The following is a 995,546-nucleotide window of genomic DNA, read 5'->3' as shown; positions in this document are numbered from 1 at the left end:
GCAAAACATAAACCACTTTTTAAAATGGTTAGTTTATTGGTCTTTAGACCATAATGCATGAACTTCTCGAGGCACAGTTTGAGAGGTTCAGCCCCAAAGATTGGCCTGCCAGGGGCGTTATCGTAGGATATTTGGCTTACACAAGAATCGTTGAGGTCACAATTCTAAAATTCTTCGTGCATCAAAAGACCGAATTGTTTTTGTTACAAGCAAAATTCATGTTATACGTCCTTCTGAGTTGTGTTCTCTGTTTCTGATGTACGTTTTGTTTGGCAAACAAACTGTGATTGATTCCTCAGAGGACATTCTTCCACCAATTTATATGCATAGGAGTGTCCTTGAACAAATCTCTTTTTTTTGTCAAATCTGTTTTATTGGCATTTTTTGGTTACATAGAGCACCTGAACAAATCTCTTCTTGAATGTATAAATACATGCAGAATAAAGTGTTCATATTCTACTGAATAGGCGCATCAGCTTTTGGGGCACTTGTAGGTAGCATTAGGGACACTTGTAAGGTATCCATGCAGGCAGCTGGTCTGTCATATTGGGAATCTTGGCCATGAAGAGAAATGTGTTGATGACTTTCTTGGAGGAAACCATTCATGTGAGTGGAGACACTGTCATAATTTAGGTTGACTGCAGGGTGGTACTAAGGTCTGCTCTCCAGAAGTGCATGAACTTTTGGCCTGATTGCAGGTTGTGTGAAAGCAGAGTGAAGATATAGAAGGGTTGTGTCTGCAAGGCCTTTGTGAATGAGGCAGTGTTTTGAAATGACACCATGATCCGATTGACCACCAGTGCAAGTTGGCGATGGCTCGAGAACAGAAATGTTCTACAGTCCATGATGCTGTTGTATGGCAGCAGTAAATAAGACAAGTGGTGCCATGTTTGGTCCCTCACAAGTCCAGTGAAAAGATCTGAATCCATTCTCAACAGAGTCCATGCTTGACCCTTGGAAAAAGAGCCCCTTGGGCATGATGTTGGAATATTGCTCCGACGTCTATGAGAGTAAGGCATGTTCTCATACGTGAAGTATGAAATGCAGTGACCCTTTAGAGCCAGAGTGCATAGATGCTAAAGCCACCAGCTTGAATTCTGACTTAGTATGTCCCCACTGTGCACACCCAGCATTTAAATAGAGTTTTAGCGTTTTAAAAGCTATGGTAACAAGCCAATATTTTTGTTATTCATTTCGTAATTCCGTATTCCACCTAGGTCTTTCTTCTCCCCTTTATTAACACTTTCTTGTCACTGAACTTTAGTATATCCCTCTAACAACTTGTTTTTTATGGCTCAGCGCCTGGATACCCTCCTGGGTGATTAGCTACGCTCTACAAATCCTGTTTGACTGATGGCTATATTCTGAGTCGGCCAGAGCGTGGGATACCAGTACAGCTGATCAGGTCCAGCTTGGTGTTCCCTCACCAAAATCAACTTGGTGCGAGAGCCCTGGGCCAGATTGTACCAGCTTGAAAATGGGCCTGATAAAATCTCCTAAGGCTCAGGCACAGTGGATATAAGTGCAGCCCTTCCTAGTCCTCCTCTATGGTCCCATGCATGCCCTCCTGCTCCCATTGGAGCAGGTGGTAAATGACATCATCAAACCTCACGGCATTGGAAATTCTGTATGTTTGAGGCATGTAAGCTGTAGATCACATGCTGTGCATAGCTCTTCATCTGGTGTTGGGTTTGGATGTTTGCACTTATTTTTCTTCGAAGAAGACTTTCCAGTCACGAGGTGGGTGACTCCTCCTTTTGATGATAGTGTGCATGGGCATCGACTCCATTGTTAGATAGTTTTTTTCCGGCACCGGGTTCGGACTTCTATCGCTGCGCTCCTGTTCGACACCGCTCCTTCGGTTTCCCTCGATGACCATGATACTCACTCTCGACGGTATTGTTTTCAATCGCGTCTCCCTTTCTATCGCACATTGTATTTCCTTACTAAAATGAATCTTTCGTTCGGAAAGCTCGTGGAAGGCCATCGGTTCTACCTGCGTGGGGCCAACCCGCAGTCGATGGAACGAACTCCCTTTAAATTTGCCTTCGGTGTCACGTTAGATACGCGTGAAATACACGCACTCCGACTCACAGAGAACAGGACTGCTACGCGTACCAGGCTTTCCGCTCCAAAAAGAAACTGTGCGACATGCTGAGTCAGCACACAAGCTCCATTCTGGACATCTTCGGACAGCAATCGAACGAAGAGGCTGGGGAGGCCATGGGAACCGAGGAGGTGTAGGAGCCGATCGCCATCACAGAGATCGACTCCGACCAAGAGGACGACATCCCACATGGACAACGTACTCGGAGTTCAGCTCCCCTCCTCGTTCAAAGACACAACGCTACAAAAGGAGAAGGCTCCAGTCCAAACCCGCTCCCACGCCGAGTGCAATGAGTCCTTGAGGTAGGACGAGGGGTCCCTTGAGGAGATGGGATTTACGGCGCTCTGGTGATGTGGCTGCAAGAGGACCCGATAATGGAATAAGTAAGATTTGGGGGATAAGCTCACGCAGAGGGAACAACAGTATTGAGCCATGGAGGCGAAATGCGACGATCTGATATGCCCCATGCACATTACCTGACTCCAAATCCCAGAATACATCACGGGGGAAAGAGTGTCTGCTCCGAGGAACAAGTCCTCTTTTTATGTTTACTTGCCACATCCAATGAACGTACCTGTTTTAAATAAGAGCAATCGTGACAGCAGGTGCTGATTTGAAAACAAGCAGAGGAAGGCAGAACGCCGAAATGCGTCCTTGTTAATAAAACATCTCCAAAGGGGTCCCCTGAGTGCGGCGTTTTTTTTTCATGGAACAGGAGCGTTGATTATGTGTATGGTTCCACCGCCATACAAGCTGCACCCGTCCGCAAGAGTGTGAATATTGCCCTATGGTGGAACTTTGGAGCTGTGAGAAATAGGCCTAGGGGTTCAGGGTCGTTCTACCCTGCCCTCTTTTTTTTGTTTTACTGTTTTCTTGTGCCTCGGTTCTACCGAGGCACAAGATGGCTGCCAACACTTCCTGGTTTGGAGTGTTGACAGCCAATTAGAATAAAGCTTGTGGTCGGGAGGGTGCGCGGATCTTCTGTGCCTCTAAATATCGAAACTTTTATTTTTGATTTATTTTCTCAGCAACTACTCAACGGATTTACACCATTAAAAAGAAGGATGTTTTCTGAAGCAAGAACTACCTTTTTGCCAAATTTGGTGTAATTCTGTTCAGCAGTTTCGGCTGTAGCCATGTCTAAAGTTGCCTATGGGAAATGCATTTTTCGACCTCTATATTTTTAATTTCTCAGGAACTACTGAACGAATTTATACCATTTAACAAAAAGGGCTCTTTCTGAACCAAGGGCTACCTTTTTGCCAAATTTGGGGTAATTCCGTTCAGCAGTTCGGGCTGTAGCCGTGTCTAAAACTTCCTACAGGAATTAACATGGAGAAAAAACGTTTTGGGACCCCCCTTTTTCTCGGCCCCTGCTTGCCGAAACACCCCGAAACTTTTAAGATAGGAGCTGACCGGAAAGCTCCACTAGTTTTGAAAATTTTGCGAAGATTCGTCAATCGGCGCCAAAGTTATTGGAAAAAGAAAAAATGCTTTTTGAATAGAAACAAGGTCCTAACTATAACTACCTACTGGCGACCGCCACTAGGTAATATACATATCAACAACTGTCCCTCCTTCAGGAACACAAACGGAGCGCTCAGAGGTTTTGGAGCTGCCAAGCCTTTTTCAAATGCTGCTTGGTAAAACAGAACTATGGCATCCAGGTGTTTAAATGCCTCATTAAGTTCCCTCTGCGCAGTGTCCAGTAAGACTTCCATTTGGTAATGTCAAATCAGTTCATACCTCGCAGATCGCACTTTTAATATACCACTATGCACTTTGTCTCGGAAGCCTTGATGTTCAATAATGCAATTCATCTAACAAATCCTTTCGTCAGCCGCTTTACTGCACATTTAAATATCCTGTATCTGAGAGCGCTGGTTTTAGTAATCCGTACTCTTCCATGAGGTCATGTTCCAATTTATAGTCAGAAGGTGCATAATTCATTTGGCCACGGTGGTTCAGACAGATCAAATTCTATGTTCCAACAAATTTCCACAAATACCGCTGAACTTCTTTCGTGACGGGTGCCTCCTACGTGCATGTGGCCTGCACCAATTAAATAAATCAACAACTGACCCTCCTTCAGGAACACAAACGGAGCACTCATGGGTTTGGAATCCATTTATTACACCCCGCATGACGCGTTTCAGCCGCCAAGCCTTTTTCAAATGCTGTTTGGTGAAACAGAACTATGCATCCAGGTGTTTAAATGCCTCATTAAGCCCCCCCTGCGCAGTGTCCAGCAAGAAAGGACTGCACTTTCAACATAGTCCCTTCTTTTTGTTTTGCCGCCGTATTTGTGTATATGTAGCTTTCATTACAGTTCCATAATGGTATTTTTTTACTTTCATAATGTCCAGCTTTATTAGTAAACTTCAATTTGGTAATGGGAAATCAGTTCATACCTCGCAGATCGCACTAGATGGACGTTATGAAAGTAAAACAATACAGTTATGGGCCACAAATGAAAGTTACATACACTCAAGATGGCAGCCAAACAAATAGAAGGGACTATGTTGCAAGTGTAGTCCCGTCTTGCTGGACACTGCGCAGGGGGCGCTTAATGAGGCATTTAAACACTTGGATGCCATCCTTCTGTTTCACCAAGCAGCATTTGAAAAAGGCTTGGCGGCTGAAACGCGTCATTATATGGATATATAATTTGTAACATAGCTTTAATGCTGGTTCAGATGGGATTCAGCCAAGCCATAATTTCACAATTAGCTAGTTTTAAATTAAAAACATGCTACGGTCATAAACTTTAGTTGTGCTTATTCTTTATCAGTGTATTGGAAGATTTGCTGCCATAAAGTACAGCAGTTTGAGCAACCTAGAAATCATCAGCAAATTTAAAAACAGTGATTTGGGAATGTTATGTTTTTGGACCCCAGGTTTAAAGCTAGACATAGAGCTCATTAACCGTAAATGTCACCCTCGCCTTACTTCGAGCTCCATTAACATGCATATGAGACTGTCTCATGCGTTCTCTGTCCAGAGTCTGTCTGGCTTTGTACATAATAGAAAAAAAATCAATGGGAAGAGAATTGGACGCTGTAGAATGACCTTCGTAAGTGCAAGTGATTGATTTACATTAAGTGATCCTGTGTTAATGGTGCTGTTAGTATAATAATGTAAGTTTAAACTCCTCTTTTGACTGTTTAGATACAGTACACAGTTCTGGTCACACCAAGCACATGATTTACATTAAGGCGATGAGTTCCCTGTGTTATTGATAGTTTATTTTCCTATTTGTGTGATTAGGCATGGGTAGTGGGCTTAAAAGCTAATTGTGCTAATCATTTTCTTCTTTCAGTTGCATCACTCACTTGTTGCTGCTTTTAAACTGACATAAGCAGGGCATCCATTGCTTATGGGAGTGACATATGATACTTTCTGCATTTGAATTCCGCCACCGCCGTCAAGAGTGTCCTGGTCAGCCCTTGCCAGGAAGAGCGGTGGGGCCGGGTTGGGGGAGGGGGGAATTCGACGGACGACCACGAGGGAAAATTAAATAAATAAATAATTTTTCCTTGTCGTTTTCTGTCGAAATCCCCCATCGCCCCACAGCTCTTACCTGCATGGGCCGCGGCTGGTCCTGGTGTCTCTGGACTTAGAAATATTGGGTCTGCAAACTCCCGACCAAGTATTTCCTAGCCCAATAACTGGGCCTGTGTTTGGTGGGCCCTTGCCTGATCTCCTACAGCAGCAAGAAGGGAGCAGGCAGTACTCCCCCTGGATAGGCTTAAGCCTGCCTGACTCCCTCCCCATTTTCCCCACTCCCCTTCACCCCATTTGCCCTCACTCTGATGCATTCACTGGCTCTGAGCAGTTGGAAAATGTCAGAGGTTTACTTGCTCTAAAGGGAAAAAATTACAAGGAAAAAGACAGTCACTTACTGGCCTTTGTTATTATTCTGCTGTGATGGTTGCGCACAACTCTGGTTATTTAAATACATGTAGTGAAAACTTCTTTTGAGACTCCAATTCTTTAAGAGTGATGCTCGGGTGGCGTCTTCCAGCCTAGAAACGTCCTGAATTAAATGCTAGTTAGTGCTTCCAATGACTATTGGTTGCATCCCCTCTGGCACACCGACATGTCCTAAATAAGGATTCAATAAAGTTCCTCTAGACGAATGTCATTCATATGTTCATAGCAGTTCAAATTTATTCCTTGTTAGTTCATAAAATTGTCAATTCATTTCAATCAAAATAAGGATCCTGTGATAATATCACTCAGTTAGGCTCCTATGCATTTCGGGCAGGGAGCATATCTACAAGAAATCATAGCACATCTACAGTCCAAACAATCCTATTCATATTAATCTTGTCTCATGGTACATATTGTCATCATGATCAGAATAGTGTATATTGTTAAACATTCAAAAGTGCTTTTGTGCAATGTGCTCATCTTAACCTTCATGCTATAGGACAGGTGAAAAGTGTAAAAAAATATATGTTTGGTGTTTTTCACAAAACAAGTAAGCAGGATTTGCGAGTGGTGACTACGGTATTTAAGTTTCTCTATGCACAGGTCGTGAGCGGCATGCTGTCACTCGTAACCAGCCTACTTACATCACTGAGCGCAGGTACACTCGAGCCTTTCCCTGGAAATGAAAATTGGCAAGATGAGCTTTGGAACTAACGATAACCTTAGCTCAAAAGAATGTGTACAATTATATTAGCGTGTGGCTTCACTGAAGCTCACTCATATAAACGCCAGCGGGTCTTCGGGTAGTTCAGTCCAATTAAATTAAATGTGAACACACTGTACTTACAGCTTCCATCAGGAAGAGGCCATATTTAGACTCCTTTAATTCCAATAATTTGGTGGGTATTATTAACCTTACTCTTAAGTCTATATTGAAAGTTTGAATCAACAAAAAGTGCAGTAATATAAATTCATATGAATGACTGGCCCAAAACTTGAGATGGTCTATTGAAACTCTGGTCCATTTTCTTTCTTTCTGTAGGAAGGTCCTAGGTCGAGGAGGGCTTTGTAGGCAGGTGTGAGGATGCTGAACTGCCATCTCTTCTGGATGGGGAGCCCGGTGGGTAGGGGGGATGTGATGTGGGTTTGTTTGGGGAAGTCCAGGATGAGTCTGGCTGCAGTGTTCTGTATGGTGTGGAGTCTTCTGAAAAGCTGGGTGGAGATTGCAGCGTAGAGGGTGTTGCCGTAGTCGAGGTGGCTGGTGACAAGGGCCTGGGTGAATGCCCTTCTGGTGTTGGTAGGAATCCACCTGAAGATTCTGCGGAGCATGCGAAGTATGTGGAGGCTGGAGGAGGTGACTCCATTGACTTGCCATTTCATGGTCAGCTGGCTGTCAAGATGATGCAGAGGTTGCGTGTATGGTTGGTCGGTGTGGGTGTATGTCTGAGTTCTGCAGACCACGAGCTATGGTCCCATGTGGAGGTGTTCTTCCAAAGGATCAGTACTTCAGATTTGTCAGAGTTGAGTTGGAGGCAGTTGTTTCTCATCCATTTGGCTATGTTGGTCATGGCGTTGCAGAAGTTGGTTTTTGGCGTTGAAGGGGTCCTCGGATAGCGAGAGGATCAGTTGGGTGTAATCTGCATAGGAATTTATGTTGAGTTTGTGGGATCTTATGATGTCTGCGAGAGGGGTCATGTAGATGTTGAACAGGGTGGGGCTGAAGGATGATCCTTGTGGTACGCCGCATATGATGTCTTTGGGTGCAGAGTCAAATGCTCTATGTGCATCCTGTAACGAAGGAGGCGATCCATTTGATGGCATCTTGCGGATGCCTATATTGAAGAGTCTGTTGATGAGGGTATTGTGGGAGAAGGTGTCGAACGCTGCAAAGAGGTTGAGGAGGATCAGGGCCAAAGTTTCTACACAGTCGAGGAGTGGTCTGATATCAACTGTGGTGGCAAGCTGCGCGGTCTTAGTCCTGTCGTTGGCATGGAATCATGATTGTGAGGGGTGCAATAGGTGGTTTTGTTACCGGAATTCAGTGAGCTGCTGGTTGATGGCTTTATCAAAATCTTTGGCTGGGTAAGGGAGCAGGGAGATCAGATGATAATTTTTAGATTACTGAGTTTGGTGGAGGCCTTCTCTAGGAGGGGTCTGAGGTCTGCGTGTTTCCGTCTATCCTGGAATGTTGGTGTGGAGATTGAGGTGTTGAGCATGCTGGTGAGTTGCGTGCTGATTAGGTTCGTTGTAAGCTTGTAGAAGTGGTGGGGGCAAGGGTCAGTTGGCACCCCGGTTTGGATGGAGGACATGATGGCTGAGGTGGTCATGGTGGTGAGCGGGGACGAGGTGGTAATGGTTTGGCTGATGTTTGCTGGTTGGTTGAGGTCTTTGGTGTAGAGGGTGGCAGTTTGGAGGTTGGAAATGTTGTAGATGTTGATGATCTTGCTGTGGAAGTAGTCGGAGAGGGTGTCACAAAGTTTTTGGGAGAGGTGGATGGTGTTCTCTATGGGTGTTCTCTATGGCTACTGGCTTGGCAAATTCTTTGAGTATTCTGAAAGATCCTGTGTGTGGTTGGCTGCGGAGTTAATGCGGGTGGTAATGGTTGTTTTCTTGGCATCCTTGATGTGCGGGTGATAGTTGCTGATGGCTATTTTGTGAGCTGCTCTGTTGGTAGGGGTTTTTGTGGCACGCCATCATCTCTCCAGCTTGTGGCAGATGCGTTTGGTCCTGATTTCTGAGGTGTACCAGCTGGCATGTTAGGAAGTCTTGTAGGATTCAGTGGTGCGTATGTCAACACTATCTGTACTAAGATTATTTTCTTACTTTGGCTCTAATCTGTGTTTACTCTTCCATTTTTTTATTTTTCTTTTTTTTAGCTTTTTTTTTTTTTAAACAGATTTTTATTAAGTTTCGTCAAACATCTTACATACAGACAGCATAAGCGGGTTTACGTCAGCATAGCACAATTCCAGGATAAAGGCAACATTATCCCGCATCCCCTGTTGCTCTCCACATCCCTCTCCCCCCTCCCCCTCTACTCCCACCCCCCCTAGTCAGTGTGCCTCCTACTCTCTCCCCTATAGCGTAATATAAACCTTTGTGCTGCATCACTTAACTCCTCCGAGGATAGTCATAAACATAGTCGTCAATAGTTCGATGACCCAAATAACATGGAAAACATAGCATATGGTCCCAGTAATCTGTCAGTCGTTTTCCACAGGTGTGTAACCCATCACATGTGCTGGAGTACCATGGCCTAGCAATCATCGCATCCCGCAGATACCCCTGCTCCCCCCGCACCGGGTTCAAGTGTCAGATCCACTGGCGTCTCCATCCCCTCTTCCTCACTAGCCTCTATTGTTGATTGAAGGTCCGCTACTAGTGCACCCCACGCCCTGGCCGCTTCCAGCGCTTTATCATTAGAAGTGCGTCTGGCTAATTGCAATCTAAGAGTCCCTTCACTATTTGCCCATTGTTGGAAACTCCCCCGCCATCTCAGATAGCTTGGCCCCCCCCTGGATTTCCAGTGCATAGTGAGTTCCCTCTTAGCCATAATCAACCCCAAGTCAAGGAATTTACTTGTAATTTTAGTGGCTGGTGTGTGTGGAAACCAGAGTAAAAGGCAGGTCCCCATATTCACTTCAACTTGACGCCCCGTGACCTCATTCAAACACGCCATAACATCAGTCCAGTACGTGCCCAGTCCCGCACAGGACCAGAACATATGGCCAAAGTCGGCTCCCTCCACGGCGCATCGAGGGCACACTGAATGAGCTCCCCCAAAGATCTGCTGTATTTTAACCGGTGACCAGTAAGCCCTGTGTAGTGTAAACTATTGGACCAGCTGGAAGCGAACATTGCGCGTGCCCTTCCAGGCTCGCCGCACGAGCTGTGGCCAGGTCACCTCCGGTATCGGTCGGCCGAGGTCCTCCTCCCAGTGTTCCCTCAACCGATCTAGGGGCGGCGGTCCCTCCAGTCCTAATCTCCTGTATAAGCAGGTGATAGCCTTGAAAGTGCCAGCAGCCATCGTAACATATTGACAGCCCAAGGATTTGGGCGACTCTGCCAGACCTGTCTTCCAGTGTTTCTGTATTCCCGACACCAAGGCTGTGTGTAACAGAAAATCACCCCTCGGGAAATCAAAGGCGCTCTGCAGTTCGGGGAACGGCAGTAAAGTACCATCCCTATACAGGTCCCCTATCATGTGGACACCACGTTCTTCCCAGCCTGCTAGTGCTGACCAACCCCGCCATGAGGGAGGGCAGTGCACACGCCCAGAGGGATCTCCGGGGCATATGGGGTGGGAATTCCCGCCCGTTTCTGGCTACGCAGCCAGCATCGGCGAAGGGTGCGTTCCTCGAGAGTGAGCTAGTCCAACCGGAGCCCCTGCTGGAGCACTATGAAGGACAAGATATGGCGCTGAATAACTCTACCCTGTGGGCCGTCCGGCCTCTATACTCCCGTGCCACAGCCTGCGTGAGCCATTGCAGCTGCGCTGCCAGGTAATACCATTCAAAATCAGGTACCGCCAGACCTCCCTCCTCCCGCGATCTGAGCAGGGTGTTCAGGGCCACTCGTCTCCTACCGGAGCCCCAGATGAACCCTATCACCATCGGCCGCAGCATCCGAACGAAGGAAGCCGGAATCCATACCGGTAGTGTTCGAAATGAAGCAGCCGCGGGAGGGCCACCATCTTTAACAGCGCAATTTGTCCGGCCACTGACAGCTGAAGGGTACGCCAAAACCCCATGCTGCCCCTAATGCCCCTTAGTGCTCTGCCCACATTCCCCTCATATAGGAGCGAATGGGTGTGATAAATATAAACACCAAGGTACGGTAAGCACTTAGATTCCCAGCGCAGTCCCTCCAACTCCATGGGCTGGACGCACCGTGGTGTCAGTGGGAATAAACAGGTCTTGGACCAGTTAACATGTAGTCCCGACAGCTCGCCAAACTCCCGGAGGAGGACCCGTGCGCCCCTTACCGAGGCCTCCACGTCAGCCAGATATAGCAAGAGGTCGTCGGCATACAGGGAGATATAATGCAGGTCGCCGCGCAGCAGCACCCCCCTATAATACTGTCCCTGCCGGGCTCGTGCCGCTAGAGGCTCGATCGCCAACGCGAAGAGGAGCGGAGACAAGGAACAACCCTGTTGGGTGCCTCGCTCCACTGGGCACGCCGGAGACACCGAGCGACCCGTACGGACCCTGGCGGTGGCGGAGTCATACAGCAGCTGCGTCCAACGGACAAAGCCATCTCCTAATCCGAACCTATGAAGCACGCAAAACAGATACGACCATTCCACACTATCGAACGCTTTTTCGATATCCACCGACAACACTGCCGCTCCAGGAGGGCCCTCTCCCTCGACATCCATGACCCGTATCAATCGCCGTATGCTTGATGAAGTGTTCCGCGTGGGGATGAAGCCCGACTGATCCGAATGCACCAGCGTACGCATGTGCACAGACAGCCACGTGGCCAAGATCCTGCTCAGCACCTTATAATCCACAGTGAGCATCGAGAGCGGACGATAAGCCGTCCTAGCTGTGGGTAGCCCGCCCTTCTTCAACAACGGCACTATGAGCGCCTCTCTGGCAGACGGAGGAAGCCTGCCCAGTTCCCAGGCCTCACTATACAGCTGGTGTAATTGAGGCGACAGGAGGTCAATGTACGAGGCGTAAAATTCCACCGGCAAGCCGTCGGCCCCCGGTGTCTTTTTCCTGGCCATGTGTTTGACCGCTGCTCTAATCTCCCCTAATGATATAGCAGCGCCCAACGCGTCCCCTTGCTCCGAGTCTATCTGCGGCAACTGCGCCTCCGTTAAGAAGGCATCCAAGCCAGCTGGAGGTACCCTCAACCTGCTCCGGTAGAGCTCCGTGTAATAATCCAGGAACTGTTCGTTAATTTCCTTCTGCGAATGAACCAGGTCCCCCGTGGGCATAATCAGCGACAATATCGGTGTGCCCCTAGCGTGCGGATTGGCCAGCCACGCCAGCAGCGTACCCACCCGATCCGTCTCAGCGTGTGCCCGGACCATGTACTCCCTATAGTCAAGGCAGCGAAGCCTCTCAACATGAGCAGCCACCCGTTCCCGAGCAGCCAGCACTTCCTCTTTGCTGCTCCCCGCCACATGACTGGCCTTCTCTATTTGCCACAACAAGGCCTCCTCCCGTTCTATGTCGCCTAACAATGTCCGCCGCGCCCCCGCCGCAGATGAGAGGCACACACCTCGTATCACCACTTTGAAAGCGTCCCACTCATGTGCCCTAGTAGTCGCGGACCCTGCGTTCTCTTGAAAGTAGTGCTCTATGCCCTCCCGTATCTCCGCGCTAAACACCGGATCCTCCAACGTCAGCGGGTTCAGTCTCCATGTTGGAACCGACTGCCGTTGTCTCGACCAGAGAACCGTAAGCAAGCAAGGGTTATGATCTGATATAGTCCTCGCTAGGTATTCGCTGCCACGAGTGAGCTCCTGTGCCCCAGGCGTACAGAGAACAGTGTCAAGGCGCACATGAAGGTCATGGGGGGCAGAGTAAAATGAATAATCCCTATCTGCAGGGTGGTGCGTACGCCAGGCATCCAAGAGGCCCTATTTTTCCTGCCAATTCCTCCTCGCTTTGGCCACCCCGCGCACCGCCGACTGCGCCATCGGGGGGTGGGAGCGATCCATCATCACGTCCATCACCGAATTAAAGTCCCCCCCATAAACACCGTGCCCACCAATAGGGACGCCAGCCTCCCCGAAAGCATCGAGAAAAATGCAGCCTGATCAGAGTTCGGGACATATACACTGCAAAGCGTAACGTCCCGGCCATCGAGACGCCCTAACACAGCCACAAACCTCCCGTCCGAATCTACCATAGTCGTCATAGGGTGAAAGGGGACACCTGCGCGCACCCAGATCAGAGTTCCCCTGGCATAAGCAGAGTAGGTGGTATAAAAGAGTTGCCCCCTCCATCGCCGCTGCAGCGCCTGCCCTTCCGCCTGAGTTAAGTGTGTCTCCTGTAAAAAGGCTACCTGGACAACCCTGCGGACCAAATATGCATGTACCTTATATCGCTTTCTCATAGTGTTTACTCTTCCATTGAACAATGCTTGTAGGTGTTACTCTGATCTTGGTAAATCTCAAACTCCATTGAAGCAATAGAGAATTATTCATTTTCTATGACAGCTTCAGTTGTTTCTGAGACCCACCATTGACAATGTCCTTCTTCTGGGTATCTATTTCAGCCAATGTAGCCCCTTTCCTAGAGCTCTACCACCCAGCCATTTTTTGGCCAGTGATTGTAGAGTCTGACCTTCTAGCAGTTGAGACATTGATCGGGATAACATCTGCACATTGATAACATGTCCAATCTTCTCCACTAATCACCTTAAGTGACCTGATGTTGAACCTCAGGGGCAATAAAACTGGATTGTTGTCATCCTGGACTGTGGAATCTAAATCGAGTACCAACCAATGCTGCATTCCTGTAAAGTTCTGCAGGAATTATGTTTACTTTTGGCTTTATTTGGCATCTATTCATGACTAGTGTACTGCTGCATTAATCCAAGCTGCCAAACATCACAGGAAAACTAAAATGCATCCCCATTGTACATAATGAACCTCTTGCCTGGCTAGTGATTTTCTTGATACATTTATCAGGTCTAAATAATGGATCTAAAATTCATTAAATATTTAATTGGCGCTCACAGGCCCTCCTTGTGACTTTTTTGGCATGTGTGGTGTTTCTGGTCTGAGTGCCATTGCCATGAAGCAGCGCTTGCAGTTGAGAAGGGAGGACAGCCAGATCACTCTTGCAACTCAGCATCTCCATTGTCTTTGTGAGTGCTTTTGCCGTGGGACTTTAGTCCAAACCCTACATGTGTAGGATTCTATCACGTGCCCTGACATTGTTTTGTATTTTTACTGTATGTTTCAATTTGTGTCTTTCTCTTTTCTCTTCCGCAGGTGATCCATAACTATGGGCATGGGGGCTTTGGCTTGACCATCCACTGGGGCTGTGCAATGGAAGCCGCTAATCTCTTTGGAAAAATCCTGCAGGAGAAGAAGTTGCTCAAACTACCACACTCTTCCCTCTAAGCACATACAGGTGCACATTACAGCAATTAGTGAGGACTAACCTTCAGCACTAGAACTCATTGTATTGCCTCCAGAAGAAGAGTACTGAATTATTATGTTTCTGATATCAGCCACTTCAGTGTTGGTAGCTGTTTTCTAACACTTCAAATCAAGACATCCATTTCCTTGATTATACATAACTGTAGAGAAATGTTAGATTTCACTCCGTGTTAACCTACCCTCTGCACCATCCTGCCAGAGGCTTTTGCCCCAGTGCAAACACTTATGGAAGTGCTTGAAATGTTTCTGGAAGTTCACCCATGGCTGAGCTTGGCAGAGACCATTGCCTTCTAAAATAAGAGTCCATCACACAGATTCAACACTGGGACATTAGCAGGTGTTCCCGTCCCCAACTATATAGTCAACCCATCCTCCCCTTGTCCACATACAGAAAAACACTACATGCAAAAGTGCACTTATTATTATTACGTAGAGCCTCGTAGGCAGTTCTGTATCGATACATTGCATCTGACGCTGATCACCGGAGTAGGATATGCACTGAATAGACAGCGTGGGAGAAACATATGCAATGTAAGCCTGGGTAATCTTAGTAGAACTTATTGACTATCTTCTCAAACCTGCATAAATGAAGCAATTTAGCAAGAAGTAGAGATGGACTTCTGTGGCCTTCCAGAGGGTCTACCCTCTGTCTCAGTTTCTTAGAACACTTCCCCCTCCCCTCAGGTCTCGTCACATCATCTTACTCTTGTGCTTTGCATTCCTCACGGAGTTGCCATTATGATGTAAAACACTACAGTGATTACAGTGATATGCAGCAGAAGATTGTTCACAGCAAACCCTGCAGAACCGAGGACATCATTTTGAATCACACCTCCTTTCATTTACTTTTAAATATTTTCTTATTTGTGTTCTCATTCCTGCAAATTATTAAACTGTATGCCTCCAGTTGCTTTCATTGTTTACGCATTTCATTCTGAAGTGAAGCGTCATGTTTAACTGTGCAGTCCATTATATATTGGGCTCTATGAGTGTTTGCCCGGTTGTCAATTTCATTTTATTAAAACTTACTCAACTCCTTTTGACTAGGTTTAAGCTATAAAAGTACCATATTTATTAACCCTGGGCAAAGCACTACGCTGCGCTCGCATAGTTTGCGAAGTTTGCGCAACTTCGCACTAGGCGAGCTGCACGTAACACAGTGCAAACATGCGTAGCGTAGCATAGCGTAGTGGAGTGGTCGTTTTTTGCTTGCTCGCGGTCCTCAACGTCAAGTTGGCGACCGCGAGCAAGCAAAATGACATCCTCGCGAGACTTTTTCCTTGTTCGCAATCGCGAGCATGGAAAATAAACCTCCCGGCGAGATTCTCAACGAGGGAAGGTCAGGTTTCTCATTACGAGTGGTCGCGCATGCTCGCGATGAGAAACTACCAGTCTGCGTTGAGAAAGCTGCAGCTCGAGTAAAAATCTACTCGAGCGGCAGAAAAGTACAGCTCGCACTGTGCAAGATGCAGTTTTCAATGATTGCACAGTGCCGGATGCTTGTCCGCACTGTGCAATCATTGAAAACGACATCTTGCACAGTGCGAACATGCTACTACGCAGTTCACGAAGTGCTACGCGTAGTGCGAAGCGTAGCTTTGCATAGCGCTACTTCGCGAACTACGCCCACCCCTAATATTTATATATACACAGTGACTAGTCATGACAATGCAGAAAATATGCATTCTAAAAAATGTATGATCGTGCCTTTTGTACCATGTTAAACTTTCTGCCGTCCTTTTTTGTGCTGCTACTTGTAAGCAATTTGGCAGATTCACAGACATTTTTGTGCACCTTAATTCCGTGTAGGGGCCCAAAACAAAGCATCCACTGCCATAATTCCACAGATCCTGAGTTGCAGAATAGGGATCTAAAGAGAACTGTGCATAGACCTTCTGAGTAAGGAAAGTCTGTGAATATTGCTGATCTTGCGCAGTTGGAAGCTTATAGGTGTGGACAGGAAGGGGAGGAATGTACACACTGTATAAGTGTTTTGCACAACCATAACCACCCTACAAACGCATGTACATTTTCTGCAAATGATGGAGTAAATGTGTTTCCAAGCTAGGAAAGATAAGTAGCTTGTGCACATTCCATGGCTGTGTGGAGAAGGGTGTTCCTCCAAGTAGAAAAATAATTCCCATTGGACACTACGCAGGAATAAATTTAGTGAAGGACGACAACTCATGAAAATCTACAATATGCCTAGACTTCCTAGTTTATTCCTCTGTGTTTGTATACATCTCCAAAAAGTGATATATCTGCTCCTACTACAAGTAAACATTGAAATGTTTGTTTGTCCATTGGAGTGCCAGCAGTATTGGTAAGAAATTGTTTGCTAAACATGCACCGTGTAATCGTGGATTTATCCCCAGGAAATTGAATGTATTGAAAATAAATATATACAAGAATTTGAAGATCAAAGGTGTCTTTTCATCCACACCCATGCCAGGAATGTTTTGTGAAGTACTGCTTTTAAAACTTGTTTAGTGTCATAGTCTGAAACCCTTGAACATTTCACATCAGTCTTCTCACTTGCCCCATCCATAGTGAGGCCCTGTGCATACTTACCAATATCTTTAACTCTTTTCATTTCCGGGCAGAACAGTTGAAACATGTTGATTGCAGGCCCGCCTCTTTGGGCAGCATTGTGCACCTGCACATCTCAAGGATCTACCTCATGTGCTCCTCATGTCAGTATGAGTTACCGCGAGCTTCTTGTCAACCTAGACTCTTGGGAAAGGTTCTGTGTCATTTAATCGCCCTTATTTAACCAACGTCATACAAGGGCCAATAACCCACTTCCCCCTCCCCCAATTATATACTATTGTCTCTCTTTATTCCATTTTCCTATTGTCCATCTTCTCCTAATACCCTTTCACCTGACCTCCCTGTTTCTTTGCTAAGTTGGAACTTGTGATAAATAGAAATATTACTTTAGAGCCTGGTTTATGTGTTGGCTCCGGCACCCCAGTCCGCTCTATTACTCAGTCACACTACGAACAGTTCAGTGAGTGTTTTATTCGCCCTGCGAGTGGTTTTGTTTAGTTTTCCTAGCACCTTGCATTGCTCAGTTTTCTCACAGAGTAGAAATAAACTACTTTAAGGTAGGCCAGTCGGAAGATTTTGTGCGGCCCTAGGCAAAATATACTTCCGGGTGCTGCCTTGGAGAGTGCATGGGGCCAGCTCCCATATGTTCAGGTTTTCCTCACCTTCTCCAAGTACTGTCTTCTACACTGTGGTTCAGCCTCACTGCTTTTTAAGTGTTTTTCCTACCTCACTGCCCGCACTATACCCCTTCTCCATCAAAATGATGAATGACAAGTTAGTGTGTAGTAAATATTTATTTCAGAAAATGTAATTTCTTGAAAACATACAACCAGTAAATATTTCCATTATGATCTAGTAAAAGACATGTTAATAAGCATTATAAAAGACATTCATCAAACTATGATGTCAATAAGGACATAGGTCATAAAATACGACCTAACAAAATATTCATCAATAAAGCTATATCAGTTTTAACTTCAATAGTATATGGGGTAAAGTGCTAGTGTAATCAATATTATTCGTACATTTTAAAAGTTATTACAATTCTTAAAAAAATAACTATAAAAAGTGCAAGCATAGTACTAGTAGCTACCTTGTAAAAAGTCAGACAATATTTTTGCTGTACTAGCCACTAGAAAAAAAAACATTACATTCAGTATAATCTACTCCTTAATAGGAATCTAACACAGTAATTAGGCAGCCCTACTGCAAATAGACACTGTAAAAATTGATGTGTCTCCCTTCAATGCCCTAAGTGCTTCAGGTGTTCATTGAAGTCTAATCGATTACACAATGGACGCATCCATTTTCTTCTTGGCTTGGCATAGGCAGGGCGGGCGGCACATTGGCTAGACCTCAGTAGGGTCAGTAGACCTGCCTGCATTCCGTTGAGATATAAAAGACTCTATTTCAAGTGTGCATATCGAAACTTTAGATACTGGGACTTCGCCAGCTATGGTTGGGGGATTGCCAGGAAAGTTTTATAGTAAGGGCTGTCCTTGATGATCAAAAACTGAGCTGACAATCTCACCACAGTGAGCCCGATGGAGATTAGCTAGGATGTACTTTTGGGAAAGATATTTCAGTTGCTTTTTCGAAAATGGATTTAAAGATCTCGGATTTGACCAAAAAGTTCCAACCTTATCAACCAAGATTGGACGTGCCTACACCACGGAAAAGTGATGTTCTTGTCTATTTGAAATAATTCCTCTACCACATTTCTGTACGACATAACCTCCTCGGTAGTGCAGCTCCTCACCCAATATAGGAGAGGCCTTAGCCGAGAAATATGTTCCACTCTTTTAAGTGCTACATCAAGGAACATGGGAACTAGAGGCGTGCTCTTGAGGAGATGGAGGAGTGAGTGAACAAACTTGTTCTCACTCAAGGTAAGTCATTCAGCGTTCACATGGCCCCAAATCTCTGCACCATATATGGCTGCAGATTGAGCCTTTAACTTTTACAAATCTATGGCAGGGAGTAGGGCTGATATTTTTTATAGATAGCTGAGCACTACCCTTCGCTATTGAATGTATGGAGACCACGAAACTCTTCTATCCTACATGATAACCAAGTACTCTAATCTAAAAACATGCTCCAGTTTTCCCAGTTTCAAGAACAAAACATTTCTAAAAGATTTATGAGGCATAATTACCTTAAAGTGTGTCTTTGTAACATTAATCTCCCGACCCTTGGAGACACTGAAAATATTCAAAGTGGTCAGTAGTTGCTGCAGACCCATAGGGGTGTGAGAGATTAGGAGAGTTTCCGGGACACAACCCCCTTCTAATAGAAATATGATCCGTCAATTGCCCCTGTGGACACCCTCGACTTGGGCGTGATTATCTTGGTGTAATCTTATGAATTGGCCACTTGAGAATATGGATCCCGATTCCCCACACTCATAGTGTGTGATTCATTTTGTTGTGTTCTGTCTTGCAATGAGTATCAACACTACCGGAGCCACAACGGATCCAGAGATTGCAAAGGGTACACGGTAAAGCGCGAGATGCTTTGGGGGACAGGTGCCCAAACCAAAATTATGTTTTCCTCTGACTCATGTGATACACGATTTGAGTCATCAATGTGTAGGAATACAAGTTGCAGGGAATTCCATGGCTGAAGAAGCTGCAAAAGCAACAGTGCCTGGCAGGGAACTCTGCCACCGCTCCTTGCATCTGGCCTGCACAGAGCTCTGCCCATGCACCCCACTGACCCAGTTCTGCCTAGCAGGGAATTGTGCCACAGTGCCTTAAATCTGGCTTGCACAGAGCTCTGCCCACGCACCTCAGTTCTGCCTAGCAGGGAACTCTACTGCAGCGCCTTAATTCTTGCTTGCACGGAGCTCTGCCCATGTACCTGACTTCTACCTCGCAGGTAACTCTGCTGTAGCGCCTTAATTCTGGCTTGCACAGAGTTCTGCCCGCACATCTCAGTTCCGCCAGCAGTGAACTCTTCCGCAGCTCCTTAAGTCCGGCTTGCACCGAGCTCTGGCCTCTGCCCGCGCACCTCAGTTCTACCTAGCAGAGGACTGCCACAACTCCTTGCACCTGGCTTGTCCAGAGCTCTCCCAGGCCACCTCAGTTCCATCTAGCAGGGAACTCTACCGTAGCTCCTTACATCTAGCTTCCACAGAGCTCTCCCAGCACACCTCAGTTCTGCATTCCATTCCAGAGAACTTCGGTACCTCAGCTCCTTACATCTGGCTTGCACCGAGCTCGGCCCGCGCTCCTCAGTTCTGCCTGGCAGGGAACTCTGCTGCAGCTCCTTACATCTGGCTTGAACAGAGCTCTGTCTGAGCACCTCAGTTCTGCCTGGCAGGGAACTCTGCTGCAGCTCCTCACATCTGGCTTGCACAGAGCTCTCCAGCACACCTCAGTTCTGCCTAGCAGGGAATTCTGCCGCAGCTCCTTACATCTGGCTTGCATTAACCGAAGTCATGGTAAGAGATTATAGGCCTGATTTAAATGTTGGCATACTGGTTACCTGATCACAAACGTGACTGATTTCCCATGCGCCTTGTTACAAGTGCCATATTTGTAATAAGGTGGACGAGATAGCCGGCCCAATGTTTAGCAGCTTCTCAATTGCAGACACAGGTGCATTGCCTGGCATATGGAGTGCATGAACTCGTGGAGCAAAGATGTCCAGTCTTTCCATCTGTTCGGCAGCCAATTCTGCTAACATAGGGCCAGATGTACGAAATTCTTATTTTGGCATTTCCTAACTATATCAGGAAATCACAAATAGGAAATTGCATTCCCGCCTTTGGGCTAAATAGGAAATGGTTTTCATTTTTGCGATTTCCATATAGGAAACTGCAAATTAGGAAATACAAACTCAAGGGTGCCTCTGGCCTTAAGGCCCCCCTGTAGGCACCCCGAAATTCGTAGTGTGCACGTAAATGCACATATTCCCTAAGGGCATATGTGCGCTTCATGTCACATTCAAAAATACATTTTTAGAGGCATTTTTTTAATATTGCACATGAGTACCATCGTCTGTGAGACGCTGGTAATAGCATTTCCTTAATGCCCAATTCGCATTTAGGACATGCTTTGTACATGTGGTTTAGGAATCACAAATAGTTATTCTCTATTTGAAATTTCCTAAATCACGGTCGCAATTTACGATTTCTGCGGGTAGAAATTAAAAAATTTGACCACGATTTGTCCTTTGTACATATTAAAAGGCCATTTAGCATTTATTAACGGCCCGAAATAGCAATTCGGATCGTTAAGAAATGCTTAAGCGCTTCGTAAATCTGGCCCAAAGTGTGTTTCAAAGATTTCCATTTGCCAGGTTCATTTTATATTAATCTGGTCACTTTCCCAGTTGACAGCAAGCTGCTGTGTTTATTTTCTAGCATCTTGATTACCTGTACACACTTGCAAGGGGAATAGCTGAAACGTGCCGCCACTGGTCACCTCATATTCAGATGCGCGGTGTACCTGACCCCACCTACCTGTTTTGCAAATACACCACTATCACCCCTTGCCCTTACGTACCCAACACTAACAGCTAGCACCGAAGCTGAAAAATCAGAACTTTGCATGGCAGTACCATAAGAGCGTGTATGCATCATCTGTGGTTTGCCACCTCTTACCAGTGCATAATTGTAACCTTTTTTTTTACTTTTTTTCTGAAGAGCGGAAGAAACTAGAACCTACTTCTCTTGACCTCAGCAATTTCCTGGGCGAGATCACTTCCCAGATTCCTTTTTCACATCTCAATGTTGTTGTTGCTGTTCTTTTCTTTTTACTATTCTTCCTTCAGCCCAGGCAGCTCATGCCTCAACGCTTCAGCTTTGATTCTTGTGCATTGTGTCACCAACATGTGCCACTATCATGTTAAGGTCCTCCCAGAGCTGCCCCGCATGCATGAAGAGTAAGAATGTGCTGCAGGAGATGCTGGATTTCATGTTGGGAAGAAGAATCAATAGGTGAGTACAGGGTCTCTGTCATGAAGTGCTGTCCCGAACACTCTTACTGCTATCGAGTCATCCTACACAATATCCTCCCTCTCCCGGGTGTAGAGTAGCATATCACAGGTAAGGAGAGAAAACGGGGTCACATGACTACCTTTCCTAGGGAATGAATAACCTGTTTCAACAGCCTGATTCAAAAAGATCCCGTTTTTAAGTTCTAGGGATAGGGCAGCAAGTTCTCTGGAGCAAAGTGCTCTCTATTGGGCAAACTCTCTCCTATTCTGGTCAGGTCAAGCTGAACTCCCCTTCTGCATGTGGAGCCCCAGGGAACGGTTGCACAGTGGCATTGAGCCAGTCTCTCCTTCTGGGCACAGTGCTAGGATCTTGCACATAGAAGTCTAGCAAACCTCCCTCTTTTCGCATGGGTCAGGAAGCTAATGATGTGTACCAGTGAGTAGAGAGTGGTTCCTCCTCATCTTTCACATCTAGTAATATAACTAAGAAATTGGGTAAGTGGTTCCCACCCCACTGGTAGCTTGGCACGGAGCAGTCAGGCTTAACTTAGAGGCAATGTTTAAAGTATTTATGCAGTACTTCAAGCAGTAATAAAGTGAAACAGTACAAGAAAAAACCCACACCAATTTTGAAAAATAGAACAAAATGTAATAAATGATTTAACACCAAACGACAAAAATTCAATCAGTAGAGCCGAAAATATGCAAGTTTAAAGATTGCAGTGAAAATAGCACCAAAAAGTAACAAGCGGCAACTGTAGTAATCTGGTCGCTCTAGTCACATCAGGTCGAAGTCACATATTCTGGCTGTCCGCGATGGACTGCAGGCCAGCTACAAAGTCCCACTTAGGTCCCATGAACACAGTACTATAATCCTGGTTGTGATGCGGAGTTCACAGATGGGCTGGTAGACGACCTTTAGGCCCACTTCCAAGGGTCCAGAACTTGGGTGGCACCACTTGTGAGGGCAGGACTCAGAGATGGCAGAGTCCAGGTGCTGGATTCAAGGCTGTTGGAAGCCTGTTCTGTCCCTGAGGCTTCTGATCAGGAGGCCAGCCAACTTGTCCTTGGAATCACTGTGGGGAGCCCTGGGATTACAGATGCAGGTCCAGTCCTTCTCACTGAGACAAGAGGACAGCAGAGCAGCAGTCCTTCCGGACAGTAGTCCAACAGAGTCATAGTCATTTCAGCAGCACAGCAATTCTTCTTCCTATCAGAGTCCATAGATCAAGAAGTGTACTGAAGAGTTGGGGGTCTGAGATCCAATATTTATACCCAGGGGTCACTTTTAAGCAGGAGAAACCTCTAGAGATTCCCACCCCCTGTGGCGTCAGGCATCCTCTTCCTCCCTGCCCTGACACAAAGGACTAGTGATAAACCCTTTGTGAGAGTGCTCAGGCAGAGCCTTTGTGATGTGAAAAAGTTTGGTAGATTACAGCTCCTCCTGCTCGTTAACTCAGAGTGGCCCAGTCCTACCAACACCTACCTTCCCTTTGTCTCACTGTCTGGAAGCAATACACGAAGACCAACTGCCATCTACACCTAGTGATGTCACCCATGATCAGGGTGCAGGCACCAAATGGTTAGGATAAGAAAATGGCAACTCACCTAAAAGTGGCTTTTCATAATTGTGGCTAAACATCCTTTTAAGTACAATTCTTTAGACACCAAATGTGCCTGGTCTACCTGCTACCAATTGAAAGTTATCACATATTAAATATAATAAGGTAACCCAATGGTATCCGATAGGAGATGTAGGCCTTCTAGTAGTGAAACACAATTTTAGGACTTTTCCACTACCAGGACATGTTAAAATTACAATTACATGTCCAGCTTTTTACATACACTGCACCTTGCCCTCCGGACCCATCCTAAGGGTGACGTATATTTATTTAAAAGGAAGGGTTGGGCCTGGCAAAAGGTTTATTTTAACATAAAGTGTGGTGGAGGGTCCAAGGGATTTTATAGATCTGCGGCGGATTAAGTCCCCAATCAATACTATCAAAACCAAACAACTAATCCGGGAGTCTGCTATACCAACCACCTATCTGTGGGGAAAAATACTGACCACCTATGTCACGGAGAGTACCACAGAAAGAAATTACAGAGTAAAGAGACCCTTGCAAATAATCGGATTCCCAACACTCACCAAAGTGATCAGTATCATCATCTTGGTATCCATTCTACCATCCACTATGCCTCTTGATTATAGAGGGATTCTTAGTGGATTGTATCTTGAAAGGGTCATGTAGGAGGAACAAAGAAACGAGAGGAATCGGGCTCTCAAGAACCCATAGAAGTGATCACAAATAGTATATGGGAGTGATAAGTGCAGTGCAATAGTGTGACAGTGTAAATCCTTCATTTTCACTGTCACACTATTGCACTGAACTCATCACTTGAGTACGTGATCCAGTCCGGCAGCAGGTCCCTGTGGCTCTGATGTTTACAAGCCAAATGTCGAGCTACAGGATAGTTTGCATCCTTGTTACCTATAGCTCGTTGATGTTCCAGAATGCGCACCTTTACTCTATGAATAGTGCTTCCTACGTACCTAAGTCTGCAGGGACACACTAAACAATAGACTACTAGCTAAAAAGGATGCAAACTATCCTGTAGCTAGGCATTTCGCCTGTAAACATCAGAGCAACAGGGACCTGCTGCAATATTTTGGGCTGGATAACGTACCGATAAACCCTAGAGGAGGGGACAGAGTCTCCAGATTACGCAAGTTAGAATCACAAACTATAATTGATTTACAGACTAAGACACCTGGGGGATTAAATTGCGGGGAAGGACTGGCAGTAAATTCAGGTAGATAATAATCCCTGGTTTTCATGACCGTGGTAACCTTAAATGTGTAGGTTATAACTGTAGATTAGAACTATGAGACACTTTTCAGTTGACCTATTGGGAGATCTGTTAATATTGTTTCTTTGAAAATATGCTTGGTCGAATCTTGATTGTAACTAATATTGATTTAATTACCCTACACTGTATATATTGTGCACTAATTGAGGAACTCATATAGGCATTTCTTTTCTTTTTCTAGCCCTCTGTACAGCCCCGAAATTAGCACACGAGTGGTGCTATTATTGGCCGATTCACGGCGTAATTTGTATGCATTTGGGGGAAGGTTGGTATCTACCAATAGGATGTGCCGATTTGCGGCTGCCAAGTCAAGTGGTAATATGCCGAATAGTGGCGGAACCCATTCTATATCTTATCGGGTTCAGCTTCATGGGAATATTGAAGATATGCCGATGCATGGGCCAATTGTGAGTATATTCTATTAATCCCGCCTATGTACACATTTTCAGATATGCCGATATATGGCTTTTACTGTGGCATGTTTTACGCATATAAATAACGCCGGGGCATACGTAAATACAACTTGTACAGTATTGTAACATACAAGATGTGCAAAGGACGATTCTGTTATATTTTTTAAACTGTGGTCTGATTCAAGAGAGCACTCATTTACCATGATAAGATGGCTGCCAGTTTATGGGCAATGTCTGAAGTTTCCTCGCCATCGAGTGTGTTACTCGGGTGATGGCAAATAGTTTAAATGGCATTCTTGCAGTGTATAGAGTTGACACTGATGAAGGAAACTCCGAAACGCAACTCTCTAGGGCTGTTGACGGCTGAATAAAGATCTACTACGCCACCCCAGTGGAGTGCTTGCTTCTTTTGATAAACAAAGGGAAGTTGCTGCAGCATTGATATATATATATATATATATATATATATATATATATATATATATATATATATTCACTGAAAAAACCATAGGTTATAGACCATATATAGTTAGGAATTAGCATTTAAAAAACCTTTTTTTACTCACACAAAACCATTGAAATTCCATATATAGTTAGTTGTACTAACTATATATCACGCACCCGCAATCCACTGCTGATCATGTCACATATTACATCATTCATGACATGGTCAGTGACATCACTGATGACATCACTGATGACATCTCAAATTACATCACTGATGACATCACTGATGACATCTCAAATGACATCACTGATGACATCACTGATGACATCTCAAATGACATCACTGATAACATCTCAAATGACATCACTGATGACATCACTGATGACATCTCATTTGACATTACTGATCACATCACTGATGACATCTCATTTGACATTACTGATCACATCACTGATGACATCATTCATGTGATAATATGATGAACCTCTTCAGACTCTAATATAACCTTAGATACACTCAGTGTAAACAGACACTCACAGACTGTCACTCATCCATGGAGTTACTCACACACCTAGTCAGTCATGCAAAGAATCAATCACACCTCCATTTCCTCAACTATACAGTTATACACACCTTACTTATTCAAACATATACTAACACATATTTACTCTCTTTTACAATGCCTGATACAAGTTCACAATGATCACTACAGCCACTCACACATTCACTGGCTCTTATGCACAGTTATTCATATATGTCAACTGTCACATGTACTGTGTTTTACATATGTACTTACTTTGACATGTAGCACTGAGATATCCATTCACTCACCAATGCACTCAGTCAACCGCCCATACAGGTGTTTCTACATGCACTTTTGAACCCATACATCTAGTGAATCAACTGCTCACACATCTATGCACAGAGTCATACACCTCACAGCCACCCACACACACACACTCAGTCTCCCATACAAATACTTGGGCAACCAATCAATAACCCATATACTTACTCATATAGCTACTGATCAACACATGCAGCAGTTTACAGAACAACAGACATAATGATGCACAAATTAAGACAGTTTAGTCACTAACCCATGCACTCAGTGACACACATTTATTCACTCACTCATACAGTCAGTCATGCACCTACTAAATCCTTCATTCAGACACTTATACATCCACTCATTCTTCAATATGTAAGACATATTTTAACTTTACAGAAACATACAGTCACTGGATGTTGTCATCAGTGATGTCATCAGTGATGTCATTTGAGATGTCATCAGTGATGTCATCAGTGATGTCATTTGAGATGTCATCAGTGATGTCATCAGTGATGTCACTGACCATGTCATGAATGATGTAATATGTGACATGATCAGCAGTGGATTGCGGGTGCGCGATATATAGTTAGTACAACTAACTATATACGGAATTTCAATGGTTTTGTGTGAGTAAAAAAAGGTTTTTTAAATGCTAATTCCTAACTATATATGGTCTATAACCTATGGTTTTTTCAGTGAATTTTCAAGGTTTTGTAAATGCTAATTCCTAACTATATATGGTCTATAACCTATGGTTTTTTCAGTGAATTTCATTGGTTTTTTAAAAGCTAATATCTATAGCTGTAAAATGTATTCTTCTTTAAATCAAAAAATATATTTTATATGTTTATTAATAATTTGTTTTATTATTATTTTTTTTTGTTCGCTCCCGGTTCGCGAACCGGGAAGCTTCCCGTTAGCTCAATTTGGTGCCGCGACCCGGTCCGCGAACCGGGAAACGTTCCGTTTGCGCAACTGCCGCGTTAGAAATCAACATCGTGACGCGTCGCGGAAGCGCGACGTATCACGTTGTCGCGTAATGCATCTTATGACGCGCCGCGTTAGCGCACCCGGAAGTGCTCCGGTACGCGAACTGAGACGCGAAGCGCAGCTCCCCGGAAGCGATCCGGGGCGCGTCGCGAAAGCGCGACGTATCGCGTTCCCACGTAATGCGTCTTCTGACGCGCCGCGTTAGCGCACCCGGAAGTGCTCCGGAGCGCGAACCGAGGCGCGAAGCGCAGCTCCCCGGAAGCGATCCGGGGCGCGTTCCGCAGCGCGTAACATAAGCGTAACAGGTCATGTGACTTGTTAATACAACTTTTCATTGGTTCATTTCACTTTTGGTTTCCTAATGATGTAAGGCTAGGTCAGGTGACCTAAAAATAACACTTTTCATTGGTTTAGAACTATTTTTTTCCCAAATGATGAAAGCCCCCACCTTTTTTCTCACTCTGACTTTCAACTTTGTGAAAGGAAGACCTATTTTGCTCAGTGGAAAATGGCTTCACTAGTAGCTGCAGCTGGTGCACCCCCACCACCACCACCACCTCCTCATAGGAAGAGAGGACCACCTCCACAGTTCCTTCCCAACACAGAGGAGGAAGAGGATCAAGAAGAGGAAGAGGAAATACAGGGAACACAGTTTTTACAAGAGGAGCCCCGGGTATCTCATCATAAAAATAGTTTCATTTGGCAGTTTTTTTCTTTTCCTGAAGGACAGAAAAAAGTTAATGCTAGGTATGTGACGTGCCTCATATGCAAAGAGGACTTATCTAGAGGCACAGATAAGAAGTATAGTTACGGCAACTATACTATGCACCGTCACATGCTGAGGTGGCATCCACTAAATTACAGCCGGGCACAGATGCGTGACCTCCAGGACAACCCACCAACTCCTGTGGCCAGGACATCGGCACAGGTATCTCTGTCGGGGCCAGAGGCACGGGAAACAGTGCCAAACATTCAGGATAACTTTATCCACATGAAGATTGTCTGTTTATATTGCGGTACCTTACTCTCATGTGCCAATATGAGCATTAACTTAATAAACAGAGCATTTGAAAACCACAAGTGCTCTAAACGCCCCAAAAAATAAAAACATTTTTTGCTCCTGTTGAGCCCTTTCCAATGCCTGTTTTTTGTTGTTTCCCCCCCAAAAAACCAAAAAAAACATAAAATTGTTCAAAAAATACAAAAAAAACAAAAAATGTTCAGAAAAATAAAAAAAATATAAAACAACAAAAACATTAAAAAAAAAGTTCTTTTCAGAACTACCTCCCCTTTATAAAAAAATTGCTAGAATGTTTAGCACTCTGGCAAGCTCTATTTCTTTTGGTTCGCTTCCCGGTTCGCTTGCCGGTACGCGAACCGGGAGCGAACCAAAATTAAAAAAAAAAAAAAAAGAAGAGTAAGTATAAGGGAAGTAAACAGAGAGTAATGTTAAAAGAAAGACAGCTATAGGGACTAAACCAGAGATACTGTTTAATAGATTTATTTACCGAAGAAAAGATGGAAGAGGATATAATTGTGAAAAACAAAATAGATAAGGAAATGAAAGAAAAAAAGGAGAGTAGAAGAATAACACAGAAGAGTTTCTTAGAGAATGTGAGTGAATGTTCAAAATAAGATGAAAACATGTGGAATAACAGAGAGAAAAAACAGAAAGCAGAAAAGAAGAAGTAACAGAAAAAGAATAATTGAAACAGCAAAGAAATGTAAATAACATAGGCCCATATTTTCAACATAGGCAATAAAAGTTTTGCAGCTTTTTTTGGCTGAAATGTGTCGCTAAAGCCGCTTTTGCGGCAGAAAACTGCTGCTAAAACCGCTTTTGCAGCAGTTTTCTGCCGATAAAAACAGCAATAATTTTATTGGCTCTGTTCATAATATGCCCCTTAGTGTGCTTCAACTACACAGAGAAAGCATAATGAACAAGTAGTGAAAGAGTGATCAGTCAAAGACACTAAGAGTAATAGAGACGGAGTGAGTGAACAAGAGTGAGGAACTATGAGAAGAGAGGGACTGAGAAAAGGAGTGGAAGGAGTAGAGTGAGTAAGTAATAGAGAAAGGAATGAGGGAAGTAGCAAAGGCAGGAAAGTGAGGGTTAAAGAAATGAAGCAGTGGAACTAATAGTAGTTAAATGTGATAGAAATGTAATGAAAAGAGTACAAAACATTTACCTTGTAATTGTCGTTAACTTAGTCACTTGTTATTTTTATACTTTCAATCTGTGAAAGAGAGAACAAACATTTGAAAAATATTAAAACATGTATTTAAAAATTAGAAAAGACAACGGAAAAGATTGAAGGACAAACAGTTTTTCAACAACTTTGACACTTACAGAAGCTTCTGCTTCTCCAGGCCCCCTACACAGTCCTAAAGATATACATTTTAAACTAACAGTATCTTGATGCAGATGAAGTGAGGCCTATCTTGGAACATGGTGCATCTTTTGCACTGCTGTTGTCTCACAAAAGTGACGCAATGGCAGCGCAAAAGAGGTGCACAATCATCATAAAACTGTTCCTAACATTTTAAATGATTGTTTCAGGATGGCAATAAGGTGTGTCCTATCCAGACGTTTGTTTCAGGTGAGGCCTACTCAGGATTGCAGATCAAATTTAGCCTTGTTGAAGAGTACAGAGGAGATAATACATGTGCAGGCCAACCAATAAAGTTCAGACTTCCTCTGTTTCCCTGGACAGGCCTAAACTTCATCTGCACAATTTGATTCGTAATGTTACGAAACACAGGTAATGTATTTGAAAAATGTGCAATTTTTTTTGCTCATTCCACAATCACATCACCTGTGTTTCCTTAGCTTAGGTATCTCATTGTGGAAATGTAGTCATTCATATGAAAGACTATGTAGAATGTGAGCACTGTATGCAACAACTTTGACACTTACAGAAGCCTCAGCTTCTCCATGTCTACTACACATTTCTAAATGTAGATCATAAGTACAAAAAGTACAGAATTAATTATACATGTTAAATGGTTTATTTTTGCTGTTCTCAGAATTTATCAAATTTCACTAAAAACAGTGACTTGAAGGTATTCATCATATAACAGCGGGGAAAAAAAACACAATCAAAATGATTGTGTTTAGAAAACCCATATAACATAACCAATCAGAAATCAGAACTCCTCAAAAGTAACTTACTTTCCATGACGTCGAAGGATGTCCTATGAACAGCTTACACTCGGTTGTGCTGTTTTTATTTTCAGCCCGCCACTTTCTGAAAGAAAACCTCCATCGTTTTGAAAAATATGTTACATACAATAAATGACTTCTCGCTCTCTACCACATGTTTCCACAAGGCCAAATCATGTAAGAGCCATTTATAACTCTTGGAATTCTTGTAAGCAAATCCCGTCATTTTGTATTTCCGCAACTTTCAGAAAGAAAACGTTCAAGATCACTTTCACAATCCTGGACTAGTAATATCTTACCCTTCTTGCTCACTCATGTTCTACATTTCCTATGACACTGATACTGCTTACTATGAAGCAGACTTACACTACCTCTATGACTACTACAATTATTTAATTGTCTACATCACTTTTAATTACAAAGCAATATAAAACAGTAGATAAAATTATATCAACCCCTAGAATCATTATACGCCAGTTACCTACCCTAAATTCTCTTTTCTGAAAACAGAAAGTAAGAATATTTTTAAATAAAAAGGCAACATTGTATCGTAGTCAAATGGGAATAATTTCCGAAACAGCTATTTTTTTTACATTTTAAGCTGTGTAATAAGCGGATCTGTCAAATGACCATCATGCCATATAATAGCTGCAGTTACAAATGTTCTTCCTAAAATCAACGACTGTGTAGCCACAACATTTGTAATTAAAGTTGAAGACTTACTTTCATCAGGTTTATATAGTTGGATTTTCAAAATGACATTATAATCAAAAGTTTGGACCAATAATCTAGACAGCATTGCAGACTTACATTCCCTCTACTCCATGTTTTGATTGGCTGCTTGAATTAGCTTATAAAAAGAAACAGTTTTTCTGAACTCATACAAAGTGCAGTTATTTTTCCATGACGTCACGTGTTATGGTAAGAACACCGTTTGCTTTGGGAAATACTCTGTTGTCCTTCAACTAATCTCTGCCCACCACTTTCTGTAAGAAAATCTTCTTTTTTTCCAGGAACTATTTAAAACTCAAAAATAACTTTTGGCTCTGTACTACACTTATCCTCAAGGCCAAATCGTGTAGGAGCCATTAGAACCTCTTGAAATTCCTCAGAGCAAATCCTGAGATTCCTTCCCTAAAATTTTGGTTTTAAAAACACCAGGTAAGAATTTTTAAGGTCAAAAGGCAATTTTTAAAAAAAGTTAAAACAGAATCATTGCAGAATGACCAGCCATTTCTAGACTTTAAATAAGCTGTGTAATGTCCTGATGTTATTGAAGGACCGTCATGATATATAATTGCTGCAGTTACAAAAGTCCTTCCTGATATTGACAACTGTGAAGCCACAACATTTTTAATTAAAGTTGTCAATTTTGTTCCATCAGGCCTACATCGTTGGAACATTAAAATGACATACTGGCCATATGTTCGTATAAATAATGTTGACAACATTGCAGACTTACATTGGCTACACTCCATGTTGTGATCAGCTGCTTTTACTAGCTTATTAAAGGACACTGATTTACTCTCTGGCAAAGTTAAATATATAAATCTTTCTGAGTCTACACTAGTAGTACTTGATACCCTACAGTTCTCGCAGTCATGCTGCCATTGATAAGAAAGCCCAAACAGGTGATCTACATCTACACCTTCAGCATGCAATACATCAAGCATATACATTAAAAACTCCTGACAATCTTGCTGAATATTTTGAGAGAATTGTGTTTGACCTGAACATCTGTCTAACAGATTTCGAATTTCAGACACACTTTCTATTTTTGTTCTATCAGTGCTACATTTCTCTAACACAGAATTTAACAAACTGCAAAATCTTTGATCAGAATTGACCACAATCTCTTCTTTTACATTTTCTAGAGAAAACAAAACATTAACCACTACATTAGCATAGCAGTTGACACCAGAACTGTTTTCAAATTGAAAACCAACAACATCTTCAACAGAATCCTTTTTCTTTCTGCTTATAATTTCAGGTTCATCGACTTTTCGTCTTTTTGCTACAACCTCCCCAGTATTGGTCACATTTCTTCGTTTCCGGCCTACCACACGTTTCTCAAACAAAGGATATTGAGGCAAATGTGGCGCATACTCTCTTTTTAACCTATTGTATTCCTTAACACAATCTAGATCCGCACAAATGTTTGTGACATCACACTCAATCAAGTACAATCCCGATAAAGTTCTAACTCGTGACAATGCCACATATGCCATACCCTCCTTGAACACAGAACTGCCAATATTCACCAATGCACTGTCTACACTTAAACCTTGCGATTTATGGATTGTCACCGCATATGCCAAGCAAACAGGAAACTGCTTACGGCGAACATATAAGTCTTTTACAAGCAAAAATCTAGCAGAACAACGACCAATTAGCTGTACTTCCTCAATGCCATCAAATTTAATTTTTAAACATTCAATTCCATCTCTATTTCTGTATTTCACAAAATCAACAACATTACCCATTGATCCATTTACCAGACCTCTTTCAACATGTAAATTCCTTCTTAAAATTATACAGCAATTTAAGCACACATTCAGAGTCTTTTCAAAACCCGCTGTTTTAGATATAGTCTTCTCTAATGAATCCAATTTTGTTTTCAAATTCTCAGACAAAATAATTGTTGATCCCATATGCTCTACTCTGTCAATAGCTTCCAGTTTCACAATCTCTTGGTTTTCTAAATGCAACATTTTGTTGTTGAAGATGGCACATTCTGCAAGAGTTGGCATCAAACATATTCCAGATTTCTTCTCAGTAATTTTCTGAAAAATATTCTCAGGCACAACGTCTTGTTCTGGATATAAATTTGACAGTAATCGTGCATGTAAAGCTTCTTTCCCATGCTCGGTCACTTTTCCAATTCTAACATCTTGTAGAATATTCTTGTAAACTTCATCCTTCGCCTGACGCATATTTTCATGCAGTTCAGCATAATTGAAGTTTAACCATATATTGACGTTGCCAATGTTCCCTAGGCACTTCCTGGTATCTTCATGCGTGAGCATTTTGAACACAGGTTGTCCTTTCACTGGTGTCAGCTGCAGAAGATCTCCGAAAACAATGATGTGTTTGCCACCAAATAACACATCATACTCTGTTTTAAGAACTTCTTGCATTCTCAAATGCACAAAGGCAAGCATGACATTAGAAACCATGCTTACTTCGTCAATGATAAGAAGTTTCATTTTCCTCAAGACTCTTGAAACTTCACAACAAGCATCTCCAGATAACTTGTGGTATTGTAATTTGTTATCATGCTCCACTGGCAGCATCAATAGACGATGCAAAGTAATACCTTTAATGTTATGTGCTGCCAGTCCAGTTGGAGCGGTGACAACACAAGACAGCGATGACTCAGTCCTTTCCTGCAAATAACATGAAATTGCTTTAATGAGGAAACTTTTTCCAGTTCCCGCTTCTCCACTCACGTACAGTCGGACAGGCTTCAACGACGTACATGAGCACTCTTTCTTCTCATGACTTAATCCATGATCAATTTGCTTGGTAACTTCGTCATATATTTTCCTCTGCTCAACGTTGAGTTGTCTTTCCAAGTCTTCTAAGTTAACCACATCCTCCTGAGCATGTGCCATGGCTCTTTCCACTTCATTCATGGCAGTGGCAGCTTCATTTTCGATAACAGGTCCTCCTAGTGGATCCTGACTCAATGAAACAGAACTCTGACTGTCCTGAGAACTGTCTCTGGCAATCTCGGCTGCAATCGTTGCTTCCTGCTCGATTTCCGCATTCAACATTTTAAGATATTTGGGAAAAGCAGGACATTCTATGGTCTCCTTGGCGGCAGTGAAAGAGTCTTTGTAACAGAGGAAATCTCCAAGCAGTTCCTCTTCTGCACGCCAAGGCTTAAAAAGTTGCAAAAGTGCTAAATGGAAAAACTCCTTTTTTTCAGGAGATTCGCCACTCAATTTTCGATGGTTTACCAAGTGGCATTTTCTTTGCTTGACGAGACATCCCTCACTTCCAATTACAGCATACACACCTTTATCAATATCTTCTTTGATGTTCCTCTTGAATATGTAATTTTGTAGAACCTCATACAGGCAAACATTCTCAAGGTGACTGCTTCAATTTGGATAATATGTATCCAACATGTTGGTCTTCAAAATATCGGTACTGTTTGGCTCCTTTTCCGCCAAATACTCAATTTCCCGCACAGGTTTCAGAACTCGATTACGCGTTGCAGCAAGACCAAGACTCGCCCAAACGATACTCCTGGATTTGGCATAGAGACTTGCTGAAGACAACCGGTCAGAACATTCGTAAGCTCCGATTTCTCGATGTGACAACATCTTCAGACTGAAGCTGTACAACTTCTTACTGAGGCTCTTTTCATGGGAAATGTCCTGCCACATATCCTTCAATTCTGTCTTTTCTTTTTTGGTGATGTAAGATGTCACATACCGAGCCACAGCCATACAGTTATCAGCCACAAACTGTATATCCATGTTAGCATTCCACATGGACAAAATCACTGGGTTGTAGTCGTTGACTTACTTGGACTCTTCGTTCCTTTTCAAATTGTATGTGTTTTTAGGTGATTTCTTCATCACATTATGTCGCAGCGAAGACATCAAACTGTTTACTCTTCCTTTAGAAATCACCGGTCGTGGAAAGGCGAAACGACATTTGGTGTAGAACTTGTCCTTGTTTCTGAATTTACGACGACAGTACTTTCCGCAACGATGGCTTTGGAAGCGTAGAACTTGTTCTCTTAGGCTTTTGTCCTCCTTTGCGTTTGGAACAGCACATGTAGAATACTGTTCTATGAAACTCATCACTAAGTCTTCTGGATCTGTTCCAAATTTAGGTGCATCCTTGATCCACAGCAGCATATGTATATGAGGATCACCTCTTGCTTGGTACTCCTTTCTCCAGAAGAAATCCAACACCTCTCCAAGAGGTGGATTTCTCTTGTTCATGATGAAAGACATCATAGCTTCAAATCTATGATTGAAGTACCTGCATACATTCACTGGATCCAAAGAGCACAGTTCTCCGGGTGTCTTGAATTCGATATTTTCAATGTTTCCATTTGCCTCTCGTAGAAATTCAAGTAAGTCTTCCCAGCCATACTCGGCACAGCTCAGAGTGAGGAACCATGTGGGAGTTCCTAAGTTCCTCAGCATACATTTTAAATCACCATGACGACGGTACCAGTACTCATTAGTACCACGCTGACACGCCATGAGATTAATCAGGTGAGAATCCAAAATACTGTCTTGCACATTGACTTTATCCATAAAGTCACTTGCAGAGATGTTTTGCATGTGTATACCACTTTTCAAGATGTGGTTCACTGCATATGACAGTCCAGACAGATCGCTTTCAAACAGGAGATGAAACAAATAGGGAATGCATTGTCGAAACCTAGCATCTTCTGCATGCAATCGTAAAGTCCGGTATTCAGAAGCAGGAATTTGATGAGGTCGCTCATCATATCTTCCTCCCTGACCTGTTGGAAATAGCTGTGGGAAACACCGAGCTTCCAAACTTTCCTCCCAAACACTAATGGGACTCCCTTTGGCTTGTTTCATTTGAAACAACTCAATAGCATTCCCCATGACTTCCTTGGAATGCAAAGGATGAACACTATAATGTTCATATATTTCTTCACTTTTAGAGGGTTCTACTTTCTCAATTTGACCAGCACACAAATCGCTATCCTCTTCCTCACTTACTTCCTCTTCTGCAACATATACATTCTTATAGTACTTATTATTTTTTTTCAAATACAATGTTGCCTTTTTGACTTTCCTAACATCCACTAAATCTTGCCATATTTTCTTATTCTTTGTCGGAACCCCATTAACTAAGATAACCAGAGGTTCCTCTTCCACTTTTTCTACTCCAATTGTGTTAATGTTTTTCTTCAAATCTAGAGGCAAATAAACAACTCTTCCCTTTAATCCTCTCTGTAAATCTGATGGAGGCAATTTCCCTGTCTTTGGCTCCATTCTTACAATAGCCTGAAAGGGATGGATACTTTGAATCAAAATAGATTCATAAGTATTTAAATCCTTCAATTCAGAAGGAATCTCAACCAATTCCAGATTATTATGAACCGCTCTAGCAGGCATCTGGTTTTGATTTAATTTATTACAACAATAAGTACACACACGTTGATCCAATCCCAAATCAAAACAATTTTCTACCATCAAGTATGTTGCAAAATCCTTCCATTCACTATTATTTTCCCTTTCACTTTTTGCATATAAATCCACTAACTTAGTCTGATTCTTATAATAAGTGCGTCGACAACACACACACAAGTGAAATTAGGCCTCTCACTTGATTTCACCTGAAACGTGGCAATTTCCTTCTGAAAATTATCTGTACTGGAAACCTGTACACTATCTTCCACATTACCCTCTTCTTGTGGGTCAATTTCAACATTCTCCTCTTTACTTCCAAAGTAACAAAACTCAATTTCTTCACACATATTCTTCACATCTATTTCAGAACCATGCAAAAGAGCAGCGCATAATTGTTTAAGCATAACTGCTGGACTCTTAGCATAATACAACATTCTAACTAATTTCCTCACTTTATTATGATGCACTGCTAGCATCCTGAAATGATGAAAAACACTCTGGCATACTCTCCTGGAAAGACAAGCCAGTGAATGACCATGCAAACCTGTCACTTCTCTCACTCTGCAAGGATCTAATTCTTGCAACAACTTCATTTTCTTTTTCAAACTTTTCTTATTAAATGTCCGTACAAAATCACAAAGCAAATTGATGGAATCCTGTCGCACACTGCAAATACTACTACACTTCCAGGTGTACACAGGACCCTTAGGACGTCTTCTTAAAACCTCATTACCTAACACCTCTTCTGTCTCTGTTGTCACAAGTTTTTCTTTTTCAACTGGACAACCATCTTTCACCTCATAAGCTCGACCATTGGTGTCAACTGCATGCACCAAATCATTATCCTGGAAATAACTCTCCTCATTAAAAAATGCCTCACAACTTGAACTATGCATCCATTCTCCGGAAAAAACTTCACAAAAATTACTACGATTAACTATTCTCTTCCATCTACTATTTCTTTTGAAATCATAAATTGCCTTGTTTAGCTTACTAATTCTATTGATTATCAAAATAAATAACTTTCGTTTAATTTCAAATGCCTGATCAATAACTTTCTCAACTTTTTTTTTTCTCTTATAAAAAACCACTTTCTGTTGACCTTTCTTAATATTTTTTAACAAATTGCCAATTATCCTGTTGCGGAACATTCGTTTACGAATGTCCCTAAACTGTTGTTTCCTTCTACTATCATGCACAGCGTTATCTCTTGCTCTAGCAGTAACATTTTGGATTGGCCTTTCCTTTCCGTTTAAATTGCTTCTCTTTTTCTGGACTAAAACATTTTCTGTAGTAGTACTTTTTTTTTACAAATGTTTCTTATGAATGATTTCGTGGTCTTACCCGGTGCTTTCTTGGTGACTTGACGATTTTTTATTGTAGAGGACTGCTGCATTAATTGATGAACCTGCTGTCTTTGATGTTTTGTAGCCTTTCTGATTTTATCCTTAGACGGCATTCTCAAAATTTGAAATGATCTGCAGTTGAATCTGTGGTAAAATATAATAAAAAATGTTATTAACCACTATTACCAAACAGTAAATCAATAACAGTCATCAAAAACTTAACACACTACTTGACATTTTTACATAGAATATTTTTTAGTGCTTTGGCAAATTTAGAACACACAAATTGCAGAAAAGAAATGGAATTCTTCTTCATTTTACCTGTCCTGTTTTATATGTGAATCTGATCTAATTTTATGAGCATATTTTAATATTTTATTGAAGACACTACACATAACCTGTTTTTGAAGGTGTGTTTATTTTAAATGAAACGGTTTACATTTTTACTTTTCATTTATTGTAAATTTTAAAAATAAATGTTTATAGTTCCATAGGCTCAAGCAGGTCAGCTTCCCACCCTATGTCATACAATTCTGACAAATCGGCATCCTCATCATGTTCTTCATCATCCTCAGGATTTAAATCATCCAAGGGATCTACTTCCACTGACGTTTCAATTACAAGTTCAATGATAAGGTCGAGATCAACTGATTGCTGATTGTCACTCATGGTTGATGTTGTCGTTATCTTTAAAGAAAGAGAACAACAATGAGATGTTGCAGAGTAAGAGACAAATCTCAGAGATTATAATAGTAAAATTGTTTAACAAGAGTAACATTTTGCAGCTATTATTTAGCCATGTCCAGCGATGCTGAGGAGGTGAGGCCTATGTCCAAGTTTTCAGTGAACAGGACTCATCTCTTCTTAACCTTGGATAAGCCTCACCGACTCTGTGTCCCCTGCTCATACTTAAATGTACAGCGGCAGATTTATGCTAAGTGGCGTATCCCCACGGATGCACCAGTTAATGTGCACCGCTGCTCTGCCACCCACAGTGTGCCGCATTTACAATGTGGAGCACCATTGAGCAAAAACAGCACAGATGCGTCACGCATCTGTGCCGCAAAAGCAGCACATTGCAGGAATCACGTCATAAGCGCGACATGTCTACTGCAATGCACAGGAGGAAGCCTCACATTGCATGGTGCATCACTTCTTATGCCTGTTTCAAACAGGCGTAAGGATTTGATTCAGCAATGCTATAAAGCTGACTCAGTGAAATCTTCTAAATTTCACTGTGTTAGTTTTACAGGGCTTTCATGCAAATTAATGCATACCTTGCAACAAAACACCTATATGAAAACTGACGCAGGTTTCATGTGGCACAGGACTTTACAGCATGACACATCTGCCTAGATGCATCAAGTTGTAAATATGTCGCCACATAGCAAATCTTTTGCACCGCCGCTGCGTCACAAAAGTGACGCACAGTGACGCAAAAGAGACATACACCTATCATAAATCTGTCCCTAACATTTTAAATGATTGATTCAAGATTACGATAAAGTGTGGCCTATCCAGAGGTTTGTTTGAGGTGAGGCCTACTCAGGGTTGCAGATGAAATTTACGCTTGTTGAAGAGTACAGAGGAGATAATACATGTGAAGGCCTACCAATGAAGTAAGTCATATCCACTTCACTCTTGAACAAAGGCCAGACCTTTTCTGTGTCCGTGGACAGACCTAAACTTCATCTGCACAATGTCATTCGTAAACTTAGGAAACACAGGTGATGTAATTGAAAAATGTGGAGTTTCTTTTCCTCATTTCACAATCACATCACCTGTGTTTCCTTTGCTTAGGTATCTCATAGTGCAGATGGACTCTAGCATATCAAAGAGTACACATAAGTTGAGCAGTGTATACAACAATTTTGACATTTACAGAAGATTCAGCTTCTTATCTTGTTGGAGATGAAATGAGGCCTGTCTTGCAACATGGTGCATCTTTTGCATCACTGCTGCATCGGTTTCATGTGGCACGGGACTTTACAGCATGACACATCTGCCTAGATGCATCAAGTTGTAAATATGTCACCACATAGCAAATCTTTTGCACCGCCGCTGCGTCACAAAAGTGACGCACAGTGACGCAAAAGAGGCATACACCTATCATAAATCTGTCCCTAACATTTTAAATGATTGATTCAGGATGACGATAAGGTGTGGCCTATCCAGAGGTTTGTTTAAGGTGAGGCCTACTCAGGGTTGCAGATGAAATGTACGCTTGTTGAAGAGTACAGAGGAGATAATACATGTGAAAACCTACCAATGAAGTAAGTCATGTCCACTTCACTCTTGAACAAAGGCCAGACCTCTTCTGTGTCCGTGGACAGGCCTAAACCTCATCTGCACAATGTCATTCGTAAACTTAGGAAACACAGGTGATGTAATTGAAAAATGTGGAGTTTCTTTTCCTCATTTCACAATCACATCACCTGTGTTTCCTTTGCTTAGGTATCTCATAGTGCAGATGGACTCTAGCATATCAAAGAGTACACATAAGTTGAGCAGTGTATACAACAATTTTCACATTTACAGAAGATTCAGCTTCTTATCTTGTTGGAGATGAAATGAGGCCTGTCTTGCAACATGGTGCATGTTTTGCATCACTGCTGCATCGGTTTCATGTGGCACGGGACTTTACAGCATGACACATCTGCCTAGATGCATCAAGTTGTAAATATGTCGCCACATAGCAAATCTTTTGCACCGCCGCTGCGTCACAAAAGTGACGCACAGTGACACAAAAGAGGCATACACCTATCATAAATCTGTCCCTAACATTTTAAATGATTGATTCAGGATGACGATAAGGTGTGGCCTATCCAGAGGTTTGTTTAAGGTGAGGCCTACTCAGGGTTGCAGATGAAATGTACGCTTGTTGAAGAGTACAGAGGAGATAATACATGTGAAGGCCTACCAATGAAGTAAGTCATGTCCACTTCACTCTTGAACAAAGGTCAGACCTTTTCTGTGTCCGTGGACAGACCTAAACTTCATCTGCACAATGTCATTCGTAAACTTAGGAAACACAGGTGATGTAATTGAAAAATGTGGAGTTTCTTTTCCTCATTTCACAATCACATCACCTGTGTTTCCTTTGCTTAGGTATCTCATAGTGCAGATGGACTCTAGCATATCAAAGAGTACACATAAGTTGAGCAGTGTATACAACAATTTTGACATTTACAGAAGATTCAGCTTCTTATCTTGTTGGAGATGAAATGAGGCCTGTCTTGCAACATGGTGCATCTTTTGCATCACTGCTGCATCGGTTTCATGTGGCACGGGACTTTACAGCATGACACATCTGCCTAGATGCATCAAGTTGTAAATATGTCACCACATAGCAAATCTTTTGCACCGCCGCTGCGTCACAAAAGTGACGCACAGTGACGCAAAAGAGGCATACACCTATCATAAATCTGTCCCTAACATTTTAAATGATTGATTCAGGATGACGATAAGGTGTGGCCTATCCAGAGGTTTGTTTAAGGTGAGGCCTACTCAGGGTTGCAGATGAAATGTACGCTTGTTGAAGAGTACAGAGGAGATAATACATGTGAAAGCCTACCAATGAAGTAAGTCATGTCCACTTCACTCTTGAACAAAGGCCAGACCTCTTCTGTGTCCGTGGACAGGCCTAAACCTCATCTGCACAATGTCATTCGTAAACTTAGGAAACACAGGTGATGTAATTGAAAAATGTGGAGTTTCTTTTCCTCATTTCACAATCACATCACCTGTGTTTCCTTTGCTTAGGTATCTCATAGTGCAGATGGACTCTAGCATATCAAAGAGTACACATAAGTTGAGCAGTGTATACAACAATTTTCACATTTACAGAAGATTCAGCTTCTTATCTTGTTGGAGATGAAATGAGGCCTGTCTTGCAACATGGTGCATGTTTTGCATCACTGCTGCATCGGTTTCATGTGGCACGGGACTTTACAGCATGACACATCTGCCTAGATGCATCAAGTTGTAAATATGTCGCTGGTGCTGTGTAACATCTATGCCCCCAACGCTGATCAAGCGCATTTCTTCGGGGGTTTATCGCGCTCACTGGCTCACTATTTGGCAGGCCCTGTATTGCTGGCGGGGGATTTTAACTCCATTACTGATGTGCTGTTAGACAGGTCGCACCCGCCCCTAGTGGACTCCCCGGTGCGCCGACTTGCGACCCATAGGCGGGATTGGCAGGAAAAGTGGGGCCTAGTGGATGTGTGGAGGGCACAGCACCCCGAAACTAGAGATTACTCATACTTCTCCGCGCTGCACGATCTGCATGTTAGACTGGACTCAGTGCTGTGCAGCGCCTCACTGGCGAGTGCGGTGACCCACTCAGAGTATTTGTCCCGGACCATCTCTGACCATAACCCCCTGTTGCTCTCTATGCAGTGGCAGCTGGCGAGATCTGCGGTCCCAACGTGGCGACTTCGTCCGGAGACGCTGGAAGATCCGGTGTTCTGCGACGCGGTCCGCCAGGGAATAGACAGCTATTTTACGGAAAATGTTGGGTCGACGGCGTCCAGAGCGATTGAATGGGATGCAATGAAAGTGGTGGTGAGAGGGGTGTGTATGGGGCGGTTTCTGACCGTGAGAGGAACAGTGCTGAATGATCTTGAGAAGGCGGAGGAAGTGCTGAGAGGGGTGGAACGACAGAGACCCGAAAGGCCGGAGTTGCAGGAACGATTGTTGAAAGCTAAGGAGAGAGTGGCGACTGAGACGGAGAGATTGAGGTGTTTTGATTATAAATTGTATGCTGTCAGAGTGCATGAGGAGCGGGACAAAGTGGGCACGCTCCTTGCGAAGCTGGCTGATCCGAGCCCTAGAGGGTGCCCGATCATGAGTGTGCGACGAGAGGACGGGGAAGTGGTCTACTCGCAGTCAGCGGTCCTGGGGCGCTTTCAGTCCTACTATACGGGACTGTATGCTAGCCACCTCGACGCAGCTGCTACGGAGATAGAGGATTACCTGGATCAGATCCCTTTGCCGCTACTAGACGTGGAGGATGCTCGGGACCTGGGAGGCCCCATCACCCTAGCAGAAATAAAAGGGGCAATTAGTCATATGGCACGGAATAAGACCCCTGGGGTAGATGGACTACCGATAGAGTTCTACGCTAAATTTACGGAGGAGTTAGCGCCCAGGCTGCAGATTGTCTACGCGGAAGCGAGCCGGGTGGGGCGGTTGCCTGACTCTATGAGGGAAGCGCTGGTAGTGCCGCTGCTGAAGCCGGGCCGGGATGTGTTGGATGTCTCTTCTTACCGCCCATTGTCTATGCTAACTGTAGACTACAAGATCTTGAGTCGTATTCTAGCTACCAGGCTCCTGCCACTGATGACCTCCCTGGTGCATGGGGATCAGGCGGGATTCATCCCCTCTAGGAGCACATCGATGAATATCCGTCGGTTGATCGGGGTCATTGATGATGCTGCTACGGCGGAACAGGACCCGGTAGTGTTGACGGTCGATATCGAAAAGGCATTTGACAGTTTAGAGTGGAGTTATCTAGACAGCGTGCTGCAGAAATTCGGAGTTGGGGAAGAGTTCCGAGGTTGGACGAGAGTGCTTTATTCCTCGGCTACGGCGCGGGTGCGGCTGGGGACCATGATCTCTCCGGCCTATCCGGTTTGCAGAGGCACGAGGCAGGGCTGTTCACTGTCCCCTCTGCTATTTGCCTTAGCGATGGAGCCGCTAGCGGCGCAGGCAAGGTCGGGCATCGTCTACGACGGGATTGCACAGGGACCCGACTCGCACTATATATCGTTGTATGGCGACGACCTGTTGTTGTACCTAGCGGATTCTGGGAGGGCACTGGAAGGCGCGGTGGACATGTTGGGCAGGTTCGGCAGGCTGTCAGGCCTCAGGGTGAACTGGTCTAAGACATGTGTGTTTCCGTTGCGAAAGTCTACGCTCTGCCCGCAACTCACGAGACCGGTAGTGTGGGAACCCTCTTGTTTTGTTTACCTAGGTGTGCGCATCTACCACGACGCAGCGGACCTCCTTGAGGGGAACGTGGGGCGCTGCATCCGAGCGCTGAGGGGCAGTACGGACTTCTGGGCCTCTCTCCCACTGTCCGTGCTCGGTCGAGTAGCACTGTTGAAAATGGTGGCACTCCCGCGGCTACTTTATTATTTTAGAACACTGCCGGTATGGATCCCGCAGGGAATCTTTACGGAGCTGAGGACGTTGGTGACTGGCTTTCTCTGGGGCCAGGGTCGCCGGAGGGTGGCTTTGACCACCTTGATAAGACCCAAGTGCGAGGGAGGGTTGGCAGTCCCCGACTTTGAATTATATTATCTGGCGGCGCAGTTACAGGTCCTGACACAGAACGTGGCCAGAGAATTCAGGGGACCTGATACTGCCCGAGGGGTAGGCGTTCGGAGGCATGTCCTGTCCTCTATCGTGATGCAACAGAGACTGGCGGGAAGAGATCTCACGATGGAGGAACGGACGCTGAGATTATGTTGGAATAGGAACCTGAAGAAGGCTGGGAAGCGCCGGCCGTATGCGCCGAAGATTCCGCTGGGAATGCTGACCGCCTTGCCGCACGGGGGGGATTGGTCCCCTTTATTAACGTGGGAAGAACTGGGCTTGCAGATGGTGGGAGACCTCTATGTGGACGGGACGCTGGCCCCATTCCAGACTTTACAGGACCAATTCGGCCTGCCGGGTGGCACCTTCCTGTTGCATGCGGCGGTCGTAACGGCGATGCAGCGGCATTGGGGGGGTGGACTGGTGGAACCGGAGGTGACGATGGTGTGCCAATATGTGGTGATGGCCGCGGGCACCGTCCAGGCGGTAACGTGCCTCCACAGCAGAATGTTACGTGAGGGACTGGTGCCTTTGGTTGAGTTGAAGTCTCGATGGGAGGCCAGTATAGGCAAACAAATCACGGATACCGTGTGAAGCCAGGTGTTACACAGGACCTGGAAGGAGACGAGGAATGCGAGGTTCCAGCAGGTGCATTTTTTCGTTCTCCATAGGGCGTATTTGACCCCGGAGAGATTACGTCGACACTTCCAGGTGCTTGACGCCATGTGCCCGAGATGTCTGGAACCTGAGGTAGACCTGGACCACATGCTGTGGGGGTGCCCGAAACTAGGGGACTACTGGCCGGAGGTGGGGGAACTCCTGAACGCTGTCACGGATAGGGAGGTGGACTTTGACATGGCTGCCTGTCTGCTTCTTTGGTTCCCGCACACTAAGAAGACCAAAGTGACAAGCAAATTCATTGGGATGGGCTTGATTCTGGCACAGCGCGAAATCACTTGGCATTGGAAGTCTAAAGAGTCTGTGCGGAGATGGAGGAATGAATTGTTGAAGTGGTCGGGCTGTGAGAGTGTGCTCAGGATGCGTCAAGCGACCAGAACTGGCAACGAGAAAAGTTTAGAACTGGCGCGGTCCTGGGAGCTGGTAGTGCAGGCGTTAAGGGACTACATGACTGAAGGCGAGGAGCCTGACCAGGTATAGGAAGGGATTCCATGGGGACTACTTGTTTGTTTGTTTCTCCTGATAGATGTCCATCATTAGAGCAGGAAGGGAATATGGGAACCCGCATTAGCAGCAGTTGGTGGGGGGGGGGTTAAGGGAAGACACCGAGGGAGGGGTTGGCTGCCGCCTAGCGGCAGCCTCCCGGAACTGGGTAGCCCTGGGAGATTGACTCGGCGATGGGTGAGAAGTAACAATGGAATGGCCTAGGGCTAGATGGAAAAGGTTGGGTTGGTTGTTATGGGGTAAAAGCGGATATGATATGTTATAACTGACCTATGGCCCGGACAGGGCAGGCACTGAGGTACCTACAGCGAACTGGTTAATTGCTGCGCCGCCCAGCCTCCGGGATGTGGGCTAATCGGCTGTGTATTGATTTGCTGTTATACTGCGAGCTGGGGGCCGTCAGTGTATAGGTTGGCCTATTGAACGGGTTTATTTCTGTTTCTGCAATAAAAATATATTTAAAAAAAAAAAAGTTGTAAATATGTCGCCACATAGCAAATCTTTTCACAAAAGTCACGCACAGTGACGCAAAATAAGCTTACACCTATCATAAATCTGTCCCTAACATTTTAAATGATTGATTCAGGATGACGATAAAGTGTGGCCTATCCAGAGGTTTGTTTGAGGTGAGGCCTACTCAGGGTTGCAGATGAAATTTACGCATTTTGAAGAGTACAGAGGAGATAATACATGTGAAGGCCTACCAATGAAGTAAGTCATGTCCACTTCACTCTTGAACAAAGGCCAGACCTTTTCTGTGTCCGTGGACAGACCGTAACCTCATCTGCACAATGTCATTCGTAAACTTAGGAAACACATGTGATGTAATTGAAAAATGTGTAGTTTCTTTTCCTCATTTCACAATCACATCACCTGTGTTTCCTTTGCTTAGGTATCTCATAGTGCAGATGGAGTCTAGCATATCAAAGACTACGCAGAAGGTTAGAACTGTATGGAACATGGCTATGTAAGTTAAATAATCAAAATCTAAATTTGCCAAGCACACATGGGGCGTATTTACAAGGACCTTGCACCACAGGGAAAGGTCTTAAATTAAAATGGGAAAAATAACATCAGAGAGACTCAAAGGCCTTATAAATATGCCCCAAGCAACCTATGAAGCTCTAGCAGTACATATCAAGAAACCTAATTGATTTCAAAAATCGTTTTTAAACACATCATCTAAATAAATGATATACCTACATTCAAGGGGAAGTGACTTAAAATGCCCTAAGACACATGAAATCGTTTTTTTTAAGCCCTTGCTCCATTTTTAGATCACTTTTAACATGGCTATGTAAGTCAAATAATCAAGATCTAAATTTGCCAAGCACAGATGGGGGCGTATTTACAAGGACCTTGCACCACAGGGAAAGGTCTTAAATTAAAATGGGAAAAATTTCATCAGAGAGACACAAAGGCCTTATAAATATGCCCCAAGCAACCTATGAAGCTCTAGCAGTACATATCAAGAAACCTAATTGATTTCAAAAAACGTTTTTAAACACAACTTGTAAAGCAATTATATTCATACATTCATGGGTAAGTGAGTTAAAATACCCTAAGACACATGAAAGCATTTTTGTAAGACCCTTGCACTATTTTAGCGTCACTTTTAACATGGCTATGTAACACAAAGAAACAAAATCTATTTGTAAAACACTTGACACAAATCAAAATTTTAAATACACAACTTTCTTCATAATGTTCTCCCTAAACCATACTATTCTCTATCTAAATTAAATGAATCTTTTCTCACCTTAGCAAATACTTTATGAGTTTCAAAACAGTCTCAGAAACACACCAAATTGTCTTTAGCAGAGCAAAAGGTATGCACTCCAGAGTCTGCAGCCATAAAAAGCACAGAAAACCTGTAATTCATCACACATATCTCTCGTCACCCAATCAAAACTCTTCCCTCACTTTTTTCAAATCAACACCCTTCCCCCTCTGCCCTTTCTGCCTTTTTTGCATAGCAACCACCTCCTGAAAGACCTCTCATGTTTGCAAGTTCACACAACAATGTTTCAATTGAACTCTGAACTCTCAGTACACCTGCGTATCCAGTGCAATCTTTCATAAAATGATTTTTTTTTGACCATTCAAATTACATATTTCAAAGAACTCATCCATGCACCCTAACTTTCTGTTTTCAGCAATCAAAATCCACCAATCACTGCTACTGCTTCATTAACACAGAAACTCCACAGTTTTTTTCATTTTAAACTCTTATTTTTTCAACTCCCATTTCATTGCCACACTTCATCTGACTGCAGCAGAACCTCCTCTCACCATGTTTTCTGTCTGGATTGTTGGACATAGTTACATCTACTGGGCTCAGAGGTATGCTGATAACAGAAATTTACCTAACCTCAATTTACAAGATGTGGAAATTAAGTGGTTTGGCCACAGAGGATTAAAATGTCACCAATTGATACCATTGGTGAAAACCTTTATGCATTTGCCTAAACTTGACCTGTTAATTGTGCACTGTGGAGGAAATGACTTGGGCACTTTGACTGGGGTAGGTCTGGAAATTCTTTTAAAGGACACCTTTGAGCAATTGATGGCACTTTTTCCTCAAACTGCCTTGGTATATTCAAATATATGCCAAAGACAGAAATGGAGGTGGTCGAACCAATTTTGTCCACAAATTGAGAAATCGAGGAAGCATGTAAACAAATCTGTTTCAGCTTACATGAGAGACCATGGAATAGGCTCCATCTACAACAATAACTTACGTTACTACATGCAAGATATCTACAGAGGAGATGGAGTTCACTTCTCAGATGAAGGGAACAGAGTTTTCATTCTGAATTTAAAAATGTGCATTGGTACCTACTTATAAGTACCTAAATGTACCATAAACCCAAAAGCTCTTCTCAGAGCTACCCTACATCTGATCACTCACAATTATTATTTTACTCTAACTTTTTTCACTAATTTTCAACAAAGTACGCTCCCCGGAGCGCTACCCGGTACGCGAACCGGAAGCTAACCGCGCGAAATTTTTTTTAAAAATGATTTTTTTTCACACATATGGGCCTCCTCAGCCACCCTCAGAAAACCTAGGGGGTCAAAATACGTCTACCGTGCCCCCTTCTACCCATTCTGAACATTATTTGCCCTCCATCTTGTATCTTTATTCGACCGAAACACAAAATGGTGGACTCCCGTAACGCTGCCGGTTCGCATACCGGGGCGCTCCATTAAAAAAGGTGGCAAAGCAATTTACAGAAGAAACCCTGGAGACACTTTCACCAAATATAGATTAGCTCATACTACATATCAATCCCTACCATTTTCACACATTTGGTTGGAATTCCATTTAGCCATTTAGCCTGTAGACCTCTCTAAATACCCTGAGGTAAATTACTTCACAAAACACATCTGAAGTGTTGGAATTGACAACCAATTAAAATGTTACTTTCATTTTCTACTTTTTTTACCTGACATTTGATTGGTTATGTACCTGAATATATATAAAAAAAGAGAGAGAAACACAGCCATTTTGACTACTACTTCCTGAACTACATTGCAAGATCATTTTCACTCACAACTTAAACTTGTTTTTAAAAGGTAAGATATTATTTTATAAATTTGAAAACATTTTCAGATAGTTATATACTATCCCTCTGTAAGAGTTAGACATTGAGAAAGGCTTGTTTATTATAATTATGGATTGATTTAGGTTTCTGTGGTATTATTATGAATTTACATAGGCTTTCTCACAGGCACTTTTTAATAGTACTACTTCATGCCTCAAAACTACCTGTCTGAACTTAAACCCAACAGTGCCCTATCTCTACTGATATATTTATTTTTTATTCAAATTTCAGCACAAAAATGCAAGGAGAACAGAACGTTTCCTTTGAAATTGTCCTAGACATGAATAATGAGGAAATAATTGAACCCATTGACTTGGAATTCATGGATGAATCACGAGACCATGAACTTCTACAATGTGTAGAATCTGTGGATCATTTACTTCATTATGATGACGGTCAAATGTGGGAAGTTATGTTCACTCAACAAGAGGACATATCGGACAGTCAAATGTTAGACGTTCTATTAAATTTTGAAAAAGAATCTGAAAAATAAAATTATATTTAATATTTAAAAATTGTTTGAGTCTTTAATCATTTTTATATGTAATTCATAAAGTAGTACCAAATTGATTATAAAGTAAAGTCAGACTTATAGTATACTGTGCACAATTTCAAAAATACATTTATATTTAATAATCAATAATACTGCTACTTAAATAAAAAAAAATAAAAAAAAACAACAAAAAGAACAATCAATAAACATACAATATTTCAAAATATCATAGTCTATCATTCTTTTTTCCTTATAGTACGCTCCCCGGACCGCTTCCCGGTGCGCGTACCGGGCGCTACCCACGCAAAAAAACCCAAAAAAAAAATTATTTTTTTTTTGCCCCGCGGGGCCCTTTTAAAGCCTCCACATCAAACCTAGGGGGTCAGGAAGGATCTACTATGCCCCCTTATGGTCATTTCCCCCTTTGTTTTGGCCTCCTCTTGTCTCTCGATCCTACTGAGAGACAAGATGGCGGCCGCTCCGGACTGTTTAGAATGTTGACAGACACCGGAGAGCCAATCAGCTTCGCTTCGCGAAGTTCCGTTACGCGTCAAGCACGCGAACCGGGGCGCTGCCCGGAGCGCGCTTACAGATATATATATTTTTTGGAACGTTAATTTCTCAAAATCCACTGGAGCGCATATCTTGAGACCTAGCAAAGGCACATCGGGCTAACAGTCCCTACAATTTTGCCAAGTTTCGTGCAAATCCATTCAGCCATTCGGGCTAAAAGTGAGGCCAACCGCCCTATGGAAATTAACATGGGAAAAACGCGTTTTGGGACCCCCCTTTTTTCTCGGCCCCCCCTTGACGAACCCCCCCAAATTTTCAGTGGCTGCTCAGAAACAAAATGTTCCATCTTCCTGAAAATTTCAGCCAATTCCGTCCACAAACGGCAAAGTTATTAGACATAGAATTTTCAAAAATCCCATAGAGAAAAAATCCTAACTATATATACCTACTGGCGACCGCCAGTAGGTAATATATATATATATATATATATATATATATATATATATATATATATATATATATATATATATATATATACACAAATGAGCGGTTGAATAAGGGTGTGAGTGCTTCTGTGAATGTCATAAGTGATGTATTTGAGATGTCATTAGTGATGTCATCAGTGATGTCACTGACCATGCCATGAGTAATGTAATATGTGAGGTCATTAGCAGTACATTGAGGGGGCATAAGTTCTAGTTAGCTCAGGTAACTATAATTTCTGAATTTCACTAGTTTTGTACAAATCAATATGAGCCTAACTATAATGTCTCTGTAACTTTTGTTTTTTTTCAGTGAATTTCTAAGTTTTTTTTAATTCAATTTCCTAACTATAACATCCCTACCTTTGGTTTTTTTCAGTGGATTTCTACGTTTTTTTCAATTCTATTTCCTAACTATAACGTCACTATAACCTTTGGTTTTTTTCTTGGTCTGGGGGTTAAAATTCCACTACCCTCCCAGAGACTGCGGAATTTGGCAATTCTGCGTTCTGCTGAGAATTTAGAGCTACTGATAAAATCCACACTCCGCAACAGAGCCGAATTATTTTTTCCGTTGGCGCGCTCATCATGTCATTTCGCATGCAATGAGACTTGACAGGCACTGGTCAGCAATTTGGGAAACCCTCAGCAGCCAAGGGGAGCCTTCCCCCAACCAGCAGTGCACCAGGATGCCCCTCTGCAGAGTGGTTGAGAAAGGGGCTGGGCCCTCCCATGAGGTCTCAGCAATCTGGCTGTGGTGGATTTACTTGTCGCAACAATAGGGATTCTTGTCCCCCAATGACCCTCTGCCACCAAGGACGTCCTTGGGGGCCAACTTTCCTTCCTGTTACCAATGCGACCCCCTCCCGTGCCAATTTTGGCCCTGGGGACACCATTCCCCAAAGCCTGGCCTCTATACTGGATGCCCTGGTCCCACCCAGGGCTCCCAGTAATTTTCATTGGGGACCTCAGCCCCACAGCCCTTGCCAGTTCCCAACTTCCTGCAGGAACAGGCATTGATTTTGGACAGAGGGATCTGCTGAACATGCAGCTCCCTCTGCCCAAAGGCACGTCTGCTCTGCTTTCCGCAAGCAAGAGCATATAGAATGCTCTCGTTTACTGAAAGTGAAGCAGTGTTTGTTATGGATTGGCGGGAGAGGTGGGCACCCCGGGACATTGCTGGAGCTGGCCCTGGGGGTTGGTGGTCGCCAGGGCCATCTACGGCTCCCCGGCGGGGTCCGCAAGGCCCCCCTATTTCAAATATTCAGCCCTGGGGAGGTGGTGGTCTGGACGGATGGGGGTTCACAACGGACCTCCTTAATTATTCTATTTGTGCCATGCTGAAGTGGTGGTCCCCTGGGCAGTGGGGGAGCTGCATGGCTCCCTTGCAAATATATTATTTTGGGGAGGTGGCCGCCCCGAGGCTTCCCCCACATTCTTTTCAAAATAATGTATGTGCCCCATTAGGGGGTGGTCCCCGGGGCAGCTGCACGGCTACCTTGCCAGTAATTTATATTAACTGCCATGGGGAGGTGGTTGTCCCCGGGGCTGTGGGGGGGCTAAGCGGGCCCCCTCATTTTTATTGTTCAGTGCCCTAGGGAGGTGACGGTCCCCAGAGCTTTTAAAAAACCTAGGAGGGGGACCCCAGGAGCCCCCCTCCTCCAGTATAAGCCCTCATACCCCTGGAATTTGGCCCACCCAGGGACTTCATAAACAAGCATTTGCAATGCAATAGGTCTGGCATTAATTAAGTTTGAGCTATTGGCACTGCTAAATATTGCAACACCAATTGCAAGAAAAGTCTATAAATTATAGGCCAAAAAAATGTGTATTTATTTTTGAAGCAATGGTGGCATGCTGCGCTTGAGATGAATATGTTTAAAAGTAAAGTGCGCCATACTGCGATTGCTACAATAGTTAATTGTGGATGCGTTAACAATTGATGTGTGCACTGATGGCTGGTGGTGTGTGCGCCTGTAGAAATTGTGCACTGATGGCTGGAGGTGTGTGTGCCTGGTGGAAGTGTGCACTGCCAGCTGGTGGTGTGTGTGTGCCTGGTGAAAGCGTGCACTGACGACTGGTGGTGTGTGCCTGGTGGTAGCGTGCACAAATGGCTGGTGGCGTTTGTGCCCGGTGAAAGCGTGCACTGACGGCTGGTGGTGTTTGTGCCAGGTGAAAGCCTGCACTGACAACTGATGGTGTCTGTGCCTGCTGAAAGTGTGCACTGACGGTGAGGTTGTGTGTGTGGTTGTATGTGTGGTTGTGGTTGTATGTGTGGTTGTGGTTGTGTGTGTGGTTGTGTGTGTGTGTGGTTGTATGTGGATGTATGTGTGTGTGTGTGTGTGTGTGGTTGTGTGTGTGTGGTTGTGTAAGTGGTTGTGTGTGTGGTTGTGTGTGATGAGTTAAAGTAAAGGCAAGGTGGCTTGATGATGGGAGTAAAATGGTGATACAGAGTCACGTCGACTGGGCACAAAAGAAATGTCACTCTAAAGACATGCCATCTATTTTTTATTTTGAAAATTTTATATAGCACGGAAATGGCCCATAGGCATCAGAGCACTTTACAAGAGAAGCAGGATACATGGGTTACAGCAAGTTCCAGTTACAGCAATTAAAATAGGGCGTTTACATCGGTAGCTGCGAGCAGGAGTTACCACGAGACAATTGCAGCAGTTGGTCAAAGGTCGTACACAGATGAAGCACGATTTAGATGGTAGGAGTCATATAACGAGGTAGTTCAGATCCTGGTGGAGAGAGTACTTAAGTATGGTTGAGCAAGGTGAGTAAAATAGGAGTCCTTTTTAAAGGTGACTAGGCAGGTGAATAGGCTCCAAATTCTTGTGGCACTAGCAGAGGAAAACTGTCTCATGTACCGTTCTCGGCTGAAGGTGGAGGGGGTCCAGGAGCAGGGATTGGGCATTTCTGGAACCCTATTGCCCCAGAGATTTTCACTTTCTCGTTTAGATGTTGAGGTGAACAGGCGTGAAGCGCCCTGAGGGTAATGCAGGTGGTTTTGAATTGGGAAAGTGGGAAACCAATGGAGGGTTAGAAGGCAGGGGAAACACGGTCAAATTTCCTGTTTTTATAGATTCACACGTTTTGTTGGGAGCAGAGCTCTCAGGACAAAAACTATCAACTATAAAAAAAAAATCAGCGTAGGGCACGTTACGCTCATGACGAGCTGGGCTCGTCATGAGCGCCGAAGGGGTTAACAAGGGCGTATTATCAGGCCCATTATCGCCGTTTTATCTGCAGTTTCCTGACGATAAAACGGCGATAATTTTAACACCGGTCCTTGATAATATGCCCCTTAGTAACATAAAAAAAATATTTGTAAAAATAAGCGAGAAACGCTTATGTTCGTCTCCACATTTTTGGATTTCATTTACATAGATGTTTAACTTCGCCCCTTTCGTCGTTTAAAAAATGCAACAATTCAAACAAATAAATATTTCATCTCAACATTGTCTTTTTCGTCAATGACATCATTCTGTGGATCCGAAAAAAACTCAATAAAAAGTTGTTCTTGTGTGAAATAATAATTTTAAAAAACACTGCCTGTCCGTCCTTCTTGCGCTCCAGCACAAAGAGGGGTGAGGGAAATTCATGGTGACTTCGCATTTGCTCCCCTCTGTGAGCCAATTAATGAACAACACAGCAGGCAAGGGGCTATTAATAACAAGAAAGCATCACTCAGGCACAAATAACAAACATGAGTGTACTTTAACTCACACTGGGCGTATATAGATGCAGCGCGCATAGTAACATCTCAAATTAACACGAAAAAATGACAGTGTGCAAACGGGCAGGACAAATATGCAAATAAATCTAGCAGTCTCAAAGTGATAGAATCCACTTCTTTAAAACGGGATCTGCAAACAGAAACTCAACCAATCAAAGCTGGATTAGCGTGAAAGCCTGCTCTGCCAAGGAAGCATGGATTTTCATGACCTTCACTTTAGGAGATAGTGGAATCTTAATCACTGAGAAGGTTACCAAGGTAGGTTAGAAAGCAGGTATCCCAAATTGCTTAACCCGCTTTAGCGCCCCGGAAATGATCGTCTGATTCACCTAGGGGATGTAATATGTTTAATTCCAGTGGCAGTGAGGTCCTGCTAGCTCTTTCTGATCCTGATCCCTCTATGGAAGTTCTGGGCTTGGCAGTAATTTTATCCAGTAAAACCAAGCTCTCGTCATCATATGAGATCATAAACGAAGAATTGTCCTTTTTTAAGGATACCTCTTTATCCGCTATCCCCTCAGATGAGGGTAGTCTTTCCTGGAGAGGCGATTTGTCTTTAGAACTTGTGGTTTTAACTAGCTTTGGCGGAAAGGGGGTCGGCAGGCCTAGATTCTGTGCTAATCTTTCATTAAAATCACAGTCAATGAGGACAATAGGTGATAGAATCCACACCAGTGCACTTTCTTTACTATGTTTACACTTGAAATACTTTTTAATACCAGCATCTTGCCCCGCCAGCACCTTTGGGGTGGCGGGCTCATTGGCGGGTAGCTGAAGCTCAACTGAAGCTGAAGATTCCATAGATAAGGCCTCAGGTGAGTTTGATGAAAATGAGGCCATAAGGTTTTCTCCTCCTTATAACAGTTTTTGCTTTTGTTTTTTTTGCCCCTCTCCTTATTTACGTTTAGTAGCATGAAGCTACAGTGCGCGTTTTGATGCAGAGTTGGGCAAGCCGAGCTGAGCTCAAGTGAGTCGAGTTTTAGTACGTTTAGCATTCCTTGCTGATATGCAGAGAGGCGCCAGTTATTGTAAATCTGCCCCTAACTCTTTAGCATATGTATGTATGTGCATCAGGCTTAGGGCCTACAAAACGAATATTGTGTATGGTAATGTTAACAGTGTGTGCAAGTTTGTCATATATCAGACATTATTTTCAAAGATGTAAGTTGACACTAAGCCCGCAAATAAAACAGAGAAATTAAAGTTTCCGCTCCCGGAAAAGCTGTAGAACTGCGTGCAGTGATTAAGTTGCAAGGCCATCCGGCCCGCACAAATGAAGCTTGGAAGGAAATATAAATGGCAGGATTTGCCTCCCTTCTGCAACAAAGACTTTGCTAGTGTTCCCAGGCGATGATACGAGAAGCTGCACGAGTCCCACCTCCCTATAGAAGATTAATAACGGAGAAGGTATAAAGAGTACTGAGGATTTGGGTGGGACAGGCACGAGGTTAATTGTTAGAAAGCACCATTATCCAACTTCAGAATCATTCATTTTCTGAGGTATATGGGGATACTTACATGGCTCGACATATAAATGGAAAGTTCTAATGAAAATTTAGCAAATATAATATCCATGAGTCTGATAACATATATGTGGATATTAGGTAGGGACTAGACTAATCTAATAGAGAAAGTAGGGTTGTGTGTTCAAGGTATTTCTAATATTCACCTTGTTTTATATTACGACTACTGAGATTGCCATAATAATTACCATCTTTCTGATACTTAGGATTTATGTATGAATAGTGCATAGAAACCAAGTATATGTATTCTATGATACTTGCTCACAGCACCTCCTGCACATTCTGGGCAGTCCAGAGGCAGGGCCCATTTACCCTCCACAGACAATCCCAGCAAGGTGATCTCCACCCTGTCTGCATTAGTTTATTCTCTAGATAAAAATGGGAGTCTTTAGACTGGTACCAGAAAAATAAAATGTGAAACTGCAGTCCACACTTGCTAAAATGTGGTCAGGAATTAGCTGTAGTAATAACACATGTATGCGAATGCATATACATGAAAAGAAAGTGGTAATAATGAAAAATCATTTTCCCAGAAGGTCGATAGATAGTATGAATATGAGAACGAATAAATTAACATTAACATTACAAATTAGGTACACATTTCATAATGAAAACCAGTAGCAAGGTTAGATTTTATTCAATTACAATTCTGTGGTAGCAAAATATCCTAGGTCCGGTACCCCAAGATTGAAGGTATATACTATGACAGTGGTCCTTATCCCTTTGACTTCTCTGGACCTCTTACTGAATCACTATTGAACCCTGGCACCCCCACAGACTTATTATTGGAATCCAGAGATCCAGGCGTAAGCATTTTCCTTTATTTGAACTGCAAAGTAATACAAAAAAACAAGCATTCATCAAACAAATAGACAAATGAAATATTTCGTTGAATTCACAAACACCTATAAAAAAATCTAAATTGGAAATACTGGAGTTTTTCTAAATTCGATTGAGGCCACTCATCCATACTATGTCCTGTTTGCTACATTTGAACTGCTTTCTCGAAACAACCTGATACTTAATTTTTAGCCTAAAATGGTAAATTTTTCTTCTTTATCTAAATGCACTTTATTAATCTGTTAATATTATTGAATTTTCTGAACAGTCACGGCCCCCCTGAGTAGGCTTTGCGGACCCCGAGGGATCCTCGGACCACAGGTTAAGAACCACTGTACTACAACATATGCCTTGACTTAAAGTGCCAAGGCTGCCTTTTCCCCTTCCCTTTTTAGGTCTCGCCTAAGCTATTGCGTAAGCAATGCTTTGGCGAGATATTAAGTAAGGGGCTTTGGGAAATGCTCCCAAAGGCTGCAGGCGGATCGGGTACAGTGCATGTGCGCCGGATGTGCGCACCATTTGTCAGCATGCAGCCTTTGGTAGCACTTTTGCGGCCGCTTTGATGTTCTCAGTGAGCCGCGTGGCCACTGAGAACATCAAAGCGGATGCGAAAATTATCACAAAAGGGTACAGCTGTGCTCCTTGCATTCCCCCCTCCCTTTTAGCCCATCCCTTTCAACAACAGCAGCAGCTGGCAGGCACCGTAAGGGGCAGAGCGGCGCACACAATTAAACGCCGATGAACACCAGGGCTTTAAGTAGAAGCTTTTCCAACATTATATACAAGCCATAGTTGCTGTTTATTTATCTTATGCAACTAACAACCATCGACTTAGTCAATAGTCCTGCCTTGTTTAGGTCTTGTGCCCTGCATGAAAGACTCATAAACGTTGGGCAGAGTTAGACATACAAAAGGATTGCGGTGCTTAAAAGAGTCAGTCGCGGGTACATACCTTATGACGAAATCTTCCACAACCATCCAGGCTATCCATGAAGGACCGCCCCATCCCCTGCTTGAGGCAGCCCATTCGCTAACACAGAGGCGTTTCAAATAAAGTCCAATCTACTAAGAGGTCAGTATAGCTTACACACTGTGTCGCTTTCTGACGAGAAGGTCAAGACAGGCAGTTTTTTAAGAAGAAAGTCCCAGAATCCACTTAAAGTAACACGATTACTTTTTATCTTTTAAATTGCTCTTTAATATGAAACACGAGAACAATACAACGTTAAATGTTATTGGACCTGCCAAACACTTTGTAGGATGAGCCATGCACGTGTCTAAGCCCCTCCCCAAAGCACAGACACTTTTGACAATGGTCTCGTAGAACTAAACCCCCTCTTCCTGTAGGCCTACCAGAGGCGGCATTGTTTGTATTAATAAAGACCCGGCGTGCCCCCCGTCTCCAGTCACACCTCCGTCACTTCGGGCTCGAGCAGCACGTCCACCCCCGCCGCGTGGGAACCGCATTGAAAGGGGAGGCAAACAGCCGACCCCCATCACGAACCAGTGTCAAGTCAGCTGCTGCCTGCCTGCCCCACGCCCCCTCCGACTCTCACAGCCGGGTGTCTGCGTTTAACAACAAGCACACAGCGTTATTCTCCCCTGCCTGCATGAAACAAGGGGCAAGGTCTTCGGAGTGTCTCAGTCTGTCCCATTGTTGTCTTCACATCACTCTCTTCTGCAGTCTCTTTGTTAGACATTTACACTCATTTTCTCAGAATATCTTTCTGAAATACTCAATCTGCATATCTCACGCTGTCTTCCTCTCCAGCACCTTCTTTTTACATTCTCTTTCACATACTTCCTCGCATCTCCTGCACTTTACCAATCCCCCCACGCACAACATACCCACTCACCTATACGCGATGTATTTTCTTTAACTTTCACCCTGTCAGTATTTTGACAGCTGTGTTCATCCTTCACACGCTTTTGCACATAATCCAAATTATAATTGGCATGCCAGGCCATTGCTCTGTGTGCTCCGCGGAGAGGCCAATGTTTGGATGAGCATGCGTTCAAAGCCCCTTTATGACACAGTAACAGGCACTGTGACAAATTCACACTGCACTCTGCCAGGACTCCACAACTGACAGTCCTGGTCCACCCACACAGCTCCATAGAAGCAACTCGTTTCGCACTAGGCACTATAAATGAGTAATACGTTGCATGAAAAACTACGGAAACACATCATCCCGAGAAAAGCAAATACTCTTAGGGAATGCAAGAGTAATTAAAACATGACACTTAAACAAGAACAGCATTTCTTTTCCGAGGCTGAGGCAGTTTCTGTTTTGGCTTCTTTGGACGTGCTTTCTTTTTATCTCTCGTTAGTGCTGGGGAATACCAGAACCACGTTATTAGAACTGGAAAACCCCAGGGTCTCCGCTCTGTATACAATTCAATACTGTAGTCTGCCATTTAGACCCCTAGGATGCCATATGTCCAGGAGTTTACCACCACTTTGGCGTTTTTATGTCAAAGCCAGGAAGCAAATTGAAGGAAACCAGCCAAGGGCAGTATTTTCCCCATGCGAAAATAAAACTTTAAAATGCAAATACAAAGAAATCCCTTCAAAAGTCAACTAGTCACCAATAATTATCAAAGCAAATAGAGGCAGTATTTCAATGTTTAAAAATACAAAAAATACAGAGGCCTAGTACTTCGGGGGAGCCCTTTAAGCTCAAGGCAAATGCATGTTTGTGATATATGGGAAAATCAGTGACCCCGTTACATTCGGGAGGGAGGCGGTATCATTTTGTGTCACACTGCAGATGCTTCACTGAGAAAGGTGCCAATCCTAACGCCAAGAAGCATTTCAGTTTTCGGCGGGCGCTGAAAGCAGAGGTCTCAGGGTGACAGCTCGAGAGACAGAGGGCACAGTAGCACTCATCATGATAATGTGGTATTTGCTTAGTACCAACTTGTCATGCATTTTGTCTTCGAAGCATTGTATACAGAAGCTGCTATTGTAAATAGTGAAATATTTGAGACCTCTCTCCTCTGTGAAGTGTATGCCCCTAGGCGCTAGCGTTCTCCACCTGAGAGAGTTTTACAGCCATCCGTGGCACTCAAGGCGGCAGTCGATTGGGGGTGAGTGTGTGGGTAACTACAAGGCTGATATGTCCCCCCCGAGCTCTCTCACTCACTCCCCTCTCCTCCCCTTCCTTCCCATCTTGTCGATACATGGCAGTGTTGTAGATTTCCAACACACTTACTCCCGCCATGATAAATCATGTAATTAGATCAGGCTGCCACAGTAAACGACAGTGGTCACCCGTCCATTCAGGTGTTTATATGTTGTGAGCTAAACATTACTTGTGGAGCCTTTTCATGTGGGTTTTAAAAGGTGAACAATACTTCTCCGTGCTGAAGTGAAAGATATAAAAAACAAGCATTTGCAATGCAATAGGCCTGGCATTACTGAATGTTCGAGCTATTGGTGTTGCATTATTATTAGCAATGCCAATAGCTCAAACTTTAATAATGCGAGACCTATTGAATTGCAAATGCTTGCTCATTCTGATTTGCTCTGAAATAAAGCCAGATGCACAGCAATGTTCTTGATCTAAGGTTTCCCTTTTGTGTCCCAAACAGGCTTCAGAAAATTAGACTCTAATATTTAAGTAAGTCTTCAGCCTACAAAAGCATAATCTCATTTTGGCAGCCTGCAGATCCCCTTCTTGACTTCCTATTGTTCAATGCATTGAGATTAAGGAATTGTGTATTGGTATCCTTGCTTTCTTTGATCTTGGTCCATCATTTAAGAAGACCACATGTGTTTCACATTTCCTCACAAAGCGGCATATGCTACATAATTCCCCAGGGGCACAACGGAGGTGTGTGCCTGCTTTTTGGGCTCTAAAGTACTATCATATTACAGAAGGGGTCACAGATGCTTGTGAGGCCTCTTCTGTAATACTGATAGTGCTGTTGCACACGCAACGTTATCTTCAGAGGGCGTTCCCTCATTTGTATTGGGGTGTGGTCCCATGAAAATGAGGCAATCACTTTGCCTCTGTGCCCACACCGTACTGCATATGAAGGCGCAGAAGCAAATATGCCCTTAGGAGGTGCACTGAAATTGCACCACAAAAAGGTGGTGCACTGTAAGTGCACCCCTTAAGGGCAGCTCTCTCTCTCTCTCTCGAGGAGGGGGGGGGTGAATGGGGGTCCCATGGACCTTCCAGACACCCCCCATGCAGGTGGGTGCAGTCACTCACTGTACCCACTTTCAGGGGGATCTCTAACCCCACTTTAAAGTGCAGGCGGGATGCTGCCTGCACAGAGAAACATGGAGCGGCTTTGAAGCTGGTGCTCCATATTTCATTGAATGCGCTGCCCCAGGACAGCATAGGTTTTTTGGTAATCTGGGGGCAGTCTCCATTATTGTAATAGGGCCCAAAAGGACAGTGCACCTTATACGCAATATGCGTCCAGGTCTCCTCACTCACAAATTTAACTTTAGTAGTGAAAGTTCCTACATCCTAACTCACACGCTGTTGTGCTTTCAGTGATGTATCTACAACATTCGTACTGTCTTCTGTTTGCCTTTCATCATATATCAATCAATTTAGGCCTTCGTGAAAGTCTAAGAAGGTGTCTCTTCTGCTAATTTTTAATACCCTTCTGCTCCTCTTTTTGTTTTTTATGTAGGGCTCGCAAATGAATCCCCTGATCAAAAGTGCCCTTTATAAATCCCGATAAATTAAGTAACAGTGAGGGTGTTATCGAACGCAACACGCCCACCGATGGTTATACGGGAGATTAAGGATACCTAGAACAGACCTAGAACAGAATGATCTCTCTTTGCCTAGTTTAGTTGAAGACAGCTGCAGTACATCCTAGACCACCATAGTTTGAAACACAATAAACAGAGTTCAAGAGAGGTTTACCTGCATCTAAAACCTAATAGTTTGGGATCTTTAAGCAATAGTTACTTACATACAGATGACTTATCTGAAACTTGCTCCAACAATGAAGTTTTGTATGGTAAAGCCTAGCTTGTAGCTTTTTGAAGGTTTTAATTTTTAACGAACAGCGATATGATATCTGTAATCATTTTAACTGGTCACACAATAACGTTTGATTTGTGATGTGTATGCAATGCAATAAGAAAGCATGATACCGTTCCTTTAATGTGTGGCACCAAATGTTGTTCCAATTCCAGAATTTCGTACAAATAAATTCAGAAAGCAACACAAACTCTTTTCTAAAAACTTTATTCAACATAAAATATCCAATGTGAAAATCAGCTATCCAACATTTCATTTGTGACAAATAAACATAAATATATTTGTACAAGCTTGGTGTACATAAAATGTAAACGTTAAAACATTTCCAGCATAGAAACTGTACAGGTAAACACACAATAGCATATCATGTTTCAATCTCTTAGGTTCACATAGTAGCCCTCCCAATAGACGTTTGGGAGGGGTTGAGATGTTTGTAGTTTTGCACATTGATTAGACAGGTTTTTATGTTGGAGCCACCTACAGTGGAAGGCAATAACATTCACTGATAAACTTTTCTTTTCCTGACAAGCTCTATATTGTTTGTTGCAGAAGGAAGCAGTCTCATCTATCACATCCAATTCACATAGGCATATACATTTTGAATCTTTAGTAATCCAGCATGGGACACAGACATGGCACTCAGAAATATAAACAAAACAATTAAAAGGCATTACCTTATTGAAAACAAAACATTTACTTTTTCCCATTACAACGTACTCTCAACCAAAATCCTCTTAACAAGCATTGCTCAATATGCTACCAAGATCAAAAGTCAAGATCTATTGGCCAGTTGTTTCACCTCTCACACTTAGGCAAAAGAATATCGGGGAACGAGGTGGTTAGGTAACATAATGAGTCAAATGTCATGTATTTGTTGCACTTCACTAGTAGGGATAAGACAGAAAGTAGTTCTGAATCAGCCTCACTTTATTTTCATCCAGATCAGGGACAATATAATTCAAATTTTTGTAGCGGTGGAAAAAAATGATAGACAAGGTAGTATGTTGGATACTAGATAATAGTCAGACCTAGGATGGTGAAAGTGGATCCTTTGTTAATTTTATCATGTCTGTCTGGCATCCTATTATGTATTTTGAAGCTGAAAACAAAGGCAAATAACATTATTTTATTGATGGTAAATAGGCCCAGAAGTAACGTAACAGTGTAACTTACTTTTCCCTCTTCAATATCACTTCCATCTCTGAGTCAAACGTCGTTCCTATTTGGTTTTTTTTTTAACTGTAAGTGCATCATGACCTTTCTATTTCATGCTTGTTGCTCCCAATCAAATCTCCGTCATAAACACTGAATTTGTATGTTTAACATTGATTGCAAGCTGCTGCAAATTGATAGATGGTTCAGGTCACTGACTGCCTTAAATGGCTTCTTGATGACATTTTGCTGCTCTTAAGTTGCTAAAAGCATGCAGTGTTTTGACACATGACCTGAAGGTTTCTGTCAAACAGGAAAAGCTTAACTGACGTCTAATAAAGAAGCTATCAGAGATGAATGTTAACCATATTAGTTCAAGCACAAGCACCATTTGTGCTACAGAAATGTTAAACAAACATTAAGTATGTCTTAATCTTAAAAGACAGACAATGGACTTTGTTATACCCAATTAAAGTAGGGTGAGGCTATTCCTTTGCTCTGTTCATTCCACAAACTTGGAATTATACTACAATTCCAGTTTTAAATGGTATGCCGAGTGAAACACATGCATACTTGTGATAACTTTGCTGCTGAATACTTCTGTCTTTTTCTCTTTTCCCATATTTAATCCTTTCACTATGGCATTACAGCCTGGTGTCAAGGGCTATGAATGTTAAACATGAATTATAGACCTGAATCGCAAGCCAGGACCTTTAAAGAGGTTGATGGCCTTTAACAACCAGTATAGCAAGAGACGAAGGGCTAAAATGCTACTAGAACATTCTACTCACTCGAGGTAGAATGTTCAATAAATTAAATTAAGAAAATTAAAAAGGGAGAAGCTGAAGACAAACATTGGACTGTTATAGCAGAAGGTCCACACCAGCCATTATTGGCATTGAGTCTCTCAAATTTCTTTAATGGAACTCCCAACATTCTAATGTTATAATTACGTTTATGCGTTTATATTACAGTCATTGTAAAAAGCAAATGGAGTACTCCTGAATTCTAGCTACAAATATTCCAATAAATCATGTTATAAATAATTCCTAAAAGAAAAAATAGTAAACAAATACAAATAGATGATTAATAACCACACAGTGGGCCACCTACATAAGAAATCATATGACAGATTATAATTAGTACAACAAACTGTTACTTCTGGAATGAACAGACTTAAAAAAAAAAAACTTGCAGTCAGTCTAAAGTAACAGAATTAGGTAGCAAGCCTCATAAGTCCCAGAATCAATTCTCCCGGCCCTGAAAGTTATGCACAACGTTTTTCAAGAAAATTGCTTCTATGAATTCTGGTTTCCATATCACACAGTGTGGAGTTTAACCTGGGATTAACCTAGCAAGACAGACAGCAATAATAGCCCTTGCCTATTAATGCATGTCAGTTGACCATGATGGATATTCAAATCAAAACAAATTCTACAGCCATCCTCAGATCAAAGATCAATATTGCATAAGTTCCTAGCATCCTTTTAGTGAATGGGTCAAAATTATTGAGGGGACCCCTATATTTTGTACACGTTGAATTGACACATCAATCCAATTTGTAAAGTAGTGTACATTATGTTAATGGCTTGAAATTTGCACTTTGAAACTGGCCACTATCTTTGTATTTTGCATACCTCAAGACTTTTTACCAAATAGAGACCCTATGCATCTGTAGGCAATAACAAACTAGTGTCTCTGGGATATCTGATTTTCCCTGACACTAATTTCAACAACAGACTGCACATGGCTGCCTAATATATTTAAAATCTTGGCAGTACTACCTTGCTTTGATCTTGGAGAGTTGTGTAACTTTAATAGTCTACCTTGGTTTTGTATGTACCATATTATGTACCATATTAATCTGAATACTGAAGACAGCGAAAGTATTTTTGAGAAAGCATAATGGATGTGCCCGAAAAAGATAAATATGTAGGAAGAGTCCTACCATGTTTACAATGTTGCTTCTGCTTACAAAAGAAGAATAGTGATATCATTTATTTTAATAAAGATTTGCAAGCATTTTTTAGAACTACTGTAATTGTATTTGATAGACATCATTCATTTGAACTCTGAAAGATTCCAGTATAATTTCCAATCCTTTTATTGGACATCAGATTTGATAAGTCATTTTTTCTATATTAAGTTTGACTGAAGAATGCCCGTTATTGTCTAATATTTATGTCAATATTACACAGTAGTATTTCTTTTCTAGAGATGCCCAATGTAACATTGCCTCCACAAACTCATATTTTTATGAACTTTAGGCTGACCACCTTACTCCAAGTTATTATGGACACCGTCTCCAGTCCTAAACCTTTCTCCTCAAATCATTGATTGTAGGCGTTTCAGTCTAATTAGTTCAATGGAAGGAAAAAACAGCACTAGAACATCCAGAATGCATTAGGCTATCACACAAAATTCCACAACTGGAATCAAAGCCCATAATGACCTGGAGGAAGGTTGTCATCCTAAACCTAGAGTTCAAATGAACCTCCATAGTTCATTTGCTTTGTCGACCATGGGTGCCATGTAAATAACAATTAAGAATGAAGACGGTCACATCTTTGTCTGGGCACCAGTATATTCTAAACAGCTTTGACAGTTCCCGATTAGCTACTATCCTCAGATGGGAAACCGGACTTAAATCCCAAACTCAAGCAATAAACTGAGAGCGATTACGTTCTGCTCCACTGCAAGCCCCGCAAACTCGTAGGACTCGCACTAAATGCCACCACAACAAATACAAGTTGGACATTCATACGCTCAGTTTCTTGTCAGTCACACAGCAAGGAACTAGTATTTATATACTCAACCATGGGTCACCTAGGAACAAAACCATGTTCAAAAGCAGGGATTTTCTTAGAGGATTACTTTGTGCAGGAATCAGCTAAAAGTTTAACAAATATCTTTCAAATTACATTTAAGAGATGTTGGATGGTGCAAAGCCAGTTTAGTCACAGAATGAGAACACAATGTCAATTTCAAAAGATATGCAGTGTGAACGACCATGCATTTTTGTAGAAATACATACTTTGCTTTGCTGTTAAGATTCTAGTGGAATTATTTATTATTTCCTTGCTAAATGTATCCATCAAACCAAGAGAGAAATTGTAACCAGAACAAATAGTTTTTTGCTGCTATTTTCATTCCTTCAGAAGCAAACTGCGATGTTGCCTCTTTTGATGTTCGGTCTCCATTTTTTTTAAAAGCAAACAGCAATATCTCTAGCTATTCCAAATGTAAATTGGCTCAGATGGGAACATTTTTTTTTTCTTTCCATGATGATTTTACTATTTCACAATTGAGTACAGAACACTCTATTGCATGAAAACAGGGTTTTCTGAGGACTATGTACAGCGATTCTACTGTATTGTTATCTGACAGAATTCCAAACTGTGCACAAAAACAACTTAGAAAAATCTTTATAATAAATATCATTACCTGAACTATTATGGCTGAAACCGCTGTAGCTAAAGGTTAACTTCGACAAATGTAAGACTCTGGGCCTTATTTAGATCTCAGCGGATGGAATTAACCGTCACAAACGTGACGGCTATTCATCCGCCGTATTATGACCAATATAGTATGTAATGGGATCGTAATGTGGCAGTCGGGATCACCGTCACGTTTGTCACAGAGTTTTCCCCTCCTCCATGATCTAAATTAGGCCCTGTGTATTGCTTCATCAGGCTGTCACAATGTAGGCCTTGAAATCTCATCACAATATAGAAGGAACGATGTGTCAGATTTCATTTATGAACCAGGTACTATTTTGCAAAATCCTATACCAGTTTACACAATAAAGCTCTTCGAAGTCTTTAATTATGTTTTAAATATTAATCCATTTTGATAAAAAAAAATTATTTAACAAATCATTTTGTGCTTAACTTCTATGGGAGTCAATGCTCTGCAGTTGGCAGTCAAAAGTGACAGTCGTTATATTTTAAGTTAGTATTCAGTATTTTTATATGGTCATGCCTTCATTTGTAGATTAATAAATTCACCCTTGTTACACATATTAGAATATGTCAATATGCTACCCTGTACTATATGCTGAAAAGGATTCTGCACTTTCAAGGATAGTGAAATATTTCTAAGAACTTTACTGCGTTTTTCCCATTTTGAGAGAGAATATTCAAGGATGAAAAGCACACACCCATATAGTTGTTTTCGAGTTCTAGTTACGCTCTCAAAATCCAAGCTGTATTAATAAAAAAGTGTCTTAGGCCGCAACGGGCATGTGTGCCCACTTTTTGCACTCCTGGGGCATTCCCCGGGAGTGCAAAGAGTCCCTACAGAAGAGGCTGCAGATCCTTGAGCTGCCTTTTCTGTAATACAGATCATGCTGACACGCATGTAGCCCAAACACACTCTAACGAGGGTGTATCTGTAATATGAAACCTGGAGTTGTATGGGACCCTTGCTAGAAAGATTAACATTTGTTTCTGAAATGACATTGGGTACACAACTGCATGGGTATGAATATGTATTGTAAACTATTTAACATGAACCATAATTCAACCATACATGAAATCACTGACACTTTCACACAGTCACAAAAAAGGTGAAGCAGTTGTCAAGTTTACAAGCAGATGTAATGCTTCCAACAACAACAAAACATATCATCAATCCTACAAGATATTTCATTAGTATATGAAATGCACGTAAATAATTCTATACACTGGGGCCCAGATTTACTAACATTTGACGCAACGCAGCGCAGCAAGACAACTTGCGGCAAATGGGAAGAGCAGGAATGCACCATATTTACATAGATATGGCACATTGCTGCCCTCTATCTGCTTTTGCACACTGAGTGTTGCCTAGCGCCAACACAGGCACTCACGCGCCATGCTGCTAGGGCACCTGCGTCATAGGCAGGTTTCTCTTTGTGCAGGAAGAGATACCTTTCTTAAAAAAAAAAACAATCCTCAGAGGCATTTTCTTCTTTCAATGTGTGCTACAAAATGCATCACACAATGAAAGAAGTAATAACGAGGAGAAATAAACATATCTCTCCCCTCCATGCCTCTGTTGGGATGGCATAGCATTTTGACGTAGTCTTAGGTTTACTATCCTTAGTAAATCTGGGAATGACCCAAAATACATGGACGGATGTCAGTGAATGCCCACACTCCACTCATGGAGTGTCTTCCCAATGCAGAGTAATGCAAGGCAGCGATTTGCGCTGTCTTGCGTTACCTCGGAATTACTAAGCCACGCACAGCCACCCAAGGTGGCTTTGCATGGCTTAGTATATATCACTCAAGCCCTTGCGTCGCCTTCAGTGATGTAATGGCAATGCAAATGCCTTAGTAAATCTGTTCCGAGATGTTTAATTCTTCAACTATGACAAGTTGAAATTAAATCTGTTAACACACACAACAGTTTATCAAGTTCTGATTTCTTCATGATTCCTAAAACAGACTTTTTCAGCACAAAACCTAAGAAAACGTTTTGCTTTTCTCCACATGGTTTTTGTTAAGACTGAAAGTGCAAGGCAGGCAGGCATCTAATAAGTATTCCCATTTTGAGGAGGATGGAAATTGCCATGTTTTAAGCCAGGAGCAGAGTATACATATTATTCTGTTTGCTTTCAAGCATCATGATGCAGTTGTGTAACAGCTGCCACTTGAATTGCCATCAGGCAGAGAGTTACGTACTCACTCGGGATGTTTTAAGCTGGGTAGCTGACCATGCAAGCACAGTAGACTATGGAAATGAACTTGTGAAGTTTCAATTCCACCCGGGTCAAGCATCTCCATTTACACAGTTACATTTTTACAAGCATGGGCAAGAAGCACAAAGAACATAACTTTCTGAGGTCCACGTCACACTCTCTTGCGCTTTGACACATGGTGGTGGCACACGTCAGGTTTTCGAGCTTATATGCACTGTGTATGTTCTGTGCATCAGCCTTGTTTCCCCTCCCATCCTTCCTGTGATCCAGAGTGTGATCGGTTGACTGACGAGTGAGATCCCCTTCCTACCATTTCCTGGCCCCATTCTCGGTGACTTGACTCCTGTAAGCCTCGACCCTTTGTCTCAATTGGCAAAAAGCAGGCAGCCAGGGCTGCTAGGACGGTGCAGCCACTGTAGACTAATAAGGTTAAGTATACAGAAGACTCGAGCATCACCTGCGGAGTAAATAAGGAACAGTATAAGCAAGCTATCTCTTGGGTAGTAGGAAACAATATAGTATCATAACATGAAATAAGCAATCTATCTCATGAGCAGCAGGGGACTGTACGGTGCCACAATATGACATAATCAGACTATCTCTTGAGCAGCAGGATACACTATTATACCATAACTTGTCATAAGCAGTCTATCTGTTGAGCAGCAGGATACAATATAGTAACATAACATGACATAAGAAGTCAATTCAATTCAGGCAGCATTCATAATTTTTTCATCCTCCAGGCTACATATAAAATTAAAAGCTTGTTTATAATGATAGTGTTTATTTACTAAAAAAATAAGTTTCAAAGTGAATTTACGAATGTCCCTATAAAAATAAAAAAATAATTAAAAATGCAGCGTGGTTTGAGGAGATTTTCCATCATATGGACATTTTGGTGAAACATGGTACCTTCAACGAATCTTAGGGAACGCAACTAAATAATGTAAGGTACCAAGTCTTAATCTAGTCAGAAAGAACCTATGCTGAACGTTTCTTACTGTAATACGGTAGGGTTGTATGCCCATAAAAAATGGGCGCTCATAGTAAAAAATAATACTTTATGTTGTACTTGAGTCACCCTCCCTTACTAAGTCCATAGCAGTAATAAGCCTTGTTTTCAGTTCTTTCTTATTATATTCTTGAATAGACATAGGTTCCTTAGGCTCTGGAATTAGTTTGCAGCTTTTTAATACAGTTTGTATATATTCAAGCCACAATATTTTCCTACTATTATCTAGGGCCAAGCAATCAAGTATTATGCTCTTAGTGAACCTAGCTTCTTCTCTCGTCCAAATCCCATGCAATGTTAAACCAGCTGTTTTTTATAAAATCGCTAATGTAGGGGACAGACAATTCTCTATGAGCTAAGCAATTAGATGTAGAACTTGGGACGGCTAGCAAATGTTTTAAGAACTTATTCTCTTGTGTTTGGAGGGTTACAGTATTAGCTCTCCCCCATAAAGCTGCACCATAGCATGCAGTCGAAATTGCTTTACTTCTATATAGGGTGAGCATTTTCCTTATGGGTTTATTTCCTATTTTTTCTGAGAATCTAAAAATGCCCTCTATGCTTCGTATAAATTTGATATGTTAATATGTGAACCCTATGTACCATTTTCATTAAACAGTAAACCCAGATAAGTAAAACTTGAAACTCTCTCAATCGCAATGCCATTCACATAATGCTTTTTGATCCTTCTTCTATTTTTGCCACAAGTCATGACAAAGGTTTTTGTTAAATTCCATTTTAAACCCTTTTTAGTCATAAAATGAGCAAACTTTTCAATCAGGCATTGCAAACCATTAGCCGTCCTTGAAATAAGGACGGCATTGTCAGCATAGAGGAGCACTGGAGTGGGGCGAGGTCCTACTTTCGGTGCATCGGCCTTAAGATTCTGTAGACAACAATCGATGTTATTTATAAGAAGTCTAACTCTTGAGCAGCAGGATACACTATACTAAAGTAACATGACCTAAGCAGTCTACAATATAGTAAATGAACATGACACAAGCAGTTTATCTTTGAAGCAGCAAGATACAATATAGTACCGTAAAACAGAAGCAAGATCACAGAATCTCATTCATAAACATAATCAACAAGCATTTTCAATGCAATCGGTCTCGCATTTGCGAGCGTTTAAGCTATTGGCATTGTAAATGACAATGCCTTTTATTTATGTGTTTTTAATAGCAACACATAAATAAAAGGCATTTTTATTTTTAATGCCAAGAGCATGCGAGAGCATATTCAGGTTACAGTGAGCAGTGTCTAAACAAAGGGGTGCAGCCAACATTAAAGTGAAAGCGCAAATGCGGCTTTCACCCAAAGTGATAAAAAAATTATACATTTTAAAAGCTTCAGTAGCGCTAGTGATTAAATAATTAAATAAGCCCAGCCACTGAGGTGAAAGCGGTCTGCGCCATATATTAAATAATTGCTGCCGATATAGTTAAAGTTTTACAAAAACCATTACAAAACAAACATTACCAAAGCCAAATGTCAGGCAGCCAACGCCAAACCTATTGGTTTTTCCAATACTTGTTTCTTTTGTCAAAAGTCATATGCAGAAAATTCGTTTTAACTGTACTGCCTTTTTGCTAGTGGTATGGTGAGGGATTTGCTTTTCAAAGGCAGAGCCCGGGTATATGTTTGTTCCTGGAATGTCAGCAACATCACAGAAGTGAAACACAATTGAATTTTTCACTACTATGTTGTCGGAGCAGTGAGTAATTATGGGCCCCATATACAAAGTTTACAATATTATAGTGAGAGTAATCTATGACAGGGTTGTTTTCTACAGAATGTTTCCAAGTGACATAACTGTCTATGATGTCACTTTGAACAATTACATGAACCCCCAATATTGATAACTATTTATATACAATTTATGTTGTTTGTGGTAATGGCACACTTATAAACTTATATACTGCATGATGTTTCGTAAACTGTTCCTATGGATTCGTTGTGCAAGGGGAGTCATAATTGAGCTACACACTAAATGACCTTCCACCCCTCTCTCTAATCTACTTCAGGCTAACAAAATCAATACTTAGCATCCTGACGGATTCCTTCTTAACACCTAGGCATTCCCTTGCATTTCAGTCCCGGGCCATGCTGCCCGCTACAAAGAAGAGTGCAGAAAGCAGAGACCATGCAGATAGTGGCTATCTTGAAGTCACTGTCTGCTGCAGGTCTGTACAGACCCACAGATAATAAGGAAGATGATGGTTTTGGATGCACCAGCATCATCTGCCTTCTTCAGCATCTTTTGGATCAGCAGAGACCGAGTAGAGGCGGGTGTAGATGAAACCAGGGAACATCATCCGCCATTACACTAACTCTTTCAAGCCTCTTGAGACCCAGGGCACCAGTCGCAGACAACCATCTCCGTCCCACCCCTTGTTTAGTCATTTAGGGACCTAAGCAAGGAGGGGAAAATCCGAGAAGCAACCACGTTCCATGGTGGTATCGTTGCGGTTTCCACCACTGCGTGTAAGCAATGAATACCAGGGGTTCAAAATCTATATCCATGCCTATACGATCCATTGATTTTCCTCAGCAATGTAACACCTTGTTTTCTACAAAAGGAACAGAAGCACAATAGTCACAGGATACCTTAGAATGCACATAGTTAGAATTAACATCTTTGTTCAAATCAACAAATCACTGGTTTCAGTTTGTCAATTTAGGACTGTACTATGCAGCTCAAAATGTCACAACTGCTGTTCAGTTACACACTGTGTTAAGTATACATTTATTTAAATAAGGGAATACCTGACATAATCTCCTTCTTTCAAAAGGATACTGTAACTGTACATACCTGTGCAATGAATGGAGTTATTAGGGCTCCGACTCGCGCCATCCCACTGCAGGTCCCCAAACCTAGAGCTCGAGTAGCTGTAGGGTAAACCTGTATAAATAAAAAATACATGCACGTCAGCCCCCTAAGCGGGTTCACATTTGAACTATTTTAGTATTCTCCTACACATGCCAGAACTACAGAACTTCCCCCATACAGCCCGTCTGCAAAGGCAAGAGGCTCGCTGAAATATGTGTTTGGGTGCAGCATGCCACCTTGGAAGACATTAGCATTTAGGGCCAGATGTTCGTAGCCTTTTTGTGAAAGCAAAGGATTCTCAGAGAGCTGTTTGCAACCGCAAAAAGGTTTTTCCTTATGTACAAAATTAAACTGTCATTTAGTCACACGTATCTGAACAGCAATTTACGTTTGCTCAGTATTTGGAGAAGGTGAGTTTAGGGCGTCCCTTTCAAATACCAAATAAGATTGATATGTACGAATGTTTTGCGACTGAACTCAGTGGCAAAACATTAATAATTTACTGACTACAGGGACCCTGGATATCTAATGGATAGGTGGCTGCTCCCGGGGGCAGACTTCACAAGGGTACTCTACATCAACCCCACCAAACTGAAACTGACAAGCCCCACAATGCATGTGGTCCAAGTATGGCGGACAGCTACGAAGAGCCTGGGCTGGGAGGGTAAAGTCATGCAGGCCACCCCACTCTGGGATGCAGAGATATTGGCAACTTAAGACACACCAAGGGGCTTTGACCGCTGGGACTTGATCAGTATTTCCAGGGTCGGGGATCTGTGGAAGGCGGGAGAAGTAGTCACTTTCGCTCAACTATGAACAGAGTACGATCTTGCGAATACTGAACACTTCAGATACATACAGATCAAACATGCACTGCTGTAGTGTAGTTCCTATATTCCCAATAGGCTCTGTGCATTGGAATAACATAAACGATAGTTTAGACGTAGGACTGAGGTCGACTAGGTCTCTACTGAATATGTTAGACTTAATTAGGTATGCCAGCTAGCTCAGAGGTCACTAGAAACTTTTTCGAATGAACAGAAAGGAGTTCACTTTCCTGATTAGACAAGAAGGGATTAGTTTCTGACAACCGCATAAACATGACAACTTTGCTCCCTCCAGAACAAGGAGTATATCTCCAGAGTCGTGTGAAAACAATAGACAGCTATTTCACTCTGTCAATCGTGCATACTTAGTTTCACCAGGAGTGCAGAGAAATAGAGAGACATGCGTTTTCAATAAAAGGTGTTATTTATTGAGCAGTCCTCTTTCTCATGCAAGAGAAGTGAATTGCCACAATTGCAATACTTATCATGAAGTAAAGTGCGTACAGTAAAAGGAGTATTATGAAATAATACTGTAAAATCATTTATATGGTTTCTGAGCCATATGATACTTAAAACGGATAAAATATATACATACATAAAATCATTGACTAAACGTACTCGACTGGTGCTTCTAAGATACGCCTACCCCGGTGTACCTAACCTAAGCCTAGTAAGTGGGAAGGAGTAAGTGAGCTGCAGTTTAAGTTAAGTTAGTTTTTGCCAAGAATCTGAATAAAGAATTCTCTGAGGATCTAATCAGCTCCGTACCTTGGTTTATAGAATGAAGGAGGTCTTGTATCTCTCTCTCAGGACTCGATCTCCCAGCAACCCGCAAGGGTGACTGGAAACACCAGAGCTGGAATTTCTCGGCAGGAGAAAAGACAGCGTCTCTCTCAGTGCGTCAAATGGGAGGGTCGGCTTCCTTCGGCACTCGCATCAGCTGGGCGTCGGGCAAGTAGATAGCCGCTCTGCTTCAAACCACCGTGTGTTTGCTTAACCACTTGGGAGCTAGTAAACAAACCTCCCCAGTGCTGCGCTGTCCATTATCCGGTGCTGAACTGGACGTCCAGCGTTCGCACGCAGCACTGGGGAGGTAGTGCCCGTGACGACCGTTGGCCGACGGCAGCACTTAAGGGGTTAAGGCAAATGTTGGTATATTTATACCTGAAAGGTGCCGAGTTTGACGTAAGGTTGGACATAAGACGTCACTAAGAACTTACAGTTCTTTCTGGACTACAGGAGTTCTTGTTCAAATCAAAACAAAAGCAGGGGGAAGTCCCGGGCTGCTGGAAGCTTGGTTTGTTTAAAGAACGCGTTGTACTTTCTAGGAGTCTATGGGAGTAGCCTTGCCGTATTTGGACTGCATTGGCTATGACTAAATATGGATATGATTCTTATGCCTTTATAAGGATATGTTTTGTTATAACCACATAAGGGCATCAATCGGGAATATTTAAATAGGGTCCTAGATACATTTACAACACCCACTCCACTATAATGTCCATCATTACTAAATACTAAGCAATACTAAACATATAACGATGCATGTGTTTTCCAACCCACCCCAAAATACATAAATTGCATTTGAAATGGTGTATGGTATATACACGAAAATGAGTATTTATACTGTACGTTTTTCAAGCAGTGGTATCATTCAGATAATGCATACATAAATATTGGCTGAATGAATTGCGAAAATTACATTTATGAAATGGCTCTTAATACAGAAAAGAAGGTCGAGACCATTTCATCACATATTTATACAATACTGTACATGTGCTACAGGCTAAGTCAAAATATTGTCTCTAGAGTCTCTAAAAATAGAAGTTCTACTTTAAGCAGAGTACCATGTGCCAGAAAAAAAGGTAAATATTTTGGAAATGGAAAAAATTATTTCTCTTTCAGGGGAAAAAAATAGAGTTCAGGGAACGCTGTGTGCTCGTTGTTTTTAAAGTTGTTCTCGTTGTTAGGAGAGAACATCAGATCAGACAGGCTTGCGAAAAATTGGTCTACAACAGTAGGTGGAAGTTCGACCAAGTTCGAAAAAGCTGAAATAGTGCAAATGTGCGAAGCGTTGCTATCATCGATGTCTGGATCAGCAATGTTCACGGAAGGTTGTACCTGTGTGGTGCTGCTTTCATCTCGTACTTCACTGCCACCTAATGGTAATGGTGAAGTCTCAACGAATGCCGTCATCAGAATAGGTAGCAGCTGGGGACAACACGTTGCATGAGCCGTTACCGAACCAAGCAAAGTATCGATATCCATAGGTACTGCTGATGGTAGTGTAAGACAGACGACCAACACGCATTCTTCTCCGCATAGCAGACATCGAAGCACAGGTAAGATGCAATCTTGCCAGATTGGTCTGACTGAAAGAAACCAGGTAGTACTCAGATCTCTTAGCCGGGCAAAGCCGAGGACATTAGTGATCCGTTCTTGGTATCGTATAGCTACGATCATTTCTTCCATTGTTGCCTGAGTTTTATCTGTGGCTGGGCTTGCCATATCGGAGCAGAAGGAACAAAAATAAAATTCCTGCTACGAGTCCCAAAAGAAGAGGCAGGCCGCCGAATACTGAATGCACAAAATTCGGGAAGATGCCCAGAACTGTCTCAAAGGGTGCTAACAGTCCCAAAAAAATTGTCTTAAATACATGTGCGATGCCACTGGTATCTGACATGTTTAAGATTTGGCTTAACATTTCTACAAAATGCACGGGGCAATTTGTCGATAATAGGGAATGTATCTCTGCCGCTGTACTTGCAACTTACAGATCATACGTCTCTTTGGACGAGGTTAAAGGCACAGTTGTCTGTAAAAGAATAGACTTCATTCTGCTTAAAGTATCAATTCGAATAGAAGAGATATTCAAAGAAGGCCATATTGCCGCCTCCATGTCTGGATTGCTGTTTGGATACAATACTTGCATACAACAAGTGACCATGGAAGTAACGCTCATGAGATAGGCTTTTCCTGGCACCATGCCACAACAGCTGCGGTCACTTATTATAACATAGCTGCCGTTGGAAAGTTGTCTGAGAAAAGGCTCTATCTGTGTTGCAGGAGTGCCGTGCAGGTGACATGAAAGGTTGTTTGATGAACCTTCGCAGGCTCCATGCAAGTTAATACCTTGACACAGAAGTGTACCGCTTAGTGATTTTTTACAGTTGTTACCACTAAGAAATACTTCTTTTTTTCCCTTCACTATAACATTTATGTGTATAAGGTAAATTCCAGGTTGACTTGATGTATCCTTTACCCAACCTTTCATACAGGCCTGCTGGTATATACTTTTGGCAATATTGAAACTGAAAAGTTGTTATCAGAATTGTAATTGTACCATGTATTATCCATTCAATGACAGGTCTCTCTGACATTGTCAATGGTAATCTCTCAAGTTTTTCAATGCTCAGAATCGTATAGTCTGCTCCTTTTCGTGCCAAACTGATTTGTTTATCAGTAAGGTTAAAGATAGAAAATAATGACGTTGTGTTGATTAGACGCCATGGCACGTAGCCTGAACGCAGATTTTGTAATGTCCAGCCTAACTGTACAATAGACCGCAATTGGGACTGGCCATGTTGTAACATTAGCAAGTCCTGCTCTATTTTATCAATAGCAGATGATACAATGCTGTCCAGGGAATAAATTCTGGAGGAGAGTCGTTAACCCATTGTCCACTACAGAAAGTGATTTTTCCAAATTAATACGATCAATTTCTCGTATTTTTTCTGCAGTTTCGATTTGCGTCACTTTCCAAGCTTCGTTGTAAGCAGCGTATATACCGGCGTATATGAAATGTTTTTGACGCTGTTTGCGAGGTCCCAGTAAGAAATCTCGCAAGTCAGCACCTTCTTTAAGTAAAGTCAAGTGTTGCTTAATTTCAGCCAGTGTGGATTTCTGTAGCCATTCGAGGCATAGTTTCCCTACACTGTATGCTGTAACTATCCCTGGATGTTGCCTCTGGGAATATCTTGGGTCTGGCCTGGTCTGTTTGAACCCCTGTATTTTGTTCAGGAATCTATCTTGACAGTTATTAGTGTCTGTGGGCCAGATCAACCATTTTTTCCAATCAGGATTTGTTCTGTTATGGTGTAAAATGTGGGATATGTCTATCTCCACATCTGTAGTGCTATTACTATCAGGGATGGGCTTTGGAATAGACGGTTTGTTTAAGTCTTTTATCTTGGCTAGGCAGAGACAGGTTGTTTGTTGAATGGTGTCATTCAGAAATATTATCTGTTCTGGGATCATGCAGGCTCTGAATAATGATTCTAAACCTTGTACCTGCCAGTCTTTTGTACCCCAGATGGTTTTTGTTTCAATGTTGTTTTTCCAAAATTCAAAACCAAATGTAGACATTTTTTCATAACATTTTTCAGAATAAATCAATTTAGTATTTGTCAACATGTTTTTCTTTCCTGTCTTATTTAACATGTTGAAATAAAACGTTTCTGGATCAGTTGGGGTAAACCCTGAGAAGTATGGGAATTTCTCATAAAATGTTTTCGAGCTGCCTTTTGGCGGTGTTGGACAATGTTCCCATTAATTATAAGTAAAAACATTTCTAGGATTAGCAGATTTATGCAAATAATGATGACCATAATGATTAAAGAAATACATTTCTTCATAATTTGATGAACCCTGCAAATAGTCATGTTTGTTGAATTTTGCTGACATTTCTAAATCTGACATCATAGTATTAATATTTTCAAAGTCCCAATCATCAGAGAAAGTACTTGGTTTTACAAAGTCACTTAAGGAAACCTTGAACTGATGTGGATATTTCAAGAGCTCAATCGGGCCATAGATTTTGTAACCCGTTTTGTCCCATGCTATACCACCAGGTATTGGAATGGCTGTGATGTTCACTGATGACAGTTCTCTTTTCTCGATGTGAGATGATCTGTGTGGCTTTAGGACCAAGTTGATGTTCTGACTTGCTGTGTCCATTGTACTATATTTTCCATCAATAAATCTACCCAAACATAAAATCATGATGAGCCAAAGTAGGAGGAAAAGTACACCTAACACAATCCATAATTCAATCCATGGAGAAATCAGATATGTTTCTTTGAGTTGATGAAAGAGTTCAGTCATTTTTTCTTTGAAAGTTTTTGTTGCTGGCGTTTCTTCATGTTCACTTGGATCATCAGAAAAGTCATCGAAATTGATGAAGTAGCCATATGCAGTTCTGCAATTGTTGGAATTGCTTCCGGATTTTCTTTAGTCTTTGAATCTTCCTTTGTCACATTAGTATAGTCTGAAGCTACATCATTGTAGACAGGTGTTTCTTGACGAACTGTTGCAATTTGGGTTTCAAGAGGCACAAGTTCCATTGCTTTGTTGCATAGTCCTTTTTTATTTACTGCAGGTTTATCAAAAGTGATTAGTCTCTCAGTTTGAACCTCTTGGATTGTAGCAAGGTTTGGTCTTCTGCTACTTCTTGGGAGTCCACTGGGCCTACTACTTATTATTGGCCACATGATTGTGGTTTTACTAGGTCGATTGATACAACTCTGTTCTCCTTTTTACCAGCAAGGGGCGGTGTTCCGCTGACAGCTAAGACAGGTACTGCTTTTCTGTAAGAAGGCCCAAATTCCTTCTTCACCGCGATCTTCTCTCTGACTAGATCCCCAATCTTTGGAATCCAGACAGGTCTTGCTGGGACAGGTGGTTTTTCTTCAGTGGCTGTTGCCATTAACTTTGTGTTACTTAGACTTCTTCTTGTTTCATTTAAGTCCTGTAAAACAGCCAAACAATCTTTGATATGAAAGGATTTTTCTTTCACCACTGAAGTCTGACAATATAAGTCCTGGATTATCATTCTAGTACCGAACAATAGTTTGTATGGAGTGATACCTCTTAGAGAATTTCTTGGCAGATTGTTAAGACTACGTTGGACACTTGTTAGATGTTTGACCCACCCTTCACCCGAACCTAAGACCCTCGCCGTTATAGATTGCTTTATGTCACGGTTTTTTCTCTCCACTACCGCATTTCCCTCGGGATGGAATGGACTAGAGTACCGCAATGCAATGCCCATGCTGGCCATGGCCTCCTTGCAAGCTCGAGAGCTAAACGCAGGACCCTGGTCAGAATGTAGCATGCCAATTGCGTATGTGCAGATTAAGACTCGCAAATCTTTTATAACAGTTCTGGCGTCAGCCGAGCGCTGGGGCCTACATCTAAATGAATCTCGTCTTAATAATTATGGGATCGCATTTCTCCGGTTGGATTTCAGCGTATAGATAGCCTGATGCTTTCTAATAGAGGTGTCTGGGCAGGTGTCTGGTCCGGTTCACAACTGCGATCTCTGTTGCAGTTTTCACAATTCATTGCAAAGTTATAAATTTGCACGCTCATCCCCGGCTACCAGTACTGTGATTGTAATTCTATTAGAGATTTCACGATCTCTTGGTGTCTCAGACCCATTCCCATGTGTGCTTCTTGAATCAAGTAAGCCCTCCGGTTCGTGTTTGGAATTACTCTATCCCCCACTCCAGGGATTTGAGCAAAAGGAATGGAGTTCGCATCAATTATGTATTTATTTTCGAGTGGATCATTTAGAGGTAACGCTGCATAGTTGCCTTTCATTGAGACTTTTACTGCTAGTAGCGTTTCACCGTCTATTTGTTTTCTAGTACGCTTTTTTGTAGCTACGGAAGACGGTTGAACAGCTGCCGCCGTGGCTCTGTTAGCCAATGAATTCCCCGCAACGTGAACGCCATCACGTTGATGACTCAGTGTATGTATCACGTGAGTCTTTTGTAGTTCTTTCTGTAAAAGAACTACTTGTTCCCAGAGCTTTTTATGCTTTATTGTGGCACCAGTCTCATCTTTGTAACCGTTTTTGATCCATGTATGCATGTCATTATTGTAAGACCGGACGCAGTAATGCGAATTGCACACTATTAGTGTGGGGAACTCGCGATCGGCATTTTCAAGCGCCATCTTTAAAGATCTTATTTCAGCTCTCTGAGCTGTACAGTTTCTGAGTGATTCAGTTTTGGTGATTATCGGTCTGAATTTACCTAAACGCCAGCGAACTTTAACAAACGCGCACGCTGCATTGTAAGATTTTTTATCCACAACGTAATGTTGTGCAAATCTGTCTGTGTAGATTACACAGGTGTACCGTTCTAGAGGCAGAATTTCGATTGGCAGAGGATATTCATGTTCGTATTCCAAATTTTCTAGTTTTTTATTTTCGGATCAAAAGCGTGTTTCACGTCTTCTGCAGCAAGAGAATTTTCCCATTGTATCCATTTTGGATCTAATGCCACAGCATTCGGAATGCGTGGTCTTGTTACTGCCTCAAGGGCTGATATAGCTGTTAAAATAGATATGCTTTTGCTTTGGGCTAGGGCTCTTTCTTTTGCTACAGCAGTTTGAACCGCAGTCAGAATTTTTTCAGTAGAACTGAATTTCGTTTCAGCTTGTGTGTACAAGTGTGATTTATAAGCTATTGGTACCGTTTCTCCCTCATTAGAGGTCAGGTACGTGAATCCGCATCTTCCTGGGATGACTCGGATTACAAGGTTGCGTTCGTTTGCGCGTGTTTGCAGTTTTGTTTTAGTTAACATGTCTGTTTGTAATGATCTTAAAATTCCTGTGTGTTTCTGAGTCCAATTAATTGGTTTGAAATCAGGTTTTATTAATTCATAGAGAGGTTTAACCCTCTCTGCATAATTTAGAATGTATGTTCTTCCAAAATTCAGGAAACCTAGTATTGATTGTAAGTTCTTCAGCGTTTTTGGAGCTTGGAGTACTGCACACCTCTCTAAGAAGTTGTCTGCTAGGCTTTTTTTTTTCAAAACTGGTTTTATTGAGTTGCAGAAATAAACATCCACATTGCACCGAACCCCGGAGGGACGGTGACTACAATCACGGGTCATGCTGTGCGATACATTTAATGAAAATGCCCTCCACCCTCCACCCCCCCCCCAACTACCCAACCTCCCCCCCGTCCTGCAACACTCCGTCTCCTCACCACTGCTATGTGAAGTATACAATCATACATGGAAAGAGCCGAGCCTCAATATGCCTTCTACATCAGCCCTTCCTCGCCCCTTGGCGGCGGTGGGGGCTCCAGCCACAATCCCCTATAGTTGGCCCATCTCTTCCATATTTTATAATGTTTTGTAGGATAGCCTCTGGCCTCGAACACCGGCCGCTCCAGTCCCATGCAAAAGTCCAGGCCTTTCTTCTACCCGGCCACCTTGGGAGCCCCAGGGTCCTTCCAGGCCTGAGCCACATCACGTTTGGCCAGTGTCAGTCCCAGTAGTAGCAAGTGCCGCTTGTACACATTCCCACCCACCCCTTCAAGCACATGGAGCAGGCCCAATCTCGCCGTGCGAGGGAGCTCCCACCCCAGCACCTCCGACAAACAGTCCCACACACCCTTCCAGAACCTCGCCAGGCCACAACATTCCCACACTGTATGCAAAAGGGTGCCCAACACGTAACCACATCGCAAGCACGCCGGGGACTCAATCAGCCCTGCCTTCCACAATCGTTCTCTGGTATAATATGCACGGTGCAGGTATTTGAATTGTATTAGTCGTAAACGAACTGCTATTGCCGCTCCCCTGGGGGACTCAAGAGCCTCCCGCCAGTCCTTTTCCTCCAGTTCTCCCACATCCCGCTCCCAGCGATCTCTTATGGGCTGTAGGTCTGAGGAACGGTGTGTCACTAATGTTTGGTAGATTTTGGATATTTTACGGTCCTCCAAGTCCCCCATAAAGACTTTGGCTTCTATCGGGCTGAATTCGGGTAGTGTAGTCAAGCCCACTAGCGCGGGCGTCAAAGCGTGCCTAAGCTGTAAATAGCGAAAGAACTGGGTGCGGGGCATATTGAATTCTGCACTGAGATCCTGAAAGGTTTTAAGCGTGGTGCCTCTGAGGACCTGGCCCAAAGTGGAAATACCTATTAAATCCCAGCCCCTAAACCCTGGAAGGGACATCAGGGCCGGGAGTTGCCCGTTATGCCAGAGCGGGGTCTCCCCAGTTAGCTTTCCCCACCATCCCATACGGCGCAGTGCCTGCCGCCATACCTGAAACACCACTTGTGTTGCTCTAGGCAGTCTCTTTCGCAGCTGAGGGGAGTATAAGACCGTATGCAGGGAGTCAGGCTCTATCAGGAAGCGCTCCAGGGCATACGCCGGGTCATCCCCGTCACAGTACCACCAGTCGTTCAGGACCACTAAATGTGAAGCCTGGTAATACGACAGAATATCTGAGGTCGCCAGTCCCCCACAGTATGTGGATAGAAAGCAGGTTCGCAGCGCAACTCTCGCCGCGCCACCGTCCCACAAAAAGCGACCCAGAGCCGAGTTGACTAATCGAAACCATTGCGGCGGGACTGGGAACGGGTGGTTTTGTAGTTGATACAGTAATCTGGGCAGGGCAACCATCTTGAAGATAGCTGATCTACCATAAATATTGAGCGGCATGCGGGACCAGCACTTCATTTCCTGCTGCACATTGTCCCATACAGGAACCACGTTGCGCTCCCAGGCTATCGCCGGCATGGTTGTCAGGAACACTCCCAAATATTTAAGGCCCCCGACCGCTCTCTGCAGTGTTGAGGCCCACGGCCCGACTTCAAAGTGATCACCCAAAGTCCATAAGGTGGACTTCTGTAGTTTGAAGCAGAGTCCGGAGACCTCGCCAAAGATTCTCATGATGTCTAGGACCCGCGGCCCGGAGCGGTTCACGTTGGTAAGAAAGAACAGGACATCATCCGCATACAATGCGATTCTGTCCGACGGTCCCGCCTGCCACTCAAACCCCTTCAGCTGTGCATCCATCCGGACCCACGCCGCCAGCGGCTCCATAGCGAGCGCGAACAAATAAGGCGAGAGGGGGCATCCCTGCCGAGTGCCGTGTCCTATCGGGAAGGCCGCCGACACCTCCCCCGCCACCCTCACCGAGGCCGTCAGACCGGTATAAAGAAGCCTGGTATAGGACAGAAAGTGGGGCCCTAAGTTAAGGCGCAGAAGGAGGGCAAATAAGTAGGCCCAACTCAGGGAATCAAAGGCCCTGTTGATATCGGCTAGTAGCATTGCCGCTTGATCCCCGGTCCCACACATCGCCTCCACAGCTACGTGGGCTCGTCTGATATTGTGCCGCGTCGCCCTGCGGGGCATAAATCCGGCTTGATCCGGATGGACCAAGTCCGATATGTAGGGAAGAAGGCGATTTGCGAGTGCCTTAGCAAGTATTTTGGCCTCAATGTTTGGAAGAGAAATTGGCCGATAGGACTCGTGGCGGTGCGGGGGCCGACCGGGTTTACAAAAGACAACAATTTCCGCATGCCTCCAGTCCGCCGGCAGTAGGCCCTCCTCTCGTGCCACCTCTAGGGCGGCTTTGAAGTGCGGTCCCAGCTGCAGGTGATAGCGTTTAAAAAATTCACAAGGGAAACCATTGGGCCCGGGGGCCTTACCGGTATTGAGTTCCCCCAGCGCCGTGCCAAATTCATCTGCCGAAAGTGGGGCCTCAAGGAGCTCACGCACATCATCAGAGAGCGCGCGGGGCGGGAGATCGGCAATACATTTATCAATATCAAGTGCCGAGAGAGGGTCCCGCGGGGCGCACTGCGTCGCAAAGTAGCCAGCGAAGCTGTTCGCAAGGTCTTTCGAAGCAGTAATGGAGGCCCCGGTGTCGTCCCTAAGGCCCGGCAGGTCCTGTGCCTGGAACACCTTCTGGCAGAGCCTATGAAGCATGGTGCTGGACTTGTCGCCCCATTGATAGATCCTACTTCTGGTCGCCAACCAGATCTGGCGGGCCTCGTCTAGCTGGAGAGAGGCGTATGTCTGTTGCGCCAGCAAAAGTTGCCCTACGTCCTCTAAGCGATTCGCCACCCCACATTGAGTTTCCAGCCGCTCCACCTCCGCTGCGGCCCGCACCTGTTCCCCCCGTCGTTTGCGCCGCGCCGCCGCACACCATGTTATATCTACCCCGCGCAGCGTAGGTTTCATAGCCTCCCAAACCGTCCGTGTGTCGGAGACCGAACCAAGGTTTTCTTGTCTGCTAGGCTTTTGCCTTCACTTGATAATTCATATCCTAAAAACAGGACAGTTAGGTGAGCAATTCGTGACTTTTTAAAGTTGAATTTGTACCCTTCAGCTGCGAACACAAGTATTATGGTGTTCACTCTTTTCAAGTGTGTCTCCAGGTCGTCATCTGTAAGATAGATGTCATCGACATATGATAATGCCTCATCATTGTACATTTGTAGTAACTCTGTTACCCTGGCTGAGAATAATCCTGGGCTATTCTTGAATCCCTGTGGGATTCAAGAATTGGGCCCCCATACAGGACCGCTTTCTCCTGTATTGGGCCCCCATACAGGAGAAAGCGGTCAAATATCTGCTTTCTGGTGCTATGTTTTGACAGAAGAAACCATTAGAGATATCTAATGTTGTTTTATATTTTTTGCACACAATGTTATTCATTAGTGCTGCACTGTGTGAGTTTTGTACTGCAAATGTTTTGCAGCAAGAGTTTAGGTGTCTGTAGTCCAAAACTAGACAATATGAATCGTCTGGCTTAGAGACAGGAAACAAAGGATTGTTCATTTGTGAGGTGCATGTTTCAATCACCCCTTGATATTCAAGTTGATCTAAGATCTCCCTGACTTGTTTTTTAGCTTCTTGCTTAACAGGATACTGCCTTTGTGCAGTTGGTTGATTTTTTAACTGAATTTCTGTGGTGGGGAGAAGCCTCATCCCATCCTACATGATTTTTATATAATGCAGGGGCTTGGGCCACTGCCCATTTTCTAGCAAATGTGTATTTTTTATGAATTGGAATGTGATTTGAGAAGGCAGGCATAATAATTTCTTCGCCATGTGGGCACTCCCTGACAAACTCTGGTGACCAGTCTTTCTCAGCTAACAGGATATCATAGCCTTTAGATAAGTTATCCCAAAAGAGACCTCTTATTTTCCTAGTTTTGTCCCCCTCTCTACGCAATGTTATTTCATATAATTTATGGGGTTTGCTAACTCTGGTGTCTGCAGTTTCCACCTGAATGTATTCATTCGCGTCCACTGTCTCCAGAAGATTCATCAGGATCTTCCGAGCTATGGTCACTTCTGCTGCGCTGTCTAGCATTGTCTGGGCCCACTCTCCGTTTTTCAGTTGTGTCCTCAGAATCCTCGGCATGTTTTATTTTAATACTAGCTACCTTCTATTTTTGTAAATTGTAATTTTTTACTTTGTTGAGCAGGTTCCTTGTCTTTGGACTTGACGTACTCTTCTTTGTGCTCTGACCGTCCTCTTCTTTCCGATTTCTGTGAGGAATTCTGAAAAGATCGAGAGGGACGTGTATCAATATCTTGATATTTGTCAGGTTTTCTCAATTTAGCCCTATCTCTAAGGTTGTATCTTTTCTCAGAGGGTTCCCTGTGGGGAGACTTGCTTCCTCGTTCTGGAGATCTATCTCTCCGTTGAGTAGACCTTCCTCTGGACTGAAACTGTTTTTCTCTGGGAGTGGTTTGTTTATTACCCTCCCACCTCTTTTTTGGAGTGTTCAGATTATTTTTAATAAATGTTTTTTCAGGATTTTCAGTGCTATGATTCTGGCAAGTTCAAAAGGTTGTTCTGCTAAATCTGTTTCTTTCAATTTCTGGCGGCAGTTTGTACCGTCAATTGCTAATTGAACTAATTCTCTATATGCCTTTGTTAATTCTTTTAGTTTAACTAAAAGTTCTTCGCTTGACATTTTTTCAATGTCGGGATGTGGTGTGTAACTGGCTAGACCCGGCCATGTGGCTCCTGGTCTACCTAGTGGACCGAGCCTGGTGATGTGATTTTGATGTTTTAGGGCGCCATTAAACCAGAGCAGGTGCTCTTGGTATGTTAGTGGGATTTCAATGCCCTAGAACGGGGCGTATTCATCCGGAGGTTCCTCTATTTTGTAATAGTGGAAATCTTGTGTCACAGCGTGTGCTGCTGGAAAATGTATCCATGAATAGAATACCTCTGTCTGCCGATATTCATGGGCCTCTACCATAAATATGACTGTACCACCTCTTGATGACAGTCCATTTTCTATAAGTTTAAGAGTTATTGTTCTTCTTACATTTACCGGAATGATTAAAGCATTCGGGTCTTCTTCTCGGAGACTTGTGTCATCCGCTAGGAGTTGTAACTCGAAAAATGGGTAGGGGTTCTGCCCACATAACCCTCTCGCACCTGAGCAAGGGACATCCAAGGACATCCGCTAGGAGTTGAGCTGCTAAAGCATCTCTTTCTTCATGACCTTCTCCCATTTTACTGACAGAAAGTTTCAGAGCAAGTTTCAAGAAAACAAAGATTAGGTGCACAATATTTTGGAACACTGTATTCTTCAACGTTGACTAAACCAAAAACTAATACATAGGAATCTCTTCCTACTAAGTTCCGGCGGATATTAACCTTTTACCCACTCCAGACGTCCATTGGAGTTTTTACGGGAAAAGGGGTCTGTGTGAAAAGCACGACTGAGTTACTCTAGTGTCTTGCGTTAGATTATTGCCTTACCAAACGTTGGGCGCCATGTAGTGTAGTTCCTATATTCCCAATAGGCTCTGCGCATTGGAATAACATAAACGATAGTTTAGACGTAGGACTGAGGTCAACTAGGTCTCTACTGAATATGTTAGACTTAATTAGGTATGCCAGCTAGCTCAGAGGTCACTAGAAACTTTCTCGAATGAACAGGAAGGAGTTAACTTTCCTGTTTAGACAAGAAGGGATTCGTTTCTGACAACCGCATAAACATGACAACTTTGCTCCCTCCAGAACAAGGAGTATATCTCCAGAGTCGTGTGAAAACAATAGATAGCTATTTCACTCAGTCAATCGTGCATACTTAGTTTCACCAGGAGTGCAGAGAAATAGAGAGACGGGCGTTTTCAATAAAAGGTGTTATTTATTGAGCAGTCCTCTTTCTCATTCAAGAGAAGTGAATTGCCACAATTGCAATACTTATCATGAAGTAAAGTGCATACAGTAAAAGGAGTATTATGAAATAATACTGTAAAAGCATTTATATGGTTTCTGAGCCATATGATACTTAAAACGGATACAATATATACATACATAAAATCATTGACTAAACGTACTCAACTGGTGCTTCTAAGATACGCCTACCCCGGTGTACCTAACCTAAGCCTAGTACGTGGGAAGGAGTAAGTGAGCTGCAGTTTAAGTTAAGTTAGTTTTTGCCAAGAATCTGAATCAAGAATTCTCTGAGGATCTAATCAGCTCTGTACCTTGGTTTATAGAATGAAGGAGGTCTTGTATCTCTCTCTCAGGACTCGATCTCCCAGCAACCCGCAAGGGTGACTGGAAACACCAGAGCTGGAATTTCTCGGCAGGAGAAAAGACAGCGTCTCTCTCAGTGCGTCAAATGGGAGGATCGGCTTCCTTCGGCACTTGCATCAGCTGGGCGTCGGGCAAGTAGATAGCCGCTCTGCTCCAAACCACCGTGTGTTTGCTTAAGGCAAATGTTGGTATATTTATACCTGAAAGGTGCCGAGTTTGACGTAAGGTTGGACATAAGACGTCACTAAGAACTTACAGTTCTTTCTGGACTCCAGGAGTTCTTGTTCAAATCAAAACAAAAGCAGGGGGAATTCCCGGGCTGCTGGAGGCTTGGTTTGTTTAAAGAACGCGTTGTACTTTCTAGGAGTCTATGGGAGTAGCCTTGCCGTATTTGGACTGCATTGGCTATGACTAAATAATGATATGATTCTTATGCCTTTATAAGGATATGTTTTGTTATAACCAAATAAGGGCATGAATCGGGAATATTTAAATAGGGTTCTAGATACGTTTACAACACTGCAAGCAGCAGGAATCTTGGTCAGGATGGGCAGGAGAGCTGATCCCCTTTGCCTTTGGCAATGTCAACAAGAGGGGACTTTTTTCCACACGATCTGGGCATCTCCAGTCATCCAGTCATACTGGAACGGCATCACTGAAAAACTGGAGAGGGCTGGGGGAAAGAAACTAACGGCCTCCCAGCAACTGTGCCCGCTAAATATATGGAACGCCACTGACCTTCACCAGAACGTCATTTCTGACCCCCTCCGGCCGCTCCAAGCCACATGGGAACACAAAGTAGCCGTTTGGAGGATGAGGAATAGCTTGAGGCTCATGCTTTCCCCAGAGAGATTGCTATCTCCTCTAGGCTGAGACTTATACAGCTAAAAATACTCCATAGAACGTATCTCTCTGGCCCGGCGTTGGTAGAGATGGGCTATAGAACCGAAGCAGGAAACATGAGGAGATGCGGGCAAGAGGGCACCTTAGTGCATGTACTTTGGGAATGTACATGTATTCAAAAATATTGGTCTGAGTTGACAAAGTGTATGGAGGAAGTGATGGGTAATAAAATTGACTACAGTATAAAGATGTGCCTCCTGAATATATGGGGTCCTACTCATTTAAATAGTAAAGAGAAAATATGGGTGACACTGGGAATGATAATTGCTAAACAGAACATTGCGAGACTGTGGAGGGCTTAGGAGACACCGTCACTTGCCGCATGGGAAAGAGACATGGATTGGTGCATGTTGACTGAAAAGACAGTATATGAGTCCTAAAAAATGGTCACAGTTTTGGGGAGAAATGGAACGAGTTCAGGGGAGGACTTTGTGAGCCCCAGCAGCTGGGATAGGGACAAGATCCGGGTGGATTAAGTATAAGTTGCCTGAAAAAGCAATCGTCATGGAACGGCTATGACCCGTGGTTTGTGGTAAAAGTTAACGATAACTATGCACCCTTGAACACTTTTGCGAAATGTTTGCAATGTGTAAGCTTGTCATCAAAAGAGTTTAAAAAAATATATTACTGACTACAAACATGCAGTGGTAAGTCGTTCATGTAGAGGTTAGCCCTTCGGGAACCCTTCCCCTTTGAGAATGTTGAAAAATATTTTTTAAGAGTGGGCAGGGGTCACAAGGACAAATGCATACTTAAAAAAAGTGTTGAAACATTTTTTTACATTTTTTTAAATGCATTCTGTTTTCCTTTAAGGAAAGGAGGCTGCATTTAAAAAATGCTTTATTTAAAAGTTCTCACAGACAAAGTGGTCTGCAGACCTCAGTAGGCTATCATCCCAGTGATTCCAGTGATGGCTGCGAATCCTAGTGGGTTGCAATTTTCAACCTACCTCATTATTATTCATGAGGTTGGTCGAATTACAACCCACTAGGAATCAGTATTTTGTGAACTGACCTATCAGTACATAGGTCAGTATGCAAAATACCACACTGAACGCAAAAATATTGATCACAAATTGCGGTCAAACTTTTGAGACCTAGTTTATACTAGTGCTATGTAAAAAATGAAATATTAAAAACGATAAACTGCTCAGTACTAGAATTTTCACTCACTTTACTCTTAGCTCACTCATTACCAACTATGTATCCCTGCCTTTTAGTGCAATCTAAATGCACTTCATTGCCAGGTTAAGATATTAATATCCCAAAATAACTTCTTCGAACAAACTATCAAACTCCCCACCGTACCTTCTAGGTAAGAAGTAAACCTCAATGATATAGTGGGTCTTTAGATCTGTATACATAACCTATAATCTACTTTAATAGCACTGTCAATTTGTGGTGGCACATTTCTCATGGAGTTGAATGTAGGTGTCATGTAAAATCATGTAATTCAGCCCTCACAACTTCAATAATCCACTTGTAGATTTGAGCCTAACATTATGGAAGACCGTCTAACCAGGTGAACTCAGAAAGCGCCTGGTAAATTCGAGAAGCCATAAAATCTTTCTTCCTCATACAGGAAGGAGTTCAATTTTCCATCTCTAGATCGAAAAGTCTATATGTTTATCCCACTGAAACTTCTGTTGACCGTTATCTGAATTCCCCAGCTGAGTCAAAGCGAATTAAGAATACAAATAGTGGCCTAATTATTGGGTTGTTAATAAAGCTACAGGGGGAGGATGGGTGTTTTTTTTGGTTTGAGTGTGGATGATTTTGAGAGGTTGGAGTGAATGCGAGAAAGTAGTGGGGTTTGTAATGTTTAAATATGATGTTTTTAGCAACATAATGAAATAATGAGATGTATTGTGATGTAGAGAAAATTGTCATTGTCATGCTTCTTATTGTAAAGTATTTGAAAAGAGATGTAAAGTTTAAAAGATAATTTTGTAATGAAAAAATTTTTATTTTGTGAAGATTTTGTTTGGCTGTGTCTATTTAGGGTTAGCTCCATTTGCGGAATATACAGCCTAATTGGGAAATCTTAGTAGTACCTTATGTGTGTCTCCCATTCCCGAGCCTAAAATTAATATTATGTGGTGCTCTTTGTGAGATAGGCAACATTCTAATTACAGCAGCAAAATACAGTTAATTTACACATTTTCTATCACATGAAAACTGATGGAAAAAATGTAAAATGTTGTTCTGGAACAAGTGTTCTGCCGGTACCTTGCATGACTTTTATAATTTTATACATGTTTTGGCCATACCAGCAAACCATATTTGTTTGTAATTTAACATTATTCTCCTGAAGTTTTAGGGCATTTTATGGAAAAAGATTCCATGATTTCACACAACCTTTACTCCAGCCTTCATTCTGAGAACGTGGTAACAACGGTAACAAAGAGCAGGGAAATACCAATACCTCACAGTATGGGACTTACTTTGTGTTGCAATTCCTGCCCATTCTGAGTTCTGCAGGACTGATGAACTAAGAGTAACATGTACCTCATGAGGACAAAGAAACAAACTGTTACCTCAGGAGTGTAAACATAGGCAGCCTGGAATCCTCCAGAAATAAAGGCTCTGGCGATGAAGAGTACCACAGTAAGGACATTCCTAAGGGGAAAAAATGTGTCTTACATATCAAATATACATACATATGCAAAATATGTATAAAGAGCTATATATGGCTACCATTTATTTTACTAGCTGCACACTTGTCCTTAGTTTTACTAGCAGCTACAAAAAACAAGCATTTTCAATGCAGTAGGTCTGGCATTAGTGACAGTTTGAGCTATTGACGTTGCAAATAAAAAAACATTATATAAGGGCTGCAGGAAAGTGGCGATACTCGCAGATTGTCCACACTATCAAATACCATCTGCTGAGGTAAATGCCTTAACATCCTGATATTATGAACCAGGACCTGCCCTTTGTTTAAACAGATGACACTTTTTGTGCATCTAAGCGCAAACTAGATGCGCAAAAAGTGTGATGAATTCCAATTTCAATGTGTGCTACGTTTGTTGCACACATTTTACATTTCATACACTAACCCAAATTGCTGTATGACAAAAAGAAAACATTTTTTAATTAAATGGACTGCAATTAAAGAATAACATAATGTGATCATTTGCAATCTGCTCTGTCAAAGTTCTGAATGTTAATTCCCAAGAAAGTGTTTTGAATGTAAACTTAAAGAGCTACTGGAGGATTGTAATGAAATAAATAAACTACTGTAAAAACTGCTATTAGTGTATCCAGTATGGCTACTTCAGGTGTGCTTGACTGCTAAACATGCAGTCTTTTTCGGCAGCACTTGTTTGTGCTAACAGTGTTTGAGAAACACTAATTGCACATAACAGGGTTTGAGAAGCACTCGTTTGAGCAAAACAGTGCTTCAGAAGCTCTCCTTTGTGCATAAAAGGGTGAGCAGACAACTTACATGAGTTAAAAAGCTTTCCATCCCTTCCAGAAAGCACAATTAACAGCATGAAGTGTGCTTCTGCCAACATTACAACACAACACACAGGAAGGCAGTGGAAACGATTGGGATATGTCCGTCAGGAGCTGTGCCACCTCTCAGCCACACTCCAATGCCCTTCAATTAATTGTTCTTCATCAGAAATGTTGACAATGTAAGGGGGGTCTGAAGCGAGGTGTCCTCAAGAAGTGACACCAACTTAACCTGTACGCGTGGGAGAAGAGTCATGCTTCACATTTAAAGTGCCAACTAAACCCTGCAATGTGTTATTATTTTCCAAGTCGTAATTTATTTTGTAACGAGCTGTCCTTATGCAAATACAAAATACAGAAAACAATGTTTAAATTACTTACTTATCTATATTTTCATTTACTTGTAGTATATATATAATATAGATTGTAAATCTATACAGTAATGAAAAACTGAAAACAAATAAAAACTGAAATATGTGTGACATGTTTTTATTATACACAATTTGTAAGATGTTAGACATTAATGAGGAAACATTTTCTATTCCCACTCAAATCTAAACCAATTTGAGGAAGGTGTAGGACACTAAAAGGGTAATATTTACTATTCCCATTCCATTCTAAACTAATTTGGGAAAAGTGCTGGACACTAAAGGGGTAATATTTACTATTCCCACTCCAACCTAAACCAATTCAACGACGGTGTTGTACACTAAAGGGGCGACATTTTCTATTACCACTCCAATCTAACTATATTGGGGAAGGTGTTGGACACTATAATGGTAAAAGTTACTATCCGCATTCCAATCTAGACCAATTTGGAGACCGAGTTGGAGACTAAAGAGGTTACATTTTACATTAACTATTCCCATTCCAATCTAAACCAATTTAAGGAAGGTGTTAGATGCTAAAGGAGTGACGTTTACTATTCCCACTCCAATCTAACCATGTTCGGGAAGGTGTTGGACACTAAAGGGGTAACATTTACTATTCACACTCCAATCTAAACCATATTGGGAAAAATGTTGGACACCAAATAGTTTAAAATTACAATGTACACTTCAAAATAAAATATTTTCCATAACATATCATGAAATAAACATATTAATAACAAAATCAATGCTATACGTTCTCACACTTTTGGAGTAGGTAGTATAAAATGTACTAAAATATTATGTAAAACACACTAAAACATTAAGGGCCAGATGTAGGTGTCCAAATACTGGTCGGAAACGGCAGAAAATACTGATTTTCGGCCGTTACCGACCGGTATTTGGCTTTTGACATGTAAGTAGCTCGGAATTTACAGAATCGGTATATTTAGCGATTCGGCAAATTTACCGCTTCGGTATTTTTCCGATTCGGTAAATATACCGATTCTGTAAATCCATATGTAGGTGGCACAGTTTGCAGTGCCACAGGCCCTTAGGAATTCTTAATTTACCACCCAATACTATTGGGCGGTAAATTAAGAATTTCTGTGTACATGCACATCTGTGCATGTACACCTGTGCCATGTGACACACATACATGCCCTGAGGGCATGTATGTGTGTCACATTGCACACAAGCCAGAAAAAGGGGTGCAACAGGGTGTCAAAGTGACACCCTGTCCCCCTTGCAAATTCGGTAATTTTACCGAATCGGTATTTACCGATTCGGTAATTGACATTGATTCCTATGGGCCTCAAGGCCTATAGGAATCAATGGCAATTACAGAATCGGTAAATATCGATTCATTAATTACCGAATCATGCCGATTCGGTAATTAATTCGGTAAAATTACCCACATCCCGATTGCCAGTTCTTAAATACCGAATCGGTACCTACATCGGGCCCAAAATGAACAACAATATATTTTAGAAAAATTTGTATAAATTCTATATTTTCTAATATGTATAAAAAAGTTTTTAAAATACATTTTATTTTTAAAAATTCAAAACATTTCAAATCTTTTTATTTTTAATTTTTACATTTATTTATTAAACAAAACTTTCTAAATATTCTACTTATTTAAAAATAAATGTATCTTTATTAATGTATATATGAAATAAATATATTGAACCATTAACATATATGTTATTTAAAATCAAATTAAAATGTATTAAAATATCACAAAATGGGGGGGCGTGGCCAAGATGGCGGCGGAGTAGGACGTGTTGCGAGTCCCCTCCGGCGCCCGGCCCTGCATAGCTTTGTCCAGCGGCGGCCCCCGGAGTCTCTCTGGGCGGTGTATTGCTCCAGACCCCTTTCGGGGTGAGGTCCGGCACTGGAGCGACTTTTGAGGATTTTCGAGCCGGGGGAGGTGAGCCCTGAGACGGCGGCGCTACCTGAGGCCTGCGCAGCGCTCCAAGCTGGGGAATCGACTGCGGCGGGAGGCGCTCCAGTGCTGCTCGGAGGCCAGAGGCGGAAGGGAGAGCCCGAGCTTCCCTGAAGGTGCTACAGGGATCCACCCAGTGACGAGCGGGCGTCTGCCTGGCACCAGGCCCTTGAGCCCCGGGAGGGGGCGGGGCCTACAGCCCGCGGACTACTGGAGTGGAGACGCGGCCGACGGACTAATCGAGGCCGGGGATCGAGGCCTGGTCCGGGAGGCGGTCGGCGCTGCTCTTGGGCCCCGGCCTTTGCGCGGTGGCCGGACCGCTACCTGCAGTAGGGCCGATTCAGAGGAGACAGGCTCGGCCCCCGTGGTGCGGTGTTGCAGCGGACAAGCGGTGGAGCGCTGCGAGGCACTTGCCTGGCTCCGGGGGAATCTGGTCGGCCTGTCCCGGTTGCTGAGGACTGGGGAGGGGAGCACCTGTGCCGGATGCCCCCATAGGAGAGATACTGGCGCGCTGCTCGGCCGGAGACCGGAGTAGTGAAGCGGTGGCTGACTCGAGAAGCAGAGCGTCCCCCGGCGGATGGTCTACCTGACAGCCGGGACCCCAGGGGCAGAGCGGGTCCGGTGGGCATCTTACGGGGCCACGGTCGGGCTTGGAGACGGATCGGGGGGGCGTAGGGGGAGAGCGCTGATCGGACCTCGGGGCCAGTGGGCCTGGCTGAACTACGCCATTGGGGGGACCTGTTATCTCTACGCCACCGCGCGCCTCTCCCCTGGCGCCCGCCTCCGGGGTGTTGGACCCCCCGGGGACTACAGGTCTGAGTCATCAAGTTCTTCTTGGATGTTGGAGCACAGAAGGGCGGCTGGTGGCCTTGTGCGATAACCTGGCCTGGTCTTAAACGCGGGCTCTGGCGAACTCCGCTCCACTGCGGGACGCTCTTTCGCCCTCCTACAGGCGAGGAACTGGGACAGCGATGGCCTCCAATTACCGCAAGGGGAAAGCTGGCAAAGGGGACTACTAAGAATTCTCAGGCCCCGGCCTCCCCAGGCCCGAGTGCATCTCCGGGGAGGTCTGATGATGAGGCCCCGGCTACTAAGGCCTTCATGAAGGAACTCTTCACCTCCATCAAGGACGATATATCTGAGCTCCGAACCCAGCTCACATCGGATCTCCGTGAGGTGCGGAGGGATGTCGACGGTCTTGGGGAAAGAGTGGCCACTCTGGAAGACCATGACCTCAGTATGGCCAATGATGTCCATTTGCTGCAACAGGACGTGCTCCGTCTCATGGAACAAAACATAGATCTGCAGGCCCATGCTGAGGACCTGGAGAATCGTTCCCGCCGGAACAACATCCGCATTCGGGCGGTCCCATGGGATGGTGAAGCAGGAGATCTCCGGGAGTATGTGCAGGCGCTCTTCCTCCAGATTTTGGACGAGGAAGGCTTGCAGGTAATCAGGATGGATCGGGTTCATAGAGTGGGGCTGCCCAGGCGGAACGGAGGTCCTCCTCCTGACATACTGGTGTGTGTCCACGATTTCCAAGTCAAGGAACGAATTCTGAGGAAGGCTCGTGACATCCCCTCCCTGCAATTCCGGGATCATCGCCCTCAGCTTTATCAGGACTTAGCAGCAACGACACTCCAGAAGAGGCGCGAGTTCCGTCCTGTCACTACCTATCTCCGGGAGCACAACATCTCCTACTCCTGGGGCCACCCCTTCCGTATTATCTTCCGATGGCAGAATAGGCTGGCACAGATTCGATCTCTTCAGGAGGCGAAGGAACTTCTGGGGATTGAGGACGAGACTCCGGCGCCCGCACGTCGCAGTCCTTTGCCTCGGAGGAGACGCCGTTCCTCGTCTTGGGCCCGGACATGAACCGCAGGAGGCCTGACCACACAACTAGCCTACAGGAGCGAGGGAATGCAGTGGCTTCTGTGGCCTCTGCCACGCTTACGCCGTCACAACAGAGCTCTGGGGCGGCCTGATCTTCGAGTCGCTTGCCTTGGTGCCGGAGGGGCCCGCACACTCAGGTAACGGAGCTATGAATGTACTTTCCGAGAAGACACCCCGGTCTTTGGCCTTGGGAGATCCGTTCTTGGGTCCCCGTCTACGCCCCCTGAGAGATTTCATTCGGGGTATGTTTGCTTCGGGACTCATTTTGTTTGTATTTTGGGTTGTTGGGGATTTGGGGGGGGCGGGGGGCAGGGCGGGAGGGGGGTTAGGGGGGCGGGTGGGTGGGGGAAGGTGTTTGGGGGGGTGGGGGTGGTGACGACGAATGGATGGTTGTTCTCGTACAGGATTGTTCGCAGGCCCGCTGCTATTGGTTTTGGGTAGCGTTTGTCTTTCCGTGCTGGGCCTTGAGGACCAGTTATCGACTTGGGAGCGAGAGCGGGGAGGGGTCCGGGTGGAAAAAGTCTCGGGGAGAGGTGGGAGGGATGCCCGATGTGCGTGAGGACTGGAGAAGTGTGTTCTGGGGAGTTGGGGGACTTCTGGACCTAGCTACTGGGGAGCAGGGGGGCTTGATTTGTTTGCATGCCTCTTAGCGTGGGTACTTGGAATGTGAAGGGCCTTAACTCCCCGCAGAAACGCCAGAAGTTGTGGAAATACCTGCTGGATCATCATCTAGATGTCGTGGGGCTCCAGGAGACCCATCTAGCCCGTAGGGATGAGCTTCGGCTCCGACACAAGCAGTATCCCCTCATATATAGGTCTTCCGCTTCTACTAAACACAGGGGGGTGGCTCTTTTATTTAGATCTTCCATTCAATTCCAGCCCTTGGGAGTGAGTAGTGATAAAGATGGCAGGTGGTTGATGGTTAGGGGGGTGCTTCATGGACGCCTGTGTACATTTGTGGTAGTGTATGTGCCCAATGCCCAGCAAAATAACTTTCTTCAGGACCTGTTGGATAAGATGGGAAGCTTCGTGGAGGGTCCTCTAGTTGTTATGGGGGACTTTAATATGGTATGGGATCAGGCCCTAGATAGCTCCCGTGCCCAGAGGACAGAATCTGGTGTCTTCTCCACCGCGACTAAACACAGGATGGAGGAGCTGGGACTTATAGATGGCTGGCGTGCAGTAAATACGCAGACCAGGGACTATACATTTTTCTCCCATGTACACCACACCTACTCCCGCATAGACTATGTATTTGTGAGTCAGGCCCTCAGGGGAGATGTCCGGGATTCTACGATTTTTCCGCTCTCTGTCTCAGATCATGGCCTGATGATGCTTCAGTGGTCAGTGAGGGGGGACGGCTATCGGAAGTGGTACTTCCCGGCAGCTCTAGTACGGGATGATGCCTCATGTAAGGAACTAAGGAAAGCCATTAGGGAGTTCTTGACGCTCAACCCGAGCTCGGACACCTCTGTGTTTAACACTTGGGATGCCTGTAAGGCTTCTCTGAGGGGCACTTGCATAGGACTTAATGCGGCTCTTAACCGCTTGCGTAGGGTGGAACGGAAGACTTTGGAGGCTGAGCTTGAGAGATTGGAGCGGGCCCACAAGCTGAACCCCTCTCGCGCGACACTTCGCCTACTGTCGGCTGTTAGGGGGAAGCTGAAGGCGCATTACAACAACCGTTCTGAGCTAACCCTTCTACGACTTCGTCGAGGGTCGTACGCTCAGGGGAACAAAGTGGGCCGCCATCTGTCTCGCCAGCTTCGTGAGAAGAGAGAAAGGGAATATATAGGGGGGATCCGGGACTCGGGAGGCACGATTCATCATCGGGACGGGGACAAGGCGGATATCTTTGGTCGATTCTACGCGACGCTTTATAAAGGTGACTCGCTCGATTCGGGAGCGCAAGAGGCTTTTTTGTCGGGCCTCCCCCTCTCACAGGTTTCTGTTGGTAGCAACGAACAACTGACGGCCCCCTTTACTAGGGAAGAGGTGCTTGAGGCAATCAAGGCCTTGAAACCCAATAAAGCCCCTGGCCCAGACGGGTATACGGCTTATTTCTACCAGTCGTTTGCCTCTGAGCTTGTCGATTGCCTAGTCTCGCTTTTCAATGGCATGGCTGCCGACGGGGAGACCTCTGGCACTATGGCCGAGGCCTTGATCACTGTGATCCCCAAGCAGGGGAAGGATCCCTCCAGTTGTACCTCATACCGTCCTATAGCCCTGTTGAATGTAGATGCCAAGTTGTACTCCTCTATCATCGCCCGCCGGTTGCAGGATCTGATGCCGGCCATTATACACCCGGACCAATCCAGTTTCATTAAGGGGCGGCAAACCCATGACAACTTGCGGAGGGTATTACACCTGATAGAGAAAGCCTCCAGATTCCGCATTCCAGCTGTACTGGTGGGTTTGGATGCAGAAAAGGCGTTCGATCGGGTCGACTGGGGATTCCTGTTTCGCACCCTATCCGCCTTCGGATTTTCGCGCCAGTTCATCACGATGATTCAGGCGAATTATAACCGACCAACCTCGAGGGTGTTGATCAACGGCCATCGGTCGGCTGGGTTTCCTCACTCTAGAGGTACGAGACAGGGGTGCCCCCTTTCCCCTCTCCTCTTTGCCTTGAGTATCGAACCCCTGGCGCTGGCGATCCGGGAGAATGAACGTATCAAAGGCCTACCCTTCACGGGGGAACAGCACAAAATATCCCTCTTTGCGGACGACGTCCTGTTATCCTTAGGGGATCCCACTCAATCCCTACCACCTGTTCACGAGGAGCTCTCCCGGTTTGAAGCAGTGGCGGGCTTCCGGGTCAACTTCGACAAATCGCATATCCTGAACCTGACCTTGTCCCCTGCAGACGTGGACCAGGTGCGCGTATTGACGACCCTGTCGTGGGCGTCCACCTCTCTGATGTACCTGGGGGTGTGCCTAACACCTACTGTGGGCTCCCTCTTTGCGGCTAACTTTCCCCCCTTGCTGGCTTCGGTGCGAAGCGATCTAGACCGGTGGAAGCCGAAATTCCTCTCGTGGCTCGGCCGGATAAATGGTCCTCCTCCCTAAGTTTCTATATCTTTTCCAAGCCCTCCCTATACCTGTAGACATGGATTTCTTCAGCCGCCTAAGGACGATGATGTTGAAGTTTGTTTGGCAGGGTGGCCGGACTCGGATACCCTTTACGACACTTCGTCGGCCGAGGGGAGAGGGAGGGTTGGGTTTCCGGACATGCTCCTGTACTATAAAGCTGCACAGTTGCGGGTGATAGTGGAATGGTCCCAACAGCTCTCGGAGAAGCACTGGCTGCATATGGGCCGAGCAGTGGCGGGGAGGTCGATTTGGGATTTAATTTGGAAGCCCAAAGTAGACCGACCGAAGAATGCTTACATAAGCACTCCCACTAGCACGGATCTGAAGGTATGGGATACGGTCACTTGTGACGATCGTTGGACCACTTTTCCGTCTCCCTTCACTCCCATCCACTTCAATCCGGCCTTTCCACCGGCCGTACAGGAGGGACCCTATCGCCAGTGGCGTGAGGGTGGATGCCGAGCACTTACGCACTTGTTTCATGGGAACGTTCCCCTCACCTTCCACAATTGCATGCGCGATTATGGCCTCCCGACCACAGAGCGCTTTCACCATGCCCAGCTCCTTCATTGGGCGACCTCGGCGGGAGTCCGCGAGGCAGCTACTCGTCCGCTTTCCCCCTTCGAGTCCTTCCTGCTTCGCACATCTGCGATGCGGGGGGCAGTCTCCTTCTTGTATGGACTGCTTCTGCACACTGCGGTCGCCCCGCGCCCTCGATATATGGAGCGATGGGAGGTTCTTCTGGATCGAGATATTTCTGATACAGAATGGAAGCACCTCTGGAAGGATATAGCGGCGCACAACCACTCCGTGAGTCTTAGGGAAGCCCATCTGAAAACCATGTATGACTGGTATCTGTATCCGTCCAGACTCCATCGCATCTTCCCTACGTCTTCGGATAGATGCTGGAGGGGGTGTGGCCTACTGGGCGACTTCCACCATATTTGGTGGGATTGCCCAATCATTCGCCCCTTCTGGACGGAGATACTCTCCCACATCAAGGAGATATTGGGATACCCGATCTCGGGCTCAGTGGCTCATGTACTACTGGGTCTCCGAGATCCAATGTTGGAACATCAGACTAAGGCAGACAAGCGTATTCAATGGCTATGCCTAGGGGCGGCTAAGCTCACGGTAGCGGCGGCATGGAAGAAGCCACATGCCCCAGCTGTATCACTGTGGCACTCGAGGCTATGGGGCCTTCTGAGCATGGAGAGAATGTCGGACATCTTTTTGGGAGACTTTAAGAATTTCCTCTTTCGATGGGGACCACTAGTCCGCTTTTTGTCATCTGGATTACCGTCTGCGGTATGCCCGCCCACACTGCGTGCACTACACTTGTTTCAAGTATGAAAGGATTGTATGACTTCCCACCTTGATATGGTGTGAGAGTATCTATGTTGTCACCACTGGGGGAGGGTGGGGGGTGGGGGGGAACTAGTTGGGGTTTTGTTTTTGTCCATTGTTGCGACTTTGCTTAGCCTGGGGACTCAGGACTTCTATGGCATCAGGCACCCTTCTTCTACCGCTCTCGGACAGTTTATTGCAACCATTTGAGAAGGCACTAGCATCAAGACTGAACCTTATTTGATAGAGCCTCTATTGTTATGGGTTGCTCACTGCATTTATTTTCAATGCGTATTATATTCCCCTGTGTGGGATTTGTGGCGGAGTTGTCGCCTATTTCTTTTTCTTTGTCCCCTTTCTTCCCTACCTACTAAACTATGAACAAATACAATAAAAACATGTTTTACAAAAAAAGAAAATATCACAAAATAGATTTTACAGTTCTAAATATTAATTTGCATAGTATTCCAAATGTTACCTATACATTAAAACTTGAATATAAATTCTTTACAAATCTCCCCACCCTTATCCCCTAAAAACCCAATATCCTGCTACTAGAAAAGAAAACAATTAATTATATACGTTATTATAACTAAAAACACAAACTTCAACATTTTCAGACATTTTTTTTATTAAAAAAAGTTTTTTAAAAGACAATCAAAAACACTACAATACATTACATACTAAGTAACATTTACAAACGATATTACATACACAGTGGCATAACAAAACGTGAGGGCCCTTTGCAGAATATGCTGAAGGGGCACTAACACTTGTATCAGTAGCGGCTGAGTGGGCCCCCTCCAGTATGGGTAAGCCTAGGGGGCCCCTGCCCCGCATGGGCTGTGGGGGCCTTTGAAATGACCCTGTACATACAGCAATGTTGTCAACAATAATATTTTTAAGGACGATATTAAAAAAAAAACATTTTTGCCATCGATATTCCTGTCAACTATATTTGTATGTCCTGATATTCTTGACATTATATTTTTGTATCACAATATTTTTTTACAATATTTAGTCCAAACACCAAACCAACTGTTAATAATATGATGCACTTAACAAAAGAATTCAACGTAACATACCAAGCTATAAAATACTTGACAACACTTAATATCATAAATTCAAATGTGATTTCATTACTCTCCACTTACCTTCCAACACAAAGGAACAACAGAAGGGAGCAAAATGCAAAAATCAAGAATGAAAGAGCCATTGTTTTCTTGCGCCCTATTCGATCTATAATCCATAGGGTCACCAAAACACCTATAGAAAGAGAAAGCATTGCTTGCTGAGAATTGACAGTTCTGATAACAAGTGGACAAGATAATATTACAGCACACTGAGCTAAAATGAACTACATGTACTCATACTGATCACTGGAGAATGGCCACATCTCCCCCAGAAACCTACATTGGCTTCAAATACAGCACGCTTAAAGTATAGGTACCTCTTAATCATTTACAAATCTGCGCTCAAATCAACTAACCTACCAAAAAGAAAATTCTTCAACGACCAACCTAGTACCAGCTGTAGCACCGCAGTGCTTTTGGAAGTACCCAAAACAGAGGAAGAGAAAACAAGAAAAGGAGGAATTGCCTTGCATTTTGGGGCGGCATGGCCAGGGCTTAATTTGTAAAAGAATCAGAGCTGGGGCCCAAAGTCCAACTCACAAGCCTGCAGCAGTGCAACCAAATGCCAGGGGTACCCAATACTTCTTTATTCATGCTTCTTTCAATCACCGGATCAAATTAAGCACTGCACATTCCACAGATTAAAAAATATAATCACCCACCCTTAACTGACATCTCTGGGAGGAACAGAGTTCCAAATCTTAGAGGTACTCCCTGAAAGGGTCCCAGATCATTCTTTTCAGTCTTTAAAGATCTGCTTTTATAAAAGGAGGGTAGATTTGCCCTAAACATGTGGATTTCTCACCTGCTGGTAAATATGCATTACAAAATAATGGACAGAAAGTGCATTTCTGAAATCTATGGCTGTTGTAGATTTCTAGTACAACTCCTGAAGTGTCTGTGAATTTCTAAAGAGTTAGAAATCTACTCCAAGCACAGAAGTATACCTCCTGAATCGGTTTCTCTGAATCTCGCCCTGAGGACATTCAAATCAATTTGAAGTTAGGTTTGCTTCTGCGATGCATTAATGTCTCTGTACATATGTGTCATGGGGTTTAGGAACAAGTGACTGTTGCTTACCTGGAAACTCAGAGAAAGTCGTCCAAAGAAGATCTGTGTAATCTTTAACTGTTAGATATTCACAAGCAAGGCCACATTTCGGCTTAGCTGCCTTCTTCCTATTTGAAACTGGGGATAGAAAGCAGATATGATGTCAGTCAAATAAATACATGACTGCAACCTTTTTTGAGAATGCTCAACTATGCCATATTCACTTATGCATCAGACCACTACCACCTGGAAGACTGTAAACAGTACCTGACAGGCACAGCTCCTGTACCAGACCTGTAAAAAAACCTCACCTTTCACAAAAAGTGATAAGGCGAGAGTGGAGCACTATGCCACTGTGAACAGTGAATGACCTTCATCACTAGTACAAGAATGCATTAAATGAACCCTCATGCACACAAAAGGCTGCTTGAGACGCAGCTGGTGACATTCACCTGGTGACTAGTATCTGAATTAAGAACAAATACCAGACCAGAGTTTATAACTTCACTGATTTAGATGGAGAGTGATTGTAACACTTGATTCCCATAAATACCTTCTAAAAAGGACATGCACAAAAAGAGTTTCCTTGAAAATGATGTGTTCAATTTTCTTTCCATATACTTCCAATCACACTCTTACTCTCTTTAATGTCTCCCTTTAGCTCGCTATGATAATCATACCTCTGAGCTCCTTTCTTGGCAACTTAAAACTCATTGTCAGCATATTTTACATTTCTCGTAGCTCCACTCAGTTGCTTTCTATTCCTTGTCCCTCAGATGAAGGCTGGCATTCTACTGACCACTGTTCGCTTTCTTAGCGTTGCTCCTTTACTATGCCTCTCTCTCTTATTTTCGCTGTGCTTCTTTTTTAGGGCTGGGTTTTGACAGTGCAGTTGTCAAACAATCTACTGCGAACATTATACACAGAGTGGACTTTGATGCTGCCTTTTTTAAGCCATTAGATTTCTTTGACCAGCCATTAGCTGGAGGCTCTGTCAATCACCTCTCACCCAACAATGGTCAATGCACTTTCACGATCACTGAGGCCAGTCAGGGGTTTGCAGTTAGCCGGCGGTTAGCGGAAGTGTCATGCCGAGCGAGAAAGCAGCAGCTCCTCCGCTCCTCTGTTCTTCCCTGCCCTGCGGTTTGCTGTCTGCAGCAGAGTTGAGCGTGGAGTCGAGCGGAGGTGAGCGGAGTGGGAAAGCGGGAAAGGCTGCTCCTCTGAAGCGGGAAAGGCTGCTCCTCTGTTCCTCCACTCCTCCGTTCCTCTGCTCCTCCGCCATCCATCCATCATCGCCATTGCCGCGGGGGCAGGAGCGCCGTGCGAAAACATGGAAGGCTGAAGGTGAGAGGTGCGAGGCGCTGGGAAAAGACCGTCCTTCTGCCCTTCCGCTCTTGGGACCTGAGGACTCTGGACCAATAAAAATATATATATCCTGGCTCTCTCACAGCACAGTACAGTGTAATAACCAGCAATAACTGTACTTTCGAATCCTTGACGTTTGTTTGCCAGCGCCAAGCGCCACGGAGATATTCCATTGGGAGACGGACACCGCTCTCAGTGCAGTGGGGCAAGTCTGCAGCGCCTGCATGGTAGTACGACACCGCTCATAGAACCGCGGCTGGACCCCGACTGCCCCCCCCCCCGCCCCGTGCGGCTGGCACAACCGCTGCAGGATCTCGAGAGCTGCCCGGTTCTGTACAATTGCTTCGGCACCGGAGGTCTTCAACCTTGGCACCGGATTCCGGTCGCTGCTGTAAGTGCTGAGTGGAGTTTCTCGGAGCAAGACCCGAAGGTCACGTTTCCCGTTGCCTGCCACTTGCTGCTTGCGGTTCTTGGCCGTCGGCCGGGTGGCTCCTCCAGCCCACCGCCCCTCCTGCGGACACATCATCACCGAGTCTCCCGCACCTTCTGCCCCCCTCCCTCCTTTCAGTCCTCCCTGGAGTCATCGCACTGTATCAAAGTGAGCCCCAGGACCGAGGACAGAGGTCTCTCAGACCTCAGCTGCTTTTTCAGCGGCTAGTGGTAGAGGGTAAGCGGGAGCGGCTGCCATCAAAAGGAAAACCGAGGAGCCAGGGCTCAGCTGTTGGGGGAGATTTGCAAGTACAGTATTCCCCACACAAGAAGGATGACAAGAAAAAAAGAAAAAGTCTCCCAGTGTCAAGAAAATGCCTCCGCAAAGCCAATTTCCGCAACCCAAGTTCCATCTAGAATCCTAAGGAGTGCAAGGAATGCTGTCCCAGACAAAAAGTCTTTTTTAAAGTCCCCAGCAGCAGGGCTCATAACTCAATACCTATATAAATGCCCTACCAAGGACGAGAGCCTCCCTGCCCCGACAGATCGATCACAATGGATTAAAGCCAGCAATGGAATAACTCAGCGGCTAGGGAACCTCACCAATAACAAGTCATACGCACCACTAGCACAAAGTACAAACAGCGGAACCATACATCTCGATAGACGCCGGTCTCAATCCTGCTCCTGGTCATGTTGTCGCGTAGGAACCAAGCACAGACACGCAAGCGACCCACCCGCTGATGCCACAGCTCTAACCCCAGAAAACCATGCGCAGGTAGTGACAGCTCAATTACACCCTCAACAACAACTCACTTCGCAGGCCCCCGATCAATCACAACCACTCGCATCCACAGGCCCCGATCTATTGAAGACCAACGACTCACCTGACGACGCTACCGCCCTAACTCCAGAAAACCACGTGCAGGTAGTGACAGCTCAAATACATCACCAACACCATCTCACACCACAGGCTCCTGCACAATCACAACCACTTGCACCCACAGGTCCCGATATATCGAAGACCACCGATCCAGAGTGCCATCAAAATCTTGGATATCTATCTCCTCTATTCCTTCACAACTTGGAATCAAGGATACAAAGCACGTTAGATCTTACTCCAAAGCTCCTCAGAACGGCCAGTGTAACCCTGTTCTCCCCATCCCCCACACAAAGCTCCCACAGTCGCCACAACGGTAGTTTCATGAACGAGTCAGGTACAACCCCACCGGGCGAGACAGGCCGCTCAGTGGCAAGGGCACTACTCTGGCAATCGAAGAAAATGGAACTACAAATCGACCTCCTATCCACTATGGCTCAACGGCTAGTGGAACTGAGTAACAAGGTGGACTTTATAGAGAACAAGCTTAGCATCAAGCAATTCAATGGGTCGTGCACATGTTCCTGTGCAGACCTCATGGATAAATGGGCTACTCTTCCAAAAATCCTAACAGATCTGGTAGTCGCATTAAAAGTTCACACAGGAAGCATTACGGGTCCGATGATCAATAACAGCACCCTACTAACCTCAAACTTCACCGACCCTCACAACAACTCAGCTAAAAACAGCCCGGGCAAATCTCCAACAAAGTCAGACACACAAGGTCCCCCTGTACTCACTAAACATTGCATCAATTTAGACAGTTCCATATCTAGCCCCCGAGGCTTAACCCCACTGAAGATTAATAAGGTCAACGCCTCCTCGGAGACAAAGAACGAAGAACCTCTCTCCAGGAGAGCTAAGAAAAAACTTAAAAAACAAGAGAAAAAGGCCAAGGCATCCAAAAAAACTGCCCTCTTATTGTCAACTCATCCTCAAAACCCACAAACTGATAAAGATAAATCACGGACCTTTTCAATATTCACTAAAAAGCACGGTACAAGTAATTTAACACCCACAGTATCAACACCTTCGAACGCCAAACAAGAGCCTATTGCTCCATCACAGCCAACTCCCAGCACGGGGGATCTGCACAGACCAGCTGGCCTGGTCACCCCAACTCAGCCACTTTACTCGCCAAACACCAGGAATTTAGAGCAGGGAAGTTTAACAAGCAAAACCAAGGAACAAGGCCCCGACACCAGGGACAAGATAGCGCAGGGCCCTCTTATCTTGGACTCCCAAAGGCCTAGTGATCAAACTGCGCAGTCACTACAAAATCCGACCCATGAGACTGTGCCACACCAACGGGTTCTAGACCCAAGCTCCAACTTAAGTACTGCACAGATGGGCCCCAGCTCTCAGTCCAAATCAATCCAAGACACCAAAACTGTGCACGAGGTAATCCTCACCCCGAGATACTTTATCAAAGGCCAACATGATATTCTAAATAGGGGCAACATACTCCGACTTTTCAAGCATATCCCATCCCTCTCAGAAACACATTCAAACGACTTAGCCTGGGTTAAGTTCCTGTGTCTCTCCAGTGACTCACACGGGGAGTCAACCTCAATTGGGCTGTGCCGTCACTCTCAGGTGGGGCTAACAACAGAGGAAATACAACAAATGGCTGATTGGGGAATTGACATCGCTTTCCCAATACCTGAGAAATACCCACATGTACTAGCAGCACCTTCACCAAGGAAGGAAGTCTATTCCGTGCTAAGGGGGACAGCAGGCACCGAACTAGGGATAAGCCCAGTCGTAGAGTCAAGACCTTACAACATCTACAGGATAACAAGCACTCTCGACCAAAGGACAGTCCACATCAGCGGCCCAAAGTATCCCAGCTCGTATGGCACCCATACCGGTCCAGACGGACAGCCGCCACGACGGCACTTTTAACACCACAAAGGCATTCCGTCATCAGACCCCCGCTGGAACACCGGGAAATATCACACAAATGTCCATCTTATCCTGGAACGTTGCCGGGCTAAAAAGACTGCTTGGGTGCACATCTGTAAAAAAATACCTTTGCGAAAATGACATCCTGTGCTTTCAAGAGACATGGGCTACTGAACCTCTATTTCTCCCAGGCTTTTTCGAACTCCACTGCGCAGCCATAAAACGTAACATCTTTGGGAGAGCATCTGGTAGACTCTCAATCTTTATTAGCCAAGCGCGCAGAATAGAAGCAACTTCACTAACAACGAACACCGCCAACCTGCAAGCGGTATTGCTTAGCGGATTAAAAAGCAACAACAACCCAATTCGTCTCTTGTTAATCAACTGCTACGTCAACCCCGCCTCCCAGCAAAAAAAGCAAGCACTAAAAATATTGTCAACTAAAATGGACCATCTTATAAATAAATATGTTGCACATTTTCCAATTATTGTTGGGGACATGAACACCCGTGAGTTGGGGCACCGTAAAACGGCCTCCCCCGCCCAGATCAAACTGGCCCCTCTACAGAGCCTCCTCCTTAATCACAATATGATTTCCGTTCACACAATCAAAAAAGCTGCGGATCCCCCCTGGTTCCCTCTCCCCACCTTTAGGGACAAGTCCACAATCGATTACATCTTTATTGTGGATAAATTGGTACCACTTTATAACACCTTTGAAGTGGAAAATAGGAATGAGAGCAACCATAGACCACTGAGGGTATCTCTTCAGCTAAACGGGAAACCTGCAAAACAACTAGAAACACTGGGGGTCCCAACCGGTGAAGAGCAACACGAAGTTCCGGGAAGAATAAAATGGTCTACAAATTTAGGAACAAAACTTCAGGTTTGGATCAAACAAAAAGAACGGAGCTCCTCAGGCACAAGCCTTGAATCCCCACTGGAGAGATGGAGAACACTCTTAGATGAATTAAAATCCGTTCTCGTGGGACGAATCGGAACCTTTAAAACTCAGGCCTACCAACCCCAATGCCCTTCATCAAATATAAAATCAAGGGCCTTAGCTCAGACCAAGCATAATCTCTCAAAGTCCTTGAAGACAAGAAGAAAAGGAGCCCCAAACACCAATAATATCAGTGCTTCGCAGGGAGCACAGAAAGAAAGTATGGGAAATGCGACAGGAAAAAATTGAAGCAGAGTGGCTGAAAATATTTAACTTTCTCAAAGAAAAGGGTCACATCCAACTCTGGAGACACATTAAGCAACACAGCCATAGTGGACAGATGAAGGAAAATGGGGTGGCAGCCTCGGAGTGGGTCAAACATGTAAAGCAACTATATTCAACACACCAGAACAGGTCTTATACCCAAATACAATCAACTCCCCTAGAAACCCCAAAAGGAGTCAAGACTCTAGTCACTACTAAGGGCGAGACAATCAAACTAATCAAAAAAATGAGAACAGATGGTGCCCCAGGCCCCAACGGAGTCCCTGCAGCAGTGTTCAAAGCCTCTCAAGATTTCTGGGCAGAACAATTAACATCACTCTATAAGTATGCACTTGCCACTTCTATAGTTCCTCTGTCATTGAAAGGCTCAATACTTTTTCCCATTTATAAAAAAGGGGACCGTACGAAACCCGAAAACTACCGGCTTGTTGCCCTACTGGACATAGAAGCGAAGGCATATGCCAGAATTCTGTTGAAAGAACTAGAAACTTGGGTTTAGGATAACAATATCCTCCCCTTCTTCCAATCCGGCTTCAGGCCTCAAAGCTCTACTATAGACAACATCTTAGCACTGGCACACCTGTCACTACGAGCGACCCAGCCATCACAATTACCCTTATTTTGCTGTTTTGTCGATTACAGCGCAGCCTTTGACCGAGTTGACCGCGGGAAGCTGTGGGAAAAACTGGTCTCCTGGGGCGTCTCCCAAAAACTGTTAAGGGCTATAATTGCCCCCCATGAGGGGACCTGGGTCCGTGTCAAAACCAGTCAAACGACTGTAACATCTAAAGTTCTAACCAATAATGGACTCAAACAAGGTTGTGTCCTGGCCCCGCTACTCTTTAATCTTTACACAGCCGATCTAGGCAAAGCTCTGGAGGGGGCAAATCTACTGACCCCAAGGCTGGGGAAAGAGCGACTCCAAATCCTCCAATATGCAGACGACATCGTCATAATGGACCACACCAGGACAGGCCTTCAGAAAGCCTTAGAAGCTCTGGATGGGTTCAACCAAAAAAACAACCTATCTGTGAACCAAGAGAAGACCAAGATAATTATCTTTGGGAAGTACCACCAAAAGAAGACAGCACAATGGTGCCTAGGAAACCTGCAAATTAGTACATGCAGAACTTATAACTATCTTGGTCTCAGGCTATCGGACGGAGCCAAACATACAGCCCACCTGAAACATCTAAGGAGCAAGGGGGCCAGCATTATATACAGTCTAAGAAATCTCAATAGACGCCTACAGAGCCCGACTGCCGAACTCATCCTGAAAGTTTTAAAAGCAAAATTAATCCCCTCTCTAAACTACGCCCACCTAGCCTTCCCCGGAGCCCTCACTAAGTTTCTGACAAACCATCAAATTTCTGCCTATAAGAAGGTTCTAGAACTCCCACGACAGGCCAGGAAAGCAAGAGTAAGGTTGGAGCTGGGTCTCACCCGTCCAGACATCAGTTGCCTAGGGGATACTCTAAAATATTACATCAACACCCTGCGAGCTCCAGAAAACTCTCTTAAAACTATCTTTGAAGAAGGTCGATCTCCATGGCAGGCTCAGCTGGCAGAGGCCATAGATATGCTAGAAATAGATGCTCAAAACGTGCACAATTTAAACATTCCGGTAACCGCATGGAAAAGAACAGTGAACACACAGGTAAAGAAAATATCCTACGAAAGAGATCTGGAAAGTTTACACCATCATCCCAATCTCTCTGCACTGGACGCCTCCTACACAGTGGGCAAACCACAGAAATATTTTGAGCAAGCACTGACAGCCCAGGCCCGGAAAAAAATCGCCTATATGAGACTGCTTGCACTGCCTATCGCGGATTTTAACCAAGCCTGGGCCCGGAAGGACAATTCAGCAGCATGTCGTCTTTGCAGCTATCACCGGGAATCCTGGCTCCACTTGCTGTGCTGCTGTCCTAAACTGGCTAGCGAGCGCCACCAGCTGGTTGTTCCCATCTGCAGGTCTCATGCCCTAGTACGATGTAGAGAAGTCTCAGACCTGTGCTTTTCTGTTAAAACACCCCAAATAGCCGCACGGCTAGGGAAATTCATAGAAGCAATCCGGGCAGCCTTGTCACAGAAAACTGAGTCACTAAAACAAAACCAGCCGGGCTTCAAGCAAGAGAGACTATAATAATACTCTCCACAAAGTTTTATGTACTTGCACTTTACTGCCATTTTTTGATAATCGTTTTTAATGTTTTAAACTTCCCTACAGTTCGTAGCAAGTTTGCCTGAGATTGTAACTTTTTTTTTCTTTTTTACTTCTTTTCTTTTTCTTTTCTTCTTTGGAAGTTTTTTTGTAAAAAATAGTATATTGTAAAGATTTTAAGTAATTGAACAATAAAGCTTAACACACCTCTCACCCAACAACATTATTGCTTGTTTGGGGGTATTCTTCCGATTCTACTGAATTGCTTACACAGAACTTCATGAGACACTACTTTACAACTATGGCCCTATCTGTCCACTCCTACTGTCTCTCTCGCTCATTTATTTATTTATATATTTATATAGTGCACTACTTACTACCCAAGGGCGTCTAGGTGCTTGCAGCTCAACACACATGGCACCAGAGAGATGTTGCGTCTCTATTACTTGTGGGAGGGTGAAAAGGTGTATAGCCAGGTTTTAAGTCCTTTCCTATAGGAAAGTAGATTAGTGGAGTTTTTTAACTTAATTGGTAGCTTATTCCACCATCTAATTGTGACACTTGTGAAACTTTTTCCGCCCCATCTATGGAGTTGGAACTTTGGTTCTTTCACCAACTTCAGAGAGGCTGGCCGAAGTGTACGTACTGGGATATGCCATTGGAAGCAGTCTTGTCAATTAGGCAGGACCTAAATTATGCAGCGCCTTAAAGGCGATGCAAAGTGCCTTAAATTGACTTTGCTTCTCTACAGTTAGCCAATGCGAGGTGTTAAGGGCACGTTTGGCCGAAGAATATTTGGGTAAGCCAAAGAGCAACTGAGCTGTAGAGTTTGAGTACCTGCAACTTTGCCACTACCGTCTTATTTACTCCAACCAGAAGCCCATTACAATAATCAAGTTTAGATAGAACTAAGGCTTCCACCACCGTTTTTTGTAATTCCACCGGAATAAATGGAAGCACTTTTCTCAAAATCTTGAAGGCAAAATAGATTGATGAGGTAAGCATCTTTACATGATGGGAGAAGGATAGGGTAGTGTCAAAAATTATTCCAAGATTTTTTGGCCTTGGTAACTGGGGAAAGGGAAATCCCCAGCTCCGCTGGCCACCATTCTGGGGACCAGAAAGCTGTGTCTCTGTCAAAGAGTAAAACCTCAGTTTTATTTGAGTTCAATTTGAGGCAATTCTCTGCCATCCACTCACTTACACATCTCATGCACTCCTTGAAGATGTGGGCTGTGTCGTGATTTTTACTCGAAAACATACAATAATCTGAGCATCATCTGCCAATGATACCAAATTGAAGTCGTGGGCTTTGATCAAGCGGGCCAGAGGTGTAACGTAGACGTTAAACAAGGTAGGGCTTAGAGATGAGCTCTGTGGCACCCCACATGGGAGCCTGAAACACTGAGATGTAAAGCCTTCTACTTCAACAAATTGTTCCCGGCTTGACAGAAAAGATCTGAAGAGTGCAAGGGCTGGGCCTACGATCTCTGCCTCTTGAAGCCGGTTTATTAGAATGCCGTGATCTACCGTATCGAAGGCAGCTGACAAGTCTAGCAATATCAGTGCTGCCGAGCCTCCGTTGTCAACTGTATGTCTAATTTCCGCTGTTGTGGTAACTAGGACAGTTCAGTGTTATGCCTGATCCTGAAACCATATTGAGTGGGGTCTAGAACATGATTGTTCTCAATAAAGTTAGCTAATTCTGGGTTCATATGTTTCTCCAAGATTTTTGCCAGCAAGGGTAGGAGGGAAATAGGGCGATAGTTCCCTGGGTCTGTTTTATGCAAACTTTACTTTTTTAACAGAGGTAGAAAAGATGGGTTTTTTCCACATCTTGGGGAAGATCCCTGGTTCAATGGTAGTATTAGGTGCCTCCACGAGTGGATGAGCGACTGTCTCCACTATCATAGGGATTACTCTAGGAGGACAGGGATCCAATGGAGATCCAGATTTGGTGGCTAGGAGAAGTTTTGAGACTTGTTCACAAGACATTATTGTGAAGTTAGAAAATCGGGGCAGATCAGGTTCTGGGTGTGGGCTGAGCACTACTGAAGAATTTACAGTGTCTGGCAATGCCTGTGAACTCTGATTGCTAGCAGAGCTTGAAGCAAGGTTGTTGTAAATAGGGGAGACTTTATTGCAAAAAGAGGACGCTAGGCTATTACAAAAAGCTTGGTCTATTGTGTTTTGTTTAGTCTCCTGCAGATGACTTAGTTTCAGCACTGTCGCAAATAGTTCTGTGGAGTTATTTTTAGCCCTTCTATTTTTTTTAGAGAAGTAGCTGATTTTAGTTTTTTGAATCAGTTCTTTGTATTGTGCTAGTTTTGTCTTGTATAATTCTTTCTCCCTAGGATCGTAAGGCAGTCGCCAGCACCTTTCTTGTCTGTGACATAGTCTTCTTGATAGCCTTAGTTCCTCTAATGTGCTAACGCTGCACATTTTAAGACATTAAACCCAAGCATATTAGGGGGCATATTTACAAGCCCCTATCGTCCCACAACATCACTTTTATCAATGTTGTTGTGGCGATAGGGGCTTCACCTTATGTACAAGGTGGCGTTAAGCCACTTAACATAGCTTAACGCCGCCTTGTGAATAAGGCACCCTTTCAAACTATACTTTGGGTGAAAGGGGCGGGCAATGGGTGTTGTGGTGGGTGTTCCACCACAACACCCAGTGATCTTGACTCCGCTCCATATTTACAAGGGTGTGGAAAATATGCCAAAATTAAGACCAGGGAAAACCTGATCTTATCCTGGTCCAACGAGGAGAAATGTTTAATTTCTACTTTTTTTTGCTGGTTCCATGTAAGCTGCAATGTGAAGCACACATAAAAACATGATTGCATGATTGTTTATGTGCACATAAACAATCATTAAAAAAAATGACAAGTTGCAACTTCTACCTGTGCTGCACAAAGCAGCACACATAGAAGTTACAAAACGCCATTTCAGATTGTTTATGTGAAGGAAGGGACACCTTTCTGCACATAAGCAGTTCTTCCCCTCAACGCAGGCAGCCCTGCACTATGGTGCAAGGGTGCCTGCATTGGCGCTAGGCTGCTAAATTTAGCGCCAGCGCAGGGGGAAACGCAGGGCTGCACCGTATTCTTGTAATATGGTGCAGCCCTGCGTTTTAGAAGTGGTGGAGCGTGGCATTAAGGGTAACACTGAGCTCCGTCACCTCTTTTGAAAATATACCCCACTTTTTTTACTTCCATTCCAGGGCACATTCTCTCGCTTCTTCTCACTTCACTACTCTGACACTTTCTTCTTGTCACTCCACAGATCACTCTCTCATTATATCTCCACTGATTTCTCTCTCTCTCTCTCTCTCTGTCTCTCTCTTTCTATTATCACTTCACCACCCTGTTTCTCTTTCATTGCAGCTCCACTGCTTCATGCATTGCACTTTTACGTTTGAGTTAAGTACTGATTTGTTGGCAATGTACAGTCATATCACAGGTACTTAAGAAATATCTCCTTTATGGAAAAAAGCAGAAAACTGTGCTTGAGAGCTTCCATAAATCTACATTTCACTCTGGAACTGAGTAAGACCCTGCTATTCAGTGCACGCTTATACCTTGAATCCTGGCACGAGACCGCAAGGACATACATCACCCACCAATAAGCTTTCTACGCAGAACCATCCATTGCATAAACAGTAAAGTCACATTTTTGTAACGGTGAATATGAAGTGCGCATCTTTCCACGTACAGTGTAGCCTCAATCTGACCATTGAGTCTGTTTCTTTTTTTTTATATCTAAAGCACATACACTACCTTTGTACGTGATAAAGCACATGCATTACACATAACTGCTAGTTTTTTTGAACACCACATTTATGTACTAGTTGACTGTTTTGTAATTAAAGTTGAATATATAAAAAGATATTTTAAAATATTATGCGCTGCTTTTCCATTTGATTAATTTAGTCACTGACTAAAACTGTTCAGGCCCCACGTATTTCTATTTGTTCCAGCGTGACTATGATTGGCATATCCCACTCATTACATTCTGCAGTAAACACGTGGCCTTGAGAAACAAACGAAAGAAGGAGGCCTTGAAACTCACTTACGCAGAGTGAACTTATAGACCTCCGAACATTACTCCGGCTGCGCGCGTGGCGCGACACTGTGCAGCTCGCGAAGAGGAGGAGCCAGACTAAACATGGGAGCAGGGCACAGTCGTGCAATAAAAAGTACCATCAATAGTGCACCGACAGAACACCACCATTAGCAGCTTTATCCTTTCACCACTAACATCAACTAGCTAGAGGCAGGGCTGTTGCAGTTGTATAGATCCTGAGAGTCTACTATGACCCATGGCATACTCAAGTGGGGGATAATATTTACTTGCCATTTACTCATCAATGTACTCACCATTGTATTTCGCTTAATGGTTTTGCCTAAGTGCCTTCCTCTGCTTGTCATTACCCGTCTTGGTTGTTGCCCCTACATGTTATCATATTGGCTGCTTGATGTCCCATCTAATTTCCAGAACATGAATTATACCAGGAGAACTTTTGATTCAAAACACATTCAAATCCTACAGTGAAATGGACACATCTCACAGTCTCATACCCAGGTACACAACAAAGACACCACATACCTGGCAGATCCTGAAGTGGCAGAAGGGTAAGAGTCTTAGAGCAAATGCAGCTAGGAAACACGCAGATGATGAGCACAGAGCAAGTTCTCAGAAGAAAATGGACATGGCATCTACTCATGGAGCAGAGCAACTACACAGAATGAATTTCAACTCTACTTCTAGCAGTGCTTCTTTAGTGTACCCACTGTCTATAGTAAAGAGGGCATATATGGACCGGAAAGCCTCTTCATATATGGGGACTGTGGAAGATCTCCAACTGCTTGCTCGAAAGGCAGGGGCATATTTACAAGCAAGTGGCGGAGAGTGGGTTAGTTCCAAAATTGCTAACGATGCGCTCCATCAAGGGGCTGCTATTTGCACAGCAATGGGGTTGAGGTCGCTATAAGGCTGTGCGAGCACCTTTCTGTTTAAAATGGTTGCTGACATACACCAGGAGGTAAAGACGTAGGGCCGTATTTATGAAGGCCTTGCGCCGCCGGTGCGTCACTTTTTCCCATTTTAAAAGTGGCGCACCGGCAGCGCAAGGCCTTCATAAATAAGGCCCGTAATCTATAGTGCTACCTACCTATAAAATTTGGGAATTCTGGACCAGCAGAATTAGAGGCCTTGTTGACTAAATCGCGCTCAGCCAGCAGAGAAAACAGGACGCATCGCCTGGCATTCATAACATTATGAACAGCTTCTCGTGCAAATGGATCAAAGATAGTTGGTGATAGAGGGGACAGATACCCTAATTAAGTGTTAAAGTCTCCTGCCACCAGCAGGTTAAAGGGACATTCATCCCGAACCTCCTTTTGTACTAACAGATCAATTACAGAGAACAACCGTGAAAATTACAATCACCCTTGCTGGAGAAATTGTTATTGTAGAAATGTCATCATATAGACCGTATAATTACCATTCCAGCAAAGACAGAAGACCTGTTCCTCCCGCTGTTGAAAAGAAGGGGAGAAATAGTACAGCCATTATTGACTTTATACCAGGCAACCCCCCTTTAGCTTGTCAAGCTCGCGACGCTACTGCTGGCAGGTTAGAGCACGTGTATCCATTTAGGGTTACCTCTTTCAGTTCCCAAGTTTCTTGCATAAAGACTATATCATAGTCAAGGATACGGGGACAACCTTCAATTAGGATTTTTGAAGCTAGGCATGCAACATTCCAACTTAAAAGGCTAAGGCTGGGAGGATATTCACCACCTTCTACTTGCGGTATTCTAATTTCAAACCCTTCCTGTCAAATCGGAGGAATGACATGGACTTTCTCCCTATCTGGGTTACCATGGCTTGATAAAGGGGGAAAATAGACAGGGGAGCTACGGGTATCTCACAGCTACATACACCTCCATTGATCAGAGTGCCGGTGTAAAATGCACTCCATTCTATGCAGTCAATCATTATACTCCAGCCCTGCCAGCGCCATATATTTTTCAGAGCTACTGACGAGTATAACGAGGATCTAAGGAGTTCTCTCTTTGGTGCCATTGGTCCGTCTGAGCTAACAAGACAGGCTGACAAGTGCTTGTAAAAACAAGCATTTACAATGCAATGGTCTCGGCAGCATTAAAGGTAGAGCTATTGGCATTGCTCATGACATTTCTTTTTTTTTCTTTAAATCATAAATAAATGGCATTGTCATTTACATTACCAATACACCGCACTCTGCACTCAACAGCACACAGCACTCAACAGCACACACCACTCTGCACTCAACAGCACACACCACTCTGCACTCAACAGCACACACCACTCTGCACTCAACAGCACACACCACTCTGCACTCACTACTCTGCACTCACCACTCTGCACTCACCACTCACCACTCTGCACTCCCCACTCTGCACTCCCCACTCTGCACTCCCCACTCTGCACTCCCCACTCTGCACTCCCTACTCTGCACTCCCTACTCTGCACTCACTACTCTGCACTCACTACTCTGCACTCACTACTCACTACTCTGCACTCACTACTCCCTACTCTGCACTCCCTACTCTGCACTCCCTACTCTGCACTCCCTACTCTGCACTCCCTACTCTGCACTCCCTACTCTACACTCACAACTCTGCACTCACTACTCACTGCTCTGCACTCACTACTCACTGCTCTGCACTCACTACTCACTACTCTGCACTCACTACTCACTACTCTGCACTCACTACTCACTACTCTGCACTCACTACTCTGCACTCACTACTCTGCACTCACTACTCTGCACTCACTACTCACTACTCTGCACTCACTACTCTGCACTCACTACTTTGCACTCACTACTCTGCACTCACTACTCTGCACTCACTACTCTGCACTCACTACTCACTACTCTGCACTCACTACTCTGCACTCACTACTCACTACTCTGCACTCACTACTCACTACTCTGCACTCACTACTCACTACTCTGCACTCACTGCTCTGCACTCACTGCTCTGCACTCACTGCTCTGCACTCACTACTCTGCACTCACTACTCTGCACTCACTACTCACTACTCACTACTCTGCACTCACTACTCACTACTCTGCACTCACTACACACTACTCACTACTCAGCACTCACTACTCACTACTCTGCACTCACTACTCACTACTCTGCACTCACTACTCACTACTCTGCACTCACTAATCACTACTCTGCACTCACTACTCCGCACTCACTACTCTGCACTCACTACTCTGCACTCACTACTCTGCACTCACTACTCTGCACTCACTACTCACTACTCTGCACTCACTACTCACTACTCCGCACTCACTACTCTGCACTCACTACTCTGCACTCACTACTCTGCACTCACTACTCACTACTCTGCACTCACTACACACTACTCACTACTCAGCACTCACTACTCACTACTCTGCACTCACTACTATGCACTCACTACTCTGCACTCACTACTCACTACTCTGCACTCACTACTCTGCACTCACTACTCACGACTCTGCACTCACTACTCACGACTCTGCACTCACTACTCACTACTCTGCACTCACTACTCACTACTCTGCACTCACTACTCTGCACTCACTACTCTGCACTCACTACTCACTACTCTGCACTCACTACTTTGCACTCACTACTCACTACTCTGCACTCCCTACTCTGCACTCACTACTCACTACTCTGCACTCACTACTCTGCACTCACTACTCTGCACTCACTACTCACTACTCTGCACTCACTACTCACTACTCTGCACTCACTACTCACTACTCTGCACTCACTACTCTGCACTCACTACTCACTACTCTGCACTCACTACTCTGCACTCACTACTCACTACTCTGCACTCACTATTCTGCACTCACTACTCACTACTCTGCACTTACTACTCACTACTCTGCACTCACTACTCACTACTCTGCACTCACTACTCTGCACTCACTACTCACTACTCTGCACTCACTACTCACTACTCTGCACTCACTACTCACTACTCTGCACTCACTACTCACTACTCTGCCCTTACTACTCACTACTCACTACTCTGCACTCACTACTCACTACTCACTACCCTGCACTCACCACTCTGCACTCACCACTCTGCACTCACTACTCTGCACTCACTACTCTGCACTCACTACTCTGCACTCACTACTCTGCACTCACTACTCACTACTCTGCACTCACTACTCTGCACTCACTACTCACTACTCTGCACTCACTACTCACTACTCTGCACTCACTACTCATTACTCACTACTCATTACTCACTACCCTGCACTCACTACTCTGCACTCACTGCTCTGCACTCACTGCTCTGCACTCACTACTCTGTACTCACTACTCTGCACTCACTACTCTGCACTCACTACTCTGCACTCACTACTCACTACTCACTACTCTGCACTCACTACTCTGCACTCACTACTCACTACTCTGCACTCACTACTCACTAGTCTGCACTCACTACTCTGCACTCACTACTCTGCACTCACTACTCACTACTCTGCACTCACTACACACTACTCACTACTCAGCACTCACTACTCACTACTCAGCACTCACTACTCTGCACTCACTACTCACTACTCTGCACTCACTACTCACTACTCTGCACTCACTACTCACTACTCTGCACTCACTACTCACTACTCCGCACTCACTACTCTGCACTCACTACTCTGCACTCACTACTCTGCACTCACTACTCTGCACTCACTACTCTGCACTCACTACTCACTACTCTGCACTCACTACACACTACTCTGCACTCACTACTATGTACTCACTACTCAGCACTCACTCACTACTCTGCACTCACTACTCTGCACTCACTACTCACGACTCTGCACTCACTACTCACGACTCTGCACTCACTACTCACTACTCACTACTCTGCACTCACTACTCTGCACTCACTACTCTGCACTCACTACTCACTACTCTGCACCCACTACTTTGCACTCACTACTCACTACTCTGCACTCCCTACTCTGCACTCACTACTCTGCACTCACTACTCTGCACTCACTACTCACTACTCTGCACTCACTACTCACTACTCTGCACTCACTACTCACTACGCTGCACTCACTACTCTTCACTCACTACTCTGCACTCACTACTCTGCACTCACTACTCACTACTCAGCACTCACTACTCACTACTCTGCACTCACTACTCACTACTCTGCACTCACTACTCAGCACTCACTACTCTGCACTCACTACTCACTACTCAGCACTCACTACTCACTACTCTGCACTCACTACTCACTACTCTGCACTCACTACTCACTACTCTGCACTCACTACTCTTCACTCACTACTCTGCACTCACTACTCTGCACTCACTACTCACTACTCAGCACTCACTACTCACTACTCTGCACTCACTACTCACTACTCTGCACTCACTACTCAGCACTCACTACTCTGCACTCACTACTCACTACTCAGCACTCACTACTCACTACTCTGCACTCACTACTCACTACTCTGCACTCACTACTCAGCACTCACTACTCTGCACTCACTACTCTGCACTCACTACTCTGCACTCACTACTCTGCACTCACTACTCTGCACTCACTACTCACTACTCTGCACTCACTACACACTACTCACTACTCAGCACTCACTACTCTGCACTCACTACTATGCACTCACTACTATGCACTCACTACTCTGCACTCACTACTCACTACTCTGCACTCACTACTCTGCACTCACTACTCACGACTCTGCACTCACTACTCACGACTCTGCACTCACTACTCACTACTCTACACTCACTACTCACTACTCTGCACTCACTACTCTGCACTCATACCTCTGCACTCACTACTCACTACTCTGCACTCACTACTTTGCACTCACTACTCACTACTCTGCACTCCCTACTCTGCACTCCCTACTCTGCACTCCCTACTCTGCACTCACTACTCTGCACTCACTACTCACTACTCTGCACTCACTACTCACTACTCTGCACTCACTACTCACTACTCTGCACTCACTACTCTGCACTCACTACTCTGCACTCACTACTCTGCACTCACTACTCACTACTCTGCACTCACTATTCTGAACTCACTACTCACTACTCTGCACTTACTACTCACTACTCTGCACTCACTACTCACTACTCTGCACTCACTACTCTGCAATCACTACTCACTACTCTGCACTCACTACTCTGCACTCACTACTCACTACTCTGCACTCACTAATCTGCACTCACTACTCACTACTCTGCACTCACTACTCTGCACTCACTACTCACTACTCTGCACTCACTACTCACTACTCTGCACTCACTACTCACTACTCTGCACTTACTACTCACTACTCACTACTCTGCACTCACTACTCACTACTCTGCACTCACTCACTACTCTGCACTCACTCACTACTCTGCACTCACTCACTACTCTGCACTCACTACTCTGCACTCACTACTCACTACTCTGCACTCACTACTCTGCACTCACTACTCACTACTCACTACTCACTACTCTGCACTCACTACTCTGCACTCACTACTCTGCACTCACTACTCTGCACTCTGGACTCACACTCTGCACTCACTACTCTGCACACTCACTACTCTGCACTCACTACTCTGCACTCACTACTCTGCACTCACTACTCGCTACTCTGCACTCACTACTCACTACTCTGCACTCACTACACACTACTCTGCACTCACTACTCACTACTCTGCACTCACTACTCTGCACTCACTACTCTGCACTCACTACTCTGCACTCACTACTCTGCACTCACTACTCTGCACTCACTACTCACTACTCTGCACTCACTACTCACTACTCTGTACTCACTACACACTACTCACTACTCAGCACTCACTACTATGCACTCACTACTCTGCACACTCACTACTCTGCACTCACTACTCTGCACTCACTACTCACTACTCTGCACTCACTACTCACTACTCTGCACTCACTACACACTACTCTGCACTCACTACACACTACTCTGCACTCACTATTCACTACTCTGCACTCACTACTCACTACTCTGCACTCACTACTCACTACTCTGCACTCACTACTCTGCACTCACTACTCTGCACTCACTACTCTGCACTCACTACACACTACTCACTACTCACTACTCAGCACTCTCTACTCTGCACTCAGTACTATGCACTCACTACTCTGCACTCACTACTCACTACTCTGCACTCACTACTCACAACTCTGCACTCACTACTCACGACTCTGCACTCACTACTCACGACTCTGCACTCACTGCTCTGCACTCACTACTCACTACTCTGCACTCACTACTCTGCACTCACTACTCTGCACTCACTACTTTGCACTCACTACTCACTACTCTGCACTCCCTACTCTGCACTCACTACTCTGCACTCACTACTCTGCACTCACTACTCTGCACTCACTACTCACTACTCTGCACTCACTACTCACTACTCTGCACTCACTACTCTGCACTCACTACTCACTACTCTGCACTCACTACTCTGCACTCACTACTCACTACTCTGCACTCACTATTCTGAACTCACTACTCACTACTCTGCACTTACTACTCACTACTCTGCACTCACTACTCACTACTCTGCACTCACTACTCACTACTCTGCACTCACTACTCTGCACTCACTACTCACTACTCTGCACTCACTAATCTGCACTTACTACTCACTACTCTGCACTCACTAATCTGCACTCACTACTCTGCACTCACTACTCACTACTCTGCACTCACTACTCACTACTCTGCACTTACTACTCACTACTCACTACTCTGCACTCACTACTCACTACTCTGCACTCACTACTCACTACTCACTACTCTGCACTCACTCACTACTCTGCACTCACTCACTACTCTGCACTCACTCACTACTCTGCACTCACTACTCTGCACTCACTCACTACTCTGCACTCACTACTCTGCACTCACTACTCTGCACTCACTACTCACTACTCTGCACTCACTACTCACTACTCTGCACTCACTACTCTGCACTCACTACTCTGCACTCACTACTCTGCACACTCACTACTCTGCACTCACTACTCTGCACTCACTACTCTGCACTCACTACTCTGCACTCACTACTCTGCACTCACTACTCACTACTCTGCACTCACTACACACTACTCTGCACTCACTACACACTACTCTGCACTCACTACTCACTACTCTGCACTCACTACTCTGCACTCACTACTCTGCACTCACTACTCTGCACTCACTACTCACTACTCTGCACTCACTACTCACTACTCTGCACTCACTACTCTGCACTCACTACTCACTACTCTGCACTCACTACTCACTACTCTGTACTCACTACACACTACTCACAACTCAGCACTCACTACTCTGCACACTCACTACTCTGCACACTCACTACTCTGCACACTCACTACTCTGCACACTCACTACTCTGCACTCACTACTCTGCACTCACTACTCTGCACTCACTACTCACTACTCTGCACTCACTACTCACTACTCTGCACTCACTACACACTACTCTGCACTCACTACTCTGCACTCACTACTCACTACTCTGCACTCACTACTCACTACTCTGCACTCACTACTCTGCACTCACTACTCTGCACTCACTACTCACTACTCTGCACTCACTACTCACTACTCTGCACTCACTACTCACTACTCTGCACTCACTACTCACTACTCTGCACTCACTACTCTGCACTCACTACTCACTACTCTGCACTCACTACTCTGCACTCACTACTCACTACTCTGCACTCACTACTCACTACTCTGCACTCACTACACACTACTCACTACTCTGCACTCACTACTCTGCACTCACTACTCACTACTCTGCACTCACTACACACTACTCTGCACTCACTACTCACTACTCTGCACTCACTACTCTGCACTCACTACTCTGCACTCACTACTCACTACTCTGCACTCACTACACACTACTCTGCACTCACTACTCACTACTCTGCACTCACTACTCACTACTCTGCACTCACTACTCACTACTCTGCACTCACTACTCTGCACTCACTACTCTGCACTCACTACTCACTACTCTGCACTCACTACTCTGCACTCACTACTCACTACTCTGCACTCACTACTCTGCACTCACTACTCACTACTCTGCACACTCACTACTCTGCACACTCACTCTGCACTCTGCAAACTCACTCTGCACTCACACTCTGCACTCACACTCTGCACTCATGGAATCTTCCACCACACTTTCTAAAACTCTATAGTCCGAAGCATAAAAGGCACAGGACCAAAAGCAGGGTAGACATTTGCTTAAAACAATCTTATTGTATTTATGAGAAGCAAAAGCGAGACTGTGAAATGTGCTGAATATCAGTTTGTTACGAATCAACAGAGTGGAGTTAGAGAACCAAGAAATAGTAATTTAGAATCCGGGTTAGAAGGAGTAGTAATCACAAGCTGAGGATCAACGGGCGCGAAACAGCGTGGTGGGCGCGCACGAGACGCAGCGTGGGCGTGCACATCAGCTGAAGATCGCCGGAGAAGACACCGAGTCTGCCTGCTGCCATGACTGACCCGCTGCGGAGGGAAAGAGCCCGGTGAGTGGGGGTAGAGGGGGGGCGGCAGAGAGGGAGTGGGCAGAGAGGGAGGGAGGGTGTGTGTGTGTGTGTGTGTGTGTGTGTGCGTGCGTGTGCGTGCGTGTGCCTGTCTGTCTATGTGTGTCTTTCCATGCCTGCCTGCCTGCCTGGGTGTGTGCGCGTCCACAGACCCTGGCCGGCTCGTGCACCGCTCTGTACTCCCTTGCGAGCTTACTCGGTGACAATAGTTCTCGTTGCCGAGACCTAAAAAAAACAAGTGGCAAGATCTTAACAGGACTAGTTTTGACCATTGCGGCCCTCTAGACCCAATATCTATTTTGCAACAGAGGGGTTATGAAGGTTAATCACTATGTCATCACCATTGTACAGTTTGCCAATCGCACCAATCCTTCCTACACTTCTTGCCAGCAAAATCTCTTTATAGAAGTCCCAAGAGACACGTATATTAACCAGTGTATGATTTTGTTCAGTAGACCCCTTGTAGATTCTGAGCTGTCAACAAGGAGACTGGGAACATTAGTTAAAACAATTACATAGGGAGAAGACGCAGGAGGAGGTTGATCATAGGAAGGTGTGCCAGAATGGGGTGACGACTTTCACCCGGCTTGGCAACCTCCTTGGCTGTTGGAAGGTTGCTCTTCATTGTGCCGTAGAGCTTCATTCAGGGCCAGACCATTATCAGGAGCAGAATTTTGGTTATTAATAGTCCTACCGCCCCTATTATCAGGGGCTTGGGATAATGTGGTTACTGGGTAATACTGGGTTCCCTGGTAACGGGTTCATACCTTGGCAGTAGATGGCTCTGCCAGTTTTGCCTCAATGTGAGCGAGACGAACAATGATAGGGCGCAACTTGGTATCCAACAGATCACCTAATGGCTGCTAAAGAACTTCCAGGATTCTTCTAAGATGGCATATGGTAGCACAGATAGATCCTCATTACAAGGACTTTTTTGGAGCGCAGGTTTGCCCTTGGTTGCTAGAGGTTTATTTGTCACAAATCTCACAGCTTTCCTCCTATGCTTGGTTCTTGCCCAGATTCTGGTTAAAAGTCTTGGCCTGGGGCCACCAAACAAATAGGGTTTAACTCATCTACTTGGCCTTTTGCTGGAGCATATAAAACACCACCTGGACCAGTAGGGATGACTAATGGGCTTGTTGTAGAAGCGCTGGGTAACCTCAGGGAGGAAAGCTCCTGGGGGGCCACCAAAGGCATAATATTCGTCCTGGATAGGGGGTCGAGCTGCTGCGAAATCCTCCGTAGGGAGGGAAAGATGTCGCTCCACCAGTCTAATCTCATTAGAGACCATGGCCACGGCCCATGTCAAGCAGTTGTCAATAATGGAGCGAGTACGTGGAGGTGGAGAGCTAGATGCACCTGAAGTGTACGTCCTTTTTCCCATGTTCATATGGGCAGAGGTGGCACGCGCCGGGAGAAGCCCGGGACAAGGGCGGGGCCGTCTGTGGCCGTCAGGGGCCAGAAGAGGCCGAGCCGGGCCACGGATTTTGGTTCTTTTTCCCTTTGGACCCTGCCAAACTGTGAGATTTATGATCTATATATTGATTGTTTAGCTCCATGGACCTTGTCTGTTGAGTATGAAATAGAAGTTACTGCTGGGTGATTCTATTTTGATGTAACAGTATTTGCGTTATTAAATTTTAAGGAGCCTGTAACAGTGACCTAACCGCCTTAAAATGTCTAAACTCAGATCGGCAAAAATACCGATCGAGACTAGGACACTGGACAATTATCTAGTAACGGTGGTTAGCAAAATAAATAAAGAAAGGCGCCTCTCACTAAACCGGGATAGCCCATTGGTTTCACCAATAAGAATGCAATCCACTGTAGCCTCCCCGGTAACCTCTCCTGTCCTAGTGGGTGGACCCAATGCAGACGTGAATGAAAGTGATATGATATTAGAACAAAGGCAGGAGGAGCGGGAAGAACTCCCTGAAATCATATCATGTCTGTCTCCAACACCCTCCTTGAGGCCCTCCCCCGCACCGTCACCGTCTCCTTCACCGGTGCGAAGAGTAGTGAGGGCATGCAGGAAGGCCCCGGTTAAAAGGGGTGGGGGGAGAATCAAAAAAGACTGGGTCAACACTGACTAGTTTTTGGTAGTGTGACTGAGACCACAAATGATATTGACTTGATTAATCTGCCGCCTGTCAATATTGAGCTCCTGGCAAGTGTTATCGAAGCAAAACTTGAACTTATGATTAAACCTCTTGTTACTAAATTAGACCAGGTCACTCAAGAGGTATCTAGATTAGGAGCCCTCTTGAATCTACACTTAAATTCGACTAAAACAGATATGTGCCCTAAGGCTGGTAATAATGCTATAGGGGCTGTAGGTACCTCCAGTAATGGGGGAAAAGGGCTATTAATACCCCACAAACGGCCCGAACCCCTCAACCATCTTTGGCGCTATCTTCCAAGCCCCCCCATCGGCAGTTCGAGCAAGTCAACCTGTTCTAACGAACCCCGGTAACCAGAATAACACAGCTGGGGGGAATAATGGGGGGAGAAACATGCCCAAGAGAAGAGTTCCAGCCAATCTTCCACCAGAATGTGTCCCATACACTGTTGTACTAACTAACGTCCCTGAGGTGGATTCCCATCTTACTGACCCCAGGCTAGAAACACATGAGGCCTTGAGAAACAAAGCATTGGCGTGGTTAAGCAGGAACTGCGGCTTTCCTCTCGCATTTTCTAATGATATAATTTCTACATGTAGAGTCAGTTGGATTGGAAATTCCAGGAAGAACGCTAGGGGGGACTGCATTATTGTAAACTTTAAGCATCCACAACACGTTGCTACAGTCTTACTGAGAGCAGCCTCCCTACCCACAGCAGATAACACTGTATGTGCACGACCTCTTGGTTTTTTCTATAACCATCTTAGTAACACCCAGCCCTCACAATCTGTTCAGTCTAATTTTACTGCCTCATCACACCGACGGGGCCTTGCCACGTGTTCGCAAAATGTATATCAACCCCCAATTAGACCTGATCCATATAGTAGCCGGCTAACAAGGCAGTCCAATCATTTTGATCAAGCTTTACCTCTAATTAATCGTTATACACCCCTATCTTCATTGGAGGAAAATGATTGACTGTCAAGTGAACCTAGGAATAATGTTGAGTCTAATTCACAAAGTTTTAGAATTGCAACTTGGAATATTGCGGGGATTAAGGCTAAAACAGGAAATGACCTATGGATCGAGTCATTAAAATCTTTTGACATTATAGCTCTACAAGAGACATGGGATCAGGGGAATAGCTTCTGTTTGGATGGCTTTAGCCATTTCTGCATTCCAGCCATTAGTAGCGTGGCAGGTAGAGCAAAGGGTGGTCTATTAGGTCTATTTATACTTGACATAAAGGGCACACTATCTCAGTGTATATCAGGAAGTGAGAATTGTTTAATAGTTGAACTGTCTACCCCGGATAAGACTAAGATCTTATTTATACATTTTTATAATTCTAACGCAAACGAGTGCACCAGCCATAACCTGGATGCACTGGAAATTTTTTTGTCAGTCTACAGTGTAAATGTAAATACTTTTGAAATAATACTCCTTGGGGATTTTAATATCCACCCTTGCACCTTACCATGTGCCAGTATTGAGGGAGATGGCCCTCCCTACTCTGCAGCTATTCATCTGGAACATACTAGACGGGGGGAGTGTCTGGAAAATTTCCTAGCCAGATGGAACTTATATGAGTCGGGTTGCGGGGAGGGTGGGTGTAGGCTCCCCACATTCAAGGGAATAGAGGATGGTACTATTATTGATTATATTTTTATGTCTTTTTTTTTGTTGTCTAAGGTTTTAATGTACAAAACTGAGGTCTCGGTCTTTAGTGACCATAACCCGGTGTTCATGGAAATAATTTCAAAGGACTTATTTTCCCTGAAAACGATGTCACATAGAGATGGCGTAAACCTGATAGTTAAAGATCAAGGACGCAGGATAAAATGGACAAATATAGTCCCTGAAACTTTTCTGTCTGAGGTTTTGGAAAAAGTTGAGGAGGAGGTGGCCATATGTTTAGCAAACGAGGAGCAATACAAAGTAGTGGTTCTTGCCTTTGATACCATCTGTAGAGAAATTGAGCAAAGTCTACTAGCTGGCCCCAGTAAAAGGACGTACTATGGCAAGAGATGGTTCAATAAAACATGCTCCAAGGCACATTGAGATCTACTTAGCGCCCTGAAGCCCACTCCAAAAGATCAAGCCCTAATAGTTAGTTTAAGATCTGCGTATAAAAAGGCTATTTTTGCTAGGAAAAAAGAGCTGAAAGATGACGCTTGGGCCCAATTACTTGACCCAGATACCCTAAAAAATAGTGGCTTATTCTGGAAAATTGTAAATCAACCATTATTCTCGGGTGAGGAGAATTCCTCACTCGAGGCCAATATTCCAGATGAGGATTGGATAAAACATTGTAGTAAAATATACTCTGACCCTAGTAAAGATTCTCAAAGGGGGGATCCCACTTTCTTCACTGAGGGCTCGACTGTAATCTTCGAGCTCACAGAAGTGGAAAGAGCGATAGATCTGACCCAAAAAAATAAGGCTCCGGGACCTGATGGGGTTCCTGCAGATGTTTTAAGTGTGCTCCAAAATTCTGGTCAAAGGTCCTGTGTAATGTTTTCAACGTTTTAACCCATGACAACATACTGTCCTCATGGAAAAAATCGATCATTATCCCGGTCTATAAGAGGGGAAACAGGCAGGACCCCTCCTGTTATAGACCCATTTCCCTAATTGACTCCTCAGTTAAAATACTGGGACGAGTCATTTTGTCTAAACTGAATGATTGGGTGAATGATAGAGGGGTTTTATCAAATGTACAATATGGGTTTAGACCAAAAAGGAGCACACTAGATCAATGCCTCAACTTGCACCTACTTGAGGAAAAATATACCAAGGCCAAGGAAGGTTCCATGTACCTGGGGTTCATGGACCTCTCGTCAGCTTTTGACCTTGTAAATCGGACAAAGCTGTGGAAAATCGTACTTAATATGGGTCTTGATAGGGCTTTAGTTAACCTTTTGGCGGACCTACACTCTGGGATATCAGCTTCCGTCAGGGTTACCTCGCAGGGTCGTTGTTCTAGTCATTTTAATTCAGAAAGGGGGGGTCAGGCAAGGGTGCATCCTGGCTCCGCTGTTATTTACGATCTATATAAATGCCTTGGAATCCGCATTAATGGAGGCCACACTTGACATCCCGCGTGCAGGAGACCTTGGTATTCCAGTTCTCCTATATGCGGACGATGCTGTCCTCCTCTCGCGGACTGGGGTTGGATTACAACGTCTTTTGGATGCTTTTTTAGAATTTTATGGGTTCCTTGGACCTAAAAATAAATGTGAAGAAGTCCCAGATTATGATATTGGGAAGGTGCTCAAGGAGGAAGTATGTCAAAACCTTCACCTGTGGAAAAGAGGAACTCTGCAGAGACCCTATATTCCTCTATTTGGGGCTTACCTTCGACGACCGAGGAAACTGGGGACCGGAGATAAAAAATAGAAATATTTCGCTGGCAAGATCTTCCTCTGCTCTTCAGGGCTTTTCAAAGAAATTGGGGGCCAGGCCAATAGCAGCATTAACGAAAATTTATAATGCAAAATGCCTTGCAGTGGCCACTTACGGTGGTTCAATTTGGGGTTATTGTTCCGTTGATTGTTTGCAGATCACTGAAAACAAATTCTTGAGATCTGTCCTCTCTGTGCCACAGTCTACACCCTCTTACACAATTCATACAGAACTGGGGATAGGCTTTATCGCAGATATGTTAAAAATGGCTCCGGTTTTAGCATGGATGAAGACCTGGTTAAATCAGGAGATTCCCTTAAATCATTCCATCTTGAAGGATTGTCTAAATCTAGAAAAAAACTAATAAAATCAAGTGGCTGACATATATTAAAAATAGTTTTGTCAAGCTAGGGAGACCAGAGTTATTTGCCTTACCAGAGTCAATAACATCAAAGGACATTGCTCAAATAAAGGGTGCAATGGGAGAAATGCTAAGCATGGAGAGAGAACAATCGGAATTAAATAAACCTACCATGAGGACAAACCTCATTATATCCTCCCATGTAGGACCTGAAATGTATTTAAATATTGTGAATCTGCCATTTTATAGGTCCCTCTTAACTAGATTCCGCTTTAACATGATCCATTTGAACCTAGGATATTTCCCCAACTGGAGTACCCCTGAAAATGCAATGCCGTGTGCCTGTGATAATCTCTCTACCCAGAGCACAATGCACTTCTTGATGTTCTGTGGTCATTACACAGCATTAAGGGCGAAATTCCTGGTACCTATCTTAAGGGAGGCTGGTTTTATTCAGGTCAAGCCAGCCCTTTTGTACTTGCAATTATTGCAAACACCTAGGATCATGTTTCATGTTGCCAGTTTTCTAGTAGGGGCTGTTAGGACTAGGAACAAGAACAGGGATGATAACTCCTAAATGATGAATTGAAAAAGCAAGAAATGAAGTTTAATGTTTGCACCATGAAATTATAATCAGTTTGACTATATTGTATGAAGTCTGTTTTTTCATTTTTCCGTGTTTATTATTACGATCTTATTATATGAACTGGTCTTTCTTAAAAAGGAAAATGTTTTTAAGATTTTGATATATAAAAATTATTTTTACTGTGTGTAATTAACTGTGATTTTAACATGAATATTTAATGTGTTGTAGTATATTTATATTTTGTATAGCACCATTGTCTTTTTATGATATTGGATTATCGAAATAAAGTATTTTGACTGACTGACTGAATAGATGAAACAGGAGGAAAGCCAGGACACCAAGAGAACCAAAACAGTTGAAACATAAAAAACTGTACCTCTAGTTAAAGACCCTCTTCCCTACTGCCCGGATACAAGACTTCAGAGGGATTGCCCAGCCTAATCCGGGCTATGTCTTGGCCTGGTCTTAGCCTGGTCTTCACCTGAGCCAAGCCCGGGCAATAGTCACGCATGTCCCGTGTAATGCGGGATGGCTCCCGTAAATTTATGGCGCTCCGGCACCTCAGCGTGGCATTGCGGCTCCTCCTCCTTGGGCCGAAAAGGCAGCAGCGGGAGCTGTAGCCCCCGTAGACAATGCAGCAAGCGTTGGATTTAGGTGTCATCTACACTCATAAAGAATCTGGCCTTGTATGAGACCAATGTTGACAGAGGGTGAAGTTGAAAATCAGAAAGCAGAGATCAAATAGGCGAGTCCTCAGGGACAGCTAAAGGAAAGAGCGTAGGAAAAGATTCATGTCCTATTTCATTTCTTTCAGAATGTTGTAAAGCTCTGCAGATCATCTTGCGGAAGCCATTAGAACCTAATACGATTGTGTCCACTAAGAAGGTTGGGTCACCAATACCACATTTTTAATCAACAAGTTGAGCAGTACGTGAAAATTCATGCCTATTCTAACTCTATCCTTATGGTGGACGAACCTTCACCATTGGAATGCTCTTTCTAAACCAACCAGGCAAAAAAACTTGAGAAAAAGTCTAAAATCGTACAGTTTCTGAGACCTTACTGTGGTAATGCATCCACACAGTAGATTATCACCCACGCAAAAACAGACATGAGCTGTGTGGGTTTTAAGGACAACCTCTTAGTCTTATGCGGGGTGATTTCTGATATGGCTGGTAGAACAAGTTACCCTTTCTATGGTTCAATGTGGGAAAATGATTGGACTTACGTCGCATATACCACACTCTCCGGTTGTGAGCTGACTTACAATTAGGCCTCCAACCAATGCTGCACAATATGCACACCAGAAGGACCATTTTGCTTGGCTTTAACATCAGCTAATTCTGTGGCTGCGTTCTAACACTATATGCCATAAGGACAGGATGTGGTGGAGCAGAGAAACATACAAGTTGTATTGGTCCTTGTACAAGCTTCAATGCACTAGTACATATTTGTAGACCATTCCCACCAGGGCTACAACAATGCTGACAATTCAATATTTCAATAAATCCTTCTATATTGCAAAACAGTTAAAATTTGCAGGTGGACCCATACTACATATACACCTCTATATTGGTAGTAACTGGATTTGAATTTATATTAGGCACTAAATAGGCTACTATTAAACTCCAAATACCACAGCACAAAATAAATCCTACAACTGTATTACTACTACATCTTCTGAAGAATAGGGCAGTGTAATTGAACAACAGGGCAGACAAGCAATGGGTTGATGCGGCCATTTTGGATCAGACTGAAAAGAACCTTGGGTTGAAGAGCTTGTAATAAAGGAAATGGAGCTCAGAAACAACGCAGCAGTAGAAAGGGTTGGAAAGTATGGAATATGAGGCCTCGGAGAGTAGGGCTTTACATGGCTAAGACAAAGCCATTCCAATCAAAGTATGAGGTTTACATAACTCAGCGCAACTAGGTCAGCATAAGAAGTGCCAGAAGTGGAACCATGATGCCTTGTAACTTTCTTAGTTGTAGGGTTACAGCTGGTGTTAGTTCGTTCACCATATCTGGTTCTCCTACTGTTGTTTTCCCCCATCTCTCGCTCTCTGCGTACTTCCTTTCCCTGCAGTCTCCCAATGTTGCCATTCCTCAAGATCCTCCTGCCACTCTTCTGTGAAGTCCTGCCTTACTGGAGTTTCCTGGTTTGGGTGCCTTTCCCTCTAGTGCCCTAGTGCTCCTGAGTGTGAGTTTCACCTGTATATCCTATGGCCGTTAAGTGACATGGACACTGCAGAGGACAGTAAAAGAGAAAAGGGACCACAGTCTTTATAACAAAGGGTGGGTTTACAGAGTTTATGTTGTCTTCATTTGAAACTGGGTGATAGATAAAGATACAAATAATAATTTCAAAATGTGTGCTGACATTTTCTATAAAAATCAATCAGACTTCAGCTATCAATAATACTTCTATACTTCTTCATCACCTATGAATCCCTGCCGAACACATTTTATATTTTCTCCATTATTTAGTGTTGTATTTTGAGAGTTCCATTCCAATGTCTTTAGAATGGATGTAAAAACAAGAAACAGTCTCATACTCACTGCTACACACGTCTCCAGCTTGGAACAGCTCTGTAGTTAATAAAACCAGCCCATAATAGGAGAAGGCATTGGAAAACCTGAGTGCCAAAAACATATAGAAAACGCATGATACACATTTGATTCAGTCCATCAGTCTGCAATTTGAAATTACCTTAAGTTTTACATTATATGATATACAGTTCTTAATAGCATGCACAGACTTTTCTCCTTTTGCTAAACTTAGTGCACTCCACCTTGGTGTAATACTAAAACAGTTTAGAAAGGCACAAACGGCTAATTGATGAGCTATAGTCTCCAATAAAAGACAGACTATGTTTTCAATGAAAAGATTTTTAGAGAATGTACAACTGCACTACATTTTTGGGCTTGCGACAAAAAAGCTAAATTTTTCATTTTCAAATAAATGCGAAAATGTGCATTTTACCCATCTTGCTCCTTTTTGATTTGCCATAAGGAAACAAAATCAATGGCTATTTTTGATATACAACAAGCCACATTTCTCATCTTATATTCATGATTTAAGATGGTGGTGTCCTACAGAGGTCCAGATGGGCCAGATTCAAGTCAGATTTACAGCATATCCAGATAAGATATTTTCACAAACAATTTTTTAATCCAGCCCTCTTGATCCTGTATTTGGAAATTAGACCACCTATTTCCAAGTATTTATTGCTACTATGGAAAAGTTAATGATAACAAAAGAGGTTTAACTATGCACGTTTAGAAGCCATGTATGCCATTGCTATTTAAGAACAAGTACTAAAATTCTGTTGTGGCAATATCTTCTTTTTCCTCATAAATATTTTAAAGATCAGTGCAGCCCTCTACTGGGGCTCTGCTTAGTGGCCATACATTCTGAGATGAGGAACTTTGTGAGAAACTTTAAAACTTGTATTTCACTTGAGTCCATGTCAAAAGGGCATTCCTAAGAGTACTAATTTACAGTTAAGGTAATGACAGCACAGTCACACATAAAGCTATAGAAAGAATACGACCACTTACGAGTATTCAACATACTGAAGGGGGAGTGTGTAAGAGTGGTATCGTCACATACGTATCAGTCACTAGAGGTTAGTGGCCAGGTACTCTAAGAATGATGAGTGAAAGTGTTTATGACTTTACAGGAGGTTTACAATTGTGGAACATCTAAGTGCCATTACAGAGCTAAACATTTAAAGCCATTGTGACTTGACATTTGTTTTTAGTACTTACCATATAAACCATAGCAGCAGTGTTGTTCTTCTAAACTGAGGGGAGAAAAGGTCCCGCATTTTGCCCCGGTCTTCCTATCCCAAAGGAGAGAAAAGCATAATCTGTTGACAAGGTCTTTTCTGCTCTAGCATCACCTTCATTCCATGGTACAGTCAGAAGAAAGGCAGCACTATGATCTAGTCTCCAAGAATTGGTCAAGATTCTATAAGCGCTTAGAGACCCCCGGGTTATAACGCGCTATATTAAATCGAAATAAATAAATAAATAAATAAATAAATATAAAGTCCCCAATGGAAGAGACATGGTTATCAAATGGAAAATTGCATTCTGTGACCATCCTTAATAAAAGTGTAGGATCTACAAGGAAAACAGCAATATCCATCTCAGATCGTTTCAGCAAGATAGACATACAGATTTCAAACCAAGGATATATCATACTAGCAGGTTACAACTAATCGATATACATACCTAAAGCACCTTTAAATTAGTCAGAGAATGGTATAAACAGGTCCTTTCTGCAGGATTTCCAACTCAGGACGAGATTTTGTTTTGCTGCCAACATATGTCAACAGATGCATAAAAGGAGGATGATGCCTGAGGTGGCAAACAGAAGCATGGAGGGAATGTGGCGTAATTTGGCTGCTTTGTGAAAGAAAGACACCCATACCTAAGTGGACAGTGTGAGCCATTACTCTCACGAAGCTGAGCTTTAAATAGCAAGAAGGAGGGCAACTGCAGCTAGCTTCTGTTAAAGACTTGCAGAGAATAAGTATCTGCAAACTGAGGTGAACTGAAGCAATGACAGCAGACACAGGAAAGGACGGGGAAGAATTTCTGAGCAAGCCAAAGGCAGACTTAGCAATGAGGCAAGCATGTAGCTACTGCTGGTATCGCATGGAAACACTGTTGTTGTGGCATTGATATGAATACATTCAGGAGAGGTTGTTATATGGGATTTTAAGAGGCCGCAGAAAAAAACTGCAACTTTAGGGTGACCTTAAGATCTACAAATTTAGGGTTTTATGGTGTGTAAGGTCACTCCTGTCTACATTGAGAGCAAAATTACTTTTTCCAATGAAAGTCCAACTGACAAGTTACAAAAGGTTTCTAATGGATCCACCAGCCTGAAAATTTAGGGAGACCTGTTTTCCATTTTGTGAGCGGCTTCACCTATGCAAAATATGGTGCTCTCTTGGCTGGCACCAGCCACCTCACTAACATAAGTATTACAGAAAGCACTGTGGTAAACCATTGTTAGAGACCAATGATCTTGTCATTATTTGTGACGGCGTCTGAGAGCAAGACGAAGATTTATTTGTGTCATACCACCTCTTGAGTGATTTCAATAGTCCCTTTCAGCCACTTGCCTGTCTGGAAATGATGAGTTTCCCCAAAGGCATAGGAGCACCGTTTTCAGCAGCTATTCGTTTTAGGGTAGCCATGGCTTTCTCCTGGTTTCCAGACAAGACATCATATCGTGCACTTTCAGGTAGCCACTGTAAGACAAAGCACAGATAAAGAACTTACCACAATTAACATAGTGTTTCGCATTACTTCAAAGAGCCTGAAAATTAGAAAAACAACAGAGATCTTCTCATGTCTCCCATTCACATTTCTGATGAACTCTTAAATGTTCATATTTTAAAATTTTTGACCATCTCATATGTAAGGAGGACCATACGTAGTGCTGGTGAAAAGAAGGATGTTGCAGAGCACAGGGACAAGGTCGTTTGGCCTGGCTGAATCATAAACATCCTCATCACCTTTCAATATACCTTTCTGCATTATTTTAAAATATACTTTTCAATATACCTCTGCATATTATTTTAAGGTGTACTAAAAAGGAGTATATAATGAAAATTGACGCACACCATTTCCAATTTTGAAATCACTTAAATTTCTCTAATCCTATGACCAGACAGTGATAAGTGACTAAAGTCATGTTTCTGTATACATTTATAGACCAGTGAAGTGATATCCTATATCCAGTTCAGTGGTAGGTAACATTCACACAGGTGGTCTGTGACTTCCCACCGAATAATGTATCACATGAGCAAAGCAAGAAAAGATTATTACCTACCAGGATGTTTGAAAGGCATATTATAAAGAATAATTTTCCATGAAAACTGGAAAATGCCATAGGCTTTGCAGACAGTTCATGAGTTCCTGAAAAACGTTTAGGGCCATTGAGCACGTCCATCCCTCCATGGATGGGCTTTTAAATTGAGTTAACCAGTACACATTATAGACTTGGCCATTTAAACTGGATTCAAGTCATAGGTTTTGTGTCAGTTCAAATATATGGTAAACCCTGTATAAAAGTTAAAGGGTATAAAGCGCCCTTCACTAATTCCTAACACTTGCTTTCATTTTCTCACCCGCCCCTTTCAAGTTAATATTCATATAATATGAGATTGGTTGCCATACATGGTTTGAATGGTGTGCCTGGTATGGGACAGAACAGTCCGGGCAGTGATAAAAAGGACCCCATTCACGGTGGATATGAACATTTGGGCATTATGCCCGCTCCGCATCATCGAGAGGTCTATGTCTTTGCATAAATGGTGGGTGGGAGGTTGCAAGACTTTGGGAGATCTTCTTACTAACAATAGATTTATAACTTTAGCAGAAGCCTCTAAGACATTTCAGCAGGGATCATGACAGTTTTTGCAATATCATGCAAAGATTGCGGCCACATTACGGGAGATCTGGCCGTCGTTCCTGGACGTGCCATCTGCTTCCCGAATGCTAGAAGTCATCCTAATAATGGCAGGGGGTAAGAGGTTGATCTCACACATTTATAGGGCCCTAAGGGAGGATGCCCCCAGGAAAATAATCCTGGTGCAGGAACGGTCGGAGGCATAGTTAGAAAGGCCCCTCACTGAGAGAGACTGGGAAAAGATTCACAAGAGGGTCAAAAGCACCTCAACCAACACGCAATTCAAGCTCCTCCAATACAATGTTGTACATTAGGTGTACCTGGCTCCCAGTCATCTGCAAACCATATACCTAGAGCGCTCAAAAGTGTGCCCTAGATGCAGGAGGCAGCTGGCTGACTTTCTCCACATACTATGGAACTACGCAGATATCGATGAGTACTGGCAGACTGTTCTTCTGAAACGTAATACTGCCACGGGGTGGGTGGTCCCTAGAGAACCGACACAGTACCTACTGGGGCTCATACCATTCTGCAAGAAAAAGGAGCTAAGTAGAAGGTTTATGGTCTTGGGGATGCTGTTGGCCAAACGTAGAATTGTAATTGGATGGATGCCTCCCAAACGCACGAATATTGAGGACTGGTTAAGAAATATGGCCGAATAGAGCAATGCAGAGGGATGTTATATAGAAACAACCCGTAGGGATGAAAGAGTGAGTGGACGACATGAGACTCTGGGCGGCAATGCTAGCGGAATTATTGATGCCGTCGGATGAGTTACCTCCGTAGACAACAGCGGACAGATGATACACAGAGCCGTAGTCTTGCAACACAGGAGGTCTATAGAGGTGGGTGGTCCAGTGTGCATTCTGCCCCTCTGTACTGATGTAAAGCATGGTCATATAAGGAATCCCCAAGAGTAAGGTAGTCTGGAATCACCTGTACTTGGTCAAGGTTAACTGAGCCCGGGGCAGAGTGGGGAAGGGAGGGGGGTTAATAAACGGCATGTATGTTCAAGATGTTGAGACGATATTCTGGTCCCTCTGAGGAAATGTATACAATGTTTCTATGTCTTTGACATGCCAATAAAAACAGATACATTTAAAAAAAATGTGGGAGAATGGAAAGTCTTCAAACCTTAGACAAAATTAGTTAATTACCTGTAACTCCAGCACTCCACCTTTGGTATCTTTCATTGGTGGGAAATAGCAGAAAGGTGTAAGTGGAGAGGTTTGACCGCATCATTGGGAAGGCATTGCCGTTGGACCCCAGTTCTCAATACCTGCTTGTCTAATCCCAGCATTTCTTGTTTTTCAGGTGGCGAAAAGTCTAGGATTGTGAGACTCCATTTGCTGAAAATATGCCTCAGTTGGTCCTGGTTACACTACCATTCATGCTCAACTAAGTGCATCAGCATGGTTGTACTGAACGCCTGAAAGGTGTGCCACAGAGACATCCACCTTGCTTTTCTAGGGCTCAGTCCCGAAGCTGTTATGCCTCTTCAGAGAGTGTTCGTGATTTATTAATTTCTTGCTTCGTGATGTAGAACATGGAGTCTATGTTGTCGGCCTTGATGAGCACAGCTTCTTTTGCCAGTTCTGCAAAGAAAGCATGCAGGCCCAAGCTTATTGGTCTCAATTCCAAATAATTGATATGGAAGGCCATGTCCTCTCTGACTGCTGCCCTCTTTTTGACAGTTCTTGCATTGAGCCCCTAACCCTTCACTGGGGCATTCATTGCGTTGATAAGCCTGTCTGTAGTCAGTTGAAAGGACTGTCCTATATGAAGATTTCCTAGAAATCTCCACCATAAAAGGAACTGCTTTATATTTAGAAAGACTTCCACAGTGCTCTCCCATGAGCGTGGCGATTGTTGCCATTGTTGGTCTAACTTCGCAGAATCGTCCCCATCTAACGCACATATGATTTACATTGGCTCTTTGTCTGACCCTATCCAGGCACATACTGTGCTTTTTACAGTGACAGAGGTTCCAGGCGGAAGAACATATAATCATCTTGAGATGCTGTGCGTGTACACATTCACATTCTATTGCTAACTGAGGCTAGAAAGGCTCAGGGTAACACCAGGACTGTATGCACTGTGCCTGAGCACATAACTAATAAATCTAGAAATCCAAAGACAATAGCCCTCCCTGCTCAAAAGACAGCATAACTATCTCAGCTGCGATCTAGCTCAGGCAAGGCAGATCATATTCAATCTCAGCCTACTTAAGAATGTTTTAGTCAGGGGAAGAGAACTAATAAGGAATAGGTACAGAGTTTGGGGAAAATTAACATCTTCGCTATTGCTAGTCTATTTGCTGATGACAAGAGTACTCTACTCTCTATTATTTGGTCTTCAAGCTTACTGAGCACTGTCCCATAGTTGTCTTGCAAATTTAACATCAAGTCTCTACTAACCCAGACACCTGGTATTTCATGGAAGAAACACACTATTGTAAAAGAAATTTTAATTAGCACTAAGATGTGGATGAAGTTAGTGGAAAACTGAGCCACTTAGATCAGTTGATGGTGATACTTGGGGGGGGGGTCTAACCTCAGAAACTTGTGAATTAGTGGTGAGATGCTTACTTTAGGGTCTCTAACATAAAGTGTGACATCATTCACTTATAGTGAAACTATGAGATCGCGTAGAGCTTGTTGGACGTGGAGGACCGGGTGTGAGGATTTGTGTGTATGGCTGTGCAGCCTCCCTGTGGAATAAACTCACAAAAACTGTCTTCGGTCTAGTCAGGCTCATTTCCACAACCTCAAGCTGAACCCCAGGTAGCTATGGCTTTGAGCAGCAAGGCTTGAACAAAGGAACTAGTGTAAAGCATTTAACAGTACCAAACAACAAAATAGGAAAGTCACGTAACACACCAATTTATAAACGTACATTATATTTTTATGAATTTTTATTCCATGATAAGCAAAATCCACCAGAGGATTCCAGAGATACAGATATTTAAAAATCCTTTAATCCTATCACAAACAAGCATTGGCAATCGTAAAGTTTGTAAACTTTTGAAAAGTTTGTAAAATTTAGATTGGCTACTCCGGTCTGACTTGGGTGATCAAATCCATCAGGATGAAGGTCTGGAGGGCCAATGGGGTAGATCTGGACAGTCACCTGGCCACCAGAGCATTTTCCACTTCAGTTCTAAACTTTACAGCACGCACGCCATAGACTTCAATTGAGTGGTCCTGATGTTGCAGATGCAGGAGATGAGTATGCTCAAGGATAAGCCAGGGTGCTGTGTGGTCGACGGTGGTGCCTTTGCAGTTATTCCTCAGTCCAAGGGTCATGTGGGGCAACTTTGGCCTCAGAGGTCGGGGTCTCCCGAAGTACTCTTTGAGACCATAGAAGGTCAGCAGTGGATTGGCTACCGGTCTAGGTCCACAACAGTCGAAGCGATATCTTTTGGTGGCAGGCTGATATCCATCTTTGGCTATCAATCAGGACTCAGATGGGGGGGGCGTGGCTAGCAGCCAGCTAAGATGGCCGCACAATAACGGAGCTCCGTGACTGAAGAGCCCTCTCGTTATACATCCGGTAACTTATCCGCAATATTGCAATCCATACATAGTACTGCCTGCCAGAACTCCCGCTCCGGTGCGCAACGAGCCGACCCTTCCTCCGCTACACGACTGTTCCGAGGAGTTACAGCGAAGTGCGCCCTGCGGCCTTTCTTCGCGCCTGAAGCCGGGGACTGAAGTGCGGAGCGGACTCCATCAGGCAAGTTCGCTGAAACGCGGGTGGGCGTGCACGCTGCACGGGTGAGCCCCAGAGGACTACTCCCCCACACTACCTGAAATCCCCGATCACTCCGAACCAGCATCCGACCGCCCAGTGCGGCCCCTGTGACAGAAACGCGCCAGCGGAGCCGGGGAGGCGCCGGAGAGCACGGACCTGCAGAGGGAGACCTCCTACGGCCACTGCCGATTACCGCACCTGAACGTCTTTCACCCGGGCGACTTCCCAATCAACATACAGTCCCGCAGGCCGTCACAGCACACCGGGCAATACCGAAAAGACACACCGGAGGGAAACGAGGAGCGGAACGCAACACATTCACCTGACCCGGCCGCCCCACGACCAAACCTCATTGCGGACAATACCCTGCCAAACTCCGTGTCTTCCACATTGACTCATACGGCGGAAGGGCCCCGGCCGGGACTGCACATTCCACGGAAGCTCCTGCACTCAGTGGCGCCGAACCACTCGCCTACAGAGCACGAACGTCTGGATCTACCCACACGGAACCCACTGCCCTACCACATCACAGTAACAATTAAGGGCACATCGTAAGCCTACTCCGTGACACGACATGAGTGGCAGGGGGACACGGGGACAACAGACATTGAAGCTGGACAAATTTGCTTACACCAAGGACCCACCGGACAATCCGAGAGGGGACGCACAGCGAACATCACCCCAGCCACTCGGAGCCTCAAATGACGCAGATAAGGTCACTCTCCAGGACGTGATGGCGACCCTAAAAGTGATGCAATCCTCAATGGGCACCATATCGACGGACGTGTCCCTGATAAGGGCGGACTTGGCAAAGATATCTGATCGACTCGGAGAAGTGAAAAAGACCACTACTGGACTAGTAGGGGACACGTCTGACCTACAACGTAGGGTCATACAACTGGAGAAGGATAATACCGCAATGAGGGCCAAACTGGACGACCAAGAAGGACGCTCTCGGCGCAATAACGTCCGCCTGATAGGTGTGCCGGAGACGGAGGGCGGCCCAGCCCTGGACCTCTACATAGAGGACCTAATACAAAACCAGCTCAAACCCAGGGGACTGTCAAATTATTTCTCGGTAGAACGGGCCCACCGAGTACCCGGAGGAATAGCTAAACCGGGAGCTACACCTCGCCCTATTTTGGCGCGCATTTTCAATTTCAGAGACCGGGACGCCATCTTACAGGCGGCTAGAACGCGCCCACCGCTCAAAATTGACAATTCTGTAATTAACTTTTATCCGGACTACACAGCAGCAGTGGCCCAACAAAGGAGGGGATTCACAGATGTGAAAAAAGAAATGCGGGCCCGTGAACTCAAATACTCGATGATCTTCCCAGCGAAACTCCGCGTCGAATCGGAAGGAAAAACCTGGTTTTTTGAATCACCGCGAGACGCCCAGGATTGGCTGGAGGACTGGAGACCGGCTAGAAGACCCAAGAATTGCGACCCCAGACGTAATCTCAACAACGGAAACTCACAGGTGACCGACGAAACCGAATAGACGGGGATAGACCCGCTGCAAACGCTGCAATATTCTCACCGCACTACACAAGGAATTCGGGAAGATTGCCTTTGTACCACGAACATGAGCACCGACAGCCTAAGGGACTGCCAACGGCTAAAGAACTGCCTGGACATACTCATAAGTGTCGAACTTGGTAAGACTTGAATCGCAGGTGAGGGCCGTCATGCAGGTAAGAAACTATACTCTAAAATGACATTGCATGACATTCCCAGAGAGGGGGACTCGAAACAGATCACAGAAGTCTCACCCCCACGAACACTGCTCAAAAGTTGGGACTTTAAGCACTCTGCTCAGTTGGGGAGGTGGACGGTTCTTTGTCCACCGGGCAGGGAGGCAGGGAGGGGGGCTTGGGGTTTACACATGATGTATTTGTTCTGTTCTTGTTTTATGTTTATGGCTTGGATAGCTCACGCAAGTATGCATACTAAACTCAACTTGGTTATATTGAAACCTTTTCGACATGATGCCTCGACCGAGGCCTACCTGCAACGTATATTCATCACTCGCTCTGAACGCCTCATCCACTTCACGAAACGATGGCCTGACACCCAGATTCCCCCCCCGGGCACCGGCTTGCCATTGACCTTGACGCAACTATACTCCGTACCTCTACGGACACACTTGTATATTAGACGTTATGGCAGACACCGATTTACTGTTTCCTAATTCCCAATCACATAACTTAACATCCCCCTCGTTAACAGTTCTCTCCTGGAATGTGAACGGACTGGGACATAAAATTAAAAGGGGGCTGGTCCTACAATACTTAAAACGGAGGGCGCCCACGATAGTCCTTTTGCAAGAAACACACCTGACGGGCACAGCTAGCCAGGCACTAAACCATTGGGGCTTCAAAATGGTCATACACGCGGAGTTTACCTCCGGATCCCGAGGAGTCGGAATCCTCGTCAACAAAAATGCACCATTAATAATCAAGCGCACTTGGGCAGACGATCAAGGACGCTTCGCGGCAGTCACATGTCAATGGGAAGGGCGGGACTACAACATTCTCACGGTATATGTCCCTCCATCACTACATCAAGGAACATTTCAGGATCTAGGGAAACTACTCCTGGAACTGCCGGAGGGGAACCTAATCATTGGGGGTGATTTTAATGCGGTACTTAACGCATCAATAGACCGCCAGCCTCCCCGGGAACAGTCTAGGCCATGCCACCTCTTTAAAGAATTTCAAGACGCAATGGGGCTGGTGGATATGTGGAGGAATAAACACCCAACTGACCACTACTACACGTTCCACTCGGGAGCGCACAACAGTCTCTCCCGAATAGATTATATACTGACACTGGCAATACCCCCTGAAATGATACTCTCCATAGAACATCTACCGAGGGGGATATCAGACCACTCCCCAATGCAGCTAGAATACACCACACAGCCAGCAAGGCGACAGAGAATCTACCCAATCTACCCAGGATACTTGAAAAATCCCAAAATAGCTAAAGCTCTACACACTGCAACTACACACTACTTCGAAGAAAACTTATCTTCAGTTGACTCCCCGTCCATCCTTTGGGAAGCATATAAAACTGTCGTCAGAGGACAGGCCATCTCCACTATTACGAGACATAAACGGACCCAAAGGGAGACCATAGAAGCCCTAGAAGCAGCCGTACTTGCGGCAGAACTAGCTCACGCTACAGACCCCACTGATGACACAACACGAACACTCACCCTAACTTCGCGCGAATACAGAGCATACGCAGAAGACATGGCCAAACTTAGACACACTGACACCCTACATCGAATATATGAGCTCGGAGATAAAACCGGGAAAATGTTAGCCTGGCTTGAGAAGAAAGATAGAGCGGACAGATGGATAGCCCAGATTACGCTTTCTGATGGTACACACACTACTTCCCCCCAAGGCATAGTCGAGGAACTAGGCTCATATTATGAACAGGTATACACTGCCCGTAACGGGGTGACGGAAGACGACAGTACAAGATTCCTACAAGACATACCACTTATGACCCTATCTCAAGAGGACGCCCAAACCCTAGAGGATGACCTAACGGTGGGGGAACTGGGGAAGGCTCTAGCAGCCCTACACACAGGCAAAGCAATGGGGCCGAACGGCCTGCCGGTAGAACTATATAAAACAATGGCCCGGCAACTCCTCCATAACATGCTCCCCATGTATAATGACTGCCTAACACCAGGTACTTTAACGGAGGACCAGCGATTGGCCACTATTATCGCTATCCATAAACCTGGCAAACCGCCTGACCAAACATCTTCATATCGTCCGATATCACTCATGAACACAGACGCCAAAGTCTTGGCAAAACTATTGGCACTACGACTACAACCACACCTCACTACCCTGATTCACCCGGACCAATCGGGCTTCATGCCCGGTAGAAATACGTCGCTTAATCTACGACGTCTTAATGGAGTGCTTCACCGTATCCCACTACTACGAGAAGTCGCAGCCATCCTATCTTTAGACGCAACCATGGCGTTCGACCTCGTGGAGTGGCCCTTTCTTTTTGCAGTGCTCCAGAGGATGGATTTTGGTCCCAAATTTTGTAACTGGATCAAATTACTTTATACAGCCCCCTTAGCCCAGATAGTTGCCAATGGCCACACTTCACGTAAGATTACACTGGGTCGCGGTACACGACAAGGGTGCCCACTGTCCCCGCTCTTATTCGCGCTCATCTTAGAACCACTAGCGGTAATAATACGCACAGAACCACTGATCCGTGGGATCACGTGGGAGCCAGACTGGGAAGACCGTATATCCCTATACGCTGATGACGTACTGATTTACTTAATGTCCCCAACTACATCCCTGATCACCCTATTAGCAGTCCTTGAAAAGTATAGAGAAATATCAGGCTACACGATTAACTGGACAAAGTCGGTCCTTTACATCTTACACGGTCGGATGCCCCCACTACCTCCCGCCTGCACGGTACAGACAGTGACCAGGGGGTTCCGATACCTCGGAATATATGTCACGCCAAACGACTCCGTCTTTATGGAGGAAAATTTGTCAAAACCCCTACAGAGGCTCAAGGCGGACGTGAAACATTGGCGCTCCCTTCCACTGACATTGTTGGGACGGGCAGCGCTCTTTAAAATGCTTTCGCTTCCGCGATTTCTCTATGCACTACAGAATACCCCTTTTCTGATCCCTCCCTCATATTTCAAAGCAATTGAAGCAGAAATGTCCTCTTTGTTATGGGACGGTAAACCGGCTCGTATAGCCCAGGCCAAACTTGTCCGCAGCTGGTATGACGGAGGGATCGCACTCCCAAATGTTAAACTATACTACTGGGTTGCTCAGCTAACAGTCATTAATCAATGGCTACACACTCCACAACAGGATCCAGCCTACAGCCTTGACAGAACTATCCTTCCCGCAGATAAATTGATGAAAGCCCTATACACCAACAAATGAAGGCATACACTCACGGGCCCAACGGCCCATACTATCAAGATATGGCACACAGCACAGAGAGCCCTAGGATGGGAGGGGGTACTCACGCTTGCCACCCCGCTCTGGGACACACGGAGACTTGGTACATTGGCTAACACTAAAGGTTTCAGGCAATGGGATCTAATTGGGATTTCCAAGATTGGGGATATGTGGAGCCGGGGAGCAATCATCACATTCGGAGCCTTTAAAGAAAAATACGGAATGGCAGATGTTGCGCTCTATCGCTATACGCAAATCCGGCATGCGCTACAAGGGGCCATCCCGATCGGTACCACACTGGCCGACTCCTCCCCCTTAGAAGATAGGCTCCTAACTGAACATCTCCAAAAGAAAGCTATATCACTCACATATAGTAAACTACTAAACAACCTTCAAGACCCCACGGTAGTACTTCGGAGTAAATGGGAGGCAGAACTAAGGGATATAGATGATGAGGACTGGTTACATGCACTGGCTTCTGCAAGAGACGCCTCAATCCCTTCCAGGTTAAAACTAGTGCAACTAAAGATACTACATAGAGTATACTATTCACGCACCCTCTTACACAAACTGGGACACATTTCAGAACCCAACTGCTTGAGGGGTTGTGGTCTCCAGGGAACGTTCTACCACATACTATGGGATTGTCCTAAAATACAAACGTACTGGGCGCAGCTCATGTCAGAGATCTCGGAAGCCAGTGGGGTGGAGCTACAACCAGAACCAAGGTGCTGCATATTGAATATTTGGTCACCCACAGATCTTAATAGAGGGCTGCAGACATGGGCTACGCTAGGCATGGCTCTGGCTAAACGTAATATCGCTAGAAAATGGGGGTCTAACCTACTCCCTACAAGAACGCAATGGGGGAACGATATGGATGCGGCAATGGTGGCAGAAAGGGCGGTCTATGTCCACAGAGGTTGCCCCAAAAAATGGTCTAAAATATGGGGGAAATGGAATGAATATCGAGGCAATTTATGTGAACCCCCACAAGAATTGTCTGACCCCGAGACAAGCCCATAGGATGGACTACAGACTAAGCTGTCAATTGTGTTCCTGTTGAGTCCCAGGGGGGGGAAGAAACCTGAAAGAAATGGGATTCGAAGGTGTTACTGATATACCTGTTTGTTGATGAAATAGTTACAAATACGCAACACATAAAAGACTGCCACCTACTAATATTATCGTATAATGGTCATCATATGTCGTGCAAAAACATGTATACTGCCATCTATGATAAGGCGAGAAGAGCTGTAATGTGATGATACTTGTTATGAATGATAATTGTATGTATATGTAAAAGGATAAACACAATACCATATGTCTGTATTGCGATGCTGAAAAAGCCAATAAAAATTGTTTTAAAATAAAATCAGGACTCAGATGGCACTCCCAGGTACGGCTGACTCAGGTGCAACTTTTGCCCATTGAGGATCCGTCTCTTGTGGGGTCCAGGGTAGTTAGTGGCGATTCTCCTGAAGTCGCTACTAACTTGCAAAAATGGGCTACTCCAGCTTTAATGACCCTGGTGCTGGTTCCAGGAGATCAGCAGACTGACACTTGGAGTCACTCCTTTGGTCTAGGGCACGACTTTTCCCCAAGCCAGAAGCCACAGGCACAGTCTTCGCTAGACCAAGGAGCAGCAGGTGCGGTCCTGAATGACCACTTTAAAGACCGCCTAGGGGTGCATACACTGCTAACATATTGCTAATTCAGGGAGAAAAGATTTAGGACTTCCTGCAGAATTTTATCTGTTAATCTGGCTCTTGTAGTGCCTTGGAGGAAGTCACCATATGAACACTGCATGCTGCAAATCAAGCACCCATAATTCTAGCACCACAAGGGAGTGATCAAAAAGCGTTCTGGGCAAATGCTCCATGCATGAGGTCCATAAGTTTCCATCTTGGGTGGAAAGCCAATGAAAGTGCATTGTTTATTGAGTAAGTTGACTGAATTAGTTTAATTAGTTAGATGAGGAGGTAGTGATGGCTAGAACATACGAATATATGACGTTAAACGCAACAATTACAACGCATGCCTTTACAATGCGGTTTTTACATCACAACTACCATTACAACGCATGATTTTACAACACATGCCATTACCACACATCTTTAGAAACTACCATAACAATGCATTCCATTACAACGCATACTACTACAGCGCATAATACTTTTGGGGCAACAGTGGGGTAAGTGTCGGATAGTGTAGGGGTAAAAAATACTATTCTCACTCCAGTGAGGGCAAGAGTAGGTTAAGTGTTGGATAGTGTAGGGGTAAAAATGACTATTCCCACTCCAGTGAGTGCAACAGTAAGGTAAGTGTTGGATAGTGTAGGGGTAAAAATATTATCCCCATGTACCTCAAAACCCATACCCACCCTAAAACTAAAAAATCCCCATTACTTACCTTATAATGCGTTGTAATGGTGTCCGTTGTAATGGCATGCAATGTAAAGGCAGCTGTGTTGTAACAGCTGCATTGTAAAGGTGGTGCGTTGTAATGACTGAGTTGTAATGGTTGTTTCCTGGATAGACAAGTGCATTCTTCCACAATTGGGCAGCTTCTGTCCTGGTAATGTGCACAAATGGTGGCTGGTCTTATTTCAATTTACAGAACTTGGACAGTGCATTTCTTTGATTTTCATCTAACTTCCCATGGCGAATATGTTGTGGGTTGGTTTGAAAAAAGTTAACCTATTAATTTTCAGTTAGAAAAACCATCATATACCTGAGAACGCTCTGAATCCGACCACTGAATAAACACGACTGTTGTTGAAGTATACAAACAAAAATACTTACAAAACACAAAACTGAGAAGAGCATGAGCGGCAGTGCCGAGAGGATGAGCAGCCAGCGCCATCCCAGAGAGGGCATCACAAAGACAGCGAGAAGGACTTCGAACACTGTCCCGATGGCCCAAAAAATCTGTTAGAGACAAAAAACAACAGAGCCACTGCATCAATCTCAGACAACAATAATCATTTGACAAGAGGTGGACTTTCATAGTTGGCCCTTATCCTGCGTCTATGACGTAATGCAGTATGAGATAGGAGGGCCAATTACCACTTGCAAGAAGAAGGCTTTACATACCATGACCATCTAATTTGTTCAGTGTTCAGAAGAATTATATCAAACGTGTATTTTACTTCAGGCATGGGATGAGGAACCCCTGGCTAAACCTAAATATGGGAAAAAAGTAATGTAAAGTCATCTGAGAGGGCTAATATCTATGTCAAAGCACACCACTCATCTCTTAAGGGCAGAGTAGTTCACACAACGTAGATCCTCATGTGCTGTGTGTCCATTCTAATAGTTAAGGGATCATAAGAAGACAAGAGTATAAAACCCCACCTTCCTCAAAAGCCTCTGTCTTAGAGGCTCCTTGACTAGAGTATATGGTTCATGGTGATATGGGTCAATCGATAGCCCTAAGCATCGTACAGTTTAAAGTCTATATGGTACTAACAAGCAGACATTTATCAGCACAGTTTAAAACTATCCCAGCAGAGCACCAATTTTTCACTCTTTTGGAGATGACACGCCGATAGCTACAGCCCTCCCTTGTGCCCCTGCCACCTTTTGGGATCAAGTTCTGTACATTTCCAGTACTCTCTGGACTGACTTAACATTTCCAGAGTATGCCATAAAATATTTCGGAAGGCTGTCCACTTCCTGTACTCCTTACCCCCGGGACACAGAACCATGGACGTGAATTTACCAAAATGTCCTGGGTAGCAGGGGCGACATCAAAGACACTGTGACTCCAAGCCATCACAGGTTTGAATCCTTGTGCCACCCGTAGCCTTTCAACATATCCCATTCATTCCTGAGGGGATATGGGAGATACAAAGAGGGGAAACTACAGAAAGTAACAAGCATTAGCATAGTGTTTAGGCAAAAGTCCTGAGCGATGGCTAAAGGTCCACCTATGCAGCGCTTGCGAGCTGCGTAGGCGAGACCTAAAAAGGGGTGAGAAAAACATATGTGCTTGTTTTCTTGTTGCTGCCTTCATAACTCCTGAGAGTGTGATATTAAGGGCGGTGCCAGATTAAATCAGATAACAAATCATGGGATGTTTTAAAATGATTTACCCAGCAATGTTTGAACTGTGCAACTCCAAGATCAATACCCCATCCCTGTATGTGGCTATGTAACACTGTTCAATTAAGTTTATTAAACAAAAGTCTTGCAATAAGCATGATTTGTGCCAGAAAGCTTTTCTTCATCATTTATTTCAACACATGCTCCATGGGATTCGGGTCATGGTACTCCAATAATATTGGGGTGTGTTTAGTTTTTCTTTTTATTATCTGTGTAAAACTTTTAGTAGTTATTACATTTTTATTGTTCTAATTTTGCATTTATAAATAAAATAAATAAATAAATAGGTTCACTTGCAGAGTATAATCCCAAGAACAAGTCAATGTATCAGTGTAATGTTGCCATAGAGAGTTGATTGTGTAATCACAATTTCATGGAAGGCAGGGAGATGCATGAACAACCATCAAGCGAACTTCTTGATTCCTAAGCCTCAGAGAGATAAGTGCTAACTTGGTTCTTGCACTTTAAGCCTTCTGTTGTGCATGATTTATTGCTAACAGCATAGTTGTGTCATTATTACTACCTTTGTTATTATGTTGTGTCAGGCCTCCTTTTGCATAATTACCCATCCGGCACTATTTCCTATTGCTGTCCAATCTTCTCAGTGCCTCCTTCTTCCACCATCATGCTCCATTGCAGGTACTTATTTACTCCAATCTCCAGGGTCTCTTTGTTGTAATCCTTTTTACTTCCAGGGAATTCTTAGACCCCTTCCCTTGTCAGGCCTTACACTGTACTTGGTTTTTGGGCACATAGGCATCCTTAAGAGCCTTCTGTGAGGTGCCACGGCCAGTGACTTATACACTCATCTGCATGTGTGGGACCTTTCTCAGCTGCTTCATTTACATTCTTGTTGCAGCAATGCTTTTCAGTTTTCCAGCTGCCCCGCTTATGAGCCTCAACACTGTACCTCATAGATGTGCAAGGACAGTAATCGTAGTTTGAACACTAACATGCCCCTTGTGCTTCCCATACAGAATAGCAGCCATTTCAAGATTGTTCCAATTCATCTCTTCGTCTGGCTCCGTAGGATATCACTGGGCAATAATTTGTCAGGCAACTGCTGCACCTCCAACACAAACAGCAATTTGCTCCTTTTATTTTCCACTACAAAGCCCTCATTAAGCCACTTATAGATCAGGATAGGGAAAAAAATTGACACAATTGCTTGAAAGGACGTAAAAAACCAGAAATGTACCATGGACCCAGAATCTCTTGGGAACTCAACCCCTCAATCACAATGAAGCACAGTGGCATTGTGGCAGGCTAGGCACCAGAACACATCCTCTCCTTGGTAGTCAACTGGTTTCCTCAGCCACACTCAAGACATCTGAATCTAAAAATAATTCAGAAAGAGCAGGAATTTTTGACAGGTGTCTTGCTGACAATCATACAGTGGAGTGGCAACAACTACCAGGATGGGCTAGTCTTGTAAGATGGCTTAGAACGCAGGAATTAGTGCAATTCCAATACTTTCACATTTCTGAGACAAGTGCCTTTTGAACTCTGCTTAACAGTGCATTCTAAGATCATCGCCAACTCATAGGATCATGGAGGACAGACATGAACGGGACTCCCAGGACAAGCAAAGAGCTTCATTTGTGTTGTGACTGGTCCAATAACCTACCAGCAATTGCCCCCGCGGTCCGAAGCTCTGGCACTGCTAAGAATGGATCTCAATCCACACTAAAGTTGTCCATGATTTATTTATTTGGCGGTTTTATATAGTGAAAACTAGACTTAACTAGATTTCGAAGCACTTTACCTGGTTTAAATAAATCAATGGTTACATGGCATTGGTATAGCTTCCTTGAAGCAATGGTTGCAAGAGTCTCCTGCAAAGAAAATACACATTCACCTCAGTAGACGAACGAGGAGGAGAAAGAGGTAGTGTATTTACAGCAGTACAACATTGCAATATTCAATGTTTATTAAGAAATGTGGGACTTGGGGTCCAATATGGGGAGGCGTTGTGTTGGAACAGAAGGACTTAAACTCCTTTTCTGAGGCTCAAAGGAGAAATCTGATTGAGGCTATCTGATAATGTTGGTTTTCTTCTTTTTTTCAATGCTGGGATTTTACGTAGTAGAGTGTCTGAGCCTCCGAGAGTACGGTAACTACCAGATAAGTCTAGTTTGTGGGACAGACAGTGTCAGAGAACTTTGTTGGTAGTGCACCCTAGACTGAATTGACTCCTTGCAACAAAAGTGATCAACTTTGGTGGGGTCAGCAGAGGGGTTACATGAATATATTTCTTCGCTTCTGAAACTAGCCAGACCGCTGCATAGTACATTGCCTTGTGAGGTACTGAGTAGGTTTAGTCAACACCACAAAGCAGGGAGCTATCATAGTCCAGTCTGGAAAGTATGATTGATAGGGTCACCTGTTTGAAGTCTTCTTCTGAGATGAGGTGTTTAATGCCAGAAGCGCCAAATGTTATTACTCTCCTTTAGCTAGCACGTTTATGTCGGATTGAAGGCTGATGTTTTTATCCAGAAGAAATTCCAGAGATTTTCTGTAGTTTCTAGGTTATGTTCTAGTAAGGAGCACTTAATTGCATGATGCTAGTGCTGGAGGAAGAGTCATTGTTCACCCACTGTTAACCTCTACTGCAACAGCTAAAACAGGGCAAAAGCCATTATGCAGCCAAGTTTACCAGATTTGCCTAACCATGCCCTTAGGAAGGTACATTTACAGTGTTATGAAATCATGGTGCCCTTGCTTTCTCACCAGGGCAATCCATACCTTACCACAGTGATATTATCCTAGATTATGTATGCATGTATGTATGTGGTATTTGTACAGCGCTAACCTGGCCAAAAGCATCCCAATCTCTGTTGTAGCAATGAAGACACCAGGAAAGGTACAATCCAGTCTTCAGGCTCTGTGAGGGCGGCGCCTTTGATGTCACAGATTCACTAGTTAGGCTTCTTGCTCATACGATTTGGAAGTCATGTGCAGTTAGGCTTGAGGACCATTCATCTTTCAGGGGGACACCAATGTCTTTGTTACCTGTGAAAGAAGTAGCTAGTATTTAAATTAATGTAATGGCTGAATGTTTGGGAATTCGTTCTTCAGAGCAAGAAAGTCTCCAGATATGTGAACACTCTACAACTTAGTGAAGGTCTAATCCTCTATCAAAAAAGTCATTTGCAAAAGAAGACGTTCTGGTGAGGTCTAGGAAAGCAACAGGATTTTCTCCAACCTTTGGTCTTACCAGAGGACCTCTGATAATTCTGCTGAAGCTTGAAAATCAGTATTGAAAACATTCCTTTTTTCCATATAAGGCCACAACAAGATGTCATGAAGGATCAAAGTAGGTGGATCTGAGATTTTTTGCAAGTGACCCACCAATTTAAATTCTGAAGGCTTATCACAGGTGTCAGAGCTTACTCTACTTCTGCACCAGGAAGATGAATCGTACAAAAGTGGCAGCTAAGGGAGAAGATAAAATTCCTTCCTTTCTTTACTTATCTGTGACTAACTGGTCTGGTTAACCATTTAAGAGGATTTTTAATTACAATTTCTCTGACACAAAACATGAGATTCCTATCTGTTCCCAACTGAAAGTCAGCACTTATTAAATGCAGTAAGGCAACCCAATGTTATCCTATGAAAGAAGTAGGCCTCACATTAGTACACTGCGCCCTGCCCTGTGGCTATTTAGGGATTACCCTAAGGATGACATATGTATCAAAAAGGATGTTTTAGGCCTGCCAGGTCAAATGGCAGTTTAGAAATGCACATATAAGCTGGTGGTAGGCCTGAGGATTGTTTAAAATGACTATTAAAGTGGATGAGACAATAAGTGCTGCAGGCCCACTAGTAGCATTTAATTTTCACGCACTGGGTCTATGTATTACCCCTTTACTGGGGACTTGCAAGTAAATTAAATATGCCAATTGGATTTAAGCCAATTCCACCATGTTTGAAGGAGAGATCACAAGCACTTTAGCAATGGTTAGCAATAGTAACATGCACAGAGTCCTAAAAGCCAAATAAAATGGGTTCAGAAAATAGGAGGAAGAAGGCAAAAAGTCTGGGGATGACCCTGCAGAAAGGGCCAAGTCCAACAGGTCTCTATGCATCACAACGTTTCCCTGCATGAACTCCTCTTTGAGTTCCTTGCAGCTCCTTCCATGCTCTTCGTGCAATTTGTTGCTCATCCATGTTCTTTGGCCTGTCCCTTGGAAGGTTTTTTTTCTGCAACTCATATTTTTCTTTCCTAGGACACTTGCTTTAAGGGTAATGCTTGGCATACAGTTTAAACCTGGATCCAGAAATTGCAGCTGGCAGCGATAGGCCATACCAGCCTTCCAAGAGGTCCATCAAGCCGTTGCCAAGAAGACCTGCCTGTAACATAAAGAAGTTGACCACATAAGAATCTTGCTGCTGCATCGTCCTCAGGATGGACATTGTATTAACAGTCCTTTGAAAGTCATTGTTGAACTGTTAAAGAACCAATGGTTCCAATGCCTGGAGAAAGTCTTGTTTGTTTTTGCTCAATAGATTTCAGGCCTCTCAAACTCCATAACAGACACCCCCCCCCCCCCCCCCCCACAGGAGATTTCATGAATGCCTAACACAATTGAATACTGAGCCCTCAGATCCTCTTGGAATTAGATAATTTTGCTTCATAACTAAATAAGTAATTAAGCAACGCTATCAGTACACATATTAACACTGTAGTCTCATCAGCATATCTTTTTATACTGGAGCAGATCTTCTCAGAAGGGTTATGCCTTTGTAACCCTTGCCCTGCTCCTCATGATGCTTTTTACCATTAGGAGACTGTGTGGCTGTCAATTTCAAATTCCACATGGTAGCCTGATGTGACATAGTTCTAGTCTCTTCTGGAGTTCTTGCTAGATCTACCATCCGTATTGCCAATATATTCAGAAGGACATCCCTACAAACTGGTTCTTCAAAGGCAGCTAGATCTGAGTGTGGGGCTAGTTTTGGGTTTCGAGGGCCTTTAGTAATGTGCTGTAGAATCCATAAATGAGTCCTAAGCACCAGAAAACAAACATGTTTCTTGTCCGTCTGGTCTGGCTTGTATCAGGAACCGAATTGGACTCTTATTAGATGTTATGAAGTACCCAGGCCAGTGTCTTTCCAGACTTTTACACTTTGGTCCAGTTATACTGTGATATCAATGTGTAGTAGTCTCATCGGAGGATAGACGCTCATGTCCAAATGTTCAAGATACCACACTCTCACGGGCCCAGTCCAGAGTTACTAGGATCGTTCCTGACCTTGTTCAAAAACTCGGGGCAAGAGAGGTAGCAGCTGAAAGGCAGGAGACAAGACATCCAAAAATACACTGCGACCACCACAATCAGATTTGTAAACACCAGATGGGCAATAGTTCGGCAAAAAAGGGAGCTCAGCAAACTTAAAATGTTTGTGGCCCTCCTTGAACTATAAGTAGTGTATGTGGGCTTGCAAAATGGGAACATGAAAATAGGCATCCTGCAAGTACAATGCCACAATCCAATCAAAGATCTAAAATCAGGCAAAGGCCTCTGTCCTTCTTCAGCACTACGAAATAGTGGGATTAGCACCCAGCCTCAAAGTCAGGACACTCTCTATTAGTATTTTTGCCAAAAGAGCCTGGACTTCCTGAGGCAACATAGACAAATGGTCCTCTGAAAGCCACTCTGATGTAGGTAGAATACGCAGCGGGACAGAATGGAATGGCAGGACTATCTGCAGGACTCATCTGTCAGACTTTTTTTGCCACCTATGAAAAAAAATGAATGTTCCTGCCTCCTACGCGGTGGCTGTATACCACTATGCGGAAACTAAAGCAGCATGGAGGCTGCTGCAAGAGGGGCTGGAAAACTGGAAGTTTGTTGCCCCTTCTAGCCTGTGCATAGGTTGTGAGATACCTTCTTGTGACCTCGAAAGGACTGGGGTACCTGCTGTTGGGATGGCGGGCCTTGACGTTGGCAGAAGGAGACACTCCTAACGATGCCTCAAAAGGGGTGAAACTGGTGTGGATACAACCCCTTGCAGGTGTAAAGTGGCTGAGGCAGCATACAGGTGCTCCGTTTTCTTTAAAGCGCTCACGGTCGAAGTTAGCATTCTCATCAAAGAGGTGAGACCCATCACAAGGCATGTTCATGACCCACATCTGGACATCACTCAAAAAGCCCACAGATCTTATCTATGCGTAGCGTCAGAGCACTGCACTAGTACTGATTGCTCTGCCCAAACAATCTGTCATGTCCAGTCCTGATTAGAAGACCTACTTGGCTGCATCCTGGCCTTCCTGAATGGTCTATCCTAAACTAGCCCTGTGCTCCCGTGGGACTGTTGCTAAAGGTTTATCCACCGAGTCCCATAATGCTTGGGATTAGCATCCCAGCGAACACCTAGTGTTGACGGACCAAAGGGTCAAGCTGGCAGAGGAAAATATTATCTTCTCAAACGCCTCTATTCACTTTATCGCCCTATCAGCTGGGGTCATTGGGAAGGAATTAGGAATGACTCTGCTGGTGGAGGCCTGTACCACACGATTCTCCAGGGTAGAATGTTGCATACGAAAGGCAGGGTCACCAGGAGCTGGCTTATGATGATGTGCCACTTGTTGATCTGCTTGTAAACTTAAACAAGGTTTTGCCTAAGTGGCCAAAAGGATATGCGTAAGTGTTTCATTAAATGGTAGCATAAGTTCCAAGAAAGATGGTCCATGATGCAAGAACTATGTGAGGATGATAGTTTTCACCTCACTGGAAGGTCATTACAAATCTAGAACTTCCGCTGCCCTTCTGATTAAAATAGCATGGATGCAGATTCTTCTGTAGATGGACCAAGAGGAGACACCAGCTCATGGTCAGGGGACGTATCCAGCCAACTGGCCTCCTGTAGGTCCATATATAAATTCTCATCAATATATTGTGGGAAAAAATCATCCTTATCATCATTGTCATCATTATCAAAACCAGGCTGGCTTTGATCAGAGTCTGACCCAAAGAAGTACTGAGTTCAAAGTACTGGAGGGCGACCTCATGGCAAAGACATTGTCCCGTCTCAGTCTGAAAGTATGTGGGCCGGGCGCATATGACCTGGACAGGTGGCTTTCTTTAAGGTCGAGATGAACTTGATTCAGAGTTGGATAGAATTATGGGCTCAATGTCCTTCTTTGGCATCTGCATCAACACAGCAATAACAGGCATGGATCATGGCCCCGGATGTGAAATCGGCTCTAGAGTCGGAGCTGACTCCGAAGGGGATTTAAGAGGCACAGTCATCGCCAAAGGAGGACCTACCAACGGTAAGCCAGTCCTCCAGCTAGGCATCTGCGGATCCGTGGGGCCCAAAGGCCTTACCAGAAGGGACTGTTAAGGTGCCAAAAATGGAAAGCATGGCTTCCTTACATGCCTAGATTTGTTGCAGCATCACCGTCAGACCCAGAAAGTCAGGGTGCATCGGAATTAGTTGCTGAATTAAATCCTCAGCAGGGAACCAGGAGTGAGACCACAGGGCACCTTGGTGTCATTGCAAATTCCTCGATGTGGAGTGGCAAGGCTGGGAAGAGGCTCATTTGGCCTTCTTGTGTTTCTTCTTTGATTTGAACATACCTGAAAACTTGAGGTGCAAAGAAAATAAATTGGTTGCTGGCACAGAGCCGAGAACAGGAGTGGGTTACTGTGCTTGACTTTGAGCAGGAGCAACCTTATTGAGATTTACGGCAGGCCCGGCAATGTCCCAAATAGCCTTTAGATTTATCATCGGTACAAAAAGGGGTGGTGATGGACGGAGCATCTGAATCAATCAAACACTCACACCCAGTCAAAAGATCAGGGTTTAATCCATCACCGTTCTTTAGCCCACTCTGCCACCCCAGATCAGACATGGCTATATGCAAATCAGTCTGACCCTGTGCCTCAAGGGAACAGTCCAGCCCAAACTGCCAAGCCATGTCTTCCCTGGACCGGAAACAGGCTTCCGAGGACCGGTTTCTGGCATTCCAGCCGTCTTCAGCCCGGCTTGCTTGAATCCAGTGGCAAAGTGAGCAAGGGACTCACGTCTGAGCATACCCTGCCACACTTATGGCGGCCAAAAGCGGTACAAAAGGGGGTGGAGATGGACGGAGCATCTGAATCAATCAAACACTCACACCCAGTCAAAAGATCAGGGTTTAATCCATCACCGTTTTTTAGCCCACTCTGCCACCCCAGATCAGACATGGCCATATGCAAATCAGTCTGACCCTGTGCCTCATGGGAACAGTCCAGCCCGAACTGCCAAGCCATGTCTTCCCTGGACCGGAAACAAGCTTCCGAGGACCGGTTTCTGGCATTCCAGCCGTCTTCAGCCCGGCTTGCTTGAATCCAGTGGCAAAGTGAGCAAGGGAATCACGTCTGAGCATAACCTGCCACACTTATGGCGGCCAAAAGCGGTACAAAATGGGGTGGTGATGGACAGAGCATCTGAATCAATCAAACACTTACACCCAGTCAAAAGATCAGGGTTTAATCCATCACCGTTCTTTAGCCCACTATGCCACCCCAGATCAGACATGGCCATATGCAAATCAGTCTGACCCTGTGCCTCATGGGAACAGTCCAGCCCGAACTGCCAAGCCATGTCTTCCCTGGACCGGAAACAAGCTTCCGAGGACCAGTTTCTGGCATTCCAGCCGTCTTCAGCCCGGCTTGCTTGAATCCAGTGGCAAAGTGAGCAAGGGACTCACGTCTGAGCATACCCTGCCACACTTATGGCGGCCAAAAGCGGTACAAAATGGGGTGGTGATGGACGGAGCATCTGAATCAATCAAACACTTACACCCAGTCAAAAGATCAGGGTTTAATCCATCACCGTTCTTTAGCCCACTCTGCCACCCCAGATCAGACATGGCCATATGCAAATCAGTCTGACCCTGTGCCTCATGGGAACAGTCCAGCCCGAACTGCCAAGCCATGTCTTCCCTGGACCGGAAACAAGCTTCCGAGGACCGGTTTCTGGCATTCCAGCCGTCTTCAGCCCGGCTTGCTTGAATCCAGTGGCAAAGGGAGCAAGGGACTCACGTCTGAGCATACCCTGCCACACTTATGGCGGCCAAAAGCGGTACAAAAGGGGGTGGTGATGGACGGAGCATCTGAATCAATCAAACACTTACACCCAGTGAAAAGATCAGGGTTTAATCCATCACCGTTCGTTAGCCCACTCTGTCACCCCAGATCAGACATGGCCATATGCAAATCAGTCTGACCCTGTGCCTCATGGGAACAGTCCAGCCCGAACTGCCAAGCCATGTCTTCCCTGGACCGGAAACAAGCTTCCGAGGACCGGTTTCTGGCATTCCTGCCGTCTTCAGCCCAGCTTGCTTGAATCCAGTGGCAAAGTGACCAAGGGACTCACGTCTGAGCATACCCTGCCACACTTATGGCGGCCAAAAGCGGTACAAAAGGGGGTGGTGATGGACGGAGCATCTGAATCAATCAAACACTCACACCCAGTCAAAAGATCAGGGTTTAATCCATCACCGTTCTTTAGCGCCCTCTGCCACCCCAGATCAGACATGGCCATATGCAAATCAGTCTGACCCTTTGCCTCATGGGAACAGTCCAGCCCGAACTGCCAAGCCATGTCTTCCCTGGACCGGAAAGTGGCTGAAGTGGCTTTTTTCCCCAAAAGGCGTCTGTAATATGGCAGGGCTCTCTTTTTCCAGAAGCGATTCCACGCTTGTCGAGGAGAACGCTGGATTTATGCGCCTCCTGGGGCGGCTTGTTGCGTTGCAGCCCGCTTGGGCTGATGGGGCTTGTAGTCTCCTGCCCTGCGCTCCACTCGGCGGCTCGGTTTGTCCAGCGAGCGGCGGGAGGCGGGCAGGATAAGCGGCTGGTAAGGCTGGAGTGGCTTTTTTCCCCAAAAGGCGTCTGTAATATGGCAGGGCTCTCTTTTTCCAGAAGCGATTCCACGCTTGTCGAGGAGAACGCTGGATTTATGCGCCTCCTGGGGCAGCTTGTTGCGTTGCAGCCCGCTTGGGCTGATGGGGCTTGTAGTCTCCTGCCCTGCGCTCCACTCGGCGGCTCGGTTTGTCCAGCGAGCGGCGGGAGGCGGGCAGGATAAGCGGCTGGTAAGGCTGGAGTGGCTTTTTTCCCCAAAAGGCGTCTGTAATATGGCAGGGCTCTCTTTTTCCAGAAGCGATTCTTATCAAAGGACAAGAACAACAGCAGCTAGCTCCAGATCCAAATATGAAGGGGCAGAAAGAAAGGAAGGGACTTTAGGGTACCCAGATAGTGCTTTTATACAGCTACAGTGGTCACTTCTATGGTAGAGGGGTAGATATATGGAGAAGCACTATGCTACCTATTGGCAACCACTGGCTAAGCTGAAAAATCTATTGGATCCCGTCTGGGGATATTCTAAAGGTGATGAATCTGTGATTTGAAGTATTCATCAGAAAACCTCGATTTTATTAAGGACAGTGAGGCATGTATTATAAACCACATTACTGGCAGTGTAGCAGGTGGATCCCAAAGCATTTGTTTGTAACATTTAGGTGGTATTCTCCTCTTTCTGATTTTGGCAAGACATTGTCCCAAATCCTCATTTGTTTTGCTATGTCTACCTACTGTGTTTATATTGTTGATGTTTTCTTCCACAGGATAGCCTCTTCAATCACACCTTCCTGTTGCTTTCACAACCTAATGGCCTAAACAGGCATCCCTCACTTTGTGATCCCCCAGATAACTCGCCTAAAGCTTTCCTTCAACTCCTTGTCTTTAGTGGAATGCAAATTTTCTGTGCACTCTGTTTCGGAAACCCTTATTAATTAGCTTTACATAGCTGTAAGGAAAAACTGTGTGCACAACTTCATTATTACAAAGTCATAGCATTGATTTTCATAGATAATTATTTTTGGCATCACTTATACAGTGATAAGGTGATTGTACTGTGGTAGGGTGTCCAAGAAAGGTCCAAGAAGACTATCTGTGTGTCATTTTTCAAGGATTTCCACAAATTGGTGTGCAGTTCATCTAGGCGGAAGTTGCATAATAATCAGGAGTTATCCTGTAAAGCTGCCTTGGGTTCAGGCATCCTGGATGTATGTTGAACACATCACACTACAGAAAATGAACCTTTCCAGCAAAGAACAAGAGCTCAGCAGAGCAAATTTAAATCTTCAATTCCTGTATCTTACCTCTATTAATAGGATACATTTTGCTCTTGCTTTCATTGGAAGGAATTCAGCATATAAAGTCACCCTGGATAGAACAAACAGTAACAAAAGTGTAAGGTTAGTACTCAAATATATTCAACATTTGTGTTTAATTTTCTCTATTCTCTCATTCATGATGAACCTTTATTCAGTTGATAAGATCACCATAAAAGAGTACAAACAATATCTTCATTATATAAACCATTACTGAAGGTGAACATAAAATGGTAATAGTCATTCCAACAGTAAAACACATCCCCCTCAGACTTAAACAAGGGAGTTAAAAAACACTTCCTCGGGCAGCTACAGTAAGAGCAATCCAAAATGCAGTGTCCTGCAGAGACTTACTGTCGCAGCCGCAGGGTAACCTTGCCTCGAGCCGCATCGCCCCTATTGGAAATGCCAAAAGCTGATGAAGTTGGTTAAACCTATACCTAGCCAATAAAAACCTATCTTGCTGTGAATGGACCTTGGCTAGATATGGTTCCGACCCCTGCACGGTTTTCAACAGCATATGACCCCGTACTGATGGTTTCTGCAGCTCCAGATGCTCTCTCTCCAAACAGGAAAGGTTCAAGGACAGCCTTTTAACACACCCCAACTCATGCAAGGACAGGGAAGCGGGGTCGTCATAGATATCTGACCTACCTAGGGAAGCAAAAGCTGACTTAACCCCTTCCGTGCTCGTGACGGAACCACTCCGTCACGAGCCACGGGCGCGCTGTGCTGGTGACGGAGTGGTTCCGTCACTGCACGGCCACCCCGCCCATGCTGCAGGAAGCACAGCTCACCCGTGGCTCGTGACGGAGTGATTCTGTCACAAGCATGGCGGCACCGTGCCGGCCCCCCTCCTCCCCAGCGCCGCGGCGGAATTACCGCCGCGGCCAAGGGGTTAACATAGGCTATCCATGGTATTGTATGTGCCCAATCGAGAGCCAAACAGTCTGCAAGGATCAACCGATTCGGCTTTAATTCCTCCCTGCTCCATATCTTAATCCAGCACAATAAGGGGCTTAGGGATATCAGGTCCATCACTTGTGCAAGGCCAAGCTTCGCCTGCCCCAGAAATGCTGGGGTAGAATTTAGAACCTGTACCATCTGGTGCAGAAATATATTCTCTTCCACATAACTCCACACCTTGCTGCCATAGCACAGTTGGGGTATGCATTTAGCCTGGTAAATTTGTAAAACAGTCCCTTGGCACCTGCAAGCCTAACCTGTATGCAAAGGTGGAAACTGAACCCATGGTTTTAACAAGCTTGGATTTTTTGGCCTCAATTGATGGCGTCTAACACTTTTTGATATCAATTAAGATGCCCTATTAAGGGAACGCCACAACTTTACCCACAGTGGAATTAGCCACCTTAAAGGTCTTGCTGCTTGTAGACTTTGGGACCACTACCGTCGCATATGACTATTAAAAATTGACCAACAAATCATAGTTTCCCATAAATGGCACATATCTGGCCAAGAGTAGAACCAACCCATGAGTTGTGCGGGCCAAAAGGACCGGGTCATCCACGTATAATAAAACAGGAAGGTATCTATCTCTAACCTTGGGGCAATTCACCAAGACTGATAATAAAGCGGACTCTAGGCCATTCAGATATAGGTTAAACAAAAAATGGGCAAGAATTCACCCTTGAAGAATGCCTTAGCTGGTAGGGAATGAGCGTGTACAAAAAGTGCCCTGGAAAAAACACACCGAGGCAGAGGTCTTTGAATGAAGATATGCTAAGAGGGCCACAATATTTGGGTCAACCCCCAACTCACTAAGAGGAGTCCAAAGTTTCGCCCAGTTCACCCTGTTAAATGCAGAAGTCAAGTCTATAAATGTTAAGTGTAAAGAATCAGAAGGGGCAACTGTATACTTGTTTATGATTAAATGGAGGTTCAGACACTGATCTGAAGTAGAACTCCCCACCCTGAAACCATTTTGAACATCACTCAAAATGTTATCATCTGCCCACTCCACTACCCTAGTTAAAATCACCCTACCCAGGACCTTGACCGCCGCATCCAATAGATATAGTGGGCAGGAGCATTGTGGATTGTCCTTGTAACCCTTCTTAAAAATAGGGATGATCATGGCTGTTGACCAGGAGGGCGACATCCCCTCCCTGACAGCCACATTCAAGACCTGAGTCAAAAGTGGAGCCCAAACCTCTGCATTAGCCTTAAACAAATCTGGCAGGACACTGTCAGGCCCAGGTGCCTTATTGCTCGACAAGGCCAAAATGCCCTCTGTGACTATCTACAGTAAAGACCACTGGGTTGCAAGCTTGTGTCTTCTACAGACGAAGTTATGTCACCCACACGGTCCCCTGGTTATAGATAGCTTCAAAATGGTCGACCCACTCCTTATCAGGGATGTGATGGCATATGACTGGGCCAGAGCCACCCGTGAGGCAAGGCCTGTTAATCACTTTCCAAAAAAGAGAACTATCCCCAGTTTTGCATGCTTGACACAGCTCCTCCCAGGCTAACTCTTTCAAGTTATGTTTGAAGGCAGTTTGAGACTGCTTATAAGCCCACCTACAGCCTGTGATCAATCGCCCATCCCTCGGTGGTTGCTTCAAAGTGGCATTCAGCTGGTGTAGGGTTTTCGAGCAGTCCCTATCAAACCATTTGGGATTTTGTAAGTCCCGACTTCTAGCGGCTGTTGCCGACATTAACTTAGAACCCCTGTGGCAATACCTTTAAAGGCTTCCAGAACCTCCCCACCCCCTGCATCACTGTCTAAACAAATTTCGATCTTGCGCCCAAAAAAATTAAAAAAGGGAAGTTTGGAAGCACTAGGGGTCCACCTGGGACCATTTCAGCCTCCTCCCTTAATCAACAATGGAGAAGCCTCATGAGAGCCCCCTTTGCTGTGATCGAGGGGCCATGAAAACAACCAAAGTTAAGGATAAGGGATTGTGGTCACTAAATGGGCTAAAAACTATGTCAAAATGAGAAATCAACAAATATATTTGGGTTGAGACTAATATGAAATCAATAAACGACCTTTAAAAGTTGGGTAAATTATAGGGTATGGGGAGTTTACCAATTTCTCCAGCGCAAAGACCAAGTTGTGAGACTCCAAAAGCTCATTGAACTCCAGGCCCTCAGCTGAATGTACAAAATGTAACCCTTCTTTGAGCAAACAACTAGAATTTAAACATTGGGATCCTGAGGAGGGTCACATAAATGACAATTAAAATCCCCAGCTAGCACAATAAGATCTCACCCAGAGCCCTTCTCAGACAGCAAATTAAAAATTCGGCCAAGGTGAGAGACAAAACAGGCCTTGACGATACCCCCCTTAGCGTTATAGAAATTAATTAACACTAACAGGGAGCATCTCAGCAATGAAAGCTGTAACCCCTGCACAGTGTGCACCTGCCAGTGAAAATCGCAGATATAACCACTAAGTTCCACTGTAATAAACATAATTAAGCCTCCTTGTCCCTTACAACAATGGAAGGCACCACTGGTTCACAATAAGTGGTATAACCCTCTAAGAAATAGCAGTTTTTGGTTTCCCATGTTTCTTGGAGGCACATTATGTGAAAAGGTTTAATAAATTGCAACCATCTGGGATCAGTGAACTTAGGGGAAAGACCTGCATTATTCCTTGACAGTAGAGTATAGCCTTTAGAAGAATAGGGAAGGGTTACCACAGGAGCTGGGGGGGGGGGGCATGGGGAGCTGGGAGGAATCACAGGGTCCAGTCAAGTCATGACTCCAAACCATTCAGGGGAGGAATCTGTTAGAGGTGGACAAAAGGGGGAGCAGCCTAAATGCAGAGCACTCTTTGAATGGGCGAGACCTTCCTAATAGGGCCTTGAAATCCTAATAGACAAACTGATCTTCCCGGTTTAAAAGAAAAACGAAGGGAGGGCCACTATCGCAGGGCTGCTTTGCATGGGTAAGGGAACAGCTGCACGTTGTTCAGCCACGTGCCGGGGTTGTTGAAATGAACCATCATGCAGTCACCAGCCCATGGTTTACTGTCCTTGCCTATCCAACTCACTCTACTTGCCATGATGATAGAATCCACTAACCCCACACCCCTATTACAACAAGAGTGTGATTTAAACCAATGCACTACCTTGTTCTTAAGCTCATGAAGAAGAATTAGAGCAGTGGGAACATTACTCAGAACAATGGCATAAGGGGTCGCTTAGGATGGCAAATTTAGCACAAACCCAGAATTTGCAGAGGCAAAGGGGCGCAAACTTTTCCCTTAATTAATCACGGGGTAGGGGGAGCATCTACTCCCAGCACTTCTGTTGCGTTCCCTGGCCCTGGAGCAGCCAGGGGAGGGCCTGCAACAGCAGTAGTGTGTTTTGAGACAGAATCTATAGCTGAGCAACTGGGTTCAGTGGCCTCTGATGTTTGTATGAAGAACCCTGCTCCTGGTGCCCCCCTCCCCTTTCTTGATAGGCATAAAATCTCTAGGATGCTGTCTTCAATGAAGGAGAGGCTCGCCAGGATTGGATCCAGTTTGTTATTTAATAGTGTCACAAGATCCCTGAAAGAAACACTCCTAGAAACAAAAGACCCCCCTTATCACCAGTTGGCTTAATAGTGGGTCGAGCAGCCAACTTAGCTTGATTGGGAGGCTGGGCTTTGGCACACGTTTTTCACTTGGCTTGCGCTTGGAACTCATATCCAGTGTTGTAGAAATTGAGGAATGACCACTGCCCAACATATCTCCCCTTGATCTTCCCCTTGAGAGCCCTACATGTGGCAACCCCCCATTCCATTGCGCACAGGTCACCCAAAGATAAGGTGGGGGAGGCTATCCATGTTCAGAGAAAGCCTTCTTTCAGCCAGCTCTATTTCTTTAGATACTAGACCCACCACCCGATTAAGGAAGCCTTCTGTGGTGGAGACTCAAGGGACAGCAGGCAGGGGTGGGATTTTAGTAGAAGGCCCTTTCTTCTTCCCATTATTTGGGTGGCCTTCGAGTATCATTTATGTACCTGAACAGATAAAAACTAAAAACTATAAGGGAGACCATAAAAAGTCACAGAGCAGCTGTCCAGCTAAGGCAGGCATTCGTGTCACTCAAAGAACAATTGGGGCCACAGAAAGTACCTTGACGTGCACGCAGATCCCGGGCGGTTAATTCCTCATGACAGTCAGCCTCCCCTCCACTGCGACCGGAATTGTGACCCCTTCCTGTAGCGGGCAGGCGCAGAATGGGTCTGCCCTGGGCCCGGGCGCCACCGGCAGCTGCAGGACTTGCACCCGCGCTATATAGGGCCAAACAGGAAACAGCTGGTGTGTGCTGCAGGGACCGCCTCCTGGGGCTCAGGAGAATGCTGGTCAAAGTAGCCCTCATCACCCTGCCACTGTACGGAACCCACCCTGTGGGAATTGCACACACGCTATATAGAGCCAAACAGGAAACAGCTGGTGTGTGCTGCAGGGACGCCTCCTGGGCGGGAAATGCTGGTCAAAGTAGTCCTCATCGCACTACAGCTAGTCAGACTGCGCAGGAAAGCGTGTCATTGAATCATTCGAACTTCTGAGCCCAATCCAACCACACTATGCCCTTGTGAACCCCATAACGCACTGGAGCTCCCTCACCCCTCCACACGTCCCAAGTCCTGCCACAGTAGAGGTAGGTCTCTCCTGCACCGAGACCCGCATTTTACCGTGGGGCACATGGAAGTGAGAATATTCACTAGTGTATCTGTGCATCGCCTTAATCCATTAATGATCGGATATTAGACCCACACCAATCAAGGTTTATACCTGCTCGCCAGTACGGTGATAACACCAACCGCCTACTCCACCTCATTGATAAAATACACTGGTCACGTAAAGAGGCTTTGTTCCTATCTATTGATGCCGAAAAGGCCTTTCCTCTTTGAGACGATAAAGGCATTTGGCATTGGCAAATGGTTTCGCACCTGGGTACGGAGTATTTCTAGCGCCCCCCTGTGCTTTGGTCAGTGTGAATGGCGTTTTGTCCCCTCCATTCTTCATACGGTGAGGCGCGTGCTAGGGCTGTCCCTTGTTCCCACTTTTGTGTGCCCTATACAAGGAGGCCTCTGATACAACGGTTGTGGGGCAACCCGAACATCAAAGGGATTCCCTTTGGGGCTGACCCACATCTGATTAACTTATATGCTGACTTTGTCATTTTATCCATCACTGAACCAATGGCCTCGCTTACGGCCCTCATCATTTTTTTGCCTACTCATGAGACGGCACTACGCTCCCAATTCCCCTTCGAATGGGCAGTTGAGGCTATTCCATATCTAGGTATCTCCTTGGCTCGGACTATTCCTAATGCATTAGCTACTAACTATGCGTCCCTTGTCTCTCAAACCCGCAAGGACCTGTCGACCTGGAGCCTATCATGGATGGTGTGAATTGCGGTGGTTAAGATGACTACTCTACCACGCATCCTGTATTCATTTCAGACTTTACTCCTGACTCCACCACAAAACACTGTCCACTCCCTTCAATTGGGCATTAATACATTTATTTGGGATGGGAAGAAACCCCACCTTCAGAAGCGAGACGAAGGTCTAGCAATGCCATAAATGATGTAATATTATCAAGAAGAAAACGCCCCTCTGGTAGCCCACTGGAAAGAACAAGGCCATAGTGAGAGAGATCTTAGATGGATCATTCTAGAAAGGATAAAAGAGCAGACCAGATTAGGCAACAGTACCACTAGACGTAAACAACAAGAACAATGGTACATGATTACATTTAACACAATCAAGAAAGGCCTTAATTCTAGGGAAGAATGGGAGGCTCTTATTTAATGGAAAAAACCAACTTAACCTCCCATCTAATGAATTTGGGGAAAAAAAAACCTTCACAGGTATGGGTTGTATCTCGGGAAAAAGGGTTATTTAACCTATGTAATGTTCGAAAATAAAAAGAGATTCTCAGATATATGTGAGTGGACCTTCCACCATTTAAGATATTCACTAATAGGGTACATACATTTTCATAAAACTGCAACACTTTTCTGTCGATCGTAAAAATTAAAAAACTCAATCAGAATTTGTCGAAACCCAGAATACTCCGATTAGGTAAATACAACGAAGAATAAACATCAACATCAATTTAATATAACTTTGACGGTGAAATACCACTCCAAAATGGCGCTGAAAGATTTCCCCAAGCACAAACACTGCGAGGGCAGAACTATGAGGTCCCGATGTCGAACAAAAAGAGAGGGTATACTCCACATTAAGGGACGTCACCCTGACAACTGTTGCATAGATATAACACTCCGGCGAAATGAACAAAAAAGAAAGTATCCGGAATTATGCGCATATAAAACGACATATAAAACTGTAGATAGGAGCACCACTCTAAGATGGCGACTTGATGTACACACGTAACGCCCCGTTAGGTAATTGACTAACCACCTGCCGGCCATTAATTGACGTAACCTACACATAAATAGAGGCGTGTTTAGCAGAGACGCCAGCAAGCGATTCGAACGAGGCAGAGACGCGGCACCCGAAACACGCAGGTACGGGTTAGAGAGCCTTAACTAAGTTTACTGCCAGACTAATGGGGTTCTTTTTTTAACAAAGAGAGAATAGACAAGAGCAAACGTAGTATACGCGTTAAATAACCGCCCCATATGTTCTTTGACTCCATTAGAACATATCCGGTTCCCGTGAGGTCCACAGATACCTTATGCCCGTTCGAAGAGGGTTTTATAATACTCTAAGGTAAGCCAACCTCGGGGGAGATAGGGGGGAAAAAAACGTCGCAACTATAATATTTAAGCCAGAAACGAAAGATCAATCTTAAATGTATTCTCTTGTTCAAATAGATACACGCACCTAAAAGACAAAAAGACTGAGTAAACTACAAAAAGAAATCCCCATACGAGGAGTTTTGCAAAAGACAATAAGGTAACCAAAATTAAACTAAATGTTCCTCTTAAGGGCTCATGTCATCATCTTATTTATCAGCCTTTGACCAAAATATACATGTCTCTTATCAGGCTACAGCGACAAGAGACTGCAGAGACTAAAAGGCAGACTTTGACTGTATCCTTTACCACACCTATTAATGGGGAGAATAACTCTTATCTAAAGGTGAGAATACTAGAACCCTTGCTGGGTCATTTCATACCACTCGAGTGTTTGGGTTATCCGTCTTACAACTAGTCCCTGACCAAAGATACATGTCTCCTATTAGGCAATAACAGCAAGAGACTGGAGGCTGTAAACAGCACGCCACATAGGCTGGGATTAGATACACCACTACATCCCCGGGTGGGGACAGTACCCTGCAAATAGAGGTGGGTATATTATAACTTCACTTGGGTCATTTCAATTACTCCGCATGTACCAGGATTACCTATAGTAATGGTTTCCACAGTGAAATAAATTTGGAGGAAATACTGTTTATTTTAGACAAATGTTCCAAAACTTAAGCACTGTATCAAGAAACAGAATGTGACACTATCTGTGAGAAACAGTACATCATCTCTGCTATATTAGAACATGGGACACGGTATCTGCCATGATGAGTTTAGAGTTAAAAGGTAGAAATTCCGTACTATATTATACAGAGGTATACGAGCGTCCCCTGTATAGGAAAAACTCAAGTAACAGAGATAACCGTTGAACTGTGACAAGTATACAATTTTTTAAAAAACGGATACTGACATATCGCTTTGTCCCCCAAACAGAGAAATTAAAACTCGAAATCTTCTTGACACAGGAAACCCCTAACAAGAAGTCCTGAGGAAGGTGCCACAATATCAGATGTACTGCACCGAAACGCGTCGACGCATTTCTTTAATCAAAGAATCCAATGGAAGCCTAGTACACACTGGATGTACATGTATAAATTGTTCTGTCACAGTGGTGCACAATAGTGAAAGCAATCTTAGGCTGTTGGATCTAGAAATCTATAGTGGCGAGAACATCCACGAGCCACAGTTATAATAGGGGTTTTTACTTTACAATGTGTTCTTGTGATATTTCTTATTGTTTATGAATTACGATTGTGTGATATTTGTATTGCTTTGCTTTGTATTTTTTAATTATTGTACACATGAGATATTGATTGTATGTCTTTTTACTTTTCAAAGAATATTGCTTTGAAATTTTAAACATTACGTCCTTTGTATTGTTGTATGGAAAAATAAATATCCCCCTTTTTTAAATAGAGTGTTAACAAATTTTATTTCTCTGTGGAAATTATTATTAATTTGACACTATAGCAGAGTAGAGTACAGCAATTCGCTGGTCTAATGCTCTAGTGTAACTGCTATGGTATACATACATTAAGTAAACGAGCGTACCCCAGGGATTTCCCTTTGACTTGATATTATCAAGAAGACCAACTTAGATTTCTGGTGTAATGGAATCGACAGCTCTCTGAAACGCACAGGTACCTTATTGGATCAGGCCATGGCGGGTACGAATATATGGAAGGAGGTCTGGCTTGCCCCTAAGCACCGAGACTGGGGCCTTTATTGCTCTTCTGTAACAAACGCTAAACTCAAAGTCTGGGACTCAGTTGCAGTTAAAGCAGGCCTGACCACCTACCCTCCCCCGATTTTACTACTGGACTGCGACCAGAGCAGTTTAGAAGCTGGATTGATGGGGCTGTACATGAATTGATTACACACGGGCTCATCCCTTTTGACCAACTCCGATCTAACTACTCTTTAACTGATTCAGATTGCATCTCATACCTCCAATTGTAACACTAGGTGATGGGAAGCGATATGCTACAGGATGCGGATCGACGGCTGACACCCTTTGAGAAGTGGCTGTTTCTTAAGGCAGATGATAGACATCTTATGATGGAGCTTTATGCCTTAGTAGGCGGTGGGATGCCTCAGATTAAATCCAGAGGGCAGCTTCGATGGGAGACCAAATTTGGCAGATCTCTTTGTACTAAGGAATTGGCAGATATATTCCGTCAGGTACACCACACAACTGATAACATTGCTAATATTGAATCTGCATACAAAATTGCTTCCTATTAGTATCTCACACTGACAAGACTTCAGAGGTAGAATGTCGGGTGTTCAGGGGACTGTTGGAGGGGATTGTGAAGGCTCTCTTATGGCACTTGATATTGAACCCAGTAGTTAGATGATATTGAGACTGCTTTCCACACTTCTATCCCTACGTTTCCAGCTTATACTATTCTAGGAATTTTAAATCCCCTAACTTATCCATTCTCTCTCTACGGGGCACAGATAGGTCTCTAGACCATATCTCCTGGTTGCACAGCGTGTGGTTTATTCTAGGGATGGAGAGGGTTTCCTTAGCAACAATCCCAGGCCCCTCCTCCTGCCAGACCTGTGGGTCCCCTTCATTCAAATTCTTTCTTTTGAGTTTCATGAGTTAACCAGTCAGTCTTACTTACAACTATTACAACTTATTTCTAAGGTAGCCCGGCCTGAGGCTTAGACTAATCCTTGCAGTTCTCACGCCAATTCTCATCACATCTGCCAAGTATTGTGTCATATACTTGATTGTTCTACCACAATACCGAGGGAGAAAGGGAAGCGAGGGGTGGTTTTGTTCATTTTCAAGCTTGTCTTGTCTTAATATGCCTGAACCACGCTGCCGACCCCAGGCTTGTAGGTAAAAACTGTGTCTCACATTACTTTGGCTGTTTCTGTTCAAAAGCAGCCTGCACCTGGGGTTGTAGACAACATGCTGTGTATTCATCTAAGAAGGCAGTATCAATTAATTGAATTGATCCAAAACTGCATTCAGAGGCTCTGCATTGGCAGCCCTGAGCCATGGTTAAAGGGCTACTGACTGGGTGGCACATTCAGTGCTGCAGGCCCATTAATAGCATTTAATTTACAAGCCCTGAGCACATATACAACACTTTACTAGAGACTTATAAGCAAATAAAATATGCTACTTGAGAATAAGTCAATGTTACTATGTTTAGAGTACAGAGCATTTGCACTTTAGCACTGGTTAGCAGTGGTAAAGTGCCCATAATCCTAAATTCAGCACAAATGGAGTCAGCAAATCAGGAGGTCAGGAGGCAAGAAGTCAGGTGAACCAAGCCAAGAATGCCAGGTCTAACAATAAATTATAACTTTTGTTTGGGAGCAGGTGGGAATGTTCTGTTTGGTGTCAGGGAATTTGCAATTTAAAACCCTCATTAATGGTAAAATTGGATTATACGTCACTATTCTGAACATGTCACTTTCAGAAAGTTGGCATTTTCTTGCCCCAGCAATTTGGTGCCTACCTTCTGCTTCTTGGTCAGTTAACTAGGTATAGTTGACAGTTGATTTTTGTGTATTACTCCCAGACAGCCACGCAGGTGGCCTGGGTGTTAGCAGGATGGGCCTTCTAAGGTGGAGGAGGAGGAGACAGAGCTGTGCACAACCCTACTTGCACTTCAAAGACAATGCCTCAGTTCACACACAAAGAATTTCACATTAGCCTATTGTGACTGCAGACAGAATGGGACCAGGACAGTGAGGCAGGAAATTCTACACACCTCTGTCCATTTCAAAGGTAGCACCGGGTATACAAATGGGACCCACAGACCCACTCTTCAGATCACTTCTGGACCTGTGGAAGACTCAGAAGAAGGACTGCTCTGCTGCCCTACTGCTGAAAGGACTGCCCTGCTGCAAGAAGAACTGCCCTGCTGCCTGAGGAAGGACTATCAGACTTGCTCTTCAAAACCAGAACAGCCAGAGTGACTTCAAGGGGTAGCTGACTGGCCTACTGTTCTGAGCTAGAGTGACATAACAAGCTCCAGAGACCTGCCCTACATCTGCCCAGCTGCCCACACTCAACTAGACCTGCCTGTGCCCTGCTGTTGGCTTCGGCTGAAGCGAGTTTGATCCCCAAGCCCTTACCCCCGAGGTGCTAGACCCCTGGCTGGCATCAAAGTTTATTCCTTCTGTCCCAACTGTGGGTTTCCTCAGAACCAACGCAGAGCACCACAACTCGACTCAGAGTGACACAAGACCTCTCATCACAACTCAAGCCCCTGTTCCGTTGCCAACAAACAAAGCACAATGCAACTCAATGCAGGACCTTGCATACCAGCCCTCACAGCTCCTCACTGAAACTGATGCAGCACGACGCAACTCGACACAGGACTTCACGTTGCAGCCCTTGAGGCTCCTCATTGGTACTGATACAGTGTGCCGCAAAGCTCCCTATCAAGGACATAAGGTACCATTTTCAGTGGGAGAAGCCTGGTCCCTGTATCCACCCCGTACTCCATCGTGGTCTGCCTGAACTCGAGATTTTGTCCCAGTCCGGCATGACCAGATAACCTCAGTCAGCACTTTGAACTTTTTGGCGCTACTTCTACCTAACCCTTTAAAAATCAGTATCTGCAGTTCTGCTGATTGAATTTTTGTCATTCTGCTGTCAAATAATTTATTACATTTTAGTATATTCTTCTAAGTTGGTGTGGGGTTTTTCTAGTGCTGTGTTTTCACTTTATTGCTGTTTATGTGCTGCATAAATAATTTACACAGTGCCTCTAAGTTAAGCCTGACTGCTTTTGTGCCAAGGAACCAGAGGTTTAAGCACAGGGACATTTAGTGACTATTTGTGGCTCGCCGTGACAAAGAATGTGGCTTTTGCTTGAGAAGGGCGCACAACACTTTAACGAACAACCCAATTCTTCACATTGAGTTTGCACGTTTTGTTTATTAGAAATGTTATATAGTGGATTGCTTCATGCATTTCAGAAACTAGTTACTTCTTAAGGAGCTTAGCTTAAAAGGCATCTTAATGCTCATAGTCTCTTCTGAGTCTGTTTTTTTCCCATTTCACACAGTACAACAATAACACTGGTTCTCCATATGTACTAGTGTTAGCAAGACTTTGAGCATTAAGATGAATTAGAAGCTATGCATCTCCTGGTGCTGTAACTACCTTCCAAATGCTTTGTGCTTAGCTTTATGTGAAATGTTTAACAACACTGTTGAAATGGAATAGATTTCCTTTTGAAGCACTTTCTTTAAATGGAGTTCCAAATTTGAAAATGGTAATGGGTTTCCGAAAGGATTAAAACAAAAAGTAAAGCACCTGAAATGCATTCACCTTTTAAAGTACACTACTGGGTGCAGTAACACAAAAATATGTTAGAGTAGCCTAAGTAACATATACATCCTTTAAAGTCTTAAACTCTCTGGCAGAACAAGTAGTAATTATTCAATGGCTTATTTCATTTTTTGTTAAGAGACAGAACTCTGGATACATGTTATGTTAAAAAGATGTGCAAAGCGCTCGTTTACCAGGTCGTGTCTTGGCACTAGATTCACTTGAACACAACTGGAATGAGATTCTTGTTTATTAAAAAGCCACATTTTCAGCTCTTTCGTAAAGGAAGTAAGAGAGGGCAATGCCCTGATATGTGGAGGAAGATGAATCCAGACATTTTTCGCCCCTGTTATGAAACTTCTTCCTCCCCAGTTCATCCTTCAGACCACCATTTACATGGCCCCAGAGGAGCGCAGGATTCTCCTTGGTTCATACCAATTAATGACCTGCCCTAGAAACTCCAGGCTGGTGTCATGCAGGCCTTTTGGGCAATACAAAAAAACTTGAATTTGATACAACTTCTGACTGGCAACCAGTGTAACTTATAGATTGCCTGGGAGAGCAACTAAAATGTGGGAATTCCCAATAGCAGTCTAGCGGCTGCAGTTTGCAGAGTCTGTAGTCTATTCAGATATTGTTCCTGCATATTCAAATAAAGGCTGTTACAATAGCCAAGTTAAGATAAGACTAAAGCAGTGATTTTTTTTTATCATCCTCAGGAAGAAGAATGAGGCGGAAACAACAGCATTAACCCCTCCGCTGCGCTGAACGTTTCGCGCTGGTGCGGAACGTTCTATTGCGCTGGCGGGGTCGCGACGTTCAACGGGCGTGCGCAGCACTACCGAGGTAGAGCACGTGACGTCCGTTGAACGTGGCCAGCACTGAAGGGGTTAACCTGGCTACCAAAGTTCAGTTTATTGTCAATGACAACTCCTAAGTTCTTTGCCTTAGTCACAGGCATAGGTTTAGCTTCAGGCAATATTTGTTCATCCTTAAACTGATTGCATGCCTGCAGTCGTGGAATTTGGTGCAAATGTTGTTGTCATTGTTAAAAGCTGACTGATTGTCATTAGCGTAGGAGGTTCGAGTGAAGCCTAAGGTTTTAATCAGAGTAGCAAGCCCTGTTACATATATGTTGAACAACATCGGACTGAGCGAGGATCCCTGTGATCCCCACAAGGAAAGGAGAAAAAGTGGAGACATACTGATCAAGAGCCACAGTTTGTACTCTGTCAGTTAGAAATGAAGACGGCTAGGAAAGAGCCTTATCTTTGATTTCTAGCTCTCCTAGATGGTCAATCAGAAGCTTGTGGTCAACCGTATCAAAGGCCGCTGAAAAGTCGAGAAAGATAAGTGCTGCAGCTCCTCCCCTATCTAGCGCAGCCCTTATCTCCTCCATGGCCTTAATAAGGCATTCCGAGTACTGTGTCCAGGTCTGAACCCAAACTGCGTTGGGTCCAGAAGATGATTTGCTAGAATAACCGGTTCAAGCTTCTGGTTCATCATGTTCTCTGCAAATGTTGCAGGAAATGGGAGGCAGGAGATGGGGCAATAGTTATTGCGGTCTGCTGTGTGAAAGCTAGGCTTCTTTATGAGGGGAACATATGTACATATATATATATTTAAAGGTGGTAGCCAAACTATAAATTTAGGGTATAATTATAACTTTAGATACAGTTTTACTAAGTATAACTGAGGTTAAACCTTTAGTTAATTCATTGAATATGTGTATATATATATATATATTGTTTAGCAATACCCCATAGGCTTTGAAGAGGTCACACTACGAGCTGCCAACCATCCGGTTTTCGTGCCTTTCAAAACATGCAGTTCTGACCTCGATTCTTAGGTGTCTCTGTCCGACGCGTTTCAAGGCATAAACGCCCCTTCATCATGGACTGCGCACAGGGGGAAGAAAGACATCATACACTGCACCTTCACTTCCTGTCTTTTATTACAGAAACGGCCGCTTCAGTGGGCGTGGCTTAATCAAGGTATACAGCAATGCGCTGGTATTTGTAGTCCATAGTGCAGTGATGGTAGTTTGAAACCCTAAGTGGGCTCCCACCCCCTGTCTCTTGAGCAATGTTCATTCCTTTGAGTAAGGTGAAAGTCAGTTCTGCACGCTGTTTGTTTCCATCGGCAGTTCGTGCTTGGCAGGTAGAAAAACAGTTTTTCTGCTGCGGCCCATTCTCCTCCAAATTGAACTCCAATTTGAAAGGGAAGGTGGTGCTCCTCTTCCACGGCAAAGGGCGGCCGTGTAAATAGTTTGTTTAGCAATACCCCATAGGCTTTGAAGAGGTCACACTACGAGCTGCCAACCATCCGGTTTTCGTGCCTTTCAAAACATGCAGTTCTGACCTCGATTCTTAGGTGTCTCTGTCCGACGCGTTTCAAGGCATAAACGCCCCTTCATCATGGACTGCGCACAGGGGGAAGAAAGACATCATACACTGCACCTTCACTTCCTGTCTTTTATTACAGAAACGGCCGCTTCAGTGGGCGTGGCTTAATCAAGGTATACAGCAATGCGCTGGTATTTGTAGTCCATAGTGCAGTGATGGTAGTTTGAAACCCTAAGTGGGCTCCCACCCCCTGTCTCTTGAGCAATGTTCATTCCTTTGAGTAAGGTGAAAGTCAGTTCTGCACGCTGTTTGTTTCCATCGGCAGTTCGTGCTTGGCAGGTAGAAAAACAGTTTTTCTGCTGCGGCCCATTCTCCTCCAAATTGAACTCCAATTTGAAAGGGAAGGTGGTGCTCCTCTTCCACGGCAAAGGGCGGCCGTGTAAATAGTTTGTTTAGCAATACCCCATAGGCTTTGAAGAGGTCACACTACGAGCTGCCAACCATCCGGTTTTCGTGCCTTTCAAAACATGCAGTTCTGACCTCGATTCTTAGGTGTCTCTGTCCGACGCGTTTCAAGGCATAAACGCCCCTTCATCATGGACTGCGCACAGGGGGAAGAAAGACATCATACACTGCACCTTATATATATATATACAAAAAAACAATCTTCAAAACCTCCTGGCGGCGAAATGAAGAGATGGACCCAACAGCGTACTCAGGTTAGGCAGATTTTATTAATTTCGACCTCTCAGCAGTGACGCGTTTCAAGCATCAAGTGCTCTTGTTCACACTATATATATATATATATATATATATCACCAATTACCGCTCCGGCGCATGTATCCACCAACGGAGAAAGACACGGACTCCAAAATCAGCATACACTGCTGGATGCAGTGACTTTATTTAATTATAAATGGTGCGAGATATCGGGCAGAATGACGCGTTTCGGCTAACGTGTAGCCTTGCTCACATATATATATAGTACAGTGGCAAGTTATAGTTAACGTAGTGTGGCTAGTAGAGTTCGAATACAGAAATAAATCCCCAAGTGGGACGAAAGAGACATGGTTATCCGCATGGCATTAGGAGTGACAAAAGTGCTTCTGCTGTATAGAATTGGAGGAGCACACTGAAGGAGCCCACTTATGTTTTTAACAGACTGAACTGCACAAAACTTTCAAGGATTGACCAAAGAAATGTATTGTTTATTACTGTTGTTGACCACGACTCATTAGACATGAAGCTTGCATCTCCTCTTGCTTTACAATGGTGAATAGCATATCACCACCTGTGCATTTGCATATATTCCACCCTGTGTTTATTTAATGTGCACTAGTGATAAACAAAGGCATGTAACTATAACCACAACACAAGGGGTCAAATTTGTGCAGTGAAATCAAATAACTAGGTCTAGTTCCTTTATTTTGTGTAAAGTGATTTTACAGTAGAATCTGTGAGTCACTAAGCTTTGTTTTCTCAAGTGAATTAATTAAGCTACACTGTAGTAATAACATGACACAGAATTTGATCTTTGCAAACAAATGTTTACGAATGCTGCAACAAATGTCACTGTACGGTTATGCACCAAAACCGTACTGTTTTACTCTTGTTTGTCTCTTTCTTGGGTTTGATGTCCATCCCATACAGTCATGCACCATTATATGAACACTGCACACATGAAAATCACTAATTTACCAATCTCTTGTGATTTAAAAAAAATCATAAAAGTTCAAGCATTTACTTACGATTGAGGGACGCCTCCAATCCCGAATCCCACTAGACCCCTTAGCACGACGATCCAGCTATAAATTGGAGCAAAAGCACTAAGCAGGCCATAATATAGGGCCCAGAAAACACTAATCTTTAATCCCTGCAGGAACAAAAGAATAAAGGGAATTTACAAAGTAAAAAAACTCACATTTCTACTTTAATGTACACATTTTAAAATTAGCATAAGATTGGCACAGATAGGGTTGACCACATATTCCATGGACGTGACCCCGTATTAGTACCCGGAACAAGCTATCTTCATTTCCCCCAATACTCGAACAGCTAACTCTAGGTGAACTAGTCCATCTCAACTCTGAATTACCCGATTTGATGGACTTCATTGCCCCATCCAACCTGAGGGTTATGGAGCATGGAAGGTTGGACAGTCAGAATCTGCATCTCTTGCAAAGAATGGGGGAAAGGGGAGTCAGAACTCTCTATAGCAGTGAGGCGCTAATTGTTTTATTTGTTAAAACACTGCCTGGGAAGCAGGCCTCCCCAAGACAAACAGATTAAAAACATCAATGGCATCAATGGCAAAACTAATATGTCTGGTTTGATTGTGCTTAATGCATGCAACACAGGCATGCTCAGTGCACATTAGCACATTAAAGCTAGGCCTACTGGCTTTGCCAATGCTAGGTGTTTGACAGTGAACAGCGCAAGCCTGCTACATCACAGGAGGTTACTTGTTATCCTGAGATTAAAAAAGAACAGCTACAATTTATTATAAAGGAACTGAAAGGTTAGAGTGATACAATTTAACAAATGTTTGATAAATGTTAATGAGAATGGATTATTTGTTACTATAAAAGTACTACATTTAAGAAGGACCTCAATGGCAATAATAACCAGTAAAAGACAAGTGCTACTGTGCTACACACCGAGCAACAGCGACAAAGGATCGCAAGGGCACATACAACAAAAGACAAAGAAGGACGAAGTGGCACATACAACCAACAACATTGAAGAAAAAAACACAATTGCATATGCTAGGAGCGAAATAAAAGAAGGACCACAATAGAATATACAAGTTTTACGAGAGGCACAATACAATGAAAAAAACAGAGAGTCTTTAATTGGGAATGAAGGAAGAATAGAAGTAAAGTACACAGTTTATCAAGAAAAGTATGTACATACTAGATTACTTGTCTAATATTATTTATAAAGAAAGTCATTTTTATGTAGCATTTTTCCACTGCAAAAAAGGTATTTCTTAAGTAATAACAAATGACACATAATATTGTTCATTCACAAACCCAAGGTGTGATTTAGGCTTTGGCACAGTGGGGGGAGCACCCTAAACCAGCTGCCCACTGCCCCAGCTAACTTGTGGTATCCACGATCTATTAAGATTTGAGAAAACTACTGGATTACCTATGACATAGAGGGGCATACCACTACCTGGTACCGAGTGGTGTGTCGTGGGTCCGCATACACTAACATTGACAAGACTGAATACTTCGAACCGAAACATTGCGCTTCTTTTCTGAAGACTCACCCACGACCGGAGTTTGTACAACACAACTCACTTAAGACCGTTTTTGAATTACATTATTGAATATTTGCAGTGCACTGTTTATCTCCGTAAACAACGCTGCATATTGGAAATACTTCGCCTGCCCATGATTAGCCCGGCCGGGTTGGAATTATCACTGGCTGAGTGCTCGTACAGATCGATATACCGTGCTACAGCCCTGAAGAAGTCGCGGAGCAATTCTCCATAGTGCGACGAAACACGTGTCGGCTGCCTTGTTCCACCGTGCTTTTACGTTTGAAAAAGAATTAAAGATTCAACTTGATTTAACCATACATTGACGTCAGCTAAAGACCTTTTCCTTCCATCTGGATGATTCTTGTTGTTGTGTTTCTTGTATATTGTGATTACACGAACTTTACTCTCTCTTATGTGTGCCTAGGCGCTGGTTTTCCTGTCTGCTGTGTGTGGGTTTTTCCTACACCCTAACAAGGGGTTATAGGGCTTATCCCCTTGCCTAGTTTGCACCACATCCAGTCATTTTTGTTGAACTATACTGATTTGCGTACAATAAGCTGAGCGCCTGAATGAACCCCTGATTCCTAACAAAAAACCCTTTTTTTGATGTATTCGACATAGAGGGGCATATTTACAAAGGGTAATAGCCACCAGAACATAACTTTTAGCGAAGTTCTTATGGCGATATCCCCTTCTCCTTATTTACATTACGGCGTTAAGCCACTCAAAGTGGCTTAATGCCACTTTGTAAATGAGTCCCCTTTTCATGCTTCACTTAACGTGAAAGAGGCATGCAATGGGTGCTTCCCAGGCAGTGTTTTAACAAATAAAACAATTAGCGCCTCACTGCTGTAGAGTTCTGACTGAATTGGAACTCGTAATTAGGCCCTCAGTCCTCTGTCCTGATAAAATAAGTTTAAAAAACATATAGTGAGGCAGGGTAATGTTACCCTGACCCCTAGACCTAGTGGAATACCCCCAGGGCCAACAAGTATTTGTACAATTCACAGAGGATCCGCTGTAATTGTAAAAAATTTTTAAAGGGCAGGCTGCCGCCGTTTTAAAAAAACAAAAAACTCCCACGGTAGGCCAGGGCCTGGAGGTCAGCAACATGTTTTTATAAGGTGAGGTGGCATGCTGCCCCTCTCTGAGCCTCTCAAAGGCTCTGGGGGCCCCCATACCCCAGGCCTGACATTATATTTAGGGTAGGGAGTGTACAGTCCCCTCCTCGAGCCATTTTGAGGCACCAGAACCCCCATCACCAGGACGGCTATACTTTCTATGGGAAGGAGGGTGCAGGGACCCCATCATCCCGAGGTACTATACTTTCTATGGTGAGGGACGGAATGCTATAACATGGTCCTGGGATTAAGCACCCCACCAGGAAACCCACAGCAAATACAGGGCCTTGGGGTGAGGGGGGATCCCCAGGCTCCTGTGTCCCCTGCAGGCCTTCCAACTTCCCTGGTTGCACCCATCCAGGGTGCGGCGGGCCAGTTACATCTGCTTGCTCCCAACCAGCAGGAGCAAGTTTTCTGTGCTCTCGATCTGGTGGGAGCAAACCTATGTTCCCTGCCTGCAATATTTTCCACATATGTATGTAGCTTCATGATTTGTATTATTCAATATTCTGGATATGATATTGTGGCTTGATGGTATTTTTTCACTCAATACTGGAAAATGTATCTGGGTGGTCACTACTTGTAATCCTTTAAAGGTGTGGTCAATACTGTGGTTGTGTCTGATTTAGTCACTACTGCAACAATGTTCAAAAGCGTTCAAAGACATTAGTGGCTCAGGACTATTTTCATTGATCAGAAGTATCGCTTGGTATAGAAAAGGTTTAAGAACCCTGCTCTAGTAAGATGGCCTCAATATTACCAGGATCACACTAAGAGCTATTCTCAAGTGTGATTATAGACTACAACTACTTGGCTTCACACTGCTTGTACTAACAGTTAATGGATCAGTGAAGTTGTAGTGAGTATACATGTTCAAACCTGCTATGTTTCTAGTGAAAACCTTTTCTACTAGATTCACTGGATGTGCCACGTGCCAACGTGCAGTGCAGACAGTGTCAGCTTAAGGAGTTTTGGGCCCCATTCAAGAAATATCTTGGAGGCCCTGTTTGCAACAACTTAAAATTGTATTACCGCTTTTATGCTAGTGCAGCCCAATCTTGCCTAACAATATTGAATTATACTTTAAAGATTACGATGAAAAAATACACAGGAGTCAGCTAGGTAGAAAGTTTGCTTTCCCCAGGGAGCCATTTGGAAGGTGAGGGCCTTGGGCAATTGGCCATGCCTTACAACATCTCTGAGCACAGAGAGACCTTATTTGTTCCCTCAATAAATGCTCAGTTCATGTTCAGCAACTGCTGGGCTTTTGCGATCAGAGTCTAGAGCCACCCGATTCAGAGTTCCTGTTCCTCATGGAGCAAGGAGTAAATTGCAGTAAACAAAAATAGCACTGTCCATATGCACAGTCCACTGCACCACACACTATATACAGCGACTAGTCTTTCTGCTTCTCTGGTGCTGAGAGACACTATTTGCTCCAAGGTTGGGTTCATATTTAGTCTAGCTAAGAAAGAGGGCTGTCACTGATCCAACCATAGTTGCTGAGGGTGTGAAGGAGCCTAAAATATATAATAGATTCAGAGCCATTCTGAGCAGGGGCCCCGAAATCCTTAAAATGTCCCTGTTCTGTTGAAATCTTAAAACAGTGGATTCTATCACACCGAGAGGGTCAGATGGTCTGTGCCAATTATAATGGTCCCTCTTCAGCTCCAAAGGCCAGCACCATAAGTATAAGACATTTTGTTGTACCTCCTCCCAGCCCTCCTGCTCTCTGAATACTTGGAAAGCAAAACCCAAACAAAACAGACAAAATACATGTATTTGTGTTTTTTTTCCTACAGTATAAAAAAAACTTAAACGGTATATATTTTTCACTTCTGTGCAACGCATAAAGTTGCATTTTTGTTCTTGCTCTAAATAATTTGTAATGATAGACTGTAGATTACCAAGGGGAGGTGCAGTAGCAGCACACCACAGAATAACAACTCTAAAGACATGTTTAAAAAACAGTCTCTCTCTGTATCTTGGTGGTAATTACAACTCACCCCTGTGCATGTCTCAGGGGAAATCTAAAAGAATGGAAGATTTACTCTGTGATTATTATGATGGAAGTCAGCAAGGGACACCAGTGGCAGTCCTCAACATTTTGAAGAAGTGCAGCAGCAAAAATAGGTTGTGCCTGTCTACAGCATAGTTACTTAGCTTGTGGGTGGATAGCTACAAATAGCAATGACCTACCAGGCAACAGCTATTCTCATTTGGAAACCAAAGAATTAACACAAACTGCACATTAGACTTTGGTTTCTGCCTCTGATTTGAAATATGGCTAATCCAGCCAATGCATTAAAATACAAGTTATCATGTCTACAGATCTCGAGATCAGGCAACAGTTGCAAGAATACTGCTGATCACTCCTTGGTGAGAGGGAGAGACAGGAAACCCAAATCACCCCTAGTGAAAGTTTTACAAACAGTTCCATATTATATAATTTTTCAAATATTTTGGCTAAGAGCTTTTAGGGCTGGATCATGGTAGTCCATCAATTTCTAAAAACATCTCCATAGTCTGCAGCACACTGGATAAAAAGAATTCCCAAAGAGCCAGTCCGGCACTGCTCAGTGGCTGGACAAGTCTATTTGTCATCGTCCATCTTCATTCCCATTTTAAAAATCTTACTGTTTGCCCAACCTTGGCTTTTGATAACCAGTGTCATGCTGGCATCAGGAGAGGCAGTCGCAGAAACATACATGCACCCACTTACAGTGGAGCAAATAGATGAATTCGGTAATCGGGCACAGTGGCTTATTAATGTATGTCTCCAATTCACAACTGTTTGCAGCACGTCATAAAAATGTTATGTACTTTCAAACTGTGGGCCTGATTCATAAAGGTAAATTTATGCAATTGTGTAATTTACAAAGCAATTTTACAATTAGTATCTATTTAACTGTCTATTTTTTAATGTGCTGAGTCTCCGACACAAGTGCAGAGACTCCGCAGTCATAAAGATAATACTCAAAATATTCCTTTGTGAATTGCAAAAAAATCATAAACTTACAAAGAATTGTAAGTTTACCTTTGTGAATCAGGCCCGGACTCTCATGCAAAGGTCTGCTGTTCTGCATTTCAGCTGCAGTTTTGCCCCAACACAAATCTTTCCCCTATCTGACTCCAGTTTATTCATCCATTTTAACCACCAAAGGTGCTTAAAGTTACTTGATGCGCAGTGGTCCAAACCATGGGATTTATTTATCAAACTAGTACTGAACTTAATAACCTAAAGGTATATGCCTGGTTTGCTTTAGGTCCACCTGAATGTATGCTTCTGAAAGCAATTAATTGTAAAAGAAAAGCCCATGAATGGAAATATGAAATTGGTGACCTCAAAAGTGCACAAAGAAAGCTCCAGTGAAATAGAATCTAAACAATCATTTAAAGGAAGTCCTTAAAGAAAGTCACAAACAAATACACAAACACCCTTGCATGAACCCCGAGTGGAGATACTTTAATCAAGCCATTATTAGGCTTGGGATGCCACATGAAGCAGGCGTGACATTGCTACGAAAGGCCTCATAAATGTCCTGTTGCTTTCAAAAACACTTGCACCAGAGCTGAATTTATGGTAGGGTTGTTCAACGTTGGTCGACAACGGTGGGATCCATGTAAGATGTGTATGATATCCACATGAGATAAACGTATATGTCATGAAGCTATATAGGAGCCACTTACATGGTCAGTGGTTATTTTAAAATTTTAGCATGACTCTAGCCTAGAGGACCTAAGTTAGAGATCCCTGAGAGCCCTGATCAACCTCTAATTCAGAATCATAAAGAGGTAAGCTGGCTCTACCTTCCTTGACATTGAAAAGTTGACTCCTGAGTGGTTGTAGGGTTCACAGCACTGTCTTATTTCATTCACCACTTATCATTACATTAAAGTTCATGACACAAACAATCACCACCACTATGAAAGATGTGAAAGGAAACGTACTGTTTTTCTGCCGTATTGGTCTGAAATGTTTCCCCACAGCGAAGAGCTGGCCATCATGCCCACAAACACCACCTGTAAAGGATGAAGATCAGAGTCAGGTAGAAACAACAGATGGGATGAGAGGGCTTGTGATGCTTGTAGCTTCCAGCTTAGAAGAACAGCCTCTCTGCAGTGTCAAGTTAATCAAACCTCGGTACATATAACACAATTTGCAATCTGTAAAATACTATGAATTTTGCAGTCTAGAGCAGAGTGTTAACAAAGAACCATGGTCCGGGATACATGCCAGATTTAAAGATATTCACATAAGATATACAATGAATATAAATGCAGTGCAAATAAATATTCAGTGGTCATCCTAAAACATGAAATGGTTCAGGCCCTCCTGGACCTGTGTAGGACATCCCTCTTATAGAAGAAAGACCATAGATTGGCAAACTAAGCTGGCGTGATGCACATGTATCAAGACACTGAGATCAGCTTCTCCTTATAAACGCACCACCCCTCAGTCTAGCACGCATAGGATAAATGAACAAACGCTGAGTTTAAAAGGAACCTATTTACATAAACAATAGTTATCCGTAAAATATGGCCATGGATCCGTCCCACAGGGCCCATGTTGGACATCCTTCTTTTACAACAAAAACCTGCACTGTGGGGGCTCGGTGAAGGGGAAGAGCGCCTCTTGGGTAGCTCTCGGCACAAGACCCCACCACCTCCTAACACGGTAGCATTCATTAGTAAGTTGGCAGGTATGCATACTCTATATTATTTCCTTTTGGTATGTAATGCCTGAATTGTTTTGTAACGTTTCTTATCTAGCGTTTAGAAACTTTCTGGGTGGCATTAGACACTTTACACATTTTATTTAAAAAGAAACATATCTATTGGTATTTCCTGTGCATATGAGCAAAAATCTATATAAGTGAATGTTTTTTAAATGGACGAGTATATGCCAATCCTAACGTATACAGTTCTCTCTTCAAAGATCAGAGTAGATATATAGCGCCTGTGAACAAAGGATAACTTTATTTACCCTGTATGGAAGACACACTTAGACCAGTCATACAAAAACCAACACGCAAACTCAGAACATTGACCAGACGGGACAAAGAAATCTCTTAGGGGCACATGCATCAAGCAAATTACCGGTCACAAACAGGCCGATTTGCAGAATCGGCCCCTTTGCGACTGGTAACTAGCCTTTTGGGATGCATCAGGCTCCAAAGCCATTCGCAAAATAGGTAATCGCAAAATTTGCGATTACCGATTTTGCGAATGCAATAAGCATTCTCAGAATGCAACTTTTCATTAAGGAATTGCAAATTAACATCAACTTCAAGTTGATGGTAATTCGCAATGCCTTAAAAAAATACACTATATTGCATTTTTCTAAGTGCCATGTGGCACACACACATGCCCTTAGGGCATGTGTGTGCGCCACATGTGCACGCATGCTAATTTTGGGGGTGCATCAGGGTAGCGTTTTGGCCCCCTGGCACCCTTGAAATTGCATTCACAATTTGTGATTCAACACACACCGCATGCTCTGGAAGATCATCAGGTGGATCCCAACCGACACAAGAAGAATGGTCACACAGGCCCTCGTCAGCAGCAGGCTGGACTACGGAAACGCCCTTTGCACGGGAGCCCCGGCCAAACTGCTGAAACATCTACAACGCATACAGTACGCCTCTGCGCGCCTGATTCTCGACATCCCTCGAAACAGCCATATCACACCCCACCTGAGAGACCTGCACTGGCTGCCCGTCAACAAGAGGATCACCTTCAAACTCCTCACCCACGCACACAAGGCTCTCCACAACACCGACCAGAATACCTCAACAGACGACTCACCTTCTATACCCCGAACCGCCAGCTCCGCCCTGCCTACCGCGCCCTCCCTACCATACCCCACATCCGAAGAGCGACCGCCGGCAGAAGATCGTTCTCCTACCTCGCCGTTAAGACCTGGAACACCCTCCCCATCCTCCAACGGCAGACACAAGACCTACTTACCTTCAGGAGACTACTCAAGACCTGGCTCTTTGAGCAGTAGCAGCGTCCCCCACACCCCTAGCGCCTTGAGACCATCACGGGTAAGTATTGCACTTTACAAATTTCATGATTGATTGATTGATTGATTGATTACCTATTTGGTAATCCCCACTTGAGAATGGTTTCCCATTCATTCCTATGGGCCTCTAGGCCCATATGAATTAATGGGAAAGAATTCCCTAATAGCGAATCGCAATTTGCGATTCACTATTAGGAAATGCGTAGGAATCACTATTTTTTGTGAAACCTAAATGCATAGGCAATTGCGGTTCCTTAATAGTGATTCCTTAATAATCGCTAATAAGGAATCACAATTGCTTAGCTTGGTGCATGTGACGCTTAGTTCTCTGCAGTGCCAAGGGCTGCTCTCAGGCATCTATGGGTCTACAGATTAACCCTCAGCCCTTTCAGTTCTGGCAGCAACCCAGAAAGAGCAAAACACAATTGTCTTATGAGCACATGTGATTTGCTGTGTGCTAGAACCAATTCAGGGACTGTAGGGAAAGCAGGAGTTACTGAGCCTCAACCAAGGTGGTTGGACTCTTTCCCACTAGTGTCCTTGGTTTAGACTATGGCACTGCAAACTGGGCCACGCACACCCCCTACCACACTTAATTCTATGGGTGGCGAGGACGAACAGTCCAAAGAGTCTCAGGAAGGTAATGCTCTATTACTTACCGGTAATCTTCATTACTCCGGGTCCCGTTGTCCTCGTCCCATTCATAAATATATGGAGATAACCATCTCCCGACAGAAAAAAACGATCAAAAGAATGCTGGGACACTAACCCCGCCCCTTCCACCGGGAGTACATAAGGGGTACTTACCCAGCAGTCTCCCTGAACAACCAAGCCCAAAACAGGAAAGCCGGCCGTCCGGGAGGGAGGGAGGGGCGTATGAATGGGACGAGGACAACGGGACCCGGAGTAATGAAGATTACCGGTAAGTAATAGAGCATTACCCCCAGGTCCCTTATGTCCTCGTCCCATTCATAAATATATGGAGAATACCAAAGCAGAAAAGCCGGCCTTCCCAAACCAAACAGAAGCCAACTCAGGAAACACCCCAAGGCAGCAACCACAGAAAGCAAGAGGCAGAACCGGGGAAACCCCAAGCAGTGCCCCCGACAAGGAGGAGCCCCACCAAACCAGGAAGCACCCAACCAAAACAACAGAGGAGCAACCAGAGGACCAGAACTACCACCACAGGGGGCAACCAGGCCAAGCAGGAACACCCCACCGCCAACCAGAGAAAGGGAGAGGACGGACACACCAGCCAACCGAGGCAAGGAGAAAAATCAGTGAGGAGTCCACCCAAAGAAGAACAGGCCAAGAACCACTAGGCCAGGAAGCCAGAACCGGGCAACCGAAGCCAAACCCAGGCACAGAGAGCCCAAGCCAGACAAAACCCGGCCCGGAAAGAAAAGAAACACCCAGGGGACCAGCGGGTCAGAGGAATTCCAAGACCCAGCCAAGAACAACAAAGGCGGCCCCCTGAAAGAGGGGGCCGAGAAGGCCACCAAGGGAAGGACCAAACCAGAAGAGAAGGGAAGCACCAGACACGACCACAGAGCGACCAGAGGAAAACACCCCCGGAAACCCCCAAAGAGTAGCAGGCCGAACAGAAAGAGCCAGCAACAGCAGCCAGACCACCAGCAACCAACCCGGAAGGCGAGACAGAGCCCACGGACAGGAAAGAGGCAAACCCCAAGGCCACAAGGGAGCCATCACCCCCAGGAAACCCGAGCAGCAAAAAACTACAAGGGCAACCACCCAGGACTAAGAGACCCGGAACACCAAGGAGGAAGGGGAACAGGAGGAACCACAGGAACCCCAGAACACAGCCCCAGCCAACCGGAGGAAACCGGAGCAGGAAGCAACAGCCCAAAGAAGGCACACCCCGAACTACAGAGGAGGGGAGCAACCACACAGATAAAAGACCCAGGGAACCCAAGACCAAGCAAGGGAACCCAAAGGGGCCAACACCCACCACAGCCAAGCCCAACCAAAAGAGGGCAGGCAAAGAAGACCCCAAACAGCCAAAGCAGAGGGCCAGGAAGCAACCTCAAGGAACCCCTCAAGCCCAGCAGGAGAAGAAGCCAAGACGACCAGCAAGCACTCGAAGCCCAGCAACAGGCAAGCTCCAGGAGCCCACAGAGGGCAGCGAGACCGAGGGCCAACAACACCCAGAGCACCCACAGGAGCAGGACAGGGCAAAACAGCACAGCACGGAACCCCAACCCAACAGGGCGAGGAAGCCCAGCACGACCCAAGGCAGGGCACGCGCAGGGGACGAACCCCATAGGGCAAAAATGGCAACCCAAGACAAACCCCGGAAGCCAAGGCCAAGCAACCCGCAGGACCCGAAGACCAAAACCCAAAACGTGGGAAGGCAAAAAGGAAAGGAAGGCCCCAGCAGAGCACAGGCCCCAGAGCAAACAGCCCCGGCAGTGCCCAAACGAAACCCACGAGGAGGCAAGCAGGAAAACAGGAGCCAGAGCCAGAAACAGAACCAAAACGCCAGAACGGCAGGAACACACTCCACGCACAAGGGACCGGAACCCGAAAGCAGAGGGACCAGCCCCCCCCCCCACAGGCAGGCAAAGGCTCCTGCCAAGAAGCACCAGGCCCAAACAGGCAGGCCAGAACAGCAGAAAAGTGCAACCAGGCAAACCCAAGCAGGGCGCCCCGTAGACCAGCCAAGAACAGGAGCCAACAGGGAGCAGAAGCAACCGCAAGCCCGCAGACCAGGAAGACCGAAACACGGCCCCCGGAACAGGATAACAGGGAAAGCGGAGGCACAACACCGGAAAAAGGACCACCAGAAAGGGAAGGGACAACACCAGCCCCACCACAGCGAGCCAAGCCAGAGAAAACACCCCTCAGGCCAAAGAGACCCAGCAGAACCCAACCGCACTATGGGAATCCAACCAGGCAGCAAACAAGGCCCACCCAGCAGCAACACGGACCCCAGACGAGACCCGAAGAAGCAGGGAGGAAATGACACAGGCAGAAGCCCAGCCAGAAGGCGAAGAAGCCAACCCAAGACACCCCAGGGGAAGCCAAACTCCACCAAGGCACCAGAGCAGGCGAGCCTCCCAGAACACCACGCAGCAGCGAGGACCAGAGAGGAGCGACCAGTGCAACCCAAGCACACCGGCACAAGGGAGACAGACCCCGAAAGGATGTCCGACCAGCAACACAGAGCCAGAGTAGCCCGGGGAGGGAAGAAACCCAACCGGAAGCCAAGCGGGAGACCTCAACGGGGAGAGAAGCCAACCGCAGGGAGGAAAGGCCAAAGGCAACAACCACGGAAGCCAGGACCGCAACACCCGGCCCAGGGCAAGGCCAAGGAGCACCAGCACCAAGCCCCAACGACAGGGCCAGAGGGCGAACCGGGCGAAAAGCAGCACAAACAAGCGTGACCGCAAGCACAACGCAGAAGTGCAGGCAAGGCAACACGGAAAAGGACCAGGAGAGGCAGAACAGCAGCAGGAAGCCCGAAACAACCAGGCACCGCCGCTACAGGCCCCACAATCCAGCAAAGGCAGAAACCCCCCAAGGCACGGGAGCCCAGAGCAGCAACCCAAAGACACAGGCAAGGCCAAGGCCAGGCCAGGAGCGAGAAACCCAGAGAGGGACCGCAGCAAAAAAGGAGGAAGGGAGCCACGAAGACCCCCCCCCAAAACAGGGAAGCACAGGGCACCCATGGGAGCAAGAAGACAACAGCCCCCAAAACCCGGAGGGCAGGATGGGGCACCACCAAATACAAGGCCCCCACCCGACAGAGAGCCCCAGGCAGCCAAGAAGGCAACGCCAGAGCCGAGAAGACAACCACAACCCCGAAGCACAAGGAGAAGATCGCAGTGCAAACCCACCAAGCAACAGCACCCCAGACAAAAAAGGCACCATGAAGGCAGAAACCAGGACCAGAGTCGCAAAACACGACCAGGGAACCAAGAGAGACCGCACCAAAAGCGCAAACTACCAGGCCAGCACACACAGCACCCAAGAAGCCCCGAAGGGCGAAACGGAGCAAAAGTGGGAGCCACCATCGCCAGGGAGCACACGGAGACACAGCACACCCTCCAGCAAGGCAGAAACCCGACGCCCAAAGCAAAGGTGGGGAGAACAACCAGGGACAACCAGGGACAGCCGCACAGGAGGACACGCTGCAAGAGCAGCACCAGCAAAGAGCAGGAAAGTCACCCATGAAGCCCCGGGTCCAAGTCCCGGTTCCCCAAACCAATGCCATGCACAAACTACAAACTACAAAGCGGCCAAAACAAAGGCACCAAAGCAAAAACAGCAACGGAGCCATTGAACCACCAGTGCAGAGACCAACCCTGCACCCGCACACATCTAAGAGCGCCCATCGCCAGTGCCAAAGTGAAGCCCTAAAGTGCACGACAGACACCCAACTCCATGTAAGAGCCGAGGCCCCGACACACAGAAAGCCACAGCAGCAGCCAGCACCCTTAGCAGCACAAGACCAGTCCCCGAAGACAGGAACAAGCACCAAAACAGGAGGAGACCCCCCCCCCACACGAGGGAGGATACCCAAAAAGAGATGCACGTGCCGCAAAGAAACGCTAATGGGGCCCAACCTAATCGCAGCACACATCAGGGCGAGCGACCAGCAACAGCGGAGATCAAATGAAAGAACCCCTCATGACGGGGGAGCAGCAGCACTGAGCAAACCCCTCCAACAGCTGGCGCAATGACAGGGAGCCACGAGAAGCCCGTACCAGGCGAGAGAACCCTCGACAACGAAGAAAACTTTCGCCCTAAGACAGGACAGAGGACCCCCAGCCAAGGCAGGGGAGCCGCCGCAAGCTGCTGATGGGCTGCGCCAGACCCTCTACCGGGAGGCTCCCCCCTCTCTCGGCTGGCCAAGGCAGCCCGGGAGCAGGGGGCCGCTGAGACAGAGAGCCGAGCCCATGACATGAATGAGCCAGGCCCCGGGAAAACGGACACCGAAACAGCAAAGCCGCCACACCAACCCTGAAGCCACAACCAGCCAGCGCAGCCAGAGAGGCGGGCAAAGGAGGGTCAAAACAGGCCTTTAAACCAGCGTGAGACGGCCTCTCGCCACCCCAGCGGAGCGAGGCTCAGGAACCCCAGCCACCCGACAGGGGCAGAACCGGAGGCAGAGGAACACATGTCCGAGCTGCAAGGGGAGAAAAACAAGGCATGCAGCAGGACAAAGACAGGCAGGCCGAGTAAAAAAAACACCGCTACGTGGGACTCACCCAGAGCTGGGGCCGAAACACCCCCAGGAACGAGGCCCCCACTCCAACCATCCGGCATCGGAAATCCCAGGGAGAGAAAGCGCAGCGCGTCTTCCACCCAGCCAGGCCACAGGAAGACTCGCACAGCGACCCGGAAAGAACCCTCGGGAGGCGGCGCACCAGCCGCAAAGGGCCGGCCAACAGGATTCCCCAGCCAGGAATAAGCCTGACACCCAGCAAGCCCGGCAGGCCAGGTGGCAGACCAAGGAAACCCCCCCCCCTCCCGCCCGCGAAGCCAGGCAGCCAGGCGGGGGGGGAGAAGAGAAGATGTGCACCCCAGCCCAGCAGGAGCAGCACCAGCATCCAGACCAAACTGTCGACAGACAGAAAAAAAGAACAGGGAGACTGCTGGGTAAGTACCCCTTATGTACTCCCGGTGGGAGGGGCGGGGTTAGTGTCCCAGCATTCTTTTGATCGTTTTTTTCTGTCGGAGATGGTTATCTCCATATATTTATGAATGGGACGAGGACATAAGGGACCTGGGGGTAATGAGGGGTAGAGGCTCTGAACCCAAGCATTCAGTAGGTACAATAAGTGCATGTCCAGCTCAGTACTTAATTCATTTTGATTTTTCTTTTGCACTTGCATTTAGCGCACACTCAGCCCATGTGCATTGGAACACTTTACATGAGCAACAGTTACATTACACAAGGTCAAATAAATGTGTTTCTTATTTATAGGCATAGGGAGATTAACGGATTTGTCCAGAATCAGAGGATGGTGAGCCAACACCAGGACTTCTAACCTTGTTCCCCAGTTCTAAAGTCAGCATCTCTTTCTGTAACACCACAAAAGGGAAGCACTTTAAACACACCAAAACGTCATATTGTACATAAAGAAAAAGTAGCACTACTGGGATGCACACTACGGGGTTTATGGGTTTGACTACACAGAGAAATGGAACGTCTTCGAATTAAGCGCACATGCAGCCTCACTATGACAAAAGTGGAGCAGCTTTCCTGTAATCTATGATGCATAGGTCAGTCCCTGACATCTGATAGGCAGTTCTGATACGCAGGTATCAGCTATTTCTCGAAAGTCCTACCAATCACCGCCACTCCCTCAATTCAGGAAGGACCTCAAGACCTGGCTCATCGACTGAACCGCTGGTCCCCCCAAACCCCCTCGCCACAGCGCCTTGAGACCCTAACGGCTGAGTAGTCGTGCTTTACAAGTAACCGGATTGATTTAAACTGGGATCTTCCTCTTCTTTATCAGAGTATTGAGACCCTCACTTGTAGACAGGCACTTTGCAGGCCTAATTGGACCATTTTTAACTGAGCGTTTCATCCCTTAAAGGGGAGAGTAAAACATGGCCAGCATCCCACTGGAAGTCCTAAAAATAGCAAGCAGAAACTGATCAATGTAACCACAAACAATTTAAGGGTGGGTGGACAGCTGGGCTGAGATGAGAGACTCAATAAAATCAAGAGCACTGGTAAATGACTACACCAGCCCTATTAGTCATCACAGTCCATGTACATGAAGATACAGCAAGCAGACAGAGGTGTAATTTTAATTTCAAACGTTTTATTTATTTTCAAGAATTAAAGGGAATTAAAAAACAAATATGTGCAGAGAGCGAGCAGCACTCGAGGGAGAGAGTAACATCGAGAGCAGGAGGCCGGTATTTGGAGGGAGAGAAGCACACTGAAGAGAGGGCAGGAAAACACATGCGCTCTCATGAAGTGCTTAACCAAAAATAACAACATTATTTACCTAAAAGTGACCAGGGGAAGGATAACAGGTGAGTATTCTAAACGAAGGTAAAGAAGTTATGGTCCAGTGGAGAGACAACCCCAAAAGAGGAGGACCAGCCATCGAATAAGAAGCAAACAAAAGCGAGTAATAATAAAGCCAAAATATGGAAAACAATTGGTGGGCAGTAAAGCTCACTTAAGTTCACATTAAGTCTTTCATAAACAAACAGTTGTCTGATCATAGGCCAGACCTAATAATGGATGTTTCTTCCTTTCTTCTAACACATTTTTTCATTGAGAATTCTGAGATTTTTACTGCATAAATTCTGTGACGCACTTTACCTTGTGCATGAAGCTAGAAATATGGGAGATAAAACGAGGGAATAGAGGCGGAGAGCAGATGGGGGATGGGGTGGAGTGCTTGGGAGAGCAGAGATAGTACATTTTCCGACATCAGGGGGAGAAGGAGAGACAGAGAGAGTATGTGTGTTTGGTTTTCTTAGCTCTGCTGGGAGGAGCATTGCCTTTCATGGTGACAAGAGCACATTGTTAATTACATTCATTTTACACTCAGAGGAGCTATTTCTGTTAAAGACTGTGAAATCATTGAACTATATATGTGCGAGGCTACAAAAATAGGATCTGTGAAAAACAAAAGGAGAAGCTGCCTCGAGCCAGTCTTTTAAAATCGCATAAACATTTATATGCAAGTGGCGATAAAGCTTCGTAACTAACACCTTATTGCTTTTAGAAGATTCACAGATCTCCAAGCATGCCAGCGGGTTCCTTACTAGGGGCGCTGCTCATTCTTACTGCCACAACATGTGAGACTCGGTAGAGGGGTCTGAGATGCTACACAAATCCGAGTACAATACAATCCAACACAATACGACTGGAAAGGAAAAATAGTGCCAGGCAGGGATGAGAGAGCACGTTTTAAGTCATCCTGTGAGTGCAGGGCTCGCAGCAACAATGGTCCTGTGCATATTCTAAGATAAAGCAGAGCGGTAGCTAGAACCAGCTCTGGACTAAGGTTTAAAAGAGCCCCATATTGCTACCCTGCCCCTGTGTCGACTAGCTGTAGGTGGAGGGGATTATTGATCTATCCTCGCCTAAGACAGCGTGTGCTTAGATCTTTTGTTACATTTCAGGGGGCTTAAGTCTGCCCATTGCTTACGATTGGTTGGCTTCATTGTCACTCTCAATTTCTTGCTTCTTATGTGTAAGCTTTCGTAAGCTTTTGTCCTCTTAGTGTGTTTGTCTTTTTCCTGCAGCATGGACACATTACTTGTGTCTTACCACTGCTCGTTTATCATGTGCTGTTATTTTCTTTTTGCTTAACCATTCTACAAGAGAACCAGTGTTTTCCAGCTGTCTACTTCGTGTACCTCTCCCACTTCTGTGTTCCTTCCCCAGGTCCGTCATTGTACATGTGCTTGCCTGAGCTCCTTGTCCAACCCTCTGTTACCATGTACCCGCACCAGTCTCTCCTGCCCACCCTCCATTGTCTGTCTGCTTGCCCCTAGCCCCTCCGGCTTATTCTAAGTTGTCCTTGTGCTTGCCCCCAGACCTTTTACCCACCCGCTGTTACCTGTGTAGTTGACCCCACCCCTCCAACCCACTCTCTAGTGCCCTTGTGGTTGCCCCTGCCCCTCTCTAATCTCCTGTTGTTTGTCTGCTTGCCCCTACCCTTCCTACTTACCCACCACTGGACGTATGCTTTCCTCGTCCCGCCCACTAACCCCCTGTTGTCCATGAGGTTACCCCTGCCTTTCCAACCCATCCTCCAATGTCTGTGTGGGTGCTCTTGCCCTTCCTACTCACACTCTGTTGTCTTTATGCTTTACCCCCACCCTTCCCATGCCCCCCTCTGGGGTTCGCATGTTTGCCCATGTCTGACGCAGGAAACCTTCCGTTGTCCGTGTTGTTGCCACCATCCACTCTTGCCCGTTGTTGGACTTGGCCCTTCTGGCAGGTTCACCCCTAAACTTTTTGCTTTTAATGGTGACCTGGTGATGGTGATTTTTGGTTTCTGCGCACTTTCACTGTGTCCCAGTGGAAAGTGCGTGCGCACTCTGAGTGCATATGGTGAGATAGGCCTGCCCTCCCATAGGAATGCACGGGGAATGTATGTGTCCCTGGTAGTTCCTGATGCGTGGGGTGTGCAGGCTCGAGTCTGGTATGTGCGGACTCGTGTGATTGAATGCTGCGCAATGATGCATGCGGCGTGTATGTGTCTAGTATGGAAGTGCCACTTCTAGAAGTGTGCCTGTCTGTGCAGTGAATGTGCTGGTGTGTGATTGGCTGGAGCTGGCTGGGGTGCCAGGCTCCATGAGTCATGATGGGTCTGCCCGGTGGTGAGTGTTGAGATTAGCATGCTGATGTGAGGGAGGGGTGCACCTGGGTCCTGAATAGGGCTGGGCTTTCCCCACACAATGCTGGCTCCGCCCCCTGTGGTGTGTCTAATGACCCTAGCCTCCCTAGTGAATAGAAAGGGTGGTTGAGCACATCAAGGGTGCTCCAAAACCAGCTGCGACTGGTTTCTCCCCCACCCTGCACCTCAGACAAAGGGATTAACTGTATAAAAAGGGGCTGTGTACCCTTACAAACTGTTCTTTTTCCAGGATCCTATCTGAGGGGGGCTGCTGCTGCTGCTGCCTGGGCACCAGGAGGACCGCCACTTGGACTGCCTCCCTGCCTGGAGGCCCAGTGAGCTGGCTCTGGGCCCAGCCTTGCCCCCCCCCAATCTTGCTGCAGTCCTAGGAGGACTTATTCTGTACTTGTGGGCCTCCAAGCGCCTGGGAACGCTTTACCTTTTCAATAGCGCTTGGGAGCGCTGTATTCACCCCTCAAAGCGCCTGGAAGCACTTTATTTATCTGCTAGCGCTTGGGAGCACTTTGTGTTCCAGGCAGGTGCCCACCCTGCATTTTGCGCTGCCAGGGACCTTGCCGCTGTGTTTATTGTGAGGATCCCAAACGGCTGCCCACGCCGCAGATTTGCCCGTATTTGTTTATTTCACGGGAGCCCACCCCGTGCTGAAATCACCCCCGCGGCCCGAGCTCTCCTCGGACACCGAGAAAGGAGCCGCCAGCGTCACAGCCAGGCCGCGCTGGGATTGGCCCAGCCGGCCGAGCCTCCCACCGCGTCATCGGAGAAGGACCCTCCCCGCTGGAGCCGCGTGGTGTCTGGCGGAAGGGCCGGCAGCCTTGAGGAGAAGAGAGGAGGGGCGCGAGGCACAGTGCCGTGCCTGCCACCGCCGCAGCTCTGAGAAGGGCCTGCCGCCTCCGCCGTCGCCGCCCCAGAAGCAGGAGAAGCCGGTGAGTGACAGAGCGGGAGGGGGCACGCAGAGAGGCTCCGGGGCGCCGCCAGTATTCTCGAGTCCCGAGTGGGACTCCAACGCACGGGGCAGTCATTAGTCCAGAGGCCCACGAGGGCCACGGGGGCATTTGCAATTTAGAGTCCAGAGAGGCTCAGTGGCATTTCTTTGAGCCCCGAGGCTCTTGCGGGCATTTAGGCATTTAGAGTCCCCCGAGCGGGATTCCAACGTCACGGGGGCGCCCTTGTGTTAGAGCCCCAGAGGCTCCCGGGCGCAGTGTGTATCTAGAGCCCCGAGAGGCTCAAAAGCGCCCCATTTGTTTTGCGAGGCCCACGAGGGCCCCGGGGCCCTATCTTCATTCCGAGTCCCCAGGGGTGGGACTGCTACGATTTCCGGCCATTGTCCCTTTTGAGTCCCCAGGAGGGGACTCCCGCGTAGGGGGCATTTCTTGTTGGTTGAGCCAGAGAGGCTCCTGAGGGCCCAGTCATTTGTGCAGAGCCTGCGAGGCTCCAGCGTTGGCCCCATGATTGTTACACAGCAGTTGATGCATCATGTGTTTTTCTTCCCTACACCTCTGAGTGTTTATGCATCATGTGTAATGTTCCTATGCCTATACCCCTACAGGTATTGTGATACTTAGGTGGGGGTTCTCTCCTAGTACAGGTCTTCCCTGTGAGGTCCTGGTTCCCTGCGCAATATTCTCCTAAGGTGGTTAGGGTTGCGTAGGTGGTACTTACCTGGTACCAGTAGTTACTGGTTGTGTGCTAAAGTGATTTATACTCTATGTCCTAAGTGCTAATTCTAACAGTATTTCTAGTTCTAAAAGTGCTGATTCCTGACAGTGGTCCATGTGGCCCTGGCTTGTACATATCCCCTGTAAATTCTGCCCGTGCCTGTTGGCACATTGTAAAGTGTGTGTTTTTATCTAATGTGTTTTGGTGTAATACAAAGGCTATTTTTATACATAACCTTGTGTGGAGTTTCCTTTGTGGTGGGCCTTGGGTGTTGTTGCTTGGGGTGCGTGCGCAAACACTTAACTCACATTGCCTCCGAGTTTAGCCTCACTGCTCGTGCTACATTACCAAGGGGGTGAGCAGGGGTTATCTTGGCGTGTAACTCCCTTGCCTTGACGTGGGAATGGTGGTCTCTGACTGACTTTGGCGCAAGCCCTGGCCAGCCAGGGATCCCATTTCTAACACCCGTCCACTCCCCTCACCTGTGTCCTTCTCTCCATCCCTCTCACAATGTTATTCTGTGTTGCAATAAAAGGAAAACGCTACGACACTACTAGCATTAAAGCATTTACAAAAACACACACATTAGCACTGGCTGCATCAAAGCACTTTTTAAATTAATTTTAGCTATGCGCACAGCAGCCGCGTAACTGTACAGCATGGGCACAAAAGATTGCAAAGCCAATAGATATCGTAGGTGAGATCTATTGACTTAGCCAATGCTTGTTTTAAATGTGACAAATGATTCATTTAAAGCACAATCTTGCAAATATATTTCCTACAGATATTGGTAATGTTTAGGCAGCTCTGATGAGAATCTCCTAAAGAATACCTTTACTGCAGGGTGTGGCACAGAAATAGCATTACTTCTGAAGGATACCTCTAGCTGCAGGTTCCTCATCTTAGAACATCCCACAAGGTGGCCGAAGGATCCGAATATACTTATTTAGCAGTGCTCCTGAGTGGTACTGGCTTCATACCATTCTGGAAGTGATGGAGCGGAATCACATATAAGCTCCACCCCTGCATATTGACATTAGTTCCTTTCTTTCCATGCTTGCAACATGGATCTGGGGCTCTGCTCCCAATCCCGTCAGACTTCTGACGATTTCCAAAATGGATTCCTGTGTGCTAGGGAATGATGTCCCTGCCAAAAATGGCAGGTTTCAAAATATGCCCCAACTGTAGAAAAAAGATTTCAGTCACAAAACCGAACAAGATGTCTTGGCTCGGCCCATACCTCGAAAGTTATGCTTTCGAAGGCAATCTGGGACCAGGACACAAAGCTGTATATTGTGGAACACAAAAAGAAATAGTGGCCTTTGCATGAGTCCCACTTAATTCATAGACAATTACCGCTTACGAGGCTCTTCCTGCAAATGGTCAACTTTGCACACAAAGTCCTCAAGTAAGTCAAAATCAAAGTCCAAACATAAACATAAAAAACAATAAGGATTCAACCCCATACTGCGACACCAAACCTGCAGAGAAGGCGTGAGGGCGTCACAGTATCAGTCATACACCTTTAAAGTCACCAATCGCAGGAGCAGTTCCACAATTTATCCTGGTATGCCCTGTGTTTCCTGGGTCATTGAAAACACAGCAGCATATCTTGAATGATTTTCAGATACAAAATCACGAAACCACAATTGTTTGCCATGCACCCTGACCTGGTACCTATACCAAGGTGTACACACCAAATGAGGGTCCATTATCTTTTTCACTCACCTCAGAGTGTGTCTGATGATGGTGGTGATGAGGATGGCTTTCTCACCCCTTACTACCCAGATGATGCCTTGTACATGGATTTGTAAAAGGCCAGTGGGCTTGATGCTTCTTCTGAGGAGGGCTTGACTCGCAAGTTGGGCCACCAATAGAAGAAAGTGCCTCTTTTGTAGTGGTGGTCTGGAGGGCAGCTGAGGATCTGGATTGTTAGACCTGGCACCATTGGCGTGGGTTTCCCTTCCATTTTTGCTGTTGCTTCATGTGTTTTTGCTGGTGTTAGATGCTTTGGGCACTGTGCCACTGCTGTCCAGTGCCAAAGTGCAAGTGCTCTCTACTGTAAATTAATGTATTGATTAGTGACTCCATGATTGACTGGTTTGGTTTACTTGTCAGACCCTAGTACAGTGCATTGAGTGTGCCCAGGGCTGCTAAATCCAAATGCTGCTGTTGGGCTTGCAGCACTGGTTGTGCCACCCACAGAAGCAACCTTGAAAATGTGTCTAAGGTCTGCCATTGCAGAGCCTGTGTGCAGTCTGGTACTGTCATGCTGACTGGGCAAGTGCACCCACTTGCCAGTCCCTTAACCTTCACTTTTCTTCATATCAGACACCCCTATGGTAGGCCCAAGGGCAGAGTGCACTGTAAGTATAAGGTAGGACATGCCCTGATGTGTGTGGCATGTCCTAATAGTAAATTACAGCCATTTTCGTTTTTCACTATTGCAAGGCTAACTGTTCTCCATAGGCCAGAATGGGCAGTTAGATTATTACAATCTATAATCCTAACTGACTCAGGGAACACAGTAGAAATTCGAGTTTAGTGTGCCTGAACTCAGAATGTGTCAGGGTCTGATGCCTTGCTTAGCGCGCCTGCCTAATAATGGGACTACGTGTCCCAGAAGTCTTAGCGGTAGGGAGGCGGGACCTATAAAGATTCCGCGGAAATGGAGATCGGGTTGCATTGGATTTGTGATTGTTTTGGTCTGGAAGCGGAGCGGATGCCCGTTGGATTGCAGTTCCGTGGTGCTTCGCTGTTCTAGCGTGTAGACACGGTTTCCTTTGCAGAACCCAATATCCCGTCCGGTCCATGATAGACTCAGGGGCTACGGGGAATTTCATCGACCAGGGGTTGGTAAAGCGGTTAGGGATGGCACGGGTGCGTAGCACACATCCCGAACCGGTGTTGGCGGTGGATGGCACTCCATTCGGGCCCCATAACAGAGCATACTGAGGCATTAGAATTAACCTGTCCCGGGAGTCCACAAGATCATGTGGAGAACATAGTTCTTAATATCATAGAGGCTCCACAGTACGAAATCATACTGGGCATGCCATGGCTGTGGCGACACAGCCCTACAGTGGATTGGCGACAAAAGAGTATACGCTTCCAATCCAGGGAGTGTTTGCAGCAGTGCATGCATGAGAACAATTCCATTGCCCTGACTCTTGCCCTGGTTCATCAGGTGGCCACGGCGGCAGAAAAGGAGGTCGAGTTACCTGGGGAGTATGCAGCGTTTCAGGATGTGTTCAGCGTGGTGGAGGCGGAGTCACTACCCCCACATCGAGAGTATGACTGCCGGATCGACTTAGTGGATGGTGCAACCATACCCTCCTGTAGGGTTTACGCCCTTTCCGAAACTGAGAATAAGCATCTGTGTGACTACTTGGACCACTACTGTGCGTTATGGTTCATTCGCCCTTCTCGTTCCCCTGCAGCCTCTCCTCTGTTCTTCACGGCCAAGGCTAACGGGGAATTGAGAGCCTGCATAGACTATCGCGTTTTGAACAAGAACACGGTAAGAAACCGATACCCGCTTCCGATCATCCCCGTGCTGTTGGACCAGGTGCGTGAGGCCACGATCTATACTCGCCTCGACTTACGTGGAGCATACCACCTGGTTCGTATACGGCAGGGAGATGAGTGAAAGACGGCGTTTAAAACGCGATATGGCATGTACGAGTATCTAGTAATGCCGTTCGGGCTGTGTAATGCCCCTGCGGCATTCCAATACTTCCTTGATGACGTTCTGAAAGACTATCTGGAACGCATAGCGGTCGTCTACATTGATGATATTCTCATCTATTCTGCCTCTCCTGCGCAACACGCCCAACATGTCGGTATGGTCTTGCAACGCTTACAAGAGAACCATCTGTATTGTAAGTTAAGCAAATGCGAGTTCAGCGTACGACAGGTGGAGTTTCTGGGGGTGATCCTGAGTCCTCAGGGGTTTAGCATGGCGGACAGAAAAGTGGCAGCAGTGCAGGAATGGCCGACGCCTAAGAATGTGAGAGAGGTGCAAAGATTTCTTGGTTTCGCTAACTTTTATAGGCGGTTCATCGCACAATTTTCTCAGTTGGCAACCCCCATCACTAGGCTTCTGAGAAAAGGGGTTCCCTTCAGGTGGACCCCAGAGACAAGCGAGGCTTTTGTACATCTCAAGGAGGCGTTCTGCTCAGCACCTGTTCTAAGCCATCCTCAGGTTGATATCCCTTTTATCATCGAAGCTGGCGCATCGGATCTGGCTATTGGTGCGATACTATCACAGAGGGACCGAGAGACAGGCCACTTGCATCCAGTGGCCTTCCTGTCCAAAAAACTGAACCCCGCGGAGGTGAATTATACCGTGGCAGAAAAGGAGCTCCTGGCGATCAAGTGAGCCTTCCAGGAATGGAGACACTACCTGTGGGGGGCTCAACATCCGGTCACGGTATACACGGACCACCGCAATCTGCAGTTCATGAAGACCGCTCGACACTTATCGCAGAGGCAGATGCAGTGGACTCTGTTCTTTGCGGAATACAACTTTGTTATCACATTGCGTCCTGGCATTGACAACCGGAAAGCTGACTCGCTGTCCAGGAAAGCGAGGGAGCTGACACGCGCACAGTTGCTCAAGAAGCCATTATACCCCCCGAAAAGGTAGTATGTGGGATTACGGTGGAGGGCTTTCTGGCTCAGGTAAAGGGCCACCGGACCCTAGCCCAATGGCAGGAATGGGTCGGGAAAGATCAACGTCGTTCTTTACAGCACGGGGTGCCTTTATTTTGCAATCGACTGTATTTGCCGCAGCATGAGCTTCGCCAGAAAGCTTTTAACTGGTGCCACAATGCGGTATTGGCAGGGCATCCTGGAGGTACGAAGACGCTATCTTCTCTGGCAACGATCCTTCTGGTGGGAGAACATGGCGGGCGATGTGAAGACCTGGGTTTCCCAATGTGACACATGTGCCCGTGCCAAGGGGGAGGCCAGTAAGGCAAAGGGGCTGTTGCAACCGTTGCCCACACCTTCTCGGCCGTGGCAAACCATCAGTCTTGATTTTGTGGTGGGGTTGCCCATGGATCAGGGGTGTAACGCCATTTTGGTAGTGGTGGACAGCTTAACAAAAGCCGGACACTTCCTTCCCTGCAGAAATCTGCCGACCGCAGCCCAGACGGCCCAAATGTTGTTACAACAGGTGGTCCGGTTGCATGGCCTGCCCAAGGTCATAGTGTCCGATAGCGGACCACAATTCGTTGCTCGTTTTTGAAAGGCATGGTGTAAGGCGTTGCACGTGGAGGTGGCCTTATCCACGAGCTTTCATCCACAGACTGATGGCCAGACCGAAAGGTTAAACCAGACAGTCAAAAAGTACCTGCGCTGTTATGCTACGGAGGCCGCTGAATCCTGGGTCTCGCTGTTATGGTTGGCGGAGCTCTCGTATAATAACTCTTGGCACAGTTCCATCAAGGAAACCCCTTTCAGAGCAAACACCGGGTATCATGCCAACACGTTGCCCTTGACCATACCTCGGGAAGTCCTGAACCATCCATCTGTTCACGCTCAGGTCAAGGACTTGTTGTTGGTACACAAACGCATACAGGCTGAATTGGGGCGGTCTAAGCTCACGTACAAAAACTGGGCTGATCTCCACAGGCAGGCCGGGCCCCAATACAGGGCGGGGGACCGAGTGTGGTTATCCACTAGGAACATCAGGTTCAAATATCGCAGCGTGTTCCATCCTCGTTTCATAGGCCCGTATGTTGTCGTCCGCCAGGTGAATCCAGTGGCGTATCGTTTGAGATTGCCTGCCTCCCTTCGCATACATCCGGTGTTCCACTGCAGCCTCCTGAAACCGGCCAGCGGTCGCCGACGCGTGACAGTTCCTCCGGTGGTGCGGGACGGACAACTGGAGTATGAGGTGCGCAAAATCCTGCATTCCCGGTTTCGTCAGGGCCGACTGTGGTATCTGGTCTCCTGGAAGGGGTACACCTCGGAGGAAGATTCCTGGGAGCCATGTGCAGGAGTCCATGCTCCAAGGGCGGTGCGTTCTTTCCATGCCCGCAACCCTGGCAAGCCTGGATCTAGGAGGCGCCGGGGAGGAGGACGTACTTACAGGGTCTGATGCCTTGCTTAGCGCGCCTGCCTAATAATGGGACTACGTGTCCCAGAAGTCTTAGCGGTAGGGAGGGGGGGCCTTTAAAGACTCGGCGGAAATGGAGATCGGGTTGCATTGGATTTGTGATTGTTTTTGTCTGGAAGCGGAGCGGATGCCCGTTGGATTGCAGTTCCGTGGTGCTTCGCTGTTCTAGCGCGAAGACACGGTTTCCTTTGCAGGACCCATATCAGGGCCGGACCTGGATGTGGTTTGATAGGCTGTTACGCCTGGGAGTCGTTGTGGTTCTTCGCTGGGTGGCGTTTGCGAAGACACCGCTCCCGACATTTCCTCTGGTGTTAAGGGAAACGCTGTGGTGCTTCGCGGTGTCCCACGCGAAGACACAGCCTTCATTGGACCTTTGGTGACCGCAGTGGAGCGGGTCATTAGGATTCCCGTTGAGACGCTGTGGTGCTTGGCAAGTTCTTGCGCGAAGACACAGGGTCCGGGAGGTTCTTCGAGTTTGGGAGAGTTCTCCCAAGGAGGGGCGTTTCAGGACATAATGAAGAGAGTGCTCGTCTGCTACTGAGGAGCCCATTACTTTGTTGACTCCGGTGGTGCGGGACGGACAACCGCTCGCCTGGTACTGAGGAGCCCATTACTTTGTTGACTCCAGTGTTGTAGGGGGCAAGGCGAGCCGGTTCTCTTCTTCTGGAGCCGCCTCGGTTTTCTTCATTTATTTACCTTTCTCTTCTCTGTTTACCGGAATTTGGTTGTGAGCACAAGAGATACTGGGTTAGGCATCTGTGACTTAACAGAACAGGAGGGGCTTTTTGTTGGTTGCTAAGAGACTATAGATTCGTATCTTTTCTGACGGTTTCCTTGTGGTCCTCAGAGAGCGTGCAACCGGTAGGTACATGTAAATGATTGCCGAGTATAGAATCCACGAGGAGCTATAGGGGGACTAACCTTATGTTTATGTTCCCATAGGAACATCCCAGGGGCGTCACGGAGGAGGAGAGTGTCAGACACAGAGAGGTCCTTCCCGCGAGTCCTCTTAGCAAGGTAGGAGCAATACCGTATCAGTTGTTAGAGGTGGCTAGGTGCCCCAGAGTGGTATTGACGGGCTCTTTCTTTGTTTTCCAGATTGGTAACCACCCCCCTGGCCGTCCTTTTCCAGCCCTTCACATTTTCCCTCGCCAGACCACTTCTAGGCTTGGGATCTTTAAGACAACCAAGCTTGGGGAGGTCTGGAGGTGGACCCATTGAGCATCGCCCGGATCCTGGAGAGCGTGGAGGTCTGACAGAATGATAAAAATCCATCTTTTAGTGAAGTTGGTTTTAACATTCTGTGTTTGAAAATACCACTTTTAGAAAGTAGGTATGTTCCTGTCTAACTATCCAAAGCCTGCCTCTGCTAGGTTGTGTATTCCTTGTCTGGAAATTAAGTGACAGGGCTGGGGGATTCCAGGAGACAGAATGAGTCAGCCAGTGGTGAATAGAGAGATCTGCATGTAGATGGGTGGGAGGAGTTGCACCTGGGACCTGAATAGGACTGTGCCCGCCTTCCACTATGCTGGCTCCACCTCCTGTGGTGCGGCTGATGTCTCAGCCCTGCACTGTGAAAGAAGAGAAGGAATTATTTCAACTAGGTGCTCCAGGGCTGTGCTTTCCCTCCACAATGCTGGCTCCACCTCCTGTGGGGCGTCTGATGTTTCTGCCCTGCACTGTGAAAGGAAAGAAGGAGTCTTGTAAACAGAATGCTCCAGAACTGGTTTGGACTAGGCAAAGGTCCCTCTGCTCTCAGAGGACAAAGGATTTTGGGGTATAAATATTGGGACCCTGATCCCAAGAAATTAGATCACTTTTGGACTAGAAGAAGAAACCTCTGCTGAGGAGAGGAACCTGGAGAAACTGAGGAGAGACTATTCCTAAGCTGAAGTGCGGCTTAGGGGATTGGCCTGCAGTGGTTGCCTGACTGCCAAAGAGAGGAGAAAGAACTTTGTGTGCTTTACTTTCAACTTGTGAAAGATCTCCAAGGGCTTGGAAAAGAGCTTGCCTCCTGCTGAAGTCACAGGGACAACAGACTTCACCCCCAGCTTCCCTGAGTTCTTTGGAAGTGCCTGCTGCTGCTTTGGGCCTTCTGAGGGACTGCGTGTCGCAAGGAGATGGAAGCGCGACTCAACGAGGAAGAAGTGTGACGCCGTCGTCGAATCTCTGAACAAGGGTGTCGCCGCTGGAGCTGTCGTATTGCACCGCATCAAGAGAAGCATCTCGCAAGAAGAGGAAGCGTGTCACCGTCGCTCCTGCTGCCGTCGCATTTCTGAACAAGGGTGTCGCCGCTGTAGCTGGTGTATTGCACCGCCTCGAGAGAAGTGTCTCGCAACGAGGAAGAATCGTGTCGCCATCGCTGCTGCTGCCGTCGTATTTCTGCACAAGGGTCGCGAATTGCACAACATCGATGAAAGCGCATCGCATCCCCGGGGAAGCACGCAGCCGTCGGAGCTGCTGCCATTGCATTTCTGAACAAGGATGATGCCGCTGTAGTTGTCGCATCGTGCGGAAGCTTTTTACAAACGCCGGAGAAGAGTGTTCTTACTCATGCTATTTTCTAGTTTCAAAGAAAGATGAGACTATGCATATTTTGGACCTTTGGGCTCTGAATGGTCAAGCTGTATTAGATTTCACCTGCCCTGGACCTAGGTCATTGGATGGTGTCCTACAGGATGTATATTTTTAAATACTGGTTGTGCAGTCCCACAGATGGCATCTGCAGGTCAGGGTAAGCCAGGTATGTTTTCAGTTTGCAATGCTCCTATTTGGTCTTACCTGTGCCCCTTGAGTGTTCACAAAAGTGATGGTGGTGGTTACTAACTGCTTCAGAGGTTGGGGATACCAGTTTTCCCTACCTCGACAACTGGCTGTTCAAGACAGGCTCACTACAGTCAGTTGTAGTCTACCTCGAGACGACGGCAAAGTTCCTGACATCATTGGGGTTCATTATCAATGAAACAAAGTCATATCTGACTCATTCACATAGGCTTCCATTCACTGGGCTGTCTTGGACACAGTGTAGCAATGGGCCTTACCTCCACCACAATGAGTCCAGGACATTTGGGCTATGATCCTGATGTTTCAACCTTGGTCCTGGATCACAGTGAGAGCAGCTCTGAGACTTCTTGGCCCTTGAGCCTCCTGTATCCTACTTGTGAGCTATGGTAGGTAGCATATGTGGGCTCTTCAGTTCCGGTGAGCCCAGCAGCCAACGAACTCTAACAGATGTCATCCAGATCTCATTGGAGGTGGCAGTGGTGTCTGTTCTACTGAAATCTGTCCGTCAGCAGGTCTCTCTCCCTTCCCCACCCAGCTTTAGGGTGGTGATGGACGAATCCCTGCATGGGTGAGGCGGTCATCTAGGACAGGTGGAGATCAGAGAACTCTGGTTTCTGTCAAAGGCCCGGCTCTACATCAATCTGTTGTAGTTGTGGCGCATTTGTCTGGCTCTGAAGGCCTTCCTTTGGTCCATCAAGAAGAAGCTGGTGTAGATTCTCACAGAAAACATTACCACCATGTGGTATTGCAACAAGGAATAGAATGGGGTACTGAGCAGGAGCCAGGAGGCTCAGCATCTCCTGGTTTAGGACGAGCACCATGGTATTACCCTAACCACAAACCACCGGGCACATTTCCTGAATGCCAGAGTGGGCGAGCTGAGCAGGTTGCGTCTGGCAGATTACTAGAGGTGTCTACATCCCAGGTTTGCACAGGGCATCTTCCAACATTGAGGGCAACACTGGTGAGATCTTTTCGCCACCGTCAAGAATTTTTAAAGTTTTGCACATTAGAGAGTCTGAACACAAGACAATATGCTACGAAAACACAAATACGTGTATTTGTGTAGCTCCTCTGGATCCTAGGGGATCTAGTTTCTATTCATGTTTTTAGATTAGGACATTTGGGATATGTGTCTCCCCTCCTACACAAGTAGCGTCCGGTTCAACGTCTCTAATCTAAAAACATGAATAGAAACTAGATCCAATACAGAATAGTGAAAGTGGATCAAGGGGACTCGTGCACCTCTTCGTCATCTTGGCGCTTCGGGGGCTCACAGATGCCTCCACGGTAGTGGTTCCAAGCCTCCCAAACGTTCCCCCACTTTGCAGGACACCCCCTAGCCGCATATATTGCGCGTTCTCGAAATATGCACCAATCCAAGTCTTCTGCCCATTTCTCTACTTGGGGCGACTGGCTTGCCCCCCACAGCTGAGCAATATTACGCTTCGCTATCATGTATGCCAATGTCGCCCACTGCTTTCTGCGCGTATTCAGATCTGTTGGACCCCAGACATTTAGGATATATCTGCGGGCCTCTGGCCTCATCTCCACCCCAGGACCTCCTGCATCTTATCGTGGATCTTCTCCCAGTATGTCTGTACCCCTGTGCAGCGCCACAAAATATGCATGAACGTTCCAAGTTCCCCGCATCCCCTCCTGCAGTCCCCACCTTCCGAATGGCCCATATGGATCAGACTCGGTCCCGGATCTTATGACCTGTGTAAAATCTTGAATTTCACCAGCCCGAGCCGCATCTGTATCAACACCACCCGTGGAGAGGAGACCGCCTTCCTCCAGTCCTCCTCATTGAATTCCAGCCCATCCTCATTCCAACGCGCTTTCATAAGTACCAATGGATCCTCCATGCTATTTATGAGTTTCCTGTAAATTAAAGAGATGGTCTTCTCGGGGAGGTGACCATCCAACACCGGGTCTTCAAGGGGGGATGCATCGGGAAGCGATGTATCTTTGGGACTATGTGTACGCAGTGCATGACTGATCTGAAGGTAGCAGTAGTTCTCCCGGTCATGAAGGTGGTACTGCTGCTCAAGAGATTGAAATGTGTGGACCGTGCCCCCTCCCCAGATATCCTTAATCTGTGTGATCCCAATGAGGTCCCATTTATCGAAGCCCCTAGACTGCCACAGACTGCCCAATTTCTCCGAGCTCCACAGCGGGGTGGCGAGTGTAAGCTTCCCCTCCCACTTCAGATATCTGTTAGTCGTGTGCCACACCTGAACAGCGTGTGCCGTGGGTCCCGCTAGGGGGAATCGACAAGGCTTGGCATAGAGAACTCTCGTGAAGTCGACTCCGTGGTACTTAACAGCGGTCCATGGCGTACCGGGGTCCCTAGGGTGACCATAAATAGCGTGATTCACAGCGGCTAACTGCGAGGCCCAGTAATATTTATGTAGGTCTGGTAGACCTGTTCCTCCGTCGTACCATGAAAGAGTAAGTTTAGTGAACGCGATACGGGACTTTCCATCCCACAGTAGCTGTCTTTGTATGGACTCTATATCTTTAAAATAGGAGGCTGGCACTGGATCCATCGCATTTTGGAGTGCATATAAAAACCGGGGAAGGGCCAGCATTTTAAAAAGCACTGCTCTAACCAGAAGGGCGAGCGGCAGCGCCTTCCAGTGTGCCACATCTCCCCTTAGCTGAGTCAGGGGGGCCCCAGATTGTTGGCAAATCTTAGTTTCGGGTCAAGCGTTACGTAAATGCCGAGGTATTTAAACCCTACCGGCTCAATCCGTAACGGGCAAGTATGAGGAACTATCGGCGGATCCCCCCTGAGTACACAAAGAACCGATTTTGACCAATTAATTGCGAAGCCTGAGCATCTCCCAAAAATCACAAGCACATCTAGGAAACAAATCAGCGATCCCCTCGGATTAGTGAGATAAAGCAAGATATCGTCCGCATATAAAGAGATCTTGTCCTCCCAGTCCAGCGTCCAGCGCAGGCCGCGAATCGATCGATCCCACCGAACCCAAACCGTGAGTGGCTCTAGGGCCAGGGCGAGTGATGCCTTTTAAGCAATGATTTACAACCGTGAACTGGAAGAGAGCAGGCTGATCAGGAAGTCGTAGAAATGCAGAGATGGCCGAAAGATAGCCCTTGTTAGTGCCCAGAACAGAGCCCTGCCGGGCCAAAGAAAGGAATAATAAGAGAACCTCAGAAAGGGATCCACAGCCTTTGCTGTGCACCATGCCACAAATTTGTTCCATCTGCAGGCATATACCATCTTAGTGGAGGGACGCCTGGCTGCCAAGATTACATCACAGACCTCGGGAGGCAAGTCAAAGGATGTCAACTGCTGCTGCTCAATCTCCACGCAAGTAGGTGGAGGCTGGACAGGTTCAGTTGGAGGACCATCCCCTGCTGCTGTGACAGAAGATCCTCCCAAAGAGGCAGTCGAATCGGAGGATTGATGGCCATGTTCAGCAGCTCGGGATACCAGACTCTTCGTGCCCAATCTGGAGCCACAAGAATTACTAGGGCCCGGTCGTACTTGATCTTCTTCAGCACTCTGGGGAGAAGTGGTATTGGCGGAACGGCGTACACTAGACCGCAACTCCACTCGCAATGAAAGGCGTCACCTTGGAATTTCCAACGCGCAGAACTACTGACATTGCGCGTTCTCTTCGGCGGCGAATAGAGATCTACCCAAGGCTCTACCCACTGCTGAAAGAGACCTTGCACCACCTCCGAGTGAAGATGCCGTTTGTGATCCATCAGGCATCTGTGGCTGAGCTCATCAGCCCTGGTATTCAGAGAACCTGCCAGGTGTTGAACCACCGGGGATATGCCCTGATGTTCCAGCCATGTCCAGAGGTGCAGGGCCTCCAGACATAGGGTTCACGACCCCACCCCACCCTGTTTGTTGCAGTACCACATGGCGGTGGTGTTGTCCGTCCGTGAATACCTGCACTACTCTTCCCCGGACAAAGGGAAGGAATGCCTTCAGTGTAACACGGATCGTCCAGAGCTCCAGAAGGTTGATGTGGAGCTCCACTGGACACCAGGGGCCTCTGATCTCCACCTCTCCCATGTGGGTGCCCCATCCCAGAAAGGACGCGTCTGTCACCACTGTGTGTTCTGATTCGGGAAGGGAGAGGGATCTGCCGTTGACCCAATCCTGGTTCGTGAGCCACCACTACAATTGCTGTGCAGTGCCCTCCGAGATCTGGACATAATCGGACAGATTCCCCTGATGCTGCGCCCACTGGAACTTCAGGTCCCACTGCAGAGTCCGCATATACCATCTGGCATGATCGACCAGCAGGATGCAGGAGGCCATGAGGCCCAGCAGCATCAGGGGTCAACCTAACCAAAACCGGGGATAGAGGTTGAAAAATCGGAAGAATAGCCCCAATATCCCAAACTCGCTGTTCGGGGGAATAGACCCGAAACTGCATTGTGTCCAGAACCGCTCCGATGAAAAGAAGCTTCTGAGAGGGAATCAGGTGCGACTTTGACACGTTGATGGAGAAACCCAGCAAATGCAGGAGGTCGGCCATAGTCTGGAGGTGGGAGACGGCTGCCTGGGGCGAGCCCGCCTTCAACAACCAGTCGTCGAGATAGGGGAACCCCTGATCTGCGCAGATGAGCTGTGAGCACCGCCATCCCTTTTGTGAACACCCGAGGGGCGCTGGTAAGGCTGAACGGGAGCACGGTAAACTGAAAGTGCTTGTGGCCTCCCATGAACCATAGGTAATGCCGGTGGCCATGCAGGACGGGGATGTGAAAATAAGCATCCTGCAAGTCCAACGCTACCAACCAGTCCCTGGGGTTGAGGGCAGACAAGACCTGAGCGAGCGTCAACATTTTTAACTTCTCCTTCCGGAGAAGCGGTTGACCTTCCCGAGATCCAAGATAGGATACAGGCCTTTGTCCTTCTTGGGCACCAGAAAGTAGTGGCAATAACAACCACAACCTAATTTTGGGACAAGAATGAGCACAATGGCCCCCTTGTCCAAGAGGGCAGAAACTTCCTGTACGAGAAGGACCAGGTGATCCTCCGACATGCCATGGTACTGAGGTGGCATGAAGGGAGGGGTAGTTGCGAAAGGACTATCTGCAGAACCCACCTGCCCGATGTGATGGTGCGCCAGTGGGGGAGGTGATGGTGGATCCTGCCGCCCACTGGTGTTTGGTGCCCCTGATCTGCGCAGATGAGCTGTGACCACTGGCATCACTTTCATGAACACCTGAGGGGCACTGGTAAGGCTGAAGGGGACCACAGTGAACTGAAAATGCTTGTGGCCTACCGTGAACCGTAGATAGCGTCTGTGGGCTGGCAGGAAGGAAAAATGGAAAAAGGCATCCTACAAGTCCAACACCACCATCCAGTCTCCAGGGTTGAGGGCAGACAGGACCTGAGCCAAAGTGAGCATTATGAACTTCTCTCTTCGGAGGGAGCAGTTGAGGGCCAAGAGGTCTAGAATAGAATAGCGGGAATAGCAACCATGACCTACTTCTGATGCAGAGACCCTTTCAATAGCTCCCTTGGCCAAGAGAGTGGAAACTTCCTGGCGGAGAAGCACCAAATGAGCCTCCGACAGGCAATCAAAAGACGGTGGCATGGAGGGAGGGGCAGTCTCGAAGGGGAGGGAGTGCCCCTTCGGATTATTTGCAAAATCCACCTGTCCGACATGATGGATTACCAGTGGGGGAGGGGGTGGTGAATCTTGCCACCCACTGGCCGCTGATGGTTCTGAAGGGTTGGACTAGGAGGGTTTGGAGGCTGCTGCATGGGGGGGAAAGGGTAGACTGGTCCGCCCGCTGGCTCCCAGACCCACAAGGTCACTGGGTCCCGCAGCTTGCATGAACCAGTGGATAGACTGGCCCAGGCATGGCGGGGTGCTCCTTCCATAGCCACAAAAGGGGCGACTGGGGTGGACGGAAAGATGCAGCAAGACCAAAGTATATGGCATCAAAGCCCTCCAGCGCCGAGTCTGCCTTGTCGCCAAAAATTCGACGGCCATCAAAGAGCATGTGCCATAAGGTTGACTGGACAGCCCAAAAAAGCCAGACATCCTCGACCAGGCATAACGCCTAAGGGCTACCAACGTGGCAATTCTTCCTAGTGAGTTGGTGGTATCCAGTTCATAACGAATCATGAATTTAGCTGCGTTTCTCCCATATGCCACTGCCTGGGAGAGAACAGCCGAGCCTCCTCCGGGCACTGAGGCAGCACTTGCGCGACCATATCGCAGATAGTATAGGAGTATATGCCCAAGAGGCACATGGTATTCACGGACTGCAGTGCTAAGCTGGAGGAACAGAACATGCGCTTCCCAAGATGATCCAGCTTCTTGGATTCTCTGTCTGGAGGAGCAGAAGGGAATGCGACCTTGGAAGAAGAAGCTTGGACCACCAAGCTCTCGGAGGAAGGGTGTTGGGTGAGGAAAACTGGGTCGCCCGGAGCCAGGCAGTGGCAGTGGGCAATCGTCCTTTCTACAGAAGCCCCTGTGCTGGGCTTGGACCAGGTGCCCAGAGGACGTCAGTGAGGACTTCGTTGAAAGGGAGAAGGGGTTTAGAGGAGGTTGCCGCAGGCTGAATCACCTCAGTCAGGAGATTTGTCCTGAATTCCACTGAGGGGAGCTCCAGGCCCAAGGCCTCGGCTGCTCTTTGCACCACCACAGCGTTGGACGCTGCCTCTTCAGTAGCCACGGTAGGGGGAAAATGCATGCAAAGGTCTGGAGAAGTGTCCAGACCACTGGCATCACCCAGTTTCTCTCTCCAATCCAGCTCTTCAATTTGGTCTGCTAAAGGTTCCAACGACCCCCCAATCCTCATCACCACCTTCTGAGCGATAGGGAAGTACAGGGATGAAGTACAGTGGAGAAGTGTGGCTCGGGGGTTAGAGGCAGCAGACCCGGAAGCTGAGATCGGTCCTGGACCAGGGTTCAATTCCCTGCCTCGGCGGGTCTTGGGCTAAAAATTCCACGGACTCGATAATTCTCGCCCCGGTGCCTCCTCGACTCACGGGTTCACACTCTGCGACTCTGGGCAATAGCTTGCTTAATCTCCACAACGGCCCCTCGCGGCGGGATGCCTGACTTTCACCTTGTGGATACCCTGCTATCTCACAGGGGAATACCAGGAAGGGTTCCCTAAGCAAGCGCCGGGAAACCCACTGCGGGTAGCTGTGCGCTATATAAGCTCAACTACATTTACATTTACACACATGAACAGGGGAACAAAAGTACTCTCCGCGTCAGATTCGACGAGAATGGGGACAGCGTCAGCAGGAGGCAAGGCCGATGCAGGGGGTGCCGTTGTCGGAATCTGCGCAGGGGAAGGTCGGGTAAGATCGACTGGAGACAATCCAGGCCTGGATCCGCGGGGACCTCCATCGCCGGGGCCCGAGCTGCCGGTATCGAAGGCCCAGGATCCCTGCCCAGCTCCGAGAGGCCAGAAGGCACGCAGGCAGAGTCTAGCTGCCCCATAGATACGGTGGAGGACTTCATAAAATGTACAAAGCTGGGCAGCAGTCGCCCAGGCTCCTGCACACGTGGGGGACACAGAGTCATCCCTGAAGAAGGCACCGGAGACAGAGCCTTAGAGAGACGACGCTCCGGGTCTCGCGTTGTATCAGCCAATCGATGAGAAGGCGGAGAGTGGCAGTACTTCTTCGTCTTCTTCTTGTGCTTTGACTTACCAGAGGACTTTGAAGACTTGGAATGGGACGAGGTGTGGGGGCTCCGGAAGCAGTCTCGAGACCTTCCTTTCAGGTCGTGGGCACGCTCCAGACAACAAAGGAATACAAGGTGCGGGTCCGTCACAGACATCAGCTTGTGACATGCCTCACAAGGCTTGAAGCCGGTCAGACGATGGGACATCCCTCGCGCACCAGGAGTCTAAGACTCAAAAAAGAAGTTGCCAAAACGTCGAAAAAGTTTAGTCAAAAAGTGACTAAAGGAGTAGCTCCCTCCGGATCTGCGCTAGGTTGGCGCGAAAAATAAAAAAACTGACTGACGTCAGCGCGCGGGGCAGCGTCTAAGTATGCACCACAACATCATCCTGGTGAACACGACGCCGGCAAAGGACACAGAGTCGACCAATGCCAGCCCCCAAAATGCAGGGGTACTACTGAGAAAATTCTCTGGACCTAGTCTGACGCCCTGGGGTAATTCTAAGACTAACTCTTATAGATATTGCTCTCAGGGTATCCGGCACTCTTATGTTTCAATTCGGGTTTTTGTGGATTTTTGAGGAAAAAACAACACAAGTTACACAGTAGCAACCATTTATCTCCCTGTCATAGCACCTACACCCTTTGATAGTGACAGTTTGACATTCTCACAAGAAGGTGTCTGCCAGGACAGTTTGCGAGCAGTGCTCCTCCCGTCTGGGTGATGCTCAGAGAGTAACTATCTGTAGGTCTCTAAGAGATCTGGGGCATGTCAAGGCTCTACAATCTATAGTGAAAACATGTAATTCCAGGTCCCATGTTCCATAAATCTTAGGTCATAGCTGTGAAGCGTATAGGCGATCTTTTTCATGGCCATCATATGCCAGAGTCTTTTGTACCAGTCTCTTGTAGGGGTGACAAGTATTTTACCCCATGGCGAGGATGTACTTTTGTGTGGCCAGTAAGAAAGCATTTGAATTAAATGTTTTCACATACCCTGTTTACTACTTTCCTGGGTTGGCATCCAAGCTAGTAGAGTGCTATTTGAGTACCTGGGGACTTTAGTACTGATTATCTCATCTATATAATTCATGATATTTTCCCAGAACATTGTTGTGTTCGGACAGTCTCACATTATGCAATGCATCTGGCCAATGTGATTGCATCCCTGCTAGCAAAAATTAGAAGTATTTGCATTTATTAAATGCAGCATATGTGGGGTAAGAGGCCAATGAAACAGGATCTTCCTAGCCACATTCTTGCCCCGCAAATGTGTGATTCCTCTTCATACCCATTGCTTGAGACAGTGTCCCAATATTCTGGCGAGAATTTCAATCCTAGTTCCTTCTCTTAATTCTGTTTTTTGGCATTAGTGAGACATTTTTCAGTCATTGTATATCCATGAAATCATGTCATTGTCTTTTTTAGCAGTTTTTCAAAGGCCCTAAACTGGTGTGTAGCTGCCTCTTGAATCTCTTTCTGTGCGTCCCACTGACTAATCTGAGTGCATAGACAGCGTACATTTTCTCGCAAAGGAGAAATCTCTGTTTACTAGCTCAAATTATTTTATTTTATTATGATGGAACATATAACCTACTTTTGCACCTATCTCCCCCTCATGCCCCTCTGCTTTGTCTAAATTTGGAGGCTGGATGTTTTGGGAAACCTAGTTGTTCTCCTATTGTGTCTCTTTGTAGTGTTGTCCTGGTTTTGGAAGAATGAGCTAAGTTGGCGGCCCTGGGTATTGGTTTTTACCAAGGGATTTAGCAGAAGTAGTCCATTGCCAAGCTGTGGTAAATTAAGCACCATTTCACTCTGATTTTGACTTACACGATTCTAAAAGAAAAGTCAAATGTGCCACATGATAGCAGGTTTTAAAGCTTGGTATCCTCCAGCCGCCTTTCTTTAGCAGCTGGTAGGTGTGCTTTGCAGTCATCCTAGACTTCCTACCCTAGTTAATAAAATCTAGGCATGCTTGTTGGTGCCACTCAGGACATCCTGGTCAAAATTAAAAGAGATGACCTGGGGAAAAAAAATAACTCTCTGCAGCACATTCATCTTAATAAAGGCTATAGGTTTGTGCCCTACGAACTAGCCGTCATGTCAGTTTTGTATCTCTCTCATAAATTGACTCACTAGTGGTGTGAAGTTGGCATCATGAATTAATCGAATGCTGATCCCAAGGTTTATCCCTAAATATTTAATGGTGTTGCTAGCGATTTGAAATGGGGAGTATTCTTGCAGCCAGCGCATATTATTTGCAACTATGCTGAGTCTAGTACCCTCAGATTTTAACCAAAATCCCAACACCTCATAGAAAGCATGCAGTATCACCAGTAGGGATCAGAGGGAAAGCCTTGGGTCTAACAATGATCTCAAAATATCTCCTGCGAAGAGAGAGAACTTGAATTCATCTTTGCCAGTTTTATCCTTCAGGTGTATGGATAGAAGAATGTCTTTTAGACCAGCAATTCCAAATAGGAGGCAACCAGCAGAAGTGATGAAGGGCAGACCCGTCTTGTCCACCGCTCTTTCCTCATTGGGCTGACCTGTCTTGTCCATTGGCAAGAATTATTTCACCCTACTAATGCCAGCTTAATGAAGCTTCCTCCTGCTCCCCTGTCCCACACACTTCCTTCAAAAAAGGCCATTCCACTCTATAAAAAGCCTTTTCAGCATTGAGGGACAGCAGAAGCACGTCATCATCATGCTTGTTAGCTATGTCGTTATAATGTGGGACTTTTTTTGGTGCCCCCACCCTTCTCTTGGGGATGAATCCTGCTTGGCCGCGATGAATCAGATCCTGTAAATGTTGATGCATGCAGTCTGTTGGATGTTATTTTTGTGTATATTTAAAGTCGACATTTAGTAAAGAAATTGGCCTGTAAAGGCACAATGCTCTGACTTCTTCCCCTTTTTAAAGAAAAACCAACACCGCACCTCTTTCAAGGTCCGAGATTAATTTGCTAAATTGGGATCCCTTTAGATATCGTCCAGCTGTATAAGGAGCCTGATAGAAATGTGGGATTGAACTTCTCTTTTCCCACTATTTGGTGCTAGTACTTTACCTGCCTTATTACCCCTTCGTAAATGTTTTGTTGGATCTGCGCTAGAGAATATTCAGATATGTTAAACTATGGAAGTTTAAATTGGCCTTGGAAATGAATTATCTCGTGCCATGTCTTCTGAGACAGTTTCCAGCTTGGGGAGGTTAGTTTGGTTGTAAGACCTACTTGCAAATCTTAGCTGGACTACCACTTTCTGCTATATGTGTCACTTGTAGAACGGCTTTCATTGAATCCATAACAACACTGCATTCCCCTATGTCATTATGGAGTCTAAAGTCATTGATCAGGGCCTGCAATGCGTCTCTAGCTAATTTATCGCAATAGACATTTATTAACTGCCATCTCAGTGATCCTCCCTACGCCCCCCCTAGTCTGCCCTTCCCCACAATATTTTACGTGTGAGAAGGGCATGATCTGAAAAAGAAATTACCCTAATCTTAGTCCAACAAACTGTGTGCAACAATAAACTATAACAGAGTCTATTCTGGCCTAGGTTTTAAGAGATGGCAGGAAACAGGTGTACCCTGTCTCTTCCCCGTGTAGTCAACGCCAAGAGTCCACCGTCCAGATCCTCCTTATGCTGCTATGCATGCCTGAGGATATCCTCGCTCAGATGCCTTTGTATCTTCACTGGAGCAGTGGTGTGCCAAAGATGATTTTGCCTCTGTGTACTAAGGAATATTGATGCAAAAAACACCCACTGGCTTTAACTGTGTCTCGTAGCCTCAGGAGACATCAGATTGAAAACGTTGTCACTCCTGAAGAGAGGTAGGGTTAATTTTGCTTTTTTGCTTAACGCTTGTAAACTCATCTACTATTCACAAAATAATCCTGGACTTTCAGTACACTTGAGATCTTGATCTGCTCAACTATCCAAAATAGGGAATGCTGGGTCAGGAGAAGTGTTTTTGAGGATCTGGCTCCTGGTATAGCGAAAGCCTGCTTTCTTCTTATCTGAACAACACCAGGCAAACTAATCACTTGTGTATATGGAAAGACCCCGCTGTTCCCATTCTAATTGTACATCATCCCTGTTCAAAGGGAGCACGATGAAGGACTATGGATACACACATGATTAACAAATACTTTAATATTACATGCAGGGACGGGTCTCACTGGTTTTGGGCACTAAGAAGTTATTTTTGCCTTGCATCCACTTGACAACCTCCTGCACACTCTTCATAAGCGCCTACATTTTTTAGTTTTTATAAAAAAATTCTTGAGCAATGTAAAAAGTGCAGTTGTGAATACTACCACTGGTGTCATGAGTAAGCACAAGTTTAACAAAGGCCTCAACATAAGTTACTACTGTTAGACCACGTAGTTCTTTTTCCGTAGTTCCAATCTAAAACCTTCTACACCCTCTTAATTCTGCTAGTGTTTTTAAGTTTTACAGATATTCTTAAACTCTAATCTCAAACTAGCAGAAAATGCTGTTCAAAACTGGTGCTATGAACAGTTACACGTCTAATGGTAAAGGTGAAATGCTGAATCAGTCTCTTAGTTTGAGTTTAGTAATGACAGAGGCACTATAAAAATGCTTATAACGTATTGTAACATTTAGAAATCGAACTTCTATTTATACTACCCGTTTTGCCCAGACCCCAATCAACATTCTCCCTCACACCCTTTATTTGCCTCTCTGCCTTTTCTCATTTTATTAGGCATGAATCGCTCCCAAGGAGGCAGAAAAGAGTTGTTCAACATAAAGATAAAAATACAAACATTGCATTATGCATTTCAAAACTAAAATCCATATACTGGAAGAAAAACAGCAGGTGACCAAAGGGGGCTAATTACAATCGAAAATACTGTGTAATATATAGACACACACAGTCACCTTATACATTCACTAAGTACAGTGACAAGAGCATTAAAGCATGAAGGAACACACATGCATCAGCCTGGAGCAAGGTGGGAGACATGGAGACAGAAGGACAGCCACAGTAGGGTTCCTACCGACGTGAGCAGGGCCACCTGCCAGCTCGGCAACCTCCACTCGCAGTGCAGCTGCGGCGCCAGGATACTGAGGATCATCATCTCCATGGCATCCGCCATCTGCAAGGACAAAGTTGGAAAGGACTATTAGCTCCTGAAGATCAGAGCAGCGCATTCAGATGCATGTGTTATTTCTGAGGCAGGTGCATGTGTTATTCCTGAGGTAGATGCATGTGTTATTCCTAAGGCAGATGCATGTGTTATTCCTGAGACAGATATATGTGTTATTTCTGAGGCAGAAGCATGTGTTATTTCTGAGGCGGAAGCATGTGTTATTTCTGAGGCAGAAGCATGTGTTATTTCTGAGGCAAATGCATGTGTTATTTCTGAGGCAGAAGCGTGTGTTATTTCTGAGGCAGAAGCGTGTGTTATTTCTGAGGCAGAAGCATGTGCTATTTCAGAGGCAGATGCATGTGTTATTTCTGAGGCAGATCCGTGTGTTATTCCTGAGGCAGATGCGTGTGTTATTCCTGAGGCAGATGCGTGTGTTATTTCTGAGGCAGAAGCATGTGTTATTTCTGAAACATATGCATGTGCTATTTCAGAGGCAGATGCATGTGTTATTTCTGAGGCAAATGCTTGTGTTATTTCTGAGGCAGAAGCGTGTGTTATTTCTGAGGCAGAAGCGTGTGTTATTTCTGAGGCAGAAGCATGTGCTATTTCAGAGGCAGATGCATGTGTTATTTCTGAGGCAGATCCGTGTGTTATTCCTGAGGCAGATGCGTGTGTTATTTCTGAGGCAGAAGCATGTGTTATTTCTGAGGCAGAAGCGTGTGTTATTTCTGAGGCAGATCCGTGTGTTATTTCTGAGGCAGAAGCATGTGCTATTTCAGAGGCAGATGCATGTGTTATTTCTGAGGCAGAAGCATGTGTTATTTCTGAAGCATATGCATGTGTTATTTCAGAGGCAGATGCATGTGTTATTTCTGAGGCAGAAGCATTTGTTATTTCTGAGGCAGATGCATGTGTTATTTCTGAGACAGAAGCGTGTGTTATTTCTGAGGCAGAAGCATGTGTAATGTGGCAGATCCGTGTGTTATTCCTGAGGCAGATGCATGTGTTATTCCTGAGGCAGAACCATGTGTTATTTATGAGGCAGGTGCATGTGTTATTTCTGAGGCAAATGCATGTGTTATTTCTGAGGCAGGTGCATGTGTTGTTCCTGAGGCAGATGCATGTGTTATTTCTAAGACGGATGCATGTGTTATTTCTGAGGCAGGTGCATGTGCTATTCCGGAGGCAGATGCATGTGTTATTTCTGAGGCAGATGCATGTGCTATTTCTGAGGCAGATGCATATGCTATTTCGGAGGCAGATGCATTTTTTTATTTCTGAGGCAGATGCATGTGTTATTCCTGAGGCAGATGCATGTGTTATTCCTGAGGCAGATGCATGTGTTATTTGTGAGGCAGGTGCATGTGTTATTCCGGAGGCAGATGCATGTGTTATTTCTGAGACAGGTGCATGTGTTATTCCGGAGGCAGATGCATGTGTTATTCCTGAGGCAGATGCATGTGTTATTCCTGAGGCAGATGCATGTGCTATTCCTGAGGTAGATGCATGTGCTATTTCTGAGGCAGATGCATGTGTTATTTCTGAGACAGATGCATGTGCTATTTCAGAGGCAGATGCATGTGTTATTTCTGAGGCAGATGCATGTGTTATTTCCGAGGCAGATGCATGTGTTATTCTGGAGGCAGATGCATGTGTTATTTCTGAGGCAGGTGCATGTGCTATTCCTGAGGCAGATGCATGTGCTATTTCTGAGGCAGATGCATGTGTTATTTCTGAGGCAGATGCGTGTGCTATTTCAGAGGCAGATGCATGTGTTATTTCTGAGGCAGATGCATGTTCTATTTCAGAGGCAGTCGCATGTGTTATTTCTGAGGCAGATGCATGTGTTATTTCTGAGGCGGATGCATGTGTTATTTCTGAGGCAGATGCATGTGCTATTTCAGAGGCAGATGCATGTGTTATTTATGAGGCAGATGCATGTGCTATTTCAGAGGCAGATGCATGTGTTATTTCTGAGGCAGATGCAAGTGTTATTTCTGAGGCAGATGCATGTGTTATTCCTGAGGCAGATGCATGTGTTATTCCTGAGGCAGATGCATGTGCTATACCTGAGGCAGGTGCATGTGTTATTTCTGAGGCAGATGCATGTGCTACATCAGAGGCAGGTGCATGTGTTATTCCGGAGGCAGATGCGTGTGCTATTTCTGAGGCAGATGCATGTGCTATTTCAGAGGCAGATGCATGTGTTATTTCTGAGGCAGATGCATGTGTTATTTCTGAGGCGGATGCATGTTTTATTTCTGAGGCAGATGCATGTGCTATTTCAGAGGCAGATCCATGTGTTATTTCTGAGGCAGATGCATGTGCTATTTCAGATGCATGTGTTATTTCTGAGGCAGATGCAAGTGTTATTTCTGAGGCATATGCATGTGTTATTCCTGAGGCAGAAGCATGTGTTATTTCTGAGGCAGAAGCGTGTGTTATTTCTGAGGCAGATCCGTGTGTTATTTCTGAGGCAGAAGCATGTGCTATTTCAGAGGCAGATGCATGTGTTATTTCTGAGGCAGAAGCATGTGTTATTTCTGAAGTATATGCATGTGCTATTTCAGAGGCAGATGCATGTGTTATTTCTGAGGCAGAAGCATTTGTTATTTCTGAGGCAGATGCATGTGTTATTTCTGAGACAGAAGCGTGTGTTATTTCTGAGGCAGAAGCATGTGTAATGTGGCAGATCCGTGTGTTATTCCTGAGGCAGATGCATGTGTTATTCCTGAGGCAGAACCATGTGTTATTTATGAGGCAGGTGCATGTGTTATTTCTGAGGCAGATGCATGTGTTATTTCTGAGGCAGGTGCATGTGTTGTTCCTGAGGCAGATGCATGTGTTATTTCTAAGACGGATGCATGTGTTATTTCTGAGGCAGGTGCATGTGCTTTTCCGGAGGCAGATGCATGTGTTATTTCTGAGGCAGATGCATGTGCTTATTTCTGAGGCAGATGCATGTGCTATTTCTGAGGCAGATGCATATGCTATTTCGGAGGCAGATGCATTTTTTTATTTCTGAGACAGATGCATGTGTTATTCCTGAGGCAGATGCATGTGTTATTCCTGAGGCAGATGCATGTGTTATTTGTGAGGCAGGTGCATGTGTTATTCCGGAGGCAGATGCATGTGTTATTTCTGAGACAGGTGCATGTGTTATTCCGGAGGCAGATGCATGTGTTATTCCTGAAGCAGATGCATGTGTTATTCCTGAGGCAGATGCATGTGCTATTCCTGAGGTAGATGCATGTGCTATTTCTGAGGCAGATGCATGTGTTAATTCCGGGGCAGATGCATGTGTTATTCCGGAGGCAGATGCATGTGTTATTTCTGAGGCAGGTGCATGTGCTATTCCTGAGGCAGATGCATGTGCTATTTCTGAGGCAGATGCATGTGCTATTTCAGAGGCAGATGCATGTGTTATTTCTGAGGCAGATGCATGTGCTATTTCAGAGGCAGATGCATGTGTTATTTCTGAGGCAGATGCATGTGTTATTTCTGAGGCGGATGCATGTGTTATTTCTGAGGCAGATGCATGTGCTATTTCAGAGGCAGATCCATGTGTTATTTCTGAGGCAGATGCATGTGCTATTTCAGAGGCAGATGCATGTGTTATTTCTGAGGCAGATGCAAGTGTTATTTCTGAGGCATATGTATGTGTTATTCCTGAGGCAGATGCATGTGTTATTCCTGAGGCAGATGCATGTGCTATTCCTGAGGCAGATGCATGTGTTATTTCTGAGGCAGATGCATGTGCTATTTCAGAGGCAGGTGCATGTGTTATTCCGGAGGCAGATGCATGTGTTATTTCTGAGGCCGATGCATGTGTTATTTCTGAGGCAGAAGCATGTGTTATTCTGTAAGCTGAACTAACACATGCAAACAGATTTGTTAAACGCGCTCATTGAAAATTGTTTGTATTCAGTAGTGCCCAATACGTTACATCACATATTATTGCACATGGAGAAATATAGCAATGAGGAATTTGGGAGGGGCACGTAGAATCACACAATCTAAAATACAACTAAAACAGCCACTACCATGAGATCTAGTACAATCTCAAGGACAACATGATAAAGTGCACAACTACACATCGTAGGATCAAACACACAGCATCATTTTAAAGGAATGAAAAAGGTCCAAAGAAAACAAAATAAGAGACATCTACGTGGCAGCATCAAAGTAGTAGGAGCTGTAATCGTACACAGAAGCCATTCACAAGGAGGAGAAAAACAAAGGGAAGGAATAAACAGAACCTGAGCCCGTAGAGCATTGGGAAGGACAACTGCTCGGCTCGAGTGAGAGATTATCTGGAGGATGAAGAGAGGGAGTCAGTTGATGTAAGGTCCAACAAAAAAGGAATTACGGGCTAACTAGACTCCAGTAATATACAGTAGCCACTAGGGAGCCTTCTGGTCTCATGTAAGCCCCCCCAACACATACAGAGAGCACAGCTATTCCATTCTGCAGGGTGTCACAGATGTCTCCCCTCTCCACACACACCCCACATCTGCAGAGTCAATGCATGAACATTTAAACAATCAAGGGAGGGGCCTCTGGTGTCACTGTAGGCGAGGGAAATTCTGCAACCTGGAAAAGAGCAGACACAACATCCCCCGGCACCACGTTCGATATCAGAGTCTCCAACAAACTCCTCCATATCTCCAGGCCTCGTTCTAACTTCTCATCAGTGTGGACTAGGTGTATTTTCCGCTCCTTGGCCAAGGCCGGATAGCCATAGCGGGCACGGGGCATTTCCCCGGTGGGCCGCTAGGGTGGGGGCCGGTTTTGGGCCCCCTGGGGGCAGTTTTTGTTACCGGGGGCCTTCAATATCGAACCCCTGTAACAAAATCGGCCGAAACCGGCCGTAGCAAACAGCTAAGCCGTAACTCCCCTGCCCCTCCTGGGGGCCGGCTGAACAGATTGCCAGGTCCGGTTTTGGTACCCAGTCCTGCCCAGTCCAAGTCAGGCAAATAATTCTGCAACAGCACGCAATCCCCTTTCATGTGGAGGAACGCCACTGCTTCCACCCCAGAGCGGAGGCACATCGGGGTATGCTGCAATTAAAACTTGACAATCACTGAGGTGTGAGATAGGTGCGATGCAGATAGTGAAATTGTATGAGATTAAAGGGGGGCATTGCTGGCCACCTCCTAGACCTGCGCAACTCCCTAATCAAGAGGGACAAAGGGAGGTCCAGTACCCATCTATTGCAGGTTTATATAGCGCTAGGAATCGACTCCCGGAGGAGTATCTCCACGCTTCGACCGCTGGGGAACCCGTCCTGGCTCACCCTGAGAGATGGTCCCTGATGGGTATCTCTAAGGTGCGACCAAGCATCCCCGGCGGTCTGAGGGGGCCGTTGTGAAGATGAGGCAAGCTGATGCCCAGAGTTGCCGAGTGTGGTTTCTGACTAGAGTAGGCACCGAGGCGAGAATTATCGAGTCCGCTGACCCTGGTCCACGACCCTGCCGCGTCGGGAATCGAACCCTGGTCCCGGGCCGTTCTCTGCTTACGGGTCTGCCGCCTCTAACCAGTGAGCCACACTTCTCCATCTATTACATCTACTCTACGATCCACCTTCAGGGTTTTATATACGTGGAAATTTAACCCCCTAGAAGAGCTCGAATCAAGTGTCAATGTCAAGGTCTGCGACTACTCTGGCTCGTCTGAAAAAGACAATCATAGCTCACGGGCCGTAAGCAAAATCTTTGCATATTGCAAAAGTTGACCAGCTGGCAACCAGTACTGTTTCCTCGCATCCGTAAACGAAAGGAATGTTCCATTAAGATACAAATACCCGGCAATCAAGGATCCCCCAGCATACAACTGCGTAAGGTCCATTAAAGCCCGTATGGGATGGAAACTGTGAAGCCACTGGAGGGGGAGTAAGAGTCGAGCATATGGGGCCCTACGGAGAATCGCGGTGACCACCCATTCCCAAACTCCCGCAACCTGACGGACCATTAACGGGGACTCCGGAGAAACCTTTGAGCCTATCATAAGACAGCTCGAAAGGTCCGCCGCCGCGCCCCGTTCATTAATTGCGCTAATGGGTCCAAAAACTATCCATTTTCGTTTTCTCAAAGGATTGAAAGTGCTGGAAACAGACTAAACTGGACAATCCCCAGATGGCATCATACAATCAAAGTTTTAATATCAACGTGTATTTAAATTGACTACACAAAATCTACTACCAACATATTTTCAAGGAAAGCAGATCTGGAGTTTAAAATATGAAATCTATATTTTCCTGTATATACTTACCTTGAGTATGTTGGGCGCTGTTACTAAGAAGTCAATATATATGCAGTTGGATAGTACTGAATGTAATATCGTGACAAACAATGTATCGCATTCCGTACCTTTGTCATTTTTAACTTCCACTCGCAAAACACAATACACTCACTTCAAAATATTGGTAAGCAAAGACGTTTCAGAGTGTGGGCCCTTGCCTATAAGCTCCCCACAGGCTTCTGGTGACAAATCATGTATATTTAAGAAGTCTGAGGCAATATCCACAGGTGGACCAGAAAACATGGTAGCGACATTTCTTTACTGTGCTTCTCACTTGAACTCCAATCATTCTGACCAACCCAATTGTTAGGAAAGCTAGGGTTGATGGACGTTCAACTTTTTCTTTTTTTTGTGCAGTTTTATATATCTCGAACTCAACCACCTGAAGACCTGGCTGTTGTAGCTTTCATCTAGTAGAAGCTGTCATTCGGTCACTAACCATAATTACAGTCCAGTCTAGCACCATATTATCAAGATAACTCTAAATAGGGGAAGTACAGATTTACTATTCTTAACTCCACATCTACTCAGCTTGATGATATGTTGGTAATTGAAATTGTAGAATTGACACAGGCCGGGTGTTCTGTCAGGGTACAAGCGGTCAAATGACGGGGATTGATTCAATTAGGAAACAGGAGGCTGGAATCAATAATACTCAACAAGGAACCGATGCCTCCTGCACCATAGATTCTACCAACTGTTTTCAACTACAGAATACTTTCTTTATCTGCAAGAGAAATGTCTTCCATTATTTCATTTTAAACATTTGATTCAACAGTACCACTATTTGGTGCCCATCTCTTTACAAACACCAAAACTCACAGTGTGCATCTGACATTGTCATTGTTTTACTTGTCATTTTTTCATTATTTTCAAAGTTGACAAAATTATACAGTCCAAATGATGGATTTTCTTTACACACAACACAAAACCGGTATCCGGGCACAGGCCCTCAACGACTTGCGAGACACATGATCTGGGGACATACAAAAGGAGGTATCCAATAAGGAATGGACCAGCATTTTAGAATACCCTAAAAAAATTGACCCAAAATGCAAAATTCAAATTTATACAATACATGGTTCTGCACAGGGCCTACCTTACACCACACCGTTTACAACAGATGTAACCGAACACACAGCACTATTGCCTCGGATGCAAGGTAGAAGGAGTGGAATTAGTCCACATACTATGGTCTTGTCCACGTCTTAGAGTGTACTGGGAGGAATTGTGGTGAAACATAGACACAGTAACACACCTTCAAACTGGGTAAACTGTTGCAGGATGCTAATTAGGGCTTCGCAGACGCACCACCTCACAGAAAGGGCGGCTCCGATTTTTAGACCTAGCTTTACTTATTGCCAAACGGTCCATTAAAATGAGATGGAAGTCGGTAAAACCCCCAACAGTATACACCTGGTACAGTGAGGTAGTGCGCTGGGGTGGAGCTGAGAGCGCAGCTATACAGCGAGAGGAGGCCCGAGGGCTGCGTAAGAATCAGATCTCTATGGAATGGGATGTCATGCTGGAGGCCTTCAAAGCCATAGACCTCGCTCCCCTACCTAGCACCCCTAATGTATGGCGGATACACATTGACTTGACGTAACACTGAGTGGTAGAGCCCAGTGCAGGTACAGGCAGGAAGCGCAATCAGATAGTATGCTCACTAGTTCTGTGACCATAGCACAGAGGGGACCGAGACGCAGCAATACAATTGAGATTGGACCAGATTAGCCAGAACAGGGGGTACAAGGAGGGGGAATTATTGAAAATGTTTGTAATTCATGGAAGAAGTATAAGTATACCTGATATAATTATAACAATTTCAGTTAAGCTAACAGCTGTAATATAAATGTAACCAACAAATGTATGATCCCCAGCTTAATTACAGCGTAATGTATACATTGTGTTCATGAATGCAACAGATAAAAAGAAAATCAATAAAGTATGTTTTCAAACAAAATCAATAAAGTATGTTTTAAAACAAAACAGACCAATTTAATGGTGGATGAGTACTTCAATGACGGCAATTAAATAGACCAAAGAGGCCTCGGACATCCCACAGAGAGTGGGCTTGGTTAGATGTCTTCATGAGACACATATGAAGTGCAGCTGGCTACGAATAGACATTCATTTACATGTTATTCTTTTGGTTCAATCAGGATGGCAGATTTTATATATCTGCTCAGCTGTCCTGTGTTAAACACTTTTTGTGTTTCAACAACTACATCATGGAGAGAATGTGGCAGTGCCAGGGAGAATGCCCGGTCTCGATGTTGGAGCCATTGTAATGGAGCAAGGAACAAGCCCAAGCCGGACATTGAGCTCGAGCCTTCCTCAGTTTTCCCACCTCAACCTGTAGGTTCATATCTCAGTTAGCCCTGGCTGAAATTTAAATCATGTCGGCATAAATGCAGGTATTTCGCATTATGCACTGGTACGCGAAATTCCCGATATTACGCCATTTTGCGCGATTACGCACCATTTGTGGTAAACATTTACCACAAACGTGCAATCTGTGGTAAAAACGTATAGCAAACGCATTGGAAGAACAGGATGCGAATAGCTTTTATTCTCGGTGCTTCAGTTTAAATGCCCCTAGTGCCAAAAATGATGCAAGGACACATTTGATGCTAAAATATAGCACGAAATTACAGGTTTGCTTTTTGTGTACTTATGCATAATTTTGCCATCATTTTGCACAATAATAGCAAATTAAACGAATTTCGAATATTCCTAGTCTAGTGAGGCCAGTTCTGCCTCTCAGACTTCTGAGGTTAATATAAAACTGCCACTTGGGTAGCAATAAGACCTAGTATATACAGCCCTACAAAGTTTAAAGACTTTAGTAGCAAGCGCTAAATAAAAAGCAAGTAATTATCATTCGGTTTCTTCGCTTTGTGCATGACATAAAATTTTTTGCTTGTCTTCTTGCGTATCTCTCTTCTCCCTCACTTGTGGTTACCATTCCTCCAGCAAATTTTTTATTCACGTTTTATCGCCCATGCTCGACCAATGACAAGCTGCCATCTATTCACCTGTTTCTACCTCTTTTGCGGCCAAGTGATATGTTCCTGCTACACCCCCTCCTGCACCTGGATGAGATGACCCCTGCAATGACCCCCTCCCGCTCTCCGCTGCTTGGTAACGTCAGATTTCGTTATTTCCAGGCTATTTTTATTTCATAGCCTTCCAAATGAAAAGAAGGTAATTATAGGCTGTTCAGCCTGGCACAAAGCTGATGCATTTAGGGGTTATTCCTGCTCCACTTATCTCTATAGACTGAAAGTAGTGTTTTTCTTCCTACAATCCTGTCACGGGTGTCAGTTTAAGTAAGCTTATCCACTCTAGGGTCACCAATGCGAACAAACTCTCAAAGATATATTTGCTGAAGTAGTGTCTAATGTTGACACACTAGAGCCGCGGCAATGCAGTGTTTCACAATATCTGCAAAAGCTAGATCTATCTACATTAAATCTAGATGTGACTCATTTACATAGTCAATGGCTATCTTGAAAATGTTCAATACAAATATAGGAGACAAGAGGAGTTCCGGTCCAGCACACATCCTCTCTAATAGTATAAATCCACAATGAAGTATGCAGTTCCATGATGATGGTCCAGTCTGTCCACTTTGGGTAATTGGACCAGTTGAGTTCATCAAAGGTGTCCCGTTTACGAAAAACACCAACTGGGGCATGCTTCATCATCGGGCTGTGCTCCTCATCGGGCTGGCGCTGCTGTGCCCGGAGGGCCCCACATGGAGGTTCTTTGCTGGAGTTCTTCTAATTACCATATGAGTCTAGAACGCCAGACTCAGACCCTCAGTTTTTTAGTTTGAATACTGGTAGTCTTTTGCTGATGGTAACCATGCTTGTTATTTTCGTGGTGTGATGTGATTATATGGCATTTCTCAAAATCTGTAGACTGATAGAAATGTGCAGTACTCTGATTATTAGGCACTTCACCTTTTTCATCACACTTTAAATGAAGCTGGGTGTTTTCAAATTCACCACAGAGTACTCATCAACCGGTCTGCCCTACAAGGAGGGGGCAGAGCGGATGTTTTGGAGGACGAGTCTATTGTCAATGGGGGTGTACCATTATTTATTATTTGGGAAGGTGATACACTCCTCCTGTCACCACCATGTCTTTCAAGAGTCTTTTTGATTCAGTTTTCATATTTGCCTACAAAAATTCTGAAGGAAGCCACTTGTATGTTATCACTAAACCTTCTGTGAAGGCATATTTGTTTCCTTCATCTCTCACGATCTCAAGTCAAAATGCTTATTCAGATTTCTGTCCAGTCGATGACATCTGTATGGCACCAAAGCCTAGACTTCATACAGGCACTGCACACAAACTAGCCATAGGCTGACTCAATAAAAAACCTGGTCTTCAGCCACTTTTTAAGATATGTAAAGTTCACTTAAGCTCTTCGAGTGGGCAATTCCACTTCCTAACCCCTTCAACCTGCAACATTTCAACTTCTAGTGAGTTTCCCTGAAAACGAGAAAGCGCCAACAGGCGTTTATCCAACAACAACTTAATACTCAACCAGACACACGTATAGAGTAAACCTAGTCTTCTTTGCTCTAATCTTTCTTTTGCAGTGCTCTAAGACTGGTGCCTAAGACTTTACCCTTCTCTGCAGTACGGGGCAAGTGTTGCATTTTTAGGTAAGGAGATACATGTCCATGGCAGGCTATACTAGTTACCACTCTGGATGAATGATTCGAGATGTGTTGCACCTACTTAAACCTGGATAGCTTGACTCCAGTGGTGTTTTTTGCAATTTTCACCCCGAGTGGGCTGGGTATGCTCAGACGTGAGTCCCAGGCTCTCCACACCACTGAAGTCAAGCTATCCAGGCTGATGAAGGCTGATAGCCAGAAACCGGTCCTTGGATGCTTGATTCCGGTCTGGGAAAGACATGGCTTGGTAGTTCGGATTGGACTGTTCCCATGAGGCACAGGGTCAGAACTGATTTGCATATAGCCAGTGTCTAACCCAGGGTGGTGTGGAGTGCAAAAAAACGATGGATTTAGGCCCAGATCTTTGTACTGGGGTGAATGTATGACATTGTTCTACATTCTGTCCATCAACTGTGTTTTTTGCAATTTTCACCCCGAGTGGGCTGTGTATGCTCAGACGTGAGTCCCAGGCTCTCCACACCACTGGAGTCAAGCTATCCAGGCTGATGAAGGCTGATAGCCAGAAACCGGTCCTTGGATGCTTGATTCCGGTCTGGGAAAGACATGGCTTGGTAGTTCGGATTGGACTGTTCCCATGAGGCACAGGGTCAGAGCTGATTTGCATATATAGCCAGTGTCTAACCCAGGGTGGTGTGGAGTGCAAAAAAACGATGGATTTAGGCCCAGATCTTTGTACTGGGGTGAATGTATGACATTGTTCTACATTCTGTCCATCAACTGTGTTTTTTGCAATTTTCACCCCGAGTGGGCTGGGTATGCTCAGACGTGAGTCCCAGGCTCTCCACACCACTGGAGTCAAGCTATCCAGGCTGATGAAGGCTGATAGCCAGAAACCGGTCCTTGGATGCTTGATTCCGGTCTGGGAAAGACATGGCTTGGTAGTTCGGACTGGACTGTTCCCATGAGGCACAGGGTCAGAGCTGATTTGCATATAGCCAGTGTCTAACCCAGGGTGGTGTGGAGTGCAAAAAAACGATGGATTTAGGCCCAGATCTTTGTACTGGGGTGAATGTATGACATTGTTCTACAGTCTGTCCATCAACTGTGTTTTTTGCAATTTTCACCCCGAGTGGGCTGGGTATGCTCAGACGTGAGTCCCAGGCTCTCCACACCACTGGAGTCAAGCTATCCAGGCTAATGAAGGCTGATAGCCAGAAACCGGTCCTTGGATGCTTGATTCCGGTCTGGGAAAGACATGGCTTGGTAGTTCGGACTGGACTGTTCCCATGAGGCACAGGGTCAGAGCTGATTTGCATATAGCCAGTGTCTAACCCAGGGTGGTGTGGAGTGCAAAAAAACGATGGATTTAGGCCCAGATCTTTGTACTGGGGTGAATGTATGACATTGTTCTACATTCTGTCCATCAACTGTGTTTTTTGCAATTTTCACCCCGAGTGGGCTGGGTATGCTCAGACGTGAGTCCCAGGCTCTCCACACCACTGGAGTCAAGCTATCCAGGCTGATGAAGGCTGATAGCCAGAAACCGGTCCTTGGATGCTTGATTCCGGTCTGGGAAAGACATGGCTTGGTAGTTCGGACTGGACTGTTCCCATGAGGCACAGGGTCAGAGCTGATTTGCATATAGCCAGTGTCTAACCCAGGGTGGTGTGGAGTGCAAAAAAACAATGGATTTAGGCCCAGATCTTTGTACTGGGGTGAATGTATGACATTGTTCTACATTCTGTCCATCAACTGTGTTTTTTGCAATTTTCACCCCGAGTGGGCTGGGTATGCTCAGACCTGAGTCCCAGGCTCTCCACACCACTGGAGTCAAGCTATCCAGGCTGATGAAGGCTGATAGCCAGAAACCGGTCCTTGGATGCTTGATTCCGGTCTGGGAAAGACATGGCTTGGTAGTTCGGACTGGACTGTTCCCATGAGGCACAGGATCAGAGCTGATTTGCATATAGCCAGTGTCTAACCCAGGGTGGTGTGGAGTGCAAAAAAACGATGGATTTAGGCCCAGATCTTTGTACTGGGGTGAATGTATGACATTGTTCTACATTCTGTCCATCAACTGTGTTTTTTGCAATTTTCACCCCGAGTGGGCTGGGTATGCTCAGACCTGAGTCCCAGGCTCTCCACACCACTGGAGTCAAGCTATCCAGGCTGATGAAGGCTGATAGCCAGAAACCGGTCCTTGGATGCTTGATTCCGGTCTGGGAAAGACATGGCTTGGTAGTTCGGACTGGACTGTTCCCATGAGGCACAGGGTCAGAGCTGATTTGCATATAGCCAGTGTCTAACCCAGGGTGGTGTGGAGTGCAAAAAAACGATGGATTTAGGCCCAGATCTTTGTACTGGGGTGAATGTATGACATTGTTCTACATTCTGTCCATCAACTGTGTTTTTTGCAATTTTCACCCCGAGTGGGCTGGGTATGCTCAGACGTGAGTCCCAGGCTCTCCACACCACTGGAGTCAAGCTATCCAGGCTGATGAAGGCTGATAGCCAGAAACTGGTCCTTGGATGCTTGATTCCGGTCTGGGAAAGACATGGCTTGGTAGTTCGGACTGGACTGTTCCCATGAGGCACAGGGTCAGAGCTGATTTGCATATAGCCAGTGTCTAACCCAGGGTGGTGTGGAGTGCAAAAAAACGATGGATTTAGGCCCAGATCTTTGTACTGGGGTGAATGTATGACATTGTTCTACATTCTGTCCATCAACTGTGTTTTTTGCAATTTTTACCCCGAGTGGGCTGGGTATGCTCAGACGTGAGTCCCAGGCTCTCCACACCACTGGAGTCAAGCTATCCAGGCTGATGAAGGCTGATAGCCAGAAACCGGTCCTTGGATGCTTGATTCCGGTCTGGGAAAGACATGGCTTGGTAGTTCGACTGGACTGTTCCCATGAGGCACAGGGTCAGAGCTGATTTGCATATAGCCAGTGTCTAACCCAGGGTGGTGTGGAGTGCAAAAAAACGATGGATTTAGGCCCAGATCTTTGTACTGGGGTGAATGTATGACATTGTTCTACATTCTGTCCATCAACTGTGTTTTTTCCAATTTTCACCCCGAGTGGGCTGGGTATGCTCAGACGTGAGTCCCAGGCTCTCCACACCACTGGAGTCAAGCTATCCAGGCTGATGAAGGCTGATAGCCAGAAACCGGTCCTTGGATGCTTGATTCCGGTCTGGGAAAGACATGGCTTGGTAGTTCGGACTGGACTGTTCCCATGAGGCACAGGGTCAGAGCTGATTTGCATATAGCCAGTGTCTAACCCAGGGTGGTGTGGAGTGCAAAAAAACGATGGATTTAGGCCCAGATCTTTGTACTGGGGTGAATGTATGACATTGTTCTACATTCTGTCCATCAACTGTGTTTTTTGCAATTTTCACCCCGAGTGGGCTGGGTATGCTCAGACGTGAGTCCCAGGCTCTCCACACCACTGGAGTCAAGCTATCCAGGCTGATGAAGGCTGATAGCCAGAAACCGGTCCTTGGTTGCTTGATTCCTGTCTGGGAAAGACATGGCTTGGTAGTTCGGACTGGACTGTTCCCATGAGGCACAGGGTCAGAGCTGATTTGCATATAGCCAGTGTCTAACCCAGGGTGGTGTGGAGTGCAAAAAAACGATGGATTTAGGCCCAGATCTTTGTACTGGGGTGAATGTATGACATTGTTCTACATTCTGTCCATCAACTGTGTTTTTTGCATAAAAATGTGGGCAGGTTTGACGTCACAGTGACAGCAGTAGAGAACAGACTCAAGGCCATGTCAAAGATGCTCAAAGGAATTGAAACAGTCACTGCAAACCTCGAGATTTGTGTTGCCGGCCAAGGAGAAACCAATGATTCTTTGGACAAATGGCACTGTTGTGATGTTCCCTCCATAATTAATGTTGAGAGGTTTGACAGAGTGGAGGATGCTAAGAGGGAGATAAACATGCATCTCTTAGGCTGGAGAGTTAAGAAGGGCCTGAAGATTGACTGAGGTTTTCATTCAGAGCAACTAGGGACCCACTGAGGACACCAGCCCACGATCCTGAGAAAGACAGTGAGAATACTCACAAAAGCTAAATATTTTGAAGAAAGCACTCTGAGACTGCACTGCTGGCACTACCGGGGGGAACCTGTACAAAAGTCATATCCTTTTTTGCCTTGATCACACACATTTTTTTTACTGATGCCAGTGGTTAATGACTCAGAAAGTGCCCTGGGCTCTACTAAACAGGCCAAGGGCCAGTGCTGTCTTTTTAAAGGTATATGGTAATTGTTACAATTCTAATTGCCAAAGAAAACCTACCTGTCAGTCCCTCATATATGGAAGGGCATTTCCGTTTCTAGACCCCAGTGGTCTTAATACACTTAAGGGTGCACTGTCGTGGTGCCTGGTGTCATTTTAAAGTCAGGCCTGCCTTGCAGGCTGGTTTAAAATACAACTATATCTAAATTCGAGTTAGGAATAAAAAATATTGTCAAAGTCCAAAACTACATTTTTATTATTTATATGTCACCCCTAAGGTCTACTCTAGGCCCCCAAAGGGTATGGTGCATAGTTATAAAAAGCAGGGACATCATATAAGATGTTTTATGTGTCCTGTTAACGAAAAACAGCCCAAGTCGTTTTTGGAGCTAGCTAGCAATATCATTCAAAGCATCAAATTAATGGTCACGTTAGGTCCAACAACTTGCCAAGGTTAGATTTACTGTTACTATTACAGGAAAATTGTTTTAGAACTGACTATACTGATGTTACCTGGAGGAGCCCTTTATCAGCCTCTTCTGACTGGCCAGTGTTTGACAGCCTGAGCTAGGCTGGTCCCTGAGTAGGTGTGAAGAGGTCAGGGGATGAAACAATATGCCATTTGGTGGGAGGAGATTTGCTTCCTGGAGACACCAGGGAGAGGAAGGTGACGGGGGAGAGAAGCTGGACTTCAAAGACAGGCGAACAGATGTCTTAGGTCCCAGGTCAGACCCCACTTCCTTGATCTCGGTCAGATGGGAGCCCCCTTTAATTGGGTTAAGAGAGAGGCTGGAAGAGGCGTGTAGTCAGATGTTAGCGACACCTTCGGGTTGGGTTACACAGACACACAAGGAGAGATTTTCTCCATTTTGATTCTGGAGAACAGTGCATTCTGGGTCAAAAATATGCTAATAGTCTCGGAACCCTTGGCCAGAACTAGAGGACCCTTAAATTTCCCAAGGAACCCTCCACAAGGAAGATCTGTGGAAAAATAAAATTTCTGCCAAGTTTTACAGAAAAGCTCCAGAAGGAGACAGGCTCGACGTCGAGACTCAAGCCACCGATGTTGACATGCCGATTAGATTAACCTTGCTGGTTCGTCCAGATAAAAAGCTCCATGCGGAGCCCAACTCGATGCAGAGAGGGAAGCAGTTGATGACCGCTTCGAGACCCTCCTCACTGTTGACCCTGAAAGATCCAATGCCCGTCTTTCACTTCAGGAAGCTGGTGCCATCATATTGACTTTGTATCCGATGAGCCTTTCGATGAGAGAATAGCTCAAAGAAAAAGATTAAGTTCAAAAGTAAAGGTAAACTTTTGACCGGGACCTAGCACTCAGCCTATATGACCTGCACTCCATCGCTGCCGATCAGATAGGCACGACTGACGCTTTAAGCTTTTTGGTGCTAAAATGCCCAATTGTTTTGTTAATCTTTAAAAATCTATATATACTGTTCCCTACATTGGATTTTTGTTGTTTTGGTGTCTTTAAAGTTACAAATATTGTCTATTTTAATATATTGGTGTTGGATTTTTATTATGTCTAATACTTATTTACTGTTTTGTTGATACTGAATGCTTTACACATATCTGTCTCCTAAGTTAAGCCTGACTGCTTGTTTACCAAGCTACCAAGAGTTGAGCAAGGATTAATTTATTAAGACTTGACTGGACCTATTACTGATTGTCGTATTATTACTAGCTGAAGGTAAATACCCCCACCTACCAATAATCCCCTTTCCTACAAAACCCAACTATGACAGGATACTAAAACAGGGGAAGGTAATGCACCTCAACCAGAGACTGTTCTTCATTCAAGACATCATCCCAGTCACAATTGATAAGAAAACTAAGTTAGAGGTTACCAGGAACGTTAGCACTGACTATAAGGCCTGATTTCAGTGTACTCAACCCTGCTTGGTTCAAGGTGTCTCTCAGAACCAATATCTGGCAGATGGAAGTGGCCTCCCCATACATAGCAGAATGTGACAGCCAGGTGAGTGTTATAGAAGTTTGCCTACTTCTCTCTTTTTCCACTTAATTGTCTCTGATTTGTCCCTTGTATCTCAGCATCAAGGATGTTTTTGTTCCTGCATTTCTTATAGGGTGACCATTGACCCAGCATACCACATGTCAGCCTTGTCCCATCAGAAGCTAACAGTGTTTAAAGCAGTTTATCTTGATGACTTAAAAATCCACTACCCCCGTAATCCCACCATGAGCTCAGTGTGTCTCTCGATGCTTGGTTTAGTGCTTGTACATATCTACTGTGATGCTTTTTTACTGTAGTCACCAGTGACGAACTGTACGAGTTCTTGAAATTGTATTGCACGTTTCTTTGGTATACTGTAATTAAAGATAATTACTAAAAACTGCCAGTGATGATGAAGCCCCAGTGTCATGCTCCCCTAACATTGGGCCTTGGTTGGCCTCAGCACCAAAACTACCTAAACCAACTCAGAGTGGAAGTTACTTTCCAGTTCACTTTATGCAGCTTTGAGGTGGTGTAAACGTGTACAGCTTCAGACCATATTCAGTGTTTCCCGTCATTAAAGAAACATTGATTTCAGTGCTGACTGATGAATTGTTGCAGCTATGACACAAAATAAGTATCCTGAGTGTGACACTGAGTGAGCATCACAGGCAAGAAATAATAGCCAAAAATGGGCCCTACCAAATGAGCTCAAAGTAACAGCAGGTAATAGGACCCACATCATACTATAAGAGTAGACTAACAATAGCCAACATTGGGGCCCAAACCAGTGATCCCATTCTAACAACTAGTTATGGGTCACAGATCAGACTGAGAACTTAAGCACGATCACACCTGAAGACACCTTTATTCAGTGGCTCTCTGTACAAATCAGGGTTGTCTGTTTGGCAATGAACCAAACAGATGCTGTGACTAATGTTTCAGGGTCTAGGGCTAGTGCAGTTCCTCTGCTTCTCACTGTAGATGTGAAAACTCATGTAGCAATAGGGCCCTGTTGTCTTCAACCTGCTTTTGCCTTTTACGGCAATATTACGGTGGTTGTGATGGCTTGAACTCTACTGAGCTAGCCCCATTCAGTGACTTCACATCTCAGTCTTATGTTTACCTCTACTGGTGTCATGACACACCAGATTGAGGACCCTTGTAATAGGGAGGCTCTGGCAGAGGATTGCAAACTATCCATGTAACTCTTTTCTTTGGTAGAGACAAACTAAGAGAAATTGGGTATAGGAACATAAACACATGAGTATATCCAACAATGCCTGATTAGAGTGCCATTTAAGATACTAACTCGTTGGCCCTTCCTTGGAAACTGACATTCCCATCATGATTTGCTGAAAAATGTACAAGACTCTCTACAAATGCTAATCGTCCTAGAGAGACAAACAAATCTTTGTAGCAGAAACAGGGAAAACAAAAGGAAAGAGTCACCTCAATCTGGAAATTCGTAACACAAAGAACACTAAGGAGGGTAATTTAAAGTTTGACTGGATAAGCGAATTACTGTTGATCAGCAGTTCTCATTTAAAGTGACGGAACTGATGACTGACCACCATAGAGCCACAAAGACAGCGATCCATCCACCACAGTTTGCTTTCAGGCATGGGACTTCCTAATGCTCATTTGTCATGCTCATTTCCACCGTGCCTCCTGGGCAGTGAAAATAAGCAATGGCCCCCATACATAGGGAGAGAATTCTTTAAATATCAGGGCCATTTTCCTTTGCTTTTAAGAAAGCACAAATTAACAAAGATCCGTCTGCATTCGGACAGCAGACCAGCTGTGACGAAAGTACATTCACTGTCTTGGCAGATGCACTTTAAACACAGAGTTGGCGAAAGCCATCCTGATAAGGAAGGACACCCACCAAACAATAAATGATTCCTTTAGTGCCTGACTTAAAGTTTGACTTTAAAGAAAAATCATATGGTTTGTAGAGGGAGTGGAAAATCCTCTGTTGAACGATTCTCTGCATGTGAAGAATCCTCAGGCGGAGTAACACCATAGGTAGAGTATGCCGAAGGGGATTCCTACTGCAGATTTCCCCTGGTGAAGAATATTTCAAGAGAGGTTGTACAAGGGAGGGCGACAGGCACTCTGCAAGTCGGGGGTGGCAGATGGTTCCAGACCCGTTGTGCAGGGAGGCCGGTGGGGGGAGTCCACACTGGGAGGGGGGTAAGGGGTTTGTTGTTTATGTTTCTTTTGTTTTCTGTATCGGTACATTGCCATACTTGGTTATCCGGTGATGCAACTGGTCCTGCTGTCCCTTGTGAATACGAACTCCACTGGAGCTGTTCTTGTCCACCAACTAGCTTCTATCATGCGATGGAGCGGTGCTCTGGGGGCCCATTAGCGGCTGAGTCCCTCAAGATGATTTCTTTTCCCAATAAAATGATTAGAGGGCATCTGGCGTAGCTCTACATTTATTAACTTGGAATGTTAATGGCCTTGGGGACAAGATTAAGAGGGGTATTGTGTTGCAGTATATCAAAGGGCAGGAGCTGGACATTGTGATGCTCCAGGAGACGCACTTGGTAGGGAACTCATGTAGGGCACTGAACAGACGGGGGTATCGAATGATAGTTCCCTAAGAATTTTCCTCAGGCTCAAGGGGGGTGGAGATCCTCCTCTGTAAAAGCTGCCCATATATGATACACAACACCTGGACTGACGCTCAGTGTAGATACTCTGCTGTCACGGGCATCTGGGAGGGATGTCTACTTAATGTAGTCTCGGTATATGCCCCCTCTGGTTACAGCGATTGACATTACGAGACATAGGGACTCTACTACGGGAATTACCCTTAGGAGTGTTGAAACTGGGGGGTGACTTTGATTTAACTATGGATGAATCTTGGGACCGTCTCCCACCCCGAGAGGATCCGCCACAGGGCTCGCAGCTCCAAGAGTTCGCTAATGCCCTCGGGGTAGTGGACTTCTGGAGGTGGCTGAACCCACTCCATACTCACTTCACGTTCCAATCAGGGGCTCACAGTAGCAAGTCTTGAATCGACTATATGTTTACACATGCACAAGATATTCATGCTTTCACTTTGTCCAGCTGTTTAGCACACAGGATATCTGATCATTCGCCCATCCTTATGACTCTCGGCCTGCAGCAGGCCAGACGCCACGGTACCCTTACTGTACAACCGTGGGCGCTAAAGATACCACACATCAGGGAGGCACTACTTAAAGATACTGATTACTACTTTGCGGAAAATGTGGGCTCCATTGATTCTGCCATGACACTTTGGGGAGCGGTTGGTGCTGTTATCAAGGGCAGTGCACTGTCGTTAATGGTGGGACATAGGACTGAGCGCTCTAAGAGGGTGGTAGAAATGGAAGCAGATATATTAACCAGGGAAGAGGCCATCGCATGTGCCCCCAATCCTGAAGCCCAACATAGTTTAAATATCAGACGGCAGGACTATAGGCAACTTCTTTTAGAAGAAGCCACAGCGACTCCCTAGCTAGAATTTATAAGCAAGGTGAACGCACAGGTAAACTCCTGGCGTGGCTGGAACGGAAGGAACAAGCCGCAAGATGGGTCCATGCAATATCTGGCCCTGACGGTGCACTTCTCACTGTCCCCCCAAAAATTGCTGACACCTTTGCTGCCCATTTTGAAGAGGTCCACAATATATCAGAGACATCTCAAGCCCCGTTGTCGGCTGATCTCCTTGCCACTCTAAATGTGGTGAATCTCTCCCCACAAGATAAAGATGCCCTAGAAGTGGACATAACTGAGACGGAGATTCAGAAGGCCATACAGGATGTCCGCTCCAGCAAAGCGATGGGCCCTAGCGGACTCCCCATTGAGCTTTTTAAACCCATCGCTGCGCCTCACCTGTTGAATATGTACACAGAATGTTTTGAGTCGGGACTCCTTCCGGCCAATATCCGAACCGCCTCTATTGTGGTTCGAGGCTTGGCCAAACTACTGGCCAATCGACTCCTTCCTTATATTACCAGACTGGTTCATCCGGACCAGTCCGGATTTATGCCAGGACGGAACACGGGCTGGAATTTGCGACAGGCGAACGGGGCCCTTGGTAGAATTGGAACTATCAGGGAAGGAGCGATCTTATTGTCATTAGATGCCACCATGGCATTTGACACTATTGAATGGGATTTCCTCTTTGATGTAATAGCTCGCATGGGGTTTGGACCCAGGGTGATAAAATGGATTAGGCTTCTATACACGCAACCTACCGCGCATGACATCATCAACAATTACCGCTGAGCTACCTTCCCCCTCAGATGGGGCATGAGACAAGGATGCCCGCTGTCTCTGCTGCTCTTCGCCCTTGTCTTAGAACCACTGGCCGTTTGGATTAGGGGTGATCCAGAAACACGAGGACTGAAATGGACGGCAGACCACGAGGACCGCATCTCGCTGTATGCGGATGACATTCTTCTCTATCTGGCCTCTCCTTTGCGTTCTCTGCGGCGTGTACTCCACATATTTCACATATTTGGTGCCCATTCCGGATACAAGATTAACTGGTCTAGATCTCGGCTGTACGTACTGTGCGGTGACCCTCCCTCCAGTCCTTGGGGCTATGCGATTCCGATGGCGTTTCAGGGCTTTCGCTAACTGGGTATCTTTTTTACCCCGAATACTAACCTTTCTTTGAACAGAACCTGCTGGGGCCTCTCCGACGTCTCAAATTGGATGCCCTACACTGGCGATCTCGCCCTCTTACTCTGCTGGGGCAAGTGTCCCTTTTTAAGATGCTCGCGCTCCCACGCTTTCTCTGTGTGTTACAGAACACTCCCAATTCTATCCCAGACTCCTATTTCTCCAAAATTGATAGCGTTATGCGGGGACTACTATGGAAGGACCCTCCACCACGCATTGCAATGAACAAGCTCACCATGGGATGGTATGACGGTGGCATAGGGTTACCAGACATATGACTCTATTATCAAGCTTTAAAATTGACAGCAATAAATAGGTGGGTGTTTGGTCCACATGATGACCCTAATTTCTGTACAGATCACTGGCTCATGATGCAGGGCATCTACAATAGGGCGTTATATACCAATCCCCGTAAGCTTAGCTTGACAGGCCCTACAGCCCATACGGTTGAGGTCTGGCATGGAGTCACGAGGAAACTGGGTTGGCATAACAGCTTGACTAAAGCAACACCACTCTGGGAACCTGACATATTGTGACGACTTAGTAAATGCCCTGGGTTTGATAAATGGGACACAATCAGGATATCCACAGTAGGGGACATGTGGGTGAAGGGGAAGCTAGCCACATTCGCTGACCTTCAGACTAAGTACCAATTGACACACACTGAGACCTTCAGATACCTCCAGATCAGTCACGCCATATCGGCAGCCATCCCCAAGGGGCTCCCTCTACCTGAGTATTCTCCCCTAGAGGACTGGTTGATACTAGACCCCATGGACCACAAGGCAATATCCCTCACTTCTAAAACATCGGTAAATAACCATACTAACCGGATGCAGAGACTACATGTGGGCTGGGAGTCGGACCTGGGAAGTATCGAGGATGAGGACTGTCGAGACACGCTGGACTCCCTCAGGGAAGTGGCCCTCCCCATGAGACTACGTCTCATGCAGCTGAAAATCCTACATTGAGTCTATGTTGATGCTAAGGTCCTTTTTAGACTGGGTAGACAACCCGACTCGCTCTGTCTTCGTCATTGTAATCAAACTGGCACATTCATTCAAATACTCTGGGAATGCCCACAAATTAAGCATTACTGAGAAAAAGTCACACTGCAAATGGAAAGGACATGCTATAAGTCCCTAAAGCCATCTCCTCAACTCTGTTTGCTTAATATATGGTAGGCTACTGACCTTTCCCAGGCAGAGCAGGTGTGGGCCTCCTTGGATTGGGCCATCGCAAAACGGAATATTGCACAGAAATGGGGGGTGGACACTGTCCCACTTCTACGCGACTGAGCCAAAGACATGGATGGCGCAATGATTGCAGAGAAGGCTGTGTTCAAGAGTAGAGGCTGCCCCAGGAAATGGGATCACAAATGGGGCAAATGGACAAATACAGAGGGGACATCTGCATCTCACCTACTATAGAAATGCGACGTGAAAGGCACACCTTGTTGTCTCTGCTAACAGATATTGTTGAGCCCTCTTCTCCGACACATTAAGAGGGATAAGTCCATTGGGCCTCATTCATTTCATATTTTACTGATGTATGTATTTCCTCTGCTTTGTGATTCGCCACATAGATGGCTGGACACTGACCGTAAGCGGCTATATGATGGAACCTGTGCTGTGTCATGTGGTTGTAAAAATTATGGAGTCATTTATTGGGTGCCTGACTATGGCTTTGATATTGCTATGTACCGAAATAATTTTGTTTAAAATAAAAATTGTTTATATAAAAAAAGAGGTTGTACCACTTCTTTAAAAAAACGATTTTCTACTTATGCCTACTACTCCTCCTCAGGTACAGGTCATCAACCAAGACTCTCCAGCCATCTCTGTCCTGGGCTGCTCTTTCAATCTGACTCCTGGTGTAATCCATCGCCTTGCAGTCAGCCTCGAGGCCTCAGTGCCAGGTGTTTCTTGTCCTTGCTCTTTTCCTTTTCTCTTAAGGGTTCCAGGTCAGGGTGGTGGAGCTTGCTGTAGTCTTTCATGGGGTGTGACCTATCCGGCCCCAGCGTCTTTTCATGATTTCTTCATAAGCTGGGAGTTGGAAAGTCTGTTGCCATAGTCTGTTATTGTTGATGGTATTTGGCCAGAGGATTTGAAGGACTTTCCACAGACAGGTGTTGATGAAGGTTTGGACTTTGCTGGTGGTGGTCACTGTTGTCCTCCATGTTACTCTGCTCCATTTCGGTTACAACTTAACTCTAATTCACACCGTATGATTGCAACACAAGCTTTCATGTTCATTACTCCAAGAAGGTGGAATCTCTGCTTAAAATTCATCTTCTTGCTCCTGGCCTACTTTATCTCATACTTCCTTTCTCCTCACTTCCATTTCCCTTCAGAAAAGATCTGAAGATCAGTTTCTATGTTGTTGTTGTTGTTGCTGGTTTCCTACTTTACTTGATATGCAGCACTGGCTGCCCTTGTGGTAAGTATGACACTACAGAAGTAATATTAAAAAAGACATAAATATTGTCTGTAGGTTATGTGATCATATGTGTTATTTACGACTGCAAACTACCGATTAATTTCTTGTGTTTAAACTAAGAAAAACAATAAAGTTAAGAAAAGACATAAATCCACACAAAAATCAAAAGAAGCATATCTTGTCATAAGTCACGACTGTAAGTCACCACTTGGTTTGAATAATCAACACATTTCATTGATGTATTATTCTTCTTTACTGAACGTTTAGATAGATATGGAATACTTGCCCATGCCAGTCCTGTAAGTATGGAGAGCTTCCACTGAAATTTTCCAAACCCAATGGCTTCCACCGCATCTTCCACCATAAAGGTATCTGGAAAGAAAATGGTGGTTCAATGTTACCATTTCTGCACGAAAACTAAAGACAATTAAATCCTCTATATCATTCCGTCAGTTATTTACTCATGCTGAGAAGACTTTCTAGATGGTAAAATGATATGAAGAACATTTTAAAATTTGGTAAGTTTGGAATAGGGAAGTAAATATGGAAGAGAGCTCACCACATAGTATGGTGCTAGAAGGTAAAAGGGCAAGGAAGGTGGCACTCATGGTAAGAGGTACAAAAGTGATGTGTGTATGTGCAGGGTAGGACTGGGTTAGATACAGGCCCGGGAACAAAATTAAAAGTGGTATCATTATAATATAGATAGTAAAAAAAGTGGCCCACACTTGCAAATCACGACAGGTTTAAAATTGTAAAGACAAGTTGTATAGGTGGTTTGCATGGTATGGGAGACAGAATGCATTTGTGATTGCTGCAGGCAAAACTTTTGATAATATCAGGGAAATTAACAGAATAAACTGCCCACCGGACCATACCATCGGCCCACAAATAGCGCCCCTAAAAATATCCCATACACTGATCTATCATACCAGCCCTTCGGGCTCTGACTGAATGCCCTATAGGCCAGTCCGACAATGTGTGTGAGTGAGTGTGAGAAAGAGAGAGTTGAAGAGAGTTGAGGGCTAGGGGTTCAACCTGTTGGCCAAGGTATGGTGAAGCCAAAGGGTTTGCTCCCTAAATCCCGTCTGCTTTTGCAACACTTATTTATATTTATTTAGATATTTATTTCATCTTTTACTTTTGGTTTTATATAAACCTTTTTATCAAAATATAATATGATTAAAAAAAACACTATGTAAACAAGCAATCAAACAATTTAAAAGCGTTGCATCTATAATTTATGCCCGCTCGGTTAACAGAGATGAACATAATCCACACATTTACAAACAGATCACTTTAGGATTATCAGAATACATTGCACAATTAGAAAACTGTTGAGTGTCTACTCTGTGCTATCATATGCATGCACAAATTCATAAATAAACATTTGAAATATGTATGTATTCAATATAAGAACAATTTAGCAAAAATGCAATAGAGATTCAATAGCACCAGAAGAAAAGAATGGCACAGTTTCTGCATCTGACATGCGCCTATGCATTTGTTTGTGTTAACCGACCCTGATTGTTACTTTTTACTATTTTTTTCTAGTTTTAGAATTTCTTAGTATTTCCATATATACAGGCAAATGATCTCTGGATAGAAATTGTGCATGAAGGTATGAATGTACAATTGCAATTGCCTCAATCTGTTTTTCTCTGGAAATCAAAAAGCTTAGCCTTAACTGTACTCAAAATTATATGATAAATCGTAATTGAATCAACAAATAAATCCTCTCATTTCATCACCAACAGATCACACAGAAGGCCACACAGCAATCATTAATCAGATTATGCTGCCAGGTAAATTCCTCCAAAATCAACCTATGTAGTGCATTCACTTTCTCCCTTGTCACCCTAAAAATCACTGGCACAACAACAAGATGATAGATGGAATACTTCAATTAATCTCAGAAACTGGCAATACCTCTGACCGTATTGTAGTTTATCATTTTTCCCCTACCTTGCCACTCTAGTCAAATGCAAATCGATACTGACCCTGCTGCGCATGGGAACAATCTGTCCCGAACTAAAATCTAAAAAATAACGTCAACAGCTATGAAAGAGACATTAACCAGGTTGATCGCACATCAAACATGTATTTTGACTGACGGCCAGGTCCTAGGCCTAACTGCTCAGTCCAGTTCAACCTGCTGTTGCATCTAATTGGACAGATACGTTTATTGATGTGTAAAGTGTTTGACTTATTGTCTCGTGCCTCTGACAATTCACATCAATTAAGACATGCAGGGAGCACCAGCTGTCAGGACTCAATTTTATTTACTCTAGGCAAGGTGCACCTCCAGCAAAATCCCTCCCTCTTTTAGAGAACCATTAATCTATAGGTGCTGAGGACAGCCTAGTTGTACTGTTAATGAAAGTGTTAACTTGTAAAGGTCAGGAGGGCCACATGTGGCCCCCGAGTCATACTTTGAGAATGAATGCTCTATGGGACTTTGCTTCAGTCTCCTTCAACTATGGCTCAAAAAACTGCCTTATTACGTTGCCGCTCACATTCTGGATGACCCACAGGAATATTATAGTCTCTCCTTCTTTGTACTGGCTGTTGGGTGTGTCCTTCCTTCCGCCTTTATTGGAACATCTATAGGTCTAATTTACATCTCAAAAATAAGCTCATTAATAAGTTTTTTATTCTATAACTCGTGTATTAATTGTATCAGCAAAGCAATAGGTTTTCTAATTGCTTTCCACCGCAGCAGGCTTTTTTTATAACTTTTGGCAGCACTTAATTTCGAGCATTATGCCTATTGGCTTTGCCAAAGCTTGTTTAATAATGTCAGATCGCCAGGACTTTTCGACTTGACAGAGCTCCAAGGGTGCGAGCCCAAGTCATATCATCAAGTTTGAAAGGCTATTGGCCTTAGCTAGAACTTGATCCTGGGGCCCGCACACCCAAATATCTCAGCAGCAGGTGCTGAAGTCGCTGAGCCATCATTCAAACAAGATGTGAAAAGATAAGTCACACAAGGTTGAGCCCGCCCGGAGTAGGCCTCCTCGCCTCAACTACTGCTAAGTCCTTCCAATACAGCACTTACTTAAGGGCAACAGATACCTAGACACATGAGGGAATAATGGGGATTTGGGGGGGTGGCCGACCAGCGGGAGGCTCACCCCCCGGGAAGTTTGGGGCACCAGGGGAGGGGGGGGGGGGAAGTCTGTCACTCGTAGCTGGGTCTCCGGGAGGTTTGGGCTGGTTGGGGCTTTTTGGGCTGGTTTTGGGCTTGGCCGGTATTTATACGGCCATTTTGTGTCACCGCACACTGTCTCGTGGTGCAGTGACACAGCAGCCAGGGGTCCGTTAGGATTTTCGTGGATTTCGTGCGGGATTGTGCGAGGCGGCCGTTGCTGTGGGCGTCCTGAGTGCGTGGTCGTGCGTGTTTTTTTGTCGAGCCCAGGAGGTGTGTGCGCTGGTGCGGGATGGCGTCGTCGTCTGATCCCCGGGTGGCCGAGGCTTTGCGGCTGTTGTGCGAGGCGGGCAGCATGGACCTCGTGCGGCCCGACCTCCAGGTAAGGCCGCAGCGGGGCGCTGCCAACGGCGCCGCTGCAGCTGTGGTGGCGTGCGAGCCGCCCCGGTCGCGGCAGGCTGAGCGGGGCAGGAGGGGCGGCGGAGGAGCGGCGGGCGGGGGCCAGCGCAAGGAGGCGGCGCCGCGTTGGAAGGCGAGGGGAGGGTCTAAGAGGGCCGGGCAAAAAGGGAGGAAGCGGGCTCTCGAGTTTGTGGAGGCGGTGGGGGGGAGGGGGGAGGTGCCGGGAGGTCGGGAGGGGGGAGGGGCGGCACGCGAGGTAGTGGCTGACCTGGGGGGGTGGGTGGGGGGGTGGAGGAGGTGGGGGTTCAGGTGGAGATGCCGGGGGAGGGGGGCCGGGGGGCTGTGGGTGGTGAGGTAAATGAGGGGGAAGGGGGACGTGGGGCGGGAGGGGGGGCTGGGCTGAGGCGCGTCGAGCAAGGGGGGCGGGTGGGTGGAGGGGAGGGGGGGCGGTCTCCCCGGTATTGATTGATGAGACGGACGTGGAGGGGGGATGGGGGGGCGGACACAGAGCTGGATTGGAGTTCCGCATCCTCGGAGGAGGGGGGGGCATGGTGGGCCCGTGTAGGCGAGTGTCGCCGGCGCGGCGGGAGGGGGGTGGAGGGGTGGGCCAGGCGGAGGGGCGTGGCAGGACGGAGGTGCGTGGGGGAGGGTGCGCGGAGGAGGGGGTCCGGCGGGCGGGAGTGGCGGGTCGGGGCTGGGGGGGGGGGGGGGCGGTGGGAGCATTGGGGAGGGGAGGCAGGGGGGAGTGGGGGGGCGGGGGGAAGTGGCGGGCCGGGGGGTGGGGCGGGGAGGGGAGGGGAGAGGGGGTGCGGCAGGGGGGGACGGGGTCGGGGCGCGGGGGGGGGGTGCGGGCCGAGCTGGGGTTTCGGGGGGTGGGGAGGGCCGGGGGGTTGGGACGGGGAGGGGGGGTGGGGCATGGGTGGCGGAGGGGTCCCGTCGCGGCGAGGAGGTCACTCGGCAGGATGGGGGAGGGGGGCGGCGTTGGGATGGGGGATTGGTGGAGGGGGCGGCGCGTGGGGGGGGACAGGGTTTTTTTTCACCCTGGCATGCTGGACTCCACCTTTTTTCCCTTGGCAGGAGCTGTTTGCGAGGCACTCGGGTGAGCAGCATGCGGCTCCACCCCACCCCCCACCGAGAGGATGGGCCGGCTCTGCCTGGTGCGGGCGGCCGAGCTCCAGCGAGGGACCTCGTTCACGACCGCGGCGACTGGAGGCGGGATTCGTCTCCGCCAGCCCCCCCTCGGAGGGTCTTTACGGCCGCCGGGGGTGGGGGAGTGAGGATGGATGCGCATACTTCTGATTGGACTGCGAGTGTGGCGGATGGGAGTGGGAGTGTGGACCTGATTGGTTTGATGCGGGTGTGTCGTGAGAGAGCGGGGTTGAGCCGGCTGGAACCCCAAGTGGGGGGCCGGGGGGGTGTGGAGCCGGCTGATGGAGAGTCGGAGGAGGAAGGAGAGATTCGGGAGGTCGGGGGGTCTTGTAATGTTGTTAGCAGTCTTTTACAGGTGCCAGCAAGGCAGGAAGTGCCCAGAGTGACGGCCCCCTCAGCCCCACTGGTTAGGCGGCGGGATCCAGCAAGGACCCCGACCTTGACGCCAAGTAAGACGGGTGACGGAGCGGGGAGTGGCAAGCGGCGCTGTATGCAGGTTTCGGTGGGGACTGGGGGCGAAGGGGACGATGGATGGCGGCTGGTGCGGGGACGGTACGTGCAGGACGCGGGAGTGGGCACAGACGGCGCGGCGCCGGGTTGAGCGGGGCCGAGTGCGGGCGGCGGGTCGGCGGCGGTTGGTGAGAAAGAGACGGCGGGGGGGGAAGGAGAGTTGCGTGGTGCCGGTGCGTAAGTTACCGTACATGGGGCTGACCAAGCCGCGGCGGGCCCATCTTTCGGCGGCGACGAGGTAAAAAATCTGGAAAGGGGAGTACATTGACATTTTGAAACTGCTCCACAGGGAGTTGACGTCCAAGGAAGGGTCGAAGGAGGAAGAGCAGGAGTTGGCTAGGCGCCCTAAGGTACCCCTGACGCTGAACAACTGGTCAGCGGCGTTCCTCATATACGCGAGCGTGTATTGCGAGAAGTTTCCGGACCGGTCCGTCGCGCTTTTCAAATACATGGACGTGGTGCGGAGGGCACAGGTGACGTACGGCGGTTTCGCGTGGTCCCACTACGACGAGGAGTTCCGGGCGCGCATGGCGGCGGACCCGGAAGCGCAATGGGGGGAGCTGGATTCGGATCTGTATCAGCAGACGATGGGAGGGGCCAAGTTTGGCCACACCATTTACACGGCGAGCGGTTTGCCGCTAGTGCCGCCCCCCTTTGCAGCCCGCCCCACCCGCGGGGGGGTGGGGCAGGGAGACTCTGGCAGCCAGGCCACAGTCGGGGCTTGCTGGGATTTCAATAGAGGAGCCTGCGGGCGGGCGGCTTGCCGTTTCCGGCACGAGTGCTTGACATGCGGGAGGCGGCACCGCGCTCTGCGGTGCTGGGGGCTCGGGGGCCCCCCGGGGCAGCAGCCCGCTCAGGGCGGTGTTCCGGCCAGAGGGGGACAGGTTGGGGGGAGGGGGGGAGGCAGGGGGGGAGGAGCAGGAGCTTTGGGCAAAGGCTCGTACGCCGGTTAGGATCGAGCCCTGGCTGGCGGCGTATCCGCGGGCGGAGGATGCTGCAGTGTTGCGTCGTGGTTTCCGGGAGGGGTTTCGACTGGGGTACGAGGGTCCTCGGATTGCTCGCTGGGCGGACAATCTGAAGTCGGTGAACGCGCACAAGGGCATTGTGAGAGAGAAGTTGTTCAAAGAGGTCAGGGAAGGCCGGATGGCGGGCCCTTTCACGGAACCGCCTCTGCCGGGCTTGATCATCTCCCCCATCGGGGTGGTGCCAAAGAAGGAGGAGGGGCAGTTCCGACTGATACAGCACTTGTCTTGGCCTGAAGGGGAGTCGGTCAATGCCTACATTTCGGCTGATTTGGCGTGGGTGACTTACTCGTCGGTGGACGTGGCGCGGAGGCTCGTCTCGGCGGCGGGCAGGGGCGCTCTGATGGCAAAATGCGATGTCAAGTCGGCGTTCCGACTACTTCCGGTGCACCCGGCGGATCACCGATTGTTGGGGATCCAGTTTCAGGGTCTCATATTTGTGGACAAGGCGTTGCCGATGGGGTGCTCCATTTCGTGCGCGCTCTTTGAGCGTTTCAGCTCGTTCCTGCAGTGGGTTTTTTCCAGGCGCACAGGCTCGGAGTCAGTGACACACTATCTGGATGACTTTTTTCTGGTGGGGCGGCCCGGAGCGGCGGACTGTCAGCGGCAGCTGGATGGTTTGGCCGGGTTGATGGGGGAATTTGGGGTTCCCCTGGCGCCGGAGAAGACGTGCGGTCCCAGTACGGTGTTGTCCTTTCTCGGTATCGAGCTCGACTCGGTCGCCATGGAAGCGCACCTACCAGAAGACAAGAGGTCAGCGATGCTGGTTCTAGTGGATGGCATGTTGTCGAGGAGGAAGGTGATGGTGAGAGAGGTGCAGGTGCTGTTGGGGCATTTGAATTTTGCTTGCCGCGTGGTGCGGGCGGGCCGAACGTTTTGTCGGCGATTGGGTTTGGCGTTGTCCGGTTTGACTTTGCTGCATCACCATGTACGCCTCTCGGTGGGAATGAAGGAGGATCTGCGCATGTGGCGGGCATTCCTTGGAACGGTTCAATGGCGTACCCATGGCGCCGGCGGAGGATTGGGAGTGGGACGTTACCATGTACTCGGATGCGGCGGGCAGCGGCGGCTTCGGTCTGTATTGGGATGGAAAATGGTGTGCAGAGCAGTGGCCGGAGCACTGGCAGGCAGGCGGGAGGAGCATTGCGTTTTTGGAGTTGTTCCTGTTAGTTGTGGCGGTCACGGTGTGGTCGGGGGAGTTGGCGCACAAGCGCGTGCTGTTTCGAGTGGACAACATGGCCGTCGTGCAGGTGGTGAACAGGCAGTCGGCTTGGGACCCGCAGGTGCTGAAGTTGATGAGGGTGTTTGTGTTGCGTTGCTTGGAGAATGACATTCTGTTTCAGGCGCGCCACGTTCCAGGGGTGGACAATGACATTGCGGATGCTTTGTCTCGTTCACAGTGGGAGAGGTTCCATGGGCTAGCCACGACGGCGGAGGAGGTCAGGACGCCGGTGCCGGAGGTCCTGTGGTCGGTGGGCGAGGCCGGGTCTTTCAGTTGGTGAAGACGTCGGTAGCGGTGTCGACTTGGAAGGCGTATGTGCAGGCGTGGGAGGAATTCCTGCGGTCAGGTGCGGTGAGGCAAGGGGGACCGGTGGCGGCGCGAAGAACAGGTGGTAAGGTTCATGCTGGCGCTTATGGACAGAGGGCTGTCGCGGGTGTCGATTGCGGGCAAGCTGTCAGCGGTGGCTTTCATGGGGAAGATGTGGTGGGGTTACCCTCCGTCGGCAAGGGAATTGGGGACCCGGCTGCTGGAGGGGTGGGCGAGAGAGAGGGGTGCGAAGGTGCGGCTGTGACGTCCCATCACGGTGGGTTTGCTCGGAGGAGTCATTGGCGCGCTCCCGGCGGTGTGCAGGGACGAGGGTGAGGTGGTGCGTTTTTCTACCCTGATGTCCTGGCTGTTCTTTGGGGCGTTTCGGGTGTCGGAGTTGCTGGGCGCGAAAGGGAGGCGGGGGTGTTGTGGGAGGATGTGGAGTTGCAAGCACAGGAGGTGGCGGTGCACTTGCGGCGTTCGAAGACGGACCAGCGGGGGGCCGGGACTTGGGTGGTACTGGGGCCCGGCGGCAGGGAGGGGGTGTGCCCAGCGGCGTGGGGGAGGCGGTTGTTGGCAGGCCGCGGCGAGAAGGACGGGGAGGTTTTTGGCCGAGGTGGAGTCGACGGAGTGACAGCGGCTCAGGCTTTGTGGGTTCTGCGGCGCGCCCTGCGGTTCGTGGGGGAGGACCCGCTGGCTTTCGGGACGCATTCTTTCCGGATCGGGCGGCGACGGAGGCGGCCCGGAGGGGTTGGAGTAAGGAGGAGACACAGAGGCTGGGTAGGTGGAAGTCGGATTGCTACCGGACGTATGTGCGGTTGAGGGAGGCGGATGGGGTGTTGGACCAGTAATTCCTGAATTTGATATGTGTGTCTTTGCAGGTGCTGTGGCGGGGCCGGACGTGGCTGTTTTGAATGTATATATTGTGGGACACTCATTCGTCAAAAGTGCTGAACAGGCGGAGTGGGACAGACATCGGGCACTCAATTTGGGATTGGATGCGAGCCTGTACCGTTGTCATTGGAGGGGGAAAGGGGGTAGGCGTTGGCATGAATTGATGCCCTTGTTGAACACAGTGGTGAAAAGGGGGGTGTGTCCGGATGTGGTGGTGATTCATCTGGGCGAGAACGATTTGGTGCAGTGCAAGGGGCTGGCGTTGCTCAAACAAATGAAGAGGGACCTGAGGGAAATTAGGACGCAATGGGCGGGCTGTCATGTTATTTGGTCCGAGTTTATCCCCAGGCGGGTGTGGAGGGGAGCGGAGCGCCCAGGAGCCATAGACAGGGCACGTAGGAAGATCAATCGGGAGATGAGGGATTTCTGTGCCAGGGAGGGGGTGGGGAGGATGGAGCACCCGGAGTTGCGCTATGGCGCAGTCTATTTTTTCCGGGAGAATGGGGTTCACCTGTCCAGGTATGGCATGGAATTGTACATCGTCCAGCTGAAGGAGGCGTTGGATGGGGCGTTGGGGGTGCTTCGGTATCCCAGAAGGCAGGAGTCCTAGGGGGGGGTCGGAAGTCGTAAGCGACTTTCGAGTGGCGCTTTCCTATGGAGACAGGGTGGTTTTGCTGGAGGCCTGGGGACTGTATGGTAGGCGGGGGTGAGGTCATGAAGGTCACTGGGGCATTCAGTCGAGGGGTAGGTTGTTGAGCGGATGTGTTGTAATTTGTTGCAATGTTGGGGTTAACTTTAGGGGTGGGGGTGGGGAGCTGTCGGGCAGTTGTTAATTAGTGAGCAGTAGTTTTGTGCGGCACAGGCCAGCTGGGGCATTGTGGTAGGTGCACCTGATTCCAATAAAGCGGCCTTTATCACACTACTTGGTTGTCTGTGTCAGTGCTTCCCCCCCTCACCTACTGGTGTGCCCCAAAAAGGTCTACGTGAAATGACCTGTTTCTCCTGCTGAAGGGACTCACAATGTTCACAAGTTTGAACCAGAAAGCCAAGCTATATTCCAGTGCTTAGGACTGGTAGTGGGGAAAGGCCCGGTACGTCCCCGCAGTAGTGGAGAGTGAAACAGCCTAAGAAGTTCTACTTCAAACCTTCCCTCTGTTTAATCTACATTTTGCCCCACAATGGACACAACTGAATTTATTTTGAAGTTATGAAACAAAACCTTAAGGAAATGAAGATTTTGGGTATACATCCTTTACAACGAAACTTTTACAACGAACTACCATTACAACGCAACTTTTACAAATCAAACTATTACAACGCATTGCTCTGGGGGGCGCTCTAGGATAGGGAATAGGTTAATTTACTATCCAATAACCTTCCCTAGTGTCCACGGGGACTGGAGTTGGAATAGTAAATTAAACTATTCACTATCCAACACCCAAAAGCGCTATGCGTTGTAATGGTATGCATGGTAAAAACCGCGTTGTAAAGGTATGCGTGGTAAAAGTATGCGTTGTAACGTCATACATCCAAGATTTTGATACCTCATCTTCTGGGCCGGTCTCACTTCCTCCTCAAGATATCTGCAGCAGCTGGGGGCAGGCCTTCAAGATAAATGAGAAGTTCAGAAGCCTGGCCTGCAGCTACGGTGAGGGAGCTGTGATGTCACAAAGGCACGTGGAGCCAAGGGCTCCGTTGGCATGGCGACAGCAATAGCAACTGAAAGAGAAAACGGCAGACCCAGGAAAACGTGAGAAGAGCAACAGGTGAAAGGTCATGATGCAGGCACCTAGCATGGGAGTAGGATTAAGAAATAGGATGTTGTGCCCTGAGGTCTGAGATCTTTTGCAGGAATGAGAATGAGCAGCCCGGAGCACTCCACTTACAGGAAGGGTCAAGGCACGACAACTATGAGTCTTCCAGGCCTGCCTGAACATATGGTAAAAAACACTAACCAACATTGCCAGGGTGCCAGTAAGTATCCTATAACCAAAATATATATCAAGTTTAATAGCTCAAGCAAGGAGAAAAAATCTGCATAGTCTAAATTAGAAAGTTCACAGCAACATGACAGAAGCACCCCCTGGCCTTCACATAGGACAACCAACACATTCCATTTGTGCCAGATTATAAACATTCTCAGATACGTGCATATCACGCGTGGTACCTTTGTACTTGGCACAACCCAGACAGCGCTTCACCTCCACATTAACGGTATGAAGAACCAATACAGACAATATAATACAAATGGTTGATTTTCAATGGACTTTGAGGCAGTCCTAACCCCCCTCAACCTCTTTTTACCATTGTTTTTGGCTGTGGAGAAAATAAAAACAACTTTAGGGTAGGTAGGTGATAATCTAAGGCAGATCACTGACATGCAGGTGTCTCTACAGCCTCAATTGTTCCAGTGAACTGTAGGAGACCATGTAGAGCGGCAGAAGTCTGTCGCACCCAAATTCAGGCCAAGGTACCTGTCGAACAAGTTACTTACCTTCGGTAACGATATATCTGTAAGAAACAGTAGTTAGTATTAGATTCCTTACCTTAGAATATCCCCAGGCGTCAGTCTGGATCCGGAAACTTTTGCGTAGCAGTACCCCTGCGCTTCGGTAGGCGTCGTCTGCAGGCGTCCCCTGCGGCTCCGCGTCCGTCGTCGGCGTCGTGCGCCGTGATGACGTCGCTGGAGTATATAGACGCCGCCTCCGCGCGCTGACGTCAGTTCTTTGCACACAGCTTTTCCGCGCCAGAACACGCAGAGCCATGTGAGAACCAACACTGGTGCCATTTGAAACTAGGGCCCTGAAAGGAATCTAATACTAACTACTGTTTCTTACAGATATATCGTTACCGAAGGTAAGTAACTTGTTCATCTGAAAGAAACAGGTTAGTATTAGATTCCTTACCTTAGAATAGATACCCCAGCAATACCAACCCCGGTGGTGGGTCTGCGAACCAATACAATCCTACACCAGAAAGACCTGGAGGACCGAACGGCCAAAGAAGCCATCCCTCCGGACTTGACTGTCCAGGCAGTAGTGCCTCGCAAAGGTGTGCAGCGAGGCCCACGTAGCCGCCTGGCAAATGTCCTGCAAAGGGACTCCCCGGCCCAGGGCAGTAGTAGCCGCCGTGGCCCGAGTGGAATGGGCTCTCAGCCCAACAGGAGGCTCCTTCCGAGCCAAAGAGTAGCACGCTTTGATGCACAGAACGACCCACCGAGAGATGGTCCGTTTATGTACCGCCCGTCCCTTCTTCGCACCCACGTAGCCAACAAACAGTTGGTCATCCACCCGGAACTGGCGTGTGCGATCCATATAAAATGAAAGCGCACGTTTTGGGTCCAGACGATGGAGCCGCTCTTCATCCTTTGAAGGATGCGGAGGCGGGAAGAAGGAGGGGAGGGTGATGGACTGCCCGATGTGAAAAGCAGAGACCACTTTGGGCAGGAAAGAAGGTCTAGTCGTGAGAACCACCTTGTCTGGATGAATGGACAGGAAAGGAGGTTTGACAGAAAGAGCCTGGAGCTCACTCGCTCTCCTGGCAGAGGTGATGGCAACCAGGAAGGCCGTCTTTAAAGTCAGGAGACGGAGAGGACAGGAATGAAGTGGCTCAAAGGGAGCGCACATCAAGAAGGTCAGTACCAGGTTCAAGTCCCACTGAGGCATCACGAACGGAACAGGTGGATACATGTGCGTGATGCCCTTCAAGAATCTAGTTACAATAGGGGACTTGAACAAAGAAGGTTGATCAGGCAGCCTTAGAAAGGCCGAAAGGGCAGAAAGGTAGCCCTTGATAGTGCCCAGAGCAGAGCCCTGCTGGGCAAGAGAGAGAAGAAAGAGGAGAACCTCGGAAAGAGGGGCAGAGAGAGGGTCCACAGCCTTTGCTGTGCACCATGCCACAAATCTGTTCCACCGGCAGGCGTATACCGACTTTGTGGAGGGACGCCTGGCTGCCAGAATCACATCACAGACTTCAGGAGGCAAGTCAAATGGCCTCAACTGTCGCCGCTCAATCTCCACGCATGGAGGTGGAGACTGGACAGGTTCGGGTGGAGGACCGTCCCCTGCTGCTGCGACAGAAGGTCCTCCCGAAGGGGCAGGCGGATCGAGGGACCGACTGACATGCTGAGTAGCTCGGGATACCAGTACCTTCGAGCCCAGTCCGGAGCCACAAGGATAACTTGGGCCCGGTCGCGCCTGATCTTCTTCAGCACTCTGGGCAGAAGTGGTATAGGCGGAAAGGCGTACAACAGACCGCAGCTCCACTCGCGCCGAAAGGCGTCGCCGTGCGAGTGCCGTCTTGGAAACTCCAACGAGCAGAACTGATGACATTGCGCGTTCTCTTCTGTGGCGAATAGATCTAACCAAGGCTCTCCCCATTGCAGAAAGAGGCCTTTCGCCACGTCCGAGTTCAGACGCCATTCGTGATCCACCGAGCACCGACGGCTGAGTTTGTCCGCCCTGGCGTTCAGAGAACCTGCCAGGTGTTGAACCGTCAGAGTCACGCCCTGACGTTCCAGCCATTGCCAGAGACGCAGAGCCTCCTGGCAAAGGGTCCACGACCCCACTCCGCCCTGCTTGTTGCAGTACCACATGGCGGTGGTGTTGTCCGTGAACACCTGCACCACACTCCCGTTGACAAAGGGGAGGAATGCCTTCAGTGCTAGGCGAATCGCCCGCAGCTCCAACAGGTTGATATGGAGCCGGGACTCCGCCGGAGACCAGATGCCTCTGATCTCCGCCTCTCCCAAGTGGCCTCCCCAGCCCTGGAGGGACGCGTCCGTCACAACTACGTGCTCCGGTTGGGGAAGGGAGAGGGATCTGCCTCTGACCCAATCGCGGTCCGTAAGCCACCACTGCAAATGTCTCGCAGTGCCCTCCGAGATCAGGACATGGTCGGATAGGTTGCCTTGATGCTGGGCCCACTGAAACTTCAGGTCCCACTGCAGAGCCCGCATCCGCCACCGGGCGTGATGCACCAGAAGGATGCAGGAAGCCATCAGCCCCAGCAGCCGCAGCGTCAACCTGACCGAAACCCGGGATAACGGCTGAAAGATGGGAATCAAAGCCTGTATATCCCGGACCCGCCGTTCCGGAGGATAAACCCGAAACTGCGCCGAGTCGAGAACCGCTCCGATGAAAAGGAGCTTTTGAGAGGGACACAGGTGTGATTTCGGCACATTGATGGAAAACCCCAGCTGGTGCAGGAGGTCTTCCGTCATCTGAAGGTGGTGGACGACTGTCTGGGGCAAGCCTGCCTTCAACAACCAGTCGTCGAGGTAGGGGAAGACTGAAACCCCTAACCGGCGCAGATGAGCTGCGACCACCACCATCACTTTCGTGAACACCCGTGGGGCGCTGGTAAGGCCGAATGGGAGCACGATACACTGAAAGTGCTCGTGGCCTACCGTGAACCGCAGGTAACGCCGGTGGGCCGGCAGGACGGGGATGTGAAAATACGCATCCTGCAAGTCCAACGCTACCATCCAGTCTTGTGGGTCTAGAGCAGCCAAGACCTGAGCCAAAGTCAACATCTTGAACTTCTCCTTCCGGAGGAAGCCGTTGACGTTCCGTAGATCCAAGATAGGACGCAGGCCCCCCTTGTCCTTCTTGGGTACCAGAAAGTAGTGGGAGTAGCAACCACACCCTACTTCTGGCCCAGGAACGCGCTCGATGGCCCCCTTGGCCAAGAGGGCCGTAACTTCCTCCTGCAGAAGTGTCAAGTGGTCCCCCGACACACGGTGGTTCTGCGGTGGCATGGCTGGAGGAGTGCTCTCGAAGGGGAGGGAGTAGCCCCTTCGGACGAGCTGCAGCACCCACCTGTCCGATGTGATGGTGCGCCAGCGGGAGTGGTGATGGCGAACCCTGCCACCCACTGGCGTCACATGGGCCTGAAAGCTCGGACTAGGAGGACTTGGAGGCCGATGCTGCGGGGGGAGGTGTGGCCTGACCTCGCCGTTGTCCCCGACCGCCTCCACGGCGGAATCCACGGCCGCCACCGCGTTGAGAAGTATTCTGCGGTGCGTGGCTGGCAGCACGTGTGGGACCGCCCCTTCCGTGGCCACGAAAGGAGCGAAACGAACCCGTTTGCTGGCGCTGGGTCCAAAGACCCAAGGACTTGGCCGGGACCCTGGAGTCCTTGAAGCGCTCCAGCGCGTGGTCCGCCTTGTCGCCAAACAGGCGACTGCCATCGAACGGCATGTCCATCAAAGCATTCTGGACATCCGCAGAAAAGTTGGCGGATCTCAGCCAGGCGTGGCGACGAATCGCCACCGTCGTGGACATCGCTCTGCCCAGCGAGTCGGTCGTATCAAGGCCCTCAATCATAGCCTGGCCGAGCTTGTCCCGTACCTCCTGCGGGCATTGCGGCAGACACTCCGCGACCGTATCCCACAGAGAGTGGGTGTAGCGGCCCAAGAGGCATGCGGTGTTGCAAGACCGCAGTCCCAGACTCAGGGACGAAAAGACCTTCTTGCCATACTGGTCGTACCTCTTTGATTCCCGGTCGGGCGGGGCCGACGGGAATGCGGTCTGAGAAGTCGAGGCCTGGATCACCAGACTCTCAGGGGTGGGATGGGTGGACAGGAACTTGGGGTCGTCCGGACACGGACGGTGGCGTCTGGCCACGTTCCTATCAACAGGCGAACCTGAAGCGGGCCTGGACCACGTGCCCAAAAGAACGTCCGTCAAGGCCTCGTTGAACGGCAGCAGAGGCTCCTGTGGGCATGACTGCGGTTTGAAGACCTCGGTGAGTATGTTAGTCCTCACTTTTGCGACGGGGAGCTCAAGGCGCAAGGCCTTGGCAGCCCTCATCAACACCACTGAATAAGCAGCCCCAGCCTCCGAGGCCACAGTAGGAGGCGAGACAAAACCAGGGTTAGGAGAGTCGTCCAGACCACTGGCATCACCCAAGTCACCTGTCCAGTCCACGTCGTACTGACACTCGCGTGACAGAGGGTCCTCAGACCCCTCCCAACCCTCTCCATAATCTACATCCTCACCATATTCGGAGTCAACGATGTAGACCGGCTCCTCGGGGTCAATGGGCCCCATCGGCGCCGGACTCGGCGTCGGACGACGCCGGTCCGACTCCGCGTCCAGAGTTGGAGAGGAAATGGGGGTGGCGCCGCCCGGAGCCGGCGCCCCGACGCCGGCCGGAACCGGCGTCGGAGTCGCGGCGCCGCGCGGAGGCGGCACCACGGGTTGCCCCGATGGAATCGGGGCCGGAGAGGCCGGAGGACCAGCCGGCGTCGACCCTGAAGGGCCCAGCGGCGCCGGGGCCAGAGCCGCCGGCGGCGTCGGGGCCGGAGCACCCGACGGCCTCGGGGCAGGAGCACCCGAACCGCTCGGGCCCCCGGACGGGACCACCGGGCCCGCAGGCGCCGTAGGCCCCGTCGGAGGAGACAGCGCCCTCATGGCCATGAGGAACTCCTCTATCTCCTCGCGCGACGCGCCTTGCCCAGGGACCGACGGGTATGGAGCAGGCAGCGTCGGCGACCCACGCGGAGCCGCGGGGGTGGGGCCACCCGAACCCCCGGCCGCATCGTGCGGGAGTCGGGGGTGCGATGACGACGCCCCGACTTCTTGTGTTTCTTACCTGAGGAACCGGAGGAATAGTGACGACTTCCGGAGCGCTCGTGGCGGCTCCGCGACCGCTCCCTCGACCGCTCCCTCGACCTCCGGCCGGACCGGGACCGCTCTCGACGTGGGGCCGACACCTGGAGCTCGAGTAGCTTGCGGGACCGCTCCCGTCTAGCCTTACTCGTTAAGGCCCGGCAGTCGACGCAGGACTCCACGTCGTGGTCCGCGCCCAGACACCGGAGGCAGAGTCGATGGTGGTCGGTGACCGACATCGTGCGGTCACACCCGTCACAATGCTTGAAACCGGGCATCCTACCGGCACCGTAAGAGTTAGAGTAACAAAAAACTTTGGTCAAAAGACCGGAGTACTGCTCTTCGGATCTGCGCTAACTGGCGCGGAAAAAAGAAGAACTGACGTCAGCGCGCGGAGGCGGCGTCTATATACTCCAGCGACGTCATCACGGTGCACGACGCCGACGACGGACGCGGAGCCGCAGGGGACGCCTGCAGACGACGCCTACCGACGCGCAGGGGTACTGCTACGCAAAAGTTTCTGGATCCATACTGACGCCTGGGGATATTCTAAGGTAAGGAATCTAATACTAACCTGTTTCTTTCAGATATTTATATTGCGCCTTATGCAGCTGGCATTTAGGCATGTGTTCTGCATCGTGACCTGGCAACGTCTCTATTTACGTTTCAAAAGAGGAGAGTTGTTAATATTTTTTTTAAACAGCTTAATATATGCAACTGACTGACTTCGGGTATTGTGTTATATAACTGGACCCCAGCTGCCGGCACCTTTCTCCCCTCCCCTTTCCTCTCTCTTTGATAACAGGGAACCTTAAGAAGTTCCACCATCCTAGCTCTGAGCGTTCTTGCTCAAACATGCAGGACCTACTCTATATGCTGAATTCTCCTGGCCGCAATCTACTTGGCCCTGAACTCCATTCTGGCAGCCGCAGGAACTCTGCATAACAGCCCTAAAGATGGACATACATTGTAATGTTGGGCAATTCCCGCCATCACCCTGAAAGTACCATCTTTGAATGCACTCATCTTTTAGAAGCTTTGCTTTTCAGGCAACAATAATAATCTAATTAAGAACCAACAACGACCTGTTAAATGTCTTCAGCACTTATTCTTCCAAAAAAGTCAGATCTTCACGAGGAGTTTTATACAGTTTCTTCAGTTTTTGGTCAGCTGGTTTAACTGAACATGCTTGCTGAGCTGAGGATTAAACAAGAGACACCTCGTGTTTTGACATTTTCAGAGGCTGGAAAGCTTTGCATACAGGTGATTAAAATAGGTTCCTAAATTTGGCAATAGAATGCCGAGAACATAGCAACATTAGCTTTGTCTATTCTGTTTTAAGGAGGATCTCATGTATTTTAGCATTTGAGTATCCTGTACAATACAACCACTAGTAGGAAGAACAATTTTAGCGTTGTCAGCAGCATTTGTGTGAAACTCCACAAAACGGGTTGTGGATTCACATATAAACTGAAAGCAATTAGCCTAAGCGGTGAGCCCTGAGGAACGCCACATCTTCTTGCATTGTACCTTTGAGACCCTTCCGTCTAGGAGCAATTCAAACTATCCTAATGACTGGTCTTGGGCACCTACCACTCTTTGCATGTTATACATCACTAAAGTCTGATCCACATCGTCAAAGACAATAGACAGGTCCAACAGAACCAATGTTACCCACAATCAGGACTGCAACCTCACATTCAGCAGTGCCATCTCAGTCCCTTGCCCCAGCCTAAAATGTGACTGCAGATCACCTAGGCATGCTGTAGGATTTTAAGAGCAGGCGAAGCAGTTCCAGATGATCAAGTAATCACGTGCACTCGTTTTGCTGCATTTGATTCTATATGGTAGCACAAAGGATGCACTTACTTAATCACACAAGGCTTATGATTGTTGGCTGGTTTATGATGACAAAGTGGAATTTGTGTGTATTACTTGTAAAACAGAGTAATATTTTAATACTCTTGGGGCCCGATGTAGGTAATTCCGATTTACCGACTCTGAAATACCGAATCATACCGATTCGGTATTTAAGAGTCGGTAAATCGGAAGCAGGCAGATGTAGGTAATAAATTACCGATTCTGTACGATTCGGTATTTACCGAATCGGTAAAAACCGAATCGCTATTTCCCATCGATTCCTATGGGCCTTGAAGCCCACAGGAATCAATGGGAAATACCAAATCGGTATTTACCGATTCGGTAAATACCGAATCCTGCAAGGGTGAACGGGGTGTCACTTTGACACCCTGTAGCACCCCAATTCCAGGCTTGTGTGTCATGTGGCACACATACATGCCCTAAGGCCATGTCTGTGTGTTACATGGCACACGTGTACATGCACGGATGTGCATGTACACCTGAATTCGGTATTTTACCACCCAATTGTATTGGGTGATAAAATACCGAATTCTGAAGGCCTGTAGCACTGTAAACAGTGCTACCTACATCTGGGAATTACTGAATCTGTAAAATTACCGATTTGGTAGTTCTTACTTGTGTCCCCTGCGGGGACGTGTCGGTCGGCCTGCGTAGTGCCAATATCGGCCCACTCACCAGCTCGCTCGCAGCAACATGCATGTCGCAGAAATAAGCAGACAAGACAACTTTTTGTTGGAGAAAAGTAGCTGCAGGTTTATTAGCATATACACATGCCAACAAGGTGGGTTATCTTACAGACGATCCAAAGGCAAGCCGCCCCTCGCGACCTACCACCTGAGGGGCCAATTTGCAACGTGGCATTAGCCAATCGTTGCTTAGCGGTTGTGGGGAGGAGATAGCCCCTCCAATTTCCGGTGAACCATTGGTCTACCCTCCTGCTCACGCCCCCCCTACGAGGGGCGGAGCGTTCAAGCGACCCGCGGTTGTACAGGTTTCCAACCGGCCGTAGGATAGCGGGGCGCCGTCGCACCCCCAGGGTCCACCGCACAGACTTCCTGGGGATATTAGGCCTCAGCATCCTATTGTGCTTCTGAAGAGGGTACTCCCGGGTACCTTTCCACCTCTGGATCGTCCTGTAACTCCGCCACAGCCCTGGGTGTGGCGACCGTCGCAGCCAGGGCCCTCCACCAAGGCCAGCATTCCTCCTACTATTCCTAGCTCGTAAATTCTAGGGCCTCTCCCCTAATCAGCATGAACCAGAAAATGTAGATCGGGCAGGAGTGCCAAGAAATCCTACAAAAGCCCCTTGCGCATGGCGTAAGGTCTCCCAGGTCTAACGACATCCTGTCTCCTCTTGTCCTTTAAATTATACGCAGCGCAGGACTTCCTGCGCATTGGCACCAGCGCCTCCCTATACGAGCGCCTTGCCTACAGAGATAGGGACATGTAAGACCACAGAAATTTACCTGACCCTCACTGGTGGCAGAAACTCCACCGTGAGTAAAATGTGGTCAATCTATCAGGTGCATAACATGCCGTGATGGCCAGCGCAAAAATCGTAAAAAGTGTCAACCCACACGGCTTGACAACCAGTGACTGGTCACCGATGCCTGGACCCAGTAACCGCTTGTGACCCTGATATATACACCAAGAAGGTGTAGTCTAGAAAGATAGTGTGTCGACAAGGTTCCCTATCTGGTGGACAAGGAGCATCCGCTGGAACCAGTCTGCACGTGATATACAGAGACACGCACCTCAGTCCGAAAAGCCCATGCCTGATCCTCAATAGGCACCCAGCGCCCACTGCCCCCGCAGCACATGGCAAGGGAAAACTGGCCGAGAACCACCAGACTGAGTGTCGCACACTATCACCCTCACAGGATCTAGCTAAAGGTTGGCTACCCCTGACCTGGCAAGGCCTGACGGAGGCCGGCCCCTTGCCCCTAAGTTGACTACCTATCCCCGGGGATGACCGAAAGCATGCTAAGCAAAACAGTTGGTCTCGTTAGTCAAACCTGTCAAAAGGGGAGGGCTAAAAGACTGTCTAGGATGATCTAGATGAACCATCTCGTGGTGCATGCCTGCGCCTCCATCCGCCCAGCTGTTGACATAGTCAAATTTGCTTAGTTGCACAAAATACAGACACCCCACTAATACTTCCATGCATGGCCGACCACGACTGGCCACCCTATAACAGGGCCCACCGGTTGACTTGCTATGTGTAACATATACATGGTTCAGTGCACAAAAGGGTGGCATTGGGTTATTTCCCTGTAGAAGGTAAAATACTGATATTACCTGCCCCTTCTGGGCCCTCAAAGTACGTCAAAATACAAAATACAGCAAAATACGAAGTGCCTCATAAGGTGCCTGGTGCCCAATACATTAGTTGGACAACTCACTTAGTGGCCGCAAGCTTCTCCAATAGGCGAAAAAGGTCGTATTGAGTTTTGTATAGGCAACCTCCCTATACCACTATGAAAGGTATGTCCTCAAGTTTGCCAAAGTACAAAACGTTTTCCTTTGCCCGACCTATGTTGGACCCTATGAAGCTTAAAACAAGCTGCCTATCCAACTGTGTATACATGTAGTACAGCAAAGCAAGCGTCTACGTGGCCGCGTAAGTGCCAACATGTGATCCACGACAGAAAACGACGGACAAACGGTGGCTCTCGTCCTGCTTGATTTGAGCGCGGCCTTCGACACCATCTCGCACAACACACTGCTAGCCAGGCTGAGTGGGGATGGTGTCGGAGGGACCGCATTGGACTGGATTAGATCCTATTTGAGCAACCGGACGTTTCAGATCTCGTCCTCACACGCCCAGTCGGACATCTTTTTGTCACCTCATGGCGTGCCCCAGGGCTCAATTTTAAGTCCGTTATTTTTCAACCTATATCTCCGCCCCCTCGCTGATCTAGCAGAGCGGGTAGGTCTTGAACTTATGACCTACGCGGACGACTCACATATTATTTTTTCCCTTACCAACTCTGAGTCTTCATCCCCTTCAGTTCTGAAACTTGGTCTTCAGGAGGTCTTCAGCTGGATGTCAACAAACCAGCTGAAGCTTAACGGGGAGAAGACGGAGATTCTTCTCCTGGGAAAAAATCGTGATCTGTGGCAGGATAGGCATTGGCCGCCATCTTTGGGCGCTTTCCCCAGTCCGGCTACCCAGGTTAGAAACCTAGGGGTGTGTATCGATGACTCTTTATCGATGAAGCAGCAGGCCAATAAAGTGGCTGGTACTTGTTTCACGATCATAAAATGGCTGCGGAAGATTATCTGGATGCTACCTGTGGATACCCAGAAGACCGTAGTCAATGCGCTAATAACATCTAGGCTTGACTACGGTAACATTCTATATCTGGGCTCCAATTTAGCCGTAATCAGGCGGCTACAATTGGTCCAGAACTCCGCAGCCAGGCTGTTGTGTAAGATTCCTAGGACAGCAAGGATCTCGAAGCACCTTAGAGACCTACACTGGCTGAAAGTTGAAAACCGGGTCCGGTTCAAGGCCTTGACCTACATGTTCAAGATCAGGGCAGGAACCGCACCACGGTATCTGCAGAAATTGGTTAGGCCCCATGTTCCTGTACGGAATCTCCGTTCCTTAAATGGAGCAACTTTCGTGGTTCCCAGATTCAAACTGGCCCGAATGGGAGGTAAATCCTTCTCCCACTCGGGACCAGTCCTTTGGAACTCCCTCCCTTTAGCCTTGCGCAAAGAGGAAAACTTCGCCAGTTTTAAGAAAAAAGTTAAAACCTGGCTGTTTAATAAATAATTGTTTAAATAAATGGTTGTTGATCTTTGACGGCAATTGCTTTCTGTGTTTCGCTCTCTTAGCCATGGCGCCGGGAAACCCTTTGTGGGTATCTGTGCGCATTATAAGTCTAAAAAATAAATAAATAAATAAATAAATAAACCAAAAGAGGCCATAAAGTATCTACCTGAGCCACAGGGAGACAGGCAGAGAGGTCTAGGTGGGATCAGGCAGGAGGGGGAATATGTTTGCTAAAGCAGGCCCAAAATCCGTGCAAATAGACAATGCCACACCATGGTGCCCTTGAGCCAGGGGATAGAAAACTGGCGAGGCTGGGAACCATTAAGCAGGTGTCTCGGCGTGGGCCAGAAGGTATGAGTTGTATGTGTGGCAATGCAAGCACAACTAATCGGCAGGGCTACTAAGCGTGCTCCGGCCAGAGTGCTGAGAAAAGCTTGGAAAATGGCTGCTGCATCAAAGTCTCCCTATCTATAATTCCAAAAGGAGCGCTACCATACAACAAGCCCATATGATGGTTTAGTCAATGCTACATAGTGAATAAGAACTAAGCCGCAACAAATCTTTCGTGCATAGCCAACAAAGAAATAGCCGTTCCCATCCCTGGATGCCAAGGTGTCAACTGCTATGTGTGACATGTCCAAAGATTCAGTGCACTATGGGTGACATAGAAGGACCTGAATAACACTTTCTCGCCAGGAACAGAACGAAGAAGCAGAGAGAGGCCCAAATCAGTAAAGTCACCCAGTCACCCAACAAGCCACTCTATAGGGCCAAGGAAAAAGCAGCTATAGACAGAAATCCCGAGCTAGAGTGTGTCTGGTGAAACACTAACATAAATACTCTACTTAGGGAGTCAAAGTGCCAGGTGAGAGATTAGGCTGTTTAGCTCAGAAGGAGCAGTGAAACACAAACATACAGTCGGTCTGCAATGCCTGGCACCGTAGTACAGGAGAAGGGCAAATCCAACATGCCTTGCGTGAAGATTCACCTTGCGCAGCAGGTGAAAACGGCTTGCGCCGTCTTCGCCTCCTCCTGAGCACGCCAACCCAGTCTAATAACAGAATGACGCCGACCACGTCCAAGTCTCTTTATATTCTTCTCACCTGTGAGAGCGAAACCAACACCAAGGTCGTACTACCGCCGCACCGTGTATAGTTGACCGAGCCTAGTATGTCTCCCTGAAAAAGTTACACGCTGCGCCACCAGGGCAAAAGTTTACTCTAAAAACAATACTAAAAGGTGTCTAATAGATCAAAACTGAACCTCCAAAAGCAAGTTGGAAGAGTCACCCAATACATTACTATTAGTAGCTGCTGCGTAAACGTATTGCAAACACGTAACCATCCCCGAATAATGTATGGAAACACAATCTGACATAGCAAGAATATGCCCGGGCACTGTCAGTAACCTTCCCAAGGAGGGCATGAAAGGGCTTGACTGTAACAAACGGGCGTAATACATATCGGGCCGTAATGGCACCTGGTGAGAACCTGGGTGTCCCTTACCCTAGCTCACCGACCGCAGTGAGCTAAGACCATTCTACCTGTAGACAGTACGGGCGGCCCCCCAGGAGAGAGGGCAGTTCTCCAGTGCGGTTCCTGCAAATGAGACATAAATCAACGATTAGAAGCCCCGCCCCCCTTCATGTAACCATACGAAATCGGTAGAATGAGACTGGGGCAACTGCCCCCTTCCTACCAGGCAAGCCTGTCAGACAGTTACGAGAACTGATAATCCCAGTTACATAGGCGTAAGAGTTGGGCGGGGCAAACCATAGAGAATCTACAGCGCCTGAGGCAGTAGTGCAGGGAAGCGTCTAGTTACTAGAACCGTAGCTCACATGCTAAGCATAGTCACAGGGGATGCAAGCACTGGCCGCCATCTGCCACTGCTTACCGAGAACCCGACCAAACATTGTCCAGAAAATCCACCAATTGCCCAGACTCATCAGTTGTTGCACGGAGAAAAAAACCAATATTCCACAGGAGCTACCTGCTCTGCTCATACTCACCCGTTGACTACCAGAGACCCTTCCACCTGTATATGGTTCAGGTAGCCCCTGAAGCAATTAGGGCGGTTCTCCCGCTCGGACATAGAACAATAATAGGGAGCCCAGCCCTCTCATACCCTGTAAATGTTCTAACCTGAGACAGGGGCAGAAAATGCCCCCCCTGCGTTACCAGGGGCATGCCTGTTCGTCAGATGTGCGAACTAATATGCCCCCATTACCTTCTCAAAAGGGGGTAGGGTGGGGCACACATTAGCGTGCCTCCAGCGCCGGAGGCAGTGGAGGTGTCGAGTCTAGCCACTAAACAAATAATAAAATGCAAAGAAAAACTGACCCGTGCGCTTAGGTGTGTGAGAAAAGACACATCTTAGCACGTCCCCTTACCATAATACCCAGAACACTTCATCCCAGGCCATCCTTGACCTCAACCCAAACAATAGATGCCCTCTATTACTTGGAGGAAGGCCTTACAATACAAATGTATATTCTCCTAGACTGTGGAAGTGTCTTACCCGAGAGTACTTGTGGTAAAGAGACCCAAAACGTGCAGGATGCCTACCACCTGGGTATGGTACTCTTAAGTAACCTGCACCTGTCAATATTCTCATGCCACACACTGCTTGCTCCCTCTTACAAAACAAATCCTTCCGGTACTTGCAAAAAGTGTCGCCAAACCTACGTGGTGTAAGTCCTATTGCCGCAGTGCGGTGGCGAAGTGCCGTGTCTAGAACCAAGACAATAAACCGGTGCAAAGTCCGCAGATGCCCAAAGCACTAGGAGAGAAGATGATAGCACATCGAACTCGTACCATGCCATGCTACCTAGGAACCCCTCCTCGTCCCAGGCCACAAGCCTGAACTGGAAGTTCTTACCTGAAGAGACACTTCCCACTCAGTGATAATAGTCTTTACTTAGGACAATTGCCGTTACACGTACGTCATCTAATGCGTGCTATCTCTGCAGAAAAGTCCACAACATCGGAACCCCAGCGCTATCATCCATGGACATAATCGGTGATACATGCTCGCGGGTACCCGAAAGAGTGTACCCCAGGGCGCATACTAATTCGGGGAACTGTAGGACAGCATGACGTAATGCGCTCCATCATGGAATGTCGATAAGACCACCGCTCCCGGTAAGCCTTACCCCCTGCAAAGGTAACACTCCCTCGATGATAGGAAGACCGACAATGTCCTCCCAACCCCTTGAGAAGAAGGCACAGTAGCTGAAAAACTGGCCTCTAGGGGAGGGGGGCAATAATTCCATCACCTAACGTGCGCGGCGAAGAGCTCGTGGACGAGGTCGCGCACGAGCCCACACCCAGTTCCTGAGACCTTGGGCTGAAAGCCTCCTCGAATCAAGCTCTAGGGCCACCTCCAACTCACTTCCACAGGCCCGGTCTAAAGTGCAGCATGGCTGTATGGACTACCACCGACAGCCCGGCTGCTCGAGATAGATCACTGATCCCCGCCGCAGCCCCCCAATACAGCAACTGTGGCCGCCGTGAAGCCCAATACCTACCGCGAAATCAAGGCACTCAGCTCCCCATCGGCGATGCCAACTGGAATGACGAACAGCTTTGAACGCGAGAAAAAACGCGTGAATTGATGGATAACCACTATACTAAGCGAGATGGGGGTGCATAATTAGATAACAGCATACTGCTGAAACCAGGATAAAAACCGGGAACCTCCCGATCTCCGTCTACCGCTCGTTGGGGGAGCTAACTCGGGCCCCTAATTGCATCCCAAAGGAAAATGAGGGCACGGGCACGCCCCAAAACTCTTGGCGCGCGGCGCCGCAGTACAAGAGGCCCCCCCCCCGAGACCAGCTGCCATAGAAGAATGCTGAACCTGCACAGCTGTGCTGAGCACCATATCCTAATGAGCTCTACGCATGCGCACGCCCGCGCAGGGACACACTGCCGAGAATGCAGCGGCAGCGCTTAGAAACTACAAACCTCTCATGGGAAGTCACCAGCGTGGTAAAATGCTACATATTAACGTGCGCAAAGAACCCTGTCCCTAAAATAACTGAACCCGCTATAAGTAAAACAGATGTGGACATGGAGACCCTTCCTGACAAGAAAAATGGCCGCAAACGGCCGCCATTATCCACTACGTGTGCCGGACCCTGAAAAAACCTGCTGACCCAGGAAATGGCCGCCAACAGCCGCCATTACCCACGTGAGCCGGACCGTGACACCCAACTGCCCACGTGATAGGCCGCGCTTACCCCCGTGCGCTAACCAATGGAAAGCAAGCTTCACAAGCCTAACGCCAGCACCACCCCCGAGCTCGGGCCACACGTGTGCTGAACCGTGCTCGCACTTACTACGCCGAGAGCTAGCCCGGGGACAAGCGTGCCCCCTGCCACCGCCACCCTGGGGGATATAGACCGACCAAGATGGCTGTGTTTTCCCCCTATACGGATAATTATGAGGCAAAAGTACACCGCCAGGCGTAGGGGGGGTGCGCACGACGACAGGGTTGACGATGTAGACAGAGCACCGGCTCTTGTATGAGCTCGATGAACAACGATCTATGCACACCGGTGTCTCCCAGCTGGGAAGGCGCGAAATGGACCAAGCTACCGCACCTGAGCCGGGCGAAAGAACCCTCAATAGCATAAGTGGACGCTCAAAGCCCTGCCCCATACCGGACAAACAACCCGTACCAGGTTGGAGAAACTCGCGCAACGTACAAACTCTCAGATGTGCTTCAAATTGCTTACCGGCCAAAGAGAAATGTATAATCTGCAACACAGGAGCAGGATAAACTGTGATGCTGCGGGGACACCGCTCAAAAACAATATCGAGACAAGAACAGCGTAGCAAAGTCCTGAAGTGGCACGTAGATGAGCGGATCTCAAAGGGTCCCCAAGGAGGCGCCAAGGCTGGCCTAATATAAAGGAGGAACTGATCAGATGGACAAATGCGAAACGATAACCCATAATTGAACATCCCTTGGGAAACATACAAGCGTCTTACATATGAACACATATGTAAATACAGTCGACTGCATAACTTGCACATGTAAAAAGCACTTGTAAGTTTCTCTTTTTTTTTATTGTGGATTTAGGCGAGGCTCGAACCTTAGTTCCCAGCACCAAAGTCGGCAGCGCTATCTGTGTGGCCACATCCTCTCCCGAAGAAAGTGTAGTTATCAGGACACAAATTAGGCATTGGACTCTGCAATGTAAAAGGGAATTACCGTGATGAAAATACCTGATGTGCGGAGCGAAATGGGCTTGCCAAAGAGAAGTTTCTGGCTAAAAGTTAAGTCTGCCCTCCATAACCGTCACGGTAGAAAGTAAACACGCTTAGCAAACAATAATACACCTAACGCACACAGCAGCTAGCGCACACACACGAAAAGCCTACACCACCTTATACTTATATTCCCAGGCTCGCCGGACTAATAAGCGCATATCCCAGAAACGGGATGCCTGATCTAGCGACGTGACCAAACGATCAGACCGGGCATCTGACATGCAAAAAGGTGGATAACTGGCCCAGAAAATACGTCAACAGACCACAAAGGAGGAGGGCGTCCTGAATCCCTCCCTGCCTGCTGTATATAAACGGGGGCGGGGGGGAGACCAAGATCCTAAAACATCCCACAAAACGAGCACCTAGGTAAGGTCAAAAGCTCATCCTCTACCCGATCTCGAACCAACAACCTCCTGTAACAGAGCTGCATCAGGCGCAGATGAGGAACCTCTATCCTCCACTACGTCGTGGCGGAAGTCGGGCCCCTGCTCCGACCACCGCTTACAACGCTCGCCACAAACACACGACAGAACTGCCCCCCCCAGCACTGCCAACAGTACGTCCGGGCCCTGTAGTCTATCCACAGCTCTAAACGCCAATGCCGGGTTCCCAGCCGGGAGACAGAGTCCCACGCGGCAACTCTCATACACGCACGCATGAAGAGTCAAAAACCCGAAGAAACCACAAAAGCAAAGCCCACTCAACCCTGACTCACCTAGAAGACCCGACGGACCAAAGGCACAACGACCCCCGTCGTAACCGGACATCGCGTCCAGAACGCATGGCTGCGCGACCGAAACGAAACGGCGTCAGGATGAGGGGACAGCGGACAAAGAGACCGCTCGGTGGGCGGGGGAGGAATATATACTCTCCCCTGCCCCCACCAGTCCGGAAGTGATGCGCGGGACCCTTCCGGAATTTCAAAGTGCTGGGCTGCCCCGTGGGCCATCTTGTGGCACTACGGTGGCCGCCCTCTTACTAGTGTCCCCTGCGGGGACGTGTCGGTCGGCCTGCAGAAGATTGAGTAATTTACCTTGGTCTGGGGTCATCATGGTTTCGCTTGATTTCGTTTCAGCAGACTGCCTCGGAATCCGGAAGTCTCCTTTACTGAAGGAGGAATGAAACCCGGGAGTGAGGGGAACACACTTCTTTTTCTGCCAGAGGTTGTGGCGCCAGGAAGACCGCTTTTTGAATTGCGGCTTGAGGTGGGTCGGGACTTTGACCCTCTAGGAGATCCGAGGAGCCGTTCTTCCCCCTGGGGACTGCTTGCTGCTGTCTGCCCCTGTTTTCTTTCTGCCTACGGGGATTCGGCGGGTGCGGCGGCCGGGGACTGCGAGTACCAGCATTCCCTGACCACCCACAGCTGGTACTCTTCCCCTGCCGGCCCCGCCTCCTGCCTGCCTGCTGTAAATACCTCTAGCCGCCCCCGCTCCGCGGGTGCGACTCGCGGCTTGAGGTGGGTCGGGACTTTGACCCTCTAGGAGATCCGAGGAGCCGTTCTTCCCCCTGGGGACTGCTTGCTGCTGTCTGCCCCTGTTTTCTTTCTGCCTACGGGGATTCGGCGGGTGCGGCGGCCGGGGACTGCGAGTACCAGCATTCCCTGACCACCCACAGCTGGTACTCTTCCCCTGCCGGCCCCGCCTACCTGCCTAATACATACACTCCCTGTTTCCGTCCCGCGGGACGCGCGCGGGACGAAGCGCGGGGCTAAGCCCGGGCAAAGGGCGGGCCCTCTGTGGCCCTCAGAGGCACGAAGAGGCCGGGACGGGCCACCCCATTTGGCTGTTACGAACTTGGAGGTACTGTATTTGTTTATACCGATTCTGACATTTTATTGTTCTCACATCATGTCCATCTGGGAGGATTTGAACGCCCTGTGTGGCACGAACTACGCCCAGAATGTATCTACTCCCCTCACAGTGGACAGAGATGCCGATGATGCAAATGACATTGACATTCTGAACACTGACAAAATGTGCACTAGTCCTTCACCACAACCCTCCGATTTACCATTAATAACTTTCCCAACTGAGGCGATGAACAAAACACCTGACCCAGTCTCACCACCTCAATTGACCCTACTGGCACAGATTGAACTTTTGTTAACAACCGCACTATCACCTTTGATTAATAAAATCAACGAGCTGGGAGACAGGCTGACTAGTATTGAAAATAAATTATCTAGAAATCCTATCGCCGCTGAAACAACTGCCGCACCCATTCACTCTATTCTCCCCTGCAATAAAGAAAACTTCAAACCCATGATACCTATGAAAGCTCAAATCCCTGAACCCCTCATCTCTCCACCCAATCCAAGAGGCCGGAACATTATTTCTAACTCCGTACCTGCACCACATAGTCTACCCAGGTTCGCACAGGAGCACAGGAATTGGATCAATTTACCTCCAGAAGCTGCCCCTTACGTGACTGTTCTTTCTGGGGTCCCTGCTCCTATTATGGGCAAATTTGAATCCCATCAGGATTTGTTAAATAAAACCATCTCCTGGCTAAAACAACACAGACCATTGCCACCTGCTTTAGATGGCGGTATTTTGAGGGTCAGGAGGGTGGGGTGGCTTGGTACGTCGATCAAAGACATCCCTGGCGACCTTATTTTAATTAAATTCAAAACTACGAATATTGTCCCCTATTTGCGATCCTCCCAAACCAAAGAGGGAGATGGTCCCATTCGCATATGGGACTTGCACGATTATTATCCCGGCCCCCGACCCTACCCGTCCCTAAGGCAAGCGGCATGGAACTATAATTACTGGTAAAAGGGGATGCCATGAACTGTGTGCTACCAACAATTACCCTTTCCCCCATTTTTGATAGCTTTTGTGATTAGAAATAGATATTGAATCCTGATGGAAATTAGTTTTAAAAATTGTGTAAACATGTACTGTGATTTTATGGCGGATTAATTGTAATGTCTTTTAATATTTTGTATGTAAACTTTTATGATTTCAATTTGAAGTCGAAATAAAGTTATTTGATTTGATTTGATTTGATTTGAATTGCTCTGTAAATCAGTGTGTTGAGATCTCGCACAACTCTTTCCAGCAAGGGCACAGCTCGTACAATAAACAAGGCAAGCCGCTGGGACACGATGCGTCAGCAACCCAGAAAGTTGTTGTCTCTAAGAATCTAGTTCCAAAGAGTCCTCTCCCTAAATGTGTGCACTGCAGCCTTCGTGTGTGTTACTGATGGCGGCATCTCTCTCAGGACCCAGTTTTCTTTATACTTTGAAACACGGAGTCACTACAAACTCACGTTTCTAAAATGAAATTTCCTACGATGTCTCAGCGAGGCCACCTTCGTTTAAAAGCATCACTGCGTGTTTTTTTTTTATTTTTCATGACACTCAGAACTGGTAGTAGTAGTGGCGGTGCGTCCATTTGGGCGATGGGGCGTTGCCCCCCCTGCCACAAATGCCACATGGCCCCATGGCCCCAGGGCACATTCATCATTCGTTGGTGTATGTTGTGTTCGAATCATATGTATAACTTTACTTTAGAGTCGCGACGCGCGCTGACTGTTCCGGCAGGCCACGCCCACTTTGGTGACGGAGTCTCTGACAAGCAAGCATTGAGAGGGATGCCTGAAGGGAGAGTGTCTGTGAGAAAGAGAGGTAAAAAAGGAGAAAGAGAGGGTAAATGGAGAGAAATTAAAAATAAAGAGGCAGTCCAAGAGGGACAGAGAGAGAGAGAGAGAGAGAGAGAGAATAAAAAGAGAGAGGTTTAAAAAGAAATGATAGCCAGGGGAAGAGAGTGAAATAGCAACAGAGGGGGGCGAATAAAGAGGGAGGGGCAAGAAAGAGATATACAAATGTGGTAGTGACTGAGAAAGAGGTAAGGGTAAAAGAGAGAGAGGAGGATGAGGAAGAGCATGCAGGACATACTTTAGTGAAGCTGAGTCTTTAGCGCTGGAACTGCTGGTGTCACAGAGTGAACCAAAGGGCTAGAGAGGCCATAAAGTATCTGGTAATTGTGTGTGAGGAGAGGAGCTGACAGTGCCAGAGCAGTGCAGCCATCCCCCATTCATGAACGTGAGCTGTAACAGCACTTTCCCTAAATTTGAGAGTGGTGTGCAGGGAAGCACATTCAGCAAGAGGTGGATGGGGGCGGAAGGCCGAGTGACGGTGGGGATTATAAAAAACCCAGCCCATTCTATGCGCTTGGTGGCCAAGGGACTACATTGATTGAGGCCAGATGCAGAAACATGATGTTGTAAAACACTCCTGAAACCAAGCCAAATTCAACCCCACTAGAGCCAAGAGAGAGAGGTTTCTTCCCCACTGCCAAGGATGGCCATGTTACTGGGCACTGTTGTGATTGAGGCGTGCCTACTTCGAGTAAAGATGATTACAAGCATGCTTTGGTCATTTTGTTAAACATTTATTCAGGGAGTACAAAACAGTAGGAGCAGGATATAAAGGTAGTAGGTTCGGATTTTTAAGCTAAATAACTTGAATCTGTTTAGGAATTGTGCAACTCTTTGGTCTTAAACTAAACATGAGGCAGGAGAATGCTGAAAAAAACTATGCAGAGCTCTTCTAGTTCGCTTTTGTCTCTTATGGCAAATTACCTCAATAGTAAGGTAGCTCAGTGAACAATGCACGCATTGTAGAGATCTTCCTGTAACCTAAAGGGCATCTGTAATTTGGCATGCATACTAAGACTCGTTTCAGACTCAAATTTTTGAAGGAGGGGAAAGGTAGCTGGTGAGAAATCCAATGAGTTTAAATGGGCAAGTGTAATTTACATGCCTATATTTTTGACATTTTATTTAAAATGGTGTTTCCTACCTGATGTTCACCTGTTAAATTGCTATCCGGAACGGTAGTACAATTTTGACATTTCAGTATTGACTTAACTAAGGTAAATATTTCATTGTTTACACAAGGACAGCATCAAATTTAATTATATGAAGTTTTTGGAGAAAGTTTTAATGTGGTCGCCAAAACTAGCTGATTACCACATTCACAGCGCCAAGAAACCGCCAGGTGAATATTGCGCTCTATAAATATTTTAAAATCAAAATCAAAGGTTACTCTGATAAAGTTAATAAACAAGTGCTCATTTACACCCCATCTTGACAAATAATGTAGCTCCAGATTGGCTTGTGTCATCTTTCGTGTTGTTTTGTGTATGTATGTAGTTGCCCGTAGCACAACCCTAGGGGTTGTGTTATTGTCTCAGGTTTCTTGTAATTCAGAACAGGTACCTAGGACTATGAGAGAGAACGATAAGTGTGATCTAGCTAAACTAGCAGGTTGTGTTGGTATAGGAGAGCAGCTGATCCGCACAAAAGCAGGCTTGTCCTTAAGTGCCAATGGTGTTGCTGAAGTGCAAAAGCAATGTATATAAACACAGATCTAGACTGACAGAAATAACCAGCAGAACAGTCAATATGTAAACGTGTTTCTATAAACCTTTTTTAGATTCCCTAAGAAGGTAACAATGGAAATCGGGATTTATTGGTCCTGAAAGGCAGCTCGACACAACCATATATGTATATATACTTTTAATGTCAGCGCTGCCAGCCAAACCCCTTCCAAAAATGTTGATTTTGTTTAGCTCATTTTGATGATATGTATTGTGGCCTTTCCCATATTTTTCAAAGTCTCTGTATGTAAGCAACCTTTCCTATACTGCGAGTTTGTGACATCCCATCTGTACTAAACGATCTTCTTTGTCTGAAACCATATATTTTGGGTCATTATGTTACTGCTTTGGACGTGTTGTTTATCTGCCCTGTTGAGTCACAGTATACTCTAGCACAACAATTTGCAGTAAATATGTGATGTAAAACCCACCATTTGAATCAATTTTTTTCAAATTGTTCTGGCGGGGGAGAACCCCCCCTCCTTTTGCAGTTCAGGCTTGCGCGCTTCGCCCGCTTATCACATTGGGATATAACATTTTTCGCCTCACCAGTTTCAAAATCCACCAGCCTCCACTGGTAATCCTGCTTGACAGCGGTATGAATATGGTTGACAATACCGCTTCAGTGCGGCAGTGCTGTGCCACCCGCGCGCCAAACCCAGTGATGAACAAGCCTTCAGACTAGCGTGGTGTCTCTCACTCTCAGCCAATCCAGATGCTGCAATAGCAGCGCCAGGATAGGCTAGAGCAGAGATGCCCCCCTCCCCCTGAAGCAAGCAACCCTCGGTCCCGCGCTCTCCTAAGGTAAGGCAGCGGCTAGTAGTAGTGCGAATGTACGGGCTGGTTGTTAAAATGACCATGCCCAATACCAAACACGTGCACTGACTACTGCGCTCACAATCTGTTGTTGGCAGTACTGGCTGCTCAATGCTTGCTTGTCAGAGACTCCCTCACCAAAGTGGGCGTGGCCCATCGGAACAGTCAGCCGCGCGGCGCGACTCTAAAGTAAAGTTATACATATGATTCGAACACAACATACACAAACGAATGATGAATGTGCCCTGGGGCCATGGGGGCATGTGGCATTTGTGGCAGGCTTCAGAGTCAGATCCAAGAATGACACCCAAACTCCCATTGTCACAATCTGGCATGACATGCTCAGACTAGCTCAATCCATACTTGTTCTCAGAAATCTAGAGGCTGCTTTTGACATTTCTACCCAGATCACCCTTCTTAAAATACTACAAAAACAGATAGTGGTTTGAACTGTCTCATTCTTCAGCTTCATACACCTTCTTCTCTAGCTGCATGGCAGTTACTCATAGTATCCACCAGGTTGGCCCTACTACTAGCAACCGTTCAAAACGCCCATGATATGGCTTGTTGTCCTTTGACCTATTCTTCCATTCACATGATATGTAGATGTGCCTGAAGGCTTGTTGACATAAAGACCTCCTCTCTGCAGTGAACAGAGGCCTCAACAAGTTGTAAGAACAAATGAAAGAATCTGATTCAAATACAGCAACTCCAAAGAGAAGATTATTCTCTAGAGCTCTCCCAATATGCTACTGTCTAGGAGTTGTTGGTCTCTACCCAATTTAATCTCCCGGTGACTTTCTCACAGTCTATCAAGAACCAGAGGCCCAATATGGTCAACAATGAATGCAAGTTTTACCAACGAGGCTCAGAGAGCAAAGATGAGCATTTGTAAATAATACAATGCAGAAGTAACCAACTCTGAAGAAGCCTTGCATTTTAGCCTCCTAACACTAGCTGTAATAGCTGCCAGTATAAGCATCAAATTGGATTACAGCAACAATACAAATGTATGTTTATGTTACAGAACACCAAATGGGTGACTTTCAAAAAGTTCACAACAGGGTGTAAATGCTCATCTGCCAGACTGGATAAAAGAGACTTTGGAGGGGAGGTGAAGGGGTGCCAGAACGCATTGTCTAACATGAACGCAAATAAGAACAGCTTTGACGGGCAGAGCAGCAATCCGACAAAATCATCCATCCTAACAAATCTATCAAACTAAAATAAACATCAGCCTGTCACGCTGCGCTGTTGGGGAGAACAAGAGCGGCTTTTAAAGACAGCAAAGGCAGAGGGAACCAGCACCAAGGAGCAGAGAAAGTTTCACCGGTGGGGGGGGTAGAAGAAGAAACAGTATCTTAAAAGAAACAGTGACAGGGTGGGTGGGTGGGGAGGCTAAAACAGGGATGGGGTGGATGGGAAGGAGAAGAAACAGGAACAAGGATGGGGGAGATGAAACAGCAATGGGGGGAGAAAGAACGAACGTGGGCAGTGAGGTGGGAGGGAGAAGAAGCAACATGGATGGGGGCCAGGGAGACGCAAGGAGTCACAAGAAAACAACTGAGCATTCCATTGGCAGTCAAGACATAGCACTGAAGTATACAAAAATTAAGTATACAAAAACTGAGGTGGCACAGTGGGCGAAAAATGAGGAAATGGGATCAAGGCTCGTGCAATTGCCAGTGACTGAGATTCATGGAAGCATTGTATCTATCACCTTGTGTAGTGTAGTTCCTATTATCCCAATAGGCTCTGCGCATTGGAATAATATCTTCAATAGTATAGACGTAGGACTGTGGTTAACTAGGTCTTCTACTGACGATATTAGACTTAAAGTTATGTGTGCCAGCTAGCTCAGAGTTCACTAGAAACTTTCTCGAATAGGCAAGGAGGAGTTTAACCTCCCTGGATAGACAAGAAGGGATTTAGTTTCTGACAACCATAGAACATGACAACTTTGCTCCCCCCTAATCAAGAGTATATCTCTAGAGTCGTGTGAAAACAAAAGACAACTATTTTACTCAGTCAGTACGTGCATACTTAGTTCCACCAGATTGTAGAGAAAGAAAGAGATGGGCGTGTTCAATAAAAGGTGTTATTTATTGATCAGTCTCTTTTTCTCATACAAGAGAAATGAATCTCTACAGTAGCAATACTTAAGGTTAAGTAAAGTGCATACAGTAAAAGCAGAATTATAAAATAATACTGTAAAAGCATTGATATGGTTTCTTAGCCATATGATACTTTAAAATGGATAAAAGATATACATACATATATACATTGACTAATCGTACTCAACTGGTGCTTCTAACTACGCCTACCCCGGTGTACCTGACCTAAGCCTAATACGTGGGAGAGAGTAAGTAAGTAGCAGTTTAAGTTAAGTTTGTTTTGCCAAGAATCTGACTCAAGAATTCTCTGTAAGGGGTTAGTCAGTTTAGTACCTGGGATTTAGAAGGCTGGAGGGTTGGTATCTCTGTCTCAGGACTCGATATACCAGTTACCCGCGAGGGCGGCTGGAAACGCCGGAGGCTGGATTTCTCGGCAGGAGAAAAGGCAGCGTCTCTCTCAGCGCGTCAAAAGGGAGGGGCAGCGTCCGTGGGCTTTTCTGCATCAGCTGGGCTCTCCGGCAAATAGCGCTGCTCCAAGCTCGTCACCACCGTGTCTTTGCTTAGGGCAGCGTTGGTATATTTATACCTGAAAGGTGCCGAGTTTGACGTAAGGATGGACATAAGACGTCAGTAAGAATGTCATAAGGACTGGTCGTTCTTACATTCTTTTCAGGAGTTCTCGAGCGAAATCAAAACAATAGCTGCGGGGGATTTCCCAGGTCTGCTGGAGGTTTGATTTGTGTTGAGAACTCGGTGTGCTTTCTAGGGGGCTGGAGGGATAGTGCTTGCTTAATGTGACAGCATGCGCTATGACCTAATCTGAAAACGGGTTTCTGTGCCGTTGTATGGACATTAGTGAATTAATAACCGGACAAGGGTCAGAAATAGGAGTATCAATATAGGTACCTAGATAAACACACTACACCCACTCCACGATTTTATGTACATATTTACTAACCTAAGCAATAGTAAACATAACTAACAGTGCATGTGCATACCGAACCACCCCAAAAACATTTTTTTGTTTGTATTTGAAAAATGGCGTATGCGAAATGCATGAAATGAGTATAGGTACTGTATGCATCCAAGCAGTATAATCCTTCAAAAAGGAGATGCATATTTTATATCAGCATGAATGATTTGCGAAATTACACATGAAATGGCTCTTGATACAGAAAAAATAATTGCGAGACCATCTCATCACATATAAATACAATCGATTGCATATTAAACTAGAGGTTGAGGTAATGTAATGTCTCTAGTATTCCTAAAAATAGAAGCTCTGTTCTCTAACAATAGTTTTACTTTAAGCAGAAGATAAGTGCCAAAAAGGGTAAATATTTTGGAATTGGGAAAAAAGTTTTCGCTTTTCCGGGGAGAAGAGAAAAAATAGTTCACAGTCACTTTGTTTTGAAAAGACGAAGGCCAAATTCAGAGTTGTTTAAAAATCATTCTCTCTGTTCTGGTGAAAAATTCATTTCAGACAGACTCTCGAAAAGTCTACAGCTTCTGGTGAAAGTTCGACTAGGTTGGAAAATGTCGCTACCATGCAGTCATGCGCATGATTGCTTTCAATGATGGTTCGATCAGAACTGCTTACAGAAGGTCGTACCTGGTCGATGCTGCTTTCATCTTGTACTTCACTACCCTTCAATCGTAGTGGTGAAGTCTCCACGAATGCTGTCATCAGGATAGGTAGCCGCTGGGGACAGCACAATGCATGAGCCTTTACTGGACCCAACAAAGTATCTGCATCCAATGGTACGTCCGATTGTAGTGTAAGACAGGTGTCCAACACGCATTCTTCGCCGCATAGCATGCACCTTAATACAGGCATTACACAATTCTGCCAGATCGGTCTGAATGAAAGAAACCAGGTCATATTTAGATCTCGTAGCCGGGCTAAGCCAAGGACTTTAGTTATGCGGTCCCGGTAGCGGATAGCTAGGATCGTTTCTTCCATTGTTGCTGGAGTCTTGTCTGTGACATGGCTTGCCATAACGAAGCAAGAGTAGCAAGAATAAAATGCCTGCTACGAGTCCCAACAGGAGTGGAAGTCCGCCAAAGATGGAATGGACGAAATTTGGAAAAATACCCAGGATCGCTTTGAATGGGGTTAAAGCTCCTGAAAAAACTGTCTTAAATACACTTGCGATACCACTTGTATCAGAAATATTTAAGATTTCGTTCAGCATTTCTGCGAAGTGTAGGGGGCAATTTTTTGATAACATTGAATGAATCTCTGCCGTTGTCCTTGCAACTTGGAGATCATACGTTTCTTTTGATGACGTCAACTGGGTTGGCGTCTGTAGGAGCACAGTCTTCATTCTGCTTAAAGTATCAATTCGAATAGAAGAGATTTTTAAACTGGGCCATAACCTTCCCTCCCTATCTGGAGCATCATTCGGGAACAATACTCTTCCACAGCACATGACCCTGGAAGTCACGCTTACAAGATAAGGTTTTCCTGGCAGCAAGCCACAACACCTGTGATCTACAATTAGAATGTAACTCCCGTTCGAAAGTCTTCTAAAGAATGGTTCTATTTGTGTTGCAGGTGTGCCTAACTGGTGACATGAAAGGTTATTTGAAGTCCCTTCATAGGCCCCATGCAAACTTATACCCTGACACAGAAGTATGCCACTTAGTGATTTTTCACAATTATTACCACTAAGAAATACACTCTGTCCTTTATTACTGACACATGTGTGTGTATAGGGCAAGTTCCATGTTGACTTAACGTATCCTTTACCCAACCTTTCATACTGGCCTGCCTGTAAATATTACTGGCAGTATTGAAACTGGAAAGTTGTTATCGGAATATTTATTATCCCATGTATTATCCATTCAATGACAGGTCGTTCTGACATTGTCAATGGTAATCTCTCAAGTTTTTCAATGCTCAGAATTGTATAGTCAGCACCCTTTTGTGCCAAACTGATTTGTTTATCAGTAAGGTTAAAGATATTAAATAGTGACGTGGTGTTGATTAAACGCCAAGGCACATAGCCTGAACGCAGATTTTGTAACGTCCAGCCAAGCTGTACAATAGAACGTAATTGAGACTGACCGTGTTGCAACATCAGTAAGTCTTGCTCTATTATATCGATTGCAGAAGATACAATACTGTCCAGTGAATATATTCTGGAAGACAGAGTCATTAACCCATTGTCCACAACAGAAAGTGATTTTTCCAAATTAACACGGTCAATTTCCCGTATTTTTTCTGCTGTCTCAATTTGAGTTACTTTCCAAGCTTCGTTGTAAGATGCATATATAGAGGCCGCTATGAAACGTTTTTGACGCTGTTTGCGTGGTCCCATGATGAAATCACGCAAGTCAGCACCTTCTTTAAGGAAAGTTAAGTGTTGCTTAATTTCTGACAGTGTGGATGTATGTAGCCATTGAAGGCAGAGTTTCCCCACACTGTAAGTAGTTACAATCCCTGGATGTTGTCTCTGGGAGTATCTTGGGTCTGGCCTGGTCAATGTGAACCCCTGTATTTTGTTCAGGAATCTGTCTTGACAGTTATTTGTGTCTGTGGGCCAGATCAACCATTGTTTCCAATCAGGATGTGTTCTGTTTTGGTTTAAAATATAGGATATGTCTATCTCAACATCCGTAGTGCTATTACTGTTAGGTGTTGGTTTTGGAATAGACGGTTTATTTAAGTCTTTGATGTTTGCTAGGCCAAGACAGGTAGTCTGTTGAATTGTGTCATTCAAAAATATAATTTGTTCAGGGATCATGCAGGCTCTAAATAATGATTCTATACCTTGCACTTGCCAATCTTTTGTGCCCCAGAGCGTTTTCGTTTCAATGTTATTGTTCCAGAAATCAAAACCGAATGTATTCATTTTTTCAAAAAATGAGTCAGAATATATCAATTTTGTGTTTGTAAGCATGGTTTTCACTCCTGTCTTATTTAACAATTTGAAATAAAATGATTCTGCATTACTTGTGTTAAACCCTGAAAAGTATGAATATTTATCAAAAAATGTCTTTGAACTGCCTTTTGGTGGAGTTGCCCAATGTTCCCATTGGTTAAAATTTATAACATTTCTAGGTTGAGTAGATTTATGCAGATAATGGTTACCATAATGGTTGTAACAAAACATTTGATCGTAATTAGATGAACCTTGCAAATAATCATGTTCTGTAAATTTAGCTGACATTACTAGATCAGACATCATATCATTAATACTTTCAAAGTCCCAATCATCAGTGAATGTGCTTGGTTTTACAAAGTCACTCAATGAAATCTTGAATTTATGAGGATACTTCAGGAGCTCAACCGGACCATATATTTCGTAATCAGTTTTGTCCCATGCTACCCCACCGGGTATAGGATTGGCTGTGAAGTTTACTGAAGAAAGTTCTCTTTTCTCGATGTGTGAAGACTTGTGTGGTTTCAGGACCAAGTTGATATTCTGACTTGCTGTGTCCATTGTAACATATTTTCCCTCAATGAAATGTCCCAAGCATAGTACCATGATGAGTACCATTGGGGAGAGGGGTTGGCCTAACGGTTAAGGCGCTCGACCTCGGACCTGGGGATTTGGGTTCGAGTCTCGGTAACGACGCCAAAAACCTCCTGTGATTCTGGGCAAATCACTTAATCTCCCCGTGCCTAAAAAATGAAAGTATGTCCTCATGTAACGTAACTGGTGCTATGTAAAGCGCTCTGATACCTGATTCGGTTCGGGTCTAGTTTGCGCTATATAAAACTCTGCCAAAACAAAAAAAAAAGCCAAAGTATGAAGATGAATACTCCTAGTGCCACCCAAAGTTCAATCCATGGAGAAATCAGATAGGTTTCTTTTAGTTGATGAAAGAGTTCCTTTGCTTTGTCTTTAAAAGTTTTTCTTGTCGGCTGTTCCTCAGGTTCACTCAGATCCTCAGAAAAATCATCGAAGTTGATGAAGTAGCCTGATGCTGTTCTGTCAATTGTTTCAATTGCTTCTGGATTCCTTTTTGTATTTGGAATTTTCTTTGTTTCATTAGCATAGTCTGTGGTTACATCATTGTAGACTGGTGTTTCTTGATTTAGGATTTTAATTTGGGTTTCAAGAGGTTTAAGTTCCATGGCTTTGTTGCATAGTCCTTGTTGTTTCACTGTAGGTTTATCAATTGTGATTAGTCTTTCAGTTTGAACCTCTGTGTTTGTAGCAAACTTTGGTGTTCTGCTACTTCTTGGGAGTCCACTTGGCCTACTACTTGTTATAGGCCACATGATTGTGGTTTAACCAGGTCGATGGATACAACTCGGTTCTCCTTTTTACCAGCAAGGGGCGGTAGTACTACTGATCTTGTCCCGTTGACAGACAAGACAGGAACTGCTTTTCTGTAAGAAGGCCCAAATTCCTTCTTCACCGCGATCTTCTCTCTGACCAGATCCCTGATTTTTGGAATCCAGACAGGCCTTGCTGGGACAGGTGGTTTCTCCTCAGTGGTTATTGGCTGCTGTTTCAACTTTATGTTGCTCAGGTCTTTTCTTGTTTTGTTTAAGTCCTGTAAAATAGCCAAACGATCTTTGATATCAAAGCATTTTTCTTTAACCACTGAAGTTTGACTGTCGAGGTCCTGGATTAACATTCTAGTCCCAAACAATAGTTCGTACGGACTGAGACCTTTCAGAGAATTTCTTGGTAGATTGTTAAGACTACGTTGGACACTTATTAAATGTTTGACCCACCCAGCTCCCGAACCTAATACCTTTGCTGTTATAGATTGCTTTATGTCACGGTTTTTTCTTTCCACTATTCCGTTTCCCTCAGGATGAAAGGGACAAGAGTACCGCAATGCAATGCCCATGCTGGTCATGGCCTCCTTATATGCTCGAGAGCTAAAAGCAGGACCCTGGTCAGAATGTAGCATGCCAATTGCGTATGTGCCGATAAAGACTCGCAAATCTTTTATAACAGTTCTGGCGTCAGCCGATCGCTGGGGCCACATCCATATGAATCTCGTGCATGAATCCACTGCGACCATGATATATTTATAGTTGCCGTCCCTTTGTAAGGGACCGCAGTGGTCCAGGTAAACACATGCTAATGGTTTATCTGAGATTAGAAGGGGCGTCTGTGCTGGTCGTTTCACTGTTGATACCTTCATTCTTTGACATATTTCACATTCTAGAACATAGTTCCTAGTTTGTCTCCTCAATCGTGGCCACCAGTATCTCTGTGTTAATAATGATACTGTTGCTGAAACGCCAGCATGTTCAGAAGCAAGCCGCTATAATGAGTCCTAACCTATGTTCCATGTTCGGAATTGCCCTATCCCCCACTCCAAGGATTCGAGCAAATGGAACGTTATTAACATCAGTTATGTATGAGTACTTTACCGGAAAGCCTTTCGGGAGTGTTTCTATCGCATCTTTTACCGTAGCGCAGACAGCCTGTAATATTTCGCTGTCTATTTTTGTTTTTGACCGGGTGATGGCAGCTACGGAAGCCGTTTGCACAGCTGCCTTCGCGGCCTCATCAGCCAATGAATTCCCTGCAACGTGAACGCCATCACGCTGATGACTCAGTGTATGTATCACGTGAGTCTTTTGTAGTTCTTTTTGTAAAAGAACCACTTGTTCCCAAAGCATTTTATGCTTGATTGTGCCACCTTTTGCATCTTTAAAACCGTTCTGAACCCAGATTTGCAAGTATTCATTGTAAGACTGAACGCAATAGTATGAATCGCACACTATGAGTGTGGGGAATTCGCGATCTGTATTTTCAAGCGCCATCTTAAATGCTAGTAGTTCAGCTCGCTGAGCTGTACAGTCTCCTAGGGATTGCGTTTTAGTGACCAGTGGTTTAAATTATCCTTCGTGCCAGCGACCTTTAACAATCGCGCACGCAGCACTGTAAGCTTGTTTACCCCCAACTGCGGGTTGTGCTGATCCGTCCGTATATATTATACAGCCGTAATGTTCTAGAGGCAGAATTTCAGTCGGCAGAGGACATTCAAATTCATATTGGAGAAATTCTTGTGTTTTTAAATTAGGGTCAAATTCGTATACCACGTCTGTCGCAGCAAGGGAATTAGCCCACTGTATCCATCTCGGATGTAGTGCTTTAGCATTCGGAATGCTTGCCTTTGTTACCGCCTCCAGGGCTGGTATTGGTGTCACGATGATTATTCGTTTACCTTGTGCTAGGGCTCTTTCTTTCGCTACAGCAGTCTGTACCGCGGTTAGATTTTTTTCCGTTGGGCTAAATTTCATTTCAGATTTTGTGTACAAGTGTGATTTGTATGCTATTGGTACCGTTTCTCCCTCATTAGAGGTTAGGTATGTGAATCCGCATCTTCCTGGGATGACCCGAATCACAAGGTTGCGTGTGTTATAGCGTGTTTGCAGTTTTGTTTTAACTAACATGTCTGTTTGTAAAGATCTCAAAATTTCTGTGTGTTTTTGAGTCCAATTGATTCTTTTAAAATCTGGTTTTATTAAGTCATAGAGGGGTTTAACCCTCTCTGCATAATTTATAATGTAAGTTCTTCCGAAATTTAGGAAACCTAGAATTGATTGCAAGTTTTTCAGTGTTCTAGGTGCTTGGATTACAGCACATTTCTCTAGGAAATTGTCAGCCAGGCTTTTGCCTTCACTTGATAACTCATATCCTAAAAACAGGACAGTTAGATGGGCAATTCTTGACTTTTTGAAGTTAAATTTGTAACCCTCTGCTGCGAACCCAAGTATTATGGTGTTCACTCTTTTCAAGTGAGTATCCAAGTCATTATCTGTTAGATAGATGTCATCGACATAAGATAATGCCTCATCATCATATATTTGTAGTAACTCTGTTACTCTCGCTGAGAATAATCCTGGGCTGTTCTTGAACCCTTGGGGCAAACGACAGAAATTTTTCTGCGAGCCATTTATTGAGAATGCGGTCAAATATCTGCTTTCTGGTGCTATATTTTGACAAAAGAATCCATTAGAGATGTCTAATGTTGTTTTGTATTTTTTGCGCACTATGCTATTCATTAGTGCGGCACTGTGTGAGTTTTGTACTGCAAACGTTTTGCAGCATGAGTTAAGGTGTCTGTAGTCCAAAACTAGACGATATGAATCATCTGGTTTGGAGACAGGAAACAAAGGATTGTTCATTTGTGAGGTGCATGTTTCAATCACCCCCTGGTATTCAAGTTGATCTAAGATCTCCCTGACCTGTTTTTTAGCTTCTTGCTTAATTGGGTACTGCCTCTGTGCAGTTGGTTGAGATTTTAACTGGATTTTGTGAGGAGGAGAGTCCTCATCCCATCCCACATGATTTTTATATAGTGCAGGAGCTTGGGCTACTGCCCACTTTCTTGCAAGTGTATATTTTTTATGAATTGGAATATGATTTGAGAAGGCAGGCATAATCATTTCTTCGCCATGAGGGCACTCCCTGACAAACTCTGGTGGCCAATCTTTTTCAGCTAGGAGGATGTCATAGCCCTTGGAGAGATTATCCCAAAATAGACCCCTTATTTTTCTAGTCTTATCTCCCTCTATACGTAAAGTTATTTCATATATTTTATGAGGTTTGCTAACTCTGGTATCTGCAGTTTCCACTTGAATGTATTCATTCGTGTCCACTGTCTCCAGATGATTCATCAGGATCTTGCGAGCTATGCTCACTTCTGCTGCGCTGTCTAGCATTGTCTGAGCCCACTCTCCATTTTTCAACTGAGTCCTCAGGATCCTCGGCATGTTTGATTATTTTAATGCTGGCTACCTTCTTCTTTGGAAATTGTAACTTTTTACTTTGATGAGCAGGTTCTTTGTCTTTGGACTTGACGAGCTCTTCCCTGTGTTCTGACCGTCCTCTTCTTTCCGATTTCTGCGAGGAAGTCTGAAAAGATCGAGAGGGACGTGTATCAATATCTTGATATCTATCAGGTTTCTTCAAATTATCCCTATTTCTAAGGTTGTATTTTTTCTCAGAGGGCTCCCTCTGGGGAGACTTGTGTCCTTGGTCCGGATATCTTTCTCTCCGCCGAGGAGACCTTCCTCTGGACTGGAATCTTTTTTCTTTGGGAGTGGATTGTTTATTTCCATCCCAATTCTTTTTTGAAGTGTTTAGATTATTTTTAATAAATACCTTTTCAGGATTTTCTATTAGTTGGGGTTTCACTGGTTTCCCACCCAAACTATCTCTTCCTAGTTCTTCATAGGATTTTTCTATGATTCTGGCAAGTTCAAATGGTTGGTCTGCTATATCTGTTTCCTTCAATCTTTGGCGGATTGCCACATTTGCTGCTTCCCCTTTTATGTTTGCTAGTAATATTGCCGAGACCTGCTTAAAGTCTTTTAGTAATTTCATACCCAGAGTTAAAGCAGGTTCTGGACCGTATTCATTTTGAATCTGTTTTAGCGCCTCTGGTATTACCGACATGGACGGAACACCGTGTGTTTTTGTGTAAATGGAAGCAAATACTGTACCCCAAGTGTCACAGTCCTCCACATGTGGTGCGATCCCCATTGGAAGGCAGATAGTCAGAATTCTGTGTTTCTCAACAGGGGTGGTATCTGGAAATACCGCCTCTATTTGAGTGATTTTCTGTGCTAACCAGAATGGAATTTGTTCCCTTTTAATCGGTACTTTACCTAGACAGGACTGTATGTTCTGTGGTGTTATTTTATTTGTGTTCCCCTGATGAGGGGTCAGCTGTGGAATTTTAATAGTTGGTTGGACTGTTGAAGTCCGCATTACATATTGGACTAATTGTCTGTGTATTTTAACCAGTTGTTCTAGCTGTGCTAAAAGTTCTGGTTTCGACATTTTTTCAATGTCTGGATGTGGTGTGTAGCCGGCTAGAACCGGCCACGTTGCTCCTGGTCTACCTAGTGGACCGAGCCTGGTGATGTGATCATTATGTTTTAGGGCGCCTTTAAACCTGAGCAGGTGCTCTTGGTATTTGAGTGGTATTTCCACCTCTTCGAAAGGGGTGTACTCATCCGGAGGTTCCTCTATCTTGTAATAGTGGAACTCCTTTGTTACAGCGTTTGCTGCTGGAAAATTTATCCATGAATAGAATACCTCTGTCTGCCGATATTCATGTGCCTCAATTACAAATATGACTGTACCACCTCTCGATGTCAGTCCATTTTCTATAAGTTTTAAAGTTATAGTTTTTCTTATGCTGACCGGGATGAGTATTGCATCCGGGTCTTGCTGTAGGAGACTTGTGTCTTCCGCTAGGAGTTGAGCTGCTAATCTAGCTGTCTCCCTATCTCCTTCACCGTCTGACATTTTACTGACAGAAAGGGTTTTTGTTGCAGATCAGGTTTCCACGGAAACAAAGATTAGATGCACAATATTTTGGAACACTGTATCCTTCAATGTTGAATAAACCAAAAACCATACATAGGAGTCCCCTCCTACTAAGTTTGGCGGATTTAACCTTTCACCCACTCCAGACGTCTTGTGAGTTTTTATGGGAAAAAAGGGGTCTGTGTGAAAAAGCACGACTGAGTTACTCTAATGTCTTGCGTTAGATTTATCGCCTATCCAAACCGTTGGGCGCCATGTAGTGTAGTTCCTATTATCCCAATAGGCTCTGCGCATTGGAATAATATCTTCAATAGTATAGACGTAGGACTGTGGTTAACTAGGTCTTCTACTGACGATATTAGGCTTAAAGTTATGTGTGCCAGCTAGATCAGAGTTCACTAGAAACTTTCTCGAATAGGCAAGGAGGAGTTTAACCTCCCTGGATAGACAAGAAGGGATTTAGTTTCTGACAACCATAGAACATGACAACTTTGCTCCCCCCTAATCAAGAGTATATCTCTAGAGTCGTGTGAAAACAAAAGACAACTATTGTACTCAGTCAGTACGTGCATACTTAGTTCCACCAGATTGTAGAGAAAGAAAGAGATGGGCGTGTTCAATAAAAGGTGTTATTTATTGATCAGTCTCTTTTTCTCATACAAGAGAAATGAATCGCTACAGTAGCAATACTTAAGGTTAAGTAAAGTGCATACAGTAAAAGCAGGATTATAAAATAATACTGTAAAAGCATTGATATTGTTTCTTAGCCATATGATACTTTAAAATGGATAAAAGATATACATACATATATACATTGACTAATCGTACTCAACTGGTGCTTCTAACTACGCCTACCCCGGTGTACCTGACCTAAGCCTAATACGTGGGAGGGAGTAAGTAAGTAGCAGTTTAAGTTGTTTGTTTTGCCAAGAATCTGACTCAAGAATTCTCTGTAAGGGGTTAGTCAGTTCAGTACCTGGGATTTAGAAGGCTGGAGGGTTGGTATCTCTGTCTCAGGACTCGATATCCCAGATACCCGCGAGGGCGGCTGGAAACGCCGGAGGCTGGATTTCTCGGCAGGAGAAAAGGCAGCGTCTCTCTCAGCGCGTCAAAAGGGAGGGGCAGCGTCCGTGGGCTTTTCTGCATCAGCTGGGCTCTCCGGCAAGTAGCGCTGCTCCAAGCTCGTCACCACCGTGTCTTTGCTTAGGGCAGCGTTGGTATATTTATACCTGAAAGGTGCCGAGTTTGACGTAAGGATGGACATAAGACGTCAGTAAGAATGTCATAAGGACTGGTCGTTCTTACATTCTTTTCAGGAGTTCTCGAGCGAAATCAAAACAATAGCTGCGGGGGATTTCCCAGGCCTGCTGGAGGTTTGATTTGTTTTGAGAACTCGGTGTGCTTTCTAGGGGGCTGGAGGGATAGTGCTTGCTTAATGTGACAGAATGCGTTATGACCTAATCTGAAAACGGGTTTCTGTGCCGTTGTATGGACATTAGTGAATTAATAACCGGACAAGGGTCAGAAATAGGAGTATCAATATAGGTACCTAGATAAACACACTACACTTGTTTATGTAGCCCTAAGTGTGACAGGTATGCCCAGTCGTGGGTTGCATGCACCAGGGAAGGGCCAAACACATGAAGAGGGCAAGACCCAAGCATGCCATGACAAATGGGTGCAAAGTAAATGAGAGTGATGCTGAACCAAACCAGTGGTAAGCTATGGGCGGGCTGTAAGCCCACTGTATGTAAACAAGATGTCTTGCATGGACAGCTAGCTTTAAAGTGCATGGCCGTTGTGGACTTTCTCCAGCACCGATACCAGATATGTACGTTCCTCCTAAATCAATTGCTTGCCACCTAGCTCCTTTATCCAGGATCATTAATTTCAGCATGTAATTCTAACATAATTGTACAAGAAAATGGAAAGGGGTCTTAACCCCTCCCCTGCTGGTGACGGAACCACTCCGTCATCAGCTGCGGTCGCGCTGTGCTGATGACGGAGCGGTTCCGTCACAGCCCGCTCGCAACGCCTGCGCGGATTCTGCGCCTGCGCTGAGCGTTCCATTGAGCGGGCGGGGCCGTGACGGAACCGCTCCGCCATGAGCACAGCGCAACCGCGGCTGTTGACGGAGCGGTTCCGTCACAAGCATGCGCCCGCCGCGGGCCGCCCCGCCCCCTTAGCACTGCGGCGGAATAGCCGCCACAGTGAAGGGGTTAAATATCACCATGAGAGGCAGATCTGCTTAGAGAGAGCTTGCCAAGCAACCACTATATTTAATGACAGATGAACACTCTGCTTAAAACATATGACATTGTCTAATTTTAGGATAAAGATCTAAATTAAATTCAAATCGACTCGCTTCTTCCTACAGTTAAAATATTTGCTTGAGCATATGTTCTGATTTTCAAACATTGAACATACATCATCAATAGTTGAAAGCTCCAAGAAGCTTGCTTTCACCTAGCTCCTTATCTAACAGAGCTGAAGAAGAAGAATACAACAATTTAATTATGGGGAAATCAAAAGTTGTTCCTTCTTTTTCGGCCCTATATAGAATTCATGGGGTGCAGATCAGATTGACTAACACCACTACGTAGTCTACTAGGGCTGTACGCCTAGACGATTTTAGATGCAGCTCTAAACTTATAGTTTTGTATAATTTTGGATGTCAATTTCATCAATCTACAGTGCACTGTGGAAACCATACAGCAATACCACAAATGGTGGCCGAAAGAATTTTCGCGTAGGAGACTTTACTCAACATTAATGAATGACACCGGAAACTCCCAATGAACATGTCAAATCCACTCATAGTGGAAGATGCAGGTTAATGTTTAATTAGCTACATAAAAGCACCACCAATAAGAGATGCAACCAAATGGATGAGGTGGGATAAGACCCATGAGAGCCATTAGAGTGTCCTGTCCCAGAGCTTGAGAATGTTATATAAGGCCACTCTCAGGGCGGTTTCCCTCCCACGCATATCTCAAAGTAAACATAGATGGAGGATAACCTCATAAGCTCCAGGACTGAGTCTGTGATGGGTACGAGAGCAGACTAGCTCCTGAAGGCCGCACATGGTCAACCCTTGCAAGAGCACGAAGGAAGGAAGCGCCTGGATATCCTATCTGGTGATTAACAGTGCTTTATTAATCCTGATTGATTGAAATATGGGCTAGTATAGCTTACTGAGAAACTCCTTCTCCCGACCGAGACATCACCTCACTTATATCCCAATATTAACTACCGGACTGCCCCAGTGTCTTTTACACTTGCATTTGCGATCTCATGGGCAGCCAAACTCACCTTTCTCAAGTGCACCCTCTAAGAGCAATGACGGGCTCACTCTCTTGAATGTATAATATATTCCAATGTGATGGGAGAGTTCCACTGTATGAATAAACGTCCAAAAAGGAAATGTTAAGAAAAACAAGTTTCAACAAAAATTCTCCGTGTGCAAAGGCTACCAAGGAAGGTAGCCATACATGGCTCACCATGTGGCACAACGTCAGTGCTTAATTTGTGCTTTCCATTGCTAAGCACCGGCACTTATTTTTCAGTGCCGGGTCTACACCATGCGTCTGCAAGTCGTATGACATTGTGGCAAAGTCATTAATATAATTTCCTCACTCACTGACTCACCACTGCAGACAGTGATGTTTGTCTCTCAAGTTCTCCGCAGTCATGAAGAATGGCTGTGAGAGCCAATAATAAAATGAAAAGATTAATTTCCAACCATATCCGATCCGAATTTGACTTAGGCGGCAGCAGACCATATTTCAGTGTCGCCGTTGGGCGTGACACTGATCGACCTGGATTTGATTCTGTGAGGGTAGGGGCTGTGCGGCGGCAGCATGCGCAGATTCTTTCCAAAACGCCATGCTCCTGCACCCCACGAGTTATCACCAGCCGTTGGGCGTCATGGAGTCGAGGGCAGGCAGCAGCAGGCCTATCATAATAAAGGCAGTGGGCGCCCACCAGACACCAGTAACTGTAAGTAGGCAGTAGCCCAAACCAACACTGCTTTTTCTTTGAGCGTGCCATGGCGATAGTCACCATGGTAGTTATATATATAATAAGAGCTTTATGAGTGTACGGACCAAGTGACAAGTCTGATGCCTGCCTTGTGGCTGAGCAATCATGCCTCCGGTGCCGGGCAGGGTGTGCAAGGCTCAGGCCACAAGCAAGTGCAAAGCCCCAGCCAGTTAATCTGACTTTCAGTTCCAGATCTGATGCGCAGTCCAGGCCAGCAGTCTTACAACAATATCTTTGGCTCTGTGGCCTCAGACATTTTTGCATGAACCTTTAAATTAGGATATCATATGCGACTGACTGTTAATGCGAAGATTCTAATAAGTGTGAATAGAGTTTTGTGTTTAGTAATGCTCCCTGGCCCGGAAGGGACTGTGTCTTTAAATTACTCATTAGATGCAGAGTGAGGCACTGGGGTGGTTTCCTGCTCAACAATTGGCTAATGTTAATGCTATCAAAACTTATAAAGCGCACTATCACCCTAGGGGTACCCTGGCGCTGTGATTTGCATGCCTTGCCGAACACAGATGCTGCAGTGAAAGGCAGTACTCATTAAGAATGTGAAAGTACTAGACTTCCTGATGAGCAAGATGGCCGCTACAGGGTTGTAGAGGACAGTCGCATCAACTCCCTCTCCTGACCAGGATGTGGATGGACGATTAAGACCGGGATGCTGTGGATCTATGGGCGAATGCAAGGCCAGGGAACGGCACTCCTAAACACAGAATTGTGGATACATCGGGCGATAACAACTTTGAAGTTTCTCAAAACTAGACTGAGGAATATATATATAGTTGTGTGAGCGCCTGCAAGGTATCCGGTAATATGTCCCAACGTACGAGGCAAGAGAAGGAGAAGCCTCCGCCGGCCCCGTCCAGCACGACAAAGGTGCTAGGCCAAAAAGACACTCAAAATTCGGGGGGAAATCTGAAAATGCCTCCCATGAGTAAGCGACCGGCTTCTCTCACCAGCGCGGCAGCAAAGGCACAGCAGAGGAAAACAGAGAAGGAGAAGAAGCTGGAGGCGAGGCCCAAACCCCTAGACTCAAACACGGGTGAAGAATCGCGTGGGTCTGCGGGACTAAGATCGCAGCGAAACGTCAACACAGCCAGTAAAGACAGTTCACTTTGGCAGCCTACCTTATCTGCAGCTTTCAGCGCGAGGTCCCCCGGCCTCTCCGGGACAGCAGCAGCAGCCAAAACACCAGTAAATCATCCAGCTCGGGAGGACGCCGATCAAGCGACGCGGCTGCTAGGCAACAGCAAGGATCGAAGACTGTCTCTGAGAGTGTGGCAGCTGCGGCAAGCACGCAGAACTCGGCTGGAAACGAGAACGAGCAGGAGGTGAGAGGAGGGGCCCCGGTGGAGGAGGGGGCTGCAGAGGTGGGCACAGAGAGGCCGATAAACCTACAAATGATGGACGCACTGCTGCAGGTCGAGGCAGGGCTGGGTAACCCTCAGATGCTTGGAGGAAAGTGGGGCAGTCTGGCAAGTTTAGATTCACAGAAGGAAGGCGGAGAGACTCTCGATCAGAATAAAGAGGTCAGAGGGGGAGGCTCCCCCGAGGGGGATAGATTCTTCTCAGTTAATGAAGAAACAGATTCAATGCTTTCTAGCGAAGGGGAAGTCTCCACAGGGGGCAGCTCAGACTCCGAACTAAGCTTCAGTAGTTCAGGGGGAAAAAGTACACAAAAAAGAAGGAAATCCAATGCTAGACGATTAGGTGGAGGCTCCCCTGCTAGCACGAATAAAAAGTTACTCTGGGACTATTCCGCTACTTCCAAAATATATCAGGAAAGTAACCCTATGGGAGCGGCAACGGCAGAAAACAACAGTGAATCACCCCCGCAGCATGCCACGATGGATTTATTGCTTAACACGTTGAAACAAATGCAGGGGGAAGCCAGAGCGGAAAGCCGGAGAGCCAGACAGGCAACCAAGAAGATCCAAGCATCGCTCAGGAAAATTAATTAAAAGTATGAAGAAGTGGAGGACAGGGTGACCCACGTGGAAGACAGAACTGGTAGACTTGAGGATGACATGGTGGAATGGCAGACCTTTAAGGCGGATCAAGAGAAAGTGGTAGAAGATCTTCAATGGAAGATTGAGGACTTCGAAACCGCCAAAGGCGCAATAATGTAAGACTGCTTGGACTGGCCGAGGGGGTGGAAGGGCAGGACGCAAAGGGGTACGTCATTAAGCTACTTAAGAGAGCTTTCCCCGAGTCACAATGGCAGTGGGAGACCGAGTTTCAAAGGGCGCACAGGTTCCCACTTACACTTAAAAAGAGAAGGGATGGCAGCCAGGATAGCCTGCCTAGGGCAATGTTGGTTTTTGTTGGGAATTTCTTGGCAAGACAAGAAATGATGGATAAAACCAGACCAAAATAAAAAAAAACACATGATGGGTCCACCTTTTTTGCAAGGCCTGACTTTTGCCATGTGACGGTGGAAAGAAGGTGGAAACTTAGGCAACTAATTACACCCTTCCAAGGCCAAGGCTCAGAAGCATATCTCCTGTTCCCTGCTAGACTAAAGGTCATCACTAGAGGGCAGGTTAGGATGTTCTTCTCAGAAATCAAGGCAAGGCAGTTCTTAGAGGAACTAAGAGAGCAGGGAGGGGGACAATCGAACAGAGGAAAAGGTCCAACTGCAATAAAGGATGGCCCATACAGAGGGCACAGCAATTATCTGACTGGTAAGGGAAGGAGAGGGAAGCGACACTACAACCTACAGCAGTCACATATAGGTCACGCTTGACCTATTTGCCCGTAGAAGGGGGGGATGTCAGTGGGAGGGAGGGGGCTCAGGGGGGCAGGGAGGCAAGGAGGCAGGGAGGGAGGAGGTGGGGGGGGTTTGGGGGTGGTAGCACGGTAGGTAGAGCACTAATTAAGAGGACACAGGGACACACTTTTTTGTCGTTAATCACACTAGGGAAGATGAGAGGGAAACTTGTTGCAAGAAAGGAAACATCTAGCAAATACAGATGGCGTTAAGGATTGCTTCCATGAATATCTGCGGCCTTAATGATGGAGGTAAAAGGCAGAAGGTGGCTGCTATGTTGAGAATGCTAAAACTGGATGTAGTATGTCTTCACGAGACTCACATCGAGGGGAACAATAAATACATGTTGGAACAATTAGGCTTTGAGGTACTTGCCTACACAAGACAGGGGACTAAAACCAGAGGGGTGGCCATGTTAGCCAAGAAGGGTGGGGTTAAGGTTAAAAGGAAAAAAGAAGATCAGTGGGGGACGTGGGTAATGGTGGAGGGGGAAACAGCGGCTGGAACTTGCACAATTGTCTCTATCTATGGCTCCACGGACGATGAACCAGATATTTTTGAATTTTTAGATACAGAGCTACCTTTATGGCCAGAACCAGTAATCTGCTGCGGGGATTTCAATATCAATGGGTTGGCTGGGCTAGGCACAATGGGGGGGGAGGTCTTATGTGGGTCGAAAGAAAAGGACATGTCACGCTATATGTAACTTAGCACGACACAATGCATTAGTGGATATGTGGGCCCAGAATAACCCGCCAGGGACGGGTAGTACGTATTACTCGGCCCCGCACAGGATCGTGGTCAGGCTAGATTATTTTTTCATCTCTAGCTCTTTGGTAGGTAGTAGTCAGTTGGAAAGGCTGCCAAGAATCCTATCAGACCACAATCCGCTTGTTTTAACACTATCATTCTGCAATAGAAGGAAGAAGGAGCAATCCTGGACTTTTGAGAGAGGTCTTCTAAAGGATGAAGAATATATTAAGCATATGCACGAGTGGATTGCATTTTTCTGGGAGACTAATAGGGGAACAGCCCCCCCGCCTCCCCAGGGTATTGCTTGGGATGCATTTAAGGCTGGAGTTAGGGGGGAAACCCTGAGTTATACACTGCATAGAAGTAGACAGGAGCGGACTAAGATGGAAAGAAGGCTTAAAGATCTGGCAGATTTAGAAGAACTTCTTATAGGGGCCATAGCCAAACAAGATCCATTAGTTGACATACTATTAAAAATTGAAATAACCAAAGCAGAGGCAAGTGAAAGTATAGCAAGGAAAGCGGCTAGTAATTATCTCTCCAAGAAAGAAAAATGCTACAAGTATAACGAGCGGGTAGGTCACCTCTTAGCAATCTGCACGAGGCAGAATTTGGCAGCAGGCGAAATAAAGGAAATTAATGACGGTATAGGAGGGGTGGTGAATAAGCTAGAAGATGTGAGGGAGGTTTTCAGGAAGTTCTACGCAACATTGTATGATCAGAGCCTCGTTAATACAGATACAGAAACTATGGAATACTTGGCGGGAATACCACACTTAGCACTAGAAGAAGAGGGGAAAGAGGAGCTAGACCTCCCATTTACTTTACAGGAATTACAGTCGGCCGTCAACAAACTCCCCTCTGGGAAAGCCACAGGCCTAGATCAAATTCCGGTCGAATTTTATAAAACTTTTTGGGCCACATTGGGTAAAGATCTGCACGCAACTCTAAGTCAGGCACAATTAGGGCTGTCAGTTCCGCATTCATGGGCAGGTGCAGACATCATAGTTATACTAAAAAAAGATAAACCTCCCCTAGAACCGGGGTCCTATAGACCAATCACGCTAATGAATGCGGACGCTAAAATGTTCTCTAAAACGCTGGCACAAAGATTAGGGAGGGTTATTGAGAGCCTGGTTAGCAGTACGCAGCACAGGATTATTCCAGGGAAAGGGACCACACAACATACAAGACAAATGATAACCCTCTTGGATGCAGCGGAGGTTGCAGGAGATCCTGTCGCGGCTGTATTCTTAGATGCGGAGAAGGCTTTCGACAGGGTCTCCTGGAACTATCTGGAAGGTCATGGAATGGTTCGGCATCGGTAGGGGTTTTATTAAAGCAATCCAGGCCCTATACATAGAGCCAACTGCAAGGGTTAGAATTAATAAAGGTTATACAAAGGCAGTACAGATAAAGCGCGGGACAAGACAGGGGTGCCCTGCCTCACCTCTCTTGTTTGCCTTGTATTTGGACCCTATACTACGAAGGTTAGCTTGTAATAATGATATACTCCCAGTCAAGCTGCACAGTAGGGAATACAAAGTATTCGCCTATGCGGATGACGTGGCTATTATTACACCGGATCCAGGGAGAGCCATTGTGGAAATTGAGAGGGAGGCAAAGGATTTTGGTGCTATTTCAGGGTACTCGATTAATAAGGGGAAGACGCAGATTGTACAAAATAATTTTACATCATTTCAGGATGCTAGGGTGGTTCCTGTGGCAGTCTACTTAGGGATAAAATTGACCTCAGATTTAGATAGACTGGCAAAGTTAAGAAGAACACTGAAAGAATACATAATCTACATCTAACCCTGGTGGGTCGTATAAATGTCATTAAAATGATCACCTTGCCTACATTTTTATACATCTTCATTGCCATTCCATTATTCTTTGACCATTCATGGTTTAATAAATTAGAATTGATATTAAATAGGCTTATCTGGGCGCAAGGAAAAGCCAGGAGAGCATATCGTCACATTACTCTCCCTAGGGGAAAAGGCGGCTGGGGTCCCCAGACTTTAGGCTCTATTACTGGGCCGCAGCCCTTCAGTACTTCCAGGGATTGATAGGGGTGGAAGTAATGAGCAATTGGGTAGCAGACCTGCCTTCACGAATGTATATAGCGCATTATTGGGTGAGGATGCAGAAAATGTTTTTTTAAATACAATTGACTTTAGTTATTTTAAGCATACAAGGTTTAAGACGTTAAAAGCAGCATATAATATCTGGAAGGCATTTTCCAAAAAGCAAGGGCTAGGAAGATATAATAGGTATACTCGATTGTTTACAAATCTCTCACTGCCAGGGGATATTTTTAGGGACACTGTTATGAGGGAATGGGAGAATAAAGGTATTAAGAAAGTAGGGGATTTGTGTGACCAGGGGGGTATCCTTCAGTTTCAAGATTTACAAATAAAATTTAATTTAGGCAGTAGGAGTTTCTTTAAGTACTTGCAGATGAGAAGTTTTCTTGTAAATAAACAGGGGGGGCACTGGGATTTGGCCAATGTCGGATACTGGATTATGTAGAGAGCTGCGGGAACTGCTCAATTCGACAGCTATACGCAGAATTATATGCACTCAAATCTGATGATAGGGAAAAATATGCCACGAAGTGGGAAGAGAAAATAGGCTCACCGCACGAGGGATTGCAGGACTCTTTGGATTTGGGATGCACTGTTTTATGCTCAGCAACGCTACAAGCGCAACATTATAAAACACTGTTCTTTCAGATGCTCCGTCCATCACCACCCCCTTTTGTACCACTTTGGCCGCCATAGGTGTGGCAGGGTATGCTCAGACGTGAGTCCGTTGCTCACTTTGCCACTGGATTCAAGCAAGCCGGGCTGAAGACGGCTGTAATGGCAGAAACCGGTCCTCGGAAGCTTGTTTCCGGTCCAGGGAAGGCATGGCTTTGCAGTTCGGGCTGTACTGTTCCCATGAGGCACAGGGTCAGACTGATTTGCATATAGCCATGTCTGAACTGGGGTGGCAGAGTGGGCTAAAGAACGGTGATGGATCAAACCCAGATCTTTTGACTGGGTGTGAGTGTTTGATTGGTTCAGATGCTCCATCCATCACCACCCCCTTTTGTACCACTTTGGCCGCCATAAGTGTGGCAGGGTATGCTCAGACGTGAGTCCCTTGCTCACTTTGCCACTGGATTCAAGCAAGCCGGGCTGAAGACGGCTGTAATGCCAGAAACCGGTCCTCGGAAGCTTGTTTCCGGTCCAGGGAAGGCATGACTTTGCAGTTCGGGCTGGACTGTTCCCATGAGGCACAGGGTCAGACTGATTTGCATATAGCCATGTCTGAACTGGGGTGGCAGAGTGGGCTAAAGAACGGTGATGGCTCAAACCCAGATCTTTTGACTGGGTGTGAGTGTTTGATTGGTTCAGATGCTCCGTCCATCACCACCCCCTTTTGTACCACTTTGGCCGCCATAAGTGTGGCAGGGTATGCTCAGACGTGAGTCCCTTGCTCACTTTGCCACTGGATTCAAGCAAGCCGGGCTGAAGACGGCTGTAATGCCAGAAACCGGTCCTCGGAAGCTTGTTTCCGGTCCAGGGAAGGCATGGCTTTGCAGTTCGGGCTGGACTGTTCCCATGAGGCACAGGGTCAGACTGATTTGCATATAGCCATGTCTGAACTGGGGTGGCAGAGTGGGCTAAAGAACGGTGATGGATCAAACCCAGATCTTTTGACTGGGTGTGAGTGTTTGATTGGTTCAGATGCTCCGTCCATCACCACCCCCTTTTGTACCACTTTGGCCGCCATAAGTGTGGCAGGGTATGCTCAGACGTGAGTCCTTTGCTCACTTTGCCACTGGATTCAAGCAAGCCGGGCTGAAGACGGCTGTAATGCCAGAAGCCGGTCCTCGGAAGCTTGTTTCCGGTCCAGGGAAGGCATGGCTTTGCAGTTCGGGCTGGACTGTTCCCATGAGGCACAGGGTCAGACTGATTTGCATATAGCCATGTCTGAACTGGGGTGGCAGAGTGAGCTAAAGAACGGTGATGGATCAAACCCAGATCTTTTGACTGGGTGTGAGTGTTTGATTGGTTCAGATGCTCCGTCCATCACCACCCCCTTTTGTACCACTTTGGCCGCCATAAGTGTGGCAGGGTATGCTCAGACGTGAGTCCCTTGCTCACTTTGCCACTGGATTCAAGCAAGCCGGGCTGAAGACGGCTGTAATGCCAGAAACCGGTCCTCGGAAGCTTGTTTCCGGTCCAGGGAAGGCATGGCTTTGCAGTTCGGGCTGGACTGTTCCCATGAGGCACAGGGTCAGACTGATTTGCATATAGCCATGTCTGAACTGGGGTGGCAGAGTGGGCTAAAGAACGGTGATGGATCAAACCCAGATCATTTGACTGGGTGTGAGTGTTTGATTGGTTCAGATGCTCCGTCCATCACCACCCCCTTTTGTACCGCTTTGGCCGCCATAAGTGTGGCAGGGTATGCTCAGACGTGAGTCCCTTGCTCACTTTGCCACTGGATTCAAGCAAGCCGGGCTGAAGACGGCTGTAATGCCAGAAACCGGTCCTCGGAAGCTTGTTTCCGGTCCAGGGAAGGCATGGCTTTGCAGTTCGGGCTGGACTGTTTCCATGAGGCACAGGGTCAGACTGATTTGCATATAGCCATGTCTGAACTGGGGTGGCAGAGTGGGCTAAAGAACGGTGATGGATCAAACCCAGATCTTTTGACTGGGTGTGAGTGTTTGATTGGTTCAGATGCTCCGTCCATCACCACCCCCTTTTGTACCACTTTGGCCGCCATAAGTGTGGCAGGGTATGCTCAGACGTGAGTCCCTTGCTCACTTTGCCACTGGATTCAAGCAAGCCGGGCTGAAGACGGCTGTAATGCCAGAAACCGGTCCTCGGAAGCTGGTTTCCGGTCCAGGGAAGGCATGGCTTTGCAGTTCGGGCTGGACTGTTCCCATGAGGCACAGGGTCAGACTGATTTGCATATAGCCATGTCTGAACTGGGGTGGCAGAGTGAGCTAAAGAACAGTGATGGATCAAACCCAGATTTTTTGACTGCGTGTGAGTGTTTGATTGGTTCAGATGCTCCGTCCATCACCACCCCCTTTTGTACCACTTTGGCCGCCATAAGTGTGGCAGGGTATGCTCAGACGTGAGTCCCTTGCTCACTTTGCCACTGGATTCAAGCAAGCCGGGCTGAAGACGGCTGTAATGCCAGAAACCGGTCCTTGGAAGCTTGTTTCCGGTCCAGGGAAGGCATGGCTTTGCAGTTCGGGCTGGACTGTTCCCATGAGGGACAGGGTCAGACTGATTTGCATATAGCCATGTCTGAACTGGGGTGGCAGAGTGGGCTAAAGAACGGTAATGGATCAAACCCAGATCTTTTGACTGGGTGTGAGTGTTTGATTCGTTCAGATGCTCTGTCCATCACCACCCCCTTTTGTACCACTTTGGCCGCCATAAGTGTGGCAGGGTATGCTCAGACGTGAGTCCCTTGCTCACTTTGCCACTGGATTCAAGCAAGCCGGGCTGAAGACGGCTGTAATGCCAGAAACCGGTCCTCGGAAGCTTGTTTCCGGTCCAGGGAAGGCATGGCTTTGCAGTTCGGGCTGGACTGTTCCCATGAGGCACAGGGTCAGACTGATTTGCATATAGCCATGTCTGAACTGGGGTGGCAGAGTGGGCTAAAGAACGGTGATGGATCAAACCCAGATCTTTTGACTGGGTGTGAGTGTTTGATTGGTTCAGATGCTCCGTCCATCACCACCCCCTTTTGTACCACTTTGGCCGCCATAAGTGTGGCAGGGTATGCTCAGATGTGAGTCCCTTGCTCACTTTGCCACTGGATTCAAGCAAGCCTGGCGGAAGACGGCTGTAATGCCAGAAACCGGTCCTCGGAAGCTTGTTTCCGGTCCAGGGAAGGCATGGCTTTGCAGTTCGGGCTGGACTGTTCCCATGAGGCACAGGGTCAGACTGATTTGCATATAGCCATGTCTGAACTGGGGTGGCAGAGTGGGCTAAAGAACGGTGATGGATCAAACCCAGATCTTTTGACTGGGTGTGAGTGTTTGATTGGTTCAGATGCTCCGTCCATCACCACCCTCTTTTGTACCACTTTCTGTATCACACTCCTGCTAGAATAGCACAATGGGGTGGCACCTCGGGTATAACTTGCCCGCGTTGCGACTCTAATAACGCGGATATAATCCACATGTTTGCAGAATGCCCACAATTATACACCCTTATAGTTGTAATTGAGAAATTTATGGATGTATCATTGGGAGTGAGGGTGGCAATGGGATCCGAATTAATAATGCTGGGGGTGTCGGTAGGAGTAGAAGGACACCCTACAGAGTTCCTGTTTATGGCCATGGCAGTATTCCGAATTTGCATAGCAAAGGCGTGGCTTGACAGAGCTCCGCCACCTTTTCAAACTTGGATTGCTAGGTTACTCTTGAACTATAATCTAGAGAAAGCAATATATGAGGGGAAATGTCGTAGAGCCAGAGCGCTGGGGGGGGGGGAATTTGGCGACCTATCGAACAATGGAAACAAGGAATGAATGCTGGCTTTGAGTCTAGAGCCTTACCTGTATACACTGCCTAGTAGCCTTCTTAAAGAGTAAAGTCTCCGGGGACTTAGCTTCCCTCTAGCTGTCTAATGTTGTTGGTTATCTGCTGCTCCTGTTTAAGGGAGGGTAAGCAATATATGGGCCTTAGAAATAGAAAGTGTATCTGTATAATTAAAAGTATATGCTGGAAAGTGTGAAAATATGCTATGTTTTGTTCAAGTGTGCTGTAACACTGGTTTGGAATATGTGTAAAAAATAATAAAAAAAATAAAATAAACATATTTTTTTTTAAAAGAATGTGAAAGTACTAAAATTATACTCTGAGAAAGAGCCAGGTCTTTATTTTCTTCCTGAACTGCAGCAGGTCTTCCATCTGTCTAAGTCCAGTCGGAAGTTTATTCCAGAACTGCACAGCTGCAGCGCTGAAAGACCTTCCTCCGGATTGTATTCTTCTAAACCTAGGCACTTTCACCAATTTGGCTGAAGATGAGCGAAGATTACGGATAGGGACATACCATTGAAATTTGTTCTACAACGGTATAGGCCCAAGACCGTGCAGAGCTTTAAAAAAATTATAGAGGGAAATTAACAGTACAAGCATTTGCAATGCAATAGGTCTCGCATTTGTGAGAGTTTGAGCTTTTGGCTTTGCAAATGACAATCCATTTTTTTGTGTGTTTTGAAAGCCTACGAGCGCGCACTTTTTACTAATAGTCCTTGCTTACAAGATGCAAGGCTTGCAATAACTGCGCCTCTTTTACTGCCAGCCTTGCTTCTTGTAAGCAAGGACTAGAAGTACAAAGTGCGTGTTTTCGCACTGCTTGCAGCTTTTCAAAACACATAAATAAAAGGCATTGTCATTTACAATGCCAATAGCTCTAACTCTCGCAAATGCGAGACCTTTACTCATCTAATTCACAAAGTGAGCCACTTTTATTTTGGTGCCCGGGACTATTTTCTGCCCCTTGTCCGCCCCTGGTTACATTAAAGAAGAATTATTTTTTAAATGAAGAATTGCTCCATAAAAGTTAGATGCAACCGCTCCTGCAGAACATATCTACAGTCCCGCCGGAAGTGTTTCAGAACCGGAACTTCTGAAGTTTAGGAGTTTTATTGCAGGTGCCCGTCCTGAACAGATTTCCAGATCCGGGGTGGCACTTTTAAAAACATCCCTGCAACGGTATAGGCCCAAGACCATGCAGAGCTTTAAAAAAAATATAGAGGGAAATTAACAGTACAAGCATTTGCAATGCAATAGGTCTCGCATTTGTGAGAGTTTGAGCTTTTGGCTTTGCAAATGACAATCCATTTTTTTGTGTGTTTTGAAAGCCGACGAGCGCGCACTTTTTACTAATAGTCCTTGCTTACAAGATGCAAGGCTTGCAATAACTGCGCCTCTTTTACTGCCAGCCTTGCTTCTTGTAAGCAAGGACTAGAAGTACAAAGTGCGTGTTTTCGCACTGCTTGCAGCTTTTCAAAACACATAAATAAAAGGCATTGCAATTTACAATGCCAATAGCTCTAACTCTCGCAAATGCGAGACCTTTACTCATCTAATTCACAAAGTGAGCCACTTTTATTTTGGTGCCCGGGACTATTTTCTGCCCCTGTCCGCACCTGGTTACATTAAAGAAGAATTATTTTTTAAATGAAGAATTGCTCCATAAAAGTTAGCTGCAACCGCTCCTGCAGAACATATCTACAGTCACGCCGGAAGTGTTTTTGTTTAACTATCAGAACCGGAACTTCTGAAGTTTAGGAGTTTTATTGCAGGTGCCCGTCCTGAACAGATTTCCAGATCCGGGGTGGCACTTTTAAAAACATCCCTGAATGGGCGCTACGTTATTAGGCGGAAGCAGCTGCAAACTCTGCATCTCCGATGTGCGAGTTTCTAATCGAACACCTCACACGTCGGGACAAATTGACCCGTGCGCTCTCAGCAGGGAGTTTTAGAGTGAGGTTCCACAGCTCTGATATTATTTGTAAAAAAAAACTACGACCCAAGCTGTGCTGTCCTTGAAGCATCACGGGGGTTCAACGGCATTGTAAATAGGTTTCTGGAATGACCTCAAATATGACTTCCGTCACAAACACCTTAGCTTTGTTAGAATTCGATTGAAATAGTTAGTCTTCATGCGGTTGGTAATGCTAACTTTAAAGGCCGAGGTGAAAAAGCAGCTGTAAGAGTCGCTAATGAGCATTCAATTACAAAAAAAGTTACAATTAAATCAAAAAAGCACAATTTTGCAAAAGCCTATCAGTATGTCAGATGCATATGACATTTTGAAACCAGTTATCGCTGTGAACTCTTGTGGCGCCCTCCTACACCTTAATAGAGCATATAGATGGCCAGTGGAGTAAACATCAGTGAGTAATTACATTGTGGACCCTTTTTTGCCTACCGTACATTGTGATGGGGGGAGACCTATGAACCCAACGAGATGAATAATCACCACTTTACTAGTCAAGTTTGTCTGGCTGCCATCCATGATTATAACTGGACAACGACCTGGTGCAAGACACTGCATTCTGCTGCATTCAGACAGCTTTTGGAAAAATGCTTCTTTAATGTACCTGTTCTTTCCTTGTCTGACCTCACCCTACCTCCGTCAACTCTGACATCATGGCATACAGGATCTCCATCTGTGTCGGAGTTTCTTCTTTGTCTGTATGGCCGTACGGAAAATTTAGAGGACGCAGGCAGAGGCCGAGGGGTATAGGAATGAATCTTAGCGGAGACATCAATTTAAGTTTAAGGGAAGAGGCTAGGCTGTGGGGCCATAAGGAATCACTTTCGGGCAGAGAGCTATAAAACAACAGAATGGCCCGGAGTGGAAGGGTTTTGGCGCAGTAGGTACCAGAGCTATTAAGACCCATCCCGGATTGAAAAGGGATGGCACTGGGTCATAAATCCCCCGGCTTTGATCATGGGGGAACGGATGGGGCGTGCGTGCGCGTGTCAGTGTGTAAGAGGGAGGGGGCGGGCTGGCAGTCAGAGGACATTCATGCTTTCAGGCCACTGCCAAATTGTTCTCTGAACCATCCTTCTGTTCCCCTTGAGTTGCTGAACCTGTGATGTGACCTTGTTGCTTCTCGTTTCCTCGGAGCGGCACATGTTGCATTCTGCGAGCAGCCTCTGAGGTGTGGAAGAGGCGGGCACATGCTGACGGGTGAAGCAGAGCAGAAGAAAGCGCTGAGTGAAATGCTGGATGGCGCATCACCCTCGCTCCTCACGTTGTGCTGCATAAGGTAAACACTGTGAAACTACTTGTCGCATCTCTTCCCCTTGCACAGCTAACGCAATTCACAGTGCTTGTTACAATACAGCTTGAAAACCATTCTGTACATTCTGGTATTGTTTAACATTTACAAGGGTGAAGGTGTGTTACTTACTATGTGATATGTCATAATGTGATTTGGTTTATGTCTTTTGTATATAGGATAGACAGGCTGTTAGAAAAAAAAGTGTGTCGCTCACCGGGCTTAAGGACAGCCCGAGTTGAGCGTGCGTGCGCATTAAGAAAAAAAAAGTGAAACTGTATGAGGCTTGCGAGGACAGAAGGGGGACAGAAGATGTGCACATCGCATGTCTGTGTGTGCGTGTTCACGGGCGCATTCACAATTGCAGTCGAGTTTGAGCATGCACATCTCCTGTTTCCCTTCCGAATCAAGTTGTTAGGTACTTTATATAGCGCTCAGCTGCCTCAGTGAAGGGGCGTCCCGGCGCTTGCAGCAGTGTCAGTGGAGAGCTAGGGCTAGATCATATGGAATAGGTAGGTGTCAGTAACAATAGATCTTGCTGGCGACAGCGCTTTTGCGCAGCGGTCACCAGCCGAGACCTAAGAAACGGCCCACTGGACCAAACCAGCGGCCCACAAATAGCCCCCCCAAAAATATCCCATACATTGATCTATCACACCAGCCCTTCCGGCTCTGCCTGATTGCCCTATAGGCCAGTCTGACAATGTGTGTGAGTGTGTGTGAGAGAGAGAGTTGAACAGAGTTCAAGGCTGGGAGTTCAGCCTGTTGGCCAAGGTATGCTGAAGCCAAAAGGGTTTGCTCCCTAAATCCCGTCTGCTCTTGCAACACTTATTTATATTTATTCAGATATTTATTTCATTTACTTTCGATTTTATATAAACCATTTTATCAAAATATAATATGATAAAAAACACTATGTAAACAAGCAAGCATCTATAATTTATGCCCGCTCGGTTAACAGAGATTAACATAATCCACGAATTTACAAACAGATCGCTTCAGGATTATCAGAATACATTGCACAATTAGAAAACTGTTGAGTGTCAACTCTGTGCTTTCATATGCATGCACAAATTCATAAATACACATTTGAAATATATTTTTAATATAAGAACAATTTAATAAACACGCAAAAGACATTCAATAGCACCAGAAAAAAAGAAATCGTACAATGTTTCTGCACCTGACACACCAGGCGCCTACATGATCTCTAGATATAAATTGTGCATAAAGGTTTGAATGTACAATGGCAATTGCTTCAATCTGCTTTCCTCTGGAAATCAAAAGGCTTAGCCTTGACTGTAGTCAAAATTATAGGATAAATTGTAATTGAATCAACAAATAAATCCTCACATTTCATCACCAACAGATCCCACAGAATGCCACACAGCATCAGATTATGCTGCTAGGTAAATTCCCCCAAGATAAACCTATGTAGTGCATTCTCTTTCTCCATTGTCACCCTAAAAATCACTGCAACAACAAGATGATGGATGGAATACTTCAATTAATCTCAGCAACTGGCAATACCTCGGGCCCTATTCTTGTTTATCATTTTTCGCCTACCTTGCCACTCTAGTCAAATGCAAATCGATACTGACCCTGCTGCGCATGGGAACAATCTGTCCCGAACTAAAACCTAAAAATAATGTCAACAGCTATGAAAGAAACATTAACCGGTTGATTGCACATCAAACATGTATTTTGACTGACGGCCAGGTCCTAGGCATAACTGCTCAGTCCAGTTCCACCTGCCGTTGCATCTACTTGGACAGATACGTTTATTGATGTGTAAAGTGTTTGACTTATTGTCTCGTGCCTCTGACAATTCACATCAATTAAGACATGCAGGGAAAACAAGCTGTCAGGACTCAGCTTTATTTACTCTAGGCAAGGTGCACCTCCAGCAAAATCCCTCCCTCTTTTAGAGAAACATTAATCTATAGGTGCTGAGAACAGCCTAGTTGTACTATTAATGAAAGTGTTGTTTTTTGGTTTGACATACACAGACTCTATAGCTTGGGTACTCACAAACATTTTCCCAGGGGCCAAAAAAGTTTGGTGAGTTTGATGCACTGATGCCAGCGATGGCAATCGCGGTTGAGGGTGTGTGTGGGGGGGGGGGGGGGGGGGGGGGGAGGGCTGGGGGGGGGGTCGTAGGGGGCAAGGTGTTTCAGAGGAAGGGAAGCATATACATCTATTGGTTGTATTGCACAATGATTAACCAGAAAACCTGGGATTAATCCCTGCTTCCCAACTTTCCCAAACTTTGTGATCCTAGGCAATTGTTTTATTTCACTTTCCCTCCTTTTTCTCCGTTATCATATATGAGGACCTCGAAATACATGACTTCAGGATGTGTGCTGTACCAAACTTTTCCTGTGTTTGATTTAGTAAAGTATAATGTTGTTCATTTATTGTAATAGCCCAGGCCACCCAAAGAGTGCACATAGCTACTGACTTCTCTCTTATTTCACTATTGGCATTATGTTCAGGGGGTGGGATGAGAATTAACGTTTCTAAATTCATGTTTGAAAACTATCACTTCAAAAACAAAATCTCTCTGCACTGATATAATCTGATGTACTAAAGTGAAACGTTTCTGCATGGTAATGAAATACACTTTTGAATTTTGAAGAGACTCCATCATGTTTTTACACTTTTGCTGCAAGATGTCTTCTCGGATGTGTTCCTAAAGTTAAGCGGTGCAGGATTCCCTGGTTACTTAATTTCTTTAACAGAGATTAACCTTTAAATAAATAGTTGCCTGTTTATTTAAAAAAAATGTAAGTCTAGGGTTGAGTCGAGTAAACAGCAGATTGGTGCTGCAGTGGAACTGGGGGACTCATCTAAAGATCAGGAGGACCACATGAGGCTCCCAGACCACACTTTGAGTATCAATGCTCCATGGGACTTTGCTTAAGTCTCCTTCAACCATGTGCTTTTTTGGCTCAGAAAACTGCCTTGAGATGTTGCCGCTCAAACCCTGGATGACCCACATGAGTATTTTAGTCTCTCCTTCTTTGAATTGGCTGTTAGGTGTGTCCTTCCGCCTTTATTTGAATATTTATGGGTCTAATTTACATCTGAAAAGTAAGCTATTTAATCATTTTTAATTCTATATCTCATTTATTAATTGTATCAGCAAATCAATACTTTTTTCGATTGCTTTTCACCGCAGCAGGCATTTTTATAACTTTTGGCAGCACTTAATTGCGAGCATCATGCCTATTGGCTTTGCCAAAGCTTGTTTATTAATGGCAGGTCTTTTCAACTTGACAGAGCTCCAAGAGTGCGAGCCCAAGCCATTTCATCAAGTTTGAAAGGCTAATGGCCTTAGCTAGAACTTGATCCTGGGGCCTGCAGACCCAAATATCTCAGCAGCAGGTGCTGAAGACGCTGAGCTATCACTCAAACAAGATGTGAAAAGACAGGGCACACAAGGTTGAGGCCACCCGGAGTAGGCCTCCTCGCCTCAACTACTGCTAAGTCCTTCAAATACAGCACTTACTTAAGGGCAACAGATACCTAGACACATGAGGGAATAAAAAGGTCTAAGTGACATGCCCTGCTTCTCCCGCTGAAGTGACTCACAAGTTTGAACCAGAAAGCCAATCTACATTCCAATGCTCAGGAAGGTAGTGGGGAAAGGCCTTCAAGAAATCGGCCCCCGTACCTGTGGAGAGTGAAACAGTCTGAGAAGTACTACTTCAAACATTCCCTTAGTTTAATCTACATTTTGCCCCACAATGGACACAGCTGAATTTATTTTGAAGTTTTGAAACAAAACCTTAACCACTTGGATGCTAATGACAAGGGTAACTCGTCATGGAGTGCCCATTCATTTCAATGGAAATTACATTGAAAATGGAGTTCATGTCATAGCAGCCAAGTAATGAACAGTTGTATACCTCATCTTCTGGGCCGGTCTCACTTCCTCCTCAAGATATCTATCTGCAGCAGCTGGGGGTAGGCCTTCAAGATAAATGAGAAGTTCAGAAGCCTGGCCTGCAGCTACGGTGAGAGAGCTGTGATGTCACAAAGGCCAGTGGAGCCAAGGGCTCCGTTGGCATGGCGACAGCAATAGCAACAGAGAGAGAAAACGGCAGACCCAGGAAAACGTGCGAAGAGCAACAGGTGAAAGGTCATGGTGCAGGCTCCTAGCATGGGAGTAAGAGAATAGGATGTTGTGTCCTGAGGTCTGAGATCTTCTGCTGGAATGAGCATCCCAGAGCCATCCCACTTTGCACTGACAGAGAGGAAGTGTCAAGGCACGACACAACTATGAGAGTCTATCAGGCCTGCCCGGAAATATGGTGGAAAACACTAACCAATATTGCCAGTGTGCCAGTCAGTATCTTATAACCAAAATGTATATCAAGTTTAATAGCTCAAGCAATGAGAAAAGATCTACATAGTCTAAATTAGCAAGTTCACAGCAACATGACAGAAGCATCCGGATCACTGACAAAATATTAAATACAGAAATATAGAATAACCAAAATATCGATAACAAAATATAGAATTCAAAAATATCGAAGTCCTATCTACAAACAGGTAAGTACAAAAATATCGAATCACAAATATCAGGAAAAAAATATATAGTTAGTCAAAATATCGAATTTTTTAAAATGTCTTAAAAGTAATTTAAAAATAATAAAATAAATAAAATTAACTAAAACATACTTAAAAATACTTCAATTATCTTAAAATTATTAAACAATTAATTTAAGTTCAAAAAATAAAAAAATAAACACAATTTATTATTATTTTTTTTTAAATACAATTTTATTTTTTAACACACACACACACACATATATATATATATATATATTAGCATAAAATTAATACAAAATATACAATATTTTTACCGTAGGATGGCGGGAGGGTAAAACGTACTATTACCACTCCAGCAACTGCAACAGTAGGGTAAACGTTGGATAGCGTAGGGGTAAAAATTACTATTCCCACTCCAGTGAGTGCAACAGTAGGGAAAGCGTTGGATAGCGGGAGGGTAAAAATTACTATTCCCACTCCAGTGATGGCAACAGTAGGGAAAGCGTTGGATAGCGTAGGGGTAAAAATTACTATTCCCACTCCAGTGAGTAAAACAGTAGGGAAAGCGTTGGATAGCGAAGGGGTAAAAATTACTATTACTATTCCCACTCCAGTGAGTGCAACAGTAGGGAAAGCATTGGATAGCGGGAGGGTAAAAATTACTATTCCCACTCCAGAGAGTGCAACAGTAGAGAAAGCGTTGGATAGCGTAGGGTTAAAATTATTATTCCCCCTCCAGAGAGTGCAACAGCAGGGAAAGTGTTGGATAGCGTAGGGGTAAAAATTACTATTCCCAATCCAGAGAGTGCAACAGCAGGGAAAGCGTTGGATAGGGTAGGGGTAAAAATGACTATTCCCACTCTAGAGGGTGCAACAGTAGAGAAAGGATTGGATACCGTAGGGGTAAAAATTACTATTCCCACTCCAGAGAGTGCAACAGTAGGGAAAGTGTTGGATAGCATAGGGGTAAAAATTACCATTCCCACTCCAGAGAGTGCAACAGTAGGGAAAGCGTTGGATAGCGTAGGGGTAAAAATTACTATTCCCACTCCAGTGAGTGCAACAGTAGGGAAAGCGTTGGATAGCGTAGGGGTAAAAATTACTATTCCCACTCCAGAGAGTTCAACAGTAGGGAAAGCGTTGGATAGGGTAGGGGTAAAAATTACTATTCCCACTCCAGAGAGTGCAACAGTAGGGAAAGTGTTGGATAGCGTAGGGATAAAAATTACTATTCCCACTCTAGTGAGTTTAACAGTATGGAAAGTAAAGATTTAATATATTAATAAAAATAAATTAAATATCAATACCAATAAAAAATTAATTAAAATAAATTACCAATTTAATATTATGTAATAATTAATCAATTAAAAATACAAATACATATTAGTTATTACAATTTATTTCCTATTAATACAAATTAATTACCAATTAACAATTAATTAACAATAAATTAAAAATACATACCAATAAATAAATAAAAATGATTTATTTAATTAGAATTAAATTACTTCCCACCCTATTCCCCTATTCCCCTATAAACACACAACCCGCCACGGAAAATAAATTAATAAAATTAATAAAATTAACATAATTAATTATCAATTAATCAATTAATAAAAATAATTAACATTAAAAATAATTTATTAATAATTAATTAACAATTAATTCAAAATAAATACCAAGAAATTAATTACCATATTTAATTAATTACAAATAAATTACTTCCCACCCTATTCCCCTATAAACCCACAACCGGCTACGGAAAATAAATTAATTAAATTAGCATAATTATCAATTAATCAATTAATAACCAATTCAAAATTAACTAATTACCAATTAAAACTTAATGAACAATTAGTTCAAAATGAATACCAATAAATAAATTACAATTAAATTACTTCCCACCCTATAAACCCAAAACCCGCTACGCAAAAATTAAATAACATAAAAAAACATTGAAAAATTCGATATTATTAAAAATTCGATATATTTTAATACCTATATTATATACTTCAATATTTTAACTTTCTATATTTTAAAAATCGATATTACATTACTTACCTTCAATTCGATATTTTTCACCACTATATTTTGTCCATACGATATTTTGTCCATTCTATATTTTGACTTCGATATTAGTGCTATTCTATATTTTTGATTCGATATTATGTCTGTATACCGCATACCACACGCAGTATCTTTGTACCTGGCGCAACCCAGACAGCGCTTCACCTCCACATAAACGGTATGAAGAACCTATACAAATAATACAATAGAAATGTTTTTTATTGGACACAGCCCTACCCCCCCACCCCCCCAACTTCTTTTTCACCATTGTTTTTGGTTGTGGAGAAAATAACAACTTTAGGGTAGGTAGTTGATAATCTAAGGCAGATCACTGACATTCAGGTGTCTCTACAGCCTCAATTGTTCCAGTGAACTGTAGGAGGCCATGCGGAGTAACAGAGGTCAGTCGCCCCCAAATCCAGGCCAAGGTAACTGTCATTTATATTGCGCCTTAGGCAGCTGGTATTCAGGCATATGTGCTGCATCGTGACCAGGTAACGTCTCTATTTACGTTTCAAAAGAGGAGAGTTGTTAATAATTTTTTTAAACAGCTTAATATATGCAACTGACTGACTTCGGGTATTGTGTTATATAACTGGACCCCAGCTGCCGGCACCTTTCTCCCCTCCCCTTCCCTCTCTCTTTGATAACAGGGAACCTTAGGAAGTCCCGCCATCTTAGCTCTCAGCGTTCTTGCTCAAACATACAGGACCTACTCTATATGCTGAATTCTCCTGGCCGCAATCTACTTGGCCATGAACTCCATTCTGGCAGCTGCAGGAACTCTGCATAACAGCCCTAAAGATGGACATACATTGTAATTTTGGGCAACTCCCACCATCACCCTGGAAGCACCATCTTTGAACGTGCCTAACTATCTTTTTAGAAGCGTTGCTGTTCCCGCAACTACACTAATATAATTAAGAACCAACAACGACCTATTAAAAGTCTTCAACACTTATTATTCCCAAAAATTCCGATCTTCACAAGGGTTTTTATACAGCTTCTTCAGTTCTTGGCCAGCTGGTTTAAATGAACTTGCTTGCTGCGCTGAGGATGAAGCAAGAGACACCTCGTGTTTTGACATTTTAAAAGGCTGGAAAGCTTTGCATACAAGGGAATAAAATATGTTCCTAAATTTGACAATGGAATGCCGAGAACATAGCAACATTAGCTTTGTTTATTCTGTTTTAAGGAGGGCCTCCTCTATTTTAGCATTTGAGTATCCTGTACAATACAATCACTAGGAGGAACCACCATTTCAGCAGCATTTGTGTGAAACTCCACTACACGTGTGTTGTAGATTCACATGTAAACTGAAAGCAATTAGCCTAAGTGGTGAGACCTAAGGAACGCCACATGTGACACTGATTTAGGGGCCAATTTCTTCTTGCATGGTACCTTTGAGACCCTTCCCTCAAGGAGCGTTTCAAACTATCCTGATCACTGGTCTTGGGCACCTGCCACCCTTTCCATGTTATACATCACTAAGGTCTGATCCACTTCGTCAAAGACAATAGACAGGTCCGACAGAACCAATGTTACCACTGATCTTCCACCATCAGAAGTGCTACCTCACATTCAGCAGTGCCATCTCAGTCCCTCCCCCAGCCTAAACCTGACTGCATATCACCTAGGCAAGCTGTAAGATTTCAACAGCTGGAGAAGCACTTCCAGACGATCAAGTAATCAAGTGCACTGGTTTTGCTGTATTTGATTCTATATGGAGGCACAAAGGATGCACTTACTTAAAATCGCACAAGGATTATGATTGTTGGCTGGTTTGTTTGTTTAATAAATGTGACAACGTAGAATTTGTGTGTAATACTTGTAAAACAGAGTTCGATTTATATACTCTCGGTGAGGACTAGATAATGATCAGTTATATGATGATATGCAAAACCAGATAATCTTAAGAAGTGCGCCTTGTCTCTGACATTATTGTAAGCCCCTAGAACTAGCAGCAATAGACAGCTACCCCCAACTCTAATCTTCCATATCTCAAAGGTCCTTGAGAGAGATTTGCAGAGCTCTACAACTTCATATCTTGCATCTGATACATTCTAGGATCCTATTTGTCAGGCTTCAGAGTCACATCCAAGATTCTCAGACTAGCTAAATAGTCCAATCCATACTTGTTCTCATACATCTATAGATTGCTTTTGACATTTCTACCCAAAGCACCCTTCTTAAAATACTGCAAAAACAGATAGTGGTTTGAACTGTCTCTTTCCTCAGCTTCATACACCTTCTTCTCTAGCTGCATGGCAGTTACTCATAGTATCCACCAGGTTGGCCCTACTACTAGCAACCGTTCAAAACGCACATTATGTGACTTGTTGTCCTTTGACCTCTTCTTTCATTCACATGATATGTAGATGTGCCCAAAGACCTATTGACATAAAGACCTCCTCTCTGCAGTGACCAGAGGCCTCAACGAGTTGTAAGAACAAATGACAGAATCTGATTCAAATACAGCAACTCCAAAGAGAAGATTATTCTCTAGGGCTCTCCCAATATGCTCCTGTCTAGGAGTTGCTGGTCTCTTCCCAATTTAATCTCCTGGTGACTTTCTCACAGTCTATCAAGAACCAGAGGCTCAATATAGCCAACATTGAATGCAGGTTTTACCAACGAGGCTCAGAGAGCAAAGATGAGTATTTGTAAATAATACAATGTAGAAGTAACCAACTCTGAAGAAGCCTTGTATTTTGGCCACCAACACTAGCTGTAATAGCTGCCAGTATAAATATCAAATTGGATTACAGCAACAATACCATGTATGTTTATGTTCCAGAACACCAAATTGGTGACCATCAAAAAGTTCCCAACAAGGTGTAAATGCTCATCTGCCAGACTGGATAAAAAAGACTTTGGGGGGGAAGTGAAGGGGTGCCAGAACACATTGTCTAACATGACCGCAAATAAGAACAGCTTTGACGGGCAGAGCAGAAATCCGACAAAATCATCCATCATAACAAATCTATCAAACTAAAATAAACATCAGCCTGTCACGCTGCGCTGTTGGGGAGAACAAGAGCGGCTTTTAAAGACAGCAAAGGCAGAGGGAACCAGCACCAAGGAGCAGAGAAAGTTTCACCGGTGGGGGGTAGAAGAAGAAACAGTGACTTGAAGAAACAGTGACAAGGTGGGTGGGGAGGCTAAAACAGGGATGGGGTGGATGGGAAGGAGAAGAAACAGGAACAAGGATGGGGGAGATGAAACAGCAATGGGGGGAGAAAGAACGAACGTGGGCAGTGAGGTGGGAGGGAGAAGAAGCAACGAGGATAGAGGCCAGGGAGAAGCAAGGAGTCACAAGGAAACAACTGTGCATTCAATTGGCAGTCAAGACATAGCACTGAAGTATACAAAAATTAAGCATACAAAAACTGAGGCGGCATAGTGGGCAAAAAATGAGGGAATGGGATCAAGGTTCGTGCAATTGCCAGTGACTGAGATTAATTGAAGCATTGTATCATTCACCTTGTTTTTGTAGCCCTAAGTGTGACAGGTATGCGCAGACGTGGGTTGCATGCACCAGGGAAGGGCCAAACACAAGAAGAGGACAAGACCCAGGCATGCCATTACAAATAGGAGCAAAGTAAATGAGAGTGATGCTGAAGCAAACCAGTGGTAAGCCATGGGCGGGCTGTAAGCCACTGTATGTAAACAAAATGTCTTGCATGTACAGCGCATACTATACTGTCTAGGAAAGACCTAACAATAGCCTAAGCTAGCCTTAAAGTGCATGGCAGTTGTGGACATTCCCCAGCACAGATACCAGATCTGTACTTTCCTCCTAAATCAATTGCTTGCCACCTAGCTCCTTTATCCAGGATCATTAATTACAGCATGTTATTCTAACATAATTGTACAAGAAAATGGAATGGAAAGGGGTCTTAAATATCGCCATGAGAGGCAGATCTGCTTAGAGAGAGCATGCAAAGCAACCACTACATTTAATGACAGAAGAACACTCTGCTTAAAACATATGACATTGTCTAATTTTAGGATAAAGATATAAATTAAGTTCAAATTGACTCGCTTCTTCTTACAGTTAAAATATTTGCTTGAGCATATGTTCTAATTTTCAAACAATGAACATACATCATCAATAGTTGAAAGCTCCAAGAAGCTTGCTTTCACCTCTCCTTATCTAACAGAGCTGAAGAAGAAGAATACAACAAGTTTTCCAGGTGAAACTAAACAATTATCTCAGGAAACCAATCATTCTATTTTTTTTAATTATGGGGAAATCAAAAGTTGTTTCTTCTTTATCTGCCCTATATAGAATTTCATGGGGTGAAGATCAGATTAACCAACACCATTACGTAGTCTACTAGGGCTGCACGCCTAGACGATTTTAGATGCAGCTCTAAACTTATAGTTTTGTATAATTTTGTATGTCAATTTCATCAACCTACAGTGCACTGTGGAAACCATACAGCAATACCACAAATGGTGGTCGAAATAATTTTCGTGTAGGAAACTGTACTTAACATTAATGAATGCCACCAGAAACTCCCAATGAACAGGTCAAGTAGCAGGTCAATGTTTCATTATGTTGTGCTATAAAATTTGTAGAGCGCATGGCTGCCCCAGCAAAGGGCGTCCCAGCGCTAATCACAGACAGCAAAAGGAAGACCAGCACAGCCAACGCCACAATCCATTAAATCGAAAACAGGTAGGTTTTTATAGCCTTACGGAAAGCTATGTGATCATGAATGCATCTAATATTCACAGGGAGGGAGTTCCAAAGTTTAGGCGCTACAGCTCGAAACGAACGTCATCCGGCTCTGGCTTTCTTAACCCACAGTATACCCGCCAGTCGGTTAGAGGAGCGCAAGAGACAAGATGGCGTGTAAGGTGTAAGAAGATCCGCAAGGATTTCTGGGGATTGAGAATAGAAAATCCAGTGAGTATTACACAGAGTTTTAAAAAGAACATGCTTTTCCACAGGGAGCCAATGGAGTCTATTAATAAATTCTGAAGTATGGCAGGTTCTGGGAAGCCCAAACAACAGTCGTGCAGCCGCATTCTGTATTCTCTGGAGGCGCTGTGTCTCTGCTCTATTAACTCCCAGATATAGAGCGCTAACATAGTCCAGCCTAGACAAGATGGTAGCCTGTATGATGACCTGCGGATCTTGGGCTCAAAAAAGCCCAACAGAGGTTTCAGACCTCAGAGATGTCCGAAGCAAACACCGGCCACAGCCTTCTTTTGTGGCTGGAAGGAAAAGGCTGAATCGTATCAGACACCCACATTTTTAACTCTTTGCTTAAGTGAGGGTGGGGAGCCAAGAACAGAAGGCCACCATTGCTTACTCCACAAATCCATCATAGTGGAAGTAGCAGGTCAATGTTTCATTAACTACATAAAAGCACCACCAATAAGAGATGCAACCAAATGGATGAGGTGGGATAAGATCCATGAGAGGCATTAGAGTGTCCAGTCCAAGAGCTTGAGAATGTTATATAAGGCCACTCTCAGGTCTGTTTCCCTACCATGCATATTCTCAAAGTAAACATAGATGGAAGATAACCTGATAAGCTCCAGAACTGAGTCTGTGATGGGTACGAGAGCAGACTAGCTCCTTAAGGCTGCACATGGTCCACCCTTGCAAAAACACGAAGGAAGAAAGCGCCTGGATACCCTATCTGGTGGTTAGCCACGCTTCATAAATTCTGATTGATTGATTGAAATATGGGCTAGTATAGCTCACTGAGAAACTCCTTCTCCCGACCGAAACATCACCTCGCTTATATCCCAATATTAACTACCAAACCACCCCACTGTCTTTTACACTTAAATTTGCGATCTCATGGGTAGCCAAGTTCATCTTTCTCAAGTGCACTATCTTAGATTAATGAAATGAAATGGGTTCTTTTAAAGCGCATGGCTACCCGGGAGCGTCCCAGCGCTGAGCGGAACCAGAGAGAACAACCAGAGTAAATGGGAAGACCCAGGTCATCAGAAGCTTTCAGAAAATGAGGTGGGTAGGTTCACTGTGAAGGTGAAGTGGGAGAGTGTTCCAAAGTTTGAGAACAGCCTGCCCCCGCTTCTGGCTCTCTTAATTCTGGGCACTTCTGCCAAATGTAGAGTGTCGGAGCAAAGGTTTCTGGAGGCTTTATACGGACGTATCAGAGCTTTGATGATGGGAGGTCCGTTCCCTTGCAGAGACTTGTGGGCCACGCAGAGGGCTTTGAAGTTGATTCTCTTCTGCACCGGGAGCCAGTGCAGGGAGGGCAGTGAGGGCTTTGCAGAACAGCGATGGCCAGTACCGGTAAGCAGTCTTGCCGTCGAGTTCTGAACAATCTGAAGCCTCGTGACCACTGCGTTGGGGGACCCCAGGTAGAGGTCATTGCCAAAATCTATCCTAGATAGGATCAGAGCCTATATCAGTAGCTTTTTTGCTGGGAATGGAAATAGGGGGAGTATTTTACGGATCATTTTAAGCAGACCGTAGCATGAGTTTGGGTTGGGTTTTGAAGGTGAGGTCTTGGTCTAGCCAGATGCCTAAACTTTTAATTTCAGATTTTGGGACCAGAGCCATCCTCATACAGGCTGGCCAGCAGGCATTGAGGTTGACATTTAAGTGGCTACCGAGCATCATCAGCTCGGTTTTGTCACCGTTGAGTTTAAGATGGGAAAGACTCACTTAGCCAGTTCCTCCAGACAGGAGTGGAGGTCAGTGAGCAACTGGTCAACTTGATTCAGTGCTACGACCAGTGTGGGCTTACTCTCTTGAAAGTCTAACATATTCCAGTGTGATGGGAGAGTTCCACTGGGCTAAACTGTATGAATAGACATGCAAAATGGAAATGTTAAGAAAAACAAGTTCCAACAAAACGTCTCTTTGTGCAAAGGCTGCCAAGGAAGGTAGCCATACATGGCCCTCCATGTGGCACCACATTTACATGTGTGAAACAAGGGGCTACCAGGTGACAACTGTTCACCCCATAGGTAGCCAAGCCACTGCACTGAAGTATACAAAATGAAGTATACAAAAACTGAAGTAGCATGGTGGGTGAAAAATTATTGAAAGGGGATCAAGTCTCAAGCGATTGCCGGTGGCTATCAATCAATCAATCATAGCATTTGTAAAGCGCACTACATACCTGTGAGGGTCTCAAGGCGCTGGGGGGACGAGGGGGGTGCTGCTAATGTTCGAAGAGCCAGGTCTTGAGGAGTCTCCTGAAGGTTAGAAGATTTTCGGTCCGCCGTATGCGGATGGGGAGGGTGTTCCACGTCATGGCGGCGAGGTGGGAGAATGATTTGCTGCCGGGGGTCATTCTTCGGATGCGGGGGACAGTGGCAAGGGCGTGGTCTGCGGAGCGGAGCTGGCGGGCGAGGGGGTGTAGAGGCTGAGTCGTCTGTTGAGGTACGCTGGTCCGGTGTTGTGGAGTGCCTTGTATGCATGGGTGAGGAGCTTGAAGGTTATCCTCTTGTTGATGGGGAGCCAGTGCAGGTCTTTCAGGTGGGGTGTGATGTGGCTGCAGCGGGAGATGTCGAGGATCAGGCGTGCTGAGGCGTTCTGGATGCGTTGGAGTCGTTGTCGAGGATCAGGCGTGCTGAGGCGTTCTGGATGCGTTGGAGTCGTTTCAGGAGTTTGGCCGGGGCTCCTGCGTAGAGTGCGTTGTCGTAGTCCAGTCTGCTGCTGACGAGGGCCTGGGTGACCGTCCTTCTAGTTTCGGTGGGGATCCACTTGAAGATCCTGCGAAGCATGCGGAGGGTATTGAAGCAGAAGGAGGAGGAGACTGCGTTGACCTGCTTTGTCATGGAGAGTGTGGAGTCGAGGATCACCCCTAGGTTTCGTGCGTGGTTGGTGGGTGTAGGGGGGCTCCTAGTGCCGTCAGCCACCAGGAGTCGTCCCAGGCCGAGGGGGTGGAGTCGAGGATGAGGACCTCTGTCTTGTCCGAGTTCAGCTTCAGTCGGCTGTTCCTCATCCAGTCGGCAATGGCCTTCATTCCTTCGTGGAGGTTTGTTTTGGCGGTGTGGGGGTCCTTGGTGAGCGAGAGGATCAGCTGGGTGTGGTCGGCATAGGAGATGATGTTTAGTTCGTGCTGTCGGGCGAGGTGGGTGAGTGGTGCCATGTAGACGTTGAACAACGTTGGGCTGAGAGATGAGCCTTGCGGTACGCCGCAGATGATCTCGGTGGCTTCAGAGTGGAAGGGGAGGAGGCGGACGCTCTGGGTTCTCCCAGAAATGAAGGAGGTGGTCCAGTCCAGGGCCTTCTCTTGGATTCCGGCATTGTGGAGGCGTGCTCTTAGTGTGCAGTGGCAGACTGTGTCGAAAGCGGCTGACAGGTCCAGGAGGATGAGGGCCGCGGTTTCTCCGTTGTCGAGCATGTTCCTGATGTCGTCGGTGGCGGCGATGAGTGCAGTTTCGGTGCTGTGGTTTCTGCGGAACCCTGACTGGGATGGGTCCAGGATGTTGTTCTCTTCGAAGAAGCTGATCAGTTGTATGTTGACAGCCTTTTCGATGACCTTCGCCGCGAACGGGAGCAGGGAGATGGGTCGGAAGTTCTTGAGGTCCGCCTTGGGTTTCCTTAGTAGAGCGTTGATCTCTGCATGCTTCCAGCTCTCCGGGAAGGTCGCTGTCTCGAAGGAGATGTTGATGGTTTTCCGGATGTGGGGTGCAATGGTGCTGCTGGCTTTCTTGTAGATGTGGTGTGGGCAGGGGTCTTCCGGGGATCCGAGTGGACGGTGTTCATGATCTTGATGGTGTAGTTGTCGTTGATGTTGGTCCAGGCACACAGGCAGTTGGTGCGGGTGGTGGTCTCGGGAGCGGGGGTGTGGGCTATTGCCGGGGTGGTGACGGCGTCGAAGGTGTCGTGGATGTCTGTGATCTTGCTATGGAAGAAGGTGGCCAGCGAGTCACACAGATCTTGTGACGGTGGGATGTCGTTGGTGTTGGAGCTGGGGTTGGAGAGTTCTTTCAAAATGCTGAAGAGCTCTTTGCTGTTGTGTGCGTTGTTGTCTAGGCAGTCTCTGAAGGCGGTCCTTTTGGCAGATCTGATGTGCTGGTGGTGTTGGCGGGTGGCGTTCCTGTGGGCTGTGTAGCTTTCCGGTGTTCTTTCGCGGGTCCAGTTTTTTTCTAGTTTTCGGCAGGTTCGCTTGGAGGCCTGGAGGTCTTCGGTGAACCAGCTGGCTCTCTTGCTGGTGTGGATGTTCGGGGGTTTCTTGAGCGGGGCGAGGGTGTCTCAAGCCTTCTATCACCTTATTTTTGTTTTCCCTAAGTGTGACGTTATGCCCACATATGGTTCTCTGTGCCACTGGAACCTAGCTATACCTAGTTGATGAGCTCTGATAAGGACAAAACTGGTCCTGATTGATTGTGTTCCAGGTCATGGAGGACATGGCCTGGCAGTACAGACTGGACTGTTTGCACTGTAGCAGGGTCAAGACTGATTTGCATATGGCTTTGGCCTCACTGTGTTGGCATAGAGGGTGTAAAACAATGTTTTGTGATACGGCCCGAAGGATTGCCAGAGGCTGAGATTAATTCAAGAATTCTATCCACCACCTTGTTTTTGGTGCCCTAAAATCCTAACAGAAGCACAAACAATCGCAAAACAGCACACTGAGGGGTTAGCACACTCCAATTCGCAGACCAGAAGCCAGCATATCAGCAAAGCACTCGCATGCATGCCATCGTCCATCCAGCCCAGTGTTCGTCACGTGTCAGAGGTGAAAAAAATAGGTGGTGATCCAGGCCGAAGATATGCACTGGACCTGGGGGTGCTGTATCAGTCAAAATCCTTCCAGGCCTGTATACGAAACGTCCTGGCTTCCGCTCTTGCCCTGTGCACCAACACCTAAACCACGGGCCGAGAAGCAAGAACAAGGACTGGAAGTAGTGTCAACAAGAACACATTGACATGGCTCCTGAGACAGCCACTGTACTGGGGCTCTTCTGCAGCTTGTCACATCCCTCAGCATGTGAGAGCACTCATTAGTGAGCCATCTCAAAGGATATAATCCACAACTATCATACATCTCAAAAATTCCCTTTGCCTGCTGTTACGGGGTTATTGAATTCAGCATCTTTAAAGTCAGTCTACAAAACCAACCTTCCTACTCTCAGTACAGATGTAGTCTTCTTATTTTTTATGTATTTGTTAATTTATGTATTTATTAACAGTATGTGAATTTCACAGACCTATCCACATGTGCAATAGGAGGCCTTTTAGAGCAAGAGCAGTTCAAAATAGAAAGGCATATTTAAAAACGATAAGTCAAGAGCTGGTACATGTCTAAGGAAAAAGGGAACGTTGATTAATTGTTGAAATGAATTTTGAAAAGATTTTTCAAGAATAGCCAGAAAGTCAGCAAGTTGGATGCCATAAGCTTTAATATACCATATTTAACGCTCTTTCTCTCAGGTAAGAAATATTTTTATGGGTTTTGAATGTTTTCTGAGATTGTCAGTAACAATTGAGATTCGCAGCTACTATTTCTTGAGTCGAATGCATTGTTTATCATTCAAGTATGAAGGTAGCACAATATGAGATGGTCTTCTATGTTGTGCAGCAGATCTTGGATATGAATGTCAGCTCTAGGGGAAGCAAGTGGGGGTTTGTCACAATGGGTAGGCAGTTGAGTAAAGTCATGCTTTCAGAGGAGCAACCTCGGTAGACAGAGAAACAACCTGGAGCAGTATAGAATGTTGTGGCAATATATGCTGTAAAGACTGAAGAAGATGTAATTATGCAGGGATTTTAAGTCCAATGAAAAGCGTTGTTTTATAATTGTCTTTATTACATTTTAAGACAGTAAAGCAGGTGACATTTGCATAATCTCAGCCATTCAGAACATTAGTTCCCATAATACCATATTGTTGACATATACTATATTAGCTAGCTCTATATAACAAATAAGTAGACATGTGTTGCAAGACCATGATATCACACAGGGAGTCCATTAAGAGATATGTGGGAGATTCGTCTTGCGGGCACTACGGGAGGGGGGCCTGAGTAAAGGTGTCTCGTGTTAAGGTTTGGAGGTATGGGCAGAAAGGGGTCCAGATATCTCTAGGGTGGGATGTAGGGGGTCGCAGATTAACATAGTCTTCCCCCATACATTCGCAACGGCTCATGCTCTCCAGCCAGTCTGTTATAGTGAGTGGCTTGGCACTGCCCCATCGCAGGGCTATCTCTAATTTGCCCAGTAGTAACGCCATGGAGACTGACGTCGCATTGTATGTGGAATGTTGTGGATATACCCCAGGAGGGCTGTCAGAAGATCTGGTGACATGTCATGGGCAGACATGGCAGAGCTGTGAGAGTATATAGCCTACCAGAAGGTGGACACTGCTGAACATGTCCAGGCTAGGTGCGCACAATCTGCACCAGGGGCATCACACTTTTTTCTATCGATCGGGACTAGAGGGATCAAACTTAATGATGTTGGCAGGGGAGAGGTAGTATCTGTGTAGGTATTTGAAGTGTAGTAGCTTGTGCCTCTGGTTGGTGGAGATCTTCTTAGTTCGCAATGCAGGAATGGTAAGAGTCTGGAGGTCATGTGGCTTCCATCTGTAGCCGTTATCAACATATGCGGGGGTGGCAAGTCATCTGGTAGCAGTACGAAGGTAGGCATTAGGGAGCGTAGGGTGCTGTGTAACCTCCTAAAGTCAAACAAGTCCATGTTGGGAATATCTTGTGCTGGTGTGGTCAGTTAGGTGTAGGAAATGCCCACTCGGGCATAGGCCACCTATTATATGTAATGAATAACGGTCCAGTGTGCATTTGACCAGTGTTCCTTAAATTCGGGGGAGCCACGGATTGTTGGGGAAGGGGAGACCTACAGAATATGAGGCCACCACCAAGTAGGTGTCGGATTCTGCGCCATGTCCAACATGTCTTAGAGACAGTCTGAATATCCCAGGTCTCCAGTGGCATGCCCTTGGGTGGTATCTGGGAGTGCGTTAGGCATTCTAGCCACCAATAAGTGTAATGACACTGTGCAGCGAGGTAATAGAAATGGAAATCCGGTACCCCGAATCAGTGGTTTTTTTCTACTATGGATGAAACTTTTAATCGGGCTACAATATTGACCGCTGTTTTGATCCAGGAGGATACCCTATCAACGGCTAGATTGATGTCTGCCGTTGGTTCGGGTATAGTCCTGAGTAGTAATTCCTGTAACGTAGGAGCATTAATGTTGGCCCAATCCTGGTAGGTAATTAGCCTGTGATCGTTTGTGTGGACTGACTGCCCCTGATCCACAGATACAGAAAACAAGATGGCTTTGTGGTCGGACCACGGAAGGGCATTAATTCAACAATTTTAAGGTTAGGGTGAGAGGAGAAAATCCCATCTAGCGTATGCCCGGCCGCATGTGTGTCCTGTTTAACAGTCTGATCCAAGGAGAGCCCGGCCATTACATCGACCAGTGAGGCGGTTATTGTCTGCTACTTTTTCTAAATGATAGTTAAAATCCCCTAGTGTTGTGAAGTCTGATCCCTCCAGCCTAGATTCTAAAATAGATCTTAATATTTGTAGCAGTGGGGTCCGTGCCCTTGGAGGTCTATAAAGCAAAAGACCTTTTAATGTATGGTTATTAGTGAGTGAGATCTGAAAGGCTCACAGTTCGCAATCATGGGAGCTTCCCACTGCAGAACCCCTTGCTTGCAACTCTTCTCTAAAAACAATCACTAGCCCCCCTTCGCTTCCATGTTCTATCAGCTCTGATGACAGAATAGCCTGCCGGTAGTGCTTGGGCAATATCAGAAACTGAGGCACCATCTGCCCATGTCTATGTTATAAATGCCAAATTGAGTTAATGCGCCTTGATCAATTCAGCCACCTCCGTGTTGTGTTTCACTATTGATCGTGTGCCTTGAAGACCTTAAAGCCCTTCTTATATGAGGAGGTACACAGAGGTTTTGGTGCATTTCTTTTCGAAAAGCTGAGCGGCCGCTGGCAGTGCTCACACTGCTTAGTCTCTTTCTGCAAGTCCAGAAGTGGACAGCAGGGATTTACCATGAGCCTGTGTAACTCATCACTCATGTAAGATATGCTCCTTGTTCTGCCTACATCAGGTGCAGGGGTTCTGGCCCTAGGCACAGGCCAGGCGCAGACGGGCGCTGAAGGGCTTGCCTATGGTGCGCCTTCGGAAACCTGTTGGAACACACTGCCACTTTCATTAATGGAACGAATGGCCATTGCAAAAATGGTTCAATTGCCTCGCTGTCTTGCAACACTCATTCTGCCCTCTTCCTTCCTGGGTCTTTAAGCAACTGAATTCTATTATTATATCATTGCTTTGGGCAGGTCCGCATTGCAGGGTAGCTCTGGCTACTCTGACCAAACGGTATGAGGACAGGAAACTGGAAGTCCCCAGCCTTGATTTATATTACCATGCCTCACAACTCCAACATGCGGCCTGCATGAGGGCTTAAAAAAAGAGAAGGTTTACATGAGTTGAAGAATTAAGAAATCCTAACACTCTTCTTACTAAATGCAACATCAGTGTGAGAACTTAATGATATTGTTTTTAACTTCATTAAACTATTTTGCCATACCACAGTAGTCAGGTCTCAATGATTTCCCAGTGTCTGACTCAAACTTATCCTTACTCAGATTCAAATGCTTTGGTCTTGTACTTCATGATCAATAATACACCACTAACGTCCACTCGTACAGGTGTGATACAGGGACTCACAGTGTTGCTGTTTGTACAGGTCCTCTAGTTCCTCCTACAGGAACAAAGAAAACTGTGCATGACCACTGGAACTTTAAGAATTCCCAGATTTTCATCAAGTAGTCAGAGGAACAGGTTGGTTGAATGAAAGAAACAGGTTGGAAGAAAAGAGTACGTAAGGAATGGAGATTAACTAAGGAAAGCAGGATGGTGGATAAGGAAACAAAGCAAGTGAGAAGGCCCCTCAGTGTATGTCTCTAGGTGGTGTTGACAAAGGTGCGTCGGGCCTCGCGCTTCCTTTTCCTCGCTGGCTGTGGACGAGGCATCGGGAACGTAAGGGCGCTTTTATTACTTTTATGCTGACCGTCGTCAGACCATGCTATCCAGGTCACTGAGTCTCTTTGGTAAATTTAAATGGCTTCTGGATGTTGGCTCATCCCACCCTCGTGGTCAAAGTTTGTTTCGAAGATGTCTACTGATTCCTAGGGTAAGCTATCCAAGCAGGGAAGAGCCCGGGGGCTGTTCGTGTTGCTGAAGAAGCCCCTCACAAGCCTCTGTACTCGCTCGTGCATTTAAGGGTCATGGGGCGCGGGCCCCGTATGAAGTTGCAGGCCAGGGTGTGTTTCCAGGTGCCTTGGTGGCGGTGTTTGGCTCTGGAAGGCTCCGTGCCCGCTCAGGGGGTCGGGGCACACCTGTCTGTTGCAGTCAGTCCAGGGCACCGCTGGCCCGGCGCGAAGACTTGTGCAGAGTCAAGGATGCAGCTCATGTCTTCCGCGAGCCTCTCCGTGCAGCTGGGCATCAAAGAGGGCGCACGTGGGCAGCAGCCAGGGTCTCGGGGGTGCAAGGGCACCTGCCGGTTCTGAACCAGGGCTCGGCACAGGGGAGGGGGGGAGGGGGCGCTACATGCCCGAGCAGCTGTGAAGTCTAAGCACCGGCGGGCAGTACAGGTGGCAGGGGCACCGGGGGACATGTGTGAGGACCTGGTGAAGGAGCGGATGCGCGCCCTTGCGGAGCTGCTTGTGAAAAGAGTGAACGCGGGTGAACACGCTACATGCGGAGCGCTTCACATCTGTGATGCGTCGGTGCACATACCGAGGGTCGCTGAGAATGGGGACATGGACATCCGTGAAGCACATGTGCAGTGTTCCTTCAGTCACACGCGTGGGCTCGGCAGCAGGTGACATCCGTGAAGCACCTGTGGGCGTGGGGGGTCCTTGCATGTGAAAAGTGTACCCCATTGATGAACAGGTGCAAGGCGTGGTCAGTAGGTGACGACACTGAGGCACATTTGCGCGCGTGGCTGGTCCCCTTGCACGAGGAAAGTGTGCCTCAATCAGGGCTTTAATTGGGCCGGGTCTCACCGGTGCTGAGCACCGGCAGTTTTTTTAAAGGGGGCCCTGAAACGGGCCTCTATGGGCTCTGTGTTGTGTCCTGGCACAGGCGGTCCGTTTAATTCCGGCCTGCATTGACAGCAGGCACTCACACTGCTCACTTCTCACTAGTGTACGTGTGCTCACACTGCTCACTTCCCTGCTCACAATACTCACTTCTCACTACTGGAGAAGTAATGTCATAACGTCATGCCAGGTGGGAGTTGTAGGGGAACCCTTTAAAGAGAGTCATTTTCTCTCTGGATTTCCCTTCTCTGTTTGAAACTCAGGAGCAGCAAACAGGGCTTTAAGTGGAAGCTTTTTCAATATTATATACTAGCAATAGTTGCTGCTTATTTATCTTATGCAACTAAGAACCATTGACAAAGCAAATAGTCCTGGCTTGTTGTAGGTATGATGTTACTTGTTGTATCATATATCGGGATGCAATAAAGAAAAATACAAGTCTGGTGGACACGATGCTAAGCACAGGTTTTTAGTTTAGGTGTTGTAGTGTTGCTGCCAGTGGGGTGTACCACTGCAGCACACGCCCCCTCCCCGATATTGTATTGGTAAAAACCCCCATAGCGCAGACGGACCTGGTTTGGTCCAAACGTGAGCGTGGACACGCAAGGCTGCCAATAAAAGGCCCAGGGGAGCTGGACGTGGTCAGGTTACGCACTACCACCACTGTTACTCCACGTGTCCTGTGTCTCCTTGTAAGGGCCCACACCAGGACACCACACTGGCGACGAGGTGGTCAGCAATCCACCCAGTGGCCCCGCCGCCACACCCACGAACCCCCAGCGTGCCCCGCCGCGGAGCGCTGTGCAGGCCTGCACCGGGCGCCCCGCCCGTCACCCAGCCATCGACTTACGGATGCCTGCCTACGACATAGAGCTGCTCCGCGTGCTGCCCGCTCTGCTGCTGCTCTTCTGCAGGGGCCACCACCAGCCAGGTACCCCGCTACCTCTCGCTGCCCCCAGCCTCTCTCTGCTCCGTTTTCCACGGCCCGCAGGCGTTTGCCGGCTCCGGACACTTCCCGCGCATGCGCGGTGGGATCAAGCACCGCACTCCTGCTGCCCGGCGCGGCGGCCCTACCTTTCCTCACGCATCCCGCGTGAGCACGGACCTGCCGTTCCTCACGCATCTCGCGGAACGGGCTCCCCAGACCATTCTGATCAGCGGAATCCAGTTTTGAGCGTCCACAAGGCCTCCTGGTGCCCCCTACACCCATCCTGAGCGTCCTCCACCAGTATCTCAGGCGTCATGGCCACCGTGCCACATCTGGAGCCTTTCGCCATCACAGGAAGCCCCCCCTCTCAGGCTGCCCGATGGAAGTCATGGGTTGAGCGGCTCGAGAACTATTTTGTTGCGGCGAACATCGCTGTGGGACGTCAGCGGGCCATGCTGCTCCACCTAGGGGGTGAGGCTATCCACGACATATCCAAAGAAATCAATGAAGGTGCCCCACCACACACATACGCAACCATGCGTGACGCCATTACAAGGTACTTTGAGCCGTTTACTAGTGCGGACTACGAACGGTTCCTGCTACGCCAAGCGCGCCAACTCCCGGATGAGTCCGTCGACGTTTTCTACGCCCGGCTCAAGAAATTAGCGAGCACGTGCACCCTCCCGGATGCCGCGGATGAAATTTGCGCGCAATTTATTCAAGGGTGCTCCTCCCTGAAGCTACGTGAGAGAGTACTTGAAACGGACGCAATGCCTATGCGCGACATCCTTGCCATGGGACGATCCAAAGAACTCTCCAAGGCACGTGCCGCGCACATGGAACCCCCCCCCCTCAGTGGCGATCAAGACAGAGCCCGTGTGTGCCATCCGGTCACGTCCAGCAGACGGCAGGGTGAAAACCCCCAGGAGAGAGCGACCGCGACCGAGCAAATCCAACCACGACCAAGGCTGCATGTGGTGCGGAGGTGTCACCCCCCACAATGGCGCCTGCCCGGCCCATGGGAAGATATGCAGCGCATGCGGAAAAGCTCATCATTTTGCAAGTGTATGTTTGTCGTCCCAACGGAAGAAGCCAAGTGCCCCACCCAGGAGAGTGCGACAAGTGGCGCCACAGCCGAACACGTCGAACAGCAGTGACATGGACGACGACGAGGAAGACGCCAAGACAGTCCACGTGGTGCGCATGCTCAACGTCTTAGCTGCCGCATCGTCCACCGAACCGATGTGCACTGTCCAAGTACATGACCAATCTATCAGGGCCCTCATCGACACCGGCGCCACAATAAACCTCATGGCTGCCAGCGTGTACCAATGCCTCGAAAACGCCCCCACGCTTCACCCCACCAGGGTGCAAGTATTTGCCTACAGGACTCGGCGCCCATTGCGCCTGTGCGGAGTGTTCCAAACCACGGTGGCCCATGACGCAATCCAGCTACAGACAAAAATCTATGTCTCCCAGGAAGGGTCAGGTTTCCTTCTTGGCTGCAAGACGGCACGGGAGCTCGGCCTCATACACTTCGCCTTAACAGTACAAGCCCAAGGTGTAGACCAGCTGGTTACCGAACACTCTTCACTGTTTGAGGGCATCGGGTGCCTACGGGGCCCCCCCGTACGACTTCACATTGATCAGTCGGTTACCCCAGTAGCCCTCCGCCACAGACGGATCGCTTTTCACCTCCGGCCAAAAGTCGAAGCCGAGCTGAGGATGCTTGAACACGCCGGCATCATCGAACGAGTAACGGGACCCACGCCGTGGGTATCCCCTATCGTCGTAGCCAAGAAGCCGAAGCAACCTGAGGCCGTGAGGATATGCGTGGATATGCGCATCCCCAACCTAGCGATCAAGAGGGAACGTCACCTGACACCGACCATCGACGACATCATCGGGGAGCTGGCAGGATCAAAATGGTTCTCCAAGATGGACCTGCGGTCAGGGTACCATCAGATCCCTCTCCACCCGGACTCACGCCCAATAACGACTTTCTCCACCCACGCTGGCCTGTGGAGATATAAGAGGTTGAATTTCGGGATCTCAAGCGCAGCAGAGGTGTTTCAAAACATCATTCACAACGTCCTCCACGGCCTGGACGGGGTGCTCAATGTGAGCGACGACATCCTTGTGCATGCCCCGACGCTGGATGAACATGTTACACGCCTCCAAGCAGTGTTTGATCGGCTCAAAGAGAAAGGACTGACCCTCCACAAGGACAAATGTGAGTTCCTACGCAAGGACATCAGCTTTTTCGGATACAAGTTCTCCGACCAAGGAGTTGGCCCCGATCCGGACAAAGTCAAGGATATTCACGACGCACCAGCCCCCACTTCCGTAACAGCCGTCCGCAGCTTCCTAGGCATGGTGACGTACTGCGGACGTTTCATCAAGGATCTCTCAGACCTAACAGGCCCACTCCGAGATCTGACGAAGTCGACTGCCACATGGACGTGGGGCCCAGACCAGCAAGAGTCGTTCGTGAAAACCAAAGCAGCCCTGTCGGCTGACACGACGCTAGCATACTTCAACCCGCAATGCGAATCGCAACTGCTTGTGGATGCCAGTCCCACTAGCCTGGGAGCCGTACTATCGCAACGTCAAACGTGTGGAGAGTGGGCACCTGTAGCATACGCCAGCCGCACACTGACCCCGACCGAACAGCGGTATTCGCAAATCGAACGAGAAGCGATTGCCATATTATGGGGGTGCCGCCATTTCCACGTCTACCTCTACGGCCATCCGTTCTCCATGGTCACGGATCATAAGCCCCTCATACCACTTTTACAAGGCTCATCTTCTCGCCCACCTCCACGGATTGAAAAGTGGGTACTGCAGTTGCAAGAGTACCAGTTCACGGTGGAATACCAGCCAGGCACGAGGAACCCAGCTGATTACCTGTCAAGACACGCACGGCCGGTCACTGACGCTGAAGCCGCTGAAGCATCAGCCACAGAGGAATACGTCCGACTAATCGTGGAACGGTCGAGACCGCGCCCGATGTCCCTCGAAGATGTAACGAGAGCCACAAAGGATGATGATTGCCTCCAGATTGCCATCCAAGCCATACAATCCGGTGACTGGAAAGCGCTACAAAGCCCGGCATCGTTTCGCACCCCGGACGCCCAAGCGGTCCTAAAAGCCCTGCATCAGGTCAAACATGAACTCTCCGTCTCAGGCGAAGGATGTCTACTGAGAGGCCCACGCCTGATGCTGCCCAGCAGCCTCGCCCAGCAAGCGGCTTTGTTGGCCCACGGGTCGCACCAAGGAATCGTCAAGTCCAAAAACAGGCTCCGAAGTAAGCTATGGTTCCCGGGACTCGACAAAGCCGTTGAAGACATAGTTCATAGCTGTCCAGTCAGCCTGGCCACGAGTTTACCAAACCCCCCGGCACCAATCATCACCGAAGAAGGACCAACATCCCCGTGGGTTCAAGTGAGCGCAGACTTCGGCAGCCTCCCAGGAGGCAAGTACATGCTAGTTGTAGTGGACGACTACTCCCGCTACCCTGAGGTAGAAATTGTAACATCAACGGCGGCAGTGGAAGTGATACCAAAATTCGAAAAAATCATCGCCTCCCACGGGATTATGAAGGAAGTCCGCACAGACAATGGACCCCCATTCAACGGCAGTGAATTCACCGACTACCTGCAGAGCCATGGCGTCAAACACAAACAAATAACTCCAAGATGGCCACAAGCCAATGGAGAAGTCGAACGGCTGATGAGAACTCTGAATAAAACAATCCAGATTGCAGTCGCAGACGGTCACTGTCTGGAGATGGCCATCTACCAATTCCTCCGCGAATATCACCAGACCCCACACTGCACCACTGGCGTTGCCCCGAACAGACTCTCTTTCAACCGAGCTGTTACTGACACCATCCCACACCACCCCACGTGGGAGGTAGCCCCAAAACCCAGTAACCGATCCATGGAACACCGCATGAAAAACAACCAGGAAGCGTCCCGAAGACGGAGGGCTGCAGACAGCCCCATTCAAATCGGAGACGCTGTTCTTGTGAGAGACCGCCATCCAGGCGGAAAGTTCCGTTTGCCGTTTGAACTAGATCCATGGAAAGTAACCGAGGTGAATGGAACCATGATCACTGCGATCAGGAATGGAGAGGTGGTCACAAGAAATGTTTCATTCTTTAAGCAAGTGCCGGAAAGCAGAGAAGATCCGGAACAGGACGACAGAGACGTCAGCCCAGAGAGATCCACGGATGGGCCCAGCGCCGCAGAGCCGGAGGAAGCCAGAGAGACCCCCACAGCGACGGGAGGAGATCGCAGCCAAGCGAGATATAGCCTACGCCCATGCCCCAAGCCTTCCCAAAGATACCGAGACTTTGTGGCCCAGTGCTGGCGATGAGAATCTCCTGACGGCTGACCCCGCCGAGAATACAAGTAAGACTGTTCCAAGTTATATCCAGTTGCCACGTTTGTTAGAATAACTCAGAGACTGCCTCAGAGACTATTCCAGTTGGACTTTATTAACTTTTGCTGATCCAGACTGTCACAGCGCCTCCGCTGTCCAACAGAGTTTGTTTGTATTCCACTATGTTTCTCTTTTTGTCTTACCCTTAGGTAAAGGAGGAATGTAGTGTTGCTGCCAGTGGGGTGTACCACTGCAGCACACGCCCCCTCCCCGATATTGTATTGGTAAAAACCCCCATAGCGCAGACGGACCTGGTTTGGTCCAAACGTGAGCGTGGACACGCAAGGCTGCCAATAAAAGGCCCAGGGGAGCTGGGCGTGGTCAGGTTACGCACTACCACCACTGTTACTCCACGTGTCCTGTGTCTCCTTGTAAGGGCCCACACCAGGACACCACAGGTGTATTTAAGGCACCCCCTTAATTCTATCGGCCACGTCCCTTTGAGAGAATCCCCCCCCCCCCCCCGTTTTTTCATCCCATTTAAAGCCCTAGCCTCAATGATGCACAGACGCAGGAGGTGAGTATTCAGTGGGAGCCCGTGACTCCTCTGTTTGGAGTGTGTATGGCAAGGATGCAGGGGGTAGCATGCCCATCTTGCACGCAGATGCTATCTGTGCACAGGTGCGGTAGATGCTTGCATGTGAAATCAGTGATCCCGAATTCCAGGACGGGTATCGCGTCCGTGCCTCCAGGAGGGGTGTGATAAGCCCGTGCCTCCTGCAGGGATGTCACGGCCGTGCCTCTTAACGGTGCCTCTTACACACAGCTCAGCAGGGAGTGAAATGTGCGTGCTCTGTAAACCGCGTCCTGCCCGCGGGAATGGTTCACGAACGAGCAGCTGCTTAACAAATCGAACTGGTCCAACTCACCGAGGCACCGGTCGGTGCAACTTGCGCGAATACGAAAGGATAAATCCAGTGCAAGGTTTACGGGGCTCTAGTTAAAGAAATAGCACCCCCTGCACTGCACACGTGCGCAGCACACACACACACACAGATCTATGTATCCAGGGCTTTAAGTGGCCAATAGCTCTAACTTTTACAAAGGCAAAACCGTTGCATTGTAAATGCTTGTTTTCCTTTGAATACCATCAGACCCTCATGTAAGTCTTCGCCCAAACTTCAGAGAACTCTTGAAGATCGCGCTGTTCAACCTGATAACTGTGACAAAGGGATCAAGCGATCAAGTAAGGCTAGGCAGCCTCCGTCATGCTTGCCTGTTTATAACTGCCTCTGCCCTTAGCTTCCATGCTATCTGTCTATCTCTCCAGAAATTACACCCCCATTGTTGTGCAGGACCAAGGTGGCATACATTAAACATGTGATTACATCCACGTGTTGCTGCTGTGACTTTGTGACTCATGTCTTGTTGTCTTATCAGTAACAGAGTTCTGAAGTACTGGTAATGAGACATAGCTGGATGTATCCAAAGTAACACATTTTAAACGTATACTCAGTGATGTGTTCGTAAAATTAATGCGCAACTTTTAATTTCTATCTGCAATAGACCCATTAACTCCTAACGTTTTCTTGTGTTTGATGAATCTGAGTTCTTTGTCTGTTGACAAAAAGATTTAAGGAGAAAAGAAATGACACCCTCTTTGGTGAAGAGGTCTTACAGTCAGCCCGAAGGACATTGCACAAAGCACGACCAAGGAGGGAATGAATATTTCACACAAACCGGTCACGGTGACCCCCATTGCCACCACAGGCTTCATCCTCGTCAAAAGACCTGCATGGCTCTGCAACGCCCTTGGAAGACAACGCACATTACAAGCAACACATTCCCTTTTCAGATAAACGAGGCGAAAACAGTTGTCTTAGGCAATTGTAAGTCAGCGCCAATGCTTTCATTACACCGACAAATACATTAAGATACTATCTCTGGAAATGTTTTATCTCTTCCTTGTGCAAGCTGCAAATCCGTTATCAGACAAACTGATCATAATGGCGCGAAAGCTACCTCGATCATTTATTTATCTTCCCAGCTGCTTATCTCAGTTTTTTTGTGTTTTAACCCAAAGCAGTATGTAATATTCTTCTCACGCTTGCTGCTCGCTTTCCAAACCCTACTAGCGTTGATCAGACTCATCAGCTCTCATTACCAGTGGGGTGGTAACTATCGATTTGTGTGGCTCTGCACATTCTGGGAAAAGGAATTTTGTGTTTTTATCGCACCAGGTACATGCAGGTGCACACTTACTAGTGGCAATAAAGCACACTTACTAGTCGCAATAAAAAATGGATCCTCTGATACATTTCAGCAGGTCAAACCTGCTGGAATTTAAAGGGAGAAAGATGCACAGTAATTTCTGGGACATGTGGATTTTTGTGCAGTAAGAACCAAAATCTGCATCTTGTGCCCCATTTCATGAGCATAATGTTCAATAATTATGGCATCCAATAAATTGCAAACATTTGGTTTCGGATTTAATCAATGCAAATTATCACATCATTAAAAACTGGCCACTGATAATAAGAGCCATTTAGGGCCAGGCTGGAGAACAAAAGCAGCCCTGGCAAAAAAAAAAATCAAAAACCAGCCCCTCTTCCTTCTCTCCTCGCCTTATCTCTCTTTCCATCCATCCAATCTCTCTCTGCTCCCTCTCTGACCGCTTCCTCTCTATCTTACTCTCCACCCTCCCCCCTCTCTTGAAGCCTGCCCTTGCCTGCTGGGGAAATGGCAGAGGCACCATGAGCTGCCCTGGGCTTTCCAACCAGCCTCCAAGGTCTGCAGCCCACCAGGGGAATGAATTCCCAGTGGAATAAAAGGCCTGTAACGGGGCAGTTGTGCGCCTTACCCTGTACTCTTTCTTTGAAGAAGACATAAATATCAATATCCTACTCACCGTCAGTCGGATTGGCAAACTCCTTAGGCACGGCAGCGCCATCTTGGAGCTCGACCTGTTCCAGTTCAGCCCGCACGCCGTCTATTTGAACCTCGTGCTCTCCAGACAGGGCATCCTCGTCCGACCGCGAGCTTTCCCCCGTGCGACGAAACTTGACAACGCTGGGAACGCAAAGAAAAGGACGGGTGTGAGCAGGGATCGGGTGGCAGGGCTCATTTTCAGTTACTTTGTTTGTTTTATAATTTTATTAGACATTTTTGTAATACAAAATGCAGCAGTAATAAACAAAAATAAGAAGAACAAAATAGTACAGACGAGATGCAAAGGCAGTACAATGGATTTTGTGTTATCATCGAGTCCAACGAAGAGTCCATTCATACACTTCATACCAGAAGGTGTGAGGACAAAGTACACAAGGGCAGTAAAAATTCATTAAGTGCGACAGGACGTCAAAATTTCTGGTTTATTAAAGCTGCCACATTAGCTAACATGAACATAAGAGGGTCCACTTCTCGTGAAAAGAGTTTCTTATAAGATACAAATGTATTAGATGTGTTACTAACACAGACCTATCTCCAAACTCTTTACCTCTTCTGTGACTCAGAGTATTCAGAGGTTGTCTTTACTACACATGTATAGTCTCTAGCAAATATGGATACTGTGGATACTTCATTGCGGGGAGCTAAGTGTAGTTAGGGCATGGTGGGGTATTGTACCTCCTCCAAGGGATTCTCACTCAGCAGGGTCTCCTGAAGAGCAGTCATGGCCTTTACGGGGGGTCTGAAGATGGATCTGTAAGTTAGACATGTACCCTAGCAAGACAGAGTCATGCTGGGAGACAGTTCAGATGGAACACGAATTGACAAAACCAATAGAACAGGTCTTGGCAAGCTGATGTGATGCTTATTTTTTTAAATTATTTGTTATTAGAAGCTGATGTTACAAAATAAAAAGAAGAAAATAACATTCCGCTGCCTACATGGGGTGCCATTTGTCTGCAATAACATTTTAAATTTAAAAGAACATTAACAACTGTATAATCTCAATTTTTGATAACTTTATTTATTCTTTTATTTAAATAGTAATAGTGCCAGTAATCATATTACATCAACTAACCTTGACACCATATGGACCATAGTACTTATTTCTGTGAGCCTGTTGCATCATTACAACAGGTCAGCTGTCATCCCACATATCGGTTACACATACATTATAAACAGAGATTGATGTTTCATTTACTTTTACTTTACTTTTACTATAATCGTCTCGGTGATAGAGGGTCAGATATCCAGATATCCTACCTGAAGGGCTAGGATCTAGACTACCAGGTATAGTCTGAGGGGGGTTCCTGGGCCAGGACTCAGAGAGTAGGGGGAACAAAGCAAACACAAGGAGACGATGGACGTAGCCCTGAAACTTTTTAGACACTCACCCCAGTCACAGATCTGGGTTGAATCCATCATCGTTCTTTAGTTCACCTCGCCACCCCAGTTCAGGCACAGCTATATGCAAATCAGTCTTGACCCTGTGCCTCATGGGAACAGTCCAACCCGAACTGCTAAGCCATGTCGTCCCTGGACTGGAGACAAGCATCCTGGGACCGGTTTCGGGCTAACAGTCCTCATCAGCCAGGCTAGCTTGAATCCAGTGGCAAAGTGAACAAGGGGCCCACGTCTGGGCATACCCTGCCAACTTAGACGTTGATTAGGATGGCGGACCGACTTGCGTCCGTCCGCCACCCCCGAGGTGGAGCGACCGTCCACAGGGGCATCGGTGTTCCCTCCATCGGAATTAGGATGTGACTGCCACCCTGGCAGTCACATCCCGTATAGTTAACATTGCGACGGGTGCTGCTTAAAGCAGCACCCGCCGCAATGTTAAATATGCATGCTTTGCATTTGCATGCACAAAGCGGCAGGCACCGCGCGGTGCCTGCCGCGTTGTGCATGCAAATGCAGGGGGGTACCATAGGTACCCCCCATGTGCACCCACCACCCCCCGACACCAGAAGCAAATCTCCACATGCTTTTCCACGACGGAAATCAGCCGTGGAAAAGCATGTTTGCACACACATCGTAATTTGGCTGGCGGTGTCTTGCAGACACCGCCACCTAATTGCGGTCAACACCCAGCGGATCAGCGGCGGACGGACCTGCCGTCCGCCGCTGATCCCACCGCCATCAGGATCTGGCGGGGTGTGTTTTCAGGGTCCGCGGCGGTGAATCCGCATCCTCCGGGCCGCCGGTGGCTTCCACCGGCCCGGAGGATGCGGATTCACCGCAATCATAATCGACCCCATTGGGTGAACAAAGCAACACAAGAAGATGATGGAAGGAGTGCCAAAACTTTTCAGACACTCACCCTCAGTCACAGATCTGTGTTGAATCCACCTTCGTTCTTTAGCTCACTTAGCCACCCCAGTTCAGATAGTAGGGAGATAGCCTATGTATCTGGGGTGCAGTACATTAAATCTCTGATAGTCATTTAGCATGGGTGGTTGGCCTCTGCCCCAGTGCATTGCAACCCTGCATTTTGCTAGCAACAGGGCTAGGGCCATCGATCAGCTCACACTGACCAGGATTTTGATCACAGCCAACAGATGAGCTATTAGCAGGAATCATGGTTTGGTGATTCATTTTCGCAAGATCACTGTAGATTGTGTCCCTGTATGATTATACCTCAGGACAGTCCAACACCACCTAGCTAAAGTCTGCACTTTCATAGTTACATCTGTTCAACTCCGCTGGTTCTATTACGCCATGTGTCTGCAGCTGTGCAGGATTATTATAGGTGCTTTAAATACATCGGAAATGTAAAACCAGACAGACAGAAATCTTTAAACAATGGCAGGCTTTAATCCACCACGGCAACAGGAGACAATCCTCTACTGCTCTACGGACTGACTACAGCCTGCCAATGCCTAAATAAGCCCCTCACTTAAAAACACAAGTGTGGCTATGAAAATAATAACAAAAAAGGCAAAAGAACGGAATGGACAAAAAAGCCTTGGTAAACTAAAGTACTGGTATAGGTGTCCTGGCAGTGAAGAACACATCTTTTTAGGGGGATGGGCATGTGATCAGGATAAAAATGCCAATGCTCAACGTGAAAGTTAGCCATTGACTGAAGTGTACTGACCCACCTCCCCAAGATGTATGATGTGGTGGATGGAAGCAAAATAATGTGAGTGACATTTGAACAGACCAATGGATGGAGCAGGTTGTCCCAAGGTTTATATGCTCAACATCATCTCTTACACCGATGACAACCAGTTGATCCTCTCCCTCACCAAGGACTCCCACACAGCCAAAACCAACCTCCAAGAAGGAATGAAGGCCGTCGCCGAATGAATGAGGAACAGCCGACTGAAGCTGAACTCGGACAAGACGGTGGTCCTCATCCTCGGATCCACCCCCTTGGCCTGGTACAACTCCTGGTGGCCGACCGCACTGGGAACATCCCCAACACCCACAGACCACGCACGCAACCTAGGGGTCATCCTCGACTCCACCCTATCCATGACTAAGCAGGTCAACGCCGTCTCTTCCTCCTGCTTCAACACCCTCTGCATGCTCCGCAAGATCTACAAGTGGATCTCCACCGAAACGAGAAAAACGGTCACCTAGGCCCTTGTCAGCAGCAGGCTGGACTACGGAAACGCCCTCTACGCAGGAGCCTCGGCCAAACTCCTGAAACGACTTCAACGCATCCAGAACGCCTCTGCACGCCTGATCCTCGACATCCCTCGCCGCAGCCACATCACACCCCACCTGAGAGACCTGCACTGGCTCCCCGTCAACAAGAGGATAACCTTCAAGCTCCTCACCCACACAGACAAGGCACTCCACAACACCGGACCAGCGTACCTCAACAGACGACTCAGCCTATACATCCCCACCCACCAGCTCAGCTCCGCCGACCTCGCCCTCGCCACAGTCCCCCGCACCGGAAGAGCAACTGCAGCAGATCCTTCTCCCACCTCGCTGCCAAAACCTGGAACACCCTCCCCATCCACCTAAGGCAGACCCAAGAACTGCTGACCTTCAGAAGACTCCTCAAGACCTGGCTTTTCGAGCAGTAGCAGCACTCCCCAGTGCCTTGAGACCCTCACGGGCATGTAGTGCGCTTTACAAATACTATGATTGATTGATTGATTTATATATATATATATATTTTTTATTTATAATTTTTTATTACTACTTGAGGCTGGCAAGACCTAAAAATGGAGACCGACAAGCTACATTTAGCATACGACAGCAGGAGCACTCCATTTCAGCAGATGCTTACAAATGGCATCACTGTTCCAACAAGAATAAAGCCATTTTTGATATTAACACAATGAAAAAACATAGGGGTCATGAAGCAAGCCTAAGACCCATAGAGGCACTAAGGAAGGGCTGAAACATGTAGACCAATGGCAGACATAAGCGGTCCTATTAGTCCCAGTTTTTGCCTGGGAGACATTATTGAAGAGTCCACAGTCTACCTTGTGAGACAATTTTAAGAAAAATTTAAAAAACACATATCATAATACACCGGAAGTAATTGGAACTGTTCTCCAGAAACCTATAAATTCCATGTCTCATGTACAGGACTTCAGTATTTTTTGGTTGAAAAAGACAGAGAGGATGTCCAGATAGTCCTAAATTACCCTCTCAAACTCCCTTCCCCGATTATATGAACTCATAATGGACACCACATTTTGCAGCTAGTTGTTTTCAAGGGATGTATGACATTGCAACGCATGCTTTTACCACGCATGCCTTTACAACGCGGTTTTTACAACGCATGCCTTTACACCGCATAGCGCTTTGGGGTGCTGGATAGTGAATAGTTTAATTTACTATTCCAACTCCAGTCCCCGTGGATAGTAGGGAAGGTGTTGGATAGTAAATTAAATCTATTCCCTATCCTAGAGCTCCCCCCAGCGCAATGCGTTGTAATGGTTTGCGTTGTAAAAGTTGCGTCGTAAAGGCACTGCGTGGTAAAAGTTGCGTTGTAAAGGATGTTTCCCGTTTTCAAGTGCACAGTTAAGTGTCTTTTTCTGAATGTAACAATGGTATCGTTGGTGTGAGTCCCTGAGCCATTAAAAGGTACAGATGTAAATTGGTACAATTTTCTTTATGTTGTAGGAGTGGTACATTTAATTAAGCCTGGGCGAAATTTTAATTATTCTGGCATAATTCAAGTAATTATGGGAAATTCCCATTACACTTGCAAAATCCCTGAAATTACGCGTTCTTGGCACAAATATAGTACACAAGCGTGCGAACAATGCAAACAACCAGAAACACGAGCAGCTGTTTTAGGCGCTTTGTTATGCGTCCTTGTGTCAAAAATTGATGTGTGGGCACATTTTGCTCTAGAACAGTGGTTCCCAAACTTTTTCCACTCCCCACTCCCTTGACCCATTGGCCATTCCCATGGATCCCCACTGTTATTTTTTGGGGAGAGTGGGTGGGATGTAAGCCGGCCTCGGGAGTACTTGCATTTTTCTCCCTGAACATAATTGGGAAGAAGCTGAGGAGGGTATTCTCAAACTTTTTTATCCCACTTACAGTGCTAGATTGCACCCCTATGCATGTAGGCCCCATTGCCATAGTGTTTCTGCGCTTGAAGAATATTTGCATGCACTTCCATTTCTACCCATGTCATATGTGCCAATAGACCTATCTCAGCAGGGCGACTCACGATTTTGTAAACCACATACAGCTTTATTTTTGTGTCTTCTCCCTAAAATTGCCTCCATATCAATGCAAGTAAAATAAATTCTTTAGCTTTTTATTTTTTAAACGTCCCTCTTTCTTGCTTCCAAATGTTGGCATTATGCCGTATATGGGTTTTTACTTCCCTGTGCTAAAGGAGAGAGCCAGCCTGTCTGGAAATGTGTATGTACTGAAAGAAACGTGTACTGCAAGTACCTTTGATTCAAGTACAAATGTCAATACTTAATAATATTTAGTGTGTTTAATAGACAGGACAACTGTACTTTTCTGATAAATTGCATTGGCGTAAAATGTATTTGAAAAAATAAACTATTAACGAGTCTAAGAAAAAAAAATCAGGCATCTTCTGCCTACTTTGGGAGTGTTAGAACGTGGGGATTCAATGAAATATGGAGCTCATCTCCCTCAACATGCCATCAATTAAGCACTACGTTTACAGTTGGAGGCATGTCACTTACAAATCTTCGTCATCATGCGTTTAAGTCTAATTACTTTAACTGAAGCCAACAGATCATTCAACATTAAATGCATTCAAGTTTTGGTGCGCGGCTCCCCAGGCTAGGTTCGGTGGCTCCCCCGGGAGCCATGGCGCACAGTTTGGGAACCACTGCTCTAGATATAGTGCTAAATGACAGATTTGTATCTGAGCAGCTTTGCTTAATGTTTCCAAAATTTCGCATTATTATGCAAAAGCAAATTATGCAAATTTCGTACAGACTCTTGTACATCTGTAAAGTTAAAGAATCACCACGTTTTTTAAAACTACTATTTTCAGTCACGGCCCAAAGAGGCTGAGCCGCACTGAGTAGGAAATGATCCGCATTCCAAGCAGCAGGCTCTTCAGATGTCGATTCGCCCGTTCTCAGCCCCTGGGCCTGCCTCATCTGTATGCACTGCTTCAGAAGGCTCATGCTGCTATGGCGGGCAGCAGGCGCCAAAGCGAGGCAATGAGAAGCCTCTCTCTGATGATTGATGACGCCATTTTGGGACATGGTATCCGAATAAATGCAAGGACAGAAATTGAACTTATATTCGAGCAAGAGCCTCACCTACCAGATGCATTTGTGCTTTATTATTACAACTACCGGGTGGCAAAATGCCACCTAAAATATTCTAAATTATTGTACAGTTAGAGACAAAGTCGATAAATGGGTCTTATGGGCTCCTCTGGGAATAGGCTACATCTTTTACTGAATAGCTCTGTACACCATTGAGGCTGTCACTCAATGCATATCGACCTACAATAATATCATATCTACTACGTAATAAAATAAGAAGAAAAAAAGAAAGATCATCTCCAGGGTTCATATCAGCATGTAGGTGATTTCACAACATTTCACCCAAGAACTTGGATTACGAGAAGTAGTCTTATGTCAATGTAAGGAGCTTGCTTATCTCAGAAAATAGGTTCAAGATCTCCAATTTGAGAACCTTAAAATTTTATTTTTATTTGATCACATTAGGTATGACTTTGAGCACTTGTGGGATAAAAACATAAATCTTACTGGTAAGTCCTATCTCAGGGTAAACTAGGGCACTTACTACTGGTCCTGAAGATTTGCCATTGACTCGTTTGACCACAAGAGGCAAGAAACATGTTGACTTTCGCACAGGATCTAGGGTTCATTTGTCTCCTTAATGCTTCCTTGTTGAGGCAGCACTGCCTTCAACACAGTGTCTCTCAGAACTCTGATCAAAAGTCTTCAGACTGCCTTACAAGCTTCAGAACCAAATCTTGACTGACACAGGTAATTTATCTATGAGCACGAAAAAAGAGTAACACTTGCATACTTTTATGCGAGTGTGCCCCATCATCTGCAGAGTTCCAGGGCTCCACCTCTCACACTTGTCTGCAACATATACATGCTCTACTCATAAAGCTACTAAGATATGTCAGACGGCTACACAAATGACACACAGGTTGGCACAAAGGTTGGAGGCACAAGGAGGAATTCACAATTTTTCCAGTGGACTCCAAATCTTGGGAGACATTTAAAGGTAAGTATTGATTGGTTGCGCACAGGCTGTTTTGTACTTGATTTCGTTTTTGTAGTGTGCTCCTGAGGTATCACTCTCTGACTCATCGAGTGTGAATATATAATACTAAGCAAGCATCCTCTATATGTAGGGTATGACCCTCTAGGCACAACATAAATCGCTGTCTGGCGATTAAATGATACTTTTTTTGTTCAATAAAGTTTCTTCATGCTTTGTGAGTTTAAACTGTGAATTTAATTCAGAGATCCATCATATATCACATATTCTTTATGATGTGTTTTAGCTCTTTTCTTCACAGGTTATATGCAGTTCAAAGTGGCATTCCCAATGCATTTCGTGCACAACCGTGCACTTCTTCAGGGGAATCTCTAAACAAAAAATTATAATAACTCTCATGAGGATATGTATGGGTTCAAGTTCTGATGGTTCGTTAGTAGGTGCATCTTCCATGATGGTGTGTATGGCGATATTAATCTGGTGGTCAGTGTTATGGTGATTATTAAAAGTTTTATGTATCAACTTCATAATGAGACTGGTTTCGAGGTGTCTTAAATTACAAATGTTAAACGTGATAGCGTATTATAGAAAGCATTGTGTAATGTTCTTTAATGCCCCAATGAAGACGCTGCACTGTTGGTGTGGTTAACTTGTTTTATTTGTTAACTCTCCCTAAAGAGCGCCGAGCCGCGACAGCTCTGTGTCGGCTTTTCGTGCTTCTGACTCGCGCTGCGCGCGCACCCTAACATGGCGGCCGCACGTCACGTCTGTACGTGACGTGCATAGACTAGACAGCGCCCCTACATATCTCCCCTTTTTCCAAACAAACATTTAACTCACTGTCCGTTGCTCATGTCAAAGTCTCGAAATCTTGCAGGCTTAATCACCGCCCTACCGCTCCGTGTGAGTCTCGGGGGATCAGGCGGGACCGCTCCTTCCTGCGACCCTTCACTCGTTCCTCCACCTTCAAGCGCGGTCGCGCCACCATCTCGCCTGCTCTTTTCCGCTTCACCAACTGATTCCTGATCGCCATAGTCCATTGTCTCTCTCCACTGTTCTCCTCTGCTCACCTCCAACTCTCCGTCTGATTGTTCTTGTTCCTGAGACCCTGCTTCTACCCCTTCGGGGTCTTCTCCATCATCTTTGCACTCCGTTGCATCTGGCCATGCGATCCTGTGACCACACGTTACCGTCACTCAGTAGAGCCGCCCTACCCCTCACTTCCTTGACTTGCAGGGGCTTGCTGTATTTACTCTCTCCTTTCCTCCTTAGTGTGGCCAATTTCACTCGTACCCATTCCCCCTTTTTCAGCTCTGTCTCTTTCACATTTCTCCGGGCGTTGTAGTGTCTAGAGTAAATGGATTGTGCTTTTTCCAGGTTGGCTCGCACCACCGCAGGGGACCATTCGCTTGTTATGACTTTATCTTTCCACACACGGTTGTCCCGGGTGAATGGTTCGCGGCCTCTCAGTATTTGAAAAGGGCTGTACCCTGTACCTGTGGGGGTGATGCTGTACGCCCACACCATGCGCTCAATCTCTCTTTCCCAGTCCTTGTTGTTGGAGATGGCTGCCTGCATGGAGCCCATCACCACCCTGTTAAATCGCTCCACAAGTCCGTTCCCAGCCGGGTGGTATATGGACGTGTGCTTTGCCAGGATTCCATTTCTTTGCATGAAGTTGCTCCATTTCTCTGATCTAAATTGGGGGCCATTGTCACTTAAGATGGACTTCAGAATGCCTTCTCTCACGAAAGTGTCCGCCAGGAATTTTATGATGGTCTCTGTATCCATCACCTCGTCTATTTTCAGCTCAGGCCATTTCGAGTACCTATCCACGAGGACACATACGTACTTCTGGACTCCATGCACATCCAGGATGGGGCCCAGTATATCCACTGACAACTCCTCCCACGGGTTCCTTGGGGGGTCAAATTTGCCCAGGGCAGGGCGGAGTGGTTTGAGCATTTTGTCTGCCCCATGGCACTGTGGGCAGTCTCTGACGTGCCTGTCGGCCCTTGCATCCATACCCGGCTACCAGTAGTTTTGCTTGGCCCTTAGTTTAAGTTTTCCGATTCCCAAGTGTCCCTCGTGGAGCATGTCCAATAGTTTGGGGATGATGTCTGCTGGAGGGATGACTTTCTCCCCTCTGTATACAAACACTCCTTGGTCATCCATCAACAGCTCTTCTCTGACTTCGAAGTATGGATTGAGGCCTCCACGGGTTAGTCTCTTATCGGCCACCCTCCTGTGATGTATGATTTCACTTCCTCCAGGACCTGATCCTTTCCGTAAGCCTGCCTCCATTCCTGGTGTCCGATGGTTTTCTCTTGATCTTCCATGAGTGCCACAATTTCTTCCGCTCCATCTTGGTCTACTCCACTCTGATCCATGGCTGCCGCTCTACTCAGGTAGTCTGCTACTCTGTTCCTGCTGCCAGGGATGTGCTCTACGTCGTACCTAAATTCCAGCAGTTTGAGGGTCATCTTTGAGATCCGCGGTGTGCCACTTGCATGTCCGCTGGACGTTAGTACTTTCGGCAAGGGTTTGTGATCTGTCCTTAACAAGAACCGTGTGCCCCACAAGAACTGTCTGAACCTGGACATTGCCCACACAACCGCCAGCATCTCCTTTTCAATTACACTATACTTCTTCTCGGTCTCACTGAGCGTGCGGGATGCAAAACTGATCGTTTCCATTCTCCCTTGGCCTCAATCTTGCATAAGGACGGCACCCAGCCCCTTGTCGCTGGCATCCGTGGTTAGTACCGTGGTTCCTTGGGGGTCGTATCCTTGGAGCGGAATTGCTCCAGCCACCTCTCTCTTGATGACTTCAAATTCACCTTGCGCTCCCTCCGACCAGCAGAATTCCGTGTTGTCTCGTGTCAGCTGCCTCATGTGATGGGTTTTGGACGCGAAGTGCTGCACGAACTTACTATAATACTCCGCCATTCCAAGGAATGATCGTACTTCTTCTTTGGTGGAAGGCGGTGGCGCTTCGCAGATGGCTCTCACATTGTCTGCCTTCGGGGTAACCCCTCGCACCCCTATCTCATGACCCAGGTAAGTCACCGACTCCATTCCAATCCGGCACTTGGTCCATTCAGCTGTGAGGCCCTTACTCTCGAGGATCTTTAGTACCTTCGCCAGTTTGCTGTCGTGATCCGGTCTGTCTCGTCCCATTACCAGGATGTCGTCCTGGAAATATTGGACTCCATCGGTGTCTCTAAACAGCTGGTGCATCAACTTTTGGAACACCGCAGCCGCCGAGGCTAGCCCGAACGGCATGCGGCGGAACTGGTAGCACCCGAATGGAGTGATGAAGGACGTGAGTTTTCGGCTTTCCGGATGCAGGGCTATCTGGTGGTAGGCGGAGGTCAAGTCTATGGTGGAATACCATTTGACACCCCTGGTTCTGGTCAGCATCTCCTCGATCCGGGGCAAGGGAAACCTCTCCACCACTATGCTCTTGTTCAACTCGCGTAGGTCGACACACAGCCTGATCTTCCAGCTCGGTTTCTTCACGACCACCAGGGGTGCGAGCCATTCCGCGCACGTGATAGGTTCGATGATCCCTTTCCTCTCGAGATCCTGTAGTTCTTCTTGCACCGCGTCCCTTACCGCCAAAGGAACATTTCTCACTTTGTGGGCGACGGGCACAGCACCGTCCTTCAAGACTATCTTGTGCGCAAATTTCTCCATCCTTCCGACTGTGCCTCCGAAAACCTTGGGGTAGTCTTCCTTCCATTTTTCTAGGTCCGACCAGATTCCCGGTTCCGTGAGCAGTATCTGTTCCTTTCCTCCTGGGTCCAGCTTGATGCCCAGGTCGCCTTGGTCGAGCCATCCTAAGACAGAGGGTCCTCTCTCAGAGATGTACAATTTGCAGAACGCTGACCGGTCTCTGAACTCAAACTGTAGTGGTCTGAATCCTGCCATAGGAATGCGGTCCCGGTTCTACGTCACTGGGCGGATGTCTAACTTCTCCAATTCTGGGTCTAGGTGTGGTGCAAAGCTCTCCTCCCACACCGCTCTTTGGATGATGGTGTAGGGCGAGCCGGTGTCAGCCACGACCTTAATCGGTATTCCGCCAATCAGCATCTCCAGCACCGGTTTCATTGTTCTCTTGCATTCGATGTTCAACACCTGGTCATCTACGCTTTGTACTTGATCTTCAATGTAAATGACTGTGACCACGTCTTCCTCTGCCCCCTCTTCTTGTTCTTCGCTTTCCTGTCCGACGTACTTTACCATGCTCTTCGAGGACTTCCTCCGACACACCTTCTCGTAGTGGCCCACTATGCCGCAGTACAAACATTTGGCGCGGAACGCGGGGCACTTCCTGTCGTGTGCCTCGTGCGACCAGCTCCCGCACCGATAGCAAGGTTTCTTGGTACTTCCTGCTTGTTTCCCTGGAGGGCCTGGGTTACCTTGCCATTTGTTGTGCCCCTTTGCCGCCGAACCCTTGTTCTTGTAGTCCCTGCGGGGCTCCTCCTCGTCTATTCTGTTCACCATTGGGTTGGTGGTGGTCTCTTTCCTCGTTGCGTCCGCGCATCTGCGCGCCAGCTCTGCCCTTTTGACGATTACCATCACTTCTTTTAGGGTGGTGTCACCGCTGGCCCACAACTTGTCCTGCACCGCCGTGCTCGTGGTATGCATCACCACCTGGTCTTTAATGAACTCCTCCTCCCAATTATCATATTTGCACGTGGACGCTAGTCTCTTCAAGGCCGCAACATACTCCTCTACTGTCTCTCCCGGCCGTTGTTTCCTTTGCTGGAAATTGAACCTGTCTACTGAGACACACACCGCCGGCCTGTAGTGTTCATTCAGGGCTTTGATGGCATGGGCATACACATCCACGTCGGTGCTTCCTCTTTGTTTCGGGACAAGGCTCTTGTAAATTCTCAGGCCTTCTGGGCCCAGATTTAGCAATAATATGCGTTTCTTCCTCTTGGGATTGAATTGTTCTTCATTCTCATCCTCCAATACTCCTATGAAATTATCGATGTATTCCCTCCAGTCTTCCCACTTCATCAGCGGTTCCCCTGGTCTTGGTAGGAACTGCACAGGCGCCATCGCGTACCCCGCCTGCGCACTCATTTTCTCGCTCTTGATCGCGGGATGCGCGTTCGCCTGGCCTCTGGGACTTCCTGGCGTGTTGTCCTGCTCTTCCTTGCCTGTTTGCGGTTGGGGACTGCCTTCGTCCGCCCCCGCAATCTTGCCTGGGGGATCCAGCGCGGTCCTCCTTGTCCGGTGGGTCGTCGCGTGCTCAGGCGCACTGTCCTGACGTCTCTGGGGTGTGGGCTACCCTTTAAGCTGGTAGTTACCTCCCCTGGGCTGTGCTGAGCTCTGCCACGCTCTTTAGGGTTGTACCTGTGTGTTGCTGCTGGTCTCCTTCCGACCTCTTGCTCTTCCTGGCACCAGGTTTATTTTCTCTTTTCTTTTCTGTGTCTAGTTCCTTACTGCTTGCCCTCTGGTCGCCGGTGGCAGGTGGTGTCCTTGGTGGTCTGGTCCTCTGCAGGGGGCAGGGGGTCTAGGATCCCACCCTCGTCGCCATTGTAATGTTCTTTAATGCCCCAATTAAGACGCTGCACTGTTGGTGTGGTTAACTTGTTTTATTTGTTAACTCTCCCTAAAGAGCAAAGAGCCGCGACAGCTCTGTGTCGGCTTTTCGCGCTTCTGACTCGCGCTGCGCGCGCACCCTAACATGGCGGCCACACGTCACGTCTGTACGTGACGTGCATAGACTAGACAGCGCCACTACACATTGTGCAAGTAGGTATAAACAAAAAACAGGGAATTAAAGTGAATTAAAAGGTGTATGCATCCTAGGTTGTCCGTCGAGCCAGTATAGTGAAAGTTAGGTGAAAACCGATCAATCGCGTCTCTTTACTAATTGTTATGATGTGAATATTCTCTACGTCCGTTAGTTATGGTATTAGGATAGTAAAAAAGAATTGTGCCCGTCTCTTACCTGCCGGTTAGTTCTGTGTGTTTCGTGCATTCGTGTAGTTAGTTGTTTGTGCATCTAACCTCCGTGATGATAAAAAGTTTAGACATAGAGAGAGGACTCCTCTCGTGGGGCCGTACGCGATCGCCATCTTGAAGTGGTGTAAAATCCTAGGTGGAGTGGTGTGGCTCACTGGTTAGAGGCGGCAGACCCAGAAGCAGAGAATGGCCCGGGACCAGGGTTCAATTCCCGACGCGGCAGGGTCGTGGACCAGGGTCAGCGGACTCGACAATTCTCGCCTCGGCGCCTACTCTAACCAGGGATCACACTTGGCAACTCTGGGCATTAAGCTTGCCTCATCTCTACAACGGCCCCCCACAGACGCCGGGGATGCCTGGTTTCACCTTGGAGATACCCAGAAGGGACCATCTCACAGGGAAAGCCAGGACAGGTTCCCCAGCGGTCTCCAGCGCCGGGACGCTTACGGGCAGCCGTGCGCTTTACAAATCCAACACATTTACATTTACAAATCCAACACATTTACATTTACATTCACATTTACATGCGGTGAAGAGTACCTCAATGGGTTCAAACAGGGCGAGCTCCCGTTTTTCTGATGGTTAATTTGATAGGTTATACTCTGCTTGCGATCGTGGTGTTAGTTGTTAGTATGCTTAACACTCGAGATGGTAAGGAGGTTAAAACGAGAAGAAGGACTTCTCACTGGGGGCCGTGTACGGGCGCCATCCTAGAAACGTGTGGGGTCTAGGATCTGAATGTTGTCAAATAGCAGAATGGGTGTGTAGTGTGAAAAACCTAAATAAGTATATAAACAATCTAGTAATCTGCAGGTTAAATAATAATGGATTATGAAAGAATTAATAAACATAACATCAGCATCGATCAAATAAACAATAGGATGAGATAATACAGTGAAGTGCATGATATAAAGGTACAAACAAAAGGTACAAAAAAAGGTGGAGCTTTTACAGCAAGGCTCTCACTTCTGTACACCTACGTAATATTTCAACCCCTCTATCACTATCAAAAGGTTACAAATTTAGCTGCTAGACTCAAAGTCAACCAAAAGAGAAAAGACATGAAAGTGTACGTGCTCCTCGGTGAGTAGGAACAAACTTCAAATGTGAGGCGCTGAGTAAGATGTCTCTTTCTAATCCAAGAACACACCTGGGGGCTTATTTATGAGCTAGTTTGTGTTGCTCTTACACCACGCAACATGGTGCAAGAGAAATACAAACCTTATATGTGCTTTATGAATCCACGTAAGGCCACTTTGCGTAGCCCTGAGTGGCTTCATAAATCTGGAGTAAGGCAACGCAGCGCAAATCACCGTGTTGCCTTCCTCTGCTCTGGGAAGGCATTCCATGGGTGTACATGGGTGTTCCCAAGCAACTCCCATGGCTTTTGACGCATTCTCACATTTACCAGAACTGGTGGACCTGGGAATATGCCAAAAAGATACACCTTCTCAGGTGAGGTGTAATGAGGAGAAATATCTTTATTTCTCCTCTTTACTTCCTCTTTCTATTCGTGTGTCATTCTGCAGCACACATAGAAAGAGGAACATGCCTCTCAGGATTGTTTATGTGCAGAACGTTGTCCCTTCCTGCACAAAAACAATCCTGCTTACAACGCAGGCACCCTAGTTTTGGGGCTAGGCTGCAAAAGGGACTCCAAAAATGAACCGGCGTTCCACCAGATCAACTCATTATTGACTCAACTTCTTCAGGTCTATTGTTCACCAAATCGAAGGGTCTACTACCTCAAACATTTAATACAACAGGATGCGCTAAAGTAGTGCGCATTAAAACATATGAAGTGGCTGATTGCAGGGAACTAGAAAAAAGAAACACGTGATTCATTTTCAATGGTTGGCTCCATTGCAGCATTTGAACATTCAAAGTTGAAATCCAGGTGACCGTGGATGAGTGTGATTGCGGCTATGTAAAATTCCAAAACATCTGCATCTTCAAATCCCTTTCAAGATCATACTTTCAAACTGCTTCAACTTCAACTGCTAACCTTTAAACTTCTGTAATTTTGTCTTTAAAGCTCATTCTGAGGTGATATGTCATTGAAGGTTACAGAATACTGACCAGAGTGGGCAATGCCAAACCAAAGCAGCGTGCAGAGTCAGACTGTTCCAACTAGTAATTTTATGTGCAACTATTCTCTTCCCAATGATAACTCAGATACCAACGTATGCACAACTGATTTTTTTCATTGCATAGTGCTCACTAATGGGAAGGACTCACAGATTGTAAAGTAATGTATGGGTGACAATCACAAACAGGCGAGCATTTCTCTCATGTACTTGGCCTTGGTCAAGTGCGCACTATGGCAAAAGGCAAAGCACCCACTTCCCATGCCAATATATGTAAGCCTCCCCTAAGGAAGGCCTATCGAGGCCTAAGGCAGGGAGCTGTATATTATCAAGTGGGACAGGTATGGTAAATATGTGTCCTGGAAGCAACACTTCTAAATTGTCATTTTGCTGTGGGAGTATTAGTAACCCCATTGGCTAACACAGATTACTGTCTGACCACTCAGCCCATCTAACTTCTGAATAGGACTACTGAGATGGGTACTGTAAGGTATCAAATTATTCATGGCATTGAACTTAACTTGAATTAAAGAAATTCAACTCTTAGAAAGTTACCACTCTGTGACCCAGCTCGTCCAGTGGCCCTACACGGTCACTAGCCACCAGACAGCTTTTTGCACCCCTGAGGAGTGATTTGAACGACTCCCATGCTTAGGAACATTAGCAGCCTGCTACAGGATGAGGTGTTACATCCCCTTCGCAGGTGACCACCCAGGGTGTTTGCCCAAAAGGTGAGCTTCAAAGGTGAAGCTTCCTTTGGTGGGCAAATGGCAATCACACTCTTGAGGAACTGCCCTTTGTTCAGGTAGACAGGCTGGTGGTGGGAACAGAGAGGGGAGACCAGTGCCCAAACTGGTTTTCTCATGGGCTTGTACCCTACACATAGCCACACCTCTAGGGTAGGCTACCAAGCTCCTAACATCCAAGTAAGGGTTCAGACATCTTAAGATTGGGCACAATAGTGTACTCTGGGATTTCTAGATGCCACACACCACCAGAAAGTACTCACCAAGAGGGAAGGGACCTGGTAGCCTATTGGCTAATGACCACATCTTTCCCCCAGGGCACTTTCCCAGGATAAAAATGCCACCCTGAACCTTAGATCACACCGGAACTGAAGAAAGGACCGAAGAAGGACTGCCCTGCTGACCCCTAGACTTGGCATAGAGGGGCTGCACTGACTGCTGGACTGCAACTGTCGCAACTTGGGCTAGCGAAGAGAGGACAGGGCCTGTGGCGCCTGGCTTGGGGAAAAGTCATTACCAAGCCCCAGACCAAAGAGGTGACTCCAATGGTCAGTTAGCTGACCCCCTGGAATCAGCACCAGGGATATCAAGACCAACTTGGCAAATCAGTAGCCACTTCTGGAGAATCATCACTGACTGCCGGTGGACGCCCCAAGACACCGGTCCCCGATGGCCAAAAGTTGCACCTGAGTCAGCTGCACTCTGGAGTGTTGTCTATGTCCAGATTGGTTGCCCAAAAGGGACACCAGCCTCCACCAAAGGATACCATTGGGAGCGTTGTGTACGGAGATCTGTAGCCCAGTTGCAGTTGGCCTTCTACTCTCTTAATGAGGACTTTGAGAGACTCTGACCTCTGTGGCCAAATTCGCCCCACCTGGCCCGGGAACTAAAGAATACCAGCAGAGGCACCCCCATGTTTCGGTGGTACAGTTGCGTTGGGACCACTTTCTTCAGGGCACAACTATTTTTCTCCTTATGGATCTCATTTCATCAATAATCACACCTATTGTAAAATGAAATAAAAAGAATATGCATATCACTTTAGTGGAATGAATTATCATAGGCAAACAAAAATGTGCTCATTCCTGTTGTTTAAAAGAAACTAATTTTTTTTTATAAAACACCACAATATAGACAGATTACATTTATGATTTCTAGCTTATAAGTGCTCCAATCATCCCATACTGAGAGCCTGCTTAAACCAACAAGAAGTAATCCTCTCACACACCATTTGTTCGCCCACACTCAGCATCAAACATTCGTCATCTCCTCTGTACTCGCTATTTTAACTCACCGGTACCACGCACTCAAGTGGATATTCCTCCAGATCAAGGGGAGTAAATAGATAGTGCTTCAAAAGTTGCTAAAATAATAAAGAAGACCCATCATTTTAAGGCATACTGTGTTGTGTATTGTATTAATTACTCACTAGATAATTTTTTATTGAAACCAACAGTTTATACCTTTTACAGATGTTGGTAGAATTTGCAACTAAATTGAGATATGTTTTCTTTAAAAATCTATATCTCCGGTACCCTTTGGTGGATTTTGTTTATCCTAGACTCTAAAAATTAATTAAAATATAATCCATTTTTATAAATTGGTGTCAGATTTCTTTCCTGTCATGTGGCTTTCTTATTTTGTTGCTTGGTATTGTTAAATGCTTTACCCTAGTTCCTTTGTTTAATCCTTGCTGCTCGATGTCACAGCTACCCAGGGTTGAGCTTAAGGTTTTACAAACTAGCCTGACTGGACCCAAGACAGTTTTTATGAGTGTATTACAAGGTAAGTCCACACAGACGTACCATATAATATACCCACACCTTCACAATATTCTCCCTATAAAGACAAATCTGAAACTCACAGATATGATCCATAAATAAATAGCAGGTGTGAGAAAGGATGCCAGCGAGGTAACTCTCAGAATCTGAGAGGCCAACAATGGTGTCTTTCGGATGCATCTCTATGCACACACTATGTTAATATTGAAATGGGTTAAAGGCAATTCCCCAGTTTACATGGCAAGGTAGAGAATATATGAATATCAGATAAGGCTTTGTGGGCTCATTACAGATGAGAATCACATTTAGGGGCAAAACATTACTACTGTATCACTCTTAGGTCTCGAAAAATCTACTTACTCACTCGCTATGGCAAGTCAGATTTTATCAGGTCGGGCTATTTATAGGACCTATTCCTCCGTTCTGGCGAGTAAACAAACTGGAAAGGAACAGGTTTTCTGTTCATTCCGAAAGTAAATGAGCACTAAAGATGCCTTTAAATCTTGTTTTTATCTTGACAAATTTGCTGTGTATTCAAGGACAGAGGTCAAATGTCAGTTTGTCTTTTTACTAACTGCTGTTTATCTTATCCCTGAAAAGTGCGCTACTTTTTTTTTTTTTTTTTTTTTTTTAAGAATTTCTTATTAAAAGAAGAAAAAACAACATACAAGGCAAAAAAGGCAATAGTATACATGGACATGTGTTCACATAGGAGGACACATAGGCACGATATTATACAATAGATCAATAGCACATATTGTGGGGAGGGGGCCAGCGGGGGAACAAATTGAAGGATAACAGAGAGCACACCATACATGGAATGCCGGATCAGGGGGACAGAGGGACTTCGGGGTCGTCCACGAACGGAGGCGCACATAGATTTCCACGGTATGCGTTCCATTGGCTCCAGATACTATTCCATTTTCTAGGTGTGCCCCGCGCCACATACACAGTCTTCTCTCTGAACATACACCAGTCCATATTCTCCTTCCACACCGATACCGTGGGCGGGCGCTGGGAACCCCACAACTGCGCTACATCTCGTTTGGCTATCATATTGCCAAGGGTCGCCCACCGCGTCTGGGCCACACTATAATCATTCGGCTCCCACACATTCAAAAGGCAGCGCCTGGCCTCGGGCTGCAGCACCACCCCCGTGACTCTACTCATCACTGCATGCACGTTATTCCAGAACTGCACCACATCTGGACACTCCCAAAGTATATGGAGGAAAGTTCCAAGCATCCCACAACCACACTTACATAACCCTTCCGAGGAATAACCCATGCGAATCAAGTGTGGACCAGTGATATACACACGGTGTAAGATTTTGAGCTGAACGAAGCGGAGACGGGCAGGAATCGCGACTTCTTTTGGCGAGGATAATGCAGCCTGCCAATCCTCGTCGTCCAGCTCCAAACCATCGCCGGTCCAGACCTCCCTAAGACGCACTAACAGATCCCCTCGGGTATTAATCAACTTCTTATATATCAGGGAAATGGTACTGTCGGGGACGTGGCCCTCAAGGATCCTATCTTCAAGGGGGGAGGACTCGGGGACGACAGCACCCGCAGGGAGAACTGAACTCAAGGCATGGTGAATCTGTGTGTATCAAAAGAATTCCCGGACACTTAAGTCATATTCTGTCTGCAGTGCCGCAAAGGTCTTGATTTTGCCTTTGACCCAAAGATCGCCCACGCAGCTAATACCAATCATATCCCATTTTTCAAACCCTTTCGTTTTACAGAGACATCCCAACCTTTCAGAAGCATACAACGGGGTCGCACGAGTCAATCGATCTTCCCATCCCACAGACGCATTCGCAGCATGCCACACGCGTACAGCAATTTTGGTAGGTCCAGATAAATCCTTGCCCGCTGCCTTGGAGTAGAGCGCCCTCCTGTAGTCCCCGCCCGGTAGCAAATACTTATCCATCTCGAACACCAAATTAGGAGCAGGCGCATATGTTGCATGGTTGATCGCACTCAGTTGCGAGGCCCAATAGTAACGCCTAATATCCGGCAACGCTATACCCCCATCATACAAGGGAAGAGTGAGTTTAGCGAGGGAAATACGCGAGTGTCCATCCCAAATTAACCGTCTCTGCAGGCTCTCACCCTCTCTAAAGTAGCTCGCCGGAATAATATCGAACTTATTCTGAAGCACGTACAAAAACCACGGCAGGGCCATCATTTTAAAAAGGGCTGCGCGCCCGAGCGGCGATAGAGGCAACCCGCGCCAGCGCACAACGTCAAGTCTCAATCTTTGAAGGGGGGGGAGCAGATTATGTTCGTAGCGAGCCGCAGGGTCTAAAGATATAAAAATCCCCAGGTACTTAAAGCCCGTCGGAGAGACTCGAATGGAGCATCTGCGAGGCAAGGGGGGGGACCGCCCGAGAGCACGTACACACAGGATTTAGCCCAGTTGATAACGAGGCCCGATTTTTTGCCAAACGAAGTGAGCACATCGAACAAAACATTCAGAGATTTTAGAGGGGACGTGAGGTACAATAAAATATCATCCGCGTAAAGAGAGACACGATCCTCAAATTCCGGGGACAACCGGATTCCCTTAAGCAAGGGCTCCCAGCGCAGCCAGGCAGCCAGCGGTTCAAGGGCGAGCGGGAAAAGCATTGGTGACAATGGGCAGCCCTGTCACGTGCCCCTCCCGAGAACAAAAGACGCTGAAACCTGACCATTCACAACTACCTGCGCCAGTGGCTCCGCATACAAATGTTTCACCCAGCCGATGAACCCGGGGTCGAATCCGAATTTCACGAGAGCGGCCCAAAGATTAGGCCACTCAAGAGTATCGAAGGACATCGTAGCGTCCAATGAAGCCAAGATGGCTGGTTCATGAAGAGACGCCGCCCTCGCAAGAACACCGTGCAAGCGCCGCAGGTTAAGCGCTGTGTTACGGTGCGGGATAAAACCAGACTGATCCGGATGGACCAGGCTGCTGATAACGTTCGTCAGGCGGTTAGCTAATAACTTTTCGGTTCAGCGTTTAGAAGCGAGATCGGTCTATAAGATGAACAGCGAACCCGTGGCTTCCCCTCCTTATGAATCACTACAATTGTAGCAAGACGCTGGTCACGTGGGAGGGAGCCCGCGTCGCGGGAATCTAGAAACATATCACGAAGATATGGAGCCAGTTTGTCTGGGCACAATTTATACAGTTCAATGGGCAGGCCATTCGGACCCATGGCCTTGCCAGAGCGGAGCGAACGAATGGCGGTAGCCACCTCATCAGCTGACAACACCGCGTCCATCAGGTCTCTGTCAGCTGCAGGCAAGCAGGGCAAAGTAATATCGCGCATCAACAAATGAGAGTCAGCCTCCTGTCTGTCAGAGACCGGAGCATATACAGTTCGGAAGTGTTCCGCAAAGCATTCAACAATCGCAGCTGGCTCAGTCACGCACACTCCGTCCAGGTTCTCAATAACAGGAACCACACGACTCGCCCTTTCTTTCTTGTCCAGCCACGCAATCAATTTACCCGCTTTATCCCCAACATCATACAACCTGCCCTGCTGTTCCCTACTCATGACCTTCGCAGCATCAGTAACCAGGGCCTTATAATCTAATTGTTTTAGGCTGAGGGAATGAAGTTTGGCACGGGACACTCCACGCTCCAAGTCACTCTCCAGTGCGGTTATCTCTGCCTCCAGACGGACCACCTCTTCATGCTTACTTTTCTTGGCGGTGGCTATCAAAGATAAAGCCTGCCCACGTAGCACAGTCTTAAACGCCTCCCACAACGATACAGCAGATGACACAGACCCCACATTTTCTACAAAATAATAATCAAGGGATTTCACCAGTTCGGTACGGGTCTTGGGATTGCGAAGAAACCAGGGGTTTATAGGGGCGACCCGTCCCTCATTACTCATAGTAGTATCCATGCTAAGCCAGACTGGGGAGTGGTCGGATATGCCCCGGGCGAGGTGCCTCACCTCCCCAACGGAGGAGGACAGCGCCGCCGGCAGCAGAATATAGTCGAGTCTGGACAGACTGCCATGGGCTCCAGAGTGAAAGGTGTATTGCGCCTGTTCCGGGTTCAGCAACCTCCAACAGTCCACCAGACCAAATGTCTCCAAGAACCCACTCAACCATGATTGCGACCTGGGGTGATCCCTGGGGGGGGGGGGGGGGGGGTAGCGATCTATGTCACCGGAGACAACTGAATTGAAGTCTCCGCCTATCACCAAAATGCCCTCAGGGAGTCCCAGTACTACACGCCCAAGATCAGCAAAGGTCGAGGTCTGTAGACCCGGCGGGACATAGACAGTGACAAATGAGACCGTCCTCCCCTCCCATCTACCAGTGAGAGCGGCATAGCGCCCCCTATCGTCGAGAAGCACATCATCGATTGCCAAGGGGAGGGAGGACCTAACAAGGATACCCACACCCCTAGAACCAGAGGGGAAACCAGAGTGTGCCACCAGACGATACCCTCGCCAATTCATGGCATGGCACGTGTTCCCAACCAGATGCGTTTCCTGCAACAACACAACATCGGGGGAAAGGCGCCGCAGTAGTTGCAACACCACACCCCGTTTTATCCTGTCCCCCAACCCATTGACATTCCAACACATTAGTTTCAACCCACTAACCCCCATCCCAGAAAGATGCGCAGAGTCCACCCCACAACGAACACAGTGACCTAATCAAGAAGAAATACGAGACATTGCCTTGAAAGAAACCCACAAACACCCAAGAGTCCACCCCACAACGAACACAGTGACCTAATCAAGAAGAAATACGAGACATTGCCTTGAAAGAAACCCACAAACACCCAAGAGCCCCCCACCACCCCCCAATAAGAACCCGTTACAACGCCCCCCACCCTGCACCCCTGCGTTAGACTCAAAAGCCACCCCAACTTGCAGTGTGCCTGTCGCCCCATCATTAAACTAGTCTACGAAAAGAAACCCCTGAGGAGGAAAGAGTTCCACTCCCCCCGCCACCCTCGGCACATAAAAATAAGACACAATAATAGAAGAGATATCGAACCCAGCCAAATAATGCGTGAATGTTCAGAAATCAGGAAACATAATGTCACTCTTGTTCCGATACGCCGCCCTCGGCTCCACCCGGATGCCCGGTTGAGTCAGTCTGTTTGGGGAGGGTATCCAGCCAGTCACTAACTCCGTCAGGACGAACGAAGAAGAAAGTCCGGTCTCCATAATCGACACGCAGCCTGGTTGGAAAGAGCATTGCATATTTCAGGCCCAAGTCTCTCAGCCTTCATTTCACTCCCTGAAACCCCATTCTTTGTCTCTGGACAAGCTGCGTGAAGTCCGGGTAGAAACTCACCGCCGTGTTCTCGAATTTTAAGGGCCACTTACTCTCGAGGCCTGTAGGATGGTGTCTCTGTCCCTAAAATTGAAGATCCTGGCGATAATAGGTCTCGGCGTGGCACCTGACTTCGGCTTTCCGCCCGGCACTCGATGGGCACGCTCCACAGCAAAGAATTTGCTCAGGTCTGTGGGGGCCAGGTGATTCAAGTCGATGTCCTCAACGAGAAGATCAATTGCCGAGGCACCAGAGGTTTCAGGGACCCCGATAAGGCGTATGTTGTTGCGCCGGGCCCTATTTTCAAAATCCTTCAGGCGATGGACCATGAGATCGTTGGAGGAGCACAAGCGTCCAACTTCCGTCTGCAGATCAGAGACATTGGTCGTGAGGCTAGAGGTCTTCAGGTCCAGAGACTTGACCCTTTCGTTGGTCTTCGACAAGTCAGCTCTGATCAAAGTAACATCAACTGCCACAGTGTCTATTTTGAGAGCGAGAGCCTCGTATTGCTGACCAATGGAAGTCTGCATATTGGCAAAGGCACCCATGACGTCCTGCAAAGTCAATTCGGCCAACGCAGTGGGATCGTCAGTGGGGCCCTCAAAAGCTCGACTGGCACCACCGGGGGACCCCTTGGGTTGGGTATAACGATCCATGACGTTAGTTTGAATCGGACCCCTGCGTAGATGCGTTTTAGTCTTCCGCTTCTCGTTGTCAGGCCTGGTGGTCATGTTGAATGGTGAGCCCCGAGGGGCCCCTCGAGACCTGGTGAAAATTGCCGCTCAGCCCCAGATCACTGCAAATAGCGAAGGTGGGCTGAAAGGGCAGGAGCAGCAGCTCAGCCCAACACCCAAACCTTCAGGACAGTTGGCGTATAGTCAGGCAGCAGAGTTAGGCTGGATCCCGATGGGGGAGCGAGGCAATCACGCTATCAGAGAAGGCAGCTGCCCAAAAACGAAACCGAAAGTCAACTCAGGGCAACAGGGGAAACCTCTCAGGCCGCTGTTGTTCAAATGCTCCCCGGCGTCTTGGTGTGCCAGCTCCCGGTGTCGCCGTGGGGCGGGCCTCCAAAAACTCCGATCGGCGTATCTACGGTTCCCGAAGTCCAAATGAAATTTTGAAAACAGCCAAGGTGTCAGCTGAGGTTCATCTGCAAGAACCCGTGGTCAAAGTCAGGATATCTTTCAGGATATATGTGGAGGGCAGCGAGGGACTCGGGAGCCCTGTGCTCACGCGTCCATCCTGGATGCGCGCGTAGCTCCTCCCCTCAAGTGTGCTACTTTTCTTTCTTTTATTACAGTAGAGGTTTTGGTTATGTGATCTCTCACAATCATTGTGAAACAAAAGGCTGCAAGATGTTAATTTTTTCAAACACACAACATTTAAACAGCTTGTAAATGAATAGTACAAATATTTCAAAATATACCATGAATTACGAAAGTAGATTTGTTTTCGTAATTCAGAACGCTTTACTTGGCGATGTGTAAATCACAAATATTTGCAGCAACTCGATTTCTAAACATTCTACACTATATAGTTTTATCAGTAAAACTGCATGTCAGTGGGAAATGTTTTGGCCATTTCAATGGAAAATCTGCTGATTGCAAATGAGTGTGCTAACACTTCATGCTTTAGGTATGTATTTATTAAAAGTGATAGTTTAAAACATGATTTAAGAAACATTCCTGCCCCTGCCCTGAAGACAATGCTGTTAATGTACCACGAGGCAAGTCAACGGTCATGTGTATCCTAAGTGTGACTAGATTTGTAATATATATGGAGCAAAAGTATAGTCTAGTAAATCAAACAAATGTGTATTTTTGTATAGCAGCCATGCTGGACTTCCGCGTTTGAAGGTGCTTTCATATGTGATAAAGAAGAAAATGGCAGGTCAGTGAATTTAAATATTTGCCTATGCTCACATAATTTAAAGCTAGTTTATGGGTTTATTAGGTTGAGTAGATTATTTAAATCAATAAACCTTCAGGTCTAGTAACATTTTTATGATTTTTCGAGACCTGACACTGAACATGTGTGGAGATCTGAGAAGCAAGAAAGGAACATCAACCTTCCAGTAGAGGAGTTTTAGTACCAAACAAGATTCTTAAATATTTTTCTACAAACAGGTATGCACTTTTATGAATAAGAAATCTTTAACACTGATGACCTAGGATAAACACTGATGATCACCTAGTATGAGCATTGGTAAACACCTACGAACAATGTGACTAATAAAGGCATCTTGTTCAGTCCCAACATGTAACTATACGGAATAACTGGCCCAATGAATCTACTATTTATTAGATTCTGTGAACCTAGTAAACTTAAGAAAGGTAAGGATACCAGCAGGCAAAGAGCCTATCAACAAAGTTTATCATATAGTGGAAAACAACCATAAGCACGGATGATAAACAATAGAATTATTTTGCACCATGATCATATTAATACCATCTATTTGTAGGAAGAAAATAGGATTATTGTAGCAAGCTGGCTCTTTATGTGATATATCAAGAATCTTTTTTTTGCAGGAGGTACAAAATATGTTTATTGTTCAGTTAATTAAAAGCACAACAATAACAACATTAAAACAAATATCACTTTTTGTGTTGTCTAAAGAGTTCTTTCATCTCTTATCAGCTGACCCGCTTGACGTCTCAGGTCCGCCGGATCAGATGTACGACAGGTTTAGCGACTGGGTCTCCAGGGCCTTGGACACCCTCATCCCCTTGGTGACCTGTAAAACTGGATCTGGCAAGGCCAGCCCCTGGTATGACGACTCTCTGCGGGCTCTGAAGGTTTCTTGCAGGCGCGCAGAGCGGGCATGGCGCAAAGCCTATTCCAGCTCTAAGAAAGTCTTATACCAGGCAACAGTGAAGGTGTACCATCGGGCGGTGTGTAGAACCCGTGCCGCTTTTTATGCGACACAATTCAGGAACAGTTCGAACCCGGCAAAGGCTATCTTTAAGGTATTGAAAGACCTCACTGCCAAAAAAGTTACAACATCACACCAGAGCTCTGTGGAGCACTGTGAAAAGTTGGCAGAGTTTTTCCTGGAAAAGGTGAATGCCATCTACCGAGCCTTTCCTGTGGTCGTTCCCTCGGCGATTACATCTTCTAAGCCACCACCATCTGAGGGACTATGTTCTCTACCTTTGTTAAACTCTGATAGCCTAGGCACTTTGGCCCGCAGAGTGAAGTCTGGGTCCCCTGAGGATCCACTTTGCCCTGAAGTGTTCAAGGACCTTGCGGCACATGACATCTCCCCGCTTTGTTCCTTGGTCAATGCGTCACTTACATCTGGCGTAGTTCCACTGAAGTGGAAGCGAGCCATGGTTCGTCCGATCCTGAAGAAACCTAGCCTGGATGGGAGCAAGCCGGAGAGCTATCGGCCTATTTCACTCTTGCCGTGGCCGGCTAAGGTGATGGAGGCACACGTAAATGCCGCCCTCTCGGAACATCTCCGTCGAGCTGATATACTCGACGCCACGCAGAATGGGTTCAGGGCAGGTCATAGCACGGAGACGGCTCTGCTCTACATGGTGGAGCACCTTCGCTCCGTGCTTGACGCGGGACAAACGGCAGCGCTGGTGCTATTAGATCTAAGCGCTGCCTTTGACACCGTCTCGCACCCTATCCTTCTGCAGCGTTTAGAGGAGGCTGGTGTTACCGGCACTGCTCTCGACTGGTTCCGGTCGTTCCTAACCAACCGGGCCTTTAGCGTGACCGTCCCACCTTATCAGTCAAAATTTCTTCCGTTGAACCTGGGCGTCCCCCAAGGCTCCTCGCTGAGTCCTACGCTGTTCAATCTGTACGTAAGGCCGCTAGCTGAGGTTGTCAAACAATGGGGTATGACCATGGTGTCATATGCCGATGACACCCAGCTAGCGGTCACGATCAGCGGGGATGCTGAAGTCGACGCCCCTAGGTTTCAACAAGGACTGAGGGCGGTCGCTAGCTGGATGACGCTCAATTGTCTCCAGCTAAACGCTAGTAAGACCGAGGTGATGGTATTTGGTAGGCAACCGGAACTGTGGGGAGAGAGATGGTGGCCGGAGGAGTTGGGTTCTGCTCCCATCCCAGTCGCCGAGCTTAAGAACCTCGGGGTCTGGTTGGACCCTTCCCTTACGTTTGCATGCCACACTAAACGCACGGCTGCTTGTTGCTTCGGCATCTTGCGTGGGCTCCGTCCGGTGCTAAAGTTCTTCGATGCCCCCACTCGGCAACTTATGATCCAAGCTACCGTCATCTCCAGGCTGGATTATGCTAGTTCTTTGCTGGCCGGGTTGAACGTGGCTGAGATCGGGCGCCTGCAACGGATCCAGAATGCAGCAGCGAGAGCGGTGGTAGGCCTTCCAAGATTCTGTCCTACCTCCAGCACCATACGAGCGCTGCATTGGCTCCCGGTGGCGCAGCGGATTCAGTTTAAGGTCCTCTGCGTCGCCTATAAGATCTTGAAGGGGTCCCCGGCAACGATCCTTACGACCCTCATGGCCAACTACATCCCAGCACGACCTTTAAGATCGGCAGACCTCGAATTGGCCGTGGTACCGCGCTTTAAGCGAGCCAGGGCCGGTGGACGCTCATTTCGAGTGCGGGCCGCTGCTTTGTGGAACTCCTTACCCCCGGCAATTCGCGCTATGAGCGATTTGCTTTCTTTTCGTCGCGCCGTGAAAACATTTTTATTCCCTTAGTCATTTTGCTTGTGCTGTTTTTATTTAGTTGTGTTGTGTAGCTGCCTTGTCGGGCGCCAGGACGCTCCTTAGCTGGATCATCTGTGCGCCTAATAAAAACCACATAACATAACATAACATAACATAAAACTATTTCTTATCATGATATTTACACTTCTTCCTATATAATGTAAACAAAACATTTAATAAAATTACCTAATATTAAAAACAATATCTCAAGTGTTACTTCAAACAACTATTTTACCAGGCCGCTAGCCTTGTTTTGAATGTTCCTTTTACTAGATTTTGAGGCTAATCAAGGGTCGACTATGCTGCTTAGGAGCATTTTGATATATTAGTTCCTCAAGAGTAAGTGGTCCACTTAGCATAGTCTCCAATAATACATATTGTTACCATTTAACCTTGCCACTAGTCTTTATTTGATATTTCTTCATATTTATTTAGGAGTTTGGTCAAACAACAGTTAAGCTGTGGATCTTCAGGATCTAGACATTTTAATATTGCAGTTCTGCAAGAGGGAACGCCTCTTATATTGAATGGCCCCCTTAACAATTTCCGGCGATCCTCGCCTAACACTGGGCAGATACAGACTAAGTGAATAAAATCCTGTGTTGGTGCTCCATAGAGACAACAAGATTTTGGGCCCTGATATTTCCAATTCGGCTGGTCTGCATTTGATGGCAATTTACCAAAGCGTATCGCTATGAATTTAGATTTTAGATGGTAAGAAAATGGCTGATCCAAATATGCCGCCGGTTGCAGTTTTACATAGGATTGCAAGACCATCCAAGCATGTGCCGTCTGCTTTGGGTGGCCTTGTCCTCAAGTAATGAGTGCTGCTTTGCTCCCTTCTTCAAGATTTGCTGGAAAGTTGAATAAGGAAAGTTCTTCTGCCAGAGTTGCGATGTTTGTAACCTGCAATGAAGTTTGAAGATATACATAATAGGCGGACTGCGGATCATCTTGTAACGCAGTCCAAAGTGCATTATTGATTTCATTATCTCGATTCCGCCAAATTTGATACCAGGCTCTAATCGTGGTATATCTTCTATGAAGCTGTTGCTGTTGTAAACCGAATTCTAGTCGAACCTGCGCAGGCAAGGCTTTATGCGTAAGTGAAAAAACTTTTTTGTATGCTCGCGTTTGGAGTCTATCCAGATCCCCAGCATCTTTCCCAAACTGGACTTCACTTCCAAATGCAAGGGTGGGAAGTAGTTTTGCCTTCATGATGGATAGTAATAAAGTGATGGAGGGACCTTTTAATCTTTTTGAAATAGAAGAGAATGCAAATGTAAGTCTGTTTCCCTTTTTTGGTGTGGCCTCATTTTGTATTCGGAAAGTTAATCATTTATCCAGATATATTCCTAGGTATTAGTAGCTGCGCACTACTTCAAGATTCGAGTTACCAAATTTAAATGAGGTTCATTTTTGAATAGTTTGACTTATAATCATGGCATTGGGGTTTGCAGCATTTATTTCCAACAAATTCTTCCTGGTGAAGAGCCCTAGCTCATCTATTGCTTTTTGGAGGCCGATTCTTGTATGGCTTGCCAAGACTATATCATCGAGAAAAGGGGGTGGTGATGAACAGAGTGCCTGAATTAAGCAGACCACTCTTACCCAGTCCAAAGATCAGGGCTTGATCCATCACCGTTTTTTAGCTCACTGCACCATCCCAGCTCAGAACTTGGCTATATGCAAATTAGTCTGTTCCTGTCCCAGTGCATGATGGGAACAGGGCAAACCAAACTACCAAGCCAATTCTTGTACTGGGAAGGAAACAAGCTTCCGGGGACTGGTTTCTGCCATTTCAGGCGTCGTCGGCCCGGCTTGCTTGAATCCTGATGGTGCAATGAGCAAGGGACTCACATCTGAGTATACCCTTCCACGCTTATGGTGGACAAAATGATTCAGAAAAGGGGTGGTGATGAACAGAGTGCCTGAATTAAGCAGACCACTCTTACCCAGTCCAAAGATCAGGGCTTGATCCATCACCGTTTTTTAGCTCACTGCACCATCCCAGCTCAGAACTTGGCTATATGCAAATTAGTCTGTTCCTGTCCCAGTGCATGATGGGAACAGGGCAAACCAAACTACCAAGCCAATTCTTGTACTGGGAAGGAAACAAGCTTCCGGGGACCGGTTTCTGCCATTTCAGGCGTCGTCGGCCCGGCTTGCTTGAATCCTGATGGTGCAATGAGCAAGGGACTCACATCTGAGTATACCCTTCCACGCTTATGGTGGACAAAATGATTCAGAAAAGGGGGTGGTGATGAACAGAGTGCCTGAATTAAGCAGACCACTCTTACCCAGTCCAAAGATCAGGGCTTGATCCATCACCGTTTTTTAGCTCACTGCACCATCCCAGCTCAGAACTTGGCTATATGCAAATTAGTCTGTTCCTGTCCCAGTGCATGATGGGAACAGGGCAAACCAAACTACCAAGCCAATTCTTGTACTGGGAAGGAAACAAGCTTCCGGGGACCGGTTTCTGCCATTTCAGGCGTCGTCGGCCCGGCTTGCTTGAATCCTGATGGTGCAATGAGCAAGGGACTCACATCTGAGTATACCCTTCCACGCTTATGGTGGACAAAATGATTCAGAAAAGGGGGTGGTGATGAACAGAGTGCCTGAATTAAGCAGACCACTCTTACCCAGTCCAAAGATCAGGGCTTGATCCATCACCGTTTTTTAGCTCACTGCACCATCCCAGCTCAGAACTTGGCTATATGCAAATTAGTCTGTTCCTGTCCCAGTGCATGATGGGAACAGGGCAAACCAAACTACCAAGCCAATTCTTGTACTGGGAAGGAAACAAGCTTCCGGGGACCGGTTTCTGCCATTTCAGGCGTCGTCGGCCCGGCTTGCTTGAATCCTGATGGTGCAATGAGCAAGGGACTCACATCTGAGTATACCCTTCCACGCTTATGGTGGACAAAATGATTCAGAAAAGGGGGTGGTGATGAACAGAGTGCCTGAATTAAGCAGACCACTCTTACCCAGTCCAAAGATCAGGGCTTGATCCATCACCGTTTTTTAGCTCACTGCACCATCCCAGCTCAGAACTTGGCTATATGCAAATTAGTCTGTTCCTGTCCCAGTGCATGATGGGAACAGGGCAAACCAAACTACCAAGCCAATTCTTGTACTGGGAAGGAAACAAGCTTCTGGGGACCGGTTTCTGCCATTTCAGGCGTCGTCGGCCCGGCTTGCTTGAATCCTGATGGTGCAATGAGCAAGGGACTCACATCTGAGTATACCCTTCCACGCTTATGGTGGACAAAATGATTCAGAAAAGGGGGTGGTGATGAACAGAGTGCCTGAATTAAGCAGACCACTCTTACCCAGTCCAAAGATCAGGGCTTGATCCATCACCGTTTTTTAGCTCACTGCACCATCCCAGCCCAGAACTTGGCTATATGCAAATTAGTCTGTTCCTGTCCCAGTGCATGATGGGAACAGGGCAAACCAAACTACCAAGCCAATTCTTGTACTGGGAAGGAAACAAGCTTCCGGGGACCGGTTTCTGCCATTTCAGGCGTCGTCGGCCCGGCTTGCTTGAATCCTGATGGTGCAATGAGCAAGGGACTCACATCTGAGTATACCCTTCCACGCTTATGGTGGACAAAATGATTCAGAAAAGGGGGTGGTGATGAACAGAGTGCCTGAATTAAGCAGACCACTCTTACCCAGTCCAAAGATGAGGGCTTGATCCATCACCGTTTTTTAGCTCACTGCACCATCCCAGCTCAGAACTTGGCTATATGCAAATTAGTCTGTTCCTGTCCCAGTGCATGATGGGAACAGGGCAAACCAAACTACCAAGCCAATTCTTGTACTGGGAAGGAAACAAGCTTCCGGGGACCGGTTTCTGCCATTTCAGGCGTCGTCGGCCCGGCTTGCTTGAATCCTGATGGTGCAATGAGCAGGGGGCTCACATCTGAGTATACCCTTCTACGCTTATGGTGGACAAAATGATTCAGAAAAGGGGGTGGTGATGAACAGAGTGCCTGAATTAAGCAGACCACTCTTACCCAGTCCGAAGATCAGGGCTGAGCTGGGATGGGGCAGTGAGCTAAATAACGGTGATGGATCAAGCCCTGATCTTTGGACTAGGTAAGAGTGGTCTGCTTAATTCAGACACTCTGTTCATCACCACCCCCTTTTCTGAATCATTTTGTCCACCATAAGCGTGGAAGGGTATACTCAGACATGAGTCCCTTGCTCACTGCTCCATCAGGATTCAAGCAAGCCAGGCTGACGACGCCTGGAATGGCAGAAACCGGTCCCCGGAAGCTTGTCTCCTTTCTGGTGAAGAATTGGCTTGGTAGTTTGGTCTGCCCTGTACCCATGATGCACTGGGCCTGGGACAGACTAATTTGCATATAGCCAGGTTCTGAGCTGGGATGAGGCAGTGAGCTAAATAACGGTGATGGATCAAGCCCTGATCTTTGGACTGGTAAGAGTGGTCTGCTTAATTCAGACACTCTGTTCATCACCACCCCCTTTTCTGAATCATTTTGTCCACCATAAGCGTGGAAGGGTATACTCAGACATGAGTCCCTTGCTCACTGCTCCATCAGGATTCAAGCAAGCCGGGCCGACGATGCCTGGAATGGTAGAAACCGGTCCCCGGAAGCTTGTCTCCTTTCTGGTGAAGAATTGGCTTGGTAGTTTGGTCTGCCCTGTACCCATGATGCACTGGGCCAGGGACAGACTAATTTGCATATAGCCAGGTTCTGAGCTGGGATGGGGCAGTGAGCTAAATAACGGTGATGGATCAAGCCCTGATCTTTGGACTGGGTAAGAGTGGTCTGCTTAATTCAGACACTCTGTTCATCACCACCCCCTTTTCTGAATCATTTTGTCCACCATAAGCGTGGAAGGGTATACTCAGACATGAGTCCCTTGCTCACTGCTCCATCAGGATTCAAGCAAGCCGGGCCGACGACGCCTGGAATGGCAGAAACCGGTCCCCGGAAGCTTGTCTCCTTTCTGGTGAAGAATTGGCTTGGTAGTTTGGTCTGCCCTGTACCCATGATGCACTGGGCCAGGGACAGACTAATTTGCATATAGCCAGGTTCTGAGCTGGGATGGGGCAGTGAGCTAAATAACGGTGATGGATCAAGCCCTGATCTTTGGACTGGGTAAGAGTGGTCTGCTTAATTCAGACACTCTGTTCATCACCACCCCCTTTTCTGAATCATTTTGTCCACCATAAGCGTGGAAGGGTATACTCAAACATGAGTCCCTTGCTCACTGCTCCATCAGGATTCAAGCAAGCTGGGCCGACGACGCCTGGAATGGTAGAAACCGGTCCCCGGAAGCTTGTCTCCTTTCTGGTGAAGAATTGGCTTGGTAGTTTGGTCTGCCCTGTACCCATGATGCACTGGGCCAGGGACAGACTAATTTGCATATAGCCAGGTTCTGAGCTGGGATGGGGCAGTGAGCTAAATAACGGTGATGGATCAAGCCCTGATCTTTGGACTGGGTAAGAGTGGTCTGCTTAATTCAGACACTCTGTTCATCACCACCCCCTTTTCTGAATCATTTTGTCCACCATAAGCGTGGAAGGGTATACTCAGACATGAGTCCCTTGCTCACTGCTCCATTAGGATTCAAGCAAGCCGGCCGACGACGCCTGGAATGGCAGAAACCGGTCCCCGGAAGCTTGTCTCCTTTCTGGTGAAGAATTGGCTTGGTAGTTTGGTCTGCCCTGTACCCATGATGCACTGGGCCAGGGACAGACTAATTTGCATATAGCCAGGTTCTGAGCTGGGATGGGGCAGTGAGCTAAATAACGGTGATGGATCAAGCCCTGATCTTTGGACTGGGTAAGAGTGGTCTGCTTAATTCAGACACTCTGTTCATCACCACCCCCTTTTCTGAATCATTTTGTCCACCATAAGCGTGGAAGGGTATACTCAGACATGAGTCCCTTGCTCACTGCTCCATCAGGATTCAAGCAAGCCAGGCCGACGACGCCTGGAATGGCAGAAACCGGTCCCCGGAAGCTTGTCTCCTTTCTGGTGAAGAATTGGCTTGGTAGTTTGGTCTGCCCTGTACCCATGATGCACTGGGCCAGGGACAGACTAATTTGCATATAGCCAGGTTCTGAGCTGGGATGGGGCAGTGAGCTAAATAACGGTGATGGATCAAGCCCTGATCTTTGGACTGGGTAAGAGTGGTCTGCTTAATTCAGACACTCTGTTCATCACCACCCCCTTTTCTGAATCATTTTGTCCACCATAAGCGTGGAAGGGTATACTCAGACATGAGTCCCTTGCTCACTGCTCCATCAGGATTCAAGCAAGCCGGGCCGACGACGCCTGGAATGGCAGAAACCAGTCCCCGGAAGCTTGTCTCCTTTCTGGTGAAGAATTGGCTTGGTAGTTTGGTCTGCCCTGTACCCATGATGCACTGGGCCAGGGACAGACTAATTTGCATATAGCCAGGTTCTGAGCTGGGATGGGGCAGTGAGCTAAATAACGGTGATGGATCAAGCCCTGATCTTTGGACTGGGTAAGAGTGGTCTGCTTAATTCAGACACTCTGTTCATCACCACCCCCTTTTCTGAATCATTTTGTCAACCATAAGCGTGGAAGGGTATACTCAGACATGAGTCCCTTGCTCACTGCTCCATCAGGATTCAAGCAAGCCGGGCCGACGACGCCTGGAATGGCAGAAACCGGTCCCCGGAAGCTTGTCTCCTTTCTGGTGAAGAATTGGCTTGGTAGTTTGGTCTGCCCTGTACCCATGATGCACTGGGCCAGGGACAGACTAATTTGCATATAGCCAGGTTCTGAGCTGGGATGGGGCAGTGAGCTAAATAACGGTGATGGATCAAGCCCTGATCTTTGGACTGGGTAAGAGTGGTCTGCTTAATTCAGACACTCTGTTCATCACCACCCCCTTTTCTGAATCATTTTGTCCACCATAAGCGTGGAAGGGTATACTCAAACATGAGTCCCTTGCTCACTGCTCCATCAGGATTCAAGCAAGCTGGGCCGACGACGCCTGGAATGGTAGAAACCGGTCCCCGGAAGCTTGTCTCCTTTCTGGTGAAGAATTGGCTTGGTAGTTTGGTCTGCCCTGTACCCATGATGCACTGGGCCAGGGACAGACTAATTTGCATATAGCCAGGTTCTGAGCTGGGATGGGGCAGTGAGCTAAATAACGGTGATGGATCAAGCCCTGATCTTTGGACTGGGTAAGAGTGGTCTGCTTAATTCAGACACTCTGTTCATCACCACCCCCTTTTCTGAATCATTTTGTCCACCATAAGCGTGGAAGGGTATACTCAGACATGAGTCCCTTGCTCACTGCTCCATCAGGATTCAAGCAAGCCAGGCCGACGACGCCTGGAATGGCAGAAACCGGTCCCCGGAAGCTTGTCTCCTTTCTGGTGAAGAATTGGCTTGGTAGTTTGGTCTGCCCTGTACCCATGATGCACTGGGCCAGGGACAGACTAATTTGCATATAGCCAGGTTCTGAGCTGGGATGGGGCAGTGAGCTAAATAACGGTGATGGATCAAGCCCTGATCTTTGGACTGGGTAAGAGTGGTCTGCTTAATTCAGACACTCTGTTCATCACCACCCCCTTTTCTGAATCATTTTGTCCACCATAAGCGTGGAAGGGTATACTCAGACATGAGTCCCTTGCTCACTGCTCCATCAGGATTCAAGCAAGCCGGGCCGACGACGCCTGGAATGGCAGAAACCAGTCCCCGGATGCTTGTCTCCTTTCTGGTGAAGAATTGGCTTGGTAGTTTGGTCTGCCCTGTACCCATGATGCACTGGGCCAGGGACAGACTAATTTGCATATAGCCAGGTTCTGAGCTGGGATGGGGCAGTGAGCTAAATAACGGTGATGGATCAAGCCCTGATCTTTGGACTGGGTAAGAGTGGTCTGCTTAATTCAGACACTCTGTTCATCACCACCCCCTTTTCTGAATCATTTTGTCGACCATAAGCGTGGAGGGGTATACTCAGACATGAGTCCCTTGCTCACTGCTCCATCAGGATTCAAGCAAGCCGGGCCGACGACGCCTGGAATGGCAGAAACCGGTCCCCGGAAGCTTGTCTCCTTTCTGGTGAAGAATTGGCTTGGTAGTTTGGTCTGCCCTGTACCCATGATGCACTGGGCCAGGGACAGACTAATTTGCATATAGCCAGGTTCTGAGCTGGGATGGGGCAGTGAGCTAAATAACGGTGATGGATCAAGCCCTGATCTTTGGACTGGGTAAGAGTGGTCTGCTTAATTCAGACACTCTGTTCATCACCACCCCCTTTTCTGAATCATTTTGTCCACCATAAGCGTGGAAGGGTATACTCAGACATGAGTCCCTTGCTCACTGCTCCATCAGGATTCAAGCAAGCCGGGCCGACGTCGCCTGGAATGGCAGAAACCGGTCCCCGGAAGCTTGTCTCCTTTCTGGTGAAGAATTGGCTTGGTAGTTTGGTCTGCCCTGTACCCATGATGCACTGGGCCAGGGACAGACTAATTTCCATATAGCCAGGTTCTGAGCTGGGATGGGGCAGTGAGCTAAATAACGGTGATGGATCAAGCCCTGATCTTTGGACTGGGTAAGAGTGGTCTGCTTAATTCAGACACTCTGTTCATCACCACCCCCTTTTCTGAATCATTTTGTCCACCATAAGCGTGGAAGGGTATACTCAGACATGAGTCCCTTGCTCACTGCTCCATCAGGATTCAAGCAAGCCGGGCCGACGACGCCTGGAATGGCAGAAATCGGTCCCCGGAAGCTTGTCTCCTTTCTGGTGAAGAATTGGCTTGGTAGTTTGGTCTGCCCTGTACCCATGATGCACTGGGCCAGGGACAGACTAATTTGCATATAGCCAGGTTCTGAGCTGGGATGGGGCAGTGAGCTAAATAACGGTGATGGATCAAGCCCTGATCTTTGGACTGGGTAAGAGTGGTCTGCTTAATTCAGACACTCTGTTCATCACCACCCCCTTTTCTGAATCATTTTGTCGACCATAAGCGTGGAAGGGTATACTCAGACATGAGTCCCTTGCTCACTGCTCCATCAGGATTCAAGCAAGCCGGGCCGACGACGCCTGGAATGGCAGAAACCGGTCCCCGGAAGCTTGTCTCCTTTCTGGTGAAGAATTGGCTTGGTAGTTTGGTCTGCCCTGTACCCATGATGCACTGGGCCAGGGACAGACTAATTTGCATATAGCCAGGTTCTGAGCTGGGATGGGGCAGTGAGCTAAATAACGGTGATGGATCAAGCCCTGATCTTTGGACTGGGTAAGAGTGGTCTGCTTAATTCAGACACTCTGTTCATCACCACCCCCTTTTCTGAATCATTTTGTCCACCATAAGCGTGGAAGGGTATACTCAGACATGAGTCCCTTGCTCACTGCTCCATCAGGATTCAAGCAAGCCGGGCCGACGTCGCCTGGAATGGCAGAAACCGGTCCCCGGAAGCTTGTCTCCTTTCTGGTGAAGAATTGGCTTGGTAGTTTGGTCTGCCCTGTACCCATGATGCACTGGGCCAGGGACAGACTCATTTCCATATAGCCAGGTTCTGAGCTGGGATGGGGCAGTGAGCTAAATAACGGTGATGGATCAAGCCCTGATCTTTGGACTGGGTAAGAGTGGTCTGCTTAATTCAGACACTCTGTTCATCACCACCCCCTTTTCTGAATCATTTTGTCCACCATAAGCGTGGAAGGGTATACTCAGACATGAGTCCCTTGCTCACTGCTCCATCAGGATTCAAGCAAGCCGGGCCGACGACGCCTGGAATGGCAGAAATCGGTCCCCGGAAGCTTGTCTCCTTTCTGGTGAAGAATTGGCTTGGTAGTTTGGTCTGCCCTGTACCCATGATGCACTGGGCCAGGGACAGACTAATTTGCATATAGCCAGGTTCTGAGCTAGGATGGGGCAGTGAGCTAAATAACGGTGATGGATCAAGCCCTGATCTTTGGACTGGGTAAGAGTGGTCTGCTTAATTCAGACACTCTGTTCATCACCACCCCCTTTTCTGAATCATTTTGTCCACCATAAGCGTGGAAGGGTATACTCAGACATGAGTCCCTTGCTCACTGCTCCATCAGGATTCAAGCAAGCCGGGCCGACGACGCCTGGAATGGCAGAAACCGGTCCCCGGAAGCTTGTCTCCTTTCTGGTGAAGAATTGGCTTGGTAGTTTGGTCTGCCCTGTACCCATGATGCACTGGGCCAGGGACAGACTAATTTGCATATAGCCAGGTTCTGAGCTGGGATGGGGCAGTGAGCTAAATAACGGTGATGGATCAAGCCCTGATCTTTGGACTGGGTAAGAGTGGTCTGCTTAATTCAGACACTCTGTTCATCACCACCCCCTTTTCTGAATCATTTTGTCCACCATAAGCGTGGAAGGGTATACTCAGACATGAGTCCCTTGCTCACTGCTCCATCAGGATTCAAGCAAGCCGGGCCGACGACGCCTGGAATGGCAGAAACCGGTCCCCGGAAGCTTGTCTCCTTTCTGGTGAAGAATTGGCTTGGTAGTTTGGTCTGCCCTGTACCCATGATGCACTGGGCCAGGGACAGACTAATTTGCATATAGCCAGGTTCTGAGCTGGGATGGGGCAGTGAGCTAAATAACGGTGATGGATCAAGCCCTGATCTTTGGACTGGGTAAGAGTGGTCTGCTTAATTCAGACACTCTGTTCATCACCACCCCCTTTTCTGAATCATTTTGTCCACCATAAGCGTGGAAGGGTATACTCAGACATGAGTCCCTTGCTCACTGCTCCATCAGGATTCAAGCAAGCCGGGCCGACGACGCCTGGAATGGCAGAAACCGGTCCCCGGAAGCTTGTCTCCTTTCTGGTGAAGAATTGGCTTGGTAGTTTGGTCTGCCCTGTACCCATGATGCACTGGGCCAGGGACAGACTAATTTGCATATAGCCAGGTTCTGAGCTGGGATGAGGCAGTGAGCTAAATAACGGTGATGGATCAAGCCCTGATCTTTGGACTGGGTAAGAGTGGTCTGCTTAATTCAGACACTCTGTTCATCACCACCCCCTTTTCTGAATCATTTTGTCCACCATAAGCGTGGAAGGGTATACTCAGACATGAGTCCCTTGCTCACTGCTCCATCAGGATTCAAGCAAGCCGGGCCGACGACGCCTGGAATGGCAGAAACCGGTCCCCGGAAGCTTGTCTCCTTTCTGGTGAAGAATTGGCTTGGTAGTTTGGTCTGCCCTGTACCCATGATGCACTGGGCCAGGGACAGACTAATTTGCATATAGCCAGGTTCTGAGCTGGGATGGGGCAGTGAGCTAAATAACGGTGATGGATCAAGCCCTGATCTTTGGACTGGGTAAGAGTGGTCTGCTTAATTCAGACACTCTGTTCATCACCACCCCCTTTTCTGAATCAGGACTATATCATCAGCATACGCTAAATGAGTAATCTGCAAAGTTCCCAAACGAGGAGGATGTGAATTGATTTTATCAAGTCTTGGTGACAAATCCGCCATGAATAGATTACATAAATGAGGTGCTAGGACGCACCCTTGCTTGAGTCCTTCCTTCGTATAGATTTTTCTTGAGAGCCTCGTCCCATCAGCTATTTTTATCTGCATCCTTGTATCCGAGTATAATTCCATGATCGGTTTTAATATTCTATCTGGCAGACCTCACTGCTTTAGCTTTTTCCATAAAATGCCTCTATTAACTCGATCGAAGGCAGCTTTACAATCAACGAAGCATAAAAACAAGTTCTTTTGCCTTCGTAAACTTTTTTCTGCCATCAGACCTAGCGATAATATGTTTGTAATGGTACTAGAGCCGCGTCGGAAACCAGACTGGTTAATGAAGATGATTGTATTGCAATTAGACCAGCTAATTAGATCTGCCAAGATTAGTGAGGCATAATACTTCGCTTCGGCATCGATTAGTGCAATTAAACGATAATTTGCTGGGTCAGTTCGCTCCCCTCCCTTAAATAATGGATTTATTATTGAGCCTCTCCAGCTGTCTGGCAGGCAATTTAAAGTGTTCACTTCGTGAAACAGGCGAGACAGCGGTACAGCCCAGAATTTGGGGTCTTGTTTATATATTGCTTGCGGTATACCATTCGGGCCAGGGGCACAGTTATGCCTGCCCTTGGCTATAACTTTTGCAATTTCATCTTGGACAAAATCTTTAGGGTAATTATTTAAGATATTTGATTTATCCTCTTTCTTGATTTTGCCTTCGACCTCATTTGTATGTACTTGCACTATGGGTGGTTGAACTTGACTGTACAGAAGCAATTCTTTCTTTTGCATATCCAGTAAATGGAAATACCTGCAAGGTGCTCACTCTAACAGATGTTATTGAAAAAGTGGCAGTTAAATCATCTACCCAAATCTTGTTCCGTGACGCATGTCAGACTGATCGATTTTGATGTTCTTGCTAGGGAATTTACTTGTTCCCAAAAGGCTTTGGAGTTGGATTTTCTAGTGTTATATAAAAGTTTTGCCCAGAAATTGTCCTGCTGCAATTTGTTGTCCTCCCAGATTTGTTTTTTGTATTGTTTTTTGAGTTGATGTATTTGCTCCTGTTTCAATTTTGATACTTTGCTGCCCCTTGTTGATCTTATGACAGCATGTAGACTTTTTCTTAGGATTTTTGCAGTCAGACTCAGAACTCTTCGTGGATTATGCATCTTATTTCGATATGATTTTATTGTTTTAGCATCCTTGGGGAGCTTTGTTAGAAAAGCATCCCAGGTTTACATCATCCTACTGTTTGGTGAGGCTTGGAAAGTCCACAGCTCCTTTGCTCTCTTAGCTATTTGGGGAAGTGTATTACTAGACCATCTTAGTCTTTTCAGGTTTATCGTTGATATAATTCCAAGCTCTGGTACAGCTTCCAAATGCCTTGGACATGAATTTAGCAATTCAAGTTGTTGACTGGAGTGATCGCTATCTGTGGAATATGTTATTAAAAAAGTTTTTACTTGTTCGAGGAGTGGTAGTGTAACAATTGTGTAATCCAGAATGGAGCTAACTTTATGGCCATGATAAGTGCTGATTGGCGGGCGGTCCTGAGCCGCTCTGCCGTTTAATACTCGCAGCCCCAAATGCTCTCAGTCAATTACTAATTGTTGCCCCATTCGATCTAACCGTGGGGATGAAGTATGCACTTGATTTTGTACTGCCCATATTGCATTAGCTGCACTTAAAAGGTCATCTTTCTCAGGAGTATAAATCAGATTTGAATTAAAATCTCCTGTTAGTATTATTTCCCATGCAGGATGTTCAAACCCGAAATCTGATATGGTGGTGATTAAAGTTTTAAATAGTTCTTTTTTGATTTTTTGCTTTGGATGCGCGTAGAGATTGATGAGAATGATTTTTACGTCTTTTTTGTTTAAACCCATTTCCATTTTTATGATTTGCATATCTGGTGTAGTTATTGGTAGTTGGGTGGATGTAATATTTAAGATTGTTGAAATATAAACCGCTAAGCCGCCTTTTGGTCTCCCAAATCGTTGGATCCTTGTGGCCTTTACGTGGTGGAGAATACGCCCTGGGATCTGAATTGGGTCTATCAGCCATGTTTCCTGGAGTGGGATCACTGACATAATATTTATTACACTGATATAGACTTACACAAATATCAAATTTAAAATATCGAATACAAAAATATCGAATTCCTATCTACAAACAGGTAAGTACAAAAATATCGAATCAAAAATATAGTTTAAGAAAATATAGTTATTCAAATCGGATTTTTTTAAATGTCTTAAAAGTAATTTAAAATTAATGAAATAATAACTATAATTAACTAAAACATACTTAAAAATACTTAAATAATTGTATAATTATTAAATAATTAATTTAAGTAAAAAAAAAATACAATAATTTTTTTTAACACATATATATATATATATATATTAACATAATATTAATTAATAATATACAATAATTTTACTGTTGGATAGCGTAGGGGTAAAAATTACTATTCCCACTCCAGTGAGTGCAACAGTAGGGAAAGCGTTGGATAGCGTAGGGGTAAAAATTACTATTCCCACTCCAGAGAGTGCAATAGTAGGGAAAGCGTTGGATAGCGTAGGGGTAGAAATTACTATTCCCACTCCAGAGAGTGCAACAGTAGGGAAAGCGTTGGATAGCGTAAGGGTTAAAATTACTATTCCCACTCCAGAGAGTGCAACAGTAGGGAAAGCGTTGGATAACGGGAGGGTAAAAATTACTATTCCCACTCCAGAGAGTGTAACAGTAGGGAAAGCGTTGGATAGCGTAGGGGTAAAAATTACTATTCCCACTCCAGAGAGTGCAACAGTACAGCTGCGAATTTCGTTGCGCGCACTGCATCGCATTTGGTGATGCAGTGCACACCACGAAATTCGTTTTATTTATTTATATGTTTACTTACCTGTTAAAGTCCGTAATCCATAAATTACTACCCCGCACCCTGCCCCTCCCCCTCCCCACATCACCACCCTGCAGTTACACCTACTACCGGCCACGGCTGCAACACTAGGGAAAGTGTTGGATAGCGTAGGGGTAAAAATTATTATTCCCACTGCAGAGGTTGCAACAGTAGGGAAAGCGTTGGATAGCGTAGGGGTAAAAATTACTATTCCCACTCCAGAGAGTGCAACAGTAGGGGAAGCGTTGGATAGTGCAGGGGTAAAAATTACTATTCCCACTCTAGTGAGTTCAAAGTTTCAAAGTTTATTTATTATGATAAGGAACTCTTTATGAGGTCCACATAAAACAACATATACATACAAAGCACAAATACTTAAAAGAAAAGAAAAAGAAGATATTTTCATCACAATCACATGAGATATCTTAATACAGGTCCAAAAAACATTTAAAAAAGTTGTACAGTTTAAAAACAAACATTTCATTAGGAGGGTTAATCAAGGCTGCCTTAAACGAAGATGCTGATAATATGTTAAGTTGTAGGCAGATTGATCTTAACCATCTACGCCTGCAAGGCATCAGTGTAGGGCAGATGAACATCACGTGATCTAGATCCTGATCATGTAATTGGCAAAGATCACAGCGTGCCGAACAACCAAACCAGCTGGCTTGTAAAACTTTTAGCGGAAGCAAATTATGTCTTAATAAGTACACCAGGCGTCTCACGCCATGGGCGATGTTCCAGTACATATATGGTTGTGCTTTCCGCGGGGTATAAGATTCAATAACAGGCGTACAACCTTTTTTCGCTAGACAGAAGTCTCTATCCAGGCAAAACCCCAATTCCCACGAGGCTGACTTCAAAACTGTTTTTAATTGATGAGAGGACAGTAAAAATAAAGTCTCCTCATCCAATTTCAATTGTAACACAGCAAGTCTAAAGTTTTTTACAATTGATGAGAAGTCATTAAACGATCCTAGTAATTCATTTTTTATAAGGTCTCTTAAGGTATTGGGTTCACCTTTAGATAAAGCTACTACCCAGCGTATAATACTAGCAAGACCTTGAACCCTGCTGCTACGTAAACCCAATTCCTGTCGCAAGGAAGCAGTTGAGTTTGCAGTGCCTACAGACATTAAACTCCGAAGAATTTTTCCTTCTGCAGAGTTTAGAAAACTCCATTTTTTTAGATCAACTAATTCAATTCCATATAACAGGGAGGCTGGAACTTTCGCTCTAAAAACATCTAAGAGAATAGAAAAATGCCTTCTACCTGTTGCTTTATATAGGGAAACTAAGCTCTTTCCCTGAGAAATAGCCTTCCGGGAATTATTATCTGTGTGTGATTTGTCACTTAGATTGTGAGTGACAATTTTACCTAAAAAGGTATAAGATTTCACACATTCTAGTTTTTCCCCCCCCACAACCCATGAAAAGTTAGAACATTTAGGCTTCTTTCTACCAGAAAAACAAATCACCTTGCTTTTTGCCGTATTTATTGATAAAAAATGACTTTCCGCGTATTCAAAAAGTGCATGCAACCGATTGTTTAAGCCCTTTGGGGTGAGGTCCAAAATTAGGATGTCGTCTGCATACATAAGGCATGCAATTGGAACACCCCCCAAAGATGGGGCAATACCGGCGCAGGCAGAAAGAGTGATGGGTAAATCAACAATATATAATGAAAATAGCAACGGAGCCAAAAGGCAACCTTGCTTCAACCCATTAGATGTTGGGATTAATTTGGATACGCCGCGATCACCTCCAAGTAAAACTCTGCACCAAGTGTCAGAATATAGGGCACGAATTAACTTAATAAGGGAAGCAGGCATACCAAGGTTAACTAACTTTCTCCACAACAAATTTCTATCTACTTTGTCAAAAGCGGTGGAGAAGTCAATAAAGGCGCCATATACCTGACCACCCCGAACTTTCACATATTTTTCATTGATGACTTGCAATGCGGTCAGGTTATCTAAGGTTCCATGATTTTGTCTGAAACCTGTTTGCTCCAGAGGAAGAATATTATGTTCAGATACCCAATCGTTAATTAAAGAAAGCACACACTTTGCAAACACTTTACCAATGGCGTCAAGCAAGGCAATTTGGCGATAATTTTGTGGTAGATCTCTTGCCCCTTTTTTATACAAAGGGACAATGATGCTTCCTTTCCAGGAGGGGGGGACTATTCCACTTAAAAAACAGAATTTAAACACTGGAAAGAGTATTTTACTCCAAAGTTCACTCTGGTTTTTTAATACTAAAATTGGGATTTTATCAGGACCCATCGCACCAGAGGAACGCATGTTCTTAATGGCACATTCAATTTCCTTTTCTGTTGGACAGTCAAGTGTAACAGCAGCATTATCGAATCCAACATTAATACCATGAGAATTATTATTACTGTACAACTTCTCAATATAGTGAACCCACACCTGTTCCTCAATGGCAATGGGCGTAGGACTGGCTCTAGTACCGCAGCCTTTGCCAATTAAGGACCAAAAGGTCTTAGTTTGGTGGTTAAAAGAGGCTTCCCTCAATTGAATCCAGAGGGCGTCTTCCTTAGAGCGTTTTAAACGAGCCTTAAGCCTAACTCTCCTTCTTTTCAGGATGGACAACTTAGACTTAGCTTCTTGGGTAAAACATAAAAATTGCCCCCTTACAACTTTATTTATTTCTCTATTTATAGCCCGCAAAGGGTAAGGGGCAACAAAAGACTGTTTCACACCTGATTTCTCCTTTGCACAAGCGGTTACAGAATCTAAAAAATTAATAAAACAAGACAGCTCTCTCCCCTCCCAGAGAGGAAGATTCTCGACAGTAACACACAAAAGAGGCGCCAGGTTTTCCACAGTACTGAGGTTCCAAAAACATTTCCCTGAGCTGGAATCAAAATTCACAGAATCTATATCCAGCCTCCATGGAACCACTTTCTGAAGACTAATGGAAACAGAAAGCGTCAATACATTATGGTCACTCAGATTCGATTCAATGACCTTCATATCCTTTAATAGGTGGAAACCGGCATAATCTATCATGATAAAATCAATAATAGATTTTCCCTTATTAGATTTACGAGTAAAAGCTGCCGGGATATCAGACGGAAGCCTCCCGTTTACAATTAAGCAGTCCGCTTTAAGTAAACCATCTAAAATAAGTTTACCTCTTTTGTTAGTTTTTATGTTGGGGGGAAACTGGGCAGAAGGTATATTCAGAGACTCTTCCAATGGAATATTTCTAAATAACTCCAACCCGCAGCTAGATACATTACAATTTAAATCCCCAAACATTAACACATGCGGAGTTGGAGAGATCTCCAAGACTTTAGTTAAAAAAGTGAATAAAGTTTTTAAACCATTATTAAAACTACAGTTGGGGGGAATATAAATGTTTACCACAATCAGCAATCTATTCGGGCAATCTTCAAATACATCTTTCAGAGTTATTGCATGAAACAGTTTTCCTGGATCCAAATAGTGAGAATAGTTCCATTGCAATCTATTAGATAATAAACATGCTAAGCCTCCCCTAGCATGACCTCTTCTAGTGCTGGTTGCGTTAAAATCCAAAACAAAATAATCTTTATCCAAAACGAAACTTCCATCGACCCAGGTTTCTTGCAAGCAGATTATATCTGCCTTTTGAGCATGAAGGAAACCTAATTTCTCCTTATAATCTTTGAATCCGGCAGTGTTCCATGAGATAAATTTCAGTTCCCTGTTAAAAATTGGAATCCTGAGTGGAACGGGGAGCAGATTTACTCGCAAGAACTCCAGGAAGCCAACTCCATTTGGATTGGTCATCCTTCACCGTTTGCTTAAGGGGAGGGTTTTTGTAAGAAACCAGCCTTTCATTTCTAGCCACACAAACTTTTAGGTTCTGAGAACCAAGATTAGACCAATCTGACAGTCGCACATCTGAATTAGAGGAAAATGTTAATGAGGGATTAGCAGCATTATTTAAAATACATTTTTCCCCAAAGTGGGGCATCACATCTATCCCTCTAATTTGTAATTCCTCAGCCCATTGTAAAACCAGGTTTAACACCACTTTTGAATAAAATTTCACCCTTGTTGATCTTAAAGGTTTCCCCGCATAAGATTTAAGGAGAAGTACAAGATCTAAATCGGATGTTTGAACTAATTTCAAGCCTTCGATCTCTTTAAAACAGATCAATAGGGCAGATCTATTCAAAATTAAATCTGGTTCAAAAAGGGGAGAAAAATCAAGATATAACGTATCCACAATTGTTTTTTCTTTTGGGAGGACAACTGTCGTTAAAGGTGGAGCCTGAAAGGGTGTTGCTATAGAATTTAAATTAGACAGAGGCGGAATAGTAAATGGAGAGGTAACCTTAGATAAAACTTGGCAAGAACCTGGATTAACCTTACAATAGGAAAAAGGATTAGTAGATGGGAGAAAAACCTTAGGAAGAAAAGGATTAGTTAAATTTACTGGACCTAGATCAGAGGAGGGGGCGTCATCCTTGGGCGATGCCACCCTAAATTCAACCTTAGGGGTGAGAGACTGCTCCACCTGTGGAGAATCATCTATATTTACTTCCACATTTTTTTCAAAAAGAAGTTTCCTCTGTCTTTTTTTAGCAAACCTACGGATAGGTTTCCTCTTCTTCATTCTAATCTTTTTATGTTTCAGGGGACTCGTATTTCCCATCAATCCCATTTTTCCTTTAGAAATTTCCTCTTCCTTATTTAATGGCAAGGAAAATATCGGAAAGAGGGAAGGCAAATCGGATTTAGAATTAAGAGGGGGAGTTGCTATTACCTCTATCTTATCACTATGTGGGGCTATACAATTAGCGCCAGCCGAAACCACTTTGGGGGGTTTAGAGATAGCTGTAAGTACTATAGGCTGCCTTTCCTTTTGACTTTCTATCAGGGGAGAAGAAGGCGCTAAATCCAAGTCTGCTGAAGAGGCAGGAGCGCTTATTTTCTGAGGCATCAACAGGGAAGCCACTGGAATAGGAGGATCTGATACTAACTCGATTTTATTTAACAGGAGAACTTGCAAAATCTGTGTTACGGTATCAAAAATACATTCCGAACCTCCCACAAACTTTTCCAGCAATCTTAAGATCGAAGACAAGATAGATTCCAAAGAGGACAAAGAGTTAGAAATTAGCCTCCCGTTAATATTTGGGGAACCCTCGGCTAAATTGTTCAACACTGGCCCTGAGCAGGTTGTAAAATTTAATTGTGGGAGGGAGAAATCTAATTTATTAGAAGGAGTGCTACTTAGGGGACCAGTACTTGAAATCGTTATAACTTCCTCCATAGGCACACCTTTAGAATTCCCCTGAACCAATTCCACCCGCGCCCTATGAGCTGTTAAATCAATATCAGGCAGAGTGAATTCATTTCCTACTACAGGGGACGTAACTGACGAAGCTAGTAAAAAATCAGTATTCCTTGAAACTTTAGGTGCATCCATTAATGTAGCTTTGGAAGAAGCATTATCTTCAGATTTTGCGGGCATATTGCCCGAAGAATTAAGGTGACTATTCTGATTCAGAAGTACATTATTTAGCGTCAAAGGTGAACCCCTTAGTTCTTCCGAACTAACTGAAATTGGCAGAGATTGACTGGCCACCAAGCTTAAACATCAATGACCCCATTAACAGGCACCGCGACATTAAAACCTGAAGTTTCGGTCGTGGACTGTGAATCAGTGGGTTTGTCTTTCCCTTTATCCCAAAGATTAAAAAGCTGGCATTGACCCTTCAATTGCATAGTAGACGCTATTTTGTTTCGTAGGGGATTTGATTTAGTTTTCGACCCAGATCTCCCCACAATCACTCGTCCAGAGCGTAATTTTTTAGCCGTCATGAGACTATATTAAAAAAGGGAGGAAAGTTAAGAGAATAACGATTATAAAGTATAATACCAAATTGACAGAGCATAAAAATACAAAATCAGCCTATGGATGCTACAAAACAACTTAAATTGCAACTGGAGAACCAAGGGAGAGGGCCCAGCCCAGCCTCCTTCAGCCTCTGACGGCCTCAGACGGTCCCGCCCTTGTCCCGGGCTTCTCCCGGCGCACTCCCGCGCGCTCCCGCGTTGCGGTGTAATTGAAGAGAATTATAGCCGCGCTGAGGTGGGGGAGGAGCCAGCAGGGAGAGCGGGTCAGCTGCTGGTGATGCCGAGTGTCAGGCGCTCCTGGGACTAGAAGTCCGCGCCTGACCACGCTCGCAGCCCTGCACACACCACACCACAGAGGCTCAGTTGTAGGCGGTCTTCAAAGGCACAGCGCCCTTTCAGCAGCGCTGGAAACACCCAAGGCGAAGCGGGACCCGCGGAGCGGGTACCGCGAGCAGTTAGCAAAGGAGATTATAGTGTGAAGAGCAGCTCCTGCGTGCTCACCGTCCGAAGCTCCTACTGCAGACCAAACGAAGAACAGGTGAGGAAACAGCCAGAGAAACTGACAAGCTGGATTATAGCCGCGCTGAGGTGGGGGAGGAGCCAGCAGGGAGAGCGGGTCAGCTGCTGGTGATGCCGAGTGTCAGGCGCTCCTGGGACTAGAAGTCCGCGCCTGACCACGCTCGCAGCCCTGCACACACCACACCACAGAGGCTCAGTTGTAGGCGGTCTTCAAAGGCACAGCGCCCTTTCAGCAGCGCTGGAAACACCCAAGGCGAAGCGGGACCCGCGGAGCGGGTACCGCGAGCAGTTAGCAAAGGAGATTATAGTGTGAAGAGCAGCTCCTGCGTGCTCACCGTCCGAAGCTCCTACTGCAGACCAAACGAAGAACAGGTGAGTTTAACAGTAGGGAAAGTAAAGATTTAATATATTAATACAAATAAATTAAAATAAATTACAAATTTAAAATTATATAATAATTAATCAATTAAAATTACAAATAAATATTAGTTATTAAAATTAATGGCATATTAATACAAATTAATTCCCAATTAACAATTAATTAACAATAAATCAATACCAATAAATAAAAAAAATGAATTATTTACTACAATTAAATTACCTCCCACCCTATTCCCAAATAAACACACAATCCACTACCAAAAATAAATAATAACATTAACATAATTATCAATTAATCAATTTAAAAAAAATAATTACCAATTAAAAAATAATTAATCACAATTTAATAATTAATTAACAATTAATTAAAAATAAATACCAATAAATAAATTAACATGTTTAATTAATTACAATGAAATTACTTCCCACCCTATTCCCCTATGAACCCACAACCCACTACGGAAAATAAAATAATTAAATTAACATAATTACCAATTAATCAATTAATAAGAATTAATTGCCAATTAAATTTATTGAATTACCAATAAAAAATCAATTAGCAATTAATTCAAAATGAATACCAACTAATAAATTAACATATTTAATTCATTACAACCCGCTACAGAATTAAATTACACAAAAATTGAATAACATAACATAAACAAACTTTAAAAAATTCGATATTATTGAAAATTCGATATTTCCTAATAACTATATTATATACTTCGATATTTTATCTTTCTATATTTCAAAAAACGATATTACATTACTTACCTTCAAAACGATATTTTTCACCACTATATTCTGTCCATTCCATATTTTGTCCATTCTATATTTTTACTTCGATATTTGTGCAATTCTAAATTTTTTACTCGATATCATGTCTGTATACCCCTGGAGTGCTACTAATTTGTAGTTATTCCAGTACTCAGGTGGTACATTATCCTGTAAATCGCGCTTTGCTCCTGCTATATTCCATGAAAGAAGATTTAATGACCTATGATCATCCCTGCCTCTCATCCCCCTAGGTCATTCTCTTCGTTTCACAGAGGGGGGGCCCTCAATTTTGTCTTTACCTCTTGCGCCCTGAAAGTAGCGAATAAACAAGCCTTCTACTGGGCTTGTTAGATTGGTTTCGCTTCTGCTATAGTAGGGAAGTGGGATACCCTTTTTAGGTCTCGTGACCTATCAATGCGCATGCGCATTGAGAGAAGCGAGACTATAGGGCTTTAAACAAAGTTTACCTAACTGCGGCGATTTGGTGCTGTGCCCGTGGCTTTTAGGTCAATGCGCAAGCGCATTGACCTAAAATGCGCGTGCACATCACCAAATCGCCGTCAGTGTCCGCAAGCTCAAATGTAGTTTGTAGGGATGGGAAGGATTTGACCCCGCCAGAGACTCAGAGATCCCCGACCCGAGAGATACCAATAAGGTCCCAGTTTTGGAACCCCTTAGTACGACCCAGGAGGCCAAGCCGCTCGGAGACCCAGAGCGGGGTGGCCATGGTGAGCATGTTGTGCCAGCCCATGTTGCGTTGGACAATGTGCCACAGTTGCACAGGGTGGAGAGTCGGTCCCGTAAGCGTGCGTCTGGCTGACCATGAATAAAGCGCTGCTTCATAGTTCCCCCCTGGTAGGAGCCACCTGTCCATGCCATACCCTGGGTCATTGCCGTCACAATAGGTACCTTGATTAATAGCCGATAGATGTGCGGCCCAGTAGTACCTGCGGATGTCAGTAAGGGCTATCCCTCCATCGTACCATCCTAAAGTCAATGTCTGGAGAGCTATTCAGGGTGCACTGGACCAGAGGAGGTTCCTCTGCGCCGCCTCAATAGCCGCAAACTACGAAGACGGAACAAGATCGGGGGAATTCTGCAGGGCATATAGGAGCCGGGCCATCATTTTAAAAAGTGCTGCCCGGCCCAACAGGGAAACCGGGAGCTTTTGCCAGGCGGCAGAGTCCCGCTTGAGCCTCTGAAGGGGCGGGAGCAGATTTCTGTTGTACATGACGGCCTTGTCCTTGGATACAAAGATGCCCAAGTATGTAAAGCCCTCAGTGACCACCGTTATGGGACATTCGCATGGGAGTATAGGGGTACTACCGTGAAGGACATATAGGAGAGATTTATTCCAGTTGGTGCTGTACACGGAGTTCCTACCAAAGTTTATGAAAATGTCCAGAGCTACGATCAGCGATCTCCGGGGCCGCGAGAGATATAGGAGGATGTCGTCGGCGTACAACGAGATCTTGTCCTCTCAGCCGTCGGCCCACCGAAGCCCCTTCAGGGAAACGTCTTGTCTGATCCAGGTGGCCAGCGGCTCAAGGGAAAGGGAAAACAGAAGGGGCGAAAGTGGGCACCCCTGGCGTGTCCCCCTCTCCAGGGTGAAGGCCTCTGAGACCTTGTTGTTCACGACCACCTGGGCAAGCGGTTCTGAATAGAGGAGTCGCACCCACGAGATAAAACTGGGGCCGAAACCCAGTTTACGAAGGACCTCCATCATGTATGGCCATTCGAGGGTATCGAAGGCCATTGCGGCATCGAGCGATACCACTACTGCATCTTCGCGTATCGTATGGCATCTCCCCAACACCCCGTTCAATCGACGGAGATTAAGTGCCGTATTACGGTGGGGCATGAACCCCGATTGGTCCGGATAGACCAATGTGGTGAGGACCGGCTGGAGTCTATTGGCCAGGACTTTCGCTAATATCTTAGGTTCCGCGTTCAGCAGGGAGATAGGCCTACATGAGGCACACAGCTCACTGGGTTTCCCTTCTTTAGGGATCGCTACAATAGTTGCTAGCCTTTGGTCATGGGGTAGTACCCCCTTGGCCTTGCTCTCGTCGAACATGCGCTTGAGATAGGGGCTGATGCCGTCAGGTTTGAGCTTGTAGAGCTCAATCGGAAAGGCCATTAGGCCCAAGCGCCTTGCCGGGACGAAGATCTCCGATAGCCCGCCCCACCTCTGCCGTAGTGAGTGGCGCCTCCAGGAGGTCACGCTCTGAGAGGGCCGGCATCCTAAGGTCCGCTAATAGTGCGACCGAGTCTTCCTCCGGGCGGTCAGACCCCCTGCTATAGACAGCCTGGAAATGACGGGCAAATTCACAGACTATGTCGTGTGGTTCCGTAACTACCGTGCCGTCCGCTGTCCGAATCTCAGCCACTACCCTACTTGCTTGTTGCTTTTTGTCGAGCCACGCCACTACCCTACTTGCTTGTTGCTTTTTGTCGAGCCACGCCAGGAGCTTACCCGCCTTGTCTCCCTGGTCGTAGATCCTACCCTCCCCTGCGGCAGCCATCTTTTTTGCTGCCTCCGTTACTATCGCCTGGTATTCCACGGTTTTTAAGGACAGCCAATGACGCGCCCCGTGCGTATCCTCATTACTCGCTACTTCCTCCAGCGTCCCTAGGTCAGCCTCAATCGCCACCAGCTGCGCCTCCCTCTCTTTACGTCGACCAGCAATTGCCGAGAGGGCCTCTCCTCTGAGGACCGTTTTAAAGGCCTCCCATAATGTAATTGCTGAGTCTACAGAACCGTCGTTGCTATCAAAATAATTGGCTATTGAGAGGGCCAATGCCTTACGGAGGTCCTCGTTACGGAGGTACCAGGCATTGATAGGCGCAACGCACCCCTCCCGCCTATGTCCAACGGTGAGGTGGACCATAACCGGCGAGTGGTCAGAAATGCCTCTTGCCAGATGTGTTGCTGTGCGCACAACTGTGTCTCGGTGCAGAGGGGTAAGGATATGAACCAGGCGGGAGAAGGAGTGGTGCGGCCCCGAAAGGAAAGTATACTGTGTGTCTGTAGGGTGTGCCAGGCGCCATATGTCCGTGTGGCCAAATGTCTCAAGAAAGTTCCTCAGCCATCTCTGCCCCCGAGGTGTGTCCCTAGGCGGGTGTCTGTCCAGTGTACCGGAAACGACCGCATTCGAGCCCCCCCCCCCATGAATAGCTGCCCGTCCGGGGGAGGGATAGGAGGAGTTTACCAAGGTCAGTGTAAGCCTTCGGCTGGAGACCCGGCGGGACATAAGTGGATATCAGAGTCAGCCTGCGCCCCTCCCATTTCCCCGAAACTGTCACAAAGCGACCCTGCGGGTCCGTGTCAGTGTGGTCTGGAAGGAAGGGGAAGGTGCGTCGGAGAAGGATACCCACTCCCCGTGACCTGGTGGTAAAGCCTGAATGGACTGCCAAAGCGTAACCATATCTATTTAGGGCGTGACATGTGTTGCCTAACAAATGAGTCTCCTGTAGCATCACCACATCAGGCAGGTGTCGCTTATCGAACTGTAGTACCATGGTGCGTTTGAGCTTGTCCCCCAGCCCATTAATGTTCCAACTCAGTATCTTGAGGCTTTTGACCCACTGCCCCAATTAGCAAAGCGCCTTTCGCACAACCCCGCCCAGGAGTAAGGGAACCGCCCCCTCCAGAGGAAACTTTTTAGGGAGAACGTGCGCCGGCCCCAACTCCAGCCACCGCACCTGCGCTGCCCCCAGACTAGGAAGTACCCTTTAACCCTGGAGCGCCCACAGACCAGCAACAGAATCTTGGAGTCACTGGGCGAATGTAAGTACCATCCCTATACTGGAATCAAGAGTGTAAACCTCATAAGTACAACATACGTTACAGTTCAGCAGGGCATGGTCCCATAGTCAAAGTCCTCAACGTGCAGCCATGTCCCGGATAGAGTCCTGTCGGGGACTGGCCGATCTGGAGCGCCACGATCATTGGCTCCGTGCGTCTCCCTCTGACCTAACCGCAGCGGACCCGGGGAAGGGGCCCGACTCGCCCATTCCGGGACCGCCGCTGGTGTGGTGAAGAATAGGAACTTGCCCCCCACAATGATCTTTAGTTTGGCTGGGAAGAACATCATGTATTTTATTCCCCAGTCACGCAGCGCCGCCTTTACTCCCAAGAAGGAGCGCCGTTCTTGCTGGACCTGCAGGGTGAAGTCTGGGAAGAAACGGATGGTAGCTCCCTCGTACTGCAGGTCGCCCTGTTGCCTTGCCACCTAAAGGATAGCGTCGCGGTCTCTGTAGTTCAATATTTTGGCGATTATCGTCCTGGGCGGAGCCTCCGGCTTGGGTTTGGGAACCGGTGCGCGGTGGGCCCGTTCAATCGTAAAGAGCTTGGAAAATCTTGTAGGCTTCAAGTGGTGGAGGATAAGGTCCTCAAGAAACAGTTCCACGCTTTGCCCCTCCGTTCCCTCCGGCACACCTACCACTCGGATGTTTCTCCTCCGGGCCCTCTCTTCCTGGTCCTCGAGCCGGAGGGCCATTTGGCGGTGTTGGTGCACAAGCTCGTTGCATCTGGATCGCGGCCATTATGGAGGTTAGGGATGGCTCTGCCTGGCCAGTCTGGTCCCCAGCCGCCGCACCCAACTGTCCTTGTCCCAGCTGCACCGCGTACTTGTCCAGCTTGTTCGTCTGGGTGGATGCTCCTGCTTTGGGCCTCATGGTGAACAGGCGGCGCTCCTGTAGCCCAGCCACCGGGGTCAACGGATCACAGGACGGCAGTATAGATCTCCGGCGCGTTTGCCACCCCTTCGTGTGGTCTGTATCTTCCTGCAGCAGGGAGGACCCCCACTCACCACCTGCACACAGACCTGCGTCTGTATTTACGCCCCCTCCGGGCCCCAACTCGCCAATCACAATCGAGGGTGTCCTCACCCGGTCCCCAACTGGCACGGCCCAAACAGACTGTCCACGGGCCCAGTGCGTCACTGCTCCAGGGAGTGTCCCACCAAGGGCCTGAGTCCACACCGCCACGCCTGGGTGTCTGCGGCGCTTTCACAAGGGCCTCTCGCTCCTCCTGGGCGCCCTCACCTCCTCTAACGCGAAGTCCCCTGGGTCCGGGGCCAACCACGTCTGGCTCCACGTTGCAGGGGACCTGTCCCCCCGGGGCACTCCAGCGGGACCCAGCCGATACCACCCAATGCTGCCAATCTGTCCTCTCCACCACTACAGGGCCACCGCTGCGTTGTTGCAGAGTTGTGAGCCCCCCTCCAGTTCAGGGGCGCTCACGTGAGCCTTGTGTGCCCCACCGGGCGCTGTCCGCCGCTCCTTGCCTCCAGGCCCAGCCCTTACGATGCGCCGCAAAATGGCGCCTAAAGGATCTCCAGCAGTGCCCCCGGGGGGCCGGCGCGCCCCCCGTCTCGCTCGACACCAGGGCTCACCGGGTGGTTGATAGAAGTGTGCCCCGGGTGCCGAGTCAGCGGCGGGCCCACATGACAGCCGGCCCCCTTCAGGCCCAAGCACCACAGCTAGGCCCCGAGCCGGGGCCTCACGTCCGACGGCTCCTGGCCCCAGGGCTCCAGGCAGTAAGCCCCAAGTCCGCCGCGGCCAGGGGAATGGCCGCTACTCGGCCACGCTGGGTCCTGAGACTCCGCTCCTTGCTCACGTCGAGAGCGCCACACACCAGGGAGCCAGGGCGCAGATGGAAAAGCGCCCTGGCCAGGATATCTGACGGATGTTCACGGAGACAGCTGCGGTCCTGGCGGAGCTCGGGTCCTAGGCGGCCATCTTCGCCGGCGCCAGGCCACCCCCCTTCGATCGCTCTTATTTTTAACAGATGTTTCCTCCATATTGGGTTTTTGTTCATTGTTAACTGTGTAAATGGCATGATTTTTGTCAGCAGGGCACAACAGATGTTTCCTTCATATGGGTTTTTGCTCTTTATTTACTGTGTAAATGGCATGATTTTTGTCAGCAGGGCTTGTTACAACAGATGTTTCCTTCATATTGGGTTTTTGCTTTTTATTAACTGTGTAAATGGCATAATTTTTATCAGCAGGACTTGTTACAACATTTACAAAGTGTTCATGCAGGCTTGATATTTCCATTACTGAATGCTGTTGCTCTTCTATTTGAGGTATAAGTTGAGTCTGACACAGATTTGTGGTAATAGTTTCTATTGCCTGCATTAAATCTGTGTTGTTTGAAATTGAAAGGGATTTAATCCAAGAATCCTCAGGATTTGGTACTGGGCTTTGTACATGGTGGAATGCGACCTGTGAGTTTATTTTAACTGGTTGTTGTCTGGAAGTAGAGTGACCATTGTGATTGCCACTAATACAACCGTTTTGGTGATTTCTATAATTTGATCAATTACTGGTTCAGACTGAGCTGTGCTTATTGAATGCACTTGTGCCTGGATGGTATATATATCATTGACGTTCTGATGAATATTATCCACATTGACCACTTCTTTTGAAACTACTTTTTCTTTCATTACTGTTGGTGTTGTTCCTGTACTGCACTTTGGAACCTCGTCCTGAGAAGGTTTAAATTTGTAAGGTGTCAGAGGTTTAGGAAGACAAGTGGTTTTACCGGGTGTGGAGTAAATAACTGCAGTTGGATCTTTTAAGAACGTGAATTTTCCAGAGGGAGTTATTGATCCAAAAATTAAATATGTTGCTGGTATTAGTGTGGCCCGTGGAATTAAAGTTGTTTCTGTCAAGTTACCCAACGGGGTTTTAATGCTTTTTGATTATGGTTTTTGCCTTGTTTTCGGTTGGTTTCTGACCTTGCCTGATCTCATTATAAAGTAAACCCCTGTAGATGTAGGCCACTGCCTGTCTGTAGTGGATAAGAGCGACAAACTGGTTGATCCTAAGAATATAGGGAGCAGAGTGAGCGGGTGGAGTGTACAGGAGTGGGCCGCTTCTGCCGCCTCAACTGAGAATCACCTGCGGCAGCAGCCCACTAATGACGGCTACACGCGCCACTCACCGCCTGCAGCACTCCCAGGTTCGATTACCACCGCTTGTAGCACACTTTCCAGGACATATTGTTTGAATAAAACCAATGACCACTTTTAGCACCTCTGGTATCAGTCAGATCTACTGCAACCCTCAGAGACCATCAACGACCGCCTGGTAGAATATTGTTGTCCAGGCAGTGCCGGGACCGGACAGCCACTCAGCAAGAATCAACAGAGCCTTGTTATAATTGCATGGACAGCAAGGTAGCCACTAAGGGCAGCAAGGAGCTCGGCTCAAAGACACAGCAAAAGCAGGCAAAGCCTTGTTTGGCTCGTCCTCAATCGATCCACAACACAGCACGGAATTTCCTCTACCACCAACCGACTCTGGTTAGCAGTAGATTAACAACGAGCGTTGAAAGGTCTCTTAGTCACAGCTGACTAGGCTTGTTCAACTATTGAGCTTACTCTTGCAGCTTTGTCTACACCGCCGTGAGGTTGGCCTGCCTCACCACTGTCTCGTAGAGCTCCCTCCTGTGCTGTCTGCCGTACAATAGTAACGGCGATGGGCTGTCGTGAGGCTGATTCCGAGGACACAAGGGTGGCAAGGGGGCTCTAGAGGCAGGGGTGCCAACTCACGCCTGCACAGCCATTACAGCTCCACCTTGATTCAGCACTTGATGCAGCACTGACTCGGCACCCTGCCGCACGCCTCACCTGCAGATGTAGCCTCACCTGCAGATGTAGATGTAGCCCATGGATCCCCCTGGGCACAGCACTACACAAGATTTAAGCAACACTCGAGCACCGCTGGACGTCAAAGGCCGGGGGCCGGGAGCTAGGAGCTGCGGCGGCACGAGATGGCAATCGGCAATCTCGGCAATTTAGCGATTCGGCAATTCAATACCTCGGCATCTTGGCTTCCTTCTCCTTCTCCTTCCACAGCAATCGGCGGTTAGTAGAGCAATGCAAAAACCCGGACTGGATCTGATATACCATGTAAAGTGTCCAGGGTTTCCCTTATGAGTGGACAGGAACTTGCTCGTGCTCTATTAAGGGGTAGTGTAGTCAAGCAGCCTTAGGCTTAACACAGAGGAGTGCAAGACATTTGCAAATACACACAATGATCAATAAATAACACAAACGACTCAAGAAGGAGATCTACACCAATTTATAAAAATAGCAAGTATCTTTATATATGTTTAGGTATCAGAGAAAACTAGTTCAGGCAAGTACGTTTTTATATATGAATTCTTTCCAGTTCAAAAAGTGGACACTGCAATATTTGAGTTCTGCAATGTTATACTATGGAAGGAAGAACAAGTTCTGCAAACAGGTATAGTACAACGACTTATGAGACCAATCTCCAGGAGTTACGGTGACTGGTGGGCAAGGTCCAAGGCAGTACCAGCAATACACCACCAGTGGCACCAGGGCAGCAGGGTGCAAAACAGTGTCGGGACCCCAATAGGTTTCTATTGATATAGGTCACTGGGAAAAGAGGTTTCAGTCTTTGGCTGAAAGGCTAGTCGGGGTGAACCAACAAGGGATTTCAAGTCTTGCGATGGTCTGGGACATAGGGACACCTGGGGTCCTCTTCTCCATGGCCCGGGTGCGATGGATGCAAAGGTGACTTTGGGAGCAGTCGAGGTTGAAGAGGGCCTGCGTGCAGGGGCTGCAGGCAGCGTCAGGGAGTCCACGAGGGGTAAACCATAATGGACTTGAGCTCTGGAGGGCTGGCTAGAGGACCTTGTTGACATTGTTGGCCCACTTCAACTGAGGCCGGGGCGACGGGTGCCAGGGTTGCTTCAGGTGTCAGGTTTTGTCGGTTCCGGAGGCATCAAAGTCTTTGCTTTGGAGTTCCTGCAGGATGCAGGAGAACAGGTCCGCTGTTCATGGGAGGTCTTGGGTCTTTATCAAAGGCAGGCAATCCTCCCAGGTTCTGGAGTCAACAGCTGCAGGACGAGTCAAATTTGGCGCAGTTTTTGACAAGGGATGCAGACAGGCCGACAGGGCTGGTAGCAGGTCAGCTGCTTCTTCTCTCCTCTTCTTTTGCAGCTAATCGGTGTCCTCTCTATTCTTAGGTCATCAGGATCTGCTTCTCTGGTGCCAGGGGCTCCCCAAAATACTGAATTTTAGGAGAATGTAGGGTAGGAGACAATGGACTATCGACCCTTGTGGTTACTATACACCCTATATGACCACTTCCTCTGGGAAGTGGGCATGATCCTGTCCCAGAATTCCTAAGTATGCCTTCAGAAAGATGGCTACTTCTGAAAAATTGTGTCCACCTCACAGTAGCACTAGCCTGGAGGTGTCACACCTACCCGACTAGCTAATTCTCCCCCCTGTCCAGGTGCCAAGGGGGCCCTGGACACCAGGGTAGGCTTCCTCTCCTTTGAGGACGAGCCAGATTCACATTTTAAAGGCGGCAGCCCTTTGAGGCTTGCCGCCTAAGGAAGGCTAATCAGCAGGTCATCCTGTCGGAGGTGTTTTTCCGAAGAGGCTTTTGTTCTGGGTCCCCTGAGCACAGAGGCACTCACCCTAAGAGGTCAGAACAGTCTCACAGGTGGCAGGCTTGCAGAAACCAGTCAGCAAGTACACCAGAGGTTGGTAGGTTTTCAGGGGGCACCTCTAAGGTGCCCTCTGGGTGCATGTATTGGTAAATCCAATGTTGTATGGCATTTCAGGATCCAATCGAAATTTCCCAATTCATGCCCTTATATAGGTACAATTCACATTGCCCTAATATAGGTATAGAAATCATAACCATATTTAGACATAGCCCATGCAGTCCAAACACAGGCATAGCTACTTCCACCCTTTCCAAAAAGCCACAACGATTTCTTGGAAAATCGGCTTAAGGAATCAGGGACATCCCCCTGCTTGAATATTGATTTGTCCAAGCACTCATGGAGTTTTCAAAGAACTACCATTCCCTTGGGGTTCTTTGATGACGTTATTATGCCCGACTTTACGTCAAACTAGGCACCTTCAAGGTATAAATATGCCCTCACTTGCTCTAGCAAAGACACGGTGATTCGGAGCAGCTCGACTATCTACTTGCCCGACACAGCTCGGTACAGCAAGTGCCGAAGGAAGCCGACCCTCCAGCTGACGCACTGATCGAGAGGCTGCATTTCTCTTGGTGAGAAACCAGCTCCAGTGTTTCCAAGCTCCCCTCGCGGGGGTTGGGAAATCGAGTCCCGAGACAGAGATACCAGACCTCCTTCATTCTAAAACCAAGGTACGGAGCTGATTAGACCCTAAAGAGAAATCTTGGATAGATTCTTGGCAAATAAACTAAACTTATGCTACACCACACTTACTTCTTCCCTCGTACTAAGACTTAGGTTAGTTACATTGGGGTAGGTGTATTTTAGAAGCACCAGTACTTTTTTTTTTTTCACAACAATTTTATTGATAAAGATGAGCATATGAAATAGAGTGGCACCCCACAGTCAGGATGGTACCACCAACATACCGACACAATCATGAAATAGGACTGAGTGTCCAGTCGAGGAACCAATGTAACTCAAGGATACAAAGAAACATTTTCCCCTTCTTTATCTTTTCGGTTACTTACCCACCCAACTCCCAGAACCCTCCCTGGAACCCACCCTAACCCCATGCATGTGTGTACGTACTGTGCCGATGCAAAGTCCTGATGTGGCAATCGTGTGTGTGGGAAACGGGGTCACCGGGCCACATGGGGCTAAAGGTCTTCCTCCTGTTCCGCCGGGGGGTCCAGTGTCAAGCCCCTGTAATCCGCCCACCTCCTCCATACCTTAAAGTGCTTACGGGGGCATCCCCGTGCTTCAAAGATCGGTCTCTCCAGACCCATGCAGAAGTCCATGCCAGCCTTCCATGCACTCAGGGGGGGGGGGCCTCACATCTTTCCATGCTCGGGCTAGGTCTCTTTTGGCTACCACCAGCCCCAGAAGAAGCAGGTGTCTCTTGTAGACATTGCCACCAACCCCCTCCAGGATGTGCAGTAGGCCCAGACGGTGAGTACGGGGGAGGGTCCAGCCCAGCACTTCCGACAAGCAGCCCCATACACCCCTCCAGAAGCCAACTAGTCTGGGGCACAACCATACTGTGTGAAGCAACGTACCCATCTCCACCCCACATCGCAGACACTCCGGGGACTCAATCAGTCCTGCCTTCCACAGGCGCTCACGTGTATAGTAGGCTCTATGAAGAATTTTAAATTGTATGAGTCGAAACCGTATTGCAATAGCCGCTCCCTTCGGGGATTCCAAGGCCTCTCGCCAATCATCGTCATCTAGCTGACCGATATCAGCCTCCCAGGCCGTCTTCAGTGGAAGAAGGGTGGAGGAGCAATGAGTGACCATTGTCTGGTAGATGCGTGAAACTTTTTTATCTCCAAGGTCACCCATAAAGACCTTCGCTTCAATTGGGCTAAAGTCCGGGAGTGAGTCAAGGTTGGCAAGACTGGGCATCAGTGCATGCCGGAATTGTAAATATCGAAAAAATTGAGATTGGGGCATATCGAATTCGGTACTAAGGGCCTGGAAAGACTTGAGCGTCGTTCCGGACATCACATGTCCCAGCTGCGAGATACCGATTGCGTCCCAGCCATCGAAGCCTGGTAGCTTAGACAGTTCGGGCAGCATGCCGTTACGCCACAAGGGCGTTTTCGCGGTCAGTCTGCCCCACCAGCCCATGCGACGCAAGGCCTGTCGCCACACTGCAAAGACAAGTCGAGTAACCCTCGGCAGCGAGCGACGCAGTCGGGGTGAGTAGAGGATGGTGTGGAGCGAGTTATCGCCCATCAAAGCACGTTCCAGGGCATAGGCTGGATCTCCACCGCCACCATACCACCATTCATTCAGAATGAGAAGATGCGCGGCTTGATAATACGACTGTAAATCTGATGTGGCCAAGCCCCCACAGTAGGTGGACAAAAAACACGTACGCAGCGCCACTCTGGCGGCACCCCCAGCCCAAAGAAAGCGGCCCAACACTGAGTTGACCTGCTTAAACCATTGAGGCGGGATAGGATACGGATGATTCTGCAGTTGGTATAGGAGGCGCGGTAGCGCCACCATCTTGAAAATAGCGGATCGGCCAAAGATTGACAGGGGCATCCGAGACCAAGTCTTGACATCCGTCTGTACCCGCTCCCAGACGGGCATTAGATTACGTTCCCAGGCAGTGTCCGCCGAGTCCGAAAGAAACACTCCAAGGTACTTCAGACCGGTCGTAGCCACTCGCAACCCCGAAGCCCAGGGATCCGTCACCGTGCCTCCTTCCAGCACCCACAGTGTGGATTTATGTAGGTTCAGATATAAGCCTGAAGCCTCCCCAAACAGTTGCATAACCTCTAGGACACGCGGGCCCGAGTGCTGCAAGTCGGTAAGGAAGAAGAGGACATCGTCCGCGTATAACGCAATCCTATCCGACAGGGTGGCATTCCACTGAAAGCCCCGTATCAGCGCATCTTGGCGCACTCTGGCAGCTAGAGGTTCCATGGCCAGTGCAAATAAATAGGGGGAAAGAGGGCATCCCTGTCTGGTCCCACGGCCAATGGGGAACATCGCCGATACTGCCCCGGCGACCCGCACCGAGGCTGTGATGTCTGTATAAAGGAGTTTGATGTATGACAGGAAAACTGGGCCCAGGTTAAGACAGCGCAGTAATGCAAATAGGTACGACCAGCTAACAGAGTCGAAGGCCTTGTTGATGTCGGCCAGCAACAACGCCGCCTGGTCCCCCAAGACCCCAACAGCGTCGATCGAAGCACCAGTACTTTTAGCCTTTGTTATTTATGTATGTATTTATCTATGGTTTCGAAACCATACAATGCTTTTACAGTATTATTGTATAATACTCTTCTCGCTGTATGCATTATACTTTGCAGCCAGTATTACGATTGTAGTAGTTCACTTTACTTGCATGAGAAAGAAGACTGTTCAATAAATCCTTTTATTGAAAACGCCCGTCTCTCTATTTTTATGCAGCTCTGATGAAACGAAGCATGCACGATTGACTGAGTAAAATATCTATCTATTGTTTCCACGACTCTGAAGATATGTTTATTCTTGGGGAAACAAAGATGTCATGTTTATGCGGTTGTCAGAAACTAATCTCTTCTTGTGAATTCGAGAAAGTTTCTAGTGACCTCTGAGCTAGCTGGCATTCACAATTAAGTTTAACATATTTGATAGAGAGCTAGTAGACATAAGTCCTACATAAAATCTATAGGATATATTATTCCAATGCGCAGAGCCTATTGGGAATATAGGAACTACACTACACCAACACTGGCATCAGTGTGAGTTTATCAGTACAAGATGTTTGATACCGAACATCCCTTCCTTCAGTGACACCATCATGCAGCTGGGGAACTTGTTTTCACCAGCGTCCAGCCCATGTTTTAAAATGGCTTCCCTGGCCAATTGTACTGGCAGTAATAGGACTGACCAGCACAGGGGCATATCTGCTCATGCAGGTATGCCCTCACATCTAATATTCAGCACCCTGCCTTAGGGCTGTCAGGCCTGCTGCAGAGTTAGGGGGCATAGCACACAGGGATGTGTGGCATGTCATGTTTTCACTTTTGTCTGCACCAAGACATGCATCCTGCGATAGCAGCCCTGCATGTGCTTGGTTAAGGGTTCCTTTGGTGGCACAATTACCTCAGGCCCTAGGTATCAGGGGTATCATTCACTAGGAAATTACAGAGGTTGCTAAAGGTTTTGCCACTTGGGGAAAAATTGTACAGTTTTTAGGGAAAGAACACTAGTACTGGGGCCCTGGTTAGCAGGAACCCAGTACACTTCAGTCAAAGTTATATCAAATACCAGGCAAAAACGTGGGGGTATTGCAACAAAAAAACTGTTTCCTACAATTATGCTTGATCTCAAACATAGAACTGGTAAATGATGAATGCTCACCTATTTTTCAGCAAAACACACTCAACTGATAACCGAGGCACCTTTCACATGTAAATACTTTGACATAAGAGAGTATATTAAGTTCTAAAGGGATTCCATCAATGGCAAAAGGTTTTGTTTGAGGGTCAGTACTAAATGGTGAAGGACAGGCATTAAAAAGTGTCATTGATTGCCTTGCTAATCCAACAGTACTGACACAGTAATAAAAAAATATAATGATACAGAACAATACAAAAGGAGGAAAAAAATACACAACAATACAATAATTGTCAATCACAACAAAAAACAAGAAAAAGGCGCTGACGCGCGTTTCGGAAAGGACAACTATCCCCAGTTCCTTCGTCACCTGATTGACAATTATTGTATTATTGTGTATTTTTTCCTCCTTTTGTATTGTTCTGTATTATTATTTTTTTTATTGTTGTGTAATTGCGTATGGTTGTTTAGTTGCATGTTTGGATGTTTGGTTGCTTCAGGTTGATTGGGGGTTGTTGTGTATTTCTAATTTGTTAAATTGTATTGTATATATTTATGAAAAATTATTCTTTAATGTCTAAAAAATAAAATAAGAAATATGTTTTTCCAATACATTTTTGTGGGACAATGTTGATATATACGAATTAATGGATATATTACCTATATACTAACTGTGCTCTCTAGGAGAGGTTTTGTTCTTGCTTCATTTTGCTCCCTGCCTCCCTCTCCTAGTATTGTTGTACTCAGGGACCCTCGCTTGTTATTGCCGGTAGTAAAGTGGACATGGTGGTAAGATTAGGCCTCAAGTCAAAGCAGGTGGTACTTATTAAATAACTAAATTAATATAATATAAATCTTGTGAATGAGCGTAAGGGGTCTTAGCCTCTCTGTGAGGCATGGAAAAATCATGTACTACTTTAGGAGACTAGCAGCAAATACAATATACCTCAAAGAAACAACAATTCATTAAAAAAGATTGTAGTGATGTAATACTTTTTTGAGATAGCAAACAGTAAGGATTAAGCAACACTATTTTTGCTAAGAATGAAAATTTGAAAACTCTGAAGTGGTCATGTGATACTGAAGGTAGGTGGGGCATGGCTTAAATTACTGATGGATTTGAAGTAGTAATTCTAAATGTATATGGTTCCACCAGCCACAATCTTGGAGCTGTTTAGAAGACACATTTATCAGCCTCCTACATAAAGCCAATCTTCTTGTAGGCAGTGATTTTATTAACCCTATATGGATGAAATAAAACCAGGTTAAACCCACAGACCTCACAAAGCCCTATTTACTCCATGCAAACACATGAATCTAAAATGCACATGACAAATGGACCACCCAAAGTATATGGACTCGATTGGTGCTACTGCACTATGCTTGGGCATCTCCAGTTGATCCTTACAGAGGTGGCAAGATTTCTTGTGCCTGTACTATCAAAGGCTCGCAGACGAGGCTAGGAAATGTTGTTAAGAAATGTTTTAATTGAAAGTAATGTCAAAAGAAAGAGTGACAAGGTGATAATGCCCTGATTAGAGTAATCTTTGCTATGTAATAGAGAAGAGACTCAGTTATCCTGAATATCCTATGTATCTTCTACAGTGGAAAATAAAACTAATAAAGACAGATTTTTTTAAAAAAAAGAATAGAAAAGAGACTACACAACTAATTATGAAGAGTCAGCAAGGTACAGGAGTGACCTCAAGTAGACCAGGCAGGATGCCCCGAGCACAGCGCCATGCATTGAACATGAACTGTCGAGAATTGTATGTAGTGGAGGGAGCAGCATATGTCTACATGGGAGACTCAGAGAAACGAGCTGCTGCTCTGAAGGGTCCTACACATGGTAGCTTTAGAAACATGTTTACTCCTAGTGGTACTATAAAGAGTAATGTGATGTCTTGCAGTGAGGCGGCCTCAACTAACAGGGAGCGGCGCTAAAGCCTTCATGTGGGCAGCCAATAAAGCAGTAGCCCATATCCGTCAATGGCCAACCTGCCCTATCAAGGGATGGAACAAGTGTCCATGGTGCAGACCTTGCTGAGTAATCACTGTGACAAAGCAAAGTAAGACCCATCATACTGGCCACCAAGGAGAAATCTTAAACAAATTTGCCACTAGAAGTCGGTCCCTTTGGACAAGTGTGATATTATTTTCAATACAGATTATATCAAAGAGGAGCAAGAGAGGTTAATTTTTGGAACACAAAAAGCATATTATCTTTGAACAACTTTTCAGAATGTGCCCCCGATATAAAGAGGAATTCTTGAAGTCACAGTGGAAGGTTGAACTTCTTTCCCTAACCTAAAAAAGCAGCTCCTCTTGCTGACAGAGTGAACGAGGAGGACTTTGATACAGGACTTTTGTTGGCAAGGGCATTTGTATTCCTCATTGCTTTTACTACTAGCTATTTCGTTATCAGATATTACTGCTTATAGGGATTCCACTTAGGTTGCGCAATAATTCTACGTTTTGGAAACAGATCTAGGTTGTGATCACAACATCATATGAAAATTATGTTGGAAGATGATATTTGTAATGTGGAGACTGACATCGAGCCTGTGTATCCTGCCTGCAAGTAGGGAAAGAGAGAAGGGTGTCTGGCAATATTACTTTAATCCGTGATTTATTATAAGGCACAGAAGATAAGGAGTGGAAGGGCCTACTGGAAGCTATATTTCAGTAAAGGTATCACCCACGAACTGCTTTAATGTGTAAAGATTCAATTGCACCGAGTCACACAAAGATGGTAAATGTGCACATGGAAAAGTACTCCTAGGAATGGCTGCAGATGTATTCGTTTTTTTAATTCACCAACATTCCAAGTACTGTGTGTGCCTGGAATGATGCGCCAGGAACACGTTTCCAGGCATACTATTTTTATTGTCATGTGACAAATTCCACATATGCACATTTGTTTCCTTTTTTTCTCAATAGAGACGTTTTTTCCTTGTACCGAAACCCCTTCCCCTCCATCTCCTCCAAGTTTGGGGGTAATCCATTCAGCAGACCACCCTGGAACGGGAGTTACTCCAGCCCAATGGTGGAGTGAATCTAAGAAAACGTGTTACAGTGTCCCCAAGTTAGAGAGTGACAATGGAAAGGGGTTCCTACAGATTTAGGTACCCACTCAGCAAATTCGATTACTGGACACAACCACTAGAAATCACAATAAGTACTACAAATGGTTAAGTTTACACAACATCATACTATCATATCAATTATGTTCATACTAACATCAAAGGTGATACCAATTTCATATGTGACAAGAAGCAAGCAATATCAAAATCTTTTTTTTAAAAATAAACATAAGTTTATTACACATTTTCATACATTTAAAAACAAATTTCTTATACAAAGCAATACTACAAATACATAATGATATGCAAAAGGATTTTTTTTAAAATGTTCATGAGAACACAGGTCGACGCGGCGTTTCGGTTTAAAAAACCTTCATCAGGACAGTTTCTAAAAAGAAACACAATATTACTACAATGTAATGAGAAAATGTGTACATTTATAAAAATAATGATGCAGCTGTCACATAGTTGGTAAGACAATTTCGTTTCTATAGACTATAACAGTATTCTAACTTCAGAGGTTGCAAGGGTTGTCATTTTATTAATCAATTGAAGGTAAGATACCCCCATACCCGTGGCCGGTTTACATAGATACCCGCCTATCAACAAGTGACCTGGTTCTCCTTTACTGGAGATTCCCAGAGACATCACTATTCAGTTACATTACTTCAGCAAATTCAATGGTACAACCATTAGCATAAAAGGACTGTTTTACACAACCACAGTATTGATTAATAAAATTCCGTCTCACCGTGGTTTTCCCCACTTACGTCCCGCCCACCCCGTGAACCTTGACCGTACCTGCTCGAGCCACACTTCGTGGGAAGTGTGGCTGGGCGATGCGCCTTCCCGTTGGCCTCCCGGCTTGTCGCGGTCGTCGCCGTTCCTCCTCCCTTCTGCTCCTCGGGTCTGTAGGTCGCGGTCCTCCTCCTTCCTTGCCTCCGTCCTCCGCTGTTCCTCTCCTGCCTCCTCCTGCCGATGGTATATGCTCTCCTCTCCCGTCCTCCTCCCCTGTCCTCCTGCCTCCTCCTGCCGATGGTCTACGCTCTCCTCTCCCGTCCTCTTCCGCTGTCCTCCTGCCTCCTCCTGCCGGTGATCTACGCTCTCCTCTCTCGATTCTCCTTCCTCCGTCCGCCAGTCTGCTCCTTCCTCACGCCACCACTCTCCACTCCCTCCGGGTGTAACACACACCTGAGTGTGTTCTGGGCGTTGTTTTACCTCCGACTGGTGGGCGGGACCAGGGTCCAGCTCCGCCCAGTTAAAGTAACACGGCTCCTCCGGTTCCAGTGCAGGGTTGTACGAGTCGTCAGCCGTCTTCCAGGCGCTGGTATGCTGTGCAAAAAGAGGGGACACAGGTAAAGGTAAACCAGGAGGGCCCGAGTCCGGGTTCTCCTCGTCACAGTTACCTATTCTGTTACTGAGGCTGTTGTTTAAGTAGAGGTTAGCAAATGCTGTACATTCATTTTATTGTGAGCGTTTCGAATAAGGCAAATGGTAAATGGCAGAGTGCATGCTTCTGTGCGGAGACAAACGACGCTAAAAAATATGCCGAAAAATAAGCTAATTTATGCTTTCAGTGCTAGAACCCATCCTATTTGTATCACTCCTTTGTCATCAATTTGGGAGCTTACTCCTCTTCAACAAAGCGGTTAGAACAAAGTCCGGGGACGTACTCATGAACAATAAGTTACTAATGAATATTAGGAATATAAAAAAGACATAATACTCAAACGAGGTATCCAACACTGGGCACCAGCACTCCAGATGTGGCCTGTATAACCAGGAAAGTGTTGGACAAGAATATGGTAATCAGAATATCATCTGACATAAATGTCCTAAATATTATCTACAATAATAGAAAATCAACACCCAATGGGTCAATGATTTTGTAAAAAGAATTTAGGACACAATATTTATGGTAGAGGATATTTCTGTAGAGGAATTCGGACATAGAAACACCAGCACTACAGCAAGATGTGCCCTTCACAACTCAAAGTAATACACTGGAGGTGATGCCCAGAACTCAACACAGTGTCTCAGAAGCGGCCTCCAAAATGGATCAAAGCTATTCAAATAATGTCTGCAGAACATGATACAATATCTCATGGGTGGTCTCTAGAAATGAATAGATACAACACTAAAGATCCACATGCAGTCTCCTGAATTAAGCACAACAGATTTTTGTTCTCCAGTACCTAACACAATACTCTAGATTGGCCGCCATATTGGCCCACATTATGCCCACACTGCGTCAAAGATGGCCTTTAAAAGTAGCAGCAACTCTCATCAAGAGCATAAAGACCCAAACACAGTAGTCCAAAAGGGGATTGAAGCCCCTTTAACCATAAATCAGATGGTTCCTTCAGAATTGAGAAAAAACACCCAGATGTGACCTCCTGAACTAGCCACAACACAAAAGACATTGCCTCTGAAGGTCGTGGGAATTGGTGGCACACAATATTCAAATGAGCCCTTCAGAAGTGGAAACAGCACTCCAGAGAGGACCTTGTCTCTGTATTTAGACACTTCAGCTGTAGTTTTATTATGTCTGCTTCTGCATTCCTAAATTCCCTTTGGTCTTTCTGTGGCCGCCTCACATTGTGTTCCACCTTTAAGGCCAGCTAATTTGGAAAGTCTCAAGATGCTGAAGGACAAAGGAAGCCTGCACTTCTGCTGCCTCTGCTATAGCCTGTTCTGTGTGGGTTAGGGGGAATATGTGCAACTACTAACTGCTCTATAACTGTCCTGTGCTTGCAAAGAAAAGTGTGACCTGTTCTGCTTATGCTCTAATGACTCAGGGCATGTGAAGGAAGCTTGCACTGCTGCTACTACTGTTGTATCTCAGTGGTGTCTGGTGGGAGCTAGATGTATGAAAGATTGACATAACAAATGTTCATAAAGTGACTCTAAATGAGGATCATTTGCATAGACAGTGGTGATGATGAAAATCTGCCATAAATTTTTCTTTAAGTGGACGATGCTCCATAACTTACATGTGAAGTAATATAATAAGGCCTGCAGCTCAATTTATAGGGTTGCTGCGCCTCCCCATATACGTGCAGCTGATTACACTGAACTGTCGATTTCACGTCAAACAAATTATGACAAAACTATTACCAAACTTTGCAAAGTCCATGCCCATCTAAAAAAATGCCTGCTAGAAATTGGAAACTGCACTTTTTTGTGCCCGTCTGATTCCTGGCCATTGCCCATATTTCCCCTCAAATTAGGATTTTCTTAACAAATTAAAAAGCAGCTAAAATAGGCTACCCTACGGGCACTTTGCGGTGGGTAAAAAAGAAAACACAAGGAATGGAGTAAGCAGTATTTGCACCAGTGCAACACATGGGCCACGAAGATTACATACATTGCTGCTGTGCTTATATAGGGGAAAGTTTCTGCCATATGTTTAACAATGATTCGACATTCCACATTCTTCGTTTTTACCATCGAACAAAATCCTTTCTGTGACAAGGTCCGGTGAAAAATCTGTTAGCTCCATTGTGTATTACACAAGAAGCAAAGTAGTGCTAGATGGGGTTGCCTTATTCAGCTCCAGTGCAAAGTTTCTGTAACATGGCTCCATATCTTGTTCCAGTAACAGGAGACCTTTGTGGAATTTGCCTAAAATTAACAGACGAATTCCATGGAAATACCATCTTGTGCACAATGTACATGTCTGAGCTCATTATCGTGAGTCGCAATGCAAGAATGGGGGCGTATGGATGTGGTGGTAACATACATAATACATGAAGGAACAACTTCGTATTTTATTTACAACGTTTCATGAAAATCCACGCATGAGATTAAACTGTTAAGAGGCCTTTTGAGAATCATTTATTATTTATGCGGAAGATTTCCCTCTGCAAATTCAGATGCACGTCTGCAAAGAGATGGAGGCCTGTAAGGGACAGCAGTCATTCATCTCTGCGTGGACAACATGCCAGGATTGCATTCTGGGCCACTTTAAAGGAGGGAAGACCCAACACTAAAAACAAGTGTGGCGCGTGGTGAAAAGGACATCAGGAACAGTATGCCATGGTCCATGGGACCACTGCCTGCGACCTTTGATGCCCAGATTGAGGTTATCCTTAAGAGCGCAATCAGTCCTCAACAAATTTTTCTTGCCTCCGTTTTTCACACCTTTTAAAGAACATTGCTTAATTTGTAAACAATTTGAAGGCAATCACAATATGGATGTATATAGATGTTTTATTTCAGCCTTAATTTAGCCACTAGCAAATGACTGCATCATAAAGTGTGCACCTGCAAAAAGAACTAACGACGATTAATCAGAAAACAAGAAATATTGCCCATCCATTCATGCAATAGTCCAAGGTACACCCCCACAGCGACTAAAACAATGAATGTAAAGAGTGTAATTTTAAAGAGGGTAGACCATATTATATAACATGCACAGGTGTGGTTTGTCAAGTATGTATGTACGTATATACGTATGGACATATGTATGAACATATGTATGTGGTATTTGCAAAGTGAAAAGCATTCAGAAGGCAGCAGAAAGGTGTACCGGGTCAAGGGCAAACATACAGTGAATGAGTGATATGAGGGGTAGTTTTTGTGTGGACAGCTCATGCATTGTGATGTACTGTTCTTTAAAGAGGTGAGTCTTCAACACTGTCCTAACTAGCAGCAGCCTTGGGGCAGTCTTGATGGATATGGAAATGTTGATGCAGGTTCTGGGTGATTAGATAGAACAGGCCTGCTGCCTTGGTGTGTTTTTACACTTCTTAGTCTCCAGTCTGATGGTGTCCTGTTTGGAGGTGTGCTGAGAACCACCAAGATGGTGAGCATGCCTAGACAATGAGTACGGGTGGTGGTCGAGATGGCTTTGTAAATGATGCAGCTGGTTTTGAAGATGGTGCAGGTCAACAAGGGGGGAGATACATTTCCATCAGGATGGTGGTTATGTGATCATATTTCTGAACGTCCTAAATGAAACAGGCTGTATGTATATTCCCTGATGGGTTGCCCGTATGGGGTCTGGGAGGAAATACCACCACCCACATGTGAGAGTACTAGGGCTTGTCAACAGTTCTGATGTTGCTTTTTGGAAGAAACACCTACTTTCTTTAGTAGAGACAGCTGCTACCTGGCCATCTTTCAGTTTTTTTGGCAATGTGTTCTTGAGGGTGAGGTTGGTGCCCAGGATTAATTGAAGTGATTTAGCATTCTGCAAAAGTTGGGGTTAGAAGCTGTCATTGTTCATGTCAGGAAGCAGGGTTTGTACTATTTTAGGCTTGTTCTTCTTCACAAATAATAGGTATACTGTCTTGGTTGGGTTAAACTTCAGGGAAGTGCTGGACATCCAGGATGAGGTGCAGGCAGTGCTTGAGGCATTGGATGTGTGAATTAGAGGAGATTTTAAAGCAGAGTTGGGTATTATCACCATAGTGGTATATCATGATGCTGTAATCTTTGAGTAGAGCCCCAAAAGGCTCTAAGTAGACATTAAATATGCTAGGTGACTGTATGGAACCATGAGAGACTACGCAGGTGATAGGCATCTTTTGGGACCTTGAAGTGTCCATGAACAAGTTGGTTGTTGTTTGGAATGGTAGGAGAGCCGGTGAAAGACGTTGCTAGTGAATGCCAATGGAGACTGTAGAGTGTGAATGAGAGTGAGCTGGTTAATTGTGTCGAAGACAGATGAGAGGTCCAGCAATATCAGGAGATTGGAGTCATCTGTGGTCAAGAGGGCACCGTCTTCGATGTGTATGGTAGCGGTCTCCATGCTACAGTCAATGTGCTATTGGATCTTCGGCATTTTTTCACAGAAGAAGAGGTTGATGGCATATGTTATATCTGCAGTATCACTGCACACAGTCACAAAAGAATTGCATAAGACGAGTGCATATTTACAATTGCCTTTCATTATCTGGAATGTATATTATGGATGCTAAGCTTTGAAAAAGCTCTTGCTTGAACAGAACTAAGCAAAAGTTGTCAGCTTAGAATACATATCGTATCTAATTAACTACTGAGCCTGCAGAATTCTCAAGTGAAATACATAATGTCTTTAAACCGTAAAATATAGATGGATCATTGCAAGAGATGTCTATATCTCTGTAAATTGAGCTAATACCAGGATAGGCGTATCTAGCTCTGGATTACAGTATCTAAATACATGTAAAAAGTGGGGTAGTTTTAGGACAGTTGTTGGTCACATACCCAGCTGCACATGTTCCATTACTCACAGGCCTGCAAATTCAAAATTGCGAGTATGTGTAACTGCAACTACAAAGTGCACAATTAAGAAGAGATATGTATTTAAATGGCAAAAGTTTATGGAAAAATGTGTAAATACCAATTTTCACAGATAACAGGAAAAGTAATGAAAAATGTGTGCTCTCAATCAATCAATCAGGGTTGGTAAAGCGCAACTACTCACTGTGAGGGTCTCAAGGCACAGGGGGGGTGGGGGGGGGGTGGGGGGGGGGGGGCGGGCAGCTCCGTTGAGTCCTTTCGGTCATCCGAAGAACCAGGTCTTTAGATCCGTCCTGAACTGGGGCAGTGTGGGAGATTGCCAGGAGGTGGAGCGGGAGGGTGTTCCAGGCTTTGGCTGCGAGGTATGGGAAGGACTTTCCTCCTATTTTTGTCTTGTTGATATGTGAGACAGTGGCCAGAGAGAGCTGGGCTGATCGGAGGTGTCTTTTGGGTGTATGGAAGGAGAGGCGGCTGTTCAGTTATGCGGGTACGGTGTTGTGAAGGGCCTTGTATGCATGGGTGAGGAGTTTGAAGGTTATTCTTCTTTCGACTGGAAGCCAGTGGAGATCATGGAGATGTTGGGTGATGAGACTACAACGGGGGATGTTGAGGAATAGTCTGGTTGCTGCGGTCTGGATAGTTTGCGAAGGAGTTCCTTGTTGGTTCTAGCGTAAAGAGCATTGCCGTAGTCGTCTGCTGCTGCTGAGTGCGTGTGTGACAGCTTTTTGGGATTCAGTTGGGATCCATCTGAAAGTCTTTCGAAGTATGCAGAGGGGGTTCAGGCAGGTCAAGCATACAGCGTTGATCTGGTGGTTCATTGTGAGCAATGAGTTTAGTATGATGCCGAGGTTTTGTGCGTGGTCCGTCAGGGTTGGGGGATTTCCGAGGGCAGAGTGCCACCAGGAGTCATTCCATGTGGTGGGAGTGGAGCCAAAGATGAGGACTTCTGTCTTTTCTGAGTTGAGTTTCAGGCATATGTTCTTCATCTAGGTGGCGACGGCTTTCATCCATTCTTGGAAGTTGTGTTTGGTGATGTTGGGTTCATTGGTGAACGATAGGATCAGCAGGGTTTTGTCAGCAGAAGAGACGATGTTGGGCCCGTTGTTCCTGACGATGGTTGCAAGGGGGGCCATCTAAACGTTGAAGAGGGTGGGTCTGAGAGAGGAGGCATGGGACACTCCATAGTTGGTCTCTGTCGGTTCCGAGAGGTAGAGAGGAAGTCTGACCCGCTGAGTTCTGCCAGTGAGGACGGAGGGTATCCAGTTGAGGGCCTTGCCGCGGATGCCAGCTTCATGGAGTCTGGTGGCTAGGGCGCAGTGGGAGATGATGTTTAATGCAGCCGAGAGGTCCAGAAGGATGAGGGCTGCCATTTTGCCCTGATTGACGAGGGAGCGGATGTCGTCGTCGGTGGTGGCGAGTAGGGTGGACTCGGTGCTGTGGTTGCTTCAGAATCCGGATTGGGAGTATCAGCATGCTCCTGAACCTACAACTGGAAAAACTGTGTCTCCAAGGGTGTGCTTGTAAATACAGACACACTCATATGGAGGTCATTGTTACTAAGAGTGATTGTCTATGGCCAATACCTCTCTGCTGTGGCACAGTGAGTACAAATATATTGAAGTGGAATTCTACCCAGAGTGATTCTGTTGACTATGATTTAATTCAAACATTCTGTCCATCACATTTATATTTTGCTCTGTAAAATACAGATGCAACGATCTCATTTGTTTTGAAAGGTGCAGTCTGCACCATGAATTCTCAATACACAAGAAGACTGCATGGAAAAATATTTCACAAACCACATTTAAAAGTTGGAAATCTATTCGACGTAGATTTCCCCTTATGATTTGATGCATCATAGATGAGTGCAGCATGAATGAAGCACATGAAGTGACAGGACTCTGATCCATGCCTCTTTGAGCGTGTCCTAAGAAAAGGCTCACAAAGCAAAATACAAATTTGAGGGATAGTGGAAAGATAAGTAGGAAAGATGAAAAGTAAGATGAAAAGTTGATTGAATTTATTTCAAGAAATGAGGCAAAAAGATTGCCTCTCTCTCTCAAGCAAGATTCACTTTCTCAAGGTTGCGGCTGAGATGGGAAAGAAGCAAGGGGAAGCAAGAAAATATTACAGTGAAGTTCACACAACACTGTTAACCCTATCACACCTCCTATGGGTACAGTTACAGAGCAACATGATATTGGTGTGAAACTAACTAAGATCTTCAGAGAAATATTTCAATAAATAATTATTAATGGGACGTGGCCAAGATGGTAGCAAAGGTGCTATGACCTTGTTATATGCCTGTAAAATGAATAGAGAAAAAACTTGAAATGTTGTTTACAGCTCAAATTGCCTAGACCCCCAACTAAGACAAACAAGCATTTGCAATGCAATAGGTCTCGCATTAGGAAAGTTTGAGCTATTGGTATTGTAAATGACAAATTTTTTATTTATGTGTTAATTTTGAAAATAGCGAAATTAATAGCTTTGTCATTTACAATGCCAATAGTTATACCTTTCGCAAATGTGACACCTATAGCATTTGTAATGCAATATGTGTTGTATTTACGTGACTTAGATGTATTGATATTACAAATAACAGTGGCTTTTAATTTTTTTTAATAATTAATACTTAAATAAAAGGTATTGTAATTTATAATGGCAATAGCTCAAACTTTTGTAAATAACTTTTGTGAAGATTATGTTCAGTGTATTTTATTGTGACGAAAATCCAAGAACAGAAGTGAAATATTAACATCTTTTTGTGACATTTGTAATAAAGCTTGAAACATTGAGAGAACATTTTAACGTGGCTCTTTATTGAACTGTTTGCTAGCATAAGTCAGACACTTTGAATTCTCTTTGTCTTAATCTTTGTATGAAGTATCTGCTTTTGATTTGACCAATGGCACATGGCACTTCGGAGCTGGAGCTGGATACATTATCTCCTACTGGCTAATGCATGTTTTTAAGCTTATAGTGATTTTACCGCAACATTTCTCCCATTTAGTTATTTCTGGGTTAGCATTTCCCTCCTATTCTCTCTTCCTTGGGAATATTAGAATGGAGTTCAGATACTTAAAAAAAACTAGTTATGATGCTTATGGTCTTTTTCGTGGTCTTCTTTGCTACTCGGAGTAAAAAAGAACTGCATGGATTTTCCCAGAACACTAGTGGCTCATGAGGCATAACAGTCTTCTTCTGTGAGACTGCACGTGTGAACACACCACCAGATGTGCTCTTTTATCAGTTTGCTTACTTAGCTAAGACATCATATCACGTGCTACAGATCCTGCTGACGTAACATTTTGGCTTACAACTATGTCATCGTTACTTCTATCCTCAGCACTCTATCAGTTTAGTCTAGTCTGCCTGATGTTTGATACTGCAGTGCAGGTTGATTACATGTGTTAATACACACACAATATGTCTGGCTATGAGGAGGGGAAAGCAGGATGTGAAGAGACAAAGGGAGTGCGCTGCTTAACGCCTTAACCGTGGGCGTTCTAAAGGGTGGGTGAGGCTCCGTGGGACAACAGTGTTTTTAGGGTTGCGTTTAGATTGAGTTACAGATCGCTTTCAAAGACATGTCGGTTCTGTTAATTATACTGATTCAACACCATCTTTTGGTCCCTTTGATTGCTAGAAAAAAGATGCCTTTTTGGTGAAGGTGTGCTGGATATGTAAGTAAATTCGATCAAATAAATAAACAAATAGAAGGGGGACAAGGATGGAAGTGTTTCATGCAAAGCAACCAGGAAAGCGCATTTGGTGCAGAGCCATCTTGAGACCTATAGCTAAAGGTGTTTTGCACCAACTCTTAGACAAATCTATCTGTCTCAGTTATTGGTCACCAGCTGACATCTAATCATGCATTTCTACCCCTACATTTGATTATTTGCTCTTGATTTTCTACCAGTGTAATAAAGAAAGAGTCACTTATGACAACTTTTAATTTGCTCTTTATTTTATACCCTATACAGTTTGTCACTTCGCATTTTATAAATCTAGCTGCTCTTATGTAAGGCGTTCTTCTAGCCTACGGGGTCTGAGTTACACAAAAAAAGCACAATAAATAAATAAATATTTGCCTTATCTGACTCCACGACCCGAGGACTCCAAGGCTTGGTCTGATCCCAATGTGTTCACTACAGGCACATAATTTCACTACCATAGTAACTGTTCTATGTATGCATAGTGAGAAAATGGAGGTAGGGTGAAAAGATGTGTCTCCCATGGATTCATACTCAAATGTAGCTTTGGTATCAAAAGACAACGCCAACAAAATGAAACAAGAATAAACTAGAAAAAAAAACGAGAAGAGAAGGAGACAGTAAACTAGAAAAATAAACCTATTGTATTGCTTGTACATTTCCTCACTTTGGGCTTAATGACTTTCAGCAATAATGGTAAAAAAATCACCCATCCGAACTCCTCGCGCAGAAAAGGTCTGCTAGGAATTGTAGTGTTTTCGGGCCACGCCTCCAAACGCTGCACATGGTATGGCGTCGGTAAAAAACTGCAATCCCCATCAGCTCCTCTCCCTTGTTCCTACAGGGCTAAAAGGTGGACTATGTCGCCGTTTGCCTCAGCTGTGAGTGACGCCCTCCTGAGCGCCTGGACAGAGACCAGGAGAACAACACGGAGAGGAGGAGCAGCAGCCTGGTGGAGAGAGGGAGCTGCTGCACGGTCCGCGGCGGCGGGGGAACGGAGCGGCCTGGGGGCGCGAGGACCTCCCATGGTGTCTGCAAGGTACCCGCGCTCTCTGGTCACTACTGCTGGGGCGGTATACCGGGGCAGAGGCGAGGATAGGGGGGGTGGAGAGGGAGCTACGCCTCTGCGAGGACTGTGCGCTAGAGTGTGTGCGTGCGTGTGTGTATGCGCGGCGGGGGGGAGGGATTGTCTGTGCGTGTACTCTCGTGTGTGGGCGGCGGCGGCGCGGGGGGGAGGCTGGGGAGGTGTAGTGTGTGTCTGTATGTGTGCGCTCGTGTGTGTGTCGTGTCTGCCTGCGTGTGCATGTGTTGTGAACAGCCTGCTCTGTGTGTGTGTGTGTGTGTAGGTGCGGCGGCGGCGACGGTGACGGGGGGGGGTGGCTGTGACTGTGACTGTGATGTGCGCGGCTGTGATGTGCGCATGCGTGAGTGTGGGTGCGCGTGCACGCAATGTAATCCAGCCAAGAGAAGCGCGTGGCAGTTTCTTGTCCTCCATTCCCCCGAGTCAGCTAGCTATAAGTCTCCACCTGGACGCATCCTTTGGATGCGAATTCCAGGCTCGACCTAAAAATGCAGACTTAACACTTCTTTTCATTCTAAGGATCTCATTATGCACGGCCTGTAATAATGCCTAATATTTTCTGCCCATGGAATTACCATTACTAGAGTCCTGGAAATTCTATGAGACTGAAAATAGCAGGCATTATAAGGTTTTGCGGGAATAACATGTGGAAATAGGATTTACTGTGCAGATTGCCACATGTTCTTCCTCAGTATTTCGCTTTGACTTTGCTGGCTTCTACCAAGTGAAATCTTCAACTGAAAGACAAAATAGATATGGAACTACCACAGAAATTATCATTTCTATGGGGCCAGTAACTAATGTTTCTCTTCCCACTGGAATTACTAAGCAAGAAAGACAAGATCTTGGCCGAAGCGAGATGTAACAATAAGGTGTTTTTCAACTGTAATCTGATACATTTTTCTCCCAACACCTCTTATACAATAGAAAAACAGAGGCGGGAACTCAAACACCTCAGATAAGTGTTTGAAGCCAAGAGCATGCAGTTAAGGATACTTTAACCAGTGAAGCTCAGAGCACTGAAAGGTGGTGCAAGATACCTATTCTGGCATGCAAGTCATGCCTGTGAACTCCTGGTTTGGATGCAAGGGGGGAAAAGATGTCCCAGAAGTTTGTTCAGATCAACAGCTCTGTACTTGGAAGGAGAGAGGATGTCATGTAAAGTAAAGTCTATATTCTTATTACTCTTGGGGTCAATGGACTTATTGTGCATTGTTTGCAACAGAGTTTTGACAGCTGTTGCATTCATGCATACCTCCCTCCTTCCCAGCAGTTAATGTTATCTGCACTACATCCTCTTAGCTTTTGTCCCATGCTTCTTCACCCCACATCCACGTACTTACTTTCTTATGCCTATTACCCCTCCTGGGGCATAGGCCATCAACCATGACTCTCCAGCCATCTCTGTCCTGGCAATTTCTTTCAATCTGACTCCAGCTCCAGGTGTAACCCATCTCCTTGCAATCAGCCTCGAGTTCTCGGACCCAGGTGTTTCTTGGCCTTTCTCTTTTCCTTTTCCCATGAGGCTTGCCTTGTGGTGTTTGATGTGGACTTGCAGAGGGTGTGACCTATCCAGCCCCATTGTCTTTTCATGATTTCTTCATGGGCAGGGAGTTGGATATTCTGCTGCAAAAGTCATTCTTGCTGATGGTGTTTGGCCAGCAGATTTGGATGACTTTCCTCAGACAGGTGTTGATGAAGGCCTGGACTGTGTTGGTGGTGGTCACTGTTGCCCTCCAATTTTCTTCTCCATACAGAAGGACGGATTTTAAGTTGGTGTTAAAAAGTCTGATCTTGCTTTTCAGCATGCCGTCCTTGGAGCTCTACATCTTCCTTAGCTGAAGGAAGGCAGCCCTTGTTTTGCCGATTCTTGCCTTGACATTAGTGTCTCTGCCACCCTGCTCATATACGACACTGCCCATGTAAGAGAAGGCTCCAAGCTCTTCCAGTGCATCACCTGCAAGTGTGACTACAGGTGTACTGGCTGTGTTACCCTTCAGGATCTTGTTTTTTTCCTGGTGTATGTTGAGGCCAAGTTGTGCTGATGTGGCTGCTACATTGTTTGCCTTCTCTTGCATCTTGAGGTGAGTATGGGACAGTAGGGCCAGGCTGTCTGCAAAGTTTAGGTCACCAAGCTGCATCCTAGGTGCTCACTGGATCCCATTTCATCTCCTTACTGTGGTTGTCTTCATGATCTAGTCTATGGCCAGCAGGAAGAGAAAAGGCGAGAGCAAACGACCCTGGAGGACTCTGGTCCTCACTTGTAAGGCTACTGTGAGCTGTCCTCTATGGACTATCTTGCAGGTAGTTCCCTCATAAGAGTTCCTGATCATTCTTGGAAGTTTATCTGGGGAGGAGTTTCAAAACGGTCTCTCTGTCCAAGCTGTCAAATGCCTTCTCATAGTCTATGAAGTTGACATAGAGGGGGAGTTCCATTCTATCAACTGCTAAATGAAGATGCGCAGTGTTGCAATCTGGTCTGTGCAGGACCTACCTTTGCAGAAGCCAGGTTGCTGGTCTTGCAACTAAGCCTACGCTTGTTCCTTCATTCTGTTGATGATGACTCTGTTGAACACTTTGTTTGGGGTTGATAGAAGAGTTATCCCTATGTAGTTTGTGCAGTTACTCAGGTCACCTTTCTTGGAGATCTTGATGAGATAACCCTCTTTCCAGTTTGACTGCACCTTTTCCTCTTCCCATATCCTTCCAAACATGGGGTAGAGCATGTCTACTGTGTTCTAATGTCTGTCTTCAGAGCTTCTACATGAATATTGTCAGGCCCTGCTGCCTTCCCATTTCTCAGATGTTTGATGGCTTGCCTTATTTCTTCCTTGGCTGCTCTGCTGCAATTGACTGGCAAGTCTTTGACAGTTGGCTCTGTCTGGTGGAGACTGCGGCACAAACTGGTTCAGCAGTTCTTCAAAGTGCCTCGCCTATCTTCATTGTTGGCCTTCCTTCCCCATGACTGTCTTCCCAGCTTTGTCTTCAACAGGTGTTTCTGGCTTGCTGTATCTGCCAGAGAGTTTTCATGTTATGTTGTAGAGTTCTTTCAAATTTCCATGGCTTGCTGCTTCCTGGGCTTCTGTGGCAAGATAAATCTCCGTGTGTCTGCTCTTAAGCATCTCTTTGCTTGCTTGTTGTTTTAGGTGTATTTGCCTTGAGCTTTCCCTTTCTCTGGGCTTGTTCGGCTGGTGTTGATTGCAGCTTTTTTCCGTCTCTCTTGGAATTTGTGGAGAGTCTCGATGGCGATCCATTCTTTATGCTGGTGTTTCTTGGGACCCAGTACCTTCTGGCAGGTTGATATCACTGTTTCATTGATCTTCTCCCACTGACTTTCTGCTGGGTCTTGGTCGTCCTTTAGTTCTTGCAGGACTTAAAACTGGTTAGTGAGGATGACACGGTATTCGCTCAGTTTCTGTGCATCTTTGAGGGGTGGTATTATATCGCTGATGTTGGTTTGTCAGTTCCATCCATGCTTTCTTCAGCTTTAGCTTCAGCTTGGCTAGGACAAGGTGATGGTCTGACTCCACATCCGCTCTTCTGATCACTCTCACATCCTGCAGGGACATCCGGAACTTCTTGCCAATGCAGACATGGTTGATCTGATTCTCTGTTGAATGGTCTAGTGACATCCACGTTACCTTGTATATTGTTTTTTGTGGGAATACACTACTGTCTATCACAGGACTTTTCGGGGCACAGAGATCTGCAAGCCTTTCACCATTCTCGTTCATGTCAACAAGGCCATGGTTGCCCATGATGTCTTCGTACCCAGCGTTGTTGGCACTGAGGTCCCCCATCAATATGGTTATGTATCTCTCATGTCATTTCTCCAAGATGGACTGGAGTATGTTGTAAAATTGTCTTTTTCCTCTTCTTTTCTGTCATTTGTAGGCGACAGCACTACATAACATTTATGTTGATCATCTTTTTCTTTGTATGGAAGGTCGCTGGGATGATTCTGGGACCTTGGGTTTCCCAACCAATCAGAGCTCTGTTGGCTGCAGGAGTTAACATCAGTGCTACTCCCTGAGTGTGTCCTTGTTTCCAGAATACAGCAGCATTCTTCCCCACATCTGGACTATCCAATGGTGTTCTTTTTCTTACCTTATCCCTCCCTTTCTCCCAGCCAGATTTATGCTTCCATTCCTATTCTCAAATTTGGGGTTTCTTGGAGGATTTCCACTTCTCCTTCATTTAATTTTTGGACCCCACCACCCCCTTGTAATAGCAGCTCTCCAGACTTGGACATTTCTTGTCCCCCTTGGGTGTTCGAATCATATCTCCATATGGTTGGTGTGACCGGCTGGCACATGCCCTATGGCTAATTCATATACAAACTATAATGTTGTACTTAGTCTCCCTACCTTTCAGTCACAACCAAGGAAGTCACTTAAAAGGGTCACAAAATCAGTGACACAATACATTTGGAACCAATCATAATGAATTGTAAAATGCACATCATTCTGTCACAAAATTACTTATTGCAAAAATCATATTCATCCAATATTTTGTAAGTATATACACATCCAGCACTTCTTTATTATTCATTGTGTGAACACTCAGGACCTAGCATGAATTGGTTCTAACAACTGCATATCTTTATCTTTGCTAACTGCTCAAAGAATATTTTGTGATGCTGTGACTCCTTTCCATGTGAGCGAGGCATGTATTTGCTCCCTGAATAGATCATTCATTAAAGTTTTGGTTCTTATTGATTTCTTTGTATTGACAACTACATGAGTCATTGTGGCTTCCCACTTTGGGGCAGATGATAGCTGTAAGGGAGTAGCTATACTTGTTTTGGGGCCCTGGAGTTCTTCAATGAAGGCTACCAGACTAAAAAGTGATAGGGATTGATGTGGTTAAAAATAGCAAACAGCGCTGCAGAGATGACCCCTTGACATATACTTAACCTGGTAGAGTATATATATTGTTGCTGAAGCTATGTGCTGTAATTTTGCTGTTTATTTAAACTTAATACAGTATGTTATAAAAGTAATACTTATTAATACACTAAAACAATTAACACAGTTATCATAGCTTTGGAGACAGTATCATTGTGGGTGGTCAGCTTGATCTTTCTGAATGCCGAGAATGCTTTTGATCAGATCTCCTGGCTGTTCTTTTGGGGGGTCCGTGGGACTCAGGGACTTAGTCCAGGCTTTATCTCGAGAGTATGACATCTTTGGGATTGAAGGCGAGGATTCATTGATGTGATTCCTTCTCAGAATCTATAACTGTCTCTTGGGTGACTAGGCAGGGGTGCCCTCTCTCACCAAAGGCCTACTCTACCATGGTAATCTTTGAGATTGTGAGTAACAAAATACTTGTCTACAGTCTTTGACTCAGGGTAATCAAATCCTCCCTTAAAGGCCTATTGGTATTAACAAATGCTTTTCACAATAAGTAATGTTGACCTTCTGTCTTTGTCTTAACTTTTCATAATAAACAGACCACTTCTATGGCATCTGACATACCTTTCTGAAATGAACCAATCAGGCCTATACCATTTTACAGGAGCTTGCCACCATTGCCAACTCATGTCAGCTATACCAAACATAGGCTTTCTCACAAGGCAGCCAAAAATCAGGAAAATAATCAACAAAATTACAAATATGTTTAAAATTGCAAAACAATATACAGCTCCTCCTATGTAGGTCTAACAAAGACATCACATTACAAATCTTCTACCACAATAATTTATTTGATGGGGTAACCATCACCAAAACCTTTACTTAATAAATGAATGTGTGAGATTCTATGTATGATCCCATGTAACAAAATGCCAGCCTAAGGCCTTCAACAACTATCCATCCTTAAACACATATTAGTTTTAATTAATGCATTTCACCATAAGTATGTCAGGCCTACTACCTCTGTCATAACTTTTCATAATAAACAGATCAGACCTATGGCATCCGTCATAATGTTTCCCAATGAACCAATCAAGCCTATATAACCTTTGTCATTGGCTTGCAGCAATAACCAATGGAGGCCTCCTGTACTGCACATGAGCTGGCATCCATCAGGCACAATCATTAGATTACAAATATATACAAAATTACAGTTGGCAAAACTATATGCAACCGCTCTAAAAAGAGCATAACAAGAATTATCACAATGGATATCCTCGACTCAGTGTTATCAGAGGGGATAACCAACACTCAACTCCAAGCCTAATACAGTAATCTGTGAGATTGAATGTAAAAAACATGTGGCTCAATAGAGAATGGAATAAGCTGGCGACTTTCGCAGCTGAGCACTCTTGGTCAGGGTAGGCTCTCCTGGCTGTTTCAGCATAATCTTACCTCCTTATTTTGGCAACCTCAGTGGTGTTGACTGGTCTCTCTACTGGACCCAAAATGCAAGCAATAGACTTCAGGACTCTGTGAGTCGTGTTCTGGATGCGGGGCTTCGCAGCGGCGTTGGCGGGAGGTGGATCGCTGAGACCGGCAGTGGCGACAGCTTCAGAGTGTTGACACAGGCTGCCGACTCCTTTGGTTCCCGCTCTATTAATTCTGGCAGCAATGCTTCTCGCAGTAGGTATGGCAGCAGGAGCAACGACATCTGGAAGGCTGGTGTCCGAGCGTCCATCCACAGCGGGAGAGGTTGTCGGTTTACGGCCGGCTCCCGCAGCAACTGCGGTACATCTTTCGCACATTCTTTACATGGGCACTGGTGTTGCAGACCAGGGTTCCTACCAGCAGTGGACATATAATCAGCATAAAAGAGTCAGCAAAGGCGTGGAGCACATAAGTTGTCTTGATTGGTTGAACTTACTTTTTTGTTGTTGCCTCTTTGCTACTGTTGCTGTGAAAACATTGACTCCTCGTGTAAACGGGACCAAGACAGGCCCTGGGCTGACTTCTTTGGTCGTCCCGTAACATACTTTGTTGTCTACCATTATACTAAGACTGATAGAAGGCTGTGGGCAAAAGGCGGTGGGAAGAGTGCCTACTGGACTGAATGAGGTAGTCCTGGCAGTCCTACAAGATCTTATATACAGGCACAACTTGAGTGGCGATCTTATCTAAGCCAGTATGCCAGGAAAAGGAGGTGTAAGGATGGGAGGTCAAGGGGATCCAATGGGTGCTCACACCTCGCCAAAAGTAGAAAGCAGCTTCTTCCTGGAAAGTCTTTTGCATCCCATGGGGGTCTTGGAATGATGAAACTTGCAAAACAATCATCGGCGAATAGCAGGCAATGCCCAAAGGCAATGGGGGGGCCTTAGCTTGGGTCTGGCAACAAAAGAAGAAAAAGCCAGATCGGAAACATTGTTCTCCCTTTTTGGCCCTCATGAGGTTGGGCGGGGAAGCCCGCAAGTGGGGGCTCAGCAAATTTTGGACTCTTTTGTCTCTTCATTCTCTCCTGCTGCCGGCACTCGATGGATGGCTAGTATCAAGAACAGCGAAGACATGAGGCGGGTTCACTCGTTTAGAGTAAAGGATAATTTTAATGCCAATATTATTCATAAGGTAAGGGACGAGAATGGCATGCTTGTGACCAATCCAGCTATTATTAGAGGCGTTTTTTCACAGTTTTACCAAGCACTCTACCAGGAGGATTATATTTCAACGATGACAGAAATCCTTTAATTCTCAAAAGGGTATTGTCAGTATAAAATGAACCAGGTAGAAAGCTTAAGGCTGAAAGCACCTATCACTCGTATAGAGGTAGAAACTGCTATTGGTTCTTTGGCTCAAGGTAAGGCCTCAGGTCTTGATCAGATTCTCTTTGAATTCTATGTTAGCGTTAAGGATATTTTGACTCCGATTCTAAGGGATCTTTTTAACTCCTTTGATGTAATCAATCGGGTGTCGGAATCCTGGAGTGTCACTAATATTGTGATTTTCCCTTAAGAAAGGGAAAGATCCAACGCTCTGCGGGTCATATCGCCCTATTTCTTCAATTAACATGAATTCCAAGATCTATACGCCAAAACTCGACTATCCTCTGTCATTTTGCAGTTAGTAGATTCTAATCAGCATGGTTTTATCCCAGGGCGGGACACTATATCTTATGTTAACACGGTTATCACAGCTTTGGAGACAGTATCATCGGGGGCGGGCGGCTTGATCTTTCTGGATGCGGAGAATATTTTTAATCCTGTCTCCTGGCCCTTATTCTGGGGGTCTGTGGGACTCAGGGACCATGGGACTTAGTCCAGGCTTTATCTTGAGAGTACGATGTCTTTATGTGGGATTGAAGGCCAGGATTCATTGTTGAGGCTCCTTTTCTGAATCTATAACCGTCTCTCGGGCTACTAGGCAGAGGTGCCCGCTCTCCCTTCAGCTGTTTTTCTTGTATATCAAACCTTTCATTCAAATTTTGAGGGCATCCAATGACATCCATCCTCTAAAGATACATCAGTAGGGAGTGAAGGTCTTAGCATACGTAGATAAATTGGTTGTTTTAATCCCTAACCCAATTGTCGGTTTGGAGGCTGTGGGGAGGGCAGCTCAAACGTTCAGCAGAATCTCGGTATACAAGCTAAATACTGACAAGACCCAGGTCCTCTCTAGTCTAGTTCATCCACTCGAGGATAGTAGGTGGGTGCAGGCAGTGGTCTATTTAAGGGTAACTCTTTCACTCTAGATGACTGAGATCATCAAGAATAATTATGGGAATCTGTATTAGTACATGTCCAATATTTTTACCAGGTGGCATTGTCTCCGTCTCCGGATGAATGGAAGCTATGATCTAATTAAAATGATTATTATACCGCGGTATCTCTGTGTCTTTTTTGGTGTATCCCACATTTTCTTTCAACATCATTCTTTGACATGGGGAGGTTCGGTGGCAGCAAATTATCTGGAGATATATGAAACCTTGCTGTAACATTCAGCTTCTTCAACAAACTAACGATGATGGTGGGATCTCACTTCCAATATTAGGTTTTTATTATTTAGCATAATTTTTTTGTGGATTCGGCTGGTTTTGAACTGGAGGCCCTGGATACAAGGGTGTTCTCAGAGTATATGCTGTTAGGTACTTCTATTGTCCAGGGTACCAGGATTCTGGACACTATGTATTTCAGTTGAACACGGTTCCAGACCCTAAAAGTGTATCATCTTGTCTGGTCCTCTCTAAAATGAATTTTTCCTGAACTCACTTCGCTCAACCAGTTCACCTATTTCGGGTATAATCCAAATTTCCCTTCTTGTGTTCATGAGGGCTTTTACTATTACTGGGAATGGGCTACAATATTTACTTTCAGTCAACTGTTTGAGGAGGGTATTATTATCCCCTTTGACAGATTGTATCAGGCGAATTCTCTTCCTCATGCATATTTTTTCTAATTCCTCCAAATTTGTCATTTTTTAGCAAGGTTCTCATAGGATGAAATCCGGTTTGTAGATAATCCTTTTTAGGTCTCGCCTACGCAGCGCACATGCGCTTCATAGGAGAGAGACCGTTAGCCATTAGCACAGCTTTGGGGGCAAAAATGTGCACGCGTTGCATTGCTTGCAATGGCAACGCTTGCACGTCTGGCGATTCCCTTGAGGGAGCGCGTGGCGCCATATGGTCGCAATCATTGCGCCTTGCGGCATGCTCCCGCAACGGAGTCGCGCAGGCCCCCTTCCCCTGCTGCTGCGCGAGACGCGCGTGCTTGTGCTGGCTTTAACTACCTACTTCTTCTGACGGGAAGTTGGCAGCACGGTGAGATTGATATCCCCACTAAAATCTCACTACCAGGAAGCACTTTCAAGTCGAATAAATGGCATCAGCTCCGAGTACAGCATGCCAGTTTCGTTCAAAATCGCCGAACACAAATTCTAGCGACAAAATCTTGACTGTTCATCAAATCAATAATAGATGTGAGGCACAGGCATCACATGCGTTCACGAGGCAGAGCATGTTTGTTACAAGGCGGCTTTCCCCGAGAGAGCAGCTGTTTCCAGCATCAGGGTTTCAGCGACATTGACGGAAACATCCCCTTCCCCTACAAGAAAAGGTGGTTGGGGGGGGGAGCTACTGCGCAGTTTTCGGTCACTCAGGAATATACTAATCTGGGTTCTGAGGAGAAATAACTGTTCCACCAGAATATCCCGAAATCAGCTCTACGATTCCTCCACGCAGCCGAAAGTCTTACAGCCATTAGACTAGTATTGCTTATCTGCACACGCCAGATGGGTCCACGGTCACTCGGTCCGTCTGCCTCAATCTATGCAAGCAAAGAGGGAACAATAAAAGTGACTGCGCCACAATCACGCGAGGCCTTGTTTCTTCTCTGCATGGTGTGCAAACAGCTCTGTGAACGAGTTAGGGAATTACATAACTATATACATTAATATAAAAAAAGCAGAGGAACGTGTCAGAAGCAGGTACATGTTTAGACGTGATGCCCCTAATTTGCCACCTCGCATCTGCTAATGAATACCGGGATGCACAGACCTGGCACGGAGCACGCAGAGCAACAACCAGCACCTAAGGCCTACTTCCTCAAGAGACAGCTTAATGCCGCACCACATCGTGTCTGCAGATTTCCATTAAAGCTGTTTAATAGTCTTCCCTCGCAGTAAATGAACCTCGTTTCAAGGACGCGTGGTAGTGCGCTATTTGAAGCACACAGGTGCTTCAGCAAATTTATTGCAGTCATATTCCCTTTTATTTATAGCAGAGGCCGCCTAATGTCCATCGCTGTGGTGTGCAGTCACGCCTCTGTGTCGCAGCCTTGTTTATGCTGCTGCATTAATTCAAGCTAATTTATACCGGTAGGATAGTGCCATGATTTTCACGATCGTGGCTGAGATATGCGGTGGTCTGCGTGTCACAAGTTCCAGTACGGACATAGACGGCCCAGTCTTTCAACACTCACCGGTGGCTAAATCGTGTACCATTTCATTAGGTAATATTAGAGCCTGTGCTTTACAACACTTAAAAATGGAACTGGCGCAATCAAAAGCGCTACATAAAAATCAAGATATCCATGTGCATGATTCACATCTAAAAACCATTGCACTGACTTCCGTCTGCCTTGGTATGTATTATTATTCTCTGATACTTGCAAAGGATGCTATGAGTGTAAATATCGCTTTATACTGCATTCTTCCAGATGGTGTCACCGTGGTGATACTTCAAGAGTATCTGTAATAAAGGCAGGAAAGGGAAGTGTAATAGGAAAAAGTATAATGGTATCTCTAAGAGAGGAAGCCGCACATCTTCCTCGTGGGGGGCGGGGATCTATATTAGAATTCAGTGCAGGGCCCAGGACTCACGGCAGACATCACCGGTTGGGTGCACACAGCAGAGTCATTTATCAGAACCACATGAGTCAACGAAAAGAGTGCAATGAGCACAGATGATGATGGGGCTGCCGCGTGCACCGTCTGATGGCAGCCGGGCTAAATCTTCCCGGCGTCGCCGGCAGTGCAGTGACATATTGCTGCATCTTTCAGTGTCAGTCGCAGCCTTCTTTTGGAGTGGCCGTCGCGCTATTGACATTTTTTAAAGAAGCAAACTCCCTCTAAATTAAATGCTTTTTGCATGTATAATTTTAACAAAGTGACATGCCACTCAGGTAGGTTGGTAAAAGTGTGCCCTTAGGAGTGGCAGTCCAAATGCTCCAAAAACCTGTGAAAATATGTGGAATTGTTCCCAAACTACATGTTGTTTCCTCAGGGACATCTTAAGGCTGTAGGAGGCTCTTGGCCAATCGTATTTTGGGGGTCCCTCTTTGGAACTGCTTTGAATTTATGATCTAATTTCAGCTCTTTCATGCCCTTTTTAGGTCCCGCCTAGCAGCGCACATGCGCTGCATAGGCAAAAGCCCTTTAGCAATCGCTTCAGTTTTTGTCTTAAAAACGTACATGCGTCCCATTGCCTTCAATGGCAACGAGTGCACGTTTGGAGATTCCCTTGCGGGAGCGAGCTTGACACCATATGTTTGTAATTAACTTACAAACATATGGTGCTCCTGCTCGCCCCCGCAAGGGAACCAGTCTTTTTTTTATAATGGTTTTTTTTTTACTTTGAAACTGAGTGCGGCGCTGCTTATTCGGACAGCTTGGCCATAGTACCTCGGGTAGAATGGCTGGCCGCATTAATTTCTAGCTGGACTGACCGGGTACACTGAAGTCTTTCTCATAGCGCAATCTTCGCGCACAACGCCTCTCAGAAACTGTATTCTGGAGGGGTAGAAAATGGAGAACGGGTTTTAACGACATGGCTGCAAAGCGACCCATCAAAATATCTTGGGTAAATACTGTGAGCAATTCATAATTTGTGTATTTTAATGATGGACTTGCAAATTGAATGCCCTTTTTCGTCGTAGCAAGTAGGGTTTGCATACAAAATCAAATGCTCTTTTCCATCGCTGCCAAGGTTTCAGATTGCTATGTGTGACATTTTCATAAGTTTACTGTAATTGTGAGTGACATTTTGACGAGTATGAGTGCCATTTTACAGCGAGAAAAATTAAGCAATAAGGTCAAGGGAAACAAATTTCAGAAATTGCACCCATTTGAGCAACGAGAAACTAAGTCACAACTAAAATGCGCTAACGGCAGGCAGCTGAAAACTGAGCAGAGCAGAGTCAGACACTACGTGACTGCACAATTCTCAGACTCAGTATACTACAGGCCGGGGGCGCAGTCAGCTCAAAATAATTGAAGCAATGCTTTCATTTTATTTATTAATGTAGCAGTCATAGCAACTACTACATACCGGCGCCGCGGGCTCAGGCAGACACACTTCATTCATAACTTTGTCTCGGGCAAGCCCGCATTGCCGCAATTGGAGAGCCCCATGGCCGCAAGGACTGAGACCACTCTCCAGTGGCAATGATTCTCATTTCTGGCTCAGCCCCGGGCCCTACATACACACTGTCTCAGCTGCTGGAGCCGATAGGGTTGGGCTTGGTTGCGGGATCACTCTGCTTATGCAGCAGCCTGTGTTGGCTGCTTATTGCATAGTCTTTGACGGTGCGTACGAGACCAGCAGAGCAAAGCGGCAGCAATATTATCGGTTCTGCATACATGTACCCCGATCGCCAACATATATTAACAGAATGAAATTGGGGCAGCCATCTTAATCAGCATAACTTTCATTTTAGTTTCATGAGACAACTGCCAAAAGCTTACCCTATGCTCACAATAAGCGAAATCTCTGCAGCAAACCTGGAGCATTTTACATGGCACCAATTACATTACACAAGGGCATATTCATTTTTTAAATCACAGGTCGTCAGGCTTGAACCGCTTTTCTCATCTCGAAGGTCAGCTGCTCTAGCCTTACACCACTTAATTGTGTATCTCTACGATGCAGTTACATTATTTCTCCTGTCGCCAAAGAAACCTTGGAATTAAGTTAAGACAGCTTATTAACCATTTTAATACATAACTTCCCTACAAAATAGCTTAAAACATTGGCAAAGCCAATAGGTCTGCCTCAACACTTATAAGGTCCCAAAGGCGAGACCTATTGGCTATGCCAATGCTTGTTTTTGGTAAAGGCCAATAAATGGGCACAACTTCTCAATAGTGTAGTGACGGCTGGTGATCTTAGACGTAGTAATGTCCTGGCACAGTCAGTTCTTAATGTGTCACAAGTCAAGGTGCATCATCTGACATTTATTCGTGCTTTTTGCTACACGCCACACCGACTTTATCTTTTGAAACTTTGTTTGGATGACTGTTTCTTTTAATGCGGTAGCAAAGGCATTAATAGAGCTCATATCTTCTCTACATGCCCAGTGGTGTGACTATATTGGGATGACTTTGCTAAGTTTGGTAGTGTTCTCAATGTTCAAGTCTTGTTTGACCAGAAGTTAACCATTCTGGGGCACTCACCGGATATTCCTTCCCACTCACTGAGGGTAGTCGTTTTTGAGATTTCTCTAGCTCAACTTGGTTTGGCATGTGCTTGGCTGCTTAGCGCGCCTATGGATCCTTTGAACTGGTGGCAAGAATTCATGAACATCAGTAAGCTGGAGATGAATTTGATAGTTCATGCCCCGTGTAGACAAAGGTTGAGGCACATTTGGGACTCTTTTCGGTCTTGGGTATTGTCTGCATTTTCTGGTCCAGACACCTGATACCTGAGATCTTCTTTCTCTTTCACCACCCCCTCTGTTCCCCCCCCTCCCTTTTTTCTTCTTCTTCTCAGTGTACAGTGATGGCTTTGTTTGACTATTGATGAATTGGGTTGTTTATGATCATAAGCATTTGTTTTGTTTTGTATATCAATATTTCTTCCCATCCCAGTATATGTGCTACTTGTTCCCCAATGTTGGTGAAAACAAAGAAACAATTAAACAAATATATATCTAGCAACAACTTTTAACATAGTGTGTTGACACGCCAGCCTTAAAAACCTTCTGGTGTTAAGAAATACTTTTCACAATAAATTGATCAGATTTACTGCTTTTGTCATAAATTTTCATAATAGACATATCAGACATACAGCATCTTACATACATTTTACAAATAATTAATCAAGCTCTAGCCTTTATCAGTGACATGACACCACAACCAACTCATGTCTAATGGATTCTGTATAAACTTTCGTAGAAGGCAACCTTCAGGTACGAAAAATTGGTCAGGCTTACTGCCTTTGTTATAACTTTTCATACAAAACCAATCAGACCTATGGCATTTTGCATACATTTTCACAAAAAAACAATCAGGCCTCTAGTCTTTACCACTTGGCAGTGACCCCCCAACCAACTCAGGTCTAATGGATTCTGCACAGTCTATCCCAAAAGGCAACCTCCAGGCACACAGTCAGAAAATTATAAATATACACAAAGTTAAAGTTGGTAAACAATATGCAGTCCTTCTTAAAAGAGCATAACTGATTCTCAAAATGCAAATCTCCTACCCTGAGTGATTTTCACAGCAGATGTTCAGTAACAAATCTCTCGCCTACTATGGAAATTGGTGAGAATGTCTGTAACAAAACCCCTGCCTGCAAGCTTTAACACAGTGTAATGCCAAATCCCCCTAAAAAGCCTATTGGCTTTACCAGATGATTTTCATAATAAATAAGTAAAGCCTACTCCCTTTGTCATGACTTTTCATATTAACTAAGGTATATAGCATTTATCAATGGCTTGACAACAGAACCAAATAATTTCTGCTGTATTAAGTGTAAGCATTCCTACAAAGCAAAACGTGCAAAACAAGCACTCTTTTTCATCTGAAGCACAATCAAGATAGTAAACATGCAGGCAGAACCAAATTCCCTTTCTCATTAGTCATAAAATTACAAATATGTGCAAAATTACAGTAGACAAAACAATATACATGCCTTCGTAAGCCGGCATAACAAGGATTCTCAAAGTGCATATCTTCTACCCCTCTGGTTTGTCACAGGGGTAACCAATACCAAAACCCTTGCCGGCTATGGTGGTCTGTGATATTCCCTGTAACAGAATTCCAGCCTACAATCTTTAACACAAAAAAAGTGATAACCCAGCTTTAAGGACCTATTGCCGTTTAACATACGCTTTTAACAAAAAAATGTCAGGGCTACTGTCTTTGTCATAACTTTTCAAAATAAACAGACCAGGCCTACAGCTATGATCAATGTCATCATAAGCAAATCAGTCCGGCAGTGGTAATCATAAGCTTTCCTAAAGGGCAAAATGTGCAATAGATGCATTATTTTTCAGCCGAAGTATACAACTTCTCGCTGATCAAATTCTGTGCTCAAGCATATTAACATGTGGGCAGAGTCCAAGCCCACTCCCATTAGCGCTTCCTAAAGCTTTTTTCTGTTGATCACATATGGAAAGTGACAGCTGCACTGTCAAGACAGACCTAAAAATAAACTTGTGAACCATCTTGATGCACTAGGATATCTTTATTGTAACTCCACTAAGGAGCAACACATGAGTAAATGTCTGATTTTTCAGGATTTTTCCGAACACTTTAGGAATACTCCTACAACTATCACTGATTCCCCGGTGTACTCGTACACTTTTACATGTACCCCCCCCCCCCACACTGAAATGTACAAATGTACATTTATGTATGTTGAAATGTGACACTAAAGAGAAATTGCACTTTGCTTTTACTGTTTGTTTCTTCTCTGGGACAATAATATTCCCCTCACCGAGAAACCTATTCACAAAGTCATCTTAATTTATTCAGAAGTTCCCTTCCCATTTCCACCCTGCAAACAGATTTATAACTTCCCTTGACAGGGGGATGCAAACAACATGCAAAATGTTTGAAAAGCAAGGCGCATATACAAGTAATATTTTATTTAGTAAAATCTATGCAGCACATTTTCCATATATGACATATTACTTATTGTGAGAAAACAAGAACGGGGGTTGAAGGGTCTAAGGAAAGTTTATAGACCTGCCCAGGTTGTTATCCCCTAATGTACAATGTATAAATACACAAAAACCTGGGTGTCTGGTAGGAAACAGAAGTGTTTCAGGAACCATACATCATATAAAGTCAACAAAAATGTCTGACTAAAATACCCAGATGGATTCCTAATTAAGTTTTGACAATCCAACGCATGTGACCACCAGCAAAAGTAAGTGAGATCCAAGATCCAGAGATGGATTACCATCAAAGTCTTGTTGGTGATCTGATTTTTCTCATCTGGTCATCCACAAGGCTGGGCTGGTGTGTCTCCAGATCAGCGAGACTACTGCCAAGACCGCCTGGTAGGACTGGGGTCAAACCCACAATCGCCTGTTTGACCATGCGTGGGATCACCAAATGGAACAAAGAGCAGTGCAAAAAGTGAAATTCTAAGGAAATAAAGTAAAAAAGGAATAGAAACCTCACAGCAAGGAAAGCTTTAATAACCGTGAGTTTCTTTCTATTTAAAAACCAGAACAGCGCAAAACCGCAGTGTAAACAAATGACTGCATAGGGGCAAACATGTTTCTGCCATACAGGGGAAAACTCCCTTGGCTTTCATCAGGGCCTCTGTTCTTAAGGACTATTGCTACTGCTAGTGAAATTCACACAATTAAAGAAAATAAATATTAGTGACAATTTCAAAGGATATAGTCTCTTATTCCTCTTTGTCAGCTGGTGTATACATCACCCACAAAAGCAAAGGTGGTATAAATACATTGGATATAAACAATATCAATAATATGGAAGGGAACATAATAGTTCCTAACTCACCCATGTTGACAGGGGAAATTACCTCACCTCACCTGGACCAAGCTCAGAGTAAAGGGAGGCCACGCTCTAAGGATGAAAAAAGGGGGGGGGCCAAAATCAATATATAGCTCAAAAACTGGGCTTATTTACTTATTTGGAACCCTATCAATATCTTCTCCTGAGCTATATTTTCTAACAACCAAAAGGTAGCTAAGCTCACCCACCGGCACCAAAACCTTATTAACTAGAGAGATAGTTGTTTTGAATCGTGTAAATATTGGTTCTCAAAGTAACAGCTAGCTCTCACCTCTCCGTCGTTGCCCCGAGTAGAATCTGAGGTTGGAGGAGGCAACGTGTGGGAGGAGTGAGGCTATCCTTATAGGTGCATCCTACTCGTTGTGCACCTATCAACTAATGCTGTATTCAATTCCAATCGACAACAGCGTTCTAATACTAATCCGTTGCGGGGTTAGTTAAAATAACAAACAACGAATAAACTGTGAATAAACTCACGTAATAGGAAAGGGCTTAAGTGAATCTTAGCGGCCATTGTTGAAGATTTGTTGTGGTTAACGCGTAGCCAAAGCGCGTATTCCCGCGAGATTCAAACTGAACTACAAAGGGAGGGGATTGTAGTTCAAAGAGCTCACGCACGAATGAAGGGCGCATTTGTAGTTCATGTGCACAACGTGCGTGGCTATTGGACACTGTACTCCGAGATAATGGGAGTTGTAGTCCAGGAAGCGATGTATGCAGCGCTCATGATTATAATGTTATTTAAAGCGCTAAAAGACAAATGACAGCATGCCTCGAAATAGAGGAATCATTAAAGACAAGGAATCCTAATAAATATCTGATTCTGATTAATAATGAGCGATGTAAGTGACTTAGCGAGGGGCCAGCTGGACCCAAAGAAAAGTCCATTAACAGGCTTATAAAAATTACAGCCCAGATCTGAATGTTAAAACTTCTTTTATTGAAAATGTCAGTGGCACATTTAGAACAGAAGCTATTAGGAAGCCAAAATTAGGGAACGACCTTCATTGGATAATATGTAAGCTACCCTTAGGATGTATATAAAGGAGGAGTGATGGTAGTTTCTATACACTCCTATAAACTATATCTCCTGTCAGGAACATGGTAAACTGATGTTATAATAATGTGTCTATGTGGCTGGAAAACTGATGCTATAAGTGTAGCAGGTATAGTATGCTATCTTGAATAAGCATGGGTGGATTTTGCGGATCCACGATTCGCGGATTTGCGTATTCACGGATCGTGGATCCGCAAAATCCGCGGATTTTGCGGATTTGCGTACCCGCGGATTTGGGGCGGGGCTTCCATGCGAGTGCACATGCCTCTTGTGTGTATAAAAGGTCAGAGACCGATCAGAGCAGCAGATGAAAGATGCAAAGGCCTCTGGGTAGATGTATAGTGCTTTTACTACACTACAGCTGCCTAAAGTGCCAGAGAGTTGTCTACAGCGACCAGGTGTGTGTTACTATGCAATTGCGCCGAAGGGCGCAGGGGTCCCTTGAGTGAGCTGCCCATCATAGTGGGTAAATGGCGGGAAGACGGTGCACACCGCGAGTGTGTGGGCGGGGCCAAACGGACGGCGCTTCCATGCGAGTGCACATCCCTCTAGTGTGTATAAAAGGTCAGAGACCGATCAGAGCAGCAGATAAAGATACAGAAGCTCCTGGCCACAGGAACAGCACGAGGATTGCGCTCGTGAAAGTCAAGAATGCAAAGGCCTCTGCCCAGCATCACACCTAATTTTCGATGGTATATTTAGGAAGAAGGCACATCTGCCCAGCCTTGACAACGCTCACGATTGGTTTTGGGCAGATGAATGAGTCACTGAATTTAAGCTTCAACTAGGGCACATGCTTAATCGGTATTATTCCATTCCTGGCCTGTTGTAACTAATTTACGATGGCGCCGGCAAGCTGCCAGCGCCATCCTAAAATAGTTACTAAATTAGCTTCAACAGGAAGCTCTAATAGATTAAATAAAGCAGGCGCTCGATGACCTGCTTTATCTTATCTATTAGAGCTTCCTGTTGAAGCTAATTTAGTAACTATCTTAGGATGGCGCTGGCAGCTTGCCGGCGCCATCGTAAATTAGTTACAACAGGCCAGGAATGGTTGAACTTTTGCCCCCGGAATCCGCCGCTCGCGGATTGGGAATTTTCAGTAAATTCGCGAGAGTTCGCGGATCGCGGATTTGCCGAAAATTCGCAAAATCCGCGAGCGTAGCGGATTTTGCGCTCATGCTTAATCTTGAATCATAATGTGGTCCGTGAACTTGGAGGACCAACCTAGTCTGGTAATCAATCTGAGTTCCAAGACACTGTCCATCCTAGAAGAAGTAGTTCTGAACAAGGGCCTGGGATATGTCATTACTGACAAAGGTGATCCTTTTAAACTTCAGGTAGAGTTGGCAAACTTTTTTCGGAAACTCCGTTTACATTACTTTTTCAAAGACAAAGAAACCACCGACACGGATACAAAAGATAAAAATACTGGACTTAGGCCTAAGTCGAGTTTTTTACCACCGATCCACTCCAAACCTCCGCAAGTAGCTACTTTTGAAAAAGCTGTGAAAGAAGATATACAAAAACTGTGGCAAGGACCTACCAATACGTTCAAATGCTGTCATTTGTCTTTTAGCGCTTTAAATAACATTATAATCATGAGCGCTGCATACATCGCTTCCTGGACTACAACTCCCATTATCTCGGAGTACAGTGTCCAATAGCCACGCACGTTGTGCACATGAACTACAAATGCGCCCTTCATTCGTGCGTGAGCTCTTTGAACTACAATCCCCTCCCTTTGTAGTTCAGTTTGAATCTCGCGGGAATACGCGCTTTGGCTACGCGTTAACCACAACAAATCTTCAACAATGGCCGCTAAGATTCACTTAAGCCCTTTCCTATTACGTGAGTTTATTCACAGTTTATTCGTTGTTTGTTATTTTAACTAACCCCGCAACGGATTAGTATTAGAACGCTGTTGTCGATTGGAATTGAATACAGCATTAGTTGATAGGTGCACAACGAGTAGGATGCACCTATAAGGATAGCCTCACTCCTCCTACACGTTGCCTCCCCCAACCTCAGATTCTACTCGGGGCAACGACGGAGAGGTGAGAGCTAGCTGTTAGTTTGAGAACCAATATTTACACGATTCAAAACAACTATCTCTCTAGTTAATAAGGTTTTGGTACCGGTGGGTGAGCTTAGCTACCTTTTGGTTGTTAGAAAATATAGCTCAGGAGAAGATATTGATAGGGTTCCAAATAAGTAAATAAGCCCAGTTTTTGAGCTATATCTTGATTTTGGACCCCCCCTTTTTTTCATCCTTAGAGCGTGGCCTCCCTTTACTCTGAGCTTGGTCCAGGTGAGGTGAGGTAATTTCCCCTGTCAACATGGGTGAGTTAGGAACTATTATGTTCCCTTCCATATTATTGATATTGTTTATATCCAATGTATTTATACCACCTTTGCTTTTGTAGGTGATGTATACACCAGCTGACAAGGAGGAATAAGAGACTATATCCTTTGAAATTGTCACTAATATTTATTTTCTTTAATTGTGTGACTTTCACTAGCAGTAGCAATAGTTCTTAAGAACAGAGGCCCTGATGAAAGCCAAGGGAATTTTCCCCTGTATGGCAGAAACATGTTGGCCCCTATGCAGTCATTTGTTTACACTGCGGTTTTGCGCTGTTCTGGTTTTTAAATAGAAAGAAACTCACGGTTATTAAAGCTTTCCTTGCTGTGAGGTTTCTATTCCTTTTTAACTTTATTTCCTTAGAATTTCACTTTTTGCACTGCTCTTTGTTCCATTTGGTGATCCCACGCATGGTCAAACAGGCGATTGTGGGTTTGACCCCAGTCCTACCAGGCGGTCTTGGCAGTAGTCTCGCTGATCTGGAGACACACCAGCCCAGCCCTGTGGATGACCAGATGAGAAAAATCAGATCACCAACAAGATTTTGATGGTAATCCATCTCTGGATCTTGGATCTCACTTACTTTTGCTGGTGGTCACATGCGTTGGATTGTCAAAACTTAATTAGGAATCCATCTGGGTATTTTAGTCAGACATTTTTGTTGACTTTATATGATGTATGGTTCCTGAAACACTTCTGTTTCCTACCAGACACCCAGGTTTTTGTGTATTTATATATTACTTATTGTGCCTACAGCCATGACAATGTATTTCCTTTATCGTATAGCATAGGTCTCATACCTCATTGAATTCGCTCAAGTTATCAACAGGAGTACTCTGTTTGATTCTGGCCTAGGCATCCAGGGACCCATTGTGTGTTGAAATGTCTCCTTCAACAAACAGACCAATAACATGCTTGAAATTGTCTCCGCCCTAATAACTTGCAGATACCCTATGTCCCCATGACTCCCCCCTCCCTTCCCCCTTATGTCCTGAAACCCTCGATTTCCACGTATGCCTACATGGGTCTGACTCTGCTCCTGTCCTCAAGGCCCCACTGTGTCCCATAACTTCTTTTCTCCACAGAGTCCTATGTGATTGTGCTGCATCGCCACTGGTCTTCAGAGGCCTCACAGTTGCTTAACACTTTCCTATTCCCTACAGTAATTGGAACAACACACCAAAATGTCTTACTCTACCCAGCCCTACGGTCTGGCAGCAATCATGTCTTAATGAATGTCAGGTTTGTTCCAGGCCTATTGTGTCTATGCCTACTATAGCCATACTCAGCTGAATTGCACAGAATTTTCAACCTTCTTCACCAACAAGGCCAACACTTTGGAAATTGAGCTCAAGATGGCAGCGGACAACATGCCCGTCAAACCACACAGACTGATCAACCCCATCCCGACAGTCAACCACGAGGAGTCAAAAAACACGGCGCATTGGGATACCTTCAAGCTTTACGATCAGAATACTATCGCCAAAACATTATCGGAAATCAAACCGAATAACCACTATAATGACCCTCTACAGGGAGAATACTACTCGATCGCCTCCAGGAATGGTCAAAAGAACAAGGGATTCTTTCAGATCTCCATTACGGGTTCCGGACCGGCCTGAGCACCGTAGATCAAGTGCTGAATTTAACACTGCTGGCTGGAAAATACGTCACAGCCAAAAAAACAAGTCTACACATGGTCTACGTTGACCTAACGGCAGCGTTTGACTGTGTGGAACATTCAAAACTCTGGTATATAATGCTGCATATGGGAATTGAGCCAGCAATAGTGAATTTCCTACGCGAGTTATACTCAGGCGCCACGGGAAAAGTACGTTACGGGACTGAAGGCCAACTCACAGACAGCTTCCAAATACAGAAGGGGGTCAGGCAAGGCTGTGTGCTGGCCCCCTTCTTATTTACGCTTTACACTAATGGACTGGAAGCTGCAATGCTGCAGGGCGTAACAGATTACCCAGAAGTCGACCGGCGACCAATACCGGCACTACTATACGCCGACGATGCGGTGATTCTTGCGCGCACCCCTATCCAGCTACAACAAGCATTAAATAACTATTGTACTTTTATGTCCAGCCTTAACTTAAAAGTCAATATTAAAAAAACCTACGTGATGCATGCCGGTAGAAGGGGGAAAAAACCGATGACAATTTTTGTAGACACACTGCCCCTTGAAAGAACTAAAACCTACTCATACCTCGGCATAACCATAGACGAAGACTTTAAATGGAAAGAAGCAATCAACTCACGTAAATTATCATTAATAAAAACAGTTGGTGCTATAAAAGCCTTCTCACTTCGTCTCGGAAAAAAACCTTTGGCCGAATTGATAAAGATCTATAACGCAAAATGCGTTACTACAGCGATCTTCGGCGCAGGAATTTGGGGAACAACAAACGTCGAACAAATCCAGAAAGTCGAAAACACCTTTTTAAAATTTCTCTTAGCTCTTCCAAAAAGTGCAACTACCTTTGGCAGTCATGCAGAATTAGGAGTGGACCATATCTCAGATATTATCAAGATCCAACCTATAATGCTGTGGCGCAGAATATGGGCCACGGACGAATGCCAGCTTACTAGAGAAATTATTACGGACTGTCTGAAACTAGACTGTATGAAGAAGATAAAATGGTTATCTTATGTAAAATCTTTTCTCACAGACGTTGGTTTGTTGAGGTTTTTTGATGAACCACAATCAGTAACAGACATATCAAAAAAGGACTTAAAAAAGCTATGTCTGTCTCATCTAATCCAACTACGAATTATGTCCGAAATAAGAAAGCCATCAGTCCAACACTGCCTAATGATACAACTTACCCCATCAATCCAACCGTATCTGCAGTATGACTTGACGCAATATGAAAAACTCCTTCTCACTCGTTTCAGATTTAACCTTTTTCACATCATGGTTTTATTTCCTTCCCAAAATGTTTGGTCAGGTACCACGATACCATGCCCCTGCGATCTTACTTCCCTACAGTCCACAATTCACGTAGTTTTTTTCTGTAAATTTTATACCCTGTTTCGTAAAAGGTGGATTTTACCAATTTTAAAAATAATGAATATCCAAAGGTGTCGTCCTGCATATTTGGCGCTGCAGTTTTTGGAAAACAGTGTAATAGCAAAATCCGTGGCACAATATTTAAAGGTGTGCCTGAGGCATCGTACGAACTTATGAAACTCACAGTGATCCCAAAAATGGACTGTAACAAATGTTTTGTCTTATTTTTAAAATGGATGTACAACTTTAACATAGTATGATTGACTATTTTTTTGTTTTAAAAATAATGCTTGTACGTGTACTTTTATGGCTTTCAAAACGAAAACCGAATAAAGTTCTTTTTGATTTGATTGATTTGACCCTCTACCTGCCAAATGTTTACAAAAAATCAACCACATCGTCATCCCTGTTTGGACCAGAATAATAAATGCCTCGCTATCACAAGGGATACTTCCTGATTGCTTAAAAACAGGCCAAGTGGTACCCATCATCAAAAAACCTACAGCAGACCCAGCAGACCCTAATAACTTTCGCCCAGTTACCAATATTCCAGTACTGGCCAAACTAATCGAGAAATGTGTACAAAACCAACTGAGCCAACACATTTCAAAGTTCACACTTCTAGACGACTGCCAATCTGGATTTAGAACAGGACACAGCACAGAAACAGCAATCGTGCATATTGTCGACGATGCATTACAGGCCCTAGATCAGAATAGATCATGTCTTCTAGTACTTCTGGACCTGTCCTCTGCATTCGACACGGTAAATCATGAAAAATTATTAAACAGGCTACATAACAGGATGGGAATATCGGGAAATGTGCTTAAATGGTTTGAATCCTTCCTTCAGAATAGATCTCAAAGATTTTTGGTCAGCCAGACACTATCCACATCATGTCCTAATGTGATCGGAGTCCCACAAGGATCTACACTATCTCCTTCACTCTTCAACCTGTATGTAGAACCATTGACAGAAATTCTTAGAGGTGAAAACATATCTTATCATATGTACGCAGACGACACACAGATATACATCAAGATCGCTTCTCTGGAAGAGATCGCGGCAATGAACGAGGCCGTAAAAATGTCATTAAACTGGTTGACCAGCAATCATCTGAAGCTAAATGCACAAAAAACGGAGTTCCTTTTAATCTCTCCACCCAAGAACCACATGGAAGTGAAAGAATGGGCTAAATTGATCACAGCCCTAAACTGCACTCCTACTCTAGTGGACTCAGCAAAATCATTAGGAATCACTTTAGACAAGAACCTTGACATGAGAACACATATCAAATCTATGGCAAAAAATGCACGCTTTCACCTGAACTATATCAGGAAAGTGAAACCATTCATCTCTGCGGCTGATCTCAAAATGGCAGTACAATCCTTAGTTATCTCAAGGATTGAATATGGATGTACTACTTTAGCAGGTCTACCAAAAATTTCCACGGCACCCCTAAAAGCATGTCTCAATTCTGCTGCAAGGATCATCACCGGAGCTAGGAAATTCGATCATATCACACCACACCTGAAATCTTTAAACTGGCTACCATATGAAGCGAGAATCCAATTTAAAATGGCATGTATCACACACAAAGCGCTTCACTTCAAAACACCAAGATACCTGGCTCAGAAAATAGAGCTATCTGGAGGAAACAGACTGGCCAGAAGTGCCAATGAACTGCTGCTGAGACCACCCATCTTCCGGAATAAGAAAACATACGACAGAGCTTTTTCAGAGGCAGCGCCTAGAATCTGGAACTCACTCCCACCAAATGTTAGGAAAATTACTAACACGGCAAGATTCAAGAGGGAAATTAAGATTTTCCTAATGAATACATTTCTCACTTAGGCAAGAAGAGACATCACCACCGCCGCGACAATGTGGGGCCAAAACAGTACTACTAAGGGAAGCAAATAGAAAGCCTCTAATTGCACAGGGAATAATCTAGAGGTGATATACTTACCCAGAACCTGAAGGGAAAATGCACAGATAAAGACTAGTGGTCCTATTGTTATTATACTACAATTTACAGTACTGTAAGCAATATGATTAGCATGTATGATAAACTTAAGAAGAACACAACCGAAATTATATTGAAATTTGCACATGCCGATGCCAAGTGGTAGGTCAATATACTACGCCATTGTACTTATTAGGAGAAAAGGTTGTACTATCGTATACCTACCCACCACATATCAATATGAATCGTTCTTCTACATTACTATATACCTTCCTACCTCATTCTCTGAATGTTTTTGATATGCAAGACTTAGCCCTAAACCACTTATTGTATTGTATGGTATTTGTATTTGTATTCTGTGAAGCGCTCTGATACCCATGGGTCACGTTCGCGCTATACAAAACTTTCTAAATAAAAAAAAATAAAAAATAAAATAAATACGAAGCTGATACCATGATCAGCTATAACCTTTGCTCAGTCAGACACTGAAGGGCTATCAAGAAGGGAAACTCACTACCCTGGAAAACACGCACAATATGGTGTTGCTTGGTATTTGTGTTCAAATTCTACAAAAAATCCACTGACTAGAGCCCAAGCTACTAGAAACTGGGCCAGGCAAGTGTTTGGTGAGCAACGAAGACTGTGCAAGAGATGTGAGGAGATACCCTGCACTAAGTGAAAGTAGTTTTTTTTTGCAAAGGGCGATGTGTATTCAGAGCTTTTGGTGCACAGCACAATGATTGCATGCCTGTTGCAGGGATAAAGCAGTTAACTTGGTCATGGACAACCTAACTCTGTTAGGTGAGGGTAGCATTGTTGTATTATCTGAACACGACACAAGATAAAACTTGATACATCATGAGAAAAGCAACTGCTCAAAAGAGACAACCTAGAAACACAATGTCCAACCGTCATTTAAGGACAACTCGTTTTTGATGGGATCGGTATCACTTGTCAAGCCAGCAAAGTATGTTGCATTATATTGTGAGGCACTTGAAAGTTGGGCTATTTCTCCAGTTTGCCAACTGCCCACTAGCTCTGAGGCCAAGGTACTGCAAACCTGTCTAACCCAGAAACCCAGGCATAATTCTCCATCATATTTCCTTTAGGCTTCCTGGGCATATTACAAATGCAGGCACCATCCCTGGCCGGGCTCAAAGCACACAGGCGCCTTATCAGAACAACCAGCTAGGCTACCTATGGCGATGTTCTTGACCAAGCCTCAAGCTTCTTGTGGACTGAATAACCTCTAAAAGTGCGGTCCTCACTGAGGACCTGTTGAAATGAGGAGTCCTGAAATTTGTCTTTGTTCCTACACCCTTTTCAGCTTTGGAAACAGGTAAATGTATCTATTAGAGCGAGGCTGCATCAAAGGTTTGACTGCATAGACAGTCTGGAGAGTGGAGAGGGAGAGGTTTCATGACTCCTAGAAGATATCCCTGGCCTGCACCTATATCTCTTGGATAGTGTGCCACCACCACCACCTTGCACCCTCTACCCTTTCCTGCATTCTCTTCCCAATCTGTCTTGCGCTACCCTCTTTCTAACTGCTGGACAGACGCCCAAGAACAGCTGCTCACAATGCACTGTTGATCTGCACTTTTTGGTATTAGTGCTTTGGGGAAGACCGCGAAATCCACAAAGCTCCTTCCTCATTGAGTCTGCATGGTTGCCTTCCTCATTCTTAGCCCCTCATTTCCATCTCGCTCTGTCTCTTTCCCATCACTAGGTATCTGACCCCACTATCCTCGTCCCTTTGTGATGACACAACGATAATTTAAAGCCCTGAGTAAATAAGCACTATATCATAACATACCTCATACTTATACAGAAAGTCCCATATATAAACAGATAAAAGTGTGTGTTTATGCTAATAAGCCTAAACATAAAAACATAGATAGATAGATATGCCAAAACACACATTTGTACACAAGTGCACATATATACATGCACATTTATAGACGCCTAGCATACACAGCCATTTATGCACGTGTATATACAATAAGCGTATAGGTGCACTTATATGGTCACGCGAGTGTGTGTGCGTGTCAGCGCTCCTCTGTAAGGGAGACTCGGAAATACTGAATGCACATTTGCATGCATTAAGCGCTACCAGTGTATTGGTGATAAGAACACAAAAGCCATTCAGGCTTCAGTCACGAAACGTCTGCTTTGTGCGGGATGCAAGCTACTCAACTACATGTCAGAACGGTGTTTAAAACAATTTCGGCATTTCACAGCTTGCCCCGAGCAAATTATTTTACGTGGTACAATTTATAGCTAACTTCAGCTGGAGGAGCCCCGACCACTGCCCGTAACCAAATTGCCATGTAAAGTTTAGCACAATAAATATTGCATAGGTGCCTCTGGAAGGAAGCTCGGTTGCAGCAATGCTGCAGAGCGTGCAGGCAGCCTAGGGTTCACGGGCAGCTCTTACAGGAGTCTGCTGCTTTCCGTGGCCTTTGGGAACACCCCACGGTTATTTTCGGAATACATATGTCGTTTTGCGCCTGCAGGCTGCGGTGAGACTTACGGCAGATGCCTGAGTTGAAATAAATCATCCTCCATGGCCGTGCTGCTTAGGGTGCTCTCCGGTGCTCATCGCTGTTACATTGTGCGGACGGCTTCGCACTCAGGCATTCAGGAGCTGTGGGCGCTGGACAGCTCCCAGCCTGAAATGAACAGTGGCTCCTGCACTCGGGAGTGAGTAGCACACCCGCAGGCTGTCTTTTCTTTCCATTTAGAAGTCAGTCCTCTTTTTATGTCCAAGATGGACCCTTTCGATGTGCACCTCCTCCAGTGCACGAACTTTTGAAATTAGAATTTGGTACCGTTGCATGCAGCAACAGCGAATTATAAATCACAATTTTTGTTAAAAAAAAAAAGTAATATAAAGAGATATTTAAATATGGTTACATTTCTAGCTTTGATCTTAATAAACTGCATATCACATATTAGCGTTAACATGTTGTTTTTTACATTTTTATCATGAGTCAATGTATGATGACAAGCTTTTCTAATTAATCAGTTAAAAACTACAAATTCTAATCAGTACATTGGGAAATGTGTACATTTCAAGATGGTCGCCAAATTCACAATCCGAGAGGACTACACCTACCATTGTTACGGTGCACTGAAAGCCATTGGAATGAGAAGAATATAAGAAATGGCAAGGCAATAAGCTAGCCGCCAGTTTGTATTCCAGTTGTCACGTGAGACATTGTGCTCTGTTTTTGGACATTTCTGTTCATTGACAAAAATGTGTACATGTGTTACACGTCTGTGGGGAAAAAAGATGGACAGGTCAATTAAGATATCTGTATCGGAGCTTAAATACAGTAGGAGCGAACAAATCAGGGACATGCAAAAAGCAGGGTGGCGATGTACGTAAACCATAACTTGTAATCATTGTCCTTTGTGCTAACAGAAGGGATGGCGAGCCATTGGTATGCCCAAATTTTCACATATTGCCAAACGTTTCCGGTTGAGTACAAAATAAAGTAGCAGACAGTATACCTAGTATATAACATGGGATGGATGTGCTTTAAGGTACAACATGAGTATGTTTCACAAGATGGAAAAAGTACTACAACAGATATGCAAGACATACATATGAAGAGGAACACAGATCAGAAGGATGATAAAATATAACCTACTAGCAGCCCGTCCCGACGTTGTCCGGGTATGAATTGCTGCCGGCCAGTAGTATATTGTTTTGTAGGATTTCGTTTTGATAGCATTTCTTATCTGTGACAGGCCTGTGAAACGCTCCGATTCACAGTGCACTGCTGATGCACTTAAGAGTGCACGTTCAGTAGTGTGTGAACTCAAGTTTCCCTACTTTATTTTTCATTGCAATATTGTATAGCGCGAACTTGACGACATGGCATGAGCACAATTTACATTACAGAAGAACACATTCATTTATGGTAGGCACGGGGAGACAAAGCGATTTGCCTGGAATCACAGGATGATGAGCTGATGCCGAGATACGAACGTAGCTCCCCAGCTCTAAAGTTCGCAATTCTAGAACTTGTGGCGGGAGGTGTGTCTAAAAGTGTATGTCGGTGCTGGCCTTCAATGAGAGACCTGTGCATTTTTCAAATGGATGGTGAAAAAATATGAGTATGTTGCTGGAGATGTGGGCCGCCGTTCCACCAATGTACTTACCGGGGGAGTGTAAACACCCATTATTCCGCAACTTTCTTTCTGCATACCATCACTGCGCATAATTTCATTACGAAAGTACCATGACTCCGCAATGCCATTATAACGCATGGCATTACATTTTATATGCTTTTACCACGCATACATTTACAACGGAATTCGCTGTAAATGTATGAATGGTAAAAGCATGTTTTTTTAAAAATGTTTGGATAAGGTAAGTATGGGTATAGGGGTATATGTTTTGGGGTACTGAGGTATATGTTTTGGGGTGTTTGGGTATTTTAAGGGTTCAGATATAGTTTTGGGTTATGGGGTACAGGGGTGAGTTTAGGGATAGGTATGGGTTTTGGGGTACAGGGGTATTTTAAGGGTTCAGGGCTAGGTTTGGGATTTGGGGTACAGGGGTATTTTTAGGGTTCAGGGTTAGGTTTGGGTTTTGGGGTACAGGGGTGTTTTAGGGTTCAGGTGTAGGTTTGGGTTTCGGGGTACAGGGTTATTTTTAGGGTTCAGGGCTAGGTTTGGGTTTTGGGGTACAGGGGTACTTTTAGGGTTCAGTGGTAGGTTCGGGTTTTGGGGTACAGGGGTATTTTAAGGGTTCAGGGCTAGGTTTGGGTTTTGGGGTACAGGGGTATTTTTAGGGTTCAGGGGTAGGTTTGGGTTTTGAGGTACAGGGGTATTTATAGGGTTCAGGGCTAGGTTTGTGTTTTGGGGTACAGGGGTATTTTTAGGGTTTAGGGATAGGGTTGGGTTTTGGGTTACAGGGTATATTTATAGGGTTAAGGTGGGTTAGTGTTTAAGGGTGTTGGGGTATTTTAAGGAGTAAGGGTGGGTGATGATTATGGGTGCAGGGGTATTTAAAGGGAGCAGGGTGGGATTAGAACACGATATGAGACATGGCATGAAGGGCGGAACGTACAACACGCCCCCAGCGTTTGTCACGCCTCCAGCACACGCCCACAGCACAACGCAGACACGCCCACAAGGGACTACTTTGCTGGCACGGTTCTTTTACCTTTCAAATGTATATGGTGGGCGTCTGCATAGCCTATGTCCTTCTGCTGCAACTGCCCTTTCCAACGCTTTATTGGGTGTTGTGATTGGTGCTGTGGTTCCTGAGATTACCCGCCTCAAAGATTTGGGCTCTCTCTTTATTATATTAGTATGGATATTCAAGAACACATATACATATAATTAAAAATTTGCAAACATACGTGACAAGAATTTTCAATTCTATTTAGGACAAGGAGGCGAGGATTATGCTTATCTCATTTCTTTATAGGAAATGCTCAGCAGCCAATAAACAGTAACCAAAAAACTACAGTACCCATGACCACTAGGGTAACAACCATAGAGTACACAGTATAAAAGGTCCTAATGATAGTCTTTCTTCCTCTTTCTTTGTCGAGGAAACAGTTCAGATCAAACAGGAAAACAAACGTAGACCATCAGGAACGAAGTAACAAACGCCGGAGATGTCCAAACGAACTGGATGCAGGCAGCTGAAGAACACAGGATCCCAAAGCCAAGAAAGGGAAACGAAGGCAGTTGGCACTGGCAAAGCTCTACTTCGGGTCAGAACCTGAAAAGAGACATACAGCCGTAATACACATATAGTGCAGGAACTCAGTAATCCAAAAAAGAGGGGAGGAAGAAAACAAGGGATGTGAAGAAATTCAGCATCAACAATAAAGATCAAAGCAATATAACAATGCAAATGAAGAACAATGGGTGGGATAATCCTCGGCTCCTTGTCCTTAATAGAATTGAAAATTCTTGTCACGTATGTTTGCAAATTTTGAATTCTATGTCAGGACAGGAGGCTCCGATTATGCTTGTTCAAAGCTGATCCACCACAACAGACGCAATATGATCAATTGGCTTATAGTAAAATGTTTTGAAAACAGAATCAGAAGACCAATCTGCGGCCTTCATAATGTCAAAAAGAGTGACACCCATGGACAATGCTTTAGAAGCCATCGCCCCACGTGCTGAATGTGCACCAAAAACAGAAACATCAATGCCAGCCTCCGACATGAGCCATCGCACCCAGCGCGCTAAAGTAGCAGGTGTTACAGGGCGAAAGGGTTTCTGCAAAGCAATTAACAATTGACCATGCATATCTGAACGTAAAGGAGCAGTACTTACTTCGTAATCCTTGACACATTGCACAACACAAAGGTTGGGATGAGTGGGAAAGGATGGCTAGGTAATAGAAGTAGTATTAGATTTAGTACGTCTAGAAAGGAGAAATGTAACGCCCTCGGGCGTAAAGCTGTGACCCGCCAGGTCCAAAGCCCGAACATCAGACACTCGTTTGCAAGAAACAAGGCACAACAACATAGTTAACTTTGCCGACAGTTGTTTGCGGGACAGCAAAGAATTAGGAGGCCAAGCCTCTAGAAACCGCAGGACGATGGAAACGTCCCATAAAGAGACATACTTAGGACACAGCGGTTTCGTTAGACGGATATCCTTAAGCAATTTGGTAATTAAAGGATGCTCACCTGCAGGCTTACCATCCACCTGGATATGCCCTGCCGAAATGGCAGAACTAACATTGTTGACCGTCCTGTAAGCTAGACCAGAAGAGGCAAGAGAAGCCAGAAAGTTAATGATCAAGGAGACATCCGCTGAAGTGGGATCAACTTCCCGTTGAACACACCAGTCACACCAACGCTTCCAAGATCCCTTGTATCGTTTGTGAGTATTGGGAGACCAAGCCTCACTAATGAATCTGGAAGCATCTCGAGAAAGGCCTGGGATCGACCAACGATCCCCGAAATTCGCCACGCCAGTAGCTGGAGATTGCCGGACAGAATCAGAGGATGCGGATCTTCGAGAGGATCCAGCAAGAGATTCCACTTCTGGGGAAGAAGGATTGGCACAGCGCAACACATCTCTAGGAGAACCGGGAACCACGCTTGAGCCCTCCAGAGCGGAGCAATCAGAATCAGTTCTGATTGATAACGTTTCGCGTAAGCCAGGACTCTGGGAATCAACATGAACGGGGGAAATGCATAGCACAGACTCGTCAGCCAAGCCTGAAGAAAGGCATCTGTGGCCAGGGCTTGCGGATCCGGCCTCCAACTGTAAAACAGCGGGAGTTGGGTGTTGAGGCGAGAGGCAAACAGGTCGATGTGACACTGGCCCCAGCTCCGAAGGAGAGAACGGAAAACGCGAGGATGAAGCCTCCAGTCGCTGAAATCCCAAAGATGTCTCGAATGCCAATCCGCAATCTTATTGTTGCGGCCGGGAAGATACTCTGCAATAACAGTGATCTTCTGCTGCAGGCAATAGTGCCAAAAATCCTTGGCTATCTCCGCCAGAACTTTGGACCGAGTCCCGCCCATCTTGTTGACATAGCGGACTGCTGATACGTTGTCCATCCGGAGAAGTATGCAGCAATTGGACTGATGGGGAGTAAAACATCTGATCGCGAAGGACCCAGCCAGGAGTTCCAGGCAATTGATGTGGAGAGACAACTCCTGAGGAGACCAACAACCCCCCGTCGAGACAAGACCGCATCGGGCTCCCCAACCCCAGCGACTGGCATCGGACTCTATCACTAGTTCCGGTGACGCACCGAACAGGGCTCCCAAGCCTCCATGTGATCCAGCCACCATTGCATCTCCCACCTCACCTCCTCCGACAGAGGAATCAGATCTGAATATCTGAGGCCTTTCTGGAGATGACGGATCTTCAAACGTTGCATTGCTCTGTAATGCAGAGGACCCGGGAAGATCGCCTGTATAGAGGACGCCAACAGACCTACGACACGTGCTAACGATCTCAATGACACAGTCTGTTTGGAAAGAACGGAGGTTAACTCCCTCTTGATATACCGAATCTTCTGGTTGGGTAACAGAAACTGACAAGCAATGGAATCGATCTGGAAGCCCAGGAAATCTATCGTTTGAGTCGGATTCAAAACGGATTTCTGTACGTTGACCAGAAAATCCAGAGACTGTAATAGGTCGATGAACCACTCCAGATGAGTCAGGAGTTTGAGCGGACAATCTGCCAAAATCAGAATGTCGTCTAAGTAAATAATCAGACGCACACCCCGAGCCCGGAGATGCTCTACGACTGGCCTCAGAAGCTTCGTGAAGCACCAGGGTGCTGACGAGAGGCCGAATGGGAGAACCTGATACTCGTACCAAATTCCTTTTCCAAAGGAATTGGAGGAACCGACGATGAGGAACGAAGACTGAAATCGACAGATATGCGTCCTTGAGGTCCAGACGAACCATCCAATCCCCTTCTCGAAGAAGATCCCTCAACAGATGGATGCCCTCCATCTTGAAGTGTCTGTAAACGACCCCTCCGTTGAAGTCTTTCAGGTTGAGAACAAGGCGCGATCCGCCCCCTTTCTTCTCGACCAGAAACACTGTGCTGACGAACCCCTTGGGATGACGGACAGTGGGAAGAATCGCCTCTTTTTTGAGTAGAACGTCTATTTCCTGTGAAATGAAGTCCTGATCCCGAAAGGAAAAACCTAGGTGAGTGGGAGGGTGGGCCTGATGCTGGGGCTGGTAAAACTCGATTTTGAAACCATGAACAGTTTCCAGCACCCATGCATCGCTGGAGATCATATGCCAATTGTGGAGAAAAAACGCACTCTGCCCCCCAAAACCACATTGCAAGCAGGAATCAGGCTCACCTGAAGTGTTGGAGTCCTGGTAATGGGCTTGCTGACCTCTGGAACGTCCTTTTCCGTAGTAACCTCTCCCCTTGCGAGAGGGGTGGAAATTTGATCTGGAAGAATACCCGGAGTCCTGACCTCCTCCTCGCTGAGATCGAGAACCTCTGTGGGACTGTTGCCGAGAACCTCGGCCGAACGAGCGTCCTCTTTGTCGTCCGGCCTTGGCAAAAACCGGACGCATGGCTCGTCGCAACGAAGCCTGCGCTTTGTCCAATCCACTGAAAGCAGCGACAAACTTTGTTAATTCTTTTAAGAAAGGTTGGCCAAACAGTAGGCCCTGTGCCTCTGGACCCGATTCAGATGTAGAGAGCTCAGCCAATTTTGGATCTAGTTTTAAGAGGATAGAAGGGCGTCTCTCGCAGGATACTGCACAATTGGCGTTACCCAATTGGCAGATCGCCCTCTGCGTCCACTCAATCAATTCATCGGGATCCACGAGAGGCGAAGACTCTTTGGCCAGGAACCCAAGATCCAGTATTTTGGTCAGTGGACCCAGCAAATCAAGTAATTTGTCTTGGCAGGAGCGCCAAGACCTGTCAAGCCCCTTTTTTGGGTCCTTGGCGTATTTTTTCAAATAGGTGACCATCGTCGGGTCAACTTCAGGTGTCTCAGCTAAATGATCTGCAAAATCCGGCCTAGGGCATTCTGAACGAAGCCTGGCCCGAACATCCTTGTCGAAAGGCTGACGTATGTGGCTTGGACATACGCAGCGTCAGCAGGTGAAGGTAACCAGGACGAAGAATGAGGGTGAATAATGTCTGAAGGTTCAAAGGTTAGGACAGGGGGATGCGTAGGAGCATCAACAAAATGCTCTTTGCACACCTTCTTTCTAGGTGGAGGATCATCGTGGTCCGAAGAAGCAGAGGAGTGAATGTCATCGGTGTCAGTATGTTAAGGAGCGGAGGACATACTCACAGAAGACTTGGAAGCATCTGCCGCCAAAGTTTTAGCCAACTTTTTAAAATTAGACCTGTGGGGATTTACAGGAGACTTGTAGGACTTTTTGGAAGCAGGCAACCAACCTTGTTGCTGCGCATATTTGTTCAAATGTCGCTTCAGCGGATTGATGGCACGCACCAGTGCTTTATTGACTTACTGTTGCACACCTTTGTCCAATTCCTCGACCAAATCCTGCTCCAATGAGCCAGAGTCATCCTCCCCATAATAATAGTCATCATCCTCATAGTAATATTCTTCCATGTTACACCAAGTGTAAAGTAATGCCCATAAGATGACTGAGATATTTCTAGAATGCCAAGGGCACAATGCAGGGGGAGTGTGAAGAACCCCACAGCAAGCCAACAGCGCAGGAAGAAACCTGGCCACAAGGTATTCAAATGCAGAGGGAGAAAGCCTGCTGCAACGACAGAAACCACACTCTAGGCAATGCCTATGCACAAAATTACTGCCTAAGCTCTCTGTGAGCAAAGTAGTCACACGGGGTTAATATCCTGACAGACTGTGGGCTTCGACGTCAAGGACAACCTGCAGTTAACCGGCGTAGTGAGAAACACTCGAAAATCCGGAAATAGCTGGCGCGCATGCGCGACACAGCTGCCGTCAGAATAAACACAGAAGCGCTCGCGCTCTCCGCGCGAGTCACTCAGAGCCCCATACTCCCGCTCCACTTCAAGAAATAAGACCCGGGCAGCTGTGGGAGGTGAGCACACGCTCCCGTAGGGCGCGCACGGAAGGAAATGCGCATAAAGGACAAAAACGGCTACGGGACAATAAACTGACAACCGGAGCCGTAGCGCCATACCGAGACGCGCCACACGCCACACAGCGCGATGGAAGCGCTAAGCACAAAGCAACAATAACAGAGCACAACAATGTTGCAAAATCAAGCAAATACAGGTAAGAACAAATAAGCACTTAACTGGCTGCGGAGCAGCAAAGAAAGAGGAAGAAAGACTATCATTAGGACCTTTTATACTGTGTACTCTATGGTTGTTACCCTGGTGGTCATGGGTACTGTAGTTTTTTGGTTACTGTTTATTGGCTGCTGAGCATTTCCTATAAAGAAATGAGATAAGCATAATCGGAGCCTCCTGTCCTGACATAGAATTAACTTCCTATACGAGATACTGGGCTGACAGGGTCTGGGGGGGTCCTGAAATGGGTGAAACTACTATATACAAACCCGACGACCAGAGCACATACAGGGAAGGTTATCTCGCTGGGTCAAAAAGAGGGGCACGTGACGGGGATGCCCCCTATCTCCTATACTGTTTGTCTTGGCCACAGAACATGCTGCGCGAGATCAGGAAGAGATTACTGAGGGCTGATGGTAAGAGAGACACAACACCATATTGCCCTGTACACAGACGACCTTCTGCTCTTTCTCCGGGACACAGAGGAGGACTTGAGAGGGGCTCAGAATATGCTGGGAGGCTTTGGCCGACTCTCGGGATTGAGGGTGAACTGGCAGAAATCAAGACTTTTCCCCATGACAACCAATGTCCTCGTCCTCCATCCCCCGGACGAACTGGGCTGTCTGCAGTGGGATCCCAACTGCGTGGCATACCTGGGAGTGAAAATATATCCCAGAGCCGCCGACCTCATGGAGGGCAAGGTGGGCAGAGCGATACGATTCTTTCCCTCCTTCATGGAGTTTTGGAAGTCCCTACCGCTGTCAGTGGCCGGTAGAGTGTCCCTCCTGAAGATGGTGGCTTTGCCGGGTTTGCTATATCTCTTTAGAACACTCTCGATGTGGATCGCCGGTGCGAAATTTCGAGACCTGGACTCACAGATCATATCCTTTATTTGGGGCTCGGGCCGCAGACTAGTGGCCCTAGCCACGATGCAGCGCTCCACACTGACTGGAGGGCTAGAGGTCCCGGACTTCGAAGCATACTACATTGCGGCGCAGCTTCTCTGGCTGGTCCAATGGCTGGCAATAGGAGGAACCCAGAGAGGGCCTTATACCCGTTCACTCCAACAGCCCCAGAGCTAGTAAAACTATTGGTATTCATATAGCGGAGACCATATGGGGACACTGAAGAGACCAGAGTGGTGGCCCGGTGCTGGGCTAGATATTTACAATGTACCCATTGTAGGATTCCCTACTCTCCTGACTTTCCCCTTGACTTGCTATGACACCTTCCACATGGGGGAGCTGGGCGGGTGTGGATGGAGGGAGGTGGGGGTGAAGGTGATTGGAGATCTCTTTTGGGAATCTGAGATGCTCCCCTTTCATAACTTCCATGCATAATTTGATCTACCCCAAGGACACTTTCTCATGTACAGGGTCCTCCCAACAGCATTTCAGAAGGACTGGGGTGCCGGGTTCACTGAGCCATGAGCACTGGACTGCTATTGATATGTGGCCCTGTCGGCAGATAGGATCAAAATGGTCTCTTGTCTGTATAGGGAAATACGTTACATCCAGAAGCCAATGAAGCAGCTACAGCTTCAGTAGGAAGAGGATTTGGGAACCCCGATCCCAGAGGCGAATTGGGAGACCATAGTGGAGAGGACCCTCATGATTTCGCAGAATGTGGGGTTAAATTAATCATCTATTACACCCTACATAGGGCATATCTTACCCTAGTGTTAATTAGAAGATATTTCTACACAAAGACGGCAGCTTGTCCCAGATGTGGGGAAAGATGTTGGAGGGAGATTCATTTAAGGGGAAAGAGGGCAGGGGGCTGAGTACAGAGCTCTAGGAGCCTGCACGGAATGATCGAGGGAGTGAGTTAGGGACAAAAAGGGCACCTTAATTTGAGCCGGGGTGTCTGGGTACGTTTGCTCTAAAAATAGAGAAAACAGATATTTGAGCCATGGAAACTGAGGCTTAAAGTTAACAGTTTTATTAAGAAGATGCAACTTCAAGAAACTTCAAGATAAAGGCATAAACATTACGAAGTTCTGAATCCAGTGCTTCGCATTCTCAGATAGCCACATGGATCAGTTTGCATTTACTGAATGAAAGCTTGTAAACAGTTAGAGAGTCTGATGATATACTAAAAAAAGCTTAATACATTTTATCAGGGAATACTCACATCTACCTAAAAGTGAGCAATCCTTCAATTACAATTTGAACATTTTAAATGTAAAAAGGATAAAACAAGGTTAAAGGTTAGAAGAGAACATAGCAAATATAACAATTCATAAGGCAGAATATAAAATAGAACAATACAGTTTAAAATATATATCAAGAGCTCTTGGGGACAACTCACTGCCTGTCACCTACATACAGATGAGGAGTAGTCCAACGATGTCTCTGTGAACCCCTTTTTATACTCTTTAAGGCGGTGAGAAGTCTATGGTAACGTCATCTCACGCCACCTCATGCCACTTCTCCTACCTACGTTTTCACAAAGACAAGAAATTTATTTTAAATGTTCTGGTTGATAAAGTGAATTTTAAGAACCAAAAAAGATAACAAGTGGGCACAGCCGTGACTCACAACAATCAAGACAAAACAACAAAGAAATGGCCAAAAGGGCAAAGCGAAAATCTGTCTGTATACTTGTGGTCAGTGCTACAGACTCAATCTCTTAAACATAACCATACCATTGCATCAATTAATGTAGCATTATCATATTGCATATGGGGTTTTTTAGTCGACGACGTTTCGATGCCTTTTTACATTTGTGACATCATCATCAGGACAAGAATTCTCAACATTATTGTTTTGTATAACAGTTATTAACACAATGCCTATTATCGCATTAATGTTGGTTTCCTCGTGGGTTCGGGAATACTGATGGGCAAACGCGGATAGATGTGCTTTCTTTCACATCAAGTCCAGGGCTTCCATCAGGATTGTGTGGAGTTGCCAGGAAAGGAGCGTGATGGCTCAATTTGTGATGGCCGGAGCGCTATGGCGAATGCGGCAGTCCGACCATCTGTGCCCCGAAACACAACAGTAACAACACACAAAAGATAGGCATTATACATTTTTGTACAGCAGACAACCATGATGGCATCCAGTCCAAGTTGAACCAATTAGGAAAAACGTCTGCTTCAGCACCTCTCTCCTCATGAATCTTTTTCCCCAGATTGTCCAAGTCCTTAATGGCCTTTGTAAGTGTTCCATTGTCCGCATCATTGGCCAAAACAAAAGTACAGCAGGACCTCCCCACTTTGGCACATACACCACCATTCATCGCCGTTAACTGATCCAGAACATAACGGTGTTCTAGAACTATGAGTCGCAAAGGTCGTAGTTCTTCTTTCACGGCGTTGAACCCATCACGGGTGTTGTTGATGAGCTGCATCAGCTCGTATTTTGTCACCTGGAGCCAGCGGGCATTGGCTTTCGTCTGGAACAGGGGGATAGAGCCTTCAAAGAAAAGTTCAGCATCGTTGAAAAGGCGGAATTCCTGTGGAATCTCATGAAATGGGCCATCTGAGAAATACTTCTTGACGTTCCTTTTTTAGTGGTGGAGCAGGGTGACATCACCTGTCATCGGGTGGGTATGGATGTGGGAAATGTTTGCTGCTGGAACAAACAGATGCAGTTCATGCATCGTGACGATGGAACACAGTCCTTGCCAGTGGGGAGGCAGCTGCGGATAGATGTGTTCTCCGCAGGCCCAATAGATGTCCATGAGGCTGGAGGTGCCGTACTGAAGGTCCGAATTAAAAAGTGTGTTGCTGCAATTAGTGTTCCAAACCACAGGAACTGTACCGTTACCTAGGAAGCAAAGGAGAGGAGACTTTAGCTTGTATGCTCTTTTTGGTTTGTATGCTGTACCCTCATTGAAAGTGTATCTTCTAGTTTCCTGTGCCCATATCTCAGCACACTCCCTCCCAATATCCTGATTGATATAATGTTTGTGCTCTTGTCCTACAATTGGGCTTCCTAAGGAGGCTGCTTTACATATCAAGTCATGTGGGCCATTCCACTTGCTGTTGAAATAAATATTGGCCTTTAGGTGCAGAATTGGTCTCCACTGACAAGGGCATTTGTATGGTTGGCTTGGTGATGTTCGGGTGAGTGGCATTTTGATGGGGGTGTTGGGAAGGTGAAGTACCCTAGTCTCTTAAAGTGATGTTCCCAGACCTGCATTAAATTGGCAGACACTTCCATACCATGGTAAACCTCCATTCCCCTTTCAAACTCCAATGGATCAGTAACAACAGTAAACATAATATACTTGTCATCCGACTTTGTGGCATTTACAAATGCATCATCTATTTTGGCTGGCTGGAGCTGTATCTGACCATATATGCGGCAAAGAAACAGGTTTAAGAGACATTTGGCGGTGGGCCTTCTTTGGGAAAGATCAATTTATCTGCACCTACAGCGTGAGGAATGTGTGAACACACAAAGCAGGACTCATTTGTGACCTTGCTTCCAACCTCCCTCATGTCCCTGTACCACATGTTGTCTAATAGTGCGTTGTGAACCCCATTATCCTCTGCTGGCTTACCAGGGCGCTGGGAGTGGAAATCAGGCATAGAGTGCTGGTCAAAAGTGTAAACAACTGTGTTTTGGAGATCACTGACCCAGTCTGAGACTGGCAGGCCGGTGCTTTCTTACGTAGAGTACGTGATGTATACCTGACTGGCACTTTCTTGCGACCCATTTTGTATCTAACACTTTGTTTATTTTAGCGGGAACGTTTAGGGGTATCTGGCACAGGGGGATTCAGGGTGAGATCAAGTACCATGTCCCATTCTGTAGAGTCAGCATGGGGTGTGGAAGGTGTCAGTGTGGGCGGTACATGGGTGTCATAACTACTGCTGGTGATTTTCCTAGTTCGCTTGTTACTAGGAAGTGTCTTGGACATGGGGTGGCCTGTGGTGGTGGTAGGTCTAATATTGCTAGCAGCACCTCTCTCTCTCTCTCTGAATGTACTGCAAACCAGTGGAATACAGCTATTGAAACAACAAATGTAACAAAGAAAATAATGGCGACTGTACATATCTCTTTAGATGAAAGTTCGGTATGAGGGGTGGATCTGTTACTGCGTCTCAGTCCATAGACCACCATACGATCTCCATACTCATGTTCTTGGATAGTCAGTGGAAACACGATGCACTCCTCTTGTTCATCCTTTAGATCTCGGATGGTGCGGGGTGGATCCTCTCGTGGCTTTGATGAATCCATGCTCTCCGCTCAGCTATTCAGACAGCAGTGGGTGAAGAGTCAATTACTTGGAACGGTCCTTCAAATTTGGGGTCTCTCCATTTCCGGACTTGTTTCTTTATGAAGATTCGTGTTCCAGGGCAGATGGGTGGAAGTTCATCAGAAATAGGGGCCTTGTTCTTTGTCTTTGATATCTGAATAGAAAGGGACTTAGCAGCATGAGTTAGGGCACACAAATAGTCAAACAGTTCAGCTTTCACAATCTCAGAAGACGTTTCTGTGTCTACTTTAGGTCTGGTGGAGGGAACAACTACATTCATTGATCTGCCACTGACAAGATGGTGAGGTGTGAGGTGATGATCAGAACTGGGAGTATTTCTGAGTGTAAACAGAGTAATGGGAAGGCAATAGAGCCATTTCTTTCCAATTGTGGCACTTGTCTTACTGATTTTGACTTTGAGCAGGCCATTGAGGCGCCCACAAATACCATTGCTTTGTGGATGATAGGCTGAAGTCAGCTTAAGTTTTATTCCTAACATTGTGGTAATTATGTCAAAAATGGCATTTGAGGGGCGTGGCTTGGACAGCCAGCATGGCGGGCGCAGCTTAGTAGAGCTCCGTCCCCGCCGGCCAGTTAGCCGTATATTTATCCTGCTTTCCCCACCCAAATGTGACCCCGAGGGTGGCATCCTGAGTCGGAGATTAGCGGGCCCCCACCGGTGATATTCTGGTGGATTTGGTGCCCCGGGGGCCGGGTGGCAGCGGACGGGAGCGGAGAGGCCTGTGAGGCCAGCAGCAGCCGGGGAGCTCGAGTTTGGCGACCCCGGCCAGAGGAGAGTGGCGGCACCCGGGGCACAGACGGTGAGCGGCGGACCCACATCGGCGGAGGATCACGTTTGACCCAGTGCTGTCTGGAGGTATCTGGGATCCCTACTGGCTGGCACCACCCTTGCCGGTTTGGCCAGCGCACAGCCTTAGCGAAGGGGAGGAGTGGTGCAGTCCGGCCTGAGTGAAGGGGCGATATCGTCGGCGCGGGGCAGCCCTCCCTGCATTGATCCTGAGGTGGGGCCTCCTTGGACGGAGCGGGCGGATCACTGGGGGGCCCCTGACGTCTGCATGCCCTGAGACCCCAACGGAGGTGGCAGTGGGGGGTGCGGCCTACGCCACCAGCAGCAGTCGGGGACCTCGATTTTCGCGAGGCCCGGCAGTAGGCTCGTGCAGGCGCTGGGGTGCCTGGCCCTGGTGGGCATTCGCTGGGAGCCGTTACTGGACTGCTACGGCCCCGGTCACAACATTGGGGGCCCCCCGCTGTCGGAGTGGAGTTCGAGGTGACTGGCCGGCCCTGGATCCAGGTACGCAGGCGGGGTCGGAACATCTGGCCTAGGAGGTGAGGAGGGGGCTGGCACCTGGAGTGCTCCCTCGGGGTGCCATTCGACCCTGGACGTGGTGGCAGACCGTCCCGAGCAGGGTTGGCCGAGCAGCGTCCACAGTGAGGAGGTGTGTGTCGCCCCCCTGGTGTCGGAGTGAGGGGAAGACCAGCGGCAGGGTTATATGTGAAGGGGCCTAGGGCTGGTTACACGGCGGCTGGGACGGGCCGTGGAGATTGTGATAGCGGAGTGGAAGGCCCTGGGGCCCCTGGAACTACTTTGGACTGACTCCCTACTGGAGAGGGGGCTGCTGTCATCGGAGGCCGGTTGCTGTGGTCTTGGCCCTGTGTATATTAGTGATACAGAAAAGGGGGTGGTGCTGAACAGAGTGTCTGAATTCAGCAGACCACTCTTACCCAGTCCAAAGATCAGGGCTTGATCCATCACCGTTATTTATCTCACTGCCCCATCCCAGCTCAGAACCTGGCTATATGCAAATTAGTCTGTCCCTGGCCCAGTGCATCATGGGAACAGGGCAGACCAAACTACCAAGCCAATTCTTCACCAGAAAGGAGACAAGCTACCGGGGACCGGTTTCTGGCATTTCAGCCTCTTCGGCCCGGCTTGCTTGAATCCTGATGGAGCAGTGAGAAAGGGACTCATGTCTGAGTATACCCTGCCACACCTATAGTGGCCAAAAACGATACAGAAAAGGGGGTGGTGATGAACAGAGTGTCTGAATTCAGCAGACCACTCTTACCCAGTCCAAAGATCAGGGCTTGATCCATCACCGTTATTTATCTCACTGCCCCATCCCAGCTCAGAACCTGGCTATATGCAAATTAGTCTGTCCCTGGCCCAGTGCATCATGGGAACAGGGCAGACCAAACTACCAAGCCAATTCTTCACCAGAAAGGAGACAAGCTACCGGGGACCGGTTTCTGGCATTTCAGCCTCTTCGGCCCGGCTTGCTTGAATCCTGATGGAGCAGTGAGAAAGGGACTCATGTCTGAGTATACCCTGCCACACCTATAGTGGCCAAAAACGATACAGAAAAGGGGGTGGTGATGAACAGAGTGTCTGAATTCAGCAGACCACTCTTACCCAGTCCAAAGATCAGGGCTTGATCCATCACCGTTATTTATCTCACTGCCCCATCCCAGCTCAGAACCTGGCTATATGCAAATTAGTCTGTCCCTGGCCCAGTGCATCATGGGAACAGGGCAGACCAAACTACCAAGCCAATTCTTCACCAGAAAAAAAAAAAAAAAACGGTGTTGGATCTAGCCCTGATCTCTTGACTGGGTGAGAGTATTCTGCTTAATTCAGAGACTCTGTCCATCACCACCCCTTGTTGTAAATATTTTTGTCCACCCTAAGCGTGGAAGGGTATACTCAGATGTGAGTCCCTTGCTCATTGCACCATCAGGATTCAAGCAAGCCGGGCCGAAGACGGCTGAAATGCCAGAAACCGGTCCCCGGAAGCTTGTTTCCTTCCCAGTGTAAGAATTGGCTTTTGTAGTCTGGTCTGCCCTGTTCCCATGATGCACTGGGCCAGGGACAGACTAATTTGCATACAGCCAGGTTCTGAAACTGGGATGGTGCAATGAGCTAAAAAACGGTGTTGGATCTAGCCCTGATCTCTTGACTGGGTGAGAGTATTCTGCTTAATTCAGAGACTCTGTCCATCACCACCCCTTGTTGTAAATATTTTTGTCCACCCTAAGCGTGGAAGGGTATACTCAGATGTGAGTCCCTTGCTCATTGCACCATCAGGATTCAAGCAAGCCGGGCCGAAGACGGCTGAAATGCCAGAAACCGGTCCCCGGAAGCTTGTTTCCTTCCCAGTGTAAGAATTGGCTTTTGTAGTCTGGTCTGCCCTGTTCCCATGATGCACTGGGCCAGGGACAGACTAATTTGCATACAGCCAGGTTCTGAAACTGGGATGGTGCAATGAGCTAAAAAACGGTGTTGGATCTAGCCCTGATCTCTTGACTGGGTGAGAGTATTCTGCTTAATTCAGAGACTCTGTCCATCACCACCCCTTGTTGTAAATATCTGTGTATATTAGTGGCTGGTGGTGGAGTAGTGATTTCAAGGGGCTCATAACAACAGTGAATAGTGAGGGGGTGGCCCTCGGATCAGAGTGACCTGACTGGAGACGCTCTTGGCCATAGCAGCAGCGGAGGGGTTCCTTGCCTGACATTTCGGCGGTCAGACCGGGCCGCGGTGGGTTCCTGGGTGGAGTTGTAGGCTACAATCCGGAGGGTTTGGTCGGAGGACTTCTGCGCAGCAGCAGCCGGGCGGCCATGACACGTGGCGCAGGTGGTGGGGGGGCCCCCAGGCATGGACCGATTGATAAATTTACGGGGCCTAGTGAAAGCGCGGGGGCCTCCGGTGGACCTCAAGATGCTGTGCCGGACAATGCGACACTTATGGCGGCCATCACCCAGTCCCGGGACGTTTTGGATGCAAAGATCGGGGCGGTGGGGTCGGATGTTACGCTGCTGCGCCAAGATCTGCGGAACGCGGTCTCCCGCATTACCGAGGCTGAGAAGCGCATCTCTGGGGCAGAGGACGATATTGTAAACCTTAAGCGCAAGGTGGCCAGCCTGGAATCTGTTCAAAAGGGTCTGGCGCTTCGTGTGGAGGATGCGGCAGGGCGCACCAGGCGCAATAACCTTCGCTTTGTTGGTCTGCCAGAGGGCTGTGAGAAGGGCGACATGGAGGGCTTCCTGGTGCGGTGGCTCGAGAGCTGGCTTCCGCCTGACACTTTATCTCGTTGCTTTGTAATTGAGCGGGCGCATAGGGCCCTAATGCAAAAACCGCCAGTGGGGGCACGGCCGCGGCCGGTGATTACTAGGCTCCTCAATTACCACGATAGGGACATGATCCTAAAACAGGCTAGAGCGAAGGAACCATTGCTGTATGGAAATCATAGTATCTTGATCTTTCCGGACTTTACCCGTATGGTACAACAACAACGGCAGTCTTTTACTGCGGCCAAGGCCAGGCTGCGTGATCTGAAAATACAATATGCTCTTCTATATCCGGCCCGTCTGAGGGTCGTGTTTCAGTCCCGCACTCACTTCTTTGACTCCCCGGAGGAGGTGTTTACATGGACAGATGAAATTGTGCCAGTGAGGGTGCACACACCCCCGGGGTTGGACTCAGACTCCTCGCATGGAGGGGCTCAGGCGCGGCCCTCTCGGGAAGCGCGGCGCAAAGACAACTGGAGGTCCAGGTCAAGGCAACGGTCTACGTCGGGCACGGTCTCTGAGAAGGAGACGGGAGCTGCCGAGAAGCAGATGAAGGGCACCTGAAAGCTTCGAGAGACATGTTGTTGGTATCTTGCTTTTGCCCTCTCTGACTGGGGGTCCTGCCCTGGGGTGTCATAGGGCCCCGTCACTATGGGGGTGTAGCGTGTCTGAAGCGCCTGAGTGTTCCTGTGGGTGACTCTGGGGTAACTGGGGTGGGGGGGTACCCGCAGGTGGGGAGGGGTCCCCCTGTAGTGGGCTGGTAGTTGAAGGTTTTTGGGGGGTTGGGTAGTTCTATGGGGATCCATTGGTGTGGAGGGTCATCGACCTCGAGTTGGGGGTGGAGACCCTGCTACACCGCGACAGGTACTTCATTGTTTCTTGAGGTATGGGGTGGAGGAGGGGGTTGGGGACATGGGGGGGATGTTTTAAGTTGAATCGGGGGGATGCACGGTGCTGGCAATGCTGCTACGGTGGCTGAGTGTACACATACGTGGCGTGTGTGGTGGCTTTTTGATCCAGGGGGTCCTTGATGTCGTGCCCAGATGATGGGGCCAGTGGGCCCGGGGGCACACTTTGTGTCCTTAGTTGGAATGTGAGGGGAGTGCTGGATAAGATTAAGCGGGGGCAGTCCTGAAACAGGCCAAGAGGGTGGGGGCGGATGTAGTGATGCTGCAAGAACCACATCTTCTGGGTAATAAAACACTTTGCCTCCAGCGCTATGGCTATCATCAGGTCTTCCACGCTGGCTTCGCCAGGGGCTCCAGAGGGGTGGCCATCCTGGTGCACCATAGCATCCCATATGTCCACTCCACTCATTGGGTAGATATGCAGGGTCGCTACATATTTGTCCAGGGTATACTAGGGGAGGAGTCTATTGTGTTCGGCTGTGTATACGCCCCACCCCCATTACAGTGGTCTCTGGTGGAAAAGATATTTGCGGTATGGGCTGATATCCCGAATGTACTAGCAGTGATAGGTGGTGACTGGAATGACGTTGTAGACAGTGCACGAGATAGGTACAGGCCTGGGGGAGGGACTGTGGCAGCTAGCCATACCAAATTGAGTGATATGATCAGGAATCTGGTCTGGGTGGACACCTGGAGGCACATTCATGGCGCACGGCGAGAGTATACCTTTCTCTCAGCAGTCCATAAATCTTTCTCCAGATTGGATTACATATTTGTTCCTACGGCAGCTCTGGGTAGGGTGGAGACCTCAGATATATTGCCACGTGGGCTGTCGGATCATTCCCCCACGACAGTTACTGTAGGTCTGGATCGGCGGCGGCAGCCATTTCGTTGGCGCCTCTCTGTCTGGCATCTGCAACTAGTGGATTATCAAACGCACATGAGTGAGGCCATAGCACAGTACTTAGCCGAGAATGTTGGGACCGTGGCGGATACGGCGACGTTATGGGAGGCTATGAAGCCCACGCTGCGGGGCATATACATTGCTTGGTGTGCGGCGGCTCGGAGGAGGCGTAGGGAGGCCTTAGATCAGGCCGAGGCAGAGATTAGGGATTTGGAGCATCGCAGCAGCCTCGAGGGGGAGGGCCAGACAGTGGGGCAGTTGTTGTTGGCACAGCAGTCTTGTGGCTGGCGACCCGTAGTAGAATATATCAATGGGGTGATAAATCAGGGACAATGCTCCATAGACTGTGTCAGGGCCTGCTTCAGGCTCAGACCCCCCGAAGATTTTAGATGACACCGGTTCCCTGATCACAGATCCCAGGACGCTTGCTGAAGGTTTTGCAGCCTACTATGCCGATCTGTATACCCCGCATGAATGCATCTCTGCAGACCTAGTTGACAAGTTTGTAGCTGATCTGCCACCGCGAGCGGTTTCGGATGAAGCCCGAGACCGCCTTGATTGTCCGTTAACGGAGGATGAGCTGGTGGTCGCCTTGAGGGAGTTGAACACTGGGAAGGCCCCAGGCCCTAATGGCTTCCCCAACGAATTCTTTAAGAAATTTCATTTACAACTTGGGGCCCATTATAGAGCGGTGGTAGAAGAAGCTAGGGAGCGTGGCTGCCTGCCCCCAGACTGGAGACATGCTGAGATGGTGGTGTTCCACAAACCCGGTCGGCCCCCGGAGCAGCATGCCTCGTACCGCCCAATTTCCCTCTTAAACGTGGAGGCCAAGGTCTTGGCCAAGGCATTGGCCAATAGGTTATTGCCGTATATTACTGATCTCATACACCCCGACCAGGCCGGCTTTATGCCCCAACGGGCGACACAGCACAATATCAGGTGGGCCCACGTTGCAGTGGCGGCGATTCGATCCGCCGGGGTGCAGGTGGTGCTTTTCCTGGCTGATATGGACAAGGCGTTCGATTCGCTCAGTTGGACATATCTGTTTTCGCTCCTGCCACGACTAAATCTGGGGTCCATATTCATGTCCTATGTGAGGTTGCTGTACACAGACTTGACAGCTTTTGTCAGGGTGGCAGGGGTGGTGTCCTTGAGCTTTGCCATCGAGAGGGGGACCAGGCAGGGCTGCCCCCTCTCGCCCTACCTATTCGCCTTGGCCATGGAGCCATTGGCTGCATGGGTCCGTGTGGATGCACAGATGAGGGGGTTTGAGTGGGAGCGCGGCCTGTCGGATAGAATCGCGTTACATGCGGACGATGTCCTGTTCTTTTTAACGGACCATAACAGGTCAGGTCCCTGTCTCCTACGTATCCTACAAATCTTTGGTGAGACTTCGGGCCTATATATAAACCCGCGCAAATCTACGCTCTGGGTGTTGGGGAGTGGCCCGGCAGTTGGAGACTGGGCATCGGTGCTCCAGAGTGCAGTTGGGGGCATTAAATATCTAGGGGTGTTCTTGTCCGAGATCCCCGCTGTCTCCTGGGAACGCAATGTGGTGCCGGTCTGGGAACGGACCCGGGCGGATATCAAAATATGGTCCCGAATGCCACTGACTATTTATGGTAGATCGGCCATATTTAAAATGGTGGCCCTGCCTCAACTGCTTTATCAGTTGCAAAACCATCCTTATTCTATCTCACCTACCTGGTTTAAACAGGTGGACTCAGTCCTGGGGCAATTCCTTTGGGTGGGTGGTTCGGTCTGGGTGGCGCTGCGCACATGCTTTCGGTCAACGTACTGTGGGGGTTTGGCGACTTCTGATGTCCTCTCCTATTACCAGGCTTCGCATCTTTTAGTATTAAATGAATGGTGGTACGGGGACAGGGGAGACCCGGCCTATGCACTATTGCGGTTCCTGATGGAGCCCCACACACTCCACACGTTGCTCTACACGACAAGTAGGCGCAAGGCATTACCGTCGGTGACCCAGGTGGTCTTTGATGTTTGGAGGCAAGCTCTGCGGCGGATGGGATGGTGGCAGACCCTGACCGAAGAAACTCCTCTTTGGCGCAATGGCCGGTTACCCGGTCTGGCAGCCCTTCGGGGCTTCGCGGCGAGGGACGATATTGGAATTTCTAAATTGGGAGATGTTATGACAGGGACGTCGCTCAAGTCGTTCCAGGACCTGAGCACAGAATACAATATGCCCCGCACTCAATTATTCCGCTACTTACAATTCCGTCATGCTCTGGCCCCATACCTGGAGGGGTTGACCTCTCTTCCTGAATTCAGTCCACTGGAGGCCCGAGTTTTCATGGGAGACATTGACACCAAAGAAATATCACGCATATACCAATCCCTGATCATACACCTCTAATTTGCAGAAACTAAAGGAGACCTGGGAGGCTGACATTGGGACACTGGAGGAGGAGGATTGGAATGAGGCTCTGGCAGTTCCCAGGGGCACAGCCATATCTGTCTGCCTTAGGCTAATCCAATTCAAATACCTGCACAGGGTGTATTTCACTCGGCGGAGGCTGAGGCGGGCGGGCCTCATCGCATCCCCAGACTGTACTAGGTGTGGATGTGAGGAGGGTACTTTCTTCCATACGGTGTGGAGTTGTGGTCACTTAGACAGGTTCTGGAATGGGGTTTGGAATGGCCTAGATGAGGCGCTTGGCTGGGTGCTCCTACGCACACCACGCCTGGGACCGTTGCAGGTGCTAGATGGAGTGGGGGGCAACCTTTACAAGAGACATTTACTGTTACTAGGACTCACAGTAGCCAAACGAGATATTGCGAGGGCATGGAAGGACCCGAGGGCCCCGTCACTTGTAGCGTGGAAGAGGGGACTAGATCTTTGTATGGGGATGGAGAAGCCCGTATTTCTTGCCCGAGGCTGCCCTCGTAAACATTATAAAATTTGGAAGCAATGGGCCGACTTCAGGGGCATATGGCTAGAGCCTCCGCCGGAACAAGACCCGATATTGGATGTTTGAGCGTGCTGTGCCGATGGGTATGTGTACACGGATTGCCGGAATTGTTAGAAACCAAGCGGGGGGAGGGATCTGGGCGGGATGGGAGTTGGGGGTAGTTGGGGGGGAGGGAGGGAGGGCGTTACTTGCAATGATTTCATTGTTCCAAATGTAAAAGACATGATGGATTGTGTTGTTTCACGTATATAGCTATGTCTGGCAGATACCTCTGGGATACAGAGCTCTGCGATTTCTATGTGATCTATCAATAAACACTGTTTTCAAAAAAAGAAATGGCATTTGAAAAATGGCTGCCATTGTCACTGTGAATGGCATCCGGTAATCCCCAGTGACATATGACCTCACGAAGCAGGAAGGTAGCTGTGGCCTTTGCGTCACAATGGACACATGGTCCAGCTTCAATCCAGCGTGAAAAAGGGCATACCAGTACAATGAGGTATCGGTAGTTCTGACACCTGTCAATCATGTCTACATAGTCAATGTGGAGTGTGATGATGTACACGTTCTAGTAGTTGGGATGGGAGGAGTCCAGGAGTTGGAGGAAGAGGAGGAGCAATGACAGGAAAGGGGCAGTTAGAGTAGGGACAGGGACACGATAGGAAGCAGATAATAAAGCTCCTGTGAAGAACAGATATTTGTCTGTCATTATTGAAGTAAAGACATGACAACTGGCGACGAGGGTGGGATGTGAAGATAATCACCCCAGAACCCCAGAAGAAGCGTCCTGTCCCTGGGCACCACAAAGTGAAGGTTGTCTGCCAGACACGTGTGCGCCGACGAAGCCGCCGCCTGCAAATAAAGGCCAGCGGTGAGTGCCCCGCTCCGCGATTTATCTATCGCGTGGAGCCCTGCTGGAAAGTGTGGCCGGGCGCTGCATGAAATTCAAATCGAGCGCGAGTTCGCGCCAAAAACCGGGAGTGCATCCCTGGTGCGCACCGTGTTGTGTGCTGCAAAGGAGGAAGTCGGGAGCCTACCCCGATCCTGCCATGAAGCCCTGAGGAATGGAGAACGCGGGAAGAAGCGTGAACACCCCGGTAAGGCGCGTAAAGAAAACGCCGATGTCGGAGCTCACCCCCGATGCGTGAGGAATGGCACACTCATAGCGGCACGAGTCGGAGCGAATCCCTGAGCTCACCTGGATGTTCGTGGTAGCCAAGGAGTGTGGAAAGGGCCGAGGAACTCCTGGTGCCCGTGGAAGCAGCAGTGGTGAGTGCTGAATGCAGCCCGGCGAGCAAGAAGAATGAATGCAACCAAACCTCGTGAGAGATGAGAGCTTCTGTGTGGCGGCCATCTTAGAGTCAGGCGGTCGTGAAGGACACCCCTGTGAAATGCATGAGCGGCCATTTTGAAGTCAGGCATCTCAAGTTTGAGGCCGAAACAAGCACTGAAAAGGCCAAAACAAGCATTGATAGATGCAAAACAAGCACTGGTGAGTGCAAGGACAAGTATTGATAATTGCAAAACAAGCATTGGTGAGTGCAAGTGCAAGCAGTGACGACTGCAGAAACAAACATTGGACATTGCAAAAGCGAGCACGAGCCAGTATATAGGTGCGTCGTTAACATTTCAGCCCAGCCATGTCGAACTCGCCAAACCGGAACGGAGGTGGTGCAGCGGTGGCTGCCCCTGTCGTGCCCATCGTCTCACACCTACGCCCCCCGGAACCACTGACCCTGGTGGCGGACGGAAGCATGGGCCCTCAATGGCAGAAGTGGCTGGAGGACTTCGAAGATTACTTAGAAGGGTCGAAAGTCACAGGAGACAGAGACAAACTAATTGCGATCCGCAATCTCGTTGGCAAAGAGATTGGAAAGGTGATCAAAGAATTACCGACGGATGACAAAGGGACTTATGACAAAGTGCGTGATGCACTCAACAGAAAGTTTGTGCACAAAAGAAACGTGGACTACGAGAGGTACGTGTTTCATCAGGTACGTCAGGACAAAGATGAAATGATGAGCACCTTCATATCACGACTGCACCGACTGTCGCAGTATTGCAATTTTGACTCATTTTCAACGGAAGATACTATCCGACTGAGAGTCATTGAAGGCTGTCATTCAGAGACACTCCGAAGGCGATTGCTAAGAAAGAGCCATAATCTGGATGAGATTGAGGAAATGACGAGGCAGAAGAGCACGCAAAAACCATGGAGACAGGGCGGAGCGAGAAAAAAGAGCAAGCATATTGGACACAAAGCTCCAGCACTCAGAGAAGATCAGGTGATCATCAGAGAAGGTCTCGTCCAGCGTCCAGACACACACACCGAAGCCATCGACGCTACGAATCAAGAAGGAGAGAAAAGAGATTGAGTTACACCAAGAAGCCAGAACGTCTACAGAAATGCTACCGATGTGGGTATGACTACCCACATACAGACACCTGCCCAGCAATGGGCCAACAGTGCCGGAAATGTGGGCGCAAGAACCATTTCGAAGTCATGTGTGGAGTGTACAGCATGGAGAGAAGGAGCGAGACAACCAGATCTCGACCAGAAGAAAAGCGACACCACGCAAAAGCTGTGCAAGACCGAGCACTGTCGTCTTCTGGCTCGTCACATTCCAGCAAGGAATCTCACAGATCTCAATGGAGCAGAAGGTCACCGTCGAGGGAATCAAGGTCGACCTCTCAAGAGACAACATTCACGGATGAATACATATGTATGGTGGCTGACCCGGACCAGCTGAAAAAGTATCCTCCACTAGATATCAAAGTGGGGACTCATGCCACCAAATTTGTACTTGATAGTGGGGCATCATTAAATTACATGCCCGTGACCGAATACAACAAGATGAAACCACCGCCTGTCCTGAGTCCCGCACATGTCAGCATGTTTACCTGGATGGCGAAGAAACCACTTCCCTGTCTGGGCAAGTTTGCAACGACGCTCAAGCACGAGTCCACAGCAGTACCGGCTTACATCCACGTCATTGAGGGACCGGAGGCTGATTGCCTCCTCAGTCTGCCCACGGCAGAGAGACTCAGACTGGTTGAAATCCTATACCGGGTCCATGACAATCCAGACATTGTCCGAAAGTTTCCCAAATTGTTCAGTGGACTCGGCAAAATGAACAAGTGTCAGATTCGCCTACACATCAACGACCAAGTGCGCCCTATTGCTCAGCACCCAAGGCGAGTGCCTTTCCACCTTCAGCAGGCAGTAGAGGACGAAATTCAGGAACTACTTCAAGCGGACATTATCGAAAAAACAGACGGTCCCACACCATGGGTGTCGCCGTTTGTAATCGTCCCAAAAAAGGGTACCCCGGAGAAAGTACGGCTATGTGTGGACAAGAGGCTCCCCAACACAGCCATAGAACGGGAGCGCCATCCAGGGCCTCACCTGAGTGACATGATATCGGCACTGAATGGAGCCAGGGTATTCTCAAAGCTAGATCTCAACAAGGGATACCATCAGTTGGAGTTGCACGAAAAATCATCAGCGGAAATATTCCAAGAGGTGATACGCCAAACCATCAGGCACATCCCGAATTCCCTAAACTACAGTGACGACATTTTGGTATATGGATCAAACACACAAGAACATGACAAAGCCCTGGATCGAGTATGCCATGCTCTCCTGGAAGCGAATTTAACTTTGAACAAGGATAAGTGTGAATTCCATCAGTCCACTCTTAAGTTCTTCGGTCACGTGTTCTCCGGGGCTGGAATGAAACCCGACCCCGAGAAAGTAACTGCGCTCAACACCACCAAGAGCCCTCAAGCAGATAATAAAGCTCCTGTGAAGAACAGATATTTGTCTGTAATTATTGAAGTAAAGACATGACATGGAGCTCACTCTGTAATCAATCTATTCTAGTATTAGTTCTACACCTAAGGGTGCATACCCACAGCCTGTTGTGACCACACAGGAAATGAAACTAAGAAAAGAGGACAGGGAATGATCCCTGAGTGGGTGGCACTGTACCTAAAGCAATTGCCAAAAAGTGAATATTATACTTTCCAATAAAGTGCATTAATGTACATGAACAAATAAACATGGCCAATTTTATAAGATTGTGTTTATCGTTGGGAGGAGCTTAGCGCGCATCCAAGATGGTCGCGTGAGCTCAGAGCTCCCGAGACCCTCGCCGCCTCCCGCATATATCCTGTCATTAATCCTGCCACAGATGATGGGTTATGGAAGATACGACCCTGCTGACTTAAATGCTCTTTTCCGGATTTGATTTGGATGCCGGGAACCGGACTTACTCCGTTTGAAAGGTGACGGCCTACACCGGGGAGCAGCCTGGGACTCGGATCCCCAACGTACCCGGGACGTAATTGAATAACAACGGCCAGTGGAGGTTGTCTTGTGCCCTCGGGGTACTTTCGGTTTCGTTTTTGGACTCTCTGGGCTGAACCCAGTTTCCATTTCGCTTCAGTCGCCTGAGGTCACTCCCTGGCTTATACGCTGGCCTGCCGCACTTCGTATTCTGGACTTTTCTGAGATTGACCTGAAGAGGAGCCATTCATACCAGGTCTCAAAGGGCCCTCAGGGGCGCGCGACACACTATGGCGGGCAAGCCTGACAGCGATAAGCGGACAACCAAGGTCACACACCGAGGAGGAGCCACTCAATCAAATATCATGGACCGCTACACTCGTCCCAAAGGATCCCCCAGTGGTGCGGGCAAACCTCCGGATGAGATCGGAGATGGTTCTGGGTCGACGGAGGAACTGACCTTGCGAGACGTCATGAGCGCCATCGCAGGAATTCAGACTTCCATGGGCCAGCAATATGAGACGCTGGCCTCGAAGTTGGATACGGTGGCGATCGACGTTAACTTGCTCAGGACCGATCTGGCGAAGACCAATGAACGGGTCAAGTCTTTAGACATTAAGACCGCCAGCCTTACCACCGATGTGTCTGATCTCCAAACCGAGGTCCGTAATCTACGCTCCGCTAACGACTGGTTCGCCCACCGGCTGGAGGACTCCGAGAACCGTGCTAGGCGCAACAATGTTCGCATTATTGGGGTACCGGAGAAGTCCTCTGAGATGACCACAGATCTCCTCGTGGAGGACCTGATACTGAACCATCTAGCCCCCAAAGGCCTCAGTAACTTTTTTGCTGTTGAGCGCGCCCACCGTGTTCCGGGTGGAGATCATAAGCCAGGCGCTCCACCAAGGCCCATAATAGCCAGGATTTTCAATTTCAGGGACAGGGACACCATTCTACAGGCATCGCGAATTACTGGCCCCTCGAAATTTGAGAACGCCACCATCAGCTTCTAGCCTGATTTTACTGAAGCAGTTCAGAAGCAGAGGATGGGCTTTATGGGGGTCAAGCGGAGGATGCGGGACATGGGAGTGAAGTACTCTATGCTTTTTCCAGCCCGACTACGAGTTGTACATAACGAACAAACGCTTTTCTTTGACCGACCTGAGGTCGTCAGTGACTGGCTGGACTCTTTACCACCGCGTCGAGATCACCCGGATCAATCGGAGGGAGCAGGGAGTGGCCTGCAGGACCAGGAGTGAGAGCTGACTACCGGCACACGCAGTGAATGGACTTTGCAGCAGTGGTTTGATGGCTTTCTACGTTCATCCATATGTTTGTTGGGCCTGGAGGTGGCGGGGGTACGGAACTCTTTCTCCTTCTGGGGTTTTTCTTCTTTTTGTAGAACTAGTTTCTTGTGAGGGCGACAGGCACACTGCAAGTTGGGGTGGTTCTTTGGACTAGCGCAGGGGTGCAGGGTGGGGGGTTATGTTCGGGGTTTTTTTTTGGGGGTGGGATGGGGAATTTTGTTTGGTGTTGATAGGTGTGGAGGCAATATACTACGATTCACTCCGATCCTAATGTCCATTTCACTGGAGGGGGGAGCTGATTCTTACTGCTGGGATGGGGGGTAGAGGGCTTAGGGTTATCAGTTGGAATGTCAATGGCCTGGGAGATAGGATCAATCGGGGCATTGTGTCGCAGTTTCTGAAACGTCTTTCCCCTGATGTGGTGTTGTTACAGGAAACGCATTTGATTGGGAATACATGTCATGCAATGAACCGCCGAGGGTATCGTTTGGTCGCCCATTCTGGATTTACCACTGGGCCGAGGGGGGCGGGGATTCTGGTTAGGAACTCCCTCCCCCTGGCGATTGACGGGACCACTCTCGATGATAGAGGCCGCTATGCTGTCGTCACTGGCAGATGGGAGGGGAAGGCGATCTCCATACTCTCTGTATATGTCCCGCCTGGTAACTACAACATTTGCCGACCTGGGGAGGTGGTATTGGGATTTCCGGAGGGTGTTCTAATTGTGGGCGGAGACTTTAACTCGGTGGTTTGTGGTAAAGAGGATCGTAGCCCCCCTAGAGATCTTGCGAGATCACAGGTGGAGAAGTGTGGCTCACTGGTTAGAGGAGGCAGACCCGGACGCTGAGATCAGACCCGGGACCAGGGTTCAATTCCCGACGCGGCAGGGTCTTGAGCCCAAAATGTCCACGGACTCGGTAATTCTCGCTTCGGTGCCTACTCGAATCACAGGTTCACACTCTGCAACTCTGGGCAATAGCTTGCTTAATCTCCACTACGGCCCCCGCGGCGGGATGCCTGGCTTTCACCTTGGGGATACCCAGTAGGGGCTATCTCACAGGGAAACACCAGGACGGGTTCCCAATGCAAAGCGCTTTGAGACCTGGTGGTGATATTGCGCTATATAAAAACCCATCCATCCCATCCAGTCTTGGTTGGGTAACTTCTTGGAAACACTGGGTCTTGTAGATTGTTGGAGGCTGATGCACCCTGGACAGGCACAGTACACCTTTCACTCCGGAGCACACGGGAGTCTCGCCAGACTTGACTACATACTTGTACCGGCGGCACAGGCCGTCTCGGTGAGGGAGATTAGACACTTGGCCAGGGGCATCTCTGATCACTCTCCAGTGTGGCTCTCCATTGATGCTCAGTTCGGGGTGGAAGGTCGAGTGGCCCGATTAATCCCTGGCACTACCGTAATCCTAAAATCAGGGCGGGTGTCGTCAAGTCCATTGATCAGTACTTTATCGAGAATGAGGGGTCAGTATCCTCCTCCATTGTGGGAGGCCTTCAAGACTGTGATCCGTGGCCAAGCCCTCTCTTTGATTGCTGATGCTAAGAAAAGGAAGAATGAGGAGGTGGAGAGATTGGAGGCTGAACTTGGTGACTTGGAGAGAGAGTTGGAGGCTGGGGTCACACGAGAGAAATGGCATGCTCTGCACATTAAACAATCAGACTACCGAGCTCTGGTGACGGACGCTGCCAAGGCTATGAGCCGGGAGCAGCGGGGACGGCTCTATGATGTGGGAGACAAGGCGGGGAAGTTGATTGCTTGGCTGGATAAGAAAGAAAGGGCGAGTCGTGTTGTGCCTGTGGTAGAAAATGCTGATGGAGTGCGGGTGGTTGATCCAATGGATATAGCGGAGAGTTTCGCGTGTCATTTTCAGAGGGTGTATGCACCAGTCTCGGACAGACCGGAGGAGGATTCGCATCAGTTACTCAGGGACATCGCTTTGCCCTGTCTATCAGATTCGGACAAAGAGCTCATGGAGTCGAAATTTTCCAACGATGAAGTGGCACTCGCCATCCACTCCATCCGCTCGGGTAAGGCCATGGGCCCGAATGGTATCCCCATTGAACTGTACAAATTACGTCCGGACACAATGGCGCCTTATCTCCGCGAGATGTTCCTGGAGTCGCGGGAAGCTGGATCACTCCCCCGAGACCAGCGACTTGCGTCCATAGTCACGATCCACAAGGAGGGTAAACCCCGGGTTCTATGTGCTTCATATAGGCCGATATCGCTTTTGAACGCCGAACCCAAAATCTTGGCGAAACTATTGGCTAATCGGCTAATAAAGGTGATCGGTGACTTGATACACCCCGATCAGTCTGGTTTTATTCCACACCGCAATACCGCACTCAACTTGCGTTGTCTTCCTGGTGTTTTGGCGAGGGCGGGGTCCCTACGTGAGCCGGCCATCTTGGTGTCCTTGGATGCCACGATGGCCTTTGATACCGTGGAATGGCTGTATTTATGGGCCGCCCTGGCGAAATTTGGGTTTGGCCCTGGGTTTATCGGTTGGGTTAGGCTTCTATATGAGGAGCCGCTCGCTCAGGTCGTAGTGAATGGTAGGGTCTCGAGGTCCTTTGTGCTCGGAGAGGTACACGACAGGGTTGCCCGTTGTCTCCCCTGCTGTTTGCGCTTGCCTTGGAACCCCTGGCCGCTTGGCTGCGGTGGGAACCGTCACTTAAGGGAATCAGGTGGACCCCTGACTTTGAAGATCGTATATCGCTCTACGCGGACGATATTTTGCTGTACCTCACTTCCCCACGGAAATCGCTGGGAGTGCTTTTCGATGTTCTTCGTTCGTTCGGCAATAACTCTGGCCTGGTGATTAACTGGGCTAAATCTAGCATCTATGCGCTCACTAACAATGCGATCCCATTACCTCACACGTGCCCGATACCTATCACGCAGATCGTTAGACCCTGCGGTGCGATACGACCGCAACCTACTCCCCTTGCTGCTCCGGCTTAAATCTGATGTAGCGGCCTGGAGTTGCCTGCCATTGTCCCCGCTAGGAAGGGCTGCCCTTTTTAAGATGATGTCCCTGCCCCGGTTCCTTTACGCCCTCCAGAATACACTCGATCTCGTACCAGCTCGATACTTCCGCGAGGTGGAGAGTTTACAGAGGCAATTAGTTTGGGGCGGTCGTCCTCGTATCGCCTTAGCGAAATTGACTCTGCCTTGGTATGACGGGGGCATTGCATTGCCGGGCATCAGGCGCTACTACTGGGCGTCCCAACTAAGTGCTATTAACCACGCCACTTATGGCCCAACGCCCAATCCCGCGTTTGAAATGGATAAATGGCAGTTGCCGGGTGGGAACTATCACAGGGCACTATATTCTAAATCGACTCGCATGGCTTTGTTAGGGCCCACCGGGGTGGCTGTGCGGGTGTGGAACAGTGCGAACGCAGCCATGGGATGGTCTGATAAATTGACCAAGGCGACCCCGCTCTATGCGGCGGAGAGGTTGGGTAGCCTATGGACGACGAAGGGCTTCGAGAAGTGGGATCTTATCGGTATTAGTACTGTTGGGGATCTATGGGTCAAAGATAGGATTAAGACCTTTGAGGAGTTACAATCGGAATATGCACTTAGTGATAGGGAGCATTTCCGTTATATGCAGATCCGACACGCGCTCCACTCGGTCTTCCCGACCGGAACTATCATTCCGGACTCCTCCCCTCTCGAAGATAGGGTGCTGGATGGCCATATCCCTGATTGCACCATATCTTTAATATACAAAAAACTGATTAACGACCGAACGGATCTGCTTCAGCGGATCCGTGAGGCATGGACTGCCGATGGTCTGGAATTGGACGATGAAGATTGGCAGGCAGCGGTATCCTCCTCCAAAGAGGTCGCAATCCCGGCTCGTCTCCGACTGGTGCAACTGAAGATCCTACACCGTGTCTATGTAACTGGTCCCCGTCTGATTCGAATGGGTCTCTCTGCGGATGGTATGTGTAGGCGTGGTTGTGGTGCGCTGGGTACCTTCCTACATATCATATGGGAATGTCCGGCCGTGACTGAGTTCTGGAACCGTGTGCATGTGATTATGGAAGAAGTCACAGGAATTTCCTTGCTGCCTGAGGCTCGCCGTTGTCTGTTGAATGTATGGGAGCCGAATGACTACACTGTGGCACAGACACAATGGGCTACTCTTGGAAATATGGTGGCAAAACGAGACATTGCACAGCTATGGGGATCTCAGAGGGCACCTACGTCTTCAGCTTGGAAAGAAAATATGGACTGGTGCATGTTCAGGGAAAAAACGGTATATGTCGCACGTGGTAAACCTAAAAAGTGGGGTAAGATTTGGAACCAATGGAATTCGTATCGAGGGGAGATTTGTGACCCCCCGTTTGTAGAGATCCCGGTGCTGCCACAATCCCCATGACCTGACATTCCTATATTGCACAGTTTTTTGTATTACATGCCCAATTACCCTGGTGACCCCCCCTCCCATTTCTACCTTATCCTTGCCATTGTCTCTCTGCTTGCTATGACTCTCCCCCCTGAGACGGACATGCGCTGCATTGCCTCTTGTTTAGTTTGTTAGTGTTGTTTTTTCTTTTTCATGTTTCTATATAATTAAAATAGTAAGACCGTCACTCTCCTACGCCACTATTTGGATACGTCGCGACGGAATGTTGAATCGCTGCCGTGCCTCCGGGCTGTCAGCTGAAAGCTGTGTACATATGCAATGTCGATTACTTTTTATAGTATTAGCGACGGCCGGCCCCTGTGGTTGTAGGCCCGCACATGTAATACTGCAATTAAAATAAAGGTCTTAAAAAAAAAAAAAAAAAGATTGTGTTTATCATATATTCAGAGTATCAGATTTCTTGAATGGCAATTCAAAACATAAATATTGTCACAATGTAAACCATGACAGTATTATGTTGAACACATTGTTATGGACTTGTTAACATCGTGTCTTTTATTTTATTCATTGTGTACCATAACTCCATTTGGGGATATTGGCTATAAATGATTGACATTTTTTTTACACATCTTTGTGTCTTTATGTGTGAGCACTGGGGCTTCATTTAAGGTCTTGCACATTTCTTTGTAACATGTTTCACCACTATTGGCTTGTGGTATTCCCCTTAACGGGGCTATTCACATCTAGCAGCTTAGAGATTCTCCCCGCTACAATGCCTTGCACATTTTTCCACCAGAGGTTTGCATTACTATTGGCCCGCGGCATCTACATTTTTTCCCCCATTGCGGGGCTATACACACACCAAGAAGCTTTGCACACTTTCCCTGTTTCTTCTTTCCATTTCACCTAGTGCGAGAATAGCATTTAGAGTCCGCTTTCTATCTCACGAACTTATAGCCTCGCTTTCATTTACAACATGATAGAACCAGCAGCCCGTTTTCTATTTCGTGCACCACCAGTCCCTCTTTCATCGCCATTCTGGACGTCACGAATATGACGGATTATTTTTGTTTGGACCGGCGTTTACTTGGCGGTAGAGATTGGGTACGTTTCCTGCCTGGAAATTACCCTTTGTCCAACCATAATTTTTAGTCGCCACATATATTAACGGCATCAGATTACTCGGTTATTTTTGCAGATACTTGACACTCGATACTCGCATTCTACATACTGCTACCTGTGTATCGGCAGGTAAGAAACGCGCCGCAATTTGTTTGTGCCTTAAATTACTGTTCATTCGCCTCGTTAGATAGAATTAGTTTCCCCTTTTTGATTACAGGTTTTTTAAGCTGCAGTACACTTTACAACGCATCTGTCGGTAAGCGTATATTATTGAATGTTTTTCACACATGAGTATCAATAAATATAAGTTCCTGACATCATCTTTTCGCTGATTTTAGTCACCCATAGACTCCTTGAGACATCTTGCGAGGACCTTTAACTCGGGCACTTGTTCGATACTGATAGAAGCAGGTATTTCAGTCACGGACACCTCGTTCTTTTATCACTACTTTGAACACTATATATTCTTGCATGATGCAAAAGTAGTACGTTATTGATGATTAACATTATCGTCTCTGGCACGAGTTGTGTCTCTATATCATTACACCATTCACTTCCCACACGTTCTCTGGTTGCCTTTCAGGTTGAATGTTCCATTGTGGCATGCATCTTAAAATGTGTATGTCTTCTCATAGCTTATTTCACGCACCACTGGTAACTTTCACCACGACTTCTATATGGGCTATCATATTTCACTAGTTGACATCTCAGAACTTGTTCTGAATTTTTTAACAACATTGTTGATGAGATTACCTCCAGTGTATATATGTCAAACTGCAGTGTGTTATATTTTGATTTATTTACAGATGTACCCCTGAAGAAGGGACCATGAGGTCCCGAAATGCATTGGGTTGATTTCTACAGATCTGCTAAATCTTTCATTTCTGTATCATTATTGTTTAAAAATTTGTGTTTGAAGCGCATTGTACGCACAGAGTTTTGAATATATATCCTTAGAAAGTGGAGAATGTATCCACACTTTTTGTGACAATATTTATGTTTTGAATTGCCATTCAAGAAAGCTGATACTCTGAATATATGATAAACACAATCTTATAAAATTGGCCATGTTTATTTGTTCATGTACATTTATGCACTTTATTGAAAAGTATAATATTCACTTTTTGGCAATTGCTTTAGGTACAGTGCTACCCACTCAGGGATCATTCCCTGTCCTCTTTTCATGATATCACGAGGGACATGTGTAGGAAGGTGTAACTGAGTGAGTGCTATTTGCAACAGTGCCTGTGGCATGACAGGCTTCCCTGTCATTGTCTGTCTGTAAATTAAATCTGAAGCATCCTGCTGCACTCCCCTCTTCTTCCACAACTCTTTTTCTTCAGGTGGGTCACTCTCCTGTATCTCACGGAGGTGCAGTTGTGCAATGAGATCATATTGCTGTGTATCATCAATAGTGTATGGAAGTGTTGAATCAGGAGTATCTGAGTGGTGGCTTACTTGTGTCATCAACTGCATTTTGTGTATCTTCCTGCACTGCTAAGGATGCATCTTGGGCAAGCAGAATGGGGGCACAGTCATTTTGTGGTGGTGCTGTGAATAGAGATGGTACAGGTCGGCGCCCTCTGGCATGGCATTTCCTATGGAAAGGAAATCTTGGCCATTTGTGTGTGCAGCACACTTTACTACAGCTACTTCGGCTGGCAATGTCAATGAATCTATTAGTTCTTCAAGTAACTGTTTGTGCATCACAGGTGTGCCATCTGTTTTGAGGAAGCCACGCCTTTTCCATCTCAAAATACTGGAATGTGTTGTTGTGCTGACATACAGAATCGGAGTACACAGTAATTCTTTCATCAGCTCCATGTTAGAGTGCTGCAATCAGTGCTACTAATTCTGCTGCTTGTGCTGGGTAATGTGATGGCAATGCTATCTGCTTTACAATGTCTAGAGAGTCAGAGGAGTCATTCTGTTGTGCTCTGACCACTGCAGCTCCTGTGTATCTTACCCCAGTCTCTTGATCAATGGTAGAGGAATCATCAACAAAGTAAATTGATTGTGCTATCTAGTAGTGGGTCCTCCTTTGCTGTTCCTGACTCATCTGGACAGTATGTGGCACAATCATGAGTGTCATCATCAGTGGTGGCAATGGGATGGGCAAAGAACGTGGTTGGATTCACAGTGTAACATTTAACAACCTTCAAGGATGGCAATGACAGTATGACTTTGTATCCTGACACTCTTTGTGTGGTAAGGGTCGTTTTAGCTTTTTGTATTATTGCAAAGACGGCATGCTCAGTGTAGTGTCAGAGGGGAACCCATAACTATGGGGGTGCTTTTTTCAACAGCAAATGCTGCGGTCGATAAAGCCTGTTCACAGGGATAGTGGCCTTTCATCACTGAGTCTAACATGCCACTGAAGTATGAAATTGGTTTGTGGCCCATGGGGTACTTTTGGGTGAGGACTGCTGTCATGACCTGTCCATTACAGTGAGTGAACAGATAGAACTCTTTTGTGTAGTTAGGAGAGCCTAACACTGGTGCATTTGTAATCTCATCTTTCAATTTTGCAAAGGCTAATGTAATTTCAGGTGTCCAGTCAATCTTGTTATGTCTGTCTTTAGCCATTTTGACAGCTTTCAGGAGTGGTGCAGTGACAGTAGAATAGTCAAAGACCTATTGTCTGACGTAGTTCACTAGTCCTAGGAACATTTGCATGTCTTTGACTGTCTGAGGTTCTGGAGTGTTCCTTATTACCTCTACTCTTCCTGGGGTAACTCTTCTCCCTGATGCTGAAATCAGCTGACCTAGGTACTGCACTGCTTCCTGACAGCATAGCAGCTTTTGTTTGTCTACTTTGTATCCTCTCTGTGCTAGTGTTGTAAGCAGAGCAATTGTTTTCTGTCGGCACTACTGCTCTGTGGTGCTACAGAGGAGTATGTCATCGACAAATTGTAGCAGGGTGCTGTCACATTGGAAATTTGACAAATCATCTTTGAAAACTCTGTTGAACACACTGGGGGACTCACAGTAGCCTTGATAACCTTTGATATGTGAACTGTCTATTTCTGGATGAGAATGCAAATAAAAACTGGCTGTCAGCATGCAATGGGACACTAAAAAGTGCATTTTTTAGATCAATGACTGAAAAGTATTTGGTGTTAGGTGGGATGTTTGTAAGGATCACTGAAGGGTCAGGGACAATGGGAAATTCTGGAACCACTATGCTGTTAATCAAGCGAAGATCATGAAACAACCTCTGTTGGTTTGTTTTCTGCTTGCATATGGGAAAAAGGCATGTGTTACAAGGGGAGATACAGGGGTATATCACACCTTAGTCTAACAGTGTTTGTATGGTAGGGGCAATTCCTTCCTCTGCTTCCTTAGACAAAGGATACTGGCGCACTCTGGGGAGAATGGTGCCCTGTTTCAGTGTCACTCTGAATGGTGCAGCTGATTGAATAAATCCCACATCGTTGGGACCAGTTGTCCAAAGGATGCTGGGTACCTGTACTAAGTCTGAGTCACGTGTAGCATCAAATACTGTGGGTGGAGGTGGTGTTCAAATTTCAACTGTCACCGATAGGGGGACTGCATTTTGATAAATAATTTCTGTTTTCAAATGTTCCTCAGGGTCACCAAATAGTTGGTGATCTGAAATATTCCTTACCAGATGTCCAGACTCAATGAAAATGACGCAGGCCCATGTGTGGGCAAAGTCATCTATTGCTAAAAAAGCTCCATATGTGGGTGTTATTTCAAGACAGTGTATTTCTAGGATCATATTCTTGTCAGGTACAAGGATGTTCTGTGATTAGGGAAGAAAGAGAAATTCTTCGGGACAGCTGGACAGCGCGCCCATTCATCTCTGATGTGTTGGCAAGAAAAATGTGTACTGCTGTGGAGAATGCTTGCTCATCCACTGGGCGGGCTCTTATCTGATCTCTCAGGGAAGAATCCACAGTGACCGCCATCATTCTGGTCAATGGTGTACCAGGAATGGAGCAAGCCATTGTGCCGTTCTCACTGAAATTTATTGTCATATTTAATTTGGCCATGAGATCACTTCCCAAGAGATTTACTGGGGACTGTGTTGAGTAAAGTAGACACTGCTGAATACATTTACCTCCTAATTCCATTAGTACTGGTTTGATGAAAAAGACCCTTGTTATTGTCCCAGAGAAACCCTGTGTGTCTGCGCTTTTTATTGGAGATGGGCAGAGCTCCTTCCCTTATACAGGAGAATGTAGCACCTGTGTCAATCAGAAAACTATAGGTTTTGTTGTTAATCGTGATATACACAACTGGGTCCTCTCTAATATTTGTGAGACACGACAACACGGGACACACTAGGGTTGTCTGTGGGCTGTCCTAACTTGAATACCCTCCAGCCTGGTACTGCTGGATGGTGTGTGACCACAACAGCCAGATAAATCTGGACTGAGGGAACCAGAGGCACGGGGTACCGGTAGGCGGCAGCCTCCAACATAAACTGTGTACCACAATGAACCGCTAACAGTCAAAGTATTGCTAATAAAAGTGAAGTGTTATATTGTGAGTGTAGGCATCTCACAAAAAGTGAAGGACTGGTCTCACACACCACCGGGTGTCATGCTTCATCATTGACCAGTCCTCACCCTCTAAAAACTTGGTTTGATAGAGGGCGGGCATACACCTGACGGCAGGGATGCACTTCTAAACTAAGTGGGGGCCCAAAGAAAAATATAAAGTGAGTTAAAAGGCCATTATGGGTGTCCGCTTAGTTTTAATAGTGCCGACATCCATATGGTAGTTAAAATAAGGTGATCGGTGTCATGGGGATATTAGTGTCCCCCCACCGCTGTATGTGAGGTCAACATGTTTCTGCCTGTAGGCCCAACTGGGTCCGCGGCATTCATCAGGACCTTGATATAACGGCTCCGCTCTTACCAAAGGATTTTTAGTGAGAGGTTTCCACTTGGTGGGGTGAAAATTAGTCACACTCAACTGTTTGCAATAATTAGGTCTTTAGTAAATCCTGAAATGCGGTAAAATGTGCCCCATAGGAGGGAGGGCAGATGGACCCTGTAGGTCCTGGAATGTCAATTGACGCGATCTCCGCCTCTCAACCTAGGTCTGCATGCCTTCGCTCCTCGATGGTGTTGGATGGTGCCCTGTGAAAATGGATGGGTGGGGGGCAGTACTGTGGCTCCCTGTGGTACAAGGGCTTGTGTCTGCGGCACCATTTGGTACACAGGCATTTGTGGCTGAAGCAGCTGTGGCTGTGCTTGTTGAATTGTGGGCTGTTCTTGGGCCATCACAGGTGACTGTAATTGTACCTACTGCAGCATTGACTATTGTTGTGCTGGAGAAAGATAGGAGTACATTACTTGGGGCTGGAGTGGCTGTGGCTGCTGTTGCTGAAGGTATTGTGTTGGCACCTGAGCTTGCTGTGGGTGTCCTCTACCTGCTGACCTCTCTTCATCCCACATTTTAGTACGGCAATCCCTAATAAAGTAGAAACACAGTCGTGCTCCTGGCTGTGGTGCAGGTCTTTGGGAGCCTAATCCTCTGCCTCTCCCCCGCATCCCAGTATTTGTAGACCTCATCTGCTGGTTATCATAATACTGCTGCTGTTGCCCATTGGTGTATGTGTGTTGTGCATAGTCGTTGATGGGCTGTGTCTGCATGGGTGGTGCTGCTACCTGCGTGTTACCTCCTAGTGCATTCTGGGCAGTTTGTGGAAAATTGGTGACAGTAGTCATTTGACTCACTGGTGTGGCTACCATAACTGCGTCAGGAGCCTCTCTTTTCTTAAGTTTTTGCTGTACTAATTTAGCAGCTGTGTTTTCAATTGCTAATTGCCTTTTCTTCTCCTGTCCCTGCTCCTTTTTGCAAAAATGAATGATGTATTTCTGGCCACGGTTTGCATTCCATTGCTACTATTCCATCTAATTTGTCCTGAACTGCGGTGGGCAGTTCCTTTTTAGGTCTCGGCCTAGCTTTACACTGCGCAGCAGTGTTCGCGCAGCCGAGATTTAACGTCAACAGTGTATTGGGGGCTAGAACCTGCCCCTCTTCTCCATTGGCTGGCTTCCTAAACGGAGGCCAGCCATTGGAGGAGAGCGGCGTCACTCCATTTAAGCCCCGTCTTTTTGGGACAGAGGGGTGTGTTTTTTTGTTCTTTCTCTCCCTGACGTCATCAGGAGAGAGCACACCCCTCATCACGCTGCCTGCACGCGCCAGTGGGCCCTCTGATTGGTGTTCCTTATTAACCAATCAGAGGGGCCGACTGGCGCGTGCAGGCAGCGTGAGCTGACTCTGCCTCGCTTTTCTTGCCATCAATCACCCAAGCGGTTGAAGTGCCAAGTGGATAATATAAACATCAACTAATTGAAAAGACAACTTTCTTTTGCGTATAAGTTGAATTTGGAGCTTGGCACTCGTGGACGGGATGGCGACGTTATGAGTCTTTGGTTTGATGTTTCTCTCCTTGGTTTTGCAACAGGTAAATAAATGAGCGTTGGAGGCAGGCGTCGCGGAGGCCTGGGTGCTGGGCAGGCAGTCAGATCTGACGTGGGTGTCTCTCTTGTGTGCAGGTGTCCTGCCCGGGGGTCTTCCAGCTGTAGCTGCAGCTGCAGGAGTTTGTGAACGGCGACAGTCTCCTAGAGAACGGGAGCTCCTGCTGGCCCGACTGCCGAACCTTCTTTAGGGTCTGCCTGATGCACTTCCAGAAGGTGCCCTCCCCGGAGGCCTGCACCTTCGGCAGCCTCGTCACCCCGGTGCTGGGGGCCAACTCGTTCGCCATCACCGAGGTCCCGGGATTCAGCAACCCCATCAGGCTGCCCTTTAACTTCACCTGGCCGGTGAGACTGCGGGATAAGTGCAACGAGATCGGGGTGTGTGTATGGGGGGGCGCAGGGGGCATCAGAGTGTTTGTGCGTGAGACTGGGGAGGCTCAGGTTAATCAGGATAGTTGTGAGTGTGTTTGTGTGCTTGTGGCTTTGCGAGTGAGGTGCGTGCTAGGATGGATCGGATGACAGAGGGAAGCTTTTGCATGTGAATGAAGATGAGGTCCCGGGATTCAGCAACCCCATCAGGCTGCCCTTTAACTTCACCTGGCCGGTGAGACTGCGGGATGAGTGCAACGAGATTGGGGTGTGTGTGTGTGTGTATGGGGGGGCGCAGGGGGCCCGTTTGTGCGTGAGACTGAGGTGGTTTGCGGCGTATGACTGGGGGCTGCAGGGATCGTGCGTGTGACTGGGGAGGCTCAGGTTATTCAGGAGAGTTGTGTGTGTATTTGTGTGTTTGTGACTTTGCGAGTGAGGTGCATGCTAGGATGGATCGGATGACAGAGGGAAGCTTTTGCATGTGAATGAAGATGAGGTCCTGGGATTCAGCAACCCCAGCAGGCTGACCTTTAACTTCACCTGGCCGGTGAGACTGCGGGATGAGTGCAACGAGATCGGGGTGTGTGTGTGTATGGAGGGGGCGCAGTGGGCATCAGAGCGTTTGTGCGTGAGACTGAGGTGGTTTGCGGCGTATGACTGGGGGCTGCAGGGATCGTGCGTGTGACTGGGGAGGCTCAGGTTAATCAGGAGAGTTGTGTGTGTATTTGTGTGTTTGTGGCTTTGCGAGTGAGGTGCGTGCTAGGATGGATCGGATGACAGAGGGAAGCTTTTGCATGTGAATGAAGATGAGGTCCTGGGATTCAGCAACCCCATCAGGCTGACCTTTAACTTCACCTGGCCGGTGAAACTGCGGGATGAGTGCAACGAGATCGGGGTGTGTGTGTGTGTGTGTATGGGGGGGCGCAGGGGGCATCAGAGCGTTGGTGCGTGAGGCTGGGGTGGTTTGCGGCGTATGACTGGGGGGCTGCAGGGATCGTGCGTTTGACTGGGGAGGCTCAGGTTAATCAGGATAGTTGTGTGTGTGTTTGTGGCTTTGCGAGTGAGATGCGTGCTAGGATGGATCGGATGACAGAGGGAAGCTTTTGCATGCGAATGAAGATGAGGTCCCGTAATTCAGCAACCCCATCAGCCGGCCCTTTAACTTCCCCCTTTGTGAGACTGCGGGATGAGTGCAACGAGATCGGGGTGTGTGTGTGTATGGGGGGGGGCGCAGGGGGTATCAGAGCGTTTGTGCGTGAGACTGGGGTGGTTTGCGGCGTATTACTGGGGGGCTGCAGGGATCGTGCGTGTGACTGGGGAGGCTCAGGTTAATCAGGATAGTTGTGTGTGTGTTTGTGTGTTTGTGGCTTTGCGAGTGAGGTGCGTGCTAGGATGGATCGGATGACAGAGGGAAGCTTTTGCATGTGAATGAAGATGAGATCCAGGGATTCAGCAACCCCATCAGGCTGCCCTTTAACTTCACCTGGCCGGTGAGACTGCGGGATGAGTGCAACGAGATCGGGGTGTGTGTGTGTATGGGGGGGGGCAGGGGGCATCATAGCGTTTGTGCGTGAGACTGGGGTGGTTTGCGGCGTATGACTGGGGGGCTGCAGGGATCGTGCGTGTGACTGGGGAGACTCAGGTTAATCAGGATATTTGTGTGTGTGGACTTTGTGTGTTTGTGGCTTTGCGAGTGAGGCGCATGCTAGGATGGATCGGATGCATGTGAATGAAGATGTCCTGGTGTGTGCGATTAACACAAACTGTATGCGTGTAAAAGTCTGAGGGACTCTGCTGTGTATGGTTGAGTGACCTGAGACACTGTTGTATGTATGCCCAAGCAGAGAGAGTAGAGAGAGAGTGTGTGTGTGTGCGTGTGCATTGCTGTAACCCCCTGAAACAAAGACCTAAGCTAAAGTAATAGAAACTACTGATGACATAAAAAACAAATGTATCAGTGGAAACTTACCAAATAATGGTGGAAAGGGCTGGATTGTGTCAGACATGAACAGGATGGACTGGAGGATGATGTCTATCCATACTTATATAATAAAGAGAGAGCCCAAATCTTTGAGGCGGGTAATCTCAGGAACCACAGCACCAATCACAACACCCAATAAAGCGTTGGAAAGGGCAGTTGCAGCAGAAGGACATAGGCTATGCAGACGCCCACCATATACATTTAAAAGGTAAAAGAACCGTGCCAGCAAAGTAGTCCCTTGTGGGCGTGTCTGCGTTGTGCTGTGGGCGTGTGCTGGAGGCGTGACAAACGCTAGGGGCGTGTTGTACGTTCCGCCCTTCATGCCATGTCTCATATCGTGTGCTAATCCCACCCTGCTCCCTTTAAATACCCCTGCACCCCATAATCATAACCCACCCTTACTCCTTAAAATACCCCAACACCCTTAAACACTAACCCATATTAACCCTATAAATATACCCTGTAACCCAAAACCCAAACCTATCACTAAACCCTAAAAATACCCCTGTACCCCAAAACCCAAACCTAGCCCTGAACCCTATAAATACCACTGTACCTCAAAACCCAAACCTACCCCTGAACCCTAAAAATACCCCTGTACCCCAAAACCCAAACCTAGCCCTGAACCCTAAAAATACCACTGTACCCCAAAACCCAAACCTACCTCTGAACCCTAAATTACCCCTGTGCCCCCAAACCTAGCCCTGAACCCTTAAAATACCCCTGTACCCCAAAACCCGAACCTACCACTGAACCCTAAAAATACCCCTGTACCCCAAAACCCAAACCTAGCCCTGAACCCTAAAAATAACCCTGTACCCCAAAACCCAAACCTACACCTGAACCCTAAAACACCCCTGTACCCCAAAACCCAAACCTAACCCTGAACCCTAAAAATACCCCTGTACCTCAAAACCCAAACCTAGCCCTGAACCCTTCAAATACCCCTATACCCCAAAACCCAAACCTAGCCCTGAACCCTAAAAATACCCCTGTACCCAAAACCCATACCTATCCTTAAACCCTAAAACTACCCCTGTACCCCATAACCATATCTGAACCCTTAAAATACCCAAACACACCAAAACATATACCTCAGTACCTCAAAACATATACCCCTATACCCATACTTACCTTATCCAAACATTTAAAAAAAACATGCTTTTACCATTCATGCATTTACAACAAATTTCGTTGTAAATGTATGCGTGGTAAAAGCATATAAAATGTAATGCCATGCGTTATAATGGCATTGCGGAGTCATGGTACTTTCGTAATGAAAGTATGCGCAGTGATGTTATGCGGAAAGAAAGTTGCGGAATAATGGGTGTTTACCCTCCCCCGGTAAGTACATTGGTGGCACGGCGGCCCACATCTCCAGCAACATACTCATATTTTTTTCACCATCCATTTGAAAAATGCACAGGTCTCTCTCATTGATGGCCAGCACCGACATACACTTTTAGACACACCTCCCGCCACAAGTTCTAGAATTGCGAACTTTAGAGCTGGGGAGCTATGTTCGTATCTCGGCATCAGCTCATCATCCTGTGATTCCAGGCAAATCGCTTTGTCTCCCCGTGCCTACCACAAATGAATGTGTTCTTCTGTAATGTAAATTGTGCTTATGCCATGTTGTCGAGTTCGCGCTATATAATATTGCAAGGAAAAATAAAGTAGGGAAACTCGAGTTCACACACTACTGAACGTGCACTCTTAAGTGCATCAGCAGTGCACTGTGAATCGGAGCATTTCACAGGCCTGTCACAGATAAGAAATGCTATTAAAACGAAATCCTACAAAACAATATACTACTGGCCGGCAGCAATTCATACCCGGACAACGTCGGGACGGGCTGCTAGTCATTAATATAATTACTCGTTTGAATGTGCATTATTGAAATAGCTTTTTGTCAATAGTGTCTACAAGCACTTACAGAAACCCCTCAATTTTACACGTAATCTACTGACAGAAATGTAATAAACACGCAATTACATTGCAACCTAAAATATACATATTTGAACAATATGTGTTTTCCCAAATATTTTATTAAGCAAAAAAAAGAAACCGATATTTTAATTCATAGGCAAAGAGGGGTGGAGTGGGTTTAGACAGGCATCACAGTCGCGGTTTCTAGTATTTTTCAAAACTTGTCATATGGGAGGAGGAGCCAAGATGGCGATCGGGATGGTTGCTTAAACGCTTAGCTCCGTGTGCCCTCCCGCCCCGCACGCATATCCTGGCGATTATCCTGAGCAGCATTTGCTAATTTGAGTAGGTGGAGGGAAGCATTCACTTACCGTCTGCTTTTGAGATTCCTCCGTGCAGCGGACCCGAAGAAATGTCCCCGATTGTTTGGCGGCCTTCGAGGTGTTGAGACCGGGACCTTGAGTGAGGAGAGCGTCCGGCCGGAAGTGATGTGCCAACGGCCTCTGGTCCCGCTGAGAAGCCGATTCGGGAGAACCTGGGATTCGGGAGCCGAAAGGAAATGAGATCCACCCACTCCCTATAGTGGGTTGCCTTGCGGAAGGTGATCTATGCCCGGGCTGGACTGCCGTTCGTGCTGCCCGGCTCCCCCTTCGAAGAGACGCCCGATCACGATCACGACCCAACCCGGGAACCTGTGAGGGGCTCTCGGGGAGCGACAGAGGCTGGTCTAGCCTTTTGGTGCCTCTCCTTTCTGTCGCCTGCTCCGACTGCTGAGATCCCGCTGTGAACCCTGCGGTGTCCGGTTGTTGGGCCCGATCCCATGGTGAGGTGGAGGGACGAGGAAACGGAGCTGCTGTTATGGCGGATGGTGCCCCCCCGCGTACCCCTCACCCGGGTAGAGAAGCCGATGCACGAGAGAATCCCGGGATTTGGCATCATGAGAAACCACCTACTCCCAGTGATGTTCTGGCCGCTTTGACATGCCTGCAAACTACCCTGATCCGGGAGGCTCGAGAATTGGGTATCAGGATGGCCGCCATTGTTGCTCCGCCGTTGTGTGGCGGCGCGGATCGCTCTCAAGGAGGCGCCGTTGTGTCTGCTTTCGCTACGTTGCCGTGTTCCCCGGATGACTCTGCACTCTTGGAGACGAGGATGGCTTTGATTCGCGAACTGGCTGTGGATGACCCTGTCGCATTTGTGATTGTCTCCTTGGGGCCTATCCTTGAACTGCGAGTTGGGGAACGGCATTGGCCCATGGCTTGGACGGCGCCGGCGGGACTCCAGCGCTTCCCGCTCCCTGTGATTCCTGTCTCAAGGCTGGCGGGACTGTCTTTGGGCTCGAGACTGTTGGTGCTGTTACTTTTGGTTCGATCTGTCTTCTGCCTTGCATCCTCGGTGAGACTCCGGTGGCCTGTGTTTAACAGCATGATGGTACTGCTGGGTCCTCCCGGTGTATTCGGACCTTTTGTGCTATTTTGTGTCCCGTCCGCGACCTGGTTTAACGGTGGCACTATCGACAGAAGTGGCCAGGGGTGACTTTGTTTGGGACATGGAGGGACTTATGGCTGGTTTATGGTGATTTGGGGGCGCTCTCCTGCACTGTAATTGATTGCGTTACAAATGACTGCTGTTCTCTGTACCTTTCTACCGTGGCTGTTCAGACGTTTTAGCATGCGGAGGTGGGAGGGCCCGGAACACTAGACCGAGGGCCCTTCTCCTGTATTTTTTTCTTTTTCCTTTTCTCCTTTCTTTTCTGTATTTCGGGTCTCTAATTTAGGGCGACAGGCACGCTGCTTGGGGGGTAGGCCGTAGCCTTCTGCAGGGGTGCAGGGTTGGGGGTTGGGGGATGGGTTTGTTGTCTCGTTCTTTTATTGTCTCTATGGCCCTTTGCCCTTTCTTTTTCGATGTCGTCGTCTTTATGTCTCCCATAGTGTGTTTCGCCTAGAGGGGTGGGACTAGTTCGCCATGATTGCTTCGTGTTTCTTGCGTCTCTCCTTACCCTGTTGTCCCTCCCCCGTCCTTCTCAATTTCAGTACGTTGCTGGCATAACTTTTGCTTTTCGTTGGCTGTGCTGGGGGACTGTTTGACTGTGCGACGTTGATTTTATCTTATTTTCTGTTCTTGCAAAATGAACCGACTGATCCTTCGCATTGTGTGGTGTTTCACCTATGTGTTATATCCTGGATGCTCGTCAGCCTTCGTCCTCCGGACCGCCGTATTTTATGCGTTATATTGCTTCTCTATGTACTTTTTCCTGATTCGCATAGCGGCCGGCCGGCTTGGTTGTAGGCCTATGGGTGTATCTCTATGTTGAAACAATAAAGGTTCTTAAAAAATTTAAAAAAAAAAAAATTGTCATATGTACAACGATTGCCGTAGGGGTGCGCAGGAAGTCACACTTCCCCGGTGGTTCAATTCCTCACCAAAATGTTCGTGCGGACATCACACATGATCGGCTACCGAACAGTGACTGGCCTTGTATCGTTTGGACAAGTTTTGAAAAATACTAGAAACCGCGACTGGATGGTCACCACGTCCCAGTCATATCCTTCACCATAGGAACCCATGATGGTCCTACCCTAATGGCCAATGGATGGCCATACGTAAAGCGCTCCTGTCCTTTTCGTGTCCTGAAGAAGACCCCAGCATGAGGTTTCTACTAACCCTTACACCAGGGGTCGAAACGTAGACCAGACCACACCTTTTTTCTAAACATAGGAGAAATTAATGGAATAATACAAATCCTATGTTAAAGAGCAATATGGAACTACTGATCTAAACTAGACTGTAAAGGCTGCACTGAATTCCACTGTGATTGTTTTATGGTCACAACACCTTTACCCAGTCCCCACTATTATCCCATCACACCTATCCCACCTAACTACCTCTTTTTCTTCATCACTAAGAGCGCGTTGATATACTACCATGTAAATAATATGTTATAATTCTTGACAACTACAAGTTATACATATGATGAGTTTCCAATGAATTGATTCATATTTTTGTCTACAAGTTTATTTGATTGAATGAATTAATTGATATGTTTTTTCATACGTTTGTTTGATTCAACAATTTCCGGAACTTATTGATTGATACTAAGTATCCGTTTAACTTTGTGCTAAAATAAAATATGCACTATATCATTGGACTGTTTATAATTTGAGATATGTAATGTTTATATGTGACATTTGATGCTTTGAAAACAAATAGACTCTGACCACTTCATACATACCTGATTAACTGACCCAGGTCAGATAGTTTTTAGGGTTTACCCCGTTAAAACTCATCACTTGTGGTGTGAAGGCATGGTGTTTAAACCAGTAGTATGCGTATTGCGCTTGGCAGCAGAGATAATACATATATATATCCTGCGCCTTAAATCCCCCCTTATCGTATGGAAGCGCCAATGTGCGCCAACTTATACGTGGCTGTTTCGCGCCCCACACCAGTCTAAGGAGTTGTGTTTGGATTGTCTTAAAAAAATGCGCCGTCAAAGGGACCAGTACGTTACAAAACAGGTACAGTAGCTTAGGCAAAATCACCATCTTTATAACAGCTATCCTGTCTGCTAGCGATAATGGCAATCCCATCCATCTGTCCACCTGTGTAGAAGTCGCTTCGTATGCTGCTCCATAATTTTCCGGTGATTACCACTTCTGGATCTCTGTGTACCCACACTCCCAAGTATTTCACTGGTTCTGCGGACCATATAAGGGGGTATTCCATCACAGGGGATGTGGTAGCAGCAGTCAACGGAATAACCACTGATTTTTGCCAATTAATACTTAATCCGGAATATAGGCCAAACTTTATGTACTCCCTCAATAGTGGTGACAGATACACTGCCGGTTCGCGCACATACAGGACCATATCGTCCGCGTATAACGATATCCCCACCGGTCTATTATCGAAATTTAACACCGCCGCACAGTGCAGCTGGCGCACCTTACAGGCTAGAGGTTCTAGGGCAATAGCAAATAGTAACGGGGACAGAGGGCACCCCTGTCGTGTGCCTCTGCCTATTTGTAGTGGCTCTGACGTGTCTCCCCCGGTGGGGACCCGTGCCGTAGGTTCCGCGTAAAGCAATTGTATCCACCTAACGAACATAACGGGGAAGCCCATTCTATGCAGTACATGTATCATGTAGCCCCACTCCACCGAATCAAACGCTTTTGCGGCGTCTAATAATACCGCGACTGCTTGGAGTTCCGGGTTTAACACATGCAGCATGGCAAATATGGTGCGCAAGTTCAGAGACGTGGACCAATCTGGTATAAAGCCCGCCTGATCCGGCAGGACCAGCAGGGGCATCAGTGGCTGCAACCTAGTTGCTAGAATCTTCGCTAAGATTTTAGCATCTATATTTATAAGCGATAAAGGGCGATATGAGTCGCACTTCTCTGGTGGCTTGTCCTTTTTCAAAAGTGTGATAATTAATGCCTGTCGAAGTGACGGGGGCAGCTTGCCCTCTTCATAAGCCTCAGCATACATTGCTAATAGGTGGGGTGCAATAAACTGAGCATGCGCTTTATAAAATTCTGCCGTCAGCCCATCTGGACCAGGCGCCTTCCCATTCGGGAGTGATTTAATAGCCGCCACTTCCTCTTCTTCGTCCACTGGTAAGCTGAGGTATTTCCTATGGGCGTCGGACAGCCACGCGCATGCCACATCATCTAGATAGTCATTTAGAGCCTGACCTTCAGTGTCTCCCCTGGATATATATAGCGTTTCGTAGAATCGCCTAAACAAATCTCCCACTTCCTTAGGGGTGTTGTGTTCCACCCCCTCATCATCTACTATACGATCTATAGGAGGCTGCATGGCTCGCTGTGTTAGCTGGGCCGCTAGTGATCTGCCCGGTCGTCCACCCTCCCCATATCTTCTGGCCTTGTATCGTTTGGACAAGTATTTAATCTCTGAGTCTGCAAGTTCATTATACTCATCCACCAACTCTCGCATATCCAACAGCGTCTGCGCATCATGTTCAGCATCATATTGCGTTTCAAGCTCTCTCAATCTCATCTCCAGCCTTTGCAATCTATTGCGTATATCCTTCAAAATCCCAGCCGCCGTGCCAACACACGCCCCTCTAATCGTGACTTCGAATGCCTCCCATAGTGTCCCTTCACTGTCCACTGATCCCACATTTTCTGAAAAATACATCTCAATGGCCTTCCTGATCTTGTCCGCATATAGAGGGTCTAACAAGGCCTCTGCTTGAAATCTCCACGTGAATGGTGGCCTCTGGTTTTGGGGGATGTTCAGGATCGTTATCAGGACTGGGTTGTGATCAGAAAGTGTTCTGGGCAGTATAGTGACATCAGGCACCCAACAGTTTACTTCATCACTGACTAGCCAGTAATCTAATCTAGACCACCCGTTTGCTGCGGGTGTTATATGTGTGCCTGCCAGTGTCTGTAAATGTCTCATGCGCCATACGTCCTTTAGTCCAAATTCTAGCATACCATCTTTCACACACTTGGCAACTCTGCCCATTCTAACCCCTTGTGCATTCGACTTGTCTAATGCGGGATCCAAATGTGTGTTCAAATCCCCACCCCATAATATCGCTGTGTCTGGCCATGTTCGTAGTACTCTGTACATATTCAAATAAGCAGTCGTGTCATCCACCACTGGTCCATAAAAGTTTATGATCATGACTTGTACATGTCCCAACTGCCCCAACACCATCGCCCACCTGCCCTCCCTATCAGTTGCTGAGTCCAGCTCCTGAAATATCACCCCCTTCTTTACCAAAATTAGCACACCTCTTGCGTATGAGGACGCCAATCTGTACGCTGTCCATCTTTTCGCTACTCTAGCTTCTGTTACCCCCGTTAAATGTGTCTCTTGAAGCAGTGCTATCGTAACATTCTGCCTGTCCAACTGCGCCAATACCTGTCTTATTTTCCGTGGCGTGTTCAGGCCGCGTACATTCCACGATATTGGCAGTTTGGGGTATACTTAAGTTGGCTGTCAGAGAAACTGCTGTGTTGCTCTGTGGTGGGGCTACACTTTGGGCTTCCTGATATAAGTCTATCCATGGCCCTTGCTTCTGGCAGGATAGTTGGGTTCCCACCACTATGTGTCCCTGCTAGGCCTGCAGCACTAGCTAATTCATTGAGCGTTGGTTGATGCTTCTTACTAAATTGGCCCAAGCCATCCATTAGTTCAGTGAGTTGATCCCCTACTCTGCCCACTTGAAATGACAGCCGCTGGATGGTTGCGGTATTACCAGTGGGGCTTTTTGAGTACTGTTCACGTGACAAATCCCGTTCTTTGGTACAAGTCGTGCTCTGTCCTCCACCTGCTAATATCTCCCTCAGTGACTACCTCGGAGGGATACTGTTCGCTGTCCCTGTTTTCTTCATTGAATTGTAGCAGGTGCTCTTCCTCTCGCTTGGGACCAGTGTTAAGGGGCTGCCACCAATTATAGTGTGTCTGTGTATTATAATGTATTATAATGCTGTTGGCAAGGGGACAGGAATGGGCCATAATGTTTAGTTCTTGTCTCTGGGGGATCCTGATCTGGGGAGTGGCATGTGGGAGCTGTGCTGTGAACCGCCAGAGGCCCCATCGCTCTCTTGGTCCTCTTCCTGCTGGTGGGCTGCAGAGTTGGATGCAGGTGTCAGTTTTATTGTAAATAGCGCGTCAATCTGACTTGGCATTCCTGATGTTGCACCCTGCATCACTAGGCTTTGGTAGCTTAGGGATAGTTCGCCCTGTGCACTCTCTGGTCTGTTGTCTTGTGACTCATCTGAGAGGTCTGGGACAGTAATATCGTCATGGCCTATGACTGCCGGGTCATTTGATAAAGGTTCTAAGTCAGTCTTGATAACCTGCTCTGTGTACATGCCAACTGTGTCATAGGCTGCGTCATAGGCTGGTGGAGGCGCGGTGGGTGCTGGGGCTGGTGTGTCATTGTCCTTAAAGACACTCCACATAGCCAACGTGTTTTTACGTTTTTTGAGTTTGCTACCGGAGTACTTTCCCTCCAGGAATGTTGCAGCGTGATCTAGTACTACCCTATCGAATGTACCTTCTTTTGGCCATGGGTGTAGCATATTTTGTCTGAGTTTGTGCAGCTCTTTACAATGTTTCATGATGCACTTTTCCTCCTGAGCTGTGAAGTTTTTTATCACGTGTTGCAGTGGTGTTGCCAATATTTCAGAGTTATGTGTAGAAAGGAGTAAGGGTGTAACTCCACTGGGTGTTATTATCAGCCTCACCTGCTGCAGATTTGTTGTTTCAATTCCCAGGGCTGAGATTAGTGTCAAGAGGACTGTACACGTTAGAGGTGGGACCTGAACAGAGGATGGTGGTCGGGTACAAGCTCGTCCCCTTATCCCTCTTTAATGACTAAATAAAATGCCTCTTTAATCTCCTGTTTATCTGGGCTGTTATAAATACCTTCTGGAGAGAGGTCTGGGAATTGTAGGGCACTAGGGTGTTCGCTCAAGCAAGCAACGAGGACCTTGCTTCACAAGGCGTTACGGGGCCAAGAGGTGGTCACTACAGTGGGTATCTCTAATCCTGGTGTTACCATAGAAACCTGCACATGCCAGTTATTTTGAATGGCACAGTGAATGTTCTCCTAGCGAGGTCTGCAGTGCTGATGAGGGGGGGCAGTCCTGAATGACAAATATGCACACAGGAAAAAAAAGACAAGCATTTGCAATGCAATAGGTCTCCCATTTGCGAGAGTTTGAGCTATTGGTATTGTAGTGACAATGCCTATTATTGATCTGTTTTGAAAACATGTAAGGGCTGCGCAAACAAGTGCTTTGTACTTATAGTCGTTGCTTCCGAAAAGCAAAGGTGGCAGTAAAAGAAGCACAGTTACTGCCAACCTTGCTTCTCGTAAGCAACAACTATAAGTACTAAGTGCATGTTTATGCACCGCTTGCATGTTTTCAAAACACATAAATAAAGAGCAGTGTCATTTAGAATGCCAATATCTCAAACTCTCACACATGTGCAACTCATTGCATTGCAAATGGTTGTTTGATTACATGATCTGCTCCCATGCACCGTCTTATGAACTATGTTTGGCAGATGGTTTGCACATTGGTTGACCAGAGATCTATGAATTGATGGAACATATTGAGAGGCCTGCATTTCCACGTACCATATGTTAGAGTGCTAGAATGCTGTGCCAATAAAGGAATTTTAAGGCGCGATGTTAAGACTTTGACTTTTATTGTTCTTCAGTTTATAGCTGGAAAAGGTCCAGTTCAATAGCCAAAACTTCCGTAGCAGGCACATCTTTTCTGGCTGTGCTTCTCAGTGCCTCTGAGCCTCCTCATCCCATTGGATGAATAAAGCATGCTTACCACTTCCAGGAGCTCTCTGCTCATCCAAGAAATTCACTTCAAGGGACCAATCGTCTGTTCCAAACTTTATGCATTTTAGGAAAGTTTTCATAACTTTGCAGTGATTGTCTTGCAATTGCATCCATATGGCATTTTCATTCCCCTTATAGATGTTCCATGTTAAGAACCAAGATACCCTTCGCTGTGCATCATGCATAACCCATCAACATAACTTAACATTCTCTTAGTTTTATGGTACTTGTATGGTGCATTATATCCACTTTATGTTTGATTCTGTGAAAAATTAACACGTAACTAAACCAGCATTTTCACATTTGTCTAGCCCAAAAATGCCCACTTGTACACTGATGCCTGCACGGCTTTAGTGCTGTAAGCATCCTTACATGATTCAATGCACTCAACATTAGCATTGTAGTACAAGCGCTGGTGTATCAATTTCAGATTCTTTAGGAATTTTTCACCCTTTTTTTACTCTAAAGCCCCATATGCTGTCAATCTACACCAATCAAAAAGAGTAATGCTTTCCATTTTCCAGTTTTTTAGAACTCAAGACCGAATATAACATAGCATAACGTGGAACCCTGTGCCACAGACGAGAGCTGACACAGTCTGTGTTATATACTCTTCTGAAGTGATGCCTGCTCCACGCTCTGCCTGTGATGTGACTGCAGGGCATTGGAATTCCAGACATTGTAATATACAATGCATGGGCAGATCACATACCCATTCCATACATCTTTGCGGTCTTAAAGCGCAGGGATGGCCAGTGAGGCCGGTAATGATTCCTGACATATACTCAGTGCTGACCCCGGAATGGCCAATCCCGCCTGACCTCGGGTATCGTCCAAGTCTGGCCGAGACCCACGGAGGGCACTAGGCTTTCTCTCTTGGGGAGGCTCTGCAGTGTTATAATGCAGAATGTAGTCTAGTGTTTGGGGGGTGGAGTCGGGGAGTTGCAGGAAGAGGAGGAGCAGGCGCAGGAAAGGGACAGTTAGGAGAAAGACGGGCAGAGAGCAGATGTAAGAATAAAGGCTCCTTAAAAGATATTCCAGTGCCTGTCATCATTGTAGGGACGACACTACAGCTGGCGACGAGGGTGGGATGGCCTGTTATGTTGCCACCCAGCCCCCTGGAACCGAGTGACCCCGTCCGATGAAGAGCGTGCAGTAAGGCGCCACTGTGACACACGCACCCTGAGCCACCGACGTCGCCGAGACTGCACCGGCGAGCAGTGAATGCCCGCAGCTCCGTGGCTGGCCCGCCGCGTGGAGCGAAGCCGTGACAGCGCTGCTGAGCGCTAAATCTGAGCACCAAAGGAAAACGAAACCGCCGCCGAAATTGCAGAGGCCAGCGGTGCGGATCTGCAGCTCCGCGGCCAAGCGGTCGCGTGGAGTGAACTGCGAGAGCGCCGTAGAGCGCTGAGAGTGGCAGCCTATCCCAGATGCGGGCTAGAGTGCAGGACCGCTGCTGGGAGCCCACCCCGAACTCACCGTCTGCCTGGAAGAACACCGGCTGCTTTCGGTGAGTGCCGATTGAAAGAAAACGGGGCCAGGAGATTGAATGAGGCCAAATCTCGTGGGAAACGAGATTTCAATAGCGGCGGCCATCTTGAAGTCAGGCAGTGGCTCCCAGTCCCTATCAAGAACACAGAACGGCCATTTTAAAGTCAGGCCATTGACAATTGGGCAGAACAAGAACAAGCAAAGGCAACAGCAAGTGGAACAAACAAGCAAAGGCAACCAAAGAAAAATAAGACAAACCAGCTTGAGCAAAGGCTATAACAAGTGAAGACAACAAACACATACAAAGGCGACAACGAATAAGATCAACAAGCACGAGCAAAGGCAACACCAAAGAAGATGCAATGTCGACATCACCGCACAGGAATGTCGCGGGTCCAGCTGCACCTGCACCTGCACCAATTCAAACGGCCAAGACAGGTGTTACATACCTGCGCACCCCAGAACCACTCGCCCTCATCGCTGGAGGAGGAATGGGCTTCAGGTGGGAGGAATGGCTCGAGGATTTCGAGGACTTTATGCTGGGGTCAAAGGTCACCAACGATGATGAAAAATTAGTTGCCCTGCGCAACCTGGTTGGAAATGAGGTCTGCAAACTAATCAAGGAACTGCTGACTGACGAGACCGGATCATACGCGAAAGTACGTGATGCTCTGAATAAGAAGTTCTTACACAAGAAAAATGTAGATTATGAAAGATATATTTTCAACCTAGCCTGTCAAGAAAAAGACGAACTAATGAGTACGTTCATAACAAAGCTTCGGCGAATTTCCAGATATTGTGATTTCGATAACTTCTCCACAGAAGATGCTATCAGATTACGAATCATCGAAGGATGCCAGTCAGAGACTCTCAGAAGACGACTCCTACGGAAAAGTCATACATTAGATGAAATCGAAGAAATGACCCAAGTCCATGACCAAGCAGAGGCACATGCCAAGAAAATGGAGGCGGGACGTGCTGAGAGACGAGAACAGGCATACCGGATACAAGCCAGTACCACTCGCAGACATTCTCGAGAGAGACGGCGGACAGTCAGACCCACTTCCCGTCAACACTATACCGGACACAAGCGCCATGAGTCAGGCCGCAGAGACAAGAGAAGGGAACGTCCACTCAAGTGCTATCGGTGCGGATATGATTTTCCACACACAGATGCTTGTCCAGCGCTTGGACAGCAGTGTCGAAACTGCGGAAGAGAGAACCACTTCGAGAATGTTTGTGGGGAACACTGTAAGGAAAGACCAAAGGAGACAACAAGATCTTCTCGCCCCATCACTACGCGACATCACGCAAGAGCGGTTCAAGATCGCCAAGGGTCATCCTCTGCTTCCTCCCACTCAAGCAGAGAGTCTCGCAAGTCGCAATGGCTGAGAAGATCGTTATCCCGAGAGTCAAGGTCAGGGTCCCCAGTATTGCTGTACAGTGATGAATACATCAGCATGGTCGCTGATCCGGACCAGTTAAAAAATACCCCAGATTAGACATTCGTGTGGGAGACCATGCAACCAAATTTGTGCTAGACAGTGGGGCATCACTAAATTACATCCCAGTCACTGAATATCAGAAAATGCAGCCGCAGCCTACCCTCAGCCCGGCATACGTCCGAGTGTATACGTGGATGTCAAAAAAAACTCTCCCATGTCTTGGAAAATTTGCAACCACTCACACACAAAACCACGTCTGTGCCAGCCCACATTCATGTCAGCGACGGGCCGGAAGCTGACTGTCTGCTCAGTCTACCCACAGCCGAACGTCTCCGGCTTGTGGAACTCCTGTATCGAGTGAGCAATGACCTTGATATCATTCACAAATTCCCTAAGCTATTTTCTGGACTCGGGAAGATGGCCAAGTGTCAAATTCATTTACATATTAACGAACAGGTACGACCCGTAGTGCAACACCACAGGCGGGTCCCTTTCCATCTTCAACAAGCACTGGAAGATGAAATTCAAGAGTTGCTGCGAACAGACATCATCGAACGGACCGAAGGCCCAACCCCGTGGGTTTCACCAGTGGTGATCGTGCCGAAGAAAGGCACTCCGGGAAAGGTGCGCCTGTGTGTGGACATGAGGGTCCCAAACACAGCTATTGAGCGAGAACGTCATCCAGGACCTCACTTGAGTGACATGATTTCCGCTCTTAATGGCGCGCAAGTCTTCTCCAAGTTAGACCTGAACAAGGGATACCACCAGTTAGAACTGCATGAGAAATCACGATATATAACCACTTTTGCCACTCATCTCGGACTATTCCGCTACAAGCGACTCAGTTTTAGAGTCTCGTCTGCCACGGAGATTTTCCAAGAAGCCATCCGCCAGACCATGCATCACATACCAAATTCGCTGAATTACAGTGACAACATTTTAGTATATGGCACAACTGTTCAGGAACACGACAAGGTATTGGACCGAGTGTGCCACGCCCTCCTTGAGGCCAACCTCACTCTCAACAAAGAGAAGTGCGAATTCCACAGGTCCACTCTAAAATTCTTTGGACATATATTTTCAGGAGCTGGGATGAAACCTGATCCCGAGAAAGTGACACCAAAAGCCCACAGGATGTGAGTGACATTAGATCCTTCCTGGGAATGGCGAGCTACTGTGCTAGATACATTAAAGACTATGCTACCATCAGTCATCCGTAACGTGCTCTTACCAAACAAGGGCAGCCATTCATCTGGACTCCACAATGTGAGCACGCGTTCCAAGAGATCAAAAGGGCTGTTGAGTCCGCTGACAACCTGGCTTATTTCAGCCCCAAAAGGAAGACGGAGATCACCGTTGATGCCAGCCCAGTTGGTTTGGGTGCGATCCTAGCCCAATTTGACCATGACACGGATCAGAGACACATTGTGGCATATGCCAGCAGAAGTTAAACGGATACTTAAAAGGCCTATTCACAACCAGAAAAGGAAAGTCTTGCCGTTGTGTGGGCTTGTGAATACTTCCACATTTTTATATACAGCAAGCATTATACGCTTGTAACTGATCATCAGGCACTGGTTACCATATTTGGAAACCCCAGGGCCAAAATGCCACCTCGAATTGAGCGCTGGGGATTACGTTTGCAAGAGTACACCTACACCATAGTCCACAAGCCTGGAAAGTCAGCCAACCCGGCTGATTATATATCAAGACACCCTCAAATGGTGCATGTATCAAAACCCTCCCTGACTGAAGAGTACATTCACTTTGTAGTGGACCAAGCCAGATCACCGGCGGTCCCCCTGGAAGCGATATGTGAGGCCACAGCCCAAGATGCCATCTTGCAGAAGGTGAAGCACTGACTACAGACCAACAGTTGGCGTCATTCCAATGAGGATGAAGATGAGGACGCAAATTTACGACAAGAGATGCAGGTTTTCAAACACGTGAGTGAGAAATTGTCAGCCACTGAAGAGGGGCTCATACTGAGGGATCACCGCATAGTCATTCCTATGCAACTCCGTCAGGGTGTGATTAATCTTGCACATGAGGGCCACCGAGGAGTAGTGGCCACTAAACGAGCACTCAGAGAGAGGGTATGGTTCCCTTTATTGGACCAGATGGTTGAACTCACTTTAAAGGATTGTCCTCAGTGCCAACTTGTGAGTCAAGAAGATCCCCCAGCTCCTCTCCAGATGTCGACACTACCCAACAGCGTACGGCAAGAACTCGCTCTAGACTTCTATGGACCCCTCCAGTCTGGAAAATACGTCTTAGTTCTCATGGACGAGTACTCCAGATTTCCCATAGCCCAGTTCGTGCCGTCCACCAATGCCACCAGCACGATTGCCGTGCTGGATGAAGTGTTCGCGGCGTGGGGGGTTCCAAAGGAAATTAAGACGTTCAATGGCCCGCCATTCAATGGCCATGAATTCAGTGAGTTTGCGAAACATCTAAATTTCAGGCATCGCAAAATCACTCCCCTATGGCCCCAAGCCAATGGAATGGTGGAGAGGTTCATGTCCACAATAAAAAAGACATTCCAGCAGGCTACCCTTGACAAGAAAGACCTTCAAGCGGCACTAAATGAAGTTCTGCGGGCATACCGCACAACTCCACATGCCACTACAGGGAAATGTCCTGCCACCCTCATGTTGGGACGACCAATCAGGACACGGATACCTACCTGGGAAGGTGCCCTACTCCCAGTGCTCATGAAGAGCTGGTCGTTGCTGATCGTGAGAACAAAAACAAGATGAAGTCTTATGCCAATGCTCGGCGGAGAGCTAGATCCCCATCCATTCAAGAAGGGGACTGGGTGCTGGTCAAGCAAGAACAACAAAAGAAAACAGACTGCAAGTTCAGAGATGAACCTTTAGTAGTCACACAACAGAAAGGGACCATGATAACTGCGGAATTGGAGAACAAGAGAATCACACTTTCAACGGTGCACTCCGGCAGTAAAAGATGCCCTCAGCAAAGTGACTGAAAGACCAAGCAAAGAGAGATCTGAAACTGACTCTGTCACACAGATGCCTGAAAACCAGACTGAAATTGAATCTGGGAATGAAGATGTGTTCCTGCGGCCCAAGCGGACCATTCGCTGACCTGTATGGTTGATTGAAGAACTATGAGCAAGTCAGAACTTTAATTCTTGTTGTTAAGAAAGGGGGAGATGTTATAATGCAGTCTAGTGTTTGGGGGTGGAGTCGGGGAGTTGCAGGAAGAGGAGGAGCAGGCGCAGGAAAGGGACAGATAGAAGAAGGACGGGGCAGAGAGCAGATGTAAGAATAAAGGCTCCTTAAAAGATATTCCAGTGTCTGTCATCATTGTAGGGACGACACTACATGCAGTGCACCCCTAGAAAACTGACAGCTAAGAAGTGGACCCCGAAGAGCGTGCACGTGCTCACGGCGGGGTGACTTGTAGAGCACATAGTGCAAAACAGCAGTTCTTTTGCCGGGTGCCGGAGTACAGCGGGAAGGCTGGGGGCGGTTTGTGGTGATTACATGAAGTGGGTCCTCTGCCTGGTCGGGTTACAGCACCCAGTTAAAGGCAGGAGGGAATGACTACCGAGGGTAATGAACACATTTATAATACAGCAGTGGAGTCCTACACCTTAGGGGGACCCGGCGATGCTGTCTATTCCGGTCCGTGGGTGATTAATCTGATGAGGTCGTTGGGGTTCTTTGGAGAGTATTGTAGTGCAATGGATAGGCTGGCCCTTAGCAGAATGGGGTCCAAAAGGCAGGGGCTAGCTCTGCTCTGATTGTGTGAATGTTGCGCCACTGCAGATTTTTAAGGTCTGGTTATTCCAGAGTGCAGAAATGATGGGCCCTTCGGGAATGGGGGAGGTGGGGAGGGGGTCCGTTTAATTGTTGAGGGTAGAGTGCTGGGTTTGTGGCCTAGACATGTCCGTATCTTTGTTCTCATGTTTGGTTCTAGGATTGACATTGAGTTTAGACAAAGAGCACAGTGTAGTGATGGCCCCGGTGACTGTATCGAGGTATTGCTGATTGTGCACCGCTGTTTTAGCCCCACCCTCTTTATTTATACAGCCCCCCTGCTCGGCAGAACTCTTCCATCGCGCCTACGCACACGGGTGTAATCTATTCAACCTCCCAACAAACGTGATGGAGGTGGTATATTACATACTTTCCCAAACACGACAACATTTATAACAGCAAAACAAGAGTAGCAGATATAAGTAAAGTACACTAAAAAAGTTACCCAGCTGCCAGCCTCGTACCTGTGCGGCGGCCACCATTGCAGCACTCATGCTGTGTTGGAGGTGGGAGGGGTCGGGAAGACAAGGGCAGCGTCCCGCGAGGGGTGTGTGCGGCGGCCGCCGCCATCGCGAAAAGTAAAGTTTGCATGGCATACTGAACCTAGAAGGGTTTACAAATTGCAGTAATTTAGTTGGAAGCCATATCGAAGGATTTGTTACACCCCCAGAGAGTTCGGGCTGTGATCTTAGAATTTGTCTCGGACCACCAATCCATTTACCAACCGATTTTTTATTTTTTTTATTTTTTTAAAGGGTAGGGAAAGGGGGGGCTGCCGCATAGATGAGCTCTCCCCTGCCCACGGCGCAACGGAGAAGCTACAGCCCGTAAATCCTGCCCAAATGCGGGCGACAATGTGGAGGTGACTGCCCAGTTTGCACTACCTGGTAGCCATCTGTCGGAAGGCGCCTTCGCCTTCAAGAAGAAGTTCTGAAGCGCTGATCCCAGCGACGAATTAAGGAAAATGGCGGCGGCGGCCCGGGATGCCGGCCGCAGTGATCAGTAGACCCGCGGCGGACTCAGTGGCCCGGCGGTGCCTGTGAAGTGGCGGATACGGTGGTGACTGAGGAGTGGAGGAGGCGGGGGTGAGTGTTGTGTCCCATGGCGGTGTGCAGGCTCGAACACTGCCTTGAGACCTGTTTTTGCAGGCAGAACTACACTTCCCAGGCTCCTAGGAGAAGCGCGTGGCGGAAGAAGCAGGTGACGTCAGCACGCAACGTCTCAAGAGGAAACCGGGAACTGTGGAGCGCCGCCGTTGATTCTACATTCTTCGTGAGGTTCACGGTAGGGGTGTTTTGCACCAGTTCCTGCGTATCCTTTTTTCGAGAGCCGTTCAGTAACTCCTTTTATTTTTATTTTTTTTTATATATGTTTTTATTAATTGAAGACAGTAAGAACGAGAAGTGGTCATATCTGGTATCATACAGCAAAACATAATACCGAGGGGAACAGGCAGAAAGATTGAAGCGATACATCTCAGTTAAACAATTACGAAGACATCAACACTAGCGAAAAATTGGCAGGAGCAATGACACAACAATCCACCACCCCGCTAGGCTGAGGCCCTCAGTGCCTGTCGACCACAAAATCAGGATATTTAAAAGGAAGCCCATGACACCCAGATATGAAAAAACAATGTAGATCAGGATAATTCACCCACATCTCGTATAAGAAGAGAGAAAGTAGGAAAAGAAAAGGGCCATAGAAACAAAATAGGAGAAAACAAAAAAAAACACCATCCCCCCACCCTGCACCCCTCCAGATGGCTACAGCGCAACCCCACTAGCAGTGCGCCTGTCGCCCCAGTTAACTAATCCCTAAAAGTAGGAAAGAAGTGGAGGAGGAGCATCTCAATACGGGCCCCCGGACGCCCCCTCCCCCCAGCCAGAATCAAACATCCCCATAAAATACTCAGAGTTCTATAGGCAGACATAGCTAAAAACGAAATAGGGGAAACAGTAAACACCACCCTGCCTCCCAACAACACAATGGCAACTGAACCCAGGTCAAGAACTTATGGTGCCAAACCCCGACAGTCAGTCTCAACCTTGACCCTTCCGGTCAATGACACGGGCCCCCTCCAAACAGGTCGTCCCTTCCGCAGGATAGTCAAAATGTGAGAACAGTTCAGGAGAGTTCCATGTGGGTCGAGGCAAAGTTATAAGGTCCCTAGAAGTTCCATTGGCGACAACGGTGACCCTCATTGATATGAGCGTGCTGCGTCTTTGTCCCCGAAAGGATATGGAGAACTTCGAAGAGGGATAAAACACCGGACCATTCCACAGAAAGTTGTGATCACAAACGTCTGGTAGGGGAGCGAAAAGAAGAACCAGCTCTGAAGGCGATGTTGAAAGGCTTGGCAATACACGTGGCATATCGAGTACACGATCATCGGCCATCACAGTAGAATGAAGCTCCGACACCTCTCGTGGCACGGGTTCCATCACTGCTATGGGGACTGCTGTGGGTGATATGAACTGATCAGGACCTTGAGACGGTGTAGGGTCCGGTTCCACTTGGCCGATGCTGTGAGCAGTTGCAATCAATTTGGACTCCACCTGGGAATGGAAGGCCCAGAGCGCTGCCAATACGGATCGCATCGACGGTTCAGACTCAGCCCGTCCCACGGAACCTTGCTCCGAGTCACCCATGTTCACGTCCCCCGAGTCCGGCTTTCCCCGGGGGAATCGAGGAATTCTGGAACGGGCTGGCGCAGAGGGAGACCAGGGACTTACCACGGCGGCGGTCGAAGTGCCGGCGCCGAGCGGAGACCCCAGCCCGGAGAGCACCGGCGGGGGGCAACCCGGGTCAGGGACCCACACCGTCAGCGCCTTGTCGTGCCCCATCAACCCTCCATCGATTGAATGCTAGAGAAACAACCGCCGTCCAATTCGGGCTCGAAAATTTTTCCACATCCAAGGACCGGACCCTGATGATCACCCACAGCCGTTGTTATTCAACTGGAACCCGGCTGGGCCAGTACTAGAGTCCCCGGCTCACAAGCTGGTGTAGGCCCAAAATCAAACTCGACGTAACTTCGTCCAGAAAGCTGGTAAAAATCCCGGGATTGCACCAAAATGATGCGCAGCGATTCACACACCCGCAGGCAGGGTGGAAAGTCAGGATTTGTAACAGGATGATCCGGCGGGGGAAGGAGGTCGGCGGAGCCGGGAGCCTAAGCGGCCATCTTGGTTGCGAGCGTAGCTCCGCCTCCCAGTAACTCCTTTTATTCTTGTTGCTGGATTGGTTTCGCCTTTGGTTCCGCGCTGAGTCTCTTGGCTCTAGCGGTTCGTTCTTTGAGATTGTTTACCCGGATTCATTTCAGATAGGTGTTCCGGTCTTCAAGTGATGGTTGGGAGTCATTCTCCCTAAATAAACAGTGTGACTTTCGTCCTTTGAGAGTACTCGTGACTTTGTGTTTCATGCACGCCTTTGGGCACTGTTGAGTAACATTCCAGTGACTCTCTTCCTTAGGAGAGTATCCTTGACAATTGTAACGTCCTCCTCACCCCCCCCCCCAGACTCAGTCATTCTTGGAGGTGGAACGTTACAAGGAATTTTTCTGATGACTTTTCCTCTTTACTGTTCTAGTATTACCTTGTTGTCATCACCGAGCTGGAGCTTCAAGCTGAAGTATTATTTCATTTGTTTTGTTGTGTGCAAGTTCAGCACACCTTGAATCCTTTTGGTGTCCATTTGATAACCAGTACTGGGTACTGTCTCTGATTTGGATCAATGGATGTTAATGTCATGTGGCAAACTTCAGGGTGAGATTAACCCTAAGCGCAATCACCAGGGTTGGATCAAAGACGTATTCATTGCGCAATCTTTTGTTTCTTTGCAACAGGGGTTAATGAGCTTCGCCTGGCTGGCTGTTTTCCATTGCCCCCTGTTGAAGCCTATTTTCAATGCCTATTTTGGTACGTGTTTTGCAAATGTCTTTTGTGGTGTTATGTCACTGATTTGCTGATACACATTTAACCTGTTGTTCTTTGCATTGTAGACCTTGTGACGTTCACAGTATATCCAGATAGCCAGGCAAAGCACACTATTTTTCCCTTACAGGTATTGCTGCATATATGTTATGTACAGAAGATTATAATGTGCCAGTTGTATCTTATGTATAAGGGGACCGCATTGTGTGTGCTTGACTTATAGTGCCTTGTTCTCGTTAGAGCTCTCTCTCCCCGCCGTCCCCATCCTACCCTCCCTTTTTTTCCCTCACTGGACCACTCCTTTGAGTCTGTGGTAATTCAGACCTAGGGGCTGTCTAGAGGTGGAACCCATTGAGCATCGTACGATCCTGAGGACACACGGACCTGACAGTGAGATTTCGTCCGGCGGGGGAAGCCCTTCTCTCCCCAGAAGGCAGCGATAGTGCCGGCGGAGGCCCCGGGGTGGAGCGGCTTGAGAATTTAGGCCCCGGCTTTTGGGCCTGTGCATTGTGGACGATCCCCCCCCCCCCTCTGTAGGAGCGAGGCAGACGGGGCAGGACCTCCCCCCCTGCTGCTGCCGGGAGCGATCACGGAGCCCTAAGCGGCGGGGGCGGCCTTTCTTTCCCCAGACCGTGGAGTGCCTGCCAAAGGAGGACCCGGTCTGGGTGCCTCACAAATCTAGGCCCCGGCTTTTGGGCCTGCTGACTGTGTGTGCGCCCCCCTCACCCGCCACCCCCTCGCGAGGATGCAGCTGTGTTGGTGGGCCTCGTTGTTACTGCGGGGGGTGAGAGAGGGTGGCCCCCCCGCGAGTGCACTGCTTCTGGAGTTGGGCGGGGAAGAAGACACGGAGGGTATTGGAGGCGTCAAGAAAATAGGGCTGAAGCGCTGATGGTGGTAGCGGGGTGACCCAAGACCCCCCTCCCCCCCCTGGATAAGTCCCTCGGCTGCATGAGATGAGCTTAGTGGCCGGGCGGCCCTGGTGCTTTGGGGACACGTTGGGCAGACCTTACCCCCTTTATTGTTCTGAAGGGGAGCTGGACTGTGCTAACGTCTGGGTGGCCTTGAATCCTGGTGTGGACCCTTGGGAGGGCCTTCCTGACATTTCTCTGCCCCCCTTCACAGGCAGTGGTGTATAGCGGAGCTTGCTGCTTCGGCCATCGTGCGGGGGGGGAGAGCCGGGCCCCGTGGAGCGACTTGTGGACTGCTGCCTGAACTGTTTCTTCGGTGTGACCCCCTGGGGGACCTAGTGCCTCTCGGTGTGGACCTGGTGGTGTCCCCCCCCCCCCCCGATTTTCTCCCGGACTATTGGAATTGCTGCTGAGTGTTAGAGTGCAGGGACTGTCCTTGGTTCCATCCTTCCAGGGCTGCGACTGACTTACAGACGATGGCGACAGGGGGCAGGGGCTCCAGAAGCAATGCCCAGGGGAGGCTGTCTAAGTTTGCATGGTCCAAGGGCGGAGATAAGGGCGACTCGCCTAGGTCTGACAAGGGTGCGCCGGAGGAGGCCCAACCAGCTGAGCAGGAACCGACGCTTCGTGATGTTTTGGCGGCCATCGGTGGAATGCGTTCTTCCATGGACTCAGTCTCAGTGGAAGTCACCCTGCTTAGAGCGGACTTCAAACAAATGAACGAGAAGGTGCAGGAGCTTAAGATAGCAACGACGGCCCTAAGGGAGGACACCTCGGAGCTTCAGCGTCAAATGGAGGACATGGAAAAACGACAGGTCAGAATGGCGCAACAGCTGGATGATTATGAAGGGAGGGCCCGTCCAAACAACATCAGGATCCTGGGAGTTCCGGAAAGAACGGAGGAGCCCGCGGCTGATCTCTATGTGGAAGACCTCGTCACTAAACACCTGAAGCCCAAGGTACTATCCAGTTATTTTTCCATAGAACGGGCTCATAGGGTGCCAGGCGGTCGGCCCAAGCCTGGGGCCCCGCCACGGCCGATCATTGCCAGGGTCTTCAACTTCAGGGATAGGGACAGCATTTTGCAATGCTCCAGATCCGCCCTCCACTTAAAATTGACAACTATGAGGTGTCTTTTTCCCCGACTTTACGGCCAGAGTTCAAGCACAGAGGAGAAGTTTCCAGGCGGTCAAGCGAGAGCTGCGCAACAAAGACATGAAATACGCGATGCTCTTCCCGGCCAAGTTAAGAGTGGAATGGGATGGTAAACCCTGGTTTTTCGACTCTCCGGACGCGGCCTGGGAGTGGCTGGAGGGTTGGACCACCGTTGGTGGCCGAAGGGGTAATCGTCGTGAGAGAGCTGGACGACAGAATGGTGTTGGTCCCGGCGAGGCGGAGGAGGGAGCCGAAACAGAACCCACAACGGAGCCGAGTGGTCTTGATGAACAAGAATGAAACAGCTTCCAGGTTGACTGAGGGACATGATATCCTGGCAGACCGCAAGTAGAGTGGGAGGGGGGATCGGTGGTAGCAGAACTTGTTTGAGTGAGATCCTTAGATAGGGGTTAACCTGGTAGTATTATAGAGGTGTGATATGTTTGATTTATGGTATGCCTAGACATTTTATGAGGATTACGAGGGGCGTCACCACGATTCTTTTTGGTCTGTGCTGTATTGTTGACAGTAATGGTCGCCAGTGGACGGGGAGCTCAGTCTCCCCCATTTGCGCTTCAGCACGGTTGGGTGGGATAGAGGCACTCTGCCATTTTGGGGGGTGGGTCGTTTTACATCCACAGGCAGATGAGCAGGGAGGGGGGTGAGTGGGAGAGGGCGGGGTGGTTGTTTGGGGTTGTGGGAAGGGTTTTCAGTAAGGTCTGAGATTGTGGGGTGGGAATGCGGGGTTTCTTTGGGTTCTGTTTTGAGTGTTAGTTGTGTGCAGTCACTTGATATTCTGGAAGGGATGTGTGATGACGAGAATGGCTTGATACATTGTACTGTTGGTAATGGAGGACCAGGAATTGATGTGCACTAATGTTTCTGCTGCTGCTCCCTCTTTGACCCTTGTGCCCCCGATGACCGTTGTTACATGGATTGTACATGGGCTGGGAGATTGGATTAAACGGGGTTTGGTATTGCAGTACTTGAGGCGCACAGCACCGGCTATAGCGTTGCTCCAGGAAACACATTTGGTGGGCTCGACTTGTAAGGCAATGGATCGATGGGGGTACAAAATGGTAGCACACTCAGAATTCTCCACGGGCTCAAGAGGGGTGGGTATCCTAATAGGAAAACGCTTTCCTTTAATTATACATCAGGTATGGGAGGACTCCCTCGGGAGGTTTGCTGCTGTTACGTGTCAGTGGGAGGGGAAACGATTTAATATTGTTTCGGTGTATGCTCATCCTGCCCCCCACTCGGTGACTTTTCCGGCTCTTAGTGCGTTTTTATTGAATCTGCCTGAGGGTGAACTCATTGTAGGGGGTGATTTTAACGCAGTCTTGGATGGAGCGCTGGACCGCCACCCGAGCAGGACGACGGGGGCGAGTGATTCCCGTATGGGTGGTTTCTTGGACGCACTGGGGCTGATGGACGGATGGAGATACAGACACCCCGGGGAACGGGGATATACTTTCCAATCGGGGGCACACAATAGTCTATCTCGCATTGACTTCTTTTTTTGTCTCCGGGGACAGTCTCTCCTCTTTGACTGACATAGAGATACGACCGAGGGGTATTTCAGATCACTTACCGGTCTATCTAACTTACGCTTCCCACGCAAAAGTGCGTAAGCGAATTTTTCCAGTAATTCTCCGGGCTATTTGCAGAATCCTTCGATCAGGAAGGATATTGTAACGTGCACGAAGCAATACTTTCAGGAGAACCAGGGCTCGGGCAGTCCCCTGGCGTCCTGTGGGAAGCCTACAAGGCGGTGCTGCGTGGGCAGGCAATCTCTTCCATCACGGGGCATAGAAAGGTGATGACGAGCGACCTAGAGGCGCTGGAAGCGGAACTTGTAGCGCTCCAGCACCTACATGAGGCAGACCCCACTGAGGAGACGGCGCATAGTTTACGCCTCAAACAATGCAAGGTTACCGAATTTCAAAAAGCACAGGTCAGGCTGCGACTTCAGACTACTAGGCACACTATTTACGAGCAGGGTGATAAGATGGGCAAACTTCTGGCATGGCTAGATAAGAAAGAAAGGGCGCAGAGGACGATAGCACAACTTTGTCCACCGGCGAATGGTATAGTCACGTCTCGGGCAGACAACACAGATGTTCTAGCTGACTACTATGAACAGGTTTATACATCCACTTCACCTATAACAACGGAGGAGGCCCAGACTTACATTGAGGACATACGGATGCCATCTTTGTCAGAAGAGGAAGCTCTGCTCCTGGACTCTGACTTTACACACGACGTCTCGGCGGCACTTCACTCGCTCCAATCGGCGGAAGGCTGTGGGACCCAATGGGATTCCTATTGAATTATATAAACGGGTCTCTGATGTAACTGTCCCATACCTCCATGCAATGTTCCGTGACAGCTTGGATAAGGGAAAGCTGCCGCTGGACCAACGGATAGCCACTATAATTACTATTCCTAAGCCGGGCAAACCACCGGATGAATGTACGTCATATCGTCCGATATCGTTACTTAGTGCTGAAGCCAAAATACTGGCCAAAATGATAGCGAATCGGCTGACTCCACATCTGGGGACATTGATACACCCGGACCAATCTGGATTTAAGCCCAATAGAGGCACCGCTCTTAATTTATGCAGAGTACATGCAGTATTGACACAGATACCGAGTCTTCCAGAGCCAGCAGTTATTCTGTCCTTGGATGCTCGGATGGCGTTTGACATGGTGGAATGGCCATATTTATTTGCGGTTCTCTGCCATCTCGGCTTTGGGCCTAAATTCTGTGCATGGGTGGCACTGCTTTACGCTGAGCCGCTGGCGCATGTAGTAGCAAATGGTCACATTTCCAGAAATTTTCCGCTCAGCCGTGGAACACGCCGGGGATGCCCGCTGTCGCCCCTGCTTTTCGCGTTAGTTTTGGAGCCGTTGGCGGCCTGGGTCTGGTGGGACCCTATGGTTAGGGGCCTTAGTTGCACAGCTACATGGGAAGACCGCATATCACTATATGCGGACGATATTCTTCTTTATTTGACCCTCCCGCGGCGTTCTATTATAATGCTCCTTAATATTTTTAAATTTTTCGGGCGGGTTTGGGCTACAATATTAATTGGTCCAAATCGGTTCTATTTATCCTCAAGGGTCCCCGCCCCGGCTTCCGGCGGACTGTCCCCTGAAGATTACGGATGGACCTTTTAAGTATTTAGGGATCTGGATCACACCTGATCGTTATGCTTTTTTCCATCATAATTTGGAACCCCCGCTTGCTCATTTCCGGGCAGATGTTAGACATTGGCGCTCTTTGCCTTTGACCCTTCTGGGTAAAGCGGCTCTGTACAAAATAATGACTTTGCCCCGATTATTGTATGTTCTCGAGAATACCCCTTACCCGGTTGACCCGAAATATTTTAAATCGATAGAGGCGTTGATCTCGGGCCTCATCTGGGACAACAAACCAGCACGTATATCCCGACAGAAATTGGTCAGGGGCTGGTACAACGGGGGGATCGCCCTCCCAGATGTCCAGTTGTATTATTGGGCGGCCCAGCTAAAGATTGTAAATCATTGGCTACATGCCTCTAAGGACGACCCAGCATTTAAGGCGGATAGATATGATTTAGGTGAGGCAGGGGTGCTTGGCGCACTCTACAATAAAAGAGGCGTATCAACCCTGATAGGTCCAATGGCACACACAGTCAAGCTGTGGTATGTTGCTCAGGCCCGGCTCAAATGCGCGGATACACTTACTCTCATGACACCGCTTTGGTCATCGCGGCGGCTGGGTTGCCTACGGCATACAAAAGGCTTTGAAGCGCGGTACCTGATTGGGATCTCAACCGTTGGGGACTTATGGAAACAGGGTAACGTTCTGTCCTTTGAGCAACTTCAGACCCAATACGATTTAGCCCTTACGGAGCGATTCCGTTATTTGCAAATACGTCACGCCCTGGGATCAGTCATCCGGCCTGGCGATGTGGTGCCTGAATCAACTCCACTCGAAGACAGGCTCCTCACGGAGCATATGCCTAAAAAAGCGACATCCTTTGTATATCGTAAGCTTATTAATAATCTTCCTGACCCCACCGTGAAATTAAGGGACTCAAGGACCCGTGAAGTGGGGGAGTTTGATGAGGCGGACTGGCAGACTGCGCTCTCCTCCCCCAGGGAGGTGGCTATACCCTCCAGACTTAGGCTTGTACAACTGAAAATACTTCATCGGGTCTACTACACTAGGACCACTTTACATGCGATTGGGAGAGCCTCACATAAATTCTGTTTAAGGGGATGTGGGGAGGGGGATCGTTTTCCATACTATCTGGGATTGTCCCTTCGTGACTCCATATTGGGACAAAGTCATGAGAACTATGTCACAAATGGTAACGGTATCAGAGACTCCGGATCCTAGGTGTTGTCTGTTGAATATCTGGGAACCTAACGACTTGTCTCACTCTGCTCAGGATTGGATGACGTTGGGCATCATGTATGCTAAAAGGAACATAGCTAAATTCTGGGGATCCCCATTGGTACCTGCGCTCAAGGATTGGTGCAATGATTTGGATTATGCAATGATGGCGGAACGCAATGTGTATTTGAATCAGAAGTGCCCACGGAAGTGGGTCAGACTGTGGGGTGCATGGAATGCATATCGAGGTTATTTGTGTGAGCCGCCTGTGTTGGATAGTGAGGATGGTACTGAGTAAGGGGGCAAGAAACATTGTCTAGTACATAGTATGCTAAAGGATTCCTGTCCTTTTGATTGTATGCATATTTTGCAGCTCTATTCTCGATTTGCACGTCCTGACTGATAGAAGCTACAATAGTAACATTTGATTCATATATGCCTACTGTTTTTCTTTTAAAAATAATAAAAATGGTTTAAAAAAAAAAGGGTAGGGGAAAAATGATAAAGGGCTGTATAAACCAAGCGCACAACTACTTAAAAAAACAAGTCAGGCATTGAGAAACTCACCGCCGCAGCCCGGCTTGTGCAGGAAGCCAGGCAACCTGTATTGGGGCATGGTCGCAAAAAGACAGGAAGCAGACGTGAGCCTACCCCGCGCTCCTGTGCCCGTGAAGCCAGCCGGAAGTGAGCGTGTGAGCAAGCGGGGCTCCCGTGCTCGTGGAGAGCCGCACCTGTTGCCAAGACTGACCCGCTGAAAGAGCCCGTGAGTGGGATGGGGTGGGGGGGAATGTGTGCGCGCGTCTGTCTGTCTGCGTGCGCGCGCGTGTGTGCGTGTGTCTGTCTGTGTGTGTGCGTGTGTCTGTGTGTGTGTGTTTGTGTGTGCGCGCAAGTGTCTGTCTGTCTGTGTGTGTGTGTGTGTGTGTTTGTGTCTCTGTGTGTGTGTGTGTTCGTGCGTGTGCGGGTCCTGAACAGCATGCCGGAATCGGAGTGCGTTTTCACGCGCGCAACCTGATCTGATTCCGGCATGCTGTGCGTGCCCATCTGTTGTCTCCCTCTTGGCTCGTTGTATGCAGAGCCGACAGCAATAGGTCTCGCGGCGAGAACACGCTTCGTGCTTTCGCCAGGGCGAGACCTAAAAAAGGAAGCACTAAAACAGTATACCTGTGACAATTGTGGCGCTCAAGATGCTTTAGCTTACATAATCTCTTCAGTAATCAATGGCAGAACAATACATGTGGAGATACATAAACTCATTTTAAACCTCCCTAGTTATTGAATCTCACTAATAAACCAGTCTTTTGCATCTGGCAGTGGCCTTCAATATAATGATCACAAACAGTTTTGCAGCACCACCCTACCTAGCAGGCCCCTGCCCTGAAATGATAGGATTGGTATAGGGCCAGTCAACATCAAATTGACAAAAATGTTCTTTTACAATCAATATACATGTGCATATAATCAAACAAAGAATCAACAAAACAATCAATGTGCACCTAGATATTATGGTCTCACTAAAGTCAGCCTATGTACCAGCCAGTGACTTCCAAATCAATAACCATGAAAAAACAAAAATCACAAAAAAGTTCTGCTGCTACACCTAATAAAAACCTCTATATATATCAATAAACGCTAACCAATAACATACAGTCCTGAAAGTACCTAATAATTAGCAAACATTTTGTACATGCGTTTCAGAAAGAAAGCAATGCATGTTGTTTTAGTGTTTTTTGTTGTTTTTTTGTAACCAATAATTGCATACTTTGACCCCCTATATATGTCCCTTGGTCCCTTATGGACAAAGAAAATCTGAAGAAGCAACTCCAACCCCTCACAGAGGGTGCTGGAAAGTGTATACAAGCTTTTGAAAAGCACACTATAGGTGTGCCATTGGCTATAGGGGATGTAAAAAGTCTGCTCACCTCCCTGATTGGAGAGGATGCAGAGGATATGTTCATTCGCATTGACACAAGACTTTCCACCACTAATACGAAATGTGATGGTAACCTTTTCAATAAAATAAGATCAGCCCTATGGAATCAACTGCGCCGGATGTTTCCCGATGTCCCGGACATCGGATCTCTGATGTCACAAACAATGCAAAGCAACGAAAGACTGAAGGAAAAATGGCATCAGGAGTTAGGAGAGAAATGGGACGTGACAGGTCCCATCCAGGTCCATCTAGTGCTCCACATTCTCAGATAGCCACATGGATCAGTTTGCATTTACTGAATAAAACAGTTAGAGAGAGAGAGTCTTATAATATACTAAAAAAAGCGTAATACATTTTATCAGGGAATACTCACATCTACCTAAAAGTGAGCAATCCTGCAATTACAATTTGAACATTTTAAATGTAAAAAGGATAAAACAGGGTTAAAGATTAAAAGAGAACATAGCAAATATAACATTTCATAACGCAGAATATAAAATAGAACAATACAGTTTAAAATATATATCAAGAGCTCTTGGGGACAACTCACTGTCTGTCACCTACATACAGACGAGGAGTAGTCCAACGATGTCTCTGTGGACCCCTTTTTATGCTCTTTAAGGCGGCAAGAAGTCTATGGTATCGTCATCTCACACCACCTCATGCCACTTCTCCTACCTACATCACTTATGGCCTGGTTCGCACTTTTTCCCCATACATGGTGGCGCCTTTTCCAGTAACTGTGGCACGTAAGCTAGGTGAAAGTTCATATCTCAGACTAGGCGCTCGTTGTAAAATTGCATCGGGCAAGCAGAAAAATGTGTATTGTAAAGGGATTTTATTTGTATGCATATATAAATCTGCACGTCTTGTTTTCGCCACATTCATCACCCCAGCTTGACATAGCTGCGGTGGGAAAGTTCCCTATTCTCATATACAGACCCAGGATGCGGTCTGCTGTATGTCAAAAGAACAGGGGGGATGTTGAACTTTACATCCGTGAACTTCGCACACGGGTGGGGTGGGGGCTCTTTAGTCTGGAGCAGGAGGCCTCACAGAGAGAGGAGCTGGATAAGATTTTGATCAGACATGCCCTCAGTCTGATAAACAGAAAAATGGCAGCACTATGGCCAATCTAACCAAAGGCCTACATATTGAACAGAAGGGCCTACATAGGGGTTTATGCTGGCTGAGTGATAAGAACGTCCCAGGGTATTTGTTACATGGAAAAATTGGTGCCTCTCTCAAAGAGAGGCACATATGTTACAGATGTTCTGGGATTGTCCCAATCTCGGTCTTTTGGGAAGAGGTGCTGCGTATAGTGGAAAATAATATAGACAAAGAGATGCCCACACTCCAGATCACTATCTGCTGAGCTGGTTCCAAACATACAGCTTAAACTAAGGCACCAGGATCTTGCATATATACTGGCCAAATGGGAAAACACTAGAAATTGGAAGTCAATGGGGGACCAAGAGTGGGGACGTGGAGGAGAGAACTTAAAAATTAGGGAGCTCTGAAGGGAGGATTCTGCTGAGGGAATCTGGATGGGGCATAGACACACTAGTCTTCCCCAATGAGGGCCTGGTGAAGACTAGTTGATGAATTAAGGACATTTGACTAGGACAAGACAGTGGCGGACCCCTTGCACTCCGGACGGAATAGACCAGAGTGCATAAGCGAGGGCAGCATCCCGGACTCTACCCCATAACATCCCATGACCACAGCAGTGAATCCGACAACATATCTGCACATCACCCAGACTGACAATCAATAGTGAAGTGACTTACAGGGGGGTGGGAAAGGGATTTGGATGATTAAACTTTAACCGTAAGGGGATGACGGCAAAGTGGCAACATGCTTATACATCATGTGTATTGCGCACTTGATGTCTTGAATATAATTGAGTATCACCCCAAAAAACCTGGTTAAATAAAAAAAAGAATAAATATAATTCAGACCCTGAATAAATATCTGATACATAAAGTTGAACCAAGTATAGGTAGCCTTCCAAATGTGTAGGTTTTCTTCTTAACGTTTTGCTCTTTCTCAACCCATCATGTATTTACCTTGTTCAGATGGCAAGCCATCATTTTCTTTCTCACTGATAATCACATTGGGTCTCATTCCATTCAGATGCCCTGGTTTAAAAGAAAATCATAGTTATTGTTCGGATCACATTACTTCCATCAATAACGTGCAACATATACCAGTAAGAGCAGACAGAGTCAGAGCTGATCCTAATTTTATTACAAGACCAAAGGCTCCTATTATGCATTCTTCTGTTGCTTTATTCCAAACAGCCAAGATAAAAGAGGAAAACTACACTTCCCATGAACCCTTGGGAAGGAACTATAACATGGTGTCACAATGGCGTTCACCCAATGAGAGACCCCTCTGCAGAAAATAAGGCACAAAGGCAAAGTGAGTTTCGCAGACAATTGTTTGCTCGAAAGACCTTCATTAAAGGGCCAATCTCTGAGAAAATGGTGTTCGAAATCTACAACCCACAAAATGGAATACCTTGGCTTTAGTGGACGAACCAACAGAATACCCCTCAAGAATTTACAAATAAGAGGGTGCTCTCCCACAGGTTTACCATCCAGATGAGAATGACCAGCTGATGTAGCTGAACGGAAGTTATTAACCATCGTATATGCCAGCCACTGACTTGCTGCATCCAATAGAAAATTAATAATAATATGACAACCTGATCCCAGGGGATCCACCTCTCATTTACCACACTAAGAAACCCACCCATGCCAAGCTGATTCATAATGTTTGTGTGTAGAGGAAGCCCAGGAATGTGACAGGAAAAACATTGCGTTCTGCAAAACTCCTGGCATTTGCCAGCATTTCAGGAAATCTCCAGGCCATGAGGGACAACTGTCCCTGTGTCACAAGCGGGTGTGGTAATCTCATTGGACACTGAAGAAGATCCAGGAACTAGAAAAGCGGCACTGGAGGTGCACATGGCAAGGTTAACGTCACTGAAAACCATGACTGCGCCCTCCAATAGGGAGTGATCAAATAATCTCTGCTCCTTGGCGGTGAACTTGCGCCAGCACTTGCTGAATCATGGCGAATGGGGGAAACGCATAAAGCATGCCCGTCAACCAAGACTGAAGAAAAGCATTTGAGTTGAGCGCTCGGGGATCCGGCCTCTAGCTGTAAAATATGAGTAGGTGTGCTTCAATTGGGACGCAAAGAAATCTATCGAGCATGGACCCCATTTCAAGTCAAGTTGTTGAAACACCCTGCGGTGAAGTCTTCAGTCACTGGAATCCCAAAGAAATTCAGAGTTCCAGTCTGCCACCACATTGGAACTGTCCTGAATATATACTACAGTCACCGATATGTGATGTTGAGGGCAATAATGTCAGAAGTCTTTGGCTATATTCCAGGAAACGGGACCTTATGCCCCCCAAATGATTAATGTACCTTACAGCCTACACATTGTCCATCCGCAATAGGATGCAACAACTCGTTTACTTCAGGGTCAGAGTCGCGATAGCAAAGGAACTCGCTAGGAGTTCCAGGCAATTGAAATGAAGGTAAAGTTCTTCTGGGAACCGTCTGCCCCCTGTCTCCACTGAGCCGCAACAGGCTCCCCAGCCTCATCTACTGGCATCTGATTCTATCACTACCTCCGGGACTAATGCAAAAATGGCTTTGCCGTTTCATGCATCCATGTGATCTAGCCACCAGGACATTTCCGTCCTGGCTTCCATGGACAATACAATCTGTTTCTAGTAGGTTAAACCCCATAAAAGATGTAATATCTTCAACCGTTGCAGGGCCCAAAATTGTAAGACCCACCAGGCGAGCCAGAAACTTCCAGGATATAGCCGGAGAGGCAAGCGCTCTCCTCAATTCCTTCTTGATCAAAATATGCTTTTTTAATGTAAGCAATAGTTGTGTCAAAATTGAGTCCACTTGGAACCCCAAAAACTCCATAATTTGGAAGGGTATGATGACAGACTTGTCCGAATTGATGACAAACCCAGATCCTGAAGGAGATGAGTTGTCCAAGACAGGTGGAGTAAGACCAAGTCCATGCTCCTTGCCATGACTAGAATATCGTCTAAGTAAATAATCAGATGGGCTCCCCTTTCCCGGAGATACTGTACCACCGATCTGAATAACCTGGTGAAGCACCAAGGAGTGGAGTAAAGGCCGAAAGGCATGGCGATAAACTCCTACCATTGATGGCACCATTGAAATTGCAAACAGCTAAATAAGCATCCTTGAGGTTGAGACGAACCATCCAGTCTCCCTCCAACATCAGACCTCACAACAAGTGTATGCCCTCCATCTTGGAGTGGCGATACACAATCCATGATTTGAATTCCTTGAGATTTAAAACAAGACGGAACCCTTTGTCCTTTTTAAGAACCAGAAAAATTGTGCTGATAAATAAGTAAGGGTGTGGACTAGATTCAGCTATCACCCCTTTCTGCAACAGTGACAAAACCTCATTGACCATAAAAGTGCTCTCTGTGAGGGGAAAATGGAGAGGGCTCGGCCTCTGTCTTTGGGACGGGGAGGAGTAGAATTCCAGGTCAAAACCCTGAACCATCTGAAGTACCCATGGATCTTGAGTAAGCACCTCCCAATTGTGGTGAAACAAACGTATCCTTCCTTCCACCAAAATTTCCGAAGTCGGGTCAATCTTTACCTGAATTTGATGCATCACCAGAGTTGTTTCTTCCCTTGTGTCCTACACGGTGTTGTCTACCTTTACCACCTCGATTGTGGGTGGAGTAGAAATCGGGATGGGGGCTCCACCATATCCTCTAGGCGTATATCCTCTTGAGGTCTGATAGAATCCTCAGCCAGGCGCCCGACACCAAAAGCATCAGGTCCTGATAAAAAAGCGACTTCCCTAAAAAGCACAGAGCTCTTTGTGCCCATTTGAGGACTTCCGTTGGGTCAAGATGAGTGTTGGAATCCTTAGCCCGGACAACCAGGTCTAAAATGTTGGTGAGGGGTCCCAACACATTCAGATGCTTGTCTTGACATCCCCTCCAAGGTCTGTCAAGCCCTTCTTCAGGTCCTTAGCAAACTTCCTAAAAATTTAGCCAAGTTGGGATATAGTTCTGGGGTCTCGGTTACTTTGTCCCCAAGGGTAGGACAAAGTCACTCTGATTTTAAGGTATTGGGCACCTCGTGCTCAAAACCCTGCCTCATAATCTCCTGCACATAGTGCATGACCTTAACGCAGGGCCCCCATTCTGTAGATCTCAGGTGTACAATATTTTTGGGGTCAAACAGAAGGTGGTTGATGGCCTGAATCTCCGATCCCATAAAATGTGTCTTTCATTTATGCTTAGTTGCTGGGCGCAACTTCTCCTGCACCTCCTCGGAATCTGAAGTAACAGGTGAGGAAGGAGAAGACGCACTAGCCACCCATGGGGGTGGAAATCGAGGAGGTACACTAAGTACCCTGTACAAATGAACTTCCATACCCATGGCCTTTTAGGACTGAAGACGCCACCTGCGACAGAACTTCTGCGGAGGAGGAATTTATGGAAGGCACTTAACGGGCAAAGTCCTGACCCCCCAACTTCACTTCTTCTTTTTTTTTTTTAAACTGTTTTTATTGTTTTATACAGGGCAATAATGGTGGCATACAAAGAATCATATAGTGCAATTTGATGGCGAACAATCGGAATCCTAGCATAATGAAGTAACAACTGTTCTATGTCTGTATATACTTTCTCCCACGTCTGCACCCAGTCTATCCCGCCCCCCAGCATGCCTTCAATCTTCATCTGAGCTCTCTTCCTCCGATTCCATTAAAGGTTCACAAATATCTCCCCTATATACATTCCAAGCTGTCCAGATTTTTTGATTCACGTATACTGTTCGCTCTGTTATCATCAGTACATCCATATCTCTACACAATGTCTCCAGAGTGGGTGTAACATCTGCTTCCCATTTCTGCGCAATATTACGGTTTGCCACCATGAGTCCCAGCGTCACCCATATCTGACCGTACCTCGTAAGGTCATTTGGTTCCCATATATTAAGCAAGCACCTGCGTGGGTCAGGGATAAGCGACACCCCCATCACCTGTGATATTGTACGCATTACTTGCCGCCAGTATTCCAATATTACTGTGCATTCCCATATTGTGTGTAGGAACGTTCCTTCCTCTCCACACCCTCTAAGGCAATATGGATGTTGTGCTCTGTGTATTTTGTGTAGCATGGTCCTGGTGTAGTATACCCGATGTAGAATCTTAAGTTGTATCAATCGGAACCTTGCAGATATCCCCACTTCCTTCGGAGAGGCCAGGTCTTCTTGCCATTCCGCATCATCCACATCCCCTACGTCTGCCACCCATTTACCCCGCAGAGCTATTGTTGGTTCTGGCATGTTGTTAATCGGCTTTCTGTACGTAAAAGACGTGGCCCGTTTCTGCATGTAGTCAGTGAGCAGTCGGTCTTCCAACTGGGCCGATTCTGGGATTGTTGTAACTGGCGGTATCGCTGCCAGTAGTGCGTGCCTGATTTGTGCATATCTGTAGGACTCGGTGGGGTCCAAATCATATTGTATCTGGAGTTGGGTGAATGGTATCACTGTCCCCCTCTCCCACAGGTCTCCTACCGTGGAAATACCTATTCCCTTCAGCAAGGGGGTCCCTCTAATCAAAACTGCCAAGAGTTCTAAAACCAGCGCGAATAGGAGCGGTGACAAGGGGCAGCCCTGCCGTGTCCCCCTTGCCAGTGGTATCTCCTCTGATGTGTGGCCGTTAGCCAGCACCCTAGCCAGAGGTTTTGTGTACAATAGCCGTATCCACGCGCAGAATTTGGGGCCAAACCCCAGGCGTGGAAGTATCGCAAAGAGATATGTCCATTCGACCATGTCGAAGGCCATTTTTGCATCTAATGATAGTATCATCGCCGGTCCTGTCAATGAGGAAGCCTACGCTAGTACCCCATGGAGGCGTCTGAGATTGAGCGCCGTGTTCCTGTTAGGCATGAAGCCCGATTGGTCAGGGTGTATTAAATGTGGCAGGTGGGGTATTAATCTAGTGGGCAACAATTTAGCGAGAATTTATTTTTGCTTCTGCATTCAGTAGGGATATTGGGCGGTAGGAGGTGCACTCAGACAAGGGCTTGCCCGGTTTGGGAATCGCCACAATTGCCGCTAGTCGCTGGTCCAATGGCAGTTCGCCCCTCTCTAGGCTGTCGTTATACATTGCCAGCAGAGGCGGGCTCACGGTCTCCGCCATCTGTTTATACCATTCAATTGGGATGCCGTTGGGTCCCAATGCTTTTCCGGACTGAATCGATTTGATCGCTAATGGTAGTTCCTCAACCGTAAGGCTGGCCTCCAGTTCTTGGGAAGCCTCCTGTGTCAGTGCAGGCATCTCTATATTCCTCACGAATTCTGTTACCACCTCCTCTGTTATCCCCGATGTCGGTGTGTAAACTTCCTGAAAATGTTGCGCCAGCGTGTTCACTATTTTCTCTGGATCTGTCGAGAGATGTCCTTCAGGCTGCCTTATCTCTCTTATTCCCCTGCCATTTGTCCCTCTCTTGTCTAGCCACGCCAGTAGTTTGCCTGTTTTGTCTCCTATGTCATATATTTTGTGTCGTGTCGTGACTATGTGAGCTTCCGCCCTCTCCTGCAGGTATAGTTTGTATTGTTGTTGTCGAAGACGTAGGGTATGTGCCGTGTCTGGTGTGGGGTTTGTTGCGTGTTCTGTGTCAGCCGTTTGTAATGCTACTTCCAATGCTAAGAGTTCTTTCTCCTTATCTCGCTTATGGCCCGTGCTAGAAGCTATGGCCTGCCCCCTCAAGACTGTCTTATATGCCTCCCAGACAATAGAGGGTGAGAAGACCGATCCTGCATTTTCCGCAAAATAATGTTTTGTGTTCGCCAGCAGGTTCCTCTTTATTTGGGGAACATGGAGGTATCCTGGGTATATAGGGTATATTCGACGGTGGGACGTTTTTTGGAAGGAGAATAGCAATATTACCGGAGAATAATTGGATATGCCCCTGGGTTTGATATCTACTTCCACTACATTTTGCAAGCCTGTATTGAACATCATATAGTAGTCGATCCTTGATAGACTATTATGTACTGTGGAGTGAAATGTGTATTGGTGTGTTGTGGAGTGGAGGTGTCTCCAGACGTCCGTCAGGCATTTAGCTTCTGTGAATCCCCGGAAGCGCGAAGTGCCAGTTGGCGTTATTCGGGGCGGGTATCTGTCCTCAGAGGCATCCATCGTGGCATTAAAGTCCCCTCCCATAATGAGATCGCCTTCAGGTAGGGCCAGCAGGAAATCACTTAATGCCGGGAGTGCAACAGCGTGGAGTGCCGGAGGGATATACACTGAGACCACGTTAAGGAGTCTGCCCTCCCACTGACCTTGTAGTGCTGCAAAACGTCCCTGGTCATCTATTTTAGTCTGGAGCACTATAAAGGGAGAGTTCTTTTTCATTAGGATGCCTGTCCCCCTGGAACCAGAAGAGAACTCTGAGTGTACCACCATCTTGTAACCCCACCTATCTAGCGCTTTACATGCCGTCCCAGTGAGGTGCGTCTCCTGTAATAATGCCAGAGTGGGGCCGTGTCGCTTCAGGGCCTGCAGTACCAGTCCCCTCTTTATCTTATCACCTAATCCTCTGACTAGTTTTAGAGTTGTTACCTGTATCACCTGGGCAGGGATGTGTGTTCTGTCAGATTGTGGACCATTCGGCATGTGGACTGTATGCGCAAGAGTGGGAGTGCCATCCATTCGCCATCTGCGTGAGTCTTTTCACCTCTCGATTCTCTATCTCACCATCAATGCCCCTGTAGATTAAAACCAAACTAAACCAATTCCCAACATCTCCTCCCCTGACCCCTCCCCCCCCCTCCCAGCCTACCTGCTTAACGGACTTTGAACCGCCCGCCTCCCCAACTCAGCAGAGTGCTTACTCCCCACCCCAACCATAGTACTTGCTTGACCGGGGTAAAGAGTCCAAGGAAGCGCCAGTTCTTTTTTCCCCGCCTCCGTGGCCTGTCTCAGTCCGGAATGCGAAGCGACACGATCGTGATTTTATTCTCAGGGAGCATTGGCGTAGAGTTCACCCGATTGGCAGGTTCATTCTTGATCGGCCACCTCTGCTCCTGAATGTGGTGAGTGATTCAATTCTGGGCGTCGCGCGCTCTGGCCATTTGGGTCCCCTTCATCTTCGTGGTGGTGCTGGTGTCTGCGTCCACTCCGTTGCTTTCCCACTGTACGCCATCCTTCAAGCCAGTCATATGCCGCCTCGGGAGTCTCGAAAAACCAAGTTTTGTCTTCCACCACCACTCTGAGTCTCGCAGGGAACAGCATGGAGTATGGCAACTCTTGCGCCCAAAGAGCTTTTTTCACTTCCATAAAGCTTCTCCGGCGCCAGGAGACTGCCACCGTGTAATCCGGGAAGAAGGCCACTGCCGAGTTGTGGATTCGGATTGGCGGGGAAACTCTCGCTGTTTGTAAGATGGCATCCCTATCACGAAAATTGAAGAGTCTGGCGAGTACTGGCCTAGGAGGAGCTCCTGGCTTGGGCTTACCTCCCGGAACCCTGTGGGCCCTTTCCACCGAGAAAAAACTGGATAGGCCCTTCGGTTGCAATCTTGTCTTCACCAGCTCCTCTACGTACAGATCCATTGCCCGGGTTCCTTCTGATTCTGGAATACCTAAAATACGGACGTTGTTCCGGCGTGAGCGTCCTTCCTGGTCGTCCAACTTCTCTGCTAGTTGCTTGTTATCTGCTTCCAAACGGGACAGGGCTGTTTGTAGTTCTGTCGTGTCAGCCACTAGGGATTTAGTGACGATTTCCACTTCTTTGACTCTGTCCGTCATTTTCTGTAAGTCCGCTCGGAGAAGATTAACATCTGTCGATATGGAGCCCACTGTGGTTTGGACGATGGAGAGGGCTGCCATGATGTCCTCCAGTGTCACCTTCTTACCTCCAGTACTCTCCGAACCTTTGCTTGAGGAGGGACGTCCCTCAGGGGACGGTGGGACTCCTTTGTCGTAGGCAAACTTATCAAGTTTAACCTGTGTGCTCGGAGTCCGTGGGCCTCGGTTCGACATGATCCCTTTGGGGTGTGCCTACTTGTTGCGCGCGCTCCACGCCTTTCTGGCTACTTTACCCGGCCAATCGTCGCTTTAGTGGCCCCGCACCGGACTTTGCGCCGCAATTGGCTCGCGGATGGACGCATGTGCGCTTCGTAGGGATCTGGAACCGCGTATGGTCTCTGTAGCTATGCCGTCCGTTGCATGTGTCTCTCGCCCATTGATTCACTTTATTATCATTCGGCAAAGCGGTTAGGTTCTGCAAATGAGGTCTGGAACCTTATTCAGGTATATCTTCAGGTATATCTTAGGATTATCTGCCTGAAGAGATAGCGGAGTATTAATGTTCATCTGGGGTTTACAGAGTCTCTGCCGCCTTACAGTTCTGGCCCTCCAAAATCCGAGCAGGCAATGTGTGTGGGGCACCCCGGCTCTCTAGCACTACACGATCCCCTTGTTATAGCTGGTGTCCCCACTCACTCGCTGTCTCCACACCGCGGTTCGCACTGCCTCGATCAGCCTGTTGCCAATCTGCAAACCCCAGCTGGGGTTTAGTCCGAGAAGGAAGGCCTAGTATAGGGATATGGCACTGCAGCCAGGCAAGTCTCACAAACCCGGGATGTGACTGTCGTACTTGCGTGTGTCTCTCGCTTTGCAGAGCGCTTGCGTGTATGGGTTCTCAGCCTGCTGTTCTTCCGTAGTGTCCGCTTTTGGCGTGTAACTATTGGGGAGGGGGGAGTATTCGGCCTCACCTCCGGGGATGTCCGTTATTTATTACGTGCCTGCTGTGTATGTCCCCAAGGTCCGGTGTCTGCACGACGTTGTGGCCCCACCGCCTTCCGTCCGGTTTTCAGCTAAGTACGCCGCCACTCGAGCTCCGGATCAGCGAGGGCCTCACAGGACACCCTGTGTGCGTGTCGTCTCTTTCACCGCATTCAGTGCGATTCGCTCTGCGACGTTCAAGGTGTCCCCGTCACAGTGCTCCGTCTGCGGGTCTCTCGGCAGCTCCCCACCTCCGCTCCTCTTCAGTCTGCCCTCAGCCGATCGTTCGTCTCACTCCTGGACACCAGCAAATCGAGGTCCCGGTCTCTGCCACCGCCCAGGCTGTCGACTTGCGCGCCCGCTCTCTGCCGCTCCCGATGTCGGAAGTTCACTGCTAATGCGCCGACCGACGCCGCCTGTCCCCGGACCTCGACTCAGGCCCCTGGAGTTTCACAGTTGGACGGATTAATGTACGGATTGGCGAAAAGAACTACGCTTGCCTCGGAGCTCTTAAGCTAAGCAGCCATTTTGCTCGGCTGTTAGCCACGCCCCCCCCAACTTCACTTCTTTGACTGAGGATTCCCCTAAAGGAACTCCCAGCACACTTAAAACTGAGCAGTGGACATAGAGACAGCTACAGCACTCACACCGTTATGTCCCTATAGTCAAAGAAGAAGTTGGATAATATCCTATAACCTGTGTGCACTACTCTCTATGCACTTTCTGCCCACAAAGTGCTCCCCACATGGGGGAGGGGGGATTCATACAAATACAAAAACTAGAGTTGCACCACATGTAAATGAAAGAACAATGTTAGCACCTGAATATTTCATAACTAATGACAATAATTCTCGAGTAGTCCAGTGATTGTTCTTCATTGATTAGTGCTTCATATAAAAGTTCATAAAAAACCAGCCAACGGGTTTCGTCCAATAGACAATGGACTTCTTCAGGGCAGAAATTCACTGGCATCAAATAATTCCAGTCATATCATCATTATAATGAAAAATGTTTCATACATGTGAGCCATTTCTGATGCGAAATCTGTATCAAGTATATGACTGGATGCGCACTTTCCAAACAAGGTTTTCAAGTAGCCATCGCCTCTTTCCACTGGACGCCGAATTTTGGAGGAATTTCTCAGTTCTCTGGATATCTCAGCACCCATCGAAGTGCCAAGTATAGGGTGGACATTCCCCAATTCAAATGTTTTGATCATTTTGACAATGCAAGCTAGACATTTGGATGGCTACTTGAAAACCTTGTTTGTAAAGTGTGCATCTGTGCCCAATGGATAGCTGTACGTCACTTAGCTAGCAACCAGTGTAGGGCAAATAAGTGCCTCAACTTAGTCCCCTTTTTTGGGAGCGGGAGTACTCCCATTAGACAGTGCACAACAGAGGCATCCACCGGAATACTTGCAGCTCCTCGCAGTGCCCCCAAGACTCCCTCTGAGTAACTTTGTAGTTTGCAACATTCCCATGTTACATGGAGGAATGTCGCTGGGTCTGTCCCACATCTGGGCAGGTGGCCAAACTCAACATGGTAATTTTATGTAGCCTTTGAGGCACCAGATAAGTGCAGTGCAAGTAATAGACTTGAATTAGTTTAAACCGCGCATTACTGGCAACCTCTCAAACCTGAGCGCAGGCTGGTTTCCAGGTCCCATCCAAAAGTGGTTCGGGTAAGTCCTCGGTCCATCTGGCCTGGACCCTCGCCACATCATCCTTTTGATCCCATTTGAGAGATTTGTAAATATGGGCGATCAACCCCCTAGTGGAGCCAGGATACAATAGGAGCTGTAGTGGCTGGGACTCCGCAGGCTCTGCCGGGAAATCCATCCAGAGTTTACATGCAGTACTGGACATCTTGGCATATTGTGGAAACTAGCCCGGTTACATCTGAAACAGATCCTGAGCCTCTCCCATTATGAGGAAGGTATCATTTAGATATAAATCCCCAGCCAAGTTACAGCCCCCCCTCGGGGTACACTGCAACATGTTCATTACCATCTGTATGTGCCTAAAGGGCCTCAGCCAGCCAAGAGGTAATCATTTTGCATATGGTGCCCTTTGCAGCACTCGTATGACCGAATGTTCCCAGGCCTCCACTACTTACCGAACGATAAAGGAGCAATAATAATCAGCTGCTGGATGACTCCCAATATGGGTTTCACGAGGGCCATTCCACTGAATCTACTCTTATTGTAGCTACAGAGATGGTCAGGGCTACAGTTGATGGTGGGGGTAATGCTGCCTTCATCCTTCCCAATCTAACTGCAGCCTTTGACATGGTCAATCATGATCTCCTGATTGACAGGTTGGAAGACCTGGGTATAGAAGGGGCAGTTTTGGCCCTTTTTAGATCCTTTCTGACTGAACGATTCCATACTGTATCAATCCAAACCATTTTCTTTACCGTGCAGAGTGCCCCACCACTCCTCGGTGAGTCCAACTCTCTCAACATTTATGTAACACCGTTGGCAGCCCTGGTGAAGTCTTTAGGTCTGTGAATTGTTTCATACGCGGACGACACACACATTTTTGTCTTCCCCTCCAGGAAAGGGCCTGACACAAATGAGACATTCTGTAATTTTATGCGGATGGTAGGCACTGGGATGGATGTGAACTGCCTTAGGTTAAATTCTTCAAAAATGGTGGTCATCCTATTTGGGGACAACACCTCCTTTCGGAATCCCTCTGATGGCCGGATGAATTGGGTTCTCTTCCAGTGCCGGTGAAAAAGGTGAAGAATTTGGGAATCCTGATAGATGACTATCTTTCTATAAAGAGCAAGTAAACAAGGTAATTTCCACATCCTTTTTTATGCTACGAACGATTAGGAGAATTGCACAGTTTCTTCCGCCAAACTTGCTGAAAACAGTGGTCCTGTGCCATGCAATATCCGGGTTGAACTATTACAATGGACTATATGTAAATCTGCTTAAAGCTTTCCTGAAAAAACTTCAAATTTTACAGAATGCAGAGGCTAAGATGCTCATGAAAATTCTGAGGTTCCAGTCGGCCTGCAACCTAATTTTCATGAGCATCCTAGCCTCTGCATTCTGTTAAATTTGAATTTTTTTCAGGAAAGCTTTAGGCAGGCCTTGGTTAGGCTGCACTGGCTCGAAGGATTCTTTTTAAAGCTCTTTGTATCACCTACAAATCGCTTCAGGGGCTAGGTCCAGCATTTATGAGAGGAAAACTTAGAAGAAACATTCCCAACAGGACTCTTAGGTCCAATACTGCCAGGAACCTGGTGGTGCCACCCTACAAACTCTCCTCCTGGGGACGTAGGAGTTTTGTGGTCTGCACTACTCAGAACTGTAATCTGCTTCCCATGGAAATCAAATCTGCCCCCTCTCTTTTGAATTTCCACAAGCTCTTAAAAACTTGGCTTTTCACTAAATCTTAATTGTGTTCTTTATGTTTCTTTGCTCCTCTGTGCTGAGATGCCTCAGGGTATTTGTTCATACTTTACAAAACTCAAAAGCAAATCAAATCAAATCATAAAATATTGTGGGAGACCTCCGCAGCGCCCCAGTCCTCGAGCAGTGTCTTATCCTCATTCAGACCATCCATGCACCACTGTGCCACAAATTGCTACAGACCTGCAAAATAGTACATCTGCCAGTCCAAAAGACCCAGAACCCTCAGCTCCCTGTCCAATTTCAGTATGTCTAACTTTACCCTACTCCTCCTACCCAACCACACATGGGGCACTTTGACTGTTCAAATAGCGTTGTATTGTATTGTATTGTATTGGTGATTTGTAGAGCGCGTTGGCTACCCAGGGGCGTCCCAGCGCTATAAGAAAGAGTGAGTTGAGCTGAAGAGGCTGGAGTGAGAAGCTGAGTGAGGAGTTAGATTGGACTTTTACTGAAGAGCCAAGTTTTTAATAATTTACGGAAGGTAAGAAGGTTAGGTTCTGATCTGATAGGGAGGGGAAGGGATTTCCAGATCCTGGCCAGGTTGTAGGAAAGCGAGCGGCCTCCACACCTGGTTTTCCTAATGCGTGGTACTGAGGCCAGGTGGGAGGTCGCCGATCTGAGTGGACGGGAAGGTAGGTAGGCTTTCACCAAGGGGGAATTAATGGGGGGGCCTGTATCCCAGTAGGTCGGTGTGCGATGCACATGCTCTTAAATTCGATTCTAGATCTCACCGGGAGCCAGTGAAGATCCCTCAGTCTGGCTCTGACTGAGGTTCGGCGGGGGATATCCAGGAGGATTCTTGCCGCACAATTTTGGATGACCTGGAGTCTGTTAAGGGTAGATTGCGGGGACCCCAGATATAGGGCATTTCCACAATCGAGACGGGAGAGGATCAGGCCTTGAACCATAATCCGTCTCGAGTGAAACGGTAGGAGGGGGAGTATTTTACGGAGAAGTCTCATCAGCCCGAAGCAGGTGGCAGCAAGCTTGGTGGCTTGATAGTTGAAGGTTAGATTGTGGTCGAGCCAGATGCCTAAGCTCTTGATTTGCTCCTTGGGTTGCGGGGGGCTTCCTAAGCAGAGAGGCCAGATGGGATCGATGGATTTCGAGATGTTATTTCCAAGGAGCATTATCTCTGTTTTGTCCCCGTTAAGTTTAAGGCAAGAGCTAGACATCCAGGCAGCGACGGCTTCAAGGCAGATATGTAATCTGTGATGAGAGTTCATGGGGGGGTCCAGTGCTACCACTAGCTGCGTGTCGTCCGCGTAGGTGACGATTTTCACCCCATATGGGCGTACAACATCAGATAGGGGGCGAAGGTAGACATTAAAAAGGGTAGGGCTCAGGGAGGAGCCCTGAGGCACTCCACAAGTGAGGGGTTTACTGGCTGAGGTAGAGTCCCCTTCAAAGACCTGGAAGGATCTATCCGTAAGGAAGGACCTCATCCAGTTGAGTGCTGTGCCTGACACTCCTATTTTGTTGAGCTGGTGGAGTAGGATGTTATGATTGACAGTGTCGAAGGCGGCACTCAGGTCGAGTAGGACGATGGCTGTGGACCCGCCATCGTCCAAGATCCTTCGTGCCTCCTCCGTCACTGCAATCAGTGCAGTCTCCGTACCGTGACGGGGCCTGAAGCCAGTCTGAGAGAGGTCCAGTATGTTGTTGGCCTCCAGGAAGTCAGTAAGAATTATGTTTACATGCTTCTCAAGAAGTTTGCTAGGCCACGGCAGAAGGGATATTGGTCTATAGTTAGCGGGGTTGGATTGGTCCAGATTGGGCTTTTTTAGTAGGGCTCTGACCATTGCCCTTTTCCATGGAGGCGGAACGATGCCAGACTGGATGGAGGAGTTGAGCAGGTCTTGTATTGTAGGCAAAATCAGATGGGTTATCTGAGTGAGAGCACTGGGAGGAGCTGGATCAGTGGGCGATCCGGATTTAACCTGGCTCATGAGTAGTTCCAATTTGGTGAGTTCTAGTGGGGGAAAGCTATTGAGAGCACAGGAGGGAGCCGCCATGTGATCTATGTTGACGGGGCCTGCGATCAGGGTGACGGTGGGGGGAAAAGAAGAGTTAATGGTTTCTATCTTTTGGTGGAAAAACTCAGCTATTTCCTCGCAGTGGGTCTGAGTATTATAGTGTTGCTTTGGGGCCTCAGGAAGATGCAAAAGGGATTTTTCTATCTGATAAATCTCCCTAGGTTTGGAGGCTGCCTTCTCAATCTTGAGTTCAAAGTATTTAGCCTGAGCTAGATGGATGTTTGCTTTGTAGTTTTTGATCGCCGTTCGATAGCTTGCCTTGTCTGCTGGAAGATAACTGATGCGCCATTTCCTCTCGAGTCGTTTACAGACACGTTTGTCCTAGCGTAAATCGCTCATATACCACGGGGCTGTAGGATTGCCCCTTTTAGGATGGAAGTTTTTAAGTAGTAGTACTGTGTCTAGGGCACTGCTGATCCAGTTGTTATAGTTCTCATTGTCTAAAGTGGGAACGGAGGTGTTAATGGGTTTAGTGCCTCGAAGGAGATCCTGCCACTCAGTTAGAGGGAGTTTGGACCAGTTGCGGGAGCGTTGAGTTGTCGGGGGTTTTGGGGGGAGGTGAAGGGGCAGGGTCCAGGTGAGTGGGATGAGGAAATGGTCAGACCAAGGGAGGGGGGAGGGAGTTCCAACATGGAGATTTTTGCCGTTGCTAAAGACCGGGTCTAAGAGGTGTCCTTTTTGGTGGGTGGGCCCAGTAACGCGTTGCTGTAATTCGAGGGCGATTAGGTTAGAGGAAAGTTCTCTGGCTATGGAGTCATTTGGGTCGTCTAGATGGATGTTGAGATCGCCTAAAATAGTAAAGTTGGCAGAGCTGACTGCAAGGTTTGCCGCTATTGAGGCAAGATCCGAAAGAAACTGTCCTTGTGGTCCTGGCGGACGATATATAAGTATACCCGAAAAGGTATGTGTGGCGTTGAATTTTATAAAAAACAGAAGGCATTCACAGTCCGGAAAGTTTATAGGGGTGCTAGTAACAACGTAGTCTTATTTGTGAATTACTGCCAGGCCACCGCCAATACCCTTTTTACGGTCTAGGCGAAGTAGTTGATAACCGGGTGGGAGCGCTTGAACCAGATCGGGTTCAGAGTGTTCCTGAAGCCATGTTTCTGTGGCGAAAAGAACATCCGGGCTCTTTTCCTCCAACAATAAGGCGATTTCCGTGGAGTGTTTGGGGAGTGAGCGGCAGTTGAGCAGTAACATCAAAATTGATGTGGGTTTCTTTGTGCTATGGGTGAAATGAAATCCACACTGATTACAAGCAGGGTGCTCGATAGACGGGTCCCACGTGTGTAGACAGGGTGAACTGACTGTCAGGTTTAATTGGTGTAGGAACTGTGGGTGGTAGGTGATGGGCTGGCATGTTGGATGAGCAGGGGGGTGGCCCCTGGCCCCGGTCGGTCGCGGACGGCGCGCAAACGTCGCGCCCGCTGCGCTCGCCCGCTGCGCGACCGAAATATGCACATGATTTATACTGCTCCGGGGTTGTGGGTCGAGGGGGCGTGGCCTAGAAAGGGGCGTGGCCTCTGCTCGTGGCGAGAGGGCGCGAAGGGGTGTTTGCGACCAGCGTGCTGCGTCAGCGCTGGCTCCGCTGCGTCTGACGACTGGTTCTCCAAGTAAGTGAATTTAAAAACACAAGTAATCTGTGACAGTCAAATTTCTTAAAAACACAAGTAATATGCGACAGCAATTTTAAAAAGGTAGTGCCTCGCTCTCGGCTTCCGCCTCAGGAGCACAACTCTCCGTTTTTGCTCGGCGCCCTGAATCGGCGACTATAAGTAGGAGTGGCTGGGGCGTGGCCTAGAAAGGGGCGTGGCCTCTGCTCATGGCGAGAGGGCGCGAAGGGGTGTTTGCGACCAGTGTGCTGCGTCAGTGCTGGCTCCGCTGCGTCTGACGACTGGTTCTCCAAGTAAGTGAATTTAAAAACCCAAGTAATCTGTGACAGTCAAATTTCTTAAAAACACAAGTAATCTGTGACAACAATTTTAAAAAGGTAGTGCCTCGCTCCCGGCTTCCGCCTCATGACCACAACTCTCAGTTTTTGCTCGGCGCCCTGAATCGGCGACTATAAGTAGGAGTGGCTGGGGGGCGTGGCCTAGAAAGGGGCGTGGCCTCTGCTCGTGGCGAGAGGGTGCGAAGGGATGTTTGCGACCAGCGTGCTGCGTCAGCGCTGGCTCCGCTGCGTCTGACGACTGGTTCTCCAAGTAAGTGAATTTAAAAACACAAGTAATCTGTGACAGTCAAATTTCTTAAAAACACAAGTAATCTGTGACAACAATTTTAACAAGCATTAGAAATGCAATCGGGCTCGGATTTATTTGAGTTTGAGCTAATGGCATTGTAAATGCCAATGTATTGTTGCTATGTGTTATGGAGTGTGTTCATGTGGTGTGTACTGCCAGTGATCTCCTTGTGAGTGTGAGAATATTGCACCGTTACTGCCTGTGATGTCCTTCTTGTGAGTGTGAGAAGCTTGCACCTCTGCTGCCTGTGGTCTCCTTGTGAGTGTAAGAAGCTTGCACTGCTGCTGCCTGTGATGTCGTTCTTGTGAGTGGGAGAAGATTGCACCTCAGCTGCCTGTGGTCTCCTTGTGAGTGTAAGAAGCTTGCACAGCTGCTGCCTGTGATGTCCTACTCACTACTCTACTCTACTCACTACTCTACGTTCTACTCACTACTCTACTCACTACTCTACTCACTACTACTCTACTCACTACTCTACTCACTACTCTACTCACTACTCTACTCACTACTCTACTCACTACTCTACTCACTACTCTGCTCACTACTCTGCTCACTACTCTGCTCACTACTCTACTCACTACTCTACTCACTACTCTGCTCACTACTCTGCTCACTACTCTGCTCACTACTCACTACTCTACTCACTACTCACTACTCTACTCACTACTCTCTACTCACTACTCACTACTCTACTCACTACTCAACTCACTACTTTCTACTCACTACTCACTACTCTACTCACTACTCTACTCACTACTACTCTACTCACTACTCTACTCACTACTCTACTCACTACTCTACTCACTACTCTACTCACTACTCTACACACTACACTACTCTACTCACTACTCACTTCTCTACTCACTACTCTGCACTCACTACTTTACTCACTACTCTACTCACCTCACTACTCTACTCACCTCACTACTCTACTCTACTCACTACTGACTACTCTACTCACTACTCTGCACTCACTACTCACTACTCTACTCACTACTCTACTCACTACTCACTACTCTACTCACTACTCACTACTCTACTCACTACTCTACTCACTACTCACTTCTCTACTCACTACTCTGCACTCACTACTTTACTCACTACTCTACTCACCTCACTACTCAACTCACTACTCAACTCACTACTCAACTCACTACTCAGCACTCACTGCTCACTACTCTACTCACTACTCTACTCACTACTCTACTCACTACTCTACTCACTACTCTACTCACTACTCACTACTCACTACTCTACTCACTACTCTACTCACTACTCTACTCACTACTCTACTCACGACTCACTACTCACTACTCTACTCACGACTCACTACTCTACTCACTACTCACTACTCTGCACTCACTACTCACTACTCTACTCACTACTCACTACTCAATACTCTACTCACTACTCTACTCACTACTCAACTCACTACTCACTACTCTACTCACTACTCTACTCACTACACTACTCTACTCACTACTCACTTCTCTACTCACTACTCTGCACTCACTACTCACTACTCTACTCACTACTCTACTCACTACTCACTTCTCTACTCACTACTCTGCACTCACTACTCACTACTCTACTCACTACTCTACTCACTACTCACTTCTCTACTCACTACTCTACTCACTACTCTACTCACTACTCACTTCTCTACTCACTACTCTGCACTCACTACTCTACTCACCTCACTACTCAACTCACTACTCAACTCACTACTCAACTCACTACTCAGCACTCACTGCTCACTACTCTACTCACTACTCTACTCACTACTCTACTCACTACTCACTACTCTACTCACTACTCTACTCACTACTCTACTCTCTACTCACTACTCTACTCACTACTCTACTCACTACTCTACTCACTACTCTACTCACTACTCTACTCACGACTCACTACTCACTACTCTACTCACGACTCACTACTCTACTCACGACTCACTACTCTACTCACTACTCACTACTCTGCACTCACTACTCACTACTCTACTCTCTACTCACTTCTCTACTCACTACTCACTTCACTACTCACTACTCACTACTCTACTCACTACTCACTACTCTACTCACTACTCACTACTCTACTCACTACTCTACTCACTACTCAACTCACTACTCAACTCACTACTTTCTACTCACTACTCACTACTCTACTCACTACTCACTACTCTACTCACTACACTACTCTACTCACTACTCACTTCTCTACTCACTACTCTGCACTCACTACTTTACTCACTACTCTGCTCACCTCACTACTCTACTCACTACTCACTACTCTACTCACTACTCTGCACTCACTACTTTACTCACTACTCTACTCACCTCACTACTCTACTCACTACTGACTACTCTACTCACTACTCTGCACTCACTACTCACTACTCTACTCACTACTCTACTCACTACTCACTTCTCTACTCACGACTCTGCACTCACTACTTTACTCACTACTCTACTCACCTCACTACTCTACTCTACTCACTACTCTACTCACTACTCAGCACTCACTGCTCACTACTCTACTCACTACTCTACTCACTACTCACTACTCTACTCACTACTCTACTCACTACTCTACTCACTACTCTACTCACTACTCTACTCTCTACTCTACTACTCTACTCACTACTCTACTCACTACTCTACTCACTACTCTACTCACGACTCACTACTCTACTCACGACTCACTACTCTACTCACGACTCACTACTCTACTCACGACTCACTACTCTACTCACGACTCACTACTCTACTCACTACTCACTACTCTGCACTCACTACTCACTACTCTACTCTCTACTCACTACTCACTTCTCTACTCACTACTCTACTCACTACTCACTACTCTACTCACTACTCTACTAACTACTCACTACTCTACTCACTACTCACTTCTCTACTCACTACTCTGCACTCACTACTTTACTCACTACTCTGCTCACCTCACTACTCTACTCACTACTCACTACTCTACTCACTACTCACTACTCTGCACTCACTACTTTACTCACTACTCTACTCACCTCACTACTCTACTCACTACTCACTACTCACTACTCTACTCACTACTCTACTCACTACTCTACTCACTACTCTACTCACTACTCTACTCACTACTCTACTCACTACTCTGCACTCACTACTTTACTCACTACTCTACTCACCTCACTACTCTACTCACTACTCACTACTCACTACTCTACTCACTACTCACCTCACTACTCTACTCACTACTCACTACTCTACTCACTACTCTACTCACTACTTTCTACTCACTACTCACTACTCTACTCACTACTCACTACTCTACTCACTACACTACTCTACTCACTACTCACTTCTCTACTCACTACTCTGCGCTCACTACTCTACTCACTACTCTACTCACTACTGACTACTCTACTCACTACTCTGCACTCACTACTCACTACTCTACTCACTACTCTACTCACTACTGACTACTCTACTCACTACTCTGCACTCACTGCTCACTACTCTACTCACTACTCTACTCACTACTCTACTCACTACTCTACTCACTACTCTACTCACTACTCTACTACTCTACTCACTACTCTACTCACTACTCACTACTCTACTACTCTACTCTACTACTCTACTCTACTACTCTACTCACTACTCTACTCACTACTCTACTCACTACTCTACTCACTACTCTACTCACTACTCTACTCACTACTCACTACTCACTACTCTACTACTCTACTCACTACTCTACTCACTACTCTACTCACTACTCTACTCACTACTCTACTCACTACTCTACTTACTACTCTACTCACTACTCTACTCACTACTCTACTACTCTACTCTACTACTCTACTCACTACTCTACTCACTACTCTACTCTACTCACTACTCTACTCACCTCACTACTCTACTCACTACTCTACTCACTACTCTACTCACGACTCACTACTCACTACTCACTACTCTACTCACGACTCACTACTCTACTCACGACTCACTACTCTACTCACGACTCACTACTCTACTCACTACTCTGCACTCACTACTCACTACTCTACTCTCTACTCACTTCTCTACTCACTACTCACTTCTCTACTCACTACTCTACTCACTACTCACTACTCTACTCACTACTCACTACTCTACTCACTACTCACTACTCACTTCTCTACTCACTACTCTGCACTCACTACTTTACTCACTACTCTACTCACCTCACTACTCTACTCACTACTCACTACTCTACTACTCTACTACTCTACTCACTACTCTACTCACTACTCTACTCACTACTCTGCACTCACTACTTTACTCACTACTCTACTCACCTCACTACTCTACTCACCTCACTACTCTACTCACCTCACTACTCAACTCACTACTCTACTCACTACTCAGCACTCACTGCTCACTACTCTACTCACTACTCTACTCACTACTCTACTCACTACTCTACTCACTACTCTACTCACTACTCACTACTCTACTCACTACTCTACTCACTACTCTACTCACTACTCTACTCACTACTCTACTCACTACTCACTACTCTACTCACTACTCTACTCACGACTCACTACTCTACTCACAACTCACTACTCTACTCACGACTCACTACTCTGCACTCACTACTCACTACTCTACTCTCTACTCACTACTCACTTCTCTACTCACTACTCTACTCACTACTCACTACTCTACTCACTACTCACTACTCTACTAACTACTCACTACTCTACTCACTACTCACTTCTCAACTCACTACTCTGCACTCACTACTTTACTCACTACTCTGCTCACCTCACTACTCTACTCACTACTCACTACTCTACTCACTACTCACTACTCTGCACTCACTACTTTACTCACTACTCTACTCACCTCACTACTCTACTCACTACTCACTACTCACTACTCTACTCACTACTCACTACTCTACTCACTACTCTACTCACTACTCTGCACTCACTACTCTACTCACCTCACTACTCTACTCACCTCACTACTCTACTCACTACTCACTACTCTACTCACTACTCACTACTCTACTCACTACTCACTACTCTACTCACTACTCACTACTCACTACTCTACTCACTACTCACTACTCTACTCACTACTCTACTCTCTACTCAACTCACTACTTTCTACTCACTACTCACTACTCTACTCAGTACTCACTACTCTACTCACTACACTACTCTACTCACTACTCACTACTCTGCACTCACTACTTTACTCACTACTCTACTCACCTCACTACTCTACTCACTACTCTACTCACTACTGACTACTCTACTCACTACTCTGCACTCACTACTCTACTCACTACTCTACTCACTACTCACTTCTCTACTCACTACTCTGCACTCACTACTTTACTCACTACTCTACTCACCTCACTACTCTACTCACCTCACTACTCAACACTCAGCACTCACTGCTCACTACTCTACTCACTACTCTACTCTACTCACTACTCTACTCACTACTCTACTCACTACTCACTACTCTACTCACTACTCACTACTCTACTCACGACTCACTACTCTACTCACGACTCACTACTCTACTCACGACTCACTACTCTACTCACGACTCACTACTCTACTCACTACTCACTACTCACTACTCTGCACTCACTACTCACTACTCTGCACTCACTACTCACTACTCTACTCTCTACTCACTACTCACTTCTCTACTCACTACTCTACTCACTACTCACTACTCTACTAACTACTCACTACTCTACTCACTACTCACTACTCACTTCTCTACTCACTACTCTGCACTCACTACTTTACTCACTACTCTGCTCACCTCACTACTCTGCTCACTACTCACTACTCTACTCACTACTCACTACTCTGCACTCACTACTTTACTCACTACTCTACTCACCTCACTACTCTACTAACTACTCACTACTCTACTCACTACTCACTACTCTACTCACTACTCACTACTCTACTCTGCACTCACTACTTTACTCACTATTCTACTCACCTCACTATTCTACTCACCTCACTACTCTACTCACCTCACTACTCTACTCACTACTCACTACTCACTACTCTACTCACTACTCACTACTCTACTCACTACTCACTACTCTACTCACTACTCACTACTCACTACTCTACTCACTACTCTGCACTCACTACTTTACTCACTATTCTTCTCACTACTCACTTCCCTACTCACTACTCTGCACTCACTACTTTACTCACTACTCTACTCACTAGATGTGCGGTGGCAAGACAACAGAAGTGTGTGATGAAGGTGGAACTACTAGTGTGAAGGAAAGGATGCTATGTCAAGAAGACACAAACTCACAAAAAGGAAACACACACACACACACATACATAAAGTGATTTCATATATTGGAATAAACGTGCAGTACACATGTAGAATGAGACTGTCACAAAAAGGGTAGTACATCATGATTGAATTAGATCAAGTAAATAAAACTATCTTCAAGTAAAGGAAGGATTAGTACTGCCTTCCTGGGGCAGACAAAGGAATAATCTATTGTAAGTAGATAAATGGCTTGTGGCACTAGAAGGCGCATACGCCTATTTAGCCAAATAGCAACATAAACAGTTGCTTATTTCCAGGTTTAAATCACATTTTTTATTATTTCATAGCAAAAACATAAAGGGGCAACAAAACACGATACAAATACATGCGATCGCTTAAAACAAAATATACACTTTACATTGGACACTCATGTTTGCACTGAACGAAAAATGCTGCCATTTTGTGTCGACATTTACTGATGGTCTTCGGCACTGGAATGGAAAGTGCACCAAGCTCACAGAAAAGAAAAGCCCCTTTCATCCTTCAGGTCAATGGGATGAGCACCACTGAACTGGTTAACAATAAACGTATTATTCAGCACCCAGGAGTGATGGTGAGCTTTGCAAATGCATATTATGTTACACTTCGAGAATGCACACAAGCACCAGTTAACAACTACAATGCACGCCTGTCCTCCCTTCGGTTGAAAATTCACTACTTTGAAAAAAATTCTGCCCACGGACATATCCCATAACTATCTGGGTCAAACCAAAGTTCAAACTATGTGATTGAATCCGATATCCCTGCGGTTGAATGCGAACTTGCACTACCGTGACACTGTGTGTGTTCTAAGACAATGGCATGGGCCTTCGGTGCAACCAAAATCTGTACTTGTATGTTGTGTGACTTACGTCAATTGATGTAACCCAACCCTTCACTAGAGGATGATGCCAATACACCTCCTGTATCATAGTGTAACCCAGCTCTCTCTGGCACAGCACCCCCAACCACATCTCTGCAATCACGGTGTGACCAGAGGCGCCTCTTGAAACCTCACTACAATAGTCATTAATAGGCAGAAAGTCGATTCGGTCTACATCTAGGGCCTAGTGGAATTAAATTGTACCTACATCACAGGACTATAAAGGAGGTGTTATAATGCGTCATCTATAACAAAGTAATAACCTTTGTGTTAGTACCCCATGACATCAGCAGAAAATGCCACCTAAAACATTACAAGCAGCAGCCAATTCAGAACTCGCCCATGGCTAAAGTTTTTCAAAAGTTGTACAAAAACTGGCCTCTTAAGAGAGGGGTAAATTTTCAGTATTCGTCACTTTAGGATGTAAATTATAAATTACCAATATGTCATAAATCACTAATGTCTTACGACTACCATCATGGCAGGTTAATTATAACTTTAAAAGTACAAATATTTTTAATACGCTCACTTTCACTCCACTTAAACAAATAAAGCAAAGTCTAATCAGAGAGTCAGGCAGTTACCGGCACCGTGGATGAAAGACAAACATACCAGCGCCATTAATTCAACAGAAAAAAACAGCGCTTTCACATTTTTTTCACACACGAGAGAAAGGAATACCTAGAGCCCAGGGAAGGGATTTGAAGCAAAAACAGAAAAGTGCGAAATTTATTTTTGCCACACCTGGGCTCAAAGGAGTTATGACAGTGGTGTTATCCAAATACAGACTAACCCGCACTTGTGCCTACTCACCGAGTCCGCCTCGGGCTTCAGCTGCTGCAGGGTGCACAGGCTGCGTGCGCCACTCATCATATAAGGATCCGCACAGACTGATCCTTTATCAGGATCGGGGCCGGGGTGGGGGCTCTGCGGGTTATTTAGAGCCTCCACTCTACTCTCAGCCAGGACAGGAGCCACAAATCATGTTATAACGTCCACTCCAGAGTGGGCCCCGGCACCTCTGTGTGTTTTCACTGAAAGCCGACACTGTTTTCAGCTTCATGGTCCCCCTGGCCAGTGCCTGACCCCTCCCCCAGCCCCCTCGTTCTGGCCTCCCTTGTGGCGCGCGGCCCCTCTGCCCCCCCCCCCGCCCCCCCCGCCCCTGTGGAACGGGTCCAGAGGGCAGACATTGCTTCATGCAGGGACGGGGTTGGCACGCGCGTGCCCGGTCACAGCCCCTCCCGGCACAATTCCAGCGGTGCTGGCCTCTGAAACATACATTTGCAGCTGGACTGAGGAGAGGAGGGGGGCGTCTGACTGTACATTCTTGCAAACTCTCTCTGACCTGCGCCCTCCTTTGCCCCAGCCCAATTAACTCAATTCGGCGCCGAGAAGCGGGATGACTCCAAGCGCTTGACATGGGCTTCCACCTCCCACACACCCACCTCTGCTTATCCTTTGTGACTCACCAGCCCCATTCCACTTTACAGAAAATCACGCATTGCTTGACGCGCGCCCAGAAACGCACTGCTAGATGGTGAACGTGCACACCATCTGGATTGCATTACACGGGCCCTCTGACAGCTCCTAATTAAGATTAATCACTCTGCCGTGCTCGTTCTCGCACACAATATGCCACATCGGGCACGCGTACATTACTTACAGCCTATCACATCTACGTTTCTAAATACACATCACAGCGAAGACGAATCACTAGGCAGATGCCATTAAAAACTACGGAATGTGCCAGGAATGTGCCAGCCGGAGCCCTTTCTGCATTGAACACATTAGGGCTCGCAAGCTCCGCCTCCACGAAGTGGAGGCTTAGGCCCGAGCCCTAAAAAGGTAGCGCCTCGCTCCCGGGTTCCGCCTCAGGAGCACAACTCTCAGTTTTTCCTCGGCGCCCTGAATCGGCGACTATAAGTAGGAGTGGCTGGGGGGCGTGGCCTAGAAAGGGGCGTGGCCTCTGCTCGTGGCGAGAGGGCGCGAAGGGGTGTTTGCGACCAGCGTGCTGCGTCAGCGCTGGCTCCGCTGCGTCTGACGACTGGTTCTCCAAGTAAGTGAATTTAAAAACACAAGTAATCTGTGACAGTCAAATTTCTTAAAAACACAAGTAATCTGTGACAACAATTTAAAAAAGGTAGTGCCTCGCTCCCGGCTTCCGCCTCAGGAGCACAACTCTCAGTTTTTCCTCGGCGCCCTGAATCGGCGACTATAAGTAGGAGTGGCTGGGGGGCGTGGCCTAGAAAGGGGCGTGGCCTCTGCTCGTGGCGAGAGGGCGCGAAGGGGTGTTTGCGACCAGCGTTCTGTAGCACGTTCTGGCAGTGTGATAGCAACACCATCTTACATATGGCTACTCTGCCCATCCCGGACAAGGGCAAGCAAATTCAAAAACTTATAGGGGCCTCCAGGCCCTCCAGCACCTTACCCATATTGAGCCTGTAGCATGCCTCTGAAGTATGTGCTACCTGTATCCTCAGGTAATGAAAATGTTCTGCCTCCTACCGAAGTCCTGTCACGAGGTGGTCACTCAGCTCTGCAGGCGGCATATCCACTTAAGAAAAGAGCACTGTTTTGTTTTTGTTATCCTGTAGGCTCAACACCACCCCAAAGTCTGTCATAACCTGCAGCTATACTCCCATCAACCTCTCTGGTTATGTAAGGTGGACAAGTGCATTGTCTGGAATGAAGCGAGACACTGTGAGTGTTACCCCACCTCAATACTCCATGCGTCCATGTCTCAGGGCAGCTGAATCGCTAGGGGCTCCATCGCCAAGGCAAGAATGAGTTGGCGACAGGGGGGTACCCTTGTTTCGTGCCTCTTTTGATGTTTATGCACTTTGACACCACCTGTCCTGTGCAAGCACATCAACCGACTGAGCGTATAGTAAGCACACCTAGGAGAAGAAAACTGCACCAAGCCCCATTCTCCTTAGCATTTCCCAGAGATACTCCCAGTTGAGTGTGTTAAACGATTCCTCAATATCCAAAGTGACCAATGCAGCTGCTGGGTCCCCATCAGCTAACAAGTGTAGCATGTGAGAAAGTCTCCATAGGTTCATGTGGGTCCGCCTACCAGGGATGAAATCGCACTGGACACTGTGCACCAAGCGAGTTACCACCCCCTTCAGTCTGTGTGACGCTACAAGGGGCTCATCTTATTGCAGAGGAAGCTGTCCACCTGCATCGTAGGTGGTGTGGCCAACTTTATGCAACCTCTTAATCTACTTATTCCTGGTCGGGCATTACTGTGGATTCGGGCAGGAATCCCTTTTGAGGCCACCCACTCCATCATTGATCTAGAGGGGTCCTATGTTCTGATAAAGGGCAGGCTGCTGGGAAGAGAGGTTACTCTAGGGAGTGTATATGCCCCAAGCCTAGATCAGGTCCCTTTCCTTCAGGCCCTATCCGTACCCTTGTCCTCTGTCATAGTGGCGGAACTCGTTTTAGGGGTGACTTTCACTGAGTTACAGATGTTCACCTGGATAGGTCCACACCTCCTCTACATGGCGTGCTGGCATCCAAACCTTCGCAGGGTTTCCAAGACTGGATGGGGTATTGGGGACTCACAGATATTTGAAGGGTGCAACACGGGTACATACGAGACTACTCTTATTACTCACACCTTTATAGACTGCATAAACGTCTCAATATGTTTGTTTGCTCAGGCTGTCTTAGCCTGAATGTTACCCATACTGAGTATCTAGGGTTCACGTTATCAGATTATAGACCACTCCTGTTGACATTTCGCCCCATTGCTAAACCCACAGTGATTCCCGCATGGCGCCTCAATTCATCCAAGTGGTTGTGGAAGAACAACAGTTATCAAAAGGCACATTATAAATGATATAACCTGCTAAACTGAAGACATTCAAGTCACTGATTGAGACAGTAGAATTCACAAATTGGGCCTGACACAGGATGCTGAGACTGAGAGTCAAACACAGTTGCATTTGCTGACTCGCTCACTTCAGCATAGTCCTTTATTTGCCTTAACAATGGAGAAATCATTGACTCATAGAATAGGCTGGCTATAAAGCAGGTAAGACAGCTGTAGCATTCAGTAATTAAATTATTAAAAAGTGGGTTGGGTAAGGCATTAGATGCATTTACATGATTCTATCTTCTCCAGAACAATTAGGCTCACATATGCTACTTTTCCACAGAAGCCTATTGAATTTACCCGTTTGACTCACTAGATACTAGATGTTGGGTAAAGAAACTCTAGGGAGTATTAGTACAATGAGAGGTTGGCAGGGGCTTATGACCAGAGTTTGCCAGGAGAGCTATTTGGAGGAAGAAATTGCGATGAGTGCTGGTACTACTGTTGTGCTCAAAAATAATCTATCTCCAAGAACTACACACAGCAACTACATCATTTCAGTATTTCAGTTCCTATATTGTCTTTATTTTACACTAGTTGTGCTACATAAATGTAATCCATTGGTAAGCCCTGCCTATAAAAGATGTTATTATGTACATACTGATTGTACCAAGGGTACTTTATTACTATGCCAACTTGCCATCCCTATATATCGCAGCACATTTTATACTCTGAACACCATTTATAAATTATCTAGTGGCTATTGATGTCAAAGGATATGTAAATGTAATGTAATGTAATGTAATGAACACTTATATAGCGCTCCTATCACTCCAAGGAGTATCTTGGCGCTCAACCAACCCAGATGAAGTAGATTGGAGGGAAGAAGGCAGCTTGGTGAAACATACTTTACACTAGTACTCTGCACGCAGCATCTGTGAGGGAAAACACCCAGGTTTTTAGGGCTTTCCTAAACTGGTTTTCATGGGACAGTGACCGAAGATACGGCGGAAGCTTGTTCCAGGCCTTAGCGCCCAGAACAAAAAGAGATTTCCCTCCTTTTGTTGCCAGACTAAATCTGGGGGTTATTAACAGGTTCTGACTAGCAGACCTCAAGCAGCGGGTAGGATGGTACCGTTTAAAGCCCTTAGACAGATATTTGGGCCCTTGCTGTTGAAAGGCTCTGAAAGTGATCAGAAGGATCTTAAATAAGATCCTTTTGCCAACTGGTAACCAATGAAGCGCAGTAAGCGTGGCCGAGGCAGATGACTTGCGGGGCCAGCGTAGCACTAGCCGGGCAGTTGCGTGCTGGACCATCTGTAGCCTGTGGAGTACGGACTTATTGGCTCCAGCATATAGGCTATTGCAGTAGTCCAACCTCGAAGTTATTAAAGCGACTGCAACCGTTTTCCTGGCAGACAGAGGAAGAAGATCGAAGAATTTCCTCAGAGATTTAATAATGTGAAAACACATACCAGCTACGGCCACCGCTTGCTGTTTAAAAGACAATTGGTCATCAAATTTGATGCCCAAATTTCGGGCAGACGAGATGGTATTGGGGGGGGGCTTCAGCATCATCAGGCCACCAGTGTTTCGGGGAAAACAGATTTTGATTTCCAAACGGCAGGATTTCCGTCTTGCTAGTCATCCATTCAAACGTAGCCGTCAAGCAATTTTTCAGGTTTTCCTCGGCACCAGGCAGTTCCCTATCCAACACCAGAATAAGCTGCGTGTCATCAGCATACGATATTGTGCTAATTTGGAATGACGCAATTAGCTCAATCAGGGGTACCATGTACAGGTTGAAGAGTACGAGGCTTAACCTAGAGCCCTGAGGGACCCCAGAGCTGATGACTTTAGCTTCAGATTGGAATGGGCCCAAAACTGTGACTTGGCGTCTGCTGTTAAGAAAGTTTCTGAGCCAAGCCAGAGCCACCCCTCCTATTCCTGCAGTAACCATCCGGTCCACTAAGATGGTATGTGAGACCGTGTCGAAGGCTGCCGACAGATCAAGTAAAATCAGGACAGCCTTCTTTCCCTGGTCCATGGCCATTCGTAGGGTCTTTGCTGTGAACAGCAGGGCAGACTCGGTAGAATGTTTCGACCGAAACCCTGACTGGTTTGGGTGCAAGATGTTATTCTCCTCCAGAAAGTTCGTGAGTTGGCTATTCACGAACTTTTCCGCCAGTTTGAATACCAGTGGGAGCAGGGAGATAGGACGCAGGTTGGAGAGGGTGGTCGGGTCAGATAGGGCCTTTTTCTGGAGAGGCTTGACTGCTGCAAGCTTCCATTCATTAGGGATTTCTGCCGTGGCTAACGATGAATTTATGATGCTGTTTATGGTAGGATTAACCACCTCCACTAACGTCTGCAAAACCGAAGGTGGGCAAGGAACAAAAGGAGATCCAGATTTACTGATCAAAATGGCTTTAAAGGTATCCTCAAGGGAAACAGGGTCGAATGAATCAAGGCGAGGGGACCTAGTTAGTGATTTCCCCCCCTCTATCCGTTCTAAGTTCCCTGAAATAGAAGATACCGGAGAAAAGGTCTTCACAATATCTACAGCGGACCCCACCGATCTCAAAAACTTCCGCCCCATCTCGCTCCTCCCTTTTCCTGCTAAAGTCATCGAGAAGATCGTCAACAGACAGCTGACCGCCTTCCTCGAGACGAACGGATCCCTCGACCCCTCGCAGTCCGGCTTCAGAGCCAACCACAGCACTGAGACCGCCCTCATCGCAGCCACCGACGACATCCGGACCCTGCTCGACAAGGGGGAAACAGTGGCCCTCATCCTCCTGGACCTCTCCGCTGCGTTCGACACGGTCTGCCACCGCACCCTAGTCCAGCGCCTCAGCAACATCGGTATCCAAGAGAAGGCACTGGAGTGGATCATCTCGTTCCTCGCCGGAAGAACACAAAGAGTCCGCCTCCCCCCGTTTCGCTCCGAGGCCACCGAAGTTATCTGCGGCGTCCCGCAAGGATCTTCACTCAGCCCCACCCTCTTCAACATCTACATGAAACCTCTCGCAGCCATCGCACGCCAGCACAACCTCAACATCATCTCTTACGCCGACGACACCCAGCTGATCCTCTCCCTCACCAGAGACCCCGACACCGCCAGAACCTGCCTACACGAAGGGGTGAAAGACGTCGCCGAGTGGATGAAGGACAGCCGCCTGAAACTGAACTCGGACAAGACGGGAGTCCTCATCCTGGGATCTTCGCCCTCCGCCTGGGACGACTCCTGGTGGCCCCCAGCCCTGGGCACCGCACCCAAGCCAACCGACCACGCACGCAACCTGGGCTTCATCCTGGACCCCTCCCTCTCGATGACCAGACAAGTCAACGCCGTCTCCTCATCGTGCTTCAACACCCTGCGTATGCTTCGCAAGATGTTCCGCTGGATCCCGACCGAGACCAGGAAGACTGTCACCCAGGCACTCGTCACCAGCCGACTGGACTACGGAAACGCCCTCTACGCCGGAACCACAGCCAAGCTACAGAAAAGACTCCAGCACATCCAGAACGCCTCTGCCCGACTCATCCTGGATGTCCCCCGACGCAGCCACATCTCCAGCCACCTGAGGAACCTGCACTGGCTCCCCGTCGACAAGAGGATCACGTTCCGGCTCCTCACCCACGCACACAAGTCTCTCCACGACCTGGGCCCCAAGTACCTCAACGACCGCCTGACCTTCTACACGCCCACCCGCCAGCTACGGTCCACCAGCCTCGCCCTCGCAGCCGTACCACGCATCCGAAGAGCCACCGCCGGAGGAAGATCCTTCTCTTACCCGGCTGCCAAGACTTGGAACTCCCTCCCCATCCACCTTCGGCTGACCCAGGACCATCTCGCGTTCAGGAAACAACTCAAGACCTGGCTGTTCGAGCAGTAGCATACCCCTCCCCCCAAGCGCCTTGAGACCCTCCCGGGTGAGTAGTGCGCTATACAAATGGCATGATTGATTGATTGATATCGAGAATCTTATGTTCAAAATAGTCAGCAATCGTATTGCAAAGATTTTGGGACGGAGGAATCTCCTGCGATAGGGCTGATGGGTTAGTATAATCATTTACTATTTTGAAGATTTCTTTTTGTCCGTTACCCGCAGTAGATATAGCCTGCAAGTAGTGGGCTTTCTTGGCTAACTTAATCCCTGCATGGTATTTCCTTCTGGCCGATTTGTAAACATTGCGGGCGGCTACATCATAGTTCCTGCGAATTAAGATGGATAACGGCCTGGCGTTAAGATCTCAGATTCTTGGCCTCTCGGGAACTTGCTTTGGCCTGCTTAGGATGCTGCGTAAGTTCTTTCCTTTACTATCAGTAGATCACAGGCAGTTGACGGTGCAGGCCTTAATCGGCTCAAGATTGGACTACTCCAACGTCCTGTATCTTGGCCTGCCGGACTACCTTCTGCAACGGCTCCAGGTGGTCCAGAACTCGGCTGCGCGGGCCATTTTTGGCCTTTATAGGCGCGCCAGAGTTTCGGGACTCCTGCAGTCGCTCCACTGGCTGCCTGTCCGGAAACGGATAGTGTTTAAGGCCTTGACCTTGGCCCATAAGGCTCTCCATGCTTCGGGGGCAAAATATCTCCAGAAGAGTCTGGTCTTTTACCATCCGACCTGCTCCTTGAGGTCTGAATCCCTGTTTCTGGCGGTGGTCCCTCGAGTAAAAAAGGCTCGCATTGGGGGCCGCTCTTTTGGGCTGTTGGCACCACAGATGTGGAACACGCTGCCTTTGTCACTTCGCAGCACTTCTAATCTGCTGATTTTCAGGAAGGGCCTTAAAACCTGGCTTTTTGCCCAGTAGTTTGCTTCTGTTCCCTGTTTCTCCTTGCCTCAATGTGTTGTGTTACTCTGTGATGGTTTTATTAAAAGCGCCGGGACACTCCACGGAGTAGCCGTGCGCTATAAAAGACAAAAATTAACATAACATAACATAACATAACCTCCGCTCCAGTGTTCTGACCTCCCCTAGTTCTAATTGGAGGGCTGGCGAGAACCATGGAGCACTCCTTTTGCCTTTGGTGACACTGGAATTATTCTTACCAGTTGGACCTAATAAGACGCCAGCAGTTGCTATCTAATCACAAAATTTCTGATTGTCAGTGGAAGTATCGCCCTTAAGAGCGGGCGTACTTTCTCTTAACATTCCTACGATATCAGGTCTACTGGATAATTTCTTCCAGTTAGGTTTATAATTATCATCAGGTCTTCTATTTTTTGTAGCGTTTGCCGAAACATTGTATTTCAACGCAATGTCAAACGGAACGAGATAATGATCGGACCAGATTAAAGGACAGGGGGGTTTAACTATTAACCTAGTTGAATTGGAACAGATGCAATCCAATAAATGTCCTGCTATATGTGTGGGTTCTCGATTTAGGAGGGTGAGACCAAGAATATTAATGATGTCTGTAAAACTACCTACTCCTGGCTCTTTAGGGGAGTCTAGGTGCAGATTCAGATCCCCTAACACCGTGAAATGGGAGAATCTAAGCGCCAAAGCGCCAAATCGCTCAGAGCATCTCCTACACTTTCTAAGAACTCGTGGGGGACCCAGGAGGGCGATAAATAAGGGCACCTGAGAAGGTGAAAGAGTCATGGATACCCAAACAAAAGGCCAAGGCCTCTGCCCCTTTGATGTCTGCCAGCTCATGAGTGGAACAATTGAGTGAGTTGCGATAAATAATGGCCAAGTCCCCCCCCGTTGTTCCCTCCTATCCAAACGCTGTATCAGAAAGTTCTGAGAAAGAGCTAGGGCTAAATCAGGGTTACACCAAGGTTTTAGCCATGTTTCTGTAACCAGAAGCCAATCTAAATTAGTCTTCACAATCAGGTCATTAATACTTTGGGCGTTTCTACAAAGTGATCGGGCATTAATAAGTCCTCCTCGCAACACGGGAGATTGTGAGGGCACTTCCGGGGCAGACTCTGGAGTCAGCATAGACTTACACTGACCGCAACACACAGGTCCATACCAGTTGTCAGGGTTTAAAACCTCGTGACAGAGCATACGAGGCATGTTATAGGAATAAAGTAACTCCCCAGACATGAGCCAGAGCATAAGAGGGCCATTATGTTTGGGCTATTATGAGCTGTAGGTCAAGAGATTTTTTACAGTTTATCTGAGTATGAAAGTCCACCAGGACACTCTATTCCATTAATTACCAGGAAGCTATAAAAAGAATGGAAAAACAGTTTGGTGAAGAACCAAACATAATGATTGGAAGACATAGATTCAGCATGAGGAAGCAACAAGAGAGCGTGACAATAGAGGAATACATAGCTAGTTTGAGAGTTTTGGCAACGAAATGTGAGTTTAAAGACATGGTGGATACGTATATAAGGGACCAATTTGTCTTCCACTGTTTTTCTAAAAAAGTCCAAGAGAGGTTATTGGCCTGCAGGAATCCAACTTTGCAAGAAGTAATTGACATTGGAAGAGGAATAGAAAGGTCACTTGAATCTTCAAAAGTTCTTGCAACAGAAACTGTTCATTCAGCAAGTTTTTTTGCGTTGAAGGATAGAAAGAAGCAAGAATAAAAAAATGTAAAGGGTACAAAAGGTGGAAATGAAAATGATAATAAGTTTAATGTTTGTTACAGGTGTGGTCCTAAGACTCCAAAGCAGATAACGTAACATGTTCGGCAAGAGATAAGAAATGTGCCAAGTGTTTAAAAATTGGTTACTTTGCATCGGTTTGCAGGAACATTAAAAGCAAGTTTTCGCAAAAAGTTAAAGTAAGCAGTGTTGAAGAGTTTGATGAAGAAATGTGTAATAACATTTGTAGGAAAGTAGGATCTGCTTCTTATGGTTACCCCCACTTTTTGCTGATGTGTCACTGTTTTTCGACTTTAGTCTGGCTGGGGCCTTGCTATCCAGGTCCCCAGCCTAGCTGCTTCCTCTCCAAAATGATTCAATGTACTTTAGGTACACTCCAGTTTGGTTACTGGGGTACCCTTATAAGTCCCTAGTATATGGTACACCATGTACCCAGGGCATAGGTACCCCAGAGGCCTACCAGGGGCTGCAGCATGAAATATGCCACCCTTGGGCAGCCTTCCAAAATGACACCACAGGTTTGCTACTGCAGCCTGTGTAAGGTGGTGTATGCACCCCTTCCTTAGATATAGGTTCCCTGTATCTACCTTATATCACTACACATATAAACCTATCTGTCACCCCTATGGCAGGAATTAACAACCCTGAAGGCAGGGTGCTGTGTTTTGTGTGAAAGGGTGCCGAAGCATGAGCAGGGCCCCTCTGCAGCCTTCGGAATCTATTCTCTGGGGTTGTTCTGTGATGCAGCCAGACCATATACTCTTAGGTGCATTATAACCTCGTGGTAAATGCTAACTTTGGAATGGCTGCAAGGAAACATGTTGTGTGTAGTGACAAACACTTTGGAATCATATCCCCCCCGCCAGTCCTGGCGGCGGGGGTATGATTCCACCCCTCTAGAGGAAGAGACATATACACCCAGGACACCCGGTACCAGTTTAAAAGAACCCTGGCATCACAAAATGGATGCCACAGACACAAGTCTGGCCTCCAGCTGCTGGACGAAACTCCGGCAGGGAAGGCCTGGACAATAGGTTTCCTGTCACAGGGAGGTTTCACCACCTCCCAGACAGGCTTTAGGGTATTGGGGCTAGGTGGGTGCATTCCAAGAGTGCTTTGAAGTCAGCACTGGGGTCACATTTGGTGCCCCTGTGCATAGCCCAGTTCAAACTGGTTGCAGGGGCAACCAGCCCCTGCTCTGGCGCGAAACTGGACAAAGGAAAGGGGTGTAGCAACCCCTCTTTCCAGACCCTCCCATAGGTGGGTCCCCAGAGTTTGTCCCATCCTTTCCTTGGGTATAAGATAGGAACCCCTGGCAACAGGACTTTAGATTACACCTGGACGAAACTCTGATACTGAATCCTGGAACTTCGACGATCTACAAGGCGCTAGATGACTGAAGGATCTCCCTTTGAGTAAAGGAGTTACTCCCCTGCTTGGCAGGCACCAAAGACGCATCTGACCGGTTTGCATCTCCGAAGCTCCCGCCAGACTCCGAAGTATTTGCAACACAGGAGGTGGGTTTCCAGACTTCCCAGAGGCTGACCCGAGTCCCCAGCAAAGCTGAGTCCCGTAGCCCTCGTGGATACCGTGGAGCCGGAACCCCTATACACCGTGCATATTTGCAAGTGTATTAGCTTCTTGACTTCCCTTGAGACTGTGCATTGGGTTACTTGTAGCCCAGACCCCAAGCACTTTTTCCACCGAAGATTGCTGGCTTACACTCCTAGAGTGTTCCGTGAGCCGGCCCTTTGTGTTTTCGCTTGAGGTACCTTCGCGATCCCTGGTCCGTCGACCGGTGGATCCCTGAGAAGGCAACTTTGACTTTCCTTGGGCTTCCAGACGTGCCCTGACTCTCCACCACTTGGGGAGTCCCCTGGACCTTGCTGGTCCACACCAAAGCATCTTTTCTCTTTCTGCATGGGTTGCTGTTGCCAAGGCTTGTTGGGTCCAATCCGGGCACCGACACCACAGCACTCAACATCCTTAGTAGGACAGCTCGAATCCAGCTCCTGGTCATCGTCGACGCCTTCTGGCCCTCGTGGCTGCAGAGTCAAGCTTCATCTCTTCGCACCTGAATCACCCGACATCGGTGGGCATTCGTCTACCGAGCCCCTGGTCACTGCCAAGTGACCCAGACTCTGTCCACTCTGCTTTCAGGCTCTTCACATCTTTGATCCAGATCTGGATCACACTGGCCACTTTATTCCTCTACGGCAGTAGCACTTTGGAGCAGATCACCATTGAAATTTTGATATTTGATATTTGAGAGGGTATTTGTAGAGCGCGGCGTTCGCTCCGGAGGGAGCATCATGGCGCTAAAGATCCTTATACCCAGCCTCAAGGGGTAAGGGGGAGGCTAGATGGCAGCTCTGGTCCAGTCGTCGGGGAGGCTATAGATCCAGGTTTTGAGAAGTTTTCTGAAGGGCTTTTCTGAGGTCTGTATTCTCAGATGACTAGGCATGTTGTTCCAAGCCTTGATGGCCAGGTAGCTTAAAGTTTTACCACCTTTTAACTTCAAGTTAAACCTGGCAGAGGTCATGAGATTGTCTTGGGCGGAACGGAGAGAGCGAGTCGGATGATAGTGAGGGAAGCGTCTGGTTAAATATTTAGGGCCGGTGTTGTGGAATGCACGGAAGGCAACAATAAGAATTTTAAAGAGAATTCTCTTATGAAGGGGTAACCAGTGTAGGGTTTTGAGGGCTTCAGAGATAGAGGATCTGCGAGGCAGTTTGAGAACCAAGCGAGCGGCGGTGTGAAGGACGCTTTGGAGTTTGGTCTGAGTGGATTTTTTAGTTCCTGCCAGGAGACCGTTGCAGTAATCGATACGGGAGATTATGAGGGCTACTGTAACCGTTTTTCTCGCCTCCAGAGGGAGGAAGTCAAAGAACTTCCTAAGAGATTTAATGATCCCGAAACATCTCCCGGCAACATTACTGGCGTGTTGATCGAACGATAAATCTGAATCAAATAGGACGCCAAGATTTCTGGCCGTGGAGACGGTTTGGGGGGGGGCAACAGAGTTATCCGGCCACCATAGGGCTGGGCAGAAAGAGGCGTTCTTACCGATGGGGAGGATCTCTGTTTTATTGGAGTTGCAACGGAGGTGATTAGTGTCCATCCACTGGAAAACTGCAGAGAGGCAGTTCTTGAGATTGAGCTCAGCTGTATTAGAATTGTTTTCTAGGGGTACAATCAGCTGGGTATCATCAGCGTACGAGGTGACAGGTATGCCGAACGATTCAATCAAGGCTAGAAGAGGGATGAGGTACACATTAAAAAGAAGGGGGCTAAGGATGGAGCCCTGTGGAACTCCAGAGGTGACCTTTTTTTCCCTAGATAAAAAAGGGCCAAGGGCGACAGACTGAGACCTGTCGCTGAGGAATGACTTTATCCAAGATATGGCAGAGTCTGAAATCCCTATGTCAAGCAATCTGTTAATCAGGATAGAATGGGATATAGTATCGAATGCTGCTGTGAGGTCGAGGAGAATGAGAATGGCTCTCTTCCTCTGATCTTGCAGCGTTTTAATTGTTTCAGTTAATTCGATCAGAGCTGTTTCCGTTGAATGTTTAGGTCGGAAACCAGATTGCTGTGGATGGAGTATATTGTGGACGTCTAGGTAGGATTTAAGCTCTTTGTAGACTAACTGCTCAGTAATTTTCCCCAGGGCCGGAAGAAGAGTGATGGGGCGGAGATTGGTTAGGTCCGTAGGGGATTTGTTGGCCTTCTTCATAAACGGCTTAACGACACCCTTTTTCCAGATGCGAGGGACAGATCCGGAACTGAGTGACAGATTGACTATGTTGTTGATGATAGGGTTGACTACATCTATGATTTGGTGGAGGATCTTGAGGGGGCAGGGATCGGAAGGAGAACCGGATTTGCAAGATAGAATAGCCTCTCTGGTCTGGGCCAAAGTGACCGGAGTGAAGCTTTGGAGATGGCCCCCAGAGGATGCCGGATGCACAGAGCTGGGTAGCCCATGGGGGGTGGGAGGAGAAGGGAAGTTTCTTTGTAAGGAGGCGATTTTGTCATCAAAGTAATCAGAGATTTTATCGCACAGATCTTGAGACGGGGGAATTTCGGGTTGGAGAGCTTTTGGCTGAGTGAAGGATTTTACAATGGAAAACAGGGTTTTTTGTTTTTGACTGGCATCTTTGATAGCTTTTACGTAATAGGTTCTCTTGGCCGATTTGATATTGGAGAGATAGTTTTTCCTCAGTAATGTATAGACTAGGCGGTCGTCAATGTTGTAGGTACGACGCCATTTACGCTCGGCCTTTCTGCATAGCAGGTGGGAGGTAGCTAGGTCAGGAGTGAACCAGGGGGCATTATTAGATTTTTTGTGGGTTCTGTCGGGATGAATTGTGGGGGTCCGGGTTTTAATTTCTTGTGTGACCCATTTATGAAAGAGGTCAGCATCCCTTTCAATGTCGCCAGAAAGAGCGGGTAGCAGAGAGTGAGAAATGGGGTTACTTGTGAGGTTTTTCTGGACGGATTTCCAGTTAACAGAGTAGTCACAGTGGGGGTTGGTTTTTTTGGCAATTTGAGATTGACAATTAGTGATGTGGAAAGGGACCAGGCTGTGGTCCGTCCATATCTGTGGAAGGGGGGGAAGAGAGGAAAGGGCGAGCAGATTGGTGCAGATACCATCAAGAGTGTGTCCTAATGAATGGGTAGGTAGGGTGACAGTTTGTTGTAGATTGAAGATATCAAGTATCTGGGGAAAACTATGAGCTTGTGAGTCAGATGAGGACTCTAGGTGCAGGTTAAAATCTCCTAAGAGAGTGAAATGGGGATAGCGAAGGAGGAAGTGTCCTAGGGCGTCGCTGAGGGAGACAAGAAATTTAGAAGGGTTGCCGGGAGGGCGGTAAACCAGGCCTCCTGTAAGGGAGAGGGATTGGCTGAGTTTGATGGAGAAGCCCATACCTTCAGTGTCAGTTAGGGGATCTAGACTGAAGGTATGGCAGTTGAAGGTGCTTCTGAGGATGATGGCGACTCCACCACCTCTACCTTTGACTCTGTCTTGTCTATAGAAGGAGTACCCTTGGGGGAGGGCTATAGAAATGACAGGGTTGCTATCTTCTGTGAGCCAGGTTTCAGTTATCATAAGACAGTCCAAATCGGAGTCTATGATGAGGTCGTGAATATCTTGGCTGTGTTTACACATAGACCGTGCGTTAATTAGCCCGCCTTTGAAGGGTGGCTGAGGGACCTTGGGGGAATAGGGGGTAGTGGGAGGGTGGGCTGGCAGGAAGGAAAGGGGCCCTTGGCAGTAAATGCAGGAAGAGGGGCCGGATACCTCTGATAGGTCGAGTTGACAGGGACAGGTCTGGTTACCTCGTAGACAGTGGAGGTCACAAGAGGAGTACCTGATATGTGAGGAGTTAGGGGCAGAGTTTCCAGCGCCAGGCGCGGTCTTGGCGCGGACGGGCGCAGACGGGCTTGCCTTAGGCGCTCCCGCTGCGCTCGTCCGCTGCGCTTCCTGTGCATGCACATATTAGTAGGGAGGGGGCGTGGCCTAGGTGGGCGTGGCCAGCGCGCACGCCTGTGCTGATGGCGGCCGCTGTGAGGGGAAGAGCGCGAACAGCGTTCAGGTCGGCTGTGCGCTAAGGATATTGTGACAAATGCGCGTGAGAAGCACAGAGAATGGTGAGTAGCAACACACAATTAAAAATGCAGTTTATAAAATCAAAGTGCAAATTTTAGCTTTAAAAAAGTACCTCCAGCTCCCGGCTACTTTGCCTCAGGACTGGGAAAGGGATCAGACTGGCGCAAGAAGATGAAATCAAAGACGATTCCCAACACCATTTGACACATATGCACCCGGCTTCCCTGGGTGAGGTAACTCGAGTACTCCAGTGCTCCCGTGGGTGTTGGCCCTAGAGCCCCTTAAGTCTAAAGGGGTTTGCTCAAAGTCCTCTCCTAAGTGTCCTTAATCTTTAAAATTCCAACCGCGACTTTCCCCATAGAAGCTAACAGCGTCTCGTGGCTGTGTTCTCACACTGCACGTGTCCCTCGTGGGTCCCCTGTGCCACAGCCTTGGGTGGTTCCTTGTGGTCCCAGCGATTCTACAGGCTCTAGGCCTGGTGTTTAGTCAAGTCGTGGTTCTCATACCAATTTTTTTAATATATGGTTTGGTACCCCCCTGGGGCCCAGTATATATTTTGCTATTTACTGAAGTTCTATTGCATTTTAATTGTGTACCTTGCTCTGTAATCTCATAAAGGGATTACTAGAGAGTGTATGCCAGGCCAACTTCTCACAACATTAACGGTAGAAGGAAGTACAGGCAGAATCAAAGGACCCCATCGTTATGTAAAAATAGGATCAGTCGATCTTAAAATTATGGCTGATTTAGGATCACCGATAACCATTATTTCAGACAAAACGTTTGAGGAATTATGGGAAGGTAAAGCTCTTTTGCCATCTGATGTTAATCCCAAGGCATTTGGTGAGTTTGATATAGTAATGCACGATTATTTTGATGACAGTTTAAATTTTAAATGATGGTCAATAAACACAGAAATTTATATAGCAGAAAATGGAAGGAATATAGTTGGTTGGAAGGACTTGGCAAAACTTGGTATCATCTTAAAACCAGGTGCAGAAGAACCAATAATTCTGGGTGATATAGATGTGTGCAATGTTGATGAAGAGAATTCAAATGAAAATGTGGAAAATGTATTAAAGAAGTATGAAGCTGTATTTCAGGATTGCGTAGGTTGTGTGAATGGATTTGAGCACAAAATAAAGATTTTAAAAGGTGCCATTCCTATAAAGCATAAAGTAAGACCTGTCCCACTTTCAGTTAGGGATGATTTGAAAAAATTATTGGACAAGCTAGTCAGAGAAAATGTCATTGAACAAACCAGTTCTTCTGAATGGGTTTCAGCTATTGTTATCATTAAAAAGAGGACTGGGGACATTCGTCTATGTGCTGACTTGAGATCTTTAAACAAAAATATAATCGTTGACTGTCATCTCCTGCCTAAAATTCAGGGAAATTTGGAAGCAACATCTGGGTCAAAATATTTTTCATTAATAGATCTCAAGTCAGTCTACCATCAGGTTAAACTTTCAGAGGATTCAAAAGAATATACGACTTTCGTAACTCGTTTTGGAGCATTTAGATTCATAAGATTACCTTTTGGGCTAGCATCAGCCTCAAGTGTTTTACAGAACCTTATGGATGTTATGTTTAAAGATATTGATGGAGTTGAAAAATTCGAAGATGACATAATGATACACGCTAGCACTGTTGAAGAACATAATCAGATTTTGGATTCCCTACTTTGACCATTAATGAAAAGAGAAATGACAGTGTCCCTTAACAAGCGCACATTTTTAAAGACAGAATTTGAGTATTTAGGGCATGTTTTAAGTCCAGTAGGTATCAAACCAAAATTGAATTTAGTGAAAGCTACTTCAGAAGCACCCAAACCAGAGGACAAGGATTCACTAAAAACATTCATGGATTTGAGTGAGTATTACTCACGATTTGTTGTTAACTATGCAGATAAAGTCAAACCTTTTAGATGTTTATTAAGGAAAGGTGTTAAATAGATATGGGGTAAAGAACAAGATGATGCTTTCACTCAAGTTAAGAGGGCTATTCTTGAGGCACCTTCTTTGCAACCTTAAAATGCTGAGGATAGCAATAGTGTGACTGTTGATGCAAGTGATGTTGGTATTGGAGCCATATTCACTCAGAAGCTGAAAGGAAAAATTCAAACAGTTGCTTTTATTTTGAGAAGATTGAACAATTCTGAAATGTTTTACAATACCATCAAAAGGGGAACTTTGGCCTGTGTTTGGACTGTAGAAAAACTTAAAATGTATCTATGGGGAAAACACTTTGAGTTAGTTCCTGATCATAAGCCTGTGATCTTCATGATGGATGGTACAGGAAATGGTAATGGAAGAGCATCTTCTAGACTGGTAAGACTGTTAGCAAAGTTACAGGAGATTAATTTTACCATTAAACATATATCACGCTCGGCCCCACTCCAGAGGCCCACAACCCCCCCTCGATTCCATAACAAAGCGGCTCACAGCCCTTGAAAACCAGGTTGACACTATCACCCAAGGCTTAATAGAAATCCTCTCTAACCCCGGCATAGACTGTAATCCCCACAATCCCTCTCTCCGAACCCCCCTCCTCGCCAACGCAACATCACCCAGGGGCCCACAGAAGCCCTCAGCGCCCAGCCGATCGATCCCTATCCCAAGGGCCGGGGTTCCGGTCCCAAAAAATCAGAATCAACTAGAGCCCCATGCACCAGGCCCTTGACCTCATTCTCACCTTCCACCCTAGCGGGCTCAAAACACCTGACCTCCAGGCCGCTTAGATCAGAAGCTCCTATGTCAGACAGGGAAGCAACCTTACTAGCCGCTACCTACGACTCTCCCATTTCAGATTCGCCTAAATCCAAAATCCAAGTAATCAGGGGTCACCGGAAAGATCCCCCCACTCTCAAACGACAGAGATTACCAGTCCTCACCGCTATTCCTAGAGAGGCTAAAGACAAAACCACCAGCAATCAGGAGAAAATCACCAACTGCCTCCTAATTAATTGCAGATCAGCCTCACTACACGCAACGGACGTAGCCGAAGCTATCCTCACACATGACATTGACGTTGCGTTCCTCACTGAGACCTGGCTAAATAAGACATCTCCTCCCTGCCTAGACATGCTGGTTCCACCTGGTTTCTCCCTCATCTCCAAAGACAGGATAGAACAACGAGGAGGTGGGGTCGCTATCATCCACAAGGACAGCTGGAGCATCACAGAAACCTCCTCCTTCGAGTACGACTCATTTGAATGTCTATCCGCTGTCATCAAGACCAAAGACAACGACTCTCTACTGTGCCACCTACTCTATCACCCCCCGGGCAGAAACAACGAGTTTGGAGATCAACTTTCCAACCTGATTGCACAAGACGCACTCGGCGATTCCAAAAACTTAATTCTTGGTGACCTGAACCTCCGATGGAACGAAACTCATAACCCTCTAATCACATCGCTATGCAGCCTCCTCGCTGATAAAAACCTTACTCAACACTGTACTGAGGAGACACATTACAAAGGAGCCATACTGGCGCCATCATTGCACAAAAGAACTCAATCACGGTCAACCACATACTTCCCGTAGACTGGTCAGATCATCATTTGATCTTATTTCACATCAATGACCCCATCATCCCGCTTAAACCTCTTCAAGACCCCCCAAATGGTCGAGAAACCTCTCCCAAGTACCCCAAGACATCCTAGAAGGTCAGCTAAGTTCACTTCTTCCAGTCAACTCTCTGCACCTTTCGACCAATGATCTCATCGACCAGTATAACTCCGAGCTAGTCTCCATCCTCGACAATCTAGCTCCTCTAAAGCTCAAAAGAAGCTGTGCCACCCCATCTAGAACGTGGTTCAATGCGGACCTCAACGCAGAAAGAAGAACCCTGAGAGCCAAAGAAAGAAAGTGGAGAAACAACCCAACAGCCATCCTTCGCTTACAACTAAAAACAGCCCGCAGGAAGTATAACAACGATATCAAAAACAAGAAATCCAGCTTCTTCCGAGAGGCACTAGCCAATTCCAAAAACAGACCTAAGGAGCTCTACAACATAATCAGACATCAAACATCCAAGCCTCTGCCCACACCCTTGCAGGCGTCCAAAGAACTATGCGATAACTTCGCCAGCTTCTTCAACGACAAGGTCTTAAAAATCGAATTATCTCTAGACATCAACAACTTACACCTCCAGAAGAGCAACGCGGCTATCCCACAAGCCCTTCCATCCGGCTCCTCTCCCCTCCTTTGGCTAAGCTTTCGCCCTGTGCAGGAAACTGAGATAATCTCGTTGATCTCGACCTCCAAACCATCAGCACACATCTCAGACCCCATTCCTCCCTCACTAATCAAAAAAATGAAGCTCACCTTAGCACCTATCTGGGGCAAAATCATAAACAGCTCCCTACAAAGCGGAGTGGTCCCCGACTGTTTAAAAATGGGACAAGTCACCCCTCTGCTGAAAAAACCCGGTCTTGACTCTACTGACTTGAACAATTTCAGACCGATATCTAACCTCCATCTGCTCGCAAAAACACTGGAACGCTGCGTACTCCTGCAATTGACGCATCATCTGGACAACATCAATCTCCTGGACCCCCTCCAATCCGGCTTCAGACAAGGCCGCAGCACAGAAACCGCGATGCTGAGCATCATAGACGACATTCACGGTTCTCTTGACGCAGACAAGTGCTGCCTCCTCATACTCCTTGATCTATCCGCTGCTTTCGACATGGTGGACCATAAGCTCCTCATCAAAACTCTGCAAGTAAGAGCTGGCCTTGGCGAAGTAGTTCTCGAGTGGTTTTCCTCCTTTCTACATAACCGCTCACGAATAATAAAAATGAAGAACTTCACCTCCGAAACTCGGCAAGTCAACAAGGGCGTCCCCCAAGGATCAGTACTCTCTCCTCAGCTCTTCAACATCTATATGGAACCGCTCGCCAAACTACTCAGGAATGCCAACATCCACTTCCACCTCTACGCAGATGACACGCAGATCTACCTGGAAACCTCTTCTCTTAATGACATCCACAGACTTAATGCTGTCCTAAATGATGTTCAAGATTGGCTGACGGAAGAATCACCTGAAACTCAATCCCGACAAGACCGAAACTCTTCTCATCTCAAACAAAGAAGACAACCCTCAAATCATCGAGTGGCTGAAGTCGATCGATGCCCTTAAAGGTACTCTCACGCTAGCTGACTCCGTTAAATCTCTGGGTTTCACCTTAGACCCCAAACTAACCTTGACGAACCACATTAAGAACTCGGCAAAAAGTGCATTCTTTAACCTCAGACTTCTGAACAAAATCAAACCTTTCATTCCCAACAAGGACCTTAAACTAGCCACGCAATCTCTAGTCCTATCTAGACTGGACTACGGGAACTCAATCCTAACAGGCATCCCCAAATCGCACCTGGCCCCATTAAAAACAACACTGCATGCGGCAGCGAGAATGATCACAGGATGCAAAAAATCTGACCACATCTCCGGGGCACTCAAAGAACTCGAATGGCTACCAGTGGAAATGCGTAGTACCTTCAGAACAGCCTGCCTAACCCACAAGGCCCTCCATACCGGAAAACCAGAATACTTGGCAAACAAGCTCAAAAAAGCAGGCCAAGCTAGAAATTTGAGAAGCTCTAACTCCCTGCTGCTCATCCTACCAAAAACCAGAAAGAAGAGAACTGCGGACTGCTCCTTCACAGGAAATGCCCCCAAAATATGGAACTCTATCCCCCCGCACATCAGAACCATACCGTCCTATGCGGAATTCAAGAGCCAACTCAAATCCTTGTTCCTTATCCGTTCCCTAGGTCGTGGGTAACTAGGATCAGCAAGCATCCTCAGAACTATGTGGTATCTCTGTATCCTATTACCTAGAAGTTCTACTGTACAAACTTTTTCCTCCTCCCAAACTGTCTTTCGTTGATCGCCTTTACTTGTTACATGTCTTGTTGTTCACCTTTTCATTCCTTTTACTGTAAAGCGCTCTGCTACCTTCGGGTCTTGTTAGCGCTATAGAAAACTTCTAAATAAATAAAAATAATAAATATCAGGAAAAAACAACATTAGTGCAGATTTTTTTATCTAGGTTACCTATTTCTGATACAGAATCTGAAATAATTGTAGACACTGAGTGTGTTGTTTCAAATGTTAAAATCATTAAAGATTCTGAAGGTATTGTAACTGAATCACATTGGTTGGACATGACAAAACAGGATAATGTCTTAAAGTAAAGTCATTGACTATGTTACAAGTCAATGGCCACCCATTAGAAACTTAAGAAGCTCACTTAAACCATTTCAACAGGTATCAGATGAATTGAGCATACAGAATGGTTTGTTAATCAGGGGAGAGCTATTTGTACCACCAGTCTGAAAAAGATGATACATCTAGCACATAAAGCCCATCCAGGTTTAACATCTACTATGAAACTTTTAAAAGTGTATTACTGGTGGCCAGGATTAGATGCAGATGTTGATGCAAATGTGGATAAGTGTTCAGAAAGCTTGAAGTCTGATAAACACTGGAGATCCAGTGTAAGTGAGATGGAATTGGTTTTGATTCCAAAGATGTCCTGAACTAAAATTGCAATAGATTTTTCAGGACTTTTCCAAATTCTTAAAAGTTATTGCAAATACATTATTGTTTTGAGTGTTTACTATAGCAAGTGAATTTATTATGAATTTGTATCTAAAAAAAATACTGATTGTGTTATAAATGTTTTTGAAAAATGTTTTTCAACTGAGGAACTTCCATCTATTATTGTTTCAGATAATGGAACACAGTTTACATCACAAAAAATGATTACATTTTTCAAAAAATATGGATTAAACAAGAAAAGACACCTTTATATTCCCCAAAATCTAATGGTCAGGTTGAACGTGCCACTAGATTTATTAAAGAAGGAATCCAACTTGCTGTAGCATCTAATTTACCAGTTTCTAATTTCATTCGTGAAAAAGTAAATTGTTACAAAAACACTGTCATTTCAACTACTGACCACACACAATTCTTTTTAATGAAGGGGAAGAAATGGAAATACTGTTCTTACTCCCAAGTTTGAGATTATTCATAAACGAAATGAACGAGTAGAAATTTTAGATGACAGAAAACTAAAGCTTCATCAAAATAATTTTGAAAAACAAATAAAGGCAAAAACATATCATGACACTGTTCATAAGGCAGTTAAGACATTTTTTGAAAAAGGAGATTGGGTTATAATTAAAGAAAATTAAGTTTAGAAAGGGCTATCTGTTTACTCTGAACCCGTTTAGGTTGAGCAAGTTACCAGAAATTCACTTTAGTTAGGAGAAAAAGGTTGGTGGAATATGAGTGATGTAATTAAACTTAAACCAGGTCAACACAAAATTATAGAAAGTTCCAAAAGCAGTTTGCATTAGGAGGGAGGAGGGTTAATCTGGGATTTAATTGATTTTGAAAAATAAAGAAATGTTAATCACTTTAATACAGAACAATCAGGAATTACAGAAAGTGAAAATGTAAATTAACCTAAAGATGGTTTAGGTGATGCAGTGGACAAACAACAAAACGTTGCACATCAAGCCAACGTTTCTTTACCTTATGTTAATTCTTCTGCACATTTAAACTTAACTGATGAATCAAATGGTTTTAATGTAAAACTTGGGAATAGTTGTACTGATTAGAGATGTTTCTCAGAATTCTTCACAATGTATTTCTACCTCTTCTGTAAGGGTTTCTAAAATTCAAGACAAATTGAAAGATTTTGTTTTGTTTTAGCTCTTCATGAAAAAGGGAGATGTTGTCCATATATTTCTATTATTCATAAACTATATGGTTGTTACCAGGTGACCACTCTGTACCATATTTGCCTACTTGTTGATACCACTGTTATGTCATTATTAGAATGTTGTTTATAAATATATATATGATGTCATAGAACGTTGTAAGCATTCTCTGTATGGTTGGGTGAAGGACAGTGATGTGATTGATTATATCTCGTGCGGGACCTCAATAGTGCTTAAGAAGACGCAGTTCAAGCACGGGCCGCCTTGTCTGCAACTACAACGGAAAAGCTACCTTCCATTCAGATCCATGCTGGTCCCTGAACGACACACTGTAGGTCAAAGTAGTAACGTCGTATTCGTCCTGTACTGCACAGCTACTGTCAGCGGACACAGGTAGCTCGTACAATGTTTACATGCAGTAGAAGCACGTGCACACTCTGTAGCCAATCACCTTTCGGAATTTTGTGTAACGTAACAGTGTTGAGATGACGTAACTTCTAAACGCCAATTCTAGGCTGCCTTGCTAGTTACGAGCCCCTCCCACTCCCTGATGCTACCAGAGTGTGTTCAGCCAAGAGATTGGCTATGGCGCGACCCGGAAGTATTGAAATACCGATTTGTGTCCGTTAAAATATTAACAGTGTGCTGAATTCTCAGACAATCTGTTTAAACACCGGTCAGGTGGTCATCTGAGTAGTGGCTCTCATTTCTCGCCTTCCGTACGAACTTAACAAACTTCATCATCCCTCAAGTAATCGTGCACTCGTGAGCTGTATGTAATGTTCTCGTATAGGTGATCTGATTTGGAAAACAAAATTCCATGACAAGACATTTATATGAAGTGGAGGTTACGTATTCATAGCTACTGAGAAGTATAAAGTTACTTCACAAAATAAACAACGTAGGAAACGGACGAGGGGCACTAAATGCGACTATTGCACACACGGTAAGTGTCACCTTTGTCATTTAAATTGCGCGATTAAGAGGTCTGCTAACCAACTATGCCTGTGTATGCACGTTACTGTTTTCTAGAATCTGTTATCTACATAACCCATCTCCATGTTTTACGTGTACTCATAAACTATATTTGCATGGCTCTAAAGTGGGGGCAGCGGCTGCAAAGTAAGAGAAATGTGTTTATTGCAGTAACGTACACATTCTGCGCTTAATGTGGGGAAGTAGTAACCATACGTGGTAGCTATTGAACTAGTTTGCTGTAGCGTCGATAGTTCTTGGTGGTTCATTTGGTACTAGTGATGTGTTTTCATGGCATTGGAGTCCGAAACTATTGCGAACACTGAAGGTTAATGATTTAGCTGCTGAAACGGTGAAGAAATGTGCCCATTATGTATCATTTGAACGTTTCAGATTGCACAAGAAATAGTCGTGGCATTAATGGGGTTCTGGTTTATAAACTTCTTCTTTATGAGGATTAAGCAGCGAAGAGTAGGAGAGAGGCTGTGTTGAGAGAGTGTCTTAGAAACAGAGGATTCTCGCTTCTCACTCTTTCTTTAGGAGGGGTCATATATTTTGTATGGTCTTTCTGAAATTGTTTTTCTTGGTACACTATCTTGACAAGGCCATCCCTCCTCGAGGTCTAGTAAATTTCCAAAGGATGTATTCCAGTCATATTTTCATGCTCCGCACGCGTGCAATGAGCAAGCATGTTTTGTCCCTTATCCTGTCAATTTGTAAACGTCGACAGGATAACAATCGTACAATTGAAGTGTTGCCACTCCTGCATTTAAAAATAATCTCATACAAAAAAAGAGTCCACTAGCCAGGTGATAAAATGTAAGCAATCCAGGAAGGCGGCACACACGTTGGCGGTGGTGGTAACCCAAAGTGAGAGAGAGCGTTGCAGGAATTAAAGATGCACCAAGTCACTTAAAAAAACATGCAAAAGATAGCAGATTCTTTTGAGCAGTACTATAAGACGTTTTACTTTCATTGTTGCTCCTACAGGTGTGTGACAAGAATGCTGCTTAGGTCAGATCAAAAGTTTATTACAATGTGTTAAAATACCCTTCATACAGGCAGTACAAAACGATAAGCATTCTTTCCACTGAAATGTAGGTGAAAGGGTGTCCACAGCAAAAACACAATTCTTTATCTATGAGCTTCTTTATTATTGCAAGTTATAAAAATACTTTGAGAGGTTTCTCACAGCTTTTTTACAACCATTAAGGCAGAGTTTTTCAAACCTTATTGCTTTGCACGCCCCTAAGCAAAATGTTTTGAAGTTGGGTTCTCCCCTCCAAAACTTTATGGCTAGGATTGGGGGAGCAGGAGGGACAGGGCTGAGAGCAGGGGTCAGGGTTTATGACATAATTTTAGCTGTACATTTTCTGTAGCTCATACACCACACTAAATATTCAACTTATAAAACAGCAAATGCATCTAATAAAAAGAGTTACTGCCCCAAAACGTCTACTCCCATAGTTGGGCATTTGTGAGAGCGTCACTCTTAGACCCCAATGCACATTCTGTACTAATGATAACTGAAGTCCTGAATGGCAGGCTATCTCCTCTGCCTCTTCACTCTTCCCCCCCCCCCTCACCCCATGCCTGACGATCTCCCCAAGCTTGAAACAGTCACTGATGCCCCTTTCAGAAAAGAATGAGCTCCCACATGTTATCTATTTTTTTTTCTGGAAGGTGCTCTGGGTCCTAATGCTAGAAAGGAATATAAGCTCAAATGTCCATTTTTTTTTTAAAGTAAGACCATCATAATTGTGATGCAGTGGGCTCATCAGACCAGTGGGCCTCAGTGATGCTGCACCTGCTTTACTAATAGTTACTACCTTGCAAAGAGGGCAGTCCCCTCAGCACTTTGTTAAAAGCAGGGACTCTCATCTTGCCTCATGCCCCTCTGTGCCATCTCTCCAAAAAAAAGTGTCTCCTCTGCTTCAAATGTTCCCTCCTGTGGGCCATTGCTCCAAGACAACTGGCACAGCAAGTGTTCTGCGGGCCCTAATGCAAGCAAGGAGGGATAGTAAAACAGCCATATTTGGGGTTTACGGCTTAGCCCTGGTGTCACTGTACCTTTAGCACTGATTATACTAGCAAGGTCAATTTGCCCCACTCCATTTTTTTATGGTAGGACAGCCATAATTGAGTAGCAACGGCCACTTACACACCTGGCAGCTGTACCTGCTGCACTAATAGATGGCCTCTTTTTAGTTATTATAAAAAAAGCTAAAAAAATCTGCCCTTTTTTTGGGGGGTATCTTTCTGAGGAAGCTCCTCTGTCAATTTGTAAACCAAGAATTGTGCCCCCACACAGTGCTGCTTCTTTTGGGCCATCCTTTTAACAATAACCATGAACCTTGCGCCTTTTCTCTTTCCCCTGGACCATAACTTTGAGATCCAGGGGTTGAGAGGATCTGGGTCTGCATCTGAATGCAACCCTACAGGCCTCCTCCCTCCTACTCCTGAACTCACCTTTTTACAAAAACATCTGCCCTTGAACGGTTAATGCCGAGTTTGAGATTCCTCTTCCTGTAAGGGTGGTAGTGCAGAGAGTTAAGGAAGAAACAAACCGCCTTACCAGCCGTTAGTTGATTGAGTCACTTAAAGCCAGAGCCACTGAAAATCTGAGATTCTGCGGCATCAGCGTTTTCATCATAATCATAGGTTTACCGCATTCGCTACATAATCCATCATCTGCTACTTAACCTGCAAATTTTAACCCCAAAATTTGATTTTGTGTCAAATGGGTCAAAAGTTAATAAAAACGTGGCAATAAGTTCTGTAGCGGTAGCAGGCCATTAGCAAAGGTTGACTGGTAATCTTTCAGCTGTTTATATCACTTTTTTGGGATGTTACTAATGAGGTGAAATATTTCCCCTGACAGTGTCTCCATGAGTTAAAATGACAAAATAATGAAGTAATACAAACTACAAAACGTGGATCATTATGCTGCATAATTGCAGAAGCCCTGTCTCATAGTGACAAAGATTTATTCTTTTTAAGAGGTAATTTTAGGGGTGTTAACAGCTGAGTTCTAGAATAATGGGTATACTTATTAAATGTTTGCACTAGGTGAAGTCTTATTACTTATTGCTAAAAACTATACTTCCTAAGCTCTTTTTTTTAAATCCCAAACACTGCATCCGTTTGGAGCAACCTAGTTTAGACTGTGTGTAATGCTATTTTAATGTAATGACTTTCATATTCACAGTGTTTTGTGTCACAGACTGGTACTTCGTAGTACTATAAATACAAAGGTCACTATTCCCCAATGTACCAACTAGAGTTCAATTATGGCTCTCTCAGGTTTCACACACACAGACATCTGCTGTGATGGTGTTGTAATGTGATAAGGTTTCACGAATGGAAAGAGTATATTTGCCACCGATTAGTTTAACTTGCTTTTAATTTTGACCATTGAGTTGCTGCTCTGGAGGGCACCCTAAGTCAGGATGTCTAGCAGTGTGTGGAAAAACTTCTATTGTCTTGGGGTTTCTTTTGTGATGGGTGGGGTCGTGGTGTTGTGTGTCTTTGCCAATATTAGATAAATGGTCTGTTTTCATTTGCTACAGCACAGCTCTGTTTGATGTTCGTGCAACACTGTTCTTGGACGACGCACCTGCGTGCCGGTTCTGGCATCGAGGCCTTTGACTGTTGTGTGGCGGCCTTCTCTTCCACCCCTAATGATCTTTCTCTACTGATGAGGGAAGTTATCCCGAAACCCGAGACATGTCTCGGGCGATATCCTAAAACCCGGGACATGTATCGGGTCTAGAGATTCATCAGTCCATCAAGTACCGACTTGCACCCACCTGGGTGATCCACTAAAGAACTACAAGTACCAGATTCCCGAGGGGCGATCCGGAGGAGGGGCTAGCGGTGTGCGCTCCATTGATGACTAAACACAATATGGCTCCCTTGAGCTTTGGGCCGACGGGCTCTTGGACGACGCACCTGCGTGCCGGTTCTGGCATCGAGGCCTTTGACTGTTGTGTGGCGGCCTTCTCTTCCACCCCTAATGATCTTTCTCTACTGATGAGGGAAGTTATCCCGAAACCCGAGACATGTCTCGGGCGATATCCTAAAACCCGGGACATGCATCGGGTCTAGAGATTCATCAGTCCAACAAGTACCGACTTGCACCCACCTGGGTGATCCACTAAAGAACTACAAGTACCAGAGTCCCGAGGGGCGATCCGGAGGAGGGGCTAGCGGTGTGCGCTCCATTGATGACTAAACACAATATGGCTCCCTTGAGCTTTGGGCCGACGGGCTCTTGGACGACGCACCTGCGTGCCGGTTCTGGCATCGAGGCCTTTGACTGTTGTGTGGCGGCCTTCTCTTCCACCCCTAATGATCTTTCTCTACTGATGAGGGAAGTTATCCCGAAACCCGAGACATGTCTCGGGCGATATCCTAAAACCCGGGACATGTATCGGGTCTAGAGATTCATCAGTCCAACAAGTACCGACTTGCACCCACCTGGGTGATCCACTAAAGAACTACAAGTACCAGAGTCCCGAGGGGCGATCCGGAGGAGGGGCTAGCGGTGTGCGCTCCATTGATGACTAAACACAATATGGCTCCCTTGAGCTTTGGGCCGACGGGCTCTTGGACGACGCACCTGCGTGCCGGTTCTGGCATCGAGGCCTTTGACTGTTGTGTGGCGGCCTTCTCTTCCACCCCTAATGATCTTTCTCTACTGATGAGGGAAGTTATCCCGAAACCCGAGACATGTCTCGGGCGATATCCTAAAACCCGGGACATGTATCGGGTCTAGAGATTCATCAGTCCAACAAGTACCGACTTGCACCCACCTGGGTGATCCACTAAAGAACTACAAGTACCAGAGTCCCGAGGGGCGATCCGGAGGAGGGGCTAGCGGTGTGCGCTCCATTGATGACTAAACACAATATGGCTCCCTTGAGCTTTGGGCCGACGGGCTCTTGGACGACGCACCTGCGTGCCGGTTCTGGCATCGAGGCCTTTGACTGTTGTGTGGCGGCCTTCTCTTCCACCCCTAATGATCTTTCTCTACTGATGAGGGAAGTTATCCCGAAACCCGAGACATGTCTCGGGCGATATCCTAAAACCCGGGACATGTATCGGGTCTAGAGATTCATCAGTCCAACAAGTACCGACTTGCACCCACCTGGGTGATCCACTAAAGAACTACAAGTACCAGAGTCCCGAGGGGCGATCCGGAGGAGGGGCTAGCGGTGTGCGCTCCATTGATGACTAAACACAATATGGCTCCCTTGAGCTTTGGGCCGACGGGCTCTTGGACGACGCACCTGCGTGCCGGTTCTGGCATCGAGGCCTTTGACTGTTGTGTGGCGGCCTTCTCTTCCACCCCTAATGATCTTTCTCTACTGATGAGGGAAGTTATCCCGAAACCCGAGACATGTCTCGGGCGATATCCTAAAACCCGGGACATGTATCGGGTCTAGAGATTCATCAGTCCAACAAGTACCGACTTGCACCCACCTGGGTGATCCACTAAAGAACTACAAATACCAGAGTCCCGAGGGGCGATCCGGAGGAGGGGCTAGCGGTGTGCGCTCCATTGAGGACTAAACACAATATGGGTCCCTTGAGCTTTGGGCCGACGGGCTCTTGGACGACGCACCTGCGTGCCGGTTCTGGCATCGAGGCCTTTGACTGTTGTGTGGCGGCCTTCTCTTCCACCCCTAATGATCTTTCTCTACTGATGAGGGAAGTTATCCCGAAACCCGAGACATGTCTCGGGCGATATCCTAAAACCCGGGACATGTATCGGGTCTAGAGATTCATCAGTCCAACAAGTACCGACTTGCACCCACCTGGGTGATCCACTAAAGAACTACAAGTACCAGAGTCCCGAGGGGCGATCCGGAGGAGGGGCTAGCGGTGTGCGCTCCATTGATGACTAAACACTGTTGTATTGTTCTGCGTCTTGTCAATAAATATATATATATATATATTTTTTTTCTAAAAAAGTCCAGCCTTGCTTCCGATCGCATCTACCAGATGGGGTTGGTGCCGACAGGCGGGCGCTGGACCCGCTGTAATATTCAAATTTCCTCGCACTGCCAGAACGCAAGAATAGTCGCACTCAGGATTTGAAAATAAAGAGTTGTTAAGTATTTATTGACTGACGCGTTTCGACAGCACGGTCTTCAAAGACTGTGCTGTTGAAACGCGTCAGTCAATAAATACTTAACAACTCTTTAGTTTCAAATCCTGAGTGTGATTATTCTTGTGTTCTGGCAGCGCGAGGAATTTTGAATATATATCCCAGAACTCATCCTACGTGAACAAAAGGTGCCACAAACCCTGACAAGGCGGCTTCGGCGTGGTGGGCACGCAGGCTCCCACCTTTACATCCAAAAGCACTCCTCACTTTAAGAAACACGTAGTTCCAGAATCTATAGGATTTCAACTGCATTTATTGAACAGGCAAGATATGCGGCAGCTTGTAAACATTCCGATGCGGTTCGGCATCTTTCTGAGCCTTGATTACAGGTGGACTTAATTGCATTTCAAATTACCACATGCTTTTTTATGCACCAAACGGACCAGCCAGTTTATACATGGTCGGTCCATTGATCACTTTTGTGCAGCGTATTGGAAGCCAATTAAACAGTTACAAAGTCTTTTCCAGCAGCATACTTCTACATATGGCTGTTTTATTCCAACCCTACTGTGTTAACTTAAATTTAACAGTGGTCCTAATAGGCTTTTATGAAATGCCCTTCACAGTACGAGCCTTCTGCTTTACGTCTCCTTGTTGCGTTTTAATCCTTAGAAACTTAGCAAGAGGGAATTCCAATCTCACCTCCCTTGCCTGCTTCACTGCAGTTTTCACACAGGCAAAGTCCCATTTTTTAATTCAGTGAAAGCAGGTGGGTTAGGCACCTGATTTACACCCAGATTCATCAATCCCATATTCTGCGAATTTTAAATTGCGAAAAATACCGAATCGCAATTTAAAATTCGCAGAATGGGATGCATCAACAAAAGCGATTTGAAAAAGTGAATCGCAATTGGCCGCAATTGCCGATAGCGATTACCGCAAAATTGCAGAAAAATCGCAGATTCGCACGTTGACCATGTTGAAATTGCGAACTCGCAATTACCGAAATCGCAATTTGCGATCTCGCTAACGGCGAGATCGCAAAAACGGGAAGTCGCATTTCGAGCCCATTGAGGACATCACAACCAGGAAGTAGGCTGTTGCCTCCCTCGTTCTGATCACTGAGCCTGAAAGTGGAAGCAGTACTGGCCAGAGCTCCACTACAGACAACTTGCAGCACCACACCAGGACACCACCAACCTTCAAAATGTCCCAGGAAGCAGCAGGGAGCAGTGCCCCAGGAAGGAAGAGAAAGATTACATTTCTGAGCAGGAACTTGAGTTCCTCATTGAGGGAGTCTGTAAGGACCATGCTCGCCTTTTCGGTAAGGACTCTCGGAGGGTGCCTGAGGCTGACAAGCGCCGCATCTGGCTGCGCATCCGCGCAAAGGTTAATTCAGTGGGGTGACCCAGCGCTCTATAGACGAATTAAAAAAGAGGTGGTATGACCTCAGAGGGCGTGCCAAAGAGCGAATCGCTGAGAGGCTGGGGGAGCGACTTGCCACCGGTGGAGGAGAGCCCACTGTCACACCCAACACTCCACTGGAAGACCTTGTGGAGGACACCCTGAAGCCTGCGTGGGGGTTACCCAGCTGGACTCGTCCCGACCCACCCAACAATCCCAAGGTAAGTGCCATGCGACTACGAACCCGTCCCCTAACAATGCCCATGACTCCTGAGCTAGCTATTTCACAACCCCAGTAATGCAGGCCATGCACACCTGAAATGCCCTATTGCATTGTGGGAGTTGTAGTGTAACCAAAATTCCCAGATAGCCCAACACAGCCAGACCTGTCAATTCAAAGTAATTCCTAAAGCCAGTCAGGGAAAGCAAGCCTGCATGCGTGCAGCAACATCTCATGTGCAAGATACATATCATTAATCATGCACCCATTTACATCACAGGTGCGTCTGAACAACCCAGCACCGACAGTGAGGCCCTACATATAGAGGAGAACCCGGAGGACACCGAGGGTGAGGGCCAACCTGCACCACGACCAGGACCATCTCAGCCACCAGCAGCAGTACCACCACCTCCCCATGTGGACAGGGCCACCCCTGCAGCCACAGGTGCCCAGCAACCACCCCAACTGACACCCACGGCAGTGGTACAGGCCACACCACCAGCAGCCAGGAGGCAGACAAGGCGCACAGCCGCAGTGAGATCACAGTTCAGCGGACTGACGCGCCAGCAGCGTGACGCCTCAACACGCGCGGGCAGGGGCGTCCATGTACGGGATCCTGGCCTGGCCATTGAACGCCGCATGCTCGCGGTACATCAGAAGCAGGCGCGTCACTTGGCAGCCATTCACCACGCAATACAGTTCCCATGTGATATCATGGACAACAAAGGCCACATTATTGTGAATAAACCATAAGAATTTATGGTCTCAGGTAAATCCAACTCATGTCATTATTACATTTGTCATGCATGAGTGCAGTGTTGTGTGAGGGGAATGGGTGCACTAGAAACAGTTCATTGTGATTTGGTTGCGGCGCCTGTGTCCTTCAGCAGGATTCTCCCCGCGTGCATGATGCACGTTTGCAGGTTGGCGGTTGTCCCCTTCTGACTCACTACCAGAGATATCCAAAGGTATCCTCCGCTTGGTAGCAATGTTGTGGAGTATTGCACACAAGGCCACGATGCGGCAGCAGACCTCAGGCTGGTATTTGAGGGCCCCACCAGTCTTGTGTAGGATGCGGAATCTGCTCTTTAAAAGTCCAAATGTCCGCTCAATGCAATTCCGAGTGCGAATGTGAGCAGCATTGTAATGCCGTTGCTGTGGTGTGGCAGGGTTGAGGTATGGGGTGAGGATGTACTCACGGAGGCCATAGGCGCTGTCACCTGAATGAAAGGAGCAGAGTGTTAGTGCCTGTCATGCGCAGCTACATGGTCTCGATGTACTGTTTGTTGGCACGTGTACTTACCTAGAAGGTGTCCTTCGCCATAGTCTCCCCTGGCCAGTCGTGTGTGCATGCCGCGGTGCCGGAATATGAAGGAGTCATGCGTGCTCCCCGGGTATTGTGCCACTATGTCAGTGATGATTGTCTTGGCGTTGCACACATCTAGATGTTCAGTGAGTGGTAGGACTTGCGGTTCCTGTACATGTATTCTGTCACTGCGGGTGGGCAGATGTGGATGTGGGTACAGTCCATGCATCCAATTACATGGGGGAATTGTGCTAAGTTGTAAAAATCTAGCTTGGTTTGATTCAAGTCCTGTTGGGTGGTTGGGAATTTAATGTAATGGTGTAGGCGGCTCAACATGGCATCCAGGAAACTCCTCAGGCAGCAGGACATGGTGCTCTGGGAGATCCCCCCCTGCAACAGAAACTATCCCCTGGAAGCTTCCGGAAGCCAGGAGGTGCAGGCTGCAATTGACCTGGACATGAGTGGGCACGGCATTGGTCCTCCTCGTTGGGTGCTGCATCAGGGGGTCAAGGTCCCGGATGAGCTTTGTAATCATTGCCCCATTCAGCCGGTACTTTGAGTAGATTTCCTCATCAGTTTGGCCCAGTAGTGTGACCCGCTGGCGGAAAATTCGCTCCTGGATCCTGCGTCTGTTCCTTGCTGCAGCCTGGAGCCTTCACCGCCTAACTACCATGTAGAGTCCTGGCATTGTGATTGTCCTCATGCTCCTACTGTGTCTCCTTAAGTGCGTTTGGTCAGCCCCGCACCTGTGGCTCGTTTGGAAAAAAAATTGGATTTTTTTTTTACTTCATGGTTACCACCTGGTTTGGGTTCTCCCTAGCAACATCAATGCTACAGCAATTCCCCCTCTGTGCTGACCATCTTTGACTCCCATTGTTCATGACGAGCTCAGCTCGTCATGAGCACACAAGCAGTGTACTGCATGACGAGCTGAGCTTGTCATGAGCATGGAAGGGGTTAATTTGCGCTTCGCAAATAGTGATTTTGAGGTTTTTCGCTTTTTGCAATATTTCATGCATTTGGTTTGCGATTATTTTGCAAATTCGCAGAATCATTGGGAACTCGCTATTTCCGATTCGCATAGGGGGTTCCACCTTGATTCTGCGATTATCTTTGCGAATTCGCAAATAATGTTTTGCGATTTCGCATTTGGGTCCGGTTTTGTTTCATGAATTGCGATTCTTGGTATTCAATCAATCAATCAAGGATATTTATAGAGCGCACTACTTACCCGGAGGGTCTCAAGGCGCTGGGGGGGCTGCTCCTGCTCGAAGAGCCAGGTCTTCAGCTTCTTCCTGAAGGAGAGGTGGTCTTGGGTCAGGCGCAGGTCGGTCGGGAGGGAGTTCCAGGTCTTGGCGGCCAGGTAGGAGAAGGACCTTCCTCCTGTTGTCGTTCTTCGGATGCGGGGGACGGCGGCGAGGGCGTGGCTGGCTGATCGGAGATGGCGTTTGGGAGCGTAGAAGTTGACGCGGTTGTTGAGGTAACTCGGGCCTTGATCGTGTAGGGCTTTGTGTGCGTGGGTGAGGAGACGGAAGGTGATTCTTTTGTTGACGGGGAGCCAATGCAGATCTCTCAGATGTCCGGAGATGTGGCTGTGTCGTGGGATGTCGAGGATGAGTCTGGCTGAGGCGTTCTGGATCCGCTGGAGTCTCTTCTGGAGCTTCGCGGTGGTTCCGGCGTAGAGGGCGTTGCCGTAGTCCAGTCGGCTGGTGACGAGGGCCTGGGTGACCGTCTTCCTGGTCTCGGTGGGGATCCACCGGAAGATCTTCCGTAGCATGCGCAGGATGTTGAAGCATGACGAGGAGACGGCGTTGACTTGTCTGGTCATGGTGAGGGAGGAGTCCAAGATGAAGCCCAGGTTGCGTGCGTGGTCTGTCGGTTTGGGTGCGTTGCCCAGGGCGGGGGGCCACCAGGAGTCGTCCCAGGCGGAGGGTGAGGATCCCAGGATGAGGACTTCCGTCTTGTCTGAGTTCAGTTTCAGGCGGCTGGTCGTCATCCACTCGGCTACGTCTTTCATCCCTTCGTGAAGGTTGTCTCTGGCGGCGGTGGGGTCGTTGGTCAGGGAGAGGATCAGCTGGGTGTCGTCAGCGTAGGAGATGATGTTGAGGTTGTGTTGGCGTGCGATGGCCGCGAGGGGGCTCATGTAGACGTTGAACAGGGTGGGGCTCAGTGATGATCCTTGAGGGACGCCGCAGATGACTTCGGTGGCCTCTGACTTGTATGGTGGTAGGCGGACTCTCTGTGTTCTTCCGTCGAGGAAGGAGACGATCCATTCCAGAGCCTTCTCTCGGTCGGTTGGAGATCCGGAGTGGATGGAGTTCATCATGCGGACGGTGTCTTCGGTGCTGATCGGAGTCCAGGCGCGGATGGTGGTGGTGGGGGGCGGTGGTTCGGTCGTGGCGAGCGTCGGTTGAGCGCTGAAGCTGTTGTGTATGTCCGCGATCTTGTTGTGGAAGTAGGAGGCGAGGGAGTTGCAGAGGTCTTGCGATGGGGTGATGTCGTTGTTTCCGGCGTTGGGGTTGGAGAGCTCTTTCACGATGTTGAAGAGTTCCTTGCAATTGTGTGCGTTGTTGTCCAGCCGGTCCTTGAATGCAGTTTTCTTGGTGGCGCGGTCGCAATAGCTATTTCGCAGCTATTGCGATCGCAATTTGGGTTGATGAATCTGGCTGTTATATCCCAGAACAAATCCTTTGTGATGAAAAGGTGCTACAAACCCTGATGGGGCGGCTTTGGCGCGCTGAGCACGCAGGCTTCCACCTTCACATCCAAAAGCACTCCTCATTTTAAGAGACATACCGATTCCAGAATCTTTAGGATTTCAACTGCATTTATCAAACAGGCAAGATATGCAGCAGCTCATGAACATCCAGATGCGTTTCAGCTTCTTTCTAAGCCTTGTTCACAGGTGGGCAGAGTTGCCTTTCAAATAACAACATGCTTTTTTAATGCATCAATCAGGCCAGCCAGTTCTTAACCCCTTCAGTGCTGCGCGAATTACGCTGCGGTGCTGAAGGTTCTAAAGAACCAATGGACTCATGACGGAACGGTTCCGTCATGAGCACAGGCCAACCGATGCTCATGACGGAACCGTTCCGTCATGAGCACCGAAGGGGTTAAATGGTCCATTGATCTCTTTTGTGCAGCACAATCGAAACCATTTAAACAGTTTCAAAGTATTTTCCAGCAGCATATGTTCTCATATTGCTTTTTAATGCTATTTCTTAACTATAACCTCCCTGTAACTTGGGTGTGTGAGTGGGTGTGTGTGCCAGTGCGTGTGTGAGTAGCTGTGTGGGCATGTGAGTGGCTATATGAGTATGTAAGCGGATATGTAACTGGTTTTCTGGGTTTGAGTTGGTGTGCTATTGGCTGTATGGTTGTGTGTGCATGTGTGAGTGGGTCTTGGTGCATGTGTGACTGGCTGTGTGTGCATATGTGACTGGCTGTGTGGGTCTGTGAGTGAGTGTGTCTCTGATTGGCTGTGTGAGTGACTGTACACATGAGTGGGTGTGTGCGTAGTTGCATGGGTGTATTAGTGAGTGTATTTGTACCTGTAAGGGTGTGTGAACCGTGAGCTGGGTTTCTGAGCAGGTGTGTGAGTGATTGGGTAGGTGTGCAAGTGTGTGTGTGTGTGTGACTGGTTGTGTGGGTCTGCGTGTGGGTGTATGAGGGGTTTTGTGGGTGTGTGAGTGGCTGTACAAGTGTGTGAGTGGGTGTGTGAGTGGTGTTCTGGGTCTCAGAGTCAGTATGTGAGTGGGTGTATGATGTGTGAGTGAGTAGATGTATATATTTGTTTTAAATTGGGATCTGTATTTGTGGATCTCTTATGGATTCACATAGGGGGCACTGAGAGCTGCAGTGGATCCACGCGCGCTTAAAAAAATGATTTTAGTCTGTTTCTTGCACATGAGAAGTCCCTTACAGACCCCTCCATCAGTCCCTTAGGGTCCTGATATCTCTAGCCTGACATCCTTATATCCTATTTACACTTTATTTCCATTCCTCTCTTTGCCCCAGGAATCATTTTCAGATTGACAAAATGAAAGTTGCAACATTTCTCTCATGTTGCGGACCACCAATTACAGCATTGCTGTTGGCTTGTGGATCCACCGCAGATCCACGTGTCTTTTTCTATATTAACTTAAAAACTACTGAACAGATTGACACCAAATTACAAATAGCACTCTTTCCAGACCAATCTCTAGCTTTCTGCCAAATTTGATATAATTCCGTTCAGCGGTTCGGGCTGTAGTCGTGTTTAAAATCCCTTTTCGGAAATTGCATGGGGAAACGAGTTTTGGGACAATCCCACTTTGTCTCTGCCTCCGCTTGACAAATCACCCCAAAACTATCCAGACAGCATCTGAAGTGAGTGTCAAACTAGTGTTCAAAATGTCAAACGGCGCCAAAGTTATTAGGAAAACCAAAAACGCTTTTCCTATGGAAATGAGGGCCGAACTATAGCTACATACCGGCGACCGGCAGTAGGTGTGTGTGTATATATATGTGTGTGTGTGTGTGTGTGTGTGTGTATATATGTGTGTGTGTGTGTATGTGTATGTGTGTGTGTGTATGTATATGTATATGTGTTTGTGTGTGTGTGTATATGTGTGTGTGTGTGTATATATGTGTATGTGTGTATATATATGTGTGTGTGTGTATATGTGTGTGTGTGTGTGTGTGTGTGTATGTATATTTCTCCAGTATTAGGGGTGTCTTTCATAGATTCACATGCTTGAATATTCCCCGTCGTCGAAGTGGGAGTCCCACAGTACATAGAATAGCAGTAATATATACATATATACATGAAAATTACCATAATTACATATATACATATATAAAATGCAGTAAAATATATATAGTTTAAAAGTACCATAGAACCAAATAGGCCCATAGAAAGCCTAAGGGAGAACTCACTTTAGTAACATATCAGTGTCATTATGTATTGGTCCACATTCTAGCCAATCAGGCTGTAGCTCCCTCTAGAACCTTCTCCTCAGAAGCCCAAGTCCTCAGATTTTCTACCGCACGTCGTGTGAAGGGAGTCTCCCTGAGCTCTGCTCAGTTTTTCTTCTTACATAGCTGTTTTTTCTTCTCAGATGTCTTCCTCAAGGAAATCTTTGTTCAGGCCATGTCCATCTTGTGGAAAATTGCGTCTCTTTCATGAAGATCCACACAGTAAATGTATTTACCGTCTCTACCCGGACCATGAGGTGAAGAACTGTAAGTACTGCCGTACTTTTCCACCTAAAACTTTAAGGGACAGAGAGGCCTGTCTCCTTCTGTGGCTACAGAAGTTGAAGTCAACTGACACGGTGCTCTCGGAGGTTGAGAGTGTTTCTTCTTTCCAGTCAAAGACCTCTCAGAAGTGTGGGTCGGAGACTGAGGTGGCTTCTCCTTTTCTCAAGAAAAGTAGACTTGTGGGAACATCTTTGGCTGTCTCCCCACAGGATTTACCTCCTATTACGCCTACAGGACCTGGCTCTCTGGCGTCACTGTCTAAAGCCATGCCTTCGTCCTCTAAAACGGGCACTGGCTTGTCGACGGGCTCGTCGACGCGTCCGTCGACGACCTCCTCGACGACGAGATCCCTGGATGCTGTCTTCACATCGACGACATGTTCCATGTCTTTAAGGACTACGTCGACGACGACCACCTCGTCGACGACGACCCATGAGGTGAGACCCATTACCTCGATCGTAAAGATCACGTTGACGACTGTCAAGTCAACACCGTCGACGAAGAAGCCACCGTCGACGCGTCACCCGTCGACGCACTCCTCGTCGTCGACCAAGACCACAACGGGCTGCTGTCCATCGACGGGACCTTCATCGTCGTCGACCACCTCGTCGACGACTATTGCATCAATGGTTAGAGCGGCAGACCCTGATGCAGAGGTCTAGCCTGGGACCAGGGTTCAATTCCCCCGCCTCGGCGGGTCTTGGGCTCAAAATTCCACGGACCTGATAATTCTTGCCTCGGTGCCTATTCCAATCATGGAGTCCCACTCTGCAACTCTGGGCAATAGCTTGCTTAATATCCACAACGGCCCCCACAACGCTAAGGATGCCTGGCCTCCACCTTGGGGGTGCCCAGGAGTGGACACCTCACAGGGAAAGCCAGGATGGGTTACACAGCGGTATTCGTACAAGCGCCTTGAGACCCTTGCGGGTGAGTAGTGCGCTATACAAGTATGAATTTACATTACATTACATTACATTACATCGTTGACGACAACTTCGTCGACGGTTGTCGCACCGTCGACGGCCCAGCCTTCGTCGACGGGATCATCTTCTCCACGAGCAAGGCTCTGCCCCCGTCGAAAAAATCTTCGTCGACGAAGGAAAAATCACGTCCGTCGAAGGAAAAATCACGTCCGTCTCCAGTTATGGATTCTTAACCGGCTTTTGGATCTTCCACCACTACCACTACGTCGACGGGCTCGTCGACGGCGCACCATCCTTTAGCCACGGCTACCACCTTCACAGTGGTCACTGCTTCAACGCTTAAAAAAGTGCCTCTTATACAATTGAGTCCTATCAAAAGTGGTTCTACTCTTCCTGACCAATTGTTTCAGTCTGCGGTAGAGGACTCCAATGATGGTTCAGAGGTGGAGAATGTCTTCAGCCAAGCGTCTAGTCCATCCGAGCTAAACATCTAGTGCCAAGATTATGATGAAGAGGAGGAAGAAAACGTCGAAGATGGGACGGATCTATTTCCTGTGGACACTTCAGAGGCACCTATGGCGGAACAAACGACACAGATACCACTGTCTTTGGTAATGAATCTGCAGCACATGCTGGACGCTCATAATCACAGATTCCCGCCGTCCAGACCTGTTTCTCCAGTGCCGCAACCTCCTCCGCAGCCTCTAATTCCTGCATCAGTTCCTCCCAGGTCACCAGTACGTACCCAGCAGGATACAGATAATGAGGATCCAGACCCTCACAACCCAGATCAGGATGATGATGATACTGGCCTTCAGGAGTGAGACGATTACAGGGCTCATACACCTTCGACCCCACCAACGTCGCCTTTAGCTTCGCCTCCTGTGGACATTGGCAGTTTCCATAACTTGATGGTCCGTGCTGCGAAGAGGTTTCACCTCACTTTGGAAGTGCAACAGACTGATTGCTTTCTATACGATTTCGAAGACTTACCTCAACGGCAAGCTCACACTATTCCGATCATCGACCATGTTTGGGAGGAAGGCCTCAAATTGATGGAGAGACCAAATTCAATTCCTGCCGTCTTACCAAGGCTGGATAAAAAATATAAAGCGCCACCGAATTCTCCGGCATGCCTAGTGTCTCAGCCTAAGCGGATTCCGTCATTACCCAGGCAGCTCAAAAAAGGTCCTGCAATCCTGCCACACCTCTCAGATCTCTTCCTGATCAGGAAGGCCGCAAGCTGGACTCCATAGGAAAAAAATTTACCCCCATGGCAGCCACTACTGTAAGGGCAGCTAATTCCTTGGCTATTCTTGGACGGTACGACCGCCAAATGTGGTCCACAATTTCCAGATGCCATCCGTGCGGAAGCACAAGCCATCATTCAGGTGGGAGAAAAGATCTCTTCAGAGATTGACTGCGCCCTTGAAATTTCCTCTACGGGGTTCAGGCAATTGGCTGGAGCTGCAGTTTTGAGGCGTCAAGGCTGGTTAAAGTCTACAGCATTTCGCCCAGAGGTTCAGGCTAGAGTACTCGATCTACCATATGACGGTGATTCGCTCTTCAACAAACATGTCGACGATGTCCTCGAATCGATCAAAAAGGATACAGACACGGCCAAAGCTTTAGCAACCCTACAGTATAGAAAGCGGCCATTTCGAGGGGCACGTGGTAGATTAGGCAATTCTTCCACTTTTCGTGGCTCAAACCAATATCGCTCATACAATGACAACCGTCAAAGGAATACTTACCAGTCCCAAAATCGACAGACCTCCCCCAGGCCATACCAGAGGAAAACCACATACAGAGGTGGTTCAAATGCAAAAGAAACCGTGACAGTCTCAGCGTCAACCTTCCACCGACTGTAAAAATTGGAGGGCGAATCTCCAACTACATCTTGAATTGGCCGAACATCATCTCAGATCAATGGGTCCTAGATTTGATTTCAAAAGGACATACCTTGGAATTTACAAAATTTCCTCCCAATCGTCCTCCTACTGGTCCGCCCCTTCCCCATTTCGAGGAACTATTGGCTCAAATCAAATTAATGATCAGGAAGGGTGCTATCGAGGTAGTACCGCAAGGCCAGCGAGGCAAGGGTTTTTACTCCCGCTTCTTTTTAGTCAAGAAAAAGTCGGGGGAGTGGCGCCCCATTTTGGATTTACGGGCTCTGAAAAAATTCATCACCTCGAAAACTTTTCAAATGTTGACCTTGCTCCAAATTTTGAATTATCTCAACCCCGGAGAATTCTTCTCCACGATCGACCTCCAGGACGCGTACTTTCACGTGCCAATTCACCCCAGGCACAGAAAGTACCTCCGTTTTACAGTCAGACACCTCCACTTTCAATTCAGAGTTCTGCCGTTTGGCCTACGCTCAGCACCGAGGGTCTTTACCAAGATCATGGCCCCGGTAGCTGCTTTTCTGCGCCTGCAAGGCATTCAGTTTTATCCATACCCGGACGATATAAAGGCCCGACCCGCCAGCTGGCAAATCGCTAGATTCTCGGCTAGCAAAAGTTTTCGTCTCCGAGGAAAGGCAGACCGCATGCTCAAGATGGTACGATTCCTGCAGTCAAAGCTGTGCGTTTCAGTCCGAATGTTGAAATCATTCCTGGGCATGGCTTCCTCGTGCATACAGTTGATCCCCAACTGCAGGCTACATATGAGGGTCGTTCAAGAGGAACTAGACAAGCAGTGGAAGCAGATTTCAGGATCATTCAAAGACAGGATCATTCTCACGCCCCGCATTCAGGCAGCTCTGAAATGGTGGTCTCACCCTCCGAACATATCCATCGGTCGGTCCTTTCAAGACGCGACTCCGACTCTGACGCTTCCAACCGATGCTTCCCTAGAGGGTTGGGGAGCGCACCTCGAAGGAATATCAGTAAAAGGAAAGTGGACTGCAGTCCAGCGCACTTAGCACATAAACCGCCTGGAGCTTCTTGCGATCTTCCTTGCCCTGAAATCTTTCCAGAGGTTAGTGCAGGGCCAATCTCTGGTGGTGAGAACAGACCAAACCACCAGCATACACTACCTCAACAAGCAGGGCGGCACGAGGTCCCTTATGCTTTCCCGACAAGCACAGGAGATATGGAACTGGGCGATTCATCATCAAGTTCATCTTACAGCCATCCATGTGCCGGGTGTTTCCAATGTTCTGGCGGACTCACTCAGCAGATCTCTCTCGGACAATCACGAGTGGGAACTCAACCAACCAACTCTCGAGTTCATTTTCCATCAGTGGGGCCAGCCGCAGATGGATCTCTTTGCGACTGCCGCAAACAGGAAATGCCAACGCTTTGCAAGTAGTCATCCCCACAGAGAGTCGAGCGGAAATGCATTTTCAATCAACTGGTCGAACGAATTCATCTACGCTTTCCCTCCGCTTCCTCTGATTCCGCACAGGTTGCACAGGATGAGGCTTCAACCCTGTCTGTCATCCTGATCGCACCCAAGTGGCGGCGGCGCCCTTGGTTCTCGGACCTTCTGTTGTTTTCCCAGACCGAGCCAATATCGCTTCATCCTCTGCCTCACCTCCTCACGATGAAGCAAGGGCAGATTTGCCACCCAGATCCGGCATATCTCCAGCTTCATGCCTGGAACCTGACCACAATGAATTTGCACGTCTAACCATCGACGCAGATTGCAGGGAGGTGTTGGCGCACGCTCGCGCTCCATCCACCATTAAAACCTATGAGCTGAAGTGGAAGCGTTTCTGTGTTTGATGCCACACCAAAGCCTTGGATCCAATGACCGCCAAACCGAAACAAATCCTGCCTTTTTTCCTATCCCTTGCAAAATCAGGACTTTCTCACTCCACTCATAAGGTGTTTCTGGCAGCACTTTCCCGTTTCCGTCATGATGGTTCCACGTCACTGTATTCCTCTAGAGTCATCCAACAGTTTTTCAAAGGCCTCTTCCGGATGTTTCCACCCATTCGTCGCCCTCCACCTGCTTGGCGACTAAATCTGGTTTTGTCTCAACTCCTCCTACCTCCTTTCGAACCCATCCATTCCGCAACCTTAAAATTCCTCACGTGGAAAGTTGCTCTGCTGCTCGCCTTGACATCATCTAGGCGTGTTAATGACATCCAGGCATTCACTATTCAGCCTCCTTTTCTCCAGTTCTCCAATGAGGCGGTTACGCTCCGTACTAATCCAAAATTTATTCCGAAGGTTCCAAGTGATTTTCATCTCAATGAACCTGTCATTCTAAAGACTTTCTTTCCTCATCCACAAACTCCTGCTGAACGTTCATTACATTAATTGGATGTGAAATGCTGTCTTAAGTTTTACATTCAGCGTACTACACCATTCAGGAAATCAGACCAGCTGTTCGTGGCCTATGGTCCGATCTGCAAAGGACAACCTGTTACCAAACAGACTATTACTAGGTGGATTTCCTCCACCATTACTTTTTGTCATCAGCGGGCTGGCAAGCCCCTTCCTGCTCCAGTACGAGCTCATTCAACTAGAGCTGTGTCAACCTCTACTGCCCTCTTTGCGGGGGTACCTCTACGACACATTTGCAGAGCTGCTACGTGGTCGAGCAGCCATACTTTTACGAAGCACTATTGTCTCCAATCAACAGACGCCGCGGATGCGGCAGTGGGACAAGCGGTGCTGCGGAATCTTTTCCAGTGAAGAGGAGCCTCTGTTGCTACCCGCCTTCAGTCATAAAGGTATTTTCTCTTGAATTTGGCTATATTGCATTTTAAATGATATGAGAGTGTATACTTGGAGTTTTATGTTACCTTTATGACTTATGTGATGATTTACTGCTTTCTACTCTTATTCAAGCATGTGAATCTATGAAAGACACCCCTAATACTGGAGAAGAACATAAGTTACTTACTTCTCCAGTATTGGTGTCTTTCATAGATTCACATGCGACCCTCCCTTCCTCCCCTCAGAGGCTCCTTTTCTCCTCGGGCACTTTTGGGTTACTTGGTGCTACGAAAATCTGAGGACTTGGGCTTCTGAGGAGAAGGTTCTAGAGGGAGCTACAGCCTGATTGGCTAGAATGTGGACCAATACATAATGTGACTGATATGTTACTAAAGTGAGTTCTCCCTTAGGCTTTCTATGGGCCTATTTGGTTCTATGGTACTTTTAAACTATATATATTTTACTGCATTTTATATATGTATATATGTAATTATGGTAATTTTCATGTATATATTACTGCTATTTTATGTACCGTGGGACTCCTACTTCGACGACAGGGAATATTCAAGCATGTGAATCTATGAAAGACACCAATACTGGAGAACCACAGTTTACAGGTAAGTAACTTATGTTCATGTGTGTGTATGTATATATATATGTGTGTGTGTGTGTGTGTGTGTGTGTGTGTGTGTGTGTGTGTATATATATAATATATATATATATATATATATATATATATAAAATGAAAAACGGGTTATATCGCTGTGTTCTTGTAGTGTTATAAAAAAATAATAGTAGAAATGAATGCAACATACTGTGCAAACGGTTTACATTTTATTTTTCAGGTGTAAAATTATGAAAAACTGGGGCGTTATTGGTGGGATTGCTGCTGCTTTTGCAGCAGGTTTATATGTTCTCTGGGGTCCCATCACTGACCGAAAGAAACGCCGGAAAGGTGGGCATATTTATTTTTTCTATGTAAAGGCATTAAGTATTTTCCCTGTTATTGCCCTTAAAGTATTTATAGCAGTGTTTCAGTCTCTTCTGCTGTGTTCTGACGTGTGTGATTGTGTGTGTAAGGGATGTGAAAAGGACAAAGTTCTCCATGTAGGTGACACTTAATGGAATTTTTTTATGTCTCGCCTTCAAACAGCATTAGTTTTCAGTATTCGAAGATATAGATTGTCACTAATACATTAAACTATATACATCTAATGGGCTTTCGGTTGGCCAGTTATTCTTGATTGGGTGGCGTTTTTGTCTCTTTCTTTGATTCTTATTCAATAGCTTTCCTCCCTAATCTTTGTTTGTCCCAGCTCTGTAGTATTTCTTCTTTACTGTTTTATGATTGGATAACTTGTGGCCTCTCAGTGTTTACATTCAAGGAACTACTATTATTGTTATTTTTTCTCCATGGGAGTGCATCTCTTTACCTGCTCTCTCTCTTGTTTGCTACTTCCACTGTCAAATTCCCTCCCACCGCCGTGTTGTTGCTCCTGCTCTGTCTTGTTTGTGTTTTTTAAACACCCACACGCATGCTGTTTGGTGATGTTGTCTTCCACTCTTACCTCTGTTGCTCCCTGTCCCTTCTATCCTCTCTGCCGCAATTGTTTGTTAAATATTTTCTCAAATACTTCCTTTTTTTTCCGAGAGTCCAGCAGCTAAAATTTCCAACGTTCCAAGATTGATTCTATATGTTTGCGCCTATGCCTACGTTTGTCTTCATGCTGTGCACCATACTGCCATGTTACCTATGCTTGCACATATGCAGAACAGCATTGCAAAAAAGCATTAGCAAAGCCACAACAGACCTACATTACTTGTAACAAGCAAGCCTGATTTGCTTTGCCAATACTTGTTGTATCACCCGTTTGTAGGAGCACCAAGCCCACTATTGTGGGTTCATACCATGATAAATGGAAGAGGAATAAAAATAATTTCCCAGTTCTCCAAATTCTATCACGTTGTCACGTCTAAATAAAGTCTCCTAAAATTAGTCATCTTTTAGTTTGTTGAGTGGACGAGCAAAGAAATCTGTTAATCATTAACTGTCTGCTTTCTGCTGGTGACAAGGATGGCATTACATTTGACCACAAGTCCATTGTCTTCTTTGTTTTCCCTCCATTTGACTCAGTTTATTAGACTTTGAAACCTCTGAAGTTGCAGTTGTGTCTTTAACTGCATTGTTTAATTCAGTATCCAAGTTCCCTCAACGTGTTCTCTTCTTGTTACCATTATAATACAGTACCACTGTCTATTCCTTCAGAAGCTTTTTCCACAATACCCAAAAGAGAAGGAGTCCGAAGAGTATCCCATCCCTTTCTTAAATGTGTTATCACCCTAACTTTGAATTTGGTAACTTTTCAGTGGTTTATGAGCAGAATTCTGGGTGCAAACCATTAATATGTACAGTACCAACTTGCAATCCTTTTTTCAGTAAAAGTTTAGACTCGCAGTTGCAAAAGCTATTTTGCAAATTGAAGTGTTTGCCACTGCAGAATAAGCTAGTACATCTCTCCCTCTGTGGCTTTCTCCAATGAGTGACCCTTGAACTTGCTCTGAAGGTTTCCTTGAAGGATTGTGTGATGTATAGATCTTGGCTTCAAGGCAGGAGCGAGACGCTTAGCTATAGCCCTGCCATTTTCTCCAGTACACTTTTTGCATGAAACATGGTAGTGTTCGCCAGTGTGGATCTTTAGTGCTAGTATCATGGAATGCTTCGAATCAAAGACAAACTTTGACCATGTGATACTGGTTTAGCTGCTGTTGTATTCACAATTTCTTACAGAGGCTTCTTTAAACAATGTTGCATTAATCCAGATTTGATGAGACTAGGGATCTAGTGAGTTCTATAGGAAAGTTTGCTTTTCACAATGAAAACTTTACTGAGAATATTGATTCTGAAAGTGGCTCTCATTGACAGTCGTAATTGCTTAAGGGGCCTAATGAAATTGAAACGGATTCCAAGCTTTGTTCATTTATCTACTAGGACCAGGGTGTCACACCAAGGAACTAGGAATGATGACCGAGTGAAAGGATTTATATTTGCCCTAGGCTAGGCTTTGTCTAGGCTCGGCAATTGTTTGCTGCTCCCTTATGGTAGAGGAAGTTGTCTTTTGTCCACTGTTCCATAGGTAGGATCGGGGTGACACCACCATATATTTATAAATTAAGTTGGTAGCTGTTGATTACTTAGGCAAGCAAGAGGAGGCGAAAATGTAAACATTTGCTTAGAAAATGCTGAAACTTTGGGCACCTTGCAGGTTTTCTTCATAGTAAATGAGCGAATGTAGCCCATTTATATTTGGGGGGTCCAAATGGAGACATAGTAATGGATACACTGGAAGGCCTTACCCAATATCGTGTCTCACCCGCACGGGCAGTTCAACAGGTCTGTGTGTGTGTCAAGTGTCGATCTTTAGCCTGAGATCAGAGTAACATAGGTAGTCTTCTCCACTTCACTGACGTTGTTATCAATCCTTTCCTCCAGCTTCAATTGTCAGTTCTAACTAGTGCAGGCTGGAAATAGACAGTAAAATAATATGATTGCACTTTTTGTAGTATTAATTGTGGGTATTGTTCATTTGCAGGTGTCAAACATTGATAAAAAATGTTGAGTTAGCCAAAACGTCGAAAATTATTCTTACACGTATACTCATTTATGTTACCTTTTCATAAGTAAAAGTTATTTATATTAAAAAGTCTTTGGTGTTTTTCCACATGCAGTCTAGGACTTCTATTCAACACATTGCCGAAAGTTTACAAAAAATATTTCATCTTTTAGGACTGGTGCCTGGTCTGCTCAACCTGGGAAACACATGTTTCATAAATTCTTTGCTCCAGGGCCTATCTGCATGCCCATCCTTCATCAAGTGGCTTGAAACATTTACAGCTCAGTTCAACACAGACCAAAACCTGGATGCACAGCCCCAGTACCTCTCTCTAACTTTACTGCATCTTCTAAAAGGTATGAAGCGTTAGTATGATGTAAGAATGTTTACTGCACCGAATGTATGACCTGTTACTTGCCCTTTGTTGCTTATCAGAAAAAAAAAGTTGGAATAGTATGTAATTTCTGTATCTTACGACCTTCCTTTCAGCCAAGTTGCTGTATGTATTAGGGATTTATGGTGTCGGAGGGCGATACATTGCCATCGTTCATGCCGCCTTGACCATAGGCAAGGTACGTCATTATCCACTGGCTGCTGATTAACTAGCGAGGTATTGTGGAATGCTCATGTAAAGACGTCTGTAGTTACCTGGAGTGATTAAGTTCCTTTAAACTTCCAATGTATCCCTTTTCTTCCCGTCACTGCTGAGAAATCCTAGACTTGTTTATAGCCACAGTCTGATGCATCAAGAAGAAGGTGTTCTGCAGCGTGATTGATGTGCATTAGGCATAGGCTTGTGTTTGAGAGCGATGGTGGTAGGGTTTGATGCAGACATCTTGTTGCTCAGTCCTGTCAAGCGTCACGCAACCGGCGTGACGCTCACGCATTTCAGTGCAGTGATCCGCATCACCGCACTGAAATGAATTGTCACGCATTTTGACACCTGCTGCCAGGCGAGCCACCAGCGGCGCCTGTGACTGTGCCCGGGCTCTCTCTGCTGCTCCAAAAGAGGTGCGCCTGCTTCCGAATTTCTAAACAGTTAATCAGAGACTGCTCTCAGCTCTGAGCGCTTTAATGTATCTCTCTTGCACTCTGCCGGGAGCTGCCTATGGCCCTGTAAACAAGAGTGCGGCGCCAGCACGGCCCATCATGAATCATCACACACGGCAGGGGGGCCGGGCTGCCCTCAGTCCGATAGTACTGCAATTGGGTCAATCACCGACCGTGTCACCAGGGGGCCGGAATTAAATTCGGATGTGCGGCGGTAGAGTGCCGTCACGTCCGGAGGAACAGAAAGTAATTAATTTAGCAGAAGTGGCGGGGGAATTTGAGAGAGAGCAGGCTGGTCACGAGACGGCCTCTCTCATCAGCCAGTGATTATAGGATCTGACTGCGGCCGCGCTAACAGGTGTGTGCATTTATAGTATGTTGGGATCGAATGTTTCTGTGGAGTCAGCCTGATTTTGTAACTTTCAGCTGGTGCCCGTTAATGTTGGTTAAATGACAGAAGCTGAGCTGATGTCCGCGCTGGCGCCGCACTCTTCTCAGCCTTCTCAGTCATACCGTGGACATGGGCCTCCGCCTGGTCAGACTCAGTCATGCGTGGAATCATTGATTGCATTCCTGCAAGGCTCCTCACACCAAGGAGCTGAGCATTTGAGTACGCAGTGTGCGCCCTCCATCGCTGGTATGTCAAATAGGCGGCAACAACAATAAAAAAAAATCGTTTTGTGCCTGTGTGACTGTGTCTGGCGGTTCAGCCGAGCCCTGCCTGTTTACTCTAACCTCCACTGGCTGTAACACATAGTTTCGCACCCGGTGCCTGGTAAATATAACGAACACAGGACCTGGCAGTGCCTGTTATATATTTAAATTAGAGCGTCACTCACTGCAGCCTGACTGAGACCCTGTTACAGCTCCACTCTCCCAGGCTGCACTGAGCAGCGCCGCTTAGTTCGTAGCATGAGCCAGATCTCATTGATCATTACATTGTTATTTACTATGCCTCATGTAAATTGAACTATACGTAAGAGTCAGTCCCATTACATTTTTCGTTTAATTGTGGTCAGGTGACGTCCAACTTTCGAGTCAACAGTACGTTATATTTCCTTACAGCGTTTCTGCTCTGCCAGAGCCTGTAGCTCACTGCTCTCAGGACGCTGTCCCAGACCTCTGCACAGTTGACACAATGAGTGCAGCCAATACATTATTATTATTTATTAGCATTAAAGGACTGAAATATTATTACAGCCTGACTAACCCTGTAGCACACTGACTGAATACATTCATTATAATTAGCACCTGAGGTCCTTACTGGGGCCTCTCAGCCTGCTTGGTCAGGTCTTACATGTGACAGACCTGGGACTATTTGTCAATCGTTAGTGCCTTTTCATTTTTGGTGGTTTACAGCATTTTCAAGATCTTCTGAGAGTTTTTCGTTACTAAAATGGGTGTAATTTCTGATATTGATATGTTTACCTGGTATCCACTGCTTGATTTTGCTCATGAGAAAGTGTCACTCATATTCGTTGAAATGTCACTCATAATTACACAGAAATTATGAAAGTGTCACACATAGCAATCTGAAACCTTGGCAGCTATGGTTGCTTAATTACCGGCTATAAAATAAAATGAATTCTAACCTGCTCTATTGTGTGCTCACATAATCGAAAATCTATTTTTGATTGTCCTTTCAACGTAGAGATCTTGTATAGAATGTTAAATACACTAAAGCACTCTGAACAAGCAGAGAAAACAAGCAAACACAAAGCCAGTATGCCTGGATTTATAGTGAAAAACAATGCTGGGGGTGTTGAGCATGAAGATGGGGTTTGGCTAGTTTAGGATTGTGTTGGAATAAAGACACTGTATTTGCCACAAGTGACTTCGTTGGTGTTCAGCGCCTGTGCGTTGCTCTTTTTACAGCCTCTGGTTAGCTGTGACATGTGCAATGCTTTCACTTTTGTATTGTTTCGGAGCCCATCCAAAAATGTTGTTGTAAAAATAGAATTAAATGTTTCATTTTAAAATTGAAAAAGGTAGCTTTGATTTTCCAAAGTAGTGTATATTCAACATGTGCCACAATGTGGTACATTTAACCTGCCCTTGAGTTTTAGAAGTATAATATATGGGTGGCTCTGGTTCAAGTTAGCACAGACCTTGGCTGCTGGGGTAACTAATTGAACTAAATGAACCAAGACTGTGTCCTATCATCGATTTAGTGCCCTGATAACTGTTTGTTTGCTTGCACCAGCTGCTTGGTTTTCTAAAAGCACAGAACTCTCATATACCCTTGCAAAATCTTTCAAATCCATTGCTTCCATGAACTACATCTTTATTTATTCACTGTCTGTCTTTGAATATCTGTGCAAAAGTAGGAGGATGCAGGGAGATTTAAGTGGGATAAGAAATAAAGATTCCAAAAACCTATCAAACTCATTTTGCCATACAACATCAAAGTGAAAAATGCAATATTTCTTGCTGTTGAGATTCACCCCAGCAGCCCCCAAAATAAAAGCAGCTAGCAGACACCTATTGCTTGAGAAAATAAATTGAGATTTATATTCTTGCAGCAGTTTGTAAGGTGCACAGATGTCGTTATATGCAGACATTCCTGGGAAAACAAGTTTCCATAGAGTCTGTTTAATCTATTAGAATACTTGTTCAGTAATATGTTTTCTCACTCAAGTATTACACGTATTGTAAGAAATTGGGTTATTGGTTGAGGAGGGTGGAAGCCCCACTCAGGCAGCAACCACAATCCTTGTTGGGCAAACCACAAAAAGTCACTAAATTAACCTGTGATTAACTTTCTGGTAGCTTAGCACAAAAGTAGTCAGGCTTAACTTGGAGGCAATATATAAAGCATGTAACGCAGCACACATAGAATGAAAAACTGAAAACAGAAGAAACATTCCAAACCAATTTAGAAAAATCGTTGTTTTAATCAATAAAATGACACAGAATGACAAAAATCCAATCAATAGAACTGGAGATATTAAATCATAACATTTTCAGTAAAAATAGTGCTAAAATGCGCAAATCGCCAACTGAGGTTTTCTGTTGCGCTAGTCTGAGACAAAAGTTGCAAGTTCAGAGTGACCGTGACAGATCACAGGCTGGCACAGGCCAGAGATCGGCCCACTGGGAGTTGTATCTTATGCCCTAGGTGGAAGGTCTGCGTGGCAGTGCTTTGTGAGGCTTCACGTTGCTCTGCATTGGTTCCGATGAAGCTTTGCGGGGCTTCGCTTCACTCTGTGCTGTTTCTGCGGAAGCTCTCAGCTGTTCAGTAAGCTTCACAGGGCTTTGCGTCACTCTGCATTAGTTCCAATGACGCTCTCAGCTGTGTGCTACACTGCATCATTTGTGATGAAGCTTTCGGAGGTGCGGCAAGCGTCTGCAGGGATTCGCTTTGTGCCGGATTTGTTGGAACCTTTATTTAGGCAAGGTTCCATGACCTGGAGGGCACCTCTTGGGGTTCAGGACTCACTCCAGCAATGGCCAGAAAAAGAGATTAGGCATGTCCAGTTGCAACAGGTCAGCTGGATAGTTGCAGGTCTGCCTCAGAAGCTTGTTATGTCCCTATAGCTCACACAGGTGGTCAGCCAGCTGCCCCTTGGAGTCACTCTGGGTATTTTATTTATTTATTTATTTTAGGAGTTTTTTTATAGCGCTGGCTAGACCTGAGGGTATCGGAGCGCTTCACAACAGATTTTAGAGCAGAGGACACATATAGTGGGGGGGGAAAAGGCAAATGTATGTGTAAAAGTTCAACAGACTCCTTGAGTCTTGCGTCCTTGAGGTAGGAAAGTGCTGAAATCGCCTCGATTTAGTGTATAATGTCCTGGGTTCAACCTCTTTCCTTGAGTTTTGTGTTCTTGAGGTAGGGAGGTCCTGAGATAGCGTTGATGAGTGCACAATGTCCTGGGATCAACCTCTTTCCATGGGGAGGGAACAAGGAGGGTGTAGGGGTAGGGGAGAGGGGATGAGGTAGAACGAGGGGGAGCATTATCAAGGGGTTTTAAAGTGCAGTAAGAGGTAGGATTGTGGTGGAACCTTGTCACGTGCCAGCGGACTTCCGGTTTCTGCGTTTCCTCGGCGATTCTTGTTTCAGGAAGGCACGGTTGAGGTAGAGGTCTTTTAGGAGACTTTTGAATTTTATAAAGGAAGGGATAGTCCTGATATTGACTAGGATGGAGTTCCGGATTTTGGGTACGTTTCCAGAGAAGGATCGTGCAGCGGATTTTTGTTTGTATGTTTTCATCGGGATGAGTAGGAGGGTGTCTGAACTCCTGAGGTTTCTTGTCTGGCCAGCTTTCTTGAGTTGGGATGCCAGGTATTCCGGTTTCCCTGTGTGTAGGGCTTTGTGTGTGAGGCAGGCAGTTCTGAAGCTGGCACGCATTTCAATTGGGAGCCATTTTAGTTCTCTGAGGGCAGGAGATAAGTGGTCGAATTTCTTAACCCCGGAGACCATTCTGGCAGCTGCATTGAGGGTTGTTTTGAGTGGCTCTAGGTGGGATTGAGCTGTGCCGGTGAGGGCTGTGTTCCCGTAGTCGAGTCTAGATAGCACTAGTGATTGCGTGGCTTGTTTGAGGGCCTTGGGCGGTATGAAGGGTTTAATTTTGTTGAGAAGCTTTAGATTGAGGAAGGCACTCTTTGCAGAGATCTTGATGTGGCCGGTCATGTTCAGTTTTGCATCGAGGGTGATTCCTAGAGATTTTACCGAGTTGGCTAGGGTGAGATTGCAGTTGAGAGCATAGATTGATTTCAGCCATTCAATGATTTGGGGGTTCTCCTCCTTGTTGGAGATAAGGAGGATTTCAGTTTTGTCTTGATTGAGTTTAAGGTTGTTTATTGCTATCCACTGTTGAATTTCTTTGAGAGTGTTGTTGAATCTTTGAATGTCGTTGAAGGAGGAGGTTTCCAGATAGATCTGGGTGTCGTCAGCGTATAGGTGAAAAGGGATGTTGGCTTCTTTGAGGAGGGTGGTGAGAGGTTCCATGTAAATGTTGAACAATTGAGGGGAGAGCACCGAGCCTTGGGGGACACCTCTGTTGATGGAGTGTAGGTCGGACGAGAAGGATTTGATTTTTATTCTTTGGGCGCGGTTGTATAAGGAGGAGAACCATTCTAGTATCACCCCCTCTGCACCTACTCTGTCTTGAAAAGCCTTGATGAGTAGATTGTGATCCACCGTGTCAAAGGCTGCAGATAGGTCTAGGAGGATAAGTAGGCAGCATTTATTAGCAACAAGGGATTTGTGGATGTCGTCCACGATGTTGAGGATCGCGGTTTCAGTCCTACAGCCTTTTCTGAAGCCTGATTGGTGGCGATCTAGTAGGTTGATGTTTTCTATCTGCTGCGTCAGTTGTTTGAGAACACACTTTTCCAGGATTTTGGATAGGAAAGGGAGGTTGGAAACCTGTCTGAAGTTGTTCAGGTCAGTGTGGTCTAGGCCTGACTTTTTCAATAGAGGCGTGACGTGGCCTACTTTAAGGCATTCTGGAATGCTGCTTGTTTTCAAGGAGCTGTTTATGATTTCGCTCCAGAGTGGGGCAAGTGAGAATTTCAACTTTTGGGATAATTGGGCGGGTAGAGGGTCGAGGATGTGGGATGCAGGCTTAGAGGAGGAGATTAGTTTAAGAATCTCTACTTCGGGTACAAGGTCGAAGGATTTCCAGGCTTTCGAAGGGGGCTTTTTCATGTAGGTTTCGGTTGTTGGGGTTGGGTTTTTGCAGGCGGGGTAGAGGCTTGTGTCAAGAGATGGTTCAATTTTGGTGATTTTGTTGTTGAAAAAGTTGGCGAAGTGTTGCATTGATAATTGGAGGCCTGGACTGGGGTTGCAGAGGTCTTGGAGGTCTATTGCCTGATGATGTTAAAGAGTTCTTTAGGGCTGTTTTTCGCATTGTTAAGGGCTGTGCAGAAAAAAATCTTTTTTCCTTGTTGATATGTTTTTTGTAGTTCCTTCGAGTTGCTTTGAGTTGCTTGCAGAGGCTTGAAGAAGGATTGTTCCTTCATAAACGTTCAGTCGCTCTAAGTTGTCTCCTTTCAGCATTGATGTCCTTGTTAAACCAGGATCTTGAAGGAATATTCCTAGCTTTTTTCAGTTTCAAGGGGGCAAGTTGGTCTAGAATGGACGCCATGGTTGTGTTGTAGTGTGATGTGAGTTCTGTTGTGGAGCGACCGTCAGGGGAGATGGGCAGGAGCGTGTTTATTTTTTCTTCCAGGTCGCTCATGTTGATCTGTGGTAAGTTTCTTGTTCACGTGGGAGAATTTTGGATGGGAGGTTGATGCATGATCGGTTGCGTGATATGGAATAGGATTAAGTGATGATCTGACCAGTCAACTGGTAGGATGTGATCAATTGTGATTGCGTTGTGTTGGGCGATGATGGCATCCAGGATAGCCCCTTTGTTGTGTGTACCTTCCGAGCAGTGTTGGGTAAGGTTGTTGGTTTGTAGTAGCTCGTTCAGGTTTTGTATAGGTGGGCTGTTTTTGTCATTCCAATGCAAGTTGAGGTCACCCAGAATTAGGTTGTTATTGTCTCGGAGTGCGCAGTGTGCAATCAGGTCTGACAGGTGTTCAGTGAAAGTGGGAGTGTTGCCTGGGGGATGGTATAGGAGATGGCATTGCAGTACTTTTTTGTTACTGGTGTTGAAGTTGGCGGTTAGACATTCAAAGGTGTTGTAGTTGAAAGTATCTATTTAGGTCACAGACAGGCTGTTGTTGTGAACGATTGCTACGCCTCCACCGCTTTGGTCTTTTCGGTGTCTGTTGATGATTGAGAAGCCTGGTGGTACGAGGGTGTCCAGAATAGGAGGCGAGCAGTCATTAAACCATGTCTCTGTGACTGGGATGAAGGCAAGGAGGGCCAATCTACCTTCTCATACAGCAAGGCAGTACTTCAAGCACCTGGGTAGTCCTACTTCTCTAACGTCCATAGGTCCAGGACTGTTCTGAAGAGTGGCTCTGGAGGTCCAATATTTATACCAGGTGCTAACCTTTATGTGGGGAAAATACAATTTTACCATGAAAGAGGATTTTAAATGACGATTCATTTGAGTGCAATTAGTATATCTTGGTCTGCTCCCAATTTAAAATTAGCACTTACTAAATGTAATAAGGTAACCCAGTGTTAGTCAAAGGGAGAGATAGGCCTTATAACGTAAAAAATAAAACGATTTTATTGTAAAAACAATTTTTATTGGCAATCAAGTGTGGAAGGTACATTACAGGAAAAAAGCAATCAAGGCATCAGCCGACAGTGCAGTATATCAGTACAGTTCCAACAGGACACCCTGTATCCCACCTCCGAGTCCCACCCCCGTAGCCAGTGTGTCACATTCCATCCTCCCAATCGCTTACATGTTATCTCTTTCCTGTCCTGGATAGGAACCTCGGTAAAGGGTAAGTAATGTCCTACAATGGGGCATCAGGACCCCCAGATCTGCCATTAGTAGGTGTAGGTAGTGTGTGCTCCTTGGTGGGTGTGAGGTATCCCCGAACTCAGTGTCCTCATCCTGGTGTCCCTCCCTCATCCTCGCTCTGGTCACCCTCTGGTTGCTGGAGTGCCACAACCAGGGCCTCCCACGCCCTAGCCACCTCCAGTGCTTTGTCATTACCTAGGCTCCTGGCCTGTCGTAGCCGCAAGGCACTCTCCGCTTTCGCCCAGCGCTCTAGACTGGTCTTCCAACGCAAGTAGCTGGGACCTTGGGTAGATTTCCAGTGCATGGAGATTTCACGTTTGGCTAATATCAAACCCAAGTCGCAAAATTAACTGGTAATTCGAGTACGAGGGGTGTGGGGGAACCACAGTAATAGGCAGGTGCCCATGTCAAGATCGATCTGCCGGTCCGTGACAGCATTCAGGCAGGACGTCGCCGCCTCCCAATAACCCGCCAGCTTGTTGCAGGTCCAAAACATGTGGGCGAAGTCTGCGTCTGCCGTCCCACATCTAGGACAGAGCGAGGGTGCACCCTCGAAATATTGCGAGATTTTAATCGGTGTTAGGTATGCACGGTGCAGGGTAAAAAACTGGACCAATTGGAACCTGGCGTTCCTAGTGCCCTTCCATGCTCGGCGTAGTAGCTGTGGCCATGTCGTTTCCGGAATAGACCGCCCAATGTCCCCCTCCCATTTGGCTCGCAGCTCATCCAGGGGTCGCAGGGCAGCAGTCGATAACCGTCGGTAAAGGCATGTGACGGCCTTGTAAGTGCCAGCGGCCATTACCACGTATTGACAGCATTCCGAGGTCGGCGGCTCGGTTAGCCCACTCTTCCAGTGACGGCGAATACCAGCCACTAATGAAGCGTGTAGCAGATACCCACCCCTCGGCAGATCGTAAGAGTCCCGCAGCTCCTGAAACGTGAGCAGCGAGCCATCCTTGTAGAGATCGCCGACCATCTGCAGGCCAAGCTCCTCCCAGATCGCTAGTGCCGACCAGTCGCCACCATGCGGAAAGGCCGTGCACATCCCTAGCGGAATTTCTGGGGCGTAGGGACGAACGGCACCAGAGCGCCTGTGGCACCGAAGCCAACAGCTGCGAATCGTTTGATCCTCCAATCTGAGCTAGGTCCAGTTTCTGGCCCAAGATTATAAACGAAATGATGTGTCTCGGGAACAGTTTGCCCGCCACATTTTCCGGGCCACGGAACTCCAAAGCCACCGCCTGGGTGAGCCACTGCAGCTGCGCCGCCAAGTAGTACCACTCAAAATCCGGGGCCGCAAGACCCCCGTCCGCTCTGGGGCGCATCAACGTGGTCAGCGCAACCCGCCGTCTACCCGATCCCCAGATGAACCCAGACGTTAGGGAGCGGAGTCTGTTGAAAACTGACGCAGGAATCCAGATCGGCAGGGTGCGAAACAGATACAACAATCGGGGAAGTGCCACCATTTTCAACAATGCGACTCGTCCCGCGACTGAAAGCGGTAGCGTCCGCCAGAAACCCATGCAACCCTGTAGACTCCGAATTGCCCTGTTGATGTTGCCGTCTAATAGGGCCACAGGTGAGTGGTAGATGAGAGTGCCCAGATAGGGGAGGCAATGGTGCTCCCATCGCAAGGCGCCCTCCGGTTGGGTGTCATCGGTCCCCGGAGTCAGCGGGAAGAGGCAAGACTTCCCCCAATTGACCCTCAGTCCCGAGAGATGACCAAAGTCCGACAGGAGCCGCTCGGCCCCACGCAGGGAGTCGTTTGCGTTCGCCAGAAACAGTAAACAGTCGTCCGCATAGAGAGAGATGTAGTGGGTGTCGGCTCTCAGCGGAAGACCTGCATACGCTCGACCCAGCCGGGCATGCACAGCCAGTGGCTCAATAGCAAGTGCAAATAACAGGGGGGACAGAGAGCACCCCTGTCGGGTCCCCCGACCTACCGCGTAAGGGGCCGAGATGGTGGTCCCAGTTTTGACACGGGCCGTGGCCGCAGCGTAGAGCAAGGCAGTCCATTTCACGAAGCGTTCGCCCAGTCCAAAGGCCTCTAGTACACGGAGCAGGTATGGCCACTCGACGCTATCAAACGCCTTCTCGATGTCAATCGAGAGGACAGCGGCACCCGGACGAGCAGCTGCCTCTCCCCCCATGATCCGGAGCAACCGGCGCACACAGGTGGCAGTGGTGCGCTGAGGAATAAAGCCTGCCTGGTCATCATGTACCAAGGAGCGCATGTGGGTCAGTAGCCGCGTCGCAAGGACCTTGCTCAGGATCTTGTAATCCGTGGTGAGCATGGAGAGCGGGCGGTACGCCGAACGACAGCTCGCAACTCCCTCTCGCTTCAGTAAGGGTATCACTAAAGCTTCGCGAGTGGACGCCGGTAAGCACCCCGAGTCCCAGGCCTCTCGGTAAACCGCCTGTAGTCGCGGAACCAGCACATCCGCATAGGCCGCATAAAATTCGATCGGGAGCCCATCCGTGCCAGGAGTTTTGCGGCGGGCCATGTGTTTGATGGCCACCCTGATCTCTCCCTCGGAGATGTCGCCGCCCAGGTGCTTTGCGTGCTCCGGGTCAAGCCTGGGCAGTTGCGCCGCCACCAGGAAGTCCTCCAGCTCCGCCGGGGGATCCGGCATTCTGCTCCTATAAAGGTGCGTTTAATACTGAAGGAACTGGTCGTTAATGTCCGATTGCGTATAAACCATGTGCCCCTCTGGGGTGGCGAGCGCCACTATCGGGGAGCTTCGGGACCCAGGGCTGGCCAACCACGCTAGCAGTGAGCCTACTTTATCACGCTCGCCGTGAGCCCGGATCAAAAACTCCTTATAGTCAAAGCAGCGCAGCTTTTCCATTGCCGTCGCCACTATCTCTCGTGCCTCCGAAACCGCTCTGTGAGCCTCCGGGTCCGTGTGACTGCGTCTTTCCTCATTGCGCAATCGGTCCTCGCTGCGTTCCACATCCTGCAGGAGGGTCTTACGGACTCCCGCGGTAGCCGAGATACAGACGCCCCGAATCACCGCCTTAAAGGCGTCCCACTCCAGTGCCCTGCTGGAAGCCGTGCCCACATTAGCGTCGAAGTACCCTTCCACCCCACCGCGCACATCGGCCTTAAACGCAGGGTCCTCCAGTGTCAGCGGGTTCAACCGCCACGTCGGGATAGCTTGGCGTCGCCTCATCCATTGCACCGTCACTAGGCAGGGGTTATGGTCGGATATCGTCCTGGTCAAGTACTCACTGTGGCGGACCAGGCTCTGGACGTCCAATGAACACAGAACGCTGTCTAGGCGAACATGCAGATCGTGTGGGGGGAGTAAAAGGAGAAGTCCCTTTCCGTAGGGTGTTGGGTCCGCCATGCGTCGACCAGGCCCCAGCTACTTTGCCACTCTCTCCTACTCTTCGCTAGTTTGTGAGCTGCCGCCTGCGCCAGTGGTGGGTGAGATCGATCCAGTTCTACGTATAGTACAGAATTAAAATCCCCCCCAAGTAGGACCGTGCCAGCCAGGACAGTCGCCAGCTTCCCAGACAGTCGCGCAAAGAAGGCAGGTTGGTCCACGTTCGGGGCATAGACGCAGCAAAGCGTCACGTCCCTCCCATCCAGACGGCCCTGTACAGCCACAAACCTCCCCTCGGGGTCAACCATCGACACTAAAGGCTGGAAGGGAATCCCCACCCGTACCCAGATCAAAGCCCCCCTTGCAAAGGCCGAGTAGGTAGTGTAAAACATATGCCCCCGCCACCTGCGCTGCAGAGCCCGCCCCTCAGTTTGATCAATGTGAGTCTCCTGCAGGAAGGCAACCTGAACCCCCCTGCGGACAAGCTGGGCGTGAACCTTGTGACGTTTCAACATGGAATTCAGACCCCTCACATTCCAGGTCACACACTTCAGTTCAAGGAGGGTCCCCATTCCCGACAATAAACACTGTCCCAACGAAAGCAAGCATCGTGTGCACACTGGCTACTCCTCAAGACCAAAACCCCGACATTCCCCAACAACCCCATGCCCCACCCCTCCCCAGAATAGGTCCCAAACAGCAGAAACCCATCCAAATGACTAACTCCCAAAAGGAACAGTCTCTGGTAACTACCAGAGTCCCACAGTAGGTGTGAGATAGGAGTGGGTGGCCTGTCGCCTCTTCCAACAGACCGTGAACAGCACACTCCTCCCAGTCAGACCTCCCCAACGTGCCCCATGTGTCCCGCATCTCCTCCTCGAATAAGACAGTTACCACCTCAAAAGTTGGCCGCCCAACACCAGTTCCAGGCCCAACAGGTCAATGACGCCACCAACCCAAACCCAGAGCAAGAACACATCAGTTTATACAATACCACTGCAGGGGAGCATTAGCCTCATTCGTCCAGCAAACCATCAGCAGTCCCAGGTGTGACATGGGGCGGCACGGGGCCTCCAGCCGCCGACTCCTCCGAAGTCCCCTCGTCAGTGCCCCCCGGGAGCCCGACTCCACAGCTGATGCGGAGCCCATTGTCTGGGAGATGGTGGAGACCGCCCGGAGGGCATCTCTGCGCTCCAGCGCAGTTTGTGAGATCGAAGGTGTCCGAACGTTCGGTGGCCGTTTCTTGTGCCTCCTACTCCGCCTAGGTCTTGGCGGTGCCCTCCGTCGTTCCCCAGGCGCGTGAAGTGCATCCGCGCCGGTCTTGTATAACTCCAGCCAGTTCCAAACGTCGTCGGGAGTGTCGTAGAAGGAAGATTTGCCATCCAGCATGATCCGCAGGCGGGCTGGGAACAGGAGAGAGTAGCGGATGCCCTCCTCCCGAAGTGCCTTCTTGACCGCCAGAAAAGTCGACCGCTGTCTCTGGACTTCCAAGGAGTAGTCCGGATATATGGAGACCTGGGCGTTGTCCACCTTATAGGGCGCCAGAGCTCGCGCCTTTTGAAGGATGAGGTCCCGATCTCTGTAGTGCAGCAACCGCGCCACCACCGGGCGAGGGGGCCGGCCCTCGGCCGGGGGACGAGCCGGCACTCGGCCGGGGGACGAGCCGGCACGCGGTGAGCACGCTCTAGAGTGTAGAACGGCGATAGCCCTTCCGTGACAACCACGTCTCGCAGCCAGGCCTCCAGATAGCCCAACATGTCTGTCCCCACAATCTTCTCCGGCAGCCCCACCACGCGAATGTTGTTGCGGCGATTGCGCCCTTCGGCATCCTCCGCCCTTTGCTCCAGTAGTTGCACCCTTTGCTGCAGCTCCCCCATCAGGGTGTCCGTTGCTTTCGACGCGCAGTTTTGAATTTTGTTCAGTTTTAGGATCCCAGAAAAGACCCTTGATTGCTAGAGGGCCCGACTCCAAGGAGGGCAGGAATTGAAACTTCTGGTCCTTCTTTTTTTTTTTCAAAACAGATTTTATTGAAAGATTGCATACCAGACGCAGCTCTCCGTACCCCGAAATCCACTGCAAACATTTATACAACATCAGACAATTGGCAATCTGGGTGTCTTTTGGATATTTAGCCACAATAACAAAAAAAAACCTGCCCTACCATCCCCCTCCCCCCATCCCCCCCCCCCCCCCCCCGGAACCCCTCCAAACCCTCCCCACCCCGCTGCACGATAGTCTTTCCACTCCAAATGCATTATCCATCCATATGCGTGTTGTCACCAATGTAGTGTAACCTTTCATGTCATCCCCAGCAGATCTTCCCTATCCACAGGAGGTTCCAGCCAGAGGCCCCTATAGTCTGCCCATCGCTTCCAAATTTTATAATGCTTCCTAGGACAACCCCGGGCCTCAAAGATCGGACGCTCGAAACCCATACAAAAATCAAGTCCTCTCTTCCACACTAGCACCAACGGCGCCCGGGGATCCTTCCATGCTCTAGCCACATCCCGTTTGGCAATGGTGAGGCCCAACAACAGTAGGTGTTGTTTATATACGTTGCCCCCCACCCCTTCTAAAACATGTAGGAGACCCAGCCGCGGGGTATGGGGGAGCTCCCATCCCAGGACTTCAGACAAACTGCTCCATACACCCCCCCAAAACCTATCCAGCGAGCCGCAGCTCCACACTGTGTAAAATAATGATCCAACCTCTCTACCACACCGCAGACAATCCGGGGACGCAATCAGGCCTGCCCGCCACAATTTCTCCCTGGTATAGTAGATTCGATGCAAATACTTAAATTGTATGAGCCGCAGACGCATCGCAATTGCAGCTCCTTTAGGGGCCTCAAGTGCCTCCCGCCAATCATCCTCATCAATCGCCCCCACATCCTTCTCCAAGACTTCTCGCAGTTTGTGCAGGGAGGTCGAGCAATGCGTCACCAGAGTTTGGTATATGGTCCTTCTTGATGAGCAAGGATCTCTGGCACTCGGTAGAAATATTGTAATTGGCGTACCCCCGGAATATCATTACTCCCTGGGCCCAACCAGAGAGAGTATCCCATGAGAAATCAAAGTGCTTTACCCATATCTAATATTTTCGTCATGGGTCCTGCGACATCTAGGAGCTTGTCCTGGCATGATCTCCAAGAGCGATCGATCTCCATCGCATGATCTTTGACATACTTAGCCAGGATGGTGTCCATCTTACTATTGACTTCTGGGGTCATTGCCACCTTCCCTTATAGGGTGGGTTGAGTAGGAGGCAACCTTGTTTGCTGGGATTCATTTGATCGAATGAGGGAGGTAACGTGTCTGACCTGTGTGAGTTGTTTCCCCATATTTCCCGCCTGTGTACAAAGATCAGAAAGCCAGCCCGCAGTGAACTGGGCGAGTTAAGGCAAATCATTAAAAACACACACACATCTGCATAAAACACAAGCACTATCACAACATTCGAAGAGTACTTATCTGCTACTAGAGCAGCGAAGAAAGAGTGGGGTAGAAACTCAAAAAGCCTCTTCAAAGGATCAACCCATGATGGTTGGTTCTACAAACGAGCTATTTCACCGTGTTCCAGGCAAATGTAGTTTGTGAAAACCTTTGTTAATGGTGCAGCTGGGGAAATAAACAGAGAAAGGTAACCCTCCGGTCCTAATTTAGAAATATGCACAAATAGATGCGTGTGATGTAAATATAGTTTTGCAGAATATTTTTTAAGACTGTTCTATTCATGCTGCTCTGGTTTTTAATTTTAATTTTACTTAATACCCTGGATACTTTATGAACAGTTCATAATGTGGTTTTATTCACAGACCCTGAAGAAATATCTAGGGAGGGATTATAGAGCTTAAAACATGTGTTCTCTATTTGTAGTTATGTGCGTTCTCGAGGATGAATTGAAATCCACTGTTGATTTGAGTATATCTCATCCAGTATATTTGTGTATGTTTTTGATACAATCACTCCATAGTTTTAGTAGAGCACTGCAAAGTAATGTGAAGTGGTGCATTCCTGTAGTGGTACCTAAACCTTACAACAAGCTCAATGTTTGTAAAAAAAAAAAAAAAAAATAGAGAAATAATGTAAACTCTCCCCAGTGTGCCCTGGTGTCATTTATACCTGTTTGGCCGCTATCCAAGGTAAAAGCTGTTTAAGAACCAACATAAAGCATGTTGCTTATGTTGAAGATGTGTTAGGGTTGTAGTGTGCTCCCACCCCAGGAAGCAGAAACTATAATCCAACCCTCACAGATCTGACTTGATCCAAAGAGATTTAGTGGAAAAATCCCAAACTGCTGTCAATTTCCAAATATGTTTGATTCAGAGTACCTATGGCATCAGGGAAACAAATTAGTGCCAACGGCTGGAAAGCTGGACAAGAGCAGGGATCGAAAAAATTGGGAAATTAAACGTGCATGGCATTCTAGGCCTTTCGATTAGTTATTTCTGGCACACAGGGTTACAGCAGGTACATTTGTGACACATGGACGAATAAATAACTAAGACACTGAACTCTGCTTGGGGAGGAACCATCCGAAGCCACCTTCTCATACTGTGCTGCTCATATTATTTAAAGTGGGCAGGGGAAATAACCCTACAGTATCAGCCACTTATGGATCTAACTAAACGCACACTAGGAAACCTTAGCGAGAGATGGTCCAGGGACATATGAAAAGAATTGAATGAGGAAGACTGAAACTTTTTTTTTTCTTTATTGACATTTTCAAAATAAGAGAACAAACATTACAAGCAGGAAGACTGGAACTTGATCCTGAGTTACGCCCAAAAATTACTAGATAGGCAAATTTAAGTTGCTGGATTTTAATAGAAAATATTTTCTTCCCAATTGTGAACAAAATATACCTTGCTTCATCTACCTTCTTTCCTAGATTTGATCTGGGCCTTTTTTTGTCATAATGGGATATTGGGGGGGATCGAGAATATGACTGTGTGACAAGAACAACTGGCTTACTGAAACTTAAGAACTGCTTATTGGGTCTTCCGAGTTCGAGCTGTGGATTCGGACCTAATGATCACCAAGAGTAATCAGCAATGAACTGAAAATCAGCGAGTCCACCTAAGTTTGAAATGTGGAAAAATCTTGAACTGAATTAGTGATTGGGATTATTCAAATAAATGTTGATGATAGACACCTCTGAATTTCATCTAATATTATGAGACCAGCGAGGGGTGTCAGCTCATTGTTACTAGTGAATATATTAGCATAGACGCTGCCTCGCACGCGGAATGGACTGCCTATATTGGTGAGCCATAGAATTCAAAGTGGAAACCCTTTCCCCCATTAGTTTACAATACCCAAGAATCTGGCATCTGTAGTTATTTGCTGTCAGTTGTGAGCAAGCTTGTCTGACCTTCCAACTATTTTTGTCTGAGAGGAAATATTCGTACTCACCAGAAAAAGTTCTTGCATTTGGATTGCATGTAGAATTACCAATTGAAGACAGCCCACTGACCGATATGAATAAAGCACGTTAATGGTCAGCGACGCACTACTGGATACCACCATGTGATCCTGAACTATGAAAGTATCTCCGGAAAGCATAATTACTGTCATCTTACTCTTGAAGTGGAGGATGTCCTTGTGAGCTAAGCAGACTATTGCTGCACACCCATTGGTTCGTGTACAAATGCATGCTGATCTAGTGGTCATGTTCCATTCACCCACCAAGATTGATTTGTTTTTTTCTTCTTCTTTTTTTCTTCATTTTGTTGTTCGGTTCTTGTTATGTTTAGTTGATCGTAAAGTCACTAATGCATACTGTAGATGGGTGATTGCCTTTAATCCATGTTTTTTCATTTACCTTAAATGTTATGTTAATTGAGAGAGGGCAGTTAAACTTTGTTTTTTGTTAAATGAAGGGGTGTTAGAATATTGATATATGAATTAATGCAATATTTGCAGTTTACTCCATGCATAATCACTTTAATCTTTTCAGACTTATCCAGTCAAGAGGGAGCAGATGAAGAGGTTCTTGATGCCAGTAGCTTGTTGGAGGTTTTGCGAATATACCGCTGGCAGATCAACTCATTTGAAGAGCAGGTAATTTACCTGGAGAAGCTGAACTTATTGTAACGTGCTGTAAACTTCCTTTCTCAAGCTGATTTGATTATAGGTTTACTTTTTCTAATGCACGCCAAAGTACCAACCCAGGCTTTAGGTGCTATCCAGAGTGTAGCTCAGTTTTAGAGTGCAGTATAATCAATGCAGTATATGAAAACAGAAAACTGTCAGTCTTCTTTGCGTTTCTAGGGAAACGAGCAGCATTTTTGTTGACAAAAATAGGCTTGTTTCATCCAGAGATACATATTTGTGTTCTTCAGTTTGTGCATAACAGTCTATTGTGCCAGTGGATGGGTTTACTTCTAAACTGAAGAATCAATAAATAGTATTAACATATTAGAAACTATTGATACAGTTTATAAAATACCATTACATTTCAATTGCAGCATATGCTGTGTATGAATAACCAGGTATGTCATAATTGTTTCTATAAATTAAACTAAGTCATTCTTTTGTTTTTCCATTTTGGTTTGTTTCTCTGTCATTTTCTTGAGCTTTGTCTCTGCCCAGTTCTGTCACCCTGACTTTTGGGGCTGTCAGATTCTACATAGTTTTTTTGTGCTGTTACACAAGATAAACAAAAAAAGAAAATGCTTAAGAAAATACAGTGTAACTAGTTATTGTATCAACAGAAAGTGAAATGAGTAGCGCTAATTTTTATATCATTATTTTTGTTTTTTTGAATGTTTTTTTATTCAACTGTGTAGTCCAATTACAATTTGGTACACATTCGTATCAGTTACAGAACTATTGGAAATCCAAAGTTCACCCTGTCACTCTAATACATATTCTTAGTTATATGTTTTAAATACAGCACTTTTTCATATAGCGATATTCTGTTTCAGGGGTAAGCAATGTGTGTGAAGTATTCGACAACAATTGTATATTTTCTTAATAACAGACAGCTGTGCTCTAAATTCAGCATTTAGCAGTGCATGTTCCTTTCTAGACCTAATACATGATTGCAGAAGAGACCCCTTAGCGAGCAGCACCTGCTGTTCTTTGTGAAGGAACTCTAGCATCCGGGGGAATATTACTCCGTTCAGTCAAATCTTCAACCAGATCACCAACCCATCGGATTTATAATGAACAATCTCTGTGACAAGTGACCAGAAGTTTGGATTCATTGGCCAGAGCCAACAGTAGGATTAAAGATATAAATTTGTTTCATCTTTTTTTCTTTGGCGTTCAGATCGCCCCAATAAGCAATGCTTAGGCTCCTTGGTTATCATTAGCCAGTAACAACACAAACATGTTCACTATATCCTCACAGAATGTATTGATCGCCACAATTGTCTGTCATGTGCATAACTGTAACTCCTTGTATGCCATTTTTTTGGTGATTTGCAAACATGTTTGGATGTATTTTATGGAATGCCACTGGTATCAAACAAGTTCTGTGGGGAATACTAAATTGCCCCAATTTAAAATGCTCACTTGTTTAAGCATATGAGCACACACAGTCAGTAAATTGGCCTGCGTGGTTTTTCTCCAAACTTCTCCTCACGACTGACCTAGGAAAGTTGATCATCTTGCATGACCCTATAGTATGATGGGATTAGTCTCCTACTCGGTACATTCATGGGAGTAATTGTGTCACAAGAATGTCATAACAATTAAAAAAACAAAAACCTTCTAAACTTTTGGCAATCTGATTTTCCACACTTATCACACAGGTGAGCCTTCACTACTTTAGTGAGCAAGATTTTGAAAAGCACTTCACTCTGCTTTTAGACCACCCCTGATATTCTGTAATTTGAATGGAACCCCTTACACAGCCTTGATTAAAATATACATTGATTTTGCTGAAAACTAAAAAAGAAATCCTGAGTTTAGATATTTTTTATCACAGAAGCGAGTATTCACTGGACGGTCAGTTTATTGGTGATGCTGTTTGTATTTTGAGTCTTGTGTCTGTGTAAGCCTTGCACCTGCCTCCCCAAGGAAAGCCTTGGATTGCTCAACCCACGCTACCACCTTGAGTTAAGTGCTGAAGGAGTAGCACTTGGCCCAGCTCTTCAGTGCCCAAAGTAGGCTGGTCCTGGGACAGCAGGAGTAAAAGCCCTTAACCCCCAACTTGTTGGACCCTGTAACTATTCCCTGCCCCTTGGCGCTCTGCGGAAGGGTCTGAGAGCTTTGTTTGTGTAACTGTGGTTTGGGAATCCTAGTATGACATTCTCATTGCCTGATACTTTAAATGTGGCGTGTGCAGAGTGGGCCGTAGATTTAGAATATCCTGAGTAAAGAATCTAAATTGTTAGAAGAGCCAACTTTTCTGGCCTATATACTGTCATACTTATCTTAGTAAGCAAAACTGTCAGATACACGCCTAAATATCAGTACTTAATAATCAAGAAAATCAAATGGCAAAAATAAATGCAGAAATAATGAATATGAAAATAGGTGTTTGAGCTGTAAAAGTAGTACTGTGAAAACTACACATTGGGGCAGAAGAGACACTTAGTACTAGCATAAGGGATATTTGTTTAGGAAAGACTTGTCAGGCCAAATAAACATTTTTCAGCCGTAAGGCCATAAAGGAAGCACAGTACAAATTTATACAGAACTTATATGCCTCATAGGATTTACAACAAAATACATTCAGGCAAAATCAAAGCAAGAATTTGTCACGGTTGTATGTCACCTCTAATCCTAATAGTGAAAATAAACAAATTACAAAGTGACCATTTTTAGATGGCAAACACTGCAAAAGTTTAAGACTCTGGCATATCTATGGTCATATGAACATAAAATAGAACATGAAAATTGCCTTCTAGGAGTAGAATAAAATCACCACAAACTAAAAATGCAGCCAGGATGGCTGAGCCAGAATAAAATGGTACCAACCTTATTTGATGATTTTGCTTAAAAAATGCATTTGCGATAATCACTACAAAACATTGACTGGTTTGGGCCAGACAGTGACCCTAAATGAAATAAATCAGTTATTGACGAACTGACCTTTACATTTTATAAAATGCATAAAATTCAAATTACTCCAGTATTTATATATGCGTTTACAAAGCAATTCTCATAATTAAAATTATCTTCTTTCTCTTGGTTTTGAGCTTCAGTTAAGGCTCCTGCTGTCCGTTTGCATTATTAAGTAAAGATAATATATTTGCACAACTTCTAGCAATAAGAGTCTTATCATCAGTGCCATGATTTGTCTGTGAAGACAAGAATTAATTTATACCATGATAGACTGTATATCATTATAATTCCAAAACTTCAGGGGTTCTTTCTTACCTGAAAGAAATGAATCACATAAAAAGGTAATTGCTCTTGCTAGAACATTTAAAACCATACTATGAACAAAATGTGTGTAGGGATGAAATAATTCATATAGGGCATTTTTACTCCTGTATTCCCATCAATATATACCCAACCAAACGCATATTTGAATAGTGTTAGATCAGCATTAATTCACCTTAATAGAGCAGTAGACAGGAGTTCCGCTATCATCCATAATCTTACTTGTGCAATGAAACCCCAAGCCTTTGCTGTTTGTAGTGATTTGAGGCTACAGGACAGGTCTCTCCAGGTTGGGGGACACAACATAGGATTATATTCTTCTGTTTGCCTAATATTTCATAATAACATTAATACCTTGTTGAATATGTCTGGTGTTACGAAATCTTTCTGAAAGTGTCTGGTCACCTGCTGGATAAGACATTTAGATTTCTGAGTACGTACATGATATTTTATGCATAAACTATGAAACCCACATTAATGCACTGTGCTACTCGATGTTACTTTGTGCTAAGCTACTCTTATCCTTATCATAATGGCTAGGATAAACTAAATGAAATTGTATGGAATGCTATAAAAAGTACTGGAGTGAAGCCAAGGGATACCACAGATCTTATAAATAGTGCAGTAAACACAATTTTATGGACAAGTAAACCCCCAAAGATTGCTAAACATACTTCGGCAGTGACAATAGTATTTGGGGACTTTCTCTTCATATATTAGTCTGGTCTGATCAATGGCTCAGATAGTAGTCTTTCATATCTGGACTGATATCAATCCGATTGAGGCTTTGTATTTATATAAATCTAAAAAATACTTCATGTTTCAGCTAAATACTTTGAAGGCATCTGGCGTAAATTAAAATGCAATATGATTTGTTATTCATGGTAGTCAAAAAATGTAACTTGTCCATTCGCAGCCAGATATGTTTAATACAGGGCCGGACTGGGAACCCAAAGCAGCCCTGGCAATTATGTCGGACCATCCCCACACTGTGTGTTTTGAGCGAGCCTGACCACTACAAGGGGAGTTTGTGGAGGTAGTGGGGCAAGTGTGAAGCATTGGCTGTCTGCGGGAGGCTTGAAACGAAAGTGAGTTGATTATGCTTGCTAGCTGCTTTTGTTACTGGTGCCTATTTTGCAGCACTGCTGCAAAACCAGCCCCCCTGGGAATACGCCCAGTTCCTGGTACGGCCAGTCTGGCCCTAATTTAATAACACGTCTTTGTCTTTTTTCAGAAGCAATAAATGCTTAACATGGACGCTCAAAGACATTAATAGAACACATTTGGAACTAATATCACTCAGCCGTTATAGGCAAATCTAAAAGTGCCTCTCTGTTGTGAAGGGATTGGAATCTTGAGGTAGAGGAATGATATAGGCAAAGTAGCAGATCAAGTGTTGGACAAATTACAAGCATAAATGTTGTATCCAACATGTGCCAAGTAATACCCTTGGTGAGAAATCTGTTGGACTGGATAGGGATCCTTAATTGCATAAATGCCTATGTTTCTATTTGTCCATTGAATTGGTGGGACCATTGTATGATAACTGGCACCACTGCCCGTGTCAAGAGCTGGTGCTTGCAAGCGATAGAAGATAGCCCTAAAGATACCACAGTACTTGATATAACTTTCCTTGAGCCAGCAATTACTTTATCCACTCAAGTAGAATACTTTTTCAGCACAAAGAGCAGAAACAGCTGGTTTGCTAGAGCAAATTCAAGTTCAAAAAGCTTTATTCGAGTTCAGTATGAATTCATAAAAGCATACAGATTGAAAGAAACATACATTCAAAAAGTGCCAAATGAATACAAGAGATTAGAAAAACAGACAATGTTATTACAATCAATAAAAAAAACGTTTCAAGTTTATAAAAGCAGTTGTTAAAATTCTAAAAATACAAATATTTAAAAATAGATTATTTCATTGAGTTCCTAAACTTAACCAGTAATTTCAAAAAGCTGGATATGGCGTGTGCCACATTGTCATTTTCTATCTGCTAGAGCAAATTCAACACATCTGGAAATGGGAGCAGCTGTGGCAAAGGTCTTTGACCAATAGTAAAAACTTTGCATTGGCCAGCCAGAAGTCCATACAGAAATATGTTAATACAGTTAAAGCTGAATGTTATATCTTGCTATTTGACCCAATGGTAGAACCTAAAATATTCTTCAGGATTTTGTTGTCGTCTGAACCAATGTTGTATGTCTCCCTTCATACTGATTTTGAAACAAAAGTAGATCTAAGGACATCTATTTCATTGACACAATTTATACAACAGACCTGCAGAAAATCACTCTAGCTCAGTGAGGATTTGTCGTAATACCAATCTGGCCTTAACCAGGATGGAACTATAGGTAACCTCCCCACCACATTTGATATTGCTAGATTTCATGTTTAAAATAGTCTCAGAATTTTAACTTTTTGATGTGATTAAATGAACGCAAAGCACCATATTTCCAGCAGATATTTACCCCAGAGAAACTACAAAGAAGCTAGTAAATCACACAAGTTGTTGCAAGCTGCTACTTTATTTGTGACTGGTGGTTATGTTGATTCTTTAAAAAACATGTATTATCGCACGGGTTAAGAAATGAAACATTGACCACATCACATTTTCTTCATATAACTGTCCCTAACTCGTTATAGCACTGTGGAACAGATTACGTTTCAAAAACATATTGAACTGTATAACAATTTGGAGAACCTGTATTCAAGAGTTCTGCGAGGAAGGTAAACCAAGGTTGGTCTAACAGATGTACACATCAAACATCACTGTGATAGTCAAAGGGGAGGCAGACCTCCTCATTCTTGTAGACCTCTTTGTAGCCCTATCATGTAGTTCTACTGGATCATTTGTAGGTGGTGGAGTTTTCAAAAAATGTGTTTGTCATTCAAGGTCTTGCCTATTGTACAAATTACATATATTTGGACTGGAAAGTCGTTAATTATTTCTAAACTTGTACGTATTTCTGCCTGGCAGGATGCTCATGAATTGTTTCATGTTTTGACATCTTCCTTAGAAGATGAAAGGGATCGTCGGCCACGGGTTACACATTTATTTGATGTCCAATCATTGGAGGTAAGCACCTTTATCTGAACTAGTAATGCTATATTACGCAACTTGTAAGGCAAATTCATGTAGCCTGTGACCTCCTTATTGTATTCTGATGTGGCAAGAAACAGTCTGGCTTTATTTGACATTTCTTCTTGCTAAACCCTTCACCATGGCATAACTCCTTTGTTCCCAAACTAAACCCCATCACAATGAATGATCAGTCTCAACGAAATGATTAATTGGTGTGCTCCAAAACATGCTTGTCTGCTGCCTCTTAAATTCCCTTTCTGCCAACAAAAGGCATGCACTTTTTTGCGCTGTTAGAACATACCTTATTTTTTTGCACATATAAAGTGATCTCACTTATGAGTGAGGGAGCATCTAGTTAATCAACCTTTCAAAAGAAAACTACATTTTAGGATGCTATGAAATGTAGGACTGATTCAAATCAATTGCCAGCTAGGGTGTGGTTTTATCAAATGCCTTTAAAACAGAAAGTTTAATATTTAATTAATTCTAACCAATTGAAATTGATATTTAATACTAAGGGACTGGAATAAAGGCTGTGTTCTGCTGGAGATTTTAAACCATGATCGCCTAATTTGTTTTCCTTATATTCTGCAGCCTGTGACTTAAACCAAGTCAGCAATTTTATATGTCTTGACTGGGTTAGAAAGAAGCAAGTTCTGTCACCTTGAATGGTGTGGATGTTGAGTATTTGTTTAGGAAAAAAGAATGTTGGCGAATTGCAGCCATTCCCGGATACACTGGGTTACCCTGGCCCGAATGTTAACTCTACAAGCAGACAGACATAAAAGAAACCCTTAAATGCCATTAGCTCCTCCTATGTCTACTACAGGAAATGTGCATCACATACTGGATTTAGCAGATGTGGAACTACATCTGTGAAGGCACTTAAATTGTTGAGACATGTTAATCTCTAGGTATAGATTTGCATTCCAAGTATAATAAACCATAGTGTTCTGGTGGTAATTAGTCGTTAAGGTTAAGATTTTAAATGGCTTTCTCTTTCTTCCCTTTTCCTTTAGCTAACAACATTTCCTTCATACTTTAGATTCTTTGGTATTTTCTTATCATATAGAGATTTATAGCTGCAGAATTCCCTACCTTAGACTATTCCCCTGCCTCAGAGTGGATCTGGACATTTTTGAGCAGCTCTCTGCGCACCGGCACATGGCATTGTTCAGCTCTGCACCGGAAGTGACGTGTCCGGTGTATATATGGGCAACACCCCATTGTGCTGATATCTGTTGTTTTCTTTCCATGCATCAGCGCAGATCCGGAGAGAGCTACCTCTGTCCACCTTTTAGACATCTTTTTCAACGTTTTCTCAAGTCTTTTTGAGATTTTGTTTTCCAGTGTGTTAAAGATGTCCCCTCCCTCCCCCCAAAAATCTGTGGGGGTTAAGCCTTGTGGCTCTGTGACAAATACCCATCTGGTTTGTCTCTGATGCTTGCAGTCAGACCATGACTCCAAGGCTGTGAGGTCCTGCAGTCAGTAAACACTGTGCGCCTCTGGGGGACGGACAGAAAGTCACACAGAAACTCACTCATTCACTCTCTCACAGTCTAACTCTCTCTAGCTCTCACACCCTTGCTCTCACTCTCTTTGGGATTCAGTTGTGCACGTGCTGCCCATGGTCTTGGAAGACCATGCTATTTGCCTGCACCAGAGATGCACCAGAGATGCAGCAAAGTTCACCATTCGCTGGCCACTGGATGCAACAGAATTTTTAGGCAGAGCATTGCATAGTCGGTGGCACTCAGGCGCCATTCCTGGCTGTGGATATACTGCTTTCTCAGGGTATGTCCTGGCATCCCTTATGAACATGTCCTTCGATGGCAAATGCCTCTTCACAGATAAGGCAGATTCGGCCTGGAGTGCCTTAAGTACAGCCGGGCCACTGCCCAATCCCTGGGTCTCTCTGAGGCCCTACATCAACCCCATTCTGCCTTTTGTCCTTTTTTGGCTATGGTGGAGTTACCAGCCGCTTCCCTTCCTACCCAGCCACCAAGGCCCACAGACTCACCAATCCTTCTGTGGCTGTGGACGCTGCTCCCACAAGCCTCCTGGGACTCACAGCCAGAGATCTACTCTGTCCTCTTCACCCTCCCTCTTAACATCACAGGCACCCAGTGGGTGGCAGGATCCAACATAACTTGTCTCCCTGGCAGTCTATAACATCGGACAAGTGGGCACTTCAGATTGTTCAGTGGAGTTACTCCATCCCTTTTTTGAAACCCTGCCATCCATGCCACCATCCCCAAACCGTCTGACGATGGACCACCTCTCCCTGCTCCGTCAAGAAGTACGGGCTCTTTTGGCTGAAGGATCCATCAAGAGGGTACCTGCTTCAGAATTAGGCAGTGGTTGCTATTCCCACTACTTTCTGGTGCCCATAAAGGACTGAGTCATTCACCCCATTTTAGACATCTCTCAACTTCTTCCTGAAGGAGGACAAATACAAGATGTTCAAGTTGGCTCAGGTTCTGTATGCCCTGAATCCTTAAGACTGGATGCTAGCGCTGGACTTGCAGGATACATACGTTCACATCCCCGTCCTGCCTGCCCACAGTCGTTAACCTGTGATTTACGATGGGTCACAAGCATTTTCAGTTAGCTATGCTCTTTTTGGCTTCACTGGCTTCACCAGCGCCCCACTGGTGTTCACTAAGGTAATGTTGGTGGCTGCCTCACATCTGTGGAGGTCATCAGCAATCTTTGACTACTGTATGAGAAGGCGGGTTTTCCCCAGGCAGCCGTCTCGACCTCCTGCATTTGTTGGGGTTCACTATTAATGTGCCAAAGTCACACCTGATTACCTCTCCCATGCTCTCTTTCATAGGAGCTATTCTGGACACGGTGTAGTATTGGGCCTATCCTCCGGAGAGGCAAGTCCAGGATATTCAATCTGTGATTCTGTTTTGGCTTCTATCCTGAATACCACAGCAAAGGGCAGGATCCTGCACCCAAACCTACGCACGCTCCATCTTCATGCATGGAGATTGAGCAGCGGCAGTTGACAGTTTTTTTCACCTCCATATAGAGGTCTGGGGATCATTCTGCTAGCCTGGCATCCTTCAATCAATGCAGTTTACGCCTGCCTTTGGGACAGATTTGTGGCTTGGTGGGCTTCTGAAAATGTTAATCGTCTTTCTGCAGCTTTGTTTGAGGTTTTGTTGTTTGTTCTCTCAGTAGCCCAACAAGGCTTTTCTTTGGGCATAGTTAAAGTGTATCTTTTGGTCATATCGGAGTTATGGCAGCTTCCATCTCACACTAATTCTCGAAGCAGGGAATCCAGTTGATGGAACCAGGGGACTAGGACCTTCACTGGGATGTTCACGAAGGAGGATAGGAGCCATTGGAGCATCACCATCTTGGAGACTGCTATGCACACAATGAGGGGGAGCTGAAGTGATCTCCAGAAGGGTACACAGGACCTAAGTCGCAGCAATGCCTCACACGTTCCCCTCTCTCATGTCCTCGATCTTGTGAAACATCTGAATACCTATGTACCTAAAGGCATGAGGTGCCCAGAGCATGCAAGAATGGAGCCTCTCTGGCTGCAGGGCATCTCAGATCACCGGGAACACACAGGTCTTAGTCAAGTTTACCTGGAACCCCGAGTGAGTCCCAAACTCCTTGAAGAGCTGTAACATATAGAGAATGTCTGCTTCCCCGTTCGCCAGGTAAATCAGTAGGTCATCTGCTTCGAGGGAGATAAAGTGTTCACCTCCCTCCACTGTAATGCCTGTGCCCTCAGCCTCCTGCCAGATCTTCTCTGCCAATGGCTCAATGGCAATGGCAAATCCGATCTCTGTCTCCTGCCTCTGTGGATATCATACGGTTCTGAGATTGTGCGGCCCGGTTTGGCAGTGGACTTGCCTACAATAGCCGTTCCCATTTGACCCATCGCTCTCCCAGCTCCATACGGAGCATGACCTCTACAAGGAAGTCCTATCTTACGGTGTTGAAGAACTTCTCCAGGTCTATCGACATAATCATGGCCCGCAGGTTGGACCTCCGGTACAGATTGTAAAGAATGGTATGCAACCTACGGAGGTTTAGGGAGGTGTTAAGTGCCGGTATAAACCCATTTTGGTCTGTGTGTATTAATGCTGATTAGCCAGAAACTGGTCCCAGGATGCTTGTTTCTGGTCCAGCAAAGACATGGCTTGGCAGTTCGGGTTGGACTGTTCCCATGAGGCACAGGGTCAGACTGATTTGTACATGGCCATGTCTGAACTGGAGTGGCAGAGTGAGCTAAAGAATGATGATGGATTAAACCCAGATCAGTTGACTGGGGGTGTGTGCTTGCAATGTTCAACACTTCGTCCATCATCCCCTTTGGTTTTGCTTTGTTCACCCTAAGTTGGCAGGGTATGCCCAGACGTGGGTCCCTTGCTCACTTTGCCACTGGATTCAAGCTAGCCTGGCTGATGACGGCTGATTAGCCAGAAACTGGTCCCAGGATGCTTGTTTCCGGTCCAGGGAAGACCTGGCTCGGCAGTTTCGGCTGGACTGTTCCCATGAGGCACGGGGAGAGACTGATATGTACATGGCCATGTCTGACCTGGGGTGGCGGAGTGAGCTAAAGAATGATGATGGTTTAAACCCAGATCAGTTGACTGGGGGTGAGTGCTTGCAATGTTCAACACTCCGTCCATCATCCCCTTTGGTTTTGCATGTGCAGCAGCAACCTGGTTGCCAGTACTTTGCAGAGTATCCTAAAATCTGTGCATTGAGCATGGAGAGGGGTCAGAAGGCCGCAGGCACGGCCCCTGGGGCGCCGGACTTAGGCAGTGGAACTACCACTGTCTCTCTGGTCGAGGCTGGAAGAAGCCCCATCGTGATGCCTTGGCATATAGCTGGCACTCTGGCATAAGTCATATAAAACTCAGCTGGCGGTCCGCCCAGGCTCAGCGTCTTGCCAGTAAGCAAGTCTTTGATGGCACATTTTGTTCTTTGTGCCGTGATTGGGCATCCCAAGGCCCTGGCCTCCCTATCAGGGAGGCACCAGAGCGCCAGGCTACCCAAGACGTCATCAGGAGCCCCAGACGGGGCGAGATCTACTGGTCGGTATAAGGCGACATAGTAGTCTTGAAACACTGAGTTAATGTCCTCGGGGGGAGTGGAGCACCGTTCCCCCAATAATATCAAATGATACCAGGCTGGTGACGGGATTGCCTCTGCCCTCCGACCTAATGAGCCAGGCAAGCAGCTGCCCTGGTCTACAATCCTCCTTGTGCGCTCAGTTAACATAATCTTTATAGTTGTTACATCTTAGGCGTTCCAGGGCAACACACTATTGTTCCCTGGCTTCCAACGAGTGGGGTAAAGCGCCTGAGTCTGGGCCTAGCTCATTGTCCAGCCTAGAGAGTATTCCACCCAGGTGCTTTAGCTTCTGGTTAAGCTTGCGGCGAACCCCCAGTGTCTGGGTTAGACTATGTCCCCAGACCACCACCTTGGAGGCCTCCCATTCAACCAAATCACTCGAGGTGGTCCCCTGATTCGTTGCACAGTATTACAGTATCGCCTCCCGTACTGTGTCACTGTATGAGGTGTCCTCATGGGCAGCAGAATGCAGCTGCCAGGTCGGGATTGCCGGGCGCTAATCTACTGGTATGAATGTCAGTAAGAGGGGACTGTGGTCAAAGACAGTGTAGCTGAGATATTCTGTGTGGGTCACATATTGGTACAGTCCCCTGGAGCAGACATAGCGGTCCAGCCTCATGTGTACTATATACATGCTAAAGTAAAATGAATAATCCTGGTCTGTGCCATTTTGCATCTGCCAGGTGTCCTCTAGTTCCCAATGTGTCATACAGTTCTTCATCCCATCGGCCGTTCTGTGGACAGATTCCCCAAGCAACGGGAGACGGAGCGTTCTAAGGTGTTGTCCACCACACAAAGACGTCTTCGAGAAGCAAGGCCCCCTCAGACATATGGCCCAGCTGCTCTGAGAGTAATCTCAGGAACGAGATAAGAACCTGATTAAGTGGACAAATGCTGCCCAGTACCACCTGTCTACCACTCAACCTTCCCTCCACTAGGGCACAACATTCCTCTTTATCAATCTTGATGGTCGTGGCCTCAAAGGGAACACCAGGTCTCACCCAGATGAGAGCCTCCCAAGTGCAGGCCTAGTAGGTTGTAGTGTGAACCTGCCCTCACCAGCGACGTTGCAAACGTTGTGCCTCCACCCCGTGAGGTGTGTTTCTTGGAGCATGGCAATGTGCATCCCTGCTGTTTGAGGTACATGTGGATTTTGTGTCTCTTGGTCGCCGTCCCCATCCCACGAATGTTCCACGTCTGTAGCTTAACGTTATGTTGTGTATCAGCTATAAGAGGAGATATAATTTGAGACATGTAGTGTTGCCTCCCTACCCCCTGTGTGTGTCTCCCACGTTCTATATCCAGCCCCACGACAGCAATTTAAACAACAACTTTCCCAAAACCCCGGCTCCTGGACAGTTATGCAATGGCTGTCCGACCAAACATTAACATCTGAAAGTGCAAGAAGCACGCTGCTCCGCTAATCAAGTTACCAAAGAAAAGCAGTATAGGATGTTACCATACTCATGTTCATGTGGTTCCCATAACACCTTTGCCCCTGTGTGCCCCTCACTGTACCCGAGCTAGAACAGTGATTGTATACATTGAAGGGCAGCCCACCTTGGAGGGGCAATGGGCTCCAGCGGCGTCCATGGCAACAGGCTCTCATTCAAGCACTGTCATGAAGCACCCCATTCTGGGGGAAGAAACGACCCAGTGACAGAAGGAGCAAAGGTCCTCGACCACCACCAGCTGTGCTTCCTAAGTGGGTTAATCCCAGGAGCTAATGTATTTTATAAAGGTTGTCTGCAGTCTGGGGGTTATCTTTGGGAGGCGATCCTCTATAAGGCCCTGGTCAGCTGAGTCCATGTCCTCAGAGCAGTGACCTGAAGTTGATCTGCTCTCAGATTCAGACGGCTTGGTGATCTCTGCCCTGGCGAGTGAAGCTGCCGCCCTGTTCATTTCTGCTTCTCACTTGGAGGCTTTCCTCAGGGTTCCTTGCTGAGAGGCTCCCGGGGAACGGCACCGGGGAGACGCCGCCGCTCTGGTTCTGCCGTCGGTTGCCACACCCTCCCCCTATTCGGTAGGATTCTAGCCAGCTCCAGGCTTTATAATGTTCCAGACTAAAGTGTGTTTGGCCATTGTTAGATTTGGGGGTCTCTAGTTGGCACAGGTAGGTACTTGTGATGAATAGGGACCCTCTCCTCTAGTCAGGGAAAGGGGATTACACACCTAAAAAAAAACCTGCTCACCCTCTAGGTTGCGTGGCGCGAGCAGTCAAGGCTTATTTCAGAGGCATTGTAAGTTAAGCAGTTGTGACCACATACAGTAACCCAGTGACAACACTACAAATGGACACCACACAGGTTTAATATAAAAAATAAGTAAACCACAAGACCATAAACGACAAAAATGCACACTATGATTACTTTAAGATGGTAGATTTAAGCTCCGCTCAGTTCAGTTCTTAGATGCGACACTCTGCGTCAATGTACCTTAAGTTGCGTTGTGCTTCCACGACAAGCAATGTCGCAGCGATGGAAAATGCGGCAAAGTCAGGTGCAAAGAAATAAAGACGTGAAGATCGTCCAGATGCGGCGCGCTTCATGGGGATGCGAGAAACTCTCATTTCGATGCGTGGACTGCAGTGGCGACACCCTTCCGATGCGACGGCAACAGCTCCAGTGGCGACGCTCTTCTCCACGATGCGTGAAGCTTCCGCTCGATGCGACAACTACAGTGGTGACATCCAAGGTGCAACGGCAGCAGCTCCGACGGCGGCGCGCTTCTCGGGGATGCGAGGTGCTCTTGGTTAATGTGGTGCAATGCGACAGTTCCAGCGGCGACACCCTCCGGCTTCGGAGTTGCGACGGCAGGCACAGTGACGGCGACACGCTCCGACCTCATTGCGAGATTCTTCTCCTGATGCGGTGCAGTGCGACAGCTCCAGCGGCGATACCCTCCTTCTTCGGAGTTGCAACGGCAGCAGCAGCGACGGCGACACGCCTCCTCTTCATTGCGGCACGCATCTCTCTGATGCGGTGCAGTGCGACAGTTCCAGCGGCTACACCCTCCTTTCTCCGGAGTTGCGACTGCAGGCACAGCGACGGCGCCACGCTTCTTCTCGTTGAGTCACGCTTCCAGCTCCTTGCGACACTCAGTTCCTCAGAAGGCCTAAAACAGCAGCAGGCACTTCCACAAGAACTCTGGGGAGCTGGGGGGTGAAGTATGTTGTCCCTGAGACTTCAGCAGGAGTCGAGCTCTTTTCCAAGCCCTTGGAGATCCTTCACAAGTTGAAAGCTAAGTACACAAAGTTCCTTTCTCCTTCCTTTGGCAGTAAGGCAACCACTGCAGGCCAATCCCCCAAGCAGCACTTCAGCTTGGGAATAGTCTCTCCTCAGTTTCCAGGTTCCTCTCCTCAGTAAAGGTTTCTTCTTGTAGTCCAAAGTGATCTAATTTCATAGGATCAGGGTCCCAATATTTATACCCAGAAATCCTTTGTTCTCTGAGGGGAGAGGGGCATTTGCCCAGTCCAAACCAGTTCTGAAGCACTCTGTTTACCAGACTTCTCCTTTCCTTTCACAGTGCAGGGCATGCATATCAGATGCCCCACAGGAGGTGGAGCCAGCATTGTGGAAGGCAAGTACAGTCCTGGAGCACTTTGTTGACAGGCTCCTTCTCTTTCAGTGTGCAGGGCAGAGACATCAGCCGCTCCCCAGGGGGTGGAGCCAGCATTGTGGAAGGCAGGCACAGCCCTATTCAAAGTTCAGGTGCACTCCTCCCTCCCATCTGGACCCAGTGGGTGCACTTACCCAGTCAGCATGACAGTACCAGACTGCACGCAGGCTCTGCAATGGCAGACCTTAGACACATTTTACAGGGCTGCTTCTATGGGTGGCACAACCAGTGCTGCAAGCCCACCAGCAGCTTTTGGATTACACGCCCTGGCACACTCAGTGCAATAGACTAGGGTCTGACAAGTAAACCAAAATAGCCAAACATGGAACTACTGATTAATACATCTATTTACAATAAGGAGCACTTGCACGGTGGCACTGGCTAGCAGTGGCACAGTGCCCAAAGCATCTAATACCAGCAAAAACACATGAGGCCACAGCAAAATGGAAGGGAGACCCACGCCAATGGGGCCAGGTCTAACAGCCATCTAGCATGATCTTTAGTTTCGCTGAGAAGTGGAGAGAATAGCTGAGTCGCTCCTCAAGCAGTTCCTTTATGACCTTAAAGAATGTGGCTAGTTTAGTCTGTACAGCCGCGGTGAAGTCTGGGAACACAGACATCCGATTATTGTCCACTTGGAATGGGCCTCCATCCCTTTCGCGTTGAAGACATCCCTCTCCCTCTAGTGTAATAACTTTGCCACCACTGGCCTGGGTGGGCGCGCCGGGCTTGGTGGCCGGGCCGGGACACAGTGCACGTTCAAGCAAGAAGAGAGGGGTGAGCTAGACCAGGACCACCTCCTTGCGCATCCAGTGTTCCAGGTAGGTCGCCATGCCAGTTTCCTTTGTACCCTCAGGAAGGCCTACTATGAGTTGATTACTGCGCCGATTGTGGCCTCCCCCAATTTATGCAAGGTATTCCAGTTTGCATACCCATTCCATTAGTTCAGACCGTGGTACCTTCAGAACCTGTTGCATCACCTCCATTTCGCTGACAGCTGCCTCTGTTTCCTTGACCTTGTCGGCCAGTTTGCTATGGTCATTCCGCAACAAGCCGAGCTCTGCGGGGACCGAAACGATCTCCCTATGTAGGATGATTTTTGAGTCCTCTATAGCTGCGAGTATGTTGTCTAAGGTAAGTTGCTGAGGGTCCAAGGCCATTTCCACATCCACTGGACCCTCCTTCTGAGAGTCCTGTGCGCAGTGCTGCGGCCCCTGCTCTTTGGCACTCGGTTTGCCCATTGCTGCTCCTTGTCAGATGGAGTAAGGCAACTCCAGGAGCTCTCCAAGTCTACTCCCCTTAGTGCGGCATCCAACTCGAGTCCCTATAGTGGATCCCTCACCGTATCCCTGGTGGTCACTCCTGCAGCAGTCCTCTCTCTCCTTCTTTGAACCAACTCCTGGGGAATGTGCTGTCTGCTGTAACAGGCTGCCCGTGCCATTCCATAGTAATGCCCCCACGCAGACTCCCCTGGGGACTAAACTTGAGCCCAAAGAATAAGGAGATACATGGGAAGGGAAAAATGGCGAAAGGAGGAACAAATATATACTAATTTTCACAATAGGTGACAGTAAATTCTCCTATCGGTCTTGTGGCAGAAGTCCACTGTTCAATTATTCAAATATTTTCAATGTCCTCACACCCACAGGAGGATAAGATTACACATTTCTATTTATTGTAATCCAGCCAAAATATACTTCTCATTTCTTTTATATATATATATATATCATGAAACAAAAACGAAAATCCTCTCAAAGCAAGTACATGCACTATACACAACAAATTTACATGCCTATGTACATACCTATATACAACAAATATACACAATGAGACAACATATACACTTTGTACAGCAGAACCTATAACAAAAAGTTTTTTTTTTATATATATATATCTTTGTTATGTACTTATTATCTTTTCTTCACCCTACAAAAGAATACTACAAGAGTGTCCTCCTATTAACTCTAGGTGGTACACTAGGAGGTAGTCGGACACAACGGTTCCAAGCCAAAACCTCATGGAACCTAAATCTTCACATGTGTCCAGTGGTGTAACTTTCCCAAATTAATTGAAACCAAAAAGACTCCTCCAATTGGAAAGTGTTGACGCGGTCGCGTTTCGGCCTTCCAACAAATCGGGCCTCTTCAGGACAGGGCGACAAAAAAGGACTCCAATTCCAAGGCGGCAAGCCGCCGGAAACGCACAAAACGCCAACTGTTTCTTATGTGTCCGCTCTGCTATTCTTAAAAGACAATCTCGGGGTAGTCAATATCCCTGGAGCCACAAACACTCGGGTGTAGGTAGTTCTTAATTCTACATCAGCAAATCGCCAGAATGGTCGAATCCTCACTCACAAACGACCGCGGCATAAGGATAAGGAGAGTCAGAAAGATGTCAGCCACCAGTTATGTCTTAGCCTCTCAGCCTGTCTCACTTTTGATAGATTGGGGGCTTCCTCTCTTCCTTAGGGGTGTTCCGTAGAGCTGTTAGGCCCAACCTCTTGCTCCCCCGTAGTTCCCCTCATTGCAGCAAGGGGAAAAGTGCTCCATCAATGGGGGGCCGTGCCCCCACTCCTCCACTGTGAATATCTCCTGGGGGGGCCCCCTGCCTCTAGGGGTCTGCATGTTCCCAGAAGTGTGGCCTCTCACGTCTCTCAATGTCAACAGGTAGAGTGTGTCCTCGCCACGCAGGCCCAGATCCGTCACCAGGGCCCAGCCACAGTCCCAGTCACCGTCCTCTGCAGGGCCACCCGGAGCCTCTGGCTTGGCAAACGCGCAGGCCCCTTCCAGGCCTACACCGCCTGAGCAGCCCATGGTCACTGTCTGTTCTCCAACATTGCTTCATGGGGCCTCCGTCTTGAATAAGTTCTTCCAGTCATTGCGCAGCACCAGGGTGTGCCTGCACAGTTAACCCCCCGGTCAAAGCCACCCACCAGTGGCTTGCCACCTCGCCAATCTCCTTCACCCGGGCACCAGTGAGGGGGAGCCACCCCTTATTGTGGAGCGTAGGGGTATCTCTTCCCCATCGGGAGCCGCGCAGCTGGCGTTGGTCCCCGGGGTTATCCGCTCATCACAGGATTTATATGAACCAATGTGACCGCCATCTAAGCTCCGTTAGCCATGCACCTCTACACTTCATCTAAGACTATTAGGCTACATTTTTAACTTCATGTAAACCATTCTTTAAAGGGGGTTTACATGTCCTATGCTGCAACTCCACTCTAAATAGACTTTCTAAAGCAAAATTATGGACATACACCCTGATACCGATGCCCTCGCATGATCCGAATTGGTGCCGGTCGTACCATTGCGACCTTCCCCGGGGGCGATGCTCACGCCACCACTGGCACACTTTGTCGGCACCAGCCCTATTCTGATTCCTGACCCCACGGAGCTGGTACCACGTTGAACAATGCCAATTCCAGCGCCGACAGGGCCCATTTGCCCCAAATCTACCCCTGAGCCTTATTTTGACAGGCTAGGATTGGGAGAAGAATGGGACCCTTTAAGATACCAGCAGTATGATCAGGACTTGGACTGGTATGAGGAATTGGGTGAGGCCAGTGGACTGGCTACCTCCCTAGATATTGCCATGCTTTCGGCTACGGAGGAGGGTTCATCTTATGCAATGGTGGTGCGCAGGTCAGCTGACGTCCTTGACCTTCAGCCACCCACCATGGCGGTCAAGACTAACATTTACGAAACTCTTGCTCCTATTCAGTGAAGCCCTTACACACTTCTTTCTGGGAACCTTGACCAAGCCCAGCAAGGGGCTCCTGTTAACAGGACGATCGTCTGCTGCCACCGCCCTGCCTCGAACGACCCAAACTTCCTCACTACCCACCCGACCGCAGAGAGCTTGGTGGTCCAAGCATATATTTCCATGGCGCGTTCCCTGTGACTGACCCGGACAGGGAATCAAAAAGGCGAGACAGTTGGGTATAGAAAGTTTTTTCTTCTGCTAGCCTTTCACTGCAGCCTTTGAACACGGCATGCTTATTGGGCTGTTATTCCCACTCTCTGTGGGAAATGGTTGTGTAAGTGCTGCCACAGGTCCCGAAGGAGGCAAGGGGCATCCTCTCCCAAGCTTTATCAGACAGGAGAGATGCTGCAAAGTTCTCCATCCGATATGGTTTAGATACAACCGACTCGCTGGACAGAGTGAGTTCTAAGACGGCTGAGAACATCTGTTTTTTCAGGGGTTGTCCAAGCCTCGCTCATGGACATGCCCTTTGATGGCATCGGTCTCTTCGGAGACGAGGTTGACACGGCACTGGACCGCTTTAAGGACTTGCTGGCTATGGCCAAGTCCTTAGGCTACCCCCGTCCACAGTCTGACTTTTGCTCATTTCGTGGCTACGGTAGGGGCTTTAAACCGTGCCAACTGTATCCTAGCCACCTAACCGCGCATGTTTCGCAACCCTTGTGCGAACGAGGGCGAGGTTCGTTCAGACCACGGGGGTCGTGTAGCCAGATATCCTGTCAAATCACCTCCCCCCAACAGCCTCAGCTCCCACGCCCTCCTAGTTTTACCCATCCAGATTATGGCGACCAGTTGGTGCCACTGGCACTATATCACTAAGGACTGATGGGTCCTCCAGATCATCCGATCGAACACTCCCTCCCCTTCAATACCACACCTCCCTCCATGCCTACTTCCTACGACCGGCTGATGTATGATTATTAAATTTTGCTCCAGGAAAAAGTCATAATTCTCTAGGGCAAGGGAGCCATAGAGAGGGTTCCTGCTCTAGAAGTAGGTCATGGTTGCTGTTCCCGCTACTTTCTGGTCCCAAAAAAGGACAAGGACCTTCGTCCTACCCATGATCTTCGAGTTCTCAACTACTTCCTCAAAAAGGAGAAATTCAAGATGCTCACATTAGCTCAGGTCCTTCCTGCCCTGGACCCGGGAGACTCGATGGTAGTGTGGGACTTGCAGGATGCTTATTTAATATATCCCTGTCCTGCCTGCCCATCAGTGCTACATGCTGTTTACAGTAGGCCACTAGCACTTTCAGTTCACCATGCTTCGCTTTGGTTTTACCATTGCCCCTCTGGTGTCTACCAAGGTGATGGCGGTGGTCGCAGCTTATCTGCGCAGAGCTTGAGTATTAGACTTCCCCCTATCTCGACGACTAGCTACTGCTTTTCTCAGACTGTCGTTTCCTACCTCCAAAATACAGCGAGCCTCCTGCGTTTGCTGACTTTTACTATCAATGTGTCAGTCACACCTGAATCCCCCTCAGACGGTCCCTTTCATGGGAGCAGTTTTGGACACAGTGCAGTTTCAAGCCTATCCTTGAGAGCCACGAGTCCAGGATAGTCAGGCTATGATACTGATGTTTTAGCCTGTATCCTGGATTTTGGTGAGAATGACTCTGAGGCTGTTGGGCTTCATGGCCTCCTGCATCCTGCTAGTGATACATGCCAGATGGCATAGGCAGGCTCTGCAGTGAGACCTGAAGTTCCAATGGGCGCAGCATCAGGGGAATCTCTCCGACATGGTCCTGATCTCTGAAGGATCTGCACGAGATCTGCAGTGGTGGCTGACGAACAGCAATTGGGTCAAAGGCAGACCCTTCTCCCATCCCCACCCAGATCTCACATTAGTGACCGATTCATCACTCCTGGGAATAGGGGACCATCTGGGAGAGGTGTAGATCAGAGGTCTCTGGTGGAATCTGGATTCCATATCAACCTATTAGAGCTCTGAGCGAACCGATTGACATTGAAAGCCTTTCTACTCTCCCATCAAGGGAAGGCTGGTACAGATGTTCACTGTCAACACCACCGCCATGTGGTAACGCAACAAACCGGGCGGGGTGGGGATGTGGACATTTGGTCAAGAGGCTCTGTGTCTCTGGACATGGCTGAAACAGTAGGGCATATCCCTGGTAGTTCAACAACTGGCATGTTCTCTGAATGCTAGGGTGGACAAACTCGGCCGTCCATACCTCGCGTATCTTGAATGGCGTCTCCATCCGGAGGTGGAGCCAGGTTTTTTTCAGAAGTGGAGTGATCCTTGGTTAGATCTGTTCGGCTCTGACGAGAACGTGCATTGTCCGGAGTTTTGCGCCCTGCAGTTTCCAAGGCGTTCTCGAGTGGGGATCAGGCCTCCTGTATGCCAATCCTCTCATACCATTCCTGCCTAGAGTTCTTAAGAAGATCAGGAACAACCGAGCCCAAGTCATCCTTGTGGCTCCTGATTGGGAATGTAGAGTCTGGTATCCCGAACTTCTGCAGATGAACATCCATACTTCGATTTGGCCTTCAGGAGGATCGTCTATCGCAGCAGCAGGGGAGGGTCTTCCACCCGAACCTGTCAACTCATTGCCTTCTTGCATGGAAATTGAGCAACAGCACTTGATAGCTTTTGACCTTCCTCCCGAAGTTTGCCTAGCAGGGCTCTGCTCTTGGCACCCTGATAGGGCATCTTTCGGCTTTGTCTGCCTTCCTCAGGTTGCCTGACCAACCCTCCTTATTTAAATCCCCCATTGTACATAGATTCCTACCTTGTACATATGGTCACACCTGCCCCTTTCATTATGTCTTAATGGGACCTTAATTTGGTTCTCACTTTTCTGGTGTGCGCTTCTTTTGAGCCCCTTTATAATTGCCCCCTACGGATGCTCACAATAAAACCAGCCTTCTTAGTGTCAATTACATCTGCCAAAAGGGTGAGTGAGCTGCAGACTTTATCGTCCAACCCTCCCTTTTTGACAATATTCCCTGACAAGTTGGTGCATTCCACTATGGCTCTTTCCTCCTGAAAGTGGTAACACCTTTCCATTTGGGCCAGTCTGTCACCTTGCCCACTTTCTAAGCTTCTCCGCATCCCTCTAAGAAGAGGAGCGACTCCACCATCTGGACCAAAAACAAGCGTTGTCATTCTACCTTGAGCACACAAGAGTTCCAGGTCGATGACCAACTCTTCGTGAGTACGTTGGAGTGCAGAAGGGTCGGGCTGTGCAGAAGATGATCATCTCATGATGGGTCGTCCTCTGCATCAAGATTTGTTACTCTCTGGAAAAGAAGCAGCCTTCTAAACGCTTAAGAGCTCATTCCACCAGAGCTAAGGCTGCTACTACTGCTTTGCAATGTGGAGTCCCAGTCTTGGACATCTGTCAGGCTTCAGTGTCTGCATCGCTGAACACATTTACCAAGCTTTACTGCCTAGAATGTCCAGTCACAAGTACGGCCATTTTGGCCGCTCAATCCTGCAGGATTTTCTAGTATAACTTGTCCGAAGTTCCTCCTCCGGTGATGGTATTGCTTGGGCATCTTTTCAAAGATAAGTAATCTGCGGCTAGATGTCTCCATCAGATGAACAAGTAACTTACCGTTGGTAACTCCTTATCTGGTTGAGACCTAATCTTGCTGCAGATTCCTTACTGACCTACCCATCCTCCCTGGACTGCGGACAGGTATCTAAGGTCCGGGGTGATATCTTTCAGGGCCCTAGTTTTCAAACACACCAATGTCAGTACAATTCATGGCTCTGAGCTTCTGGTGTGAAAAGACGTAAAAAAGTAACGGATGTCAGCTTGCTGAGGTGGCACCTATATAGGTGACTGGGACGTCACTTCCGGCACGGACAATGCGGTTGACACCACGCAGAACTGACCAATGCCACCCACCGGCACACACGGGTATTGCTTGAAGAAAAATCTCCTGGATCCAGTCTGATGCTTGGGAAATTCAAAGTTAGGGAATCTGCAGCTAGATTATGTCTCTACCAGATAAGGCGTCTATGTAGGTATGGTGAGGTTAGGGTTTCTATTAAAAAGGCATTTATTTGTTTTCCTAATACCTTTTGGTGTTCATATAGCTGGACAAAACTTTTCTATAAGGTTCACCCTCTTTGGGTTCGCCATGGGAAATTTTGTGCAGATCCATAAAACGGGAGCCAAACAAAGTGGGGGAGAAATGTTCAAACAAGAGACTTTTCCTATTCTAATTCCTGTAGGATTCTTTGCTCTATATTTAGAAAAGACAAAATTAAACCAAATATGGCCCAAAAGTAGAGTCTCACTCAAGGAAGTGCCTTTAGTTGGTTAGGTGTTAATCCATTCAGTAGTTGTCAAGAAATGACAGTTTATAATGTTTTTCTGGTCAGGCCATGAACTGAAATTGGTGTCATGGCCTCGGCTGAACCAGAATTAAAAAATAAATGTGAACCCAAAGTTGGATCTGTGGACCTTAAGCTCTCTATTTGACTGACCGAAACTTAAGGAGAAAATGTTAGGGCCACCATTACAGGATAGAATCCTGCATCATGACGGGGAAAAGGAAAGGAGGCATAGGAGACTAGTAGGGCACCCCCTACCTTCCTGGGAGATGCCTCGTTGAAAGAAATGTATGAAGGAAAAAAAGGAGATTGCTGATTTTGCTGCAGGGTTGATAGACCCTTGGACTTAGTTTGCTAACCCAGCGTAGCACTACTAAAGGGTCTGTGAACCCTGGCCAAAGGACTGTAAATCCAACAACTAGCTTCATGGGCCTGTGCTGGAACTTTCCTGAGATCTTTGAGTCTGGTTCCAGGTGCAATTGACTGGAAGACAAATCCTGTGGCAGGGTCTGTGAACCAGTTAGAAAAAGAAATATTCCCAAAAAGTTCTGCGCCTGGTCAAAGAGGGTTTATCTTATGTGGCAGATTGAGCTTTGTGCAGTCGATTTGGCCTCCGACATCGGGTCGGTTCAGCACCTGCCAATAGGCCAGGCTGTATGGGCATTGGGTGGCTGTGGTGGGTTGGGTGCAGAGCGTCCCCACTGCAGGTTGGATCAGACTGGCCAGTGACCACGTTCTGCAGCCAGACACAGTTGCACATCTCTAAAGGGCTTGTGCAGCAGGACTTGGCTGCAGGAAACTGAAGGATATGGTATATAATAACAAAATATATAAATTCACTGGAAAAACAAAGATTACAATGAAGTTATGGTGAGCTTTGAAAGAAAGCACTGTTAAAGTGCAGTAATGGTTATAAATGAAAACTGAAAGCTACTCAAGTTATGCAAGCCACAACTTGCACAACAGCAATGCAAACCATCAACTGCACACTAAATGCAATGCTTATGACCTCACAACATTTATATCAATAAATTAACAGCTTAACGCACAATGTAATAAGATAACCACACATTCTTAAACCACTAAATAATAGTACTTTCATGGTCCTCTTCTTCAGAGTGTTAAGGGTAATGTGATATGTAATCTCATTTGGAAGGTTATTTACATAATTTACAGTTGCATCTGTTGCATCAGTGGAGAGCATTGCATTTGGTGTGCGAGATATGATTTGTATGGCAAATTGCGAATTTCAGTTCTGCAGTTTTATTTCAGTTTTAACTGGTAACCATGACTGCCATTTTATTGTGTGTTTCAATTAATATATTTAGGTAGGTGTGGTCCATGAAGGAGCCAAGGTGGATGTATTTTTTTAATGGAATGTTTTGTGAAAATGTGTCGAACTGCGCCAAAGTTATTAGTGAAACAGTATAACACGCTTCATATGGAAACTCTGACCAAATTACACAGCGACTGCCACTCTGTAATATCTCTGTATGTGTATATATAGAAATATGTCATGCAGATAAAACAGTAAAAGTACTTTGAAATGAGCACAGTCAGTAAATAAATGTTGTTTTTAATCCTATGGATTGAAATACCGTGCAGAGCACTAACATCAACTCTGACTAACAGTCATTCCTACGCATTGAATTAGCAGTCTCCTGTGCTCTTCTCATTCATTTAGTATGTGTCTTTGTTACTCTTAAGGTAAATTAGATGTCATAAGTGGTAGGGCTGTTTTAAATTATGCACTGTTATATAAATCCTTTCTTTCTCTTAGTCCCAGCCACAGACATCTGAAAAACAATTAAGCTGCAGAACTCGAGGTAACTTAGATTTTGTTGTAAAAAAAACTATTTTAGATTTGAACTTGTTTCAGAACTCTCAATCAAATATGTATAGCTAATAATTTCACAGTATCAAACTTTATGCCAAGTAGTAGTGTTTTGTTTGTGTTACGAATTATAGGATATTCCAGTATTGCATTTTCTGTGTCCGCATGCCAAATTGTGTTTTTAGAGGGTCTGTGGCTCAACAGATGGTTGTCTACTGTTTTTTTCTCTTTGTGTGACTTGAGTCACAAGGACTCATTTCTTGCAGATTCATTCTTTTCACAGAACAATATATTTTTTACCATTTAATGGCTTTCCATACTGTTTGGTTGTTTGTTATGACCGAAACCTGTGTAGGATCATGTCTTATTTTTTCAGTTTTATTTAAAGTGGTATAGATTTTCTGATAGAGACTTCTAACTGTAGAGTCCTCTCCTTGGGAATATCTCCAGGAATTAGACTGGATCGGAAACCTTCATAGCAATTCCCACATGCGTCAGTAGGTGGCATTGTTTGACTTTGTGACTAATTCGTCCTGCCTCCGGTATGGTGCTGGAGTCTCCATATTTGTGCACCCTCCGCACACGGAAATCAGTTCCTTTCTTTCTGCGCCTCCTGATGGATCCGGAGCCTTCAAATACTACCATAACTGAGTGATTTTTTTCACAAAAAATAAAACCTATAGTGTGCAGCATGTCACCTCCTAAAACAAGAGGGTTCAGACTGTGTTGTGCCTGTAAAAGACAGATGTCGGTTACTGACACCCATGACGACTATCTCTGGTGCTTCGGCACCAAACATGACTCAAAGTTGTGCGACGACTTTGGCAAAATGAATAGGAACTTCTTTGGCAAAATGAATAGGAAGGCCATTTGGGATCAAGGGGCCATGCTTGCTGTTGCCGAACTCAGGAAATCAATGAAGCAGTCTTGGTCGAAGTTGTGGACGTGCTCTGGCTTCTGAGGTTGCTCCTGTGACTGGTCTTTGTTGAGGTCACGGGGCTCAGGTAATTTTAAGAAATACATTAAAAACAAAACCTAGCACTGGTCTCTTTCAGACCGTCACTCACTCCAGGCACCTCGAAACCACGAAGTAGATCGCTGCACCCGGAACAGGCACTTCCTGTTAGACTTGTCATCGTTAGGGTAGTCTTCCCCCACATTTTTGCCCTTTGCTGCCCACTTTTTTCTGTATCTTTGTGTTTGCTTTAGCACTCTGAGCACTTTACCACTAACCAGTGCTAAAGAGCATGTGCTTCTGCCCTGCACATGGTGAAATTGATGTATACCTTAATGGCATATTAAGCTTACCTGTAAGTCCATTGTAAAGTGGTACCCCATGTACCCAGGGCCTGTACACTAAATTCTACTAGTGAGGCTGCAGCACTGGTTATGCCACCCACACAAGTAGCTTTTCAAACCTGTTTCAGGCCTGCCATTGCAGGGCTTGTGCACATAGTTTACCACCACTTGGACTCTGCATTTAAATCCCCTGACCAAGTCTTAAAACTGCCCTTTTATTACACATAAGTCACTACTCCTAAGGCAGGCCCTAAGTAACCCTAAGGACAGGGTGCTTGTAACTAAAAGGCAGGACGTGTACTTTAAAGATTTACATGTCCTAGCAGTGACAAACCGCTAAATTTGTTTTTCACTCCTGTGAGGCCCATTCCTTCCATTTGCCAGCTTTGGGTAGTCCATAAAATGCCTTTTAAGCTGTAATTCCTGATTGGAAAGGAGTAGGTACTTCATGTTTAATATCTTCGTAATGGTGATGATAAATCCTCCTTAGTGATAAAGTTGGATTTCTCATTACCATTTTGGAAATGCCACTTTTAGAAAGTGGACATTTCTTTGCTCTTAACTTTGCTCTGAGTGCCTGCAGCCTGCCTCCAATACACATCAACGCTGGGTGACAGCTACAATTTGTGCGTACTTTCTAGACCGCTACAACACAGGAAGGGCTGGGTGTGACAGGGGATACATCTGCATATATCTGTATACTGATAGTCTTCCTGGGCAAGGAGAGGAAGAGGTGGTTCACACTTACAACTGAATAGATTGTGTCCTGCCCTCACACAAAAGGCTGATTTACCCCCTACTGGTAGTCTAGGACTCGGCTGAAGGGGATCCTTGTGTACTTCAGAGGGCTCTTTTGAAGTCACCCCCTACATCAAAGGCACTTTAGAGTATAAGTGTTAGGCTTCTGGCTCTATAAAATAAGGACACTACTGGACCTGGATGAAACTCTGCTGGACTAAAGGCTGCTGTGCTGAATGATTGCCACTCTGCTGTGCCTGACTGTTTTAAGGACCTGCTGCCTTGCTTTGTTCAGGGGCGCTGCTGCCTGCTGACCTCTGTCCTGCTGAAGGACCAAGGATTAAGCCCCAGAATGACTCCAAGGGCTTACTGACTTGCCCCCTGTTCTCCGAGAGGTCTCAGGTACATCAAAGACCTTGCCATTCCACGATCTGCATTTTTGAAACTGCAGCGCTGCTCATTTGTCACTGATTCAGCATGCTGTAATTTTCGCAGTAAGTCCTTGTGGTTGCTATTCTGCTACATAGTCCATTCTGTGCTCCCTATTGACTTGTGCCCCAAAGCCGTACTCTACACTCTTGTGGCAGCGGGATGTTGATAGCAAAACGACTGTCGGCACCTGAACACCGCAAGCCCTTCCCTGCTGGTTGCTGGGCTAACAAGGCTGCCAGAGAACTCAATGACCTAATCGCAGCCCCAGCCGCACTCAGCCAAGCGACTCACCAAGGCACCATTACCACCATGGATGTGCCGTATCGGAGGTCGGCGCTGTCTGAGATGCCTCCTGCTGCCTCACCGAAGGTATTTGTTGCGTGCGACCGGAGTGGTCCTTGTTACTGTGGAGCGTTCCTCTGAGCTGAAGTAACTTAATTTCCATTTTGACTCTAACTGGGCCTGAGCAGTCCCTGTGTTACTGTGCTGTGCTCCTCGCAGCTGAGAGCACATCCTTGTCTTCGGTCTACAACCGGGCCCAATCGGTCCATGTGTTACTGGGCTGCGCCCCTTGCAGCTGCTATTTGGATTACTTAAATCTTACTACAAGCAAGTCGCTCTATGGTGAGGAGCGGGACCGAATTCCCAGCAGACCATAGATATTCCAATTGAAGCACACTGGCTCAGTAGTACTACGTGTATGTTGAAAACACTCAACAATCCAATCAATAGATCAAGCTATATCACTTTAAAATGAATGACGGTAAAATCAGTGCTTTAAAATTAATGTCATTTTGGTCTTAATGTATGCAGATAAATCTCCTATTTTTCTAAACCTGTGTGGAGTCTTTTTGGTGTGCATTTGTTGAGTTACTGTGTGTGTATTTCACAAATACTTAACATATTCCCTCTTATGATAAGCCTACCTACTCTGCGGCAATCTATCAGAGTGTGAGCACAGGTTATCTTAGGTGTGTAGGTAGCATACCCTGGCTAGAGTGATGGGTTCTGCCTGGCTTAGGTACATACCCTAGCCCCATTTCGAACACTTCCTCTATTCCTGATTAACTCCAAACCACAACGAGCGGTGACGCCACAACAGCCCCATGAGCTTGCCTGGCCGTGTATAAAATATTTAGCGCCTCTGGAGTGCCTTCGGGCACCATGGATCCAAGGTGGATGCCAGTCGGATTTTCGCATGATCTGTCCCTGCTGCCGACTGTTCTATTCGACCTTGACCTGACACCAGTCCCTCTTTTCCATCTCTGGCCTTGCCTCCGGCGCTGACTCTGAGGCGCACACCATGTCCAACTCCACCCAGGCCGCCGAGACAGACGCCACCAGTCAATAGCCAAATGCTGGGTCGAAGTCACCGACACCAAATACTGATCTGATAGTTTTGTCGGGCTCAGATAGGTACACCACCCCAGACCCTGGCACTATACTAACTCAGAACCGGTCTATACACCAAATGCTGATGATTATGATCAGGGTGATAATTCTCACCATGACTAAGACATTTTTTAAGACATACAGGGCATCAATGGTCCGGACTCCTCCACAGATATTGTTTTTTTCCTCACCCAACCCGGCTTTGGCAGCAAAGGTCTGCACCCTTATTCTCATCAGTGATTAGGAGGACAGCGGAAGTCTTAAGCCTCATCTTGCCAACTAAAGAGGTCAAAACTAATGTCCTTACTGAGGTCCTCAACCCTGAACAAACATGCCAGGAACCTCTTCTGGCCTTCATTGAGGCATTGAGAGATGTGCTGGTAGGCACCTGTGCAAATCCTGGTTCTTGTTTCTTGACCCCATCGCCCTTCTCGCCCTCAATAGGCAGAGCGGCATAGGTCTTCTCCTTGGCACCCAGATTTTCTTCTTTAACATTACATCCCATAGATTTCAGTAGTACAGGCATCCACCAGCCAACTAAATCTAAATGCTTTCCCAACAACTCTCCCAAATAGAGAGTCAAAGAGAATGGAAACATTAGCAAAACATATTTTTTTGTCTGCCAACCTTACCCTGAGATCCGTGAATACATTCTGTCGCCTGGGTAGGATCCGTGAATACATTCTGTCTCCTGGGTAGGTATTCTCACGCACTGTGGGACATAGTGTCAGAAATTTTGCCAGCTGTCTTGAATGATGTCTGTGTCACATTACAGCGACTGGTCTTGGAAGGTTATGATGTGGCCTGGGCACAACTGACTGTCTACATAGGGAAGTCAGCACCAGGTGGCGCTAAGGCGCCATGCCTAGATACGCTTTACAGGTGTTTTTAATGACATTCACCAGTCCCTAATGGGCATGGCAATCAATGGTTCTTGCCTGTTTGGAGCGAAACTTACTTGGCCTTGGAACATTTTAAGGAGATCCAGGCCACAGCTCGCTCTCTAGGCTGAGCTCCGCCTGTCCACCAGTTCCCCCAGACCACTCACCCCTTTCGAGGCTTTGGATCGGGTTACCAGCAGATATGCCAATAAGGGCCACAGCAACAGCAAACCTCACAATCCTTTTGAAGTCAAGGCGAGTAAAAGACCAACCACGCTTTGCACCCCTTCCCATATACTCTTCTGCAGCCAATGTAAAACCGCTATAATTTGCCCTTGGCAGCACAAGATAGCCTGGTAGGAGGTGGAGTCACATTTCACCTCCCCAGTTGGAAGAGAATCCCGTCCGACCAATGGGTGCTCCAGATTGTGGAAAATGGCTGCTCCCTACTGTTCTTGTCTGTCGTCCCCGAACCTGCAACCTACACAGCAACACTTCCTGAAGGACCACTTGTCCATACTCTGAGAAGTTCTGTCTCTCTTGGCCAAGGGAGCACTACAGAGAATGACTGCATGAGAGATTGGGACTGTTTGCTAGTCCTATTATTTTCTGGTGTTGGAAAAGGGCCTAGGCCTCAGTGCCATTCTAAATCTTCGCCCTCTGTACTTTTTCCTTCAGAAGGGCAGGGATCCCAATGTTTCAACCTGCAGCCTAGTTCTAAGTGAGGTCGGCTCTGAGGCCTCTTGGCCACCTGTACCCTGCTTGTGGACCAAGCCAGGTGGAAAATGTGGGCTCGGCAGTGGTATCTGAAGTCTCAGTTGGCTCAGCACCAAGGCATGCAGGTGTCGAAGGAGAATACAAAAGAGGTGCAGTGGTGGCTGCTCAACCGTAGTTGTACCAGTGGTAACCTCCTTTCCCTACCCCACTCAGAACTAACGGTTGTGAGAGGTGCATTGTTACCTGGTTGGGGAGGTCGTCTGGAAGAGATGGAGAGCAAACGGACACTGGTCTCCGGGCGGAAGCTCGTTTCCACACCAACTTGCTGGTGTTACAAGCAATTCGCTTGAAACTGAAGGCGTTCCTCCCGACCGTCAAGAGAAAACAGGTGCAGGTGCTTACAGAAAATACGGCCGCCTTGTGCGATACTGCAATAAAACTGCAGTTTGGGGGTCATAGGTCCTGCACCAGGAGGCTCTACACCTCTGGAAGTAGGTGACTGCTCTGGGCATATCCCACAATGCCTGGCAGGATCTTTGAATGTCAGAGCGGCCAAACTCACCCACTGTTGCCTAGCGGATCACAGATGGCAATTGCACTTGGAAGTGACATATGGTGCCTTCTAGAAAAGGAGGGACCCTGGCTTGATCTGCTGCAACCACAGAGCATGCACACTGTCACAGTTTTTGATGTTTGAGTTGCCAAGGCGGTACTCTCTAGGAGACTCTTTCCACCAACACTGGGGTTCGGGCTCCTCTATCCTTTCTGTCACTCCCCCTCTAGAGTACTGAAAAAGATCAGGAGATACTGGGCCAAATTTTCCCAGTGGCTCAAAACAGGGCGTGGAAAGTGGTACCCAGAATGACTGGATAATGAGAGATCTGGGCCTAAATCCATTGTTGTTTTGCTCCCCAGGCCATTCCAATTTGAACCCAGCCCTATGCAAATCAGTCTTGACCCGTTGCCCAATGGGAACAGTCCAGCTCGAACTGCTCGGCCAGGTCCTCCCTGGACTGGAAAAAAGCATCCTAAGACTGGTTTTGGGGTTTCACTCCTCATCAGTCAGAATAGCTTGACTCCAGTGGCATGGAGGACACGCAACCCAAGTCTGGGCATACCCGTCCCACTCAGTGTGACTAATGCAAAAAGAACAATTGATGGACAGCATGCAGAATAATGTCGTACATTCACCCCAGTACAGAGATCAGGGTCTAAATACATCGTTTAATAAAAAAAATTGGTGGGGAGAATCTTAAGCAGCAGATCCAGGTCCTGCACCTTAGCCAGCACAACTTACACCTCAATGTGTGGAGATTGAGCTGCAACAATGGATGGCTTTTGATCTTCCTCACAAAGTAGTTTGTGTCATTTTGGCTGCCAGACGTCCATCTACCAAAATTGTATATGCAGGACAAGTTGTTGTCTGGTGCTCTTCCTCAAATATACAACTCCTGAACATGCTATTTTCAGATGTTCTCTTCTACGTTTTGTCATTGGTCCAGCAATGCCTTGCTATGGCTGCAGTTAAAGGTTGTCTCTTGGCCTTTTTACGTTTACCTGACTAGCCGTCCCTCTTCAAGTCACCTTTTGTGATGCGTTTCTAAAGGGGCTGGTCCATAAGTTTCTGGCAATTCCATTTCTCATTCTGCTGTGGGACCTTAACCTGGTACACAACTACTTGATGGGGTCTCCTTTTGAGCCCATGCATAGTTGTCCTCTACATCCGTTAACCATCAAGACAGTTTTCCTTATTGCCATAACATCGGCTAGGCGAGTGACCGACCTGCTGGCATCGTCTGTATTTCCACCGTGCACTCGATTCTTCCATAGACAAACTGGTCACTAGACAAAATGGTCCTCCAGACAAAAGTAGCATTCCTGCCCAAAGTGGTTATGCCCTTTCACATAGGGCAATTTCTCACCTTGATGGCTCCCTATACACTGCCTTGTCCCTCCAAGGAGGTAGAATAGCTCCTCCGTCTTGACCTGAAAACAGCCTGTAGCTTTTACATTGAATGCTTATGGGAATACCGTCGGGATGATCAACCTTTCGTCAGTTTCTCTGGAGCGAAGAAAGGAAAAGCAGTGCAGAAGAGATTTATCTCCCGATGGATTGTGCTAAGCAGTAAGATCTGCTATGGACTAGCCATAAAACATCTACCTGAAGGTTTGCATGCTTATTCTACCAGAGAAAAAGATGCTACCACTGCACTGGCGCATGGTGTGCCAGTATTGAACTTTGCCAGAATGGTGTGCCAGTATTGAACTTTGCCAGACTGCTAGGTGGCATGCCCTACTATTCCTAAGCATTATTTCCTGAACAGCCATTTTGCCCAGTCGGTCCCACAAGATTTCCTGGTCTAAGCCATTCCACAGACCTAACACCTGGTGAAGTGTATTGCTTTGAGATCTATTCACGAGGTGAGGAATGTGCAGTTATAAATGTTTTTTCTGTTAGAGACTCTGTCTAACTGAAGATTCCTCCCTGACCCATCCCCCTCCCCATTATGTAAAATGGATCTGTAACTGTCCATTAATAGGGTTTCATATATTAAAAATATCTACTATTTGTCATGTGTTGGTTTCTGAGGACTCCACGTCTGTTGGTACGGACAGAGTTCAAAAAGAAACTGACGTAGAGGCCAACACCATATTCAGGAAGTCATGGATCTGCTGTGGAGTAGCATAATGCCACCTACCGACATGTGAGTGAATTGCCTCAATAGTTTCTGGATCCAGTCTGAGGCCTGGGGATATTCACATGGTGAAGAATCTGCAATTAGAATCTCTACCAGAAAAGGCATTCCATAGGGTAAGAAACTTGTTCTTCATGAAGTGTCTGTTCTGTAATGAAACTTACACATACATTGGCAGATTCATCTGTTTTAGTGTACACTGTACACATTTTTTTTTTTTTTTTTTTTTTTTTAAAGACCTTTATTGAATATGCATGGGCATGTAAACACATTCAGATGCCTACAACCCTGTGGGCCGGCTGTTCCAGATTCGTAGTTTAGTCCACCTTAGTCATAGTTACACAGCCATTAGGCCGGCAACCCTGGGGTCCGGCGGCGTATCCTAGTTGCATTGTCATTATTACATTCTGTGTTATAGGTATTAAAGTACAGGTCTTTCATTTTATCTTTTATGCTTTATAAACAGAACTTATAACTGAGTTCAAGATAAACCATCACATTTGTCTGCTGGGTATCATTCCTATATCTATGCACTGACTGAATTTCACGTGTGCCCATGTACAGCTGGAGTCATGCCTGCGTTGCTGTGTATCTCTATGTGGTCTTCCCAGATCTTGTATCCTATCCCCCCCTTCCCTATTCCCCATCCTCCTCTTCATCTAAGTCTAAACCATCTTCTTCTGGTAAAGGGTTGCACAACTCCCCTCTGTAAACGTTCCAAGCTGAACAACAAAAACCTGAAATTTGAAAATGAGGGTCTCAGGGGAAATTTAGAATCTTTATAGACCTACTTGTACCTTGTCCCCCAACTGAACAATATACAACTACACGAGAGGTAACAAGGGTCTTGTCAAATTCTTCGGGCTTGGTACCAGATTGTGGTGCTCAAAAAACCGAGATGCTAAATAGTCATCAAGCAATAAGAGACACATAGGAGAGGTGAGAGAGTGAACTGCAGATGATGGTCTACAGGGAAAGTGGAAAGAAACCCATCAGCCCACCAGTTGGCAGAACTTCATCATCTGGGTCATGTCACAATTGCCGCTTCATTCAACCTCAATATGTGTAGTAGAGGTCTACTGAAACCGGAATGTGAAAAAGGTTTGTCAACCAGACAAAAGAGTGTTATAAAGGGCTGAAAAACAGGGTTTGGTTGCAGTGCTCAAAATGTGAAAACAAACTTTAATGTGAATTAAAAATGCCTGTAATGATGTCTACAGAATTTTTTTTATTATGGACGACCATCAAGACGGCATGTTTAAAAGCAGAGTGGATATAGTATGAAAAAATTACTATACATCAAGAATATTAATTGGTCGACATGTTTCAGCCCATCAGGGCTTTCATCAGGACCTATAGTACACACTACCGCAACACTTACCACTGTTAGTGATAAAGCATATAGAGACCTACCAGTGGTGTAGTCTGTTATTTCGAAGCCTCTCCCAACACTGTAGGGAGGACAAGCCTCACCTCACCTGGCACTCGCTCAGGAAAAGGGAGGCCACGCACTCTCCGTCGTTGCCTCGGTCAAAGAACTTGTCCTCCCTACAGTGTTGGGAGAGGCTTCGAAATAACAGACTACACCACTGGTAGGTCTCTATATGCTTTATCACTAACAGTGGTAAGTGTTGCAGTAGTGTGTACTATAGGTCCTGATGAAAGCCCTGATGGGCTGAAACATGTCGACCAATTAATATTCTTGATGTATAGTAATTTTTTCATACTATATCCACTCTGCTTTTAAACATGCCGTCTTGATGGTCGTCCATAATAAAAAAAATTCTGTAGACATCATTACAGGCATTTTTAATTCACATTAAAGTTTGTTTTCACATTTTGAGCACTGCAACCAAACCCTGTTTTTCAGCCCTTTATAACACTCTTTTGTCTGGTTGACAAACCTTTTTCACATTCCGGTTTCAGTAGACCTCTACTACACATATTGAGGTTGAATGAAGCGGCAATTGTGACATGACCCAGATGATGAAGTTCTGCCAACTGGTGGGCTGATGGGTTTCTTTCCACTTTCCCTGTAGACCATCATCTGCAGTTCACTCTCTCACCTCTCCTATGTGTCTCTTATTGCTTGATGACTATTTAGCATCTCGGTTTTTTGAGCACCACAATCTGGTACCAAGCCCGAAGAATTTGACAAGACCCTTGTTACCTCTCGTGTAGTTGTATAACGTTCCAAGCTGACCACACTTTATTCCACTTACGGGGGCAAGCCCTAAGTGTATACACTGCCCGTTCTGTGAACATTAGCAAGTCCATGTTCTTACTCCATCGCGAGACCGTGGGTAGGTCGGATGCGCCCCATTTTTGAGCGATGTCCCTTTTGGCCACCATGATGGCTAGCGCGGCCCATTTGTGGCCATGTCTAGACAGGTCGGTCGGCTCCCAGATATTCAATAAACATTTACGCGGTTCAGGTATCAGGGAGATTTGGAGCGCTTGTGAGATAGTGCGCATTACCCTCCGCCAATATTCCACTATGAGTGGGCATTCCCACAGAGTATGGAAAAGTGTGCCCTCCTCTCCACAGCCATGTAAGCAAAATGGGTGTGGTGCTCTGTGGATCTTATGGAGCATATGTCTGGTGTAGTATATGCGGTGCAGGATTTTGAGCCCAGTCTTAATTTCGCTGAGATGCCCACCTCCTTCGGGGATGCCAATGCCTCATTCCACTCCGAATCGTCAATGTCTCCGATGTCCCCACCCACTTCTCTCTCAGTGCCAGTGTCGGGTCTGTTAAATTATTAAGCAGTTTTTTATATGTGAGGGAGGTCGCGCCCTGCTGCATATAGTCAGTGAGCAGCCTATCCTCTAGTGGTGAGGACTCCGGGACATCAGTGCCCGCCGGTATCGCCTGCAGTAGCGCGTGTCGTATTTGAACCTATACGTTTCTGTCTGACCTAGACCATATTGTCGCTGGAGCTGTGTAAACGGAATCACGGTGCCTCTCTCCCACAGATCTCCCACTGTAGAGATGCCAATGCTATCCCACTGCGCAAACCCTTTACTGTGTCTCAGGCTCCCTAGTGCTTTGGTGTCCCATAGTGGGGTAAGTTTAGTGATCTTTCCCTTCCATCCTAACTTTGCCTGTGCCGCATGCCATATCGTGACCGTGTGTCGTGTTGGCCCTTTCAGCTGTGCCACTTGGTGTCTGTTGACAACATGCAGTCAGTACCTAGCTGCGCCCAATCAGCTCTGTAAGCCGGGTCATCTCTTGGTGCATGTATCCACTGGTTCACAATTTTAAGTTGCGCCGCCCAGTAGTAGAGCTGCAGGTTCGGTAAGGCAATGCCCCCCTCATACCAACTTCTATTTAGCTCAGTATAAGCAATGCGAGGTGGATGATTGCTCCACATCAAGTTGGAAATTATCGCAGCAGCCTGCTGGAAATATCGTGGTGCGATCGGGTATGGTGTGTTTTCCAGGGCGTACAGGAATCTTGGGAGTGCCATCATTTTGTATAGGGCCGCGCGTCCAAGTAGGGTCAATGGCAGGTTCGCCCAGTGCTCAACGTCGCTACGGAGTCGGTCTAGAGGAGGTTTCAGATTTTTGTCGAAGAAGTCTGATGCATTATCGGTGATATGTATGCCAAGATATCGAAAGGACTCCCGACGTCAGCTGAAGTGGACAGTCCGCTGCGAGCAATGGCTGTGGAGCAATGGCTGTGCTCCCTTCACGATGTAGATAACTGACTTTGACCAGTTGATCATGTATCCTGATGTTCTTCCATGCGTGTCGCATAGTCAGGAGCGCCGGAATGCCCCGCTCTGATTCCATTAAATAGATCAGCATGTCATCCGCGTAGAGCGAAACCCTGTCTTCCCATCCCTCCCTCCACCTGATCCCTCTCAGCAACGGTGTCGTTCTGATCCCTATTGCCAACGGTTCCAGGACCAAGGCAAAAAGGAGTGGCGACAAGGGGTCGAGTACCCCGTGCCAATGGAAAGGTGTGTGAGATGTGACCATTGGCAGTGACCTGTGCCACCTGTGTACAGGAGTCTGATCCAGGAAATATATTTTGGGCCAAAGCCCATACGGTGTAGTACCGCAAATAAATATTCCCACTCCACCATGTCGAAGGCCATCTTGGCATCTAGGGACAGAATCACTGCCGCCTCTGTTAAGGAGGGGGCTCGCGCCAGCACCCCGTGTACCCGCCTGAGATTAAGGGCTGTACTTCTGTGGGGCATAAAGCCTGATTGATCCGGGTGTATTAAGTGTTGGAGGTGTGTCAGTAGTCTATTAGCCAATAGCTACGCTAAACTCTTCTCCTCCGCATTAAGGAGGGATATCGGGCGATAGGATGTGCATTCCGCTGGCGGTTTATCGGGTTTTGGGCTGGCCACAATCGTTGCAGTGCGCTGATCTATTGGGGGCCTCGCTGACGCCAGGCTCTCCACATACATTGCCAACAGCTGTTTGCCAAGTGTATCCGACATGAGTTTATACCACTCTATGGGGGGGTCCCATTGGGGCCCAGAGCTTTCCCTGAATGGACCATGTTAATCGCCTGCTGTATCTCCTCTACCGTCAAGTCCGCCTCCAGCTCTTGGACTGCCTTCGGTGTCAGTGTTGGAACTTCCACGTCACGTAGGGCGACTTCTGCTGCCTGCAACGTGTTTTCTGTGTCAGGGGAGTAGACTGCCTGGAAATGGTCCGCTAGGGTATGTACTATGTCCTCAGGGTGCGACTGTAGCTGTCCCTCGAGTGTATAGAGTTGTTGTATCCCTCTATTGCCTCCCCCCCCCGCTTGTCAAGCCACGCCAACATTTTCCCCGCCTTGTCCCCAATGTCATATACTCTGTGAGCTGTATTAGAAATGTTGTCGCTAACTTGCGTCTTGAGGTGATCGTGGTATTGCTGCTGGCGCAGTTTCAGTGTGTGCGTAGCGTCCGCTGTGGGATCGACCATATGTGCCTTGTGTGCCTCATGAAGTGCCAGTTCTAGTTCTGAAAGTTCCCGCCGGCATTCTCGTTTGCAATGGATGTGATTGCACACCCCCTCAGTACTGTCTTGTAGGCCTCCCACAGGATTGAGGGAGAGTCCACCGAGGCCTCATTTTCGGCAAAATACTGTGTGGTCGCTGTCTTGAGGTCTCTTTTGATCTTGGGGATCAATAGAAAATTGGGGTATATGGGGAATATCCTCGCGCGTGTCCTCTCTCTAGTTGTGAGGGTCATAACCACTGGTGAGTGGTCCGACACTCCTCTGGGCAGAATGTCTATGGAGTCAACGTCATTCATGCCTTCGCCAAGCAGCAGAAAATAGTCTATTCGGGATAGACTATTGTGTACTGATGAATAGTAGGTGTATTGTTGAGTTGTGGAGTGTTTGTCTCCAGACATCCGCCAGTCCCAATGCTTCCAGGAAGCCTGGGAACGTGGAGGAGCCTTGTGTGTGTCTCCGCACTGGAAGCGTGTCCAGTGTCGGGTCTACTATGGCATTGAAGTCCCCCCCCTATGATTGTGTCCCCCGCCGGGAGATTTAATAAGAATTCCCACAATATCGGCATCGCAATAGAGTGTAGCGCCGGAGGAATATAAACGGACACTATATTCAAAAGTCTCCCCTCCCACTGCTCATGGACTGCTGCAAAACGGCCTTGGTCGTCTATTTTATGTTGGAGAACAATAAAGGAGGAGGTTTTTTTCACTAGAATACCAGTTCCCCGTGATCCCGAGGTAAATTCCGAGTGCGCCACCATCTTGTAGCCTCGTCTGTCAAGTGCTCGACATGCTATCCCCATAAGGTGTGTCTCTTGTAATAAAACTAGTGACAGGTTCTGACGTTTAATCGCTTGCAGAACTAGTCCTCTCTTTATTTTGTCGCCCAATCCTCTAACATTCCAAGTGAACATCCAGAGGGAGGTGACTGACACTTGGCGAGTCGCGTCCTCCGGTGCCGAGGAGTGGGATTGCTGAGTCATCATGTGGCATCAGTAACTGTTCTTGTTTACCTGTCCACAGTGGCACCATGTAACTACTGCTACACATGGTTCCGTGTATGTAATGCGTGATATAGTGTGTCGGCACGTGTGGTTCTTGAACTAAAACTAAGTAACTTCCCCTCCCCACCCTCCTCCCTGCGCCACGGACAAAACATCGCCCGCCTCCCCAACTTTGCAGAGTGCTTAAGCCCATCCCAAACCACCTTACTTGCTCGTGGGGGTAAAGAGTCCCGGAGCTCCTTCACCCCACCCTGAATCTATGGGGCATTTCTCCCGGCTGCTACGATGAGTCATGTCCAGTTTTGCAGAGTCGTGGGTGGTCATTCTTCAGTTGGTCGCTCCTCATCCTCCGATCTCGCCTCTGGTGACCCTTCTTGAGGTGTTGTTTTCTCCGAAGGCGTGGCAGCTCGCGATTCGGCTTGTTGGTTTCGCTGCCCTCTTCTGGATCGGCGAGGCTCCTCCACCTGCCTCCATCCTTCGAGCCAGTCCTGTACCATCTCAGGTGTGTCGAAGAACTACCCGTCTTCCCGTCTGCCACGACTCGCAATTTCGCTGGGAATAGCACTGAATAGGGTATCTCTTTTGCTCGCAATGCTTTCTTAACCTCAAAAGGTTTTCATGCGCCGGGCCACCTCCGCCATATAGTCTGGGAAGAAGGCCAGCGTGGAGTTCTGGAGTTTGATGGGAGGCGAGACTCTCGCAGCCTGTAATACCGCATCCCTGTCCCTGAAGTTGAATAGCCGGGCTAGGACTGGTCTAGGAGCGGCCCCCGGCTTCGGAACCCCGCCGGGCACTCTGTGCACTCTTTCTATTGAGAAGAAGTGAGAAAGGCCTTTGGGCTGCAGTCTAGTCTTTATGAGTTCTTCGACGTACAGGTCCATCGCTCTTTTACCCTCTGTTTCCGGAATACCTAGGATTCGGACGTTGTTCCTTCGGGAGCGCCCCTCCTGTTCATCCAGCTTTGCTTGTAGTTGTTTGGTCACCGCTTCCATGCGTTCCATTGCGATCTGCAATTCCGAGGTGTCCTCCACCAATGATTTTGCTACTACTTCTACTTGCGCCACCCGCTCGGACAGTTTATGGAAATCAGCACGTAGCAGGTTGACGTCAGTGGCGATGGTCCCCACCGTCGTTTGAACATTTGAGAGAGTTTTCATGATGTCCTCCAGTGTCACCTTTTTGTTTCCATCTGCGTCCTGGCCCTTGCCTGTGGGTGTGCGGCTTTCGTTTGACGGTGGGTTGTGCTTCTCGTAGGCATATTTATCGAGTTTTGCCTGCGTCGACATGTTTTTGGGCCCTCTACCTGCCATGATGTACGATGTCAATTGGTCGTGGCTAGGAACTTGGGGCACTGCTGTCGCTGCGGCCGCTGTGTTGCCTTGCACCGTGTTTTTGGTGTGTTGTCCCTCCGGGGGCAGCCCAGTATGGGGGAGTCTTGCGCTTCGCTGTATTTCCCCGTCGCAGGCACTCCACGCACATGGAGTGTATCCGTCCGTCTGCGACTGGTCGCCTCAGTGAGCACCCGTACACCGGGGGGCTGATCTCTCCACCGACACCGCGGCTCTCAGGGTGTCGTTGTATCCCTCCCGCGTTTTGACAAGAGCGCGGGCCGCCTTTGTTCTCCTTATAGCGTCGTCCGTGAGTCCCCCTTCCACTGCCCCGGGGTTTCGGGGTTCCGGGTTGTTGCACTCTTCGGTTCACGCACCTGGCGCGTCACTATTTCAGGCTCCTGGATCACTTGTGCGTTATGGGTAGTGGCCACTGGACATATTTTGTCTGCACTAGTGCGATTTCTCTCCGTGCGCTTTATCCCCGGGTGTTCTCTCTCTGTAGGTTGGATGCACCTCCAGTAAGTACGTATGCTGAGGCTGTTGTGGGTTGCAGCCCCGGCCGCTTCTTTGGGCCTCCGTTCAATGTTTCACATCCCACTGCCAACCTTCTTGCGTGGCAGAATGCCGCTGTGTCGGGCAATGACTGTTCGGAGTGAGAGCGGCGATAAGTCACCTCAGGATTATGCGCCTGTTTTGTCCTGTGTCTTGGCCGGGATTCGTATGCTGTTTTATTTTACCCCGCTGCTTGTTGCGTGTCCCAAGGTCTGGTTTTGGGGCAGGTGTGTTCTTCCCCAGCTTATGCTTCCCCCGCCAGACTGCGGATGCCGCCCCTGCCGCCTCACTGACTCAGTTCAAGCGCTCGTTGTGCTCAGTCTATGGCGCTGTAGTGGCGGGCTGCCCGTTCGTGGTGCGTGCAAGCGCTGTTGCCCCTCCCCAGGGGGTACCTCCAGATCGCGGCTCTCGTTTCCCCTCCGCCACTGGGTCTCCACTGTCTTTCCTCCCCGCTGGTCTTATTGCTGCTGCTCTTCGTGGGGATGACGCTGGACCCCGGTAGGCCGCACCACCTCGCTGATTGCGGGGCTATCGGTACCTCCGTTGTAGTTCTCACAGCACCAGAGGGGTGTCGCGGGGCGTCACTTGTACTGTATGCTCCAGCTGCTCCTCAATTGTCGCGTATCTTCCAACTGCCGGCGGGCCGGTTACCTGCAGACTCACTCTGCCTTCCAGCCCTCACTTCCGCCCGGGCTCTTAAATTCTCCAGGCCGGTGCTGCTTCAGAGTTCGTAGGCCCGCTCTGCCTCTTCGCTTCCGGACCAGTTCCCGACGTCGGATTACGACCGGGATCGGATCAGTTGACGCCGATTGTACCCAGGTTTCGGGTGCTGCCACTTCAGGTGGGTCTGACACGGATAATGTTGTCGGATTTATGCAATGAGCCTCAATGCCCCGGGAGCTCTTCTGTTACACAGCCGCCATGCTTGGCTGCTAGCCACGCCCCCCGTACACATTTTTATGGTTAAAATGTATTTGTTTGTAGCAATAATTTAAAATAAAACCTACATGCCCACCACGTAACAGTAAATGTAACACCTGTGAGCCTAACGGTTCCCATTTCTCGTTATAGTTAGTTAAGCTTTTAAACATAGCTTGGATATAATATAACATAGTATGATAGAGCTTAGGTGCCCAAGATAGAACGAAAGAGAAGAAGAGGAAGCAGAAAAATAACACAGAGAAGTCAATATGTGCAATCAAACTGTACTAAACTACTTCTCAAGCACTGCAACCCCCTTTCTTGTCCCAATAAAGTTACAAAAATACATCCTTAGCCTACTATGAATATTTGCTTCCACCTCTAGTATCCTAAAAGGTACCCATAAGTGGTCAAAAGTCATCACAAAGGATTCTAGTGGCCCAGTATCTACCATCAGGCGCTCCAAGATGCTCTAGCAGAAACTATCTGTATGAACATGAAGTGCTTGTCTTTGTTTTACTGTCTAAGCCTGTCTGGGTAGTCTGCTGTTGTCTTCACCCCTGTAGCCACCAATTCCTACCTGACTTTGATCAGTGGCTTTTTCCTGTCTAATGTATAAGGTTCAGGTCAGGAAAGAACAGAAGTCTAACCTCTCCCAAGGATACTGTTTTCCAGCCTATTGTCGCTGTCAGGAGGACTCTTGTCTTCCATACTATTCAAGCTTGCTCTGTCATCACAGTGCCCCCCCCCCCAACATCTGCTTTATTCTTGCACATTCTAGAGGAAACCATAGAAACGACCTTCTCTTACCTCTGACCCCTGCAAGTAACCCAAAAGCTTTGAACTCTCCTCAAGAAGCAACGTTGATTATATGTTAAAGGGGACTATCAGCATTCTGAGAGTGCCCACCGCATGTTGTTTAATGTTTCAAGTCTTGCGTCTAGCTTTGTGGTGATACCAATTGCACACCCTGTAAAAGAAAAGACATCTTGCATGGTTGCTTCCTTTGCTTGCTGTCATTCTACCAGGGCATGCACACTTTGTACTTTTCCTGTTTTGTTTTTCAATTTTAATCTTTTCAGTAAAGCACTGCAGTTTCTGCACAAGTGATTTTGAACTGCACTTTCAAATGTCTGTGTCTTCGACACTGTGCGCAGTGCTTTTATGAAATATAGGAGTTCATTCTTCTTGGCAATGAGCTCAACTTTTTCAAAGGGATTCCTCAGCAACTCTCTTTGATTATGTAACATGTTCTACTCCTGGGTTGGAAAAAGTCCTCTTTTTGGCGTCTTCTCTTAGACTTGGCAATAATGATATCTGAAGGCAGAGCAGATCTAAGACTACAAGTTTAGATTCAGGGGCTTCAATATATAGTGTACTAAGAGTACTCTTACCTCCTTAGTCTTTACCCACCAGGGCTTAGTCACTTAAAGCCTAGCCGCTGGTGCTCATCTGTTCCCCAAGGGGAACACCAAAGAATCACATGGCTGTCCTTACACTGCCTCCCTCACCATGTACGTTTCCTTCTTTCTAAACTCTCAGTAACACAGAAGGGACTTATGCCTGTAGCTGTCTTTGCCTCTGGTGCAACAGATTGTCATCGCTTACACCAGAGAAGTAAGTGCTTGTGCACCTGAGCACTCTCGTGGGTCCCAAAGGTGTGGGGACTCTGCAGTAGCACAGACTGTCCCTCCACTTTCCCCCAGCTCTGAGAAGTTCCAAATTACTTGAGGGGGCACAGCTTACAGATGAAAAAGGATCCTGTCTGCATCCAAAGAACTATACAGCCATCTTGGGCTCCACAGGCTGTGTCCCTTCAGTGCACACGTTTTTGACCACAACCACATTATGTTGTAGTTTGCCTTGTTTTAAGGTCATTTCACTGACTGTTGCACTCCAGAGGCATTGGGTGAGGCTGGTATGGACAGTCTGAAGAGCCATTGTCTTTACAAACTCTCTTTGAAGGGTAGCCTTCAACAGGGTTTATATTCTTTCTTTCTTCTCACTCTAGGCTCTTTAATGTATTGCCGTTATCCACCACCCATGCTTCTATTCATGTTTGCAGACTTACTATACTCGGTATCATAGGAAATATGTGTTTATTTAGACAATTTGTTCCTAATGGTGCACTGCACCAAACACTTACAAAAGTGTTATTTGTGTGACTTTTCAAAAGGATCTCTATTTTAGGGGCTCCGCATCCCATGCCAAGCCACTGGAAGTTCCAACATCCCTTTCACGGAAGGCTCACCAATAATATGTTATGTAAACGTTGTGAACATCAGGTAAGACTATGATTTTATCATGTAAATAACGTAAGTTTTAGCTTTCCAAATCTTATTCACGTTTGCTGTAAATGGGTTTCCTGGGTTTTTTGATTGTCATTATAAGTTGGAAATGTAATAGTCTTAAGTTTAGGGTCCTTCGTTTTAACCAATCATTCCTTTAAACTCAATTGGCTACTGCTTTTACGCAAATTGTGTTCTCTCAAATAATCTTTGTATATAATGTAAAATTGGGGCAAGAATTAGAATTGTTTGTTTTTCCCTTTATTATTTATGCAGTCTCCATTCCTAAAGACGTAGGATTTAATAGATTGCTTCTGTCTGAGATCAGTTGCTCCGTTTTAGCCCAAAGCAAAGTAGGTATTCCTCTACCAGAAGGCATGAATATTCCTATTTCTGCTGAAGGATAAGTAAAGTAATTTTATACAGTTCTACCATATTCTCCTCTCCAAACAGACATTTGATATTTTGACCTTTGGATTTTTGAAAACCTGTTGATCAGTTATACCTACTCTGCTTTAACCAGACCACGTTTTTACTCAATAAAATTGGTCTAACTGACACTTTGGTAGGTCAGCTCTATCTGTGTTAAAAGATTTGTTATAGGTGCAAACATTTTATATTGTCTTGGTACCTGCTGGCACTCAAATTTCTTCAGCTTAGATTTTCTCCTAGCAGTGTCAAAGCAGTCTATAAATAACTAAGTGACCAATTAAGAGTTTGGCAGATGGGGTACTCTACAGCAAACAAGATGGAGTACCCTGTCCGCCAAACCCTAGGTCTGCCTGCCTCGTACAGAAATTTAGCTTTACTGCTCCTTGGCAACCTGGTACTCTGCGTCAGCACCCGGTTGGTACGAGAGCTCATGAAAGGTGCATCTATGTAGGAGTTTGATAAGTCATAAAATCTATCTCACATAATACACATCCATCAGACACTGTCCTTACCACTGGGTTAACTTTATCTTAAAGTGCTATCTCAGACTCCAAGGCCCTTGTGTATGAAAACCGCATGAATGAGCTAGCGCACGCTGATGTCTGGCTCCTATATCTCTTTCCCTTTCCACCTTTGTGTCTCCATGACAAGCGTTACTTAATTAGCACCTTCTTTTGGAGAGCAGGTGGATGTACTTGGATTCAGCAATTCTTCTGTCCTTTTGCCAAGCTTGACAGAGAAGCAATTGTGTGGGTGCTTAGATATCATATGGGGTACCCAGTGCTTAATTTATAAAAGAATCCATGCCAGACCCCAACGTTTTGCTCAGAAGTCTGCAGCCGTTGCTATTGAACGGCCGAGGTGCAGAACGCAAAGGCTGCCTAGTCTTGATTCCACCTCATACCTCTTTAATCCATCACCAGACACTCCCTGCCATTTTCTCACTCTTATAGGTTTCTCACATCACATTTTTCCTCTTTCTCTCTCTTTCCATGTTTGTGTGTTTACTTTCTGGGTCAAAGTCTGATGAGGAAAATATAAGTGCAGATCCTAAAAATTGAGAGTACGGATTGGTCCCACCTGCAACCCCGTCTCAAATTAAGTACTCAGTGTACCAAACAAAAATGCAATAAGAACTATATATATATATATATATATATATATATATATATATATATATATATATATATATATATATATATATATATATATATATATATATATATATATATATATATATATATATATATATATATATATATATATATATATATATATATATATATATTCTCAAAGCTGTTGCAGGAACCCATTCGGGGATCAGCCACACACGAAATGGATCCAAATCCTTGCTTCCTCAGCTTGCTGGCAGGTTTGAAACACTCGTGTCCTCACAGGAATGCTGCCAAACGCGTTTCGAGAGCCCAGGCTCTCTTCGTCAGTGGCAAAGTTCATTGAGCACTGAAGCTGCCCCATAAATGATGAGTCCCCGCCCCCTGGGCGTGTACAATCAGGGCGGCGTTTCTGGGATCTGTAGTCCTCTGTTCTAGGAAAGGGGCTTTTGCTTGAGGCAATGAAAAAAAGCAAAGAAGAAGCGTTAAAATTCATTGATCATATCAATATGAATGACCTTAACTTGAGGTTTACCGCTACCCTAAGTCAGGAAACCGTAACATTCTTGGACACTGACCTATATATTAACAACGGACATATAGAGTCCAGAATCTTTCGCAAACCTACTGCTGGAAACAGCATATTACATGCTGCGAGTGCACACCCTGCACCTTTGGTTTCCAGCATCCCCTATGGGGAGATGCTGCGATTACGCAGAGTGTGCAGTAATCCCATTGACTTAGAGAGGGCACAGGAGGCAAGCGAGATACGTTTCCTTGAAAGAGGATATTCTAGTCAGTTGATTCACAAAGCCAAAGAAAAATCCATGATATTATCTAGGGAGGAGCTACTGACCAATAAAACCGGTCAACCTACAATAACTACAATGGAGAAAGCATGTAACAGGAAAGAGGAGAGTACTAATTTTCGTATTATTACAGGTTATAGCAGACAACATCAGCAGATTTATAAGATCATGAATAAACATTGGTCCCTGGTAACTAATGATACCATCATAGGTACTACTCTCCCTAAAACAGTGTCCATTACGTTTAGTAGGGCTCCCTCCTTACGAGATCATTTGGTGGAAACCAATCCAGAACCCTATGTCAAATCTTCTTGGTGGCAGGAACACAAAGGCTTTTATCGGTGTAAAACCTGTAAAGCCTGCCTCCATGGAATAAACACTAAAATCTACAGGGATGGGTTTACTGACGTACAACATCCCATCATGCAGGTATTGACCTGCAAGACCGAATTTGCGGTGTACATCCTACAATGCCCCTGTCTATTAAGAAATGTGGGCAGCACCAAACATGCTGTCCACAAACGTATCCTTCAGCATTTACGTGCAATCACCAATGGCGATAACACTTATCCAGTGGCTCGGCATTTCAGGGAATACCATCAAAGTAACAATGCTACCCTGAAATATTGGGTGATTGATTCGGTAAATGCCAGTAGAAGAGGAGGGGACAGAGAGGCCAAATTGAGGAAACTGGAAATGAAATATATCTTGTTGCTCAACACCAAGAGTCCTGGGGGCCTTAATGTAACTGAGGATTTATATACGTGTTTACCGTAAGAGTCTTTTTGAATGATGAAGAATAATATTAGATTTCCCAACTATACGCCTCATCAATAGATACCACCCGGCTGGGAGGGATCATATGAGGATGAGGGAGTGAGAGTTACCTAGGGAACCCTGATACGAAAAACTGATTGTACTGCTACTTTTTAGGTATATTGATCATTATCACTTCAGGGCACTTCAGGAACTGGTTTGACTGTACGGGTCTTAATTTTACGATCAGTCAATTCAGTTTACCTTTTAAAAGACACTTAAACCACTTGTATCACAATGCATGTACATAATATGGAATTTTTTTACCAGGTTTTTAAAGGGTATTAACAACATTGTGGTTGAAAATATTTTAGGTTGTTTTTAAACAATGGTATTTAACCTAGACTACTTTCTCTGGTGTCACCAAATCTTGACTCAATATTGTATGGTGTCCTTTTATTTGATCAACCCAACTGTGTGCAACCATTTGAAGATAGGCATGGATTGAAGATTTTTATATAACCTACAGTTATTTATCTTTTATCTTATTAGTGCCAATTCCTTATCATAATGAAAACCGATAGAAGGTTGCGAGTACATCCAATTTGATTCAATTTGCACTAATGCATAGTTTTGCACAAACATTTGCACTAAAGGCGATTTTTGCACATTGAGATTCTTGCACTTGCACTTTTTAAATGTGTTGATCTTAAACATAATAATTAACATTTATTTGGCACTATAATCAATTATGCTGTACCCAGAGATACTGAAATTTCTAATTCCTATAGTCTTTAAAATAGAAGGTATTTGACTGTGACATCTTTTTTAAACCTTAAAACCATCAATGTTGTAAGTCCATTTCAAAATATGATTTACAGTGTCAAGTGTTGTTAAAATTCGGTATTCTACTGTAATTTGCAAATAGTATTGAAACAACTTTGTCGCACATTGTAATCACCCTGTAAACCCAGTATTTTGTTTATGTCCATGCATAGCCCTCTCATGTGACGACAATGAACCTATCACTGACACTTTATAAGGACCAACCATATACAAGAACATTGTCATGTGAACAAGGCGCTTGTTCACGAGTACGGGTGTGAAACCACATCAATAAAGTTATATCATCACGTGACATTCCTTTTCATTAACATTGAAAAAAGACTTAATACAATTCAAGTTGCAATCATAAAGCGGTCAGTAGATTTTCATATTCGTTAACGAGCAAAAAATGAATTCATTTCTATTCATATATAATAAATGTACATCGTCGTGGCACCCTCTGAACTAATAAATGTCGATAAGCAGTAGGTTCTCATTTAATCCGGCATCTTAGTAACGTACCGGACTACACTTCCCATGATTGTAGTTCAACAAGCCATGGAAACCCGGTTAAACAATACAACGCGAGTCTCCCATTTAACTCAAATAGGTAAAATCCCATCATGATCACGCCCCTGTGGCCAAAAATACATGGGATATGTATCAATATAAATTAAGGCACGCTACCTGGTATCATTATTACACCAATTGCTATAATTTAAAAATAAAATGCAGAACTGGTGATATATACATTCCATCTAAATAAGAAACATGGAAAACAATTGCGCCCTCCGTGGGGGTTTTCACATCGGAGAAACTGCAGCTTTTCCCTCATACCAGTAGTGTAGTATAACTAACGGACTACACTTCCCATGGTTCCCAATTGGAGCCGTAGAAACCTGGTTATATCTTAAATACCAGACTTCCTAGTTCTGCTCCCATCTGTACAATAACAGATTTTGCCAGACATCACGCCCAAGTGGGCGCAAACAGTTCAAAAGTGCATAAAAAATAAAAATTAAATAAAAAACATCCTTGTAGCGTAACTGCCTTGTGACAATATAACCCCTGTGGGTACAATTCTTAGGTGTATATCCAAAGAATTTCAACTATGTCAGGCTGCTAAATTGCAGTATAACCAATAGGTATCAATTTAAACCACAAATAAACATAGAGAGACACTAAAAAAGAAAAAGGGAAAAATTTGTATCGCCATCAAATGTTCGACATGTGTCGTTGGCAAAGACTTTCACTCTTTAACCTTCGTATATTCATTCCATCAGACCGCTAGTAATCTAAAATTTAAAAGAGAAAATGCACTGATTAAAACACATATATTGAATATATTGATAACATACACACCCCAATAATGGATAAAGAAGTGGTAATACAAAATAAGCTAAAATATTTCATGAACCGATCTTAAAATTGACAAACAGTTCCACCTAGGTTAGCCCAAGTGTACGACAAGTGCCTCATCTCCATAGTGGCCTGATGGTTGCAGAGTATGATATTTGATTATCATTTTTGATTCTAACCGTCGGAGTTCTATTAATCTATCACCACCCCTTTTCCTTTTGGGGATGCAATCCAAGATGACAAATGATAACAGACTTGTGTTTTGTCTGTGTGCTGCAAAAAAGTGGCGTGCAATAGGGTATTGCTTATCATGATGGGTTATTGCCCTCAGATGCTCCAGGACCCTCTTCTTGGCCTTGTGAATGGTACTACCAATATAGTACTTATTGCATGGGCATCTGAGGGCGCAGACTGCATATTATGTGTTGCAGGATAGATGTTTAGTAATTCTGAAGGTGCCCCCTTCCACAGATAGTTTGACCACCTTACAACTGGAGCTGTACTTACAGACCTTGCATCTGCTACATACATAGAACCCTTGTACATCCCCAGTTTGTTTTTTAGTAACTTTAGGCAGTAAGGCGGGACACATCATATCGTTGAAGGACTGTGCCTTTCTATAAGTAATCTCAGGGGAATTACTGATGCATTTTTGTAGGTTGAAATCAGTTTGCAAAATGCTCCAATGTTTTTGAAGGCATTTTTTCTGTTCATACCATTTGTTACTAAATGTTGTAATGAACCTAATTTTGTCAATTTCTGAGTTTTCAATTGTTTTATCTTTTATTTGTAGTAGATCATCTCTACTTCTAGCACCGGCCTTTCTACAAGCTGTCATTATACAAGCCCCACTGTAACCTCTGTCTTGGAAGCGTTTGATTATAACTTCTTTTTCCATAGTGAAACCTTCCGGGGTGCTGCAGTTTCTCTTAGCCCGTAACAACTCTCCATACGGGATGCTCTGTATCAAGTTTTTGGGGTGGCAACTGCGAGCATGTAACATGCTATTCCCTGCTGTATTGTTGCGATATAGAATGGTTTCAGTTTACCATTAATCATTTCCAACATCACATCCAAGAATTCCATTTTCGTAGAGCTCAATTGGCATGCAAAAGATAAATTCAAGTCATTGTTATTTAGTACAGCTACAAATTCATTAGCTTCACTCGGTGTGCCCTCCCATATACAAAAAACATTGTCAATATATCTTGACCAGACCTTCACATGTCTTTGATACAGTTCCAAGACCCGGACCACCTGCTCCTCCCACCAGCCTAGGTATAAACACGCAAAGCTGGGGGCGAAGCAGGTTCCCATTGCTGTTCCAAGAACTTTGCGATAGATCTGGTTGTTAAAGATAAAGACATTATTGGTAAGGCATGTAAACATCATATTGATTAACATTTCTGAGTGTAACAGATATGATAATGATCTCTCTCTCAGGAAATATCTTCAAGCCTTAATTCCCAACTCGTGTGGAATGCTAGTGTATAGACTATTTACGTCCAGACACATCATCACACAATTCTCATTCCATTCCACATTACCTATTAAGCGTAGGAAATCTCCCATATCGTTGATAAAAGACGGCAACTTCCTGACTAAGGGCTGGAGGAAGTGGTCCACATACTTGGAAGTATTCTCTAATGTACAGTCCCTTGAGGAGACAATAGGCCTTCCTGGAAGATTTTCACTATTTTTGTGGACTTTCGGTAGCAAGTACAAAACCAGTATTTTTGGGAATTTACAATAGAGGAAGCTGGATTCGTCCTGTTCTAATAGGCCCCTTTCTTTCCATTCCCACAGCTTTGACTGATATTCTTTGTTGGTAAACTCATACTTGGCTCTAGTACTAATTTCATACGGGGTGTTATCATTGAGTTACCTTAGACCTTCATCCACGTATCTATCTCTTGACCAAACCACCACATTACCGCCCTTATCGGACTTCTTAATAACTATGGTGGTATCATTTTTGAGTGTTTTAATAGCAGCACTTTGTTGAGTTGTAAGATTATTTTTACCCTGACGTGGAATATGAACCAATTTTTTAAAACCCTTGACCACACCTTTTTCGAAAATTTCTTGAGCTTTATTGTGGATTTGTGGCAGGAAAATAGATTTAGGTTTGAAGTGACTTTTACAACTCAAAGCCAATCATATATCATTAATCAGATTGAAATAGGGGTCCGGATTAAAATCGTGTTGACCCCCCAATTCATTAACAGCATGTAACATTTCTATATCATCAATACAAAGGTTACTTACAACACTGTGAATGTCACTTGTATTCTCCGTATTCGATACTTTAGTCGCAAACCATTTCCGCAGTCTTAATTTCCTAGTAAATTGAAATAAATCGATTCTTGCCTGGGTATAATCAAATTCACTTGAAGGACAAAACGTAAGTCCTAATGAGAACACCTGAGTTTCTTGTTTGGTCAAGGTCCGTTCCGATAAATTGATCACGTTTTTTTTCAATCAGGTCGAATTTCTCCATTCCTTGGATTTTTTCTGCCACCTTGTCCTGGTTCCTATGGGGCTGTCCATTGCTCCTTTTGGTGTTTCTTGTAGTCTTCTGTCGCCTCTGCGGCCACGACCTTGAACTCTCTGATTGCTGCTTCCTGGATTGTTCTGAACAGCAAGCCTGTCTTGCGCCATCAACGAAAACTCCTTTAAAACTATGTCTTTTACTGACAGGTCAGACACCGATTCTCCACCACTTGCAGTGGCTACTGGTTCTGGACTTTTTGTTGGGTCCAACAAAGTCACATTCATATCTGATCTTTCTTGAATAGTTGAGGCCAACCCTGTTGTTGATGGCCCACCTTGTCCTCGGAGACGATCATATTTTTTGGCAAACGTTAAAATTTGCCCTTTTTCATAATCTCTTAGGCCCCATGTGGTCCCAAGAGGTTTCGAACATTTCGGAGCTTTAGGAATAGCTGTGTTTGTAAGAAAGAAACCGGGAGAATTTATTCCCCAGCCCACTGGGGCTGAATCAAGTTGAAATTAGACACAGAATTGAACTGAATCCACTTGGGCTTTATAATATCAAACTACAGGCACCAGCATGCTTTGAACCGGAAACGCACCTGCAAGGTGCACTGGGTATGTTTAAAATGCGTGCATGCAGCCAATGGTGCTGTCGAAGACTGCAGTTATATCCGATGCCTCTCTCTGATGAAGGAGCCAGCACGCTCTGAAACGCGTAAGAGACTATGAAATATGGAATGTGATTGCCGGTTTAAAATTAAAAGCTTTGATTAAGCACACAGATGTTTGGAGGTGTCCTTGCTTTTGGGCAACTTTTCTTGTGGAGATATCTATCTATCCATCCATCCAAATTCCTCATCTCGCACGCGCGTCCCTTGACCCAGGAAAAAGACGATGCAGACCCATTTTGCTGGTGCTATTTTTTATTTTGCCGTGTGCCCTGCACCAACCACCATTATGCGTTTCAGCCTTCCAAAGGCCTTGATCACATGACATATATATTTTCAAGTTTTTTCAGTGATTGAGTGAAAATGTAGAATGTAAAACTTCCCCATTATTATGACGGCTCCAGGTAAGCCAAATACAAAAAGGTCCAAGTGAAACAGGTTTTCATGTATTATGCAAGTGTATGCGTTACAAATGAAGTGCAGAGAGAAAAAATTCTGTTGATACACTGTCTAAGCACTGAGGATCAGGACATGTTAATTGATAATTAACGTGATTTATCCACAGTTGAAGAGAGGATTATATGAGATGTGAACTGAAGGACAAATTACTTACCTTTGGTAACACCTTATCTGGTAGAGACTCTAATCTATCTGCAGATTCTTTACCTTAAAATTATCACCTGGCACCAGACTGGATCCGGATATTTTCGAACATCTCGCATTGTAGCGCGCCGGTAGGTGGCATAGTCCGGCTCCATGTCATCCACACAGGAAGTGACGTATGCGGTACCCATGTAGGCACCACCACAGCACGCTGGCAGTCAGTTCATTTTTGCAACTTTCCAGGCCATGAGCACAGAGCCACGATGAAGACTGACCACTGATGTGAGTTGCTAGGGCCCTTTGTAAGGGGAATCCTCTTTCATTAATCAGGGGCCAGAGTGGGGAGGATGGGAAGGTTGGTAGGGAATCTGTGGCTAGATAGAGTCTCTGACAGAAAAGGTGTTACCAAAGGTAAGTAACTTGTTCATCTGATAGAGACTTCTAGTCAAAGATTCCTTACCTTATAATAGATACCCAATGAAGGCCTTACTGGAGGCAGATGTGCGAATCCTACTTGGACTAGAAAGTCCTGCAGGACCAAACTGGCAAAATGCCCATCCTGACTATACAGGCAATAGTGCTTCATGAGCGTGTGCATTGAAGCCCATGTTGCAGCCTGACAGATGTCCAAGACTGGAACTTTACAAGCTAATGCAGTGGGTGCAGCTTTGGCTTTCATAGAACGAGCACTCAAGCACTCAGGTGGTTGCTTTTTGGCCAATCCACTGCAGATCTTTGTGCAGAGCACTACCCATCAGGAGATGGTTTGTTTCTGCCCAGCCTTCCCTTTCTTGATCCTGAAGTACATTATGAAGAGTTGGTCATCCACCAAGAATTCTTTTGTGAAGTCAGGTTACACCAACAGCAACAGTCTTTTTGGATCCAGACAATGGGGTCTCTCCTCTTCCTTACAAAGATGAGACGGGGCTAAAAAGGTAGGCAGTGTGATTGTTTGGCCTACGTGATAAGGGGTGACTACCTTTAGGAGGAATGAGGCACGTGTCCAGAGAATTATTTTTTCAGGCTAAAAAGTAGTGTAAGCTGGTCGCAGCTAAATAGCCTGCAACTTGTGGACTTTCCTGGCCGATGTAATGGCCACCAGAAAGACGATCTTGATGGTAAATAACAGAAGAGGGCAGTTGTGCAACGGCTCACAAAGCGCGCACATCAGGAAAATGAGGACCTACTGGATGCCCATGATGGTAGGAGGGTAAACTATAGGGGCTTGTAGGTTGTGGCTGCCTGGGGTAATGTGGACGAGTGACTTCTGGCTACCTGTCCCACATGGTCTGTGGGAATGCACCTCAGCCACGAAAAGGTATGAAAGGTTGCTGGCCATGGTTGCTGAGAGGGTATTTGCTCCGTTGGAAACCCCTTCAATGTCCACAAAAGGGGCCAAAGGCGGACTACGGGTGGGGAGGGACCATAAAGAAGCCCAAGGACCTAGCCATAACCCTGAAATCCTTCAAGCACACTAGCGCAGAGTCCACCTTCTCTCCAAAGGAACGGGACCCATCAAAGGGCATGTCCTTCAGCAATACTTGGCCATTCCCAGAAAAGCCTCTCAACAAAAAAGGGAGTTACCCCAGTGTAAAGCAAATGGACGGGGTAAACACAAAGCGCCCAAAGAAAACCAAGTCTAATATCAGAAGAGGAATTATCTCACCATGGACCAAGTGTCTATATCACTTGGTCCATGGCAGGGGTCACTCCAGCCCCGAGAAAATGAGGAAAACACGGAGCTGACGCTGTAGCAAAACTCAAGGCTTTTGGTCAGAAAAGGACACTGGGTGCACAACCTGAAGTGAACACACTGATAATGGTTTAGCAAATAGGGTGGTGCACCTGGGTGAGTGGGGAGCCCTTGAACCACTCAATGTTTGGTAGAAAAACTACCAAAAGACAAGAATTACAGGTATACCCAATGCACTCAAAAGTAAAACATATGTTCAATAATATTACAAACAAAAAAACACTGTACAAGGCGACAGAGAGATGTAGGAATCTCCAGTAGAAGAGTAGTCCGATGGAGTCCTTTATTAAGTACAACAGCCAGCCGACACGTGTTCCATCGCTATTGCGAATCCTCAGGGCTGAAAAAACAAATAAATAACAATGGAGCATCTAATATGCGACTTGTGGACACAAAGATGCTACAATTTTTACTATGACAGATTCTCTCAGCTACCACTGTGTCAGCAGTTGGTATATTTTACAATGTTGTGGTCATGTGCAACCCAACATATTCGTGTCGATTGTGCTCCTACAGCGTCATCTAAATAATTTTTAGATTTAACAATGTGTCTTTTTGCAGTGGCAAAACTATTACGGAGCTGACGCTGGTTGGGGTTCCGCGGAGACACAGGGCCTGGAGTGCCGCCATTCCCTCGTCTCATCCAAGGATTTGGACAGACGCTGGGAAGTCGAAGACCTCTGCAACATCTTGGATTTCTTTTCACTTTGCAACATACCCAACTTGGACGACAAGTGTCTGGTGAATCTCTACAAGCAGTCCCGGGACCTTCCACGTGATCAGGAATCTTGATCGATGTGGTGTTGTCCGATGTCGGTCGGCGAGGAGCTTGAGGGAGCGCTCCCTCAGCGATTTCAGGTGCATGGGGCAGGAATTCACGCAGGCCTTCGAGTCATGGTCTTTCTCAAGGCACCACAGAATGTTAACAACAGCACATATTTTAACACACATTAGCAAGCATCAAAGCAAATACCACTAACTGTGAAGGAATTGAAGAAAAATAATTTAAGGGAAGTGGTAAGAAAAGTTTGTGTTTTAGAAGGAATCAGAAGGATCACTGGGCAAACAGGAAAGGTCGTCCTGCTTTGAAACAAACAAATATTCTGTGTACAAGGTGATTTTCAGATTTTTGCAGGATTAGTAATTGGAGAAAGAGCATAAAGGGGATCCCAGAGGTGTGTGAAGAAATTGTTAGACGTCTGGAATGGAAACTGAGTCTGGATGGAATGGAAATTCAGATCATATTTGTTTCCTAGTCCACACTGCATGTTTATTAATTATTTGGGTATCAAAGTTAAGTATAAGTTAATATGAACCCAGGAGGGTATGGAATGAACTGATAATAAGAATGCTTACTGATTAGAAAATATAGAATAAAAAGGCTCATACTGTTAAAGAACGTTTTATGTATCACCAAGAGGAGGCATCATCTTAGGGTGGCCTCATCGAACATTGCTGGGAATAGAACTTGACCACAATGCTGGCCCACAAATGTTAATTAATGAAATTGAAAAATATATGAAATCCAGGAAACCGTGACAACAGATATCAGATTTAACTAAGGAGTTTTCTGACCGATTTAAGAATAGACCAGGTAGTTTAAAAAATGATGTTCTAAAAATTAAAGTGTGGACAGGGGCCAGCTCTGTTGTACGTAAAGTGCACATTCCGAGTTTGGCATTCTTAAAAATGTTATGTGAAACTGCACTAATTGCACATGTGATATCCAAAGAATGGGTATCTCCTGTAGTGACAGCCAAAAAACATTCAGAAAAATGTTTGTGTGAATTTGAAAGAATTGAACAAATGTGTGTTACCAGATAAAAACCACTATCAAACATTTGTTGTTAGATGGTTTCTCTTTTGCTAAAGACAAAGCATTCTCAGTAGTTGATTTAACCTCAGCATATCACTAGATTCTCTTTCATTCAGAGTCAAGAAATGTAACTAGATTTGTGATAGCTATTGTCACCGGCAGGTATTTAAGTATTCCTTTTACCTTGTATCAGTGGCACCAGTTTTGACTAAAAATACAATGTGTCATACCAGTGATTCAATTATCCAAGATGATGTCATAGTTATTACAAAAAGTGTCAGTATACCTAGTCCTTTCACCTCTTACAACTACCTTGAATGCTTCCCAGAGTGACCCTATTGTGTTTACAGTTTATCTGAAAGTAGGAGTATATAGCCTGCTTGATTTCAGTTGTGAAAGCCGCATCTAACAGTTTCTCCAGGCGTAGACGCCTGAGTGTGGTGCCACGGGTCATCTCGGGCATATGCATCGTAATGTCCGTTGGTGCATTATCGTTTTTTTTGGGGGTGGGGGGGGCGCATCTGTTCAATCCTGTCTAACCGGCCTAGCACATCACGAGTGCCGAGCCAGTAGCCAAATCTTGAGTGGGAATTGTGTAGCGCAGTGTGGAAGGTGGAGGCACGTGCTCCCGGGCAGCGGGTTTTAAACAAGTCCTCCACTCCCCAGTGGGCCATTACGTTCTGTAGCGACGTCCAGTCATGCATGTATCGCATTCCTCTGGATCCAGCAGTATTCACTCTGAGCTACATGGAGAGGTTGTAATCCCCACCCGCACAGTATCCTGTAATGTTTGTTTAACATTAGACAACACCCCCAGCTCTTAGAGATTAAGGTCCTCGAAATTTGGCTCATGCGCATTCATCGTTGTGACACGGGTATCTGCGATCTGTGTGTGCCCATTCTCATCCATAAACATCCAGAAAGGTCTTACTGGTGCCCCTGTTTGGATCAGGAGGGTAACCCCATTCACATATGTGGAGTAAGTGGAGAAGAATCTGAGAGCTCCATATAGTAGCAAACTCTGGGGGACGGATGGGACGATTTCGCTAAATGGGTCTCTGATGTGCACTCCATTTGAGCCACTTCACAGCTGTTCCTTGTGGCTCCTCTCCCTCAAGACAGTATTCCTTGTCTCCACAATTTCAGCACAGCGTCTAAGTGGACTTCAAGCTCTTTGTGTCAACCCGCCGCAGACCACCTTATTCTCATACAAACTGGTTTTGCGGACACCTGCCTCTTTCTTGCCTAAAGTTGTGACGCCGTTCCACGTCAGTCAAAACATCACCTTACTGGCATTCTGTGCTCCACAGCATCCTTTTAAGGAGAAGGAGAGATTCCATAATTTAGACCTCAGTAGGGTGCTGAGCTTTTATAGAAGTCCACTAAAGGGCACCGATTGGACGATAAGCTGTTTGTGGGGTTCACTGGATCGAAAAAAGATAAGGTTGTGCAGAAGAGAAACATCTCCCATTGCATCATGCTCCGCATTAAGATCTGCTATGCACTGACTAAAAAGCAGCTTCTGAAAGGACTGTCTGCTAATTCTACCAGAACCAAAGCTGCTACCACTGTGTTGGCATGCGAAGTCCCTGCCCTGGACATCTGCCAGGCGGCTAAGTGGGCAATCCGCCATATGTTCCCGAAACACTATTATTGGACAGTCCGGTTCGCCGAGAGGGGCATTTTGCTCACTTGGTCGTGCAGGACTTTCTGATTGGGTTCTTCCACAGGCATGCTTCCTAATAGGTACTGCTTTTCTATCTATTCAAAAGGTGAGGAATCCGCAGCTAGAAGAACAAATTACTTACCTTTAGTAACACTCTTTCTGTTAGAGACTCTACCTGCAGATTCCTCACTGACCTTCCCATCCTCCCCATTCTGTGATTGGCTTTTACCCATTAGTAAGATCCCAAATCCAGTGGTCTGCACTGGGCACACCAATTTTCCCTTGGGGCTCTCTTTCTGGGAGCCTGGACAGTCTCCAAAGCAACTAACGTCAGCGAGCGGGACTCATGCCTTTATAGGCTCTTCATGTCATTTCTGGAGTGGAACGGTGTCAGTGCGAAGCTGCACTGTGCCACCTACAGGTGCATATGGGTGCTATTGGAAAGTTGCTGGGTCAAGTCTGAAGGTAGACAAATATTAAAAAGAGTAAAGAATCTGCAGCTAGGGTCTCTATCAGAAACAGAGTTAGCAACGGCAAATTAACTTGTTACTTGAAGTGATTATCTCTGCATGTTCTGAAGCAATACTCTTCTCCAGCACTGCAACATTGATTTTTGTAACTCTCTTCTTCCAGAGCCCTGTCCGATATGATACATTTGACAGCCTATCATTGAGCATCCCAGGAGCTGTGTGGGTAAGCTCAAAGCCTCTAGGAATTACTTCATCTGTTCTGGTTGTTATTTTATATTTTATTGTTGACACCATACACAGAAATTAAGTGATGGGAGTACACACCACATGTACAATTGCTTCAAATAATCATGACTTTCTCTTTCTTTTGGCTGATTATTAATTCTTCCTGTATGATTTGTGTATATGAGGACGCAAAAATAAAGAAAGATCGGTAATCTTGATTCAAATATGGCAGTAGAACTCAGACGTACTTAATTATTGTAAAGGTGAACGTATAGTATCCGAAGGAAACCTATGTATAAGTAATTTGTTCATATAAGCTTGTCAGGTAGTGTGGTATAGTATCTAAGCCGGTTTTAAAGCATGATACTTCCGTTCTGTTTGAAATGGGACTAACAGAGGTTCCTTAAGGTAAACATTCTTGTCTGAGGATGCAAATCCCCATGCTCTCTGGTCATCAGCTAGATCCTGCATTTTCATGCTTATTTATTTTTACTTTGTCCTTTTTACCCAATGACCTTGCATGTTTTTTCCCAATGCTGAGATGTAAGTAGACCTACAGACCCTGTAGTTAGCAGTTCCAGCCAGTATTTCCACTTCAGTTATCAGCAATTGCAATTTGCTGTGCCCAGAACTGGGGTGTACAATTCTGGACCCTGGATTACGTAGGCCATACATTTGAGTATTTGGTCCCAATTCCATGCCTATGTCCCTACAAAATGTTCTCAGAAACCCATAAGGGTTTCCAGAGGGCATTCCCCCACCCAATGAAACATGGACTTGGGAGGGTGGTGTCACCCACTCCGGTTCTTTTTAACCCAACTTAGAATTAAGGCATTTTTAGACCACTTAGGAATCGCCTCTATATTTTATTGCTTCCCTAGCAGAGTACTAAAGTTTGTAAATGAGGACAAATACGAAAAGTGTACCTTCTCTTTAGGACTCTGACAGTTGTCAGTGAGATATTTGCACATGTGGATCTTATTACCTGCACTTCTTAGAGGGGGTATCATGTGTAGTGCAGTGGTCTAAAACCTGTATTTCACAAGGAGCAGTGAAATATGAAAAATAAGTCATGGTTCCCTGGGAAATGTTGATTTTGTCATCATAATGACAGTCCCCAAACCACTCTGCAGAACTTTGCCATTGTCGGTACTATTAAGATAATGGGGCACGAAAGATCAAATTATGTGGGATGGTTATCTAAATAGTGCACCAATTTTTTAAAATTATGCAGTATATTCTGTAGCAGTTTTATCGCCAACAATTTGAGCTATAAACAACATGTTTTGGAAATTTGGGGAAAACTGTGAATCTGTAATCACACGGTCAGGACTGCAGGCAAAAAAATAACAGAAATCCGCTATACCCCATATGACTCTCCATTGCTTCATCAACAGTTTATGAATGAAAGTTAAAGAAAGCCATGCACAGGGAGGCTTTGGACTTCCTGATTTTGAATTATATTATTATAGTGCCCAAGCGCAGTAGGCTTTTTATTGGATGTACCCGCCTAGATACATGCCTCAGATAGCGGCGGAACATTGGCTGGCCCACCCGGTTCCGAATGACGGGGCACTACACGACTCAACTCCTGGCAGGGACAAGACCTCGACAACGGTGATGAGCACGATCTATGCCTGGACTCAGATAGGCAAAAAATTGAATACACCTCTACTATATTCACCACTCTTACCGCTGACATATCACCCCGATATACCTCTCTTGCAAGAAGCCATATTCCATAAACTAGCTGAGCGCACACAGGTCAAAACGTGGGGAGATCTATATCATGATGGGACTCTTCGCACAATTGACCATTTGTTTCAGGGCACATCACAAACACCCTTAGATACCTTTCTCTATCTTCGGCTACGTCAAGGCCTGAGGTCCAATACACCCGACTTTCCTGCCGAGGCCCCTGCGCTAGCGCCCTTACACCGTATACTACAGGGTGCAGCGCCCAAGAAACTGGTCTCGACAATATACAGAACGACACAAACCTTGAGAGAACTACCCAGTCCTGCAGCCAGGGCCAAATGGGATCTGGAGTTGGGGGTGGTGCTAACAGGCAGGCAGTGGGACTTTTGCACGCAGCAGACCGAGCTCATTTCCTCAAGTAGTAGGTTCAGTATTATTCATTATAAGTTCCTTCATAGACTGTATTACACGCCAGCATGCCTCCATCGGTACCAACTACGCGACACAGATGAATGCGCCAGATGCCATGTCCCTGGGGCTGACTTCTTGCACTTCGCGTGGAGCTGCAATGCAGTGAGTGCATATTGGGTACAGGTATTTGAGGCTCTATCTCAAATGATACACACTGACCTAGAACCTTCCCCAGTGCTTGCTTTATTAGGTTATGTTGAGCCCATTCCGGCAACTAAGCGTACATTTGTGGCAATGGCGCTTCTTATGGCCAAAAGAAGGGTGGCTTTTAGATGGGGCAGAGGGCAGGCACCGAAATTCAAAGACTGGCTACACGACCTTACATATTGTCAGGAGCAGATATTAACATACGCAGAACTTATGCCTGAGGCCTCTCGGCCGACAGACATCTGGGCCCCGTTGAAATATTACCTGCAGGCGCAAACACACTCTGACACTGAGGACTAGACATGCTCCCATCTTCCCCTCCCCCCCTCACCTCCTCCCTGCATCTCTGCCTGGACCCTGCTTTCGGATAACGGGATTGGGAGAACCTACATGGTCCATATACCGATCAAGCTGATAGAGGGCCCGCCCTCATAAGGTCTCATTGATATATTGGAGATCGTCCTCCTGCACACGGCATGAGACTCTCATTGCCTGAATGCACCGTTTAATTTTCTATATGTATATATACTGCTACTGGTACAGAGATATCTCTGCCCTCAAATGGAGACTGACATACTGTGTACATGAAACTGCCACCTGCCTGCGTGTGTCATCTCTGCACCCCACAGTGTCGAAGCTAATGTACCGCAATGTATTCATGAGTGATTTCGCCTAATCAATGTATTGCTACGTCATGTGTTATATGTCTCTTCATGGACCTCGAAGGACTGTGTAGGCCCTGAATGTACCTAGAATGTATGTAACCTGTTTAAACAGAAACTTGAAAATAAAGATTAAAAACATTTTTTTTTTTTTTAAAAAGCTAAAGAAAGCCTAAACATTATAATTTCGATCAGTGCCTATTGTGAATAGCGCTTTGAAAATAAAAACAGATTTTTCAGGCTAACTACCCCAAAATAGACAAGTAATATAAAAAATACATAACAGATAACATTTGGTATTGTCATATATTGCCATCTTGGAGTTCTGCAGATATTTATAAATCACTCTGCTTTTGTTCACCAGACCCTCTCAATGGCAATATTGAACCATATTACACAGTATATTAAAAAAAAACAGTGGACCCTAGTAGTTTGGGTGATCAGGGTAAGAATAGACACAAACTGGAATAGCATTTGTCCTTTGTCCAGCCGGACAGGAATTTATTTGGCGATGCACACTATCAGAAAGTAATGTCAAAGGGGCACAGCCCTTGACCCACAGTGAACAAGACAAAACAACAAGTATAGGCAAGAACGAGCAAATCGGTCTGTATACTTATAATCAGTGAACAGACTTGATTATAGTTTGAGTGACCATTGTACATAGTATTCACAAGCATATTCAGTACATATGATCCGATTGTGTTGACGACGTTTCGATGCCGAAAAACAAGATAAATGGCATCATCTTCAGGACAAATATATAAATCATGATTGTTTTGGAATTATAAACAATTGCCTTTCATGCAAGAGAGATCCTTAGGCGGGTAGGTAGTACAGGTCGAGAGAAGTGGATTGATTTGGACCAATGATAGCGTGTATTTCAGATTATCCAGCTTTTGAGTCAATTAGACCGTCCAGATCACGGCTCGAGTTGTGCCGGTTGCAGAATCGCAGGACGCGGCATCTCTGGTGGGGATCCCTGCCCGAGATGCCAAGGTCCCTAGTGTACTACCTTCGGGTTCCCTTGTTTTCTATAACCATATTACACAGTGGCGCTTTATATATGCGTGTATATATTCACTGAAAAAGTGATGATTCTGGCTCCAATGCAGCCGCCCCTGGGTAGTTCTAGTTAGGATTGTGTTTCCTTAGGAAATGCATTTTTTTGTGTTGCTTATAACTTTGGCGCCTTGGGACGAATTTCCTCGAAACCTTCCAATAAAGTGCTCTTTCTTGTTTAATTTGTGCATGGATAATGTTGGGGTGATCCACCAAGCAGGGACCGAGGGAAAAAAACCGCAGAGGACACAGGGCCTCATCCCTCCAGGCCCCAGTTTAACATTTTTTAGGGTAGCATATGACCCTCCCCCCCCCCCACCCCCCCACCGGGCTGTCTACTTGCCCGAGGACCCTGCTCCCTGGGCCTGATGAGTGGTACATTGTACTGGGGACCCCATCCCTCTGAACACTGTTGTGCTCCCTGCCCGGGGGAGCAAGGCAAGGAGTATGATCTTTATTAACTGTCCGTACTTTCCTGGGGGCGGGTGCACAGAAATAAGCTACCCCTGCCCGGCAGAAGCACATAAGATTGAAACTGGCACCACAGTGGGTCCTGGTTGCGCAGCTGGCAGAGGGGCCCTGTGGCTTTCGGCTTTCACTTTAGCTGCCGCGCTTGTTTATTTAATTAATTTACAGCGCAGGCAGCTTTCACTTATGCGTACACGCTTGTTTATTTAATTGATTTGCAGCACGGTCTGCTCACTTTAGCGGCCGCGCTTGGTTGTTTAATTCATTTGCTGTTTTCTTCTGCGTGAGGGGCACAGGCGGGGCTAGAGCCTGGCACGTCACACAAGGCTTGGTTCTGTTGCGGTGAAAGGCAGGAACTTTTACCTAAAAAGCATTTGCCATGCTATAGATCTCGCATTTACACGAGTTTGAGCTATTGACATTGCAAATGACAATGCCTTTTATTTTTGTTTTCGTTTTTAAAACATAAATAAAAGGCATTGTCATTTGTGGTGAGCAAAAGAATGATCTAATTGTACAAAAAAGCTAGTTTTATCTTAAGTACCTATAACTTGTGCCCTAAAGTAACTATATAACTCAAGACTTTGCTGTGCACTGCTAATTACCTCCCATACTACACTACTCATGAAATGTTATGTGGTATCATGGATGACATCACTGCAGCAGCTAAAAGGACATCATTGATAACAACAATGCGCATGGGTGTGAGTTCTAGTTACTTTGGGGCACAAGTTAAAGTAACTTGATATAACTATAACCGATGCATTTCAGTGGTTTTGTTTGTTTAACATGGTATGTTTAACTGACATTTTCACTTAACTATAAAATCCTTTCATTTTAACCTTTGTTCTTTTCTGTTGTGTGTAGATGTATACACACGTGCATGTGGGTGTCATCTATTTGTAGTCTCTTGCATTATGCCTCCTATTTCTGAGTAAAATTCTAGGAAAGCTGACTCTCTGATGTGGTTAGCTGACAGATTCATTTTCAAAGCTATAAGCCTTCATTATCCAGTGTTGGATCTTTCATAGATTGACATGCTTGAATCATCCCGGTTATCGAGGAGGGGTTCTCACGGTACCCTAATAAATATGCAGTACCAAAGCTCAGCTTTAATAACTTGGATGAGTCACATTTTTATCCTATTTACATCAGTGAAAACAATCCATATTCAGTCATTCGGAGCCCATGAAGCTCCATACTCCCCTCAATGGCACCATATCTCAGATTTCTTACAGCACTTCGTGGGAAGGGAGTCTTCCTGAGCTCTGCACTGTTTTTCACTTTTTCACTAGAATTTGGACCTTACTTAATACCTCAACCTGCCTTAAATCTGGGTGAATTTTCCTGGCTGTTACCATGACAGACTATCTTAAGAAAAAGTCTCTGCAGATCTTGTGGGAATCAAAGGCTATTTTCTGAAGAGCCCCCACAAGGAGTGCATTTATTGCCTACCCCCTTCCCACAAACCCAAAAAGTGCAGATCTGTCGCACTTTTTCTGGGAAGACTCAAGTACGGAGAAGCTAGGCTGCTTTTATGGCTTCAAAAGATGAAAGCCAAAGACATATCTTCTCCAAAAAAGGAAACCTCAAAGAAGATATAAAAGAAAATGTCTTGAGAGGTCATTCAGAGGTTTGACCAAAACATCATCTCGGGATGAACAATTAAGTGAGTTGTAGAAAAAAAGACACAAGCGGTGAAGTGTCTTCACCTAGACCTCAAACTTCAACATCTGGGACTTCAGAACATCACAAGGGAAAGGAGCCAAGTCTCCAAAAGACTTATTCAGAGACAGCTATTCCATGTCTTAAGGTGATATCTAAAGACAAACAGTACACTAAAGAAACATTGTCAAGGACCCCTGTGGCGAAGAAAAAACAGAGTAAAGTCAGTTTCAGTCCGATGACAACTACTAAAACAAGTACGACAACACCACTTTTGACAACAACAATATTGTAGACGATTGCGATTACAGTAGCGTTGATGTTATCGTACACAGAAACGACAGTCTCGATGATGGAAGGCTTGTTGATGACTCAAAAACCATCATTGATGATGGTAGCGCCACTGCAGACGACCTCGAGGATGGACTCCTCAACTAGCCCTGCAAAGGTCATACTAATTTCAGATAAAGGAATTCCTGCGCCACTTCTTCCAGAACATGCATCACCTAGTAAAGTATTGGCTTTCCCACCAAGGCGTTTCCAAGAGTCCGAAGAGTCAGATTATCATAGAAGTTGAAGTTAGTTGAAGTTAAAAACATTTATAGAGCGCACTAACACCTGGCGGTTTCATGGCGCTATGATCAGATTTAAAGCAGTAACGGATAAAAGTGGAGGAGGAGCTAGGACAGTTATTGCGAAGGGAAAGCTACAGAGAAAAGATACGTTTTAAGGGCTTTCCGGAACTCCATATAGTTAGTTATGGTCCTGATAGAGAGGGGGAAGGCATTCCAGAAGGTGGGGGCAAGGGTAGAGAACCGTAGGCCACCGTGTTTTTTCCTTTTAAAACAAGGGACAACCAGAAGGACTTGGGTAGAGGAGCGAAGGTTTCTCTTAGGGAGATAGGGCAGAATTTTTTAATTGACAAACTGTGGAGCAGTGCCTGCAAGGGCCATGAAGGTGAGACAGCCCAATTTGAAAAGGGAGCGTTGAAAAAATGGGGAGCCAGTGAAGGGATTTGAGAAGGGGAGTGGCGCGATGATACTTAGGGAGCTGGTATATCAGGCCTGATTCTGAATGAGCTGGAGGCGCCGGAGCTCATACGCCGGAATCCCTACAAAAAGTCCGTTGCCATAGTCCAGGCGGGAGACGATCATGGCCATGACAATGAGCTTAAGAGCCTCGACAGAAAAGAAACGGGAAATTTTGCGGATGATGCGTAGGGATAGGAAGCAGGATGAGACAACGGCGCTGATCTGAGAGCGCATAGGCAGATCTTGGCTGGCTAGGATACCCAGGGTTTTTGCTTTGGCAGAAGGGGAGGGAGGGGGACCAAGGGCAGGGGGCCAGAAAGCAGAGGACCAAGGACTAGGGAGGCTGCCGGTAAGTATCAGCTCAGTTTTGTCCGGATTTAATTTTAACTGGTTGGAGTTCATCCAGTCAAATATAAAGGTGAGGACAGAACAGAGGTTAGACCTGGAATCATCTGAGGGGGAAAGATTGAAAATGAGCTGGAGGTCATCAGCGTAGTTGTAGACTGACACCTCCATGTTTTGAAGGGCCAAGATAAGGGGGTAGATATGAAGGTTGAAAAGAAGAGGGGAAAGAGCAGAACCCTGAGGGACACCACAAGTGACCGGGCAGGGAGAGGCCGAAAAGCCATCCAGATGGACGGCCTGTGTCCGATCCCCTAGGAAGGAGGTGAGCCAGGCCAGGGCAGACCCCCGGATACCGGCGCCTCCGACACGGTCGAGTAGGATGGAATGGTCGACCGTGTCGAAGGCGGCGGACAGGTTGAGGAGAACCAAGGCCTGAGAAGAGTTGGAGTCCGCACATTGCCTGAGCTCATCCAGGACTGAGAGGACCACGGATTCTGTCGAGGTAACTGGACGGAAGCCAGCCTGGTGGGAGGCTAGAAGGTGATTGTCCTCAATAAAGGTCGAGAGGCAGGAGGTGATGTGGCTCTCAAGAGTCTTTCCTAGGAATGGGAGTAAGGAGATGGGGCGAAAATTAGGGAGGGAGGAGGGGTCAATCCTGGGTTTTTTCAGAATGGGGGTGATAATAGCTGATTTGAAAACTGCCGGGACAATACCCTGTTGAATGGATGTGTTAAGAAGGGTAAGCGGGGGTCCAGGACAGTTAAAGAAGACCTCCTTAAGTATGCGGGCAGGACAGCAGTCCAAGGGGGACCCTGATTTAACTTTCCTTAGAAGACTAAGGAAAGTCTCTTCTGAAATAAGAGAAAACGTGTTGAGAAAGACGGATGGAATGGCAGGCGGGGGGGGAGAAGGAAATGGAGGGCTGGGGTATTTTGTGCCTGATGGCGGCTATCTTCTCAATGAAGTAAGAATTGAGTGAGTTGCAGAGGGATTGGGAAGGGACCGGTTTGGGTTGTACTCTATCTGCAGCTGCAAGGTTGTGGACAATGGAAAAAATCTCCTTGGGTTTGTTACTGGCTAGGAGTATTTTGTCTGAGAAGTACTCGGTTTTGGCCGTCAGGATAGCCGTTTTATATCCGCGAAGAACAGCGGAATATTGGGACTTGAGGGTGGGACAATACCGACGCCTCCAATGGCGTTCGGCTTGTCTTAAAGAGTTTAAGAGTTTTGATGTCTTCAGTGAACTATCTATTGGCCTCATGGGACCGGCAGGACCTGACTAGCTTGGGGGGGGCGGCTGAGTCGCAGGCTGCCAAAAGCCAATTGTTAAGGATGGCTGCCTGTGAATCCGGGGAGGAATCAGCTAGGTGAGGGGATGAGGCCGCAAGGGAGGCGCACAAGGCGGGCATATCCGCACAGTTCCAATTACGGAGCCACATGTTTTTAGGAGGTGAGAATTTTTTGACAGCCCCTAAGTCGAGGGAAAAGGATATGAGCGAATGGTCGGACCAAATGCAGGGGGAGATGAACAGAGCCGAAGTGGAGATATTAGCAACCCAGATTTGATCGAGGATATGGCCACCAGAGTGGGTGGGGAGGTGGATCAAGGGGGTAAAGTTAAGGCAGCCAAGAGATTCAGCGAAATCTTTGGATGTAAGATCTTCCCGGGGGTCATGAGGCCAGAAGTTAAAGTCTCCCAGAATGAGCACAGAGGAGTTGTTGACCACAAGGGTGGCCAGCAGGTACTGTATGGCTGTGATGAAATGGGGCATGGTCTGAGAGGGACGGTATAGTAGGAGGCAGGTCAAAGGGACCGTAAGGTTAATTGAACGGGCGACCAGAAAGTCAACTGAGGGGATTCGGGGGTAGGGCAGAAGTTGAAACTGAAACTTAAAATGGATAATTATGGCCACACCACCACCACCGGCTTTCCCGTCCGGACGGTCAGCACGGAGGACATAGTAGGATTCAGGGAGGGTAGCCAGGACATCCGGTAACGAATCAGAGGAATACCAGGTTTCGGTTAGGAATAAGATGTCGGGTTTGGCGGAGGTCAGAAGATTAAGCAACTCGAGTTGGTGCTTTACCGCCGAGCGGGTGTTCAATAGCATGGCGCTGGCTTGGGCAGGAAGAGGAGTTACCGGGAGCTGCGAGGGGTGCCCTGCGAATGCAGAGGATTCCGCAGGGGTCAGGATATGAGAGGAGATTCCAAGGCGACTGATGCGAGTCTGGGTGGAAGGACTAATGCGCCAGTCGCCCTGGTGGGTCCGAAGTTGAGCTGACGAGTAGAAGATGGTTTGGGCATAATGGTTGGCCCCGGGCCCCGGCCGGTCGTGGTCGGGCACAGACAGGCTGCCTTTAGCATAGGCCATTCGGGGTTGCTTGCAGTTAAACATAAAATGTCTGGGAGAACAAGATGATGACAACCACTATATGGAAGGGGAATACACTTTTGCCGAACAACCGCCATCTAGGTCAGGTATGCAAAGACAGAGGTACATAGAAACTTTCAAAGAATGTTATGATTACGACCCCTTAGATGAACAAAAATACCAATTTTGAGAAAAGCTCATGATCAAAGTACCTAGAGTGCTAGTGAAAGACTTGTTCTTAATGCAAACTATAAACTGTTTCCTGATCAGTCAAAATCACCAGGGATGCAAACCAACACTAGTTCTTCATCACCTTGTACATGAAGGAAAATACCAACCACCACTAGCTCGTGTGTACCCATTCCAGTGAGGGAATCTAAACCTTCAAGAACCATCTTACCACCAAACCATGCAGATGTGTATTCTATGACTAGTAAGAAGAAGGTGAGATTCCGAATGACCCTTCGAGTAACAATGAATGGAATCATTTGTCACCTCTCGATCTGCCCCGCATACCCCACCTCCGGCAAAATGACCACAAGGCGATATTGGAGGTTTATATGCACTGCTTGAGACAGCATCAATTTGACCTTCTGTCCTTCTATTGCCTCTCACATCTACTGATTGCTTACTATACAACATCAAAGAAACAACAAGAGGGTCAGTCCGTATGGGCAAAGACTGATTGCTTACTATACAACATCAAAGAAACAACAAGAGGGTCAGTCCGTATGGGCAAAGAGTACGAAAAACCCAACAACTGTAGCAAGTGGCTGTCATTCTCCGCTTGGACATAAAATATAGAGCCCCTCAGAATTCTCCAGCATGCCTCATAGGTCATCCTAAACCTAACATAGTGGTGATTCAGGCAGCTCAAAAGACGGAAAAACTCTTCTACCCCTTGTTCTGCATCCCCTGATAAGGAGGGAAGGAGACTAATGTGGGGTAAGTAGTTTTAGCTATGGTGGTCACAGCTGTCAGAGGGTCCTATGCTTTAGCCATACTCTGAAAATGTGACGGGCAAATGTGGACCGATCTGAACTCCATTCTGGAACATCTATCAGTGGAAAAGAAGAAAGAAGCGAAACCGATGATCCTGGAGGGAAACAAAGTGTTAGGGGAGATCATAGACACAACTATGGATTTAGCCACCACAGGCTGCCGACAATTAGTAAGGGAGTGCGTTCCATGTGATCAAGTTAAACGGATCAAACAGAGGTGTACAGATGAACTCCAGAGTAGTGGCTATACCTGGTTAGCTTACTGATCTACACAAACTTAGACTATGACTTGTGTGTGGAGTGTGGCCTGAGTAACACTACATTGACTTCTGATCTCCGCCAAGCAGTGGGATGTAACTTTTCGGGTCCTCTATCTGAATGTTGTGGCCTGGGAAGAATTCAAAGTCGCTCTCTTTCCACTGAACTTTGGTGATGCACCCATTTGCTATTCCTGCCTGGCATAATTATAATCAAGTCCTGTGACTTAGTGCCCAAATTGCAACGGCTGAAAATTTAGCACAGCGTTAAAAATAAGGTCCTTTTCTGCTCTTTTCAGAGACCTTGGTCATGTGGGGTCCTTCTGATGCAGAAAGATCTCAGATGTCGAGGACCAAGATAGAAGCTGATTGAATTGGCCATCATTTGTAGATTCCGATTGAGAGGTACCATTTACAATGAGCATCCCCAGACAACCTTGGGACGGTAGTCAGTTGTTATCAAGCAACCGGTTCTTGTTCCCTCACCACTGTCTTTTACCAATACTGGGAATCTGGAGAGTTTTAGACAGTGGATAAATGCTGAATGAGCTTTGCCATGAGTCAGCCTTTCATAGTTCCATAGTGCCCATTTAATCCGTATTTTACTATAGTATGGGTTTGGGTCCTTTTTGGATGACCTCCACAGTTTTAACTCAGCCTTCTGACTGGTCAAACCCCTGCTTTGCATTACATACAGACATTAGAGATAAATGCTTGTGTTCATTGATTACTGTGGTTTACCTTTAGGGCATAGCCAGTTCTACAAGAATCTGACTAAAGATATGTTTTTCCAGGTACTCACATTTGCTGCCCATAAAATAATTTTGAGCCTAAAGACTGAATACTCAATTTTAGCACTTCTAGGTTATTTAAATATGTTAAACTAAAAGGCAAGCCTGTGAATGTGATGCGTCCTTTTGTTTTGTTGGTATTTTAGGTTTAATTGCTTAGAATACCCAAACTATCGTCTACATTGTCCATCCAGCGAGGATCTTGTGATCTAAAACAGATAGCAATGCAACAACTATGATCATTTTGTTCCCTTTCCGACTCGGACTCTTTCCCCCCCTCCCACCCCCCAACTTTATGGGATGTTAATTGGTGTTACAATGGCTAGTTTCTGGTTTAGATTTCTTCATGAAAATGTGTGAGTATGTTTGGTACTTATTTTAGATGAAACATTATTTTCTGTAATTACTGTCCTAAGTATCTGCTCCTAAAAATTCTAATACCTCCTAAAGTCTTGACTGCTCACCCGCTTACTCTTGGAGAGACAAGTACACCAAGGAAGACTGGGCTAACTGCAGACATCAGTTTCTGAGGCTTGGGACATTAGAGAGAAGTTACCATACCCTCAAAGACCCTCATTAGTCCCTAATTGAACCCTGACCAGGATTAAAGGAATGACCCATGTGTTTCTATTTCCCTCTAATTAACAACTCTCCTACAACAAGATTTTGAATACATACTTTGATAACCACTTTTATCCAGAATTCTGAAGTAAGTTCTGTCTATACCTATACACCTAAATGTTTTGCCTTCCCTGTGGTGAGTTGTGGCTATTTAACACCCAAGGTGAAGGTTTAAAGGTAGTAAAGCTTTTGACCGGTTTAGCCACAAGAAAATCCACTTAAAATTATTATTTTATTCATAAGTTTTTCATGAAATGAAGCAAACCATGTCCATACACAATATCAAGTCTATCTTGCATTGTACATCATTCAGATAATAATTATACTTAATACAGCACTTTAGTAATACTTAGCATAGCAATGACACATCCCCGTAACGTTACATAAAGCTAACATATACAGCATCTATGCATCAGTTTTAAGCAGGTCAGGATGTTCACGTAAGTAGTTGGTAAGAGTTTCCCAGAAATTAGAAGGTTTGGAAGCTGTGGGCAGTTCTAAGGCTTATATCAGAAAATTGACCTTGCAATAGATGGAGTCTAGTATGCAACGAGCTACAGTAGGTGCCCTCTTGCTATCCCAATGCATGGCTACTCTCCGTTTTGCTAAGAGTAACATTATGGTGGCTAGCTTTTTCTTGTTAAATTTCAAATGTGTTAAATGACTCAACAAGCATAATTGCAGTGTGCAATCTAGTTTACAATTCAGAATCACACTTAGTAGCTGGACCACTTGCTCCCAGTAGAGTTCACTTTACTACAATACCACGCCAGGTGTACAAAATTGGTCTGGTCTGTCCGGCAGTGCTTGCATTTTGCATCCGCACGTAGGCCATGTTTGTGCAAGTTGGATGGAGTGTGGTAAGTTTTGTGCAGATATTTGAAATGTATGATATGTAAACTCCTATTGGGTGTAAGAAGTTCTGTAAGCGAACAGCAGGTTTGCCATTCCTCCACAGCTATAGGTGTATCTAGTAACAAATTCCAGTTGTCGTGTGCTCTTGGCGTGTAGTGCCAATTTCCCTCTGTAGTGTCCTGTAAAGTTTTGCCACTATGTGTGCATTGTTTGGAGCGGTTATTAATAATTGGAACGACTCCAATGATTGGGGCTTCATATGGAAACGTGGGGTAGAGTGCCTTGATTGCTGTGCGCAATCTGTGGTACGTAAATTTAAGCAAGAGTGTTTGATTGCTTACAAATATCAGGTCAGTCGATGTTAGAAATGTTTTGTTCGGGTATATGTCACCCATCATCGTAATGCCAACCTGTAATCCCATACTACCCTTCTGTTGCGTAACCGACAAAGCAGGATATTGCGCCAGTGCTAGGTTTGGTGCGTATAATGGGGTTTTGTTTGTAATCTGGCTAATACGTCTCCATGACAAGGATGTGGTGCATACTGTATTAATTTCATGTTTGGTCAGATGGGTTCCCTGGTGTGGTAGTATATTTGGCAGTTTAACAGGGTGGGCATCGCCATCTTCTATTCCAAGGTGTGGCATATACCTTACCGGATGAGACCAATAGTATGCATATTGCGCTTAGGCGCATAAATAATATAGGTAGAGATCAGGGACCGTAAAGCCACCAGAGGCGTATGGTAATGTCATTGTGTGCAGGCTTATCTTTACTTGCTTACCAGCCCATATCAGTTTGTTCAGATTAGAGCGTAAGCGGTAGAAAATGAGGGTTGGCGGAGGGATGGGAATGTTGGTGAACAGATATAGTAGTTTAGGCAGTGTCACCATTTTTATAAGGGATATCCTGTCCGCTAGGGATAGAGGTAATGTAATCCACCGGTCTATTTGTGTTTCTAGTTTATCAATCACAGTGCCATAATTACTTTGAAGCACCCGCTCAGAGCCGCAGTGAATCCAAATTCCCAGATATTTTATGGGGTTCTCCTGTTAGACTAGTGGGAAATCCATTTGCGGTGGTTTTGTATTTGACGTTAGTAGTATCATGGCTGATTTGGAGCAGTTTATTTGCACACCAGATTGTCTTCCGAATTTTATGTGTTGTCTAATTATCGGTGATAGGTTAATGTTGGTTTCTCTAATGTACAGTACCATATCATCTGCGTATAATGATATGCCAATGGGACGTAAATTAAATTGTACGGCTGTGTATGCATATTTCTAGTGTATTTTACAAGCCAGAGGTTCTAAAGCAATTGCAAAAAGTAGAGGTGACAGCGGGCAGCCCTGCCGCGTTTCTCTTTGTATCGGTATTACATTTGATATGTGTCTGTTGACTTTTATACGAGCAGTGGGCCCCGTGTAAAGGAGTTTGATCCAATTAATTAACATGGGTGGGAGACCTATTCGCTGAAGAATGGTAAATAGGTAGACCCTCTCGAACTGAATCAAAGGCCTTGGCCGTGTCTAAAAGCACCGCCACAGCCTCCAGCTACGGGTTCAGTGGATGTAGTAAGGCAAAGATCGTACGCAGATGATGTGTTGTGGAGCGGGATGGTATAAATCCAGATTGATCCGGTAGTATAATAGCTGTAGCCTGGTCGCAATTATTTTGGCTGGGATTTTTGCGTCTATGTTTATTAAGGAAAGCGGTCTATAGGACTCAGCTTTTTCCTGTTTTTTATCTGGTTTAAGTAAGGCGACTATTAGCGCTTCGCGCAGTGTTGAGGGGAGAATTTTAGTATTATATGCTTTGTCATACATTTCCAATAAGTATGGGCTGATTAATTCGGAATATTCTATATAAAATTCACCTGTATAGCCATCAGGCTCTGGAGTTTTACCATTTGGTAGCGTCTTGGTAGCATGTTGTACTTCTTCTATACTAATTGGTTGTGTGCGAAAACTCATGCTGACTGTCCGAAAGCCACGCCAGCGCAATATCATCTACATAATCTAGGATCTCTTGTGCATGTTCCGTATATCGTGCGGTATACAATGTGCCATAATTATCCATAAAGGTTTGTAGGATACCAGCAGTAGAATAGTATGCTGTTTGTGCTCTATTCATATTTTTTGTGCAAGTATACGACCTGGTCTACCTCCCTCACCCATCCTGCGCGCCATGTGGTGTCTCGCTATGTATTTCACTTCGTCTGCTAGGGCATTGTAGGTGTATATTTTGTCTCTGATATCACTTAAAACGTCTGCCCTGTGAGTACTGTTATATTCCGCTTCTAATCTTTGGAGTCGCTTTTCACTGTGATCTAGCTTGATAGGACTATCTTTAAGGATCCCCGCCATTGTGCTGATGCGTATACCTCGCAATGCTGCCTTTAAGGCTTCCCATAGGGTGCCTGCGCTATCTACCGAGTGCTTATTGGTGGCAAAGTAGTCCTCTATTGCAGTGTGTATTGTTTCAGCATAATATGGGTCTAGTAGAGGTGTTGCGTTAAATCGCCATATGAATGGTGGTGGGGTGTATGTCGGGATTTGCAGAGTCAGTAGGACAGGTTTATGGTCTGACAGCGTTTTTGGGAGGTGTTGAACTTCCTGGGTCCATGTGCATGCTTGTTCCGTAATAAGCCAGTAATCAATTCTGGACCAACTGTTATGTACAGTTGAAGAGTGTGTGCTATCACGTCCATGTGGGTTACTTATGCGCCATAAATCATGTAAATGAATTTTTTTAATTCCGTGTAGGAGAGTTGCTGCAGCTCGCTGGTCATCAGTCGTAGCGTGTGATATGTCACATGTACTGTCCAGTGTGACATTCATGTCTCCACCCCAAATGAGTTCCATGTCTGGAAGTTCCTGTATTGTGGTATACACCTTCGTAAAGAAATCAGGATCGTCCATATTTCAACCATATGTGTTAATGAGGCCTACTCTTGTACCCCGCATTATACCTGTAATTATGACATACTGCCCTTGCGTGTCAAGTCAGTATTTATTCTGTTACAAATTGTGTACCTTTTCGCACCAGGCTAATTACTCCCTGTGCATATGTAGAATAGGAGGATGAGACCACTAATACCGCCCATCTTTCCCGAATCTATCCGCTTTGCATTTGAGTAAGTGTGTGTCTTGAAGCATGGCTATGTCAATGCTATGCCTCTCAAGATAAGCAAAAACAAGTCTAATTTTTCTGGGGTTATTAAGACCCCTTACATTCCAGGTAACTAGTTTTAGGGGCTTTGGGGTATTGCTAGTGTGCATCGGGATGTCTCCAGTTATGAGAAAGGATGGGTGTACGTGTGCTACCTGCACCGCCACTAGTCATTGCTATCTGAATTGTGAAAAGATGTATAGTGTTTTGTTGTGTAATGAGAATGAATAAACATATTGGTCTAATGGCTTGATAAGCAAATTCAAAGATATCTAGAGTCCCTTTTCTCATCCCCCCCTCCCAACCCTCCCACCTCGTCATCCCAATTATGACGAAGACATTCCCAATTAGAAAAATTACCCCTCTCCCCCCCCCACCCAACCCATTGAAAGAAGAGTAAAGAAACAACTTTGACTGAGGTCCACACAGGGGGGCGAAAGCTGCCAACCGGATACCCTTATCACAAATGTCATCTAGGGGGTCACTTCATCATCATATAGCGGTATTCCTGCCACCAGAAGCCGCCAGTGAGAAGGTGGTCAACTCATTATCAACTCAGGCTTGGCAGTAGGGACACTCCCAAAGTAATAGTTATACAGTTTAGTAGGTCATGACTTTGGCAGCATTAGAAATTCGTAACCATAATGTCTCCCCCAGCACTTATCTGTAACATTGTGCAACTTTAATCATACAGTTCGCCGTAGAGATTCCCATCTAGACAGCTGTATAGCATACTCGTTTCAATTATTCTACATCTGAGGTCCCAGGTTGCTCCTCTGGCCCACTTCTGGGCAATTTCCGGCTTACAGTTTGAGTTCCTTTCTGTTACAAGTATTTGAGTACGTCTTTCGGCTCATTGTAAATTGCAGTTTTCCCCCGTCAGATACTGTCAGTCTAGCCTGATAGAGCATTGCGTATGGGATGTTCTGTTCTCTAAGTTTCTTTTTGACGCTACAAACTTTTATCGTGCTTCCTGGACCTGCGGTGTAAAGTCAGGGTAGATAGATATATCCATTCCTTGGTGGCTCAATTTTACTAGCTCCCGCGCTTCGCAGAGTACCGCATCCCGGTCTCTGTAATTTAGAATTTTTGCAATGATCGGACGTGGTCTGGTCCCAAGTGTGGCACCGGAGCTAGTGATCTATGAGCCCTTTCAACAACGAAAACATCAGAGAAGGTGTCTGCCCAAGGGTGCGGTAAGTAATTGTTCGACATAGCGCTCTATGGGACCTGTGTTGGTCGTTTGCGCTATTCCCATGAGGCAAATGTTGCTACAGCAAGAACGCGCTTCAAGATCTTCAGTCTTTGCCATCAATGTTTCCATGCTTTTGTCTATCATGCTTTGTTTGGTTTCTATTTGTGGTTGAGCATCTTCAGTGTCCGATATATGCCGCTCCGCCATGTCAATCCTTTCCGTGTGTCGGTCTAGTCTTTCAGACATGCGATCCACCCAGTAGGTTAGATTGTCTATCTTGCCGTCTGTGTTTGAGAGGATGTTCTGAAGCACAATCAGATCCCTCCCTCTATGCTGGGCTGGGCGGGCGCACCTGTCCACGGCCTACACCATATTGGATTATGGTGGTGGGCGGTGTGTGAGTTAATTTACTGGCAGGGCCTATGTGTCTTAGATGTGAAGTGTAGGGAGGTATTTTTTGGCCCCCCGCACACACAAGTCCGATTGGTAGATCCTGCCTGGAGTGTTTTGTGGGAGGCCCAGCTGCAGCACACCTTCGATCAGCACTGGGTCAGGCCGTGTAGCACTCGATGCTCCCCACTGCCCCGTGCCGCCCGGAAGATCGTTAAGCTGTGCGCTCACCGATCGAGGACTCACTAGCGCATGTGAAAGGCAGAGACGGTACTTCTCTCGCACATTTCCAATTGGGGATCCCGGCCTCTGGCATGCAGTTGCTGCATACGCTGCACCGCCTCCGCCTCCTGCCGCCGGCCTGGAATATGAATCTGCGCGTCCACCAGCTCCGACCTCCGGACGCCAAGGCGAACACGGACAGCGCGGTCCGCACCAGCCGCCGCACCAGGTAGGATTGTTCGCTGTCCTCTGCTCACCCTGTGCGATATATTGGCTGCAGTCCCAATCACCGCATCAGGTGCGTTCTCGTTCTCACACGCCCAGCGCGGTGCATCTCTTCGTGGGCAGGGTTACGTCTGCATACGCCGCTCAGGCTGCGCCTCGGTTGGGTTTTTCAGGAGTCGTTTTCTCCGGTTGCAGGTCACTTCAGGATACCAGAGTTGATTTAATAGATTGGCTGAGTGTTCTGATTTTATATTTTCTCATATTCACCACCGTAGCAGCGTTGTGGTGCAGGATAAATTCAGGATAGTTTGAGCAACTGAAGGAGCTCCGTTAAAAAGCGGCCATCTTCAGGCGTGACTAGCTCCGCCACCCAAAATCCACTTAAAAATTGATTGCTTGTTTTACATTCTTCTTTCTTACGATATCTGGTAAGCCTAAGGGCTCGCTCCATGAGCAGTAAAACCAAAACTACGGCTTTCACAAGGAATATCCCATTTGTGGATATCTGCAAAGCTGCTACGTAGAAATCTTTTAACACGTGCGTAAGACATTATCATCTTTTTTTTGCTAAACAATTTTATTGTTTTTTTAGACATGGCAGAAGAACAAAAGCCAGCAAGATAGCACAGTGCAATAGGAGCAGGAAGTCCCGTTCTGTTAGATAGTTAGTCCTTGTCTTAGGGTTGCATGTGAGACAGACAGTTGAGCAGGTGAAACATAACATAATATAACTTAAGCCACAAGTCCAACCATCTGCCCCACACCCTGTGATATTTCTTTAGACATCCCTGTGCTTCGTTCATAGGTTTTTCCTGTGTGGCACACCAGTCCAACTCCTCACGCCACTTCTTGAGGCTAGGCGGAATAGGACATTTCCAGTTAACAGCTATGTCCCTCTTCGCTACAATCATTGCCTTATTAAAAATCTATTTCTCGTTTCTGCAGCGTGTGCAGTGGGTCATGGGCACATCCCAACACAAGACCACCATGAGTTCCTCTTCTATGCCCCCCAGAATTGTGCCAGCTGGGGACACACCCAGGTCATGTAGAAGAAATCCGCCTGAGCTTGGCCACAGCGAGTACAGGAGGCGGTTGGAGATAGACCTGCTCTGTGAAGATGCGCGGGGTTAAATAAGCAGCGTGCAAATAGTACAGTTGGATCAGGCAAAGTCTGGCTGATGAAGTGACCATCTTAGGTGCCATTAATGCATCCATCCAATCTTCATCCTCCAGTGGACCCACCCATTCTTCCAACTGGTTTCTGAGCCGGTCCAGTGTGACTGGAGTGTTGTTGGTTAATGTGCGATAGATACGGGAGATGCCCCCCTTCCCCAGGTTCCCCATCAGAATTTGCGCCTCCGGAGGGCTATATTCCGGTATTGTTGTGCTGTCTGCTATGTGTGAGTGGAGAGCATGACGCAGCTGTAGGTATCTGTAAAATTATGATGGGTGTTAGGAATACCTGGATTGTAGATCTTAGAAGGAGCATATATGACTGTAGGCCCACACATCCCCAAGCTGGGAGATCCCTATATGGTCCCGCGAATGAAATCCCTTGAGTCCACTAACCTCCTTTAATCTCACTCCGTGCCAGAGTGGTATTTGCTGGGTTAATTTATGCGTCCATTGAGTGGGACGCAATGACGCCCTCCAGGCCAGGAGGATGGTACGTGTCACTTCCGGTAAAATGCAGGGTATGAGCCCCCCGTACATCATGGTCTGGATGCGGGACAGACCCAGCTCGAGCCTGTAAGCCGGGACGGACCATCCCCCATTAAACCAATCATGCAGAGCGAGGAGGCGGGTCGGCAAGTAGTATAAATATAAATTGGTCTTTCCCATGCGCTCGTCGAAGGGGGGGATTCGGCAGTGGGCTAGAACTAAGCGGGGTCTCCGACCCTCCCAGAGAAATTTGGTAGCCGCTCTGTAGAGCTCCCGAAACCAGGCCCGTGAGAAGCAGAAGGGAGTGTTTTGAAGTATATAGAGGAACCTGGGGAGAATCATCAATTTGAACAGAGCGCGCAGGGGATTCAGTGACGGCTTCTGTCACTTGCAAAGGTCTTCCTTTGCTTTTTTCACCAGCGGAGTTATGTTGAGGGACCAGGCGAGATTGGGGAGCAGTGCCACCCAGATCCCCAAGTATTTGAAGGATTGTCGCCTGTGGGGTATTGTGGATTGCCAGTCGTAGCAATCTCTTGAGAAGTGTAAGGGGAATAGGACCGATTTATTGGGGTTGAGCCGTAGGCCGGAAGCCTGCCCGAAGGAGGTCAGCACCGGGAGACAATGAGGGCCAGAGAGGGCCGGTTCCGCGGGGAAAATGTAAGACGTCGTCTGCGTATAGGGCAATTTTCCTCCGAGTTGGGCTACTCCCATCCTTGAGTGTGGTCGTCTGACCGAATGAGGCTCGCCAGGGGCTCCATCGCCAAAGCGAAGATGAGGGGTGAGAGGGAGCATCCCTGCCTCGTACCTCTACTAATGGGGAATGCCTCAGATTACATTCATTTTTATCTTGAATCACATTCCATTGCGGATACCCAGGAGGGGTAGGGCAGGGTTCCTTGAAACTTACTCTGGTAGAGTGCTCTTTTCCTAGTTTGTTCCCCTGCTTTTATGGGAGATGAGCTCTCTATTTTAGTCAGTGCCTCTGACTTTTAATGTAAATCTCCTAGAGAAAAAGGTAACTTGCATTTGGCTTGTATAGTCTGTAGATATACATCCAAATGTATTAGTGACTTTTCTAAAGATGTTTTTTATACATATTTGTATGCATGCTAATATGATTAAAAGTGGCTGATGATCTTGGCAAAGAAAGGGTTATTTTGTATTGCCGTTATCAAAGAAGAGCCCCTACAGGAGAGCATGGTTTACAAATAAATAACTTTTCCTCCTTGTAGCTTGTCCATGTGCAGGAGAGGATAGGCAGGGCTGTTCACCAATAGCATTTTTGATAATGGTTAGACTGTGAGGGGCTTGTGGGATTCTGAATTTCTTGATGGAGTCTCGGAGCTCCCGGCGAGCTGCTTATAAATCCGTCATTAATACTACCCCAAGAGCCACCAAAATAACAGAGAAGAAGCGGGGATATGGCGTGATCCAGCGGAGGCGAGCACCGAGTGGGTTACCTGCGTAACTCACCCAATACGCTGACTTTTAGCTGCCACTCGGTGTGCCCGGCCGGAGGCAAGATGGCGGCCGCGGCGCTTGACCGCTGCCGGAGGAGTTGAATCCTGACCCCCGGATTGGCAGCGGACCCTACGGTGGGATCGGGAGACTACGCTCCCCGTGTGGTGTCCCGACAGGCCCGGACACCCTCTGACCAGCGAGGTCGGCTGCTCCGGTGAAGTTCGCACCCTACCCAAGATGGCGGCGGGAGCGTCCGTACTGTGCCGAGGGTGCTGAGGGGTTGCTGAGCCACGACCTGGGGCGCAAGTGGTGAGCGTCGGAGCGGCTACCGGACGACGGCCCTACCAGGGGCGGGGCACCAGAAGGATCCGCTGAGGCAACACCGGACTTGGAGGTACGCCAAGATGGCGCCCGGAGCCGCGTAACGGAGATAGGGTGGCCCTGATCCCGACCTCGGACCCTGCGCCGACCCCGACGCTCTGCAGGCGGGTCCCTATACACGGCCAAGCAACGGGGGGAGTGCTCAGGTGACCCTGCCATCTAGGAAACGACAGGAACCGCCACGGAGATTGAGCCGCACACCGGCCACCGACTTCTCTCTCACGGCTAGTGACCTGGTAAATGAGGGTGTGTTAGACCAGCCCCCCCCTCTCACGTAACAGGCCTGGCAATCACTGAGCGACTTACCTGGGGGCACCAGCCGACGGCCCGACCACAGTGGAGGGCGAGAGGGAGACGACAGTGGACCCAGAGAACACTGGTGTGTGGTTCTTGGACCCCTCGAATACTGGGTGAGCTACAGGGACGACGGCCAGCCCATTTGGCAGCGACTGGTGCCTGAGCAGTAGAGTGACTGGTTACTTACCCTACGTATCTGCCGCAACAGCTTTGTACATCATGGGGAAGAGAGACACACTACCCAAGGCGCCCAAACAAGGACCGATGGACAATTTTGCCGCGCCACGACAGATGGTGGAGACTCTCCAGACTGCGTTGAGTGGGCGCTCTGATACCGTACTGCTGATGGGGGCCATCCAGGCGTCACGGGCGGATATCCAGGAATCCCGTGCGGCCCTGGAAGTCAAGATAGGCGAAGTGGGTTCCGAAGTGACGCTGCTGAGGCAAGACTTCCGTAACCTATCCGACAGGGTGACTTCTGCGGAGGCGCGGATGGGCGAGGCCGAGGATTCGATCACTACCCTGAGAAAAGACATGGCGGAGCTCAAGGCACCCCATCGCCAACTACTTTGGAAGGTGGACGACGCCGAAAACAGAGCGAGACGCAACAACCTGCGTTTTGTTGGATTTAGGGAAGGGATTGAGAAGACGGATATGGTGTCCTTCCTCCACTCCTGGCTGAGGGAAACTTTCCCGACGGTTCAGTTCTCGCCTTGCTTCATTATTGAGAGGGCGCACAGGGCCCTCCTGGCGAAATCACCGGAGGGGGCGAGACCGCTACCGGTCATTGCGCGTTTTCTTAACTTCGCAGACGGGGACCTGATCCTGCGGGAGGCAAGGAAACTGGGGGAGATCCGTCTAGAAAACGCGCACATCATGATCTTTCCGGACTACAGTCAGGAGATGCAAAAGCAACGCCGCTCCTTTGACGCCGTCAAGACGAAACTTAGAGACCTGAAGATCTCTTACATGCTACTCTTCCCGGCGAAACTCAAGGTGCTCTACAGGGACCAGTCACTCTTCTTCACCCATCCGGAGGATGCCTGGCAGTGGCTGGAGGAACGCCCAATTCTTAACAGCAGGGAGACTGTCTGTCGGGAAATGCTGGATAGGTCAGTACGAAAAATGGACCCCAATGGGAACTGCCGAAGGCGCAGAGGATGAAATCCAGGAGGTCGAGGAGACAAACCCCGGTGACGCCTTATCGGGGCCGCGGCCCGGGAAACACGCGGAACGGACGATCGGCGGAGGGAGGCTCGAGATTTGCCTGTCTACGTTCCACTGCTCACTCTGAAGGAGAGGAGGAGGATGAACTTGAGAGCCGCACCTCTGGAGGGGAGGAAAGGGAGGGAGAGGGTCAGTCTGTTCACCCGCTGGTTGATGCAATAAGAGTATTGGAGCAGGACATCTCTGGACAACACAGTGCGCCTGAATCGGAGACTCAGGACTCCAGATCATGAACGATGGTGGTTCGGGTTTTTCGAGTATGCAGCTCGATGTTGGGAAGCACGCAAGTTGACACGCCCCTTTTCTTTCCTTGATTGTTTAGGATCATTGTTTGTATAAGTTTTGTTTGCTGATCTCTCTCCTGGCCCGATAGTGGGAGGAGGGAGAGGGAGAGCTTAAAGGGAGGGATGTGTGGGAGGGCGACAGGCCTTCTCCTGCGGACAGTGCTGTCTTGTGATGGGACGGGACTGGATGGGGAGGGTGGCGTGTGGGGGGGGGTAGCAGTCGGGACGAAACAGCTGTACACTTTGAGGCATTACGCTACATTTCCACACTGGAACTCAGCCACATTGACATGCCGCATTCACGATTGGCAAATATACTAGCGCCACCGCAAGCGGGCAACAAGGGAGTTAGTATCCTGACATGGAACGTGAACGGACTGGGATCAAAAATCAAGAGAGGGCTAGTGAACTCCTACCTTAAACGACTGGATCCTGATATTACTTTGCTTCAGGAAACGCATCTTAAGGGCACACACTGTGCCTTCATAGCAAGGGGTCGTTTCAGAGTACTAGCGCATGCGGGCTACACTTCCGATTCTAGGGGGGGTGGTGGTCATTATCAAAAAATCCTCCCCGTTTTCCATCACACGCACATGGATAGACCCACTGGGGACATACGCTGGGGTTCAAGGGACATGGAATAGAAGTACATACACAATACTCTCAGTTTATGCACCGCCTAAGCTGCAGGCACGTACGCTTAAGGCCCTTGCTAGCATTCTCCTAGACACTGCGGACACTATCCAAGTTATGGGAGGGGATTTTAATGACGTGATGGAGGGGGGACTGGACTGTTCGGGGGGGGAAGGATAGAGGAGGGGCACAGACCGCCCTGGCTCAGCAGATAGCTACCCTGGGTCTCACAGATGTCTGGAGGTGGCTGCATCCTACCCAATGTGCTTATTCCTACTATTCAGGGGCCCACAAGGTATTCTCGAGACTCGATTACATATTCATGTCTCGACAGTACCTGAAGGCGGACGATACTGCGGAATACAAGGCCAGAGGTCTGTCGGACCATTCGCCACTATGGATAAGGACGGGTCACGTTCGGGGCTCTTCGGGAGCCTCCTGGCGCCTTACGGCCTGGGACCTTCAAAACGCAGCTATTCTGCACGGTTTGAGGGCGGACATCAAGGTATATGTGGCAGAGAACGAGGGGACAGTGGACTCGACAGTCACCTTCTGGGAGGCCATGAAACCGGTCCTGCGAGACAGACTTCGAAGCAGGAGGGGGGACGAACGCCGCAAGCTCCAGGCTGAGGCCACAGCTCTGGAACAGACTATCCTAACACTGGAAAGGGACTACCAGTGTCGTAAGGAAACTGAGACTCTTCGCAGATTGCTAGATACCCAAAGACCATATAGAGAGCTGGTCACGAACGAGGCGCAAACCCAATCCCTTTCCACCCTCAACCTTCTATACAACGTGGGGGATAAGTCGGGAAAACTCCTAGCATGGCTCAGCCGAAAGGAGCGGGCGGCTCGATGGGTCGAGGCTATCAGAAACACGGATGGGGTGCTCGTTACCTGTGAAGTGGCAATTGCCAACACATTCGCCTCGCACTACAAGCTTTTCTATGCAGCTAGGGATCGGGGAACATGGGAGGAGGCGGGCCATTACATGGCACAGACGGAACTGCCCACATTGTCGCCTGAAGACCTTCGGGTCTTGGAGGCTGATATCACAGTTGACGACATAACAGAAGCTATAACCAAACTGAGACCGGGGAAAACTCCGGGCCGAATGGTTTTCCGGCTGAATTTTTCAAGCGTACGGCAGACCTTTTGGGACGCCATCTTAAAGGGCTCTTCACCGGGGCCTACCAGGCAAGAAGGCTCCCCCCAGACCTCTCCATGGCCACGATTGTACCGATTTACAAAGAGGGTAAACCGAAAGAGGATTGTACATCATAGCGCCCCATTTCCCTTCTAAACACGGAGGTTAAACTTTTGGCGACCATACTGGCGCGACGCCTGAGGTCAGTCATCTCGAACCTTATACACCCGGATCAATCCGTTTTTTTACCGGAAAGGGCCACCAAATTGAATCTTCGCCGTACTCATAATTGGCTTCAGGAGGTACGGGGACGAGGTGAGCCACACTGGTTTCTCTCCCTTGACGCCGAAAAGGCCTTTGATGCGGTACATTGGCCATTTCTTCATGCTGTGCTCCACAAATTTGGATTTGGTCCTAACTTCTGGAAGTGGATCCAACTCCTCTATACTGCGCCGAGTGCTAGAATACGGGTCAATGGAAAATTGTCCCGTGGATTCCCGATTCAGCGTGGGACCCGCCAGGGCTGCCCACTGTCGCCCCTCCTCTTTACACTTACTATTGAGGTCCTGCCAGCCAGGATACGTCAGAATGTGGGCATCACTGGTTTTAAAAAGACAGATGAGGACCTCGTCCAAGAGAAGATATCACTCTACGCAGACGATGTCCTTCTGTACATCACTGAACCTGACTCTACGATTCCAGAACTATTCCGTGAACTAGGGCAGTATGGGAGATGGGCAGGACACACCATTAGCTGGCATAAATCGATTCTTTATGACCCGGGGGGTGGCGACAGGTGGGTCGAGCTACCTGACCAACTATTGATGACCACTGAGGGCTTTCAGTACCTCGGGATATATATCACATTAGATAAGACGTTATCGTTCCGAAAAAACCTAGAACGGATTATTTTGAGCTCGGTGGCAGACATGGACCGCTGGAGGCAGCTCCCACTAACGCTCCTAGGCCGAGCGGCGATGTATAAAATGATCATTCTACCTAAATTTCTCTACGCACTACAAAATGAATATTACCCACTGCCGGCCTCGGTACTTACCAAATTCACTCTGATTTGAGAACCTTCCTGTGGCTGGGAAAGCAACCCAGGGTGGCGCTGACTACGCTCCAGAGGCATCAATATAGTGGGGGGATTTCCCTCCCCAATTTGGAGGCTTACTATTGGGCGGAACACATGACGCCGATCAATGAATGGTTACACGCCCCGGCGGACCACCCAACCTATGCCCTGGAAAGGCTGAAGTTGTCGCCCAGAAATCTATTGTACTATATATACGGAGGCTCTAGACGGGCGCCACTATTGCCAGCCACTATTCTCACGCTTAACGCGTGGACCAGGGCCACAAAACGAATGGGATGGGAAAAGAAACCCACTCGGCAGACGCCGTTGTGGCATTGCCAATGGCTGACGGAACTTCACAAACTACGTGGCTTCCGGGGCTGGGATGACATCCGCATTTCCACAATAGGGGCTGTGATCGCCAAAGGGGAGCTGAAATCCTTTCAGGGCTTCAGGACGGAATTCGGGCTTCACCATTCCCAATTTTTCAAATATACTCGGCTACGGCTTGCTTGGCGTGCGCAGAAAGTCTCGCTCGCCGATATCTCTGAATATGCGCCTTTGGAGGGACGGCTCCTTCAGGAGCGGATCCCGGGGAAGGCGGTCTCCCTCAGCTACAAGACCCTAACCAACAATATACTAGGTGATCTAGGTAAGCTCCGACACACGTGGGAAGGAGAGCTTGGAGACATGGAGGACCTGGACTGGGAGACAGTGTTGATGCATCCCCGGGATGTGGCAATTAAATCTAGACTATGCCTCATACAATTCAACGTGCTCCATAGAACATACTATGACAGACTGAGACTTCGTAAGATGGGGAGGGTGGACGACGCACACTGCCTCAGGGGCTGCCAACAAGACAGGGATTTCTTTCACACTATATGGACATGCAACAGGATCCAGACGTACTGGACGCACATCTTTGCGGAACTGGGAGAGGTTTTGGGGACCCCACTCCATTGTGAACCCAGGCTAGCTCTGCTGGGCATGACCAACGATGTGGATCTGCCACGCCCACTCCTTATCTTCTTAGTACTGGCACTAGTTGTGGCTAAAAGGGATATTGCAAAATATTGGGGGTCACCGGAACCACTGGGATTGGATGAGTGGAGAAGAGGCCTGGACCTGTACATGGTAGCCGAAAGAGTGACGTATAAAGCAAGGGGGTGCCCGAAAAAATTTAGAAAGGTGTGGTCCAAATGGCGGCAATACCATGGATTGGATGGGGGGTTGTAGGGGTCCGGAGCTCTGGAACCTGGCCATTATACTGTTGCACTGCTGATGGAGGACAGCTGGAGGGGTAATGCACAATTTACCAGATTATGAGACAGGAGGGGCCTCTTAGGAATTGTGTGACACTGTAAATAGGCTGTTTGCTGGCTATAACATGGGGAGGGTGGGTCGTGGGAGTGTTTAGGCTGTTGATTCTCGACTGCTTTGTTTAGTTTTTTGGTATACGGATAGTTTGGGGGGGGGGGTAAAAATGAAAAAGCAGAAACCCTACATGGCCCTTAGATGCACATGATGGATATTTGAGTTTGTACTGTGGTACACTGAGGTTATTCGCCGCCCGAACTCCGGGGTGTGGGCCACACGGCAGTGTAAGAACTTATTGCCTCTATTGTGTTACGTAATGACGACCAGCAATTCTAATTGAATGTTGAATTTGCATGTGTTTCTGCAATAAAACATTTTTTTTTTTAAAAAGAAAATGGGATTACCATACTCTACCTGCAAAATGTCAGAAAACATTTGGCCAGCATTGAAATCCCTTAATCACTTGAAAATGTGGGTGAATTGTGGTTTTTTAAAAACATTTTTACTGGGCCTATGTTTGAATGACCATGAAGGTGTGCACTGAGGGTTCTTTGGGCTAAGTAGCTTGGACTGAAGTAGGGCCACAACTTATTTTCTCCATTTTGGAGAAAAGTCCAAGTCAAGGCAGGATATTGTTTTAAAAGGACTGGGGGGCATATGTATCCAATACCGTCATTGTGATTCTTAAATAGCGATTTTTAGAGAATCCCTATTTGAGATTTGCAAAGCGGTATGTAATAAATAATTCGCAAATATTTTTCAATTTCTTGGCATTCCTTAATTGCGATTAGCGAATTGCAATTAAGGAATACATTCCCATTCATTCTTATGGGCTTTGGTGCCCATAGGAATGAATGGGAAGACATTCTCAATTTGCGATTCGCAATTTGAGAATCTCAAATTGAGAATGCAATTTCAAGGGTGCCAGGGTGTCCAGAGGACACCCTGTTGCACCCCTGAAATATGTATATCTGCATATGTGGTGCACATACATGCCCTAAGGCAGAGCTTTCCAAATTCTGTGTCGGGACACAGTACTGTGTCGCCTGCCTTGTGTGGGTGTGTCGTACAATGATGCATAGTTGCCAAGGTTTCAGATTGCTATCATGGTTCCCTCTACAATCAGCGCGCTACAAAGGATTCCACTGTATTCAGTAAATACTTCAGTGGAGCCTCTGAAGTGCGGCTGATGATGATGCTGCTGGCTTCCAAATGCATTTCTTAAAGACGTGTTTTTCGTCTTTAGAACCGCTAATGTGGGACGTTTAAATACCTACAGGGCTGTCATTAAACGGCAGGAGACAATTCCCAGTGCTTTCTCTGCAGCCCAAGTCCCGTTTGCCAAGTCCACAGACCTCTGGCTCCTTCACCTTTTGTTTTCTCCTTCTCTGTCTGGCTGTGGTGATGCAGCGGTTCTCCGGAAATAATTTCTAAAACCATGTCACCTTTCCCTGAATACAAAATCACACATATACTCGACAGTGGGGCCCATAACACCGCGAGTCACTCATAAACACTTACATCCTACTCCATGGATCGGTGAAATTCAAAGGAGAGCTGCTGTATCATAGTGGAGTGTCTAAAACTAAAACCGGATATTTTATACTATTTACACCTGCAGTTTAAATGAATTTACCATGGTTTTCATTGACAAAACATTTATTTAGACACACCACCTTTAAGGTTGACATATCTGCTAGTAAAAAATTAGGCGTAGGAAAACTCAAGACCTGCTTAATTCTCCATTTATCTAATTTTTATTAAAAGCAAATTTAGCATGTCTAAAGTTTATTCACTTTATTTTTTTCTTTATTCAAAAAACGACATTTTAAAACGGAAAATAAGTATTTTATTTCAGACAGTTAATTCCATTTATTTAGGGAAATTCAGAAATAGACATTTTATTTAACCCCTTCGATGCTGATGACGAGCTCAGCTCGTCATCAGTTACGGCGCTCGTACGCTGATGATGAGCTGAGCTCGTCATGTAACGCGGCTTTTCGCAAAACGCAGCGCACAGCGGGAAAACCGCTAGCGCGCATGCGGTTAAATTTCAGAAATGCAAGTATTAGCAAAAGACCGATAGTTCCCAAAATTCATCCTTTCTCCTAACTTCCCTAACTAATAACCTCACCTAAAGTACAGATCTCATTCAGAAGAAATAGAAAAATTATTCAAAGTCTTACAAATCAGCATAAGGACAGCATCTTGGGAGGAAATCGAAAAGGAGTTTTTTCCTCACCAAAGCCAGCACTTTTTATACCTTTTTCACTAGCTCTATCTTTCTAAAAGAGTAACTTTCAGCATAAATTCGAGTTCTGATTGGACAATTTGGGGTGGATGAGCATCACCTCATCATTACAATATTTGTTCCACTTCCGTCAGCTAGATTTTTAAATGGGTCATTGTTTTGGGCCATGTCCGGCCTAGTCCTGTTCTCAACTAGCAACTTCTCCAGATTTTCTCACGTTCAGAACCATTGTGCTCATCCTTTTGGCAGCCATCTAGACTTTCAGGCCACTTCGTCCTTGAACCGCATTCACTCCAGGCACAAGCAGCTCGCATTCGAACTCGGACTTGGGCTTGCGCATGCTCAGTTCATTTTCTATTCGCAGTTCAACAAGTCAGCCATCTTTTTGCTAGGCCTCACAGGCCAGAATGGGAACTATCGTAGAAACAAACACAAACGGATGTTAATTTTAGAATTTTAAACTTTCTGTTTACCTCCCCCTTTACTATGGTTTTCCCTATTAATAGTTACCTAGCAAGTAAGCAACATTTAGGCGTAATATACTCCCCTATTCCCACGTTTTGCCACAAAATACGTAAACAAAAGCACATTGATGCCGCATTCCGTTATCTCAAAAGCTGCTTATTAGTTTGACTTGACAGAATCACATAATTAGTTAATTATGATTGCCACATAAGCAAATTAGTTCCCACGTGTATTCGTGTAGGTGCATTTCTTATTCTAAGTTGATTAATTACACACATCACTCCATTAGTTCAAGTTATGGTTATGGAAATGTAATTTTGCAAGGGGTAAACAAAATTTTGTTTCTCCACCTTGCTCCATCAGTGGCATCACACGTGCTTGTCTGAGGCCTTACCAGTCAGTATGCTGGTTGGCCAATTTCAGCAGACTCTGCTATTTTTGCTGGCCATTCACCTCTGCAGTACTTGTTAAACCTTTCTGTACTAGACTTTTGGTTCTCGTTTATAAAATGCAAAAAATAAATATATGGAAACAAAAAAAGAGTAAGAGGCACAGCTAGAAGTCTGTGCTGATTTTGGAGGCTGGTGCTTTTTACCTGAAATGTTAGCTTTAGAAAAAAGAAGACTAAAAGGGTAACCTGATTTAGTCCTTACTAGACTGTATCTCAACTGTAACATCTGTACTTTGAGAACCCTCCCCTCCAACCCCCTTAGGTGGTTCACTCTCACTCGCTACGCTCGCTACACTGCTTTAGCGTGTCGCGAAATGATGCATTGCTAGAAAGTGTGTCACCGATATGAAAAGTTTGGAAAGCTGTGCCCTAAGGGCATGTATGTGTGGCACATGGCACTTTGAAAAAAGCTAAAAATTGCTATTTTCAAAGAATTCGCAAATTACCACCAACTGTCAGTTGGTGGTAATTTGCAATTTCTTATGCCAAATTTGCACAACTTAGGTGTTCATACATTTCATTTAAGGAATCGCAATTTGCTCTTTGCCACAGATTCATTTTTACTCAGACTGGTAATAGTTAAGCAGTAGAGTGATGCACTTCACCTGGCTTTTGAAAGGGTAATTGTAGATTGGGAAGAAAGTGGGTAAAATATGTTATGGGTTGCCAAATATCCAATCTTTATTTTTTACAGGGAACTCATGCCAAGATTGAAAAAATCACAGTGAACCAATAAGGAAGACAATGACCTCTGATTCTTATATGAAGGTCAACATGTTTCTTGCCAAATGTGCTTAAACCGATGGCAATTTGTCAAGACCGTCTGTTTGTACCCTAGTCTACCTGGAAGTAGACTTACAAGTCATTTGTGTGTGGTTAAGCTTCTTGTGCTCCAAGTCGCATCTCGTGTGATGGTAAATAAAAACGTAAAAAAAAGTTTCACAATGGAGATCTTGAATCTGTTGATTCTTTTCAAAAAAAGGTTCAACATATAAAAGAGAAACACAGACACAAATATATTCAAATTTTAGTGAGATCTCTGAATGAAATGGTGCCCGAGCAAGCGACTGTCGGGATCACTGCAAACATAAACAGAAGGAGGCAGAAACACAGCAATATCTAAATCATAATTCGCACCTATTTCTTATTGTAAACAAGGCCCTTAGAGTGCCAAGGCAAGCTTGTTAAGCTTGAAGCTAAGTAAGACATATTCCATGAATCAAAATCTGAGGCTGAAAATGAGGGCTTGTAAATCTGGCGAATATAAAGAACACTTTCTTATGGCTAACATGCACCCCGAAGTGACCAGTTGAGGGATATCTGCCAGTATTTAACCGCATGCGCGCTGCAGGGATTCGGCTTTTTTCAAAAAGCCGTGTTACATGACGAGCTCAGCTCGTCATCAGTGTGCGAGCGGCGCAACTGATGACGAGCTGAGCTCGTCATCAGCGCCGAAGGGATTAAATAGATTCTGGCGTAGCTGAAAGATCCAATGGCTTTGAGGGACTGGCATCACATTAACGTGGATGCGGGACACGGGCTGTCGCTCTTGCACTTTAGGCTGCGTGAGTGTCGGCCCACGTCTCAAAAACATGGGCAGCATCCTAGGTATGAAACGTATTTGTTGCAATGAGCTTGTTATGTAAACAGAGATTACTTTTATTAATCAAAATCCCTATTGGATGCCAGATTTCTATTGGGAAAGCATTTACCATAAAAAATATAGAAAACACAGGGCAATTCGGTATTGATGTCTCCACATACTTTAGTATGCCCTAGTAATATTTAGTCACAGGAGGCGTCATTCGAGGTCTTAAAAATGTCTGTTATAAATATCCAGTAACCAAAGAGACCATTTGATCCATACAAGACCACAAAACCACATGAAGACCACGTACTTCATTGTGGGCTCCCCAAAATCAAGGGACCCCACCCGTGTGGACTGGATGCGGAAACCTTTCGTGGCTCTCAAAAGCCTTTAGTGGGTGCTGACTCCATCTCTGCACTGGAAGCAATGCAGGAGTGAGGTCACTGGATAGATATATTGCCTACCCTTGGTCACTGACGTCCTTTCCCTTTTTTTGCAAACTTCGACACGGTTCTGGAGCTCCTCTCACTGTTTTCTTTTTAGATTTTACCATTTTCTCACAAATTCCTGGAGTGCAGTGGCCAGAGACATCACCACAAAGAAGTAAGGCTTTAAACCTTGTTGAACTTGCAGTGGACAGAATCATTTTAGATCCCCCACAAGGTATGACTGTGGTGCACCGAAGTATAACTCGAGGTCGTGTGACAAATGTGGTGTTGTGTACTCCCAAATCCATCTAAGTCACAGTTTTTGTTCTTCTCCAGTTTACTGTATTGTCGAGGCATATGAGCTGCAGATCACAAACTATGCATAGATCGCCATCTGGTGTTGGGCCCGGATGTTTGCACTTGTTTTTGTCTTGGAGAAGTCTTTGGAAGTCATGAGACAGGTGACTCCTCCTTTGGATGATGGTGTGCATGTGCATTGTCTTCATCTTCAGATTGTTTTTTCTGCCATTGGGCTCGGATGTGTTTTCTCGCTCCCGTTCGGTGCCGTTACCGATACAACTTTCGACGCTCAATCCTTCACCCTTTCTACGGTATTGTTTTCGATCGCGAACCCTAGTCATCAGGCATCTCTCCAACGTCGAAGTCCTCGATTCCGATCGTCAACGAGGGCCTTCGGGCCTGCCTTAGCATCTGGCTCATGGAAAGGACTCCATTCAAGAAGTGTCCTCGATGTGGGTCGATGTTTCCCCACACCGATATGCATGAGGTGTGTAACCTCTGCCTTTCACCAGAGCACGAGGCCAGAGACAGTGCAGCTTGTGCCTCTTTCTGCTCCAAGAAGACCATTCGGGATCGTCGAGCTCAAAGAACAATGGCTCCCGACAACATCTTCCAAGAGGGCGTCATTGTACCAGAACAAGAGCGGGTTGAAGAACACCGCGCCTCCGAAGCCGAGGACTCCGGCATCGAAGACCTCACTCCGGCACAGCGGGTTGTAAGTAGAGACGTCGACCCCTCCATACACCATCCAAAAAGGCTTCGGTCACACCTTCACCTTCGGGCTCAGGTGCACACCGAGAGACTGCTTCCCATGCCCCGCCCTTGGGTTCGGCGAAGAAACCTATTAAGCCTTCAGGCCACTCTGGCTCGAGTCAGCCTGCTGCCGGTACTGAAACTCATTCACCGGCACTGAAAAAGAAAAAACCCTCCTCCTCCGCGCCGAACACTGCCTCCACATCGAAGGACTCTGCATCGAAACTAACAACCACCAACCATTCAACTCCGAAAAAACACTCGGAGCCGAGCAAAAAGCTGCTCCCTCACAGTTCGGAACAACCTTCGGAGCCGAAAATTTCGGAACCGAAAAAAACTTCGGAACCCAAGAAAACACCGGTTCCACATACAGAGACTGTAAAACCTCACGGGTCCAAGCCAAAAGACAAAACCGTTCCAGAGTCGGTGCCGTGCCCGGCGGCCGAACCTAAAAAGTCAGCGCCGAAAGACTAGCCTCCATTAGAAGAGCTTTTTCTTTCAGATCCTAAACAAAACACTCTTCTAAAAGACCCCAAAACTGGTCAGCTCATCCTAAGCTCAAAGAAGAGACCATTGGATACGCCGGCACCGGCTCCACCACCAAAAGAACGGGATATTGCCACATCTCCACTTAGAATTCCTTCTCCTTCACCTCCTCTGCCTCCTTCTCCTCCTCCTCCACCTTCTCCTCCACTTCCCCCACCACACCACTCTCCTACACCATCCTCTCCACCAAGGGACGATGATGATAGTTCTGACAGACCAGGGGAGGATGCAGGTGAACAGCCACTAGGGGACCTTAGTCCACCTTCTTCCCCTGACCCCTGGGACGATTACAACACTCCAGATGTCCTAATGTTACACAGGAGGATGTATACCCCTCTAGACCTTCCCCTCTAGACCTTCCCCTCCAGAGGATACAACAGGATTTAATCAGCTGCTTTACAGAGCTGCACTATCCATGGGGTTAACTTACATACAGACCCAGTGGAAGAGGATTTTCTAATGGACACTTTTGACACGTCACAAAGGACCACCTCTATCTTGCCTATGCTGAAAGGAATCATCAAGCATGCACCCGAAGTTTTTAAAGATCCTGTCAGGGCTAGAGTTATCAACCCCAGGATCGAGAAAAAATACAAAGCTGCCCCTGCCGACCCAGCTTATATTAAAGGCCCGTACCCTTAGATTCACTAGTAGTTTCCAACGCTAGGAAAAGGGCCAATTCTCATACATCAGGTGATGTTCCACCCCCTGATAAAGAGTCCAAACTCTTGGATGCCTCTGGCAAAAGAACAGCGTCCCAAGCAGCTAACATATGGCGTATAGCCAACGCTCAAGCTTTGTTAGCCAGATACGATAGGGCACATTACGATGAGTTAGAGACCCTATTACAGCACCTTCCAGACAAATATAAAAACAGGGCCAATGACCTTATACAAGAGGGAAAAATCATTACTAACTCTTCCATTCGATGTGCTCTGGACGCAGCAGACACTGCTTCTAGAGCAGTCAACAAAAGTGTCCTTCTGCGCAGACATGCTTGGCTACGCATTTCTGGTTTTAGACGAGAAGTACAAACTTCTATTTTAAACCAACCATTCGATCAGGAACACTTATTTGGGCCCAATGTCGATTCATCACTAGAAAAAAGGAAAAAGGACACAGACACAGCCAAATCCATGGGAGCATTGAAATCGCAATCTCCCAGACATTCCTTTTGTCGCTCCTTCTACAAGGGCACCTCCAGAGGCTACTCCTCTGACAACCGCTCCACCACTCACAAGGCTCCCACCCAGTCTACTTTCACCAGAGGTTACCAGAGAGGCGGTTACAGAGGCAACAATAACAAAGGTAGAGGCAAGACCAATAATACCAGATCTGCCTCCACACGTACACAATGACTTCCCCCAGACAACTCCACTCATTTCCTTCCTGTCTGGAACAACATTACCACAGACAGGTGGGTGAGACAAATCGTTCAGTCTGGTTACTGTCTAGAACTTACCTCTACCCCCCCCCACCATACCACCAAGACAGCGTCCAATGCCGTTAGAACATCTATCGCTGCTCAAGCAGGAAGTCATCTCCCTGCTACAGAAAGGTGCAATAGAACCAGTTCCCCTGCACCATCAAAACACAGGAGTTTACTCACTGTATTTTCTCATTCTAAAAAAGGACGGCTCTCTAAGACCTATTCTAGACCTGAGACCCCTAAACCTGTACATACAATCAGACCATTTCCACATGGTCACACTTCAACAGGTTCTTCCTCTCCATTCACAAGGCGACTTCCTTGCCACTCTAGATCTCAAGGATGCCTACTTTCATATTCCTATTCACGCATCTCACAGGAGATACCTCAGGTTTGTAGTGGACGGTCAACACTACCAATTCAAAGTACTCCCATTCGGAGTCACCACAGCACCTCGAGTATTCACTAAGTGCCTGGCGGTAGTTGTAGGTCATCTCAGAAGACAACACATTCATGTCTTCCCATATCTAGATGACTGGCTAATAAAAGCCAGCTCATACAGTCAGTGTGTACATCACACTAACGCTACTATTCAGCTACTCACCAACTTAGGATTCACAGTAAATCACGCAAAGTCTCATCTTCAACCGTCCCACATACAACAATACCTGGGTGCCACAATAGACACCTCAAAAGCACTAGCTTATCCCAGTCCAGCCAGTATAGCAAGCATGCAAACCCTAATAACCAAATTTCAGCCTCAACACTCTCTTCCAGCTCGCGTGTTCATGCAGCTCATAGGGATGATGGCCTTGTGCATATTCATGGTGCCTCACGCAAGATTCCAGATGCGTCCTCTACCAGAGTTTCTAGCACGACAATGGAACCTGGCTCAAGGTCCGCTAACATATCTGGTGTTGGTAGAAGGTCGCACTCATCGCACTCTGCAGTGGTGGAACACCAAAAACCTTTCCAAAGGGTGACCATTGATCGAGCCAGTTCCACAGATAGTCATGACAGCGGATGCATCGCTCTCTGGCTGGGGAGCTCATCTATTGCATCACACCATGCAGGGCACGTGGACTCCGCAACAAAAATGACTCCACATTAACCATCTGGATTTATTAGCCATATTTCTAGCCCTAAAAGCAATCTAAAAACAAATATCAGGCAAAGCTGTCCTAGTCCAAACAAACAACATGACAGCAACGTATTACATACAGAACCAAGGCAGGACAAACTCCCTACAACTCTCTCAGCTAGCACAAAATATATGGAGATGGGCTATTCCCCAGAACATTTTTCTCCCAGCCCAACATGTTCCAGGACTCCAGAACAATATCGCAGATCTGTTAAGTCGTCAAACTTAACAGATTCACGAGTGGGAACTTCATCTGCAAGTTCTTCAACCGTTTTTCCAAATGTGGGGACAACCAGACATAGACCTCTTCGCCACACACGAAAATGCCAAATGCCCAAGCTTCGCCGCCAGATATCCACACCCAGTGTCCAAAGGCAATGCGATATAGATAAATTGGTCAGGCAGATTTGCGTATGCTTTTCCGCCTCTCCCACTCATTCCACTGGTGGTGCGCAAACTGCAGCAACAATCACTGACACTTATCCTATTTGCTCCAACATGGGCCAGACAACCGTGGTACACAATATTGCTACAACTATCGGTACTCCCACACCAAAAACTACAACTCTCCCCACGCCTCTTAACCCAGTACTGTGGAGAGATTAGACACCTGGACCCAGCACAGCTCAACCTAGTGATCTGGCTCCTGAAGTCTTAGAGTTTGGTTACCTTAACCTTCCCCCTGATTGTATGAACTACGCAGCCAAGTGAAAAAGATTTGTTATATACTGTAACAACAACAATATCCGTCCAATAGATGTGTCTATTCAACACATCATATGTTATCTATTACATCTTCAAATGTCTAGCCTAGCATACACATCTATTAGGCTGGACCTCGCTGCCATTGCAGCCTACTTACAATAGGCAACATTTATCACTATTCAGAGTACCTGCCATCAAAGCATTTATGGAAGGTCTCAAAAGAATAATTCCTCCCAGGGTACCACCCTCACCTGTATGGAATTTGAATATTGTTCTCACAAGACTAATGGGCCCTCCATTCGAACCTCTGCATAAATGTGAGTTACAATTTCTTACATGGAAAGTCGCTTTCCTTGTGGCCATTACTTCCCTTAGAAGGGTTAGTGAAATACAAGCACTCACTATTCAAGAACCATTTCTACAACTCCATCAAAACAAAGTGATTCTTAAAACCAATCCAAAATTCCTTCCTAAGGTTATTTCTCCCTTTCACATCAATCAGTCTGTGGAGTTGCCAGTTTTCTTCTCGCAACCACAAACAGTCGCAGAAAGAGCTCTACATACTCTTGATATAAATAGAGCACTCCTTTATAACATTGAAAGAACAAAACCTTTTCGTAAAACAAAACAACTTTTTGTGTCTTTCTCACCACCACATAAAGGCAACCCCATATCAAAATAATTAATTGCCGTTTTTCAACCCTTCTACTTGGGAGCCCCCTAGAAGTTGAAGAAAGAGCCCTGGTAGATGAATGACCCACTCCTCCCCCTGGTGTCCCACCTGAAGATTTGGCCTTTTTTCTTCTCTCCATCTCCCTGAAGCTGGATTTTTTCTCGGTCAGGCAGAGTACGTTTTGAGAAGGTTTTGCAGTTGGAACAAGCATCAGGAACATGAGAAGCAGGAAGACAAATTAGGCACACTCTGATGATCAGTCTTGGCCTTCTTCCTGCCACAGTCTGGGCACTTATCAAAAAGAGATGGCATTTTCAGTGAAAAAACTGCAAAGTTTCTGTCAGAAAAAAACAGAAACACAAAGAGGAAGACCAAAGATGTCGAGTGAAGCAGTTAAATGCTAAATTCAGAACTGAATTTTGAAGGGAAATACCAAATTGGTAGAGCTCAATGCTCCAGGGTGTTGACAGCAGGAGACGGAAAAAAGAACTGAAGTAACTGCCACTACCGGCTGTGCATGATGAGATACTGGTGGTCTCTGGGATCTTAAAGGCACAGCTTTTTTTAAAGACATATGTTGGCAGCCTATGAAGGCCACTCTGTCCTTTCCTTTCAACTGTATCATGAAAAAAGGGATTTTTTGAAGGAGATTATTCTGTGTGTTTAATACTATTAAAACTACACAAATGTAGTATACTGGCTACCTTTTTTCAATTCCTGATGAGGATGTGGCCAGTGTAGCATATGTATTTAGGCTGCATTATTTTCTTTCTATCTCTTAATTGTCTTTTCCGGCCTTCCTGAAGAAAGGCGAAAAATATCAAAATAAGAAGATATATCTAAAGAAGTGCTCCGGGTTCCCAGCACGTGGGCGGGACTATTCAAGTGCTTATAACTTATGGAAATACCCCTACGAGAGAAGGTAAGAAACCGTTTCATCCTTTGCCATTAAAAAGGAAGAAGTCTAACACAGTGGACAACCAGCGTGAAAAAGAAAGCAAAGCTGCAGTAAGAAGCTCCACCACTGAGTGGAGGAAGATGTTGAGTTTGCAACAACTTAATAAGCTGCGGACACAAACGTATATTCCTTCTCCTGAATGTGCACATTATGCCACCAAGTGCTGAAAATCCAACATCCAAGCCTATACTCATTTGGGACATTGCCATGATCAAGCACCTCATGCTTTAGACCCAAATTAGTTTTTCTTGCAGACATGGAGCATGGAGTTCTAGCTAACGTTCTTCAAACTCGAGTAGAAGTCTGATACAGGGATGACAGTGTTTGCCATATATTGCAGAAAATGCAAAAATAATCATCTGTGCTCCAGAGGAAAACCTAAGAGATCTCTCTATCGAGTAAACAGACACTTCAAGAGGGACCACAAGCGCTTATTTGAAAGCTTGGATGTTGCGCATTTCCATTGAGTGGCTACCCACCCACGCAGAGTGGGTCTCAGGGCTTGACTCGCAAGCTAGGTCTTGCAGCCCACCCTGCTGTGCATATCTGAAGGCTGTGTTTGGATGAGGTTTGCCACCCATAGAGGGTGGATTGCAGAGCCTGGCAAGCACTGGAGGGATTTTCAGATCTAGGTGTGAGGACGTCCTGTTGAAAGACGTCCGTATGGTACATTGTTTGGGAAAACAGCTGCAAATTAATGGAAGGATGAGATGCATGTAGCTGTCATTTTTTAAGCTTTATAAACTAATACACTTAATAATTCAAAATGATCAATGATGAACATGCTGACAACTGAAAGCTGTAGTGGCACTCATAAATATACAAATATGTTTTACCAATTTTGGTGCACAATATGTTTTTGTGCTGTAAAATGTTCTCTACTTGCAGGGTCGTCCATTGACACTGGATCACTGTCTCCAGCATTTTATTTCTTCTGAATCGGTTAAAGATGTTGTCTGTGAAAATTGCACAAAGGTAGGTAGATATTTGCAAATATTGTGTTCATGTTTTCTGTTTGATGTTTTTGCTTTTAAAATATTTATGCACAATGAATCCATAATATTCTAATGGCAGTGTGATAGGCCACCTGTCTCAACTACTGACCTTCTTGGTGATACCTAAGTGATCATGGTGGTAGCTTAATAGCTCTGTTGTACAAAGCTACTCTGGCTTCAGTTGCAGTTGGGTGACAGGGCTCTTCATCCTTAGTTATGGTCATCGACAGTAACACTAAGTAACAGTAAGATTTATCTTCTACCTAATACTGCTGTATTAAATCGATGTGCACATTCAATTATATGAAAAATAGAGAAAGCAGAACTTAATTAAATTAAAGTACCACTAGTATGCAGCAAGTAAAAGTACCCACTCTTCGCCACAATCTTAGACTGCAGAAATACAATGATGGCTGTTAGACAGCAAAGGGTTACAAATGGCTACTGCACCTATTTGTGGGTTTCTTTGTTAATCCGTTAGATTGGTGTTAGACATGCCGCTAACAGTGCTGATCATAGTGTCTGTTCCTATACTGTCCTGTAAAGGTTTTTATTTATCAGCTAAGGATTGTCGCCCAATTCATAATTGTAGAGAAGACTAGATTTAATTTTTACCATACTGTCAAATTTTTGCTTCAGCACTGGATCTTTCATAGGTTGTTGTGAGGATGGTAACCCATGAGAGTCAATGTCCGAAAAGCAGTGTACCATTACATTCACTAACATTGAAAAATATCATAGCATTCCTTTAACTTGCAGCCGTCTGAACATGGCGCTTAGCCTACTTTGCTACACTGGAAGATAGGAGCCATATTAGAATATGCTTAATTATTTTGGGTTTTTTGTAAAGAAAAGAAGGCCAACCACTAAACAATTAACTGTTATAAATATATGTTCATGACAATTTGTTTGGGAAATATTGGGTGTAAATATTTGTAGGCTTTGATAGGAATGGCAAAAGGTGGTTCATTAGTTACAAAGAGATGTCTATTAGTTGGGTAATGCACATTTTATCATACGTTGCAACTGCACAGTCTGTGTCAAATCTACAGCCTTCTGTCCTGTGCCTATTCCTCGGACTCCTTCAGCTCAGCACACTACGCCTGTTAAACCCCTAGGCCTTTCAAACCAGCTTCTCTGCAGTCTTTCCCAAAAATTCCTATTGATAAGGATGCTGCTGCATCTTCCAAGTAGTGTCGGTTGATAAGAGCAATAATGTACAATAGTCAGGTGATTATTATGACGAGTATGAAAATGTAGAGGGTGCTGCTGGCCTCAGTGCAATCATCCACAATAAAGATGCGGAATGGGACCAGTTTGTTGCTCATGATGGAGCAAGTCCAGACCCTTTTCCAAGATATTTATCCTGATACATTTGCACGTTCCACCGATCTGGTAGAAGAGGCAACTCAGAGATTCAGCATGCCGGTGCCCACTTAGGAAAGTTGTTTTTCTTTTTGATTTTAAGGAGAAGGCTCACTGAACTGTTAGAACAATTCCATCCATGATCATGTTTGGGAAGAAGCTCTTTTAATAAAGAAAAAGTAAATTTACTGCAAAGGTAAATTTATTGTGCATTGGAAAGAAATGTAGCTACCGAGTCTGCTCCAGGCTGCATCCTACATCAAGATTAAGCTAATTCAGTAGTTTCCACAGCTGCTAAATGCAGCTCGCATTCCTGCAATACCCTGCATATTTCCCCACGGATAGAGAAGGGGATAAATGTGACTCCTTGGGGAAGGAGTTTTAGCAGCAGATGCTGTTAATATTGCCAGTGCCTCTGTAGTAGTGGCCAGATGGGACCCCTAATTATAGAGTGAAATAAACCCTTTCCTTGCTACGCGTCTGGTACAGGTCAGAATTCAAGCAAGGGTGATTTTGAGGGAGGAAAGTAAGCCTCAACTTCTCTAACTGACACAGCTATTGATCCCTCAGTTTGAGGCTTTTGCCACATTGTAAATGTAAATGTAAATGTATTTCGATTTATATAGCGCACGAATCACCCAGGGGTCTCAAGGCGCTTGCTTAGGGAACCCGTCCTGGTATTCCCCTGTGAGATACCCCGGCAGGGTGTTCACAAGGTGAAAGCCAGGCATCCCGCCGCGAGGGGCCGTAGTGGAGATTAAGCAAGCTATTGCCCAGAGTCGCAGAGTGTGACCCCATGAGTTGAGTAGGCACCGGAGCGAGAATTGTCGAGTCCGTGGAAATTTTGAGCCCGAGACCCACCGAGGCGGGGAATCGAACCCTGGTCCACGGCTGATCTCAGCTTCCGGGTCTGCCGCCTCTAACCACTGAGCCACGCTTCTCCACCTTGGGGATGTTGTGGTGCTGAGTCACTATGGATGGCTCATAAGTGCTATTTCCAGGTCTGGGGTGCAATCTAAAATTATGGATATGCTCTTGGGCAGAATGTTTCTGGCAAGAAAGTAGACGAGATCCTGCAGATAATCAAAGCGAGAAGACACCACACAATCACTGTGGTCGCTGCCGAACAGTCACTGCTTCAAGTACCAGTACCAAAGACCTTTCCACCAGGGATCCAGTTTTCATCAGTACATACAGAATAGGTCTCAGTTCTCTTTCACATCTACAAAGATTGCAGTGTCCCCATTCTAGCAAGCAAGGACAAAAGCATAGTGATAACAAAACTTCAGAGTTTGGAGATAAGAGAAATTGAAATTCACTTGACCAGGCTCTCCTTCTCCCTCTTTACCCTGCTGTTGGAAGGCAGGATAACTCAAAAAAGTGAGATTTTAATTTCAGACTGTGGCTATTAGATGTAGTCAAACATGACCATCTGCTATAATTCATAGAAAAACACCACCGTCCTCTACAAGGAGGGGAAATACACATCATGTAATTGTAGACTGCCAGATTCAGAAAAGGGTATAGTATTTTACTTGAGTCTTTCTTATACTAAAGAAATCTAGAGAATGGCAGCCGGTGCTGGACTTAAGGCACCTCTGCATATACCTCTAAAAGCAGAGGTTTCCGATGATTCCGCTAAAGGATATTCTACTGTTCATCATAAAAGGGGATGTTTTAGCTGAATTAGATCTAGAAGATGCATATTTGAACATACCAATTTATGCAAATCATGGAATTTAGTTTTTTCACTTCACGATGGCAAGTCACCATTTACAACTAAAGGCAATACCCTTCAAGCTGAAATCTGCCACACAAGTGTTTACCAAGTACCTGGCACTGGCAGATGCTTATCTTCAGGGGAAAAAGGGTTGTGTGACCTCCCCATATCTAGATGGTTAGTTAACCCGAGTCCCAAAGCTAAAGCAAGCTAGGATTATGCTGATGAGCACTGCAGACACACTAAAAAATTCTGGTTGGTTACTGTTGGAAAGTGAGTTCTGTATTTAACCATCAACAACATATTACTAGTAGTGGAGGGGGCAGTCTTCCATTGTTAGACAGAGGGAGCAAGCTGATTTGACTGGCATCTCTTGTGTGTTCAAACGGAAAGCTGCATCCAGAATGTTATAAGCATTGTTTGGGAGCATTTCTTCATGCATTCTGCTACTGACTCAATGCCACCTGTGAAATCCAAATGAAAATAAGAGTCCTCCAAATGCGTAAATCCAATGTAGGTTTTATTGTTGAGGTGAAACTTCAGCCACAGCTGAGCATATAGAAGCCACACTTCAACTCTTCACTGCTTCTCATTTCTTTCCAAACATTCCAAAAAGAACAGACGATGACATAATATGGGTGCAACATGGACAAAACCAACAAGGTCAAGCAAAGGAAATTACAGCAATACCACACACCCCCTCCTATAGGGAAAAAAAGATAAAGCCCTCCAAAAAACAAGAAAACAGAACAACTAACAAAGAAGAATGTTCAAGAAAGAATAAACATCACTTAAACACCACAGTTGCTTTTTCTTTAGCAGTTTGACCTTTACAACATCTCCAACCTTAACAGCCATGGGTTTAACAGCTTTGCACAAATCATACTCCCCTTTTTTTCTTTTGCAACAAGAGTTCCTTAATATGGTTTCTTTCAAATAGTATTTCTTTCAAAGGGGGAAAACTCACAATAAACTTAAACCCAAGTCGGACATATCCTGATGCAAGGTCTGTGTTTCTCAAACAGTTCAAATGGACCTGCACCAGTAGTGGTATGAAGAGTAAATCTATACTCCTCCACTCTTTTTCACCAGTTACACCCAACTGACCCTTAGGGATTTTGACAAGTTTGTGGTTTCCCCTTCATTGTCCTATTAAATCTTCCCACCATGCCATTGGTTTCTGGGTGGTACAAAGCATACTTTTTATGACGAAATCCCATTATCTGTGAAGATACACTTGGGATTCCCCTCTTCGGAAAATACATCAGTCATAAACTTGATCACCGTTGATGTGGTAACTATCCTAGTAACCCCTACTTCAGACCTTCTACAAAGCATATCCATCGGCAGTAGTAAATACTTAGTTGAGCCCCTCCAAACCAACCGGTCCCACAATGTCAAAGCCTGTTTTGTCCCAAACCTCCTTGGGTATCTCTCGATAAACCATGGGAGATGTTTTTTCTTTGTCACTCGCCTCCACTCATAACAGTTCTGTGCCCTTTCTCAACCATCACATCCATGCCTGGCCACTAATAGGAGCAACACAACATTTCCTTCCTTGGTTTTGCAAATAACTTGGTGGCCTTCATGAGCAAGATGTACCAATAGCTCTTTCACTCCAACTGGAGGAACAGGTCTTCTATTTTGAAGTATAAAGTTATTGCTGACGGAAAGTTCATCTAACACTTTCCCAAATCCTGCCAATCTCTCACCACGGGCGTCATTTTCTTATCATCCATAATGGCTTCGCGTACATTCTTTAAAGCAATATCTTTCTCTGTTTCAGGGAAACCTTTCCCTCCTCACACACACAACCCAAGGTGGTGTTAGAAACCTTAACATTGTCCACTAACCACCAGCAGTCACTGTCTTCATCAGTCTCTAGGGAATCCACCAGTAAGCTCGACAAGCAATCAGCAGCTTTTTTATTTACGCCTGGCAAGTATGACACTTTAAAATGATAATTCTGTAATGCCACCAAACACCTGCAGATGCTAGAAGAGATCCAACCCCTTCTTACCAACTATGTCCAGCAATGGTTTATGGTTTAATTTAGTCACAAATTTACCACCCCACAAAAACAGTTTGTACTTTCTAATTGCCCAATATACAGCCAGTTGCAAAAAGAACAATCGATAGACAGAGTTCAGAACAATGTCATACATTCACCCCAGATCTGGGCCTAAATTCATTGTTTTTTTGCTCCTCATGTAATTCCAGTTTGAACCCAGCCATATGCAAATCAGTCTTGACCTTGCGCCAAGTGGGAACAGTCCAGCCCGAGCTGCCAGGTCAGGTCCTCCCTAGACTGGCTTCAAGCATCCTAGGACCGGTTTCGGGGTTTCACCCATCATCAGCCAGGATATGTTGACTCCAGTGGCATGGAGTAAACAGCCTCCTTTTCAATCATAGAAATATTTCTTTTCAGCCCCCGTCAAAGATCTAAAGGCGAAGGCAATAGTGACCTCACCACCATCTTAGCAGAGCACCAAGAGCGTTGTCACTCCGTGGTCACACAACAAGGTGAACATGGAATAAAACTTTGAATTGTTCTGTTAAAACCTTCGAATCGGTAAATTCCTTCTGACATTCCTCACTCCACGTGAACTGGACACCTTTTTTAAGAAGGTTACGAATAGCATAAGAACATGTAGCAACATTTAGGATAAATCTGTCATCGAACTCCGCCATACAAAGAAACATATGTACCTCTTCTTTTTTTTTGTGGGATCAGGCTAGATCAATATGTTTTCAATTAAATCGGTTTTAGGTCTTACACCCTCTCCAGTGATGACGTGTCCTAGATATGAAATTTTGGGACAGTAAAATTTGCATTTATTCGCTTGTGTGATCACCTTCTTGTTGAATATCCTAAGAACTTTTCTGACTTTGTCAAAATGATCCACAGTGATGTTACTAAAAAGAATAAATCAAAACCTAATCTTGAAAAAATATGACCCTCCTAATTTACTAGGATTTCTGTCATAAGTCTCTGAAACACCGAGGCTGGAGAACAAAGACCAAAAGGCACTGTGGTAAAGCAGAGCACACCAAATAGCATGATAAATCCTTAGAATTGTCACTCAAATGCACTTGATGGTATGCAGATGTTAGATAAAGCGAATTAAAAGTAGCAATCCCCATTAAACCTATCATATCCATAATATTCAGCAAAGGAAATCTGTCTACAATAACCTCTTTGTTGAGGTATCTCAGATCTACACAAAGCCTTATGTTACCAGAACGTTTTTGGCCACAACCACTGGAGCCACCCACTGAGAAGCTTCTACTGTTTCAATTATCCTCTATCCTTTTAGGTGTTCTAACTCCTTTTTAGGTCTCACCTAGGGGAAACCGCCCAGTGCTTCCCATTGGTTCTTTCAACTACCTTTATAAATTCCTTTGTTTTTATTAGTGAATAGTATACATTAGTCCTGCTGTTTTGTTGTGCCCTGCAGCCTGCCCCTTCTACATGGATCCTTTCACTATTAGCCATATGTTTTAGTTTCTGTGCACTACCTTTTGTTTCCACTCTCTCCTTGTTGGACTTCCTGTATTAATGCATTCATCAGGAACATCAGGCCCTCCTCTTTGCCGTGAAGCAATGGCAAAGAGGAGGGCAAATGCCAGGCAGCGGTCTCACCTTGAAGATGTGTGACTACAGGGAGATGCTCCTTCTCCCTAGCCATTTCAAGTCTGCTGACTGACGGAACTCGATTCCTCGACAGTGTGAGTTACAAACCCTGATCTAGAAGGGAACTACCAAGAAAAATCCTTCATTCGGACTGGAGGGTATTTTGATTGGGATCCTGATGGCCCTGATGAATGCCGGAGTGACCCCACACAGAGGGCACAGTCTAATCGACAGAAGCAGGTCAACACTTTTGTGGGTAAGGAGAGGTGAAAAGATCCTAACCTTCTCCTTTCATCACCATCCTTCACGTTTTTAACCCTTGCCGGGTGGTCCAGGAGTAAAATAGTACCACAGACACATCCAAGCTAGTTTTAACTTTCACAAACTGCACCCTTCTTTGGTGATGCTACTATTTTATGTTTGTATTGTCTTCCCCTCCCTTTTGCTCCACCCAAGGCGTTGGTCTGCACAGGGATGTCTGTTAGCAAGCCTGATGATAAAACATGTCAGAATTTGTGAGTGAGGACGGTCTTTTCTCACAGAGCACATGCCACTACAGAACCATAAAACACATTCCTACCTCTCAATTGTGTGTAATAGATTCTGACTGGGGTTGTCGGGGTAGGAATGTAATCTCTCCCTCCTTCTTTGTGTGAATCACTTCTACATCTGTAGCAGGTATTTTTAGCTTTGGGAACAGCAGATTTTTTTTTTTTAGACGCAACAACTTGAACAGGAGAAGTAGACTCTTTAGACTTTTGCAACTCCCTTATGCATAGTATGTAATGTTCAATGTGCTTAGCTATACTTAACGCTTCATTTAAATTTGGATCATTTTGGACCAAAGCTTTTCACGTATCTTATCACACTTACATTCTAGCATAAACTGACCCCTTATCCTTCTGTGGTAAATTAATTCGATATTACCTCATCTCAGAATTTCTATACTTAATAATCATAATTTCAGTCAAAGCGAAGAGAGGAGTCCGTGGTGCTAGAGTACAAAAAAGGGTCCAGTAACTCGAGTTAAGGGGAGAGCTCTAGCACCAAGCGGGTACAGGAGTGGTCTGCAACTTTATTCACACATCAGAATATTTATACAGTTTTCAGTCAATAGGCAAAAGAAGAAAAGAGAAGTGACAAGAAAAAGGGAAGTGACAAGCAGTAATTTCCAACAGATGTGTCAAGGTAGGGGCGTGTCTTGTGTCTCGTGAGAGGGCATGCAATGTGTGGAAATGTGTTCTCTTTCAGTTGAAGGCTCTTCCTCATTCGGGGGTTTATCTCTGGCTTGGAGTCAAGAACAGGAACCATCTTGTGTAAAACAGGAACTATCTTGCTGGTTCTGGGAATTGGCTGAACCACAAGAGTCAAAAAGAGGAACTATCTTGCTGGTTCTGGGAATTGGCTGAACCACAAGAGTCAAAAAGAGGAACTATCTTGTGTAAAACGGAGACCATCTGCTCTCTGGCTTGCAGTCAAGAACAGGAAATATGTCTTAAAACAGGAACTATATGGTGGTTCTGGGAATTGGCTGAAGCACAGGAAGGGGTGGTCAATGAACTAAGATGCCAGGTGCAGGGTGTCTTACAGTTAAGAACAGGAACTACTTCTTAAAACAGGAACTATCTGCTGCTGGTTCCCAGAATTGGCAGAACCACAGAAATGTGTGGTCAATGAACGGGGGTGCCAGAGGCAGGGTGTCTTGCTTGTGGGTCTGAAGACAAAATGGATGTCACACACAAAATGGGTGCTTGTCTGAAAGAAAAAATGGCTGTCAGGCAGAAACAGGGAAATGATGGGGCACAATTGTCAATTTTATTTCCACATTCCCTCCTTGCCCCAGAGTGTACCTACATTATATCTCAATTTGCATGAGATCATCTATACATTCTTGTAGCATAATTCTTTCCCTTTCTCTCTGCTGGACAAGTGGTTTAGGAATGCAGTTTGCAGCGCATAGACCGCACAGGGCAGGACCACATTGTTTGCAAAGGCAGCATCCAGTTATTATCAGGAATATTATACCTGCTGCTGACAGCAGGTGCCATCCCCAGGACGATATTATCTTCCAGAACCAATCAGACCACGACCAAGTGCCAGGTTCTTGATGTAAACTTACGGCTATCTTGTGTAATTTTGTTATGGCCGTGTATACAGATGGGGAATTATCAGGAATAAATATACAGCAGCTAGAGCCTATAATTTTACAGGCTCCGCCTCTGTCAGCCAGGATGATGTCAAGGACAAGGCGATTTTGGAGAGTAACCAATCGTATGGCGGACTGCTCCTGGGTTAAGCTCCCCAGGGCAGATGCCGTCTGGTTTACAACAGCCTCTAAGGTCCTTGTCAACCTGCGTATAAGCTTGCTGTTCTGTACAGGGCCAACAAAGAAGAAGAACCCTTTGTTAAAATCTGTATACTGTTCCCATGAAGTTTCTGTTTGGTCAACCAAGGAGGTATCGATCGTTCTTTTATGTCTGACATGGGGCACTAGGAGGTCTCGGTGGTAAGTGGATTGGGCCACAAAGACAGGGGTAACAGGAATGCTATATAGCAAGTTCCCCCCCAGTTCAAGGGCAGCTGCACATAGGCCGTTTGGCCACAGACGAAATAAGTATGGCGAGATGCTAGAAATGAGGACTTTCCTCTGTCTTCAAAACTTATAGTGGTATGACAGTCACTGTGTCCTAATGGAACAGAGCCATTTTTCTGGATGCACAGGTGTCCTTTTACTGGTGAGACCGAGATGGAAGGGGGACCAGCATTCTTTTTAGGTTTGGTATTTAACATCTTGTAGGACATGGTCATGTTCCCTTGCTATATTCTTCACTTTCTAGGACTGTACCTGTCGCCTGAGGATTTCCATCCTCATTTGGGTAACAGGCAGCATTAAGTACCTTGTTTAAGTCCCCCCAAGGCCACCCATTCTTGCATGAATTATTTCCGTCAGGGCAGGAGGTGGGGGTAGTATCGTCAGCTGTTATTAGGGCGAACCAGGCTTCACAAGTCCCATTATAGGAAAATGGAAAGGGGAAAAGAGGCATCCCTCCCTTTTTCTGATGAGGTGGGAGGCGGCCACATATCCAGCAATTTGTGGTATTGCTGGCCTGATGAGTGTAGTGTAACATCTGTATAAAGGTATTGTTTTGCAAGGCTAGTCTATGGGCTTGTTCATGAGGGGGTAGGTCATGATATGTGTGTTCCTGAGTGCTGTTGGGTGCATGAGAGGTGTGTGGTGTTGGAGGAAAAACAGTGTGGAGGATCCAACCAAGACACGTCATAATGGTTATGAAGAAAAACAATATCATTAAACATATGATAGAACCACTACGCAATTTCTCAAAGTTCTTGTTTCTGCGTTTCATTCTATCTTTTTCCCACATAGTCAAGGTGGGGAGTCTCATGCAGGAACCATCAACAAAAAGTGTCATTTCTGCCTTAGAAAGGGGAGTATCTTGTAAATCTGGTCTGGGTTTGGTCACTAAATCAATTATATCAATACAATCGTGAAGTTGTTCAGTAGGAGAGGTCAGTGGCAACAGTGTTGCTGGGTTTAAAATGTTGCATCGTCTAATCTCAATATGTGGCTGAAAAAGCGTCATCTCATATCCGGTGAGTCTGGCTATTGTCAGATGCTGTGTTTGCGTTCTGTTTAGCAGAAGTTCAATAGCGTGTGGGACCTGGACTATCAGATGATGTCCCAATACAATAGCATCACTTTGTCTAATAGCTTGTGCAGTAGCTGCTACTGATTTTAGACATGCAGGTAATGCTTGTGCTACTGGATCTAATGTACTTGAAAAATAACTACATGGTCTATGTCTGTCTGCTTGAAGTTGGGTCAGGACTGATAGTGCTGTACCTGAGTTTTCTGTTACAAACAAGGTAAAATCTTTGGTGTAATCAGGGGTTGCTAACACCGGGGCTTGACACATAGCCTTTTTAAGAGACTGAAAAGCTTGCGTGTGTTCATCTGTCCAGGGTAATTGTGGAGTAGCGCCAGCTTCGAGTGTTGTCAGCTGCACTAATGGTTTAGAAATGAGTGCAAATTGCGGGATCCACTGTCTACAATATGAGGTGAGACCAACAAAAGCTCGAACTTGTTTCTGTGTTGTTGGTTGTGGTATTTGTTGTATGAGCTGGATGCGTTCCTGTGTAAGCTGCCTACCCTCCTTTGACAGCAAGTGCCCTGAGTATGCCACTTGCTGTAAACAAAATTGGAGCTTACCAGGGGAAACTTTATGGCCATTCTCAGCTAAGAATTTTAGTACTAGTAGTGATGCTTCTGTAATGAGGATATCATCAACATATTGTAGTATGGCTGTATCCGTGGGCATTTGAATAGTATCCAATTGTCTTTTTAACGCTTGGCTATATACACTTGGGCTTTCGGTGAAACCTTGGGGAGCTCTTGTGAATTGGAAACTTCGTCCTTGTAAGGAGAAGCCGAAAAGGTATTGACTGTCTGGGTGAATGGGTATACTGAAGAATGCGTTTTTTAAGTCAATGACAGAAAAATGCGTTGCTTCTGCATCTATGGCTGTGAGTAAAGTGGAGATGTCTGGGACCACAGGGTGTTGTGGAATGACACATTTATTGAGCTCTCTCAAATCCACCACTAGTCTGTAGACAGGTGGTGTTCCTGGTTCCACTTTTTTATGAACTGGTAAAACAGGGAAATTGCAAATGTTCGAAGTTGTTTCTTTAATCACACCTGACTGTATTAGGTCCTGAATAATTAACATTAATGCTTGTTCAGCTTGAGGTGGAATTTTGTATTGTCTTATACGTGGTAGTTGGGCTCCCTCTTTCAGTGTAACCTTGTGCGGTGTTCTTTCCATACATCCTACTGTGGTGGAATCAGTGGCCCAAAGGGTGTGTGGCAAATCTTTCAAACGCTCGTCTAATTCTCTACTTGTGTAGTGGCCCTTAAAATCTCGTAGAAATAATCTGACATCTTTAGGTGAGCAAACAATAACAGCTCCTAATTCTTTCAATGTTTTTATACCAAGCAAATTTTCTGGACATGATTTTGTCAATATAAGATCTGTAGTTGTCGTGAGGGGACCAACCTGCAAGGGCAGTGGTTTTGACGTGGCGTTTGTCACAGGTTGTCCGGAGAAACCCAGAGAAATACTTTTTGAACCCGAGAGAGGAGCCTCTGGGACCTCTTGATGGCTTATTGTTGTTTTACTGGCCCCAGTGTCTAGTAGAAACTTTCTATCCTCCCCAAGAAGTCGGACCTCTATAAATGGGCCTTTCTGATCTACTGGGATGGGGATTAGGGGCAGTTTGTCATCTTCTCTCCCTGGGCAACATCATGAAAAATCTGGGTAGTATTCAGTGTAGTCGCTGTCTATAATGTTCATTTGGGCCATTTGTGTTGTCGGTGGAACTGAAGGTGTTGAACTGCCTTGGGAAACATTCTGTTTTGGCTGATATGTACGAGGCTGTGTCTTACCAGTAGCCAAATTGTGCTTTAAGACAGGGCAGTCTTTAACGAAGTGTCCCGTCTTTTTGCAATAATTACAAGTGCTCTTCACGTTTGTCTGGCTACCTGGTGTCTGTTGGCGCTGGGGTGCAGTTTGGGCTACTAATGCTTTCATCTTGGTGTCTTTCATGCGTTTCTTATCATTTTCTTCTTCATCCCTAATGCGATTTTGGTGATATTGTAGCATTTGTAACACCTGTGGTGGTGTATGTGCTTGCCAGGTACTTTCTACTTTTAGTACTCTTTCCTTAATAGCTGGCAAGGCGTTGTCTACTAATTTGGAAACAAACAGATGCGGGTAAGCTTCGCTTGTCGGCGTAAGGCCGCTATTTACCGCAAAACATTTTTCAAGTCTGGTGTAATAATCTCCTATGTCTTCACCATGTTTCTGTTTGCAGGAGGAAATGGTATCCCAGTCCTCCTTTTTCACTGTCAGTAACTGTGTTAGCACCTTTAAAATAGTGCCGGGAAGTGCTTTTAGTCTGTCTCCTATACCTTGACCTGCTATTCTAGTATTTTCGTCATTCTGAAGTTCGGTCCATCTAATGTGTTCACCTGCTACTTCCCAATCTTTTTCTCTTAGTTTGTCATATATACCCGATGGCAACAATAATTTCAGAATTGCTGTGATATCAGAAAGAGTATATGTTCCCATCATTAATACATCTCCTAATTATTAAAGAATCCAGCAGGATCCTTTGAGTGGGAGGGAACCATCTCTTTTATCCTTAGCAACTTAAGTTTTGTCAAGGGTACATAAATAAAAACGCGTTGTAGCGCGCCATTCATGTCAGCTCTGGGGTGGACCTCTCTCATGGGGAACTGGCGTGTTTGAGGAAGCCTATTAATTGGTCCACAAGTATTATTGAAAGATTTATATTCAGTCGTTTTCTGGTATTTCTGTCTAAAATCTATAAATGTGTTGAGAAAAACTGAACTATTGTGGAGGAACATGTTATCAGCGCAGTCAGACAGAAAATCTTCGAGTCTTGGGTCATGTTTAAAATGAGTGTCATTGAGTGTGATGAGATGTTGTACCATGTAGAGACTTGCTAATCTTTGATGTGAGCGTGGTAATGCTAGAAAAAGTTGGGCTATCAGATCATTGTCATATATCTTATATTGAGAGACCCATAGGGTCGCAGTTCTGGCTATTTCCTCCTCCTCCGGTGTAAGCGGAGGTTCCTGGTCTAACCAGTAGTCTAATGCATTGGATGTATTTTCAAATAACTCATCTGGAGATGACCGTTCAGAGTGACCTTGGAGGAATGTAGGCGGGAGTGTTCGTGAATTAGGGGCGGAAGAACGAACGGGTAAGACTTTTTCAGTAGGTTCAGTAATTTCCTCCTCAAGTTTCTTATTCTCTTCATTTGTTTGCAAGTTTTGCAGAATACGGGTCACCTTACGGGTAAACCTGTCTAGTGCATCATTTATAAGTTCTAGACTAGTGTGGTCGGATGCGGAATCTAATAAGTCAAAAAGGGAAACTGGTACATTTCTTTCCTCTGCTTGTATGTGTTTTATGAAACAGCAAAGGAGGAACCTATACATGTGCATTTTTACAGGGTGTGATCTTCTTGTAGTCATAGCGTTAATGGCTCGTGAGTTCTCTCCAGTACGAAGAAACTCAGAGGCCGCTTGAAGAAACGTGTCAATTGCTGGTAGATGTCTTATTTCTTCCCAGGCGTCATGAAGTATTTTACTTATTCGGCCCGCCTCCCCTGTGTTGCTCGGAGTCGGGTCATAGGGGCAGTCGGGAATTGTTTTACCTGGGTCTGGACCTACGGCACCCCCTTCTGGAGTGAGAGGTGGTGCGTTATGTTGTAAAAGGGGTGGCGGAGGCAGAGGGTGTTGAATTACTGGAACCTCATATGGAGGTGGAGTATCTAAGAGGAAATTGGTGAAAGTATCCTCTGGTGATGGGGCGGTAGGTTGTGTCTTAGGTGGTACAATGTTAAGGTTTTCAGGTGCAGATGGCAATACAGGATAAAAACCAGTAGAAATGGCTGATTGTTCCCTTGTATTCCTTTCACTAACTACTTCTTTCCCTATTTCTTGTAACTGTTCTTTCTTGGCCTGCTCTCACATTCTCTTACCCTTTTCAAATGTATGCAATTCCTTCTGTTGCCTCCTATGGGCTTCTTTTCTCCATAATTCCACCGAGTCACTTTGTGACTGGCGGACTCCCTTTTTCTTCCACAACTGTTCCTCTAATTTTATAATACATTCCATGTCAAAAGTACCATTTTCAGGCCATCTATATCTGTGTTCTAGGTCTTTAGTATAATCCACCCATAAATCACAATAAATAATTGCACCGACACCATGTTTTGCATACATGAAGTGTCCTGGAGTATCCCGAGGAGGAAGGGGAATTTCCTTCTCAAGAACACTCCTTTTGGTTGCTATCTTACGTATTTTCGAGAAAATAGGCATGATGGCAAGATTTTTCAAAGATTTAGAATTGAGAGAAAAAGAAAAACAAACAGAACATATATCTTTACCATACCCACAAAGTGGTGAGTCCGTCTTTTATACTAGTTTAGCAGTCCTCACCAAAGATAGGTGAGAAACCAACAAAAACATGTATTTTTACCGCACCCACAAAAGCTGTGGGTTCGTCTTTATACTTTTCAGCAGTACTCACCGAAAAAAATAACTGGAAGGCCTCTTGAAGATCTTGAAATGCGCGCAGCTTCTAAGGTGGGGCTCACAAAACCTCGGACTCGTCTCTTCACAGGTTGGGCTCTGGTTCAGGACGTTCCGCAATTTTCCTCACCGCCTCGTGTGGATGCCGGGCCGCAGTCGGTCCCCCTCTTCGCCTCGAGGGAGTTAGCGGGAATTCCCCGCGTTGTGCACTTTGAAGTCCCTCAAAGGTCAGGAGAGGACAGTACCGGGTCCAATATCGCCGGCGCGTGTGGAAAAGGGAACCTGCCTGTTCGGGTGCCAATTAATGTGGTAAATTAATTCAATATTACCTCATCTCAGAATTTCTATACTTAATAATCATAATTTCAGTCAAAGCAAAGAGAGGAGTGCGTGGTGCTCGAGTACAAAAAAGGGTCCAGTAACTCGAGTTAAGGGGAGAGCTCCAGCACCAAGCGGGTACAGGAGTGGTCTGCAGCTTTATTCACACATCAGAATATTTATACAGTTTTCAGTCAATAGGCAAAAGAAGAAAACAGAAGTGACAAGAAAAAGGGAAGTGACAAGCAGTAATTTCCAACAGATGTGTCAAGGTAGGGGCGTGTCTTGTGAGAGGGCATGCAATGTGTGGAAATGTGTTCTCTTTCAGTTGAAGGCCCTTCCTCATTCGGGGGTTTATCTCTGGCTTAGAGTCAAGAACAGGAACCATCTTGTGTAAAACAGGAACTATCTTGCTGGTTCTGGGAATTGGCTGAACCACAAGAGTCAAAAAGAGGAACTATCTTGCTGGTTCTGGGAATTGGCTGAATCACAAGAGTCAAAAAGAGGAACTATCTTGTGTAAAACGGAGACCATCTGCTCTCTGGCTTGCAGTCAAGAACAGGAACTATGTCTTAAAACAGGAACTATCTGCTGGTTCTGGGAATTGGCTGAAGCACAGGAAGCGGTGGTCAATGAACTAAGATGCCAGGTGCAGGGTGTCTTACAGTTAAGAACAGGAACTACTTCTTAAAACAGGAACTATCTGCTGCTGGTTCCCAGAATTGGCAGAACCACAGAAATGTGTGGTCAATGAACGGGGGTGCCAGAGGCAGGGTGTCTTGCTTGTGGGTCTGAAGACAAAATGGATGTCACACACAAAATGGGTGCTTGTCTGAATGAAAAAATGGCTGTCAGGCAGAAACAGGGAAATGATGGGGCACAATTGTCAATTTTATTTCCACACTTCCTTCTGTGTTTTCTCCAAAGTTGCAGGATAAAGGAAATTTCCAAAGAGCTGTAAGGTAATCCTCAACAATTCACCTTGTTTTATTTTTCCAAAATAATATTGTTGCAAAATGTTAGATAGTTTGGGAAGAAAGTGTAAATCCAATCTCTTAGTCATTTCCAACTCCTTCAAGGAAGTGTCACCATAACCTTGCTTACTTGTACTAGGTAGATTTTCTAACATTTCTCGTCCCTCTGCGCCTAAACAGTGTACCAACATAGACACTGAGAAGACACATTTGGACCACAAACTTTCAAATAATTCATAAACACTTTCCCACTTTGCCCATGGAAGTATGGGATCACCCAGTGAGGATAAGCAAAAAGGTGTCAGTTACATTCTGCATGGTGATGCAACAGTTCACTTGAAAATATATACACACCACAGTACCAAGAATGAAGCACAAACCACCCAAATCCGAAAATTGTGAGAAAATAATTGAGAAATTTATTTTAAAATAACACACACAAACAAAGACACCAGTACCCAAAGTGGTACCTGAAGTTCTTAGGAAAGGGTAACATGGGGTAAAGCTCCCTGAAGTGAAATATTCCTATAGGTCAGAGTATGTACAAGAGCAACAAGTGGGTGTCATTACTTTACCACACCCCTAACCAACTAACTGCTGGCATTGAAATTTTGTGTAAGCGTCTGGATATTTAAATGGTGGAAAGCTATTCTATAACCATTGCCATTAACATGTCTGAAGGTAGGATGTCTCCACTCCTCTACACACAAGCTATTTATCTCTTCATTAATATGATAATGAAGATGTATGACATTGTAGATAAGTTACCAAATAGTGTTTTCTGAAAACCCATGACAATATTAGCTACAAGTGCTTAGATTTCCGTAGAAACCCTACACAGCAGTCAAATTGTGTGTGTGTCTGTGTCTCTGTCTCCAAACAATGAAGTATCCAGGAAATCCAGAATAAATCAAGCGGCACACCAAGAGGACAGCACAAAGAGTTTATTGTGCATACAACAACGCGTTTCGGCGAAGCCTTTTTCAAGTTGTGTGACCTGTGCCCAATTGCCCGTACAAATACGGTTCATGATGCATAGACATGGACAAAACATTGAAATTCATGATGCAACTCAAATTTTTAACATTATTCAATTCATAATGCCTTCAAATCAGTGCAAGAATAACTTCAAATAAAATACATTCAAAGTAGCAGAATTATGAAGGGATTAAGGAAAGTTTTCGTTTGCCGTTCAATGTCGATACTATAGACCTAGATGACAGACCTCACTGATCATGACCATTCTCAATGTTGCAGCAAGTTCACCATAAATATAGAAAGCAGACTATGCACAAATACTGCCCTTTTTGCGCAATCTAATTCATGTCACTTAAATTTTATACATATTTACTTTATATCCATATAAATTTTCTGAGCAAATGTGCTTAGAGCAGCCATATCATGGGTAATGTACCCAATAGAAATTTCGCTACATCAATAACATAGGTGAACATTAGGGAAAACTCCTGTCTCATAAGGACAATTCATTCAGCAAGTGCTGTACAGTCGCATGTGTTCAGAGGTATGTAAGCATCATAGTAAAAGATGTAAATCAAAAGCCCATTAATTCATGAAAAAGAAATTCCTCTGGAAACCAACAATAAGTATCCAACTCCTCTCCTGCAGTTGCTTGCTCCCTGTAGGGGGAGGGGTTCTGTCTCAGTTGAAAGAGTGGAAGTTAATTAAGCATCATAATAAAGAGATATTCAAGGTGATTCTACTGTGTATTCCACCAAAACCTTCAATAAATCAACAACAGCCAGCATAAAATAAAGCGTACAGATACAGAGCAGCCACTTCCTTCAGCCTACACTCTGCTGCCCCTGGAAGTCACTTTGTCTCTAGAAGACCGGCTTCACCAGATCTCCAGCGTCGCTTGACAACCCAGGAAGCCAGAAGCCTCAGTGTCATCTGGACGCACTTCCCCTTTCCCATCCTCCCACCAGGCCCTGCCCCAACCATCCATTCTGCATAAAATGAAGCGTGCTGCATGGTCGTGCTGCTGGCATGCCAAAGGCAAGCCCGTCTGTGCCCGGACTGTGCCCAGCGCCAGGACCTCTGGACCTAGTCAGAGAATGTTCTACTGCAGCACCTCACTCAAATCCCAAGCACCAGCAAAAACGAAAGGTACATTTGCGTGCAGACTCTGCGACTTCACCTGCCATACCGCCACAACCACACCGACAACCCTTCCCACCACCAAACCCCAGAACTGGCTAAACTGCATGCTAATCAATGTCGGATCCCTCTGCAAGCACGCCATGGAAATCTGGGGCGCCACCGCCAAACAGGGCACAGTCTTCATCACCGAAACCTGGGCCAGGCAAGCCTCTCAGCCCCTGACATAGCCACCGCAACTCCCAACGGCTACAAAATGATCAACAAAGAGGAGGGATAGCTATCATCCACAAAGACTCCATGAGACTCACCAGCACAGAGCATGACTCGACTCCCATCATGGAACATCTCAACTTCCAGATGCATGTGACCGCCAACACATCAATCAGGGGCACCCTCACCTACAGACCACAGGCCACCTACCAGCAGCTTTCTACCCAGCTATCACCAAAATTAACGTCCCCTTGCCATCAAATCAAATCCATACCTCCTCCTAGGAGACCTCAACATCCATCTAAAAAATCCGAGAGACACGTCGCCAACCTCCTGGACAACATGCACATCGGCCTGGTGCAAATAGTTACCAACTCTACCCACAACGCTGGTCACACCCTTGACCCCATCTTCACCACCAGAGACAAAATCCATTCCAGTCACACCTCTGAAGTCACCTGGTCGGAACCACAGCATCGTCCATTTCACCATTACAGAATCTCCCCAGCACACCACCACTCCATATGCCCTTGTGCAACGCAAGTAGAACAAAGTCATACAAACCCAATAGACAACTGCCCTCAGCTCCACAACCCTCCACACCACGAACGGCGTGAACCAGGCCGCCCAAAATTTCTCAGACTGGATCACCGCCAGCGCAGGCAGCATCACCCCAATCTTCCTTTCCAACGCCAGGCCTTTGCAGTGTGGGGTCCCACAGGGCTCTTCTTTGAGCCCTACACTCTTCAACATTTATGTGGCCCCACTTACTAGGCTTGTCAGATCTTTTGGACTGGAAGTGCTCTCGTATGCCGATGACACCCAGATCATGGTCTCTTTGTCGCAATCTGTTGAGACCACGGCCCTAAAATTTCGAAACTGTATGGGAGCAGTGGCAGGCTGGATGGCCTCTAACTTCCTCAAATTAAATGGGGAAAAGACGGAGATTCTGGTTTTTGGTGGAAACAAGGAGATCTGGTCAGCCGACTGGTGGCCTCAGTCACTGGGAACCTGTCCCCACCCTTCTCCCGTAACCTGGGAGTCATATTCGACACCTCACTTGCTTTTGATAAGCAAGTAAACAGAACGGTTTCAACCTGTTGCGGGGTCCTTAGGGTGTTAAGAAAACTTACCCATTACCTCTCTCCTGATGCCCATAAACTGGTCGCGGTCGCCCTCCTATCCTCGCGACTGGACTACTGTAATGCCCTATATCTTGGCATGAGCAATAAACTGCTCCATCGTTTGCAAGTCGTCCAAATCGCTGTTGCGAGGTTTGTCGTCAACGCCCCCAGACGCTCTTCAGGTACTTTGATCAGGAAAAATCTCCACTGGCTCCCGGTATATGCCAGGATAAAATTCTAAATCCTGACCATTAATCACCTGGCTCTCCATGGCGTTGGTGCTGAGGGCATCAGGTCCTTGGTGTCGACCTATGTCCCCGGTAGGGCCCTGCGCTCTGCCAGCCAGAATCTGCTGACCGTCCCCCGAGTCGCCAAGGCGAGATGGGGAGGTAAGGCTTTCTCCTCTCTCGCTACTAGACTCTGGAATGAGCTCCCTATGGAACTAAGGGCCCAAGAATCTCTTCTTCTTTTCCGAAAGGGCCTCAAAACTCTGCTCTTTACTGAAGCTTTTTCCTAGGCCTCTATACCTGACCCTCTGTTTATGTACCTGGCTATTTTCCATCATTTGTGCCTTGACGCCTTCGGGCAAAGTTGCGCTTTTACAAATCCCCATTCAATCAATCAATCAATCAAACCACCCAATACCAAGAGTTACAACAAACACGTCACCTGGTTCACCCCAGAACTCCTAATCTCAAAAAGAGAATGCAAATGAATAGAGGGACGTTGGCGCTCCAGCAGAAATTCTACAGATCACTCCGTCCTAAAGACCGCCCTCAAGAATTATCACCACTCCCTCAAAGAAGATGCCTTGGACACCCGCCTCAAAACCAGCAGCAACGACTTCCAGGAACTCTTCAACATCATCAGAGAATTCTCTGCCCCAACGGCAGTCAAACACAACCCCACCCATCCAGGACCTTTGTGATGCCCTATCAAACTACTTCCACAACAAGATAGCAGACATCTACTGCAATTTCGACCCTCGAACTACTTAGCTCTGCCTCAAGACCACCATGATTTCCATACACTCGGGCGCTCCGACGGACCCCTGCCCACACCATGCCTTCAACTTAGGACGGAAGGAGATCTGCCCTTCATTCATGCGCATCATCAATTCGGCCATTAACTCGGCCACTTTCCCAGAAACCTAAAAACCCACAGAAGATCCCTCCTAAAGAAACCCACCGCAGACCCCTCCTAAAGTAACTCACTGCAGACCCCAACGACCTCAAGAACTACTGCCTCATCTCACTCCTCCATTTCCCAGTGAAGGTCCTTGAGAAAGCCATCAACCACCAGCTCACAGACCACCTGGATAAAAACAACCTACCGGACTCCTCCCAATTAGGCTTCTTCTCGAAGCATAGCACCAAAAGAGCCCGGATACCCACAACAGATGTCATTAGGAACATATTCAACCATGGAGAATCAGCTGTCCTCCTCTTCCTTGACCTCTCCGCAGCCTTCGACACCATATACCACCATATCCTGGTCAACAGACTGCATCACAACTGCATCAGCGGCAACGCACTCAAACTCATCACCTCGTTTCTCACAGGACACACACAAAGAATACTCCTCCCACCCTTCACCTCTGAACCCCCTCTGCGGCATCCCCCAGGGCTCTTCGCTCAGCCCCACCCTCTTCAACATCTGCATGACTTCGCAGACCACCATCGTCTGCAGCCACGGACTCAAAATTCTCACATTCCAACGACACCCAATTCATCTGCTCCCTCACTGAAGACGACACCACCAGTAGAGTGAACATCCAGAATGCAATGATGTTTCGGACTGGATGAAAACAAACTGCCTAAAACTTAACACAGACCAGATGGAAGTGCTCATCTTCGGCCGTACACCCCCTCTCCCTACCCCCTACCCCCTCACCCTTGGATGACCTCTGGCGGCCTTCCGCTCTCAGACCTGCACCAACCCCTCCACCACCCAATTCAGGAACCTGGGCATCATTCTGGACAGCGAGCTCTCCATGAAGCACTAGGTGAACGCAGTAACCTCCTACGGTTTCCATATCCTCAGAGTGCTCCATAAGATCTTCGGGTGGATCCCACCCAGCACCAGGACAATAGTAACATAGGCCCTCATAACCAGCTGACTGGACTACGGAAACTCACTCTACTCTGGAATCACAACCCAACTACTGAAATGACTCCACAACCTCCAAAACATGGGAGCCGGACTTATACTGGATCTTCCAAAATGGTCAAGCCTAACCCCCCCACCTCAGAGGCCTCCACTGGCTCCCAATCAAGTAAAGATGCCACTTCAGACTACTCACACATGTTAAATTCCCTCCACAAATAAGTCCAGCCTACATCAACCACCGACAGACCTTTCACCAGACCACTCCTCTCAGCCCACCTAGCCCTCGCACATGGCCCACTGATCCCGCATCCGTCGGCCCGAGAAGGGGGCTGATGATACATTTCCTACCTCACTGCCAAATTCTGGAACGACCTGCACCTCCACTGCCAGACCACCACTCCCCTTGCTGACTTCCGAAGAGCACTCAAGACCTGACTGTTCAACTAATCGTCTCATCCTCCGCGCCAAGATACCCCTTCGGGTGATAAGTTGCACTCTACAAATCTGAATTGATTGTGCGACTCAATCATTCAATCATTGTGTTATCAAAGCCAGCAATAGCAAAGGTTCCATCAAATCGGCGAAGAAAGGGGTGTAATTAATTTACCTCTTATTACTAAAGAATGGTTAGTCACAGCAGTTCTGACCAATTTGCGGTTTGTCAGTAAGTTCATCCTCAAAGAAAAATTTGGGCTGCTGTACCTTCACCAAATTTTGCCACACACAAAAAATAACTTCCGAAGGATACTTCTAACCACAGATCCCTCACATTTAAAATAATCCCAAGCTATCTGGCTAGATCTTAAAACTTTCAGAGCAGTTCTGTGCGCAAAATTGTGTTGTGTAGCTCTGTACCAATGTCCTTCCGCTTCAGAAGTGACAAGCGGAGCTGCACATAAGCACCACATGTGTGCGTTGACGTCCGTTCCTTTTTTTCCCCAACACCTTCAGATCACTGGTCTTCAACCAGACTTTGCATCAAACCAGTTTCCGGTGTGCCAGGGAAATATGACTTCCTAAAACCACAGCGGTCAAGTTGTGTAGGGATTGTCCTAAACAAATGTCTGTGATGGATCCTTACGAAGTCTGTTTGTGGTGCCGGACCTTAAACCAGAACTCCATAGCCTGAAGTGACTGCACCCAGATTAACGTGAAAGCCAAACTCTACGTCACCAAGTAAAATAAGTCTCTGCACTGTGGCTGGTTGAAGTAAAAAGGAAGGTCCTGTTCCCAAAGTTGTTTTTGCGGCAGATCAACATCGCGGTCGATGTCTTTCAGTAAGTCAAAGCAAAAACACAGGAAATCAGGGTGTCAATGAGCCTCCCAGTCTAGCTTCCTATTTCCTTTAGAGCCAATTCAGGGTCTGGTACTGATGCACCCTGAGTTTCCAGGTCTGTCAGTGATGTCACAGCAAGTGGAAGTATTCAGGGAGGCTATAGTGCGGATTTTCTTATCTTTACCAGCTCCCTCTGGCACGCCTTTGGGTCTCAGAGATCTTTTGGGGCCTCCAGTCAGACTTTTGCAGGCAGTTCCACCCTCTGCACCCTGTAGGTCCCTTGAACCCGTATTGGATTCAGCACCAACTCCGGTACCAGCTTTGGTTCTGGCCCCATCCCCTGCATCACTCCCTCTTGCGTCGAGGCCAAAGCTAATGCCAATGTTGTCATGCTACTGACGCAATCCAGGGCATAACCTGTGTTTCTTATGACACCTGATGATGGGGCCAATCTGTCCACCTCATTAGATTGATAAAGGACTGTATTTAGACTTATAAAATGCAAGTAAGCTAGATACCTCACTAGAGACAGATCTTTACTCACCACCTGGTCCTCCAAAATAAACTGCCTTTTTTATTGTAGTAGTGCGAAGAGCAGCAGAATCCCTAGACTTGCAATTGCATAAACTAGAAACCAAAGCCAATTTATTGACTGAAATTCTTCAACCAGGTCCAAATTCATCTGAGTCACTACTACCATTTAACATGCCTCTTATGGTCACACAAATGGCCAATTGGTCTAAGCCATGTTGAGCCCCACTGATTAGCTAGCCTGTGGCTAGGTGCCATAGACGAGCCCGTGGTGACCCTGACTTTTTGATGAAGCTGCCAATGCCTGAAAGCCTTGTGGTGCAGGTGTCCACAAGAACAGTCAATCGAAATGCCTTTCCTTCGACAGTTCCTCTGACCATTCCCAAGATTGCCCTGCGGACTTCCCTGTGTAGCAAGCTGTGGCTAACGTACGTGGCAACGTGACGCGGGACGTCCGGACGTCCGACAGAGAGACGGAGGTGGAGAAGCGCAAGCCGAGACGCGGTGAAGAAGTGGTGTAGTGGTGTAGCGGAGCAGTATTTCGGCGATTCAGTGTTCCGCGCCAGTCCATGTATCCCCCCCCCACCCCTCTGGGGGAATCGCGGAGGAAAGTGCCGGCCCGTGAGTGCCCGGGAGTGCAGAGTAAGGGCTGCACGGCGGCGTGTAGTGAAAAAATGCTACTGCTGCCGAGGGTTCCGCCGAGGGTTCCGCCCCCTGCCCTGGGTCCTTCGTTTTGGTGCAAGTAGGGCCAGGTGGGGGCGTTGTAGCACGTGAATCCCGCGCTGCAAGCAAGAGTGCCCTCAAATTTGATTGTTTTGAACTGCCATAAGAAAGCCTAAATCCCGGGGAGACACCCGATACAGGGGCCCCTGTGAGGTCTGAGCAGGTTTAAGGCAGCCTAAAGAAGAAATTCAAGTCCACCTCGGCCAGCTAGTCAGCACACAGGGAAGGTGAGAGGGTATAGATTTTATATCTTATTTTATATTAAATTTCTTAACTCATTTGGATTAGCGTGCGAGTAAAGTCACAGAAGGCATAAGAAGAAGGGCGTGAGGAAAAATCAAAGCGATTTGGAGAATTCCCAGTTGAACAGGGGAAATGCATTCTTCTGGGCAAAACCTTGGCAAAACCCACGGAACAGGCGAGAAGCTTGGATATGGCCCCAAGAAAGGCAAAGCGAAAGGAAATATGCTTAGACCAATTGGAAAAAGCTGATGAGTTCGACGTGACAGCAGTCGTAGAAGGGCCCGAAGAGGCTATATCGAATTCCCCCAGGTTAAATGATAAAAAGGAGAGGAAAAAAATTGCCAAGAAGGCTACCACTGAGCGTAAACTATAAGGTTGCGAGAAAGATGGCGGCCTAGTGTCCAAATCAATAAAAGACTTTGTGGGGAAGCATTTTAAGAGAACACTCACACCGGGAAAAGGTCAAGCTCAAGCCCAAGTCCATGAGCTTAATAAGGTGATACCTAGTATAGAAGACGTCGTGGAGATTGTTGATTCCGCCCTTATTCAGAGTGATCTAAGCCGCAGGATCCTGCCCATTGAACCAAGACTCTCATCCTCTCCGAGGATTTTTTCTTCATTGAGGGTGGAGGAGGAAGGTTCGGTAGGGTTTGAGTCCAAAGAGGAGGGGGACTGCTCCAATATGTCAAACCCTGCGGCAAGAACTATTTCCGACAGAAGTATGGATCAAGTAGGAAATCATAGTCCAAAACCTTTTTTTGCACCAAAAGCAAGTAAATCGATGATAGTCAAGCCCTGACCAGATAAACCCTTCTTGATATTGTGGGTCATCCAGTGCCAGTCCTACATCCAAGCTGCACATGGAGATAAAGGATGGAGGTGGACAGGAGGACTCTACATGCCTCACCCCGTGGAGATTTCTTGATACGCCAAGGATCTACTGAAGTCTGTGTCTTTCAAGGAGGGTGCAGAATACAGAGAGAAAGGGGGTAAACTCCCCTAGTAACGAGACTGTCTGACCACAGAAAATATACAGAACATGTGCTCTGGTGTCCTAGTATGTAGCAGTGAATTGTTTTAACATTTATTACCATCATTGAAGATGTTAGGATGCCGAACAAGTTTAGTTGAGATTTAAGAGAGTTTAAAAAATGTAAACCGCTGCTTTCTCTCTGGTGCTCTACTGAATTTCTAGACATGTAAAGTCCATTTTGTGTTTGTCGATGTAAACAAGTAACTCTTTAGTGTGTGTAAAAATGAACTTGCATTCTCTGATTTCAGATTCAAGCAGAAGATACTACTGAAAATAGATCAACCGAGCACCAGAGAACAACATTTGTGAAGCAGTTAAAACTTGGAAAGGTGAGCACATCTTGTGCGCTTCCATATTCAAAAAGTGTTATCATGAGGATATCTGCATTTTAACTTGTGCCATAGCTGGAGTTATTTGTATGAGTGCAGTTCTTAAATTAAACTGGTTTGTATCAGATTTGTCTTTGGTAATGAATTTTCATGTCAGCAGTTACAACCTAACAATACATAATTTATTGATGTGGTAGGTGCAGTAACATCTGACTTTCTTTCATGCATATGCCTGGTTCTTTTATTCTCCAGCTCTTTGCAGTTGCCACAATGACCATGTGTTTTTTATGGTCTGGCTTTTTACAGTGCAGCTATCACAAGGCAATTATGTGAGTAACGTTTGGAGTACGGAGTAAATGTTTTTTTGGGCAGAAGTTGTATACTTCCACACAAAAAGTGCTTGCCCTCCACCAGCTGTGATAATTTTGTTTACTCAAGTATTGGAACTTTCATAGATTCACATGCTTGAATCATTCCCCGTCGTCGAGATGGGAGTCCCCGGTATTATCAAAATAATTGTCCTACTAGACATAGCACATAAGGCTCTAGGCCTTAAAATCTTGTATAACATACCCCTGTCCTTTAGTAAAAAAAAGACCAAACTTAAAACTCAAACAATCAGAAGAGACCACCCTGTAGAACCTTCCTGAGAGAAGCTCCAGTCCCTCAGGTTTTCTACCGCTCGTCATGCTAAGGGAGTCTCCACTGAGCTCTGCTCAATTGTCTTCTATTTTCAAGATTTGGAGTGTTTTTTCACCCTTTCAGCTTACTGCCAACTCAGTGGATTTTTTTTAGGTGATTCAAACTGACGTCCACTATGTCAGAGACACCTAAAAAAAGGTCTAGTTGAGAGCCTGTGGAACTTGCAGGAAGAAAAGGCTGCATATTGATGAGCACAAGGACTGCTTACACGGCTTGTACCCTGACCACAAACAAAAAGGAGTGCAAGGTATGCCGCAACTTTTCTACAAAGATTCTTAAAGACAGGGAAGGCAGACTTCTCTTGTGTCTTCAGAGGCTTAAAAACAGGGACACTGTGGTCTCTGATTAGGAGAGCGATACATCTTCTATATCTTCCTCAAGAATGCCTCAGAAACGACCTTTGGATGACCCTGCTGGCTCATCGTCACAGGCACCTAAAAAAGCGTCAAAAAAGTCTGTTGAGTCCACTCAGAAACAGACTGGATCTACCAGCAAAGCGTCCCATGAAGAAAAGAAGACTTTAAATATTAGCTTCAGAACCTCCAACACCAACTATGAAACTGAAGCATACCTTCAAAAACCTACTTCAGCTCCGCTGTTAATCAGCTCGTTGAAGACACCACCGTCGATGAAAAAATCCTCTCCTGCGGTGATACTGGTAACAACGACGGCGTCTTTAGTCAACACCCTGACTGTATCTGCGGTGTCGATGTCCTCGTCGACGACAACATCATCGATGGGTAATGTACCTTTATCTTCGACATAGCAAATCGTGTCTTCATCGTCGTCGAGGGGTCAACTTCCGACGATGACCCACCCTTCGACACGACACAACTCCGGTCATAGATCCCGTCGACAAAGATCTCGTCGACTACTACGTCCACGAGAGAACCCGCATCATTGGCGGAAGTGTCATCGACGTAACCGTTGACAAAAATCCATGTCTCCGGCAGTGTGACGACGGCAATTCCGTTGACGGAGCAAGAAAAGCAGCCTTCGCCAATGAAGGTGATTCCGGCGGTGATACAAACCTCGACGGGCTCGTCTGCACCGTTGAAGAGGAGAGAAAACCATAAAATGTTAAAAATACAGTTAACACCAGCTGTAACCTCACCTATGCAGTTGCAGGCTCTTTTGCTGTCTCAGTTCTTAGAAGAAGATGATGAGGACGAGGGGTCTGAGGATGATAGCCTCTTTGTGGCAGCCTTGAGCCCATCAGACCTTCACATCAAATATCAGGAGGATTCTGATGAAGGTGAAGGTTATGGACGTCAATATTACCAACTGCAACAGCAATATCAACAACAGGAGATGATGTACTTCCCTTCAAGTCTCATGACAGACCTGCAATTTATGTTGGTGGACTATAAGAGGAGATTTCTGCCAGAGCAGAGCATCCAACAGGCTCCGCCTCCTCCCCCTTCTCCACCTGTTTGTCCACAAATACAGGTTCGCTCCCCTCTTCTCCAACAGTCTCCTAGGTTTCAGCCTCCTACTCAAGTTGCTCCTGTGCATTAGTTGACATCCTCTGATGAAGAAGTAGAGAGCGAAGAAGGAGAGATGCAACAAGATGAATGGGATTCCTACATCATTCCCACTCCAGCATCTCCATCTCCCCCACAAGTGGATTCACCTCCGGAAGAGATTGGGGGATTCTACAACCTTCTGAGGAGAGCGGCTAAGCGCTTTGATTTACCGAAGCCTATGCATCTGCAGGACTGTTTTTTGTATGACTTTAAAGAGCCTTATAAGAAATCAGTGAGATCCCTACCCATCATTGATTGCATATGGAAGGAGGGGCTAAGAATAATGCAGAATCCAGCTACTGTTCCACTCATGTTGCCGAGACTGGACTAAAAATATAAGGCTCCGTATGATGCTCCAGCTTGCTTAATAGGTCATCCAAAAGCAGATTCTGTGATCTCGCAAGCAGCGCAGAGAAACTCAAAGAATCCTTCAGCTACCTTGACTGGTCCTTATAAAGAAGGAAGAAAGCTTGACAACATCAGGAAGCGTTTTTCAACAACGTCAGCTCTGACAGTACGAGCAGCGAATTCTCTGGCTCTACTGGGGCATTATAATAGGCAGATGTGGTCGACCTTGATACCATTCTTGGACAAACTTCCAACAGATGACACAGAGGAAGCTTAGAGAATTCTTCTTGAGGGTGAACGGACTGCCTGTTAAGTTATAGACTGCTCTATGGATGCAGCGTCCACTGGTTTCAGGCAGCTAGCGGGAGCAGTAGTCTTGAAATGTCAAGGCTGGCTCAAAGCCACCACATTCAAACCTGAGGTAAAGACAAACATTCTTGACCTTCCTTACAATGGTGGAGAATTATATGGCAGCCACGTTGACAAAGCCCTACAAGCTATCAAAAAAGACACAGAATAGGCAAAGTCTTTGGGGACTTTACAATACAAAAAGACTCCTTTTCGTGGGTCTCGGAGAAGAGGTTACCAATCTTACAGATCAGGATACCAACAGTCTATCTATTCAGCATATCCTGCTACCACTCAACAATGTAGACCCCAGTATACTAGCCGCCAGCCACATGTGGCAGCCTACAACAAGGCTTATTTTAGGGAAAAATCGGGATGCTAGGGTAAGGAGACTGGTCAACGCCAATGTCCTCTCCTAGCTGTCGGCCTCTATCCCACCACTTCCATCCCCCGTGGGCGGCAAAATATCCCATTATTTACAGCAGTGGTGGGGCATAACTTCGGACCAATGGGTCCTAAACATAATCCAATTTGGTCATTCCTTGTAATTTATGGAGATCCCCCAACAACTCCTCCTCTGCCTCGCTTCCAAAAACACCTGCATCTCTTAAAAATGGAAGTTACCAACATGTTGTAGAAAGGAGCAATAGAACGAGTTCCCTTCAATCAGAGAGGAAAGGGTTTTACTCCCGATTCTTTTTAATATGAAAGAAGTTAAAAAATTGGACACCGATCTTTGATTTGCAGAACTTAAACAAATTCCTCAAAAACAATTATTCCTTATGATCTCTATTCAAGATGTGCTTCACCTCTTTTTTTTTTTTTTAAACAATTTTTATTGCAGGAATATGTAGAACAATCAGTGACATAGTGAGCATTATACAGTCCAGAATTACAGTATATCGAATGTTTTCCAATTACGTTAAACACAACCATTTAGCCCACATCCCGGAGGCAGGGCGGCGCCAGTTCTCTATATTGTACATTCCTCAGGCCGAGCCCGACTTCACTGTCAGTACTGCAGGAACTCCGCTCTCTGCTTTTATCCGTGTGGTGTGACGCTCCGCACTGCTAGTCCAACAATGTTGTGCGTAGTTAGCTGTGGGAACCCTGAACCATGACCCCCTCCCCTACCCTTCCCTCCCTGTGTCTGCGTCAGTGCCCAGTGCGATCACATATACTTAAAGCGTGGAAACACGGAGTAAATACATCTTACTGTATGTGTGCGTCCGAAGGAATTGCTGCTGGCGTGATTGTCCCTGTTTGGGGTGTCACGTCTTGTGTCCCTTCCTCTTGATCCTCCTCTATCATGCTATCCCTCAATGCCTGCACTAGTGTTTTCCACATCAGTGCTGTTTCTTGTGCCTTGTCATCTGATCTACGGCGAGCCATCTGGTAGCGGATCGTGCTCTCCGCAGTCGCCCATTTCAGGAATTCAGTCAACCATCTTCTATGTGTCGGCGCTACCTTCGATTTCCACCCCTTAGTCAGCTCTCTCTTCGCTATGAGTAAGCCCATATCTATAAATTTACTCGACAGCTTGTTCTTCTTCGTGTGAGGGAACCAATGTAAAATGGATACTGCACTATCATAGTGTAAGTTCCCGTCAGTGACTGCGTTCAGGGTCTCTTCGATTTCCAACCAATATTCTTGTAGTCCTGGGCAACCCCTTAACATGTGGACCAGGTCAGCCCCCACTTGACCACACCTAGGGCATGCTGTGTCCGCTACGTGGAAGTACGCTGCGATTTTACTCGGGGTGAGGTAAGCGCGGTGGAGGATATAAAGGTGTATCAATTGGAAGCGCGCGTTCCTAGTGCTCTTCCTGGCCCTCCGTACTAACTGTGACCATACATTGTCAGGGATGTCTTGGTGCAGGTCCGCTTCCCATTTATTCTTAAGTGACGTAAGTGGTAGTAGGGTTTCCGTGTGCATTCTGCGATAAAGGCACGTGACGGCCTTAAACGTTCCCGCCGCCATCATGGTATACTGGCACGCTAACGATGTTACAGGCTCTATCAGACCCCCCTCCCAGTGCTTCTGTATGGCTCTCACCACTGCCGCATGCAGTAGGTAGTCCCCCCTCGGGAGATCATACCGCTCTTGTAGGGTCTGGTACGGGGACAACACTCCATCCTCGTAGAGGTCGCCTATCATCTGCAGCCCCGCTTCTTCCCAAAGATGCAGTCCCGACCAGTCGCCGCCATGCGGGAGCGCCGTCACCATACCCAACGGGATTTCCGGAGCGTACGGGTGATCAGTTCCTGTTCGCCTCTGCAAGCGGTTCCAGCATAGGCGAAGGGTCCGCTCCTCCTGGGAGAGCTCCCGCAGAAGCAGTTTCTGTTGTAGAGTAATATATGCTAGGACATGGCGGGGTGTGCCGAACTCCCTCCCCTGCTCGGGCCGCGGTACACTCTCGCTACTTCCTGCGTGAAGAATTGCAACTGAGCTGCTAAGTAGTAGAGCTCGAAGTCCGGGACAGCGAGGCCCCCCTCGTCCTTAGGACGGGTCAGCGTCGTCAGTGCTACTCTGCGTCTGCCCGTTCCCCACAAAAAGGACACCAACATTGAATTCAACTGTTTGAAGACTGCTCCGGGTATCCACACTAGGAGGGTTCGGAAGAAATACAGTAGACGCGGCAGAGCCACCATTTTCAGAAGTGCAACTCGGCCCGCCGTCGAGAGCGGCAGAGTGGCCCAGAAGGACATACAGCTCCTCAGGGAGCGGATGCAGCGGCCTATGTTACCGTCGAGGAGGTCCGTCGGGTCATGGTAGACGTGTACTCCGAGGTAGCTCAGGCAATGGGGTTCCCAGCGTAGATTCTGACGAAGTGAAGGGCATTCCTCCTCCCTCCGCAGTGGGAAGAGACAGGTTTTAGACCAATTCACCCGCAGACCCGACATATTGCCGAAGTGCTCCAGTAGACTCTCGGCACCCTCCACAGCCGCTTCAGCGTTGTCCAAAAAGAGGAGGAGGTTGTCCGCATATAAGGAGATATAATGAAGTTCTCCCCCGCGGAGCAGCCCGGTGTAATATTCCCCCTTTCTAGCCTGAGCCGCAAGGGGCTCCACCGCAAGCGCAAATAGCAGGGGGGACAGTGCACATCCCTGTCTGGTTCCCCGAGTCACTTCGTATTGGTCCGACACCAACGATCCGACCCTTACTCTCGCTCTCGCTGAGGTGTAGAGCACCCTCGTCCATTGTATGTATCCCTCTCCGAGGCCGAAGTTATGCATCACCTTGTATAGGTAGGGCCATTCAAGGCTGTCAAATGCCTTCTCAATGTCGACCGCCAACACTAGGGGGGATCGCGCCTCGGAGGGCGGAGTGTTCACTAACCTAAGCAACCTACGAATGTTGTGTGTAGTGTTTCTCGTGGGAATAAAACCTGATTGGTCTTTATGTACCAATTCTTGCATATGGGCTAGCAGCCTGGTGGCCAGCACTGTGCTCAGTATCTTGTAGTCGGCTGTCAGCATAGATAGTGGTCTGTAGGACGCAGGGTCCGTACTCTCTCTACGTGGCTTTAATAATGGGATCATTATGGCTTCGCTCATCGATCGGGGGAGTTTGCCTACGTTCTTGGCCTCATTATATATTGTTTGAAGTCTCGGGGCTAGTTGGTCTAAGTATCTCCTGTAGAACTCAATGGGCAACCCGTCAATCCCCGGTGTTTTATTACGCGCCATTCGCTTCACTGCTCCCCTTATTTCAGCCAAGGCAATTGGGCTTCCTAGAGCGTCTGCTTGTTCTTGCTCCAGGCGCGGCAGCTGCAGGTCACTCAGAAAAGCGTCCAGCGCTTCAGTGAGGTCATTATATATTGTTTGAAGTCTCGGGGCTAGTTGGTCTAAGTATCTCCTGTAGAACTCAATGGGCAACCCGTCAATCCCCGGTGTTTTATTACGCGCCATTCGCTTCACTGCTCCCCTTATTTCAGCCAAGGCAATTGGGCTTCCTAGAGCGTCTGCTTGTTCTTGCTCCAGGCGCGGCAGCTGCAGGTCACTCAGAAAAGCGTCCAGCGCTTCAGTGAGGTCATTCAGCTCCGCACTATACAGTCTCTCATAGTACGACCTGAAGCAGTCTAGTATTGCAGATTGTGTAGTATGGGTGTGGTCCTCACTTCCCCTTAAAGCTAAAATCGGCTGGCTATTCCTATTGGGGTTTGCCAGCCAGGCCAGGAGTGTTCCCGTTTTGTCTCCTTCAGCTAGAGTCTTCGTTAGGTATGCCTTATAATCGAAGCTACGAAGGCGCTCCATCTCCACCGCTACCGCTTCCTGCGCTCCACTCACTTTCTCCTGTAGGTCAGGGCGATTCGGTCGATCTAGTTCTACTTCACGAAGAGTGCACTCAGCCTTGTCTAGGTCGTCTATTAGCGTCTTGCGCACTCCCGCGTATTTTCCTATGCAGTGTCCCCTCACCACTATTTTAAACGCATCCCACTCTACAGCCCTGGACGAGGCGGTGCCCTCGTTTTCCACAAAGTACTGGGCGATCCGCTCCCCCAGCTCAGCTCGGAAGGGCGGATCATCCAGCGTATCAGGCCGTAGTTGCCATGTCGGGATCTTGGGAGGTTCAGTCATCCAGTTCAGCGTCAGGAGAAGCGGGTTATGGTCAGACAATGTACGTGCTAGGTATTCCGTCCGGGCCACCGCAGTAAGCACCGAGGGGGAGCATAGGAAGGAATCTAGGCGTACATGTAGGTCGTGTATACTAGAGTAGAATGAGTAATCCCGCTCAGTGGGGTGTTGTGCGCGCCAACAGTCGGTCAGGTCCCATGTGTCCTGCCATTCAGTTCGACATTTCGCCAATCAGTGTACAGGGGAGGTGCGAAGTGGTGGGTGCGATCTGTCTAATGCAACATTCTCTACAGAGTTGTAGTCTCCTCCCATCAGTACTGGACCCGCAAAATAGCTGGCAAGTCCCCTGGAGAGACCTGTAAAGTATGTCGCTTGTTCCGTGTTCGGTGCATAAATACTACAGAGCACTATGTGTCGGCCTCTAAGTAGCCCCTCGACTGCCACATACCTCCCGTTTGGGTCGACCGTGTGCCTAGTTACCTGAAGGGGGAGTCCCGCTCTAACCCAAATGAGTACTCCCCTAGCAAACGCAGAATACACAGTGTAGTACAAGTGGCCCCTCCACCTACGCTGGAGCGCGATACCCTCTTTTTTGGTCAAATGGGTCTCCTGTAGGAATGCTATATGTACCCCTCTACGAACCAGGTACGAGTGGATCTTGTGTCTCTTCGCCATTGTGTTTAAGCCCCGCACATTCCAGGACACACATTTCAACGGTCCAACATTAGCCATTGTCCCATTGGAGAGAAAACGGATCACTGGTATTTAACATCCTGGCCACTGACTTGACCCCTCCCTTCCCCAACCATCCCCCAATTCCCCCACCCCAATCCGCTCCTAGAGTCACCCCAACCTCTCCAGGCCCTCCCTCCCCCAGAACAGGACCTAACTTCAGAAGAGTCGCTCCCATCCAAACAGTTGAGCAACGTGCTCACCAAATTCCTAGTACGTAGTCAATGCCACGTTGGCCTTATGGACCTCGGGGTGCGCACACTAGCTTCCGGACCCTCTAGGTGCCGTCCCCTAACCCCCCACCCTATCACACACAGCAATTCCCATACCATTTCAGTCTTATAACCGCCTGCTCCAAAGTTCCTAGAAATGGCAGCAATCCCCTTCAGCTCCACCCAGTACCTTGTCGAAGGTTCAGCTTTCGATGATCTCCTCCGATGTCTGCGGCGTGACCTTCGGGCCTCTGGCTCCACCCAGTTCTGATAGTTCAGTGTCCGAGCCCGTACCCTGGTCCTCCAAGCCCGATCCCTTCTCCGAATGGGTCAGCGCCGTTCCCGACACCTCCTTCACCGCCTGCAGCGCCGCTCTCCGTTCATCCGCTGTTTGAAAGTCCGTCGGTCTTTTTGAGCCCTGTCCGCGCCCTCTGTGTCGTCTCGATCTCCTAAGTGATTGTCCCTGGCGCTCCTCCTCAGCCCGAAATCGAGCCCCATCCGTGCCAGCTTTGTAGGTGTCCCACCAGGCCCAAGCATCCGCCGACGTTGGGAAGAACAGGGTCCTCTCGTCCACCACCACGCGGAGTTTGGCCGGGAATAGCAGCGAGTATTGGATGCCTTCCGCCCTGAGCTCTTTCTTGATAGAAAGGAAGGAGGCGCGCTGTTTCTGGGTTTCAAACGTGTAGTCCGGGAACAGTGTCACTTTGCTGTTGTCGACCTGGAATGGGCCCGCTTCCCTTGCCCGCTGCAACAGCCAGTCCCTGTCCTTGTAGTGTAGTAATTTTATGACCACCGGGCGCGGTGGGAGACCCGGCTTCTGGGGTCTCGACGGAACTCGGTGCGCCCTCTCCAGAGTGAAGAAAGGGGACAGGCCCTCCGGGGCCACCACTGATTGCAGCCATTCCTGTAGGTAGCCCACCATGTCTGTTCCCTCTTTTTTTTCTGGAAGGCCCACGAGGCGCACGTTGTTCCGCCGGCTACGATTTTCTGCGTCTTCGGCTCTCCTCTCCAGCGTATGTATCCGGTCCAACGCGTCTGCGAGCTTCCCATCCATCTCTGCGCCGGCACCAAATCCTTTAGAGTGGTTTCTGCTTCCTTGACTCTGTCCGTTAGTTTCGCGTGGTCAGCACGCAGGAGCCCCAGCCCCGCCGATACCTGTGCTATGTCGTGGTGCAAGGCATCTTCCGTAGCGGCTATGGCCTCCAGGATCCTGTCCTGCATTTGTTGTAGGTCCGTTGCAGGCTGTGCGGGATCTTCGGGCGTGTCCGAAGTAGGGTTTCCGTCTCCCTTGGGGCCTCTGGGCTTACCCATGGCTCACCCGCGTCGTCGGGCTGAGTCCCAGGGGGTATGCAGCGGAGGTAACCTCCTCCCGTTCCGGATTGGCCTCCGTGTGTCAGCCTGGGGTCGTAAAAGTCTTCTCCTCAAGCCCTGACCGCAATTTCGGGGCCGCAGTAGTGGCCGCAGCCAGGCTCCTCACACAAATCCGGCTCTCGATGGACAGTAGCGGTGCCCCCCTAAGACAGTCTCATTATTTCCGGGGGTGGTCGCACCAGACCGGGTTCCCCTGCGCAGTCGCTGTAGGTCCCCATAGAGCGCAGTACCCCGGTGTCCGCCCCAGGTGCAGCCCGGGCCCTGTGGCACGTGGTAGTTGTTTGCGGGCTCTCAGGGTCCGTTGCAATTCATAGGGGGTTGCGCCGCACAGCCAGGGCCAGTTGTTGGGGAGAACCACCTCCCAGGATGCCAGTCAGGGTCCCAGCCGCTCCTTGTAACAAACAGGGGAGCTCGGCTGCAGGCGGGCAGTGGGGTCGGCCCCCCTGCAGGGCCGCCGCCCCCCGGGCGCCGCCACAGGTGTGTTGGCCGAACAGGGCACTGGCCAGGCTCTTCCCGCGATGTGGACCCCAGTAATTCCGCCTGGGGAAGTGGCCAGCAATGGGGACGGCGCTGCCAGTAGCCGCTGGGCAGGCCCCCCAGCCGTGGCCCCGATTACCGCTCCCTGCGGGGGCGGAGCTTCACTGTCCTCCCCCAGTCGCAGCGGTCGAGGCGGTAGGATTCCCGCTGCCCTCCGCCTCCCGCCGCCACGATCAACTCAAGGTTCCCCAACCTACTCGGTTGGGTAGTCTCCGCCGGGACCGCAGGCCCCGAAGCCGGGGTGTGGATTTCGTCTCGCCTGGCGGGGGTGGGGTCTCGCCGAGTCTCGCCGCTGGCCGTCCTCCGCTTCAGGCCGCTCCGCAGGCGGGGGTCGGCAGATCTCCAGAGGGCGCCGGTGCGTCCGATGAGGGCCCGCCGGCCGCACTCAGCGCTGGCAGTCGCTGGGGAAGGAGCCTCCGGGGTTTCGTAGCGCTCGGCTACGCTGGAGCCGCCATCTTGGCTGTCGGTGGTCTGGTCTCCTCTCAGCTCGCGGCTGCCGTCGCAGTAGCTCCGCAGGCTCGAGCTTCAAATCGGAGCAGGTCCAAGTTTAGCTCTCGGGACCCATCCAAGTTGCGTGGGGATCCCGAGCCTGGGGAAGGAGTAATTCAGGATCGCCGGGCGGAGGGTCGGGAGCCTCGTTAGGCTGCGACCTTCCCCATCGGCTGCTAGCCACGCCCCCATGTGCTTCACCTCCTCAACAGAAACAATTACATGGCGTCGCTGGATCTCCAGGACACATATTTTCATATACCCATACGCGGAAGGCACAAGAACTTTCTAAGATTCACGGTGACCGACCGCCACTTCCAATCCCGCGTCTTACCTTTCGGACTAAAATCCGCTCCCCCCATTTTCACGAAATGTTTAGCACCAGTCACAGCATTTCTAAGACAACAACATCATCACATTTTACCCTACCTGCACTACTGGCTCCGCAAAGCCCCCGCGTACGAAGTTGCCAAAAACACAGTTGATGGACAGAATGTAGAACAATGTCATACATTCATCCCAGTACAAGGATCTGGGCCTAAATCCATCGGTTATTTGCACTCCACACCACCCCGGGTTAGACACTGGCTATATGCAAATCAGCTCTGACCCTGTGCCTCATGGGAACAGTCCAGTCCGAACTACCAAGCCATGTCTTTCCCAGACCGGAATCAAGCATCCAAGGACCGGTTTCTGGCTATCAGCCTTCATCAGCCTGGATAGCTTGACTCCAGTGGTGTGGAGAGCCTGGAACTCACGTCTGAGCATACCCAGCACACTCGGGGTGAAAATTGCAAAAAACACAGTTGATGGACAGAATGTAGAACAATGTCATACATTAATCCCAGTACAAGGATCTGGGCCTAAATCCATCGTTTTTTTGCACTCCACACCACCCGGGGTTAGACACTGGCTATATGCAAATCAGCTCTGACCATGTGCCTCATGGGAACAGTCCAGTCCGAACTACCAAGCCGTGTCTTTCCCAGACCGGAATCAAGCATCCAAGGACCGGTTTCTGGCTATCAGCCTTCATCAGCCTGGATAGCTTGACTCCAGTGGTGTGGAGAGCCTGGGACTCACGTCCGAGCATACCCAGCACACTCGGGGTGAAAATTGCAAAAAACACAGTTGATGGACAGAATGTAGAACAATGTGATACATTCATCCCAGTACAAGGATCTGGGCCTAAATCCATCGTTTTTTTGCACTCCACACCATCCCGGGTTAGACACTGGCTATATGCAAATCAGCTCTGACCCTGTGCCTCATGGGAACGATGGATTTAGGCCCAGATCCTTGTACTGGGATGAATGTATGACATTGTTCTACATTCTGTCCATCAACTGTGTTTTTTGCAATTCCCACGTACGAAGTAGCAAAAGCGTCCACCAAAGCCTGTCTCCAACTCTTCATGAACTTGGGCCTCACTTTAAATGTAGAAAAATCGTCTATGCAACCATCCCGTCCACTGGTGTTTTTAGGAGGTATCCTAGACACCATAGAAAACAAGGCTTATGCTACTCTGGAGAGACAACAAAGGTTAATGTACTTGGCAAAGAGGGTCCAAAAAAGAAAGTCTTTTTCTGTGCACCTCTTCAAATCTCTCCTAGGAATAATATTTTCGTGTACAGCCCTCATTCCTCATTGTCTTCTCCAAATGCGTCCTCTTCAGGAAGCTTTAAACGAACAATCGGTGCAGATAGAGGGCTCATTCGATGACCTGATCCGAATCACTCCTCCCTTGATAGCGGCCTTGGACTGGTGGACGCAACCTCGCCAATTATCGCCGGGTCTGCTGTTCCTGTCATAGACTTCTCCTCTCGTGGTTACAACGGATGCATCTCTAGAGGGCTGGGGAGCTTTAATGCAAGACTTGCAGTTCAGCCTTCCCACAGGGATCTTCGTATCAATCTTCTTCAGCATGAGATCAGGTTACCTAGAGCTCCAAGTATTTCTGCCAAAAATACAAAATGTATCAGTGCTTGTCAGGACAGACAACACCACGACAATTCACAACCTCAACAAACGGGTAGGAACAAGATCTCTCCTGCTCTCTCAGGAAGCCCAACTCATATGGCACTGGGCGATTCATCTAAGTGCATGTATCAGCGGAATACATCCCAGGAAAACAAAATGTCATAGCGGACACATTGGGCAGACTAAAGACTACTTGCCACAAGTGGGAACTGGACCAGCACACTCTAGACAACATTTTCTCCCAATAGGGCAAGCCAAACATAGATCTGTTTGCATCTCCAGAGAACGCAAAATGCCGGTATTACGCAAGTTGTCGTCACCATCAGCATTCATGGGGAATGCCTTTTCAATAGCTTGGTCTGGCATATTTGCTTACGCCTTTCCCCCAATTCCTCTCCTTCCGCGAGTGTTATAAAAGATGACAGAACCCTGCAAGATCATTCTGATAGCTCCCGCCTGGCCTCGCCAGCACTGGTACACAGAACGTCACCTACTCTCAGTCAAGTCTCCGATCCATCTCAGACCATTTCTGTTTCTCTTGACAGTGAACCAGGGACAGGTATGCCATCCGAACCCCAGTTCACTGAAATCGTCAGAGAATTTCAACACCTAAAGATCCCACAGGAGTGCAGACAGGGGCTGGCTAAAGCAAGAGCAGACAGCACTAGCAGTACTTACTTGTTTAAATGGAAGAGATTTTGCATGTGGTGTACATCGTCTAAAGTCAATCCTCTCCATTCACCTCTTGAGGAAGTTTTACCCTATCTACTTATCCAGTATTGGGGTATCTTTCATAGATTCACATGCCTGAATCATTCCCCGTCGACGAGGCGGGAGTCCCACGGTAAAAATACATATAAAACCAGGGCCTTAGAATAAGATTGTAGTAGGCTGACAAGAAAGTCGCCCAAAGCTTAGTAGCCTATCTACCCCATTATATGAAAAGAGCTGAAAATAGCTCCAACCAATCAGATGCCAGCACCCTCTAGAACCTTCCCAGGAGAGGCAGTTCTCCTCAGATTTTCACCGCACGTCGTGTGGAAGGGAGTCTCCCTGAGTGCCTACTCCGTTTTTCTTCTTTGTTCTTTCAGGATGTCTGAAAAGAAAGCTCTCTTCAAGGCTTGCAGGACCTGTGATAAAAAGAGGGTCCATGTAGATGATCAGCATAAAGACTGCATCTACGGCCTACATCCTAATCACATTGTAAAGGATTGTAGGATTTGTCGAACCTTCCCTGCCAAGACCATCAGGGACAGGGAGGCAAGAGTTCTTTTATGGCTCAAATCTTCTATGGATGATGAGGACAATGCCTCTACTTCCAGCAAAAGAGCCAGATCCAGAGACAGCTCTTCTCCTGAGGGGAGAAAACATCATAAATCCTCTCATAGAGCTTCAGAGCACACAAGGAGGTCGTCTTCACCTCCTTCTGGATCACCTTTACCTCCGCCTTCAGAGTCTACCAAATCTTCAGCAACTAAAACAGTGAGTAAAGCCCAGGTCAAGACTCTTTCACTGGTGTCTTCTCACACATTCTCTGTGACTTCTTCTACTTCATCTACAGTCTCTACAAGAGCTATAACCTCTCCTATTGTGTCATCTAAAGTTTCGGCCTCTAAGAAAATTCTGGGGTTAAAGAATCTACTTCTGTCACTCCTTCAAAATCGGCGTTGACGACCTCGCCAACGTCAATCCCGTCGATGACAGTACCATCAATGAAGTAATCGTCGATGAAAACCCTGTCGACGTCGAAGTTATCGTCGACGTCGAGCCCGTCGACGTCAAAGATCTCGTCAACGAAGGCAGGTCCATCGAAGAAGAGCCCGTCGACGGCTGCCCTGTCATCGACTGCCTCGTCGACAGCAACCCCGTCGACGACTGCTCCATCGACGGTAACCCCATCGACGACGACCCCGTCGACGAAGAGTCCTTCGAAGGCGGCCCCGTCGACGAAGAGTCCGTCGACGACAGCCTTGTCGACGAAGAGCCCATCGATGGCAGCACCGTCGACGACGAGCCCATCTATGACACAGTCGGCTGTTGCACCTTTGGTCAAGACGCCCATGTCGACGAAGAGCCCTTTTATGACCAAAAGTCCACCTTTGAAATCTTGGTCTGTGTTACCTCAAGGGTCTCAAGCATCACCTGTTACGTACACCTATTTTCAATTGAAAACGTACCATAGACCGGAATATACCAATATTTCTCCTTTGTTACCTTCACATATCTTGGAGACATATGTAGAGGAAGAAGATTCTGATGAAGATGACGATGAGGAGGAAGGCCCTTTTGGGATTGCACGCCATCCATCAGAGTTACAGATAAAATGTCAGGAAGAGGATGAAGAGGACGACTTCCATGAGCATTTTTACCAAGAAGGCTTGTCTACGCCTTATCATAGACAGTCACATAGGGATCCACGTTCGGAGGACACAGGGACAAACATAGGGAAGAACACCCTCACAGAGTCGCCACCACCACCAATCACAACAAATCACCCTCTATTCACCAATGGTCGGACTAGGGTCACACCGAGTCCTAACCCCCCCCACCCCTCCCTCCTTGAGCATAACCCAAAGATTGGCTTGACTAGAACTCCAACTAGGAATAGCTACCCAAAATATAAGCAGAATCTTATACAAACAAAACATCCCCTCCACTCGGAGCCTACCCCTACCTCTCCCGGGCTCCCACAACAAACATAGACATCACCACAGAAATACACGACTGAGGTGGAAGACAACCCCACGCAGTAACTATCCACATAGACCCAAGAGAATGATCGCTGCAATGTCCATTCAAGAGGCGAGGGATCTTGCAGAATCCTATAAAGCAGCGCCAACCACCACCCAAAGTTCTAAGATCCCAGTAATCACCGGTTTTGGGCGAAAAATCATAACCACAAAAATAACGAGACCTCCAGTGCATTCCTAGGGTCCCCCTAATTGTTGAACCAAATAACAAGAAAGTGATCAACTGCATGCTCATTAACTGCAGATCTGCAAGTAAACACGCTACGGAACTGGCAGAAACGATCCTAACACATGACATCCTGTTCGTCACTGAAACTTGGTTGAATGAAACCTCCCCACCTATCTTCGATATGCTCGTACCCCCGGGATTCTCTATCCTCAACAAGGAGAGGAACAACCAAAGAGGTGGAGGGACGGCAATCATACATAATAAGAACATATCTATAACAGAAACCGACTCCCTCAAATATCATAAACTGGATTACCTTTCAGCCAACATTAAAATGTCTGACAACAAAATGCTTCACTGTCACCTCATCTACCAACCACCAGGAAACAATACCACATTCGGTGAACAGCTGGCTGACCTGATCTCGCACTGCTCACTCTCCAACAAGAACGACCTAATGCTAGCAGACTTAAACCTTCACTGGAATGAGACCAACAACCCTCAAATACAAACCTTAAACGATCTCCTTCACAACAAAAACCTGATCCAACACTGCACTGAACCAACCCACGACAAAGGCTCAATCCTAGATGCCATCATAGCCCATGAAGATGCAATCACCATCGTTCGCACCCTCCCTGTCGACTGGTCAGACCATCATCTCATCCTCTTCCACATCAATCAAAAAACAAATCGAATCCCTAGCGGAAATGATCACTTCCATTGGACAAGAAACCTGAGACGGATCCCCGTGGAAGAACTAGAAGAAAGACTGAGTACACTCTTCCCCCCAATGAAGGCGAAATATCCACAGTAGAACTAACCTCTCAATACAATGAGGTAATGACCGACATCTCTTCCCCCCACTCTGAACAATACTCCCCCCTTACCTGAACTTCAAACTCTCAACTCTGAACTGATTACTACCGGACGTGCACAGATTTATGAACCTCCTTGGACACTATTTGCCTGGGCAGTCTTGGTGTAATTAACTGTTTGAACAAAGGTTGTAAAGTGCTCTGATACCTTCGGGTCTAGCTAGCGCTATAAAAAACTCCAAAAATAAAATTATCTTCCTCCTTCATTAATTCAGGATTTACTAGCCATGTTGGCGGACTATCGGCAGAGGTTTCCACCTACAACCTCAACTCCGACTGTACCTCCTGTACCGGCGGTTACACCTACGCCACCACCACCAACACAAGAGCCTGCCAAACCAATACACCCTGAAACAAAAAAAGAGCAAGACCCTGCCATCAAGATCATGGTTCAACACTGGGCTAAACGTGGAAAGAAGACAACTAAGAGCAACTGAAAGACTCTGGCACAACAACCTCTCGACAACACACCTCGAACTACTCAAAAAAAAACGTAGGTTGTATAATAAGCACATCGTGTACGAAAAATCCTCCTTCTTTTGCGACTCACTGAACAATGCGAAAAACCGTCCCAAAGAACTCTTCAACATTATCAGACCACAAACATCCAAACCATCACCTGCGGCAATTCCGGCCTCCAAAGAACTATGCAACAAATTTGCTAATTTCTTCCGCGAAAAAATTCTAAAGATCGAGCTCTCACTAACGGACCATTCCCCTCCAGCCAAGGCAGGCCCGTTACTCACCAAAGTTGAGGCAAACCCATCTAGCCAACCAACCAACGACTGGCTAACCTTCACTCCCACTGCTGGGACAGAAATTATTGATCTAACCACCGGATCCAAACCCTCATCGCACCTGAAGACCCTCTCCCCGCTCAACTGGCAAAACAACTCAAACACTCCTTAGCTCCCATCTGGACTGGGATTATTAACCGCTCCCTGGAAACAGGAATCATACCGGACTGCCTCAAAATAGGCCAGGTAACGCCACTAATAAAAAAGGCGGATGCTGACCCGAACGATCTCAACAACTACAGGCCTGTCTCCAATCTTCCTTTCTTAGCAAAACTACTAGAAAAATGTGTTCTGCGTCAACTCACCCACCACATGGACATCAACAACCTCCTCCACCCACACCAATCAGGCTTCAGAAAAGGCTGCAGCACAGAGACTACCATCTTAAATGTCATAGACGATATGCACAAATTACTGGACAAGAACCGCTGCGGTTTACTCATACTCCTTGACCTCTCGGCGGCCTTTGACACGGTCGACCACAAACTACTCATCAACACTCTCCAAGACAGGGTAGTCCCCCTAGGCTCAGTTCTATCACCCGCATTGTTCAACATCTACATGGAGCCACTCACCATCATCCTCAAAAAAGCCAACATTCCCTTCCACCTCTATGCCGACGACACCCAGATCTACCTAGAAACTTCCTCCCTAGCAGACATACAAAGACTAAACATCACCCTAAGAGAAGTACAAAAGTGGCTATCCCTTAACCATCTGAAACTAAATCAAAGCAAAACGGAAATTCTTCTCTTAGCCAGGAAGGATAAGACCCCGCAAATCACGGAATGGATAAAGTCTATTGATGCTCTCGACTGTACTCTCATCCCAGCAAACTCAGTGAAGTCATTGGGTATCACTCTGGACCCCAACTTGGACAGATCAAACACATCAGGAACACCGCAAGAGGTGCCTTCCTCAACCTAAAACTACTAAGCAAACCCTTCATACCACCAACAGACCTTAAACAAGCCACACAGTCCCTTGTCTTATCCAGATTAGACTACGGGATCGCCACCCTCACAGGCTTGGCGAAACTTCACCTGGCTCCTCTCAGAACAAAACTAAATGCAGAAGCCAGTATGGTGTCAGGAGCGAAGAAATACGATCACATCACCCCCGCGCTAACTGAACTTAAGTGGCTCCCAGTAGAATTGCGAGCCAATTTCAGAACCGCCTGCCTCACACACAAAGCTCTGCACACTGGAAAACCCACCTATCTAGCTGCCAAACTCAAAAAGCGGGACAGACAAGATACCTCAGAAGCACCAACTCTCTACTACTCATCCCTCCAAAAACCTGCAAACAAAAGACCCTATCTAGGTCCTTCACTGGGAATGCACCCAAAATCTGGAATGCCATCCCCATACATATTAGGACAAACTCTTCCTACAGAGCCTTCAAGAGCCAGCTCAAAGCGCTCTTCCTCAATCAAGTGCTCACAAAGTAACAACGGATGTGCTTTAATTCCCGACCACAAGACAGAAGACCCAGCAACTACGTTAAAGTCACTCCCGACATCTCTTCCCCCCCACTCTGAACAGTACTCCCCCCTTACCTGAACTTCAAACTCTCAACTCTGAACTGATTACTACCAGACGTGCACAGATTTATGAACCTCCTTGGACGCTATTTGCCTGGACAGTCTTGGTGTAATTAACTGTTTGAACAAAGGTTGTAAAGCGCTCTGATACCTTCGGTTCTAGCTAGCACTATAGAAAACTCCAAAAATAAAAAAATAAAATAAAATGATCTTCCTCCTTCATTAATTCAGGATTTACAAGCCATGTTGGCGGACTATCGGCAGAGGTTTCCACCTACAACCTCTACTCTGACTGTACCTCCTGTACCGGCGGTTACACCTACGCCACCACCACCAACACAAGAGCCTGCCTCATCAAGACACCTTGTAGAGCCAATACAACAAGGAAATCAGGATACTTCATCATCAGATGAAGATGAAAGAGAAGAAGGCGAATTGCCTAATGATAATGTGCCTGGAGATCCTTGGGATGAATATGTAATCCCCATGCCTTCGCCTCCTATACCGCAACCATCTGACTCACCACCTGAGGATATTGGCGGCTTTCATAATATCATGCAGAGGGCTGCTACGCGGTTTGAACTTCCGGTCACTATTGAGCAGTCGGATTGTTTTCTTCACGACTTTAAAGAAGGGTATAGGAAAATCACCAGGGCTATACCAATTATAGATTTTATCTGGAAGGAAGGCCTTAAGATTATGAAGACGCCTGCCTCTATTACTGCAGTCCTTCCTTGAATCGAAAAGAAATATTGGGCCCCACCAGATACTCCATCTTGTCTGCTGGGTCACCCGCGTCCTGAATCTGTGATTTCGCAGGCCGCACAACAGAGGTAAAATAATCCGTCTACCCCAATCTCAACTCCACCAGATAAAGAGGGCAGACGATTGGACATGATAGGAAAAAAGTTCTCCACCAATGCTGCATCATCCATCAAGGCAGCTAATTCTCTGGCAATTTTGGCACGTTATGACCGCCAGATGTGGTCAGAGTTATCGGAATTCTTGGAGCTGATACCTGAAGATCGCCGGCAAGAAGCGTGTAGGACAGTGCTTGAAGGAGAACGGGCTGCATCAGAAATATTTGACTGCGCCTTAGATATTGCAAACACTAACTTTAGACAGCTAGCAGGAGCTGCAGTTCTCAGATGCCTGAGATGGCTCAGAGCAACTTCTTTTAGACCTGAGATGCAGACTAAAATACTTGATATGGCTTACGATGGTGAATCACTCTTTGGTAAGCATATAGATGACGCTTTATTGACCATCAAGACAGACACGGACACGGCTAAGTCGCTAGGTACCCTGCAGTATAAGAGAGGATCTTTCAGAGGATCAAGGGGTTGTGGATTTTCCTCGAGAGGAAATTACCACAATCAGCAAAACAGACAATACCAGTCTCAATACAAACAGCCTTATTACCAGTCTTCGTACAGGCAATCATCTTCAAAGCAATTTCTCTCGTCAAGGCGGGTGCCGGCGATCGAGCAATCAAGGCCGCGACTCAAATAAACGACAATGAGCTTTGCCGGACACCAGTAGAACCTTCTCCCATCCCTGTGGGCGGGAAGATCTCAGCCTTTTTCCAACATTGGCAGAACATCACATCAGATCAGTGGGTCCGCGACCTTGTTCAAAGAGGGCACACTCTGGAGTTCTTAACCTGATGCGTGCGGGCGGAATTCCGCCCGTACGCTGGGAATCTGTAAAGTGCATGTTACATGACGAGCTGGGCTCGTCATGAGCGTGCGAGGAGGCTACCTCATGACGAGCCCAGCTCGTCATGAGCGTCGAAGGGGTTAAGGAAACCACCTACGACCCCGCCCAAGGGTCCCCCTTCTCCTCGTCTTCACTTACTGATCAAAGAAGCTTTAAACTTGTTCCGCAAGAATGCAATAGAAAGAGTTCCAGTCTTGCAAAAAGGGAAAGGATTCTACTCTCGATTCTTCCTCATAAGGAAAAAATCGGGGGAGTGGCGCCCGATTCTCGACTTGCGCAGACTCAACAAGTTTCTGAAGAAACAGAGTTTTCGGATGGTGACGTTAACAGATGTGTTGAACTGCCTTAACGAAGGGGACTTTATGGCTTCTCTGGACTTTGAAAGACGCTTACTTCCATATCCCTATTAACCCAAACATCGCAAGTACCTACGATTCACGGTGGCTGGCGTCCACTTTCAATTCAAGGTGCTCCCATTCGGGCTGAAATCAGCACCAACAATATTCACAAAATGCCTAGCTCCAGTCTCTGCCACACTGAGGTCTCAGGGAATACAAGTCTTTCCATACCTCGACGATTGGCTGCTCAAGGGTCCATCAAAATAGGCTACGAGACAAGCTGTAAAAAGTTGCCTTCATCTATTCTCAAATCTAGGACTTACTCTCAATGCGAAAAAGTCACAGTTGCAACCCCTCCAAGTTCTAACATTTCCTGGAGCAACACTAGACACCCAACAATGCAAAGCGTTCTTGTCTTAGGATCGCCAGAACAAATTATAAAGCCTGGCAAGGTTAATTTCAAGAAAAAAGTCAGTCTGTCCAAACATTCGCTTCTCGTCTGGGGATGTGCTCTTCAGCGATCAGTTTAGTCCCACTTGCAAGACTCAGGATGAGACCACTGCAAGAAGAGCAGCACAAACAATGGCAGCAGGTCGGAGGGTCATTCGACGATTCCATAAAGGTGACCAGGTGACCACACAAATGATGCAGGCTCTCCCATGGTGGTCAAAAAGAAGCAATCTATCTCCGGGTCTCACTTCCTGACCACTTTCCCAGAGTTTGTCCTGATCACGGACGCATCTATGGAGGGGTGGGGAGGACACCTCCAAGACCTTCAAATTCAGGGTCGTTGGTCTCAACAATATCAGCAAAAACACATCAACAGTCTCGAACTGAGAGCCATTTTCCTCTCTCTGCAAGCATTCCTTCCGAGAATTGCGAACTCCTCTGTGCTGGTACGTACGGACAATACCACCAGCATGTATTACATCAACAAGCAAGGGGGGACGAGGTCTCTCTCCCTATCGCAGAAAGCTCAAGAGATGTGGGAGTGGGTTATCAAGCATGGCATAACCCTCAGAGCGGAGCATGTCAAAGGAACTCAAAATTCTCTAGCCGACAACCTCAGCAGATCTCTCGCAGGTTGCCACGAGTGGGAGTTGGAACAAGTACAGGTGAACAGGATCTTCCGAATGTGGGGTACACCAACTCTAGACCTGTTTGCAACGCAACAGAACAGCAAATGCCTTTATTATGCCAGCAGATTTCCTCAACGGGGATCAAGAGGGAATGCCCTGTCCATGCGATGGTCACGGATTTATGCCTACACTTTTACCCTGATACCATTAATCCCAAGGGTTCTGCAAAAGATGAAGAGGGAACATTGCAGTCTTATCTTAATTGCTCCTCGCTTGCCGAGGCAGTATTGGTTCCAAGAGTTGTTTCTGTTGTCACAACAACATCCGATTCGTCTCAATCCAACACCTCTCCATGCTGACAAGGGAGAGAGGTCATATTCTGCATCCGGATCCACAATCGCTTCTCTTGCACGCATGGCTTCTGACTTCTTAGAATTCAAAGATCTCAGAATTTCTCAGGACTGTATAGATATTCTATCTAAAGCCCGCGCTCAAAGTACTATCAGAACATACCACTTTAAATGGAAGCACTTCTGTCATTGGTGCGAGACAAATAATGTACATCCACTTCAGGCCCCACCAGAGGATATCCTCCCCTGTTTACTATCACTTGCTAAAGCAGGTCTAGTATTCTCATCTATCAAAGTCCGTCTCGCTGCAATTACTAGATTCAGAAAGCGTTCTAACAAGCCATCACTCTGTTCTTCGTCACTTGTCAAACAATTTCTAAAAGGGCTATTTCGAGCTTTTCCTCCAGTTCGACATCCACCTCCAGAATGGGATCTCAATACAGTTTTATCTCAATTGATGAGGAGACCTTTTGAACCAATTCACAAGGCTGAACTAACATTTTTAACCTGGAAGGTGACTCTTTTGTTAGCGCTCGCTTCAGCTCGGAGGGTTAGTGAAATCCAGGCTTTCACAATTTCAGGACCTTTTCTACATTTTTCTAAGGATTACGTTACTTTGCGAACAAATCCAAAATTCATTCCTAAAGTACCGTCTCAATTCCACCTGAACCGGCCAGTAAGGCTAAAGACCTTTTTCCCTGGTCCAGTTACACCGGCAGAAAAGGCTTTGCACTCACTTGATGTGAAACGTTGCTTGACGTTCTACCTTCAAGGAACTAAAGCTATAAGTTCAAGTTCAGAAATTTGTATAGCGCACTACTCACCCAGAGGGTCTCAAGGCGCTTGGGGGAGGGTGGGTGCAATTACTGATCGAATAGCCAGGTTTTTAGCTGCTTTCTAAAGGAGAGGTGGTTCTGTGTAAGGCGTAGGTGAGTGGGGAGAGAATTCCAGGTTTTGGCCGCTAAGTAGGAGAAAGATCTTCCTCCCATGGTGGATCTATTGATGCGCGGAATTGCCGCGAGGGCTTGACTGGATGAACGTAGTTGGCGGGTGGGTGTGTAGAAGGCCAGTCGTTTGTTGAGGCATTCGGGTCGTAGAGGGCCTTGTGTGCGTGGGTGAGGAGACGGAATAAGAAAATCTAATCAGCTGTTGATCGCTTATGGTCAAGCCACAATGGGACAAGCCGTGACAAAAGCAACGGTAGCCAGATGGTTATCTTCTGTCATACAATTTTGCCATGATAAAGCCAACAAACCTTTGCTCAGAAAGGTGAAAGCACATTCCACCAGAACTATGTCGGCTTCTACAGCCTTATTTGCTGGACTCTCACTGGAGAACATTTGTCATGCTGCGACATGGAAAAATGTCCACACGTTCACGAAGCACTACAGCTTACAATCTGCGTCGCAGGACGATGCAGCAGTGGGACAAGCTGTTCTTCAACATCTCCTTCATTAAGGTTAGACTTTTAATGTTCCTCTTATTGCATTTATGATGTATGAGTATAATCATATGCACTGTAATGTTTCTGGTGGTCAGATAATGTTTCTTAATATGAAGTATGTTACCTGACTATATTTATTTCATTCAGAACGTTTCTGCATTTGTATGTATTTACATAGTCTACTGCTCTATAACCTTCTGGATGTGTGGGGGATATGTACAGTTACGCTTTGTCTCCCACCTTCCGCATACGACATTATTGGGCTTACTGCTTGGTATTCTGATGCAGGCATGTGAATCTATGAAAGATACCCCAATACTGGATAAGAAAACAAGTTACTTACCTTTAATAACAGTTATCCAGTATTGGTATCTTTCATAGATTCACATGCACCCACCCTCCTCCCCGGCAGGACAGTTCTCTAATGGGGAAGCCTACTTCTCACTTGTGCTAGGAAAATCTGAGGAGAACTCCCTCTACTGGGAAGGTTCTAGAGGGTGCTAGCATCTGATTGGTTGGAGGTATTTTCAGCTCTTTTCATATAATGAGGTAGATAGGCTACTAAGCTTTGGGCCTTTTGGGCCTACTGTCTCGTCAGCCTACTACAATCTTATTCTAAGGCACTGCTTTTATATGTATTTTTACCGTGGGACTCCCGCCTCGGCGACGGGGAATGATTCAGGCATGTGAATCTATGAAGGATGCCTATACTGGATAACTGTAGTTACAGGTAAGTAACTTGTTTTCTTCTCTTGGCTTGCTCAGGTTTGGCCCACCCGTCAATTAAAGTTCATTTAGCTGCCATTTCCAGTTTCCGCAGATCAGCTAAGGCTGCATCTCTATGGACCTGGGTTCTCAAGGGGCTGTTTAGAATGTTACTCAAGTAAGGGCACCTCCTCCTGCATGGCAACTAAATACAGTGCTCAGTCAACTAATGAAACATCCATTTGAACCAATTCATAAGACGTACATGAAGTTCCTATTCTGGAAAGTGGCTCTCCCAGCGAGAAGGGTCGGAGAACTTCAGGATTTTACTTTTCAAGAACCTTTCTTACAATTTAAACAAGAAAAAGTAATTCTACAAACAAACCCTAAATTCATCCCTAAGGTTTCTTCGGATTTCCACCTTAACGAACCAATTGTTCCAAAATCATTCTTCCCAAATCCGCAGACTGCAGCGAAGCATGCTCTGCACTCTTTAGATGTTACATTTTACTTGAACAGTTCTAAGTCCTTTCACAAGTCAAATCACCTCCTTATTGCTTACAGTGCACCTAGAAAAGGTTTCCCTATCATGAAGCAGAGCATTTCCAGATGGATTTCAAGTGTAATCGTATTCTGTCATCAACACGCGGACCATCCTCTGGCGTCAAGAGTTCATGCCCACTCTACAAGAGCGATATCCACATCTACAGCACTGTTTGCAGGTGTATCCATACATGTTCTATAGGGTGGTCTTTTCTGATTGGTTGAGTTTTAAGTTTGGTCTTTTTTTTCACTAAAGGACAGGGATATGGTATAAAAGATTGTAAGGCCTAGAGCATTATGTGCTATGTCTAATAGGACAATTATTACATGTAAGTAACTTTTTTCTTATCCAGCTGGCTAAACTTGAACTTTTAGAGGCACACATATGACATTGTAATCCTGTAAAAGTGTTTTACATGACAAGATAATTTATGGTGTCCGTCTTTCTCTAGCAGCAGCACATATGGGAGGAGGACAGTCATTAACCTACATGGATTTTTAGGACTGGCTTGACAGTGCAACTTGTTAAATTTAAGAAGAACGCCAGGGAGTAGGGGCTAATCTTGAGTGGGTGTTTCATGTGGGTAACCTCTATCTACAGGCATCCTTTCTGAGTCATGGCAGGAAGCCATAGTGAAGCCTATTCATAAAAAAGGTAAAACTGACCATCCAGACAACTACTGTCTGATATTGTTGCTGGATATCACTTCTAAGCTACTTTCTTAAACTCTATCAAAACACTTATCTGCCTGGGCTTTTGACACCAGACTGATCCTTGTGGGGTGTCGCAAAGGAATCATTGGAGTTGGCAGGTGGTCTCTTCTGCTGCTTCGGTGACTTCTGGGCAGCATTCAACAGGGTGGATGGAGGCACACCATGGCGTGATCTCTGCCAATGGAACATATCTGAGGCCTTGTTGGATCTTCTGGTAAAAGAACATAGTAAAAACTGGGAACAGGTCATCAAGACGGGACAGGTAGTCTGTCGAGGAAAATTCCAGTAGAAAATGGATTATGCCAGGGATGCGTCTTAGCTCCCCTGTTTAGTTTCTTCTTGCAGATCCCCCCCCAAAGCTATTAGTTGCTACCCATAGTTTCTCTCTTCTGATTGGGGGCAGGCATACCAGTTGCCTCATGCATGCGGACGACCTGGTGGGGATGGCTCTTATGACCATTGTGCTCCAACGCGAATTAAATGAATTAAGTTCCTACTGCCTAGAAAATAAACTGTTGGTCAATATTGAGATGACAAAAACTCTGCTTTTTTTTTTTTAACAAAGCGGAAAAAGAGTTTCTCTTATTTCTAGGCCATATGCAGTTGGATCAGGTCTGGGAGTACAAATATTTGGGGATGATCTTTTCAGATGACTGAAGATGGGACAAACATCCGGCCAGTCGCAGGCTTACACTGATGACTGAAGAGTGTCTTGAAACTGTAGTGTAGTTTCTATATTCCCAATAGGCTCTGCGCATTGGAATAACATAAACGATAGTTTAGACGTAGGACTTAGGTCGACTAGGTCTCTATTGAATATGTTAGACTTAATTATGAATGCCAGCTAGCTCAGAGGTCACTAGAAGCTTTCTCGAATAAACAAGGTGTTAACTTTCCTGAATAGACAAGAAGGGATTCGTTTCTGACAACCGCATAAACATGACCACTTTTCTCCCTCCAGAATAAGGAGTATACCTCCAGAGTCGCGGAAACAATAGATAGGTATTTTACTCAGTCAATCGTGCATGCTTAGTTTCACCAGAAGTGCAGAGAAACAGAGAGACGGGCGTTTTCAATAAAAGAGGTTATTTATTGAACAGTCTTCTTTCTCATGCAAGAGAAGTGAATTTCTACAATCGCAATACTTGTTATAAAGTAAAGTGCGTACAGTAAAAGGAGTATTATGAAATAATACTGTAAAAGCATGGTATGGTTTCTAAGCCATACGGTCTTTAAAATAGATAAAATATATACATGGATATAATCATGTGCTCAACTGATGCTTCTAAGATACGCCTACCCCGGTGTACCTAACCTAACCCTAGTATGTGGGAAGAGTAAGTGAGCTGCAGTTTGAGTTAAGATAGTTTCTGCCAAGAATCTGAATCAAGAATTCTCTACGGGTCTAATCAGCTCCGTACCTTGGTTATAGAATGAAGGAGGTCTTGTATCTCTCTCTCGGGACTCGATCTCCCAGCAACCCGCAAGGGTGACAGGGAAACACTGGAGATGGATTTCTCGGCAGGAGAAAAGACAGCGTCTCTCTCAGTGCGTCAATGGGAGGGTCGGCTTCCTTCGGCACTCGCTACAGCAGGGCGTTGGGCAAGTAGATAGCCGATCTGCTCCAAACCATTGTCTCTTTTGCTAGGGCAGATGCTGGTATATTTATACCTGGAAGGTGCCGAGTTTGACGTAAGGTTGGATATAAGACGTCACTAAGAACTCGCATTTCTTTCAGGACTCCAGGAGTTCTAGGACAAATCAATACAGAAGCAGAGGTAATTCCCAGGCTGCTGGAGGCTTGGTTTGTTTAAGAACGAGTTGTGCTTTCTAGGAGTCTATGGGAGTAGCCTTGCCGTATTTGGACTGCATTGGCTATGACTTAATATGGGTATGATTCTTATGCCTTTATAAGGATATGATTTGTTATAACCACATAAGGGCATAAATCTGGAATATTTAAATAGGTTCCTAGATACGTTTACAACACCCACTCCACGTATAATGTCCATCATTACTAAATACTAAGCAATTTTAAACGTATAACAATGCATGTGTTTTCCATCCCACCCCAAAATACATAAAATGCATTTGAAATGGTATATACACGAAAAATGAGTATTATACTGTACGTTTTCAAGCAGTGGTATCATTCAGATAATGCATATATTGTACATTGAAATGTTACCTGAATGAATCATGAAAATTACATTTATGAAATGGCTCTTAATACAGAAGAGAAGGTCGAGACCATTTCATCACATATTTATACGAATGTACATGTGCTAGAGGCTAAATCAAAATATTGTCTCTAGAGTTTTAAAAAATAGAAATCTTGTTCTCTAAGAATAGTTCCACTTTAAGCAGAGTATCATGTGCCAAAAAGGGAAAATATTTTGGGAACGGGGAAAAAAATTATTTCGCTTTCAGGAAAAAATAGTTCCACAGTTTTTTAGAAGTTCTGTTTATCAAAACTGAAGGCCAAATTCAGAGTTCAGGGACCGCTGTGTGCTCATGTTTTCAAAAGCTATTCTCGTTGTTAGGAGAGAACATTAACTCAGATAGGCTGGCAAAGAATTCGTCTACAACAGTAGGTGAAAGTTAGACCATGTCCAAAAAAGTAGAAATGGTGCATATGTGAGATGCAGTGCCGTCAAAGGTGTCTAGATCAGCAATGGTCACAGAAGGTTGTACCTGTGTGCCGCTTTCATCTCGCACCTCACCGCCACCTAATCGTAATGGTGAGGTCTCAACGAATGCCGTCATCAGAATAGGTAGCCGTTGGGGACAACACGTTACATGAGCCGTTACCGAACCAAGCAAAGTATCGATATCCATAGGTACGGCTGATGGTAGTGTGAGACAGACGTCCAACACGCATTCTTCTCCGCAGAGCAGGCATCGTAGAACAGGTAGGATGCAATCTTGCCAGATTGGTCTGAATGAAAGAAACCAGGTTGTATTCAGATCTCTTAGCCGAGTCAAGCCGAGTACTTTAGTTATCCGGTCTCGGTATCTCATCGCTAGGAGCGTTTCTTCCATGGTAGCCTGAGTTTTGTTTGTGGCTGGATTTGCCATATCGGAGCAGAAGGAACAAAAATAAAATTCCTGCTACGAGTCCCAAGATGAGAGGCAGATTGTAACGTCCAGCCTAACTGTACAATAGAACGTAATTGGGACTGGCCATGTTGTAACATTAGCATATCCTGTTCTATTATATCAATAGCAGATGATACAATGCTGTCCAGTGAATAAATTCTGGAGGACAGAGTCGTTAACCCATTGTCCACTACAGACAGTGATTTTTCCAAATTGATACAATCAATTTCTTGTATTTTTTTCAGCAGTTTCAATTTGCGTTACTTTCCAAGCTTCGTTGTAAACAGCGTATATACCGGCGTATGTGAAACGTTTTTGACGCTGTTTGCGAGGTCCCAATAAGAAATCTCGCAAGTCAGCACCTTCTTTAAGTAAAGTTAAGTGTTGCTTAATTTCAGGTAGTGTAGATTTCTGTAGCCATTCGAGGCATAGTTTTCCTACACTGTATGTTGTTATTATCCCTGGATGTTGTCTCTGGGAATATCTTGGGTCTGGCCTGTTCTGTTTGTACCCCTGTGTTTTATTCAGGAATCTATCTTGACAGTTATTAGTGTCTGTGGGCCAGATCAACCATTTTCTCCAATCAGGATTAGTTCTGTTTTGGTGTAAAATATGGGATACGTCTATTTCCGCATCTGTGGAGCTATTACTATCAGGTATGGGCTTTGGTATAGATGGTTTGTTTAAGTCCTTTATCTTGGCTTGGCCAAGACAGGTTGTTTGTTGAATGGGGTCATTCAGGAACATTATTTGTTCTGGGATCATGCAGGCTCTGAATAATGATTCTAGGCCTTGTACCTGCCAGTCTTTTGTACACCAGATGGTTTTTGTCTCAATGTTGTTTTTCCAAAATTGAAAACCAAATGTAGACATTTTTTCATAAAATTCTGTAGAATATATCAATTTAGTATTTGTCAACAAGTTTTTCATTCCTGTCTTATTCATCATTTTAAAATAAAACGTTTCTGGATCAGTTGTATTAAAACCCTGAGAAGTATGGGAATTTCTCATAAAATGATTTCGAGCTGCCTTTTGGCGGTGTTGGACAATGTTCCCATTGATTATAAGTGAAAACATTTCTAGGATTAGCAGATTTATGCAAATAGTGATGCCCTTAATGATTAAAGCAATACATTTTTTCATAATCTGATGAACCTTCTAAATAATCATGTTCTGTAAATTTTGCTGCGCATATCAAGAGAGAGAGAGAGAGGACTAGAAAGCTAGTCCGAGTCCCCGTAGTTTATATGTGTTATCAAAAGAGACTAGCTTAAATATGACCAATATTGTTAGGACTCTGATTAGATTTGTCATGGGCACCTCACCTCGTTGGTGAGTTCATGAAGCCCTCACCCACCAACCTGTTTGTTGGCATGCTTCATCATCGGGCCCACCCAGTGACACCTAATGTGTCCCGGGTGTGCTGCGACGCCTGATTACAGCGGAGCTGGTATTTTACTGAGAGTGCAGTGTGAGGTGTAAAATGAAGTGTGAGTTAAAACAGCTTGGCGGGTGAGGGCTTCATGTACTCACCAACGAGGTGCCCATGACAAATCTAATCAGAGTCCTAACAATATTGGTCATATTTAAGCAAGTCTCTTTTGATAACACCTGTAAATTTTGCTGACATTTCTAAATCTGACATCATATTATTAATATTTTCAAAGTCCCAATCATCAGAGAAAGTACTAGGTGATACAAAGTTACTTAATGAAACCTTGAACTGGTGTGAGTCCAACCGGGCCATAGATGTCGTAATCAGTAGTGTCCCATGCTACACCACCAGGTATAGGAATGGCTGTGATGTTTACTGATGATAGTTCTCTTTTTTCAATGTGAGAAGATCTGTGAGGCTTGAGAACCAAGTTGATGTTCTGACTTGCTGTGTCCATTGTACTATATTTTCCATCAATAAATCTTCCCAAGCTTAAAACTAAAATGAGCCAGAGTAGGAGGAAAAGTACACCTAACGCAATCCATAATTTAATCCATGGTGAAATCAGATATGTTTCTCCAAGTTGATGAAAGAGTTCAGTTATTTTTTCTTGGAAAGTTTTATTTGCTGGCTTTTCTTCATGTTCACTTGGATCTTCAGAAAAGTCATCGAAATTGATGAAGTAGCCAGATGCAGTTCTGTCAATTGTTGGAATTGCTTCCGGATTTTCATTAATCTTTGGATTTGTATAGTCAGAGGCTATATCATTGTAGATTGGTGTTTCTTGATGAGCTGTTGCAATTTGGGTTTCAAGAGGCACAAGTTCCATGGCTTTATTGCATAGTCCTTTTTTATTCACTGCAGGTTTATCAAATGTGATTAGTCTCTCAGTTTGAACCTCTTGCATTGTAGCAAGGTTTGGTCTACTGCTACATCTTGGGAGTCCACTGGGCCTACTACTTATTATTGGCCACATGTTTGTGGTTTTACCAGGTCGATTGATACAACTCTGTTCTCCTTTTTACCAGCAAGGGGCGGTAGTACTACTGATCTTGTTCCGCTGATAGCTAAGACAGGTACTGCCTTTCTGTAAGAAGGCCCAAATTCCTTCTTCACCGCGATCTTTTTTCTGACCAGATCCCCAATCTTTGGAATCCAGACAGGTCTTGCTGGGACAGGTGGTTTTTCTTCAGTGGCCGTTGGCTTTAGCTTTGTGTTACTTAGACTTCTTCTTGTTTCATTTAAGTCCTGTAAAACAGCCAAACGATCTTTGATATCAAAGGTTTTTTGTTCCACCACTGAAGTCTGACTATCGAGGTTTTCGATTATCATTCTAGTACCAAAAAAAAGTTCATACGGAGTGATTCCACCCAGAAAATGTCTTGGCAGATTATTAAGACTACGTTGGACTCTTATTAGATGTTTGACCCACCCATCACCCGAACCTAATACCCTCGCTGTTATAGATTGCTTTATGTCACATTTTTTTCTTTCCACTACCGCATTTCCCTCAGGATGGAATGGACTAGAGTACCGCAATGCAATGCCCAAGCTGGCCATGGCCTCCTTGTAAGCTCGAGAGCTAAACGCAGGACCCTGGTCAGAATGTAGCATGCCAATTGCGTATGTGCCGATAAAGACTCGCAAATCTTTTATAACAGTTCTGGTGTCAGCCGAGCGCTGGGGCCTCATCCAAATGAATCTCGTCTTAATATTTATGGGATCGCATTTTTCCGTGTGGACGTCTGCGTGTAGATAGCCTAATGCTGTCTAATAGAGGTGTCTGGGCTGGTATCTGGTCCAGATCACAACTGCGATCTCTATTGCAGACCTGACAATCTGTTGCAAAGTTATAAATTTGCACGCTCATCCCCGTCCACCAGTATTGTGATTGAAATTCTATTAGAGATTTCAAGATCTCTTGGTGCCTCAGACCCATTCCCATGTGTGCTTCTTGAATCAAGTAAACCCTCCGGTTTGTGTTTGGAATTACTCTGTCCCCCACTCCAGGGATTTGAGCAAAAGGAACGGAGTTTGCATCAATTATGTATGTATTGTTGAGTGGATAGTTGAGAGGTAATGCCGCATAGTCGCCTTTTAATGAGGCTTTTACTGCCAGCATGGTTTCTCCATATATTTGTTTTTTAGAACGCTTTTTTGTAGCTATGGAAGCCGGTTGAACAGCTGCTGTTGTGGCTTTGTCAGACAATGAATTCCCTGCAACGTGAACGCCATCACGTCGAAGACTCTGCGTATGTATCGTGTGAGTCTTTCGTAGTTCTTTCTTTAAAAGAACTACTTGTTCCCATAGTTTTTTATGCTTTATTGTGACACCTATCTCATCTTTGTAACCGTTTTTACTCCAGGTCTGCATGTAATTATTATAAGAATGGACGCAATAATACGAATCGCACACTATTAGTGTGGGGTATTCGCGATCGGCATTCTCAAGCGCCATCTTAAAAGCTCGTAGTTCAGCTCGCTGAGCTGTACAGTTTCTGAGTGATTCAGTTTTAGTCACCATTGGTCTGAATTTACCAATGCGCCAGCGACCTCAACAATCGCGCATGCTGCCTTGTAAACTTGTTTATCCACAACGTAGTGTTGTGCAAATCTGTCCGTGAAGATTACACAGGTGTACTGTTCGAGAGGCAGAATTTCGATTGACAGAGGACATTCATGTTCGTATTCTAAATGTTCTAGTTTTTTCATTTTGGGATCAAATGTGTGTATCCTGTCTGTTGCAGCAAGAGAATTTTCCCATTGTATCCATTTTGGATCTAATGCCATAGTATTTGGAATCCTCGGTCTTATTACTGCCTCAAGGGCTGATACTGCCGTTAAAACAGATATGCTCTTCCCTTGGGCTAGGGCTCTTTCTTTTGCTACAGCAGTTTGGACCGCAGTCAGAATTCTTTCAGTAGAACTGAATTTCATTTCAGCTTGTGCGTACAAGTGTGATTTATAAGCTATTGGTACCGTTTCTCACTCATTAGAGGCCAGGTATGTAAATCCGCATCTTCCTGGGATGACTCTTATTACAAGGTTGCGTTCGTTTGCGCGTGTTTGCAGTTTTGTTTTAGTTAACATGTCTGTTTGTATTGATGGTAAGATTTTTGTGTGTTTCTGAGTCCAATCAATTGGTTTGAAATCAGGTTTTATTAATTCATAGGGAGGTTTAACCCTCTCTGCATAGTTTAAAATGTAAGTTCTTCCGAAATTCAGGAAACCTAGAATTGAGTGTAAGTTTTTCAGCGTTTTTGGAGCTTGGAGTACTGCACACTTCTCTAAGAAGTTGTCCGCTAGGCTTTTGCCTTCACTTGATAACTCATATCCTAAAAATAGGACTGTGAGGTGGGCAATTCGTGACTTTTTAAAGTCGAATTTGTACCCTTCAGATGCGAACCCAAGTATTATAGTGTTCACTCTTTTCAAGTGTGTCTCCAGGTCATCGTCTGTAAGATAGATGTCATCGACATAAGATAATGCCTCATCATCATACATTTGTAGTAATTCTGTTACCCATGCTGAAAATAATCCTGGGCTGTTCTTGAATCCCTGGGGGAGACAACAGAATTGCCCTTGGGCCCCCATACTTGAGAAAGGGGTCAAGTACCTGCTTTCTGGTGCAATGTTTTGACAGAAGAAACCATTTGAAATATCTAATGTTGTTTATATTTTTTGCGCACAATGTTATTCATTAGTGCTGCACTGTGTGAGTTTTGTACTGCAAATGTTTTGCAACAAGAGTTTAGGTGTCCGTAGTCCAAAACTAGACGATATGAATCGTCTGGTTTGGAGACTAGAAACAAAGGGTTGTTCATTTGTGAGGTGCATGTTTCAATCACCCCCTGGTATTCAAGTTGATCTAAGATCTCCCTGACTTGTTTTTTAGCTTCTTGCTTAACACGATAGTGCAGTAGGTTGATTTTTTTAACTGAATTTTATGGTTCGGAAAATCCTCATCCCATCCTACATGATTTCTATATAATGCAGGTGCTTGGGCCACTGCTCATTTTCTAGCATATGTATATTTTTTATGAATTGGAATGTGATTTGAGAAGGCAGGCATAATCATTTCTTCACCATGTGGGCACTCCCTGACAAACTCTGGTGGCCAGTCTTTCTCTGCTAGAAGGATATCATAGCCTTTAGATAGATTCTCCCAAAAGAGACTTCTTATTTCCCTAGTTTTGTCCCCTTCTATACGTAATGCTATTTCATATAATTTATGGGGTACACTAACTCTGGTGTCTGCAGTTTCCACCTGAATGTGCTTGGAACCGTCAGAGTCCAGATTTAGGGGGAAACTGAAAACTCACCTGTTTGTTCAGTAGATGGGCTTTAGGGGCTGCTGAGACTTTGTTGCTTCCACTTACCATAGCGCGGGGACACGCCGGTGTGCGTAACCAGGCGCTTTATAAACTTTCCTATTATTATTATTATGTATACATTCGTGTCCACTGTCTCCAGAAGATTCATCAGGATCTTGCGAGCTATGGTCACTTCTGCTGCGCTGTCTAGCATCGTCTGGGCCCATTCTCCGTTCTTGAGTTGTGTCCTCCGAATCCTCGGTATGTTTTATTTAAATAATGGCTACCTTCTTTTTGGGAAATTGTAATTCCTTGTCTTTGGACTTGACGCGCTCTTCTTTATGTTCTGACCGTCCTCTTCTTTCCGATTTCTGTGAGGAAGTCTGAAAAGATTGAGAGGGACGTGTATCATTATCTTGATATCTGTCAGGTTTTCTTAAATTGTCCCTATTTCTAAGGTTGTATCTTTTTTTAGAGGGCTCCCGTTGTGGAGACCTGTCCCCTCGTCCTGGAGATCTATTTCTCCGTTGGGGAGACCTTCCTCTGGACTGAAACTGTTTTTCTCTGGGAGTGGTTTGTTTATTACCCTCCCACTTCTTTTTTTGTAGTATTGAGATTATTTTTAATAAAGCTCTTTTCAGGATTTTCAGATGCTGCTACTCCTTTTATGTTTGCTAATAGTATAGCCGAGACTTGCTTAAAGTCTTTCAGTAATTTCATACCTAGATTTAAGGCAGGCTCTGGACCGTATTCATTTTGAATCTGTCTTAGTACGTCTGGTATAACCGCCATAGACGGAACACCATGTGTTTTTGTGTATATTGAAGCAAAGACTGTTCCCCCAAGTGTCACAGTCCTCCACATGTGGTGCGATCCCCATTGGTAGACAGATTGTCAGAATTCTGTGTTTTTCATTAGGTGTAGTATCAGGAAATACTGCATCTATCTGAGTAATTTTTTGAGCTAACCAAAATGGAATTTGTTCCCGTTTTGCGGGTAATTTGCCAATGACTGATTGTATAGTCTGTGGTGTAATTTTATTTGTGTTCCCCTGGTGAGGGGTGCGCTGTGCAATTTTTATTGCTGGTTGGACTGTTAAAGTCCGCATGACATATTGGACCAATTGTCTATGTATTTTGATTAATTGTTTTAGCTGAACTAAAAGTTCTTCGTTTGGCATTTCTTCAATGTCAGGGTGTGGTGTATAGCTGGCTAGAACCGGCCATGTGGCTCCTGGTCTACCTAGTGGACCGAGCCTGGTAATGTGATTTTGATGTTTTAGGACGCCATTAAACCAGAGCTGATGTGGAATTTCAACGTCCTCGAAAGGAACGTATTCCGTTGGAGGTTCCTCTATTTTGTAGTAGTGGAACTCGTGTGTCACAGCATTTGCTGCCGGAAAATGTATCCATGAATAGAATACCTCTGTCTGCCGATATTCATGGGCCTCTACCACAAATATGACTGTACCACCTCTTGATGATACTCCATTTGCTATAAGTTTTATAGACATGGTTTTCCTTACATTTACTGGGATGATTATAGCATCCTGGTCATCTTGTTGGAGACTTGTGTCCTCTGCTAGAAGTTGAGCTGCTATTCTAGCTCTCTCCCTTTCGTCGTCACTTTCCGTCATATATTTATGACTGAAAGGTTTTTGCAGAGCAAGTTTCAAGGAGACAAAGATTAGGTGCACAATATTTTGGAACACTGTATCCTTAAACGTTGGCTAAACCAAAAACTAATACATAGGAATCTCTTCCTACTAGGTTTTTAGCGGATATTAACCTTCACCCACTCCAGACGTCTATTGGAGTATTTACGGGAAAAAGGGGTCTGTGAGAAAAGCACGACTGAGTTACTCTAGTATCTAGCGTTAAATTATCGCCTTACCAAACGTGGGGCGCCATGTAGTGTAGTTCCTATATTCCCAATAGGCCCTGCATATTGGAATAACATAAACGATAGTTTAGGCGTAGGACTTAGGTCGACTAGGTCTCTATTGAATATGTTAGACTTAATTATGAATGCCAGCTAGCTCAGAGGTCACTAGAAGCTTTCTTGAATAAACAAGAAGGTGGTAACTTTCCTGAATAGACAAGAAGGGATTAGTTTCTGACAACCGCATAAACATGACAACTTTGCTCCCTCCAGAATAAGGAGTATACCTCCAGGGTCGCGGAAACAATAGATAGCTATTTTACTCAGTCAATCGTGCATGCTTAGTTTCACCAGATGTGCAGAGAAACAGAGAGACGGGCGTTTTCAATAAAAGAGGTTATTTATTGAACAGTCTTCTTTCTCATGCAAGAGAAGTGAATTGCTACAATCGCAATACTTTTTATAAAGTAAAGTGCGTACAGTAAAAGGAGTATTATGAAATAATACTGTAAAAGCATGGTATGGTTTCTAAGCCATACGGTGTTTAAAATAGATAAAATATATACATAGATAAAATCATGACTAAACATACTCAACTGGTGCTTCTAAGATACGCCTACCCCGGTGTACCTAACCTAAGCCTAGTACGTGGGAAGAGTAAGTGAGCTGCAGTTTGAGTTAAGATAGTTTCTGCCAAGAATCTGAATCAAGAATTCTCTAAGGGTCTAATCAGCTCCGTACCTTGGTTATAGAATGAAGGAGGTCTTGTATCTCTCTCTCTCTCAGGACTCGATCTCCCAGCAACCGGCAAGGGTGACAGGGAAACACTGGAGCTGGATTTCTCGGCAGGAGAAAAGACAGCATCTCTCTCAGTGCGTCAATGGGAGGGTCGGCTTGCTTCGACACTCGCTACAGCAGGGCGTCGGGCAAGTAGATAGCCGATCTGCTCCAAACCACCGTGTCTTTTGCTAGGGCAGATGCTGGGATATTTATACCTGGAAGGTGCCGAATTTGACGTAAGGTTGGACATAAGACGTCACTAAGAACTCGCAGTTCTTTCAGGACTCCAGGAGTTCTAGGACAAATCAATACAGAAGCAGGGGGAATTCCCAGGCTGCTGGAGGCTTGGTTTGTTTAAGAACGCGTTGTGCTTTCTAGGAGTCTATGGGAGTAGCCTTGCCGTATTTGGACTGCATTGGCTATGACTTAATATGGGTATGATTCTTATGCCTTTATAAGGATACTAGCAGCCCGCCCCAGCGTTGCCTGGGGCAGAAGGGGGCTGGGGGCAGCATTTCCGGATTGCGGCAGCGTTGCCCGGGGCCGAAGGGGGCTGGGGGCAACATTTCAGGCTTGGGTGCACTCCCGCCCCGGCCCCCGCCCGTCCCGACATTGCCCAGACCGCCTCCTGCCTCCCACCTCCCTCCCGCCTCGCCTTTGCCTTTGCCTTACCTGAGCCGCCGCTCTTCCCCGCGCTCCGGACTTCACCGCCACTCCTCGCTGCTCGTCACCTCTCCTCCCCGCCTGTCGTCATCACGCACGTTGCGTACATCGCTAGGTCGCGGCCAGCGCTACGTCGCGGCCGGCGCTACTTTTAGGGGACTACTTTGTTTTTAAAGTTTAATTTTTTAATTTACGTTTTTTTTTATTTTATGCAGCCTATGTCCATCTACACACCCTGAGGATTACAACAATGTATTGGGTGTGTGGATTGGCGCTGTGGTTCCCGAGTTTACCTTGCCAAAAGGTTTCTGTTCTCTCTTTATAATAGTAGTATAGATGATTTGTTATAACCACATAAGGGCATACATCGGGAATATTTAAATAGGATCCTAGATACGTTTACAAAAAAACGATTGGACCACAAATATGGAAGTTATACCTTTGAGCCACTAAGTAACGTCATACTCAGTAAGAGAATTACTCAGGCTCTGTACGGAGCATAAGTGCTCACATTGGGTATAATGGTGTTCCGGTTGATCTTTATAAGACTGAGTTAGATCTCTGGGCACCTATGATAGCAAACGTTTTAAATAAGGCTAATCAATGTGGCTTTATACCCTCCTGGACCGATGCCATAGTCGTTCCTATCTTTAAGAAAGGTGACAGGAACTACCCTACCTGCTACCGTCCAATTTCGTTGTTGGACGCATTAATGAAGGTGGCAGGCCGCATCATCCTAAATAGGATTCAAACTTGGGGGGAGGAGAATCAAATTATTTCAAAATCTGCAGTATGGGTTTAGATCAGGCAAAGGGACTGTGGAACAATGTTTAAATCTGACCTTACTTATCGCAAAATACACCCAGGCAAAGAGCGGAAACCTTTTTATTACTTTTATTGACTTAAGCTCCGCTTTTGACTGCGTAGATCATGACCTATTGTGGAGCACATTGAGTGATATCGGTGTTGATAGCCATCTCATTCTGTTTATTAAGGAACTTTACAGGGATGCTGGTGCAAGGGTGAGGTACGGCCTGATGGGAGAGTGCTCGGATAAATTCCCCATAAAGAGGGGGTGACACAGGGGTGCATTTTAGCACCCCTGTTATTTACCCTATATATTAACTCAATCGGCCATCATCTTAGGGACCCACAGTACGATCATCCAACTATTGGTGGGATCCCTATACCAATACTATTATACGCTGATGATGCGGCACTAATGTCACGCACCAGACTAGGTTTACAGAGGACCGTGGATAGATTCTCTAGTTTTATGAGGACTAGAGGCCTAAATATTAATATATTAAAAACCTACACCATGCCCTGTGGGAAGGGGATAAAGCGGGTGCCTTGTCCAATTTACATAGATTGTAAGAGAATCGAAACCACGGATAGGTTCTCTTACCTAGGCGTAAATTTTGATAGGAGGGGGAGCTGGCATACAGCAGTGCGCGCTAGGCAATTGGCCTTTACGCGTTCCATCGGAGCCTTAAGAAACTTTGCGATCAAACTAGGGGGGAAACCAGCAAAAGAGTTAATTTATAACTATAAAGCCATATGTATCCCTATAGCCACATATGGTGCGGGCGTGTGGGGATTTGAAAATGCCCAGGGGTTACAAACTTGCGAAAACCAGTTTATTTGTCACCTACTGGGTCTTCCCAAAACCTCCTCCACGTATATGACACATATAGAAGTGGGTCTCCCCTACATTCTGGACACTATTAGGATCTCTCCCATACTTCTTTGGCACAAGGTCTGTGTTACTCGTGAGACTGCCCTAAATAGAGACTTAATAAATGATTGTCTTTCTCTTGATGGAGTCGCCAATATTAAATGGCTATCCTATGTTAGACATATGTACAATGAGATAGGACATCCAGAATTTTTTGTGAGGCCTGCTACTATGGAGACGGTATCGAGAGGTTACCTGAAAAAGATGGTTTCGGATCACCTAGTTGGTGATAGATGGAATCTCGAAAAAGGGAAAAAAACTATCCTTAGCTACCAACAAATTACCTCTCACGAAGGGATGCAAAAGTACCTCGTTTCTGTGTCAAGCCCATATGCCCGTATGTTGTTGACTCGCTTCATGTTAGGTACCTTTTTCCGTCTGATTACTTTCCCCCTTTGTAATAATTGGTCTATGGACAACCTTGTATGCCCCTGTGATGATACTTCCCATCAATCAAATATACATTGTGTTTTATTTTGTAAATTCTATCAGGCACCCCGTAGGGCTTTCCTGCTACCTGTCCTCAAAACATGGGGGATTCGAACTTGTTTATTAGCATTTACTAAGCTGCAACAATTAGAAGATGATCATGTTATCTTTGCAGTTACTAGTTTTTTAAAACTTGTAATAAATTTCCGGAACACAATGTGATGGGTTTTAATAATATTAACAGTTTTATGAATTACTGCCCCCTAGGTGATTTGTAGGCTATATGGGTTTTTATTATAAACTAAATTAATTTAGATACTCAATTACGACTTTTCTGATATTGAGTATCAATCAATCAATCAGGAAATTTGTATAGCGCGCTACTCACCCGGAGGGTCTCAAGGCGCTTGGGGGTGGGTCCGCTACTGCTCGAACAGCCAGGTCTTGAGTTGCTTCCTGAAGGAGAGGTGGTCTTGGGTAAGACGGAGGTGGATGGGGAGGGAGTTCCAGGTGGCTCTTCGGATGCGAGGAACGACGGCGAGGGCGTGGCTGGTCCCTCGTAGTTGGCGGGTGGGAGTGTAGAAGGTCAGGCGGTTGTTGAGGTACCTGGGGCCTCGGTCGTGGAGGCCTTTGTGTGCGTGGGTGAGGAGGCGGAACGTGATTCTTTTGCTGACGGGGAGCCAGTGCAGGTCTTTCAGGTGTCCGGATATGTGGCTGTGGCGGGGGATTCTCCAGGATGAGTCGTGCGGAGGCGTTCTGGAAGCGTTGGAGTCTTTTCTGCAGTCTTGCTGTGGTTCCGGTGTAAAGGGTGTTTCCGTAGTCCAGTCGGCTGGTGAGGTACCTGGGGCCTCGGTCGTGGAGGCCTTTGTGTGCGTGGGTGAGGAGGCGGAACGTGATTCTTTTGCTGACGGGGAGCCAGTGCAGGTCTTTCAGGTGTCCGGATATGTGGCTGTGGCGGGGGATTCTCCAGGATGAGTCGTGCGGAGGCGTTCTGGAAGCGTTGGAGTCTTTTCTGCAGTCTTGCTGTGGTTCCGGTGTAAAGGGTGTTTCCGTAGTCCAGTCGGCTGGTGACAAGTGCCTGGGTGACCGTCTTCCTGGTTTCAGTGGGTATCCATCGGAAGATCTTTCGGAGCTTGCGTAGGATGTTGAAACATGAAGATGAGACGGCGTTGACTTGTCTGGTCATTGACAGGGAGGAGTCCAGGATGAAGCCCAGGTTGCGTGCGTGGTCCGTTAGTTTGGGTGCGCTGCCTAGGGCCGTGGGCCACCAGGAGTCGTCCCAGGCAGATGGTGATGATCCAAGGATGAGGACTTCCGTCTTGTCTGAGTTCAGTTTCAGGCGGCTGTTCTTCATCCACTCGGCTACTTCTTTCATCAGTATCTGTATCTTGGCTGTAATATGTGTTTCTTTTATATTATGTGCTTTTATGATTCTCTTATTTGAAATCGAATAAAGCTTGTTTTGAATTTGAATTTGGGTATACTGGGTACATGGGAGCAGCTAGAAGGTAGCATCCCGAAATCAGTCCCTAATCTAACAAAAACGACACTGATTCAGGCTATAAGGTGGGAGTTAAAAACTGTAGCTCTTGGAGTGCTCAGCCAGATGCACGGGCATTGCAGTTTTATTTCTCGAGTAAAAATGGATTCCCCGTTGATAAATTATCTATACTAATTCCTCCAGAGGTAATGTCAATCTTCCCTGGTAAGGCAAACCCATTTAAAGCTATTATGGAGTCTCTAGGTGCCCCAGATATGCTGTTGATGGGGGTGAAATTAAACAAATAAGTCAAATAAAGAGCACGCTTAGGCGCTGTGCTGAGGGAACTAGCTGGAGTGAGACTCTACAGTACCTGAGGAATAAAAGATCAGTTGTGCCCGTTCTCTTATCCCAAGAGGGCATGGACCTCTTACCGTATTTATACAGAATCCCAGATAGGACTTTGTGTGAGAAGTTGGCCTGGTATATGATGTTCACTATTCTAGTGAACACCTCGCACCAGTCCAAACAACCCTTATGGTGATGGTTGTAAGTCAACCTTATAGACCAGCTATCCTAGTGGTAGCGTGGACAGAACAGTCTTAGGCTAAAAGACTCGTGAGGGTGTGTAAAGCCAGCTGTTTTACCATATGTAACCCCTTGAATTTCAAATGAAAGGACACCACACAGGATATATATAAAATATATATGTACTTATTTACTCACACACTCCTCTGAACTCTTTGAGATCAGAGGCCAAAGCACATAACAAGTTACTTAATTAGAATATGTTAAGTTGCACAAAATACAGTTAGGCCCTAGAGGCGAATCAAACCATATACTAAGAAAGTGGTATAAGTACCACGTCACGAGAAAAGGAAAGGCCTAGGGCCTAGAGAATCGCTGGGGCTACACTATCCGACCCTTAGGTTAGGAGTAGGAGGCCCACAGACGGCGCGTGCAGTGTCTTTACACACACGCGAGAGTCAATGTTTAGTCAATGGGAACTTAGAGTTTAGAAAAAGAAGGATTTAGGACACTTCCGGTCTAGCTAGAAGGAAACAACTAAAAATCTAGACTCTTGGATAGTCAATACCCTTGGGAGCACCGAAGTACTCGCATTACCTCACCCACAGGAAGCGGGTGCATAGGTGTGAAGATGTCGGGTTTCGCCGTGGAAGTCTATGGAGCCTGTGAAGGAAGATGCTGCAGGCGACCAGGAGGAAGATGTCCGGATGGATCCAAGGGTGGATTGAGGATGAAGACGACCTGAAAGCAGAGGAGACAGAGTCTGGGTCACTAGCCAGTGACCGGGTGGAACCAGGAAGGAACCAGGCGACGTCGACGAGCAATCAGGTGCTGTCGTGAAGCTTGTCTCTTAAGCCACGCGGACCAGGAGGCGTCGAGGACGACCAGATGCTGGAGAGGTGCTGTCCCACGAAGGTTCTCGCGGATGGAGGGGTCGACTGCCGGATTGTAGTCAACAAGCCTTGGCAAAGGCAACCCACGCAGGATTCAAAGAAGGCTTCTGATGCAGACCAGCAAGGTCTGAGGTGCCTCACCTTTGCAGGGAGGCAAGGGCCAGTCTGGAGCAACCAGACCAGCGAGTTGGTTCCAAAGGATTGTCGTCACAGAGGCCACTAGCCAACGGGCCAGCAACCGGACAACGCGTCGAGCAGAACACAAGCAGAAGGGCCCCACGCAGAACTCGTGGAGTGTGGAGGGCTGATCTTCAGTGCAGGTGGAGCTCGGATTCGGGGCTTCTCAATCCCCAGTGCACAGCTTCGAGGATTCCTCAGGAGCTGCACAGTTAGCAAGTCGTGGACTTTTCAAGATGGCCGATCCCACGTGTCTCGTCGCCTCCACGGATCTCAGCTATGCTGCAGACGTGAAGAGAGGGTCAGAGAGGTCTGGAAGTCTGGGTCTTGTCAGGCTCTGTGCTCTGGTTCCGGCGGGAAGCGTCGACAAAGCAAGCTGTTGATTTGCTGGAAGGTGCCTGGTTGCCCAGGGTGGTCACTCCTTGGCCACAAGGGAGATTCTTCAGTCTTCAGCTTCAGCAGAATGTTGAAGGGTCTAGAGTTTCGTGTCAAAGTTTCAAGTCAGGATTAATCTAAAGTCTCAGGACTCAGCTCCTACCTCTATACAACTAAAAGGGGCTGGATTACTTTCTAGGTCCCTCCTATGGGTGGGACCAGGAAGGGGGGTGGTTACACCCCCTCTCCTTTGTCCAGTTTCGCGCCAGAGCTGGGGCTGAAGTGCCCCAGCAACCGGTTTGAACTGGTGTATGCATGGAGCACCTAGTGTGCCCCAGGCATGTCTCAATCTATTCAGCCCTCCCTGTCCCAATACACAAAGTCCTGTCTGGGGTGGTGCTCGCACCTCTCCAGGCAGGAAACCTATTGTCCAAACCTCCGTGACTGGAAGGACTCCCAGCAGCAGGAGGTCAGACTTGTGTCTGTGGCAGCAGTGTCCATTTTGTGACACTGGGGCTCTGGTTAACTTTAACCGGGATAGTCGGCAACTACATGTCTTCTCCCTCTAGTATGGTGGAATGCTACCCCCATCGCCAGAATTGGCGAGGGGGTAGTATTCCAAAGCGCATGACACCTTACACGACATGTTTAGATAAAGCCTAACCAAAGTTAGCATTTAACCGCGAGGTTCATAATGCACTTAAGAGTATATGGTATGGCAATATCATAGAACAGCTATAAGGACATGGTTCCGAAAGCTGCAGACAGGCTCAGCTCATGCTAGAGCACCATCTTGCACATAACCAAGCACTCTGCCTCCAGGATTGTTAAGGCCTGCCATAGGAGTGACTTATAGGTTACTGCGTGTCTATATTTAAGGGTAGATATAGGAATACTATACCTAAGCAAGGGGTGATTACACGACCTTGCTCCAGCTGAGTGATCAGCCAGTTGTGTCAGTTTGAGTGGCCAGCCAGGGGTGGCATAATACATGCTGCAGCCCCTGGTAGGCCTTGGTTACACCTATGCCCTGAGTACCTAAGGTACACTTCTACAGGGGCTGACAAGGTGAACCAATTCCCAATTGAGTATGTACCTAGAGTACATGGTTTGAATTTAGAGAGAGTGCATCTGGGCTGTGGGTCTGATTAGCAGGCCTACAGCCACTTCTAAGTCGAAAACCAGTAAAGCAAAAGCAAAAAGTGGGGGTGACCATAGGAAGCAGACCCTACTCTCCTACACTTTGCACAATGAAATTCTGTGCCTGGGGGTGGAATTGATCTGGGGTGGCTGGTTCCAAGGTTGATAGCGTAGATAGTCGAGCAGCATTGTCAAGTGTTTATGTAACCAGTTAAAAAAAAAAAAATTGGGAATACAGTTTAGAGACATGGGGCTAAACTTGGCGTGTGGTTTGAGACATCAAGACGTAGCAATTGCCATCGGCTGATATTTGTACAAAAGTATTTCTTAAGCCAGAATTGTCTTTAACCATCACCCCATACCCCTGTCCCGCTATAGATTACCGTTTTTCCCTGTTTTGGGATACAGTGATGAATTTTGAATTAGCTGGGAAGATGCAGATTGAATTAGGAGGATGCACGGGGTAAGAAACTGACCTTGAAATTGGATAAATGGGAGGTATTAGTAAGGCCGAACAGGTTTAAGATTTTGGTTACTATGACCTTGCCACAATGCATTTCATTGGTTAGAACTGAGAGTTTTTCTGCTTACACTCCAGTAGGACCAACTGTCCTTATTTGAATATGATATATATGCTCATAAAAGTGTTCTGCTGTGGCTTTATTTTAGATGCACTTTAAAAGGTATTTTAAAATATTAATTGTTCAGTTGAGTAGTCTATTAGGCCTTGCACAATGCATTTTTGTTACCGAAGTAATTGTAATTAGTTTTGCATCTTAATAGGTTAAATTGATACACTTCTGAATAATCTAATGTGTAATGATGTATGGTTTAAATGGGCTGACCCCCTGAAGATGCACTTTAGCTGTGAAGGTATATACTGATTTATATGGTATTTAGGTCTGTTATGTTCCGACCATATTGATGTGTCTTAGTCTTAATTGTTGGAAATTTTATAATTTCTAAATGTATTATTTATTAATTGGAAAATGTGCATTTCTGGTAGAATGTATTTCTTGGAAATAATTTGACTTGAGTACCTCCCTGCAACTGTCACTTGACCTTTTAATTTACACCAGCATTATTCTACAGTTCCTTGCTTCCACACAAACACATATTCTATTTATTTGTAGTGCTTCACATTACCATACATCATTACTTTATAGCAAACCCAGTGGCATTGCCAATACTTGTTAACCGCATCGATGCGGTGCATTTTCCCGCTGTGCGGAAAATTCAAAAAAACGCGTTACATGACGAGCTCAGCTCGTCATCAGCACACGAGCGCCGTAGCTGATGACGAGCTGAGCTCGTCATCAGCATCGAAGGGGTTAATTGATTGAACGCTCTCAATCAATCAAGAAATTTGTATAGCGCGCTACTCACCCGGAGGATCTCAATGCGCGGGGGGGAGGGGGTCCGCTACTGCTCGAACAGCCAGGTCTTGAGTTGCTTCCTGAAGTAGAGGTGGTCTTGGGTAAGACGGAGGTGGATGGGAAGTGAATTCCAGGTCTTGGCTGCCAGGTAGGAGAAGGGTCTTCCTCCCATGGTGGCTCTTAGGATGCGTGGAACGGCGGCGAGTGCGTGGCTGGTCGATCGTAGTTGGCGGGTGGGAGTGTAGAACGTCAGGCGGTCGTTGAGGTACCTGAGGCCTAGGTTGTGGAGGGCTTTGTGTGCGTGGGTGAGGAGGCCGAAAGTGATTCTTTTGCTGACTGGGAGCCAGTGCAGGTCTTTTAGGTGTCCGGAGATGTGGCTGTGGCATGGGATGTCCAGGATGAGTCATGCGAAGGCGTTCTGGATGCGTTGGAGTCTTTTCTGCAGTTTGGCTGTGGTTCCGGTGTAGAGGGTGTTTCCGTAATCTAGTCGGCTGGTGACAAGTGCCTGGGTGACAGTCTTCCTGGTTTCGGTGGGGATCCATCGGAAGATCTTAGGTAGCATGCGTAGGATGTTGAAGCATGAAGACGAGACAGCGTTGACTTGTCTGGTCATCGACAAGGAGGAGTCCAGGATGAAGCCCAGGTTGCGTGCGTGATCCGTTGGTTTGGGTGCGCTGCATAGGGCCGGGGGCCACCAGGAGTCGTCCCAGGCAGACGGTGATGGTCCAAGGATGAGGACTTCCGTCTTGTCTGAGTTCAGTTTCAAGCGGCTGTTCTTCATCCATTCGGCTACCTCTTTCATCCCTTCGTGTAGGTTGGATCTGGCGGTGGCGGGGTCGTTGGTGAGGGAGAGGATCAGCTGGGTGTAGTCGGCGTAGGGAAATGATGTTGAGGCTGTGTTGGCGTGCGATGGCAGCGAGGGGGCTCATGTGCACGTTGAAGAGGGTGGGGCTGAGTGATGATCCTTGTGGCACGCCGCAGATGACTTCGGAGGCCTCAGATCTGAACGGGGGGAGGCGGACTCTCTGGGTTCTTCCGGCGAGGAACGAGATGATCCACTCCAGGGCCTTCCCTTGGATTCCGACGTTGCTGAGTCGTTGTACTAGGGTGCGGTGGCAAACAGTATCGAACGCTGCGGAGAGGTCCAGGAGGATGAGGGCCACTGTTTCCCCGTTGTCGAGCAGGGTTCGGATGTCGTCAGTGGCTGCGATGAGGGCGGTCTCGGTGCTGTGATTGGCTCGGAAGCCGGACTGTTAGTGGTCGAGGGATCCGTTCGTCTCGAGGAAGGCGGCCAGCTGTCTGTTGACGGTCTTCTCGATGACTTTGGCAGGAAACGGGAGGAGCGAGATGGGGCGGTAGTTCTTGAGGTCGGTGGGGTCTGCCGATGGTTTTTTCAGGAGGGCGCTGAGTTCGGCATGCTTCCAGCTCTCCGGGAAGGTGGCGGTGTTGAAGGAGCAGTTGTTGATGTCCCGGATTTGGGGTGCGATGACGGAGTCGGCCTTGTTGAAGACGTGGTGAGGGCATGGGTCGGTTGGTGAACAGGAGTGGATGGTGTTCATCGTCCGGATGGGGTCTTCTGTGTTAAGTGGGGTCCAGTTGCGGAGGGTGGTGGTGGGGGGCGTTGGTTCTGTGGTTGTGTGCGTGGACTGTTCGCCGAAGCTGTTGTGTATGTCTGCGATCTTGCTGTGGAACAACGTGGCGAGTGAGTCGCAGAGGTCCTGTGAGGGAGTGATGTCGTTGTTACCGGCACTGGGGTTGGAAAGCTCTTTGACGATGCTGAAGAGCTCTTTGCTGTTGTGCGTTGTTGTCTAATCGTTCCTTGAATGCTGTCTTCTTGGTGGTGTGGATCAGCTGGTGGTGTTTGCGGGTGGCTTGCTTGAGGGCGGTCATGTTGTCTGTGGTCGGGGTCTTTCGCCAGGCTTTCTCGAGGGTGCGGCAGTTCTTCTTGGAGTTCTTGAGGTCGTCGTTGAACCACGGGGCTTTCTTGCTTCCGGGCCTGTTGGGATGGGTTTTCAGGGGTGCGAGGTTGTCGGCGCAGTTGGTGATCCACTGTGCCAGGTTGTGGGCTGCTTGGTTGGGGTCCGTTGATCTGGCGGGAGGGTTCTGGTTCAGTGATGCGGTGAGCTGGTCGGTCGTGATCTTGTTCCAGTTCCTGTGGGGAACTTGATGCGGGAGGTGGTGGGTTGTGGTCTTTGTGAAGCTGAAGTGGACGCAGCTATGGTCTGTCCAGTGGAGTACGGTGGAGTGGCTGAAGGAGATGTATTTGCTGGAGGAGAAGATTGGGTCAAGCGTGTGTCCGGCGTAGTGGGTGGGGGTGTTCACCAGTTGCTTGAGTCCGAGGTTAGCGAGGTTGTCCAGGAGGGTGGTGGTGTTGTCGTTGTTGTTCTCCAGGTGGAAGTTGAGGTCTCCTAGGAGGATGTAGTCGGCGGAGGGAAGGGCGTGTGGGCTGATGAAGTCTGCGATGTCTTCGCTGAATTGAGTGCGGGGTCCTGGGGGTCTGTAGATGAGGGTGCCTCTGAGTGTGGTCTTGGGGTCGGTGTGAATCTGGAAGTGAAGATGTTCGGCGGTTGTGAGGGTGTCGTCGGAGTTGGTCGTGATGCGGATGGTGTTCTTGTGGACGATGGCGATGCCTCCTCCTGTACGGTTGGTGCGGTCCCTCCCGGTGATCTTGTATCCGTCCGGGAATGGCGATGGCGATGTCGGGCACTGAGGAGGCGTTCATCCAGGTTTCCGCGAGGAAGGCGACGTCTGGGGATGTGGTGTCGAGCAGGTTCCATAGTTCCACGGTGTGTCTGTGGATAGAGCGGGTGTTGAGCAGGATGCACTTCAGGTGGTTGCTGTCGGTGTTTGGCTTGGTGGGTGCGGGTGGGTTGCAGGTCCTGATGCAGGCGAACTTGCAGGATTGGCAGGTGCAGGGTCCGTGGGTGCGTCCTGGGATGGCTCGGTGACAGTCGGGGAGGCGTCCGGTGTTGAGTGCGCTGAGGGTAGCGGCGTCGTACGTTCGGCGGGTGGGATGGCAACCGCGGAGGTCTGGCGCTGGGCGCGGTCCAGGCGCGGACGGGCGCAGACGGGCTTGCCTTTAAGGCGCCTTCGGCGCACCATTGGCGCACCCGCTGCGCGGACTCTGCCATAAATGGAGAGTGGGTGGGCGGAGCGAGGGAGGAGCAGCTGGGAGGCGGGAGCGGGGTGGCGAGTGGGGAGGGGAACGGTTATGCTGGAGGGAACGGGAGTGGGGCCGCGGGGGAGCAGCGGCAGGGAGCGGGGTGGGTTCAGCAGCAGAAACGGCGTTGGGGTTGCAGAACGAACAGGGGCACGACGAAGGGAACGATAACAGAGCACAGGGGCACAGGGGTACACAGTTCACGATGGAGAAGAGAAGACGATTACAGGCACAATGCAGGGGGCAGAAACAAACTTGAGCAGGGGTACAAAAGAAGACGATTACAGGCACAATGCAGGGGGCAAAGCAAACTTGAGCAGGGGTACAACAGTTAACGGACTAAGATAAAATAACAGGCACAATTCAGGGGGCAGGATACCAACTTGGCAGCGGTGGCGGCAGGCGGAAACCGGGCACACTCGGGGTGGGCCACGCAGCGGGAGGAGCGACCGGCTCTGACCAGGTCAGGTCGGGTCACAGCTCCCCGCCTCGCGGGCCTTACCTTTTGTGTTCAGTGGGAGGGAGGAGCAGCTGGGAGGCGGGAGCGGGGTGGCGAGTGGGGAGGGTAACGGTGATGCTGGAGGGAACGGGGGTGGGTGCGCGGGGGAGCAGCGGCAGGGAGCGGGGTGGGTTCAGCAGCAGAAACGGCGGTGGGGTCGCAGAACGAACAGGGGCACGATGAAGGGAACGATAACAGAGCACAGGGGCACAGGGGTACACAGTTCACGATGGAGAAGAGAAGACGATTACAGACATAATGCAGGGGGCAGAAACAAACTTGAGCAGGGGTAGAAAAGAAGACGATTACAGGCACAATGCAGCGGGCAAGGCAAACTTGAGATGGGGTACAACAGTTAACGGACTAAGATACAATAACAGGCACAATTCAGGGGGCAGGATTCCAACTTGGCAGCGGTGGCGGCAGGCGGAAACCGGGCACACTCGGGGTGGGCCACGCGGCGGGAGAAGCGACCAGCTCTGACCAGGTCAGGACGGGTCACAGCTCCCCGCCTCGCGGGCCTTACCTTTTGTGTTCAGTGGGAGGGAGGAGCAGCTGGGAGGCGTGAGCGGGGTGGCGAGTGGGGAGGGGAATGGTGATCCTGGAGGGAACAGGGGTGGGGCCGCAGGGGAGCAGCGGCAGGGAGCGGGGTGGGTTCAGCAGCAGAAACGGCGGTGGGGTCGCAGAACGAACAGGGGCACGGCGAAGGGAACGATAACAGAGCACAGGGGTACACAGTTCACGATGGAGAAGAGAAGACGATTACAGGCACAATGCAGGGGGCAGAAACAAACTTGAGCAGGGGTACAAAAGAAGACGATTACAGGCACAATGCAGGGGGCAAAGCAAACTTGAGCAGGGGTACAACAGTTAACGGACTAAGATACAATAACAGGCACAATTCAGGGGGCAGGATACCAACTTTGCAGCGGTGGCGCCAGGCGGAAACCGGGCACACTTTTTTCCTACCTAATGTTTTTATTCCCCCACCCCCTTATTTATTTTCCATTTTAAACAGTCACATTTTCGATTCCTTATCAATATCTCTTGACAGACTCTTATTCGTCTGTGCCTTCTCCCTTACCTCTCCCAGGAAACAGAATAGCAGTTTTAGTTCTGAAATAGCATGTTTTGAATGGTTTTAGAAACACTTTTGGGCCCTAAAATTGCTGCGAAAAGTTTGCAAACCTGCACTCCATTGAAAAAGTCATTCATATCAGTGAATTGTATGGATTATGACTTTTTATTATTCAGAAAACAAGCTATTAAATGTGATAACATTAGTTTTTTTAATGATTTTCATGGAGCAAAATTATGTAATTCAGTTTACTCTAGATATCAGTGGAACCCTCATATAATTCTTCACACCTTGTGCTGATGCTTTGTTCTTCCTTTGTTACATTATTCAATAAATAAAGCACATACGTAGATTTATATGAGTAATCTTTTCCGAAGAAGTCAATGCTAATAGTTCTCTCAAACCCCCATTAGTCTTGTGTTTCCCGATTTAGGGTGTACATAAAAAAAAAAGACCACAAGAAAACCAAGTTAAATTTGTAACCATAAATATATTGAGTTGACACTGTGCAACAAAAAAACTACACAAACCAACACAATAACACCACCTTGGTACCTCACACACTACTTCTTAGTTATGATGCAATAGGCACACTCAAAAGCCAGCCCTTGTTATCCATTCTCCCCTGCAGTAGCATAAGGTTAGGTAGAAACTTTAAATGTTATGAAAGTACAGTACTTCTGCCCTTGGGTGTGTGACCAAGAAAAAAGCTACAACACAAAAGCTGTACAGAGGAAGGTCCTTCAAACAGTTTGTGTGTTCTAAACTATGCCAGAATTAATAAAGACACTTCCCTAACTTCTGGCCAAAAGCAGGAGATGAATTTGTCTGTTAGTAACACTGCCATAGCTTTATGGATCCTTAGCTCAAAAAGTGCCTCTCTGATCTCAGGGTGTAGGCTGCTCTCAATCAAACCATGGTTTTGGAGAGTATGGGGTTGCCCAATCATGATGCATGACACCTGGCAGGTGTGTGAGGACAGTCTGTCACACTTTGCGTGTCACAGAGTGACTAGACGGACAGAAAGAAAGTTATAGAAAATTGTAAAACCTAGTTAACTCTGGTGGCCTCTATGTGAATATAGTACTTTTAATCCTCCCCAAGTAGCCAAAGAAATGTCATCCTTGATTGTATCACGATTGGCAACTATTTGAAACTTACATGTAACATCTCCAACAGCAGAAACTGTTTTCCAATTTGCTACGGTAGTTCATTTAGTTTTCCCTATTTTACAGTGGTGTTATATTTGAGTAAAAACACTTTGTAATCCTTCCAGTATACATTTTTGGGAGGTCTTATAGGTTTATTTGAGATCACAATATTTCTTACTATGAAAAAAGGTTGATATTTTGTGTTTTACTTTGCTGCCATCTAGCTACCTCAGTGTTTGTGCATCCACCTGCAGCGGTTAAGTTGGTCGAGTGAGGGCACTCCTCTAAAACGTCATGACCACGTACAGTTCAACGAATACCTCATGTTAGATTTTTACAAATACCACCTCCCAGGCAAGAAATCAGGAAATCATCACCTGAAACCCAGAAATCAGGCAGGAGACTCCAATGATATGAAACCGCTAGCAGCTAAGCCTCAAGGTATGTGAAAAACTGTCAGAAATGGCAAAGCCAATGTATGTGTAAACTTTATAGAGGAAAAATAATTAAGAAGTTATCCTGAAATGTTATAATGTTGCCACATAGTAGCTAAATGCACCTATAATTTATTTTCTTTTTTGAGTATATATTCAATATTACATGATATTGTATTTTGAGATCCCCTCGTTCCCAGACTAAAATAAATGTACCTTAAAGGGTTGTATAGACCAGAGCATTTAACAGTGGCATTCTTTCCCTCAAGTAGAATTCTTACATGTGGAGCACCATTAGCTCTCCTGTTAGGGCCACGATAGTTTTCTTGTTCCATGCATGGTCTAACTTCAGAACACACCTTTAATAAGGAAATCACTTACTACTGTAATAGTTTATTACAAGGGAGTAAGAGCATAATGGCATTAGCTTATCTTTCCATCGACTGCTCTTTAAGACCTCCCCTCCATCCCCTCTATAACCTCACCCACAAACGAAAGGAGTAATTTGAGCAGCTACAACAATGAATTGTTCAGAGAATGTACCTGCCTCGTAGCCCTGCGTCTTCTGCCTCGTAGCCCTCATATAAAGTACTATTTCTTCACTGTTCTGGGCTGACCTCTGGTAATCCATCTTTCTTCATTCACCTTACGTATGTCTCTATCAATGGAACCATGTATTTTGGAAATGTGTGAAAATGTATGTAACTATGCTATTTGTTAGTTTGCAAATCATTCAGTTACCTTTTCAGGTTCACACAAATCAAAACTATAAAAAAATAAATTGAGAAAGTGTCAGTTTATCTAAGACAATGTTACTGAGATTTCAAGCCTCAGAGGTCTGTGGCTGTCAACAAGCTGATGGATGGTCTTTCTGTTGTTCAGGTTAGATTTCTAAAGCAGGTTTTGAGTTGAACTGCCTAGCACCTCCGTATATTCCATTATGCCCATTCTGTTAAAGGTGCACCACTTATTTGACTGTATGAACTCACTCAGGCTGTAGCATTATGCCATATAAGGTCTGGGAACTCCTTGATAATTTGAGGTATCCTTATAACACACAGTTTGAGGTGCATGGACCCATATACAGCAGCATTGATGGGAATATGTAGGAGTGGTCTTGTCCTCAAAACTGCACCAGTGATAACGGGTTTGGGATTTGATTATTCTAGGACAAGAAATAGCACTACATAAACCTTACTAGTGTAGAAAGAACTTATATTTTGTTGAAATGTGGCCATTTCCATTAGAAAGTATAAAGGATATAAAAAAATAGGCAATGAAGCATTTTCAAAAGCTGACCATTGCGATGAATAGGAACTCGGAATAATCTTCATTCTTGAAAGGGAATGTAGAAAGCTACATTGGGGATAGCAGAAAATTGTAAAAATATCTAAACCTGTATTTGCTTGTAGATGGATGGATCACTTTCTTACAAGATTAACTCATTTCTTGTATTCAGAGTTCCAGCTCATTCTGCTGTTTCAGTTCTTTGACATTCTTTCCATTATTTCAAAAATCCTTTCTCCCTATACCGTACCAGAAAGTAAGCCTTTGGTATTAAGGCATCAAGGTGGTTTAATATTGATGAGCAGTATTCTAAAGAATAAATGCATTGATATAGTCTTTTTGGAATATTTTGCATGCAATATTTAAGCGTCTAAATATTAAAGGAATCTTTGGAAGTACTGGCAGAGTTCTGCTACCAAGACTGTCCATGAGAGTACCTCTACGCTTGAGTATACCACGGGGATAGTCTGTTTTTTGTAGATTAAAACACACTTCCTGCATGATGTCCGAACATAGCAATGTAGACAGTGAAAACTATTTTGGAAACATTTTTAAAAAAAAACTAAGTAATGCTTTTTTAGTGACATGAGCCCAGTAGCTTAGTTTTTTGGACAGAATGTCATTGGCTACTATTAGAAGTCATGTGTAAATGCTACCATTCAAAAAAATGTGTTCTCACATGAGATGCTAACCCTCCTTTTATTAGAATAGAATGATTATTGGATACTCCCCAATTGCAGGCAAGTGTTTGGTTTAACTTTGCATGCAGTGTGTGTTTTAGGACTGTCACGGCGACCCGTTTTTGCAGAGTAAAGCAGCACCTCTACTGACCACGAGGCACTGACAGGGACCGAGGGAATTGTTTAACGCAGCCTGGATCCGCCCGCCTGTCTCCAGCCGCCGACCGCCTGTAAACCAACGAAGAGCGGGGCCGCCTGGAGGAGACCGGCGAGGGGCAGAAAACTACATCACCCAGCAGCCCTCACTGGGGTCCAGCGTCACCACAGAGCGCCAAGCGGCGCTTTAAAATCACATCAACCCGGTCGAGTGGGCGACCCGTTTTTGCAGAGTAAAGCAGCACCTCTACTGACCACGAGGCACTGACAGGGACCGAGGGAATTGTTTAACGCAGCCTGGACCCGCCCGCCTGTCTCCAGCCGCCGACCGCCTGTAAACCAACGAAGAGCGGGGCCGCCTGGAGGAGACCGGCGAGGGGCAGAAAACTACATCACCCAGCAGCCCTCACTGGGGTCCAGCGTCACCACAGAGCGCCAAGCGGCGCTTTAAAATCACATCAACCCGGTCGAGTGGGCGACCCGTTTTTGCAGAGTAAAGCAGCACCTCTACTGACCACGAGGCACTGACAGGGACCGAGGGAATTGTTTAACGCAGCCTGGACCCGCCCGCCTGTCTCCAGCCGCCGACTGCCTGTAAACCAACGAAGAGCGGGGCCGCCTGGAGGAGACCGGCGAGGGGCAGAAAACTACATCACCCAGCAGCCCTCACTGGGGTCCAGCGTCACCACAGAGCGCCAAGCGGCGCTTTAAAATCACATCAACCCGGTCGAGTGGGCGACCCGTTTTTGCAGAGTAAAGCAGCACCTCTACTGACCACGAGGCACTGACAGGGACCGAGGGAATTGTTTAACGCAGCCTGGACCCGCCCGCCTGTCTCCAGCCGCCGACCGCCTGTAAACCAACGAAGAGCGGGGCCGTCTGGAGGAGACCGGCGAGGGGCAGAAAACTACATCACCCAGCAGCCCTCACTGGGGTCCAGCGTCACCACAGAGCGCCAAGCGGCGCTTTAAAATCACATCAACCCGGTCGAGTGGGCGACCCGTTTTTGCAGAGTAAAGCAGCACCTCTACTGACCACGAGGCACTGACAGGGACCGAGGGAATTGTTTAACGCAGCCTGGACCCGCCCGCCTGTCTCCAGCCGCCGACCGCCTGTAAACCAACGAAGAGCGGGGCCGTCTGGAGGAGACCGGCGAGGGGCAGAAAACTACATCACCCAGCAGCCCTCACTGGGGTCCAGCGTCACCACAGAGCGCCAAGCGGCGCTTTAAAATCACATCAACCACATCTCGCGGGACGCCCGGAGCGAAGCCCGGGCAAAGGGCGGGCCCTCTGTGGCCCTCCGGGGACCGAGGAGGCCGGGACGGGGCCATCCCCCTGAGATCCTGCCTAGCTGTCATCTACCAAGGTAAACGCCAAATGCTATTTACATCTTCTGCACCTGCAAGCCGTTATTTCCTCCATCAGCAATATTGCCTATAGCTTAAAATAACTTTGCGAAGATGAATAAATGCCGAAACACTCCCGTGACCACAAGATCTGCAACTAGATTGAAAGACGTCACCAATAGCCCTCTTCCCACAATAACCGCCATAGACTTAATGCTACAAAAAACGATGTCGTGGCGGATGCTATTCAGGACTCCGAAACACGCCTATCACTTACCCCAGATCTATGTTTCCCGGACCTTTCTTTACACACCACTGGTAACATTAACATCCTGGACAATACTATAAACTCTGAGGAGTCCATCCTAACGTTGTCATTCCCAGGGCTTCCTAGCCCTCAAACAAGAGACAACACACAAACAGCCTTGCCTATATCATCTATAGGCAACAGCAGGAACAACAGCCTTGCGCTAACTGGTGAAAATGGCAGTAGCACCCATCTGTCACCTATAGCCCACCTACACTCAGTAGCCCCCTCCCCGGGTGGTTTAACATCTACAACGACGAAACCTGTTACCAAAGTCAGTCGCTTGATAAAGAGCAAAACTAGGCCTATTGGCACACGAGGTAAATTTAAGTCATCCATAGCTAAAAAACAAAAATCTCACCTCAAGGCTAAACATCTTAGCTTAGCTAAAGACATCTGGTCTACCTTTAGACTGGCCAAACCTGCCCCAGAAACAGCGACCTTATGTCCCTTTATAAGTAGTCAAGACTCAGATCTGATCTTGAATAAAGAGACGACAGTACCCATAAATATGCCTACACACACCACAGTCAGGGCTGATCACACAATGATAAACACAAAATCACTTCTGAGTGACCTTGAAAGCCTAATTAAGTCCCTCCTGTTACCCATCAGTGAGAGAGTCCTTAATATTGAGAATGCCTTAGGGAAGTTTGAAAGGGCCCAAAATGATGCAACATCTACCTTGCTTAAAACACTGAAGGTATCACAACCAATTTCTACCTTCACACCAGCCAGTAATTCCCCCGCTTTGACTAGCAATAAAAACCTTAGGGCAAAAAAAGCCATAGCTACCCCTACCTCTGCTAGTAAGCGAAACCTGTCAACATGCCAGGAAAAGACTCCTCTAATTATCCCAGCGACAATTCAAGATAGAGGTACTAACATATCCCACCCAGTGGCTGCCATACCAAGTAGCTCTCAAACTTCACCTGACGCTGAGATAGAAAATTGTGAATGGGCCGCCGAAAGCTCCCCGACTAAAATAGTAACAACCCAGGCAGAACAAACGAGACCAACTAAAAACCTCAAACAGGGTATACCTATAAAACAATTAGGTGTTACCCTGACAAAATCGCCGGTAGCTAAAAGACCACTTCATGTCAACCTCCCGCCTGAATCTAGCCCGTACACCATTGTAATGATTGGTGTACCTAAATTGGTGGGGGACAGGGTAGAATCTCATGGGGACCTAAAAAACAAGGTGAGCCATTGGCTCACAACTCATAGACCGATCCCTAAACATATTAATGGTCATATTGCACAGGTAAGAAGAGTAGATTGGGTGGGAAACAGATTTAAATCGACCGAGGGTGACTGTATCGTGGTAACCCTTGGGGACAGTCGTGCTGCTAGTTTCATAAGTAGCTGGAAAAGTGGTGTGACAAACAGCTTGATTCGTACCATGGCCTTAAGTTACTTTTACCCAAATAACCTTGGTCATTATCCTACACAAGTACAGCCAACCTATGGACAGGGGGGGTTGCTTGAGCCAATAGTTGATAACCAACCTGGGGCCCATACACTGCCTATTGGTCTACATACCCGAATAAACCTCACTGACTATAGGCATGAACACCCATGGCTGAGTAGGCCTAGCAGCCATCCCAGTAGATACCAGGAGAGAAGTGAGCTTTTTACTCGCCCTCAACAGCAGCTCTATTCATACCCCCATTACTTAGACACACAATATGGGGTACCCATTTCTAATAGATTTGATGCTCTTTACAACACCGATTATTTAGACGAGATCGATTGACAAATCGTATCTCCATCCTCCTACTCTATTTCTACTGAGCCCCCAACTAAGGTAGCTCCCCTTTATAGAGTATCAAGCATTAGTCTAGAGTGCATAAATGTTTCCTTTCCAGAGGCCAGTGAAGCGCCTATGGCAGCTCCCTTAGTACAATCCCACGAAAACACATTGATTGTGAATGGGTGTAGTCACTCATGTCCCTCAAACCAAACTCAACGCATAGTGCCCAGTGGAGTAAAGAACTCTTTAACCACCAGCAATGTAACGCAAGCACACTTAATAACGGATCATGAGGTTCAAGTAATCTCTCTTTCCACAGATAAGGCCCAGATAGCAGGCTTGAGCCTCATTGAACAACGTTCCATACATCTTTTATCCTGGAACATAGCCGGTCTAGCCGTTAAGGTTAATGATCCAGCATGGTTAGCCTATGTAAAAAATTATACAATCTTATGCTTTCAAGAAACCTGGTTAGTAGATGAAAATGTACACATTGAGGGCTTTCAAAGTTTCTTCTTACCAGCAGCTCCATCAAACAGTGGAAGATCTAAAGGGGGCCTGGCAACTTATATAAGCCTTGCACTTAGCTGCCAGGTCTCAAACAGAGCATTGGACAATAAACATATTCAAATCTTAGTGCTCAGGAATGGTAAAAAGGCACTGACCCTTATTAATTTCTACAATGCTGTGTCATCAAATAAGGAGTGTAACATTCTTAATTTACAAAACTTTTTACAAGCAAAAGCGGATAGTCTACCTCGAAATATCATCATCGCCGGAGACTTTAACGCTTACCCCTGTGGCAACCCTGAATCGACACCTATTGGCCTCTTGGGCTGCAACAATAGGTCTGGCTTTCACTTCGATCATTCGCCTCGAGGCACTTGTATCAATAACCTAATTGATGGTAGGAATCTAACCGTCGCAATGACCACGCTGGAGGACTCACACATATTTAATGTCCCCACGTACAAAGGCCACGGTAAAGGCTCCTACATAGACCACATGTTTCTTTCAAGGGATCTAGTTGATTTAGCCACTGACTTTGAAATTCAAACAAGCATCTTCAGTGACCATAATCCTTTGTCGATCAGGATTGGAGGAGGCCTTTTTGAACATAGGAAGCCTCGACCTGATCATGGTGTCCTAAAACCCATCAATGGAAATCGTCGTCTGAAGTGGTCAAAGGTTAACAGTGACTCCTTGTACAGTTCAATCAACACTAGTTGTGGTAGTGACCTAGACCTTTGTGTGTCTCCATCCACTTTGCCCGAAGCGACTTTGATTGCCTTTGCTGCTGTTGTTGACAAAATTGGCCAATTGTTATCTGTACCAATAAAGGGTCATCACGAACACCAACCAGGGTGGTTTGATCAAGCTTGTTCAAAGGCCGGACGAGATTTAAAAAAAGCACTTAAGGCTACCCCAAGAGACCCTGTCCTTATAAAGTCACTGCGATCTAACTACAAGACAGTCCTGGCAGCCCGGAAAAAAGAAGTAAAAGTTGGTGTTTGGGAGAAGCTATGCGACCCTGCAATTCTGGGCAATAGCTCCAAGTTTTGGAGTATTGTAAATAAACCTATGTTTGACGTCCCCATTAACTCTATGGCTGGGACTAACTTACCTGAGGAAGAGTGGACGTCACACTACAGTACAATTTTCAAAAGTGATAAATCACAAGCAGACTTTGTTTTTAAATCCTCTGATGAAAATGTGTTGTGCTTCACAGTGGGGGAGGTAGTAAAGGGGATACAAGGATTAACCTGCAACAAAGCACCTGGCCCTGATGGTATACCACCCGATCTATTTAAATCAAACATCCTTTTATGGGCACCAGTTATTACTGCAGTTGTAAATGCCGGAATTTTGGCTGGTTGCCCAAAAGCTTGGGGGTCTTCGACCATTGTCCCTGTTTTCAAGAAGGGTGATCGTGGTAGTGTCACATGCTACAGACCCATATCCCTGATTAACTCAGTTACAAAGGTGGTGGGGGGTATCATCCTAAATAGATTAACAGCCTGGGCCAACGATAATAATATACTGTCACCAATACAATATGGGTTCAGACCAGGCCACTCTACGATAACCCAATGTCTGAATCTATATCTAATAAACAGCAAGAAAAGGGACGATCCATATGGCCTTTATGGATTTATCGTCCGCGTTTGACTGTGTAGACAGAGGCAGGCTTTGGGAGGTCCTGTTAAAAATGGGGGTGGAACAAAACCTGGTCAACCTTCTCGTTGACCTCCACTCGGACACAAGAGCAAACGTCCGCTACACCCATGACATGAAGGTAACAAGAGATTTTAGTATAACTCGAGGTGTCAGGCAAGGGTGCATCCTCGCCCCTTTTCTTTTTAATCTTTATATTAACGAGTTGGAGGAGCACTTATTAAAAACTGGTACAGATTTTCCTTATATTGGCAAGAAGGGCATACCTGTCCTATTGTATGCGGACGACGCCGTTTTAATATCCAGAACGGCGCTCGGACTTCAAATCTTGTTAGACTCTTTTAATAACTTCATGAACTCCCGTGGCCTGAGTATTAATAATTCGAAATCCTTTACAATGATGACAGGCGTAATTCCCAAAAAAATATACCCTCACTTTGTAAATGGGGATAAAATACCCACCACCAAGACCTTCTCGTACCTTGGGGTCCTTTTCGATCATAAACTAACCTGGGCACCAGCAATACAAAAGAAAAAGGGTGAGGTAGTGCGGGCCAATGCAGCAATACTGGACTTCTCAAGAAAAATGGGCAATAGTCCGGTGGCTGCTGTCTTGAAGTTATATCAAGCCAAAAGCACCGCAATCGCACGTTATGGAAGTGAAATATGGGGATCAGAATCACTAGGCGCCCTTGAAGTTACTGAGAATAACTGAGAATAACTTCCTAAAACAGGTCCTAAGGCCAACTTCCCAGTACATGAGGAACTTGGCATCCCATATCTAAGTGATAAGCTGGCCGTGAATCCTTTGCTATGCTGGCTGAATAGCTGGCTAAACACAGCCATACCTCTTACCAGAAACATTCTTCAAGAGGCACTAGAGTGGGATGGTAGACTCAAGATCCCATGGTTAAAATATGTAAGAACGTGGCTTTTTGAACTAGGCCGACCAGATTTATTTCTATCCCCCGAAACAATAACTAAAACTGATGTAACCTTTGTTAGGAACACCTTTATGCTGTCCAGGTGCATGGCACGGGAGGAAAATGAATACAAGAAAAGTAGTGTGAGACAGTATGTTTTAACCAAAACCTGTTTATACATGGAACCTTACCTGACTTGGCCCATGTCCGGTTATGACCGTTTTTTATTAACAAGGTTCCGATTTAATATGTTCCATCTTTTATTAGCTGTACCAAGTGGAGCACATAGAGGACAAGTGTTGCCAGCTTGCGGCTGCGACAATAAGTCTCCGCAAGATCTGGCACACTTTTTATTTTTTTGTCAGTTTTATACACTCCCCCGTAATCTGTTTTTAAAACCTTTACTTAAACATCTGAATTTTGTACAACTCAGACCTGCACTCTGTCACCTCCAAATGCTAAATAGTGAATGTACTATGTTTGTATGTAGTTTTTTAAAACTCGCAGTTAAACATAGAAAAAGCATGGAAGGGTAACTAATTTTGCTGCTGAACGTACTCCCATTTTCACTGTATTTTTATCCTTTTTAACCATATCATCGTGTTTATGCTTGTGAATGTCTTGTTGTAATACCACTCTTCCTATTTTTATCTTTACTGTATGGATTAACTTTTATGAAATGCTCTTTTATGATTGTTATATGCAAACAATCGAATAAAGATATTCTTATCTTATCTAGTGATGAATATAAGTTACTCTTCCTTAAAGAGGGATATTGTCAGTAAAGTGTAGTCTCCTCCCAGCTATGTCTCCCTCTCTTCTTATACTAATCGCCTTAAAGACACCCTGCCCTGCACTAACTGGTCATGCTGCCCCTTAACTGCAGCTGTGAAATCCGCAAGCAGAAATCTTCCGTACCATTCATTATACTTGAGACCCAGGGGCCACATGTTGAAATTGAAATGTAACTACTAGTTCAAGGTATGTGTGGCTGTAGATACACATGTTTTGCATAAGTCTACCATCTAATGTTGGGAACTGATGTTTACAAGTTGTTTTTTTCCCAGGAATTCATTTCGAGTCACAAGTCTATATGACTCCTTCCTTCGGTAACAATGTCTATGTGACTCCTTCCTTCGGTAACAATGCGCATGGGCATCGACGCCATCTTTTTTTTTTTTTTACAACTAATTTTATTGAATTTTCCATCCAAAATCGACTCCATCTTTTTTTTTTTCATAACCGTCAAAATCGACTCCATCTTTAGAATGTTTTTTTTCCTGCCGTTCCGTTAGCTAGTTAACTACATTCGAGGGTATTGTTTCTATCGGGTAGATTATATTACATCTCGACTATCTTTGACAGGTCTGGATCGTTAAATACCCTCTAGGCCTACGGGCCACGCCAGACTACATTGTTTCCACTCGGTCACCTCACTAAGAAAATGAGCTGCTAATGAGCCTCACTCCATTCCATTTCTGTCCATAGTGCCACTCCAAATATTCATACAGATCTGCATTCGTAACCTATGCCTCTCGCCCGAGCATAAAGAAGATACTTGTGAAACGTGTAAATGATTCTGGTCAAAGAAAACTCTTCACGACAGACATGCGCGCCGTCTCGAGGTGCAGAGCAGAAACACAGATGACACAGCAGATGTATGCAACAGGATCAAGATAAGGCGCATCTGTGGCCTAAGAAGAGGATCTGTATCCATCCACAGTTCCGGTTCCGAATCTGAACAAGACTCAGAAATGGTAGAATCCTTACGAGAATGTCGGATCGTAAGTACCTCCCCCTGAACCGAAACATAAAAAGTCACTTTCCACAGAAAAACCTGTTTACGGTCCCCACTGCATTAAAGCCATGGAGCGCATCGAAAATCATCTTCTGAACCCACGCCTTCGGACTCGGCACCGAAAGAATGGCTTCCTGCAGGAGCCTCCCCCTCCAAATCTAATAAAGGAGTCTTGGCACTGAAAAAAAAACATTCTCATTCGGAACCGAGCGGTCAACCACGAAACCAAAAGACATTTCGGCACTGAAAATGTCAACATCTGATGGCATTTGCCTCCACAACAGTTCTCGAGGCAATGGCCGAAAAACTCGACCCGAAACAAAAGACATTACAGATGCTACCTGGCACAAAGAAAATCATTGTACAGCCAGTAAAGACTCTTCTTTCCAAGAAGCCTTTGTCCGATCAGGAGGCTCTGGACATTTCACCACCCTCTCTTAAAAAACAAAAGGACAAAGACACTAGCCATACACAGCCAAATCTACATATGCCTCCACCACAACCTGTTACTCCACCACAACCTGTAGCTCCACTTCTCATTTTCCACCTCAGCCACAGGTGGAAGATATCTCTCCATATCATTCCCCTTCACATATTGAAGACACGGATGATGATTTGGTAGTTCATTCACAACCACAGGACTCTTGGGATGATTATGATGTTGAATCACAGGATAACACTGATCATGACCTATACCCACCAAGGCCTTCACCACCAGATGATGCCTCAGCTTTTTAAGATTTAATTGCTAGGGCAGCAGCCTTCCATTAGGTCCCATTACACAAGGACCACATTGATGATGGTTGTCTCTTTAAGACTCTTGCTTATGCTCAAATATGAACACAGTGCTTGCCAATGTTAAAAGGGGTTTTACGTCATGCTGACAAAAATTTAAAGACCCAGTTAAAGCTTGCATAATCAAACCGGGACTAGATAAAAAGTTTAAAACAGCCTCTTCACACCCTATATGCATTAGAGGTTAACTAACACCAGACTCTTTAGTGGTAGCAAGTACTAGAAAAAGAGCTAATTCACAAACTACAGGAGACTCTCCTTCTCCATACAAATGGTCCAAATTAATTGAATCTTCTGGTAAGAGGGTTGCGGCACAACCCGCAAACCAATGGAGAATAGCGAATAGTCAAACCCTTTAAGCGCAATACGACCGAGCGCACTGGGATGAAACGGAGGGACTCCTACAAAATCTCCCACAAGAATTTAGAAAAAGAGGACAAGAATTAGTTACAAAAGCAAACTAATTTCTAATAACTGTATTAAATATGCTGTTGTCTCGGGGGCGCTAGAGGGCGCACTGCGGAATGGCCGGCTCCTGAAGCAGCTCCGCCGGGCGGGTGCTCAATGTCACTTCTAGCACCGTATTGAGGACCTGTACAGCCCCAAAAAAACGCCAATTCTGTCATCGGAGGAGATCAAGAGCAAGCTGTGTGGGGCCAAACTACGTGAACATGCAGGGATAACTGCTGAACACGATCGCGAACGGCCCAAAATGGCGGCGCCCATACTGTACAACTATGCCGCGATAATAGACGACTGAGGACCCAGGGACAACATACCAACAGTAAGGGTGGCATGCGATGTGCGAGGCGCGGAGGCGGAATGCACTGCTGCAGTCATGGACTCGATATCGACGCTGCACGTTTATGAAACGACTGTGCCTTTAACTGTGTACATCACTCTTGGAGACAAAATGGCGGCCTGCTCTGCCGTTGCGAAGAACTGCGCAAAACAATAGAGGTGTTGGATCTACTGAGATCGCGCATTGCTGCAATTAATGCCAACCCCATACCAAGATATTAGTACTGTAATTGCGCGCGGAATAAGTGCATGGAACGGTGCTGCCGGCAATGCTGAGAACTGCTTGTAATACGGCTGGGCGGGGGTGAAGGTGCGGGATAAGGACTCATGCTGTGGTACAATATGAAGCCTGTCACGAACGGCTGCCTGACACTGTGGCGCACATAATCGACAGACAGGGAACCGGGACATAATCGTCTCGCTCCCTTTATAACTGCACCAACTGGTAGCGCCTCTGACTCAAATACGCAACATCACCTCCCCGCGTTCTACTTAAATGTGCAGCGGCTGACATTTGTCAAGTCTGTTTCCAGTCTAGGGGCTGCCCATTTGCACATACTGATATCTACACCATACCCACCGCTGGTGAGGCAATACTGATGCGGGTGTAGTGGCGGGCACTATCACATCGCACGCTGTTATCAGCCCATCAAGAACTGCGTCACTTGTGCTGGACCGTCCAGGGCGTTAGATGACCGGTCCCTGACGCCTCAGACTGGTTGCATGCGATTTTACGCGAGAAGAGAATCGCGGCAACCACTCGCTAAGGGACGTTTCAATCAGCTGTATAGCGACGCCACTGCGATTTAGCCCACACTCACCACTGGGACAATGGGCAAACCCGAAAAACAACAAACGAAACTGCAGTTACATCAACACGACACACCAGGGGCGCAACTGCACAATCGGGCACAGAAACGGACAACGACCAGGCAGAGGGTGGTGGAATGGAGCAGGTGCTACGGGCCATACAACAAAGCCTTCAAGAAATGAATGGTAAATTAGACAATCTAACACGGAGAGTAGATAATATGGCGGCCAAGCTAGATAAACACGGTGGGTGGCTTGTAGAAGCGGAAACCAGAATTTCTGCAGTAGAGTATGAATCCAGGTCCACCACGAAAACTTGTGCAACAATGGAAAAGGTTCTGGACGTAATTCGTAATAAGACGGAGGATTTGGAAGCCAGATCCCGTCGTAATAATGTACGGATCACAGGTGTTCCGGAAACCACAAACATTGGCAAAATGGAAATTTATGTGAAAGAAATGCTTAAAACTATATTTAGCATGGGAGTGTTATCATCAGTGTTCCTGGTGGAACGAACACACCGCTCCCTCGCCCGACTTCCGAAACCAGGTGCTCCACCGTGACCCATTGTCGCCCGCCTACTCAACTACAGAGACAGGGACACTGTTCTAAGGCTAGCACGCGAAAAAGGCGACATCAACCATCAAGGGAACAAGTTGGAATTTTACCCGGATTACACCATGGCAGTCCAGCAAGCAAGAAAGGAATACAACCCGGCGAAGAAAAAAGCTGAGGGACCTGGGCATTGAATATGCCATGCTTTATCCGGCAAAGCTCAAAGTGTCACAAGATGGCAGATCCACAGTACTCCTCACACCACAGGCTGCACATGAATTCATAAAATCCGTTAGTGGCAGGCGCAGGGAGAATAGCAGAGAGGAGCAACGGCGAGATTCAGACTGAGGTATCTTCACCATATAAAGAGAGGCCTGGGATGGTGGGCCGCACACCTGGTAAGATGCAACACAATACCCTCTCTGTTTTATCACTCTGCCTCTGTGGGATGCGCATGAGACTTGTCACGTATGGACACAGATGTGCAGAGACACCTGGGTGACTGGGACTATACTGGTTACTTCTGCTGCCCAATATACACTTTCACTGCCTCTCACAAACTGGTACATATGGCAGAGACTCTGGCCCTGTTGTGGGTTATCTTTTCCTACCAGATATTCCTTCTTACGTCAATGGGTCATTCAATAGCTGTTCATTTAAGCAGACTGCTAAATACACGGGATACTGATTGCTTAACGTCACTCCCCGCACAGCTTATGACCATGTATCTCTTGATTACATTAGCAATGTTTCATAATTTCTACATTGTGCCTTACTAGACAGCAGAGCGCTGTTGGTTGATGGTTGCGGTTTTGCCTCACCCGGCTAAATATGTATACTACATAGCTGCTTGTCCTCAGTACTGTTTATCCGCACTGTACTCTCCATTGAGCACCTGCCCACATCCACTATGTGGATGCAAATGTGCGTACCGGGTGGATCCCCCACATGGGTGCTCCTCAACAACAGTTTATACCACGGTTTGGTTGTTCTCGGGATTGGCTTTGGCAAGCTTGGGATGCTAAAGTGGGTGGGGGAAGGTGGGGGGGTGTTTTTATGTTATACTTAGACCAATGCACTTGAGAAACATTGCAGACTCTAAGCCAAATAGTAAGAAAATGTATATATCACACCCTGTATGTGCCATTTCAAGGTTATACATGATATACATGTTACTGCTATCTAGTCCGCCACTCTGCTACTTTGCAATTCGCTGACACACTGCAACCTAAACATCTGAACATCTTATCCTTGAATATTAGGGGGCTAAACAATCCTAAGAAAATTCGCCACATTTTTGCCTATCTTGATAGGCAACACATAGATCTAGAACTATTCCAGGAAACTCATGCTGCAGCCGATGCGCCCACAAGAATTGGCCACAGATGGGCTGAATCCGCACACGCCTCGAACTACTCCACATACTCCCGAGGAGTCCTTATTCTCATTAAAAAAGTGTACATTTTAACGTTACTCAAGTCCTGAAAGATGTTGAAGGCCGATACATTATAGTAGTGGGCACCATACGTAACCAGAAAATAGCATTGATAAATACATATATGGCCCAAATGTGGATGACCCCGGGTTTTATAGTAAAGTGTGGCGAATCCTCTCGGATCTAGGCGATATACACCTATTATGGGGGGTGATTTTAACCTTTCCTTGCAAGATGGGCTAGATCGGTCAGGTCGTAATACGGAGCCACACAAACGTGCCCTTGACACACTGCACGACGCAATCACAGATCTGAAACCCACAGACTTGTGGAGAACAAGACACCCTGATCGAACTGAAGCTACTCACATCACCGCAGCATATAACAGCTGGTCACGCATAGACTACTGGTTAGGGACAGGAGACATCTCACTTTGGACAACCTCAGTTAATCATTTACCCCGTACCCTGTCCGATCACAACCCAGTGTTGTTCTGAAATTCTGGACCCTGCTGTTATCCCGGTATCGAGATGCAATACCCGTGCCATCAACGTACCATGACGAATTTGGTGTCGACGGACCGGTAATGATTAGGACATCATCCCTATACATTTGCGTCATGATTGAGGGATGCCAACACCCCTAAATCGTAGTTTCCGTCCCGACCCCTTAGACTCCATTTTGTAAACGACATCCATCTTGTGTCTTGCCCTCATGATAAGTCAATTGAGTAAGGTCGAGCTCGATCTAAAAGGACACGTCCACCTTCCCTGACTCCCCCCTGACCTGTCCCAACTGACTCCATTGCCTCCAGCCGAACCTGTTTGGGCAGCTCCTCGCCCAGTGGCCGAATAAGATAGCATCAATGCATAACATGCCAATAAACCATTCACTACGTACAGACCATGTTTTCTACACACACACACCTGTCCATGTTCCTTGTTTATGGCCAGTTTTATGACTAGGAGGTACCCTGCTTTATTGGGGTTTCATCGATATCTGATGGGAGTTCCGGGCCTGGCCGGGTAATCCGTCACGAACTGGACGTCTAAAATGTGGGTTGGCCTACATGACTTCGCTCTTTGTATTATTGTAGAAATATGTGTATAACCATATCGTAAACTCAAGAATTCTTGCCTGCAGCTATTATTTCTGTATATAAGGAGAAAGCTGGTTCTGTAAAAACGAACAGTCTCCTGGGAATACGCGACCCGGGTTGTCGTGTTTCTAGGACACGTGTTACTTGGTAGCTGCCAATAAAACTCGATCTCTGACTTCAGCTAGAAGACTCCGTGTTTCTGTGGTCCGGAACAGGGAGAACTCCGAGGTCTTCGGGTGTTATCCCCTGGCACCACCGGGTTCCTAAAAACCCGTTACCTCAGTTGGCGCCCAACTCGGGGCGGTATCAAGCGGCGACGGTCCAAGCCAGATGTTCGTGAGGAGCTTCGTGTGAAAATTCCAGAGGATGGCCAGCCACTTCAGCGACCCCTGTATGTTGACGTGGTTCCGAAGGTCTTTGCTGCGAGGTTCCCCGCGTCCCGACGGCTACGAAGGACTGCTGCCCTGACTATCGCCCTGTTTTGGACCCAGTGATCCTTGGTAGAGCGAAACGATAGACGAGTCTTCTAGTGACGTCATCGATCTTCAAATACTTCAGTTAAGTATTAGTGGAGCGTCTCCCAGTCCTTAGTTTGATCCTTAGTTTTTGGTATCCTTGAGATACGTTTTGATTTGGTACTTGCAAGCCCCAAAGCCGAAGGACTCGTGTATTCACGAGAAATATCGTAATCGATAAATCCTTTGAAGTTTGAAGCTAGACTAGTGAGCAAAGATGCCTGGTTTTAGCAGACTTGGAAACTTGTTTTGTCTTGGTTGTAGTAAGGACTCCCGATTAGAGGATTCTTGTCCAGTTCCTCCGATTGGAACTCCAACATATGAGTTATACGTAAAACATGGCGTAGGTCCTATCACATATAATGAAGTGTGGATAAAATACACCCGCAAGGATGGTGTTTTAAAATGGCCCCAATATGGTAGTTTTGACTCAGAAATTTTAGATAACCTCGAGGTCAAATTGTTCAAGAAAAAAGCCCGGCCGGCGATGTTTGACTCTTTTTGCTTATGGCGCAAAGAAGCCAAACAGAAAGAAATAAAATTAGCAAAAAGGAATAAAAGAGGTATGTCGATGGTGCAAGCTGCCGTTGCATACATAACGAGGAAGAGCAAGAAAGCGAACAAGTGCTTAGGAGCAAGAAACTAGCAGTAGATAAATGCTACCCAATGTTACCTCATAAGGGACAAGGTCAAGAGGAAAGATCCGAGAAAGATCCATTGATGTCCCACTTATTAAGCTCACCACCGCCGTATGCGTTAGACGCTACCGCACCCCCAAAGCATTTTATTATACCGCGCCCCGGCGCACGAAACACAGCTCTTGCACACACGCCAGCTACTCTTCAGCTGGTTCCTACTTCTCCGGCGCAGCCTTCTCAAGGGCCGCCGCCTCTGCTACATACTCAATCTACTTCTACTACTTTGCCTACCGCTCCAACTGTTCCCTATGATACTACGTCTGCCACTGCCTCAACTTCCTCTGCTATTGCCTCGATTTCTTCTTCGCATCAGCCTGTTTTTTCTGACGCATTTGCCCCTCCGCAAGCTTCTCCTTCTATTAGACAGAGAGTGGCAGGTACTGTCACTGGTCTGCTTTCACCTTTCTTTGGGCCACCTAAAACGACCCCTAAAACAGAACGTAGACAGTTACGTAGTCAGCTGCCTGATTACGAGGAAAGAGAAGTGCTGAATGAGCTAGCACGCCAATGGATTACGGACACTGTTAGATATGATGTTCAGTCTGTTATGGACGTTTTCCGTCAATGGGATGCACCCACTCAGAGATACGTATTCGAAGAGATGTGTGTATATCTGTGTGAAGATTTGGAGACAAATGATCCCAAACGCAAAATGAACGAACTATGGCGTACGCCTTTTAAGTTCCATGAAGGTATGATTATAGGTGCCGAAGTTGAGGAAGCGATAGATTTATTGTTCTCTTATAGGAGTAAGGGAAACGCCTCTAGATCACTGTACGAAGACGACGTATCAGGTAGAAAGAAAGCGAGACAGTACCCCATGAGAGAGGTTCCTCCGGTTTGGAGGGAAGGTGATGCGAATGTAAACCCACCAATTCTGCCACATTTCCAGCGTGTATGGGTACATGTCCCCTGGAAAAGATCCGAAGTTTTAGCACTCAAGCAGACATTACCTGATCCCCGTAAAAATCCGACTGGGTATTATAAGGAGTTATCGCAGACTGCCAGCTCATGTATAATGAATTTAGCGGATGTAGATATGTTGTTTGGGAATGTTGTTCCACATCCTTTATGGAGTAAAATCCGTCATACGGATCATGATCAAGAACTAGGTGACTCATGGGCTAATATTACCGCTATAGATGCTAGACAAATAGGTGGTTCTAAACCTGAGCCGTTAATAGCCGAACTTCCCGGTAGGATTATCGCGTACATGAAAACATTAATGCCTGAATTACGCGTAAATTGGGACAAGCTGTCTGCGTGCAAGCAGAAGAAAGATGAGAATGTGTCTGACTTTTTCACGAGATTTGAGGAGACTTTCACGGATCATAGTGGTCAGGATATGGCTACCGAGGGTGGTCAAAGATTGTTTGTAGACAAATTTGTACATAATCTGCTTCCTGAACTGTGTAATAAACTGAAAGATTCAGAGAGTGCTTGGGCTCTCTCTACGTCAGCACAGATTTTAGCTACAGCCCAGTACTATGAAAATAGGCGCAAAGACGAGCTAGATAAGGTAGACAAAAAGACGAAAGATTTAAAAACTAAAGTTCTTCTCCAGCAGGCCTATCCGCCTCGTACGGCTAGTCAGCCTAATTATCACCAACCACAGCAGTATTCGAGAAACGCGCAAGGAAACGAGTTTTCCCATCAGCGTCTTCCGTATGGCCCGAATCAATGTGCATATTGCAAGGAAGAGGGTCACTTTAAAGGTAATTGTCCGGCTCTTGCGCGACGTTTAAACGGTATTTCAGGTATAAGGGGTAGAGGTGTTCAACATGCTCCTAGGGGTAGGGGCCGTGGACATTTCCCCCAGAATACAACTTCTTTTCCGCCTCAGAATTTCATGAACAGCTTTGACCAACAGAATAATGCATCGTCTAGGTCAGCTCAGTACTATGCTGACGACTATTACACCGAAAACGAGAATGAGGGAAATAATTGCTAGGACAGCCATGGACAAAGAGAGGGAGTCGTTTTAGTTCCAGTAGATCAGAATGGACCTTATGTCGAGGTGATTACCTCAGGAGTATCAGAGCCATTTCTGCTGGATACTGGTGCTACAAAAAGTTCAATCATGCACTCGAAACTTCCTGGCGCACCTTTGTCTGGCGAAATGAATGTTTCAGTAGGTTTCTCTGGCGCCCCTGTTAGAAACCCGATCTCTAGTCCCATGTCCCTTTCTGTTGGCCCATGCGAATTAGAAGCACCCCTCATTCTTACAACAGGTTGCGGTGAAAATTTGTTAGGTTTGGATTTGCTAAAAAGGTTATATGCGACTTTGTACTGTTCTCCCTTGGGAGTACAACTTACCTTAGGTAAGAAAGTCATTTCTCCAATGTATTTGTCAAAGGAAAATATTCCAACTGAATTGTCATCTCTTCCGGATATACTCTGGGCTAATGGTTCCAATGATGTAGGCCGTTTAGAGATAGCACCGTATGTCATAACATTGAAAGCCAACGTTAGGTTGCCACGTATTCCCCAATACAAAATATCTAGCGAATGCGAAAAGGCGTTGTTGACGATTATTTATGATCTGATCGAGAAAGATGTCATCGAAGAAACAACAGGCAACGTTTGTAACAGTCCAGTTTTGCCCGTTTTAAAACGTACCGATCCTTCACAGCCCCCTGTGTACAGGTTTGTGATCGACCTCAAAGAAGTGAATAAGGTGGTTATTCCACAGTTTCCAGTTGTCCCCGACATTACTGCCTTGTTGACAATGGTTCCAGCTTCAGCAACTTGGTTTTCGGTGATTGACCTGAAGAACGCTTTCTTCAGCATCCCGATTGCTGAGGAGAGTAGAGATATTTTTGGCTTCAATTTAGGAGGACGAAGCTTCCGCTTCAAGTGCGCTCCTCAAGGCTACTGCGAAAGCCCATCAATATTCAGTCAGGCCCTGAAAACACAACTAGACACAATTGTTCTACCTAATGGGTCAACTCTGATTCAGTATGTCGACGATCTGCTGATCGCTGCAGACACTGAAGAAATTTGCAAGCGAGCTACATTGTCCTTATTGCGTCACTTATGTGACATGAAGCACAAAGTCTCTTTCAAAACTGCAATTTTGTCGACAAGATGTAACCTACCTAGGTCACATCTTATCGAAGGAGGGAAGGAGACTGACACCAGAAAGAATACAGGCAATTGCAGAACTGAGTGCCCCAAGGACACAGAGAGAGGTTCGGGCCTTCTTGGGCATTACATCTTACTGTAGACAATGGATACCGAATTTCTCACTACTAGCTAAACCCTTGCTGGCACTACTCTGTAAAGACACGCCCAATCCTATGCCCTGGTCTGAAGATTGTCAAACAAGTTTCCACGAGTTGCGTGATGCATTATGTTCGGCTCCTGTGTTGGGAAACCCCAACTACAGTAAGCCTTTTGCATTATATGTCCATGAGAAGGAAGGTTGTGCATTATCAGTCCTAACACAATACTTTGGGGACAAACAGCGCCCATGTGCATATTTTTCGGCAACTCTAGATCCTGTGGCTAAGGCACTACCAAGTTGTCTGAGGGCCACCGCCGCAGCGGCTGTCTGCATTCGACAGTCCGCTGGTTTAGTCATGAATAATACTCTGATCGTTATGGTCCCGCATGCAGTAGACATTTTGCTAAACAGGACGAAGACACAACATCTTACTAGCGCTCGACTATCCAGTTACGAACTAACACTGTTAGCAAGTCACATTCACATAAAGAGGTGTGATACACTTAACCCCGCTACGCTACTACCCATCCCGGCAGAGACAGACGAGGGTGAAAAACATGACTGCTGCTTTAGGACAGAAGAAGAGACCAAAGGGAGAGTAGACTTACAGGACACTCCCCTTCCTGAATGCAATGATACTTTATGGGTTGATGGTTCATGTTTCAAGTTGCCGAATGGGGATACGACTGCAGCATATGCCGTAACGACATTACACACCATTATAGAGACCGCGCGCATTTCCCACAATTCCGCACAAGCCGCAGAGCTAATCGCACTTACAAGAGCATGTGTGTTGGCGAAAGGAAAGCGAGTGAATGTGTACACTGACAGCCAATACGCCTTTGGCGTGGCTCACAGTTTTGGGAGATTATGGCGTGAACGTGGGTTCCTGACGTCGCATGGTGCAAAGATACAACATGGTCAGCTAGTTAATGAGCTCCTCGAGTCACTGACCTTGCCACTACAAGTTGCAATTATAAAATGCAGTGCACACAGAAAAATTCAAGACGATGTTGGCTGTGGGAATGCATTTGCAGACGAGGTTGCGAAAGAGACTGCAAGGAACACAATGAGTCGGATGTATGTTGTAGGTCCCGCTAGATGGATTACTGATGTGGGGATGTGTGAGGACACCATCGAAAGCGTGAAAACTATCCAAGCTGAGGCCACCGAGAAAGAGGTGAATGAATGGAGAGAAAGCCAGGGTAGATTAGATGCGAATGGTTGTTGGGTCGAATTGTCAGAACACCAGTGATGGCTATTACCTAACGCATATGTACTTGCTGTGGTAACAATGGCCCATGGAATTGCGCACATCAGTACAAAAGGAATCTGTAAACTATTGGCCCCAGTATGGCAGAATAGTAATATCCCAAAATGTGCAGAGAATGTGGTCAGAAACTGTATGGTGTGTTTGAAGCACAATCCCGGTAGGGGAACCCCAACTCCAGCTGGTCATTTTGCGCCTCCAACGTATCCGTTCGAGGTTTTGCAGCTCGATATCATCCACATGGAGAGGTGCAACAATCTGAAGTATGTGCTCGTTGTTTGCGCTTTCTCCAGGTGGGTGGAAGCGTATCCCCTTAAGGACAACACCGCCTTGTCAACTGCCAAAGCCCTTGTCAAGGAGTTCTTCCCTAGATTCGGTATGCCTAGAATCGTTTGGAGTGATAATGGAAGTGAATTCGTGGGACGTGTGATGAGGAGAGTGTGTGAGTGTCTAGGCATACACCAGAAATTCCACGCTGCAAATCACCCCCAATAAGCTGGATTAGTGGAGTGCTACAATGGCACGTTAAAACTCAAACTAGCCAAGATCCAAGCCAGTACAGGTCTTAAATGGCCTGACGCCCTGCCTCTAGCACTCCTGTCGACCAGAACGACTGTCCATTCCAGATTAGGACTTAGCCACCATGAAATAGTGTTTGGCCGCCCAGCCAACGTCTGGGGCGTGCCAAGGCCAAAGAAACTCAGCGAAATAGAGCACCCCGTACTGCTTGACTATTTGTGCGAATTAACAACTAAATTGCGTGTTTTACACCAACAGGTTCACAGTTCCTCTCCGCCAGCCTCTGATGATCCGGGTCACTCCATCGAACCCGGCACCTGGGTGCTGGTGCGGAATTTTCAGCGCACGTACAACGAACAGCCCAGGTGGACCGGACCATACCTTGTTCTTCTGTCCACGAGATCAGCCGTTCGGGTGGAAGGAAAGAAGAACTGGATCCACGGGACCCATTGTAAACGGGTCCCTCTGCCCCTTCCATACGACCGGTGGGTCAAGGAAGGAATTGCCGACTCCGAGACAGAGTCCATACCTCGCTTCATCCCTTTCAGCGATGCACGTTTGAAAGGAACTGGTACCGAAAAGGAGAGTGATTATATTTTACAAGGACTTGTGCCACCGTCAATGCAGTTGGACACTACAGAACCTGAGACATTGTTTGAAGACCACACCGTACCTGGGAAACAACGATATAATCTAAGGTCGAGACAAAGAGACTAATAAAAAAAGGCAAATTAATGCGATTTTCCTTTCCCCCAAGAACTATTTTTGATTTTTCAGCTCTCTCGCCCAGGGAACTTGCTCATTTTTTGATTTTCGAACCGCCATCCGGGTCTGCTGCTAGGGTCGCGGTTGAAGTCTGGGGAGTGCAGCGGGGGACGTTTAGGTCAACGGTTCTGGTTGGTCCAAGGGAGTTACCCCGGACTGAACAGAGCGCACTCCCTAGCAGAATTTTCTCCCACCGCGGGCAGCAACTAGAGGATGGAGTTTCCAAGGGTAGAGAGACCTACCAGATTCACGAACTTTGAAAGGCAATTATGCACAGTACTGGCCAGAAAAAGGTTTCTGATAATATGTATTTTAATGTTGTGCAGCATAACGATGTTCTTGATTGGCTATACTCTATTCATATTTCAAGTTACCTTTGCAAATGACACTCGGCCAACACCTCCTCCTACTATCTCTCCACACTCCTTTCACCCTCTACCTGAACACGAGTCTGCCAGAAGACTCGAATTTATAAATAACTCATTCATCCAACTCCTACACCAACACCAGTCCATAATGAACACTTCGAACTGTTGGATATGCGGACTCATGCCGCACACAACTGATAAGGGTATCCCATACTTCATCCTGCCATTCAGTTATTATGGTTCTCTGTGGGCTTTCCAGACTCTGTTCCTGTTCGCCCTAGAACCATACCTTCCCCGTTCCACTGAGAGCGATTCCAGCAACAAGGCACTAGTGGCAGGGATAAGAAATATGAGTAGGGATATTGACACATATCAAGCGATTCCCAAAGATGAACTCACTCCATACAGTCGTTGGAACGTAACTAAGTATGGGGTTTCCTTGAGTAAGGGCCAGACAGCGAAGAAATCCCGCCCAGTTTGGATAGTGCCCCACCGAGGTCACTTATGTCTGCAAGGTATCGGCAGGGATCCTAAAGCACAATTAGGAAAGAGCATATGCACGGAAACATATGTATTTGCTTCCCGAACTTCCCCTCTATTCTTGGCAGCTAAAGGCACCTATTTCGTCTGCCATGACCAAGCCTATACATGGTTGCCCCCTGACTTCTCGGGCACGTGTTTTATCTCATTTCTGCTGCCACCCACCTACACGGCCAGGGCAGATTACCATCGGACAAGAACAGCTAGGGGTGTCGTGAGTAAAGACGACACTGCGGGTCAGGAATTTGCAGACTTCGCAAAGGGTTTTCTTCCATTTTGGGGGCCTATGGTGAACAGCAGGAACATTCGCCAGTTATCGAGGATAGTTGAATCCGCCGTGACTGAAACGGCCGGAGCCCTTGGCAACTTAACAACTGAGCTTCAGTCGGATCGACTTATGACCTTTCAGAACAGGGTTGCCCTAGATATCATACTTGCAGACCGTGGTGGTGTATGTAGAGTGATCCAATCCAGTTGCTGCATTTTCATCCCTGATAATGCACCGACAGTGTACCAGGCCATCTCTAAGCTACACGAAATATCTGGTTCCCTTCACGTAGAAAAAGGGGATTGGTCTCTGCTAGGGTGGTTCTGGGAACTGATCACTGCCTGGGGATGGAAAACACTGATCTTCATTGGGATGATCTTAGCGCTTCTGTTTATGTTCTGCCTGTGTGTACAGTGCGCTCCTGCACTGTGTGGCCTCTGTGCTACTCCATGTGTAAGGAAGCCTGTGTCAAGGGACGAACTGAGCAACAGAATGATGCTACAGCAGCATCTCCACGAATTCATTTATACAGATTTGGACTCAGATTAACATGAGTTATTGCCTTATATGAGGGCAAAAGGAGGGTCTGTTGTTCTGAAATTCTGGACCCTGCTGTTATCCCGGTATCGAGATGCAATACCCGTGCCACAAAATATCAACGTACCATGACGAATTTGGTGTCGACGGACCGGTAATGATTAGGACATCATCCCTATACATTTGCGTCATGATTGAGGGATGCCAACACCCCTAAATCGTAGTTTCCGTCCCGACCCCTTGGACTCCATTTTGTAAACGACATCCATCTTGTGTCTTGCCCTCATGATAAGTCAATTGAGTAAGGTCGAGCTCGATCTAAAAGGACACGTCCACCTTCCCTGACTCCCCCCTGACCTGTCCCAACTGACTCCATTGCCTCCAGCCGAACCTGTTTGGGCAGCTCCTCGCCCAGTGGCCGAATAAGATAGCATCAATGCATAACATGCCACAAACCATTCACTACGTACAGACCATGTTTTCTACACACACACACCTGTCCATGTTCCTTGTTTATGGCCAGTTTTATGACTAGGAGGTACCCTGCTTTATTGGGGTTTCATCGATATCTGATGGGAGTTCCGGGCCTGGCCGGGTAATCCGTCACGAACTGGACGTCTAAAATGTGGGTTGGCCTACATGACTTCGCTCTTTGTATTATTGTAGAAATATGTGTATAACCATATCGTAAACTCAAGAATTCTTGCCTGCAGCTATTATTTCTGTATATAAGGAGAAAGCTGGTTCTGTAAAAACGAACAGTCTCCTGGGAATACACGACCCGGGTTGTCGTGTTTCTAGGACACGTGTTACTTGGTAGCTGCCAATAAAACTCGATCTCTGACTTCAGCTAGAAGACTCCGTGTTTCTGTGGTCCGGAACAGGGAGAACTCCGAGGTCTTCGGGTGTTATCCCCTGGCACCACCGGGTTCCTAAAAACCCGTTACCTCACCAGTGCTGCTGTCATTACAAATACCACACTACTCCCCACCTCCTTTTACCTGGAGATTTAACACTACAGCGCTTTTAGACTCCGTGTACACTGACACTATTCACACTGCCATTGTTGAATACTTTGAGTTGAATGCACCAACGGAAGACCCGGGACTGTAATGGGAGGCATTCAAAGCGACAATCAGTGGCAAATGTATTAGTACCACTGCAGGCAACAAGTCACCATTCGAGAAAACAAACTGCGTGTCCTAGAACAACAATATGTAAGCACACAAGACTCCAAAATATTAAGTGACATAAAGACGATCTTGTTGGAGCACATATGCCAATGACGAGCTCAAATACATCTCGAAACGACAGACAGCACGGGCCTATGGGGAAGGGGGAAGACCAGGGAAAAACTTAGCAAACAAAATCTGCAACAGTCATTCTCCACAACAGATTCAGACAATCAGGGACTCCACAGGAACTCCCAAGCGCGGCACACAAGGTATAATGAACAAATTCATGTGTACGTATGGACAACTGTACATGTCGCACCCAGTGGCCAATGTAGACGAAATTATAGACTATCTGATATAGAGATTGCATGGCTATCGGATGCTCATAGGGACTTTCTATCACGACCTGTTACAGTCGAAGAAATAACGGATGTTATAAAAACGCTACCAAATGGCAAAGCGCCAGGCCCTGACGGGTTTACAGGCGAATTCTATAAAGCGTTTACGGACCTCCTGGACCCACACCTGTTGCGGATGTATGGGAACGCCCACAACAAACAAACTCTCCCACCCACATTACGAGAAGCCATGCTGATTGCACTGCTTAAACCGGAAAAAAAACAGAATACTGTGACTCCTACAGGCCCCGTCACTAATCAATGTAGATACCAAGATCATTGCTAATCTGATTGCAACGGGCCTCAAACCGTTAATGCCATTACTGATTCGGCCAGATCAAGCAGGCTTCATACCTGACTGATCTATAGCACATAACACGAGAACACTCTTCGCATTATCACACTACTTGATCCCCGAAATTAAAGCTGCTGCGGTTCTGCTGGACGCGGTCAAAGCTTTCGACACGATAGAATGGCCTTACTTAAATACCGTTCTAAGACGGATGGGTTTCCCGACTATATTCTTGCAGTGGGTGTCAATGCTGTATACTGATTTAACCGCCCGTATAAAAATCAACAAATATATATCTGACCCTATCACAATAGCCAGAGGTACAAGACAAGGCTGTCCCCTGCCTCCATTATTATTTTCATTAGTACTGGAGCCTCTGGCCTGCAAGATTAGACAGCATCATCATTATTCAGCACTCCAATTTCCAAAACGTCCATTACACATTTCATTATATGCAGATGACATGGTGCTGTATGTTCGGGATTCTGCCCAGAACCTAAGCCCCCTATTGCGAGAATACATAAAATTCAGACACCACTCAGGGCTCACAATTAACTAGACCAAGTCACAAATTATTCCGCTCATAGATAGTACTTGTCCCTTTACTATGGATTACCCACTGGAATGGCAAGAGGAATCAACCCGTTATTTGGGAGTATGGTTCCATAGAGACCCGGAACTTGTAATATGGACGAATTATGGCAAAGTTATTAGTGCCATGGAGGATAAAATTAAACGATGGAACAATCTGCCATTGTCGCTGGTGAACAGAATTGCTATAGTGAAAATGGTACTTCTTCCAAAATTCCTTTATTTATTTAACAATATGCCAATCAAACCGCCAATGGAGGTATTCCGCAACATAAAAAAATTAATACTGAATCTCATTTGGGCAGGTAAACAAGCCAGACTTGATTTACAGACAATAACGTTACCATATGCACAAGGCGGGTTTAAAGTGCCAGATCTCCTACTTTATTATCTATGCGCTCAGGCACAATTTGCCCACTATTGGTATCATGAAATACCCTTCATGACACATGTAGCAATAGAGGAAGGTGATGCACTCCCTACGCCCCTAACGGCTATTTTACCGCATCAGAGGCCCCCATTACACACCCGCGATATCAACACAATTGATGCCACTAACGAGGCCTGGTATTTAATGGGTAAGAAAGCAAACAAACTGCCACTATACGCGGCCGCCCTTCCTCTACATTACCATCCAGCACTGTCAGTCACGCAAGAAAAAGTAGGCATGGATTTACTTAGACAGGCGGGCATAGACAAAATGGGTGACCTATTTCAAGAGGGACAATTTAGAAGGCTCGACACTCTCACCTACATTAGTAACCCAACGCTGATTTTTAACTTCACGTATTACCGGCTACAAAGAGAGATGCGGGAACTTTACTCGTCATACCCTGAAGAGCCACAGCAGCTGTCCTCCTTGCAGCTTTTACTAACAGTGCCCACAGCACATCACATTGTTTCTAAACTCTACAATAGCTTACAGGAAGATATTGCAGGCAACACGGAGAAAGCATTGTCTAAATGGAATACTAGCCTGTCCACCCCGCTGACACAAGTAGAGTGGACCACAACGTGTACACTTACTAGTCTTTTAACACCCAATGGCAACTTGAGAATAATACACTACAAATATTTGCACCAAACATATTACACACCGCAACGAGTCTATAGATATGTGTTAAGTACCGATTCGAAATGTAAAAGATGTCAATCGGAAGTTGCAGGATTTGTCCATCTTGCCTGGAGTTACCCAAAAATAGCAGACTATTGGCTTAAAGTGACTCAGATGCTAAGTGTAACGACTGCTGTACCTATTAAATGTACCATACGTTCCTGTTTACTAGGTTTAGTGCCTAATGTACAAGCAACGAAACTTAAGTTTTGTGTCATAGCGCTATTACTAGCAAAACGTAGGATTTCCTTTAGCTGGAATGGATCGGGATCTCCAACCACACGACAATGGATTGTGGACCTAATTTATTGCAAAGACACTTTATTGTCATATGAAGAGGAACAACCGGTGAGTTCAAGACCAAGAGATTACTGGGTGTATCTTGTTGATTATTTCAAAATTGCATCAGATAGATTAGCAGGCATGTGCTATATTTCCTGTATGTATATTCATGTAGGGGGGGTCACCATGATGTTGCATCTTGGCGGGAGGACGAATGTTGTTGTGCAACAACGGTCGATGTTTTCTTTTCTTGATGACTGATTCTGTCAAAAATGCCAATAAAACAATTTAAAAAAAATAATATGCTGTTGACTCAGCAGATACTGCAGCTAGAAGTATCAACACCAGTTCTTCACTTTCCAGACATGCTTGGCTTAGGGTTTCGAGTTTTAAACCGGAGGTTCAACAAGCTCTTGTAAATGTAATATTTGACAAGGAACACCTTTTTGGGCCACAAGTTGGCACAGCCTTCAAAACGATCAAAAAGAATACAGATGTGCCAAAATCAATGGGGGAGCTTCAAACTACAACATTTTGTCGTTCCTTTCGCCTCCCATCATTTAGACAAGGCGCTAGTTCTGCCACTGCTGACACAGCAGTACAAAAGGGGGTGGTGATGGACAGAGCATCTGAACCAATCAAACACTCACACCCAGTCCAAAGATCTGGGTTTAATCCATCACCGTTCTCTAGCCCACTCTGCCACCCCAGTTCAGACATGGCCATATGCAAATCAGTCTGACCCTGTGCCTCATGGGAACAGTCCAGCCCGAACTGCCAAGCCATGCCTTCCCTGGACCGGAAACAAGCTTCCGTGGACCGGTTTCTGGCATTACAGCCGTCTTCAGCCCGGCTTGCTTGAATCCAGTGGCAAAGTGAGCAAGGGACTCACGTCTGAGCATACCCTGCCACACTTATGGCGGCCAAAGCAGTACAAAAGGGGGTGGTGATGGACGAAGCATCTGAACCAATCAAACACACCCAGTCCAAAGATCTGGGTTTAATCCATCACCGTTCTTTAGCCCACTCTGCCACCCCAGTTCAGACATGGCCATATGCAAATCAGTCTGACCCTGTGCCTCATGGGAACAGTCCAGCCCGAACTGCCAAGCCATGCCTTCCCTGGACCGGAAACAAGCTTCCGAGGACCGGTTTTGGCATTACAGCCGTCTTCAGCCCGGCTTGCTTGAATCCAGTGTCAAAGTGAGCAAGGATCTCACGTCTGACAATACCCTGCCACACTTATGGCGGCCAAAGCAGTACAAAAGGGGGTGGTGATGGACGGAGCATCTGAACCAATCAAACACACACACCCAGTCCAAAGATCTGGGTTTAATCCATCACTGTTCTTTAGCCCTCTCTGCCACCCCAGTTGAGACATGGCCATATGCAAATCAGTCTGACGCTGTGCTGCATGGGAACAGTCCAGCCCGAGCTGCCAAGCCATGTCTTCCCTGGACCGGAAACAAGCTTCCTAGGACCGGTTTCTGGCATTTCAGCCGTCTTCAGACAGGCTTGCTTGAATCCAGTGGCAAAGTGAGCAAGGGACTCTGGTTGGTTTTCTGGGAGCATTATCAAATCTCCCAAATAATACCCCACTAATACCTCGAAGAAGAGATACAAGCCTTAATTTAATAACATTTAAGGCCCAACTTAACACATTACTCTATTAACCGCTATTAACCGCTTAACCACGGCGGCAATTCCGCTGCGGTGCGGCAGTTATGGGGAGTGGGCGGGGCCGCGTTGGCCAACGGATGAGCGCAGCACTTTGGAGGTAGTGCTCGCAGCAAAGGGGTAATAGGAGGCTGAAGTAGTCTTGAGATCTGGAAGATTATCGTGGAGCGCTGGAGGAGGTGGAACTACTGGATAGATATGACATAATTGTGTGGCTATCATATGTTCAAAAGTTGTTGGTACAAATCGGGTTAGGGGAATTTTGGTCTTTTAGGGTTCCATGTCTCATTTATCTAAGTCCACACACAAGGAAGCTTACTGGACCCATTTCCACTATAGTGAATTCCAGAATGTGTCTGAAGGGTTTCTTACTTCCCCATTTTATAACGCCGCAAGCTGCAAAGTCCCTTTTCCCTAAATTTCGCTATGGCACTTTACCACTAATATCACTTTTAGCAAAATGGAATCAATTAACTGTATTAAGTACATGCAAGCCCTTTTTGTCAGCAGTCAGTAGAATCTCTAGGCAACTTTGTTTTCTACTGTCCGGGTTATATTCGCCCCAGGAAATCGTGGATTATTCCCATATGCAAGCAACTTGGTGGCTGCAAAGTTGAGGTTGCCATGCGGCTCCTCCGTACAGAATCTAAGCCGGCAGTTGTATGTGCGGTATCCAAGTTCATTCATTGGAGCTGGTCTATTTGAAGTAGGGCGTTAGAGTAAAATACAAAATTTGCTTCTTCTCCATTCTGTTGCTCCCAATTCCAGTTCCTTGATTCCTGGGTTGGAAACACGATATTTGTAACTCCCAGACTTTAACTGATTCATTTCTCTTCTTATAATTGTTAAAATATTCTTATTGGGTAATTTTAAAGGAATTTTGGAATATTTATTTTTTTAGAGCATTGATTATTGAGATTTGGTTGTTTCATGAAATGACATAAAAATGATGTGTTTTATCATTGCGTTAAAAAAATTATATATATATATGAACAACTACGAGGACCAAGATGCCGCTGATTCGGGCCACGCCCACTGAGGCGGGAACTCAAGGCTATTTGTTCTATGAACTGCTCTGCCGCCTCGCATAACTCAAGTCCAAAGCCCATGAATAAGTGCAGGGAGGCACAAAACGCGTCGGGAGCAGGACAGATTACAGAGTGGTACCAGGACTTTTGTGCACACGGTAACCCCCAATAAAGAATGTCAGCTTAAATCACCTGTTGTTGGGCTCTTCTACAGCAGGCGTTGTGTATCGAATTTATGTTAGCGGTTCTGCCTGGACCGCGGAGGAGTCCCGCTGATTAACGTCGGACCTGCTGTGATGTGTGACAGCGTTTCAGTAAAAGGAACAGGAGCAGCTGTTTGGGGGTTGGAAAACACCGGTGCCAGGAAGAACGGGCCACCACCACCCCCCCCCCCCCCCCCCCCCCATCCCCAACACCCCCCCCCCACTTGGGGAAACTTTTTGGAGAAGTTGCAAGCGGCAGGCGACCCACTGGGGTAATTACAGAGTGGTACCAGGACTTTTGTGCACACGGTAACTCCCAATAAAGAATGTCAGCTTAAATCACCTGTTGTTGGGCTCTTCTACAGCAGGCATTGTGTATCGAATTTATATATATATGTATGTATGTATGTATATGTGTGTTGTCTGTGTTTGTGTACTTTTATGGGCTGAAAGCCCGAATAAAGTAATTGATGATGATGAATTGCCTGTGTTCTTTCCAAACCCAGACTGTGGAAGAAAGAACGCTTCATACTTTGGATGTCAAAAGAGCTTTAGTGCATTATATTGACAGAACTAAAAGTTTCAGAAAGACAGAGCAACTATTTGTTGCTTTTTCACCTCCATAAACTGGAAGACCAATTAAAAAAAATGGATGCTAGATGGATAGTTAAAAGCATCCAAACAAGTTATGCTAAAGCTAACCGACAGCTGCTAGTTACCCCTAAAGCCCACGCCACTAGAAAAGTTGGTGCTTCTATGGCATTTTTAGGGAACCTTCCAATTGCTGAAATATGTATAAAGCAGCAACTTGGTCTACACCACATACTTTTTCTAAACTTTGTTTGGAAGTAGCTACCCGACAACAGTCTAATCTTGGAGAGGCTGTACTACGTACTCTATTTCAAACCTCTCTAACCCCCAGGTGATAGCCACCGCTTTCGGAATGGACTGCATTACAGTCTATGCAAAGCATGTGTATTTACAGCCACACATGCCTCGAATGGATTATGTTACTTACCCAGTAAGCATCTGTTCTTGTCATGTCTGGCTGTAGATTCACATGCGTCCTCCCTTGATACCTGTGTGGTTGGTAGTTTACATTAATTTATATTACTTGTATGGTCATTACATATTCTACACTATGTCCAAATCCATTCTCAACTGTTTGCTACTAAACAATCTAAAGGTGGAGTCGATACCCAAGCGCATTGTTACAGAGGGAGGAGCCGCATAGATTTGTTACTCAAAAAGAGTTCTTCGAAGAAAAACAGCTTGTAATCATCTGAGCCCAACAATAGATGGCGGACTTATGCAAAGCATCTGAATCTACAGCACTTCATGCCAAGAACAGTTGGTTTCCGGGTAATTAACATAATCCATCTACGATGGGTTATCAACATTTATCAAAAATTCTCACAGTGGTGGTGTACGCTTTTCTCTGTGGTAAGAAGACGTCATCTTGCAATGATGTTTCTATCAGAATCACCTGCCCGCAGAAGGTATATCTAAGGTTAAAGTGAGAGAAACCTTTGTGACTCTAAAAAAAACTGTGCTCTGTTTCATTTCACAGCGTGCATGCTGTAAACCAGCCCGCCCTTCTACAAGACTTTTTCCATCAACACTGATGTCCCAAAGGCAATGAGAGAAAGAGTGGGAAGAAGTTGTGCTTTTGTGTCGTTCTCCATTTTGCGATGTATCCGTCTGTAATAAAATTAATACATGTTAATAGGCAATCAATCAAATTTTAGTAAATCATTTAAAACTATTACAAAACACTATAAATCAGTTAAAAAAAAGTAGAATCTAGTATCAAAGTGCAAATATGTATATCAGCAAAAAGGGCAAAGGTACACAGAAAGTACCGGACCTCAGTAACCGTCATTAAAAACAGGTTATTCGTAGCTTTGATGGTAGATAAGCTGCTGAAGATGTGAGTAAATCATTGAGTAGTGCAATGGTACGCTGAGCTCAGCAGCTGAAACAAAAACAACAAGCACTAGCAAAGACAATAAGTCTGGCGTGGCCACCAGACCTTTGGTTTTGGCCGCTCATGTTTTGTTCTGTCATAGTGTTTGCAAAACTTGATTGCTGGGCAGACAGACAGCTAGAGAGGTTGTGGAAACAGATACATAGTTGCATAGATAGAGATGAGTGCGTAGAGCGCAAGAACAGGGAGCATTGTATAGATAGACACATGCCCAGAAGAATACATGGATGGATAAGTAAAGTTGCACAGAAAGATGAATAAAGTTGCAACAATGGATATAGGTAGTCATAGAGGGAGAGGGAGATGGATCGGATTTTATAGATGAATAGACAGATAGACCTTAAAGCCATGAAGATAAATATGTAAAGAGAAATATATAAATAGTTGCAAAGCTAGATAGAGTTATGCAGAGAAACGGGTTGATGGATAGAAAGATAGATAAAGTAAAGTCCACATTTGTAAAGCGCACAATCACCCGTAAGGGTCTCTAGGCGCTGGGGGCCGTCGGGAAGATTAAGCGAGCTATTGCCCAGAGTCACATGGTGCTGGGCTAACCTGCCGCCGGAGCCGGGGATCGAACCGTGGTCCCCAGATTCCAGCGTCAGTCGCCCTGGCCGCGGCGCCACACCTCTCCCTATAGATAGAGCCATTAACCATCTTTATTTATTAAGGAAAGCCCTCAAAACTTGACTTAACACCCTCATCCATTAAAAATATATAAATATATATTTCCCCTTCATCCGGATCGTTTTTTAGGTAACATTTGGAAATTGAAATAAACAGCACCTCTTCAATTAGTAATATAATAGTTAAATGTCTCTATAAAACAAGAATTACTATATGCATCAATCAATCAAACAGACTTTATGTGGCTTTTGAAAAAAAAAACATTAACGTACAACAGATCGATGGCATTTGCAACATTTAAAAAATAAAATACTCAATAAATACAATTAGATTAATATTGAATTAACAGAAATGATTAAACACTAGTAAAAAAAATACACAAATACAATTAAAGAGATAAAAGGGTGATCTTTTTTTTTTCCTCATTTGCCAATGCCCTAGTGCAAGAAACCTCCGACCACCACTGTATGCCTCTATGTCCGGCCCCTAGATCTAATAACGTGGCTCGGACATAGGCACAAGAGACTTAATTGGCGGAAGAAGAAGACCAAAGCACAACAGGGAGACCTGCATCACTCCATCTAGGCGTACTATCGCCTGTTGGACCAAGACAAAAACTGGGAAGGCCCTTTTTTATAAGTCCATGGAGCAGGAGAAAGGCATAATCATAGGACCCGGGAAAAGGAAAAAAAAAAAAAACCCGGAAATCCTATCTCCAATTTACCAGAAAGTCCCAAAAGGCAAGCCTTTTCCTGCTACAGGATCTGGCCAAGTCCACTCTAGAAACTTCATAAAGTGACGACAACCATCCCGCATAAGTTGGTGGAGCTGCATCCACCCAGAAACTACAAATCTGCCTCCTAGCCAAGAGAATTGCATAGCACAAAAAGGATCTGGCATGCCCGGAGATATAGTCCTCTACTCCAAAGATGATCAAAGGAAGAGAAATGCGCAGTGTGGTGTTTAGAATAGAAGACCGAGCATCCATCACCTTCTCCCAGAAATGACTGATGACAGGGCAATCTTTAAACATGTGGACATCCAAGGCCTCAGGCAGGTCGCATTTATTGCATTTTTTCCCGGGCTGATATTTGGCTAGCTTCTGGGGGGAGAGGTATGCTCGATGTAGCGTGAACAGGTGGTTTCGTCTCAGCCATGTTGGTTTCACAATCTTATATAAAAGACGGAATGAATTCAGCCGCATCTGCTCGCACTGATCTCCCACCTCCCCTCCCCATAGCAACTCAGCAAGCTTGAAATCGCCATCTATTTCTTCTAAGATCGACCAATACCAACAAGAGACCTCCTTGCCCCACCCCTCCCTGGCCTAGTTACCAGTAGTTGTTCCAGGTTTCTGTGTTTTCCCAGGGGGACCCCCTTCCTAAACTGTTCCTGAGCCCAGCTAGTCATTTGTAGGTATTTAAATCTAGAAAGACACGGCCCAACTCTCTCCAGCAGCTCCTCTCAGGGTATCAATGAGCCGCCAGCCAACAAATCTCCCCAGGTCAGAAATCCAGCATCCCTTATCAGACACGCCAATCTGTCTTTAAGACATGAGGGAGTACCTGGCGAATCCCACAAGGGTGCTGTGTTGGAAAAGTAGCTGAGCCCCAATCGTTTCCTAATTATAGACAAGCTTCTGGCCAATGATTGAAGAGTTTTTAGTTTTACTTTTTTGAAGAATTTCTGGTCTCCAAACTTGAAGAGAAAGCCGACAGGTGGAAGACCGGCACCCTCTAGCATGGCTCGAAACATCCTTCCCCTGGCGCTAATGTGGTAAATAAATTAATACCCCATCAATCGGAATTTCTAGAATGCTATCAGAAGGCAAAGAAAGAGGAGTCCGTGGTGCAGAGTTATGGCTTTAGTCCATAACTCGAGTTAAGGGAGAGCTCCATCACCCAGCAGGTTCAGGAGTGGTCTGATGCTTTATTCACACAGCAGAATATTTATACAGATTCAGTCAGTAGGCAAAAACAGGGAAGTGACAAGCAGTAATTTCCAACAAGATGTGTCAAGGTATGGGCGTGTCTTGTGTCTCGTGAGAGTGCATGCAATGTGTCGAAATGTGCTCATTTCAGTTGAAGGCCCTTCCTCATCCGGGGGCGGGGGGGGGTTATCTCTCAGCTTAGAGTCAATAACAGGAACTATCTTTTAAAACAGGAACTATCTGACTGGTTCCCAGAATTGGCAGAACCACAGAAATGTGTGGTCAATGAACTAAGATGCCAGGTGCAGGGTGTCTTACAGTCAAGAACAGGAACTATTTCTTAAAACAGGAACTATCTGCTGCTGGTTCCCTGAATTGGCAGAACCACAGGAATGTGTTGTCAATGAACTGAGATGCCAGGTGCAGGGTGTCTTGCTTGTGGGTTTGAAGACAAAATGGATGTCACACACAAAATGGGTGCTTGTCTGAATAAAAATGGCTACCAGGCAGAGACAGGGAAATGATGGGGCATAATTGTCAATTTTATTTCCTCATTCCCTCCTTGCCCCAGAGTGTACCTGTTTCTATATCTCAATTTGCATGAGATTGTCTATGCATTCCTGTAGCATAATTCTTTCCTGTTCTTTCTGCTGGATACGTGGTGGAATGCAGCTGGCAGCGCATAGTCTGCACAGGGCGGGGCCACATTGGATGCAAAGGCAGCATCCAGTTATTACCAGGAGTATTATGCCTGTTGCTGACAGCAATTTCCATCCCCAGGATGATACTATTTTCCAAAACCAGTCAGACCATGTCCAAGTGCCAGGTTCTTGATGGAGGTTGGTAGCTATCTTGTGTAATTTTGTTATAGCCGTATATACAGACGGAGAGTTCTCAGGAATGAAAACACAGCAGCTAGAGCCGATAATTTTACAGGCTCCGCCTCTGTCAGCCAGGATGATGTCAAGGACAAGGCGGTTTTGGAGAGCAACCAATCTTATGGCAGACTGTTCCTGAGTCAAATTCCCCAGGGCAGACGCCATCTGATTTACAACAGCCTCCAGGGTCCTTGTCAACCTGTATATGAGTTTGCTGTTCTGCACAGGACCGACAAAGAAAAAGAAACCTTTGTTGAAGTCTGTATATTGTTCTCATGTAGTTTCCGTTTGATCAACCCCGGAGGTGTCGATCGTTCTTTTGTGTCTAACGTGGGGCAGTAGGAGGTCTCGGTGGTAAGTGGATGGGGCCACAAAGACAGGGGGTAGCAGAAATGCTATGTAGCATGTTCCCCCCCAGTTCAAGGGTAGCTGCACATAGGCCGTTTGCCCGCAGATGAAATAAGTATGACGGGATGCTGGAACTGATTATTTTTCTTTGTCCTCAAAGCTCACAGTGGTATGGCAGTCACTGTGTCCTAATGGAACAGAGCCATTTTCACGGACGCACAGGTGCCCTTTTACTGTTGAGACCGAGATGGAAGGGGGACCAGCATTCCTTTTAGGTTTAGTATTTAATATCCTGTAGGACATGGTCACGTTCCCCTGCTTGTATTCTTCGCTTTCTAGGACCGTACCTGTCGCCTGAGGATCTCCATCCTCATTCGGGTAGCAGACAGCATTAAGGACCTTATTTAAGTCCCCCCAAGGCCACCCATTCTTGCATGAATTATTTCCATCAGGGCAGGAGGTTGGGGTAGTGTTGTCGGCTGTCATTAGGGCGAACCAGGCCTCACAAGTTCCATTATAAGAAAACGGGAAGGGGAAGAGAGGCATCCCTCCCTTCTTCTGATGTGGTGGGAGGCGGCCACATATCCAGCAATCTGTGATATTGCTGGCCTGATGCGTATAGTGTAGCATCTGTATAAAGGTATTGTTCCGGAGGGCTAGCCTATGAGCTAGCTCAGGAGGGAGCAGGTCGTGGTGCGGGTGCTCCTGAGTGTTGTTAGGTGCATGAGAGGTATGTGGTGCTGGCGGGAAAGCAATTTGGAGGACCCAACCGAGACACGTCATGATTGTTATTAAGAAAAACAGTATGATCAAACATATGATAGGGCCGCTATGCAACTTCTTAACATTCTTCTTTAGGCGCCTCATTTTCTCTTTATCCCACATAGTCAGGGTGTCTGAGTCTGCCCCCATGCTCTGACCACTTCACCACGAGACCTGTGTCCGTGGGCTTAATCAGCCAGAATCCGGGTGGCGGACCTCAACTTTGATTTATATTCCTGTTGTGGGGTCTGTTCCAAGGGCAATGAGGATTGTTCAGTCACAGTGTCACTGGGTTTGGCGATATCGCTGGCAACAGAGTCTATTTCTCCAAAGTACTTTTTACAGTGACTGGCATGGAGCCAGCCTTTTCTGCCTTCGATTTTCACAGCAGTCCGCGTAGTCAGGAGGACCAACTTCGGCTTTTTCCACCAGGGCTGGAGGGGAGTTGTCCTGTCGAAGTTGCGGACCAAGACCCAGTCCCCGGGTCGGATGGTGTGCTCTTCAGGGTTGGTTTTGTCTGGGAAGGCTGCAGTCACCTGTGAACGACAAGAACGGAGTGCAGACATCAAGGAAGCCAGGTAATCTGTCAGAACAGCGCTATCAACATCAGTAATGGACTTGGGTCTGGGTATTCCCCATATGTTAGGGGGTCTACCAAACACAATTTCATAGGGGGTAGTCCTGTCCTTGAATGCGGGATCATCTTGGCATAGAACAGTGCCATTGGAAGTGCTGTGACCCAATCCACCCCTTTCTCTGCCACTACCTTCGCCAGTTTAGTCTTCAGGGTCTGATTATATCTTTCTACCAGTCCTGCAGCCTGCGGGTGTCGAACACAGTGGAACTTCCAGGTATAGCCTAGGAGGAGTGGTACGTGTTTCATGAGTTCTGAAGAGAAGGGCTGGCCGTTATCTGAGAAGATGACCCGGGGCAGTCCATATCGGGGGAAGAATTCTCTGACCAGTTATTTAGCTGTCGTGGCTGCTGTATAATCAGGGACTGGATAGGCTTCTACCCATCTGGTCAGGGCACATATGACCACCAAGACATATTTCAGTCCCCTACATCTATCCATTTGGATATAATCCATCTGAAGAACTTCGAATGGGTGGTCTGGTGGATGGAACCCACCTTGCTCGACTGGGGTACCTTTCCCTGGATTGTGCTGGGAACATATCATACATGTCTTTGCTCGTTGCTGCTCTAAGGTGCTTGTTGTACCATATATCTTTTATACTGTCCAACATGCCTTTTTCCCCCAAATGCGCTGGTCCATGTATGCTATTGATGATATCCTGGACCATCGCATCCGGTATGTACCACACAGCTCTTTCTGGAATCATCCATCCCTGTTCTGTCTGTACCCCTCCATTGTCTTTCCATTCCTGTATCTCTGAGTCTGTGGCATGTTTTTGTACACTGTGTACGTCTTGGAAAGGATCTCGAACTGTGTGTGCATTGTTGTTCTGTAGTGTTAGTAACTCTGTCTGGGCTGTCTTTTTGGCTGTGAGGTCTGCAAGCTCATTTCCTTTGGAGATGTCATCTGTCCCCTTTTGTGTGCGCTTTACATTTAATTATTGATATTCGTTTGGGCAGGTGTATGGCTTCCAGTAATTGTGTGATAAGTTTGGAGTGTTGAATTTTGGCTACATGTGAGGTGAGGAATCTCTTTCCTTCCACAGGGTGCCGAAATTGTGTACTACTCCGAAGGCATACTGGCAATCGGTGTACACATTGATGACTAGATCTTTTCCTAAATGGCAGGCGCGTGTGAGTGCTATTAGTTCAGCTGCTTGGGCAGATAGTATGAAGATCCTGTGTGATTCAAGAACAGTAGTTCCGGTGGTGACTGCGTAGGCAGCTGCTAATTCTCCTGTTGTGAGACGCATACAGGAGCTGTCCATAAACAATGTCTTATCTGGGTCACAAAGGGGGGTGTCTAGTAAGTCTTGTCTGGGTTTAGTTACTAGCTCTACCTCGATACAACAATACTACAATCAAGTATTGTTGGTTGCGTGTCATAAATGGGCAATAATGGGGCTGGATTTAAGATGTTGCATCTGTGAATCGTTATGTGTGGCTGGAAGAGTGTCATTTCGTAACCTGTCAATCTAGCCACCGTGAGGTGTTGGGTCTGAGTTCTGTTTAAGAGCAACTCCACGGAATGGGGTACCTGAACAGTTAACGGGTGTCCTAGCACGATGGAGTCACTTTGTCGGATTGCTTGGGCTGTGGCCGCTACCGATTTCAGGCATGCAGGAAGAGCCCGTGCAACTGGATCCAGAATACTTGAAAAATATGCACACGGTCTGTTTCTGCCTGCCTGATCCTGTGTCAGGACGGACAGGGCGGTGCCATCCTTCTCAGTCACAAAGAGCGTAAATGTTTTTAGCTAGTCAGGGGTTGCTAACACTGGAGCTTGGCAGAGAGCTTGTTTAAGGATCTGAAAAGCTTGTTCATGTTCCTCCAACCACGGTAACTGTGGATGTTGTGCAACCTCTGCTGTGGTAAGGTTGACGAGGGGTTTAGAAATGAGGGCATATTGTGGAATCCACTGTCTGAAATATGAAGTAAGTCCCATGAAAGCCCTGACTTGTTTCTGTGTTTGAGGTCTTGTCATGGTGGTTATGAGTTTGATGCGTTCTGGTGTGAGTTGCCTACCCTCCTTTGACAGCAAGTGCCCTAGATAAGCCACTTGCTGTAGACAGAATTGTAGCTTGGAAGGTGATACCTTGTGGCCATTATCAGCTAAAAACTGGAGGACCGTGAGGGAGGCTTCGCAGCATTTTCGTTCTGATCGGGCAGTAATGAGTATATCGTCAACATATTGTAGTAGGGCTGTTTCAGGGGGGACATGTACTGTGTCCAATTGTCTTTTTAGAGCCTAGCTGTATACGCTCGGACTTTCAGTGAAGCCTTGAGGTGCTCTTGTAAATTGGAAGCTCCGCCCTTGGAGGGAGAAGCCAAAGAGATACTGGCTGTCTGGATGAATAGGGATACTAAAAATGCATTTTTAAAATCTATTACCGTGAACCATGAAGCCTGTGCATCAATAGCGGTAAGTAGAGTTGAAATGTCTGGGACCACTGGATGTTGGGGTAATACACATTCATTGAGTTTTCGCAGGTCTACCACTAATCTGTACACTGGAGGTGAGTCTGGTACCGTCCTCTTATGGACCGGCAGAACAGGTGAATTACAGACGTTGAAACGTGTTTCTTTGACTACCCCAGACTGAATGAGATCCTCAATTATTTTTAGAAAGGCCATTTCTGCAGCAGGTGGTATCTTATATTGCTTAAGGCGTGGTAGAGTGACACCTTCTTTCAGCGTGACCTTGTGTGGTGGAATTGCCATGCACCCGACGTCTGTCGAATCTTTGGCCCACAAATGCTGTGGTAGAGACGCCATTCTGCTGTCCAGGTCCCTGGAAGTGTAGTGACCCTTGAACTCACGCAGAAACAATCGGACGTCTTGAGGGGAACAGACTATGACAGCTCCTAGTTCTTTTAATTGATTTATTCCTAATACATTTTCAGGGCAGGTATCTGTAAGGACAAGATCTGTCATGGTGGTAAGGGGTCCCAGTGTGAGGGGCAAGGGTCTGGAGGTCTTGTTAACTACTGGTTGTCCTGAGAAACCCAGAGATATATTTTGTCGGCCCGAGAGAGGAACCTCTGGAAGTTGTCTATGACTGGCATTGGATTTGCTCGCTTCCGTGTCCAATAGGAACTTCCGTTCCTCCCCCAGTATTGAGACATCTACATAGGGACCCTTCTGATCTACAGGGATGGGTATTAAGGGCGGGGCATGCTCACTACCTCTCTCTGGGCATCTTCATGAGAAATCAGGGTATGAATCAGCAGTGAAGTCTTGTCCGATATACATCTGAGACCGAGTGGGGGGTGCATTATTTTGTCCTGTCGAGGGTTGGTCCTGCCGGGGAGGATAGACACAGGGCTTCGTCTTTCCGGTGGCCAAATTGTGTTTAAGGACCGGATGTTCGCGTACAAAATGTCCTGGCTTTTTACAATAATTACAACATGTCCTATCCTGTCCTCCCCCTTTCTGTACAACAGGTGTTGTCACGGTCTGTGCTACTAGTGCTTTTATTTTTGTTTCTTGTATTCTGCGTTTATCTTGCTCACTATCTTCACGGAGCCTATTCTGATGGTATTGTAACATCTGCAGCATCTGAGAGGCTGTATTCGCCTGCCAAGTACTTTCTACTTTCAACACTCTATTCTTTACCTGGGGAAGTGCATTCTCTACCAATTTGGATACAAAGAGGTGCATGTAAGACTCGCTGGATGGAGTGAGACCACTATTGGCAGTGAAACATCGTTCTAGCCTGGTATAGAAATCCCCCACATCCTCATCTACTTTTTGTTTGCACGCCGAAATGGCTCCCCAGTCCTCTTTCTTAGTGGCCAATAGTTGTGGGAGGACTGCCATTAGGGCATTGGAATGCCTTTACCTTGTTACCCAACGGTTGGCCAGGCTCTCGGCCGGTATCTTCTGCCTCTAATTCTGCCCATTTTATTTCGTGTGTATCCACCTGACAGTCCTTTTCCTTTAATTTGCCCCCCAGGCAAGAGTATTTTAAGTAGAGCAAGAATGTCTGGGAGAGTCAGACTGCCCATTCGCAGGACATCTCCGAGCTCCCGGAAGAAACCTACGGGGTCTTTTTCGTGCGCAGGGACAATTTTCTTCATTTCAAGCATTTCTAACTTGGTCAGAGGGGTGTACACGAAGACTCGTTCTAGTGCTCCTGCAGTAGTTAACCTAGGGTGTACTTCCCGGAGAGGGTAGTTACCCCGAGTCAGTCCTGGGCCCTGATTATTAAGTTGTTCGTGGCATTTAGCTCGGAGTTTGAAGAACCTGTTTAAAAATGAGGGTGCATCATGCAGATATTTGTCGTGCACACAGTCTTCTAATAATTGGATCAATGTGGGCTGATTTCGAGAACACCACATCTCCATTAGGGTGATGAGGTGTTGGGTCATATATATGCTAGCTAATCTTTGTTCACGTGGAATTAAGGCAGGGTACAGTTGGGCTACCAGGTCATCTTGATACATGGAGGGACATCCAGCCCATTGGGCTGCCGCTCTGGCCACTTCCTTTTCCTGGGGTGTTAATACAGGCTCCATATCGAGCCAGTCATCTAAGGCTAGTACAGTATTTTCGAATGACTCCTCAGGTGAGGGACCTTCCGTACAGTATTCCTGGCAAGGTTGGGGAAACCTAATGTCCCTACTTCTTCCTAATGTCCCTACTTCTTTTGTTTTCCGTTCTTTTCTGGGTCACTTTCTCTCGGTCCGTCTGGCGGACCACGAGCTGTGTAGTTTCTCCAGCGGTCTTTCGGTACTTGACAACCTGTTCAGCAAATCGAAGTATTCCTTCACTTATAGTCGACTTATCGCTATAATCTGATAGGCTGTCGAACAACGTGCGAAACACCGCCGGGGTCTCAACACCTTCGTTGTTTATTTGTCTAAGAAGACAAGAGACGAGGAAAGAGAAAATGTGTTGTAGTTGTACTCTTCCTCTGCTCTTCATTAGTGCCGTAATGGCGTCCTTATTATCCCCCGTTCGGAGGAATTCGCTGGCTGCATCTATCAATTTCTTACTTTCAACAAGGTTCCTTAATGCTTCTGTATCTACCCTTATAGTGCGTGATACTATAGCATCGGATCCCTCCCCTGGGGTCGGGTCATATTCACACGGGTCCATTTCTTCTCTCTGGGGAAAGACAACAGACTTGGATGTCTCTTCATTATCGTTTCCACCCCCTGCGCCCCCTCCCCGATTTCCTGGAGGAGCTGGTATAATAGGGGCATGTATATAAGGAGGTGGTGGGCTTTCGAGAAGGTAGGCCATTGTGGGGTCTTTAATTGGGGCAGAAGGGACTTCTCCCTCTCTGGATTCTAGGTTAGGGTCAGTGGGTAAGAGTTGATACAGTCCTGTTGTCTGAGCGGTTGTATGACGGACCCGTTCTTCTACTAATCTCTCTCGTCCTAGTTCCTGTAGTTTTTCGCCTTTGGCCTGTTCTGACATTCTTCTCCCCTTCACCAACTTACTGAATTCTTTCTGTTGTCTCCTATGTGCTTCCTTCCTCCATAATTCCATGGAGCCCCCTTGAGACCGAACTCCTCTGCCCTCTTAATTACTGTAGGAAGAGCTAGATCTAGATTAGATGTCATAATGAGGATATCATCCGCATATAAAGCTACCCGCTTATCCCATCCACCGAAGCTAAATTAAGGTATATTAGCCTCCTCTCTAAGAATCTGAGCAAAGGGCTCGATATAGAGATTAAAGAGGAGGGGGGAAAGCGGGCAGCCCTGCCTAGTACCTCTTGAAATAGTAAAGGGTTCTGTCAAAAAGTTATTTACAGAAAGCCTGGCCGTCGGAGCTTTGTATATAAGCGATATCATGCGGCAAAGGTTTAGAGGTAGATTGAATTTCCTCATAACTGCAGCCAAAAAAGGCCAATTGACCCTATCAAAGGCCTTAGTCGCATCCAGCGTAAAGGCAGCCAAAGGAAGAGAGAAGGTGGTAGCGACGTCAATAACCCCAACTAGATCTTGCGTGAGGTCTGCTAAATGTCTACCTTTGACAAAGCCCTTTTGGTCTTCATGTATAATTGAGCTTGCCACAGCTCCCAACCTAGCCGCCATGATAGCTGTATAAATTTTGTAATCACTGTTAAGAAGCGAAATGGGACGATATGACCCACATTCTCTCAAGTCTTTGCCTGGTTTAGGTATTAGAACAACCGTTGCGTCGTTCCAGGACTTTGGAGGATCCGAGCCCCCAGGAGAATGCTGTTAAAAACAGATGCCAGAACCGGGGCTATCTCCCCGCTAAGGGCCCTATTAAGTTCCCCTGGTAGCCCATCCAGGCCTGCTGCCTTACCACGCCTTACATGCCCCAGTACCCTACCAATTTCTTCAACATAGATCTCTCTCTCCAAAGTCTTACTCTGCTCCATTGACAGCTTTGGGGTGAAAATAGAGTTCAACCAGGCCTCCCTTGCTACTGTGTCTTCACAGATATCCTCCTTATATATGACCTAAAAGAAGTCCTGGAAAGCATCCCCAATTTCTAATTTAGTAAGCCGTGGGACTGCTTCCCCCTCCACCATGATCTCCCTGATGTAGTTTCGTGCTTGGTTGGCCTTGGTTTTCCAGGCGAGAATTTTACCAGCCGCCTCACCAAACTCGAAATGGGCGTTCTTACTCGCCTCCCACCGTTTAGCCACCCTAATCTGTAATAAGCTTTCTAATTGAGATTTTAATGAACCCAATCTTTCGCGGTCCGCATCTGTGCCCATATGGGTGCCCAAATTATTTTCAATACCCTTCATTTCTGCTTCCAGGTTCTCAATACTTTCTTTGTATTTCTTTCTTCTATACGAAGATCTACTCGTGATGCACCGCCTCCAAAAGGCTTTCAGTGCATCCCACATAATGGGGATAGCAACTGTACCTAAATTGGCCTCTAAGAAGTGTTGGGTTTCTGTCCTAAGGAAGGTGACCTCCTCATCTTCTAATAGAAGGGTACGGTCAAATGACCAGGAAGCGTGAGATCTTTGATGGCCTATTTTTAGAGTGAATAAGATAGCCGAGTGATCAGAGCGGTGAGAGGGAAGGTAAGAAATATCAATCAAGAAATCTTTAAGGCTGAAGCTGAACAGAGCGTAATCTATTCTTGAAAGATGTTTGTATTTGAGGTTTCGAAATGAAACCCCCAGCTTTAAACCTGCCCTTTCCCTCCATATATCTGCCAGGCCTAACTGTGACATGATTGTTAGGAGCTCTTGCCTGGATTTAGAAAAAGCACAAGCCCTGGAATTTGCTGATTTGTCTAGTTTTGGGTCCAAAACACTATTAAAATCACCTAGCCATATTACCGGGTCATTTAAGGCGACTAAGCGGTCCCGTATGCTGTACAAATAGGAAGGGTCGTCCTGATTAGGGCCATAATAACCAACCAGGGTGTAAGGGTGGCCATCTAGCACAACTCTTAGCATAAGCCACCTGCCACTTTTATCCTCCCAATGCTCCACTATTTGAGCTTTGGCCTGCTTCTTAAAGATAAAAAGTACTCCCCTGATATTAGCTGATTGGTCAGTACTCAAAAAGCTATCAATCCATTTTTCTTTTTTTAGAAAATCAACTGTTTCAGCTTTGAGAAGATGTGACTTCTGAATGACAATGACCTGTGCCGGGGAATCTATTCAAAAAAAAATTCTCTCCTACCCCTCGTTGGCATTCCAGGATAAAAATTGCAACTATGTCATTACGTCAAGCTGTCACATCCTCCCGTTGCCTCCACTGGACGCCCTATGTCTCTGTTGTTGTGTCTTCCCACCTCTCTCTTGAAACCAAAGATTAGACATATCAATTGGTGATCAAAGCTAAATATGTTAAGAAAATGCGCGGGCTCAGCTCCATGAGGATTTTTAACAATTTTATTCCTGCCACCCCATGCAACACCCACCCTGCCCCCCCTGGAAAACCCTATCCTACCTACACTGGACTGATGTATCTCCAGTTTTGCACCCTCTAGCACCCTCGCCCTCCTCCACACCCCCCTGCTACTTTAAACTGCGAGATACATAGTACATGGGTGATTCCATTCTATCCTATTCCCCCTTTAAATACCAGCTGTGCCCCTTTACCAGAGCCCCCAGTTGCTTTGCAGGTTCCCCCCTTTTTTTATTATTTAAAAATTTAATTTTCTCGTTTTTTCCCCCCTATTTCATTTTATTTATTTATTTATTTATTTATTTGAGACTTTGTTATAAACTGTTTGCATTTGCTTTATATTTTATTCATTTCAAACTAGATTTTCGCTACTCAGTCAGGGTAATAAAGGCCGTCCGAGCTAACAGTGGGGGGTTATACTTATTGCCAGTATGATCGACTCCTACCCCCTAAAGGTTCCCTGTCTCTCCCCGTACAAGATCTCTTAATGACTCCAGCATCTCATCGGCCTCCTGAGGGGATCTAAGGTTATGCATCTTGTTATTAACCATAACTCGCAAGAAGGCAGGAAACCTCATCTGTACTGTCGCACCCAAGGCCCGGAATTTTTCCATCCTCTGTCCCAACTCCAGTCCAGGGTGGTCTTCGATAGATCCGAGCGGATTTCAAACAAAAAGTCTGAGCCTTTGAGAGTCTTATCTTTTAGTGCCAGATTTAGAATTTTTTCTTTGAGTGAGTAGGTTAAAGAGTTCACCAACATTTTTCTGGGCTTTTCCCTACCAGGCTTTAAGCAGAAAGGATCCCTATGTATCCTTTGGATGTCCCTCTCCAGGGTATCCGACATCTCGTCTAACTTTAATGTGTCCTTAAGTAATTTTATGACATAAGACTTGATGTCACTCCCCTATTTGCCCTCAGGCACTTTCAGAAGTCGGAGACTGTTCTTCTGGAAAAATTCTCCAAGGACTCAACCCTCTCCCGAATCATATCTCCTTCTCTTTGCAGGTTTTGAATTTTTACTTGTGCAGAGCCCAGATTAGCCTTTAGCACTTCCACGGAGCCTTCAAGGGACTCTGTTCTTTCACTCAACCGATTTACCTTCCGTTCCAAAACCTCACTGGCGGCCCAAATCTCCGCTTGGTTATCAGTTGAGACCTTAAACCCCTGCTTTATATCAGCTTTTAAGGAGTTCAGCAGTGACTCGATAGAGGAGCCCCCAAACCCGCCCGCATTCACTGTTGAAAACATTGGATCCCCATCTGACTCATGTGACACATCCCGAGCCGGAGACTGAGTTGCCTCCACATCCAGGGGCAATGTAGTGGTAGGGACCTTGATAGCTAGACTAGCGTGAATATCTTGTCCCTGATCTTGTGCCTGCAAGCGGATAATTGCCTCTTCCAGCTCGGCTGTCTCAACTGTCATGGCTGCCTCCGCCATCCCGGTTACGCTCTCTGCTTTTTCCACTTTATCTGAAAAAAGGGCTGAGCTGCTATTATTTTGAGCCGAATAACCACTCTGCTGAAATTGCTGAGGTTTCTGGATATTTAAAACCTGAGGCAGCACCTTAAAGTATGTGCGCAGAGAGGGGGTAATGCGGGGGGTTTTGATGTCACCTAACCCTTTCTTAACAGAGGCTCTTGTAAGCCTATTTGATCTTGCGGCACCTTCTTTATGTTGCCACGACAGTGTCACTTCACTTGCTGTTACTGCAGCGACTCCTGAGCCAACTAATGACCCTCTGAGTTTCACAGCCGCTATCGTACTCTGACCGCAAAACCTGGGAACACTGATTGCCCTTGGACCCCCTACCTCTTTAAGATTTACTTTTGGGAGCTTTATTATTTTTTTGGTTGTATTTGAGCCCTTAGATTTAGTAACAGAGTAATCAGCCCCTTCAGTCTCGCACCTGTCTTTACTCACCGCGGCACCAGCCTCTCCTAATCCTCCAACTGGCTCCTTATGGCAGCTCACAGTACTAACACCACTGTTGATGGCAAGCTCTTCCACCGCTGGAACCACTAGGGGTGCTGCCGAAGCTGAACACACTGCTTCAGCCGGTGAAACCTCCGGTGCCGCCGCAGCTCTTACTGAAAAGAAGGCGCCGGCTCCCACCGCCTTGTCGCAGTCCTTACTGCCTACCCCGATGCCACCGACTCCCCCCCCCCCCCCCGAAGGAGACCGCGAGCCGCTGCCCTGCGGCCGCGCCTTAACTCCACGGCTGCAGCTTCCCACCGCTGCGGCAAGGAGAGGCTGTGAGTGAAGGTGGAAATGGGAAGCTGGTCCGCTCCTCCGGCGCACATCCAGCTTCGTCGTACCCAAAAAAAAACACAAGTTTCAATTTCTTAATTCTTGACCACGTAAGCGCTGCCACTGCCTCCGTGTATCACCCATTCCCAACAGTATTGAACGAAGGGGGGGAGATGGGGTAGAGAGCACTAGCGAGGGCGCGCGCTGCCGCTCAGCATGCGGGCGCCATGTTTTCCCTGATGTCCCGATAAAAGGGTGATCTTACAGAGACCGCAAACCGCCATATATACCCCAAACATTTAGTCACAGCTGAATTTAAGCATATCAGCAGACATTAAAAAAAATAAGAACATAAAGTACAGTGTTAACCGAAAGCTTTTGTAAAAAGATAAATGCTGGTCGAGCCTGGGTAAAATGTGCCAATTCTTAAAATGGAGATATATGACTTCTTTGGCACCTCATGAACTCTTCAACACATTAAAAAGTGGAGCATGTCCTGTGGAGACTTTCCGTCACAACCACAGGGCAAGAGATTCTGACACTTGTTTGTCCCACAAGGATGAGCCAAAAGGAGATGGAAAAAATCCAACCAAAACCTAGTTAATAAAAAGCGATTGTATCTACTTTTAACCCATGAAAGTTATGGCCCCTTCTTCTCTATACAATATCTGCTTTCTAAAAAAGGAATCCTTCATCCAACTATAATCATTCTTACAAATTTTATCTGGGTTACCCCTTCCCAAATTTATTAAACAGTCCCTGATGTATTTAAGCCAGGGGATATAATGAAAATACTCAAGGGCCAGACAATCCTTTAAAATCTCCTTATGTCCTAAGCCAAATTTTCAACAATAAAGAAAGAGGGTGGTAACCCAAAATATCATAGAGGTAGGCCACATCAAATTCTTCATGTTCTATACAGGTAGGAGTACCTCCTGGGACACACAAAGTAGCCGTCTCAAAGTGTTTCTCCAATTTTCAACACGTCATGAGTGATGTATCCCCAAATCTCGCTTTCATAGGTTACTTTGGAAATACTCTTGGCCATGTAAATCTGCAAAAGAGTCCCAGTTTGTCTATTGCCCAGTTGAGAAGCAAAGTTAAAAACTGCAGCATTAGCTATAAACATCAATTAAAATACATAACAGCAGTTATGAATGCACTTCATTGAGTGCATGATAAAAAAGGGTGGTTTTATAAAGAACTGTTCCTCCCTCCGAAATTCTCATGAAAACTTGTAAAAGTATTAAATCTGGCTCTCCCCGAGATCCCGCTCCCCCTAAAGTTTTAGCAGCAGCCTCTCGGTCTTAGAGCCCCACTTTAGACATATGCTCCAAGTCTCTTTTAACACTGCCTGACTGCCTGTCTGCCTGTAGAATGGAAGAAAGCAATCGTACTCCCCATTAAGAAAAAACCGAATGTGAGCCAGGATATTCTGGAGAACTTACGCCCCATTTCCTTGCTACCTTATCTAGCAAAACTTGCCGAGAAAGTAGCCAACATCCAACTCATGGCCCACCTTGAATCTCAAAATGCCTTTCATAGATCGCAGTCGGGCTTTAGATCGAGTTACTCCACAGAGACAGCGCTCCTGAGAGCGACCGAAACTCTGCGGGAAGGAGCCGATGAGGGTAAGATCATGGCACTCATCATGCTGGACCTCAGTGCCGCGTTTGACACTGTAGCACACTCCATCTTGCTACAGTGTCTAAACAAAGCGGGGGTCACCAAAGAGGCTCTGGGGTGGCTGAAGGCCTTTCTTACCAACAGGAGCTTTCAGGTCCAGAGAGGAAATTTTCTCTCGGACAGCATGGTATTAGAACAGGGGGTACCTCAGGGCTCTGCCCTGAGTCCCACCCTGTTCAACCTCTATATGGCGCCGTTGGCAGAGGTGGTTCAATCGTACGGCGTAGAGCTTGTCTCTTACGCCGACGATACTCAACTGTTGATCTCTTTGTCCCAAGCTCCCACCTCTGATGCTGACAACTTCAAATCCTGCATGAGCAATCTCGCAGATTGGATGACTAATCAATGCCTCAAACTAAATGGCACAAAAACTGAGGTACTCATAATAGGAGGTAAGGACACCAACTGGACCAAAGACTGGTGGCCTCCCTGTTTAGGGCCTCTACCCACTCCCAGTCGGGAAGCGAAGCACTTAGGCGTATGGATTGATAACAAACTTTCGTACGACAGCCATGTTAAAAAAAAACTGTAGGAAAGTGCTTTGGAGTCATGAGAACTCTCAATCGTACCCTGGATCTTCTCCCTCTAGATTCCAGGCGTACCATGGCACTGGTCGGAGTAATCATGGCGTGGGCGGCAGTCGTTTGTTAACCAACACAGCAGGGGATTCTCTGCTGGACCTGCTGCTACTGTGGTCTCTTCGTTTTCCTGCACCGGGACTGTCACTGGTTAACGCAGCTCCTCGCCGGAACGGCTCCGCGGGTCCCGCTTCGCTGCGTGGTGCGAGGCGCTTGGTGAGTCGAGGGGCACTGCTTGAGGACTCTGGACTGGGGAGCAAGGACAGGCAAGTTCAGGGCTGCGAGCGGACCCGCAGGGACTCTAACTACCAGGAGTCCCTGCGTGAGGTCAACCCATAACACCTGGGTCGCTCTCCCTGACGGCCCCGCCCCCCGCCCCTGCATTGAAATCAGCCTCCACACCACATCCCTTGGGATTCTCTGCTGGACCTGCTGCTACTGTGGTCTCTTCGTTTTCCTGCACCGGGACTGTCACTGGTTAACGCAGCTCCTCGCCGGACCCGCTCCGCGGGTCCCGCTTCGCTGCGTGGTGCGAGGCGCTTGGTGAGTCGAGGGGCACTGCTTGAGGACTCTGGACTGGGGAGCAAGGACAGGCAAGTTCAGGGCTGCGAGCGGACCCGCAGGGACTCTAACTACCAGGAGTCCCTGCGTGAGGTCAACCCATAACACCTGGGTCGCTCTCCCTGACTGCCCCGCCCCCCGCCCCTGCATTGAAATCAGCCTCCACACCACATCCCTTGGGATTCTCTGCTGGACCTGCTGCTACTGTGGTCTCTTCGTTTTCCTGCACCGGGACTGTCACTGGTTAACGCAGCTCCTCGCCGGACCCGCTCCGCGGGTCCCGCTTCGCTGCGTGGTGCGAGGCGCTTGGTGAGTCGAGGGGCACTGCTTGAGGACTCTGGACTGGGGAGCAAGGACAGGCAAGTTCAGGGCTGCGAGCGGACCCGCAGGGACTCTAACTACCAGGAGTCCCTGCGTGAGGTCAACCCATAACATCTGGGTCGCTCTCCCTGACTGCCCCGCCCCCCGCCCCTGCATTGAAATCAGCCTCCACACCACATCCCTTGGGATTCTCTGCTGGACCTGCTGCTACTGTGGTCTCTTCGTTTTCCTGCACCGGGACTGTCACTGGTTAACGCAGCTCCTCGCCGGACCCGCTCCGCGGGTCCCGCTTCGCTGCGTGGTGCGAGGCGCTTGGTGAGTCGAGGGGCACTGCTTGAGGACTCTGGACTGGGGAGCAAGGACAGGCAAGTTCAGGGCTGCGAGCGGACCCGCAGGGACTCTAACTACCAGGAGTCCCTGCGTGAGGTCAACCCATAACACCTGGGTCGCTCTCCCTGACTGCCCCGCCCCCTGCCCCTCCTCTTCCTCTTTATCATTGCACTGTGATACCGCTGCGCGGGAGCGCGCAGGAGGGCGCCGGGAGAAGCCCGGGACAAGGGCGGGACCGTCTGTGGCCGTCCGGGGCCGAAGGAGGCCGGGCTGGGCCTACCCTCTTGGATTGTGCATTCGACCGCTGATCTCAACTACTGGATGAGAACCCCCTGCGGAGTATAACCCATTACGAACACCATGCCGTCCCCGGCAAGAGAGAGTACCCCATTAAAACCGGGTGGAGTTAAAAATAGGACTCTTGAAAATTATTTCTCCCGGGCAGTAGGGGAGGGTGATAAAGAGTGTAACCTGTCCAGGCTAAGGGCAGAACGGAGACGCTCAATAGACAACATGAAAAATACCCCCCTTGGAGACCAACTTATTACACCCAGGGAGGAGTTGTCTCAAATTGATGATGTCCCACTATTGCTGAGGGATTGCACTAACATTTCATCAGGTGCAGTTATGAGTATAGCTCCAGCCATTAGTCCTAGCCCAACTAGGGTGACCATTGATTTAGTGTCCCAACCCCCCCCAGCCCCCAAAATTAGGAAAGCTAAATCGAAGCTAACTAACACTCAAGTAGCTTTTGGACCCCCTCCCAATAAACGCAGGAGGAAATCTAAGGGAGTTCAAGGAAAGAGTAAACCCAAGGTTCCTCATTCGGACTTTGGCAAGTCCCTAAAAACCCCCATGTCAGTAGAAAAACCACCGGAGAACTTACAGCCTAAACCCATTGCTCATACGGATTCAGCTCCTGTTGCGATAAAAGATACAGGAGCTGTTATTGCCAATATCCCCTTGTCTGTTGTCCCGCTTGGAAACTTAGAATTTTTGCTAAGGTCTCTGTTATTGCCGATCAGCGAGAGTATTAAAAAGATTGAGATCAGACTAACTATTCTGGAGGCCACATTAGGTAGTCTGAAAACTCCAGCTGGTCGACAGGGAACGCAACCAGAACCCACTCTCCCTACCGTAGTCCCTCAACCGACGGCAAATAGTGTTGTCAATCCATTCCTTTTACAAGCCGCGAATGTGGCACCCTCACAACAACCCTTAAGGCCGAAGCCTGCAACATCTAAACCCCTTAATGCCAATATGCCCAACCATCCGCCAGGACCTGTACCTCCGGCACAGCCGGTAGATAACATCATCCCGACCCCTTTAATGAAGCTCACCCTGAGACCACGTAGACCTAATTTACCCCCAGAGACTAACGCCTTTACTGTAGTCATGGCGGGTGTCCCCCCACTCGAGGAAGGTGAAATGGAGGACTTTTGTGCCCTGAAAAGTAGGGTAATTAAGTGGTTAAACATAAACAGACCCCTCCCGACATATCTCAATAATGAAATTATAATGGTAAGAAGGGTACCATGGGTGGGGAGAACACAAAAATCCATTAAAGGGGATTGTATACTGGTGAGTTTTAGGGATATAGGTACGGTGTCCTATATATGTCAGGGGAAAAATAGATCTAGGGAATCCACCATCCAAACCCTCCATGTGTCGTTCTTCTTTCCCATTACCCCAGTCCCATTTCAGCAACCCCAAACTGATGATAGTTGGGAGAGGGTTGGGAGGAGGGGGAGACACCAGGCCTTATACTCCAGACCGATAGCTGGCCGACCAGAACAACCCTTTTATACCTACAACCGGTTCAATTGCCTGAATGGCCTAGAGGGGGTCGATTGACAAACAGATAATACCCCCCAGGGTTGCATAGAAAAGGGTGCTCTGGTAGAAACATTGGTGGAGCAAAGCTTCAAGGCTCAGCAAACTTCGGCGATTGGTGTGGGGGAGCTAATGTGTGTTGAACTTGATGCACTAGCTAAAAGCAGTATAGGAGGGGGACATGAGCAGGAAATGCAAAGGCCAATGTTGGAAATAAGATCAAGGGACCAGGGGGGTGTAGAATGGAGTGGAGAGGGTGTGAGATGTATCTCATGGAACATAGCCGACATAGCGGGCAAATTTTACAATAAGGAATGGGTTGACTACATTAGAAAATTTTATATCATATGTGTACAGGAGACATGGGCTGTGGAGAATAATTACCATCTGCAGGGGTACAAGTGTTTTTTTGTTCCCGCCCGAAAATCCAGATCTGGGAGAGCAATGGGTGGTTTGTCCCTCTATGTAGATTTAGACCTCCCAGGCACCTGGTCCTTCCCAGACTGGTCCTCATATGGGATCCAGGCAGTTCGGTTCTATGGAAAGGGGTTACGATTCTCTGTTTTTAACTTGTATAACACAGAGTTAGCAAATAACCATACCCCGGTACTGACTGAACTCGACCAAAGGTTAGGACAAGAAATTATATCTCAGAACAAGGGCCCATCACACGGGCTGCTTGTGGTGGGGGACTTTAATTGTCACCTCTGCCCAGCACTGATTCAAGTAAACACTGATTGGGCGCAATGCCCAATTGAGAAGGGGCCTCATTTTTCTCACTCGCCTACTGGGTCGGCTCTCAGGTTGCTTCGGCTTAAATACGACCTAGAGCACACCATCAACATGATAGACCCACAGTCGGACGGCACACTCCCACCATCTTTTAAGGGCAGGGGGTGTTCATCTATTATAGATTATATTCTGGTTTCGAGATCCCTGGTTAACAAAGTAACTAGTGTAGGGATAGACTGGAACAGCTTCAGTGACCATAACCCGCTTGTCTTAATGCTCGTATATAGGGCGGGTTCTGGATCCAATGCCCACCGTTTAATTGGGGAGAGGGTCACCGATCAAGGCAGGAGACTGAAATGGTCTAGAATAGATGGGGAAAAGTTTTATAAAAACTTGAGCAATAAGGGTTTGCGGGCCATAAACGACTGTCTGGATCTGGAAGTACAGGGCCCAAGATTACTAGAAACGTTCGACCACATTGCAAATCTGATAGACGGACTACTAAGGTCCAATGTGCCCACACGTAACCTGGTCAATCCCCGGTGGTTTGATCAGAATTGTTCTAAGGCACTGAGGGAACTGAAATGCTCTCTGAAGTCAAAACCACGGGATCCACAAAAAATTAGGGCAAGCAGAGAGAAATATAAAAAAGAGACCAAAAGGAGGAAACTCACCCTGCAGGCTGAAGCCTGGGCAGATCTGAGAGAGGCAGGGGAAAGAAGGGACCTAGCGGGGTTCTGGAGAATCATTAATAAACCGACCTTTCTAGAAAATGATTCTCCGGAAATAGGGGCCAATATCCTACCGGAGCAGTGGGTTACCCACTTTAGGAGTTTGTACAACCATGAATCGGGCACTTTTGTAGAGCCATCAGCAAACCCAAGTCAGGCTCCCCCGGTAGTATTTACTCTTAAGGAGATTGTGGCAGGGATGGAGAGTCTAACTAAGAACAAGGCCCCGGGCCCGGATGGAATTCCACCTGACCTTTTTCTTAGCAATATAGACCTATGGGCCCCCCTGATGACTAGGGTTTTAAACACTGCTATCTCCTGTGGTCTCCCTCCATCATGGTCTAAAGCGATCATTGTGCCAATTTTTAAAAAGGGCAACAAGGACGACCCTAGGTGTTACCGGCCCATTTCCCTGATTGACGTTTCGGCTAAACTTTTGGGAAGGGCAATTCTGAACAGATTGTCCGAGTGGACCGAAGAGAATAACATCTTCTCGGACACTCAATATGGGTTCAGGTCAGGGAGGTCCACTAGCGATCAATGCCTGAACCTATATATGCTGACTGCCAAATACACTCTGGCCAGTGATGAACCCATTTATATGGGATTCATGGACCTGGCAGCAGCATTCGACCACGTCAATAGAGGGAAGTTGTGGGACATGATGGCAGGCTTGGGGATCGAGAGTGGTTTAATCACCATATTAAGAGAGCTGCATAGCGATACTACGGCTAAAGTAAGATTTAATAGGGAGGGTGGACTGTCTGACTCCTTCTCATGTAAAAGTGGAGTCAGACAAGGTTGTATTCTTGCCCCGTTTTTGTTCTCCCTATACATTAATAATCTGGAGCAGTCTCTTTTGGGCTTAAAAGCAGATTCCCCAAGGGTTGGGACGCGGCATATCCCTGTCCTGCTTTATGCAGACGACGCGGTTTTGCTTGCGCGTACACCCCGAAGCCTACAAATTCTGATAGATGGGTTCGTCAAGTTTATGAGTGACCTGGACCTATCTGTCAACTTAGGCAAGTCATACGTGCTCCTGGCAGGCAAAAAACCTTCTTCTAAATTCTCTTATACAATAGGTACCCATTGTTTAGAGGAGGTTAAAACGTTCTCGTATCTCGGAGTAACCTTTGATGGTGCTCTCCAATTCAACTCCTTGGTGGTAGAACGCTGTAATAAAATGATTGCCTCTAATGGGGCAATAGCCGGTTATGGCAGGAGGCTGGGCAGATGGAGCCCGGAACAGGTGATGAACCTATACGGCTCCATAACATGCTCTAAAGTAAGCTACGGGGCAGAAGTTTGGGGCTTTGTGAACACTGCTAGAATTGAACAGGAAGAAAATAGACACCTGAAATCTATCCTGAGGGTACCACCCAGTACTGCTGGACACATAGCTCATAGGGAGCTAGGGAGGCCATACCTGGTTGACTTGTTAAAACTTAGGCCAATTGTGGCGTGGCTAAAAATTTGGGCAAACCCAGATGCGCACTTAAGCAGAGAAATTTTATTGGACTGCTTGGGTAGGACTCACTGTATGCGCATCCCCTGGCTTAAATATGTGAGAAACACTCTTGAAGATCTAGGGTTCGGAAACCTCTTCAGGAACCCCACAACCATCTCAGCACTGCACAAAAAACAAGTAGGGGAAATTTTTCTAGAGCGGAAAACCCTATGCCGTGCTGAGGTTGAAGGAGGGAAAAAGTCTGTGAGGGCTTATAACTTGGTGAAGAGTGTGGAAGGTATGGAGCCCTATCTGTATCTTGTGTATAACACACAGGACAGATTTCTTATGTGTCGTTTTAGACTGAACTTACTTCCTTTTATGTTGGCTTCTCCAGCAGGTTTCACCACGTCAATTGAGCAGAAGGGACCCTGCGGCTGCGACAACCGGTCTCCGCAGGATTCCCTTCATTTTATCTTGCTTTGCCCCTATTTCTCCATGCCCAGGCGTAGATTCCTAGTAAACATCTTAAAAAAAGCCCAATTGAAACACGCCAGGGATGCTTTAGTCTATTTGCAAAAAGCCTCTGACCCGCTAACCTTATGTTGTGTTATGAATTTTATCAAGGTGGCGGTTCGACTAAGGATGACGAGGAGAGAGGATTGAAAGACTTGGGACCCTTTGTTTTAAATTTATGGCCCTGTATGTTAGTATTTTTACTGTATTATTATGTACAAGGATCTTGACTAATATTTAATGTCTTTTTATCTATGTATATGTATGTGTGCTTTTATGGTGTTTTTTAATCACCGAATAAAGATTCTTGACTATGACTATGACTATGACTCAGGCACTTATAACCTCCCGTATAGACTACGGCAATGTGCTTCTGTTGGGTACCTCCGAAAAGAACATCAGAAGATTGCAGGTCTTACAAAATTCAGCTGCACGTTTAGTGCTAAGACTGCCCAGAAGAGCACCTTCTAAACCCACCTTGGCTACCCTCCATTGGTTGCCAATCAGGAAGAGAATCCTATTCAAGGCACTTCTCTGGTGCTATAGGATTATCTCTCAGAAAGCTCCATCCTATCTGTCCGATTTAGCCATGTCCTACGAGCCCAACAGATCCCTTCGTTCCAAGGGAATGGGTTTGCTCAAGACTCCGCGCACAAAAAAAGCTAGAATGGGAGGTCGCTCTTTCCGTTGTCTAGCAGCCAACAGATGGAACACCCTTCCCATCAACATTAGACTAGCTAATGATGAGTCCTCTTTCAGAAAACTGCTGAAAACACATTTGTTCGCCCTTTAGTTCCCCTTCCCCTTTCTTTCTCTTGACTCGATCTCCACAGCGCGGGGACACGCCGGGAGGCGTCACCAGGCGCTCTACAAACCCCTTTAATAATAATAATAATAATAATAACTGTTTCTAACGGACACAATCTGATATGCTGTGAAATAGCAGCAGCCAGATAAAAGCCACCCCAAAAGGAATCGACAACACCTTTAGCAGGAGACAGGGACTGAGAAAGCTGGAGTGTGCTGTTTGCTCACATCAAAAATAGGAAGTGCTGGTAAAAAACATTCTGCTATGCTGAGGTATGGATACTTTTTATTGATAACGCGGACTATTGATGTTGTTGATTATGATGTACATCATACTTCTTCTTTCCTTGCATTTTATTTCCCTATGGGAAATCTTATGCTGTCATGTACACGATATCAGCTAATGTTTCCTGGAGTTGTGTTATAAAAAATCAATCTAAAAAGTTATAAATAAAAAGCATTCTGCTATCACATCTGGATCTAAAGACAAAGGCAACACTAAAGTAATAAAGTAACATAAACACTGACGGGAACTAACATTTGTATGGATGTGCGTCTTGTGACAGAGCTAAATGCAGTCACTCAAAGTGGAGGTGGCCAGTGGCTGACGTTGACTGACACCATGGCCCATGCTGTATTCTGTAGCGGGTGTAAGCAAAATGTCAGTGACACAACAGACCAGTGGTTCAAGATTGCTGGCTGAAAACCCCTTTATGTAAGTTTATTGTACATATAGTTTAAGTAAAATCAAGAGGTCTTGGCTAACACCAGACATAAAAATGCAAGTTAGTCACAGGTCTGAGTAAGCTGGCATGTGTGTGCTGCGAGATAAATATATCAATAGATGAGAATGAGCTAATCTGGAAGACTCCCCTGAGCTAGTGCTGCTAAACTCGACATATTTTTAGGTTGAGCAGCGTTCATAAAAGTCATGAAGGCTGTCAAGAGCCGTTAGTCTTTCAGATGAAAACAAATTTCTGAGCCCTCCATGCATGTTGTTGACACTGAATCCGTGAAATAATGGCTTTAGAATCTTTTTTCGTTCATGACTAATTATCAGGCAAAGAAGATTGAACAGTTTGATTGATTTTGTATTCCATCCAGTGCATTTATCAGAAGGATCATACTTTATCCAGCTGTCGATGGCCTCACTTATTTTGAATAAACCAAATCTTATACTCAGATATACTATTATGATGTTTTTTATTGCAGCGTAGGTGAAGTGGGTTTGGCTACCTGGTACAGAATAAGAGCCTCCTACCCCTCCTATTACTGACGGTGTAAGAATCCTGAAACATACCTACATTTCACCTAATTTTTCAAATGCTTTTAAAAAGGCCATATTACAAATAAGTTTTTTTTTTTTTTTTTTAATCCTCATATTGCGGGTTGAGAAAAAAGAATGACAGGCGTTTGGGAGACCAACATCAAACGTACAAGGTGTTTTACGACAGCTGCCCCTGATCGTCTATCGAGAGGTGCAATGGGGAAGCCTCGTTCTTAGTCTGATCCGTTCTCCACTGCACACCTCCATCTTATTCAATAATTCCATCGTTTCGGGAGATCTTTGACCCTTGGATAGTTGACAGACATCAAGTCATGCCAGGAATTATTGTCCGCTTAATCATTGGAATCAAAGAAAAAAGAAAAAAAAAAAGAAAGAGAAAAAAAAAAACAGCAAAGTGACTTCTAGCAGAGGGAGATTATACGTTATTGTCTAGATTCGATATACTTTTCCAAGATCTCCCAGTGTTTCATATTTTTACTTTGTTTCCCTTTTCTATCTAAACTACTAATTCGTATTACAGTGTTTAACCAGCTTTCATGTGTTGGAGGAAATGGTTTTATCCAATTAATACATATCTCTCTACGTGCTAAAAGGATCATAACAAATAGTAAGTTTTCTTGATGTTTGTCTAACTCTGTCTGGTTGAGTTGAGTATTGCAATGTATCCCAAAAATAATTAAAATAATACTCAGTTATTGGAGTAGCCAGTATTGCAGTTAGAGTCTTACCAATTTCTTGCCAATATTGTATAAGTGAAGGGCACCCACCGAACATATGTATATCATCCGCTTTTTCCTTTCCACATTTACTGCACGATTTTACTGTAACTCCTTTGAATTTTGACAACTTTTTAGGAGTCCAGTACGCTCTATGTATGGAGAAAAGGTGGTTCCTTTTTAATGGAGCGGCCTTTACACATGACCAACATTTCTCTACTGACTTGTTCCAGATTTGGCAAAGATCTGAGACTTCATTTTGTAAGTCTTTCTTCCATATTTTTTCAACAGTTGTTGTTGGGTCTTCTTTTTCTGTTTCAATTAATGCCCAATACCATTTTGATACTTCTTTCTTTAATACCGTTTCACTAATCATCTCTGGTTCTAGATTCTCCGGATCCAATGCTCCCTTTGGAATGGTGCTTACCCAACTGCTCAGTTGGTAATATTTAAACTTCGAGATTTTACGATCTGTTATTATTTGCAAGTGGTTCCATGATAACAAGGAGTTCCCAGATAGAAGTTGTCCCCATTTTTCAATTCCAGCTTGCCTAATTGGTTTTGATAAAGAGTCTTTTAAACAGTCAGGGGTGCCTGGGGAATCCCATATTGGAGCAAAGTTACTATAATATGGAATATGTGTAACTGATCTTATTTGGTTCCAGATTTTAACAGCATTGTTCAGAACCTTTAGTTTGACTTTTTTAAAAATTTCGGATGGCCGAATTTGAAGAGGAAGTGATCTTCACCATTTGTCAACTGTTTCAAATATGTTGGATATGCTTGATGTGCTGTTAATAAGACTCTGATGTTTTTGAATTGAAAGGATCTGTAATATTCATAAATATCCGGACTTGCAATACCCCCTTGTTCCTTCTTTCTCCTGAGTTTATTCCATGAGATCCTTGTACTTTTTGATGACCAGATAAAGCTAGATATTTCTCCTTGTACCTTTTTTAGGGCTTCCTTTTTGAATTCTAATGGAATGTTGTTAAAAAGATAAGTGAATTTTGGGATGATTGACATTTTAATTATATTGGATTTACCTAAGAAACTTAATGGTAGACTTGACCAGATTTTCAGGAGCTTTTTCGTTTCGTTCATGACTAGGTTGAGGTTTGTTTCTGCTAGTTTTCCAAGATCTTGTGTTATGATGATTCCTAAGTGTTTTATTTTATCCTTCAATAGTGGTGAAATTATTTGTGAGTTCCAGCTCATTATCTCCGTTTTATCAGTATTTACCAGGTATCCAGATACTTTACCGAATTTGTTCATTTCTTCATCAATTGCCGGTTTAGAATCATTGTAATTGTCTGTGAACACCATTAAGTCATCTGCGTAGAGCGCTACTTTCCTTGTCCATTGTGAATATCTAAAAGGTGTGATGTTGATATTATTTCTGATAGAGCATGCCAAGGGTTCAATATATAAATTAAAAAGTAGCGGAGATAGGGGACATCCCTGACGTGTACCTCTTTGGATCTCGATATTTTCCGTGAGATTGCCGTTAACAGCTACCTTTGCTCTTGGACGTGAATATATTTCACTTACCATGTGGTTAAAGTTAATCCCGAAGTTACTTTTTTCTATGCTTTTGGTTAGAAAAGCCCAGTTAACACGGTCGAAAGCTTTAGCGGCGTCGTATGTGAGGAGTGTAAGGGGAAGATTTTCCTGTACAGCTATGTCAATTGTTGCTATTAATTCATGTGTGATTTCTTGTATCTGTCTGCCCTTTATAAAACCCTTTTGATCCGTATCAATTAATTTGACCATAACCTTAGATACTCTTTTCGCTATTATATTCATGAAGATCTTATAATCGCAATTTAGAAGCGATATTGGTCTATATGATGCGCAGTTCTTTGGGTTTTTTCCTGGTTTTAATAATATGCTTATCGTAGCATCATTCCATGAGTCTGGGATCCTTTCATGTTCCATATATGTCTTATTCATCGTTTCGGTTAAAGGTTCGATTAGTGTTTCTTCCAATGCGATATAAAATTCGTTGGGCAAAGCATCTGGGCCTGCAGCTTTCCCTTTCTTTAGATGACTTATGGCGCTCCTTACTTCTTCTGCTGTTATTTCGGAATTCATGGATTCCGCTCCTTCCTCTGTCAGACGCGGGGGTTGGATCTTCTCAAGATAATTTTTAATTTCTTCCTCCGTTGGATTTGTGTCTTCCTTGTATATTGAAGTAAAGAAGTTGAAGAATTCCTTTCTAATTGCGGCGTCATCTGAAAAAGTGGATGATTGATCTTGGTTATATATGTTTAATATATTGTTTCTGGATTGATCTGTTTTCATTTTCCAAGCTAGGAGTTTTCCACATCCTTCACCATACTCATGGTTTGCTAATTTACTGCTCTCCCATTTCTCTTTGACTATATTCTCTAAATAAATTGTCAGATTTTCTTTTGAGTTGCGAAGTTTTCCTTCCAGTTTTTCCCTTTGTACTTGCGGAACATCACATTCCAGATGTAATTCGTCTTCTTTGATTTCCGTTTCCAACTTTATGATTTCCTGTTTTTTTGATTTGTGTTTATAAGCACCCAGACTAAGCAGTTTTCCTCTGATTACCGCTTTGTAAGCGTCCCATGTCATTCTTTTTGTTGTGCTAGTTGCGTTATCTTGAAAATATTGTCGGGTAGTTATTATAAGTTCCTCCACGCATCGGTCGTCTCTCAGAGTTGTGCGGTCAACAGTCCACCTGCTAGGCATTTGTTGTTGCGGGAATGTTATGTTTAACTGAACGGCAGAATGGTCTGATAGGTGTGCGGGTAAATGCTCGATACTTTTAACTTTATCTCGCAAATTTTTGTTTAATAGAAAGAAATCTATTCTTGATTTATGCCCTAATTTTTTATTGTGAAAAGTATGTGGGTAGTTTTTTATTCCTTTTAATTTCCACATGTCTTCTAGCAATAAATCTTTTTTATAGATCCCTAACCACTCCCTCATCTTTGGTAAATTCCATTGTTTAGTTGGTGGGGATCTATCATTTTTAGGATCTCCTATGAGATTGAAATCCCCTCCCATTATGATTGGAACTGGGTATGTTAAGAGTTTGGAATAAAGTATTTTGAGTGGCTCAGGGTCGTCCCTATTAGGGCCATAATACCCCACAATAGTGAGAATATGTTCTTCAATTCTGATTTTGGCGATTGCCCATCTGCCTTTGCTGTCCGCTTGGTCACCTTCTATTTTGGCTTTGAGAGATCTCTTTATAATAATTACTACCCCCTTTGTATTACACTCTTGCGTAGTATGAATGCTTGCTCCAATCCAGTTTAGGTTTTTTGCTAATTGAGACCATTCTACATTTGTTAAATGAGTTTCTTGTAAGATGATAATTTCACTCTCTATTTCTTTGAGATATTCCATGATTCTTCTTCTTCTTGACGGTGTTCTAAGCTCATTAACATTCCATGTTAGGATTTTTATAGATTTCTCTTTTGCCATTTTAAATTAATTTTGCATTTGAGGCAGCATTTAACTCCCTTGCCAGTCTTTTTATATTCCAATTTTGAGGATTTTTTTTTGTTTTTTTTTCCCTACTTTGCTCCCCACCCGTGTGTATTTACAGTCCTGCATTTTGTAATGCCTTTCGGTTTCCCTCCCCGGGGAAGCCTCCTTTTTTCTTATTCCAGGTGTTATTTCACCCGGTTTCGTGCTCCGTTTTCTCCAGGTAGTTTCTTCTTTGAGATTGCATTAGTGATTGCTTTTCCCCATATATGTTCTAGTTGTTCTTTTCTGCGCCTTTGAGAATTTTTGATTCATTCTTGTTTATAATATATCCAATGTGTTTGGTTTTTGTTCCTTCAGCCCTTGATTTGGTAGTTTATTCCTTGTTTAATTTGTCAATTTCAATTTGATCTCTTATTACATGAATAAGATTTTCTACCTCCTTTGGGTCCCTAAGGTTATGCATTTTGTTTCGCCACATTATTCTGAGCGAGGCAGGGAATTTTAGCTGTACGTTTGCGCCAAGTGTTTTTAACTCCTGCATATATTGGCCCAATTCCCATTGCCGGTCTTGTGTAATTTTGCAGATATCTGATCTGATGCGAAATGACCAGTTCATTTTGTTGAAACTCCCGATTTTTAGACCCTCACTCAGTATTTTTTTTTTCAGAGTATATGTTCTGAAGTTTACCAAGATTTTCCTTGGAGTTTTCTTCTCTTTGCTCTTCCTAAAAGGGTCTCTATGGACTCTCTGGATGTCCTCCGCTAGGTTACAGTCTTTTGTCCATGGAAGGAACTCTTCTAGTAAAGAAATTACGTAAGCCTTAATATCCGTTCCTTCTGAATTCTCAGGAACGTTCAAAACACGAATATTATTCCTTCTTCCTTGATTTTCCAGAGATTCAAGTTTCTCCTTGATTGTTTTATCGTTATCTTTCAAGTGTCTTATCTCTCTTTGGGTGTTGTCTACTCTTTTACTTAGGGAGCTTAACTCGGTCTCTACTGCTGTAACTCTGACCCCCAAGTCGGTTATTTTTTGATCTAGACTTACTACTGCTTCTTGTATTCTATTTTGATTCGTTTCAGAGATTGCGAATTTTTCTCGCATTTCCCCCATTATTTTTTCCATCATTTTATCCAAACACAGTTCTAAGAGGTCTCCTGTCGCACCTATGTCTGTATTTTCTTGCTCTTCTTCATGGGGCTTTTGAGACTCTTTGTCAGTTGCGATTTCAATTTGTGATGACGAACTCGTGCTTGGTTGAGTTAACGAGACTAGTTGTGATGACTGAGTTGGTAATAAAGGTTGTTCCATTGAAGAGGACATATTTATAAAAGGATCTGGAGGAGATGCCGACTGCATACTTCCTCCTACCAACACCTCCTTAACTACAGGCTCTTCCACTGCTGTTCCAAACTTGTAATTATTGCTCAAAGTACCTGCTGTTATACTGGGAAACTGTACAGGAGATGTTTCTAATGTGCCTTTTGTATTCGTTGTGTCGGTCGCGTTATTGACCTGATCGTGGTTTCCTCCTCTTACTTGCACCACTTGTTGTACTTTAAAATATGACCTCAATGAAGGGGTGATCTTTATTCTCTTTTCTTTGGATTTTTTCGATCCTCTGCTTTTTATACTCTCCGTTAATTCCTCTAGTCGTGAGGGGATTTTCACAGATTTTTTAGTGTTCTTGGGGGTCAAGCACTTCTTCTTTATTGGCTGTAGTAAACTCTGTTTACTTAGGTTTTGATTCCTGAGACAGTATGCTGATTTTCTTATTCCCTCTTCCGATCCTTCTTGTACAGGGAGAAGAGGCCCTGAAAGAATTCCTGTTCCCTTCCTTGATCTGGATATAGTAAAATAGTTGATGTTAGGAAGGATTTCCTCTTTTTTACTTTTATTACTTTCGCTTGCTCCTAGTGTTGAGATAGTGTAATCTTTGTGAGTATTTCCAGCGGTTTTAACTAATAGGGCCGTATTTTCTTGAATTTCTGATTCTAGTATGGCTGGTTCAGCTTCGCCCGTACAACTGTATTCTCCTTTTTTTTCCACTGGAAAGGGGCAGAAACTTTCGTTTGCTTTTTTACTCATCCAGCAAGCATATATTGACTTTTCTGCCTTTTCTGCCTTTACTTTATTCTCTCTACAACAGTATCCTTTGTTGCAGAATATGCCAGATGCAGACCTTTGAGTAAGGATTTCCAAGTTAAACACCCTATCCTCCTCGCATGAAGACACTTGTTTGTTCTCCCGTGGTTCTGCCTCAGTAAACTTTACACCAGCTCCTCTCTCCCCTGTAATGTTCGTGCAGCCGGTCACCACTGATACTGATACTGAAACTGGAGCAATGCGACCCTGCTCTCTACAGCTGCCGCCGCCTCTTCCACTCTTGCCCCGGAAGAAGAAGCCGATTTTGAAAATTTTCCTTCTGCTCTCCCCGGCGGCCTCACGCGCTCTGTTCCAGAGCCCGCCTAGCAGATCAGCTGCCTGGGGCGACTGAACCCGAAACGCCACTGGGACCGGGATCAGGGTTCGTGTTAAGTCTGAGCGCCAGCCCGACATGAGATTCCCCCCTCCTCTTCTCTGCATACACGGCTCCACTGCCCAAGAGTAAACCCGCAGAGCAGCACCCTGCAGCGCGTTTCCTCACATACTACGATGCTCTCTTCACTCTCTTAAAGCAGGTAACGGGGGATTGTCCGAGGGCTTCCTAATAATGGATGACGGGTGTCGGGTATCGGGTGGTGGGTAACAGGCGGCTGAAGGCGGGAGACCAAACGCTACCAAACGAGCTTCATGAGGTTGCACATTAGTCTTTTAACCTTTTCGCCGGGGCCCCGTTGATCGGGAAGCATATATAGCGGTTACCTGGAGATTTTTCCACGGAGCTCGCGACCAGCGTCTTCAGCCGGCCGCCATCTTCCCCTCCTCTATGCAGACTACAAATAAGTTATTTTACCAATTCCTTTGGTGCACAATTGAAATCCAGAGATCAACTGTTAAATTTGTTCTTTTGTTTGTTTATCTTTTCCCAGAAGATGGCATTTACAATTGTGTTACTTTACTGGTATTTTATTATTGAAGATTTCCTGGCCAATTTCAATTTCAGCACATCTATCTCTAATGTAATTTGGGCCTTGCCAGTTGAATGGGGGAGGCTGAAGATTCGCCCAAAGAGATTGTACCAGGTCACGTCAAGGACCTTTCCTGCCACCCAAAAAACTAAATTCTATAACTTATATCTGGTAGGAATTTTGGTCCTATTGTTTCCAGAATCGGTACCAGAGAGCCTGAAAGCTAAACCACTTTTAATTTTAAAACTGAGAATAGATTGTTATAAATATTTTAGTGAGCCTTGTGTGGAGGCCAGAGAGTAGATATTCATTGCCTCACTGCATGCTTTCTCATTGGACTACCTCGATTTCAACATTCACTTGACACTGTCTAATTGTGTGCCCCTTAGGATTTGTGTCTGGGTCCATCTTTGATTAATTAGCTTCCACATAATCTATTTTCATCAATACCTCTGAAAATTATTTTTGGCTACATTTGTGCATCTGATCATCTTCCAAGCTGTTTCCTGTTCTTACATTTTTATTACACTCGCTCAGTGGATATGACCACCTGTATTTTTAGGCCCTGTCCTCAAATTCTAACCTTCTACGTACCAACTATATTTATTGGAATTTATTTAAACCAAATCTGCCAGCATTCTTTTTATACTGAAGATCAGGCTATATTGCATTTCCCTTTCCATTACTGTTGAAAAAAGATGAATGGGAATAAACTAAACAAACCTTTTCTGGTGTGACTTGCCTGAGTGTTAGATCTTTTGCAAACTTAAGGTTTTTGTTTTTGATACATATTAAACCTAATGGTGTGGGTTTACTTTTGCACACACAGTATAGTGTTTTTATTTTGCCACACAATCTTAAATGCTTTCTAAAATCGAGTTAGGCAATTTGTATTTGTAAATTCTTTTTCATTTCAGGATTGTCTCAGCCCAGTACCTCCAAGACATTGTTTATGAATGGAGCCTGTTCCCCATCATTGTTCCCTTCACCATTGACTCCCTCCCAGCTGGAAGTAATTCCTGACTATGGGTAATGCAGACATTTTTATTTAACACGTGTAACTTACCTAACCTGCCTATTATTATCATGCTGTAATAAGCTCATGATGCTCTGCTTTTTAATCACGTTTTTATCTGGTAGTGATAAGGGAGAAATACATTGTATCTATCCAACAGAGCACTGTATCATCTCTGACTTGTCATTCAGAAAAAGTGTACATGGTAAATTTATGTTTAAAATCACAGAGACATGCAGACTTGCCCAAAATAATGTTGTTGATCCTGATCCTCTAATTATATTCAGTTCAAATGTTTTTCATTGTAGGGTTTTAATGTTTAATATGCATGTTTACTTCTGTCAATACATTTTAGTTAGACAACATTATCTTCCACACACTAAACCACCTTCTTTTTCTGCAAACATAGAACTTTCTTAATTACCTTGTGGCATCTTCAGTGCATTTCTAAGAAGGTCCTGTTGCTTTCCATTGTCCAGTCATAGTTGTGTAACTCACTAACACTGAAACTAAATCTCACCAGTTTATCTGCAAGTGTTCTATCATACCGGAGGGAGGCAGAATCGTTCAAAGGGAATTCACTTTGCTTCCAGTATTTTACAAATGAATGAGTTGAGGGGAAGTTAACACACTCTCACGAGCAGTATCTACAAACTTGTGTCCGTCCAGGTAACACTCATGTTTTTTTTTTTTTTAAAGGACTCTCACCGACTGTTGTTTTTCATAGTGGAATGTTTCATCATCGAGTCCTCACCCAGATACACCTAGGTATTTGGGTGGGCTCAACCATGAGACATTTAAGGGAGCTCTTGATGGTATTATTTAAGGATCTATATATTTAAATTGCATAGGGCTGACAAAGAAAAATATTTAATCAATTACACCCCTTCGAAGATTAAAATCAAAAGCAATGTTATTGTAGCAGATTATGTACTCCAACATCTAAGGTCTACATGTTTCAGCCTAAATACGCCATAACTGGTTAGTTGGCTTTCCTCAAACGGTTAGGAGGAAGTACCTCCGGAGGATTGGTAAAGAATTTGTGTGGCATGCAATAGCAAATGTATGAGTGTGAGTGTTGTGACACTGAATAGAGTTCACAAACATAAAAAAGAATATTCCAAATAGGATCATATCTTGGAATCTTTAAGAAATTAATCCTGAAGAAAGGCATCCAACCAGTTACAGAGTATTCAGGCGGAAACATGTAGACTTTAGATGTGGAAGGGCGATATCTGTTACTATAACATTGCTTTTTGTTTTAATCTTGCCCGTGGTCCAATTAAATAAATTAAATATATTTCTTGGTCACCCCTAGGCAATTTTAGATATACAGATCTCTAACGAATACCATCAAGAGGTCTCTTGAATTTCTCAAATTTCAGCCCACCGAGATACTTAAGTATATCTGTGAGAGGATTTGATAAAGCATGCCACTAAAAAAAACAGTGGTTGAGAGTGCTTTTAAATAAAATTTAAAAAAGAGGTTTGCTTGGGTGGACACAAGTTTGTAGATACAGCTCATGAGAATGTTTTCACTCACCCTTGATTCATTTCCTGCAAGTGCTGTCTTGCTTTAGCTCACTGAGGCAACATCTAATTACTTATGTATTTAATAGGTTTTATAGAGCACTGCTTATAACCTTATGAGTACTTTAGAACACCAAAGATGGTGATGAATGAACAATCCACGAAATGGATGGGTGAACATAAGGAGTCCAAACCCTGAATCCAGTATAAATGTATTTTGTTTAACGATCTGTTTATTAAAAAAAAATCAATCAAGTTCCAAGGCTCAACTAATTGTTCTCACAGATGGCGCACAGGACTACCAGCTCAAATGTACCATACTCACCTGGGCCCATAAATATTCACACTCTGAACTAGTAGTCCTGCTTTCTACTACTTACAGCCTATCAGTACTTTGAGTCCTTTTAGGTCTTATACTTGTAAACCATGACTTACCAATCCTTGTCACTTATGCTAGAAGTCCTAGGGATCGAAAAGGGTGTTAGAATAATGAGTAGTTAATTTAACATTTTATCTTTTCTTTAATAACCACAAACTCGGGAGAAGTTTTAAACTCTTTACCCATGCAAGTTTCGGTGAGTCTTTGTCCAAATTACACTGACCATAAATTTCACAAGTAAGAATATGAATTATAGGACATAAAGTTTGCAAGAAATCACAGCAACACCTTTAAACATTGGTACCTGGGAAGGGTGAGAAAGGGAAATAGCACAAGGACATACTACACGGATTATATTTACCTAGAATGGTGTGAGGACCAACGCTAGCCACGGGCTGGGGCAATGATAGGGCTCCCAACTAATCAGGTACCCACAGATCAGGACAGGTGACCTCGGCTAAGTGCAACGCCAGCGTTACACCCCACTCTCTACTGCAATTTAGGTACCCCGACTGGGTAATCAATAATTCTCCCTTCAGCTAATCTCGATTCTTCTGACAGAATGCTCCGCCAGCACCTCTGCTCTCGATCTCTTATAGCATGCGTTGGGTCAGTGACAGGTCAGCTACTCGGATAATTCGGACAAATTTCTCTAACTAAGCCTACCTTAGTTATACCATTTGCAGGGCAATGTACCACCCCTAAATGTTGCAAATCTATGTGTTTCCCTTCAGTGATTGGTCAGAAAGACGATGAGCGGTCCTCACACCATACTAAGATGAGGTAATTTCGTATTCAATGTAATGGATCAATGTTCCCGCCCATAATTTACTTTCTCAGGTTCTTTATTCCACCCAACAACATTGGTTTGAAATAAAATACATTGTATTTATTATAGTTCTTTTCTCTTCCTCTCCTGAAGTCAAATGTGCAGGTTCCCAGGAACATATTGGGTAAGATGGGTGTTGGCAGGCGTTCAATGACAGTGGTTTCATCATTTTCAGGGATTCTCTGTGCAGGCGCAGCTTTTTCAGTATGAAGTTCATGTCACTCTTGGGCCCAAATACCAGCTAATAACAAAGTCAAAGAAAAACATATTAGAATACAAAAATAAATGAATGCACTGTATACCACCTATCCCTACTCTAACCCCATTACTTTATTTATACGATAGCATTAATAGTTAAGCAGAACGAAAATGTTTAGTACAAGCAGCAGCATGTGCGTTAGTATGAGTAAGCATGAAGCAGCCATCTTGGCACTAGTGCGCAGAAGCAAGAAGTTCCCACCAAAAGCGCAGATACGTCACACCACGTAGCTGTGGCAGACGCATATGCAGAAAAGTGCCCGCATTTGCAGCGGCCATTTTAAGACACTCGGGTTACTGTTAGTGTTAGTAAAAGCACATATGCAAGCTTCCCCAGCTTACTAATTATGTTGTGTAATGAAAATATTAGTAGACAAAACATGTTGATTAATTAGTTATAGGTTATTTCGAGAGGACTGCAAGTTTCGGTATATGTGAAACCTTGCTCCATCAACACCACACAAAGTACTACAAACATACAAACATTGGAGCTGCCTCTCGGTTCTAGACCGGTTTTAATATTGTTCTCCCAATGCCAAGAATGTATCCTTTTAAACTAGCTTTGAATCCATATGTCCTACACAGGAGGGTTAAACTGTGGTCCGGGCTGAGGAAAGAGACAGCGAAGAAAGGCTACTTAATTGTGACTCAAAGAGTCCTTCCAACAGCATCCTCAAACGTATACCTCATTTCTCAAAAAGAATAATCCAAAATCTTAACATCAGTCCTACTGTTAGGACCAATCTTCTGGATCATAAAAATATAAAAACACTTTAAAGATCCTCTCTCTAAATTCCCAAGAGCTATTACTAGTGTTCTGTACATTTCCCCTCCTTGCCACCTCCATAAAGTTCTAACTCGCATCCACTTGTGAAAACAAGTGTAACCTCTCAGTTCGAGGCATGTGGGCTGCTGAATTCATATCTATAGCATAGATCGCCGCCTATTGTTGGGTCCGGATGATTGCACATTGTTGTCCTGGAAGAGTCTTCGAAGTATCACGAGATAGGTGGCTCCTCCCCTGGACTACAGTGCGCATGGGCATCGACTCCATCCCCAGATTGTTTTTTTCCGCCATTGGGTTCGGATGTATATTCGACATCTCCAGTTCGGAATCGAAATAGACTTTTCTTAAGGCCTTTTCCTATACCGTCGGTATTGTTTTGCGGTCGGTGCCCAGCTCTGTTCCAACTCAGTTCCCGAGTCGGACGTCCGGAGGAGTCGCGTGACTCTTCGGTGCTCGAGGCCCAGTCGACGCAGCAAGACTTTCGACGACACATCATGGAACCGAGTCCGTTCAAGAAATGTCCCGTGTGCGGATCTAAGTACCCACACATCGACGTCCACCCCGTGTGCAACAAGTGCCTGTCGCCGGACCACGATGAAGCCAGCTGTATGGTTTGTTCCAGGTTTCGATCGAAGAAGACGATTCGACTTCGGCGCGTGGCGCGCCAGGAGGCCCGGCAATCGGCCCCGGCACCGGTGGACATCTTCGACAGAGAAGAAGCAGACGAACAGGAAGTTCAGTTGCAGATTTCCCCTCCGGCGGAGAAGATCGACTACGAATACGACGCAGACGTCGAAGTGGTCGAGGACGAAGTCGTCGACGAGGTAGGAGACGACAATGAGGCCTACGGGGCCACCGGAGATAGCTCAGGTGAAGAGCTAAGCCCCGAGCGAACAATTACTGAGGCTCAGGTCGTGGGATTGCCACACTGCCTTACCCAAGACCTTCAAACCAAATCCACGGCCTCGCCTACGGGCCCGGCTACGGACACTTCTGCGGAGCCTGCCTTGGTGAAAACGAAACTGAAACCTTCGGTGTCGACAAAAACGAAACCTATGGAGACGCCGTCGAAACAGAAGACGTCAGTCCCTCTGGCCGCACCCTCGTCTTCGGACGCGTCGGGGCAGCCGAAACCGAAGAAGGCCATCGACCCGAGGAAGTCGACCATAGGCGCCGAGCCGAAGTCGGGCAAAGGTGCAGAGTCAAAGTCAGTCAAAAGCGTCGAGCCGAAATCGACCAAGGGCGTCGGTCCGAAGGCTGGGGCCCAGCGCCCGGTTCACAAGTGCTCCGACAAGTCAACGTCGGGGCCGAAAGCCGTCGGTGCGGAAAAAGGGCATGGTGTGCCGAAGGGGCCTGATCCAGCGCCTCGGCCGGATAAGACCAAGGCATCGACGCTCGAGTCTTCACTCGCAGGTGGACCGAAGACGTCTGTCGGGTCGACGAAACCGTCCGCTTCCTTTACGAAGCAGGTGTCGGACTCTCTACAGCGTATCAGGAACAAGGCTTCCGCGGCCGCACCGAAGGATGCCTCCACACCGAAGCCAGCTGCTGCAACGCCAAAGTCTTCGACACCAATCCTGTTTACGTTGCCGCCGAAGGTAGCGCCCAAAGCCTTTGCACCACGGTCGGTCGCCGAATCGCCCGTCCACGTGTCTACGGCATCGAGGCCTTCGCAGCCGCTTGGGAGCTTGAAACCTCGACAGCCCTTGATGGAGGAGCAGTCGGAACACTTTATCGACGCCGACACTGGGAAACTGACCCTCTACAAGAGGAAAATCACGGCGACTCAGCCTTTGGAGTCATACACCATTCCTTTGAAGCGCAAGAAACCTGCTGTGGACTCCCCTGTTCTAGTGGAGCCTCTTGCTCCACAAACTCCAAGAGTGGCAACACCCTCACCCACCTACTCAGATGTAGAGGATGGAGGTGGTGAGGACGAGGAGTATAACTTTCCTGCCAACACTGATCCGGAGGATCACCAAGACTCATGGGCAGATGCTAGTGACCCAGTGGATCAGCATACTGCACAGGACCCTCAGGTCTACAATGTCAAGCCCTCTCCTACTGAGGATTCAGCTGCATTTAATGCTCTAATTGAGAGGGCGGCTAAAAACCACGACGTGGAGCTGCACGCTGACCCTATCGAAGTGTACTTCCTATTTGATACCTTTTCAGCAGCAGAGAAGACTGTCAAGACTCTCCCCATGCTAAAGGGGGTTCTGAAACATGCCGCAGACATTTTTAAGGAACCCACACGAGCCAGGGTGATCAACCCTAGGATTGAGAAAAAATATAAGCCCGCGCCTGGCGACCCTACCTACATCAAGGGCCAGTTGCCATTGGACTCTCTGGTAGTTTCTAATGCCCGGAAGAGGGCGAACTCCCAGACCACTGGTGATGCTCCTCCCCCAGACAAGGAATCTAAAGTGCTGGAGGCATCTGGGAAGAGGGTGGCGGCTCAAGCAGCCAATATCTGGCGTATTTCTAATACCCAAGCACTTCTAGCCAGATATGACAGGGCACACTATGACACGCTAGAGACCCTGTTACAACATCTTCCAGACCAGTACAAGGAGGCAGCTGAGATGCTTATTCAGGAAGGGAAGCTTATCTCCAACGCTTCTATTAAATGTGCCCTGGACGTGGCAGACACCGCGGCCAGAGCCATTAACACCAGTGTCATGTTGAGACGTCAGGCCTGGCTCAGAATCTCCGGTTTCAAGCCGGAGATACAAACCAGCATCCTCAATCAGCCAGTCAACCCGGATAGGTTATTTGGTCCAGAGGTGGATACCACCTTAGAGAAAATCAAGAAGGATACCGAGACTGCAAAATCCATGGGGGCTCTACAGTCCCAGCAGTTTCGGAGCAGTAATTTTCGTCGCTCAGGCAATAGAGGTGTTTCCAGAGGCCAGATGTCCCAGCAAACGGAATACAATAGAGGTGGGGCGCAGTCCTCTTACACCAAGCAGAGTAGAGGCGGCTATCGGGGCAACAGCACCAAGGGCAGAGGTCGCGGAAACAACAACTCCCGCTCCTCCGCCACCAACAAACAGTGATGCCCTGTCACTGCCCCCCGACCATACTACACCTGTCGGGGGGAGACTCCAGCAGTTCCTGCCAGTCTGGAAATCCATCACCACAGACAGGTGGGTCAGAAAGCTTATCCAATACGGTTATTGTCTGGAGTTGACATCCACTCCACCCAACATGCCACCAAAACACCGTCCTATGTCCACAGAGCATTTGCACTTATTGCAGCAGGAGGTACTCGTCATGCTGCAAAAAGGGGCAATCGAGCTCGTGCCGGTGGAGGTAGAAGGCACGGGAGTGTACTCCCTGTACTTCTTAATCCCAAAGAAGGACGGGTCCCTCAGACCCATTCTGGACCTCAGACCCCTGAATCAGTTCATTCTGTCAGAACACTTTCATATGCTCACACTGCAGCAGGTTCTCCCGTTGCTCAATCAGGGAGACTTCCTCGCAACCTTGGATCTCAAGGATGCCTATTTCCACATTCCGCTGCATCCATCACACATAAAATACCTCCGGTTCACCATTCAGGGTCGGCATTATCAGTTCAAGGTCCTCCCTTTCGGGGTGACCACGGCGCCCAGGGTGTTCACGAAATGCCTGGCGACAGTGGCGGCGCATCTCAGGAGGCAGAACGTTCACGTTTACCCTTATCTGGACGACTGGCTTGTCCAAGCAAAGTCGGCCCAGCAATGCGCCGCCAACATGTCCCACACCATTCACCTTCTTCACGATCTGGGATTCTCACTAAATTACCCAAAGTCGCACCTGCAGCCAGCCCATGTGAGGCAGTACCTGGGCGCGACTATAAATACTCTGGCTGCCACAGCTCAGCCGAATCCTGTGAGGATCGACAGCATTCAGTCGCTGATCCAAAGGTTCAGACCACAACACTCGCTTCCAGCAAGAGTGTTCATGCAGTTGATAGGCATGATGGCCTCCTGCATCTTCATAGTCCCGCACGCGAGGCTACATATGCGTCCGCTCCAAGAATGCTTGGCTCATCAGTGGACTCAGGCTCAAGGACAGTTGAACGACCTAGTGTTGGTGACCGGTCGGGCATACAACTCTCTGCATTGGTGGAATCCACACAACCTTTGCAAGGGCCGACCGTTCCAGGAGCCTGTGCCACAGATTATCCTGACGACGGACGCATCTCTCCAGGGATGGGGAGCTCATGTACTCCACTACACGGTGCAGGGACTATGGACAACGCAGCAACAGAAGATGCACATCAACTACCTAGAACTGATGGCAATCTTCATGGCAATGAAGGCATTCAAAGTACATCTGTGCAACAAAGTCGTGTTGATCCGGACGGACAACATGACAGCCATGTACTACATTCAGAAGCAGGGGGGGACACACTCTCCACAGTTGTCTCATCTGGCTCAGAGCATGTGGAAGTGGGCCATTCAGAGGAACGTCTTCCTCATGGCGGAACACCTTCCGGGCAATGACAATCAGATGGCGGATCTGCTCAGCAGACACAGCCATCAAATGCACGAGTGGGAGATACACCCGTCAGTACTCCGCCTGTACTTCCAGCAATGGGGTCATCCGGAGATAGACCTGTTTGCCACAAGGGAAAACGAAAAATGCCAAAGCTTTGCTGCCAGGTTCCCTCACCCACAGTCGCAGGGCAATGCGATATGGATGAACTGGTCAGGCAAATTTGCGTACGCTTTTCCCCCAGCACCTCTCATACCGCTGGTGGCACGAAAGCTAAAGCAACACTCGATGACGCTCATCCTGGTTGCTCCAACGTGGGCACGCCAACCATGGTACACCACGTTTCTAGAACTATCCGTGGTACCGCATCAAAGGCTGCACCTCACACCCAGGCTTTTGACGCAGAACCGTGGCGACATTCAGCATCCAGATCCGCAACAGCTCAACCTGGCGATCTGGCTCCTGAAGTCTTAGAGTTTGGCTACCTTGACTTGCCTCCTGAATGCATGGATATCATACGGGAGGCAAGAAAGCCCACCACCAGAGCTTGCTATGCAGCAAAATGGAAGCGGTTTGTCATTTTCTGTGCTGAGCACAACATCAACCCGCTAGATGCATCCATTCCTAACATCATCTGTTATTTGTTACATCTTTACAAATGCAATCTAGCATATGCTTCCATTCGGATACACTTATCCGCCATAGCGGCTTATCTCCAAAACAGGCAGCATCTCTCCGTTTTCAAAGTGCCTCCCATTAAAGCCTTCCTAGAAGGGCAGAAGCGGGTCATCCCTCCCAGTACCCCGCCAGCTCCTGTATGGAACCTCAATGTGGTCCTCACCAGGTTGATGGGCCCACCTTTTGAGCCTCTACATTCATGTGAGATTCAGTTCTTAACGTGGAAAGTGGCTTTTCTCATCGCCATTACGTCTCTACGACGTGTTAGTGAGCTACAGGCGCTCACTGTACAAGAGCCGTTCATTCAAATTCATTCCAACAGGGTGGTGCTGCGCACTAACCCTAAATTTCTTCCTAAAGTGGTTTCACAGTTTCATGTCAATCAGACCATTGAACTGCCCGCGTTCTTTCAAAACCCAGAGACAGTAGCCGAAAGAATGCTCCACACTCTTGATGTCAAACGAGCTTTGATGTACTACATCGATAGGACCAAAGAATTTAGGAAGACACAACAACTCTTTGTTGCCTTTTCAGCCCAGCACAAAGCCAACCCCATTTCCAAAGCAGGTATAGCCAGGTGGATCGTTAAGTGTATTCAGATTTGCTATCACAAGGCGAAGCGCACTTTAACGGTCCCCCCCAGAGCCCACTCCACCCGCAAGATGGGGGCCTCCATGGCTTTCCTTGGTAATATCCCTTTGGAAGATATTTGTAGAGCAGCCACATGGTCTACACCACACACATTTACTAAACACTACTGTGTAGATGTGCACTCCAAGCAGCTGTAGGGCAGGCTGTTCTTAAGACACTTTTTCAGACATCTGCTGCTGGCACAGGCAGCCGCCGTTAATGGAGGGACTGCTATTTATTCTATGCTATAGATATGAATTCAGCAGCCCACATGCCTCGAACTGAATATGCTACTTACCAGTATGCATCTGTTCTTGGCATGTAGGGCTGCTGACATTCATATTGCCCGCCCTCCTCCCCGGTGCCTGTAGCGGCTGCAGAATTTACACTTACTCTTAGCATGGCCATCGCTCACACTGTTACACTCCATCTTCGCCACAATGGCTAAAAACAATCTGGGGATGGAGTCGATGCCCATGCGCACTGTAGTCCAGGGGAAGAGCCACCGATCTCGTGATACTTCGAAGACTCTTCCAGGACAACAATGTGCAATCATCCGGACCCAACACTAGGCGGCGATCTATGCTATAGATATGAATGTCAGCAGCCCTACATGCCAAGAACAGATGCATACTGGTAAGTAGCATATTCATTATGAGCCTCCTTGAGTCTGGCTGGTACCACACTATCAGTTTAATCTCCAAAGAGACAGATTCATTCTTCATATGTAGCAGGCCTTTTTTTCACCTTCAACTCTGTGTTTCAGAATGATCTTACTTATTTGGTCTCTAAAGAGGAGCCTTCTTCTTCTGATGGTTCTCAAATGGTTTTCGTCCTTCCTTCACAACCGGTCTCAGATGTTCAAGATCGACAATGTGCTATCTACACCTGTGCCTGCAGATCTAGGTGTTCCACAAGGATCCTCCCTCTCCCCCACACTGTTCAACCTCGTCATGGAACCGCTCGCCACCTTGCTCCAAGCTTCCAATGTCCAATTCCATATGTACGCCGACGACACACAACTTTACCTAAAGCTACAATCCCCGGAAGATATCAAACACCTGAATTCCACGCTTATTAACACTCAATCTTGGCTGGCCGATAATCACCTCAAACTAAATGCTCTGAAAACTGAGTTCCTACTCATCTCACCCCCGGCGAAAATTTCCACCACCCAAACCTGGCTCAACAACCTAACAGCACTCAATGTCCAACCTACCATCGTGGACTCTGCGAAATCCCTAGGCATCACACTCGACGCCAAGCTCAACATGCAGCAGCACGTTAGCAAAGCCACAAAAGCAGCTCATTTCCAAATCAACACACTGAGGAAAATTAAACCCTTCCTCCCTGCCGAAGACTTCCAAACTGCTGTACAAGCTTTAGTCATCCCTCGAATAGACTACGGAATTGTGGCCCTCAGCGGACTCCCGCTATCCACAACAGCACCCTTAAGAGCCTCCCTGAACGCTGCCGCGAGACTCATTACTGGCTCAAGAAAGCATTCGCATATATCCCCAGACTTAAAGTCTCTAAAATGGCTGCCTTTTGAAGCCAGAATACAGCTAAAAATTGCAGTTATGACACACGCGGCCGTGCACCACAATGCACCCAACTACCTCGCGCAAAAGTTGTCTATATCAGGAGGTTCAAGATCCAATAGGAGTACAAAAAATCTACTCCTGAAACCTCATAGATTCCGGAAAGAGAAAACATACAAGCGCTCCTTCTCAGGAATGGCACCCAGGATCTGGAATGCGCTCCCTCCTGAAACCAGGCTTATCTCCTCCACTGCACTCTTCAAGAAAGAGGTGAAAACCATCCTTCTGGCCAAGATCTCCTGAACCTTATAGGTGTTGGATCAGAGACTCTGCATTGCTTTGTATCACTGTTCACCTTGTCCTTTGGCACTATACTTCTACTGGATGGGGGCACTACTACGCTACTCTCTTACTACCGACCAATATATAATACACATTGGTTTACTGATCCACTCTCCCGATGCCCCCACTCATTGTTCTCTCTATACTAAAACATTGGTATAAGCCATCCACACACCCAAGGTGTACCTGAACACCTCTCTAGTGGGATCAATGACTTGTGCTGTCTTATATTACTTCTTTACCTGATTGTATATTGATATGTTTTATGTATGTTATTATTATCCTTGTTATTACCATGTTATTGACTATTATACTGCTCCCATTATCTCTGTTGATTCCTACTGCCCCTACCCTGTCTTTGTGAAGCGCTCTGATATCTGTAAGGATCCTGTTCGCGCTATATAAAACTTTGAATAAATAAATAAAATAAATAAATGGATATATTTAACTTCAGATTTGTCCCGTTTGACTATCCCCTAGTAACTAGACTGGTAACAGAGAATTTTATAATTTAGAATTTTATAACCGTGCTCCGGCGTGCTGACAGGTGGTGTTGTGTAGCTCCACATTGACTCCATGTCACCCAGAAACTCGCTGGGTAGTGTGAAATATAGGCGTCACCCAGTGGAGAAGTCTACGCAGAGGTCTAGCCCGGGACCAGGGTTCAATTCCCCGCCTCGGCGGGTCTTGGGCTCGAAATTCCACAGACCTGATAATTCTCGCCTCAGTGCCTATTCCAATCAAGGAGTCCCACTCTGCAACTCTGGGCAATAGCTTGCTTAATCTCCACAACGGCCCCCACAACGCTAAGGATGCCTGGCCTCCACCTTGGGGGTGCCCAGGAGTGGACACCTCACAGGGAAAGCCAGGATGGGTTCCACAGCGGTATTCGTACAAGCGCCTTGAGACCCTTGCGGGTGAGTAGTGCGCTATACAAGTGTCAATTTATAATATTCACAATTTTTTACCCCTGCATGCGGATGGCAGTTCCTTTCTTATCATACCTTCCAGCGCAGATCCAGTTCTCTGCTCCCAACTTTGTTGGTCTTCCAACGACCCCAAAAAAGTTTTACGCAGTGTGCCAGGGAATGATGTTCGCACAGAGAATAATTGGATTCAAGCCAAGCCATTCATGCAGGAAGAAGATTTCCGTCACAGAGCCGCAACAGGTATTCCTCTGGTTTCTGGGATCTGACCATGACTCAGTTGTGTGATAAATGTGCAGTAATGTACCCGAAGGCGATGTCTTGCTTCGTACTCCCAGGTAATGTAAAATACCACTCTCCCACACGGTGGCTCAAACATAATGAAGCAATAAACATTACACCACACCCCCTGGAAAGGGATATCCCTTTATAAAATGAAGCACATGAAAGACTCTCTTTTCAGAATAAGGCTAGGGGTATTGTTCATGCAATGCTCGCTAAGGCTTTCCCAGATGTCAAATGAACAACATTCAAAAAGTATGTTTTATATATATATATATATATAAAATAAAACACTTGGCAAATGCAATAGATGAATGCAATGGATAATAATACACACAAGCAGGAATAAAACACTAGCAAGTTATACTGGACGTCCTGCAAGAAATCAGAAAGATATATACACTAAATACATCAAATGATTACTTGGATGTGCACACAGACTATCAAAAACAAATCGCCTCACTTGTTCCAAAGACTGCATCTTGGCCCACTCCAGACTGGGGGATTCACAACCGGGGTTAAGAGTCTCAGGAAACCTGGGTTCTGCTGTATCGAAGTAGATGCATCCATCCCCATTCGGACTCCAAAACAATCCCAGTCTCTAAGTCAACAAACCTCAGCTTTATAGTCTCAGAACACACTAAAAGGTTCCGATAGAGCTTCCCTCTGCGCCAAGGAAACGTAACTGGAATTGGCCACTTTCCATGCAAGCATTCCAGGGCAAAGGAGTTCTCAGTTCCTTCTGCGTTCATCTTGACGAAGCTTACGAAAGTCTCTGGCGGTACATTCAACAATCCCCTATCCAAAAGCAAAGCAACCTTGAACGTGAATAACCTAAACAACTTGAGCAATCTGGGGGCCTGTTTGTGCGCGCAAAAAGCTGTAGCAAAACAGAGTCAGAATTAAAGATGACATGAGTCCCATGTCAAAGCCAATAGTAAGAACTTCATAATACTTCCCAATGTACAACACAATGCACATTTGAGCACCACTGCTCATAACAGTGCTGCACTTCAGGACCAAAGTATATATATATTGTTTTTCTCTCTCTCTCTCTCTCTCTCTCTCGCGCTCTCTCTCTCTCTTTTTTTTTTGATGCACAAATAAAATCAAACATGTTAGCTCATTGATGCTCCTAGTGTTATAAATTGCTAATTATGGAACTTCTACTATTAAAGCAGCCAAACATATATATTTTGCTTAAAATAAATGTCAAAACGTTTTTGGGGCAAAATGAACAACATGTTCAAAGCATGTAAGCTGTAGATCACATGCTTTGCATACACCTGGGTCTGGATGTTTGCAAGTTGTTTTTCTTCGAAGAAGTCTTTCCAGTCACGAGGTAGGTGACTCCTCTTTTAGGTGATAGTGTGCATGGGCATCGACTCCATTGTTAAATTGTTTTTTTTCCGCCATCGAGTTCGGACATGTATTGCTGCGTTCCAGTTCGAAACCGTTTTCTTAGGGTTCCACTCGGTGCGCAATAGACTCTACCAGCGTCGGTTTTGTTTTGAACGCGTATCCCACTTCTCCGTGTATCGTATCCGTCGCGGATAACCTCTATTTCAATTGAAGATCTTCGGGAAGGACGTCCAGTGTGACCGCGTTGGTCCACCTTGCAGTCGATGGAACGGACTCCATTCAGATTCTACCCTCAGTGCCGCGCCAAGTGTCCGCGCATCAACTCACACAAAGTGTGCAACTTGTGCTTGTCTCCAGAGCACAACGAACAGGACTGTGACGCGTGCAGATTGTTCAGATCAAAGAAAACGCTCCATGATAGTCGGGCTAGACGTCGCGAGATGCAGTCAAAATGTCAAATACACGCCGGACATCTTCGAAGGATCCAAGCACGAATTTGACGCTCAGAGGCCTAGGAAGAACAAGAGGAACTTTTCTCCATTCCAGAATCGGACTCCGAAATAGAAGAAGACTTGCCACAAGGTCAACCTCCCAAACTCCAACTCGGCCGAAACAAAAGGCTCCGGTCCTACCCCCGATGTTTCGGACACCCCGACCTCCGGCTCGGCACCGAAATACGGCACTAAGCCTTCTGGCTCAGGATAAAGTCGGCCAAAGTCTGGCACCGAGCCAAAGGCTTCAGGCTCAAAGCCGAAGACCGCTTCAGGACCGAAATCATTGACACCAAATACCAAACCTCCTTCAGCACCGAAACCTTTCAAGCTGAAAAGTCATTCCACCTCGGCACCGAAATCCTCAGTACCGAAACCTAAAACTGATCCTCGGAAGCTGCAGGACCCGATTTTCGTTGCCCCAACACCTTAATCGGACCCAAAACAAAAGGAACTTTATATAAATCCAGATAAAGGACGTGTTCTTACTAAACCACCTCAAAAACGCAAACCTGAGTCAGAGGACACCCTTTAACATATTCCTTTAAAAAAGAAGAATGTAAATACTAACCCCTTGCCTCTTCCTCCTCCACCAATCTCCCCTTCACCAATTTCTCCACCTTTGCAGCATTTGCTGATTGCACCAACTAACTCTCCACCACCACCACCACCACCTTATGATGATGGAGGGGACAATATTTAACCAATAGACCCTCCTGACAACAATGTAGGATATCTAGAATTACATGCTAGAGCTGCGGAATATCATGAGGTACAGTTACACAATGAATCTCTAGAGGAAGATTTCCTATTTGAAAAGCTCAGTAGCACACAAAGGGCTAGTCACTCTACCTATGCTTAAAGGTATGATGAGACATGCCGATGATATCTTGAAAGATCCAGTACGTGCTCGCATTCTCACCCCCAGAATTGATAACAAATATAAGCCTGCTCCCTTAGATCCTGTTTTTATTAAAGGACAGTTACCACTAGACTCCTTGATGGTCTCTAATGCCGGTAAATGGATATTACCCCTCCAGACAAAAAATCAAAACTATTAGACGCCTCCGGTAAAAGAGTAGCCACCCAGGCAGCAAATTATTGGTGCATTGCCAACACCCAGGCCCTATTAGCCAGGTATGATAGGGCATACTGGGACAAAATAGAGCAACTGCTACAACACCTCCCAGATTAATACAAAGCAAAAGCCCAGGATTTAGTCCAGGAAGGGAAGCTCAAATCCAATTCCTCAATTAGATGCGCTTTAGATGCTGCAGATACTGCAGCTAGAGAGATCAACACTAGTGTGTTATTAAGGAGACATGCATGGTTAAGGATTTCTGGTTTCAAATCCAAAGTCCAACAGTCTATTTTAAATACTCCCTTTGACAAGAAACATCATTAGAACATCATTAGAAAAAATGAAAAGGGCACTGAAGTAGCCAAGTCTATGAGAGCTCTGCAGTCTCCTTCTAATCGGGGCTCCTTTCGTCCCTCCTTCTACCATGGAGGGTCAAAAACAATGTCCTCTGACGATACTGCCGCCGCCTACAAATGCAAAAATCAATTGTCCTCTACAAGGGGCTTCTTTAGAGGAGGATACAGAGGCAACAACAGCAAAGTTCGAGGCAGGAATTCCACACCACGTAATGCCCCCTCCCTCAACAAACTGACTTATCTGAAAGAAACCGGTAGTGATAGATTCCTTACCATAGAATTACCCCCAGGAGTCAGACTGGTTCCGGAAAGTTTTTGTCAGCAGTACCCCTGCGCGTCGGAAGGTGGCGTCCTGTGGCTCCGCGTCAGTCATTGGCATTGTGGTCGCCAAGATGACGTCGCAGCCGCTACTTAGATGCCGCCCTCCCGCGCTGACGTCAGTTCTTTTTTTTTCTGTGCCAGCAAGCACAGATCCGGAGAGAGCGGTACCCCCCAGTCACTTTTTGACTGAGTTTTTTTCGAGGCTTTTTGTCTCTATCTTTTGAGTCGATTAACTCCTGGTGCAGTAGGGATGCCCGGCTTCAAGACCTGCGGGGACTGTCATCGCATGATGTCGGTGACGGACCCGCACTGAGTGTGTCTTTACTGCCTGGAGCGCGAACACGACCGCAAGTCGTGATCCGCGCCGCTCATGGTCCCGGTCCCATGGCAGATCGAGGGACCAGTCGCGGAGCCGCCACCACCGTTCATCGGGTTTGGCGTCTTCGCACATGGGGTCAGGTAAGGCGAAGCGTTCCAAGAAGTCGAAGAAGCGCCATGGCTCTCTGACTTCCCCTCGCCCGTCGCGGCTGAGGGTGCGGGTGGTGTCTCTCCCCGTGGCTCCAGCGGAGCCTACGCAGATACTCCCTGCCTACACGTCCTTCCCGCGTCCGTCGGTTACTCCAGACAAGCTGCAGGAATATCTGTCAGCGATGGCTTGCCTCTTTGGGCCTTCGGGCCCTGCCGGTGTTCCTTTGGGCCCGACTGGGGGTCCCAGTCCTTTCCTGCTGGCGGCTCTGGCCCAGGTGTCGCTGTCTGCTCTGGCGCCACAGGACCCCCATTGGCTCCGTGCCTGAATCCCGGTCGACGCCAGTTGACATTGTGACACCTCCACCGACGTGGACCACAGCGGCAACACCTCCGACATTGCCCGGCCCACCGGACGACGTCGCCCACGGTTTCAGCCCCGATGGGGATACGCACCGGACCAGTATCGCTCGTTGCCGATTCAGACGCAGATGGGGATTTCTATCCCTGTGTCCGTCCTCCTTATTTTCAACCTGTTTATCAGCCTTCGGAGGAAAAGGAGAACTGGGAGGGGTCTGAGGACCCTCTCACAGTCTATTGTGAGTTTGACCCAGACTTGGCAGAGCAGTTGGGGGATGCCAGTTTACTTGATACCTCTCCTGACCTTGGCATGCTGTCTCCTCCTACGGTGGCTACGGAAGAGGGTGCAAGTTGTGCAGTGGTGTTGCGTTGGGCAGCCGAGTCCCTCCACCTCAACCTCCCTACAGTGGCCGTCAAGACTAACCTCCTGACAGAAGTGTTTCAGCCAGAAGCTACCTCTTCGGAGCTACTGCTGCCTTTTAACAATGCACTTTCGGACGTTCTCCTGGGCACCTGGTCCAGTCCCAAACAGGGGCTCCTGTGAATAGGAACGTAGTCCCACGCCATCGCGGGCGACCACCTTTTTCTTTCCCAACTCCCCACCCCTGAGAGCTTGGTTGTCCAAACTTCTGCGTCCCTGAGCGCATTCCCTACCGTACCACTGGACAGGGAATCCAAGAAACTGGAGCATTTCTGTAAGAAGATTTCTTCTTCCGCCAGTTCAGGGCTGCGGTCTGTGAACACTGCATGCCTCTTAGGCCGTTATTCCCACTCTGTGTGGGATACGGTGGCGCGCGTGCTGCCACAATGTCCGGAGCTATTGCTGAAGGGTGGCATGCAGCCAAGTTAACTATTCGTTGTGGCTTTGACACCGCCGACTCACTGGGCAGTGCGATTTTCACGACGGTGGCGCTCCGTCGCCACGCCTGGCTGAGGACAACTGATTTTTCTGGGGATGTCTCGAACAGTTTGATGGACATGCCCTTTGATGGCTACTGCCTTTTCGGCGACAAGGCAGATGCGTTGGAGCGGGCTACGGCCAAGCCCTTGGGCCTTTCCGCCATGCGCCCTCCTCCGCCTTCAGCTTTTCACTCCTTTTGTGGCCACGGAAGGGGTGTCTCGACACGTTTGTCTCAGGGCCACAGGCCTTCGCTGCAACAGTCTCAGTGCAGACGTGGGACCCGCCGAGTCGGGTCAGGGGGCCAACGGGCGGGTCAGTCCATCTCCACCCCAGCCACCACTGCCTCCAAACCTTCCTAGTCCGGTTTTTCAGGCCCATCAGACGCCAATGGGTGGAAGGATTCACCATCACCTCCCCCACTGGTGCACCATTACTTCGGACAGGTGGGTTTGACAAATAGTCCGAAGGGGTTACTGCCTCCCCTTCAAGACTACCCCTCCAACCATGCCACCCCAGTACCACTGCATGTCAGGGGATCACTTGGCACTTCTTCAACAGGAAGTCGTGGCCCTCTTGGCCAAGGGGGCCATCAAGCGCGTTCCTGCGCCAGAAGGAGGACGTGGTTGTTACTCCCACTACTTTCTGATGCCCAAGAAGGACAAGGGCCTGCGTCCTATCTTGGCCCTCGGGGACATCAATCACTTCCTCCGGAAGGAGAAGTTCAAGATGTTAATTCTGGCTCAGGTCTTGTCTGCCCTTTACCCTGGTGACTGGTTGGTAGTGTTGGGCCTCCTGGACACATATTTCCAGATTCCTGTTCTGCCGGCCCACCGGCGTTACCTGCGGTTTTAGGTAGATCACGAGCACTTTCAGTTTACCATGCTCTCCTTTGGCCTTACCAGCTCCCCTTTGGTGTTCACGAAAGTGATGGCGGTGGTCGCAGCTCATGTGCGCAGATCGGGGGTTCCAGTCTTCCCCTATCTCGACGACTGGCTGTTGAAGGCGGGCTCGCCCCCATGTCAGTCGTCTCCCACCTCCAGACTACGGCCGACCTCCTGCATTTGCTGGGGTTCTCCATCAATGTGCCGAAGTCAAACCTGATTCCCTCTCAGAAGCTCCTATTCATCGGCGCAGTTCTGGATACAACGCACTTTCGGGTCTATCCTCCCGAACGGCGAGTCCAGGATATTCAGGCTCTGATTCCGATCTTTCAGCCTCTAACCTGGGTTTCGGTCAGGATGACCCCGAGGCTGCTGGGCCTCATGGCCTCCTGCATCCTGCAGGTCGATCATGCCAGATGGCAAATGTGGGCTCTGTAGTGGGACTTGAAGTTCCAGTGGGAGCAACATCAGGGGAACCTGTCCTATTACGTCCAGATCTCGGAGGGCACTGCACAACAATTGCAGTGGTGGCTCACGGACCGGCATTGGGTGTATGGCAGATCCCTCTCCCTTCCCCAACCGGAGCACACAGTGGTGACGGATGTCTCCCTTCTGAGTTTGGCGGCCACTTGGGAGAGTCGGCGATCAAAGGCCTCTGGACTCGGGCGGAGTCCAGGTTCCACATCAACCTTCTGGAGCTCCAGGCGATCCCACTTGCACTGAAGGCATTCCTTCCCTCTGTCCAGGGGAGAGTAGTGCAGGTGTTCACAGACAACACCACCGTCATGTGGTACTGCAACAAACAGGGCGGGGTGGGGTCGTGGACTCTGTCAGGAGGCCCTGCGCATCTGGACATGGCTAGAACATCGAGGCATTTCCCTGGTGGTTCAACACCTGGCAGGTTCACTGAACGCCAGGGTGGACGAACTCAGCCGCAGGTGCATGATGGATCACGAATGGCGCCTTCACTCGGAGGTGGTGCAAGGTCTCTTTCAACGGTGGGGAGAGCCTTGGTTAGATCTATTCGCCACCGAAGAGAACGTGCAATGTCAGCAATTCTGCGCGTTGGAATTTCCAAGTTGGCACTCGCTAGCCAACGCTTTTCGACGCGAGTGGAGTTGCGGTCTGTTGTGCGGCCTTCTGCCCACAGTGCTGAAGAAAATCTGGCGCGACCGGGCCCAAGTCATTCTTGTGGCTCCGGACTGGGCTCGAAGAATTTGGTATCCCGAGCTACTCAGTATAACCATCGATCCCTCGATCCGACTGCCCCTTGGGGAGGATCTTCTGTCGCAGCAGCAGGGGATGGTCCTCCACCCGAACCTGTCCAGTCTCCACCTCCTTGCTTGGAGATTGAGTGGTGGCAGTTGATTCCTTTCGACTTGCCTCCTGAAGTCTGTGATGTCATTCTGGCAACCAGTTGTCCTTCCACTAAGTTGGTATACGCCTGCAGGTGAAACAAGTTTGTGGCATGGTGCACAGCAAAGGCTGTGGATCCCCTTTCTGTCCCTCTTTCAGAAGTCCTTCTGTTCCTTCTTTCTGTGGCCCAGCAGGGTTCTGCTCTAGGCACTATCAAGGGCTACATTTCTGCTATTTCAGCCTTTCTTAGGCTTCCTGAACAGCCCTCTCTTTTCAAGTCCCCTTATGTAAATAGATTCCTCAAAGGCATTACTCATCTTCTCCCTCCTATTCTCTTCGTAATGCCACAATGGGACTATAACCTGGGTCTCACATATTTAATCTGCGCTCCCTTTGAGCCTCTTCACACCTGTCCTCTTCATCTGTTAACTTTGAAGACTGCTTTCCTGGTTGCCACCACCTCTGCTAGGAGAGTGAGTTAGCTCCAGGCTCTTTCTTGCAAACCTCCTTTTCTTTCTGTCCATCCGGACAAGGTTGTGCTCAGGACACGTCCCTCCTTTCTGCCAAAGGTTGGACTGTTCCCATGAGGCATGATTTGCATATGGCCATGTCTGAAATGGGGTGGCTGAGTGGGCTAAAGAATGGTGATGGATTAAACCCAGATCAGTTGACTGGGGGTGAGTGTTTGATTTGATCAAACGCTCCGTCCATCATCCCCTTTTGTATCGCTTTGTTCGCCCTAAGTGTGGCAGGGTATGCTCAGACGTGAGTCCCGTGCTCACTTGGCCACTGGATTCAAGATAGCCAGGCTGATGAGGATTATGAATCCGAAACCGGTCCCAGGATGCTTGTTTCCGGTCCATGGAAGACGTGGCTTGGCAGTTCGGGCTGGACTGTTCCCATGAGGCACAGGGTCAGACTGATTTGCATATGGCCATGTCTGAAATGGGGTGGCTGAGTGGGCTAAAGAATGGTGATGGATTAAACCCAGATCAGTTGACTGGGGGTGAGTATTTGATTTGCTCAAACGCTCCGTCCATCATCCCCTTTTGTATCGCTTTGTTCGCCCTAAGTGTGGCAGGGTATGCTCAGACGTGAGTCCCTTGCTCACTTGGCCAGTGGATTCAAGATAGCCTGGCTGATGGGGATTATGAATCCGAAACCGGTCCCAGGATGCTTGTTTCCGGTCCATAAAAGACATGGCTTGGCAGTTCGGGCTGGACTGTTCCCATGAGGCACAGGGCCAGACTGATTTGCATATGGCCATGTCTGAAATGGGGTGGCTGAGTGGGCTAAAGAATGGTGAAGGATTAAACCCAGATCAGTTGACTGGGGGTGAGTGTTTGATTTGCTCAAACGCTCCGTCCATCATCCCCTTTTGTATCGCTTTGTTCGCCCTAAGTGTGGCAGGGTATGCTCAGACGTGAGTCCCTTGCTCACTTGTCCACTGGATTCAAGATAGCCTGGCTGATGAGGATTATGAATCCGAAACCGGTCCCAGGATGCTTGTTTCCGGTCCATGGAAGACCTGGCTTGGCAGTTAGGGCTGGACTGTTCCCATGAGGCACAGGGTCAGACTGATTTGCATATGGCCATGTCTGAAATGGGGTGGCTGAGTGGGCTAAAGAATGGTGATGGATTAAACCCAGATCAGTTGACTGGGGGTGAGTGTTTGATTTGCTCAAACGCTCCGTTCATCATCCCCTTTTGTATCGCTTTGTTCGCCCTAAGTGTGGCAGGGTATGCTCAGACGTGAGTCCCTTGCTCACTTGGCCACTGGATTCAAGATAGCCTGGCTGATGAGGATTATGAATCCGAAACCGGTCCCAGGATGCTTGTTTCCGGTCCATGGAAGACATGGCTTGGCATTTCGGGCTGGACTGTTCCCATGAGGCACAGGGTCAGACTGATTTGCATATGGCCATGTCTGAAATGGGGTGGCTGAGTGGGCTAAAGAATGGTGATGGATTAAACCCAGATCAGTTCACTGGGGGGAGAGTGTTTGATTTGCTCAAACGCTCCGTCCATCATCCCCTTTTGTATTGCTTTGTTCGCCCTAAGTGTGGTACGGTATGCTCGGACGTGAGTCCCTTGCTCACTTGGCCACTGGATTCAAGATAGCCTGGCTGATGAGGATTATGAATCCGAAACCGGTCCCAGGATGCTTGTTTCTGGTCCATGGAAGACATGGCTTGGCAGTTCGGGCTGGACTGTTCCCATGAGGCACAGGGTCAGACTGATTTGCATATGGCCATGTCTGAAATGGGGTGGCTGAGTGGGCTAAAGAATGGTGATGGATTAAACCCAGATCAGTTGACTGGGGGTGAGTGTTTGATTTGCTCAAACGCTCCGTCCATCATCCCCTTTTGTATCGCTTTGTTCGCCCTAAGTGTGGCAGGGTATGCTCAGACGTGAATCCCTTGCTCACTTGGCCACTGGATTCAAGATAGCCTGGCTGATGAGGATTATGAATCCGAAACCGGTCCCAGGATGCTTGTTTCCGGTCCATGGAAGACATGGCTTCGCAGTTCGGGCTGGACTGTTCCCATGAGGCACAGGGTCAGACTGATTTGCATATGGCCATGTCTGAAATGGGGTGGCTGAGTGGGCTAAAGAATGGTGATGGATTAAACGCAGATCAGTTGACTGGGGGTGAGTGTTTGATTTGCTCAAACGCTCCATCCATCATCCCCTTTTGTTTCACATCGGGCAGACCATCACCTTTCCCTCCTTCTTTCCGCTTCCGCATCCTTCAAGAGAGGAAGAGCGGCTCCACCGTCTGGACCCAAAATGTGCGCTCTCATTTTACCTGAATCACACATAACAGTTCCGGGTGGATGACCAGCTCTTTGTTGGCTACATAGGCGCCAAGAAAGGTCGGGCCGTACAGAAGCAGACTATCTCCCGATGGGTTGTCTTGTGTATTAAAGCCTGTTATTCTCTGTCGGAAAAGGAGCCTCCGATGGAGTGCTCCCATTCCACCAGGGTGACGGCTGCCACTACGGCATTGGCAGCGGCGTAGCTAGGCGGGGGGGGGGGGGTGGCCCGCCCGCCCCAGGCGGCACTATTTGATAAAGGCGGCGGCCTTTATCATTTATTTGGGAACACTCACTGACACAGTGTACCCAAATACATTATAAAGGTCGCCGCAACAGGCCAGTGCCGCGCGGTCGACATTTGATGCTTTGAAGTGCAAGCCTCACGTGCCCTCAGCCGCGTTCAGCAGCTGAGCCTCAGATTTAAATCAGCCGCCTCCTCTTGCGCGCTCGACATTGGCTCCACCGTTTGCCCGTCAACGATGCTCCTCCTTAAAAGGTAGTGGTGTTGTGTGAGCGTGACCGATCCTGGGTGTGGAAGTGGGTAGTGCAGGGTCATGGAGCGCCACTGTCTGCTCTCACTGCTCGCCCTGTGTGCGGTGGACTTAACTTCCATCAAGCCGCTCTTCACAGTTAATGTGGACCACAGGGTAAAAAGCAATGATTCCGTGCCTCAGGATATTTTACAGTTGTAACGCTTTACCTCTCGGTTGTATCCATGGGTAGGACTTGAACGAGAAGCAGAAACTGCAGATGCTTTTTAGATATGGGCGTTAGCTTCCGCCCCAGTCTCTAATCTTGTTTGGATTTCATAGTTTACCTGAGATTGGCCTAAAATCTGAGGGTTGGGCATCCCGAAGGCATGTTAGACTTATGGTGGCCCTCTTCAGTGAGCCCTCCATAATATATACATCATGCTAGAATAATAAACTTCCCCAACCATTGTCTGGCCTGCCCTCCACAGGCCTGCCACTGATGTGGGCAGTACAGCCCTTCATGAGGAAATCACTTCTTCTAATCGAAATATCTATTGTCTATCTGAGGGGCAGGCTTGAGTGTGAAGCTACAGGTCTGCTCTAGCATTAGGAACGGGGATCAGAACTTGACCTTTTCATAGTATTCTAGAGCCTTTCCTGTAGGCACTATGTAAAGAAAACCTTGATTGTGCGACGTAGCCTTTAATCCCTGAAACAAGTAAATATTCGAGTGTGCAAAAGCTTTGGTTGTGTGGACTTTCAGTTGCCAAGTTCAGTAGATTGCACAGTTCCTTCGTGTGGAGGCGGGGGGGGGGAGAGTCTTCACACTAGCCTGGTACCACTCTGAGGGAGAAGGCCTTCTATAACGTAAAGGGCTCGGTGTACTGTGAAGAGGACTACTTGGTGAGTACTTTGTAAGGCCGCCATGTGAAGTGATTAATGAGGATTGCGTGGTGTGTGTGTTTTAAGAGGACAGCCTATGTGAGGATTCCTTGGTGAGTGGTGTGTGAGAGCGACTTGGTGATTGATATGTAAAAAATCAATGTATGTCAAACCTTGGACACAAAAATATCCAGACACAAAAAGACTGTGTCAAAAGTATTAAAAGCAAAAATAGTTTATGTACTTATAATATAACGACACAAACATAAAGGACAAATATAACAGCAAAATATAGTGATTACAAACATCAACTACCAAAATCTAGGCTACAAAAATATATTTCTGAAAAGCATTGGCTTTCACCATAATATTGATTACAATATTACTGTACAAAAAAATTGAATAAAGTATTTGAAAAATCCATATAATATGGTACACATGTAATTATGTAGCTTTTTAATTATATTTTCGAATATTTTTCCAAGCATCCCAAATGTAATTTTTTAAATATACAATCTCTAAAATGTAAAATATAAAAATTATGTTTTAAATTATTTAATAATACTATACCGATCCCCTAAAACAAACCTTTCTAAACTCTTCACTCTTTTCTACTCCTCCCCAACCCTTCTCAATCCAAGTAACTGACTAACATATCCACCACTAAAATTACTTTCATGTTTCACCATACTAATTCAACACTAATCCTGATGGGTTCCAGAGTAGTGTGCTACTTGCGCTGAAAAACCCCATCAGGGGTAGCAAGCGCTATATAAATACAAACCTCTTTTCCTCTTCTATCCCACCACCTACCCATCTCTACCCAAATAACTGAATAACATATCCACTACTCAAAATACTTCATATTTTGCTACACTAATTTTCAACGCTAATCCTTTATGGGTTCCGGATGAAGTCACCAGGAGAATGACAACAAAGACAGGCCCCAGCTGCTCTGTTTCACAGAGTAAACGAGGGGGGGGAGCAGCCAGTGCGCGCTCTTTAAGAGCTACAGCACGTGCCGCGCAGGCGCACAAGTAAATGTTGGTGGTAAAACGCCTTTTTGTGAAATTCAGAGGCGCTTTTAATTAGCAAATGTGCGTTTCCCATGCAAAATTCTCTGTCCGTTTTAAATATGCATCATTCTGCCTAGTGCTTTTCTGTGGCAATAAGCCCTGGACACCTATGTTCGTAGGTGTAACGGAAATATGGGTCTATGCTCTATAAACCCCTTCCCTGCTGGCGTCGGCCAACGGGCGTCGCGAGCACTACCTGTGGGGTGCTGCGCACTTCCGTTGGCCGATGCAGCTCCGTCGCACGTCCGCACCGCGGCGGAATTGCCGCCGTGATAAACGGGTTAAGGTAGGGTTCTAGCTGGTCTCCAAATTGTTGGCTGCCTTCTAGAAGGGCACAGGCTGAGGATGGGGCAATGCTGCTCTGAGGGCACAAGAGCAGTGGGGATTAGGCTGGAATGCCTCCACCACATTTTAGTAGTAATAGTACCTTGTAATTCTGGGTGAGGATTGAGTCACAGATGTAATCCGCATGGGAATGCACCTAGTATTTGGTGTCAGGTCGTGACTGGTCATTTCCCATCATGTGTATGATACTAACCCAGGCTTCTATGAGGGATGCATGGTGCATTCTGGGATATGAAATCCTGCCTACTCCATATTAAATGCAATGCATTATATTCTGTTCTATTTTACATGGGCATGGGCTTGTAGTCTTGTGAGGTATGTGTCCAAGGAAATCGCTGTTTAATTTGGCAGATTGTCTAGGATGGGTATGTCGGGAGTGAACATGGCATCCAGAGGGTTGTGGGACATATTGTTTAACTTCATCCAGTGCTGCCTGTCTGAGTTCTTACAGGCAGGTTCTACTTTTACATGAAGTACTGCGAACCGCGTCAGACCTCGCGGGCCAGCACGTGATGCACCTTTTCAAGCCGGGTCACTTGAAAGCCCTTCAACTTGCCGCACGTCTCGAGCCAGTGCATAGAGTGAAGTAAAGGTATCTCTCACTCTGCTAGTTTCTCATAAAATGTAAGATGTCCTTGCCTTTTAAACTAGCAGCACCTAGTGCGCACTTATGATTATCTTCAGCTGCCTGCTGTTACATGATGTCGTTTTGCAGTCACTCACAGCCTGTGTCTGTTGAATCACTCGTTTTCACGACATGTGTCACTTCACATACAGCCGCGCTAAAATCTTGTTAGGCCGCTCGGGGTTTCTGAGCCACACTGTGTCACTTAAGTCAATAGAGCCTAGTGTAGTTCTGACAGCATGTGGGGGTCATTGTGTGATCTGTGCCTTGGGCAGATAGAGGCTCCCCAACCGGGGGAGGGGTGGACGTGGACCTCCCAGGGTTAGTGATTTTTATTACGGTTGGAGTCAAGTTAGCTTTTGGAAAAAACATTTCTACTCATTTATGTTGCATGTTTTTATTCAACCCCAGTGTGTTTCCCTCGTCTTCATTGCTTAATGTTACTCCCGTGAAGGTGTCAATCACGGTCATTGAAATGTCACTCATCATTTCACTGAAATTATGAAACGTCACACATAGCAGTCTGAAACCTTGGCAGCTATGGTGCTTTCTCTGTTATGTGTAGAGGGAGTGGGTTGCAGGCTCTCACCTTGGCCTTGGACACAGTGACAAACTGGCACAGTAACAGGGGCAGTGTTTTATATGGGCCTGCACTTCAAAATATTCTTCTCTTCAGTAATGGAACTTTTGTTTAGCAGTTTTGTAGCAGTATAGAGGTGTTAAAAGTACTACAATGTTCCTTGAATATTGAGCAGTTTCTGGGCAACACCTAGTGTCAAGTAAACTCTGGTGATTAATTTACCTGCTGGAGAGAGATGGGAGTTTCATCCAGTGTCAGGTTTCATTTGTGTGAGGTAGCGCAGGGGGTTAATATCATAGCTGCCAAGTATTCCCGTTGCTAATGTGACATTTCCATTGATGTAGTGACTTATGAAAGACATTCCACAGCGAAATGTGACACTACAAAAACATGTTATACTGTGTTATAATAATGAGTTGCATATTCATTGCGCTTTTAAGTCATAGGCTGGGACATCCTAGCACTTTAAATACATAAGTCGTTAACCACCACTCCATACCCACCACCACCACCAGGAATCTATTCCTTTACTGTCTGGTTACACTTATCTGTAGTGACTGAATTAAACAATAAAATATTATAATGCAAACAAATGCATTTCCTACCGATTACTTTAACTTGGGTTTATCTTTAAACATACAGTGTGCCTTTATTTTATATGCTGTTACCTGAACGTGAAGACAATCGAAACTTGGGACAGAATAAACATATTTTGTCCTTCCAGCTTTTTTTTTACCTTACTGCCACTCCCAATCCTCTTCCCCCTCATCCGGCCTGGTACTGCCCCAACTGCAGAACTAAAGTTAGTCTAGTGATCAGGTGCATTAGACTCACCTGTAGTATCCTGAAGGTGCTGCTAGGGGAATTGTGGTCAAACCCAGTGTGGTGGACCGGACTGCAGACATTGCTGAGGTCATGGACGGGGCAGATGGGGGACAAGGGTCCTGCACAAGCTGTGATATTATGAGTGAGATGTCACAAACAGGGTAGCTAGAACTGATGTAAGTTTTGGGTTTCCTGGGGGGCGGAGCTAGCCGAGGCAAGAGATGGCCGCGCCTTGATCGAGCTCCTCGAGGGGCATACAATCTTTCAGTGCAATCCTGCATTAAACGGGGCACTTCTGCCTTCACTGACAATAGCGGGTCTGACCTAGGCTTCGTGGAGGTCCGTGGTGAAGCAGGTCACTTGCGAGTGCACCGGAGAGGAGTTACAAGCCCGAAGATCGGTGAGGCCTACCATCGACTTCCCTGGCCCAAGCCGCAGCCTGTGGTAGGGGGACAGGCCATGACGCAAAGCACGCAAGCCGGCCGGGACTTCAGGAAAAGCCGGCGTCGGACATACGCAGTGCCCCAACACCCACAACAAAGTACCGCCCGGCCGCGACTCCTGCGAGAACCCGCCGCCTCCTCCCTATAAGTGCGCTGCAGGGCGAGAGGTATTTATACACCCCTAGCCCCCGTTGCGCGTAGCATAGCAGGCGCAAGGCATAGTGGAACTGCCCGATGCCGGGGGACACGAACACGAGCGGAGTGCAAGGCGGGGGAGTTGGAAGTGATTGCGCTGACAGGGAGCGGACTGTTGTACCCAGCCATAGTACTGTGTCCGGACACATGGAAGAAGGGGTCACGATAGCGCGCTGCTGAAATTAAGCCAAAGGGAGCCACAAGACCACTGAGAGGCCGGTACAGCCTAGCGGAGAACATAAAACACACGGAAAGGCTGAGTGGGTGCCAATGTGAGCAACAAACACTAACTAGGATCGGAAGCAGCTGACTGTGGACCGCAGGAGGTCAGACAACCAGCCACAAAAATTAAAGAAGCAGCACACAAGCGCGTCATACTATTAATAAACAAAATGGCGCCCATGGGGTTGTAACAAGTGAAGGGGCCGAATGATAGGCAGCCTCTGGCGGGCACAGTGTATGAAACCATAATTTGACTCCAGCGTCTTCCACACATAAGGAGACATACCTGGGAAGTCCGTGAGTGGTGGCTGAGACCTGGAAGGCGACGTGAGGACTGTCACAGTTGCGAGCGGAATACACGCGGCCGCCCCAGCACTGGAAAAAAGGCGCGAACATCATAAAAACGCTAGGCCTTGCTGCAGTGTATAGAGGATCCGTGTACAACTGCTGGCTTGGTCTTGGGAATCAGACTCAACACAACTCAGCAAAGATGGGAAAGCCGGACAGAAATCAGCCAAAGATAAACTTTGAAGCAACAAAAAAGGCTCCAGAACAGTCAGAAGCGGAGCAGCAGGCATCATTGGCAACGGGGTCACAATCGGGAAGAATCCCGGCAGACAGTGTCCAATCGTTGTTCCAATCAATACAAACGGCATTGTCCAACATCGACGGTAAGATCGATACACTGACGCACAGAGTGGACCGCCTGTCTGAGAGACTGGACAGACACACAGAGAGAATTGACATGGCAGAAAGACGAATATCTGATGTGGAGGACATGAATAGCCAACTAGTGACCAAGCAGGCGAGCATGGACAAGCGACTGGAGGCGATGGCGGCGAAAGCAGAAGATTTGGAAGCCAGGTCTCGTAGATCTAATATACGAGTGATGGGAGTGGCGGAGACCACCAACACTGGCCCCATGGAAAAGTATATTGAACAACTACTGATAACACTTTTGGGGAGAAAGACATTCTCAGAGATCTTTATTATAGAGAGAGCGCATAGATCCTTGGCTCCTAAACCTCCAGTAGGCGGCAGACCCAGGCCTATAATAGCGAAGATTTTAAATTATAGAGACAGAGATGCGGCACTGAGGAAGGCGAGAGAGATCGGGACGCTCCGCCATGAAGGTATGGACATTGCCCTATATCCCGATTTCACACAAACAGTGCAGGAAGCAAGGAAAAAGTACGGGACAGCGAAACAAAAATTACGTGAGTTGCAAATCCCATACGCTATGCTGTACCCTGCACGACTAAAGGTCACAGACGAAGGAACCACGAAAATCTTTAACGAGCCCAAGGCTGTATTGAAATACATACAACTGAAAAAACCGAGAGGCGATGTCACATTGGCCTGGCTATCTGATGCACACAGAGAGTTTTTGGGGCACCACCTGACGAAAGAAGAATTTACAGACGCCATTAACTCGCTCCCAAATAACAAGGCTCCGGGTCTGGATGGCCTGCCGGGCGAATATTACAAACAATTACAAACAATACAAGGACCTACTGCTACCACACCTGGCCCGAATGTTCGCAGAATCATACGAGGAAGGGCTCCTGCCGGAGACTTTACGTGAGGCACTACTGATTGCTCTCCCTAAACCCGGGAAAGATCTCACTAAATGCGAATCCTACCGACCCCTTTCTCTTATAAATATTGATGTTAAAATCCTAGCAAAAATCTTAGCTACAAGGATACAATTGCTGCAGGGGCTCCTAGTGCTGCCGGATCAAGCGGGATTTGTCCCCACTAGATCCACCACACAAAACCTACGAACGATATTTACAATGTACCAGTGCTTGAATCCGGAACTGCCAGCGGCAGCGGCACTTCTTGACGCTGCTAAGGCATTCGATTCAGTGGAGTGAGAGTTCATGTTTGTTGTGCTGACTAGGATGGGATTCCCTCCACTGTTCCTTAAATGGATAGAGTTACTATATACATATCCCTGGGCAAGAGTGCGCATCAACGGCTCCACCTCAACCAGCTTGAGGATTAGTCGGGGAACCAGACAGGGCTGCCCATTATCCCCGATACTGTTCACGCTTATTGTGGAGCCTCTGGCGTGTAAAATCAGACAAAGACACCCAGAGTCGGCGCTGCAAATCTCCCTACGACCTATTGGGATTTCACTGTACGCGGACGACATGGTGCTGTACACTAGAGACCCGGATACGAACCTGAATCCGTTGATCAGGGAGTATGTTGCATATGAACAACATGCAGGCCTTAGTATAAATTGGGATAAATCGGTTCTAATACCGTTGACGCCAGCGACTTCACAACCCTCACTAGATTACCCATTGAAATGGGAGTCAGGCCCGGTGAAATATGTGGGTATATGGGTTCATCGTAACCCAGATGTGGTGCTAAAAGAAAACTATGGGGTGGGCATGGACAAACTGGAGGACACGATCGCCAAATGGATTAAACTCCCATTGTCATTAGCTGACAGGATTGCGTTACAGAAAATGGTGGTCCTGCCTAGGTTTTTGTACCTATTCTGGAACATCCCTGTGTGGCTCACGAATGCGTTTTTCGATAAACTGCGCTCGACGTTACAACGGCTCACGTGGGCAGGGAAGCACCCGCGGGTGGGGTGGAAGACACTTACGCATCCGTACCACTTGGAAGGTTTTGCAGCACCAGATTTCCAGCTCTATTACTACTGCGCGCAGGCACAACACGCACACTATTGGGTTCAGCCACATGCATATATACCTCACGTGGCGGTGGAGGTTGATAGTGTACTCCCTAAAAAGCTGACGCAATACATGGCAGAGACAGTAAGCCACTACCCCAACGATACGATACAACCAGTCAAATGCACGTCTAAAGCGTGGCATACACTAGCAACTCGGGCACAAAAACTCCCAGTGTACGCACCGGCCCTCCCACTGGCGAACCACTCCAAACTGTCAGTCACCTGCGAACAGAAGATGTATGGGGAACTTGCGGACATGGGCCTTAAGACAATGGGCTCGTTGTTCCCTCAAAACAAGTACATTAATCTGAACAGCCCGGAGCTCTGTGCCCATCAAACACCGTTAAAAATATTTGCTTATCATAGACTTAGGGCCGCCATAAAAGACCTCTATGACACGTTTCCGGAGGAACCACCGCCATTGCAGGCTTTACAAGTTTTATTAACAACAAAATCGAAGGTGAGCCTGGTCACCAAGTTATATACAGTATCTCAACACGAACAGAGGGAGGTAGTAAACAGATCCCTGAAACGATGGGTAGAACAAACAGGCACATCTATATCGGAGGACGAATGGACGTACAGCTGCGCACAAACTGCACTACTCACTTCCAATTGTAATTTACGCATTATCCACTTTAAGTTCATGCACCAAACTTACTACACTCAGGTCAAATTGCATAAATACGGCCTCAGAGTTGACGATAGGTGCCAGAGATGCCAGACTCCAGGGGCCGACTTTCTACATCTGGCATGGAACTGTCCTGTCCTAACTGCGTACTGGCAAGAGGTAACGACTGCATTGTCCCTTATGTTGAAAGAGCACATCCCAAATACTCCACTAGTATGCCTGCTGGGCACTTATAGACTTAAACAGATTAGGAGGCGGAAACCACTAGCAGTGGCGCTATTATTGGCGAAGAGACGTGTTGCAATAAAATGGGGAAGTAGAAGACCGCCTAGATTTAAAGACTGGCTCACAGATATGGTATATTGTAAAGAAACGATGGGGGTGTATGAGGAGGAGCTGCCCCAGACCTCACGTCCAAAAGACTACTGGCAACCGCTGGTTGATTATCTGGCGGCACAGCGAGAGAGTGATGGGGAGGAATAGAAGAGAGGGTGCTATAGCAAAACAAAGATCTGAAATTCAAGAGCAATATGTGCAGTGGTGAACTTGGTTATACAGTAGTCGTTGCCTGTCTGAGCCCCAGCGGTGGGAGGATGGGGGTGTCCTAGTTATATGAGGCGAATAACAAACATGCCATATCACTGTTATCTTGCTGCGTCATGTCATGTAAAGTGCTATACTATCTGTGGAATATGAGGTTGTCGTGGAAAATCTGTATGTAATGTATTATTGTACGAAATGTGATATCTGTGGTTGTTTTCTCATGCTGACACGATGAAATAAAAACATGACCAAAAAAAAAAGTTTTGGGTTTCCTTCTACTTTTCCTTCAGCGGCGTAGCTAGGTGGGGGCGGTCCGCCCCAGGCGGCACTATTTTGGGGACGGGGGCTGTCTAGCCCTGGGCTGTGTCATGTATCTGCATGTAATTTGCATGATCAAGGTAACTATTTGCGGCGATACTACGTGTCACTTGGACCTCTTTCAGGTGCTCGCTGTCCTTTTTCCCCAGCACCCACCCTGGGGGTCGGCAATCTGAAGGATAGCCCCGGGCGCCACAAGCTCTAGCTACGCCTCTGGGTATTGGGACATGGTGTCCCCTTACAGAACATCTGTCAGGCAGCTACATGGGCCTCGCTGCACACTTTTACAAAGCACTATTGCCTAGACAGCCAAGGCCGGAAAGACTGCTCCTTTGGCCGTTCTGTTCGCTGGGACTTTCTGGTGTGATCTTGGTTCGCCGACCCACCACCGGGGTTGGTATTGCAGAGGTATCTATTCTAAGGTAAGAAATCTATCACTAGGTATTTCTTTCACATGAACAAGTTACTTACCTTCTGTAACGATATATCTGTAAGAAACATTAGTTAGTGATTTACTGGTTACTGGTTGGGGCGCACACCTACAAAGTCACACAATCCAAGGATTATGGAGTACAAAGTACAAGAGCCTCCATATAAATCACCTAGAACTACTAGCAGTGTTTCTAGCGCTCTAAGTCTTTCAAACTCACCTAATAGGCAAAACTGTCCTAGTCCACACAGACAACATGAGAGCTATGTACTATATACAATAACGGGGGGAAACACACACTCTGCAACTGTCACGCCTAGACCAAACCATTTGGAAATGGGCCATACATCACAAAATATCTCCTAGCAGAACATCTGCCAGGAGTAAACAATCAAATTGCAGACCTTCTCAGCAGACCGCAAATCCACGAGTGGGAACTTCATCTCCAGATCCTTCTTCCCTACTTTAAGGAATGGTGATTTCCTCACACAGACCTGTTTGTCACAATATAAAATGCCCAAGCTTCGCCTCCAGGTTCCCGCACCCGCTCTCCAAAGGCAATGTCCTATGTATGAACTGGTCAGGGATATTTGCAAATGCTTTTCCGCCTCTCACACTCCTTCCGCTAGTAGTTCGGAAGCTCCGACAATCATCCCTCAAACTCATTCTCATAGCTCCCTCATGGGCACATCAACCTTGGTTCACCACCCTACTAGAGCTCTCAGTAATAGAGTCAGACTCTCCTTCTCCGTACTCAGTAAGAAGAGCTGGGGCATTCCCCTTCCTGACTATCTCTCCTCACACTGCTGAGTAAGTACACCCTTGGTCATTTGGCATGAGCACAAGGCAATCCATCTGCCCTATCTGCTCTGGTAATTTTCCTTTCTCCAACTGGCCCCTCATCATTTGTGGAACTAGTCTACGCTGTGCATACTGACAAATAAGAATCACAGTTCGAAGTAAGTCTAGGGGGATATACGTCCCTTCATTCTCTGCCTACCTCTTAGTAGTGTCTTTCTCTCCTAGGTGCTTGCACTTCGTCATGCACACCAAATCAGAATTGTGTGTCACCGCCTCTGCCTCCAAGATTTTAGCCTTTTCATCTGTAAGGGAATCAAAGCGTCTATCTAGACAATGTATAGGACAATGAGCATCTACATGATACACAGTAGCTGCGCTTTGCAATAATTGCCACATTTGTTGCCAGAACTCCTTGTTCCACTTCACTGGGGAATCCTGTGTCTCAGGCACCTCAAACACCACCCCTGGACTTTCTACTGTGATCGGCACCAACTGTTTATACAGAACTGCAGTTTCTGCCTGTCTGTACCACTTAATCACATTTGCTTCATGTCAATTACCTGTTCTGTATGACGAAAGTTCAAAATTCTAAATCACGTTATGCCTTATTGTCATCTGCCTCAGTGTCTGTCAACAAGCAAAAACACAAACTCAACTGTATCTGCCCTGTGTCTCACAGCACAACTCAAAAGAAACTGTACCTGCCCTGTGTATCGGAACACAACTCAAAAGCAACTGTGTGTGTCCTGTGTCTATCAGAGCACAAAAACATAAACCCAACTGTGTCTGGCCAGTGTCTGTCACAGTGCATTAAAACACTAGCAACTTGTTTTCAAAGGGAGTAAAACATTCTCCAGCATCTGACAGTGGTTCAGTCCAAAATTCTAAGCGCACCCTCTTCTTTCCTAGTTTTTCCCACATACTCCAAGTAGCACACTGCACCTGAACTGGCACATGTAACTTAATTTCTCCTTTCTGTATTGGCCACACACCTGAAAGTCATTGCATAATCTCTTTTGTAGATTCAAAGGCACATTGCTGCTTCTCTCCCCTACTCCGTCATCTTTGAAAATAACATTTTTCATCAATTCTTTTTTCAAAATAACGTCTCTCTATGTAAAGCAAGGTTTGTCATTCACTGACAAGTGTGATTTGTAACTACAAACAACAATCTTAGTTCTAACAGGCTGATTTGTTTATCTTCTACATTTTCTCGAGTCAAGATTACTTAGGAAGCTGCTAAGTCAACCAAAATACCATTCATTTTTGGCTGAGGAAATTCCTCCAAATAATTATGTAAAATGTCCTGTGAGCTTGTAAATTAACCTGCAGCTCTCCAGCCACATTCTCCATGAGTGACTCTAAACAGCCTGGCAAAATAAATGGTGCTTGGTACAGTTCCAACTATTTTTTTTCAATGATTTATTTTCACGTTAAAAGGTCTGATTTTTCCTTGGCTTTAACGAACTCCTTTTGCATTTCATTATGTTCTCTTTCTAATTGTAAACATTTTTAATACATGCTGCACAATGCATTCAAAGGGACACCACTTTTTTTCTCTCTGAAATATCAAGTTGTTTTCCTTCTTGTGAAGAAAAAGTTTCTAAACATTTAAATAAGTGTGCTTGCCCCTCATCTGTTTGACCAGGGTGGTGGCAGCACCTTGTAATAGCGCTTGGGATCGGCGAAGCAGACTGCGAGGGAATCTCTTCTGCTACTCGCTTCACGCTGTATCATTTAGTTGACCATTTTTAAAATTAATTTTTAAACACTCCCAATTGATTTACAAATTGTGTTGTATGTGTTTTTAACTGCTCCTCTGTGTACCGCTGTGTGCGTGCGCTGCTCACCGGTCCCCCTGGGCCCCGTTCCACCGCGGCTTGCTTGTGCCGATTGACGTGGAGGGCGCCATCTTAGGTAGTCCTGGACCCCGGCTGGACTCGAGTTAGCGGTTCAGCTCGGGGAGGGGCTTGAGCTTTAAATAGCGATGTGCCCTCGAGCGCGCAGCGGGCGCGCCAAAGGAGGGCCCGTCCGTGCCTCGGACGGGCCTAGGGCCAGCCATTTGGCCCCCCATTTACATGATCGAGCTGGGCCTTTCAGGACTATCTACTCCCGCACTGATCTTATGAAACTGGCTCCCCCCGCTGAACAGAGTTGCTGTCAGCGGAGCGCACCAGAGTGCGTTGTGATAGTATGTCCGAGCTGCGGTTTTTTCCCCCAGCCTTCTCTACCCCCCGCTCAGGCGTTGGTGCGGACCACACTACAACTGTCAGAGCCGGCCTAATCAATGCTAGGTCTATGGTAAAACACGCCGCTGACATCTTTGATGTACTGGCGGATGGCCAGCTCGATCTACTCTTTATTACAGAGACATGGCTCAATGATTCATGTGCTCCAACCATCGAATTGGCAGTCCCTAGAGGCTTTAAGATAGCCAGAGCAGATAGACCTCTAGATAGAGGGGGGGGCTTGGCAGTAATTTTTAAAGAAGAGTGGCACTTTTCCTCCGAGCAATTAGCGGTTGGGATGGAGGGTGAAGTTCTCCATTTTTCCCTTATTATTTGCCCCCACTTCACTTTGGGGGGATCCCTGGTCTATAGGCCCCCAGGCCCTGCCATCCACTTTATTGAGCAGTTGGAGGACTGTATAATGCCCCGGGCTCTGGCCTATCCCAAGTTCCTTCTAGTCGGCGATTTCAATATTCATGTAAACAACAGTGGGTCTCTTGAAACGCTCAGACTGGTAGAAACTTTGGCTCTTTCACAGCTCAAACAATGGGTGACGTCTTCAACGCATGCCGGAGGTCATCTTTTAGACTTGGTGTGCTCTAATTTCCCCATCAAGATGTTAGGCCTCGAAAAGGTTACTTGGTCAGACCATGATCTTGTCAGGTTTTCATGGGAGGTGGCCAACGGGGGTAGATCAGCTTTGGCACCTCCCGCTGGCCACCCCCAGAAAATTAACCTGGCTGTATTTGGCCAGGAATTACTAAAAACTCACCTGACACTCACTCCCGAGCTGGACAAGGTGGTTGAGGCTTTTAATGGGTGGGTGCTGCAGGCGGCGAATATGTCCACCAAACAGGCTTCTGCACCCAGATTTCGACACAGCCCATCTCAGCCCTGGTTTTCGCCCGAGCTGAGGGAACTAAAACTGGGATGTAAAAAGCTAGAACGAGTTTGGAGGCGTGGGTATAATCTGGACGCAAAGGCCGCCCTACGTACAGCCCAAAAAAACTATTATGCCGCAGTAAAAACTGCTAAAGGTCTCTACTACGCAGGGAGAATCGCCAAAGCGGAAAACAACAGTAGAGAAATTTTCTCTATTGTTAAAAGTTTCGTGTCCCCTGTTGCAGAAACCACTACTCTTCCATCTTCTGAGGAATGGTGTGAAGTTTTGTCAAATTTTTTTGTAGACAAAATTGCAAAAATTCAGCAGGACCTCACCTCTGCATCGTCGGTTGAGAGCCCAGAGATCGATCCTTCCATAAGGCTAGGTCTCTCTGATTCCCACCAATTCACTAATTTTGCACCGGTGACAGAGTGTGTTGTCTTGCCTCTTCTCGAGTCCCTTAAATCAGGCTCTCCCTCCGATCCGTGCCCTGCCCGGGTATTGTCAGAGGTGGCTAGTACTGTCTGTAAGGATGTCACCTACATCGTTAACCTTTCTCTTTCCTCGGCAGTGGTTCCTGCTGTTTGGAAACAGGCAAAGCTTTTGCCGCTTCTGAAGAAGCCAGGTCTTGATGCCACGGTCCCTGGAAACTACCGGCCCATTTCCCTTCTGCCCGCACTGACAAAAATTTGCGAAAAAATAGTCTTTCGACAACTAGAAAGCTTTGTAGAAACTTCCAATGCTCTGCATCCAGCCCAATCAGGCTTCAGGGCATCATTTAGTATGGAGACAGCACTGGTGGAGGTGACGGAGTCGATTCGAGAGTGCTTGGACGGGGGCGGCAGAGCAGTCCTGATTCTTTTGGATCTCTCTGCCGCCTTCGACACCGTTCCCCATGCGCTCCTCACTGCCAGGCTGTCTACCATCGGCGTGGGTGGCAATGCCCTGGCCTGGTTGTCCTCTTTTCTTTCGGGCAGGTCACAACAGGTCTGGATGCCACCTCATGCCTCTGAATCAAAACCACTCCTTACGGGGGTTCCACAAGGATCCACTCTTAGCCCCCTACTGTTCAACATTTACATTACCCCTTTGGTATACCTCGCGGAACAGTATGGGGCTAAGATTATAGGGTATGCTGATGACACACAGCTACTCTTTACCTGGCCTGACGATCAGTTGGACACCGCAAAGGTCCATCTCTGCCTATCCTCAGTCTTTCGGTGACTAACCCTGGCCCAATTAAAATGTAACGAGGCCAAATCGGAGGTCCTCTTCTATGGCTCCTTCCCTCTTAGTTTTAAAAACTCATTGTGGCCCCCGAATATCCCATGTCCCAATGAAATGGGTGGTCCGGCGAAGAATCTTGGGATTTGGTTCGGGGAAGATCTAAAATTCGAGGTCCATATAAAGAAATTAACTGGGACGTGTTTTGCCACCTTGAGACTGCTCAGGAAATATTTTCCACTGCTCCCTAGAGAGGCGAGAGAGACTGTTGCCCGGGCACTCATCTTAGCAAGGCTGGACTATGCGAATTCTTTGTTCAGCGGCATTCCGGCTTACCTGATTAAACGTCTCCTGGTCATTCAGAATGCCGCGGTTCGCCTTCTTTTTAACGTTCCTAGATGGCAGAGCGTTCGGTCTCATATGTCCAGCCTCCACTGGCTCCCAGTATCCCAACGCATTCTTTTTAAAGCTTTAGTACTTGCGTTTAGAGCCACTCATGACCAAGGCCCGGCCTATCTAATGAAGAGATTCACTCTCTATGCCCCTGTAAGGGTACTTAGGTCATCCTCTCTATTCAAAATGAACCTTCCCCGGTTCAAGCGTACTAGACTCGGTGGACAGTCTATTGTTGTGGTTGCGGCTCGAGCCTGGAATGCTCTTCCCTTCCATTTGCGGTCTAGTCAATCCATTGTCCAATTTAAGAAAAATCTAAAAACTCACTTGTTTAGCAGCAGTATATAAGATGTTCCTTGCCCGTCTATCTTTGCCTTCCCCACCGCGCCAGGATACTCCCAAGTAACAGTGCGCGTTACAAAACAATTTATACATACATACATACATTATACATCTGTTAACCATGCATTAGAGGCAACTTCCCACCCAAATAACTCAGTTGACTTCTGCGAATCAAGGTAATACATCAAATGATTACCTTGGATGTGCACACAGACTCTCGCACATCACAAAGTCAATATTCAAAGAAAACACCTCAGGTGATTATAGCCATTGGAAACTGAAGGTGCACACTGACAGTCACGCATCACAATGACTGTTCTAGACACTGGAAAATTAATATTCATGCAAACAGCCACACATCGCAATGGCATCAAACAAAAACAAATCACCTCACAGGTTGCAAACCCTGCATCTTGGCCCACTCCAGAGTGGGGATTCACACAGCCTTAGTTAAGAGCCTCAGCAAACCGGTGTTCTGCTGTACCGAAGTAGATGCATCCATCCCCATTAGGACTCCAAAACAATCCCAGTCTCTAAGTTAACAAACCTCAGTTTTATAGTTTCAAAACACACTAAAAAGGTTCCGAGTGGCCTTCCCTCTGCGCCAAGGAAACTTACTGGAATTGGCCACCTTCCATGCAAGCATTCCAGGGCAAAGGAATTCTCACGTTCCTTCTGCATTTTCTCATGTTCCAGCCTTTATCTTAATGAAGCTTACGAAAGTCTCCGGCAGTACATTCAACAATCTCCTCTCCAAAAACAAAGCAACCTTGAACTTGAATAACCTAAACAACTTGAGCAATCTGGGGGCCTGCCTGTGTGCGCAAATAGCTCCAGCAAGACAGCGTCAGAATTCAAGGTGACATGAGGGCATGTCAAAGACAATAGTAAGAACTTGATAATACTTGCCAATGTACGGCACAATGGACATGTGTGCACCACTGCCTATAGTATCACACACTTCATCTGCCAATGTACAACATAATGCACATTTGAGCACCATTGATCATAACATTGCACTTCGGGACCAAAAAGTACCTTCCACACCTCTCTCTCTCTCTCTCTCTCTCATGCTTTCAAATGCACATCCCACACAATCTGTTCTAGGCAAGCTGTTCTACTCTGTGACAGCTCCCACTTTAAAAACTACGAGAGATACGAAAGAAATCTTCAAGGGAGAAGGCATATGCAGGATGTACATTCAGGCTAGGATAAAGTAAAACACCAAGAGCCAATTAAAATCATGGTAGTCTAAGGTCATCACGTGGTTTCAAACCATATGAATGCCTCTAACACTACAGGCGATAAGAGACAAAGAGGTGTTGCCAAACACAATGAGAAGTTGTGATCTTATTGCAGGTCCTGCGCAAGCATAAGAAAGCAAAGTGAAACTCTATCTCGTCCCCCCACTCTGACTTCAAAAAGAATGCTCAAGGGCATCAAGATTTAGTTGCACTGCCTCAAGTTCATCAGCCCTGGAACAGTACACAGAGGGCCTGGCCTGTTGATGACCCTTCAGCAAATTAGGGCCTTCAAGGAGGCCATGCTTCAGTGCACTTCCGACTCCCTCTGGTGCACCTTTGGACCCCAGAACACAGCAGGGTTCTCTAGTCAGGTTGCCACCAGCGGGTCCTTCCCTAGTGCTGTCTGTCCCTTATGAACCAGTTACTGGACCCATTCAGATTTTCCCTCCAGCCCAAGATCCACGGCAGTGTATGATGCAGTGCTGATACACATGTTGGATCCAAAACGTGTATCAACTCGATCAGTGCCACGCTACAAAGTTACACAAGCAGGGGATCAGAATCCAGCACTTCCTCCCGGTTGCCGATCCATCACGTCCAGCAAATGAGTATTAACATTTCTTCAAAACGATTAAGCGCTACCTATACTCTCCTCCCCAACCAGAACAAATTTAAGAAGAGCACCTGTCCATCTTGCTACAGTAGGTATGCCTGTTGCTTTCTAAGGGTGCTATACAGAGGATGCAAGACTATTAGGAAGATGAGTGGTGTTATTCCTAGTACTTCCTAGCCCAAAAAAGGATGAGGGCTTAAGGCCGGTCTTGGATCTTGCTCCCTTTTAGTCTTACCAGTGACTCTCGCGTGTTCATGAAAGTGAGGTTGGTAGTTCCTATACCTTGAAGATTGGCTGCTAAATGTGGGCTTAACTCAGGCAGTTGTGGGCCACCTCTGGATGACAGTGGAGTTCCTAAATTGTTGGGATTCACCGTAAACAAGCTGAAGTCCACCTGATTCCATCACCAAGGCTTCCATTCATTGGGGCAATCGTGGACATGGTGTAGCTGAAAGCAACAAGTCTGGGACATTCAGGCAATGTTTCCAACTCAATCTACCCTACTTATGTTTGGACACAGCCATACTCGCATCAGTCTTGAGCCTACTCCAGTAGCAACTGTCCAGCCGAACTGCCAGGCTAGGTCCTCCATGAACCACAACACAAGCAACCCAAGACCGTTTTCGCCCTGATTGGGGTTCTTCAGTGGGGGTGTGGAGGGTTCCAGTGACACAGTGAGTAAGGTTAGGTATCCAGAATTGCTCCTAGAATGCAACAAGACTACCTGTTTTAACATTGACTTTTCTCGATTTATATGCAGTCCCTTTCAATTGAGGATTGACAGAACTTAAAAAGCTAATGAGACAGTTCAGATGTGGAACCCTTAATCAGCCAGCTGTGAATGTATCAATAGATGATCTTTTTTTCTGAAATAGGCTGCAATCCTCCTTCTGCACTTTCAGAATGTCCTTGCTGCAGACTTAAGGCCGAATTGAAGGACCTTGAGCTAGAATTTTTTCACAGCCCACCACAAATCTCAGGAAACTTAGTTGTTTCTTTGCTTTGTGTATGTGATGTGAAAGTACACATCCCGAAGTTCTGTGGATCATTGCCACCCCCCTGGTGAGGCTGTGGGTAAATTTGATGGAGAGCTATCTTCCTGAATGTTACTTCCATATCCACTTGTTTTCTAATTTTAAATTCAGAATCCGTCTGAATACGTTCTTGGTCCCTTTTTTTACTAAAAAGTACCAGGAATAAACTCTCAATTCCTTCTGAGGGAACTCTTTTCAGGATTTTTTTTCTGCTAAAGGATGTTGACTTATTGCCTAAGCTTCTCCTTCTCCAGATGTTGCAATGAAAATTACATTGATAGCACCTTCAGGGAAGGATCTTTGATTCTGAGACAATAGTAATTTTGAAGATGTCTTTTGTGATGGATTTCCACTCTTTGAAATTTGAGACCCTTCCCCTACTGAAGTAAGTAACAAAAGAGAGAAAAGTTCTTCACAGTGCAGAAGGTTTATTCTGTGCTGATTGATGACCTCCTTTTCCTTTGAAGATATCAAACAATAGGTTCACTTGGGAGAAGAAAATAATAAGTCAAGCCAAGGTATAGTAAATACAAATAATTGAATAACTAGTTGCATACAACAAAAGGTTAATTAAATACATTTTGATTTATGAATCTTAATAACAATGAATCACAACACTGCAGTGAAAAAGTGGTGAAATTCAGGTGCAATACTTATATTTAAAAGGCCATGAGATCAAGCATATTAGGCTGCATTCAAAGAACAGTATATGTAAAGATCTCTCAATCAACTGAAACTTTTCAAGTATGAGAAATAGGTGTTGAACCAACTGAGGCAGTCTGTATTAGAATAATACGTCCATGTTTCAGCCTCAATGGTTTTATTGACAGAGGCCATCTTCAAGACCGATTGTAAAAAAGTAATTTAGGGAAAACCAACATAAAAGGTTCTGCTAACAAACCCAAAACTAAATATAGAGAGAAACGTCCTGGCCAAAGGCTCTGACAAAACCTGAAGGTGTAGGCGAAGGAATTCGCACAAATGGACAACCATCAAAGACAGGAACATTCATTTACCACTGGTGGAAGAACTTTCGAACTGTCAAATGTCTAATTCAAATGTAAATGTAAATGTATGTGTCTTGTAAAGCGCACTGCTGCCCTCAGGCGTCGTGGCGCTGTAGTCCGCTGGGGAACCCGTCCTGGCTATCCCTGAGATGGTCCCTACTGGGTATCTCCAAGGTGAAACCAGGCATCCCCGGCGAATGTGGGGGGCCGTTGTAGAGATGAGGCAAGCTAATGCCCAGAGTTGCCGAATGTGATCCCTGGTTAGAGTAGGCCCTGAGGCGAAAATTATCGAGTCCACTGACCCTGGTCCATGACCCTGCTACATCGGGAATTAAACCCTGGTCCCGGGCTGTTCTCTGCTTCCGGGTCTGCCGCCTCTAACCAGTGAGCCACACCACTCCACTACAATTCAAGCACGAGAATAAATCCAACATGAAACTGTAAGAATTAACCCCCCAGCAACGGAACACATGTCGAAGTACACAGTATGTCCAGAGTAAGAGCTAGGACAAATAGCTTATTCAAAGGTAGCCAGCAAGGCCACGCTAAATGGTAGTTACATCCAAAAGCAGTGGGAGTGTAGGAAAACGATGCATCCCTTGAGATGCAACATTTGGGCTGGCGCATCTGATGTTGGACAGGTCTGTGATGTTGATGCTGCTGACCTTGAGACAATGAGGGGCACCGCGCTGGTCTGGCTATCCTCCTTCCTGAGCGACCGCACCCAGGCTGTCCGCCTGGGCGACTTTACTGCGGACGTTCGGAAAGTTCAGTGCGGGGTCCCCCAAGGCTCCTCCCTTTCCCCTCTTTTGTTTAATCTTTATATTGCCCCTCTTATCTTTTCTCTGCAACAAATGGAGGTCGCCGTATTCAATTATGCGGATGACCTCCAGCTTGTCTTTAATCTGTCTTCTTCCCGCTCTTCTGTCCTAAACTTCCAATCTATTATGCTCCATATCCGGGACTGGATGAACCACAACCACTTGAAGCTCAACCCAGACAAGACTGAGCTGGTGTTGACGGGTGGTTCATCCAGCCCCTGGTCCTCTTTATTCTGGCCCCCCTCTCTTGGCCCTTCACCTATCCCCTCTACCTCAGTCAAAACATTAGGCATAAAACTCAACTCTCAACTCACTCTTCACTCTCAGGTTAGCTCTGTGGTTTCTTCTTCTTTCCTATCACTGCGCACTATACGCAGGGTGTCCCGTTTTTTTTCCTTCACTGCCCTCAAACTGATTATCTTGGCCATGGTGGTTTCCCGCCTGGATTACGGCAACGCCCTATATGCAGGTATTCCTGCATATAGCCTACGGCGTTTGCAACCGATTCAAAACCAGGCGGCCCGCCTGGTCTTTAAACTCCCGAAATTCCACCACACTACTCCTCTCTTGAAATCTTTGCATTGGCTTCCTGTTCGTGCCCGGGTCCAGTTTAAACTCGCCTCCATCACCTTTCAGGCTCGACTGGGCTCGGCACCGGCTTTAATCTCCTCCGAGATTATTCCTTACGTCCCCACCAGGGAACTACGCTCATCCACCCAGTCCCTTCTCACTATTCCACGTTACCGGAGAAAGAAATGGGGAGGCTCGAAATTTGCGACCCTTGCCCCGCTCCTCTGGAACTCTCTTCCTCTTGAACTCCGAACCCTCACCCTGTACCCGCAATTTCGGAAACACCTCAAGGCTCATCTGTTCGTGAAGTCCTTTGACTAACCCTCCTGTAGTTTGCTGTTGTTTTCCTGCTCGGGTCCTTTGTTAGTTGTAGCGCCAAGAAACCGCTTGTGTATGTGCGCTTTAAAAATAATTTAAATTCAATTCAAATTCAAGTTTCAAATAAGGTGTTTTCTGAGAAAGTTAATTTCAAAATTCTTAGTAGAGCCTCTTGTTTGATGCTTGTAGGCCTCTTCTATGAAGACAACCTAATGCAAGGCCATGTCTGTAACCATGTGAAGCAAGGACGAAAGTTTCTGCAGCTGCACTGGTGACATGGTTTGACAACATCATTTCATGAAGTCTTCTCTGCATGTTCAAAGTGCTAGCAAATTGTTGAAGCAAATACCATAAAGCTCCGTCATGCCTGCCTAGAGTGACTGTGGCACTCGTAGTCTGAATGAGTATTGGCATATTAATTTGCTGCTAAAACTATTACTGAGATCGGTGGAGGATAATTCTGAATAAATAGTGGATCCTGCTCAGGAAGCTTTAAATTCTTGTACAGCTTGGAAGGAACTGCTTTCACTGAGGTTGGTGCTAAAAATAACGCCATTACAAGGTCCAAGAGATCTAGCACTAAGGGAAGTAGAGATCTGGTAGATGTGCATGGTGAAAAGTCTTGATTATAACTAAAGTGCATGTCGTTGCAGCTGATAAGGGAATACTTAATTCATTAGCCCCACTGGTGAGAACCTCTTGAAACATATTGATATCGTCCGTAGGAGAGGCAAATCTGCATAGGATGGCAAGTTACCTTGTGGTCCTAGATGATGACGATGAAGACCATGATGGAGGCGAGCATGCTCTTGACAAATATTTGTATATCAAGAACTCCCAGATGTATAGGTATTTCTGGACAATCTGCAATGACGTAAACAATTTCGAGACCTCCGTCTTGTTCTTACTCATTAGTGATATCTAGAATGAGCTGAATGTTGTAAATCTCCCTAACAAAATGGTAGCAGGTGCCAAGAGTGATCTCAAAGGTGTCTGAGTCCCGAGATCAGGATGTGGATGGTTCCTCAGGTGTGGTTGGATGTTGCAGAGGAGGTGGAGTTGGAGGCTGAACTGATTGATGGCTGAGATGCTGGCGGTTGGAGGATCTGATATAACTACTGGGGATGAATGTCTGGATGGTAAATAGGGTAGCAAGTACTGAGTCTGAGGTTTCAGGCAACCTTCTAGCCATCATCTTCCTGAACTATTCCAAGAACTTTCCATTGGCAAGAGAAGATTCTATGTGCTTCAACATTTTGGCTTCCTCTATGTCCAATGTCTTCTCAACTTCCAATGCCTCCTCAAAGTCAACCCTGCGCTGAAGTACACGTTGGAATTGTACCATGCCTGGACTTCTAAATACTTGATATCAAACAAAATGTCACTGTTTCTCATGATTGTTCTACCTTTGGATCGCCCTCTGAAAGAGTCCTCAGAGATTGGAATTGGAGTGCTGACAGATGGTTGACTCCTGCCTCGCTCTTCTGATCTCCTAGGTCTTCATGTCAAGGACTCCTGTTGCCGGTGATGTTTTTCTTAATCACAAAGTCACATTTTCCCTCAGTCCTTCAGGATGAACCTGGAAAAGGTCCTGCAGTGCTTGCATTTGTCAGGAACATGGACATTTGGAAGGCATGCACAGATCATGTGGACCTGGTTTTGTCTTTTTAGTGACACAGGTGTTGCACTTGGCAAAAAGAGTAGGCATATTTTCTACGCGAGAAAAATATTTACTATCAGAAAATAGAAGTCCAAAGACTCTGAGTAAAGGTGTTTTAAAAGTGGCTTAAAAAGATTTTCGAATGAAAATGTAAAGGTTTAGTTGAGTGCTCTAGAATCCTGTCACCAGGAGCCTGATATAAGTACTGAGGTAATGCCGCCATAGGGCATGATGGGATACTGTTGCAGTTTTCAGCCCTATATGCCTGCAGCCTATGTCTCCATTGTCCTTATTTACGTTTCCTTTGAAAAAGGTTTCTGAAAGCGATTTGTGCTGATACCTAATTTTCTGCTGACGATAATATGTTACACATTTATTTTTAAGTGAATAAGTGGAACTGGCTAATATAGCATGTTTTATTTGGATGCTTCATTTTTTTATCTTAAAAAAATAATATATGGCCTTCCTGAAGAATGCTGCAGATAGAATATAGAGACTAATATTCTTTGAAGAAGTGCTCTTGCATCTTGCACGTAGGCAGGCTTATTCAATGCCTATTATTTCAGTGAAGATTCCTCAGGAGGAGTACTAGGATTACAGGTAAGAAATCATTCCTTTCTGGTCACCCATCACTTCAACCAATACAACGTTCCAGACCAATCCTGTGAGATCTTCACTTTCTTGTGGTGCAGGGAAATGAATAATCTGAATAGTAGCGAAGTAGGCCTGGTTCTCCAGATGCTCCACTTTATTCTCTAGCTGGAGGATTGAATAAATTGCCCAATTGCGGTATTCACCAGTCTTTCCTCCTTACACGGAGACCTGACCTTTCTGATTCAATGTCTCCTGGCCTTTTTGTACTTTAGCCCACCCTCTGCTCTATTTTTTCATAAGTTTTCATGCAGCTTTATTGCAGTCGCTTTATTTTCAAAATTTCTGAAGTTAGCTTAAAGCTTTTTCATGGCAGACCTCGAGAGTGACTTACCTTATGGCATATCAAGAGCATTATTATCAACCTCTTCCTCAGTTCTTCTTTCTTTTGCCTGGATTCTGCATGCTGGAGAGCAGCAAATCACCTCAAAAAAAATAAATTAAGGCGAACCTTTCCAAATATTTAGACTATATCATGTATAACTAAGTTGGGAATGACCTTCCCAACGCTACATTGCAGTGTCCAGAAATCGAGCCGGCTTCCTAATGGGTCTAAATAGAGAGGAAAAGAGCGGCCTAACAGGCTGGCATTAAGAGTTGAAATAGCATTCTACTCCCTTACGAGTTCAGGAGCTTCCCTATTCCATGATGCCTTGTACTGGCACCACTGAGTCTGCTTTTTTCAAGCGCATGTGAGTAGGATCCTGGAACACTTTGGATGGTTTCACACTTAATTGTGTGCTAGAAAGAATGTAAAGTTTTTTTTTTACCTTTCATCTTCATCTTTTTTTTAGCACTATATCTTCACATTTTGTGAAGTGTCCTCCTTGTGAAAGAGAAAAGGTTGCCCCAGACCCTCACAAGGGAGTAGTGTTGTCTGTCCATGGCTTCATATTAGTCAAGTAGTGTGCATTTTGCCAAACAATGTCTAAAATGCCTTTAAAGGAAAGGGGCTGTATCAGGCTGAGAGGGAAGCTCGCAGTCTTCCGGACCAAAGAATAGATAGTCTAGTAAATACTATTTTCCATGTTAATTTCCATAGGAGCTTTGAACATGACTACACACGAAGCTGGACATAATTACACTAAATTTGGCAGGAAGGTAGATTTTGGTGCGCAGATCTCGCTTTCAGTTATCCGGTATAAATCCATTCAGTACTTGTTGAGAAATTTAAAGGAAAGCAAATAAGTATATCTGGGCGGAGCCTAAGCACAGATCTCATGATGAGATCTGATTGGTTGCTAACACTTCAACCAGAAAGTGTTGGCAGCCATCTTGGGACTTGGCTTCAGCTGAGTCCCACAAAAAAACGTTGAAATAAAAGAAAAGGGGGCAGAGAAGGAATACCTTGACCCCCAAGGTGTAGTGGTGAGGTCCCCCTGTACCCCGACAAGTCCAATAGTCACCTATTTTTTTTATGTTGCTGCAAATCTGTGGCATATACCCACTTGCAACCCCACTCACTCTTTCACACCCACTTAGAAACCTACTCATGCACTCACTGACACACTCTGTGTCAAAGGTTAGTGGTTACACTTAGGAAATAACATTTTAAAAACCTTACAAATTCACTTTAAAAAAAAAACCAAAGGTTGCAAGGACGTTATAGTTAGGAAATAGAATTTTTTTTTAACTTAGAAATTCATTGAAAAACCCAAAGGTTACAGGGTGGCTATAGTTAGGAAATAGAATAAAATAAAATAAAAACTTAGAAATTCACTGGAAAAAAAAGTTTACAGAAATGTTATAGTTAGGCTCAGATTTCACTTGTAAAAAAACAATGAAATTCAGCCGTTATAGTTACCTGAGCTAACTATAACATATGCCCCCACAATGCACTGCTTATGACCTCACATATTACATCACTCATGACATGGTCAGTGACATCACTGATGAAATCTCAAATTACATCACTAATCACATCCTCCACAGGACCACTCACACCCCTATACAACATCTCATACACCTACTCAAACACCCACAGAACCACTCACATACCCAGTCACAGACCCATACAAGTACTTACACAACCACTAACTTATCCATAGAGCCACTCACACACACCCACTTACTCACTCGTAGAGCCTGATCATACAACCAGTCACTCACGCATACAGTCACACACTCACCCATACAGCTAGTGACACACCCAGTTAGTCACCTATACAGCCACTCACACAGCCATTCACCCACACAACCACTCACACAGCCATTCACACATTCATACAACCACTGACACAGCCACTCACCCTTACTGCCAATCTCACACACTCACAATACCATACTGCCACTCACATACCAATTCCCTTAACCAAACACTCACTCAACCAGCCACTCACTCATCCATATAGTCTCTGACTCACCCAGTCACTCAGACAGCCATTCAGACACCCAATCGCTCATTCATACAGCCACTGACACTCCCACTCACAGAACCACTAACACAGCCACTAAGTCTCCCACACAGCTACTCAGACATCCACTTATCGTATACACCCATACTGCGCCTCATACACAGAGTTACACAGCGACTCACATAAACTATGCTTAAAAAAAGGAATCACTCAGTAGTTTGCAAAGTATATTAATTTAACTTTTTTGGTACCTTAGTAAACACTTTTAACACACAAAAGCTTTAAAATACACAATCATTGGATGAGATCATCAGTGATGTCCAACAGCTGCCTGTGCAGGTAAGAGCGGTGGGGCTGGGTGGGGGAGGGGGATTTCTACAAACGACGCAGAGGGGAAATTAATTTTCCCTCGTGGTCATTTGATGAATCCCCCAACCCAGCCCCACCGCTCTTACCTGCACGGGCCGCTCATGGTGATGTCACTGACCATATCATGAGTGATGTAATATGTGAGGTCATAAGCAAGACATTGTAGGGAGGTAAGTTAGTTAGCTCAGGCAATTATAGCTGCTAAATTTCACTGGCTTTGTATGAGTGAAATCTGAGCCTAACTATAATGTCCCTGTAACCTTTTATTTTTTCAGTGAATTTCTAAGGATTTTTTAATTCTATTACCCAACTATAACGTCCCTGTAACCTTTGTTCATTTTCAGTGAATATATATATATATCCTACTGGCGGTCTCACAAAAAATTCTAAAAAGAAAAGGGGACAGGGTAGAAACAACCTGACACCCTAGGCCTCTTTGGGGGAGGCCAAGAAAAGCTTCTTTTTTGGCCAGGATCTGCGGTTCCGGCTGGAAATAAAAAAAGAATAAATTGCAAGCTTCCGCGCTTCGTTTATCATCGGCCCCCGGCTGAGACAGGCCTCACTGCCCCCCCTGCAGCCCCAGGGACCACCACCTCCCCGGGGCAAATTAGAAAATGGGATTGGGGCCATGTGGCCCCCTCCTAGAGCCCTAGATGGCCCTGGGGACTTCCACCACGAGGGCCGGATCCCAATCCCTGGGGTGCACACCCTTGGGACATTGCTGTTTGCTATGACTTGGCAGCCATAGCAAATGCTGCGCCGCTTCTAGTAAGCAAGAGCAGAAAATGCTCTCGCTTACTAGAAGCGGAACAGAATTGCTTTTGCACACAGGGAGCTGCATGTTAGCAGCTCTATTTATAAAAGCAATGTCGGCTCCCGCATGAGGCAGGGACTGTGGAGGTCTTGGGGCTTCCCCTGTGGTCCCCAACCTTTAAAAAGTGGGTGCTCTGGGTAGAACCAACTTTTAAAAAGTGGGCACCCACAGTGCAGGCCCGAGGGATGGGGTCCCCTTTTAATAAAAAAAAAAAGGGGGCACGACCCTGGTCTGAAAATGCCCTGGGAAGGGGGCCACTCTGCCCCCATTCCTTTAAATAAAAATAAAAGGCCTGGGGATGGGGCCCCCGGGGCAAATATCGGTCCAGGGCCGGGGGCAACACAGACCCCCCCCTTTAAAAAAAAACTGCAAGTCGCCAGAGGCCACGCCTCCTTCCCCACTCTGCAAACACGCCTCCTGGCGCACTGCCAGTTGGGGATAGAAGTCCCTCAACCAGTAGTACGCCAGGAGGCGCATTTGCAGAGTGGTGGAGAAAGTGGGCATGGCCTCCAACACCATCTTTGCAATCCAGCTGCGTGGAAATTACTGCAGATAACAGGTGGGGTTGTTGACCCCCAAGAACCCTCTGGAGCCAAGGGGACTTCATCCCCCAACCATCAGGGCACAGGGACGTTCTAATAGGCTCAGGTTTTTTGGATGATGTCATCAGTGATGTCATTTGAGATGTCATCAGTGATGTCACTGACCATGTCATAAGTGATGTAATATGTGAGGTCATAAGCAGTGCATTGCGATGGGGGTGAGTTATAGTTAACTCGGCTAACTACAACTGCTGAATTCCACAGGTTTTGTATTTGTGAAACCTGAGCCCAACTATAACGTCCCTGTAAACTTTGGGATTTTTCAGTGTGTGTGTGTGTGTGTATATATAGTGTAAATATATCTAATATCCTGTTTTTTCTAATAAGATCTCTTTTAGCACTTTTTTATTCACCGGGTGTTTTTAATAAATTTTTATATTAAATTCCGTACTCAATATGAAATGTTTTTATCATGCTTTATTATCTGACAACATGTGGTTTTATCCTAAATTGTTTAGAAAGCATGGATTCATCATATTTATACAGGTGGTTTTATCATTCACTATAGCACTTTATTCCCGAATGTTTGCACGTGTTAGTTAGCTTCTTTGCACTTTAGACATGAACTGTTTTTTGCACTGTCAAGATCACTTTGAAATGTACCCTCGCATTCTAGCCCATTATAGCATGTTTTGCTCGCAAGATATATTATGTAGGAAGTTGTTATTTTACCCTGCATATTAACGGATTTATCCGGCAATAGTTGGAAATTGTAAATACCTATTTTTCCTTTTTGAACAGCTATTTATACTGTCAACCTTGCGTATTTGCACAGTAAGAACTACAATGGTCAATATGTTGTTTATGTTCATGGTCACATGACCGGGTTAGAGGGCTGGCGTAGGCGGGTCACCTAGCTGTATAAAATCAAAAAAGTTACAAACAGTAATTGCATGTGAACAAGGGCTTGCTTAGCCCGAAACGTGTTGTGCACTTTTACCAGCTGAATTACTAAATAAAGAACCTGTAACCTGATCCAGTGGTCCGTCTCCTGGTCATTGCGTCGCCGGTCCGAGTGGGGATTTGGAAGTGGCGTGAAGGAGTTTCCGTGTATGTGTATATATATATATATCATATCATATCCTACTGCGGTCGCCAATAGGTAGTTATAGTTAGGATGTAGTTTCCATAGGAAGAGCATTTTTCCATTTGCCAATAACTTTGGCGTAGTTTGACGAATCCTCGCGAATTTTTCAAAACTAGTATGACGCTCACTCCAGCAGCTATTTTGTGGTAATTTGTCAATTTGGGCCGAGAAAAAGAGGGGTTCGGCCCCAAAACGCGTTTTGCCCACATTAATTCCCAGAGACTATAGACATGGCTACAGCCCGAACTACTGAATGGAATTACACCAAGTTTGGCTGAAAGGTAGCTGTTGGTCAAGAAAACTACCTTTTTGTAAATTGGCATAAATCCACTCTGTAGTTTTGAAAATATTAACGAAAATCCAAATGTGTGTGTATATATATATATATATATATGTATGTATGTGTATATATATATATATATATATATATTCACTGAAAAAACCATAGGTTTCACACCAGTTATAGTTAGGAATTAGCATTAAAAAAACCTATTAAATTCACTGAAAAAACCATAGGTTTCACACCAGTTATAGTTAGCTGGAAATTTTACTTGCATAAAACCATTGAAATTCCCACGTTATAGTTAGTTGGACTCACTATAACTTGCGCGTGCAATGCACTGCTGACGTCACATATTACATCACTCATGACATGGTCAGTGACATCACTCATGACATCACTCATGACACCATCCAGTGAATGTGTGTCTTTCTGAAAAATAAATATGTTTTTTATATGTAAAAGTAAATGGAAGAATAAATGTTTAAATAAGTGTCTAAATGGATGGGTTTTTTTTTTATTGATTGCTTAACTGGCTTATTAAGTGTATCTTAGTGAATACATGTATTAGTGAGTAATGTTTAAATATTTAAATATATGTATGAGTGTTTCACTTTGTGTACAAGTGGCTGCATGGGTTGGTGAGTAGCTACATGTGTATGTATATAGGTTATTAGATGTTTTTTTTAGTATCAGTATGAGTGTCTGTATGGTTTGGTGGGGGGTATTACTTAGCACATAGATGCATGAATGACTGACTCTTTGTATGTGTTTTGAAAACAGCATATGTGCAGGACTGTATGAGTGGATGAGTGATGTAATATGTGACGTCATCAGCAGTGCATTGCACGCGCAAGTTATAGTGAGTCCAACTAACTATAACATGGGAATTTCAATGGTTTTATGCGAGTAAAATTTCCAGCTAACTATAACTGGTGTGAAACCTATGGTTTTTTTCAGTGAATTTCATAGGTTTTGGAAATGCTAATTCCTAACTATAAATAGGGCCTCAAACCTATGTTTTTTCCAGTGAATTTCAAAGTTTTTTTAATAGCAAATCTCTATAGGTATGAAATATATTTTTTATAATGAATTTTATATTTTATATTTATGTAATACTATTTTTTTACGTATATTTTTCCCATTTTTTTTTTGTTTTGTTTTTTGCCCGGGGCGCGTACCGGTGAGCGCACCGGTAAGCGCAGTATTGCGGCGCGTCCCAGGGCGCGTACCGGTGAGCGTCCCGTTAGCGCTATTGCCGCGAATGAAAACAACATTGTGACGTATCACGTAGCCGCAACGCCGTGCGTCATAAGACACGTATCGCGTAGCCGCGTGATGCGTCTTATGACGCACGGCGTAAGTGCATCCGGAAGCGCCCGAGCGCATACGATCGCGCTACGTAAGCGCCCCCGGGCGCGCCACGGGACACATAGCGTAAGCGCGTCGGGTCATGTGACCTGAAAATAACACTTGTTATTGGTTCAGAACACTTTTGTTTTCCAAATGATGAAAGCCCCCACCTTTTTCCTCATTCTCACTGTGTTCTTTGAGTGAGGAAGACCTGTTTCCATTCATTGAGAAATGGCTACAGTAGCAGCAGCAGCAGGAGCATCTGCACCACCACCACCACCACCACCACAAGGACCACCACACCACCACATTGGTGGTGAGGAAGAGGAGGAGAGGAGGTTCCTGCCTGAAGACAATCCCCCTTATAAACCGAGAGAGCACATTGTGTGGGAGTTTTTTAAATTCCCAAAAGGCCAAAAGAAAGTCAATGCAGCCAAAGTGACTTGTCTGATCTGTGGCTGTGAACTTTCCAGGGGGAACCCTACAAAAAAATATTCTTTTGGTAATTACACCATGATTCGCCACATGCAACGCAGGCCTCCTAACAACTATTCTGAGGCAGAGGTGAGAGAACTGTCCGGAAACCTTCCCCAATCTTCTTTCAGAACCTCAACAAGGAAAGAACCCACTCCATCGGGTCCAGAGGCAAGGGAGAGGGTCCCAAACATCCAAACCAAGTTTGGAGGTTTTAAAATTGTTTGTATCTATTGCGGGACTACAATTTCGCATGGCGAAAAAAGTATAAACCTAATCAACCGTGCAGGAGATAACCACATCTGCAGAAAAAATCCTTAATTTTTTTTTGCTCCAGTTGAGCCGTTTACAATTCCCTGTTTTTTGTTTCTCCCCATAAAAATTACAAAAAAAATATAAAATTGTTCATAAAAGACAAAAAAAGTAAAAAATGTTCAAAAAAACAAAAGAAATATAAAACAACAAAAAGAATAAAAAAACAGTTCTTTTTAGAACTACCTCCAATTTATAAAAAAAAGCTACATTTTTAAAAAACTCTGTCATTCTTTTTTCTCCAGGGTACGCGCACCGGGGCGCGCACCAAAAAAATCAAAAAAATAAAATAAGAGTGAGCATGAGGGAAGGACACAGAGTGATGTTAAGAGAAAGAGAGCTAGAGGGAGCAACACAGAGGGACTGTTTATTACATAGTAAGACAGAGAGAAGGTGTAATATGGTGTAAGTGAGAAAAGGAAAATGAATAAGGGAGTGAAAGAAGGGAAGAGAGAGGAAGAAGACTAAACCAGAGGTACTGGGAGAATGTGAGTGGGTGTTGAAAGTAAAAGGAAGGACAGTAAAGGATGGGGAATGAGGGGTAGTGACGGAACCGGAGTAAAGGAACAACGGTGAGGGAGGGTGAGAAAAGAGCAGTGAGTGTAAGTAAAGAGGTGTGAAAGAGGGTGGATACAAGTGAATAAGGGTAAGACATGGGGAGTGACAGAGAGAAAGGACAGAGACAGTAAAGGAAGGAGTGACTGAAACGGTCTGAGTGAAGCAGCAAAGAAAGGTAAGTGAGGGAGTGTGGGTGAGTTGTAGGGAGTGAGCATTACAAAACAGTAGTGGCAGAGTGAGGGGACAGAGACAGCGACGGTAAGAGAGACAGATTGAGGGAACGGAAGTGAGGAACTGTGAGGACAGATGGACTGAGAGAAGGAGTGAGAGGAGTGAAGTAAATGAGTAAGGGAATGAGTGAGGGAGCGAAGGAAGGGAACAGAGGGTAAGGGAAGTAAAGCAGGGGGACTGAAAGAAGTTGAATGTGGTAGGAGAGTAAGGGAAAGAGGAGTAAACATGGAGGATAAGAATAAGTGAGGGAAGCAGAGTAAGGAAACAGGAGTGAGGTAGGGTGAGAGAATAGTAGTGAGGTTAAAGCAAAGGGTGATGACATACTACATTTGTTTAGTCACACTTACCATATAATTAATGTAAATTTAATTACATGTTTTTACTACACTTTGTATCTGTGAAAGAGAGAAGAAAAAATAAGTTATAATTGGTAAAATATATATTTTAAAATAGAAGAGACAAGTCAAGAGGTTAAAAATCATAAAAGTGTACTAAGAAATAAAGTAAGAGTGAAGGACACAGAAAGGGAAATAAAGTAATGTAGTAGGACAAAAAGAGGGAAAAAGAAATAGAAAGAGAGCAAATTACTAAGAGTAAGGCAGATACATTCAGTGACAGAGAGGAAGAGAAGAAGAGCGAAATGAACTGAAGGTAAGAAAGATACTAAAAGAATCTGAGTTAGCAAAACTGAATCAGGAAAGAGGAGTAAGTAAAAAGGGAATGACTGAGAGGGAAAGGACTCTGATTGAGGATGCATTTACAAGAATGAGGAATGGAAGATGACTGAGTGAGTGAAGGGGAGTCACAGAGTGAAGGGATGAAGGGAGAGCGGATAATATAGAAGGATTGAGGGAAAAGGAGTGAGGAAGTTAGTAGACAGAGGGACCAAGGGAAGGACTGAGTGAAGTGGAGTACAATGAGTTAGGAAAGGAAAATGAGTAAGGGAGCAAAAGAAGGAAAGATAGGGGAAGAGGATTAAAGCAGTGGTAGTGAGAGAATGTGATTCGGTGATGAAAGTAAAGAGAAGGACACTGAAAGATAGGAAATGATGGGTAGTAATGGAACCGGACTAAAAGAAATGGCGTGAAGTTGATGAGAGAGGAGCAGTAAAGTTGTTGTAAGAGAAATGATGGAAGGTAGATAAACACAAGTGAGCATAACACAAGGAGAGTGAGGGACTGAGGACATAGAGGTAGTGAACGGAAAATAGAGAGAAGAGGTCAAAAGAAAGATAAGCGAGGGAGAGTGGGTGAGTTATAGTGACAGAGTGCGACAATAGAGGTGAGTGAGTAAAGAGGAATTACTAAAAGAGAAAAGGAGGAAAAGACGGAAAAGGGAAGTAAAGCAGAGAGGCTGAAAAGTGGTGCAAGGGAGAGAGGGGATGCAGACAGTTGAAATGGAAATGAGGGGTTGTGAAAGAAGTGGAGTAAACGAATGAGGGTGAAACAGAGTGAGAGAAAGGCAGTGTGAGTGAGTAAAGAGAGCTGAAAGAGTGAGGAAAAAGGAACGTGAGTGTGAGACAATGGGTATACAATATAAATTACACAATACAAACTATAGAATAATTTGTACAACATGTTAGATAGTTTATTTTTGCTGTTCTCAGAACATATTGAATTTCACTAAAAACAGTGAGTTCAAACTATTCATCATATGACAGCGGGAAAAAAAACACAATCTAAAAGATTGTGTTTAAAAAACCATATAAACCTAAAAATCACATATGTACACTAATCTTTGATTTACTTACTTTTCCTTTAGGCCAAATAGTACATCATGAAGGTCCTTTTCGTTGGAAAGTACTCTGCTGTTCTCTAAAAATTCCATTTCATCGACTTTCTAGAAGAAAAGCTCCAAGAACATCTGAAATATGTTTCAATATTTTTATATCCTCCTTGTGTCCAGTCATGACTCTCTGCTCATTCCTTCACCTTTCCTTAAGGCCAAATAGTGTCAGATGTATCAGTATATTTTCAAATTACTCAAAATAAATTCTGCAATTACTGTTTTCCCGACGTTCTGAAAGAAAGGCTCATACAACATTTTCACAATGTTTAAATATTCATATTTCCATCGCTGGCTCACTCATGTTCAACATTTCCTATAATACTGATATCACTTACTATGAGATCCACTTACCGTACCTATATGAGAACTAGAATTTTTATATTATCTTCATCACTTTTACTCACAATATAATTTTAAACAGCAGATTAACTTTTATTAACTGCTCCCGTCTTTATAGGCCAATTACTTTTACTTAAATTTCGGTTCTAAAAACACTTGAAAGTCAAATGAGTATCATTACAGTTCGTCCAACCTTTTCGACATTTTAAATAAATTGTATAATGTCCTGATGTTGTTGAAGGACCGTCATGATAAATAATAGCTACAGTTGTAAAAGTTCTTCCTGAAATTGATAACTGAGAAGCCACGAAATTTTTAATAGAAGTAGTCAATTTACTTCCATCAGGTCTACATCGTTGGAACATTAAAATGACATACTGACCATATGTTTGTATAAATAATGTGGACAGCATTGCAGACTTACATTGGGTACATATCATATTGTGATCAGCTGCTTTAACTAGATTATTAAAAGACACTGATTTGCAGTCTGGTAAAGTCAAATATATAAATCTTTCAGTGTCTATTCTAGTACTACTTGATAAACTACAATTGTCGCAGTCATGCTGCCATTGATAAGAAAGACTAAAAAGATTTTTTATATCTACTCCTTCATCTTCCAATACATCAAACATATACATTAAAAATTCCTGACAATCCTGCTGAATATTCTGTGAAAATTGTTTTTGACCAGAACATATGTCTAAAAGATTTCGAATTTCTGAAACACTTTCTATCACTGCTACATTTCTCAAACACAGAATTCAAGAAACAGCAGAATCTTTGATCCCGATTTTCAACAATCTGTTCTTGTAAAGTTTGAAGAAAAAAAACAACATTGACCACTACATTAGCATAGCAGTTGACACCAGAACTATTTTCAAACTGAAATCCAACAATATCTTCAACAAAATCCTTTTTCTTTCTCATTACAATTACAGTGTCATCTACTTTTTGTCTTTTTGCTACTACCTCACTGCAATTATTCTCATTTCTTCTTTTTCGGCCTACCACACAGAGGATATTGAGGCAAATGTGGAGCATACTCTCTTCTTAACCTTTTGTATTCTTTAACACAATCTAGATCTGCACAAATCTTTGTCTCATCAAACTCAATCAAGTACAATCCTGATAAAGTTCTGACTCGTGATAATGCCACATATGCCATACCCTCTTTAAACACAGAAGTTCCAATGTTCACCAAAGCACTATCTACACTTAAACCTTGAGATTTATGAATTGTCACCGCATATGCCAAACAAATAGGAAACTGTTTTCAGCGAACATATAAGTCTTTCACAAGCAAAAATCTAGCTGAACAACGACTGATTTGTTGTATTTGGTCAATGCCATCAAATTTAATTTTTTTAAATTCAATTCCATCTCTATTTCTGTAATTCACAAAATCAACAACATGACCCATTGCTCCATTTACCAGACCTCTTTCAACATTTAAATTCCTTCTCAAAATGATACGACAATTTAAACACACATTCAGAGTCTTTTCAAAACCAGCAGTTTTAGATATAATCTTCTCTAATGAATCCAATTTTGATTTCAAATTTTCAGACAAAATAATTGTTGCTCCCATATGCTCCATTTTATCTATAGCTTCCAGTTTCACAATCTCTTCATTTTCTAACTTTAACATTTTGTTGTTGAAGATGGAACATTCTTTCACAGTTGGCATCAAACATATCCCAGATTTGTTCTCAGTAATTTTCTTAAAAATATTTTCTGGAAGAATGTTTTCATTTGGATACAAGTTTGAAATTAATCGTGCATGTAAAGCATCTTTCCCATGCTCACTTAGTTTTTCTGATTCTTACATCCTGTAGAATATTTTTATAATCTTCATCCTTTGCCTGCCGCATATTTTGAAGCAGTTCTGCATATTTGAAGTTTAACCATATATTAACGTTTCCAATGCTTCCTAGGCACTTCCTGGTATCTTCATGCGTGAGCATTTTAAACACTGGTTGTCCTTTTACTGGAGTCAACTGCAGTAGATCTCCAAAAACAATAATGTGTTTTCCTCCGAATAACACATCATAGTCTGTTCTAAGAATTTCTTGCATTCTCAAATGCACAAAAGCAAGCATTAGATTTGAGACCATGCTTACTTCATCAATGATAAGAAGTTTCATTTTCTTCAGGACTCTCGAAACTTCAGAACACGCATCTCCAGATAGCTTGTGGTATTGCAATTTATTATCATGCTCAACTGGTAGCATCAGTAAACGATGTAAAGTAATCCCTTTAATGTTATGTGCTGCCAGCCCAGTTGGAGTGGTTACAACACAAGACAGCGGTGATTCAGTCCTTTTCTGCAGATAAGTTGCAATTGCTTTAATCAGAAAACTTTTTCCAGTTCCCGCTTCTCCACTCACGTACAGTTTGACAAGCTTAAATGATGTACATGAGCACTCTTTTTTCTCATGACTGAATCCATGTTCAATCTGTTTTGTGACTTCGTCATATATCTGTTTCTGCTCAACGTTTAGTTGTTTCACCAAATCTAAGTTAATTACATCCTCTTCAGCTTGTGCCATAGCTCTTTCCACCTCATCCATGGCAGTGGCAGCTTCATTTTGAATAATTGATCCTCCTAGTGGATCCTGACTCAATGAAGTAGAACTCTGACTGTCTTGAGAACTGTCTCTAGCAATCTCTGCAGCAATTGTGGCTTCTTGCTCTATTTCTTCGTTCAACATTTGCAGATAATTTGGAAAAACAGGACATTCTATGGTATCCTTGGTTGCATTAAAAGAATCTTCGTAACAGAGAAAATCTCCGAGTAGTTCCTCTTCTGTACGCCAAGAGTTGCAAAAGAGCTAAATAATAAAATTCCCCTTTTGTCTGGAGATTCGCAACTCAATTTTCGAGATTTAATCAAATGGCCTTTTCTCTGATTCACTAGACATCCTTCACACCCAATGACATCATATATTCCATTATTGATAACTTCTGTGATGTTCCTCTTATAAGTATAGTTTTGCAGAACTTCATACAAACAAGTGTTCTCAAGATGACTACTTCTATTTGGATAGTATGTATCCAACATGTTTGTCTTCAAAATATCTGTACTGTTTGGTTCTTTCTCCGCCAAATACTTTATTTCTTGTACAGATTTCAGTACTCTGTTTCGTGTTGCAGCAAGACCTAGACTCGCCCAAATGATGGTTCTCGATTTGGCTTAGAGACTTGCTGATGATAACCGATCAGAACATTCATATGCTCCAATTTCTCGATGCGACAACATCTTCAGACTGTAACTGTATAATTTCTTGCTTATACTCTTTTCTTGTGAAATGTCCTCCCACATTTCCTTCAGTTCTGTCTTTTCTTTTTTTGTGATGTAAGACGTCACATATCGAGCCACAGCAATAGAGTTGTCAGCAACTAACTGAATATCCATGTTAGCATTCCACATGGACAAAATCACTGGGTTGTAGTCGTTATCAAAATTACTCGCTGAGCACTCGTAAATGAAATATCCTTATATCAGAGTTCAACCATCAGTGATAGTAGTTACAAGTCCATTGCAAGTCCTTCAAGTCAGACACCAGAGTTCTTTAGTAAACCTAATGTAGATCCACTTTATTTTTGGTCTTCAGACTTCACAATTCTTAAGACTTCAAACTTCACAATTCATAACACAATCCACGTGTTTCGTTGGGCATCTGTCTCATGCCTAATCAACTTCCTCAGGGTTGCAAGCCAGAAAAATAATAGGAACATAATATAATATACCTCTATTTATAAGTCTGTCCAGAGTATATACCATTATCCAAAGATTTTTTATATGCTTAAATATGAAATCACCACCTAAGTGAGAAAACATAGTTCACTCATAATTGTGACAGCTTGATCCATGTGTATATCCATAATGTGACTCCCGGTGTCTCAATTTAATTTACAAAACATTCGGTTTTTTAAAGCCAAATTAACAATTCATAAATGATCAAGTATAGTTTACCTATAGTCAATAAATCTTCATTCCAACATTTTCTTTGTGGTAAAAGTTCTAAGGGCTGAACATGAAATGATATAAGGGAACTCTTAGTCCCGACCCAAAAGCTCGTGTCCGATGTCGAGAAAGGTCACTAAACCGCTCTACTTACTATCGTTAATAGCTGTTCTTATTTTCCAGTATTAATATGAAATTCGAATATCCTGCAAGTTCAATGTGCACCTTAAAATCTGTCAATGATAAGGATACAGTTGTTACAAATCTAATAGTTTTATTCGTTAGACTGTTGCAGATGAATTCATTCTGCTAGCCACTCACAGTAATTATCAGATAGTAGGCTTCTAACTCTTCAATTTCTAGCTCCAAAGTATATTAGACTTCTTCCGTAACTGCTGCTCTCTAATTGAACTGTAATGAGAGTATAATACTCAATAGTGCAAACAAAAAATTATCTAATATCTATGTGTTCAGTGATGCTCGTAATCATAAATAGTTACCTGTTCTGATAGTCAGACCACCAAGTCTTCTTCACTGTTCTTTATTAAATTTCAGTTTAACTGATCTAGTCTAAAGAAACAAAATTAATGTAGAACACCAATTGCATCTCCTTTGTACCTTATTACTATGAACAGGGATTCCTATCTCTTAAAGAGTGAGACTGACCTACTCCAAATAGCAATACCCTTCGTTTCTCAAAATCCACTCCTAGTTATCTTTAAGCTCCCAAACATCCGTCCAGTTTCTCAGCTACAAATATCTGTTTGAGAAACGTCCAAATAAGTATATAACAAAGATATTTCATTGCCCATCCTAGAATTCGATCGAATAACAACTCACCACAGTATCGCGGCACAGTCCTTCTGTGTTCGGTTCACTGGCGTCTATGTTAGCCGCCATATTGCTTAAGTACTACTTCACTCGTGATTCCTAGATCTGTAACCCTTTACCAATCACTTATGTTGATAATCAAACGGTTTACATATATTTAAGAAACCGTTATGAGGTATTCATATCGAATTATACATTGCGTGATATTATTCACGACAAATTATTGATAAAATAAATATTTGCATGATGGTGCAGTTATAATCACCAATTGTTGTATATTAAAAGTTATTAATTCTTTAAGCGTTTTATTAGTAAAAGACCATTTTATAAGCATCTTATTATCAAATTAAATTTTCCGTATGGACGCCATAACCGATCGGGCTATCTTCATTTAAGTCTCCGCCATTTTGGAATGGGCAAAAGTATAGACCAAATGTGCTCAGTTTTCACTAATATTTTCTTCTTACGTAATAAACCCACAAATATCTTATTAACAATCATCATCTACTATTAAAATCAGTTATTCTTTGGCCTTTCTCACTTCATAGGGCACGAGCTAGAGCATCCGGACATCGAGCGCCCCACATCACCCCAAGCTATCCCATCTAGTAAATATATACCAACACATAACACCTCCAAAAATTCCAAGTAGGGTCGTGACATAGGCATTCGAAGCTCCCATATTCCTATAGATAGTCTACTACTTATCACAAAAAGTTATTAACAATCTTAAAGCAGAGAATACTAGTTAACATGAATACACATTTAAGAAAAAAATGTTGTAATCTACTCCATGTCTTATATTTAGTATCATGGTCCAAGATACCTGTGCTACTGATCTCCTAAGAAGAATTGCAACTCCGTATCAATATTAAGACCATCCTCTACAGCTCGAAGGACCATAATCCATTTTGCCTCTCTCCTTCTTAGTTTTAGTAGCCTGTTACCTCCCCGTCTATCCAAAGTAACATGCTCTATACCATCATAGAGAAATTTGTGATTCACAGAGTCATTTCTGTTCTGGATAGCATGTGAAGCAATAGGATACCTAGTGTCTCCATTTTTCAAAGCCCGGTAATGTTCCACCATTCGGTCTCTGAGTCTAATGACCGTGCTACCCACGTAAATTTTTCCACATGAGCAGGCAATTACATAAATTACAAATGTAGTTTCGCAATTTATAAATGTTTCAATATAGAATGTACCTGTGTTATTATATTCAAACTTTTGTTCTTTCTTCACTGCCCACCAGCAAGAACTGCAATTACCACAGTAATGAAAACCTTTATGACGTAAACGTAACCAATCACTTTGACTTGTTGTTATTGGAGGTTTGGGGTAACTTGGACTAACAAAGTTAGCAATAGTCATCCCTTTTCGATATGTAACACTCGGTTTGTCTGTCAGGAATGGATTTAAATCTCTATCAGAACGCAACATATGCCAGTATTTCTGCATAATGTTATATAATTTGTGGCTCCCTTTACCAAAGCTGGTAATCATTCTGACTTTCTGATTATTCTTGGATTCATCATTCCTAACCTTAGGTTTCAATGTAACCTCTCTTTGCAATTTCGAGACTCTGTTTACAGCTTTCTTAATCACAGTACTCGAGTATCCTCTGTTTTTAAACCTGTTAACCATGTCCTGTACATTATCTTGAAAATCAGCTTCTTTAGAGCAATTCCTTCTTGCTCTTATCATTTCCCCATATGGGATAGAATTAATTTGACTTTTGGGGTGGCAACTATCAGCTCGTAATAGCGCATTGCAGCTGGTTTCTTTACGAAACATTCGACTGCACAGTCTGTTATCTTCCACATAAAGCTGAATATCCAAAAAGGTCAAATATTTTTTGTCATAATGAGTAGTAAAAGTCATATTCAGGTTATTAGTATTAAGATACATGAAAAAGGACTCCAACTCATCCGAGGTACCTCTCCAAAAAAATAAACAATCATCTATAAATCTACCCCAATAGTAAATATGGTCTATCCACTGTTGTCCCTTAGGGCCCCAAATCCACTCCGCCTACAGTCTCCCCATAAAGAGGTTCGCGAAGGACGGCGCTAATTTGGAACCCATCGCCGTACCAAGTTTTTGTTTATACCAGGTAGATTCAAATAAAAAATAATTATTTTCCAGTACCATTCTTGTCATCTCTAGTAGCATTGATGTGTGATCCAAATATTCAGCCGGTCTTTTATTTAAGAAGCTCTCAATAGCTTAAATTCCCAACTCATGGTCGATATTAGAATATAAGGATACCACATCAAGAGTAGCCAATATCATATCACTATCCCAGACTATAACATTCGTAATGTTCAGCACATGTTTGGTGTCCTCAATATGGGAGGGTAAATTCTGAACAACAGGTCTTAGATATGAGTCAACAAATTGTGATACTCTCTCTGTAGGCCCACCAATGCCTGATATTATCGGTCTTCCTGGTGGTTTATGTTGATTTTTATGTATTTTCGGTAAACAATACATGCAAGGAGCCCTCGGTGATTGTATTTTAAGATATAAGTACTCATCATGGTCTAATAAAGAACTATCATACCAATTTTTAAGTTTCAAGTTGATCTTGTTCTTAACCCCTTCCAAGGGATTAGTACTTATCCTCTCATAATATCTGCTATCTCCTAGTTGTGATAATATTTCGTCATTATAATCTTTACGATTCATAACAACAATGTTGCCACCCTTATCTGCATTACGTATAATAAGGTCTGGGTGATCAGTCAGTTTTCTTAGTGCCTCCCTCTCATCTATCTTCAGATTGTCTGATACTCTCTTCTGGTGTTTTTCTTTTCGTATTATGTTGTCTATTTCCATAGTAACAGATTTATAAAAAGCATCAACTACATTACCAGCAGATAACTGTGGTGTCCATTTTGATTTCTCCTTAAATCCACTTTCAGATGCTAATCCCGGATTAATCTCTAAATCCCCCAAAAGTGAATTTATCGTAACTGGATCTTCTTCAGATTCCGTCAGTGACAATAGTAATTTAGTATCATGAAGTTCTTGAATAGTTATGTTGCTCAGTACAGGTTTATTAGTAGGTCTGACTGTGACATTATCCTGTCTAGAAAAAAAAAAATTTGTTTCAACAATCGAACAAACTTGTACAAATCAATTTTAGTAAGATACCAATCAATACACTTTGTAGGACAATATCCAAGACCCTTCTTCGATACCCTGTTCATACTTTCAGACAATTCAATAGATGAAAGGTTAATCACTTCAATTTCATTGATACCCGTATTCACTTCCTCCAAGACCGCAATTTTTCTCTCATCCCTGGAACAGCCTCTCCTGCGTTTGCCACGGCCCCCTCTCCTTGTCTTCTTACTGGGGTATTCCCATATCTCCCCCCTATATCTCGATTCCCTTTCCTGATTCTTTGAACTTCTTCTAAAAAATTGGTATTATCTGCTGTGGGAGCATTAGGAGTTTCAGTATTGTCATCATTCTCATTTGTAGATAAACTGCTAGTAGATGTATTTACAGCTGAACTCATGGGTGTCAGTCCTCTCTTATTACTCTGTCCCTTTGTAAAAAGATAGTCAAATTTACGTGCAAAAGTAAATACTCTGCCTGATGTATAATCCTGTTTGTCCCTCTTGATTTTACATGCCTTTCTCCTTTTAATATCAGCTTGTAAATTTATCAATATCTCATCAAGCATATTGTAATTCTTCACAGTAGCTTCTGGTAAATTAAGTTGTTTAATTTCTTCCTCGCAAGCCTGTATCTCTACTAGAAGTTTAGCTATCTTTCGTTCTGCATTATCAATCAATATTCTCATCAAATTACTAGAACTAGTACTTAACTCACGCTCCCACTTGTCCAACAAATCTGGTTCCAGATCCTCATAAGTAGGGATGATCGTTGATCTCAAACCTCTAGGAATGCGGTTCAAAGTTAGATATTGTTTCAGTGTTACCGCATCCCACCACTTATTAAGTTCTGCTTTTTTTAATTTCTCAAGTTTTACAAATTTGGCTCTAAGTCCCTCCTGTTTTGTCTGAGTAGTTACGGCCACAGCTACATTAATAGAAGAGCCTGTGCTCAAGTTCTTAAACAAATCTAAAGCTTCTTGTTCACGATTCATTATACCTAGTTGTGTCTAAGAGCCTAATGCGGCTGCCCAACCCAAAATTAGTAAATTGAAACTTGAGATTGGTTGTAGTCGTTGATGTACTTCGACTCTTTGTTTCTTTTTAAATTGTATGTATTTTTTGGTGATTCCCTCGTCACAGTATGTCGTAGAGAAGACATCAAGTTATTTACTCTTCCTTTAGAAATCACTGGTCGTGGAAACCCGAAACGACATTTTGTGTAGAACTTTTCCTTGTTTCTGAATTTTCGACGACGGTACTTTCCACAACGATGGGATTGAAAGCGTAAAACTTGTTGCCTTAAACTGTTTTCTTCTGTAGTTTTCGGAACAGCACATGTTGAATACTCTTCAATGAAACTCATCACTGTTTCATCCGAATCTGTTCCAAATTTGGGTGCATCTTTAATCCATAACAACATATGTATGTGAGGAGCACCTCTTGCTTGATACTCCTTTCTCCAAAAGAAATCCAAAACCTCTCCAAGGGGAGGATTTTTTTTGTTGGTAATAAAAGACATCATAGCTTCAAATCTATGATTGAAATATCTGCATACATTCACTGGATCCAAAGAACATAGTTCTCCAGGTGTTTTGAATTCTATATTTTGTATATTTGCATTTGCCTCTCGTAGAAATTGAAGTAAGTCGTCCCATGCATACTCAGCACAGCTAAGAGTGAGGAACCATGTAGGAGTTCCTAAGTTTCTTAGCATACATTTCAATTCCCCATGACGACGGTACCAATACTCGTTTGTACCACGCTGACATGCCATGAGATTGATTACATGAGATTCCAAAATATTGTCTTGCAGATTGACTTTCTCCATAAAGTCCCTCGCCGAAACATTTTGCAGATGTGCTCCACTTTTCAGTATATGGTTTACTGCATAAGAAAGCCCAGACAAGTCACTTTCATACAGTAGATGAAACAAATATGGAATGCATTGACGAAACCTTGGATCTTCAGCATATAATCTTAAAGTCCGGTATTCAGATGCAGGAATTTGAACTGGTCGATCATCATATCGTCCACCTCGACCTGTTGGAAATAGCTGTGGAAAACAACGAGCTTCTAAACTTTCTTCCCATACACTAATGGGACTTTCGCTGCTTTCATTTGAAACAAGTCAATTGCATTCCCCATTACTTCTTTGGAATGGAAAGGATGAACAGTATAATGTTCATATATTTCTTCACTTCTAGACACATCAACTTTTTCAATTTGGCCGGCTGAACAATCACTGTCTTCTTCTGCAGCTGTTTCCTCTGCTCCAACACATACATGTTTGTAGTACTCATTGTTTTTGACCAAATACAACGTTGCCTTTTTGACTTTCCTAACATCCACTAAATCTTGCCAGATTTTCTTACTCTTTGTCGGAACCCCATTAACTAGAATAACTAAAGGCTCCTCTTACACTTTTTCTGCACCAATTGTATCAATATTTTTCTTACTATATGTACGTAAGAAATTACGAAGCAAATAGATTGAATCCTGTCGCACACTTCAAATACTACTACACTTCCAAGTGTACACTGGACCGTTAGTACGTCTCCCTAAAACTTCATCAGCTAACACCTCTTCTGCATCTCTAGACACGAGTTTCTCTTTTTCAATCAGACAACCATCTTTCACCTCATATGCTCGACCACTGGTGTCAACTACATGCACCAAATAATTCGCCTGGAAATAACTCTCCTCATTAAAAAACTGCTCAGAACTTAAACTATGTATCCATTCTCCAGAAAAAACTTTACAAAAATTAGTCCGATTAACTATTCTTTTGCATCTACTGTTCGATTTGAAAACATCAATTGTCTTGTTAAGTGTCCTAATTCTATTGATTACTAAAATAAATAATTTTTTCTTAACTTCAAAAGCTTGATCAACAATCTTCTCTACATTTTTCTTTTTCATGTAAAAACCTCTCTCTGTTTACCTTTTTTAACATTTTTCAACAAATTTAAAACTACCCTATTGCGAAACATTCGTTTACGAATGTCCCTAAATTGGTTTTGCCTTCTATTCCTATACATATTATTCTCTCCTGCTGCAGTAGTAACAATTTTGGGGGGCCTCTCCTTCCTGTTCAAATTTGCTCTCTCCTTCTGTATATTCACATTCCCATTAACATTTTTTTTTTATCTACATATGTTCCGAAAGAAAGACTTAGTTGTCTTACCAGGAGCTTTTTCTCTGTTTTTTGAAGTATTTGTTGTAGAGGAATTGCTTTAATTCCGTTGCTGTTTTTGATTTTTTCCGCTTGGCATCTTTTCTTCTCCTCTGCCTTGAGGGCATATTTCCTTACTATTGAAATCTTGATTTCAATCTGTGGTAAATAAAAAAAATAACACATTATAGACCACTATTACTAAACCACAAAGCAATGACAATAAGCAAACAATATAAACACTAGTTTACAACATATCTAAGTTTATACCACAGCAACTATATAACTAGGAGTAAGTCAGAGAAAAAGAGCTAGAGTGAGTAACACAAAAAGACCGAGAGAGTCAGACAAAAAACAGGTAGAGGGAGTAAAACATAGAAAAGGAGTAAGACAGAAAGAGTGTATAATATGTTCTAAGACAGAAAAAGGATGTAATAGGGAGAGGGAGTAAGTCAAAGAAAGGGAGAAAGGGAGTAAGTCAGAAAAAGGATGTAACAGGGTGTAAGACAGAGCGAGGGTGTAAAACGACGTAAGACAGAGAGAGGGTGTTAGAAGATGAGAGGATGTAAAAAAAACTAAAACAGAGAGGCTGTAAAAGGTAGAGAGATAGAGTAAGTTTGAGAGAGGGTGTAAGAGGAAGTAAATCAGAGAGAGGATGTAACAAGGAGTAATGAGAGAGGGTGTAAGAGAAAGTAAGTATAAGAGAAAGTGTAAGAGTGTAACACAGAGTCAGGATGTAAAAAGGAATAAGTCAGAGAGAGGGTGTTAGAAGGGAACTGGTGGAAAAATAGAATTAAGTCAGGAAAAGATTCTTGATAATACTTGGTAAAAAAATGTTGGTGCATAAAGGAATTGTATTTTGTAAATGAGCGAGGTTTCAGTACTATAATGAAATGCTTATACATATGTCCTTTTCTCTGTTTTTTAAATGTTATTCTAAAAAAAGATTTCGGGCACATGAATTGGTTTTACATTATTGACAAGGATTAGATAATATCTTCATGATTTAAAAAATATATTAGCACATTTCACAATCATGTCACGTGTGGTTTCTTAGATTAGTAAGTAGATTGTGCACATGAGGTGAGTCCTGTCCAGGGGTGCAGAGGAGGTGAGGCCTGTGTCCAACAGTGCAATGGACAGGACTCGCCTCCTCTGACCCTTGGACAAGTCTCACCTCCTCTGTGCGCCCTGGACAGGCCTCAATGTATTGGGGAGCAGAGGAGGTGAGGCCTGTGTCCAAGAGTGCAGTGGACAGGACTTCATAAAGCCTCTCCCCCCCTGCTGCATAGAGGAATTATATTTTGTAAAAAACTGAGGTTTCAGTAGTGAAATGGAATGCTTGTACATATGACCTGTGCTCAGTTTTTTTAATGTTAATATAAAAACGATTAAAGGACAAATGAATGGCTTTAGCATTTTTCAGAAGGATTAGAAAGTGTCTGCATGATTAAATAAATATATCTGCACTTTTCACAAACATGTCACCTGTGTTTTCTAAGATTAGGAAGCAGATTAAGCTTTTTTATTCTTCCTTTGTGTCATATTTCTTGAGAATACTTGGTAAAGAAATGTTCCTACATAGAGGAATTGTATTTTGTAAACAAATGAGGTTTCAGTAGTGTAATGAAATGCTTCTATATATGACCTGTGCTCTGTTTTTAAATATTATTTAAAAATCGATTTAGGGCACATGAATTGGACCCCTGGACAGGCCTCACCTCATCTACACCCCTGGACAGACCTCACCTCATCTGCACCCTGTTACCATCAATTATACCCAATACATTTAGGCCTGTTTAAAAAATGATTTAGGGTTGCAGATGAGGTGAGGATTGTCCAGAGGTACAGAGGAGGTGAGGCATGTGTTCAAGACTGTAGTGGGATAGAGGCCTATCCTGGGGAGCATAGGTGGTGAGGCCTGTGTCTAAGAGTGCAGTGGACTGGACTTCATAAAGCCTATCCCTCACTGCACTCTTAGACACAGGCCTCACCTCCTTTGCACCCCTGGACAGACCTCTCTTCCACTACACTCTTGAACACAGGCATCACCTCCTCTGCACCCCTGGACAATCCTCACCTCATCTGCAACCCTGAATAGACCTCAACTCATCTGCACCCCTAGACAGGCCTCAGCTCATCTACGCCCCTGGACACGCCTCACGTCATCTGCACCCCGTTACCATCAATTATACCCAATACATTGAGGCCTGTCCAGTGGGCACAGATGAGGTGAGGCTTGTCCAAGGGTCAGAGGAGGTGAGTCCTCTCCACTGCACTCATGGACACAGGCCTCACCTCCTTTGCACCCCTGGACATGCCTCACCTCATCTGCACAATCTACTTCTTAATCTGAGGATACACAGGTGACATGATTGTAAAAGGTTCAAATATATGTATTTAATCTTGCAGACAATATTTATTCCTTCTCAAAAATGTAAAAGCCATTCATTTGCTCCAAAATCGTATTTCCAATAACATGTACGAAACAGAGCGCAGGTCCTATGTACAAGCATTCCATTTCACTACTGAAACCTCACTATTTTTCAAAATACAATTCTTCTATCTAGGAAATGTTGATACCAAACATTATCATTAAACTTAACAAAAAGCAACAAGAAAAAAGCTCAATCTGCTCCCTAATCTAGAGTAACACAAGTGACATGATTGTAAAAACTGCAAATATATTTATTTAATCATGCACACACTATTTATTCCTAGTCAAAAATGTAAAAGCTATTCATTTGCCCAAAAATCGTTTTTCAAATAAGATTTAAGAAACAGAACTCAGGTCCTATGTACAAGCATTCAATTTCACTACTGAAACCTCACTATTTTACAAAATACATTTCCTCTCTCTTGCAAACATTGCTACCAAGCATTATCGAAAACCATGACACAATTCAACAAGAAAAATGCTCAATCTGCTTCCTAATTTGAGGTAACATAGGTGACATAATTGTGAAAGGTTCAAATATATTTATTTAATCATGCAGACACTATTTATTCCTTCTCAAAAATGTAAAAGTCATTCATTTGCCCCAAAATCGTTTTTTAAATAACCTTTAAGAAACAGTGCGCAGATCCTATGTACAAGCATTCCATTTCACTAGTGAAACATTACTATTTTACAAAATACAATTCCTCTATCTTGCAAATGTTGATACCAAGCACTATGTGGAGAAGTGTGGCTCCCTGGTTAGAGGAGGCAGACCTGGAAGCAGAGGTCAGCCCGGGACCAGGGTTCAATTCCCCGCTCGGCGGGGTCTTGAGTCCTAAAATGTCCATGGACTTGACAATTCTCGCTCCGGTGCCTACTCGATTCACGGGTTCACACTCTGCGACTCTGGGCAATAGCTTGCTTAATCTCCACAACAGCCCCTCGCGGCGGGATGCCTGGCTTTCACCTTGCGGATACCCTGCTGGGGTTATCTCACAGGGGAATACCAGGACGGGTTCCCTAAGCAAGAGCTTAGAAACCGCTCGGTGATTTGCGCTATATAAATTCCTGTACATTTACATTTACATTTATTATCAAAAAACATGACACAAACCAACAAGAAAGAAGCTCAATCTGCTTCATAATCTGAAGTAACACAGGTGACATCATGATGAAAGTTTCAAATATATTTATTTAATCATGCAGACACTATTTATTCCTTCTTAAAAATGTAAAAGCCATTCATTTGCCCCAAAATCGTTTTTTAAATAACATTTTAGAAGCAGAGCGCAGGTCCTATGTACAAGCATTCGATTTCACTACTGAAACCTCACTATTTCACAAAATACAAATCCTCTATCTTGCAAATGTTCATACCAAGCATTATCAAAAAACATGCCACAAACTAACAAGAAAGAAGCTCAATCTGCTTCCTAATCTGAGGTAACACAGGTGACATCATTGTGAAAGGTTCAAAAATATTTATTTAATCATGCAGACACTATTTATTCCGTCTCCAAAATGTAAAAGCCATTCATTTGCCCCAAAATCGTTTTTTAAATAACATTTTAGAAACAGAGCGCAGGTCTTATGTACAAGCATTCAATTTCACTACTGAAACCTCACTATTTCACAAAATACAAATCCCCTATCTTGCAAATGTTGATACCAAGCATTATCAAAAAACATGGCACAAACCAACAAGAAAGAAGCTCAATGTTCTTCCTAATCTGAGATAACACAGGTGACATCATTGTGAAAGGTTCAAATATATTTCTTTAATCATGTAGACACTATTTATTCCTTCTCAAAAATGTAAACTCCATTCATTTTCCCCAAAATCGTTTTTCACATCACATTTAAGAAACACAGCACAGGTCCTATGTATAAGCATTCCATGTCACTACTGAAACTTCACAATTTTACAAAATACAATTCCTCTATGCAGCAAAAACTTTTTACCAAGCATTATCAAAAAACATGACACAAAGCAACATTAAAAAACCACATTTTGCTTCCAAATCTTCTCCATAGAGTATACACGTCTCTATCTATATTAAATGAATCATTACTCACCTTTACAAATGCTTTGGGAGATTGAGAACAGTGTCAGATACACACACCAATATTTCTTTAGCAGAGCAAACGGTATGCACTCTAGGCACTGCAACCATGAATGGCACAGAAAACCTCTAATTCTACACACATATCCCTCATGTTAACCAATTAAAACTCTTCCCTCTCTATTTTCAAACCAACACCCTTCCCCCCTCAGCCCTTTCTACCTGTTACCATAGCAACTCCCTCCTCACTAAGCTCTCAGGTTTAAAAGTTTATTCTACAATGTTGCAAATGAACTCAGCAAGGATGTTTGACCTCTGAATACACCAGCTTATCCGGTGCAATGTTTCTTTAAATGACTTTTTCTTAACCATTCAAATTACTTCTTTCACAGAACAGAACCATGCACCCTAACTTTCAGTTTTCAACTATCTGAATCCACCAATCATTGCTTGATTCAAGAGCACTGAAACTCCACAGTTCTTTTTTTGCAAACTCCTACTGTTCCAACTGCCATTTCATTCCTACACTTCATCTGACTGCACCAGAACCTCCTCTCACCATGTATTCTGTCTGGATTATTGGACATAGCTACATCCACTGGGCTCAAAGGTATGCAGCTATCAGAAATTTTCACAACCTTGATTCACCAAATGTGGACATCAAGTGGATTGGCCAGAGAGGATTGAGATGTCATCAATTGATACCATTGGTGAAAACCTTTTACCATCTGCCACACCCTGACCTCATAATTTAGCACTGTGGTGAAAATGACCTAGGCACTTTGACTGGGGTAGGTCTGGAAATGCTTTTAAAGGACACCTTTGGGCAATTGATGACACTTTTTCCATCAACTGCCTTGGTATATTCCAAGATATGCCAAAGACAGAAATGGAAGTGGTCCAACCAATTTTGTCCACAATTTGAGAAAGCACGGAAACATGTGAATAAATCTGTTTCTGCTTACATGAGAGACTATGGAATGGGTTCAATATACAACAATAACTTGCGTTACAAAATGCAAGATATCTACAGAGGAGATGGTGTGCACTTCTCAGATGAGGGGAATAGAATATTCCTCCTTTATTTAAGACTATGCAATGGAACCTACTTGTAGGTACCTAAATCAGCCACAGAACCCAAAAGCTCTTTTCAGGGCTACCCTACCTATGATCACTCAAAATGATTATTTTACTCTAACTTTTTTCATTATTTTTCACCAAAGTACGCTCCCCGGTGCGCGTATATGGGCCTCCTAAGCCCCCCTCAGAAAAACCTAGGGGGTCAGGGGCTGTCTACCGTGCCCCCTTTTACCCATTCTCAACGTTGTTTGTCCTCCATCTTGTGTCTCAATTCTACCGAAACACAAGATGGAGGACTCCCGTAGCGCTGCCGGTGCGCGTACCGGGGCGCGCACCGGTAAGCGCCCCCAAAAAATTTTGGAAGTCAATTTACTTAAAAACCACTGGAGAGACTTTCACCAAATATAGAATAGGCCCTACTACATACCAGTCCCTACCATTTTCCCAAATTTGGTGGAATTCCATTGAGCCATTTGGGCTGTAGCCCTGTCTAAATATCCTGAGGTAAATTACATGACAAAAACACATATGAAGTGTTAGAATTTACAACCAATTAAAATGTTACTTTCATTTTCTACTTTTATTTCCTGACATTTGATTGGTTATGTACATGAATATAAATGAAAAATGAGAGGGAAACACGGCCATTTTGACTACAACTACCTGAGGTACATCTTTAAAGGATTTTCTCATTTATCTTCATCACCTTGCTGTAAGGTAAGTTGTTAATTTGTAAGAGGCACTTTAAGTTAATTTGTAAAAACGTTTTCTGATAGTTATTTACTGTCCCTCTGTTATAGTTATAGATTGAGTAAGGCTTCTCTGGTATAATTATGAATTTACTTAGGCTTCATCACATGCACTTTTTTATATTTCTACTTCCTGCCTGATACCATACACTGCCCAAAGATAACTTCACTGTTAAAAACTCAGAAGTACCTGTCTGAACTTAAACCCAAAAGTGCCCTAACTCTACTGATATATTTATTTTTTATGCAATTTACAGCAAGAAAATGGAAGGAAAACAAGACAAAATTAATATTTCTTTCGAAATTGTTGTTGAGAACAATCCTGAGGAAAATATTGATGACTTGGACTTTATGGATCAGTCTCTGGACCAAGAATTACTTGACTGTGTTGAAGCAATAGAATCATGGAATCAAAATGAGGAGATTCCAGATGATCTAATGTTGGAAGTTCGTTTAAATTTTGAAATATCAGAACAATAAATTTATATTTAATAATTAAAAATTGTTCGAGACATTATTCATTTTTATATGTAATTCATGAAATAGTACCAAAATGATTATAATATAAAGTGAGACTTATAGTATACTGTGCAACTTTTTTGTGTGACATAGTAATTTTGCTCATAGTTACTTCCTTTCTCCCACTATATTATCTCCAATGTGTATTTGCCATCTCTTTTTCATCTCCTGCCTCCATGTTGTTTCTGCTTTCCTGACAGACTATGGTATAGATTCCATATACCACAATAACTTCTGTAACAACATGCAAATTATCTACAGAGGAGACGGTCTACATTGAATTTAAGACTCTGCATTGGTACCTACATGTTGGTACTTGAATCACCCACACAACACAACAACTCTATTCAGAGCTACCCTACCTCTAAGCACTTTAAATTATTATTTTACTGTTTCACTGGGTTTTCCCCATGATACGCTCCCCGGTACGCTCCCCGGTGCGCGTACCGGGCGCTCCCCCCGCGAAGCCCTTTTATGGCGCCCACATCAAACCTATGGGGTCAGGGGGGGGTCTACCCTGCCCCCTTTTGGTCATTTCCCCCTTTGTTTTTGCCACCTCTTGTGTCTCGATCCTACCGAGACACAAGATGGCGGCCGCTCCGGACTGTTTGGAATGTTGACAGACACCCGAGAGCCAATCAGCTTTCCGCTCGCGAACTCGCGTAGCGCGCTGGTGCGCGCCCCGGTGCGCGCCCCGGTGCGCGCATGTATATATATATTTTTTTTTTAACCTAAATTACTCAAAATCCACTGGAGCACCTATCTTGAGACATCGCAAAGGCACATCGGGCTACCAGTCCCTACAATTTTGCCAAGTTTGGTGGAAATCCATTCAGCCGTTCGGGCTAAAAGTGATTCCAACCGCCCTGTGGAAATTAACATGGGGAAAACACGTTTTGGGACCCCCCTTTTACCTCGGACCCCGCTTAACGAATCCCCCCCCAAACTTTCAGGGAAGGAGCAGAGCGTAGCGGGCCATCTTCTTTGAGAAGTTTGTGAAGATTCGTCCACCGGCGCCAAAGTTATTCCCAATAGAATGTTGCGGATTTCCTATGGAAAGTAGATCCTAACTATAACTACCTACTGGCGACCGCCAGTAGGTAATATATATATATATATATATATATATATATATATATATATATATATATATATATATATATATATATATATACACGTGAAGGCTTTGCAAACCCTCTCGATCTTGTGCAGAGATCTGATTGGCCGCCTACACTTCAAACCAGGAGATGTTGGCAGCCATCAAAAAAAGGGGAGGGGCAGGGTTTGAATACCCTGACCCCCAGGTCCTCTTGAGGGGGACCCACAGAGCCAAAAACGCATTTCTTTTTTTATTTTATTTTCAGCGAGAGCCGCGTTGGATCCACTGCTCCCGCCGAAAATGTAAAAGAAAAAAAGCATGGGGTCTTTTACTTTTTTAGTAATCGGCTCCAGGGTAAGCCAGGTCCTGGGGGTGTGTTCAAAATAAAGGTGGCAGGGTGCACGGGCCTCGCCCTCCTAGGGCTTATAGATGCTCCGGGGACCACCACCTCCCTGGGGCTTATGTTGATTTAATGTGGGGACCCTCATACAATAAATAAATAGTGGGGGAGCTCCTGGACCCCCATGTGCCCCGGGGACCACCTCCTTTGGGGTTTTTAAATTTGTATTCTGGGACCTCAGGGACCACTATCTCCTCTGGGTCACCTTCAACAAGAAAGGAGGGAGGCCGCACGGCCCCCTCCTGGAGCCATAGATTGCCCTGGGGACCACCACCCACCAGGGCCGGCTCCTGCTATGTCCCAGGGCGCCGACCCCCGGGAAATAGCTGTTTGCTGTGGCTTGGCGGGAACATTACCGCTGCCGTCAAGCCACAGCAGATGCTTTGCTTCCAGCAAGCGAACGTATTGAAAATGCTCTTGCTTGCCAGAAGCGGAGCACAATTGCTTTCAGACATAGGGAGCTGCCTTTCCAGGAGCTCCCTATGTCTGAAAGCAGTGCCGGCTCCTGCAGGAGGCAGGGAGCCGGCAAGGACCACGGGAGCCTTCAGGCTCTGCCCACGGTTCCCAATGAAAGTCCCTGGGTGGGACCAGGGCACCAGAATGGAGGCTGGGCCTCAAAGGATTAGGGCCCCGGGGTCACATTTGCCCAGGGAGGGGGCCATGCAGCCCCCCTTCCCATCTCTAAATGGACAGGTCCTGGGGGTTGGAGTCCCTCAGGCTTAAATTGGCCCAGCGCTGGAGTGCTGTGCAGCCCCCCTCCCCTATTAGTAATGATTTTGTTTTTTTTAAAGGTGGGCCCCGGGCGATGGGTTACCTGGGGCCGAAATTGGCCCAGGGAGAGGGCCGCGTGGCCATGGTCAGTGACATCACTGATGTTTTCAATGATTATATCATCCACATACCCACTCACGCCCCATGTAACCTCTCGTACGCCCACTCAGCCAACCAGTCGCATACCAATTCACACACACGCACTCACTCATACAGCCACTCACCCAACCCTCACTCACCCATAGAGCAGCTCACACAGCCACACACTCACCGATACAGCTACTACACACCCACCTTATTCTCCTATATAGCTTCTCGGTATGTCACTGTTACAACGCAACTTTTACGTCGGAATGCTGTTACAACGCAGCTTTTACAACGCTGGTTCCATTACATCGGATGCCATTACAACGCAGGATATTACATAGCAGATGCTATTACAACGCATACCATTACATCGTAAGTATTGGTAAGTATATAATGTTTTTTTTATTTTTTTTAATATTATATAATTAATTTAATCATTATTAATTTTAAATAAATTAATTTATTTATATTTTTTAATATTATAAATTATATATATTAATTTAAGTAATTTTTTAAATAAGTATGAGTATAGGAGTATATGATTTGGGGTACTGAGGTATATGTTTTGGGGTGTTTGGGTATTTTTAGGTTTTAGAGCAGGGTTTGGGTTTTGGGGTACAGGGGTATTTTTAGGTTTTAGGGCTGGGTTTGGGTTTTGAGGTACAGGGGTGTTTTTAGGTTTTAGGGCAGGTTTTGGGTTTTGGGTTTTGGGGTACAGGGGTGTTTTTAGGTTTTAGGGCTGGGTTTGGGTTTTGGGGTACAGGGGTGTTTTTAGGTTTTAGGGCAGGGTTTGGGTTTTGGGGTACAGGGGTGTTTTTAGGTTTCAGGGTAGGGTTTGGGTTTTGGGGTACAAGGGTGTTTTTAGGTTTCAGGGTAGGGTTTTGGGGTACAGGGGTGTTTTTAGGTTTCAGGGTAGGGTTTGGGTTTTGGGGTACAGGGGTGTTTTTAGGTTTCAGGATAGGGTTTGGGTTTTGGGGTACAGGGGTGTTTTTAGGTTTCAGGGTAGGGTTTGGGTTTTGGGGTACAAGGGTGTTTTTAGGTTTCAGGGTAGGGTTTGGGTTTTGGGGTACAGGGGTGTTTTTAGGTTTCAGGGTAGGGTTTGGGTTTTGGGGTACAGGGGTGTTTTTAGGTTTCAGGGTAGGGTTTGGGTTTTGGGGTACAGGGGTGTTTTTAGGTTTCAGGGTAGGGTTTGGGTTTTGGGGTACAGGAGTGTTTTTAGGTTTCAGGGCAGGGTTTGGGTTTTGGGGTACAGGGGTGTTTTTAGGTTTCAGGGTAGGGTTTGGGTTTTGGGGTACAGGGGTGTTTTTAGGTTTTAGGTTTCAGGGTAGGGTTTGGGTTTTGGGGTACAGGGGTGTTTTTAGGTTTCAGGATAGGGTTTGGGTTTTGGGGTACAGGGGTGTTTTTAGGTTTCAGGGTAGGGTTTGGGGGTACAAGGGTGTTTTTAGGTTTCAGGGTAGGGTTTGGGTTTTGGGGTACAGGGGTGTTTTTAGGTTTCAGGGCAGGGTTTGGGTTTTGGGGTACAGGGGTGTTTTTAGGTTTCAGGGTAGGGTTTGGGTTTTGGGGTACAGGGGTGTTTTTAGGTTTTAGGGTTTGGGTTTTGGGGTACAGGGGTGTTTTTAGGTTTCAGGGCAGGGTTTGGGTTTTGGGGTACAGGGGTGTTTTTAGGTTAAATTAAATTAATTATATTATATTAATTACATTTCTTAATTAAAATAATTAAATTAAATACATATATTTTAAATAATTTAATTTAATTACAATTTAAAAAATATTTAAATTAAATTAATTTCATTATATTAATTAAATAAAATTAATTACAATTTTTATTAAAATTAATGTAAATAAATAGATTTAAATTTATTAAATAAAATTAATTACTATTTTAAAATGTATTTTAATTAAATTAGTTAAATTAAATTAATTAAATTAACTTCATTACATTTTTTTAAAAAAGGTATACTTACCTATACTTACGATGTAATGCCATGCGTTGTAATAGCATCTGCTATGTAATGCCATGCGTTGTAATGGCATCCGATGTAATGGATCCTGCGTTGTAAAAATTCCGATGTAACGGAATGCGTTGTTATAAACCGCGTTGTAGTGACACCAATCCAGCTTCTCACACACTCACTCACCCATACAGCCTTTCAACACAACCACTCACTCACCCATTCAACCAATCACACACACACACCTGCATAACCACTTACATACCCATTCGCACATTCATACAAGTACTCAGGTACCCACACAGCAACTCACACACCCACTTATACACCCATACACCGACTTATATAACCACTCAGATACTCACTAACATATATGTTAAAAAATAGTATCACTCAGTAGTACACCTAGTATACTAATTAAACTTTTGTAGTAGCTTAGTCTATATGTTTAACACTCATAAATTCCTGGAAAACTCCCACTGGAGGATGTCATCTATGTAATTTGAGATGTCATCAGTGATGTCACTGATCATGTCTTGAGTGATGTAATATGTTAGGTTATAAGCAGATGCAGTGCGTTATAGTTAGCTCAGGTAACTATAACTGAACCAGCTGGTGGGGCTGGGTGCTAGCAGTTGGCCCGCGTGTTCTTGCGATGATCGCTGCTTGGGCCCCACTTATTCATCCTGCTCCCACTCAGCTGGAGATGACCGGGTCATGTTTGGGCCCCTGGTGCATGGTGCTGCACGGGCTCCCTTAGATCTCACCGTTCCTGACTCAAGTCAGATATTAATACATTGGAGCAAGCACTGGCACTGGAGCCAAGTCTACAGATATAGGCACAAATTATAGGATAACCAAGAGGTAGCAGCAGGAGAGTGCAAATTCCTAGATTGATACGCAGTAGCGAAAGCATATGGGGAGAGAGGGAGACCTGGCTGGGCACATGAACCATGCTTAAGAAAGAGCAGGCTGCGAACTCAGTGGTGAAGATCCAAGACTCGCAGAGCCAACTATGTTGGGCAGATGACTGCATTGTAGTGGGTTTTTACTGCATACTATCGAGATTTGTACTGTGCGACAGTCCAACTTGTCCATCCAATCTTATTTGGAGGATGCTACACTGGACTGGCTTGGGGATTCCCACCACTTGTTCCATGGGCAGCCATTCACACTCAATAGGTGTATTTTCGCTAGTTTATTTAATTTTCTCATTAACCCTAGGTGCCCCTACCCACCCCACTTCACGCTCTAGTCCTGAAGGAGACCCCATAGTAATGTGGAAATCAACCTACGCCATTCGGGGGTCGAAACGTCGACTTTTATATCTACACCTACCCATGAACACCAGATTATTGTTACTGTGTTTTAGCATATGCGATAGGTTTGCAAATGTTTTCTACGTGTCCCTACCTATGTGATGTCAACTATTCATTCTGTGACCACATTTGACCTTAGAAACTATTCACTCAACCCCAATGCTCACAAACCACTTACTCCCCCTACCTCTTACCCCTCCATTCTTTGGGCACATTGTTTGTCTATATACATTGAATACGTTTGTGCATAAATGTACATGGATGAGGATGTGAATAAACAACATCCCTCATAGAAATTGTGGAATTTATTTTTGCATTGAACAATATAAAAAAAATCAGTTTTATCCAGAAGTGCACGTACTGGGACCCTTTTTCTTGTAACATTGAATACCCAGGTCCCAGTACCATTGGATCTACCCTTCTATGTAACGTCCCTACTGTGTTGGCATGTGGAATTCCTGTCTTTGACATTAGTCAGTTTGCAACATGGCCATCAGTGCATACGTTCACGAAGCAGTACTGCCTTGACAACCAAATCTGATGGAAAGGGCATTTTGCCCATTCGGATCTGCAAGAGTATCTTGTCTGAGCTCACACCACAGACCCTTCGACTTCAGAAGGTAATTCTGTCTGACTGCAGATTCCTCACTGCCCTCGCACCTCTCCCGTTTTGTGGAGTGGGCTGTTTTTACCATGCAAAAAGGTCCAAAATCAGAGATCTGCACACTGGTACTGCTAATTGTTTTGTGTTCTGAGTCTGGGGGTGCGGAAATTTTCAATCAAGAAACGGACGTCGGCACACCGGGTCGTGGCATAAATGCGCCTCTGCTCCATCACTTCTAGACAGAACGAAACCTACACAGAGCTGCACGGCGCCACCCATGTGCGCTTGGGAGCACTGCTATAAAAAGTCTGGCGCCTGGGAAATATTCTAAATGTGAAGAATCTGCAGTTAGAGTATCCACCGGAAGGAGCTTTACCAAAGGAAATTAACTTTATGATTTTTTCTTTTTTAAATTTATGTAATCTCGAATATACAATTCAGTGAAGAGAAACCATTTTATGAAGTGAATGTATTGTATTGAATTGTATTGATTAAAAGAATGTGTTTTGATGAAATCTTACAGAGAATGTTTTGATTATTGATTAATGGACGCGTTGCCATTAGAATAACAGCGCCTCTTTTCTAAAGAAACACTCCTGATCTATTTTTCCTTTGAATTTTAAACTGCTCCCTTCCTTAGCCTGGAGCTTCAGCTTGTGGCCTGTTTCTTACCAATGCACCCACCTTGAGAATCTGTGCAGATTGATGACCCGATACTTTTTATCCTGAACCTAGCGATCCTCACCTTATGCAACCTTCCCCCCTCTCCGCTCCTACTCTTTCCAGCTTCTGTCCTCTGTCCTCAGCCCTCACATGCCCTTGCCCTTTGTCCCCACCCTGTTTTTCTGTGAACCTTAGAACGACTTCCTTTCGTCTCTATGGTGGTCTCTTCCCTTATCCTCACTCTGTTGAAAATTAGTACGTTTTGGTGAACATTATCTGCGCCATCTTGCCTCTTCCCCTGATGCCACACTTTTGTCGTGCGCGCCCGCCATTTTAAAGATGCCCCGATCAGAACGAACCCTTTTGCATGCCGCTGGCCCCTGACATAGCCCTTTGCCTTCGCTAAGCCTGCACGCTGACCACCCCCTGCTTGCACCTGCCTTGAGTCATAAACCCCTCTTCGGCGCTGCTCTGCCCCAGGCCTTCATCCTGTTCCCAGCGCGACACCTCCCTGCTTCCCTTTCATGACCTCCGGCCCTTAGATGCAAACCCCCTTTTTCCCCGTGTGCCCGTTTTGTCTTCCCCGTTCCCAGGCCGACACCCAGCTCTGCCGATACCATCTTTGCCCCTCCCCGTACAATAGAAAGCTTCCCCCATCAAAGAATCCCCGGGTTGATCAAAGCCCCCACCCCATGAGATCCGATCAAACCCCCCACATTCCGTGAATCGGCGGATTATCCAGCTGCGCGATGCTCATCACCTGTTGTGACTAGGGTGGGGACTTCAACTGTAAATGTGTGTGGGAACGGGCCCAAAGGGGAGTTCCGAGAATGTCTTTTCCGTACATCAAAGCTTTAACATGTATGTGTAATCTACAATAAAGTCATAAATGTGTGTATAAGAGGCCAGGCCTCAGGAATACAGTTAGAGCACCTCAGAACGATACCTTCTGTCCGTTTCGTTGTGTTCTCCTCCGGAGAGAATAAAAAACCTTGTTTCCTGCTTTCCAGTCTCCAGCGCCTGCCTCTTCATTGATTTAAATAACTAGAGGGTCACAGAGGCAATACCGCCGGGCAAATATCGATTGTCCCCTACCCGGATTGAACTTTTTACAATTGGCGTCCCAAGCGTGGGGCCCATCAGCGACTCGTGGATCCAGTGGGAGAGGTCCCGACGACAGAGTGAACGACTGCAACGATCGGGAGAGCTCTTGCCCAATAGACCCTCGTCTGGCAGCCGATCATCCGAACTTCACTAGTTCCGAACAGACCTCTCTCGAGTGATCTACGGTCCTGACTGGGAACCATCAGGAGTGCCGTGAGAAATACGAGAAAAAGAGGACGATCGGGCGCTGGATTCGGAAGACAAGAAACTGTCCACATGGTCCGGGTAAGGTCGTGTTGCCACGACAAGTTGCGAAAAAATTTGTTTGATTGCTTGATTGTTCAAAAATACTAGTATTGCTCGTTTTATTTTTATTTTTTTTATTTGGAGATTCACTGTCTGCAAACAGAGAAACAACAGGCTCTCTCTCTTTGCAAGCAGTGGAGGATAGGTAGGGTAGCAGCCGTGCTTGTTTTCTTTCTCCCCCACTCAATAATTGCTTGAAACTGAACTGTTGTTCGCAAAAATATTGTTTCCTGGAGATTCCCTGTCTGCAAACAGGGAAGTGACCACCCTTTTTGCAGATAGTGAAAAGGGTAGGTAACGCAGATCTTTGCGGTCCTACTCATTCTCCCCATTGTTATTTATCGGTCTTTTGGTTTTTTGGTCCATGAGGTATTCACTGCCTGCAAACAACGTAGAATAGAAATATTCTGTCTAGTCTTTGCACCTAGTGATAAGATAGGCAGTGATGACTTTTTTAGTCCCTCGTTACGAGCCGTCATGTCTGTCTTCTCCCCACTGATAAATACCCTGTTTAGCCCGGACCGGGTGTTAGAGGTGGACCATATAGCTCCACTAGAAGGCACCCCTAATAAGGACATGTTCATAAACTATGGGTTAGTCACCATAGCTTATAATAAATTATGGCACAGGTATACCGAAGAGAGTCAAGACAAACAGTGGCCACTGGCAGGATCCTTTGACCTTGATAAAATAGAAACGTTAGAAATAGCCCTTCGAAATAATAAGACAACGCCAATTATGCTCGACAGTCTCGGTATGTGGCGCAGAGAGGCTACGAAACGACAGAGAAAAGACGAGGACAAACCAAGTAGAGAAATATACCGACAGGACAACCCCAGGACACCGCTACCCACAACTTATCCCCCGACACTATGCAAAGGACGACCAGACTTAGGGTCAGACCAATGCGCTTTTTGTAGGTATGTCGGACACTGGAAAGCCCAATGCCCGACTCTACTGAGCGTGAGTAAAGGCAAAGGGCCGACAAGAACGACAGTACGAGAAAAGGCGCGAGACAAAGAAGAACCCGACTTACATAGACAGACCAGACAGAACTACCACGTTTGATTATGCCCGATGGCACAGATTTCGCCAGGAAAATCTCAGCGGCATGCTCAAGTTCTCCTAGGTCGGGCAATGTCAAGACGGGAACCCAGCCTCGTTTAAAATTCACAGACGGAAAGAGATAATTATGACCAATAACTGTTTTTATATTTGTCTTGGGTCTTTGTATGTCGTACTTGTACTGTCCCCCGTCTGAGTTTGTGTGTATGTAATGTACAAATCTGCGTCATCCCTCTACACGTGTTTCCGTGTTACTCGACCTCTGTTAGCAGAAACTTAGCATAAAAGCAACCTGGAAAGAAAGAAATGGTAAAACAAAATCCGTAGACCATTGATGAACTTGAACTTTTAATTTAACACAACAAACAAGGAATAATAACGATAAACTGTAGAAAATGAAAGTCAAACAGAACATTCGCCCCCCCCCCCATTCTGGAACCTTCCAAAGTAGGGCAGGGTTACGGCTACGCCCAACCAACGGCAACCCATATAAGGCGAGCCCGGCCGCCAACTCTTGGTCAGGAAATCTTAACGTATGGGGGAGCCGGAGGAGAGGCAGGAGCCCGCAGCCTGGGCATTTGCAGGTAGTCCCGCCACATGTCTCCTTGGCCGGCCGCAACGGGCCTGGAAAGACTAAGGTAGTCCCGCCACATGTCCAGAGGAGAACGAGGCACCTCTTCCTTTTCTCTTCCGTCACAGCCGCAGCAGTCCTGGACGGCGGGATGTCCTGCACGTACCTCCACAACAATTTGTCCAAGTTGGGCTGGGAGGGAGAGGCGACGCGGACGAGCCTCTCCCACCTCCACCGATAGGAGGTTTCCCAGCCCCCGGCCCGACGCCGAACACCCCCAGTCAGGCGATGGTGCCAATACTTGCGCAGCACCGAACGTACAATGGTGGCACCCCAGTACTTGCGCAGCACCGAACGTACAATGGTGGCACTTGGGGAACACCGGATGTGGAGAGACCTTCATGCGGGGCGATGAAAAGGAGCGGCATGGAGTGCACCGGGAGAAGGAGTGTTGCAGGGTTTCTGTACTCACACAGAACTGTGCACAGAGGAGTGGAACCTCGGCAAATTAGGATGTCCCAAAACTTACCTTAGCAACCAACTCACCCCTTACCGAGCTAGCTACAGTGTCTCATTGGACATATCAAACACCCAATGTTTAGACAAACCAGAACATGAACTTACAGTACCTCAGGGTACGTGGGACTCATGAACACTCTTTCGTTATATTATCATTACAAACCAGAACATGGAGTAAAGAAGACACATGTGCATTTGAAATGTTTATTTACTAATGCCGTCTTCTCAGGCGCAGTATCTTTGATAATACAAGTATACTTATTATCAGTAGCAAAATTATCAGCATAGTTACTAAGACATAAAAAGCGAATGGTGACAGCATGTTAACATGCTGTAATGAATAAGAGTTAACAACACTTATATCTCACCCTCCCTAACACATATATTATATTATTATCTAAGAAGGTCTCTTTGGGTTGTTTTAGGGCGGGCCCATACCTTAGTGTCCTAGCATGAAGGAATCACATCAGCATACACCAGCTCTCTCTGCATGTGCACCGCATCAAGTGTGTTAACAATTCTCGTGCAAAGCAATATCAATCCCGCCTCAAGCCCAAGTTGGCAAAGGCTGCACTTGTGTTATGACTATGAAGGCGTGGAGATCAGACCTCATAACAATTCCATATCGTGTTGCTTCTGAAACTTCAGCACTCTCCGTGCAGACATGTTTTATTAAACAAAGCAGATATCAGAGCAATAACATATTATTCTCACATTCACCACGGCAAACTACTAGGTTGAAAGCTAAGTCAACAAATGAGGGTCGTGTGCAGAAGTTGCAAGAAAGGAAAAATGGCGTTTAAATCTCAAACGTACCTATGCTAACTTAACACGATATAGGGATATATAGGAGTTATACAACACCCCCCCATGATCCGAGAACGGACTAAATAAGGTAACAGAAGTGCCATCACATGAGAGCAGAATCCATTTATAAACGAGCATGAATATAAAAATTAATTCTAAAAAAAATAGCCCACAAATATACTGTGGCTCAAGCCAATAGGCAAGCAAAAAATAAAATCTCTTGACCAAAAGTCAATAAAATCAAGGAAATGCTATCAATCAGCATGTCAATTTGAGGCAGTGTCTATGATAAGACCGTATATGAAAAGTAAGCTGCAACAGCCTCAAGGAGGAAGTCACTGTCCTCATCCGAAAACAGTTCAGCCATCCAGTTTAAAAGATGAAAGGAACATACGTGATCTTCCAGCACCGGATCCTCTATAACCATCAGAGGACAGCTCGGTGGGTTTTCAAGAAAACTTTGTTCCAAGAAATTTTGCGCTGCCGACAACACATCCCAGGGACCCATTAGTCCATGTGCCACCGCCAAGGCCATAATCCTTTCGTCAGAACAAACCAACTCGTGAGCAATGATAGGACTCATCAGTTGATCAAAATCGACGTCAGAAGATGCTGGTCCGCAGAGACACAAATCAATGGCCCAAAGGAAATCACAGGTCAGACAGCGAAATACAGGCTGGACACAGGTGAAATAGGAGAACCGAAAAGATAATCCAAACGCCGTGCTTAGAGTCGCTAACGGCAGTGTGCCATAGTAATCAAGCATGCGGTCGCGAAACCGCGTCAGTAGTAGCTGTGCGTGGTCTTGCACAGGAAGGGCATCCATATTTAAAAAGGCAGAAAACCACCAATGCGCCAGCCGCTAATGCAAGCAAAAACGGGAACCCTCCAAACAAGGATGAAAAAATAGAATGGAAGAAAGCAGGGATGACTCCAAAAATCTTCTCAAAGGAAGTCACGAGACCACCGCTAACAACTTTAAAAAAATGTGCTAGGCCCGTTGTGGAGGATGCGTTAAAGATTGAACGGACCATGGCTCCGAAATGCAAGGGCAAATCAGTGTTTAAAAGAGCCTGGACCTCCGTGCGGGTGTTAGCAATGTGAAGCACGAAAGTTTCACGGGCCGAGCTCAAGGCCACCTCTTTCTGGGACAATAGAGCTCTTATTCTAGCCATGCCGCTGAATTCTGCTCCCAAGGTCGGTATCTGTGGCCAAATGGAAGACTCCCTATGTTCACGTGTGGGAGGATAAAGAACATTTCTGCAGCAAATAACTCGCTCACTAACCGTTACTATGAAAGCTATACCTTTAATTAAACCACAGCAGTTTTCATTATTGAGCATTAAATAACTACCATTCTCTAACAATTTAAACGTGGGGATGATAGCAGGAACTGGCGTGCCCTGTAAAACGCAAGCCATATTCGGTCTGTCCCTGTTACATGAACCGTGTAACTGTATGTGTCTACACATTAAAGAATGATCTGGCGTCTCAGTACACTCATCCCCTGTTAGATAAACTTCTTGTTCATCCTTGAAACATCTGTATGTGTATGGGAGTGACCAGACCTCATGAAGAAAACCGCTACCTAAGGGTTCAAAACGACCTATTGGCACATATTTCATACAATTTGAAAACTTATATAAAGCAAAAGGCAGCGTTATTAAACCGTGGATAAGCCACGTAGCAGCAGTGGTCTCTGCCACAGAAAAAGGTAAAGATTCCAATCTTTCAATATGGAGCATAGAAAAGGAAGCATCACGCATTGAAAGCAAGCGTTGTTTGTCTGTCAAATTAAATGGTGCAAATAAAGAGGAAACGTTCATGTATCCCCAGGGAACTTTACCCATTTTTAGAGTCTGTAGTGTCCATGCAAACTGCATGATTGAACGTAATTGATTTTGACCATGGTATAATACAGACACTTCGTCATGCACAATATCAACAACAGACGACACAATATTATCTAATGTGTAAATTCTAGAGGAAAGCACGTTAATGCTATTGTCAACCACTGCAAGCACTTTCTCAAGATTTGCCTGATCAATAGCCCTAAGGCGTGAAGCAGCCTCAATCTGTGAGAGTTTCCAAATTTCATTGTAAACACCATATAACCAGCGTTTCGACCTGCCACTAGCTGGGCCCTTAATGAAATCATTCAAATCCACGTCTGCATTCAGTTTGGAAAGGTGATACTTAACCGCAGGTAAAGTTGAATGTTTCAGCCAAGCTTGACACAACTTGCCCACAGAGTAAGAGGTGACAGTATGACTCAAATCAAAACGGGGATCAGATCTAACAGTCTTAAAACCGTCAGTTATATTTAAAAATCTTTTTTGGCAAGAATCAGCACTACGGTGCCAAAGCAGCCAACCCTTGGGATTCATACTGGAAATGTTAAAGGAGGAATTCAGAAGCAGAGCCTGTATTTCTCTAATGGACAATTCAGTAAAATTACTCCAATTCTCATATTCCTCCAACTCCGGGAAAGACGGGGTGTTTAACCTTTTAGATGTAGCCAATCCAAAGCATGTGGTCTGGGAAATGGTTTCATTTAAAAACCACATATGATTTGGGATGAGACATGCACGGTGCAAAGCCTCAGTGCCTTGTACCTGCCAGGCCCTTGAGCCCCAAACTGATTTAAGGTCTATGGTATCCTTCCATAACTCATACCCTCCAGTAACTAATTGATCCAGGAAGGCCTTTGAATATAACAATTTTGTATTTGTAAGTCGAACCTTGGACAGTGGCTGTTTGTGAAATTTAAAATAAAAGGACTCGGGATTGGACTGATTAAAGTCAGTGAAATAAGTATACTTTTTAAGAAACGTTTCTGAACTCCCTTGTGTAGGTGCTGGGCAATGTTCCCACTGAGTAAAATTAACCGCATCCCTTCGGGAAGATGTCTTGTGTAAGAAGTGATTGCCATAATGTTGGTAACAGAACAATTCACCATAATTAGCAGATTCTAAATATAAATCCTCAGCATCAAAAGCAGCATAATATTTCAAATCAGAAAACAAACTTTCCACAGCATTAACATCCCAATCATCAGAACGAATGTTTTGTTTCACCACATCCCCCATATTAACTCTTAGTACGTTAGGGACATTAACGACTTCCGTTGGGCCATGAATCTGAAAACGAACTGCATCCCACGCGATTCCATCCAGAACAGGCCACGCTGTGATGTTAACCAAAGTCAAGTCTCTTTTTAATCTATGTGTAGAATGTGAAGAGGAAAGTGGGGCCAAAGTTCCATTTAAATGAGTAATGCAAGTTCTCTCCTCGACATAGTGTCCATTCATAATCCGAAAAAAATAAAACACAAAACCAATTGACATAAAAAGGTAAACTGAAAAAAGGACCAGCCAAATGTATATCCAAGGAGGTATCAAAAAATGTTTTTTAAACAGGCTAGCATATAACGCAATTATAGAGGGTTTTTTCGAGGCAAGGGAAGCAGAGTCAAATGAAAATCTGGATTCCGTGGCTAAACGAGCTTGCAGGTCAGGCATGGATAAATCAGTGGGGTATGTATAGTCTGTCTCATCAAGGTTAGTTCCTGGCAAAGTATTCAATAATGGAGTGGAAACAGCAGGTAATTCGATGGCCACCTCAGGTTCATTATTATAAGCAGTGGGCATAATTGAATTTCTCACAATGGAAGGACAGGAAACAGCCGGTGTCATGCTAAGAAGAATCGGCCACTCTGTGTATCTTGACATTGTCAATAGAAATAAACCTGTTTTCCTTACGACCTGGAAGTGGTGGTAAAATGACAGTTCTTGTGCCCTTCACTCCAAGCACTGGGACCGGAGCTCGATAGGAGGGACCAAACTCTTTCTTGTTGTCGATCTTCTCTCGAACCAGTTCTCCAACTTGGGGTAGCCAGCCAACTACCGGGATCTGCAACGCATCATCCGATGTGGAGGGCAAATGTTCCTTTGCAAGAGTGTCTCTCGTCTTTTGTAGATTCTGTAAAACATTGTAATGTTCATCTGCGTCAAAGCAAGTGGCGCGAACCACCGAGTCTAGACCGTCAAGGTCAGGGACGAACATCTTGATGCCAAAGAGCATTTCGTATGGGGTCCGCCCACCCAGAGACCTTCTAGGGAGATTATTAAGAGCACGCTGCACGCCATAGAGGTGGGCCAGCCAGTTTCTGCCAGTGCCTATAACTCGGGCTGTCAAAGATTGCTTTAAATCACGGTTCATTCGTTCAACTACACTATTACCCTCGGGTCTGTAGGGTGACGAAAACTTGACTTGGACCCCCATCGAAGTCATGGCATCCTTATACGCCTTAGAGGCGAAAGCTGGACCCTGATCCGAATGGAAGGTACCACAGGCAAAAATCCCTATAAAGATACGCAAATCTCTGATGACAGTCCGGGAATCAGCGCTGCGATGTGGCCATAACCACACAAAGCGTGTGCATGAGTCAACTGCTACTAAGATGTATTTATACGCAGTATCAGATGAAAATGGACCGCAGTGATCTAAATAAACACAGCCTAGTGGTTTATTAGAAATGTACAACTGAGTCTGAGGCGGACGCGTAGCAGTTGAAGGTTTAATCTGCTGGCATATGTCACAAAGAAGGACATAATCACGCGTCTGTTTGTACAGTCCCCGCCACCAGAAACGTTGTTGTAGTTGTGTTACAGTGGCTGAGACGCCCGCATGCGCAGACGCCACACCTTCATGAGCCGCTGTAATCAAGTCTGTTCTGCGATCAGAGTTGGGAATCAGCCGTTCCCCAACATCAGGAATTGTCACAAAAGGAACCTTTTCGGGACTTAAGTGGTATTTATACTTCGAAGGGAATCCCGAAGGATGTTTACTTCCCTTCTCAGAGGCAGCAATCGCTGCCAAGATGTCGCTATCAATCTTGGTTTTCGACCTAGTAACTGCTGCAACTAAGTATGTAGATACTGCTGATTTCGCTGCCTCATCAGCAAGCGAGTTGCCAACAGCGTGAACTCCCACGCGCTGATGACCGAGAGTATGAATCACATAAACGAGTGGCAACATAGCCTTAAGCTCTGCCACTCGAACCCAGATCATTTTATGTTTTATTGTGCTACCCTTGGAATCATGAAAATCATTTTGAATCCAAAAGAACAAGTTTTCATTGTAAGACTGGACACAGTAGTAAGAATCACTTACAATTAGAGTAGTAACACTTGGATCTGCGTACTCCAAAGCAAGTAAGAGAGCACGAAGCTCTGCCAATTGTGCGGTGCAATCGCCCAGGGGCAACGTGTGTACCTCCCTGGAAAGGAACTCATCATTCAACATAGCACCGACCACAATGGCGCAAGCGGAAACGTAGGCATGTTTAGAGCCATGCGCAACCTGCGCCGACCCATCAGTGTAAATGATGCAATGGAAGTCCTCCAAAGGTCGCATCGCCAGAGGAGCAGGGTGAACGAATTCATACTGCAAGAACTCCTGCGACCGTAAGGAAGCGTCAAAAATAAACATGACATCCGAGGATGACAATGACGCAGCCCACTGAATCCACCGAGGGTGCAAAGCTTTTGAATTTGGTACACTGGCTTTCGTGACTGCCTCCAAATGAGGACAGGGTGTTACCACTAGCATGCGTTTCCCCTGTGACAGAGCTCGTTCCTTTAGAATAGCCATCTGTACAGCAGTTAAAACCTTTTCTATGGTGGGAAACCGCATCTCAGCCGAGGTGTACAAGTGTGACTTGTAAGCAATAGGTACTGTGTCACCTTCATTAAAAGTGAGGTAAGTGAAACCCACCGTCCCAGGAATTATTCTTATGACCAGGTTGGTGTGGTTATCACGAGTCAGTAAATATTTAGAAGCGAGCAGATCAGCCTGCAAGGATTGCAAAATGGCTGAATGCTCAGGCAGCCAGCATGATTTTGAGAAAGTTGGTTGTATCAAAGCATACAAAGGCTTGATACGCTGGGCATATTCCGGAATGTAAGTTCTGCCGAAATTCAAAAAGCCCAGTAAGGATTGTAATTTTTTCAGAGTTGTTGGTGCGCGCAATTGTGCGCACTTCTCCAAGAAGTGAGGAGCCAAACCTCTACCTTCATTGTTGAGCTCATAGCCCAAAAACAACACTGTGTGTTCAGCAATGTGCGATTTTGCAAAGTTGAATTTGTAACCCATGTCTGCGAAGTTGCAAACAAGAGAATTTACACGACACAGATGCTCCCAAATATCGTCGTCTGTGAGATATATGTCATCCACATACGAAAAAGCATCAGGGTCGAGTGCCTCCAGAATAGAGACAATTCGAGCGGTAAATACACCAGGACTATTCTTGTAGCCCATTGGAAGACGCCGGAATTGCTTTTGGACTCCAGCGCTTGTAAAACTGGTCCATTGGGAGCTAAAGCTGTCCAATCTGTGGGCATAAAAACCATTGGATATGTCAAGCGTTGTCTTGAAACGCTTACGCACGAGACTATCCACTAGGGCAGAGCCGTGGGTATTCTGTACTGCACAGTTACGGCAATGCGAGTTCAAATGCCGGTAATCCAAAACCAAACGATATGATCCGTCAGGTTTATTCACAGTAAAAAGGGGATTATTCATCGGTGACACACACGTTTCAATAACTCCTTGATATTCCAATTGTTCAAGGATTTCCGCGACGGAAGATTTTGCTTCACGCCGAATGGGATATTGAGGTTGAGGCTGCGGCTGAGACCGCAACGGAATTTCGTGGCAAGGCGACAATTTATCCCAACCACATTGGTTACGGTACAGAGCCGGCGCGAGAGCCCGAGCCCACTCTTCTGCAAAATGCTGCGCATGCTCTTTCGAGACAGTGTTCGCGAAACTGGGTAGGATTACCTCCTCCCCTCGCGGCGCCGCGAGCACAAAAGGTGGGGGCCAGTCAGCCTCCGAAAGTAAAATATCATATGTAGAAGACAGATTCTCCCAAAATACACCTTTAACGGTACGCTGTATGTCACCTTCAATTAACAGGACAATTTCATATAGTCTTTCAGGGGGAGCAAGTCTTGTATCCGCTGTTTCTATCACAACGTAGACTTCAGTCGCTGTCACCCTCAGTAGTGGACGCAGCGCCTCTCTGACTATGGTTATCTCCGCCGCGCTGTCCAGCAAGGTCAGAGCCCACGTCAGATTCCGAAGCCGCGTTCTCACTATCTGTGGCATATCGATGCGCTGTTAAGGCTGCGACTTTCTTTTTCGCAAACTGCGGACGCCGAGGCGTAGAATCCTCCTGCTTCACTGCGCCGTCCGTCTGGCGGGACTGACCACGTCCTTGTTGGCCACCACGTCCACGTCCACCCCCTCCTCCTCCACCGGTCTTCGGGGCCGATGTGTCCTGAAAGGAACGAGGAGAGCGTTGATCAGAACCCTGAAAACGATCAGGCGATTTAATCATCGCGCGGTCGCGCAAATCATAAACTTTTTCGGGTGGCGCAGGAGCCAGTATTGCAGGAAAAGTACCCTGAGTCTGCGTTGTCTGCTTCCCCTGTGTCTGTTTTTTAGGCCAATTCTGTTTTTTGGACTTGGGCTGGACATCTGTCACTGCAGATGGTCCCTGTGGTTGTTTTTTCTCCTTCACTGGAAAATATTTTAGACCTCTACTTGTGCGGCCAATTGTTTTATAAGCGGCCACCACAATCTTTGCTAACTGGCGGGGTTTGTCGGCATCGGGCAGAGCAGCCAAAGCATTCGACACCTGAAAGTTAACTGCATCTCCTTTAACATTGGAGAGAATGAGATCACTTACAATCTCAAAAGAACCACACAGGCGCATACCCAATTCAACCGCTGCCTCTGGACCGTGATCATTCTGAACACGTCTAACGATTTCAGGCAGGGCAGTCATAGACGGGGTGCCGAAACACCTTGTATAAACTGCCGCAAATGTTTTTCCCCAGCTGTCACAGTCAGCAAGTTCAGGAGTAATATCCTTCGGTAGAGTAATCGTTAACATTCTATGTTTATCAGCAGGAGTGGAATTCGGAAAAACCGCTTCCAGTTGATCAAACTTCTCTGCTAGCCAGAATGGGAAGTCATCGTTGTCAACTGGACGCGCACCAAAAACCGAATTTACCATCACTGGATTGAGACGCATTCCGCCTCGTTCCAGGGGAGCGGCCGCACCCCCCTGGGGACCACCAGGAAGATGTCGACCGATGTATTGCACTAAAGCACGAATCACGGAAATGGAAACTACATGCAGCCTGCGAATTTCTGCCAGGGTGCAAGCTCCGTGATTCGGGTGCGGGGTAAAGCCACCCAACGCAGGCCAATTAGTACCTGGAATTGAGAGTGGGCCTAACCTCGCAGGGGACATAGAGTGGGGGAGGGCGCCATCAAACCAAACTCGATGCTGCCAATGATCAATAGGTATTTCCAATGCCCTGTACGGCGTATATTCAGCCGGGACATCCGAGGCGGTGTAGGAGTGGAACAAACCAGAATTAGCGTCCACAGCCGGAAACGTAACCCAAGAGTAAAACAACTCGTAAGGAAACGCCGGATCTGCACATACCACGAAAATCACAGCCATCCCATCTACTGGGACTTGGTACGTCTGAAGATGGTTGCGTACCGCTACGCGACTATGCTGCGCAATAGCCACCGCTGCCGCCATTACAGTATTGGAAATAAAAAAACACAAAGAATACTTTGTAGCACAACTGGGTAGTAATTCAAAGAAACCGTTTAAGAAAGAATCAAGCTTGAATAAAGACCTACTTCAAAAAATAGGTAGGTTTCACCGACACCCCGTTTTCCGGAAACGGACGTGAAGGGGTTAAGGCATGAACGATAAACTACTCGAGTGTCATGATATAAGACCACCGAAACCGTTGGGCGCCATGTTGCAGGGTTTCTGTACTCACACAGAACTGTGCACAGAGGAGTGGAACCTCGGCAAATTAGGATGTCCCAAAACTTACCTTAGCAACCAACTCACCCCTTACCGAGCTAGCTACAGTGTCTCATTGGACATATCAAACACCCAATGTTTAGACAAACCAGAACATGAACTTACAGTACCTCAGGGTACGTGGGACTCATGAACACTCTTTCGTTATATTATCATTACAAACCAGAACATGGAGTAAAGAAGACACATGTGCATTTGAAATGTTTATTTACTAATGCCGTCTTCTCAGGCGCAGTATCTTTGATAATACAAGTATACTTATTATCAGTAGCAAAATTATCAGCATAGTTACTAAGACATAAAAAGCGAATGGTGACAGCATGTTAACATGCTGTAATGAATAAGAGTTAACAACACTTATATCTCACCCTCCCTAACACATATATTATATTATTATCTAAGAAGGTCTCTTTGGGTTGTTTTAGGGCGGGCCCATACCTTAGTGTCCTAGCATGAAGGAATCACATCAGCATACACCAGCTCTCTCTGCATGTGCACCGCATCAAGTGTGTTAACAATTCTCGTGCAAAGCAATATCAATCCCGCCTCAAGCCCAAGTTGGCAAAGGCTGCACTTGTGTTATGACTATGAAGGCGTGGAGATCAGACCTCATAACAATTCCATATCGTGTTGCTTCTGAAACTTCAGCACTCTCCGTGCAGACATGTTTTATTAAACAAAGCAGATATCAGAGCAATAACATATTATTCTCACATTCACCACGGCAAACTACTAGGTTGAAAGCTAAGTCAACAAATGAGGGTCGTGTGCAGAAGTTGCAAGAAAGGAAAAATGGCGTTTAAATCTCAAACGTACCTATGCTAACTTAACACGATATAGGGATATATAGGAGTTATACAACAGGAGACGATGTGAACGAGTCTCCCTCGCCCCCCCCCAGGTGGGGGCACCACAGCTGCACCCCAGCTGAACGTCCCGCTTACACAAAACAGGGACCTCTTCCTTTCACTCCGAAGGATCTCTTCCATTCTTGCAAACTCGACGAGAGTGGCCCCTGTAGGGCCTCAAAATGGCGTCTGGATCCGCTGGAAGGCGGGCCCCGGCCACTAGAGTAACTTTGGCCAGCCATATAACTCGAACATTTGTCCCAGGGAGCACGAGCCCCCATCTCCGACAGCATCTCCGCAGCCTTGAAGATCATACAAAGGTCCCCGGCGGAACCTTCGGCCTTTGCAGGTTTCCGGTAAGGGACGGCTGCCTTGATCGCCAACGAAACAAACATGACATTGCCACACCTTCTGTTAGCGTGAATTCTAGAACTGCCGAAAAGGACTCTGGTCCAAACTGCCAGTAATGGAAACATTTCCCCCTGATGCTGCTTCCGGACTGAGCCGGCCCCGCCCAAAATGGCGCCGGTATCAATCGGAACTTACGAACGCCTCGTGGTGTTCCTTCGCACTAATATAAACTTGATGTTCTGAGATTTTTTTGTGATCCTTTGTACACTTGGCTAGAAAAGACAAGGAGAACTCACTCGACGAACAGTATGAAAGAATCCCCATTACAAATGTTGATTACAAATGTACACTGTATTATATTTTTATAACCGATGTAAACCTCATTTACGACGCACACGTACGGTATGCATATAGGAAATCTGATTACAACTATTGTGATTATGCTTCTGAATTATGAAATTAAATGCCCCCGAACCCCCAGCCAATTAATAGACGTTTTAGTCACTTACAAATGAACGAGTAAAACTTTCCGATGTTTTTATTGCTGCAAGCGAAACCCCCCACTGTATGCACTTTAGCCATTGCCACGACCGGCCAAATACGACCGCACCCTCATAATCCATATGCTGAAATGATTTTGCAAAATAAAGTCTTTGAAACTATGGACGGGTATTGCATGCTTTATTTTTAAAAAAATGTGGGATCGGTGGGAAAGTTTTTTTCTGTGCACCCTACTCTGCTCTCTCTTTAAGGTTAAAGGAAGATGGTTACCCAGCCCTGGAGGACGGATCGGATCAACAACACGACACTCCGCCTTCAAAGTACGCAACTGACCCATGAACTCTCGCGTAGAGGAAGACCTTGACTTCCAAGGATGGGTAAAACGAACGGTGTAAATGAGGGAATGTAAAAGGAGGGAGAAATAAAATAATGTAAATATTATAAAGTACCACGTTCCAAAGTGTCAGGGGCCCAAGAACCGAAGAACCTTAGAACGCCACAGCGTTGAAAGAGGTTTAAGGACCCCGATAGTGAGATACATCCTTTTGACTAGATACCTCGCACTAGGCACCTCTGGTTTCCTTTTTACGTTTCCCCCGCACACGACCTATATGAACACACTACCCCCCCCTCGACTCCAGAAACCATATCCCCAGGGACCCTGCCCCGAGGAGGAAAGACGAGTAAGAGGTAAGTAAAGGACTTATGAATCCATGTATTTGAATGTGCGCGAATGCTGTCTCCCACCCCCCCCCCTTTTTCCCTCCCTCTGCAGGTTACATCAGAGATTACAGCCGAGGTGTGGCGAAGATCCGAAACCTTGCCATGTCTAATGCACGAAACGGACTAGCGCCGCAAGGTGGCGTCTAAGCATGCCTGCAGACTACTCACGTACCGAACAAACCCGAAAAATTAGCACAACCCTGATAAAAAGTGATCACCCTTAGACCAGACCGGACGAATGAACCCATGTCACGTATGATGCGAAACTATGAGGGAATGTGTGTGTGTGACTGAGGCGTCGACCCAACTGGTCGAAGGACCGAGAATGCGAGAAGTGCGACAAAATGGTACCTCCTTTCTTCTTTCCTTCTTCTCAAGGCGCGTCCCCTCTACCCTGTCTAATGCTCAAACTGCATGATTACAAGATCCTAACGCAGACCCGTGAATGCCCTTTACTGTGTAATGCACTAAATAGCCTTTCTTGAATACACTGCCACCCTCTCTGTTGCACGTGTACTATTTAGCCTGCCGTTGCACTCTCACTCTCTCTCTCTCTCTCTCTCTCTCTCTCTCTCTCTCTCTCTCTCTCTCTCTCTCTCTATTTCTGCACTCCCACTCTTCCGAGTGGTTAGCCCCGAAATTGGCAGACTGCCACCCCTAGCACCCCACCTAATTGGCTTCAAATACCGTCAGTATTTGCACAAAAACTTGTCTTTAATACAATCACCCTGAGACCGCGTCGTTACCTCTCCTTTTCCGCTAGAAGTCAATGAACCCAGGTGGGGCCGTAAGGGAAAGGACAGGTAAGACGACAGAGGTTCCCTAATCTGACCCGAAATAAGGGAACTACATGTCAACGGCTCCTATAGTATAAAACAAGGACCTCAGAATACGCGACCCTCCCCTCCCCGAATTGTCGCAATACCCAAGCCAAAAAAAAAAAAAAAAAATGATCACCCCCGTTACCTCCCCTGTATATGTCCCTGGTTGTTTCCCATAAAACCCCTGTCCTTCCTAATTAAGTAAACGGGCTGTAAAAGGTTACGTAGGATCCAGAATGATGTTTTACAAGGTTAACAGATTAGCCCAAGGTAAAGAAATCACCGAAATGAACCCCGTAGTAGTTTAAAAGCAGGATGCATCTATAGAAAGGAGATGTTTTAGTCATGTTCGCCTCTCAGCAAAATACCCGTGTAGTACCATGTTGATGACTCACAGTACCCTTTGTAAATGTAAAACTCTAGAGAACAGCATATCTTCGCCAGGTTCGTCTCACGAAGGTGGGTCACCATCAGATGAACTGTCGTGAACTAATTATGAAGGAAAGTCATAAGTAAATCCAACAGGCCCGTCACCGGTCATTTCATATGCCAGTTGTGAGAACGAGCATTTTCATTCCTTGCCTGGAGCTGGGAGAGAAATAGACTTTTTGATTATCTTCATCTGCAAACTCTCTAAAGACTGTCTTTTCAAACTTGTTTAAGGGTACTGCTGTTGGAGGAGAGAAGGACCGGATGTGGGAGCACGAGACCTGACTGCAGACTAAGGAACACCTGCGACATTAGCCAAGGCGAGACCACGACAGAAAAGAGCTGCAGGACGAGGCACTGTTTTCGACAACATGAGAAGAAAGGGTCGACCTGATGCCCCTGCTCGATGTCCAGAGCCTGTCGACAAGTCCCCGCTCTCTGAATTCGGTCACGCGCTCGCCTGTTTGAAGTCTCTCGTTCCCTTAGTTTGTCCCTAATTTGGCCTTGCTCCATCCCCCTTTTCCTCTGACCTACCCTATGGACTGTTTTTGTACGCTCTTCTTCCATCTGAACTTTCTGACAATCACCTCAAAGGACACAGGGCGAAAAGGACCTTTTTCCGACCAGAAACGCGAGGAGAGGGTCGTGCCCTGCAACGCAGAACTTAGAACAGAGCTGGACCTGTAGCTCCACCGCCGGTGCTCAACAGCGCCAACGAAAGACCACAAAGAACAATGAGAACTCGTAAACTTCGAACATTTGACATCCTCAATCACCGTTTTTTCTATGCCTCATTTCTCTCCCAGCCGCCATTGTATTGATCCTGCTCCAAGCCGAATCTGAAATATGTATTAACCTGCCAGTTCACGTTATGATATGTACTTGCTGCTCACAACAGAACCATTTTTTGTATTACATTCCTATGACTTTCCTGCTGAACAAGTGTATCAAAGTTTATCAAATAGGCCCACCTCCTAAAAACTAGAAATGTTAAAATGTATTGTTTACAACTTTTTTCATCTAGGGTTCCTACCGTTTTCTTTCTCCCATGCCCACCACAGTAGAACCAAGTAGAAAATGAACCAGCAAGATGTCTTGAATATGTTAAAGGGAGGACTGTTGAAAATTAGTACGTTTTGGTGAACATTATCTGCGCCATCTTGCCTCTTCCCCTGATGCCACACTTTTGTCGTGCGCGCCCGCCATTTTAAAGATGCCCCGATCAGAACGAACCCTTTTGCATGCCGCTGGCCCCTGACATAGCCCTTTGCCTTCGCTAAGCCTGCACGCTGACCACCCCCTGCTTGCACCTGCCTTGAGTCATAAACCCCTCTTCGGCGCTGCTCTGCCCCAGGCCTTCATCCTGTTCCCAGCGCGACACCTCCCTGCTTCCCTTTCATGACCTCCGGCCCTTAGATGCAAACCCCCTTTTTCCCCGTGTGCCCGTTTTGTCTTCCCCGTTCCCAGGCCGACACCCAGCTCTGCCGATACCATCTTTGCCCCTCCCCGTACAATAGAAAGCTTCCCCCATCAAAGAATCCCCGGGTTGATCAAAGCCCCCACCCCATGAGATCCGATCAAACCCCCCACATTCCGTGAATCGGCGGATTATCCAGCTGCGCGATGCTCATCACCTGTTGTGACTAGGGTGGGGACTTCAACTGTAAATGTGTGTGGGAACGGGCCCAAAGGGGAGTTCCGAGAATGTCTTTTCCGTACATCAAAGCTTTAACATGTATGTGTAATCTACAATAAAGTCATAAATGTGTGTATAAGAGGCCAGGCCTCAGGAATACAGTTAGAGCACCTCAGAACGATACCTTCTGTCCGTTTCGTTGTGTTCTCCTCCGGAGAGAATAAAAAACCTTGTTTCCTGCTTTCCAGTCTCCAGCGCCTGCCTCTTCATTGATTTAAATAACTAGAGGGTCACAGAGGCAATACCGCCGGGCAAATATCGATTGTCCCCTACCCGGATTGAACTTTTTACAACTCTCTCTCCTCCCCTACCCCCTCGCCTTTCTCTCCTCCCCTAATTGGATTGCTGATTGTTTGATTTAATGTTTATTTGTTGATCTTCTTCTAGTATATTGTTGAACCACATTGTTGCACTTCCTGTCGTCACTCCTATCGTCTCCTACCGCATCCTCCCTCTACTTATGTCTCTCCCTCCCTCCTCTCTCAATGTTTTGAGACTGAACTATTTTGTCTGATGCCCGATGGAGCTACTTGGTTTAGCTATTGGGGAGATGGACCTTGGATTCCCTCCTTGGTCGTCACCTACCCAGTCGGTCTTTAGGCAGACTTCTTTTTGTCTCTCCTTATTGTCTCTTTCCTAGCTCCTATCCTCTCCCCCCTGAATCTCTCCCCTTGCCTGCTACTCTTCCTACCCCCTGTCCTTTGTGCCCTTTGACTAAGCACTCCATCTCCCCTTGTTGGGGAAAGATCCAATATCTATACTCTGGAGTCTCAGCGAACCCGCTGAGTGAGTCCACTGCACCAAGGGAGCCACTCACACTTGAGGTATGGTATGGCACCTTTTGCCAAAGCACTCCCTCTCCCCTTTTTGGGGAAGGATCCAGTATGTAGGCCTTGCAGTCTCAGAGACCTCTCTGAGAGAGTCCACTGCGTAAAGGGAGCCTCTCGCAATAGACTTCCCCTGGGATCACAGCTAACTGGACTTTGGACGTTGCCTTGACTAGTCTACCGGTTTGTGTCCCTGTCACCCTTCCCCTCTTCTCCCCATGCTGTGTCTCTCACCCTCCCCTCCTCTTTCCCACCTTCATTATCTGTCTACTTCCCCTACTCCAACCCCCCCGAATCTCTCACCTTGCCTTCTTTTCCCCTTACGTATGTGTGCTTATTGTTTCTCGACTTTACAAGTAACTATGTTGCCATGCTCTAAGAACTGTGTAACCTTTGTAACGATGTAACCTGTAACTATGATCTGATGCTCATGTAAAGCGCTCTGATACCTCCGGGTCTAGCCAGCGCTATATAAAACTTTTAAAATAAATAAAAATAAAATAAACATACAATAGCAGTGAGCATCCCACAAAATATCTATAGCGTTTAAAAATGAGAGCTGAACCGGTTGGTGGCATAGAAAGTGGAAGCAGCGCAGGGCCCTAAATATATTAACACTCCCTTGACTTAGGGTAATAACAAATGAAAGGTAGAAGCTATGTGGTGATGCATGCCTACAGCCAGTGCCTAAATCAAAAGTTGGGAAACAACCTGTAATATCAGGAGGCCAATCCTAGATGGTGGGATCATGGACTGCATACATTCTACTACAGGAATAGGCTGCTAACTTCAGTTGCAGGTAAATAACATTTTCTATATTCTACGTTTCCATTTAGGCTTGTATTGCAAAATAACATACATACTGTGTAAATTAGAGCTAGGTCTCTGTAATATGTTTGAAATATTTGAGGTGGAAATAACCTAGGCAACCTATGTCACCATCCAACTGTCACTAAATCTGCCTTCTAGATATTACTGCAAAGAAGGGATGCCCTGTAATGATGATATAATAAGTTTGTAAAGACACTTAATTGCAAGTTAAAACTACTCATTGATTAAAAGATTTTAAATTTACAGAAGTGAAGTTATGTTTAAAACCTACTAAACTGCATTGGATACCATTGTGTTTAGTGCTTACAGGCTTTGTTTTTCCCCTTTCCAAACAGCTTGTCTTTGTACCTCTACCGTCTGGTCGCTGTTGTAGTCCATCATGGAGATATGCATTCTGGGCATTTTGTGACATACAGGCGGTCCCCACCATCTCCTAAGAGCTCTTCCCCTCATAGTAACCAATGGCTGTGGATTTCTGATGACACTGTTCGGAAGGCTAGTTTGCAAGAAGTACTTTCATCTAATGCATATCTTCTGTTCTATGAGCGTGTTCGTACCAAAGTATGGCGCACAGGTCACGAGGTGAAGTCAGAGGAATGAATCCCTACGGTAGCTTATGCAAAAGAAAATCATCCAGCCAACTACAGATAAATAAGAGCATGCACTATGCAAGGATAAAATACCGCTGCTGCAACATTCCACCTTTTAGCATTAGCTGCAGAAAGTAGCTGGTGAGACTGATCGAGAAAATAATGGAGCCTCAACCAAGCAATTTTCTTTCCGGATGCATTAATTCTCATCCTAATACAAAACCTTTGCCTCTAAAACTGGAAGGAAAGCAAACATCCATGTTTTATGTCTCCTTTCTTTCAAAAAGGTATTTACGTTTGGAAAAAGTGAAGAGTCAGCTGCAGATTTTTTCACACCTCTGGTTGAAAATATGACTAACTCATAAACTAGTTTCATAGCTACTCCTGTAAAAGTAACCTGAAGTAAAGCTGCTATGTACAGGATCATAAACTGCAGTGTGATGTGTAAGTGGTATGTCAAGAAGACATTACAAAAATTCCAGTGCCATTTTAAAACCAATGGCTACAAGCCTAGACCAGTATGTATTTTGAAATTTGTATTTGTAATTCAGTTTTAAAAAGAGATGCAACGTGTTGACTTTCTTACTTCTCTTGTGTGTTGTAATACACGCATCTATGCCTGCTTGAATAAACCAAATAGATCATGCACTTGACACAGCTGTTACTGGTTGTCCCAGAGCTTAGGTTCACAGTCTACTTTAAATCCAGGCCCTTCCATAAATCAATAAAGGCACACACATAGACAAGTACATACCAGATTTGGGTCTAACTGCTGAATTCTACACATGACATTTCTAGATCAGTTGATTTTACCACCACTGGAAGTTAAGCATGAAGATGTTTATTTTATTTTGTCTTGTTTGCGTTCCTTTGGTTTGCTGTATAATGCTTCGAAATGTGCCTTATGCGGCCAAAAGGGAACTTTGTCATACCCAAAGATTTAGTATTTCCAAGTTTGTAATGGTGGGAGAAAAAAATAAGCAAAGGCTTTTAACTTGGGAACATCTTGAATGCATTTTTTAGCAAAATGTTATACCTGTTAATACCAGCAAACTAAATTATATGTTTGGTGTTCTAGAAGCAACACAGTAGTAGGACCCTTTCCAGTTTAGACCATTGTGGAGTCTTCAGAAAAGCAATCCAGTTTGATGATGACTGCAACATCTGTTTGTTTTGCCCACAATATGATTGTTCAAAGGAAGCTTCCAAATGTCCTCTGAGCATAGGTATTCCCCTATCATTGAGGACCTAATGCGTAGTCTGTTAGGTGGTGTACAGAGTTTTAATCCTCTCCTACACCTAATCTGCAGTGAATCCAACTTGAAATTTGGCAACCTGATTTAACAGTTAAGTTCATATTCTTAATCCTGCTATACATGGTCCATGTGGTGTTTTGCAGAATATTTCACAAGAGCTTTAGAAAAGCCACAGATTGAAAGACTCAACTTGAAGTTGTCTAAATCTTGTAGCATATCAACGCCATTGAGTCACTGTGATTTTCTCTATCCCCACATTCACAATAATCTGTGTTTGGATGTTGTTATACAGCAACTAACAAATTAAGTACCACCTTTTTGTGCTTGTAATTCATATAATGGGGTGCTAAATGGATGCATTCGATTTTAGAATTGTTGAAGCTGAATGGAGCACGCTTGTGATTTGAGTATTACAATTATTTGAAATGGAGTGGTGTGTAAACACCTTGTGGTTAGCCTGGAGGATATGCGACTATAAACCTGGAAATAAGTTTTTGCCTTTCCAGCAATTTCAAAGCAATGGGTTGTTTGGGTTTTTTGGCTTAGCAAGCTTGAGTTCAATAAGTCATACAGATCACGACACACCTTCTACTATGTGATCCTTCGCTGCTGTGCAGGTCTGTAGACACCTCTAGAATTAAGTTTCCATTCAAGCCAACACAAATATTGCATTTGTGACCATACTCTCAAGTTATAGTTGTGGCAGGAAACTTTTAAATTGCTAATTTAACAGAAATCCTGATTATATAAATAACTGACAAATTAAGCATAATATAGCAAGTACAGAAGTCCTCCAGCCAAACGTGTGGTTCCCAACAAGCTCTTGGAGAGCTATGTGCTCTTCAAACAGTTAACCACTATTAAGAAACTAGACATGCAAGGGAAAGAAATCACTTTTTATGAAAATTGGTCACCAAGTAAAAATTGATGGCATTTCAAGAACATTTCAGAATTGTTATGGGATGTTAGAAAAATGATGTTGTAGCAGTGTTCACAGTAGTGGCTTATAGCAAACAAATGGATGGCCTGAATTTATGTATTGGACTCCTAGTTCTCTTTAGCTTAGTTGAAATGTTCTGTTTTGCAGCATAAAAAAAGAAAAGGTGTGTACAATGAAATGTTGACAAAATCGATAACAAACTAAGCAAAGATGTCTTTTAATTTTGGTTGTGTGTGGCACCGAAACATGGTACAAACTGTTAGCCAACTATTGGAGTCTGGATTTGTAGATGTATGAGAGTTTTTGAAGACTATTTAAGTGGTGAGTGAAGTTTACATGACGAAGATGCTATCCAGAAAGTGATCTCGATCGACAGCAGAAGAGTCCAACCTTGAAGAGAGAACCACATTTTCAGGAAAACATACCTTATAAATGAGTTCCATGTAGAACCAATGTATGTAAATTTCTCACACCCATAGTTATGGGTTTAATTTAGATTCATTGTATGAAAAATTCTTAGACAAACATCCTGAAATTCTGGCATGAATCCAGCCACCTTGGACTGTTAAGACACTATCTCTGCAGTGATATAGCGAAGTTCTTTGCATTACCTTTTTTCTAGTATGGTTAGAACCAAATATTCTGCAAAACAGTGAGTTTCATTTGATTGTGCATTTATAGAACACCTCTGCTTTTTCTACTGTGACAAATATTTCTACCATAGTGACTATTCATTGGTTAAATTCTGCTGTGCAGATTACCTTTATTTATGCTAAAGCCCTTAATGTGAAAAAAGACGAATGTGCTTGTATTTTTATAGTTGTACTTTGCAGGTGTCACAACAATGGACAGATTTGCAACCAATGTAAATGCAGGTGTAAAAGCAATTCGTGTGAGGTTTTAAATGTATATAGCTGTACAGACAAAAAGGACTTGTAGGCCCGTGCATTAGCAAGTCATTCAAATTAAATCATTATGTAACTTTATTAAAAGCTTTAAATGTGCATTCTTAATAAAACTTAATTTACTACTTTTTAAGTGTTTTGCTTGTCATATAAATCAACATAAACATTAATGTTCAATATAGCAAGTTTATAATAGTTGTCACATATGGCAACAGAATAATTGACCAGTAACCAATTAATAAAGCAAACACAATACCTCAGATAGCTGAGGACAAACTATATGAAATGAAGATTCTACAAAATATCAAACCCTATCTGAAGAAATTACTTATTAAAATTATTGGTACAGGATCCAGAGTATGACCAAATTCTGTGTACAAATCAGTAAAGTTAACTTAAATGAGGTTAAAGATTTCCTCTTTTTTTTTATTTTAAACTTTCTTTTTTGTTATACAACATGTATAAGACTCCCCCCTTGAATTGGCATCAATAAAAACACATGTAGACAGTTCGACAACCTCATTATGGCATCCTTGGGACATGTAAGATCCATGGGGAATGACAGAATAGCATGAAATGAAGAAGAAGGGAACGAGCATGAGCAAGCAGCTGAGCACCACACAAGTCCTAATTGTTCCCCTCCCCATCAGACCCCGACCTCTCAGGCGAAAACAGTTCATCACTCGTCCCATCAGAGTCACTCTGAGACAACCCTGAAGTACACTTAACTTGCCAGGCGAGTAGATCATTCTACAGTTTCTCATCCCTACGTGTAAGCTGCATATGTGTTTCCTCAGCCAGGGACCATTCCCTCACATCCCTAAGCCAGGCAGGTACCTCAGGGGCCCTCTGCCCCATCCAGGTAATCGCTACCCTACGTCTAGCCAATACCAACATTAATTGCAAGAGTTTTTAGGAAAGGTTCCTTTTTTTGGGCTTGGGGACCAGGGCCAACAAACAATGAAGCAGGGTCAGGACTATCCGGAGGCTGGTGGTGGAGGCTATGCGTTCCACCACTGCCGTCCAGAAGCTCTTGACCAATGGGCAGTCCCAGGCTAAATGTAAGAATGCTGCCCCCCCCCCACACCACATCTGGGGCAGCTGTCCCCCCTCTCCCCGGAGATGCGTTTCAATGATATCGGAGTCAGATAGGTACAATGCATAAAATTGAAGTGTATTAATTTGAACCATGCGTTGCACGATACCTTGCGCGTGAGGCTCCCTATACGCTTCAGCTGCCCCTGTTCCAGAGCGGCCCCAAGATTTGCCTCCCAGGCCCCCCAAGAGGGCGGGACCGGTGGAGCTGAGCCCTGTCTTATAGCCGAATATAACAGGGAGATCAATCTACGCCCCCTACCGCAGGAAAGAAGGATGTTCAGGGTGTGGGACATCGGAGGCGCGTCCGGGAACTGGGGCCAGGCAACCCTCACCACATCCTGGAGTCCCCGGTAAGGACATGTTGCGAAAGGACATGTGCTCTTCCATGGCAACTATAGGGGCCAGGATCCAAACTGGCAGCTCCCTATGATAGAGGGCCCGCCGTAATACCCTCTCCACAAACCGCTGCCAGATGCCTGCAGTGTGGCATACCACATATGGCAGGGTGTCGTCTGCTCCCCGTCCCTGCATCAGTGCAACCTGTAACCTCCGCGCGTTTGCTCTACCTGCCAAGAGTCGCATCTCCCAGCTGTCTGCATCCGCAAACCACCGTGCTGCCGGCAGTAGGTGTGCCGCATAATAGTATAAGTCAAATCGCAGCGCCTCCAAACTTCCCTCCTCATAGCTCCGAACAAGAGTATGAAGGGCGACCCTGCTGCGCCGTCCTGCCCAAAGTAGGGACGTAAGCAACGTGTTAAGGGTGCGGAATACTCGCGGGGGGAGAGGGCACAGTGAATTCTGGAGGACGTAAAGCGGCCTGGGGAGCATCACCATCTTAGCAACGGCTAGCCGTCCCATAAGGGAGAGCAGCAGGGAGTTCCAAAAGGACACCAATTGCTGTAGGGACTTAAGAATCCGATCAATATTCCGGACCAGCAGCTGCGCGTCCGTTGGGGCCACCTGAAGTCCGAGATAATGGAATGCCTCCCGTTCCCAGCGCAACCCAAGGTCCGGCAGATCTGTCAGTGGCCCCGAACCATACCCCGCGAGCGGGAATATCAAAGACTTACCGCGATTGAGTTTCAGACCCAAAGCCTCGCCGAGCCGGTCTAGGTGTTGGAGCAACACAGGCAGCGACTCCAGCGGGGCCATCAAATAAAAAAGGGCGTCCTCCTCATACAAGGAAACCACATTGCACGTGTCCCCTACCGTTATGCCCCACTGCACCATTTCCGTACGGACTCGAACTGCCAAGGGCTCTATGGCCAGGGCAAACAGGAGCGGCGAGAGGGGGGCACCCCTGACCTGTACCCTGTCCCAATTGCCACTCTTCGGATCGTGCCACTCCTAGTCTCACCCTGACGCGGGGGGGCCTGTATAGAAGGCATATCCATCGACAAAAGTTAAGGCCCAGCCCCATCACACGGAGAACCTCCAGCAGATACCCTCAGTCGACTGTGTCGAATGCTTTAGCGAGGTCGATCAACACCAAGACAATCTGTTCCTCCCTGTCGCGAACCTCTGTTATAATATGGTTCAACCGCCTCAGGTTCATGGCTGTGTTGCGTCCCGGAATAAACCCGCACTGGTCCGGGTGGACCAGGTGGGTCATATGTAGCGCCAGACGAGTGGCCAAGAGTTTGGTCAAAATCTTCACGTCCGTGTTAATCATGGTGATGGGACGATATGCCGAAGGGTCATACTTATCTCCCCGCGGCTTCAGGATCATACAAATTTCGCCCTGATTCATACTTGGTGGGAGAGTCTCACATTTGAACGCTTCAATATATACTTGCAAGAGGAGGCGGGAAAGAGTATCCCCGAATGCCTGATAAAATTCAGGGGGGAAGCCATCACTCCCCGGGGATTTACCCCTCGGCAGGCAGGCCATCGCCGCGCGCACTTCACGCAGTGTCAGAGCTTCATCCAGCTCGTCTAATACCGCCCCAGGGAGAGACTGTAGGGTGAACCCCTGAAGGTAAGGGAGGTAAGAGATCTCGGTGACTGCGGGGTCTGCGGCATATACCAATTGTAAGTGCGATCGGAAAACTCGGAGAATGCCCACTTCTGAATGGACCATCCTACCTGTAGGGCCACAATCCGGTCCGGGGAGTACTCTCGCCTGAGGATCCAGGCCAATAGGCTGCCCGATTTATCGCCTTCTCTGTGAAGGCGCAGCCTATATTGGCCTAGGGTATATTTGTCCAATCGGTCTATGATGTCATGCACACAGGATCGAGCAGTCTGCTCCGTCTCCTGGTGCAGGTCCTCAGGGTCTGACAACGTTTGCAGGCGCAGGAGTTTATCCTCTGCCTCCTGTGAGTCTCGATGAAGCTGTCTCCGAACCGCATAGGTGAGGCCCATACATTCGCCTCGTATCACCGCCTTCAGGGCGTCCCACCTAGTGGCTAAGGTGAGTTGTCCCCCCCCCCCATCCCCAATTGAGGTCTATATAGTTGGTGAGGGCGGTCTCAATATGGCTCCTCCCCACCTGGTCCTGAAGGAGATCCGCCGGCAGCCTCCAAGTCCGAGGGCGGGAGGGCTGCTTCTCCCAACTCAAGACGCACGCTACTGGGGAGTGGTCGGACAAAAGCGGGCCTGATGTGTAATCTCAAGTGACCTATTTGAATCCATATTCGCAGCCAGTACCCTGTCCAAATGACTGTGCGTGTTATGAGTGGGGAAAAAACATGTATACAGCTTCTGTGTCGGGTTGCTCAGGCGCCAAACATCAATAGCCCCTAAGTTCCCCATAACCTCCCTAAGCTGCGCTGTCATACGTGGCTTTCTGCCCGCGCGGGGCGGGAACCTATCCAGTACGGAGTCCAAAACACAGTTAAAGTCACCGAACCAAAGCAGAGGCGCCTCCAGGTCGGGGATGAGGACCTCCTGCAGGGTCAGGAAAAACCCAGGGTCATCTATATTGGGGCATACGAATTCAGTATGGTTAGACCTCTGCCATCCAGCTTTGCCCGCAGGAGCAGGAATCTGCCGTGGATATCCGCCTCCACATACTGGATAGCGAATGGGACCCCAGGTGCCAGCCATATCAGGACCCCCCTGGCGTATGTGGAAAAGGAAGAGTGAAACACCCGGCCCACCACTTTTTTCCCAACTTTTGGGCACCATCGTCATCGAGGTGAGTCTCCTGGAGACATGCAATGGAAACTCCATGCCTGCGAAGGAAGGACAGGACCCTATGTCTCTTAGTGCATGTGCCAAGCCCCCTCACATTCCAACTTAAAAACTTATATCCCATGGCTGGTGACGTGGCCCACCTGGGCCTACAACCGTACTCCCGGTGCCACCCTGACCCCGTGCCCGAACTGTGATACACATGATGCCTGTAACATTTTCCCCCAACATTCCCTCCCAAAACTCCAACCTCCCCCCACCACCGAGCAATATTCTAGCAACAACTAAACATGCTAATATGCCCTTCCCCTGCTGGTGCCAGGACGTACACAGCTCTCCCATGTGCCCAACAGGGCCGAACTACCCCCAACAGGTAAAGTGACCCAGGCATGTCATCTAACATTCCCTTTACAGTGCCAACCAGAGTACGAGTAAAGATGTCCTTCAGGACCGGGTCTCAGATGTAACCGGTAGTTCTCCCACCGTCTCAGGGATCGTGTCAATGGTAGGTGGGAAGGTGTCTGCGGCAGGCTGCAGGGTGTCCGGAACCAGTACCTCATATGGAGACGAATCTATCCGAGGCGCTTGAGGGTCCCCGGATTCCGAAGACTCCAGACAGAGGGCCCCATCATCTCCCACTGTAACCCGTCGCCTCTCTTCGTGTTCAGCGTTGGCAGTCGCACCCCGGCGTCTGATACTACGGTTCCTTGCGGGTCGTGTCACCCATGTACTCCTAGTTCCACCCTGTTCCTCCGGCGGGAGGGCGTTTCCTCTGATCTCCAGCCACTCCCAGACCTCCTCAGGGCCTTCAAAAAAATGTGCCATTCCCTGGGATATGACCTTGAGTTTTGTGGGATAAAGGAGCATATACTGCAGGTGCATTTCTCGTAGCTTCTGTTTGACCGCCAAAAAGGATTTCCATTGTTCCTGAACTTGGCGAGTGTATACCGGGTATACAGACACCTTGGCGTTTTCAAAAGTGCGGTTCGCCGTTTCCCTGGCCACTCTCAGGATGCAGTCCCTGTCTCTGTAGTTTAGGTTCTTGGCGATAAGGGCCCGCGGCGGGGCGCCGGGCCTCGGCGGCGGGACTAGCTCTCTAGGGGCGCAGTCAATCACAAATACATCGGACACTCCCTTAGGGCAGAGTGTTGTACGGATCCATTGTTCCAGGAAGCGCTCAGCGTTCCCCCATCTCCGCCCGCACCGGGATTCCAAGGGCCCTAATGTTACTGCGGCGTGCCCTCCCTTCGGCATCCTCTGCCCTACGCTCCAGCTCCCCCGTCGAGGCAGCGAGTCTCGAGACTGTTTGTTTGAGGGACGCCACCTCCCCCTGAAGCTGGACTATATTCCCCTCCGCAGCGGTGACTTTATCCGTTACCTTACGTAGGTCTACTCTCAGAAGGTTCACATCTATGGACACCGTCTCGATTTGCCTTTCCAAGGCAGTGTGGGATCCCTGTATCGCCTTCAGTACCTCTGCCCGGGAGGGCTTGCCGGAGCCGCCAGGGACCTCCCCCTCCTGGCCGGATTGACGCATGATGCGCTGTGATGGGAGCCGCTGGGTGGTGTACTGCATGATGGTGTTGGGCTGCGAGGCCCGGGCCATCCTGTCCTTTCGCATTATGAGGCTACAGGGACCACTTCCAGCCGTCCGAACAGTCGAGGTGCCCTCAGGCAGCCCCCTCTCAATTGGTCCTCAGAAATGCGGAGGGTCCCCGACAGTCCCACTGGCCGTGCGCCACCGCGGCCACTCACGCGTCCAGACCCCACTCTCTGCCACGTACAGCGGACTCCGCACTGAACTCGGAGAGCGGGGACCGCTGCAAGGCCCCAGGACAACGCAAGCAGTCACCACTCACTTTTCGACACCCAACCAGGGCGGCAGCGTGACCAGGAAACAGTATGGACCACCTCTCACAAGTTGGTTCAGCTAGTGCAGGCCACAGTCTCGCCCACGCTCGTACCTCCAGCCGCCGTCCCCAAGGTCTTCAGGATATGGCTGGGGTCCCCCCCAGTGGCCGCAGAGGTCCCCCCAGAACGTCAAGGGCAGGGCAGGCGTCCAAAGAAGATGATCAATAGTCCCCAGAGCTCTGTACAGTCAGGAGGCCCCCGGCAGCATCGGGCGCCCCCCCGGCCGGCCGCCACCCGCCAGGCCCGATGTAAGGGGGGTCCGGGAGCTCAACTGCCCCGCCGCTCGAGATCCGGCCGTCGCCGCGTTCACGCCGTCCACCCACCGCAGGGCCAGACAAGCTCTGGGGCCCTGCGTTTACGGGAGGCCCCCAATGGCAGCGGGCGCACCCCCGGCCGCAGCTGACTCCCCAGCAGGCCAGGTGCAAGGGCCCCAGTACCTCGGGCCGCTCCCTGCGCTGCAACTTCGGGTGCCGCCACAGGCACGCCGTCCGCCCACCGCAGGGCCGAGCAACCTCTTGGGCACTATGATGACAGGAGGTCCCCGATGGCAGCGGGTGCCCCCCCGGCCGCAGTCAGCTCACTCCCAGGCTCAAGGTGGAGGTGCCAGAATCTCGGGCTGCCTCCGCCGCCGCAAATTCGAAAAGCCGGCCGCGGTCACGCCGTCCACCCACCGCAGGGCCGGACAACCTCCGGGGCACTATGGCGACTGGAGGCCCCCGATGGCAGTAGGCACCCACCTGGCCGCAGTCGAGTCACCTCCAGGCCCAGTGTACCAACACGAGGATCTCAGCCTATGTTGCTGCCGCAAGCCCAACCGCCGTCGCGGTCACGCTTTCCGCCCTCGGCAGGGCCGAACCACCTCAGGAGCTCTGTGATACTGGGAGGCCCCCGATGGCAGCGGGCGCCCCCCTCGCCGCAGTCTCACCGGGCGGTGAGCCCTGATGGGTCCCGGGAGCTCCTGCCACCTTCTCCGCCCCGGTGCAGGGCGACGCAGCAGTCCCATGGTCTGTCCTCCGACAATACCGGAGGGGGGCTACCCCTCACGGGGGGTCCCGGGTGGTAGCCGGCGCCTCCTCCACCCCCACGCAGTCTTCGCGCACGACCACAAGGGCCCTCAGCCGGCAGGTCGCGACTAGGCCGCAGCACCGGCCTCGTGTGATTTCGGGTCCGACGACCAACAGCTCGTCCACCTCCACCGGCCAGCGGCCTTCGGACGGGCCAACTCCGGGTCCGGAGGAAGCCTCGGGCCACCAGGACTTCTGGACCTCTGTTTTCTCGGTCCGAGCTCCACAGGATCTGCCGTTTAACAGGATTTACAAGCTGGCCAGCCGGGAGCTGAAGGAGCTCACGTCCTGTCGGCCATGCTGCTTGGCCACCAAAAATTTCCTCTTTAACCCTTTTTTGTGGATGAATAGGAATGTAGAGATACACATCCATAAGCTCTTAGGATGGCAAGAACTTCCTTGCAACGAAATGGTCTTCTGCATTATAGGATCTTCCTTCATAATCATGGTGGTGAGAATTATTCCATGCTTGGGGCAGTGACCACAGAACACTTAAACCGTATATTTAAATTCTAAATCAGGTGCAATATTCAGCGTAATGAATGCTATGTACCCCCTTCCAAAGCCTGGCCCTGGCCGAATTTTCCCTTAAATTAACAGCATTCCAGTTTCAACCTTCTTATAACCTACAGTGCAGCATCTGACCTAAAACTGCTGCCTTGTAGGCTTAACATTAGCTGAGCTACATAAAAAAGCAACCTGTGCCTTTATGAGGTCCTCAAATCCCATGCATGATGCCTTGCAATAGCATTTCCTTTTGCAGTCAGTTTTCACTTGTGAGAATGGGACCTTTGAACACTGGGGAATTTTTCAACTATATGTTTGACCATTTCTTACGTATAGTGTGCCCTCCAGCCTCTCATTCTACTAGTAAATGTGAGATCTGAAAGAGACCATTAGTTCTAGATTCCTTACCTTAGAATTGCCCACAGGCGTCAGACTGGATACAGAGAATCTTTTGTCAGCAGTACATCTGCATGTCAGTAGGTGGCGTCGGTTGACTATGCAGTCGGCGTCCTGATCGCTGGGATGACGTGCAGTAGCTGACGTCAGTTCTTTCTTTTTCTGTGCCAGCCAGCGCAAACACAGAGAGAGCGGTACCCTTAGTCACTTTTTGACTACCTTTTTTGACTTTTGTTCTCTTTTTTTGTAGTTGTTTCGACTCCTTGTGCACGAGGGATGTCAAGTCATCGACCTGGCTTCAAGCCTAGTGACTTCTGTGACAAGCTGATGTCGGCCACGATCCGCACCTCATGTGCCTTTGGTGCCTGGAGTGCGACCACGACCCGAAGTCGTGCCCCGACTGTCCGGCTCTGAATCCTAAGTCTTTGTGGGAGTGGTCCTGAAAACTTTTGGAGGCCCTGCAGTCGGCTCCGCGGCGGTCGAGGTCCCAGTTGAGAGTAAGGTCACGGAGCGACCACCACCATTCATCCTCGAAGTCTTTGTCTTTGGGTAAGTCGAAGCAGAAGGTGAAGAAGCATTGTCGTTCTTCGCCTTCTCCCCGTCCGTCGTCCGACGGGGAACACGGAGGGTCGTCGTTCCCCAGCTCCGCCCTTGGAGCCTGCTGGGACGGCTCCGCACTTCCCTCCCTTTTCGGAAGCTGGTGCGCCCCCTGCCCAGCTTCATGCATTTTACAAAGCCCTAAATTTCATCTGTGAGCAGCCTGACTCTGCCAGCGCACCTTCGATCCCCGCGGACTCGGCTGGGGGCCCATACCTTCAGTGCCGACGGCTTCCGGCCTCAGCTCCGCAGGGCCCCCAAGGATCCAGGCCTGGATCCGGTTCGGTGCTGGTCGACCTCACAGTACCTTACCTGGCGCCAATCCTTCTGACAACGCCACTTCCACCCCCGGCAAGCATCGACCCCAGCTTCCTTGACACAGAGAACTTTTGAACCACTGTTCTACCCTGGCGTTCCTTATCGCCCCTGAGTGGCAGCCGGAGGAGGGTAAGGAGGACTGGGAGGGGTCTGTTGACCCTCTGGCAGACCATCTGGAAGAGCCGGACTGGAAGGAGGAGTTGGGTGAGGCCAGTGGTCTGGTTACCTCGCCAGACCATTGTATGCTATCTTCCCCTACGTGCCACGGTGGAGGGAGCCTCTGTGGTGTTGCGTAGGGCAGCTGAGGCCTTGGACCTTGAGCTTCCTACATTGGCAGGCAGGACTAACCTCCTGACTGAGGTGCTTCAGCCGGCAGTGGCCTCTTTGGAGCCCCTGCTGCCGTTCAATGAGGCCCTCACAGACCTCCTTCTGGGCACTTGGTCCAAGCCCAGCACAGGGGCTCCTGTGGATAGGATGATTGCCCAATGCCACCGCACGGCCCCGGCAGACCCAGTCTTCCTCTCCCAACACCCTACCCCCGAGAGCTTGGTGGTCCAAGCCTCAACATCCAAAGGCACGTTCCCTACTGCTCCCCCACATAGGGAATCCAAGAAGCTGGACCATCTTGGGAAGATGTTTTCTTCTGCCAGCTTTGGACTGCGGTCGGTGAACACTGCATATCTCTTGGGCAGTTACACCCACTGTGTGTGGTACTTGGTTGCACAATTGCTGCCACAGTGCCCGGAAGAGGCCCGGGCCGTACTCTCCTGTGTGGTCGCAGAGGGAAGGGACGCAACAAAGTTCAATGTGGTCTGGATACCGCCAACTCGGTGGGTAGAACAATTTCTACATCAGTAGCCTTGAGGCACTACACATGGCTGAGGTCCACTGGCTTCTCCGGAGATGTTCAATCAACCCTTTTGGACATGCCCTTTGATGACCGTCGCCTGTTTGGCGACAAGGCAGACAATGCGCTTGAGCACTTCAAGGACTCTAGAACTACGGCCAGATCCTTGGTCCTCGCTGCCACCTCTCGCCCTGTTCAGTCTGCCTTTTGCCCCTTTCATGGCTACGGAAGGGGTGCCCCACCACGTTCCACGCAGGGCTGCAGGCTAACGCAAGCTGCCCAGCCTCTGCAGCCGGGGAGGTGGGACCCAGCGCCGTGGATCTGGGGGCCAGCGGGCGGGCCAGTCGACAAGCGCCCCTTCTGCAGCAGCCTCCAAACCTTCCTAGTCCGCCCTTTCAGGGCCACCAGTTGCGGAAGGATCCGCCATCACCTCCCCCACTAGCACATCATCACATCGGACAGGTCGGATTTTTAGATAGTCCGAAGGGGCTACTCCCTCCCCTTCTGGACTGTCGCTCTCTTCCTTGCCACCAACACTCCATCACATGTCGGAGGATCACTTGGCCCTTCTCTGTCAGGAAGTTACGGCTCTCTTAGCCAAGGGAGCTATCGAGCGAGTTCCTGTGCCAGAAGAAGGTTGTGGGTGTTAGTCTCACTACTTCCGGGTACCTAAGAAGGACAAAGGCCTGAGTCCTATCTTTGATCTCAGGGACGTCAACCGCTTCCTCAGGAAGAGGAAGTTCAAAATGTTGACATTAACTCAAGTCCTGTCTGCCCTTGACCATGGAGACTGGATGGTAGCGTTGGACTTGCAGGATGCTAACTTCCACATCCTGCCAGCCCCCAGAAGTTACCTACGGTATGGTAGGCCACGAGCATTTTCAGTTTACCATGCTCCCCTTTGGCCTTACCAGCGCCCCTCGGTTGTTCACTAAAGTGATGGCGGTGGTCGCAGCTCATCTGCGTAGATCAGGTGTTCCTAGCTCAACGACTGGCTGTTGAAGGGGGGCTCGCCCCAGGCTGTCTTCTTCCACCTACAGACTTCGGCGGACCTCCTGCACTCACTGTAGTTCACTATCAACGTGCCGAAGTCACACCTGATTCCCTCTCAGAAGCGCCTTTTCATCTGAGCAGTTCTGGATACAGCGCATTTTCGGGCTTATCCTCCCGAGCAGCAAGTCTGGGATATTCGGGCTATGATACTGATGTTTCAGCCTCTATCCCGGCTTTCGTGAGAATGACCCTGAGGCTGCTGGGCCTCTTGGCCTCCTGCATTCTGCTGGTGGATCATGCCAGGTGGCATATGTGGTCTCTGCAGTGGGACCTGAAGTTCCAGTGGGTGAAGCATCAGGGAAATCCGATGTCGTCCAGATCTCGGAGGGCACTGTACACCAATTGCAGTGGTGGCTAACGAACCAGGATTTGGTCAATGGCAGATTCCTCTCCCTTCCCCAACCAGAGTTCACAGTAGTGACAGATGCGTCACTCCTGGGATGGGGCGGCCACATGGGAGAGGCGAAGATCAGAGGTCTCTGGTCTCCGGTGGAGTCCAGGCTCCACATCAATCTTCTGGAGCTCCGGGCGATTTGTCTGGCACTGAAGGCATTTCTTCCTTCTGTCAAAGGAAGGGTAGTGCAGGTGTTCACGGACAACACCACTACCATGTGGTACTGCAACAAAGAGGGCGGGTGGGGTTGTGGACCCTGTGTCAAAAGGCTCTTCAACTTTGGACGTTGCTAAAACATCAGGGCATGTCCCTGGTGGTTCAACACCTGGCAGGTTCTCTGAACGCCAGGGCGGATGAACTTGGCCGCTAGTGCATGATGGATCACCAATGGCTTCTTCACTCGGAGGTGGTGCAAGGTCTCTTTCAGCAGTGGGGAGAGCCTTGGTTAGATCTTTTCGCCACCGAAGAGAACGCGCAATGTCAGCAGTTCTGCGCGTTAGAATTTCCAAGGCGGCACTGGCTCGGCGACGCTTTTTGTCGCAAGTGGAATTGGGGTATTCTATATGCCTTTCCACCTATACCTCTTCTGCCCAGAGTGTTGAAGAAGATTGATCGCGACGGGGCCCAAGTCATTCTTGTGGCTCCGGTGTGGTATCCTGAGCTCTTGAACATGGCCATAGATCCTCCGATCAGACTGCCTCTTCAGGAGGATCTTCTGTCGCAGCAGCAGGGGACGGTCTTTCACCCGAACCTGTCCAGTCTACATCTCCTTGCATGGAGATTGAGCAGTGATAGTTGACAGCTTTCAACCTTCCTGCCGAAGTCTGTCATTTCATCTTTCTGCTTTTCTGGTTGCCATTACCTCTGCTCGCAGGGTGAGTGAGCTTCAAGTTCTATCTTCTAAACTTCCTTTCCTTTCTGTCCATCCAGACAAGGTTGTCCTTCGAACTAGACCAGCCACTACTGCTTTGGGAAGTGGAGCCCCTCTCAGTGACATCTGCCAGGCAGCCACACGGGCATCACTGTGCACGTTTACTCGGCATTACTGCCTGGATAGTCAAGTCCGGAGAGACAGCTTCTTTGGCTGTTCAGTTCTCCAGGACTTTCTGGTAGGAACTTAGTTTGCAGACCCACATCCGGGGTTGGTATTGCTGGGGTATCTATTCTAAGGTAAGGAACCTATAACTAATAGTCTCTTTCAGATGAACAAGTTACTTACCTTCGGTAACGATATATCTGTAAGAGACATATATTAGTTATAGATTCCTTACTGCCCCACCCATCCTCCCGGTCTGCGAACTGACTTCTAGAGTAAGGGACCTAGTTTTGTGCACCAGTGTCTTGCATGGCTCTATGCTTCTGGCGTGGAATGTCGTGTAAAAGAACTGACGTCAGCGTGCAGGGGCAGAGTTTAAGTAGATACCGGAACGTCATCCCGGGGATCACGACGCCGATGACGAACGCGGAGTCGACCGAAGCCACCTACCCACGCGCTGGGGTACTGCTGAGAAAAAATTCTCTGTATCCAGTCTGACGCCTGGGGGTAATTTAAAGGTAAGGAATCTATAACTAATATTTGTCTCTTACAGACATATCGTTACCGAAGGTAAGTAACTTGTTATTCTGCTCTGAGATGTCTAAAAGGACGCTCAAAGATGGAGCGGGCATCAGGCAGAGATGGAATTTAGAGGACAGTCTAGTGAAGGACAAAAAGGAGTAGTGCAAAGCCTACATGGAATTATCTGCCTCAGTTGGAACGCTGCCTGTGACTCTACTCCCATAAAGGAAAATCCAAAGAGAGCCCAGGTCCAGTTAAGAGGAAAGGAAGAGGAGTCACTGTTTGTGTTGATCTCTACGTCTGTGTTCCTCCCTGATGTGTCATTAACGGACAACACTCTTCAGTCAGCGCAAGGAGAAAGAAATGCTCCATTTGAAAATTAAGAGGGAGACCCTAAAAGAAGTGACTAGATGAAAATCTGAGATTTTACATATCAGGTGATTCTAAAAGGACTCAATCACAAAAGAGGGGTGAGGGTCAAATTAGTTTAAACTCTACCACCCCGAACCCCAAAGACCTCAATTGTACACATATGAGGGGTGAATAGAGTAGGTAACATAAAAAATACATGTATACACGACAAACAGAGAGCCCCAATAAGGCAAATCACTCTATTTGAAAAAACTGCCCTCACTCACATACCAAAGTATGTGACATGCTTCATCATCGGGCCTGCTTACAATACGCCCTGGTGTATCCCCACACAGGGCGGAGCATGAGGGAGGGGAAAAAAATAATAAATTTCTCTTAACACAACATGTAGTCAAGACAAGTCGACATAGACAACACTTAACACATAAATTGGTGAGAATCGTGCAGACACCAAGTGATCTCAACCTAGGAGTGCGACGAAAAAGGTGCAGTATGGGGAGTAATTAAAACTGATTAAAGCTGTCAACCAGAACACAACCTTTATTAAACTTTTCTTGACACCCCTACCAGGATTAAAAAATAAATGAAAAAGGATGGGAAAACGCCTCAAAGAGACAATTAGGAACCTCAAGGCTTCCCTCCTACCACTGCCAGAGTCAACATGTTTTGACTGCTCTGTATGCGCCTGTAAGGTCACTCCGGTCTTCTTCAGGACCGTCGCATTCGGTGTCACTCTGGGTTCCCCCGTACTTCAGAGAAATAGTACCCCAACGAGGGAGTAGGTCAAATCGATCCGTACCCCTCCTGTATTATATGTGAAGAGTGTCCCCTCAAATGCGGGAGAACATTCGCTATAGCAGAGAGAGAGAGAGAGAGAGAGAAGAGAGAAGGTGGTGTAATCCCTTGTTAGTATACACCTGCTCTTTCTTTCAATTCTTTCGTGTCATGTATATGTCTATAGCCATTAAAATTCAGTGTCTAGTGTTGAGTCAAAGGCCCCGATCGCATGTTATGCACGGCCTCCTGCTCAACTTGTCACTTGTCCCTGTATAATCCAATATGTACAAGAGACAGTTCCTTGTAATTATCCATGTCCCTGCATTAGCGTAACCACTCGTACCTAGTCACACTCTGTATCCGAGGGACCATCATTATACTACAATCTACAACTCTTACTGTTTAAGTGCCCTCACTCAAGATGGTATATATCGTATGATTCACTTACCGAGTTTATATAAGTTACAAACTCGAACTGGTGTCCGGTGAGGAGGACGCCAAGGAACACAATCTGGAAAATAAGTATGGAGGAGAAGTTACCTTTGAAATCTCCGCCTCCCGTTATACGTCTGTTGATAGGAATGTATGTACGATTCTAAAAGGACAACAGAGATTTTATCAATCAGCCAGGTCCGAAACAAACAGAAAGAAGAAAAATAAAGGTCCGAAATGAGCAAAAAGAGGAAAAATGGAGGTCAGAAAGAGGAAAAATAAAGTGCAGATAGATCAAAAAGTAAAGGTCAGAAACGAGCACAAAGGAAAAATAAAGGTCAGAAAGAGGCAAAATAGCAGCAAGAATGAGCAGAGAGAGGCAAAAATAGAGGGTAGAAGTGGGCCGAAAGCGATAAGAAAAGGCAGAAAACGAGCAGAGGAAGCACAAAATTAAGGCAGGGTAGCGGACTGCGGGCAAGCTGGAAAGGAGAACTCTTGCAAGGGGAGCTGGCACGAGGACCTGGCAGTAGGAGATTTTACATACCAGTAAAAAGCCAACCATTATTAGAGTAGGAAGGGGGTTAATTTCCCTCATTGGCCATACCATCCGCAGCAACAACAGTATAATTACTCATACCATAAGAGATGGTTCTAAATCCAAGTCTGTGAGGTAACATCAACCAGCAAATTCATCTCGACAACCACCATCCAACTCAGTGCAATGACTCCTGGCCCCTCTGTAGGCACTTTAAACCGGTAGGATGCTGTGTAGCTCAACATTTGCATGAGTGGCAAAACATTACAGGCTACTGACAAGTAGTGCTTGCTGTTTTGAAAGATAGGTATGCTCTTTGTTTCTACGCCCCAACTTCTGAAATATTACCAGTATCGGCATATAAAATTGCTTAGCCAAACTGTTCTAGGATCCATCCTCGCTGCTGAGAAAAATTCAATCTATCCTCCACCATGAAAGTGGGAAAGGCACATATTCAAATTTCTTCTTCGTAAGGAAAAAATGACCCAATTTGATCTTTTTGAAAATTGTTGGATGGCTGAATTTTAATTTAAAAAACAAAAACGTATCTCAATTGACCCTCCATGATATGTTGCTGATCCGTATTTATCAATCTTCTTAAGTAACCTAATGAGGTGACCTTTTAGTACATCTGGATTTCTGGGATTGGCGAGCCACCCCTTACTAACGAGCAACAAATTATTTTCCAAGCTATCAGCCTTTTTTCCCCTACCAATATAAATCTAGCTCAGATAATGTTTATCTCTTTAAAGAAGGCTTTTGGCTAAGAAGCAGGGGGATAGCTTGAAACAAAAAACAGATTGTAATTTCAATAAAGATGTTATGAACGTTAATGGGAGTCCCTCCCAGAATTTAAATTATTTAAGTTGCCCAGTCAATGGGATGTAGTTAAGTTCCAATTCTTAGATATGTAATTAGATTCGTGGTTCTAATTATTTTAGATCATTCCGCAGGCGCTGTGCCAAAATGAAGAATTTGAATCGAATTAGAGTTATTTTTAGAACTGGAGAATGCTGAGAAATCTGCTGTTATTTTAAAAGCTCTGTTATTTTATTCACCTTCCAAATACAGGCCAGCCTTATCCAACTTGATTTTCCAATTCTCGCAGAGGCAACTGTAGAGTTAGCAGAGATGGGGGCATCCATGTCTGGCACTATGTTGAATATTTACCTTTGCCCTAAAACTGTTAATAATCATTGGAGCACAGGAACTAGCATATCTTTGGGAAATCAACCTGGTGAACCAAGTGGGAATTCATACTCTCATCAGGATAAACCATAAAAGCATTCTCAGTTCACCAGGTCAAATGCATTTTTGGCATTGATGAAGGCAATTAGACATTTTTTACATTTTATTTTCAGACAGGTATGAAATAGTTTGAACCGCAGTTCTGCGACCAGTTTGATCTGGGCCCATGATGATCATCCCTACAGATGTCAACCTGTGAACTGCAGTATATCGGGGTCCTGGGAGTTTTCAGAAAAGTACAACGCAAACCTTCATTAAATATATCGGGACAGTATCCAGATTCCCAGTAAAAGTTCTAAAGGGACTAAAGACGAGTATTTCTCAATTTGTTTCATATATATTTCTGAAACAGCCTATCTGTCCCAGTGCTCATCCTGCTGGCAAATCTTTGTGCGTGTTCAAGTTCCTCCTTCTTTATTGGAGCTTCTAAAGTGGTGACTTGCTCACTATTAAAGCATGGTATATTTATAACTTGGGAAAAGGAGTTAATTTGCTCCATGGAAGGACATAATGTTTGTTTGTATAGTTCTGATGGAATATTACGCCACCTTCTGTTGTCTTTTCACCTGGCTTATATTTTTAAGGCTCTCAATGCTTGTGATTTCCCCCCACGCTCTTTTATCCCTTGCTTGAGAAAAGTGTACCTATTTTACCACCCTCTTATTATCTATATCTTGCAGCCGTGTTGGTTTGTTCTTGATCAAATGGCATTCATATTTCCAAGCAGGCCATATCAGCTTCTTTTAAAGATTTTGTTGCCTTTGTTCTGGCCAATAAACTGTCTATGATGTTTCTTCGTTTCCAGATTTACCAGATTTTCCATGCAAGGCAGATCCCTCATAGGACTACTTTGAAATAGTCCAAGACTACAATTACTATAGCACTCTCTACATTATCTAAATAGTAAGAATGGACTGCCCTAGTAATTCTATCTTGAAACACTTTTCCTTCCAATTACGAATTTTCAACCAAAAGAATATTTTTTTATTACAAGTGTGCCAAAATTCACTTCCATCGTAACGCTACAGTCGTTAGAGAAAATAGGCAGGTCAGTGGCACCTTCATATCTAGAGTAAATAAAAAGAAATCTGCAATTACTTTGGTTGAGAATGTAGTTCTCCTAAAAGTATGCTGCCTTGTTCCTGGAGGTTTTCTTTCAATATATCTGTTAATTTATAATCGCCAATTATTTCCTGGAGATGTTTCATGAAGTCGTTCATGGTTATTATCCCTCCCACAAGGTGAGTTCAGGTACACAGTGGAACTCCAGAATCTCTTTTGTTGATGAATAACACACTCAAAGATATCACTAAGAAACAGGACATTTATTTTAAAATGCTTATTTTAAAATTGTAACCTAGTGCATAAATTATATGAATGATAATCACACAGAATATGAAAATGAAAGCAGCGAAGCACGTTATAGAAAATTAAAACAAGAAAAACGTCATGATATGGAGTGCTTACCATCCTAAAAAGCTAAAGCAATTTCTTGGTGCTATTCTAACTTTAGCTAAAGCCATAAATAGTAAGAATGTTCCCGAGTTTTAGAGAAAGTTTGAACAGCATACCTGATTTCATTATGAAGTAGCAAGTTACCTTTCAAAACGTTTTCGAGACCGGAGAACAAACAATGAGAAGCCGAAAGCCACTTTTGCTGCTGCTGGATTTGTCAAAGGTTGATGCAGCAATCTGGTGTAACAGCCCCAGTAGACTTGGCGTGAAGTCCCGCTATGACAAATGGTAGGGATTAAAAAAGACTTAATTTTGTTTCCGACAAGTTCGAACATCTTTTCCCTCTTGAAAGTTGTTTCGATTGTTATCCCTTTTTTTTTCCTGTTTGGTGATGATGGCATGAAATCCAGGTGATAGTACCATAGGAGATGGAGCACTTGGTGAAATGGTCTGCAAGTCGACTTCTCGCTCTTGGTTCAGCAATCATTGATTAGGTGGATTGCACAAACTTTGGAACAGGTCTCCAGTATTCAGAAAATCTAAAAAAGGAGGCATTTCATGCGAATCGACTCATTGGAACAGGTGGTTTATGTGTTGTTGATTTGAACATTCGAAAAATGAATGGCCCATCATACTGAGCAGATTTCATATGAGCAGGTGTAGTGCACAACAAGAGGCTGGGTGCAACCTCAGTTTTCTGCAGAATCTCCTGGATTGTTTCTTCTTGTAAACAGTTTAAATACCAAAATGCTAATCTCGCTTGTGGAGCGTTCAGCTTGCGAAACGAGTGTCTAGTACTTGCTCAGAACAGTTGGCCATTCAAATCCGTTATAAAATGACAGATTTCTCTGGCACTACTTTTCGGGGGAATAGTGGTAGTCCATATTGTAAGTAGAACTGGTTTTATTTCTTAACCAAAAAAAAATGAGAATACCACTTCCCATGTGCAGAAGAATTGTTGGAAATCCAGTTAACATGCTGTAGAACACTCAAATGAACATTGAGGGAATAAGTACACATCTAGGGGAATATTATCAAGGGGGTTTATCTCCGCTTGTTTGGCTTTAAAAGCCAAGAAAGCGGAGATAAAATTATCTCCCTATTACCTAGCTGTCGCTAACACCAGTTAGCGACAGCTAGTAGGAGATAGCGACCATCTTGGGCCCCGCTTTGCATGTCAGTGATATTTATCACTAATGACATGCAAAGTGGGCGTGCCAAGATGTTAGCGACTGGAAACAGTCGCTAACATCGCTATCTCCTACTACCAACTTTTGGAGATATTCGCGCTAAGCGCGAATATCTCCAAAAGCTAACAGCTGTCCTGAGCAGTTCTTAGCCATGTTATCCAATGGAAGGTGGATAACATGGCTAAGAGCATTAGCTCGATAATGCATGAATATCGCTGACTTTTCAGCGATATTCATGCATTGCGGCCGTTTTTTATCACATTTGCGATAAACCTTGGTAATACCAAGGTTTATTTGCGATACAAATCGCCGCAGGTCAGCGGTAATTTTTTGTCTCTAACCAAGCAATAGCGATAATTATCGCTATTGCTTGGTAATATGCCCCCTAGTCTTAAATGTAGTGTACATCCCGGATCCAATACTTTTCAAAAAGTGTGCTATGCTGGTTGTGCTCAAGGAGTGAAAGATAGTATGCAACAAATCTGCAGAATGAGTCGGAAACAAGTTTGCAGGAGTTTTGGAATCTTTTACTTAAAGTGAGCTGTTTTTAAGGCAAAGGTTTCTGCTGCTGAGGTTAAGGACACCTCTTTCTGCATTAATATTGCAAAACATTTGTTTAGAGAATCAAGGTGCATTTTTCTCAAATCGATTATAAGCCACGGAACATTTTCAAATATCGTATGTGAAGGAGGATACAAGGTTATACCATAACACTTTATAGTTCTTTGTACGGTTAACAATTAGGGAAATGAGGCAGCCATGCATCAGCATGTTTCGTTCTTATCAACTAAAAAACGTTACTCAGGAGTGTATGAAAGGAAGAGATGAATGGAACAGGTTTCACTAATTTAGGACATTTAAACCTGGTTACAGGCTACCTGTGAAGCGATGGAATCACAGAGGAGTGAGTGACCTTCAGGATTAGAGAGTCCAGCTATAAATATGAATGCTGGATTGCCTTGGGTCTGAGAGGGTGGAATTCAAATGGAAACTCCAATGTGTGATTAAGGAAAGTATTGTCCATTTTTTCATACCAGCCCAAGAAGCTGTGTTTTTGACACTCAGAAGAGAAAGGTCAATAATGGGTAGGGAGATTACGCCAAGTAGGAGCTGTCTTCTACTACAGAATATGGAGTACTTTATACCACTTCAATACTGAAAAGGGTGTAGGTGGCTTTTTTCTTAGCCATTGCTTTGGGTGTAAGTCAAATTATAAGTTTTGAACATGGGTTTCATTTAGGAGTTCAAAACACAAATATGAACCCTTGGGTCTAAAATACAGTGTTAGCCTAGCTGGAGAAACACACCTACCTAGGAGAGTTCCTTTTATAGGAGGGTTTTCCTCACCCACCAAAGGTGGCATGCTTCATCATTGGGGAACCTCCTCGTATCATGATACCTACTTATGAAACAGGCTATAACCCCCTCACTGAGAGAAAAGAGAAGTATATACTAAATACCCAATTGTGAAGCTTGTGGTGGTAAGGCAGCACAGCAAGTGACAAAAGTGATTAAAACTAACTACAAGGTTCGCTTCCAGATTTTATTGTGGTGACCCTGGGCTAGGATTAAAAACAGCGTGACACTGTGGGACTGCTAAAACATGCTCGGGTGTCACAGAGGTTGAAATGTTTCTGCCAATGACCACAACTGTGTCACAGCTATCTTCAGGACCAAGGAGTGCTGCTGTTCAAAACAATGTAAGACATAATAACTAAAGCGCCGGCATGCCACTCGCCACACCTTTTCTTGAAGTGGCGAACCCCATGCCAGCACTCTAGTTAAAGGATAGTAACCCCCTAAGCCTCTTGAACCCCAAGCCAAGGAAGGTTGAGGTGTGACACCTCACAATGACGGGTACCACCAGTGAATCCATTCACCCTCTGATATTCTATTGATCACTGGATGGTATTGTATATATTATTACATCTAAAATTGTTTCCACAATTGAGTGTGTTTTTCTAGCTAGGCTAACACTGCACCTTAGACCCAAGGGTTCATCTTTGTGTTTTGATATATGAAGTAGAGAAGCCAACCCTTGCAGGTCTCAACCTCCTCCAGCCCTTCTTTGTGATTCACTCATTTATGAGTTGCCATGACACTTTGCCAAATTGTAGTATTTGTGTGCCCAATTTAGCTGTTTGTGGCTCGTATCTGAGCCTGTCCTTTGTTTTCAAAAGTCTTCTTTAAAGAAGTTAAGGACTGATGACATTATGATACTTCTTGAGTACACTGGTTTTGAGAGTGTTTGGAAGCCACTGTCAATACCTTTAAAGGTTGTTTGCAATATTTCTCTATCAGTTTCTATATTTCTTTGAGAAGTGTTGCTTTCTGAACAAGTCTACACCTCTGTATATATATAGCATAGCCTAACAAAAACACAAAGCATTTATTTTTAAGATGATGTAGACCCAAGAGGAAGGCATTAAAATCCATTTCTGCACTAATTGTGTGCAGATTCTCCTTCACTGCTGCTATTTTGGAATATGTTAGCCGTCGTTGGCACAGCTTACCCACACTGTATGTAGTAACAGTTACCTGTGTGTATTTGTTATAATTGAGGTCTGGGCGATTAGCTGAAGGACCAGGAGTTTTGGTACTTAGAGTAGTGTCAATTGGCCAATGGGATATCCCTTCAGAGTGTAACATGGTTGAAATGCGGGTACCATTCTGAATCATTTAATTTAAAATTGTATCAAAACAATTTCTTTCCATTGCCAGTTCAAAAAATGTGTTGAGTTTTTGGAATAGAGTGTGTTTTAAATCAGTTATCGACATAAATTCCAGAAAGGTTGCCCCCTGGTCTGTTTTATTCAAGAAAATCCTTTTTTTCTGTAGTATGCATGCTCAAAATAAGACTGTGGTACCATGAATTTGCCAAATTTGTGTTCCCCAAATACTTTTTTCAATACGGTTTTCTTTCCAGTACTCATAACCTTCTAAAGAAATATTTTCAACAAACTTGCTAGAATATATATACGTTTGTGATGTATTATCAGGAGCCTTTAAATGCTTTCTGGGAATAATAAAAAGCTGATGGGTCTGACCTTTTAGTACTATTGAGGAAATATTTTTTAAAAAAAATGTGGTTAGCTGTGTATGGGTAGAACCTGGCATTGTTTCCTTTGTGTAAATATATATTTCTTGGGGACTACAAGTGATGTGAAATGTAGTGATGAAATCTATACATTTCTTTATCATTGTCAGAATTTAAATAAGGATCTCATTATCAAGTGTAGCATAGGCATACAAGTCTTTAATCCTTTGCTTAACTTCTTTATTGTCCCGTGTTGATCTGAAAAGGAACCAGGAATTTTTATATTATCTAGTGATACTTTTAAAACATATGGAATCTGAAGGATCTAAGTGGGTCCTATGATCTGATAGGGGACCTTTTCCTAAACTATTCTGTCCAGCACAGGAAACAAAGTGATCTTCATAGGATGATGAGCCTGACGTGCTCTGTGAGAAGAAGAATGCAGTTGAAGTCCATCAACCACAAGAAATGGCACAGTTTTATCAGGTTTGTAATTTCCATTTATTTGCAACAAGTTTGTAATCCGCAGCATAATCCACTGAGGAACAACAGTCCAGAAAAAGCACTACAGTGCTATAAGATAGCAGTCATGAAACCAGTAGCAAGCAAGAAGACATTGGTGAAGCTGAATACCTGTGGAGTGTGCTGAAATGTTGTTTAATTAAAAATCTGTATCCGAACCATTCTCCTACAGTGAAATTTCTAGAAGTGGCATCTTTTTGATTGATGTTGGTTCAGTTGGTGGCCCAAGGTAAACCTCGGAAGCAGTTAAAAAAATAATGGAATTGCTGAAATTGCAGTGTCTAGTATCTCCATAGAAGCTGATATTCAGTGTAAAGCAGAGACACAGAGGGTTCTGTGGTCCCCAGATTAGACTCAGCATTACAGCGTGTCTTTACTCTTCTTGGGGTAGTTCCTATGGAGGAGGGAAAGGTTGTGAAGTACACCCCCAAAGGCACTTTGGTGTCAAGGGGGTGGGCTGCTGAATAGAACTGGTCACATAATGCTTTTTGATAGGATTGATGATCACCTTCCCGTTGGCCTTAAATTAGGCAGTGGAGGCAGGAGTATTGTTTGTGCGCATTTTACCATAAGAAGGTGTGTTCTGTAATATGGCCTGAAAACGTGTCTATCTTTTCTTCGACCAACTTGAACTAGCTCCCCCAACTTTGGGAGCCACCTTTCAGCAGTTTTAGAAACCTTATTTTCGCCGGTGACAGATTTGGAATGCGTCACTTTAGATAGCTTGGTTCTGACCTTTTGGAAATTCTGTAAAACATTCAAATGAGTGTCCAGGTCAAACATTTTCTGTTCCGCCATCTTTTCAGGGCCATCAAGAACAGATACACACATAGATACTCCGAAGAGCATGTCATATGAAGTTCGACCACCTAGTACTTCTTTAGGAAAATTATTTTAACTTTCTGGACACCATAAAAATTAGGTAAGCAACTAATCGTAATGCCCTATCAGCCAAGGCTTTTTTAATTGTGCCAGGGGAGCATTCTTGCGATTCTGGTGGACAGAAAGGTGTGAATATAGCAGTCATGCTTCGAGAGTAGACATAGCATCCATGAACACTTTAGCCGGGAACGCAGGCTGATTGCCTTTTTGGAAGGTATGAACTGATGTCACTGCTATTTGGCAATACAAATCTTTTATGACCACTCATGCATCAGTATTTTGTCACGGCCAAACCCACAGGAATCTGGAAAATTAATCAATATATGTATACTGGTTTACTGCTATGATTGGCCACTACTTTAAAGGATGATAATTCTAAACGCGCAATCAGAGATACTAAGGAGAGTCTGCACTGGTCTTAAAAAAGTAGAGTGTTTTATTTGCTGGCAGATTATACGTTGTCGCACATAGTTTTTATCTTGTTGAGGTGCATATGGCAACGTGCAGACATTACCCCTTCATAAACTGCATTAATTAGATCTAATGTAATCTGCTCATTAGGAATATGTATATCTCTCACTCTAGGAGTGTCCTCTGAATACAGAGTGTAGGAGTATTTACAGAGAAAGCTGTCGGAAGCCCTTTTTCCTTAGCTGTTGCTTGAATTGATACTAAAATATCTGTGTTAATCTTGGTTTGAGATATTGTTACTGCAGCTAACTTAATGGTATACACTTCTGCTTTTGCAGCAAAGTCTGCTACACAGTATCCTTTGGCATGAACTCCTTCACTTTTATGGGTAATGATGTGTTGTACATGGACGAAAGGAAGCCTATCCTCGAAGAGAGCCACCTTTCCCCAGAGCTGTTTATTATTATTTTTTTTTTACTGATTTCCCTTTTCAATCTGCTAATGTGTTAAATGCGGATTGTAATCTTGCACACAAAAGGTTGGGTCCGACACTATTAATGTGGAAGCTGAAGGGTCAGTATTTTGAAGGGCAAGTAAAAGTGCATATATTTATTTGGATCTCTGCAGAGAAATAACCTAAGGTGTGTGAGTAGTGCCTTAGGTTGCTACTTTTAAAAATTCTCTGCGTTGCAGCACAAGCCGCAGAGTGTTTCTGTTAAGTTACAAATACAAGTGAAAAAGAAAAACAATGGTCCCTTAAGGAGGAGGTGGAGTGTAACCCTCTACTTCCCCAGAAAATATTGGTTTAACCATCAACAGATTGGTTCGATTTCAAAACTAAACAGTTTTATTCAAATTCTTCAACATCGGAAGAGAAATCATTGGGATTTCATAATCAAGACATTAACGACAGTGCATAGAATGATTGCGGGACTAACAAGGGCCCTAAAGCGGGACGCAGGAATCCGCAGCGCAAAGGACCTGGGGGTGAGAAGAGGGGCATACATGGTCTGTCTAAGGCATCCTTGCCGGTATGCTGAGTTGTGCCCTTAGTGGTGCTTCCCTGGGTTGTCCTGTGGGACGTGACCAGTCTCCGGCCTCCACACGGAACACATCGGCCCCACATATGAGGCAGACTTAAGAACAGTGGTTGGAGGGCCCTGCTGGACATTTTGGGGCATATTGGGGCCTGTTGAGCCCATCGGGTGGTGTGAGGCAGCTGGATGAAGGTCAATGATGATTTAGCCGAATGGACGACTGACTCATTGTGCCACAATGCAACAACATGGACAGGCTTCTCCCTACCCTGTCGTTACAATTGTGTGATGTGGACGAAACCCTACAGCCACCCTAATACATACTGATAGGCCTGTGCCTACAATTGATGCTCCTCCAGTGTTGTGGGAAGAGCAGTTTCCTTCATAAGTAGTGCCAGCACCCCCAGTAGACTGGTCTGGATAGCACTTCCTTTATATGCCACGCTACAGCTGCTCATGCCAGCCTGGGTGGTACGAAAAGTGCTAGCAACACATCCACTATCGGGCTGCATTACGACTGGCTACAGCTGACGGAGGTTCCATGACCCACCAATTGAATAGCACCAGAGAACTGCTATGTAAAGACCTCTGCTCAGGAGGCTGGTATGATGCGTACACCTATGGTCCCCTCTGTGATTCCACCCCCTGGAATCCCACTGATTGCAGAGAGGGGAGCTGATGAAGACAAACTTGATCGTATCCCGGAGGCGACAGAAGGCTCCAGCGCAATCCTAGAAACCAAAATAGAAACAGTGGCTGCAGACCTTTACTTATTTCTGGATGACCAGAGTAAGCATAAAGACAAGGTACATATGAATACATCCGTGCCAGCCTTGGCCCAGCTCTGTAAACAATGTCAGAACAAATATGAATATTGGAAAATCACTCTGAGGATGCGGAGGGACGGTCCAGATGTAACAACATCCATATAGTCAGCCTCCTAAACACTCTGAAGGCACCAACACCACTAAATACATCAAAGACTGGCTGCTATCCACCCTGTAACCGTGCTTTGTGGATGAGCGGGATCACAGAGTGCCCAAGAGGCGACCACCCCACACCACCACGACCCATTGTGGCCAAGATCCTAAACTATCCTGACTGGGATTCCTTGCTGCGGGCCACCCACTTAGTGGAACCCATCACAGTAGACAATTCCAAAGTGATGAATATCCCAGACTTTACCTTAATGGTTCAGCGACATAGAGCAACCTTCACTCCTGTCAAACAATGACTACTTTAACTGAATATCAAATACGCTCTGATATTTCCAGCTAAGATGGAAATTATGACATCGAAGCAGACACACTTTAATACACCTGAAGAAACATGGTTCCGGCTTGACCAGAACCTGTAGGACCCAGAAGCCCACCTGAATAAGCCCATAAATGACTTGGCACAGAATAAACCTAGAAGACGGCACCCTGGGTTGGGAACTTGACTGGCAGTAGCGCTGTCCCAGGTTCAGTCCACAGAGTAGAGGAGATCAGCAATACAGACAGCCGCCACCATTGGGGAGGGAGTGGCTCTGGCTTCTCGGAAGATAGTGCCGCTGATATGGAGGCTCGTGTAGACTGGGTCCATTTGCCAGGTGTGACCCCACCCCCCCCCAAACAGCTGATGAACTTATATGATTTACTTGCAATGGATCACACAGTTAAATGCCCCCTCTGTCAGGGAACCCAGTTCTAACATGGTACGGGGAGGGGGTCAATACCATCCCCTCTTGTAGGATAAGATGCTGGCTGTGAAGAAAGGGCTACTCAACCTGGATACCGTTGGCTGCTGACCCCCCTCTCCCCTGCAGTTGTCCTGTCCTGTTTGTGGACACCATGATACGACGTGAAACTCAGGCTCGCTTTAGAGCCTATAATACATGACAAATCATCATGTGAAGAAAGGGCTACTCAACCTGGATACCGTTGGCTACTGACCCCCCCTCTCCCCTGCAGTTGTCCTGTCCTGTTTGTGGGCACCATGATACGACGTGAAACTCAGGCTCGCTTTAGAGCCTATAATACATGACAAATCATCATGCAGGGCATAATCCCCCCAATTCAAGTGGCAGTACTTCCTATATTATACCCTGGTTATGTGTGTAGCTATTGTTTGGGTGATGGACTTAGGTTGAACTGGTCTCCACAAGTTTTTGTACATGACCGGGAGTTTACAGCAGATGAGGGTCCTACATGCACACAAAATTTTAGATCCCCCATTACCATCCCATTAAAGTATCCTTCACTGCCGGACAATTGGGATAAAATGCACCACCAGAGAACTATGTCATAGATGGGCCCGATTGATAAATATCTCTTCACCACATGGAACATAAAAGGTGTGGGGAACGCAATTGTGCAATATAAAATACACTCACATCTGAAAAGGTGCCATATTAATATAGCATTCCTGCAATAGGCCCACCTTACTGAGACTGAAGGCGCCACGATTTAAAATTAATGGCGAGGCCAATTCTATCACACAACATAAATCGGCATATGCCCAATGCATAGCAGTTCTTTTGAGCATAGGTACATCATTCGCAGTCATGGAAAAATGCATAGATGATGAGGGGTGCTACATCCTACTACAGACCACTTCTATGGTCATCTATTAGCGATGAAGAGTCTATACTACCAAAACACAGACCAGTCCCGTTTCCTAAATAGCCTGGCAAGAGTGTTAGCAGACTGGGCAGATATCCCTTGAACACTAAGAGGAGACTACAACTATGTGTTGGACGTGGTGCTTGACTGCTCACACCCTCCTTTATCAGGTACACATATAGGGGCAGATTTATGAAGGCCTTGCGCCGCCGGTGCGTCACTTTTTCCCATGTTAAAAATGACGCACCGGTGGCGCAAGGCCTTCATAAATCTGCCCCATAATGAGCAATGGAAAAGTCCTTACAAACTGTCTAGAACATTGGTCCTTGCTCGACTCCTAAGGCAACAGGAATGTTGGAGCTCAGGAATTCTCGTACTACTCTCCTGTGCATGAACTAAACATCCGCTTAGATCACATACTATGCTCTATACCCCTCCAGAAGGCTGTCTGCCCGACAGACTACAAAGGCTAAACATTGTCCGACCGTTGCCCCTTAGATTTGGGTCTCCATTGAGGTACTATATCATCTATCATCTCCAGTTCCCATCTGGAGCCTGCAACCAACAAGGATGGAGAATCCAGTGTTCCGGGATGGAATCCAACAGGAAATAATAGATTACTTTCAGAACAATATGGGTACCACCTTCTCAGATCTTAATGAGTGGAAGGCATTTAAAGTTGTTCTCAGGGGGCTTGCATCCACTCCACTACTGGGGTGTGGAATACACTAGACTGGGAACTCTAGAAGGCGGAACGACGGTTGCATGCACTGGAAATAGTGTATAGCTTGGACCCTACTAGGGGAGATGAACTTTCTTCAGCGTAGAAAGCACATACAGATCTCCTAGAGTGTATTTGGTGTCTTTACTACATGAAATTCGCTGAACTAAAACAGAGGGGGACAGAGCGGGTAGGTTAATAGCTAGACTTATTAAGCCACCACTGTTAGACCCTCACCTACATTGTGAACGGTAGCGACTTATTAGTCTGGACCCAGATGGATATTAACACCGCTTCTAGAACACATTATACACAACTACACCGTCCAACCTCACAGACTGGCCCATTGCGAGGGACAGTGTTCGTAGCAGACTCTCCCCTCCCTCAGATCTCCCTAGAACAAAAAACTGATCTCTCAGTGTCTCTAACGGAGCAACAGTAAAAGCAAACAGTACACTTGTTAGCCAAGGACCGGGATCAGACCGGCTACCCACAGACTTCTATGCCACATACAAGCCCCTCTTGGACCCAAAGTTGCTCCCTCGATAGAACTGAGCCGGAACAGCCGGGTCTCTCCAAGCCACCACCCGAAAGGCACTGTTCACCTCCTTCCTGAAGCCGGGGAAAAAGCCTACTGCGATTACATCATACGGGACCCTCTCAATCATAAACACTGATTCTAGGATATTAAGTAAGGTACTTGTAGAAAGACTGATCCCACTGCTACCGGATCTAGTTCATGTGAACCAGAATGGGTGTATCCCTTCCAGAAACACATCTTTGAATTTGAGATGGCTATACTAAGTTATGGAGCAGTCTCCTGTAATCTGGCCCCACTCCCCCTGCATAGATATAGAGCAGGCCTTCAACACCATAAACTGGTGTTATATATATATACTCAGTCCTTAAACTACGGTTTGGGCTCTGTTCTGATAGGCTGAATCAAACTACTTTACTCTGCACCTATAGCAAGAGCAAGAACAAGAGACACATTTCAGAGGCATATAAAACTGTGTGCTGCACCTGACCGGGTTATCCACTATCTCCTATCCTTTTCACTCCAACACTAGAGCCCTTAGCTGCAAAACTGAGCCACCTGGAAGAATAACTAGGGATCTGTATAAAAAGGAAGACACATATTGTCTCCCTATATGCAGACACAATGCTGCTCTGTATATGAGATGTCTGTAGCTTGACCAAGATCGACAAAGTTTTCACCTGCTTTCGTGAGATTTCCCGATCAGTCAATCATTCTAAATCATGTGACTTTCCTCTGCCCGATCCAAACCTGCATGCTCACCTGTACTAGAAGATAAAATCTTCAGATGGAAACCACACAACATTATATATCTAGGACTTAATGCCTATCGCAAAGAACATGACTTGCTGGAAGGTAACCTCACTGTGCTATTAGATCGCTGTGCTCCCCAAAAAACATTTTGGATCAAACTGCCTCTGTCGGTTGCCAGACACATTGTACTGATCCCCTTCCCCACTTAGTGGAACAATTGAACCTCCTTGACGGACAATTCTTTTTTTTAATGGTAGAACAAGTAGAGCACTTCCTTATGTTTCTGTAATGGAAACTTCCAGAATCAGCAGGGATCCACAACATTCCTACCTCTCATGTTACTCAACTTCTCCCGATAAAAAAGCTACCCCATTTGCATGGGTGGGCTTCGTACCCATGATAGGAACAGATAAAACAAAGGTCAACAGGAGCCCCAAACAAGGACTAACCCTTGACCCTGGTAAACCCTTACCAACACCTCCCCTGACAGCAACATAGGTCTCAGGAAGGCGTGTCTTTCAAGCATGCTAAAGAGCACAAAACAACTAAAGGCTAAGCTTTAGATCTTGTTACAGAGGGTACTCTGTCACAATGTGGCTTATCTTCCATCCACCATTATGTGCAGTGCCGTGATATGCGAGTCAAGATACAGACAGGAAGACCTAATGTCAGAAAATGTATACACAGTAATGAATTCACAGCATATCCTGAGTTAGAACACAAAAAAATATAAATACAGTCATGTACAACAATTTTAAAGTTCTTTGTTTCTTCTTTTATTCACAAATGTGTAGTCTTCCAAGACACAGTCAAGCCGCCAACACATGTTTCGTCTGTTGTGGTTCTCGCCACAGACTTCTTCAGGGCTATAGCTAGGCTACCGATATACTAACTTCTTAAGTATGTTGACAATTAAATGGAGTCACTCTTCTTTCCGATTTAAAATAGTGTTCGAGTTTAGACTCCAAAACTGAACTTCTCAATTTCTTCACTGGATTCCAATATCGTGGAATTACATAAAGTGACCTCTACCCGAGTACGGACCAACAGTGTATGCCACACACCGGTTTCTCGTGCATACGCTGTTGGTCCGTACTCGGGTAGAGGTCCAGTGAAGAAATTGAGAAGTTCAGTTTTGGAGTCTAAACTCGAACACTATTTGTGAAAGGACTATGTGTGTGGTGAATTATGTGAGACTGATAGGGAAAGTGAGGAATATTTCAAATTCAAATTCAAAAAGAGCTTTATTCGGTATTCAATATTGAATTCATAAAAGCATACATTTTAAAAGTGCCTAACACAGTAATTCTCTATTAAATAAGAATAGCATTTCATCATAAAAAAAGAATCTTATGTTCCAATTCAAACAAAGTCAATTTAAAATCATGATTATTTACATGAACTTTCTAAACTTGATCACGAATTTAAAAAAAACTAGACACAGCATGCGTGACACCATCATTTTCAAGCTGTTGCAGCCTAACAAAAGCTGTTCTACATGTGCGATGCCCCCACGACCTCAAGATGGGTTTCAGGTAAGCCCCCCTGGGTACAGAATACAATTTACAAAATAAAACACAGTGGATGTTCGATTGAGCAGAAGTGTCATCGCATGGGCAAATGAGCTTCTCCCTAGACCAATTATTACAGTCTGGAAAGGTTATTAACCGAAAAAAGGTGCCAAACCTAAAGCGGGTCAATGACATGTTTGTAAAACAACTTGCTTGACTTAGGAGATACCTTTGAGTTCCTTCGTTGATGGTAATTTGCTGGTAGACCACGACTGAGGGCTTAATTTTTTCCAGTTCCCATCTCTTATTGGCCAGGTGGTCAAAGGCCATTTTTTTCAGCATCTTTCTGGGAACTACTTCCCTACTGGATGGCATAGAGAAATACTCGGGGTGGCCCAAATCAGTCAGCATGTTTTTTACATAAGCTAACCATTTGATGTTACTGAGACCGTCAAGAGTGAGACAGTCAGAGATTAGATCTCTGTTGAGCGATGTCTCCGGGGTAACCCACACCTTGTGCCATAACAGTAAGGGCGCGGTTTTTATCGCATCCACAATATACGGTAGACCTAGTTCAATATGTGAGATAAATGTGGCAGTTGATTTAGGGGCACCCAGCAAGTATCGGAGGTACTGGTTCTCACTCTGTTGGATCGGTTGAGCATTTTCGATTCCCCAGAGTCCGGATCCGTATGTAGCTGTTGAAGTACATCTGGCCTTATAAATAAGAGTCAGTTCTTTCACCGGTCTGCCCCCTAAATTAGCTGCGAAATTATTAAGGGCACCTATTTCCCGAGAGAAGGCTAGGTTTCTGGCCCTCACTGCTGTGTGCCAGTAACCTCTCCTGTCGAAATTTATTCCGAGGTAGGAGAACTGATCGGCGGTCGCGATCCTCCTCCCTTCGAGGGAAATTGGACAGGGTGCCCTCTTCATCCCAGACCCACAGGCCATCGTGTAAGTTTTTGTAATGTTGACCTTTAGGCCCCTATTGCTCATAAAATCGGTGAATTTCAGGACCGCCCTCTGTAGGCCGATCCTTGTTCGGGACATAATGGCGGCATCATCGGCGTATAAAATATTGGCGCCGGTGATCCCAGTATGGTCGGATAATCGAACTGTGACTCCCCAAGATGCTTGCCAATAGAATTTATGTAAAGTGTGAAGAGAAGGGGTGCTAATATGCACCCCTGTCTCACACCCCTCCTGATGGGGAATCTCCCTGAACACTCTCCCATCCTGCCATAGCGAACTCTGGCACCTGCACCTCTGTATAACTCCCTGATAAATATTAGAATTTGGTCATCTATTCCCATTTCCGAAAGTGTGGACCACAATGTGTTATGGTCCACACAATCGAAAGCGGAACTCAGGTCCACAAAAGTAACAAATAGATTACCTCTTTTGGCCTGGGTATACTTGGAGATGATTAAAGCTAGGTTTAGACCCTGCTCAACTGTCCCCTTTCCCGATCTAAAACCGTACTGTGAATTTGAAATAATGTCGCCCTCTTCTGCCCATGTCTGAATCCTATTTCAAATTATACAGCCTGCCACCTTCATTAGCGCATCGAGAAGTGAGATGGGCCGGTAGCAGGTAGGGTCGTTCCTATCTCCTTTTTTGAAGATTGGAACAACAGTGGCTTCTGTCCAGGATGGTATGAACCCATGGTCAATAGTATTATTCAAAACATTAGTTAACAAGGGAGCCCACAAATTGATCTCTGTTTTATAAACGTCAATAGGGACTCCGTCGGGTCCGGGGGCTTTGCCCGAAGAGCTTTCTTTGATTGCATTGAGAACCTCCTCATAAGTAAAGATAATACCAATCGGAAACCCCCCCCCCAAGGGATTGTTTCTATGTTCTAGTGTCGCTTTTTCATTTTTGAGGCTTTCGAGGTCCACAGGATTTGCCGTGTCGTAGAGCAGTTTAAAATGATTAGCCCAGGTTTCCCCATTGATGGCCATATCTATCACATCTGTGTCTTTTTTCTGTGAGTAAGAAGCACGGACCGCTTTCCAGAAAGCGCTACTGTCCCTGCTCTTAGAGGCCGCAATCAGAGCCGACCAGGCCTCTTGCTTTAGTAATTTTTTCCTTGTTTTAATTGCTGAATAATACAGCTTTCTGGCTTTTCGGATCGCCGTTGGTGATCTTGGTGTTTTGTGCCGGGCCTTTTTTAAAGCTTTAAGAGCTTTGGTACAGTTTTTATCAAACCAGCCTGTGGGTCGGTTTGCATCTGGTCGGTATTCTCTGGTCAGTAACCTTTTTAATTCCGCTTGAATTCTTAGAAAGGAACCCAGGATTTTCGATGGCTCCTCTACTTGTGACAAACAGATGTGGATATCTTCACTGGTTAATGTTACTAACTTTTTTAAAAGTCCCTCAGGTTCCACCTTATCCCATTTGATGGAATAGCCATTTCTAGTAGCCAGGTTGATCGCCGGCTGATATAGAACTCTATCCCTTAAGGTCTGTCGGGACCCATCAATTATTACTTTGCAAGAAATCGGATAGTGATCACTGAAAATAACATCAAGTATTTCCCATGTCGTAACTAATTGTGAATGGGTTGCAGTTAGAAAAGTAAAATCTATCATTGAGTTGCACCCCCTCCCATGGAAAGTTGGCTGAAACGGAATAGGAGGGGAGCAAAGCTCATTGATGTAAGACAAATTAAAATGAAAAATCATGCTATTCAGCGTATTTCCCACACTGGAATGTATAAAATGGGTGCTATTCAGCGTATTTCCCACACTGGAATGTATAAAATGGGTAGGGTTGTCGTCTTCATGCTCGCCTAGGCCACAAATGCCCGACGAGCTGTTAGGACAGACGGTACAATTAAAATCACCTACCCAGGACACAATCGTCTCCCCTACTAGCTGCTCTTTAAGAGTAGTGATAGTGTATATTAAATTGTTTATTACTTGTTCCAAAGTGTTTGGGGGCACGTTATTGTAAAAATTAATTAAAATCATGTTCTTTGCTCTACCATGACTAATTGTTAAAATCTGATAGAACTCAGTGGTCTGGTACTTTAATACTCTAGTCCCCACAGTGGTGGAGACATAAGTACAGAGACCCCCTTTATTTCTCCCCTGGGGGCTTACAATTGCAGGAGTATGGAAAGTCTGAAACCCGGATAAATGGACTTCATCAATTGTCCATGTTTCCTGGAGACACAGGATGTTATAATCAATAACTATCTCTAACCACGGAAGGTGGGATACTTTATTTGTCAGGCCTGCTACATTCCAGGAGAGAATTTTGAGACAGGGTTTAATCACATTCAGGGTAGTATTATTAATAATACCACTATCGGCCCTGTCCCTATATAGGTGGAAAGCTTTCCTGTGGCATTCGCTTTGTGGCCTGCCGTCATTAGATGTAGGAATAGCTTCCTCCTGGCCATTGAGTATTCCTGCCACTTGATCCTTATCAGTAATTATGCTCCTTGCGCTGTCTGAAAGTACATTGTTCTGAGTACTACTTAGTTCTACCACCCGACCCCTATCCGTAATTGTGCTCTTTACACTATCTAAAAGTGCTTTATTTATAGTACTGCTTAGTCCTACCCGGGGTGAGGAAACAGTTTCCTCTTGTTCCCCCACATGGGGAGCCATCTCCTGTCAGTCCAATTCGTCTAGGCCTGCCAACATCTCAAATCGATTCCCTAACGGAATTGACCATTGTGGATTAAAAGGTAGATAGTGTTGTCTACCTAGGTGATAAGGATGAAGGGTAGAGGGCCTGTCAGTGCAAAAATGTGCCGAGTATGGGGGTGTCCTTCGAATGGGTGATCTGGGGTATTGCGCATTTGGGTTGTGTCCAAAATTCCTAGGTCTTTCCCAGATTGATCTAGTTTTGGAAGGGGCCACTGATGTTCGGGGATAAAAATCATGGGGAGAAATTCCTCGGCCTCCTCTTTCCGAGTACCAGTCCATTATGTGGATGACTGCTCTACGGTCCCTAAAATTAACAATTAGGACATCTCCCTCAATGTCTTTGGGTCTGTAACCCACCCAAGAAAGTCTCCTCACATGCACAATTTCCCCCATTTATCTCCGGGGGGAGAGGTCTGTTGTTTTTTTAAATAATAGATGGTTTTATTTTTTAATTCTCTATAACCTTCCCTCCTCCCTTCTGCCAACTCTGGAACCCCAGTAAGGATTATAACATATGGGGCTGCCTCAGGAGGTAGATCAACGTGCTGCCCAATTCGGTTTCTACAACTATCCGGAGAACGTTCTTTCCTGGCAGTTGTAGTTAAGTTATCCGGCCTGTTAGTAGTTCCTACTGTTCCCCCCGCCCCAATTATCCCCGGAGCGCTGCCCTCGTTTATCACCTCTGGTGTGGTCTCATGTGGTGGTAAAGGTGTCTCTTTTATGGTGTTTAAATGGACAGTTTTCTTTCCACTAGTTGGATGTGGTAGGTTAGGGGCCATCAAATTCATAACAGCCTTAGTGTTGGATGTTGATGCTTCCAGTAATGTGTTCATTTGGTCACCCAACCTCCTGACTCTTTCTATCAGAGGTAGTAAAAGAGATTTCACTAGTTGCTCTATACTCTCTAATAGCCCGTTGGTTAGAGTTGGGGTGGGGGGTGCAGTTTCACCCATGGCCTTTGGAGCTAAGGGACATTGTCCCTTGATAGGGCTTCTGCGAGTTCTGCTTAGTTTCGCACGTCTCCCCCTGTGGGAATCCCCACCTCGCTTCCTTTTAGTTGCACCTACTTGCCCGGGATGCTTGTAGTGCACACGATCTTTCTTGTATTTTGAGTTGGAATTGGTCACCCTAGAGGGTAAGAGCTCTTCTAAAGTAGGGAGCGAGGGATCTAAGTTAACAATTCCCCCTTAGAAAGTTGCGATATATCCGAATAGTCCTGTAATATTAAAGGGATCCCGGGATCAATATTAGAATTAACTTGTGTAAAAGGTGGGGGAGATTACTGTTTGGAGGGAGCCCAGGGATGAACGTTTATTAGTACATAATTCTAAGGACATGCAATGTTCTGCAGCTGCTATCTCAAGATCTAACTTAGTTGCAGCCTTGGTCAAAAAATGATCCATCGTTCCCCTGATGGTCCCTCCCGCCAGTGAGTTTCTACTTTTACTTGGGCGGGTGGTATCTATGTAGGATTTTTAACACGGCAATCGGGTCTAAGATATAGGTGCAGTACAGCCTTGAGCACTGTATTAATAATAGCAAGTCCCAAGCCTATAATCAGAGTCTTTTACCCTGTGTCCCGTCTGACATAGCCAAGAGATGTGGCCCGGCCATGTCTGGCCCCGGATGGCCAAAGATGGTCCCGCCCTTGTACCGGGCTTCTCCCGCGACGCGGGAAATGGCGTGCAAATTTATGCGCCTCCTGGCGCGAATAGGCTGCGTGCGACGTTCGGCCGCGGGTGCTGCTGGAGATGGTAGTCTCCCGGGGTCTCCCCCACACAGCGGCCGCAGTGATGTTTCCGGGCTTG

At 46.1% G+C, this 995,546-nt stretch overlaps 3 protein-coding genes and 1 long non-coding RNA gene across 6 annotated transcripts in view; 2 read left to right on the top strand and 2 right to left on the bottom strand.

The window, feature by feature from the left end:
- The window catches only part of DAO (D-amino acid oxidase), a 219,542-nt gene extending 202,953 nt beyond the window's left edge, over window positions 1-16,589 (top strand). For 2 of the 3 annotated variants that reach the window (XM_078667401.1, XM_078667400.1), the window contains exon 10: window positions 13,995-16,589. The gene's annotated coding sequence lies outside the window, so the exon portion shown is untranslated. The remainder of the gene's footprint in view (window positions 1-13,994) is intronic. The other variant, XR_013602555.1, reaches the window with a different exon arrangement.
- A 45,168-nt stretch (window positions 16,590-61,757) lies between these two features.
- SVOP (SV2 related protein) lies at window positions 61,758-443,290 on the bottom strand. The gene is made up of 16 exons (XM_078667399.1): window positions 443,215-443,290; window positions 336,967-337,127; window positions 244,192-244,277; window positions 219,538-219,636; window positions 184,860-184,931; window positions 178,268-178,392; window positions 161,114-161,177; window positions 148,660-148,785; window positions 135,831-135,963; window positions 134,468-134,537; window positions 133,256-133,332; window positions 102,612-102,719; window positions 101,553-101,664; window positions 90,828-90,909; window positions 72,226-72,315; window positions 61,758-68,858 (listed from the first exon to the last, which is right to left on the bottom strand). Exons 1-16 carry the CDS (start codon window positions 443,247-443,249, stop codon window positions 68,634-68,636), a joined length of 1,665 nt encoding a protein of 554 aa, XP_078523525.1. The 5' UTR covers window positions 443,250-443,290; the 3' UTR covers window positions 61,758-68,633.
- A 10,066-nt stretch (window positions 443,291-453,356) lies between these two features.
- LOC144792401 (uncharacterized) lies at window positions 453,357-564,619 on the bottom strand. Its single transcript, XR_013602554.1, has 3 exons — window positions 564,505-564,619; window positions 516,772-516,843; window positions 453,357-456,789 (listed from the first exon to the last, which is right to left on the bottom strand). It is a non-coding gene; the product is annotated as an uncharacterized LOC144792401 (long non-coding RNA).
- Window positions 564,620-564,807: 188 nt separating this feature from the next.
- On the top strand, window positions 564,808-959,307 carry USP30 (ubiquitin specific peptidase 30). The gene is made up of 13 exons (XM_078667396.1): window positions 564,808-565,158; window positions 585,915-586,024; window positions 588,854-589,036; window positions 606,394-606,497; window positions 612,754-612,852; window positions 631,430-631,475; window positions 650,598-650,692; window positions 665,624-665,683; window positions 706,401-706,487; window positions 732,277-732,357; window positions 784,628-784,844; window positions 852,506-852,617; window positions 955,819-959,307. Exons 1-13 carry the CDS (start codon window positions 565,139-565,141, stop codon window positions 956,081-956,083), a joined length of 1,479 nt encoding a protein of 492 aa, XP_078523522.1. The 5' UTR covers window positions 564,808-565,138; the 3' UTR covers window positions 956,084-959,307.
- The last annotated feature ends 36,239 nt before the right edge of the window (window positions 959,308-995,546 follow it).

The sequence above is a fragment of the Lissotriton helveticus genome, chromosome 11, assembly GCF_964261635.1.
Source record: "Lissotriton helveticus chromosome 11, aLisHel1.1, whole genome shotgun sequence".
In the NCBI taxonomy this organism is placed as follows: domain Eukaryota; kingdom Metazoa; phylum Chordata; class Amphibia; order Caudata; family Salamandridae; genus Lissotriton; species Lissotriton helveticus.
This window is presented reverse-complemented; position numbering and strand designations above follow the sequence as displayed.

Bases quoted from the DNA above. Each gene is read 5' to 3' on its own strand.
- SVOP (XM_078667399.1), bottom strand. From the start codon at position 443,249: ATGGAGGATGATTTATTTCAACTCAGGCATCTGCC. The intron at 161,178-178,267 runs GTAAGTAAATGC...TGTTCTATCCAG, and splicing joins ATTGGAGGCGTCCCTCAATC to GGTGACTTTATATGCTGAAT. The intron at 68,859-72,225 runs GTATGTACAGTT...TTTACTCCGCAG, and splicing joins TAACTCCATTCATTGCACAG to GTGATGCTCGAGTCTTCTGT.
- USP30 (XM_078667396.1), top strand. From the start codon at position 565,139: ATGCGACTATTGCACACACG. The intron at 586,025-588,853 runs GTGGGCATATTT...TTCATCTTTTAG, and splicing joins CCGAAAGAAACGCCGGAAAG to GACTGGTGCCTGGTCTGCTC. The intron at 650,693-665,623 runs GTAAGACTATGA...CTCTTCTTCCAG, and splicing joins GTAAACGTTGTGAACATCAG to AGCCCTGTCCGATATGATAC.